Source organism: Pleurodeles waltl, chromosome 3_1 (assembly GCF_031143425.1).
Source record: "Pleurodeles waltl isolate 20211129_DDA chromosome 3_1, aPleWal1.hap1.20221129, whole genome shotgun sequence".
Lineage (NCBI taxonomy): Eukaryota > Metazoa > Chordata > Amphibia > Caudata > Salamandridae > Pleurodeles > Pleurodeles waltl.
Window position 1 is genome coordinate 1,783,408,068 of NC_090440.1, and position 1,153,433 is coordinate 1,784,561,500.

At 46.0% G+C, this 1,153,433-nt stretch overlaps 4 protein-coding genes across 9 annotated transcripts in view; 2 read left to right on the forward strand and 2 right to left on the reverse strand.

Moving 5' to 3' along the window:
• Positions 1 to 18,433: 18,433 nt before the first annotated feature.
• On the reverse strand, positions 18,434 to 482,671 carry LOC138285629 (MOB-like protein phocein). Of its 4 annotated transcripts, XM_069225826.1 has the most exons (9): positions 482,368 to 482,671; positions 474,404 to 474,568; positions 152,700 to 152,762; positions 136,557 to 136,657; positions 93,148 to 93,190; positions 77,315 to 77,401; positions 63,678 to 63,757; positions 29,647 to 29,758; positions 18,434 to 18,929 (listed from the first exon to the last, which is right to left on the reverse strand). In XM_069225826.1, the coding sequence occupies exons 1-9, from the start codon at positions 482,368 to 482,370 to the stop codon at positions 18,798 to 18,800; spliced, it is 786 nt and encodes a 261-aa protein (XP_069081927.1). In that variant the 5' UTR covers positions 482,371 to 482,671; the 3' UTR covers positions 18,434 to 18,797. The 4 variants fall into 4 exon arrangements, with proteins under 4 accessions (XP_069081927.1, XP_069081924.1, XP_069081925.1 ...); XM_069225823.1 differs by lacking the exons at positions 474,404 to 474,568; positions 482,368 to 482,671 and adding an exon at positions 168,034 to 168,201; XM_069225824.1 differs by lacking the exons at positions 18,434 to 18,929; positions 29,647 to 29,758; positions 63,678 to 63,757; ... (2 more) ...; positions 136,557 to 136,657; positions 152,700 to 152,762 and adding exons at positions 464,470 to 464,769; positions 464,857 to 464,946 and having other exon boundaries at positions 482,368 to 482,633.
• A 667-nt stretch (positions 482,672 to 483,338) lies between these two features.
• Positions 483,339 to 650,809, forward strand: HSPD1 (heat shock protein family D (Hsp60) member 1). Its single transcript, XM_069225827.1, has 12 exons — positions 483,339 to 483,468; positions 484,701 to 484,876; positions 498,552 to 498,804; positions 511,788 to 511,870; positions 514,296 to 514,391; positions 533,857 to 533,950; positions 572,171 to 572,339; positions 573,451 to 573,550; positions 576,462 to 576,707; positions 627,635 to 627,809; positions 649,948 to 650,126; positions 650,217 to 650,809. Exons 2-12 carry the CDS (start codon positions 484,703 to 484,705, stop codon positions 650,367 to 650,369), a joined length of 1,722 nt encoding a protein of 573 aa, XP_069081928.1. The 5' UTR covers positions 483,339 to 483,468; positions 484,701 to 484,702; the 3' UTR covers positions 650,370 to 650,809.
• A 159,141-nt stretch (positions 650,810 to 809,950) lies between these two features.
• Positions 809,951 to 923,452, reverse strand: COQ10B (coenzyme Q10B). The gene is made up of 5 exons (XM_069225829.1): positions 923,276 to 923,452; positions 913,809 to 913,955; positions 864,951 to 865,143; positions 849,862 to 849,963; positions 809,951 to 811,474 (listed from the first exon to the last, which is right to left on the reverse strand). The coding sequence occupies exons 1-5, from the start codon at positions 923,374 to 923,376 to the stop codon at positions 811,307 to 811,309; spliced, it is 711 nt and encodes a 236-aa protein (XP_069081930.1). The 5' UTR covers positions 923,377 to 923,452; the 3' UTR covers positions 809,951 to 811,306.
• A 202,852-nt stretch (positions 923,453 to 1,126,304) lies between these two features.
• SF3B1 (splicing factor 3b subunit 1) overlaps positions 1,126,305 to 1,153,433 on the forward strand; it is a 457,301-nt gene continuing 430,172 nt past the window's right edge. For all 3 annotated transcript variants that reach the window (XM_069225830.1, XM_069225833.1, XM_069225832.1), the window contains exon 1: positions 1,126,305 to 1,126,453. In XM_069225830.1, coding sequence (XP_069081931.1) covers positions 1,126,426 to 1,126,453 — 28 coding nt within the window. In that variant the 5' untranslated portion in view covers positions 1,126,305 to 1,126,425. The remainder of the gene's footprint in view (positions 1,126,454 to 1,153,433) is intronic.

Consider the following 1,153,433-nt stretch of genomic DNA (forward strand, 5'->3'; position numbering starts at 1 on the left):
ACTCCCTCAGGTAAGAAAAAAGCAGCAGCAGGTTTCTCCATGAGGGCAGAAGAGCTTCACCACCATCCACACACATTCCACCCCCCCCCCCCAAATACACACACACTGCATGCTACAGATGAAAAACATAAAATGACAATGAAATTATTTCATTGCCATTTTATTTTTTTCCCCGATTTGTGCGCTGCAGTGCCCTCAAGGCAAAAGATATTGGGGCATGCCTCAGGACAGGAGCAATGGCACTTTGGCCAGCTGTTTTGCACCGGCCAAAGTGACATGCACACTTTGAAGCCCTCCACCCAGTTGTCTTAAGACAACTGGATGGAGATCAAGCACGTCTTCAGGGCCTGAAGGAGCATCCAGCCAGCCAGCCAGCCCGCTCCATCCATTCTAGGCACTTGTTGGTTAATAGCATAAGCGCAGCGCCTGGATTAGTCTGGGGAGCACCACAACAGACTGCAGTTTGCAGAACACCAAGGAGGACATGCTGCAGTCTGTAAGTACCTTTTATTTAAATTTTATTTAACATAGTTGTTTTATTCTGGAATTTTGAAGATTTTGAAGGGAGGGGTTGTTTTATTATGAGTTTTTGGAAAGAGGGATATTTTGTCTTGGGTTTTTCAGGGAGGGGGTGTTTTATTTTCTTTTTTAGGAAATGGTGAGGGACTTTGCTCACCCCACCACGTTTTAAGGTTACCAGGTGCCCCTTGTAAAAAGGCAACACACAGAAGGATGTAAAGTTCATGGTTTGTTTAACAAAATTATGGCTCTCGAACCAAGAGTTGTGCAGTGAACACACAAGAAACAAACACTGGCAAAGCAGTTAGGTCTGGCCTTGGCTGCCAGCCTTTTGTTTTTATCCATACTCGTTTCATTTTGTCATGGTTTTTGTAAAACCTTATTGTTGAGGGAACTCCTGGACCACCACCATATAAAACAAGCATTTGCAATGCACTAGGGTCTCGCATTTCTCCAAGTTACAGCTATTATCAGTTGTAAACTTCCAACCGGATTTTTCTTTCCAAATTGAAAGAAAAAAAGCGCAATTGCGCTATTGTTAGTAGTTGTAAACTCCCAACTTGATTTTTCTTTCCACATTGAAAGAAAAAAACAGCGCGATCGCGCTGCTACAGTTCACTCGTAATTAAACCTATCAGCAAAAGTGCAATTAACTATGTAACAGGGTCGGTGTTATGCAAATCGCTCGACTTCTGCCAAGCGAGATCACGCTGCAAACAAAAGATAAAAAGTAGTCCACAAACCTGACGGGATACAGCGAGCCTCGCATGTTTCCAGTACTTGGTCGCTGCGCTCGAGGAGGGCTAACCACAGGAAAAGGCATGACGTATGCGTGCCTTCCACTAATGAAAGCAAGCAGATTTTAACAGGCAAGCCCACGAACCAATGAACGACAACGGACGTGACGTCAACGGGGCTCAGAGTCCTTTTCTAATTCCTAAAGCGTCTCGCAAGCGAAAGGCATGCGCAAGCGACGCAGGCTCGACCCTAAAAATGGCTAAAAGAAAGATTATTTTGTCTACAAAAAACACGCGCTGTCTTGGCAGTCCCTGGCATTTAAAGGAACTACTTTGTGTGAGTCTGTGCTCCTTTTAACAAAGCATAATGCCGTCACTTCTAATAAAGTTAACTTATGGCTCAAGTGGGTTGATCCATTTCCCTATGCTGTGTGGAGTAATGTGAACGACTTAACAGACCAATGGATATAAAGGGCTAGCTGAAGGCCCCTTTAAGCATCATATACATATAATTTTAATAAAATCAATATGTATTAGTTAAACCCGGACTTAAAAAACGATCAGTATTGCAGAGGTCAGTGATGGCCACCGTCATTGACAATACAACAATTCATTCAGATTCTTTCGAGTAACCTTAAATACATTGCAACACCATAACCAATACCACACTTAATAAATCACTTCAAACATAAACAACTCTTGAAAGAAATGTAACTGTTATGAAAAACGGAAAAAATGACTGTCCGAGTCGTATGGCATACATTTAAGGGAGGTAAGCTCTCTGAAACAGGGGATGGAATCGAAAAAACAGATATACTTTCTACTAATGTAAAGAGCAAATTACATAACGAAGGAAAGATCGTTTCCGACGGTAAAAATGCAAATTCCATTAACACAACATAAAAATATTGAATTTACAGCAAACTCTTCCCTGATTTTTCCATTCAAGAAAGCATTTGTAAGATCTTTTCTTGCTCGATTCTTACCATACCCTCGACACAAAAAGCAAGAGGAGTATAATAGTTTCGCAATGTTTGTTTACAATAACCGGAGAATTCGTGAAACACTTTGGGTTTAACAGATGAACACTGCATGGTCTCGGAGGCTACTTCTCCGGAACCAATGCACACATCCCACTGGTGAAGAAACTGCTCTGGGTAGTATCGTGGTCTGGTTAGGAGGTAGAACAGAAGCCTCAGGTGGCCACTGAAAGTAATTCATAATACAAAAAAAAAAAAAAAAAGTTTAGGGGTGTGAAAAATAAGAGACTTCTAAAACGCTTGGTGCCAACACGCGCCGCTTCACAAGCACCAGCCAAGAGTGAGACTCTAACCCCGGTCCTTTCCAATATATTTTATGAACCGGTACACATCCGGTTAGGCCTTGAAACTGTAGGCTGCTGGTCTAAGAGATTGAATCTGCAAAACCCCACACTCGGGCTGAATACACTTTCAATCGGACGCAGGTTGCTGTGGGCCACTTGCTTACCTTGCATCTTGCCAGAAGCACTTTACAGCAGCATGGCTAAGGTGAACTCCACAGCCGCTCGAACGACTTGACTTTCAATTATACGACACTGGAAAAACAAGCATTTGCAATGCCATAGGACTCGTATTTGCTTGAGTAAGAGCTATTGGCGTTGTAAATGCATAACTAGACTTTTCTTGCCATATACATTGTTCAATCCTGCCGCATAATTTGGTCCTCTCTGTCACATACCAGTAGCCCTGCTTTTAACTAAAACACTTCTATTTACCTTCTTCCTCGATCTTCAGCAAAAAATTAAAATATTGCCATTATTTATTTTTTTCAATTATTATTTTGTGGTCCCCCCCAATCTAGTGTGGGGATCCAAAGATGCCCTAGACAGAGTGTGTCGTGCAGGAATCTTTGATGGTGGTCCCATTATCCTATGACCACCACACGGTGAGTTATGGCAAAAAAATGGTTTGTAAACGTATGGCAAAGCATTATGGGGAAAGTTTCCAAGTGCAGCAAATATTGTAGTTACTTGACTGTAATGCTCAGAACAGCGCCTAGAGGACACCATAATGAAAACAACATTTGTAAGAAACATGGGCATGTAACCATATAGTCCTACCGTAGAGTGCATAACGACATGAAAACAGAATGGCAGAAAGTAATGCAGTGTAACCAGATAGGCACTATGCCCTGTAGGGATTACTTTACACATTTTCAGGCCTATCAGGCCTATTGCAATACTATTACAGACAAGGCCCTTAAAACACAAACTACTCTCAGCTGTAAAACGAAAGTTCCAGCCATGAGAGAACTTAAAAAGAAGGTGGCATATACAAACACACAATTATGTATGTATATGTATATATATATATATATATATATATATATATATATATATATATATATATACACACACACACACACACACACACACTAAACAACTCAGCAGAATGAGACCTTAAAACACTGGAGATGCAGAAACAGTCAACGAGGGGCAGCACCCAGCGCTTAATTTGATCTGGTGGTTGCCAGTGGGCAGACATTTTCTGCAAGCAAGAGAGGGAAAACACACAAAGGGTGAAGACGAAGGAAGTGAAAGATGGAAAACTCACAAAGGAAGAAAGCAGGAACACACAAAAGAGAGCCAAAGGGACACAGTGTCTGGCAGTGGATTAAAGAGGTCAGGGATGGATTCAAGAGTACGCTACTATGCTATTCGGAGCGTTGACATTTAATAGCACTGGAGTATAATTATGTTGTATGGTATGGATTTATGTTGAGTGGCTTGGATTGGAACTATGTGTAATGATGTTGAATTATATTGTGTGGATTGCAATTATATGCTGTGGAGTCGAATTATGTGGGTCTGAGTGGAATTGTGTGATGTGGATTGTTTGGCTTTGAATTGTATGTGCTTGAATTGCGTGGCATTGAGTAGAGAGAGCTATGTGTATTTAAATTATGTGGATAGAAATTATGTGGTATTTTGTGTAGTGGAATTTTGTTGAGCAGGATTGTGTGTCATGGAGTGTAATTATGTGGAGTGGTATGTGTTGTGGTGCGAAGGTGATTTATGTGGCATGGCATTGATTTATATAGGATGATGTGGAATTTCATGGTGTGTATTGGATGTATGCGATATGTAGTGGAATTGTGTGTCGCGAAGTGGAATTATGTGGTGTGGAGTGGAATTGTGTAGACTAGAATTATTTTGAGTGGTGTGGAATTCTGTGGCGTTGAATTGTGTGGTGCTGCGTTGGACAAGGGCCAGTAAAGCATGTCAAAATGAGTGAAATGTAAGCAGGGATAGTACTTCTGCCAGCTATATGTATATATGTACGTATAAGAATCTGCTATCACTGAATGGCCAGTAAGGCACACATCTTAGAGCACATAAATCATAAATCTCATGTGAAAACAATGCTATAGGTGCAAGTGTGTGTTTAATACTAAAATCAATCTGGGCATATGAATTACAAAAAAAAAAAAAACGGAGCATATCATAAGCACAGAGTGCAGGCTAGCAACAAGACACCATAAGTATAATTTGGAAAATGCTGATGCAGAATCAAGCAAATTAAATGTATGTAGTGTTTTGCTAAATTTTCAACAACAATAGAGCATCATAAATCAAAAGCCCTTGAGGAGAGACAAGATGACTGCACTACCTCACATTGTGTAAATGTCTAAACAGAAATTGGAAAATAAGGCTGGAAAAGTATTTACTTTTTATTTTAACAGAATGAAAAGTCTTGCAAGCATTCTTGCCTTGCGAGCAAAGCAGCATGAGAAGATTTACGGCCCCATAAAGGAGATAAGCAATGCATGCCCTGTGTGCGAGGTTGTGAGTGCTGGCAGGGAGGGGCCTTGGAGTGAGAGACTTGATATGCACTGCAAGGCCAAGCAAGGTTCACATCATTGCTTCTAGGTTTAGCTACATTCTACCAGGAAGGGCATATTGTGGCTTTTGTGAGCTAAACGACTGGGTGTTTCTTTTGTAAAATAAGCTTATTTTAGGAGCCAGAGGTAAACGAGGACAGCATTGGAATAAAGGTAAAACAAATGTCAGCGACATGGGAGGAACAGAATGCTACAATAAAACAGTCAGCTATCAGCCTAAAACACCCACAGTGAGAGTAGAGTAGCAAAGAAATTTAAAAACTTTGTCTGTCACAGCAACAGATAAAGAAACCAAAGTGGAATAATGCAGTAGTTGGTCACTGCTCTGAAACAGAAAAAGGAAGGCGAAAAAGGCAGAACTGACCACTAGCGAGCAAGGATTTTTGACACTGCAACCAACAAATGAAATTGCTTTAAGCCATAAGAAGTATACTAAAACTATACACAGGGTCAAACGCTTCCGTTTGACCTAATGAAGGCCATTCTGCAAACTGGACTTTGGGAAAATCCTAGAACTAGCAAAACTGCTGTCCAAATCCAAAGGGGTGACGTTTTGCTGAGTCAGCAACTAACACAATCAGGCACAGCCTGTTTAAAACAGGAATACATATGCCCATATATTAAGAAAAACAAAACAGGGTTGGGGTGTTGTAGGCTAGGTTAAGCAAATTTGTCGCATAGTCAAGGCAAATCTCCTTTTGTTAGGACTGGTATGAGAAAGGGACGAGAAAAGGAAGTAATGACATGTCATTATTTTGGACCTGCACTCACCTTTTTCTGCTTGGAAGGACCACAACTGCAGTACTCCAAATGTCACAAGGTATGCACATCTAGAGGAAGGAAAATCAGGTAGTGTGCACTTGAGTGTTGGTGCAGTTTGGAGAGAAGCCCACATATTCTCAGGACACTCTTTACTTGAATCATGCGGACAAATATGGAAACTACATGTCCCATGAAGCCACAGGACTCACATAAGGGTTGAAAGTGGCAATAACTAGACTGCTTTTATGAAATTGGATTATTATTTGTGTTGGGTGACTACCCACTTCAAGGAATAATGACAACACTGTTCAGGGTGAACTTTCGTAGTCACTTAATTTCCATGAGCGCAAACCCCTGGTACCTACAACACAGAGCAGGCATCCTTAGTTTAGGGCAATATGAAAGGTATTTATGCAGTACTAAAATACTAATAAAATCGAAAGGTAAAAGAATAAAAATCGCAAACCAAATTAGAAAAAAAAGAGTAAAGTTAATAAACCAAGTGAGTTTTTAAAGTTTTAAGTAGGAATAGCATCAAGAAGCATAAAGTGCCAATAATGATTAATGCTGGGCTACTGGAATTATGTGATTGTGTGGCCACAGCGTTTTTCGCATAGCTGTAGGTTTGCCGCATTTGCCATATAATCCATCATTTCCCGCATACTTTGCAGATTTCAAGAAAATAAAATTGGTCTCTAAGTCAAACAGTTCAAAACTTACTAAAATGCAGTGTTGTGTTGCAGCACAGTGGAAGGTCCAAAAGTTGACTGGTCACCTTCCTGATGCTTATTGCTCAATGTGCATGTTATATGGCTACCAATGAGGTGCAACCTATACCCAGACACTGTGAACAAGTGAAAAAATGACAAAATAAAGTATTAATACTATCACAACCTTTCTGCATTCTGCAGAATTCCAAATTGAGGCTCACTACAATGGAGTGTGGGTCTGATACACCAAACAAGTTCATCAGGTCAAATATTTTACTTTCTGAATTTAGTCTTTTTTTTTTGTCCTAGTCCAACACAGGAATAAACTTCTAAAGCACCCTAGCCCTCAGGAGAGGGAGATACAGACTCACAGGGTGTCAGGCAGTAATCAACAGCTGGTTCCAGTCCAGGTGCCAATGGTCAGCCGGGCAATTGCATTAAAAGGTCTTTTGTAGCTTGTTGTGTTCCTGTAGCTTTAAAATGTCAGCCTTATGACTCTTGGAGTCCACTTCTTTGTCTAGGCCACAAGAGGGAGTAGGTCCTGTCCTTAAGGGCTTCCCTCAGATCGCAGACAACAGATCCAGTCCTCCTCAGGCCCAGGAGTGTTCTGAAGTGGGTGCCTGGAGATGCCACATTTATGCCTGCACGAGCTAGTGGGTGGGAATGACTCCTGGGAAAACCCTAGCCAACTGGGTAAAAGTTCCCAGATCCAATCCTACCAACATTGGACATTGTCAATACGGTAAATGTATTGGCTACACTTAACTTGGGCTCAGAGGGCTAGATAGGTGTGTGTGACAGGGGAGGGGGATATGGGGAGTTGGATAAAGTAATCCTAATGTCCTCTAACATCGAACACTAATATTTGGCTTGGGGCAGCCACTGTACTGTAAATAAGGCCAGAGACAGAAGCTAGGTAGAACAAAAGTAGGGTTTTACTGCAACCAGACGGCATAGTTACACAAGAATGGTTTTGGCATCCTGTTTCTATTCCTACCAAGTGCAGCCCAAGTGTTATATGTAAATTCAGCATACATGTTAAGCAGGATTTGACACTAAAATGTCAAAAAGGATGGTCACAGCCCCACTCTGCATATTCGGTCATGTTAGAGGAGTCAGTCTATGTTTTGCTCCTGGGATGCATGCCACACCATTTTTCCACACCTATTCAAATGCTAATTACTAGCTGGCAGAAGTGGAAGGCCAAATGCAAATTTAGCCTCTAGGGTTTTCAGGCAGAAAAAAAGGTAGCTTTCTGAAAGTTACTTTTCTCTAACATTATTAAAAATCAATCCAGTGTAATTATTAAATTAGATTTTCAACAAATGCTAAAAATAGTTACTTTTTTTGTTCTTCTAGTTGGTCCCTTTCAAGATATGCAGTATTAGGATTTCAATCTGTACTCTTGTTTTCTCCATAGCACAGCTTGCCACAGTGAAAAACCGCTTAGAAGCACTAGTGACAATAAGGTATTCAGACCTACACCATCACCAACAGGCCAAGGAGGTGGAGAACGTAGTGCTACAGTAAAACTTGTGTAAATTTATTTTTTGGGTGTCCTCTCTGTACACCTGCCACAGAAATCAGAAGCAATGTTAACAGTACATTTCTACAAGTCCTACTTTTAAATACCATGCATCGTGCCTTGTGGACTACCGCGCCTACATAGGGATAATTTAGCAATATTTTAAAGGGAGCTTTTGACCTAGCAAAAGGGTTTATTTTGACAGGTCGAATTGCAGTTCTTACATTGCTAGTCGAGTTACACTGGTAAACCTGAAGCCATGTTTTATACTGTCACTGTAGTGGATGGTACAATAGGTGGTGCAGTCCACTACTGACATTTAAACTTACAGGAACTGGGTATACTTTGTACTATTCACTAGGGACTTGTAGGTAATTTAAATATACGAATTATGAATATGCCAATTCGACTATGTTTAAAAGGGGATGCACATGCAAAAATACAGGGTAAGCACACATAAAAGGTGGATTTCCTAGACCCTCACAACAAATTGTGCCGACCACAATAACACCACTAAGATGAAGTCGCAAGAGTTGTCCCTCTGACCCATGCAGTGCATTAAAAATAAAAATAAAAAAAAAAAACACTCCAACAAACCTTAATAGTGAAACCTATGCCAACAGGCCAAGGAGACAGATAACACAGTGCTACAAGTACCCTATGTGTACACTTAGTACAGAAATCTGAAGCAATGGAAACATGTCGTAAGGATTTGGGTGTATTAATTTATGGCTGTGTGGCCTTATCGTGCAGTACACTCACAAATGCAGTCTTGGGTCCAGTCAGGCTCGTTTACTTAACTTTAATGTCAACTTTGAGTAGCTGGGGCTGTGAGCAGTAAGGCTTGGCAAAGGAACTTAGTGTAAAGCATTTAACAGCAACAATTAATGAAATAAAGTAAAAAAAAAAAAAAAAAACACAAAATAAATCGGATACCAATTTATAAAAATAGATTATATTTTTATTAATTTTTGGAGACCTTTACGAACACAATCCACTGGAGGGCTCCAGAGATACAGATTTTAGAAGATATTATCATTTTTAAATGCAATTGCAAGCAAGCATTTGCCAACACAAACGTTTGTAAACTTATGAAAAGTTTGGAAAAGTTGGTTCACCTACTCTGGCCCGGATTGGACCAGAGCGGGCACTTTGGACAGTTACCTGGCCACCAGTGTTTTTAGGGTGAGTTCTAAACTTTCCAGGGCAACTGCCATGGATATAAATGGAGTGATCCGGATGCCGAGGATACAGGAAAAAGATGCTTGAAGGATGCTCCGGGGTGGTTGACGGGGGTGTCTTTGTGGTTGCTCCTTGGTCCACGAGTGAAGTGGGGCAAACTTGGCCACAGAGATCGGGGTCCCTCAAAGTCCTCTATGTTGAAGTAGCAGGCCAGCCAATGCTGGGCTACTGGTCACTCTGCCCAGCAACTGGGGCAAAATCCTTAGGTGGGGGCTAGTGTCCCTTGGGTGCGACAAATCTGGATTTGGCTAGCACTCCCGGGTCAAGTAGATTCAGCTGACTGAACCATGGAGTCACTGCTTCGATTTAGGGCTGAGAAACAACTATTCCCTGAGTTGGGCACCACAAACAGTCCAATTTTCACTAGCCCAAAGTGCAATAGGTGCAGTCCTTCCGATGGTGCAGCTTTTCCTTGTGCGATTCCAAGGGCAGCTTAGCAGTCTTTATTTCGGTCCTCTCACCAAATCCAATGTGATCTGAGGGGCAGGGTGCCAGAGGTGCTATATTTATCACAGGAAAGTGCCCGGAGGGGGCCATGCAGTACTAGCCAATGAGCTTCTGAAACCCCTCCCACCTAGAGACGAAGTTCCAGTGATGTGTGGCACCTGGCTATCCCAGAGTGCAACATTCTTCCCCCTTTCAAGTTGGCACCACCTTTCTTCGGTGGTCAGGATCTTGGTAGTCCACCATATAGGTGTGGCTACCATAGGGCTACACACCTATGGAAAAAAATGTTTTGAAGGCAAGTTTTCCCTTTCTGGCCGTGACTACACTTTGGCTGCAGGAACAAGGGTATCATTGCTACTTCCCTCACAAAGGCAACTTGCCCTTTGAAGCTCACCTTTTAGACTAAGATCATGAGTGGTCATACTGCGAGAGGAGGCAACACTGCAGCTCTGCAGGAACTGCCTTTGTCCCTGAGCTTGGGAGTCGTTCACATGTATCCCCAGGCAGTCAGAAAGCTATCCATGTGCCAGAACCGTGCGAGGTTGCTGGGCTAGCTGGAGTTCAGAATAGCAACTTTCTAAAAGTAACTAAAGTTTAATTGTGGTGTTAAATACACCCTGGACATCACTTCCGGTTTGAGGCCACAATTAATTCCATACCTTACATGACCCGGTTAGGCAGTTCCATTCTGGAGTTAGCCAGGTTGGGCTGCTAACTGGTAACCCCGTGTTAGCCAATAGGGCTACTATCCAAGTGTTGCTGTGAAGACATATGAAAGATATGTCGCTGGCATAGGGCTCATTAGGCTTTTTTTTATTTTTATGGGAAACTTACACAAATTGTTGAGGGAAAAGGGTGGTTTTGCCACTGGTTTGAATGGCAAAGTCAAAATGGCAGTGTAAACACTGTCCTTCCAGTCTGCAGTGGCAGGCTGGGAGCCATTTTGTATTTTGTCACACACAGGTTGGTACATACAGTGCTGCAACCCTGAGTGGACACTGGATATTACATGCTCTGAATACCATATACTAGGGGCTTATTAGTAAGTCCTTGCCAATTGGGTGTATCCAATTCGACATACAACTTGGAGAGGGTCCGGTTAGCAGGCTTCAGTGCACTAGAGTAAAAAAAAAACAGCAGCATCAGTCCAAAAATTTTGGGGCAGACGTGTAAAAAGAGGCATTTTCTTACAGGTCAAAACTGAGATAATATGATGACATGGAACAAATGTTTGGGTGGCAAAAGGAAGCAAGAAGCATTATTCAGTGATCTTTTTTGACAGAGGTTAGCTAATTTATGGTAGCACCCTGCACGAAAGATATGACCTGGTCTACAAGGGTCTAGTAGATGACAGACCCGTCAGGACAGAGGCATTGAAACCACTGCCACCATCATCTTAAGGTGGCCCAGAAGAAATACTAATGTTGGTTTGGTACTTTGACCCGAGTGAAAACAAGAATAGATTTGTGGAAGGATAGAAATACTTAAGATATTTGTTTCATTTCAGTTGACGTTTAGAAAAGCAAAGCAAATTAGAAATAGCTTAAAAAAAAAAAAAAAAAAAAAGTTTGCTGAACTCAAGTTTTCACAATCACAATCCTTTTGGGGGAAAACTATAATTTCCGTTACGTCGCCTGGCTCAGATGAACAAGTAAATTTCCTCTGTAACAATCGTTCTATTGGATACTCTAACAGCAGATTCCTCACCTTGTAAACAACCCCCAAGCATCTGAAACATGCCGTAAACATTTAAAGTAGTACTCCTACATGCTAGTAGGTGTTGTTGTGTACCTAAGCGCTAGTGTTGTTCATCCATGCTGACATAACTTGGTGTCTTAAACCGTCCGGGTCCTCAGACACAAAGCCTACCAGCAGATTGGCAGGACCAGTGTGCAGATCGCTAGATGGAGACCTTTTTAGATGGGGTAAAATAGCCCAATTTCATAGAACAGGGATGCAGGAGGGTCGGTGAAGCATCTGGGTTCAGAATATCTACAGAAAGATTGTTACTGAAGGCAAGTAACTTATTCTTTTGATGGGTACTCTTACAACACATTCCTTGCCTAGTGAATAGATACCACAGTAGTACCTTCCAAAATGGCAGGTATGTGAAGTGTTTCAGACCAAGAAGTCCTGAAGGATGAGCAGGCAAAACACCCTCTCAGTATTCCAGACTGTCAAAATATTAGTGCTTTGGGAACTTATTTACCAACGGCCACTTAGTCACCTCACAGATGTCCAAGAAAGGCACTCTGCATGCTAATGCAGTGGAATCTGCCTCAACTCTGGTGGACTGAACCTGCAAGGCCCCTGGAGACTACTTATTTGCCACTGCCTAGCAGATCTTTCTACATACAACAAATAATTGGGACATAGTCCACATTTGCACTACTGTGCCCTTCTTTACCCCCAAGAAACCCACAATGAGCTAGAAAGTTTCTCTTTCTACTTAAGGGAATGAGGTAGGACAATGAAAGCCGGAAGATTGATAGCCAGCTCGACATGAACTGAAGTTACCAATTTTGGTAGAAAGGAAGCAAGGCTCCTCACAAGATTATCCAGAAAGAATGTTGTATAAGCTGGGTTCACAGAAAGAACCTGCAGTTTGCTCACATACCTCACCCAAGCTATGGCAAGGAGAAAAAATGTGTTTAATGTCAGAAGCACATCAAAAAAGTTAGACTAAGTTCAAGTCCCACTGTGGCATCAGAAAGAGCTTTGGTGGAAATAAAGGTTGTAAACCTTTCAGAAATCTCACCACAATCAGTGATTTTAAATACAGAGGGCTGATCTGGCAACTGCAAAAAGCCCGAAAGAGCTGACAAATTGTCTTTAAAAGTGCGCAAAGCAAGCCTTGTTGAGCCTGGAACAAGACAAACAACAAAACTTCACATAACTTGCCTTGCAGTGGGTCAATCTGTCCGGTAGCACACCAAGCCTCACATTTGTCCCAACACCTGGTGTCCACTGATTTGTGGACTGACAACTCATTGCCAAGGTGACATCAATGACCTCAGGTGGAAGGTCAAAGGAGGTCAACTGCCACTACTCAATCTTCAAGCCTGGAGATGTAACCTGTGTAGAGCTAGGTAGAGTACCCTTCCCTGTGACAGAAGATCCTCCCGATCGAATAGCTTGATTGGAGGACGGATGCTCATGCCCAGGAGTCCGGTGTATCCTACTTTCTCCTCACCCAATCCTGTGACACTTTGATGACTTGAGCCTGGTCGTTCCTAATCTTCTTAACCTGGGTCAAGAGAGGCAGTAGAAGGAAGGCATAAAGGAGTCCTGAACTTCTTTGGGACTCCAACTAGTAAAAGTGTTGACATGGCACGTTATCAGCAGTGGTGACAATATTGAGTCAGGGTCTCCCCAGTGATGGAAGATTCTCTGTGCCATCTCTAGGTGTAACTTACATTCGGTTCCCACTAAGCATTGGAGGCAGAATTTGTCCAGCCTGGCATTTAGAGATCCCGTTTAAAGATCCCCACAGGTGGTTAACTACCATAGAAATTATCTGGCAGTACAGCCACTTCCAGACCATAAACCTGACTGAGCCTTACCTACTATAGCACCACATGGCAGTGGAGTGGTCAATGATTACCTGTGCTCCTGGAAGGGTGGGCAGGAAGGCCTTCAATGCCAAGCAAATCACCCTCAACTCTAACAAACTGATGTGGAGTTAAGCCTCCACAGGAGGCCAGATGCCTCTAGTCTCCACCTTTCCCTAATGGCCTCTCCAACCCAGAGATGATGCATCCATCACCCCGTCAAATCTGGATGGGGTAGGGAGAAGGGTCTGTTTATGGCCCAGTTACGGTCTGATAGCTACCAATGCAGATCTTGTGCAATTTCCTCTGAAATCTGGATACAATCCTGATAGATTTGCAGCAGCCTCAGAGTCATCTGCACTGAGATCCAAGACAGGCTGGACCATCGGGATCATAGCCCAAATGCCCTGGGCTCTCAACTTTGCGGTAAGGCACAAAACCGTACCATATCCAGAATAGCTCTGATGAACAGGAGGGAGTGTTAAGAAGTCAGGTGTGATTACGCCATGTTGATAGTGAACCCAATGATATTAAGAGGTTGGCCATCATCTGGTGGTGGTTAATGACTGCCTGGGCAAGCCTGCCTTCAGCAGCCAGTCGAAGAGATAGAGGAAGCACTTTTAAGTACACCCAAGAGGCATTAGTGAGGCGAAAAGGGAGCACTGCAAACTGAAAATGCCTCACACACACACACACACACACCCACCCCAAGAACCACAAATACTGCCCACGGGCCTACAGGACAGGGATTTGGAAATAAGCATCCTGCAGGCCCAATGTTACCATCCAGTCTCTCAGGTCTAGGGCACACAGGACCTGGGGTAGAAAAAGTACAATCTGAAGGAACCACTTGTCTGAAGTGAATGGCCTTCACCCTTGGGGGAAATACTGGAACTCCCCTCCAACAGGTTGGATCTGTGCTGGCAAAGACACACTAAAGAGGTTTTACAGATGCCAATGCAGGAGGGACAAGGGACTGAGCTGCACGTTGTACAGCCTTGACCACAAAAGGGCTGGTGGAGGAATTGGTCATTTACTAAACTGAAAACCCTCATCGTAGCCACAGAGAGGTTGAAATTGTAGGTGGAATCGTTTGGTGGAGGTGAAAAGGCACAAAGAATATACTGAGGCCCTGGTTTCCTTCAACCATTCCAGGGCCGAATCTGCTTCATTGCCAGAGGCGAAAACCCTCAAACAGAATGGCCATCAGAGATGCTTGGACATCCTAAAGAGGCCTGGAGACCTCATTCAGGTGAGGTGCTGGAAATGCCACACTGGTACCCATTGCTTAACTCGAGCACTCATGTCCAAGCCATAATGTATTATGAATTTCACTTCAGGCAGCTGTAGATCCAAGACTTCTGCCACCCTTTGCATAAAGACTGCGAAGGAGTCCCTTTCCTCAGTAGGTCAAGAGACATAAGGCTAGTATATGAACAAGTATCCAGACTACTGGCATCTTGGAATTCTTCATATCAGTTTTCCTCATCATGTTATGGGCCAACCTCGTCATAACTGTCACTGTCAGCGTCTGAAAATATTGTGCAATTTGGGCTCCATAACGTGGAATGGGCAAAATGTTAAAATCAGGGTTACCTTCAGGTGCATACCGGTCGGAGCTGGGCACAAGTGGTAGATTGTGCTCAGAGTGAAATGACACAATGAGATACAAATCCTCCTTTGGCATCCATACAAAGGAAACTGGTGCCTACAGTGGTGCTGGAATCAAAGTCTGCACCAGAGATATTGTTCAACCTGATGTGGGTTCAGATTGCATCAAAGGCATACCCGCCAGCAGAAGTCTGACTGGTGAGCCCTTTGGATCCTTGGGGCCTGAAGGCATGCCAGAAGGAACCAGTTAACTGCAAAAAATGTGCAGCATGGACTCTCAAAAGGCTTCTACTTGCTGTGATGTCGCAGATGGACCCAGGAACTCCGGGAGCATGAGGACTAGACTTTGCTGGAAATTAGGAAAGAGAAAGTGGATAAACCTACACCCTTTCGAGATTCTGAGTGGAGGGAAGCAGATTCCTGTTTTTAAATCTTTGGGTTGGACTTATGTGAAAGCTCCGATTGTGGCGATGACCTGCTGAGAGACTTGCTTTGGGAGTGGGAACAGGACCTTCCTTTGAGTCTGACCATTGGCCACGAGGGGTCTTTCTCAGGAGTCGTGCTCCAACAGCAGACACTTTGTGTGGGTCTGTCACAGAAATACATTTGCGACAGTCTCTACATGAACACTTTTGTTGTGTGGGAGGTGACATTTTCTCTTGTACACTTAAAACATTTAATAAGCAATGGGTCTTGAAGATAAAAGGAGAAGCTCTGGATCCCCATCTCAAGATGCAGAAAGGAATGGACATCAGCTCACATGGGTGGCACTTGTATGTAGCTCTGCTCATCATTTTCTGAATGCAATGACATCAGCGTGAAGCCACACTATGCCACCTACCGGCACGCAGAATTACTGCTTTGTCTCCGGTCCAGTTTGACACCAGGAGAGAATTCACATTGCAAGGAATCTGCAGTTAGAAGTAAGCATTAGAATCAGTTTTGAAAGAATACTTCACCAGTATTATGTTCATGACAAAAAAGGAGGGCACATGGTTGTTAGGCTTTGCAATATTTCAGTGTGGATTCTAAACCTGTGTTTAATGACTGCCAACTAAAATCGACAGTCAAAAAGGAGAAATTGGCAAAAGCTGGGAGGACCATTGATAGAGCTACTGTGGGTTAAAAAAAATACATAAATCCATTAATCCAGATTTACATTGTAGTAAAGTATCCAAAGAATGCAATTTCAAATTGCAGAGAAATTACAATATTTTGCTATTAAACCTTACCAAAAGATTGGATGTTATATTAGAAGTAACATACACATGTACAGTGTGTACTCGTAAATGTAAAACTTTTTATTTAAGCAATAAAGGAAGAATGCAGGGCCACTGCAAAAATGCATACCATGAAGCAAGAACAACCTCATTAATTCAAAACATTCATGAATTCAAAAAGCGCCCCCACAATCTTATTTTATAGGACATAATCTCAAACATGTTCTCTATATTAAATCTGCTGTGCCACTGTGCCCCGCACAAACACGAGTTTAATGGTAGGCGGCAGAGGGAATGTGAGGGGGGGAAAAAAAAGGACCTTAATAAAGACATGATTTTCACGTTAGGGCTAAAATGGTGTACCACGTCTATTGTACAGCACAATAATGGGTTATATAAAAGTCAGTCCGACAAAGCTTCAAGTGGATACATTATCAGTCGGGATTCACCAATCCTGAAGTAAAATGGTGCCTAGTTCAACTCGGGTGTTGTTCTCTGCACTGAATTTTACCCTGAAGTATTTTTGCCTGCAGAAAATCTTACATCATTTTCAGAAATTCACTTTGTCCTGTACCGCGAACTAGAGGAATGCCTCCACTCCCAGGAATGTAATTCCTTTTTGAACCCATAAGATCCAGTCGACGTATTAGGTACAACGGCTCAGGTCTGACAGCACAGATTGTGTAATGTGCCTCAATATTTTTTTCTTGCCCTTATGTTGATTAAATCACGCTGTCTAGGGGCTCCTTAGGTTACAAAACCATGTGCTCAGTCTCTTGCCCTTTTCCATTAGAAGTCTTGGTTGGCAACTGCAAAAATTACAAAACAATGGCACTGATCTGCAGCCTCCTAAAAAAATCCATATACGTAAAAGTCGGTGCACCTCTGGTTTCAGGCGTCGTGCTGCTGTCAGGACATCAGCCCCAGGAGTCAACTCTTACTTGTGATGGCTTCTTTTTTTAAGGATCTCTAACTTAATTTCTAGGTTCACAAACGAAGAGTATGCACATCATACAAACTGCTGGCGTTGGATGACCACAAAACTTTGCACCCGCTGTTTCGCTTCAGCGTCCTGTAGTCTAGGTGCCTCATTACATGGTCAGTAGTTATCCATTCTTGCCAATCTCGATAGAATCACTAGCGGGAACAATGTTAGTGTCCATTGGTTATGGCATGCCCTGCAGATCCCTTGATAAGGGCAAAATAAGGGGCTCAACCTGCGTTAGACCCACCGTCTTAGTGGCATCACCTCAGATGTTAAAAGATTTAGTGCTGAAAAAGTCAATCTTCCAAGTCTCTGCTTACATTCCTTAGGGGGCATTTTTCACGTTGGCCCTATGCAACCACTCTCTCGCCTTCCAAGCAGTTAATGGTCACTCAGCAGGTGCCAGACACTCCAGCTGGCCTCACTGTCACACACCATCCTCCTGTGGCTTCCCTCTCCCTCTACCACTACTGTTTCTGCCAGGAGGAACAGCTTCTAAAGAAAGTCCTGTATGCACCTCCCAGGCTAGTCAGAACTGCTGCATTATTACATTTCTCAGTAATGTATTTGAACTCGACCGCTCCAAGTGTCTGAGGCACTGTGTCTACAAGGCTTCCGACAAGTATTTTTGCTTTTACCTTCACTGTTGTAACAAATACCTCACGACCTGAATACACAGAAAATGAAAGAATATATGCAGTAGCTAGCAACGTTACCCAGAGATAGATACCCTCAATACATGCGCGCCGAGGACCACTAAATTGGATGACCTTTGGTCAAAACCTTCTCTGGAGTACTTTGCACGACGCACAGCAATAACTAATGTACATGAAAATAACTTTCAGAAATAAGTGTTATGACACTCAAAGCCACACTGTAGAAATTACAAGCCCAATATGTAAAATACAAAAAATAAAAGCAGCATCAAAAAATAAAGTAGTAAGCCGTCCGTTCTTACTAAACTGGTAAAATATCTTTTAAAAAGGTATATTAGGACCAAATGCCATCTCCCAGTCCTTAGAGGTGTAGATGATCAATCCACTGATCATTCCAAGTTCTGCCACCTCACTCCTCCCTAGAGAGGGGGAGAAAATCTTCCATGATTTATAAAAAGTAAACCACAACCAAAAGAGAAACGGCTCAATATAAACAATGAATCCAGAAATACGTCAGTCTTGAAAGATCTCGTACTGTGGCCTAGAAGAATCAGTTTAATGTAATTTTGAAATAATATCCGTAAAACGCCTTTTGTGAAATTTTAATCTCACGTTTTCCTAATAGACATATTCCTTTTAGCGATAACGGTGATCAAATGATTGTTTAGCAGCAATTTTACAGAAATGTAAATCATTTTATTAACAGGCTTCATAAACAGATAATACTCTTATTTAAAAACCATGAGTGCCACACTGTTGAATATACGACCCATTAATAACTTAAAGTATTCCCCATTTTAAAAGGCAATGTACGTAGCATACAAAACCTATACTAAACAAAGAAGCTCTAATAAGAATACATGATTGAAGTGTCTAAAATGATATATACAGTACATCGTAATTATTGTTTATCATGTGTTCAGTGCAGTGTTTCTGTGCCACGATTCTTATCATGCTTCACTTTCCCCAGCAACTGAATTCTGCACCTCTTCTTCCAAAATTGGTACAATCAGGTTATCCTTGGACATCAAGTTATATTTCATCACAAATTTGGTGAATCGATGACACAAAAACGTCTCGTTCTGTGTACGAAAGGAAATAATTTCAGGTCATTTTAACAGAAGTATAGTACATCAGCATTGATTCATTTCGCTGTTAAATTAAATCAATCTTTCGTAATGTAATAAGTTAAAATTCCCATGAACGAATTGAATTTCACTGAAAAGGCATTCAATGAAAGTTATCAGCAAAGGTCAGGAAGTCGTTTTGTGGTTATTTTTCAAGTCACTTAAAAGAGGTCTCTTGAATAACAATATTAAAATCTGTCTACAATGCAGACAAATTCCCCAGGATTTCACCTTCATTTTTTTTTACATCTCCAGGTACCAACTACTGTAGCTTAAAATGAAGGGGAAGCAAACCATCCCTAAATCAGTCAAATACATTTGATTATTTTATTCTGGAGATTCGCTGCAAAGCTATATATAGTGAAAAGTTAAACATACAAAAAGCAATGGGAGGAACACTTGTTAATTTTTCTACACTAGTGGCAATCGCTCTGGGCAGCATTCTAACCCATCGTTTTTGGCCTATTGATCAACGTAGACAGATGCCTGCATTAGCAAATCAGTACTGACCCTGCTTCTCATGTGAACAGTCCAGCACGAACTGCCTGGCAAGGCCTCTGTATAGAGTGGTAAAGTGGGCGAAAAAGATGGGTTAGAACGCTATCCAGAGCACCGGTCAATGGTTTAGACTATTAGCCAGCAATCCTCATCTTTCTTGTGCTAGGAGTAACGCCTAAGGCAGCCCAGGTTATGCTCTGACATGATCCTACGTGCCACAGAATCCAGGCTACATCTCACTCACAATGCTGAAACCGGTCTGGGGTTGCTTGTGTTGGCCTCTTGGAGGAATCTGTCCTGCAGTTCAGGGAGGGCTGGTACCACAAGATACAAGTCAGCACTGATCAGCATAAGGCAGACCTCTATCAGAGTAGTGCAATGGGTGAAATGGGACGAACTGAGATGCTATTCACAGTGCCGGCTTCTGGTTTAGACCTAACCTTTTTGATTTCTGTGGGCCCCCACTTTATCATTACTGGGACCTGAAGACGCCACTGAATTCTTACTGGAATCCAGGGATCCCAACTGAGTCATTAACGGAAGCGGGCCACCCGGCCTAATTTTTCAATGATTTGAATCATAAACAATACACAAAAACATACAGAAACAAGCATTCAAATACAGAGAGATGACATTTCATTTAATTCACAAACTTATTTAAAAATGTCATTGGAATGTTGGAGCTAGTTTAAATTCAACTGAGATCATTCACTGTCCGTACCATATACTGTTTGAGGCACTTGCACTGCTCTTAAGAATCCATCTGAACTTAACTAATTTAAACATTAGCCATCCATTTCAAATTCCTTCTAATTTGTAGAACGTTTTAACATTTTACATTTTTCTTCCTTAGTTAAATACAATGTATTAATCTGCCAATATTGAATTTTCTAACCAGTCACAAATCCCCCGACCAGGCTTCGCGGGCCGGCCCCCCACATGTCCCCAGACCACAGGTTACGAACCACTGGGTAAGACTATTTTCAAACATTCTCCCATCACCTTTTGTGGTTCTTTATCTGTTTTATATTTACGCACAAGATGTAAATCAGTAATAAAAGACAATAATCATTCATTTGGTAACCATTATGCATCCTCGACAGCGATCAGTAATGACATAGTAATTAACCCCAAATTCAATGCCCCATAACTCATGACCCATTTTTCCCCTTTTGTCTACATTTCTACATCAAATCTAAACCTCTTCAGATCCACCTATACAGTTACCCCATATTCTACCTCTCTGAAAATCTCTCCTATGTCAGGGGTTGCCAGTGTACATCTTTTCCCTTCTTGTATCTAGGGCCCACAGTGTTCTCCAATACCTCTCTCCAGTCCCCTGGAAGATACATTCTTCAGATCCAAAGAGCAATATACTGTTCAATCACAGCAGCAGTTCGTCCTTCTAGGCTTCATGTCAAGTGACGTTCATTATCACCTCAGGACCCGTGCCAACCCTTCAATCGTCCATTCATGCACTTCAGTCAACCACTGTGTACTTTATGGTGTCGTTCGGCCCGTGCATCCCACATTATGATTAGCTAAGATAAATGCTAAGTCAACAAAGCAGCATTTGTCTTTTGAGGATTTGGGCCGTTTTATAATGCCCAACATGCAGAGGTAGAGTGACCAATGATAATTGTTTTCTCAATTATATCCCCCACCATCTTGATTTCTGTTTACCAGTATCTCAGAATCCTCCACAAGTCCACACTGACTGATAAAAATATGCCTGAGGCTGTCGATATCTAGAACAAAGATCCTGTGGTCCAGGAAATATCCTGGAAACCTGGTGTGGTGAAAGGTATGTCTGATGCTGATGGTTAAACTGCGTGAATTTAAACCGCTGGTTCCTGGTGACTATTTTAGGATAACAGAGAGCATTGTTCCAGTCAAGATCTGAGATCTCCTTACCTAGATCTCGCCCCCATCTAGCTTGTACTAAGGAAAGGTCAGTATGAAAAACTAGTGTAAAGTCTGATATAATATGGTCACCATGTGCCTGTGGCTTCTCATTGTGAGTATATTATAAATCACAAAGGACTTCTCCAGTTTGGTATTGTCGGTCCCCACGCAAGTCACACTGCCTTTGTTAATGCTGCATGAACCATAAAATGGCCAGCCGTCAACCCTATCTCTTCACTTAGTGCCTTAAACATAGTCAATATGATCCTAGGATTTACAATTCCCACCGTTAACATCACATCTCATTCAGTGGCCTGTCAGTGAACTCTTGGGCCAGAGTGGCAAATTCGGGTAAGCACCATAGGGGTATTTCAGATGCACAGGGTGCACCCTCCCCTCCCCTCCATCCATCCATCCATCCATCCAAATCACGTACCTATGTCAGAAGAACAGAGCAACCTTGGCTGTTCTGGTGTGCCCCCCCCTTAACATCTCCTTGGGTGCTCATCAGCATTCCCAATACCCCTGAGTGATCCTGGAACCCGGCCAAGATCCAGAGCCTCTCGACAAGTGACCTCTGTAATTCACCTCATTGGTCATATGAACTAAGGTAATATTACACATCAAAATTTTACTTTACTTAGTGATTATGCTGTTGTAGCATACGCTAAACGTTTCCTTTCATTTGCCCAAATCAGTTGAATGAGTTCACTCAACTCGCTAAAAACTGTTTCTACAACATCATGGTATTTGCCACAAACAGATCTAGCAATTGCAATAGTAGGATCATTTCATTACTGTAAAGACAACCCATAGGCGAAAAAGGGTGACAGGACCAAAAGGGTAAGGCCAACTTAATTCTGGTGATAACTTCCCCGCATTACCAGCCACCAAACATTTCTCTGCATGGTACACCTGCACTCAAGATATCAGAAAGTGTCTTATTTCCTTTTCAGGAAAGGGCTTGTACCCTCCTGTAGTGAGTGGTTAGCCAATCAGTCTACCACCTCCCCTCCCCCACCTGCCTTATCCCCACCCCACAAGTAGAACAAGAACAAACAAGACCGACCCCAAGTTACCTTTAATCCAGGGAAAAGGCCAAAATCTTCCAGTACTTTCATAACATTCCTTAAACTCGTCCAGAGTTCAAGCAGATACAGCAAAGCATCATCTGCATAGAGTGAGATCACATGGACACCCATATCCAACTCTATACCCCAGTCCTGGGCCCTCTCACGAAATTCACAGGCCAACAGCTCCATAGCCATTGTGAAGAAGATGGCTGAGAGTGGGTACCCCTGCGAGTTCCCTTCTGGATCAACCAAGGTTCAGGAAAAAAAACTGCCCAGTGCGCAAACTGGACACCGGCTGCCCATATCACCACTGTATCCAGGTTATATTCCCAGATCAAGCTTTTCCAACACTGCACACAAAAAAGGCCACCCGACTATCCAGAATACTTTTTTGATACCCATGACAGGGCCACACAGGGTGCCTTGTCCAGGACCATAAACAAACTTCTCGAGTTCAGGTGTGTACTCCATGAAGGAATAAACCTGTTTTGATCTGTATGGACCAGCTCACCAATATGTGGCGTTAGTCTACTCCCCATTACCTTTCGCAGGATTTTATATTCACTATTCAGTACGGAAAGGGGTCAATAAGACTTCACATCCTGAATAATTGCAAAATGGATGGATCTACATTTTAGATAGGATATTACTGCCGTTCTTTTGGCCGGCATACTCAGCCTTAATACATTACAAGGTTAAAAAACATAACCAATGCACATTTAAAGAGTGTGTGAGCAATGTCAACCCAGCTCTGCTGTCGCATCTGGCCATTTCCACAACAGCAGCTACAATGATGGAATGTCCGCCAGCCTACACATTGTAATTGTGCCACAATAACATTCCCTGTATATTTTCCGGTAATAAAGGCCCTCCAAGTTAGGGCTTGTCCAACTATGCCACAACCCAATCCCTCACATCTTTAAATAGAACTACCATTCGGTTCACTTGTGGCGCATGTGAAATAGAAAAATAAATAAAAGTGACCCGGGTCAGCAATCCAAGATCTTCTCAGAAGTAAGTACAAGCAGGTCACCCATGTCATGTTTCACTTATCCTCCCTATATTGTAACCTTCCTGGCAATTTATATGTCCCCTCGGACTGGAGAATCCACATTACTAACCTTTCAGCAGCATAACATTACCATGATAAAACACGTCTCAATTGGAGTGCTCCACTGTTACAGTAGTCTGATACCAATATCCGGATAGACAGACTACCCCTCCCCATCAGTACTTACTAGCCCACAGTACCCGATGCCATCGGATGACCTCAGGGCCAACATCCAGAAAAGCAGCCGCGGAGGTGGCCTCAGAGTTCTCTGGGTTCCCACGAGACCCTAGCTCTGAATCCAAAGTGCAAACAGCCTTGTCTCTGTATCTGGATACATCCTTGACCAGTCGGTCTCTTTCCTGTGCAACCTATTCTGATGAAGGTCGGCCATCACTTAGGGTCCTCATCTTACAAGTCTGTTTCCTCCAGTTCCTGGGGTCCCATGACAGATATGTGCAGCCTGTCCAGAGAATGTACATAGATTCCATCCACTCCCATGCCTGGGCGGGGTGCATAAAGAAGAACATTCTACCATCCAAAATTACCTGTAGTTTGGCCTAGAAACGTAACTTACACAGCACATCCTTGTGTTGAGTGCTTGTATGATATCCAGGGAGTCTTGGTGCTGACTCTGGATTTAAGTGGTGTAGTCGGCGAAGACACACATATTGGCATTGTTTAAAATTAACAGCCAATTGTTCAAGAGCATGCTGAGGATCTTGTTGACGTCCCTGAAGATCAAGAGCTAGGCCCTCATATGTCCAAGGATTGGTGGTCATCCCAGCACTCTATGGGTACGCTTGATTAGAAAGAACTTTAGAGTCGAACCTTCAAATATGTTTGTCACGAGCCATTGCTCTAGGAATAATCCTGGTGTAATGCCCTCTGGCTTCTCTGGGATCCCAATCAGCCTCATATTGTTCCTGTATGACTGCACGTCAGCGCATTCACCCTGTCATACAGTATTTCTATGTCTCCTGCCATTTCATAGATTTGGGCTTGCATTTCAATTACCATAGGTCTCAAGGAACACATTCATTCTGTGTCACTCTCTCCGCAAGTGAGCTATTATCCATTCTAAGAAGGTGGACGTCAGTAGGCCCTGCGTCTATCTTGCTTTCCAGCACGTTTTTGCCATTGAGAATCACCTTAAAAATAGCATCACATTTTATTCCCATATCCTTCTAGTGTGGACTCCACAGTTTTCAACATACTATCAGGATCATCATCTGTGAGCTGGCTTGTCTTTTAGCTGACAGGCTTTTGCCTCCTTTGAGATTGTGAACCCTCAAGTCCATAGGCATGTGTAACCTCAGTCCAGTCTCCCAGTAGGTCACCAGCTGTTATTCAGTGGACTTCGAGATAGTGGAACATCAATGGGTCGCCTGTGCACACTAATAACATATTCTTCCAGTCCCGGTTGTGAGGGTGTTTACCGCACCATTCTTCACCAGAGTATGCCACGAAGGCACTCTTCAGAGCTCTGATTTCACAATAGAGACCCTTTGTGTCCTTGGTGCAATTTCCAGGGCCCATGTCACATTACATACTGTGGCTCCCAACCTCCTGCACTCCTGGTTTCATGTTCCTTGCTGCAGCTCTGAACCTCTGCTTGACGGGAGCCCGTTAATTATAACATGGCCCACATCCTCATAACCACAATAGGCTGCTGCAATCAGTGGCTCTCAGCACACGCTTCTCCATTCCTAGCCTGGCTGCACTAGGCTCCTTTCTCAGCATCTGGTGCCCTGCTCATCTCATGTTTCGGTGGCCAGTAGTCCACCATGTCTGCTTCAGTCTCCTGGGGTCAGCTGTCAACCCGACAGTTCAGGTGCCTCAGATATGACAAAAGCAGTGCCTTACGCAGCAGCCTCACCTGTCAGCCCAGGCGAGGCTGTCACAGGGCCCTCCGAGGGTGTGTAGGGCACCTCCTGCACTATTTTACCACTCCGGATACTCTGCACTCTCCACTCATGCTCTGTAAACCACCACGGGACATAATTTAGTCGTCTGTTGCTGCATACTACTCCTCCCGGCCTCACTCTTGTGTCTCAGCTGCTCTCACAGACAAGCATGGCTTTGATTTCTCATGTTCACCCTGGTCCACAGGAGGGTCGAATGGCACAGTGGCAGTCCGTGTCTGAGTTGATGCTAAGGGCGGGTGACCAGCAATTTCGACAGGGCACATGCTAGGCGCAGCCATGGAGAGAGACTCGCTCCATCGCACTTTGTCAGGCCCCTTCACGAAGACATTTCTTGTGGTAATAATCCAATACAAAGTCAGTGGATATTTTGTACTTCACATTAGGGGTGCTTTTGCACTTCAGGTTGATACCTCCCTATATAGGAAATTCTGATTTTGCAGCCTTAGTAACTATGCAACAGATCAGTTTGCACCACACTTGATAGGTCAAATTGTTTGCAGATAGGTCGAATCAGTTAAAAACCATAAGACTGCCTTCCTTGTGAACGCTTGGTTTCTAGTACGTCAAAGATGTTATAATTGAAAAAATAGACATTTGTGGTTTTCCACGTTTACTGAAGGCAAACAATGCAATCTGAATCTAGAAATGTTATTAGTTCTATTACACTTAACTGTTTTTCTCTACTTGCTATGGTTCAGGAGCATAGATTCTATCATGAAGAAAATAGCTGTAAGGTAACTGTGGGTCAGGAATTCTGCATTCAATTTGCAGTTAGTGATTCAGTTATCCATTTTTTTTTTATATCAGGGTACTTCTCTGCCTGTTCCTCAAATCCAAGATATTTAATTTTCCTTTTAGATGGAAGGTCTCTAGAGTAGGCAATTTTTAAATTGCCAACCTCATCAGTATGGTGTACATCATGATCATTTAATTTTTAGCTTTATTGTGATCAGGATAACTTAAGGAATGACATTCTCTAAGAAAGTTAGGGTAGATAATTTTGGGGGCTGCTTTTGGTATTATACCCAGATTAGCCAATTCAGAATCATTGGACCACATGTGAGCCTTCATTTGAGCAGGTGGGGCCACCAACACTCATTTTTGGTGTCAGCACTTATTTATCTGCAGCAGGCATTTACTGAGAACAAGAGAGAAAATGTAAGACGGAAAGATTAAGGAAGCAAAAGACTCAAAACCATCAAAAAGGGAGAAGCTAGGAATATCCAAGAAAGAGATAAATGAGCATGGAGTGAGGTGGTGATGGATTAAAGAGGCATGGGGTATATTCAAGACTACACAGCCATGGAATTGGACGCATCCACATTTAAATGCATCAGTTGCAGGCTTCTGAGGACAGCTTCAGGGACCGGCACTCATTCTTTTGACAACTTAAGCACTGCCCACATGTGATTTAACCACTTGTAGACCAGGTTGTACAAATGAATTCTTTACCTTGTTTATGATCCATAATACTCTCAACTTCAGTAAGCTGTGTGAACACTCTGATTGATGGATACGATTCAAATCAATTTAATGTGTGTCAAATTTCCTCTGTATAACGGTAGAATGAAACTGTTAAACCATCGGCTTAAAACTAAGCCCCAAGAGCAATTTTGTAGGGAAACTTTGTCCCTATTTTGCACTTTGTTCAATGAAATCAAAGGCCTATAATGACTTTTTATTGTTGCTCTCTGTAGTCTGTCAGGTATCTTCTAGTTTACATGATTTAACTCAATTTGCGAACAATGGGAAAACTTTCACCTGAACGGTATTGCCTGTAATTAAGATTTCATAAACAAAACTCTGAAGTAACTTATGACCTTGCCTAATGAATTTACATGTGATATTTGTAAAGGGATGAGCTTCTTTGTCACTTGAGGATGTTTTGGGTACTTATGTTTTTCTCCAAGTTTGCTTCTACCCTACTGAGTTAGTTGATCTCTCTATCTATAATGTCCATACTAATGAATCTGCTTGTGCTTTTCGATTTTCATTGTCTTGCCTTGATTTTTCCAAGTTAGTTTCCTCTCCACTGAATTTTTAATTCCCTTTGTGTGTAGTGTCAGTAATAAGGTTTCTTGTTTGAATCTTTTGATTTTCCTTACCTGGCAAAACGTGGAATAGTTTTTAACATGCATTTACTTAGGTAGTGTTGAAATCCTTCGTCTGCGTCTAGGGAAGGTCTGGAGCTTTAATTTAGATCATAGTAAAAGTGTGTTGCTCCTTGTTTATAGGATTATTTGGACTGCAAGCCCATTGCTGAATTGCTAGCTATAGACTGGCACTCAGTAATATAGATGACTTTGTAAGTTCAACCACTAGAGTCTCATGAGTTGGCATAGGTGAAGTCTCAAATAGTTTCATTACTGATATATATATGGCTGTGATCATTGGCACCTGTACAAGTTTTGCTAATGTTAAAAATATTCTCCAATTATTCAAGTTGTGGGTCTTTGTTGATTGTGTCTATCTTTACTTTTTTGTATCCAAGATAATATTTTATTGGAAGTAGTTTTATTTGGTCAATTCGGTCATCAACAAGTAACAAAATTTGGGGGCTAGTGTAAAGGACGCCAACAGATCATTTAATATAGTTTAGACACCTCCACTCCCATTGCATTGATAGAAATTAGAAATCTTGCCACCCACACCCACTCTCTTATAGTTATCTCAACAATAGAGGAACTAATATTACCCAGAATATCTCCCCTGGAACATACTGTCCACAATTCATTTTCAAGGTTTCACTGTGTCTTGTTAAAGTCCATAGGTAGAAGGGGCATCACTTATACCAATTTCTTATTCTGAGCTCCCTTAAATGGCTGGGTTTCCACATCTTCAGGTAGTGTTACATTGTTACTGGAGATTGAAATCACTATAAAAACAACCAGAGTGAAGCACACACCAGCTGGACCCATCCTTGTTTACAAAAAGCAAGCCCCTAGTCCACGCTGCTCCCTGATGACGGGCTAAACCCATAAAAACACGTGCACAGGGATATACAACACTTGCTGCACCTACAGAGGTGAAAGACTTTACTTTTTGAACGGACTACGATTCGACTGCATTTACCATGATGCATAGGGGTCATACTTTGTTGCTGGAGTGCAGGCAGTGTGCTCCCTCTCTCCGGAACTTGTTTACAAAAAGCACTGAGTTTGATCTTCTACAATAAGCTGGTAGCCGATTTAGGTTTCCTCAGCAGATATCCTTCCCCTAAACCCACCCATCAAACCTCCGATTAAATTGGACAGGGGATACATTTAACTTATAATACTACTTTTTCAGCTATACTACAGTGCAAATGGGAACATATGCCAGCAACTGCATACCACCCATCACAAAATGAAATGCTACAGTTCAATCTATAAGAACATTTTATTTATTATGTCCCAAGACTTATAAATGGTGTGGGATATATCCAACTTTTACTCTAAATCTGAGTTCGACAGAGGATTTTCAAGGCTTCACAATAACAAAAGCTACTGTGTACATATGTGGTATTTGTACAGTGCAAACTGTGCAGAAACTCAGCACTGTGCTGTCCAGAGTTAAAAGAATACTTAAGTCAAAGAATGATGGACAGGGTAGTCGCTTTCTTTTTTTCAGTAGAAGTTGACTGTTACCCCCATCATGATATAGGATGCATGTTCTTTAAAGAGAAGTGTTTGTAGTGCTCCCCTAAATTGTAGGAGACGGAGTAATCCTGATGAATAAGGAGATGTTGCTCGAGATTCTGGGTGCACAAATGAAGATGGCATCTTGCCTGCTTTTTTTTTCCTTTCACTCTCCGATCTGATGGTTTCCTGGTTGCAGGTGGGCAGAGAGCCACTTGTCAAGCAGAAAGGGATGCAGGTAGTGCTGACTTTGTAGAGGATGCATCTGGTTTCATGAATGATAATACAACGCATCCTATCACATTTTGGGCATTTGTTGGCATTACAGCCTTACATACTAATGACATTGCCAGAAAACACACTACCATCAACTTAGCTTTCATCAAACCTTCTCCAGCATTTCTGATAGGTTGACTAGCTGTCAATTAGCAAAAACATAACATCGGCATGGAAGAGGAAAGGGTTTAGCATAAAATGAAACAATCTGCTCTTAAATGAATTTGGCCAAAATTAATCACACTAAAAGAATATCCTCGAGCAGACAATGACGTGCATATAAAATGAATGTGAGAGGAAGTAACAAAAATGAATTGTAATCCTTACCTCATATTCATCAAATATCTGCCGATGATGAAAGTAGGCATGTGAAAATATTCTGTATATTCTACGGCACACTGATCCTAGTTTAGCTACTGAAGACTCTTTTATGCTAACCCTGGAAGAATAATTGTAAGATCTTAAAGTGCTATAATATATATTGCACTAACAAGAAGCTACAGTACACAGACAACAGACAGTAACATTTTAAAATGGAATAACAATAGAAATATGCAATATCTTCTAGACCTATTTATACATTTAAACACAGAGGGGCCATCTGACAAAGGCTCAGATTCGTAATCCACACAAGAAAGAAAAAGAGAAAAAAAAGGAAGCAATCATTCCAAACCTATAAATTCTAGATCCCCTACGAATTGTTAAAAGTGCCCATACCCGCATATTTGTGGAATGCTTCATCTTAGGACGTGCTACAGCACTCTGGTGCAGGCCAACATTTCAGAGTGGAGCAGAAAGATAGATCATATTGGTAATTACCCTATTATTTGAAGGGATTCAAGTCGCAGCCTCCTTAAAACGGTCTGTATCCACTTTCACTTAATTATAGGTCCCCCTTGGCAGGATTAAAAACAATTAAATCTAGGGTGGACTCTAGAAAATTATCACCCTAGCCCCGTCTCTGCTCATCAACATGTTTTGCCCCCCCTTGTTGCCCCCAGGGGTCAGTGGGCCTTTGTAAGGAAATGCCTCCTTGGCATGGTTACCCCCTGACTTTTTGCCTTTGCTGATGCTATGTTTTGAATTGAAAGTGTGCTGAGGCCTGCTAACCAGGCCCCAGCACCAGTGTTCTTTCCCTAACCTGTACTTTTGATTCCACAATTGGCACACCCTGGCATCCAGGTAAGTCCCTTGTAACTGGTACCCCTGGTACCAAGGGCCCTGATGCCAGGGAAGGTCTCTAAGGGCTGCAGCATATCTTATGCCACCCTGGGGACCCCTCACTCAGCACAGACACACTGCTTGCCAGCTTGTGTGTGCTGGTGAGGACAAAACGAGTAAGTCGACATGGCACTCCCCTCAGGGTGCCATGCCAACCTCACACTGCCTATGCAGTATAGATAAGTCACCCCTCTAGTAGGCCTTACAGCCCTAAGGCAGGGTGCACTATACCATAGGTGAGGGCACCAGTGCATGAGCACTGTGCCCCTACAGTGTCTAAGCCAAACCTTAGACATTGTAAGTGCAGGGTAGCCATAAGAGTATATGGTCTGGGAGTCTGTCAAACACGGACTCCACAGCACCATAATGGCTACACTGAAAACTGGGAAGCTTGGTATCAAACTTCTCAGCACAATAAATGCACACTGATGCCAGTGTACATTTTATTGTAAAATACACCCCAGAGGGCACCTTAGAGGTGCCCCCTGAAACCTTAACCAACTACCCGTGTAGGCTGACTGGTTCTAGCAGCCTGCCACACTCGAGACATGTTGCTGGCCACATGGGGAGAGTGCCTTTGTCACTCTGTGGCCAGTAACAAAGCCTGCACTGGGTGGAGATGCTATCACCTCCCCCAGGCAGGAGCTGTAACACCTGGCGGTGAGCCTCAAAGGCTCACCCCCTTTGTTCCAGCACCGCAGGGCACTACAGCTAGTGGAGTTGCCCGCCCCCTCCGGCCACGGCTCCACTTTTGGCGGCAAGGCCAGAGGAGATAATGAGAATAACCAGGAGGAGTCACTGGCCAGTCAGGACAGCCCCTAAGGTGCCCTGAGCTGAAGTGACTCTAACTTTTAGAAATCCTCCATCTTGCAGATGGAGGATTCCCCCAATAGGGATAGGAATGTGCCCCCCTCCCCTTGGGAGGAGGCACAAAGAGGGTGTACCCACCCTCAGGGCTAGTAGCCATTGGCTGCTAACCCCCCAGACCTAAACACGCCCTTAAATTTAGTATTTAAGGGCTTCCCTGAACCTAAGAATTTAGATTCCTGCAACTTAAAGAAGAAGAGGACTGCTGAGCTGAAAAACCCCGCAGAGAAGAAGAAGACACCAACTGCTTTGGCCCCAGCCCTACCGGCCTGTCTCCCTCCTTCAGAAGAAACCTGCTCCAGCGACGCTTTCCCAAGGACCAGCGACCTCTGAATCCTCAGAGGACTGCCCTGCTTCCAAAAGACCAAGAAACTCCCGAGGACAGCGGCCCTGTTCAACAAAGACTGCAACTTTGTTTCCAGAGGAGCAGATTTAAAGACCCCTGCAATCCCCGCAAGAAGCGCGAGACTTGCAACACTGCACCCGGCGACCCCGACTCGACTGGTGGAGAAACAACGCTAAAGGGAGGACCCCCAGGCGACTCCAAGACTGTGAGTAACCAAAGTTGTCCCCCCTGATCCCCCACAGCGACGCCTGCAGAGGGAATCCCGAGGCTCCCCATAACCGCGACTGCCTGACTCTAAAATCCCGACGGCTGGAAAAGCCCATGCACCCGCAGCCCCCAGCACCTGAAGGATCGGAACTCCAGTGCAGGAGTGACCCCCAGGAGGTCCTCTCCCTTGCACAGGTGGTGGCTACCCCGAGGAGCCCCCCCTTGCCTGCCTGCACCGCTGAAGAGACCCCTTGGTCTCCCATTGAATCCTATTGAGAACCCGACGCTTGTTTGCACACTGCACCCGGCCGCCCCCGCGCTGCTGAGGGTGTACTTTCTGTGTGGACTTGTGTCCCCCCCGGTGCCCTACAAAACCCCCCTGGTCTGCCCTCCGAAGACACGGGTACTTACCTGCTGGCAGACTGGAACCGGGGCACCCCCTTCTCCATTGAAGCCTATGTGTTTTGGGCACCACTTTGAACTCATCACCTGACCGGCCCTGAGCTGCTGGTGTGGTGACTTTGGGGTTGCTCTGAACCCCAAACGGTGGGCTACCTTGGACCCCAATTTGAACCCCGTAGGTGGTTTACTTACCTGCAAGAACTAACAATACTTTACCTCCCCCAGGAACTGTTGAAAATTGCTCTGTGTCCACTTTTGAAATAGCTAAATGTATTTTATGTAAAAAGTATATATGCTATTGTGATTATTCAAAGTTCCTAAAGTACTTACCTGCAATACCTTTCAAATGAGATATTACATGTAGAATTTGAACCTGTGGTTCTTAAAATAAACTAAGAAAAGATATTTTTCTATAACAAACCCTATTGGCCTGGATTGGTCTCGGAGTGTGTGTTCCTCATTTATTGCCCGTGTGTATGTACAACAAATGCTTAACACTACTCCTTTGATAAGCCTACTGCTCGACCACACTACCACAAAATAGAGCATTAGTATGATCTCTTTTTGCCACTATCTTACCTCTAAGAGGAACCCTTGGACTCTGTGCATGCTATTCCTTACTTTGAAATAGCACATACAGAGCCAACTTCCTACAGCCTCCATCAGAAGGTTCGATCCCTTATCTTCAGCAGCCCCTCTTCTTCCTTTACCTACTGTTTAGAGGTGTATCTGGTAAATGTGGGCATATTAAGCCCTTTCACCCCGTAACACAACAGTACGGCCAAAGTCACCAAACCCACCTCTAAACACTTATCATAAGCTTTTACATTACAAAACGTCAAGTTCTCCGGCGTGACCTGCAGGCAGCCAATATAGCCACTCATCTCAAACTACAAGAAAGCCCAATAAAATACTCCATAAAACCACATTTGAAGGGCACAGGCCAGGACCCACAACAACAGTGGGCTGCACACAGCGAAACACCATCGGCAGCTGCTTCAGTGATAAGGGTGGCGGGTACAGGGCCTGCATTTGCAAGAGTGACCAAACCCATGAATGTTCATTGCACTGAGTTGTTTGTGAGGGATATGTTCGATCGTGGCATTAGTCGCTGCAGATTCACATGCTGTGCACATCCCGCCATTTGGTGTTGGGCTCGGAGTGTTACAAGTTGTTTTTCTTCGAAGAAGTCTTTTCGATTCACGAGACCGAGGGACTCCTCCCATTTCGACTCCATTGCGCATGGGCGTCGACTCCATCTTAGATTGTTTTCCCCGCAGAGGGTGAGGTAGGAGTTGTGTATGCTAGTAATAGTGCCCATGCAATGGAGTGAATGTGTATGTACATAATAAAGTTTAAAGTAATATATTTACAAATGTTTAAGATCTACTTCTAAACGGCTACAGGCTCCCGGGGAGGCGGGTGGGCGCATGTGAATCTGCAGCGACTAATGCCACGAACAGATGTACACTGGGTAAGTGACATTTTCCGTTCAATGGCATGTGTAGCTGCAGATACACATGCTGTGCATAGACTAGTAAGCAGTTATCTCCCCAAAAGCGGTGGTTCAGCCTGTAGGAGTCGAAGTAGTTTGAAATAATGTTCTTAGTACAGCTTGACCTACTGTTGCTTGTTGTGCAGTTAACACATCTACACAGTAGTGCTTGGTAAATGTATGAGGCGTTGCCCATGTTGCTGCCTTACATATTTCGTTCATTGGAATATTTCCTAGAAAGGCCATGGTAGCACCTTTCTTTCTGGTTGAGTGTGCCTTTGGTGTAATAGGCAGTTCTCTTTTAGCTTTAAGATAGCAGGTTTGAATGCACTTAACTATCCATCTAGCAATGCCTTGTTTTGAAATTGGATTTCCTGTATGAGGTTTTTGAAAGGCGATAAATAGTTGTTTTGTCTTTCGAATTAGTTTTGTTCTGTCAATGTAGTACATTAGTGCTCTTTTGATGTCTAATGTATGTAGTGCTCTTTCAGCCACAGAATCTGGCTTTGGGAAGAACACTGGTAATTCTACTGTTTGATTCAAGTGGAACGGTGAGATTACTTTTGGTAAAAATTTAGGATTGGTCCGTAGAACAACTTTATTTTTGTGTATTTGAATAAATGGTTCTTGAATGGTAAATGCTTGAATTTCACTCACTCTTCTTAGAGATGTGATGGCAATTAAAAATGCAACTTTCCACGTTAAGTATTGCATTTCACAAGAGTGCATGGGCTCAAAAGGTGGACCCATGAGTCGTGTTAAGACAATGTTGAGGTTCCATGAAGGAACTGGTGGTGTTCTTGGTGGTATAATTCTCTTTAGGCCTTCCATAAACGCTTTTATGACTGGTATCCTAAATAATGAAGTTGAGTGCGTAATTTGCAGGTAAGCTGAAATTGCCGTAAGATGTATTTTAATGGAAGAGAAAGCTAGTTTAGATTTTTGCAAATGTAGTAAGTATCCTACTATCTCTTTTGCAGATGCGTGTAAAGGTTGAATTTGATTATTATGGCAGTAATAAACAAATCTTTTCCACTTATTTGCATAGCAGTGCCTAGTGGTAGGTTTTCCAGCTTGTTTTATGACCTCCATACATTCCTGTGTGAGGTGTAAGTGCCCGAATTCTAGGATTTCAGGAGCCAAATTGCTAGATTCAGCGATGCTGGATTTGGATGTCTGATCTGTTGTTTGTGTTGTGTTAACAGATCTGGTCTGTTTGGCAGTTTGACATGAGGTACTACTGAAAGGTCTAGTAGTGTTGTGTACCAAGGTTGCCTTGCCCATGTTGGTGCTATTAGTATGAGTTTGAGTTTGTTTTGACTCAACTTGTTTACTAGATACGGAAGAAGTGGGAGAGGGGGAAAAGCGTACGCAAATATCCCTGACCAGTTCATCCATAGTGCATTGCCCTGAGACTGATGTTGTGGGTACCGGATGCGAAGTTTTGGCATTTTGAGTTTTCTTTTCTTGCAAATAGATCTATTTGTGGCGTTCCCCACATTTTGAAGTAAGTGTTCAGTATTTAGGGGTGAATTTCCCATTCGTGGATCTGTTGGTGATCCCGAGAGAGATTGTCTGCTAACTGATTCTGAATCCCTGGAATAAATTGTGCTATTAGGCGAATGTGGTTGTGAATCGCCCAATGCCATATCTTTTGTGTTAGGAGACACAACTGTGTCGAGTGTGTTCCTCCCGGTTTGTTTAGGTAATACATTGTTGTCATGTTGTCTGCTTTGACAAGAGTGTATTTGTGGGTTATTATGGGTTGAAATGCTTTTAGCGCTAGAAACACCGCTAACAGTTCTAAGTGGTTTATATGAAACTGTTTTTGCTGAATGTCCCATTGTCCTTGGATGCTGTGCTGATTGAGGTGTGCTCCCCACCCTGTCATGGATGCATCTGTCGTTATTACGTATTGTGGCACTGGGTCTTGAAAAGGCCACCCTTGGTTTAAATTTATACTGTTCCACCATTGAAGCGAGATGTATGTTTGGCGGTCTATCAACACCAGATCAAGAAGTTGACCCTGTGCCTGTGACCACTGTGATGCTAGGAACTGTTGTAAGGGCCGCATGTGCAACCTTGCGTTTGGGACAATGGCTATGCATGAGGACATCATGCCTAGGAGTTTCATTACTAATTTGACCTGTATCTTTTGGTTTGGATACATGGCTTGTATTACATTGTGGAATGTTTGGACTCTTTGTGGACTTGGAGTGGCAATTCCTTTTACTGTGTTTATTGTTGCACCTAGGTATTGCTGTGTTTGACACGGCCGAAGGTGTGACTTTGAGTAATTGATTGAGAAACCTAATTTGTGTAGGGTTTCTATGACATAATTTGTGTGTTGTGAACACTGTATTTGCGTGTTGGTTTTGAATAACCAATCATCTAGGTACGGGAACACATGTATTTGCTGCCTTCTGATATGTGCAGCTACTACTGCTAGACATTTTGTAAAAACTCTTGACGCAGTTGTTATTCCGAATGGCAACACTTTGAATTGGTAATGTATCCCTTGGAATACAAACCTTAGGTACTTTCTGTGTGAAGGATGTATTGGTATATGGAAATATGCATCCTTTAGATCCAGTGTTGTCATGTAATCTTGTTGTTTGAGCAGTGGGATTACTTCTTGTAATGTAACCATGTGAAAATGGTCTGATTTGATGTATGTATTTAATATTCTGAGATCTAGTATAGGTCTTAGAGTTTTGTCTTTTTTGGGTATCAGAAAGTACAGTGAGTAAACTCCTGTGTTTAGTTCTTGTTTTGGTACTAATTCTATTGCCTCTTTTTGGAGCAATGCTTGAACTTCTAATCCTAGAAGATTTATATGTTGTTTTGACATACTGTGTGTTTTCGGTGGGACTGTTGTAGGGAATTCGAGAAATTCTATGCAATAACCATGCTGGATAATTGCTAGTACCCAAGTATCTGTTGTTATCTCCTCCCAATGTTTGTAAAATTGGCTTAGTCTTCCCCCCACAGGTGTTATGTGATGGGGATGTGTGACTTGTAAGTCACTGCTTATTTTGAGGACTTTTGGGGCTTTGGAATTTTCCTCTATTTTTTTGGAATTGTCCCCCTCTATATTGCCCCCGAAAACTTCCCCGCTGATATTGGCCTTGGTAAGTGGGCCTTGTTTGTGATGTTGTGGTTTCTGTAGGTTGTCCTCGAAACCCTCCCCTAAAAGGTGTTTTGCGAAATGTGCCTCTGCTCTGCGGGGAGTAGAGTGCGCCCATGGCTTTTGCTGTATCAGTGTCTTTCTTGAGTTTATCAATAGCAGTGTCGACTTCCGGCCCAAACAACTGCTGTTCATTAAATGGCATATTTAGCACAGCTTGTTGAATTTCCGGCTTGAAACCTGACGTGCGCAGCCATGCGTGCCTTCTTATTGTTATTGCAGTATTTACTGTCCTTGCAGCCGTATCTGCTGCATCCATTGAAGACCGTATCTGATTATTAGAGATACTTTCTCCTTCTTCCACCAATTGTTGTGCTCTTTTTTGGAACTCCTTGGGTAAGTGTTCTATCAAGTGTTGGATCTCATCCCTGTGAGCTCTGTCATATCTTGCCAAAAGTGCTTGTGAATTGGCAATGCGCCATTGGTTTGCTGCTTGTGCTGCAACCCTTTTGCCCGCAGCATCAAATTTGCGACTCTTTGTCTGGAGGTGGTGCGTCCTCCGAGGTATGAGAGTTTGCTCTCTTCCGAGCTGCCCCGACAACTACTGAGTCTGGTGTTAACTGCGTTGTAATGTAAACAGGATCTGTTGGCGGTGGCTTGTACTTTTTCTCCACCCTTGGAGTTATGGCTCGGCCTTTAACAGGGTCCTGAAAGATTTGTTTTGAATGTTTTAGCATTCCTGGGAGCATAGGTAGTCTTTCGTATTGGCTATGAGTGGAGGATAGCGTGTTAAACAAAAAGTCATCCTCAATTGGTTCGGAATGCAAGGTGACGTTATGGAAAGCAGCTGCCCTTGCGATCACCTGTGTGTAAGATGTACTGTCCTCAGGAGGGGATGGCCTGGCAGGGTCGAGTCTGGGCTGTTGTCAGATACTGGAGCATCGTAAAGGTCCCATGCATCGGGATCATCTTGACTCATGGCAGTATGAGTCGGGGAGTGCATCAGTGGAGGAGTTGCTACTGGTGATGTGTGCACAGATGGTGGTGGAGAAGGTGGTGGAGTTGTTTTCTTTGCCACCTTTGCCTGTGGCTCCTTGTCCTTTTCTTGAAAGGCAAGTTTTCTTTTAATTCTAATTGGGGGAAGAGTGGTTATCTTCCCTGTGTCTTGATGAATGTGGAGCCTCCTTTGAGTATAGTCTGGCTCTACAGCTTGAAGTTCCTCTCCAAATCTATGTTTTTGCATTTGGGAGGACAATCCTTGTTCCTCTGTATAGGAACCTGTTTTCGGCTCCGAGGCTGGAAGTTTCGGAACCGAAACTTTTTCGGACGTCTTTTTAGGCTCCGATGAAACCTTTGTAATTTTCGGCGTGGTGGTGTCTCGGTGCCGAATTTTTTCGGTGCCGCTGTCACGGTGCCGAAATTTCTCTGAGCCGATGTCTCGGGTCCGAGATTGCTGTGTGGCGGTATCTCGACCGGAGTTGGATGACTTCGACACCAGCGTGCCCTTTTTCGGTGCCTTGGCTCGGTCACCAATATTTTGGGTTAAGCCATGGCCTGTTGGCCGTGGCGTCCCCTGGGCTTTTGTTGACTTCTCGTGAGTCTTATGTTTCGACGTCTTACTCCCGGTTTTCGGCATTTCTTCAGCATCGAGCTCTTCAGAGTCCGACTCGTGGATAGAGAAAGCTTCCTCTTCCTCCTCGAAGCGCTCTTGTCCTGTCGGCGTCGACGCCATCTGCAGTCTTCTGGCTCTTCGGTCTTTTAACGTCTTTCTGGACCGAAACGCTCAACAGGCCTCACAAGTATCTTCCTTGTGCTCTGTGGACAGGCACAAGTTACAGACCAGATGCTGATCCGTATACGAATACTTGTTATGGCATTTTGGACAGAAGCGGAATGGGGTCCGTTCCATCAGCCTTGAAGTTACACGTGGCCGGGCCGACCAGGCCCCGACGGGGGATCGAAAAACCCCCGAAGGGCCACCGGAGCTCTTCTAAATTCGGTGTCGATCTGTTGTACCTAACCCGATACCGAACACAAACAATACCGACGTTTTTTCCGAGATTCTAACTAACTTTCCGACCCGAAACACGGAGCGAAAAGGAACACGTCCGAACCCAATGGCGGAAAAAAAAATCTAAGATGGAGTCGACGCCCATGCGCAATGGAGTCGAAATGGGAGGAGTCCCTCGGTCTCTTGACTCGAAAAGACTTCTTCGAAGAGAAACAACTTGTAACACTCCGAGCCCAACACCAGTTGGCGGGATGTGCACAGCATGTGTATCTGCAGCTACACATGCCATCGAACATATATATATATATATATATATATATATATATATATAATATATTATATTATATTATATATATACACACATACATACAAGATTCCTCGCAGAAGGTGTGCTTCTCATTGATGTCTCTATTCACCATCTGTATTTCAGCGCCCCTGCATGCCCTACAGACACCATCATTATTTGTCAGACAAAAAAAAGAGGAACTGGAATTCTATGCACAAGTCCTGAGCATGTGAAGTCAGCATGGCCACAATATGGGGCTTTTTTCCCGTCCCATGCAACAGACCCATCCACGTCTTTCTTAAAGGTGGACATACTCAACTACATTCCTTGGCCATATAAAAGGGGGATGTTTTCCTACGAATGCCCTCAAACCTGTCCTTTGAGATCCCCACCTTGAAATCACACTGGTGGTTTTGCTGGTTCATTGTAGGATGGTGGTTTCCTCTCGATATAGAATTCTCGTCTCCAATCTAAACTTCTCTCTCTCCGCTGTCTTACGTAGTTATGTTTTTTTCAGGGTTTTATAGTGATGTGGGGATTTTTTAATTACTTCAGAGAGCTAGTGAGAGACATACAGCTAGATAAGACTGATGATGGAAGGAGAGAGAAGTCAAATAGGCACGTTTATAGGTTCTTTGTTCTTCCATAACACCGGTTATGCCAGGAGTTCATTTTAAAAGCATGTCTAAATAGTTAAGTTTAAAATTGTTTCCTGAAGCACTTATAAGTTCAGCTCAGATATGAAGGTTAGGATCTTTCCACATTTGAGGCCACTACCCCAGAATGCTTTATGGATGGCGCAGAGAATGTGATCAAGTAAGAAATGGTGGAATTAAATGACTAGGATCTACAATATTACAGTTATTTCAAATGACCAATTAGATCTAGTTGATCCTTTGAGGTGGAAAAAGTCTAAGCAGTGCACTCACAGATTTTCACTCATCAGTACATTTATATTATTCTATGATCAACTACTTTCTAGTTGGCAGATGAAGTGCAGGAATGATAATCCACTCTATTTCGGTTTCCGACCACGTCCATCTCTTCCTAAATTTCAGAACATTCAAGAGCTCAAAATGAATTTTAACCTGGACATGTCAGCGGTCATTGATAAAAACCCTATACATATTCCCAATCTGCTACACAGTCCACTGTATGATAGATTCTTAAAGCTGTAAGAAGTGAGCATACTTTACAATACACTTTAAGGTAACTGAAATACTGCAAGAACTCTAATTGTGTATTAAATTAACTGAACAGCATGTATTGCTAATAGAAGGCAGATATCTTTTACAACCTTTTTAAAAAAAATGTCATTTTGATCATTAACTGCAATACAATTATAAATCCACATGCAACATTATATATAACACAGTTCTGCTCATACTATCATGTCTGTGTGAGGGTAGTTCTATGCAAAGACCACCTGGCTTGTAGTTTGTTATGCCTTATAACATACTTGTTTTTGTTCTTGCAATAGTAGGACTAGCACAATTCTTGTGGTAATGTTCAATGGTAGAAGTTGTTGCATCCTGCACACTGATGGTGGATGGAAGTCTATTTGTAATTTTTATAAAGCAGATATAGCGTAGAAAAGCTGTTGACTACTGTAAGCTTAACACAGAAAAGTGCAAGGAATTCGGTGCTTTAGGAACAATACCATTTTGTCTATACGTGCTCCCCTTAATCAAATAAGGCTATTGACCAGGCCCTTTAAAATAATCTGGCTCCATTTAGGAACTCATTTTTAGGGGCCTCATAATCCGATTTGGCAGCCCCATCGGATATTCTGAGATCCCAGGAAGCACCGTGGCTCTGTTTAATTTCATTTGAAGAATAAAATTGCTGATAGCCGCTGAAATCTCTGGGGAAAACCCTGGGTTAAAATGAGTAAATAAAAAAAGGGAGGTGGGCAAAATAAGACCTGGAATTACCAATTGATTCTGCTGGTAATTCCTCATTATTTTGGTGAATATCCTTAATCCTCATTAATTCCACCCCTTGTATCTGCAATCCCGGAAGGGGGCTGGAGGAGAGGGCAAAATTTAAGAAGGCCAATTCTAGACCATTCATGAGGCCACTGCAGCGATACCCTAAGGCTGCTGCCTACCTTGATGCAGAGAAGCCACGGCCTGGCACCAAACATGGGGAGGAGGAATGCAATATATGTGCCATACTTGTTCAAGTGACTGATTGCTTCAGGAATTTACTAGCTAAGAACAAACAAACTTTTCGAATTGAGGTTATGCAGGGAGGTGACATATTATAGCACACAATCTCAAATAATGTTGGAATAAATAAACCCAGATTATATTTGCAGTCCAGTGCAACTATTGCTTAGTGAGGATCAAACAGCTTGTTCACAGCTGTACCTTCCCCACTTGAGCACCCTGTGTAAATCACTTCATCTCACTGTCCCTTAGTAGATGTTCACAATTCTGGCAAACAAGGAACTAAGCACTAAGGGCCAGATGTATCATTTTTTTACAATGCAATTCGCAAGGGCTCGCAAATCGACCTACCTCATTAATATTCATGAGGTAGGTCGCAATCTGCGAGCCACTGCGAATGGCTACAATCACAGGTATGGTGGCCTGCTGGGCTCAGTTACATGATTACATTGTTACGTGCAAAACGCATTTTTGCGATCGCGTAGCAAATTTGTTTTGCTACATATGGCCCTAAATCAATGGCATGCTCTGGTTTTATAGCTAGAGGAGTTCTGCAAGGTTTTGTTAGTCAAAATGTTAATCTTAATGCTATTTACATATGTAAGCTTTGCTTACACATGAAAAACCTGATTTTACGCTGATAGGAAGATTTACAATTGTCCGTAATCCTCCACCCAAGGGAGGGTGGAAGTAGTTGTGAAGTGGTAGCTATAGCGCCCCAATGCCTGGTGAAATTGTGCATACCTACAAATGTCTATGTTTAATGGCATTCACCAACTCCTCTGCAACCAATTACTGCAATGTTAAAGATTGGAAATGTACTCCCAAAGAGATAGGAGTAAAACGCTTTTCAGGATGGGAGGGGATTACCCACACCCTCCAAAAATAAGGTAAAATCAATGACTCAATCCATTTTCACAATGGAAAACATCTTAAGTGAATTTGCACTTGCTCTGTGGGATTTTCCTTTAGCACATTTACACTTTATAGCTGCTCCAACAGAAACAGTACTCACAATTTTTTGCTAGAAGTATAACTTCCAGGCCCACTTCTGTAAGTAGTTGTAATTTCCTTTAAGATTTAGATCAGCACCAATAGTCTGAGAACTGCAGACCATCCTAGCTTTTAAGAAATTACGCCTCAGAGAAATGGTAATTGAAACTACTGTTAAAAATTGCATGATAGCTTAGAAAACTGTCAGTAACATGTCTTTTTTCCAATCAAACTGGAAACGATATTCAGCCTCATTTTATTCTGAAAGCAATCACAAGTCTTGCTTCCCTTTATTCACGTGTATTCGTAGTTAATCAAGGGGCTTTCTGGGAACATTATAGACAAATTGTGAATATTTGCAAACATATTTTAACAATGCAACTAATGTAACTAATACAAGCTAAGCTTACAGATCAATGCATTTCTTTAAAAGCGGCAGCACCAATAGTAAAGGCTTTATGAACCATATTTACGATTTTGAACATCATATTCACTTAGATGGGTCTTCTCTTAATAGTAGACAATTCTCTTTCCCATAGTGCTCACTGTAACTTTCCAGCCAAAGGTTTTGATTGTGCGGGTTTGGGTCTACTTGGTCAGTGGACAAAATAAACATGAGAATTTCTTGTCTACGACCTCAAATAATATTACCTGGACATCAGGCGATAGGAATTCCACACCCCTGATATACATTTGTAGGTCTGAACAGGGCTTGATTCAGATATAATGTACATGAGTTACTGGACAGATGGCAAACTAAAAGGTGCAAAGTGCAGGTGAGGTTTAATAAGAACTGTGCAAGGATTTTAGGAGCTTCAGATACATTAGGACTTGCCATTGAAGTATTCACCTTCACTAAATAAAAGGGTGATTTTCAATCTCTTCCTGTAATTTCACACTACGTAGAGGTGGTAACTGAAATGTTGGTACCGTACTTCACTTTACTGATGCACCATCCAAGGATGCACTTAGTGAGTGATTAGCAGATCTGGAGTATATACTCTAAGCAAGCATGTTCACTCTTGCTGCAGTTTAATCAAATGGCTCCATGCAATCATGTCACCCAACCTGTTTTCAGAGGATTCTACCTTTGGAGGGCTCAAGAAGTGCGTCCATCTCTGCCACACTTCACAGCACGATATGCACCTCGCACATCGGGATTTAACTTCACTCTTACATGAACAACTGCTGCAGTCATCTTGCACGATTCCTACTCCACAAAACAGCCCGTTTTATTTGACAAGAGCTGGGAGTACTCATAGAAGCAGTGGGGTGGACCATGTGGGCGAAGAGAGGGAGCTTCAGAGTAATGAATGCACGTCATAGTATTAAGGAGGTGCATGTAGTTGGAGTTCCAAAAAGACCAATGCCAGGAAATAGCCTGTTGGAACAGGTCCCACAGTTCACCCTTTAATATCGAAGCATTCTTGGCTTATATTTGTTCACATGGCTCGATTTGCAGAAGGGACAGTGCCAGTGGAGCGTGTCACAGATCAATACCACAACCATAGCCAAAGCCATGTCGTCCCTGCTACGCTTTGTGTTAACACCGCCAGAGAGAACGGGGAAACAAGCATTGGCAAAGCTAATAGATCTCATCTATGTAAGAGCTACTGGCTTTACCAATGTATTTTAGTCACGTTTTACACCAGTGACTACTGTTCAGCATGGCTAAAAGTTACAGGTGTAGAGGAGAGTGTTGTAGAGTGTCAGAGGGGAATGGCAAAGAGTGCAGTAGTGTTGTTGAGTGGAGTGTCAGGTGGTCGTGTATTGCAATAACATAGTGTGGAGTCACGTAGCGTGCCATACACTTGAGTAGAGTGGACTAGTGTAGAGTGCACTGGCACAGAGTGCCGTAGCACTGAACTGAGTGGCGCAAACGGGAGTGCCGCAGAGGTGTATAAAGTGGCACAGCGTGCAGTGGCTTAGAGTGCAGAACAGAGTTGAGTGGCATAGAGTGCAGTGGTGTAGAGGTGCAGAGTAAAATATAGTGCCGTAGAGTGCAATGGCTTAGAGTGGAGTAGTGCAGAGCAGAGTGGCGCAAAATTCAGTGGCAGAGAGTGCAATGTTACATAGTAGAGTGTAAGGTTGCAGTAGAGAGGTGTAGAGAGCAGTGGCGTAGATGACAGTGATGTAGAGTGCTGTAGCATAGAGCGCAGTGACCATGCAAATGTGTGCAGGGCATTGGCATACAGTTCTGTGGTTCGGCATAGAGTGGCGGTGAGTGCAGTGGCATAGAATGGAGTGGTGCAGAGTGCAGTTGATTAGAGTGAAGTTATGTAGAGTGGAGTGATGCAGCAGCTGTATAGAGTGGCATATAGTGCAGTGGCGTACAGTAGATTAGAGTGGCGTACTGTGGCTTGGCATAGAGTGCAGAGGCATTGAGTTGAGTGTTAAAGTAAAGTGCATTGGCGTAGAGTGTATTGGCAGAGTGCAGTGTTCCTGAGTGGCACAGAGTACATTGATGTAGAGATGTGCAGCGCAGAATGGAGTGGGGTAGAGGGCAGTGGCGAAGAGGGGCGTAGCATGAAGTAGCATAGAGTGCACTGGCAGAGTGGAGTGGTACAGAGTGCAGTGGAGTGGTGTAAATTGGAGTTGTGAGGAGTACAGTGCAGTGGTGTGGTGCAGAGTGGAGTGGCGCAGAGGATGCACTGTATGGAAGCACGCTTCCATTACAGAAAACACATTTTGAATTGAAATGACCATTACATTTGCACAGACATACAGTTTTACTAATAAAACTATACAGTGCACCAATGGAAATGGGTGGAAATTGTATCACCTAGTGTAATGATTTGTTTTAATCATATTAAAGAATTTATTTCCAACACACTTCAGAAATAAAAAATGGACTTCACTTATGTTCCTAATTCTGATACATTCTGAAATACTTACACAGTTCACTTAAAAGTTGTATGCTAGAAACAATCGTTTTTCTGCCCCCAGTATCCAGCAAGATTACCACATAAATCCTCTCACCTTGAAGTACGAGAAGGAAAAGTAAACAAGCACCATTCAAAGACGGCACCTAACATTTGAGCTCTATCTTTGAATGCACAGCAAATGTGACAAGGTAAGAACTAGATGTAAAAGCCTGTTTACAGAAACAGAGTTTGTGGAAGAATACAGTAAATATACAGTTTAGGCAACAGGAGGGACAAACTGAACCTTGAAGTCTAAACCATGGGTACTCGCAAACATTTTCCCAGGGGCCAAAATGTTTGATCAGTGGTGTGAGCGACTGCCCGCACTGATGCCGGCAGGGTGGTGGTCAGGGGGTTGTTAAGGTGGGTGTTGAGGAAGTGAAGCATGTACATATAGGGGCTGAATTGAATTGCACAATGTGGAACCAGAAAACCTAGGATCAGTCCTGGCTTTCCTATTTGATCAAATTGTGCGATCCTAGGCATTTGTTTTATTTCACTTTCCCTCCTTCATTCTTCATTATCACATAAAGGAGGACCTCGCAATGCATGACTTCACGATGTGCGCTGTACAAAAACTTCTCTTATGTTTGATTTAATAAACTATAATGCTGCATTATGTATAACAACAACCGGGCCACCCAAAGGTTGCACATAATAACTGACTTGTCTCTTGGTTCACTATTGGCATTGTTGTCCGGGTGAGTAGGGAAGCATAAATGTTTCTAAACTCATGTTTGAACACTATCACTAAAAAATAATATTTCTCAATGCACTGATCTAATCTGATTTACTAAAATGAAACAGTTCTGCTTGTTAACGAAATATATATTTTTAAATTTTAAAGCTACTTTATCACATTTTTACATGCTTGCTGCAAGATGTCTTTATAAATAAAGGTTTTCCTTAAGTTAAGCGGTGCAAGGCATCCTAGTTACTTTCTTTAACTGTAATTAACATTTAAATAAATGCTTCCCAGTTCATAAAACATATTTTAAAGTTAGTACTGAGTCAAGTAAACAGCAGCCCTGGGCTGCTGTTGACCTAGGGGGCCACACAAAGGTCAGGAGGGCCGCATGTGGCCCCGGGGGCGTACTTTGAGTATCACTGGCCTAAACCAACTAAAGCCAGCAAATAGACAGAAAATGTGAGTTACAAACCACAAAGCCAATGGTAATCAAAGGGCTGAATGCATTGCCAGGTCAACTTTCTGGAAGTCCCCAAGATGTCTTTAGCAAACCAGAAAGTAGTGCTCCCTGGTAGGCTGAGATCTAAGAACACTACCAAGAGCCCTACTCCCATAAATTTCATGTCTCCCAGTGTTAGAACTGGAAGACATTACACTCTTAAATACTCAGAATATTGCTCACGGTGCTGAGTACTTTCCACCTCAGTAGTGCTCAGCTCTTTTTATCTTTACACATGAAGTATTTCGGACATAAATCTTCAGAAGTTTTTTTTGCACAACTGACATCCAGGCCAAAGTGGTGTCCTTTTCCCCCTGTTTTTTAAGGGTTGTGAAGATACCCATGTTGTGATCTGTGAGGGAGATTGGACGGGGAGAACCTTCCCTTCTAGCGGCACTGAGCAAAAGAGAATGCAAACAGCTTTGCTTACTTTTTATTGACCAACGTTGCACTGAGGAAGAAAACCATAAAAGTGCTTTTTCTTTGCACACTCACGCTCATCAGGAAGTGCCTGGAACTCTTTTCTATTTTCCTGCTGATTACGAAGGGAAAATATTTATCCCGGAACCCAGACACCATATTTTCAATACTCAACAGTAAGGAGACTGCCCAGTACAAAGTAAGCAAAACAGGTATTTCAATCCAGCAGTAAGGTGATATAGTCACCGGTTGTTCTTCAATAAGGCTGGGTTTGACTATAAAATCAGTGGGATTGAGCCTTGAACAGTGAATTCGCCCTGCTGCTTTGCCCTGTCCTAGAAAATAATATGCTTAATGGCCCATGAGGACCTGCGAGTTCAGGTAACAGATCAACATGTGCACATCCAGAGTGTCTAGTATATGCAGACATTCTTGAACTGCGCCTGTTGTGACCCTGCACTACTCATTATCCTTCCTGCTGCCCTCATTATCCCTAAACATTGATGAAACTTTCTATTGGCTGGGCCTGGTTACCTTGATTCCAGAAACTATCTTGGTAAAACCTAAGGTCTGCATTTGAAATGTGTGGCTGGGACCTAATCTTAAATCTCAGTTCCAATGCTAGAAGTGTGAACCAGTGATAGCCTAACCTCACGCCCTAAATTTGACCGTCCATGGTCAATTTACTGTGGGTCCTAATCCCTGTAGCCACACTACCTAAAACTTTGAACGAGTCCAAAGTCAAAAATCAATTAGCTAATGATGGGAATCCCTATTCTCTTCGCAGTTCTTAACAGGTTTTGTGGTTAAATCTTTGCATATTAAGAGCTTGGACAAGTACAATGGCAGCTACCAATGAGCCTCCAATTTCAAATCAAGATCTACTGAGAAACTTGGACAATAGGCACACTTCCTAAACATGGTCTATACATCTGTAAAGCTATCTGCCACCATTCTTCCATTTTAAATTCTTTGTTGGGTTTTCCAAAATGAACATTTCAAACAAAAAAAATCAACACCCCACACTGTAAGCCAAGGCTACCCTGTAACCAAAAACACAAAAGTACATTAGACTGCGGAGATGATCACCCCGCGCAGGCACTGATTTCAGATTTTATTTGTGTCTCAAGCACTGCTACTACTCACATGAGGGTACTCTCCTATATTCTGCCTGTCCCACAACAATAGTAATATGTTCCCAGGGATGTGGAATTCCTATCGCCCGGGACATCTTGTTTGGGGTCAAGGGCAACAAGTTTTTATGTTTACTTTGTCCTTGGGACAAGTAGGCCCAACCCCCTGCAGCACAAACCCTTTGGCTGCCTGTTTAGAGAGTTGAACTCTCTGCAGTTGAGGTAATGTGTTTCCAAAAGATAATGCTGTTCGAACTTGTATTTATGGTTCATTATTTGAAAGCCTTCATTATTAGGGTGCGTGCTGTAAATAAATGTTTTAAGGTCACACTTCACTACTGACGTTGGTTCCAGTACAAAAAAAAGAAAAAACGTGTACACACATGTTTGAAAAATTTAGGCTAAGAGGCTAAGTATAATGCTCCCAGAATGCTCTCTGATTATATGCAAATGAAGTGTCATTTAGTAAAATGTGTTGATGCATGCTAGTATTTCCCAAAAATATTTCTAATGGAAAATCAATGTAACCATTTTCAACACGATTATGGGAAGCATGAAAATAAACAAACACTGACAAAGCCAACTGATCTGAAATATTTGTATAAGTCTTTTAGTTTCATCAATGCGTGTCTTGTTTTGACATGGCTTTTGTAACACTTTATTGTTGTGGGAGCTACCAGGCCCTCAACATTGTAACAAACATTGGCAAACCCCCCCCAAAAAGTTTTTGAACTCTTAAAGCACATGTTGCCACCAGCGGCATAACAAAGGCCCCGCAGCCGCCCTCCAGGGGGCCCCGTCAGCACAGCACCTGCCCTGAGTGAGTCTGGAGAGGGGGCTCCTCCATGTTCTTTGCAAAGGGGCACCCTCCAGTTTCGTTACGTCACTGATTGCCACTGTAGTTCCTGACACTGAACAAAACTACTTTGTGTGGCAATATGCTCCTTGTGGAAGAGCAGAATGCGATCACTCACAGTAAAGCCAGCCGAAAGAGAGAGAAATAGAAGTTTAATAAAAACAAAATGTCTTTGTTAAAACCAGACCTAATTAGGGACCAAGACCCACATGTAGGTAGCTTTTTGCATGTCGCAAAAGCGACTTTCGCTGTTTGCGACGTGCAAAAAGCACATTGCGATGCACAAACCCAGTTTTTCGATTCAGTAACCTGGTTACCGAATCACAAAACGGGTTTGCGACTCGCAATTAGTAAGGGGTGTTCCCTTCCTAATTGCAACTCGCAGTGCAATGTCGGATTGTTTTGTGACCGAGAACGCGGGCGCAAACCAATCGCAGTTTGCACCCATTTCAAGTGGGTGCTAACACTTTCGCAAAAGGGAAGGGATCCCCATGGGACCCCTTTCCCATTGTGAATGTCACTGTAAACATTTTTTCAGAGCAAGCTGCCTGCTCTGAAAAAATGAAACGAAAACGTTTAATTTTTCGTTTTTGTTATGCATCTCGTTTTCCTTTAAGGAAAACGGGCTGCATTACAAAAAAAACCAAAAAAAACTGCTTTATTGAAAAGCAGTCACAGACATGGTGGTCTACTGTCTCCAGCAGGCCACCATTCGTGAGGGGGTCGCAAATTGCGACCCACCTCATGATTATTCATGATGTGGGCATTTGAGAAGCCCTTGCGAATCACAGATGGTGTCAAGGACACCATCCTACATTCAGATTTGCGACTCGCAATTTGCAGGTCACAAATCTGAACCTACCTACTTGTGGCCTCAAATTCTTAAAGAAAGTCACAAAAGTGGTATATGTCGTACCCCTATAAAATATTTGTGAACTGTATTTTAGCGTGGGTAAATACGATGTGTAGATTTGCTCATGTGAAAATCTATTGAGCATTTGCAAGTTCATTTTCCCTCCAGCCACTTTCTTCCCAACCCTGGAAGAAGTTCTAATTCTGCCATTGTCAGGAGTAAATGTCCAACCTTTCTTATTGTGGGAAAATATTAGAGAGAAGCTGGTAAAAATCCTTAAAACATGCAGGTTAGTAGGTTTGCAGACTCAAAGGCATTCCAGCCCTGGAACTATTGCTTACTGCTTCCTCCAGCCCCAGTATGCAGATCTGCAGAAAGGTGGCAAAATAAGGAAATTGCTACAGTAGGGATTGAAATTCCAAGTATTCAAGCCCTACTATGGTAGAAGCCCTGGCATAATCAGAGAGGCTATTAATTGCTGCCATAATTTGTCGCCACACTACATGGCACCAAAGGGACAAGTAGATCTTTTTACAGGACAAGTAGATTTGAGAAGCAACCTGTCCCCTGGACAAGTAGATATTTTAATAAATTCCACACCCCTGGTTCCCCACATTACTCATAGCAGAAGCTCAAAAATACTAGGGGGAGGGAGATCGGGGTCAGCCTCTATCCTTGGCCCCCTTTGTCAAAGATCATGCTGTAGCTTCCATTGCTTGCGATCCCCTGAGGCATTCCAATCCAGCAGTAATGTGATTATGGTCACCGGTTGTCTAACACCCCAACATCCCATCTACTGACAGATCTAGCCACATGTCTCCCTTCCATAATGAAGAGAAGTAATGTATGGTGTACAAAATTTGCCAATTAGTTAAACCATATCCCATTTACCCTTTCACTTTATTTATATCCTCTGACATATCCTTACAATACTCTTCAGCTCATTTGACTGTCTATGTACTCTATCTCTTGTTATGTGATGTGTCAACATTGTCCCACTGACATGGGAATGCCACAGGAGGACTGGGGTCAAGGGTTTTAGAATGCAGACAAAAAAAAACACTTTCTCCAACGGACCTCAATTTTATTGTGATATTTACAGATCACGTTACAGTGAAAGCTTAATAAAACCCAATGGGGTTGCATTTAGGAAGCAGAAAATACTAAGGGCCAGATGTATCAAAGTACCGATTTGCATTTCCTAAATAGCTAATTTTAAGAAATCGCTATTTGAGAAATGCAAAATGATATGTAAGAAGGCCCGCAGGTGCGAATGGTTTTTCTTTTTAGGAATTCACAAATTGGGTAATGCAAATCCAAGGGTCTTTGGGCATAAGGCCCCCTTTGATGCACCTTTCCATTGGATTTGGTGGTAATTGCATTTCCTAAATGCCCAGTTCGCATTTAGGAAATTTATGATACATGTGCATAGGAAATCGCAAATAGGAATTCCCTATTTGCGATTTCCTATTTAGGGAATCGCAATTTGCGATTCCATAATCAGAGTCACAATTTTAGGGAATCACTAAAAATTGCAATTTCCTAAAATTGCACTGCAATGCCTTTCATACATCGTGAAAGGCGATTCTGCATTCGCAAACGGTGGAATCTTGCGATTCGCACCTTTTGCGAATGCAAAATATATCTTGATACATCTGGCCCTAGAACTTTATGAATTTGGGTTTAACTTTGGTTTCAGCCTTCAACATAGTGCTGTCACACCAGGGATCAATGTTGAGGGAGATGAGGGTGGTCCCAGCAGAGCTCAGGGGATTTTATTCTTGGAACCAGCCTCCTCATAGGAACAGCAAATTTGAGTGGAGATTGGTTTGGTTGTCTGCTCAGAAGTGGCCTCAAGCGGTTCCCCTTCTGTGCTGGCCTTGGAGAAAGGCCATTCACAGCTCTTCTCCTTCTGCACCATTATGTTTGTCGGAAGGAATCAGGTGTCGGGATCGGGACGCCCTGCCAAGCGTGCACATGCATGGTGAGACTGGTTTGGTCGGGGCATGTGTGGACTTTTATTGGAACACTGATGCAGCCCAGAGGTCGACTGTTTGAAGGTTCCAGATTCTTTGGAGCAAAAATGGAGGATAAGCTCCATCATGTTTTTAAAAGCGCAGAAACATTTCATCATCATTTCAGCAGTAATCCTTCAAGACTGTCAATTCGGTCAGCCCTCCAGGAGGCAGCTTAATTAGGAGCAGACTTCAAAGTTCCAGGCAAAATCCTCTTTCAAATATTTTAGAAAATAAAAGCAAGAGCCTAATATCAGGAGTCAGCTGGTCCAGACTATGCTGAGGAAGATGTCATCTTTACAGGTTAGAGGCCAGATTCAACAGTTCATTTCTCAGTCAGAAAACAATTCATCAGACAGATGGGTTCTTCGGGTCATCAACAAGGGTAACACAATAGACTTCTCCTCAGTCTTACGTCTACAGGGACTATTTGTAATCTTTTGTCTCAAGATTCGTCCAACAAAAGTGCCATACTAAAAGGGATCCTAGATCTTGAGAGGAAGGGAGTCATTCCGCCAGTCCCCAGTCTGGAGAAGGGTCAAGGGGTTCACTCCATTGTATTTCTGGTTCCAAAGTCATCAGGGGATTACCAGCTGGTGACAGATTTTAAGACACTTAACGTGTTCATCAAGACCATCAAATTCAAAATGGTGATGCTACAGAGGATTATCCCATTAATTCCTCAAAATCACTTCCGGACTAGGCTGGATCGGATGGATGCATATCTCCACATTCAGACTGCCAAGTCTCATCACAAGTTCGCAGTTCAGGATCAGCATTGGCAGTTAAAGGTCCTTCCTTTCAGCTTGAAATCAGCCCCATGGGTGTTCCCGAAGATGAGGCTCTGGTAGTGGCACGTCTCTATTTGTTGGAATTCCTGTCTTTCCCTACTTTGACGACTGAATGATGCATTGCATGTCAAGAGAGTCGATGTGGGTTTTTTGGGAACAGGCAAAGTTGATTCTGGCCCAGCTGGAATGTCTTCTCAATTTGCCCAAATGGCAGGTGACACAAGCTCAGGCTCTAGTATTTATAAGAGCTCAATTCTGTACAGACCTTGCAAGAGTCTTTCTAATGGGGGAAAAGATCTTTAACCTTCAGTCTGCTCTTCAGGACTTGTTATCAAAGGAGCAGGCTGAGGGGAAGTCTTGGTCGGAAGTTCAAGACCACATGGTAGCATCCATGCATACAGTCTAGTGGGCAATATTGCATCTTTAACCTATAATATAATATGGCGTCTCAACTGCCACTGGTCTCCAACTTCAGATCCCTTAACCAATTTGATTCCCATGGCATAGGAGGTCAGAGACAATTTGAGTTGGTGGTTGAACAATGGGAACCTCTACATGGGCGTAAGTGAACATCAAGAGCCTCTAGTGATCACAACAGAAGCCAGTGAAATAGGATGGGGAGCAGCTCTTCAGGACAAGTCATGTCAATTCAGACGGTCCCTTTTAGAAAGTTAGAGGTCTTTGCATGGGAGGGAGCTCATGGCAATTATCGGGGCAGAAAAAGTCTTCAAACGCAGTGTAGTACTGATGAATGTGCTCTTAAGAACAAACACTTTCACAGGTTCCTATATAAATCATCAGGGGAGCACATGTTCCAGAATCTGATAGCTGTCCAATTGGGCTTGTGGACAAAATAGAAATTATTGGGTTTGTAAGCAGTATTAGTCAGAGGAGTAGACAATTCTGCTGCGGGCACGCTGAGGAGGAAATTCCCCTCATCCCAACACTTAACCTTGTCTAGGGTGACCTTTAACAAGATTTGCAGACATTTCTGGACCCCTTTCATGGATCTATTTGCATCACAAAACAGTGCCCTACTTCGCAGATACTGTTCAAGGTTTCCAGAGGAGGCGGCATGAGGAGTGGATGTGTTGGAGATAAAGAGGCTGAGACTTCTTTCTATACGCTTTCCCTTTCTTTATATAATACAGAATGTCCTCCAAAATCTCATGCTGGAGGAGAGACAACTGAGCTTGGTAATTACCTGCTGTCCTCAGAGGTCTTGGTTTCTGCTCCTGTAGTCCCTGGTAATTCCAAGATTTCCTTCTCTCAAAATGTCTCCATTCCCTTTTCATCTTCAGCTCACACCGTCGGCTTGAAAGATGAGGAGTCCAAAGTCTTAGCGAAAGGAATTTCCTCTACTCTGGTGGAGGTTATTTAAAGTTCTAGAAGGCCTACTTTAAACACTCCTTTGACATTTGGTGCTCTTCTCATAATCTGTCTTCACCGCTCTCTGAATTCACCTGTCTTGCAGTTCCTTCTTAACAGCTTTTTCTTGAATCTTTCTTTCTCAACCCTTAGAGTTCAATGGTTTGCCATCAGAGGTTTTATGGCATTCACTGAGCCTTTGTCTATGATTGAACCTTTGACTGCTACAATTTTTGGTGGCTAGACCTGGAAGGAATCCTATATTTTCATCTTGGGATCTTCCTACAGTGTTGAAAAAGCCTTACAATCTCCCAATTTTGAGCCCGTGGGAAGTGCAGGCTTGAGATTCCTCTCCTTTGAAGTACTCTTTTTGGTTGCTATTACCTAAGTTCGTAGAGTTGGGAAATCAGGAGCTTTGTGATGTGCTACTGCTTACCAGAGGAGAATGGATGATGGGGTGGTGTTAAAACCTGATAAAAACTCCATCTTAGGTGGTAATACTGTCTTCTTTCTTTCCTACTCCTTCTAATGCAGAGGAACAGTTGTTAAGCAATCTTGATGTTAAACTCCTTTGGTTTATGTTGACAGGTCACAGCAATATAGAAAGACGAATTACTTGTCTGTGACTTTTAGACAATCTAGAAATGGGGTAAGAACATCCACTATCACTCAGCAGACTGCTCAAATCTACTAATCTTTTGGCAATACGGATTTGGATAAGTCTTCCTATCCAGAGAAAATTCACCATGGGTATAGCCACTTCCTGGGAAGAATTACAGGGAGTAGCGATCCAGGAAATTTGTGGAGAAGCCATTTGGGCTTCGGAGCACACCTTTGTGAGACATTATTGTCTTAATTCTGTTTCAGATTGTCAGTTAAAGTTGAGCGCTGCTGTCTTGAATGCAGCTCTAGGAGTACATGATGTATTTTGGTGCTGTACTCTATATTGGATTTTTCTTTTACTTTCTATTAAAGATTTTGTATTGCATTATCAAGGTATTGTTTCTTTTAAAGTCAAAGGACTTCAGCTATGGTATACCTCACTTGTAATGACTGGGATGACTGACGTAGGGGTAATGACTGTTACACACCGGTAATCTTTATTGCCCTTGGTCCATCTCGTTCTTGTCACTGTCATTACATGCAACCCACCCTCCATCTTTTCATCCCTTTGACAAAGGGGCTTGGATATTAACATAAGGAGGCAGGAGTGCCCGCCCCGTTATGGAATCCAGGCCAGGTGGGTGGGGCTGGCTTGAAGATCCTCTTGTGTTCATTCCTTGTAAGAGGGAACATCACCTCACTCGTAATGACTGTGATGATGAAGACGAGCTGGACTAAGAGTAATGTAAATTACCGGTAAGTAACCAAGGCACTACCCTTAATCACTGAATAGTCAGTAGTCAAAGCACAAATGAACAGCGCAATGGTAACTAAGGCACTGGGAAATAAGTTGTAATATGTGGTAAACAGCAGTCAAGTCACAAGAGAGTATCCAAATAGCAAATGACACTTAAAGGCATGAAAGAAAGGGCTGACAATATAACCATCCTGCTCTTCATCAGCATTCTGAATGTGTCAAAGAGGATAGGGACAATTTCAATACCTAGATAGTCACAAATTATATCTCGGTCAATGAATTACTTTTCGTGAACATACAGATAGTTTTCGATGGGCTCAGCTTTGTGTTCACAAAGAGGACATTTGTACACAAGCTTAGGATATTAGATAATGGCATATTTAGTATTAAATAGGAAAACTTCACAGACCAAAGTGGGAAATGCAGAGGGATGAATGAAGCCTGGATAGAAACAAAATTAGAATCAGAAAGTCTCTTGCTTGTGAAGGGGTCTTTCAGGGAATAATATTTAGCCAAGGTTTAACAGGGATTGTGGTGGCTCCCTCTTCAACGGATAATTGTCAATATTCTTTTTGGGAGCCTTAAGGCAATCTCACCGTTGACCTAAGTCACACAGAATAGGCAGTGTGGGGTCTGTGAGAGGAAGCTTCATCTACAGAAAACAACAGTCCTCTGCAAGAACCTTTTCTTTTGATGCGTCCATTGAATAAGTCTCAGTTGAGCAATGCTGCAAGTTTTTAGACTATTCACAGATTTGGTACATTGGTACTGGAAAGTCAGCAGTAAGTCTGGTTTCCAAGTCACTGTATTTACAATTTGGTGTTATTTTGTGGCAAACTATCCATGTTGTTTATGGGGTGGGGTGGGGTGAGGAATTGTTGCGAGTTTTGGGGGTATGACTTACCTGTATTTATGGCACAATTAACAGGAACATAAATAACAAATGATAGACTACCATCAAGGGTGCCATTCATATGGTATGTAGTTATTTTGTCTAGGGTTGTACTACAATAGAAAACTGTGCAGTGGAACTGTAGTGTAAATATAGAACCTGCCAATACTATATGCAGAAGGAACAAAGGGTCTTGGTAGACTTTTGAACAAGTCTATTGACCCACCTAGACAATTTAGCAACTCACCGGGTAATCGCATTCCTACTTAATATACTGTAGGAAGCTGGTTCGTCATGTAGTATATCAAAATGAGATATTCTGTGGAAAGAGTTCAGGAGTTCCCCTACTAGTAGAAGCTTGCTCCAGCAATCCCAAGGTGCTCTTTCAGGGGGTAGTGTTGTCATGCAACCTGATCAGAGAGGAGTATTAGACATTTACCATAAACACACAGTCAATAAATGAGACATGCCTCAAGGAGGAGATCCACACCAATTTACAAAAAAAACAAATATCTTTATAAATGTTTAGGCCCCGGAAGCAATATGATCAGGTAAGTACATTTTGTAATAGAAATTATTACCCTTTTAAAAAGTCGACAGTGCCATTTTCTGAAGCTGCAATGCTATCCTATGGAGGAAAACCAAATGTGGCAACCAGGTACTCAGCAGTGACTTACAGGAACACTCGTCCAGGCTTAAGATGAGTATGGGGCAGGGTCCTGGGCCACACCAACAGGTCACCTCGTGGGGGGCGCTGGGGTGGTCAGGTGTAGACGTGTAGTTCAATGTCAGGTGCCCTGTTGACGTCAATGGGATCAGTCCGGTCAGAAAGATGCTGCAGGTGATGACTGGGGAACCAGTCAGGGTGAACCACCAAGTGGGCTCAGTGCTTGCGATACTTGGGGACGCAGGGACACCAATGGTCCTCTTCTCCTTGGTCTGGGACGTCCAACTGCAGTGGTTTCTTGGACCTTCGGGTTTCCATCACGGTGGAGGGGGTCTGCAGAAACATGCTGTAGGCGTGGACAAGGGGTCCAATACGGCTGAACTAACAAATGTGCTCAAGTCTCACCAGCCTCAGGGACGTACGGAGACCATTGGTCTTCTCCTCAGTTCAGGGTTGCCACGTGCAGCTGTGCAGTCGACCATAGGTATGCAGTCACCAGAAGTGGTTGCAGTTGAGGAGGGCCCGCACAAAGAGGCTGCAGGAATCGGTGTGAAGTTCGTAGTGGGGAAACCCACTATGGACTTTGCCTCTGGTAGGGGCTGTGGAGCACGTTGGCACCGTTGGCCCACTTCAACTCTGGCTAGGGAACATGAGTGCAGTGGTGCTGTCTGGTGTCAGGTTTTGGCAGTCTGGAGTCCTCTTCAGTGTTTCTTGGGTGCCTGCAAGGATATGGGGAAGCAGCTCCGCCACTCCATAGGAGTTACTTGTGCTGGGTGAAGGCTTGCTGTCTTCTTGGGCTTCTGGAAGTTTGAGCAGCTGGAGGATGAAGCGTCTTTCTCACAATTGTCTAAGTCAGCAGGCAGGCTGGCAGGGTTGGCGCCGAGTCAGTCACTGGTCTTCTGTTCTTATCCATTTGCATCTCTGGAGTGCCTTTCTTCTTCAGATCTGCAGGATCCGATTTCCTGGTGCCAGGGGCTGCGCTGAATAATGAATTTAGAGGTGTTTAGGGGAGTGTGGGGTAGTAGCCAGAGGGCTACCTACCCCAGTGGTCACTAGATTCCCTGTATGACCACTTCCTGTGGGAAGTAGGCATAACCCTGGTCCAGAGTTCCTAGTTCTGCTATCACCAAGATGGCAGACTTTCAAACGTTGTATCCACATCAGGCAGTTCACTTTAGGGGTGGGACTGACCTGAGAGGTGGGCATATCTCCCCGACTACTAATTTTCCCACCTGTCCAGGTGCCAAATGGACCAGAGGGGGTTGGGAGAAGGGGAGGGGGGTGATTTTTGGCATCTCTCTTCTGAGGGAAGCCGGATTGACATACCAAGGAACCAGGGGTAGCATCTACAAGAGACTTACAGGGATGCCAAAGTCACAGTGTTAGGGAAAGAGATCTGGCGCTGGGGACCCACTAGCAGGAACCCAGTGCACTTCCAGTCAAAACTGCATCAAAGACCAGGCAAAATGTGGGGGTGATCATGTCAAAAAGGGGCACTTTCCTACAAATACTATAAAGTAATTGTAGGACTGTGATATTTTTGGGCTATAGGTAACTATAGACAACTGGGTTACAGAAAACATTTTGCACTTTGTTAAAAGATAAGCAATTATGGCGAGGGCAGCTTCTGCTCTTTAGTAGTGAAGGTACTGCATGAGGAATGCATGGAAGAGTGTATATTGTGCGTCATGCTGGAATGTTGATTGAGTGATTCAGGTTAGTTAGACCAGGTCCTATCTCTTTTCAGAGACTGAAGAGGGAGGGGGTTACTAGACATCCACTCTTGAGAAAAATCAAGACATCTGCTCAGCTACATTATAGGCGATTTCATATGGGTTGGTATAATTTCAACATTAACAGACTGATGGAGCCCAGAATATTTTAGACCAATTTAAAATACAAAATATGCACTTATTAGGTGCAACCCAGGAGCGACACCTTATTTACTTAGAGTTGTACTTGTACGAAAAACAAGGTTCTTGACTAAGTTTTAACAAACTCAGTTCACATTCTCTGCAATGTTTTTTTATTTTTCTTTGTGCCTAATACAGAAGTACAATGGCAGTTTCTGCACATGAGCAGTTAAGAAAAAAATTGCATTTGATGTAGCCATGTGAAGATGACTTGCTTGTTAAGGCAGTAAAAATGGAAAACAGGATGTTGGATCTCTAAACAATGCCTAAGCAGCATTTTTGAAAAATAATCAGTAACATTCTGGGGGAAGATCCTAACAAAAAGGGGGGGTGAGCATGCCACAGCAACACAGGAGGGGATGTGACAGGAGATGTCCTGTAGAGGAAGTAAAAGCTCCCAGAGGTGGGGTGGGGGAGGGTTTGGAAGCTGTAGTGAAAGCAACACAGATTTTGGCAGAAGGCACTGGAGAGAAGCACATGGGTGTGTGCAAAAAGGACGGCCGAAGCAGTCGAGCAAGAGATTGCAAGGGGACAGACATACATGAGGGAGACAGCTTGAAACCAGACACACACTAATGGAGTCCTTCATACAAAAAGAACAAGCATTGGCACAGCCAATGGGTCTCGGCAATGGGGGGTGTTCAATTACAGAGGTGGCGAAATGGGGGGTTGCAGCACAAACAAAAAGGCAGAACGCAGTGCACCGGGAAGGCCCACATATGCAAGAGGAAGAGTTTGCAAATAAGAAAGATAGATTGCAGGCATCCATACATGCAACAGGGAGCAGCCACCTAAAGGATGAAATAAAGGCGAGTTCTAAAATGCTGCCATCTGTTCCATGGAAGGGTCATTGGGATTGACATGGAAATAAATAAGAGTGGGACTAAAAAATGTAAAAAAAGAAAAGAAAAAAAGCCACCCATGGGGTATAAAAAAAAAAAAAAAAAAAAAAAAAAAAAAAAAAGGAGGATGGGAAGTATACGAAGACATCTATGGTGAAAGAAAATGCTATTGGAACATACAGGCAACTCCAGGGTTGGGAAAATGTTCGATTTTGAACAATCAGCCATCACTGTGTGGAAGAAAGGATTTTGATACACAGCACCTCTGGTGTGAAACAAAGACCATTTGAACATGGGGTTTAACATGCAGACCAATAGAGGACGAAGAAAGAATGAAAGTTGTAGCCACAACTGGGAGGGGATATCTATCTGGAGACACCAAAATAAGACAGACCCTAATCTGAAATGAACCGGGGAGCATGAAGACACTTAGGGGTAAAACAAAGAGTTACCACCTGCGTGAAGATTAAATGGAATGAAACATGAATGAGTCTCGGAGGTAAGAGGGATATTGGAAAGAGTATCCTCCACATCTGAGAGGAAAGAAATATGCAGCCGCGTGTTGGGGTATTAAAACATACTGCCACCTCCAGAGTGGAACCAGGAGGAACTAATCCATACATTGGGAAGCAATGGGCGTGTGGCTCATGCTAGCGGAAACATGCAGCCACATTTAAGAAATTATACAGGAGGTAGTACATGGCTTCTGTAACACAAGATGAAGGACCACGCCCGGGGTGAAAAAACGGCAAATACAAGTGTGCTGCATTGGAGGTGTTTGTGTCTGCTGTGTGAGCTAAAACCACGACACCCCCTCAGGTTGCTTTGCAAACTGAAAATACTCTCTCACGGGCATGCCAACAGACCAGATTCCGGCAGGAGACCCCAGATTTTTTAAATTCCAAAATGGTTTTATTTAGGCTGTCTCCCACCTAAACGGCCTCTCGTTCGATAGAAGTCAATGTGGAAAATACATTCTCCCAACCTTTTTTAAATCTCCTACTATGCTTTTCACAAATGTTAGCATTTATGCACATGTTGAGGAAGACATATGTGCCTAAGTATTTAAAATATGTTTTGGTAGGAAATGTTGACTGCTTCTTTGATATCATGCCTTTAACTTGTTTCACTTGTCTATTGAGTTCACCAAAAGCGTTTAGCAGATCGGCGAATGTAAAGTATGCATTTAAGTACTGGTGACATACATGTTTTAGGAAAAGGTTTTATTTCTGATTGAGTGACTGGAAGTTTATTTATTGGTTTCAGAGTCTCAGTTCTTCTTGACCCCCTGCTCTCTCTATTCATTTCTTCAGGGCCTATGGTTTCTTTGAATACCACCCGTCCCCTCACAGACCTTCCTCATTCCATGGAAACCAGTGCCGCCTCTAATTGTGACATGCTTCCATTCTTGTGTAACAACTAAACTAATGCCGCCTTACAGGGAATTGTAAATTTAGTATTTTCTTATTTGTTACGCCGATGGCGGTGCAGAAAGCAAAAAACAAAAAAAACAAAGCCAACATGAATATGCAAACAATAAGCATCGTACTAGGGACAAGTTGTAGTGTTGTAAGGTGAAGCGGATAGGATATGTACCTGCTCGTAGTTGGTCTATTCAGGTAAAAAACTGCTTCAGGGCTTAACGCGGAGAGCAGGCTCAAGTCATCAGATAAAAACTAGGGGAAAGTGATTTTCATACATATTTTATTGAAGCGGTCTTCTGATGCAAAAGGGAAATGCATTTATCTCAAAGTGGTGTGCTGGAGCATGGCAGTAGATGAGGGAGACTTAATTGGTAATGCAAAGGATGCAATTTAAGTATTTCCACAATATGGTACCTTAGGACAAAGCAGCAAATAGAAAGGTAATCTTCTTTATGCAAGGGCTGAATTCAGAGCATGTTGTTCTTTATTCAATTAAACATCCGAACGATAATCTGAGAAATATGGCGCGGAATCACAAGAGCAGTTGTGCAGGCCGAAGACTAACAAATGGTCGGACATGGGTCAGAGGAAGACGGAAGAGATAGGAGCACAAAGAAAACAGAACAGAGACGGAGCTGGGAGCCAGTCTGACATTTGACCTCGGGTTTTGAACTTTCATAGAAATGGCACTAGGATGAGCGCATACACCCACCTAAGACAGGCAAACAGTAACCAGATCAGAAAACAAAGAAAACAAATAGTCACACATAAACAACCAAAGTGTAAAATACAGTACTTGGGCAGTGTGCCATGGGAGGAAACAAAACACAAAAAGGAAGGACAAAGAAAAAGGATTCACCAGTAGAAACAAAGGATTTTTAAAGGCTAATGGAACAAACAAAAAGTAATATGGGCGTGCTGTAAGCCCACGAAGTATATAGAATGCCGCGAAGAGACAGCAAAAGTGCTGTCTAGCCGTGACCTAAAAACGTGGTGCTGGAAAAGTAAGCAGCGAAAGCAACAATGCCAACCAATCCTAGAGACTGTAAAGAGGTAATACTCAATGGGAGGGATAAACAGAAGACTGACAAGCTGGGACATGAATAAGAATTAGACAAATGACAGTGACAAGGAAAACCAACTAATGGCAAGCAATGGGTTGGCTCCAAGTCCCTTTATGTTCTTGATAAGCCTCAATTTGCCTCTTAACAGACAGCGAATGCGCCATCTAGTGGGCTCCACCTAAAAAGAACATCCATACATTAGTTGAGGCAAAACATTCTGAATTAGCATGGTGGAAAATAGTTTTAATGTACTAAATGTGCCCAGAAAAACAAAAGAGAAAAACTGAAGGCGCTGACTGCCTCTGACCATCAGTAGTAAAACAGAAGCTAGGCAACCCGCTAGTAGTGGGAAACGCACAGCATTTGGAGAGAGAGACAAATGCATGTGATCCCTCCAACTCAAGTTTCATAATAGCATCTTTTGTATGCTTTACCATAGCAGCCTGCCTAAACAAGTGTACAAAAGGACCACCAATAAGGAGAGGATACCTACCTGTAAACTTGGTTTTCAGTCAATTGTATCTTTGTTTTTTCAGGGATCGCACATGTATGCAAAGCCATTCTGTTTTATGGATATTGGAGAGAATCCATTAACCCGGAAGACCACCATTCCACCATAAACTACTTACAAGCACAAACATTAAATTACCACATTTCAGGATATTTGTGATGGTTGGTGATTGCTATTTATAGGCAGGTCTGTAGGCAAGTCATAGTTGCGTACCTTTTTTAGCATGGAAGCTAATTTCACGAACACAAAAAGCTGGATTAAAAACAAATTCACAAACTCTGGACTAGTGCATTTTTATGTCAGCAATTTATAGTATGGTACAGTATAATCATTGTATGGTGTTGAAGTGGTGGTACGTGAAGGCTTGCACGTGCAACAGAGGTATATGCAGACATGAACACGGGTCACCTAGTGAGTATTTAGAACCTTTCTAAGGGTGGTGCATACTCTAATAACACACTTGCAGGTAGTTAGTTCTAAAAGAAGTTTGTGTGTACATGGCACCCCAGCTAACAAATACATCTTTGGAGATTTTTATGAAATTATTAACTTAATAAACATTATTAAAGTTCTAAGCCAATGACTCAAAAAATAATGCAATTTTTACTGATGTGCCTCATGTACAACAGCAAAAATAAATAAATACGAGCCTGTACACTTCCCTTTATATCTTGAAACTTCAACCTGATGTCTTCACAGGAGTTGGACTAATTAATTGGGCCTACTACATCAAGAGAGAGAGGCGGTACAGTATAACTGTTTTAACAAAACAGCTGTCTTCTGTGTGGCCAGAAAACAGGTATACATTAAAGGCCCCTTTATTCCCTAGCTCTTATTTATTCTTAATTAATCAAACTATCTGTAAAGCTTACAGTCTATATTTCTCAAAAAAATGTGACGCTTTAAATGCAAATTGTAAACATAATTAACAGTAGGCACAGGCTGACATGTTGGTCTATTATAAAGCAAAGTAATAAATACGGAACATGATGAGTTTTATTTCAAGCTTTACCTGCTTGGGAAATATTTATTGCTATTCAGAAGACAAGCTGCCCCATCAAGCGTGTGCCTAGTATAGTCTATTGCAGGACACTATTAGAAAAAAAGATAAGATTTATTTTAATGAAACTAAACATTCTTTGCCACATACACTGTATTTTTTAAACCAATTACACTTTGCTAGGAAATGGAACATCTTATTCAAATATTAGCTGTTTTACTGTCGTTCATATTTAATGTAAAAAGTTCCAGCCACTATATTAGTGGCTGTCATAGCGAACATCAGCTGCAAGCACAGCCCAAGTTCAAAATAGTATTTACATTCGTCAATTAAAAATCTAAACATAATACTGATGTCATAACACCCTGTTCCTTCAGATTCATGGTGTCCCCATTCTGACTGTCCTCAACCTCACCACCCTTCAATGAGCTGTTGAACCCAGGGGTTGTTGTTTTCAGGGTGTCTGCAATATTATTTATTCAGGCAACATAATCTTCTTATCTTAACAAAAATATTCCCTAAGAGAGCCCATGCAGTGAGCCTCAGAGCTTCGAGAGACCATCAAATTCGTAATAAACCAGGAGCAATATAGAAATAATATCCATAAGCAAAGAGGCCTTCCTGGTGTTACAGCAAACTAAGTCAAAGCAAACCTGAGTCTTCGATTGGCCAAGATACAATAGAGGTTACAAGAGATTGCACAGCTCCTGGTGGCAGGTACCATTCACCTGCAAAAACTGGCAAGGATATTACAGTTGGGAGAATCATCCATTCATAATTGTTCTAGGTCCATTCCATTACAAAGCCTTATAAAGGGCAAATATTCTGCAGCTATGCAAAGGACCTGCACAAAATGAAAAGATGACACTCCACCATGTCCTGAAAAAAGCTGCACTGGTGGTTGAACCACAGGACATCTTCAGGACGCACACCTTCAAGGTTATAGAATTGAACACTAGCCAATCAGATCAGAGTGCAAGTTCTGGGTTGCGTTCAACTCAGGCAGCCATTTTTAAAATAACTATGACGACACAAGGATGGGGAATTCCAATTGCCCAACACCCAGGACATTGTTTGAGGTAGAGGACAACAAGTTTTCATGTTTAATTTGTCCACTGGACAAGTAGGCACAATCCCCTACAGAATATGCCCTTTAACCGGCAATATACAGTATGGAACGGAGAGAGGATTGTCTGCAACTAAGGCAAGGTTTCTATTCTTATGTACAAGAAATTCAAACGTGTATACATCATTCATTAATGCAAAGGCTTTACTATGCAAGTGTGCACTCTAAGGAAGTGCTTTGAGCTCAGACTACATTATTGACAGACGTTTCAGTATAAAAATGTGGACTCCCTTCTGCAAAATGTAACAATTTGGGGATACTTATAATGCTCCCAGAATGCTTTCTCACTTTACACAAACACATACAGAATCCTGAAAGACTGGTAAATAATTGCTATCAAAATGGAAAATATACAAAAATAATCTGCAAAGTTCTTCTAAATTATTGTGCAGCTACGTATACAGTTTCTTTGATACACCATTTAGTAAAACATTTTATCGATGCCAGTATTTAAAAAGATTAATAATGTGTCAAATCATTTTAAGCAACATGGAAGTAAATTAGGGGCAGAATTCTTACAGAAAGTCGCAAAGGTTCACCCGTAGGTATATGTAGTTGCACCGGGGGAGATTTACGACTTATAGGAATTCACAAGAATTTACAAAGGTAGGTTTGGAAACAATACTATTAGCAAACTTTTGCGACTACTATTTTCACATCAGCAAATATGCTAAGCAGAGCGACTGCAGTTCACTTTCCCAAAAACCCTTTTTCAAGCCTGGAAAATAATTTACAGATGCTCTTGCAAGGAGTAAATCGGCAACCTTTCCCATGAGGAAAGATTCGGTAGGAGTTGGAATTTAAAACATGTATTTTTTTTGTGTGTACAGACTCCTACGGCGTTCCACCCCTAGAACTAACTTCACATTACTTCCAGGCCCTGTACGTAGTTTTGCGGAGAAGTGGCAAGACCTAGAATTCAACCATGATGTATGTACATCATGAGATCTGACATAATCAAGAAGGCTATTTTCAGCAAAACCCTGATGTCACCTCACTGCATGGAGCCAAAAGGGGGAAGTGGAATATTATTTGTGAAGCATCCCCATCCCTTGATCACGTATATGCTTTATAAAGTGCCACACCCCTGTGACATATACTACAGACTGGATAAAGACAACAAAAGCTTACTCCTATATGCTTATCTGTCAGCAGCATTTCGCATTGTCATTGATAGTGCCTTCAGCAATTAAGTTCCAAATTGGTCCTCCTGCATCTCTCATGGCAACCAACTGGTGAAAACTGATTACCACACCTCAACAGGTACACTAATGAAGTGCGGTGTCTTCCCCATGGTTCAAATGTGGCTCCAGGACTGTTCCGTCTATACACAGAACCTCTGAGTGCACCAGTGGTGGTTTCTACAATGAGCATAAAAAAGTGGACAACACAAAAACACTTTCATCTTCAGGTTGAGTCTCACTGAAATCCAGCTGGGGATGACAGACAACTCTTATGTTAAAATCCCAAAATCAGAATTTATCCACATTGTGATTAGGTTTAGAAACAGGTTTGATACCTCATCCCTTACTGCACTCGCTGCATGCCATTCAACTCACCCTCTCCATTCTGTAAAATCCTTGGAATGCACCATTGATAGCACTTATTTAACACTACTGCACAACAAGAAAGCCCAAACTGTAAATTTATTTCTATTATTGCGTTATAAAATAACCAAGTACCAGCTAACACTCTCTCAGCTGAAAACACCTATCAGTGGTGTATAATATTCTTCGCTGGCCATGATCAAGAATATTTTCAAGCCACATCCAGTCTCCACAAAAAGAACATCTGGCCACATCTTTTCTGTATTTAAAGCCTTACACGGACTCCCAATCAAGGACAGAATACAATGTAAAAAACATTGTAGTATACACAATACTCTGAACTTTGGATCCCCCAACTTACTATGCAAACAATTTGAACATCTATCGCTTAATAAAGAGCACCAGGACTAAAGACACTTCTCAGCCTAACCCCCACTCAGTTCAACACATCTTTCACTAAAATAATCTTTCACTGGTGCCATCTTCTGCTACTAATTAGGATCTCAACTGTAACTCATATCTCTAACACTTTTTTGCACTTCTTTTAAGTAATCTCCTATCCAAAGCCATATATGTATTTTTCCTCTTCATCAGTTTCAAAGTTCTAATATAAAATCTCTTCAACAAATAACTTGTAACTTTCAATTGTTGCGCTGTTCTATGTAAAACACACTAATTCCCATTAGATACAGCAGTACAACAGAAAAGTTGCAAATTAATGAATCTCAAATGGGATACAACTGGCTTCAAGAAGGATTAAAATTATGTATCGAAGGCATAGGACTCAACTGTGTTGTTTATATCAAATGCCTGCTAACAGTCGTGGTTCAATTGTGTGCATTAATGCAGACAGATTTACTCCAATCTAGTTGCATTATTTAGTACATAGCCGTGATGAAGTGCTGAAGGCCATTTGCGGACTGGGGCACGCTATTCTGTGAATGTACCTGGATGTAAGAATATGAGATTCTGGGGTGGGCTATGTGGGGAGTGTTTGAAGTAACAAACTTGCGCTTTTGTTCCTGCAATATGAAGTGTACTAAAGCAAATTGAATGCTGGACAGGGCACCTAAGCATTGGTGAATTGGTGGAAGAATGTGTGTAAATGCAATATGGCCATGTGCAAAGTGGTTCACACAGTGAAAGTATGGCAGAGTCTGCCCTTTTCATGGTGTTTTGGTGAATGTGCAGCACGAGTGTGAGCAAAGGAGTAGGCAACAGCTGAGCATGTCTTATATTTACAGTCTGAGGGCGATTTGCTATAATTCGAAGCAACTACTATCCAGAGTTGGTTCCCATCCACGCCATCCTAGCAATGCAATTGGTTTTGTCTGGTGGTTACGTGATGTTTTGATTCCAACGGATCTTGGATGTTTGTTTTTGCAAATTTGCTTAGGTCTGCTGGCACTCTAGAAAAAGCAGCTCCACTAATGCTTTTTTTCTTGTATGAAGAAGCAGTCAGTCGAGACGCTCAATCATGGCCAGAGAGGTTTATTCTGTCAACATCTGTTCAGCTTTTCTTTGATGAAGGATGACTCCTTGCTATAAATGGCTCTTTGGGTGATGCAGAGCCTTGAAGCTGCGCTTCCGGCCATTGAGTCTGGGAAGTCCTTGAAGAATAGGATATGGTCCAATCTACAGAGGTTTAGTTGTTGTCTTGCTGGTACATTTTCTATTCCCACAGTACTCAGGCATCCACAAAGAGTCTATTTACAAAGCCAATATGAGAAGTGACAAGGCAGAGTATAGCCTGCATCTTCTGAGGGACATCTAGAAGTGACAACATATACCAAAGAAATGTCATAAGACTATTCTCGTCACATGATTCACTTAGAAAACCAGGACAGGTTGGAAACCATTATCACTCAAGGTTTCTCATCCAAACAGTTCTCTCTGGTGGTGCAGATGGTTGAAAGCTGAAAGTTCTTCAATACAGACATGGTTAGTATCACTAATTTGAGCATTCTGTGTTTAAGGCAGCATCACAACATTCAGTAATCAGTGCCTCACAGGCAATTTCCTACTCCACAAAGGATTCAATTATTTTGGAATTCCAGCTGTAGGATTATCAGAGTGTCACTAGCAAAGGTGTAGCATGGTATTCTGAAGTGTCTGGTAGTCAAGTTACACAAGAGTAGGCAAAAAAATGGAGAGAATGTAAAAAGGCACAGCCAGATGTTATTGGATCTGACAAAGAAATAAGAGGAGATCAAGTCCAGGATGATTCCTTTCTTTTTAAATTTTCTCTAGCTTCGCTATTCTGGAGAGCTAATGGACTCTGTCAAACCAATAGCAGATGTGTTGCAAATCCATTTAAATTTAAAGAAGTCCTCTGATTGTCGTAAAAGAAAATAGGAGTGCACTACAGCCTCTCTTTGGTAGAAATCAGTTTGAGGGACTGAAAATGGGTTGTTTTCTTCCCTGAAGTTGTATATTTCAATGAAAACTTAACTTTTGATTTGTTTCCCTAAGAAGAGAATAATCAAAATTGGTTTGTACGTCTGTAGGATAGATTATTTGATGTAATAGAGCAGTTGGATGACTATGGTTCTTGAGAGGGGAGCTATGTGAAGGTTTGTGCAGGGGTGGAGCTCGATGTATGTCAACGTAGGCTACTTAATCTGGTTAGCGGTGGGCTGTAAGTCAGACGTCATGCACCCAACTTGTTGAAGAATTTTGCTTTGGAAACAGTTTGTGATTGCATTACAGAAAGCCTGAGAATGGTAAATCTTTGCAATGATGTTCTTGGACTGCAGAGTTCTGCGATTTCCTAGTTAGGCAATAGAGATAATGCAGGGACAGTGGTGCCTTTATACCTTCCTGATGGACTCTTTGTGGCTACGGTTACACTGCAGACATTTTTTCCATGCAAACTTAATGATTTCTTTGACTGGTTATGAAGCGCAATGATTTAGGTGCCGCTTGTGCTAAACACCATTAAGTATATAGGTTGGTTGTTTGGATGAATTGAGAGGAAAGGTTTTGCCAAAGCCTCTTGTAGAGCTGATTCACTGGTGTTACTTGGTCAGGAAATAAGATTTTATCAAGAGACATCACATAAGGAGAGACTGAAATTGTTCCACCATCAACAAGATGAATGGTTGATCACCACTGCAAAAGCGGCAGTTCTTATCGGGATGGTGATAAAAAGGAGAAGTTTGGTTTGTTCCAAATGACAGAGGTCTCCTGGTACGGTGAAAAAATGACTACATGTGGAGTCTGGCCAGCTGTGTGTGGAGGCACAGCAAACTGAGTGAAGTGGAAGACTTCTAGGTTTGCTGTGGCGGAACTTTGCAGCCTCTCCTCAAGACTCAATGTACACAGAGTAGTATTTAATAAATGTGTCAATATATCCCATATTTCCTCCCTTTCGTCTTGCAGAGTACACTATAGCTTCACTTCTGAAGTTGGAACAGGTATGACGCAGCATAAAATGAATTGCGTGTACTATCAACCTTGTTACAACTCATGTTATACTTGCAGTTCCTCTGAAAAGTGCTGTATGTACAACAAAAAACTCTTGATTTCTCCTTAAAGACATTATGGCCTTTATGCAATACGCAGGCAAACTCCTGGTATGTAAGACTTTATCTGGTGCACTTGGAGGCAGCAAAAAATTAAGTTAAACAGCTGGTTTTACTTGCAAATTACAATTTATTTATTTTTATGAATGGTTAAGGTTGGTTAGTTTACATTTGACTAACTCTACAGAAAGTGATTTAATTTTCTGTTCTGAAAGTAAATTTTTTCATAAGGATTAGTTCCAAGTGAAAATTCATGAAACCTCCCAGGACAATGTTCAAATTCTAGTCTGATGTATAATAGTATGTGGAGAACTTATTTTGACTGCTCCTTCAAGAAATCTCTTTATAACTGGTAGTAAAGACCCATTACCATAGCACCATTCATGTGTAAAAGGCAAAAGTAAATAAATCATTACAGATGGTTAACTAAGATTATAGTTTAACAAAGGTGCGAGTTATTGAATAATTTATTTTGTGTTTTGGTGCGTGTATACCATTTACCCCCCCCAACCCCCCCCAATCTATTTTGTCAAATAATTTCATGGTGTTGGCCTTCTTGCATCTTTAATATTAATAATGTGAAATCATAAATTTCGAATATGAACAATGATTTTTAGTTGAAAATAGATGCGTTTGTTTCTGTAAACCTCTTTATGAAACAAGTATGACTGTAGGGATGGACTATTTATTGGAGTGTAAATCCTACATCTTGAGTACAATAATGTATACACAAAAAAATGATTTCTTGGTTAAAGTTTTTAAATGATAAAATGAATGAATCTATTTTCTATCATTTGCATCCCTGAGAAAGTATCTATAGGAACGAAGCCCATTGGCTGACAAAGGAATTATTTGAATAAATTCAATTTGCATTTCGAGGAGAAAAGCACTTGAAAGTGATCGGCATCTCGACCGCGTACTTTTTAGTTTACTCATTAATTTTCCTAACATTATTTGCCTTAACATATCACTTTTACTGAGTGCAAACTAGTCACAAGTTGTATTGCCCTTCAGGTAAATTCACATGTTGGAAATATGTATGCCCTTGAGATAAATTCACATGTTGGGAATACGTCTTTGAGAATCATGCTGCTATACTGAGCCATTTGTGGTCTTTGTAATGTTTACCTTTGTGCCATAATGAGCACATATGGAAACTGTCAGTCTGCACATGAACTACTTGAACATGCCAAAGTGGTTGTTTACCATAGCTTTTGAACCCTGTGTGGCATTAGAAGTATCATGGTCAAATGTGAAATTTTGCACAGTGCCAGTGAACTTGCATCTGAGTCACTGCAAGACTGAGGAGGCTCTAGTGCAGAGGTCTTCAAACTTTTTAATGACGCGCCCACCCCAGTTGAAAAATAAAAATAATTGGGCCCCCCCTCTGAATTTTTCACAATTATTTTCGAAAGATGGCAATGTTTAAATAGGTCTAAGCCTCTTTAAACATTGCAGTTAAGTACTGTTACCTTTTTAAAACTGCAATAACACGCTTCTGCTTAAAACAAAGGCATGTTATCTGAATAATATTTATTTCGGCCAGAGTTTGGCGCCCCCCCTGGGATCACTTGAGGCCCCCCAAGGGGGGCCCGCCCCCCAGTTTGAAGACCTCTGCTCTAGTGGGTGAATTTCCCTGGAGGACAATGTCAGGAAGAGGCCGGGGAATTAAACCATCTCTCATGGCACTCAGAGGTCCGACACTAAGAAATTAATTGGAACTTCTTGTGTAACCTGCTCTGGTAAACTTGAAATCAAATACAATTTTGTCTAAAACAACACAAAACATAACCTAAATCATGCCAGCAGCCTCAGAACCACTCTCCCCTCACAAAGCACACATATTATAGGAAGAGCTCATTTCCAGTGCCCCTTGTACCCATACAGGAGAAATCTGCAAGAAAGATCCCAGATCTGGGAATGAAGATGTAAGATCCCAGATCTGGGAATGAAGATGTAAGATCCCAGATCTGGGAATGAAGATCCCAGATCTGGGAATGAAGATGTAAGAGTCAAAGAAGCATGTGCACTCGTGGCAAAAGGCACTGCATGAGCCATAGGTCCCTCAATTCACGTTTGGATGAATGGCCTAGGAATGGGATCAGAGGCACATCACTTTTTTTTTAATATTTTTTTTTTATAGAATTGTCAGTGCCAGTTCCACCTTCTTGAGTTGTTTTAGATAAATCAGAATCTGTTACGCTCTACCCTTGTCATGCAATGTAATGACTATCTTATAAGCCCACACAACACTGCGGCTATAGGCTGTATTCTTGTCCAGTGTCACAAATGTGACACAGAGTACAGGAAATACAAAACGTTCTGTCTGACAAGACTGACCAGTCAAAGGGCTCATTTTCAAAAGGATGCAAGCCCTCATTCACCAACCTAGATGGCATGCTTCATCATCTGCCAACTCCTCCTTCAACGTTCATCATATTGAAGGGTGAAGGGGCTCCTAAGTGGAGTCCTTAGTGGAGATCTTATGTCCTCTACCCCCCAAAAGAGCGGTATCAATTACAGACCATACATATAATCTAAAAAACAAAAAAAAAAAAAAAGGCTTCCTTTCCTCAAGCTCTTGAATGTCCAACACTGCATACTGCAGCGAGCCTTTTTTTTTTTTTTTTTTTAAATAAGTATTTTTATTAAAATTTTACATGGAAACGGACATCTTCACACGTTAAAAATACATCCAAGTCATACAAGCACATAATTATTACCACAACACCGTAAAACTCAGCTTGTCTATACTCAGTGAATTTATGATCGTTGCGCGTTGTGATCTAGAGGCCCAATATCTTACAGAATTTATAGGGACAGCCACAGGATTTATAGGTGCCTTTTTCTGCTGTCATGTATGCATCCATCCCAGTCTTCCACTCCTGTAGGGAGGGTGGTATATGGATTCCCCACCCTCCCTTTTGGCAACTACAAGCCCTAGTTGCCCAATCAAAGTCTCCTTCAGAGCACATCCATATCGGTAGAGATTTTCAAGAGTACATATTTCGGGTCCATTGGTATGTCCTTTTCCAATATCTTGGTTAATTCCCCAATAGTGGTGGCTCAATATTGTTGAATGTGGATACAGTCCCATAATGTATGAATGAACGTTCCACTTTCTGTCCCACATTGGAGGCATTCTGAGGAAGGTGCTTATTATAGTATACTCTAAGAAGAGTTTTAAATTGTATCAGTCTTAGCCTGGATTTAATTTCGACTTCCCTAGGGTGCATCAATGCCGCCTTCCAATCAGTATCATCCACTTCCCCTATAACTTCCACCCATCGTGCTCTCAGTTTCATGAGTGTGTTTTGCCTATTATTGTTGAGTGTTTAGTAGGCCCAGGACACCACTTTTCCTTCTATTTCCCCCATGAGTAACCTCCCTTGCAAGGGTGCATATTCAGGTAAATGTTCAGTCTCTATGTCTTCTTTCTGTCATGCACGTTTCAGCTGGAGGTATTTGTATTGTTGTGTGTGCGCAAGTTGATATTCTCTCTGCAGTGACTCAAAGGGGGCAAGAGTCCCATTGTCACTAGGATTCCTTACCTTGGAGATATCTAGGATGACCCAGTTTATGAAACCCTTTGATTTCCCAAACTCTTTTAATTGGGTCCCCACCCATAGAGGGGTTTCTCGTGTAACCTTCCCATTCATCCACCTCATCACCTCTTTCCAGGCTGCTACTGTCCTTTGAGTTGCCGGTAGCAGTTTGCACTCACTTCTCCATCCGTATATATTAGTGCAGAAAAGAGTGGGTTTCAAATTGCATTCTTTCTAAAGCTCATGTTGGAAGGTTCCCTGGTTTATATGTCCATTCGATTATCACCATTAAATGTGCTGCCCAGTAGTAGGCCCTTATGTCTCGGAGGGAGATACCTCCCCGTTCCATAATGTGTTTCTTGTTTCCACATCAATCTTGGTGAATATATCATCTGGTATTTTATGACAGGTGTTCTGTAGCACGTAACCATCTTAAACATGGCTGCCCTTTCTAGTAGCATAAGGTGGAGTTGCTTGCCATTGCTCTGCCTCTTTATGGAACTGCCGCACCACCGACTTGATATTGTGTTCCAGACATTCTTCAGGGTTTGTGGAGAATATATGCCTAGGTACCTGAATCTCTCAAGTTCCACCCTCAGGTGTCCCGGGAGTGCCTCAATAGTGGCCTCCCCATTTACAGGATATAGACTGGATTTGTTCCAGTTGATCGAGTAGCCCACGTGTTCAATATATCTTCGGCAGATCTGTAATATCATGGGGAGAGTAGTCTTTGGATGTGTGATGTACAAAACTATGTTGTCTACAGACAGTTAGATGAGCTCATCAACCGTCTCTTGTTCCCTCCCTCTGAAGCCAGATATGTCCGCCTATGATCTAATTATACAGGCCAGGGGCTCTAGTATCAGGGCGAGCAGCAGAGCAGTAAGAAGGCAGCCCTGTCTTGTGCCTCTCTCGACTGGGAATTCTTGTTCAAATTCTCCATTCACTCTAACCCTGGCTACTGAATATAGTAGGTATATCCTTGCACGAAACTTGGGGCTAAATTCAAATTTCTGCAGGACCTGCTGCATAAAAGGGCAATGAACTGTTTTGAAGGCCTTTTCGACATCAAGGGCTAGTATGTGGGTTCTCCATCCGGCACACTTGTTCCAGCTAATTGGAAAGTCTGTAGAGGTTGTGTCTTGTGGACCTCTTCGGCATAAAGCCCAACTGATCCGCATGTATCAATGATGTGATAATCGGTACTAGTTTATTGAATAGTACCGTGGCTAGGATTTTGGTTTCTACGTTTAGTAAGGAGACCGGACAATGAGCTGCATTTCGTCTCCATCTTTCCCTGTTTATATATGACTACTATTGTGGCCTTTCTTAAATCCAGAAGGAGCACCCCTTATTTCTGTGCCTCAGTATATAAATTGGGCAGATGAGGACATAACATACCCGCCTGTCTCTTAAAGAGTTCGTCTGGGATGCCACTCAGGCTAGCGGTCTTCCCAGGTTCCAGCTTACCCACGGCTCTAAGTATCTATGCTATCGAGAGGTCTTCCTTTAGGAATGCTCTACCTGTTGCATTTAGGGTCAGAGTTTGTAGTTCTTCCAGATAGTGTTTTATCTGGGGGGCATCGGTCTGTGTACTAGCTTTACAGAAATATTTTACAATATCTTGTAAATTCATTTGCAACCTCTTGTGCTGTAATATAGACCGTGCCATCCTCCCCAATGATTTCTCGAACCCACCTGGCCTCCTCCTCAGTTTTCCCAATCCAGTAAGCGTCTAGCCTTATCTCCTGCGTAACATAGTAAATGCTGTGTGGCTAACCACTGTTTCTTGGCCTGGTTTTGCGCCAAGGCTTGGTATTCTTTTGAAATTCGCGCTATGGTGCAAATCCTGTGCAGATCCATTATGGCATCTGGCTGTCCCTCTAAGGCAAGCAGTCTATTTTCCATCCCCGTGTTTCTCTTTTCTTCTTTTGGGCTATGCTATTTTGCGCTCTAGCCTTCAGTACGGTTTGTATAAGCCTCCCACAGAGTAACAGGTGATATCTCTGGCGTTTTATTTTCTTTAAAGAGCTCTGTGTCAACTCAAATTTCTCGGGTAACTGTCAGGAGCTCCCAGGCATTTAGTCTCAATTCTGAGGTAAGCTGCCTCCTACGTGCAACTGTTGTGATTCGAAGCTGCGAGTGGTCCGATAGACATCGACCCAAATATTCTGCCCTCTCAATTTCCTGTACCTTTTCAGCTGGGGCCAATACGTAATCTATTCTTGAGAAGACTTTATGCGCACCTGAGCCAGAGTGGGCTTCTGCAGTTTTTTGGGGGTGAGGGTGTGTTATTTACTGATTAAACACCATGTCTCTTTTGCCCCGCATTCCTTCCAATGCCACATACATCCCGTTTGGGTCTGCCCATGTTTGGTTGATTCTGAAGGGTGGGGTTTTCTTTGTCAGGATCGCCACACCTCAGGCCCGGGTTGTAAAACTGGCATGTGCAAGAAAAGTATAGGACCATCTTCCCAGGAAGTGATAGTGGGAGCTCCTCAGATACGTTTCCTGAAGAAGTACTATGTCTGGCTTTAGCCTTTTATTATATGCTGCAAGTGACTCTGCCCGCCACTTTATGTAGGTCCTGTTGCAGGAGGGTAACTTCTGACCGTACTTCTCCAATTCAGCCCTCTATGGTTTCCGTGGATACGCGTACAGCTTGTAGGAGTATTGCAGTGGTGGGCATAGCCAGTTCCCCATCCATGATGGTGGGCTGTGGGGGTGCCAATTTGTACTATCTATCCATTTTGCCCTGGCGCAGCGGTTTTGGATCTTTATCCTGGGTCATGTTTTGGAAACTGGCGAGTTCCATGGCAAACCTGGTCGCCCCTCTGTGTTGGGTTCTGAAGATTTCCCTCCTTCAATTTAAGGATTGGCCTTCAATATTGACCCAATTTGCGTGGGGCTGCAAATTTTCTTCTGTCCGCCTTGGTAAATTTCGGTGTGGCTGCCCGTCACCCCGGTCTTTGGTCTGCGTGGTGGAGCAAGTGTCTGCACTTCCCCGGTGTGTCTTGGCGTCTATTAGTCTTTGTGTGTCTTGCAGTGTTTGTCTCATGGAAAAGACTGCGGTCTGCGTAGCCTCGCAAGAGGCCTCCTCTCCTGACAGATGGAGTTTGGTATCCCCCGTTGGGCCCCACTCACCGCATCTGCCATGGGGCCCATTCTCTTCTCGGTGACCAACTTTGGTTAGGTCGGTCCTCAGTGTTTTCGGGTGTGCGAAGTGCTTTGCCGGGTGGCACCGCCCTGGCTGGGGTTGGATGCCCGTGCTTCTCCCTTTTCGGGCTAGAGACGATATGAGCAGTCCACATGTCCTGTGTGGACTAGCTGCTGTTCGCGCCTGCTTGTTTTCCAGTGCGGGCGGTGCCCACGGCCCCACTCCTGGTCTGGGGCCCCGGGTGCGCATTGTCAGGGTCTGCAGTCAGGCATGTTATCGCTCATTCTGAGCCAGCGGTCCGCCCTCCATTTTGGGCCGCCACATTCACAGAAAAGAGAGCTTCTACCCATGGTTCAACCCACTTCTCAGCGCAACCGCTCATCGCTTGCTTCAGGATATTGCTCTTGTGCAGGAGGTTTGGATTACTGGGGAATTAGCATTGGCTTGAGAAACGAGGCTGCAGAGCCTGGCAAAGTTGCTACTAGCCAGCCATGGTGCCACGTAAAATTAAATTAAAAAAATGGTGCCATCATACATAACATCTTCACAGTGGTCTTCAATGAGTTTCAAATAAAAGTATAAAAAATCTAACACAAGACAATACAATATGCAACACAACACAGTATGGAATCAATCAACACTGCCTCAATATAAAAAATATGTATATTTTAATTGTGGCTACTATCAGTGTTAAATGAAATACATGTAGCATTTTCACATATAAACATTTTATAATACATACGTCTTTACCTCCTTTGGAGTTTTGTGAGCTGCACATAGGAAAATCCACTGTTCAGTTGCAGTCATCTGAGTGCATGTATCTGGATGACATTCACTCTGCAAAGACAAATTAACAATTGTACTAGGTAACTTTAAAATCTGAAAACAAAGTCCATGCTTCGAGAAAAAGTAAACATTATGCTCGCCAGTGAATTTCTACATTCTTAGGGCCAGAGTCACAAAACATTTTTCAGTCTTACACATGAACAGTTATGAGAAAGTCATAATCAAGTCATTAATTCAACACAGCTTCCCACATGAAAACAAGTATGTGAAAAGGGCCAATCTAAGTCCCTCTTTTCAGACCGAACAGCACCTTCTTGACCAATGACCAGGCACGTCAAATCAACAGGCAGTGAGGTCAGGAACACATGCATGTCTTTCACGCTATCCTTAACCTTATCTGTCCCTTATAAACCCCTACCTCAGCACTTTGTAGAAAATGATGAATAAAAGAATTTAACAATTTCTGCCTAGAAGTTTTCCAAATACCTCCAGTAATCTGTTAACAAAAATAGGTAGCAAAAATACAATCTTTTTCTCAGCTTGTCTTGGCTATGTTGGCACAATCCCTACACATTTACTGGAGTCATTGGAATCAATCAGTTTTGTGCCAGACAGAATTAAAAAAAATAAAAAATGAATATTGAGTTGTTCAAACTGGATTACCTCCGTTTCCTAGATGCAAGTCCATAAAACATTTTCTTTTCATTCAAAATTTTATTTTATTTGTTTTCGAGCAATCCATGCATCAATTTGTGTTTACTTGCTAAAAGTGGAATGGAAGAGTGACAATTTTTTCTTCAATTGATGCTCAGTATTTTGATATATTTTTTAAGGAAACAGGCATTAACACTAGTAAATAAAATATTATTATGAACGTCTAGAGTCTGGAAATACTATGTGGATTTTTAACCCCTTCGCGGCCAGGCCTTTTCCCCTTCAGATGCCATGCCTTTTTTGGCTATTTGGGACAGTTCGCGCTTAGGCCCTCATATCTTTTTATCCACATAAGCTACCCACACCAAATTTGCACCTCCCCCCCCCAAAACAACCTAGGGATTCTAGAGGTACCCAGAGTTAGTGGGTTCCCCTGAAGGAGACCACAAAATTAGCCAAAATACAGCAAACATTTAGTTTAAAAAGAAAAAAAGGGAAAAAAGAGCTGCAGACGAAAGCTTGTGTTATTTTCCCTGAAAATGGCATTAACAAATGGTTTACGGTGCTAAAATCGCCATCTTCCCAGCTTTCAGGAACAGGCAGACTTGAATCAGAAAACAACATTTTTCAAACACAATTTTGGCAGTTTACTGGGACATACGCCATTTTTACTGTTTTTTGTGCTTGCAGCCTCTTTCCAGTTAGTGCCAGAAATGGTGTGAAACCAATGTTGGATCCCGGACAGCTAAACATTTCTGAAAAGTAGAAAAAATTCTGAATTCAGCATGGGGTCATTTCTGTAGATCCTTCAAGGTTTTCCTACAGAAAATAACACCTGGAAAAAAAATTATTGAAATTGAGGGGTGAGGGGTGCTGCCATTCTGTCCCTGTTTTCTTCTATAACTTTTTCCAGCTATGGCAGATTTTTTTTAAAGCAACACATCGTTACGTCTGCTGGACTCTGCTGGTTGCGGGGCAATATAGGGCTTGTAGGTTCATCAGGAACCCTAGGTACCCAGAGCCAAATCATTTGGTGAAATATAAAGAGTGAAAAATAGGTATCACGGAAACCTTTGTATTTCCTAAATGGGCACAAGATAAGGTGTTGAGAAGCAGTTGTTATTTGCACATCTTTGAATTCTGGGGTCCCCATACTAGTATGTGAATTACAGGGCATTTCTCAAATACACGTTTTTTTGTTTTTTGTATTTTTACACACTGTCTTACATTTGGAAGGGAAGAATGTAGAGAAAGACAAGGGGCATTAACACTTGTTCTTATAGTCTGTGTTCCCCCAAGTTCCCGATAAAAATGGTACCTCATTTGCATGGGTGGGCCTAATGCCCACGACAGGAAACGCAACATGGACACATCATATTTTTACACTGAAAGCGGATGTCTTTTTTGCAAAATGCCTAGCTGTGGATTTTGGCCTCTAGCTCAGCCGGCATCTAGGGAAACCTACCAAACCTGTGCATTTTTCAAAACTAGACACCTAGGGGAATCCTTGAAATTACACATTTATGCATCCACTAAAATGTTTTAGTGGGAGCAATACTTCTCTTTTGCAGACCACCTTGCCAGGAGAGCATTTAGGAAAATGGCTAACTGTTCATTTTTGGGGGGCTTTTTTTCTTGGAGCTCATTAAAACAGACAACAGCATATGGAGGCAAATGATTCAACCCTAATGCCCTTGACATTACTCACTGGTGAATACCAGGCATAGAACGGTTTTCCAAATAAGTCTAGTAGAAGTTCTAGTTTGGGGCTTTTGTCCTATTACAATGGATCAAACCCACTGGACAGTACAAAACACATGTCAATACCATATTTTTTAAAATCCTGGTTCCCTTAAGTAATCTGCTGGTGGATATGAAGCCTCCCTCTGCCAGACAGGCATGTCAGGAGACAGTATAAATAACGTACAGATAATGCCCATTTTCAGGACTTTCACATACTTGCAAATTGTCCTTAGGCCATTTCTTATTTTTAGGCTAATCTGTCCCCAGGGGTGGCAGAAACCACTAGACACCACGTTTTTTTCCCCCGTTTTTTTAAGGTCAGTTTCACGTGAAGGGGGCGACCCCTTGGGCAAGGGTCGCTCCCCTGGAGGGGGCAAATTTGTTTTAGGCCAGTTCTGCCCCCCTTGGAGGCAGAAACCCCTAGACACCAGGGATATATATATATATATATATATATATTTTTTTTTTAATGTGGGGAGCAACTCCTTAGGCAAGGGTTGCTACCGTGGGGGCAGATCGGCCTATTTTTATTAGACCAATCTTCCCTCAAGGGGGACAGAAATCGCTAGACATCGGGGATTTTATTTTTAGGTCAGTTTCACATGAGGGGAGCGATCCCTTAGGCAAAGGTCACTCCCCTGGGGCGTGTTGGGGGGGGGGGGGGGGCAAATTGGCCTATTTCTATTAGGCCGATCTGCTCCCAGGGGTGGTGGCAGAAACCACTTAGGCACCAAGGATTGGTGGGTGTTTTGTTTGGGGGGGCAGCCCCTTGGGCAAGGGCCACTCCCTATGGGAGCACATTACTGTTGGCCATATCTACCCCCCTTGGGGGCAGTTCAGCCAATTTGTGGAAGACCCATCTGCCCCAAGGGGGCCGAAAGCCCACCAGAGACCAGGGAAGTTTTTTTTTCTTTTCTTATTATTTAAAAAAAAAAGAAAAAAAAAAAAAAAGGAGTTGGGGGGGGGTTTATACCCACCCCAAATAAATGGGGACAAACTTGTTCTGCCCACCGGTGGGCAGATGGGCAATTACCCCCGATCCACTCCCTGTGGTTTGGGGTGGGGTGGGGCAGAAAGTCTACTAGATGCCAGGGAATTTAACAAAAAACAAAAAAATAGTGAGGGGGTGGTGGCTACCAACCATTATGGGCATGGTTGTGTCCCCCCCACCCCTCAACTGAAGGGGGCAAGAGTCTTTCAGCACACTAAAACAGCTTATCCCCCAAAAGCATTTGAATATTTTGGGTTTTGGTTTTACAATTGGGCCATTAGAGCTTGTCTAACTCTCAAAATCGTCCCACTTGGAAAGGTGGGGGCTGCACTTTTTAGACTTTGGGACGCTGCCATGTAGAAAAATCCACAAGACCTAGACACATCTGAAAACTAAACATCTGGGTAAGTCGTGGATGGTGTGCTTCACATGCACCCTGCACCATTTTCTTACCCACAATACCCTGCAAACCTCCAATTTTGCTGGAAATCACACATTTTGCCCACATTTTTGTGATGGAACCTTCCAGAATCTGCAGGAATCCACAAAAGTCCTACCACCCAGCATTGTCACATCTCTACCGATACAAATTCTGCCCCACTTGTCAGCCTAGATTTTTTTTTTTCCCCCCAAACTGCCCTTCTGGACCCGCTTTGGTTCCCCCCTCAATTTCAACAAGTTGTTGGCTCTTCCCCGTCACAGGCACTTGGCCCACCTACACAAGTTAGGTATCATTTTTATTGTGAGACTGAGGGGAACGTTGGGTGGTAGGAACCCGGTGCGGTGATCCCACACAGAAATGTGTGAAAAATGTTTTTTTTTTTTTTTTTTTTAGCTAAATTTGAGGTTTGCTGAGGATTTTGGGTAAGAAAACACTGGGGGAAGTCACACCTCCTTGGACTCCCTCGGGTGTCTAGTTTTCAGAAATGTTTGGGTTTGGTAGGTTTCCCTATATGGCTGCTGAGCTCAGGACCAAAAGCGCAGGTGCCCCTGCCCGCTCCCCCTCCCCCTTGCAAAAACAGGTAGTTTTTTATTTGATCATTTTGATGTGTCCATGTTGCGTTTTGGGGCATTTTCGGTCGCAGGCAGTAGGCCTACCCACACAAGTGAGGTACAATTTTTATCGGGAGACTTGGGGGAACACTGGGTGGAAGGAAATCTGTGGCTCATCTCAGATTCCAGAACTTTCTGTCACCGAAATGTGAGGGAAAAAAATAGTTTTTTTTGGGCAAATTTTGAGGTTTGCAAAGGATTCTGGGTAACAGAACCTGGTGAGAGCCCCACGAGTCACTTAATTCTGAATTCCTCTAGGTGTCTAGTTTTAAAATATGTATAGGTTTGGTAGGTTTCCCTAGGTGCCGGTTGAGCTGAAGGTCAAAATCCACAGCTAGGCACTTTAAAAAAACACGTCAGATTTCAATGTAAAAATGTGATGTGTCCATGTTGAATTTCCTGTCGCGGGAATTAGCCTACTCACGCAAATGAGGTACCCTTTTTATCGGAAGACTTGGGAGAACACAGACTAACAGAACAAGTGTTATTGTCCCATGTCTTTCTCTACATTTTTCCCTTCCAGCGTGTAAAAAGACAACTATTAGAGAAATGCCCTGTAATTCACATGCTAGTATGCGGACCCCAGAATTCAGAGATGTGCAAATAACCACTGCTTCTCAACACCTTATCTTGTGCCCATTTTGGAAATACAAAGGTTTCTTTGATACCTATTTTTCACTCTTTATATTTAACCAAATAAATTGCTGTATACCAGGTATACAATGAAAACCCATTGCAAGGTGCAGCTCCTTTATTGGCTCTGGGAACCCAGGGTTCCTGATGAACCTACAAGCTCAATAGATCCCCGCAATCAGAAGAGTCCAGCAGACGTAACGGTATATTACTTTTGAAAATCTGACATCGCAGGAAAAAGTTAGAGTAAAACGTGGCTTTTTATTTCACCTCAATTTCAATATGTTTTTATTTCAGTTGTTATTTTCTGTAGGAAAACCCTGGAGGATTTACACAAATGACCCCTTGCTGAATTCCGAATTTTTTCTACTTTTCAGAAATGTTTAGCTTTACGGAATCCAGCATTGATTTCACACCCATTTCTGTCACTAACTGCAAGGAGGCCAAAAGCACACAAAATAGTAAAAATGGGTGTGTCCCAGTAAAATGCCAAAATTGTGTTGAAAAATTCGGTTTTCCGATTCAAGTCCGCCTGTTCCTGAAAGCTGGGAAGATGGTGATTTTAGCACTGCAAACCGTTTGTTGATGCCGTTTCAGGGTATACAATCACAAGACTTCTTCTGCAGGCCCTTTTCCCTATCTGTTTTAAAAACAAAAAAAACGAAATATTTGCTGTATTTTGACTAATTTCTTGGTCTTCTTCAGGTGAACGCACAAACTCTGGGTACCCCTAGAATCCCAAGGATGTTGGAAAAAAAGGACGCAAATTTGGCGTGGGTAGCAAATGTGGACAAAAAGTTATGAGGGCTTAAGCGTGAACTGCCCCAAATAGCCAAAAAAAGGCCTTGCACCTAAGGGGGGAAAGGCCTGGCAGCTAAGGGGTTAAGACAAGCATTTGTAATGCAATATGTCTCGCATTTGCTTGAGTTAGAGCTATTGGTGTTGTAAATGCATAACTGGACTTTTTACCACATAAATTAGTCAACCCTGCCGAATAATTTGGTCCTCTCTGCCACAATCCCAGTAGCCGTGCATATAACTAAAGCACTTCCATTTATTTACCTTCTTCTATCTGCAGCAAAAAATGAAATATTGCCATTTAGTATCCTACTTTAAATCTGCCATGCTAATTAGAAAAGAATACCACTTTCACCGCCCCACCATCAGAGTTGCTGGCTGACTAACAGAAACGCTGGGGGAAGTCTAGGAGTAGAAAAATTTAAAAGGATGTGCGAAGAGGCTGACGTGTAATAGGAAGGTAGCGGTACTGTATTACTAGATGCTCTTTGTTTTGTGCCGGAGACAGAACTGTCTATCAGCAGTATACAAGGCACAACGTGCAAGCACACTTGTCAGGATGAAGGGGTTACAATCGGGACAGACCTAGTTCAGACCGCTCTGGTGTCTAACAAGCATGCTTTTCTTGACAGTTGAGTGATGAGGCAGATAAGAGTGAACTGAAGTAACACTAAGTGCCTGAACTCTCAGCACGGAATCCATAACTTAAACTGTCAAACACACATTTTCACCAGTGGCTATCTTAACGCTGAAAAGCACGTTGTCGTTATCCAACTCAACTGTATTTATTTTATCAACCTAAGGAAAATGAAAGGTAAATGGGCAAACTAGGATTTTAACATGTGATCATGGAGTCCAACACAGAGCCCTGACGTGAATGCATTAGATCACAGATTACATAGTGTAATGGGGCATATCGTGATAGTATTGTTACATCGTGTGTAACAACAATTACATTATATTGTAACATATATACCTGGATATAGTATGTATGGGTTGCTTCTAACACGAGTCTGTGAAAGAGTTGTCCACATTGTGAAACCACGTGACTGTTTACATGCTACGTACTATGCCACGTCTATGCGCCTCTGTGCGTTTCACACTTACTGTGATACGGAAGTGGCAAACCCTACTCTCTACCTACTGTAAGGCATCACAACCTAACGTGTGGCCCAAGGACGTCATGACAACATACCCTTCCACATTCTAACAGGTGCACATGAGGATGCAACAGACAACGCACTCTCGCCATCTAAAATGGGTTATGCTGCTGACAATAGCTACAATATTACAGCAAAGGGGCCACTGACCCTGGAGCAACAAAAAAATAACTGCCGAGCCTGGACATCAAAGAGGTTTTTTTTTTGCAGTTTTATATAGCGGCAACTTGACCAGGAGGTAACGGAGCATTTTACTTGAATACATTTTGCAGGATGCGGCAGCAGAGACAAAGAAAGGACCACAGGCATCACCGAGGCACATAAAAAAAGAGAAGGAGGACTTGTGAGGGCAATTCGGAAGAAGGAGGGGAGACGGTGTGGAAAAACCCCGAAGGGCCACCGGAACTCTTCTAAATTCGGTGTTGATCTGCTGTAACTAACCCGATACCGAACGCAAACAATACAGACGTTTTTTCCGAGATTCTAACTAACTTTCCGACCCGAAACACGGAGCGAAAAGGAACACGTCCGAACCCGATGGCGGAAAAAAAACAATCTTAGATGGAGTCGACGCCCATGCGCAATGGAGTCGAAATGGGAGGAGTCCCTCGGTCTCGTGACTCGAAAAGACTTCTTCGAAGAAAAACAACTTGTAACACTCTGAGCCCAACACCAGATGGCGGGATGTGCACAGCATGTGTATCTGCAGCTACACATGCCATCAAACATATATATATATATATATATATATATATATATATGGAAAATGTCACTTACCCAGTGTACATCTGTTCTTGGTATGAGACGCTGCAGATTCACATGCTTTGCACATCCCGCCATCTAGTGTTGGGCTCGGAGTGTTACAAGTTGTTTTTCTTCGAAGAAGTCTTTTCGAGTCACGAGATCGAGGGACTCCTCCCCTTTCGGCTGCATTGCGCATGGGTGTCGACTCCATCTTAGATTGTTTTCCCCGCAGAGGGTGAGGAGTTGTGCATTATAGTAATAGTGCCCTTGCAATGGAGTAAATATGTATGTACATAATGTGGTTTAAAGTGATATATTTACAAATTTACAAATGTTCAAAATCAACTTCGAAACGGCTACAGGCTCCCGGGGAGGCGGGTGGGCGCATGTGAATCTGCAGCGTCTCATGCCACGAACAGATGTACACTGGGTAAGTGACATTTTCCGTTCGATGGCATGTGTAGCTGCAGATACACATGCTTTGCATAGACTAGTAAGCAGTTATCTCCCCAAAAGCGGTGGCTCAGCCTGTAGGAGTTGACGTTGTTTGAAATAAAGTTCGTAGTACTGCTTGTCCTACTGTGGCTTGTTGTGTTGTTAACACATCCACGCAGTAATGTTTGGTGAATGTATGAGGCGTAGACCATGTGGCTGCCGTACATATTTCAGTCATTGGAATGTTTCCTAGAAAGGCCATAGTAGCACCTTTCTTCCTAGTTGAATGTGCCTTTGGTGTTATAGGCAGTTCTCTTTTTGCTTTGAGATAAAAAGTTTGAATACATTTAACTATCCATCTGGCAATGCCTGGTTTGGATATTGGATTCCCTGTATGAGGTTTTTGAAAAGCAACAAACAGTTGTTTTGTTTTCCATATTTGTTTTGTTCCATCAATGTAGTACATTAAAGCTCTTTTGATGTCTAATGTATGTAGTGCTTTCAGCTACAGAATCTAGTTCTGGAAAGAACACTGGTAGTTCTACTGTTTGATTTAAGTGAAACGGTGATATGACTTTTGGTAAGAACTTTGGGTTAGTTCGTAAAACTACTTTATGCTTGTGTATCTGAATAAAGGGTTCTTGTATGGTAAATGCCTGTATTTCACTTACTCTTCTTAGAGATGTGATGCAATGAGAAACGCTACTTTCCATGTTAAATCTTGTATCTCACATGAGTGCATGGGTTCAAAAGGTGGACCCATGAGTCGTGTTAAGACAATGTTAAGGTTCCACGAAGGAACTGGTGGCGTTCTTGGTGGAATAATTCTCTTTAGGCCCTCCATAAATGCTTTTATGACTGGGATTGTAAATAATGAAGTGGAGTGCGTAATTTGCAGATAAGCTGAAATTGCGGTAAGATGTATTTTAATGGATGAAAAAGCTAGCTTTTACTTTTGTAAATGCAGCAAGTAGCTTACGATGTCTTTAGCTGATGCGTGTAATGGCTGAATTTGATTATTATGGCAATAATAAACAAATCTTTTCCACTTATTTGCATAGCAATGTCTTGTGGTTGGTTTCCTTGCTTGTTTTATGACCTCCATACATTCCTGTGTAAGGTCTAGATGTCCGAATTCTAAGACATCAGGAGCCAAATTGCTAGATTCAGTGATGCTGGATTTGGATGCCTGATCTGTTGTTTGTGTTGAGTTAACAGATCTGGTCTGTTTGGAAGCTTGATATGAGGCACTACTGAGAGGTCTAGTAGTGTTGTGTACCAAGGTTGTCTTGCCCAGGTTGGTGCTATTAGTATGAGTCTGAGTTTGTTTTGACTCAATTTGTTTACTAGATACGGAAGGAGTGGGAGAGGGGGAAAAGCGTATGCAAATATCCCTGACCAGCTCATCCATAACGCATTGCCCTGAGATTGATCTTGTGGGTACCTGGATGCGAAGTTTTGGCATTTTGCGTTTTCTTTTGTTGCAAATAGGTCTATTTGTGGTGTTCCCCATCTTTGGAAGTAAGTGTTTAGTATTTGGGGGTGAATCTCCCATTCGTGGATCTGTTGGTGATCCCGAGAGAGATTGTCTGCTAACTGATTCTGAATCCCTGGAATAAACTGTGCTATTAGGCGAATGTGGTTGTGAATCGCCCAATGCCTTATTCTCTGTGCCAGGAGACACAACTGTGTGTCGTGTGTTTCTCCCTGTTTGTTCAGATAATACATCGTTGTCATGTTGTCTGTTTTGACAAGAATGTGTTTGTGGCTTATTATGGGTTGAAATGCCTTCAACGCTAGAAATACTGCCAGTAGTTCTAAGTGATTTATGTGAAACTGTTTCTGCTGAGTGTCAAATTGTCCTTGGATGCTGTGTTGATTGAGGTGTGCTCCCCACCCTATCATGGAGGCATCTGTCGTTATTACGTATTGAGGCACTGGGTCTTGGAAAGGCCGCCCTTGGTTTAAATTTATATTGTTCCACCATTGAAGCGAGGTGTATGTTTGGCGGTCTATTAACACTAGATCTAGAAGTTGACCCTGTGCCTGTCACCATTGTAATGCTAGGCACTGTTGTAAGGGCCGCATATGCAACCTTGCGTTTGGGACAATGGCTATGCATGAGGACATCATGCCTAGTAGTTTCATCACCATCTTGACTTGTATCCTTTGTTTTGGATACATGGCCTGTATTACATTGTGAAATGCCTGTACCCTTTGTGGACTTGGAGTGGCAATCCCTTTTATTGTGTTGATTGTCGCCCCTAAGTATTGCTGTGTTTGACACGGCTGAAGGTGTGACTTTGTGTAGTTGAGTGAGAAACCTAGTTTGTGGAGGGTTTCTATGACATGTGTTGTGAACACCGTTCTTGCGTGTTGGTTTTGATTTAACCAATCGTCTAGGTACGGGAACACATGTATTTGCTGCCTCCTGTGCAGCCACTACTGCCAGGCATTTTGTAAAAACTCTTGGCGCAGTTGTTATCCCGAATGGCAACACTTTGAATTGGTAATCTACCCCTTGGAATACAAACCTTAAGTACTTTCTGTGTGAAGGATGTATCGTTATATGGAAGTATGCATCCTTTAGGTCTAGTGTTGTCATGTAGTCTTGTTGTTTGAGCAATGGGATTACGTCCTGTAATGTCACCATGTGAAAGTGATCTGATTTGATGTAGGTATTTAATGTTCTGAGATCTAATATAGGTCTTAGAGTTTTGTCCTTTTTGGGTATGAGAAAGTACAGAGAGTAAACTCCTGTTCCTCTCTGATGAATTGGTACCAGTTCTATTGCATCTTTTTGTAACAACGCTTGGACCTCTAGTTGTAGAAGATCCATGTGTTGTTTTGACATACTGTGTGTTTTTGGTGGGACATTTGGAGGGAATTTGAGAAATTCTATGCAATAACCATGCCGGATAATTGCTAGGACCCAAGTGTCTGTTGTTATTTCCTCCCAATGTTTGTAGAACTTGGTTAGTCTCCCCCCTACAGGTGTTATGTGTTGGGGATTTGTGACGTCGAAGTCACTGCTTGTTTTGAGGAGTTTTGGGACTTTGGAACTTCCCTCTACTCTTTTGGAATTGGCCCCCTCTATAATGTCCCCGAAAATTTCCCCGCTGATATTGGCTCTGATAAGTGGGCCTTGTTTGTGAGGTTGTGGGTTCTGTGCTTTGTCTTTGAAACCCCCCTCGAAACTGAGTTTTACAAAATGTGCCTCTGCTCTGTGGGGAGTAGAGTGCGCCCATGGCTTTGGCCGTATCAGTGTCCTTTTTAAGTTTTTCGATAGCAGTGTCCACCTCCGGCCCAAACAACTGCTGTCCGTTAAATGGCATATTCAGCACGGCTTGTTGTACTTCCGGCTTGAATCCAGATGTAAGCAGCCATGCATGTCTCCTTATGGTCACTGCTGTATTTACCGTCCTAGCAGCTGTATCTGCTGCATCCATTGCGAGCGTATCTGATTGTTCGAGATACTCTGTCCTTCCTCCACCACCTGTTGTGCTCTTTTTTGGAACTCTTTGGGCAAGTGTTCAATGAAATGTTGCATTTCGTCCCAATGAGCCCTATCATATCTCGCCAGCAATGCCTGTGAGTTGGCAATGCGCCATTGGTTGGCCGCTTGTGCTGCAACCCTTTTCCCCGCAGCGTCAAACTTGCAACTCTCCTTGTCTGGAGGTGGTGCATCTCCCGAGGTGTGCGAGTTCGCTCTCTTGCGAGCTGCCCCTACTACCACAGAGTCTGGTGTTAATTGCTGCGTGATGTATACAGGGTCTGTTGGCGGTGGCTTGTATTTCTTCTCCACCCTTGGAGTTATGGCCCTCTTCTTCACAGGCTCCTGAAACACCTATTTGGAGTGTTTTAGCATTCCAGGTAGCATAGGGAGACTTTGGTATTGGCTATGTGTGGAGGATAGTGTGTTAAATAAAAAGTAATCCTCAATAGGCTCTGCATCCAGGGTGACATTATGAAACGCCGCTGCTCTGGACACCACCTGTGTGTAGGCTGTACTGTCCTCAGGTGGCGACGGTCTCACTGGATAACAGTCTGGGCTGTTATCTGATACTGGCGCATCATAAAGATCCCATGTGCGTCGGGATCATCCTGACTCATTCCAGTATGAGTTGGGGGACTGCATCAGTGGTGGAGTGGCTACCGGTGATGTGTGCGTTGAGCGTGGTGGAGATGGTGGCGGGGTTACTGGTCTTGCCACCTTTGCCTGTGGCTGCTTGTCTTTTTCTTGAAAGGCAAGTCTTCTTTTCATCCTAATTGGGGGAAGAGTACTTATCTTCCCTGTCTCCTTTTGGATGTGGAGCCTTCTCAGAGTGTAGTCTGGCTTCATTGACTCTAGTTCTTGTTCAAACCTATGTCCTTGCATTTGTGAGGACAGTACCTGTTCCTCTGTGTAGGAACTTGTTTTCGGTTCCGAGGCCGGATGTTTCGGAATGGAAACTTTTTCGGCAGTCTTTTTCGGCTCCGACGACACTTTTTTAATTATCGGCATTCCCGTCTCTCTGTGCCGACTCGTTTCGGTGCCGAACTTGCTCTGACCCGCTGTCTCTGGGTCGAGTCTGCTCTGTGCCGGTATCTCGACCGGAGTCGGATGTCTTCGACACATGCGTGCCCTTTTTCGGTGCCGATGATCGGTCACCTATTTTTCAAGTTAAGCCATGGCCTGCTGGCGGTGGCGTCCCCTGGGCTTTAGTGGTCTTTCCGTGAGCTTTGTGTGTCGACGTCTTACTCACGGTTTTCGGCGTCTGTTCGGGATCGACCTCGTCCGAGTCCTCGATGGAGAAGGTTTCTTCTTCATCCTCCAAGTGTTTTTGTCCTGTCGGCACCGACGCCATCTGTAGTCTTCTCGCTCTTCGGTTTCTTAATGTCTTCCTCGACCGAAACGCTCGACAGGCTTCACAAGTATCTTCTTTGTGCTCTGGAGACAAACACAAGTTACAGACCAGATGCTGATCTGTATAAGGATACTTGTTGTGACATTTGGGGCAGAAGCGGAATGGGGTCCGTTCCATTAGCCTTGAAGAGACACGTGGTCGGGCCGACCAGGCCCCGACGGGGGATCGAAAACCCCGAAGGGCCACCGGAGCTCTTCAAAATTCAGGGTCGATCTGTTGTAACTAACCAGATACCGAACGCAAACAATACCGTCGAATTTTCCGAGATTCTAACTATCTTTCTGAACCGAAACGCGGAGCGAAAAGGAACACGTCCGAACCCGATGGCGGAAAGAAAACAATCTAACATGGAGTCGACGCCCATGCGCAATGGAGCCGAAAGGGGAGGAGTCCCTCGATCTCGTGACTCGAAAAGACTTCTTCGAAGAAAAACAACTTGTAACACTCCGAGCCCAACACTAGATGGCGGGATGTGCAAAGCATGTGTATCTGCAGCTACACGTGCCATCGAACATATATATATATATATATATATATATATATATATCTACCTGTTTGTTAATTGCAAAGATTGCAGACATAAGCCAGCACAATAGTTAAAGGGTCTGCCTATATACGTAACGTTATCAGTTAAAAAACAAATTAGAATTACACTCTACTTTGAAAATGCCCATAAACCAAATTACCCAAAACAAAATGAAAAAGAAACACACAGCTTTTCACCTTTCAAAAATGCACCAATGGAAATGCTTGAATAAAAATGCACATTCTTTTTTAGCTGCCACAAATGTCCAAAGAAAAAACTATAGCAAAGCAAATAGGTTTTAATTTTCCTATTAAAAGAACCTTGGCGTGATTGAAAAACAATTAAAGAATGGTTGGGAGCTGGGCGTTCGATCCGAGAACAAAGCGCCATCAGCGCGCTCGAAGTGCAAAACAACAGCCAACACCAGGACTAATAACAAAGGCTGCAAAAAGAGATCAAAGAGGGAGTCAAAGCAGCCCGCTCCCATACACTGTGGCCACTCACAGTAATTGTAGGTCTGTTGAAGCAAAAATTGGGGAGAGGATGTGGCCTAAGGGCATGAGCTACCGACTTTGGAGCTGGGGAACCAGGTTGGAGTCTCAGCGTTGGCTCAACATCCTGCGATCCTGGGAAAGTCACTTAATCTCCCTGTGCCAACCAAAAATGAATGTCTCCTCTAATGTAACCAGTGGTCATGTAAAGCACTCCAATACCTTCGGTCAACGGGTGCAGACACAGCAAATAACCAGAGACAAGAAACGGTGACATGTCGAAACATACTGCCACGGAGCGCAAAGCAAAAGAAAAAAGTAGTGCGCAACAGTAAGGTATATGGCTGATCGTGCAATAATCCATGTAACATGGTCAGTCTCAAAGGCAGTAACAAAATAGCCTCAAGATGAGACAAGGTGAAATTTACCAAATACCACAAGGGACTTTAGAAAGGCAACCTGGGAAACCAATGAAAGTGATGGGTGTGGTGAAATCTCACAGAAATTCGATTACAGCATGCTGAGAGACAGCGCATGCGCACTGCCTAGGCTCGACCTAAAAGTAGCACCTTTGTATGAAAAACAAAATTCGGTAAGCCTTCTGTTTAATAGGCATACGGCATACAGCAAAAAGGCAAACTAGCTAGGTATTTTTTCATTTTCTAGAGTCTCCCAGGTGTGAAGGAATACCCAACATGCAAAAGTGCTCAGGACTCCCTTGTGTACATAAACAACACCTCAAATTATTACAACTGTAGTATCTTTGAAAACATGGGCCTTGGAATTACACCAGGTAGTTAATGGCCCAAAGTACACAGGATACAAACATGTTTGTCTTGGACCTCATGCACAACATAGGAACATCAAATGAGATGGGGATGCTCCTCGCCAATTTGATACATATCTGTTCCTAACTGTTTTTTTTTTTTAAACTTTCAAATAATTCTCAACAGAAAATATTTTCAAATTCAAATCAAACACACATCTGGACACACATTTGTCTGCTTCATGGGGTACAACAAGGTTTGGTTCAATAAAAATTGTGCAGCCCTCTGGCAAGGCCCACCAATGTGAGAGATTAGTTGAGAACCAATTCATGTTTTAATAGCAGACTTAAACAAAATGTTCAAGTGAAAAAAAAAAAAGAAATAGGAAGAAAGTATCTTCTGAACTGCCGTATGCTTGTGCAGCACCACAACTTATAGAAGAAAACAACAATTGGAAAGGCAGCACTGGGGAGCAAAGGAGTGCAATCAATCACTCTGGAGCTGCAGGAGAACATTTAGTTTTATTTAATTAAACATTATTTAATCCTAAGAGGTGAATGAATTTTTATACCATAACATTTTCAATCCTCTCCTATGCGTCAGTATGCAAACAGTGTACAATCCATCTGGCCATTTTCAACTTACATACCAGTATGTACCAACCTCAATGGCCAAGTTGTTTGAATTGATTATCGACCAAATGGAAAATTGACAGACACAACCATGTCACCAAATGATGGTGAATTGTATTCAGAGTCAAATGTGTGCAATCAAGCAAGAGGATGAAGTCTCTGTATAAACGTTTGCCAAACTGCTGTATCATCTAGTTCTTACTAAGTATATGCTGCAGGATATATAGTACCTAACATCCACATAAAAACATGAAAAGCATTACCTGGAGTTTGACTGCAAGTCCATTAAGCTCAAGACAGAACTGCCTGAAAATGTTAAACATATGCTTGTCAATGCCACAAAAACATCTGGACATGTTTAAACACTCAATATAAGAGATCACAAAAAAGGTAACAAAAACAATTCAAAATGTTTCTTTATCAGGAAATGGAAAAAAATGGAAAAATGTACCTACCTATAACAATTTTCCCCAGCACAGTTGGAGGATGGGCCTGTGGCTCCAAATACAATTTACTTTTTTAATTTGACACTTTAGCAGAAGTATACTCATTTAACGATGAGCTCCAATTAGAAAACAGGCTTCCTCAACACCACAATTCAACTGTAACCACTCTATTTTTAATAAACACATTTTATTAAGTGTTCACTGAAAAAGAACAATAAAGGTACAGTGCCAAAAACAATCACAATAAACTCGGTGAATTCAGCATCAGTCCCTCCCCTACATCCTGCCCACCCCCCACCATATATCATACCACATGACTCAGTAAAGAGTTGAATGTTGAAGACAACCCATAATATTCCCACCTTTTACCACAAATCTTGGAAAACTTGGCAGGACATCCAAGGTCAATGTAGATTGGCCCATCCTGTTTAGCACACCAGTTCATACCAGCACAACATTGTTTCTATTTCGGTGGGGAAGATTGTTTCCAAGTGCGGGATATGTCTCTTTTGGCCACCAGAGTAGCCAGTCTAATTAACGCTCTTTCTCCTCTAGACCCCCTCACCCCCCACTCAATTTATCCAACACACCAAGCAGTGTCACCTTCTGAGTCAACTGTACAGAAATTCCAAGAACAGCTGAGAGGGTTGCTCCAACCCAGGACCAACTTGTGGGCATAGCCAAACCATGAGAGAGAGAAAAGAGAGAGAGAGAGAAGAGGGGGAGAGAGAGAAGAGGGGGAGAGAGAGAAGAGGGGGAGAGAGAGAAGAGGGGGAGAGAGAGAAGAGGGGGAGAGAGAGAAGAGGGGGAGAGAGAATGAATTGAGCCCAGAGATTAGTAAAGGAATATATGATGGATCCGCACCAAATGTCAGCCACTGTGGAAATTCTGATTAAGTCCAAACAATTGAATCCCTTAAGTCGCGTCACTTGCTCTAGCCAACGACGACTCCTCCATAGGGCGCCTGCCCAGTTAAGATGCCTATTCCAGCCCCATAAATCGGAGAGCCCCCATCCATACCAAGAAGATTGGTCTGGTGATTTCCAGTACAGAAAGGAGAAGTGGGCGACCGTACAAATAGTGCGTCACTCCATCAAGATCCAGCTGGAACTATGCAGCATGGGTCTTGATGGAGTGATGCACTATTTGTACGGATCATCCAAACCACCCATTAACCAGGCATTTATAACCAAAAGATTGGTGCCCAGTAGTAGAGGCGAGATGGGGGTAGCAAACACCGAGTCATCATCATGTGGCTTTATGAGCTGATTTGTAGGACTGAGTGAGAGGAGAACATTAGCTCAATTTGGTGCAGTGAGCAACAAAATGTGCTCTAAAAACACTGGTTCCATAACTAGAGAATGAAAATGTCACTTACCCAGTGTACATCTGTTCGTGGCATTAGTCGCTGCAGATTCACATGTTTAGCACAGTCCGCTGCCTGGTGTTGGGCTCGGAGTATTACAAGTTGTTTTTCTTCGAAGAAGTCTTTTTTTGGTCACGGGACCGAAGGACTCCTCCCTCTTCGGCTCCATTGCGCATGGGCGTCGACTCCATCTTAGATTGTTTTCCCCGCAGAGGGTGAGGATGGAGTTGTTTGCTATAAATAGTGCCCATGCAATGGAGTGAATACGTATGTACATAAAAAGTTTATAATAATTATTTACAAATGTTTAAGATTTAAGATCTACTTCTAAACGGCTACAGGCTTCCCGGGGAGGCGGGAGGGCACATGTGAATCTGCAGCGACTAATGCCACGAACAGATGTACACTGGGTAAGTGACATTTTCAGTTCGATGGCATATGTTGCTGCAGATACACATGTTTAGCATAGACTATAAAGCAGTTACCTCCCCTAAAAGCGGTGGTTTAGCCTGTAGGAGTTGAAGTAGTTTGGAATAATGTTCTTAGTACAGCTTGGCCCACTGTAGCTTGTTGTGCATTTAGTACGTCTACACAGTAGTGTTTAGTAAATGTATGAGGCGTAGACCAGGTTGCAGCCTTACATATTTCGCTCATAGGAATGTTTCCTAGAAAGGCCATTGTAGCACCTTTCTTTCTGGTTGAGTGTGCCTTTGGTGTAATAGGCAATTCTCTCTTGGCTTTAAGATAGCATGTTTGAATACATCTGACTATCCATCTAGCAATGCCTTGTTTAGAGATTGGATTTCCTATGTGTGGTTTTTGAAAAGCTATGAACAGTTGTTTTGTTTTCCTGATTAGCTTTGTTCTGTCAATGTAGTACATTAGTGTTCTTTTGATGTCTAATGTATGTAGTGCCCTTTCAGCCACGGAATCTGGTTGTGGGAAGAACACTGGCAATTCTACTGTTTGATTTAAATGGAATGGTGAGATTACTTTTGGTAGAAATTTTGGATTTGTTCTTAGAACTATTTTATTTTTGTGTATTTGAATAAATGGTTCTTGTATGGTAAATGCCTGTATTTCACTTACTCTTCTGAGGGATGTGATTGCAATGAGAAATGCGACCTTCCAGGTTAGATATTGCATTTCACAGGAATGCATGGGTTCGAAAGGTGGACCCATGAGTCTTGTTAAGACGATGTTAAGGTTCCATGAAGGAACTGGTGGTGTTCTTGGTGGTATCATTCTTTTTAGCCCTTCCATGAATGCTTTAATAACTGGTATTCTAAATAGAGACGATGAATGAGTAGTTTGTAGGTAAGCAGATATTGCTGCGAGGTGTATTTTTATAGATGAAAAAGCGAGGTTCGCTTTTTGCAAATGTAGTAAGTATCCCACTATGTCCTTTGTAGAGGCATGCAATGGTTGGATTTGATTGGTATGGCAGTAGCAAACAAATCTTTTCCACTTAGATGCATAGCAGTGTCTAGTGGAAGCTTTTCTAGCTTGTTTTATGACCTCCATACATTCTTGTGTGAGGTCTAAGTGTCCGAATTCTAGGATTTCAGGAGCCAAATTGCTAGATTCAATGATGCTGGGTTTGGATGCCTGATCTGTTGTTTGTGTTGTGTTAACAGATCTGGTCTGTTGGGTAGTTTGACATGCGGTACTAGTGAAAGGTGTAGTAGAGTTGTATACCAAGGTTGTCTTGCCCATGTGGGTGCTATCAGTATGAGTTTGAGTTGGTTTTGACTCAATTTGTTTACTAGATATGGAAGGAGAGGGAGAGGGGGAAAAGCGTATGCAAATATCCCTGACCAACTCATCCATAGAGCATTGCCTTGTGATTCGCGGTGTGGGTACCTGGATGCGAAGTTTTGGCATTTTGCGTTTTCTTTTGTTGCAAACAAATCTATCTGGGGTGTTCCCCAAATTTGAAAGTACTTGTTCAGAACTTGGGGGTGAATTTCCCATTCGTGGACTTGTTGGTGATCTCGCGAAAGGTTGTCTGCTAGTTGGTTTTGGATCCCTGGAATAAATTGTGCTATTAGGCGAATGTGGTTGTGAATCGCCCACTGCCATATTTTTTGTGTTAGGAGACACAATTGTGTTGAGTGTGTTCCTCCTTGTTTGTTTAAATAATACATTGTTGTCATGTTGTCTGTTTTGACAAGAATGTATTTGTGTGTTATTATGGGTTGAAAGGCTTTTAACGCTAGAAATACTGCTAACAGTTCTAGGTAATTTATATGAAATTTTGTTTGGTGTACGTCCCATTGTCCTTGAATGCTGTGGTGATTGAGGTGTGCTCCCCACCCTGTCATGGAAGCATCTGTTGTTATAACGTATTGAGGCACTGGGTCCTGAAATGTCCGCCCTTTGTTTAAATTGTTGCTGTTCCACCATAGAAGCAAGAGGTATGTTTGGCGGTCTACCAACACCAGATCTAGAAGTTGACCCTGTGCTTGTGACCATTGTGATGCTAGGCACTGTTGTAAGGGTCGCATGTGTAGTCTTGCGTTTGGGACAATGGCTATGCATGATGACATCATGCCTAGAAGTTTTAGCACAAATTTTGCTTGTATCTTTTGGTTTGGAAACATAGCACTTATTACCTTGTGGAATGCTTGAACTCTGTGGACTTGGAGTGGCAATTCCTTTTGATGTGTTGATGGTTGCCCCTAGATATTGTTGTGTCTGACAGGGTTCGAGGTGTGACTTTGTATAGTTGATGGAGAAACCCAGTTTGTGAAGGGTTTGTATGACATATGTGGTGTTGTTTGTGCACTTTTTTACTGTGTTGGTCTTGATTAGCCAATCGTCTAGGTAAGGAAACACATGTATTTGTTGTCTTCTGATATGTGCTGCTACTACTGCTAGACATTTTGTGAATATTCTTGGTGCAGTTGTTATTCCGAATGGCAACACCTTGAATTGGTAATGTATTCCTTTGAATACGAACCTTAGGTACTTTCTGTGAGAAGGGTGTATCGGTATATGAAAGTACGCATCTTTTAGGTCTAATGTGGTCATGTAATCTTGCTGTTTGAGCAGTGGAATGATGTCTTGTAGTGTGACCATGTGAAAGTGGTCCGATATGATGTAGGTATTTAGTGTCCTGAGATCTAATATTGGTCTTAATGTTTTGCCTTTTTTTGGAATTAGAAAGTACAGGGAGTAAACTCCTGTGTTTTTTTGTTGAACTGGTACTAACTCTATTGCATCCTTTTGCAGTAGTGCTTGAACTTCTAGTCCTAAAAGTTCTAAATGTTGTGGTGCGTGTTTTTGGAGGGATGTTTGGTGGGAATTGGTGGAATTCTATGCAATAGCCATGTTGGATTATTGCTAATACCCAATTGTCTGTTGTAATCTGCTGCCAAGATTGGTAGAATTGGCTTAGTCTTCCCCCCACTGGTGTTGAGTGAAGGGGTTGTGTGACTTGAAAGTCACTGTTTAGGTGGAGGTGTTTTTGGAGTCTGGAATCTTCCCCTACTCCTTGGGAATTGACCCCCTCTATATCCCCTGAAACCTCCCCTTTGGAATGAACCCTGATATGGTGTGGTTCTTGTTTGTTGGCTGGTGGTGTCTGTGGGTTGGCCACGAAACCCCCCTCTAAATGGAGTTTTTCTAAAAGAGCCTCTGCTCTGCGGGGAGTAGAGTGCGCCCATGGCTTTGGCCGTGTCGGTGTCCTTTTACGTTTTTCAATGGCTGTGTCCACTTCAGGGCCAAAAAGTTGTTTCTCGTTGAAGGGCATATTAAGGACAGCCTGCTGGATTTCAGGTTTGAAGCCTGAAGTGCGGAGCCAAGCGTGTCTCCTTATGGTGACAGCAGTGTTGACTGTTCTCGCTGCAGTATCGGCTGCGTCCATTGAAGAGCGGATTTGATTGTTTGAGATCGTTTGTCCCTCTTCAACTATTTGCTGCGCCCTTTTTTGGTATTCCTGGGGAAGATGGTCTATGAGAAGTTGCATCTCATCCCAGTGTGCGCGGTCATATCGGGCCAGCAGCGCTTGAGAATTTGCGATGCGCCACTGGTTGGCTGCCTGTGATGCTACTCTTTTTCCTGCCGCATCAAATTTTCGGCTTTCTTTGTCCGGAGGTGGGGCGTCGCCAGATGTATGGGAATTTGCTCTTTTGCGAGCTGCCCCTACTACTACGGAGTCAGGTGGTAACTGCGAAGTAATAAACACTGGGTCTGTGGGTGGTGGTTTGTATTTCTTATCCACCCTTGGGGTGATGGCTCTTGATTTTACGGGCTCTTCAAAAATTTGTTTTGCGTGCCGTAACATCCCTGGTAGCATTGGGAGACATTGATATTGGCTATGTGTAGCCGAGAGGGTGTTAAATAAAAAATCATCCTCTATAGGATCGGAATGCAGTTGGACATTGTAAAGAAATGGCTCCCTGTTGCAGTTACCCCCCACTTTTTGCCTGATACTGATGCTGACTTGACTGAGAAGAGAGCTGGGACCCTGCTAACCAGGCCCCAGCACCAGTGTTCCTTCACCTAAAATGTACCATTGTATCCACAATTGGCACACCCTGGCATTCAGATAAGTCCCTTGTAACTGGTACTTCTAGTACCAAGGGCCCTGATGCCAAGGAAGGTCTCTAAGGGCTGCAGCATGTCTTATGCCACCCTAGAGACCCCTCACTCAGCACAGACACACTGCTTACAAGCCTGTGTGTGCTAGTGAGAACAAAATGAGTAAGTCGACATGGCACTCCCCTCAGGGTGCCATGCCAGCCTCTCACTGCCTATGCAGTATAGGTAAGACACCCCTCTAGCAGGCCTTACAGCCCTAAGGCAGGGTGCACTATACCATAGGTGAGGGTACCAGTGCATGAGCACTGTGCCCCTACAGTGTCTAAACAAAACCTTAGACATTGTAAGTGCAGGGTAGCCATAAGAGTATATGGTCTGGGAGTCTGTCAAACACGAACTCCACAGCACCATAATGGCTACACTGAAAACTGGGAAGTTTGGTATCAAACTTCTCAGCACAATAAATGCACACTGATGCCAGTGTACATTTTATTGCAAAACACACCCCAGAGGGCACCTTAGAGGTGCCCCCTGAAACTTAACCGACTGTCTGTGTAGGCTGACTAGTTTTAGCAGCCTGCCACAAACCGAGACATGTTGCTGGCCCCATGGGGAGAGTGCCTTTGTCACTCTGAGGCCAGTAACAAAGCCTGCACTGGGTGGAGATGCTAACACCTCCCCCAGGCAGGAATTGTCACACCTGGCGGTGAGCCTCAAAGGCTCACCTCCTTTGTGCCAACCCAGCAGGACACTCCAGCTAGTGGAGTTGCCCGCCCCCTCCGGCCAGGCCCCACTTTTGGCGGCAAGGCCGGAGAAAATAATGAGAAAAACAAGGAGGAGTCACTGGCCAGTCAGGACAGCCCCTAAGGTGTCCTGAGCTGAAGTGACTCTAACTTTTAGAAATCCTCCATCTTGCAGATGGAGGATTCCCCCAATGGGGTTAGGATTGTGACCCCCTCCCCTTGGGAGGAGGCACAAAGAGGGTGTACCCACCCTCAGGGCTAGTAGCCATTGGCTACTAACCCCCCAGACCTAAACACGCCCTTAAATTTAGTATTTAAGGGCTACCCTGAACCCTAGAAAATTAGATTCCTGCAACTACAAGAAGAAGGACTGCCCAGCTGAAAACCCCTGCAGCGGAAGACCAGAAGACGACAACTGCCTTGGCTCCAGAAACTCACCGGCCTGTCTCCTGCCTTCCAAAGATCCTGCTCCAGCGACGCCTTCCAAAGGGACCAGCGACCTCGACATCCTCTGAGGACTGCCCCTGCTTCGAAAAGACAAGAAACTCCCGAGGACAGCGGACCTGCTCCAAGAAAAGCTGCAACTTTGTTTCCAGCAACTTTAAAGAACCCTGCAAGCTCCCCGCAAGAAGCGTGAGACTTGCAACACTGCACCCGGCGACCCCGACTCGGCTGGTGGCGATCCAACACCTCAGGAGGGACCCCAGGACTACTCTGATACTGTGAGTACCAAAACCTGTCCCCCCTGAGCCCCCACAGCGCCGCCTGCAGAGGGAATCCCGAGGCTTCCCCTGACCGCGACTCTTTGAACCTAAAGTCCCGACGCCTGGGAGAGACCCTGCACCCGCAGCCCCCAGGACCTGAAGGACCGGACTTTCACTGGAGAAGTGACCCCCAGGAGTCCCTCTCCCTTGCCCAAGTGGAGGTTTCCCCGAGGAATCCCCCCCTTGCCTGCCTGCAGCGCTGAAGAGATCCCGAGATCTCTCATAGACTAACATTGCGAACCCGACGCTTGTTTCTACACTGCACCCGGCCGCCCCCGCGCCGCTGAGGGTGAAATTTCTGTGTGGACCTGTGTCCCCCCCGGTGCCCTACAAAACCCCCCTGGTCTGCCCTCCGAAGACGCGGGTACTTACCTGCAAGCAGACCGGAACCGGGGCACCCCCTTCTCTCCATTCTAGCCTATGTGTTTTGGGCACCACTTTGGACTCTGCACCTGACCGGCCCTGAGCTGCTGGTGTGGTGACTTTGGGGTTGCTCTGAACCCCCAACGGTGGGCTACCTTGGACCAAGAACTACGCCCTGTAAGTGTCTTACTTACCTGGTTAACCTAACAAATACTTACCTCCCCTAGGAACTGTGAAAATTGCACTAAGTGTCCACTTTTAAAACAGCCATTTGTGAATAACTTGAAAAGTATACATGCAATTTTGATGATTTGAAGTTCCTAAAGTACTTACCTGCAATACCTTTCGAATGAGATATTACATGTAGAATTTGAACCTGTGGTTCTTAAAATAAACTAAGAAAAGATATTTTTCTATACAAAAACCTATTGGCTGGATTTGTCTCTGAGTGTGTGTACCTCATTTATTGTCTATGTGTATGTACAACAAATGCTTAACACTACTCCTTGGATAAGCCTACTGCTCGACCACACTACCACAAAATAGAGCATTAGTATTATCTATTTTTACCACTATTTTACCTCTAAGGGGAACCCTTGGACTCTGTGCATGCTATTCCTTACTTTGAAATAGCACATACAGAGCCAACTTCCTACAGACATTGTGGAATTCTGCTGCCCTAGCCACCAGTTGCGAGTATGAGGTACTGTCTTCTGGCGGTGACGGCTTTGTGGGGTATGAATCGGGATCATTGTCCGGCACTGGGGTGTCCTATAGGTCCCAAGCGTCTTGATCCTGATTATCTTGACTTATGGTAGTTTGCGCTGGTGAGTGCATTTGTGGCGGTGTTTGTGCCGGCGATGCCTGTTGTGGTGGAGAGGGCGGAGGCGTGACTTTTTTAACCACTTTGGCTTGTGGTTGTGCGTCATCCTTGAGAAATCCGATCCTTCTTTTCCTCATTATTGGGGGAAGGGTTGATATCTTCCCTGTGTCTTGCTGGATGTACAGTCTCTTTTGTGTGTAGTCTGATTCTACACTTTGGAGCTCTTGTCCAAATCTGTGCATCTGGCCACTTATTCCTTGTTCCTCTGTGTAGGAAGGAGGTGTGGAACTTTTCGGCGCCGAGAGAGAATCTTTTTTCGGTTTCGGTACCGACAGAATTTTTGTGGCTTTCGGCAGTGTGTCTCGGTGCCGATGTTTTTCGGTGCCGGCATCTTGTTTTTGCTTCTCGGAGCCGCTATCTCGGCTCCGAGGTTGCTCCATGGCGGTCCCTCGACCGGAGTCGGGTGTCTTCGCTATGGGCGTGCCCTTTTTCGGCGCCTTCGACGGGTCGCCGGTTTTATGGGTCGAGCCATGGCCTGTCGGCAGTGGCGTCCCCTGGGCTTTTGTTTTTTCGATGGTTTTTATTTTCGACGTCTTACTCACTGTTTGTTGTTGTTGTTCGACGTCGGAGTCTCCGGATTCTGAGTCCGGAACCGAGAATGTTTCCTCTTCGTCGTCGAAACGTTGTTTTGTCGGCGTGGACGCCATTTGTAGACGCCTGGCTCTTCGGTCCCGGAGTGTTTTTCTGGACCGGAAGGCTCGACAGGCCTCACAGGTATCCTCCTTGTGCTCGGGGGACAAGCACAAGTTACAGACCAAGTGCTGATCTGTATAAGGATACTTACTGTGACATTTTGGGCAGAAACGGAACGGGGTCCGTTCCATCGGCTTCGATGTCGCACGCGGTCGGGCCGACCAGGCCCCGATGGGGGATCGAAGCTACCCCAAAGTCTTCCGATGATCGGTGTCGATGTACCTAACTATCCCGATACCGAACGGAACAATACCGACGCTTTCTTCCGAGATTCTGACTAACTTTCCGAACCGAAACACGGAGTGAAAAGGAATACGTCAGAACCCGACAGCGGAAAAAAACAATCTAAGATGGAGTCGACGCCCATGCGCAATGGAGCCGAAGAGGGAGGAGTCCTTCGGTCCCGTGACCAAAAAAAGACTTCTTCGAAGAAAAACAACTTGTAATACTCCGAGCCCAACACCAGGCAGCGGACTGTGCTAAACCTGTGTATCTGCAGCAACATATGCCATCGAACACATATTTATACCCATCTAAAGGTCATATACTTTTATTAATTGTATGTATTTAATGTTTGTGATTGAAGAGCATAATGATACAGGTTAAACATGACTGCCTTAAATAGAGGAAAGGTTAACATCTACGTTACAGCTCTGATCATTGAGGTTTTTACACCTATTTGGACGTCTGTCAGAACATCACTTTTGGATTTATTTTTTCAAAGCATTGAACATTTTGCATCGCACACAATTCGCAGTGCTGAATGAATGGTCTCTGTGTATTCGCCTGCATTTGAGATAGCAAGGATGTGGAAAGTGAGATTTTCTGGGTTGTTGACTTGAAACAGATTGCCAATGTGTTTTTAGATGACAGATGCAGAATTTGTGCATCATATTCAAATTCTGCTCAGGGTTCAGTGTCAGTTGGCTTTCCTGATGCAAGTAGCCCTCTCCCCATCCAAAACGCACTATGTGTTGTAGTGATGCCCTCTTGGATCCCCATTTGTGCACTATTTTAGCTTTGTTTTATATATCACATTTTACACATTTTAGCTGCACTGTTTTTAGCATAGCTTTTTAGCAGTGACATTTTACACACTACGCTTACATGATGTAATTCTAGGAAGATATTGTACGATGTGCTTGTTTTACTTAGCCTTTTCTCAACATATAATCAGTACATTCTGTTCAAGGCTAGGAACACAGTATACAATATCCTAGTGCTTGTGTTGCCCATTCAGAAGACAGCTTCTAAACAGCAAGACATAGCATTGCATCAGAGCTATGCTTCTGACACGTTGTGACTTTTATTATAATTTTATGTAAGTAGTGTACTGCCCGGAAAGGGTAGAGGGGCACTCCAGCTGCAACCGTCCTGGGACAAATGCGGTGTTAGACATGCAGCTTTGCCCGTGCTAAACTACCAGCCTCGCGAAAAGACTGCCATCCACATTACAGGCCGACTCCTGACACTTTTCCACATGTATGGAGCTAGGACTAACCTCTTAGATCGGGCAGAGGGCATATCCACTATGCTCTCAATATAGTCTTAGGGCTATGTAGGAATATCTAGAAATTATTTAACATGGTTGGTTTATTCATCCTCTTTACAATGTTTGTAATGCTGATTACTTTCTTTGTTTCAGCTGCCTAATTATCACAGCTCATTCTATGTGAGACTATGATTGTTTCAATAAGTGTATTAAAAACATATCTTGCATCTCTCTTATGTTGTACCTGGCATGCATGAGTAATATAACCAAAGGGTGAGGTCTGTTTCCACAACTTCCTTGTCATGTTCAGGGTGTTGCAATCACCTTTCACCTCAGCAGGGTTAGGGGTGTAGTTGAGGTACTGTGAGCTAGCCAGGAACTGGGCAGGCGGTTTCTGAGAGTATTGGGGGACTTAGTTTACCACATTCTTGAGTACTGCCGTCCTAATATGTAGTCCCATTATTTTAGTAGGTACCATTTAACAGGGTATTGCATTTTAAATACAAATGACCATTACATTTTGAGTAAAGGCAACACTGAAGTGGTGAGTTATTTTGCTCCATATTTCAAATCGAGCATTTGCTTGCTTCCCATCTTTTGAACTACTTACAGTTTTCCATTTGATTTTGAGGATTATCTGTGTATAAACCATTTCAGTTGCCTAAATTTCTCAGGGGACAGACAAGTTTGAGGTTTTGGTTCCTTGATAATGATTATTAGAAGACATCTTCTCAACAGGAGATGGATTCAAGATACCATGGTGGTATTACTGATTTACCAGGCTGGAACAAGGGTTGCATCAAAGTCTGTCCTAAGTCAAGGACCTAGTCTACCTGGATGACTTTGACCAAATACGACTAGCTCTCAACTTTGAAGCAGAGCATTTGTGCAGTGGTTCCAACATAGCCCAAATTTAGACAAATATAGCCATTGCACAAAGCTACATTGGTCATTCATCAGGGGTGTGAGATCTGGACCTTTCTGGTTCGGAGAAAGAAAGTGCCATTTAACATTTTCAGACCAAAAGCGTCCAGCATAAACTTTTTCATATCTCTTGCCAAATTGTTTTTGCTTCACTGAGAAGAACACTCATTACCTCTCCATTATTCTTATGTAAGACATCTCATGGCAATTGTCAGAATCCTTACTGGTGTCAGTGGTAGAATTGAAGCTAATAGCTGCAACTGAAAATGTGGTCATATCAGCCCCACATTGTAATGAGGATGTAGTGAGTAAGTCAAATTGCCCCGAGGAGGATCCGAGTGGGAAAATCACATACAAAAAACAAACTGGATTTGGTCCCTCAAGGCACTCTGCCAGGCTGGATAGCTAATGACACCTCTGACATCCCCCTAATAAGCAAGCTCCTGATCCTCAGCCTGCCCGTTGTTTTCCATATACTCCTACAGCCAGTCCAACTTTGGTGAAGCACCACAAGACAGACTTTGTAGCCATCTTTGTTGAACATTTTCTAGCAAAGGAATGACGGTGAAAGATTGTGACTGAAGGGGGAGGTCAATCACTAGTTTCCTTGTAAGAAGGGTAGCAGTGTTAGAATTCCTTTCCAGCAACCAGAAAAAAAAACTGCTTGACTGACTCCCTGATTGCGGTATCCTTAAAGTCACCAGGGCAATGTTTAAAGCGCTTTGTACCATCCACATAATAAGTCCCTTATACTGCTTCACCTGCAGACACACTTGCAAGACAAAATCCCTACAGGTCAAATCGATCACAAGTACTGTGCCATTCCACAGCAATAAACCACACATCACCAAATGAACAGGCATAGAATAACTGAAGAGATCTGCCTCATACCCCAGGCCAACAAAGGAACACCACTGAAGGTCCCAACTAGCACTGCTTAGAACTAATATAAGTTCTTGTAACTGCATTTTTGCCGCATCTGGTTGAATTTTGCTTAGTAACTGGTTATTGGGGTCCAGGAATGTGCTGCATGAATTATATAGAATACTATTACTTTCAAGATAGTGTACTGCTTAAGTCTAGCAGACAAAACTATGCCCTTGTTATGACCCTGGCGGTCTTTTGACAGTCAGGGTTAATGTGGCAGTATCACCGTCCAACAGGCTGGCTGTGTATTCCGCCACATTACGAGTGTGGCAGGTTGGCCTTGGCCAACCAGCTACATCTCCACTCATGGCGCCATGGAGGTATGAACCGCTGGGCCGGAGATGTTTATTTCCGACCCAGCAGTCCACAGAAGACTGCCGGCAGCCTTATGAGCAGGCCTACCACCATGGTTTCCGCAGTGGTAGCACCGCCATGAAAACCATGGTGGTAGGGCTACCGGTGACAGGGAATTCCTTCGCTGTCACTGGTAGACTGCTCCCCCCAGCAAGCACTTGATCCCCCCACCCTCTACACACACAGCTCCCCCCACCCGCCTACAGGCACTGCATCCCCCCCACATACATGCACACATACACACCCACACACCCATTCAATTCCACTTCCATACACCCATTCACTAATACTCATCCATACATGCATTCAGGCACACATCCATACACACTGACATGCAGACGCACACACTGCAACATTCAAACATGCGTTCACTCAGATGCATACAGGTACGTATACACCACAACACTCACAGATGCATTCACACACACACATTCAAACACACAGGCAGACACCACACACAACAACCCCATGACACCCCCCCCCCCCCCTCCCAATCTCCCCAGTTGGATGCCCAACGTACCATGTCCGGCGAGGAGGTCATCCGGCAGGGAACAGGAAGGAGCACTGTTACCGCTGGCAGCGTCCCACCAGCAGGACACCGTCAGGCCATATGAATGGCCATAATACGTTTGACGGCGTCCTTCTGGCAGGGTGGTGCAGGTGGTACCACTGCCCAAGCGCCACACCTGCCAGCATGGCTACTGACGGATTTCTGCTCTAATTGTGGTGGAGAACTGTCGGTTTTCTGGCACCCGTGGCATCAGCGGTTTTGGGAAAAGACCGCCGACATCATGAGGGCCTATGTGGTTTCCTGAAAGTGGAGAATTACAGTTAAAAAAAATAGCTGCTGAAAAATACTGCGTTCTAGTATCATTCCACGAGGAAAGCTGGGTGGGAAAAGAGGACTTTTTATTTTTCCAAGCAATAGAATGAACGCTCCATGACGAGGTTGGCAACTGTGTACTTTTGATAAGACTATACTTGATGTTTTTAACAAATATTGTTATTTGGTTTTTAAACAACAGTGGTGAGATTACAAAGCAATTCACTGCAAACAAATGGACGTCTTCCAATGTAAACAAATAAAATATGCATTTATACAACATAACTGAAAAGGGGAATAGTAAAAGTAGTCAAATTGTAAAGAGGAGGGCGGCGGAGTATTGTTTAGGAGGTCAAGGAGTTCTGGGATGTATCTAGCCACTGTGCTGCGAACTGGGAAGAATAGAACAAACGGGGGTGGGGGTGTTTATATCACTAAGAGGAGTCAGTTGATAGAGGCACACTAGGGAAATATAATAGGAGTGTTGGACTGCATCAATGAGAGTGAAGCCACAGTACAGGCAGGATGCCTGGGGGCCAGGACTGAGGGGAGTGGGTTACTGGGTGAGAGGGCAAAGAGGATCATGGCATGGAAAGGTGGCAATAGAGTACTGGGAGATAGTAGCTGTGTGGAGATCACAAGTGAAGTAGCAGATGGGAGATGCTCAGGGAGGTAGGTCGCAGTTTTGAACCTTCTGTTGGAATTCCAGTAGGAGAGCGACACACTGGGCCGAGTTGGGGTGCTTGCGAAGGCACCAAGCCTCTCATACCAGAGGGCTTCCTCCTCCACATCCCCCCCTTACACACTGCCCCATACCAAGCCTCTATTGGTGCGGGTGCTGGGGAACGTCAGTGAAGTTTAAGTGCAAGTTTAGTAAGATGGAGCACTAGAGCTGCAAATCGGGTACGTACTTTGTGTTTCTTTTGCCGCCAAAGATACCTAGAGCCCATGCTTCCAATTTGTGTAGGTCGGTAACATACGTAACCTATTGCAGAGGAGTGTGTATAATACGCCAATAGCTGTGAAAAGACTGAAGAGACTGGCATGACCATAGTATTTGTTTAAGATCAGCGTCGGAGTTGTGACAGCGGGAGCAGCTAGTCTATGCATTTGGGTAGTAGTGGTTTAGCTGGACGGGAGTGAAGTATGCTCTATGCAGTATGAAGAATTGGATAGTTTTGTGATACCTGCTGCCGCGGGGGGACAGGGGTGGAGGGGGAAGGCTGTGAGGTGCCATTAACTGTTCAAAGGCGAGGAGTTGGTCCTTGTTCAAAAGATCGACGATTGTAAGTAATGAGCACTCTGTCCACGGGGTTAAATCAACCGGGGGAAAAGAAATCTGGGAAGGCCAACCAGGGGAAGGTTGGGTGTATAGTGTGGTCTCTTGGGTGTCATGCGGTGGATTAGAAGCATTCAAGCTCATGCCGCAGACAACTGTAAGGGCCAAGGAGATGGGGACAACATTCTAGGGAGGTCGAAATTATGCACCCTAACAGTCAACAGAATTCAGCCAACATCGCTAGATTCACTCATGTTTCGGCCTGACATCTGGCGCGAGAGCCACTGTAGTTGTGTCACTAGATAGTAGGCCTCAAAAGAGGGGACGCCGAGCCTGCTGTGTCCTACTACTATTTGCATTTAAAAAAAAAAAAAAACTTTTAAGGATAACGCAGCATCGCTTGGCGTCCAAGGTAAGTGTACACAAGAGGGAATCTAGTTCCATTAGGTATGACCATGGGGAATGATAGATAGGTTAATGAAATAGTAGGACGATAAGTGAACATTTTCAACAGGGCTAGTTTTCCTAAAGGTCAGAGGGAAAATTTACAAAAAGGTCACTTGTGATTGAATGACTGCCAGGGCTCTGCAGAAGTTCCCTTAATACAAGTCCAGAGGGATATGGTACATGTTGACACCCAGGTAACAAATCGTGGCAAGAATAGAGTTGCACTCTGCCGAGACCGAAAGCTTGTGCTGGTTGGGTGGGACTGAGCAGATAGATTGTTGACTTGGGCCACTTAACACAAAGTCCAGAGACTTTAGCAAAGGAGGATAGTATGGCGGGAAGTGAGGTAAGGTCTGATTGGGGGGGGGGGGGTATGAGTGGGCACCCTCTACTAGTGCCACGGCCCACTGGGAATTGGTCTGAGATGAGGGGGCACAGCCGTACTCGCATTGTGAATTTCCTGTACAGCAGTCAGTGTATGCTAGTAAATGCTTTTCCATGCCCAATCCGGTAGAGGTAGTGCCAGGATAAGATCTCAGATGCTTTTTCTAGATCTAGCATAAGGTATGCAACATTGGGGAAACATTCTTGAACTTGATCCAGGATGTGAAAAAAGAGGCATATGTTTTGTGTAGTGTTCCTGCCTGGGACAAATCTGTTTTGGTTTATGTGTATAAGCTGTTGAACCACCTGCGAGTATCTGCTGGCTAAGATTTTACCTAAGATTATATAGTCTGCTCCTAGGATCACTATGGCCCTATAGGGGTGTAGGATCTTGATCAGGTTTTGGAATGGAAATTAGGAGCGATTGGCAAAGTATCTAGGGGAATTGTCTGGATTGGAGACCTGAGTTGAACATTTCTGTGAGCCGGGGTGCGAGAAGTGGGGCGAAATGAACATAATATTCCACAGGAAGCCCATCTAAACCCAGAGTTTTATTATGTGCTAGGTCTCAAATAGCTTGTGTGACCTCTGTGGTTGTGACCAAGGTGTCTAAAGTCATGCTTGTGGCTGAGGGTATGAGCAGAAGGGTCTTCTTGTAGGACACGACTTATGAACGCTCAATTAGCTTCGGGCTTGGATGGATCTCCGTGATGGGGCCTATAATGGTATCCGGTCGCTGATAAGCCAGGCAAGTACACGTCCAGATTGGTCCCCTTCCCTGTGCACCTTGGCTGCATGGGCTGTGATAAAGTGTCAGAGACGCTCCAGTAAGGATGCATAAGCGGTCTTCACCTCTTGATGGGCTGTGAAAAACGTATGGTAAGTCGTTCATGCCCGATCAGGCAAGTGTTCTTCTGCAATCTGCCTTTCTAGAGTCCTGCACACATAGTATTTCTTGTGTACAAGCACTTCTCACCACTACTTTAAAGGCATCCCAATCAATTATTCAAGTGGTTGCTGTCATGTGATTTTCTGCAAAGAAATTGTGAATATGTTGTTCTTGGGATGCTCAGAAGACTTGTTCTTCCAGGCAGTCGCGGGGGAAGCACAATTCTGATGTCTGGGTCAAGGTGGCAACCATCTCAGGCCTAATATATGAGCACTGTGGTTGGAGACCACATGTCCAAGATAATCTGAATGTCTCATTAGGGATAACATAGAAGTAGAGCAGTGAAATGATCTGAGCGAGCATAGAAGTTGTGAGGGACAGAGAGGCATGAGTAAAGTCTGTCGGAGGGGTGCACAGTGAGCCAGGGGTGCACTAGGGTCCAATGGGCAGTCCAGTGTTGTAACTGGGTTGCCTGCAAACAAGGAGGGGACCACAGCAGCATAGAGTGAGATCTTTCCAAGACGGGATCCAATACACAGTTATAGTCACCACCTAGGATTCAAGGTACTTTAGTTTTGTGGATCAATGCTGTGGAGAGGATGTCCCAGAAATTCCCCTATTCTGAGTTTTTTAAAAAAATATCTTTATTAGCATTGCAGAATATACAACACAGTACACCGTAATAGCATCACATAAGCATCTTCATCTTCACACAATGAACCCCAAATCATCAGAGGCAGGTTGATATCAGAACATCAAATATCTAGATTAAAAGATACCAGGAGTATATCTGATGTTCAAGGATATAAATATATAGGAATTTCCTCACATCAAGTGGAGAGCACTGGATATATTCCTATGAGTGGAATTGCGTATCACTGCAAGTTGAACATACAAGATAAGAAACAAGAACAAACCAAGAAAACATCCTTAAACCGCATTATGAACATTTCCTCAAACCCCCCTTACCCCTCCCGATAGCTTCCAGTTCTCTCAATATGCAGTGGTAAATATTCAGCTGTTCGTTATATGTTCCCTACCGCCAAGCATGTAGATGTCTGAGATCCCCTGCTCTGCGTTGGGAGCATAGACACTACCAATGAGTACTGGATGACCATCTAGCACATATCTGCCCTACCTGTCCACAGTTACATTGGTTTCTTGAAAGGGGACTGTGGGTTTCACACATTGATGAGGGAGCCCCGGCCATATGCAGAGTAAGTGGTAGCATGAATAATTCCCTGCCACCACTTACGGAGCCTAATCAATTCTAGTTTGGGAATGTTAGTGTTTAATGCAGGAGTATACTGCATAATGTTTTCTGTCCGTATGCATCCTGCGCACATTGAGGATAAGGAATACAATGTCTGTTGTGGGAATCATGTTGGTGGTGACCAGGGTGGCAGGGAAGGCCCTGGAGTAGGAGAAGAGACAAGCAGGAGCATGTTTCTGGGCTGAACCCCTCCCTACCCCCTCCCCCCCCATGTCCACCTACCAACTCCCGGGGGGTAGCAAACTAGATTGTATTGGTGATGGGGTCGCAGGGGCACAAGAAGTGTGTCAAATGCCGAGGGTGGCGAAATTGGTGAAAACCCTGGCAGGGCTACTTGTGGTGCAATGTATAATTTGCCGGAAGTGTAGTACAAGGGTAAGTGAGTTAAGGGAAAGAAAATATCAAGAAATAAAATGTACATCAGGTCAAGCAATAGACCAAGTTTAGAAGAAACAATGAGTAATCAGACTAGGCCATCCACAATCTGTGGGGTCACCAATGGAAGTGGTTGGGAGTCCTGGTTAGCGTCCTCCGAGGCACTAGAGTTGTCTTCAGAAGTGAAGATGTGGAGGTCGTTTCATCATCTGTGGACACTGCGCTCATACCCAGATTCAATGCCACTTGTAGTGCTTTTTTTGCGTTCTGAAATGATGTGCTCAAGATCAAGGGAAGCAGAAAGGGACAGACGAAATTCAGAGGACAGTTGTGACCTGCCTCCCTCAGTGCCATCTTGGGCATGATGTGTTCGGGAAGGATTTGGGATATTGTGGTGGAGGGTCTCCAGTGTGCTGGTCTGCTCAGTCCCAGGCATCCTTAAGGTCTTTAAAAAATTGGGGGTTCCACTGAAGATGATCTTCAGTCGGGCTGGAAGCAACAGGGAATTACTGGACCCCCAGTCTAACAGAGGCGTTGCTTGATTTCCATAGAAGAGCTTTGGTGGTGTTGCACTGTGCACCTGTAATGAGGAAACAACATGATAGTTTTGTCTTCTATGTGCAGTGGGCTAGCTTGTCTGGCTGCCCGCAGCATGGCGTTCTGGTCTTTGAAGTGCATAATTTGGCTAACATAAAACGTAGGGAGGGACTGCGTGCCAGGTTGGGACTCTGTGGGCCTCTCCAGGGTGTAAAAGGGTGTGAGGGTGGACACTGGAGTTAACGATTTAAACAAGCTTTTAAGCTATGAAAACGGACTCTTGTCCTTCAATGCCTTCCAGAAGACCCAAACTGCAATTACTGGTTCTGCGGGACCACCTCCCAAAGGTGTCCTCTGCCTGCTCCTCCAGGTGCCGAAACCTTGCCTGCAAGTCTTGACTTGCCCCTTGATTACTGGATACCGTTGGTTGGATGGCAGCTTGAGTCTTCTCGCCTTCAGAAACTGTTGACAAATTTGGGGTGATCATCACGCAAAAAAATTTGTTTACTGGTCAACGTGCCGAATCTGGATTCCATTGTTGCCATGGAGTATTCAATAGCTGCTAATACTTGATAAAAGTTTCTCTGACATGGATGGGGGCGGAGAGGCTCCTGGCATGAGAATCTAGAATAGCTAATGGAGGAAGGTTTGAGGCTAAAGGTGGCACTGGTGTTGTGGAGCATAGACATCCCATCATGAGGAGGGTCAACAGGGTGGGGTGGGGTGGTGGGGGTGGGCGGGTTGGGAGGGAGCAACATATAAAAATGCTACTGACTTTCTGGGAAGCATCTATAAGTATCCTGGTGCTACGAATGCAGTGAGAGAGTTGGTCCCAATGCAGTCCACCTGGTGGGGGGTCCGAAGAGTCCACGCCCCCATGCGCGTGCAGTCTGTGTTGTTGTACAAAGAAGAACTAAGTGGGCTCCTAGAATGTGTGGGGGGGTGGGAGGGCTGAAGGGGGTTGCCTTTAGGAAGGGGGTCAAGGTGAGGCCCAACGGTGGCATGTGGGCCTTGAGACTATAACCTACTCAAGGCCTGCCAGTACGAGAAGTCCATGGAGTGTAATAGAGTGGAAAGTTCCACAGTATCGTAGGCCAGCGTTTGATCTCGGGGGTCTCCCCACCTTCCCTGCTGCTGTTAAAAACTTTCGGTAGCAGGGCAGTGAACTTCGAATGCTGAGGAACAGCACCAGTAAGACAGAGCTAGGGGCCACAAGACAGGGAGGGAGGGGGGAAGGGGGAGATGCTGGGGTCCGGGGATAGGTCGACTCAGTGATCCAGCTCAATGTCCCCACAAGGAGTAGCAGGCGTAGTTCAAAGGCAGAAGTCAGTGGGCTACTTTGAGCTCATAACCAGCCTGGGTGATTTCACATCACAACAGGGGCCAGCAATAGTGTCTCCTCTGAATTTTAGGGACCATTTTGGGGTAGAGGAAATCCCCAGCTGGAAACACAGGAAAAACAGAAGTCTAGAGAAGGGTGGAGAACATGCAACACCCAGCGACACAGCAAGCATAATGATCCCCTGACTGAGGCTGCTCAGGGCAGAAACAGCTCCCTATACCCTGCTAAGAGAGTGGTTTACACTGGAGGACTTGAGGATTCACTGACATCTACTGGGACACAACCTGCGAAACAAGTGCCAATATGCCGATACAGTAGAAGGACCACTCGAATTACATTAGGCAAGAGCCCAAAAAATGGGATCTAATGAGGGCAAAAATAAGAGCAATGGCAGTCCAACAGAAGATGAAGTTCTATGCCACTTTGTACTCCTCCACTGCTTCTTCTAGAGAGGAAGAGTATACAATTTCGATGTGCTACAATTATTATGGTTGGAAGACGGCCACAGACAATTCCTGGACTCCCCCTTTACTGAAGAAAATATAATCAAGGTTATCTGCTTTGAGCAGCTTTCAGGTATAAAAAATTAACTGGGCAAAATCTGTAATGTTGCCACTGATGAATGTCACTGTGCTGCATGCCTCGGAGTTTCCAATATGCTGGGCAACAGACCTGTACGAATCTTGAGGATCTGGATATGCAGAGGGCTGGACGAACTGTGGGCGGCCAATTATGGATGGGTGATAGCATGGTTGGAGAATAAAGTGGACTGCTGGAGATCTCTGCCACTATAGGTCACTGGCCAGATCGCCATCGCTAAGATGGTTGTTCACCCAAAATGTCGGTACTTATTTATTAATCTCATGATACCGCTCACCTGGTGCTTCAGGAGGAGATTACACTCACTATTTATCTCTCGCATGTGGGCAGGCAAACAACCACGAGTATCTTGGTAATTACTCACGCTGCCCTTCGAGCAGGGTGGGCTTCCAGCACCGGACATGGTCCTGTACTATAGCTGAGCCCAGGCGCAATTTGCGCTCTTCTGGATACACCCAATACAGTTCTTACCTCACACTGCCCGAAGCATGACCCGATACAGCCCTGTTGACTGTTGAGCCCTCTACTTGCCTCTGCAGAGGCCGGACTTGACTAGATACTGTTGCATGTACTGTACTGGCATGGAATGGCATGGCATGGCATGGCACGACCTCCATCACAGAACGGGTGCGGCTACTTTTAATGCGCCTTCTATGCCACTTCAATATCACCCCATGCTCCCCATAACAAGCAGTGTTGGCACTCATACAAGGCTACACGGAATGCAGCTGACCACTATGGGAGCCCTCTATCTGGATGGTCAATTTATTACTCCCAACCAGGCGCTACAGGGAACTTTCAACACCCTGCTCTGTAGATTCACTTACCTCCAGCTAGGGGCTGTGCTTTGAGCTCAGAATGATAGCTTACCAGCAGTGCTGCCAGTACTTCAGGCTCTGGAAACACTTTATACCTCATCGACACCACGTCAGCTGGTCACCAGACTATACATGGTTACAGAGATCACAGATGTGGAGGGAACGAAACCTAGGTGGGCCTTTACCGGATGCTAGTTGGAACTACCAGCTGCACCTGATTTAATTTCAAGTTTTTACATCAGGTTTATTACACTCCGGCCCAACTGCACTGTATGGGGATCCATCCTGACTCCTGTTGTCAGCGATGCTCTCCTGCGAATGCTGACTTTTTGCATTCCGAGTAGGAATGTCCTGAAGTACATAGCTTCTGGCGGAAGGTCTTTGAAGTGGTGGATGTTGTCAAGGGTGCTGCAATTCCGCAACCTCCTTTGGTCGCCTTCTTGGGGTTTGTGAAGAATGTCCTGAGTGGGGTTAGAAAACCAGTGGGTATGATGCTCCTAACTGGGCAAGTGCAGAATAGTCATGCAATGGGGCCATAGGGGATCTCCATGCAGATCTGACTAGCTGAAAGATACTGCATGCTGCCAGGAACAGCTGCGATGGTAATGGGATATGATGCCACTGGAGTTGCAAACCCAAATATCTGCGCCCCCCCCCCCCACTCAGCTTCTTATGGACGCATGAGAATGATACATTGGAACAGGTTGCAGTGCACACAACACATTCTCCTACAGATGTGAACGACGCTGCTGCACCTACATAAGTGCGACAAGGATAGACTAACACTGCATTTGTTTAATGCGTTTGTAAACATGGGTGCACTCTTCTTCCTTGCCCTTCTCCTCTCATTCTTCCCCTCTTGACATATTGTAGCTATATCCTGTTTCAGTCATCTGAGCTCGACTACTGGTGACAAGGAACAATATGATCCATTTCTATGTTGTTCTACAATCTGATGTTCTCTTGATGTGTTCATAACTGCAAGTGCATTGGTGGTTTTACGGAGATTTACTTTTGTTCTGTACTTTGTATGTTTTGTTTGCTGAAAACTCATTAAACATATTTTAAAAGTACCAGAGACATTTGGTCCAGATCAGAAGCATTTAAAGAGGACATGTTGTTGAAATCTAGTAGTGTCTCTCCGGAGAATGCCCTCTAATCCAGCCAAGAGAACACATTTGCAACTCACACTAACACGCTCATTTATAGAAGAACTCTTCAGGGGCTGCTGGACTATTTCTCAGCATTGCAGGAAGTTTAAATGGCCTTTTAGACCCTCAAGTAAGACACAAAAAGAGACTGGTGGTAGATCCATGATACTGGGGGAAACCTGAGATGCCAGGGAAGAGGGTATGAAGGGGCTGCAGCAAGAGGTTCTCACGTTGAGGGACCAAACTGAGGCTCTGCATGCATATCTGTAAGAAAACGAGAACTGATGTAGTAGACAGAACATCCAAATCAAAAGGGTACAGAGTTCTGCTGAAAGATATGACAGAAGATTTTGTTAAGAGAATTTTTTTAAACATGTACACCTGAGCCTGGAAGAAGATGACCACACACACGTTTGTTAAGGATCCACAAGAGCAAACAAGACTCCTGATACTCTATCAAGCAGCCACCATTTTTTGCAGTTGCCATAAACTTAGAACAGATCATGTTTGAGAGACAAACTGATGTTATACATAGACCTCCCAGCCATCCCGTTGCAAAACCTTTGCATTTTGAAAAGTCACAGAATTCTTAACCAGCAATGAAATAAAGTGCAGATGGTTATCCTCACATGGGAAGGAACTCTTAATCAATTGAAATTCCTATGAAGACATGCCAGATCGTCGACTCAAAAACCAGCGTGGGCTGATACCTTCATTGGCAGAAGCATCAACAGATCCCAACACTAAATCACGAAGAGAAAGCAGCTGGAGAAAAGCACAAAGATTAAGAAATCACCAGCATTTGTAATGGTGGTAAAGAAACAAACACTCCTCAATCAACTCAAAGACTCTAATGAAAAGCTGATCACTGAAACAATGGGAATGCAAAGTGACATTACTAAAGCCAACTAACGACAACGGAGGTTATGATGCGAACCTGGGTTTTCAAGGGGAAAGTAATAGTGGCCGACCCAGGACTGGGATCAAGGGATCATTTTACTGGTTTTAGTTTTTTAGTAAAGGAATGAGTTCTAGGGGAGGGAGGGGGGCACTCTTTAGTGCTTGAAGGTTGGGAAACAAGACCTTGGTACTCCTAAGCAACATCGATCAAGGAGATTAAAAATTCACATTTGAACGTTAGGAGGCTTGACACACCACTGAAAAGACTGGGGCCTTCTGTCCTTGAGGGATTCCAGGTGTAGGATATACCTCATATTGTGGTCAAGATGGTTCCTGCAACAGTATTTTTCACCCGACCCCAAGAAAAAGACTAGGATAGCCAAACTTTCGCCAAGATTGTTCCGCGGAGGAGTGAAAGAAATAGGGGCCTATGCCAATTGCAGAGCATTAAAAATAGCACTCAGTGAATATATCTTCAAAGTTGCTTCTCTGTAGGAACAAAATACGGGACAAGAAAAATTCGTCAAATCAGCTATTCAGCAGATTATGAACACTCCAGATAGAGATGTCATAAATAGAGGGACTCTAAAAATAGTTATGTGCAACGAGAAAGACAGTTCAGCCCTAGGGTGGAGCAGTTAGGGGCAATGTCTTCAAAGGGCAGAGACTGGCTGGGGGAACTAGGCTTAGTGGTCATGTGGTGCACACAACATCCTGCTAAGGATTGTACACAGTACTCCCTCTGCACAAAACCTATGCTAGGATGGATACCTTTTCTGGGCTCTCTCTGAGAAATGGGTCAGACAACAAGATCAAAAATAGGGGTACAGGCACTATCAGACCATGCTCCAATATGCGTTGTTTTGCAAATACAGAGAGAACCGAAGACTCCAATAACTGGCAGCTTAAAGACAACCTTCTCTAAAGCGAACAGCAAAGGGAGGAAATCAAGGCCACTATTACACATTATCTCACTGACAATGATAAGGAAGGAATAGCCCCACGTATACTCTGGGAGGCACTACAAGCATCAATAAGAGGCAAATTCATTTCCTTAGCAGCATAAAAACAACAGTCAGGGCGGGTAAGCTCCAGAAATTGGCGGATCAAGTGAGAGGGTTAGAAGGGACACATAGGAGAACTGGTCCATAAAAGATACAACACACCTTGGAGGCAGCCAGACAGATGCTGAGAGCAGAATATGCTATGGTCAGGCTGATGCAGAATTATAAGCAGAATTCTTCAATCTTTGTAGGGCAAAGCCCCCTTGCATAAAATATTTGTGTTAGGCCCTCCTCAAGTTTAGTTGGACGAGGAGCATTGATGCTGATGCAATGACGAAAGTACTTTAATACACAGACTCACTGAATATTTTACTGGGGAACCAGAGATACTGGACTGAGCCCTTCACCACACCTCTTTTCAATTAACCCTGGCATTCATATTTATGGCAATTATTGCCCCTTTTCCACTCACGAGCCCCTCTCCATTCGCTGCCCCATTATGAACCACAACACAACTGTCTTGTCACTGCCTGTGTCACTACACAAATATCTCACACTGCTCAGCTCCAATCATGGTTACTTTCTCAGAAGTCAGTGTCCACCTTTTCTGTCACCGCACACCTCTACTAACACTGGCACTGTCACATGTCCACCTCTTTCCTGTCACTTCCCCTTCACACAGAAAAGTATTAATTTCTCCTGACAGTTAATAAACAGCATCTCATTTTCCACCTCTCTAGTCACTGTCCCACTTACTGAACAATGGGCACTTCTCCCTTAAGTGTCCAACTCTCCTGTCAGTGTCACTTTCCTGTCACCGCCCACCCAGATAGTCACACACTTCCTCCATCATTGCCCATTTCTCTAGCCAATGTCTGTCTCTTCTACTAATGAGCTACTGGCCCCAGCTTCTCAGATCTATGCTCATCTGTCCTCACACCCTCCATATTCCCAGTCTTTTCCCCATAATTTCACTTTCTCTCGACTATCAGTCACTAAGTCAATCCTACCTCTTACCTGTCTCCAGTTGCTGCCCACGTCACTGTCTTCCTAACTACCTTTGCCCACTTTTACTGCTACCCACCACTCCTGTCTCTTCCTTTTGCACTATCCTAAACACTAGCCAACAACTCGTGCTGCTGAAATATTGGGAGAGTTGTGCTAAGAAGTGGTTTGGCATGTGTTTAACTCCTCCTTAACACTCAACAAATCAAGAAAACCAAGTGCACCCTCAGGATTCTCAGTTTTAAACCAAATACATTCACTGAACCATTATGCTGAGCTATCCTTCTGCATCTTATCTGTGACCCACCTCTCCTCAACCCTGCATTTGGCTCGGCATTCTCCAACCCGCAGGAGAGATGTTCCCCAATAAAAAGCACAACTGCCCTTAAAAAAAGAGGTCTGAAACAAGGTTAACCCATACAATGACTATGATAAACATATCACTGTCATTGTGTGTGATAAGCACGGTTTTCGGTCTAGAGGCATTAGTGCTTGGTCGCAATCCAGATTATTAACACACAAAAAAAAAAAAAAAAACACAGCAGGCTCATATTCAATTGTTCTGGGACCCATGTGGCCTGCCCTCTGGGAAAAGTTCCCCCTTTCTTTTAGGACCACACATTGCATCCTGAGAGGCACGCCACACAGACACTGATTATAAAGGAGGGAACAAAGCAGGGCGGATCCTATCTCATACGTTACGGGATTATAAGGAAGAACCATGTCCCTTCCATTAGGACGACTGTAGGTGCACTAGACAATAAGTACACTGGTATTAAATGTGCTTTTAATCACTTCTATAGAACTTTGTCATGGATCTCGCCCTCCTGATACAGAGACATAGAATCCATTATAGACACTGCTCTACATCCAAAAAGAAACACTGTGGAAATCCAAGGCAGTAGTGAAAACAATTTTAATTGAGGAAGTAATAACCAGAATCTCAAGGCTCAAATTACAAAAACTCCCAGACCCAACAGTCATACATGATCCACAAAACATATTGCCACGTAGTAGCATCCATACTTACACACTTGTTTAACACTGTGGGCAAGACCGGACGTTGATGCACAAGAAGCATCTATCACGATCTTACCTAAACTAGGTAGAGATCCACAACTATGTGCATCCTCCAAGCCTGTATCACTGCTTAATGTGGATGCTAAGCTGATTACCGAGATACTGACTGGTAAGCTGGGCACCCAAATGCAGAACTTGGTTGACCTGGATCAGGTTAGGCTCTTTTGGGGCTGTAGTTGCTTAGATAATATAAAACACATCCTAAATATTATAGATAATGTTGAGCTGGCAGGCCAAAGAGGCCTCTTAGCTTGCAATGGTCCTCGAAAAAAAAAAAAAGAAAAAAAAAGAAATGGTTGATCGAGTACATTGGCCATTTCTAATGCAAACGCTGAAACTCATAGGATTGGACTCCATGTCTATTTCCTGGGTTTTTAGTAGTTACAAGAATCCTCAAACCAGAATCAGAATTAACGGTACTTTGCCCACTGGGGGAACAGGCAAGGCTGCGTCCTATTCGCTTTATATTTGGAACCTGCAGCCGTATTTATTTACACAAAATGTTTATAAATGAGAGTGTGACAACTGGCAGTATGGAACATATGCTTTGCATGCATTCAAATGATATGCTGCTGACATTAGTAACCCCGGGCACTCCATATCAGCTGCTATGGAAACACTGCAGCTTTTTAGGATCGACGTTCGGCGTCAAAATGAGAATATAAAAGTCACGACTGCCAAGTACGCCCCTCCTATTAATGGCATAAAAACATCTAACAACTGCTGATTCAGTGGGCAAAGGATAGTATTTCATACTTGGGGATAAAGTTAATCCCCTCTTTGCTTAAGACGGTTTGAGACAATTATGCTTAACTGACAAGACAAATGAAATTCGATTTTCAGACTTGGCATGGGGATGGGCTTGACACGTCTAAGTCAAATAGTGGTGGTGAAGATAGCTGCACAGCTGCGGTTCTTGTTTTTTGGTGCAAACTGTGAAGTAACCCACGAGTAGGCTCTTAACTTTGAATCTCGTTATGCTGTGATAATGTCTGTTTAATTAATTCATGAATCTGATAGTATTATTTTGAAAAATAATTAATTTAGAATAAAACAAACTTTTAATTCATTGACTTACTATTTCTGAGGCTTTCTAATTCGATTTGCCACTTTCTGTTTACACTGTGTCTGAGCACCGGAGCCCGTGTTTAGTTGGCTACCGGGTGCTCAGTTTTTCTTTGCTCCTCTTCCTGTTTGAGACATTTTGATACCGCCATCTTGTTGGGTTGACGGCATAGTCTTTTTCTTTCCATGCCGGCTCAGGCTGCCTGTCGTCAATATTTAAGGACTGAGGGGCGCTGGCTGCGCAGCGGGCGCGCCGCTGGCGCGCCAAAGGCAAGCCCATCTGCGCCCGTCCGCGCCCTGGGCTCGGAGATGCTGCCCTTTTTCCTCCAACGAGGTTAGTCTACTCCTCTTTACAACTATTGGCATGCAGACCCACTGATCCCTGTGTCTCTCATGTAACTGACTTACACTTCCCTTCTTTCCTTTCCTGCCTTTGCTGTGGGTGGACCGCCTTGCCCTCTACGTCCTCAAAAATTCCTTTCCCCCTCCCTACAAGAATGATGCTGCTTAACTGTCGTTCCCTCCCCGCTCATTCTCCACATATCCATAATCTCCTTGAAGACCTCCTGCCTGATGCACGGTTTCTTACTGAAACCTGGCTTGATGAGGATTCTACCGCACATATCTGTAATTCTCTGCCCTCTACTTATTCCATGATCCATTTAGACAGGCCCATTACCAGAGGCGGTGGAATAGCGATTATTCACAAAACTACTATTAAATGCACTACTTTACCGCTGGACATTCATGATTGTGAGAGCTTAATGTTCTCACTATGTTTGTCCCCTACTTTCACTTTTTCAGGAATCCTGCTCTATCGTCCTCCTGTACCTGTGCTACGTTTTCTGGATTCTCTACCGGAGGTTGCAGCCAGTCACATCTGCTACCTCTCTAATCTAACTATTTTAGGAGAGTTTAATATTCATTTTGATAACTCTGAATGCCCTTCGGCTAAACTATTGGCATCCTCTCTCGCATCACTCCAATTAACCCAGTATGGATCTGGTCCCACCCATCATAAGGGTCACGCGCTAGATCTTATATTCAGCAATATTGCCAACTTGCTGACGGCCTCCCCCCTGCCACTTCTTTGGACCGATCACTTCCTTCTCTCGTTCACTTTCCCGTATGACGCCATCCAAGGGCATCTCCCTAGCACTACTACATCTGGACGCTCCTGGTCAAAACTGGACCTGGTAAAATGGCGCAAAGCTCTTCTGGCCCCTGATAAAACCTATCATCCTTCTGCCCTAGAAACTGCAGATTCCTTCAATAAATGGATTTCATCCTCCTTGGATGCTGTTCTACCCATCAGAACCAGAGTATCTCTCTCAACCCACAAATCCAAACCCTGGTTCTCCTCTCACCTGCTTGAACTTAAAAAGAACTGTAAAAGACTTGAGAGACTGTGGCGTAAAAACTACAGTCTATCCAGCAGCGAGATTTACAAGCAATCCATCAGAATTTATCACCACAATATTAAAATTGCCCAGTCCACCTTCTATGGTGAAAAAATAGAATGCTCTTCATGTCCTCAGAAATAACTTTTTCAGATTTTTAAAGATCTTACTTCCCCTCCCATCTCTACCCCGATGACGGAGGCTTCCGTTTCCCACAGTGATCGACTGGCATCTTTTTTTCAGGACAAGGTTATCAGTATATACTCTGGGTTCCCCGCCTATATGAATCATCCCCCTACTGCTAATCTTACTGACTTCCTTCCTGCAAGAGTCTCTTTAACCTCCTTCTCCCCTCTCACTGAGGAGATGACCATTAATTTTTTTGTTTAAAATTAAATCCGCCTCTCCTTTAGACCCCGCCCCTCCCTCTGCTCTCTCGCAGGTAGCAGACTTCATTGCTCCCCCACTCACTAAAATTCTTAACAACTCGCTCTCCTCAGGCTCCTTTCCTCTGTTATTTAAACATGCAATTGTTAAACCCCTTCTGAAGAAACCCAAACTTGACCCCACCCTATTAGAAAACTTCAGACCTATTGCCCTCCTCCCTATTTCCGCTAAAATCCTTGAGAAACATGTTAACACTGAACTTACCTGCTATCTTGAAAGCAATGACCTTCTTCATCCCACCCAAATGGGCTTTAGAGCCTTGCGCAGCACTGAGTCAGCCCTTCTCACAGTAACCGAGTCAGCCCGCCAGCTCTTAGACCTAGGGTCTCACGTAGCCATCATTCTGCTTGACCTCAGCGCAGCATTCGACACTGTCGACCATGATCTTCTCTGTTGGAGACTATCGGACATAGGAGTAGGAGGCTCTGCCCTTTCTTGGTTTTCTTCCTTCCTCAAAGACAGATCCTTCCAAGTTTTGGACCGTACCTTTTTTTCTGGTCTTTTCCCTTTGGCATGTGGAGTCCCCCAGGGCTCGTCCCTCAGCCCTACTCTCTTTAATGTTTACTTGTCTCCTTCAGCAAGAGTAATTGCCCCTCACAATCTGTCTCTGGTAACTTATGCAGATGACACCCAGCTAGTGGTGTCTCTCTCCAGTTCTGGAGACTCGCCAGTGACTAATCTCTCTCGCTGCATGAGTGACATTGCCAATTGGATGACCGAGTCCAAACTCAAATTTAACGATGGAAAATCGGAAGTCCTGGTCCTTGGTAACGGTCCCCCCGCTCATCCTCTTCCCTCTCTTTCAGATGCCTTCAGGTCTCTTCCTCTCCCCAAACCCCAGGTTAAAACTCTAGGTGTGATCCTTGACCCCCGGCTTACCATGGATTCCCAAGCGAGTAAAATCTCCTCCACCTGTTTTGGTCTCTTGCGCATGTTTAGAAAGATCCTCACCCTTCTCCCTCCTACAGCCAGAAGAATTCTCATTCAAGCCTCAATTCTTTCTCGTTTAGACTACGGAAACTCTCTGTTCCTTAGTTCCCCTCTTTATGTTATAAAGAGGCTGCAGAGAGTACAAAATGCAGCTGCCAGGCTTCTTACTCACTCCTCAAAATACGCATCCGCTAAACTGGCTATCTCCACCCTCCACTGGCTCCCCATCAAAGAAAGGATTCAGTTTAAATCTCTCTGTATTGTCCACAGGGCCCTACATGGTAAAGGTCCCAGCTCTTTGAGGAAACGTATTTTCCTGCACACTCCTTCTAGGAGCCTCCGCTCCTCCTCTCTTAGGTATGCACACATTTGTCGCTTTAAGAGAGCCTGGGGTAATAACTCCTTTTCCAGCAAGGCCTCCCACCTTTGGAACAACCTTCCTACAGAGCTCCGTTTTGAATCCTCCGAGCGCCTTTTTAGGAAAAAGCTTAAAACTTTTTTATTTTGTAAATAATATCGACTCCCACTCGTGTTTCGTTGCTTTTAGCGCTGGGATGCCTTCGGGTCGCCACGCGCTCTATAAATTCTATAAACTAAACTTTAACGTTCTAAGGACACGCTGCTATACAACAAATGATTAACAACTTTATATGGGCCAGAAAGCGACCAGGAATAACAGCAAAACAAATGCATTGCCTGGTTGAGGCAAGGGGCCTGGGAATTTCAAATCTTATAAATTACTACCATGCAGCCCAAATAAGGTACATGGTGGAGTCACAGCGAGACGGGGAAGCACTGCTGCTTCATAAATCAGACCACGGCTGGTACACATGCTTGGAAAACAATCTGCCTGATTAAGAAATATAGAGCCTGTGACGAGAGTAGCATCATGGGCTATGGTAGTAGTCAAGTCATGACTGATTACTATTCCACTGCATGGGATGTCTGGAAATCGATGACCCCTACTTCACCCTTGCACTTAAAAAGAAAGAATTCATGGAATGGCAAAATGTGGATTGCAAGAGCACTGGTAAGTTATTTGGGCGGAATGGAATACAGTCTTTTGAATAGGTTAAAGTTGTGATACAATCTATATATTGCCAGGTACAACACTGGGTAACTCATCCTACACTTAAGAATGCAGCCAGGAGGCCACTACTACCATATGAGAAACAATTAATTACCAGAACAGGGGATAAGCACATACTTTCAGAAATGTAGAAGCATTTATTACATAGCCAAGCTACTGAAAACTTTCAGGGACAGAAGAGATGGGAAAGAGAGATACAAGGCCTCTAGATACTAAGGAGACGAGCTCTATCTTTCAGAGGTCAGATATTTCCACGTCCGGTCTGGCAATTAGGGAAACCAGGATCAAATTAAGAGCCTTTTGGTATTATACGTTGGAAAGAAGTAATGCCTGAAACAAACCTAGATCTAAAGGAAGCTGGAGAGATTGCGGAGGGACTGGTACACCCTTGCATCTGTTGTTGCAATGCCTCAAATGTACTCGTTACTGGGAAGAAGTGTTGAATGACACTGATGCCATCATTCCCTGCCGGACCCTTAGACTCCCAGCATACATAATTCTTGTGGTGGATGATAAAATTAAATACCCATTCAGATCACCCAGGGGAAAACTCATCACAATCCTCCTTTGCATGATTAAACAGGCAGCATTAGCAACCTAGGAAGCGCATAGAGCTCCAGAACACATATCTGGGAAACAATAGGCATAAAGAAAATCTTCATGACTTTGGAACTGGGGGGTTGGAATCAAAAAGCAATGGGAGCCCTGCCTAGAGCATATATCCACTGAAAAATTACCTGTTCCAAATATCTTAAAGTGTTGAGACTTTACCCAGAAAGAGGTATTAACGCCATCAATCACCTCGAAAAAAAGAACAGATAGAACCAAGGGATCCCCATAGATCCAGAACCACGGGGTTTTTAATAACAGTATCTCTGAGGGTCTTGGATCGAAATTTAGGATTGTTACTGGAGGCTGGCAGAGTGACTTGGGAGTGGAGTTATTGTCTCTTTTTTAGTTATGGGATTTATAGCACCACTGCCCTCTCGGCCCTGGGATGCAGGGAGGTATATAGGTATTTATTTTTCTAAATGTTTAAAAAAAGAACTGTTCTATAAACTGTGATGACAAAAACAAGTTTGTTCCCATTTGCTTAGGTTGATGCCTCTCGTATTCATCTGCTAGTATTTCAGTGGCTGAGTTGGCCCAGTTAAATATAATTTTACCTAGTTATCTTAATTACAGTCCAGAAAGATAAGAGTTTGTTTTACTTGGTTTATGGTTTCATTTTCTCCAGACTGCTCTAACCCAGATATTTTGCTGGCTCTGCCCTCATCCCATAAAGTCCCCAGATGTGGTTGTATATCCTGCAAAAGATGCATATTCGAGATTATATTTAGAGAACTATAGAGCTAACACAGCTGGATACAACACCTTTCACTGAGGCTGAACTTGTGTACATTGAACTTTAAACCAAAATAGGCTTCCAAAGGAAAACATATTTAGAAAATCCAATTTACAAGACTAACATGACAGTATTAACAGGGATTTCCCAGAGAAATAACAATTTTCTCCAAATAGTGAATATTTATTACATACATAAATACTTAAAGCTTTAAAATAAAAAAAACACATGCGAGAATGAAACCAACAGAGATGTAACATCAAACTTACACAAAAAAAAAAACGACACAAATACAGGGTATATTTCGCAGTCTAATCAAAATACAGCAAAGTTTTCATAAAAAAAAATAAAAAATAAAAAATGGCATCAACAAAGGGTTTGCGGTGCTAAAATCACCATCTTCCCAGCTTTCAGGAACTGGCAGACATGAATCAGAAAACCACATTGTTCAACACAATTTTGGCATTTTACTGGGACATACCCCATTTTTACTATTTGTTTTGTGCTGTTAGCCTCCTTCCAGTTAGTGGCAGAAATGGGTGTGAAGCCCATGCTGGATCCCAGAAAGCTAAACATTTCTGAAAAGTAGACAAAATTCGGAATTCACCAATGGGTCATTTGAGTAGATCCTACAAGGGTTTCCTACAGAAAATAACAGCTGAAATAAAAAAACTATTGAAATTGAGGTGAAAAAAAAAAACCAGCCATTTCTTTCCCCGTTTTACTCTGTAACTTTTTCCTGCGATATCAGATTTTTGAAACCAATCTATTGTGACATCTGCTGGACTCTTTTGGTTGCGGGGATTTATAGGGATTCTGGGTTCATCAAGAACCCTAGGTATCCAGAGCCAACAAATGAGCTGCACCTTGCAATGGGTTTTCATTCTATAACTGGTATACAGCAACTCATTTGCTGAAATACAAAGATACAAAGAGTGAAAAATAGGTATCAAGGAAACCTTTGTATTTCCAAAACTGGCACAAGATAAGGTGTTGAGAAGCAGTGGTTATTTTCACATCTGTGAATTCCGGGGTCCCCATACTAGCATGTGAATTACAGGGCATTTCTCAAATAGACGTCTTTTTAACACACGGTCTTACATTTGGAAGGAAAAATGTAGAGAAAGACAAGGGGCAAGAACACTTGTTCTTCTATCCTATGTACCCCCAAGTCTCCCGATAACAATGGTACCACACTTGCATGGGTAGGCCTAATGCCCACAACAGGAAATGCAACATGGACACATCACATTTTTACACTGAAATCCGACGTGTTTTCTGCAAAGTGCCTAGTTGGGGATTTTGGCCTATAGCTCAGCCGGCACCTAGGGAAACCTACCAAACCTGTGCATTTTTTTAAAATGTACATCTAGGAGAATCCAGGATGGGGTGACTTGTGGGGCTCTCACCACCCAGAATCCTTTGCAAACCTCAAAATTTGGCCCCCCCAAAAAATACACACTTTTTCCCCTCACATTTCGGTGACAAAGTTCTGGAATCTGAGAGGAGCCACAAATTTCCTTCCACCCAGCTCCCCAAGACCTTCTTTGCCACGCTTCACAGCGCCCTGGGTTAAACTAATTTGGGCTGGTAAGCAAACCAGCATCAGCTAGAACATATTAACACTGCCATATTATAAGGGCGGAATGGAGGTGCTAGATTTGGGACTTTATTATCTGGTAGAACAATGCCACTATGTATGACACTGGTACCATTCTGATGCGCGATACTGTATTTATATACTTAACGTGACCAAGCAAGGAATTTGCCACTCAAAATCCTGCTTCCAGTTGGCCTGCCTAGACAGTTGCACATTATATAAACTACTACAACATATTTGGCCTGGTAGACACTTAGCTGCCGGTTAGGTTATCCTACGTCTAAATCACCGACAATTCCCCTTTAGAACTGGGAGATCTGTACAAGTCTGAAACATTGGGACAGCTGAGGAATTGCAATGATCATGTCCCCCCTAGAACGGTTCTTACATTTGAGGCACCAACATGCTGCTCAGGCGTATCTCCAGAAAAGAGACAACACTTAAGGAGACTCTGACTCTCTCTCTCTCTCCTCCCCCTGACCCCGATTATACAGGCAGTGGAGTCTGCTGGGTGGGTGTCCAACTGAACAGGGCATGCTCCTCTGCATGCAGTGATGTCCAGGACCGCTCGTGGAACGGATGGTCCAGAATTATAGGCACAGAAATCAGTGCACCACAATGGACATAATACTGTACACAACTAAAACTGGTTTCAATGAATCATAAACTTGTTAATTACAAATTTTTACACCAGCACTACTCTCATTTCCCTGGAATGAAGTTTGATGCGTTGTTCCACATGTCACAATATAACAATATACAGTCTTTGCATACCTTGTTTATAATAGATCAATAAAAATTCATATTAAAAAAAGTTTGATTGAGCAAGTCATTCTGGGGCTTAAACATTTCTGCCATATGTTTCATTAGCTGGTTAACATCAGAAAAAAAGATATGTTCAAAGCCCTTGGCCACACTGTGATTTGGCTGTAGGTCTGAGTTACATCCAAAAGTTGCTTAAGTGGTACAGTCCAATCTGTGTACCTTGGTCTACCCCTGGAGATTCCTTTGAGCACTCCCCTAAAGAGGAAAGTTAAACTAGGAGGATGATCATCCTGTTTTCCAAAAGCCAAACATGGAATCATCTACAACCTAGCCTACAAAAGATTTTTTCTCATTCTACTTTTAGAAAACAATTTCACTCCCATTTATATAGGGCTCTAAGTCTGGCTGCTGTTTGCCTCAAGTTGTCACTGACTTTTTCTGATCTTAGAACCAGGACAGCATGATCAGGTAGAAGCGCATTTTATAAATAGCCAAATAATCTGGGAGAAGATTTCAATGCAGTATCAGATGTCACAGTAGATAGGTCACACTGTCTCCTGCCAGAGGCCATGCTGGCCTGTCAAGACAGAGCATTTAAACAATGGGTGGATGGGTGGGAAATGTTTGATGTGTGATGGGTAATGAAGGTATGAGAGAATAATCGTTTTATTCGCACCGGCATGCACTGCACTCAAGAGTAAACCGTTTGTTATGCCCAGCACACCTCCAACAGAGTGTCACTCATGCCACCTACATTGGAAAAAGAGTATCAGATCATAACCCCCTAGAGATCTCACTAGCATGGGGCCAGGTACCAGCTCCAATTCCCACATGGACCTTCCAACCTTGCTTGAAGACACCGTAAATCCAGGAACCCTGGCGACTGCCATTGACACATACTACACAGCCACCGCTGGCACCGCTTCCTCACCCACTGTAGAATGGGCAGCGCTCAAGGTAATTATCCGGGGCACTGCCATTAATACAGTGGTAGGGACTAGGAAGATGATTCTCTGAGATCTGAAGAAAGTGGAGGACTCCCTTGGGCCCCCAAAACAGGTGTTATCGGAGAACGCAGATATGGCACCCCAGGTGTAGGAAGCTAGGGTGTAGTACCTGCTGGAATGCCTCTGGGTGGTGGATTATTGCCTGTACAGAAAGAGGGCACACGCGGAGGTTGACAGATCAGGCACTCTTGGTGGGCTTATTACATCCAGACCTCTTCCCCACACCGATCCAGAGGTTGACACCCCTGCCCTTGGCAAAGTGGTAACTCAATTAGGGATCAATACAGCATTCTGAGATAATTATACGGAGCAGTACTCCACTCACCCCCCTCCTGATCCAGGACAGGTAATGGAGGTTGATCAGGAGATACCATTTCCCAGGGTGCAGGCTGCTGATAAGGAGAACCTTTCTGCCTCTATTACGGTGAACTAAATCAAAGAGGCCATGAAAGAACTGGCACACCAATAAAACGCCGGGGTCCGACGGACTACAGTGGAGCTGTATGCCACATACTTCACTCAATTGATCCTGCAATTAGAAAAATTGTATAACACATCGCACAACACAGGCCTTTTTCCCCCATTTCCACCAAAGAGGCACTAGTGACATCCCTACAGAAATCGGGGAAACTCCCACAGGAGTTATCCTCGTACCTCCCACTGTCAATGTTAAACACAGAGTACAAAATACTTAGGAAGATTCTGGCTCGCAGGCTGCTTCCACTACTCCCACAGCTGATACATAGGAGACCAATGTCACCTCGCTGAATATTCAACTGTTGTCTAAAATAATGTATGCCATCCGGGACCATTGCCCTCATGCCAGTTGTCTCTCGCTGGACATTAGACAGGCTTTTGATTCTTTACATTGGGACTTCATGCTAGCAGCCCTGACTCGTTTCGGGATACCTCGGGCCTACATTAAGTGGGTGTAGGAAGTTGGCTCTGTATGCACTATTTCAAAGTAAGGAATAGTATGCACAGAGTCCAAGGGTTCCCCTTAGAGGTAAGATAGTGGCAAAAAGAGATAATACTAATGCTCTATTTTGTGGTAGTGTGGTCGAGCAGTAGGCTTATCAAAGGAGTAGTGTTAAGCATTTGTTGTACATACACACAGGCAATAAATGAGGGGGACACACTCAGAGACAAATCCAGCCAATAGGTTTTGTTATAGAAAAATATATTTTCTTAGTTTATTTTAAGAACCACAGGTTCAATTTCTACATGTAATATCTCATTTGAAAGGTATTGCAGGTAAGTACTTTAGGAACTTTGAATCATTACATTAGCATGTATACTTTTTACATAAAACACAATAAGCTGTTTTAAAAGTGGACACAGTGCAATTTTCACAGTTCCTGGGGGAGGTAAGTTTTTGTTAATTTTGTCAGGTAAGTAAATCACTTACAAGTCTCAGGTTTGGGTCCAAGGTAGCCCACCGTTGGGGGTTCAGAGCAACCCAAAAGTTACCACACCAGCAGCTCCGGGCCGGTCAGGTGCAGAGGTCAAAGAGGTGCCCAAAACACATAGGCTTCAATGGAGAGAAGGGGGTGCCCCGGTTCCAGTCTGCCAGCAGGTAAGTACCCGCGTCTTCGGAGGGCAGACCAGGGGGGTTTTGTAGGGCACCGGGGGGGACACAAGTCAGCACAAAAAGTACACCCTCAGCAGCGCGGGGGCGGCCGGGTGCAGTGTGCGAACACGTGTCGGGTGTTCGAAGGTTTTCAATGAGAGACCAAGGGATCTCTTCAGCGGTGCAGGCAGGCAAGGGGGGGGCTCCTCGGGGTAGCCACCACCTGGGCAAGGGAGAGGGCCTCCTGGGGGTCACTCCTGCACAGGAGTTCCGTTCCTTTAGGTGCTGGGGGCTGCGGGTGCAGGGTCTTTTCCAGCCGTCGGGAAATGGAGTTCAGGCAGTCGCGGTCAGGGGGAGCCTCGGGATTCCCTCTGCAGGCGTCGCTGTGGGGGCTCAGGGGGGACAACTTTGGTTACTCACAGTCTCGGAGTCGCCGGAGGGTCCTCCCTAAGGTGTTGGTTCTCCACCAGTCGAGTCGGGGTTGCCGGGTGCAGTGTTGCAAGTCTCACGCTTCTTGCGGGGAGTTGCAGGGGTCTTTAAATCTGCTCCTTCAAAACAAAGTTGCAGTCTTTTGGAGCAGGGCCGCTGTCCTCGGGAGTTTCTTGTCTTTCTTGAAGCAGGGCAGTCCTCTGAGGATTCAGAGGTCGCTGGTCCTTTGGAAAGCGTTGCTGGAGCAGGTTTCTTTGGAAGGCAGGAGACAGGCCGGTAAGACTGGGGCCAAGGCAGTTGGTGTCTTCTGTTCTTCCTCTGCAGGGGTTTTTCAGCTCAGCAGTCTTCTTCTTCTTGTAGTTTCAGGAATCTAAATTCTTAGGTTCAGGGGAGCCCTTAAATACTAAATTTAAGGGCGTGTTTAGGTCTGGGGGGTTAGTAGCCAATGGCTACTAGCCCTGAGGGTGGGTACACCCTCTTTGTCCCTCCTCCCAAGAGGAGGGGGTCACATCCCTAATCCTATTGGGGAATCCTCCATCTGCAAGATGGAGGATTTCTAAAAGTTAGAGTCACTTCAGCTCAGGACACCTTAGGGGCTGTCCTGACTGGCCAGTGACTCCTCCTTGTTATTCTCATTATTTCCTCCGGCCTTGCCGCCAAAAGTGGGGGCCGTGGCCGGAGGGGGCGGGCAACTCCACTAGCTGGAGTGTCCTGCGGTGCTGGAACAAAGGGGTGAGCCTTTGAGGCTCACCGCCAGGTGTTACAGCTCCTGCCTGGGGGAGGTGTTAGCATCTCCACCCAGTGCAGGCTTTGTTACTGGCCTCAGAGTGACAAAGGCACTCTCCCCATGGGGCCAGCAACATGTCTCGGTTGTGGCAGGCTGCTAGAACCAGTCAGCCTACACAGATAGTCGGTTAAGGTTTCAGGGGGCACCTCTAAGGTGCCCTCTGGGGTGTATTTCACAATAAAATGTACACTGGCATCAGTGTGCATTTATTGTGCTGAGAAGTTTGATACCAAACTTCCCAGTTTTCAGTGTAGCCATTATGGTGCTGTGGAGTCCGTGTTTGACAGACTCCCAGACCATATACTCTTATGGCTACCCTGCACTTACAATGTCTAAGGTTTGGCTTAGACACTGTAGGGGCACAGTGCTCATGCACTGGTGCCCTCACCTATGGTATAGTGCACCCTGCCTTAGGGCTGTAAGGCCTACTAGAGGGGTGACTTATCTATACTGCATAGGCAGTGTGAGGTTGGCATGGCACCCTGAGGGGAGTGCCATGTCGACTTACTCGTTTTGCTCTCACCAGCACACACAGGCGGGCAAGCAGTGTGTCTGTGCTGAGTGAGGGGTCCCCAGGGTGGCATAAGATATGCTGCAGCCCTTAGAGACCTTCCCTGGCATCAGGGCCCTTGGTACCAGGGGTACCAGTTACAAGGGACTTACCTGGATGCCAGGGTGTGCCAATTGTGGAATCAAAAGTACAGGTTAGGGAAAGAACACTGGTGCTGGGGCCTGGTTAGCAGGCCTCAGCACACTTTCAATTCAAAACATAGCATCAGCAAAGGCAAAAAGTCAGGGGGTAACCATGTCAAGGAGGCATTTCCTTACAGTGGGTCAAACTGCTCTATACTGTTCCCACAGCTCAGGCTCACACAGGTCTATACATATCCCAATCCTACCCAGTTGCCCCCCTCTTCTCTTCAAACTAGCAGTCAAATCCATAGTACATAGAATTCATCAGGAGGCGGGTCACAGGAGGATGCCCTTGGACAATGCAGTTGATACAATATCACTTTATGCAGGTGGCATGATTTTGTATTTTAAAGATATTTGGTAACCATAAGCAGAGATGGCCCAATTATTATCCACCTTCAGGAGTCTTTCGGGGCACCACATAAATGCAGACAAATCCTGCATATACTCCTTCGCCAGCATGTACACCAAGCCCACCTTGCGCTTTGGGGATTATGTGATTCAAGTGGCCCAATGCATCTTCCAGTTCCTCGGGGTCCAAATATATAGAAATGGCCCTGACATACTAGAAGGCAATCTAACGCGCCCTATTATGGTGCTCAAAAGACAGGCAGCCTTTTGCGTTACTATGCCCCTCTCAATGGCGGGACAGATAGCCCCGGCCAAAATGGGGATGCTGCATCAAGTCTTATACCATTTCCTGAATTTACCAATTGTAGTCCCCACAGGGATTTTCGGAGTCTGAATCCCATACTGATTGATCTGGTGAGGGGAAAGGTGTGCCACAGAGTCAGCTTAGCGAAACTACGACTACCAACTCATAAGGGAGGCAAGGGGCCCCTATCTTCAAGGTGTACTGTATAGCAATTGCAATGGTTGGTGTACTTGCTCGCGAGTCACAACTTGTCTCAAACAGATCATACTGCAATTCAACTAGAGAGCACCCAGCTACACCACCTGCTGTGCCCTGATGCCCCAACACTGCCTACACACGCATTGTTACTGCACACTGCCCTGACGTATTGGAAACTAGCAACAAAATATACACTGGTCCAGGTGCCTAATGCACCCAATATACCCTTATGAAGCCTCCCTATCGCCTCAGGCACCTTAACGAGGAGTAGACTTGAACCCTAGGAACGAGAAGAGATGGGGGGAAATCGATTTGCAGAGAGCTCCCTCATAACACGAGGGCTTCGTACACACACACACAACCTTCCTGACTCCCTACTTGTCACTCATGCTAATATTCTTCGATATGTGCATAAATAGTGGGCAGCTGATGGTCCTGAACCACAGTCCCAACTACTCTGTGCATTGCACACAATTGGGCATGGTGAGCACTTGACGCAGTGACTATAGAGGGGGCCTCCGGGACCACCTTACGACGACGCTTACGACCTTAATGGAGAAGTGGGAGACTAACCTGGCCAGGGAACTTTTGGACAAAGAATGGGCATGTATGCTAGAATACCCTAGCAATGTGTCTCAAAATCCCCGATTCAAATTTATCTAATTTGCCATCCTACACAAGGGGTACTTAACAACTCACAAAATCAATCAGATGTACCCCACTGTGTCCTCAATTTGTCCCCGTTGCAGAGTGGAGGGGGCAGATTTGATTCACATGCTGTGTGCCTGTCCACAACATTCAGACTAGAAGGTGGGAATAGGAAGAGCACTGGGTGAAGTCACAGGACAATCCCACTGGGATCACATGGAACACTGTATACTAGGACTGCCCATGAGACCTAGAGGATCCAAAGTAGGAGTACAATTCGAGAGACTGGATGTACTGCTAGCTAAGCACCTTCTCACAAAACGAAGTTCCCATTGACCTCAAAGCTAGAAGATTGGCAAGAGGAGGTTTATTGTTCGGGTCTAGCAGAAAGTTTGGCCCTCAGACAGGAGGAATATAAGGGGCTTCAGAAATTGCCTATGTCCACGGAATGGGATAGAGTGTTGGAGGGCTTTAAGGCACAAGATCCCGTTCCCTGAAAGACCACTGACTCACAGCACGATTGTCCACATTGGTCCGACACCGGGTCAATGTTCTACAGTCGCTTTGCCGCCACCACCGGTTTAACCAGATCCATATCTGGACTGCACCACACTTGTACACCTTCCCCTTCCTGTTTTGAGCTGCAGGTCCAAGGTGACACATAAAGGGTTGTTTGTTATGGTTGGGGATCTGGGCGGGGGGAATTTACTATATTGCTGAATTATTATTTGCCTCCATATGTTAACATAACGGAGAATGGACTTAGATGCAACATACATGGCACTTTCTACATACCATTGACTCCTATTAGTATTTATCCGCCACTAAAAAGTCATTCTCCGGTCACGTTTTAGCTGGTGAGAATTTTTTTTATTTTTATTAAAACGCAATTCTGTTCTCAGAACTACCTACTCCGACAGTGGTTAAACAAAAACAAACAAAAGAAAGCAACTCATAAGATATAGCTGAAATAGGACAGCTTGGTGAAATGTTGGAAGACATCATGAATGTGCCACAAGGACAGAATGGAATGCCACAGTTCTTTTGATGCAGTTAGTGGTCGTTGGGTCTTGTACTTGCCGACCTATATCAGTGAGTTATAAGGTGGTAACCAAGGAGTCAGCATTGTGCTAGGTGGTTAATATGAGTGGAAAAAAAAAAAGCAGCAGACCAAAGGATTTTTTTAGGAGCAAGCTTAGAACATCAAAAGTTATTGTTTTAAGCACTAATAAAAACATGTTAGTTCCACTGAAGATTTAAAAGTTGATATCTGTCACATAGTTGAAAAGGCATGTACATGAAAGAAAAATCAAATGACAAAATTATTAAATAATGTTTTCTTTCATGCACTTAAGAACACATATAGAAATCTCAGGAGAAACTACAAATTAAGCATCCACTAAATAATGGTACACAGGATCAGTCCTACCGCTGTTACATCAAGAACAAGTTTGAAGCGACACAATAAGATATAATGAGAAACTAACACGTGTTAGATAAAATGCAGCAAACAAATTCAGCCTGGTCAATAGGACAAATTCATGACTCGGCTAACAACCACATCAAGAAGGAAGATTAAAAAAAAAAACTTTCAATTATTATCATACGACTAACATCTCTTAAAACAGATCTTTACCTGAGATGTTCATATTTCCAAACACCTTCATCCTGGCCTTCTGGGGGTTCAAGAATTTTGTCAATGTTTGCACAGTCAGCTCTTATGTTTTGCTGTATATACTGCAGTAGTAAAAAGAAATAGAATGTGTCACTGACTAAAATTTCATACAATGTCCAGGAATTTTCAAGATTTTTTCTTGGAGAATTCAGTCACATGAATGAGAAATGTTTAAGCAATACACAGAATGTAAACAATACAAAACAAGAACAGGTTGTGTTATAAGTGCTTCTACTTTAACCATGCTCCCTAGTGATAAAGTCATCCCTCATGCTTGCACAAAGGTTCAAACACCACAGAAGACAATGAATACATCTTCCCTCCAGTAAAATCTTTCACATACGTCAGATTAAACAATACTTGTCTTAGCAATATCATTGTTTTTTTTAAACTTTGCACAAACACAGGATTGAAGAAGCCTTACCACTAATACCTTGACAACTAAATAGTATATTACTGGTGATTCAGGTACCCTTCATTTTTTTATTTTTGCTCCTTCTTATTCACAGATGGTTGGATACACTTCTTTCATTAGCAAACACAGCCAAACGCACCTATCAATAGGTGTTTTGACTTAAGCATTCTACTAATGTCACTACTGTCTGCTTCCAAGCCCCCTTAGTTTATATCCCGAGACATCGGAGGCCTAACATAAGACAGAGGAATGGCTGAATAAGGCCTACAAAGAAGGAGAATAGACTACAAATACCTGGCATCCATACTATCTTCTTACCCGCAGGTTGGGCAGAATTAATAAGAGTTCTAAAAGGAGGTAATGTCACATTAATAATCATGATTCAAGTATACTTACTACAATCCCTTCGCCAAATGAGGTATCGTTTAAGGACAATACCAACAAGTAATACTTGCAAAAGGCACACCCACAAAGATGCCGAATGGATTTCTACAATGGGCACGCAGCACTTAAAAAAGTCACCAATACTGCTTTTGTTCTGACTGTGTCAGAGAACAAGAACGCTGAAATGAACTAGAAGCTGTCTTCCAAGCAACTACAACCATAGGAGCCTTTGTAAGATTAATACAACTAAGTTTATCAAAAGAAGCAGAGCTGTATTGTTTTTTTTCAAAGTTAAACTTTCAGGCTTTTGCCTCACACAATGAGAAAGAAACTGGTGCAGCAGTTGAAGCATAACAATTAACATTATTTGATTTAGATGAAGATAGAGAAAGAATCTGTAATAGGAGACAGTAGTCCTAAGAACCATCTTGACTGTGAGAAACAGTAAGAGCATCATCTGCTGATAAAGCTTAAGAGTGGTCCAGTCCATAAACCTGCTTCAGAGAATGTGGTCTTTCAGGAAAGAAGTTTCACACCTCACAAGACCCTGCAATTGGATGATTTGCACATTGCACGTTGACCCTTTATGTGTCCAGACAAAACAGGCATAGCTTTATCTGCACAGATCTGGGCCATGTTTCCTGTAATGGGTGATAGAGCTCAACTCAACAAGTTTAAACTAAAGGGTTTAATAATATGCAGATGTGGCCCCCCGCCCAAGGACTTAACCCATGAACCTTTTAGCTTTGTGATACTATTTTGCAGGGAAAAAGCACTAGCTGTGTCAGGCCTGCCAAGCTAAGATTGCTTGAAACTTTGGCAATGTTTCTTTGTTGAAGTGTCAACTGGTCCCCATGAAGGGAGAGCAGAGTCTGACCGTTCCTCCTCGATTTTACAAAGGTTTATCAGGACGCAGGAAGCCATCAGCTGCACAAAGCTCCTGAACCTGGTATATTTTATTAAACTGCAATTTGTCAGCTCTTTTCCTAAAAAGGCTGTAGTCACACATGCTCAGTCTTCGACGATATTTATCACAATTAAAACCAAGGCTGCGGAGTCAAACTCTTGAGTTTGATCCCACAATAGTTATTGTAGGGTCAAACTCAAGAGACGTGAATTAACTGCTAAGGTTTTAGGGAAATACTTGATGACAGAAATGCTTCTTTCCAGTTTCATAAGAAAATTGCAAACTCTTGATTCCATGCTTAACTTCTGGAAGAATCTTTAAAAACAAATTAAAATCCTCTCATCAGAAGCAGACCCAGAATCAATGTTTGTGTGCTGTGTTGGTGGCTGAAAGGACTTAAGTCAGAACCTGCTAAACTGAAGACATCTCCGGCAAAGAATCAGAAGTTGGTATAATATATTAGGTCAGTCCTGTCTCCCAGTTAGGTTGTGAATGAAAGAACATCACAATAATATATTCTGAGGAGTGCCTGCCACATATAAACTTCCATTTATCATCATTTGGAGGAGCAAGCTCACTTGTAAAACCTAGGGATGTCACAATACTCAATGAAGTACAATACTGCAAAGTCAGATTCAACTGTATCTAAGAATTCAATCTCAAAGAAGAGCTGAGACATTGGATTATTAACGCTACTTCTAATGAGAGCTATTAAAGATCCAAGGGAAGAAAAGGCTGATGGAGGAGCTACTACTATCTTGCTAAAAACAAGGTTCTGTAAAAAGGAAATACCAATTTGATTGCCCTACTCTGGAATTAGAGGTTAAAAAGCAGATTCCAATATGTGTGGCACGATCTCCAAGCGGCTGCTCTGCAAATCTCATAACCACAATTTTCTGAAAATGGGTATCTATGAATAGTTTCCATTTGTCTGAATCTTGCTCTGTGGCTACTCTGAAGGGGTCTGCTATCCCTCTTTTACTGTGTAAAAACACAAAATATACATATGGCTACAAAATACATAGTTCTAACCAATCCTTGTGCTTAGCAGAATAGTTAACGTAGCATCTGTTTTCCTAATCTCTTTGGTTCTGCAACAGTATTAATGAAGTGTGCAGTAATAATGCCTGGATAGGGACTAAGGAAAACAATTGGAAAGCAGATATTTTTGTTTAAAGAACTCAGAAAGAAAAGAAGGGCTGCATACTCCAGGACATGTAGCAGGAGGTTCATGAGTGCACAGTGCAACACCCAAATGCCTCTTCTAGTGTGTTTAAAGAATACTACGAGAGCCCTTTCCATGAAAGGTGCTCAAGGACAGATTGTTCATGTGTGCAGACTCAGGACTCCAAGGGGAACATGGTCATGTCAGAGAAGGACTGATTCAAAAACCTCTCACTGGGATAGTGAAAAAAAGACGTTTGACTGCACAATTCTTTGATATGTAATTCTAGTACAGTTTATTGTGAGAAATTAATAAACCTGACTTTACCACATGCAGGAGATAAACTAAAGTCTGGCATATCCAAGCAAGGAAGCTGGAGTATATATACAACATGCAGAACCTTCTTCATTTACATGCATAAAAGACTTTTAGTTTATTCCACTTAAGAATTACTTTCTGCAGGACATGAATGGAAAGAATAAGGAATCGGAGAAGAGAGACTAAACAGTAAATCAAAATGGCATTCCTTTTAAAGTTAAGTTTCAGACAAATAAATGAGCATGTAAACATTTTTTCATTTCTTGCCACTTGAAGTGGTTTATCTGTGTCATTTACTACAAAATGTCTGGCTGAACTGTTGATAAATCAATCCACATTGTTAGAGTGTTATGAGTAATGCATCCACATTACTTTTTAAACATGACATAGAATGTATGTCTGTAATCTGAAAGCCTCAGCCAGCAAACGTTTTCCAAAAGCATCTAGTCTTTAATCCTCTATTTCTGAGCACACTACACAAAAGATTGGTTGGCCTTTTCACTCTCCGGTCGAACCCAAAGAAGATGATCCATCCTTAGGTCTGGTATTTTGGTGGTCAATGACCTCTGTCTGCAGTCGGATTTACTGTGATCATTATGTTGGTCGGCATTCTGCAAGCCTCAGGAATAATGATCCACGTAGACTTGGTCCTGAGAAGTACACAAAATGGAATCCACAATCTACACAAATAAAATAAAAGAAATTCCCAGATTCATAGCCCTTCATCAGACTCAAAAAGCTACCATAAGTATAACAAAAAAAGTTTTTAAAAACCCACGCAGCTTGAGCCATCAAAAACCCAGACAAAGTGAGTATATTTCATTTTGGCAGCGGTAGTCTGAATCCAGCTGAAACCTCTTCTTTGAGAACTAAGTCTTTCATAATAAAATATCTGATATACCGTTTTGTACACTGTTGACACAAATGCCACCTACAACAGTCTTTGCACAATTTAGAGCCTTACGTCATGACCCACATGCTCCTCCACCACCCCTAACCCATACACCATCCACACTAAACAAACGCAAACAAAATAAAAAAACATGCCACTCATAGCAACCTCGCATCCCTTTGTCTATTATATAATAAGAATACCCTAAAAAAAACAGTACACTCTTCATGGCTCTCTCAGCCACCAAGTCCAACACCCACACACACAGACCCAACAAAATGCCTCCTTAACCTGCTGGAAAAGGAACACTAGATTGAAAAGCAAGACTATTGTGAGCCTCAAACGGTTATCACAACTAGCAACAAGCCTGCTTCAAGCTCACATTATACTGCTTACCCATCTCCTAAACAAAACAACACTACCACTAACACAGCTTTTCTATACTGCCAGCTCATAAATGCTCGATCACTCTAAAAAAAAAAAACACCACATGTACGACCTGCTCATAGACACACAACCTGACTTACTATTCATAACGGAATCACGGGAGATGATATGGCCCCAGTGTTGCACGAAGCCGTTCCTCCAGGCTATCAAACCATCACACAAAACCGTATAGGCAAGAGAGGAGGTGGACTAGCTATTATATTCAAACAGGCATTGAACCTCAGTAAAACAGACATCTCCATACAAGGTTGTGAAGCCCTCCTTACCAGATGCCACCCTACTCCAACTTCCTCCTGTAACTTTATCCTCCTTTACGGACCTCCACCTAACAACTCCACATTCCCAGATGCTTTTCTAGACACAGTCTCAAACCTTATTACACTATACTCCAACCTATGCATTCTTGGGGATCTAAACATTTGGTTTGACAAACCCAATATGCCCCATCCAAAAGCTATCACCACTGGCCTAGTCGCATTGAACCTACATCAGATTGTGCACAATCCCACACACATCGTTGGTCACATCCTAGATGTCATTTTTGCTAAGCCTGAACTAGTTACTATTCATAGCATCACGCCAATCACTTGGTCAGACCACCATTTGATAACTTTCCGACATACAACTCCACAAATCAACACACCCCACAACTACTTACATACATACACCTATCGACCATGGAGCAAACTCAATTTGGATGACTTAGAAACACAACTAACAGCTAACACAGATCTAGATACAATTAATTCTGTGCCAAAACCTTATGAGTGGCTACAGGAAGCTTTTGATATCCTAATACCACTCAGAAAAACTAAACACAACAAAAGAAAACCGACACCGTGGAGAAACACTGAACTTAAAAAGATAAAGCAACAAATCAGAAAGTTGTAGTGGACCTGGCTCAAAGGAAACAACAGTCAAGACGAATTGCAGCTACACAAACTTAACAGGATATACAAATCAGTCAAAAAAAGCTAAAAAAAGGTACTACTCAGACAGAATTCAAAATGCTCAATCTACAACCAAGGAATTTTATAAAATTCTCAATGAATTTTGAAAACCTACATGCATGGAAGGAAGTCATCCCACTACTCAAGATTTCACAAACAAATTGGCAACTCACTACACAACCAAGGCAGACACATTATATTTAAAACAGAAGAAAAACATCAGCACCAACCCCTTTCCTAAAATACCCTCTAAGAATAAACCAACCCAACCTCTACAGTCCTTCAAACAAATATCCCAGGATGAATTTATGGATTTGGTCAAAGCAAGCAGAAATTCTGGTTGCCCTTCTGACCCTTGGCCACCACAAATCTTCAAGAACATTCTTCTATCTACTTCTGCTGCCACACCTGTAAGAAGAATCTTCAACAACTCTAACTTCAGGAACTTTTCCTGTAGACCTGAAAAAGGCATGCATACGAATATTAAAGAAAACAAACCTAGACCCGCAAGACCCCAACAACTACAGACCAATCACAAATGGACCTTTCCTGGGCAAATTGTTAGAAAGAGCAGCATTCGCCCAGATGTCACAATTCATTGAAGACAATTCTATACTTTCAGAATTCCAAACTGGATTCCACCCAGGGAGAAGCACTGAATCGGCACTCATAGCAATCTGGGATGATCTTAAAAACACAGTCAACCGAAATGGAGTTGCTGCACTCTCTCTCTTGGACCTCTCGGCTGCCTTTGATACGGTTGACCATGACACCCTAATTCAAAGACTCCACGAAGCTGGCATACAAGGGATTGCTCTCGACTGGATTACTTCCTATCTTCAAAAAAGATCGAATATCATCCACTCGCCCCCCTTCTCGTCCGAACCCTACCTCACAAAAACAGGGGTCCCCCAAGGGTCAACCATCTCACCTTTGCTTTTCAACATCTACATGATATCTTTACCAGAACTGATCAATGATTTCCATCTCACATGCTACAACTATGCAGATGACACACAAATACTACTTAAATTAGAATGCCCCCAAAACATTGAAAACTCACAAATCTTCAGTTGCCTCAGAGCCATTGATCAGTGGATGACCAGGAGCCATCTCAAACTAAATACCTCCAAAACAGAAATACTAATATGTGGTGACTGGAAAAGTTATGACCCTCTGTGCGTCTGGCCTGACTATCTCGGACCACCTCCTCAATTATCCAAGGAAGTTAAAAACCTAGGAATCACCATGGATTCCAAGTTAACTATGAATGCCCAAGTGGACAAATTAGCACGAACAAGCTTCATCACCTTGCAGACTTTAGGACGCATCTTCCCCCACTTCAGATTTCCACACAAGGTGCAAGCTACTATCTCGCTTGTACTATCAAAACTGGATTATGCCAATGGCCTCTACCATGGGTCATCTCTATCTGTTTTGAAAAAACGACAACGTATCCAGAATTCCGCAGCCAAGCTACTATTACATGTAAAGCCGCAAGCCCACATCTCCCCTGCCTTGAGAGCACTACACTGGTTACCCGTTGCCAGAAGATGCACTTTCAAGCTGCTTTGTATCACCCACAAAGCTATACATGGAACAGGACCGCTTTTTATCAGAAACAAAATAATCAAATACATCCAACAAAGAAACCTCCGCTCAAGATTGGCACCCTGCCTTAGAACACCACCATACAAGAAAAAGACTATAGGTGGTTGTGATGCTATTAATTGTGTTTGACCAATGACGTTGTGTTTCACCAAAGCGCATATTAGTTGCTCAATGTTCACCAGTAGCACATTATATGTTTTGTTCAGTTTAGCTGCCTATTGGCTTTAACATGGCATTTGCCATTACATTTTGTATTCAGTTTAGCTGCCTATTGGCTTTGACATGGCATTAGCCATTACATTTTATATTCAGTTTAGCTGCCTATTGGCTTTGACATGGCATTAGCCATTACATTCTATATTTAGGTTAGCTGCCTATTGGCTTTAACGTGGGGTTAGACATTGCAGTTGAGACATTGCAGATGAGCTGTGTTTTTCCAAGCTGTGTTTTTCCACATGATAGACCAAGCAGTGTTCTTCACACCAGACCTTAGCTGAAAAGAGCACGTAGATTTTGTGTTTACCTCGCAATCCAGTCTGAAAGCGAGGGAGCTCGGGAGAATTGGCCACTCTCCAAGGTTCTTCGGTTCTCACACCGATTTTGCTTTTCAGGGTGACTCTGGGCTACAGCAGGGGTGGATTGAATCTGCTTGACTTCAGACAGGAACGTAGACGTCAGTTGTCTGCCTCCTGTTTGGGTAGAAAATCTCTTTCTCGCAGTTGACCAGAGTCATCAACTTTGCAGACCCCAGAAAGATGAAGCTGAGCTATAGGCCCTACGGTGATTAATTTTGACTTTTATGCTTTGCTTTGAAGTTATGCTATAATATAATCACATATTTGCTGTGTACATTGCAACTGAGAAGTACTTTGATATATTTTGCTTTCATTTCTGCGACTACTTTTGAACGTATGCTTCAAATCTACTAATTTCATCTCTCAAGAACCTTGCGGTGAAGAAATAATAACAATAAATGTCTTCTTTAAACTTAGAAGTGCATTCCAGAGAGGTTCTGTAAGCTCGGTTATGAGATAAGAGCAGGAAAGCAGAACATTATGGCGTAGTCTGCAGGATTCGGAGTCAAATTGGGAATTTCGAAGTGCGCGATTTAAAAGTGTAATTGTTTTTTGTTGTTTAGAGAATCACAGAAGCACGGCACACCATGTTTGAAAATGCATGTGAAGTTAAACTGCCTTATGGTGCTGTGAGAAACATGTTTTCTTGTTTATCAGGACTGGATGAGTGCTGTGATAAAGCATATTTAGAAAATGTGCCTTTGAAAGAAATGATGTTCCTTTTGTTCTTGACAGAAGGGTTTGGCTACTTTTAAATGCAGGAGAGATGTAGGCAGTTAGAACATGAAAATAAGAATTTACGTGAGCAAATTAGCCAGAACACATTATTGCAAGATAATGCTGAAATCTATAAAACTGCTGTTTTAGAAGAATCTGGCTTTTCCCATTCCAGTAACGAGGGGGTTAAGACAGCTGTGAGCCAGTCTGAGCCTCCGTGTGAGCAAAACACCCCTCAGTTTTTGGCAGTTGAAGAGCATTCCTTAACTGATAACAGTGCTCAGAATGTTATTTACAGACCGCTTCTGCAAAGAAAAATTAATTCGGACATGGCAGAAGTACCGTCGCAAAATGAGCAGTTACTGGCACAAGTAAAACAAAAGGTTTTAGAGTTTTACTGTTTGCACTAAGCAAAAGAAACAGATTTTCATGAGCCTGTTTGATTTTTGGAAACAGTATAGTCCTCATCTGAGTGAAATCCTAACACTTTGGTATAAAGTAACTAGAAAAAAGCATGGGCAGCTGCGTGCATCTGATTTGGCAAATGAAATAATTCAGACTTTAGGTTTCTGCGCAGTGCAAGAGGGAAACACTGATTTACATGTAAATCAGGAACAGGGGAGGACAAGAGTGCCCCTGGAACTTTGGAGTATGAAACCTGAAATATCAAGCATGCAGTGGGTGATGAGTTCACCTAAATCTCACAGTTTAGGACATGCACATGAAGCTAGTATCATACACTGGATCTGGTACATGCAAGACAAGGCTAGAGTCACTGCAGCCCTACATGAACAGGTGTCACAAGCCCCTTTTCAGGATGTGGAGAGGGTGCAGGGAGTACCACAGGTAAAAGAGTCACCAGTGAAATTGAGTGGACCATTTGAATTTGTGTCCCCTGAGGATAAAAAGCATGTTTGTTTGACTAATGATTCATTGACTAAAGAGTTGTTTTCTAGCACAGGTGAAGGAACAGTGTTGTAAAAAGTTTCAGACTTTAAAGCAAGAGCTGCTTGAGATGTGTCATTTTTACACTGATTCTTGGTTCACTGCCAATGGTTTAGCCGTTTGGTTTCCACATGGCTTGTACATAACTGGTTCAATTCCCTTGCAGATGTTAAAGAGAAAAATTCTGAGTCTGAAGTGTCCACACAGAATTCTGACTTAGTGGGGATGGCTAAGTGGGTGCACCAGAAATGTGGACAGCTTGGAGAAAAAGCCACTTATAGGTGGCCAGAGATTAGAGAGATGCACATTCCCCTAGATTTGATAAAAACTGTGATTTTACCTATTTGTCAGCACGCACAACAGCAATCTGTACCACAAACAGTCAAAGATCAGTTGGAGGGAGGAAAGATACCAGGACAGATATGGCAAATTGATCAGGTTTTAGGAGGAGTGATTGCTGCGGATTACCAAGGAGAAATCAAAATTATGATGATAACTAGAAAATAATCTGATTCATTCATACAAATTGAAGACAGAACGGCCCAACTTGTCAAAAGTGCAGTGAATGGAGGTTTGGTAAAGAAGGAGTCTGCCCCAGCCCTTCTGACAGTACAAGGAAAGGGAAGGGAAGCTGTGGTGCAGCAGAAGAAAACCTCAGTGCTGAGGTGTGGGTTGAAGCCCCAAGTGACCCTCCAGAAATCATAAAGGGCCCCAAAAACGTCCTGCTGATTATAAAACACGGAAAGGAAGAGGAAGGGCACATTTCAGATGACAAATGTTATTTGCAAGAAAAGTCATACTTTTTTCTTTTGCAGATCCTAACACGTTTCGCCACTGACCATGAGTGTGCTGTGTGGTCTCCCTTCGGGTGTGTGCGTGTGGGGTCAGAGGAGGGACCGAACCCCCAACCTGAACCTGATCCATGGATCCATTTCGCGCAATTGGCGCCTACAGTTCAAGTTCATCTTGTTTGATTATGTTCTTCTACTAGAACTAAGCAACCTTACCAGTTAACTGTCTGTGTTTTTTTCGTATGGAACTCTGACTTTCGTTTACATTCCAGCAAACCTTTCAGGTGGACCATGTACCTTTACATGAGTAGAACTCATGCTACATCAAATTGCTATTTTAGAGACACTGTTCAATCAGTTATTATCCCAGTCAGAGTATAAAAGTTTCAGTCTTTTCTGTGTAGATGTATCTGATGTGAAAGGTTATGAGATCAATATGTTAATCCACTTCCATTGCTTTACAGTGATTGCTTTTATCATTCAAATCGGATTTGCTTATAATATTTTTATGGTGTTGATGTTTTTGTTTTTTGCTTTTGTTTGAAATAAGAGGTATGTAAACAAAAATTCATTGGTCATAGGGTGGAATTTCATGCTATTAATTGTGTTTGACCAATGACTGTGTTTCACCGCTGCGCATATTAGTTGCTCAATGTTCACCAGTAGCACATTATATGTTTTGTTCAGTTTAGCTGCCTATTGGCTTTAACATGGCATTAGCCATTACATTCTGTATTCAGTTTAGCTGCCTATTGGCTTTGACATGGCATTAGCCATTACATTTTGTATTCAGTTTAGCTGCCTATTGGCTTTGACATGGCATTAGCCATTACATTCTGTATTCAGTTTAGCTGCCTATTGGCTTTGACATGGCATTAGACATTACATTTGATATTTAGGTTAGCTGCCTATTGGCTTTGACATGGCATTAGCCATTACATTCTATATTTAGGTTAGCTGCCTATTGGCTTTAACGTGGGGTTAGACATTGCAGATGAGCTGTGTTTTTCCAAGCTGTGTTTTTCCACACGATAGACCAAGCAGTGTTCTTCACACCAGACCTTAGCTGATAAGAGCACGTAGATTTTGTTTTTACCTTGCAATCCAGTTTGAGAGCGAGGGAGCTCGGGAGAATTGGCCACTCTCCAAGGTTCTTCAGTTCTCACACTGAGTTTGCTTTTAAGGATGACTCTGGGCTACAGCAGGGGTAGATTGAATCTGCTTGACTTCAGACAGGAACATAGACGTCAGTTGCCTGTCTCCCATTTGGGTAGAAAATCTCTTTCTCGCAGTTGACCGGAATCATCAACTTGCAGACCCCAGAAAGATGAAGCTGAGCTATAGGCCCTACGGTGATGAATTTTGACTTTTATGCTTTGCTTTGAAGTTATGCTATAATATAATCACGTGTTTGCTGTGTACATTGCAACTGAGAAGTACTTTGATATATTTTGCTTTCATTGCTGCGACTACTTTTGAGCGTGTGCTTCCAATCTACTAATTTCATCTCTCAAGAACCTTGCGGTGAAGAAATAATAAAAATAAATGTCTTCTTTAAACTCAGAAGTGCATTCCAGAGAGGTTCTGTAAGCTCGGTTATGAGATAAGAGCAGGAAAGCAGAACATTATGGCGTAGTCGGCAGGATTCGGAGTCAAATTGGGAATTTCGAAGTGCGCGATTTAAAAGTGTAATTGTTTTTTGTTGTTTAGAGAATCACAGAAGCACGGCAGACCATGTTTGAAAATGCATGTGAAGTTAAACTGCCTTATGGTGCTGTGAGAAACATGTTTTCTTGTTTATCAGGATCAGCCAAACTATGGAATTCATTACCCCCAACTATAAGAGCAACAGATAAATTTCTTGTCTTCAGAAAATTACTCAAGAGTTGGCTCTTTCCTTCATAACCACCCTATTCAAACAACTATGAACTGCATATGCCTATGTTGATAAAAAAATGTTTTTCAGATTATGTGTATGTAGGAAGTTGGCTCTGTATGTGCTATTTCAAAGTAAGGAATAGCATGCACAGAGTCCAAGGGTTCCCCTTAGAGGTAAAATAGTGGTAAAAATAGATAATACTAATGCTCTATTTTGTGGTAGTGTGGTCGAGCAGTAGGCTTATCCAAGGAGTAGTGTTAAGCATTTGTTGTACATACACATAGACAATAAATGAGGTACACACACTCAGAGACAAATCCAGCCAATAGGTTTTGTTATAGAAAAATATCTTTTCTTAGTTTATTTTAAGAACCACAGGTTCAAATTTAACATGTAATATCTTGTTTGAAAGGTATTGCAGGTAAGTACATTAGGAACTTTGAATCATTTCAATTGCATGTATACTTTTCAAGTTATTGACAAATAGCTACTTTAAAAGTGGACACAGTGCAATTTTCACAGTTCCTGGGGGAGGTAAGTTTTTGTTAGTTTTACCAGGTAAGTAAGACACTTACAGGGTTCAGTTCTTGGTCCAAGGTAGCCCACCGTTGGGGGTTCGGAGCAACCCCAAAGTCACCACACCAGCAGCTCAGGGCCGGTCAGGTGCAGAGTTCAAAGTGGTGCCCAAAACGCATAGGCTAGAATGGAGAGAAGGGGGTGCCCCGGTTCCGGTCTGCTTGCAGGTAAGTACCCGCGTCTTCGGAGGGCAGACCAGGGGGGTTTTGTAGGGCACCGGGGGGGACACAAGCCCACACAGAAATTTCACCCTCAGCGGCGCGGGGGCGGCCGGGTGCAGTGTTAGAACAAGCGTCGGGATCGCAATGTAAGTCAATGAGAGATCAAGGGATCTCTTCAGCGCTGCAGGCAGGCAAGGGGGGGGCTTCCTCGGGGAAACCTCCACTTGGGCAAGGGAGAGGGACTCCTGGGGGTCACTTCTCCCGTGAAAGTCCGGTCCTTCAGGTCCTGGGGGCTGCGGGTGCAGGGTCTTTTCCAGGCGTCGGGACTTAGGTTTCAGAGAGTCGCAGTCAGGGGAAGCCTCGGGATTCCCTCTGCAGGCGGCGCTGTGGGGGCTCAGAGGGGACAGGTTTTGGTACTCACAGTCGGAGAGTAGTCCGGGGGTCCTCCCTGAGGTGTTGGTTCTCCACCAGCCGAGTCGGGGTCGCCGGGTGCAGTGTTGCAAGTCTCACGCTTCTTGCGGGGAGTTGCAGGGTCTTTAAAGCTGCTCCTTGAAACAAAGTTGCAGTCTTTTTGGAGCAGGTCCGCTGTCCTCGGGAGTTTCTTGTCTTTTTCGAAGCAGGGCAGTCCTCAGAGGATTCAGAGGTCGCTGGTCCCTTTGGAAGGCGTCGCTGGAGCAGAGTTCTTTGGAAGGCAGGAGACAGGCCGGTGAGTTTCTGGAGCCAAGGCAGTTGTGGTCTTCTGGTCTTCCTCTGCAGGGGTTTTTCAGCTAGGCAGTCCTTCTTCTTGTTGTTGCAGGAATCTAATTTTCTAGGGTTCAGGGTAGCCCTTAAATACTAAATTTAAGGGCGTGTTTAGGTCTGGGGGGTTAGTAGCCAATGGCTACTAGCCCTGAGGGTGGGTACACCCTCTTTGTGCCTCCTCCCAAGGGGAGGGGGTCACAATCCTAACCCTATTGGGGGAATCCTCCATCTGCAAGATGGAGGATTTCTAAAAGTCAGAGTCACCTCAGCTCAGGACACCTTAGGGGCTGTCCTGACTGGCCAGTGACTCCTCCTTGTTGCTTTCTTTGTTCCCTCCAGCCTTGCCGCCAAAAGTGGGGGCCGTGGCCGGAGGGGGCGGGCAACTCCACTAAGCTGGAGTGCCCTGCTGGGCTGTGACAAAGGGGTGAGCCTTTGAGGCTCACCGCCAGGTGTTACAGCTCCTGCCTGGGGGAGGTGTTAGCATCTCCACCCAGTGCAGGCTTTGTTACTGGCCTCAGAGTGACAAAGGCACTCTCCCCATGGGGCCAGCAACATGTCTCTAGTGTGGCAGGCTGCTGGAACTAGTCAGCCTACACAGACAGTCGGTTAAGTTTCAGGGGGCACCTCTAAGGTGCCCTCTGGGGTGTATTTTGCAATAAAATGTACACTGGCATCAGTGTGCATTTATTGTGCTGAGAAGTTTGATACCAAACTTCCCAGTTTTCAGTGTAGCCATTATGGTGCTGTGGAGTTCGTGTTTGACAAACTCCCAGACCATATACTCTTATGGCTACCCTGCACTTACAATGTCTAAGGTTTTGTTTAGACACTGTAGGGGTACCATGCTCATGCACTGGTACCCTCACCTATGGTATAGTGCACCCTGCCTTAGGGCTGTAAGGCCTGCTAGAGGGGTGACTGACCTATACTTGCATAGGCAGTGAGAGGCTGGCATGGCACCCTGAGGGGAGTGCCATGTCGACTTACTCGTTTTGTTCTCACTAGCACACACAAGCTGGCAAGCAGTGTGTCTGTGCTGAGTGAGAGGTCTCCAGGGTGGCATAAGACATGCTGCAGCCCTTAGAGACCTTCCTTGGCATCAGGGCCCTTGGTACTAGAAGTACCAGTTACAAGGGACTTATCTGGATGCCAGGGTCTGCCAATTGTGGATACAAAAGTACAGGTTAGGGAAAGAACACTGGTGCTGGGGCCTGGTTAGCAGGCCTCAGCACACTTTCAATTGTAAACATAGCATCAGCAAAGGCAAAAAGTCAGGGGGCAACCATGCCAAGGAGGCATTTCCTTACAGTGTATATTTCTAGTTATGTACAGTTTCTTTAGAATATATGTATTGCTACTAGGTCATAACAATAAACTACACACACACTCTTTAAACCTGTTTGACTAAGTATATTTTACCCATGGTTCTAATTATGTATTGTATGTGCATATGTGTGTGTATGTATATATATGTATGTACGTGTATATGTTGTTTCTGTGCTTGGCATGTTCGTGGGTCATTGCATGGCTCCTGGGTGGGTTGTTATACTAGATATCTATGAATTCCTGCTCTCATCTGATCACACTTGACTACCTATCATCATATGTCATGTCTCTATCAAACTATCCTCCATTCTCACTCTGACTCATCCCAAATCCTTTCTACTACTTTCATCTCCTAAATAACTCTGCCTTAGCTCTTCCCTCCGCTTCCACATCTAACTCACCAAACCTCACTCTACTACCGTGACCTCTCATACAACTCTACCAAATTCTCCCGCATTTATCTCACCCTGCTATTATGCTCTCCCTAACCATTCCACATACTCTTCCCTCCTCCATCCCCCTTTACTCATCCCAAACCTTTGGGATGAGTAAATTAAGGATATACTCCCAATGAACACTTCTGGATTTCTTTCCTCCTCCACCCCTCCATTACTCCAGTCAATCTAACTAACAAACTCTCATATCCGCGGCTCAAATTAACTCATAATAATACTAAAACTATACTCATTATTTCCCAATACTAATCCATCAGTAATTCTTGTTGGGTTCCAGAGTAGCGTGCTACTCACCGAAAAGCGCTTCGACGCTTTGTCAGGTGTAGTAAGCGCTATATAAATACGATAACAATAACACAACTGTCTGTTCTTCTAGAAGAAATCTACTAGAAACCATGTGAGTGGAGGGAAAATGGAGGAGGCCAAAAAAATGCTTTTTAAGTTTTCACCTGCTTCCTAGAAAGCCTTCTCAACTGTCAAAGTGGGTCACAAACACATATTCTGAAGTAGTGCACTGGAAACTGTGTAACCAGATACAAAAAACAAATATGATAACTGCGTAACAGATGACACATATGGTCTATAATTTGGGTAGTTAACGGATGATTTAGACTATATATGTAGTTGACACCGAAAAGCAAGGCTCCAGATTACCTTTCTGTCACAGCCATTGGCCCATATTTTCACAAATTAAGCACTAAATCAGATCAATTTTAGTTAAGGAAATTTACAAACTACAAGCACAAACAAGAATGTCTTAACAAGTGTTGCTTTCTTTTGAAGTTTGAATACATACAATTAGAGAACCAATTCACAATTGAACTACCATTACGTTGATAGCATCCTTACCTGTTGGACAGCAAGTGTGCTGTCCATTTCTTCAAAAGATTCATCTGGCCAATTATAAAAATCCTGCAGAGGTTTAAAAAAAAAAAAAAAAAAAAAAACAAGGTTTCAAAATTATACATTTATTGAACAAACGGTTGTAATTTTTCAGAATATTTATAAAAATACTCTGGACACATAAAAAGTAAGTTTTAGGATAAAATAATAGCATTTATTCAATTTTGTGGGTTCTAAAACTAATGGCTACAATCATCTAGTCATCTAAAATACTCTAGACACATAAGTACATTTTAAGATAAAATAATAGCATTAATTTAATGTTTGGGGTTCTAAAACTACTAATGTCTACAATCATCTAGTCAGGAGCAAATCAAGTAAAAGAATTCCAGTCAAACAACTCCAATCTTCTACCCCCACCAACTCCAAAGATATCTGGCTCAATGAGATTCTTGATCTCTCAACAGCAATTACAACTTACAAAGGAAATTGAAGGTTCTTTTGGGCCAAGTAAAGGAGCAAGACCGTTTTTCCCCATCAGGTTCTACAGGGGAGCTACATGATCTAGGAATCCAAGCACTTTCATAGTATGCGGCATGGGGGTACTCAAGTCCCCAGATAAATCAAGGAGAATTAATTTGTATCAAATGGCTGGAAGTTATGCTCTACTGACAAGATCATTATTTCCTACTGCTAAAACTTACCCGTTCAAGTTAACCATCCTTTCTAGAAAGGCACTATTAACAGTCTACAAAACACTAGTACTGATCTAATTGCTGCCACAAGTACATGCGTTTAATTCCCTTTCTGTGACTTGGTAACCTAGTAAATTAAAATCTCTGAACAACCACTCCCAAGTGTTGTGGAACCTGTAATTCAAAATAGTATTCACTGCCCTCAAAATATCATCTCAGTACATGCCTAGTTTCTGGCATGCAACAGTAAGTGTATCAGAGATCCAGTTGCACCACACCCTCTCTAGCAATTGCCAGATCACTTTTTGTCACATGAATGTAATTTTCCCAGGGTTTGGAACTGGTGAACGAAAGAAGTCCACTTTTTCAGATCATGAATCTGTAAATGGTTACATTTTACTGTACAATCTAAGGAGAGGCGACACAGAACATGGAGATCTGTGAGAACTACCAGCGTAGGTCACGGTGCGAGACCGAAATACAAGATCTGATTATCTTTGAGACAAATGCCAATACACTTGCTGAAAAGGATGTTATGTAGCAAACATAAGGCATCAAGAATGACATGAGGACATTACTTTTGGGACCACTGTCAGGAAATTACGAAAGGCGCTAGTGGCAAGTACAAGCAGAATTACAGCACTTAAGAGTCCAAACACAATGTCACAGGGTGAAGAAAGACTCTAAGCTGATGGAGAAAATCAGAAACGAAAAACAACAATGTTACAAAAAAAGATTATAAACCCAACTATTTACTGGCATATAAACTCAGATGCAGAAGAAATCAATTGTTTATCTAGACAATCAACAGTCAGGGTGAGACCCACAGATTCAATAATTGAGAAGCCCCAGTAGAGACTTGACAAAAAGTAAATATTCAGGAGACAGCTGAGGGGGCTCAAAAATAGTTGGTAGGGGCATGGCCAGGCAGACTATGGAGTGAGACGACTTTGGTCTCTGCTCCAGACCCATAACAGCCGTTTGGTGTCATCCATGGCACCGGGTCCTCTCCAGTGTCGTCAGGAGAAGACATCTGCCAAACACCCCTGGTCTGGGGGAGGGGGCGGTTGATAGGACCCTTTTGACAACCCTGTATGGAGGGCCCCGGCAACTGCAGACCGGATCCCTGGAGGCAGACCCCACTGAGCCACCAACTTGTCTGCACCTTCCTCGGGCAAGCTCCAGGAGTGGTGACAGCAGGAAGCATACATCAGACTCGACACCTCACCAATCCCAAACACCCACCTCACCCCCACCCATTAAAAGCGGTCCTGACTGCAGCCCCCGGCCCTCTCCTATTAGGGGGGGGGGTCTTAGACAAGAGGTCTCCTGCGCTAGAGAGCGGCTCACACATGGCAGGCCTCCGACATACGAACTGTGCCACCACGTCCACAGCCCTTAACGGGCTCTATTACTAATTAAATGCCTACAAGAGATGGGCATTACATGTAGGACCTTGGCACTGTTGTCCTCCTCCTACAAAGATCACTCTCAAATGGTTATGCTGAATCAATACTCAGATGTTTTCTCCTTGCCTTGTGGAGTACCACGGGGCTCATCTTTGAGCCCTACATTATTTAATCTGTGTGTTTCTCCACTTGCCATCATTATCAGTTCCTATGGGTTGCAGGCAATATCTTACGCTGACAACATCCAAATCATTGTGATGATTACCAAGAACTCACAACAGTGAATTTCTCACAATGTATGCCTGCGGTAGCACAATGCATGGGAAGAAATTTCCTTCAAGGCAATGGTGCGAAAACTAAGGTGCTGCTTTTCACAACAGATTCCTTCGATCTGGAATGACACCTGGAGGCCAAACTGCTTTGGCACCTTGCCTGTCTCTGTCGATAAGACTAAAAATCTTGGAGTGATCCTAGACAGTGAGTTTTTTTCTTAGTGGACAAGACAATGGCACAGCTGACACATGCTTCTGGCTTATAAGAAGGTTGAAAATAAATAAATATTCCCCTTCATTCCCATTTCAGCGCAGAAGCAAGTTGCTCTGGCATAGGTTATGTCCAGAATTGTTTACTGTAACACCCTCTATCTGGACTCTAACATCAGTACTCAAGCAAAACTGCGTGTAGCACAGTACATTCATGCTAGGGTGAGCTTCACTTGCTCCCTATCAGATAGCGTATTGAATTTAAGGCTATCTGTATGGTACATAAGGCTCTTTATCAAGTATGCCCAGCTGGAATATGGGAGATGTTCCACTGGTACATTCCAGGTAGAGAGCTATGATCTGTCCATCGTAACCTGGTTACTATACTCAGAATACGATAGGGGTAGGGTGAAGAGCTTTTTCAGATGTGGCTGCCAGACTCTGGGACTCACCCCCCCCAGTCTCTGACTTCTATCAAAGGGCACTTGTCATTTAGAAAGGCACTAAAGACCTGGCTATGCACTACATATGCTGCTCTCTTTCTGGCCTCGTGGCTGTTAATTTACCCCTGGAATGTCCAGGTTGCTGTAACTACAGCACCTTGATGCCTATGGGTATTTGTTGCGCTGCACAAATTTAAATCAAATCCAATCAAATCACAGAGAGCCCCATAGCTGAAGGTGCCTGCTGAGGTGCTGTCGGTTTCCTGGGGGGATGCTCTTGCCACGCTTCTTGGTGAGACACAGCAAGGAGTACAGCAGAGGCCGGATCATCAATGAGGCCTGTGAGGCGTCCCTGGCTATCTCCCACAGCCAGAACTCATACTGGAAGAGATCCTGCAGCACAGTGAGAGCCCTGTCTGGCAGGGACCCCCTCACCCCAGAGAGGAAGACACCATCTGCTATGTTGTTGAAGTGGGGCCTCCTGGGTCCATACACTGGCTCCCCCCTGCTTCTCTCTAGATCCAAGGTGTAGGTTAGGTTTTGGGGCTTGACAGCTCTTTTCCCCCGGCCCTCTTACCTGCCAGCATTACCCTGTGCTTGCATCCACCTGCAAACTGAAGCTGAGCTAACCCAGTGGCCTGCATGGCCTCAAAGCTCTCCTGGACCCTGCAATTGAGCTATCCACCAGAATCTCTATTGAGCAGCCCTCACTCTCTCTCAGACGAGCAGCTTTCAAACGGGAGGTCCCATGCTGAGGCCCTGTGCTTCAGCCCCTGTGTTGTAATGAAGGAAGTACCCAACACTTATCCCTTTACCCAGTGGGCACTCAATGGGGTTACCTCCTGCTCTCTTCCGGTTCTGGCACTGGGAATGGGCGAGACTGGTACGAGGACCCACCAAACCCAGCTGAAGCTTCCACGCAGTCATCCTCATCTCTGCTGTCTACTTTAACTCCTCAAATAAGCTACGCTGTAGTGGAACAATGGCTCTTGGACTCTGCCTGGATTTAACTTCTTGAGCAGCGATCCTGCTAATTTGAGGTCCAGTCCTCCACTCAGACCCCTTAAGAGACTTGTGATGCCTCCACCTTGAACCTGACCCTGACCGGCACTGTTAGAATAGACCTCCAATTCCATCACAGCACGGGCCCGTCCTCAAATGGAGAGCACTCCCACAAAGACTATTATTCTACTCTGCATTTGTTGTCCCAGGGTCTGCCACTGTTTGTCACGCTATACACACTCTCTGAATCGGGTAACACCAGCCCCTGGGGTCATTGATCACTGCTTGCCATGCCATGCGGCAAGTCCACAAAGGAAACAGCGACAGGGACACTCAGAGACAATCCGGTTACCTCACTGTGGCATGAAGCATCCCCAGGGACCACGTATCCCTCTGACTCTCAACCTGCTGGAATGCCCGGGAACTCTGCACCTGTAACTATCACCCAGGCCTGCATGGTCCGCTTCCTAAAAGAACTCCGATCCAAAATCAGCTCCCTTAAAACAGACTTCAAATCCTAGGTTCAGGACATTAGACGCAACGTGAAACAGGTGGGAGGCTGTGTCGATGATCTGGAACATAAAGTTGGGGCATGATCAGAAGACTGAGAAGCACAACAGATCGAACTGCAGATGAAACAGAAAGACCTGGAAAATAGATGCATTAGAAACAATAATCGGATTAGGGGGATACCTAAGGGTATGGGGGGGCACTGATATAATGGCCTTCACTGTTGAGTTGCTCCATACAGAGATACAGATGCTTCTCCTCCCTCGTTGGACGGAGCTCATAGTGTGGCATCCACACCAGGCACACGGATTACATTCTAACTCAGGTACACTTTTTCACTGAAAAAGAAGCCATCCTGAGGGCCTCAGGGAGCATGAACTCAACATCAGACATCAATGGGGCCATCCATTTGCCATCATTTTTTCATCGGAAAGCAGGTGCCAAACTATTCGGTCTTTGACAGAGGCTAAACAGCTACTGAAAATCATAACAATTGCGAGGAAAGAGAGCCCAACACCACCCTGAATCTCCCTTTTGAGAAGCATTGCACCTCATTTGGACTATAGAGAAATCCCAGTGCTATGCTAAACATCTTAAAGCAGCAGTCTCTTGTGAAACCAAATAGGCCATTATCCAGCACATATGCAACATGGAGAGGGCCTCCCCACCCCTTCTGCCACCGGTCCTTTACTGTGTTGCTCAGACTCATTTTACAACCCACAGCTGTCTCATACAAACTTTAAACTTGATCCCATTTAACAGTGGATGTTCTTGCATCACTGGATGTCTGAGGGGAGCGGGCGACGACCTTCAGATCTTTTAACAAGCGGCTCTGAAGCAGAAGGTGGTCCTGGGCATCTGCCTGTTCACTTGGTGCCTCCAAACCGATGTTGGCCTGCGGTACTTCTAGGCCACAGGGTCTGGAGTGGATGTGGAATGTTGTTCTACTGGTTTCTTAATTCCTCTAGGTCTGCTATGCTCCTGGGAGAAAACCCCCCTACCCACCCAAACCTGCCCACCCCATGCTGGGTGCTTATGGCTTCTGCTCCCCCAACACAATCAACATGGCATTACTCTGTGCCCACCCCTTAGACCTGATGGGCCACAACTTCCACACCAGCTCATTGCCTTCTTGCATGAGAATCCAAGGGCTTGCAGTCTGTAAGACCGTCCTGCTGGGTGACACATTTAGCATGCCTGCTGCCCCATACTATGGCTAATATCCCACACACCAAATTACTTTCCCTGAATGCTCAGGGCTTAAACTCACCCAACAAGCATCAACAAATATAGTAGTACCTTCTCCTGCAAGATCCCAATATTATCTTCCTTCAGAAGACTCATCTCCTGTGGGAGGAGTCTCATTGCATGTCTCACCTGAAATACCCAGTACGCTTCTGGGCAAATGCCTCCAATAAAATCGCAGGGATAGCAATTATGTGCAAGGCTGGCTACTGCACTAAGGTACTGAACACGGTGCGCAACAGGGACGGACGATATCTGAACTTGACTTTTCAGTGAGGCACACGACCACTCAAGCCTTCTCAACATTTATGCTTCTAATGAGGCTAAGATATTCACCTCAGAACCCTACTTCAGGATCAGCTGGCAAAAAAGGGTGATCTAGTGGTGGGCAGAAACTTTAATCTAATCTGGTTCCCTGAGATCAAATGTTTCAGGGGACTGGGGCAATTTCTGCTGCACTTAAACAGGCCTTCACTGACTTGGGGTTGGTGGATACATGGCGTAACAGACATCCTGACTTGTGCGACTACTCTTTCTATTCACATGTCCACACCTCCAACATTGATTATTTATTCCTCACCCACTCCATACTTCACAATCTAGAGTCTGTTTCCATTTCAGACATCTCCATCTCAGATCAAGCCCATCTGGAATTAAGTCTGGAATCGTGGTGGAGGCCTGAAGCAGGACTGACTACACTGCCCACCCCTCCCCCCAACCTGCTTAGAGACTTAGATCCGCAAAAGGGGAACCACAGATAACTGAGATAAACGACCTACCCCGGGACCTCAGCTCACACGATCAGGGATGGTTTCAAAGCCAACATCAGAGGGGTAATAACAACCATAGCCATTGCATGCGCTGGGGAGGCCAGACTCGTGGAGACGGGATCGACCACAAAGATCAAAAACTTTGGACGAAACAGCAATTGGCCTTGCTGTGGGTCCAGTTGTGGACTCATATGATAAATAACGCTGAATGGTCCCGTCCCACCCTGAAGCAACTGTTTAATGAAGGGGGAGAAAAGGATGGTGCACTCCTCACCTGCAAGCTACACCACTAACAGGCCCGAGCCCATTTAGCCAAAAATCAGAGTTCATGGCACCACATGGGATACTACCGAACAAGTGAAATGACAGGCATTTTATAGCTTTTACCAGGCTCTATAGACAGGGGAAGATGACCCCCATGATCTTATGGACTCATGCCTTAACACTTGTACCCACCCTCATCAGGTACTTTAACACTCAACGCCGATTACAACTAACCTATACCAATCTTAGTTGCAAAAAGACACTACCGAAGGCATGTCCCAGAATTACATCCCTTAAAACGTATAGAAGCAAACCACAGCGTGAGACAGCATACAAACTGATGACAAGGTGGGATTTCACACTGACCCACTTTTGCGCAATCTATCCTGCCACCTCTGACCTCTGTTGGCAGTGAGGTACAGCCCCTGGAGACTTTCTCCATATATGGTCGTGGTGCTCCCTTATAACAAGTAACCGGAAGAAAATCCTTGGCCAAATTATGGACGAGGTAGGTTTCCCCCTCCTTTCCTCATATACCATGGTGGTACTTGGCATATGCCCAATGGAGTTAGAAACAATGACTCGCACTGACTGGCACCTTAAAAGCCACATGCTAGGTGCTGCTAGACAGTTGGTAGCACTCCACTGGAAAAATCCCTCTGCCCCTTCCACAGCCCAGTGGTTTCAGCAGCTGTGGCATGTTATTGCCATGGAACTACTATCCCACAAGATAGCACACATAGATGCTAACTTTGCCCGCATTTGGCAACCACTGTTCGACTATTTCAGCCACTTGCAGCACTCCTGCTTCACACCTCCCAGGCTCAAAGCTCTGTAACTTTTTACCTAAATGGCCACTTTTAAGACATCCTAGGCCACACAGCTGCGGCCTCATCCATCCCTCGCACCCTGCATGATCCTCCCTTTGCCTTTGGCCCTGGGCTCCCCGATCCTCTCATACTACTCAGCCCTGGGGCGCCCTCGTATTTGGGTGACAGTAAAAGTGCCTCAGGGAGCTTTACTGCTTTGTTTGTACTTTTGTATCCCATTTCCAGAGGACAGTTGAACGACTTTTGCACAGGATGCGCCCTCCTGTTCCTTTTGATGTGCTTGGATACTGCTGGTCGTAGTTAGTTTTTAGTGTCAGTTTGCCTCCTAACAGTAACTGCCAAGAGGGTGATGCATTGCCATGCTTTGGTTGTTGTATGTTATATTGTGCACTTTTCTCTGATCTACAAACATTTTCAATACAGGGAGTGCAGAATTATTAGGCAAATTAGTATTTTGACCACATCATCCTCTTTATGCATGTTGTCTTACTCCAAGCTGTATAGGCTCGAAAGCCTACTACCAATTAAGCATATTAGGTGATGTGCATCTCTGTAATGAGAAGGGGTGTGGTCTAATGACATCAACACCCTATATCAGGTGTGCATAATTATTAGGCAACTTCCTTTCCTTTGGCAAAATGGGTCAAAAGAAGGAGTTGACAGGCTCAGAAAAGTCAAAAATAGTGAGATATCTTGCAGAGGGATGCAGCACTCTTAAAATTGCAAAGCTTCTGAAGCGTGATCATCGAACAATCAAGCGTTTCATTCAAAATAGTCAACAGGGTCGCAAGAAGCGTGTGGAAAAACCAAGGCGCAAAATAACTGCCCATGAACTGAGAAAAGTCAAGCGTGCAGCTGCCACGATGCCACTTGCCACCAGTTTGGCCATATTTCAGAGCTGCAACATCACTGGAGTGCCCAAAAGCACAAGGCGTGCAATACTCAGAGACATGGCCAAGGTAAGAAAGGCTGAAAGACGACCACCACTGAACAAGACACACAAGCTGAAACGTCAAGACTGGGCCAAGAAATATCTCAAGACTGATTTTTCTAAGGTTTTATGGACTGATGAAATGAGAGTGAGTCTTGATGGGCCAGATGGATGGGCCCGTGGCTGGATTGGTAAAGGGCAGAGAGCTCCAGTCCGACTAGACGCCAGCAAGGTGGAGGTGGAGTACTGGTTTGGGCTGGTATCATCAAAGAGGAGCTTGTGGGGCCTTTTCGGGTTGAGGATGGAGTCAAGCTCAACTCCCAGTCCTACTGCCAGTTCCTGGAAGACACCTTCTTCAAGCAGTGGTACAGGAAGAAGCCTGCATCCTTCAAGAAAAACATGATTTTCATGCAGGGCAATGCTCCATCACACGCGTCCAAGTACTCCACAGCGTGGCTGGCAAGAAAGGGTATAAAAGAAGGAAATCTAATGACATGGCCTCCTTGTTCACCTGATCTGAACCCCATTGAGAACCTGTGGTCCATCATCAAATGTGAGATTTACAAGGAGGGAAAACAGTACACCTCTCTGAACAGTGTCTGGGAGGCTGTGGTTGCTGCTGCACGCAATGTTGATGGTGAACAGATCAAAACACTGACAGAATCCATGGATGGCAGGCTTTTGAGTATCCTTGCAAAGAAAGGTGGCTATATTGGTCACTGATTTGTTTTTGTTTTTGAATGTCAGAAATGTATATTTGTGAATGTTGAGATGTTATATTGGTTTCACTGGTAATAATAAATAATTGAAATGGGTATATATTTGTTTTTTGTTAAGTTGCCTAATAATTATGCACAGTAATAGTCACCTGCACACACAGATATCCCCCTAACATAGCTAAAACTAAAAACAAACTAAAAACTACTTCCAAAAATATTCAGCTTTGATATTAATGAGTTTTTTGGGTTCATTGAAAACATGGTTGTTGTTCAATAATAAAATTAATCCTCAAAAATACAACTTGCCTAATAATTCTGCACTCCCTGTAAAAAGACATCTAGCAAAAAATAAATGTTAACAAAATCAGCAGACCACCCTGAACATATGAGAGTGGAGATTATGTACGGCTGGTCCAGGTGGCTCTGGAAGCGCTTATATAATAAAGTAATTATGGTGTGTGGTTACTGCTAAACATGACTGCACCAATGTGGAGTTCAGTTGGCCTTTACAGTAAATTTGAGCAGAAGATAGCATGAAGAACGAAGCTGGCCAACGGGGGCCTGCCACCACATGAAAAATGGTGAGAGGCAGCAAAGAAGGAAAGACAAGGTCACTGCCCTAGAGCCTGAATCTCCCTAGACTGGTGCACTTTACTTTGAAGGACATGTGTCGCCGAAGAGGGTAGGATCGGAAACACAGCAGTGACGACAGGCACATTTAAGCATATCGTTATAGATGTGCATGTGACTTGTCCACAAACTGAACTACCAACCTTTAATCCACCGACTGAAAATGGACACGGTCCATGCTTAGTATATTCACAACTGCCCCCAGTCCCTTAACAAGGATTTCAACCCATAAAACAAAGCGCAGGATGTGTGTGAATTTTTAATGTGGTAGTGCTTTGGAATAAATTCAGCATGAGGCCAACCCATATCAGTGCTACTTTAAACGTAGGTTTGTCAGATAAAGACAGTTATTAATTACTCTTGGGTTGGGGTTACTGAATAAAACCTGGTGTAATTAAATCAAAAATGTGCAGATCCACACCTACTACCTGTGCATTCTGGGAATAGAATACTTTGTCAATTGTCCTGTCTGAGAATGACCACATGGAATATTTCCCTAATACAGCATCATACAGTTTTTATTTCTATGATTTTGTATTCAATCAGAACAAAATTAGTAAACATAAATTTTAATGATTCTGATGGGCACACAAAACATGCTTAAAGTTGCCATCATTTACCACAGGTATGAAACTAATCATAGAATCATTTAACATCTTTCACTTGGTATACTAATGCACTGATTTGCTGATGCCTAATAAAGTCAGTTTAGAACTTCCAGCAGTGGACACTAGTCATTCATCTTAACCCCTTCACTGACAGGCCCTTTCTCCCTCCTGTGCCAAGCCTTTTTTGGTTATTTAGGGTAGTTCACGCTTAGGCCCCCATAACTTTTTCCACATAAGCTACCCACGCCAAATTTGCATCCTTTTTTTTCCCCCCAACATCCTAAGGATTCTAGGTGGTACCCAGAGTTTGCGGGTTCCCCTGGAGGAGACCAAGAAATTAACCAAAATACAGCTAAAATTTCGTTTTTATCAGAAACATGGGACAAAAGGGTCTGCAGAAGAAAGCGTGTGTTTTTTCCCTGAAAATGGCATCAACAAAGTGTTTGCGATGCTAAAATCACTATCTTCCCAGCTTTCAGGAACAGGCAGACTTGAATCACAAAACCACATTTCTCAACACAATTTTGGCGTTTTTTCTGGGACATACACGATTTTTTACTACTTTTTGTGCTTTCAGCCTCCTTCCAGTTAGTGACAGAAATGGGTGTGAAACCAATGCTGGATCCTGGACAGCTAAACATTTCTGAAAAGTAGACAAAATTCTATATTCAGCAAGGACTCATTTGTGTAGATCCTTCAGGGGTTTCCTACGGAAAGTAACAGCTAAAATAAAAATATATTGAAATTGGGGTGAAAGAAAAAAAAAAAAAAGAGCCATTTCTGTCCACGTTTTCTTCTTTAACTTTTTCCAGCTATGGCAGATTTTGAAAAGCAATATACTGTTATGTCTGCATTTACCATGATGCATTGGGGCTAACTTTTTGCTTGAGTGTGAGGCAGTGTGCTCCCTTTTTTCTTTTTGTCCAATGACTGCTCCCTTGAGCTAACGAGCTGACGAGCTCTGGAGAGGCACCTGTGCGCCGGTGAGTGGTACATAAACCTGAGAAGACTTTTGGCGGCATTTCAAGCAACCCCACAGACTTGGCTGCTCTCTGCTGATGACGGGCTAAACCTAGAAACACGTGTCCAGAGATACACAGCACTTGCTGCACCTACTTAGGTGAAAGACTTTTGATTACTTTTTCAGCACGAAACGAAGTGACTGCATTTACCATGATGCATTGGGGCTAACTTTTTGCTTGAGTGTGAGGCAGTGTGCTCCCTTTTTTCTTTTTGTCCAAATACTGTTATGTCTGCTCGGCTCTACTGTTTGTGGGGATATAATGGGCTTGCCTAAGGGGTCGCTCCCTATCTGAAAAAAATAAAAATACATTTAAATCTCTCATGCCTAGATCGGCCTAATTAAAATAGGCTAATTTGCCCCCAACTGGGGCAGAAATGGCTTAAAATAAAACTGCCCCCAGGGGAGCGACCATTGCTTAGGGGGTCGCTCCCCTTGCGAGAAATTGGCAGAAAAAAAATCCCTGATGTCTACTGGTTATTTAATGGCATAATACTACACATAAGACCGAATTCTGTAACACCTGCACAAATGTAAAGCACACTACCCAAAATATTTGTCATGAAGGAAGACCACTTGAAACAAATGAGTTTTTTATGGAGAAAGAGCCCTCGTTGTTCATCAATCTGCCTCTCACATGCCTCTGGATTGACTCCAATAGGGACTACACAATACACTACCACTCCCCTTGACCGAAGTGGAGCAGAAATCAGAGGAGGGAGGACACAGCAACCCAACAGGGTTTTCCCTCTTGCTACGGACCCAGAACATGGAGCACTGCCATAGATTTAAGAAATTCAATAAATAGGATATTTACAGTTTGTACAAACCATATAAAAACTTAATTCAGATAGGAAAATAAAAAAAATAGATATTGTACAAGACAGTCTTCAGCTGGTCAACATTAATTTTCAACACTGAACACATTTAAATATTTAACCAAGGCGCCAATAACTGGTAAAACGTATCCACAAAACGTCTGCCTATACATCTCTAAACATAAACAGGAACAATTGAGATTTGCATTGTGCTATAAAACGCAGTGTGGTTAAATGAAAAGTGGGACGGAGGTTCTAGGAGCAGCTTACATGATCTATAACTCGTGCTGCTTGCTACAATTCCCGAACGTTTCTCATTTCCCAAATAGTCCTAATATATATCTCAAGTAAAGGCATGCCTAAAAGCTGAATCTGCTATTGTATCTAAATAGTTAATGGAAGCGTGCCCTTGATAAGGTTTAAAATACCAACTATAGGACGATGCAGTCCCACGTAACTGTAATTTTTTTTAGAATACAGTCTAATTATGTTCCTAGACATAGTTTCAAGCTGCTGGACACCATTAACTCCATCAAATAAAAAGTACCACAATTTGCAGCCAGGCCATGAAAAGCATACTATCGTTATGTTCACTGACAGCTACCTAGTGCACAATATCCTTCAGTAAATCGCCTTGAAATGGCTGGGGCACAGCAATAATCAATGAAAAGCATAGAGGGGGGGGGGGGGGGGGGGGGGGGATCGATTACGACCCAAAGCTCAAGTACAAGGTGAGCCCTGTCCCAATTCGAGGTACTGGGTGTCCAGGTTGGTACTATTTCTAACACTTATCAGCTTTCCTCAAATCCTGGTATCCGAATTTTCCACACTGACATAAAAGGAAGCTTTAAGATATTAGTTATATGTCTTTATTAGTATAGATTCTAAACAATGGAGATAATGGGTGAGAGCAATATAGCTTATGAAATCGTACGAAGGAGCTTCCCACATTCCGACTGTTCGTATTCCTACTATAGCTTACCATCAAATGCCGTTATGTTCGAGGTAACCACAGATCATGGTATGCCTTTATCAAATTAACTGTGAGCGAGTTAGCTTTGGCATAATACCATATGGCAGGGAATACACACAATCCTCTTTTTGCAGATGATTGCATCTGCAGAATATAAAGGTGAAGCAGCCCAACCGTCCTTCTTGGGGACCTTACCTAGTTCACTGTCTAAGTCGCACGTTTATCCCTACATACATGGACTTAGTAACTTGTCCCTTCCCAGAACTCGCTTCTACCAACATGAGGATCCTGGGGTTGAGGAAGAGACAAGAAGAATGTATATAACATGTTTACCCAAGGAATCAATTACCATGCCAGTCATCGATCCATGCTTACTTCCCCTACCCTGACACCAGCATTATCAGGTTTGCGTCGGATTGTAGAAGTACATGTAAATGAAAGTGGTAAGGGTGAGATTATCTTGAAAATGGTAAGGGTAGCCACATCTAAGTAGAGTGGAAGAGGCAGGAAGGGGTACACATGTCAACACTCATTCACATCAACAAATGCATGTAACCACCAATGGAAAAAATAAACAGTAGCCTTTGTCAAGTCACTTGGGTCTCTGGTTACTTTTCTGTAGGACTTTTACAATGTATTTTACTCTCATTTCAGCTAGAACGACATGGTTCCAAGAAATAGCACTGAAAACTCCCTATCTGAAATCCTACATAAAAGACCGAAATGCCGGGATGAGTAGCAGTAATAGTGTAATTTTTAAGCCAGGGAGCAGATGAATGTGATTTTATTCACAGTAACAACTGTAAGCACATAAACATGATCAAGACGTTGGTCTAGATTTTCGTACATTGGAGTTTTAGTACTTGCCTCTCTGGGTGAGGCAGAATCAAGGCACAAGGAACATAAATTATGCAACAATTTTTTTTGTATAGATCCCACGTTTATCAATGCATTTTGGAAACATATGTTGTATAATCATGCGATTTCTAGATCCCTGTGACTGGCAAGCAAGAAGAAGAAAGTAAGGATTCTGGTAGTTTTGCGCATCCTGTTCGTTAGTTGCTGCCGTGTTTAATCGAATTTTAACACTACTCGTGATTCGGACATAACCTCGGCGCTCTTAACCATGGGAAAAACTACTTAATACTCAAAAATGTTTCGAAAGAAAAGGGTAGCACGTTCCCCAATAAGAGAATGTATACGTTACTCAGTGCACCAAAGTACACTGGATAAGTGCCTTATGTAGCAGTCAAAGTATTACCATTTCGCCTTAGTTTCACTAAAGAAGACACCACAAAATCAACAGTATCCGGCTTAAAACGCAAACACACCACCACAATACAGCAGTGGTTTCTGATTTCATAGTTAGGACCCCTGATTTATCCTTTCCGTGGATCTCGGGTGAATGTTCAATCTAGTGTGTAATTCTCCGCAATACAACCAAGATCGGGCTTCTCTCACTACGTTCCCAACGTTTAATGAAGAACAAGTGACAGTTCTACCTAGAAACGCAAATCTTTTTACTACAACTCTGGTAGGCTGGCTCTAAAGATAACCACTAGCCCACCGATATCACCTTTTGGAATGGCAACCACAACTGAGTACAACAATGTACTGAGAACACCGTGGGTGGGCGACGTTTGCGAAGCCTGCTCCCATTAGCAGCTGTGACAGGACACTGCGGGTGGGATGATTTTCTCAGAGAAGGTCCCAGCGGACATACAGCGAGCCCTCGACGAGGATAGCTGTGGTATCCCCGTCCTTTATTTACCTGGTATGATACCAGTGACAGACTGACCTCAAATCATTGGTGATCAGTGTCTCCAAAACAGGAGGCCCCAATTCTGCCCTCCCCTGAGACCACCGGCCTGTTCCGAGTCAGAAAAGGCAACTAAATAGGCTTGTGAAGCTTTCCGTCTTCATTACCCAGCCGTTAACGTGGCTGCTGCCCACCGGATCCTGCTTCCGTAGTTATTACACGTTTCTGTACCTGAGCCGTTGTGCCGGGCCGGTTCCTCCGCAGCACTGCCGTCCCCTCCGCCATGACCATAGTGACAGAGTGAGACGGCAAGACCCGGATGCTTCGGAGGCGGGGGTGCGTAAGGCAGAAGGGTAGCCTGGTAGGGTGCGTCACCGGCGTCATGACGCAATACAAATCACTTCCGTGTTACGTTCTAAAGACTGGTGTGGAGTGTGGACTTTTCTCCACTGCTGCTTGGTAATTCCATCATAGCCGTCAGGCTTTTCGTTGCACACCGGAGTAGAGGCACGGAGAGTGTACGCAGGTTTCAAGGACAACGCAGTGTTTACTATGGTGCTTGCCAGTTACCATTGACCCCACCATCATCCATAGCTGCCACATTTTCACTAGAGGTGGGCGAGACAACTAATTACCAGGGCGGGGCGGGCCGAGTCAAGGGTCTGTCTCGGATCTTGGAGCCAGTGCATGTGCTGAGCTCTCGAGATGTTTGCTGTATAAATGATACGCCAAACATCACGTAAATTATGATGAAGGCTCTTAAAAATTAGGAAAATATACTTTAACACGTGGAAGCTTTGCTATTAAAACGTCACATTATAGCACTGTAATGAGAATCACTTAATAAAAGTAATAGTTTTTAAGCATGAACCACTGGTGAACTAAGAAGGCAAGGCAATTGTCATGTACACAGTGGCCAGGATTATTATAAAGTAATATTATAGTCAAAGAAAGAAAAGAAAAAAGTTTGTTGAAATATAATATTTACCTTAGGTAAGACAATTTAAGTATGGAAGCCACAATTTATGCGGGTTTTCTAGTTTCACTTTGTAAAATTAGCTAGTAAATTTATATCTTTCCTTACGTTTAGGCTTTGTTTTTACCTCTGTGCATTTTCTGCAGTTTTTATATAGCACAAACTTAGCATTGTAGCACTTTATGTGTGCACCTGTTACATTACACAAGGTCACGCACAATTCATTATTTATAGGGATGAGGGAAGATTAAGTGATTTGCCCCAAATCGCCGGTTGTTGTGCTGACACTGAGACTCAAACCTGGTCCCCCAGTTGTAAAGTGGAAAGCTCTGGTCGTAACGCCAGATCCAGGCTCCAGGGAAGGATGTAGACAGAAGCTACATGAAAGATTGACTTTTATTATGGGCTCCAGGTGCTAATATGACCTCAAGCTGAGCCATGCTTTAGGCTTGAGACTGGATCAAGCTTTCAGTGGCTTGCCCACCCTTAGTTTTCAAATTGCTTATGTGTGACATTTCTGTGGTTTCACATTGCGTCTGAATGAGAGTCTACTATCAAAGGTGTGACACTTTCTCACAAGTAAATGCAACCAGTAACTACTATTTGAGTGCTTTTATGTGAGTTATCTATTTTGTTTCTAAATGTATAAAAAAAAATAGCACACACCTAAAAGAAGCCAGACTTATTGGCATTTCCCCTGCTTGTTAACAGCATCAGGTAAAGGAGTAATAACGATTTTGTTGTGAATAATTCAAATTGAAAATGCTTCAAGCTTGGATTGATGTGACTGTGAATTCTGTACTCCGATCTATGGAAGGACAAGTGGTCTTGGAGTTTCTCAGTCTGATCACTCCTGTTCTATTCACAATGCTTTCATCTACAGTCTTTCACTGTTAGTTACTTAGACCCTGTTTTTCTTTGTATGTTTCTGAAATCCTCTGCATATTTGACATCATCTCCTTCCTCTTCATCACTGTCTCTGCATGTACTTCTTTGTTTTGGCCTGTCACAACATACCCACCCATTCTCTTTCTCCTTGCCTGTAAACACAATCCATTTTCTGTTTGTGCTGTCAATATTTCAACAGCTTCACACACTTTTATATAAAATATAAATTATAGTTGTTACATATCTGAATATCGCTCTGTTTGCTATGCAGAGAGGTCAAGGGTTGGATGAGCACTGCAGAGAGGTCAGGGCTTGGCCTGAACACCTATATTTTACCCACCAAACTGGCACTGTCAGAAACTCTTAATGCCTTCAGCCTCAGCCACACAGCTCCTAATCATGCCCATATTAAGTATAAAAACATAACCTTTAAATTATCCAGACACATGGAGCTGACTCAGCTCATAGCATATACTGCGCAAGAGTTATGTTTCATGAAAATACTACAGAAAAAACCATCATGTGGAAAATGCTAATATTTTTAGAAAATACAAGATAATGTCAAATGGTTTTTAAAAGATTTGGGTACCATCTTGCTCTGAGGTGGCGCTCATATTTAGTTCAGAAAGAGCTGGCAAGTGCAACGCATGCTCACTTTTATTTGGGTCAAACCCCGTAGGTGAGATTGGCATGGGCAGTCTCGAACAAGGTGGGTCGGACCACATCTCATGCCTCCCTTCTGTCTTTGCCCAGGACAATCATATGCCCGTGCTTTGACCTGAACCTCTTGACAGCAGCTTCAGCAGGATGGTATGTGTGATTAGACTGACATCCCTGGAGATAGCGCAAACCCAGACACACAAAGGCACCATTGGTAATCAAGCATTATAATTATCCAAAATAGTGCATGCCACATTAGCTGCCGAGGTGTAGTCTGCTGCAATAACACTGAATCTTTCTACAATCGGGGCCAGGGTTTCTTGGCAGCCTAATGGATCACATGAGACAAGGAAATGGAGGCACCCCTTTGTGTTATTTTGTAATCAACTAGGCAGAAGTTGTAGGCACTGAAATAAACAAGCTGCGCCCCTGCTGAGATGGCTTGGTATCCAAGGCAACCAGTCACCTCTCCTCAGCCCGGGCCCGGCTCACACTCTAGCTGCTTACACATCAAGTGGTATGCCAACCACATCCTCTCTGAGCATTTCACGCAATTCAGGGGCACTTCATTAGGCGTGACATAGCTTTTCATGTCTGAAAAAATAGACTTGTGATCAGATACACATTTAATATTGAGGCATGGTTGGAGCAGTTACATTGGCCAAAACGTAATATGCTTTGTTGGACCTGGCCCTTTTTGCAGGGTTATCCCTGAACGTTTTACCTTCTTCCTCCTATTTTGTTCTGGCTGTAGGACTGTGCGTACTTTACCACTGCTAACCAGTGGTAAAGTGTATATGCTCTCTGTCCAAAATGTATTGTTGATTAGTTTATCAATGATCAGCATATTTGATTTACTGGTGAGTTTTTACTATAGTACACCTGGTTTGCTGAGGAACTGTAAATCAAATGCTATTAGAGGGCCTGCAGCACTGATTGTGCCACCCACATGAGTAGCCCTGCAAACATGCCTCAGGCCTGCCATTGGAGTGCCTGTGTGAGCAGTTTTACACTACCATGTCGTCCTGGCAAGCGTACCTGCTTGCCAGGCCCAAGCCATCCCTTTTATTACCTGTAAGTTAACCCTAAGGTAGGGCCAAGATAGCCCCATGCTAGGGTACAGGGTATTTAAAAGGTAGGGCATGTAATGGAGTGTTTTACATGTCCTGATAGTGAAATACTGCTAATTTTTCACTATTGCAAGGCCTATCTCTCCTATAGGGTAACATGGGGATTGCCTTGAAATATCTTTTCAGTGTAATTTTTCTTTGGGAGCAGTTAGAGATCTGGAGTTTGGGGTCCCCAAACTCACAATTTAAAAATATATCTTTTGGTGAAGTTGTTTTTTGAATTGTAAGTTTGAAAATGCCACTTTTAGAAAGTGTAAAGCACACAATGCTCATGGAGGAATAATTTACATACAAATATTTCAGCAATATTAAATACTATTAAGGTTGTAATTAACCATAGATCAAATTCCATAAATGAATAAATCTTAAAACAGCGTGTATTTCCTTTCTGGAAAAATGAATATATTTTTTTTACATTCACTAATAATATATTCAGCAATATAGCAAAGCAACAAAGAGAATTTGTAGTTTTTATGCAAATGCACTGGTGACCCCTCAAGTCCACAATCCATTTACATCCAAGGGACAGAAGGAGAGCACCAACCCTCCTAATTCTCCAACCACAAAAGGTTTAAGTCCTATATGTAGTCTTTCAAAGAATCAGAAATCACTCCTAATGGACTCCAGCAGCTTATGCGAAGAATTGGATCATGGAGAGTCGACGTTTCAGTCTCCCAAGGCTCAAACCATCCATGAGACCATCCTCGGGACAATGTGTCAAAGTGGATTAAATCACAATAATTGTTGCTGTACAACACAACAAATAACCCACATTGATAAAACGCTATTCAACACTAAAAGGCAGCGAAAACCAAACCACGCTGTACATGCAAGTGAATCACCCATTTACAAGACACCCCCAAAAAACACGTACATAAACCTCAGTGTAAGACATGCATTTTTCCACATTTTTATAACAGGCAACACCAAATTTACACCAAAAAGTGTATATACATATATATGTGTATATATATATATATATATATATATGTGTATATATATATATATATATATACAAACATACATACACATACATACAATAAAATCACCCACCAGTGCTCCTCAAACAACTGACAAAAGTTAACTACTGCCACACAAAGTGAACCAACTAATACCCGAAAACAATTCCAAAAATAAAGCAACACAGCATATTAATACTTGCTTCAACATCAACTTCCTAGAACAGCACTGCTTAATCCCTTTCTTCCGGCACAGTCAACTAAACAAAAAACATACCAAGTCAAGAGTAAAGTTCTAGCATCCAATCTACAGTAGCAGGACTTCCACAGGATCTTGCTTACCGTAGTCAGTTACTCCAGTGTAAAGAAAGGACGATGTCATCTACATGAAGACAAAATAAACGCCAATCCATTAACCAGATTCCCACAAACACACTCAACTTCAAGTTGGTATGGAACATAAATCTATTAACCACAAATATCACTTACTTCTCCACAGATACATAAACTCCCACCGGGCGCAAATCAATCATAAAGCTCAGGCGCACAAACAAAAGGGCCATTTTAGAAATCACTCAACCTACCCACACAACTGCGGCAGCCATCTTGGAACAGAATATCTTTCATCAAACCTATAGAATTCCTGATCAGTCCTAACATTCCATACAAAAATGGGCAACAATGTGATGCATTCAAACATCAAAGTGGATCCAGATCTTATTAAACATAGGTACACAGTCATAACTACCTCGGTGGCCAAATTGTTCCTCCTAACCCAATGCTTGGAAGGTGTGTGAAGATGCCTTGTGAATCAGGGAGTGGGGTGGAATGTTCAGGTTCTATGGGATCAGATATGGAATGTTGGAGACTGGAGAAGAAGAGGAGAAAGGGAGCTTAAGGAAGGATCTCTGCTGGAGGTGTCGTGTACTTGAAGCTTGAATAAAGAAAAAGGAGAACATTTGTGCTGTGTTATCATCTTTATACTGGCGACGAGGGAACAGTGTGCGCAGGAGCGGATTAATCGTCTCAGGTGACTACGTCAAATGTTATTGATTTTTTTGAGGAAGCTTTTGTTGAGGAAGGTATTCCTAAGACGATTGTGTCGGATAACTGTGTGCAATTTGTCTCTAGGGAAATGACTGACTGCTTGGCTAGGGTGGGAATAACTCATGAAAGGGTCGCCTTGTTCCGTCCGCAAGCTAATGGCTTAGTCGAGAGAGTGAATCGCATTGTAATGGAGAATATTCAGTTGTCGCTAGCCAATCATCTTCCGTGGATGCGCAAATTAAAAAAAATGATATCGCCGCACAGGACGACCCCTCATTCAGTAACAGGAGTATCACCGTTTGTGTCCTTGAAAGGTAGGGAGCCTGGAGTGAAAGAGTGTCCTGGGCGGCTAAGGGAGAAAGGAAGGGTGATGGTGGATCATGAGCTTGTGAGGAAGAAAGTTGAAGGGAAACAAAGAGAAGCTGCTATGTATTATAATAGGAGAATGGGAGCCAAACAATGCCACATATGTGTGGGGGATTGGGTCATCGTAAAGAAGGGGAATATCGTCCAAAAAGGGGAAAGTAAGTATTCAACTCCTCATAAAGTAAAAGAAATCAAACATAATGTAGTGATCCTTGAAAATGGGTCGGTGTGGAGTTTAGGGAATGTGTGTAAAGTTCAATATTGATGCATTTCCATTTTGTGATTCATATAATATGGTATAGGTGTTAAATGTTGATGCTGTCCCATTTTGTGATTCATATAATAGGGTATAAGTGTATAGTATTAAAGTATAACTTTTTTTATTTTTATTATTTATATTATTATTCAACATTATAAGGGGAAAGATGTGTGAAGATGTCTTGTGAATCAGGGAGTGGGGTGGAATGTTCAGGTTCTATGAGGTCAGATATGGAATATTGGAGACTGGAGAAGAAGAGGAGAAAGGGAGCTTAAGGAAGGAGCTCTGCTGGAGGTGTTGTGTACTTGAAGCTTGAATAAAAAAAAAAGGAGAACATTTGTGCTGTGTTATCATCTCTTTCCCCTTAAATATCACACGACCGGTCCATAAAACGGTGGCGGCCATCTTGGAACTGAGCATCTTTCATCAGAGCTAATCGGGTTTGCCCATCTAACAAATTCCTAATCGGTCCAAAACATTCCATACAATAAATAGCCAACAATATGATATACAAATCAAACCTGTATCAGCCAGAGGACTCTTAAATATCAAAGTAGATGTGGATCCTATTACAAACAGCTATGCAGTCATACCTATCTCAGTGGTCAAATAGTCTAGGTCCTAATACTAAGACCTTTGTATGGGGCCTCATAAAGGATCACATCCCTGGAGCACACACATACTGGATCTCACTCAAGAAAGCAAACTACCAGTAAGTAAAGCCAGAGTTACCACACACAACCTATGCCACTCTCATAACCCCACAGCCAAAAGGTATCCAACCAAGGAAGAAGCACATCCCTACAATCAAATCCTATCAAGATACCATTCAAACACTACAAGGTTGCCAACACCTGCCATTCCACTTGTTGATGTAATCCTTCCTTCACAGTATTGGCCATCCAAATCCATCTATTTTCGTGCATTATAAGCAGGCGATCCACATGATGTCTGCACTTAGGGCATTTCACAACTTCTAACGCAAACCATTTCATTGCATTTGGTGCATGAGACATTTTCAAATAGTGTTCAACAAGGGGAGCAGTCTGTACTTTGCATCAAATGCGCAACTGATGTTGTGTAATACGTTTCCTTACCTCCTGGGTAGTTTTTCCAATGCAAAATAATGTACATGAGCATTCAATACAATACACCACATTTTTAGAACCACAATTAGAATGATGTTTGATAGTACAGTTAACATAATTAATTTTATATGCTTTCACTATTTCAGTTGTGCCACATGCATTGCCATTACCACATGGGTAATGCCCAATAACAGGTTCCACATCCCATAACTGGTGCAGTGAAACTGGTTCAGGATCATTGTAGGCTCAGACCAATCAATCCCTTAAATTCTATGTCAGGGCCGGAGGCTTCGGATTATGCTTTCTATTTCTTTACTGTCAACACACAGCAGCCAATAAAAAACAACACTACATTTCTTAAGAGCTTTGCAACCTCGCTATGACCCCCAATCAGGGCCCACAATCTATATATAGATCCTTAACACTAAAGTCCATCATTTTTCTTTGCTACTTCATGCAGAGATAAGTACTTCCTCATTTCAATTAGACTGTTGTTGCTTTAAACGTTGTGGCAATGCTTATTGCCTTCAGGTGCCTTCGTTTTGAAAATTAGCTTAATGCGCTCCGAGCAGTATTACATGTTTGAATCAGTGTTTGTTTCTGTTCCGATTTATTACCGATGGTGAGGAGTACTTGGGGAGGCCGCGCGACTGGTGAAGCAGTCCGCTTTCTGTAGTTGTTCTTGCGCATGTAGTGAATCCTATCATGTTTTAATGGGAAGCAAGAGTTAGCTTAGCCCTCTGGCTTGTAGACTCGTGCCCCCGTCATCCAGTGACTTTTACCCTACTTAGTTTGCTCTGTTTTAGCACATTTATTTAATTATATCTTTTAAGATGGCTGCCTTGTTTCTAGTTAGGCCAATGTTTTAGTTTCATGTTAGTGCCACTGAGCTAAGGCATCAGTATCAAGCAACAAAGATAAACACACTACAGGCATTCACTTTAGGTACTTTCCCTCTTTGCGCTTTCGAGGAAATTGTTTACAAAATTGCCGTCCCAAGCATAAGGTGTTATCTATTGTTTAGGAACAGTCCTATGTCAGGGGTTCGATTAGATCTGTATAAATACATCTCACACAGACAGATAGAGGGATTCCGACCAGATGCCATTGCTGCTATCGATGCTGCATGTCACCTTGGCGCTGACCCAGTCTTCGTGTCCCTACGGAGTCTGATTTAGAGACCTCATTCCAAGGTAACGAGGGTTGGGGGGCTCTCCTCATGGACACCCCATTGGCAGATTAGGTTTATCACACCTATCTCTCTTTAAGTTAGGGGTTAGGTTCAACATGCTAGGGTATTAGGACATATTTAATATCTTATGTCACTTTATGTTATTGCAAGATGGTGGGGGTCTTTTTACTGATGACTCTCGTGTTCACGATTTTGTGTCTTGCATTAATCGATTATCCAAATCATTGCAGCCCATGCAACTTATCGCAGATTGCAGTATTATTGATAAAACCTATTGAAAACTTTACTGCATCTCCTTCATTGCTTGTGTGTGATTGAGGGGTAAACTCTGTTTAACCACAACACTCACTGAGATGTCGCACTCTTGAGTCCATGCGTAAAGGCTGACATAAATCACCTTTTACTTTTTTAGGTTTTTGGTGAGGTGCTGCTTGTGAGCCGGGAGGGTTGGGACGACAGATACGACTTGTTGTAGGATTGGCATAGTCGCATACAAACATAAGAATAAAAAAGTTGCTAGCATTCGTGCCAAGAATTTTCAATTCTATTAAGGACACGGAGGCGAAGATTATGCTTCTCTTCCTTTACTACTCAATTGACAGCAGCCAATCAAAACACAAACTACATTTCCCAAGCATCGTTGCAAAAAGATTTCCACCAATCAACAGACCCCTAGTCATATTAGAGTCCACAAACACTCCGGGACTTCCTCTTTCTCTAAGTCACGAACTGGATAATAAGAGTTCATAAACACGAACTTGAAGAATACCCGGGAACATTAACATCTGACTGAAGACAACCTTCTTCCAGCAACAAAAATAAAAGACCTTCCGCTGGCACTCCGTCTTACTCCACTTTTTGCTCCGATGCTAGGTAGACAAGAAAGATTATAATAACAACAATAATGATAATAATAATCATACTAATAAAACTATTAGCATTAACAGGTTTAGCTACATAACAGTAGTATAAATTTGGGAGGGAACATGAAAACGCATCTCAAGAAGTAACTGCCCTGAACAAAAATGGTTGCCTAGACAAACACAACCCTTGGGCGGGAGAATCTTCACTTCCGTGTCCTTAATTGAATTGAAAATTCTTGGCGCGAATGCTAGCAAATTGTTTATTCTATGTCAGGACCGGAGGCTCAGATTATGCTAGTTTAAAGCTGCTTGAAACACTCTAGATGCAAAATCACCCACAGGTTTGTAATAAAACTGCTTGAAAGTGGAATCTGAAGACCAATCTGCTGATTTCATAATATCCAGCACTGACATACCCAAACCTACAGACTTGGAAGCCATCGCGCCCGAACCGAGTGCGCACCAAATACCTGCGTATCAATTCCCGCTTCAGCCATTACAAAATGCAACCATCTGGCGATGGTAGCTGCAGACACAGGCTTAAAAGGTTTGCAAAGAGAAATCAATAATTGGCCTGTCAGACTCTGTCTAAGAGATCTAGTACATTTCTCATATTCTTTTAAACAAGCAACAACACCCAACTTCTTAGAAAATGGAAAAGCAAAGTATTCGATACAGGTAGACATTGTTTTTGTTCTTCTAGAAATGGAAAAAGAAACACCTTCAGGTGTAAAAACTCTACCTGCAAGGTCCAAGGCTACCACATCCGAAGAACGTCGACAAGCTGCTAGGCTTGCTAGCAGCATGGCCAGCTTAGCTGATAACTGTTTCCTAGAAAGATCAGAATTATCTGGCTATCTCTCGAACAGATGAAGAACCAGATTCACATCCCAAAGGAATGTATACCTGGAAGAAGGAGGATTAGAAACCCTCACACCCTTTAAAAGCTTAACTACTACAGGATGCATACCTACCGAAACACCGTCCACCTTAACATGGCCTGCAGAAATAGCCGAACAAAAATTATTTACCGACCTATAGGATAATCCATCGTCAGCTTTCTGCAATAAAAAATTCACAATGTGGACAAGCTCAGCTGCCACGGGATCCAAAGACCGTTCCAGGCACCAACTGCTCCAAATTCTCCACACGGAGAGATACCTCTTTCGAGTGGAAGGCGCCCAAGCCCCACCGATAAACTTCTGAGCTGATTGCGAAATGCCTGGCAAGTGTCAGTGTTGCCTGAAAGCCTCCAGGCCATCAGCTGCAACAGTCTCTCCAGAACCAGAGGGTGTTTCTCGCCTTGCGGATCCAGAAGCATGTCCGGCGACCAAGGCAAGAGAAGAGGAGAGTCGCATGCGAGCTCCAACAGCAACGGGAACCACGGCTGCCCCCTCCACAGAGGAGTAATCAAAATCACCTCCCCTTTCTGGCCTTTGATCTGCGACACCACCCTTGGAATCATGGCAAATGGAGGAAAGGCATAATTGAGGGATCCTGACCAATCTTGAAGGAACGCGTTTGTTGCTGTCGCCAACGGATCCTGCCTCCAACTGAAAAATTCCGGTAACTGTTTGTTCAGGCGAGAGGCAAACTGATCTATCCTGCATGGACCCCACAGTTGCTGAGTCAGCAGAAACAACAGAGGCAGAAGCCTCCAGTCGCTGTAATCCGTAAGATAGCGTGAATGCCAATCCGCTACCACATTGATCTGGCCCGGCAGATACTCCGCCTTCACCTGCAGGCGATGTTCCAGACAGTAATGCCAAAAGTCCTTGGCTATCTCCACTAGGATGGGTGAACGCGTGCCCCCCCGCTTGTTGATATATCTGACTGCCGCCACATTGTCCATGCGAAGCAGAATGGAACACGAAACTCTCTTGGGCGACAGAGTCTTTATTGCAAAAGACCCCGCTAATAACTCCAGGAAATTGATATGGTACTGAAGTTCTTGCGAGGACCATCTCCCCCCGCCGAGATATCCCCGCATCTCGCGCCCCAGCCCCAAAGACTGGCATATGACTCTATCACCGTTTCGGGTTGGGAGCTGAAGATGGCTCTGCCATTCCACGCATCGACTTGGGATAGCCACCAGTTGAGCTCCGAACGGACTTCCTCTGTCAGAGGAACCAAGTCCGAATATGTCATGCCCCGCTGGAGATGACGTATCTTGAGTCTCTGTAACGCTCTGTAGTGGAGGGGACCTGGAAAAATTGCTTGGATTGAGGATGCCAGGAGTCCCACAATCCGAGCGATCTTTCTCAGGGACAATGACGTCTTGGCTAAGGCCACCTGAAGCTCCTTCTTGATGGCCCGAAGTTTGGCTTTGGGAAGAACCACAAGTGATCTGTCGGAGTCTATCAGAAAACCTAAGAATCCTACAGTCTTGGAAGGTACCAGGACCGATTTCTTGTCGTTTATGACAAATCCGAGATCCTGAAGAAGGGCTACAGTTGTGAGCCCGTGTTGTTTCAGCAGTTCCTGGGATTGCGCCATGATCAGGATATCGTCTAGATAAACGATCAAACAAATACCTTTCTCCCTCAGAAACGCCACTACCGGCTTGAGCAGCTTGGTAAAACACCAAGGCACCGAAGAGAGCCCGAAGGGCAGAACCAAGTACTCCATCCAAGTATCCCTCCACCTGAACTGGAGGAAACGTCTGTGAGGATGCCAGATGGGAATCGTCAAATAGGCATCTTTGAGATCCAGGCGTATCAGCCAGTCTCCCGGCTGAAGGAGGTCTGGTAAGAGATGAAGACCCTCCATTTTGAAATGGCGGTAAATGATAAAAGCGTTAAAGTCTCGAAGGTTTATGACCAAACGGTGACCTCCTCCCCTTTTCTGAACTAGTAAAATATTGCTGCAGAAACCCAAAGGATGGGGATCGCAAAGAGCGATGGCTCTCTTCTGAAGCAGCTCTTGAATCTCGGAGTCTATGATGCTGGCGTCTTATCGGGAAAAATGGAGAGGAGGAGGAATACTCTCCTGCAGCAGAGTCTGATAAAACTCCAGATGAAAACCCTGGACGGTTTGTAACACCCATGCATCCTGAGTCACACAACACCAATTGTGGAGGAAAAACTGAACATGACCCCCCAACTGAAGGAAAGACTTGTCTTGAATTCTCACCTGTAGACAAGCTTGACTGGCAGTTGGATCTGGCACCGCCTCGTTGACCACGCCGCCGGATGATGCGGGAGTGTGAGGGGAAGAAAGCACCTCCTCTGTTATAATCCTGGCTCCGGAATGAGCCATGTTGGGAGCCTTGGAAGGTTGGACAGCCTGACGAGCGGCCCCTACCTCGTCCGGCCCTGCCAAAAACACCAGACTGAAAGACCTTCTTAAGGTTCGCCTGTGCTTTATCCAGAGTCATGAACGTAGTAACATACTTGGTAATATCTTTGACGAACTTGTCGCCAAAAAGACGACATTCCGCCAGAGGGCCTGCATCCGCCGCCGCCAACTCCGTCAAGGTCGAATCAATCCTCATGAGCAGGGATTTCCGGCGCTCAGTTGAGATAGCGCAATTTGCATTCCCCAACAAACATATCGCCCTCTGAGTCCACTCAGCCAGGGTGTGGGGATCAATAGGCTCACCAGACTCCTTAGCCTTCAGGGCCATTTCCAATATTTTGGCCAAGTGACCCGCGAGGTCCAAAAGTTTGTCCTGGCATGAGCGGTACGCCCTGTTGATACCTTTCTTGGGGTCCTTGGCAAATTTTTTAATGAAGGTCAGCATTCTGGGGTCTATATCTGGCGTCTCCGCCACCTTATCCGGAATCTCCGGCCTAGGGCACTCAGCCCGCAATCTATTTCGGACCTCCTTGTCGAAACCCTTTCTCAGTTTGTCGTGGAGGTAATCTGCCACGGCCTGCGCCGGGGCCCAATCCGCTGAGCGAGGGTGGATAATGTCCTCTGGGTTGAATTGGAAAGGGTTAGAGGGCGAGTGAGACCTTTCCTTGGCCTGAGAGGAGTCGGATTTTCGAGCTCTCTTACGCTTACGCAAGGTACCGCTGGAGTGAGAAGACCTAGTGGACGCTGAGTCCGAGTCAGACGAATCTGCTGCTTCTAGAAAAGAGCCCTTGGATGTTGACGGCAATGAACAATACACATGGTCAGAGGAGGCCTTAGCCAACGCTGACAAGGCGCCATCATGTGGCCAAGAAGAGGTCTGGGGAGTTGTCGCCGTCACAGGGCCTTCTTCCACCACCACCTCCTCTGGCAAGGGGGCCAACCCTTGTTTCGTGATAAAATAATCAAATTGTTGAGTGATGGGCTTGAGAGCTGCAAGGACAGCTTGGTTAATCCTCTGTGGTACGGACACAGCCAGCTCCCTGCTCAGAGACTGTTGTACTGAGGCATTAATTACCTCAGACAAACCTGCTCCCAACTGGGGACCGAGGGCGTCCTCAAAACCATGCCCCATTTCCTCCTCCTCAAAGGGCAGCCACTCGCTCATGATTACACCAGATTGCCGCAGCAAACTTCGCAAAACTCAGTCTAGAACTGAAGTAAAGCAGGGGGAGCCAAACCCAAGTGCAAGAAAAAATCTGTACAATAAGGCTCCTCGGCACAGCCATAATATGATTATTGCAGCCCCTCTAAATGTAGCCAGGGGCGTAAGTGAGAGCCAATAATAAAGTATAGATAGCGTGCACACCGCTAAAATGCAGGGCAAGCTCAGTTCTTACAGCCAGAGCCAGGCGTGGAACAGCCGATGACAGACACGTCAGGAATGCCAAACACGCGCGATTCCAACGTGCTGTCAACGGCTGGAGGAGGAGAAATTGACGACGGAATGCACGTAGCCCAACTAGTAGAACTAGTAGGATTTGGCCTACATGCAACACGCTAATCGCTACAAGGGGGGGCCACCCTGAAAGAAAAAAACACTGGGGACCGATGCGAGAACGGAGACTCCCGAAAATGGAATCCGCTCCGCTCTGTACACAGTAATATGTTCAGAAGTTAGGCGACGCCGGCGCTACTGCAAGATGCGCGCGCGCCCTTTAAAGCAAAACAAACGTCCCCAAAACGAGAAGGGAAGAAAAGGCACTTAACTCCATGAAGAGCAGCAAAGAAAGAGGAAGTCCCGGAGTGTTTGTGGACTCTAATATGACTAGGGGTCTGTTGATTGGTGGACATTTTTCTGCAATGATGCTTGGGAAATGTAGTTTGTGTTTTGATTGGCTGTTGTTAATTCAGTAGTAAAGGAAGAGAAGCATAATCTGAGCCTCCGGTCCTGATATAAAATTGTCATCCTTAAACCAGCAGTCTTGCCCAAAGCAAAAGTCAAACTATGACATGGTGCCACCAGTGATGGTGTTTAGGCACTAATTTACGGATACCCTGACTATACCTGTCTCACACACAACAGGTACCCTAAGTACCGTTATACGGAGACGTCCGTGGTCTTGGGGAAGATCCTCCTCAGCTGAACAGGGAGCATCTAACTAGGCTGTAGGTTGTTCGAGCTTGAACTCTTAAAAGCACTTTTCTTCCCACTTGGTGTTCCACCTCTTTACCCATTACACAAATATGGCTAACGCCATAGACATTCCAGAGAATGTTAGACAATCACTAACACTATATATAGTAGCTCATGGCTTAAGAGAAGAGGATGGGGGTGTTACGTTTATAGTACAAGCTAACGAAGTTTATCAAACAGAAACATATTATTCCTAGGTTCACCTTCCTGAGGAAGACAACACTACATTTAAATTCCACACATACAGAATAGCTAATGTACCAGTAAGGTACCAATCATACCAGTATCATGAAATTCTGCTCACTGATGAGGAAAATCAGAACTGGTTTAATGGAGCCCTACCACACCTAATACAACCTGTGAGATTAGGTCCCTTGGGTAATGACGGACCAATGTGGCTTATGTTTGCCACATACACACCTCACCCTGATATACAAAACATGCAGCAGATCTGCACAATGTATACTTTGAGATAGTAACACTACATAGGTGACTTGTTTAGTTCATAATGCGAACTCTGAATACTACACCAGCGCGTCTAGCACCACCAGCACCTGCTGGATACCAATTGGCTAATACTGGGATCAATCCACAAATACTGCATTCTATCTTGGGTAAAGTGCCCACAGAACGAGAGAAAATCCCGTTCAGGATAGCCCAGAAAACTAATCAGCTGGAAGCTATGTTTCCCCATACCGGACCACAGGAAGAACATAGAATTCTCACAATGTGCTTGCCCTTTGGAAAGGTTCCCTCAGTGGATGACTGCACCACATGGAGTATAGTCTTCGCTGCAATTTATACTACCACACATGGTACCCCGACACTCGCCACTTTACCGGAAGTGTTAAAACAAATTCAGAATGAGCACAGGGCTGCTCCGGCCCTAGATTTGGAGATTAAATTAATGGGTAACTTTGACACAGTCTCCTCAATAAAACTCAGTAACATTAAAGGGGAAGCCATAGCACAAGCTATACGTCAGCGCCTCGGGGAGACTCCAGGTTTGGCCAGGAGAAAGAGCTACTGAAGATTATTTCTGATACCTATACCAGTATAGGACGGGATAGTTTGGGAGCCAAACCGAAAAAGCTAGAATTACAGAGTACCACCCCTAAGGAAGGTACTAAACAAGCACAGGAGGGTTCTAAAAAGCGCTGGGATAAACAAAAACAGTTTAAAGACAGACGTCAGAGAGCAGATTCTCGACACTTGGAGAACACCGAAAGGAGATATCATCTCAGAAATAGAGAAAATATAAAAGCTCCTGACAGATATACTGATTTACGTCCCTCTTGTTCCTTTCAGGACGCGCTGGATTGATGTAGCGAGAGAGGGGGCCTTTCTGGTTGACCTCCTAAATATGTGAAACAGAAGAAAGACTCACCACAGTCTTCAGACAAAAAAGAAGATAGGTCCCCACAACAAAAGCCACATTTTAAAAAGAAAAAGGTGGCAGCAGTGTCAATTAAAAATGCCATGACGCTTGAGAACATTGCTGAAGAACAAGACGTCAGCAGTGACACTGTTACCCAACGCAGCAGAGGTCACAATGTGTTGCCAGAGTCTGAAAGATCTTCTGGATGCAACAGCAACTGGCGATTTCATTGCAGTTGAGACTGCGGACCAGCATGTCCTTTCACCCAAGAGGGTTTATGATTTAAATATCCAAATTGAGGGAGACGTGGAGCGCACCATTGGTGTGATATTCTGGGATGAACTTAGTTGTGATATCCTGCTGGCCGAGAAGGACTAGCCACCTGAGCACATCCGTAAGCTGCCACATGGAGAAGATGTCATTTTGCCTCCTTTCTCTGATCTTGTTCCAGAAGAGGTAATACAAGCCTATGCTGTCAACTGGGCTTTAGAGCAGGCGCCTGCGTTATACCGCAATTATGTAAGTTGGGAAAATAATTCTCCTTGTCATGTAATACCTATTAGGTCTACACCCCTTCCTCAGCCACAATACCCCATTAAACACAAAGCCAAAGCTCTGATGAGGGAGATCCTCACTCAGCTCGAGTACCAGAGTGTAATTGAGCCCTGTGTCTCTGCAATGAATAACCCATTATTCCCCGTTGCAAAACCAGACCATACATATAGAATAGTCTTAGATTACAAACACTTGAACAATCATATACGCACATATGCTATACAAAATTCACATAACACAGAACTAATTAATAACATAGAGCACAAAAATTACAAAACAACATTGGACATATCCAATAGGTTTTTCTGCCAGAATTTAGCACACAAACGTAGGTACCTGAGTGCATTCTCTTTTGGCTTGCAAAAACGCTTTTGCCGTTTGCCCCAAGGCTACAAGAATAGGCGAGGGCTGTTCTCAGCCCTTGTAACATCAATATTACATGATATTGATCTTGAGGCGTTGTCTTACATGGATGACATACAGTATATCTCACGGATGACAACCTCAACATTCATCTTCCCAGGGTCGATCGGAACGTTTTAGGATTCGCAGCCCTCGGCTACAAATTAAATTTTAGGAAAACAAAAATAGCCTTTCTCAGTGTATTGTTCCTGGGATATGAGCTATCAAACGAGGGCAAGAGCCTGGCCCCGAACTTTCTAGAAAACCAACCACCAAATACATTTAAGAAACAACAGTCATTACTGGGTTTCTTTAACTTTGGCAGAACTTACATTCCTGACTATGCACAAAGCATCAAGCCACTTTACGACCTAATACGCCCTGATTTCTCTAGCAGACACTGGACAACAGGACATGCTAGAAGCAAAACACTTGCACTCCAGGGACAACAAAACAAATTTGTTATCAGAATAATTGCTGGTGCCATTGGGTTCACTTATGTCACCTTTAATGAGGGCGACACAGTGCCCATAGCATATAAATCACATACTCTAATGCAGAACAACGTTTTGCACCCACAGAAAAAATGCTAACTGCAGTACAGATGGCTGTCATTAAGGAAAGGCTACTTGCACAAAGGAAACGCATTATTGTCGTTACCTCAGTGCCAGCTCCGGAAGCTGTCACCAAAGCTAGAGTTCCCAGCGCTATAGCATTACAACCACATTGGATTCAGTGGGCAACCTCCCTGACTGCCACTGATGTGGCCTACTTATTTGATCCGAAACTTCAGACACGAGAATTTTTCTAATATGAACAGGAGTACCCTGCATTTCTAGATATCTTGCCACTAGACAGATATCATGCTGTCATTTACACTGATGGTTCAGCACAACCAGCTGTAGGTACCAAACATCAATACTCAGCCGCTTGCGCAGCCGTGAGCAGAGGGCTTGAAGGATAGAGTTTTCCAACCTCACAATACCTACTCGCAGACCCTAGGGGACTGCACAGCTCAGCTGGCTAAACTCAAAGCCCTTATACTAGCTCTAGAACCCACAGAGCTAGGATTACTGACTTTGATTGTCTGTGACTCATAGTACTGCGTCTAGTCCTACAATGCTTATCTTAATCCATGGAAACTGAACGGGTTTAGCAATTCCAAAGGGAACACCATAAAGCACAGAACCTGTGAGGGAGGGTGGCTGATCTCAAGGATTAGCTATCTTGTGTCCATGTAGTACATACATTGGGCCACCAACTTGTAGGAGTACACGTTATCTGCATCACTTTGGCTGATGAAGCGGCCAAATCTGCAGTAGCTACCGCTTCTGTGCCTGCAGTGACTTGTTCTCAGGCGAGATTGGATAATTAAATTTTGGTTGCCGTGAAAGCTTCGGCTGAAGGCAAGCCTCTTCTAAAAGCATACCCTACAAAATACTTTTACCACATCAGTGCACAGAATGTTGCCTAAGCAACAATTTCTGGGGTTGGAGATCGAGTGATCCCCAACCAAGACCAGAGTTTAGATCTAATAAAAGCAGCACATGAAGGTGTTGCTTCTACACATGCTGGTATTTCAGCCACAGTAACACTCTTACAGAAACGTTTCTGGTGGCCAGTCTATACAAACAGACAAAACATTACATCCTTTGTTGTGACATTTGCATATTAAGGGCTCCAATATCAAACGCCCAACACAGACATCCGTCTTAGTGTCCAACAGGCCACTACAATGTGTCTACCTGGACCATTGCGGTCCCCTTCAACCTGATGGTGCATACAAATACATCTTAGTCACTGTAGATTCTTGTTCTGGATTCCTGTGGGTATGACCACAGCGGACGGCTGGCGCTTGAGCTGTTACAAAAGACTTGCTGATCTTTAGCGGTACGTTTGCAGTTGCAGCATTCCATTCGGAGCAGGGCCCTGCCTTTGACTCTAAGGCATTCAGGGACACCATGGGGATGATGGGTGTTGAACTCCATTGCTCCTCACCCTACCATCCCGAGGGAAATTCTGACGTGGAAAAAAGGAATTGTGATTTAAAGCAGTCCTTAACAGCTAGAGTATGAGGTTCAGGTACCAGAACTGTCATCCTACCACCGCTGCCAGGCTCCAAAGCCAGCAGATTAATTTCTATTGACGCAAACGTCACCATGTGGCCGATCCTGCACAGTAAACCCAGAGGTCCCTTGGTTAGTTCCTGGTCCCCTCTCACTACCCAACAGGACATACCCCTTCAAAGCAGAAATAATGATACCTATGAATACACAAGAATGTCCCATGATGCTACAAACACCTCCTCGATGATGGGGAGGGTGGAAAATTAGCTCTTGCTGGTTCCTGTTACCACTTCAAAAACAACACCAGTCTAAGATTTGGCTATCTTCTACACCAACACAACACAAACTGACAACATTGTCAACCATGAGCCTCCAAGCGAAGTGGATCCATCCACCTGGAATGCATTTGTTCCTGTGCCTGCAGAGAATGCTTCGGGGTACTTCATCGACATTGATGACTTTTCTTCAGATTCATCCACTCCTGTTATTGACAATGTTTCACAGACACATAAGCTGTATCTATGGCTTAAAAATAACTACTTAATTCACCCATTAAACTATTTATGGTTCTGCCTGACATTTATTGCATTGTTTCTATGGATTGGTTTTGTGACTGTTTTCTTTCTGCTTATAAATGGTCATTACCTTCCTGAACGCTCCTTTGTTAAGCCTGTGGATGAAGGCTTAACACCGTATCATTCCTCACATAAGGTCCGCAGAGACTTGTCCCTTGTGAAAATTTCAGCTGTGGAAATTCCTGATGAGATTGTATGAGATAAGGCTCCATTCGATATATATAGGCCTACTGAGGTAATTGAAATTCCTTATGTTTTCAAAATATATATGACTGATGTAATTACACCTGGTGTTGTATCTGATGATTGGGATGTCCAGACAGTTGATTAAATGTTAACTGAAATGAAGGACTATTCAGTATTTGAAAGTGATGATGTGTATACCAACACGCAGAATTATGGGGAAATGTTCTGCTGCAACAACTGGGGACATTACTACCTGCTCCGTGCCACTAGACATAGACCGGTACTTAACTACACAGAGCTGGAACACTGTTCAACACCACCATTAGGGAGCCCAAAACATTATGCAGATAAATTCTTTTTTTTTCTGGGTATGACACAAAAAATGCAGAATCATATTTTTTCAAGTTACCTCCTTCAAAATTAGGAAAATCTTGCTGACTGATACAAAACTGATTTATTCAGAGTCTTTTGTTTCCTGCCTCACAGTTGAAGGCTACGAATACTGGAGGAAAACTATTGACGTAAAGAGTGTATGGGCACATAAGATTGGCAAATACATAGCGGGGAAGTTTTATTTAGAGCGTGCCTCATTCCTGTGTAAAATGATCTTTTTAAATGACACCATTCAACAGACATCTTGTCTGGGGTTAGCAAAAATGAAAGAAATGAATACGCCCAGTATCCTCACACCGGCAAAATTTAATAACTGGCAATACTTCCTTAATGTTACTGAGGAAGAACTAGATGCAAAGGTTCAGACTGGTACCTATAACTCTTCACTTTCCAGTCCCAGTGGGTGGTTACTATGGCCAATGTCAGACACGTTTTGTTAATTCCTCAGGGGGTTTCAAGATTAGCTGGCCAGACCCTCGCTTTGTCTCAGGTCAACACACAGGTATAATTAAAACATACATTGTGGATAAACTGCGCCAACAATGGGTACAGACTAACAAGTTAGCCGCAGTTAAAGAACATCTTAACACTCTTTCTGAGGATGTAGACTTGCAGGACTTTTTGTTAGGTCCTAGAAAGCCACGCTCGAAAAGATTCATCTATACCATCTATAACGAGATCTGGAAGCTCTCTCAGATAGAAGCTGCTGCACGTTTAAGGCAGATAGACAAAGAAAACTTAGAAAAGGCTTTAGCTGTTGTCGACAACGGCATGAGCACTCTGTCCAACAGGATTTATTCCCTGACAAATATAGTGTCGTCTGCGATAGATATCATACAGACAGACATGTCCCTTTTATACCATTGTCAAAGTCAGTTGCGTTCAATCATGCAGTTAGGTTGGATATTACAAACTTTGAAAAACGTCCACGTTCCATGGAAGTACATTGATGGTAGTGAACTTGTTTGCTGCTTTTTAATTTGTCCAAGGAACAACAGACAATGGCTAAGAGGGAAGCTAGTTTCACCATGCTTCACATAAAAAAGTTAGAGAAGTTGCCTTTTACTGTTGCAGAAAGTCCATCAACGGTATGGCTTTTACATGGCATTATTAATCTGCCCATTTCCACTTTTCATTTTTTGAAATGCCTGAAACATCTTGCAGTGAGCAGATGTGAGCGGCTAGGCGATAGCTATACTGAAGAAGAGTGGGAGTTGCCCTTTGATTACAAGCGAATAGCGAAACAGAGGTCTTTCTCAGCGGAAGTGAATGTGAGACTACTGTTCGTCATTCAATGATCTGCAAGCAGGTGTCCCTTCACAGCCTTTGCAATGCGGGGGTCATGAACGTGGCCTGTTTTCTGAAGGGTACTCCCGTACCTTTGATTCAACCAGCATTTCATGTACTTTCAAAAGGAAGTTATGTGGTGCTGGGTGACCAAAGCTGTTGTGGTATGCAACCTGGAAATGCCTATGCAATATCCGTCTCTAGGGTTGTTACGTGGTGTGGACATGTTTTATTACCCCTCACACAAGAGATAAGAGCAGCAGAAATGTGGCAACACATTGATACTGCTAATGTAAATTATGACTAGCTGAGCAGACTAAAGGCACTAATGTTTCAAAACAAGTATAGTTGACTTCAGCTAGAGAGACGTATGCTCTCCAGATAGCAAGATCATCAACCGAGATAAATTGCAACTTACCCAAGCACTTTGGATAGCTGGTATCCAGAATATTCAAAGCCTCGAGCATTACAGGGATGGCTCATTTCTTTAAGGCTGTCGGGTCTGGATTTGTGTCCATCTTCCAGACTGTCTTCGGAGTCATTCCGTCAGCCATCCATTCACTCTTTTCAAGTGTGTTTGGCGGCTTTCCTATAATTTTGGCGTTAATAGGTGGAATACTGCTGCTGTTCTGATTCGCAGTGGTTGTGTATTTTCAGCTACACAGACTAATAGAGCAACTACCACTAGCCCAGCTGGTTCAGGCTTTTAATGCTCCGGTGCTGGAAGAATTGGAGCAAGATTGGTCATTGTCATTCAGACCAGTCCTATGGTGGTGCAGCCAGTCTTACATTGCGTGTGGTGCCTCTCCAAACATTTGCCTACTGTGTGCCTTGCTGTCGTGCCAGTGTCTCCTGTGGACCAAGCACTGCTGATGTCCCCGATGAGGGTTCATTCACGGTGAAGGCCATTGGACTAAGGCTGATTCCCAAGGCTACTTATTAGCCGTCTTTGGTGAACAAAGTGGCTCTATTTGGCACTGTGGAGAGCACCACCCCTGCAGGAGGTCCTGCAGAAGAGTCTGACAGGCACTACTGCTCAGCGGATCCATCTGCCTATCCTGTCATTGACCTAACACCTGATGTGGCCTCCTTTCTGAGGGCCTTTCCATATAATGACTTTGACGACTGTCTTCAAGATCATGACTACTGTTGAATAAAATTCGATGATTGGCTTTCAATACTGAAATTAACAAATTGCTGGTTAACTTTGGCCTGCTGTGGCTGTCATGATCAACATCATATCTTTCTGTATGTTTTTAGCCATTATTTTTTAACACGTTTTTTTACTGCCAGTTTTTAGCTAGTTTTAATGATTTTAACTTGTTTTAGTCAAAAGCACTTTTTTTTGCTTGGATTAATTTGCCTTTGGTGCCGTCACCCTATGGTGTCATACTTGTTACGGCAATGGGGCGGGTGTAGTGAAGTGTTTTAATGGGAAGGAGGAGTTAGCTTAGCTCTCTGGCTTGTAGACTCGTGCCCCCGTCACCCAGTGACTTCTACCCTACTTAGTTTGCTCTGTTTTAGCACATTTATGTAATTATATTTTTAAGATGGCTGCCTTGTTTCTAGTTAGGCCAATGTTTTAGTTTCATGTTGTCAGTGCCACTGCGCTAAGGTGTCAGTATCAAGCGACAAAGATAAACACACTATAGGCATTCACTTTAGGTACTTTCCCTCTTTGCTCTTTCGAGGAAATTGTTTACATAAATTGCCGTCCCAAGCATAACTTGATCTATTGTTTGGGAACAGTCCAACGTCAGGGGTCTGATCAGATCTGTATAAATACATATCACACAGACAGATAGTTAGAGGGATTCTGACCAGATGCCATCGCTGCTATTGATGCTGCATGCCCCCTTGACGCTGACCCAGTCTTCGTGTCCCTACGGAGTCTGAGTTAGAGACCTCATTCCAAGGTAACAAGGGTTAGGGGGCTTTCCTCATGGACAACGCATTGGCATATTAGGTTTATCACACCTCGCTCTCTTTAGGTTAGAGGTTAGGTTCAAACTGCTCGGGTATTAGGACATATTTCATATATTATGTCACTTTATGTTATTGCAAGATGGTGGGGGTCTTTGTACTGATGACTCTCGTGTTCACGATTTTGGGTCTTACATTAATCATTATCCTAATCATTGCAGCCCATGCAACTTATCATAGATTGCAGTATTATTAATAAAACCTATTGAAAACTTCACTGCATCTCCTTCATTCCTTGTGTGTGATTGAGAAATGTTGTTCATGTGAGAAAGGGGTAATCTCCGTGTAACCACAACACTCCCTGAGATGTCGCACTCTTGAGTCCATGCGTATAGGCTGCCACAAATCACCTTTTACTGTTTGGGTTTTTGGTGAGGTGCTGCTTGTGAGCCGGGATGGTTGGGACGACAGTTGCGACTTTTAGGATTGGCATAGTCGCCTACAAACATAATTACTGTCAACCTTAAACCAGCAGTCTTGCCCACAGCAAGAGTCAAACTACGAGATGCACAGATCCTGTTTATGGTTCTTTGCAAGCGTGTTTTCACTGACAGCCAGAGGCTTATCTTTTTGCTCTGTGCGCCCCCGGCTCTACGCCCGAAGGGGCTGTAGTAAATCTGCAGAGCCTGGCTCTAGGCGACTTCTGGTGCTTTCTCCTCTAACTTTTATAATGAAAAATACAGTCGGGCTGTTTCAGCCCTTTTAGCACCTGGGTGTCCTCCCCATTGATATTTTCAGTGCAATAAAATTGGGACCTCTGATATATGATTATATTATATATTGCACTTTGAGAAAATGGCCCAGCAATATCCAGATGATGATCAGTATGGGGAAAAATGCTGCTGGACAATATGACCAGCACATGGAAGAGCGCCTTCTGGAAGCTTTGGACTTCTGTTTCAGGATTCAGTAAATAAGGCTTTAGTGAAAGCCCTGCGCCCATTTGCGCAGCCTACATTAAACTTTGGAGTAAGGCGCTTTCGTTGCAGGCTCGGGGAACACCGCCTCAGTAGAGGTCAATATAAGTTAGCCTGGCCAGTCAAATTATGAACCCTTGGAGCAGACTATTAATTCGGTCCAAAATGATCACGAATATGATGCCTTTCTGAGCCATAAAGCTACTCCTTCCTTACAGGCTACTCAAAATACAATGAGTCCAATTCCTCTGATTCAGATGACAATTCGACTCCGGACAAACATTGGGGCAAACACAAGTGTAAGATGCACCATACTGAGGAGTCTTCTTCCCCACCCCCAATGAAAACCTACAATTTGATCCTGATAATATTCAATCAATCAATCAGGAATTTGTAAAGTGCACTACTCACCCATGAGGGTCTCAAAGCACTGAGGAGGACAGGGGGAGAAGGCGGGGGGGTGCTGCTACTGATCGAACAGCCAGGTCTTGAGAAGTTTCCTGAAGGTCAGGAGGTCTTTGGTCAGGTGCAGGTGGGTGGTAAGAGTGTTCCACGTTTTGGCGGCGAGGTGCGAGAAGGATCTACCACCAGTTGTAGTTCTGCGGACGCGTGGGATGGTTGCGAGGGCGAGGTCGGCAGAGTGGAGATGCCGGGTTGGGGTGTAGAAGGAGAGTTGTCTGTGGAGGTATTCTGATCCGGTGTTGTGCAGTGCTTTATGAGCATGGGTGAGGAGTTTGAAGGTGATTCTCTTGTTGACTGGGAGCCACTGCAGGTTTTTCAGGTGGTCTGTGATGTGGCAGTGGCGGTGGATGTCCAGGATGATGCGTGCGGAGGCGTTCTGGATGTGTTGCAGCCTCTTCTGGAGTTTGGCTGTGGTTCCTGCGTAGAAGGCATTGCTGTAGTCCAGCTTGCTGCTTACGAGGGCATGGGTGACTGTTCTTCTGGTTTCAGTGGGTATCCATTTGTAGATCTTTTGGAGCATGCAAAAGGGTGTTGAAGCAGGAGGAGGAGATGGCGTTGACTTGCTGGGTCATGGATAGTGAGGGGTCCAAGATGAATCCTAGGTTGCATGCGTGGTCGGTGGGAGTCGGAGTGGTTCAGAGAGTGGCAGGCCACCAGGAGTCATCCCATGCGGAGGGGGTGGAGCCAAAGATGAGGACTTCCATCTTGTCGGAATTTAGTTTGAGGCAGCTGCTCTTCATCCATTCGGCGATGGCCTTCATTCCTTCGTGGAGGTAGGTCTTGGCGGAGTCCTTGGTGAGGGAGAGGATCAGCTGGGTGTCGTTGGCGTAAGAGATGATATTGTGGGATCAGGCAATGTTAGCGAGCGGGGCCATGTAGACGTTGAAGAGGGTCGGGTGAGGGATGAACCCTGGGGTACGCCACAGATGATGTTTGTAGCCTCCGAGCGGAATGGGTGGAGGTGGACTCTCTGGGTTCTGCAGGTGAGAAAGGAGGTGACCCAGTCCAGGGCTCTGTTGCAGATTCCAGCATTGCTGAGACGTGAGTGTAGGGTGTGATGGCAGACGATGTCAAACGCGGCCTAGATGTCCAGGAGGATGAGGACCTCGGTTTCGCCACTGTCCAGTATGGTTCTGATGTCGTCAGTGGCGGCGATGAGGGCAGTTTTGGTGCTGTGGTTGCTGCGGAATCCGGATTTGGAAGGGTCCAGGGTGTGGTTCTCCTCGAGGAAGCGGGTTAGTTGTCTGTTGACAGCCTTCTCAATTACTTTTGCCGGGAAGGGGAGCAGGGAGATAGGCTCCTTGAGTTTCTTTGGGTCCGCCTTGGGTTTTTTGAGGAGGGCGTTGATCTCGGCGTGTTTCCAGCTTTCCAGGAAGGTGGTGTACTCGAAGGAGCTGTTGATGATCTTCCGTAGTTGGGGTGCGATGTCAGAGCTTGCTTTGTAACGTCATTCTATTTTTTTGAGAAAACTCCTTGAAAGATTTCAGGGGAGATCTTCCTGAAGTTCGACATGATGAAGAGTTCAGTTCTGAGTTGCACCGGTTGTGCTATTTTGTTTTCCTTCGCCAAGAAGAAACCCTGGGTTGGCGCTCCGACTATATTGGCCGGTGTTGGTTCGTGTGTTTGATTATTGGACTGGGATGAGCAAAGAAAGAGGACAGACTTTAGTGTTAAGGATCTATGTACTAGATGGTGGGCCCAAATTGGGGGGGTCATAGCGAGGCTACAAAGCTCTTGGGAAATATAGTATTGTTTTTTATTGGCTGCTGTGTGTTGACAGTAAAGAAAGAGATAGCATAATCCTCGCCTCCGTGTCCTTAATAGAATTGAAAATTCTTGTTGCGCAAGATAGAACATTTTTGATTCTTGCCTCTTTTAAAAGCAAATAAGGGTCTGTCCTAATAAATCTGACCTGTACCTAACAAGTGCCAATTTTTTAGGATAATTCATTTGATCATATTAGACTCGGTACCAAAGGTCGTTACACATGTGAGCTTATACTGAACATGTTTCGCCTTCACTTGTAATAGGGCCTCACGGTAATAATACCATGCTTTTATCAATGATCTTTTAACCAATCGGTAGGTGATACCCTCTGTAGGGAAATGCCTCCCTTGGCATGGTTACCCCCAACTTTTGCCTTTTGTTGATGCCAGTTATGATTGAAAGTGTGCTGGGACCCTGCTAATCAGGCCCCAGCACCAGTGTTCTTCCACTAAACTGTACCTTTGTTCCCACAATTGGCACAGCCCTGGCACACAGATAAGTCCCTTGTAACTGGTACCACTGGTACCAAGGGCCCTGTGGCCAGGGAAGTTGTCTAAGGGCTGCAGCATGTATTATGCCGCACTGGGGACCCCTCACTCAGCACATGCACACTGCCTCACAGCTTGTGTGTGCTGGTGGGGAGAAAATGACTAAGTCGACATGGCACTCCCCTCAGGGTATCATGCTCACATCCCACTGCCTGTGGCATAGGTAAATCACCCCTTTAGCAGGCCTTACAGCCCTAAGGCAGGGTGCACTATACCACAGGTGAGGGCAAAGTTGCATGAGCAATATGCCCCTACAGTGTCTAAGTCAAACCTTAGACATTGTAAGTGAAGGGTAGACATAAAGAATATATGGTCTGGGAGTCTGTCAATTACGAATTCCACAGTTCCATAATGGCTACACTGAAATCTGGGAAGTTTGGTATCAAACTTCTCAGCACAATAAATGCACACTGATGCCAGTGTGGAATTTATTGTAAAATACACCCAGAGGGCATCTTAGAGATGCCCCCTGAATACCAGTCCGACTCCTAGTGCTAGGCTGACCAGTTTCTCCCAGCCTGCCACAACCAGGCGAGTTTCTGGCCACATGGGGTGAGTGCCTTTGTCACTCTGTGGCCAGGAACAAAGCCTGCAGTGGGTGGAGGTGCTTCTCACCTCCCCCTGCAGGAACTGTAACACCTGGTGGTGAGCTTCAAAGGCTCCTGCCTGTTGTTACGACACCGCCGGACATCCCAGCTAGTGGAGATGGCCACCCCTCCGGACACAGCTCTCACTTTTGGCAGCAAGTCTGGAGGAGATAATGAGAAAAACAAGGAGGAGTCACCTACCAGTCAGTACAGCCCCTAAGGTGCCCTAAGCTGAGGTGACCCCTGCCTTTGGAAATCATCCATCTTGAGTTTGGAGGATTCCCCCAATAGGAATAGGGATGTGCCCCCTCCCCTCTGGGAGGAGGCAAAGGAGGGTGTAGCCACCCTCGAGGAGAGTAGCTATTGGCTACTGCCTCTCAGACCTAAACACACCCCTAAGTTGAGTATTTAGGGTTGACCGTGAACCCAGGAAATCAGATTCCTGCAACCTGAAGAAAGAAGGACTGCTGACCTGAAAGCCCCGCAGAGACGACAGAGACACCAACTGACTTGGCCCCAGCCCTACCGGCCTGTCTCCAGACTCAAATAACCTGCACAGCGACGCATCCAGCGGGACCAGCAACCTCTGAGGGCTCAGAGGAATGCCCTGCACCTAAAGGACCAAGAAACTCCAGAGAACAGCGGCCCTGTTCAGATACTGCAACAACTTTGCAACTTTGAAGCAACTTTTAAAGAGACTCTCCCTTCCCGCCAGAAGCGTGAGACTTCACACTCTGCACCTGACACCCCTGGCTCGAGTCCAGGACAACAAACACCGCAGAGAGGACTCCCAGGCAACTCCAACGACGTGGACACACTGAGTCGACCTCCCTGCACCCCCACAGCGACGCCAGCATAGAGGATCGAGAGGCTTCCCCTGACCGCGACTGCCTGGTAACAAAGGAACCCGATGCCTGGACCAAGCACTGCACCCAAAGCCCCAGGACCGAGAGGAACCACCTACCAGTGCAGGAGTGACCAGCAGGCGGCCCTCATCCTAGCCTAGTCGGTGGCTGGCCGGAGAAGCCTCCCTGTGCCCTGCCTGCATCGCCTAAGTGACCCGCGGGTCCCTCCATTGCTTTCAAAAGCAAACCCAATGTCTATTTTGCGTACTGCCTCTGTGCAGGTGAGGGTGTGTTTTGTGGGCCTGTGCGTGTCCCCCCCAGTGCTCTACAAAACCCCTCTGGTCTGCTTCCTGAGGACGCAGGTACTTACCTGTAAGCAGACTAGGACTGGAGCACCCCTGTTCTTCATAGGCGCCTATGTGTTTTGGGCCCTCCTTTAAACCTCTGTACCTGACCGGCCCTGTGTTGCTGGTGTGGTGGCTTTGGGGTTGCCTTGAACCCACAACGGTGGGCTGCCTATGCCCAGGAGACTGACTGTGTAAGTGCTTTACTTACTTGAGAAACCTAACCAAACTTACCTCCCCCAGGAACTGTTGATTTTTGCAGTGTATCCACTTTTAAAATAGCTTATTGCCATTTTAACCAGAACTGTGTGTACTACTGTTTTAAATCAAATTTCTATACTTACCTGTGTAGAGTACCTTGCATTTCATATACTTACCTCAAATCTTGAATCTTGTGGTTCTAAAATAAAACAATTAATTGAGAACATATATTTTTCTATATAAAACCTATTGGCCTGGAGTTAAGTCTCTGAGTGTGTGTTCCTCATTTATTGCCTGTGTGTGTACAACAAATGCTTAACACTACCCTCTGATAAGGCTACTGCTCGACCACACTACCCAAAATTTGGTATTATCTAATTTTTCCACTATCAACCTCTATGGGGAACCCTTGGACTCTGTGCACTCTATCTCTCACTTTGAGATAGTATATACAGAGCCAACTTCCTACATTGTTGGATCAGTGGTGGGGTCTAAGACTTTGCATTTGCTGGACTACTCTGCCAATACCTGATCACACGACTAAATTCCAAAGATTGTCATTAGAATTGTTTTTGCAATGTGACTATTTTTCTAATTTTTTTAAAAGTCCTGCTAGGTAGGACCTTGTGCAAGTCCCTGTTAGTATTTCTTTTAGAGTTTAAAAGTTTTAAAAATTTGGATTTAAGTTCCAGAAGTAGTTTTCATATTCCTAAAAAGTAATCCCAACTTTTAGAGTGATAATGTCTAGCACAGATGAGATGGTGGTGGAACTCAGCCTCACCCCTTACCTGCATCTAGGGATGTCAGAGTTAAGGACTCTCTGTAAGCTAAAAAAGGGGAATACTGTGTCCAACCCTACCAAAGTAAAGCTCTAGGAGCTTTTGGCAGAGTTCACAAGGGACCACCCCTCTGAGTTGGAGGATGCTCCTTCAGATGGGGAAATTAGTGAACAGGAGGAAGAACTCCCCCCTCCTGTCCTAATTAGGGAAAACAGGGTTCCCAAAACCCAGACTCCACAAATAATAGTCAGATAACCTGGTGCTTCCTCAAGGGAGACCAGGAACTCTGGAAGCATTGAGGACAGCCTCAATGAAGAGGACCTCCTGTTAGCCAGGATGGTCAAAAGATTGGCTTTGAAGAAGCAGCTCCTAGCCATAGAAAGGGAAAGACAAGAGATGGTTTTAAGTCCCATCAATGGTGGCAGCAACTTAAATAGGGTCAGAGAGAATACTGACATCCTAAAAATCCCCAAAGGGATTGTACCTAAATATGAAGAGGATGATAATATCACCAAGTGGTTCACAGCTTTTGAGAGGGCTTGTGCAACCAGAAAAGTAAGCAGATCGCGCTGAGGTGCTCTCCTTTGGGAAATGTTCACTGAAAAGTGTAGGGATAGACTCCTCACACTCTCTGGTAAAGATGCAGAATCTTATGACCTCATGAAGGCTACCCTGATTGAGGGCTTTGGATTCTCAACTGAGGAGTACAGGATTAGGTTCAGAGGGGCTCAAAATTCCTCAAGCCAGACCTGGGTTGATGTTGTTGACTTCTCAGTCAAAACACTAGATGGTTGGATAAATAGCAGTGGTGTAAGTGATTATGATGGGCTGTATAACTTGTTTGTGAAAGAACATCTGTTAAGTAATTGCTTCAATAACAAACTGCATCAACATCTGGTAGACTTAGGTCCAATTTCTCCCCAAGAATTGGGAAAGAAGGCAGGCCTCTGGGTCAAGACTAGGATGACCAAGACTTCCACAGGGGGTGACCAAAAGAAAGGGGTCACAAAGCCTACCCAGGGGAAGAGTGGTGAGACATCCAAGGGCAAAAGTAAAGAGTCTTCTACAGGGCCCCAAAAACCTGCTCAGGAGGGTGGGCCCGAGCCTCTTGAGAGTCCACAAATGGGTATAAGGGAAAAAACTTTGATCCCAAGAAGGCCTGGTGTCAAAACTGTAGACAGCATGGACACCAAACTGTAGACAAGGCCTGTCCAAAAAAAGTCCCACAACAACAACTACTACAGTTAGTACTGGAATATACAGTCTCCAGGTGGGATCAACAGTGTGCCCAGAGCAAATCAAGGTCCACACTGAAGCTACATTAGTCTCTGAGGGTGGGGTGGATTTAGCCACACTTGCTGCCTGGCCGCCTAACATGCATACATACAGGCAGCAGCTCTTAATCAATGGGACTAGAGTAGAAGCCCTGAGGGCTACAGGTGCCAGTGTCACAATGGTGATAGACAAACTGGTTTTCCCAGGACATTACCCGGCTGGACAGACATATCCAGTCACTAATGCTGACAATTAAACTAAGGTCTATCCCATGGCAATGGTAACTTTATAATGGAGTGGGGTCACTGGCCTGAAACAGGTGGTAGTCTCCTCTGCAATTCCAGTAGAATGTCTGCTAGGGAGTGATCTGGAGTCCTTAGCATGGGCTGAGATAGAGCTCAAGACACATGCAGCCATGCTGGGTATCCCTGAACTGGTGTGTGTCAAGACAAGGGCACAGAGCAGGGCTTAGGGTGAAAAAGAAGTGTTGGAGTCTGGAATAATGGCCCAACCTTTCAAGAGAAAAGGAAAGAAGACTGGGGAACCAGCTTCTACACAGCAAAAGAAACAGAACCTCTCTTCCCAGGAAGCTGTTCTATCCCCTGAGTGAACTGAGTCCATGGAGCTGGAGCCTTATCAAGTTGAGCTCTTGGGCCGAGGGGGACCCTCAAAAGAACAGCTGTATAAGGGACAAAAGAGTTGTCCCTCTCTTGAAGGCCTGAGACAGCAAGCAGCTGAGCAAGAAAAAGGAACTGTCAGTGGAACCCACAGGGACTATTGGGAAGATGGGCCCCTCTACACTGAGGCAAGAGATCCCCAAACTGGTGCCACTAAGAGGGTTGGAGTGCCTCAGGAGTTTAGGGGGTTAATTCTGACCTTAGCCCATGACATTCCCCTTGCTGGGCATTTGGGACAAACCAAGACTTGGGAGAGATTAGTCAACCATTTCTATTGGCCCAATATATCCCAGGAGCAACTGACCAGCCCTGTGTTTCTGGTGCGGTGGCTTTGGGGTTGCCTTGAACCCTCAACAGTGGGCTGCCTATGCCCAGGAGCCTGACTGTGTAAGTGCTTTACTTACCTGAGAAACCTAACCAAACTTGCCTCCCCAGGAACTGTTGATTTTTGCGCTGTATCCACTCTTAAAACAGCTTATTGCCATTTTAACCAAAACTGTGTGTACTACTGTTTTAAATCAAAGTTCTATACTTACCTTTGTGGAGTACCTTGCATTTCATGTACTTACCTCAAATCTTGAATCTTGTGGTTCTAAAATAAATTAAGAAAATATATTTTTCAATATAAAACCTATTGGCCTGGAGTTAAGTCTCTGAATGTGTGTTCCTCATTTATTGTCTGTGTGTGTACAACAAATGCTTAACACTACCTCTGATAAGCCTACTGCTCGACCACACTACCACAAAATAGTGCATTAGTATTATCTAATGTTTCCACTATCAAACTCTAAGGGGAACCCTTGGACTATGTGCACACTATCTCTCACTTTGAGATAGTGTCAGGAATAAGGGCAGGCGCGGTCCAGGTCTCGCCCGAAATTCAGCTGCGCAACTTTGCGGTGCTTTATGTGCACCACTGGTCATCCCCGATTGTTCCAAGAATGGCCATCAGAGTTGTCTGCCCTGCGGTAAAGCTCACGTAGCTGCAGGTTCAGGGCATTGGTGGTCAAGATGTACTTATCAGTGTTATCCTATGAAAGGACTACATTTCCCATATTTTTAGAGGCAGCAGCCATCTTGGGGTGTGGCAGGCCTATAAAGCCCAGCCACACCCAAGCACATTACTCACTATTTTGAAGACTTCGATGCAGCCAGATCTCGTGGAGATTTCTCTGGAAAAGTCCAGAGTTTCTGAATGGCAGAGTATTGTTTAACCAAAGTCCATGGTGCATCCAAAAACGAGTAGGTCGTACTCGTAACGGTAAGGCCTTGCTGAATCCAAGTTTGGAGGAAGTTAATTCTTCCAAGAGGTAACGCGCTTCATGCGCACGTGATTCATGGTGTTTCCGTTCATAGATGTAAAGCGCTCTTTTGGCTCAGTGATTCAAAGCGTTTCAGTTCACAGAGAACGCGCTTAGTGCACATGTAATTCATGGTGTTTCTGTTCACAGATGTAAAGCGCTCTTTTGGCTCAGCGATTCAAAGCGTTTCAGTTCACAGAGATAACGTGCTTAGAGCACATGTAATTCATGGTGTTTCCGTTCACAGGTGTAAAATGCTCTTTTGGCTCAGTGATTCAAAGCGTTTCAGTTCACAGAGATAACGCGCTTTTGGCTCAGTGATTCAAAACGTTTCAGTTCACAGAGATAACGCGCTTTGTGCACATCTAATTCATGGTGTTTTCCATTCACAGATGTAAAATGCTCTTTTGGCTTAGTAATTCTAAGCGTTTCAGTTCACAGAGATAACGCGTTATGTGCACAAGTAATTCAAGGTGTTTCAGTTTCCATATATAAAGCGCTTCAAATCATAGAAGGAAAAGGTTCTTGGCACAATGATCTAAGTGATTTAGATTACTTAAGTAAAAGCGCTTCCTGGTGTTATTAAGTAAGGCGCTTTAGGTGTTAATTAGCAAAACCTTTTTGACATTTATTATTAAGAATGTGAAAGTATTTTGGAGATAAAACTAATCAAAGTTTTCATTGTTCTTTGAATAACTTAAGATATGAAAAAACATTTAAGTCTTGGAGATTTTCTAAGTCATGATCACAGGTATATGATGTGAATACATAAATGTTACAGGATTATATTCTGTGTAAAATCATAGCTCAACGTTCTTGCCATCTCCTGAATCTGAGGTCGTGTTTTGACAAGGGGCTTCGCCCGCATTTCAAAAGAGGTCTCCACCTGATATCTCAGAGACACATTTAGTCAAGAGTCTATAAATGATTTCCGTTTCCATGAATGAGTAAATGCATATTGTTCTAACCTTTCCTTTTCAGATCTCTCTCCCTGCTGTTCCCTTCCCTAAATTCCCTTCCCCCGACTGGCTTCACCATAACTCTGTGCTATAACAGTTTTCTGAGTTGGTGATGCTGTGAGGCCAGAGGAAAGGACCCTGTGACAGATAGTATATACAGAGTCAACTTCCTACACCGTCTATTGACTAATTTAGAACACAATAATTTTGCTTCCTTGAAATAATCATCTTTTTTGGTACAGTTACGTCTAATAAGTAAAAACTGCCCAAATGGGAGATTATCTCTCTGTCACGATTTGTCTTTGGCTTACCGCCCAGGCCAGAGGGAGATGGCGTGCGGCCTTGGTTCTTGCAAGTCCTGCTCTGGCTGAGATAGGGGCGACCCTTTCCGATAGCCACGGTGCTGCTGACAGTAGTACACCACCACAGTCCACGCCCCCCAGAAGGAGTCTCAGAGGAAAAACCCCATAGGGAAAAAAATTCCAAACAGGAACTCCCTGTAACAGAAGGAGGACACGCTAAAAATCAGAACTTTGAAGCCAGGAATACCACAGAAAAGACAGAGGAAAAACAGGAGCAAAAATTGGAGTCCAATAGAAGACCAGCCGGAGCATGACCACCACAGGAGAAGTATTACAACGCAAAGAGAAGAAAAATCAATCCCCTTATATACCTCTTGACAGGAAGTGACAAACAGGAAGAAGTAAAACAGCCATCTTGGATTGGGAAATGGGCTATAGAACCAGATAGGAAAAGGCACCATGGTAATAAAGGAATCAGATGCATGCAGGGAACAAGAAAGGAGAAAGGTATGCTGGGAGAGAGAAATATGGCTTCACCAGAGAGAGGAAGGAAAAAGAGAAGGCCCTATAATGGGGCACCAGGTAAGTGGAAGGGCAGAGGGGGGGTGCAGGTACCCCACAACAACCCCTGCATCACGCATTATGCGCGGCGAGGACTGATGCCCAATCCTGGGCCCCCGCCTCGCCGGGCAAGGAGAACAAAGCGCAGCCGGAAAAAAGGGCCGTGGTGGGCCCCGTGACCTGAAAAACGGACCGCAGCCCCCACTGCAGCCCGAGCGGGAGGTGCTGCGGAAGCCCGCGGCATGACACTCTCAAATTATGAGTGTGATGGCTAGTGTATTTGAGAAGAGTATTCCTTGAAGTTGGCTTTGTATATAAACTCACAACAAATGACCATCTTCATGAAGGATTTTCAAGTCAAGAAAATGAATAGAACAATTATTGTATTCTATTGTAAAATGAAGATTAGTGTTCTGTACATTAAGCCACTCTTGGAATCCCAATAGATGGGTCATAGTGCCATGCCATATTAATAAAACATCATCTATGTTTCTTAGCTACTGTTTGATGTTGTTCAAATAATGATTGGTTCCACTGTATATAACTTTTTCTTCAAATTTGGCTGCATGTAGGTTTACAATATCTGGGGCAAACATAGCCACCATAGCCACGACCTTAATCTTGCCCAAAAATTCCCCATTAAACATAAAGAATTTATGCTTTAAGGTGATCCTGGCACAATTTTCGATGACGTCAGTAGGCACATTATGGGGAAAGGGTCTCATATCTAATGTTGTAGCAATGACAGCTAAAGCCTCTGTTTGTGGAATGTTGTTGTAATGACTTTCAATGTCCATAGTAACCAAAACATCGTTTAAAGGGTCAAACTCCAGTCCCTCTATTTTCGCAATCACTGCCAAACTATCATGTGTATAAGATCTTGTGACAAATGGTTTAATGAAAAAATCCACATATTCAGCTAGAGGTTGTAGAACAGATTGGCAACCTCCCACAATAGGTCTTCCAGGGGGACTTTTCTCATCTTTATGAACCTTAGGCAGTGTATAAAAAGCTGGTATAGTACAATCATCTCTATTGCAGGCAAATTCTTTCTGACTCAACCACTTCCCATGTAACCCTGTCAAGGTCAGTGTCAATATTTATTTTCTGATAGATGGAGTAGGATTCCCAGTTAATCTCTGATAATGACTAGGATTCAGTAGTTCTCTCATTATTTCTGAATCATAATCCTTATCTTGCACAATAATGCTACCCCCTTTGTCTGCTGGCTTTCTTACGATATCTCTTCGACAAGCCAGTGAGTCCAAGGCAGCTTGCTGTATTTTGGAGAAACTGTATTTCACATATCTGTTATGTTTCAAAACCTGTTCCACTTCAGTCAAGACTACATTTTCAAAGGTTGAGTTCTTTAGGCATGAGGTTTGTTGGTGGATAAAAAGCTGAAGGACAATGCAAACCTGTAATATCTTGATGTTCATTAATCGGTGTAGCATTAAAAATATATTTCAATCTCAAAGTTCGGAAGAATTTATACAATTCAATTTGTGTCATAAAAGGATCATTCTGTCTGGTAGGAACAAAGGATAAGACCAAGCTTAAAACTTCAATTTCAGTTCAACTAAGATCATGTGATGATAAATTGAAAATGGGGAGTGTTTCAGAATCCTTAATAGAAAACTGAGCCTCTACCATTTCAGAATCCTTAGTAGATGACTGGGCATCTACCATTTGTAATACTGGTTCCGTGTTTGGTGGAAGCCTGGAGTGTACTGATTCCTGTACCATCACCATCTTGTGTTCCCTACTCTACCCCTTTGGGGTCTCTGGCCTTGGGGAGAAAAAGACTGATTGGATGTGGTTGGACCAGGGCCAAATGCAAGGCCTGTAGAACCCCCCGAAGTATTATCACTGTCAGAGCCTAAGAAACTACTTTAAGAAAATGTGAGCTTTTTGTGTTGGAATCCCCAGAATTTGGACCTTGATGATAGAAGTCTTTTCTCAAATAAGGATAAGTACGTTCTTTATTGTACTTGCTAATGTCTTTCTGAAGCTTGTCTGTTTTTTTTAAATATATTTATTCTAAGAAATGCTGCAGTGGAGGCTTCGAGATTTAAAAAAAAAATGTTAAGCATCTGAAATCGTTTGAGCCTCCAATCATTTTTTCTCCAATTCAGCAAACTCTTTTGTAATTAACTTAATGTGCTTCAATGCAGTTCCAAAACTTAAAACCATCCAACTGCTGGAGTATTTATCGGATATAAAACTGAAACCGGTCTTAAATACATCGTTCTCAATAAACTCCAATGGGATTTTTCATACCCGCAACCCACTGGAATAATATTGGAATTTAAACAATCAATCAAATATTTTGCATGTAATTCTGTCCTTATTAACTTTTTACGCAGTTTCTCAAGACTAACTTTAGTGGAATTGTGTGGTATACCTACAGTGGATATTTTGTGTTGACCCAGCAGAGAAGGACCACTGCCAATTTGCGCTATATACTCATCACTATAGGTGAATGTTTCCTGTTACAGCAGTTATGAAACAATAGTCATGACTAAATATATATGAAAAACAACAGGGCCCAATCACATCTGAAATATTAAACACATCAAACAAATAAATACATGTGCAATAAAATGTCAAAACATAAATGTTACATTAAGCATAGACACCAACAAACAAATAAACAATTCTAACAGTTACTTTAAACAGAAGCCTTGCAGGTAGTGGGCATTTTCTTGCTTGGCCCTTCTGTGCCTCTTTTTACACATAAAGAGAGAAAATGAAGTTTATAGCCCCCATACTACCTCACAAAATCGAAACCGTGAATACAAAAAGTATGGGGGACAAAAAACAAGAACTGGTCAACCTGTGGAAAAAACACTCTTGTCGTGATCCAGTCTAACCGGACATGGTTGTGAAACCATATGTTTAGGACCTATCTCAGGGGTTCCTCCTTACAGAATAGGTGGTCTAACACACATAATAGTGTCTTGCTTCATCGTTTGGCCACCTACTCCCACTCATGTAGGACAGTGCCACCTGGGTGGACTCAACCTCGTGGTTAAATAACCCCAGAGGGAGTGCTTAAATTATATTTTCTGGATGATATCAGGATCCAGTTGTTAAAGTAAAATTACTTAACAGATTGCCAGTGTGTATCGCACCTTCAATAGTGGTGTCTGCTGGTAAATTAAAAACAAAATAGGGATTTTTTTTTAGTATAATGACTCATTGCATCGCTATAATCCTAATGGCCAACATGTTTCTGCCCACAATTGAAGCCATAACTGGTCTGGGGCATTCTTCAGGGCCTGAGATCCCTAGTAAGTATAGTGTGAAGAAAAAAACGATCCTATCTTAATGGTAAAAGGCTTGTATGCAACACACTCAAGGCCTACCTGAGTATTTACTCAAATCTGGAGGACCCTAAACTTTAAGGGCAACTAGCCCCTGGTCTGGGGTGGGTATGATGCCCTCATAGTCACACATTCATCAAAGGGAGCAGTCATCAGAAACATCTATTCAGGCTCCCGCCGAGCCGCTTGTGTGCATTCTGTGCCTCTGCCTTCTTTGCCTGTCTGCGTCAGGATGACAGTTGGGCTGTTTGTGTATTCACTCTAGACAGTCAAACAAAGGGAGCTGAAGTGTGTTCTGCATATCCTACTGGCTTCCTGAGCTAAAGTGGTTGGAGGAGCTGACAGTTGCACTTGAATAGGTCTGTGCCTGTCCTCACACAGAGAAGTTCCAACCCCCTTCAGTGTGTCAGGGGCCAGGACAGGCAAAGGCAGGGCCTTGTGCACTACAAGGTCTTCTCTTTGAAGTTTGCCTACTTTGAAGACAGAAATAGGTATAAGTACTGGACCTCTAACACCAGATGGTTAGAACACTTCTGGACTGAGGACATTTTGCCAGGAAGAAGAGCTTGATGCTAGGAGGGACTACCAGTCTGCCTGTTGCTTTGCAGTGCTGGCCTGCTGCTTGCCGCTTGTGTCCTGGGAGTACAAGGGCTGGACTTGGCTTTCTACATACTGCTTTCCAAGGTTCTCCAAGGGTTTGAACTGAGTTTGCCTCTTGTTAAGAAGTCTCGGGCCATCAAAGTCTTCACCTGCCAGCACCTGTGCTCTTTTGCTGAGAGTCCTGACTTGCCAAGTGGTGCCAAATCCAGTTCGTGGGCCCCTGGAAGTGAGCTCTGGTGCAACCAAGAAGAAACTAAACACATAAACTCCAGAGCAACTTCGGAACTGGCACTGCTCTTTGACTCCGCGCCACCTGTACTGGACCTCTAGTTCCCGCTGCATGCGACGACCGCGACCTGCGACTGCTGCCGCAGTGCCTCCGAAGTCCCGTCACATCGTGAGTCCTGAGTGCCGTGACACCCGACGCCGCCCTAGTACCTGTGGCCCTGTGGTGTGATCACAACACCGTGAAGCCAATGCCTCACGCCTTGACCTGCTGGATTCATCTACCCCGCCTTGTCATAAGAAACTGACGCCTCCCTACCGACGCGGCATCACCTCCCCTGCAACCATAAGGAACCGGCGCCTTTCCACCCCGTCTAGCAGTTAGGAACCAACGCATCACCTCCCCAATAGGAGTAAGGAAGCGATGCCGCACCAACCCCAGCAACGCATCACCTTCCTGACTCCATGTAACATTTTTGTTTCCTGATCATTTTTCAAGGTAATGTACATGGGGTCCATGCAACTCCATGACCGGCCCACACTTACTCACGAGTTGCATCGGACTGTTGGAAGCGACTCCATCACGACACTGTAATAGCCCCAGTTGGAGCTATTGTGGTTCTAAACGCTATATTAAGATTTCATCTTTGAAAATTCATATTTTTACTTGTGTATGTTGGATTTGTGTTATTTTGGTCTTGTTTTACTTAGATAAATATTGGCTATTTTGCTACACTGGTGTGGAGTACTTTTCTAGTGTTTTCACTGTGTTACTGTGTGTGTGGGAACAAATACTTTACACATTGCCTCAGAGATAAGCCTGGCTGCTCGTGCCAAACTACCAAGGGGTCATCTTAGCTGTGTGACTCCCTTACCCTGAGTAGAGTGAGAGTTTCTACTTGGACAAGGTGCAAACAAAAGCAAACTAGAGACTCCATTTCTAACATGGCTTTAAGAAAACATAATCCCTATTCTTTTTCTGTCCTTCCTTCTTTTTTTCTCACTTTACCCTTTATCTTACCCCCCTTATGTATTTGTATCCACCTTTCTGTTATCGTCTTTTCATTTCTGTTTGCTCTCCACTCTTACTGTCTTATTTTGATCCTTACTGTCTCTGCTGGAAATCAAAACAAATGCTATAGAATGACTGCATTGAGTGTCAAGTCGGGTCAACAAAAAAGGGGGCAGAGTCATAAGGAGGGAAATCTAACAGTCAGCATACCCATCTTTTTTTTAAAAAAATCTGCCCCAAAGAAATTGGCAAGAAGAAAACTTTGATAGTATATCTATTTTGTCATACTTAATTGGTCAAAACAGACTGTGTTTTTCAGTATCTTACAGGTTCATGCACCTGCTGCAGAGATCTTGGGACACCTACCTATTTCCAGGGTGTTATAGCTGTAAGATAGCTCTGGTGAGTAACACCCTTGCTGGAGAAATCTGTGTGCAGTCTAGTCACAGGTTTGACTCATAAAATAGCTTAGATAGTTAATGTGCCTGCTGCAAAGCACAACATGCTTGTCACAGACTGTATTTTATGTAAACAGTTCAGGAGGTTGCTGTTTTTGCTACAGAGATAAATATGTTACCTGAAGGCCACACGTTTAAATCCTTTTAATATCTCAGTGAGTTATAAACCAGCATTGAGGAGATACCTGCAAACCATGGGGGTCATTACTGGCCACATGAAGAACATCCAGCTGGGCTGGTGGGCGAAAACAGTGTTTCCCCCTGCCGGCTCAGCTGGAAACAGGGCCTGAACATTGATGCCAGCTCCAAATGGAGCCAGCGGCAATGTGGCATTGCGGCAGGTGCAGCAGCACCCGTCGTGCATTTCACTGTCCGTAATTCGGGCAGTGAAATCCGCGACAGGGCTGTGCATGGAGGCCCTTAGTCACTCATTCTGCCAGCTTTTCCCTGGCGGTGTAAACCGCCAGGGAACGGGTGGTGGAATATGACTCATTATCTGGAGGGCAACGTTGCCTGCAGTGCTGCCCTGTTGGATCTGAAACGCCGCCACCGCCAGGCTGCCTGGTGGCATAAGCCTGGTGGTGCGGCGTTTCATCTGTGGCAGTTCAGCCACGTTAGTGATATGGCGGTCTGGACAGCAATTACTTCCACTGCCGGCATGGCGTTCCAGACCGTCGTGTTCATTATGAGGGCCTAAGTGCAGAAACGTGCTGTTTTTTCTCTGACTTTTGTTATTGTAAGGTTGCTAAAATGCTTCATTTGGATTCTAATATACATTTATTAATACGTTCTATATAAATGGAAATTATTCATCTATTATGTAGACAGTTATAGCTGGCCTTCTTACAGTGCATGAATTTTACACACAGACTGTAGAAAACCCAGAAACCTGCCTTTAAATCATAGAATAGTTTAAACATTTGTGAAATCACAGCAATCTGAGTATATTTGTTTACTCCGTGACTTTGGATTAGGGTGTTAAAGTTCCAGCTAGTTCACCTGCCAGAATGATACTCAAACAAAGGTAGTGCACCAGGACAAAGCCATAAACATATACTGAGGCCGGCCAAGATCACATATAATCCGGGTTACAATCATCCTTTTTAGCCCTACTGGTACCTTCCTACCTTCCATTCTTACCTCTTCTCCCTTGCTTTCGAGTTCTACCAAGCCCGTATTCCACTTCATCTTTCTCTCTTCCTCTTCGCTCCCATTTAGACTCTTGGTATCTCTCCCATTTGTGTTGCTCCGGCAGCAGTGCATAGGAAGAGCAGAGGAAGACACAAGAACTTAGATATATTTCAACAACATTCAATTTGTTTCCTGAATAAATGAGTCGATGCCTGCACCCTTTATTACATTTGTGACATCATATGGGCTAAACCATAGGAAGAGGATTTGGGGTATTGGCCAGGGCTGCAGACTTTAGAACTGGGAACCCAAGTTCTAGTATTGGCCTCGGCTCAATATCCAGTGATTCAGGGTAAATCACTTAATTTCTGTATTCCTGTAAATAAATATGACATTGTGTAGTGTAACTGGTGTTCGTGTAAAGGACTCCAATAGCTTCAGGTTCAGTTAGCGCTCAGTGGCGGCTGATGACTTTTAAAAGTAGTGAGGCGTAATCCTTAACTCGAATTCCAAAGAGTTTTTTCTTGTAGGTTTCTCTCACACTTTCTTGCACTAAGTTTACTGTCTCACTCTGACTCAGTCTCACTCAGTCTCACTTGCACTCACATATTCGTGCAGTCTCACTTATTGTACTCTGGCCCACTCTGTCTCACCCAGTCCACTCATTTTCACTCATTCTGAATTAGTCAGTCTTACTGGGATTCAGTTTTACACACAGTAACACTCAGTTACACTCACTATCATTCTTCCTCACCGGCTCACAGTCATTCTCACACATACTGGTCCTTACTGTCACTCACTCTCACTCACTCTGACTTATTTATTCCTTCACTGACTCTCTCTCACTTATAGTCACACAGACATGCTCACAGTGCTGGGATTTCACCAGCTTTGAACAGTATCTTTGAAGGCTGGCCCAGGCACCTTCATGCACCTGCGTCAGCAATCAGTCAGTGTCACCAGCTGCCTTAGGTTTTTGCTGGATCCGAAGTTGGTCTGCATTTTATTTTTATTATATCAAGAGTGAGTATGATTCATGCTTGATACAATAAAAAAGGACCACAAAACAAAGAGGGTGTAGTGTAGCTGTGGAACCCATAAAGGAGTGCCACCACTGGTCCATGGTCACCTATCCATCAAACCAATCCATCCACTCAATCTTTCGTCCTTTCACTTATCCATCTCCCTTTCATTCATCCAACCATTCATTCATCCATTCAATCATCAATCCATCCTTTTGCTCATCCGTCCATCCATCTATCATCCTCCCTTTGGCTCATCCTTCTTTCCACTCTTTCACTTTCCCATCCACCCTTACACCCATCCATCCACCCTTCGTCCAGTTAATCCATTCATTCATACATTCCTCCATTTAGCCTTTCACTCAGCCATCCATCCTTTCACTCACTCATCCATCTATTCATCCATCCATCAATTCACCCTTTCACTTATCCATCCTCTCATCCAGGCATCCATCTACCCTGTCTTTCACTCATCCATCCATTGTTTTACTAAGACATCTTTTCACTAATCTATCCTTTTGCTCATTCATCCATACTTTCACTCCATCCATCCATCCATCTAGTCATCCATCCTTTTATCCTTCTACTCATCCATCCATCCTTTCACTCATTCTATCATCCACCTATCCTTTCTCTCATCATGTATCAACTCATCCTTTCACTCCATGCATCTATTCATCCCTCCATCCACCTTCCCGGCCTTTCATTCTTCCATTCTTACGTCCATCCTTTCACTCATTCATCGAAGCATCTATCCATCCACCATTTAATCCATCCACCCATCCATCCTTTCACTCACTCACCCTCCCAAAATAGTTATGAGCCTTTGTCTGCCAAGCTGCAGACAGAAGAGGCCTGTCAAGAACCCCGCCTGTAGCTGCTAATGCTGGGAGAGGGGCGGTTAACGATGCCCCTGATGCAGAAGCTTAACTGTACACTTACCTCTTAGTCCACTAGTGCAATTGTTGTCTGCAGCTGGTTACTTACCTATCTTGGGTCTTTATGACCAAGATAAGGAGCTCTGTCTGCTCAGCTCCATAATGTTCTTTTTCCCCAAAATGAAACCAAATGCAATACTAAACACCTGTTACTTCCAGGAGAGCAGCCCCCGGCATCCTCCTACAGCCTGCCCTTCTGTGATGACTAATACATTGTTGCCACCCACTCCTTCCTGGTTCTTATTGGCCTGCCCCAGCCATTGAAGTCGATGGAGTTTTGTAACTTCTCCTAGTGACACTGTTTATGTGCCCCAAAAGCAACTGGATCATTTGCTTTCTAATTCAGCACTCCCTCTCTGGTGATGTCACTGCAGATTGCAGGAAACCTCGCCCAGCTGGCACTTGTGTAGTAGGACATCTGCAAAGTTAATTAGAGTTAACCCAGGAGATTCAGCAACTGTCCCGGAGCAGTAGTTTCTTTTCAGCTGCTCTGTGTTTTTCCCCTATTCTTGCCTCTTCCTGGAGTGTGGCAGGGGAACGCCCCTTGTGCCCATGAACACCTCTTGCCCCTGTTAGCGCTATATAAAACTGCTAATGAAAACCACATGTGTGGAATCATAAGAGGACATAAAGCATTGCATTTAATGGTAATAACTCTGCATACTCAGCGCCTGAAGTGTTGCATGTACTTCACTTATAGTTGTACTGATACTAATTGGGGTTAACCCCTTTGTCCTGTATGCGTTATGTGGCGATCACTTATTTATGTGAACTCATGTACTGGAATTTATATATTTTTAAGTTGTCTAACAAATACCAAGAAAAGCTTAATAAACACATTATCAGACAAAGATAGGCAGTTACCTGTGAGCCTTCAGGTCATAACTAGACATAACATTCCTTCCAAAAACAGGCGAGACGGGATGCAGTGCTACTGCCAGCAGCAGCATCCGCCAGCAAAACACTGCCAGGACGTATCATGGAACATGATACAGTAGGCAGTGTTTTGCTGGCATGGCACTGTTGCTGGCAGCAGCGCCACCTTACCGCCGTCTGCTGCCATGACCATCACAGCAATTCTGCCAGCTTTCTGGTGGAATTCCGGCTACGGTCATAATGGCATGGACGGTCGGTAGCCACAGCAACGGTATGTTGGCAGCCGTCGCCGTGGCAGTAGGCGGCATTTACCACCAATCCCATAATGAAGGCCTTAGTCATTTGACCAGAGACAGGCTGAAGGTACCAAATGGCTGAGGCATGAAAATATCAACTTTCTATAAGTGGCATTTTCAGAATTGTAATTTAAAATCCAACTTCACCATAAATTAGGATTTTAAATTAGGATTCCAGAGACACCAAATACGAACCAGTTATCTCTTCCCTTTTGGAAATGACACTTACAAAGTGTAATAAGGCAACTCTAATGTTATCCTAAGGAAGAGATAGGCCTTGCTGTAGTGAAAAACAAATTTAAGAGTTTTTCAGTACCAGGACATGTTAAAAGTAAATGTCCAACTTTTTAAATACATTGCTTACTGCCCTTGGGGCTGTCCAGGGCCTACATTAGGGGTGACCCATATGTAATAAAAAGGAAGGTTTGGGCCTGTCAAAACATTTACCTTACCAGGTCAAAATGGCAGTTTAAACTGCACAAGCAGGCTCTGCAATGGCAGGCCTGAGACATGTTCAAAGAGCTACTTAAGTAGGTGGCATAATCAGTGCGACGGTCTAGTAGCATTTAATTTACAAGCTGTGGGCACATGTAGTGTCACATTACTAGGGACTTACAAGTAAATTAAATATGCTAATTGGGTATATGCCAATTCTACCATGTTTTAAGGAGAGAGCACAACCACATTAGCATTGGTTAGTAGTTGTAAACTGCATGGAGTCCTAAGGCCAAAACAAATTCAGCAAAAGGTTTGGAGATGACCGTGCAGAAATGGCCAGGTCCAACAGCCTCTGTTATGTGTTCTTACTTTAATTAGGTTGCCAAGGGTCACCGTCATATTTCAAACTTTGGTATGAGTTCTTATGCAGATGTCAATTGAACTATTTCAATCTCAGGATATTTGCAGTCATCGCCACTAACAACTAATATGTGGTGCCCACCAGATAGGGTCATAGAAATGCACGGAGGCAGAACAGAATATTGAAAGACTCTCTTTCAATAACTGTAATAGTATACCCACTGGGGCTTTAGCTTGGCACAGAAAGACACTGGCCACTATAGTCTTCACTTGTGGATCATTGTCACAGAACCATACCTTTTGAAGATATGCATTTTTGTCTATAGAATCCCTTGGTTTCCTGCATGCATCAGTTCTTAAATGCATGTCACCAGTGAAACCAGAATGAATATTTTACCCCCTCACATGAGTGCATCCTCTTTACTGCTGAATAATTCTGATAGTATACAGTATTGTATAGCGCCTGAAACCTTCCTCGCTTTATCGGTGTACTATGATTGCTTGATATGATACAAGTACATTACACCGATATGCTCAAACATTTAATGCAATGGCTTACTGTTGAAAATGGCCCTTTCTGCAGGGTTATCCCCAAACGTTTTGCCTTCTGCCTCCTATTTTCCGTACCCTCTTTTTCTTGGCTTTAGGACTCTGGGCATTTTACCACTGTTAATCAGTGCTAAAGTGCATATGCTCTCCCCTCTAAAAACTTGGTATGATTAGCTTACATCTGTTTGACATATTTCATTTACCTGTAAGTCCCTTGTAAAGTGGTTTACCATATACCCAGGGCCTGTAAATTAAATGCTGCTAGTGGGCCTGAGGCACTGATTGTGCCACCTACAGAAGCAGCCTTTCAAACATGTCTCAGGCCTACCACTGCAGTGCCTTCATGCACAGTTTACTACCACATTGACCTGCCATTTCAAACTACATGCCAAAGCTTAAACTTTCTTTTTACTACACCTAAGTCACCCCTAAGGTAGACCCTAGATAGCCCTATAGGCACGGTACTGTGTATGTAAAAGGTAGGACATAGTCTGATGTGTTTTATAGGAAAATGAGAAAATGAGATAGGAGTAAACAGTAAAAATGACCAATATGAGAGAACAGGAGAAAATGAGCAACATATAATGGTCTAAGTGCAGAGTTTGTAGTGCAACACAGAGGGGGTCATTCTGACCTCGGCGGTAAAAGGCTCTTACCGCCGGTCAGAAGACCTCCATTCTACCGCCGCGGCCGTGGTAAACCGCCACGGTCATTCTGACCCACAACTGCCAAACCGCCAAAAACCCGACATCCACGGAAGGCCGCCTCATCAGCGGTCAGCGATAAACTGGAGATGACCAAACCTCCACCGTCACGCCAACACAAACACGCCCATGCCATTACGACCCACGAATCCACGCGGCGGTCATTTAACCGCGGTATTCCATTGGCGGTACACACCGCCGCGGTCAAAATACACACCCAGCTCCAAAACACAGCCACATTGGACAATTAGAAATACACACACCTGATACACATACAAACACCACTCCCACACATCCAATCAACTATAAAACACACACCCACATCACCCACAAACCCCCACTACTAGAAATTCGGAGAGAAGGCGAGAGAGAGAGAGAGAGCACAGCTATCGAAAACCCCAACACACAGAGGAACACAACATCATCACCCACACTACATCCACGCACAGAACACCACACACCACCACACCCATCACCACAAACACCACCCCACACCACCCCATGCCACCCCAAAGACACCCCAGGTTCTCGGACCAAGAACTCAGGGTCATGGTGGAGGAAATAATTAGGGTAGAGCCCCAGCTATTCGGCACACAGGTGCAGCACACCACAATAGCCAGGAAGGCGGAGCTATGGCAAAGGATCGTCGACAGGGTCAACGCTGTGGGACAGCATCCCAGAAACCGGGAAGACATCCGAAAGCGCTGGAACGACCTACGGGGGAAGATGCGGTCGATGGTGTCAAGACACAACATCGCTGTGCAGAAGACTGGCGGCGGACCCCCACCCACTCCACCCGAATTCACAGCATGGGAGCAAGAGGTCTTGAACATCCTGCATCCTGAGGGCCTCGCTGGAGTAGGCGGAGGAATGGACTCTGGTAAGTCTAATCCCAACTACTTCACCCCCCCCAACCACCAGCATGCCAACCCACACCCCCACCCTCACTCCCAACCCCCCAGCACACATCCTCCCTGCCAATGTCTCACCAGCACAACCCACCCAACACAACACCAATCCCTGAATGCCAACACAAACCATGGACACCCATCACCTAAGCATGACCACTGCACATACCCATCCCCCCCCACAAACCACCCTCACAACTCCTCCCACAAGGGAATGCCAGCACTGGGGGACAAGGGCACCCACAAATCGCACGCCATGGCACACACAGAAGCAATAACCATACTCTTTTACCCCTGCAGGGCCCGAACGCCAACACACCGGCCAGGAGGGTCCAGATTTGTCCATCCCGCTCCCAGAACAGGCCCCCAGTGATGACAGCAGCTCTGTCGACCTAGAACCTGATGGCCAGCCCAGACCATCGGGGACCTCTGGACAGTCGGTTCCCCACACACAGACACAGGCCACAGCAGACCCAACCCCCTCTGGGAATACCAGCACAGCTCCCACCCAGCGGGCCCATGCCTCTGTCTCCAGGACGCGTCAATCAGCGGTGTGTCCGCCACTACAGGGCACCCAGGCTGACCCACCACCCCAACAACAACAGGGACCTGGGGGCAGTGGTAGTGGGCACACCGTCCAGGGGACAGAAGCCCGGGGAAACAGGGGAACTGGGAGGGCTGCTGTGCGAGAGGGGGTTGACCGGCCCAGGGAACCCACTCTCCAAGAGGCCCTCACCACCATCATGGGAGCATACCACCACTCCCAGGAGACGATGGCGACGGTACTGGCCAGGTTCCAGGAGATCCAGGCACAGCAGGAGGAACGGTACATGGGGTTCCGAGACGAACTCAGGAACATCAGTACCGCAATCGGGACCATCGTCCTGGCACTCAACCAGATAGTCACCACATTGCGGGACCATGTGGCACCCCAAAGGGCCCCTGTCACTAGCCCGGACGACGAACAGCCTACCACCTCCGCCGGCGCTAGTGGACAGGAGGCCCCCACACAACGACAGGGCACCAGAACCCCACCTCCTGCTGAAGATCAACCACCCCGCAAGCGGAACCTGAGATCACACAAGAAGACAGAGTAGGATGCCAAGACCCCCGCCAGCATAAGATACCCCCTGATGTCATCCCACTGTCCCACATTGTCACCCTGTCCAACCTTGAACTGCCCCTGCTCCATCCTTCCACAGGCATATGGACAATGCACCTGTGCGACTGAGAACTGGACTCTGCCATGGACATTACTCCACCGCCACCCATCACCGTTTTACTATCATGGACCTATATGCAGCACTTAAAATAAATCACCAATTGCACTTCAAATTTCAGGAGTCTGCTTGTATTCTTTACAAATGTATTACACATAACGGTGCAATAATGTTCAGTTACATTGTGATGACAACATACCAATGTCAATAAGCATTAGTCCATGGGCAAACAAAGCAGAAGTCACGCTGTGGGTCATACAGCTCTGAAAAGGGAAGGGCAAGTCAAAAATCAGTTAAAAGGAACTGGGGGGGAAACACAGAAAGTAGAGATGCAGGAGGCCAGAAGTAAATGTAAAATGGCGTGGGTGATTCTTACCTGTGTGCTACTGAAAATACTGTTGTATAACTGTGTCCCTGTTGTCCGTGTCGTCCCGGTCGTCTTCCTCCTCTTCACTCTCCACAGGCTCCACAGCTGCTACAACACCACCATCTGGACCATCCTCCTGCAGGAAAGGCACCTGGCGTCGCAATGCAAGATTGTGAAGCATACAGCAGGCCACGATGATATGACACACCTTCTTTGGTGAGTACATTAGGGATCCACCTGTCATATGCAGGCACCTAAACCTGGCCTTCAGGACCCCGAAGGTCCGTTCTATAATCCTCCTAGTTCGCCCATGTGCCTCATTGTACCGTTCCTCTGCCCTGGTCTGGGGATTCCTCACTGGGGTCAATAGCCAAGGCAGGTTGGGGTAACCAGAGTCACCTATTAGCCACACACGGTGTCTCTGTAGCTGTTCCATCACATAAGGGATGCTGCTATTTCGCATGACATACGCGTCATGCACTGACCCAGGGAACTTGGCATTTACATGGGAGATGTTCTGGTCAGCCAAACAGACCACCTGGACATTCATCGAATGGTCGTTTTTTCTATTTCTGTACACCTGCTCATTGTCTTTTGGGGGTACTAAAGCCACATGGGTCCCATCAATGGCACCAATGATGTTGGGGATATGTCCAAGGGCATAGAAATCACCCTTCACAGTGGCCAAATCACCCTCCTCAGGGAAAACAATGTATCTCCGCATGTATTTCATCAGGGCAGACAACACTCTGGACAAAACCTTAGAAAACATAGGCTGAGACATCCCTGATGACATGGCCACTGTTGTCTGAAAAGACCCACTTGCCAAAAAATGGAGTACTGACAGAACCTGCACCAGAGGGGGAATCCCTGTGGGTTGGCGGATGGGGGACATCAGGTCTGGCTCCAGCTGGGCACACAGTTCATGTATAGTGGCTCGGTCAAGTCGGTATCGAAGTATAATATGTCGTTCTTCCATTGTCGACAGGTCCACCAGCGGTCGGTACACGGGAGGATTCATCCTTCTCCTCGCAAGTCCCAGCGGACGGTGCCTAGGAAGGACAACATGGAGCACAGAGTCAAGCAACCCACAGGTTCGTTCACACAGCTTGCACAGTACACGAATCGCTATGCATGGAACGGCTTGTATGAGTGGCAATGCAAGGCGTAGGCCTGTGTGACGCAGTAGAAATCATGCCATGTGGGCCCTTGAAACGGCGGCTGCCTGACCTGTGAAGTGTGACAGTGGGATGTGAGGTCACTGCGCTGGCGTGGCACACCGTGGCGGTAGGCGGTCGAAGACCGCGGCGCAAAGCAGCATTGGTTAACATTGAACCCTATGGGTCTCAGGAGCCAATGACGATGTGCGCCGGCGGTCGCGGTACGCACCGCCGCGGTATGCACCGCCGCGGGCGTGACCGCCATTTTCTATCTGCTTACTCACTCGAGACCTGATCATCCACAGGAGAGGACCTATACTGCAAGTGCTGCTGTGACCTCGGTCTGGAAGAGACAATGGCTGCTGCGACTGGGGAAAGGGCCCCTGCCTTCACTTCAGAAGAGTTGGAGAAACTTGTGGATGGGGTCCTGCCCCAGTATGCGCTACTCTACGGTCCTTCAGACCAACAGGTAAGTACACTGGGTGCACGTTGAATGGGCTATGCCTGGGTTGTGTATGGTGGATGTAAGATGGTGGGGTGGGGAGCGAATGAGGAGTGCAAGGTACGACAGATGAGAGCATGTGCCACATGGCAGGGTTGGGGAGGGGGGGGCAATCACATCTAACATGCAGAACAATGTTGAAATTTCCTTTCCCACCCTGTACATGTCAAATAGGTCAGCGCCCATCAGAAAGTCGACATTTGGCGTGCCATCGCCAAGGAAGTCCGGGACCTGGGGGTCCACAACAGACGGGGCACCCACTGCCGAAAGAGGTGGGAGGACATCTGCCGCGGGACCAGGAAGACCGCCGAGTCACTGCTGGGGATGGCCTCCCAACGTAGGAGGGGTGCCAGTCGTACCTTGACCCCCCTGATGTCCCGGATCCTGGCGGTGGCCTACCCCGATTTGGATGGGCGCGTGAGGACATCACAGCAGACACAAGGGGGTGAGTACCAGCACATTCTGTTATCTTTACGCGCAGTGGAGGTGCCTGGGTGGGGGAGGAGGGCTGTGGGTGACATTAGGCCAGGGCGCTTTCTGTAGTGTAGTCCCCTCCTTTAGGCATGGCCCTGTGCCCCCGCCCCCCACCTCTGCAGGGTGCCAAGTACAGCAATCCATGGTCCAGCATCACCCATGTGTGCATTTGTTGTCCATAGACCTGTAGGCCTAGTCACAAGTACTGAGTAGTGTACCCCGATTGCGCGGCGTAGTGCTGGAGGCTCCTGTGTCTGTCCTCTCCGACAACGGTGTTTACAATGCATGCACTCAACCTGTCTTTATTTCTCTCCCCACCCTTTTTCTTAATCTTCTTGTGCATGTGTGCATTAGCATCATCAGGCGGAGGAGAATTGGCATCGGAGCACGAGGGAGCTGCAACTCACAAGGCCCCGGTGGGCCATGCTACAGACACCGAGGTCACCAGTGATACGGAGGGCGAGGGGAGCTCCACAACGGGGACCCGTGGTGACACCAGCGACACTGACACGTCCTCGGAAGGGAGCTCCCTAGCGGTGGCGGCAACATCCGTGCCCCCCGCCTCAACAGGTACAGCCGCCACCCAGCGCACCAGCTCCGCCCTCCCAGCAGCCCCTTAGCCTTCGCTCCGTGCCCGCTCGCCCAAGAAGGCGGGCATCTCCTTCGCCCCAGGCACCTCAGGCCCTGCCCCAGTTACCCCTGCTGCCCTCAGTGAGGAGGTCATTGACCTCCTACAGACCATCATTGTTGGGCAGTCTACCTTTTTGAATGCCATCCAGGGGGTAGAGAGGGAGGTGCATCGGAGCAATGCATACCTGGAGGGCATTCATTCGGGTCAGGCTGCCCATCAACGATCGTTCAATGCTCTGGCCTCAGCACTGACGGCAGCCATTGTCCCTGTTTCCAGCCTCCCTCTTCTAACTGCCTCCACCGTCTCCCAGTCTCCTGTTCCTCAGCCTATCCCATCCACACCATCAGACCAGCCTGCACACACCTCAACACCCAAGGGCAGCTCATCCAGACATAAGCACCACAGATCCCACAAGCATTCACCCAAGCAACATCCACATGCAGACATGCCAACAGTCACTACCACCTCTGTGTCCCCCTCCTCCTTGTCTCCCTCCCCCCTCCCTGTAACGTCTCCACTCACACCTGCATGCACACCACCATCAGCCAGTACTTCCATCACCTCAACACCCTCCAGTACAGTCCGCACACGTGCAGTCACCACCCCCACTGCCATTTACACGTCCCCTGTGTCCTCTCCCACTGTGTCTGTCACCCCCTCTTCCAAAACACACAAACGCAGGCAGCCACCCACACAACAGCCAACCACCACACGACAGCCTACGTCACAAGCACCTGCACCCATAGACAGCACACCTGACTCTCCTACAACCACATCCTCTCCCTCCACTCCCATACCCACTGCACCTACCCTTCCCATTGCTCCTAAAAAACTTTTCCTCTCCAAACTTGACCTCTTTGCACCACCTGACCCACCCCCTCCATCTGGTAAGAGTCCGAAGAGCACCTCAGCCACCACCAGCCCTGCATCAAGTCTGACTATTGTGCACGGGTTCTGGAGTCCACCCTTTCCCAGCACAGATACATCGGCCAGCAGCAAGGGAACAGCCAGCCCCCCCCCCCCCGGAAAGAGAACCCGTAAAACCAAGGCCCGCCGTGAGAAGGCTGACACTGCTGCCCCCAAGGAGCAAAGTCGTGGCCCGTCACCTGCCACAACATCAAGGGCAGGCAAGGGCCAGAGAGCCTCATCGAAGGAGGGCAAGGGCAGCAGGGCGGAGAAGTCAGCCAGCAGGGGCGCGGACCAGGAGGGCCCCACAAGCCCCATCCCGGGTGTGACGGAGGACACCCACGGGCCCAGGACTCCGTCACAGGAGGGTCCAGCAACTGCACGGTCGGAGGGCGACTAAGCAGGGAGTCCTGGCCAGGTCTGGCTCCCTTGATAGACAAAAAAGGCACCGCTGAACAGGGCCCCGCCGAGAAGAAAGGCACCGCTGAACAGGGCCCCGCCGAGAAGACAGGCACCGCTGAACAGGGCCCCGCCGAGAAGAAAGGCACCGCTGAACAGGGCCCCGCCGAGAAGAAAGGCACCGCTGAACAGGGCCCCGCCGTGAAGACAGGCACCGCTGAACAGGGCCCCGCCGTGAAGACAGGCACCGCTGAACAGGGCCCCGCCGTGAAGACAGGCACCGCTGAACAGGGCCCGCAGTCTCAAGCACCGCTCCGCTGGGCCCCGCCGTCTCAAGCACCGCTCCGCTGGGCCCTTCATCTCAGGCACCACTTTGCTGGGCCCTTCCTGTCAAGCACCGCTCCCCTGGGCCCCGCCGTCTCAAGCACCGCTCCGCTGGGCCCTTCCTGTCAAGCACCGCTCCGCTGGGCCCCGCCGTCTCAAGCACCCCTCCGCTGGGCCCTTCATCTCAGGGACCGCTCCGCTGGGCCCTTCCTGTCAAGCACTGCTCCGCTGGGCCCTTCATCTCAGGCACCGCTCCGCTGGGCCCTTCATCTCAGGCACCGCTGGACCCTTCATCTCAAGCACCGCTCCGCTGGGCCCTTCATATCAAGCACCGCTCCGCTGGGCCCTTCATCTCAGGCACCGCTCCGCTGGGCCCTTCCTGTCAAGCACCGCTCCGCTGGGCCCTTCCTGTCAAGCACCGCTCCGCTGGGCCCTTCCTGTCAAGCACCGCTCCGCTGGGCCCCGCCGTCTCAAGCACCGCTCCGCTGGGCCCTTCATCTCAGGCACCGCTCCGCTGGGCCCTTCCTGTCAAGCACCGCTCCGCTGGGCCCTTCCTGTCAAGCACCGCTCCGCTGGGCCCTTCCTGTCAAGCACCGCTCCGCTGGGCCCCGCCGTCTCAAGCACCGCTCCGCTGGGCCCCGCCGTCTCAAGCACCGCTCCGCTGGGCCCCGCCGTCTCAAGCACCGCTCCGCTGGTCCCTTCCTGTCAAGCACCGCTCCGCTGGGCCCTTCCTGTCAAGCACCGCTCCGCTGGGCCCCGCCGTCTCAAGCACCGCTCCGCTGGCCCATTGACAGTGCCGGTTCTGTGTCGAGCTAGTGTTCACGCTGCACTCTGGGCACCCTGCCTCCTCCATGACCAGTGGAGTCTGTAATCCACCTGATGGACTGTGGCTTTGCACTCCCCAGGATGGCACAGTGGGCATGGTGGCCCCTTCGTGGTTCTGGCGTCGTGGACACCTGTGGCTGAGGTGCCCCCCCTTCCCTTCCCCCTGAGGTGCCTGTAGTTTTGTCATCTGATGCCCCAGCAGTGTTCTCTTCAACGGACTCAGGTCTCCTGTGTGGGCTTTGCCCATGTGTTTGGTAGACATTGGCCCACGGACTGTGGATATTTGACACACTGAGCAGGACTTATTGACTATGTACATAGCTTTCGCACTGATCATGATTTTTGCTTTGATATTTCATGACGATAATTTTCCATGACTTCAATGAACCTAATTTATACATAAATGTAAATTGAAATTTTATTGTGTCTTTGCTTTTTTCAGGGGGGTTTGGGGGGGTCACTCAGTTGTTGCTCTGCATTGGTATGTTGATAGTTGGGGGGGGGGGGGGGCGTATGTGTGTGCCCGTAACCTTTCATCCTCCCCCCTCCCCTGTGTCGTAGGTGCAGTACTTACCGTTGTCTTCTGCGCCGGAGTTCGTACTCGTGGTAGATGAGCAGGTAGACAAGAGCTGGTAGGATGTTTAATTCGGGTTCCATGCTGTCCTCCGTCCTCGTGGAGTGTATAGAGGTGAGCGTTTTCCCGTTCGTAGTCTGTTTCCGCCGTGTTTTTATCGGCGGGGCTCCCGCCCCGGAAAAGGTGGCGGATTGGTGAGTTGTGATACTGTGGGCGGTACATTGTCTGCCGCCTGCCTGTTGGCGGTGACCGCCGCGCTGTTTGTCTGTCCCGCCGTGGCGGTCGGAGTGTTAAAGTGGCGGCCTGTGTTGGCGGTTCCCGCCATGGTCAGAATTCCGTTTTTTTGACCGCCAGCCTGTTGGCGGGTTGGCCGCCGCTTTAACACTGACCGCCAGGGTCAGAATGACCCCCAGAGTCTTTGTGGTATTATGCCAATGCAAGTCCTATGCTCACAGCTGATCACCAATTTTAGAAATAGAGTTTCTGGTTGGCTAGGGTATACACCTCAGCCAGGTTGAACTCACCACTCTAGCCAGGGCAAATCAGTTATACACCAAAGTTTTACCTGTGCTCACCCCTTAATAGCTTGCAACAGAGCAGTCAGGCTTATCTCCAAAGGTCATGTGTAAAGCGTTTGCTCAACACACTCACACCAGCAACACAATAAATACATCACAAAGGAAACTCCACATTGGATAATATAAACATAGGTTTCTCTAGTATGTATGTATCAGGAGCTCCAAATGACATAAGCAGTATCCTAATAATGCAAGAATCACGCAACATATGTCTGACAGTCAACAAATGCTTAGGTCATGACATGCATCATGCTAGGAGGACCGCAAATAGGTACATTATTCACCACATAGTGCAAGTAATGTGACCTGTTTTAGAATTCAAACACCTGAAACATCATATGTCACAATATTTGCTATGCAGTTAGTATGTTGCATTAGGGATGCTGTCTAGACACCATCCGTAATCATGGGTGTAGCGTAGATGCTATCAGCTTCGGGGTAACCTCATATGTGGTATACCATACCCACTAAAAATGTTATAGGAATCACCTCCTAGAAATAGGGTACCTCTGCTCAAGTTCCTGAGCGAGTCAGTGGGTAAGAGTACCTGTACGCTACTCTTGGGGTCCTCTCCAGCCAGTAACTTTGTGAGGGACACTGCTGTCCTTCGAGGCGAGGGGTGGGTCAGATGTGGGGCCTGGGCTACTAGCACCTTGCCTACACTGACTCCACCGACATCCCTCAGTGGGCTGGAAGAGTAGGGCCGTGCTGAGGGAGGTGGAGGGGGGACTTTACGGTGCAGTGGATGCCTCATTTTAAGCAGCACACTGTTCTGACTGGCAAGGCCCCTCTGGGGGAGTGTTCACACTGCATTTGGCCCTGCTGGGGGTGCGAAGGCAACCGGCACAGACTCCACTCCGGCACATGAGTTATAGCATGCCCGTCACCCTCCCCACAGGACAGTGTCTGGCACAGGAGTCACAGCATGCCCATCACGGGCCCCACAGGACAGTGCGTAGCGCTCTTTACGCACAGCAGATATGAATAAGGCGTTCACCATGCGCTGACTAAAGCGTTCACCCCACACTTAATAAAATAATGAAAGAACATGGCTTTGGTTTGGCTGGACTCAGATTCCTACGATAATTTCTGGACAGTCCAGTCCCAGGAGAACACTTTGGGGCACCAAGGGGCAGGTAGGCCAGCAAATCAGGGCAAACAATGGCAGTTCCTCCTTGCAGTCCAATAATGCCTGGTGACCCCACCGTCAAGGAGCAGCAGTGAAACAAGCAGAAAAGCAATCCAGTGAGTCCTTTATGCCACCCAGCAGTAGCAGGTAGCTAGGCAACCAAAGAACAGTCCACGAGTCCTTTGGTTGAGCGCAGAAGTCCGTCCAAAAGTGCTCTAAGAATCATGGGTCCGAGCCCCTGAACTTATACTCCAAAATGCCCTTTTTCAGGGGGTGACTTCAAAGGAACCCTTTCAAGTGTAACACAACCTCTTTCAACCCCGGCCTGGCTCCAGCATCAGTAGGAGATAAATCAGCCCTTTGTGTGAGGGTAGAACAAAACCTTTTGTCATGTAAGGTGTGAACGACCTCTTCCAGAATGTTGGCATGAACTTTCTATATTTAATAACACTTGTCGCTGCAAATCATAAACATTTAGGGCCTGGTTACGACCTTGACGGATGGGATACTCCATCACAAATGTGACAGATATCCCGTCCACCGTATTACAAGTTCCATTTTATCCTATGGAACTTGTAAAACAGAGGGCAGGATATCCGTCATGTTTGTGACGGAGTATCCCATCCGCCAAGGTTGTAATCAGGCCCTTAGTCTGTTCTATGTATTTGTGTCTTTGTGATTTCAAAAGAATCTACATATAAGGATGGACCTAATACTATTAAGGCATAACTCACAAACAAAGTAATTCAATTAAACACATTGAATAATGTCTGTGTGTGTCATGTAGAAAAGGTATATGAAATCTTTGTCAAGTGGGGGTCCTCTTTTGTACATTATTGTATCTGATCCCTCCTTCTTCGACTTGTTCTGGATTAAACCCTGTATTTTTTTGCATGATTGCTTTTGTAGCACCTGCAACCAGGTATGTTCTTAACCCCTTCGCAGCCAAGGAAGTAACGGTTACGTCCTTGGCTGTGGCGCTGAGGCACCAAGGACGTAACAGTTTTTTCTGTAATTTTATAAATAGGGCTTCCAGTTTTCCATTTTTACTGATTTTTACAGATAAATACAGAAAGAAAATAATCAATTTCCTGTCTGTATTTATTCTTAAAAGTGGAAAAATACTGAAAATTGTGCTTCTTCTGAGTGACTCTCCTAGCTGTCTTTTATGAAGTCCAGGCCAACTACTAGGCAGATAGACACCATGGGGATTCAAAATCTGGATGAGATTTCCTTAAATACAGGCACATATTAACAAATATTTGTATACACTGATAATAGTTACCAGTCGGTGTAGTGTTTTGTTATGTTTGGCTACTTAAGTTGCTAAAACGTGACAGCTATCAAAGTATGAGTGCATGTTTATCAGTGAAAAAAATGTGGAAATATACCATTTTAAGACTCCATTTATTCTCAAAACATAAAATAAATATGGATAAATACCAATAAATTGGTCAAAAAATAAATATGGATAAATTCAGACCAAAATGTTAAAAAAAAAAAAAAAAACATAAAACTGGGAGCTCTATTTATAATCCACTCCTCAATATGAGGAGGTGATTTTGGTGCTGACCCATTCAATAATGACACTAGAGGCTTGTGGTCGGTACACAACACAAACTAATTTGCATGGATATAGGTGTCAAAGTGACAGCAATCAAACAGTACGGCTATACCTACTTTTTTAATATGGGAGTCTGTTATTGCCTGACTGGTATATGCAACAGGTGCTTTTGTTGGAGAGGAACTGCCCCATACACTTGGGGCTAACATGAACCAAGAGTTTAATCATTTTTGATGGGCCAAATGATGTCATTGTGGTCTCTGCTGAAAGTGTATCTTTTATGTTTGAAATGCCTCTACTTGTTGTTCTGGCCATGCCCATGTTGCATTTCCTTTCAGTGAAAAGGTCAAATATTCAGGTGAACCAGTAGAAAGATTGTTAAGTGATCTGGTTGCAAGGGTTTTATATAATGAATGTGGAGACCCTAAAATGCAAAACCTCCAGGTAATCAGCAGGAAGGTTCTTCCAAAATATGCTTTGCCACTTTCAAAAGACAACTGGTATTTTTTTCAGTAGACTTGAAGAGTGCCATAGCATAAAAGAACCTTTAAAGACTCTTCCTAAGAGATAGAGCTTGTCATCAATTACTAAATCTGGGTAATTATTTCCACAGCAGATTTAAAGTACAGTGTATTTAATACTCCAAGTAGCATTCCTATTCTACGCACCTGTTCTCAAAATGTTATTGATTATAAAGAGCCACTTCTCCATGTACGTGAATGTCTGCTCTTACTGGTGGTTACGAGACAAACACGCATGACCACAGCATGTGAAGCAATTGTCCATTGTAGGCACTTGGTTGACATTTGCTAATGGTAGGAAATTGGGTGTTTGGTTGAGAGCTGTGACAACCTTCATCAGCAGAAACCACAATCTCCATCAGGGTGAACCACAAAAGTCACTAAATTATCCTGTGCTTACCTCTCTGGTAGTTTGGCACAAATGCAGCCAGGCTTAATTTAGAAGCAATGTGTTAAGTATATATGCAGCACAACAAAAATCCCACACTGATTTAGAGAACTAGAGAAAAAAACAAAAATTTGACACCAGAATGATAAAAGTCCAATCAGTAGAACCAGAGTGATATTTTATTTAAAGCTTTTGATGAAAACTAGCTCCTAAAACATCATAGTACCAACCAAGGACTTCGAGTCATTGAGACCGGGACAAAGTCCAAAGTTATTGTCGAGCGCATTGGAGCCTAGGTGGATTGGGCCTAGTCTCTGCTTGCCTTCCAACTTAGAAGAATTTTGGAAGAAAAATGTCTGAGAAGGGAAAGTTCAGAAGGGAAAGTTCAGCAGGGCAAGGCAGCTGGTTGTGTCCGAAGAGGAACCATTGCCCTTGGGGAACTGATGGACAAAGTTGCAGTGAAGATTCCTACATTCAGACTTAGAGCCTGATTTAGAGTTTGGTGAATGGGGTTATTCCATCACATACATGACGGATATCACGTTTGCTGTATTACGATCCCATAACAGCCTATGGAGATCCTAATAGGGCGGACGGGATATCCGTCATGTTTGTGACGGAGTAACCCATCCGCCAAACTCTAAATCAAGCCCTTAGTCTCTTTTTTTGGAAGTTGAAAATCTCCAGCTGGAGGAAACTGCAGGCTGTAGCCATCGAGGGCTTCAGGAGGTCTTAAAGCCTCCAGAAGAGGATGTGCCAGACAGGATTTGCTGCTGCGGAGAAGAATGCAGTGGGGGCTTCCATGAAATCAGGTCGACTGGCGCTGCTTGGGAGAATCGGCGAGCAGGTAGGTCCCAGTCTCCTTTCAGAGCCAAAAAAGTGACAGAACCCTGACGCAGTTTGGGCCTCAATTTCAACATTTATTGTTTAAAATCTCAGCCACAAAGAAATGTACACAAGGAGAAACTTGGCAATAAATCTTTTCTGCCTAATTGGTTGCAAAGACTGCAGTTTAAAAAATATTATGGGGTTAAGGCACCTGCTTCAGAAAGCTTTGTGTGTCCCTTAAATCTCAGGGAATAATAATAATGGTAAGATAACACATTTTCTGGAGAGATGTGTGTCGTTTCCAGTCCCAGTTTTAAATCAAAGTAGCATTGAGGGTTAACGAGTTTCCTGCAGAGCACATCATGACAGATTTTTGTTTGATGTAGATAGGTAAGTTGGCTGTAGCTCTTAACATGGAGATCCTTCTGTTACTTGCACACAAAGATCCTTTTGTTACTGGCAATTCATAAATTGTAATCCTTCTAATATAGCACAGTGAGCTAAGGACATGTGACTCATACACCTTATAATCCTCACTATCCTATGTAACACATCATGTACATAGATTTACACTTATATTGTAATTGTAATCGTATTTATATAGCGCTTACTACCCCTGACGAGGCGTCGAAGCGCTTTTCGATGAGTAGCACGCTACTCCGGTACCCAAACAAGAATTAGTGATGGATTAGTATAATTTAATAAGGAGTACAGTTTTAGTATTATTATGAGTTAAATTTGAGTTGCGGATATGAGAGTTTGTTAGTTAGATTGACTGGAGTAATGGAGGGGTGGAGGAGGAAAGAAATCCAGAAGTGTTAATTGGGAGTTTATCCTTCATTTACTCAATCCAAAGGCTTGAGATGAATAAAAGGGGGGCGGAGGGGAAAGAGGATGTGGAAGGGTTAGGGAGAGCATAGTAGCAGGGTGAGATGAATGCAGGAGAATTTAGTAGGGTTGTGTGGGAGGTCACAGAGGTAGAGTGAGGTTTGGTGAGTTAGATGTGGGGGTGGAGGGATGAGCTTAGGCAGAGATATTTAGGAGATGAAAGTGGTCGAAGGGATTTGGGATGAGTCCGAGTGAGAATGGAGGATAGTTTGATAGAGACATGACATAAGAGCGATGAGTAGATAAGTGTGATAAAAAGAGAGCAGAAATTCATAGAAACATGCCAGGCACAGAAACAACATATACACATACATACACATATATATATATATTTATACACACACACATACATGACTATACACACACATCTGCACATACAATACATAATTAGAATCATGGGTAAAAAATACTTAGTCGTCCATCCATCATCCTGGTAAAAAGGCGGGAACTCCCCCACCTACCTCGAGGGTGGACGGGGCGTGGCCCAGCGGGCGGAGCCCACAGGTGCTCCACAAAGGGAGAAACCCTCCACTCTGTGTCTCCAGCAGAGGAAGACAGAAACCGCGCGTCCCAGTCAGACATAGACCACGCTCCAGCACATCATCAGCTCACCTCCAGGAAGGATTCCAGATCGCCTCCGCCATGGGATCTCTGAGCGCACAGCCCCGCCCCGCCCCATCCCTGCTAAGCCCAAGAGCCAGGGTGGGCCGTCCTTTCCAGAAGGTGAGATTCAACCGTGGCATCTGCCGCGTCCACATTGTACACTAGGGTACGTGATGGGCCACGGGGGCAAAACGTCTTCAGCAACCTTGTGTGCCCCCGGCAATGTCATTGCCACTAGTGCGTCCCCGCGGAGATGTCCTCGCGCCCCTGCGCATCAACAACGCACCACGCGAGTCGGCGGCAAACGCAGTGGGGTCGCCTTGGAAAGCTGTCCATCATCCTGGCAAGAGCCGGGAATTCCCCTACCTACTTCGAGGGTGGACGGGGCGTGGCACAGCGGGCGGAGCTTACAGGTGCTTCATAAAGGGAGAACCTTCTACTCTGTGTCTCCAGGAGAGGAAGATAGAACCCGCGCGTCACAGTCAGATACAGATTACGCTCCAGTACATCATCAGTTCACCTCCAGGAAGGATTCTGGATCTTTTTCTGCTATGGGATCTCTGAGCGCACAGCCTTGCTTTAATCTTTGCCATGCCCGAGAGTTAGGGTGGCTTGTCCTTTCCAGAAGCTGAGCTTCGACTGCGGCACCTGCTACGTTTATATTGGTAAGTGCTTCCTTTGAGGTTTAGTTTCTGTAAAAATGAGCATCGTGGCCTACACAACCGGAGTATTTTCTACGAGTATGTCAGTAAGCGTTACCTAGCATGTTTTATATACCCTGTTTATATTGTACACTAGGGGTACGTGATGGGCCACGGAGTAAACGTCTCCAGCAACCTTGTGTGCCTTTGGCAATGTTATTGTTACTAGTGCGTCTTTGTGGAGATGTCCTCGTGCTTCTGCGCATCAACAACACACCACCGGAATCGGCGGTAAACGCAGTGGGTCATTTTGGAAAGCTGTCCATCATCCTGGCAAGAGGCGGGAAATCCCCTACCTACTTCGAGGGTGGACGGGGCGTGGCTCAGCAGGCGGAGCTTACAGGTGCTTCATAAAGGGAGAACCTTCTACTCTGTGTCTCCAGGAGAGGAAGATAGAACCCGCGCGTCACAGTCAGACACAGACCACGCTCCAGCACACCATCAGTTCACCTCCAGGAAGGACTCCAGATCTTCCTCTGCTATGGGATCTCTGAGCGCACAGCCGTGCTTCATCCTTGCCAAGCCCAAGAGCCAGGGTGGCTTGTCCTTTCCAGAAGCTGAGCTTCGACTGCGGCACCTGTTACGTTTATATTTAATAGCATTGGTTGGACAACATTTTTCACCTCAAAGAAAACAAGCATTTTCAATACAAGGGGTCTCACATTTGCTCGTGTTAGAGCTATTAGCGGTGTAAAGAAAAAAAAACGTAGCGCGATAGCACTATGTAAAATGCAGCACGATGGCGCTGAGTGGAAAATAAACAGATAAAGTAGTCTGGACCCAGGCTCAAAACATCGAGCCTCGTATGTTTCTAGTAGTTTACCAGTGCTGTGTAGGTGGGCTAAACACCGGAAAAGGCATGACGTATGCATGCCTTTCACAAATGAAAGCAAGCAGATTTTAAAAGGCAAGCCCACAAACCAATGTAATTGACTGACATGACATGGGCGTGGTTTGAAGCCCAAAGAGAGAATTCTGAATGGACTGAGCGCTTTGCGCTCGCCCATAAAAAGCATTATTATTAAGTACCATTGGCAAGGAGGCACATCATATTTTCAAATACTTACCTGAAATACGGGACGACGATGGGCAACCTTTACAGGATGAGTTTGAGGAAGCAAAGCTACGCATGGAGAAAAGGTTTTCTAAAGAGGAGCACGCTGTTATGCTACGGTATAAGTTTTATACCAGACCTCAGAGAGAAGGGGAGTCGCTAGATGACTATTTCAATTCTACGTGAACTTTCAGTGAAATGCAGGTTTGGTTTTATGTGCTTTGTAGGAGCAAGATAACTCAGGGGCAGTTATGGGCAGCAAAGAACCCATCCCTCAAGGACGCAATAACAATAGCTAAAATAGTTGAGGGTCTGAGCTCTGAATGAAAGAAATCAGCAAAAAAGACTATACCATTGGGGAAGGCAATGCAGCTCTTATAGAAAGTGTTACTCCTAAATATGGGGGTTCAGTCAGTAAACAGATTACTAGAGATGTCAAACCTGCAAAACTTAAAAGTGTGCTCTAGGTGTGGGAGTTCATCCCACACCAGTGAGGCTAAATGGTGTTTTGCAGCAAACAAGGATTGGAGAAAGTGTGGCCTCAAGGGACATTTTGCACGTATGTGCAAGGATGGTTTCAGAGCATGTGTGGCATCGACTGAATCATATGTGGAGGAAAATTACTTAGAAGATCGTGTCCTCATGGTGCAATTGGATGAGACTTAAGTGGGGAGAGAAGTTAGACCGAAGGGTGTTTTTTTTCGATATTGGACAAAATAATGGAATTGATAGTTGATTCAGGTTCATTGTATACAATTGTTCCAAAGTCAATGTGAGAAAAAAATTGGCTTGGGGTTTCCTTGTTACCCAAAGATATTAGCCCCAGAGGGTATCAAGAAACAAAGATCAATGTCTTGGGATACTTTGAATCGTCTATTGTATTTAAGTCACAGAGTATTGAAGGGAAGGCGCACATGGCTGATTGTGGTCCTCCCCTATTCGTTTGGGTACACCAATCTGATCTACATATTGTTATCAATCCCATTCTGTTGAGAAAGTGTTAATAGTGGATGATGTTAGCATAGTTGACACTTTGAATGGGGCGAAGGATGTGTTTCAGGAAAGGTTTGGAGAGTTGAAAGGGTATGTGCACAGAGTAGTTTTACGAGACGGAGCAGTACCAGTGAAGCATCAAGTAAGGAGAGTACCTGTGGTGGTAAGAGGTGAAGTAAAGAAATTGCTTGAGGACTTAAAGAAAGATGGTATCATAGAACCCGTAGAGGCTTCTTCGTGGATTTCTCCAGTAGTTATAACCAAGAAATGTGATGGAAAACTCCACTTCTGTGTGGATTTGCAAATTTTTAATCAATTTGTGGTGACAGATGTATTTCCGCTTTCAAGTATAAATTAACTCTTGCTACTACTTAAAGGAGGTAGATATTTTTCCAAGTTAGATTTAAAGAGTGCTTACCATCAGATAAGGTTGCATGAAGATTCCAGAGCGCTAGCAGCCTTTATAACTATGGAGTGCACATTCCAATTTACCAGGATGGCTTTTGGGTTGTCCTCAGCCGCAAGTGTGTTTCAAAGAGCAATGTCAGGAATTTTTTAAGGGGGTACAAAACGTAATTTTCTTTCAGGATGATATTTTGATTTTTGGTCAAACTGTTAGTGAGCACAATTCAGTTCTCAGGGTAGTGTTGGACAAGCTTAGGGGAGTTGGGTTAACGTGGAGGAAGGACAAAATGTAAATTCTGAGCTGAGGAAATTGACTATTTAGGCCACACTATCTCTGGGAAAGGATTTTGGGCCAGATGTAGCAAAGGTTTTAACCCATTCTGTGTCTATGGGAAAAAGTGTTCGTACATATGCCCCTTAGACCTAAAGAGGATTTGTTGAATGTCATTAGGTCTGCATCTGTTCCTGTTGACAAAGATCAACTACGCTCGTTTATGGGGCTTATAGAATATTATAGCAAGTTTGTGGAGAATTTTGCTACGAAAACAGAGAGTCTAAGGAAGTTGTTACAGAGGGGTTGCAGTTTCAAATGGGAGAATGACCAACAAGAGGCGTCCGACGCGGTGAGAAGAGATTTTTGTAATGCTGGTATTTTGCCACCCTTTGGCACGCATTGCAAGACAATATTGACAGTGGATGCCAGTGCGTGTGGAGTGGGAGCTGTGTTATCTCAAGTACAAGTGGAGAAAGAGGTGACAGTGGCTTTTGCTTGGTGCTATATGACGGAGAGCGAACGCATCTATTCGGTGATTGAGCAAGTCATCTCAGAAAGAAAGAAAAAAAATGTAGCTAAACCTGTGAGTCAAGTGTTTTACATTAACAACTCAACCTATTTTAAATGATCTACTCAACCTAAGAGCAATACACTCAACCTATTAATAGGCAGATTATTTTCTATTACTTTTTAATAGGCTGCAGTGCTCGACACTATACTTTCATAACAACAGGCATTGAGATACCTAAGATAACATCACCCATACCTAAGATAACATCACCCATTTGATTGCTCAAATGTAGGGTAGGGGGCATGCAAAAGTTAGAGGAAATTTTATCTTCAACATTGAAGTGCTAGCTAGTGAAAGAGGGATTATCACACTCTTCTAAGCTGATGTGTCTAATGTTGATGCAAAGCAAGCATTTAACCTTACAAGCAGGATTATAAATTTGTCTTGCAAAATAGCCAATCAGTCTGTTCTTGAGCGAAACGGTTTCTACTCCATGCATATTTTGTTAGAGAAGGCCTAAGGGCGTTTCTGACCCAGGCATATCCTCAAAAGAGAAAACAGGTTGATTAAGGATATAATAATTAAGATGATCACACAGCAGGCTTTAATCCTTTAAATCACCAAAGGTAATCCTCTTATCCTTGGAACTAGAGAATGCCTATCTTAACATCCCTGAGTGCCAGAACTTCCAGAGACTTCTCCCCTTCATTGTTGTGTCAGCATTTTCAAAGCACAAGATTACTACCAAGCTTTCATTTAGATCCTAGGGTTTTCATAAAAATGATGACTGTAGTGATTTTTTTCTATGCAGAAATGGTTTATAGACAGGTAAACCTTTCACTGGGTTCATATTAGAACTAGAAAACATCAGACCACAGATGTTTGATTTGTTCAGGGCGTCACTCAGAGGGAACAAATGGAAGGTGTGTCTTAGATTGAAAAAAATCAAACTACAAGAAACACACTCTTCTTTCTTTGGTTCTTCTACAAGAACATTCTGTCCAAGGGGACCTGCCACTGATTCATCACATTCAGTATCACTGATACCCATTCAACTACGATTATAAAGCAATAAACTACACCAAAAAATATGTCACAGTGGTGGGAGATACAGGCTAATACGTAAAAGGTTGTGTGCCTAGTTCCATAAACATTCCAGACGGATGATGGATATCAACAGCCTGGGTTAGAAAGCAACTTTTAGTTTATTCCCAAGTATTTTTAAGAATGGTTGAAAAGTGGTAATTTTGAATTGCAGAAAGTGCTAACCTGGTGATGCAGCTCAGGGAAAAAGAAAAAAAAAAAAGACAAATAAAACAGGAGTATCTACTCCCCCTTTTCTGTCTCTGGGCCTAATCTGTATTCAGATTCTTAATTTCAGTTCTTGGTCCTTCCTCTCTATCGCCTACATAAACCGGCATGCTGCACTCTAACACTCTCCCTTAAGAACTCATCGTCCCGAAAGGACTCCATGCTGCCAGTCCAGCCCAAAAATGGAAATGTGCGATTCAAGCCTTGTGAAAGAATCTGGCACTCAACTTCTAGATCCAGATCCCATGTGCCGAAAGTGCTTCCCAATGTGGGCTGACTGGAGCCCACCTTATTTCTATTTCAGGACAGTGCCTCTCACACTACAGCACAGTCTCTCCTTCTCCAGTATTACCCATTATGAGGGTTTTAAGCAGCTCCTCTTTCCATCCTTTTTATGTGGGCCATTTCCAGCCACCCCATTCTTGAGGCTTGCACCAGGGACCCGCACCTGCCCTTTAGCATCTACCCTCCATAGTGCAAGTATAATCTCATGAGTACTGCCTATGCCTTGACTAGCTCACTTTTCTTTTTCTTAACCCTAACTCCACCACGCTTTCTTTATTATTGTTTCACTCTCTCTAGGATTTGTTGAATCCCCAGAGTGCTGATGATGATCCTGACATTTTTATTGGGATCAAAACACTGCTGACTGTAAAAACACTGACCCTATATGACTGTTGAGAATTTGTTGTAACAGGCCATGATGTTCTTGTGTTTTTGATACGTGTTGATCACGATCTATCACTTGATTGTATCACCTCAAAAGAAAGCACTGAACACATTTGTTTTGCACTATTACTCACTGTGCCACTGTGTGTCTTGAAATTGTTTTTCACAAACTCCTCTGAATAAATTATATACACTATTTGGTTCTTTGCATCAGAAGTATGGTAACTAGGGACCATGACTTACTGTTGATCACCAGTGTGCTTTGCCATCTCTTCATTATTATGTTGGTAAGGGCTGGTACTCCCTTTAAAGTGATTCCTTATACTTTATTAAAAAATATATTGAAAGCATTTCCATAAGAAATACTGAACAAAGCATAGAATTTCACAGCATGTCATAGACAATTCGATTCATAACGAACTGGATATCTTCACTGCGGATGATGGTGAGCCATGGTGCAAAATATATATACCTTACATACATTAAAATGTTACTATAGTAATAAATTACATTGTTTTGCAGTATTTCTACCCTCTTCTCTAAACCTCAAATCACCCTGAAAATGAGCAACCAGGTAGAAAACAAATCGTCAAGTGCATGGATGAGGGCTGGTTGTAGTTTCAACATAAGAGTTTTCAACCATCAGTGATGCCCAGAGAGTGAGTACAAACTTGTCACAACAGTGTGTAGTAGTGCTGGTCACATGAGGAGAGATTGTGAGGGAAAGGTTGGCTTGCAGAGTAAACAAAGCATTGTAAATTGAAATGATCTGTGTCATATTATAAGAGGTCAAGCCTTTGTTGATGACCTGAATACCAGTGGATGTAAGAACCAATTCTGTGGGTGTGTGTGTCAAGAGATTTCCAGAGCATGTTAGAATGTGATGCTATAGTCAATGTCAAACATCTGGACACGTTGTTAAGCTACAAATAAGGCACTTAAGAGTCCTCCCAGGAGCAAAATTAGCCCAACTTGTAGAGGCACAGTAAATCACTATGCCGAGTCAACCCAGGATTGACAGGAGTCTGACAACAGGAGGCACAGATGCCAAAAACACTTTATAGAGTCCACCTGAGAAAGATAGAAAACCCATAACATAGCTACAATGATAAAGTACCGAAAATCCCTTAAAACCTACACTAACGAGCAATATCAGGCGCTAACCATAAAGGTCCTCTTAAACCCCCAGTAAGCAGCATACTGGATTTATCTGTGAGAGGAAGGACAGGGGACAAATAACTGGCTCTGAAGCAGACCCGATTAGCATCGTGCACGATACAGGCAGCGACAATGGATGCACTTGCTGTGCACTAGTGAAAGGGGAAACCAGCAGCTAGGGGAGATAAAAGCTGGAGGGATGTCGGGAGAAAGGGACATTTGGTGACATCCATGGGTAGATCCAGGGGCTACATGGAGAAATGGATTGGTTTAGCATGGGTGGGGCAAAGGCACATAGGCAAGGATGACAAGGGAAACCATGGTGACATTTTAAGAGTAGTGTAACGGCATGAACAGAAATACCCAAGGATGTGGGACAAAAGAAACAAAAATGCAAACAAATCAGACAGTACCGGGATTAGAAGAAATGCTGGAAATTTGGGTTGCTCTAGAGGGAGAGTACGTGACTGGAAAGGGGCATAAAGAGAGAATGGAGCCCTTGCTTGCAGCAGACCGATGCTGGACAGAAGAGGCAGAATCCGCAACCAGGCAAGATGACAGGGTGGGTCAGGGATCACCACTGACGTGTTGTCATCCGCATGTCATGAGAGGGATGCATGGCACTGTAAGCCTTTTATGTTTCTGCAGTCAGTAAAGGGACTGCCATTAAACGGAGTAACAGCAACATTTGTTATGTATAGCAAATGGATATGTCAAAACTGCGGATATGAAGCACTGCATAGAAAAACAAGTTACTGTTGTTTATCAGGAAGAAGGACGGGAGGGCAGGTGCTGGGGAGACAATGATTCTGTTGCACATGTTTAAATAAAGCAGAGTAGTAAGGGTAGAAGCAGCCTCAGGACGATACCCAGGATTGTAAGAGCAAACTGCAGTATAGGTAAGGGACATTAGAAGAGCAAACTGAACTGGGGAGAGAGGAAACACAGGGGCTGCGTAGGTAATATCAACAAAAGTGGACAGAAAACAGGTGGGTGAGTATAGGACAGAGGCACTGGTTACAGAGGTCCTGAGGCGATAATGTACATACTGGAACAAGGGTGAATGCAACATATGCATTGATTGGCCCCATATGGGACCTGAATGGAGATTACAGCACTAGAATAGTGAAAACAAGTATAAGGTCACTGCAACAAGGTAGAAAATAGAATAGGGCAGAACATGCAAAATGGTTCATTTGGGTAAGTCTCACCGCAAACATCTGATGTGATAAAAAAAGAGGGAGGTTTGAATTACATGCAAAGCAGACTCAAACTTCCATCCTTCCAAGGTTAAGAAATGGAGTGCCATTGAACTGAGTAAAAGTAACATTTTCTGGTGCTGAGAAATAGCAAAATTGTGAAATAAAGTGATCATATTTACTGGTGAGGGGTACAGTAAAGAAGCTGGCATAGGTCAAGGACACAGGAAAAATGATAACAAGGGGACTGTGTCTGCACGAGACGTAGAAATGCAAGAGGATGTGGTAGAAGGGAAACAAGCTAGAAAGAAAAGTACAAGGGCACTACCATCATGGAGGGCAGCCCAGGGAAAGATTTTGGAGGGCAGATAAACTCACAACAGAGAAAATCAGGTAGCTGACCAGGACTAAAAGGGAGAGATTAGGGCCAATCTAAACTAGCAAGATGGCTTGCAGGGTTAAAGACTAACCTGGCATGTGTGATCTGCAGGACATGAGTTGAAATCAGGGTAAGAAAGTCACAACCTTGCATTTATTCCAAATTCAATAAATGACATATCAACAAATTTAGCAACAGTAAAATCTGTTATAGTGCATAGAAAGAGCGGAATGGTAATTGAAAGCGCTGTATTATTAATAAGAAGGCAAGAACTGGGGAGAGAATGGTGCTGTGGCTCATGCCCAAGGTTAAGGGAAGGTTCATGGCAGAGGACACAGTGTAGAGGCGCACAACAGTATACACAGGGATACAAACTCCAACGCAAAGACCGCCTAAACAAGACAGGCGGAGGCATCACCATGCTACACAGAGACACCATCAAAGTCCCCACCAGCTCCCAAGACACCATCGACAACACTGAACACATGCACTGCTCATGCACCCCCCACACACTACCATCAACACACCACACCCTACCGCATGTGGGACAAGATCCCCACAGAACATCTAAACTCCCAACTGGCCCATAACCTCCCCCCCCCCACACCAACGACCCCAACGCAGGAGCACACAACCTCTCCAAATGGATCACTACCTGCGCAGACACACTAGCACCCCTCAGAAGACACATCACCACCTGCAACATCAAGAACGCCCCATTGTTCACCCCTGAACTCCAAGACTTCAAGCGCAAATGCCGCCAAACTGAGAAAATATGGAGAACAGAACCTTCCTCAACCAACTTCTCCACACTCAAAACCAACATTCGCACCCATCACCAACTCATACGCACCGCTAAAAGAGTTCACTACAAGACCCTCCTTGACAACAACTCCCAAAACAGCAAAGAACTCTTCACCATCATCAACGAACTTGCCAAACCCAAAGCCAGCAACATAGACCCCACACACACACAGCCCCTACGTGACGCCCTTTCCAACCACTTCCTCCACAAAATCCTGGACATCCACAACAGCTTCACATCACACACACCCCTCTGCCACCCAACTCAACCCCCACCACCACACTATCCACATGGACCCCTACCACACACGAAGAAACAGAGAAAACCATGAACTCCATCCACTCCGGTTCCCCCTCCGACCCCTGTCCACACCGCATCTACAACAAAGCTAGCCCTACCATCGCCCCCATACTCTACAACATAATCAACTCCTCTTTTGACTCAGCCACCTACCCAGATCCCTGGAAGCACGCAGAAATTAACACTCTCCTAAAAAAAAAAAAAAAACACAAGCCGACCCGGAGATCCTCTCCAACTACTGCCCCATCTCCCTCCTCCCGTTACCTGCCAAGGTTGCAGAGAAATTGGTCAACACTCGCCTATCTCACTTCCTCGACGCAACCAACACCCTTGACCCCTCACAATCTGGGTTCCGCAAGAACCACAGCACAGAAACCGCCCTCATCGCATGCACTGACGACATCAGGACCAAAGTCGACAAAGGCAAGACCATCGCACTCATCCTCCTAGACCTCTCCGCAGCTTTTGACACCGTCTGCCACCACACACTCCTCCACAACATAGGAATCTGCCACAAATCCTTAGACTGGCTCTCCTCCTTCCTCACCGACCGAACCCAGAGAGTCCGCCTCCGGCCCTTCCACTCCAACACTACCAAGATCACCTGCGGAGTCCCCCAAGGGTCCTCTCTCAGCCGCACACTCTTCAACATCTACATGATCCCCCTAGCCAACATTCTACGAGCACACGGAATCACCATCCTCTCATATGCAGATGACACCCAACTCATCCTCTACCTCACCCGCAACCCCACCACCGCCAAACCAACCTACACGCTGCTCTCCTAGACGCCACCAACTGGATGACCACTAACCATCTATTCAAACAAAAACGAAGTCATCATCTTCGGCCCCAACAAAACCACATGGGACACCTCCTGGTGGACCACTGCCCTAGGCACCGCACCCACCCCCGCAACCCACGCACGCAACCTCGGCATCATCCTCGACCCCGCCCTCTCCATGACACAGCAAATCAATGCTCTAACCTCCTCCTGCTTCCACACACTCCGCACCCTAAAAATAATCCTTCAAATGGATCCCCCCAGAGACCAGAAAGACAGTCACCCACGCACTAATCAGCAGCAGACTGGACTACGGCAACGCCCTCTACGCCGGCACCACACAAACTCAAACTCCAAAGAATCTAGAACACAGCTGCGCGCCTCGTCCTCAGCCTCCCCCGACACGAACCAATCTCACCGCACCTCAAATCCCTACACTGGCTCCCCATAGACAAGAGAATCACTTTCAAGATCCTCATCCACGCACACAAATCCCTCCACAACACCGGCCCAACCTACCTCAATGAAAGAGTAAACTTCCACACTCTCACACGCAACCGCCGATCAGCCGACCTCGCCCTAGCCACAGTCCCCCGCATCCTGCACACCACCACAGGAGGCAGGTCTTTCTCCTACCTCGCCCCCAAAACCTGGAACTCCCTCCCCACCGACCTTCGCAAAACCAAAGACCTACTATTCTTCAGAAGGAACCTCAAGACTTGGCTGTTCGACCAACCCCCTCCACCCCCCGCCTTGAGACCCTCACGGGTGACTAGCGCGCTCTACAAATTTCTTTGATTGATTGATTGAACAGTATAGTCGAGAGACAGACATGAGAAAGGTTGGACTTGAAAAGCACTGTGAAGAAAGAAACAGCAGATTGCTCTGTGGTGAGGTGGGGTATGCAGGAAGAGTAGCTGCATGGGCTAAGCAAAGTGGCAGCACGGAAAGACAATTGGAAAATCCAAGAAGCAGCTTTGTCCAAGAACAAGACAGGGGAATTAGAGGAAAAGGGGTGAAAATGTACCGAGTTGGAAAATTAGGATAAAAGGGGGACTTCAATAGCAGCAGCAATTGATTTCCTCTGGTACCAGTGGAGGTTGCAGCAATAGAGTAGTGCCACTGGGACAAAAGGAGAGGGTGCAAGGAGGGTTCTGGGGATAGTGAGGTGGTCAGGAGTGTAGGTACATTTGAGGCACTACAAAAGAAGCGGACAGTGGGACGAAGAAACACTGGAGGTGAGAAGGGAACCAAGTACAAGTAACAGATGGAAGGGATCAGGGAAAGCATGCAGCTGGCATTACTAAATAGCTCCAACAGGTTTAGAAGATAAAAGGTGACCAGACAACCTGGATTTGCCAGACCAATCCTGTTCTTTCACCAGCCGTCCCAGTGGGTTTCAACATATTTAACCATTGTCCTGGTTTTTAGAGAGGGTCAACTGAAAACCGATGCAGGGACATTTTATCAGAAAGCAATTTAATTAATGCCCATGAGGCTGGGTTTAAAAGTGACATTACATTTAGCCCCCTAGTGCCTCATTTACTTTGTTTCTATGGCACTTAAGTCATTTTGGGCTCCTCGTCTGATGTAAAACTCGAGTTCCTCTACATTTGCTAAATGTCCCAGTTTTTAGTTTTCAAAATCTGGTCACCCTATCAGAACAACCATCTGTGACGAGCGACTCCAGTCCATGTTTTTGCTTTGCGTTCTAGGACTTGCAGTCCAAGTTTAAAAATACATATCCAAGCATGAAAAGAAAAACACTGGACTAGAATTCCTAGTCATGCGTGGACATGAAAACTTGGGAGGGCTGTATAACAGCACGGTGTAGCTCTAAAGGCAGAATTATTTGGAGGACAGAATCCAGACACTTGAGTGAGGTGGGCATTGGTGGGTTGAGAGCAGAGAACAGACAGAAACTGAGGGAGACTATGTCAATGACAGGCTAGATCGGAAATTCAAAATAGGCTTGGCAGGGAGGCTGATCTAGTAGGAGACATGGATATGTATTAGGTGCTTCTGGGCTGGCGAGTAAGGACAAGAAGCCACACCGACCCCACCCAAGGCCACTATACTAGGTCAAGATATTCAAGAATGGCATGCTTACACCAATGTATGTTCATGAGGATGATGCAGCTAACCAATAGTTAAAGAACATCACAGGGCATAAGATTATCAAACTCGTGCATATAAGCACACAAGCAGTAACATGCAAGCACAAACAGGCCAGCACCCAAACACATTATTTGATACATATGTTTAAAAAAATGTATTTTCTTCCAATTGCTGGGCGGACTTGACTCACAGATGCTCAACTGTCTAACGTTCATGGTTACCTACTTTTGCATCTTCCTGGGTACAGAAAGAAGGCCTACCATCACATCGTCATCACATGACTTTTCCTCATGGTGCAAGAATTTGCATGTGCCAGGTCCTGCATCATAAACCTTCAGTGTGACCGACTGCGCAGAGTCTGGTTAAACCTTGCCCCGTCAATCACAACAAGACCCTTTGCAAACGACGGGCACTCGAGAATTAATGTAAATGAGCCCCAGCTGATAGGAGTGGCCTACCATAAGGCTACACTAGTAGAAGTGGGTGAGCCATTGGAGGGTTGAGCTTGGCTCGAGCCAGCTGTCTAACTGTGGCTCGGTCCCAAGTCCCCTTGGAGCCTCGAGTCAAAAGAATAGAAGCTGTAGATTCTGTTCTTCAGTGCACTAGAGAGGGTGGAAGAAAAATAAGATAAAGGGAGCGATGGATAAAGGAAAATGATGGAGTGAACAGAGAAAGTGGAGTCAAAAAGAACAACAGGCGAGTGAGAGAAAAAGAGAAGATACAGGAAAAGATGGGAAGAGGGAGAAATATGGAGAATATCGCAAGATGGAGGGAGAATGTGAGAAATCAAGAGTTTACAAACATAACGATTATTGCCGCATAGGCTATTGCTTTGGCTCTTAAAGCCAAGTCATCCTCTGGGCTCTTCTCATTAATTATCTGACTTGCACACCTCTGTACACTGTTGCTTGGCTGTCTGAGAACTGCACATACCTACTCCAATCCGACAGCCTAGCAGTCGGAGGCAGTTTAACAGGCTGGCACTTGCGCAGCAACGCAAATCAAACCCACCAAGGATGCCCAGAAGGCCCGATGATTAGTTACTTTTCCTGTCCAAGGAGAAGTTCTGATACTCAAGGGCAGAAAATTCAGACGTACCAGCACTGTACCAGTGAGGCCCATTCAAAGTTACATAAGTAGTGACAGCCGCACCTACAGCTGTTGGCACAGAAAAGAGCGATGTGACACCTGGTTACTTAGAAGAATTTTGGAAGAAAAATGTCTGAGAAGGGAAAGTTCAGCAGGGCAAGGCAGCTGGTTGTGTCCGAAGAGGAACCATTGCCCTTGGGGAACCGATGGACAAAGTTGCAGTGAAGATTCCTACATTCAGACTTAGAGCCTGATTTAGAGTTTGGTGGATGGGGTTATTCCATCACATACATGACGGATTTCACGTTTGCTGTATTACGATCCCATAACAGCCTATGGAGATCCTAATACAGTGGACGGGATATCCGTCATGTTTGTGACAGAGTAACCCATCCGCCAAACTCTAAATCAAGCCCTTAGTCTCTTTTTTTGGAAGTTGAAAATCTCCAGCTGGAGGAAACTGCAGGCTGTAGCCATCAAGGGCTTCAGGAGGTCTTAAAGCCTCCAGAAGAGGATGTGCCAGACAGGATTTGCTGCTGCGGAGAAGAATGCAGTGGGGGCTTCAGAAAGCTTTGTGTGTCCCTTAAATCTCAGGGAATAATAATAATGGTAAGATAACACATTTTCTGGAGAGATGTGTGTCGTTTCCAGTCCCAGTTTTAAATCAAAGTAGCATTGAGGGTTAACGTGTTTCCTGCAGAGCACATCATGACAGATTTTTGTTTGATGTAGATAGGTAAGTTGGCTGTAGCTCTTAACAAGGAGATCCTTCTGTTACTTGCACACAAAGATCCTTTTGTTACTGGCAATTCATAAATTGTAATCCTTCTAATATAGCACAGTGAGCTAAGGACATGTGACTCATACACCTTATAATCCTCACTATCCTATGTAACACATCATGTACATAGATTTACACTTATATGATTTATTGTGAATGTAAAATGTGTTCCTGTGATGTAAAGCGCTCTGTTTCCCCTCCATTGCATTGGCAAGTAGGTGTGAGGCTCCAGATAGCTCCAGCGAGAACAAAAGGAAGACTGATGGTCATTTAACCTCTGCCTTTGTTGGGGCCCCAGCTCCAATTTAAAAAAAACAAGCCCCCTCACTGCTGTCTGCACGTTGCTGCTGAGAAGGAAACCAGACAATGTGCAGGAGTTGCTGAATGTGTTGCGGTGTGTAACCTGATCAATGCGTCGGACAGCTTTTATTGGCACAGTTGGGGCAATGAGTGGGTGGTAGGAGTTTTGTGGATTCCTGTAGATTCCAGAAGTTTCCATCACAGAAACGTGAGGAAAATGAGTGATTTCAGGAAACGTTTGAGGTTTCCAGGGCACTGTGAGTAAGAAAACCTCATGGGATCCACGCAAGTCACACCATCCGGGATTCCCCTATGTGTCTAGTTTTAAAAAATATACAGGTTGGCAAGGTTTCCCTAGGTGTCAGCTGAGATAGGGTCCAAACTCTAGAGCTTCCCACATCAGAACATACATGTTGTGTTTTGGGCTCTTTCCTGTCACAGGCACTGGGCCTACCCACACAAGTGAGGTACCATTTTTATCGGAAGACTTGGGGTAATTCTGGGTGGAAGGACTTTTGTGACTCCCCACAGATTCCAGAACTATCCATCACAGAAATGTGAGGAAAATGTGGTTTTTTTCTGCCCATTTGAGGTCTGCAATGGATTCTGGGTAAAATAAATGTAGGGAAAGCCACGCGAGACAGCCAACCCTAGATACCTCTAGGTGTCTAGTTTTAAAAAATGCGCTGGTTGGATAGGTTTCCCTAGGTGCCGCCTGAGCTAGAGCCCAAAATCCACAGGCACCTGGCAAAAAAACGAGTCAGTGTTCAGTGGAAAAATGTGATGTGTCCATGTTGCGTTTTGGGGCATTTCCTGTTGCAGGCACTAGGAATACCCACACAAGAGAGATACCATTTCTTTGGGGAGACTTGAGGGAATACTGGGTGGAAGGAAGTTTGTGGCTCCCCTCACATTGCAGAACTTTGCATCACCGAAATGTGAGGAACATGTGTTTTTAGACAAATTCTGAGGTTTGCCAAGGATTCTGGTTAACAGAACCTGGTGAGAACCCTACAAGTCACCCCATCCTGGATTCCCCTAGGTGTCTAGTTTTTAAAAATATACAGATTTGCCAGGTTTCCATTGATGCTGGCTGAGCTAGGGCCGAAAATCCACAGCTAGTCACTTTGCAAAAAACAGGTTTTCAATGTGATATGTCCACGTTGGACTTTGGGTCGTTTCCTGTCGTAGGCACTAGGCCTACCCACACAAGTGAGGTACCATTTTTATCAGAAGACTTGCAGGAACACGGAATAGTGGAACAAGTGTTATTACCAATTGTCTTTCTCTGCATTTGCGCCTTCCAAATGTAAGAAAGTGTGTAAGAAAGAAGTCATTGTGAGAAATGCCCTCTAATTCACATGCTAGTATCAGTAACCACAAATTCAGAGATGTGCAAATAGCCACTGCTTCTGAAACTCCATATTCTGTGCCCATTTCAGAAATACATATGTTTCCTTGATACCTATTTTTCACTCTTTATATTTTACCAAATGAATTGCTGTATACCTGGTAAACAATGACAATCCATTGCAAGGTGCAGCTCAGTTATTGACTCTGCATAGCTTTAGTTCTTGGAGAACCTACCAATCTTATATATATCTCTGCAACCAGAAGGGTCAAGCAGATGTAACGGTATATTGCTTTAAAAAATCTAACGTACTTAAAACAAGTTACAGATGAAAATGTAGACAGAAATTGCTGTTTTTTTCAACTCAATTTCAATATTTTTTCATTTCAACTGTTACTTTCTATAGGACAACATTGAAGGATCTACACAAATTACCCCTTTATGAATTCAGACTTTTGTCTACTTTTCAGAAATGTATAGCTTTTCAGGATCCATCATTGGTTTCACATCCATTTCTGTCACTAACCCGAAGGAGGTTGAAAGCACAAAAAATAGATAAAATTGGGTATGTCCCAATATAATGCCAAACAGTGTTGACTTTTTTTTTCTTCTGATTCTAGTCCCCCTGTTACTGAAAGTCTGGAAGATGATGATTTTAGCACCATAAACCGTTTGTTGATACCATCTGCAGGGAAATAAGACAGTTGATTTCTTCTGCAGCACTTTTCTCCAATTTTTCTTTTAAAAAAACACATTTTAGCTGTATTTTGGCTAATTTCCCATTCCCACCAGGGAAATCCACAAACCCAGGGTACCTTTAGAATCCCCTGGATGTTGGAAAAAGAAAGACGCAGTTTTGGTATGGATAGCTTATGTGGACAAAAAGTTATGGGGACCTAAGCAAGAACTACAGCAAATAGCCAAAAACAGGCTTAGCAGCGAACAGGTTAAACATTTCACGGGGACAAGTTCAGCAGATTACAGTGCAGCACAACTACTTGGCAGGGTGGACTGCGTCCACCTTGTGAAAATAGTGGGTGGACATCATATACCTGCATGTACCCCCAGCTTGAGCCCTGCTTTTCCGTCTTTCTCCACCTCTGTATTTCCCCTAGTGTTTTTTGCTTGCAGTAAAAGCCTGATGAAAAAAACATAAGTGCTGGACCGCAAAAATAAGTGCCAGAGCCCTCCACTGGCAAACATCAGCTCAAATAAACACTGAGAGAAGGTGAATGCTCATCACCAAGAAGCTGAGTAGATTGACCAAAAATGACATTTCCATCAGCATATTTATCACAATTAGCTAAATATTTCTTGATATCAAGAGCAGCCCATTATAATTTCATAATAAGGTTGGATTACTTTCTTTTGCCATTAGAACAGAGATCTCTTATCACCTTAATCATTTAATGTTGTGTATTGGCAGAATTCACTAATTCTGTAAGTAGTAGCGAATGTTCCTCTTTAAGTGAACATCACGTCTTGTAGAGATTAACAAAAGAGGTTAGGATTAGGTCAATTACATCTAGTGTCACTGAAGGCAAGAATTAGTTTCCCCGTAGTGATCCCAGAGATGGCCCAGTTTCCCTTGACTTCTGTGTTGTCGAACGCTCCTGTTGGAATAATTGATGGCTAGGCTATGATCAGTAGGAAAAAAACTTTGAGTGCATCAAGAGGGCATCTCTGGGTTGAGACTGGCCTAATAAATTTGCAGACCTAGTGATATGATCAGAATAAATAACTTGTTGTGACACTGTCATTTTTGGTGGTTATAGCGACAGAAGATGCCAAGAGCAGCACCCGGTCACATGGCTTGTCCACAACTGCATACATTCAAGGAGAGTTAGTAAAGCTATTTTTGTAAAGAACTGACTTTTCTACAGACATTAGGCATTTTTTCAGTAGCTTTGGGCAAAGTGAAAAAATAGTGATCAATTTTAGTACAGCTCCTATTTGAGTAAGTGCCTGCATAGGCATCAAATAATCATTAACAGAAAATAAGAGAGACGTTAATTACCCTGAGACCTTAAGCAATGTTTACAATGCCTGATACTTTGTTTCGATATTACAAATTCTCTTGATTACAGATTACACTTCTTTAATTAAACGTAGCAAAACATTTAACAAGAGGAACAATTTAGCAGGTGGATTTATATAAAGGAGATCAAGTACATTGGAATGTAATAGGAGGACATATTAAGAATTCAGTGACAAATAGAACCATGTATTGGAACATGCAGAAACCAACTGTTAGGCTGGTTGAGTCACTAGAGCAATCATTGATCTCTTCTTCTGGCGCCTCTGTACGTTAATTGAACAAATGAAAAGTCATGGTTATTGTTTGTTGCATTAGATCTCCTAAGTGTGACAGGTATTCCCTTACGTGGGTCTCATGCTCACTCTGCCACATGACCTGATGTGGATGATGGTAAAACCCAAGCCAACTTGCAGCAGAGCTGAACCTTGGTAAGGAATAGATGGGCTGAGTAGCAACCTGGGAACGAGGAACCCAAGAGCCTTAAGTGCATTTCAGTAAGATGCCTCAGCACCGGTATGGTTTATCTAGTTACCAGGGTGCAACAGAAGGGAAGATCGAAACTGGCTTGCGGAGCAGTTCCATCCACCAAAGTAGACAAGGTGAGCACAGCAAGACTTCCCCCTATTAACTAGAAAAGCAGGAAGAGCTGATCAGCAAAGCGTGGATGTCAGTAACCAGGTCTTTTTGCAGTGTTCCTCCACATTTTAACCCCTAGATACTGGTTGTCTGACTCTGAGGGTGTCCCGTGCTCTGCTAACCAGACCCAGGGCCTGTGCTCTGATTAAAATCATTTGAAAATTAGGCACAGTTGTAATTGGCATGACAATCTACCATAAGATCCTAGTATATAATAGGGCATAGAGGATTATAGGCCCTGTGGATTTAATGCACATAGGTGTTCACTGGTGTGGTGCCTGTTGTCATTTTAAAGACAGGCCTGCTTTACAGGCTGCTTTTAAGAGTACATTGGGTGCAAATTCAACTTTATAAGTTTCAAAGGTCTCAAACTACTTTATTTTTATATATAGGTCACCCCTAAGGTCTCCCCTAAGTGCCACAGGCGTAGGGTGCCTTGTAACTATAAGCAGGAACATGATAAAATATGTTTGATATGCCCTGGTGAGGGAAAAACTGCCAATTTCATGTGTTCCCATTGTAGTGCAGTAGCTCCAAAGGCTATCATTGGTAAATGTTATTAAAGCATAACTCACAAGAAACGGGCTACAATTTTCATTCTTGGACTCAAAATGATAGTTAGAATAGATCCAACAATTTACCACTGTTGGATTTATTATAACTAACATATACAAGAAGTTATAGAACTTTCTTTTCTGTAAGCCAAACGCCAGCTGTCCAGTTGCTTTTCTCTGATTGGCCAGCCTCTTCCAAGCTGCCTTAATGAGGTGTGAAGTGGCCTGCTTTGAGACAATGGAACAGCTGGTGAGTGGAGATCTACAAGCTGCAGAGCAACAGGCCAGAAGGGGGCTGAGTAGCCAAGCTGGTCTTCGAAGGGAAAATGACACTTAGGACAGGGCACAGGCTCACCCCATCTTCCTATCACCTCAGCCATATGTGGGAGCCCCAGTAATGAGACAAGCAGAAGGAATGGAGGGAGAGTGTTTAGTGAAGTAAGACACACCAGTGGGATGGATTTTGGAAGAATAGTGCTTCATGGGATTGATTTTTGCCACACTCCACAGGAAGTGGTCATCACAGAGGGTGGCAGCATGCACCCCATTGCTCAGGGGTACCCCATACTTGCCAGCCCAGTAACACTGGATAAATATGGAAGAGTTGTTCAGCAACTTGGAACACTGCCTGAACTACAAGGAGAAGAAGGACTGTCCTGCTGAAACCCTGGTCGGCACCCCAAAGGACTGAACTCTGCATGACCTGCTGTACACTGAGGAACTACAGCTCTAAGGACTTTGCCTGGATTCAAGAGAGGGATGGAGTGGACTCCCTCACAGCAACAGGTAAAAAGAGCATCACCTGCAACATCCCCACCGAGGAGGACCCAGCTGATCACCTTCAGCTGGACATTTTAGGATTTGCCAGGTGAATTCTGGGAAATGTAGTCCCTTCACATCAAGGACCATCTCAGGGCTTTTAGACCCTTGGATTGGAGCTTTGGACAACTGGAAACGTAAAGGAGCACTTCTAGAAGGAGATCGAGAAGATTGGAGAACTTTTGAAAAAAAGCTCCATAATATGGCTGACCGGTCAACTGGAGTCAAGTAGCCACTGTCAAACCTTAACGTGACCTGAATTTCAGGCTCTTCCTGCTGGAGCTCCGGAGCTTTTCCCCATCAACGAGACTTCCAGGAGTTGACCAGGAGCCCTCGCTGAGCTAAGCTGACGACGTTACATCAAATCCTGGCCTGACGAGAGGCCTTGCTTGACGACAAGAGAAAAAGCTCCAGACAAACAACTAAGTCAGAAGGTAAAACTTTGATTGGAAGCCTTCCGCTTAGTCTTTCCGAGCAGGGCTCCATTGCGGTCAGGCTCAAATTGTGACTTGGTCCTCCTCAAGCGCAACCATACATCCCTGGTTGGCGCTGTTGGCTTTTAAGTACTAGAAAACACATGTTTAGATGTATTCTTTAAAAATTAATATCTCCGATTCCCTAAATTGGATTTTATTTGTTTTTGTGTCATTTTAATGATAAACATATTTCCTATTTTTATAAATTGGCGTTGGATTTTTACTGTGTGCCTGCCTGCTTGTTGCCAGCGATCAGAGGTTGAGCAAGGGAAAAAGGTGAAATAAAGTTTTTCTGCTCCCACGGGGTAGGCTGATTCGCCCACCATCTACCCCATGGGGTGGCAGAAAGCCAACTAGACACCTGGGATAATTTGCTCAAAAGAAATGAAGCGGTGGGTCTGGTTCACCATGCACAAGGCCTGTTCTCCTCACCAAAATGGGCATACTTCTTTCTACCCCATTGGGGAAAATTGGGGTGTTGGCCCCCAGAGTATGCCTTTGCGGCTAGAAGCCCACTAGACACCAGAGAAAATGTTTAAAAGGGGTGAGGGCGTCCCACTGATGCCTTGGGTGATGTCACCACCTTAAAAGGTGGTAATACACTCTTTCTGTTTCCCAGTGGGGTTAAAAAGGGTGATTATTTCTATTCTGCCACCCAGGAAGGCCGAAATGCCCATCTGGCAGAGTACAGTAGGAGAGCCTACTGACCCATGGTTGATTTCGAAATAGGTGGTAAGTTCTGTGGCCAAATAGTGTGTACATTGAGGGTCTCCTAGGTGCCATGCGTTAAGGCGCCATATGGGTCCAGGATTTGAGCATGTTGGGCCACAGTGAAGAGAGAGTTGAGAGTGGTCTGAAATGCCTCAAGGGAGGGCGTTAGTGGTAGCAGCTGAAGTAAATCTTCAACAGGAAGCAGGAGTAGGTCAATGCGAGATTGGGTTTTATGTGCCGTTGATGTGTGTGTATATGCTGCTTCCCCAAGGGTGCCATGTCCTCCAAATATCACAAAGCCTTAGGACATCCATCCAGATCCTAAGTTGTGCCACTCGATGCCTGCAGGACTGTGTAGGGGGTTTTGTTGTATCCCTGGCGGGGTATTAGCCACCCCCCACCAACCCTCTCTCCCCCTTCCGTGATCTTACCTGCAGAGAAAGCTAAGAGGACTGTTTCTAAGTCTTTGAGTGCTGCTGGGGCCAGGTGATGTGGAACATATACACTAAGGAAATTATTGTGTTTCCCTTCAGAAGACATTCTATATCCACAAACTAGCCAGGGTGTCATTGTTGCATTTGGTCACCATCATGGGGAGTGTCCTTTGTGGGAGTAGGGCCACTCCTCTAGAGACCCTCCTAAAGCTGCAGTGGTCGACCCTATTTTATCCAAATCTGCGGTGGAAGGAACAGGCGGTGTCCTACAGGTGGGTCTCTTGTAGTATCAGGATTGATGGTAGGAAGCGTTTGGCTTACTTCAGTACTGCAGTTCGTTTTATGTGGTCCAAGAGGCCATTTACATTCCAAGACTTGAGAGAGAATGTCATCTTAGCTGGGGTGGAGGTTAGGTATGTAGGGCTACGTCCTACAGGAGCCTTCTGCCTGGGTGATTAATTTGCATTGAGGGTACTGATGCAGTATTAGTGGTCTGCTTGCAGCATGTATGTGGGCCCATGCAAAAAGAGCAGGCTGAGACAACAAAACAATAAGAAATCAAAATAATACACCCTATTAACTCTTCCACACACTCACATCTGAAGAACCTCTTCAACAAAACTCTTAACTTATATCAGACAACAGGTAACAGGCTTCATAATTAGACCTCTTTCAGCTGCAGAATAATTTAGCCACGTTATATGATTCCAGCTCAACCACATTAGTCAGTAAGGCTCATCCCAAGAGGTCTATGTCATATCCCCCTGGCTGGTTCTGGGCCTCTGGGAGTAGTGTTTTTATTGGTGTGGTCCATCCGTGTTGGTCAGCTGTCTTGTTTTCAGAGATTTGGGGTGTTCTGGTCCGCAGGATGGTGTATGGCTCCCTCCCTCTTAGCGAGCTCAGGCTTGGCCCATTGGAAGACCATTGCGGGCAGTTGTAAGTGCACTGGAAAGTCATCTTTCTCGACTTGCCCTGGTTTGTCTGGAGTCCCCATGTGCCAGGTGTCTCCGCTGCTGACTTTCATGCTGCCTTGGGAGTGGCAAAAAAGTAAGACAGGTCTTGCAAAAGGACATTAAGGCATTCCGGGAAGATCGACATATAGTGGAAGTTCAACACTGGAAGTTTTTGTTTCACCTCTTCAAAGGGTTTCTGTTGCCAGTGGTCTGCCCAGTGAAATCTGGAAAAATCATAATTCAGGAAGACCTCCTGCTTCCTTTCCCACCCAGAGGATTATGAGAGGCCTCAGAGAGGCCCACATGGGGAACTTGCATCACGTGCCCTCTTTCAATTGCGAACCACTTGGAAAGGCAATGCATCGGAAACCAGGATGTGAGCTACGACTCCAAGAAGGACTCAGTGTCTTTGGTTTCCGCCTCCTCCGGGAAACATACAAAGCGCGGGCAGTTTGGATACCATTGTTTTAAGGGTTGTATTTCATCCTTGAGAGTCAAGATCCAGCTCTCCACTTCTGTCACTCCAATGCCACATTTCAGAGATCCTGGTGCAGGAGGGAGATGTCCACCCTCACCTTTCCTACTTTTGATCCCACCGCCTGCTGGAAGGACCAAGTTGCCTGTAGGGTAGTTGGTTGGTCTCTGGGCTCCACTGAATGCTTTGAAGGGTTTGCGTTTCCGGGAGGGCCCTAGCCCAAGAGGAGGGAACTATGTATCTGTCCATTATGGACTGCTTACTCCTGCCCTTTTCTTACCACATGATGCTGGACCGTTCTGTCCCCATTTTTCGGTATTCAGGGGTGGGATCAAGAGTGTGGTAGTTGCATGATCCTTAGCAGCCTGGCCTCTGGTATTCCTTGGTGTGCAGCAAGTCTGCGTCGTCAAGTGACCCTCAAAGGCCTAGAGCAGGAGGGTGCCGACCCAGAGTACGATCCATGGGCCCCCTTGGAGGTGCTGTTGGGATCTGGAGAGTTCGAGCAAGGAAAAGAATAAAGTGGCCATAGTGCAGCAGCAAATGGATGAGCCTCAAGTATGATATAATAATTTGACATTTCAAAAATGTGTTCTGTGCGTGAATTATATCTAATCAAAAGCAAAGGTCTTTCTTTATAGTCTTTCTTTAGAGTTGATGCAGTGTGTAGGTATAAGGAAACTGCTAGTCTTGTCAATTATGTTGTTCTGCTGGAAGCTACAGAAATTTATATCTTACTGTCCTGGTCTTTGATGCACTAAATGTAATTCTATGTCAGGATCGGAGGCGAGGCTTACGCTCTTCTTTCCTCACTTTTTTACCACAGCAGCTAAGTGTAATTAATATCACTTTGGTTCCCATCATCCCATGGGAAATAGAAACGTTTTCACGACAATAAACAGGCAATCACAGTCCTTCACAATAACAAAGTCCTTCATCGCTGTTGTCTCCCTCTCTTTCTTCGCTGCTCCCGAAGCCGAGTTAAGTGTTTGGGCCATCGTGTCTGTTCTTTTTTCGTTCATTGTGGGTTTATTGCTGGTTTTTGGAAGGCTTTGCCTAACAATACTGTTATGTCGTGCGCGTGTGGTTGCCACTTTGTGTTCATGGCAACGCGTGTATTGTTATGATGTGTATGTATGTGACAAATACGCTTTTGTTCTAGTTGCCACCAGTCGACCCTCCGTGATCATTATTGTTTACTCCCGCTTTGACGCGTTAGGGGTGCGGCGGTGAGGTCCTCCCACCTCTAGAGGGCACTGCCACGCGCTCTCTTGTCAGGAGTCTCGCCCGGCGCATGCTGCATTTGAAATGTTACGTAGCGGCAGCAGCGCGACTGACTGAGCGCCCGTTACTCCCGCAGTGAAGTGTGGTATTTAGACCCGACCGCCCTGGAGCGTGAAGCCCCGGTGGGGGTCTGTATCCAGAGTTCAGCTGTGTATGCCAGACGCGTCCAGCGTCAGTGTAGCACCGGCCCAGGCGAGAATTGGCCCAAGTATATAACGGGCATGTGTGATGTTGTGGGGGCCTTTCCCTTGAACAAATGCCCTGGGAGGCAATGAATAGTTGCTGGGACATCCCCACCCCTGAATACCCACTACAAATGGCCTAGTGGCCCAAATCACACTCCCATATATAAACAACCGGGTCCTCATATAGTCTGCAAATAAGTCACGCCATGAGTGACGGAGAAGACACCTATATGGATATATGGAGGAGGAACAAGTCACTTACCTCCCAATAGATGGTGACTTCTGCAAAATCATGGATGCCTCCATAGGGTGGCGGTGAAGCAGACTGTGACTTACCCCTCCCCGGAGCAGAACATTTCACAGTTCACCCCCCAGATACCCCCCTCGGGCAGGAAGACATCTCGGGGCCTACGCCTCCTCTACCTCTGGGGACACCCACCACTATGCTACTGCCTATCCCCAAATGCAAGAGGGCCCCTGCCTCAGGCGTCGACACGGATGCTTTTTATAGGCTCAAGAAGGATCTTATGGCACATTCCCTCCTGAAGGGGCTGGATGACCCAACTCCCACATCCTCGGGGATGCAGACCCCTCCTATCCGAATTCCAGACCACTCCCCCCCAAGCCGGACATGGACTCCCCATCCTCAGACAGGGATCAGGACATGGGATCACACCCCTGGCACCCCTCCACTCAACCCCACGAACCACAGGGCGTTCGATCCCCAGCCCTAAATGTTGTCTGATATGCTGGACGCTGGCCTGGACCCAGACCTTCTCCTCCATCCCACTCAGCTGAGTAGTCTTTGGCAGACAAAGTGGCAACTTACATCGCAGGGCGTCTGCGCCAGACACTAGATAAAGCGGTCCACAACTGCCTGCCGGTGGACTACCCCCACTCTTCCCTTGCTGACAAGGTGGCCCTGACATAGACAAATGAAGGAAGAAAAAGAGTCCAGCCAGTTGACTTCCTTAAAATGCCGAATTAATTAGGATTTGTTGTGAGAACTCCAGCCGGAGGCCTGGACCCTAAACCTCCCGAGTAATTAAGGTACTAGATTGATTAAAGGTGAGCTCCCACTCCAGAAAATTTTCTGATAATGAGCACAATGCTTCAGTAGTTATTTATTTGTAGTAGAGACAACAATTCCAAAGGCTTATGTTTCAATTAAATTAGTGATCATCTTAAAGCTGAAAGAAAGTTCCAAAAGTCGGCAACTAAATAGTCCAAGCAACTTTTATCAAGGATGGAGAAAAGGTAGAGAGCAATATTCGGTGAAAGAACAGCCAACACGTGTTTCACCCCATAGGCGAGTAGGCGGGGGCTTTCTCAAGGCTGTGGAAAATATATATGGACAATTTAAGTCACATACCAGACTTTACCAAATTGCAAGCATGCTTTCCGTGCATATCATGCAGGACATGTTGTGCTCCCTCTTGGTGAAATCTGTAAGTATAACGGTATAGTGCCATAACAGACTCCCCAGTGTAAGCCAAGGACTGAAGTCATGAGGAAATATTAATAAAGTGAGGCCATAAATGAAGTTAGGAGAGTACATTATACTACTCTTATTCTTGTTGTGAGAAGACAAAGAAAAATAGAAAGTGGTTATAGTCCTATTTAATGGTGAATGAGGAAATATGAGAATGCAAGCTGGCACTCACGTGATGTTAGTACATGCTTAAGAGCGATGTATATGAGCAAATGCTATTAAGAACAAAATAGTGTGAAAGAAATAAGAAACTCTAAAGGATTGATAACGTACCCAATTCAGAACAAAATTACAAACTTCTGACATCTAATTGTCTCAATTGTCGATAGAAATCTGAACATAGAAACCAATTATAAGAACTCACTTGTACAAACAATATTAGCTATATGACACAAATAACTGAAAACATACTTGCATTTAAGAAAATTAACAACCCCCCTCTCTCATAATCAGATAAGAGCGACATGCTCATGAAACACATTGTCACCATGGACCTTTAAATCCCCCTGAAACCTTGTCGCAAATTTCTAAATCAACTAAATTGAAATATATTCCCTAACAAAACGAGGAAATGTCATCCTTAAATTGAACATATGTGAGCAACATGCTCATAATTGGCTTAACCACAAGGACCTGTTTATGCCTTGGTACAGTGCACTCCGTTTAGCAAGCCAGAGACAATAGTGAAATTAAAAGAATTGACTGAAATAAGTGGGTTCTAAACTCACAGTAAAATAGATAAATCGGAAATGGAAAGAACTAGTGGTACCTGAAAACGCGGTAAGCACGAAAGAATAACGGCGAGAAATCGCCAGCGTGTCCTGCGTTCAATCGCTGCAGCCGCCTTCTGGCTGCAGCGCGGTTTACATAACCGAATGTCCCTTCTCTGTTTCGAAAGTAACGAAACAGAGGAGGGACGCGGCGTGCAGCATACACAAACATAGACAAATGCATGGCCACCTTTCTGGGCAAATTTATGCACAACCCGAAAAAAGGGATTGACAGGTGCAGTCAAGCCTGCCGGGACAAACTCCCCAATGTCTCGGGCCTCCTGACCCATATCTTGGACATGGCGGAGGACGCCAAAGCCTCAGGCTGTATCATTCCACCAAACATCCTGTCTGGCTGGGCCCAGAGAGCCCTTATCTTCCTGAGCAATGCCAACTGCGCCAACTCCACGGAGAGGTGGAGGTTGCTGCTTATAAAGATAGATCCCAAGCTGGGAGACCTTGATATGTCCAAAGCTGGGCCTCTTGCCCAAGGAGGCCTTTTTGGTGACCCTTTTGTGTGCAAAATGGGAAAGTCAGTACAAACATTTCCATTGTTCAACAGGGGCCAAACCTCTGTCAAGCGGATCTTCAACCCCCAGGTTTTTCCCAGGGCTGGCTGAGGCAGGGGCCCAGGGGGTGCAATATCAGGATGCCTCCAAATTTGGGACCTTCTACCCAGCCAGCCCATATCCCAGCTACAGAGGAACTTGGAGTGGCTACAGAGGCGGGGGTACCTCCAACTCCTAAGGTGAGTGCTCCTTTGACAACCCATCACGTGTTGGAGGACAGGCTGGGGAGGTTCCTGGCAAACTCTTACTTCTGATGCCTGGGTGCTCCAAACAGTGCTGGGGTTTCACATAGAATTTTTCAGCTCACCTACCCACAGCAGGTTCCCTCCTCCTTTAGTGTTGTTGGACAGGGAGATGGTTGTGGTGGACGCGGAGGGGGCAGACCTTGCGCACCCCCAGGGTGGTCAGTGTCCGGTAATAAAGTTGAAGGAGTTCAACGTGTGGCTGGTCTACCACCACTTCAACATGGAAGGAATCCACTTCCTCAGAGATATCCTTCAACCCAATGATTGGATGGTATGTCTGGACCTGAAAGCCACTGTTAAGATCCAGAGGCAGGTAAGTTTAGCAAAAAGAGCTTTATTCTTTAACCACCAACCCACAGCAGGCACACCCACTCTCACCTCAACCAACCGCTGTGGAACCCCCCACACACCAAGTTCTACACCATCATATGGAACCTCGGTAGCAAGGAGGTTCTAAGCTACACCCAACATCCCACAGATAAACACAACAGCCGCCTACCTGACAATTCCAATCTCCCCTCCATATTGCTGCTTCCTGCATTTCTGGTGGAGAGACCAGATCTTCAAATTCACTTCTCTCACATTCTGCCTATTTTCCGTGCCCTGGTGCTTCACCAAGGTGATGCGACCAGTGGTGGAATTTCTCAGAACCCGGGATGTCTGGCTGATACCTGGACTACCTCGTTTTGATCGGACAATGCCCCCAATTTCTAGGCTCCCAGCTGAGTTTGGCGATCCCCCTCCTAGAGTCTCTCAGAGTCATCATCAACGAGCAGCAATCCGTTCTCCCGCCAACTCAGTCCTTGGTGTTCCTCAGATTTGTGGTGGATTCGGCTTGGGCTACTCTCAGCCTCCCCTCACGGAAGGTCAACAAGATCAGACATAAACTGGGTAGGCTGGCGGCCAACCCTTCTACTTCCCTCTGGCAAATAGCCAGGACTGTAGGCCTGCTGTCCTCTTCCATTCAGGCCATTTTTCCCGGTTCACTTCACTAGCGGGCTCTGCAGCACCTCAAATCAATCAACCTCAGGAGAGGACTTTCATGCTCTCAGAATGTTCCTCTCTTGTAAGAAGCAGTCGAGGAGATCCAATGGTGGCTCGCCCATATGGAGCCCTGGAACGGCCGGGCAGTCTTCAGATCCTCCCCAGACCTGGTTATCAAGTTCAACACCAGCGGCTCGGGTTGGGGAGCATTCACATCAATTGCCTCGAACTTCTAGCGGGTTCGTTCCTGGTCAGATGTTGGACCAAGGACCGGGGCGAAGTGCTGTGTTCTATTGAAGATGGACAGTGTGGCAGCCGTAAGGTATATAAATTGCCTTGGGAGCACTCGCTGATTGCCGTTGTTGGATCTGGCAAGCTCCATTTGGGAATATTGCCTAAAGCACCAGATTTCGGTGACTGGGAGCACCTTTCCAGGACAACTACAGTCAGGTTGCTGACTGGCATTCCAGGTATCTGAAGGATGCAAGTCTCTGGCAGTTGAATCCTCGTCTATTTTAGGCACTCCAGAACCAGTGGGGTCCTTTCTCGATGGATCTCTTTGCCTCACGGCTGGACCATCAATTTCCCAGGTACTGCAGTTGGAGGCCGGATCCGGGGGTGACCGCCACGGATGCGTTCTTGCAGGTCTGGCAACAGGAACAGGGATATGCGTTTCCCCCATTCGCCATGATCACCCGTCTATCAGCACAAGTGTAGAGACAATGGGTGGACTTGGTACAGGTGGCACTGATCTGGAAATTGCAAGTATTCGCTTCTTCTGGAACTTTCTTGGGATTTTTCCATCCCTCTACCCCTCGGTCCTCATCTCCTTCAGGTTCCAGAAGGGAGCCCCCATCCTCTAGTAATGACGGGGGCTCTTTCACTTATGGCTTGGAAAATTACCGGGAATGATGGAAAGTCCCAGGAATTCAAAGCAGGCTGCCTCACTTCTCTCAAAGGCATGGGCAGACAGCACTGTCAAGCGATATTGATCAACCTGGTCGCAATGGCTGGGCTGGTGTCACAGAAGACACTTGGATCGGGGGGGCTGATGTTGTCCTCTTCCTGAATTTTTTGGCTTCTTTGGCCAAAGAAGGTTTAGCTTATCGCTCAATAAATCCCTTCAGGTCTGCAATATCAGCAGGCCATGCACCAATCTGAGACCATCCAGCGGGGGAACATCCTCTGGTGCAAAAACTGATGAGAGGTATCCGCTTATCCCTCTAACCTCAGCCGAGGTACTCGGCTTTGTGGGATGTCAACAAGGTTCTAAATTTGTTTGTGTCATGGCAGGCCAATAGATATCTGCCTAGAAAGGAATTGTCTGCTAAATTGGCTTGCTATGTCTAGTGTCCTGCAGAAGAGTTTCTGACGCACGTGCTCTGGACATTACAGGTAGAGTATTCACTCCAGAAGGGGTGATGTTTCACATTCATAGAAGCACAAAATGTAATTCTTGAGTGGTTTCTTACCCTGCCTTTCAGAATCCCCAAAGTTATGTGTGGTACATTGTATCAAGACTTACGAAGCTATGACGGATGAAATCCTCCCACATTGAAACCCTATTGGGCAGTATTCTTTCCTGCCATCGCCAAATGGGTTTACTGGGTGATGCAAGAGGCTGTTGTTGACACCGGTATTTTTGGTGCGCACTCGGTGAGAGTTGCGATGGCATCCAAGGCTTTTTGCCTTGGGGCTCGTCTGGAAGATATCCTCAATGCTGCAGATTGGTCCTCGGACTCCACATTCAAAAGATTCTACTTCAAGCAAATTCCCTATTTGTCATCAGTAGCGGTGGGAAGCTTTAAATGAGCGTAATCCTCACCTCCGGTCCTGACAGAGAATGAAAAATGTCCTAGCTAACGTAACGGAAAGTTTAAATTCTACTAAGGACACGGAGGCGAGGATTAACCCACTCACTTTGACATGCATATTTCCTCCCGTGGAGTTCCCAGTGTAAAGGTGAGGATTCATCTCGATTTTGAACTGAATATTGTTCAATGGTGTCAGACCTTGGTTTACTAAGATGGCTTGTATTGAGATTTTTATATTGTTGATAACATTGGTGGATATTGAGTCATTGGTTGTGTTGTTTATCGTAGGATCTGATGGTTCCAAACAAGAATGAAGACAGATTATGGTCGATCTCAGTTGCAGGAAGTAAGAAGGGAAGACAACAGCGATGAAGAACTGTGTTTTTGTGAAGGACTGTTGATTGGCTGTTTATTGTTGTGAAAACATTACTTTTTCTCATGGGATGACTGGAAACAAAGTTCTATGTTAATTATGCTTCGCTATTGTGGAAATAAAGTGAGGGAAGAAAAGCGCAGTCCTCTCCTCCGTGTCCTTAATAGAATTGAAACTTTCTGTTACGATAGCTAGGACATTTTTCATTGGGGTTAAATCAAATAATAACATGTATTGCTAGTAAGCCATTCCTTACCATTAGCAATAAACTTAAAGTGGTGTGCTTATTTATCTATTTATTTATTGTGCCGCAGAAGGGATGCAATAACTTCACGCCCTGCCAAACAAGCGGTTTAACCACTCTCTCTGGAGCGAGACAACTATTGCACGACACACAGGGACAAAACTCCAAGGCAGGGTAATTTTTTGTGTTTCAATTAACAAACTGCTACTTTGGGAGCTTGTTTCTTGGCAATAAAATTGCATGCGGGCACTTCAAACATGGCACCTGCTTGCAAAATGTCACTGATGTGAAAGGAGATCCCATGAATGTGGCTTGCTACACAGCACTGAGATACCTACCAGGTAGGCAGGGTTTTCTAAGTACTGAGTGCAGTCCTCCACCAGGGTAGTGGATGTGATGACCTCTGCACCATGACAGAACAGCAGGCCACCCTCCAAAGGTTAAATAAGGTCTCCACAAATGCAACTCACACAAATATATTGTGAAATCACCCTTGTGCAAGTTGCCTGTTCATCAAGGCAGACGTTAGACACATAAATTTACACATTGTACCATGGTTCAATTAAAGGCGTATTTTTTAGTTGTCTTACTTTTCAGGACGGACAACTTTTTCCTCGTGGTCATGATTAGGAAAAAATTATGTTTAAACAACATTCGCCTTAAACAAAGGGGACCATTTGCCATCTATTAACTGAATGCCCAGTACTCGCTGGCTTGTTGATCATTGGAAGCCAGTAGAAGTTCCACAAGTAAAAACAAGTTAGGATGGCTGACTCATAATTGAGTGGGCAGAGCAACAGTTTGGCAGATAGGGTACTTCCTACGTTTGTGCCAGAGGACCCAGCCCATCAATGCCTAAATAGGGCCTTTGTTATATTATCCTAGACATTTTGCTGAATTTTATAAATGATACGACTGTTATTCAGAGGAAGATATATTGAATAGTGTGTATGTGAATGGTTTACACCCAAAGCAAGTGAAAAGTTATCTTGGTAAAAACATAATTATATGGGAACAAATGAATATATTGTGCTTTTTATTACTAACTGTAGATCTGATTGTGGAAAGAAATGGATGTAATTGCTGGGTTTGAAGTTAATGTTTAGCATGTGTTTGGCAGATTATTGGTAACAGGACATTTCTCTTACATGCACAAGTCACTTCTGTTTTAATTTAGAATGATTCTTTATTTGCATATTTAATTTAAAATCTTCTGCTCTATGCTGGGCGGTGTTACAACTGTGTTGATCTATAAAAGCTCTTGATTTCTAGATGATTTGCTTTGGGTGATACATATTTGATTACAGATAAAGCATTGTGGCACGTGTTGTATAGTTTTCAAATATACCTTGACAAAATACTAGAAGCACATCTAACTTTCGTATGTCAAGGGTGAAAGTGAGAACAAACTTTATGGTTGATGTGACATCTTATGAGAGAATGGAGTTGTTTAAACGTTTTATAACCAACTAGTTTCTCAGAACTATGGGTTACATTACATCAGTAGATGTTTTGTGTGTGTTACAATATATTTGAAGATGCAAGATTGTGAAAGGATTTTACATTTTAGTATTTACAAAAATACTAACAATTTTTTTTCATGTTTGCACCTTTAATTGGCACTAGAGTATACTCATGAAATTATATCACATATGGGTGCTGTATGGTATGTCTAATCCTGTATTAATGGTTTACGTTCTTACAAACTGAGTTAACATGTCACAATAGATATTTAAAAATGTTAGGGCCTGATTTAGATATTGGGGGTAACAATCCCTCCACCGTTTTTTTTATTGGAAGCCCTCCCGCTGCCCTAACGGTCCGCCAGCCATATTAGATGTCAACTAGAATATAGGCTAAGACCGCCAATCGTCTGCAGTCACCGGCAATAAACTCTACCTGCGTTGATGGTGCGATAGACAAAAGCGGTTGGCATCTGGATAACAGCCCCTTTTTCCCACCAAGCCAATCACGATGTGCCGTCCCACTGAAGCAACTGTGGCAGATAAACCTCCACACCTGAGATGGCTAATTTGGAGCTATATGAGGACAACATGCATCTTTTTAACGTTCTCCACAAATCTTGCCGCCATGAATCCGCTGCTATCACTCCTTCGGTTGCTCTTGGGCCAGGTCTAAGATGGAAATCAACCTCGTCATCACTGGAACAGAAGGTAAGTCATGGTCATTCCTATTACCCTCAGAGTTGTAGCATCACAGTAATACTGCACTCATGCATGGCTCAATAATTTGTGCAAACACCACCATAATGCTGCGCAATGCTGAAGTGTGTAATGTTGCAGACAGAAAATTTATCAGAACAGACCTTGAGATATAAGTAGCACCCACCAATCTGGTACAGACCGCCTTCATGGCAGTGGACACCTATACAAAAAGTCTTAACAATCACAAATAGAGAGTGTCCGCACAGGTCTGTGCTATAATGTCCCCAAAATATTGAAAGTATCAACTGAAACAGTATACCCAATTTGAACCAAAAGATCCCATGACAATGTAGCAACTACACTACAACATGCTACAGGTAGCTGGACATAGAATGTACTACAGTTTGTACTGGTGAACTACACACATGACAGAGATGTATGAAGGCCACATGTCCGCCTTAGTGTGTGCAATATATAACACACATAAGATCCCCTTTAACTGTAAAGTGCCAGGTTTGACACATCATGTCAAAATAAACACACATGCATTCTCCAGTCACAAAAACAGAAACATATGATTTTGGAGTAAGTGTCCAGTAACATGATGAATGCTTGCATCAAAATTAATACGTCCATCACAAATATACAACACTAATGTATGTCTTGACAAAATATCTAAAAGATACAACCTGTGCTTGTCACTGTCAGAAATGAGAGTAGGTGCATGTCACACACATTAGCAGAAAGATCATCATCAGCAAACAATTAGTAACAATCATAAAATAAGGCCAGGACAAAGGTATTCTCAAAATAAAAATGTTTTATATAAACGAGATAACTCTCATAAAAAACAAAGGCACAAAGCTAGTAGTCCATTGTGTGGGTACATGCCCACAACTTGCCTCCTAATGTCAATGCCAAAATAAACCTCCTCTGGAAGTGTCTTCTATGGGGCAGAGAGCAGGCACCCCAATGAGCTTACTGGGAGGTGGAGTCCTTTGGTTTGGTAGGGTTTTCATTTGAGAGAAGTGGGCTTGGTAGGGGTGGGTTTGGATTTGGAAGCGGTGGTTTGGAATTTGGAAGAGGTGGAAAGTTGTTTGGAGGGGGTGAATTTACATTTAGAAGTGATGGGTGGAATATGGAAGGGGAGGTTTGGGAGGTGGAAGGGCTGGAAATACGTTTGGGAGAGGTTTTGGTTTTAGAAGAGGTCAGGGCCCGGGAAAAAAGTAGGTCGTTCTTAGGAAAATGGGTAGGATGGTCTTCAGGAAGTTGGGTTTGGGAGGTAAAGGGAGTGTCTGTTGTGTGTGTGTGTTGAAGGTGTGGTTGCTTGAGCGTATGCGTGGATGTGTGTAACGGATGAGTTATGTGTTGGTGTGGTGTCTCTGGATGTGCTAGTTCTTGTGTGCGTCCTAGTCCAGCCCAATGATGAGGGACATGACTAGCACGTTGCTTTTATAAGCAGAAGACTACTCCACAGGGAACAGAAATGGAGTGCCATAGAGTGGGAAGCCTTTGCTGTGGTCTGGGCCTTGAAGAGGCTGAGGCCATACTTGTTTGGGTTTTACTTCATAGTTCAAACAGACCACAGGCCTCTCAGGTAGCTTCAACAGATGAAATGCGAAAATCCCAAACTGCTCACGTGGTCCATATCTCTACAGGGAATGGACTTTAAAGTGGAACACAGACCTGGGACTGCCTATGCCAATGCAGATGGCCTTTTCAGGTTCTTCCACTTAGAGGATGAAGACTCCCAAGGGGAAGAGTAGGTTCATCCCCTTTCATTGGAAGGGGGGGTGTAGTGTGAGAAAGGGCCTCTTTTTGCATGGTTAGCCACCACTTTTTGCTTGGAAAATTATGTGGTTTCAAAATTGTAAACAGGTTTCCAGGGCCAGATTTCGTTCCCCAAAACTGTACTACGTATTGGCCCTTCAGCTACCCTTGTAAGTCATTAGTAAATGGTACCCAGGGCTGGGTCCTGAAGAGGGCCCTCTAGAGCTGCAGCACTAATTGTGCCACTCTGAGAGGCCCCACAACAGCCTCATGCAGACTGCCATTGCAAGTGCATGACAAGGTATAGTTAAAAGTTGCAAACTCAACATTGCACTCACCAAGAGTGCCCTGTCCACTAACACTGCATGCACTATAGGTAAGTCCCCCCTCTGGCAGGCCTTACAGCCCTAAGGTAGGGTGCACTGTAATGCATGTGAGGGCATATGGTTGCATCAGCAGATATGCCCCTACTTTGTCTTTACAAACCCTTAAGACATAGTAAGTGTACAGGGAAGCCATAGCATGTGCACATGCTGGACACTAGTCATTACAAGTTCCCCATCTGCCTCATGGACGCTCTGACTACTGGGTTGTTTAGTATCAAACAATTCAAAATAATAAACCCACACTGATGCCGGTGTTAGGTTTATTATAACATGTACCCAGAGGTCACCTTAGAGGTGCCCCCTGCAAAACCTACCAGCCCTGGCGTGGTTGCTGAACTGATTTTTACCACCCTGCCATCGCCAGACACAAATCTGGACTCCTGGGGTGAGAGCCTTTGCTCTCAGGAGCCAAAACACAAAGCCTTTCCTGAGTGTAGGTGTTACAGCTCCTCTCTGGCAGGCACACAGGCACAGCGGTCAGCTTCAAAGACTTTACCTCCTTTGGAATCTGACCTCTGACTCTACTGCTAGAAGCAGATGGCCGCTCAACAGTTTTTCCCCCACCTTGTGCAGGAATACTGGCTGGAAAACTGAGTCAGAGTCTGAGGAGTACCCCTCCCTCCCCGGTGTGGCAGACGAGGTGACCACTCCATTTCATTTTCCTCCATATTGGATTGTAGGAAAATAGTCTATCAGGGTTAGGGATGTGGCCTCCTTCCACAGGAAGTGGTCACGTATTGGGTGTAGCCACCCTAAGGTAAGTGGCCCATTGGTACTCCCCTTAACGCCCACTAAATGCAGTATTTAATTGACATCCCTAGACCTGCAGATCAGATTGGACGGACACAAGAAGACCAGAGACAAAGAATACCCAAGGCTCTAGAACAGAAGCCCTGCTGCAAGAAGAAAGAGGAGCCAAACCATGCCTGCTGCACCCAGGACTCCTCAATTGGCGCTGAGGGGTCGACTGGACATCAAACAGACTCTAAGAAACCCCAGAGGACCTTCAACCTACAAAAAATTGCCAAGAACCTCACTCCAGAACGAAAGCATTACTCTCTGCACCCAGCGAGCAAGATCCAGTAAAGTCCAGTTCACTGACCAGCTGCTGACCAATGAACCAGACACAGCAGCCAGACTAAATTCCACCCGATGGATCAGAAGGACAAACCTGGCCAGTGTGCCAAGTTTGGTGGCACTGCATCCTCCAGTGGCTGAGATGCGTCATAGCCAGGAGTATTGGACCCCCAACGTTGGACACCAAGAGCAAAAGTCCACTCCGGACTTTCCAAGGATCAGAAGCAAGCACCGGTCGAGGGACTTCAGGACACCCAACCCCCCCATGTGACCCTGCTGACCTGCAGTCCACCCTCCAAGTAACCTGCATCTGGCACCAAAGGCTCCTTTACGCACAGCTAGCAGCCTCCTTGGCCCCTGCGTTGGAAAACCAGCTGTGCTCTAGGCTCCTTAACCTCTTGGGATCTCTACATTCCAAGGGGACCCACCAAACTTACCTTTAAGTCCTCCTGTGCAGTGTGCTTGAACAGGGAACCGCCAGAACTTCTCCGGCTAGCCCACAGTCATCTTGATGACCGCGACCTAATAACAGAAGGTGACAATTGTGAGAGCAGTGCCTGATTTTATATGTATTTTTGAAGTTTTCTCCCATATTTTCCTTTGGTGTGTAATTACGAACAAAAAGAAAATTTTTGCTAAACTTTGAAAAATCATAACTTAAAAAGTACTTACCCAATTTTGATGATCCTGGTCTTAAAAATTTCATAAAACTCTGAAGTAGTTTTGTAAATTGGTCTCAAGTTATTCTTTTGAGTGTGTGTCTACGTTTAATGATACTGTGAGTACAACAAATGCTTAGCACTCCAAGATTAGCCTAGCTGCTTGGCCAAGCTACCACTAAAAAAGAGCATTAGGTGGTCTACTTCATACTTCTGGATACCAGGGTTGTGTTACTTGGACTTTCTGCACAGTGCACATCATTTATGTACACTATATAGAGAGCAAGCCTCCTAAAAGGAGCCAGCCCTGCGGAGGGGGGTCCCCAGGGCCACTAACAGCTCCAGGAGTTATAGAGTTATTTCAAGTAACTATAGCTTGTGCCCTAAAGTGACTATAACTCGTGTCCTGCCATGCACAGTTATTGTTTCAATAATTTTACTGCACATGTTACAGTAACATTATCAATGGTGTTCTAAAAGATGTTCTAAAATATGTCATGGGTGATGCAATATCTAGGGTAATTAGCAGCGCATGGTGAGGGTGTAAGTTATAGTCACCTCAGGACATGAGTTAAAGTTACTTGAACTAACTCTAACTATATTAGCAGAATTTCTGTGGTTTTGTTCCTTTAAAATGTGAACTTAACTATAACATCCCTGTAACCTTTGTTTTTTAAGTAAATGGCTATGTTTCTTTTAACGTAAAGTAATTTTAATTACTATAAATTAATCCAACCACCTCAAATACACAGCCTAAACCCTAAAAAAATCATAACACCCAAAAACCCATACCCATCCTAAACCCTAAAATCACCTTAAAACCCATACCCACCCTAAACGGTAACAATACCCTTGCCTCCCAAAAACCCATACCCATCCTAAACTCTAAAAAGGCCCTTACCACCCAAAAACACACACCCAACCCAAACCCTAAAATTGCCCTTGCCACTCAAAAACCAGTACCCACCCTAAACCCCGAAATTACCCTTACCACCCAAAAACCCATACCCATCCTAAACCCTAAAATACTCCTTGCCACCCAAAACCCATACCCACCCTAAAGCCTTATATTACACTTGCCACTCAAAAACCCATACCCACCCTAAACCCTAAAATTACCCTTGTCACCCAAAAACCCATACCCACCTTAAAAAACCCTTGCCACTCAAAAACCCATACCCACCCTCAACCCTAAAATTGCCCTTGCCACTCAAAAACCAGTACCCACCCTAAACCCCGAAATTACCCTTGCCACTCAAAAACGCATACCCTCCCTAAACTACCCTTGCCACCCAAAAACCCATACCCACCCAAAACCCTAAAAATGACTTTTCCTATATATATACCTGTAAAATCTTTACAATGACTATGCCTCTACCATTCATTCCTTTACAATGAAATTTGTTGTAATAGCATGCAAAGTAAAGGCATATTCGTTGTAAAGGCATGCGGAGTAATGTCACATGCGTGGTTAAGCCTGCGTGTGTGGTTCAGCCTGCGTTGTAGAGGCTGTTTCCCCTACAGCACTAACCATATTTTCTATGACAAAATAAACCCCCTCATTTTGTTCCTTTCTAAATTAAGGGCCGTATTTATACTCCGTTTGCGCCGAATTTGCGTCGTTTTTTTCGACGCAAATTCGACGCTAAACTAACGCCAACTAACGCCATATTTATACTATGGCGTTAGAGGCGTATAGCGCCAAAGTTCCCGGAATGTGCGTCATTTTTTAGCGTGAACCCCTTCCTTGCGTTAATGATATGCAAGGGAGGCGTTCCCGTCTAAAAAATGACTCCCAGGCCTTTACGTGGTATTTATACTCCCGGGCAAAAGAGACGCCCGGGAGTGGGCGTGGCTAAAAACGGCACATTTGCGCCGCTTTTTAACGCCTGGGTCAGGCATGGCGTTAAGGGACAAGTGGGCTCAAAATGAGCCCAGAGTGCCCTCCCCTGCCCCCAGGGACCCCCCCTGCCACCCTTGCCCACCCCAGGAGGACACCCAAGGCTGGAGGGACCCACCCCAGGGACATTCAGGTAAGTATTTTTTATTTTTTTTTAATAATTTTTTTTGGCATAGGGGGGCCTGATTTGTGCCCCCCTACATGCCACTATGCCCAATGACCATGCCCAGGGGACAGAAGTCCCCTGGGCATGGCCATTGGGCAAGGGGGCATGACTCCTATCTTTACAATGATAGGAGTCATGTTGATAGGGGATGGGCGTCGTTAAAAAATGGCGCAAGTCGGGTTAAGACGATTTTTTTGCCTCAACCTGACTTGCCCCATTTTAAGACACCCTAACGTCATTTTTGCCCAACGCCGGCGCTGCCTGGTCTACGTGGTTTTTTTCCACGCACACCAGGCAGCGCCGGTCTGCTTGCGCCGGCTAACGCCATTCCATAAATACGGCGCCCGCATGGCGCTTCAGAATGGCGTTAGACGGCGCAAAATTTTTTGACGCTAAACTGCGTTAGCGCAGTTTAGCGTCAAAAAGTATAAATATGGGCCTAAATGTTTTAAGTTTGACTCAATCAAGATGGCTTCAGGGGTGCCACACTTTAGTCATAAGTAAGACTGTTAGCACTCTAGTTGCTCTTTAGAACACTCTGGAAGGCTGCAGTGGAACACAAGGGAATAAACTGACAGGCTCCTCCTGTTGGAAGTACATGTTTTACTGAGAATGTCAGACTTCATTCTCATATGGCTGAGAAAGATAGTGTCAATTTACAGAACATATGCTCTTATTTTTCAGCTTCTGGAGCACCTTCCATCACCTCTAAGGAAAAATCATGAGAAACAGTTTTCTCTCAAACATGATTCCTTAAATGCCAGCAAGGTGAAATCACCTTAGAACACACCACAATTCTTAAAATGAGTATGGTAGCATCAACAACTGATTTATATTGTAATTATAATTTGTTATCACCCTTTATAGGTTCTTGAAATAAGCTATGGTGCACACGCAGGTAAATGGATACATGTATTAGAGGTCCAACCAGGAGGGAGACTCTCCGCAACTGCTGAGGTCTACCTTCTAGAATTCACCTGCAACATCCTGCAGCGCGAGGCTGCATTACAAAACAAGCATTTAAAAGATTATGCAGCGCGAGGCTGCATTACAAAACAAGATTTAAAGCATTACACATCCCCTCTCCTCATAAGAATGCAAATTACATAAAAATAAAAAAGAACATAACCTAATATATAACAAAGTCTTTAATTTCTTTGGCAACCTTAACAACGCCTTGTCACGCACACTCACTCTGTGGTAACCATCTTTAGTGGCCAATTATTTAGTGTGATCACTGGATACTCTCTCTCGCCTAATGCATTCCGGAACTTTTACAACTTTTCCACGATTCCACACATTCCCATCACTCAACAACAAGGAATATTTGTACACCTTCACCACCTCCAAAGGGTCCGAAAACTTGGAATCACACTTATTGACTTTTCCACCTTTTAGTTCACAAAACTTATCACCAACCATGTAGTCACCGGCCACATCTGCTCTTACTAATTTCTTCCTTTCAACACCTTTTGAAAATAACACTCTATGCTTCCTGCTTCTCATAAACTCAAAGGGAGATTTTCCAGACACACAATGAGGAGTTGTATGGTACGACCAAATCAGATCTTTTACTGCCTTTCGCCAATTTATTCCTTTACTTACTGCCAATTGCAGACCATCCTTCAAAGTTCTGTTTCACCTCTCCACCAATCCATTGCTTTGTGGGTAATAAACAGATGGCCTTATATGTTCAATGTCATAATATTTAAAAAAATCTGTCATAATATTTGACACAAACTGCACCCCGTTGTCAGACACAATTGTTTCAGGAACTCCTTCTGAATCAAACAAATCCATAAAAAATTCTACCACACGTGGCATTGACATTCTCGACAAAGCTTACTACAGGCCACTGAGAAAAATAATCCACCACAACCAAAGCATACTCAGGGACCTTTCCCAAAACATAAAACGGACCCATGATGTCAATAGCTATTTTCTTCCAAGGACCATTTGATATCTGATTCTATCAGAGAATCTTTTTACCACTTTTTGAGATTTGTCGCTCCACACACACAAAACACATTCCCTGATATGATGTTCCACATCTCTGTCGAAGCCAGGCCACCAATATTATGATCTAATCCGTCTCTTAGTCGCACTCATCCCCAAATGTCTCTTGTGAGCAAGCTTCAACACACGTTCATGCAGAACAACTGGAACATCATGAGAATTCCTACCCTCCGTTAAACTTCCCACATCAATTTCTACAATAGCTATAAGCTCTTCTGGTTCATTATCTTCTATCACTTCAGTCTGAATGGGAAGTCTAGACAAACAATTTGCCAACACATTCCTCTTTCCCGGTACATACTCCAACACATAATTGCACTCCAACATTCTTGCCACCCATCGAGCAATTCTAGGAGTTGCCCTACCAGCACCCTTTGTTGAAAACACTTCTATCAATGGTCAATGATCCGTTCTTATTACGAAGGTCATTCCCCACACATACTTCCGAAAGTAGTTCACACCCCACCACCATGCCAGGGCTTCTTTTTCAATAGTTGAATAATTTTTTTCTACTATGCTCAAGGGTCTGGAGGCATAAGCAATAGTTACCTCTTTACCTTTTCTAACGTGCAACAACACTGCACCAAGTCCTACAGAGCTAGCATCGGTGTTGATGATGGTACGATCTCCGGTGTCAAAAGGTTTGAGAGCAGGTGCAGAAGCTATTAGTTTCTTCAACATCCCAAACTCTGACTCACATTCATCGCATCACACAAAATGTTCTTTCAAGCACAATAACTTTCTCATGTATTTAGTTTTATCCGCAAACATTGGAATAAACTTTGAATAGTATTCCGCTAGACCCAAAAAAGATCTAAGTTGGCCCCTGTTGACTGGAGAAGGTGCATTTTCAATCGCTGCCACCAAATTTGATTTAGGTGAAATACCCTCTTTGTTTATCCAATGACCTAAATATTCTACCCCGGTACACACATCTTACACTTTTCCAGTCTGATTGTTAAACCACTCGCCCTCAAAACACCAAGAACTGTCCTCATCGTACAATCATGCTCAGCTTGATCACTCCCAAACACCGAAATGTCATCCTAAAAATATGTGACATGTGTAATATCTTTTAACAAATGATGCATGGCTGTTTGAAGAACAGCTGACGCCAACGCCAGACCAAAAGGCATGCGCTTAAATCTGTAAGCTCCCTCCAGTGTGATGAAATACGTCAGCGCACAAGACTCTGGGTGCAACATTATCTGGTGGTAAGCAGATGACAGATCTGATGTGGAAAATACACTAGCCCCTTTCACTGTAGACAACATTTGTCCAATATTTGGCAAAGGATGTCTATCCACCCAAATTGCCGCGTTCAGATCTTGACGGTCCACACATAATGGTATATCCCCATTACCCTTCTTCACAATCACCACTGGAGCCAACCATTCTGATTCCTCAATCTCTTTAATCACATCCTGCTTGCATAACCTCATTAACTCAACAGAAGGCGTATGACCAAATTGACATCACAAAGCTCCCAGACTCTGGGGGTCTGGAGATCCTGATGCTCTTAAGTAACTTGCACACCTAGAGATGTTCCCCCACCGGAGTGTTCTGAAGCAGGGGATGCCCCGCTGAAATCGCTGATCTAAATTAATAGACTGTGCAATAGGAAAACCCAGACTCCGCCAACTCTGAGAGGAAGTTTACGATATCTGTAATTTGGGCCCCCATGGGATCTTTAAGCCTCTCCACACACCAACGGACCCACCGGTTCCACGCTGATTGATATCTTTTACATGTGCCGGGAGCCCATGCCTGCTTGTTGAACTTCTCAGCTTTTCTCAAAAGTCTACTATCTTCCCAACAACTCCTGAAATTCTCCAAGCCATGAGATTGAGGTGGCCCCCAGAATCAGTGGGTGTGGCTGACCCCGAGGTTCTAAGAGTAACCACGGGACAGTCAGAATGAGGAGCGGGGAGTCGTAAGAGAGTTCCAGCAGCGCTGGGAACCACACTTGTGACCTCCACAATGGGGTTATCAGCACTACCGATGCCACCTGATGACACACCTGAACTGAGACTCTTGGTATCAACAGGAAGGGGCGGGGAAGGCATAAACCTGATCCCTCCCCCAATCTTGCAGGAACGCATCCACTGCCGACGTCCCTGGGTCAGGTTGCCAGTTGAAGTACGTCAGCAGTTGGGTGTTCAGTCTGGATGCGAAGAGATACACAGAACAAGGAGCCCAGCACTCCATGAGCACCAAAAAGACTTTCCTGTCCAGTTGCCAGTCGCTGTATCTGGAGTTACAGTCTGCCAGAGTATTATGAGCACCTGGAAGGTACTCTCCCATCACCGAGATTTGGTGCTGGAGGCAATAATGCCAAAAATCCTTTGCCAGCTCCGCCAAGGCCCTCAAGTGAGTGCCGCCCAGGCGGTTGATATACTGGACTGCGGACACATTGTCCATCATCAGGAGGATGCAGCAAGAGACCTTGTTGCGCGTCCTGGACTTAATCATGAATGATCCTGCCAGGAGCTTCAAGCAATTGATGTGGAGACTGAGCTCCTGTTGCATCCATCGGCCTCCCATTGAAATCTCCCCACATCTGCCGCCGCCCCCAGCCCTGCTGGCTGGCATCCGACTCTATAATCAGGTCTGGTGAGGACCTGAACATCGCTCTGCCTTTCCGTGCCTCTATATGATCTAACCACTATTGAAGTTCCATCCGGGCCTCCTGAGAGAGAGAGATCAGTTCGGAGTAAGTCACTCCGCACCTGAGGTGTTGTGCTTTCAGGCTTTGCAAAGCCCTGTAATGTAGGGGACCCGGGAAAATGGCCTGTATTGAAGACTAAGAAACCTCACTATTCTGGCCAGTTGTCTGAGGGAAATCCTGTCCAGTCTCATAATCTTTCCCAGTTCCTTTTTGATCTTGGCCACCTTCTGGGTTGGGAGACTGAGGGTTGCTGAACTGGAATCTATGAGAAACCCCAGAAAGGTCATAGTCTGGAAGGGAAGAAGTTCCGACTTCTGATGGTTGATGGTGAAACCTAATTCCTGAAGCAGCACAATAGTCATGCTTGCGTGGGAAAGAAGCTGGGAGCGGGACTGGCCATTCAGCAGGATGTCATCTAGATAAACTATCAGACGCACTCCTTGAGTCCTGAGGTGTTGTAGTGAATCCTAGTTTGTTTTAACGGGATAACAGGAGTTAGCTTAGCCGTAGGCTTGTAACTTTTAACCTACTTAGCTTGCTCTGTCTTAGTCCATTTAATTATTTATTTCCTTTAAGATGGCGGCCTTGTTTATAGTTAGGCCACTTGTTATGAGTTTTATTATCAGTGTCACTGCGCCAAGGCGTCAAGCTCAAGCACGAAAGACAAACAAACAGTAGGTGTTCACACTTAGGGATTTTCCCTCTCTATACTTTTGAGGGATTGTTGATATTAATTGCCGTCCCAAGCATGCCTGTTATCTATTGTTTTCAATTACACCTACGTCAGGGGATCTTGTAGATCTGTATAAATACATCACACTTTAGACAGATAATCAGAGGGATTCCGACCAGAGGGTATCGCCACCATCGCTGATACCGATGCTGCAGTCATCTTGACGCTGACCCAGTCTTCGTGTCCCTGCTGAGTCTGAGATAGAGACCTCATTCCAATATAACGAGGGTTGGGGGCTCCTCACATGGACACGGCTTTGGCAGATTAGGTTTAACGAACCCAGCTCTCCTTTAGGTAGGAGGTTAGACCTATTCTCATTAGGGTATTAGGGCATATTCCATTTTATACATACATATATATTTCTTTCATATATTGCAAAATGGTGGGGGTCTTCATAACAATGACTCTCTTCTTCACAATACTGTTGCTTGGTATATTCATTATCCTAATCATTGCAGTTCATGCAACTTATCGCAAATTGCAGTTATGTTGAATAAAAACTATTATAACTTCACTGCATCTGTGTTATTACCTTTGTTTGTATGAGACATAATATATCTGTGAGAAAAGGGTAATTTCCGTTTAACCACGACAACCCTGAGAAATCTTATTTTGAGTCCATGCGTAAGCGACTGCTACAAATCACCTTTTACTATTGTGTTTCTGGTGAGGTACTGCTAGTGAGCCGGTAAGGTTTGGACAACAGTTATAACTAGTTGTAGGAAAGACTTAGTCATCTACAAACAAAAGTACTGTCATCCTGAGACCAGCAGTCTTGCTCAGAGCAAGAGTCCAAACTACGACAGTGTTCCATCACTGGTTTGAGCAGTTTGGTGAAACACCAGGGAGTCGATGATAGGCAGAAAGGAAGGGAACTGAACTCGAACACCTGTTGTCTCCAAACAAACTGCAGAAACCTGTGGTGCAGAGGAAAAATTGGGACTGAGAGGCAAGCGTCCTTGAGATCCAGTTGGATCATCTAGTCCCCTTCTAAGAGGAGATCCCTGAGCATGTGTATACCCTCCAACTTGAAGTGCCTTTATACCACTCATTCATTGAAGGCCCGAAGGTTGATGACCGGGCGGAAGCCTTTGACCTTTTTCTCTACCAAGAATGTATTGCTCAGGAACCCCCCAGGATGAAAGACCACTTTGTGGATGGCCTCCTTCATTAGAAGCTTTTGAACCTCCGTGTCCATCAGAGCCATGTCTGTGTCCAAGAAGAAAATAGGTTTCGGAGGTGGCTCCTGTATTGGGGTTCCCCAAAAATCTATGTGGAAACCCTCCACTGTCTGAAAGACCCAAGCATCGGAGGTTATGTCCGCCCACTTGTGTGTGAACCTTCAAAACCTCCCCCCAAGGGCCCGAGGAGAAGAAGGGATAATGCTTACTGCTAGGTCATCCTGAGGTATTCACTCCGCAATGGGCACCTCTGCCGGACCTGCCCTTCCCTCTTCCCCAGTTGGGGAAGAAGGTACCTTGGCAGCCGTTTTGCCAACTGTTGTTTCTCTTGGCGCATGTGGCCTTGCTGGTTGAAGCAGCCGGAGAAGCGACCCCTGCCTCTTCCGGCCCCTCTGAAAACCTTCCCTGGAAAGATCTTCTTTATGGAGGTTTGCGCTTTGTCCAGTACAGAAAAGAGGGACACAAATGTTCTCAGCTCTTTGACGACAGGCTCGCCAAACAGGTTGCCCTGGGCGACCGCCCCTGAGCCGGAGAGCTCACCCAAATTGGGATCAATTTTAATCAACAGGGAGCTGTCCCTCTCAGCTAAGACAGCGCAGTTGGCATTACCCAGAAGACAAACTGCCCTCTGGGCCCAGCCTGCTACAATGTCTGTAGGCAGGGGTCTGCCTCTGTGTCTTGCCTGCTCCGCCAGCTGAATGATTTGTGTCAGGGGACCTAATACATTCAAGAGTTTGTCCTGGCACGCCCTCCAGGAACAATCAATGCCCTCCTTAGGGTCCTTAGTGTACTTTCTGAAGAAAGTACACAATTTTGGGTCAATCGCCGTGACCTTACCCACCAGAATAGGGCTAGGACACTCAGCCCTCAGTCTGGCCCAAATCTCCTTGTCAAGGGGTTGTCTTATTTTGCTGGCTACATAGTTAGCAACTTTCTGGTCTGGTCGCCACTCCCAGGATCTGGGATGGTAAATCCCGTCAGGGTCAAACATGTCCGAAGTGGATGTGTACCCTTCCTACGGGTCTGGTGTGGCCGTAGCGGGCGCCATGGGCAACCAGATCCTCGCTCCTCATCCGAGGATGTCTCACCCTCTGTGTCCCCCACTCCCTGAAAGGGTGACCCATCCTCAGGGTCCGATATGGGGTGAACACCGTCACCGGTCTCTCCAAGCAACACATCCTCCAGGAAGTGTGCCCTCTTCAACGTGTGCGCACTCTAATGGAAGGCATCAGTAGGACGTTCAAAGCCTCACAGGTGCCCTGCTTCATGTTTGTGCGATTTCTGTGGGGCTGCCTCCTGACCAGCTCCCGTCTTCCCAGACATGCCTGCCCCATGGAGACCTGTGCAGTTAATTTTGCAACACTCTCCTGTAGAGGAGCCAGGGCCTTTGCGATGGCTTGTGAGAGGATGGCGTCCACCTCAGGTGGGAGGTGGTGTTGAGAAGGCCCTTCCCCTGATGGCTGGTTGGGGACATATTTATGGTCCTGAAGGGACTGCATTTTTATTTTGTTTCCCCTTTCTGTTAGTATTTTATTTTATTTTTTTGAAGGGATGGAGACACAGGGGTTAAGAGTGACAGAAAAAAACACCCTGAGGATAAAGTAGGCAGCCCCCCTGCAAGTCCATCACAATATACTAAGGCCTAAGCTTGTGTGCGCATATAACGGCGCTGCATGCTGCACGCACGATATGGGGCCCTGCCGGGGTATACCCTGACTGCCAGGCGGTGTTCTCCAGGGTTTGGTGGGGTGTTAAATGAGCACAAGGCTCTGCTCCCCCTACGCTTCTCAGTAAGACAGTTGTGCGCCCACGGCAGCTCGTACTGCCTGACAAACGCGCTCCGGGCCTCCCACAGCGGTGCAAAAGAGCGCCCTCTGGTGGACCCGACCTGTAATCGCGAGGCAAATCTGCGCTCAGGCTATTTTTGCCTACTGCGCGATCGCATCGCTAGGGAAGCTGAAAACCAGTCAGGCAAAGACACGATAACAGACATGGAATTTCAGACACAATCTCTATGTCAGTATAGGCAAAAGTGACTGAACTGACGCACAAGCAGTGAAGAAAGAGGAAGGGTGTGGGCAACGGTGGATATATATATATGGACACATGGAGCACGAACGGATTGGACGGTGTTCTCCATGGAGATCCAATGGATTCATGGGATACTTAGTGTTTATGTTTTTTTCTTGTAAAACTTTGAACTTGCTGTTAATAAAGAGTGAAGAAAGAACTGCATAATCCTCACCTCCAGTCCTGACATAGAATCTGCCTTTCACTATAATGCATTTCAATGAGGTGCTACTGTGCATATTGGTCCCAAGATGGCTGCCATCACTTTCTGGTTGAAGTGCTGACAGCCAATCAGATCTCACCAGGAGATCTGTGCTTAGGCTCCGCCCAGATACACACATTTGTTTTTTCTTTAACAGCTCAAAAACTACTGAACAGATTTACATCAAATAAGAAACGGTGGGATCTGCAGACGAAAAGCTAGCTTTCTGCCAAATTTGGTGTCATTCCGTCCAGCAGTTCAGGCGGTAGTCATGTTCAAAACTCCAATGGGAATTAACATGGGAAGCACACTTGTTTTGACCCCTCACTTTTTCTCGGCCCCCCACTTGACAGTTAACTCTGAAAATTTCCATGCACATAAAGAATTGCCGGCACACCTTTTTAAAAGAATGTTGTGAAGATTTGTCAAACGATGCCAAAGATATAGGAACCAAAACCTTTACCCACCCCTAAACCCTAAAAACACCCTTACCACCCAATAGCCTTACCCACCTCAAACCCTAAAATCATCCTTTTCGCCCAATACCTTAACCCATCTCTAACCTCTAAAAATACTCTTACCACCCACCACCCTTACCCTAAAAATACTTTTACCACACAATACCCCTACCCACCCTAAAAAATACCCTTACCACCAATACACCTACCCACCCATGAACTTTAAAAACACCCTTACTACCCAATACCCTTACCATACAATACCCTTACCACCCCTAAACTCTAAAACCACCCTTACCATGAAATATCCTTACCCTCCCCATGACCTTAAAAACACCCTTACCACCCAGTACACTTAATCATCCCCTAGACCCTAAAAACACCCTTGCCAACAAGCATTGGCAAAGCAAATAATTCTGGCTGTAATCAATGTTTGTAAAGAAATGCACATATGTGCACAATCGTTTTTTGCCTTGTTATGTGTGTTTTAGTTCTCTTGCGTATACTTAGGTCACGTTTTGAAGGCAGTATAAATAGAACTAAATTATCTAGATTAACTTAGTGCAGACAAGTGAAAGGTTAACCAAGACTTTTCAGTTCAACTAGTTCCACAGGTTATTTAATATCTACTAAAAAATTAATAATTACCTCTCTCTCCAAAGACGATTGTGAAAGTTTAAATAATTTCATGCAATGATTTTGCAAGTTTTTGGTAAAGTTGGGAAGCTTTCCGAGCATTGTCTCTCAGCATGACTGAGTCAGTATGATCTGAACTCAGACATACAGTACACCAGCCTTTTTTCTTCATTGCTTTGGACTTTAGACATTACATGGGTAACCAGACGGGCACTCACATGCTTTCATATGTAACTTATTTCCAGGTGCCTTTTTTAGAGAGAACAGTGTTTTTTAATGTTTGCACAACCAGTTGAGCAGCTTGTAGAAATCTCAAAAAGTTAGATTACTTTGTGCCTCCATGAGAAATGTTCATTATGCAAGATTACACTTTCACCACAAACCACATTATATTGTAAAAAAGGCCACTTGTTATTTGACATAAAGCAATTCAGCCCATGCATTCGTGTGTTCCAAACATTTTCAGTTATTTTTTATTTTATGATTTACATCCCAAAATTACTTTGTTAGATCCAAGCATAATTTTATTCAAGAGTTGCATTGTTCCAGAGTTGCATGGTCATAACAATGCATGGACTGAATAGCTTTATGTTAAATAACAATGTGGTAGTCATTTTAACTGAAAATTTCCGGAGGACACACTCAATTGTGTTTTGCACATAAAAAAACAAAATGCACCTGTTCTATTGTGACAATTACCCCAAAATCCAAGACCAAGGGGGTCATTCTGACCTCGGCGGTAAAAGGCGCTTACCGCCGGTCAGAAGCCCGCCATAACACCGCCGCGGCCCCGGTAAACCGCCACGGTCATTCTGACCCGCAACTTGAAAACCTCCAAAAACCCGACATCCACAAAAGTCCGCCACACCAAAGGTCAGCGAAAAAATGGCGATGACTAAACCTCCACCGTCACGCCAACAGAAATACGCCCATGCCATTATGACCCACGAATCCACGCGGCGGTCTTTCAACCGCGGTATTCTATTGGCGGTACACACCGCCGCGGTCGAAATAGACACACCTTTACAAAACATCCCCACATTGGTCAATTTGAAACACACACACCTGAGATACATATACACACCACTCCCACACACCCAATACAAAATAAAACACACACCCACATCACCATCAAACCCCTATGACAACAATTGCGAATCAAGGACAGAGAGAGACAGCACTGCTTAGAGTAGACCATCACACCGAGGCAAATCACAACATCACCCACACAATTACCAAGCACAAAACACCATACACCACCACACATATTACACTCCACAACACATACACCACCCCTCACCTCATCCACAACACCCCATGGCACCCCAAAGACACCCCAGGTTCTCTGAGGCAGAACTCAGGGTCATGTTGGAGGAAATAGTCCGTGTAGAGCCCCAGCTATTCGGGGCACAGGTGCAGCACACCACAATAGCTAGGAAGATGGAGCTATGGCAAAGGATAGTGGACAGGGTCAACGCGGTGGGACAGCATCCACGCAATCAGGATGACATCAGGAAGCGATGGAACGACCTACGGGGGAAGGTGCGTTCCATGGTATCAAGGCACAACATTGCGGTGCAGAAGACTGGCGGCGGCCCCCCACCTACTCCCCCAGAATTTACAGCATGGGAGGAGGAAGTCTTGTACATCCTGCATACTGAGGGCCTCGCTGGAGTATCTGGAGGAATGGACTCTGGTAAGTCAAATCTTAACTACTACTTCCCACCCCCACCCCACCTGCATGCCAAATCATACCCCCACCCTCACCCCCACCCCCATCACACCAACTCCTTGCAAAAGGCTCACCATCACAACCCACCCATCCAAACACCAAGCCCTGCATGCGACCACAAAGCATGGACACCCATCACCAAAGCATGCCCACTGCACACACACATCACCCCCACAAGCCACCCTCACAAAAGCCCCCACAAGGGAATGCCTGCACTTGGGTACACGGACACCCACCCATCACACGAAATGCCACACACAGAAGCTATAACCATACCTTAATACCCCTGCAGGACCCGAACGCCACCACACCGCCACGGAGGGTCCAGAGATGTCCATCCCACCCCCAGATGAGGCCCCCAGCGATGACAGCAGCTCTGTCTCCCTGGAGCCAGACGACCAGCCCGGCCCATCGGGGATCTCTGGACAGTCGGTTCCCCACAGACAGCCACAGGCTACACCAGACCCAACCCCCTCTGGGAACACCAGCACAGCTCCCACCCAGCGGGCCCATGCCTCTGTCTCCAGGACACGTCAATCAGCGGTGTGTCTGCCACTACAGGGCACCCAGGTTGACCCACCACCCCAACAACCACAGGGACATGGGGGCAGTGGTAGTGGGCACACTGTCCAGGGGACAGAGGCCCAGGGAAACAGGGGAACTGGGAGGGCTGCTGTGCGACGGGGGGGACAGGCCCAGGGAACCCACTCTCCAAGAGGCCCTCTCCTCCATCATGGGAGCATACCACCACTCCCAGGAGACGATGGCGACGGTACTGGCCAGGTTCCAGGAGATCCAGGCACAGCAGGAGGAACGGTACATGGGGTTCAGAGAGGAACTGAGGAACATCGGTTCCGCAATGGGGACCATCGTCCTGGCCCTCAACCAGATAGTCACCACATTGCGGGACCATGTGGCACCCCAAAGGGCCCCTGTCACTAGCCCAGGCCAGGAACAGCCTACCACCTCCGCCGGCGCTAGTGGACAGGAGGCCCTGACACAACGACAGTCCACCAGAACCCCACCTCCTGCTGAAGAAGAACCACCCCGCAAGCGGAACCTGAGATCTCACAAGAAGACAGAGTAGGATTGCAAGACCCCCGCCAGCATATGATACCCCCTGATGTCATCCCACTGTCCCACATTGTCATCCTGTCCAACCTTGAATTGCCCCTGCTCCATCCTTCCACAGGCATATGGACAATGCACCTGTGCGACTGAGAACTGGACTCTGCCATGGACATTACTCCACCCCCACCCATCCCCGCTTCCCAATCATTTACCTATATGTAGCACTTGAAATAAATCACTCATTGCACTTAAAATAACAGGAGTCTGCTTATATTTTTCACAAATGTATTACACATAACGGTGCAATTATGGTCAGTAACATTGTGATGACAACATACCAATGTCAATAAGCTTTAGTCCATGGGCAAACAAAGCAGTAGTCACGCAGTCGGTCATACAGCTCTGAAAAGGGAAGGGAAAGTCACAATTAACTTAAAAGGAACTGAGGGGAAACACAGACAGTAGAGACGCACGAGGCCTTAAGTAAATGTAAATTGGGGTGGCTGTTTCTTACCTGTGTGCTACTGAAAGTATTGTTGAATGACTGTATCCCTGTTGTCCGGGTCGTCCCCGTCGTCTTCCTCCTCTTCACTCTCCACAGGCTCCACAGCTGCAACAACACCACCATCTGGACCATCCTCCTGCACAAATGGCACCTGGCGTCGCAAAGCAAGATTGTGAAGCATACAGCAGGTCACGATGATATGGCACACCTTCTTTGGTGAGTACATTAGGGATCCACCAGTCATATGTAGGCACCTAAACCTGGCTTTCAGGAGGCCGAAGGTCCTTTCTATGATCCTCCTAGTTCGCCCATGGGCCTCATTGTACCGTTCCTCTGCCCTGGTCCGGGGATTCCTCACTGGGGTCAAGAGCCAGGAGAGGTTGGGGTAACCAGAGTCACCCAATAACCACACACGGTGTCTCTGTAGCTGTTCCATCATATAAGGGATGCTGCTATTTCTCATAACATACGCGTCATGCACTGACCCAGGGAACTTGGCATTTACATGGGAGATGTACTGGTCTGCCAAACAGACCACCTGGACATTCATCGAATGATAACTTTTTCTGTTTCTGTACACCTGCTCACTTCCACTGTGGGCAACCAAAGCCACATGGGTCCCATCAATGGCACCAATGATGTTGGGGATATGTCCAAGGGCATAGAAATCACCCTTCACTGTAGCCAAATCATCCTCCTCAGGGAAAACAATGTAGCTCCGCATGTATTTCATCAGGGCAGACAACACTCTGGACAAAACCTTAGAAAACATAGGCTGAGACATCCCTGATGACATGGCCACTGTTGTCTGAAAAGACCCACTTGCCAAAAAATGGAGTACTGACAGAACCTGCACCAGAGGGGGAATCCCTGTGGGTTGGCGGATGGGGGACATCAGGTCTGGCTCCAGCTGGGCACACAGTTCATGTATAGTGGCTCTGTCAAGTCTGTATCTAAGTATAACATGTTGTTCTTCCATTGTCGACAGGTCCACCAGCGGTCGGTACACGGGAGGATTTATCCTTCTCCTCGCAAGTCCCAGCGGACGGTGCCTAGGAAGGACAACATGGAGCAGAAAGTCAAGCAAACCACAGGTTCGTTCACACAGCTTGCACAGTAAAAGAATCGCAATGCATTGAAAGGCTTGTATGAGTGGCAATGCACGGCCTAGGCCTGTGTGACGCAGTTGAAATTATGCCATGTGGGCCCTGGAAATGGCGGCTGCCTGACCTGTGAAGTGTGACAGTGGGATGTGAGGTCAATGCGCTGGCGTGGCACACCGTGGCGGTAGGCGGTCGAAGACCGCGGTGCGAAGCCGCATTGGTTAACATTGCACCCTATGGGTTTCATGAGCCAATGACGATGTGCGCCGGCGGTCGCGGTACGCACCGCCGCGGTACGCACCGCCGCGGGCGTGACCGCCATTTTCTATCTGATTAATCACTCGAGACCTGATCATCCACAGGAGAGGACCTATACTGCAAGTGCTGCTGTGACATCGGTCTGTGAGATACTAGGCTGCTGCGACTGGGGAAAGGGCCCCTGCCTTCACTTCCGAAGAATTGGAGAAACTTGTTGATGGGGTCCTCCGCCAGTATGCGCTACTCTACGGTCCTCCAGACCAACAGGTTAGTACACAGGGTGCACGCTGAATGGGCTATGCCTGTGTTGAGTGGGGTGGATGTAAGATGGTGGGTAGGGGAGCGAATGAGGAGTGCAACGCACGACAGATGGGAACATGTGCCACATGGCAAGGTTGGGGAGGGGGGGCCACTCACATCGACCATGCAGAAAAGTGATGATATTTTCTTTCCCACCCTGTACATGTCAAATAGGTCAGCGCCCATCAGAAGATCGACATTTGGCGTGCCATCGCCAAGGACGTCCGGGCCCTGGGGGTCCACAACAGACGGGGCACCCACTGCCGAAAGAGGTGGGAGGACATCCGCCGCGGGACCAGAAAGACCGCCGAGTCTCTGCTGGGGATGGCCTCCCAACGTAGGAGGGGTGCCAGCCGCCAATTGACCCCCCTGATGTCCCGGATCCTGGCGGTGGCCTACCCCGATTTGGATGGGCGCGTGAGGACATCACAGCAGACACAAGGGGGTGAGTATCAGCACATTCTGCTATCTTTGCGCGCAGTTGAGGTGTCTGGGTTGGGGAGGAGGGCTGTGGGTAACTCAAGGCCAGGGCGCTTTCTGTAGGCTAGTCCCCTCCGTTAGGCATGGCCCTGTGCCCCCGCCCCCCACCTCTGTAGGGTGCCAAGTACAGCTATCCATGGTCCTGCATCACCCATGTGTGCATTTGTCGTCCATAGACCTGTAGGCCTAGTCACAAGAACTGAGTAGTGTACCCCGATTGCGCAGCGTAGTGCAGGGGGCTTCTGCGTCTGTCCTCTCCGCCAACGGTGTTGCCAATGCATGCACTCAACCTGTCTTCATTTCTCCCCCCCACCCATTTTCTTTGTCTTCCTGTGCATGTGTGCATTAGCATCATCAGGCGGAGGAGAAGTGGCATTGGCGCACGAGGGAGCTGCATCTCACATGGCCCCGGAGGGCCATGCAACCGACTCAGAGTTCACCAGTGAGACGGAGGGCGAGGGGAGCTCCACAACGGGGACCCGTGGAGACGTCAGCGACACCGACACGTCCTCGGAAGGGAGCTCCCTTGCGGTGGCGGCAACATCCGTGCCCACCGCCACAACAGGTACAGCCGCCACGCAGCGCACCAGCCCTGCCCTCCCAGCAGCCCCTCAGCCTTCGCTCCGTGCCCGCTCGCCCAGGAAGGCGGGCATCTCCTTCGCCCCAGGCACCTCAGGCCCTGCCCCAGTTACCCCTGCTGCCCTCAGTGAGGAGGTCATTGACCTCCTCTAGACCATCATTGTTGGGCAGTCTACCCTTTTGAATGCCATCCAGGGTGTAGAAAGGGAGATGCATCGGAGTAATGCATACCTGGAGGGCATTCATTCGGGTCAGGCTGCCCATCAGCGATCGTTCAACGCTCTGGCCTCAGCACTGACGGCAGCCATTGTCCCTGTCTCCAGCCTCACTCTTCTAACTCCCTCCACCCAGTCCCAGTCTCCTGTTCCTCTGCCTATCCCATCCACACCATCAGACCAGCCTGCACACACCTCAACACCCAAGGGCAGCTCATCCAGACATAAGCACCACAGATCCCACAAGCATTCACACAAACAACATCCAGATGCAGACATGCCAACAGTCACTACCACCTCTGTGTCCCCCTCCTCCTCGTCTCCCTCCTCCCTCCCTGTGACGTCTCCACTCACACCTGCATGCACACCACCATCAGCCAGTACTTCCATCACCAGCACACCCTCCATTACAGTCAGCACACGTGCAGTCACCACCCCAACTGCCATTTACACGTCCCCTGTGTCCTCTCCCACTGTGTCTGTCACCCCCTCTTCCAAACCACACAAACACAGGCAGCCACCCACCCAACAGCCATCCACCTCACGACAGCCTCCAGCCCAAGCACCTGCACCCAAAGACAGCACACTTGACTCTCCTACAACCACATCCTCTTCCTCCACTCCCATACCCACTGCACCTACCCTTCCCATTGCTCCTAAAAAACTTTTCCTCTCCAAAATTAACCTGTTTGCATCACCTGACCCACCCCCTCCATCTGGTAAGAGTCCAAAGAGCACCTCAGCCACCACCAGCCCTGCATCTAGTATCACCATAGTGCAGGGCTATTGGAGTCCACCAGCTCCTAGGGAAGGAACATCAGCCAGCAGCAAGGGGACAGCCAGCCCACCCCCTGGGAAGAGGACAAGAAAAATTAAGGGCCGGCGCGAAAAGCCTGAGACGGCTGCCACCAAGGAGAGTGGCTTTGCCCCGTCACCTGCCACATCATCTAAGGGAGGCAAGGGCCAGAGAGCTGCAGCGAAGGAGGGCAAGGGCAGCAGGGCGGAGAAGACATGCAGCAGGCGAGCGCACCAGGAGGGCCCCACCAGCCCCATACCGGGTGTTACGGACGACACCCACGGGCCCAAGACTCCATCACAGGAGGGCCCCGCTACCGCAAGGTCGGAGGGCGACTAAGCGGGGAGTCTTGGCCAGGTCTGGCTCCCTTGAAAGACAGGACAAGCACCGCTGAACAGGGCCCCGCCGTGAAGAGCACTGCTGAACAGGGCCCCGCCAAGACAGGCACCGCTGAACAGGGCCCCGCCGTGAAGAGCACCGCTGAACAGGGCCCCGCCGTGAAGAGCACCGCTGAACAGGGCCCCGCCAAGACAGGCACCGCTGAACAGGGCCCCGCCGTGAAGAGCACCGCTCCGCTGGGCCCTTCCTGTCAAGCACCGCTCCGCTGGGCCCTTCCTGTCAAGCACCGCTCTGCTGGGCCCTTCCTGTCAAGCACCGCTCCGCTGGGCCCTTCATCTCAAGCACCGCTCCGCTGGGCCCTTCATCTCAAGCACCGCTCCGCTGGGCCCTTCCTGTCAAGCACCGCTCCGCTGGGCCCTTCCTGTCAAGCACCGCTCTGCTGGGCCCTTCCTGTCAAGCACCGCTCCGCTGGGCCCTTCATCTCAAGCACCGCTCCGCTGGGCCCTTCATCTCAAGCACCGCTCCGCTGGGCCCTTCCTGTCAAGCACCGCTCCGCTGGGCCCTTCCTGTCAAGCACCGCTCCGCTGGGCCCTTCCTGTCAAGCACCGCTCCGCTGGGCCCTTCCTGTCAAGCACCGCTCCGCTGGGCCCTTCCTGTCAAGCACCGCTCTGCTGGGCCCTTCCTGTCAAGCACCGCTCCGCTGGGCCCTTCATCTCAAGCACCGCTCCGCTGGGCCCTTCATCTCAAGCACCGCTCCGCTGGGCCCTTCCTGTCAAGCACCGCTCCGCTGGGCCCTTCATCTCAAGCACCGCTCCGCTGGGCCCTTCCTGTCAAGCACCGCTCCGCTGGGCCCTTCCTGTCAAGCACCGCTCCGCTGGGCCCTTCATCTCAAGCACCGCTCCGCTGGGCCCTTCCTGTCAAGCACCGCTCCACTGGGCCCTTCCTGTCAAGCACCGCTCCGCTGGGCCCTTCCTGTCAAGCACCGCTCCGCTGGGCCCTTCATCTCAAGCACCGCTCCGCTGGGCACCGCCGTCTCAAGCACCGCTCCGCTGGGCACCGCCGTCTCAAGCACCGCTGGTCCATTGACAGTGCCGGTTCTGTGTCGAGCAGGTGTTCACGAAGCACTCTGGGCACCATGCCTCCTCCAATACCAGTGGAGTCGGTTATCCATCTGATGGACTGTGGCTTTGCACTCCCCAGGATGGTACAGTGGGCATGGAGGCCCCTCGTGGATCTGGCGTTGTGGACTCATGTGGCTGAGGTGCCCCCCTTTCCCTTCCCCCTGAGGTGCCTGTTGTTTTATCATCTGATGCCCCTGCAGTGTTCTCTCCAATCGTATCCGGTCTCCTGTGTGGGCTTTGCCCATGTGTTTGTACACATTGGCCCACGGACTATGGATATTTAACGGACTGTGCTGGACTTATTGACTATGTTTATACTTTGCACTATGTTCATTATTTCTTTTGTATATTTCATATGGCATATTTACCATGACTTCAATGAACCTATTTTATACATAAATTTGAAACTTCATTTTAATTATGTCTTTGCATTCTTCCGGGGGGCCTGGGGGGTGTCACTCTGACTTGTTGCTCTGCATTGGTGTGTAGGTATTTGGGGGGTGGGTTGGGGGGGTGGGTGTATCGCGTATGTGTGTGCACGTAACCTTTCCTCCTCCCCCCTCCCCTGTGTCGTAGGTGCAGTACTCACCGTTGTCGTCTGCGCCGGCGTTCGTACTCGTGGTAGATGAGCAGGTAGACAAGAGCTGGTAGTATGTTTAATTCGGGTTCCATGCTGTCCAGATTCCTCGTGGAGTGTGTGGAGGTGAGCGTTTTCCCATTCGTAGTCTGTTTCCGCCGTGTTTTTATCGGCGGGGCTCCCGCCCCGGAAAAGGTGGCGGATTGGTGAGTTGTGATAGGGTGGGCGGTACATTGTCTGCCGCCTGCCTGTTGGCGGTGACCGCCGCGCTGTTTGTCGGTCCTGCCGTGGCGGTCGGAGTGTTAAAGTGGCGGTCTGTGTTGGCGGTTCCTGCCAGGGTCAGAATTGCATTTTTTGGACCGCCTGCCTGTTGGCGGGTTGGCCGCCGCTTTATCACCGACTGCCAGGGTTGGAATCACCCCCCAAGTGTCTAGCATACAGTAAAGGGTTAGAGCAACCTCCTGTACATCTTACACCAGGGACTCCTTATTGGTCCAGGTGGGTGGGCGGATCAAATTTTAGGAATTTCCCATGAATCCCCTACAATTGCCTACTACTAACTGTCTGTTAGATCAAGGGTCAGCCAAAGAGGCCAGCACTTCACCCCACACCTAATAAATACTATCTCACTAAACCTGCCATCCCTGCCATAACTGACCTGTCATCTAACGGGCTCAGTGGCCAGTTCCTCTTGCCAGGACGCTTCCGGGGGGAGACATCCAACAGGCCTAGTCTTCTACCGGGTCCCTCAATTAATCGACCATGGACATTTGTGTAGGGGTTCCCAGACTATCATGGAAAAAGATAGTTGATAGAGCCTAATTTCTTTTGGAGATCTTTGTTCTGATTTTGCAATCCATACTTAAACATGGGACATGAAAACAGATAAAGACACCAAATGCCTCCTGGTACACCTATCAAAGTTTATGAAAAGTAGTCCTGACCCACTACCAAATTATTATGAACCACTAAACAAGAGAAATCATTTATTACACCTGTAGGAGGGAAATGGACCAAAAGGTTAGGTTATAAAGAATAGCATATCAATTAGAGGAAATGTTGCTGTGAAAATGCTCACTCAGCCACGTCCCATTGCTATACCACCTTGCAAAAATTACAGTTGCCACCTGCACAGAGTTTAAATCTGTACACAGTGGATGAAAACTGAAAGGCTCATTGCAATACTTTGGCTAAGCCAAGGAATCAAATTGCTTCCAATGGCCTCTCCTGGGAGATGAGCATCCTCCAGAATATCCTGGGCAGTTGAATGTCTTAAACAGCTCCCTTATAATCTGCACATATGCAGGCTTGGGTGGACACTCTACTAACAATATCCTTTTCCCACTGTTTTGTTATAGTTACGTCAGACTTTCCATAGGCAGAGTGTTTTTTCTATTGCTAGTAACTTTGGCTAAATCTTCACAAACCTTTCTAAAAAAGTTCACCTCAGCTCCTTCCTGGAAAGTCTCTAAGTGATCCATCAAGCGGGGCTGAAAAAAGGAGGGGTCCCAAATTGAAGTTTCTCAAATTTAGACGTAATGTCACCAAATTTGGCAGAAAGATATATATTGTTACTTAAAAAGCATGCTTTTTGTGGTTTGGTGTAAATCTGTACAGGCATTTTTCAGAAATTAAAGTTAAAAAAAAACATGACTGCAACTTACCATTTGCAGCCTGACCATGGAGATTTAAGCACTGCACTTCGACCTGTCAAAATAAACACAGTTGACAGGTCAAAATCTTCCTTTTAAATATTAATACATCACCTCTATGTAGGTCTTGTAGTCTACAAGGCAAGGTCCATTTTTTAATTGTAGTACATGTAGACATTTAATGCAAACATTTCTTTATAGTGACTAGTACCCAAAAGCTATTTTACAGTGTGATAAATCTAGCAGTCCTATGTGGAAAATCAGAGTACAGATTTAAATCCTAATACTGTATCTCAGGAATAGGACTCGCTGGAAAGATAATTAAACAGCGATCTTAATAGCTACTAAAAATGTAATTCAATGGTAAAGTCCGATTTGTAATAAATATTAAGGATATTCTAACTTTTAGAAAGTTACAATTTCCCTGCCTGAAGTTCAGAGAGACTAAATTTGCATGTGCACTCCCACGTCTGCCAGCCAGTAATTAACATTTCAAAGGTGTGGGGAGGTGACCCTGATGCACCCAGGGAGGCCGCCACAAAATCTCAGCTGACCTTGATCCAACTCAAAGTGCTCCCCCGGGTGTACTATGACAGGGACGGTCTGCACCGCATGGGAGGGCTGCTTCCCCAGATTGTCTGCATTGTAGGATGTCACAGGGCACATTTGTCCATACGCTATGGAGCTGCCCAACCATCCAGACACACTGGTCACAGGTGGTTGGGGAGCTCAGTGGAGTGTTGGTAGAGTGCATACCTCATGATTCCAAATATATTCTGCTTGGCGTCCCAGGAGAAGTGGACATTTCCAGAGCAAAGCTACTCTTTTGCAACTTGTGGCTTGTGGGGGTCAAGTGTAATATAGAGAGGCAGTGGGGCACCCCTGAGGTCCCAACTATGGGAAAATGGAGGCCCGGATGGATCTCTACATGGCAGCGGAAAAGGTGAGTATAAGAGTAGAGGCTGCCCACACAAGTTCTTCAAGGTCTGGGGAAGTTGGTTGAAACATTATGACATACAGTACCATGCCAAAACTGCAGGTGTTTCTACCTAAACTCTTTGGCGTGGTTGTTAGTGTCTACTATTCTATTGTATTCTACTAATGTGGCCATGTACCCGCCCTTTATAAAGGGCGCCTGTGGCTGTTGTGGTGTAAGAGATGGCGCCTTTTGGTTGTTTGTTCTATGACAATTTAAATTATTTGCAGAAATGATCAAACATAAAAATAAAGATATTTTGAGAAAAAGGCATTTCAAATGTGTGAAAAGGGTGTGGATTTCCCCCAGAAGCAAACAGTAGGCAGATCTGAATGGGCAGAGATGACTAATCTGAACCTGACTGAACATGCAGAGTGGGGCTGTGAGAATCCTTTTTGATATTACAGTGTCAAATCATGCTCTCACGTCTAATTCTGCTCGACAAGCACTGCTTTATGTGTGGTGGTGGTTTCCAGTGTTGGGCACCGGCACTTATTTTCGAGGGCTGGCGCTTATTTTTCTACCTCATGCATTTACTGTGAGCAAAAGACACATATGGGAAAGATGGAGGAAGAGAAAAACGAAAAAGCATCACAAAGGGAGAAAGCAGAAAGGTTCAAGAGTGAGCTGAAGGGGCAGGGGAGTGACTGGATTAAAGAGGCCTGAGATGGCTTCAGGATTACACTGCCTCAGTATTACGTGCTTGTACATTCAATTGCAGCAGCCACATGTTACAGAGGATTGCTTTGGGCACCAGCACGTTTTTATTTACAAAATAACACTGTCGACAACTGTACTGGGTTTGCATGTAACACTTTGGGGCGCACATGAATGAAAGGGAAACTGGATGGCAAAACAATTCTTGTATATCCACTATCTAGTTGCTAAAACCCTACTTTTATTTTACCAGACTTTTGTCTGTAGGTTTATTGTGATTCCAGTGACTACTCCAAACTGAATTTTGTTGTTAGATGTGGAACTACTGTAGTACACTCCCCACATACACCCACAGCCCTCAGAGCCCAAAGTAACAATGACCGAAGATGTTCACCTTCTTCAAAATGCTGAAAGTGGGTAGATTGGCCCCAGTAACCTCTAGCCCATTGGTTATTGCATGCCCAGGTGCCATCCTGACCCACTAGTTTGTGCTAGGTATATACTTCAGAATGCTCCTGGACCCAAGGAAGAACAGAAGAGGACTGAACCTGCTGTTTGTGATCTAAGTGGAGCCCTGAAGGACAGGGACTGCTCTCTCTCTTATACGCAGGACAAAGAATTGGACTCCAAGAGTCTTAAGGCAGACCACCTATTAAAGCAACAAGGACACACAAGCTATAAGAAACCTATTCCTGCAACTACTCAGGTGACCAACGGCAATCTGATTTGGACTGGACCTTGCTGTTTGGCCTCTGCCTGACAGCCTGTGTTTCTCTACGTGCCTCTCCTGAGGTCCTGGGGGTGTTAGAAGTGTACTTCTGTGGTGGATTCGGACCTAAGGACTAAAGTCAGAAGGTAAAATCTTTGCAAGGAACATGGTGGGCACCCCCCTCCAGACTCACTCATGGCAGGTGTTGTGCTGATGGGACCCCCTATGGGGGCCCTGCACAGCAGGGGCTGCAGTGCCTTTGTTACACCGTTGGTGGCAATGTGTGCTTTTTGAGAGCAAAAAACATTTTCTGCTTTTTACCAGTGTTTGTTACAATCATGAGGGCCTGGCAGCTCCCACAACAATAACGTGTTCCAAAAGCCATGTCAAAATAAGATGCGCTTTGATGAAACCAAATGACTCACAACAAATATCGGACCAGTTGCTTTGCCAGTGCTTGTTTATTTTCATGCTTCCCATATTCTTGTTGAAAATGGTTGCACTGATTTTCCATTAGGAATATATTTTGGAAATATTAGCATGCATCAACACATTTTATTAAATGACACTTCAAAGATATAGCACCTAAACTTTCATAGCAAAACATTTTTCCCTACTTGCATTTTTTTGTGAACATTTTATTTTGAAAGCAAAGAATCATCACTCTTGTTTACAAGCTTCTGCTAACATTTGCATCTAATCATAAGCATTCTGGGAGCATTATACTCAGCCTCATAGTGTTAAACTTTTCACACATGTGTGTACACTATTTTTTCTTCACTGGAACCACTGACAGTAGTGCAGTGTGACCTTAAAACTTTTATTTACAACTTCCACCCTAATCATAAAGGCTTTTCATTAATGAACCATAAATATAAGTTCAAACAGCATTAACATATGGACACACATATTACCTCAACTGCAGACAGTTCCCTTCTCTGTAAACTGGCAGCCAAAGGGTTTATATTGCAGGTGGTGGGCCTAAATTAACATGAAAACTTGTTGCCCTTGACACCAAACAATATGTCCCGGGAGTCGGGCTATAGTAATTACACATCCCTGTTGCACACTGGGAGCAATAGTTTGAGTCACCTAAGCCCATTCTCATTGGATCTTTCCAGTGGGTCACCTCTGACAACTTTGGCATCTCACAAGCAAGCCAGTCTTGATGCTTGCATCAGGTACTGAGATGCATCAGCCACAGAATGCACCGGTTTACCAACAAACCACAAATACTGACAGAAAGGCAAAGGTTGTCAAGGGAATTTCATGCCTTTGTCCACTTTCCTTGTGTGGAATATGCCATTGGCTGACATCATGAGCCACCACACCACACCGGGCACCTTTTCATGGCAGACACTGCTGGCACTCAATCAATGTGGAAACTTTCTGCAATGCTAGGGGCTGCTTCATTGTATGTTGCCTTTCCTGCAAGCACACACAAGAGGTACATCTTCTGACAGTCACCTTTTGCATGTCACTTAGTAGCTGGGGGTTTCGGTGACATGTGGCTCATTGGTAAGTAAGACCTTACACTGGGATTACATGTGCATCTGTGGATGGCATCTCAATTATAGTCACTAATCCCTGCAACACAATACATTACCTTCACAACCACTGAGGTACAACGGTTTGATGTATTATATTCAGAAGAGATGCCCTTTTTTCACATGTCCTTGTCGCAGGTGATGCTGAATATATGCTCTCGCCCTATCTTCCCACACTCTACAACTGACCACCTACACTACCGCAATCGAGGTACAATAGGGCATACATATACACATACATATACAAGTCTTTAAAAACATACTTTTTGGATCCTTAACTCGCAATTCAAATGTCTCAACGGTACACAAAGGTGCTGGTGTACTATGCAGAAGTTGTGTACAAGATTGTAGTAGCATACTGTGATTTGCACAACATTGCCATGCAATGGGAGTTTCATAGTGATCTTGATCAACACCCAGTACAGGGGTGCAGTACAGAATAGAGGTCAGGGTATTCAGGTGTGGGTTTGGCTGGTTAACTAATTTATTTTCATGATTTCTTGAGCTGCTAGCTTGGTTGCTGCATTTATGTGGTTGGACAGTCTTTTGTCAAGGATGAATGATGAATGACTACCGCACAGTGCATAAATGCCATCCTGAGACAACTCAGTTTAATTAACATAATGTCATCAACAAACACGCTATGCTGTATTTAAAAAAATGCATCTTGATTTTCTGTAACTTTCAAACACTTTTGATTAACAGAAGCACAAAAAATCACATACTACACATGTTCTTCGACAAACGTACTAAAAACCTTACTTTACACACATACACTAGGTACACAAACAATCTCTTTTACAAATTTTGTGATCCTATCAATTGTTCTGGGTTTTCTCTACATGAAAGGGTCTCCTTCCTGAATGCAGAGGTACCTACTCCACATGCAGTGGGTTCTCTCTGGCATTTAAAGTCTGTCCCACATAACAGAGATCTCCACCTACTGCAAACAACCTGGAAATTACACACAGGAAGAGAAGTTGTGGTCATTTTGAGCCATCCTTTGAGCACCACATCATCCTCCTCCATTTTGTTACTCCTTTCTTTATTTTAACACCCAGCATAGCCGAGGGACAACGTGAGAGGGCCCCACCATTCACCGAAGAAGAATTGCAGATCATTTGTGAAGGGGTCCTCCAATGTTTCTGTCAGCTTTATTGGAGTCTAGAGACCCACCTGAGCAGTGAGTGTGGGCCCAAATGTGGAAAGACATCACCAAGTGCTGCTGTTCTGTGGGTTTCCACACCGAGTATTGGAAGCTCTGCTGCAAGCAAGGAAAGGGCATTCATGGCTGGGCCCACATAAAGGCCCAGGATATATGTCCTCTCAGCCACACTATCAGCACTCCTGCATTTCACCACTATACAGGATGATCCAGAGAGCAGCTGCCTGCTTGACCATCCACACTCAACTAGAAGTGTCTGAGCAGCAGGCAGGCAGTCACTGTATTTTTGGTATATTTACTTAGGAGCATATGTGTATTGAGAATGGTGTCCAGTCATTTGTCCAATCAGAGCTTTTTTTCTAATATCCCATGTTGTATTCAACCTGTGTTAGTTGTGGAGTAAGAATGGAATGAAAGTTTACAAATGGTAACAATCATGCATTGTTGTAGTTTTAACTGGATTGACTAATCATATGTCTTTGCTTTTACCATTAAAAGGGCCAACTATATAGATTGGGCTGTATGAGTCGCAAACGAGAAGGGACCTATACCAGTGGTTCCCAAACTCTATAGAGCCATGACACACTTTTTAAAAAGACAAGCTTTCCAGACCCACCTATCTTTAATGGACATGAGGAGAGGTGTTTTTTTAACGTGCTTAAAGCATTTTGTGGTAGTGCATTGCCATTTACATATAGCAAATTTTCCATTGAATTGGTCACTATGTTTGCATAGCCATGCCCTTTTATTGATAAAATTCAAACAACACTCAAATGATAATGTGTGTAAATGGAGTTTCTGTGAATAATTATCATGTGTACAACACCAAGTTAATTGGCTTCATTAGTTTTGATCCTAATAGAAGCTGTGTTTCTAGCATTTTTTTGAATCACAAAAAATTTACTTAATATTTGCTTTCCTAACTGCTGAATGCATATAATTAATTTACAGGTATTTACATTCGGTTGTATGTTGCAAAAATGACATCCAAATTTTGTCACATAATTCTGTTTTTAAAATTCCTGTCATTTTACAGTCAGAGAAAGAAAAACAATAACCAATTCCATGTTAAAAGATTAAGCAGCAGCTTGTCAGAGGCATAGCCTGAAGTTTGACCTTTTTGTTAGAGCTTTGCAAATGTCACAAGATAAACACCTAATTTAAAGGCATCCTTATTTATTGCTCAGAAATTCCTGACCCACCAAAATTCGGCTTGCAACCCACTGTTTGGGAAATATTACCCTAGGCAAATAAGGAAAAGCCACAAGAAAAATCCACATAGGAACGTCCACATAGAGTGCAAACCATAAAGATTTTTTTCATATTGAATAGTTATTACACAAGGCAAAAAGGCAATCTGATAGCCAAGTCAATTCAGCATCAATATCATAAATCATACGTAAATATTCTAAGTACAAAATCAATTCGCAACCTGTTATAGAGTCTGATCGATAAGAAAAAGAGGAAAACTCACAAAATATTCTAAGTATAAATTAGTAAAAAGACTGACATGAAGTTTGCCTCTAAAGAATAAAGAACAATCTCTTGTTCACATCCTAAAAACAGCACATTATGTATGTTTTATAGATAAAGAAACAATGCTGTTCATATGGTATTAAGTGTCACTATGTGATGTACTAACAAAGATACATTGATAGATCCAATTAACATTTTAGAAGTTGCATTATGAAAAACATGCTTACTCTAGAAACCTTCCCAAAATGAATAGTCAAGTAGGACTTTTAACCTACATACAAATGGAAATGACATTGCATTATTAAACCACAGCTGCCTGAAAAGATGTATGAAGCACATTTCAACAAGCAAGCACCATCACTCTTGAGCATTGATACATTATGTATATGTTCCTCATGCAGGCAAGCAGGCTTCTTCTGAATCACGTACGAATAAACATTACCATGAAACAGAACACAATTTCATCTATTTTATGAATAGAGGAAAAACACAGAAAGAATGAAAACATGCTCAATCCTCAATTTTTAAAAGACGTAGGGCCTGATTACGGACTTGGAGGATGGGATACTCCGTCACACACGTGACGGATGTCCCTCCTGCCATTTTACACGTTCCATAGGCTATAATGGAACTTGTAGTACAGCGGAAGGGATATCAGTCACGTTTGTGACAGAGTAGCTCATTCGCCAAGGTCGTAATCAGGCTCTTATTTCTTTTAGCTGTCAGTACAAACAGCCAAGGCCCAGAAAATTAGTTTCCGGTCTATTTATGCTAACTTAAACCCACATAAATTAACATTAATCTCTTATTAATAAAAGTGCACTCATAAGAATGCTCATGCTCAACTTGAAGAGTCTGCGCAGCAGGCAGACTGTAAATTTATTTTTAGAATATTCACTTCGGACCACATGTTTTGAGAGTGAGGTCCAGTCTTGTGTTCAGTAGGAGCTTTGTTCTAACATTCCATGTTGTTTTTAAGCAGTGGTATTTGTGGAATACGGTTGGAATGAAAGTTTACAATTGCTAACATACATGTATTGTTGTAGTTTCTGCTGGACTGACTAATCATATGAAAGTTTACAATTGCGAACATCCATGTATTGTTGTAGTTTCTGCTGGACTGACTAATCATATGATCTTGACCGAATGGACATGCTTTTAAAGTTCTGTATTTTATGACTATAAAACAGTAAAAATGCAACAGCAACATTGGGATCTGTTACATTTCCTGTTTGTCAAAGTTAGTATATGTAAAAACACTTTTTTGGTGGCTAAGACATATGTTCGCACATCCAAAACACTAACAGCGTGAAGAGGTTCAGTAAATAGATACAATGCATACAGGATTCCTAGGTACTCAAACAGTAAATACACCCTGCCAATCAAGGGTGCATTGACAGCCTAGCAACCAAAATCCAGGGTTGTAAGTTTTATAATAATTTTTTGAGAGCACTTAATAGCAAGTAGTCCAAACAGTACAAAGTCCAGGACACATGCAGTAAAGATGCAGTAATCCAAAATCCATTCAATAGTGAAATCTTCTCAACATCTTTCCGATTCTTACAGTGTAGGAATATTGTTACATACAGTAGACGAAACAGCCACATGTGTTTTGTCAACTTGATTTTCTCAAGGCTTCAAATAATACATATGAAATGAATAACAGAAATTACTTAATTGGTGACGATAAGGATTAGTTTAAACAAATCTGCACTAAAGTGTTCACGAATAGTGATAGGGCCTGAAAGGATGATGTGAAAACTCCAACAATAAAAAAGACAAACCAAATGTCCCTTTGAAAGTGCTCCCATTATCTAGGAATAAAACACAGACTCTATCACTGTTAGTGAACGCTTTGGTGCAGATTTTAAACTAATCACTGTGGTGTTCTGCATGATTTAGAACAGAACCTTCCTGACTTCCCCAGGACTCTGTATCAGTTTGATGGAATCACTTGAATAAAATGTAATGAAAGCTTGGAAACTGACGAGGATGTCACATGCCATCAGATTAAGAATACCTTGAATCTCAAGTTTAATCCATTACCAAATGTTGATTATTAATTATATATTCTCAGTCAAGAACGTCAAAGAGTTGGCAAAACAAGCGATGAATTAATGGAAAGACTCAACACTCTCATCAAACACTATAAGTTCAATGTATTTAATGACAAAGAAGACATGCAGCTTAGAGTGATTGATGGATGCTTGTCTAATTCATTCAGACGATGAATCCTGAGAGAAGCTCTTAGTCTGGAGCAAGTGTTAATGGCTGCCAGAGGTGAGGAACATTCTGCGAGACAAGCTGCCAACAAGGAGGCTGGATGTGCCTAGAGCGAGTCAATGAAGACTGAGAAAAGTAATTTAAAACTAAACACTGAAGGACACAAAGTGATGCCTACATGCAATATTAAGTTGTATTCAGGTGTGGATTTGCATTTCCACACAAAGGAAAGTGTCCTGCCATTGATCAGAAATACAAAGGCTGTGAAAAAAAGTACAATTTTGTGATGATGTGCAGAGTAAAGGAAAAAGTAAGTGCTTCACGGCACAAAGACAAAATGGTCTCCATAACATTCCAGAAGCAATACTCAATGTGTGGCCAAGCAGCAACATCCGTTGAGGCAAATAGATACCAAATGAACCATATCAAAAGGAAAAAAAAGGGCGAGGCGATCACTGCCGCACCTTTACACTCTGCTAAGTTGAAAATAAGCCCATGTACATGGTGCACGAGTCTTGAGGACCAGCCCCCTTATTCTCCAAACACCAGGAAAAATTCCTGGTAAGGCAAAATTATCATGAGACTCCGCACACATATGTATATATCACACATCCTTGTGGGATGCCATATATTGTAATTTTCCACCACTCAATTCTTAATGAAAAAAGTCTTTATTTATTCATGACAATCATTGTCCATAAATATGTTCTTCAAGTTTGTAGTAAGCATCTTATCCTCAAACTTGTGGTAATCATACTAGCCATAGCCAACGCGTTTTGTCCATATGGACTTCTTCATGGCTCAAAAACAGAATTTCTGGTGTCCTTATAACGACATCCCATCTGGCAACAACCCGTAAAAAGAAAAAAGGGTTGTCGTCAGATTGGGCGTCGTTATAAGGACACCAGAAACTCTATTTTTGAGGATAATATGCTTACTACAACATTGAAGAACATATTTATGGACAATGATTGTCATGAATAAATAAATACATTTTTCATGAAGAATTGAGTGGTGGACAATTACAATATATGGCATCCCACAAGGATGTATGATATAAAAAATCCTCTACTATAACATTGAATACATATGCGTGCAGAGTCTCATGATAAAAGATACCAAATGAAGTTGATCGTCACATAAATCATTGTCAAGCAGTTCTTCTGCCTCAGTAATAAGTGAAAGTGAAAACAGCGATTTTACCATGTCAATGCTTACCTCAGAAAAATGTGCACGTCAAACTGGTAGCTTGTGAGGAGAAAAGTCAGTCAAACAAAAGTTGACATATCAAAGCAATGAAATCATACAAACACTTCACAAGGATTACATTGAAAATAAATGGATGTTCAATACCTTTCATTATTGATAGCAACGCATCAATAAATATAATGCCAGGAGAAAAGTTCAATGAACAGTTTCCATTATCGGGGCTTACGCCATCAAAAAATAAAGTTTACATTTGGGCTGCATCAATACCCATGAAGAGTTGAGGTTCATTTACAGCAACAGTGAAACATAAGAAAACAAAAGTACAGGCACCGATCCATGTGCTTCAGTGTATATCGGCAAATACCTCCTTACTCAGTTTCAACACGGCTGCTGACATGGGACTGATTTTTGTGAATTGCAACATGAATGCTTATCAAAAACATAGTAAGTCAATTCCTTTCATTTTTTCATGGTTTAGGAAAGCTAAAAACTATGATAGTAAAGTTGCATATGAAAGAGGATGCTCGTCCTGTTGCTCAGAGACATGGACAAGTTGCTTTTCATGTAGAAGAAGCTGTTGAAAAAGAACTTGAATCATTACTTAAATATGACATTATTGAATGTCCAACACCATAGGTTTCTCCCTTACTAACAGTGGCTAAAAATGATTGTTAAGGAGCTGCACGCATATGCGTTGACATGCACCAGGTGAACAAAGTAAATGAATAGAACAACACCCAGGACTGCACATTGCTGGTATGATAACGTAATTGAATGGTGCCAAAGTATTTTCTTCACTTGATTTGAATGAAGGTTACCATCAGCAAGAACTTGAAGAAAGCTGCATATATATTACAACCTTTATTTATTTAGATATAATAGACTTAGTTTTGGTGTGTCATCAGCTGCAGAACCTTTCCAGGACATCATACAACGCATCATACATCCTGTTGTGAATGCATTCAGTAATAGTGATGACATATTAGATTTTGGAGCTACACAGAAGGAGCACGCTAAAGCTCTCACACATGTATGTCAATTACTCAGTGATGCTGGTTTGATTTTGAATGCCAACAAGTGTGAGTTCAATGAGACAAAATAGACATTTTTTGGCCATATCTTTTCCATTGGGAGTATGACTCCTGATCCCGCAAAAGTACAAGCTCTGGCAGATACCAAACCCCCACAAGATGTTCCAATGGTACATTCTTTTCTTGGAATGGCCAGTTACTGTTCAAGATACCTAAAGGACTTTGGGCCACATGTGCAAGTATTTGGAATTGCGATTTCCTAATTGCGATTCCATATGAATCACAATTAGGGAATCGCAATTCCAAATGTATGAAACTCCATTGAGTTTCTCTTGCGATTCCCAGTGGGTCGCAACTAGACCTGCCTCATTAATAATTAATCGCAAAAATCACAGGGATGGTGGCCTGCTGGTGTCAGCAGACCACCATGTCTATGATTGCTTTTAAATAAAGCAGTCTTTTTTTTTAAACCAGCCCATTTTCCTTAAAGAAAAAGTGTGACCACTGACTGCCCTTAAAAAACGTTTTTGCATGCTTACACAAAGGGATTCCTTCACCTTTGAGAATGGATTAGCACCATTTGAAATTGAAATTGGTGCTAACTGCGATTGTTTTGTAACCTCACTCATGGTCATAAAACAATCATACATACCATTTAGATTCGGTATTAGGAAGGCACGCCCTGGACACGCCCTGGACACACCCCTTCCTAATACCGAATAGCAAAACCCAAATTGCGATTCAGTAACAAGTTACCAAATTGCAGTTTGGGCTTTGTACATCCCAAAAAGCATTTTTCTAGTTGCAAATGGGCCGATTCTGTGAATCAACCCATTTGCGACTAGAAAAATGCTTTGAACATGTGGCCGCCCTTTGTGACTGTTAGTGCTCCATTATGAGAGGTAACAAAGAAAAACATTTCCTTTACATAGTCATGAAAATCTGAAAAAAGTTTCAATAGAATCAAACTTGCCATCGAAAATGCTACGGAAATGGCGTACTTCAGTCCAAAGCTTCATACAGAGATTGTGGTTGACGCTAGCCCTTTCGGGTTAGGTGCTATACTTGCACAGCGTAGTGGACGCCCAAATGCAAGACAACATATTGTTGCCTATGCTAATAGAAGTTTGTCTAAAACAGAACATGCTTACTCGCAGCCTGAGAAGGAAAGTTTGGCTGTAGTACGGGCTTGTGAACATTTTTATGTATTCCTGTACGGAAAGCCTTTTATAATTGTGACTGATCATCAAGCTTTGCTGACCATTTTCAGCAATCTAAAAGCCAAGATGCATCCTCAAATTGAACGACTGGGATTACGAATGCAAGAATACGATTATACAATTGTGCATTGACCAGGAAAGAATCAAAATCCTGCTGACTACTTCTCGAGAGTGCTTATTAAAGGTCATGATACTCCATCCAAAATGGCTGAGGCCTACATTAATTTTACTGTCAAGTCAAATACACTAGCTGCTGTATCGTTAGCCCATATTGTCACAGCCATGAGTCATGACAGTGACCTGCTGACGTTAAAAGCATAGGTGCTCCTTACGAACCCGGCGGTTCAGACTGCCATGCCGGCAGTGGCGGAAAAGACCACCACCGGCATGGTGGTCGGAGCCGCCATATAATAAATAAAGGGAGGGCCGCCTGTAGCGGCCCTCCACCACCGCCAGGCTATCGCCAACAGGCAGCCTGATGATGGTGGATTTCATTATCCGACAGGGCAGCCCTGCTTCCAGATAATGTACCCTGTGTCCCCCATCCTTTCTCTGGTGGGTTCCCCCACCAGAAAAAGGCTGGCGGAAGGGATGCTCTGGGGCCCCTATGGGGGCCCCTGCACTGGGCATGGGCAGTGCAGGGGCACCCGTGCACTGCCCCGTCGCTCAGATCACTGCCTGTAAATCGTCCGCACTGAGGCATTGACGCCGGCTCCATGTGGAGCAATCAGCAATGTCCTGGCCCTGCATTCTGCTGGGCGCCCAGCCGGCCCAGCATAATGTTCGTAATGCGGTCAGCGGTGTCTCAAGGGGGCTGGCGGTCTATGGAAAGACCGCCAGCATGAACACTGCGGTGCTTACCGCCGTGTTCATAATGACCCCCATAATTACAAATCAGTTGTGGAAGAAACACATTAGACCCCTTAGTAATGATGGTCAATATCAAAGGTACATGAATGTTAAAGATTAACTGTCCATAACTCAGGAAGGAGTTATACGGTGAGGACTGGGGATCCTAATTCTGGAGAGTCTACAACAAAAGGTGTTCAAAATGGCTCACAAAGGATGATTGTGGTATTGTTGCTACAAAGAGCGCTCTTCAAAAATGTAGTTTTCATTCTTAAAGACTTGAAAAGGAACTCAAGGCCTGTCACATATGCAATTACATGCCAACCAAAGTTACTCAACATCCTTTGACCATGCCAGAACTCCCTAAATATAGCTGGGAGAGAACAGTCATCAATTTCTCGTGTCCACTTGATAATGGCCATCATTTTATGGTGATTTTTTTTATAGCCACGTTTTGTAGGGTTTAACAATACACAGCATCATCCACTGAGACGTAAAAATAGATAACATAGTCCTTCTGAACCAGAACATTGAACAATCGTAATCATGTATCACAGTTTTACAGTTTACATAGGCAATCAATGATAGGTACATCATTTGCCCCATATTTTCTCATGATTCCGGGGACATCCCAGAGCTTCATAAATGGGCTGTTCCTGGCATGCACACCAGTCAACACCTTTCTGCCATACCACCAAGGAGGGAGGTTCAGGATGTTTCCAGTTGTGAGCAATATCACGCTCAGCAACCAAGGTCACCACTTCTATGAAAATCCTTTTGGAGCGAAATCCACCAATGTCCTCCAGAAGACCCAGTAGTGCCTCCTGAGACACTAAATCAACCTGGTGATCCTGTAACTCTGAAATCCTGTGGCCCACTCTACTCCAAAAGGGCAGTGAGGCCAGGCAAGACCAGACCATATGGTAGAAATCAGCAGCTAGGGTGAGCAGCATGGACAAGCGGCATGGTCCATATGACCTGTCTGCTGTAGGGGGATAGGTATGTTTCAGGTAGATAATTAATCTGGACTATCCATAAGCACAAGGAAATCACCAGTTCCCTCGGTCCAGGCATGCCTCCCGCCAATCCCCACCATCCAACTCACCCACCCAGCTCTTTCACCTATGACATAGGGGGAGGAAAAGATCTGGTGCGTAAATCATTAGGGAGTGGTACATCACCGAGATTGCACCTTTGCCCAAGTGTCCCATCATGAGCTTCGCCTCAAGGGGGCTATATTCAGAAATCTGCTCGGTTCCCAGGAGGTGGGCTGGCAGCACATGGCGCAACTGAAGAAAACAGTAGAATTGTGTGCGAGATAAACCATATTGGTCCTGTGTAGGAAGCCAGCTTTCTATATAGTGCACTAAAATTAAATACACTGTGCAGAGAGTCCAGTGGATCCCCCATTACAATTAGAGAGGCAAAAGTAGATAGGACTAATGCTCTATTTTGTGGTAGTGCGGGCGAGCAGTTAGGCCTATCAGAGGGTAGTACTAAGCACTGGGGTACTCACAGAGGCAATAAATGAGACACATACTCAATGAATAAATCCGAGAACAATTTAGAAAAATAAAAATTCTTTTTATATTTTTTTCAAACCCAAGAACTTTGCAGTCAGGCAAGTAGAATTTCAGGCATAAATACTTTGGAGTTTTAGAAATAGACAGTGCAATTTTCACAGTTCTCTCAATGTTATCCTGTGGAGGGACAACATTTTTAGCAAGCACTTTCAAAGCCAATCTCAGGGAGTTAAGGTAAGTACGAGACAATGATCAGAACCACACCAACAGGTCACACCAGGCAGCACTGGGGCGGCTCGGTGCAGAGATGAAATAAGACATTGGGTGCCCAATGGGTTCCTGTGGGAGTTTGGTCCTCGTGAAGACAGGCTGCAGGCTCTGGCTAGGAAGCCTCTCAGGGACAACACACAGGTAGGTAGGTAAAGTCTTTGGAATTTAGGTGCACCTTTGATTCTCTTCTCCTGTGCCCTATGGTGATGGATGCAGGGTTATCTTTAGCCATCGGGTTTTCTCATTTGGAAGCACTCATGGTCAGGGGTTCTTGTGTGTTGAGGCTGCAGGCATCATCAGGGAGCCCGGCAGGGGTGGACCCAGGGTGGACTTGAGTTCTTAGGAGCTGGGGACGTTGTTGGCACCAGTGACCCACCTCAGCTGGGGTCAGGGGTCACAGGTGCAGTGGTTGTTGGAGTTGTCAGATTTTCTGTCTTCACAAGCCTGTGGGAGAGGGGGTGATGTGTAGAGGCTGCAAGCATCTCGGGAGAGTCCAAGATGGGTGAGGCCACACAGGACTTGGTCTCTGGGCAGCTGGGGACCTGTATTGGCAACATTGGATGGCTTCACCTTGGGTCGTGGACGTCGGGTGCAGTACACACTTCTGGTGTCAGGTTTTTGGGTGCCAGCAGTCTTTTATTTGGAGTTTCTTGTTGCAGGAAATGTCCGGTACCCAAGGGAGACTTGAGTCTTTGTTGAAGGCTGGACGAGATGGCTTCTTGTATAGGATCCTTTGAGGTCAGCAGGCGGGAGGGGCTGGGTCCAGGTCAGCTGCTTCTTCTTTTCCTCTTCTCCGGGTGCAACTCTTCTTCTTTGTTCAGGTCTTCTTAGGTTGTCAAAATCTGAGTTCTACGGTCCAGGGGTGCCACCTAAATATTCAATTCAGGGGCATTACAGGGAGCGTCAGGCGGTAGCCAATAAGCTGACGACCTTTAGGGTGACTACACCCTTCTTATAAACACTTCTGTTGGGGAGTGGGCATAACCCTAACCCTAGGGCCTAATTCCTTCCAAAAAAGATGGAGGATTTTAAAAAGTAGTGTCCACTTCAGCTTCTCCAACTTAGGGGTGGGACTGGCATGAAGTAGGCACTCCTCCTAATTTAACTAATTTTTCCGCCTGTGGAGAGACCTGGGTTGCAATATAAAGGTGGCAAGGCCTTTGAAGCTCCCCTCCCTGAAATGTCCATTCTACCTGGGAGAGGAGGCCACACCTCTGCCCAGAACAGGCCTTTGTCTCAGGCCTCGAGAGCACTGGCTCTCACCTTGGGGGGAGAACTGGTCAGGACCAGTCAGTAAGCACACTAGTAGCCAGTAGGTTTTCAGGGGGCACCTCTAAGGTGCCCTCTGTGTGCATTTTTTAATAAATCTATCTCTGGGGTCAGTGTGGGTTTATTATTCTGAGATGTTTGATACCAAACATCCCAGAATTCAGAGAAGCCATCATGTAGCTGGGGAACTCGTAATGACCAGTGTCCAGCACATACATTTAAAATGGCTTCCCTGTGCACTTACTATGTCTCAGAGTTGACAGAGACATACAGGGGCATATCTGCTCATGGATATATGCCCTCACATGTGCCTGGATGCACCCTGCTCCAGGGGAGACTTACACCTGGCACATGCAGTGATAGGAGACATGCACACAGGGGTGTGTGACAGGTTGTGTTTTCAGTTTAGCCTGCACCAACTCACGCAGGCTGCAATGGCAACACTGTGGGTTTGGTGAGTGATCCCTGAGGGTGGAACAATTGGTGCTGCAGCCCAAAGAGACCTTCCTTAGTACCCCGGCTCTAGGTACTAGAGGTACCATTTACTAGGGAATTACAGTGGTAGCTAAAGTGTTTGCCATTTGTGCAAAATAACTGTGCAATTTTGGGGAAAGAGATCTGACACTGGGGACCTGGTTATCAGGGACCCAGTGCACTAACAGTCAAAGCCGCATCAGAAACCAGGCAAAAAGTGGGGGCTGACCATGTGAAAAAGGGTCCTTTCCTACATGACCCCCGCCTGAACGAAAGAGGATGAAGTTAACCTTCCCCTAGAGAGGCTTTATCTTCTAAGTGGAAGAACCTGGAAAGGCCATCTGCATTGGCATGGTCAGTCCCAGGTCTATGTTGCACTGTGAAGTCCATTCACTGTAGGGAGATGGACCACCTTAACAGTTTGAGATTTTCGCCTTTCATCTGTATAAGCCATCCGAGAGGCCTGTGGTCAGTTTGATCAAAGACGTGAGAGCCAAACAAATATGGCCTCAACTTCTTCAGGGACCAAACCACAGTAAAGGTTTCCCTCTCAATGGCACTCCAATGCTGCTCTCTGGAAAGTAACAGTCTGCTAATGAAAGCAACAGGTTGGTCATGGCCATCATCATTGATTTGGGGCAGGACTGCTCCTGTCCCATGTTCAGAGGGATCTGTCTGCACTGTGAACTGCTTGGTGTAATCTGGAGCTTTGAGAACAAGTGCTGAGCAAATTTCCTCTTTCATGATGTCAAAGGTCATTTGACAGCTCACTATTCAGTTTACCTTCTTTGGCATTTTCTTAGAGGTCAGGTCTGTGGAGGGGCCACAATGGAGCCATACCCCTTCTAAAACCTCCTGTAATACCCTGTCAAGCTAAGAAATGCCCTCACTTGAGTCTGTGTTGTTGGGGGTATCCAGTCCAAAATTGTCCAGATCTTGGCTTGCACTGGTTGAACATGGTCTCCACCTACAAGGTCGCCCAAGTATACAACCTGGCCGTGCCCCATGTGGCACTTACATGCTTTGATAATGAGGCCTGCCTTTTTCAGAGCCACAAGGACCTTCCACAGGTGGATCAGGTTATCCTGCCAGGTAGAGCTAAAGACATCAATATCATTAGAAATGCTGCACTAAAGTCTTCTTACCCAGCTAGGACTTTGTTCACCAACCTTTGAAAGGTGCCAGGGGCATTCTGTAGTCCATAAGGCATAACAGTGAACCGATAATGCCCATTGGGAAAAGAGAATGCAGATTTTTCTTTCAGACCTATCAGCCAGTACTCTGATGAGAGATCAAAGGTATTGAGATACATAGATGCCCCTAACCTATGGTTCGGGGCAGTTCATCTACCCTAGGGGTGGGTCAAGGAGAGGAGCTCAGCATACTGCTGTAAGACTTGCTTTCAGTAAGCCTTCTGTTGGCCAGTGAGGATGTCCACTCCCTCTACTGAGCCATCTTTTGGATTGCTGTAGAGGAGATCAGAGAGAGGTTCACTCGCTTCTTCCTGTCCCTTATCAGTGACCATAAGCATGGTCATCTCAGCTCTGTCATGATAGGGTTTCAGGCGGTTTACATAGATAACCCCTTTGGGCTCCTGCATACCAAAGTATACCAGATAGGTGACTTCCCCTTTTCTTTCTACTATGGGGTAGGGTCCACTCCATTTGTCCTGGGGGGCCCTAGGGGCCAAAGACTCCAACACCCCAACACCCATACCTTCTTCCCTAGTTGGAACTCCACCAGTGCAGCTTGTTGGTCATACCAGAGCTTCTTGGTTGTCCTCAGGATTTGTGGAAGCTTTTTCCATGTACTCAGCCTTCCTGGAATGAAGGCCAAGCACATAATCCACAGTGTCTTGCTTAGGCTGTCTGAGAGGTCTCTCCCATTCCTCTTTCACATGACAAGGGGGTCCTATTACAGGATGCCTAAACAGAACCTCAAAGGGGGAAAACCTACTCCCTTCTGGAGTGTGTGACAGGTCGTGTTTTCAATTTAGCCTGCACCAACACACACAGTCTGCAATGGCAGCACTGCGAGAGTTTGGTGAGGGGTTCCTGAAGGTGGCACAGTTGGTGCTGCAACCCCCAGAGACCATCCTTAGTACCCCAGGCCATAGGTAGCAGGGGTTCCGTTTACTAGGGACTTACAACTAAAGAGTTTGCCAATTGTGCAAAACAACTGTGTAATTTTCGGGAAAGAGATGTGGCACTGAGGACCTGGTTAGCAGGGACCCAGTGCACTTACAGTCAAAGCCACATCAGAAGCCAGGCAAAAAGTGGGGGTTACTCATGTCAAAAAGGATGCTTTCCAACATCCTGCATTTCTAGAAGGACATCAGAGACCCACACTGGCGAACATCTCCCAGGTAAGTAGTACCTATGCAGTCCCAAACAGGCACCCTTGCTGAGCAGAGTCAAGTTTGTAAGGCGACAAGTCCATTGGGTGAGGAGCAAGGCCTCTCTCCAACAGAGCCGCGATACTCGGCTGCAGGAAGGTGCCGTGGAGGGCAAGGGACTACCATAAAGCAGGTCAAGAATTCCATCAAAGCCGAAAAGATGTCATTAAAGTCTGTATGCGGAGTCATCCTCCCCCCCCCAGCAAAGCATTCATTCACAGGGTCCAGGTTTGCCGCAAGATAATAGTCATATTGATCTGAAATTCCCAGGCCTCTTTCAAATGATGATTTACAAGCCCAGGGGAAAGCCACACAATACCGCCCACCTGCCCAGACAAAGGATGTCAAATTCGAGGTTAAGGACCGAGACCACATTCGGGAGAAAGGATGAGGATAGTTCACCATGACATACAGATACCGTGGGAGACACATCATTTTAAAAACTGCAACACGCCCCAATGGGTTAAATGGGACCAGGCCAGGTCTGGAATGCAGAAAATGTGAAGCTCTAAATACATGAAGGAGTTGCGTCTGTTTGGAATATCGAGACACCAGTGTTGTCTTGTAGCATCACCAGCTACCTCCACTAAAATGGACTTGCCAGCATTCACATACAGACCAGATGTCTCAGCTTAGAGTTGGAATATCTCAAGGCCGCAACATTCGGGTGCAGGAAGGTGCCGTGAGGAGCAAGGGACTACCATAAAGCAGGTCAAGTGTCCCATCAAAGCCCAAAATATGTCATTCAAGTCTGTATGCGGAATCATCCTCCCCCCCCCCAGCAAACCATTCATTCACAGGGTCCAGGTGTGCCACAAGATAATAGTCATATTGATCTGAAATTCCCAGGCCTCTTTCAAATGATGATTTACGAGCCCAGGGGAAAGCCACACGATACCGCCCACCTGTCCAGACAAAGGGTGTCAATTTCGAGGTTGAGGACCGAAACTACATTCGGGAGAAAGGGTGAGGATAGTTCACCAGGACATACAAATACCATGGGAGGCACATCATTTTAAAACTGCAATACGCCCCAATGGGTTAAATGGCAGTCAGGACCATTTGGGCAAGTTACAGTCCAGTGTTGATGTGAGATTTCAAAAGTTGAGGGACCAGGCCAGGTCTGGAATGCAGGAAATGTGAAGCTCTAAATACATGAAGGAGTTGTGTCTGTTTGGAATATCGAGACACCAGTGTTGCCTTGTGGCATCACCAGCTACCTCCACTAAAACAGACTTGCTGGCATTCACATACAGACCAGATGTCTCAGCTTAGAGTTGGAAGATCTCAAGACATATAGGGCCCGACGTCTGTGGTACACTAAGGAAAAGCAGAACACCATTTGTGTAGCGGGCGATGCGATCAACCACGCCACCCCCGAACTTGAGCATCTTACCTCATCATGCATGCCATCGGCTCTATGACAAGGGCGAAGAGCAGTGAGGACAGGGGGCAACCCTACCACATACCTCGGCAGATTGTGAAGGGCAAGGACAGAATTCCATTTACCCTAACCTGGGCAGTGGGGGCTCTAGATAGCAGTCCCACAAGCCAGTGAAAGGTGTGCCCGAAGCCTGCCTTTTGGAGCATGGCCTCAAGAAATGACCAGGAGACCATTTTGAACGCCTTCTGAAAATCGATAAGAAGGAGAACCAGTTTGTCTTCCAGTTGATATGAATGAGAGAGGGCCAGTTGCACTCTTTGAATATAGCGGCGAGTGCTCCTACTGGGCATGAAGCCACACTGGTCTATGTGTATGAGGTAGGCGAGAGTCTGAGTCAGCCTGGTTGCCAAGACTTTCGCAAGATCTTAATGCCTACATCAGTGGTTCCCAAACTTTTTTGATCCCCGGCTCCTTTGACCTATTGGCTGTGTTGGCCACGGCTCCCCGTTATGTTACTTTTTTTGGCGGGTGGGGGAACGTAATCCCAGCCTGTACCTGTACCTACACTATTTACAGTTTGTCTTCTTTATTCTCTCGTTCACGTTGCTGAAAACCATTTATTGGAAACTATTTTTGTTCTTTTGTCATAGGGATATTATAAATGGTACTTTGGCGCCCTCCGCTGGTCAGAATAATTAATGCAGGGTGTTTTTTTCCAATACCACGAGGAAAAGCTACTGATTCAAAGCACCTCCGAGTGGTTTCCAGACTGTGTGCGGCGCCCCTGGCTAGTTTTGACGGCGCACCAGGGAGCCGCGGCGCACAGTTTGGGAACCACTGGCCTGCATTGATAAGGGAAATCGGGTCGTCTGAGGAGCAGCAGTCCGCAGGTTGTCCTGATCAGTATGACTGCAATTGTGACAATATCAAGGTCAGAAGGAAAAGAGCCGCACTTCAGCTTCTCTGTATAGAGGGCCAACAGATGAGGTGTCTAGAGATCCCTTTAGCATTTAAAGAATTCGATGGGAAACCCATCAGGCCTCAGAGTCTTGCCAGATTGAAGATCAGATAGGGCCTGTTCAACTTCCTCAATTGATAATGGTAGGTCCAGTTCTCGGGCCAAGGAGGAAGAGATAGATGGCAGCGGCACATCCCTAAGAAGGGAATGCTCACCAGGATGAGTCATTTAACGGTGATTCTAAAGGAATATTCATGTTTTTCGTTGGTCGAAGCTCTTTCATCCACAACACATGAGCAAGTAAAAACCTGATGGCATCTTTGCAACATGGGGCATACCAGCAATTGCAAAGTCTGACAATCACCCTTCAACAACAAATAATTAAAATAATTTTTGGAGCATCTGAACATAAAGCATCACAAGATCACACCCTTATGGCCACAGGCCAATGGGCTTTTTCAGAGTTTTATGACTACACTAAAGAAAGCAGTACAGTGTGCAGCTCTTGAAAACCTCAGTTTGAACACAGTATTAAATTATATATTATAAGTTTATTGTTCAACACTTCACTCGAACACAGGTGAAAGTCTTGCTACTTTGATGTTTGGCAGAGCAATGACAAACAAGTTTCCTCATTGGGCCACAGATAGAGATAGAAGTCAAAACATGATTTGTACAAGGGACTTGGTTCACAAACAGAAAATGAAAGTTTATGCAGACAAAATACCTCTCATACATAAAAGAAGATTTGGTGATAGTTACGCAAAAGAAAATCTGATGCTCCTTACAATGCTGAACCTTTCCAAGCAGTGTCTACCAAAGAACACATGAGGACTTCCCAGCACCCTGGGAAGTCTATTACCAGAGACACTTCTCATTTCAGACTTGAGCAGGTGAAAGAAAGACTGATTCTCACAGCTCAGTGACTGTTGCTGATTCCTTACTATCCTTAGCAATTGCTGACATCGAAGATGACAGTTTACAGCTTCAAATAATGAAATCGGGTCGACTGATCAAAGCGCCAAGAAGATTAATTGAGAAGGGGGGGGGGTGCGGCTTGGACAGACAAGCCCCGATTATCTGCCTTTTATCCGCTGACAGGCGTAACATCAGGCACAGCTGCACAGCAGAATGCAGCAGTCGTGCCTAGAAGCTTCTGAAGATGCCCCTAGTGTGAGCCGAGGTTCGGGCACAGAGGCTGAAGATAAGCCTGCACTGCCGGCGCACACGTGGATTGAGACCGCGAACACAGATGGAGGGCAGCGGAGGCCACGGCGGGCAACGACTCGTGAAGGTTCAGTGCCAGAACCGGCCCTGCCCTGATTCTGGTGGAGAGACCAGGACTCCCCAGAGGTAGGGAGTCTTATGCTGGGCTGCGAGGAGGGAAGCGGCGGTGAGTGAATCTGCAGCAGGGGGTGGCGGCGCAGGACGAGAGGCCTGAAAGGGTGCACGCTCCACGGCTTGCACTGAGCCAGAAGGTGCACATCTAGGCCATAAGCTGAACTACCATTGCGCTCCCCCCTGGGCCATGATGGAGGGGAGAGCGCTGAGCATTTGCTGTATACCAGACCCGTTGCTGCTTTGACAGGAGGCAGCGCATGTGGCTAATATCGGAGGAGGGGGGGCCCATGAATCCTCCGCAGAGACTATCCGGATGGGATTAAGGCCTGGATTTGCTTGACAGCTCCCCCCCCCGCCTAACTGGATACCCTGTGGTGAACCCCCCTGAACAGACAGGGGGTCCCTGGCCACGAGACAGCGTCCTTGTTCCTGCTCATAGGACAGAGAGATTGCTATTAGACCATGGAGGTTGTGTTGTGCACCGCTGCAGGAGCGGCCGTCTTAATGGAAGCCTGACCCCGGACCGGCCTTGCGCTGGATGACTGGAAATGGGTCTTTGAAAGGTGGATTGTGGAACAGCCTCCTACATTGACCTGAGGTTGCTACCTGTGGTGAGGGGGCTGCTTGTCCTGCTGCGCCTTCTTGGATGTTACATTGGGCAAGCAAGAGGGGCTTCCATGTCTTTGGATTCCCGTCATAGTGGCTGATTCTATGCGCATATGTGCTCCCAGTTGGAGAACACTGCAGACGCCCATTCACTACCTGGCTGAATGCATTGACTGACCGGTCTGCCATGTGCGGAACACTGAGGTCTGGTACAGTGGTGACTGACTGTTTTGCACTGAAATTTAGAGTGCCTAGTTTTATCAGCCTTAGCTGCTCGACTTTCACGTCTGGCAAAATGGGATGTTTACGCTCTGGAGCTGGTGGCAACCCCCAGGCACTGAGATCCAATGCCTCAGCATCTGCCGGTCATAAACTAGATGTTGTCCTGGCAGCGGTAGAACGGGTTGGAACATGCCTGGATCAGACAAGAACATCACTGAAGAACAAGATTGATAAAGTGACCGACCAATGACCTCACTCTGCTCCACGTGTATCATCGCAAACTGGCGGACAAAACCTGCTCACTAGAATGCAATTTGAACAGCTTTACCCCCAAAACATGCCAGCTGGAAACCTCAATGCATTACTTGATAGGGTAACAGCGCTGGAGCGAAGAGCAGAGGATGCAAACGGGTGCACTAGGAGAAACAACATTCGCTTTGTGGGCCTACCAGTGGAAGTGGAGGGCACTGACAATGTCTCCTATAGAGAGAAGTGGGTCCACGAGCTGATCCCTGCTGAGTCACTTACACAATTTTTCTCTATTGAACGTGCCCACTGCATCCCTGCAAGACCTTCGCCACCAGGGTCAAGCTCGCGACCCCTCCTGTACAGCTTGCTACATTATGTGGACATAGACGCCATAATATGCAAGGTGAGATCACTTCCGGCCCTCCGAGTGGACAATGTTAAAGTAATGATGTTCCCCTACTACACCATCGCCGTGCAAAGACAGAGAAGCTCCTTAGTATCCGTGAAGCGTAAACTGCAAACTTTTAACCTGAAATATACTCTCCTATTCCCTGCCATACTGTGCTTCGTGGCCCAGAGGAAAAAACATTTTTTTACACTCCTGAGGCTGCTTGGGAATGGCTGGAATCAACTGGACTAGCCCGTCAACAGAATGCACCGATGGATCAGGATGAAACATGGGACTTGAGACCTCGCAGACGCAGGAATCGAGGGTGCTATGGGACTTCCCCCTCGTGACTGGGCCATGCACCTGACTTAGAGCAGATCATACAGGATCAACACCACGCCCTGCAGACTGTGCCAGCTATTAGAAAAACAGCACCTGTTTCAGACACTGAGGAGGACCTCAACGGCTTTGGTAGTGGAGACGATTCTTTTGGTGGAGAACTTTCAGTAGCTGAATCTATGGCTTCTCCTGCTGTGACACTGCAGACAGCAGACAACATAATCTGAGCCTACAGCTATATTGCATTTCCATTCCCACAAAAGCCATGATACTTATTCTTGATGTCATAAACTGTTGAACACAAATGTCATACCGTTTGCTTGAAATTACCTAAGACTGATCTCTAAGTTTGATCTCTCCTCTTTTCTTCACCACCCTCGTTCCTCCCCCCTCCTTCCCATCTATTCTTTTCCTCCCTGCTGCTCCTTTTTCCTGACAGCGTTCTAAGAGTGGCTCTGTGTGCAGCTCACTGGGCTATTATAGAGCTTGTTACAGAGAATATCTGGTTTCTCCCTGCACATATGACACAACAGGGGCTTCGGCTGCTGGGCAGTCTTAACAAAACCCCCTCCCTTCTTTGAATGTGGGTACTTTCTTCCCCTACTCTAGTTACTCCGAACTGACAGGTTTGGTGGTTTGGGCAGATACTGGTTGCCCCTCTGCTCTACATGTATTTTACTGTTTTGGTTTTGTGGCACCTGCTTGTTTCTTGCTGCCCTTGCTTGTGGATGGATGGAGCCTGATATCCCACTTTTCTCTTCCCCCCACGGCCTGGCCACTAGCTGTGAAGCGCCGCTTTAGCTACAGATCGGTATTCTGTATATTTGTAACCCTGCTAGCTGCCTATGACCCCCACTAATATTCTCTCATGGAATATGAGAGGTATACATACAGCCGCATGCATGTATTCCATCTATTCATATCTTAAGCGGCACTCAGTCCACATTGCACTCTTAAAGGAAACGCATCTTACACTACTGGAGACCAGTAGGCTGCAGCAGCGGTGGCAGGGACAACTTTTCGCAACCCACTTCTCCTCATATCCATTCATATAGATCCAGACGAGCACCCCTTTTGTGGCTGATGAATATGATATTGACACTGAGGGCCGCTATGTGTTTGTGCACGGACGTCTGGATGGCCGGCACTATTGTTAGGATCAATTTATGTACCAAACACAGACCTTTCTTTTGTCAGTTATCTGGCACTCTTTCTCGTTGGAGTGGCCTTCTGTGGCTTGTGGGAGGGGATTTCAATAGTGTCCTTGACCCAGACCTTGATCGTTCATTTCCATCACTACCTACTGCGCCCACAGTAACTGCGTCATGTTCGCAGTGGGATTGGCTTCATCATTGGCATCTGATAGATGTATGGCACCAGTGAAATGCCGCGGTAAGAGTTTATTCGTTCTTTTCCGCCCCACACCGGTTACATGTGCGTCTTGACAGAATCCTTTACACAGTTAACCTGAACTCCAGGGTGCTACAAACTGATTATTTAGGCCGCACTTACTCTGATCACAATCTGCAATTTTTGCAAATGGGATGGGCCAACTTCATTCCTGTTGTTCCCACCTGGCGGTTACGACTTGAGGTGTTGGAGGATGTGCCTTTCCAGACGTCTCTGGGCGCTGCCATAACCGAATATTTTGACCGTAACTATGGCACTGCATCCTCCTGACTCCTTTAGTGGGATGCTTTCAAGGTTACAATGAGAGGACACTGTTTGTGCACACAATGGAATATGCACAGATCAATCGAGCGAGATTTAACCCGAGTAGAGGGAACCCTCCTGCAGTATGTGCTATCCAATATCCTATAGGGCGACGTCGACTCGCAGACAGGTGCAGGGAACATGTGTTCCTGTTGGAGAGGCTGTGCTGCCCTAACTATGCAGTCCATTTGACCCGCACACATGCCGTGGCTGACAGATCGGGTCGGTTATTAGCCTGGTTGATACATCAAAAGCAAGAGCAAACTCCTATCCTGGAATTACGCTCGACGGTGGGACACATGCTTCACACTCAAAATGAGATAAATAATGAGCTCACAAAATATTACACAACCTTGTATCAATCAACTGTAGCAGCAGGCCCTGCAGACTTTGAGTGCTCCTTTCTTCGCTTCCCCTGCCCTGCCTAATGACTGATTAGCGGGCGGAGTTGGATGAGCCTCTAATGCTGCTCGAGGTACAAGATGGTATACGCGCTCTGGTCACTGGTAAAACAGCGGGGCCTGATGACCCCCCAGTGGAATGTTTTAAAACATCTTCCATGGTTGCTCCTCGCCTATTGTGGCTGTACCCAGAGGCTTCATCAGTGGCTTCCCTGACTGCTTTGTAGTGAGAGGCATTATTGATCTCTCTTCCTAAAGCTGGTAAGGATCCAGTGGAGTTGGGCTCCTGCAGACTGCTGGCGATGCTTAACACAGATTATAAAATCCTCGCCAAAACCCTGGCAACTGGACTGGCGCTCTGGTGCCTCAGCTGATGCACTTGGACCAAAATGGATTTGTGCCGGCGTGTAGCACTTAATTGAACATTAGGGTGGTCATTACAACCCTGGCGGTCGGCGTTAAAGCGGCGGTAAGACTGCCAACGGGCAAGTTTGCAATTACGACCGTGGTGGTAACCACCAAAAAAAACAGCCACTTTGACACTCCGACCGCCACGGCGGTACAAACAAACAGCGCGGCTGTCACCGCCAACAGACAGTGTATCGCCCACAGTATCACAACCTACCAATCCGCCACCTTTTCCGGGGTGGATTCACCGCGGATAAAAACACGGCGGAAACAGGATTCCGAAGGGAAAAGGCTCACCTCTACACACCCCACAAGGAACTAGGACACCATGGACCCGGAACTCCAAATTCTTCATGCGATAGTCTTCCTGCTCCTCTTCCAGGAGCACGAACGCCGGTGGCGAAGACCACGGTGAGTACTGCACCTACGACACAGGGGAGGGGGAGGGAAAAAGTGGGACACACACAGGCAACACGCAACACCCCCACCCCCACCCTCACCCACCACAACACACACACTAATACATATTGATACATCACAGTTCCACCCCCCACCCCCCGGAAGAATGCAAAGACAATAGAAAATGAGTGTAACCATTGTAATATATTAAAATCAAGTAGGCAAAAATATATATATATACACCATTAACAAAATATACACCAAGCATAGTAGTCCAGGTAGTGCTCCAATTAAGTCCGTGGAACACTGGGCCACACGGTATGGGCGAGGCCCACACAAGATCCCTGACCATGACGGAGAGAACACTGAAGGGGCATCAGAGTGCAAGAAAACAGGCACCTCAGGGGGATGGAAAGGGGGGGCACCTCAGCCGCTTGAGTGGACGACACCAAATCCACAAGAGGGCCACATGCTGGAGAGTGCAAAGCCACAGTCTCTCAAGTCTCTACAGTGGGTGGGTTGCCCACTGCCATATCCTGGGGAGTGCAAAGCCACAGTCTCGCAAGTCTTTCCAGTGAGTGGGTTGCCCACTGCCATATCCTGGGGAGTGCAAAGCCACAGTCTCTCAAGTCTCTACAGTGGGTGGGTTGCCCACTGTTCCATCCTGGGGAGTGCAAAGCCACAGTCTATAAAGTCTCTACAGTGGGTGGGTTGCCCACTGTTCCATCCTGGGGAGTGCAAAGCCACAGTCTCTCAAGTGGATAACAGTCTCCACTGGTTCTGGAGGGGGCATGGTGCCCAGAGTGCTTCATCCTGCAAAGGACAGAGGTAGTGGATGAATCTCTCCACTGGTTCTGGAGGGGGCATGGTGCCCAGAGTGCTTCATCCTGCTAAGGACAGAGGTAGTGGATGGATCTCTCCACTGGTTCTGGAGGGGGCATGGTGCCCGGAGTGCTTCATTCTACCTGTGACGGACTCAGTAGCGTCAGTGCCCTTGGCGCTCATGGGCCAGCGTTGCTTGAGACGGCGGTGCCCTGTTCAGCGTTGCTTAAGATGGCGGTGCCCTGTTCAGCGGTGCTTGAGACGGCGGTGCCCTGTTCAGCAGTGCTTGAGACGGCGGTGCCCTCTTCAGCGGTGCTTGAGATGGCGGTGCCCTGTTCAGCGGTGCTTGGAGCGGCGGGCTCCTTTGCAGTGACTCAGCTGCTGGCGGTCCTTCATGGCCCAGCGGGGCTTGTGCTGGCGGTCCTCTCTAGCCCAGCGGGGCTTATGCTGGCGGTCCTCTCTGTCCCAGAGGGGATGACGGTGGTGGCCTCCTGGGCAGCAGGGCTGGTGCTGGCGGTGGCCTCCTGGGCAGCTGGGCTGGTGCTGGCCTCCTGGGCAGCTGGGCTGGTGCTGGCAGCGGCATCCTGGGCAGCAGGGCTGGTGGCGGTGGCCTCCTGGGCACCTGGGCTGGTGCTGGCGGTGGCCTCCTGGGCAGCGGGGATGATGGCAGTCTTCTCCGTCGTGCTGCTCTTCCCAGACTTGCTGAGTTTCTTGTCCCCTTCCCCACCTTGGAAGGTGTCGCAGCTGACTCCACACTCCCACCTGTACCCCTGGGAGCAGCTTTGGTGGCTGGAGTCTTCCCCCTCTCCAGCCGGGCACTGGCCAACTTCTGATGCTTGACAGGTGCGGGACTGTCTGTGCTGTGGCTCCGTGCCACACTGGCTGCCCTCGTGGCCAGTGCACTCCAGATTCCGGTGACTACAGGCACCACTGGTCCCGGAGATGTTGTGGCTGAAGTGCTAGTTCGGGACCTAGGAGACGGGGTCGGGGAGGTGTGGGAAAGAGGTCAAGTTTGGACAGGAAAAGTTTTTGGAAGACACTGGGACGGGTAGCTGGAGGGGGTTTGGGAGTGGAGGAAGAGGTTGTGGTTGTAGGAGGTGTTCGTTTGCTGACTTTGGGTGAAGGTGCATGCGCTGGAGGCTGTTGTGAGGTGGATGGCAGTTGGGTGGGTGTGTGCCTGCGTTTGTGTATCTTGGGAGGGGGCGTCACAGGCACACTGGGAGAGGACACAGGGGACGTGTGAATGGTAGTGGGGGTGGTGACTGCACGGGAGCGGGGTGTGGTGGTGGGTGTGCTGGTGATGGAAGTAGTGGCTATAGTGGTAGTGCATGCAGGTGTGAGTGTAGACGAGACTGGGAGGAGGGGGACACAGTGGAGGAAGTGGATGTTGGTGTGTCTGCATGTGTCTGATACTAGCGTGAGTGCCTGTGGGATGTGTGGTGCTTATGTTTGCCTGAGCTTCCCTTGTGTGTTGACGTGGTGCATGCTGGTCTAGAGGTGTGCTTGGGATAGGCTGGGGTACAGGGGATTGGGTCTGGGTGGAGGAAGTTGAAGGGGGGAGTCTAGAGACAGGGACTATGGCTGCCATCAGTGCTGAGGCCAGAGTCTGAAAAGCTCGCTGAAGGGCCGCCTGACCAGAATGAATGCCCTCCAGGAATGCATTTGTTTGTTGCAACTGCCTTTTTACACCCTGGATGGCATTCAAAATGGTAGAATGCCCAACAGTGAGGGACCTGAGGAGGTCAATGGCCTCCTCACTGAGGGCAGCAGGGGTGACTGGGGCAGGGCCTGAGGTGCCTGGGGCAAAGGTGATGCCCACCCTCCCAGGTGAGCAGGCACGGGGCAAAGGCTGAGGGGCTGCTGGGAGTGCGGTGCTGGAAGGGGGGGTGGCGGCTGTACCCGTAGATGGGGGTGGCACAGATGTTGCCGCCACCACAAGGGAGCTCCCATCAGAGGACGAGTCCGTGTCACTGGTCTCAGCTCCTGTCCCCCCGTGGAGCTCCCCTCGCCCTCCGTCCCACTGGTGAAGTCCGATTCCGTAGTGTGGCCCTCCATGGCCATGTGGGATGCAGCCCCCTCGTGCTCCGGTGCCACTGCTCCTCCGCCTGATGATGCTAATGCACACAAGAACAGGGAGTCCACAAAAAGGTGGGGGACGACAGAAGAAAGACATGTTGAGTGCATGCATTACCGCTACAGTTGGTGGACACGACAGACACAGAAGGCCCCTGCACTATGCCACGCTCTTGGGCTCCACTGTTCAATTCCTGGGAAATGGCCTACTAGGCTATGGACGACATCTGCACACATGGATGACACAGGGGCATGACTAGGTGTAGTTGGCACTCTACAGAGGTGTGGTGGGGTGCCACATGGCCTGCCTTACGGAGGGACCTTGCCTACGGAACTCGCCCTGGCCTATGGAAACCCACAGCCCACCTCCCCCACCCAGACCCCTCCACTGCGCAAAATCAGCATAATGAGAGTGTACTCACCCCCTTGTGGCTGTTGTGATGCCCTCAGCATCCATCCAACTCCGGGTATGCCACTGCCAGGATCCTGAACATCAGGGGGGTCATGGTGCGACAGGCACCCCTCCCACGTTGGGAGGCCATCCCCAGCTGAGTCTCCGCCGTCTTCTTGCTCCAGCGGCAAATGTCCTCCCATCTTTTCTGGCAGTGGGTGCTCCGTCTGTGGTAGACCTCCAGGGTCCGGACGTCCTTGGCGATGGCACGCCAAATATATTTTTTCTGGTGGGCGCTGACCTACATGAGTTGTACAGGGGAAAGAGAAACTTATTACCAACTACACCATCAAAGTGATTGGCCCCCATCCCTACCCTTGCCATGTGGCACATGCACTCACCGTAGTTTCATGCACGCCGCACTCTCCCCCCTTCCTTCTTACATCTACTCCTCTCCACACAGCCATAGCCCATACAGCATACTCCCAGTGTACTTACCTGTTTGTCTGGAGGACTGTAGAGTAGCGTGTACTGGGGAAGGACCCCATCCATGAGTGTCTCCAACTCCTCCGATGTGAAGGCAGGGGCCCTTTCCCCAGACACTCGAGCCACTGTCTCTTCCAGACCGAGGTCACAGCAGCACTTGCAGTGTAGGTCCTCTCCTGTCAAAGATCAGGTATCGCGTGATTGAACAGATAAAAAATGGCAGTCACGTCCACGGCGGTGCGTACCGTCACCGCCGGCGTACATCGTCATTGACTCCTGGGACCCATAGGGTCCAATGTTAACCAATGCAGCATTGCGCCGCGGTCTTCGACCGCCTACCGCGACGGTGTACAACGCCAGCGCAGTTACCTCACATCCCATTGTCCCACTTCACAGGTCAGGCAGCCGCCATTTCAGGGGCCCACATGGCTTCATTTTTAACTGCGTCACACATACCTAGGCCTAGACTCAACACACATACAGGCCACTTTTTGGATTATGATTGGTGTTCTGTGTAAGCTGTGGGTACGTAGCTATGAGTTGTTTGACTCTGTGCTCGCTGTTGTCCTTCATAGGCACCGTTCGCTGGGACATGTGAGGAGATGGCGGCATCCTCCGGAGTACCGACCATTGGTGTACCTGTCAACAATGGAGGAAAGACATGTGATAATCACATACAGGCTTGACCGTGCCACAATCCAGGAACTGTGTACCCAGTTGGAGCCAGACCTGATGTCAGCTATCCGCCTTCCTACAGGAATCCCCCCTCAAGTGCAGGTGCTGTCAGTGCTCCATTTCCTTGCAAGTGGGTCATTTCAAACAACAGTGGCCATAGCATCAGGGATGTCCCAGCCCATGCTTTGCTTTCCAACGTGTTGTCCAGAGTGTTGTCTGCCCTGCTGAAACACATGCAGAGCTACATCGTTTTCCCTCAGGTAGAGGATTTGCCTACAGTGAAAGGTGATTTCTATGCCCTGGGACATATCCCCAACATCATAGGTGCCATTGCTTGGACCCATGTGGCTTTGGTACCCCCTCACAGGAGTGAACAGATGTACAGAAACCGGAAGAGTTATCATTCGATGAATGTATAGATGGTATGTTTGGCCGACCAGTACATCTCCCATGTGAATGCAAGTTCCCTGGCTCAGTGCATAACGCCTACATCCTGTGGAATAGCAGCATCCCTTATGTGATGGGTCAACTCCTGAGGCACCGTGTGTGGCTATTAGGTGAGCACCTGGAAGTGGGAATGGTTGTCTGGGTCTGGGGATATTCCTCCAGGTTAGTGTGTGTCTAACAGTTGTCCCTCGCCATTTGCAGGTGACTCTGGTTACCCCAACCTGTCATGGCTACTGACTCCAGTGTAGAATCCCAGGACATGGGCAGAGGAACGCTACAATGAGGCCCATGGGTGAACTAAGAGGGTGATCGAGCGGACCTTCGGCCTCCTGAAGGCCAGGTTCAGGTGCCTCCATATGACAGGTGGATCCCTATTCTACTCACCAAAGAAGGTGTGCCAGATCATCGTGGCCTACTGTATGCTTCACAACTTGGCTTTGCGACAACAGGTGCCTTTTCTGCAGGAGGATAGTCCAGATGGCAGTGTTGTTGCAGCTGTGGAGCCTGTGGACACTGAAGATGAGGAAGCAGAGGAAGAAGACATGGACAACAGGGGCTGAGTGATCCAGCAATATTTCCAGTGAAACACAGGTAAGAATACAAACCTGCCTACTACATGTACTTAAACACTGCTACCTCTCTACTGTCTGTCGTTTTCACCCAGTGAATGGTCACTGAGTTGTCCCTTTCCCTTACGATTTCACAGATCTGGGACCCATAGTGTGACATCTGCTTTGATTCCGCATGAACTAGAGCTGTGTGACATAGGTATGTTAACATTACAAATGAAAGAGCTTTTTGCCACAGTAATTGCTAATACAGTATTCCGAAATCACAGACTGACTCCAGATTGTTTTGTGCTTTAAGGGTGCTTATTTTAGTGCTCAAAATTGGAGGGGGTAGCAAAATGGTGAGGGGTGATGGCGGAGGAATGTCCATGGCAGAGTCCAGTCTATTAGTCTCACAGGTGCATTGCCCAAATGGGCATAGGAAGTGGAGCTGGGGCAGTTTAAGGATGGACAGGGTGACAAAGTGGGACAGTAGGATGACAATCAGGGTAGTCTCATTTCTTGGCTGGGGTCTTGGCATCGTTCTCTGTCTTGTTCCTGGATCTCAGGGACCATTTGAGAGGTGGTTCTCCATCTGCAGGGGGTGGGGTGCTGGTGTGGTGGTCCTGTGGCGGTGCCTCTTGTCCACTAGCGCCGACGGAGGTGGTGGGCAGTTCATCATCCAGGCTAGTGTCAGGGGTCCCTTGAAGTGCCACAGTGTCCCTCCTGGTGTTGAGTACTTCCTTCAGCACCCCTTTAATGGTGCCCAGGGTGGAATTGATGGTTCTGAGTTCCTCCCTGAAGCCCATATACTGTTCCTACTGAAGGTGCTGGGTCTCCTGAAACTTGGCCAGTACTGTTACCATCGTCTCCTGGGAGTGGTGGTAGGCTCCCATGATGGAGGAGAGGGCTTCGTGGAGAGTGGGTTCCCTGGGCCTGTCCGCCCCCTGTCGCACAGCAGCCCTCCCAGTTCCCTTGAGTTCCTGGGCCTCCGTCCCCTGGACCGTGTGCCCACTGCCCCCAGGTCCCTGTTGTTGTTGGGGTGGTGGGTTAGCCTGGGTTCCCTGTAGTGGTGGACACACTGCTGATTGACGTGTCCTGGGGACGGAGGTATGGGCCTGCTGGGTGGGTGCTGTGCTGGTGTTTCCAGAGAGGGGAAGCTCTGTGGTGGCCTGTGACTGGGTGTGGGGAACCCACTGTCCCGAGGTCCCCGATGGGCCAGGCTGGTCATCTAGATCCAGTTGGACAGAGGTGCTGTCATCACTGTGGGCCTCTTCGGTTGGTGGTGTGGACATGTGTGGACCCTCCTGTCCGGTGACATTGGGTAGGGGTCCTGCAGGGGTATAAAAGGATGTTTATTACATCTGTGTGTGGCATGGTGTGCAATGGGTGGGTGACCGTGTACCCCAGTGCTTGCATTCCTGTGTGGGACCTTGTGTGATGATGGTTTAGGGGGGTGTATGGGTATGTGCAGTGGGCATGCTTTAGTGATGGGTGTCCATTCTTTGTTGTTGCATGCAGGGCTTGGGGTTAAGATGTGTGGTTTGTGATGTTGGGATATTTGTGAGGAGTTAGAGTGATGGGGTGAGGGTGAGGGTGGGGGTATGTGCTGGCATGCAGGTAGGGTGGGGGATGTAATAGTTAAGATTTGACTTACCAGAGTCCATTCCTCCACCTGCTCCTGCAAGGCCCTCATGATGCAGAATCGCCATGACCTGCTCCTCCCATGTTGTTAGTTGTGGGGGAGGAGGTGGAGGTCCACCTGTGATCCGAATAGCTGTGGCTCTACCCGGACGATTTCCTCCACCATGACCCTGAGCTCCTCCTCCGAGAACCTGGGGTGTCTTTGCCGTGCCACGGGGTGGTGTAGGTGATGTGTGGGGTAGTGTGTGGGGTGATAAGTGTGCTGCTATGTAGTGGTGTGTAGTGTGAGGTGCGTGGAAGTTATGTGGGTGATGGTGTTGTGTGCCTGTGGATGCTGGTATTGTTGATGGTGGTGTCTCTCTCTGGCCTTCGTTTGTGATTTTAGGTCGTAGGGGTTTGTGGGTGATGTGGGTGTGTGTTATATATTGTATTGGGTGTGTGGGAGTGGTGTGTGTATGTGTATCAGGTGTGTGTATTTCGAATTGTCCAATGTGGCTGTGTTTTGTAGATGTGTGTGTATTTTGAGCGCTGCGGTGTGTACCGCCAATGGAATACCGCGGTTGAAAGACCGCTGCGTGGATTCGTGTGTCGTGATAGTGTGGGCGTATTTCTGTTGGCGTGACGGTGGCGGTTTTGTTTTCGCCAGTTTATCACTGACCTTTGCTGTGGCGAAATTGTGTGGGTGTCTGAATTTTGGCGGATTCTGTGCTGTGGGTCATAATGGCTGTGGCGGTTTTCCGCGGCTGCGGCGGTGAGTTGGCGGTCTTCTGCACGGCCGTATGCAGCTTTTACCACCAATGTTGTAATGACCGCCTAGGTGTTTTTTTCTTTGTCATGAAGTACTCGACATAAAACTGGCCTGAGGCGGGCTGTCTCGTGCTGGATCTAGAAAAGGCATTTGATTCACTGGAATGGCTTTTCTTGTGCTCTGTGCTGCACCATTTTGGCCTTGTATCCCACTTCTTAAAGTTATTGTAACTGCTACATATTCAACCTCTGATTCGAGTTAAGACTGGCCTGGTTATCTCCAAGCCAATTTTGGTGGGCAGAGGGACTCACCAGGGCTGCCCCCTTTCCCCATTGCTATTTTTACTGGCAATTGAGCCCTTGGCATCAGAGTTTGTTGACTTGGGGGAGGCCTGGAGCATCCTGATGGGTGATGGACCACATATTGTGCCCCTCTATCCGGATAATCTCCTTCTGTATTTCAGAGACATTTACAACATTCCAGTCAAAGTTTCTAGCATAGTACAGGGATTTACCACTCTGTCTGGATTACGCATGATCTGGGTGAAATCGTGCGTACTCCCTTTTGCACCGGGCCTACCGGACTCGGGTCTTGCATTCTCTGGTGTAGTCATTCCTTGGCAACCCAGGCCGTATCGACACCTGGGTGTCTATATATACCACTCTATGGAGGATTTGCACAACAGAAATCCTAAACGTGCAGTTGCATCCATCCATGCTCAGATGGACTTTTAGCAAACGCTGCCACTATCGGTGATGGAGAGAGTGGCTCTTCTGAAAATGCTGGTCTTCCAGCAGATGTTATACTACTTCTACAATTTGCATCTGTATATTCCAGCCAAATTCTGGAACTGGAACCTAGGATTAGGGAATTCATCTGGAATAAGGGTCGCTGTAAAATGGCTCTGGCGAAATTCTATTCACTGCTAGATCAGGGTGGCCTAGCGGTGCCGAATCTGGAGCAGTATTATTTAGCCTCCTTGCTGCAGTGAGTGGCTAGGTGGCTCTCCAGACTGCAATTGTCGGACACAGCCACTGTCCTGCGGCACTGGACGATGCTTAATGTGCCCCATTTGTTTCGCCCAATCACACATGTGGGGACATAGGACTCCCTGATGTTAGCAGTGGCGCACAGCTGCTACTGTAGGAGTCTTAATCTCACACATACTGTGATCCCTTACCCGCTAGCATTGGCTCTGTTGGGCACACCTAGATATGTTCAGCTCACATCCAGGGCAGAGCTGGAAAACTGGCACTCTGTTGGAATACACAAGCTGGGAGATCTTTATAATGAAGGCATGTTAGCCCCATTTGCCGCACTAGCAGAGGATACTTGCTTGCAGCTGGGGCAGTTTTTACTGTACATCTCTATGATAGCAACATTGTCCCAGCGCTGGGGGGACCTCTCCGTTCAACTACCGACACACTTGGTGTTACAATATCTGCAGGTCATGGGGGTCGGTAGACACTTGGTGCGTTGGCTTGCCAGCTCGCTACAAACTCATACTGCCCCCACGTACAATGTCCTACAGGCCATCTGGAAGGGCAACTTAGCTTGACCGTGCACAAAGAATGGGATGCAATCCTGAAGGAACCTATTAACAATCTGCGCAATGTGCGATTTCATCTCATCTAGTTCTATATATTACATAAAGCCTATCTCACTCCAGCTAAAATTAATTGTTATTTCCATCGCACTGATGCAGCTTGCCCTCAATGCACGCTGGTGGTGGAGGACCTGCTTCACATGTTATGGTCCTGTCCTTGCGTTCCTACTGGTGTGATGTATTGACGCAATTGTCTGTTTGCAAAGCACACCTGCCGCTGGGAAGCATGTTTGGCATTTTCCCTAAAACTAAAAAGCAACCACGAGGTTCCTGGACTTAGGCATCTTGACGGCCAAATGCCTTATTACCCGACAATGGAAATCCCTGGAGGCCCCCTTGATTACAGCATGGATGAGGTCATTTGTGGTGCAGGTAGAGGCGGAAGGGAAGGCATTGTTGAGGGAGGACAACCTGGGGCTGGGAAAACACCCGCTGGCTTCCGGCTAGAATGAAATGCTGTCTGAACTCCGAGCACTGGAGCACGGGGCTAATGCAGACGTCCTAAACCCATGAATCACGCTGGAGGGTTACAGTGGTCTGGTTATGTGCTTCGCACTATGTCAGTACCCTTGCCATTTGGTCTTCCCCCCAGCATGGTGTAGGCGAAGCATACCTGGTATGGGCTTGTTGCTGTGCAACATGCGGTCTGGTTGGATGGAGCTGGCACAGGTATGGGGGAGGGATGTGGACACCTGGGAATTAAGGAAGCAGACTCCAGTTACGGTTGTTGTTCATTGTATTATTAAACGCCATGATAATGCTGAATCTTTACTTCCTTGCCATGCAAAATAAAGACAACTGCTCATTCAGGGACTGTTTTGGTGTGTTGCCCGTCCTACACCACTGCGTACCCTGAGGACCGGAGGCACGTGTACACTCTTGGTCTTGATAAGTTGTTTTTATTGGGTCTGTTTATTAATACTGTTGTTAACTAGTGTATGAAACTCTCTAGTATTGCATGCTCGAATTGCACCGAATGCTTTCAGGGATATGCTCCTAGTTCCTCCCCATTGCGGTTAATATGCACTGACTGTAAATGTCTAAAATCTGAATAAAAAGATTTAAGGAAACAAAAGATTAATTGAAGATATATAGTTTTACAATGTTTCTATATGTACATATATATATATATATCTGTGTCTGTCCAGTAAGTTTAAAAAAATATATATATTTTTCATTTGACAGAGGAGGAGATGTAGTGTCTTTAGAATTGAACCTTTCTGACTCCCGGAGAACTCTGTATCAATGCAACATAATCGCTGAAATAGAATGTAATGAAAGCTTGGTTTAGAATGTTGGCATTCACAGGTACACGCAAAAGAATAAAGATGTGTTATTTACAGCTCCATATGTGGCCTAGTAATTCAGCGGTACCAGACTGGGGACGACAGTACAATCCCTATGGGCACCAACAAAGTGATTTGTGTAATTCATTTCATATGTATTATTTGCAGCCTTGAAAAAGTTAAGTTGACGAAACACGTGTCTGCTGTCTTTTGGCTACTGTATGTAGCAATATTCCTATACAGTAAGAATCGGAAGGATGTTGAGAAGATTCCACTATTAAATGGACTTTGGATTACTGAATCTTTACTGCGTATGTCCTGGACTCTATTTGTACTGTTTGGACTACTGGATACTGAGTGCTCTGGTAAAAAATACTGTAAAAGTTAGCTTACGTGATGCTGACTTTGTGTACCTTTACCTTCGAACCACCATATTTGTTACAAATATAAAATACAAACTTCACACAATTATTAATTGTTTGAAAGTATTTTACACAAAAAATCAACACTAAGACAAAACACTTTAGAATGCTTTCTTGTCTTGTACAAATGCACTCTCAGATAGGTAATGAGTGGAAGATGTAACAAAGCATCATTTTTCTACTTTAGCACAGGATTGGGTGAAGAAAAATACCTTTTGCACAATACTTTCTCTTTCTTCGAATGCCTGATTCCAAAGATTTTTCTGTCTATTCTGAAGTTTAGAAAAATGAGTATATAAACATCGGTTTTAAAAAAGTTTGCACAATGTCAATTATTGAATTCAGGGATATAATAATAATAATAATAAAAATAATAATAATAATAATAATAATAGTTATTATTGTTGTTGTCATTATTATTGTTATTATTATTGTTGTTATTGTTGTTGATATTCTTATTATTAGTATCTGAAAACAAATACAGTTGATTAAAATCATTATATAAAGGTATATCAAAAAATTATAAACAAGAGTTAAAACTAAGCACTTAAACAATATTTATTGCATTCATATCTAATAATGAATTCATGTCTCCAGTTAGAGAATAGAGGAGGAAGCCAGCTTTGGCCGTATGGGAGTAGAACATAGACATGAAATTTGTCAATTGATGTAAAACACAGTCAAAACTTCGGGTGGATGCAGACACATTTGCCAGTAATATTCAGACATAGAATTACGGTGCATCACATTTAGAAATTCTGAGTGGATGAAAAAAGAATTTGCAAGCAATATTAAAGCCATTGTTCATTATAGACTTCATAGAACAGTTTGAAGGTTATCACTACTGGTCCTATGCTCAAAACGAGATATTTACCTTAGCTAAACTACTTCCTTGATAGCTGACCATTTTTTCAACACTATTGCAATACATTTAACAAGCGTATTTAGGGATATAACATCCCAAGTTCATTTGATATGCAATATAACATGTGAATTCAAAATGTCTTATTTCACATTCCTTTTCAGTGGTGGGGGGTGGGGTGGCCACGGATCATCCCAGCAGGCCCAGGGGCAAGTAATAAAATCCTTGACTGAGAGGTGGGCATGACCAATTGACACCACAAGCTAGGAGGAGGAAGTCGCCATAAGGAAGGGGAGTGTGGCCTGCTGGAGGCAAACCAGATATGTCATTAAGAGACTTTGGTAGGAGATATAAACACAACCAGCCAGGAGGATGCAGATCATGTGGCACATCATGGCCTTGAGCGAGGCTATACAGTGATGTCTGAAGTGAAGCCAACACTATCATTTGGGCTTGCATCCACTACCACCTTAACTCCATAGCAGTGGACCTCCAGCTGCATTCCCTAAACAGGCATCATCTCCTTCTCCCAGTGTCTGCCCAGAACAACACCAATGGTCAAGGGGTGCTTTAGCCCCACTCTCTTCCCCAAGATTATGTGCCCTTGGCTGCTCTCAATGATGACCATAGGCCTATCTGAGACAGGTTCAGGAAATGATCTCTCAGAATATTAGGGATTCAGTTGCAGAGGTCTGGATCGTCCAAGAGACCATCACTGAAGAGCATCAAACTAAAGTGGCCTCAACCTCCTTGATAGGCAGGTCTGCCTTCCCAACACACCCCACCTTATTTTGTCTCCAAGTATGTCTGTCTTCCCTTTTTCCACTCCTAACCTGTGTTACCTTCTTCCCTTGGGGAATCTCATCCTGCCACAGCTAGCCATTTAACATCTGTGTCAGCGGAGGACTTCAGCATTGTTGTGGTGAAGGCAGAGAGCAAGGTAGTCAGGAACATTTGACCCCAAGTCAGGAACATGACTCAGACACACCCTCCAGCTTAGGGGTTTCACTTTATTATATTGTAGGATATGCCTTATGCATCACCAGTGGGGGGAGCATATGAAGAGGATTTATGGAGAATTAGCCCAGGTTGCAGCCATTTTGGGTCCTAAGGACGTCATGCCCCCTAGTTCTCCTATGTTGTCTTTTTCAACCTCTTAGTAGGATAGGTGAAGTCTATGATTTGTATACTCCAATAGTCTCATTTTCTGTTTACTTTTTGTGTTTCTGTCACGATCAGCATTGAAACTGGAAGATTACTTGGCTCCAATGTCAGTCCCACTCTCTCCCCTTCAGACAGACCCTAGGCCTAGAAAAACCAAGGGAGCTAGCTTTTGGACAAAAAAAAGGGAAAAGGAAGAGCAAACAAATAACAAGTTTTGGACATTCTCTTGTAAGCTGGTTTGTGCATGATTCAGTACCCAGTGAGTAGCTGAAGTCGGCTGTTGTTGACCAATACAATACAATAATAATATTGATTTTGCAAGAACATAGAAAAAGAAAGAAATATGATTAAAAATAAGAACACAAAATAAAGGGGGTCATTACGACCCTCGCGGGCGGCGGAGAAGCGCGGTAAGACCGCCAACAGGCTGGCGGTCTTTTTTTTGCGATTATGACCATGGCAGTTACCGCCATGGTCATCCGCTGCTTCTCCGTTCCGCTCGTCACTATACCGCTGGCGGACCCGGCTGACCGCCATGGATTTCATGCGGTTTGGAACCGCCATGAAATCCATGGCGGTAAGCACTATCACTGCCAGGGAATTCCTTCCCTGCCACTGATAGGGGTCTCCCCCACCCCCCACCCCCACCCCGACTCCCACCCCGACCCCCAACATCACATCACTCACACACACACGACACGCACACAGGCACCACCAACACACATACACGCACACACACCGACATACATGCCAACATCCACACACACAGTCAGACACGCACACCCACATTCAAACATACACGCACACAACCATGTAGACATACCTACAGTCATACACGCACTCATTCCCAACCTCACAACACCCCTGCAAGCATACACGCACTCACACACCCCCACTACATAAACACACGCACACCCACATGCACGCACACACCACACAACATCCCCCACCCCCTCCCCTAACGGACGATCGACTTACCTGGTCCGTCGATCCTCCGGGAGGGGACGGGATCCATGGGGGCTGCTCCACCGCCACCACACCGTCAACAGAATACCGCCACGCCAAATCACAGGACGTGATTCTGTGGGTGGTGTTCTGTTGACGTGGCGGTGGAGGTGGAGCAACCTCCACTTCCGCGCCGCCCGCCAGTATGGCTGTTGGCGGCTCTCTGTCTGAAAAAGGATGGTGAGCTGCCAACAGTCATAATACGCAGAGTGGAAAACCGCCACCACTGGCGGTCTTCCGCACGGCAGTCCCTCAGCGGTCTTGGCAAAAGACCGCCGAGGTCAAAATGACCCCCAAAGTGTCTTGTCCTAAAGACAATATGATTTCATAATTATTGGTCTGATTGGTATGAGCCAATGGTGAATATACATCCAGGTTATTGGTAAATTCATGAATGGCCATCACAAGCTCCAACATTATTCGTGTAACATTTAGCTGGTAGTATTCCCAACAAGACCACCATAATTTCTTGTGTTTATTTGGGCATCCTCTTGATTGATATCTGCTTCTCAATTGTTTTAACAAGTCCGTGCCCATCAGCCACATGGCTAGTGTAGGAAAGTACCATCTTGCCTGGCATGTTCCCCCCATATTTCACTGTATATATGTTGTTTTAGTCTATGTGTCACTGGGACCCTGCCAGGCAGGGCCCCAGTGCTCATAAGTATGTGCCCTGTATGTGTTCCCTGTGTGATGCCTAACTGTCTCACAGAGGCTCTGCTAACCAGAACCTCAGTGGTTATGCTCTCTCTGCTTTCCAAATTTGTCACTAACAGGCTAGTGACTAAATTTACCAATTCACATTGGCATACTGGTACACCCATATAATTCCCTAGTATATGGTACTAGGGTACCCAGGGTATTGGGGTTCCAGGAGATTCCTATGGGCTGCAGCATTTCTTTTGCCACCCATAGGGAGCTCTGACAATTCTTACACAGGCCTGCCAGTGCAGCCTGAGTGAAATAACGTCCACATTATTTCACAGCCATTTACCACTGCACTTAAGTAACTTATAAGTCACCTATATGTCTAACCTTCACCTGGTGAAGGTTGGGTGCAAAGCTACTTAGTGTGAGGGCACACTGGCACTAGCCAAGGTGCCCCAACATCGTTCAGGGCAAATTCCCCAGAATTTGTGAGTGCAGGGACACCATTACACGCGTGCACTGTACATAGGTCACTACCTATGTGCAGCGTCACAATGGTAACTCCGAACATGGCCATGTAACATGTCTAAGATCATGCCATTCTGGCATTGGGGGGACAATTCTATGATCCGCCGGGTCTCTAGCATAGAACCCGGGTACTGCCAAACTGCCTTTCCAAGGTCTCCACTGCAGCTGCTGCTGCTGCCAACCCCTCAGACAGGTTTCTGCCCTCCTGGGGTCCAGGCAGCCCTGGCCCAGGAAGGCAGAACAAAGAACTTCCTCTGAGAGAGGGTGTAACACCCTCTCCCTTTGGAAATAGGTGTGAAGGCTGGGGAGGAGTAGCCTCCCCCAGCCTCTGGAAATGATTTGATGGGCACAGATGGTGCCCATCTCTGCATAAGCCAGTCTACACCGGTTCAGGGATCCCCCAGCCCTGCTCTGGCGTGAAACTGGACAAAGGAAAGGGGAGTGACCACTCCCCTGACCTGCACCTCCCAGGGGAGGTGCCCAGAGCTCCTCCAGTGTGTCCCAGACCTCTGCCATCTTGGAAACAGAGGTGTCTGTGGCACACTGTACTGCTCTGAGTGGCCAGTGCCAGCAGGTGACGTCAGAGGCTCCTTCTGATAGGCTCTTCCCTCTCTTGGTAGCCAATCCTCCTTCCTAGGTAGCCAAACCTCCTTTTCTGGCTATTTAGGGTCTCTGCTTTGGGGATCTCACCAGATAACAAATGCAAGAGCTCACCAGAGTTCCTCTGCATCTCCCTCTTCACCTTCTGCCAAAGGATCGACCGCTAACTGCTCAGGACGCCTGCAAAACCACAACAAAGTAACTAGACGACTACTAGCAACCTTGTATCGCTTCATCCTGCCGGCTTTCTCGACTGTTTCCAGGTGGTGCATGCTCTGGGGGTAGCCTGCCTCCTCTCTGCACCAGGAGCTCTGAAGAAATCTCCCGTGGGTCGACGGAATCTTCCCCCGCAACCACAGGCAACAAAAGACTGCATCACCGGTCCTCTGGGTCCCCTCTCAGCCCAACGAGCGTGGTCCCTGGAATTCAGCAACCCTGTTCAAGTGACTTCCACAGTCCAGTGACTCTTCAGTCCAAGTTTGGTGGAGGGAAGTCCTTGCCTCCTCACGCTAGACTGCATTGCTGGGAACCACGTGATTTGCAGTTGCTCCGGCTCCTGTGCACTCTTCCAGGATTTCCTTCATGCATAGCCAAGCCTGGGTCCCCGACACTCTAACCTGCAGTGCACAACCTTCTGAGTTGTCCTCCGGCGTCGTGGTACTCCCTTTTGTGACTTCGGGTGGACTCCGGTTCACTTTTCTTCTAAGTGCCTGTTCAGGTACTTCTGTGGGTGCTGCCTGCTTTTGTGAGGGCTCCCTACGTTTCTGGGCGCCCTTCTGTCTCCTCATCCAAGTGGCGACATCCTGGTCCCTCCTGGGCCACAGCAGCATCCAAAAACCCTAACCGCAACCCTTGCAGCTAGCAAGGCTTGTTTGCAGTCTTTCTGCGTGGGAACACCCCTGCAAGCTTCTTCATGACGTGGGACATCCATCCTCCAAAGGGGAAGTTCCTAGTCCTCTTAGTTCTTGCAGAACACCAAGCTTCTTCCAACAGGTGGCAGCTTCCTTGCACCCTCAGCTGGCATTTCTTGTGCTCCTGCCCACTCTCTACACTGTGGCGACTCTTGGACTTGGTCCCCTTGTCTTACAGGTACTCAGGTCCAGAAATCCACTGTTGTTGCATTGCTGGTGTTTGTTCTTCCTGCAGAATCCCCCTATCACGACTTCTGTGCTCTCTGGGGGTAGTAGGTGCACTTTACACCTACCTTTCAGGGTCTTAGGGTGGGCTATTTTTCTAACCCTCACTGTTTTCTTACAGTCCCAGCGGCCCTCTACAAGCTCACATAGGTCTGGGGTCCATTCTTGGTTCGCATTCCACTTTTGAAGTATATGGTTTGTGTTGCCCCTATACTTATGTGCTCCTATTGCAATCTACTGTAACTTTACATTGCTTGCATTACTTCCTTTTGCTATTATCTGTATAATTTTGGTTTGTGTACATATATCTTGTGTATATTTCTCATCCTCATACTGAGGGTACTCACTGAGATACTTTTGGCATATTGTCCTAAAAATAAAGTACCTTTATTTTTAGTATATTTGTGTATTGTGTTTTCTTATGATATTGTGCATATGACACCAGTGGCATGGTAGGAGCTTTACATGTCTCCTAGTTCAGCCTAAGCTGCTTTGCCATAGCTACCTTCTTTCAGCCTAAGCTGCTAGAAACACCTCTACTACACTAATAAGGGATAACTGGGCCTGGCACAAGGTGTAAGTACCTCTGGGACCCACTACAAGCCAGGCCAGCCTCCTACATTGGTTGTGCAGCGGTGGGATAAGTACTTGTAACTACTTACCACTTTGTCATTGTGTACTTTTCATAAGAGACTAATATACAAAACAAGTTCAATGTATGTACACCTAACCAAAAAGTTTTGCTTTTCTCCTCTTACACTTTCTACTCAGTGCTGAAAAGTACTCTAAAACCTTTAAAAGTTTCCAAAAAGTTAGAAAAAGTTTTTTCTCTGTTCTTTAAAAAGTTCTAAAACTTTTTCTTTCTTTTCACTGTCTCTACACCTTCTTCTATCATGTCTGATGTAGAGTCTGCTCTTAAAATGGTCAATACTACCTATGACAATTTGAATTATAAGAGCCTAAGGAGTCTCTGCTTAGATAGAGGTTTAGTGATAGGAAAGAACCCCACAAAAGTTTCTATTTAACATGCTGATTGTGAATGATGAGTCCCAAGCAGGCACTTCAAATGAGAAGTTAATAGATGGCTCCCATTCTGATTCAGGGGATCACCTTGAGGGAGGTGGGGAGGGTTCTGCTCCAAATCTGCCCCTTAGCAGACCACCTAGCAATGCTGGTAGTAATAGGAGCTCCCATCATAGTAGGGATGTTTTTATTCCTGGAGGCCAGGTTGTTAGAGTCCAGTCAGTTAGGGACAGATCTCCCTCTGTTGTTTCCAATTTATCCTCTGTGTCCAAGCATTCCCAACCCACCCACCCTGAAGACAACATGTTAGAAAGGGAACTCAAAAAGTTGAGAGTGGAAGAGACCAGACTGAAGCTTAAACAGCAACAGCTGGCTCTAGACAGGGAATCCCTAGACCTGGACAAGGAGAGACAGAGATTGGGGTTTGGACCCCATGGTGTTAGCAATAGCAGTATTCCTGATAGTAATCCTGTTAGAGAGCATGATTCCAGGAATCTGCACAAGATAGTTCCCCCTTACAAGGAGGGGGATGACATCAACAAGTGGTTTGCTGCACTTGAGAGGGCCTGTATGGTACAGGGGGTCCCTCAAAGGAAGTGGGCTGCTATATTGTGGCTATCTTTCAATGGAAAGGGTAGGGATAGGCTCCTTACTGTTAGAGAAAGTGATGCTAACAATTTTGCAGTTTTGAAGGATGCACTCACTCTTGGATGGATTTGGCTTAACCACTGAGCAATACAGGATTAAGTTCAGAGACACCAGAAAAGAGTCCTCACAAGACTGGATATACTTTGTTGACTGTTCAGTGAAGGCCTTGGAGGGGTGGTTACATGGCAGTAAAGTTTCTGACTATGGAAGCCTGTATAATCTTATTCTGAGAGAGCATATTCTGAATAAATGTGTGTCTGACTTGTTACACCAATATCTAGTGGACTCAGATCTGACATCTCCCAAAGAATTGGGAAAGAAGGCAGACAAATGGGTCAGAACAAGAGTGAACAGAAAAGTTCATGCAGTGGTGACAAGGATGGCAAGAAGAAGGATGGTAAGTCTTCTGACAAGGGTGGGGACAAAAGAAAAACAGAGGCTTCATCAGGCCCACAAAAATCCTCTGGTGGGGGTGGTGGGTCCAAATCCTCTTCAAATCAAGTTAAAAAGCCTTGGTGTTATTTGTGTAAAGTCAAAGGCCATTGGACAACTGATGCCAGTTGTCCAAAGAAAAACACCAAACCTCCCACTACCACAACCCCTACTGCAAATTCTAGTGTCCCTAGTAATAGCAGTGGTGGTGGGAGCAAACCTACTAATAGCCAATCCAAGGGAGTAGCTGGGCTCACTTTTCGTAATTTAGTTGGGGTTGGTCTTGTTAGGGAGACCACAGAGGCTGTGTTAGTCTCTGAAGGTGCCATTGATTTGGCCACCTTGGTTGCTTGTCCCCTTAATATGGATAAGTACAAGCAACTTCCCCTAATAAATGGTGTTGAGGTTCAGGCCTACAGGGACACAGGTGCCAGTGTTACCATGGTAATAGATAAACTGGTACACCCTGAACAACACCTACTTGGTCAGGGGTACCAAGTGACAGGCGCTCATAACAACACTCTTAGCCACCCCATGGCTGTTGTGAATCTCAACTGGGGGGGGTTACTGGTCCAAATAAAGTTGTGGTTGCTTCAGATTTACCTACTAGGAAATTATTTAGAGACATCAGCTTGGGCAGAAGTGGAGTCGGAGGCTCGTGCAGCATTGCTGGGCATTCCTGGGCACATTTTTGCTTTGACAAGGGCTCAGGCCAAAAAGCAAAAAGGACATGGTAACTTGGATCCTGGAACAATGGACCAAGTGCTCCCTAAAGCTAGGGGTAGCAAGGGTAAATCCCTACCCACTATCCCTCCCTCTACAGATGATTCTCCTTCTGAGGAAGAAGAATTTCCTCCCTGTGCAGAACCTTCACCAGATGAGCTGGCAGCAGACACTGCTGAGCTTTTGGGTGAAGGGGGACCTGCCAGGGAAGAGCTGAGTGTGGCACAGCAATCCTGTCCCACATTAGAGGGTCTCAGACAGCAAGCTGTCAAGCAGCAAAATGGGGATGTCAGTGACTCACATAGAGTTTACTGGGAGGGCAACCTCTTGTACACAGAGGCAAGGGACCCAAAACCTGGAGCAGCCAGTAGATTGGTCATTCCCCTGCAGTACAGAGAGTTCCTCCTAACTCTGGCACATTACATTCCTTTGGCATTTGGGCCAGACCAAAACATGGGAAAGGCTTGTCCCCCTGTTTCACTGGCCTAGCATGTCAGAGGACACAAAAGATTTCTGTAAGTCTTGTGTGACCTGCCAAGCCAGTGGCAAGACTGATGGCACACCAAAGGCTCCCCTTATTCCACTACCTGTGGTTGGGATCCCCTTTGAAAGGGTAAGGGTTGACATAGTTGGCCCCCTTGACCCTCCTACTGCTTCAGGCAATAGGTTTATCTTGGTGGTTGTGGACCATGCCACAAGATATCCTGAAGCAATTCCTCTAAGGACCACTACAGCACCTGCAGTGGCAAAATCCCTCCTGGGAATCTTTTCCAGGGTGGGTTTCCCAAAAGAGGTTGTATCAGACAGGGGTAGCAACTTTATGTCTGCATACTTGAAGGCTATGTGGAAGGAATATGGTGTAACCTACAAATTCACCAGACCTTATCATCCCCAGACTAATGGACTGGTAGAGAGGTTTAATAAAACTCTCAAAGGAATGATAATGGGACTCCCTGAAAAACTCAGGAGGAGATGGGATGTCCTGTTACCTTGCCTCCTTTTTGCTTACATGGAGGTACCCCAGAAAGGAGTGGGCTTCAGCCCCTTTGAACTCCTCTTTGGACACCCTGTAAGAGGTCCACTAACACTTGTGAAGGAGGGTTGGGAACAACCTTTAAAAGCTCCCAAACAGGACATAGTGGACTATGTACTTGGCCTTAGATCCAGAATGGCTGAGTACATGAAAAAGGCCAGTAAAAACCTTCAGGCCAGCCAAGAGCTCCAAAAGCAATGGCATGACCAGAAGGCTGTTCTGATCCAGTACCAACCAGGACAGAAGGTGTGGGTATTGGAGCCTGTGGCCCCAAGAGCACTCCAGGACAAATGGAGTGGACCCCATCTAATTGTTGAGAAAAAGGGTGAGGCCACCTATTTAGTTGACCTAGGCACTGCCAGGAGTCCCCTTAGGGTGACTCATGTCAACCGCCTAAACACTACTATGAAAGGGCTGATCTCACCCTGCTCATGGCAACAGATGAAGGACAGGAAGAAGAGAGTGACCCTCTCCCTGATCTCTTCTCCTCCACTGAAGAGGATGCTTTAGTGGAGGGAGTATTTTTAGCAGATTGTCTGACTGCAGAACAGAAAGACAACTGCATAAGTCTCCTTGGACAATTTTCTGAACTCTTTTCAACTGTGCCAGGCACCACATCTTGGTGCGAACACACAGTTGATACTGGAGACAGCCTGCCTGTCGAAAGTAAAATCTATAGGCAGCCTGACCATGTCAGGGATTGCATAAAACAAGAGGTTCAGAAAATGCTTGATCTAGGAGTGGGCGAACCTTCTGAAAGCCCATGGGCGAGTCCTGTGGTGCTTGTACCAAAGCGTCACTCAAAAGATGGAAAAAAGGGAGATGAGGTTTTGTGTAGACTACAGAGGTCTCAATCAGGTAACCCAGGGCAGATGAGCTCATAGATATACTGGCATCTGCCAAGTATCTAAGCACCTTTGATTTGACTGCAGGGTATTGGCAGATCAAATTGGCTGAGGATGCTAAGCCCAAAACTGCATTTTCAACTATAGGAGGCCATGCCCTTTGGTTTGAAGAATGCACCTGGCACTTTTCAGAGGTTGGTGAACACAGTCCTGCAAGGGTTGGAGGCTTTTAGTGCAGCATACCTTGATGATATGGCTGTCTTTAGCTCCACCTGGGATGAGCACCTGGTCCACCTTTAGAAAGTTTTGGAGGCCCTGCAAAAGGCAGGCCTCACTATCAAGGCCTCAAAGTGCCAGATAGGGCAGGGAAAGGTGGTTTATCTGGGACACCTGGTAGGTGGAGAACAGATTGTACCACTTCAGGGGAAAATCCAGACAATCATGGATTGGGTTCCCCCTACAACTCAGACCCAGGTGAGAGCCTTCCTAGGCCTCACTGGGTATTACGGGAGATTCATTAAAAACTATGGCTCCATAGCAGCCCCACTTAATGATCTCACCAGTAAAAAGATGCCTAACAAGAGTTTTGTGGACAGCTAGCTGTCAGAAAGCTTTTGAGGAGCTCAAACAGGCCATGTGCTCTGCACCTGTCCTAAAAAGCTCATGTTACTCCAAGGAATTCATTGTTCAAACTGATGCATCTGAATTAGGGGTAGGGGCAGTCTTATCACAACTGAATTCTGAGGGCCAGGATCAACCAGTTGCTTTTATCAGCAGAAGGTTGACCCCTAGAGAAAAGCGTTGGTCTGCCATAGAGCGGGAGTCCTTTGCTGTGATCTGGGCACTGAAAAAGTTGAGGCCATACCTGTTTGGTACTCACTTTATTGTTCAGACAGACCACAAACCTCTACTTTGGCTAAAACAAATGAAAGGTGAAAATCCTAAATTGTTGAGGTGGTTCATATCTCTTCAGGGAATGGACTATACAGTGGAACATAGACCTGGGAGTACCCACTCCAATGCAGATGGACTCTCCAGATATTTCCACTTAGACAAAGAAGACTCATCAGGTCATGGCTAGTCTTATTGTCCGTTTGGGGGGGGTTGTGTTGGAAAATACCATCTTGCCTGGCATGTTACCCCCATATTTCACTGTATATATGTTGTTTTAGGGTATGTCTCATAAGTATGTGCCCTGTATGTGTTCCCTGTGTGATGCCTAACTGTCTCACTGAGGCTCTGCTAACCAGAACCTCAGTGGGTATGCTCTCTCTGCTTTCCAAATTTGTCACTAACAAGCTAGTGACTAAATTTACCAATTCACATTGGCATACTGGTACACCCATGTAATTCCCTAGTATATGGTACTGAGGTACCCAGGGTATTGGGGTTCCAGGAGATCCCTATGGGCTGCAGCATTTCTTTTGCCACCCATAGGGAGCTCTGACAATTCTTACACAGGCCTGCCAGTGCAGCCTGAGTGAAATAATGTACACGTTATTTCACAGCCATTTACCACTGCACTTAAGTAAGTTATGTCACCTATATGTCTAACCTTCACCTGGTGAAGGTTGGGTGCAAAGTTACTTAGTGTGAGGGCACCCTGGCACTAGCCAAGGTGCCCCCACATCGTTCAGGGCAAATTCCTCAGACTTTATGAGTGCGGGGACACCATTGCACGTGTGCACTGTACATAGGTCACTACCTATGTACAGCGTCACAATGGTAACTCCGAACATGGCCATGTAACATGTCTAAGATAATGGAATTGTCACCCCAATGCCATTCTGGCATTGGGGGGACAATTCTATGATCCCCCGGGTCTCTAGCACAGAACCCGGGTACTGCCAAACTGCCTTTCCGGGGTCTCCACTGCAGCTGCTGCCAACCCCTCAGACAGGTTTCTGCCCTCCTGGGGTCCAGGCAGCCCTGGCCCAAGGAAGGCAGAACAAAGGACTTCCTCTGAGAGAGGGTGTAACACCCTCTCCCTTTTGAAATAGGTGTGAAGGCTGGGGAGGAGTAGCCTCCCCCAGCCTCTGGAAATGCTTTGATGGGCACAGATGGTGCCCATCTCTGCATAAGCCAGTCTACACCGGTTCAGGGATCCCCCAGCCCTGCTCTGGCGCGAAACTGGACAAAGGAAAGGGGAGTGACCCCTCCCCTGACGTGCACCTCCCAGGGGAGGTGCCCAGAGCTCCTCCAGTGTGTCCCAGACCTCTGCCATCTTGGAAGCAGAGGTGTCTGTGGCACACTGGACTGCTCTGAGTGGCCAGTGCCAGCAGGTGACGTCAGAGGCTCCTTCTGATAGGCTCTTACCTTTCTTGGTAGCCAATCCTCCTTCCTAGGTAGCCAAACCTCCTGTTCTGGCTATTTAGGGTCTCTGCTTTGGGGATCTCACCAGATAACAAATGCAAGAGCTCACCAGAGTTTCTCTGCATCTCCCTCTTCCCCTTCTGCCAAAGGATCGCCCGCTGACTGCTCAGGACGCCTGCAAAACCGCAACAAAGTAGCAAGATGATTACTAACAACCTTGTATCGCTTCATCCTGCCGGTTTTCTCGACTGTTTACAGGTGGTGCATGCTCTGGGGGTAGCCTGCCTCCTCTCTGCACCAGGAGCTCTGAAGAAATCTCCTGTGGGTCGACGGAATCTTCCCCCTGCAACCGCAGGCAACAAAAGACTGCATCACCGGTCCTCTGGGTCCCCTCTCAGCCCGACGAGTGTGATCCCTGGAACTCAGCAACTCTGTCCAAGTGACTCCCACAGTCCAGTGACTCTTCAGTCCAAGTTTGGTGGAGGTAAGTCCTTGCCTCCCCACGCTAGACTGCATTGCTGGGTACCACGTGATTTGCAGCTGCTCCGGCTCCTGTGCACTCTTCCAGGATTTCCTTCGTGCACAGCCAAGCCTGGGTCCCTGACACTCTAACCTGCAGTGCACAACCTTCTGAGTTGTCCTCCGGCGTCGTGGGACTCACTTTTGTGACTTCGGGTGAACTCTGGTTCACTTTTCTTCTAAGTGCCTGTTCAGGTACTTCTGCGAGTGCTGCCTGCTTTCGTGAGGGCTCCCTACATTGCTGGGCGCCCCCTCTGTCTCCTCATCCAAGTGGCAACATCCTGGTCCCTCCTGGGCCACAGCAGCATCCAAAAACCCTAACCACAACCCTTGCAGCAAGCAAGGCTTGTTTGCAGTCTTTCTGCGTGGGAACACCTCTGCAAGCTTCTTCACAATGTGGTACATCCATCCTCCAAAGGGGAAGTTCCTAGTCCTCTTCGTTCTTGCAGAACACCAAGCTTCTTCCAACAGGTGGTAGCTTTGTGGCACCCTCAGCTGGCATTTCTTGGGCTCCTGCCCACTCTCTACACTATCGCGACTCTTGGACTTGGTCCCCTTGTCTTAAAGGTACTTAGGTCCAGAAATCCACTGTTGTTGCATTGCTGGTGTTTGTTCTTCCTGCAGAATCCCCCTATCACGACTTCTGTGCTCTCTGGGGGTAGTAGGTGCACTTTACACCTATCTTTCAGGGTCTTGGGGTGGGCTATTTTTCTAACCCTCACTGTTTTCTTACAGTCCCAGCGGCCCTCTACAAGCTCACATAGGTCTGGGGTCCATTCGTGGTTCGCATTCCACTTTTGGAGTATATGGTTTGTGTTGCCCCTATATATATGTGCTCCTATTGCAATCTACTGTAACTTTACATTGCTTGCATTACTTCCTTTTGCTATTATCTGCATAATTTTGGTTTGTGTACATATATCTTGTGTATATTTCTCATCCTCATACTGAAGGTACTCACTGAGATACTTTTGGCATATTGTCATAAAAATAAAGTACCTTTATTTTTAGTATATCTGTGTCTTGTGTTTTCTTATGATATTGTGCATATGACACCAGTGGTATAGTAGGAGCTTTACGTCTCCTAGTTCAGCCTAAGCTGCTTTGCCATAGCTACCTTCTATCAGCCTAAGCTGCTAGAAACACCTCTTCTACACTAATAAGGGATAACTGGACCTGGCACAAGGTGTAAGTACCTCTGGTACTCACTACAAGCCATGCCAGCCTCCTACAGCTAGTACAAGGTTTGTTCCTGGCCTCCCTTATTCAACAATATCTCTTTTCACCAGCATTGGACCCAATCTCACCACGGTTCGTTCTCCACTTGGACTTGCAGTCTCATCCACGATTCCCAGTATAATCATTTTAGGTGAAAGGTTGAGAAGTGTATAATGCCTATATAAACAGTACATTAGAGTGTATGATTAAAAAAGGGTCAAAAACATTCGGTTAGTGTAGGGATGATTCAGCCCCAGTAATGCTCAATTTTGGGACATGACCATATAATGTGAAAATTCACCCCGTGCCACATGACATTGTGTACAGTTTGAATATCATGCCCTAACAATCTTCAAACGCTAACCTATCAAGGATTTTTGCAGCACACATAGAAGGAGGAAAAGGCTTCCCAGGATTGTTTTTGTGCAGGAAGGGATCTCTTCCTGCACAAAACAAATCCTGCATGCAATTCAAGCACCCTCGCACCATGGTGCAAGGGTGCCTGCTTTGACGCTAGGCAGCCCATTGTGCACCATCGCAGGGGGAAAGGACAAGAATGTGCCATATGCCACAGATACGTGGCATTCCTGTCCTTTCACTTTGACGAAGGGCTGCACTGCAAAGCGACTTGCTGTGCTCCCCTGTGCCAAATCCCCATAAATATGCCCCTTAGGTCATGGGGAAAATCACCCAGAGATGCAATACTCATGTAAGATATTCATTACACCTGGTCTCTTTTGGCCTGGAATGCAGGGTCTTCTTTGACACCGAACAGCCAGTCATTTATAAAAATTAGTTGTTAAGCCCAGTAGTACAGGTGCATATCTGCAATTCCCATTTGCCCATTTGCCCTCTGAACAACTGAGCAAATGCATTTCTCAAATGCTATCTGGGGAAGTTTGATCACTCAGAGGAACCTAATCTCATTCGATTGTATTTGATTAAGAAATCTCATGGTGATCTTTTATTGCTGATGTTTGAATATATAAAGGATTCTAGGAAGCAGAGTCATTGGTATGAGCCAAACCTGACCAATGTGTTGATAGGTAATTTGTTCCAAGTCTACGCATTTTTTTATATCACTGCCCATAGATGTGTCTTATTCAACTCCGAACATCTCAGGGAGTTTAGTGCAAACTGTAATCCCAGGTACTTAATATCAGATGTTCAGATAACCAATTTAGCACACCACTCATGCTATGTGATTCCCTATAAATAGGGTAAAGGTTGATTTGTTCCATATTATCTAGAGCCCGGGCCATAAAAATCTAGAATATGTATTAGTCTTTGCCCTGTCCGTTTGAGATAATACATAAAGAGAACTCCTCATAGCATAACTATATGTGGTTGTTTGACCTGGCCCTTTTTAGTGTCATCCCAAACTTTTTGCCTTCCTCCTCCTATTTTTTCTGACCCCTTTTTGTGGACGTTAGGACTCTGAGCACTTTACCACTGCTGATCAGTGCTAAAGTGCATGTGTTCTCCCTTCTAAACTTGGTATAATTAGCTTGGCACCTTTAATTTACCTGCAAGTCCCTTGTAAAGTGGTATCCCTTGTACCCAGGGCCTGTAAATTAAATGTTACTAGTGGGCATGCAGCGCAGCTTGAGCCACCCACAGAAGTAGACTTTTAAACCTGTCTCAGGCCTGCTACCGCAGAGCCTGCCTGGGCAGTTGGCTGCCACAGGGACCTGGCATCTAAATGTACTTGCCAGGCCTGAAACTCCCCTTTTACTACATATAAGTCACCCCTAAGGTAGACCCTAGCTAGCCCAATGGTCCGGGTGCTGTGTATGTAAAAGGTAGGACATATGTCTTTATGTACTACATGTCCTAGTAGTGACAAACATCCCATGCAGTTCTCACTACTGTGAGCACTGACCCTCTCATAGGATTGCATTGGAAATGCCCTAACAGGTGTCTGAGTGGTACTGTCTGATCTATGAGGGGTGGCGTAGGCATGTTTGGTATGGTTGGAATGGCAGTGAGAAATGCTGCTTACTGGTGTAGGTGGATTTTTTATTACCATTATAGAAATGGCACTTTTAGAAAGTGAGCATTTCTCTGTTCTTATGACTCTAGTGTTTTACAGCTTGCTTCCAATCCATGTCTCGGGTAGAGTGACAGCTGGGCTTTGTGCATACTTTTCAGACAGCCTGTACATAGGGAGGGTGGATCTGTCACAAGAGTGCATCTGCATACTGAATGGTTGAATGGTGCCTGGGCTGGGAGAGGTAGAGGCGGGGCACACCTGCATCTGTAAAAGGGCTTGTTTACCCCCTACTGATGTCTGGAGTCAGTGCTGAAAGAGAAGGGGGCATCCCTGGAACTGGGTCGTGCTATTTGGAACACTTTCTCCCCCTTTTGTGGAGGCTGCGCAAAATGAGTATAAGTACAGGGGGCTGTCCCCAACATTTTGAGACTCTGCGTGGACTTGTACCCGGATGCTGCTGGAAGAGGCTGTGACCACCATTAGGAGTGACCTGCTTGATGTGCTAGGTCATCAGGAGGACTGTCACTGGACAGTTAGGACTCTCTTGTTCTGCCCCGTTACAACCCTCTCTTGGGGCCAAGTGATCTCCAAGGAGCCAGCATAGGATTCCCTCAATGAAAATGCTGCCCCAGAAGTTATAGCGCCAGGGAGCACTATAATTTCGTTTGCTGGAGCACGTGGTGAGTGCCTGAGTGCTATTACTGTTCAGTGCCAAAGGAAGGTCCTACTGGACCCCACAAACTTCTGGAAGGAGCAGAGGTCAGATACCAGGTGGGGCCACGCTGGGACTGTGTCCGTGTTAGCAAGGGGAGGTGAGGCTCTCCCGGTTGGGACGCGCTGCCTGGAGCAATGGAATCATCAGCAAAGGATTCCCCTAACTGGCCCCACGCACAGTGAGAGTACTTTGCGTCACCTGGCCTCAACACCAGGTCGCACTGCCCGCAGATGCCCTCTCAGAGGGACCAAGTGTGGCGGGCTGGATTGATTTCCGGATGCCCCGAACCTGCAGTGCGTGCCCTGCAGCTCCCCGGAGGAGATCCATCAACGTGCTTACATTCACTGGGGCCGCACCCTGAGGAGTGCTGATGGTGAGTCGGGCCCAGGGGTGAGTTTTCAGGCAGCCGCTGCACTCCTGTCACATGCGGGCAAGCCCAACGGGGAAAGAAGGATTATGATGAATTCCTGAGCCCTGGAGAGCTCAGGACGCTCTCCAGGAGGAGCTGGCAACCAGAAAAGGTGCAGCTGAGTTAACAGTCGTCCTGCCTGGAGGCAAACGTTCAACAGGAGCTGAACGCACCACGGGGGAACAGAGAGTTTTAGCGCATCTGTCCTTATTTGGTCCTTTATTGTTCAATTTATAAGGGTAGGCGTTAGAGGTTCGATAGACCTTTTGACTATGCGTAGAGTGATTCCACCATAAGTGCTAAATCCACTGAAAATCCAATACCTTAATGTATAAAACATCATCAAAACACTTTTTGAATCAATAATCTTTACACACCATGACCCATTTGGCCATGAATAACCACACCTTTATGTAAAAGTTAGAACGTTTATTTCCCTAGATTAACAAAGTTAATGGCACATAAATTAGTCTCAAATCCAAATGGAAGACATACATTAACAGCACCGGATGACTAAATCTCCTAAAGAATCTCAATTTAACTAAAATATTCACTGTTAAGCATTCGAGAATCACAGTACAAATTAGGAGCAAGAATAACTGCGCAATAGAAATAACATACATCTAGATTAAGCAAATGAACAACATCAATTCTTTGTTAAATAGCAATTTGTTAACTTTTCCAGGACTCCCTAACTAGCCCTCTGATTAGAATAGCATGTTTAGGCTTCATGCAAAACAATTTTAGTTAAGAGTTCATTTGGAAAAACATTTAACTATGGCTCTAACAAAATAGCGGTTGGTACCTAAAAACAAAGAACATCACCTATAACAAGAACAATAGCATTTTGTTATGCCTCTCCTCAATATGGATCAGCAAGCTGTGATTCTCTTCTTCAGTTGGACATCTCTTCAGTCAGCTTCAGCAACGGGCAATGAAGGGGAATGGTTCAGACCCAGGGAACTCTAAGCTATCTGAACCATTTAAGCACGATATCCAAGGGATCAGCATTCAGCATTAGAAAACTTAAGCTATAAAGTTAAAGTTAGAAATAAAATCATCAGGAACTGTTCCGCTCCTCAAACAGAACCACTATGGGGAAAGATCAGAATGGAATAAGTCTCCCTCTCTTCTGTGCAGTCAGGCTAAGTTAGAATTTCCTAATGAACTTCCCACCCTGTTATTGGTCAGAAAATCATACGTTTACAATTAGTCCAATAGAAATAAAAACCCAAATCTAAGATATTACTGAACTGTCTTTCACATGTCGATGATTGGCTCCTCTTTTCCTGTTCCCATTGTCAGACTCATCAGGTAACCTTCTTGTAGCGATCCGTACTCCAGTCAGTGCATCCATTGTTGGTTCCTGGGAACATCACCGTCTCACGCATCAAAATATACAAAGTAACAACTCCTAATACAAGACATTATAGCAGGCAGTTCTCATGAAAAAGTTGAAGACATCTACTAATGTTTGGTCAACACAGTGTGAACAATAAACGCATTGATTTCTCTGGACATACATTCCCAAAATGTTATTAGACATTGCAGTTTAATATGAGGCTGTGCAGACTAAGCCTAAACCTCACTAACTTAAGGCCTATAATTAATAAGCAAATACATAGCACTAAATCATTAATGTAACACACTACTACAGTTTTCTCTACACATACACTTCGAATAATCATTAATATGCATTCTCTAAAACCATTACGTATTTAATAGAGGCCACTTAAGTGGGCACATTTTCTAAGTCACACATTACTTTCTATATTAGTCAAATTCTATGAAAATTCTTAACCCAAAATACATGAAAATCATTAGTAAGTAAATTCAGCTTTCACAAGAGTGTGCCTCCCCCGGTGGCGGCACGCCTTTGGGGGCATTTTTTCTGGCCCCATTTATCCTCGGGACGGACACCTCGATGGAGGTCGTCCACACACCTAAGCAAAATACCTCACCATAATTATCGTAATTGAAGTGCAGCAGCTCCTAGATTGGGATGAGAGTCACCCTGATTTCTGCATAAACTTGGAGGAAAGCGCAAGTACACTGCAACCCTCCTGTAGGAGGTGTTCACAGTGACTCTCACAATCGCTGCTTTCCTCCCCCAAGATTCTTTTTGCCAATATTACGACCACATGGTTAGGTTCCAAAACTGAACTAGGCCGTGCTTCTTCTGAAAAGAGCACAGGGAAGGTCTTCCGGGACTGTAAACCTTGCCCAGTAATGCTTTGTTTGTGACATGGGCCCTACAGAAATATTCCTTTGTATGGGCATCCATAAGGATGTGTTTCAGGAGGGGTGCAAATATTTTTGTGCCCAATGCTGATCTGCTTTTGGCAATCTTCCATATGATGTGCTTTCCAAATGATATCTTGGCATTCATGATAATGTTTTTACTATGATATGTGCATTCTTGGTAATAAGGATAACCTGACTACTGCTTGTGTTGCAATATAGTAGTAACCTATGTGTCTACCTGACTACCACTTATTTTCGCAGAGTACTAGTAACCCTTGTGATGTTCTGATAACTGCTTGTGTAGCAGGGTATTACTGATACATGTTGTGTTTGGTCTAATAATGTTTTATACAATATTATTTACTTTTATATAATTGGTTGTAGTGTTTCCTTTGTGGCATATTTATTGTGTCACATGTGTTATGCAAATGCTTTACACATTGCCTCTGGGATAAGCCTGACTGCTCGTGCCAAGCTACCAAGTAGGTGAGTATAGGTTATCATGGATGTGTAGCTCCCTCACCCTGACTAGTGTGGTGGGTTCTGCCTTGCTGAGATGCATATCCTAGCCACAGAGAAATCCCATTGCGAACAGTGGTACTTGATGTTCCCTTCCCACTAGAATTCCTGCAGCAGTCCATCTTTTCTAATCGTTGTTGCCAGAATCTCAGTGACAAGAGCAAATAGAAATCGGTAAAGAGGTATCCCTGATTAGAACTCTTGCATAATAGAATAGGAGAGACAGAATGCCATTGACCTGCACTTTGGTCTTTAGGTGATTGTAGAGGGAATCTACGTATGTCAAGCTGTGGCCCAGAGTTCAGTTTTTGAAGTACTTGCGCAGTCGAGGGAGTTTAAGCTTTCTCAAAATCAATGAGCATCAACATATGCATGCATGCCGGTGCAACCTTTACTCTTCAAATGTAGTGTTAGTGCCCTGTCCCGGCATGAAACCATTTTGATTATTATGTTGATAAATAAGTTTGCTAGGGCTTTAGATAACATCTTGGCATGTGCATTAATTAAGGATATTAGGCAAAATGATTAACATTGATAGAGTGATTTCCGGTGTAGTGTGTTGTGTCTTTGCAATGACTGTACTCTTTTGGTTCCTGATGGACTCTGTATAACAGTGAGCAAATGTTATAGATTTCAGGGCATATTCACAAGCCCTGTGTGCCTCCTTGCACCGCCCTAGGGAAATTTTATTTTTATGCTAAGGAATGCCCCCACCATGCGCCATATTTACAAAGTGACACAATGCATGCATTGCGCCACTGTGTAACCCCTTGCACCACATTATACGTGCGCTAGGTATAATATATGAAAGGGGGGCATTCCCACGCAAGGATGCCCAAGAAAATGGCTCAGTGAAATTTCCAAGATTTCACTGTGCCATTTTTTCCATCATTTTTAACGCCTGCTCAGGACCGGCGTTAAAGTGACGCTCCCATTATAACCTACCGGTCTCCCTGTGGTTTGCTGGACTAGTGGCATAATTTATGGCACTAATCCAGCAAAGCGCCACATTAGTGTCATAAATTATGATGCTATTGTGCTAACGTGTGCCATGGTATGCTGTTTAGTAAATACAGCGCTACCATGGTGGTGTTAGGGGGGTGCAGGGCGACGCAAGAAAAGTGGCGGGCTCCTGCAGTCTGGGGGTGAGGCACCACTACCGCGGCAAGCTTGTTTTCACATCGGAACTGCCTGTGCCAGTCACTATCGCATCAGGAGGTGCCAGCAACGTGCAAGGACACTCCCTCTCTCGGTGCTTGAAAGCGCGGGATGGGCTCCTGCTGCTTGGGGAGGTGCCGCTACCAGGGCCTGCCTGTTTGCACATCGGGACTGCCAGTCCTAGCTACCACCATGCCAGGAGGCACCAGCGATGGGTGAGGACACGCCCTCTCTCTGCACTTGAAAGCGCGATGCGGGCTCCCGCTCTGCAGAACGTGTGCAGGGCAAGGGCGTGAACGTCTGTGCTCATCAGAGCCCAGAGGAGACGGGGCTACCCCTTGTGGTCCCCAGGTACAAGTGTTACCCACTCTCTATTTTTGTAATTGTGAAAGACAAGGGGGTATAAGCGCTGTATATTGTAGCAACTGGTTAACAGTTTAATGATGGGCAAGCAAAGGCTCAAAATAGCCCTGTGGGAGAAGCTGCAAAACCCAAGATCTCCATAAGCCCCCATCAAGGATATCAAATTGTGTTTCCAATGAGATTGTTACATTAATAGAAGAGGTGGAATCAATTTTAAAAGGAAATTACACGATGTTGAGAAAAGAAAAAAGAGTGGTCCTGCACTGGACTTTTTCAAAGCTAAGCCAAAGCAAAAACAAGCACCAAACAGTTCCATGCCCGCCACAGAATCCTTTGGCGGCATTTAGCACGAGATCCCACACCAGGGAGTGAGTCCGGTCCTGTTTTTACCAAGGACCCCCAATGCCATATCTTACAATTCCCACATGTACTTTGACAGCAAACCCCCAGGAAGTGAGCATTTCTTACCTAAAATAGGCTGTTAGCATTATCATGGGGCTAAGAAATGAGGTAGCCACCTTGAAAGGCATGTTATTGGAAGTCAGGGGAAATACAGTAGCCATATTGATAATGTCTTACTAGACCTGAGAATTTGGCATGAGATAACCGATGTCGATAGTTGATCGCTGTGATAGCGATTATTTCCCTAATTTGGTAAACTGGGACAAGACATCTAGTAAAGGGAGGGGAGTGTTGGGTAAAAAACAAGACACCATTAATCTGGTGGTGGTATCCAGCAATAAGCTCACCATCAAATGGGACACTTTCTCGAACTCTGAAGATTTGTTGGCTAATTTTTATAAAACAGTCCAGAATGAACTCATGTCACTTACACAAAATGAGCTTACACCTGGGCAGATAGTTGTATGCACGAGAAATTATTTTATAGATTGGATTTATTATTTGTGAAACATTGTAAGGGGAGAAAGGGTTCAAGACAAGTGAGGTCTAACGAATAATAACCGTAGAATAGCTAAGAATAATCTTATTACGGCTGTAAAACAGAAGGATAAACACACGATTGTTCAAGCCAGGCAAGAGTATGCTAGTATTAGCAAGGCAAGCAAAGCCCTGTGGGAAGAGGCCATTTGAGACAACCTACTCACAGCATCGAGAGAGAAACAGCAAGAGCTTTTGGCAGTTAATCACACAAAATGGGCATAGCGACAAACTCAGACCTGATTGCCAAATTCCTCCAGAGAAGTGCGTCTCCCACTTTAGGGATCTTTATAAATCATAGACCTATCAATTGAAATGACATGTAATCCAGCGATGCTTTCTAGTGAAGGAAAGAATGAGGGGTTAAATGATGCCTTTTCCCTTAAAGAACCTGCGGCGGCTATATTGGCACAGAAGCCAGGGAAAGCTCCTGGTCTAGATAGAATCCCCATAGACCAGTCTAGTTCTAAACCCTGGATCTGGGGCCCGTATATAAACTTTGTGTTCAGTGCCCTGCTGGCGGGTGGCAAAATTCCCAGTTTCTGGAAAGGAGCAATAACAATTCCTATTTATAAGAAAGGTGATAGAGCAGCCCCAAGTAATTACAGACCGATCAGTCTGAAAGATAATATTCAGAAAGTGTTTATCTTTCAAATCCTCACCAGATTATGGGACTGGATTATGGAAAATAATGTTTTATCACAGTTGCAGGCAGGGTTAGGCAGAAAATAAGCACAATAGATCAAATCATACGCTTCTTATCAATAAAGTGGAGTACCGTTGATTTGGAGACAGAGAGATTGTTTGTCGCCTTTGTGGATCTATGCTCTGCATTTGACCTTGTTCTCAGAATTAAACTGTGGGAGACCTTGTCAAGGATAGGAGTAATAAGAAGGATGTTGACCTTAATACAGGAATTGTACTTCGTCAATTTTGCAAGAGTTAGATGGGGTCCTGGTGGCGAACTCTCAGAGGAAATACCAATACAAAAAAGGAGTACGCCAAGGACGCATACTGGCCCCCACTCTTTTTCTTTTAGATATAATTGAATGTATACCATACCTACAAAGTACATAGTGTTGGGAGATGGTAAGAATAAGATGAAAAGATCAGTACTACTAGATGTGTGAGGTCCTCGAGAGGGTGCCTCACTTCGATTACTTGGGTGTCCAACCTGAGGACTTGCATTGATAGCCAGGGCAGCTAAAGAAGTGTACTATTTCTTCAAAACAACGGGCAGGGGCTATTACAAGGTTCCCAAGTAGAGCATCCATTTTTCCCATTTCTCCGGCTCTGGAAATATATAGAAGCCTAGCCTGTGGGGCAGCCCTTTAAGGGGCAGAAGTTTGGGGTGATTGCAATTTGAATACCCTGGAAAAGGCTGAAAATTAATTTCGGAAGGCATTGCTTAAGATCCCCCAAAGTACTCCAACAATCCCAATTCGACTGGACCTAAATGTCAAATCCATCGCTGATATTGCTGCTTTAAGGCGGATACAGTATTGCTTAAACATAGGTGCCTTTATATTAAGAACTGGCTATTTAAGTTAGGTCTGGGGGTTTATTGGACAAAACCCTATGAACTACAGAGAAGGCCATTGAAAAGCTCAGACTGTCCTACTGGAACTTTGTCCAAGGTGACAACATTTCAAATGTTCCCTCTAGCAGTTTACCAGACATTGTTTTATCATCTAAATGCTCGTTTGAGTTTGAGATATTTCTAGATATTGTATCGAAACCATATGACGAGCACTTTATTTTAGGTTTAGATTAGGGTCCCTTCTATTATTTGCTTTTACTGGTTAATGGAAAATAAGCTAGAAGCATCAAACATCTGTCCACTAGGATGCGCGAACCTAGGGACTATTGAGCACGTCCTGTTCTTTTGCACAGCCTATAAAAAGTAACGAGACCCTGGATTAAACCACTCTGCAAATTGAAGGACCACACTGTGCTGAGGGTTTGTAGAACAAGCACTAGTGATCCAGTTCTGTTCTCAATAGTAAAATTTCTATCAGCTCTATGGCATGTCAGGTCGAAGAAGATTCTTGGTTAGGAGAGGAAGATTGTTTGTTTAATACGGACACTGACCTCTTAATATTGTACGGTTATGATTGCACAATGTTTACAGAAATTTGCAATATTTGTAAAGATTTTATGTTTCATTAGATTGGATGTGATTTTATTTATGTATTTTTACTGTTTGATATGAATATATGTATGTTTCTTTTATGCTTCATATGAACCGAAATAAAGGATATGATGAGTTCACTCTTGCCCACAGAAGAATGAAGACGTGTAAGACCAAGCTCATTGTGTGGCGTATTCATTTATGTACCCAGGCAGGAGGTATAGGCAAGACAGCTATTGTGGCAAGTTGGGGATCCCGAGGTGGGCCTCAAAGGTTAATCAGGTGTTTTGTTTTCAAACAAGTTCAAGAGGTGCAAAGAAACAAGTGAGACAAAAAGTTTTGAAAAATATCCACGAGGAAACCTTTGGGCACTCTCCTGCATCCCAGAGATTGTGTCAAGAAGCTTGTGTTCTGTGAGTGAAAGATTGAGGTCAGTCCTGTCCTTTACTGTCTACCAGGCGGGGAAAGATCTTGTATCAGTGGGGACATATTTCTTTTTTTGGGATGGGACAGGCCTCATAAAGTAAACTGCAGCATTCCGCAAATGCTGTAGCAGTCTTCACTGTATCTGCTTTGAGCAAACCTGAGGCAGGAAGAACCATGGTGGTGATTTCTCTGTTGCAAAGCAGGTAGGTAAACTCACAGGGTTTATTCCTACAATCATACATTCTCTGCTGTGATGCTATCTATGTGTATTCGCTGAAATTATTCCTTGGCTACATCTAGTTGTTGCAACAGTGGGACATCTTTCATGGATAGGTATTTTTCCTGAGGCTAAAAAGTCTTGCCTCGAGCCTGCTAATCTCGTTTTCACTCATTCCCCCTCTACTATGGTGGTAAACCTTGACCTTCCTCCTAAACATTGTTTTCGCCGCCTTCCGGAGTATGCCCTCAGAGACAAAAGCCATATAAAGGTGAACGTATGATTGCATTTCTTCACAGACACCACAGATCGCATAAAAGCAAAAGCAAGAGTAAAGCACGTCATAATGTTAAGCAGTAGTAACCCGCCCCGAGGTTATCTGGAAATCGCCCAGAAACCAAAGGGCGGCCAAGCTTCTAGAAACCTGTATTCAGAGGGGTAAGGTGTTATAATGTTCGCAGATTGCATCCTTTAAGAAGGGATCTTAACAGAAGGTGGAGCTGGAAGCTCAAAAATAGTTACTTCTGTAAGAGGCAAAGTAAGGATGTCTGAAGCTTCTGCCTGAGGGAACTCAGGGGGTGGAACAGAAATCTTGCCGGGACTAGTACCAGAGGGAACAAGTTCTGCTCATACATAGGTCCACACACCACTGCTGCTAGGCAATAAAGTCCTGGGCGCTAAGGTTGAAATGCTACCACTTGCCCATCACCACAGGCTCCATCTCCAACCCCCTGTTAAACACATCTTAAAAAATCCAACTGATGAAGCACTGCGGTAAGGGCAGCCCTCTCACTCGGATGTCTTGAGGTGTAGACCTCTTAGGGGCCTATCTCTTCCTCGTGGTAATCCTGACACATATTTTTCAAGACGGGGAAGGTTTAATACATAAACTACATTGTCAGGCCCTGTTCACAGGTCAGAGGCCAGTAGGTCTCAACACTGGGGATTAACGCTGCTTACCACTGATGTCCCATGGCCTGACCTACGACGGCTCTGCAAACAGGAGTACAACCATTTCCCCACTTGACTCTCGTAGCAACAAGGGCACAGACTAAATACCACCAATCCATTTCCTCTGCTACTCCCTCCAGGGTGCTCTCCCTAGCTCGGGGTTCCCCACTCGTAGGGGTCAGGAATTAGTGTAAATTATGCTCAACTGCTGAATTATGCCCAAACTCAAAAGTGCACCCAGATTTTTTTTTGTCGTATTTCCTTCTTGGGATGGTTGGCATGTTCAGAGCCCTTGTTCACTTCCCGTTTTCATTGGCAACCCTCCCACATATCCTGTGTGGGGCTTGGCAAGCCGAAAAGTCCGTTTGAGTGCCCTGGATACTGGGCACGGGCCCTGGGCTGGTGAAGGTGGAGGGAGGGCCGAGCCACGGTAATCTTGCTGTTGTGATGTAGCACTGTGTGGGTTGATGTCAGATACAGCCCGGATCACAGCAGTCACAGTCCTGAGCAGAATGGAGAGGGATGCTTCCCCCGTTAGGTCTGTCTCAACCAGGCAATTGCAAAGCTCGTATGTACAGTATCTATCAGGAACATATATCTCCCTTTAGCTGACAGTGTTATAACCAATCACGTTCCTTTCTGCGGAGATTGTAAAGCTTCCCATTACTTTTTTCTGACATTTATTGTAAAGCTTTCTGTTACTCTTTTCTAAGATTCAGTGCATGTCCCTCTTCCTAATAATTATTTTTTTCAGATCCTCAATTACAAAGTCATGGCACATATCCATGGGAATACAAGTTAGTAATACTGGATGGAACATTGATTTTGGTTTAGCTACCCTACACCAGTCTGCAATTATTCAGATTTTTATTTACTGAGCTATTAGCTTCCATTATCAATTCTCCTTTGTTAAGAGCAATGAGATATAATAATCTTGGTCTTGGCCTGTCTGTGTGCTCCATTCCACCTTTCTTTTACTTCCTTATTGAACTGTATTTGAGGTTTGCTTAATGTACTTAATTTGATTTTACATGATCATTTATGCAGATCTGTGATGGTATTATGTACTCAACGTGTGCACTTGGACAAAACTTTTGTCCTAAACTGAAGAACTCTTCCACCTTCTTTGTTAGTGTTGTCTGTCAAATATTGATTACTGTTTGTTCCTCTCCCTCCTTCAATACTCTGGTACTTATATCAGCCTTTTGTGACCTAGTGCCTCTCCTGCTTTTCTTTGTCTATGCCTTTCCTCGTCTTCTATTTCAGGTATTGTTACTCCTGTCATGACTGACTGTGGAGCGACTACTTAATATATGGGCAAGGCTTGGGCTACACAGAACTCTGGTTCAGTTATACACAAGGCACGTAGTTCATTACTAAGTTCTGGTCCCTTGATAGAAAGATGCTTTTACAGTTCTTCATTGAAAATCATTCAGAGATCTGTTCATTTTACCTTATAACCCCCTGTCCCCACAGTATCAGGTTGTTCTGGGGATTGCCTAGTTAAATAGACACAATCTTATATAAACCGTGTTACCCTGGTCCTAGCACCTGAATTTTGTGCCTCATACTGTATACAGTCTACCTTTTATTGGGCTCCTGGTCTGTTCATCTATGAGCCACAGATTTCAAATTCATCATGTCTTCATTCCTAACGCCTATCAGATACCATGATGTTCATGATGTTTTTACTAAACTTACAGTTCGCTCTTCACTTTCCTCTCAACAATATGAGTGTCACATAGACTTTGCACTGGATACTATTGTCCAGTTTGGTAGAATATACTCTTTATCAGAGTCTGAGAAAAATGTTCCAAAGGACTACCTGGAGGAAAAGCTTTAGAATGGTCTTATTACCATATCTCAATCAGATGCACCTTCATCTTTTGTGTCCAAGAAGGACACTACAGAAAGGGGACCCTGTACTGCCTAAATAACATAACACACAATACTTCAATCCACTTCCTTTGATCTGAGATATTCGTGAATCAGTACAGCAGAATAAGATTTTTAAAAAATTAGATTTAAGAGGTGTCTACCATTTACTGAATAAAGAAAGAGGGTGAATGGAAGACTGCATTCACATAGTCCTTTAGGCCACTGTGAATATAGCATCATGCCTTTTGGGCTGTGAAATCACCATTCCATCTTTCAATGGTGTATGGATGCAGTCTTCTTAGATAAGCTAAACCAGTAAGTCATCATCGAGCTGGATGACATTTTGATATTCTCATCCACTCTTGATCACCATAAATAAAATATCATGGAACACTTCAGGTGCATACCGTCCTAAAAGTTGGACTATAGGCCTAAAAATGAAGTTTTGAAGCAATCAGAGTGGAAGGATTAGATGACATCCTCTCTGGAGATGTTCGCTGTATGGATCCCGTGATGTAACAGCTATTTCCATTTGGCTAGCACCCTCAAACACTAGGAGGTTCAGTGTATCTTCAATTTTGCCAATTGTGACAGGCACTTCATGAAATACATTACATAATGGACTGTGCCAATTACAAGACTATTGAATAAAAGTCACACACTTGCTGGGGATTCAATAGTAAACCGTGGCTTTAAAAGTCTTAAGACTTGGTTTCTGCACCATTTATGCTAAATCCAAATTCATTACTTTTTATTATAGAGACTAATGCCTCTAATAGGGCAATTGGTCTGTTTTGCTACAAGGAAAAAATTATGACCACTAGGAATGTTCAGTTTTTGTACTGATGTTGTTTGAATAGTTGTGAAAAAATTATTTAGTACTGGAACAAGGGATTTGGGGAATGAAGGCAAAATGCTAAAAATCGAGTCCTCTATTCGGTCCAGGAATCATGCCAACATAAGCACAGACCACGGGAATCAGGAAGTTTTACAGAATATGCATTGCTTCGATTGTGCGTAAAGAACTACCACTAAGCTGAAGATTCCTTTCCGCCTCATACATGTCTATACCAGGCTGTACATTTTCTGATTAGTTTAAAAAAAAGCAGACCTTGTGATGTAAAATGTCCAAATTAGTCTATTAATTCTGTTGCACCTTCATTACATTTCTATCATATGTTATAAATCACAAAAAATGTGTACATATGTATGTATATATATGAAACATTGAGGCACTATAAAACTATAATGAAGCAAATGTTATATGCTGCACCTGTACAACAAAAACTAAATGCAGAATGTATTTCTATATACAAAAATGTGAACTCAGATACATAAACTTATCAAATAAAATAGGGGTGCAGGGATAAAGCAAACAAGTGCCTAAGAGCAATTGAACTGCTATTGAGCAGGCAATACGGGGTGAAAGAGCTGTCACCAGTAATTTCAAGCCCAAAACTAATAAACTTCCCAACTTTTAGAGGAAACATGGAGGGGAGTCCAGCGAGTCTTATTGCTGCTGCTCCTTTGCGTCATATTGAACCCACTCTGAAGAAACACACAGGGAGATCTGACACAGTTCTACAGGCCATATTGGACAACAAAATCACTCTAGAGACAAAAAAAGATGCAGTAACAATCAAAGTGAATTTACTCAGATCTGTCCATAAAAAATAACAGAGCAGTGCCCCTATGCTATCGGGTAGGATAGATGAAGATGCACTAGCAGTCGATACTTGGCTGAGTAATATTTCGGACAAGTTACACCCATTAAGTCAGGCTCTGATAGCCTTCGCCATTCTCTGCCTCTTGGTTTGATCAGGCGCTCAGGTCAATGTGTCAGAATTATAAAAGATTCGAAAGATCCTGGGCAAAGTTTTACCTACGGGGGATAATGAGCACTATAAAAAGGTGCTACAATCCTATCACAGGGGAATAAAAAAAGGCACAACAACAACAATGAAATTGCCTTATCTAAGAACAAACCTAGAGAGGTGTTTAACATAACCAAAAAGTTTGTCAACCCATTTTCCTTCGCTCAGCCCCAAGAAGCTTCCCTGAAACTTTGTTCGCAACTTTCAGACTTTTTTTGGAGTAAGATCTCAGGTATTGTAGACCATTTATAAGCAGCTGGCTCCTGTAACCACACAGACTCTTTTGGACTTGAGGGCCAGGTCTCCCCTTCTGCCAGTTAGCACTAGCGAGTTTGTCCCATTCGGAGATCATCTTTCATCCACATCGGCCCATTACCCGCACTAATGGACAGAATTTACTCCCATCTTTTTGGAGTGCTCTGAAAATGCTCATAGCCTGCAAGTCCGGCTCCCCCGACAACACTGCCCGCCCCAGATTCTAGCCGTCAATGCGGCAGTCATTAATCCTACCCTGAATTCCCTTTTCATTGACCCTCTGTGCCAGGCCACCGTCCCAACCCTCTGGCAAATGACAGGCTAAATCCACTGCTAAAAACCCTACGGTGGACAAATCTGTCCTGCCCAACTGCAGGCAGGTTTCCTTGTTGCCAGCATCCTCTAGGATCCTGGAGAAGCTGATTAACATCCAACTATCTAGATACCTTGACACCAACCAGCTGCTGCATCCTTCACAATCAGGTTTTCGCCCAGGATATAGCACTGAATCCACACTGGTTGTAGTCTCCGATGTTATTAGACTGGCAGTAGACAAAGGGATGAATCCGCCTTGCTGCTGTTAGATCTTTCAGCAGTTTCAACATGGTACCCCATCCTATCCTGATGCAGCGTCTCTGTGACATGGGTATAGGTGGGACTGTGTTGACTTGGTTGGGCCCTTTCCTTTCCAGCTGACACCAGTCTGTATGGATGCCGCCTTTTGCTTCGGACCCCAAAACCGCCTAAATTTGCTGTTCCCCATGGTTCTGTTTTAAGCCCTACATTTTTTAATGTACATATGTCCCCCTTGGCAACTCAGGTGGAGTCCTTTAATGTGCAGGAAATCTCTTCTGCTGACGACACGCAGACTCTTCTGACTTGGGATGGTCACATCTCTGTTGCCCAGGACAGATTTTCTGCGTGTCTGTCAGCAGTATTCCAGTGGATGAGCCAGAGTAACCTTCAGTGCACCACAAGTAAAACGGTAGTGCTGGTCTTTGGTTCTCCTCCCCCTCTCTGGGACGGTGGGATATGGCCTAGTTCTGCCCCTTCTCCCCCCAACTCCGATCCACAGTGGTGCACAATCTGGATGTGAAGTTCGATAACAACATGTCCTTCAAACCTCAGACAGAGAGTGTTGTTGGGACATGCTTTGGTCTCCTTCGGCTTCTGAGATCATTTCTGATCCTGCTTCCAGCTTCTTGCCAGAAGACCTAATCCAGGCCCTTATAACATCACAGCTGGGTTATGCCACCGCACTATATTGGGATCTCACTTTGTACCAACTCAAGAGACTCCAGGTGGTGCAGAACACTGCAGCCCAGCACCTGCTTAAGATCCCCGACACACCCTGCCCAGGCTTATTTGAAGGAACTGCACTGGTTACCCATCCAGGAGAGAGTGAAATTCAAGGGCTTAGTGCTCGTCCTTGTAGCCCACTGTGGCCTACGGCCTGGTTATCTCACCAAGCGCCTCTCACACTAGCTCCCTCCTTGCCCTCTGTGCTCTGATGATGCGCTGCTTGCGGGGGAAACATCACTAACAATGCAATGCAACGCTATTCATTGACCATGCTGCCATTACCACGCATATGTGTTTACAACGCATGGGTTTAGCACGCATGCCTTTACCACACATATGCATAGTTATGGAAGAGAGAGCAGTCCGGGTGGAACAGGAAGCAGCAGCCACCACAGGATAGAAAGGTAAGTGGGGCCGGGTTTGGAGGATAGTTTTTAGGATAAAGTCGGGGAGCTCGGTGGGGTCGGGGTAGTTTTTAAGACAAGGTGGGGAAGGTTTTGGGGTTCAGGGTGGTGGTCAGGGTAGTTTTAGGCCAGGGTAGGTTTTAGGGTTTAGGGTGGGGTGGGGAACCAGGGTAGTGTTTAGGACAGGACAGGGTAGCTTTTAGGGTTTAGGTAGGGGTGCAGTAGTTTTTATGACAGGGCAGGGTAGGTGTTAGGGGGAGGTTGGGGTAGTTTTTTAGGACAGGGCGTGGTAATTTTAGGACAGGGCAGGGTAGGTTTAAGGGTGAAGGAAGGGGGGTTGGGGTAGTTTTTAGGACAGGACCGGGTAGGTTTCAGGGTTCAGGGTGGGGCAGGGGGTCGGGGTAGTTTTTAGGACAGGGTGAGGTAGTCTTTAGGACAGGGTAGGTTTCAGGGTTTAGGGCAGGGTCGGGGTAGTTTTTATGACAGGGAAGGGTAGGTTTTAGGGTGGGGTTGGGGTAGTTTTTAGGACAGGGCAGGGTAGGTTTTAGGACTGGGCAGGGTAGGGTTTAGAGTGGGGTCGGGGTAGTTTCTAGGAAAGGGCAGGGTATGTTTAAGGGATTAGTGTGGGGGTCGGGGTAGTTCCTAGGACAGGGTGGAGTCGTTTTTAGGACAGGGTAGGTTTTAGAGTTTAGGGCAGGGGTGGGGAATTGGGGTAGTTTTCAGGATAGGGCGAGGTAGGTTTTAGGACAGGGCTGTGTAATTTTTGGGGTTTAGGGCAGGGAGGGGTAGTATTTAGGAGGGCAGGGTAGGTTTTAGGGTTCAGGGCGGGGGTCAGGGTCGTTTTTAGGACAGAGCGGGGTAGGTTTTAGGGCAGCATAGATTTTACGGTTTAGGGCGGGAGTCGGGGTAGTTTTTAGGACAGGGTGGTGTAGCTTTTAAGACAGGGTAGTTTTTAGGGTTTAGGGCGGGGTAGTTTTTAGGACAGGGTGTGGTAGGGTTTAGGACAGGACAGGGTAGGTTTTAAGATTTAGGGTGGGGTGGGGGACCAAGGTAGTCTTTAGGACAGGACAGAGTAGCTTTTAGGATTTAGGTCGGGGTGGGGTAGTTTTTATGACAGGGCAGGGTAGGTTTTAGGGTGGGGGTTGGGGTAGTTTTTAGGACAGGTCAGGGTAGGTTTAAGGGCAAAGGAAGGGGGGTCTGGTAGTTTTTAGGACAGGATGGGGTAGGTTTTAGGGTTCAGGGTAGGGACACGGGGTCGGGATAGTTTTTAGGACAGGGTGAAGTAGTCTTTAGGACAGGGTAGGTTTCAGGGTTTAGGGCGGGGGGGTCGGGTAATTTTTAAGACACGGCAGGGTAGGTTTTAGGACAGGGCAGGGTAGGGTTTAGGGTGGGGCCGAGGTAGTTTCTAGGAAAGGGCAAGGTATGTTTAAGGGATTAGGGTGGGGGTCGGGTAGTTTTTAGGACAGGGTAGGTTTTAGAGTTTAGGGCAGGGGTGGGGAATTGGGGTCATTTTTAGGACAGGGCGGGGTAGGTTATAGGACAGGGCAGTGTAACTTTTGGGGTTTAGGGCAGGGAGGGGTAGTTTTTAGGACAGCAGGGTAGGTTTTAAGGTTCAGGGTAGACTTTAGGGTTTAGGGCGGGGTAGTTTTTAGGACACAGTAGAGTAGTTTTTAGGACAGGGTAGTTTTTAGGGTTTAGGGCGGGGTAGTTTTTAGGACAAGGTGGGGTAGGTTTTAGGACAGGACAGATTTTAGGGTTTAGGGCAGGGGAGTGAGATAGCTTTTAGGACAGGGCGGAGTAAGTTTTAGGACAAGGTAGGGTAGCTATTAGGGTTTAGGGTGGGCATTGGGGTCGTTTTTAGGACTGGACGGTGTAGGTTTTAGGAAAGGGCAGGGTAGCTTTTAAGGTTTAGGGCAGGGGTTGGGGTCATTTTTAGGACAGTGTGGGTTGGGTTTTAGGTTTCGGGGTAGGGTAGTTTTTAGGACAGGGAGGAGTAGTTTTTAGGACAGGGTAGGTTTTACGGTTTAGGGCGGAGGGTTGGGGTAGTTTTTAGGACAGGGCGGGGTAGGTTTTAGGTCAGAATAAGGTAGCTTTTTGGGCTTAAGGTGGGGCGGAGGGTGGGGATAGTTTTTAGGACCAGGCAGAGTAGGTTTTAGGGTTTGGGGCAGGAGGCGAGGCGTTTTCAGGACAGGGTAGGGTAGTTTTTAGGGTTTAGGGCAGGGTGTGGGCTTGGGGTATTTTTTAGGACAGGGCAGGGTAGTTTTTAGGACAGGGTTGGGTAGGCTTTAGGGTTTTAATGTGGGGTCGGGTAGTTTTTAGGACAGGGCGGGGCAGGTTTTAGGACAGGGAAGGGGAGTTTTTAGGGTTTAGGGTGGGTGGGGTAGTTATTAGGACAGGGCAGGGTAGGTTCTAGAGTTTAGGGCGAAGGGGGTCGGCGAGGTTTTTAGGACAGGGTGGGGTAGATTTTAGGACAGAGTAGGTTTTAGGGTTTAGAGCGGGGGTCGGGTAGTTTTTAGGACAGGGTGGGGCAGGTTTGAGGACAGGGCAGGGTAGCTTTTAGTGTTTAGGGCAGAGGCAGGAATTTGGGGGTAGTTTTAGGACAGGGTGGGGTATGTTTTAGGATAGAGTAGGTTTTAGGGTTTAGTGTGGGGGCTCGGGGTAGTTTTTAGGAGAGGGTAGGGTAGGTTTTAGGACAGGGCAAGGTAGCTTTTTAGGGTTTAGGGCACGGTTGGGGTCGTTTTTACGACAGGGTGAGGTAGTTTTTAGGACAGGGCAGGGTAAATTTTAGGGTTTAGGGCGGGCCGTCAGGTAGTTTTTAGGAAAGGGCGGGGTAGATTTTAGGTTTCAGGGTACCGGGTAGTTTTTAGGACAGGGAGGGGTAGTTTATTCGACAGGGTAGGTTTTACGGTTTAGGGCAGGGTGTCAGGGTAGCTTTTAGGAAAGGGCGGGCTAGGGTTTAGGCCAAGGCAGGGAAGCTTTTAGGGTTTAGGGTGGGGCCGGCTGGATAGTTTTTAGGACAGGGCAAGGTAGGTTTTAAGGCTTAGGGTAAGTGTCTGGGTAGTTTTTAGGACAAGGTGGGGTAGGTTTTTTGAACAGGGTATGTTTTAGGGTGTGGTGGGGGTCAGCTTAGTTTTTAGGACAGGGTGAGGTAGGTTTTAGGACAGGGCAGGGTAGGGTGGGGAGGTAGGTCTCAGGGCAGAGGGCGGAAGGGCGGAAGGGGCAGTTTTAGGGGTTTAGGCGGGTGGAGTATGGTGTCAGATGTAGGAAGCAGGGCGGGTGGAGAACTTACCACGCATCTTCCTTTACCAAACATGCTTTTACAACAAAATTTGTTATAAATGCATGCGTGGTAAAGGTTTGCATGGTAAAGATGTGGCCATTGTAGAGACCGTGTTGTAAAGGCATGCGTGATATACGCATGCGTTGTTCCATCATATATCCTGCTTGCAGTAGTGCCCAAAACTAGACAAAAGAGATGGGGAGGCTCTCCTTTTCTGCACTGGCTGCTTGGATTTCTCTTCCTTTGCACCTTTGTGCTATCAAGAATGTGTGGTCTTTCAAGTACAGCTTAAAGACCTGGCTTTTCATGCTGCCTTTTAATTATTTTCTTATGCAGTGGTCAGTGGTCACTGTACCTACAGCAGCGGGACATTCTCAGAGTAGCTGCGTGCTTTGCAAGTGCCATTTGATTTGATTTTACACTGAAATCGCGACAACCTTGATGCGCCCCACTATGAAGGAGGTAAATGCCCTTCTACAAACACTGAAATCTGAAGTGCATGAACAATAGTTGTAAATTGAGAATTCAGAAGGATGTTGTAGGTGTAATAACATTAGGCTGGTGGCCTCCCAGAGTGCTCTGAGGGTTGAACGTGGAGTTGTTCCTTGAGGAATGGTTGAAGGAAACAAAACTGGGGGAATGGCCCAGACATTGTTCTCAATTGAAAGGGCTCATCAGCCCCCTGGTTGCCCTCCTCTGCCTGCGCTGCCCCTCATACTATTACTGTCAGATTGTTCAATTATAGAGACCGAGACCTAATTTTGTAGTAATTCAGAACTAAAGAGCCAGAGGTTTGCAATGGTAACACTTGGCCTACGTGGATTACACTCCAGAGGTCCAGAAGAGGCTTCATGTTTATGGACGTGAAACAGCAACTGTGTTCCATGAGCATGAAGTATGTCCTTCTGTTTCCTGCGAAACTGAGTGGTGGAGGGCGAGAAGATGCACTTTTTCCAATCACCAGAAGAGGCCTAGTCGTGGTTCCAGATAAAGAGAGCGACGATCTCGGCGGAAAGAGTGATATCTGGAAGGGGCTAGGAGCAGTGTTGGAGTAGGTGGCATGTGGAAGGAGTCTGTGCTGCTGCCACATTGAAAAAGAAGCAGCCATGGGCGGGCACAAGTGGTAGTTGATGTTCTACCGCAAAGTAAAAATCCATTTGCAGTATTAGCATCAAATAATGACTCAGAGACTCAGGGCTCCAATGATTCAGAGGAACAGTGGCAGGCAGTGCTTAATTTGTAAATAAAGAGGTGCCGGTGCTCAAAGCCCTCCTCTTAAACATGCGGCTGCTGTAATTAAATCTGCCAGCACTGAATACTGAGGCAGCGTAATCCTGAAGCCATCTCGGGCCTCTTCAATCCATTTAGGGCCACCCTTACACCTTCAGCTCATCCTGCACTTTTCTACTTCCTCCCTTTATGACGCTTTTTAGTTTTCCTTCTTCCGTCTTTCCCATATGTGTCTTTTGCTCGCAGCAAATGCTTGAGGCAGAAGAATAAGCCCCGGCCCTCAAAAATAAGTGCCTGTGCTCAGTACCGGAAACAACAAGCACAAATTAAGCACTGGTTGCAGGGTCATGACCTCATGCTCTGGGCGGCAGATACGATTTGATTTATGACTGTGTTTATGTGAAGGAAAGCTTTGGGCTTCAAGGAAAGCAGTCTCCCTAAACTCAATGTATACAGCATATGAGGAACTGGTCTACGCTTCTGCCTGCCATACAGGGGCCTCACTTACTGGAGCATTAGGGTTCCTGACTCATGATCACCGCACCGAGTTGGGGTACACGTTCCCCCACTTTGATTGGTTGTGCTGTACCGTCTATAATCTATTGTTGAGCTTTACGATGAGAAATGTTAGTAGATCACTTGGTGTTTCTTACCTGGGTTGGCAGTTTATGTTATAGTTCAGTAGTTCTTCACCTGTAGCCTGAGGGCTCCTGGAGGTCCGCAATGCCCACTGAGGGGTCCTATGACTGTCCTACAAAATTAATTATTAAAGTTAATATGTTAAAGGTAATAAAGCATGTGAAAATAAAAAACAACATTGAAAATGGGAAAGTCTTTTCTGTATTTCATTGTGAATTAACCCCTTCGCTGCCAGGCCTTTTCCCCCTCAGGTGCCAGGCCTTTTTTTGGCTATTTGGGGCAGGGTTCGCTTAGGCCCTCATAACTTTTTATCCACATAAGCTACCCACGCCAAATTTGTGTCCTTTTTTCCCAACATCCTAGGGATTCTAGAGGTACCCAGACTTTGTGGGTTCCCCTGAAGGAGGCCAAGAAATTAGCCAAAATACAGTGAAAATTTCGTTTTTTTCAAACAAATTGGAAAAAGGGGTGCAGAAGAAGGCTTGTGTGTTTTTCCCTGAAAAGGGCATCAACAAAGCGTTTGCGGTGCTAAAATCACCATCTTCCCAGCTTTCAGGAACAGGCAGACTTGAATCAGAAAACCCACATTTTCAACACAATATTGGCATTTTACTGGGACATACCCCATTTTTACAGTTTTTTGTGCTTTCAGCCTCCTTCCAGTCAGTGACAGAAATGGGTGTGAAACCAAAGCTGGATCCCAGAAACCTAAACATTTCTGAAAAATAGATAAAATTCTGAATTCAGCAATGGGTAATTTATGTAGATCCTACAAGGGTTTCCTACAGAAAATAACAACTGAAATAAAAAATAGATTGAAATTGAGGTGAAAAAACCTGCAATTTTTCTCCACGTTTTGCTCTGTAACGTTTTCCTGCGATGTAAGATTTTTGAGAGCAATATACCGTTACGTCTGCTGGACTCTTCTGGTTGAGGCGATATATAGAGCTTGTAGGTTAATCAAGAACCCTAGGTACCCAGAGCCAATAATGAGCTGCACCTTGCAGTGGGTTTTCATTCTATACCGAGTATACAGCAATTCATTTGCTGAAATGTAAAGAGTGAAAAATAGGTATCAAGAAAACCTTTGTATTTCCAAAATGGGCACAAGATAAGGTGTTGAGGAGCAGTGGTTATTTGCACATCTCTGAATTCCAGGGTGCCCATACTAGCATGTGAATTACAGGGCATTTCTCAAATAGACGTCTTTTTTACACACTCTCTTATATTTGGAAGGAAAAAATGTAGAGAAAGACAAGGGGCAATAACACTTGTTTTACTATTCTACGTTCCCCCAAGTCTCCCGATAAAAATGATACCTCACTTGTGTGTGTGTGCCCGCGACAGGAAATGCCCCAAAACACAACGTGGACACATCACATTTTTCCACAGAAAACAGAGGTGTTTTTTGCAAAGTGCCTACCTGTGGAGTTTGGCCTGTAGCTCAGCCGGCACCTAGGGAAACCTACCAAACCTGTTCATTTTTTAAAACTAGAGAAGAAGAAATAAACAGTTATAATTACAAATACAAATACTTCGCCAGTTGACAAACACCCCACCACCAAGAACTTAGAAATTGACCCTGGTGCCTAAGTGGCTTCTGCCCCCCTTGGGGGCAGATGGGCCTAAAAAAATAGTCTGATCTGCCCCCATAGGGGGCAAAAATGGCCAACAACTCTGTACCCTGTTTGGGAGGGCGAAAGGGGGTGTCCCCACAAAAAAACTAAGGGGAGCCAAAAAAACAAATCCCTTCATGTCTTGGTGACTTTTTGCCCCCTTGGGGACAGATAGGCCTAAGGAAAATAGCCCGATCTGCCCCCAAGGGGAGCAGAAATGGTCATCAGTAATGTGCCCCCCTTTGAGGAGTGAGCTTTGCCAAAGGGGCTGCCCCCCCACCCACACAAAACCTGCACACACACAAGATCCCTGGTGCCTAAGTGAATTCTGCCCCCCATGGGGGCAGATGGGCCTAGACAAAATAGGCCAATCTGCCCCCAAGGGGGGCAGAAACGACCAACAGCTCTGTGCCCCCTTTGGGGGCGACCCTTGTCAAAGGGGACAACCCCAGCACACAAAAAAACTAAGGGAACCAAAAAACAAATCTATGACATCTTGGTGCCTTCTGCTCCCCTTGGGGGGCATAAATGACCAACAGCTCTGTGTCCCCTTTAGGGGGTGACTCTTGCAAGAGGGGGCAAAAAGGGGGCACCCCCATCACAAAACAAAAAAAAGGGGAAAAAAAAAAAAATCCCTGGCGTATTGGTGCTTTCTGACCCCCTTGGGGGCAGATGGGCCTAAAAAAATAGGCCCATCTACCCCCAAGGGGGGCAGAAATAGCCAATACTAATTTTCCCCCCTTTGGGGAGGTAACCCTTGCCCAAGGGGTGCCCCCAAACACACACATACCTCACAATCCCTGGCGCCTAGTGGTTTTCAACCCCCCTAGGGGCGAGATCGGCCAAAAACATGGCCGATCTAGCCCCAGGGGGGGCCGAAACATATAAAAAATTATTGCCCCCGGGTCAGCGACCCTTGCCCAAGGGGTTGCTGCCCAAAAACGTATAAAAAACATAATCTCTGATGGTCTAGTGGTTTTCGCCCCCCACCCCACCCCGGGGGCAGATCGGGCGAAAAAACAGCTGATCTGCCCCCGGGGGGCCAAAATAGGATTTGGAATAGCCCCCCAGGGGAGCAACCCTTGCCCAAGGGGTCGCTCCCCAAAATAAAATGAAAACAAAATCCCTGGTGCCTAGTGGGGACTCCTGCTCCGGAATCCACTGAAAACAGGCACAGGGGGAAAGGAAAAACTCTTTCCTTTCCCCCGTGTCTGTTTTAACCCCCCAAAAGAGAGAGACTTACCTTTTGAAGTCCTCTCCTGCCGACGCGCTGGAAGCAAATGGCTTCCAGAGCGTCCTCTGCAGCTTCTGATGACATCGGCGCACTGTGAGCACGCTGTTGTCATCAGATTGCCATGGGGGGGCTAGGGGTGGAAGAGGAAGGGATTCCCCTTCCATCCTTGACTGGGGGTGTGGGTGGGAGGCCGGGTGCAGGACGAGCTGGTCTCGTCCAGGGCACACGGGAACCGTGTGCCTGGACGAGACCAGCTCGCCCTAGGCACCCTGGGGGTTAAACAAAATATTTAGATTTTGAGCATTTCTTAGTGTATACTTATTTTTGGAGTTTTGCATATTGTTTTGCGGTTCAAATCATAGAAATTACTTAGAACAGGGATCCCCAGTTTCCATTAATGACTCAGTGGTGATCCTCAGGAGTCAAAATGTGAAGAACTGCTGTTATAGTTTATAAGGATTGCTGTATTGGAATAATATGCTGTATTGGAACAAAAAGCGTTGCTGGTGCACAAGTAATGAAACACAATGGGCTCCTGCATATACGGAGTACAGGAAGATGGTATTGTTGGACTTCATGTTGGGGACTCGGAGAGAATCACTCATCAAATATAACCTGGTTACCTGGAATGTAAGGGGGATGGAGAATTCCCTCAAGCAACATCAGATTTAAACTTACCGTAGACATGCAGGCGTACATAGTATTTCTTCAAGAAACATATTTGAGCTCCATGGAAATAGAAAGGTCGACCATACGATGGAGGAAGCAATATTCCTGGGGTGTTCTTACATGAATATTGGCAAGCGTCCCATTTGCTGTCAATCACAAACGAATAGATCCAAAGGGCAGATATGTGACAGTGAAGAGGACACTGGATGGAGACTGCTGTTATTGGCAGCAATATATGCCCCCAACAGCAATCTTTCCGTTTTTAGTTATACTTATGCCTACTTTGAAGCAGGACTTCACAGCATCTGATTGTAGGATAATGACTTTAATTCCGTGCAGGATGTTGTTCTTGATAAGAGTCACCTTTCCTCTACAATGTGCACAAAGTAACCAGACTTTGTGCATATTTAGGGATTGGATAATTAGCAGACAGCTGCATGATATGTGAATTCTTATGTACCCAACTAGTGCAGAATATTTGTACTATTCCCCAGTGCTTCTATTATTAGATATAACATTAAACATTTATTTGCACTGAGGGGTTGTGTGACAAGATTGTGGACACAGAGTACTTGGGAAAGACCTTTTCAGATCATAACCCATTAAAGATGGTGTTAGCATAGGGCAGACGGTGGACCCAAATGTCAGCTTGGAGACTGCTTATACAGGCACTCTTACATATACCGTTTATAGACAACATAAGAACGCATATCGATCAATACTTTTCTGAGAATGAATGGTCGGATTGGGATACTTCTAAGGTTGACCTGCAAGGACATGCTTTCAAAACCATGTTTGTTCACAGGACAGACCTAACTGTGTTGTATTCATAGAGCACAGCATTAGAGAAGTAGCGTTAGAAACAGTAGGAACCAGTGGGGAGGCACTGAATCTAGTATGTCTGATAAAAACACTTGTACCTTGCTGGATAGGTTGGGAAAGCTGGACTATCAGGAATGTCATGCTTGGCAGCACTGCGGGGCTTGTTCATCCAGGCAGAATTCATAGAGTCCCTATTGGAGTCACACTGACACATAGGGGTGTCCTAATTAATACACAAGAGGGCATAAACAGGGACATCATTGACTACTACAAGATGCTACATGCCGTGCATCATTGGTGGATGAGTACCCCATAGGACTGCTTAGATAATATACCAACCCCCGGGATCGATATGGTGCAGAGGCTATCTCTAAATGAACCTATCAATAATGACGACATTTGCATAGCAATTGATCAGATGGCACTAAATAAAACCCAGGTAATTAATGGCTTCCCTGCTGAGTTCTGTACTACATATAGAATAAAGTTGACCCGAAGTACTAGAAAATGTATGAAGCTGCTAAGGAAAATGGTAGACTACTAGACTCAAGAAAGAAGGCATCGATAGTGATGCTCTCCAATCCCAGCAGAGATCCCTTTGATGTCCGGTCGTATTGGCCCCTAATGCTACTTAATTTGGATTATACAATATTAAGAAAAATACTTGCAAATAGACTGACCCTGATAATGCAATCTTTGGTGCATTTGGACCAGAAAGGTTTTAACGTGATAGGAATACATTCCTGGATTTGAGATGTCTGTTTCGACGGATGGAAGATACATCATGTGACAGCTTTTTATAGGGTGCATTTGTAGAAAGCTGGCCTGGTGTGTGGTGGACACCTATGCTGTTAGCACCTTACACTAGGTACAGGTATCTCCTATTAGTGAAGTGTAGGCAGTGTCTAGAAAGCCAAGGCTCTATAGAGGTAGCTGTGGATGAGCAACAAAGACTTATCTAGGAGACTTGCAAAGCTTATGCAATACCACTATAGTCACACAGCACCATCATACATGAAAGAACCACACAGTGTTACAAAAATGAAGGTACTTTATTATAGTAACACAAAGACTAGAATACTGATTAGGCAATCTCCCAACTGGAGGTAAGTAAACACCCCATTATATAGACATTAGCAATCAGTAAGGAGCATAGAAAGTAATAAGCATTGGCAAAAGTATAGTTAAACAGTGAGGGCCCTAGGGGAGGGCCAAACCGTGTACTAAAAAAGTGGAATGTGAAAGGCAGTCCCCACCCAGGGATATAGGATCAGTAGAAGGGAGCTGTAGGAACGAGTAACCTCAAAAGGTGAATACCAGAGTGACCCCAAGCGACCAGGATAGCAGAGGTAAGTACCTGGTTTCCTCAAAACCAACAGGAGGACTTTGGAAAAGGATTATGCAAGAGATGGAGTGTCGGGTTGTGGCAGGAGCCACCACCCTTCTGTGGATGCAGGACCAGGTCAACAGTGGCCGAAGAAAGCCAGCAGTGCAGCACAGGAGATGAGGAGAAGTCCCACAAGTGATGAAAGAGATGTCCCACGTCGGCGGTCGAGATGCAGTTGATTAGTGGTGCTGGAAAACCACCAATACGCCTTGGCAAATGCGAGAGATGGAGAAGAAGGTTTGCAAGGCTGAAGAGGACCAGCAAGGTCCAGGAGACTCGACCCAAGGAGGGGAGTCTGGGGTGACCCTCAGCAGCTGGGAGAGTCACAAGAAGAGGAAGCAACCCCCACAGGCAACCCACTGGCAGCAAACACAGGAGTTGCAGTGAGGCCTTCTCAGCAGACCTGAAGAAGAGCCCCACGTCGCTGGAGCAGCAGGCAGGAGACTGTGATTTGCAGGAAGGAGTGCTGGGGGCCGGCGATACACAGAGCTTGAAGATCCCGTGGAGAAGGAGCAAACAGGCTTTGGTAGCTGCAAGAGTCGCGGTGCACAGGGGTACAGTCCTGCAAGGACAGGCAAGGTCTTACCTTCTCCCAAGATGGACAGCTCATAGAGAGGAACAAGAGGACCACTCCAAAAATGCAGTTCCGGAGGAGAGCAGATCCACGCAGCTGGTCGTCGCTGCAGTCGGTGCCTGAGATGGAGGGGAGTGACTCCTTCACTCCAAGGGAGATTCCTTCTTACTTCTTGTGCAGGCTGAAGACTCGCCATCATCAGAGGATACACAGCCTAAGAAATGTTGCAGTTGCTGGAAGGAGCCGGAGAAACAATGTTGCAGAGTGGAGTCGTCACTGAAGTTGCTGATTGTTGGTTCCTGGAGGGTCAAGTTGCAGTACCAGTGGCCAGAAGATGAAGTAAACGATGCAGAGGTATCCTGCTGGAATCTTGCAAGTTGAATCTTGGGACTCACCCAAGATGGAGGCCCTAAATAGCCCAGGAAGGGGGATTGGTCACCTTGCAGGGTGACCACCTATCAGGAGGGGGCTGTGACATCACCTGGCCACTCAGATGCTCCCAGGGGCCTTTGCCCACCTTGGAGTCAAGATGGCATAATCAAGTGGCCACCTGGAGGAGCTCTGGGCACCACCCCTGGGGTGGTGATTGATAGGGGAATAATCACTCCCCTTTCCTTTGTCCAGTTTCGCACCAAAGGGGTCCCTGGACTGGTGCAAACCGCTTTATGCTTGGAGGGCACCAAATGTGCCCTTCAAAGAATACTGGTGGCTTGGGGAGGCTACCCCTCGCAAGCCATGTAACTACTATCTGCAAGGAAGAGGGTGTTACCTCCCTCTCCCACAGGAAATCCTTTGTTCTGCCTTCCTTATTCTGATCTGGTCAAGCAGCAGGATGGCAGAAACCTGTATGAGGGGTGACAGCAGCACGGGCTGCCCGGAAATCCCCAGAAGACTGGTAGGAGCAATGCTGGGGGTCCTCTAAGGAGCCCTCAGAGTGCATGGAATTATAAACCAATACTGGCAACAGTATTGGGGTATGATTCTGACATGTTTGATATCAAACATGCCTAGGTTCGGAGTTACCATTAAGTAGCTCGACACAGGTTGTGACCTGTTTCCAGTACATGGGTAAAATGGGTTCCCTGCACTTATGAAGTCCAGTGTAAAAGAGCTGGAGTTTGTAGGGGAGCTCATGTAGGGGTGCCCTCACAAACAGGTACCTGCACCCTGCCCTCTGGGTTAGGAGGGCCTACCATAGGGGTGACTTACAGTGACCTGGTGCAGTGGCCTGTAGTGAAAGGATGCATGCATCTTTTCACACAGACTGCAATGGCAGGCCTGCAGACACATTTTGCATGGGCTCCCATGGGTGGCACAATATATGCTGCAGCCCGTGGAGAACCCTTGGTGCCCCATTGCACTGGGTACCTAAGTACAATATACTAGGGTCACCAGTATGCCAATTGTATACCTGTCTGTATCCAAAGAGATTCAGAACAGAGCAGCAGCTCCCCCCTTTCTTTCCCACAGGGGCTGGGCCTAGGTGATTGACTCTCTGAGTCCCTGGCAACCTGAGTCCTCCTCCCACACCTGCTCTGGCCCCTTAAGTTCAGCCACCTCCATTTTGTGAGCCCAGCATCTTCCCTGTGAAAAGACTACATATATACATATATCTTCCAGAGTGTGTTTAGGAGACTGCTTAATCTGTTTCTGTGATTTAAATTGTGTTTAGAAACTGTCTGCATCCCCTGTTTTTGCCTTAAGAAAAGACACATTTCAGAGTGCGCGACAAGCAATATTTCAGTGTTTTTTACACTGTCTCCCTTACCTGGAAAGTAGACTCTGCTAGCTTGGAAGTGTGGATTCAGCCTGTCTGTATCCAAGGAGATTCTGAATAGAGCAGCAGCTCCCTCCTCCCTTCCCAGAGGGGCTGGGCTTCAGTTAACTTGGCCCTTATGTAAGTTTCTATTTAGTTGTTGCATATGGTGTTGTGATAGGTTGTTGGGGGCTGGTCTTTCTATTGGCTTAGGGATTAGAGTTGGGCTTGTGATTGGTAGTAGGGCTGAGATTCTGATTGGTTCCTGGTTTTCAGGGTTGGATTTGTGATTGGTAGTAGGGCTGATATTCTGATTGGTTCCTGGTTTTTAGGGTTGGATTTGTAATTGGTAGGAGGGCTGAGATTCTGATTGGTTCCTGGTTTTCAGGGTTGGGCTTGTGATTGGTAGTAGGGCTGAGATTCTGATTGGTTCCTGGTTTTCAGGGTTGGGCTTGTGATTGGTAGTAGGGCTGGGATTCTGATTGGTTCCTGGTTTTTAGGGTTGGGCTTGTGATTGGTAGTAGGGCTGAGATTCTGATTGGTTCCTGGTTTTTAGGGTTGGGCATATGATTGGTAGTAGGGCTGAGATTCTGATTGGTTCCTGGTTCTAGGATTGGGGTTGGGGTAGTGATTGGTTGTTAGGATTAGGGATATGATTGGTGATTAGGGATGGGTGTCCCATTGGTTGCTTGAATTAGGGTTACAAATCTGATTGGTTAGGGTTAGGACTAGGGTTCTATTGGCCAGTAGGGATATTTATGCCTAGGGCACAGGGCTTCTCAGCCCGGGCGTCGTGGCTAAGGGCGGAGAGGACAAGGGCAGCTGCCTGTTTGGGACTGGTCGGGCCTAGGGCCAGAAATGCTGCCCAATTTCCCATTTATCAGAAAGGAATTTAAGGTAATATGTAGCAAAATGTTGCAAGTCGCAAATGGCCCGAATTGCAATTTGCGACCCCGCAAAATCGGAAATGGGATGCAAAAATCCCATTTCCGTAGTGCAAATTGCGATGCGAGCCATTACTGACTCGCAAAATTTCCGATCTGATTTTGCGACCCGCAAGTAGGAAGTCGCAATTTGCGAGTCACAAACCATATGAAAAAGCCGCTCGCAAATTGTGACTAGTCGCAAAAAGCCCATTTTGCACACCCAAATTACCACTAAGTCAGAGCAGGTGGTAACCAGAACCAAAGTATAAAAGGAGACCCAGAAGGCATCTGGGTTACTCAAAATGGCTGAAATATATGTGATAGCAAGGAGGAGGAGAGTCCACGCCGCCCAGCAGAGGAGGAGGAGGAGCCAGAGACAGGAGAGGATATACAGAACCAGGCAGACACTTTTCCAACAAACTGAGGAGGAGATATATGACAAATATAGACTCAGCAGTGCAGCAATATTAGAATTAATTGATCTACTCAATCTGCAGCTTCAACGCCAGACTGTGCGCGGCAGCGCCATCCCCACACATGTGCAAGTGCTATGCTCACTGCACCTCTTGGCCTCGGGTAGCTATCAGGGGCTGATTGCAGTGGCAGGTGGGGTATCCCAAAGTGCACTCTCAAGTTTCTTCAGAAGTTTCCTAGATGCCATACTTACACACATGTCCAGATACATATACCTACCCAGGAATGAGGCAGAAATTAACAGCACCAAGTTGGAATTCTACAGAATTGCCAACTTCCCCCATGTAATAGGGTGTGTGGACGGGACACATATACAAATTTGCCCTCCTGCAAATCTGGAATATCTGTTCCACAATAGGAAATGTGCCCACTCACTGAACATCCAGGTGGTATGTGACGCCCATTATGTCATCACTGACATGGTAGCCAAATTTCTAGGGAGTACACATGACTCTTACATTTTCAGGCACAGTGGGATACACCAACGCCTAGCATGTGGGGAGTTTGGAGACGGATATCTCTTAGGTATTGCTGATGACACCCTGAAGCCATACACACAGGTCACTGTAGAAACCATCCATGCCCTGCTAATATTGCTTATTTTTGCCAAACAATGCATATGCGCTACGACCATGGATACTAACCCCGCACCTAACACCCAGCAATGAGAATGAGAATGAGAGGCGATATAACAGTGCACATAGGCGGACCAGAAATGTCATAGAGAGGACCTTTGGACTGTTAAAGGCAAGATTTTGATGCCTCCACAGAAGTGGAGGTGCGCTCCAGTATGCCCCAATAACAGCATTCAAGATAGTTGGCTCATGCGCAATACTACACAACATTGCCACCAGACGTGAGCTACATCTCACCCCTGCAGACCCAGATTCGGAGGATGACGAGCAAGAGCTACCACATCGGCAGCCTGGAGATAGAAGCATTGCAAATCAAGGCAGACAGAGGCGGGACCACATTGCAACCCAATACTTTGGAAGGTACGTGGCAACAGACACCACACTCACCGATGTCACACACAAAGAGCCCAGTTGTGTAGTGGGATAAACAAAACATTTTAATTAGTGAACCTAATAACAAAAGAACATAACTGTCCGTAAGGGGCTGCACATGTCCACCCTTAATGAGGACACATTAACTGCATGTGCCTTATGAGTCCTGCAGTGTTTGTGCCTACATCCTCCTCCTGGTTCGCCCAGCATGGCTCGTCCCAGGTGGGTCAGCTGACCCCTGACGTGCACTGCCACTCCGCAGTACACGTGTGTCAGTGGCAGATACACTGCTGATAGTGGACCCCTCCTCACTGTCCTGAGGAGTCTCACCCGTGCCCCTTGCCACCTGCCTGGCCTCCAACATGTCCACAGCGTGGCTAATGTGGCCCGTCCCCGTGCCACATCCCCTGCAAAGTGGCCCAGTTCCACCTGCAGACTCACGGTCCGTCTTGAAAGGCCTGTGGTGTTCATGGCAAGACAGGCAATGGACGCTGCCATGCGGTCAAATCTTTGAACTAGGTGGTACTCACGGCACCTTGCGCTTTGTCTCTCAGCCACCAGTTCTGCCACCAGTTCCGTCACCAGTTGGCGGATTGAATGTATAAGTTCGCTGACATTGTCATTTAGTCTTGTGAACTGTGTGTTCACATCAGCCAGGCCATGTGTGATATTGTGTTAAATTCTCTGCATTGCACCTGATATAATCCTTAATTGCCTTGTTTGCAGGCGCTGACCAGAAAGGAGGGATGCCTCAACTGCAGACATGGATGCCTCCCCTATATCCTCCTGAGCTACCGCCTGGACTTGGACTCTGCATCTGCGACGCAGTGGTGCTGCTGGCTGTCTCACAGTGTGGCTGGGGCCAGGTGTCGTGTCTCCTTTCTCCATGTCCTGTACTTCTTCTGAAGGGGACTGTGGTGGTGTCGTGATGGGCGCTGTAATGGCTGCTGCAGCCTCCTGCACTGCCTGTGGCCTGCTGTCTTCATCCTGGATGGTGTGGCTGGTGGGGGTGTCCTGTGGGAGACCTGTGGTACATAGGGAACACACTGTCAGTCTATAACATGTGTTGTATGCCTCATAATAAACATTTGCCTATATGCTGACTACTGTACTACATTGCCCATAATGCACCATTCTGGTGGTTGCTAGTCTGGAATGGAGCTAGTCTGGTTGTGCATGCTGCTGTGTACTGGGTGAGTGTGGATATAGCATTTGTAAGTGTACATGCATGTTTCATGGTACTCACTTTTGGATGTCCCTTGCGCTGATGTGTCCAATGCTCCCATTCCTGACACAGCCTCAGGCTCCAGTGTCTGCTCCACCAATTCCTCCATGGCTGTGGGTGGTGGGATGGTGGATGGGCCTCCTCCTGTGCCCCTCATCTCCCTGAGGCGCTCTGCCACCCTCTCCTTTGTCCTGGAGCGCAGGTCATACCACTTTTTTTTATTTCATCAGTGCTGCTTCAGTGGCTCACCCCAATGGCATTGATCCTCTCCTGGATTTGCTGCCAGATCCTCCTCTTCTCAGTGTCTGGGACACTCAGGGCTGCCTTGCCAAAAAGCTGGTAATGGTGCTGGCAGCATTCTTCTGTCAGCACCTCAAGTTCTTTTTCTGAGAATTTTAGTTTCCTTTTCCTTCCTGCACTGCCTGTGTCTTCCATGGTAGCAGCAGTTCCTCTCTCCAGGTAGTTGCACAGCAGTTTGAAAAGGGTGTGGTCCTCCCTCCTCCCAGGTGTATTTGATGACTTCCTGGCTCTGATGTCATCAGCAAGAGCCAGGAATTGTTTTTCCAACTGTTTTGCTGCACCTGCATGCAATTTGCGGCACAGTCGCAATTTGTGACACCCGACTCGCAAATTGCGAGTTCGCTTTTAGCTAGGTCGCAAAAAGCGACTTCGCTAACAGCGGACTCACAATCTGCGGTGCGACATCATTTGCGAGTCGCAAATTGATGTCGCTTTTTTTTCTTGGATCCCATTTTGCGAGTTGGAAATTGCGATTCGCAATGACTCGCAATTTCTGACTCGCAACATTTTTCCTTCCTACATCTGGCCCTTAATCCCTACACATCCATCAACATGCAAACACATTATCTGCAAAGACATCCAACTTCTGCATCACAAACTGACCTCATATGGATTGCAATGTCCTATCATCCAACATGATACCCTATATACAACACCTATACATATATCCACCACAACTACAACATTAAAACACCTTTATTCTCACAGCAAACACTACTCTTTCCACTCCCACTAACACAACCTGCCATCACCCACACAACAGAAAACCACACTATACATTACTTTCAACCTTTCAGATACACACTTCCTGTTCATAGAACCCAGTACTATCCTCCACTATTTGCTCCACACAGGCCACCTTTCATCATGATGATTCCTAACCAAGCCTTCCAACACACCATCTACAAACACCCTTCCCCTCTCTTCACCAATTACACTCAACCATACAATCCTCACACTCCACTCCACTACACATATTACCTCTTCCAGTCATCACACTAACACAAACTCCCCTGACACACATCCATCCCCTCTTACACACCTCATACATTCATGTCCAAAACACATCAACACCCTCTGTAATACTCTAATTCCACTCAACAGCACTAACTCACATACAAATCCCTCACCGAAAACCACTACATCAATATCCCCTCTCACTATTCCAAAAAAACAATACAGACCACACACATCAGCACATCAAATCAACACAAACTTTCATTATACTTAACGTCACACCCACTCCCACCCTCATGACTACACAAAGAATACAAATCCCGTCCAATCTTTACCCCTACATTCTCACTCTTCACAAACATCTACCACAAGCACCACAACATAGCAACATTCATTTACCCGCCTCTCATCCATTGAACAAATTAGAGCCTTACATCATGATCCACATGCTCCTCCACCACCCCTAACACATACTCCTTCCACACTAAACAGACGTAAACAAAATAAACAACATGCCACTCTTAACAACTTCGCATCCCCTTGTCTATTACATAATAAGGCTACCCTACAAAAAAAAGTAAACTCTTCATGTTTCTCTCAGACACCAAGTCCACCACCCACACACACAGACCCAACAAAATGCCTCCTAAACCTGCTGGAAGAGGAACACTATATTGAAGACTATTGTGACCCTCACACAGTTATCATAACTAACAACACACCTGCTACAAGCTCAAAATATACTGCTCACCCTTCTCCTAAACTAAACAATACTGCCACTAACACACTTTTTCTAAACTGCCAGCTCATAAATGCTCGGTCACTCTCAAAAAACAAGCACCACATCTACGACCTGCTCACAGACACACAACCTGACTTACTATTCATAACAGAATCATGGTTGGGAGATGACATGGCCCCAGTATTGCATGAAGCCCTTCCTCTGGATTATCAAACCATCACACAAAACCGTATAGGCAAGAGAGGAGGTGGACTAGCTATTATGTTAAAAAAGGCAATAAATCTCAGTAAAACAGACAACATTTCCATACCGGGTTGTGAAGACCTCCTCACCAGATTCCAATCTACTCCAACTTCCTCCTGTAACTTTCTCCTCCTTTACGGACCTCCATCTAACAACTCAACATTCCCAGACATTTTTCTAGATACAGTCACAAACCTTATTACATTATACTCAAACCTATGCATTCTTGGGGACCTAAACATTTGGTTTGACATACCCAATATACCCCGTCCAAAAGCTATCACCACTGGCCTAGTCGCATTAAATCTACAGCAGAATGTACACAATCCCACACACATCGCTGGACACATCCTACATGTAATTTTTGCTAAGCCTGAACTACTTACCATTCATAGCATCACGCCAATCACATGGTCAGACCACCATTTGAAAACTTTCCGACATAAAACTCCACAAATCAACACATCCCACAACTACTTACATACATGCACCTATCGACCACTTTTGATGACTTAGGAACACAACTAAGAGCTAACACAGATCTAGATACAATGAGTTCTGTTCCAAAACTTTATGAGCAGCTACAGGAAGTTTTTGATATCCTAATACCACTCAGAAAAACTAAACAAGGCAAAAGAAAACCAACACCTTGGAGAAACACAGAACTTAAAAAGATAAAGCAACAAATCAGAAAGTTGCAGCGGACCTGGCTCAAAACAAACAACATTTAAGACAAACTGCAGCTACACAAACTTAACAGAATATACAAATCATCAATCAAAAAGGCAAAAAAGGTACTACTCAGACAGAATTCAAAATGCTAAATCTGCAACAAAAGTGTAAAATTCTCAATGAATTTCGAAAACCTACATGCATGGAAGGAAGTCATCCTACTACTCAAGATTTCACAAACAAACTGGCAACTCATTACACAACCAAGGCAGACTCATTGGACTCCTATTTAAAACAGAAAAAAACCATCAGCACCAACCCCTTTCCTAAAATACTGTTATGCCATTAATTGTGTTTGACCAATGCCTTTGTGTTTCACCACTGCGCATATTAGTTGTTCAATGTTCATCAGGAGCACATTACATTCTGTATTTAGGTTAGCTGCCTATTGGCTTTAACATGGCATTAGACATTACATTCTGTATTCAGTTTAGCTGCCTATTGGCTTTAACGTGGCATTAGACATTACATTTGGTATTTAGGTTAGCTGCATATTGGATTTAACATGGCATTAGACATTACATTTGGTATTTAGGTTAGCTGCCTATTGGCTTTAACGTGGAGTTAGACATTGCAGCTGAGACATTGCAGATGAGCTGTGTTTTTCCACATGGTACACCAAGCTGTGTTTTTCAAATTGAACTCACACGAACCCTAACGTGACAAGAGAGCATATATTTTGTGTTTTCCTTTCTACTCAGCCTTGGGAAGAGGAGAGGCTTAGGAGATCTGGCCAATCTCCAGGGGCTTGTTTATTTCCCAACTCTGAGAGGAAGGGGCCAGGCTTTTTAACGGTGTCCCTGGGCAGCAGCAAGGGGAAATTTTCCAGGACTTCAGTCAGGAGCGGACGTCAGCTGCCTGGCCTCCCGTTTGAGTGGAAAATCTCTTTCTCACAGTTGAACAGGAGTCATCAACTTAAAGGCATGAGAAGGATGACGAGCAGTGATAGGCCCTACGGTGATGAAATTTTGACTTTTATTCTTTGCTTTGAAGTTATGCTATAATATAATCACATGTATTTGCTGTGTACATTGCAATTGAGAAGTACCTTGATATATTTTGCTTTCATTGCTGTGACTACTTTTAAACGTGTGCTTCCAACCTACTAATCTCGTCTTTCAGGAACCTCGTGGTAAAGTAATAATAATAAATGTCTTCTTTAAACTAAGAAGTGCATTCCAGAAAAGTTTTGGCAGCTCAGTCATAAGATAAGGAAAGCAAAACATTTTGGCGTTAGTCGACAGTCTGGGAGTCAAATTGGAGCTTGGAAGTGCACTATTTAAAAGTGTAATTGTTTTTGTTGTTTAGAGAATTAAAGAAGCACAGCAGACCATGTTTGAAAATGCATGTGAAGTTAAACTGCATTGTGGTGCTGTGAGAAACATGTTTTCTTGTTTATTAAGACTTTGTGAGTCTTGGGATGAGTGCTTGGATAAAGCAAAAGTGTTTTCATATTTAGAAAATGTGTTTTTTGAAAGAAATGATGTCGCTTTTGTTTTTGACAGTAGGGTTTGGATACTTTTGTCTGCTTACAGAAAAATGCATGCGAGATGCAGGTAGTTAGAACATGAAAATAAAAATTTACATGAGCAAATTAGCCAGAACAAATTACTGCAAGATAGTTCTCTAGGAGAATCTGGCTTTCCCATTCCAGTAATGAGGAGTTTAAAAAAGATGGGGGCCAGTGTGAGCCTCTTGAGCAGAGCGTAGATCTCAGTGCGCAGAACAGCCCAGGGTTGTTGGCAGTTAAAGTGCATTCCTTAAAAGATTACACTGAGAATAAAGTTGAGAATGTTATTTTCAAACCGCTTTTGCAAAGTAAAATTAATTCAGACAAGGCAGAAGTACTGTCGCAAAATGTGCAGTTTCTGGGAATTCAGTGGAATCCAGAAAATAGACAGATGTTGTCACAGGTAAAACAAAAGTTTTTAGAGTTTCTTACTATTTGCACTAAGCAAGAGACACCGAGTTTCACAAGCTTGTTTGATTTTTGGAAACAGTACAGCCCTCATCTGAGTAAAATCTTAACACTTTGGTACAAAGTAACTAGGAAAAAACATGAGTTTGAAGGGAGTGAGAAGCAGCTGTGTGCTTTTGATTTGGCAAATGAAATAATTCAACATACTTTAGATTTGTGCGCAGTGCAAGAGGGAAACACTGATTTACATGTAAATCAGGGACCATATTCCAACTTAAATATGTGGCAGAGACAGGGGAGGACAAGAGTGCCCCTGTAGCTTTGGATTAGAAAACTATCTGACTTTGTGGAGCGCTGTACTCCTTTTGAAAAACAGCTTTTGACTTGTTACTGGGCTCTAGTGAATACTGAGCAAATGACATTAAATGATAATGTAATTCTGAAACCTGAACTGCCAATCATGCAGTGGGTGATGAGTTCACCTAAATCTCACAGTATAGGACAGGCACAAGAGGCTAGTATCATACACTGGATCTGGTACACACGAAACAGGGCTCGAATCACTGCAGCCCTATATGAACAGGGGTCACAAGCCCCTTTACAGGATGAGGAGAGGGTGCAGAAGGTACCACAGGTAAAAGAGTCACTAGTGAAATTGAGGGCACCATTTGAATTCTTGTCCCCTGAGGATAAAAAGTGTGTTTGTTTGACTAATGATTCATTGAAATCATGAGTACTAAAAGACCATGGAAAGCAGTGTCATACAATTCAGTTACTGAAAAGTTGTTGTCTACCACAGGAGAAGGAAAAAGTAACCAATATGCAGAGTTGTACAATGTGTGTCAGACTTTAAAGCAAGAGCTGCTTGAGACGTGTCATTTTTACACTGATTCTTGGTTCACTGCCAATGGATTAGACATTTGTTTTTCCACATGGCTTCTACATAACTTGTTCAATTCCTGTGCAGACGTTAAAGCCAAAATTTCAGAGACAGAAGTGTCAACCCAGAATTCTGACTTGGTGGGGATGGCTAAGTGGGTGCACCAGAAATGTGGACATCTGGGAGAAAAAGCCACTTACAGGTGGGCAGAGATTAGAGAGATGCACATTCCCCTAGATTTGATAAAAACTGTGATTTTGCAATGTCCTATTTGTCAGCAGGCACAACAGAGATCGGTCCCACAAACAGTCAAAGATCAGTTGGGGGGAGGAAAGGTATCAGGACAGATATGGCAAATCGATCAGGTTTTAGGGGGAGTGATTGCTGCAGATTACCAAGGAGAAATCAAAGTTATTCTGATAACTGGAAGAGAATCAAATGTATTCATACAGATTGGAGACAGAATTGCCCAACTTGTCATAAGTGCAGTGAATGGAGGTTTGGTAAAGAAGGAGTCTGCCCCAGCCCTTCTGACAGTGCAAGGAAAGGGAAGCTATTGTGCAGCAGATAAAAACCTCAGTGCTAAGGTGTGGGTTGAAGCCCCAGGTGACCCTCCAGAACATGCAGAAATTATAGCAAAGGGCCCCAGGATTATAAAACAACGAAAAGAGAAAGGAGGGCACATTTCAGATGACAAATGTTATTTTTTAGAAAAGTCATACTTTTTTCTTTTGCAGATCCTACCACGACTCGCCACTAACCATGTGTGTGCTGTGTGGTCTCCCTTTGGGTGTGTGCGTGTGGGGTCGGGGGAGGGACCGCCCCCCCCAACCTGAACCTGATTGATTAAAGTACAAACCCCATGGATCCATTTTGCGCAACTGCCACCTTCAGTTCAAGTTCTACATGGGATCAATATAAAGTTTGTCAACTTGTTTGATTACATTCTACCACTGGAACTAAGCAACCTTGCCAGTTAACTGTCTGTGTTTTTTCGTGTGGAACCCTGGCTTTCACTTACTTTCCAGCAAACCTTTCAGGTGGACCGTGTACCTTTACATGAGTAGAACTCATGCTACATCAACTTGCTGTTTTAGAAACACTATTATCCCAATCAGAGTATATAAGTTTCAGTCTTTTCATTGTAGATGTATCTGATTTGAAAGGTTATGAGATTAATATGTTAATCCACTTCCATTGCTTTACAGTGAATGCTTTTATCATTCCAATCTGATTTGCTTATAATGTTTTTGTTTCTTTGTTTTGTTTGAAATAAGAGAAAGTCATTGGTCATAGAGTGACCTCAGTCAGGAGCGGACATCAGCTGCCTGGCTTCCCGTTTGGGTGGAAAATCTCTTTCTCGCAGTTGAACAGGAGTCATCAACTTGCAGGCATGAGAAGGATGACGAGTAGTGATAGGACCTACGGTGATGAAATTTTGACTTTTATTCTTTGCTTTGAAGTTATGCTATAATATAATCACATGTATTTGCTGTGTACATTGCAATTGAGAAGTACTTTGATATATTTTGCTTTCATTGCTGCAACTACTTTTAAACATGTGCTTACAACCTACTAATCTCGCCTTTCAGGAATCTTGTGGTGAAGTAATAATAATAAATGTCTTCTTTAAACTAAGAAGTGCATTCCAGAGAAGTTTTGTCAGCTCAGTCATAAGACAAGGAAAGCAAAACAAATACCCTCTAAGAATAAGCCAACCCAGCCTCTTCAGTCCTTCAAAAAAATATCACAAGGTGAATTTATGGATTTGGTCAAAGCAAGCAGACTTTCCAGTTGCCCTTCTGACCCTTGCCCACCACACATCTTCAAAAACATTATTTTATCTACTTCTGCTGCCACACCTGTAAGAAGAATCATCAACAACTCTTTAACTACAGGAACTTTTCCTGTAGATCTGAAAAAGGCATACATATGACCGTTATTAAAGGAAACAAACCTAGACCCGCAAGACTCCAACAACTACAGACCAATCACAAATGGACTTTTCCTGGGCAAACTGATAGAAAGAGCAGCATTCACCCAGATGTCACAGTTCATTGAAGACAATTCTAAACTTTCAGACTACCAAATTGGATTCCGTCCAGGAAGAGGCACTGAATCGACACTCATAGCAATCTGGGATGATCTTAAAAACACAGTGGACCGCAATGTTGTTGCTGCACTACTTCTCTTGGACCTCTTGGTTGCCTTTGATACGTTGACCATGACACCCTAATTCAAAGACTCCATGAACCTGGCATAGAAGGGACTGCTCTCGACTGGATTACATCCTATCTTCAAAAAAGAACGAATATCGTCTGTTCTCCCCCTTCTCATCCAAACCCTACCTCACAAAAGCAGGGGTCCCCCAAGGATCAATCATCTCACCCTTGCTTTTCAACATCTACATGATACCATTACCAGAACTGATCAATGATTTTCATCTCACATAGTACAACTATGCAAATGACACACAAATACTACTTAAATTAGAATGCCCCAAAAACTAAATTTTCCCTCATTTATCTCACCTTTAACTCATCCAAAACCCCTCCTGCTACTATGATCTCCCTAACCCTTTCCACAGACTCTTCCCTCCTCCATCCCCCCTTTAATCATCGCAAGCCTGAATCCTAATACTATAAAACTTCCAATTAACACTTCTGGATTCTTCCCTCCTCCACACCTCCTTCACTCCAGTCAATCCAACTAACAAACTCACATATCCACGGCTCAAATTAACTCATAATAATACTAAAACTGTACTCATATTTCCCTATACTAATCCACCACTAATTCCTTTTGGGTTCCGGAGTAGGCTGCTACTCGCCGAAAAGCGCTTCAACGCCTCGTCAGGGGTAGTAAGCGCTATATAAATACTATTACAATACAATACAATTCAATACAATTGTTGGGTGTGCAAAGTCCCAATCAACCAAAGTTAGAGGGAGAGGGCACAATCACTGGGGTCCTCATTAGCAGAAAACAGTCAAAGCATACTGATAGCAGGCAAAAGTGGGGGCCATGCCAAAAAAAGAGTATTTTCCTACAGCGGTATACCATCAAAAAAGCTTTTGATATGTTGAGGTGGTCATATCTGATGAAGAATCTGGACAGAATGCCGATGAAATGGGTCAGATAACTATATATGGACCATAGGGCTAAAGAATACACATGAGCACACATTTCTGGACAGTTCACTATAAATAGGAGCAGCAGACAGGCATGACCACTCTCGCCAATCATATTTACACTGTCTATGGGGCCATTGGTGTGCCTCTTTAGAACACTGGGACTTCGCTCAGGTGTACATGGGAATTATACATTTTAGGTCATCTTGAAGTATGCAGATGATGAATTGACGTTCCTATGTGATGTACAGCGGGATTTGCCATCAGTGATTACTATGTTGGATGACTCAAGTTCAAGTTTTAAGTTTTTATTAGAGATTTAGATCTTACAATGAGATCTACAATATATAAAATACATCAATTTAATACAAATTTAAAAAGGAACTAAAACATTATTTTTTTAAATCACACATTAATTAATTCACTGGGCAATTTGTCATCTCCATAGCAGCTTTTGCTGTTGTTACGCCATGCCTTTAACAAAGTGGTTTTAAAATCTCCTTTGGTAGACCCTTAATATAGGTCAAACAAATATAACATGCTTGATCGTCTGCACACCAGTATAGCAAAAGCTACAGATTCTTTCCTCCCATCTATATTCCGCCATGCATGTTGCAGTTTTTAGCGGCAAGAATTTCAACCTACATAACATTATGCACCTTTGCACTCTATGTTCCAGGTTCCAATTTAAATATGCATGCAGTGTAGCTACTTGGCAGGATTGAATAGCACCATAAAAGCAAGGGTTTGCTCTACATAGATTCATTTCATACAGCATGGGAGAATTTTCCATAATATACTTTGAAAAAGATTTAAGGTGAGCATAGCTCATATTCTGGATGCCTTATCTAGACAGAGAAAAGTGCTGCAGTGCAAAAAGAACATCTGTTAAAAACGACCCAAACTGTGCAGAGGAAATAAGGCATTCCATAACTAAAAGACTCCTTAAGGAATTTTCTTTGGCATGTCAATTACAGTACCATCTTAGAATAGCAGCCATACCTCCTATATAAATGCTCACCAATCCTAATTCTAACCTTAATGCCTCTAATGAAACTATGGAATTTTAAGTCCAGATAACGCGAAGCATTTTACCTTCCACCTTATGCATAAAATACCATTGATTAACTTTTAGCTCTACATCATATCACAGAGTTGAGGGAACCTTCATTCTGTACACAGTTAGGAGATTAATAAAATGCCTATAGTCTGTTGCTCCGTAAAGTGCCTTTAGTGCATTATCATGGGCATAAGCTGGGGTGTGGAATACCTATAGCCCGACACCCAGGACATATTGTTTAGGGTCCAGGACAACAGGTGTTCATGTCTATTTTGTCCTTGGGACAAGTAGGCCCAACCCCCTGCAACACAAATCTGTTGGCTGCCAGTTTACAGGAAAGGGAAGGGAACTGTCTGCAGTTGAGTTAATATTTGTGTCCATATGTGAATGCTCTTCAAATGTGTATTTATGGTTCATTAATGCAAAGCCTTTATCATTAAGGGGAGCGCTCTAAATATAAGTTGTAAGGTCACACTACACTAAAAAAGTTTGAAAAGTTTAACAATGTGAAGGTTACATATAATGCACTCTGATTAGATGCAAATGTTTACAGAAGCTTGTAAGAAAGACTGATGACTGCTTTAAAAATAAAATGTCAAGAAAAAAATGCAAACACAAAATAGGTTTTGCTAAATTACTGTGAAATTGTAGGCACCATTTCTTTGGAGCATCATTAAGTAAAATGTGCTGATGCATGCTAGTATTTCCAAAAACTATTCATAATTGAAAATCAGTGTAAACATTTTCAACAAGATTATGGGAAACATGAAAATAAACAAGCACTGGTAAAGCCAACCGATCCGACACTGGTTGTCAGTCTTTTGGTTTTGTCAATGTATATCTTGTTTTGACAATGCTTTGTAACACTTTAATGTTATGGAAGCTGCCAGGCACTCACCATTGTAACAGACATTGGGGAAAAGAAGCCAAAAACTCTTTTTGGTCTCAAAAGGCACACATTGCTTCAGTAGTTTCTGGCACTCAACAAAACTACTTTATGTGTCAATATGCACCTGGTGAAAGACCAGAATGATATCACTCACAGTAAATACAGCAGACAGACATATAAATAGATAGAATGTATGCAGATCTGTAAAAAGGTGGCAAATAAGGAAATTGCTATAGTAGGGCTTAAATTGCTAGTATTCAAACCCCACTATAGTATTTGCCCTGGCATAATGAGATTGCTGTCATAATTAGTCGCCACACTACATGGCACCAAAGGGACAAGTAGATTTTTTATAGGACAAGTAGAGTTAAGAAGCAAACTGTCCCATGGACAATTAGATATTTTATTAAATTCCAGACCCCTGAATAAGCCATATTCGATATATGTGCAATATGATCCTTGACAGCCAATGGGGCGTGGCTTGAGGAGCCAACATGGCGGACACAAGTTAGAGGAGTCCTGCTATACCACCAACTTATCCTGATACAAGTGACAGCATCATGAGATGATGCCCACCGACGCCGGCACACATGGGTCGCTGAGTGGCTGTGGCACTGGGCACCAACTCTTTTGAGCGACCGACAATGGCCGGGCCATCCCAAAACAGCCACAGGTCCTAGGAAGCCAAATGGCATGCTAAGATTCAGGCAGCCTGCAGGTGAGCCTGGGCTCGCCTCGCAGCCGGACGTTTGAACAGAGCCAGACATTCACTGTTGGTAGCGGTAAGAAGTGTCGGAGAATCTCATACGAGACTGTGGGGGCACGACTGCCAAGTGGAGAGCCGCAGAGGTGTGATCGGAGAGGCCTCCATGGAACGGGCTACAGCCATGGATATGAGGCCGTGCGGAGGCTAGGAGCGAGCTGATGACAGAGCAGGAGCTCTGTTGCGATGGCAGGGAACAAGGGACTCCCTGACGTGTTTGACACCGGGGGGTCGGACCCCCTTGCCTGTGGGGCAGCCCCGACTGTGGTCTTCTGCCAAACCTGCTGCGGCGGCGCCCTGGGAACAGAGCTGTTGGCGCTGGGCTCGCATTCCGTGTTCCAGATCTGTGCACCTCTATACTCTGGGTGCCCTTATTTACCCTGTCAGAGGTGCAGTGACGACGATGCCATGGGTGAGTGCAGTGGCGCAGTACTAGATCCCACAGCACTACCACTGGGCATGACCCGCTAAGCAAGATTATTTTAAAAGCGATGCATGCTCTGTGCTATCTGACGCCATCAATAGAGCAGCGCATGACTTGGTAGCGCGAAATACATGATAGAGTTGGGGCACTGTGCTGTGATAAACGGGGTAAGCGCTGACAAGCATGCTATTGAGACTGGATGTGAGGCACACTGTTTGCAATTCTATACGGCTGTTCCTGGCATGTAAGGCGCATAAGTGACAGATCAGCTATTTTCTGTACCTTGATAAGAGCTGCATGGTTTGTTGCGAGTTGCCTAGGTGCTGACTGGTGGACATTGGTCGCCCTGTCTTGCTTCATCACCCCTAAAAAGCGATACGCCGTAGGCCATGGGTCACCAGTGAGCTATGGGACAGCCGGCCACATCCCAGTCTCAAGCATCCACGCCACAATCAACTACTGCTATGACCAATGTGGTGTGGCCCAGTACGTTGGGGGACAAATTAGATGCTGTCTTGCTGGCCATCAACAACACGCGGACCTCACTGGAGTCCAAAATAGACACGGTTGCCTCGGATTTGGGCCTACTGCATGCGGATCACAGAAAACTGCCCCTCCTCAGCTGGGGGAGCTCCATTGCTACATGGCCCTCTGTGCAAAGCTCGCATATTGCCCCTGACATAAGTCTGCAGACGTCAGACACTATTATTTGAGTTGTTATTTATTAAATTACCTCCATGCAATCGCAGCCACTGTTAGCGTATAATGCCCCACATGTGTTCGTGAATGCTATGTTCTCAGTAAGGTGGTGTGCAATGTGGTCCTGCTATCACTGTATATTGTAGACCCTCATTCGGTCACCCCTGCTGTAAGGCCAACTATCTTTCTGTTGTAGTTAACACTACTTGGTTTGGGTGGCCACCTGTTCTAGTGTGCTACTCTTTTGGTATTTGCTATGTTACTGTTACAGTATGTTATTTGCTGTTACCCTCCCAATACCCTGTTCTCCACTTGGCAACCCATCATGTTACATACTGCAACCACTCTGCTCCCCACACGCAATGTTGGCACTACCAACTGTGCAGCTATTATGCACAATGCCTACATTTACTGACTACACAAGATGGCGCACATTAACGTAATGACATGGAATATTTGTGGCATGCACACTCCAGCGTGTAGATAAATCATATACTTATAACTGAAGTGCCACAAGGCTCATATCACCATGTTACAAGAGTCTCACTGTAGGAGGCTGGCCTGGCTTGTAGTGGGTACCAGAGGTACTTACACCTTGTGCCAGGTCCAGTTATCCCTTATTAGTGTAGAAGAGGTGTTTCTAGCAGCTTAGGCTGATAGAAGGTAGCTATGGCAAAGCAGCTTAGGCTGAACTAGGAGACATGTAAAGCTCCTACTATACCACTGGTGTCATATGCACAATATCATAAGAAAACACAATACACAGAAGTACTAAAAATAAAGGTACTTTATTTCTATGACAATATGCCAAAAGTATCTCAGTGAGTACCCTCAGTATGAGGATAAGATATATACACAAGATATATGTACACAAACCAAAATTATGCAGGTAACAGCAAAAGGAAGTAATGCAAGCAATGTAAAGTTACAGTAGATTGCAATAGGAGCACATAGGTATAGGGGCAACACAAACCATATACTCCAAAAGTGGAATGCGAACCACGAATGGATTCCAAACCTATGTGAGCTTGTAGAGGGTCGCTGGGACTGTAAGAAAACAGTGAGGGTTAGAAAAATAGCCCAGCCCAAGACCCTGAAAGGTAGGTGTAAAGTGCACCTACTACCCCCGGAGAGCACAGAAGTCGTGATAGGGGGATTCTGCAGGAAGAACAAACACCAGCAATGCAACAACAGTGGATTTCCGGACCTGAGTACCTGTAAGACAAGGGGACCAAGTCCAATAGTCGCGACAGTGTCGAGAGTGGGCAGGAGCCCAGGAAATGCCAGCTGAGGGTGCAAGGAAGCTGCCACCGGTTGGAAGAAGCTTGGAGTTCTGCAAGAAGGAAGAGGACTAGGAATTCCCCTTTGAAGGATGGATGTCCCACGTCGCAAAGAAGCTTGCAGAGGTGTTCCCAAGCAGAAAGACTGCAAACAAGACTTGCTAGCTGCAAGGGTCACAGTTAGGGTTTTTGGAAGCTGCTGTGGCCCAGGAGGGACCAGGATGTCGCCACTTGGATGAGGAGACAGAGGGGGCGCCCAGCAACGTAGGGAGCCCTCAGAGAAGCAGGCAGCACCCACAGAAGTACCTGAACATGCACTTAGAAGAAAAGTGACCCGGAGTCCACCCGAAGTCACAAAAGGGAGTCCCACGATGCCGGAGGACAACTCAGAAGGTTGTGCACTGCAGGTTAGAGTGTCGGGGACCCAGGATTGGCTGTGCACGAAGGAAATCCTGGAAGAGTGCACAGGAGCCGGAGCAGCTGCAAATCACGCGGTACCCAGCAATGCAGTCTAGCGTGGGGAGGCAAGGACTTACCTCCACCAAACTTGGACTGAAGAGTCACTGGACTGTGGGAGTCACTTGGACAGAGTTGCTGAGTTCCAGGGACCTCGCTCGTCGTGCTGAGAGGGGACCCAGAGGACCGGTGATGCAGTCTTTTGTTGCCTGCGGTTACAGGGGGAAGATTCCGTCGACCCACAGGAGATTTCTTCAGAGCTCCTGGTGCAGAGAGGAGGCAGGCTAACCCAGAGCATGCACCACCCGAGAAAGCCGGCAGGATGAAGCGATACAAGGTTCCTATTAGTCGTCTTGCTACTTTGTTGCAGTTTTGCAGGCGTCCTGAGCAGTCAGCGGTCGATCATTTGGCAGAATGTGAAGAGCGAGATGCAGAGGAACTCTGGTGAGCTCTTGCATTCGTTATCTGGTGAGATCCCCAAAGCAGAGGCCCTAAATAGCCAGAAAAGGAGGTTTGGCTACCTAGGAAGGAGGATTGGCTACCAAGAGAGGTAAGAGCCTATCAGAAGGAGCCTCTGACGTCACCTGCTGGCACTGGCCACTCAGAGCAGTCCAGTGTGCCACAGACACCTCTGTTTCCAAGATGGCAGAGGTCTGGGACACACTGGAGGAGCTCTGGGCACCTCCCCTGGGAGGTGCAGATCAGGGGAGTGGTCACTCCCATTTCCTTTGTCCAGTTTTGCGCCAGAGCAGGGCTGGGGGATCTCTGAACCGGTGTAGACTGGCTTATGCAGAGATGGGCACCATCTGTGCTCATCAAAGCATTTCCAGAGGCTGGGGGAGGATATTCCTCCCCAGCCCTCACACCTATTTCCAAAGGGAGAGGGTGTTACACCCTCTCTCAGAGGAAGTCCTTTGTTCTGCCTTCCTGGGCCAGGGCTGCCTGGACCCCAGGGGGGCAGAAACCTGTCTGAGGGGTTGGCAGCAGCAGCAACTGCAGTGCAAACCCTGAAAAGGCAGTTTGGCAGTACTAGGGTTCTGTTCTAGAGACCCGGGGGATCATGGACTTGTCCCCCCAATGCCAGAATGGCATTGGGGTGACAAGTCCATGATCTTAGACATGTAACATGGCCATGTTCGGAGTTACCATTGTGACGCTGTACATAGGTAGTGACCTATGTACAGTGCACGCGTGTGATGGTGTCCCCGCACTCACAAAGTCCGGGGAATTTGCCCTGAACGATGTGGGGGCACCTTGGCTAGTGCTAGGGTGCCCACTTACTAAGTAACTTTGCACCCAACCATCACCAGGTGAAGGTTCGACATATAGGTGGCTTATAAGTTACTTAAGTGCAGTGGTAAATGACTGTGAAATAACGTGGACATTATTTCACGCAGGCTGCAGTGGCATGTCTGTGTAAGAATTGTCAGAGCGCCCTATGGGTGGCAAAAGAAATGCTGCAGCCCATAGGGATCTCCTGGAACCCCAATACCCTGGGTACCTCAGTACCATATACTAGGGAATTATATGGGTGTACCAGTATGCCAATGTGACAAATAGCCTGTTAGTGACAAATTTGGAAAGCAGAGAGAGCATAACCACTGAGGTTCTGGTTACCAGAGCCTCAGTGAGACAGTTAGGCATCACACAGGGAACACATACATATAGGCCACAAACTTATGAGCACTGGGGTCCTGGCTAGCAGGGTCCCAGTGACACATAACAAACATACTGACAACATAGGGTTTTCACTATGAGCACTGGGCCCTGGCTAGCAGGATCCCAGTGAGACAGTGGAAAAAACCCTGACATATACTCACAAACAGGCCAAAAGTTGGGGGTAACAAGGCTAGAAAGAGGCTACTTTCTCACACTCACCTAGCGAGTTCAGAGGCAGACGCACTTAGAGGCCAGGTATACTCTACAGGTTACTCATCATATGCACGGGGTGTTAATATGGGTTCGACCTGTGGTCCTATTTGAACTGATGGAACAGGTCATAGATGTTGATGGCTGGTATGTGTATATCCGAGGACGGCTAAGCGGTCGCAACATTCTCATTGGTAACATATATGCTCCCGACATGTACCAGGCTCTCTTTTTAAACACTCTCAATAGGTTACTAGCACGATGGAGTGATGTTCCTTGGTTGATTGGAGGGATTTTTAATTGTGGGCTAGATTCACATCTAGATAGGTCCTTTCCTCCTTTGGTGCGCACTACTGCCACTTTAAACAGTCGCTCTTTAGCAGCCTGGATACACCACTGGCAGTTAACAGATATCCGTCACCCTTAAAACGCTATCACCAGAGTGTATTCATTTTATTCAGCCCCTCATGATCTACATGTCCGGCTTTATAGACTACTTTGCACAGCCAGCTTGATCCCAGTGATTGTGCAGACAGATTACCTGGGACGTACTCATTCCAACCACAACCCTCAATACCTTCAACTTGACTGGGATGTGACCGCCCAAACTCATGTTTCCATGTGGCGGCTACAACCTGTGACGTTGGAGGACTTTGTGCTCCGTGAGTCGACCGAACAACAGATCGCAAATTACTTTGAACTTAACGTAGATACAGCCTCTTCTCGTTCAGTGGAATGAGATGTGTTTAAGGCAGCGTTGCGTGGTCACTGATTGGGGCTCAGGTGGGGCATGCGCAAACAACTGGACAAAGAGTTGTCCGCTGTGGAGCGGCAACTAGTGCATCACGAGATGGAAGTAGTGCGGAATCCCAATAATCTGCCTCAATTACAGGCCATGAGTAAAACTCATTCAGAACTCCTTGAGCGGTTGAGATGCCTAAATTATGCAGCACACTCAGCTAACGTGCATGCAAAGGCAGACAGAGTAGGGACTATACTTGCCTGGTTAATACAGCATGACACTTCCCCCAGCTTGATACTGTCTCTTCATGCACAGTCGGGCGATGTGCTCTATACGCAGGATACAATTTATGGAGCATTTCACGCTCATTATGAGACCTATTCCTTGCTGAGTTGCCTCTACCCCAAATCACAACTGATCAATGTTCAGAACTCAAAGGCCCTATATTACTCTCTGAGATACAAGAAGCCATCCGCTCACTCGCTTATGGCAAAACACCTGGCCCTGACAGGCTACCTGCTGAATTCTATGACACATACTCAACTAAACTCGTACCCAAACTACTTAGTTTATATGAGGAAGCCCAAAGCCTGGCGCAATTACCCCCTACTGTGCGGGAGGCCACGCTGGTTTCCCTTCTAAAGCCGCATAAAGACCCTACTAGCCTACATTCCTACAGACCGTTAGCACTCTTAAACACAGATTATAAGATATTGGCCAAAGTTGTTTCAATGCGACTGGCCCCACTGGTGCCTGCATTAGTGCATGAAGATCAGAACGGATTTGTGCCTGGTCGTACAACATCCCTTAACATACGCCAATTTTTCCGTACATTGCGTTATGACCCCTGTCACTGGCCACGAGCAGGCTGTCTTGTGATAGATTTAGAGAAGGCGTTTGACTCTCTCGAATGGCCTTTTCTCTTTAAAGTTCTGCCAAAATATGGTTTCGGTCCTCGTTTTATACAGCTGGTGAAGTTATTATACACACTCCCAACAGCCCGGACCAAAACTGGGTACCTTATGTCACCTCCAATTCAGATTGAGAGGGGCACGCAGCAGGGATGCCCTTTACCCCCCCTCCGCTCTTAGCTCTTGCAGTGGAACCACTGGCGGTCGCACTCCTTAAGGCAGGGCATACTTGGGGAATACTGCAGGGGGATGGAAATCATGCGGTCTCTTTATATGCAGATGACCTTCTAGTGTGTATTAGAGACCTAGCGGACTTCCCCAGCGACATAATACCATTGTTTAATACACATGCGAAAGTCTCCAGCTTGCGAGTTTACTGGGCCAAGTCTTGTGTATTCCCGGTGTAATCCGTTTTGTCGGATCTGGGCCTTACATCTGTGGCCCCTGTCCTGATATGGTGATCAAGCACATTCAGATATCTTGGAATACAGATATATCACATGGACTCTGACCTGTTTGACAGGAATCTGATGCATGCTGTGTCGAGTCTGCACTGCTAGATGATGTTTTGGAAGACATTGCCACTGACAGTAATGAGTAGAGTGGCCCTTGTCAAGATGTTAATCCTGCTCTGATTGTTGTATTATTTTGTGAATTTGCCACTATATATTCCTTCTTTCTCTTCATGGACGGGACGTGCATAATTTCATTTGGAATTCCTCCCGCTACAGAGTGGCCCTTTCTAAACTCTACCGCCCAATGAACATGGGAGGGTTGTCACTGCCAAATTTGGAGGACTACTCTCTGGCTGCACAATTACAGTGGGTGGCTCGCTGGTTCTCATCTCAACATCTATCGGGCACTGCCACCGATCTACTAGCATGGTTGCCTTCCCCTGCACCAACGCCCATGTTACTAAACCCAGCATACCGCTGCTATTGTAGATGCTGTTATATCACTAGGGACACTATACCTTATGCACCAGCCATACCACTATTAGGGACTCCACGTGGCACATGTATGACATTACCCCCAGAGTTGGCTTCCTGGCATGAAGTGGAGATATACACCCTAGGAGATCTTTACACTGATGGCACGCTCCACGCCCATGACACACTGATGGAAACTGCTGGTCTGCACCCAGGAACCTTCCTATTATATAGCTCCCTTAAGCATACCTCGCAACGCGCATGGGGGGACTTAATAAGGGAACCCCAAATGCATTTTACAATACAGTATCTGCACGTGTTTGGAGAGGGAAGACACTTAGTACACTGGATGGCGGACTCTCTGCAACTAATAATGTCTGGCCCACTCGTGACTCTTCGCGGGTGGTGGGAGGGGGACCTTTCACTGATAAGGAATGGGCGACTGTACTGGAAACTCTCATGCATGTTCCTCGCAATATACAATTCCGCCTCATACAATATTATGCTACCCAGAGATGCCTCTTGCCCGCGATGCCAGAGTTTGGGAGCAGACCTACTGCGTATGATGTGGTTGTGCCCAACTTTGAGTCACTATTGGTCTTCAATCCTGTCGCGCTTAGTGCACTGTGTGGGCAGGCCTCTACCGCAAACATGGGAAGTGTACATTCTGATATTGTTCCCTATGGGTAAAAAACTGAAAGCCGCATCCCGTTTTCTAGATCTAGGTTTATTGTTGGCTAAACGCCTCATATCTCATAAATGGCGATCCCCTGATCCACCGACTTATGAAGCGTGGGTACAATCGCTGACTGTCTGGGTAAGAGGGGAGAGCACTGCTCTTCGACGTGAAGATGAACTGGGATTACTCAACTATCCACTCTCCTCTCAATAGGAGTTAATGCTAACAGACTTTTGCACCTCATTAGTGCCTGCGCCACTCAGTCTTGAACGCCCGCTGCAGACGGTCAATGCCTGTAACGTAATGTCTTCTGTATAGCATGCCACATCCCTGTCTGCATAAGGAAACTGGATCGGCAGCCAGCCCCCCCAACTGCATACTAGCATGCCAGACGCAAGCCATACAGAATGTGCGTGTAAGGGCAGCCTGATGAGCGCATATGATATTTTAATAAGTCATACTAATTCTGAACTGTAAGTGCATGGATTTGTTTTGCCTGCGAGTCCTCCCCCCCATGTTTGTTGTTGTAAATTGAAGTTGACTGCAAGCATGTGGCCTATGCATATTTTTGTTCTGATATATGACAGTTGTATGTATTGAAACATAAATGCAATAAAGATTTTTTTTTTAAATGATCCTTGACTGTCAAATTTGCTGATGTAATTCTTCTCAGATAGAGATATGACTTTACTACCTCTGGGGTATAGTTATTAAAAGACCACTTATACGTCTTGCCAGTTGGGCACCCTTTTGGACAACACCTCATGACTTTGGTCTTATTGATACTGACCTTCAGAAATTGAGCATCAGAGTAAAAGGGCAAAACATCAAGACACTTCTGAAGGCCTTTAGGAGTCCGGTCTAGCAAAACAATATCATCCACATAAAACAGAGTCCACAAAGGGTGGGCACCTAATTTTGGGACATCCCCACCAGCCTCTTCCTGATGAAGATCGGCCTTATTCAAAGAAAAAAACAAAGGCGCCATCAGGCAACCCTGCTTTACTCCATTTCTGGTTGGGATCTTTGGTGTCATGCCCTGCCTACCACCTAACATAACATCACACCATTTGTTTGTGTCAAGGGCGATAATAAGTTTTAAGAGACCCCCCTTGCATACTCATGGCAGTCAACTTTTTCCAAAGGTTCTGCCTGTCTACGCAATCAAAAGCTGTTGAAAAATCTATTAAACCGCGTAGACTGGCATTCCCATCCGTTTCTCATATTTTTCAATAAAAGGTGGATCACAGGTATATTATACAGAGTCGAGTGACCAGCCCTAAAATCTGCCTGCTCCAAAGGTATAATGTTTTTTCCCTCTACCCATTCCAGTAGATTAGATTAAACACATTTTACAGCGATTTGTGACCTCTAATGGAGCATTCCTCCTGTCATTGCATGGTAGATTTATAGGGCCCTTTTTGTGTAATGGCAGAATAATACTACACCTCCATGAACTAGGGACCATGCCAGTATGGACACAGTAACGAAAAAGGGCTGTTAAATAGGTTGCCCAACGATCCAGATCTAATTTTTGTAATGGTAATAGGTAATTGGTTTGGACCTCTTGCCCCCATGCTCCTAGCTGCTTTAAGATAGAGCAACACTTCCTGTCTTGTTGGGGGGTGGGGCCGTCTCTCAGTTGATACCCTATTTAAGGACTCTATGATACTATTACAAGGAGTCTGGCTATTCACAGCATAAATGAAAGGTATATATTCTTGCCATTCCATACTAGTAATATTATTTATCTCTGGCTTAGAGAAAGAATCACTATTTTCCCCTATAATTTTCCAAAAAGCATTTGATTTTTTTAGTTTTACGCCCTCTATTTTGATCCAGATATTAATGCAGCTACATCGTTTTTTGGATTCTTATCCATCTCGTTCTGCTTCTTTTTAGACGAGAAATCCATGTCTGGGCTAAAATTCGACCAAATCATTCATATAGCCTCTCCAACAGATGTCAGAAACAGAGCAGAGGACTACGAAACGATAGACACTGGTCATCTGAAGCAGATTGAAATGACCTGCAAAAGGCTGCGGCACCTCGGAATGGCTCCTTCGTGAAAAGAGATTGGGCCCAAGGGAAAGACACAGAGGCCCTCATTCTGACCCTGGCGGTCTTTGACCGCCAGGGCGGAGGACCGCGGGAGCACCGCCGACAAGCCGGCGGTGCTTCAATGGGGATTCCGACCGCGGCGGTAAAGCCGCGGTCGGACCGGCACCACTGGCGGGGTCCCGCCAGTGTACCGCGGCCCCATTGAATCCTCCGCGGCGGCGCAGCTTGCTGCACCGCCGCGGGGATTCTGACCCCCCCTACCGCCATCCAGATCCCGGCGGTCGGACCGCCGAGATCCGGATGGCGGTAGGGGGGGTCGCGGGGCCCCTGGGGGCCCCTGCAGTGCCCATGCCACTGGCATGGGCATTGCAGGGGCCCCCGTAAGAGGGCCCCTACATGTATTTCACTGTCTGCTGCGCAGACAGTGAAATACGCGACGGGTGCAACTGCACCCGTCGCACAGCTTCCACTCCGCCGGCTCGATTCCGAGCCGGCTTCATCGTGGAAGCCTCTTTCCCGCTGGGCTGGCTGGCGGTCTGAAGGAGACCGCCCGCCAGCCCAGCGGGAAAGTCAGAATTACCGCCGCGGTCTTTCGACCGCGGAACGGTAACCTGACGGCGGGACTTTGGCGGGCGGCCTCCGCCGCCCGCCAAGGTCAGAATGAGGGCCAGAGTCCTCACTGGAGGCGGAGGGCACCCAATCATTACTTAAAGACATCACAGACCTGAAAAGGGACCGAGATGGAGAGACGAAGCATCAGACCCCAGAAGTGGCAACAAAATAGCCAAACGGCACAACACCACCATAATGTAGGCTCAGAAGCACTACCCCCTCAAATAGCGCTTGCTTGGCTGCAGTGCACTAGTGACTTACTAGTACTGTTTTTTCCCCTTCTCCCGCCCCAGCCTCTCCATCCTTTCCGCCCTTGTTCCCCCGTATTTCTTCTTCTCTTTGTGGCTCCGCCCCTCTCCCTTTATTCCCAAAGCCTTCCCTCCCCCGTTTCTCCATTTTGTTATTGTAATTGGAAGTTTGTTTTAAGTTTTTAAGTGGTTGGGATAGGGAGAGCGACAGACCCCCTGTGTTGGGCCTATATTGTGTATACCTTACATGTTTTTGGGACTTACATGATCATGGGGTAAAGGATGGGCTGTGGGTGTTGAAGTTACACAAATATGTTGGTTTTGTTGCAACAATATGGTCACGACATCACTAGACAGGACGACTCAATGACGGCTTCAATTACACACGTAGTGGTGGGAGTAGAAGACAGACATTAACGACTGGACATGGCACACTCCACTGACTTGCGTCTAATGCAACATTCATTCCTTACATGGAATGTAAATGGGATGGGAGGCAAGATTAAACAGGGACTGGTCACAGCTTACCTTAAATCTGAGGTGGTCCTTTTACAAGAGACCCATCTTAAAGGAACACACTGTTCTTTCTTGTGTAGAGGGACATATTCTGTACTAATACACACCGGGTTCACAAATGGGTCAGTGGGAAGCGATATTAATTAGGAAGTCCCCCCCCATTCCATATACAGCAACATTGGCTAGATTTATTGGGAACATATGCGGCAGTCCAGGGAACATGGGGAAGGACATCAGTGACCCTGATTAGTGTTGATGCCCCCCCTTGCCTTCAAGCATACACATTAAACAACCTCACTGATAACCTACTTGAAATGCAGTCGATGCTACATATAGTGGGAGGCGATTTTAATCACTTGATGTCCCCTGACATAGATAGAACGCATGTGTCTCTACACCAGCCTAGAAGCACGCCCCTGGGCCAGTTTGTGGATAAGCTAGGCCTTGCGGACCTGTGGAGACATCTCCACCCCCACAGACACACTTACTCTTACTACTCCGGAGCACATAATGTTTATTCCAGACTTGATTATATTCTAGCGCCGGCGGGTGAAGCTGCCAAGATACACAGGGCAGAATATCTGGCAGAGGGACTCTCGGATAACTTCCCCCTCTGGGTGACGTTAAGACCAATACCCGGAGGCATTTCCTGAACCAGGAGGCTCAATGCTTGGGAACTCACTGACGAATCCTCAATGTGTGAGGTGGGAACTGAAACTGAGCTGTACTTCCGACCAAAGTGGGCTCAGTGTCATCTCCCGCCATGCTGTGGGAAGCATATAAGGCAGTGATGCGAGACAGATTTCAAAACACTGTCGCTTCTAAGAAAAAGAAAGCCACTCAAGCAGTGGAAGCAATAGAAAGCAGACTCCTAACATTAGAAAATATACATTCTACCTCACCCACCCCAATCCTGACTCGACAACTGTAAGGCCTGTGCCAGGAATATCGGGAACAGACTACGGACGCATACCGGGTCCAAATGCTGGCCACCCAACACCGCCGCTAAGCGGCCGGGGACAAGGCGGGGAAATTGCTGGCTTGGTTGGACCGCCGAGAGCTGGAGAATAGATGGGTTCGACAAATCTAGGATGGAGAGGACTCCTTACACACTACTGATGAAGCCATCATAGAAGCGTTCGCATCCTATTATGCAGCCCTCTATGAGGCTCGTCCCCTATCAGATGCGATGCAGATCAAAAACTATCTTGCAGAGATAGATCTCCCAACCCATCCGGCTGAATATTGTGACATATTGGAAGTAGATATTACCCTAACCGAAGTCCAGAATGCCATAAGCCACCTCAGATCCAGGAAAACCCCGGAACCAAATGGCCTCCCTGCTGAATTTTTAAAAAAGCAGGTAGATCTACTTGCTCCCCATCTGCTTCAGCTTTATACTGGGGCGCAAAAGGATGTGATACTCCCCCAGACCTTCGCAGGGGTACGATTGTGGTCATACTTAAGCCTGGCAAACCCCCGACCTCCTGTGGCACCTACCGATCGATTTCCCTTATCAATATAGAAACCAAAGTCCTGGCCAATGTTTTCACCGCCAGACTCCTCATTGGTACACAACGATCAATCAGGCTTCATTCCAAAACGCTCCACCAAGGAAAATCTGCACAGGCTTCATAACTGGCTGATGACAATCATCCATAGACAAGACACCCACATATACTGGTCTCTCTCGATGCTGAGAAAGCCTTTGATGCCATTCTCTGGCCCTTTATGATCTAATACCATGGAACCAATGGGCTTTGGACCAGGATTTAGGGACTGGGTGTCCTTGCTATACCAAGACCCAGTGGCTGCAGTGAGGGTGAAGGGACGGCTGTCTTCTGATTTCCCCATCTGGCGTGGAACCCAACAGGGTTGCCCTCTCTCTCCGCTCCTTTTCGCCCCGATGCTGGAACCCCTTGCTTGCATGATCCGTGTGCATCCTGGGATAAAAGCTTTCCATGCCAGAGGCTCTCTAATTACAGAGGAAAAAAAATCTCCTTATATGCAGATGATATCCTGCTTTACCTCACTCACCACGAGGTCTCACTCCCAGAGGAGGTTCTTTGCTCCTTTGCTCAATACCGAGCCCACTCCAGTTACATGATTAACTGGGATAAGTCGGTGGTGCTCCCCCTTGGAGGAATTTTCGATCCAACGACCCTTTCCCACACACTCAAAGTAACCACAGAGGGATTCAAATACTTGGGGATATATGTCACACCAGACCCGGGACAATGTATAGAGCATAATGTAAGGCACATTTTAGCTGCCTTCCAGGCAGATGTACATCGCTGGAATGAGTTTGCCCTGACGCTGATGGGTAGAGCTGCCTTATTCAAAATGATCACCCTCCCGAAATTCCTGTATGCTATACAAAACACATACTTTAAACTCCCGGATGATATTTTCACTAAATTACACAGTGAATTACGGTCACTGTTATGGGCATTGCTCCTCCCCCCCCCCCCCCCCCCACCAAATTGCCCTCAGTAAACACCAACGAAATGTTTACAATGACGGCATCACCCTTCCAGACATTAGGGCATATTACTGGGCCTCCCATTTGACAGCAATTAATGACTGGGACTCTGTAGACGGGGACCAGCCCACATACGCCCTTGAAAAAGTACAATTCCATCTTAGGCCCTATCAACACTACCTTTATGGTGCTGTAAGACGGGGAGCCCTGCTGCCCTCCACCCAAGTGACGGTGCAGGCCTGGGATAAAGCAACCACATATACGGGGGTGGAAATGCATGACCACCCGTGAAACACCACTGGGGCTAAGCAGGACCCTAAAAGGAATAGCCATGTTAAAGGGCTTTAAATCCTAGGATCAACTGGGTATCTCTGAGGTCGGGGACGTCCTGGAGGGGGGGTCTCTCATGTTGTTCACCTCCTTACAGAACGAATTCCAACTACATGGCGGTCAATATCATAAATACTTGCAATTTCCCCATGCCTAGCGGGCTGAACGTGTCCCCCCAGACATCCCAGATTAGGCTCCCTTGGAAAAGACTCCTCATGGGGGAAATACCAGAAAAAGCTATTTCCTATACTTACAAGATAATTAATAATAAAGTGCCTGATAACCTCAAAACACTATGGGCTCAATGGGAAACATGTTGGTACACTCGACAATTTAGATTGGGAGGCAGCATTGATGTTCCTCAGGGAGGTGGTGATCAGGGCCAGACTACGCCTCAGACAATTTAAAATTCTACACTGTATCTACTACTTTAGGCGTCGCCTGCATAGAATGGGGAAAGTGGCCTTCCCATGCAGCCTACACTGTGGGTCTGAACAGGATGATTTCATCCACACGATATGGAACTGCCCAAATATACAGAGATACTGTGACCTCTGATTTTGCTGCCATCCTAGAGCTACAACTCCCGAGCCAACCCAAGAATATATATTACTGGGTATACCCACTGACGTGAATGTAACAAGAATGAAACTACTGCTGTGTAACATGGGTCTGTTGGTAGCCAAGCGTGACCTTGCCAGGCGTTGGGGCTCATCTGAGGTTCCTACTATGGGTGAATGGCAGAAAGGCAAGGACCTATTTATGGCAGAAGAAATAGTGATCTATAGATGTAGAGGGTGTCCTCGTGAATTTTGCTAAATTTGGGGTAGTTGGATTGATTTTTATGGCTTGGAAGCTGTGGAAGGCGATGCTGGTATATTGCATAGCTAGCTCAGTCACTATGGTTAATAACGTATGTGAAATTGATACCACACTACTTGGAAAACTGATCTCCTAATGTTGATTTACAGCGCAACTGTTTGAGAAAATGCTGTCATGCTGATATGACACAAAGTTTTAATTTTTCATCCGATGATCCCTGCTTATTTGTCTTTGTTTTTTTGGTGTAAAAAATAATAAAAAAATATTCAAATATATATAGTATATTTGCTCTCCCTTGACATCTAAATTGTGCAGACCACGTTCTGCTACAGTCTGTGAATGCAGAAAGGAGACTGGGAACTCGATTGTCTGATTAAGGTGAAAACTGGAGACTACCATGGGGAGGAATTTGGGATTGGTTTTGAGGACCACCCTATCATGATGGACTTAGAAGACAGGCTTTTCCAAGGTAAGAATGTATAACTCACTAACTCACTTGAGGGAAGTGATGGATATAAGGAAGGCCACCTTCCAGGAAAGGAATTGCAGTGGGCGAGAGTAGTGGTTCAAAACGAAGGCCCATGAGTATTGTGAGATCCATATCAGGATTCCTCACAGAAGCAGGAGGCGTCTGGGGTGGGAGAATCTGAGGTCTTCGATATATAGGCCTTAATGACAGTTATTGTGAACAAATAAGTATGTTGTTTATTCTGTAAGTAAGTGGCTACAGCAGCTGAATGTAACCGAATGGAAGTGTAGGCAAAGCTTGACTTTTGCAGGTGAAGGAGGTAACAGACAATGTCCTGTACAGATGGTGTGAGAGGATTGATAAATTTAGGGAGACTAACAGGCTATGACATTGCGCCTCCTGGAAAATTGGCATGCAATTCTTCTGGTAGGTTGAGATAGTCAAACTAAAACGCCAGCAGCCAAATCGCAAGGGTGAGCTGCTGAGGTTTGGGGTTCCTGAGTATGCCATTGTGTTGTGTGAGAAGGCCTGGTCCGTTGGGGAGCTATTCCTGGTGAACAAGAGAGAGTTCGAGCAAGGCAATGTACCAGGTTGACAAGCCTAAAATGAGAGTGAGGGATGTTTGCCTCAGCCCCCGGACCACAATCCGTAGGAATGGGAGAGGAGGAAAAGCATAGGCAAATATCCATGACTAGTTCATCCATAGTGCACTGCCCATGGACTATCAGTGTGGTAGTCTGGCGCTGAAGTTTGGACATTTTGCATTTTTGATGGTGGGTAACAGGTCTATTTGCAGAAATCCCCAATGCAGGAAGTACGGGAGAAGGACTTGGGGGTGGTGTTCCCATTTGTTGACTTGGTGTTGCGTCCTACTGAGTAGGTCTGCCAGATTGTTGCCCACCTTGGTAATCTGTTGGATGAGCTGATGTACTCTGATGCATCACCCACCGCCAGATTCTCTAGCTACAATTCACAACTGTGGTGATTGTGTGTCCCTTGTTTTAGTAAGTAAAACATGACAGTCATTTTGTCCGTTCTAAGACAGTTTTGTCCTGTGTGAGAGGATCGAAGGCCTGGAGAGCGAGTTGGATAGCCATCAACTCCAGGAAATTAATGTGAAGGGATTGCTGGGCAGATGTCCACTTTCCCTGAGCGGTACGGTAATTGAGATGCTCTCCCCAGCCAGAGAGCAAGGCATCTGTGGTGATGGTCTGTTGAGGTAGCAAGTGCCACCGTAACAACACGTTGTTTGCAGCCCTAAACACACACTAGATCCTCTAGATGACCCTCAGCTTGAGGCCACTGTGCCACTAGGCCCCACTGAAATGGGCTTGTAATACAAGAACAAAAATGAAGCTACTTAACCCATAACACACTAACAGGATAATATATAAAACAAAACAAAATATAATGAATTCAAACAAGATATTTATTAGATGTGTATGTTCATCAAAACAAAAACCAAAATATCACAGACTCATAGACACAACCTGCGCAGCACAATAATCACAATTCCAAGATCAACAAAATATATATATTTAATTCAGATTGTAGTGTAGCCATTTTTTATGTAGCTTTATGCGCGTTTGCTTAAAGTATTAGGCATCTGTGCACTTTGCCCTAGATGCATTTTATTTAGCCTCGCACTGTTATTTTACAATAACCAGTTTCACGGTCTTGTTTTATTTTCTTCTATCACATTGTTTAGGTTACTTCAGCACTGCAGTTCTCAAACAATACATTCTTGCTCGCTCTGTGCTTCAGTCAAGGATACAATCTGGTACATTGACGATAGACGTGGTAGGAGTTTAGTCTTTAGGGTTCGTAGACAGTACACATTCTTACGTAGGGACGTTTCTTAGAACACCAGTGTGTTAGTTATAAAAACACTTTCTAGTCCTGGTACACGTAAGAGGGAGATTCCGGCCAGGAACCCACAACTAGATGCTGACTGCCCTGTTGCAGATGCTGATCCAGATCACACGCTTTGCTCAGATATGAGGGTTGATGTCCTCCCGGGGAATCTGAAAGGCAGGCTTAGAGCTTAACATGCTGTGCTCAAAATATAGCTTAGAGAGAGAACGTAACTGTAGGAAGTTGGCTCTGTATGTGCTATTTCAAAGTAAGGAATAGCATGCACAGAGTCCAAGGGTTCCCCTTAGAGGTAAAATAGTGGTAAAAATAGATAATACTAATGCTCTATTTTGTGGTAGTGTGGTCGAGCAGTAGGCTTATCCAAGGAGTAGTGTTAAGCATTTGTTGTACATACACATAGACAATAAATGAGGTACACACACTCAGAGACAAATCCAGCCAATAGGTTTTTATATAGAAAAATATCTTTTCTTAGTTTATTTTAGGAACCACAGGTTCAAATTCTACATGTAATATCTCATTCGAAAGGTATTGCAGGTAAGTACTTTAGGAACTTCAAATCATCAAAATTGCATGTATACTTTTCAAGTTATTCACAAATAGCTGTTTTAAAAGTGGACACTTAGTGCAATTTTCACAGTTCCTAGGGGAGGTAAGTATTTGTTAGGTTAACCAGGTAAGTAAGACACTTACAGGGCTTAGTTCTTGGTCCAAGGTAGGCCACCGTTGGGGGTTCAGAGCAACCCCAAAGTCACCACACCAGCAGCTCAGGGCCGGTCAGGTGCAGAGTTCAAAGTGGTGCCCAAAACGCATAGGCTAGAATGGAGAGAAGGGGGTGCCCCGGTTCCGGTCTGCTTGCAGGTAAGTACCCGCGTCTTCGGAGGGCAGACCAGGGGGGTTTGGTAGGGCACCGGGGGGGACACAAGCCCACACAGAAATTTCACCCTCAGCGGCGCGGGGGCGGCCGGGTGCAGTGTAGAAACAAGCGTCGGGTTCGCAATGTTAGTCTATGAGAGATCTCGGGATCTCTTCAGCGCTGCAGGCAGGCAAGGGGGGGATTCCTCGGGGAAACCTCCACTTGGACAAGGGGGAGGGACTCCTGGGGGTCACTTCTCCAGTGAAAGTCCGGTCCTTCAGGTCCTGGGGGCTGCGGGTGCAGGGTCTCTCCCAGGCGTCGGGACTTTAGGTTCAAAGAGTCGCGGTCAGGGGAAGCCTCGGGATTCCCTCTGCAGGCGGCGCTGTGGGGGCTCAGGGGGGACAGGTTTTGGTACTCACAGTATCAGAGTAGTCCTGGGGTCCCTCCTGAGGCGTCGGATCTCCACCAGCCGAGTCGGGGTCGCCGGGTGCAGTGTTGCAAGTCTCACGCTTCTTGCGGGGAGCTTGCAGGGTTCTTTAAAGCTGCTGGAAACAAGGTTGCAGCTTTTCTTGGAGCAGGTCCGCTGTCCTCGGGAGTTTCTTGTCTTTTCGAAGCAGGGGCAGTCCTCAGAGGATGTCGAGGTCGCTGGTCCCTTTGGAAGGCGTCGCTGGAGCAGGATCTTTGGAAGGCAGGAGACAGGCCGGTGAGTTTCTGGAGCCAAGGCAGTTGTCGTCTTCTGGTCTTCCGCTGCAGGGATTTTCAGCTAGGCAGTCCTTCTTCTTGTAGTTGCAGGAATCTAATTTCTAGGTTCAGGGAGAGCCCTTAAATACTAAATTTAAGGGCGTGTTTAGGTCTGGGGGGTTAGTAGCCAATGGCTACTAGCCCTGAGGGTGGGTACACCCTCTTTGTGCCTCCTCCCAAGGGGAGGGGGTCACAATCCTAACCCTATTGGGGGAATCCTCCATCTGCAAGATGGAGGATTTCTAAAAGTCAGAGTCACTTCAGCTCAGGACACCTTAGGGGCTGTCCTGACTGGCCAGTGACTCCTCCTTGTTGCTTTCTTTGTTCCCTCCAGCCTTGCCGCCAAAAGTGGGGCCGGGGCCGGAGGGGGCGGGCAACTCCACTAAGCTGGAGTGCCCTGCTGGGCTGTGACAAAGGGGTGAGCCTTTGAGGCTCACCGCCAGGTGTCACAGCTCCTGCCTGGGGGAGGTGTTAGCATCTCCACCCAGTGCAGGCTTTGTTACTGGCCTCAGAGTGACAAAGGCACTCTCCCCATGGGGCCAGCAACATGTCTCTGGTGTGGCAGGCTGCTGGAACTAGTCAGCCTACACAGACAGTCGGTTAAGTTTCAGGGGGCACCTCTAAGGTGCCCTCTGGGGTGTGTTTTGCAATAAAATGTACACTGGCATCAGTGTGCATTTATTGTGCTGAGAAGTTTGATACCAAACTTCCCAGTTTTCAGTGTAGCCATTATGGTGCTGTGGAGTTCGTGTAAAACAGACTCCCAGACCATATACTCTTATGGCTACCCTGTACTTACAATGTCTAAGGTTTTGTTTAGACACTGTAGGGGCACAGTGCTCATGCACTGGTACCCTCACCTATGGTATAGTGCACCCTGCCTTAGGGCTGTAAGGCCTGCTAGAGGGGTGTCTTACCTATACTGCATAGGCAGTGAGAGGCTGGCATGGCACCCTGAGGGGAGTGCCATGTCGACTTACTCATTTTGTTCTCACTAGCACACACAGGCTTGTAAGCAGTGTGTCTGTGCTGAGTGAGGGATCTCTAGGGTGGCATAAGACATGCTGCAGCCCTTAGAGACCTTTCTTGGCATCAGGGCCCTTGGTACTAGAAGTACCAGTTACAAGGGACTTATCTGAATGCCAGGGTGTGCCAATTGTGGATACAATGGTACATTTTAGGTGAAGGAACACTGGTGCTGGGGCCTGGTTAGCAGGGTCCCAGCACACTTCTCAGTCAAGTCAGCATCAGTATCAGGCAAAAAGTGGGGGGTAACTGCAACAGGGAGCCATTTCTTTACACAAGCCCCCCCCAGCCCACAGGCCAGGAGACTCAGCCCAAGCTGGGAGAGTCTTCCTAGTCTGTCAGGCGAGGAAGAGTAGGAGAAATAGGCTGGTTAGTTGCAGGGCCTACTCTGCCTTACATCCTTCTGTTCAGGTCATTCCCTTTGGGGAACTGACCCACTTCCACAGTGATAGGACCTAGTCTGAATTGCCTCTTGTCTGCCTCTTCAATGTCTCCACCCATTCTTTTTATTTTGGGTTTAGAGGTATCCACCTCTGCTAATCTTATCTTAGCCAGGGTCATCCCTAGCTTACCCAAAGAGGTTACCCAGAGCTGGAGTAACCCCACCATGACCAACAGGGTCAGGGGGCCTAACTTGCTATTTGGCATGGGGTCTGACCACCATGCCAAGGATAGTGCAGCCATAAAGGCTAACACCCAGCAGAGGCCACTGACAGCTGTCAGTGCCCAGAACCACACCTTTAGCTCTTCACCTAAAAGGGAAGGGGCTAAGTTACAGGCCTCTTTGGGTTCAGGTTGCCTGTCTGCTGTATTAGAGTGGGGGGTTACCACATCTTGTAGTAAATACCCTTCTTCCACTCTTTCTTCTGTTAGCTGAGGAGCCACCCACTCAGGTTTAACAGTTGCCTGACTAGCCAGGACTTCTTGTGGGTCAGGTTGGACTTTATCAGGGCCATTTTTGGAGTTCTCCCCTACTGGAGCAGAATCTCCTTGGCTTGCTGTAACCTTGGCTAAAGGTTGTCCACCCTTCCTACTCTGTTTTCTTTTCTTCTTCTTCTGGGGCCTGCTTGCATTTACTGCAGAGGCAGGACTTCCAGAATCCTTGGGAGAGGACTGGCACTGGACCAGTTCCTCTCTTGGGCTCTGACTAACCTCTGGGTAGTCATTTCCAAGGAGACAATCAAGGGGGAGGTCTGTACTGACTACTACCCTTCTCCAGCTAAGAGTGCCACCCACTTCTATGGGTACTAAAGCCACAGGCCTCTTAGTGACCCTGTCTAGGCTAACTCTTACCCTGGCAGTCTCACCTGGGATGTACTGGTTTGAGAGCACCAGCCTGTCATGCACAATAGTGTGACTGGCACAAGTGTCTCTCAGGGCAGTGGTTGGGATTCCATTCACCAGTAGGTGGTGGAAGTGTCTACTTCCCTCTGGAATCTCCAACTCACCTGTTGGGCCCTGTTTCCAGTTGAAGGCTAGGAAGACCTCCTCATCTGAGGAGTCATCTCCCATGGCTACACTGGTTACCCCAGGAATTTTGTTCTGGGGTTTGTTTTTGGGACAAGAAGTGTCCTTGGTGTGGTGCCCAGACTGTTTACAGTTGTGGCACCATGCCTTAGTGGCATCCCAGTTCTTACCCTGGTACCCACCTTTGTTTTGGGTTGTGTCCTGGGGCCCACCCACCTGTTCTGGTTTTTGGGGGCCTACAGAGGACTCTTTTTCTTTGTTTCTAGTGTTACCCACTTTCTCCTGGGGAGTTTTTGTAACCCCTTTCTTTTGGTCACCCCCAGTGGAAGTTTTGGTTACCCTAGTCTTGACCCAGTGGTCTGCCTTCTTTCCCAATTCTTGGGGAGAAATTGGACCTAGGTCTACCAGATACTGATGCAACTTTTCATTGAAGCAGTTACTTAAAATGTGTTCTTTCATAAACAAATTATAAAGCCCAACATAGTCACACACTTCATTTCCAGTTAACCAACCATCTAGTGTTTTTACTGAGTAGTCTACAAAATCAACCCAGGTCTGGCTCGAGGATTTTTGAGCCCCCCTGAATCTAATTCTATACTCCTCAGTGGAGAATCCAAAGCCCTCAATCAGGGTACCCTTCATGAGGTCATAAGATTCTGCATCTTTTCCAGAGAGTGTGAGGAGTCTATCCCTACACTTTCCAGTGAACATTTCCCAAAGGAGAGCACCCCAGTGAGATCTGTTCACTTTTCTGGTTACACAAGCCCTCTCAAAAGCTGTGAACCATTTGGTGATGTCATCACCATCTTCATATTTTGTTACAATCCCTTTGGGGATTTTTAGGATGTCAGGAGAATCTCTGACCCTATTTAAGTTGCTGCCACCATTGATGGGACCTAGGCCCATCTCTTTTCTTTCCCTTTCTATGGCTAGGAGCTGCTTTTCCAAAGCCAATCTTTTGACCATCCTGGCTAACAGGGGGTCATCTTCACTGGAGTTATCCTCAGTGATTTCAGAGGTGTTGGTCTCTCCTGTGAGGGAACCAGCATCTCTGACTATTATTTTTGGAGTCAGGGTTTGAGGGACCCTGTTCTCCCTAGATAGGACTGGTAGGGGGGAATTTTCCTCCAAGTCACTATCCTCTTCCTCTGAGTTGCCACCCTCAGAGGGGTTGGCCTTTTCAAACTCTGCCAAAAGCTCCTGGAGCTGTATTTTGGTAGGTTTGGGGCCCATTGTTATTTTCTTTATTTTACAGAGTGACCTTAGCTCCCTCATCTTAAGATGGAGGTAAGGTGTGGTGTCGAGTTCCACCACAGTCACATCTGTGCTAGACATTTTGCTTCTAAAAGTTGGAATACTTTTTAAGAATCTACAACTGGTTCTAGAATCTAATTCAAACTTTTACAAACTTTTAAGCTCTAAAAGAAATGCTAAACAGGATCTAACACAAGGCCCTAGCAGGTCTTTTAAGAATTTAGAAAACTTTTCAAATTGCAAAAATCAATTTCTAATGACAATTTTGGAATTTGTCGTGTGATCAGGTATTGGCTGAGTAGTCCAGCAAATGCAAAGTCTTGTACCCCACCGCTGATCCACCAATGTAGGAAGTTGGCTCTGTATGTGCTATTTCAAAGTAAGGAATAGCATGCACAGAGTCCAAGGGTTCCCCTTAGAGGTAAAATAGTGGTAAAAATAGATAATACTAATGCTCTATTTTGTGGTAGTGTGGTCGAGCAGTAGGCTTATCCAAGGAGTAGTGTTAAGCATTTGTTGTACATACACATAGACAATAAATGAGGTACACACACTCAGAGACAAATCCAGCCAATAGGTTTTTATATAGAAAAATATCTTTTCTTAGTTTATTTTAGGAACCACAGGTTCAAATTCTACATGTAATATCTCATTCGAAAGGTATTGCAGGTAAGTACTTTAGGAACTTCAAATCATCAAAATTGCATGTATACTTTTCAAGTTATTCACAAATAGCTGTTTTAAAAGTGGACACAGTGCAATTTTCACAGTTCCTAGGGGAGGTAAGTATTTGTTAGGTTAACCAGGTAAGTAAGACACTTACAGGGCTTAGTTCTTGGTCCAAGGTAGGCCACCGTTGGGGGTTCAGAGCAACCCCAAAGTCACCACACCAGCAGCTCAGGGCCGGTCAGGTGCAGAGTTCAAAGTGGTGCCCAAAACGCATAGGCTAGAATGGAGAGAAGGGGGTGCCCCGGTTCCGGTCTGCTTGCAGGTAAGTACCCGCGTCTTCGGAGGGCAGACCAGGGGGGTTTGGTAGGGCACCGGGGGGGACACAAGCCCACACAGAAATTTCACCCTCAGCGGCGCGGGGGCGGCCGGGTGCAGTGTAGAAACAAGCGTCGGGTTCGCAATGTTAGTCTATGAGAGATCTCGGGATCTCTTCAGCGCTGCAGGCAGGCAAGGGGGGGATTCCTCGGGGAAACCTCCACTTGGACAAGGGGGAGGGACTCCTGGGGGTCACTTCTCCAGTGAAAGTCCGGTCCTTCAGGTCCTGGGGGCTGCGGGTGCAGGGTCTCTCCCAGGCGTCGGGACTTTAGGTTCAAAGAGTCGCGGTCAGGGGAAGCCTCGGGATTCCCTCTGCAGGCGGCGCTGTGGGGGCTCAGGGGGGACAGGTTTTGGTACTCACAGTATCAGAGTAGTCCTGGGGTCCCTCCTGAGGCGTCGGATCTCCACCAGCCGAGTCGGGGTCGCCGGGTGCAGTGTTGCAAGTCTCACGCTTCTTGCGGGGAGCTTGCAGGGTTCTTTAAAGCTGCTGGAAACAAGGTTGCAGCTTTTCTTGGAGCAGGTCCGCTGTCCTCGGGAGTTTCTTGTCTTTTCGAAGCAGGGGCAGTCCTCAGAGGATGTCGAGGTCGCTGGTCCCTTTGGAAGGCGTCGCTGGAGCAGGATCTTTGGAAGGCAGGAGACAGGCCGGTGAGTTTCTGGAGCCAAGGCAGTTGTCGTCTTCTGGTCTTCCGCTGCAGGGATTTTCAGCTAGGCAGTCCTTCTTCTTGTAGTTGCAGGAATCTAATTTCTAGGTTCAGGGAGAGCCCTTAAATACTAAATTTAAGGGCGTGTTTAGGTCTGGGGGGTTAGTAGCCAATGGCTACTAGCCCTGAGGGTGGGTACACCCTCTTTGTGCCTCCTCCCAAGGGGAGGGGGTCACAATCCTAACCCTATTGGGGGAATCCTCCATCTGCAAGATGGAGGATTTCTAAAAGTCAGAGTCACTTCAGCTCAGGACACCTTAGGGGCTGTCCTGACTGGCCAGTGACTCCTCCTTGTTGCTTTCTTTGTTCCCTCCAGCCTTGCCGCCAAAAGTGGGGCCGGGGCCGGAGGGGGCGGGCAACTCCACTAAGCTGGAGTGCCCTGCTGGGCTGTGACAAAGGGGTGAGCCTTTGAGGCTCACCGCCAGGTGTCACAGCTCCTGCCTGGGGGAGGTGTTAGCATCTCCACCCAGTGCAGGCTTTGTTACTGGCCTCAGAGTGACAAAGGCACTCTCCCCATGGGGCCAGCAACATGTCTCTGGTGTGGCAGGCTGCTGGAACTAGTCAGCCTACACAGACAGTCGGTTAAGTTTCAGGGGACACCTCTAAGGTGCCCTCTGGGGTGTGTTTTGCAATAAAATGTACACTGGCATCAGTGTGCATTTATTGTGCTGAGAAGTTTGATACCAAACTTCCCAGTTTTCAGTGTAGCCATTATGGTGCTGTGGAGTTCGTGTAAAACAGACTCCCAGACCATATACTCTTATGGCTACCCTGTACTTACAATGTCTAAGGTTTTGTTTAGACACTGTAGGGGCACAGTGCTCATGCACTGGTACCCTCACCTATGGTATAGTGCACCCTGCCTTAGGGCTGTAAGGCCTGCTAGAGGGGTGTCTTACCTATACTGCATAGGCAGTGAGAGGCTGGCATGGCACCCTGAGGGGAGTGCCATGTCGACTTACTCATTTTGTTCTCACTAGCACACACAGGCTTGTAAGCAGTGTGTCTGTGCTGAGTGAGGGGTCTCTAGGGTGGCATAAGACATGCTGCAGCCCTTAGAGACCTTTCTTGGCATCAGGGCCCTTGGTACTAGAAGTACCAGTTACAAGGGACTTATCTGAATGCCAGGGTGTGCCAATTGTGGATACAATGGTACATTTTAGGTGAAGGAACACTGGTGCTGGGGCCTGGTTAGCAGGGTCCCAGCACACTTCTCAGTCAAGTCAGCATCAGTATCAGGCAAAAAGTGGGGGGTAACTGCAACAGGGAGCCATTTCTTTACAGTAACCTAGTTGCAATATGATAGCATTATTCTTATGTTTCACTGTCCTCGTTACTATTTCAATCCTGCTGTGTTGTATGGTTCTGGTTATTGCGGCTCACGCCTTGTTATCTAAAATGCAGTTGTTTTATTAAACCAATCTTTAAAACTCAAACTGCCTTTGTCATTTATATATGAGACCGCACTGTGTATGAGAGAACTGGTTGTGACCTGAGTGACCACGACTTCCCTGGGAAGCACTAAGATGTCATGCGCTCGGCTGCCCAATTGTCTCTTCCCTTTGGGAAAGATAAGGCACTGCTAGTTAGCCAGAGCTTACCCCGGATTTGGGGTGACAAGGGTCCTTCGCCGTGGGTCAGACTTAGTCCCCCACACTGTGAACGATCTTGCCGCCCAAAAATCCAGTAGTCTCATTAGGATAATGAGAGCAAACGCGACATGGCACCGCCAACGTTTGGTCTGGCTCTATTTTTCGGGTCCACCAGTTTATCTCGGTCTTATATTATATAATGATCCCTCAGTTCCTTTAGCGGAGACGTCCGTGGCACTGAGGACTTCCACCACCGTGGTATAGGTAACCCTGATTACAGCGGATGGTTGTTCAAGCTTGAACCTTAAAAGGAAAGAGCCCGTTTTGAACTATCGTTTTTCTAATGGCGAATCCCCAGGTAATACACATAGCTCTTAACATGAGACAACCGCTCACAGCACATTTGCTTGCACATGGTCTTTCGATCCAGGGTGGTCCAGTCACGTTTGGGTTGGCCGCCCACGCAGCCTATAGAACTGAACTTTTTTACTCTTGGGTCACATTTCCAGCAATTGATGGGAACACAAATACATTTCATACATATACAGTTGCGAACACGCCTGGACAATACAGGGCGTACGCATACCTAGAGATACCTCTATCTTATCAAGAACATAATAATTGGCTTGATGGCGCCCTACCCCATACAATATTACCAGTAAGGTTAGGTCCACTAAGTAATGATGGTCCAACCTGGCCTTTATTAGCCACATATACACCACATCCTGCGGTTGCAAATATGGCGGTGGCTGAAGTTCGACGTTTATATACAGACTTAACGGCTACATATAGACGCTTAGTACAATTTGTGATGCAGACACTTAATACAAACCCAGCGCGTGCTGCTCCAGCACAACCCTATGCAGTAACACCAGGTATAAACCTGGTGACTGTACACTCTATTATGGGTAAGGTTCCAGAAAAACGAGAGGAGACTCCGTTTTGGCTGGCACAAAAAATAAATACGCTGGAGGCGGTATTTCCCCATACGGGACCTCAGGACAAACATAGAATGCTAACTATGTGTTTGCCATTTGGAATGGTTCCCACAGTGGAACACTGTAATACATGGGGCACGGTGTTTGCTGCGCTCTATACAACGGCACACGGTACACCAACATTGGCCAACCTACCGGAAGTGCTTAAACAAATTCAGGATGAATACGGGGCGGCCCCGGCCTTAGATTTAGGAATGCAACTAATGGGCAAAATTGCCACGGTTTCTTCAATAATCCTAAGTAATTTTAAAGGGGAAGCAGTTGCACTTGCAGTGCGTATGCGTCTTCGTGACGTCCCGCAACAAGATCAGGAGTGGGAACTGCCAAAAATAATAGCGGAAACATATTCCAGTAACGGTCGAGATAGCCTAGGGGCTAGACCACAAAAACCTAAATTTCAGGGAAAAATTAGTAAAGAAAATGCTAAACATCAACCTGAGGGTAATAAGAAGCGCTGGGAGAAAAAACAACAGACACCTAAAAAAGAAAGGGGAGAATCTCCACGTACAGGGACTCCACAGAATAGGTACAATCTCAGAAATAGGGATAAAATAAAAACACCTGATAGATATCAATATACTGATACACGTCAATCTCGTTCCTTTCAGGACTCATCGGAACAGAGAAATGAAAGAGGTGGGCGGTGAGAGCGGAGAACAGAGTACGTGAAACCGAGACAGGAAACACAACGCTTTTCAGGAGGTTTCTGTCAAGAAGGAAGAGAAACCAATACAACCAAAACAACAGTTTAAAAAGAAAAAAGTGGCGGCAGTCTCAGTTAGACATGCCACTCAGGAAGAGAGTTCTCTTGAAGAACAAGACATGGGCGCTAGCACTGCTAGACAGCGCAGCAGAGGTCACAATAGTTCGCCGGAATCTTCTAGAGCATCTGGAGGTGAAAGCAACTGATGACTTCATACAGGTTGAAACAGCAGATATGCGTGTCTCTGAACCCGATAGGGTGTACACAGTCACTTTACAATTGGAGGGAGACATTGAACGCACTATACACGCAATCTTTTCGGATCGTGTAGTTAAGATATATGACATTTTGCTGGCTGAACAAGATTGGCCGCCTGACTTTGTCCGCACCTGCCCAGTGGGGGAGGAGGTTATTGAACCTTTGTTCTTGCCCCTTGTTCCAGGGGAACTCGCAGAGTCCTATTGCATCAAATGGGCTCTAGCACAAGCACCTGCCTTATATAGAAATCACGTAGGGTGGGATAGGGATTCTCCATATCATGTAATTCCGATTAAAGGTGAACCTCAGCCACAACCGCAATATCCCATAAAACATGAAGCAAGGGCACTGGTGAGGGAGATACTTACACAACTGGAATACCAGGGGGTGATTGAACCCTGTGTCTCACCGATGAATAATCCCTTATTCCCTGTAGCTAAACCAGACCATTCATATAGAATAGTCTTAGACTACAGACATTTGAACGGACATACACGTACATATGCTATACAAAATTCACATAGCGCCGCACTGATGAATAACATTGTGCGGAAAAAATATAAAATGACTTTAGACATCTCAAATGGATTCTTCTGCCAGAATATAGCACCCGAAAGCAGGGATTTGACAAGTTTTAGCGCGTTAGGCTCCCAGAAAAATTCGGTTGTTTGCCTCAGGGGTATAAGAACAGCCCGGGACTGTTTGCCGCTCGTGTGACTGAAATTTTACACAAGTTGGACCCTGAAGCGTTGTCCTATGTGGATGACATATATCTCACGGATGACGAGTTGCTACAACATTTAAGACGGGTCGCCCCCATTGTTGTAGGGTTGGCCGAAATCGGCTACAAATTTAACTTTAAAAAATCAAAAATTGCCTTCCTCAGCATCATATCCCTGGGATATGAGCTGTCGAATGAAGGTAAGAGCCTAGCGCCCCAATTTTTTGAAAAATGTGCACAGTTGCAACCACTGAATACGATTAAGAAACTCCAATCGTTGTTGGGCTTTCTCAATTTTGGCAGAACATACATTCCTGATTATGCTACACGCATAAAACCCTTATATGAATTAATACGTCTTGATTTTTCGAGCAAATTGTGGACAATTGAACATACACATACTCTTAGGGAGTTACAAGCAGATATGCTGGCAGCGAAACATCTACACACACGGGACAATAAGACACATTTGGTCATCAGGGTAATAGCTGGGGCCATTGGGTTTACTTATGTCACATTTAATGAAGGTGAGACAGTCCTGATAGGATACAAGTCACACTTGTATTCTGCTGCTGAACAACGATTTGCTCCCACAGAGAAAATATTAACTGCTGTACAGATGTCTGTTATTAAAGAAAGACCTCTTGCCCAGGGAAAACGCATTATTGTTGTTTCTCCTATTCCGGCACTCGAGGCTGTTACAAAAGCTAGCGTCCCAAACGCGAAAGCACTACATCCAAGATGGATACAATGGGCTACGTCTTTGACAGCCACTGATGTTGACTATTTTTTTGACCCAAAGTTACAAACTCAGGAATTTCTCCAACATGTAGTTAAATATCCAGTTCCCGCTGACACGTTGCCTATTGATCAATATCAAGTAGTCATGTACACCGATGGCTCTGCGCAACCAGCGGTTGGAACAAAACACCAATATTCGGCTGCATGTGCAATAGTGAGCGGCCATATGGAAGGGGAGAGATTCTGCCCCCAACATACTTATACACAGACCTTAGGGGATTGTACAGCACAGTTAGCTGAGCTAAAAGCTCTACTACTGGCACTAGAACATACAGATCCAATGCAGTTCACACTGATTGTTTGTGATTCGTATTATTGCGTCCAGTCTTTTAATGAATACCTACATTACTGGCGCTTGAATGGGTTCAGAGATTCAGAAGGCAACACCATAAAACACAGACTTCTGTTGGGGAAGGTAGCAGACCTGAAAGAGACACTACCCAAAGTCCATGTTGTACATACACTTGGACACCAGCGCGTTGGAATACATGTTGCTGGAAATACTTTGGCTGATGAAGCCGCAAAGTCGGCAGTGGCGGTTGCCACTGTAGCTGCCGTGACTCGTTCGAGTTACAAACCAGACACAGAGATTATGGCTGCCATAAAGGCTACGGTTGATGGAACGCCTTATCCTAAAGGATTTCCTAATAAATTTCAATACTTCATGGCGAGTATGCTGAACGCTGAAGTTAAAATCCCTAGCGTAGGTGTACGCAACATCCCCAATAAAGCTGTAAGACCACAATTGATTAAAGCAGCGCATGAGGGAGTGGCATCTGCACATGCTGGCGTGGCAGCTACAATTTCGCTATTACAGGCCCATTACTTGTGGCCTGGTCTCTATAAAGAGACTAAGCAGTATGTCCTTTGTTGTGACATCTGTCAACAAATTAAAGTTTAAACAGCTAAGCGCCCGCCGCAGACACCCCTCTTAATATCCAACAGACCATTACAATGTGTGTACTTGGATCATTGCGGTCCACTAACACCAGATAGTGCATATAAATATATACTAGTCGCTGTTGATTCTTGCTCCAGATTTGTGTGGGTGTGGCCACAGTGCTCGGCTGACGCTCGGACTGTTATTAAAAATTTCCGAATCTTTATCAGTACATATGCAGTTGCGGCATTCCATTCAGACCAGGGCCCTGCTTTTGCCTCAAGGGAATTCAGGGATACCACGGCTTCGTTGGGTGTCCAGCTCCAGTACTTGTCTCCATTACATCCCGAGGGAAATTCTGTCGTGGATCGATTAAACCGTGATTTAAAGCAATCCTTAACAGCCAGAGTCATAGGTACGGGTCGTAGTTGGCTAACCCACCTGTATGGAGTTCAGAGAGCCCTAAATAACCTGCCTAGAAGGTCCCTGGGGGGGTCGTTCTTCATATGAGTGCCTGTTCGGAACACAAATGTTTGTTCCGGATCTTGATGGTCCTGGTGTGTAGGCGGGGGAAATGCCTTTTGACATAAATGATCGTGTCACTGTTTTGCAGGAATTACAGCAGTTCTGTAAAGATAACTCTTCTAGAAGTGCTGCCTCCACAGGAATTAAGGATGTGCCAATAACACCTACTGGCTTTATTCCCAGGGTTGGTGATGTTGTACGTGAAAAGGTCGCAGTGAAAAAAAAATTTGGCCCTTCCTATCGAGCACCAGTCCCTGTGTTGGGGATACACATAATGAGAACTGTTATTCTACCACCGTTGCCGGGTGCCAAAGAAAATCGCTTTGTTTCCATTGACAATGTCAAGTTACAACATGTGGCCGATTCTACACAGCAGACCAAGAGGAACGTCCAGTAGTTCCCGAATCTCTCTCACTACTGGGGAAGATGTTCCGCTTCAAGTTATCTATACCAACACTGTCGCCTCTCTGAGCTTGGGGAGGGTGGATGATAGTCTCACATTAGTTCCACTGACGACACATAACTTAGAAACTTTTGATCAAGTCACCATGACTACTGACGTGACCGATGGTACTATCTACAGTGTACCACTGCGAGAAACACCAACTCCTCCATTGAATACGGCGACACCTTTTGCACGAACTGCCTCTGGTTACTTAGCCAACAACAACGATGGTATATCGGACTCGTTTGCCTCTTCGACTTCTGATCTATCAGGTCCACGTAAGCTGATGTGTTGGCTTAAAGATACGTATTTTGTTTTTCCATGGAACTATATGTGGCTCTTGTTGACTATGCTAGCATTTTTTCTTTGGTTAAGGTTTGTCATTACCTTTTTTCTGTTGATACATAGTCATTTTCTTCCTGAGAGATCAGCGGTTGAACAGATGGAGGAGGTGTTGAAGCCACATTTTTCATCACATAGGGTTCGAAGAGACTTGTTCTTTGTGAACATTTCTGCAGTACCGATTCCGGATGGGATTGTGTGGGATAAAGTAATGTTTGATATATACGGTCCCACTGAGATAATTCAAATACCGTATGTCCTAAAGTTATCTATGAATGATATAGTCATACCAGGCATTGTATCTGATGATTGGGATGTGAAGACAGTTGATTCCATGATGACTGAATTACAATATTATACTGTCTATGAGAATGAAGATTTTTACCAGTTTAAAGACAATTATGTTGACATGTTTTGCTATAATTATTATGGGCACCATTTTATACATAAAGCCAGTAGTCCAAAAACGATATTTGACTATACGCAATGGGAACATTGCCCAACTCCCCCGCAACGGAGTTCCAAAACTTATTCTGACAAATTTACGTATTTTTCTAGGCATCATCAATTGAATGCTAAGTCATATTCTTTTAGGTTAACTCTGTTTAAAGATAAACAAATGTTGCTGACTAATACGAAATTCATATACTCAGATTCTTTTGTTTCCCGACTGTCAATTGAAGGTTATGAACATTGGTCAAATAATGTTGATTTGAAAAGTGTTTGGGGGACAAAACATTGGCAGACAAGGGGTAGAGAAACATTGTTTAGAGCATGTCTCATTCCAGTCCAAATTTTTTTTTTTAATGAAACAGTACAACAGACTAGCTGTTTAGGCTTAGCAACAATCAGAGAATTGAATATGCCTAGTATACCTGTCCCTGCAAAAATTAAGAACTGGCAGAAATACATAAATGCCACTTTTAGTGAGCTTACAGACTGGGTCCAGAATGGTACATTTAACACTTCATTGACACGTCTGGGCGGGTGGTTATTGTGGTCCATAGACACCAACGGGTATCATCAACGTTTTGTCACCTCCTCGGGGGGTTTCCGGATGTGTAGGTCTGACCCTCGCTATATATCACCAGAACATGCTGAAATAATTACTACATATACTGTGGGAAAATTGTGCCAACAATGGTTGAAATCATCCTCGCTAGATGCAGTTAAGACCCATCTCATTCTCCTGTCTAATAACACTGACTTACAAGACTTTTTGTCAGGCCCAAAGACACCATGTAGGAAGCGTTTCTTGTATGAAGTATACAATGAAATATGGAAACTTTCCCAGCAGGAGGCTGCAGCCAGGTTAAGGCAGATAGATCAGGAAAATATGGAAAAGGCATTAGCTGTTGTGGATAATGGAATTCACACCTTGTCCGACCGCATATATACATTTAACAACATTGTTTCTTCTGCAATAGACATAATACGATCTGATATGTCTTCTTCATATCATGGACAAAGTCAGACCAGGTCCATTATGCAGTTGGGTTGGACACTTCAGACATTGAAGGCGGGTCGCGTTCCGTGGCAGCACATCAGTGCGAGGGAGATCTTTTTTTCCTTTAATTTAACGCGACAACAACAACTAATGGCTAAGAAGGAGGCGACTTATGTCATGCTCAACATTGAAAAATTGGAAAGATTGCCTTTTACCGTGGCTGAGATCCCCTCTGCAGAGTGGTTGATACATGGGGTTATTAATCTGCCCATTTCTACGTTACAGTTCACTTCTTGTTTGAAACATGTTCCGGTAGGCAGATGTGAGAAGTTGGGAGATAGTTTTATTCATGAGGTGTGGGAGCTTCCCTTCTTGTACAAATGCATCAATGGCATGAAAGAGGTCTTTCTTAGCGGTAGTGAATGCGAGACTTCAGTCAGCCATTCAATGATTTGTAAGCAGCTGTCCTTGCATGGGGCATGTAATGCCTCGGTTGCGAACTTGGCTTGCTATCTGAAGGGAGTTCCGGTCCCCTTGATTAAACGCACATTCCAGGGGCTTTCAAACGGCAGCTACGTCCTCCTCAATAGTGAAGACTGTTGTGGCATGCGGGCCGGAATAGTTTACTTTGTTTCGGTCACTAAAGTTGTTACTTGCTGCTGGAGTGTTTTGTTTCCCCCCACTAAATTAAGGGAGGTAGCAGATATCTGGCCTCACATTGCTACTTCCAAGGTGAATTTCGACAAGTTAAGTAGACTGAAGGCTTTATTGTTTCAGAAGCATGTGGCCCTTACATCTGCACACGAGACCTACGCACTTCAGATGGCAAGGTCATCAGCGGAAATACAGTCCCTGTTAAATGCCAACTTTCCGAGCCACTTTAGTGAGCTCGTGGGACGTATATTTAATGCGTGCAGCACGGCTGGATTAGCAATTTTTTTTAAAGCTGTTGGTGTTGGTGTCATTCACACCTTCTCTTCCATATTCGGTTTAATACCTTCGGCTATTCATTCAATTTTCAGAAGCATTTTTGGGGGATTTCTGATAACTTTGGCCTTATTAGCCGGCATTTTGCTGTTGCTGTTGTTTTTCCGCAATGGCTGTCCCGCCGCAACAAGGACGAATGTGGGCGCTCCCATCAGCGCAGCTTTGTCGTGAACACATGATGCAGCACTTTGGAGCAACACTCCTGGGACATTTGGAGTGTGTCTGGTCTCTGTCATTCAGACCGGTTTTGGATTGTGTGCAGCCTGTGTTTCGGTGCCGTTGGTGCAATTTGGAACATGCACTAGACGTCTGTCTCTCACAGCAGCGTCCCCCAGTGGTTGATGCTGATCTGTTGATGTTCCTGATGAGGGCTCATTACCAGACATGCGCGCTGCGGCTGCGTTTGCTTCATGAGGCTGATTACGAGATACCCTTCCTGGAGGAAGTTGATATTAACTCGTTCACAGGCTCTGTGCGGGATGCCGCCCTGGTTGACACTGGGGCTTTGGAACACACCTGCTCCTTGATAGTCTTTGGCGTGGATTTTCCAGTTTTGTCATCTACTGATGTGGTGAATATCCTGCTTTCCATGACCAATGTTTGAAATGAATGTGGTCTAAATTGACATTATTATATGAATTCGGCATTCGGCCACAAGCTTATTTTTAAATTGAGGATTAGTGTGCTTTGTTGTCCTCTTGACTTGTTGAAATTCTGTAGGTTTTTAATTATGTTTTAGCTAAGGGCACTTTTAGCTTTGACTTAAACCACTTTCTACCGACAAGGGGAGGGTGTAGTGTAGCCATTTTTAATGTAGCGTTATGCACATTTGCTTAAAGTATTAGGCATCTGTGCCCATTTTATTTAGCCTCACACTGTTATTTTACAATAACCAGTTTCACGGTCTTGTTTTATTTTCTTCTATCACACTGTTTAGCTTACTTCAGCACTGCTGTTCTCAAACAATACATGCTTGCTCGCTCTGTGCTTCAGTCAAGGATACAGTCTGGTACATTGCCGATAGACGTGGTAGGAGTTTAGTCTTTAGGGTTCGTAGACAGTACACATTCTTACGTAGGGACGTTTCTTAGAACACCGGTGTGTTAGTTATAAAAACACTTTCTAGTCCTGGTACACGTAAGAGGGAGATTCCGACTAGGAACCCACAACTAGATGCTGACTGCCCTGTTGCAGATGCTGATCCAGATCACAGGCTTGTGCTCAGGTATGAGGGTTGATGTCCTCCAGAGGGAATCTGAAACGCAGGCTTAGAGCTTAACATGCTGTGCTCAAAATATAACTTAGAGAGATAACCTAGTTGCCATATGATAGCATTATTCTTATGTTTCATTCTCCTCGTTACTATTTCAATCCTACTCTGTTGTATGGTTCTGGTTATTGCGGCTCACGCCTTGTTATCTAAAATGCAGTCGTTTTATTAAACCAATCTTTAAAACTCAAACTGCCTTTGTCATTTATATATGAGACCCCACTGTGTATGAGAGAACTGGCTGTGACCTGAGTGACCACGACTTCCCTGGGAAGCACTAAGATGTCATGCGCTCGGCTGCCCAATTGTCTCTTCCCTTTGGGAAAGATAAGGCACTGCTAGTTAGCCGGAACTTACCCCGGATTTGGGGTGACAAGGGTCCTTTGCCGTGGGTCAGACTTAGTCCCCCACACTGTGAACGATCTTGTCGCCCAAAAATCCAGTAGTCTCATTAGGATAATGAGAGCAAACGCGACAATATAAGGCTAGTTTGTTTATAAATATTAAAAAAATACACTTAAGTACAAAAAAACACCAATAATACAACAACAAAAAGTTAACACACAATTATTCACAAGGACAATGTGCAACACAAGACAAAACGATATAACTGGGATACCATAACAATTAACATACATATAAAAAACATTTAGTCTAACAGTTATACCAACAAATAGTTCAATATACACATTTCATTTTTGAACTATAACAGTATTACAATTCAATATAATGCAATCTTATAACATAAATAGCAATTGTCTATTAATATTGTGTTGCAAATACATTGAAGGAATCATCCATACTATAGGATAACTCTTACAAGATGGAGTAATAGATCTTCACACATGCAATAGCAGGAACCAAGCCTACGCGGGTTTCGGCGGTATTCCTCTAGATAGGGAGGCCGCCTTCATCAGGGCAGTTCCATTACCAATTGATATCACAGAAAAAACGCAGGTTGCGCCAAAACACTGGAAAACCTTCAAATGACAGATAACCTGATAAAAAAATACACAACAAAAGATGCAATATAAACAGATGTATGCTCTTGAAATACGGGAAACAACCAGTGCCAACACCAATGTGGGTGCCATCACCAAATACAACTGTGAAGGAGGTAAATAAAATAGAGACTGAAGTTTGGTGTGCGAAAAAAAACCATGTGAACAAAGAATAGACACAACACAACAGTATCATTTAACCACACTATCCTAAAAGAAATATACAACCATACAAATACCATTCTACTTCCTAAATTAGCTAAACACAAAACAAAATAATAAATACCTACACCCAGAACAATGATAGAACATAATCCAAAAGGCAAATGAGGAGGTGACCTTCTCATTCAAATAATCCTCACGGGAAGCCTTTAAAGAAGGGAGAGGGGCAGGCCAAACCCCTAGAATAGCATATCCAATTTTCTAAAAGAAAATAATTAAACAGTCAATGCAAGCAACCAAAAACATCACAAAATCATGCCAATCCACCAAACATCAAACCACAAACATACCTTTTCAAACAAGACCTTTTTTGATTGCTGAAAATGGTCAATTTTACAGTGAAACATACAGGGGGCATCCTTCGTGTGGTCTATGACAGTCTTAATACTTCCATCTATAAAACAAAGAAACAACCACAAGAAGACTAAAATCAAAAGTTACTATACTCACTTACTTCAACAAAGCAATCTTCATTCCAACCTCACACTTTATACATTAGCCTAAAGAAACACTCAAATACACAACAATATTCATGTTACCACACTGTGAATGAAGATTAAATCTATTGACTACGATATACTAAGCATTGTGCAAACTGATCAAAAGAAAGCCGCTAGCTGGCAAGGTTTAAACCCGATGTAAAACTCGCAATCTCGACCACATCAGTGTTGATACTTAATATTGACACACCATAAAGAAGAATAAAGAGTGTTGACTAAAGCATACTAGAAAAGTATGCAACTTAATATAAGAAAAAGCCATGCACTACCCCGGTTATACTGTAATCCGATACTAAGCTCAAGATCTCAACCACGCGTATAAGCGTCTGCCCAGGATGAATAATAAACTTCCGGACCGGGCATAAAAATGCCTTTCGATATTTTTTTAAGAGACTTTACCTTTCAAAATGCGGAGGTCAACAGCCGGTGTATAGCGAAAACAACAGCACATGTTGTTTGAAACGCCACTTCATTTTAAAGTCCATTACCTCACTCCAACCAGGAGCGGAGTGACGCAAGACGTCCCAAATTCTCGCGAGATCTCGCTTCAAAGGAAAAACAACTAGCTGCCATCTTGAAATGGTGAGAATTGCTATAACATAAATATTGATGGAAAAGCAAACAACCAAATGGTAGCCTGCATTAAACAAGCATCAAAATAACAATCTCAGTTAATGATATTATTTGAATAAGTAAATTTTTATGAAACACTAACCACCTCCGAGAACAAAAAATAGAATCGAATAAAAACTAACAGACGAATATCTTAAATGCCTAAAGGAGGCTAAAAATACATGGGCGCCATGTTAGAAGGATCGACTCTCTATATCACCAAAGGATAAATGCTGCCCAAACAGACTTACACACATGAAACAAAACAAAACTAAATACAAGAAAAATATATAGAAGAGAAACAATCCCACAGCTGAAGGAATCTAACACAATACACCAATTATGCCAACATATAGATAAAAATAAGACTCATTCTCAGATGGCTACAGGATTACAAGCAGAATACGACCTACACAACAACAATCTAAACATACAGATCAAAATACAAACCTAAACCATCATAGACCAGAGTGCTGAACATTGAATATCAAAAAAGAGGATTAAACCAAAGCATTTTCCCATGGAATACACTCGTTTAAACCATTCATATATGTCTCTAAAGTAAAAATCCCCAAAACGTCTTGTTTTCTTCTAATTTTTACTTCTTCCACGCCTTGAATATTTTAAATTCTCTCTAAAATCGTCCAAGAGAGATCATCCAAATCGTGTCTCTCATTTAACCAATGCTGTACAGGGGGAGCTCCCTCCCTTTTATTCCGGATATTAGACAGGTGCTCTAAGATCCTAACTCTAATCTCACGTCCAGTTTCTCCTACATACCCAGACGGGCAGGGGCAGGTTATCAAATATATACAGTTTGATGTTTTACAATTTGTCATGTCCAGAAGTTTGTACTCTTTCTGTTTCCAAACAAGTGAATCACTTACAATCACTTCTGCACATGCTTTACATGTCCCACATTTATGATTACCTTTATTTGGAGCTGATCCAGTAATCGATTTTTGACAAAAGTCTTTATCTCTCGGTATAGCTGCCTTTACCAATTTATTGCGAATATTCTGATTTTTCTTAAAAGCCAAAGGGGGTCTTTTCAAAGGTACAAGGGTTTGGTCACAATTCAAAATTTGCCAATCATTGTTTATTATTTTTCTAATTTTATCATTAAAATTAGAATGTTGAATGACACAAACTATTTGGGATTTAGATCCTTTAGAATGTTTTTGAAACATACTTTCTCTATTAAAATACTTAGCTCTTTTATAGGATTCCCTAATCAATCTCTTCGGGTAGCCCCTAAGAAGAAGTTTTTTCTGAAGTCCTTCTGCATGTAAATCATACTCACTAAGATTGGTACAATTTCTACGAATCCGTAAAAATTGACTGAAAGGAACACCCTGCTTCTGACTCCTTGGATGACAACTGTCAAAATGCAGGATAGTATTTTTTGCTGTAGGTTTAGTGTATAACGACACTTCTAACTGGAGATCATGGCTCTTTATCCAAATATCCAGGAACTCAATTTACTTCTATGAATGGTAAACTTGAGATTCTTATCACACAAGTTGATCCACTCACAGAATTCATCAAGTTGTTCCTCCTGTCCTGACCAGATGAAAAGAATATCGTCAATATATCTGGACCATAACCGTATGTTCTCATAGAAAGGAGCAATTTCATTATATATGTGGGTCTGTTCAAAGGCCCCCACATAAATGTTTGCTACACTTGGGGCACATGCTGCTCCCATGCTGACTCCCTTCTTTTGTTGGTACGTCATGCCATCACATTAAAAATAAATTCCTTCCAACTCGATTTTCAAACAGTCCAGAACAAATAACAGATGATCGGTCATCCCTTCCTTTTCAAAAAGTTTGAATACAGCTTGCCAGGGTTCATATTGAGGGATATTCGTATACAGGGCTTCTATATCCATAGTAACCTAAACGTCCGTAGTGGGATTAAAATTAACCCCTTCTAGTTTGGAAATAATACGCCCTGTGTGTTTAATATACGCAGGGAGATGTGCAACTCGCTGCTTCAAAAAACTTTCAACAAACTTAGATATCGGCTCAGTGATAGACCCACAGTAGAAACTATAGGGCGGAAGGGGGGACCTGCCTCATTTTTATGTATCTTCAGTAAACCATACAAAATAGGTACTCTAATTGAAACAGGATTCAGAAATTGATATTCTTTATCACAAATTAAACCTTTATTGTATGCTTTTACACTTACTTCCTGAATTGTGTTTTTAATACTTGCTTGCCAGTTGTTATTGGCTTTAATGTAATGTTCTACCACGCCCAACATAAGATTGTTTTTTTGTTTATATTGATCTGTTTCAAGAAGCACAATACCTCCTCCCTTATCACAAGGTTTAGCAGTAATACCTTTATCTTGCTGCAGTTTATTTAGAGCCTGTTGTTCATTCTTAGTAAGATTGAATTTAGGTTTAGGCGTAAGTTTGCACAATTTTTTGACTTTTTCTAGAACCAAATTTTCATTTTTTTTTATTTCTGGTCCCACCATATCCAAACTAGGGGTGAAGGTGGAAATAGGTTTCAGACCTGACAGATTGATTTCTGGAATATTACTTCTATTCTCAAAAAATCTTTTTAGCCTAATGCGTCTAAAGAAAGCGTGCAAATCCGTGAAAAGTCCAAACTGGTTAATGGAAACACTGGGAACAAAAGACAGACCTTTCTTAAGAACCGATTCCATATCTATATCCAGATGAAAGGAAGTGAGATTAAATACTGGGATGGGATCTAATTCCTCCTGGACTGTTGCCTCCTTGTCTGTAGAAAATGTGTGGAATTGTCTGCATTGTAGTATCTGCCCCTCTGTTGGTTTCTGAATCTGGTGCGTTGTGATCCTCTCCAGGACAAAAAACAATTAGATTGATTAAATCCCTCATTGTATAAACTCCTATTACCAGACTGCTCAGGTCGATCCACTACACCTTCACCATCAGATTCCGAGGTGTCAGAAAAGGTCACGATTTTTTTGCTCGGCCAGAATTGACGGTCAGAACACTGACCCGTTTGATTGTCATTCTGGTAGTATTTTTCTGCTAGATAGGGGTAAGCTTTTTCTTGAGTATACCATCTGATGTCTTTCCTTAATTTATCTGTTTTTCTTTTAATAAGATAAGCATTAAATGAATCCAATTCCTGATTTACAATTTCTAACCGTTTTTTAGCTTCCTGTACAGAATCTTGAGTTTAAGTTCATCTTCAAGTGTCTGTATTTCTGTAGTTAATATTTCAATTAGTTCTCTTGCTGTTTCTACAATGAGAATCATCCAGTTGCGGGAGCACCGGTTCGATATTAAAGACCATTTTTCCAGGAATTTCTGTATTTTTATAAATAACCCTGGAATGTTCCTAACCCTTAGGCCTGCTGGTATCACTCCTGCCCTACGGTATTCCAACATAAATTCAGCATGTAATTCTGTACCTCTGGCCTTCTTTTTTGATTCCACTAGTTTATACCACCCTTCCTTGGGTTGATTAAATACTGTACTTGCTCAAGTAACTGTTCTAGGTTGCCCTAAAAGTTTTGTTAGATCATTCTCAATGAAGCCAAAAGTTTTAATGCCATCCATAGCTAGAGAAAAAAATTAAAAAAATTACAGAACAGAAACAAAAAAACACTACATCCTTATATTCACAAAGTAACTAAAAATGAAGAAAAGAATCCTCAGAAAGATGAAAAATATTCAAATACAAAAAAATAATAAAACAAAAAAACTGAAATGGGCACGTGCAGACTCGCATGAGGAACTATGGCTATGCAAGATGCCATGATTCCTAGTAAGAGCATCAGTTCTGACTGTTACTTAGCAATCTTGCTGAAAAAGAGGTAGCTGGTTTTGAAACGCTTGCACTCTTGCTGGACTGGTGTAAGTCTTTTCCACCCATGAGTCTAAAGTGGCCCCAAGGAAGGGCTGTACTTGAAGGTTCTGCAGGTGGAATTTTGTCAGATTGATTGTAAAGCGTAAACTCTGCAAGGTCTGAATGGTGGTCTCAGTGTACACTAAACATAGGCGCTCTTGATCAGCGAGTCGCCCAGATAAGGAAACAAGTGGATGTTGCTCCTTCTGAGGTGAGCTGCCACCACAACCAGCCATTTGGTAAAGACACATGGGGCTGTGGTAACTCTGAACGGAAGCACTTTACAAACATATGTCACAGCAAAAGGATGCTGGTGTTTATGCCATGATAAGTTGTGTATGCAGCATCCAGTGTGTGGTGGATGTTGGAAATTATCTTGCCCTCAATCACCAACTCCTATCCTTTTTTGCAGTACGGCTCTGGAAGATCCTAGACAAGGTCCACCATATGATCCCTGTGGGCAGGGTCAAACTCAGAGAGTAGCCTAGAGTTAGAAAACGCCAATGAGTGCCAAACTGCCCCGCTACCCTTTTGCCCCAGTATTGATATCTTTAACTCTCCTGGTCTGAAGGGGGGGTGTCTCCTTTCCCCTGGGTGTTAGCTCGCTTTCCAGCTGTATAAATGACTAGGAAGACAGGGGGGTAACTGGCCCCACATGTATAGTGGGGTCAGTGGAGAAGCCTTGAATTACTGGTCAACCCTTTGATTGGCTCTCTATATGTTTCAGTGGCTGGTCTAAGGACTCCGTTGACCATAGGGAGGTACTGTAGGAAGCATTGGGTGGACTGTCCCCCTCTGTTGTGGGTTTATTTTAGAGCCTAGCTTAGACCTTTGTCCTTTTACCTAGTTACATGCTTCATTTCATTTATTCATTTTAATTCATTTTAGCACAACTGGCTTTTAGCTGATGTAGGAAGCTAGCCCTTCATGTGGTATGTGAATACCACCTAAAGGGTGCAGGGGTTCCCAATGAGTTGACAGGGCTGCTGTGTAATCCCAAAAGGGTCTATTTAGGGGCAGTGTGGTTGAGCAGCCTTAGGCTTAACAGAGAGGAGCGCAAGACATCTAAATATACACACAATAGTTAATAAATGTGACACATGACTCAAGGAGGAGATCCACGCGAATTTATAAAAATAGCAAGTATATTTATATATGTTTAGGCAGGGGTGTGGAATTCCTATAGCCCGACATCCAGGACATATTGTTTAGGGTCAAGAATAACACGTTTTCATGTTTATTTGGTCCCTGGGCCAAGTAGGCCCAACCCACTGTAACACAAACCCTTTGGCTGCCAGTTTACGGGGAAGAGAAGGGAACTGTCCGTAGTTTAGCTAATATTTGTGTTCATAAGTTAATGCTCTTCAAACTTGTATTCATGGTTCATTAATGCAAGGCCTTTATTATTAGGGGGAGCACTCTAAATAAACGTTCTAAGGTCACACTACACTACTTACAGTGATTCTACTAAAACAAAAAAGTGTACACACTTGAAAAGTTTAACAAGGTGAAGGCAGTGTATAATGCTCCCAGACAGAATGATCTCTAATTAGATGCAAATGTGTGCAGAAGCTTGTAAGCAAGACTGATGATTCTTTGCTTTCAAAATAAAATGTCTAGAAAAAATGTGAGTACAAAAGAAAGTTTTGCTAAATTACTGTGAAATTTTAGGTACCATTTCTTTGAAGCATTGTTAAGTAAAATGGGTTGATGCATGCTACTATTACCAACCAATATTCATAATAGAAAATTAGTGTAAACATTTCAACAAGATTATGGGAAACATGAAAATAAACAAAATAAACAACCATTAATAAAGCCAACTGATCCAACGTTGGTTGTCAGTCTTTTGGTTTTGTTAATGCGTGTCTTGTTTTAATAGGGCTTTTGTAACATTTTGTTGTTATGTAGCTACCAGGCATTCACCATTGTAATAAACATTGTCAAAAGCCACAAAAAAAGCGTTTTTGGTCTTAAAAATCACACATTGCTACAGTAGTTCCAGGTACTCTACAAAACTACTTTATGCACCAATATGCGCCTTGTGAAAGAGCAGAATGCTATCACTCACAGTAAAGCCAGCCAATAGACAGATAGAGAGAGAGATAAATAGAATGTATGTAGATCTGTGGAAAGGTGTCAAATAAGGAAATTGTTATAGTATGGCTTAAATTGCTAGTATTCAAGCCCTACTACAGTATGAGCTCTGGCATAATAAGAGAGGCTATTATCAGAGCTCTTACATAATGAGATTGCTGCCATAATTTGACGCTGCACTACATGGCACCAAAGGGACAAGTTGATTTTTTTTACAGGACAAGTAGATTTAAGAAGCAACCTGTCCAATGGACAAGTAGATATTTTATTAAATTCCTCACCCCTGGTTTAGGCATCAGAGACAAATCATTCAGGTAAGTGCGTTTTAAATAGGAATTCTTTTCACTTTAAAAAGTCGACATGGTTCAATTTCTGAGTTCAGCAATGTTATCCTGTGGGAGGAAAAACAAGTTTTTCAAACAAGTAGAGCACAGCGACTCAAAAGACCAGTCTTCTGGGGTTAAGGTGACTAGTAGTCAAGGTCCAAGGTAGCACCCACAGTATACCCTCAGCGGCACAAGGGCAGCGTTGGGTGCCCAATGTATTCTTACAAAGATCAGTCACTGTTTAAAGATGCTGCAGGTTCTGGCCAGGAGGCCAGTCGAGCTGAACCAACATCAGGGCCCAGTCCTCACGATGCTTGGGCACCTTTGGTCCTCCTCTCCCTGGCTCAGGAGTGACTGGGGAACCTTGTTAGCAATGGTGGTCCACTTCAATTTGGGTCACAGATGGCGGGTGCAGTGGTGACTTCCAGTGTTGGTTTTTTTTGGTGGCTGCAGAGGCAACAGTCCCTTATTTTGGAGTTTGCTGGAGAACAGGTTGGTTATTCACAGGAGGTTGAGCCTTTGTTGAAGGCAGGCAGTCCTCCTGCAGACAGGCTGGTGGGGTGGGTACCAGGTGTTCTGCTTTCCTTCTTATCTCGTATCAGAGCTTACAGAATATATCAAGAATGCACTTCTGAGTTCAAAGAAGACCTTTATTGTTGTTAATTCTTCCCCACCCACAAGTTCGTGAGAGACGAATTAGTAGATTTCAAGCACACGTTGCAGCAATGAAAACAAAATATATCACAGTACTTCTCAGTTGCAATGTACACAGCAGGTTATATATATAATGCAAAGCAAAACAAATACTTCACCATGTGAGAAACTATTTACAGCTTCATCTTTCTGGGGTCTGCAAGTTGATGACTCCGGGCAACTGCGAGAAAGAGATTATCTACCCACACGGGAGACTGGGAACTGGCACCAAGTTCCAGTCTGAAGTCAGGCAGATTTCAATCTCATTCTCTGAAGCTCGAGCCATCCCTACAAAAGCGTTCCCCCTCCTCTCAGACCTGGGAAAACTACGCAAGCCTTTGGAGACTGGCCAGATCTCCTAGACTCCTCCTCTTCCCAAGCCTGAGCAGAAAGGAAAACACCAAATGTACCCTCTCTTATCAGGTCTAGTCTGAAGAAAACAGCTTGGTTCATCTTGTGGAAAAACACAGCTTGGAAAAATACAGCTTGGATTCTCAACTGCAATGTCTAACTCCACGTTAAAGGCAATAGGCAGCTAACCTAAATATCAAATGTAATGTCTAATGTCATGTCAAAGCCAATAGGCAGCTAAACTGAATACAGCATGTCAAAGCCAATAGGCAGAATACAGAATGTAATGGCTAATGCAATGTCAAAGCCAATAGGTGGCTAAACTGAACAAAACATATAATGTGCTACTGGTGAACACTTAGCAACTAATATGCGCAGTGGTGAAACACAAAGTCATTGGTCAAACACCATTAATAGCATCACATTCCACCCTATGACCAATGAATTTTTTTTTCACATATCTCTTGTTTCAAACAAAAAAAAAAACAACAAAAAAACCATCAGCACAAAAACAAAAAAAACATTATCAGCAAGTCAGATTTGAATGATCAAAGCAATCACTGTAAAGCAATGGAAGTGGATTAACATATTGATCTCATAACCTTTCACATCAGATACATCTACACAGAAAAGACTGAAACTTTTATACTCTGAATGAGATGATAGTGTCTCTAAAATAGCAATTTGATGTAGCATGAGTACTACTCATGTAAAGGTGCACGGTCCACCTGAAAGGTTTGCTGGAAGGTAAGTGAAAGTCAGAGTTCCATACGAAAAAACACAGACAGTTAACTGTTAAGGTTGCTTAGTTCCAGTGGAAGAATGCAATCAAACAAGTTGAACTTGAACTGAAGGCGCCATTTGCGCAAAATGGATCCATGGTGCTTGTACTGTACTCAGTCAGGTTCAGGCTGGGGGTTCGGTCCCTTCCCCGACCCCACACGCACACACCCGAAGGGGGACCACACAGCACACTCAGGGACAGTGGCGAAACGTGGTAGGATCTGCAAAATAAAAAAGTATGACTTTTCATGCAAATAACATTTGTCATTTGAAATGTACCCTTCCTCTTTCTTTCCCTGTTTTATAATCAGCGGGAGGTTTTTGGGGCCCTTTGTTATAATTTCTGCAGATTCTGGAGGGTCACTTGGGGCTTTAACCCACACCTCAGCACCGAGGTTTTTATCTGCTGCACCACAGCTTCCCTTTTCTTGCACTGTCAGAGGGGCTGGGGCAGACTCATTCTTTACCAAACCTCCATTCACTGCACTTTTGACAATTTGGGCCATTCTGTCTCCAATTTGTATGAATGAATCAGAGTCTTTTCTAGTTATCAGCATAATTTTGATTTCTCCTTGGTAATCAGCAGTAATCACTCACCTTGAAACCTGATCAATTTGCCATTTCTGTTCCGGTAACTTTCCTCTCCCCAACTGCTCTGTGACTGCTTGCATGACAGATTGCTTTTGTGCGTGCTGCACAGTTTTTATCAAATCTAGGGGAATGTGCATCTCTCTCATCTCTGCCCACCTATAAGTGGCTTTTTCTCCCAGCTGTTCACATTTCTGGTGCACCCACTTAGCCATCCCCACTAAGTCAGAATTCTGGGTGAACACTTCTCTCTCTGAATTTTTCTCTTTAACATCTGCAAGGGAATTGAACCAGTTAGGTACAAGCCATGTGGAAAACCAAACGGCTAAACCATTGGCAATGAACCAAGAGTCAGTATAAAAATGACACATCTCACGTAGCTCTTGCTTTAAAATCTGACACACATTGTACAACACTGTTCCTTCTCCTGGGCCAGAAAACAACATTTCAGTCAATGAATCATTGGTCAAACAAAAATGCATTTTATTCTCAGTGGACACGAATTCAAATGGTGCACTCAGTTTCACTGGTGACTCTTTTACCTGTGGTACTCTAGCCCTGTCTAGCAGGTACCAGATCCAGTGTATGATCCTAGCTAGGGGCACTCTTTTCTTCCCCTGTTCCTGATTTACATGTAAATCAGTGTTTCCCTCTTGCACTGCGCAAAAACTTAAAGTCTGCATTATTTCATTTGCCAAATCACAAGCGCGCAGCTGCATATAATTTTTCCCAGTGACCACATACCAAAGTGTTAGGATTTCACTCAAATGAGGGCTATTCTGTTTCCAAAAATCAAACAAGCTAAGGAAACTCGGTGTCTCTTGCTTAGTGCAAACAGTAAGAAACTTTAAAATCTTTCGTTTTACTTCATTTTGCAACGGTAACTCGTAAATCACATTCTGAGCATCGCTCTCTGTGTTATCAGTTAAGGAATGCACTTTGACTGCCAAAAAACCTGGCTCACAGGAGGCTCAGAGTAGCTCGAAGCTGTCTTAACCCCCTCATTACTGGAATGGGAAAAGACAGATTCTTCTAAAACAGCATTTTTATAACTTTCAGCATCATCTTGCATTAATGTATTCTGGCTAATTTGCTCACGTAAATTCTTATTTTCATGTTCTAACTGCCCACATTTTTCCTGCATTTCTCTGTAAGCAGAGAAAAGTATCCAAACCCTTCTGTCAAAAACAAAAGGAACATCATCTCTTCCAAAAGGCACATTTTCTAAATATGCTTCATCACAACAAGTAAACATGTTTCTCACAGCACCATCAGGCAGTTTAACTACACATGCATTTTCAAACATGGTCTGCCGTGCTTCTGTAATTCTCCAAACAACAAAAAACAATTACACTTTTAAATTGTGCACGTAGAAATCTATAATTCGACCCTACCCCACTTCTGGTACCAAAATGTTCTGCTTTCCTTCTTATCTCGTATCAGAGCTTACAGAACATATCAAGAATGCACTTCTGAGTTCAAAGAAGACCTTTATTGTTGTTAATTCTTCCCCACCCACAAGTTTGTGAGAGACGAAAGCGCACGTTGCAGCAATGAAAACAAAATATATCACAGTACTTCTCAGTTGCAATGTACACAGCAGGTTATATATATAATGCAAAGCAAAACAAATACTTCACCGTGTGAGAAACTATTTACAGCTTCATCTTTCTGGGGTTTACAAGTTGATGACTCCGGTCAATTGCGAGAAAGAGATTATCTACCAACACGGGAGACTGGCAACTGGCACCAAGTTCCAGTCTGAAGTCAGGCAGATTTCAATCTCATTCTCTGAAGCTCGAGCCATCCCTACAAAAGCGTTCCCCCTCCTCTCAGACCTGGGAAAACTACGCAAGCCTTTGGAGACTGGCCAGATCTCCTAGACTCCTCCTCTTCCCAAGCCTGAGCAGAAAGGAAAACACCAAATGTACCCTCTCTTATCAGGTCTAGTCTGAAGAAAACAGCTTGGTTCATCTTGTGGAAAAACACAGCTTGGAAAAATACAGCTTGGATTCTCAACTGCAATGTCTAACTCCACGTTAAAGGCAATAGGCAGCTAACCTAAATATCAAATGTAATGTCTAATGTCATGTCAAAGCCAATAGGCAGCTGAGCTGAATACAAAATGTAATGTCTAATATCATGTCAAAGCCAATAGGCAGCTGAGCTGAATACAAAATGCAATGTCTAATATCATGTCAAAGCCAATAGGCAGCTGAGCTGAATACAAAATGCAATGTCTAATATCCTGTCAAAGCCAATAGGCAGCTTAACTGAATACAGCATGTCAAAGCCAATAGGCAGAATACAGAATGTAATGGCTAATGCAATGTCAAAGCCAATAGGTGGCTAAACTGAACCAAACATATAATGTGCTACTGGTGAACATTGAGCAACTAATATGCGCAGTGGTGAAACACAAAGTCATTGGTCAAACACCATTAATAGCATCACACCAGGTCAGCTGCTGCTTCTCTCCTCTTCTGTTTTCACAGCTCTTCAGTGTCCTTGGGTCATCAGGATCTCCTTCTCTGGTGCCAGGGACTCCCCTAAATACTGAATTTAGGGGCATCAGGGGTGTGTAGGATACTAGTCAATGGGATATTGACTCTTGGGGTCACTACGCCAACTATATAACCACTTCCTGTGGGAAGATAGCGTAACCCTGTCCCAAAATTCCTAATTTATGCCATCACCAAGATGGCTACTTCAGAAAAATCGTGTCCACCTTGCAGTAGCCCAGCTTAGCGATGGTACTAGCCAGGGAGTGGCACGTCTACCTGACTAGCTAATGTTTCCACCTGTCCAGGTGCCAAATAGGCTCTGAACAGGAGAGTGACTTCCGCTCCTGTGAGGGGAGCCAGATTTGCATTTCAAAGGTGGCAACCACTTGAGGCTTGCCACCTTTGGAAGGCTAATCAGCAGGTCATCTTGTGAGAAGGGGTATTACACCCTCTTCCCGGACAGGCTCTTGTTCGGGGTCTCCTGAGAGCAGAGGGCTCTCACCCTTGGGGTCTAGAATGGTGTCTTGAGTGGCAGGTTGGCGGAAATTGGTCAGCGAGCACACCAGAAGCTGGCAGGGTTTCAGGGTGCCCCTCTAGGGTTCCCTCTGGGTGCATGTATTGGTTAATCCAACACAGGCATCAGTGTGGGTTTACCAATACAAGATGTTTGACACCAAACATCCCTATCTTCAGTGATGCCATCATGTAGCTGGGGAACTCATATTGACCAGTGTCCAGCACATGCATTTAAAATGGCTTCCCTGGTCACTTCTATGTCTGAGAATTGACAAAGACATAGGGGGCATATCTGCTTGTGCGGATATGCCCTCACATGTAATATAATGCACCCTGCCTTAGGGCTGTAAAGCCTGCTAAAAGGGTGACTTAGATACATTGGATGCAGTGTTAGGGGACATGGTACACAGGCTGTGTGCCATGTTCTGTTTTCACTTTTGCTTGTACCAAGACATGCAGCCTGTAATGGTAGCCTGTCATGTGCTTCATGAGGGGTCCCTTAGGGTGGTACAATTCGTGCTGGGGCCCTCTTTCATACCCCAGACCCTAGTTACCACGGGTACCATTTACTAGGGACTTACGGGGGTACTAAAGGTTTTGCCAATTGGACAGTTTTGGGAGAAACAACACTGGCACTGGGGACCTGGTTGGCAGGGACCCAGTGCACTTCAATCAAGGTTGCATCAAATACTAGGCAAAACGTAGGGGGATGCATCTCAACAAAAACCAAGGTACCTACACAGGGGATGTTTCATTTTTCAAATCAGTTGTTATTCTGTGAAAGTGTTGTTATTGGTTTCCTTGCACAACATTTCACCGTGTACCTCTGCTCGAGGCTGCTTTTGGACTGTACATGATAATCTATCTAGGATTGCTGCCACAAGAGTGCATAGCCAGCCTCAACACGTAGACACAATCACACCAGGCCTGTTTCTCAGAACACAACATGTTTTATTATAAAACATCACATAGGCTGAACATTGTTAGGGAGGTCATTCCAACCAGGAGATCCATGCCATTTCATTGCCACCTTGGTGACCTCAGCCCTGTCTCTACAGCCAACCGAGGAGATGGTGGGCCGACTCCTGCTTTTCAGGTGGCGGGGTGTTCCTTACATGGACCAAACATGGGCAGTGAAAAGACCTAACACTGCCATGTTCTCGCACAGAAGCTAGGAAGTGTAGAAATTCTTAGGCACATGTTTATTCCAATATGCTGGGGTTATTTGCTTTTCACTTCTGGTAACAATTGTAATTGTGCTATGTTCCATCTTCCTATTAATCGCAGTTCATGCATTTTATCAGATTGCAGTGTTTTCAATAAATGCACTGAAAACTGTCTTGCATCTCTTTGTCTGCCGATGTATGTGAGACCTGTGCTAATGAGTGAAAAGTCAGTGTGTCATGCATCAGGCTGCCACAAATCACCTTTACTTTTAGGTTTTGGTGAGGTGCTGCTAGCTAGCCAAAAGGATTAGGCTGACACCTACCAGATGGTGTGGGATTGCCTCAGCCTGCTACATGCTGCTGCTCGAAACCAGTAGTCTGGTCCCAATGACAAGAGTCCTACGACATGGCACCACCAACTTTGGTGAGGCACTAATTTTACAGGTCTCCTGAGTATCTCTTTCTTACACACGCTAAAGGTACTCTAATTACCATATAAGAAGATGCCTGTAGTGTTAGGGAAACATTCTCCTCCGCTAAATAGGGAGTACCTATCTTAGTTTGTTTAAGTTTGAACCTTAAAGGATTCCCCCGTTGGTGTTCCCAACTCTGATCCCTATCCTTCAATATGGCACAACCAGTAAATATTCCAGAAAACTGTAGACAACCTGTCAGACAGTTTCTCTTAGCAAATGGACTAACAAATGAGGGTGGGGAAGTTATGTTTGAAGTTGAGGCTCATGACACATACGGAACAGAAATATTCTATTCATGGGTCACCTTTCCTGAAGTTAACGCAGATTCAAATACATTGAGCGCGTATAGTGTGGCTAATGTACCACAATAATACAGAGCATACCAATGCTTAGTGGTATCTCCATCTTATCAAGAACACCATGATTGATTTAATGGTTGTCCTCCCACAGGTAATGCACCATGTTAGGTTAGGTCCCTTATGCAATGATTGACCTACATGGCCAACACTGGCTACATGTACACCACATCCTAAAGTACAAACTATACAAGTAGCTGAAGTACATACATTATACAATAGTCTTGTAGCTATGTATAGCTGTTTAAAACAATCCGTAATGCCGACTTCAAACAACTGCCACAGCAAGGGCTGCTCCAGCTACAAATCAATTGCCTGTTACAAGGATAGATCTAGAAACTGTCTATTCAATAATTGGAAAAACACCCACTGAGCAAGAGAAAAGTCTGTTCTGGGTTGCACAAAAAACACATGAGCTAGAGGCAGTGTTTCCCCATAAGGGACCCCAAGATAAACAGACTTCTCACAACATGCTTGCCTTTTGGAATGGTTCCCTGAATAGAGGATTGTGCCACTTGGAGCACAGTATTTGCTGTAATATATACCACCATACATGGTGCACCAGCACTTACAAATTTTCCGGAAGTATAAAAACAAATTCAGAATGAACATGGGGCATCCCTGGCCCTGGATTTGGGGATATAACTGATGCACAGTTTTGAGACAGTCTCCTCAATTATTTTAAGTAACATTAAAGGGGAAGCAGCTGCATTGGCAATACACCAGCAGCTCTGGGAGGTTCCTCAATGTGATCAGGAACGCGAGCTGCCAAAGATTATTCCTGAAACTTATACTAGTATACAGTAGGTCAGGATAGTCTGGGAGCCAGACCAATTAAACCACAACTACAGAGTACTTCCAGTAAGGAAGGTACTAAGCAGGCACAAAAGAGCTCTAAAAAATGCTGGGATAAAGAAGAACAAAATAAAGAAGCCAAAGAGGAGATTTTCCGCAACTGGAGACCTCAGAAAAAATAAATAATCTTAGAAATAGGGAAACTTTGAAAACTCTTGACAGGTCACCCATCTCGTTCCTTCCAGGACACTCCGGATAAACTTAGTGCGAAAGGAGGGCGGTCAGAACACCAAAGTCAATATGTGAAGCCAAAAAAGGACTCACAGGGTTCTTCAGAAACTTTTTCGAAAAAAGAAACAGCAAAAACCCCAATTTAAAAAGACAAAGGTTGCAGCTCTCTCAGTCAAACATGCAAATATTCTGAGAACACTACTGAAGAAAAGGATGTGGGCAGTGACGGACAGTGATGCTGCTAGACAGCACGGCCGAAGTCACGATATGTCGCCAGAATCTTATTGATCTTCTGGATGTGACACCTAAAGACTTCCTTGAAGTTGAAACAGCAGACAGGCACATATCCCCACCAGACAGGTTTACAAACTAAATATACAGATTTGAGGGAAACACAGAGCGCACAATTAATGTTATCTTCTAGAAAAGACCAACATTAAATTAGGACATTTTATTGGCAGAAAAAGATTGGCCATCTGCATTTATCTGCATGCTCCCACAAGGGGAGGTGTCATTTTGCCTTCTTTCTCATTCCTAGTTCCAGAAACAGTAAAAGAAGCTTACCTCGCAGATTGGGCATTGGCGCAAGCGCTGTAACACAACTATGTAGGTTGGAATAGAGAATTCCCCTACCATGTTATTCCCATAAGATATACACCACAGATCCAAACTCAATACCCGATTAAACATGAAGCTAAACCACTGGTGAGAGAAATTCTCACACAACTTGAGTACCAGGGAGTTTCTGAACCCTGCGGATCTGCAATGAATAACCCTTTATTTCCCGAAGTAAATCCTGGCCATTCATATAGAATAGTGTTAGATTACACACATTTAAACAGTCACACACACATTTGCAATACAACATACACACAAAGCACTTAACAACACAGTGTGTGAAAAATACAAAATAACCTTGGATAGTTCCAATTTTTTCCCCAAAATCTAGTGCCCAAAAGCCGGGACTTCAGCACCTTCACAGCGCTTGGCTCACAAAGCAAATTTTGTCATTTGCTCCCAAGGTATAAGAACGGTCCAGGATTGTTCTCTGCCCGTGTGACATCAATATTACATGATCTTGATTCCAAGCATTGTCCTATGAGGATATTTATCTCACAGATGACAACCTCAATGCACACTTAGCCAGGGTGTATCGCATTGTTTTAAGATTTGCCGCCCAGGGCGATGATTTTAACTTCAAGAAAACCAAAATTGCTTTTCTTAGTATCCTATTTTTAGGATCTTAGTGTCCTATTTTTAGGAAACAAATTATCAGACATGGGCAGGAGCTTAGCCCTGCCCTTTCTAGAAAAATTAACGCAATTATAACCTCCAAATGCCATCAGAAACTTGCAGTCATTAGTAGGCTTTTTTAACTTTGGCAGAACTTACATTTCTAAATACATATGCAAAGCATAAAACCTGTTTATGGCTAAATACATCCAGATTTCTCAAGAAACATTGGACACTTGAACATATATGCATTCTCAGAGCATTACAACAGGACATGCTTGAAGCAAAACATTTACACACACATAACAACAAAACAAATGCAGTCATCAGAATAATTCCTGGTACCATTGGGTTCACCTATGTCACATTAAATGAGGGTGGTATAATATGCAAACCACATTTGCACTTCAATGTAGAACATTTCGCAGCAACAGAAAAAGTACTGACTGCTGTCCAGATGGCTATCATAACAAAGAGATCACTTCCCCTAGGAGAAATGCATCATTGTTGTTACCACAATACCAGCCCTGGAGGCTGTCACGTCCCGAACGCAAAAGCATTACATCCACGTGAGATTCAATGGGCAAGTCTCTGGTGGCCACTGATGTTGATTAGGTTTTGGACCCAAAACTTAAGACCCAAGAATTTCTTCATTAAGAACTTGAGTACCACATGTCCACTAACATCTTGCCTCTTGATTACAACTGGATAATTTATACTGATGGTTCAGCACAATCAGCAGTAGGTATCAAACACCAATACTCTCCCGCTTGCACAGCTTTTAGCTGAGTAATGAGAAATGGTAATCCCACCCTCAACATATCTACACGCAGACCCTAGGGTTCTGCACCGCACAACTTGCAGAGCTTAAGGCTCTAATTTTGGCACTGGAGCATACAAATCCAGAACTTTCTACCTTGATTGTGTGTGATTTGTACTACTGTGTCCAGTACGTCAATGAATACTTACACTATGGTAACCTAAAGGGATTCAGAGATTAAAAAGGTAACACCATCACACATAAATTCTTGTGGAGGAGGTGAGCAGATCATAAAGACAGGCTCCCAAAGGCTTATGCAGTACATCCATTGGGCCACAAACATGTAGGAGTATACGTTGTAGGAAACACTTTGGCTGATGAAGCTGCCAAATCTGCAGCTGTTACAGCTTCTGTTCCGTGCTCATTCATTCTCAGACAAGACTGTATGATGAAACAATGGCTGCTGTGAAAACCTCGGCTGAAGGCAAGCCCCTACCAAAGGCGTAATGTTATATCCTAGCAACTGATGCTGACCTGCTGGGTGGTTCTAGATTGGACTCCAGGAGAGCAGCTGGCAGTTGCAGGAAGAGGGGGCACAGAGAGGAGATGCATGGGGGTTTGTTGGTCTGGATTTAAACTAATTTTATCTTTATTTACGCATCCTGATTCTTAAAAATGGTGATGAGGATGGGATGCTCATAGCTGCTGTTTCCAGAAGGCTTTCATAAAAAGGAACAACCAGAGAAAACCCCTGGTCTTCTCCCTACTTGTGCCTGTGTGGGATACTTAGTGGAACACATCGCACATTTAAGGAGAGTCCAGTGAGTCGCATTGTGAACCGAGACCAAGTGTGATTTGCTGATCAGCGGTATGCATCCAGCCTCTACAGTGGACTATTTTGGGAGGTCTTAAGAAGCTGTGTATTCATTAAAGGAGACTGACAGCAGTGTGAATGCCGGCTGAAGTGCTAAGATGAGATGGCCTGCCTGCCGAGGGAGCGTTATCCATATTTAGAAGAGAATTTGGCACAGAGTTCCTTAAACATTGCTTATGGAGCGGTACAGGGATCTCCACCCGTAAAAGGAAGACACTGTGAGGTTGGAATTGCAGGGGTTAAGTTCACACGTGCATTGTGGATACCTTTGAAAACACACACACGCATATGTTCAAACCCCAGTGTACGTTCTGTGCGGAGCTTCTCCTGTTTAGCAGATTGGAATTCCGTGTCAGGTGTGCCTCACGTTCTGTGTGTGGCAACGCTGGAAGTAACATTAGACAGAAGCAGAATCAGACACAAGGCATGCACAACACCTCTGTGCGACACGAAACGTAAAGAAATTTCTCTTGGGAGTAAGTCCTTTCAGGAGATAGGCGGCGTCTTCGCAGGAATCCTTTAAAACCTAAAGTTCACGAGTAGCATCTTCACTGGATAAATGACTGTAATGCTGAGCGCAGTACTGAGAAAGGCTACATGACGATTGCGACTACCTTTGTTTTTTAAAGTTTTTTTGTTTTATTTTCTTTAAATTTCAAGTGACGTACTGTGAAATAGTGTGGCAGGAATGCATGACAAATGTTATTAGGAAGTTAGCTCATGCTTTTTTGTGACTTGATTGGTAAATAAGTGTACTGTGACCTTAGGGCATATTAAGGTTACGGTTCTTCAAGGATCAACTAATCTTAAAAAATATACTAACACCAAGCAGGCTATGGATGTGTCTATTTTAGCTTCGGCGACTATGATCTGGGAAGATTGGTGTGAGACATTTGGGACTTATTTAAAGGCTGTTGGAGGGATAACTTTTGAAGTGTCAAATAAATTAGCATTGTTGAAACATTGCTTGGGCATTAAAGGAAGAAAGGTTTTAAAAACATTGCCCAAGCCTACACGCAGTGTAGTAATCAACCATGAAGGGAATGGGGATGAATTGTCAGAAGTTAAGACTACCTCATTAGATGAGTATGTGAGTGCAATGAAAGCCTTAGATGATAATTATGGTACAAAGACTAGCATTGTTGAGGAGATGAATAGGTTCTTTTCAAGGTCTCAATTACCAAGTGAATCTGTGGAACTGATTTGAGAACCCTACCTGTAACCTATAAATTCAAGGATTTACACAAGAAAGATATACAAGATCAATTCATAAAGAGAACTAATAATAAGATTCAGGAGAAGTTGTTAGAACTGAAAGATCCTTCTTAACAGAAAGCTATTAATATAGCTAGGCGCATAGAGAATACTTTCAGATATGTCAAGGAACTTAATGATGACCAATACAAAAAAAAAACAAATGACAATGGCAAAGTGAATGCGGTGCACAAAGGTAGAAAGGGCCCTACAGGGATGAAGAAGGGCTTTGTTGCAAAGAAGAAACATTGTGTTTTAGATATGGCAGCACAAAACATATGGCTTTGCAGAAACATGTCCAGCAAAAAAAGCAAAATGCTTTAAACGTAAAAGGGAAGGACATTTTTCTTGCATGTGCAAAGCAAAGTGTCAATTTGAAAACAGACATAGGGTGAACTTGGTGAATGACATTTGTGATGATGGTTCAGATGATGATGTGGACGTACGCAGAACTGAAGTATTTGTGATATCTGACGATACAAGGGAAGAAATAGATGCTGTAGGAGAGATAAAAGAAAGATACCATCCTCCCAAGTGTGTTATGGAAATCAATGGAAACAAAATTACTTTGCGGTCAGATTCATGTTCTCCCTATACTATAATTGACATACATACGTGGAAAGGTTTGGGAGAGTATAAATGAATGCTACCTCATGTGGAACCAAAAGGTTATTGTGGCATAAAGCTGTCCATGGTTGGTTATTTTAATAGGCAAACAATGATAGATGTGCCAAAGGAAGAGTATGCGGTAGAAAGTGGCAGAGCACTTTTGGGATGGACAGAACAAACAGCACTTGGCATAGTCCTGGATCCCAATCACCCTGAACAGGTATTGCTAACTGATGGTGCGCAACGCAAAAGAATTAGGGTGCCTGAAGAAATTTGAGCATCACATAATTGTGAAATCTGGATGTGTTCCCAAAGTACACAAAGTGAGAAATGTTCCACTTTAAGAGCTAAACTTGAGGAGGAACTGGATTGCTTATGCGCTGCAGGTGTAATAGAACCAATAGAGTCTAATTGGCTTAGTCCAAATGTTTTGGCTCGCAAAACTAACAGAAGGGTGCACATGTGTGTGGATTTGAGAGATCTTAACCAGAGCATATGGGTAGACCGCCACCCCCTGCCAATGTTAAGCATTATGGGTGCTAAATACTTCTCGTCTATTGACCGGTCAAGTAAATATCATCAGATCCTGTTACACTCCAAGTCTAAACACCTAACATCGTTCATAACGCCAGGGGGTGTATTTCAGTTTTTACGCATGCCCTTTGGTCTGGCTTCAGCTTCCTCTGCATTTCTAAGGTTCTTGAGTGAAATATTGGTGATGATGTTGAACGTTTTAGTTTTCCAAGATGAAATTTTGGTATGGGACAAATATGGATGACCACAATCATAAATTGGATACTGTGGTATCTCGGTGCGGGCCTAACTGTGAGCATAAACAAGTGCAAATTTGGAGTGCAACAAGTAGATTATCTGAGACATTCATTGCATGCAGAAGGTGTGAAAGACAAAATGAAACTGACAGAAGCAACTGAATCTGCACCTTTGCCGATAAAGAGCAACTGCGTTCGATTCTCGGATTAGCTGAGTATTATTTTAGATTTGAGCAACATTTTGCAGACAAAGTACATATACTAGGAGGACTAATGAAAAAGGGTGTACAGTACATGCGCACAAAAGAGTGTCAACAAGCATTTGTAAAGATCTAATCTGATACTGTAAAGGCTGCATTACTAACACCATTCGATCCTCAGGATGAATCTATTGTGATGTTGGATTTTAGTGCTTACAGTCTGGGGGCTGTGTTGTTGCAAAAGAATCATGGACATGAAAGAGTCATTGATTTGCTTCACTCACCCTTAAGGGGGTTGAGGCAACTCATTCAGTATTTAAAGGGAGGCACTAGCATGCTGGTGGGGCGTGAACCATTTTAACCTATGTGTGTGGACCACAATTGAATTGAGGACCGACCGCAAACTGTTACTGGATATGTTCACAACAAAAGGGCAGGAAAGGCATAGGGGCATGTCTAAAGTAAAAAGAAGAGCACAAGTCGATTTTTGGTGGCCGAATATGGATAAGGAGACTGAAAGATTTGTGCGGGGGTGGTCTTCAAGTGTGTGCAGTGATAAGAGTCACAAATCAGAAGAGACATCCATCATCCATTGCATCTAGTCAATTCCCAAAGAAGCCTTGGCACAAACTTGCCATCAATATCTGTGGTCCGTTCAGCAGTAAGGGTGTAGAGGGAAGGAATAGTTTCTTACCTGTAACTCTAGTACTCTTGTGGTGGATTCCCATGTATAGTCATAAGCGTTGAATACTTCCGTCCGCCTGCGGGGACCCAAGGGCACTTTTTCCAATATAACCTAAGTGTTCATGTTTGCCTTACTTCAGAAAGACCTACAAAGTCACTTAAGAATGTCCATATGTAGCCTAAAGGAAAGGCTACAGTGTTCAAAATACTTCATCCAGTTTGCTTAAAAAAGGACAAAGTTAAGGCATGTGCATTCAAATGCATGAATGAGTTGAAAGTTTATCAGACAAAATCCTTCACAAACCTTTTTGCAATGCAAACAACGATGGAGGGCAGTGTAGCCCATAGGCTTCCATTATAAATGAAGAAAAAGGAGACTGTGACTTTAAGAACAGCCAGTCCTCCAGTATCCCATCATACATAGAGAAAGGCAGTTACCTCAGTTCTTTTTGTAGGCAGTGCTAGCTGAGAGTAATAATATACCCGAGACATTATTTTGTCTACTCCACTGGGGAGGAGAGAGGGTTGCTTATGACTATCATGGAAATACCCCTACGAGAGAACTGGAGTTACAGGTAAGAAACTATTCCTACTCTCATAGGGGATTTCCATGTATAGTCATAAGCGTGAATAGAATAGCAAGCCCCATCCCATAAACAGTGGAGGAGTAGACAGACTATAATGAAATACGCTATCAAGCAGAGAGGTTCCTGAGAGAAGCCTGTCCTACTTGAGCATCTGTCCTGGCATCAGAGTCAAGACAGTAATGTTTAGTGAACGTATGGACAGGTTGCAACTCTACAGACGTCTACAAAGGGAACTTTCCTCATCATGGCAGTCGTGGCACACTTGGCTCTGGTAGAATGTGCTCTTGGTCTGCCAGCTGGGCTTTTGTTAGCCAGTTGGTAGCAAAATAGAATACAGGAGACAATCCACCTACAGATTGATTGTTTGGAGGTGACCAGACTAGTGCGAACCAGACCATAATTAACAAACAATTGGGGAGATTTTCGAAAATATTTATATTAATCTAAGCAGAATTTTAAAACCCTCTTGATGTCAAGAGAGTGGTGAGTCCTCTCTGCTAGGGTAGATGGGTTTCGAAAGAAAGTTGGCAAGGAAATCGACTGGTTGACATGAAAGTCAGCGATAACTTTAGGCAGGAATTGAGGATGTGTTTGCATCACTACCTTGGAGGAGTGGAATAATGTGTAAGGCTCGTGAGCACTGAGAGCCTGAATCTCGATAACCCTGCGTGTTGATGTAATTGCCATAAGGAAAGCAGTTTTCCAAGTTAGGTGTTGGAGAGATGGCTTTTGTATAGGCTCAATGAGGCGCAAAAGGACCACATTAAGCTCTCATGGTGGAGAAGGGTGTCTAACTGGGGGAAAGACCTTCTTGAACCCTTCTAGGAAATCTTTGATGACTAGTATCCTAAAGAAAGAGGTTTGCAAAGGACCTTTTCTATATGCAGTGAGAGTTGCCAGATGGACTCTAATTGAAGAGAGTTGCAGACCAGATTTAGCCTGGTGTAACAAGTATGGAAGAATGGCATCTTCCTGGCAAGATGTAGGGTCTATCATTTTGGAGGAACACCAGATGCAGAATCTATTCCATTTGAAGGAATATGATGCACAGATGGATGGCCGTTTCGCCTTTTTTTGGGGGGAATTTCCATACAATCCTGTGGAAGATTTAGGTATCCATAGTGTACTAAATCAGGATCCATGTTGCCAAGCTCAAGGAGGAGAGATTGGGGTGTCTCATCCCCCCTCCGAATTTCATTAGGAGGTCTGGCCTGCATGGCAGCCTGAGATGTGGTTGGAGCGACCGGTGAAGGAGGTCCGGGAACCACCATGGCCTCAGCTACTCTGGTGCAACGAGGATTATTCTGGCTAAAGTCATTGAGAGTTTGAGAAGGACTGCTGGGATCAGGGGAATTGGTGAAAAGGTGTACAGAAATTTGTTGGACCATCCTATCCACAGACCATTCCCCAACGATTCTGGATGGTAAAACCTGTTGGCACAGTTGCAGCTTTTTCTGTTTTCGTCTGTGGCTAAAAGGTCGATAGAAGGTGTGCCCCACAAACAGAAGATATCTTGAACAACATCTTCGTTCAGCACCCACTCGTGGTTCTCTTCGAGAACGCTGCTGAGGGCATCCACTTGTACATTCTGAGTGCCTGGAAGGTGAGTTGATACTATCTTCAACCTCCTGGCTAGGAGCCAGTGCCATATCATCTGAGCCTCTAGAGAGAAGACTCTGGATCTGGTTCCCCCGCTTGTTCAGGTAATACATGGTGGTTGTATTGTCTGTGTTGAAGGACAGGAGTAATGCCTTGAGAGCTTGGTGGACCACACGGAGCTCAAGGAGATTGATGTGGTATGAAATCTCCTTGGGAGACCAGAAGCCTTGTGTCAGTAGGAGACCCATATGGGCTCCACATCCGAGGAGAGACGCATCTGTCATGAAAGTCTGTGATGGAGGCTGTGGATGGAAAGGCATCCCTTGAAGGAGATTGGTTGGAGAATATCACCAACTGAGGGATCGGATTGTGTGAATGGACAGAAAGATTCTGTCTTCCCAGTTTCCAGACATTTGATTCCATTGGTCCTCCAGGCACTCCTGAAGAGGGCGCATGTGGAGGCGAGTGTTGGGTTTCAGAAAGATGCAGGAGGCCATGGAGCCTAAAAGTGAGGAGATTGTGCGCACTGTTGGGAGACGCATAGTTGAGTGCACGACACTTCTGGAGAATGGATAAGCATTGTTCCTCCAAAGGACACACTTTTGCCTGTAGTGTGTCTATGGAAGCTCCTAAGTAGTGCAATGTCTGGACAGGAACTGTCGTGGACTTGAGAAAGTTGACATGAAGCCCTAGCCGATAAAGGAGATTGCATGTCCATTTGAAATTAAGTTGGGCTTCTGCACAAGTGGATGCCTTGATTAGCCAGACGTCCAGATATGGGGAGACAAAGATTTGGTGTTACTAACGCTATGCACTTGGAGAAGGTTCTGGGTGCTGACTTGAGACGAAATGGTAGGATGGTATATTGGAAGTGATCTTGTCCCACAACAAATCTCAGGAACGTCTGATGCTTTTTTACGATGGGGATATGAAAGTAGGCATTGTGTAGGTCTACTGAGCAAAGCCAGTCTCCTTGGTGAATCTGGGGGGTATGTTTGGTGTAAGGCCAGCATCCTGAACTTTTCCTTTCTGATCCATTTGTTGGCAACCTTCAGGTCTAGAGTGGGTCTGAACTCTTTCTTGTCCTTTTTTGGAACGAGGAAGTACCTTGAGTAAATGACTTTTCCCCACTGGTTGAGGGGAACGGGTTCTACTGCTTTCTTTTCCAGCAGGATGGAAACTTCTGCCTTTAGAAGATGGAGATGAGAAATGGTCGACTTCGGCGGAATACTTGGTGGTGGTGTGGAAAACCTGAGGCAATACCCATTTTGTAGAATGTTCAAGACGCAAGCGTCTGTTGTAATTTGTTGCCACTCTGACAGGCAATTGGTGACGCTTTCCCCCCACCAAAGTGGGTAACGCATGCAGGGGGAGGAAAGCTTTCAGGGTTTTGAGGATGAAGGTTGTCGAAAACCATGATTGGGTTGATGTGTCATTTGGCCTCTTTGTTGTTTTTGCTGAGGCTGGTAAGATCTTTCTTCCAGGCAGCCACTGAGGGGTTTGAAACCTCTGAGTAGAATAGCAATGTTGGAAAGGTCAGAAGGGTCTTCGCTGCTCTTTGGGTTTTTCAAGGCCTACTGCCTTCAATGTGTAACTCAGCCTTCATCCTTGCCATTTCATCGTCGGGGTGAGAGCTGAACAGAGTGGAGCCTGAAAACGTCAGGTTCTGAACACGTTGCTGAGCGTCCAGTTTCAGTGACATTAGACACAGCCAGGAAAGCCTCCTTAGCGTTACCCCATGGCAGTATGTAGGTGCAGAGGATGAGTCCGCCGCTGCACTAATGATCTGGTTAGAGACCATGGCACCTTCTTAGACGATCTCTTAAAAAACAAAAAAAAAAAAAAAAAAAAAATCCTCCTTCTGATCTCTCGGGAGGTGGTCAGCAAATTGGAGTAGGGAGTCCCACAAGGCTCTAGCATATCTGCCCAAGAGGGGTGTTGCGCTTGCTGCTTTCATGGAGGTTGCGGCCGAACTACAGACTTTGCAGCCTGTCGAATCCACATTTTTATACTCTTTGACAGGAGGAGAGGTAGTAGATGGAGATGTAGCGTGAGATTTGCGTGCAGCCAGTATTACAACCGAATCAGGTGGAGGATTGAAGCGCAGAAACAAAGGGTCTTGTTCGGGAGAACAATACTTTTTTAGTAGTCTGGAGGGAGCAGACTTAGTTGTAGCTGGCGTAAGGAAGACTTCCATAGAGGGTTCCAGAAGACCAGGCACTAGTGGTAGCAAAGGTCTGGCGGCTATGTGCTGCTGGAAAGTCTTGAAAATAATTGAAGTAGATGGTGTTGGGACAGCCATCGGAATGTTCAGTTTCCTCGTACTAGAACTTCATGAAAGGTGTTAATATTGTCAACCGGTGAGGTTGAGGTGAATCTGTTAGTGTGTGTAAATAGTCTCTGGTAGAGGACAAGGAATTTCTATGGCTGTAGGCACGTGATCTTGATCTTTGTTGAGATCTGTGGTGGGAATGTCTTGACCTTGAACGACCAGATGACTGATGGCAAAGACGAGACTGGTAGCGTGATTTTGAGCGCAGTCTGGGAGCTGGGGTGGTGCTAGGTACTTGAGGCACCAGAAGTGGTACCAGTGCTGGGAGAACCAGACCTACCGCCGCCACAGAGTCAGATTTCAAGGTGAAAGTTGAGGAGGGGGCGTAGCAGCTGGGGGAGGAGAGGTGTGCGAAGGCGACAAAGGAAGAAGCACCAGAGGAGGGACATCTCTGGAATTGTGCGAATCCGATGAAGAACAGATCCTTTTCCGTTTCTATCTCCTCAACATCGAGAGACTTCTTCGTTGATCTTTCTCTCTGACGTCTAGGTGTTGATGTTGAGCGGGACCTCGAAGTCAATTCCAATGACGTTGATATACTCCTCGATGTCGTGTGCCATGGAGTCCTCGACGTTGTATAGTGTCTTGACATCGAGCTGCAACATTTGTGCAATGTTGAGCCAGATTTTGACGTTAACATTCGGCTGCATACTTCCTCTCAACGTCGACCGGGACCAAAAGTGTTTTCTGCTAGAAAAACACCTCTCAGACCTTCCACGTACACTGGAGGCTGAGGGAAGAGCTCTGGTGGAAGACTGACCTTCCCCTCGCTCAGAGGTCCCACTGTTTTTTTGTGATCGCGTCTCTGCTCTCCACTGAAGGTGAATCTTCTCCCTGTCACTCAGGGTACGCCTAGAAAATGACTTGCAGATGTTACAGGAGGCAGGAAAGTGTGAAGACGGCAGGCAGATGATACAAACATGTGCGTCTGTTTTGGCCTTTTTTTCTGCCACATCTTGGGCATTTTTCAAATAGAGAAGACCTTTTTTTCTGGGGGAAATGCCTTAGTTTCTGTCAGAAAAAGACACAAATCAAGAAAGAAAAAAACCTGATAAGGTCGAGCTCAGTGGTCCAAGGTCCTGTCAGCAGGAACCAGAAAAAATAACTGAGGTAACTGCCTCTCTCTAGGCATGATGGGATACTGGAGGGCTGGCTGTTCTAAAAGTCAGTCTCCTTTTTCTTTATTTATAATGGCAGCCTATGGGCTACACTGCCCTGCACTCCATCATTGTTTTGCATTACAAAAAGGTTTGTGAAGTATTTGTTCTGCTACATTTTGAACTCATTTATGCATTTGAATGCACTTGCCTTAACGTTGTCCTTTTTTAAACAAACTGAACGAAGCATTTTGGACACTGTAGCCTTTCCTTTACGCTGACTATGGACATTCTTAAGTGACTTTGCAGGTCTTCCTGAAGTAAGGCGAACATGAACATTTAATAAGTTATTACACCTACACTTCAACATATTGGGAACAAGGAAACTTCAACACATATATTAAAGAGTAGTTTACAAAGCAACTGAGGTACTGTTTACATTTGTTTTTTTTCCCCTATTAACTTCAATTAGCTGTGAGTCATTTAATCAGCTGATTCGAACATAAAACCTCAGAGTTTGAAAGTATTCTTTTTTAAAACAAGCTTCTGTACTGCCCATATCTCCTTGAATATTTTCGATATTTATGAGTGACGTTCTTCATTCTGCTTTGAAATCTACATATCTGTCGTTGAGGTGCTTGAGATTACATCTGCCGCCTTTACTTACTGATGGTTATCAGCTGCTAGACTGCTATATTTGGAAAGTAAACATTCTGAACGCGAGCTGCTGCGTGTCTTCATAAAGCTATTGACAATATATTTTACCAGCTCATATTTGTACTGCAAGTTAACTTTATTCAATATTATTACAGTCAGGGCCAAGTCATATATGGGCTCAATTCAAGGTTTATCTAAATTTTACTTCTACTTCCGGCTCATATGTTTTCCAGTTTTTGAACGAACAGCGTACTCAAAGCATAACAAGAAACAGAGCGGTTTCAGAACAACACTGCTTTCTTCGTGTAACACTTCATACACGATTGCGTGTCTTCTATGAGTGTTTAATTCGACATATTTCATTTGCCACAATCTGACACAGAACTGTTGTAAGAAACTTTAAATGAGTAGGATAACACGTATTGCTCGGACTTTCGTGATGGCTTCGACGTCAGATGTAAACAGCAGAAACAGTGAAGACGGACTACATTTTGATATTGCAGAGGACACTGGAAAAAGACTAAAAGTAGAGCAAATACAGTGAAAACAGACTCCATTTTGTAGTTTTAACGAAAGTGAAGACACATTAGTAGTTTTCTTATTAGTATTTGGAATTTTTTTCATTTATTGTGGTTTAGTTTCTTTTTTTTTTGGTACTCATTTTTTCTTTACAGGTTTTGGTCAACTTTTCCTCTTACTCTGTACACCAACCAAAATATTACACCTCCATTTTTTTTATCCACTCCAGGTGATCCACCAATTCTGTGGCACAAATGGAAAAAGGTTTTTCTTACATATGTTCAAGTTTGAGGCAGAAATTTATCTGCGGACAAGAAAACATAATTGTTACATTACTCAGGGGAGGAAGGGCAATACGTTTTGGAAACTTTTTTTTTTAATCTGTTTATTAAATTTATCAGATTATTACACTACAGTTTAATTATGTGGCTGGTTATAATGCCAGCATCCAGATCAATAGACCATCAGGTCATAAACTACTGCACATAACCAAACAGAGCAAGTATTGACTGAAAACTTACAAATAGAAGAAAAGATTGTAAAAACAGCCAGTGCAAGAGGGATAAAACTGCTCGCTAGGAACCCAGAAAGGTCATGGGGGCGAGGAGGAGGGGAGGCGGGAGGAGCGCGGCAGAGGCAGAAACGGCCATACATAGAGGAAAGGGAGCAGGGAAGAAGCTCCCGGAGGACAGTCCAGAGGAAACCCCCAGACACAGAGCATCTCAGCAGGTGCATCCCCTGTGTCCACATAATTAGGGCCAGCTCCGGGGTAGGGATTCCCTGGGTTGGGCGTCCACATCAATGACACTGTTTCCATTGCGCAGCGTGTGGGGGCAGACCAGCACGCTGTCAGAACGACAATCTAGACATTCCAACCCGAATCCGGTGTCCCCTTCCATGTGTGGATTTGTGTATATATGAACATAGAAGTTACAGTTCAGAGCCGGCGGGTGTCATCTTTGTTCTCCAGTTGAGCAATAAAGGAATCCCATGTGTCCGCCCCTTTTACCATTACTCCCCTGACGCGGAGGGAGCGCAGTACTTGTGCTTCTGCTCCAGCCCAATGTAGCAATTCGTTGAACCAACGATGTGTGTCTGGTGCGCTCGGTGACTTCCTGTGTCGCTAATAGGCATTTAAATAAAATGAACTCTAGGTCTACGCATCAGTGTGCCTGCCTCACCCCACTGCGTTGCAGGCGAATAAAGTTTTGGAAACTTTGCCATCGATTTCTTCACCTGAAGGGGGTGATATGCCAATGAATGAATTTGAGATCACATTGCTTAAACCAGAAATACATTATTTGTCAAATGTTTCTACTATTTTGCAGTGATATTATTTTGGTAAGCGTAAAAAAATGTGGGTGAGTCAGAGAAGGACTTTGTTACGGCTGTACGTAAACTTGCTGCATTGTGTAATTTTGGTGAAAATGTGGAGGAACATATTCATGACCAATTTATGCTTGAATGCAAGAGTGATAAAATAAGAGAAGCGCACTGGTCAGAGTGAGCCTACATTAGATGGTGTTAACAGTTGCAAAACAAGTTGAACATTCTATGTTGGGTATTGATGATTTAAAAAACAAAAATCTAAAATATATGAGTATCAACGTACAAGCACTTGAGGCAAAACCAAGAAATAAAAATCAGTTAATATCTAAAGAAAAATTAGCATGCTTTAGATGTGGCTCTACATCTCATCTGGCTAATAGCAATGATTGTACTGCACTTAATATTGTTTGTAATAAGTTTGGGAGAAAGGGACACTTTGTTAAGTGATGTAAATAGGTATTGAAATCTAAAACTAAAATCAATGAACTTGAATGTGAGGAAGAACGAGAGTTTGTTCTTCAAGTTGTGAATGATGTCAATTGTATTTCAAGTATTCATTGTGATTATCTATCAGACACTGTAGCAGTAAATGGCATCAAAGTGTTAATGAAGATGGACTCTGGGGCACAATTTTCATTGGTATCTAAAGTTGATTTTCTCAAATACTTTCAGGGAAAAGTTATTCTTGATGATCCTGATGTTACACCCTACAGTTATGGGGGTAACCTTATTGAACCGAGCTGATATTTTGATGCCACTATCATGTTCAAAGGAAACAAGATGGAGGGAAGAGTGTATGTACCAGTGGTAGGTGATAGTATTTTGAGTTGGCCCCACCAGAAATTGCTGGGTATCATTTTAAATCCTAATTCAGTACCTCAAGTGCAAGTTCAAATTGTCAACAACATAGAGGATGAGATAATGCAGGAATCTGCAGATGTTTTTAGTTCCAAGATAAGATGCATTAAAGGATATAAGCATCGGATTTGTTTGAGAGAGGATGCTCAACCAGTTGTTTGTAAAGTTAGGAGCATTCCTTTTAGTTTGCAAGAGAAGGTCAAGTCAATACTCAAAAGATTACAATCTGATGGCATCATAGATGAGGTGGAAGCTGCACAATGGATTGCTCCAATTGTTGTAGCAATGAAAGGCTCTGGTGACAGATTATGTATTGATCGCCGCCATTTAAACAAAGTGATCACTAAGGACAAGTTTCCATTACCCAATATAACAGACATGGTCAGTTTGTTAGGTAAGGCAATATTTTTCACTACCTTAGATCTTAGTTCTGCATATCATCAGGTTCAGTTGTGTGAAAAGTCAAGTGTTGACTTCTTTTGTTACACCATTCGGTGTTTACAAATTTAACTGAATGCCTTTTGGTTTGTGTTAGGCAGCTTCTGTGTTTTAATGACTTATGTATGAAATGCTTGGGGACATCAAAGGGGTCAAGTTTCTTCAAGCTGATGTTCTTGTTTTTACAGATACTCTAGATCATCACATTGAGAAATTACGAGAAGTTTTGAAAAAAATTCGGTCAAGGGGAATTACTTTAAAAAAAGGAAAAGTGCAAGTTCAGTAGATCAGAGATAACCTATTTAGGACACACCATATCAGCTGAAGGAGTCAGACCAAAAGATGACTTTGTGAAATCTATAGTTAATCTGTCCAATCCTAAATGCAACAAAGATATTCAGGCTTTCCTGGGCATGGCAAAATTTTATGCTAGATATATTCCAGATTTTGCCAAGAGATCATGTTCCATCAGAAGCTTACTCAAAAAGGGGGTGGTATTTTGTTGGGCAAAGGAGTGTTGAGAAGAATTTGATGATATCAAACATGCTTTGTCTTCTGTACAATCTCTTAGCAGTTTTCAGCCTGCTGCATTATAACTGATGCTTCTGATAAAGGTTTGGGTTGTGTTCTCAAACAGATAAGTGATGGGGATGAAAGCATTATAGCGTTTGCTTCAAGGGCACTGAGAGGGCAGAGTCTAGATATTCTACAATTGAAAAAGAAGCTCTAGCTGTATACTGGGGCATCAGAAAAAGCAGTTTTTGTGGGGTGAACATTTTGTTGTACAGTACGTTCATAAGCCGTTACAGGAGGTTTTTGAGAAAAAAAAAAGGTTTGGATTGTATATCTTCCAGAATTTGCAAATGGTTTGTGGGATTGCAGGGTTTTCAATTTGTTGTTAGATAAATTCCAGGTTGTGAAAACAAGATTACTGATTGTCTACAATGAGAACATTACTGGAAGAGGTCAAAGATGAGAAAATGGCATGGTGGGTTGAAGATGATGCTAAGGTGTATAGTAATTACTGATGGGTGGGTTGAAGAGTTGAATAAGGATGAGGAATTGTTGAACGTTAAGGATTTGGTAGTGTCAGTGTCATGAAAGTGAATTTTCTTTGTTCAGTAAAGTTTGGGCCATACTTTCTGTGGGAAATGGTTTGATTTTGAGAGGAAGAAAGTTAATACCTCCTGTCAATTTGCGGGATCGTCTACTGGATTTGGCACATTCGGATCACCAGGGTATTTGTAATACTACAGAAAGGTTGAGAATGGTATATTGGTGGCCAGGGATGGATTTGGCTGTGGAAAGAAAAGTGAGGGACTGTGTAGAGTGTAGAATTGCTGACAAAACCTTGAAAATGAGAACTCGTCCTATGGTAATTAGGAAGATTCCTAAAGAGGTATGGGAAGAAGTGTCTTTGGATATAATAGGTCCGGTACATTGTGGTTCTGATTTGAAATATGTTGTGGTTGTGTTGGATTCCTTATCTCGCTGGCCAGAGGTGTTGATAACCTTGGAAGTTACATCGGTGACTGTTGTAAAGTTTCTTACTGAGGTGTTTTCAACTGAAGGAAATCCTAAGTGCATTTTAACTGACAATGGAGTTCAGTTTACTTCCAAGTTAATATGTGATTTCTTAGAGTCAAAGGGCATTTTTTGTATCATCCCGAATCCAATGGGATGGTTGAACAATTTAATAGGACGTTGAAGGAAACAATTCGAACGACTAGGGAAATAGTAATAAATCGGTTAGAGTCTATTAAGGCAAAAGTGGAAGATTACAGGTTTACTCCTCACTCTAGTACAGGTCAATCACCATTTGTGTTATTCAGAAAACGCGTAATGTACACAAAGATGAATCCAACTTGGGTCCAGATGTATACTAAAGAATTGAGCAACTGGGAGGAACAAAAGAAAAATGCTTTGGAAAGAGAAAAACATATTCAAGTGAGGAAATGCATATATGATAAGCATAAATCTGTGAAGAGAGTGGATGTGAAGGTAGGAGATTCAGTGAAAATACAATTACCAGGAAAATTAGGCAATGGTCATTCACACTTTAGCCGAATATTTGAAGTGACCAAAGTGTTTGAAGGGGCGTACAAGGTAGATGATCGTCGTATTTGGAATATGAATAGGATTGTGAAACTTAAGTGAACCCTGAACCTTGGTGTTTTGTTGGTTTGGTTTTCTAAGGGGCAAGGGTAGTGTAATATTGTGCATATGGTAAATAGGTTAAGCTCATTGCATTGTTAAGTTCATTGTATTTCAATGTATTTATGTTAGTTTGGTATCAACTGGTCTTCCCTCTCTCTCTGTTACCCCTGCCTGTTGCCAGGGGTGGAGGTACTAGAAGGTTGGTGAGGCAGTGTGGACCTGAGAGAGGAGGATCTATTGAAGGATATGTGGAGTTTCTCTGGATGAATATATCCTAGATATAAATATTTCTACAAATATCTTCTTTCTGTTTTACCACCATCGATAATACAGATATCCTGAGTGTGTTGTCAGTGACAATGGTCCACAATTCGTTGCTGAATAATTTCAAAACTTCTTTTTAAAAGCTGGGGTAACACTGGACAGCAGTTTATCATTCTAAGGAAAATGGTCTGGTGGAGAGATGTAATTGTGTACTGAAAGAATGTGTACAACTGTCAGAGGAATGTGGCAAGAATGGGAAGGATGCTGTCAAAGAGATGTTGTGGAATTACCGTAATACCCCCTCATACGGCTCCTGGAGAAACTCCATTCTCTTTGTTGAGGAGTAGGCAGGCATGTACAGTGGCAAAATCTGCCTTTGTGCAGGAATCCTCTAACATAGTGTGCAATATAGAGTTTTGAGCAGAGTGGCCAGGTATCAAGAGAAATGTGTGCACAGACAATGTTATGAAAACAAGAAGCAGGATCTTACCAAGTGGTCTAAAACCCAAGGAGGTTAAGAAGATCTTAGGCAATTGTGTATGGTTGAACGATGGCAAGAAATGGAATATGGGAAAGGTCTCTTTGTGCAATGAATAAGAACATAAAGTTTGGTTGAATAAGGAGACAGATGTCAAGTCTCTGTCTGAAGTCAAATTGGCAGAAGGAAATAGCTTTAGACAAAATTGACTTAAGTGTTTTGTGTAAGAATTTATTTAATACTGTGTGTTAGATTTATAGGTTTATAGTTTATTTCGACATATTTATCCACTGGAATGTAGAGAAATGCAATACATGCAGTGTCTAGTAAAATTTGTTTAAAAAAAAAAAAAACACACCATATGGTTGTTATCCTAGCAACTGATGCTGACCTGCTGGGTTCTAGCCTGGACTCCAGGACGCAGCTCACAGTTGCAGGAAGAGAGGACATGAAGAGGACGTGCATGGGGTTTGTAGTTCTGGACACAAACTAATTTGATCTACATTTACGCATCCAGATTCTTAAAACATACCATGCAAAATATTCCTACCACTTAAATGCCCAAAACATTGCATTTGCAACTATTCCAGGGGTGGGTTATCGTGTGATTCCAAACCAAGACCAGAGTTTAGATCTCATTAAAGCAACGCATTAGGTTGTTGCTTCTGCCTATGCTGTTGTGGCGGATACCATCTCCTTATTACAAAAACGCTACTGGTGGCCAGGTCTATACAAACAGACGAAACAGTATGTGCTTTGTTATGACAAATGCCAACAAATTAAAGGTCCAGCATTAACCGTCCACTGCAGACACTCCTTTTAGTCTCAAACAAACCAATACAATGTGTACACCTAGACCATTTTGGTCCCTTAGAAACTGATGGTGCCTACATATACATCTTGGTCACTATAAGTTCATGTTCCAGACTTCTGTGGGTATGGCCACAACAATCAGCTAAAGCCCAAACTTTTATTAAAGATTTGCAAGTCTTCATCTGGACATATGCAGTTGCATTTCACTTGCCCATGGCCCTGCTTTTGCCTCCAGGGCATTCAGGGACACAATGGCAACAATGGGTGATCAACTTCATTATTCCTCACCAAACCATCCCAAGGGACATTAGGTTGTGGAGAGGAAGAACAGAGACATAAAGCAATCCTCATCAGCAAGGTACTAGGTTCTGGTCATAGCTGGCTTCATCACCTTTATAGGGTCCAGAGAGCACTGAACAATCTGCCCAGAAGTCCTTGGGAGGACGTATTCCATATGAGGTCTTGTTTGGGATACCTATATATGTCCCAGATCTTGACGGCCCTGGTGTAGTGGCGTGAGAAACAGTTTGGCTTGCAGGGTCAGCAATCAAAGGGGTCTTGACCAACACAAACTTGTCACCCGGGCGGGGGCTGTCTCCAGGTGCTGGAGGGATGCTGTGGGCCTTGTCTGGCCAGCAGTTAAAGAGCCAAGGCTTGAGCTGCTTTTTTAAGTCCTTCATAGAAGGGGGAAGTGTGCAAGTGGAGTAGGAGGTCGTTCCAGGAACTGGTGGCGAGGTGGGAGAAGAAGAAGAAACCGACGAAGCATTTGTGGCGGATGCGGGGGACATGAGTTTGGGAAAGGGAGGCTGAGCGAAGTTCTCTGGTCAGTGGAAAGTGAGGTGGTTGTTGATGTAGGCAGGTCCGGCATTGTGGCTTATCTATCATAGCCAGACAATAGCTTTAGAGAAAGGGCCCAGTAGTAGTCCTGGGCTTCAAGACCTGCTTTGTGTTTGGCAACACTGATCAGATGTAAGCAGTTCAAGCTTCATGATTTCACTGAAATTTTCACAGTTCAGCAAACAATTTGAATCCTAACAACCTCTGAATTGGCATCATAAATGAGCAGAAGTTCAAGCTGTTCTCATGGACTTGGACAATGTTCAACAAACGTTCTGTCTCAAGGTCTACATCTTTCTGGTTGTTTTTCCATGGAAGATAAAAATTGACCAAATGCATTCCAGCATTTTTGGTTCATGAGGTAAAAAAATGGTTATATTCAAAAGGTTTGTATTTTTTCTCCGGTTCTTTTTAATGATGTAATAGAGACAGGAGCATTGTACTCACTGCACATTGTTTCGTCAGTAGGCCCTGAATTTACTTGAGGAGCATTCTAAATGTTTACTTCACTTCTTTTGTTGTTGTTCAGTCTGGCCCTATTTTGTGGTTCTGGAAGGAGCAAGATGGCAGGGACACTAAGACCAGGCACAAGTGGTGTAGTGTTCCTGGAATGCTTGGCTTTTCAGGTTGCAAAGAAGGCTGCATAAAGTCTTATGAAGCAGGGATGGGTGGAAGGTAGTCTAAAGTTCTACATACTGTAAGAATAGATGAAAAGTCACAATCCTCAAAATGTTGCTTTTATCAGAGTACGATCTACAGATATCAAGGGTTGGGATGGCAAATCCCTGTGTACATAGAAAGAAAAAAAGTAGAGCACCTTCGAATCAAGAGCGGACTATCGGAGTGCCTAAGCATTAATTGTTAAGGATCACTGGCGACTGAGGGGAAAACTCGTGCTCCAAAGGAGCAAGACATGATAATGCCAGGATATTGGAAAACGCTTGCTCCCTTGCACATTTGAAGCAGATACCAAGAAGGGACTCACTTCACTGCGTTCAGTTGTGCTGTCAAATTTCCTTTCAGCTCCTCAGTCTTCTGAGTCTACTGAAATGTTGCACTCCTAATTAAAAGCTGAAAAGAGACACATATACAAAATGATGCCTAAACCAAACAGATGTTTGGTTTAACAATAAAAAATGTCAGTCGAACACCCTTACACAACAATTGATGTGTTCAGGGACCCTTTTAATTGAGGTTGGCAAAAACACAAACCGCAGGCCTACCAATCAGGGCCTGACAGCTCAGTGTTAGTTTTCAATCTCTATTTCTTATTGTCTAACAGGAGTACACGTTTGCAAAAAATAAATAAAAACATGCTGCCTTCTACAGGCATATTCTCTTTATTCAAAAAAACACCGCAAAATGTGATCCATTAACCACATATGTAGGTATATGCCACTGCTTCTTGATACTGGGAATAAACTTCATGGCAGAGAATCTCAGCTTACACCTTAAAAAAAAGGACCCCTTGCTGCAGAAACATGGCAATTAATTTCACACAGATGTTTTTGTGGCTTCTGAATTATTAACAGAACCCTTTTCCTTCTCATCCCTGTCTGGAATGCCTTTCTTTGTTCAGTATACACAACATATAAAATACAATCATGCTAAATTGAATACAACTTTCAAAATTGCGTATCTTTACCTTACAATTGGCCCCCTGTCTAGCTTCACATTTTATACTTTTCAAAATATTCGCAACACCACTGGAAGTTTTGGATAGATATTGATTTCTACTGCTTTTTCAGAAAGAGGGGTGCTATCAAAGGGTTAGGACAAGGAATACATGTAATTTAACTACACTGTCTGTTCATCTGTAGACAGCGAGTACACAAAGCTTCTACGAAGGCTAGCACAATCTAAAGACAGTCTGCTGCATATAACTTATGTGGGGTTTAGAAACAGTAGAGACCAGCAAACAGAATATTTCAAAAGAGGCATGGAGGCAGACCAAGAAAAACATATTCAAAAGACATTGAATGGAAGAATTTACCATCTGCTTGGTTGAGATATGAAGGTTAGATGTGTTAAAGAGGCATTTGAGAAAAGCAGGCTTAAGCAGCAAAAACGATTCAAACCATCCAAAAACGTGCAGCACATAAGTATAGTTCAAAAGATTGAAAAGCACCAGTATGGACACAAGTTACTGGAAATTGTTTTGACAATTAACAAAAAATGTTGTGACGGTAAATAATTGTGGACCTATTCAGATACCTCAGTTAATAAAGTTTTTAATTGACTCAGTAACTACAACAGATTGCTCAATTGTTTTACATATTTATTGTTAGTGTCAAACGTACACCAAAAAGCACTGATTTGTTTGACCAATCACAGCTATTTTATTTAACACATACAATTTCAGCGGTCTGATGTTAACAATGATTTTTTTTTTTTGCCACCAGCTTACGTGCTTATTAAACATGAAAAAAAAGGACATTATATACAAGAAATAACTATTTTAATAACATTCTGGAATGCACATCTTCATATCCGCGGCAATCCCATCAACATCACTCAGTGTATTTCCCAAGAATATCAGAGTCTCGAAACAGGAAATATTCCTGTAAAGGAAGATTCAGAAATTAGTTTTTCTAGGAAAATTTATACATTTAGTATTAAACTAAGTAGGAAAAAAGTAATGTGCAAACCTTGTCTTCCAATAAAACTTTGGTACCTCCATATTCCGGCAGTAGAATTTTGTCACCGACTTTAACACTTACAGGTTGTATTTCCCCGCTCTATATGTAAAAACAAGATTAACAAGTATTAGGGTCTGGGTAAACCAAACATTTAACTAAACACACACACACGGATGTGAATAGAAAAAAGAAAATTAGACTGGTGTATATTTTTTGTACAGCAAAACTCATTTCCCAAACCACCTCCATCCTATAAGTTGTGATTGTTGTGGACGTTTTCCTACTCTATCCTTGAAAAGTATGTCAGTTTACTAATGCAATACTACCGTCAGGTTTTTGCAGAGGTCACTAGCATTATTTTATGGTTCTGCGTCTGCAGGTGTCACCAATTGTTCTTACTCCTTAGCGCCTCTTCCAGGCTCAATTTTACTTGCCTCGCTCACTCTTTACCAGCACTAGTCAGGCTTGCCCCATCTATCCAGCTGTATTGAGGATCTACTTGCCTAGTGGCAGGGCTACTGGATTTAGCAGGTACCACAGCTGCTTCAACAGCTGTGTAATTATATCACCAATAAATCTGACCACCATGTGCTGCAATATTTTAAAATCTAAAGTGTTTATAACTCAATTGGTACAGAGGTGAGAATTTCAGGGGACGTAGCTATCAAGATGTACAAAAGCACATAGTATTCACCATCTTATATTTTTCTGCATGTCGTATTGGCAACCATCCTGAAATAAGTACACAGCTTCAAAGAGAAGAGAGCCTGCAACTGCCTAGTCCTGTCAGGAATCTGGGTTGGACTCCCCTGAGTAGGAGAGTGAACGCATCTGCAAAAATTACAAGACCAGGGAGTTGTTTTTGTGACCAGGCTCATGTGTAGTGGTAGCTCCAAAACAGAAGTAGTAGGAAAGGAGATCTGGGGTGACCGCACCAGTCAAAGAGAGGTAGCACACCTGAGTGAAAGGAGCAGCATATAGCTGGATCTGGGCACTATGGACTAGAAGCTGGCGGAGCATTGCAGCTGAGACAATGCCACAGGGAATGGCACTGTGCCCTGTACATGCAGGAAAAACAGCATGGGCTCAAGCGCCTGAAATAAAGAGACTAAAGTACTGGCAAAGGCAGGGAAAGAGCAAAACAAACGTGAACAATAAAGTTTGAGTATGGTACCGCGTTAAATGTACAGATACACACGCCTGTATAACAGCTACTACAGTTCTCAGTGGAATTAAGATGGGGAGAGAATTTTATGGACCTAGCTGTCTGAATGACAAACGGAATGACCAATTTCTCATTGTTAGCCAGAAAGGAACACAAATATTGATAAAGGCTAGGCTTTTGCTCCTGATATATTGAATACATTCAATGATAATTTTCTACTAATAAGACTGATAACATAGCTTGAATTTAACTGGCACAAAGGTGAACTATAAGCCATCAAGAACAGGAAGATAATGCATCACACTCTGCAACACTAAAAGAGTCAAGGGTTTGATTAGTCTACAGGAGGAGTATGGATCTAGATCTGAGCCATCTGTTGATTTGATGGGTGTATGCAGCACTGGAATTCAAGATAGACGGGTCTCTATTAATAGTATTCTACATAGAGTCAACCCGGGCAAAGTAGCCAATAGTATGAAGGTGACAGGCAGTGGAGGAGACAATTATGAAAATGGTGGCAGAAAATGTAGTCTGTAGGTCGCAGGATAGTGTCACAACACTGTCCCTATCTGCTAAAATGGAAGATAGGGAAGGCAATAATCTTGGGTGCCTAAAATTCACTAAGGTGACTGAGGTTCCTTTGGTTGAACTCTTGAGAACTCGATTCTCAATATTAAGGAGCCAAAAGGATTGTCAATCTTGCACAAAGAGCCCTTGCCCGGTTTAGGTGAATCTCAGTTTCTAAGAGTGGATGGTGGGCTTAGACAGGTCATGAGATGCTGATATTGTTATTTGACTGTTACCTAAGTATTCTGATGATGGGTGTGTTGGTAGGGTGTACTTTATAAGAAACATTTATGGAGGAAGTGTTTTTTATTGAGGTTTATGGTAGGGTAGGTTGGATTACTACTCGATTAGTAAGGAACTGGAGAGTGGTGTGTGCTATGGCTATGACTTTCTCAATCACTACCCACTGAGATTACAATACATAATATAGCCCTGGGATTCCCACATGCAGCTTTACGGAGACCCTTGAATGTAGACCTCCAATCTGAAATTGGATGAGAAATGCAATCCTATTTGAAATTTACTGGGGTACTGCATTGTGCCTGGCAATTGAATGAGACTCTCCGACGGTGGCAATACATGGATTTCGCTTGGAAAAGATAGCTAGATTGTACTCTTTCCAAGAGCTGATGCAAACAGCTGGAAAGTTAACTTGAGTAAAAGAGTAGCTGAGAAGAGACACTTGCTGGAGTGTGAAGGCCTCCTGACAGAAGCTGAAGATTGCTTAAGACAGACATTACATTTTTTCCACATAACAAAAAGGAGACAAATCTGTTAGGATGTTTGCAGGACCTCTGAAATAGGGCAAGTAGGTTGCATATGGGAAATGAGGTAGTGAAGGCAGTAGTGACAAGGGTATAAAAGACTCCTCAGAGAATATTTATCTGAGCTATATCCAGGATCGCAGACTCCTATATGGGAAAGGAATTTAAGAGATGCATCCCTTTCACAGTGATCAGGTGGGAACCCCTTCCCTCATGTAAGTGGGAAGTGCTGAAGGCCATTAAAGCAATGAACTGTGTGAAGACTAAGAAATGGACAGTCTACCAGAAGAAGTGCAACAAATATGCAGCTCTCCTGAGCACTAAACAACTAGAGGCTGACAGAGGGAGGAGGGACTTCATTTTCAGCGAGGGAAGACCAGATTGACTGTGGTTCAGACACTGGTGAAATCTGACCAGTAGGGGTTTGTGCCTGGGAGCAATAGCATATTGAATCTGAGGACATTGATACATGTTAAACAATTTGTGGAATCAACCAGCAATAAATTTGCATTGGCCTTCCTGAACCTAGAACTGGTTCAGTGTGCTGGCAATAACTATTCTTACTACTGAAGTGTTAAACTTTGGCCCACTGACAAGGATTTACACGTGCACACACACACTAACAGTCCATTGAGTGTCTACGGTGTGGTAAAGCAGATGCAGACTTTACACATATGGGTGGACAATGGGATGATGCAGAAATATCTTGAAGTGGGAGGTTTACAAGCTTGTTTAATATTGGGTAGACAAAGGATCACAATTGACTGGTTGCAGTAAAGTGTCTCAGTGGTGAAAAATCAAGTAGGGAGATATTCTGGAATGGTCAGCTGTAAAGGAACTGTACATGAAGAGAGTAAATATGGCTCATACAGTGTCTGAGGATTTAGTCACATTGATAGGTCTAGTTAATTTCATGCCCATATCACCCAATGATCTCCTAGCACAGAGACAATGCCAATTGTTTTCAATGGCAGTAAGGTCACTATCATAAGACCGATGAAAGGGAAAGTAGACTATTGTTTGAAAGATGTACTCTCAAAATCATAAAGCCTAACAAATGAATTGAGATTTACCATGTTGTTACATACAGCACTAATATTCAATAAATATTATTTAACATGTAAATTTGCTATTTAGTTGAAAATGAATCAAATGTAATAAAAAAAAAAAAAGAATTTCAACAAGGGGATAAGAGTATTCTAAAAGGAGTCTACAACAGAAATTAAACTGTATTGAATTATTAATTCATCCCTTGTAATGCAAATGCTTTATTTCACCATCTTCTTCAAGTTTCTTTCAAAGCAGTAGTTATTTTGAAAAGACACTCAAAATGTATAATCCCAAATGTTTTGTGAGTCGATAAGCTTGAAATCAAAAAGTTCTGCTTAATGAATGTGTAAGGGTTTCTTGTTGAAGAGATATGTTCCAGAACAAAGACTGAATTCAATGCAGAGCTGCACGAGGCAGTTATTGCAAAACAAGGGAGGGGTGCAGAATAAAAAAAGGAGATATAGTCACAACAGTCTCAAGAATGTTTTTTTTGCCTTCTCTAGGGTGCAGCATTGTATATTTTACAAACTCTTTACTTGAGGTAAGCTGTTACAAACAATAAGCTAGCTACTTTATTAATATAGGGGTTTTAGTAATGCTCTATATCCAATGTTGTGGAAACTTCTTGGGGGACATTTCACATAATATGGCAACCATCAGAATTATGTACTGTTTGTAATTATTATTGATCGTTAAAAATGTAGACATATATAGTTGAGGCTGACGGGATAATGTGGGCATCCTTGAGTGTCAACTGAATACGAAAAGTCAGCCATCACTCATCAGGTCAGACTGCTTTTATATTTCAATCTCCATTTTATTTATGTGGCCCGATTTAGATTTCAGCGGATGGTTTACTCAGTCACAACTGACACGTATATCCTGTATGCCAAAAAATAAATCCCTTATGAAATAATGGGACTCATATTCCGACAGACTGGATATCTGTCACCATTGGGGCGGAGTAACCCATCGGCAGAAATCTAAATCAGGCTCTTAGTATTCAATTGTAATTTAACAGCCTCATTTGAGTTAATGGCACCAGTCTCACAAAACCACAATTGTATATAAACTCTGTGTGAACTGTATAGCATTGTATCAACTCTGTGACCCAAGTGACCTGAAAAGTGTTTTTTTTTAATCATTTCAATGATTGGTACTTCCTACTTCCTTGTTTTAAGTGATTACAACTATACTATTCAATGCCCCAACCTTGCCAAATAAGTGCTCTCTCCCTTCAGGTTCAGAACACTGGGTTCTTATTATATCCCTACTGTTCCCAAGGACAAATGCATTCCGTATTCTCACTACTCTACATTAACTGCACCTCTGACCCCACAGTCACCTTCACTTCCTGCCATGTGAGTAAACTTGCTACTCACCTCCTTTACTTATTGATTATATATAAAGCAAACAAGTCTGATGATCTACAACTTAAAATAATATCTATATATGTTTATATGTAGAAAGTTGGCTCTGTATGCACTATTTCAAAGTGAGAAATAGTGTGCACAGAGTCCAAGGGTTCCCCTTAGAGGTAAGATAGTGGCAAAAGTAGATAATTCCAATGCTCTAGTTTGTGGTAGTGTGGTCGAGCAGTAGGCTTATCAGAGGGTAATGTTAAGCATTTGTTGTATACACACAGGCAATAAATGAGGAAAACACACTCAAAAGACTTACTCCAGGCCAATAGGTTTTTATATTGAAAAATATATTGTCTTAGCTTATTTTAAGAACCACAGGTTCAAGATTTACATTAAACACTTTAAATGTAAGGTACTTTACTTAGATACTTTAGGAACTTTAAATGAATACAATATCATGTATATTATTTGTAAAAAATGGCAATAAGCTATTTTCAAAGTGGACACAGTGCAAAAATCAACAGTTCCTGGGGGAGGTAAGTAAAGGTTAGTTTTGAAGGTAAGTAAAACACTTACTTACAAGTTTCAAGTTTGGGGCATAGGCAGCCCACTGTTGGGTGGGGCGGGGTGGGGTGGGGGGATGGGGGGGTTTCAAGGCAACCCCAAAGTTACCACACCAGCAGCTCAGGGCCGGTCAGGTGCAGAGGTCAAAGAGGTGCCCAGAACACATAGATGCCTATGGGGAACAGGGGTGCTCTGTTCCAGTCTGCCAGCAGGTAAGTACTTGTGTCTGGGGTGGGGGGTGAGACCAGCGGGGTTTTGTAGAGCACCAGGGGGCGGGACACAAGAAGGCACAGAAAGTACACCCTCAGCAGCACAGGGGCGGGCAGGTGCTGTGAGCAAAGCAGGCGTCGGGTTTTAGATTGAAAACAATAGAGGGACCCGGGGGTCACTCTAGCAGTGCAGGCAGGCAGGCACAGGGGGGTTTCTCAGGACAGCCACCACCTGGGCTAAACAGAGGGTCACCTGGGGGTCGCTCTTGCACTGAAGTTCGGTTCCTTCAGGTCCTGGGAGCTGCGGTGGAGTGTTGGTTCCGGCATCGGGTCCCTTGTTACAAGCAGTCACGGTCAGGGGGAGCCCCTGGATTCTCTCTGCAGGCAATGATGTGGGGGCATCTCAGGTTACTCACGGGCTCGCAGTCACCAGGGAGTCCTCCCTGTGGTGTCTGTTCTCTGGATCTCGAGCCGGGGGCGTCAGGAACAGAGTATGAAGTCTCACGCTTCCGGCAGGAAACATGCAGTCTTTGAAAGTTGCTTCTTTGTTGCAAAGAAGTTGCAGGTTTTTAAACAGGGCTGCTGTTCACTGGAGTTCCCTGGTCCTTTAGTCCAGGGCAGTCCTCTGAGGCTTCAGAGGTCGCTGGTCCCTGCTGGATGCGTCGCTGGAGCAGATTTTTGAAGTTGGAGACAGGCCAGTAGGGCTGGGGCCAAAGCAGTTGTCGTCTTCCTCCTCCTCCTCTGCAGGCTTGTAGGTCAGCAGTCCTCCTCCTTTCTTCAGGTTGCAGGAATCTGATTTCCTGGGATCTGGGGAGCCCCTAAAGACTGAATTTAGGAGTGTGTTTAGGTCTGGGAGGGCAGTAGCCAATGGCTACTGTCCTTGAGGGTGGCTACACCCTCTTTGTGCCTCCTCCCTGTGGGGAGGGGGGGCACATCCCTAATCCTATTGGGGGAATCCTCCAAACCCAAGATGGAGGATTTCTCAAGACAGGGGTCACCTCAGCTCAGGACACCTTGGGGGCTGTCCTGACTGGTGGGTGACCCTCCTTGTTTTTCTCATTATCTCTTCCAGCCTTGCCGCCAAAGGTGGGGGCAGTGGCCGGGGGGAGGCATCTCCACTAGCTGGGATGCCCTGGGGCGCTGTAACAAAAGGGGTGAGCCTTTGAGGCTCAATGCCAGGTGTTACCGTTCCTGCAGGGGGAGGTGAGAAGCACCTCCACCCTGGCCACAGAGTGACAAAGGCACTCTCCCCATGTGGCCAGCAACATGCCTGGTGTGTGGCAGGCTGGCAGGAACTGGTCAGCCTTCACTAGAAGTTGGTTATGTTTTCGGGGGCATCTCTAAGATGCCCTCTGGGTGTATTTTACAATTGCACACTGGCATCAGTGTGCATTTATTGTGCTGAGAAGTTTAATACCAAACTTCCCAGTTTTCAGTGTAGCCATTATGGAACTGTGGAGATCGTGTTTGACAAACTCCCAGACCATATACTCTTATGGCTACCCTGCAATTACAATGTCTAAGGTTTTGCTTAGACACTGTAGGGGCATAGTGCTCATGCACATATGCACTTACCTGTGGTATAGTGCACCCTGCCTTAGGGCTGTAAGGCCTGCTAGAGGGGTGACTTACCTATGCCACAGGCAGTGCGAGGCTGGCATGGCACTCTGAGGGGAGTGCCATGTCGACTTAGTAATTTTCTCCCCACCAGCTCACACAAGCTGTGAAATAGTGTGCATGTGCTGAGTGAGGGGTCTCTAGGGTGGCTTAAGACATGCTGCAGCCCTTAGAGACTTTCCCTGGCATCACGGCCCTTGGTACCAGGGGTACCAGTTACAAGGGACTTACCTGAGTGCCAGGGTTGTGCCAATTGTGGAGACAAAGGTACAGTTTAGGGAAAGAACACTGGTGCTGGGGCCTGGTTAGTAGGGTCCCAGCACACTTTCAAATCGTAACTTAGCATCAGCAAAGGCAAAAGGTTAGAGGGTAACCATGCCAAGGAGGCATTTCCTTAATAATATATATACACACACACACACACACACATACATATATATCCACACACACGTCTATATATCCACCACTTTGCTTATCTCAGACACCAAATCAAACATCCTTCATAAGGAACTTGCCACATTTCCAACATATGCCATGCATCAACCAAAATTAACAATGGTTGTCTGGATCACCAACTGTCTCAAGATCCCACCAGTACGCCCGAGCCTAATATTAAACTATTATTACACCTACTACACTAAATATGTATCATCCCTTTTATCCTCCTTGTCAGTTATTGCCTACCAGAAGTTATCAAATCATTCTGTGACGATCACAGTACAATCATTAAATCATTATCGATCGTCATTTCTAGGGGGCTTCAATCTCAACATAATCAATCAGCACGCCCTTCTCTTTTCACCAAGTGCACTTATCACCTAGTCTCCATTTTCTGCTGCTGACTTCTCATTTAAGAGCGCACACAGTAGAACAAGTCTTGGTAATTTCTGAGTGCCATCCTTCCCTCCAATGCCATATGCCAACTCAAATGGTATGCCATCAGCAGAATTTATCTGCACCTCAACACTGTTAAGTCACCTGGTCCTCCATGTGACACTACCAGTCCACAAACTTTTAAACTCAACCTTTGACTTACACCATCTTGACAGACTTCACTCTTAGTTCAGGCACATGACAACAGTACTTTAAGTTAGAAGTTGCTAATGTAGCCCTAGCACAAAAACAGACTGCGGACGCGCCCACCCCCTCTAGAAAGACCCCTTCAACCTTTAAATTTTCAAATGCTTATCAAAGCACATATTTTCAGAGGGTGTTACATTAATCACTAATGGTCCTAACTCCATCTGCAAATAAGTGTGCTAACAAAGCTGATATACTGTGCCACTATTTCCATAATGTTTTACTGGCAAACTGTCTTAACTAGTCTCTCAACTTCTATCAACAGTGTGTTAAATACAGTTCTGTTGATCACATCTTGACCCTCGAGGAGCACTGTGTCTACTCGTGCCATTACTACTGTCTTAGAGGTTATCAGTAAATAATTAGATTACCCGAAAACCCACTATATTGAGTATGCGTCTATACATCCACTGTTTAACAATTCACTGTACTTTAGCATTGTTTGCAAACATTTTAATGGTGCTTCTGTGCGTCTAACAGTATATCACTGTAGCAATGTGTTACAAAATATAGCAGAATAAATTTCTTTGCTTCTGGTGTGTTTAATCCTCGTGGGTGTTCAAAATGCACTTGGAGAAAGCACGTTTGTCAATGAACAACAGTTCTGTTTCCATCCATCTCATAGCAACCCTGCTATGGTCTCTCATCCCATCATTTGTTTTTGCTCATACTTTTCTTGTTTAGATTGTAGCAAGAGTTAAAGTTTCACACAGATTCCTTAATTGTGTAATTATGACAAGAGTTGTAGAGTCAGTGTCATAGGTGTCCTACAGTTGTGTCTTTTATGGTCCTTTTTTGTTGGAAATCACTGCAGCTCTTTTCCCATAAAATAACAGTGTTTTGCCATTTTAACCCCCATGAGATATCTTACCCAGTGCTACAGCAAAAAAAGAGTTTAACAGATTTATATATACACCAAACTTTCCACAAACGCCTTAACTCATGCCACCTTCCATGGTCACTGTGCCACTCTGCAGAGGTCACAGGAAAAAAAGGCTATCTAACATGATCAAAACAAGGTGGAAGCAAGTTCTAATGTGTGTCTTGGGTACCGTAACTGGCGAATTTGAGGGTTTTTCCTTTGCTGAACATAACTAACTCTTACCTGTGGTATTTTCTGTGAATATACAGAAGTGTGCACTGCCAATAAACTTGTGAACTCCAAGTAATGCTTACCTTTCCTTTTGAGCCTGTTCCAACTGCCATCACGGTTGCTTGCAATACTTTCCCTTGAGATTTTTCTGGAAGCATGATTCCGCCTTTCGTTACAGTCTCAGCAGCGAACCGCTCAACCAAAACACGATCAAAGAGTGGAAGAAATTTCTTAAATGCCTGACCAGCCTGTTGACAAAACACACACAAAGCTGTGATCATACATTCACAAACTTCACTGTAGTAACACAATACTTAATATTCACTTTGAACATTGACCCTACACAGGTCTCAAAAGATCTACTCGCCCACTCGCTATGGTGAGTCATATTTTATCAGGTCAAGCTATTTTTAGGTCCTACTCGTCCCTTTTGGCGAGTTGACTAAGAACAGTGTTCTCTTCAGTCAAAGTGAAGAAGCAATAAAGACGCCATTACATTTTGTTCTTGTCACATTTTATCTGTGTTTAAAGAAAGAGGTCAAAGGTCAGTTTGTCTTTCTGGCTGTAAAGTTCCTTGACTTTATAAGGTGAACTATCTCACCTGCTGTAAAAAGTGGGAAGGCTGTAGAATGTCAGGTTTTTCTAAACACATACCATTTAAATAACTAGGTCAACTGTACAAACATTTCAAAATATGTCACCGGTTGTGAAAGTCCATTCTTTGTACTTATGTGTGATTAAAAAAATAATTTAATAGGACGAAAACAAAACAGAACACTTTACTTGGTGATGTGCAAATGATAAATATGTTTTCTCAAACCCAATTTTCACAGATTATTGTTAGTACACTATATAGATTTACCAGTAAAGCTGCAAGTTAGAGCAAAGATTTAGTCTACTTAATCAAACGAGTTTTTTGGGACAGCAGAAACGCTGAACTCACATAGTTCAAGATGCACTCATGTGAGAATGAAGAAAAACGTGACTGTAAAAAAAAAAAAAAAAAAAAAAAAAAAGTCTAGGATCACACAATTTTAGACACGTTTACAGGTCAAGTACATTACAATTAGGTCGAGTAGATTAATTAAGTTACTCGACCTCCAGGTCTAGTCAAATTTTAAGGATTTTTCTAGGCCTGCCTACAATAAAATGAAGCATTCACCTCCTATGTTGGTTCAAGAAAGGCAGACCACTTATTCAGGATTTTCTACTGATATACCATGTAAGAATCAGGTGTGCAAAAGCTTTAAATTGAACTAATACCTCAGCCTATGTTTTATTCCTAGCCCAAAGTTAAAGTTTCAGTTAGCTAAACAAAAATGGAAGGTTTGTAAAGCAATAGAGTTAAATACAAATGTTTCTGTGTAGATTTTAGCAGTCCATTCCCTTTTGCAGTTGAAGCTCAACGAATCAGTGCACTGATGACCGATCTCCAATGGCCACCAACCATTCCCTGATCTGGCTTCTAGGTTATCATATTATGTACATAGACACTTGTGAACACTATATTTTTCTATGTTACTGAGAACGCCCTCATTGAGGGTAAGAAAGCAAGATTTCCTCTAAAAAAACAAATCCTATTTCTAGCACCACTTAACAAGTTAAAAATTAACTCATGGTGAAAATAACAGTTTGCCTTTAAACATTCTTAACATTTACAAATTAACTCTTTTCAAAGATTGATAAAAACATGTGGCTGAAACACTGCAAAATTCGGAGGGAGAACTCTGAACATCACAGATTTTAACCATGACAAGATGTATGCAATAAATTAATGCACCTGATTCTGCAACAGAAAATGTGAAATTATTAAAGTGTATAAACATCAACGTACTCACTGCAACTTTCTACACCAACCAATGTAAAGCACCTTCCTCTGTAAGACACCTACATATAACTAATACCAATGCACTTTTAAGAGGATCAGGAGGGACATACCCTTCATTGCCAAAAAAGGCAACAATTTTGACTATGACACCTGATCTGCCTCCGGTGGTGGCGCATTGGATGAGGGGGACTGTGGCGAGTGAGAGGTCAGCGGAGCGGAGGTGGCGAGTGGGAGATCACTCTTTTGTTGAGGTAGGTTGGTCTGGTGTTGTGGAGGTATGTGTGTGCGTGGATGAGGATTTTGAAGGTGATCCTCTTGTCGATAGGGAGCCAGTGAAGGGATCTGAGGTGTGACGAAATGTGTTCATGTCGCAGGAGGTCCAGGATGAGGCGGGCAGCTGCGTTCTGGATTCTCTGGAGTTTGAGTGTGGAGCCGGCGTAGAGGGAGTTTCCGTAGTCAAGCCTGCTGCTGATGAGTGCGTGGGTGATGGTCTTTCTGGTCTCTATGGGAATCCATTTGAAGGTTTTTCTCAGCATATGGACTGTGTTGAAACAGGAGGAGGTGACAGTGTTAACTTTATGGGTCATGGAGAGGGAGCGGTCCAGGATGATGTCGAGGTTGGGTGCGTGGTTTGCAGGGGTTGATGGAGGGCCACCAGGAGTTGTCCCATATGGTTTTGTTGGGGCCAAAAATGATGATTTCGGTTTTGTTGGAGTTGAGCTTAAGGTGGTTTTCTGTCATCCATGTGGCTGTGTCAAGGAGTGCAGCGTGGAGGTTGGTTTTGGCGGTGGTAGGGTTACGGGTGAGGGAGATGATGAGCTGGGTGTTGTCTGCGTAGGATATGATGGTATGGTCGGACGATGCTGGAGAACGGGGTTATGTAAATGCTGAGAATGGTGGGGCTGAGAGAGGACCCTTGGGGGACTCCGCAGATGATTTTGGTGGCTGTGGAGTGGAAGGGGGGAGGCAGACTTTCTGGGTTCTTTCGGTGAGGAAGGAGGTGAGCCAGTCTAGGGCTTTGTGTTGAATCCCTGCGTCGTGGAGGCGTGTGCGGAGTGTTTGATGGCAGACAGTGTCAAGGGCAGCGGAGAGGTCCAGGGGGATGAGTGCAACAGTCTTGCCCTTGTCGACTCTGGTTCTGATGTCGTCAGAACATGCAATGAGGGCTGTTTCAGTACTGTGGTTCTTGTGGAACCCAGACTGGGAGGGGTTGAATGTCTTATTTTTCTCAAGAAAGTGGGACAGACGGGTGTTCACTAGTTTCTCTGTGACTTTTGCGGGGAATGGGAGGAGTGAAATAGGGCGGTAGTTGGTGAGGTCATCAGGGTCAGCTTTGGGCTTTTTCAGGAGTGCGGTGACTTCTGCGTGCTTCCAGGGGTCTGGGAATGTGGTGGAGGCGTCGAAAGAGCTGTTGATTATGTCGCGAAGCATGGGGGCTTTGGCTGGGCTGGCTTTGTTGTAAATGTGATGGGGGCAGGGGGCAGAGGGGGAGCCTGAGTGGATGGAATTCATCGTTTTTTAAGTTTCTTCGTCGTTGGTAGGGGCCTAGGTGAGTAGTAGGTTGGGGGGTGGGAGAGGGTCTTTGTTGGTCGAGTCGGAGGTGTGTGTGGCAGGTGCGTGTGGTTTGAAACTGTTGTGTATGTCTAAGATATTGCGATGGAAATGGTTGGAGAGGGAGTCGCAGAGGAGTTGTGCGTGCGTGGGGTCTATGTTGCTGACTTTGGGTTTGGAGAGCTCTTTGATGATGGTAAAGAGTTCCTTGCTGTGGTGAGAGTTACTGTCTATGCGTTCCTTGTAGTATGCTCTTTTGGTGGTGTGTACGAGTTGGTGGTGTTTGCGAGTGGAGGTTTTGAGGGTGGAGAAATTGGTGGTAGAGGGTTCCTGTTGCCAAGCTTTCGCTGCTTTGCGGCATTCACACCGGGAATTCAGTGGTGAACCAGGGGGCGTTCCTGATGTTGCGGGTGGTGATGTTTCTTCTGAGGGGTGAGTGAGTCTGCGCAGGTTGTGAGCCATTGTGCGAGGTTATGAGCAGCAATGTTGGGGTCGTTGGTGTGTGAGGGGGGGTTCTGTGTAAGTTGGGAGTTCAGGTGTTCTGTGGGGATCTTGTCCCACATGCGGTGGGGTGTGGTGTGTTGGAGGTGGTGTGTGGGAGGTTTGAAGAAGAAGAAGTGGACGCAGTGGTCGGTCCAGTGGAGTTCGGTGGTGTGAGTGTAGGTTATGGGGTTGCTCGAGGTGAAGACTGCGTCTAGTGTGTGATCTGCTGAGTGGGTGGGTGCTGTGACCAGTTGTTTGAGTCTGAAGTTCGTGAGGTTATCTAGAAGGGATGAGGAGTTTTGGTTGTGCGGGTTCTCCAGGTGAAAGTGAAAGTCACTGAGGAGGATGTAGTCTGTTGAGGTGAGGGCTGATGGTGTCAGCGATGGCGTCACAGAAGGGGGGGCAAGGTCCTGGTGGTCTGTATAGGAGTGTTCCTCTGAGGGTGGTGGTGTTGTTAATGTGTATTGGGAACTGCATGTGTTCTGCACTGTCTAGGGTGTTGTGTGTGTTGGTGGTGACCTTAATGGTGTCTTTGTGCATAATGGCAATGCCACCTCCTGGTTTGTTTAAGCGGTCTCTGCGGTGGAGTTTGTAACCATCAGGGGTGGCTGTGGCTATGTCTGGCTCAGATGAGTGGTTCGTCCAGGTTTCTGTGAGGAAGACGATGTCTTGTGAGTGTGATGTGATAAAGTCCCAGAGTTCTATGGCATGCTTGTGTAAGGAGCATGCAGTTAATGTGGTTGTGGGGGCGGCTGTTTTTGTGGTGCGCGATGGTGTTGTCGTGGAGTGTGTTCGGGTTGTGGGGCTTGTTGGGGTGGGGTCTGTTGGGATGGGCGGGGGCAGTGTGAGAGTCTGCTGCGTTAAAGTTGTGGGGAGCGTTGGGGTTGGAGTGGGGCGTGTGGGTGTTTCTGGTGTTAGTGGGGGAGCAGGAGAACCGGCAGGCATAGCAGGTGGAAGGTCCCTGTGTGTGTTTGGGGTTAGCTTGGGTGCAGGCGACTGGTCTTGGGTTGAGGGAGTGGAGTGCGGTTGTAGAGTAGTGATGTCTGGGCGCGGTCAGGCTTGCTGCGCTCGCTGCGCACGTCTGCAGCGCGGCCGCCATTAAGAGGGTAGGGTGGGAGCGTGGAGCAGATGGGAGAGAGGGCCAATGGGTGTGCGCGGGGCCGCAGTGGCAGGGGAGCAGTGACCGGCCGGAGCAGACAAAACAGGCTGTGAGAACCAGGAGAAAAACAAGAGTTAAACAGAGGGGGGCAGAGACACGTTGAACAAACACGCCAAAACTAACGGCAACATAATTTACAAAAACATGTTATGGCATACACAGAAGGAATTACTCTGGGAAGGGAAACAAAGCAAAACTATCATCAATAAAAAACACAAACAAAGATTATGGCAAACACAGAAGGACTTACTCACAGGAGGGCAGCAGGAAAAGCCTACCACTAGGCACCAGGGATGAGGCGCAGGCGGGTGCCTGCGGGTGGAGGAGGGCTTTGAACCGCTGTCAAGGTGGCAGTCAAAGCGTAGCAGGGGCACAGGGCAGGCTGGTGGAGCCAAGTGAAACTCCTGGCCAGAGACTGTCAGGGAGTCTGATTTCAAGAGTGGCTCTGGATGGACCACCAATTACTGACCATATCTGGCACAGAGCACATTATTTATTGATATGCCTCACGTTTCAAAGGACCATTCGCCAGCCCCTGGCTTCACCTCTAAAGTCTACCGGTGAGCCCAATAACGCCAATTCTCAAAATATATGCAAGCTCTTTAGTCAAGTATGTATTAGGTTTACAATTAGACTATTACATTGGGCACTACTACATGAATAGCCAAAACACTGCAACTAGGATACGTAATGCGTGACCATGAGTGCTCTTACGTTTCTAGTGTAGGTACTGTATAGTAGCATTTGCAATCGCTCACTACCCCTATGTGGGACTGTGAATGCTTACCCACTCGGATAGCAAACTACACTGAGTATGTAAGGTGTGTTGCAAAGACAGTGTTTTAGAGCACATGTGGAAAGAGTTATCATGTAGAGGTAGGTGAGCCACCAAAAGCTCAAGCCAGGCTCAAGCCAGGCTCAAGCCTGAAGCCTGGCTCAGCTCGAGTTCCTCTTGGAAACTCAAGCCCATTACGATCCGAGCTTTAATGTACCTTCTGCCTGCCACTGCCCATCTACTGGGGATGTGGTGTTAAGGGCAGAGCTGTAGACTCTGGAATTTGGGAGCAAGGTTCCAGTCTGTTTCAGCTCAACATCCTGTAATTCTGAGCAAATCACTTAGTCTCTCTGCGCCAATTAAAAAAAAAAAAAAAAAAGTGACTGTGTAATGTAAGTGGTTTTCATGTTAATACCCTTGTGTCGAGGGTGTGCTGTAGAAAAAAATGCAGAAGAATGTGTAAATAGGTAAAAACAAAGTGTTAATATAAAAAGCTAAGACACATAGCTAAAATATCCAGACTGACTTGTACAAACAAACCTAGATAAATCACGGCTTTCCCACTTAAATTATGCGATCGTAGGTAAATGTTTTATTTAATCAAAACATTTTTTATTAAAGGGCTTATGAAAGCACTTCCAAATATGTGAGTTATGTATATTAACAGCACAAAAACTATTGTGTTTGATTTAATATAACATAGTGTTGCTATATTATACTCTGGGCCAGACCCTTGGCTCAGATCTACTCTCCTCGTTAAGTTGTTGATTTGTCTGTCCACCGTTATGATCATGCCGTGCGTGATGACAACCGAGGTGCATTTATGCTATGCGACCAAGCTCCTAGTAGTACGATGGTTGAAGATATAAAAAGCAGATATATGCAAATTATATTATGGACTGACCATCTTAGCCACGGGCGCAGCAGATGTTGCGCATTCATACACCAAAAATGGAGATAATCAGAGAAGAAGTAATCCACGCAGTGACATGCGCCAGGCAAACATGCTGTTGAAGAAGTAAACAATTATACCACAAGAATGGGAGTTTGTGACACAAGCAGTAGTCCTGAACCATCTAATTTTTGAAGGAAGGGACACTATCTGCTGCTGAATAAATGCATCACATGATGGAGGAAAGATGCAGAAGGACAATGAAGGTTGGCAACCGCAAAAAAATTAAACAAATTTAACTCCAGCCAATGGGGCAAGATAGGAAAAGCTTGGTAGGTTATTGACATGATAGCACAAGAGCGAAGCAGCATGCCTTGTGTTAGCCTGCTGTCCTCGGCCCTCCATGCATATCCAATACTTTTCATAGATCCCTTTTTTTATTTTTATTTACATGGGGCAGCCTCCTGGCATTCTTGAATTTCTTCCCAAAACAACGTTCACTTTAATTACTACTAATAAATCACACTTCAGAGTTAAAAAGAATGTCGCTTAAGAGTAATAATTTAAAAAAAACACAAACGAGCCGTACCATGCTTCCCCTTATGTCGGCTAGGACAGCACCATAGCACGGATTTCGGTAGATCTCGACTTGCTCAGTCTTAGCCCAGCTTTTCTCCGACCTGCGATCATTGTGAAAAATACTTCTTAGATGTAAAAGTGTTTGGTAACTTTTATTAAGAGGTACCGATACAAAGCCCCGGTATCATAAGACGATACTGACTTTACTTCTAAGTGGCGAGAACTCGTGGGCGAGGTGGATCACAGCGGGAACAAGTTGACAGGCGAGACTTTGGTTAGAAAAAGCTTTCAAAACTAGTCATCCAGAGAAAAAAAAATGTGTGGTTAACTCCGGTCCTGAGGCCGTGTATTTCAATATCTATTTTAATAAGGTACCTATATATTGAGCCACAGGAGTGTGCGGACAGTAAACGTCCCGCCAAGCAGCATAGTAACGATCTTGGATCACAAGGCCTGAAGGACACTAACGGAGAACCACCGCAGTCTGAAGGAGCGATGTAGAGTGAAGAGATCACGGAAGAAAGTCCATCACAATAACGTACATAAAAAAAAAGTCAATCATTCGTCACAGAAGATCAGCCGTAGAACTGATACTCCGTCGCACAGCACAGTACTGGAAAGGTGACTTGTTGATAAAATGCTCGAACCTTCAAAAAGAGGATCCAATGTACATTTAAACATTCGAGAAATAACTGCTTTCGCAAACCTCAGTTAAAAAATGCAGACTAAACCAAATTAAACAAAAGAATATAAAGATCACACACAATCTAGACCACTTACCATGGCGCTGCTGCAGTGTTTCACCCCCTCGGCAAAGTGACAGAGAAGCTAAAGGACCACACGTGTGCTCCTACTGCGCGTGCGCTCTCCTACCCGCGAGGTTAGAGGTCATGTACGCCGGTATTTAATTTACACGAATTTCTTAATTTTTGTAACCGATTTCCGAATCCTACTTCGCGCAAAGAGTCAGATTGCGTGGGTGATTTTTTACGGTTAATTAGAGGCTTATTTTCCACGGCGCTGTGCATCGAACTCCAAGAATTTCGCAATGTCGCCTCTGACCTTGGCACACGCGAGACTTCGAGAAGATTCTCGAGTTCGAAGCCCCGGACCCGGCATAACGTAAAACATCATGGCGGTGACGTCACCTCTTTTTTGACATTTTACCGCACGCCAACCGGAACAACAGAAGCCATGTTTGGCTACCAATAAGTCAATAGTGTTCTGTGTGAGGGGCAATTGAAATACCCAACATGGCTTGCTCGTGAGCTCGTCTTGTAATGTACTTTGACGGTAGCATCAATTGTTGGGTGATGTCCACCTCTAGTTCCATGCAGTTGAATAATTGTGTCAATTGTTGGGAGATGTCCACCTCTAGTTCCAGACAGTTAAATAACTGGCGAAGGCTAGCCGCGCTTCCTGTTCCTGTCGTTTCCCTACTGTTGTATTTGCACGATAGAGTATCTGAATCGCCAACGCTTAGTTTACAAAAGGTAATTAATTTACAACAACCGCGTGTACGTTTTCTCCTAAAAGAAAGGAGAACTGCGTAGTTTTGTAAATGTAGAAATATTAATTGCGCGTCGCTAGTTTCACTCTTAATTTTTACAAAGTATAATTTTCACATCTAAAAGTAAATAATTGTTTATTTAAAAAACATCCTTCTATTGTGGTCAGCAGGAACAACCCCCTACTCAAAGATGGCGGCTCCCATGGATGGGAGGGGTGACGTACCCCATTGGTCGGGTCGGGCCAGATCATGCTCGTTACCGGGTGGCACCGCACGTGTGTTGAGCCGGGTATAGAGGTCTGCACCCAGCGCTGCTCTGCACTTCAGTTTAGGTTCTTACCCTGTCAATCCGCGCCTCTTTCCCAGCCCCGGTAAGTAGCGTTAGGCGTGTGCAGCCCTTGTTTTTAAAATACTGTTTGCGATAGTGAATAAGATAAATCTGACGAGGATATAAGCAGGACACGTGAATTAATAGCAGGGAAGGGCAAACGCAGTTTAATAATGTGGCAGGTTATGCTTGGCATTTTGTTAACGTTTCATGATAGTTCAGACAGCTTGGTAACTGAGATAGCAAATTATAAAGATCCGTACTTTTTTTTTTTTTTGGGGGGGTGCTTATTGAGATTCTTGTATTAAGGTACTTCAGATGTAAAAAGCAGGAGCCCGACTCGATGTGCTGGGGGCCTGTAAACGAGAAAAAATGTTTAAAGGTTACGTGCACTTGCGTATAATGTATACGCTTACCATTTAATAGTGTTCTTGTTAAAGCTTTTTTTAAACCGCGCAGATATAAACTTCTAAAATACCTGCATGCTTTAGGTGGGTGGAACCATATTTCGTAAGTCTGTTACTAGTGCACATTTGTAAGACGATGATTCCTGCACAGGAGGTGAGACCTACGATCGTGTTTAAATCAAACCAATTATAGTTGGACAATTTAGCTGTAAAGGTACCTTCTTAAACCAAATCTGTTTTTATGGGAAACTGAGGGTTCTCATCAAACAGGAAGATTGTGAAATATTCCTGTCGAAATGAGTTACTGATTACAGAAGCAGCCTACGTTTTTTCTTCTGAAGGGGTTGTCATTGCCGTAGAGTTACCTGCTATGGTCACGCCTTCCTTCGTTTTATACTGCATTACTTCTGTTTGACCTTGTCGTGTGTCCTGATGGAAGACACATGTCCATGGTCTATTGGGCGGAGCGTCCTCTTTCATAAAGCGAGTATTGCTGTATATGTCGTTCTCTGGCTGTCAGGAACAAAGCTCTGACCAAGCGATGCTCTGCGATACATTTAACCGTTTTTCGAATGTAATTTTTCCACTTTGTAATATCATTTAAAATTATGCAATACATGCAGTACTTTTCGTCCTGGTGAAAATACGGCTCCTCCAAAGAGCTGTGGTTGCCAGACTTTAAAGGCATTAAGCCGAAATTTGCCGACAGTTATTTGACACACGTTTAACATGCACATAGTTCATGTACTAAAATGCTGTACAACAAAGAAAGCCTTTTAATCTAAGCTCAAGTTACCCCAGTAGTTTGTGCTCGTGTCCCGTTGTAAACTTGTAGTGTTTTTACGATATTTGTGTTAATCTTTTGCAGAAATGTTGCGCTTACCTTCAGTCCTGCGCCACATGCGCCCAGTATCCAGAGCACTGGCGCCTCACCTCACACGCTCATATGCTAAAGATGTTAAGTTTGGTGCTGAGGCTAGAGCGTTGATGCTCCAAGGTGTGGACTTGTTGGCGGATGCTGTGGCAGTTACAATGGGACCAAAGGTATTTTAATGCTTTTATCTAATTTTATAATAATATGCTGCGTTTAAAGTATCAGTGCATAGCGGCCATCCTAACTTTGGAATAGTTGCTGTCTCGCAACATATTTTTGAAATTGTTCAGGAATTAAATGAGTGATTTAATGGTTTAGAATTGGATATGACATACATGGATTGTGGTCATATACCTAACCCCGAGGCAAGTGATTACATTTGGCTATGTCGAGCAAGAATAATTTAAATGAGTACGGTACATTTTAACCCATCAATTAAAGCACTTCTTAGTATGTTACGATTCCTTGGGTGACCGGGCAAAAACACCATAAATGTAGGGACAAACTCACCCTATTGCAGTCCCTCTCCCATTATTTTTTTCATGTCATCTTTATAGCTTCAGCCTAAAGGGTCCTTTGGAGGCTTTGTTTTTCACACCTGAGCCTGGAGTCAGTTTGGGCCTTTTTCACGGCTGTGCTTTGACTAGAACCATTTGTGCCATCTTTATAGCTCACTGGGCTAGAGGAGTATCAACGTTTTTAACCTTACTTGGTGCCTAATCCTAAAGTCCATTTGCCAAGTGAGACTGAAACATTCTAGCTATCGCGTCTAGAATTTTCAATTCTATCAAGGACACGGAGGCGAGGATTATGCTTCTCTTTCCGCGCTTTAATAAACTCAGCAGCCAATAGGAACGAATTTAGTAAAACCCCCCAAAAAACTACAAATCCCATGAACCCACCATAACATAACAGCAACCATAGAGACCAGCCCTATAAAACCTTCGTGACCCAGTGTCTCTTCCTCTTTCTTTGCACATAAGACACAGTTAATTCACTGATGGCTAAAAGTCACATAAACAAATTCTCAAGTCCAGAAACAAACAATGGAATATCCAAACCAGGACAAAGAAAAATACAACAAAGCGGAAGAAGCAGGTTCCCAAGGAGGTATCCAGGCGATGATATGCAATCACTTGTCCTCTTGACCTAAGGCAAGAACCAGGAATACATAGCCATAAACACTGCCTTGAGTGACAATAGCTAAGTTAAATCACAAACATTTTATTTTATTTTTAATTTTTATGTATACAATACAATGTTAAAATCAGGATGGGAAGAACAAATAATAAAACATTTGTAAAAACTTCCAGAAAGACTTTACTAATGAAACTTCAAACAAAGGGAGGGATAATTCTGGCCTCCGTGTCCTTAATAGAATTGAAAATTCGAGACGCGATAGCTAGAACATTTTTCATTCTATGTCAGGACCGGAGGCTTGGATTATGCTAGTTTAAAGCTTAGCGATTACCACTGAAGATACATCCAGAATAGGTTTGTAATAAAACCTCTTAAATGTGGAATCGGAAGACCAATCTGCTGCGTTCAATATGTCCTCTAAGCGAGAACCTAAGGCAAAGGACTTCGATGCTGTAGCACCCCTCACAGAATGTGCCCCAAATTTGGAAACGTCAATGCCTGCTTCAGATAAAGTCCATTTCACCCATCTGGCAAGAGTTGCTGAAGCAACCGGTCGAAATGGCTTTTGAAGAGAAATAAGCAATTGACTCGCCTCATAATCCTTCAAACATTGCACTACGCAGAGTTTCTTGTTATCAGGAAATGCTGGATAGGATACTACCCTGGTATTGCATTGTGTTCTGAATATGACAAAGGAAACACCTTCCGGAAAAAATCTTCTCCCTGCCAAGTCCAGAGCTTTAACATCAGACACTCGCTGACAAGATATAAGTCAAAGTAAGATGGTAAGTTTAGCAGACAGTTGTTTCCTGGAGAGATATTTATTGGAAGGCCAGGAGTCTAAAAACTGTAAAACAATGTTAACATCCCAAAACTCCGAGTATTTGGGAAGAGGCGGATTCAACATCCTAATGCCTCAAATCAATTTACAAGCCATAGACAATTGACCAACAGGTCTACCTTCAGTGAACACATGTCCAGCTGAAATGGCTGATAGAAAATTGTTGATAGTTATGAGTCATCCCAGAGGCGGCCAGGGAAGCTAGAAAATTCAAGATCACAGTGCAATCAGCAGTAAAGGGATCTGAACCCTGTGAAGAACACCAAATACACCAATGTCGGCAAGCTGAGGTATAGCGTTTGAGTGTTGGGGGCCCAGGATTGATTGATTGAATTCCTGAGCTTTGCTCGAAAGGCATGGGGGGCTCCAATTTTGCCTGAAAGACGTCAGGCCAGTAGAGACAGTTGGCCTGATAAGATCAAAGGATGAGGAGATTTCCCCGGGTCCAGGAGGAGATTCAAAGACCATGGTAAGAGGCAGGGAGGGGTGTGGGCCAACTCCATAATGATGGGGAAACCAGGGTCGTGCTCTCCAAAATGGGGCAATCAATGCCATTTCTGCCTCCTGTCTCCAAAGATGTGCTAGGACTCTGGGGATCATTACAAAAGGGGGTCAAAGCATATGCGAGGGAAGGAGTCCAATCCTGGAGGAAAGCATCTGTTGCTCAAGCTCCTGGATACGGACGCCAACTGAAGTATGTTGGGAGCTGTGTTCAGACGGGAGGCGAAGAGGTCGATTGAGCACGGACCCCATTTCCGCATGCAGCTTTGAAAACACGAGGATGCAATCTCCAGTCGCTGGCATCCCTCAGGTGACGAGAGTGCCAATCCGCTATCACACTTTGTTGACCCGGAAGGTACTCTGCTGTCGGGGTAATGTGGTTCTGGAGACAATAATGCCAAAAATCTTTGGCAATCTCGGTCAGTCCCTGTGACCGGGTTCCCCCTAATTTGTTCACATATCGAACTGCTGAAACATTGTCCATCCAGAGTAGAATACAACATTTCGTTCTGCCTGCTGTGAAGCTGCGGATAGCACAGGAACCCGCCAAGAGTTCCAGGCAGTTGATATGCATCGACAGCTCTTTCCTGAGAACAACGGCCCCTGGTGGAAAGGTGGCCATAACGAGCACCCCAACCCCAAAAGGCTGGCATCCGCCTCTATGACTAGGTCTGGAGAACAGGGAAAGATGGGCCTGCCGTTCCAAACCTCCATGTGAGTTAACCACCAAGATATCTTGATTCTTGCTTCCTCCGATAGAGGAACTGACTGGGAATAAGACAAACCCTTGTTCAAGTGCATAATCTTCAGACGTTGGAGGGACCTGTTGTGCAGAGGGCCCGGAAAAATCGCTTGAATAGAAGACACTAGCAGTCCCACTAGATGAGCCAGGTATCTCAAGGAGACAGTCGCCTTGGACAATGCTAGTCTTAATTCTCTCTTGATTTTCTTTACCTTCACTTGGGGAAGAATCAATTGAGCGGACGGGGAGTCCACCAAGAACCTAGTAATTCTATAGATTGAGAAGGAATCGGGATGGATTTTTGGACATTGATAATAAAGCCCAGATCCTGGGGGGACTGGGACATGATTATGATGTCGTCTAGATAAATGATCAGACGAACACCTCTGGCTCTCAGGCATTCCACTACTGGTCTCCTCAGCTTCGTGAAGCACCACAGAGCCAAAGACAGGCCGAAGGGAAGAACCTTGAATTCGTAAATCTTTCCTTCCCAACGAAATTGAAGGAATCGTGTGTGTGTGTGGAGAAAATAGGAATGGAAGGGAACGTCCTTCAGATCCAAACGGACCATCCAATCTCCTATCTGAAGAATGTCTCACAGTAAGTGGATCCCTTCCATTTTGCAATGTACGTACAGGATCCACTGATTGAATTCCTTCAAGTTGAGAACCAATCTTGAGCCGCCTCTTTTTTTTTTTTTTTTTTTTTTTTTGTCTACTAGGAAGATGGGACTCACAAAACTTCTGGGGTGTGAACTTGTTTCTTCTATCGCCTCCTTTGACAGAAGAGCAAGAATCTCTTTGTGAATGAAAGTCTGATCAGAGAGGGAAAAATACATCATGTTTGGGGGGGGTTTGCTAACTGAGGTGGTGACTGAAAATTCTGTTTTGAATCCGAGAATGGATTCCAGTACCCAAGGATCGTTTGAGAGTTGTTTTGCCAATTACGGTAGAAAAAATGAGTGCGACCCTCTAAAGAAATCCCTTCCCAGGGAATAATTCTCACCTGCAGGAGAGTAGTCTTGGATGGCAGCGGCTGCACCTCTGAACCTTCCTCGACGAAAACGGCCTCGGAAGGACCGCCTTGAGGGATAGAAGGTGGTGGACTGATCTCGGAAACCACCTCTACCTCTGTGGCCTTGGAAGCTATCTCCAGTGAAATTCTGATATCCACGGACGAACGGTTGCAGCCTGAAGTGTCCGGCCCGAGGGGGGGAAAAAGGGACGAAGAACTCTCTCGATAAAACCATGAGCTTTATCCAAACTGGAAAAGGTAGCAACGAACTTAGAAAGTTCTTTCAAGAAAGGTGCCTCGAATAAGGTCTGCTAACTTAGGATCCAGTTTCATAAGGATGGAAGGGTGTTGCTCATTTGAAATAGCGCAGTTGGTATACCCTTTGTGACCAACCAATAAGGGTTTCCGTGTCCACAGGAGAATTGGATTCTTTCGCTTGGTAAGCCAGTTCCAAGATCTTGTTAAAGGGGCCTGACATGTCCAAGAGTTTGTCTTGACAGGATTTCCAAGCCCTGTCGATTCCTTTCTTAGGATCTTTTGTATACTTCTTGAGGTACGTATCCATTTAAGGATCTACTTCTAGGGTCTCCGTTACTTTGTCAGGGAGATCCGGTCTGGGTCATTCCGAGCATAGATGAACATGCACTTCTTTATCAAACTCTTGCCAAATGTGATCTTTCACATAGTCTGCTACTTCAGGGGGAGGAATCCAAGCAGTGGATCTGGGATGGATAATCTCCCCCGGTTCAAAAGTTAAAAGTTTAGCTTGTTTGGTGGCAGAGGTATGATGGGACTTTGCTTTTCGTTTGCACGGTTGGGGTTCACCCTTGGACGAGCTTCGAGATGAATTCGCATCAGAGTCCTCTGATAAGTCATCTGAGTGAGGAGCTGTAGGAATACTATAAGGGTGTTCAGTGATTAAAGATGCCGTTAGTTTTTCGAAGGCTTCCAAATGAGTGTCTTTGGTGGGTGGATTAGAAGAACCCTAAATCATGTCCCCTGCAGAAGGGGGGGGGGGGGGGGCAGCCCTGCTGTTGTGCAAACCCGTAAAGGTGGTGTTTTCAGGGGGGGTTATAGCCTTGGCTAGTGCATCACTAACTGTCTGGCGCACACCTGCCCCCAGCGCGTGCACAAGGTCTTGCTCAAAGGAACTTGCATGAGTTTCCTCAAATAGTAGCCTTCATCCCCCTTCTAGATACTCTTCGTACATGCTGGTCAGTATTAAAAGGACGGTCCCAAAATTGGGTTGCAACACCACTGTAGAAACAGGGTTGAAGAGGGGGAGGGTAGCTTAGAAATATATATATATATATATATACCTCCCCCCCCCCCCCCCCCCCCCAACCAATGCAGGTGAAGCAATAAATCAAAAGTGGAGGGAGCACCTGCAATAAGCTCAAGGCGTAAGGCTATAAACAATTTTACAAACCTGGCAACACCACTGGACAATTTCATCTGCTACCACTAGTTTTCAAGAAATGGATACTGTAAGGAAATGCCTCCTTGGCATGGTTACCCCCCTGACTTTTTGTCTTTGCTGATGCCAAGGTATGATTTGAAAGTGTGCTGAGGCCTGCTAACCAGGCCCCAGCACCAGTGTTCTTTCCCTAACCTGTACCTTTGTCTCCACAATAGGCGCACCCTGGCATCCAGGTAAGTCCCTTGTAACTGGTACCCTGGCAGGGAAGGTCTCTTAGGGCTGCAGCATGTCTTATGCCACCCTGGGGACCCCTCACTCAGCAGACACACTGCTTGCCAGCTTGTGTGCTGGTGGGGAGAAAAAGACTAAGTCGACATAGCACTCCCCTCAGAGTGCCATGCCAACCTCACACTGCCTATGGCATAGATAAGTCACTTCTCTAGCAGGCCTTACAGCCCTAAGGCAGGGTGCGCTGTACCACAGGTGAGGGCATAGGTGCATGAGCACTATGCCCATACAGTATCTTAACAAAACCTTAGACATTGTAAGTGCAGGGTAGCCATAAGAGTATATGGTCTGGGAGTCTGTCATACACGAACTCCACAGCACCATAATGGCTACACTGAAAACTAGGAAGTTTGGTATCCAACTTCTCAGCACAATAAATGCACACTGATGCCAGTGTACATTTTATTGTGAAATACACCCAGAGGGCATCTTAGAGATGCCCCCTGAAAACATACCCGACTTCCGGTGTGGGCTGACTAGTTTCTGCCAGCCTGCCACACACCAGACATGTTACTGGCCACATGGACTGGGTGCTTCTCACCTCCCCCTGCAGGAACTGTAACACCTGGCGGTGAGCCTCAAAGGCTTACCCCCTTTGTTACAGCGCCACAGGGCATTCCAGCTAGTGGAGATGCCAGCCCCCTCCGGCCACGGCCCCACTTTTGGCGGCAAGGCCAGAGGAGATGATGAGAAAAACAAGGAGTCGTCATTGGCCAATCAAGGCAGCCCCTAAGGTGCCCTGAGCTGAGGTGACTCTGACTTTTAGAAATCCTCCATCTTTCAGATGGAGGATTCCCCTAATAGGATTAGGGATGTGCCCGCCCTCCCCTCAGTGAGGAGGCACAAAGAGGGTGTAGCCACCCTCAGGGCTAGTAGCCCTTGGCTACTAACCCCCCAGACCTAAACACACCCCTAAATTGAGTATTTAGGGGCCTCCATAACCCCCCTTAACCTAGGAAGACAGATTCCTGCAACCTGAAGACGAAGGACTGCTGACCTGAAACCCTGCAGAGAAGACTGAGACACCAACTGCTTTGGCCCCAGCCCTACCGGCCTGTCTCCCCACTTCAAGGAACTGCAACAGCGATGCGTCCCCCAGGGTCCAGCGACCTCTGAAGCCTCAGAGGACTACCCTGCATCTAAAAGGACCAAGAACTCCTGAGGACAGCGGCCCTGTTCCAAAGGAACTGCAAATTTGCAACAAAGAAGCAACTTTTAAAGACCACACGTTTCCCCCGGGAAGCGTGAGACTTTCCACTCTGCACCCGACGCCCCGGCTCGACCTGTGGAAAACCTACACTACAGGGAGGACTCCCTGGCGACTGCGAGCCCGTGAGTAGCCAGAGTTGACAAACCCCCCCCCCCCCCCCCCCCCAAAGCCCCCACAGCGACGCCTGCAGAGGGAATCCAGAGGCTCCCCCTGACCGCAACTGCCTGCTTCAAAGAACCCGACGCCTGGGAAACACACTGCACCTTCAGCCCCCAGGACCTGAAGGACCCGACCACCAGTGCAGGAGTGACCCCCCCCCCCCGCCCCCAGGTGGCCCTCTCCCTAGCCCAGGTGGTGGCTTCCTGCATCGCTGAAGAGACCCCTGGGTCTCCCATTGAAACCTATTGCAAACCCGAGGCCTGTTTGCACACTGCACCCAGCCCCCCCGTGCTGCTGAGTGCGAACTTTTTGTGCCTGCTTGTCTGTCGTCCGCCCTGCCCACCCCGGACCAATTGCCCTACAAAAACCCCTTGGTCTGCCCTCCGAAGTCGCGGGTACTTACCTGCTGGCAGACTGGAACCGGGGCACCCCTATTTCCATTGAAGCCTATGTGTTTTGGGCACCACTTTGACCTCTGCACACTGCACCTGACCGGCCCTGAGCTGCTGGTGTGGTAACTTTGGGGTTGCACTGAACCCCCAACGGTGGGCTACCTTGAACCCAGCTTTGAACCCTGTAAGTGCTTTACTTACCTGTGAAACTAACCAATACTTACCTCCCTCAGGAACTGTTGATTTGTGCACTGTCCATTTTTAAAATAGCTTCTTGCCATTTTTGCCAAAACTGTAGATGCTGTTGTGATTCAAAGTACCTAAAATAACTGAGTGAAATACCTTTCATTTAAAGTATTGTTTGTAAATCTTGAACCTGTGGTTCTTAAAATAAACTAAGAAAATATATTTTTCTATATAAAAATCTATTGGCCTGGAATTGTGTGTGTGTGTTCCTCATTTATTGCTTGCGTTTGTACAATACATGCTTAACCTTATCCTCTGATAAGCCTACTGCTCGACCACACTACCACAAAATTGAGCATTAGAATTATCTCTTTTTGCCACTGTCTTACCTCTAAGGGGAACCCTTGGACTCTGTGCATGCTATTTCTTACTTGGAAATAGTACACACAAAGCCAACTTCCTACAGATACTTAAAAAAAAAAAAATATAGACTGTCATAAGTGGTGCTGATCCACTACGTTTCTCTGTCTTTCAAAAAGGTTGGTACCAGTTTGTCACGGGTGTGTGCGTGCGTTTTTTTTTTTTTTTTTTTTTTTTTTTTTGGGGTGAATTTAAATCATTTGTATGTTTCACCTCAATGGTGTTGTGCAATATTTCCTGTCATGTATTTTTTATTTTTGTTTTTTTTGTTTTGCTGCATTATATTGGCTTGGAGACTGAAAATACTTCAGGTTTTTGGGGTGTAGGTTCTTGATCTAGGGAGCGCATCTGTTTTTTCCTAGAAACTGTGCTGATGATTTTGCTGCCCCCTAAGTCATCCAGCATTGCACACAGCCATTGAAACACGGGGCTAAACGGATCATCATAGTATGACTATAACCTAGTATCCCATGTGTCTTGTATCCTGTCCCTTCGATAATAGTACTTGTGAACTTTTAACAAGTGCTATAGGAAAAGCGCTGGCAAGTTCCAGCATCCCATGTGTAACCACAGAAGATAACATTGTCCACAAGGACTCTGTTATATAAAATTGAGTGTTTGGGTGACGATGTAATAGGGGGCGGGGTACTTTTGTGGTGCTTTTATGACCCCTGAAGGTGCAAGCACCCACTATTTTGCTCTGCTTAGCATTATAAATACTATATTTCCTCGCCTCTTAAATACAATTTTCTACTTTGAAAAGCTGTTATTGGTTCTTAAACTCATACTGTATCTGAGTTGCTAACTCCTACCACCTTGTAGTGTAAGCATTGACATTTCAACTTTGCTTCACCAGAAGGGACATTTGCCTAAAGCAAGTTTCTTTATTTATTCAGTTGATGTGCATTAGCATTAGTGACTTCGTGGCAATATTGGTCAAATGGTGATTCCTACACCATATACTATTCTGTAACTGTTGACTTAAGTAACACAAGAGAAATACTCTTAAGTTTGATCTTACCATCTTTGAATGTCTGTGTTTGAGCACTTGACAACAGATTGGCCTCCTTTTTTCCGGGGTGGGGGGGGGTGAGGGGATTACCTTCTAGCCACCGTTGGGATGAACCCACACTAAATGTGTATTTTTATTGCAACATCTTGCACTAGCTGTGCTGCTGTTTGTAAAAGTCTAAAACTAAGATAAGTCTAACCCAATGCACAGGGAGGGAGGACAGCATTGTACATGGGACATAGGTTTCTGAAATAATTGAGGTCCGCTGCATTCCTTTAACAGATGTGCGGTGATAAATAAGCAGCTTTCTGGATACTGGAACAACTTGCAAGCCAAAGCAGAAACATCAGTAGACATGTACACGTCCTGTTAAGCATGTTTGTTCATGTCTCTGTACTTGTGTGATTCTTTTCTCGGGGATTTTATTGGTGAGCATGATCCTGCACTACTGATTTCCTAGGGCAGCCATTTCTATTGCATTCCCACTGAAAAACTAGGTTATTCCCTTCGGGTGCCAGTCTTTCAATGAAACAAACAGTCTAGGATTACTCTTTGTAGTGATGGGGCATTAGGGAATACGATAAAGTGACTCTGTAAGTAACTTACTAATTATAATGTACTAGCAGTGCAGGAAATTAAAAGGATATGCTTTTCTTTTGCAGGTAGAAAAAACAGCTAAAAATACAATAAAAAAATAAAAAAAAATCCATGGTTAAAACATCGGCAACACATTTATGGTTTTCAAAATCCAAAGCTTTGGGATTTTATATTTTTATCTATATATCTCAGGAATGTGGATGATGTGGTGTGGTTGTGAGACCTTACTAGGTAAGAATGTCAACATTTTTATCGGGTCCAGTTACATTCCTTTCATAAAGCACTTAGCCCAAAACTGGGTAGCTCTGGCACAGAATAGTTGGGTTTAATTAGAACAAGCCTAAAGCATTTAAAAGTACCAAACCACATAGGTAAGAAACTTAGCATGATAGAAATCCCAAAAGAATTTATAACAATAGCAAGATACAGTGAGTTTTCCTGGGTCCTCCATGATCTCAGCAAACGTCAGCTGTTGCCCCAGGACTCGATGTTCACGTTGCAGCTGGGGAGTCTAGTGCAGGTCCATGTGCCACTGGTCAACTGGTTTTGACGCTACTGCAGGTTCAGCAGTAGCTTACAGGTAAGCAAGTCTTTTTATTTGGGGGGTAGGGGGGATAGAGTCCACTTAAGCTATGGATCCCATGTGTTGGGGACACCTTAGGAAGGTCTGGGCCCAGTTGCTCAGCAATTACTTGAGTGGTGGGCAGGCGTCCCTGGCAGCTGGGATTTCAAGAGGTGCAGGTTTCTTTAGTTTTGGGGGCCCTGGGGCTTAACATGAGGCTAGTCACTTAGCCCTTGTAGTCACTTCTTCTGTCCTGTCACAAGTGGAACTAGTTTCCTCGAGTGAGCACAGCAGAGACAGTTCTCTCTGTGGTTGGCTTGGGTATTGCAGGTGCAGTTGAGTCTTTAGTGCAGCCTCTCATTGCTGGGTTCAGGGAGCATCAGGGCAGTAATTTTTCTGTCTTTTTCTAGTCTGATAGTGATCTGATGACTGGATCTGTGGTGCTACTTATATGCCATCTTATGGTTTGTGGGAGGGGAGGAATCACTTGCAAATGAGGCAATAGTTCCCATGAGCCTTTCCACTTTACGTCACTTTTTCGGGGTCTGGCTAACAAACCTACACTGGCCCTCTTTACCCAAATTCAGGATGGCACAAGCTTTCTTCCCCTCTGAGCCCTGGGCACACTCATGCAGTGTATCAGCATAATGAGCCATTCTTCCTGGGGATCTAGTTTGGCAACCTAAATCCGATCTCTACATTGAGTCCTGTTTAATTTAAACAGTGAATTTGATATATTAGAGTAAAATATTTGGTGGGCCAAAATGAAAGTAAGCAATTAACACAGTGGCTAGTGAAACTGCATGTTATCCCGTGGGACCACTAGGCTTGTTGCAGTGAAAACTCATTGTGTGTGTTCATTGTCAGGGCATGCTTGTACAAAAGGATCTCACCCTTCTCTTTAATATTAAGCACCCTGCCAGTGGGGAGAAGGTACCTGGGCCTTCTCTAGGAACGGTTCATATTAAAAAGGAAATATTTGTCCTGGCAAGAGTTTTATCTTGCCATTTCAAGTTGGCAGGTTTAAAACTGCTCGACTAGGCTGCAGTGGCAAGCTTAGAGTCGCACTTTAACCATGCCAATGTGGTGTTGGCGCAATACGTGCTGCATTCTACTGTGGGCATTTAATTTACTAGCCCTGGGTACTGCTTGTTCCCTATACTAGGGACTTACTTTTAAGTTAAATGAGTCAGTCCGGTATTAGCCAGTTGCACACGCACGTTTTTGGTCAGAGCATGTGCACTGAGGCTTGGACAGCAGGGTTTAGTGCACTCTACAGTTGAAAATCCAGCAGCATCAGTCCAGAATCTTGAGGGGTTGATCATTCAAAAAAAGTAATTTCCTACAATTTTCCTCACTGATAATAGTGTTGACCATGAAATTATGGTCTTACCTCGGTGTTTGTACTGTGTTAATTCTACATTCACTTTTATGGGTGCCAGACAAAAAATAAAATGTCACAATCTTGGTGATCTCTGTTCAGCCTACTGTTTCACTTTTTCAGGCTCTAAGTAACGGGATGGGCAGCTCTGAAACCTCAGCGGCACCCTAATGTTAATCAAAAGTCCCTGAAATGAAAATGACACCACTTAATTTAGGGTCCTACTTGGAATGTAGGTAGTGATGTTGAAGATTGTGTCTGAATCCGGGTGTTAAGTCAGTGGTGACTGGCTGTCTGGTCACTTGTGTCTGCTCAGGACAGTTTCTCGAGGTTAAAAACATCAAAGCCCGATTAATTGTAACACTTTAATTTTGGGCTTAAGTAGTTATGTGACTCCGCATTTATGTGTTACCCTAGTCCTACTCTTTGTGCATCTAAATGAAGGATTGGAGCATTGCATGCTCATAATAAAGGATATAGGTGAGGGATGTGGAAGTTTATAAATGTGATGAAAACTGGTGGCAAAGTAACTTAATATTTCTAGCATCAGATGTTTTTCCCAGTCGGCTTTGCTGTTTGGATCTTGTGGCTCCAGGTTACTATAGGTCTATTAGAGTAGCCTTCAGACTGAGCCTCCATTTATCTGTGAGAAGCTTTCTGGGAAAGTGACAAGTTTTCTCTTGGTGCATACAGTCTAGCTATTGTTGCATGCAAGTAAGTTCTTACTTTCCTGGGGAACAGCAGCCACACTTCTTCTTTCAAGATTCCCAGATATGAATTTGTTCTGTAGGGGAAGCAGCAAGCCAACAGAAGTTCATTTTTAGCAGTATGTTCTGATCAAGTTGACTTGGGTATTCAGAGTTCCACACAGACCCGGTGAGATCACTGCTTTTATGTGAGTGGCCAGCAGCTGCACCGAAAGAAGGTATGGGTAGGAGAAACCTAGTCTAACTTAAAAGTAGCTCTGTCATCCAAGAGGTTATCTTTGTTTCAGGTAGAGGGCCTCAGGACCAGAGAACGGGAGTTCCCTTTGTCATTTGCAGAGCATGGCAAAGTGGCTGGAAGAGTGCTGTCTGCACCACCTAATATCATAGACTGCCATATTTCATATTATCCTTTATTTCTGATGCATGTTTTACCACACTACCAATAATCAGGCACCCTGAATTTATGGACCGTCAAATCATCCCAGCTTGTCTCATGCCCTTTAGTGTGATGCACTCGGCTTATTGTTTTTCCTCTCTAAAACTGCTGGTGATTGATTATGCAATAACTGTTTATTTCTGTATTTGACTAGCATTTGGGTAACCATTTAGAAAAATCACTTTCTTTTTACTAATTTGCAGTAAAGCACTGTTTGCATGACTTATATGAATGTGATAAACATAAATGTTTAATTGTATGATCGATGCGTAACAAAATTCAGCACCAAGTGCAACTTATTGGGCTACCTGAGGTTGTTCTTCTGGTGGCAAAAACAGTCAACATTCAAAACGTATCTGATTTGGTAGGAGCCCCCCCTCCCACCCCCACACACCTTCTTGCCAAATTAAGCCACTCTATCTCATGCTACCCACCCTAACTCTTTGTGTATTGCCTTTCTAGGGTGGCTGAGAGTTAACTAGGTGAGACAGATGTGCCACTGCTGTGCAGTATGTCAGCTTTTACCATGTTAAGCATTGACTTCTCCACTAAAACTAGATTGCTCCTTGTTACCAAGTAATACAGTTCCCTCCTTGCCTCTGAATTGTGCTTTTGATGGCTTCCCGAGAACTTGGGTAAATACTCTTTTCTGCAGTGTGTATTTCAGTTTTGTGTAATGCTGTAGCAGTTCACGTTCTTGCATCTTGGGCTGGATTCTAAATGTCCATTTTAGCACATGTATCCCTATTTGTAGGATTATGCATAGATATGAAATAAACCATTGAGACTTCATTGTAATGAAGCAAATCGGATTTCAAAAAATAATTATCTTTGCAGGGAAGAACAGTAATCATTGAACAAAGTTGGGGAAGTCCAAAGGTGACAAAAGATGGTGTCACAGTGGCCAAAGCAATCGAGCTGAAAGATAAGTATAAAAACATTGGTGCTAAACTAGTACAAGATGTTGCCAACAACACAAATGAAGAGGCCGGAGATGGAACCACCACTGCAACTGTACTAGCACGTGCCATTGCCAAGGAAGGATTTGAAAAAATAAGTAAAGGCGCAAACCCAGTGGAGATCAGGAGAGGTAAGCACTAATACATTGATTCTATTAATCTTTACTTTCCTCATCCTTCTCAAAATAGTTTTTGAACACATTCTATGTAAGCTAGTTTGGAAAAATTGAGCTTTTTTCACAATCGTATAGTTGTCCATTTCTGAACTGCTGCTTCATCGTGAGGGTTCTTTGTAAACATTAAACAGGAAATGGCATCTGAGGCTAATGGAACATTGAGATGTTCTTTCTAGTGATCACACAAGATTGAATATGGAAAGCAGGAATGCTGCTCTGTATACAGTTGCTGTGTGTAACTCTGTAACTGCTCTGTCCTATAGAATTGAAACTGAGTTGCAGTTGGCACTGAGCCTGTTTTTGCGTCGTTCTCTAAGGGATGCAGACTCATTGTAAAGAAGTGTCCTTTGATAGGTGGGGGGTAGCTGATTCGTGTAGTAATGCTTGATTTATGCCTCTTCTGTCCCTTTCTCCTGCATGCCCTACTTTTTCATGGTACAAGTAAAGTGCCTCCGTATTTTTTTTTTTTTTTTAATTTGGTATTTTTTTCAGTTGCAAGTTTACCATTGTGCCCAATGAAAGGAAAACCGTGCAATGTTTAGCAAATAATTTATGGCTTTTCTAACTGAGACACAATTGCTCATTCTTGAGACATGAAGTTGGTTAACAATGGATTTTATTTATATTGTTTCAAAGAATTTGCGGAGGTGTATAAAGTTCTCTATAAAAAGTATGTGTGTGGTTGCAGTCCGACAAGAGAACTTAAGCATGTAAGGTTAGTGCTGATTCCCCTTGTGACCAAGGTGTGTGTGTGTGTGTGTGTGTGTGTGTGTGTTAGATCGCATGTGTAGCTGCAGATACACATGCTATACATATATTGCCATCTAGTGTTGGGCTCGGAGAGTTACATGATCTTTTTCTTTGAAGAAGCCTATTTCAAGTCACAGGATCGAGTAACTCCTCCTCTCGGGGATAGTGCGCATGGGCACGGACTCCTTTTGTTAGATTGTTTTCTTTCCGCCGTCTGGTTCGAACGTGTTCCCTCTCGCTCTGGGATTTCCGGTTTGATAATTCTCTGAACTTTCTATCTTCTCTTACCGTCTGTATAGTTTCGAATGCGGTTTCCCACTGCACTCAATCCGAGCTTACCATCGGGATCGGTAAATGCCTTTTCGGGCCTACTGCGTCACAGGCTTATGGATCGGACTCCATTCCGATTCTGACCTCAGTGCCACGGCAAGTTTCCCTACACAGACCAGCATTCGGTGTGTGATCTTTGCCTTTCTCCAGACCATTGGGAAGAAAGCTCTGAGGAGTGTCTGTCTTTTCGCTCGAAGAAGACCTTGCGTGATCGGAGTGCAAGACGATTGGATATGGCATCGAAATTCACAGAGCCCACCACCGACATCCTTGGTGAAGAACAGGCACAAACGGCAGCCTTCATTCCAGATTCGGACTCTGACCGAGGATCAGACGAGTACAGCTAGACACGATCTGCGGCGTAGTACGTGAGTACATCAGTCCCGACCCCAGCAAGTAAAAACATTAATTTAATAGCAATATCAGCCTACCTCCAAAGCAGACAACATATGTCTGTTTGGAATTCTTGTCATAAAACCTTTTATGGAAGGTCTTAAGAGTTATTCCACCTACAGCTCCAGCATGGAATCTTAACATTGTACTCACACGACTTATGGGTCCACCACTTGAACCCATTCATTCTTGCCTTCTTCAGTTTCTCTCATGGAAAGTTGCTTTCCTAGTAGCAATTATTTTTTTACGAAGAGTACATGAAATTCAAGCATTCACTTTAGAAGAACCTTTCTTCCAGGTACACAAACATAAAATAGTACTTCAGACAAATCATTTTTTTTTTTTTACCCTAAGTCGTTTCACCATCTCACATTGATAAGGCAGTGGATTTACCAGTTTTCTGTTCACAGCCAGATTCAGTTGCTGAAAGAGCTCTCCGCACTTTTGCTCTCAAAAGAACTCTAATGTATTATATAGACATAACAAAAGACTGTAGAAAATCTAAACAATGTTTTGTTGCTTTCCAACAGCCTCATGAAGGTAATCGTGTTTTCGAGCATGGGTTAGCCAGATGGATAGTAAAGTGTATTCAAACTTTCTATCTCAAGGCAAAAAGGCAACCATTAGTAATTCCTAAAGCACATTCCACTAGAAAGAAAGGTGCTTCGATGGCATTCATAGGAAATATACCAATGGCCGACATATGCAAAGCAGCCACATGGTCCACACAACACACATTAACTAAACACTACTGTGTAGATGTGTACTCTCGACAACAAGCACATGTTGGTCAAGCAGTGCTTAAAACACTATTTCAAACTAGTTCAACTCCTACAGGCTAGCCACCTCTTTCTTGGAAGAGGAACTGCTTTTCAGTCTATGCACCGCATGTGTATCTGCAGCCACATATGCTATCGAACGGAAAATGTCACTTACCCAGTGTATCTGTTCGTGGCATGTAGTGCTGCAGATTCACATGCACCCTCCTTCCTCCCCGAAAGCCTGTAGCCGTTGTAGTACTTTATCATGTAAATATGTATATACATTGCATGGACATCTTCACTTTCTATATATATTTGTACTTATACAATTCTTCACTCCTTACTTCACCCTCCTGCCAATCTAACAAAAGGAGTTGATGCCCTTGAGCACCATCACTGAGAGGAGTCTCTCGATCCTGTGACGCTAAAGAGGCTTCTTTGAAGAAAAACAACTTCTAACACTCTGAGTCCAACACTAGATGGCGATATATGCACAGCATGTGAATCTGCAGCACTACATGCCACAAGCAGATGTACACTTGGTAAGTGACATTAAATATCATTTTTTTTTCGTTTTTGTACTTCATAAATGTCATTGTTACATGTAAGAACCTTCCTTGGGTTTTTCAGCTATTCACAGGGATCTCAGCTTATCCATGGTTGCTCTTCCTTGGGTGCTTCACTATTTTGATGAAAAGTGTTTCTGAACACTGCCCGACGTTGAGTGGTGTCTGGTCTGGACGTTCACAATGTCTAACTTGATGGGGAGGGATCCTGTTTAGGCAAAAGGGGATGGGATCCATTAATACTCAAAACAAAAAACGTGTTGCCCCTTATACTTTGAATCTAAAACAAATTTAAACCAAAAGTCCCATGGTTATTTTGTGCTTGAATTTAATAGGAAGTAGTCTTCACGCTTTTAAATCTTTTTTGTCCTCAAAGCTGCCATCTTTTCATAACGTACATTCACAGTCAAAACTGAAATTGGTGATAATTCAACCACTGAATTCAAACATCAAAGAAAATGTTTCATTTTACTTGTGCATTTGATATTAAAGTATCTAATCGCACAAAACGGATACCATATTGACCTCCATGACTTTTTTTGGGGGGGGGGGGGTGGGCGAAGGGGAGGGACTTAGCACAGAACAAAAGTACATAAAAGGTTATTTTCAATATGAACAATAATTACTTCATTGTTCATAAACTTTCATCAACACGAATATACATGTGTCCAACATAATCTTTCTTCTCTATCACTGGGAATATAACATCATCCTCAGTGTCCTGGTTTACTGATATCCTATGGGCCCATATGTGGTGGTGGCGGCGGCACTGTAAAGTACCCTTGTGTGGTTCTGTCAGATATATACAAGTCCTTAACCACCTCCAATAAATGGCTGTCACTGGCAGTGTGGGTTATTTGCCTACCTACCGCACTGATTTTTACACCAATGCATTTTGACCTATGTGGGCCTGATGGTTAATGGTGAAGGTCTTCCTCAGAGCTGTGCGAATTCTAATGGTGGACACTTCTGAAAATCCTCAATATAATATTCAGAGGAATCGCGTACTCGCTGCAGTAATCGTCATTTGTTATGCTGCTAAATGCCAGTCTTTCACATCCCCGGGGCCGTATTGTAAGCACGATCCTTCATAGTGTGTACCTCATTTACTTAATCAGTAAGTCTTAAGGGTGCAAGTGGTGCATCCAAGAAACTTCTCCAGTACTTAAAATCAGGCATGTATCCTTACGCAGCAAGTCCATGTCCTCTTCTCTCCCCTGCTGATATCCTGCAGGGTTGCATCATCCTGGGCTACCGCAACCCTGCAGGATATCAGCAGGAGTAAACACTGGCTTCTGCTTACACTTAAATCTCCTGTTAAAAAAACAGCCTGGTGATCGGGAAGTGAGGAGAAGAGATTGATCAAATGTCCTGGACCATGGATCCTATCTATCCGAAGGGGTGTGGAATTGGTTAAATGTTCACTTGTCCATGGGACTAAAACACACAGAAGTACACTCTCCTGCTCTAAATCATTTGCTTTGTCTGGCACCAAATGTGCATCCACTGTGCTTTGCATCATATTGCAAGTATATGCAAGTCGGATTTCTTGTGCATGGTGAGGCTGCCCTGGAATTCCCTTTTATTTGTTGCTCCTGCAGTTGTCCTTTTAACTGAATAACCGTGAGATACAGAAATGGAGTCCGAAAGAGTGTTGCTCTGAGAGTTGTTACCATACACTGTGTATCTTGCAGGGTTATTGGCATAATCTGTTGCAAGGTGTGAACTGTGTGAAACCAAAAAATATTTGATACTGGGACCAGCTTCTAGTTAGAGCCCTGAATGTGACTGCTGCTGAACTCTTATTTGATATCCTGGAAAGCATGCTGGAGGAGGCAGGTGTTTGAGGTGGTCTAAAGTGCGAGATTGGTGTAATTAGATGTAAATATTTCACTTGATGGAGACCGCTATTTCACTGGGATTAGATTTGTGGCATGCAGGTTGCAATTATTTTTATATATATATATATATATATATATATATATATATATTCGTTCGATGGCATGTGTAGCTGCAGATACACATGCTGTGCACAGTCCGCCGTCTGGTGTTGGGCTTGGAGTGTTACAAGTTGTTTTTCTTCGAAGAAGTCTTTTCGAGTCACGAGACTGAGGGACTCCTCCCCTTTCGGTTCCATTGCGCATGGGCGTCGACTCCATCTTAGATTGTTTTTTTTCCGCCATCGGGTTCGGACGTGTTCCTTTTCGCTCCGTGTTTCGGGTCGGAAAGTTAGTTAGAATCTCGGAAAAAAACGTCGGTATTGTTTCGTTCGGTATCGGGTTAGTTAGAACAAATCGACACCGAATTTTGAAGAGCTCCGGTGGCCCTTCGGGGTAATTTCGATCCCCCGTCGGGGCCTGGTCGGCCCGACCGCGTGCGACTTCAAGACTGATGGAACGGACCCCGTTCCGCTTCTGTCCAAAATGCCATAACAAATATCCGTATACGGATCAGCATTTGGTCTGTAACTTGTGCTTGTCCCCCGAGCACAAGGAGGATACGTGTGAGGCCTGTCGAGCGTTTCGGTCCAGGAAGACGCTGAGAGACCGAAGAGCCAGGAGACTACAAATGGCGTCCACGCCCACAGGTCCACATCGGTTCGAGGAAGAAGAAATTTTCTCCATCCACGAGTCGGATTCCGAAGAACTCGACACCGAAGAAACGTCAACCGTGAGTAAGACGTCGAAAATTAGGACTCACGAAAAGTCCACAAAAGCCCAGGGGACGCCACCGCCAACAGGCCATGGCTTAACCCAAAAACAAGGTGACCGAGCCAAGGCACCGAAAATGGGCATGCTGGTGTCAGTCATCCAACTCCGGTCGTGATACCGCCACACAGCAACCTCGGAGCCGAGACAGCGGCTCCGAGAAACCTCTGCACAAAGACGGCACCGAAAAGATTCGGCACCGAAACATCGAACCGAAGCAAAAGAAAATTTCTTCGGAGCCGAAAAGGACTTCCGAAAAGGTTTCGGTCCCGAAACACCCAGCCTCTGAGCCGAAAAGTAGTTCCTATACAGAGTAACAAGGGCTAACCACCCAATTACATAGATTTGAAGAGGACCTTCAAACTGTGGAACCTGACCACACACAGAGAAGGCTTCATATCCATGAAGAGACAGGGAATATAACCACTCTTCCCCCAATCAAGATCAAAAGGAAACTTGCCTTTCAACAAGGGGACAAGCAACCACAGGCAAAGGTGGCAAAGAGAACAACCCCACCACCTTCTCCACCACCATCAACACATGCATCACCAGCAACCACTCCCCCACTAATGCACTCACCAGCTCATACCGCAATGAGTCAGGATGACCCCGATGCATGGGATCTCTACGATGCTCCAGTGTCTGACAACAGCCCAGACTCTTATCCCACAAAACCTTCGCCACCTGAGGACAGTACATCTTATACACAGGTGGTCGCAAGAGCAGCCGAGTTTCACAATGTATCATTACATTCGGAACCAATTGAGGATGACTTTCTCTTTAACACCCTATCCTCCACCCATAGCCAGTACCAAAGTCTTCCCATGCTCCCAGGAATGCTAAGACATTCGAAACAAATATTTCAGGATCCAGTTAAAGGCAGGGCCATAACTCCAAGGGTGGAGAAAAAATACAAGCCACCACCCACAGATCCTATATATATTACAACACAACTGACACCGGACTCAGTAGTTGTGGGGGCAGCTCGTAAGAGAGCCAACTCTCATACCTCGGGCGACGCACCACCTCCGGACAAAGAGAGCCGCAAGTTTGATGCTGCGGGTAAAAGGGTTGCAGCACAAGCAGCAAATCAGTGGCGTATTGCCAACTCTCAGGCACTTTTGGCAAGATACGACAGGGCTCATTGGGATGAAATGCAACATTTAATCGAACACTTATCCAAGGAGTTCCAAAAAAGAGCGCAACAAGTGGTGGAAGAGGGACAAAGTATCTCCAACAATCAGATACGGTCTTCCATGGATGCAGCAGACACAGCTGCAAGGACAATAAACACTGCAGTCACAATAAGAAGGCACGCATGGCTGCGCACTTCTGGGTTCAAACCTGAAATCCAACAGGCTGTGCTCAATATGCCGTTTAATGAACAGCAATTGTTTGGGCCGGAGGTAGACACTGCCATTCAAAAACTCAAGAAGGACACCGACACCGATACAGCCAAGGCCATGGGCGCACTCTACTCCCCGCAGAGCAGAGGCACATTTCGGAAAACACCTTTTAGGGGAGGGTTTCGAGGTCAACCCACAGAAGCCACAACCTCTCAAACAAGACCTACCTACCAGGGGCAATATCAGAGGGGAGGTTTTCGCGGGCAATTTAGAGGGGGCCAATTCCCCAAAAATCGAGGGAAATTCCAAGGCCCCAAAACACCTCAAAATAAGCAGTGACTCACAAGTCACACACCCCCATCACATAACACCTGTGGGGGGAAGACTAAGCCAGTTTTACAAACTTTGGGAGGAAATAAGAACGGATACTTGGGTCCTAACAATTATCCAGCATGGTTATTGCATAGAATTTCACCAATTCCCTCCAAACGTCCCACCGAAAACACACAATATGTCAAAACAACATATAGATCTTCTAGGACGAGAAGTTCAAGCACTGCTACAAAAGGACGCAATAGAATTAGTACCAATTCAACAAAAGAACACAGGAGTTTACTCACTGTACTTTCTAATACCCAAAAAGGACAAAACTCTGAGACCAATACTAGATCTCAGAACACTAAATACCTACATAAAATCAGAACACTTTCACATGGTCACGCTACAAGATGTAATCCCACTGCTCAAACAGCAAGACTACATGACAACATTAGATCTAAAGGATGCGAATTTCCATATACCAATACATCCTTCACACAGGAAATACCTAAGGTTTGTATTTCAAGGAATACATTACCAATTCAAAGTGTTACCATTCGGAATAACAACTGCGCCAAGAGTTTTTACAAAATGCCTGGCAGTAGTACCTGCCATATCAGAAGGCAGCAAATACATGTGTTCCCGTACTTAGACGACTGGTTAATCGAAACCAACACGCTAAAACAGTGCTCACAGCACACAGAATATGTCATACAAACCCTCCATAGACTAGGGTTCTCCATAAACTACGCGAAGTCACAACTTTTACCGTGTCAAACGCAGCAATACTTGGGAGCGACAATCAACACAGAAAAAGGGATTGCCACTCCAAGTCCACAACGGGTTCAAACATTTCACAAAGTAATACAGGTCATGTATCCAACACAAAAGATACAAGTCAGAATGGTAATGAAACTACTAGGCATGATGTCTTCATGCATAGCCATTGTCCCACACGCAAGGTTACACATGCAGCCCTTACAACAGTGCCTAGCATCACAATGGTCACAAGCACAGGGTCAACTTCTAGATCTGGTGTTGATAGACCGCCAAACATACATCTCGCTTCTATGGTGGAACAGTACAAATTTAAACCAAGGGCGGCCTTTCCAAGACCCAGTGCCACAATACGTCATAACAGATGCTTCCATGACAGGGTGGGGAGCACACCTCAATCAACACAGCATCCAAGGACAATGGGACATACATCAGAGACAGTTTCACATAAATCACTTGGAAATGTTAGCAGTATTTCTAGCGCTGAAAGCATTTCAACCCATAATAACCCAAAAATACATTCTTGTCAAAACGGACAACATGACAACAATGTATTACCTAAACAAACAAGGAGGGACACACTCGACACAGTTGTGCCTCCTAACACAAAAAATATGGCATTGGGCGATTCACAACCACATTCGCCTAATAGCACAATTTATTCCAGGGATTCAGAACCAGTTGGCAGACAATCTCTCTCGAGATCACCAACAAACCCACGAATGGGAAATTCAACCCCAAATACTAAACAATTACTTTCAAATTTGGGGGACACCTCAAATAGATCTATTTGCAACAAAGGAAAACTCAAAATGCCAAAACTTCGCATCCAGGTACCCACAAGATCAATCCCAAGGCAATGCTCTGTGGATGAACTGGTCAGGGATATTTGCATACGCTTTTCCCCCTCTCCCTCTCCTTCCATATGTAGTAAACAGGTTGAGTCAAAACAAACTCGTACTAATAGCACCAACATGGGCAAGGCAACCTTGGTACACGACACTACTAGACCTGTCAGTAGTACCTCATGTCAAACTACCCAACAAACCAGATCTGTTAACACAACACAAACAACAGATCAGACATCCAAATCCAGCATCTTTGAATATAGCAATTTGGCTCCTGAAATCCTAGAATTCGGACACTTGCACCTCACACAAGAATGTATGGAGGTCATAAAACAAGCTAGAAAACCTACCACTAGACACTGCTACGCAAACAAGTGGAAAAGATTTGTGTATTACTGCCAGAATAATCAAATTCAGCCATTACACGCATCTCCAAAAGATATAGTAGGATATTTACTACATTTGCAAAAATCTAATCTAGCTTTCTCTTCCATAAAAATACATCTCACCGCAATATCAGCTTACCTGCAAATTACTCATTCAACTTCACTATTCAGAATACCAGTCATTAAAGCGTTTATGGAAGGCTTAAAGAGAATCATACCACCAAGAACACCACCTGTTCCTTCATGGAACCTCAACATTGTCTTAACAAGACTCATGGGTCCACCTTTCGAGCCCATGCACTCTTGTGAAATGCAATACTTAACGTGGAAAGTTGCATTTTTGATTGCCATCACATCTCTAAGAAGAGTGAGCGAGATTCAAGCATTTACCATACAAGAACCATTTATTCAGATACATAAAAAAAAGGTAGTTCTAAGAACAAATCCCACATTTTTACCAAAGGTTATCTCACCGTTCCACTTAAATCAAACGGTAGAATTACCAGTGTTCTTCCCACAACCAGACTCTGTAGCTGAAAGAGCACTACATACATTAGACATCAAAAGAGCACTAATGTACTACATTGACAGAACAAAACTAATTCGAAAAACAAAACAACTATTTATTGCCTTTCAAAAACCTCATACAGGAAATCCAATTTCAAAACAAGGCATTGCTAGATGGATAGTTAAGTGTATTCAAAACTGCTATCTTAAAGCAAAGAGAGAGCTGCCTATTACACCAAAGGCACACTCAACCAGGAAAAAAAGGGGTTACCATGGCCTTTCTAGGAAATATTCCAATGAACGAAATATGTAAGGCAGCAACATGGTCTACGCCTCATACATTTACCAAGCACTACTGTGTAGATGTGTTAACTGCACAACAAGCCACAGTAGGTCAAACTGTACTAAGAACATTATTTCAAACTACTTCAACTCCTACAGGCTGAACCACCGCTTTTTGGGGAGATAACTGCTTACTAGTCTATGCACAGCATGTGTATCTGCAGCTACACATGCCATCGAACGGAAAATGTCACTTACCCAGTGTACATCTGTTCGTGGCATGAGTCGCTGCAGATTCACATGCGCCCACCTGCCTCCCCGGGAGCCTGTAGCCGTTTAGAAGTAGATCTTGAACATTTGTACATTTGTAAATATATTACTTTAACCTTTATTATGTACATACGTATTCATTCCATTGCATGGGCACTATTACTAACATACACAACTCCTACCTCACCCTCTGCGGGGAAAACAATCTAAGATGGAGTCGACGCCCATGCGCAATGGAACCGAAAGGGGAGGAGTCCCTCGGTCTCGTGACTCGAAAAGACTTCTTCGAAGAAAAACAACTTGTAACACTCCGAGCCCAACACCAGACGGCAGACTGTGCACAGCATGTGAATCTGCAGCGACTCATGCCACAAACAGATGTACACTGGGTAAGTGACATTTTCCATATATATATATATATATATATATATATATATATATATATATATATATATATAATTTTATTTTTTTTTACAAATATTACACACAGCTTGCAGAACATTCGCACACACCTTTCCATTAGGTGCTCTTATCCAAGTTAAGTTTTCTGGCTGATCAAAACCAGTGACCTGACAGTCATGCTTTACATGTATCTCTGCAGTAGATTATCAACCCATTTAGCTTTCTCGTACAAATTGGAACCAGCAACCTTTTGATTGTTTACGAAACTACTGTAGGCCCGTTCCATATGCCATCTTGATTACATTTGAATATAAAACATGTAGTTTAGTTTCGGCTACGGTTAAACAACGTGTTTTATTTTCTTTTATCTCCCCCCTTTTTCTCTTTTACATCACCCCTTTGCTTTTCCCCCAATGGATTTAATTTTTAAAGTTTATTTTGTAGTTTTCTATTTGTTATTTGCACAAAATGATAGGGCCACACACTAAAAGCACTACATAGAGCAGACCCATTGTTCTACAGACTATATACAACGATAGTGGCAGTGGCCCTCCGGGGGTGTGATAGATCAAAGGTGAGCAATGAAAACCTACTCCCTTCCGATCTCTCCAGCCCCCTTCCAAATCCGCTCAGTTGGTAGTAAACATACTTGTGGGACAACGCCTACAAATGACTCCGTCAGACGTCTGGACCTCAGTGCTTGCGCACCTGTTGCACCATTGATAGCTGCACCTCTCGATGCGAGATTACAAATAACAGAAGTAATCTGTACAAATCCCAACAACTTAACAGCGAGTGTGCCTCACAGGGCATATCCTGTTTTACCATTGATTTCATACTACCATTCATTGACTCAGATTAAGAACAAATAGATGGGGATGCTACGGTGAGAATGCTGATGGGATGCTAGTTAAGAAAACGAAAAGGAAGATGGCTGACAGGAGAGGCAGGTGAACAGAAGGGGTCTGAAAGTGAGGTTCTGGAATTGAGTTGTACGAAGAGACCAAAATGAGTGTACCTAATATGAAAGTTTGCAGCCAGTCTGGCAGAGCAGCTGAAGGGAGGGGAAGAAACTTGTCTGGGATCCTAATTTGACTAGTCAGTCACCTTGGTTCTTGAAGATGGCCTGCAGATGGCTGCAGAGCTGTAGCATGCCTCCTTTGCTTTCTCCCATTTAAGTGCTAGTGCCCCACTGCTCATTCAGGGCCCAGGCGGTTGAATGAGAAGCAATGAGTTTACCGTGTTGGACCCAAGGAGCAGCTTGTCAGGCATGAGGGGAACAGAGCTGAGAAAAGAGGCCCAAAAGCAGGATCCGGCGGCCAAGGGAAATATCAGAGGCCTCTGAGCAGGAGGGACCTGAGGGGAAGCATAATGGGCCTAATGGGCTAAGTATTGGGACTGCCCCAGAGGGCTGCGGGACCGGAGCAAAAAGCCAGGGCTGGAGCCAGGAATCAAAGCCTGCACTCCACATGACCTCTTACTATAGAAGCAAGCTGTCGGGAGCGCCATTGCCTTGCTCCATCATGTGCAGATTCCCCACAGCTCTTGGTGCTGTTGGAAGAATTGCAGGGACGACCTGTTTTTTTTTCACAATTTCCTCCCACAGCAACCCTGTACCTCATGGAGTCTAGCCCAGGCTGGTTTTGCTGATCTAAAGTAATCTCTTCGCCTTGGGAGGGTGGCCGGCTAAGGCGTGTCTTTGCCAATCCTGATTGTGACTGGAGTCATGAGCTGCTGGCTAGTCCTTGGCCTTCACTTAATGATGGCTCTAATTCGACCATTTAAATTGGCTTTGAGCGCAAGCGTCACAATTCTGTTTAACATACGTTTTACCTGAAGGTAAACTAAGCCTTAGATTTTCTGTGAAAAACGGTCAGATGCTGGATGATTTAACAATTTCTCACCCCTGCCTCTAACTTGACTCCTTATGCCCTTCATTTGTGCCCGTATCTTTGAATGCTAAACCCTGTAAAACCACAATTCACATCTGCTTGTTTTTTTTTTTTTTTTGGACTAGGAAATCATATTTGAGCACTTGCCTACTCTTCCTCATTTTGAAGACTACTGCATATGCACAAGCCCTGCATGCACTGATTCAGTTTTTAGTATCATGGCTTCTCAAATTCAGTATTGTATTATTTTTAAAAATGTTTGCTTCAGACTTCATATATTCTATGCTCACCGTATGCTTATTTCACAAACCTCAGACTTTGATTACTCTTTTTTCCAAGCAGTTTAAAAAAAATGGATTTTATGAATGTGATTTGTAGTTAATGGTTTGACGTGATTTTTAGGGGTAATGCTGGCAGTTGACGCTGTTACAGCGGAATTGAAAAAGCAGTCGAAACCTGTCACAACACCAGAAGAAATTGCACAGGTGAGCGGAGTTTTATGTTGCATATCAGTATTCCTCCCAGCTAAGGGAAAACATGTAGATGGGCTGGTGTCAGTTGATCACTTTCTTTGTGCCATATAGTTGGTCTGGTGAACTCGACGGGTTGTTTTCTTTATTCATGATCCCCGATTTCTTGCTATTGTTGTAGTAGAATAGTTAGAGGGTAAGTTTGAGGCACAGTAACATTTTAGTTCAAACTCCTTCTCGATCATTTCTATTTCAGTCCTTTTATCCACACTGGACCTTCTAGGATAAAAAGATCTAGGTGTGTCGGTCGATCGTGTCGCTGTTCTCCGCTGGCGCTGGGAGACCCGGTTCCGGGTAGCCATGCACTTCACAAATTCGGTGTATTTTATTGTAATGGATATCCCCATTCCTCCCACCTGCTACCTCGCTGAAGACTAATGGACACTTCTTTTTTTTTTCTTTTTTCTTTTTTCATGTGAATGCCCACAAGAGGAAATGTTTTTATTGTCATTGCCACCCAGTATATGTTTATATTTAACAAGTTGTTCCTTGGTGTATGACATTAATTCAAATCTTCCTCTTGGCCATCTGTCTTCCTATTTCCTAGTAGTTTGATCCAAAACAGTAAGACTTGTGGTTATGTAGAAGAATCTGTTTTGCCTTCATCCAACCCAGAGTTTAGTACATCCCTCATGTGGAAGATGAGGGCGAACACCTGGACACAGGATTGGTTGAGTCTTTGTGTAACAGTTGAAAAAAAATTGGGTACACCTGGTGCTGTTAAGCTAAGGGGACCACAAATGCCACAGCGATCATGTGGCACAGATGACCTTGTATGGAGCCAAAGTGTTGGTGAGGAATGGTTTTAAGGACCATAATATCCACTTATCATTGGACACTAGGGATTTACCTTGCAGCTCTGACAGACGGTAACAAGAAAGTTTCTAAGTTAAAATCCCAGAGATCAGTTGAGCAACAGGTCAAGGTACTGCTACGTAACTTGTTTCAGAGGCCTGCTCCACCCCTCCCTCCCCCTTACACAAACCATGAATTGCTTTATGTTGTCGAAGGCAGAAATATCTAAGTGCATGGAATGAAGATGACTTGTTAGTACACTGCAAATCTGCCATAAAGTAGTGCTGTACAGACTCTGTGTATTGAAAAGCAGAAGTGACACTGCACTTGGACGTAGTGAAACTGGAGGTACAGTAGCACCAAAAGCCTTTCTTGTCTTTAGGCACAAAGCTGTGTGGCTTTTCTGCTGACATAGAAAACCACGTGGCAGTGGATTTTCAAGTTGTGTGGTAAGAGGATGACTGATGCAGTGGGGTCTGGAGAAAATAACACCTTGATGACCAAATATTATTTCATTGCACCTTATTTCCACCCACAAAGAAACCACCTTCCTCAACAATTTAATGTCTCTGCTGTGGTTTTACCCCACACCAACCTGTGAGTGAATCTGGCAACGTGAGAAACACTATAATTACATCAGTCAATCTATTGAAAGTGACACAATGACTGTAATTTGGTTTTAGTAACTTGGCTGTCTGTTTGGTGGTATAATGGGGTGGGGTAGGCGAAGTGGCACCCAATGAGGGCTGATTAGAAGGGTCGGGGAGGGGGCTCTTTACAGTTTTTTTTTTTTTTTTTTCTTTTGCATTAGAGTACAATGTTTTCGGGAAGCAGATGACTAAGCATTCCTGGGCATTGATTTGGAGGGATGTTTTGCCATTAGCAAGGTATGCTTTGTCATCATAGTGTTAAGCCACTTGCAGAGGGGGAAAAGGGCTTACGGTGATACTGTAAATAGTGTCTTGGAAGGCTAAGTATTTGTAAATGAAAAACAACGTGAAACCAAATGAAATGCAGGTATTTAGGAGGCATCTGGAATTGAAGGAAGGCTTTCAGTGGGATGGAGGTGCCCCTGTATTTGGGGTGCATAAGGGAAATTACAACAGAAGTTTACCCCAAGTATATTTGTGTAAATGAAGGTGTTCAAGAAAATGGGGCCCGACAATACAAAGGAAATGACAATTACACCAGAAACCACTCATACTAGTGCATTTTAGTAGAGTCCAGATCTCTGGTCATGCTAGTTCTGAGTAACTTGGTACTTAAAAGTGGTGAAAAATATCTTGGGTCAGTTGTTTGAGTTATTACTAGCTTTGCTAATTTTTAAACGTGCTATTCCACGATTAGTGGATTCTGAGCCCACATGTAAAGTCTTGGCCTGCGATTCAATTGTGCTGTTAACTGGAGTTTGATAGCTTGAAGTAGGTCATTCTGGACTGCTTTATAACATCTGTGTCAACAGATTTTTTTTTCGTTTGTATTTATTTTTACTAAAAGGTATTAGGCTGGAGCTCAGAGTTAATTAGAAGGTATAAGAGTTGGTCATGATTTTTTTTTTTTTAATTGGCTTTAAATTTCATTGCAGGTTGCAACAATTTCGGCAAATGGCGATCCGGAAATTGGAAACTTAATATCTGATGCCATGAAGAAAGTTGGGCGTAAAGGTGTCATTACAGTGAAGGTACGTTGTCAGATTAAGATTTAAGTGGTATGACCTAATCCAGGTTATCTACACCTTCAGTAGCGTTTTACAAAATAATATACAATTGACTTGACCATCCCAACAGACTGCATGAGCAGGGATATTGCTGTCCAGTTTGCCAACATTCTGCAGCACCAAAAAGTAAAATTTGCAGCTATAAAAAGGTTAAATTTGCATTACTTTTGTGACTGGCTCAAAATGTCCATGTCTCACACATCCATCCCATTGCCTAGTTATGCAGCTGGGCATCAAGCAGTGTCAGAAGGCTGTCCAGGTGGCTCTGTTTATTTATTACATGAACAGAGCTGCAAACGCTGTGCCTCTCCTAGCAGGACCAGACAAAGTACAGCTAGTAGTTTGAAAACTGTGCTCTTTCTGGCAACAGCTTGACACCTATCTTCCAAACCTCAAAGCCCCAGCGTGAAATACATGGTTCCTGAGGGAGCTGTTACTTTAGCCCCACCAGCCAGCATAGCTAAAGTGGCAGGAAGGTGGCATTGGCCTCACATAGGAGTTGTGCAGCAGACACTTAAATGGTTTATGCCGGGGTGAGGAAGGGGCTGCACCAGGTAGTGTGTGTAACATATAAAACTTTCTAAAACAGAAGCTCCTGAATAAAGTGGCACTATGGAGTTGTGGAGCAGAGGACCACGTGGAACAAGAGCATGTGAAAAAACGGCGTGAGAGGAATCGAAGAATGGATGGAGACAGATTATGAATGCATGTAGAGAGTGGGAGTTGGATTGAGGGGAGAAAGATGAATGGGCGCTGTAAAGAAATGGCTCCCTGTTGCAGTTACCCCCCACTTTTTGCCTGATACTGATGCTGACTTGACTGAGAAGTGTGCTGGGACCCTGCTAACCAGGCCCCAGCACCAGTGTTCTTTCACCTAAAATGTACCATTGTTTCCACAATTGGCACACCCTGGCATCCAGATAAGTCCCTTGTAACTGGTACCTCTGGTACCAAGGGCCCTGATGCCAGGGAAGGTCTCTAAGGGCTGTAGCATGTATTATGCCACCCTAGAGACCCCTCACTCAGCACAGACACACTGCTTACAAGCCTGTGTGTGCTGGTGAGAACAAAATGAGTAAGTCAACATGGCACTCCCCTCAGGGTGCCATGCCAGCCTCTCACTGCCTATGCAGTATAGGTAAGACACCCCTCTAGCAGGCCTTACAGCCCTAAGGCAGGGTGCACTATACCATAGGTGAGGGTACCAGTGCATGAGCACTGTGCCCCTACAGTGTCTAAGCAAAACCTTAGACATTGTAAGTGCAGGGTAGCCATAAGAGTATATGGTCTGGGAGTCTGTTTTACACGAACTCCACAGCACCATAATGGCTACACTGAAAACTGGGAAGTTTGGTATCAAACTTCTCAGCACAATAAATGCACACTGAAGCCAGTGTACATTTTATTGTAAAATACACCACAGAGGGCACCTTAGAGGTGCCCCCTGAAACTTAACCAACTATCTGTGTAGGCTGACTGGTTCCAGCAGCCTGCCACACTAGAGACATGTTGCTGGCCCCATGGGGAGAGTGCCTTTGTCACTCTGAGGCCAGTAACAAAGCCTGCACTGGGTGGAGATGCTAACACCTCCCCCAGGCAGGAGCTGTGACACCTGGCGGTGAGCCTCAAAGGCTCACCCCTTTGTCACAGCCCAGCAGGGCACTCCAGCTTAGTGGAGTTGCCCGCCCCCTCCGGCCACGGCCCCCACTTTTGGCGGCAAGGCTGGAGGGAACAAAGAAAGCAACAAGGAGGAGTCACTGGCCAGTCAGGACAGCCCCTAAGGTGTCCTGAGCTGAAGTGACTCTAACTTTTAGAAATCCTCCATCTTGCAGATGGAGGATTCCCCCAATAGGGTTAGGATTGTGACCCCCTCCCCTTGGGAGGAGGCACAAAGAGGGGGTACCCACCCTCAGGGCTAGTAGCCATTGGCTACTAACCCCCCAGACCTAAACACGCCCTTAAATTTAGTATTTAAGGGCTACCCTGAACCCTAGAAAATTAGATTCCTGCAACTACAAGAAGAAGGACTGCCTAGCTGAAAACCCCTGCAGAGGAAGACCAGAAGACGACAACTGCCTTGGCTCCAGAAACTCACCGGCCTGTCTCCTGCCTTCCAAAGATCCTGCTCCAGCGACGCCGTCCAAAGGGACCAGCGACCTCGACATCCTCTGAGGACTGCCCCTGCTTCGAAAAGACAAGAAACTCCCGAGGACAGCGGACCTGCTCCAAGAAAAGCTGCAACTTTGTTTCCAGCAGCTTTAAAGAACCCTGCAAGCTCCCCGCAAGAAGCGTGAGACTTGCAACACTGCACCCGGCGACCCCGACTCTGCTGGTGGAGATCCAACACCTCAGGAGGGACCCCAGGACTACTCTAAGACTGTGAGTACAAAAACCTGTCCCCCCTGAGCCCCCACAGCGCCGCCTGCAGAGGGAATCCCGAGGCTTCCCCTGACCGCGACTCTTTGAATCCTAAGTCCCGACACCTGGGAGAGACCCTGCACCCGCAGCCCCCAGGACCTGAAGGACCGGACTTTCACTGGAGGAGTGACCCCCAGGAGTCCCTCTCCCTTGATCAAGTGGAGGTTTCCCCGAGGAACCCCCCCCTTGCCTGCCTGCAGCGCTGAAGAGATCCCTAGATCTCCCATTGACTTCCATTACAAACCTGACGCTTGTTTCTACACTGCACCCGGCCGCCCCCGCGCTGCTGAGGGTGAAATTTCTGTGTGGGCTTGTGTCCCCCCCGGTGCCCTACAAAACCCCCCTGGTCTGCCCTCCGAAGACGCGGGTACTTACCTGCAAGCAGACCGGAACCGGGGCACCCCCTTCTCTCCATTCTAGCCTATGTGTTTTGGGCACCACTTTGAACTCTGCACCTGACCGGCCCTGAGCTGCTGGTGTGGTGACTTTGGGGTTGCTCTGAACCCCCAACGGTGGGCTACCTTGGACCAAGAACTAAGCCCTGTAAGTGTCTTACTGTAGGAAGTTGGCTCTGTATGTGCTATTTCAAAGTAAGGAATAGCATGCACAGAGTCCAAGGGTTCCCCTTAGAGGTAAAATAGTGGTAAAAATAGATAATACTAATGCTCTATTTTGTGGTAGTGTGGTCGAGCAGTAGGCTTATCCAAGGAGTAGTGTTAAGCATTTGTTGTACATACACATAGACAATAAATGAGGTACACACACTCAGAGACAAATCCAGCCAATAGGTTTTTATATAGAAAAATATATTTTCTTAGTTTATTTTAAGAACCACAGGTTCAAATTCTACATGTAATATCTCATTCGAAAGGTATTGCAGGTAAGTACTTTAGGAACTTTAAAGCATAAAAATTGCATGTATACTTTTCAAGTTATTGACAAATAGCTGTTTTAAAAGTGGACACTTAGTGCAATTTTCACAGTTCCTAGGGGAGGTAAGTATTTGTTAGGTTAACCAGGTAAGTAAGACACTTACAGGGCTTAGTTCTTGGTCCAAGGTAGCCCACCGTTGGGGGTTCAGAGCAACCCCAAAGTCACCACACCAGCAGCTCAGGGCCGGTCAGGTGCAGAGTTCAAAGTGGTGCCCAAAACACATAGGCTAGAATGGAGAGAAGGGGGTGCCCCGGTTCCGGTCTGCTTGCAGGTAAGTACCCGCGTCTTTGGAGGGCAGACCAGGGGGGTTTTGTAGGGCACCGGGGGGGGACACAAGCCCACACAGAAATTTCACTCTCAGCGGCGCGGGGGCGGCCGGGTGCAGTGTAGAAACAAGCGTCGGGTTCGCAATGTTAGTCTATGAGAGATCTCGGGATCTCTTCAGCGCTGCAGGCAGGTAAGGGGGGGATTCCTCGGGGAAACCTCCACTTGGGCGAGGGAGAGGGACTCCTGGGGGTCACTCCTCCAGTGAAAGTCCGGTCCTTCAGGTCCTGGGGGCTGCGGGTGCAGGGTCTCTCCCAGGCGTCGGGACTTTAGGTTCAAAGAGTCGCGGTCAGGGGAAGCCTCGGGATTCCCTCTGCAGGCGGCGCTGTGGGGGCTCAGGGGGGACAGGTTTTGGTACTCACAGTATCAGAGTAGTCCTGGGGTCCCTCCTGAGGTGTTGGATCGCCACCAGCCGAGTCGGGGTCGCCGGGTGCAGTGTGGCAAGTCTCACGCTTCTTGCGGGGAGCTTGCAGGGTTCTTTAAAGCTGCTGGAAACAAAGTTGCAGCTTTTCTTGGAGCAGGTCCGCTGTCCTCTGGAGTTTCTTGTCTTTTCGAAGCAGGGGCAGTCCTCAGAGGATGTCGAGGTCGCTGGTCCCTTTGGAAGGCGTCGCTGGAGCAGGATCTTTGGAAGGCAGGAGACAGGCCGGTGAGTTTCTGGAGCCAAGGCAGTTGTCGTCTTCTGGTCTTCCGCTGCAGGGGTTTTCAGCTGGGCAGTCCTTCTTCTTGTAGTTGCAGGAATCTAATTTTCTAGGGTTCAGGGTAGCCCTTAAATACTAAATTTAAGGGCGTGTTTAGGTCTGGGGGGTTAGTAGCCAATGGCTACTAGCCCTGAGGGTGGGTACACCCTCTTTGTGCCTCCTCCCAAGGGGAGGGGGTCACAATCCTAACCCTATTGGGGGAATCCTCCATCTGCAAGATGGAGGATTTCTAAAAGTTAGAGTCACCTCAGCTCAGGACACCTTAGGGGCTGTCCTGACTGGCCAGTGACTCCTCCTTGTTATTCTCATTATTTTCTCCGGCCTTGCCGCCAAAAGTGGGGCCTGGCCGGAGGGGGCGGGCAACTCCACTAGCTGGAGTGTCCTGCTGGGTTGGCACAAAGGAGGTGAGCCTTTGAGGCTCACCGCCAGGTGTGACAATTCCTGCCTGGGAGAGGTGTTAGCATCTCCACCCAGTGCAGGCTTTGTTACTGGCCTTAGAGTGACAAAGGCACTCTCCCCATGGGGCCAGCAACATGTCTCGGTTTGTGGCAGGCTGCTAAAACTAGTCAGCCTACACAGATAGTCGGTTAAGTTTCAGGGGGCACCTCTAAGGTGCCCTCTGTGGTGTATTTTACAATAAAATGTACACTGGCATCAGTGTGCATTTATTGTGCTGAGAAGTTTGATACCAAACTTCCCAGTTTTCAGTGTAGCCATTATGGTGCTGTGGAGTTCGTGTTTGACAGACTCCCAGACCATATACTCTTATGGCTACCCTGCACTTACAATGTCTAAGGTTTTATTTAGACACTGTAGGGGTACCATGCTCATGCACTGGTACCCTCACCTATGGTATAGTGCACCCTGCCTTAGGGCTGTAAGGCCTGCTAGAGGGGTGTCTTACCTATACTGCATAGGCAGTGAGAGGCTGGCATGGCACCCTGAGGGGAGTGCCATGTCGACTTACTCGTTTTGTCCTCACTAGCACACACAAGCTGGCAAGCAGTGTGTCTGTGCTGAGTGAGAGGTCTCCAGGGTGGCATAAGACATGCTGCAGCCCTTAGAGACCTTCCTTGGCATCGGGGCCCTTGGTACTAGAAGTACCAGTTACAAGGGACTTATCTGGATGCCAGGGTCTGCCAATTGTGGATACAAAAGTACAGGTTAGGGAAAGAACACTGGTGCTGGGGCCTGGTTAGCAGGCCTCAGCACACTTTCAATTGTAAACATAGCATCAGCAAAGGCAAAAAGTCAGGGGGCAACCATGCCAAGGAGGCATTTCCTTACACAACCCCCCCCCAAACGAAAGAGGATGAGACTAACCTTTCCCAAGAGAGTCTTCATTTTCTAAGTGGAAGAACCTGGAAAGGCCATGTAAGGAAATGCCTCCTTGGCATGGTTGCCCCCTGACTTTTTGCCTTTGCTGATGCTATGTTTACAATTGAAAGTGTGCTGAGGCCTGCTAACCAGGCCCCAGCACCAGTGTTCTTTCCCTAACCTGTACTTTTGTATCCACAATTGGCAGACCCTGGCATCCAGATAAGTCCCTTGTAACTGGTACTTCTAGTACCAAGGGCCCTGATGCCAAGGAAGGTCTCTAAGGGCTGCAGCATGTCTTATGCCACCCTGGAGACCTCTCACTCAGCACAGACACACTGCTTACCAGCTTGTGTGTGCTAGTGAGGACAAAACGAGTAAGTCGACATGGCACTCCCCTCAGGGTGCCATGCCAGCCTCTCACTGCCTATGCAGTATAGGTAAGACACCCCTCTAGCAGGCCTTACAGCCCTAAGGCAGGGTGCACTATACCATAGGTGAGGGTACCAATGCATGAGCATGGTACCCCTACAGTGTCTAAACAAAACCTTAGACATTGTAAGTGCAGGGTAGCCATAAGAGTATATGGTCTGGGAGTCTGTCAAACACGAACTCCACAGCACCATAATGGCTACACTGAAAACTGGGAAGTTTGGTATCAAACTTCTCAGCACAATAAATGCACACTGATGCCAGTGTACATTTTATTGTAAAATACACCACAGAGGGCACCTTAGAGGTGCCCCCTGAAACTTAACCGACTATCTGTGTAGGCTGACTAGTTCTAGCAGCCTGCCACAAACCGAGACATGTTGCTGGCCCCATGGGGAGAGTGCCTTTGTCACTCTGAGGCCAGTAACAAAGCCTGCACTGGGTGGAGATGCTAACACCTCTCCCAGGCAGGAATTGTCACACCTGGCGGTGAGCCTCAAAGGCTCACCTCCTTTGTGCCAACCCAGCAGGACACTCCAGCTAGTGGAGTTGCCCGCCCCCTCCGGCCAGGCCCCACTTTTGGCGGCAAGGCCGGAGAAAATAATGAGAATAACAAGGAGGAGTCACTGGCCAGTCAGGACAGCCCCTAAGGTGTCCTGAGCTGAGGTGACTCTAACTTTTAGAAATCCTCCATCTTGCAGATGGAGGATTCCCCCAATAGGGTTAGGATTGTGACCCCCTCCCCTTGGGAGGAGGCACAAAGAGGGTGTACCCACCCTCAGGGCTAGTAGCCATTGGCTACTAACCCCCCAGACCTAAACACGCCCTTAAATTTAGTATTTAAGGGCTACCCTGAACCCTAGAAAATTAGATTCCTGCAACTACAAGAAGAAGGACTGCCTAGCTGAAACCCCTGCAGCGGAAGACCAGAAGACGACAACTGCCTTGGCTCCAGAAACTCACCGGCCTGTCTCCTGCCTTCCAAAGATCCTGCTCCAGCGACGCCTTCCAAAGGGACCAGCGACCTCGACATCCTCTGAGGACTGCCCCTGCTTCGAAAAGACAAGAAACTCCCGAGGACAGCGGACCTGCTCCAAGAAAGGCTGCAACTTTGTTTCCAGCAGCTTTAAAGAACTCTGCAAGCTCCCCGCAAGAAGCGTGAGACTTGCAACACTGCACCCGGCGACCCCGACTCGGCTGGTGGCGATCCAACACCTCAGGAGGGACCCCAGGACTACTCTGATACCGTGAGTACCAAAACCTGTCCCCCCTGAGCCCCCACAGCGCCGCCTGCAGAGGGAATCCCGAGGCTTCCCCTGACCGCGACTCTTTGCATCTAAAGTCCCGACGCCTGGGAGAGACCCTGCACCCGCAGCCCCCAGGACCTGAAGGACCGGACTTTCACTGGAGAAGCGACCCCCAGGAGTCCCTCTCCCTTGCCCAAGTGGAGGTTTCCCCGAGGAACCCCCCCCTTGCCTGCCTGCAGCGCTGAAGAGATCCCGAGATCTCTCATAGACTAACATTGCGAACCCGACGCTTGTTTCTACACTGCACCCGGCCGCCCCCGCGCCGCTGAGGGTGAAATTTCTGTGTGGACTTGTGTCCCCCCCGGTGCCCTACAAAACCCCCCTGGTCTGCCCTCCGAAGACGCGGGTACTTACCTGCAAGCAGACCGGAACCGGGGCACCCCCTTCTCTCCATTCTAGCCTATGTGTTTTGGGCACCACTTTGAACTCTGCACCTGACCGGCCCTGAGCTGCTGGTGTGGTGACTTTGGGGTTGCTCTGAACCCCCAACGGTGGGCTACCTTGGACCAAGAACTGAACCCTGTAAGTGTCTTACTTACCTGGTAAAACTAACAAATACTTACCTCCCCTAGGAACTGTGAAAATTGCACTAAGTGTCCACTTTTAAAACAGCTATTTGTGAATAACTTGAAAAGTATACATGCAATTTTGATGATTTAAAGTTCCTAAAGTACTTACCTGCAATACCTTTCGAATGAGATATTACATGTAGAATTTGAACCTGTGGTTCTTAAAATAAACTAAGAAAAGATATTTTTCTATATAAAAACCTATTGGCTGGATTTGTCTCTGAGTGTGTGTACCTCATTTATTGTCTATGTGTATGTACAACAAATGCTTAACACTACTCCTTGGATAAGCCTACTGCTCGACCACACTACCACAAAATAGAGCATTAGTATTATCTATTTTTACCACTATTTTACCTCTAAGGGGAACCCTTGGACTCTGTGCATGCTATTCCTTACTTTGAAATAGCACATACAGAGCCAACTTCCTACAGGCCATCTGCATTGGCATGGGCAGTCCCAGGTCTGTGTTCCACTATAAAGTCCATTCCCTGTAGGGAGATGGACCACCTCAACAGTTTAGGATTTTCACCTTTCATTTGCATCAGCCATTTGAGAGGTCTGTGGTCAGTTTGAACTAGGAAGTGAGTCCCAAAGAGGTATGGTCTCAGCTTCTTCAATGACCAAACCACAGCAAAGGCCTCCCTCTCAATGGCACTCCAACGCTGCTCCCTGGGGAGTAACCTCCTGCTAATGAAAGCAACAGGCTGGTCAAGGCCATCATCATTTGTTTGGGACAAAACTGCCCCTATCCCATGTTCAGAGGCATCAGTCTGCACAATGAACTGCTTAGAATAATCTGGAGCTTTTAGAACTGGTGCTGAGCACATTGCCTGTTTCAGGGTGTCAAAGGCCTGTTGGCATTCCACAGTCCAGTTTACTTTCTTGGGCATTTTCTTGGAGGTGAGTTCAGTGAGGGCTGTCACAATGGATCCATATCCCTTCACAAACCTCCTGTAATACCCAGTCAAGCCAAGGAATGCCCTGACTTGAGTCTGGGTTTTTGGAGCTACCCAGTCCAGAATAGTCTGGATCTTGGGTTGGAGTGGCTGAACTTGGCCTCCACCTACAAGGTGTCCCAAGTAAACCACAGTTCCCTGCCCTATCTGGCATTTGGATGCCTTGATAGAGAGGCCTGCAGATTGCAGAGCCTTCAAAACCTTCCTCAGGTGGACCAGGTGATCCTGCCAGGTGGAGCTAAAGACAGCAATATCATCAAGATAAGCTGTGCTAAAGGACTCCAAGCCAGCAAGGACTTGATTCACCAACCTTTTGGAAGGTGGCAGGGGCATTCTTTAAACCAAAGGGCATAACAGTAAACTGATAATGCCCATCAGGTGTGGAGAATGCTGTCTTTTCTTTTGCTCCAGGTGCCATTTTTATTTGCCAGTACCCTGCTGTCAAGTCAAAGGTACTTAGAAATTTGGCAGCACCTAATTTATCAATGAGCTCATCAGCTCTTGGAATTGGATGGGCATCTGTCTTGGTGACAGAATTGAGCCCTCTGTAGTCCACACAAAACCTCATCTCTTTCTTTCCATCTTTGGTGTGAGGTTTGGGGACTAAGACCACTGGGCTAGCCCAGGGGCTGTCAGAGCGCTCAATTACTCCCAATTCCAGCATCTTGTGGACTTCCACCTTGATGCTTTCCTTAACATGGTCAGACTGTCTAAAGATTTTGTTCTTGACAGGCATGCTGTCTCCTGTGTCCACATCATGGGTACACAGGTGTGTCTGACCAGGGGTTAAGGAGAAGAGTTCAGGAAACTGTTGTAGGACTCTCCTACAGTCAGCTTGCTGTTGGCCAGAGAGGGTGTCTGAGTAGATCACTCCATCTACTGTGCCATCTTTTGGGTCTGATGACAGAAGATCAGGGAGAGGTTCACTCTCTGCCTCCTGATCCTCATCTGTTACCATCAACAGATTGACATCAGCCCTGTCGTGGAAGAGCTTAAGGCGGTTTACATGGATCACCCTCTTGGGGCTCCTGCTTGTGCCCAGGTCCACCAAGTAGGTGACCTGACTCTTCCTCTCTAGTACTGGGTAAGGGCCACTCCATTTGTCCTGGAGTGCCCTGGGAGCCACAGGCTCCAGAACCCAGACTTTCTGCCCTGGTTGGAACTCAACCAATGCAGCCTTTTGGTCATACCAAAACTTCTGGAGCTGTTGGCTGGCCTCAAGGTTTTTGGTTGCCTTTTCCATGTACTCTGCCATTCTAGAGCGAAGGCCAAGTACATAGTCCACTATGTCCTGTTTAGGCTCATGGAGAGGTCTCTCCCAGCCTTCTTTAACAAGGGCAAGTGGTCCCCTTACAGGATGACCAAACAGAAGTTCAAAGGGTGAGAATCCTACTCCCTTCTGTGGCACCTCTCTGTAAGCGAAAAGCAGACATGGCAAGAGGACATCCCATCTCCTTTTGAGCTTTTCTGGGAGCCCCATGATCATGCCTTTTAATGTCTTGTTGAATCTCTCAACCAAGCCATTAGTTTGTGGATGGTATGGTGTAGTGAATTTATAAGTCACTCCACACTCATTCCACATGTGCTTTAGGTATGCTGACATGAAGTTGGTACCTCTGTCAGACACCACCTCCTTAGGGAAACCCACTCTGGTAAAGATACCAATGAGGGCCTTGGCTACTGCGGGGGCAGTAGTCGACCTAAGGGGAATAGCTTCAGGATACCTGGTAGCATGATCCACTACTACCAGGATATACATATTTCCTGAGGCTGTGGGAGGTTCCAGTGGACCAACTATGTCCACACCCACTCTTTCAAAGGGAACCCCCACCACTGGAAGTGGAATGAGGGGGGCCTTTGGATGCCCACCTGTCTTACCACTGGCTTGACAGGTGGGGCAGGAGAGGCAAAACTCCTTAACCATGTTGGACATATTGGGCCAGTAGAAGTGGTTGACTAACCTCTCCCACGTCTTGGTTTGTCCCAAATGTCCAGCAAGGGGAATGTCATGGGCCAATGTTAGGATGAACTTCCTGAACAGCTGAGGCACTACCACTCTCCTAGTGGCACCAGGTTTGGGGTCTCTGGCCTCAGTGTACAGGAGTCCATCTTCCCAATAGACCCTATGCGTTCCATTTTTCTTGCCTTTGGACTCTTCAGCAGCTTGCTGCCTAAGGCCTTCAAGAGAGGGACAGGTTTCTTGTCCCTTACACAGCTCCTCCCTGGAGGGTCCCCCTGGGCCTAAGAGCTCAACCTGGTAAGGTTCAAGCTCCAAAGGCTCAGTTCCCTCAGAGGGCAGAACTTCTTCCTGAGAAGAGAGGTTCCCTTTCCTTTGCTGTGTTGCAGTTGGTTTCCCAACTGACTTTCCTGTTCTCTTGGTAGGCTGGGCCATTTTTCCAGACTCCAGCTCTACTTTTTCACCCTGTGCCTTGCATTGTGCTCTTGTTTTCACACACACCAGTTCAGGGATACCCAGCATTGCTGCATGGGTTTTTAGTTCTACCTCAGCCCATGCTGAGGACTCCAGGTCATTTCCAAGCAGACAGTCCACTGGGATATTTGAGGAGACCACCACCTGTTTCAGGCCATTGACCCCTCCCCATTCTAAAGTAACCATTGCCATGGGATGTACTTTTCTCTGATTGTCAGCGTTGGTGACTGTGTACGTTTTTCCAGTCAGGTATTGGCCAGGGGAAACCAGTTTCTCTGTCACCATGGTGACACTGGCACCTGTATCCCTCAGGCCTTCTATTCTAGTCCCATTAATTAAGAGTTGCTGTCTGTATTTTTGCATGTTAGGCGGCCAGACAGCTAGTGTGGCTAAATCCACCCCACCCTCAGAAACTAGAGTAGCTTCAGTGTGGACCCTGATTTGCTCTGGGCACACTGTTGATCCCACTTGGAGACTAGCCATACCAGTGTTACCTGGATGGGAGTTTGGAGTGGAACCTTTCTTGGGACAGGCCTTGTCTCCAGTTTGGTGTCCATGCTGTTTACAGCTATGACACCAGGCCTTTTTGGGATCAAAGTTTTTACCCTTGTACCCATTGTTTTGTGAAGAGGCTCTGGGCCCACCCTCCTGTGCAGGTTTTTGGGGGCCTGTAGAAGACTCTTTACTATTTTTAGTTTTGGTTGTCTCATCACCCTTCCCCTGGGGAGTCTTTGTGACCCCTTTCTTTTGGTCACCCCCTGTTGAAGTCTTGGACACCCTTGTCTTGACCCAATGGTCCGCCTTCTTTCCCAATTCTTGGGGAGAAATTGGTCCTAGGTCTACCAGATGCTGATGCAGTTTATCATTGAAACAATTACTTAACAGGTGTTCTTTCACAAATAAATTGTACAGCCCATCATAATTACTTACACCACTGCCTTGAATCCAACCATCTAGTGTCTTCACTGAGTAGTCAACAAAGTCAACCCAGGTCTGGCTCGAGGATTTTTGAGCCCCCCTGAACCTAATCCTGTACTCCTCAGTGGAGAATCCAAAGCCCTCAATCAGGGTACCCTTCATGAGGTCATAAGATTCTGCATCTTGTCCAGAGAGTGTGAGGAGTCTATCCCTACACTTTCCTGTGAACATTTCCCAAAGGAGAGCACCCCAGTGAGATCTGTTCACTTTTCTGGTTACACAAGCCCTCTCAAAAGCTGTGAACCATTTGGTGATGTCATCACCATCTTCATATTTAGTTACAATCCCTTTAGGGATTTTCAACATGTCAGGAGAATCTCTGACCCTATTTATGTTGCTGCCACCATTGATGGGTCCTAGGCCCATCTCTTGTCTTTCCCTCTCTATGGCTAGGATCTGTCTTTCCAAAGCCAATCTTTTGGCCATCCTGGCTAACTGGATGTCCTCTTCACTGGGGCTATCCTCAGTGATTTCAGAGGTGTTGGTCTCTCCTGTGAGGGAACCAGCATCTCTGACTATTATTTTAGGAGTCAGGGTTTGAGGGACCCTGTTCTCCCTAGATAGGACTGGTAGGGGGGAATTTTCCTCCAAGTCACTATCCTCTTCCTCTGAGTTGCCACCCTCAGAGGGGTTGGCCTTTTCAAACTCTGCCAAAAGCTCCTGGAGCTGTATTTTGGTAGGTTTGGGGCCCATTGTTATTTTCTTTATTTTACAGAGTGACCTTAGCTCCCTCATCTTAAGATGGAGGTAAGGTGTGGTGTCGAGTTCCACCACAGTCACATCTGTGCTAGACATTTTGCTTCTAAAAGTTGGAATACTTTTTAAGAATCTACAACTGGTTCTAGAATCTAATTCAAACTTTTACAAACTTTTAAACTCTAAAAGAAATGCTAAACAGGATCTAACACAAGGCCCTAGCAGGTCTTTTAAGAATTTAGAAAACTTTTCAAATTGCAAAAATCAGTTTCTAATGACAATTTTGGAATTTGTCGTGTGATCAGGTATTGGCTGAGTAGTCCAGCAAATGCAAAGTCTTGTACCCCACCGCTGATCCACCAATGTAGGAAGTTGGCTCTGTATGTGCTATTTCAAAGTAAGGAATAGCATGCACAGAGTCCAAGGGTTCCCCTTAGAGGTAAAATAGTGGTAAAAATAGATAATACTAATGCTCTATTTTGTGGTAGTGTGGTCGAGCAGTAGGCTTATCCAAGGAGTAGTGTTAAGCATTTGTTGTACATACACATAGACAATAAATGAGGTACACACACTCAGAGACAAATCCAGCCAATAGGTTTTTATATAGAAAAATATCTTTTCTTAGTTTATTTTAAGAACCACAGGTTCAAATTCTACATGTAATATCTCATTCGAAAGGTATTGCAGGTAAGTACTTTAGGAACTTTAAAGCATAAAAATTGCATGTATACTTTACAAGTTATTGACAAATAGCTGTTTTAAAAGTGGACACAGTGCAATTTTCACAGTTCCTAGGGGAGGTAAGTATTTGTTAGGTTAACCAGGTAAGTAAGACACTTACAGGGCTTAGTTCTTGGTCCAAGGTAGCCCACCGTTGGGGGTTCAGAGCAACCCCAAAGTCACCACACCAGCAGCTCAGGGCCGGTCAGGTGCAGAGTTCAAAGTGGTGCCCAAAACACATAGGCTAGAATGGAGAGAAGGGGGTGCCCCGGTTCCGGTCTGCTTGCAGGTAAGTACCCGCGTCTTCGGAGGGCAGACCAGGGGGGTTTTGTAGGGCACCGGGGGGGGACACAAGCCCACACAGAAATTTCACTCTCAGCGGCGCGGGGGCGGCCGGGTGCAGTGTAGAAACAAGCGTCGGGTTCGCAATGTTAGTCTATGAGAGATCTCGGGATCTCTTCAGCGCTGCAGGCAGGTAAGGGGGGGATTCCTCGGGGAAACCTCCACTTGGGCGAGGGAGAGGGACTCCTGGGGGTCACTCCTCCAGTGAAAGTCCGGTCCTTCAGGTCCTGGGGGCTGCGGGTGCAGGGTCTCTCCCAGGCGTCGGGACTTTAGGTTCAAAGAGTCGCGGTCAGGGGAAGCCTCGGGATTCCCTCTGCAGGCGGCGCTGTGGGGGCTCAGGGGGGACAGGTTTTGGTACTCACAGTATCAGAGTAGTCCTGGGGTCCCTCCTGAGGTGTTGGATCGCCACCAGCCGAGTCGGGGTCGCCGGGTGCAGTGTGGCAAGTCTCACGCTTCTTGCGGGGAGCTTGCAGGGTTCTTTAAAGCTGCTGGAAACAAAGTTGCAGCTTTTCTTGGAGCAGGTCCGCTGTCCTCGGGAGTTTCTTGTCTTTTCGAAGCAGGGGCAGTCCTCCGAGGATGTCGAGGTCGCTGGTCCCTTTGGAAGGCGTCGCTGGAGCAGGATCTTTGGAAGGCAGGAGACAGGCCGGTGAGTTTCTGGAGCCAAGGCAGTTGTCGTCTTCTGGTCTTCCGCTGCAGGGGTTTTCAGCTGGGCAGTCCTTCTTCTTGTAGTTGCAGGAATCTAATTTTCTAGGGTTCAGGGTAGCCCTTAAATACTAAATTTAAGGGCGTGTTTAGGTCTGGGGGGTTAGTAGCCAATGGCTACTAGCCCTGAGGGTGGGTACACCCTCTTTGTGCCTCCTCCCAAGGGGAGGGGGTCACAATCCTAACCCTATTGGGGGAATCCTCCATCTGCAAGATGGAGGATTTCTAAAAGTTAGTCACCTCAGCTCAGGACACCTTAGGGGCTGACCTGACTGGCCAGTGACTCCTCCTTGTTATTCTCATTATTTTCTCCGGCCTTGCCGCCAAAAGTGGGGCCTGGCCGGAGGGGGCGGGCAACTCCACTAGCTGGAGTGTCCTGCTGGGTTGGCACAAAGGAGGTGAGCCTTTGAGGCTCACCGCCAGGTGTGACAATTCCTGCCTGGGAGAGGTGTTAGCATCTCCACCCAGTGCAGGCTTTGTTACTGGCCTTAGAGTGACAAAGGCACTCTCCCCATGGGGCCAGCAACATGTCTCGGTTTGTGGCAGGCTGCTAAAACTAGTCAGCCTACACAGATAGTCGGTTAAGTTTCAGGGGGCACCTCTAAGGTGCCCTCTGTGGTGTATTTTACAATAAAATGTACACTGGCATCAGTGTGCATTTATTGTGCTGAGAAGTTTGATACCAAACTTCCCAGTTTTCAGTGTAGCCATTATGGTGCTGTGGAGTTCGTGTTTGACAGACTCCCAGACCATATACTCTTATGGCTACCCTGCACTTACAATGTCTAAGGTTTTATTTAGACACTGTAGGGGTACCATGCTCATGCACTGGTACCCTCACCTATGGTATAGTGCACCCTGCCTTAGGGCTGTAAGGCCTGCTAGAGGGGTGTCTTACCTATACTGCATAGGCAGTGAGAGGCTGGCATGGCACCCTGAGGGGAGTGCCATGTCGACTTACTCGTTTTGTCCTCACTAGCACACACAAGCTGGCAAGCAGTGTGTCTGTGCTGAGTGAGAGGTCTCCAGGGTGGCATAAGACATGCTGCAGCCCTTAGAGACCTTCCTTGGCATCGGGGCCCTTGGTACTAGAAGTACCAGTTACAAGGGACTTATCTGGATGCCAGGGTCTGCCAATTGTGGATACAAAAGTACAGGTTAGGGAAAGAACACTGGTGCTGGGGCCTGGTTAGCAGGCCTCAGCACACTTTCAATTGTAAACATAGCATCAGCAAAGGCAAAAAGTCAGGGGGCAACCATGCCAAGGAGGCATTTCCTTACACTTACTTACCTGGTTAACCTAACAAATACTTACCTCCCCTAGGAACTGTGAAAATTGCACTAAGTGTCCACTTTTAAAACAGCTATTTGTGAATAACTTGAAAAGTATACATGCAATTTTGATGATTTGAAGTTCCTAAAGTACTTACCTGCAATACCTTTCGAATGAGATATTACATGTAGAATTTGAACCTGTGGTTCCTAAAATAAACTAAGAAAAGATATTTTTCTATACAAAAACCTATTGGCTGGATTTGTCTCTGAGTGTGTGTACCTCATTTATTGTCTATGTGTATGTACAACAAATGCTTAACACTACTCCTTGGATAAGCCTACTGCTCGACCACACTACCACAAAATAGAGCATTGGTATTATCTATTTTTACCACTATTTTACCTCTAAGGGGAACCCTTGGACTCTGTGCATGCTATTCCTTACTTTGAAATAGCACATACAGAGCCAACTTCCTACAGGCGCCTAGAGAGATGAATGAATGGAAGGAAGGATGAGAGATGGCGATGGATGAGAAGGATGTATTGATTAAAGAATAGATTGGTTGATGAAGAGAGGAAGCTGTGTGGTAAAGGAAGGAAGGATGGAGGATGAAGGCATACTTCATTGGGAAGTTGTGTATAAGGCACCATTTGGGATGATTGCGTTCAAAATGTAATTTCCCCAGAAGAGCAGCTGAATAAATGCTGTTTGCTTGTTTCCCTTGTTCAATCACTTATTTTATTTTAGAGTATGGTTGTATGTGGGGTGGATGGATAGTTGGTTTTCCTGCCTTCTCCCTTTTGGCTGAGTGACCTGGATGAACCATTAGACTAGTATCAGTCACTTTATTTTGAGCAAGGTCAGAACCGAAAATAGTTATTCGTTTATTTTGCTTATTTAGGTAGTTTAACGGTGTAGAGGATAGCTGTTGTAACTCCCACGTCATGTAACATACATCGTGATTCAATCCCTTCTTTTTAGCAAGCTGCAATTTGTGCTTTTTTTTTTTTTTTTTTTTTTTTTATTTAAATGGTTGTATGTAGAAAATCCTTTTTCCTTCACTTGTGCGATATGGTTTTCCTTTTCGGCTGCTGTGATTAGTTTGTCTACATTTTGCTATTTCACATATTATGCCTTTTATCACTATCCCATTTGCCAATTAAAGGTAGCCCCTTTTCATTTTCTGCCCACATTTTGAGAATTTTAGTTGCAGCTGTTTTTTTATCTGGTTTTAAACCTCTAATGCAGTTGATTAGATTTTAACTTTCTAAGACGTTTGTAGCCCTCAACTTTCAGCCCTTATTTGCGTCTTTCAAGGAAGATCTTACTTGATTGATTGGGTAATGATCTAATGTGCAATGAGGTAGTAAAAGCAGATTTTACCTTGCATCTCAGGGGTAATAAACTGTAATAGTTGCTGTGGTAAGATATAAATATAGAACCCTGGTCTTAAAGCATTGTCTACTTAGGCCCTATGTACAAGTGACTTGGAGTAATCCTGGTTATTTCTCTGCCATAAAAATGATTTAATGGGTGCTTGATAATTTTAGAATGACAGGAATTCCATGTTTTTGCTAAATAACATTTAAATTTTGGACTTGCTAGTGTAATTCCTCATTGTTCTGTGGGTATTCCACAGATTTTTCAGCGGTATTCTACTTGAAGGCGCCTGCATGCAAGATCTTTTGGTGAAATACCACTCTTCAGTGGTGTTCCAACTAAACGTATAATTACTCTTGACCCATTGACTCCAATTACAAGACCCACCAGAATGACCTGGCCACTTTTAATGGGAGCCTTGGTGTAAAGTATCTCAGTTGGTATTATCGTCCAGATGCCAGAGACATCCTTGACCCTAATCTTTGCTCTTTCCAATTAGACACACACACATTCTTTCATGTTAACCCTATTGATTCCCAATATTTTCTGGGAGATTGCGCTGTTTGATGGTGTGCAAAACTGAGGCACCCTGATAATTTAACATATCCAGGCAAAGTTCTCTGGAGTGATGTTTCAACACCTCTCTTCAGTACTACTCTTCCTCTTGTGTATTTTATGTGTATAATGTATTTTTTTTTTTTTTTTTTTAATATATTGGGGAAGAGCTGAAGCGGTTTGCTGGCTGATAGCAATCTCATCCATTGGATGTGGTTGGTTTAAAGGGTGCTGGTTGTACAATGATCTGTCTGGGAGGTGTTTCAGTGTGCAGTGACTGCAGGCGAGTTACTTTTTTGCTGCAATTTCCATGTTAGTGTAAATCATGTGAGACGTATGTGTTTGGAAGGATGTAGTATGATCTATGAGTAGTATTTTGGTGATGTGCATGATTAGCAGAGGTTTCTTAAACCATGTTGGTGTCCATGTGTAATCGCACTTGTACAAATAGTGGGAAAAGAAGATAAAGTTTGCTATGTGTGAACTCATATTTGTCATTCTTGGGAGACTGTTTTGGTTCCAGTTGCATGGTGAGTAGCAACCTCGGTTCTATTGTGTTCATGCTGTCCAACTTCTGGTTGAATGACTTGAATTCCCAATTGTTTTTCTTCATTAACATGTTTGAGTAACCTATGTTTTCTGAATTTATTAGGCTTTGTCTGTGCTGGGAAAAGTTTTGCTGCTCATGTAGAGAATTAAGTTATGTCGGGGGAAGGAGTGTGTGGGCTTAACTTCCTTAAACATTTAACTGTCATCTAAAAATATGAACTATCTATTACTGGTAATGACTCCATTCACGACGAAGATGTGGAGGCTGTTATCCGGGTCAGGACTCAAGCCCAATTTTTTTTTTTTTCTCCTGGTTCGCATTTAGTTTCTAACTCTTTCCTTCCCTTTTGTCATGTTATTTGTCTTGTGCTGTCTCTTTGGCTCCACACTCACTTTAACAAAGTACTTATGCTTCTTGCTCCACCTTAATTGTAACGTGTGCTGCTCATACCATTTTAGGCAAAAAAATGTGTTTGGGCCATGGTTAGACAAATGGAACAACCCTTTTTAGTGTCTGAGTGTATCACATTTCAGGATCCTCTCTGGGGATATTTTAAGCATGTGAAGCTAAAGAAAATAATAACTCTGGAACAATGTTAAACTGTTGTGATGGAGCAGTAAAAAATTCAGTTTAGGCGCTAACTGTATATATGATGACCTGATTCATATGAAATGGGTGTGTGGATGTCACATGATAACTTGAAGGGGTGTATGACACCATTGAAAGTTTAGGGGAATGGGTAGATTGTTCTGCCACCTCATATCGGTGTTGAAGCACATCAGTGCTGCATTATTGGGAGGCTGCAGTGCTGCTGGTCACAGGTTACGTTTTTATTGTTTTAGGACGGCAAAACTCTTCATGATGAGTTGGAAATAATTGAAGGTATGAAGTTTGACAGGGGCTACATCTCACCGTACTTCATCAACACAGCAAAGGGTGAGTACATTGGGAAGCCAGTATCAGACTCTCTAGCTGATCTTTATTGATGACTCGCCATATTACATGACAACAAATTAAATATTAGTTGGGACCAAATGTAGGAAGCTGGCTCTTTATGTGGTAAGTGATTACTGTGTAAAGTGTCCAGGGGTTCACCACTTAGTAGACAGAGCTTGCTATGCAATTCTAAAGTGATTTATTTAAGGGTAGTATGGTCGAGCAGCCTTAGAATTAACAAAGGAGTGCAAGATATCTACAAATACACACAATAGCCAGTAAATGAGAGACACAACTTAAGAAGGAGATCTGCACCAATGTATAGAAATAGTAAGTATTTTTTTATAAATGTGTAGGCATCAAGCAAGTAAGTTTTTAAATAGGAATTTTTTTCACTTTAAAAAGTGGACACAGTGCAATTTCCGAGTTGCGCAATGTTATCCTATAGGAGGAAATGCAAGTTTGCAATCAGGCACTCTGACGACTTACAGGAACAATCTCCAAGACTTAAGGTGAGTATTGGGCTAGGGTCAGAATCACACAAACCGGTTACTCCGGGCGGCTTTGGGGTGGTGGCTGGGTGCAGAGTTACAGTAAGGCTGTTCTTTAGTGTTGGGTTTCTGTGTCAGGAAGCACTCACATTTTAGGGGCACTGTGCTCGGAGGCTGCAGGTGTTGGGGGGGGGGGGGGGGGGGGGTGAAACAACAGTGGACTCGAGCTCAGGAGAGGTGGTGGGGGGTCTTCCTTAACACCAAGGGCCCACTTGAACTCAGGCTAAAGGCGACGGTGCAGTGGCTGTTTTAGGTGTCTGTTTTCTCTCAGAGCAGAGGCTGCAGGCGACTTCTGGGAGTCTAGGTGGGGTGAAACCGCAATGGACTGAGATGCTGGGGAACCTTGTTGGCACCGGTGGTCGACTTCACCTCTGGTCAGAGTGCAGGTGCAGTTGTGACTTCAGATGTTGGATCTTGGCGGTTTGAGAGGCTTCATTCAGAGTGCCTTCAGAGGCTTTTGGAGAACAGGTCCTTTGTTCACGGGAGGTCTTGTGTCTTTATAGAAGGCAGGCAGTCCTCCTGAGTTTCTGGAGTCACAGCTGCAGGACAAGTTGACTTTGGTGCAGATTACAATGAGGGATGTAGACAGGCCAGCGGGGTTTTACCAGGTCAGCTGCTTCTTTTCTCCTCTTCTGCTGTTGTGGCTTTCCAGTGTTCTTTGTCTTCTTAGGTTATCCGTATCTGCTTCTCCGTTGCCAGGGGCTCTACTAAATATTGAATTTAGTGGCGTTAAGGGTGTGTAGGGTAGTTGCCAATGGGCTATTGACCCATGGGGTCATTTCCCCCCCCCCCCCCCCCCCCCCCCCCCACCACATTTCCTGTGGGAAGTGGGCACAACCCTTTCCCAGAATTCCTAAGTATGCCATCACCAAGATGGCTACTTCTGAAAAATCATGTCCCACTTGCAGTAGCCCACCTTAGGGATGGTACTAGCCTGGGGCTGGCATGCCTACCTGTCTAGCTAACTTTTCTGCCTGTCCAGGTGCCAAATGGGCTCTGTACAGTGGGGGTGGCTTCCTCTCCTGTGAGGGGAGCCATATTTGCATTTCAAATGCACCAGCCCTTTGAGGCTTGCTGCCTTAGGAAGGCTAATCAGCAGGTCTTGCTGTGGGAGGGGGGGGTTACACCCTCTTGGTGGACAGGCTTTTGTTGTGGTTCACCTGAGAGGAGAGGGCTCTCACCCTAGTAGTTCCAAACTGTGTTTGGGTGGCAGGCTGGCAGAAAATGGTTAGCGAGTACTCCAGAGACTAATAGCACTTCAAGAGGCACCTCTAAGGTGTCTTCTGGGTGCACGTATTGCTAAATCGAACACTGGCATCAGTGTGAGTTCACCAGTATGAGGTGTTTGATACCAAACACATCCATAGCTTCAGTGAAGCCAGTACCTAACTGGGAAACTTGTATTCACCTCTGTCCAGCACATGCATTTAAAACAGCTTACCTGGTCAATTACTGTATCTGAGAATCAACAGACATACCATGTGCAGATACGCCCTCACATGTAATATAATGCACCCTGCCTTAGGGCTGTGAGGCCTGATAGAGGGGCGACTCGTATATATTGCATGCAGATTTTAGGGAAGACAGCACAGGCTGTGTGCTATGTCATGTTTCCACTTTTGTCTGCACCAAAACACGCAGCCTGTGATGGCAGCCTGTAATGTGCTTGGTGAGGACTCCCTTAGGGTGGCACAATTCGTGCTGCAGGCCTTAGGGACCCTCTTTAGTTCTGAGGCCTTAGGTACCAGGGATACCATTTACTAGGGAATTAAAAGGGGTACTAAAGGTATTTCCTAGTGGGGCAACAACTGTGCAGTTTTGGGAAAGAGATCTGGCACTGGGGACCTGATTCGGAGGAATCTAGTGCACTTTCAGTCAAAATCAAATCTGATACCAGGCAAAAAGTGTGTTGGGGGAGTTACCATATCAAAAACAGGCACTTAATTACACCAAAGGTAGCCTTTCCTCGTTCTGTAACCTTGATATGCCGCCATTAACCAGGGTATCGCAGAACCACCCACCTTATTACTGCATGCATCAGTGCAGACTATTGAAGTAATTCTCCTGTTCGATGGCATCTGTCGCTGTAGATACGCATGTTCTGCAATAGCTCGCCATCTGGTGTTGGGCCGGAGTGTTACAAGTTGTTTTTCTTCGAAGAAGTCTTTCGAGTCACGGGACCGAGTGACTCCTCCTTTTGTCTCCATTGCGCATGGGCGTCGACTCCATCCTCGATTGTTTTTTTTCCGCCATCGGGTTCGGACGTGTTCCTGTCGCTCCGAGTTTCGGAACAGAAAAAATAGTTAATTTCGGAAGATTTTCGTCGGTATTGTTGCGTTCGGGATCGGCATACTTACATTCAACACCGCATCGAAGATCGAAGAGCTCCGGTGCCCTTCGGGGTAATTTTTCGATCCTCCGTCGGGGCCTGGTCGGCCCGACCGCGTGCTGAAGAACGCCGATGGAACGGACCCCGTTCCGTTTCTGCCCCAAATGCCACAATAAATACCCCTACACAGACCAACACTTGGTCTGCAACCTGTGCCTGTCACCTGAGCACAGCGAAGACACCTGCGAGGCCTGTCGTGCGTTCCGGTCCCGAAAAACACTCCGAGACCGTCGAGCCAGAAGACTTCAAATGGCGTCCGCACCGACAGCCCGACGGGAGTTCGAGGAACAGGAAGAGGAAGGTACCTTCTCGATCCAAGACTCAGACTCCGAAGGATTCGACGATACACAAACCGTGAGTAAGACGTCGAAAACCACACAAAGAAACATTTACAAGGCCCAGGGGACGCCACTGCCACCAGGCCATGGCTCAACCCATAAAATCGGTGACCGACCGTCGGCACCGAAAAAGGCCCAAACAGTGCCGAGATCGTCCGACTCCGGTCGAGACACCGGCACGCAGCCTTCTCGGGACCGAGAAAGTGCTGGAGACGAGCCTCGACACCGAGATGCCGGTGTGGACACGGCTCGACGCCGAGACAGCGGCACCGAAACAGATCGACGCCGAGAGGTTTCGGCCCCGAAAAGGAAAAAAGTCACCTCGGAGCCGAAAAAACACGCAGACAAAGTTTCGACGCCGAAACAAACTGCAAGCGACCCAGCTTCAGGCTCTTATACAGAAGAGCACTCGCTAACCTCCCAAATGCAGAAGCATAGGTTTGAGGAAGAGCTACAAGCAACTGATGCGGACCATACGCAAAAGCGTATCTTCATTCAGCAGGGGACAGGAAAAATAAGCACCCTTCCCCCCATTAGGAGAAAGAGAAGGTTGGAGTTCCAGACGGAACAAGCACCACAACCAAAAGTGGTGAAAAGAGTTACACCACCACCCTCTCCTCCGCACGTGATTAACGTTTCACCAGCACAAACGCCATCACACTCCCCAGCTCACACCACCATGAGCCAGGGTGACCAAGACCAGGACGCATGGGACCTATACGACGCCCCAGTGTCAGATAACAGCCCAGAGGCATACCCTACAAAACCATCTCCACCAGAAGACAGCACCGCGTACTCTCAGGTGGTGGCTAGAGCAGCACAATTTCACAACGTAAGCCTCCACTCAGAACAGGTCGAGGATGATTTCTTGTTCAACACACTCTCCTCCACCCACAGCTCCTACCAAAGCCTGCCTATGCTCCCTGGTATGCTCCGGCACGCAAAAGACATATTTAAGGACCCGGTCAAAAGTAGGGCAATCACACCAAGGGTGGAAAAAAAGTATAAGCCGCCTCCTACAGACCCGGCTTTCATCACAACACAGCTGCCACCAGACTCTGTTGTTGTAGGAGCAGCTAGGAAAAGGGCCAACTCTCACACATCTGGAGATGCACCACCCCCAGATAAAGAAAGCCGCAAGTTTGATGCAGCTGGTAAAAGAGTCGCAGCACAAGCTGCAAACCAGTGGCGCATCGCGAACTCCCAGGCACTACTTGCGCGCTATGACAGAGCCCACTGGGACGAGATGCAACATCTCATTGAACATCTGCCCAAAGACTTCCAAAATAGGGCAAAACAAGTGGTTGAGGAGGGACAGGCCATCTCCAACAACCAGATCCGCTCCTCCATGGACGCTGCAGATACAGCTGCACGGACAATTAATACATCTGTAACTATCAGAAGGCATGCATGGCTCCGAACGTCTGGATTTAAACCAGAGATTCAACAAGCAGTTCTCAATATGCCTTTTAATGAAAAAGAACTGTTCGGTCCAGAAGTGGACACAGCGATTGAGAAACTCAAAAAAGATACGGACACTGCTAAAGCCATGGGCGCACTCTACTCCCCGCAGAGCAGAGGGAATTACAGCTCATTCCGTAAAACGCCCTTTCGAGGGGGGTTTCGGGGTCAAAGCACACAAGCCAGCACCTCACAAGCCACACCGTCCAGTTACCAAGGACAGTATAGAGGAGGTTTTCGGGGACAATATAGAGGAGGGCAATTCCCTAGAAATAGAGGAAGATTCCAAAGCCCCAAAACCCCTACTACTAAACAGTGACTCACATGTCACTCACCCCCTCCACACAACACCAGTGGGGGGACGAATAGGTCATTATTACAGAGCATGGGAGAAAATCACTACAGACACTTGGGTTCTAGCAATTATCCAACATGGTTACTGCATAGAATTTCTACAGTTCCCTCCAAACATACCACCAAAAGCACAAAATTTAACAACACACCATTCCAATCTCCTAGAGATAGAAGTGCAGGCACTATTGCAAAAGAATGCAATCGAATTAGTGCCAAACACACAAATAAACACAGGAGTTTACTCACTGTACTTTCTGATACCAAAGAAGGACAAAACACTGAGACCAATCCTAGACCTCAGAGTAGTCAACACTTTCATCAAATCAGACCACTTCCACATGGTCACACTACAAGAAGTATTGCCATTGCTAAAGCTGCACGACTACATGGCAACTTTAGACCTCAAGGATGCTTATTTCCATATACCAATTCACCCATCGCACAGGAAATACCTAAGGTTTGTATTCAAAGGAATACATTACCAATTCAAGGTACTGCCTTTCGGATTAACAACCGCACCAAGAGTCTTTACCAAATGTCTAGCGGTAGTCGCTGCACACATCAGAAGGCAGCAAATACATGTGTTCCCATATCTAGACGACTGGCTAATCAAGGCCCATTCGTTAATAGAGTGCTCAAATCACACAAATCATATCATACAAACCCTCTTCAAACTAGGGTTCACCGTCAATTTCACAAAATCCAAAATTCGGCCACGCAAGGTACAACAATACCTGGGAGCCATAATAGACACATCAAAAGGAGTAGCCACTCCAAGTCCACAAAGAATTCAAAATTTCAACACCATCATACAACGCATGTATCCAACACAAAACATACAAGCAAAGATGGTATTACAACTCCTAGGCATGATGTCATCATGCATAGCCATTGTCCCAAACGCAAGACTGCACATGAGGCCCTTACAACAATGCCTAGCATCACAGTGGTCTCAAGCACAGGGTCACCTTCTAGATCTGGTGTTAATAGACCGCCAAACTTACCTCTCGCTTCTGTGGTGGAACAACATAAATTTAAACAAGGGGCGGCCTTTCCAAGACCCAGTGCCACAATACGTAATAACAACAGATGCTTCCATGACAGGGTGGGGAGCACACCTCGATCAACACAGCATACAAGGACAATGGAACGTACATCAAACAAGACTGCATATCAATCACCTAGAACTTCTTGCAGTTTTTCAAGCACTAAAAGCTTTCCAACCAATAATAGTTCACAAATACATTCTCGTCAAAACAGACAACATGACAACAATGTATTATCTAAACAAGCAGGGAGGGACGCACTCCACGCAGTTAAGCATGTTAGCACAAAAAATTTGGCATTGGGCAATTCACAACCAAATTCGCCTAATTGCACAGTTTATACCAGGGATACAAAATCAACTCGCAGACAATCTCTCTCGAGATCACCAACAGGTCCACGAATGGGAAATTCACCCCCAAATACTGAACACTTATTTCAAACTCTGGGGAACACCTCAGATAGACTTGTTTGCGACAAGGGAGAACGCAAAATGCCAAAACTTCGCATCCAGATACCCACACAAACAATCCCAAGGCAATGCCCTATGGATGAACTGGTCAGGGATATTTGCTTACGCTTTTCCTCCTCTCCCTCTCCTTCCTTACCTGGTAAACAAACTCAGTCAAAGCAAACTCAAACTCATATTGATAGCACCAACTTGGGCAAGGCAACCCTGGTACACAACGCTGCTAGACCTATCAGTGGTACCCTGCATCAAATTGCCCAACAGGCCAGATCTGTTGACACAGCACAACCAAAAGATCAGACACCCAGATCCAGCATCGCTGAATCTAGCAATCTGGCTCCTGAAATCCTAGAATTCGGGCACTTACAACTTACAAAAATCTAACCTAGCTTTCTCTTCCATTAAGATTCACCTTGCAGCAATATCTGCATACCTGCAGACTACCTATTCAACTTCCCTATATAAAATACCAGTCATTAAAGCATTCATGGAGGGCCTTAGGAGAATTATACCACCAAGAACACTACCTGTTCCTTCATGGAACCTAAATGTTGTCCTAACTAGACTTATGGGTCCACCTTTTGAACCCATGCACTCCTGCGACATACAGTTCCTAACCTGGAAGGTGGCATTTCTCATCGCCATTACTTCCCTGAGAAGAGTAAGCGAAATTCAGGCGTTTACTATACAGGAACCTTTTATACAACTACACAAAAATAAAGTCGTCCTAAGGACCAATCCTAAATTTTTGCCAAAGGTTATTTCACCGTTCCATCTAAATCAAACAGTGGAACTTCCGGTGTTCTTTCCACAGCCAGATACCGTAGCTGAAAGGGCACTACATACATTAGATGTCAAAAGAGCATTAATGTATTACATTGACAGAACAAAGAACATCAGAAAGACTAAACAACTCTTTATTGCATTTCAAAAACCTCATGCAGGAAACCCAATTTCAAAACAAGGTATAGCCAGATGGATAGTTAAATGCATCCAAATCTGCTACCTTAAAGCTAAACGACAGCTGCCCATTACACCAAGGGCACACTCAACCAGAAAGAAAGGTGCTACCATGGCCTTTCTAGGAAACATCCCAATGCAAGAAATATGTAAGGCAGCCACATGGTCTACGCCTCACACATTCACCAAGCACTACTGTGTAGACGTGCTATCCGCACAACAAGCCACAGTAGGTCAAGCTGTATTAAGGACATTATTTCAGACTACTTCCACTCCTACAGGCTGATCCACCGCTTTTGGGGAAATAACTGCTTACTAGTCTATTGCAGAACATGCGTATCTACAGCGACAGATGCCATCGAACTGAAAATGTCACTTACCCAGTGTACATCTGTTCGTGGCATCAGTCGCAGTAGATTCGCATGTGCCCACCCGCCTCCCCGGGAGCCTGTAGCAGTTTGGAAGTTACCTTCAATTATTTATATATGTATCATCTCAACCTTAAATAAGTGCATACTTAGTCACTCCATTGCATGGGCACTATTACTACAATTCAACTCCTACCTCACCCTCTGCGGGGAAAAACAATCGAGGATGGAGTCGACGCCCATGCGCAATGGAGACAAAAGGAGGAGTCACTCGGTCCCGTGACTCGAAAGACTTCTTCGAAGAAAAACAACTTGTAACACTCCGGCCCAACACCAGATGGCGAGCTATTGCAGAACATGCGAATCTACTGCGACTGATGCCACGAACAGATGTACACTGGGTAAGTGACATTTTCATTTTAGCCACTTAACTCGTTGGTGTGAGGTGCCAAGAAAAGACTCTAGAATGTGGTATTGTAGACCCTAGCATAGCAGAACACTTTTAAACAAACTTACTTGTACATGGCAGAGCATTTTGTTTTCTAATATCCCATTTTTTTTAAATACTTCGCATAACGTATACATCTTACAATATTTTCAAGCAGGACCGTATAGAGGAGGAAACAAAAAGCATTGATTATTATCATGGTGCTACTGGTAATATCTGGGGAATGCCAGGAACGGACATTTGAGCTAAACTGGCTTGCAGTCCTGTGGTCTTTATGCACTTACTCCACCACAGAATCTGCAATTTCTACAGACCAGAAGTGCTTGGGGCCTTGGGCAGAAACCATGCTGATAATGGCGGTGTCATTTCTCAAGGTGTGGTATTGTTTGTAGTGCACTCAATAATACCAGCACATGTGCAAGAGAGTAGTGTTGCTACACTATGTCCTATTAATTAGTGCCTTCATACAATACACATAATCACAAGAATGTTTACTCATTGTTTGCACTGCTCCTGTGCAAGTGCAAAAAAAACTTGCTGTTTTAATTTGTTGGTTCACGACTGTTCCATTTGGAAGCAATAGATGAGCTCTAAAGATTCAGCCTTACTTTCGCCAGTCCAAGACTTCATTCGTACCACGCATCTCCAGTCTTTGACACTGTTTAGTAGTAGACTACATACCTGTCTGCATTTGTGCCCAGGAATATTATATCCTCTACTGTTCAAGCTGAAGTCTATTTTTGCATATTAAACTGATTCCCTTCTGTGCATTAATTAGAGGAGTATTCACCCTCAACCAATGGAGTTCATGTTGTGCTTCTGTGGCACATTAAAGACTACAATTGTGCTACAGTCACAGTAGATCCTTACATCTATTCTACACCAAGCAGTCGATCTGTGGTTCTTCATTCATAAAGACAATATGCAAATGAAAAATATTGTACATCGTTGGAGAAGCAGGTCCAGATTATGGAGAATGGACATTATGGGATGTAGAGTTCCCTCACAAGTGCACCAGACCGCCAGATTTCTACTTTCCCGTCTGTTCAGTTGGTTTTCATAACAGTTTCTTCAATATTCACCAGTTCTTCAGCAATGCTATTCCACTTTTAATTTTTCTTTTTACTAATTTGTGTTGGCTTACTATAGACATTTATGATGGTTGCCCTTCCTCTTTGTGCCTCAACACACTTCGAGAGGTCATCTTTTCAACAGTCTTAGTCCATTTAATACATATATGTACATTGATTGCCTGCTGGCTACTGCCATCATAACATAGGCGTATCTTACAGATGTGTACATTTTTGAAGTTCCCCCATATGTGGTTTGGGTGTAGCAAACCCTAGATTATATACTCTACTTACTACATATTTCAGCCACTGCAAAGGGCTTGCCCTAAGGCTCATCCTTGCTAATGTCAGTGGTGAGTTCCTGAATAGGAAATGAAGAGCATAACCTTTTTGTTGCTGCTCTGTATCTCTCAGCGGGGGGGGGGCTGAGAAACAACAGTATCCACTCAGCTCTTGTCCTTAGTGGAACACCAGAGCCGCCTCAAGATGATGCAGTTTTCATACGTTCAGTCACTTATCCAATAACAGAGGATAGTCTTCTGTGGTTGATGGCCACATTACAGACTCCTCGCTGTCCTGGCCACAGTGTGACATGTTGGGCTGGCTGTGGTGCTGCATGTACTCTCACCTGTAAAGTTACCATTTTCAAGAGATTGCCACAACACAGAGGACTCCAGGGTTTCATTCTGACCGGGGAAGCTTAGCATAAGACAAAGGAACTAGACTGGCTACCTTACCCAGCCAGCATGTATCCAAGCTTTTCAGGTTGACTGAGTGCATACTATCTGGGATGGATGTTGCCAACCAGGAATGAAAGACCACGATATTGTTAAACACGCCTACATGGAGTCCATTTGAATCTTGGCCTCACCTGTCTGTGTATGTGCTGGCAAACTATAGCACATCTTAAAAATATCCTTCATACATATCCCAGGTATGAAGTTCTAGGACTCCAGTTATGGGACTGAATGGAATTTTCATGGGGAGAGCTGGAGAGCAGTATTTCTCCCTTACCCTCTTCAAGGATACAGGTAAAAATGTAGGGGCGCAACTGGAAAAAAAAAGCTGTCTGTAGTCTACACATACCCTGGAGAGAAGTGGCAGTAACCATTTTGTCAAGGACTACATTTTGGATGTTTTCATGATGTATAGTGAAGAATGCATTGGAGAATCTCTAGTAGGATGGCATGATTTTCAAGCTCATTGCTGCTTGACAATATAAGGGCAAAGCAGTACCTTTCCAAAGCCATGCAGGGGACCATCCCAGCACTCAATTTAGGTTTGATCTGAATGCCTGCATTTTTCTCTTGTATGGTAGAAAACATCTTGATGACTATTTTCTGTCTATTTATCTTCAAAGCATGGTGCAGGAAGTGTTTGAATAGGATAGGTTTGTTCTCCTTTCAAAGAGGAGATACCTTCTGAACATGCCAGCCCATGTCTCATTTGGTGCCTAAGATTGATCAGACTATTGTCACATGTTCCTGTGCCGCCAAATTCCATTTTTCTTTTTTTTTGTGGAAAATATCACCAGGATAAACACCCAAGGTGTAGGAAGTTGGCTCTGTATGCACTATTTCAAAGTAAGGAATAGTATGCACATAGTCCAAGGGTTCCCCTTAGAGGTAAGATAGTGGCAAAAAGAGATAATACTAATGCTCTATTTTGTGGTAGTGTGGTCGAGCAGTAGGCTTATCAAAGGAGTAGTATTAAGCATTTGTTGTACATACACAAGCAATAAATGAGGAACACACACTCAGACAATTCCAGGCCAATAGGTTTTTGTATAGAAAAATATATTTTCTTAGTTTATTTTAAGAACCATAGGTTCACATTTTACATGTAATACTTCAAATGAAAGGTATTGCAGGTAAGTACTTTAGGAACTTTGAATAATCACAATAGCATATATACTTTTAAAATAAATCACATGTAGCTATTTTAAAACTAGACAGTGCAATTTTCAACAGTTCCTGGGGGAGGTAAGTATTTGTTAGTTTTTGTAGGTAAGTAAACCACCTACGGGGTTCAAGTTGGAGTCCAAGGTAGCCCACCGTTGGGGGTTCAGAGCAACCCCAAAGTTACCACACCAGCAGCTCAGGGCCGGTCAGGTGCAGAGTTCAAAGTGGTGCCCAAAACGCATAGGCTTCAATGGAGAAGGGGGTGCCCCGGTTCCAGTCTGCCAGCAGGTAAGTACCCGCGTCTTCGGAGGGCAGACCAGGGGGGTTTTGTAGGGCACCGCGGGGGACACAAGTTAGCACAAAAAGTACACCCTCAGCAGCACGGGGGCGGCCGGGTGCAGTGTGCAAACACATGTCGGGTTTCCAATGTAAATCAATGGGAGACCAAGGGGTCTCTTCAGCGATGCAGGCAAGGGGGGGGGGGGGGCTCCTCTGGGTAGCCACCACCTGGGCAAGGGAGAGGGCCTCCTTGGGGTCACTCCTGCACTGGAGTTCCGATCTTTCATGTCCTGGGGGCTGTGGGTGCAGAGTCTTTTCCAGGCGTCGGGATCTGGGAGTCAGGCAGTCGCGGTCAGGGGGAGCCTTGGGATTCCCTCTACAGGCGTCGCTGTGGGGCTCGGGGGGGGGGGGGGGGCAACTCTGGCTACTCACGGTCTTGTAGTCGCCGGGGAGTCCTCCCTGAAGTGTTGTTTCTCCACAAGTTGAGCCGGGGGCGTCTGGTGCAGAGTAGCAAGTCTCACGCTTCCGGTGGGAAACGCAGTTGTCTTGAAGTTGCTCCTTTGAGACAAAGTTGCAGTCTTGGGTGAACAGAGCCGCTGTCCTCGGGAGTTTCTTGGTCCTTCTAGAGCAGGGCAGTCCTCTGAGGATTCAGAGGTCGCTGGTCCCTGGGGAAAGCGTCGCTGGAGCAGTGTCTTTAGAAGTGGGGAGACAAGCCGGTAGAGCTGGGGCCAAAGCAGTTGGTGTCTCCGTCTTCTCTGCAGGTTTTCAGCTTAGCAGTCCTCTTCTTCTTAGGTTGCAGGAATCTAGTTTCCTTGGTTCTGGGGAGCCCCTAAATACTGAATTTAGGGGTGTGTTTAGGTCTAGGAGGGCAGTAGCCAATGGCTACTGTCCTTTAGGGTGGCTACACCCGCAATCCTCCATCTGCAAGATGGAGGATTTCTAAAAGTAAGAGTCACCTCAGCTCAGGACACCTTAGGGGCTGTCCTGACTGGCCAGTGACTCCTCCTTGTTTTTCTCATAATCTCTCCTGGACTTGCCGCCAAAAGTGGGGGCTGTGTCCAGGGGGTGGGCATCTCCACTAGCTGGAGTGCACTGGGGCATTGTAACACGAAGCTTGAGCCTTTGAAGCTCACTGCTAGGTGTTTCAGTTCCTGCAGGGGGCGGTGTGACGCACCTCCACCCAGAGTAGGCTTTGTTTCTGTCCTCAGAGAGCACAAAGGCTCTCACCGCATGGGGTCAGAAACTCGTCTCTGGCTGGCACAGACCAGTCAGTCCTGCACTGAACAATTGGGTAAAATACAGGGGGTATCTCTAAGATGCCCTCTGTGTGCATTTTTTAATAAATCCAACACTGGCATCAGTGTGGGTTTATTATTCTGAGAAGTTTGGTACCAAACTTCCCAGTATTCAGTGTAGCCATTATGGAGCTGTGGAGTTCGTTTTTGACAGACTCCCAGACCATATACTCTTATGACTATCCTGCACTTACAATGTCTAAGGTTTTACTTAGACACTGTAGGGGCATAGTGCTCATGCACCTATGCCCTCACCTGTGGTATAGTACACCCTGCCTTAGGGCTGTAAGGCCTGTTAGAGGGGTGACTTACCTATGCCACAGGCAGTGTGAGGTTGGCATGGCACCCTGAGGGGAGTGCCATGTCGACTTAGTCATTTTCTCCCCACCAGCACACACAAACTGGCAAGCAGTGTGTGTGCTGAGTGAGGGGTCCCTAGGGTGGCATAAGACACGCTGCAGCCCTTAGAGACCTTCCCTGGCATCAGGGCCCTTGGTACCACGGGTACCAGTTACAAGGGACTTGCCTGGATGCCAGGGTGTGCCAATTGTGGAAACAATGGTACATTTTAGGTGAAAGAACGCTGGTGCTGGGGCCTGGTTAGCAGGGTCCCAGCACACTTCTCCGTCAAGTCAGCATCAGTATCAGGCAAAAAAGTGGGGGGTAACTGCAACAGGGAGCCATTTCTTTACACAAGGTTTTTAACTTGGCCGGCTTCCGTATTGAACCAAGGATTCAAGGGCAATCTTCATTGCATTGTTCAAGCTGTGTAGATTTGAATGCATCTAAATCTGAATTACTCAATAACTCCAGTACACTTCTGTCAGATTAGACCGTGAATAGACTGTTGAAAGTTCGATTGTCACACACCATCTGCATTATGAAACTGAATGTTTTGACATTTAAGGCGTTAATGCATTGATGGCAGGTAGCCATTATGCAAAGAGGGATAAAGAAGATCCTTGAGGAAACCTGTGTTAAACCTCTGATCTCTAAGATGGAGGGTTTTCAAACGCCACAGAGCATTTTACTTTTGTGCAAGAAATGGCGGAACCAATGCTCTGGCTTGTAATAATGTTCTCTCTACATTTTCAAGACCACTTTAAGTGAAGTGTTGGTGGTTTTAGCAGTCTCGAGCCTTGTAAATTAAACCTAACATGACTGCTGTAGGAAGTTGGCTCTGTATGTGCTATTTCAAAGTAAGGAATAGCATGCACAGAGTCCAAGGGTTCCCCTTAGAGGTAAAATAGTGGTAAAAATAGATAATACTAATGCTCTATTTTGTGGTAGTGTGGTCGAGCAGTAGGCTTATCCAAGGAGTAGTGTTAAGCATTTGTTGTACATACACATAGACAATAAATGAGGTACACACACTCAGAGACAAATCCAGCCAATAGGTTTTTGTATAGAAAAATATCTTTTCTTAGTTTATTTTAAGAACCACAGGTTCAAATTCTACATGTAATATCTCATTCGAAAGGTATTGCAGGTAAGTACTTTAGGAACTTCAAATCATCAAAATTGCATGTATACTTTTCAAGTTATTCACAAAAAGCTGTTTTAAAAGTGGACACTTAGTGCAATTTTCACAGTTCCTGGGGGAGGTAAGTATTTGTTAGGTTAACCAGGTAAGTAAGACACTTACAGGGCTCAGTTCTTGGTCCAAGGTAGCCCACCGTTGGGGGTTCAGAGCAACCCCAAAGTCACCACACCAGCAGCTCAGGGCCGGTCAGGTGCAGAGTTCAAAGTGGTGCCCAAAACACATAGGCTAGAATGGAGAGAAGGGGGTGCCCCGGTTCCGGTCTGCTTGCAGGTAAGTACCCGCGGCAGACCAGGGGGGTTTTGTAGGGCACCGGGGGGGACACAAGCCCACACAGAAATTTCACCCTCAGCGGCGCGGGGGCGGCCGGGTGCAGTGTAGAAACAAGCGTCGGGTTCGCAATGTTAGTCTATGAGAGATCTCGGGATCTCTTCAGCGCTGCAGGCAGGCAAGGGGGGGGTTCCTCGGGGAAACCTCCACTTGGGCAAGGGAGAGGGACTCCTGGGGGTCACTTCTCCAGTGAAAGTCCGGTCCTTCAGGTCCTGGGGGCTGCGGGTGCAGGGTCTCTCCCAGGCGTCGGGACTTTAGGTTCAAAGAGTCGCGGTCAGGGGAAGCCTCGGGATTCCCTCTGCAGGCGGCGCTGTGGGGGCTCAGGGGGGACAGGTTTTGGTACTCACAGTATCAGAGTAGTCCTGGGGTCCCTCCTGAGGTGTTGGATCGCCACCAGCTGAGTCGGGGTCGCCGGGTGCAGTGTTGCAAGTCTCACGCTTCTTGCGGGGAGCTTGCAGGGTTCTTTAAAGCTGCTGGAAACAAAGTTGCAGCTTTTCTTGGAGCAGGTCCGCTGTCCTCGGGAGTTTCTTGTCTTTTCGAAGCAGGGGCAGTCCTCAGAGGATGTCGAGGTCGCTGGTCCCTTCGGAAGGCGTCGCTGGAGCAGGATCTTTGGAAGGCAGGAGACAGGCCGGTGAGTTTCTGGAGCCAAGGCAGTTGTCGTCTTCTGGTCTTCCGCTGCAGGGGTTTTCAGCTGGGCAGTCCTTCTTGTAGTTGCAGGAATCTAATGTTCGATGGCATCTGTCGCTGTAGATACGCATGTTCTGCAATAGCTCGCCATCTGGTGTTGGGCCGGAGTGTTACAAGTTGTTTTTCTTCGAAGAAGTCTTTCGAGTCACGGGACCGAGTGACTCCTCCTTTTGTCTCCATTGCGCATGGGCCTCGACTCCATCCTCGATTGTTTTTTTTCCGCCATCGGGTTCGGACGTGTTCCTGTCGCTCCGAGTTTCGGAACAGAAAAAATAGTTAATTTCGGAAGATTTTCGTCGGTATTGTTGCGTTCGGGATCGGCATACTTACATTCAACACCGCATCGAAGATCGAAGAGCTCCGGTGCCCTTCGGGGTAATTTTTCGATCCTCCGTCGGGGCCTGGTCGGCCCGACCGCGTGCTGAAGAACGCCGATGGAACGGACCCCGTTCCGTTTCTGCCCCAAATGCCACAATAAATACCCCTACACAGACCAACACTTGGTCTGCAACCTGTGCCTGTCACCTGAGCACAGCGAAGACACCTGCGAGGCCTGTCGTGCGTTCCGGTCCCGAAAAACACTCCGAGACCGTCGAGCCAGAAGACTTCAAATGGCGTCCGCACCGACAGCCCGACGGGAGTTCGAGGAACAGGAAGAGGAAGGTACCTTCTCGATCCAAGACTCAGACTCCGAAGGATTCGACGATACACAAACCGTGAGTAAGACGTCGAAAACCACACAAAGAAACATTTACAAGGCCCAGGGGACGCCACTGCCACCAGGCCATGGCTCAACCCATAAAATCGGTGACCGACCGTCGGCACCGAAAAAGGCCCAAACAGTGCCGAGATCGTCCGACTCCGGTCGAGACACCGGCACGCAGCCTTCTCGGGACCGAGAAAGTGCTGGAGACGAGCCTCGACACCGAGATGCCGGTGTGGACACGGCTCGACGCCGAGACAGCGGCACCGAAACAGATCGACGCCGAGAGGTTTCGGCCCCGAAAAGGAAAAAAGTCACCTCGGAGCCGAAAAAACACGCAGACAAAGTTTCGACGCCGAAACAAACTGCAAGCGACCCAGCTTCAGGCTCTTATACAGAAGAGCACTCGCTAACCTCCCAAATGCAGAAGCATAGGTTTGAGGAAGAGCTACAAGCAACTGATGCGGACCATACGCAAAAGCGTATCTTCATTCAGCAGGGGACAGGAAAAATAAGCACCCTTCCCCCCATTAGGAGAAAGAGAAGGTTGGAGTTCCAGACGGAACAAGCACCACAACCAAAAGTGGTGAAAAGAGTTACACCACCACCCTCTCCTCCGCACGTGATTAACGTTTCACCAGCACAAACGCCATCACACTCCCCAGCTCACACCACCATGAGCCAGGGTGACCAAGACCAGGACGCATGGGACCTATACGACGCCCCAGTGTCAGATAACAGCCCAGAGGCATACCCTACAAAACCATCTCCACCAGAAGACAGCACCGCGTACTCTCAGGTGGTGGCTAGAGCAGCACAATTTCACAACGTAAGCCTCCACTCAGAACAGGTCGAGGATGATTTCTTGTTCAACACACTCTCCTCCACCCACAGCTCCTACCAAAGCCTGCCTATGCTCCCTGGTATGCTCCGGCACGCAAAAGACATATTTAAGGACCCGGTCAAAAGTAGGGCAATCACACCAAGGGTGGAAAAAAAGTATAAGCCGCCTCCTACAGACCCGGCTTTCATCACAACACAGCTGCCACCAGACTCTGTTGTTGTAGGAGCAGCTAGGAAAAGGGCCAACTCTCACACATCTGGAGATGCACCACCCCCAGATAAAGAAAGCCGCAAGTTTGATGCAGCTGGTAAAAGAGTCGCAGCACAAGCTGCAAACCAGTGGCGCATCGCGAACTCCCAGGCACTACTTGCGCGCTATGACAGAGCCCACTGGGACGAGATGCAACATCTCATTGAACATCTGCCCAAAGACTTCCAAAATAGGGCAAAACAAGTGGTTGAGGAGGGACAGGCCATCTCCAACAACCAGATCCGCTCCTCCATGGACGCTGCAGATACAGCTGCACGGACAATTAATACATCTGTAACTATCAGAAGGCATGCATGGCTCCGAACGTCTGGATTTAAACCAGAGATTCAACAAGCAGTTCTCAATATGCCTTTTAATGAAAAAGAACTGTTCGGTCCAGAAGTGGACACAGCGATTGAGAAACTCAAAAAAGATACGGACACTGCTAAAGCCATGGGCGCACTCTACTCCCCGCAGAGCAGAGGGAATTACAGCTCATTCCGTAAAACGCCCTTTCGAGGGGGGTTTCGGGGTCAAAGCACACAAGCCAGCACCTCACAAGCCACACCGTCCAGTTACCAAGGACAGTATAGAGGAGGTTTTCGGGGACAATATAGAGGAGGGCAATTCCCTAGAAATAGAGGAAGATTCCAAAGCCCCAAAACCCCTACTACTAAACAGTGACTCACATGTCACTCACCCCCTCCACACAACACCAGTGGGGGGACGAATAGGTCATTATTACAGAGCATGGGAGAAAATCACTACAGACACTTGGGTTCTAGCAATTATCCAACATGGTTACTGCATAGAATTTCTACAGTTCCCTCCAAACATACCACCAAAAGCACAAAATTTAACAACACACCATTCCAATCTCCTAGAGATAGAAGTGCAGGCACTATTGCAAAAGAATGCAATCGAATTAGTGCCAAACACACAAATAAACACAGGAGTTTACTCACTGTACTTTCTGATACCAAAGAAGGACAAAACACTGAGACCAATCCTAGACCTCAGAGTAGTCAACACTTTCATCAAATCAGACCACTTCCACATGGTCACACTACAAGAAGTATTGCCATTGCTAAAGCTGCACGACTACATGGCAACTTTAGACCTCAAGGATGCTTATTTCCATATACCAATTCACCCATCGCACAGGAAATACCTAAGGTTTGTATTCAAAGGAATACATTACCAATTCAAGGTACTGCCTTTCGGATTAACAACCGCACCAAGAGTCTTTACCAAATGTCTAGCGGTAGTCGCTGCACACATCAGAAGGCAGCAAATACATGTGTTCCCATATCTAGACGACTGGCTAATCAAGGCCCATTCGTTAATAGAGTGCTCAAATCACACAAATCATATCATACAAACCCTCTTCAAACTAGGGTTCACCGTCAATTTCACAAAATCCAAAATTCGGCCACGCAAGGTACAACAATACCTGGGAGCCATAATAGACACATCAAAAGGAGTAGCCACTCCAAGTCCACAAAGAATTCAAAATTTCAACACCATCATACAACGCATGTATCCAACACAAAACATACAAGCAAAGATGGTATTACAACTCCTAGGCATGATGTCATCATGCATAGCCATTGTCCCAAACGCAAGACTGCACATGAGGCCCTTACAACAATGCCTAGCATCACAGTGGTCTCAAGCACAGGGTCACCTTCTAGATCTGGTGTTAATAGACCGCCAAACTTACCTCTCGCTTCTGTGGTGGAACAACATAAATTTAAACAAGGGGCGGCCTTTCCAAGACCCAGTGCCACAATACGTAATAACAACAGATGCTTCCATGACAGGGTGGGGAGCACACCTCGATCAACACAGCATACAAGGACAATGGAACGTACATCAAACAAGACTGCATATCAATCACCTAGAACTTCTTGCAGTTTTTCAAGCACTAAAAGCTTTCCAACCAATAATAGTTCACAAATACATTCTCGTCAAAACAGACAACATGACAACAATGTATTATCTAAACAAGCAGGGAGGGACGCACTCCACGCAGTTAAGCATGTTAGCACAAAAAATTTGGCATTGGGCAATTCACAACCAAATTCGCCTAATTGCACAGTTTATACCAGGGATACAAAATCAACTCGCAGACAATCTCTCTCGAGATCACCAACAGGTCCACGAATGGGAAATTCACCCCCAAATACTGAACACTTATTTCAAACTCTGGGGAACACCTCAGATAGACTTGTTTGCGACAAGGGAGAACGCAAAATGCCAAAACTTCGCATCCAGATACCCACACAAACAATCCCAAGGCAATGCCCTATGGATGAACTGGTCAGGGATATTTGCTTACGCTTTTCCTCCTCTCCCTCTCCTTCCTTACCTGGTAAACAAACTCAGTCAAAGCAAACTCAAACTCATATTGATAGCACCAACTTGGGCAAGGCAACCCTGGTACACAACGCTGCTAGACCTATCAGTGGTACCCTGCATCAAATTGCCCAACAGGCCAGATCTGTTGACACAGCACAACCAAAAGATCAGACACCCAGATCCAGCATCGCTGAATCTAGCAATCTGGCTCCTGAAATCCTAGAATTCGGGCACTTACAACTTACAAAAATCTAACCTAGCTTTCTCTTCCATTAAGATTCACCTTGCAGCAATATCTGCATACCTGCAGACTACCTATTCAACTTCCCTATATAAAATACCAGTCATTAAAGCATTCATGGAGGGCCTTAGGAGAATTATACCACCAAGAACACTACCTGTTCCTTCATGGAACCTAAATGTTGTCCTAACTAGACTTATGGGTCCACCTTTTGAACCCATGCACTCCTGCGACATACAGTTCCTAACCTGGAAGGTGGCATTTCTCATCGCCATTACTTCCCTGAGAAGAGTAAGCGAAATTCAGGCGTTTACTATACAGGAACCTTTTATACAACTACACAAAAATAAAGTCGTCCTAAGGACCAATCCTAAATTTTTGCCAAAGGTTATTTCACCGTTCCATCTAAATCAAACAGTGGAACTTCCGGTGTTCTTTCCACAGCCAGATACCGTAGCTGAAAGGGCACTACATACATTAGATGTCAAAAGAGCATTAATGTATTACATTGACAGAACAAAGAACATCAGAAAGACTAAACAACTCTTTATTGCATTTCAAAAACCTCATGCAGGAAACCCAATTTCAAAACAAGGTATAGCCAGATGGATAGTTAAATGCATCCAAATCTGCTACCTTAAAGCTAAACGACAGCTGCCCATTACACCAAGGGCACACTCAACCAGAAAGAAAGGTGCTACCATGGCCTTTCTAGGAAACATCCCAATGCAAGAAATATGTAAGGCAGCCACATGGTCTACGCCTCACACATTCACCAAGCACTACTGTGTAGACGTGCTATCCGCACAACAAGCCACAGTAGGTCAAGCTGTATTAAGGACATTATTTCAGACTACTTCCACTCCTACAGGCTGATCCACCGCTTTTGGGGAAATAACTGCTTACTAGTCTATTGCAGAACATGCGTATCTACAGCGACAGATGCCATCGAACTGAAAATGTCACTTACCCAGTGTACATCTGTTCGTGGCATCAGTCGCAGTAGATTCGCATGTGCCCACCCGCCTCCCCGGGAGCCTGTAGCAGTTTGGAAGTTACCTTCAATTATTTATATATGTATCATCTCAACCTTAAATAAGTGCATACTTAGTCACTCCATTGCATGGGCACTATTACTACAATTCAACTCCTACCTCACCCTCTGCGGGGAAAAACAATCGAGGATGGAGTCGACGCCCATGCGCAATGGAGACAAAAGGAGGAGTCACTCGGTCCCGTGACTCGAAAGACTTCTTCGAAGAAAAACAACTTGTAACACTCCGGCCCAACACCAGATGGCGAGCTATTGCAGAACATGCGAATCTACTGCGACTGATGCCACGAACAGATGTACACTGGGTAAGTGACATTTTCATTTTAGCCACTTAACTCGTTGGTGTGAGGTGCCAAGAAAAGACTCTAGAATGTGGTATTGTAGACCCTAGCATAGCAGAACACTTTTAAACAAACTTACTTGTACATGGCAGAGCATTTTGTTTTCTAATATCCCATTTTTTTTAAATACTTCGCATAACGTATACATCTTACAATATTTTCAAGCAGGACCGTATAGAGGAGGAAACAAAAAGCATTGATTATTATCATGGTGCTACTGGTAATATCTGGGGAATGCCAGGAACGGACATTTGAGCTAAACTGGCTTGCAGTCCTGTGGTCTTTATGCACTTACTCCACCACAGAATCTGCAATTTCTACAGACCAGAAGTGCTTGGGGCCTTGGGCAGAAACCATGCTGATAATGGCGGTGTCATTTCTCAAGGTGTGGTATTGTTTGTAGTGCACTCAATAATACCAGCACATGTGCAAGAGAGTAGTGTTGCTACACTATGTCCTATTAATTAGTGCCTTCATACAATACACATAATCACAAGAATGTTTACTCATTGTTTGCACTGCTCCTGTGCAAGTGCAAAAAAAACTTGCTGTTTTAATTTGTTGGTTCACGACTGTTCCATTTGGAAGCAATAGATGAGCTCTAAAGATTCAGCCTTACTTTCGCCAGTCCAAGACTTCATTCGTACCACGCATCTCCAGTCTTTGACACTGTTTAGTAGTAGACTACATACCTGTCTGCATTTGTGCCCAGGAATATTATATCCTCTACTGTTCAAGCTGAAGTCTATTTTTGCATATTAAACTGATTCCCTTCTGTGCATTAATTAGAGGAGTATTCACCCTCAACCAATGGAGTTCATGTTGTGCTTCTGTGGCACATTAAAGACTACAATTGTGCTACAGTCACAGTAGATCCTTACATCTATTCTACACCAAGCAGTCGATCTGTGGTTCTTCATTCATAAAGACAATATGCAAATGAAAAATATTGTACATCGTTGGAGAAGCAGGTCCAGATTATGGAGAATGGACATTATGGGATGTAGAGTTCCCTCACAAGTGCACCAGACCGCCAGATTTCTACTTTCCCGTCTGTTCAGTTGGTTTTCATAACAGTTTCTTCAATATTCACCAGTTCTTCAGCAATGCTATTCCACTTTTAATTTTTCTTTTTACTAATTTGTGTTGGCTTACTATAGACATTTATGATGGTTGCCCTTCCTCTTTGTGCCTCAACACACTTCGAGAGGTCATCTTTTCAACAGTCTTAGTCCATTTAATACATATATGTACATTGATTGCCTGCTGGCTACTGCCATCATAACATAGGCGTATCTTACAGATGTGTACATTTTTGAAGTTCCCCCATATGTGGTTTGGGTGTAGCAAACCCTAGATTATATACTCTACTTACTACATATTTCAGCCACTGCAAAGGGCTTGCCCTAAGGCTCATCCTTGCTAATGTCAGTGGTGAGTTCCTGAATAGGAAATGAAGAGCATAACCTTTTTGTTGCTGCTCTGTATCTCTCAGCGGGGGGGGGGCTGAGAAACAACAGTATCCACTCAGCTCTTGTCCTTAGTGGAACACCAGAGCCGCCTCAAGATGATGCAGTTTTCATACGTTCAGTCACTTATCCAATAACAGAGGATAGTCTTCTGTGGTTGATGGCCACATTACAGACTCCTCGCTGTCCTGGCCACAGTGTGACATGTTGGGCTGGCTGTGGTGCTGCATGTACTCTCACCTGTAAAGTTACCATTTTCAAGAGATTGCCACAACACAGAGGACTCCAGGGTTTCATTCTGACCGGGGAAGCTTAGCATAAGACAAAGGAACTAGACTGGCTACCTTACCCAGCCAGCATGTATCCAAGCTTTTCAGGTTGACTGAGTGCATACTATCTGGGATGGATGTTGCCAACCAGGAATGAAAGACCACGATATTGTTAAACACGCCTACATGGAGTCCATTTGAATCTTGGCCTCACCTGTCTGTGTATGTGCTGGCAAACTATAGCACATCTTAAAAATATCCTTCATACATATCCCAGGTATGAAGTTCTAGGACTCCAGTTATGGGACTGAATGGAATTTTCATGGGGAGAGCTGGAGAGCAGTATTTCTCCCTTACCCTCTTCAAGGATACAGGTAAAAATGTAGGGGCGCAACTGGAAAAAAAAAGCTGTCTGTAGTCTACACATACCCTGGAGAGAAGTGGCAGTAACCATTTTGTCAAGGACTACATTTTGGATGTTTTCATGATGTATAGTGAAGAATGCATTGGAGAATCTCTAGTAGGATGGCATGATTTTCAAGCTCATTGCTGCTTGACAATATAAGGGCAAAGCAGTACCTTTCCAAAGCCATGCAGGGGACCATCCCAGCACTCAATTTAGGTTTGATCTGAATGCCTGCATTTTTCTCTTGTATGGTAGAAAACATCTTGATGACTATTTTCTGTCTATTTATCTTCAAAGCATGGTGCAGGAAGTGTTTGAATAGGATAGGTTTGTTCTCCTTTCAAAGAGGAGATACCTTCTGAACATGCCAGCCCATGTCTCATTTGGTGCCTAAGATTGATCAGACTATTGTCACATGTTCCTGTGCCGCCAAATTCCATTTTTCTTTTTTTTTGTGGAAAATATCACCAGGATAAACACCCAAGGTGTAGGAAGTTGGCTCTGTATGCACTATTTCAAAGTAAGGAATAGTATGCACATAGTCCAAGGGTTCCCCTTAGAGGTAAGATAGTGGCAAAAAGAGATAATACTAATGCTCTATTTTGTGGTAGTGTGGTCGAGCAGTAGGCTTATCAAAGGAGTAGTATTAAGCATTTGTTGTACATACACAAGCAATAAATGAGGAACACACACTCAGACAATTCCAGGCCAATAGGTTTTTGTATAGAAAAATATATTTTCTTAGTTTATTTTAAGAACCATAGGTTCACATTTTACATGTAATACTTCAAATGAAAGGTATTGCAGGTAAGTACTTTAGGAACTTTGAATAATCACAATAGCATATATACTTTTAAAATAAATCACATGTAGCTATTTTAAAACTAGACAGTGCAATTTTCAACAGTTCCTGGGGGAGGTAAGTATTTGTTAGTTTTTGTAGGTAAGTAAACCACCTACGGGGTTCAAGTTGGAGTCCAAGGTAGCCCACCGTTGGGGGTTCAGAGCAACCCCAAAGTTACCACACCAGCAGCTCAGGGCCGGTCAGGTGCAGAGTTCAAAGTGGTGCCCAAAACGCATAGGCTTCAATGGAGAAGGGGGTGCCCCGGTTCCAGTCTGCCAGCAGGTAAGTACCCGCGTCTTCGGAGGGCAGACCAGGGGGGTTTTGTAGGGCACCGCGGGGGACACAAGTTAGCACAAAAAGTACACCCTCAGCAGCACGGGGGCGGCCGGGTGCAGTGTGCAAACACATGTCGGGTTTCCAATGTAAATCAATGGGAGACCAAGGGGTCTCTTCAGCGATGCAGGCAAGGGGGGGGGGGGGGGGGGGCTCCTCTGGGTAGCCACCACCTGGGCAAGGGAGAGGGCCTCCTTGGGGTCACTCCTGCACTGGAGTTCCGATCTTTCATGTCCTGGGGGCTGTGGGTGCAGAGTCTTTTCCAGGCGTCGGGATCTGGGAGTCAGGCAGTCGCGGTCAGGGGGAGCCTTGGGATTCCCTCTACAGGCGTCGCTGTGGGGCTCGGGGGGGCGGGGGGGGCAACTCTGGCTACTCACGGTCTTGTAGTCGCCGGGGAGTCCTCCCTGAAGTGTTGTTTCTCCACAAGTTGAGCCGGGGGCGTCTGGTGCAGAGTAGCAAGTCTCACGCTTCCGGTGGGAAACGCAGTTGTCTTGAAGTTGCTCCTTTGAGACAAAGTTGCAGTCTTGGGTGAACAGAGCCGCTGTCCTCGGGAGTTTCTTGGTCCTTCTAGAGCAGGGCAGTCCTCTGAGGATTCAGAGGTCGCTGGTCCCTGGGGAAAGCGTCGCTGGAGCAGTGTCTTTAGAAGTGGGGAGACAAGCCGGTAGAGCTGGGGCCAAAGCAGTTGGTGTCTCCGTCTTCTCTGCAGGTTTTCAGCTTAGCAGTCCTCTTCTTCTTAGGTTGCAGGAATCTAGTTTCCTTGGTTCTGGGGAGCCCCTAAATACTGAATTTAGGGGTGTGTTTAGGTCTAGGAGGGCAGTAGCCAATGGCTACTGTCCTTTAGGGTGGCTACACCCGCAATCCTCCATCTGCAAGATGGAGGATTTCTAAAAGTAAGAGTCACCTCAGCTCAGGACACCTTAGGGGCTGTCCTGACTGGCCAGTGACTCCTCCTTGTTTTTCTCATAATCTCTCCTGGACTTGCCGCCAAAAGTGGGGGCTGTGTCCAGGGGGTGGGCATCTCCACTAGCTGGAGTGCACTGGGGCATTGTAACACGAAGCTTGAGCCTTTGAAGCTCACTGCTAGGTGTTTCAGTTCCTGCAGGGGGCGGTGTGACGCACCTCCACCCAGAGTAGGCTTTGTTTCTGTCCTCAGAGAGCACAAAGGCTCTCACCGCATGGGGTCAGAAACTCGTCTCTGGCTGGCACAGACCAGTCAGTCCTGCACTGAACAATTGGGTAAAATACAGGGGGTATCTCTAAGATGCCCTCTGTGTGCATTTTTTAATAAATCCAACACTGGCATCAGTGTGGGTTTATTATTCTGAGAAGTTTGGTACCAAACTTCCCAGTATTCAGTGTAGCCATTATGGAGCTGTGGAGTTCGTTTTTGACAGACTCCCAGACCATATACTCTTATGACTATCCTGCACTTACAATGTCTAAGGTTTTACTTAGACACTGTAGGGGCATAGTGCTCATGCACCTATGCCCTCACCTGTGGTATAGTACACCCTGCCTTAGGGCTGTAAGGCCTGTTAGAGGGGTGACTTACCTATGCCACAGGCAGTGTGAGGTTGGCATGGCACCCTGAGGGGAGTGCCATGTCGACTTAGTCATTTTCTCCCCACCAGCACACACAAACTGGCAAGCAGTGTGTGTGCTGAGTGAGGGGTCCCTAGGGTGGCATAAGACACGCTGCAGCCCTTAGAGACCTTCCCTGGCATCAGGGCCCTTGGTACCACGGGTACCAGTTACAAGGGACTTGCCTGGATGCCAGGGTGTGCCAATTGTGGAAACAATGGTACATTTTAGGTGAAAGAACGCTGGTGCTGGGGCCTGGTTAGCAGGGTCCCAGCACACTTCTCCGTCAAGTCAGCATCAGTATCAGGCAAAAAAGTGGGGGGTAACTGCAACAGGGAGCCATTTCTTTACACAAGGTTTTTAACTTGGCCGGCTTCCGTATTGAACCAAGGATTCAAGGGCAATCTTCATTGCATTGTTCAAGCTGTGTAGATTTGAATGCATCTAAATCTGAATTACTCAATAACTCCAGTACACTTCTGTCAGATTAGACCGTGAATAGACTGTTGAAAGTTCGATTGTCACACACCATCTGCATTATGAAACTGAATGTTTTGACATTTAAGGCGTTAATGCATTGATGGCAGGTAGCCATTATGCAAAGAGGGATAAAGAAGATCCTTGAGGAAACCTGTGTTAAACCTCTGATCTCTAAGATGGAGGGTTTTCAAACGCCACAGAGCATTTTACTTTTGTGCAAGAAATGGCGGAACCAATGCTCTGGCTTGTAATAATGTTCTCTCTACATTTTCAAGACCACTTTAAGTGAAGTGTTGGTGGTTTTAGCAGTCTCGAGCCTTGTAAATTAAACCTAACATGACTGCTGTAGGAAGTTGGCTCTGTATGTGCTATTTCAAAGTAAGGAATAGCATGCACAGAGTCCAAGGGTTCCCCTTAGAGGTAAAATAGTGGTAAAAATAGATAATACTAATGCTCTATTTTGTGGTAGTGTGGTCGAGCAGTAGGCTTATCCAAGGAGTAGTGTTAAGCATTTGTTGTACATACACATAGACAATAAATGAGGTACACACACTCAGAGACAAATCCAGCCAATAGGTTTTTGTATAGAAAAATATCTTTTCTTAGTTTATTTTAAGAACCACAGGTTCAAATTCTACATGTAATATCTCATTCGAAAGGTATTGCAGGTAAGTACTTTAGGAACTTCAAATCATCAAAATTGCATGTATACTTTTCAAGTTATTCACAAAAAGCTGTTTTAAAAGTGGACACTTAGTGCAATTTTCACAGTTCCTGGGGGAGGTAAGTATTTGTTAGGTTAACCAGGTAAGTAAGACACTTACAGGGCTCAGTTCTTGGTCCAAGGTAGCCCACCGTTGGGGGTTCAGAGCAACCCCAAAGTCACCACACCAGCAGCTCAGGGCCGGTCAGGTGCAGAGTTCAAAGTGGTGCCCAAAACACATAGGCTAGAATGGAGAGAAGGGGGTGCCCCGGTTCCGGTCTGCTTGCAGGTAAGTACCCGCGGCAGACCAGGGGGGTTTTGTAGGGCACCGGGGGGGACACAAGCCCACACAGAAATTTCACCCTCAGCGGCGCGGGGGCGGCCGGGTGCAGTGTAGAAACAAGCGTCGGGTTCGCAATGTTAGTCTATGAGAGATCTCGGGATCTCTTCAGCGCTGCAGGCAGGCAAGGGGGGGGTTCCTCGGGGAAACCTCCACTTGGGCAAGGGAGAGGGACTCCTGGGGGTCACTTCTCCAGTGAAAGTCCGGTCCTTCAGGTCCTGGGGGCTGCGGGTGCAGGGTCTCTCCCAGGCGTCGGGACTTTAGGTTCAAAGAGTCGCGGTCAGGGGAAGCCTCGGGATTCCCTCTGCAGGCGGCGCTGTGGGGGCTCAGGGGGGACAGGTTTTGGTACTCACAGTATCAGAGTAGTCCTGGGGTCCCTCCTGAGGTGTTGGATCGCCACCAGCTGAGTCGGGGTCGCCGGGTGCAGTGTTGCAAGTCTCACGCTTCTTGCGGGGAGCTTGCAGGGTTCTTTAAAGCTGCTGGAAACAAAGTTGCAGCTTTTCTTGGAGCAGGTCCGCTGTCCTCGGGAGTTTCTTGTCTTTTCGAAGCAGGGGCAGTCCTCAGAGGATGTCGAGGTCGCTGGTCCCTTCGGAAGGCGTCGCTGGAGCAGGATCTTTGGAAGGCAGGAGACAGGCCGGTGAGTTTCTGGAGCCAAGGCAGTTGTCGTCTTCTGGTCTTCCGCTGCAGGGGTTTTCAGCTGGGCAGTCCTTCTTGTAGTTGCAGGAATCTAATGTTCGATGGCATCTGTCGCTGTAGATACGCATGTTCTGCAATAGCTCGCCATCTGGTGTTGGGCCGGAGTGTTACAAGTTGTTTTTCTTCGAAGAAGTCTTTCGAGTCACGGGACCGAGTGACTCCTCCTTTTGTCTCCATTGCGCATGGGCCTCAACTCCATCCTCGATTGTTTTTTTTCCGCCATCGGGTTCGGACGTGTTCCTGTCGCTCCGAGTTTCGGAACAGAAAAAATAGTTAATTTCGGAAGATTTTCGTCGGTATTGTTGCGTTCGGGATCGGCATACTTACATTCAACACCGCATCGAAGATCGAAGAGCTCCGGTGACCTTCGGGGTAATTTTTCGATCCTCCGTCGGGGCCTGGTCGGCCCGACCGCGTGCTGAAGAACGCCGATGGAACGGACCCCGTTCCGTTTCTGCCCCAAATGCCACAATAAATACCCCTACACAGACCAACACTTGGTCTGCAACCTGTGCCTGTCACCTGAGCACAGCGAAGACACCTGCGAGGCCTGTCGTGCGTTCCGGTCCCGAAAAACACTCCGAGACCGTCGAGCCAGAAGACTTCAAATGGCGTCCGCACCGACAGCCCGACGGGAGTTCGAGGAACAGGAAGAGGAAGGTACCTTCTCGATCCAAGACTCAGACTCCGAAGGATTCGACGATACACAAACCGTGAGTAAGACGTCGAAAACCACACAAAGAAACATTTACAAGGCCCAGGGGACGCCACTGCCACCAGGCCATGGCTCAACCCATAAAATCGGTGACCGACCGTCGGCACCGAAAAAGGCCCAAACAGTGCCGAGATCGTCCGACTCCGGTCGAGACACCGGCACGCAGCCTTCTCGGGACCGAGAAAGTGCTGGAGACGAGCCTCGACACCGAGATGCCGGTGTGGACACGGCTCGACGCCGAGACAGCGGCACCGAAACAGATCGACGCCGAGAGGTTTCGGCCCCGAAAAGGAAAAAAGTCACCTCGGAGCCGAAAAAACACGCAGACACAGTTTCGACGCCGAAACAAACTGCAAGCGACCCAGCTTCAGGCTCTTATACAGAAGAGCACTCGCTAACCTCCCAAATGCAGAAGCATAGGTTTGAGGAAGAGCTACAAGCAACTGATGCGGACCATACGCAAAAGCGTATCTTCATTCAGCAGGGGACAGGAAAAATAAGCACCCTTCCCCCCATTAGGAGAAAGAGAAGGTTGGAGTTCCAGACGGAACAAGCACCACAACCAAAAGTGGTGAAAAGAGTTACACCACCACCCTCTCCTCCGCCCGTGATTAACGTTTCACCAGCACAAACGCCATCACACTCCCCAGCTCACACCACCATGAGCCAGGGTGACCAAGACCAGGACGCATGGGACCTATACGACGCCCCAGTGTCAGATAACAGCCCAGAGGCATACCCTACAAAACCATCTCCACCAGAAGACAGCACCGCGTACTCTCAGGTGGTGGCTAGAGCAGCACAATTTCACAACGTAAGCCTCCACTCAGAACAGGTCGAGGATGATTTCCTGTTCAACACACTCTCCTCCACCCACAGCTCCTACCAAAGCCTGCCTATGCTCCCTGGTATGCTCCGGCACGCAAAAGACATATTTAAGGACCCGGTCAAAAGTAGGGCAATCACACCAAGGGTGGAAAAAAAGTATAAGCCGCCTCCTACAGACCCGGCTTTCATCTCAACACAGCTGCCACCAGACTCTGTTGTTGTAGGAGCAGCTAGGAAAAGGGCCAACTCTCACACATCTGGAGATGCACCACCCCCAGATAAAGAAAGCCGCAAGTTTGATGCAGCTGGTAAAAGAGTCGCAGCACAAGCTGCAAACCAGTGGCGCATCGCGAACTCCCAAGCACTACTTGCGCGCTATGACAGAGCCCACTGGGACGAGATGCAACATCTCATTGAACATCTGCCCAAAGACTTCCAAAATAGGGCAAAACAAGTGGTTGAGGAGGGACAGGCCATCTCCAACAACCAGATCCGCTCCTCCATGGACGCTGCAGATACAGCTGCACGGACAATTAATACATCTGTAACTATCAGAAGGCATGCATGGCTCCGAACGTCTGGATTTAAACCAGAGATTCAACAAGCAGTTCTCAATATGCCTTTTAATGAAAAAGAACTGTTCGGTCCAGAAGTGGACACAGCGATTGAGAAACTCAAAAAAGATACGGACACTGCCAAAGCCATGGGCGCACTCTACTCCCCGCAGAGCAGAGGGAATTACAGCTCATTCCGTAAAACGCCCTTTCGAGGGGGGTTTCGGGGTCAAAGCACACAAGCCAGCACCTCACAAGCCACACCGTCCAGTTACCAAGGACAGTATAGAGGAGGTTTTCGGGGACAATATAGAGGAGGGCAATTCCCTAGAAATAGAGGAAGATTCCAAAGCCCCAAAACCCCTACTACTAAACAGTGACTCACATGTCACTCACCCCCTCCACACAACACCAGTGGGGGGACGAATAGGTCATTATTACAGAGCATGGGAGAAAATCACTACAGACACTTGGGTTCTAGCAATTATCCAACATGGTTACTGCATAGAATTTCTACAGTTCCCTCCAAACATACCACCAAAAGCACAAAATTTAACAACACACCATTCCAATCTCCTAGAGATAGAAGTGCAGGCACTATTGCAAAAGAATGCAATCGAATTAGTGCCAAACACACAAATAAACACAGGAGTTTACTCACTGTACTTTCTGATACCAAAGAAGGACAAAACACTGAGACCAATCCTAGACCTCAGAGTAGTCAACACTTTCATCAAATCAGACCACTTCCACATGGTCACACTACAAGAAGTATTGCCATTGCTAAAGCTGCACGACTACATGGCAACTTTAGACCTCAAGGATGCTTATTTCCATATACCAATTCACCCATCGCACAGGAAATACCTAAGGTTTGTATTCAAAGGAATACATTACCAATTCAAGGTACTGCCTTTCGGATTAACAACCGCACCAAGAGTCTTTACCAAATGTCTAGCGGTAGTCGCTGCACACATCAGAAGGCAGCAAATACATGTGTTCCCATATCTAGACGACTGGCTAATCAAGGCCCATTCGTTAATAGAGTGCTCAAATCACACAAATCATATCATACAAACCCTCTTCAAACTAGGGTTCACCGTCAATTTCACAAAATCCAAGATTCGGCCACGCAAGGTACAACAATACCTGGGAGCCATAATAGACACATCAAAAGGAGTAGCCACTCCAAGTCCACAAAGAATTCAAAATGTCAACACCATCATACAACGCATGTATCCAACACAAAAGATACAAGCAAAGATGGTATTACAACTCCTAGGCATGATGTCATCATGCATAGCCATTGTCCCAAACGCAAGACTGCACATGAGGCCCTTACAACAATGCCTAGCATCACAGTGGTCTCAAGCACAGGGTCACCTTCTAGATCTGGTGTTAATAGACCGCCAAACTTACCTCTCGCTTCTGTGGTGGAACAACATAAATTTAAACAAGGGGCGGCCTTTTCAAGACCCAGTGCCACAATACGTAATAACAACAGATGCTTCCATGACAGGGTGGGGAGCACACCTCGATCAACACAGCATACAAGGACAATGGAACGTACATCAAACAAAACTGCATATCAATCACCTAGAACTTCTTGCAGTTTTTCAAGCACTAAAAGCTTTCCAACCAATAATAGTTCACAAATACATTCTCGTCAAAACAGACAACATGACAACAATGTATTATCTAAACAAGCAGGGAGGGACGCACTCCACGCAGTTAAGCATGTTAGCACAAAAAATTTGGCATTGGGCAATTCACAACCAAATTCGCCTAATTGCACAGTTTATACCAGGGATACAAAATCAACTCGCAGACAATCTCTCTCGAGATCACCAACAGGTCCACGAATGGGAAATTCACCCCCAAATACTGAACACTTATTTCAAACTCTGGGGAACACCTCAGATAGACTTGTTTGCGACAAGGGAGAACGCAAAATGCCAAAACTTCGCATCCAGATACCCACACAAACAATCCCAAGGCAATGCCCTATGGATGAACTGGTCAGGGATATTTGCTTACGCTTTTCCTCCTCTCCCTCTCCTTCCCTACCTGGTAAACAAACTCAGTCAAAGCAAACTCAAACTCATATTGATAGCACCAACTTGGGCAAGGCAACCCTGGTACACAACGCTGCTAGACCTATCAGTGGTACCCTGCATCAAATTGCCCAACAGGCCAGATCTGTTGACACAGCACAACCAAAAGATCAGACACCCAGATCCAGCATCGCTGAATCTAGCAATCTGGCTCCTGAAATCCTAGAATTCGGGCACTTACAACTTACCCAAGAATGTATGGAAGTCATAAAACAAGCAAGAAGGCCATCCACCAGGCACTGCTATGCAAGTAAATGGAAGAGGTTTGTTTGCTACTGCCATATTAATCAAATACAACCATTACACACAACTCCAGAACATGTAGTGGGTTACTTGCTTCACTTACAAAAATCTAACCTAGCTTTCTCTTCCATTAAGATTCACCTTGCAGCAATATCTGCATACCTGCAGACTACCTATTCAACTTCCCTATATAAAATACCAGTCATTAAAGCATTCATGGAGGGCCTTAGGAGAATTATACCACCAAGAACACTACCTGTTCCTTCATGGAACCTAAATGTTGTCCTAACTAGACTTATGGGTCCACCTTTTGAACCCATGCACTCCTGCGACATACAGTTCCTAACCTGGAAGGTAGCATTTCTCATCGCCATTACTTCCCTGAGAAGAGTAAGCGAGATTCAGGCGTTTACTATACAGGAACCTTTTATACAACTACACAAAAATAAAGTCGTCCTAAGGACCAATCCTAAATTTTTGCCAAAGGTTATTTCACCGTTCCATCTAAATCAAACAGTGGAACTTCCGGTGTTCTTTCCACAGCCAGATACCGTAGCTGAAAGGGCACTACATACATTAGATGTCAAAAGAGCATTAATGTATTACATTGACAGAACAAAGAACATCAGAAAGACTAAACAACTCTTTATTGCATTTCAAAAACCTCATGCAGGAAACCCAATTTCAAAACAAGGTATAGCCAGATGGATAGTTAAATGCATCCAAATCTGCTACCTTAAAGCTAAACGACAGCTGCCCATTACACCAAGGGCACACTCAACCAGAAAGAAAGGTGCTACCATGGCCTTTCTAGGAAACATCCCAATGCAAGAAATATGTAAGGCAGCCACATGGTCTACGCCTCACACATTCACCAAGCACTACTGTGTAGACGTGTTATCCGCACAACAAGCCACAGTAGGTCAAGCTGTATTAAGGACATTGTTTCAGACTACTTCCACTCCTACAGGCTGATCCACCGCTTTTGGGGAAATAACTGCTTACTAGTCTATTGCAGAACATGCGTATCTACAGCGACAGATGCCATCGAACTGAAAATGTCACTTACCCAGTGTACATCTGTTCGTGGCATCAGTCGCAGTAGATTCGCATGTGCCCACCCGCCTCCCCGGGAGCCTGTAGCAGTTTGGAAGTTACCTTCAATTATTTATATATGTATCATCTCAACCTTAAATAAGTGCATACTTAGTCACTCCATTGCATGGGCACTATTACTACAATTCAACTCCTACCTCACCCTCTGCGGGGAAAAACAATCGAGGATGGAGTCGACGCCCATGCGCAATGGAGACAAAAGGAGGAGTCACTCGGTCCCGTGACTCGAAAGACTTCTTCGAAGAAAAACAACTTGTAACACTCCGGCCCAACACCAGATGGCGAGCTATTGCAGAACATGCGAATCTACTGCGACTGATGCCACGAACAGATGTACACTGGGTAAGTGACATTTTCATTTCTAGGGTTCAGGGTAGCCCTTAAATACTAAATTTAAGGGCGTGTTTAGGTCTGGGGGTTTAGTAGCCAATGGCTACTAGCCCTGAGGGTGGGTACACCCTCTTTGTGCCTCCTCCCAAGGGGAGGGGGTCACAATCCTAACCCTATTGGGGGAATCCTCCATCTGCAAGATGGAGGATTTCTAAAAGTCAGAGTCACCTCAGCTCAGGACACCTTAGGGGCTGTCCTGACTGGCCAGTGACTCCTCCTTGTTTTTCTCATTATTTTCTCCGGCCTTGCCGCCAAAAGTGGGGCCTGGCCGGAGGGGGCGGGCAACTCCACTAGCTGGAGTGTCCTGCTGGGTTGGCACAAAGGAGGTGAGCCTTTGAGGCTCACCGCCAGGTGTGACAATTCCTGCCTGGGAGAGGTGTTAGCATCTCCACCCAGTACAGGCTTTGTTACTGGCCTCAGAGTGACAAAGGCACTCTCCCCATGGGGCCAGCAACATGTCTCGGTTTGTGGCAGGCTGCTAAAACTAGTCAGCCTACACAGATAGTCGGTTAAGTTTCAGGGGGCACCTCTAAGGTGCCCTCTGTGGTGTATTTTACAATAAAATGTACACTGGCATCAGTGTGCATTTATTGTGCTGAGAAGTTTGATACCAAACTTCCCAGTTTTCAGTGTAGCCATTATGGTGCTGTGGAGTTCGTGTTTGACAGACTCCCAGACCATATACTCTTATGGCTACCCTGCACTTACAATGTCTAAGGTTTTGTTTAGACACTGTAGGGGTACCATGCTCATGCACTGGTACCCTCACCTATGGTATAGTGCACCCTGCCTTAGGGCTGTAAGGCCTGCTAGAGGGGTGTCTTACCTATACTGCATAGGCAGTGAGAGGCTGGCATGGCACCCTGAGGGGAGTGCCATGTCGACTTACTCGTTTTGTCCTCACTAGCACACACAAGCTGGCAAGCAGTGTGTCTGTGCTGAGTGAGAGGTCTCCAGGGTGGCATAAGACATGCTGCAGCCCTTAGAGACCTTCCTTGGCATCAGGGCCCTTGGTACTAGAAGTACCAGTTACAAGGGACTTATCTGGATGCCAGGGTCTGCCAATTGTGGATACAAAAGTACAGGTTAGGGAAAGAACACTGGTGCTGGGGCCTGGTTAGCAGGCCTCAGCACACTTTCAATTGTAAACATAGCATCAGCAAAGGCAAAAAGTCAGGGGGCAACCATGCCAAGGAGGCATTTCCTTACAACTGCTTTTCCCTGATGTTAACAAGTTATTAGGCACGTCCGTTTACATTTCCCTCCTGGTGCTAAAACCCGGAGAGAAAGTGGCAGCTAAATTCAAATTTTCTATTTTACTGTGTAGGTGCCACACACATACCTTTAATATTTTTTAGAAATGAATGGTAATCCAGTAATTGTTTTGACCAGTGTTTTAATCAGATCACCGTGAGTGATGGAGACATCGACTATCTTAGTCTGTAGAGGTACAAAGGTCCCATTCCGTTCTTCGAGTACAGTGCTTAGGCAGTTATCTGAACTGAAGAATGTAGTTTTTATGGGCCTCAATCTACTAGTTTTTTGGTTTAAAAATAAAGTGAAGCTGTTACAAATGGGGTCTGTAGTTGGCAGTTTGCACCCTGTCCAAGTAGGGACCCTCACTCTAGGCATGGTAAGGGAGTCGCATACCTAAAATAATCCCTGCTCTCACCCACTTAGTAGCTTGGCCCAAACAGTCCAGCTTATCTCGGAGACAATGTGTAAAGTATTTGCGCACACACACACATTAACGCAGTGAAAGCACCACAAAAGTGCTCCAAAACCAGTTTAGAAAAATAACCAATATTAATCTGAGTTAAACAAGACCAAAACAACAAAAATCCAACATACACAATTAGAGATCACTTTTTAAGGTTTTAAAGCAGTCTTAATCCTGAAGTATTAATAGTTGTATCCTGGATGTGCCCAAAACGAATAGGTTGCGGCCCTCAAAGAAGGTGATGTTGGTGTGTAGAATCCTTACTTCAGTGCAGCGTTGATAAAGAAAATGACACCAAACGGTGTGTGGAAAATCCAGACGCACAGCAAAGATGAATCTGTGCTGAAGCAGGAGGTGTGTCAAAACCAAAGCGACGAGACGGGTGCTGCATCGTATTTTCTTTTAATTTGTTTAAATTCTTTTTAATCCCCCTGTCAACATCCAGGTCACCAACTTCGACTCCAGGGTTACAGGGACTGGATTTGGCACCACTTGGCAAGTCAGGACTCTCAGCAGTAGAGCCCAAGAACTGCTAAATGAAGTCTTTGACCCTGAGACATCTTGACGGGAGGCAAGCTCACTTAATGCCCTTGGAGAACCTTGGAAAGCAGGATGTAAAATGCAGAGTCCAGTCCTTTCACTACCAGGGTGGAAGCAGCAGCCAGCACAGCACAGCCCATCAATAGGCAAAGTCGCAGATCCTCTTACAGCATCCAGCTCTTCTTCCTGGTTGAATGTCCTCAGTCCAAAAGGGTTGTGAAGTTGTGGTCTCAGAGACCCACTGCGTATACTCATTTCTGCTTTTGTAGTAGGCTAACTTCAAAGGAAAGTCTTTGTAGTGCACAAGACCCTGCCTTGCTTTGCCCTGCCCTGCCTTGCCTGCCCTGCCCTGGCCCCAGACACACTCCAGGGTTGTTGGAGACTGCTTTGTGTAAGGACAGGCACAGCCCTATTCAGGTGCAAGTGTCAGGTCCTCCCACCACTCTAGCTCAGGAAGACTCATTAGGATATGCAGGACACGCATGAGCTCTCTTTGGGTGACTGTCTAAAGGGAATTCACAAACAGCCAAATTGTCATCCTTACCCAGACATATATTCCTCAGGCAGAGGCACTGAATGGTTGAGCAAGAAAATGCCCACTTCTAAAAGTGGCATTTTCGAACTTACATCTTTTGGTGAAGTTGGCTTTTAAATTGTATTTTTAAATTCTGAGTTCAGAGATTACAAACTCTGTATGTATCTGCTGCCAATGGGGCAGTATTTCACTATCCGGATATGTAAAGCACACCCGTGCGCGTCTTACCTTTTTAAATACACTGTACTCTGACCTAAGGGCTGCCTTGGGCCTGCCTTAGGGGTGACTTATATGTAGTAAAAGAAGTTCGGGCCTAGCAAGTGGGTGTTGCCAGGTCGAACTGGCAGTTTAAACCTGCCCACACAGACACTGCTGCGGCTTGTTTTGTGTCCCACTGCTTTGAAAATGCAATAAAAAAAAATAATTAAAAAACTAAGTTCTGAGGCACGTTGTTGTTCACAAGATCCCTCATTAACTTTGCCCCTGCCTACGAGGCAGTTCGTTTATGTTTACCAATGTTAATAAGTGTTCAAGGTTGCTGCAGAATGGGCAGTCCAGTTTAAGTATAATCTACTGTATTTCATAAGAATAAAAGAAAATTCCAAAGCGTTACACGACCACTGCAATAGTTTAATTTCATTTATAAAGATCTTTACCTTTAGAAATTGTGCTGCCGTACATGTATAAAAAGGCTGTATTCAGAATAATTCAGGCTAGACGTTTGGTGCTTATTTTCTCCAAGTCAAAGCACTCGAAGATTGCTGCCTTTCTGCCTGAAGTGTTACTACATTGGGGAGTGTACTTCGCCCCAAAATATAAAAAATAAGGAAATCAGAAGAGGCCCGGTGTATCGTTTGATTATCTGCAAGAGGATACATAACCAAAAGAAGTAACATGAACCCATTAAATAGATTCTGTTTTGGTCAATTGCAACATGTTTTTGAGATACCTTCAGGCTTTCAGCAGTTTTTCCCTTACAGGAACGGTGATGACTCGCATCATATTTCAAAATTTTGTTGGCACTTTAAGATTAAGAAGTGTTAACAATGTCTTATTTAACCTCCTAGGTCAAAAATGTGAGTTCCAGGATGCCTTTGTTTTGCTAAGTGAAAAGAAAATTTCCAGTGTCCAGTCCATTGTTCCTGCCCTTGAAATAGCTAATGCTCACCGTAAGCCTCTGGTCATTATTGCTGAAGATGTTGATGGCGAAGCTCTTAGCACTCTGGTGTTGAATAGGTAAGTGTTGTTTTTTTTTTTTTAACAACTTTATTCAAAGATTATTGTGAAGTGACTTTTACATGCACAAATGCAGTCATATGTAGCAAGAGGTCGATGGACACCATTACGCTACCCTATTTACATACACACAGGAAAAAAAACAAAAGGTCACAGGGACTTTCTAGTTGGGACATACAATTTAAAAAAAAAAAAAAAAATCATAGAAATTCACTTAAAAAAACAAAGGTTTACAGGGGGTTCTAGTTATGTTCTGAATTTACTCGTACAAACCCATAGAAATTCAGCACCAAAGTTACTAGCAGAAGAAAAAACTCTTACTATAGAAACTTGGTCCTAACTACTAGATTCTAATGCTGCCATATATCTGTGGTGGGGTTGCTAGTTGCTCAGACTCAGACTTTGGTTGGACAGTCTGTAAAATATATCTTTGACAAGAGCGGCTTAAATGACTGTCTCCTCTTGCCTGTCTTGTTGATAACACATGATTTTGAGGACTGCTCATATCAATCTGCATGAATAGTAAAACGGCCCTCAAAACTCTGCCACCTACAAACATTCCTAAACTCATTGGAATGTACTTCAAAATTAGCAACAATGGTTTTGAACCTCTGCAGTTAACGGACGTCCAGTAAACCATTGCATTCCATTTTCATGCTGAACTCCTCATCCATCCCATCTCTAGGATTTGAGGTAGAGAGTACTTTCACTATAGTGCTGGAATAAACAAAATAGAAATGTATATGTGTATAAATATTGTGCTCCTGTAATGTCTATTAAACCTTCTCTTGCATATCACTTTCAAATGAACCCCCCCCCCCCCCCCCCCCAAACAGTCTCCTGTTGTGTGTCAGCATTGTCCTGATTCCATTTCTTTTTTTAATCCTTTCTCCCATAGATGCTCAAATTTAGATTAATGCTGTTTTGCAAAAGCCAGCGTGATGGGCTTTTTGAATATTTCTAGTGTTATGTAAAAGTAACTAATACGCACCTTATAAACCTTTTTTGAACTGGGATATAGTCTAAGGTTGGAAGCTTGGGGAATATTACATTTCATGTTATTTTGGTGGGAAAATTGCACTTGCTGAAATTAATTTCTTTTTTCTTGAAGACTGAAAGTTGGACTCCAAGTTGTTGCTGTAAAAGCACCAGGATTTGGAGATAATCGAAAGAACCAACTTAAAGACATGGCTGTTTCTTCTGGTGGTGCTGTAAGTATATGCTATAGTTGCACCATTTACAATGTAAATAAGACTCAGGCCTAATGATAACACTGTTTTGGCCTTTCATTGAGAAATGTGCATGCTAAAATTGCGCAGGCTTCTACAGACAGGTTAAAGATATTGTAAACTTTCTTTTTAGTATCCCATTGATGAGCCAGTTGTACTGCAACTATCGGACCTGAAATATCTAGATGGAAGAGATCCTTGCTTTAGTCTTTCAAGGTGGTGGGGCATCATAATTGTTAAATATGCCTCCATAACACCCTACGACATCCCTTCTTCATACATTATAATGGAGACACTGCTACTTTAAAAATGAAACCTGCTCACGAAATCGGTCAAAGGTTTTACATTACTAAAGCGCCAAAATGTGCCTTATTTTGGTACCAAAATATACTGCATCAATGAGCTATCAGTGTTTCACCAATCAAGTGAAAGTCACTAAAAAAGAATGTAAATCTAATAACTTGGCAAACAGAGACAGTCAAAGTTAGAAAAAAATGATCTTGGACAAATGTGTGAAACTCACTAAATAAACCAATTTTCCACTTCTGTCACGAGTAAGACCCCATAAAAAAGTACCTTCAAATAAATGTGCATTAATTTAACAAATTTTCCCTTTACGTGAATTAGGCGTCTTTCACTTTAATGGTGCCAGGTTGTCTAACTCGCCCAATAGCAATGAATTGAAAAAGGAAATCCCAAGATAGGATAATTATTATTATTTATTTTTTTATTTTTTTAAATCCAATTTAGCCATGTTTTCACTATGGATATGTTCCTCTGATTGTCAGGTTAATGACGGTCAAAGTTCTGTAAGTTGTTGCTGTATGAATCGGGCTGCCACAAGCAAGTCAAGTCCTTCCTTATGCAGTCTCAGTAGCTTTTCGGGGCGAAATTTGACAATGGTGTATGACATTTAATGCCAAATAATAGACTGCAAGAAAGAGTTGAAAAAATCTACCTGACAGATTGAGGGTTGGAAAGGCCAGAGTCTGCACTATGAGTGCTGATAAACCAGTTCAGGGGGACAACGGAGGAAAAGTCAGTCAACCCTTTCAGGAATCCTGTGGTTCCGTTTAGCAGCTTGGAGCAGTTCAGTTCTTGCACAGATAAGGAGCACTAACTTAGGTAATGTTACATTAAACAATAATACTTATGAGGAAAAAAACAATTGGTTAAACAGTTTTTTTTTTTTTTTTTTTTTTTTAAAGTGAAAAATTAGATGCCATACATTTCTGTATGTGTTTTTATTTATTTTTAATGGCTGATGTATGAAACCATTTGTTGGTTGTAGAACAGTCCTTTAAACAGACGTGTACAGGTGGTTTAAATATAATATTAGAACATTGGAATATTGGTGGCTCCATTGCAGACAATGAAGTGCTCCGGGCATTTACTGCCTGGTAGAAGCCCGGAGTGTCAACATTCCAATGTTCTTTGTTCAAAGCAACAGCTGTGAACAAAGCTTTACGGAGCCTGAGGGGATTTTAATCCCCTCGAGCGCCATGAGGAATTTGTTTAAATTTGATAGAACATTCTGTCCTTGAGTGGCAAAATACTCTAATAGCTTAGAACCCGCTGTAGCGAGCTCTACCGGCCGTTAAAGGCCCTTCGGTTCGGGCCTTTAATGTGGGAGCGGACCTTTTAATGGCTGGAAGAGCCCGCTACAGCAGGTTCTAAGGCTATATTAAAATGTTCAAAAGAATCACTTTGGTTTCTATGGCATGGAAAGAAATTTCCTAAGCATTTGAATAGGCAGGATTGACAATTTCAGCAGCACAAATAACCTATTTTCAAGATTTGAGCCAAAGGACCATGGCTTTAAAAAGGCTTTCATGGTCTGGTTGGCTAGGGTTAAGTTGGTTAACGTGTTAGATGGGCACTCTTCATGATGTTTAAAGTGTGTGTGGAGATTTCTGCAACAGTTCCAGACTTTTTTTCAACCGTGGCTATTTCTCTTTGGTTTGCATGCTTCACTGACGAGACCATACAGTTCCCTGTATGTGTGAAGTGCTGGGCCTCAAAATAGCAGATTGAGGTCTACTGTAGGTTAAGTGTCTGCTATTTCCAACAAGAAGACACTTTTCTAGCTCTGTTAGCAGTTGTTGGTCTAACTAGGACTTTAACAAAAGCCAGCCAGAACAGATTTGGTTCCTTCCAGAATGGTGAAGGAACCATGTGATCCTAGAACTTTTGCAAAGGTGTGTCCGACATGGCAAGATATAAGGGTTGTACCTGAGACCATTGTTTAGCTAAAAGAGGATGTAGCTGACATGACAGCGTGAAATAGGGCTTAGGCTACATTAGGGATAGCTAAACTCCTTCCTGCTAACCCCCTTTGTGTTGAGGTGTGGTACTTTTGAGGGCCTATATCGGAAAAGTTCAGTGATGGTGCAGGCTGAGTTAGAGGGTGGTTTGGGTTCCACTAGTTGCCCTGTGTTTCTCCAGTTTACACTGTGAACTGCTCTTAAACATTTTGCAACTACCTGCGGCTTAAATAATTTTGTATAAAACTACAGGACTAAAGAGGATGAAAAGAATTGCAGACTCTGGAATTCCACCTCCACTATTTCTTTATTTGCAAACCTGCTATTAATATTGGCTATTGTGCCCCCATTTCAGGATACAACACTAGCCATATAAATGACTATCTTTCCATTCTGACTCAGTGTGAACATACTATGCAATTATGCCATAAAATGCTCCATTGTATGTGTGTTAACTTGCTTGTTCTAGCAGTGTTTAGACAATAGCTGGGCCACAAGTTTGAATCCCTGGCAAGCTAATGTGTTTGTAGATGTATTTTTTATAATTGAGTTTGATTATACAAATAGTACTGATACTTGTATTTAGGCTTGACTATTGTACATGTGAAAGCATTGGATTTTTATTGCAGGTTTTTGGAGAAGAGGGATTAACTTTAAATCTGGAAGATATTCAACCGCATGATTTTGGCAAAGTAGGAGAGGTTATTGTGACTAAAGATGATACCATGCTGCTGAAAGGAAAGGGGGATAAAACTCAGATTGAGAAGCGTGTCCAGGAAATCTTGGAACAGTTGGAAGCTACAAATAGCGACTATGAAAAAGAAAAGTTAAATGAAAGGCTTGCCAAACTTTCTGACGGTGTGGCCGTTCTAAAGGTAAGGCAAATTGTGTGTTTTGTAGTGATGTACATTCCCATTGTGTAATGTCAATGCCCAGTGATTTTGATGTATGAAATCAAATAATTTGTTCTTGAGAGCCAATCCTGAGCAAAGTGATTGGTTGCCATCTTAATGAGTGCCACACTGCAAATGTAGTGGCCTACTGAGTGGAACAGCTCATGAAAGTCAAACCCAAAGCTTTTGCAGATAAAAATATATGTTCGATGGCATCTGTCGCTGTAGATACGCATGTTCTGCAATAGCTCGCCATCTGGTGTTGGGCCGGAGTGTTACAAGTTGTTTTTCTTCGAAGAAGTCTTTCGAGTCACGGGACCGAGTGACTCCTCCTTTTGTCTCCATTGCGCATGGGCGTCGACTCCATCTTCGATTGTTTTTTTTCCGCCATCGGGTTCGGACGTGTTCCTGTCGCTCCGAGTTTCGGAACGGAAAAAATTAGTTAATTTCGGAAGATTTTCGTCGGTATTGTTGCGTTCGGGATCGGCGTACTTAGATTCCACACCGCATCGAAGAGCTCCGGTGCCCTTCGGGGTAGTTTTTCGATCCTCCGTCGGGGCCTGGTCGGCCCGACCGCGTGCTGAAGAATGCCGATGGAACGGACCCCGTTCCGTTTCTGCCCCAAATGCCACAATAAATACCCCTACACAGACCAACACTTGGTCTGCAACCTGTGCCTGTCACCTGAGCACAGCGAAGACACCTGCGAGGCCTGTCGTGCGTTCCGGTCCCGAAAAACACTCCGAGACCGTCGAGCCAGAAGACTTCAAATGGCGTCCGCACCGACAGCCCAACGGGAGTTCGAGGAACAAGAAGAGGAAGGTTCCTTCTCGATCCAAGACTCAGACTCCGAAGGATTCGACGATACACAAACCGTGAGTAAGACGTCGAAAACCACACAAAGAGACATTTACAAGGCCCAGGGGACGCCACTGCCACCAGGCCATGGCTCGACCCATAAATTCGGTGACCGACCTTCGGCACCGAAAAAGGCCCAAACAGTGCCGAGATCGTCCGACTCCGGTCGAGACACAGGCACGCAGCCTTCTCGGGACCGAGAAAGTGCTGGAGACAAGCCTCGACACCGAGATGCCGGTGTCGACACGGCTCGACGCCGAGACAGCGGCACCGAAACAGATCGACGCCGAGAGGTTTCGGCCCCGAAAAGGAAAAAAGTCACCTCGGAGCCGAAAAAACACGCAGACAAAGTTTCGATGCCGAAACAAACTGCAAGCGACCCAGCTTCAGGCTCTTGTACAGAAGAGCACTCGCTAACCTCCCAAATGCAAAAGCATAGGTTTGAGGAAGAGCTACAAGCAACTGATGTGGACCATACGCAAAAGCGTATCTTCATTCAGCAGGGGACAGGAAAAATAAGCACCCTTCCCCCCATTAGGAGAAAGAGAAGGTTGGAGTTCCAGACGGAACAAGCACCACAACCAAAAGTGGTGAAAAGAGTTACACCACCACCCTCTCCTCCGCCCGTAATTAACGTTTCACCAGCACAAACGCCATCACACTCCCCAGCTCACACCACCATGAGCCAGGGTGACCAAGATCAGGACGCATGGGACCTATACGACGCCCCAGTGTCAGATAACAGCCCGGAGGCATACCCTACAAAACCATCTCCACCAGAAGACAGCACCGCGTACTCTCAGGTGGTGGCTAGAGCAGCACAATTTCACAACGTAAGCCTCCACTCAGAACAGGTCGAGGATGATTTCTTGTTCAACACACTCTCCTCCACCCACAGCTCATACCAAAGCCTGCCTATGCTCCCTGGTATGCTCCGGCACGCAAAAGACATATTTAAGGACCCAGTCAAAAGTAGGGCAATCACACCAAGGGTGGAAAAAAAGTATAAGCCGCCTCCTACGGACCCGGTTTTCATCACAACACAGCTGCCACCAGACTCTGTTGTTGTAGGAGCAGCTAGGAAAAGGGCCAACTCTCACACATCTGGAGATGCACCACCCCCAGATAAAGAAAGCCGCAAGTTCGATGCAGCTGGTAAGAGAGTCGCAGCACAAGCTGCAAACCAGTGGCGCATCGCGAACTCCCAGGCACTACTTGCGCGCTATGACAGAGCCCACTGGGACGAGATGCAACATCTCATCGAACATCTGCCCAAAGACTTCCAAAATAGGGCAAAACAAGTGGTTGAGGAGGGACAGGCCATCTCCAACAACCAGATACGTTCCTCCATGGACGCTGCAGATACAGCTGCACGGACAATTAATACATCTGTAACTATCAGAAGGCATGCATGGCTCCGAACGTCTGGATTTAAACCAGAGATTCAACAAGCAGTTCTCAATATGCCTTTTAATCAAAAAGAACTGTTCGGTCCAGAAGTGGACACAGCGATTGAGAAACTCAAAAAAGATACGGACACTGCCAAAGCCATGGGCGCACTCTACTCCCCGCAGAGCAGAGGGAATTACAGCACATTCCGTAAAACGCCCTTTCGAGGGGGGTTTCGGGGTCAAAGCACACAAGCCAGCACCTCACAAGCGACACCGTCCACTTACCAGGGACAGTATAGAGGAGGTTTTCGGGGACAATATAGAGGAGGGCAATTCCCTAGAAATAGAGGGAGATTTCAAAGCCCCAAAACCTCTACTACTAAACAATGACTCACATGTCACTCACCCCCTCCACACAACACCAGTGGGGGGAAGAATAGGTCATTATTACAAAGCATGGGAGGAAATCACTACAGACACTTGGGTTCTAGCAATTATCCAACATGGTTATTGCATAGAATTTCTACAATTCCCTCCAAACATACCACCAAAAGCACAAAATTTAACAACACACCATTCCAATCTCCTGGAGATAGAAGTGCAGGCACTATTGCAAAAGAATGCAATCGAAATAGTGCCAAACACACAAATAAACACAGGAGTTTACTCACTGTACTTTCTGATACCAAAGAAGGACAAAACGCTGAGACCAATCCTAGACCTCAGAGTAGTGAACACTTTCATCAAATCAGACCACTTCCACATGGTCACACTACAAGAAGTATTGCCATTGCTAAAACTGCACGACTACATGGCAACTTTAGACCTCAAAGATGCTTATTTCCATATACCAATACACCCATCGCACAGGAAATACCTAAGGTTTGTATTCAAAGGAATACATTACCAATTCAAGGTACTGCCTTTCGGATTAACAACCGCACCAAGAGTCTTTACCAAATGTCTAGCAGTAGTCGCAGCACACATAAGAAGGCAGCAAATACATGTGTTCCCATATCTAGACGACTGGCTAATCAAGGCCCATTCGTTCATACAGTGCTCAAATCACACAAATCAGATCATACAAACCCTCTTCAAACTCGGGTTCACCGTCAATTTCACAAAATCCAAAATTCTGCCACGCAAGGTACAACAATACCTGGGAGCCATAATAGACACATCAAAGGGAGTAGCCACTCCAAGTCCACAAAGAATTCAAAATTTCAACACCATCATACAACGCATGTATCCAACACAAAAGATACAGGCAAAGATGGTATTACAACTCCTAGGCATGATGTCATCATGCATAGCCATTGTCCCAAACGCAAGACTGCACATGAGGCCATTACAACAATGCCTAGCATCACAGTGGTCTCAAGCACAGGGTCACCTTCTAGATCTGGTGTTAATAGACCGCCAAACTTACCTCTCGCTTCTGTGGTGGAACAACATAAATTTAAACAAGGGGCGGCCTTTCCAAGACCCAGTGCCACAATACGTAATAACAACAGATGCTTCCATGACCGGGTGGGGAGCACACCTCGATCAACACAGCATACAAGGACAATGGAACGTACATCAAACAAAACTGCATATCAATCACCTAGAACTTCTAGCAGTTTTTCAAGCACTAAAAGCTTTCCAACCAATAATAGTTCACAAATACATTCTCGTCAAAACAGACAACATGACAACAATGTATTATCTAAACAAGCAGGGAGGGACGCACTCCACGCAGTTAAGCCTGCTAGCACAAGAAATTTGGCATTGGGCAATTCACAACCAAATTCGCCTAATTGCACAGTTTATACCAGGGATACAAAATCAACTCGCAGACAATCTCTCTCGATCACCAACAAGTCCACGAATGGGAAATTCACCCCCAAATTCTGAACACTTATTTCAAACTCTGGGGAACACCTCAGATAGACTTGTTTGCGACAAGGGAGAACGCAAAATGCCAAAACTTCGCATCCAGGTACCCACACAAACAATCCCAAGGCAATGCCCTATGGATGAACTGGTCAGGGATATTTGCTTACGCTTTTCCTCCTCTCCCTCTCCTTCCTTACCTGGTAAACAAACTCAGTCAAAGCAAACTCAAACTCATATTGATAGCACCAACTTGGGCAAGGCAACCCTGGTACACAACGCTGCTAGACCTATCAGTGGTACCCTGCATCAAATTGCCCAACAGGCCAGATCTGTTGACACAGCACAACCAAAAGATCAGACACCCAGATCCAGCATCGCTGAATCTAGCAATCTGGCTCCTGAAATCCTAGAATTCGGGCACTTACAACTTACCCAAGAATGTATGGAAGTCATAAAACAAGCAAGAAGGCCATCCACCAGGCACTGCTATGCAAGTAAATGGAAGAGGTTTGTTTGCTACTGCCATATTAATCAAATACAACCATTACACACAACTCCAGAACATGTAGTGGGTTACTTGCTTCACTTACAAAAATCTAACCTAGCTTTCTCTTCCATTAAGATTCACCTTGCAGCAATATCTGCATACCTGCAGACTACCTATTCAACTTCCCTATATAGAATACCAGTCATTAAAGCATTCATGGAGGGCCTTAGGAGAATTATACCACCAAGAACACTACCTGTTCCTTCATGGAACCTAAATGTTGTCCTAACTAGACTTATGGGTCCACCTTTTGAACCCATGCACTCCTGCGACATACAGTTCCTAACCTGGAAGGTGGCATTTCTCATCGCCATTACTTCCCTGAGAAGAGTAAGCGAGATTCAGGCGTTCACTATACAGGAACCTTTTATACAACTACACAAAAATAAAGTCGTCCTAAGGACCAATCCTAAATTTTTGCCAAAGGTTATTTCACCGTTCCATCTAAATCAAACAGTGGAACTTCCAGTGTTCTTTCCACAGCCAGATACCGTAGCTGAAAGGGCACTACATACATTAGATGTCAAAAGAGCATTGATGTATTACATTGACAGAACAAAGAACATCAGAAAGACTAAACAACTCTTTATTGCATTTCAAAAACCTCATGCAGGAAACCCAATTTCAAAACAAGGTATAGCCAGATGGATAGTTAAATGCATCCAAATCTGCTACCTTAAAGCTAAACGACAGCTGCCCATTACACCAAGGGCACACTCAACCAGAAAGAAAGGTGCTACCATGGCCTTTCTAGGAAACATCCCAATGCAAAAAATATGTAAGGCAGCCACATGGTCTACGCCTCACACATTCACCAAGCACTACTGTGTAGACGTGTTATCCGCACAACAAGCCACAGTAGGTCAAGCCGTATTAAGGACATTATTTCAAACTACTTCCACTCCTACAGGCTAATCCACCGCTTTTGGGGAAATAACTGCTTACTAGTCTATGCAGAACATGCGTATCTACAGCGACAGATGCCATCGAACTGAAAATGTCACTTACCCAGTGTACATCTGTTCGTGGCATCAGTCGCAGTCGATTCGCATGTGCCCACCCGCCTCCCCGGGAGCCTGTAGCAGTTTGGAAGTTACCTTCAATTATTTATGTATCATCTCAACCTTAAATAGGTGCATACTTAGTCACTCCATTGCATGGGCACTATTACTACAATTCAACTCCTACCTCACCCTCTGCGGGGAAAAACAATCGAAGATGGAGTCGACGCCCATGCGCAATGGAGACAAAAGGAGGAGTCACTCGGTCCCGTGACTCGAAAGACTTCTTCGAAGAAAAACAACTTGTAACACTCCGGCCCAACACCAGATGGCGAGCTATTGCAGAACATGCAAATCTACTGCGACTGATGCCACGAACAGATGTACACTGGGTAAGTGACATTTTCATTACTACGAGTTCTTGTGGTACTGCATGCTTTCATTGGCTGCTGTGACTGTTTTTCAGTTTCATTTTTTTTTTTTTTTTTTTACAAAAAACTGTATTGCATTTTAATAAGCGATAGATTTGGATCACAGTTGGGAGGAATCTTGTCATTTTACATATATTTCACAAAAGATGCGGTGGCATTCTGTTAGAGAATTGTGCTTCAGATACAACAAATCATTGCAATTCTGTGTCCTTGAGATGATCATCGTAAATTATATTGTGCATAGTGGTTACATGAAATCCCACCAATCCCTTTTCCTCCAGCCTCCCCTTCAGTTCGACTTTGGGCCTGATTAGGGCCTTGACGGTTAGAATATTCTGTCACAAATGTGACGAATATCTATCCACCGTATTACAAGTTCCCTTATATCCTATGGCACTTTTAAAACGGCGGGCATCAATTTAACCGTACTACACCATGGAATCAATAGGCCAGGATTCAACAATTTTAAGGGCTTATTGAAAATGTTGCTGTTCAGTGCATTTATAGTACTTTTGGGGTAACTAAACTTGTGGAGGAGGCTTGATTCTTGATAAATGATGAGTCCAGTCCCAGTTATGTGTCTGCTGCAAACAAGCAAATGCACAAAAAACAGCATCAAAGGAGGGACTCTCAGTGCATGTAGCTATTAACAGGGTCTGAGCAAACTAACTCACAAGTCTCGAGGACCAGTCGCCTAAGGTATTCACACCAATATACAATGAGATTTGATCCCAAAAATGATCTTTTGAAATTGAATAAACACCAGCTTCAAGTAACTGCCTCTGAAGGCACAACCTCTGGAAACTCCTTAGTTATGGAATAGGAAAACAAAGCAGGTCTACTCTGTAGAGCAGCCAGTCGTAATGAAGAGAAACCCAAAAAGTAATCATTAGTTTGGGCCACATACCAGTGTTATGTCTTTTGCTCACTGTGCCATTACATATAGGGACCTTCTATATGCAAATCATACTTGTTCTTGCTCTAGTGTTCGCCTCCAGTTTGAACTTCTAGTTCATGTCCCCTCTGAATTTGATGTGATTTAGAACAACTCCAGATTCATTTCTGTTTTGTTGGGCTTCATCAGTGAGGTGTGGCTTCAGTGCTGCATTCAAAACGTTCTTCCATTGTCTTTAAAACCCTTAAGATCCAATTTAGGATGAAATGGTGGTATAGCTTGCTTGTGGCAATTTTAAATCTCACCACCTCGTTGTCGGTTTTCCCAAGACATATATCCTACAAAATTAGAAAATATACAAAGCTGGTTTAGTGATCAGCAGAATTCTGTCTCCATCTGAGACATGTGGTAGTTGGTTCACTAGCATTTGTTTTCTCAGCATTGCCGTACAAATTGGAAATTAAAACATAATATTTATTGTAGGAAGTTGGCTCTGTATGCACTATTTCAAAGTAAGGAATAGTATGCACAGAGTCCAAGGGTTCCCTTTAGAGGTAAGATAGTGGCATCTAATGCTCTATTTTGTGGTAGTGTGGTCGAGCAGTAGGCTTATCAAAGGAGTAGTGTTAAGCATTTGTTGTACACACACAGGCAATAAATGAAGAACACCCACTCAAAGACAATTCCAGGCCAATAGGTTTTTGTATAGAAAAATATCTTTTCTTAGTTTATTTTAAGAACCACAGGTTCAAATTTTACATGTAATACTTTAAATGAAAGGTATTGCAGGTAGGTACTTTAGGAACTTTGAATAATCAAAATAGCATATACAGTCTTCACATAAATCACATATAGCTATTTTAAAACTAGACACAGTGCAATTTTCACAGTTCCTGGGGGAGGTAAAGTATTGTTAGTTCTTGCAGGTAAGTTAACCACCTACGGGGTTCAAGGTTGGGTCCAAGGTAGCCCACTGTTGGGGGTTCAGAGCAACCCCAAAGTTACCACACCAGCAGCTCAGGGCCGGTCAGGTGCAGAGGTCAAAGTGGTGCCCAAAACGCATAGGCTTCAATGGAGAAGGGGCTGCCCTGGTTCCAGTCTGCCAGCAGGTAAGTACCCGCGTCTTCGGAGGGCAGACCAGGGGGGTTTTGTAGGGCACCGGGGGGACACAAGTTGGCACAAAAAGTACACCCTCAGCAGCACGGGGGTGGCCGGGTGCAGTGTGCAAACACACGTCGGGTTTCCAATGTAAATCAATGGGAGACCAAGGGGTCTCTTCAGCGATGCAGGCAAGGGGGGGGGGGGGGCTCCTCGGGGTAGCCACCACCTGGGCAAGGGAAAGGGCCTCCTGGGGGTGACTCCTGCACTGGAGTTCCGATCCTTCAGGTCCTGGGGTCTGCGGGTGCAGAGTCTTTACCAGGCGTCGGGATCTGGGAAGCAGGCAGTCACGGTCAGGGGGAGCCTCGGGATTCCCTCTGCAGGTGTCGCTGTTGGGGCTCAGGGGGGGCAACTCTGGCTACTCACAGTCTCGTAGTCGCCGGGGAGTCCTCCCTGAAGTGTTGTTTCTCCACAAGTCGAGCCGGGGGCATCGGGTGCAGAGAAGCAAGTCTCACGCTTCCGGCGGGAAACGCAGTTGTCTTGAAGTTGCTCCTTTGGAAACAAAGTTGCAGTCTTGGGTGAACAGAGCCGCTGTCCTCGGGAGTTCTTGGTCCTTTTAGAGCAGGGCAGTCCTCTGAGGATTCAGAGGTCGCTGGTGTAGGAAGTTGGCTCTGTATGTGCTATTTCAAAGTAAGGAATAGCATTCACAGAGTCCAAGGGTTCCCCTTAGAGGTAAGATAGTGGCAAAAAGAGATAAATACTAATGCTCTATTTTGTGGTAGTGTGGTCGAGCAGTAGGCTTATCAAAGGAGTAGTGTTAAGCATTTGTTGTACATACACACAGGCAATAAATGAGGAACACACACTCCGAGACAATTCTAGCCAATATGTTTTTGTATAGAAAAATATCTTTTCTTAGTTTTATTTTAAGAACCACAGGTTCAAATTCTACATGTAATATCTCATTTGAAAGGTATTGCAGGTAAGTACTTTAGGAACTTTGAATAATCACAATAGCATATATACCTTTTACATAAAACACATATAGCTATTTTAAAAGTGGACACACTGCAATTTTCACAGTTCCTGGGGGAGGTAAAGTATTGTTAGTTCTTGCAGGTAAGTAAACCACCTACGGGGTTCAAATTGGGGTCCAAGGTAGCCCACCGTTGGGGGTTCAGAGCAACCCCAAAGTTACCACACCAGCAGCTCAGGGCCGGTCAGGTGCAGAGGTCAAAGGGGTGCCCAAAACACATAGGGTTCAATGGAGGTAAGGGGGTGCCCCGGTTCCAGTCTGCCAGCAGGTAAGTACCCGTGTCTTCGGAGGGCAGACCAGGGGGGTTTTGTAGGGCACAGGGGGGGACACAAGTCAGCACAAAAAGTACACCCTCAGCAGCACGGGGGCGGCCGGGTGCAGTGTGCAAACACGCGTCGGGTTTCCAATAGGTTTCAATGAGAGACCAAGGGGTCTCTTCAGCGTTGCAGGCAGGCGGGGGGGGGGGGGGGGCTCCTCGGGGTAGCCACCACCTGGGCAAGGGAGAGGGCCTCCTGGGGGTCACTCCTGCACTGGAGTTCCGATCCTTCAGGTCCTGGGGGATGCGGGTGCAGGGTCTTTTCCAGGCGTCGGGATTTCAGAGTCAGGCAGTCGCGGTCAGGGGGAGCCTCGGGATTCCCTCTGCAGGCGTCGCTGTGGAGGCTCAGGGGGGACAACTTTGGTTACTCAGTCTTGGAGTCGCCGGAGGGTCCTCCCTGTAGCGTTGTTTCTTCACCAGTCGAATCGGGGTCGCCGGGTGCAGTGTTGCAAGTCTCACGCTAGTTGCGGGGATTGCAGGGGTCTTTAAATCTGCTCCTCTGGATACAAAGTTGCAGTCTTTGTTGAACAGGGCTGCTGTTCTCAGGAGTTTCTTGGTCTTTTGGAAGCAGGGCAGTCTTCTGAGGCTTCAGAGGTCGCTGGTCCTGGGGAAAGCGTTGCTGGAGCAGTTTTCTTCTGAAGGCAGGAGACAGGCCGGTAGGACTGGGGCCAAAGCAGTTGGTGTCTTCTTTCTTCTTCTGCAGGGGTTTTTCAGCTCAGCAGTCCTCTTCTGTAAGTTGCAGGAATCTAAATTCTTAGGTTCAGGGGAGCCCTTAAATACTAAATTTAAGGGCGTGTTTAGGTCTGGGGGGTTAGTAGCCAATGGCTACTAGCCCTGAGGGTGGGTACACCCTCTTTGTGCCTCCTCCCAAGGGGAGGGGGGTCCCATTCCTATCCCTATTGGGGGAATCCTCCATCTGCAAGATGGAGGATTTCTAAAAGTTAGAGTCACTTCAGCTCATGACACCTTAGGGGCTGTCCTGACTGGCCAGTGACTCCTCCTTGTTATTCTCATTATTTCCTCCGGCCTTGCCGCCAAAAGTGGGGGCCGTGGCCGGAGGGGGCGGGCAACTCCACTAGCTGGAGTGTCCTGTGGTGCTGGAACAAAGGGGGTGAGCCTTTGAGGCTCACCGCCAGGTGTTACAGCTCCTGCCTGGGGGAGGTGATAGCATCTCCACCCAGTGCAGGCTTTGTTACTGGCCACAGCGTGACAAAGGCACTCTCCCCATGTGGCCAGCAACATGTCTCGGGGGTGGCAGGCTGCTGGAACCAGTCAGCCTACACAGGTAGTCGGATACAGTTTCAGGGGGCACCTCTAAGGTGCCCTCTGGGGTGTATTTTACAATAAAATGTACACTGGCATCAGTGTGCATTTATTGTGCTGAGAAGTTTGATACCAAACTTCCCAGTTTTCAGTGTAGCCATTATGGTGCTGTGGAGTTCGTGTTTGACAGACTCCCAGACCATATACTCTTATGGCTACCCTGCACTTACAATGTCTAAGGTTTGGCTTAGACACTGTAGGGGCACAGCGCTCATGCACTGGTGCCCTCACCTATGGTATAGTGCACCCTGCCTTAGGGCTGTAAGGCCTGCTAGAGGGGTGACTTATCTATACTTGCATAGGCAGTGAGAGGCTGGCATGGCACCCTGAGGGGAGTGCCATGTTGACTTACTCATTTTGTTCTCACCAGCACACACAAGCTGGCAAGCAGTGTGTCTGTGCTGAGTGAGGGGTCCCCAGGGTGGCATAAGACATGCTGCAGCCCTTAGAGACCTTCCCTGGCATCAGGGCCCTCGGTACCAATTGTGAAAACAAAAGTACATCTTAGGGAAAGAACACTGGTGCTGGGGCCTGGTTAGCAGGTCTCAGCACACTTTCAAATCAAAACTTAGCATCAGCAAAGGCAAAAAGTCAGGGGGTAACCATGCCAAGGAGGCATTTCCTTACATTTATGGGTCAAATCTGTTTTATTGGTTTTAACATATAAAGTACGAAGCACATTGTTCTAGTCGCCAACAATTCGACCACCTAGTTACAACGTCTCAATGTGACACGCAAGAGAGCATGCACATGATGACTCTCTTATTGCCAGGAGGAATCTCCCTTTTCGTCCGTCTCCTAACATTCAGAAGAGCAAGGTGGGCAAAAACAAAGATCCAATGACCTCAGTGCTTCATGCATAAGAAACAAAACATATAAATAATTAACAATACAGGAACTGCACTCCTATTCCCCCCCCCCCCCCCCCCCCAATACAGCTATGTCCCTCATCTCCCCCAACTCTCTCCCCGTCCTCTCACAGCAACATCATCCCAGGTCCCCCCCTACCCAGCAGGCCAAACATCTTCTAAGAAGCACATGTCAACCCCAGAACCCTCAAATAAGTCGGGAATGCCAGCTCAGTAAACTCTGTTGATAGGATCTGAAGAAACTGCTTCCATAACGTACCTATGTCACCCACTCTCTGTTGAGAAACCAGGGTAAGCTTCTCCATTGCAAGAATAAACCACAACTTCTGAAGCCAGGTCACATACGTTGGTACCCTGTCTGTCACCCATAAGGCTAGTATCGACTGTACTGCTGCATTGGGCACCAGCACCATCTGTCGCCCCTTTAGGGATCGTAGAGGAAAGTGAGGGAGTTGGGTAGGCACAACAGTATATACGATGGAAACCTAGGAAGCTCGGTCCTAAATACCTTGTCAATATTGTCTAAGATGCTCGTCCAATATCTCTTAAGTTTGGGACAGTGCCAAAGCAGATGCACCAGCGTACCTGTATTACCACACCCCCTCCAGCAAAGGCTGGGCTTGGTGGGGTCCTATGAATGTAACCTGTCTAGGGTGTAATACCAATAGGAAGCCACTTTATACGCCGTCTCCGTCCCCGCTGCATTGAAGGCTGTAAGATGTGCTCTATAGTATATATTGTCCCATTCCTCCTCAGAGAACTCCCTCTCCTGCTCATTCTCCCATCTCAATTGCCCTTTAGACTTAGGCTGGCGCTCCACCCCTTGCAAGAATCTATACAGTTCTGAAAGCACTCGGTTGTCATCCTTCTTCGTCAACAGCCACTTTTCGAATGGTGTGAGTGGCCTATTCATCAGTGCTCAGTTTGCTGGCAAAAGAGCCGAATGACTCACCTGGTAATATATCAACCTATCTGCCTCTGTCAGGCCATGTCTCCTGCATCGGATCAAAAGAAACCACTCCCTGTTCATCAAACAGACCCCCCACCCTCTTACAGCCCCCATCATGCCATCGGTGCAGGCCTTCCACACGCAGCCCAGGCTCGAAATCCGGGTTTGCACCTATCGGAGTCATAGGGGACCGGAACGACCTAAGCCCCGTTCAACATGCCACTGTAGGAAGTTGGCTCTGTATGTGCTATTTCAAAGTAAGGAATAGCATGCACAGAGTCCAAGGGTTCCCCTTAGAGGTAAAATAGTGGTAAAAATAGATAATACTAATGCTCTATTTTGTGGTAGTGTGGTCGAGCAGTAGGCTTATCCAAGGAGTAGTGTTAAGCATTTGTTGTACCTACACATAGACAATAAATGAGGTACACACACTCAGAGACAAATCCAGCCAATAGGTTTTTATATAGAAAAATATCTTTTCTTAGTTTATTTTAAGAACCACAGGTTCAAATTCTACATGTAATAGCTCATTCGAAAGGTATTGCAGGTAAGTACTTTAGGAACTTCAAATCATCAAAATTGCATGTATACTTTTCAAGTTATTCACAAATAGCTGTTTTAAAAGTGGACACTTAGTGCAATTTTCACAGTTCCTAGGGGAGGTAAGTATTTGTTAGTTTTACCAGGTAAGTAAGACACTTACAGGGTTCAGTTCTTGGTCCAAGGTAGCCCACCGTTGGGGGTTCAGAGCAACCCCAAAGTCACCACACCAGCAGCTCAGGGCCGGTCAGGTGCAGAGTTCAAAGTGGTGCCCAAAACACCTAGGCTAGAATGGAGAGAAGGGGGTGCCCCGGTTCCGGTCTGCTTGCAGGTAAGTACCCGCGTCTTCGGAGGGCAGACCAGGGGGGTTTTGTAGGGCACCGGGGGGGACACAAGTCCACACAGAAATTTCACCCTCAGCGGCGCGGGGGCGGCCGGGTGCAGTGTAGAAACAAGCGTCGGGTTCGCAATGTTAGTCTATGAGAGATCTCGGGATCTCTTCAGCGCTGCAGGCAGGCAAGGGGGGGGTTCCTCGGGGAAACCTCCACTTGGGCAAGGGAGAGGGACTCCTGGGGGTCGCTTCTCCAGTGAAAGTCCGGTCCTTCAGGTCCTGGGGGCTGCGGGTGCAGGGTCTCTCCCAGGCGTCGGGACTTTAGATTCAAAGAGTCGCGGTCAGGGGAAGCCTCGGGATTCCCTCTGCAGGCGGCGCTGTGGGGGCTCAGGGGGGACAGGTTTTGGTACTCACAGTATCAGAGTAGTCCTGGGGTCCCTCCTGAGGGGTTGGATCGCCACCAGCCGAGTCGGGGTCGCCGGGTGCAGTGTTGCAAGTCTCACGCTTCTTGCGGGGAGCTTGCAGAGTTCTTTAAAGCTGCTGGAAACAAAGTTGCAGCTTTTCTTGGAGCAGGTCCGCTGTCCTCGGGAGTTTCTTGTCTTTTCGAAGCAGGGGCAGTCCTCAGAGGATGTCGAGGTCGCTGGTCCCTTTGGAAGGCGTCGCTGGAGCAGGATCTTTGGAAGGCAGGAGACAGGCCGGTGAGTTTCTGGAGCCAAGGCAGTTGTCGTCTTCTGGTCTTCCGCTGCAGGGGTTTCAGCTAGGCAGTCCTTCTTCTTGTAGTTGCAGGAATCTAATTTTCTAGGGTTCAGGGTAGCCCTTAAATACTAAATTTAAGGGCGTGTTTAGGTCTGGGGGGTTAGTAGCCAATGGCTACTAGCCCTGAGGGTGGGTACACCCTCTTTGTGTCTCCTCCCAAGGGGAGGGGGTCACAATCCTAACCCTATTGGGGGAATCCTCCATCTGCAAGATGGAGGATTTCTAAAAGTTAGAGTCACCTCAGCTCAGGACACCTTAGGGGCTGTCCTGACTGGCCAGTGACTCCTCCTTGTTATTCTCATTATTTTCTCCGGCCTTGCCGCCAAAAGTGGGGCCTGGCCGGAGGGGGCGGGCAACTCCACTAGCTGGAGTGTCCTGCTGGGTTGGCACAAAGGAGGTGAGCCTTTGAGGCTCACCGCCAGGTGTGACAATTCCTGCCTGGGAGAGGTGTTAGCATCTCCACCCAGTGCAGGCTTTGTTACTGGCCTCAGAGTGACAAAGGCACTCTCCCCATGGGGCCAGCAACATGTCTCGGTTTGTGGCAGGCTGCTAAAACTAGTCAGCCTACACAGATAGTCGGTTAAGTTTCAGGGGGCACCTCTAAGGTGCCCTCTGTGGTGTATTTTACAATAAAATGTACACTGGCATCAGTGTGCATTTATTGTGCTGAGAAGTTTGATACCAAACTTCCCAGTTTTCAGTGTAGCCATTATGGTGCTGTGGGGTTCGTGTTTGACAGACTCCCAGACCATATACTCTTATGGCTACCCTGCACTTACAATGTCTAAGGTTTTATTTAGACACTGTAGGGGTATCATGCTCATGCACTGGTACCCTCACCTATGGTATAGTGCACCCTGCCTTAGGGCTGTAAGGCCTGCTAGAGGGGTGTCTTACCTATACTGCATAGGCAGTGAGAGGCTGGCATGGCACCCTGAGGGGAGTGCCATGTCGACTTACTCGTTTTGTCCTCACTAGCACACACAAGCTGGCAAGCAGTGTGTCTGTGCTGAGTGAGAGGTCTCCAGGGTGGCATAAGACATGCTGCAGCCCTTAGAGACCTTCCTTGGCATCAGGGCCCTTGGTACTTGAAGTACCAGTTACAAGGGACTTATCTGGATGCCAGGGTCTGCCAATTGTGGATACAAAAGTACAGGTTAGGGAAAGAACACTGGTGCTGGGGCCTGGTTAGCAGGCCTCAGCACACTTTCAATTGTAAACATAGCATCAGCAAAGGCAAAAAGTCAGGGGGCAACCATGCCAAGGAGGCATTTCCTTACACAACCCCCCCCCCAAACGAAAGAGGATGAGACTAACCTTTCCCAAGAGAGTCTTCATTTTCTAAGTGGAAGAACCTGGAAAGGCCATCTGCATTGGCATGGGCAGTCCCAGGTCTGTGTTCCACTATAAAGTCCATTCCCTGTAGGGAGATGGACCACCTCAACAGTTTAGGATTTTCACCTTTCATTTGCATCAGCCATTTGAGAGGTCTGTGGTCAGTTTGAACTAGGAAGTGAGTCCCAAAGAGGTATGGTCTCAGCTTCTTCAGGGACCAGACCACAGCAAAGGCCTCCCTCTCAATGGCACTCCAACGCTGCTCCCTGGGGAGTAACCTCCTGCTAATGAAAGCAACAGGCTGGTCAAGGCCATCATCATTTGTTTGGGACAAAACTGCCCCTATCCCATGTTCAGAGGCATCAGTCTGCACAATGAACTGCTTAGAATAATCTGGAGCTTTGAGAACTGGTGCTGAGCACATTGCCTGTTTCAGGGTGTCAAAGGCCTGTTGGCAGTCCACAGTCCAGTTCACTTTCTTGGGCATTTTCTTGGAGGTGAGCTCAGTGAGGGCTGTCACAATGGATCCATACCCCTTCACAAACCTCCTGTAGTACCCAGTCAAGCCAAGGAATGCCCTGACTTGAGTCTGGGTTTTTGGAGCTACCCAGTCCAGAATAGTCTGGATCTTGGGTTGGAGTGGTTGAACTTGGCCTCCACCTACAAGGTGTCCCAAGTAAACCACAGTTCCCTGCCCTATCTGGCATTTGGATGCCTTGATAGAGAGGCCTGCAGATTGCAGAGCCTTCAAAACCTTCCTCAGGTGGACCAGGTGATCCTGCCAGGTGGAGCTAAAGACAGCAATATCATCAAGATAAGCTGTGCTAAAGGACTCCAAGCCAGCAAGGACTTGATTCACCAACCTTTGGAAGGTGGCAGGGGCATTCTTTAAACCAAAGGGCATAACAGTAAACTGATAATGCCCATCAGGTGTGGAGAATGCTGTCTTTTCTTTTGCTCCAGGTGCCATTTTTATTTGCCAGTACCCTGCTGTCAAGTCAAAGGTACTTAGAAATTTGGCAGCACCTAATTTATCAATGAGCTCATCAGCTCTTGGAATTGGATGAGCATCTGTCTTGGTGACAGAATTGAGCCCTCTGTAGTCCACACAAAACCTCATCTCTTTCTTTCCATCTGTGGTGTGAGGTTTGGGGACTAAGACCACTGGGCTAGCCCAGGGGCTGTCAGAGCGCTCAATGACTCCCAATTCCAGCATCTTGTGGACTTCCACCTTGATGCTTTCCTTAACATGGTCAGACTGTCTAAAGATTTTGTTTTTGACAGGCATGCTGTCTCCTGTGTCCACATCATGGGTACACAGGTGTGTCTGACCAGGGGTTAAGGAGAAGAGTTCAGGAAACTGTTGTAGGACTCTCCTACAATCAGCTTGCTGTTGGCCAGAGAGGGTGTCTGAGTAGATCACTCCATCTACTGTACCATCTTTTGGGTCTGATGACAGAAGATCAGGGAGAGGTTCACTCTCTGCCTCCTGATCCTCATCTGTTACCATCAACAGATTGACATCAGCCCTGTCGTGGAAGAGCTTAAGGCGGTTTACATGGATCACCCTCTTGGGGCTCCTGCTTGTGCCCAGGTCCACCAGGTAGGTGACCTGACTCTTCCTCTCTAGCACTGGGTAAGGGCCACTCCATTTGTCCTGGAGTGCCCTGGGAGCCACAGGCTCCAGAACCCAGACTTTCTGCCCTGGTTGGAACTCAACCAGTGCAGCCTTTTGGTCATACCAAAACTTCTGGAGTTGTTGGCTGGCCTCAAGGTTTTTGGTTGCCTTTTCCATGTACTCTGCCATTCTAGAGCGAAGGCCAAGTACATAGTCCACTATGTCCTGTTTAGGCTCATGGAGAGGTCTCTCCCAGCCTTCTTTAACAAGGGCAAGTGGTCCCCTTACAGGATGACCAAACAGAAGTTCAAAGGGTGAGAACCCTACTCCCTTCTGTGGTACCTCCCTGTAAGCGAAAAGCAGACATGGCAGGAGGACATCCCATCTCCTTTTGAGTTTTTCTGGGAGCCCCATGATCATGCCCTTTAATGTCTTGTTGAATCTCTCAACTAAGCCATTAGTTTGTGGATGGTAAGGTGTAGTGAATTTATAAGTCACTCCACACTCATTCCACATGTGCTTTAGGTATGCTGACATGAAGTTGGTACCTCTGTCAGACACCACCTCCTTAGGGAAACCCACTCTGGTAAAGATACCAATGAGGGCCTTGGCTACTGCAGGGGCAGTAGTCGACCTAAGGGGAATAGCTTCAGGATACCTGGTAGCATGATCCACTACTACCAGGATATACATATTTCCTGAGGCTGTGGGAGGTTCCAGTGGACCAACTATGTCCACACCCACTCTTTCAAAGGGCACCCCCACCACTGGAAGTGGAATGAGGGGGGCCTTTGGGTGCCCACCTGTCTTACCACTGGCTTGACAGGTGGGGCAGGAGAGGCAAAACTCCTTAACCATGTTGGACATATTGGGCCAGTAGAAGTGGTTGACTAACCTCTCCCACGTCTTGGTTTGTCCCAAATGTCCAGCAAGGGGAATGTCATGGGCCAATGTTAGGATGAACTCTCTGAACAGCTGAGGCACTACCACTCTCCTAGTGGCACCAGGTTTGGGGTCTCTGGCCTCAGTGTACAGGAGCCCATCTTCCCAATAGACCCTATGTGTTCCATTTTTCTTGCCTTTGGACTCTTCAGCAGCTTGCTGCCTAAGGCCTTCAAGAGAGGGACAGGTTTCTTGTCCCTTACACAGCTCCTCCCTTGAGGGTCCCCCTGGGCCTAAGAGCTCAACCTGATAAGGTTCAAGCTCCAAAGGCTCAGTTCCCTCAGAGGGCAGAACTTCTTCCTGAGAAGAGAGGTTCCCTTTCTTTTGCTGTGTTGCAGTTGGTTTCCCAACTGACTTTCCTGTTCTCTTGGTAGGCTGGGCCATTTTTCCAGACTCCAGCTCTACTTTTTCACCCTGTGCCTTGCATTGTGCTCTCGTTTTCACACACACCAGTTCAGGGATACCCAGCATTGCTGCATGGGTTTTTAGCTCTACCTCAGCCCATGCTGAGGACTCCAGGTCATTTCCAAGCAGACAGTCCACTGGGATATTTGAGGAGACCACCACCTGCTTCAGGCCATTGACCCCTCCCCATTCTAAAGTAACCATTGCCATGGGATGTACTTTTCTCTGATTGTCAGCGTTGGTGACTGTGTAAGTTTTTCCAGTCAGGTATTGGCCAGGGGAAACCAGTTTCTCTGTCACCATGGTGACACTGGCACCTGTATCCCTCAGGCCCTCTATTCTAGTCCCATTAATTAAGAGTTGCTGTCTGTATTTTTGCATGTTAGGCGGCCAGACAGCTAGTGTGGCTAAATCCACCCCACCCTCAGAAACTAGAGTAGCTTCAGTGTGGACCCTGATTTGCTCTGGGCACACTGTTGATCCCACTTGGAGACTAGCCATACCAGTGTTACCTGGATGGGAGTTTGGAGTGGAACCTTTCTTGGGACAGGCCTTGTCTCCAGTTTGGTGTCCATGCTGTTTACAGCTATGACACCAGGCCTTTTTGGGATCAAAGTTTTTACCCTTGTACCCATTGTTTTGTGAAGAGGCTCTGGGCCCACCCTCCTGTGCAGGTTTTTGGGGGCCTGTAGAAGACTCTTTACTATTTTTAGTTTTGGTTGTCTCATCACCCTTCTGCTGGGGAGTCTTTGTGACCCCTTTCTTTTGGTCACCCCCTGTTGAAGTCTTGGACACCCTTGTCTTGACCCAATGGTCCGCCTTCTTTCCCAATTCTTGGGGAGAAATTGGTCCTAGGTCTACCAGATGCTGATGCAGTTTATCATTGAAACAATTACTTAACAGGTGTTCTTTCACAAATAAATTGTACAGCCCATCATAATTACTTACACCACTGCCTTGAATCCAACCATCTAGTGTTTTCACTGAGTAGTCAACAAAGTCAACCCAGGTCTGGCTCGAGGATTTTTGAGCCCCCCTGAACCTAATCCTGTACTCCTCAGTGGAGAATCCAAAGCCCTCAATCAGGGTACCCTTCATGAGGTCATAAGATTCTGCATCTTGTCCAGAGAGTGTGAGGAGTCTATCCCTACACTTTCCTGTGAACATTTCCCAAAGGAGAGCACCCCAGTGAGATCTGTTCACTTTTCTGGTTACACAAGCCCTCTCAAAAGCTGTGAACCATTTGGTGATGTCATCACCATCTTCATATTTAGTTACAATCCCTTTGGGGATTTTCAACATGTCAGGAGAATCTCTGACCCTATTTATGTTGCTGCCACCATTGATGGGTCCTAGGCCCATCTCTTGTCTTTCCCTCTCTATGGCTAGGATCTGTCTTTCCAAAGCCAATCTTTTGGCCATCCTGGCTAACTGGATGTCCTCTTCACTGGGGTTATCCTCAGTGATTTCAGAGTTGTTGGTCCCTCCTGTGAGGGAACCAGCATCTCTGACTATTATTTGTGGAGTCAGGGCTTGAGAAGCCCTGCTCTCCCTAAGTAGGACTGGAGGGGGGGAATTTCCCTCCAAGTCACTATCTTCATCCTCTGAGTTGCCATCCTCAGAGGGGTTGGCCTTTTCAAACTCTGCCAAAAGCTCCTGGAGCTGTACTTTGGTAGGTTTGGGGCCCATTGCTATTTTCTTTAGTTTACAGAGTGACCTTAGCTCTCTCATCTGTAGATGGAGGTAAGGTGTGGTGTCGAGTTCCACCACATTCACATCTGTGCTAGACATTATGCTTCTAAAAGTTGGAATACTTTTTAAGAAACTAAAACTGGTTCTAGAATCTAATTCAAACTTTTACCAAACTTTTAAACTCTAAAAGAAATGCTAAACAGGATCTAACACAAGGCCCTAGCAGGTCTTTTAAGAATTTTGAAAACTTTTCAAATTGCAAAAATCAATTTCTAATGACAATTTTGGAATTTGTCGTGTGATCAGGTATTGGCTGAGTAGTCCAGCAAATGCAAAGTCTTGTATCCCACCGCTGATCCACCAATGTAGGAAGTTGGCTCTGTATGTGCTATTTCAAAGTAAGGAATAGCATGCACAGAGTCCAAGGGTTCCCCTTAGAGGTAAAATAGTGGTAAAAATAGATAATACTAATGCTCTATTTTGTGGTAGTGTGGTCGAGCAGTAGGCTTATCCAAGGAGTAGTGTTAAGCATTTGTTGTACCTACACATAGACAATAAATGAGGTACACACACTCAGAGACAAATCCAGCCAATAGGTTTTTATATAGAAAAATATCTTTTCTTAGTTTATTTTAAGAACCACAGGTTCAAATTCTACATGTAATAGCTCATTCGAAAGGTATTGCAGGTAAGTACTTTAGGAACTTCAAATCATCAAAATTGCATGTATACTTTTCAAGTTATTCACAAATAGCTGTTTTAAAAGTGGACACTTAGTGCAATTTTCACAGTTCCTAGGGGAGGTAAGTATTTGTTAGTTTTACCAGGTAAGTAAGACACTTACAGGGTTCAGTTCTTGGTCCAAGGTAGCCCACCGTTGGGGGTTCAGAGCAACCCCAAAGTCACCACACCAGCAGCTCAGGGCCGGTCAGGTGCAGAGTTCAAAGTGGTGCCCAAAACACCTAGGCTAGAATGGAGAGAAGGGGGTGCCCCGGTTCCGGTCTGCTTGCAGGTAAGTACCCGCGTCTTCGGAGGGCAGACCAGGGGGGTTTTGTAGGGCACCGGGGGGGACACAAGTCCACACAGAAATTTCACCCTCAGCGGCGCGGGGGCGGCCGGGTGCAGTGTAGAAACAAGCGTCGGGTTCGCAATGTTAGTCTATGAGAGATCTCGGGATCTCTTCAGCGCTGCAGGCAGGCAAGGGGGGGGTTCCTCGGGGAAACCTCCACTTGGGCAAGGGAGAGGGACTCCTGGGGGTCGCTTCTCCAGTGAAAGTCCGGTCCTTCAGGTCCTGGGGGCTGCGGGTGCAGGGTCTCTCCCAGGCGTCGGGACTTTAGATTCAAAGAGTCGCGGTCAGGGGAAGCCTCGGGATTCCCTCTGCAGGCGGCGCTGTGGGGGCTCAGGGGGGACAGGTTTTGGTACTCACAGTATCAGAGTAGTCCTGGGGTCCCTCCTGAGGGGTTGGATCGCCACCAGCCGAGTCGGGGTCGCCGGGTGCAGTGTTGCAAGTCTCACGCTTCTTGCGGGGAGCTTGCAGAGTTCTTTAAAGCTGCTGGAAACAAAGTTGCAGCTTTTCTTGGAGCAGGTCCGCTGTCCTCGGGAGTTTCTTGTCTTTTCGAAGCAGGGGCAGTCCTCAGAGGATGTCGAGGTCGCTGGTCCCTTTGGAAGGCGTCGCTGGAGCAGGATCTTTGGAAGGCAGGAGACAGGCCGGTGAGTTTCTGGAGCCAAGGCAGTTGTCGTCTTCTGGTCTTCCGCTGCAGGGGTTTCAGCTAGGCAGTCCTTCTTCTTGTAGTTGCAGGAATCTAATTTTCTAGGGTTCAGGGTAGCCCTTAAATACTAAATTTAAGGGCGTGTTTAGGTCTGGGGGGTTAGTAGCCAATGGCTACTAGCCCTGAGGGTGGGTACACCCTCTTTGTGTCTCCTCCCAAGGGGAGGGGGTCACAATCCTAACCCTATTGGGGGAATCCTCCATCTGCAAGATGGAGGATTTCTAAAAGTTAGAGTCACCTCAGCTCAGGACACCTTAGGGGCTGTCCTGACTGGCCAGTGACTCCTCCTTGTTATTCTCATTATTTTCTCCGGCCTTGCCGCCAAAAGTGGGGCCTGGCCGGAGGGGGCGGGCAACTCCACTAGCTGGAGTGTCCTGCTGGGTTGGCACAAAGGAGGTGAGCCTTTGAGGCTCACCGCCAGGTGTGACAATTCCTGCCTGGGAGAGGTGTTAGCATCTCCACCCAGTGCAGGCTTTGTTACTGGCCTCAGAGTGACAAAGGCACTCTCCCCATGGGGCCAGCAACATGTCTCGGTTTGTGGCAGGCTGCTAAAACTAGTCAGCCTACACAGATAGTCGGTTAAGTTTCAGGGGGCACCTCTAAGGTGCCCTCTGTGGTGTATTTTACAATAAAATGTACACTGGCATCAGTGTGCATTTATTGTGCTGAGAAGTTTGATACCAAACTTCCCAGTTTTCAGTGTAGCCATTATGGTGCTGTGGGGTTCGTGTTTGACAGACTCCCAGACCATATACTCTTATGGCTACCCTGCACTTACAATGTCTAAGGTTTTATTTAGACACTGTAGGGGTATCATGCTCATGCACTGGTACCCTCACCTATGGTATAGTGCACCCTGCCTTAGGGCTGTAAGGCCTGCTAGAGGGGTGTCTTACCTATACTGCATAGGCAGTGAGAGGCTGGCATGGCACCCTGAGGGGAGTGCCATGTCGACTTACTCGTTTTGTCCTCACTAGCACACACAAGCTGGCAAGCAGTGTGTCTGTGCTGAGTGAGAGGTCTCCAGGGTGGCATAAGACATGCTGCAGCCCTTAGAGACCTTCCTTGGCATCAGGGCCCTTGGTACTTGAAGTACCAGTTACAAGGGACTTATCTGGATGCCAGGGTCTGCCAATTGTGGATACAAAAGTACAGGTTAGGGAAAGAACACTGGTGCTGGGGCCTGGTTAGCAGGCCTCAGCACACTTTCAATTGTAAACATAGCATCAGCAAAGGCAAAAAGTCAGGGGGCAACCATGCCAAGGAGGCATTTCCTTACAGCCACTATGTCCCAGACATGTGACGTTGCTCCCGTAATCGGGGAAGAGTATAAACCCCTCGCCCTATGTCTACGTCGGAGCCAAGGTTCCTTCCAAATGTGAGACCCTGCTACCGCCTGATCCATGAAACACCAGTGTTTCTCGGTAAGTGGACGGCTCCACTCTAAAAGAAAACGCAACTGCACTCCCTGATAATATGGTAGGAGGCAGGGGACCGCCAACCCCCCCTCCGCTCTAGAGCAGTATAAAAGTCTTCTAGGAAGCCGCGCCGGCCACCCATCCCGGATGAACTTGAGGACTGAAGAGTCGTTATCGCCCGTGACGGAGGAGCCAGAGGAAGTGCCTGGAAGACGTATCGTATACGCTGCAACACGGTCATCTTCACTGCGGCTACCCTGCCCAGCCAGGAACGTTTTTAATGTTTCGTCCAGATCTCGCTGCACCTCCCGAACTAACGTCGCATAATTCACGCTCACCGTCTTGGCAACTGAGGATGCCAAGTCAATACCCAGATAAGCGAGTCGCGATGCTGACCAAAGAAAGGGATATCGAGTCTTCAACTCCTACTCGTGCTCTGGGTTCACAAACAAACTGAGGACCTGGGATTTCTGCATATTTACCCGAACCCAGAGACCCGGCTAAACTCCCCAATTATCACCATTAGCTCAGGCAGGGAGGCCGCGGGTTCAGCTAGGGTAAGAATCACGTCATCGGCATACAGAGTGATAAGATGATGATCCCCTCCGAACTTAACTCCAGAGACCAAGGGGCTATCGCGTAAACACTGTGCAAAGGGCTCCATATATAGTGCAAACAAAAGGGGGTAAAAGGGGCACCCCTGTCTAGTCCCCCCCCCGTCCAATCGAGAACGACAAAAACACTGTACCATTAACCCGGACCGCAGTCCTAGGCGAGCGATAAATGCACTAAATCCACATCCTAAAGCCCAAACCCAGCCCATAAAACTCCAGTAACCGGAAAAGATAAGGCCAGTGGACCCTATCAAACGCCTTCTCCGCGTCCATAGAGAGGAGCAGCGCCTCCTTACGAGATCTGCTAGTTTTATCTATCAGATGGAGAAGTCGCTTCGTATTATCACTACTGTAAGGAAATGCCTCCTTGGCATGGTTGCCCCCTGACTTTTTGCCTTTGCTGATGCTATGTTTACAATTGAAAGTGTGCTGAGGCCTGCTAACCAGGCCCCAGCACCAGTGTTCTTTCCCTAACCTGTACTTTTGTATCCACAATTGGCAGACCCTGGCATCCAGATAAGTCCCTTGTAACTGGTACTTCAAGTACCAAGGGCCCTGATGCCAAGGAAGGTCTCTAAGGGCTGCAGCATGTCTTATGCCACCCTGGAGACCTCTCACTCAGCACAGACACACTGCTTGCCAGCTTGTGTGTGCTAGTGAGGACAAAACGAGTAAGTCGACATGGCACTCCCCTCAGGGTGCCATGCCAGCCTCTCACTGCCTATGCAGTATAGGTAAGACACCCCTCTAGCAGGCCTTACAGCCCTAAGGCAGGGTGCACTATACCATAGGTGAGGGTACCAGTGCATGAGCATGATACCCCTACAGTGTCTAAATAAAACCTTAGACATTGTAAGTGCAGGGTAGCCATAAGAGTATATGGTCTGGGAGTCTGTCAAACACGAACCCCACAGCACCATAATGGCTACACTGAAAACTGGGAAGTTTGGTATCAAACTTCTCAGCACAATAAATGCACACTGATGCCAGTGTACATTTTATTGTAAAATACACCACAGAGGGCACCTTAGAGGTGCCCCCTGAAACTTAACCGACTATCTGTGTAGGCTGACTAGTTTTAGCAGCCTGCCACAAACCGAGACATGTTGCTGGCCCCATGGGGAGAGTGCCTTTGTCACTCTGAGGCCAGTAACAAAGCCTGCACTGGGTGGAGATGCTAACACCTCTCCCAGGCAGGAATTGTCACACCTGGCGGTGAGCCTCAAAGGCTCACCTCCTTTGTGCCAACCCAGCAGGACACTCCAGCTAGTGGAGTTGCCCGCCCCCTCCGGCCAGGCCCCACTTTTGGCGGCAAGGCCGGAGAAAATAATGAGAATAACAAGGAGGAGTCACTGGCCAGTCAGGACAGCCCCTAAGGTGTCCTGAGCTGAGGTGACTCTAACTTTTAGAAATCCTCCATCTTGCAGATGGAGGATTCCCCCAATAGGGTTAGGATTGTGACCCCCTCCCCTTGGGAGGAGGCACAAAGAGGGTGTACCCACCCTCAGGGCTAGTAGCCATTGGCTACTAACCCCCCAGACCTAAACACGCCCTTAAATTTAGTATTTAAGGGCTACCCTGAACCCTAGAAAATTAGATTCCTGCAACTACAAGAAGAAGGACTGCCCAGCTGAAAACCCCTGCAGCGGAAGACCAGAAGACGACAACTGCCTTGGCTCCAGAAACTCACCGGCCTGTCTCCTGCCTTCCAAAGATCCTGCTCCAGCGACGCCTTCCAAAGGGACCAGCGACCTCGACATCCTCTGAGGACTGCCCCTGCTTCGAAAAGACAAGAAACTCCCGAGGACAGCGGACCTGCTCCAAGAAAAGCTGCAACTTTGTTTCCAGCAGCTTTAAAGAACCCTGCAAGCTCCCCGCAAGAAGCGTGAGACTTGCAACACTGCACCCGGCGACCCCGACTCGGCTGGTGGAGATCCGACGCCTCAGGAGGGACCCCAGGACTACTCTGATACTGTGAGTACCAAAACCTGTCCCCCCTGAGCCCCCACAGCGCCGCCTGCAGAGGGAATCCCGAGGCTTCCCCTGACCGCGACTCTTTGAACCTAAAGTCCCGACGCCTGGGAGAGACCCTGCACCCGCAGCCCCCAGGACCTGAAGGACCGGACTTTCACTGGAGAAGCGACCCCCAGGAGTCCCTCTCCCTCGCCCAAGTGGAGGTTTCCCCGAGGAATCCCCCCCTTGCCTGCCTGCAGCGCTGAAGAGATCCCGAGATCTCTCATAGACTAACATTGCGAACCCGACGCTCGTTTCTACACTGCACCCGGCCGCCCCCGCGCTGCTGAGGGTGAAATTTCTGTGTGGACTTGTGTCCCCCCCGGTGCCCTACAAAACCCCCCTGGTCTGTCCTCCGAAGACGCGGGTACTTACCTGCAAGCAGACCGGAACCGGGGCACCCCCTTCTCTCCATTCTAGCCTATGTGTTTTGGGCACCACTTTGAACTCTGCACCTGACCGGCCCTGAGCTGCTGGTGTGGTGACTTTGGGGTTGCTCCGAACCCCCAACGGTGGGCTACCTTGGACCAAGAACTGAACCCTGTAAGTGTCTTACTTACCTGGTAAAACTAACAAATACTTACCTCCCCTAGGAACTGTGAAAATTGCACTAAGTGTCCACTTTTAAAACAGCTATTTGTGAATAACTTGAAAAGTATACATGCAATTTTGATGATTTGAAGTTCCTAAAGTACTTACCTGCAATACCTTTCGAATGAGATATTACATGTAGAATTTGAACCTGTGGTTCTTAAAATAAACTAAGAAAAGATATTTTTCTATATAAAAACCTATTGGCTGGATTTGTCTCTGAGTGTGTGTACCTCATTTATTGTCTATGTGTATGTACAACAAATGCTTAACACTACTCCTTGGATAAGCCTACTGCTCGACCACACTACCACAAAATAGAGCATTAGTATTATCTATTTTTTACCACTATTTTACCTCTAAGGGGAACCCTTGGACTCTGTGCATGCTATTCCTTACTTTGAAATAGCACATACAGAGCCAACTTCCTACATTGGTGGATCAGCGGTGGGATACAAGACTTTGCATTTGCTGGACTACTCAGCCAATACCTGATCACACGACAAATTCCAAAATTGTCATTAGAAATTGATTTTTGCAATTTGAAAAGTTTTCAAAATTCTTAAAAGACCTGCTAGGGCCTTGTGTTAGATCCTGTTTAGCATTTCTTTTAGAGTTTAAAAGTTTGGTAAAAGTTTGAATTAGATTCTAGAACCAGTTTTAGTTTCTTAAAAAGTATTCCAACTTTTAGAAGCATAATGTCTAGCACAGATGTGAATGTGGTGGAACTCGACACCACACCTTACCTCCATCTACAGATGAGAGAGCTAAGGTCACTCTGTAAACTAAAGAAAATAGCAATGGGCCCCAAACCTACCAAAGTACAGCTCCAGGAGCTTTTGGCAGAGTTTGAAAAGGCCAACCCCTCTGAGGATGGCAACTCAGAGGATGAAGATAGTGACTTGGAGGGAAATTCCCCCCCTCCAGTCCTACTTAGGGAGAGCAGGGCTTCTCAAGCCCTGACTCCACAAATAATAGTCAGAGATGCTGGTTCCCTCACAGGAGGGACCAACAACTCTGAAATCACTGAGGATAACCCCAGTGAAGAGGACATCCAGTTAGCCAGGATGGCCAAAAGATTGGCTTTGGAAAGACAGATCCTAGCCATAGAGAGGGAAAGACAAGAGATGGGCCTAGGACCCATCAATGGTGGCAGCAACATAAATAGGGTCAGAGATTCTCCTGACATGTTGAAAATCCCCAAAGGGATTGTAACTAAATATGAAGATGGTGATGACATCACCAAATGGTTCACAGCTTTTGAGAGGGCTTGTGTAACCAGAAAAGTGAACAGATCTCACTGGGGTGCTCTCCTTTGGGAAATGTTCACAGGAAAGTGTAGGGATAGACTCCTCACACTCTCTGGACAAGATGCAGAATCTTATGACCTCATGAAGGGTACCCTGATTGAGGGCTTTGGATTCTCCACTGAGGAGTACAGGATTAGGTTCAGGGGGGCTCAAAAATCCTCGAGCCAGACCTGGGTTGACTTTGTTGACTACTCAGTGAAAACACTAGATGGTTGGATTCAAGGCAGTGGTGTAAGTAATTATGATGGGCTGTACAATTTATTTGTGAAAGAACACCTGTTAAGTAATTGTTTCAATGATAAACTGCATCAGCATCTGGTAGACCTAGGACCAATTTCTCCCCAAGAATTGGGAAAGAAGGCGGACCATTGGGTCAAGACAAGGGTGTCCAAGACTTCAACAGGGGGTGACCAAAAGAAAGGGGTCACAAAGACTCCCCAGCAGAAGGGTGATGAGACAACCAAAACTAAAAATAGTAAAGAGTCTTCTACAGGCCCCCAAAAACCTGCACAGGAGGGTGGGCCCAGAGCCTCTTCACAAAACAATGGGTACAAGGGTAAAAACTTTGATCCCAAAAAGGCCTGGTGTCATAGCTGTAAACAGCATGGACACCAAACTGGAGACAAGGCCTGTCCCAAGAAAGGTTCCACTCCAAACTCCCATCCAGGTAACACTGGTATGGCTAGTCTCCAAGTGGGATCAACAGTGTGCCCAGAGCAAATCAGGGTCCACACTGAAGCTACTCTAGTTTCTGAGGGTGGGGTGGATTTAGCCACACTAGCTGTCTGGCCGCCTAACATGCAAAAATACAGACAGCAACTCTTAATTAATGGGACTAGAATAGAGGGCCTGAGGGATACAGGTGCCAGTGTCACCATGGTGACAGAGAAACTGGTTTCCCCTGGCCAATACCTGACTGGAAAAACTTACACAGTCACCAACGCTGACAATCAGAGAAAAGTACATCCCATGGCAATGGTTACTTTAGAATGGGGAGGGGTCAATGGCCTGAAGCAGGTGGTGGTCTCCTCAAATATCCCAGTGGACTGTCTGCTTGGAAATGACCTGGAGTCCTCAGCATGGGCTGAGGTAGAGCTAAAAACCCATGCAGCAATGCTGGGTATCCCTGAACTGGTGTGTGTGAAAACGAGAGCACAATGCAAGGCACAGGGTGAAAAAGTAGAGCTGGAGTCTGGAAAAATGGCCCAGCCTACCAAGAGAACAGGAAAGTCAGTTGGGAAACCAACTGCAACACAGCAAAAGAAAGGGAACCTCTCTTCTCAGGAAGAAGTTCTGCCCTCTGAGGGAACTGAGCCTTTGGAGCTTGAACCTTATCAGGTTGAGCTCTTAGGCCCAGGGGGACCCTCAAGGGAGGAGCTGTGTAAGGGACAAGAAACCTGTCCCTCTCTTGAAGGCCTTAGGCAGCAAGCTGCTGAAGAGTCCAAAGGCAAGAAAAATGGAACACATAGGGTCTATTGGGAAGATGGGCTCCTGTACACTGAGGCCAGAGACCCCAAACCTGGTGCCACTAGGAGAGTGGTAGTGCCTCAGCTGTTCAGAGAGTTCATCCTAACATTGGCCCATGACATTCCCCTTGCTGGACATTTGGGACAAACCAAGACGTGGGAGAGGTTAGTCAACCACTTCTACTGGCCCAATATGTCCAACATGGTTAAGGAGTTTTGCCTCTCCTGCCCCACCTGTCAAGCCAGTGGTAAGACAGGTGGGCACCCAAAGGCCCCCCTCATTCCACTTCCAGTGGTGGGGGTGCCCTTTGAAAGAGTGGGTGTGGACATAGTTGGTCCACTGGAACCTCCCACAGCCTCAGGAAATATGTATATCCTGGTAGTAGTGGATCATGCTACCAGGTATCCTGAAGCTATTCCCCTTAGGTCGACTACTGCCCCTGCAGTAGCCAAGGCCCTCATTGGTATCTTTACCAGAGTGGGTTTCCCTAAGGAGGTGGTGTCTGACAGAGGTACCAACTTCATGTCAGCATACCTAAAGCACATGTGGAATGAGTGTGGAGTGACTTATAAATTCACTACACCTTACCATCCACAAACTAATGGCTTAGTTGAGAGATTCAACAAGACATTAAAGGGCATGATCATGGGGCTCCCAGAAAAACTCAAAAGGAGATGGGATGTCCTCCTGCCATGTCTGCTTTTCGCTTACAGGGAGGTACCACAGAAGGGAGTAGGGTTCTCACCCTTTGAACTTCTGTTTGGTCATCCTGTAAGGGGACCACTTGCCCTTGTTAAAGAAGGCTGGGAGAGACCTCTCCATGAGCCTAAACAGGACATAGTGGACTATGTACTTGGCCTTCGCTCTAGAATGGCAGAGTACATGGAAAAGGCAACCAAAAACCTTGAGGCCAGCCAACAACTCCAGAAGTTTTGGTATGACCAAAAGGCTGCACTGGTTGAGTTCCAACCAGGGCAGAAAGTCTGGGTTCTGGAGCCTGTGGCTCCCAGGGCACTCCAGGACAAATGGAGTGGCCCTTACCCAGTGCTAGAGAGGAAGAGTCAGGTCACCTACCTGGTGGACCTGGGCACAAGCAGGAGCCCCAAGAGGGTGATCCATGTAAACCGCCTTAAGCTCTTCCACGACAGGGCTGATGTCAATCTGTTGATGGTAACAGATGAGGATCAGGAGGCAGAGAGTGAACCTCTCCCTGATCTTCTGTCATCAGACCCAAAAGATGGTACAGTAGATGGAGTGATCTACTCAGACACCCTCTCTGGCCAACAGCAAGCTGATTGTAGGAGAGTCCTACAACAGTTTCCTGAACTCTTCTCCTTAACCCCTGGTCAGACACACCTGTGTACCCATGATGTGGACACAGGAGACAGCATGCCTGTCAAAAACAAAATCTTTAGACAGTCTGACCATGTTAAGGAAAGCATCAAGGTGGAAGTCCACAAGATGCTGGAATTGGGAGTCATTGAGCGCTCTGACAGCCCCTGGGCTAGCCCAGTGGTCTTAGTCCCCAAACCTCACACCACAGATGGAAAGAAAGAGATGAGGTTTTGTGTGGACTACAGAGGGCTCAATTCTGTCACCAAGACAGATGCTCATCCAATTCCAAGAGCTGATGAGCTCATTGATAAATTAGGTGCTGCCAAATTTCTAAGTACCTTTGACTTGACAGCAGGGTACTGGCAAATAAAAATGGCACCTGGAGCAAAAGAAAAGACAGCATTCTCCACACCTGATGGGCATTATCAGTTTACTGTTATGCCCTTTGGTTTAAAGAATGCCCCTGCCACCTTCCAAAGGTTGGTGAATCAAGTCCTTGCTGGCTTGGAGTCCTTTAGCACAGCTTATCTTGATGATATTGCTGTCTTTAGCTCCACCTGGCAGGATCACCTGGTCCACCTGAGGAAGGTTTTGAAGGCTCTGCAATCTGCAGGCCTCTCTATCAAGGCATCCAAATGCCAGATAGGGCAGGGAACTGTGGTTTACTTGGGACACCTTGTAGGTGGAGGCCAAGTTCAACCACTCCAACCCAAGATCCAGACTATTCTGGACTGGGTAGCTCCAAAAACCCAGACTCAAGTCAGGGCATTCCTTGGCTTGACTGGGTACTACAGGAGGTTTGTGAAGGGGTATGGATCCATTGTGACAGCCCTCACTGAGCTCACCTCCAAGAAAATGCCCAAGAAAGTGAACTGGACTGTGGACTGCCAACAGGCCTTTGACACCCTGAAACAGGCAATGTGCTCAGCACCAGTTCTCAAAGCTCCAGATTATTCTAAGCAGTTCATTGTGCAGACTGATGCCTCTGAACATGGGATAGGGGCAGTTTTGTCCCAAACAAATGATGATGGCCTTGACCAGCCTGTTGCTTTCATTAGCAGGAGGTTACTCCCCAGGGAGCAGCGTTGGAGTGCCATTGAGAGGGAGGCCTTTGCTGTGGTCTGGTCCCTGAAGAAGCTGAGACCATACCTCTTTGGGACTCACTTCCTAGTTCAAACTGACCACAGACCTCTCAAATGGCTGATGCAAATGAAAGGTGAAAATCCTAAACTGTTGAGGTGGTCCATCTCCCTACAGGGAATGGACTTTATAGTGGAACACAGACCTGGGACTGCCCATGCCAATGCAGATGGCCTTTCCAGGTTCTTCCACTTAGAAAATGAAGACTCTCTTGGGAAAGGTTAGTCTCATCCTCTTTCGTTTGGGGGGGGGTTGTGTAAGGAAATGCCTCCTTGGCATGGTTGCCCCCTGACTTTTTGCCTTTGCTGATGCTATGTTTACAATTGAAAGTGTGCTGAGGCCTGCTAACCAGGCCCCAGCACCAGTGTTCTTTCCCTAACCTGTACTTTTGTATCCACAATTGGCAGACCCTGGCATCCAGATAAGTCCCTTGTAACTGGTACTTCAAGTACCAAGGGCCCTGATGCCAAGGAAGGTCTCTAAGGGCTGCAGCATGTCTTATGCCACCCTGGAGACCTCTCACTCAGCACAGACACACTGCTTGCCAGCTTGTGTGTGCTAGTGAGGACAAAACGAGTAAGTCGACATGGCACTCCCCTCAGGGTGCCATGCCAGCCTCTCACTGCCTATGCAGTATAGGTAAGACACCCCTCTAGCAGGCCTTACAGCCCTAAGGCAGGGTGCACTATACCATAGGTGAGGGTACCAGTGCATGAGCATGATACCCCTACAGTGTCTAAATAAAACCTTAGACATTGTAAGTGCAGGGTAGCCATAAGAGTATATGGTCTGGGAGTCTGTCAAACACGAACCCCACAGCACCATAATGGCTACACTGAAAACTGGGAAGTTTGGTATCAAACTTCTCAGCACAATAAATGCACACTGATGCCAGTGTACATTTTATTGTAAAATACACCACAGAGGGCACCTTAGAGGTGCCCCCTGAAACTTAACCGACTATCTGTGTAGGCTGACTAGTTTTAGCAGCCTGCCACAAACCGAGACATGTTGCTGGCCCCATGGGGAGAGTGCCTTTGTCACTCTGAGGCCAGTAACAAAGCCTGCACTGGGTGGAGATGCTAACACCTCTCCCAGGCAGGAATTGTCACACCTGGCGGTGAGCCTCAAAGGCTCACCTCCTTTGTGCCAACCCAGCAGGACACTCCAGCTAGTGGAGTTGCCCGCCCCCTCCGGCCAGGCCCCACTTTTGGCGGCAAGGCCGGAGAAAATAATGAGAATAACAAGGAGGAGTCACTGGCCAGTCAGGACAGCCCCTAAGGTGTCCTGAGCTGAGGTGACTCTAACTTTTAGAAATCCTCCATCTTGCAGATGGAGGATTCCCCCAATAGGGTTAGGATTGTGACCCCCTCCCCTTGGGAGGAGGCACAAAGAGGGTGTACCCACCCTCAGGGCTAGTAGCCATTGGCTACTAACCCCCCAGACCTAAACACGCCCTTAAATTTAGTATTTAAGGGCTACCCTGAACCCTAGAAAATTAGATTCCTGCAACTACAAGAAGAAGGACTGCCCAGCTGAAAACCCCTGCAGCGGAAGACCAGAAGACGACAACTGCCTTGGCTCCAGAAACTCACCGGCCTGTCTCCTGCCTTCCAAAGATCCTGCTCCAGCGACGCCTTCCAAAGGGACCAGCGACCTCGACATCCTCTGAGGACTGCCCCTGCTTCGAAAAGACAAGAAACTCCCGAGGACAGCGGACCTGCTCCAAGAAAAGCTGCAACTTTGTTTCCAGCAGCTTTAAAGAACCCTGCAAGCTCCCCGCAAGAAGCGTGAGACTTGCAACACTGCACCCGGCGACCCCGACTCGGCTGGTGGAGATCCGACGCCTCAGGAGGGACCCCAGGACTACTCTGATACTGTGAGTACCAAAACCTGTCCCCCCTGAGCCCCCACAGCGCCGCCTGCAGAGGGAATCCCGAGGCTTCCCCTGACCGCGACTCTTTGAACCTAAAGTCCCGACGCCTGGGAGAGACCCTGCACCCGCAGCCCCCAGGACCTGAAGGACCGGACTTTCACTGGAGAAGCGACCCCCAGGAGTCCCTCTCCCTCGCCCAAGTGGAGGTTTCCCCGAGGAATCCCCCCCTTGCCTGCCTGCAGCGCTGAAGAGATCCCGAGATCTCTCATAGACTAACATTGCGAACCCGACGCTCGTTTCTACACTGCACCCGGCCGCCCCCGCGCTGCTGAGGGTGAAATTTCTGTGTGGACTTGTGTCCCCCCCGGTGCCCTACAAAACCCCCCTGGTCTGTCCTCCGAAGACGCGGGTACTTACCTGCAAGCAGACCGGAACCGGGGCACCCCCTTCTCTCCATTCTAGCCTATGTGTTTTGGGCACCACTTTGAACTCTGCACCTGACCGGCCCTGAGCTGCTGGTGTGGTGACTTTGGGGTTGCTCCGAACCCCCAACGGTGGGCTACCTTGGACCAAGAACTGAACCCTGTAAGTGTCTTACTTACCTGGTAAAACTAACAAATACTTACCTCCCCTAGGAACTGTGAAAATTGCACTAAGTGTCCACTTTTAAAACAGCTATTTGTGAATAACTTGAAAAGTATACATGCAATTTTGATGATTTGAAGTTCCTAAAGTACTTACCTGCAATACCTTTCGAATGAGATATTACATGTAGAATTTGAACCTGTGGTTCTTAAAATAAACTAAGAAAAGATATTTTTCTATATAAAAACCTATTGGCTGGATTTGTCTCTGAGTGTGTGTACCTCATTTATTGTCTATGTGTATGTACAACAAATGCTTAACACTACTCCTTGGATAAGCCTACTGCTCGACCACACTACCACAAAATAGAGCATTAGTATTATCTATTTTTTACCACTATTTTACCTCTAAGGGGAACCCTTGGACTCTGTGCATGCTATTCCTTACTTTGAAATAGCACATACAGAGCCAACTTCCTACAACTACACTGACAATGCGGTATAAAGCCCACCTGATCGGGATCTATAAGACCCGGCATATAGGGATTAAGGTGGTGGGCCAATATTCCAGTAAATAACTTAGCGTCTATGTTCAAAAGCGAGATCGGTCTGTAAGAAGCACACTCCTCCGGGTCCTTCCCTGGCTTATGTATCACCGCAGTGGTAGCTTCCGACATACTGGGCACAAGGGCTCCAGACATCTGAAAAGAGTTTAAAAAGCCACACCAAAAGCGGTGCAAGCTCAGCGCAGAAGGTCTTATAAAAGAGCGCCGTAAAGCCATCAGGACCGGGAGAGTTACCCACCTTTTAGCCGTGAGATTGCCGAGATAACCTCCTCTTCTCTGATAGGCTGATCCAAGGAAGACTCTTCCCTCTCGCCAAGCTATCACCGCGAGGAATGCAGCTGGATTTGCATCACTCTGATCATCTGCCGTATATAACACTCGATAATAATCAGCGAACGCTTCTGCAATGTGATCATCTGTGCGAGCCTTTCTCCCCGAAGGTGAGCAGACCATTTTTATTGTTGCTCCCAAGCGCTGTGCTCGCAACCGATGCGCCAAGAGCCTGCCACACCTATTACTCCCAATGTAATATTTATGCTTAAGCTGCGTTATCGCATATTCCGCCCTGTCCCAGTCCAGCCGCCTCAACTACTGCCGCATTTTCTCCAGCTCCCTTCAAATTCTAGGTGCACCAGTGGCCTTATGGGATCGCTCCAATGCTGCCACCTTTTGTTCTAGCGCCGCCCTCTGCTCTCTCCTTGCTCTATTATCTCTCGCTGATAGCGACATTACCTCCCCCCGCACCACTGCCTTCAGAGGCTCCCACAAAGCCTCTAAACGGGTAGTCCCATCATTGTGGCTAAGATAGTCCGAAATCACGCGCCGTAGCGACTCTTCCGTTTCTCTATTCTGAAAGATCGCATCCCTAAAGCGCCAACCCAAATTTCCCACCTGACTCACATCCACACCAACCTAGGCGCATGATCTGTTAAGGCCCTGGGTTCTATTGTGGTCTCCCCAACTCGAGAGGTGAATTCTCGAGAGGCCAGAAAGAAGTCAATACGTGCGTTCGTCTAAGGTAGGCACAGAGTAACAGGAGTAGTCCCTAATCGTAGAATGTGCTCTACTCAAAACATCCTCCAGTCCACACTTGGCCAACCACGGTCGCTCTGCCGTCGTCAACGCTCCCGTCTGTCCAAAACGATGCCCAGATAGGTCCAACTCATTGTCCATTACCAGATCAAAATCACCTCCCACTAAAACAGCACTATCGGGTGTCGTAAGCACCGGAGCAACCGCCTGTCTCAGGAAGGATTCTTGCTGCTCATTGGGAGCGTATAAAGAAGCCATGGTAAAGCAGAAAGCCCCCACCCGTATTCTAAGATCCAAGAGTCTGCCCTGCACCTCATGTATCTCTGCTATCACTTTCCCAGAGAAGGTCTTCGAGAGCAGTAACGCCACCCCAGCATGTTTCGTGGAGGACGAGGACCAGAATTGTCTAGGAAACCAATTTGAGCGCATACGATGTGTCCCTAGTCAGTAAATGCGTCTCCTGTAAGAGGCAAATGTGACTACCAGAGCGCTCAAGCCCAGACAGAATTGCTAATCCCTTAGCCGGATTATTAAGATCATGGACATTCAAGCTTAGAAACTTAATAGACATGCGCCCCAGTATCAGAATCACTCTGGGGGGGGGGGGAGGAATCCGCCGGGGGAGCCCATGCTCAGAACAGCACCAAGGCCGCTCCGACCCACAGGGCCAGTCAGCCAAGACAACTTGTATACAAGTTCCAGGGGAAGCACACCAACATACAACCATAACGCACAACAGGTGCTCACAATTGCAAAGTCCTCTAACACTCATCTGAGAGGCAAAGTCTCGTCAGGGGCAGCAGAACCACTCAAGTTCGTTGTGTAAAGTCCAACTACTCCACCGCCCAGGTCCCGCTGTAGTGGTCACATGACCTGAATTATTGCGACCCACATCAGAGCCACCATCCCAGCCCTCCAGCCGCTAAGCATGTGTTCCAGCGGCCACGCTACTCAGTACAGATTGCCGCTCCAACGCCTGCTCCGATGTTGTAGGCCGCTGCTGCTTCCTCTTTCTCTCCTTACGCGCCATTGCGGTCGATCCCAGTCGACCACGTGCATAGATGTGCCCGCTTCTTGATTGTCCCCCTCCAAACGTAGAATCTTTCTCCCTTCCAGCACTGATTTCACCTGAGGGAGTTGATCCTCCCATCGAAAGATAAGGCGGAAAGGGTGCCCCCTTGAGTAAGACACCGAGTGCACCCGCAAATGCTCAGTGATGGTCTTATGGGGATGCGAATGTTATGCCGTTGCGACCTGTTTTCCAAGTCTTCAACAACAGACTGGAGGAGTACCTGCTGATCTCGCAGGCGTATGACCTCCTGTTGCATGCCCGCCAGCTCCTCATCGCGAGAGATCTCGCCATCTTCAACCTGGGCCACCCGCTCGCCCAGAGACGTGACCTCCACTTGTAGTTCTTTCACCTCTTGGAAAATGGCTCTATGAAGTTCCTGCAGGTCACTCTGCAGCAAATCAAACAATGAGGTCAAGAAACTCTTTGACCGGGGCCTCCCGGTCCTCCTCCATCTCCCCACGTACCTCAGGAGACTGTGCCACCGCCGACCCCTCAGCAGATTTGCCTTGCACAGGGTGGGATCTGGTCAACATTTCCCTCACCGACTGATCTCATTTTGGCTTGGAGGATGCCATAGCCCCAAATTCCTCCCTGGGGCTCTGCGTCCGTCTCGTCTAGAGCCTCTTCGTACTTCTTGCTGTGGGTCGGGTTGCCAGCTCCCACTCTCTGTGCCCATCAGACTCTGGCCATCAGCTCAGCATCCACCGCTCCCAAATGTTCACAGGCCAGTTGCAGGTCCCAAGACACAGGCAGCGGAGCTCAGACGAACGCGTCCGCTCATGCGCCATCTTGGCTACACCCCTAAAACATAATTTTTTATGAAAGTATGCATCATTTATCCCTCAGCCCCTAAAAGCAAACCGGGGTGGGGCGCTTCCTCTCTTGTGAGGGGAGCCAGATTTACATTTCAAAGGTGGCAGCCATTTAAGGCTTGCTCCCTTAGGAAGGCTGATCAGCAGGTCCTCCTGTTGGGAGTGTTAGACCCTCCTTCCGGACAGGCTTTTGTTCTGGGCCTCCTGAGAGCAGAAAGCTCTTACCCTAGGGGGCCAGAATGGTGTCTTGGCTGGCAGAAACCAGTCCGTGATCACACCAGAGGCTGGTAGGTGCTTCAGGGGACTCCTGTAAGGTGCCCTCAGGGTGCATGTATTGGTAAATCAAACACTGGCATCTGTGTGGGTTCACCAATACGAGATGTTTGATACCAAACATCCCTATCTTCAGTGAAGCCATCATGTAGCTGGGGAACTCTTATTGACCAGTGCCCAGCACATGCATTTCAAATGGCTTCCCTGGTCACTTACTGTGTTTGAAAATTGACAAAGCCATAGCAGGGGCATATCTGTCCCTGCAGATATGCCCTCACGTATTATAATGCCCCCGATCATAGGGCTGTAAGAGGGGTGACTTGCATATATTGCATGCAATGTTAGGGGACATGGCACAGTAGTGTTTTTGCTTTTGTCTGCACCAAGATGTGCAGTCTGCAATGGCAGCCTGCCATGTGCTTGGTGAGCTGCCCCTTAGGGTGGCACAATTTGTGCTGCAGCCCTGAGAGGGCCACCTTTTGTACCCCCGGCCCTAGGAACCAGTGGTACAATTTACTAGGAACTTACAGAGGGGGTTAAAGGGTTTGCCAATTGGGGAAACAACTATGCAGTTTTGGGGGGGTCAGAGCTCTGGCACTTGGGACCTGATTAACAGGAACCCAGTGCACTTTGTCAAAATCACATCACGTACCAGGCAAAACGTGGTGATGGAGGGGTAGCCATGTCAAAAAGAGGGGCTTTCCTACATAATGTAATACCCTAAGTCACTGAGGGCCAAGTAGGAGGCCCAGTCACCAATAGGTAACTTAAACCTTCGCAAGATTTCTACCCTTCCCCTTTGTGTTAAAAGTAAAAAAACAAGAAACTATGCCTAAAGCACATCACAAGTTTTTTTTCTGTTTACCACCTGGTTTTTCGAGTATGTATGAGGACTGGTAGAGAACAAGCCATGAGTTTCATGCAGGAGGTGTATGAAGCATTAAAGCACGTGTGTTGAGTGATGGTGCACTTTAGGGTAAATACAGTGTAGGAAGTTGGCTCTGTATGCACTATTTCAAAGTAAGGAATAGTATGCACAGAGTCCAAGGGATCCCCTTAGAGGTAAGATAGTGGCAAAAAGAGATAATACTAATGCTCTATTTTGTGGTAGTGTGGTCGAGCAGTAGGCTTATCAAAGGAGTAGTGTTAAGCATTTGTTGTAAATACACACAGGCCATAAATGAGGAACACACACTCAGACAATTCCAGGCCAATAGGTTTTTGTATAGAAAAATATATGTTCGATGGCATCTGTCGCTGTAGATACGCATGTTCTGCAATAGCTCGCCATCTGGTGTTGGGCCGGAGTGTTACAAGTTGTTTTTCTTCGAAGAAGTCTTTCGAGTCACGGGACCGAGTGACTCCTCCTTTTGTCTCCATTGCGCATGGGCGTCGACTCCATCTTCGATTGTTTTTTTTCCGCCATCGGGTTCGGACGTGTTCCTGTCGCTCCGAGTTTCGGAACGGGAAGATAGCTAATTTCGGAAGATTTTCGTCGGTATTGTTGCGTTCGGCGTACTTAGATTCAACACCGCATCGAAGATCGAAGAGCTCCGGTGCCCTTCGGGGTAGTTTTTTCGATCCCCCGTCGGGGCCTGGTCGGCCCGACCGCGTGCTGAAGAACGCCGATGGAACGGACCCCGTTCCGTTTCTGCCCCAAATGCCACAATAAATACCCCTATACAGACCAACACTTGGTCTGTAACCTGTGCCTGTCACCTGAGCACAGTGAAGACACCTGTGAGGCCTGTCGTGCGTTCCGGTCCCGAAAGACACTCCGAGACCGTCGAGCCAGAAGACTTCAGATGGCGTCCGCGCCGACAGCCCACCGAGAGTTCGAGGAGCAGGAAGAGGAAGGTACCTTCTCGATCCAAGAATCGGACTCCGAAGGATTCGACGATACACAAACCGTGAGTAAGACGTCGAAAACCACACAGAAAAACATTTACAAGGCCCAGGGGACGCCACTGCCATCCGGCCATGGCTCCACCCATAAATTCGGTGACCGACCGTCGGCACCGAAAAAGGCCCAAACAGCGCCGAGGTCGTCCGACTCCGGTCGAGACACCGGCACGCAGCCTTCTCGGGACCGAGAAAGTGCTGGAGACAAGCCTCGACACAGACATACCGGTGTGGACACGGCTCGACGCCGAGACAGCGGCACCGAAGAAGATCGATGCCGAGAGGTTTCGGCCCCGAAAAAGAAAAAAGTCACCTCGGAGCCGAAAAAACACGCAGACAGGGTTTCGATGCCGAAACAAACTGCAAGCGACCCAGCTTCAGGCTCTTATACAAAAGAGCACTCGCTAACCTCCCAGATGCAAAAGCATAGGTTTGAGGAAGAGCTACAAGCAACTGATGTGGACCATACGCAAAAGCGTATCTTCATACAGCAGGGGACAGGAAAAATAAGCACCCTTCCCCCCATTAGGAGAAAGAGAAGGTTGGAGTTCCAGACTGAACAGACACCACAACCAAAAGTGGTGAAAAGAGTTACCCCACCACCCTCTCCTCCACCTGTGATTAACGTCTCACCAGCACAAACTCCTTCACATTCCCCAGCTCACACCACCATGAGCCAGGGTGACCAAGATCAAGACGCATGGGACCTATACGACGCCCCAGTGTCAGATAACAGTCCGGAGGCATACCCTACGAAGCCATCTCCACCAGAAGACAGCACCGCGTATTCTCAAGTGGTGGCTAGAGCAGCACAATTTCACAACGTAAGCCTCCACTCAGAACAGGTCGAGGATGATTTTTTTTATTCAACACACTCTCCTCCACCCACAGCTCATACCAAAGCCTGCCTATGCTCCCTGGTATGCTCCGGCACGCGAAAGAAATCTTTAAGGAGCCGGTCAAAAGTAGGGCAATCACACCAAGGGTGGAAAACAAGTATAAGGCGCCTCCTACAGACCCGGTTTTCATCACTACACAGCTGCCACCAGACTCTGTCGTTGTAGGAGCAGCTAGGAAAAGGGCCAATTCCCACACATCTGGAGATGCACCACCCCCAGATAAAGAAAGCCGCAAGTTCGATGCAGCTGGTAAAAGAGTCGCAGCACAAGCTGCAAACCAGTGGCGCATCGCGAACTCCCAGGCACTACTTGCGCGCTATGACAGAGCCCACTGGAATGAGATGCAACATCTCATTGAACATCTGCCCAAGGACTTACAAAATAGGGCAAAACAAGTGGTTGAGGAGGGACAGACCATCTCCAACAACCAGATCCGCTCCTCCATGGACGCTGCAGATACAGCTGCACGGACAATTAATACATCTGTAACTATCAGAAGGCATGCATGGCTCCGAACGTCTGGATTTAAACCAGAGATTCAACAAGCAGTTCTCAATATGCCTTTTAATCAAAAAGAACTGTTCGGTCCAGAAGTGGACACAGCGATTGAGAAACTCAAAAAAGATACGGACACTGCCAAAGCCATGGGCGCACTCTACTCCCCGCAGAGCAGAGGGAATTACAGCACATTCCGTAAAACGCCCTTTCGAGGGGGGTTTCGGGGTCAAAGCACACAAGCCAGCACCTCACAAGCAACACCGTCCAGTTACCAGGGACAGTATAGAGGAGGTTTTCGGGGACAATATAGAGGAGGGCAATTCCCTAGAAATAGAGGAAGATTTCAGAGCCCCAAAACCCCTACTACTAAACAGTGACTCACATGTCACTCACCCCCTCCACACAACAGCAGTGGGGGGAAGAATAAGTCATTATTACAAAGCATGGGAGGAAATCACTACAGACACTTGGTTTCTAGCAATTATCCAACATGGTTATTGCATAGAATTTCTACAATTCCCTCCAAACATACCACCAAAAGCACAAAATTTGACAACACACCATTCCAATCTCCTGGAGATAGAAGTGCAGGCACTATTGCAAAAGAATGCAATCAAATTAGTGCCAAACACACAAATAAACACAGGAGTTTACTCACTGTACTTTCTGATACCAAAGAAGGACAAAACGCTGAGACCAATCCTAGACCTCAGAGTAGTGAACACTTTCATCAAATCAGACCACTTTCACATGGTCACACTACAAGAAGTATTGCCATTGCTAAAACTACACGACTACATGGCAACTTTAGACCTCAAGGATGCTTATTTCCATATACCAATACACCCATCGCACAGGAAATACCTAAGGTTTGTATTCAAAGGAATACATTACCAATTCAAGGTACTGCCTTTCGGATTAACAACCGCACCAAGAGTCTTTACCAAATGCCTAGCGGTAGTCGCTGCACACATAAGAAGGCAGCAAATACATGTGTTCCCATATCTAGACGACTGGCTAATCAAGGCCCATTCGTTAATACAGTGCTCAAATCACACAAACCATATCATACAAACCCTCTTCAAACTAGGGTTCACCGTCAATTGCACAAAATCCAAAATTCTGCCGCGCAAGGTACAACAATACCTGGGAGCCATAATAGACACATCAAAAGGAGTAGCCACTCCAAGTCCACAAAGAATTCGAAATTTCAACACCATCATACAACGCATGTATCCAACACAAAGGATACAGGCAAAGATGGTACTACAACTCCTAGGCATGATGTCTTCATGCATAGCCATTGTCCCAAACGCAAGACTGCACATGAGGCCCTTACAACAGTGCCTAGCATCACAATGGTCACAAGCACAGGGTCACCTTCTAGATCTGGTGTTAATAGACCGCCAAACTTACCTCTCGCTTCTATGGTGGAACAACATAAATTTAAACAAAGGGCGGCCTTTCCAAGACCCAGTGCCACAATACATAATAACAACAGATGCTTCCATGACAGGGTGGGGAGCACACCTCGATCAACACAGCATACAAGGACAATGGAACGTACATCAAACAAAACTGCATATAAATCACCTAGAACTTCTAGCAGTTTTTCAAGCACTAAAAGCTTTCCAACCAATAATAGTTCACAAATACATTCTCGTCAAAACAGACAACATGACAACAATGTATTATCTAAACAAGCAGGGGGGCACGCACTCCACGCATTTAAGCCTGCTAGCACAAAAGATTTGGCGTTGGGCAATTCACAACCAAATTCGCCTAATAGCACAATTTATACCAGGGATCCAAAATCAACTCGCAGACAATCTCTCTCGAGATCACCAACAGGTCCACGAATGGGAAATTCACCCCCAAATTCTGAACACTTATTTCAAACTCTGGGGAACACCTCAGATAGACTTGTTTGCGACAAGGGAGAACGCAAAATGCCAAAACTTCGCATCCAGATACCCACACGAACAATCCCAAGGCAATGCCCTATGGATGAACTGGTCAGGGATATTTGCTTACGCTTTTCCTCCTCTCCCTCTCCTTCCTTACCTGGTAAACAAACTCAGTCAAAGCAAACTCAAACTCATATTGATAGCACCAACTTGGGCAAGGCAACCCTGGTACACAACGCTACTAGACCTATCAGTAGTACCCTGCATCAAATTGCCCAACAGGCCAGATCTGTTGACACAGCACAACCAAAAGATCAGACACCCAGATCCAGCATCGCTGAATCTAGCAATCTGGCTCCTGAAATCCTAGAATTCGGGCACTTACAACTTACCCAAGAATGTATGGAAGTCATAAAACAAGCCAGAAGGCCATCCACCAGGCACTGCTATGCAAGTAAATGGAAGAGGTTTGTTTGCTACTGCCATATTAATCAAATACAACCATTACACACAACTCCAGAACATGTAGTGGGTTACTTGCTTCACTTACAAAAATCTAACCTGGCTTTCTCTTCCATTAAAATACACCTTGCAGCAATATCTGCATACCTGCAGACTACCTATTCAACTTCCCTATATAAGATACCAGTCATTAAAGCATTCATGGAGGGCCTTAGGAGAATTATACCACCAAGAACACCACCTGTTCCTTCATGTAACCTAAATGTTGTCCTAACTAGACTTATGGGTCCACCTTTTGAACCCATGCACCCCTGCGACATACAGTTCCTAACCTGGAAGGTGGCATTTCTCATCGCCATTACTTCCCTAAGAAGAGTAAGCGAGATTCAGGCGTTTACAATACAGGAACCTTTTATACAACTACACAAGAATAAGGTCGTCCTAAGGACCAATCCTAAATTTTTGCCAAAGGTTATTTCACCGTTCCATCTAAATCAAACAGTGGAACTTCCAGTGTTCTTTCCACAGCCAGATACCGTAGCTGAAAGGGCACTACATACATTAGATGTCAAAAGAGCATTGATGTATTACATTGACAGAACAAAAAACATCAGAAAGACTAAACAACTATTTATTGCATTTCAAAAACCTCATGCAGGAAACCCAATATCAAAACAAGGTATAGCCAGATGGATAGTTAAATGCATCCAAATCTGCTACCTTAAAGCTAAACGACAGCTGCCCATTACACCAAGGGCACACTCAACCAGAAAGAAAGGTGCTACCATGGCCTTTCTAGGAAACATCCCAATGCAAGAAATATGTAAGGCAGCCACATGGTCTACGCCTCACACATTCACCAAGCACTACTGTGTAGACGTGTTATCCGCACAACAAGCCACAGTAGGTCAAGCCGTATTAAGAACATTATTTCAAACTACTTCCACTCCTACAGGCTGATCCACCGCTTTTGGGGAGATAACTGCTTACTAGTCTATGCAGAACATGCGTATCTACAGCGACAGATGCCATCGAACTGAAAATGTCACTTACCCAGTGTACATCTGTTCGTGGCATCAGTCGCAGTAGATTCGCATGTGCCCACCCGCCTCCCCGGGAGCCTGTAGCAGTTTGGAAGTTACCTTCAATTATTTATATATGTATCATCTCAACCTTAAATAGGTGCATACTTAGTCACTCCATTGCATGGGCACTATTACTACAATTCAACTCCTACCTCACCCTCTGCGGGGGAAAAACAATCGAAGATGGAGTCGACGCCCATGCGCAATGGAGACAAAAGGAGGAGTCACTCGGTCCCGTGACTCGAAAGACTTCTTCGAAGAAAAACAACTTGTAACACTCCGGCCCAACACCAGATGGCGAGCTATTGCAGAACATGCGAATCTACTGCGACTGATGCCACGAACAGATGTACACTGGGTAAGTGACATTTTCATTTCTTAGTTTATTTTAAGAACCACAGGTTCAAATTCTACATTTAATACTTTGCATGAAATGTATTGCAGGTAAGTACTTTAGGAACTTTGATTAATCACAATAGCATATATACTTTTCAAAAAAACACATATAGCTATTTTAAAACTAGACACTTGGTGCAATTTTCACAGTTCCTAGGGGAGGTAAGTAATTGTTAGTTCTTGCAGGTAAGTAAACCACCTACAGGGTTCAAGTTTGGGTCCAAGGTAGCCCACCGTTGGGGGTTCAGAGCAACCCCAAAGTTACCACACCAGCAGCTCAGGGCCGGTCAGGTGCAGAGTTCCAAGTGGTGCCCAAAACGCATAGGCTTCAATGGAGAAGGGGGTGCCCCGGTTCCAGTCTGCCAGCAGGTAAGTACCCGTGTCTTCGGAGGGCAGACCAGGGGGGTTTTGTAGGGTACCGGGGGGGGACACAAGTTAGCACAGAAAGTTCACCCTCAGCAGCACGGGGGCGGCCGGGTGCAGTGTGCAAACACGTCTGGTTTTCAATTGGAATCAATGGGAGACCAAGGGGTCTCTTCAGCGATGCAGGCAAGGGGGGGGGGGGGGGGCTCCTCGGGGTAGCCACCACCTGGGCAAGGGAGAGGGCCTCCTGGGGGTCACTCCTGCACTGGAGTTCTGATCTTTCAGGTCCTGGGGGCTGCGGCTGCAGAGTCTTTTCCAGGGGCGGGATCTGGGAGTCAGGCAGTCGCAGTCAGGGGGAGCCTCGGGATTCCCTCTGCAGGTGTCGCTGTGGGGGTTCAGGGGGGGGGCAACTCTAGCTTCTCACAGTCTTGCAGTCGCCGGGGAGTCCTCCCTGAAGTGTTTGTTCTCCACAAGTCGAGCCGGGGGCGTCTGGTGCAGAGTTGCAAGTCTCACGCTTCTGGCGGGAAACGTGGTTGTCTTTTTAAGTTGCTTCTTTGGAAACAAAGTTGCAGTCTTGGGTGAACAGGGCCGCTGTTCTCGGGAGTTTCTTGGTCCTTTTAGAGCAGGGCAGTCCTCTGAGGATTCAGAGGTCGCTGGTCCTGGGGAAAGCGTCGCTGGAGCAGTTTCTTCAGAAGGGGGGGGGGGAGACAGGCCGGTAGAGCTGGGGCCAAAGCAGTTGGTGTCTCCGTCTTCTCTGCAGGGTTTTTCAGCTCAGCAGTCCTCCTCTTCTTAGGTTGCAGGAATCTGAGTTCCTAGGTTCTGGGGATCCCCTAAATACAGAATTTAGGGGTGTGTTTAGGTCAGGGAGGGCAGTAGCCAATGGCTACTAGCCCTGAGGGTGGGTACACCCTCCTTGTGCCCCCAATGGGAGGGGGTCACATTCCTATTCCTATTGGGGGGGATCCTCCATCTGCAAGATGGAGGATTCCTAAAAGTCAGTCACTTAAGCTCAGGTTGCCTTAGGGGCTGTCCTGACTGGTCAGGGACTCCTCCTTGCTTTTCTCATTATCTCCTCTGGCCTTGCCGCCAAAAGTGGGGCCGTGGCCGGAGGGGGCGGGCAACTCCATTAGCTGGAATGCCCTGTGGTGCTGGAACAAAGGGTGTGAGCCTTTGAGGCTCACCACCAGGTGTTACAGCTCCTGCAAGGGGGAGGTGATAAGCATCTCCACCCAGTGCAGGCTTTGTTACTAGCCACAGAGTGACAAAGGCACTCTCCCCATGTGGCTAGCAACATGTCTCGAGTGTGGCAGGCTGCTAAAACCAGTCAGCCTACACGGGTAGTTGGTTAAGGTTTCAGGGGGCACCTCTAAGGTGCCCTCTGGGGTGTATGTTACAATAAAATGTACACTGGCATCAGTGTGCATTTATTGTGCTGAGAAGTTTGATACCAAACTTCACAGTTTTCAGTGTAGCCATTATGGTGCTGTGGAGTTTGTGCATGACAGACTCCCAGACCATATACTCTTATGGCTACCCTGCACTTACAATGTCTTAGGTTTGGCTTAGACACTGTAGGGGCACAGTGCTCATGCACTGGTACCCTCACCTATGGTATAGTGCACCCTGCCTTAGGGCTGGAAGGCCTGCTAGAGGGGTGACTTATCTATACTGCATAGGCAGTGTGAGGTTGGCATGGCACCCTGTGGGGAGTGCCATGTCGACTTACTAGTTTTGTCCTCACCAGCACACACAAGCTGGCAGGCAGTGTGTCTGTGCTGAGTGAGGGGTCCCCAGGGTGGCATAAGATATGCTGCAGCCCTTAGAGACCTTCCCTGGCATCAGGGCCCTTGGTACCAGGGGTACCAGTTACAAGGGACTTACCTGGATGCCAGGGTGTGCCAATTGGGTAAACAAAAGTACAGGTTAGGGAAAGAACACTGGTGCTGGGGCCTGGTTAGCAGGCCTCAGCACACTTTCAAATCAAAACATAGTATCAGCAAAGGGAAAAAGTCAGGAGGTAACCATGCCAAGGAGGCATTTCCTTACATACAGCGAGGCTCTTGGATTAAAGAAACGCGCATTAGAGATCAGCACTTCCGATAGTGTGAAACTCAAGATCTTTATAGCAGGAGAAGCACAGGTTGAGTGAGTTGGAGCTTTAATCTCTAGTGAACCACAGACTCATTGATGGTGTAAGGAAATGCCTCCTTGGCATGGTTGCCCCCTGACTTTTTGCCTTTGCTGATGCTATGTTTACAATTGAAAGTGTGCTGAGGCCTGCTAACCAGGCCCCAGCACCAGTGTTCTTTCCCTAACCTGTACTTTTGTATCCACAATTGGCAGACCCTGGCATCCAGATAAGGCCCTTGTAACTGGTACTTCTAGTACCAAGGGCCCTGATGCCAAGGAAGGTCTCTAAGGGCTGCAGCATGTCTTATGCCACCCTGGAGACCTCTCACTCAGCACAGACACACTGCTTGCCAGCTTGTGTGTGCTAGTGAGGACAAAACGAGTAAGTCGACATGGCACTCCCCTCAGGGTGCCATGCCAGCCTCTCACTGCCTATGCAGTATAGGTAAGACACCCCTCTAGCAGGCCTTACAGCCCTAAGGCAGGGTGCACTATACCATAGGTGAGGATACCAGTGCATGAGCATGGTACCCCTACAGTGTCTAAATAAAACCTTAGACATTGTAAGTGCAGGGTAGCCATAAGAGTATATGGTCTGGGAGTCTGTCAAACACGAACTCCACAGCACCATAATGGTTACACTGAAAACTGGGAAGTTTGGTATCAAACTTCTCAGCACAATAAATGCACACTGATGCCAGTGTACATTTTATTGTAAAATACACCACAGAGGGCACCTTAGAGGTGCCCCCTGAAACTTAACCGACTATCTGTGTAGGCTGACTAGTTTTAGCAGCCTGCCACAAACCGAGACATGTTGCTGGCCCCATGGGGAGAGTGCCTTTGTCACTCTAAGGCCAGTAACAAAGCCTGCACTGGGTGGAGATGCTAACACCTCTCCCAGGCAGGAATTGTCACACCTGGCGGTGAGCCTCAAAGGCTCACCTCCTTTGTGCCAACCCAGCAGGACACTCCAGCTAGTGGAGTTGCCCGCCCCCTCCGGCCAGGCCCCACTTTTGGCGGCAAGGCCGGAGAAAATAATGAGAATAACAAGGAGGAGTCACTGGCCAGTCAGGACAGCCCCTAAGGTGTCCTGAGCTGAGGTGACTCTAACTTTTAGAAATCCTCCATCTTGCAGATGGAGGGTTCCCCCAATAGGGTTAGGATTGTGACCCCCTCCCCTTGGGAGGAGGCACAAAGAGGGTGTACCCACCCTCAGGGCTAGTAGCCATTGGCTACTAACCCCCCAGACCTAAACACGCCCTTAAATTTAGTATTTAAGGGCTACCCTGAACCCTAGAAAATTAGATTCCTGCAACTACAAGAAGAAGGACTGCCTAGCTGAAAACCCCTGCAGAGGAAGACCAGAAGACGACAACTGCCTTGGCTCCAGAAACTCACCGGCCTGTCTCCTGCCTTCCAAAGATCCTGCTCCAGCGACGCCTTCCAAAGGGACCAGCGACCTCGACATCCTCTGAGGACTGCCCCGGCTTCGAAAAGACAAGAAACTCCCGAGGACAGCGGACCTGCTCCAAGAAAAGCTGCAACTTTGTTTCCAGCAGCTTTAAAGAACCCTGCAAGCTCCCCGCAAGAAGCGTGAGACTTGCCACACTGCACCCGGCGACCCCGACTCGGCTGGTGGCGATCCAACACCTCAGGAGGGACCCCAGGACTACTCTGATACTGTGAGTACCAAAACCTGTCCCCCCTGAGCCCCCACAGCGCCGCCTGCAGAGGGAATCCCGAGGCTTCCCCTGACCGCGACTCTTTGAACCTAAAGTCCCGACGCCTGGGAGAGACCCTGCACCCGCAGCCCCCAGGACCTGAAGGACCGGACTTTCACTGGAGGAGTGACCCCCAGGAGTCCCTCTCCCTCGCCCAAGTGGAGGTTTCCCCGAGGAATCCCCCCCTTACCTGCCTGCAGCGCTGAAGAGATCCCGAGATCTCTCATAGACTAACATTGCGAACCCGACGCTTGTTTCTACACTGCACCCGGCCGCCCCCGCGCCGCTGAGGGTGAAATTTCTGTGTGGGCTTGTGTCCCCCCCGGTGCCCTACAAAACCCCCCTGGTCTGCCCTCCGAAGACGCGGGTACTTACCTGCAAGCAGACCGGAACCGGGGCACCCCCTTCTCTCCATTCTAGCCTATGTGTTTTGGGCACCACTTTGAACTCTGCACCTGACCGGCCCTGAGCTGCTGGTGTGGTGACTTTGGGGTTGCTCTGAACCCCCAACGGTGGGCTACCTTGGACCAAGAACTAAGCCCTGTAAGTGTCTTACTTACCTGGTTAACCTAACAAATACTTACCTCCCCTAGGAACTGTGAAAATTGCACTAAGTGTCCACTTTTAAAACAGCTATTTGTCAATAACTTGTAAAGTATACATGCAATTTTTATGCTTTAAAGTTCCTAAAGTACTTACCTGCAATACCTTTCGAATGAGATATTACATGTAGAATTTGAACCTGTGGTTCTTAAAATAAACTAAGAAAATATATTTTTCTATATAAAAACCTATTGGCTGGATTTGTCTCTGAGTGTGTGTACCTCATTTATTGTCTATGTGTATGTACAACAAATGCTTAACACTACTCCTTGGATAAGCCTACTGCTCGACCACACTACCACAAAATAGAGCATTAGTATTATCTATTTTTACCACTATTTTACCTCTAAGGGGAACCCTTGGACTCTGTGCATGCTATTCCTTACTTTGAAATAGCACATACAGAGCCAACTTCCTACAGATGGTCATTGGAGTAGAGCACAAGCCACTGTTAAGTTGTGATTGATTACACATTTTGGTTTGCAGATGACTGTAATATTGCCTTTTTTGTGGCTGATTTTGTTCCAGCAATGTAGCTCTCTTCAAAAACGAGTGGAAACCGTAGTCTAATTAGTCCAGATAGACAGCCTCTGAAAATGTGGCAGGGTTGTAAGATTAATTAGTTTTTGCTGAATAATTTTGCACACTTTTTTTTTTTTTTTTGTCTTCAAAATTGCCCTTTCAGTGTGGTGGTGGTAAAATATCTGAAGGTCTTTTTTTTTTGTTGTTGTCTTGCTAAACATGGTGGTATGTTAGCTTTTGTTACTTCGGAACCATTGAGCTTCTCAAACACATCTTTGGTATTTTCCAAAATGACCTTCATCTTGATCTTAATTTTCATTTTTTATATTTATAAGATTGGTGGTACAAGTGATGTTGAGGTGAATGAGAAGAAAGATCGAGTTACTGATGCCCTGAATGCTACACGTGCTGCTGTAGAAGAAGGTATCGTTCTTGGAGGTGGTTGTGCATTGCTTCGGTGCATCCCAGCTTTAGATGCCTTGACCCCAGCAAATGAAGACCAGAAAATTGGTAAATCAAAATATCTAACTTTGCACTGTTAATACTGAAAACCTTAGTGTACTAAGTTTGCAATTTTTCTGTAGCTTTTTCATGTTTCAGAAAATAAGTGATTGCATTTTTTTGGTAAATAGTAACCCTGCATATGTAGAAGATGAACCATTGTACTAAACCCATATTATAAAAATACTTTGCTCAAACAGAAATCATTTTTCCCCAGGGATCTTTATTTCTACAAATCCTCGTCTAGTTTTGGGCTCGGATTGTTACAAGTTGTTTTTCTTCGAAGAAGCTTGATCGAGTGACTCCTCCTCTTGGTGATAGTGGGCATTGAGTCCTTTGTTACATTTGTTTTCTTTCTGCCGTCTGGTTCGGACGTGTTTCCTCTCGCTCCGGTAGATCTCAGTTCGTTACTATCTGAACTTCTCTATCTTTCCTTTGAGTGTCGGTATTGTTTTTGCGCGCGTTTTCTGGCTACACTTGATCAGATTGTATCATCTGGATCGATTAAACGCCCTTTCAGGTGACCGCACCCTTCTTGGGCCTACTGCGACACAGGCTTATGGATCAGACTCAGTTTCAGTTCTGCCCTCAGTGCACGCCAAGTTCCCCTACACCGACCAACATGCGGTGTGCAACCTCTGCCTCTCTCCCTCTCCCGATCACAAGGATGCCCCTCCAGGTATCCACACCCTCGATCCAAGGGCAATTCTCTATGGATCAATTGGTCAGGGATATTTTGCTTATGCTTTTTCCCCCCTCTCCCACTAATTCCATTTCTGGTCCACATGATCCGTCACACCTCCCTCACTGTGATACTCATAGCTCCCATGTGGGCACTTCAACACTGGTACACAACACTATTTGATCGGTCTGTAGTACCACATCGCAATCCCCCAAACAGAACAAACCTATTGACTCAAAACAAAGGTCAAATCGGGCATCCCCATCCCAGTATGCTCAACCTGGCCATTTGGTTCCTGAGGTCATAGAGGTTGGATATCCACAGCTTCCATCAGTGTATGGGCATTCTAAAGGAAGCACGTAAACCTACAACCAGACAGTGCTATGCAGCTAAATGGAATTACTGTCAACCCAAAAACATTGATCCATTTAAAGCACATAGGACAGGTTATTGTCTGTTTGCTTCACTTATAAAAAGCAAAAGTTGCATACTCCTCTATTTAAAAATTAATTAACTTAACATCAATATCTGCTTACCCCCAAAACAGACAACATATGTCTCTGTACAGAATTCCTGTCATAAAAGCAATGACTTCCTTAAGAGTTAGTGCAATTTCAGCATTCACTTCAGAAGAACCTTTCTTAAAAATTCACAAACATGAAATAGTACTTAGAACAAACCCTAAAGTGGTTTCACCATTTTACATTAATCAGTCAATGGAATTGCCAGTCTTCTTTCCACTGCCAGATTCGGTTGCTGAAAGAGCTCTCCACTCTCTTGATCTCAAAAGAGCTCTAATGTATTACAGAACAAAAGACTGTAGAAAATCTAAACAACTTTTTGTCGCTTGCCAACAGCCTCACAAAGGTAATCCTGTTTCCAAGCAAGGGTTAGCCAGATGGATAGTAAAGTGTATTCAAACTTCCTATCTCAAAGCTAAAAGGTAACCATTAGCAATTCCTAAAGCACATTCACTAGAAAGAAAGATGGCATTCATAGGAAAATGGCAGACCTATGCAAAGCAACCACATGGTCCACACCACACACATTTACTGTGTAGATGTGTTCTCTCGACAACAAGCAAATGTTTGTCAAGCAATGCTATTTCAAACTACAACTCCTACAGGCTAGCCACCGCTTACTTGGGAGAGGAACTGCTTTTCAGTCTATGCACAGCATGTGTATCTGCTGCTGCACATGCCATTGAATGGAAAATGTCACTTACCCAGTGTACATCTGTTTGTGGCATGTAGTGCTGCAGATTCACATGCACCCTCCCTCTTCCCCGGACACCTGTAGCTGTTGTAGTACTTTATTTATGTAAACATGTATAGACATTGCATGCACATATACGTTTCTTCACTCCTTACCTTTCCCTCCTGTGGGAAAACAATGTAACAAAGGACTCGATGCCCATGCGCACTATCACTGAGAGGAGCAATCACTCGATCTCATGACTCGAAAAAGCTTCTTTGAAGAAAAACAACTTGTAGCACTCTGAGCCTAACACTAGATGGCGGATTTATGCAAAGCATGTGAATCTGCAGCACTGCATGCTACAGATGTCCACTGGGTAAGTGACATTTATTTATTTATTTATATATATATATAATATTTGGGCTCGGAGTGTTACAAGTTTTTTTTTTTTTTTCTTCGAAGAAGTCTTTTCGAGTCTCGAGATCGAGGGACTCCTCCACTTTCGGCTCCATTGCGCATGGGCGTCGACTCCATCTTAGATTGTTTTCTTTCCGCCATCGGGTTCGGACGTGTTCCTTTTCGCATTTCGGTTCGGAAAGATAGTTCGAATCTCGGAAAATTCGACGGTATTGTTTGCGTTCAGTATCGGGTTAGTTACAACAGATCGACACCGAATTCTGAAGAGCTCAGGTGGCCCTTCGGGGTTTTCGATTCCCCGGCGGGGCCTGGTCGTCCCAACTACGTGCGTCTTCAAGGCTAATGGAACAGACCTCATTCCGCTTCTGCCCCAAATGTCACAACAAGTATCCTTATACAGATCAGCATCTGGTCTGTAATTTGTGTTTGTCTCCAGAACACAAAGAAGATACTTGTGAGGCCTGTCGAGCGTTTAGGTCGAGGAAGACGTTAAGAGACCGAAGAGCAAGAAGACTACAAATGGCGTCCACGCTGACAGGACAAAAACACTTGGAAGAGGAAGAAGAAACCTTCTCCATTGAGGACTCGGACGAGGTAGATCCCGAACAGACGCCGAAAACCGTGAGTAAGGCGACGATACACAACTCACGGAAAAATCACTAAAGCCCAGGGGACGCCACCGCCAGCAGGCCATAGCTTAACCCAAAAATAGGTGACAGACCATCGGCACCGAAAAAGGGCACGCATGTGTCGAAGGCATCCGACTCCGGTCGAGATACCGGCACAGGGCAGGCTCGACCCTGAGACAGCGGGTCAGAGCAATTTCGGCACCGAAACAAGTCGGCACCGAGAGATCAGTACGCCGAAGATCAAAAAAGTGTTGTCAGAGCCGAAAAAGACTGCCGAAAAAGTTTCTATACCGAAACATCCGGCCTTCGAACCGAAATAAAGTTCCTACATAGAGGAACAGGGCCTGTTGTAGGAAGTTGGCTCTGTATGTGCTATTTCAAAGTAAGGAATAGCATGCACAGAGTCCAAGGGTTCCCCTTAGAGGTAAAATAGTGGTAAAAATAGATAATACTAATGCTCTATTTTGTGGTAGTGTGGTCGAGCAGTAGGCTTATCCAAGGAGTAGTGTTAAGCATTTGTTGTACATACACATAGACAATAAATGAGGTACACACACTCAGAGACAAATCCAGCCAATAGGTTTTTATATAGAAAAATATCTTTTCTTAGTTTATTTTAAGAACCACAGGTTCAAATTCTACATGTAATAGCTCATTCGAAAGGTATTGCAGGTAAGTACTTTAGGAACTTCAAATCATCAAAATTGCATGTATACTTTTCAAGTTATTCACAAATAGCTGTTTTAAAAGTGGACACTTAGTGCAATTTTCACAGTTCCTAGGGGAGGTAAGTATTTGTTAGTTTTACCAGGTAAGTAAGACACTTACAGGGTTCAGTTCTTGGTCCAAGGTAGCCCACCGTTGGGGGTTCAGAGCAACCCCAAAGTCACCACACCAGCAGCTCAGGGCCGGTCAGGTGCAGAGTTCAAAGTGGTGCCCAAAACACCTAGGCTAGAATGGAGAGAAGGGGGTGCCCCGGTTCCGGTCTGCTTGCAGGTAAGTACCCGCGTCTTCGGAGGGCAGACCAGGGGGGTTTTGTAGGGCACCGGGGGGGACACAAGTCCACACAGAAATTTCACCCTCAGCGGCGCGGGGGCGGCCGGGTGCAGTGTAGAAACAAGCGTCGGGTTCGCAATGTTAGTCTATGAGAGATCTCGGGATCTCTTCAGCGCTGCAGGCAGGCAAGGGGGGGGTTCCTCGGGGAAACCTCCACTTGGGCAAGGGAGAGGGACTCCTGGGGGTCGCTTCTCCAGTGAAAGTCCGGTCCTTCAGGTCCTGGGGGCTGCGGGTGCAGGGTCTCTCCCAGGCGTCGGGACTTTAGATTCAAAGAGTCGCGGTCAGGGGAAGCCTCGGGATTCCCTCTGCAGGCGGCGCTGTGGGGGCTCAGGGGGGACAGGTTTTGGTACTCACAGTATCAGAGTAGTCCTGGGGTCCCTCCTGAGGTGTTGGATCGCCACCAGCCGAGTCGGGGTCGCCGGGTGCAGTGTTGCAAGTCTCACGCTTCTTGCGGGGAGCTTGCAGAGTTCTTTAAAGCTGCTGGAAACAAAGTTGCAGCTTTTCTTGGAGCAGGTCCGCTGTCCTCGGGAGTTTCTTGTCTTTTCGAAGCAGGGGCAGTCCTCAGAGGATGTCGAGGTCGCTGGTCCCTTTGGAAGGCGTCGCTGGAGCAGGATCTTTGGAAGGCAGGAGACAGGCCGGTGAGTTTCTGGAGCCAAGGCAGTTGTCGTCTTCTGGTCTTCCGCTGCAGGGGTTTCAGCTAGGCAGTCCTTCTTCTTGTAGTTGCAGGAATCTAATTTTCTAGGGTTCAGGGTAGCCCTTAAATACTAAATTTAAGGGCGTGTTTAGGTCTGGGGGGTTAGTAGCCAATGGCTACTAGCCCTGAGGGTGGGTACACCCTCTTTGTGCCTCCTCCCAAGGGGAGGGGGTCACAATCCTAACCCTATTGGGGGAATCCTCCATCTGCAAGATGGAGGATTTCTAAAAGTTAGAGTCACCTCAGCTCAGGACACCTTAGGGGCTGTCCTGACTGGCCAGTGACTCCTCCTTGTTATTCTCATTATTTTCTCCGGCCTTGCCGCCAAAAGTGGGGCCTGGCCGGAGGGGGCGGGCAACTCCACTAGCTGGAGTGTCCTGCTGGGTTGGCACAAAGGAGGTGAGCCTTTGAGGCTCACCGCCAGGTGTGACAATTCCTGCCTGGGAGAGGTGTTAGCATCTCCACCCAGTGCAGGCTTTGTTACTGGCCTCAGAGTGACAAAGGCACTCTCCCCATGGGGCCAGCAACATGTCTCGGTTTGTGGCAGGCTGCTAGAACTAGTCAGCCTACACAGATAGTCGGTTAAGTTTCAGGGGGCACCTCTAAGGTGCCCTCTGTGGTGTATTTTACAATAAAATGTACACTGGCATCAGTGTGCATTTATTGTGCTGAGAAGTTTGATACCAAACTTCCCAGTTTTCAGTGTAGCCATTATGGTGCTGTGGAGTTCGTGTTTGACAGACTCCCAGACCATATACTCTTATGGCTACCCTGCACTTACAATGTCTAAGGTTTTGTTTAGACACTGTAGGGGTACCATGCTCATGCACTGGTACCCTCACCTATGGTATAGTGCACCCTGCCTTAGGGCTGTAAGGCCTGCTAGAGGGGTGTCTTACCTATACTGCATAGGCAGTGAGAGGCTGGCATGGCACCCTGAGGGGAGTGCCATGTCGACTTACTCGTTTTGTCCTCACTAGCACACACAAGCTGGCAAGCGGTGTGTCTGTGCTGAGTGAGAGGTCTCCAGGGTGGCATAAGACATGCTGCATCCCTTAGATACCTTCCTTGGCATCAGGGCCCTTGGTACTAGAAGTACCAGTTACAAGGGACTTATCTGGATGCCAGGGTCTGCCAATTGTGGATACAAAAGTACAGGTTAGGGAAAGAACACTGGTGCTGGGGCCTGGTTAGCAGGCCTCAGCACACTTTCAATTGTAAACATAGCATCAGCAAAGGCAAAAAGTCAGGGGGCAACCATGCCAAGGAGGCATTTCCTTACACAACCCCCCCCCCCAAACGAAAGAGGATGAGACTAACCTTTCCCAAGAGAGTCTTCATTTTCTAAGTGGAAGAACCTGGAAAGGCCATCTGCATTGGCATGGGCAGTCCCAGGTCTGTGTTCCACTATAAAGTCCATTCCCTGTAGGGAGATGGACCACCTCAACAGTTTAGGATTTTCACCTTTCATTTGCATCAGCCATTTGAGAGGTCTGTGGTCGGTTTGAACTAGGAAGTGAGTCCCAAAGAGGTATGGTCTCAGCTTCTTCAGGGACCAAACCACAGCAAAGGCCTCCCTCTCAATGGCACTCCAACGCTGCTCCCTGGGGAGTAACCTCCTGCTAATGAAAGCAACAGGCTGGTCAAGGCCATCATCATTTGTTTGGGACAAAACTGCCCCTATCCCATGTTCAGAGGCATCAGTCTGCACAATGAACTGCTTAGAATAATCTGGAGCTTTGAGAACTGGTGCTGAGCACATTGCCTGTTTCAGGGTGTCAAAGGCCTGTTGGCAGTCCACAGTCCAGTTCACTTTCTTGGGCATTTTCTTGGAGGTGAGCTCAGTGAGGGCTGTCACAATGGATCCATATCCCTTCACAAACCTCCTGTAGTACCCAGTCAAGCCAAGGAATGCCCTGACTTGAGTCTGGGTTTTTGGAGCTACCCAGTCCAGAATAGTCTGGATCTTGGGTTGGAGTGGCTGAACTTGGCCTCCACCTACAAGGTGTCCCAAATAAACCACAGTTCCCTGCCCTATCTGGCATTTGGATGCCTTGATAGAGAGGCCTGCAGATTGCAGAGCCTTCAAAACCTTCCTCAGGTGGACCAGGTGATCCTGCCAGGTGGAGCTAAAGACAGCAATATCATCAAGATAAGCTGTGCTAAAGGACTCCAAGCCAGCAAGGACTTGATTCACCAACCTTTGGAAGGTGGCAGGGGCATTCTTTAAACCAAAGGGCATAACAGTAAACTGATAATGCCCATCAGGTGTGGAGAACGCTGTCTTTTCTTTTGCTCCAGGTGCCATTTTTATTTGCCAGTACCCTGCTGTCAAGTCAAAGGTACTTAGGAATTTGGCAGCACCTAATTTATCAATGAGCTCATCAGCTCTTGGAATTGGATGAGCATCTGTCTTGGTGACAGAATTGAGCCCTCTGTAGTCCACACAAAACCTCATCTCTTTCTTTCCATCTGTGGTGTGAGGTTTGGGGACTAAGACCACTGGGCTAGCCCAGGGGCTGTCAGAGCGCTCAATGACTCCCAATTCCAGCATCTTGTGGACTTCCACCTTGATGCTTTCCTTAACATGGTCAGACTGTCTAAAGATTTTGTTCTTGACAGGCATGCTGTCTCCTGTGTCCACATCATGGGTACACAGGTGTGTCTGACCAGGGGTTAAGGAGAAGAGTTCAGGAAACTGTTGTAGGACTCTCCTACAATCAGCTTGCTGTTGGCCAGAGAGGGTGTCTGAGTAGATCACTCCATCTACTGTACCATCTTTTGGGTCTGATGACAGAAGATCAGGGAGAGGTTCACTCTCTGCCTCCTGATCCTCATCTGTTACCATCAACAGATTGACATCAGCCCTGTCGTGGAAGAGCTTAAGGCGGTTTACATGGATCACCCTTTTGGGGCTCCTGCTTGTGCCCAGGTCCACCAAGTAGGTGACCTGACTCTTCCTCTCTAGTACTGGGTAAGGGCCACTCCATTTGTCCTGGAGTGCCCTGGGAGCCACAGGCTCCAGAACCCAGACTTTCTGCCCTGGTTGGAACTCAACCAGTGCAGCCTTTTGGTCATACCAAAACTTCTGGAGCTGTTGGCTGGCCTCAAGGTTTTTGGTTGCCTTTTCCATGTACTCTGCCATTCTAGAGCGAAGGCCAAGTACATAGTCCACTATGTCCTGTTTAGGCTCATGGAGAGGTCTCTCCCAGCCTTCTTTAACAAGGGCAAGTGGTCCCCTTACAGGATGACCAAACAGAAGTTCAAAGGGTGAGAACCCTACTCCCTTCTGTGGTACCTCCCTGTAAGCGAAAAGCAGACATGGCAGGAGGACATCCCATCTCCTTTTGAGTTTTTCTGGGAGCCCCATGATCATGCCTTTTAATGTCTTGTTGAATCTCTCAACTAAGCCATTAGTTTGTGGATGGTAAGGTGTAGTGAATTTATAAGTCACTCCACACTCATTCCACATGTGCTTTAGGTATGCTGACATGAAGTTGGTACCTCTGTCAGACACCACCTCCTTAGGGAAACCCACCCTGGTAAAGATACCAATGAGGGCCTTGGCTACTGCAGGGGCAGTAGTCGACCTAAGGGGAATAGCTTCAGGATACCTGGTAGCATGATCCACTACTACCAGGATATACATATTTCCTGAGGCTGTGGGAGGTTCCAGTGGACCAACTATGTCCACACCCACTCTTTCAAAGGGCACCCCCACCACTGGAAGTGGAATGAGGGGGGCCTTTGGATGCCCACCTGTCTTACCACTGGCTTGACAGGTGGGGCAGGAGAGGCAAAACTCCTTAACCATGTTGGACATATTGGGCCAGTAGAAGTGGTTGACTAACCTCTCCCACGTCTTGGTTTGTCCCAAATGTCCAGCAAGGGGAATGTCATGGGCCAATGTTAGGATGAACTCTCTGAACAGCTGAGGCACTACCACTCTCCTAGTGGCACCAGGTTTGGGGTCTCTGGCCTCAGTGTACAGGAGCCCATCTTCCCAATAGACCCTATGTGTTCCATTTTTCTTGCCTTTGGACTCTTCAGCAGCTTGCTGCCTAAGGCCTTCAAGAGAGGGACAGGTTTCTTGTCCCTTACACAGCTCTTCCCTTGAGGGTCCCCCTGGGCCTAAGAGCTCAACCTGATAAGGTTCAAGCTCCAAAGGCTCAGTTCCCTCAGAGGGCAGAACTTCTTCCTGAGAAGAGAGGTTCCCTTTCTTTTGCTGTGTTGCAGTTGGTTTCCCAACTGACTTTCCTGTTCTCTTGGTAGGCTGGGCCATTTTTCCAGACTCCAGCTCTACTTTTTCACCCTGTGCCTTGCATTGTGCTCTCGTTTTCACACACACCAGTTCAGGGATACCCAGCATTGCTGCATGGGTTTTTAGCTCTACCTCAGCCCATGCTGAGGACTCCAGGTCATTTCCAAGCAGACAGTCCACTGGGATATTTGAGGAGACCACCACCTGTTTCAGGCCATTGACCCCTCCCCATTCTAAAGTAACCATTGCCATGGGATGTACTTTTCTCTGATTGTCAGCGTTGGTGACTGTGTAAGTTTTTCCAGTCAGGTATTGGCCAGGGGAAACCAGTTTCTCTGTCACCATGGTGACACTGGCACCTGTATCCCTCAGGCCCTCTATTCTAGTCCCATTAATTAAGAGTTGCTGTCTGTATTTTTGCATGTTAGGCGGCCAGACAGCTAGTGTGGCTAAATCCACCCCACCCTCAGAAACTAGAGTAGCTTCAGTGTGGACCCTGATTTGCTCTGGGCACACTGTTGATCCCACTTGGAGACTAGCCATACCAGTGTTACCTGGATGGGAGTTTGGAGTGGAACCTTTCTTGGGACAGGCCTTGTCTCCAGTTTGGTGTCCATGCTGTTTACAGCTATGACACCAGGCCTTTTTGGGATCAAAGTTTTTACCCTTGTACCCATTGTTTTGTGAAGAGGCTCTGGGCCCACCCTCCTGTGCAGGTTTTTGGGGGCCTGTAGAAGACTCTTTACTATTTTTAGTTTTGGTTGTCTCATCACCCTTCTGCTGGGGAGTCTTTGTGACCCCTTTCTTTTGGTCACCCCCTGTTGAAGTCTTGGACACCCTTGTCTTGACCCAATGGTCCGCCTTCTTTCCCAATTCTTGGGGAGAAATTGGTCCTAGGTCTACCAGATGCTGATGCAGTTTATCATTGAAACAATTACTTAACAGGTGTTCTTTCACAAATAAATTGTACAGCCCATCATAATTACTTACACCACTGCCTTGAATCCAACCATCTAGTGTTTTCACTGAGTAGTCAACAAAGTCAACCCAGGTCTGGCTCGAGGATTTTTGAGCCCCCCTGAACCTAATCCTGTACTCCTCAGTGGAGAATCCAAAGCCCTCAATCAGGGTACCCTTCATGAGGTCATAAGATTCTGCATCTTGTCCAGAGAGTGTGAGGAGTCTATCCCTACACTTTCCTGTGAACATTTCCCAAAGGAGAGCACCCCAGTGAGATCTGTTCACTTTTCTGGTTACACAAGCCCTCTCAAAAGCTGTGAACCATTTGGTGATGTCATCACCATCTTCATATTTAGTTACAATCCCTTTAGGGATTTTCAACATGTCAGGAGAATCTCTGACCCTATTTAAGTTGCTGCCACCATTGATGGGTCCTAGGCCCATCTCTTGTCTTTCCCTCTCTATGGCTAGGATCTGTCTTTCCAAAGCCAATCTTTTGGCCATCCTGGCTAACTGGATGTCCTCTTCACTGGGGTTATCCTCAGTGATTTCAGAGGTGTTGGTCTCTCCTGTGAGGGAACCAGCATCTCTGACTATTATTTTTGGAGTCAGGGTTTGAGGGACCCTGTTCTCCCTAGATAGGACTGGTAGGGGGGAATTGTCCTCCAAGTCACTATCCTCTTCCTCTGAGTTGCCACCCTCAGAGGGGTTGGCCTTTTCAAACTCTGCCAAAAGCTCCTGGAGCTGTATTTTGGTAGGTTTGGGGCCCATTGTTATTTTCTTTAGTTTACAGAGTGACCTTAGCTCTCTCATCTGTAGATGGAGGTAAGGTGTGGTGTCGAGTTCCACCACATTCACATCTGTGCTAGACATTATGCTTCTAAAAGTTGGAATACTTTTTAAGAAACTAAAACTGATTCTAGAATCTAATTCAAACTTTTAACAGACTTTTAAACTCTAAAAGAAATGCTAAACAGGATCTAACACAAGGCCCTAGCAGGTCTTTTAAGAATTTAGAAAACTTTTCAAATTGCAAAAATCAATTTCTAATGACAATTTTGGAATTTGTCGTGTGATCAGGTATTGGCTGAGTAGTCCAGCAAATGCAAAGTCTTGTACCCCACCGCTGATCCACCAATGTAGGAAGTTGGCTCTGTATGTGCTATTTCAAAGTAAGGAATAGCATGCACAGAGTCCAAGGGTTCCCCTTAGAGGTAAAATAGTGGTAAAAATAGATAATACTAATGCTCTATTTTGTGGTAGTGTGGTCGAGCAGTAGGCTTATCCAAGGAGTAGTGTTAAGCATTTGTTGTACATACACATAGACAATAAATGAGGTACACACACTCAGAGACAAATCCAGCCAATAGGTTTTTATATAGAAAAATATCTTTTCTTAGTTTATTTTAAGAACCACAGGTTCAAATTCTACATGTAATAGCTCATTCGAAAGGTATTGCAGGTAAGTACTTTAGGAACTTCAAATCATCAAAATTGCATGTATACTTTTCAAGTTATTCACAAATAGCTGTTGTAAAAGTGGACACTTAGTGCAATTTTCACAGTTCCTAGGGGAGGTAAGTATTTGTTAGTTTTACCAGGTAAGTAAGACACTTACAGGGTTCAGTTCTTGGTCCAAGGTAGCCCACCGTTGGGGGTTCAGAGCAACCCCAAAGTCACCACACCAGCAGCTCAGGGCCGGTCAGGTGCAGAGTTCAAAGTGGTGCCCAAAACACCTAGGCTAGAATGGAGAGAAGGGGGTGCCCCGGTTCCGGTCTGCTTGCAGGTAAGTACCCGCGTCTTCGGAGGGCAGACCAGGGGGGTTTTGTAGGGCACCGGGGGGGACACAAGTCCACACAGAAATTTCACCCTCAGCGGCGCGGGGGCGGCCGGGTGCAGTGTAGAAACAAGCGTCGGGTTCGCAATGTTAGTCTATGAGAGATCTCGGGATCTCTTCAGCGCTGCAGGCAGGCAAGGGGGGGGTTCCTCGGGGAAACCTCCACTTGGGCAAGGGAGAGGGACTCCTGGGGGTCGCTTCTCCAGTGAAAGTCCGGTCCTTCAGGTCCTGGGGGCTGCGGGTGCAGGGTCTCTCCCAGGCGTCGGGACTTTAGATTCAAAGAGTCGCGGTCAGGGGAAGCCTCGGGATTCCCTCTGCAGGCGGCGCTGTGGGGGCTCAGGGGGGACAGGTTTTGGTACTCACAGTATCAGAGTAGTCCTGGGGTCCCTCCTGAGGTGTTGGATCGCCACCAGCCGAGTCGGGGTCGCCGGGTGCAGTGTTGCAAGTCTCACGCTTCTTGCGGGGAGCTTGCAGAGTTCTTTAAAGCTGCTGGAAACAAAGTTGCAGCTTTTCTTGGAGCAGGTCCGCTGTCCTCGGGAGTTTCTTGTCTTTTCGAAGCAGGGGCAGTCCTCAGAGGATGTCGAGGTCGCTGGTCCCTTTGGAAGGCGTCGCTGGAGCAGGATCTTTGGAAGGCAGGAGACAGGCCGGTGAGTTTCTGGAGCCAAGGCAGTTGTCGTCTTCTGGTCTTCCGCTGCAGGGGTTTCAGCTAGGCAGTCCTTCTTCTTGTAGTTGCAGGAATCTAATTTTCTAGGGTTCAGGGTAGCCCTTAAATACTAAATTTAAGGGCGTGTTTAGGTCTGGGGGGTTAGTAGCCAATGGCTACTAGCCCTGAGGGTGGGTACACCCTCTTTGTGCCTCCTCCCAAGGGGAGGGGGTCACAATCCTAACCCTATTGGGGGAATCCTCCATCTGCAAGATGGAGGATTTCTAAAAGTTAGAGTCACCTCAGCTCAGGACACCTTAGGGGCTGTCCTGACTGGCCAGTGACTCCTCCTTGTTATTCTCATTATTTTCTCCGGCCTTGCCGCCAAAAGTGGGGCCTGGCCGGAGGGGGCGGGCAACTCCACTAGCTGGAGTGTCCTGCTGGGTTGGCACAAAGGAGGTGAGCCTTTGAGGCTCACCGCCAGGTGTGACAATTCCTGCCTGGGAGAGGTGTTAGCATCTCCACCCAGTGCAGGCTTTGTTACTGGCCTCAGAGTGACAAAGGCACTCTCCCCATGGGGCCAGCAACATGTCTCGGTTTGTGGCAGGCTGCTAGAACTAGTCAGCCTACACAGATAGTCGGTTAAGTTTCAGGGGGCACCTCTAAGGTGCCCTCTGTGGTGTATTTTACAATAAAATGTACACTGGCATCAGTGTGCATTTATTGTGCTGAGAAGTTTGATACCAAACTTCCCAGTTTTCAGTGTAGCCATTATGGTGCTGTGGAGTTCGTGTTTGACAGACTCCCAGACCATATACTCTTATGGCTACCCTGCACTTACAATGTCTAAGGTTTTGTTTAGACACTGTAGGGGTACCATGCTCATGCACTGGTACCCTCACCTATGGTATAGTGCACCCTGCCTTAGGGCTGTAAGGCCTGCTAGAGGGGTGTCTTACCTATACTGCATAGGCAGTGAGAGGCTGGCATGGCACCCTGAGGGGAGTGCCATGTCGACTTACTCGTTTTGTCCTCACTAGCACACACAAGCTGGCAAGCGGTGTGTCTGTGCTGAGTGAGAGGTCTCCAGGGTGGCATAAGACATGCTGCATCCCTTAGATACCTTCCTTGGCATCAGGGCCCTTGGTACTAGAAGTACCAGTTACAAGGGACTTATCTGGATGCCAGGGTCTGCCAATTGTGGATACAAAAGTACAGGTTAGGGAAAGAACACTGGTGCTGGGGCCTGGTTAGCAGGCCTCAGCACACTTTCAATTGTAAACATAGCATCAGCAAAGGCAAAAAGTCAGGGGGCAACCATGCCAAGGAGGCATTTCCTTACACCTGTCCTCACGAATGCAAGGACATAGATTCGGACAGGAACTAGAGTCAATAGAGCCAGATTAAACTCGGAGAAGGCTCCACATTCAAAAAGACACAGGGAAGATCAGTACTCTTCCCCCAATTCGAATGAAAAGAAAACTTGCCTTGCAAGAGAAAGACAAGCAGCCACAGGCAAAGGTGGCAAGACAAGTAACCCTGCCACCATCTCCACCACGCTCAACGCACACATCACCGGTAGACACTCCACCAATGATGCAATCCCCAACTCAGACAGTGATGAGTCAGGATGATCCCGACGCATGGGATCTTTATGATGCGCCAGTATCAGATAACAGCCCAGACTGTTATCCAGCGAGACTGTCACCACCTGAGGACAGTACAGCCTACACACAGGTGGTGTCAAGAGCAGCGGCGTTTCATAATGTCACACTGCATGCAGAACCTATCGAGGATGACTTTTTATTTAACACACTATCGTCCACACATAGCCAGTACCAGAGTCTCCCTATGATACCGGGAATGCTGAAACACTCCAAACAGGTGTTTCAGGAGCCTGTGAAGGGCAGGGCCATAACTCCAAGGGTGGAGAAGAAATACAAACCGCCACCAACAGACCCTGTGTACATCACGCAGCAATTAACGCCAGACTCAGTGGTAGTAGGGGCAGGTCGCAAGAGAGCGAACTCGCACACCTCAGGAGACCCACCACCTCCAGACAAGGAGAGTCGCAAGTTCGACGCTGCGGGGAAAAGAGTTGCAGCCAAACAGTGGCGCATTGCAAACTCGCAAGCCTTGCTGGCCTAGATATGATAGGGCTCATTGGGACGAAATGCAACATTTCATAGAACACTTGCCCAAAGAGTTCCAAAAGAGAGCACAACAAGTGATGGAGGAAGGACAGAGTATCTCGATCAGATACGCTCAGCAATGGATGCAGCGGACACAGCTGCTAGGACCGTAAATACAGCAGTGACCATACGGAGACACGCATGGCTGCGTACATCAGGATTCAAGCCAGAAATACAACAAGCCGTGCTAAATATGCCATTTAACGGACAGCAGTTGTTTGGGCCGGAGGTGGACACTGCTATTGGAAAAACTCAGACACAAATACGGCCAAAGCCACAGAGCAGAGGCACTTTTCGGAAATCACAGTTTCGAGGGGGGTTTCGGGGACAGAGCACAGAACCCTCAACCTCACAAACAAGGCCCACTTATCAGAGTCCATATCAGCGGGGAGGTTTTCGGGGACCATATAGAGGGGGACAGTTCCCAAAGAGTAGAGGGAAGTTCCAAAGTCCCAAAACTCCACCAAATAAACAGTGACTTCAACGTCTCAAATCCCCAACACATAACAGTAGTGGGGGGAGACTAAGCAAGTTCTACAAACACTGGGAAGAAATAACAGACACGTGGGTCCTAGCCATTATCCAGCATGGTTATTGCATAGAATTTCTACAATTCCCTCCAAATGTCCCACCGAAAACACACAACATGTACAAACACATAGAATTCTTACAACTGGAGGTCAAAGTGTTGTTGCAAAAAGATGCTATAGAGATAGTACCAATTCATCAAAGAGGAACAGGAGTTTACTCCCTGTACTTTCTCATACCCAAAAAAGACAAAACTCTAAGACCCCTATTAGATCTCAGAACACCAAACCTCTATATCAAATCAGATCACTTTCACATGGTGACACTGCAAGACGTGATCCCACCAAGACTACATGACAACACTAGACCTAAAGGATGCATATTTCCATATACCTATACATCCTTCCCACAGAAAGTACTTAAGGTTTGTATTCCAAGGATTACATTACCAATTCAAAGTGTTGCCATTCTGGATAACAACAGCGCCAAGAGTTTTTACAAAATGTCTGGCAGTAGTGGCTGCTCATATCAGGAGGCAGCAAATACATGTGTTCCCGTACCTAGACGATCGGTTAATCAAAACCAATACGCAAAAACGGTGTGCGCAACACACAAAGTATATCATAGAAACCCTTCACAAACTAGGTTTCTCACTCAATTACAAGTCACACCTACAACCGTGTCAAATGCAACAATCAACACAACAAAAGGGATTGCCACTCCAAGTCCACAAATGGTACATGCTTTTCAAAACGTCATACAAGCCATGCACCCCACAACAAAAGATACAGGTAAAATTAGTGATGAAACTACTAGGCATGATGTCCTCATGCATAGCCATTGTCCCAAACGCAAGATTGCACATGCGGCCCTTACAGCAGTGCCTAGCATCACAATGGTCACAGGCACAGGGTCAACTTCTAGATCTAGTGTTGATAGACCGCCAAACATACACCTCGCTTCAATGGTGGAACAATATAAATTTAAACCAAGGGCGGCCTTTCCAAGACCCAGTGCCTCAATACGTAATAACGACAGATCCCTCCATGATAGGGTGGGGAGCACACCTCAACCAATACAACATCCGAGGACAATGGGACACTCGGCAGAGACAGTTTCACATAAATCACTTAGAACTACTGGCAGTATTTCTAGCGTTGAAAGCATTTCAACCTATAATAAGCCACAAACACATTCTTGTCAAAACAGACAACATGAGAACGATGTATTATCTGAACAAACAAGGAGGAACACATTCGACACAGTTGTGTCTCCTGGCACAAAGAATATGGCATTGGGCGATTCACAACCACATTCGTCTAATAGCGCAGTTTATTCCAGGGTTTCAGAATCAGTTAGCAGACAATCTCTCTCCAGCAGATCCACGAATGGGAGGTTCACCCCCAAATACTAAACACTTACTTCCAAAAATGGGGAACACCACAAATAGACCTATTTGCAACAAAAGAAAACACAAAATGCCAAAACTTTGCATCCAGATACCCACAGGATCAGTCTCAAGGCAATGCGTTATGGATGAGTTGGTCAGGGATATTTGCATACGCTTTTCCCCCTCTCCCACTCCTTCCATATCTGGTAAACAAATTGACTCAAAACAAACTCAAACTCATACTAATAGCACCAACTTGGGCAAGGCAACCTTGGTACACAACACTTTTTAGACCTATCAGTAGTACCTCATGTCAAACTACCAAACAGGCCAGATCTGTTAACTCAACACAAACAGATCAGACACCCAAATCAAGCATCGCTGAATCTAGCAATCTGGCTCCTGAAGTCTTAGAATTTGGACATCTAGACCTCACACAAGAATGTATGGAGGTCATAAAACAAGCAAGGAAACCAACCACAAGACATTGCTATGCAAATAAGTGGAAAAGATTTGTTCATTACTGCCATGATAAACAAATACAACCCTTACACACATCTGCTAAAGACATTGTCCGCTACCTACTGCAATTACAAAAGTCAATGTTAGCCTTTTCATCCATTAAAATACGTCTCACCGCAATTTCAGCTCATCTGCAAATTACGCACTCAACATCACTTTTTAGGATCCCAGTCATAAAGGCTTTTATGGAGGGTCTGAAAAGAATTATCCCACCAAGGACGCCACCAGTTCCTTCGTGGAACCTTAATATTGTCAACACGACTCATGGGTCCACCATTTGAACCCATGCACTCATGTGAGATACAATATTTAACATGGAAAGTAGCATTTCTAATTGCATCACATTTCTAAGAAGAGTAAGTGAGATCCAAGCATTTACTATACAAGAACCCTTTATTCAGATACACAAGCATATAAAGTAGTTTTACGAACTAATCCTAAGTTCTTACCAAAAGTCATATCACCGTTCCACTTGAATCAAACAGTAGAACTAGCAGTGTTTTTTCCAGAACCAGATTCTGTAGCTGAAAGAGCACTACATACATTAGACATCAAATGAGCGATAATGTACTACATTGACAGAACAAAACAAATTTGAAAAACAAAACAATTGTTCGTTGCTTTCCAAAAACCTCATACAGGGAATCCAATATCCAAACAAGGCATTGCCAGATGGATAGTTAAAGGCATTCAAACCTGTTATCTCAAAGCAAAAAGAGAACTGCCTATAACACCAAAGGCACACTCCACTAGAAAGAAAGGTGCTACCATGGCCTTTCTAGGAAACATTCCAATGACTGAAATATGTAAGGCAGCCACATGGTCTACGCCTCATACGTTTACCAAGCAGTACTGCGTGGATGTGTTAACAGCACAACAAGCCACAGTAGGACAAGCAGTACTACGAACTTTGTTTCAAACAACTTCAACTCCTACAGTCTGAACCACCGCTTTTGGGGAGATAACTGCTTACTACTCTATGCACAGCATGTGTATCTGCAGCTACACATGCCATCGAACGGAAAATGTCACTTACCCAGTGTACATCTGTTCGTGGCATGAGACGCTGCAGATTCACATGCGCCCACCCGCCTCCTTGGGAGCCTGTAGCCGTTTGAAGTTGATCTTGAACATTTGTAAATATATCACTTTAACCACATTATGTACATACATATTTACTCCATTGCATGGGCACTATTACTATAATACACAACTCCTACCTCACCCTCTGCGGGGAATACAATCGAAGATGGAGTCGACGCCCATGCGCAATGGAGCCGAAAGGGGAGGAGTCCCTCGATCTCGTGACTCAGACTTCTTCGAAGAAAAACAACTTGTAACACTCCGAGCCCAACACTAGATGGCGGGATGTGCACAGCATGTGAATCTGCAGCATCTCATGCCACGAACAGATGTACACTGGATAAGTGACATTTTCCATATATATATATATATATATATATATATATATATATATAATTTTATATTTTTTTATGATGAAAATGTGAGAAATAAAAGCATAGACAAGTGTTAAATCATGTATCTAACCAACATTGGCACTGCGCACGATCCATGGGCATTTAAGAGCTCTTTTTTTTTTTTTAATGAGTTGTGTATGTTTTGTCTCTTTGCAAATAAAGGATTGGATTAATAGGTCTGTAAATTCAAAGTAAACTAATTATGAACATGGTCTGCAATGCCAACCAGTTTTGGGTCACACTAAAGAGCCTTCTTTATATGGACTCCTATATCTTTTAACTTTAATTTTTCATTTGTCCTGTAAATCCTTATTTTGCAGGAGAGCTTTGGTGGGGGTACATGTCTGAGCTCCAAACGAACCACTGTACTTCATCTCCCCTTTCTTTAATTAAATGTCCATTTAGGCTTACCAAAATCTAGCTTTCTACTGCTGAGTATTGTCTTTTGGAAAGCAAACACACTTTATGCTAAACGTTTTACAGTATTTTGATAATAGTTTGTCTACCAGGGGCTGTCATGTCCAGTTGCTCCAGGTCTCAATTTATGCCACAAGATTAGGGCACGACTATCCAGTTTGCCATATTTCATTGAACTTGAAGCATGGTGATGGTGTGAGGTTCACAGGACTAATTTATGGAATAGAGATTGTTATGAAAGATGAGATATTTTTCAAAGTTTCAATCCTATTAAGGACACTGAGATTAGGATTATGCCTTTTTTTTTTTCTTTTTTTTTTTTCTTCGTTTTATTGAATATCAGCCATTTCAGAGATACGCAACAATGAGAAAACTGGAGAGTTCCTAATTTCAATTGAAGCAACCCATTGTGTATACTACTTTCTGTTTGATACACTTGCACAGCTCCCACAAATCAGTCTGAGGATAGCAACATAGTTTTTAACCTTAAGTTTCAAATTAATTTTAACGTTTTAATGATTTTTTTTTCTTCAGATTTTTAAAATTGTGCTTCCTTTTTATATATACTTTGTAAATCTGTTAATATTTAATTGTACTAAGCAGTTAAGGGGTCCCCAGGCCATAGATTAAGAACTGCTTATCTAATGTTTTACTTGGTCACTTTTTGTTTTAAGGCAAATCCGGCTTGGTAACAAAGCTTAATAATATCCCCCAATACCAAAGACAGAAAGTATTTCCCATATAACCTGGCATGTCCACATGAAATATGTATATGTTTATAATATTTCGCTCGAATTCCGAGGAAAAGTGATTAACTTAATTATGTTTGGGAAAGATCACTAAATGGGATGTAGAGGCCACTTGTGCATGACAAGGTTGGTGTGTCTTAGAAACAGGCTAGCCTTCTAGCTACAACGTGCAAGTGAATATCCAAGTACTAGGCTTTGTTGCGAACTCTCATTCTAGCCCCGTAGGAACTGTTAAGTTCACAAGCTTTCAGCAGTGGTTTGACAGCCTTAATCTTTAGAGAAATGCATTTATACCTATTATATACTCTTCCTTGGGTATATCAATGTGGTGTAACAGGTAGCAATTACTACTTTCAATAAGTAACATGCTACTACAGTAACCTCTTCCAACCTTGCACTTGTTTTCCTTTGATAGAGCTAATGTATTCTCCTCGTTAGACAAGAAACAAGGCACCGAAATCGTTAGTGCAGTCTCAATACTGTGTGTGCAAGCTGTAGTATCGAAGGACTTGGCATTCACAGGAAACATTTTTTATTTCGTTGCAAATGCTTGTTTAGGAAGTGAACTTATATTTCAGGAAACCGTTACGAAACATACATTGAGCATATTTACTTAGCAGAAAGTTGAAACCTCGTATGGATCCTTCATAAGAAGCTGCTGCCCATAATCTGCACATGATAGAGAACTTGGCAGGTGTGTATCAGGCACATTCAAAGAAAATATTGTGTCACAGACTTTGCATACGTGATTTTTTTGTTTTGTGTTCAGATATACAAATGCCTTTCATTAGCTGCCATACACCCGTCGTCCTCTTCCTCCACATACACAAAATGTGAATGCAGTAGGTGGTAAAGTGTGTGTGTTTTTTTTTTTTTGTCACTCGCAGCATCTGATGAGTGCTCTGATTAGGTTTGCAGGGGTGCATGGCTTAACATTAACTCCCCGAACTCCCCAACATGAGTGCTGCGTGGTTTGAGGTCACAATTTAAAGGTTTGACAACTTCTATTACCACTGTCTGTACTGGACTTCATCCAAGGTCCTATACCTGCTGTGAATGCCCCAAATTCCTTATACACACCCCAGTCTGTCTGGCTCGAACAGCAGATCACTGGCAAAACGATTCCAGGAGAAGGCTTGCGGTGTTAATCTTTTCTGGATTTGCATCCTGTGTATCATCTTGCTAGCAAGTGGTTGGGTCTAGAGTTGTCGTTTTTTAAGAAAAAATAAATAAATATTTATTTTATGGGCGACCTTGACCAGTCAGGTGCCCCTGTTAGTAAACGCACCACTGCTTTCCAGGTACTGGCTCTCCTTAACCTACACAAAACTAAACTTCAAGAAAGATGAGCTAGAAGGTGTAAGATTGTAGAGTTTTATACAAACACTCAAAAACAATAATGATAGACCTATAGTTCCTTATGAAATGGAGGAAGTTAAGGGGAGATCTCAAACAGAAAACTTAAGACGTTATTTTCTGATATCTGAAATTTGGCCTAGTGTTTGTGGGTAGTCCGCATCCTTAATATCTGTTGTCTTATATGAAAAATATGGAACCAGATCCATCAACCTAACAGTGGTAACTTGGAGATTAATTTCTGTGGCTGACTGCTAAACTGCTGCTGAGTACCGTACTTCATGTCCAGAAGGGATATAGACTCTTAAAAGTGAAGGTATTTGTATTTTTTTTCAGTGGGTTGGGCCGTGTGTTTAGAGTTTCAGATCTTACTGGACCTTTATATGTTCCCCAAGGACTTGGGTTGCTCAGAATGATAATATGGCCTCAGTTTAATACACAGCACATTAGAGACTGCGATCTGCAGGATGTCCGGAGGTCCATCTGCCAACCTAGCTAGTCTGTCTGCAAAGGCAGATCATTAGCTGTGAGGGCCTGTGCTGCAAGTATCTTATTCTCGATCTTCCTCTCAACCAATTTCTACTAATCCCATTGTGTAGATAGAAGGCATTTGGATTGATTTATCCGATTTGGAGCAATTAATCTGGAAACGCATCATACGTGAACATAGAAGGACATGGAGCACTATAGTCACCGGTTGCCTCTGCCCTCATGATTAATTTTGTGGTTCATTTTTATAAGCTGAGATTCATATAGTTTTATGGCTCAATTTCCACCGGCTCCTGGACATAATATTTAATAAAGGGCAATCCAACAGAAGCATGGGCACTGGCGTTGGGTAGTCGCAGGTAAGTGTACTTGCTATCCTTTTGACTTGTACTAAGGCAGTAACTCGTTTGTAGACACGTGGAGTTCATGGTAGCTTTTAGGGTACAATATTATACATGTTATCGCTTGTGCCTTTTTTTCTGTATGGAGGCCTTGATAGGACACAGTAGGCCAGCACAGTAATCTTGTGCTGCGTGCTTTTCTCGTCTTCGGTTTCTTAATTGCATCAGCCTAGTATTTACATATTGCCAAATTTAACGAACATGCAGTAATGCACTGATATTTATCAACGTGTTTTGATCTTTTTACAGGAATTGAGATAATAAAGAAGGCCCTTAAAATACCAGCAATGACAATTGCAGTTAATGCAGGTGTTGAAGGATCGTTGATTGTAGAAAAGATCATGCAGAGCCCTCTTGATGTTGGTTATGATGCCATGCTTGGAGAGTTTGTAAATATGATAGAGAAAGGAATCATTGATCCCACAAAGGTATTTTTTTCAATTTGGCTTAGTCGAAACTTGCAGCATTAATAGTTGTCTATTGCGCAGTTAGATTAACTACCATCTTCCATTTTGCAGGTGGTAAGAACTGCCCTGGTAGATGCAGCAGGTGTCGCTTCACTTTTAACGACCGCAGAAGCAGTTGTGACGGAAATCCCTAAAGAAGAAAAAGATCCTGGCATGGGTGCAATGGGTGGGATGGGTGGAGGTATGGGAGGAGGTATGTTCTAATTTCAGCATGCTTTGGGCATAGTTGAAAACTGTGACAGTTGACGCACACCTGTGTTGCAACAGTGAAATAATTCTTCAGAGAAGACCGTTGGTGGGGAAAATGGCCACAATGTGAGACTGTAACAAACAGTTGCCGGGAGCCAACTGATATTATGGAACTGTTAACTGCTGCCATTGTCCGTACCTGCAGGTAATTTATTTTTTATTTTTAGGTCTTTGTACATTCCTGAGATCTGGCTGTGAGACATTGAAATATTCATGCATTCATTGTAACTAACAGTTTACCCTATCGAAGTACCCTTTGTAGGGTGAACGCCTTGGCAAAAGAGTAGGTAACTGCAGGAGATGTCTTTTGGGAAACTGAGTGTATGAAGTATGCCCTAACCTGTTCTAATACAATTATGTGAAAACTTGTGTAATAAAACGGATTGTTCTTCAAACTGTGAAATTATTTCTTGATGCAAATATATACTTGAAAAAATATTGGTGAACATATTTCTAATGTAATGTTTTGTGCCTTGACTTTTCAGAGTAGGTAAACAAAGCTTATGGGGTTATGTACCATCCAGTATTTGTATAGTGCTAAAACCCACAAAAGATGACCAAGCAAGGATGCACAAATAGAAAAAAAGAATTGAAACTAGACGTTTCTTGCAATGCAACAAGTTACTTCTCTCCTGTGTATTGAGGAGCAATTTCCAGTGTTGACAAGCTTGAGCAGAAGTCTCAGTTGATTTCTATTTATCCTGATGCCTGAACCAGCAGCTTACTCCAGAAGAGAAAATCACAAATGATATAATGTAAACCTATTCTTCAGCTCATTGGAAAACTGACTAGAGACTGCTTTAAGAGTAATATTCCAACTTTAAAAACAATCCTGGCCTAAACTGGTAGGCAGTCAGAAACTTTTCCCATCCTGGGCTACCTGCAACAACTGACTGAGAGATCCTAAAGCACTTGAAGTTTACAATGCTCATTGTAGGAAGTAACAGCCAGAAGCGCATTACCATAATGGCTCTAGTAGTATGATTTGTGGCTAAACTTAATAGCAATTTCAAATATAGTTGGAGACAGTCTTGCAAACTAGCCTATCTACTGACACATTTTATTTTAGCAAAACAAGAGGTTCGATGGCATCTGTCGCTGTAGATACGCATGTTCTGCAATAGCTCGCCATCTGGTGTTGGGCCGGAGTGTTACAAGTTGTTTTTCTTCGAAGAAGTCTTTCGAGTCACGGGACCGAGTGACTCCTCCTTTTGTCTCCATTGCGCATGGGCGTCGACTCCATCTTCGATTGTTTTTTTTTCCGCCATCGGGTTCGGACGTGTTCCTGTCGCTCCGAGTTTCGGAACGGAAAATTAGCTAATTTCGGAAGATTTTCGTCGGTATTGTTGCGTTCGGGATCGGCGTACTTTGATTCCACACCGCATCGAAGATCGAAGAGCTCCGGTGCCCTTCGGGGTAGTTTTTCGATCCTCCGTCGGGGCCTGGTCGGGACCGCGTGCTGAAGAACGCCGATGGAACGGACCCCGTTCCGTTTCTGCCCCAAATGCCACAATAAGTACCCTTACACAGACCAACACTTGGTCTGCAACCTGTGCCTGTCACCTGAGCACAGCGAAGACACCTGCGAGGCCTGTCGTGCGTTCCGGTCCCGAAAAACACTCCGAGACCGTCGAGCCAGAAGACTTCAGATGGCGTCCGCACCGACAGCCCAACGGGAGTTCGAGGAACAGGAAGAAGAAGGTACCTTCTCGATCCAAGACTCAGACTCCGAAGGATTCGACGATACACAAACCGTGAGTAAGACGTCGAAATCCACTCAGAAGAACATTTACAAGGCCCAGGGGACGCCACTGCCACCAGGCCATGGCTCCACCCATAAATTCGGTGACCGCCCGTCGGCACCGAAAAAGGCCCAAACAGTGCCGAGATCGTCCGACTCCGGTCGAGACACCGGCACGCAGCCTTCTCGGGACCGAGAAAGTGCTGGAGACAAGCCTCGACACCGAGATGCCGGTGCCGACACGGCTCGACGCCGAGACAGCGGCACCGAAACAGATCGACGCCGAGAGGTTTCGGCCCCGAAAAAGAAAAGTCACCTCGGAGCCGAAAAAACACGCAGACAGGGTTTCGATGCCGAAACAAACTGCAAGCGACCCAGCTTCAGGCTCTTATACAGAAGAGCACTCGCTAACCTCCCAAATGCAGAAGCATAGGTTTGAGGAAGAGCTGCAAGCAACTGATGTGGACCATACGCAAAAGCGTATCTTCATACAGCAGGGGACAGGAAAAATAAGCACCCTTCCCCCCATTAGGAGAAAGAGAAGGTTGGAGTTCCAGACGGAACAGACACCACAACCAAAAGTGGTGAAAAGAATTACCCCACCACCCTCTCCTCCGCCTGTGATTAACGTCTCACCAGCACAAACTCCATCACACTCCCCGGCTCACACCACCATGAGCCAGGGTGACCAAGATCAGGACGCATGGGACCTATACGACGCCCCAGTGTCAGATAACAGTCCGGAGGCATACCCTACAAAGCCATCTCCACCAGAAGACAGCACCGCGTATTCTCAAGTGGTGGCTAGAGCAGCACAATTTCACAACGTAAGCCTCCACTCAGAACAGGTCGAGGATGATTTCTTATTCAACACCCTCTCCTCCACCCACAGCTCCTACCAAAGCCTGCCTATGCTCCCTGGTATGCTCCGGCACGCAAAAGACATCTTTAAGGAGCCGGTCAAAAGTAGGGCAATCACACCAAGGGTGGAAAAAAAGTATAAGGCGCCTCCTACAGACCCGGCTTTCATCACTACACAGCTGCCACCAGACTCTGTCGTTGTAGGAGCAGCTAGGAAAAGGGCCAACTCTCACACATCTGGAGATGCACCACCCCCAGATAAAGAAAGCCGCAAGTTCGATGCAGCTGGTAAAAGAGTCGCAGCACAAGCTGCAAACCAGTGGCGCATCGCGAACTCCCAGGCACTACTTGCGCGCTATGACAGAGCCCACTGGGACGAGATGCAACATCTCATTGAACATCTGCCCAAGGACTTACAAAATAGGGCAAAACAAGTGGTTGAGGAGGGACAGACCATTTCCAACAACCAGATCCGCTCCTCCATGGACGCTGCAGATACAGCTGCACGGACAATTAATACATCTGTAACTATCAGAAGGCATGCATGGCTCCGAACGTCTGGATTTAAACCAGAGATTCAACAAGCAGTTCTCAATATGCCTTTTAATGAAAAAGAACTGTTCGGTCCAGAAGTGGACACAGCGATTGAGAAACTCAAAAAAGATACGGACACTGCCAAAGTCATGGGCGCGCTCTACTCCCCGCAGAGCAGAGGGAATTACAGCACATTCCGTAAAACGCCCTTTCGAGGGGGGTTTCGAGGTCAAAGCACACAAGCCAGCACCTCACAAGCCACACCGTCCAGTTACCAGGGACAGTATAGAGGAGGTTTTCGGGGACAATATAGAGGAGGGCAATTCCCTAGAAATAGAGGAAGATTTCAAAGCCCCAAAGCCCCTACTACTAAACAGTGACTCACAGGTCACTCACCCCCTCCACACAACACCAGTGGGGGGAAGAATACGCCATTATTACAAAGCATGGGAGGAAATCACTACAGACACTTGGGTTCTAGCAATTATCCAACATGGTTATTGCATAGAATTTCTACAATTCCCTCCAAACATACCACCGAAAGCACAAAATTTAACAACACACCATTCCAATCTCCTGGAGATAGAAGTGCAGGCACTATTGCAAAAGAATGCAATCCAATTAGTGCCAAACACACAAATAAACACAGGAGTTTACTCACTGTACTTTCTGATACCAAAGAAGGACAAAACACTGAGACCAATCCTAGACCTCAGAGTAGTGAACACTTTCATCAAATCAGACCACTTCCACATGGTCACACTACAAGAAGTATTGCCATTGCTAAAACTACACGACTACATGGCAACTTTAGACCTCAAGGATGCTTATTTCCATATACCAATACACCCATCGCACAGGAAATACCTAAGGTTTGTATTCAAAGGAATACATTACCAATTCAAGGTACTGCCTTTCGGATTAACAACCGCACCAAGAGTCTTTACCAAATGTCTAGCGGTAGTCGCTGCACACATAAGAAGGCAGCAAATACATGTGTTCCCATATTTGGACGACTGGCTAATCAAGGCCCATTCGTTCAAACAGTGCTCAAATCACACAAATCAGATCATACAAACCCTCTTCAAACTAGGGTTCACCGTCAATTTCACAAAATCCAAAATTCTGCCACGCAAGGTACAACAATACCTGGGAGCCATAATAGACACATCAAAAGGAGTAGCCACTCCAAGTCCACAAAGAATTCAAAATTTCAACACCATCATACAACGCATGTATCCAACACAAAAGATACAGGCAAAGATGGTATTACAACTCCTAGGCATGATGTCATCATGCATAGCCATTGTCCCAAACGCAAGACTGCACATGAGGCCCTTACAACAATGCCTAGCATCACAGTGGTCTCAAGCACAGGGTCACCTTTTAGATCTGGTGTTAATAGACCGCCAAACTTACCTCTCGCTTCTGTGGTGGAACAACATAAATTTAAACAAGGGGCGGCCTTTCCAAGACCCAGTGCCACAATACGTAATAACAACAGATGCTTCCATGACAGGGTGGGGAGCACACCTCGATCAACACAGCATACAAGGACAATGGAACGTACATCAAACAAAACTGCATATCAATCACCTAGAACTTCTAGCAGTTTTTCAAGCACTAAAGGCTTTCCAACCAATAATAGTTCACAAATACATTCTCGTCAAAACAGACAACATGACAACAATGTATTATCTAAACAAGCAGGGGGGGACGCACTCCACGCAGTTAAGCCTGCTAGCACAAAAAATTTGGCATTGGGCAATTCACAACCAAATTCGCCTAATTGCACAGTTTATACCAGGGATACAAAATCAACTCGCAGACAATCTCTCTCGATCACCAACAGGTCCACGAATGGGAAATTCACCCCCAAATTCTGAACACTTATTTCAAACTCTGGGGAACACCTCAGATAGACTTGTTTGCGACCAGGGAGAACGCAAAATGCCAAAACTTCGCATCCAGATACCCACACAAACAATCCCAAGGCAATGCCCTATGGATGAACTGGTCAGGGATATTTGCTTACGCTTTTCCTCCTCTCCCTCTCCTTCCTTACCTGGTAAACAAACTCAGTCAAAGCAAACTCAAACTCATATTGATAGCACCAACTTGGGCAAGGCAACCCTGGTACACAACGCTACTAGACCTATCAGTGGTACTCTGCATCAAATTGCCCAACAGGCCAGATCTGTTGACACAGCACAACCAAAAGATCAGACACCCAGATCCAGCATCGCTGAATCTAGCAATCTGGCTCCTGAAATCCTAGAATTCGGGCACTTACAACTTACCCAAGAATGTATGGAAGTCATAAAACAAGCAAGAAGGCCATCCACCAGGCACTGCTATGCAAGTAAATGGAAGAGGTTTGTTTGCTACTGCCATATTAATCAAATACAACCATTACACACAACTCCAGAACATGTAGTGGGTTACTTGCTTCACTTACAAAAATCTAACCTAGCTTTCTCTTCCATTAAGATTCACCTTGCAGCAATATCTGCATACCTGCAGACTACCTATTCAACTTCCCTATATAAAATACCAGTCATTAAAGCATTCATGGAGGGCCTTAGGAGAATTATACCACCAAGAACACTACCTGTTCCTTCATGGAACCTAAATGTTGTCCTAACTAGACTTATGGGTCCACCTTTTGAACCCATGCACTCCTGCGACATACAGTTCCTAACCTGGAAGGTGGCATTTCTCATCGCCATTACTTCCCTGAGAAGAGTAAGCGAGATTCAGGCGTTTACTATACAGGAACCTTTTATACAACTACACAAAAATAAAGTCGTCCTAAGGACCAATCCTAAATTTTTGCCAAAGGTTATTTCACCGTTCCATCTAAATCAAACAGTGGAACTTCCAGTGTTCTTTCCACAGCCAGATACCGTAGCTGAAAGGGCACTACATACATTAGATGTCAAAAGAGCATTGATGTATTACATTGACAGAACAAAAAACATCAGAAAGACTAAACAACTCTTTATTGCATTTCAAAAACCTCATGCAGGAAACCCAATTTCAAAACAAGGTATAGCCAGATGGATAGTTAAATGCATCCAAATCTGCTACCTTAAAGCTAAACGACAGCTGCCCATTACACCAAGGGCACACTCAACCAGAAAGAAAGGTGCTACCATGGCCTTTCTAGGAAACATCCCAATGCAAGAAATATGTAAGGCAGCCACATGGTCTACGCCTCACACATTCACCAAGCACTACTGTGTAGACGTGTTATCCGCACAACAAGCCACAGTAGGTCAAGCCGTATTAAGGACATTATTTCAAACTACTTCCACTCCTACAGGCTGATCCACCGCTTTTGGGGAAATAACTGCTTACTAGTCTATGCAGAACATGCGTATCTACAGCGACAGATGCCATCGAACTGAAAATGTCACTTACCCAGTGTACATCTGTTCGTGGCATCAGTCGCAGTAGATTCGCATGTGCCCACCCGCCTCCCCGGAAGCCTGTAGCAGTTTGGAAGTTACCTTCAATTATTTATATATGTATCATCTCAACCTTAAATAGGTGCATACTTAGTCACTCCATTGCATGGGCACTATTACTACAATTCAACTCCTACCTCACCCTCTGCGGGGAAAAACAATCGAAGATGGAGTCGACGCCCATGCGCAATGGAGACAAAAGGAGGAGTCACTCGGTCCCGTGACTCGAAAGACTTCTTCGAAGAAAAACAACTTGTAACACTCCGGCCCAACACCAGATGGCGAGCTATTGCAGAACATGCGAATCTACTGCGACTGATGCCACGAACAGATGTACACTGGGTAAGTGACATTTTCATTTTAACCTTTAAACTGGCTTTAACACATTTGTTTTTAGGCATTGAGCCGCAGCTAATTGATGTTAACCTTTGAATGAATATGAACCCTTAGGGTCAGTTTAAAGACCGTTCGTGCCATCAGCTTAATTATACCCACGGGGACAGCAGCATCTGAATAATAGATGGTACTTTCATATTAAATAATAGTGACCAGCACGAAGCCACAGGGACGTCGGTCAACATGGGCTTCCGAAGATGGTCTGAGACAAATGCTAGTGCATCTATTACTGATAAATATTTGAGCCAACCGTCTGACACGGCCACATGTTCAATCCTACACAGTGTAATGTTATGGAGAAGGGTATCTAGAACTTGCAACGGTTTTAACAGCATAATCACAGCTAAAATACCACCTCTTCCGTTTCTAAACTGGATAACTGGCCATCCAGGAGTCTTATCTATTTTACTTCAGTGAAAGTGTGATCCAGACACTTATGTCCCCGACAACCATTTGAAAGTAGAGGGGCCTGTAATTTCAGTGTAGCTATTTTTTTTTCTACGCTATGGGTCCGTAAATATGTACACAGCATTATAACTTTGTGAGCTGATGGGCACATTGTAAATGTTCGCACTGTTAAACGCAGGCAAAGTTGGTACCGGGGGGTGGGGGGGTAATAATACTGTTATTTAGTTAACTAACCACCTTTGGTCAGAGGGCCAGCCTATTCCCACCCTCCAATGAATGTCCCGGGTGGGGGGGGGGTTGATTTGACATTTGCTTCTGTTTCTGTTCCCCCCATACCTTTCTAATATTTTGCCCTAAGACGTCCTCATAGTATTGAAGTTCTGTCGCACTCTCCATGGCCCAGACATATATTGTTTTATATCATAGACCCCTCATACTTTTTCAGAGGTAGAGCAGTGTGCCAGGATTATTTTTCTTAGTTCCAGTCAAAACCACCTTCTTTGATTTATTGTCTCTGACACAAGGTCTGACAACACTATTTCTTTAATCGTTGGATTTCAGTTCTGCTTATTGCTTTGCTGTTCTCAAAATGTGTTCATATTTTTTTTTATAGCACAAACCTATTCTGAATTCGCCTGATATCCTCTTGATCTGCCACCTAGTGGCAATGGCTGTAATTGGAAATATTCTTGAAATAAACAGTCCTACTTTGCGTTGACCCCCAGGTAGTGAGCATGATTTACCATGACGTCCAGCGTAATCCCAGTATGGCTCACTGGGTGACTGCCATTTTCAGATTATTTTTTGTAAAAACCCTTGAGTTTAGAAGCTTTGATTGCTAAATTTAGGAGATTATCAACTCCCAGATGTTATTGATTAGTTTCTTGTATTGGAATGTAACGTTTTGTTTTTACATTTTACAAACTATTCACAACCACGGCATAAATGACAGAGCTTGGTTTGGAGACAAGTTTGTACTTGAATGAGGATCAGGAGACCAGTTGCCACAAACACTGACGATTCTGAATATGGACATGGTGCTGATGGTCCCGATTTACTTTTTTTTTTTTTTTTTAAGGATGTCGCATATTGTGAACGTAAGGAAGTTAATGCTGTGTGTAATCAAAGCCATTAGCAGCACCTGATTTGGCTGTATATGGCTGTGAGTAAGAGGAGCAGACTAGAGGTGGCTGAGCCACTGAAAGCTCACGCCTGAAGCCTGGCTGTGGCTGAGCTCGAGGTCATGTTGGGACCCCCAACCCATAGCAAGCTGAAATGTCAAGTAGCTTCTGTCTTCCTCCCTCTACCAAGAGCGTGGCATTCTGGACAGAGCTGCCAATTTAGGAGCTGGGGAATCACATCAGGTCACCATCTTGTAATTCTGGGAAAATAACTTAATCTTCAAATGTCTGTAAAAAGGAGCGTGACCTTGTGTTCGGTGGCATGTGTAGCTGCAGATACACATGCTGTGCATAGTCCGCCGTCTGGTGTTGGGCTCAGAGTGTTACAAGTTGTTTTTCTTCGAAGAAGTCTTTTCGAGTCACAAGACCGAGGGACTCCTCCCACTTCGGTTCCATTGCGCATGGGCGTCGACTCCATCTTAGATTGTTTTTTTTCCGCCATCGGGTTCGGACGTGTTCCTTTTCGCTCCCTGTTTCGGGTCGGAAAGTTAGTCCGAATCTCGGGAAAATTTGTCGGTATTGTTTCGTTTGGTATCGGGATAGTTAGGGCTAATCGACACCGAACCTTAAAGAGCTCCGGTAGCCCTTCGGGGTATTTTCGATCCCCCGTCGGGGCCTGGTCGGCCGGACCGCGTGCAACATCGAGACTGATGGAACGGACCCCGTTCCGATTCTGTCCTAAATGCCACAGTAAATATCCTTATACAGACCAACATTTGGTCTGTAACTTGTGCCTGTCCCCCGAGCACAAGGAGGAGACGTGTGAGGCCTGTCGCGCGTTTCGGTCGAGAAAAACGCTCAGAGACCGAAGAGCCAGGAGGTTGCAGATGGCGTCCACGCCGACAGGACAACAACGGTTCGAGGAGGAGGAAGGAGAAACATTCTCCATCCCTGAATCAGACTCCGAAGAATTCGACGTCGAAGAGCAACCAACCGTGAGTAAGACGTCGAAACAAAGATTACACGAAAAAACAGAGAAAGCCCAGGGGACGCCACTGCCAGCAGGCCATGGCTTAACCCATAAAGTAGGTGACCGTCCATCAGCACCGAAAAAGGGCGAGCTAGTGCCGAAGTCGTCCGACTCAGGTCAAGACACAGGCACGCAGCAGTCTCGGGAGCGAGAGAGTGCTGCAGAAAAGGGTCGACACCGAGATAGCGGCACCGAAGCTGCTCGGCACAGAGACAGCGGCACCGAAACTGCTCGGCACAAAGACATCAGCACCGAAGATGGTCGGCACCGAGAGGGCACGACACCAAAAAGAAAGATCTCGTCGGAGCCGAAAAAACATAAAGACACGGTTTCGGTGCCAAAACACCCGGCAACCGAACCGAAAACCAGTTCCTATTCAGAGGAACAATCAATGTCCTCCCAACTAAAGACACAGATTTGAGGAGGAACTACAAACAACAGAAGTAGATCACACTCAAAAGCGCATCTTTATCCAAAGGGGCACAGGGAAGATCAGCACTCTTCCCCCAATCAGAAGGAAAAGGAAGCTTGACTTCCAGCAACAAGACAAGCCACCACAAGCAAAGGTGGTAAAGAAGGTAACTCCACCACCGTCAACTCCTGTATCACCGGCACAGACTCCACCACAATCACCAGCTCATACCACCATGAGCCAAGATGATCAGGATGCATGGGACCTCTATGACGCCCCAGTATCGGACAATAGCCCAGAGTCGTACCCAACTAAACCCTCACCACCTGAGGACAGTACAGCATATGCACAGGTGGTAGCTAGGGCAGCCCAATTTCATAATGTATCGCTACATTCGGAGCCTATCGAGCATGACTTCCTCTTTAACACGCTCTCCTCCACCCATAGCCATTATCCAAGCCTTCCTATGCTCCCGGGAATGCTAAGGCACGCTAAACAGATTTTTAAGGAACCAGTTAAAAGCAGAGCAATAACTCCAAGGGTGGAGAAAAAATACAAGGCACCGCCCAGAGACCCTGCTTTTATTACATCACAACTGACACCAGATTCAGTAGTCGTAGAAGCAGCTCGTAAAAGAGCCAACTCGCATACATCAGGCGACGCACCACCTCCGGACAAGGAGAACCGCAAGTTTGATGCAGCTGGGAAAAGGGTTGCAGCACAAGCTGCAAATCAGTGGCGCATCGCCAACTCGCAAGCACTCCTAGCACGATACGACAGGGCCCATTGGGACGAGATGCAGCATCTCATCGAGCACCTCCCCAAAGAATACCAGAAACGAGCGCAACAAGTGGTTGAAGAGGGACAAAATATCTCCAACAACCAGATACGTTCTTCTATGGATGCAGCAGATACGGCTGCAAGAACAATAAATACTGCTGTGACGAGAAGGAGGCACGCATGGCTGCGCACATCTGGCTTCAAACCTGAGATACAACAGGCAGTGCTCAATATGCCGTTTAACGAACAGCAATTGTTTGGGCCGGAAGTGGACACTGCAATTGAAAAATTAAAGAAGGACACCGACACAGCCAAAGCCATGGGCGCACTCTATTCCCCGCAGGGCAGAGGCACATTTGGCACATTTCGCAAAACAACTTTCAGAGGAGGGTTTCGAGGTCAAGCCACAGAAGCCAGCACCTCACAAACAAGACCACCTACCTACCAGGGACAATATCAAAGGGAAGGCTTTCGGGGCCAATACAGAGGGGGCCAATTCCCAAGAAACCGGGGAAAATTTCAAGGTCCCAAAACCCCTCAAAATAAACAGTGACTCACAGGTCACACAACCCCTTCACACAACACCAGTGGGGGGGAAGACTAAGCCAGTTCTACAAATCTAGGGAGGAAATAACAGACACTTGGGTCTTAGCAATTATCCAACATGGTTATTGCATAGAATTTCTCCAACTCCCTCCAGACGTCCCACCGAAAACACACAATATGTCAAAACAGCATATAGACCTTCTAAGACTAGAAGTTCAAGCATTACTACAAAAGGACTGTAAGGAAATGCCTCCTTGGCATGGTTGCCCCCTGACTTTTTGCCTTTGCTGATGCTATGTTTACAATTGAAAGTGTGCTGAGGCCTGCTAACCAGGCCCCAGCACCAGTGTTCTTTCCCTAACCTGTACTTTTGTATCCACAATTGGCAGACCCTGGTATCCAGATAAGTCCCTTGTAACTGGTACTTCTAGTACCAAGGGCCCTGATGCCAAGGAAGGTCTCTAAGGGCTGCAGCATGTCTTATGCCACCCTGGAGACCTCTCACTCAGCACAGACACACTGCTTGCCAGCTTGTGTGTGCTAGTGAGGACAAAACGAGTAAGTCGACATGGCACTCCCCTCAGGGTGCCATGCCAGCCTCTCACTGCCTATGCAGTATAGGTAAGACACCCCTCTAGCAGGCCTTACAGCCCTAAGGCAGGGTGCACTATACCATAGGTGAGGGTACCAGTGCATGAGCATGGTACCCCTACAGTGTCTAAACAAAACCTTAGACATTGTAAGTGCAGGGTAGCCATAAGAGTATATGGTCTGGGAGTTTGTCAAACACGAACTCCACAGCACCATAATGGCTACACTGAAAACTGGGAAGTTTGGTATCAAACTTCTCAGCACAATAAATGCACACTGATGCCAGTGTACATTTTATTGTAAAATACACCCCAGAGGGCACCTTAGAGGTGCCCCCTGAAACTTAACCGACTATCTGTGTAGGCTGACTAGTTTCAGCAGCCTGCCACAAACCGAGACATGTTGCTGGCCCCATGGGGAGAGTGCCTTTGTCACTCTGAGGCCAGTAACAAAGCCTGCACTGGGTGGAGATGCTAACACCTCCCCCAGGCAGGAATTGTCACACCTGGCGGTGAGCCTCAAAGGCTCACCTCCTTTGTGCCAACCCAGCAGGACACTCCAGCTAGTGGAGTTGCCCGCCCCCTCCGGCCAGGCCCCACTTTTGGCGGCAAGGCCGGAGAAAATAATGAGAAAAACAAGGAGGAGTCACTGGCCAGTCAGGACAGCCCCTAAGGTGTCCTGAGCTGAGGTGACTCTGACTTTTAGACATCCTCCATCTTGCAGATGGAGGATTCCCCCAATAGGGTTAGGATTGTGACCCCCTCCCCTTGGGAGGAGGCACAAAGAGGGTGTACCCACCCTCAGGGCTAGTAGCCATTGGCTACTAACCCCCCAAACCTAAAATACGCCCTTAAATTTAGTATTTAAGGGCTACCCTGAACCCTAGAAAATGAGATTCCTGCAACTACAAGAAGGACGACTGCCCAGCTGAAAACCCCTGCAGCGGAAGACCAGAAGACGACAACTGCCTTGGCTCCAGAAACTCACCGGCCTGTCTCCTGCCTTCCAAAGATCCTGCTCCAGCGACGCCTTCCAAAGGGACCAGCGACCTCGACATCCTCTGAGGACTGCCCCTGCTTCGAAAAGACAAGAAACTCCAGAGGACAGCGGACCTGCTCCAAGAAAAGCTGCAACTTTGTTTCCAGCAGCTTTAAAGAACCCTGCAAGCTCCCCGCAAGAAGCGTGAGACTTGCAACACTGCACCCGGCGACCCCGACTCGGCTGGTGGCGATCCAACACCTCAGGAGGGACCCCAGGACTACTCTGATACTGTGAGTACCAAAACCTGTCCCCCCTGAGCCCCCACAGCGCCGCCTGCAGAGGGAATCCCGAGGCTTCCCCTGACCGCGACTCCTTGAACCTAAAGTCCCGACGCCTGGGAGAGACCCTGCATCCGCAGCCCCCAGGACCCGAAGGACCGGACTTTCACCGGAAAAGTGACCCCCAGGAGTCCCTCTCCCTTACCCAAGTGGAGGTTTCCCCGAGGAATCCCCCCCTTGCCTGCCTGCAGCGCTGAAGAGATCCCGAGGTCTCTCATAGACTAACATTGAAAACCCGACGCTTGCTTCTACACTGCACCCGGCCGCCCCCGCGCTGCTGAGGGTGAAATTTCTGTGTGGACGTGTGTCCCCCCCGGTGCCCTACAAAACCCCCCTGGTCTGCCCTCCGAAGACGCGGGTACTTACCTGCAAGCAGACCGGAACCGGGGCACCCCCTTCTCTCCATTCTAGCCTATGTGTTTTGGGCACCACTTGGAACTCTGCACCTGACCGGCCCTGAGCTGCTGGTGTGGTGACTTTGGGGTTGCTCTGAACCCCCAACGGTGGGCTACCTTGGGCCAAGAACTAAGCCCTGTAAGTGTCTTACTTACCTGGTTAACCTAACAAATACTTACCTCCCCCAGGAACTGTGGAAATTGCACTAAGTGTCCACTTTTAAAACAGCTATTTGTCAATAACTTGAAAAGTATACATGCAATTTTGATGATTTGAAGTTCCTAAAGTACTTACCTGCAATACCTTTCGAATGAGATATTACATGTAGGATTTGAACCTGTGGTTCTTAAAATAAACTAAGAAAAGATATTTTTCTATATAAAAACCTATTGGCTGGATTTGTCTCTGAGTGTGTGTACCTCATTTATTGTCTTGTGTATGTACAACAAATGCTTAACACTACTCCTTGGATAAGCCTACTGCTCGACCACACTACCACAAAATAGAGCATTAGTATTATCTATTTTTACCACTATTTTACCTCTAAGGGGAACCCTTGGACTCTGTGCATGCTATTCCTTACTTTGAAATAGCACATACAGAGCCAACTTCCTACAAGGACGCAATAGAATTAGTACCCAGTCCACAAAAGAACACAGGAGTTTACTCACTGTACTTTCTAATTCCAAAAAAGGACAAAAGTCTGAGACCAATATTAGATCTCAGAACACTAAACACCTACATCAAATCAGACCACTTGCACATGGTCACGTTACAAGATGTAATACCACTGCTGAAACAGCAAGACTACATGACAACGTTGGATCTAAGACGCGTATTTCCATATACCAATACATCCCTCGCACAGGAAATACCTAAGGTTCGTATTCAAAGGAATACATTACCAATTCAAAGTGTTGCCATTCGGAATAACAACAGCGCCAAGAGTCTTTACAAAATGTCTAGCAGTAGTAGCTGCACATATCAGGAGGCAGCAAATACACGTGTTCCCGTACCTAGACGATTGGTTAATCAAGACCAACTCGCTAAAAAAGTGTTCACACCACACAGATTATGTTATACAAACCCTTTACAAGCTGGGTTTCTCCATCAACTATGCAAAGTCACACCTTTTGCTGTGTCAAACACAGCAATACTTAGGAGCGACAATCAACACAACAGAAGGGATAGCCACTCCAAGTCCACAAAGGGTTCAAACTTTTCACAAGGTGATACAAGCCATGTATCCAACACAAAAGATACATGCAAAGATGGTATTAAAACTCCTAGTCATGATGTCCTCATGCATAACCATTGTCCCAAACGCAAGATTGCACATGCGGCCCTTACAACAGTGCCTAGCATCACAATGGTCACATGCACAGGGTCAACTACAGGGTCAACTTCTAGATCTGGTGTTGATAGACCGCCAAACATACATCTCGCTTCTATGGTGGAACAGTACAAATTTAAACAAAGGGCGGCCTTTCCAAGACCCAGTGCCACAATACGTGATAACAACAGATGCTTCCATGACAGGGTGGGGAGCACACCTCAATCAACACAGCATCCAAGGACAATGGGACGTACATCAAAGAAAGTTTCATATAAATCACCTAGAACTGTTAGCAGTATTTCTAGCGTTGAAAGCATTCCAACCCGTGATAACCCACAAATACATTCTTGTCAAAACAGACAACATGACAACAATGTATTATTTAAACAAACAGGGGGGGACACATTCGACACAGTTGTGTCTCCTAACACAAAAAATATGGCATTGGGCAATTCACAAACACATTCGCCTAATAGCACAGTTTATTCCAGGGATCCAGAACCAGCTAGCAGACAATCTCTCTCGGGATCACCAACAGGTCCACGAATGGGAAATTCACCCCCAAATCCTGAACACTTACTTCCAAATTTGGGGAACACCTCAAATAGATCTATTTGCAACAAAAGAAAACGCAAAATGCCAAAACTTCGCATCCAAGTACCCACACAGGCAATCCCAAGGCAATGCTCTATGGATGAATTGGTCAGGGATATTTACGTACGTTTTTCCCCCTCTCCCTCTCCTTCCATATCTAGTAAACAGATTGAGTCAAAACAAACTCAAACTCCTACTAATAGCACCAACATGGGCAAGACAACCTTGGTATACGACACTACTAGACCTGTCAGTAGTACCTCATGTCAAACTACCCAACAGGCAAGATCTGTTAACACAACACAAACAACAGATCAGGCATCCAAACCCTGCATCGCTGAATCTAGCAATTTGGCTCCTGAAATCCTAGAATTTGGACACTTAGGCCTCACTCAAGAGTGTATGGAGGTCATAAAACAAGCTAGAAAACCTTCCACTAGACACTGCTATGCAAGTAAATGGAAAAGATTTGTTTGTTACTGTCATAATCAAATTCAACCATTGCATGCATCTCCGAAAGATGTAGTAGGATATTTACTACATTTACAAAAATCAAATCTAGCTTTCTCTTCCATAAAAATACATCTCGCAGCAATATCTGCTTACCTGCAGATTACTCATTCAACTTCACTATTTAGAATACCTGTCATTAAAGCGTTTATGGAGGGCCTAAAGAGAATTATACCACCAAGGACACCACCTGTTCCTTCATGGAACCTCAACATTGTCTTAACAAGGCTCATGGGTCCACCTTTCGAACCCATGCATTCTTGTGAAATGCAATACTTAACGTGGAAAGTTGCATTTCTCATTGCCATTACATCTCTAAGAAGAGTAAGTGAAATACAGGTGTTTACCGTACAAGAACCATTTATTCAAATACACAAAAATAAGGTTGTTCTAAGAACAAATCCAAAATTCTTACCAAAGGTTATCTCACCATTCCACTTAAACCAAACAGTGGAATTACCAGTGTTCTTCCCACAGCCAGATTCAATAGCTGAAAGAGCACTACATACATTAGACATCAAAAGAGCGCTAATGTACTACATTGACAGAACAAAAGAAATTAGGAAGACAAAACAACTATTTATTGCCTTCCAAAAACCTCATACAGGAAATCCAATTTCAAAACAAGGTATTGCCAGATGGATAGTAAGGTGCATCCAAACCTGCTACCTTAAAGCAAAGAGAGAACTGCCTATTACACCAAAGGCACACTCAACCAGAAAGAAAGGGGCTACTATGGCCTTTCTAGGAAATATTCCAATGAACGAAATATGTAAGGCAGCAACATGGTCTACGCCTCATACATTTACTAAACACTACTGTGTAGATGTGTTATCTGCACAACAGGCCACAGTAGGTCAAGCTGTACTAAGAACTTTATTTCAAACTACTTCCACTCCTACAGGCTGAACCACCGCTTTCTGATGGATACAACTACCTGTGGATTCCTCACCTAATGAATACTCCCATGGCGCCAGCATTCGACGGAAATCTTCTTACTAGTCTCTGCACGTCGACGAGGACGTCACTCTAGCCCACGCGACGCCGTCTGACGTCATACAGGCAATAAGAGGTCCTCGACGACGTGCGGACGTCAGTTCCCTTTTTTCCGTGCATTCGAAACGGTTATCTTCGAGGGAGCAACTGTTACTTTTTTGGTTACAGTGTATTTTTGCTGCGTAGTCTTTCGCTGTGGTAATAATGTCGCAGAGAAAGTCTGGATTTAAGCCTTGTCGTGAGTGTGGAGGCAAGATGTCGGTGACGGATCCTCATTCCGATTGCCTTTGGTGTTTGAGCTCCGACCACGACGTCTCGACTTGTGATTCATGCCAGCACATGAATCCAAAGGCCCTCAAGGAACGTGAGGCGAAGCTGTTTATGGCTAAATCGAAGGAGAAGCATCACAAGAAGTCTTCTTCTCCAAGACATCGGCGTCATCGAGACTCCCGGCGCCGTAGAGAATCTCGGCGTCATTCGAAGGAGACTCGTTCCAGGTCTTCGGATCGGCGCCGAAGGACATGGGAGATCAGTCCCACGGTTACGCCGCATCCTTCGACGCCGTTGCCCTCTCCGGCGTCTCCAACTTCACCTGGACAGGCGTCGGTGATTGAGGTATTGGAGCCTCAGGTGTTTTCTCCGGCGCAGACGCCGAGGCCGGCGTCGGGGTCGCCTCCGAGACCGGCACCTCAGTATCCGGCTTTTCCCACCCCTGGAGCCGATAGTTCCGCATTCTTGAATGCGATGTATGCCATCTTCCAACAGATGGCTCCAGGGGGTGCTCCGGCTGGGCCTTTGGCCTTTTCTTTGGGTGATCCTGCGCCTCTTCGGCCGGCACCCTTTATGCCCTTTCTCCCTTTTGGGAACGTGGGCTCGGCGCCAGTGTCGGCGCCGGTGGCCGCTCCGGTGGCTTCAGAAGGATTGGCCCCGGGGATTTCCATCCCGTTGAAGTCGGGATTTCGGCCTGTGACTCCGGTGGGTCCATCTGCTTCAGCTGCTCTTTTGTCGGCGCCGATCTTCGGCGGAGGCATTGTCGACTCCGCGTATTGAACAACGACTTCATTCCAGGAGACGTGCTCTCCGTGTATTAGAAGAGCAGGAGTACCAACGAGCCCTGGAGGAAGGAGAGCTAGAGGACTTGTGTAAAGAAATGGCTCCCTGTTGCAGTTACCCCCCACTTTTTGCCTGATACTGATGCTGACTTGACTGAGAAGTGTGCTGGGACCCTGCTAACCAGGCCCCAGCACCAGTATTCTTTCACCTAAAATGTACCATTGTTTCCACAATTGGCACAACCCTGGCACCTAGGTAAGTCCCTTGTAACTGGTACCCCTGGTACCAAGGGCCCTGATGCCAGGGAAGGTCTCTAAGGGCTGCAGCATGTCTTATGCCACCCTAGGGACCCCTCACTCAGCACAGACACACTGCTTGCCAGCTTGTGTGTGCTGATGGGGAGAAAATGACAAAGTCGACATGGCACTCTGTAAGGAAATGCCTCCTTGGCATGGTTGCCCCCTGACTTTTTGCCTTTGCTGATGCTATGTTTACAATTGAAAGTGTGCTGAGGCCTGCTAACCAGGCCCCAGCACCAGTGTTCTTTCCCTAACCTGTACTTTTGTATCCACAATTGGCAGACCCTGGCATCCAGATAAGTCCCTTGTAACTGGTACTTCTAGTACCAAGGGCCCTGATGCCAAGGAAGGTCTCTAAGGGCTGCAGCATGTCTTATGCCACCCTGGAGACCTCTCACTCAGCACAGACACACTGCTTACCAGCTTGTGTGTGCTAGTGAGGACAAAACGAGTAAGTCGACATGGCACTCCCCTCAGGGTGCCATGCCAGCCTCTCACTGCCTATGCAGTATAGGTAAGACACCCCTCTAGCAGGCCTTACAGCCCTAAGGCAGGGTGCACTATACCATAGGTGAGGGTACCAGTGCATGAGCATGGTACCCCTACAGTGTCTAAACAAAACCTTAGACATTGTAAGTGCAGGGTAGCCATAAGAGTATATGGTCTGGGAGTCTGTCAAACACGAACTCCACAGCACCATAATGGCTACACTGAAAACTGGGAAGTTTGGTATCAAACTTCTCAGCACAATAAATGCACACTGATGCCAGTGTACATTTTATTGTAAAATACACCCCAGAGGGCACCTTAGAGGTGCCCCCTGAAACTTAACCGACTATCTGTGTAGACTGACTAGTTTTAGCAGCCTGCCACAAACCGAGACATGTTGCTGGCCCCATGGGGAGAGTGCCTTTGTCACTCTGAGGCCAGTAACAAAGCCTGCACTGGGTGGAGATGCTAACACCTCTCCCAGGCAGGAATTGTCACACCTGGCGGTGAGCCTCAAAGGCTCACCTCCTTTGTGCCAACCCAGCAGGACACTCCAGCTAGTGGAGTTGCCCGCCCCCTCCGGCCCGGCCCCCACTTTTGGCGGCAAGGCCGGAGAAAATAATGAGAATAACAAGGAGGAGTCACTGGCCAGTCAGGACAGCCCCTAAGGTGTCCTGAGCTGAGGTGACTCTAACTTTTAGAAATCCTCCATCTTGCAGATGGAGGATTCCCCCAATAGGGTTAGGATTGTGACCCCCTCCCCTTGGGAGGAGGCACAAAGAGGGTGTACCCACCCTCAGGGCTAGTAGCCATTGGCTACTAACCCCCCAGACCTAAACACGCCCTTAAATTGAGTATTTAAGGGCTACCCTGAACCCTAGAAAATTAGATTCCTGCAACAAGAAGAAGGACTGCCCAGCTGAAAACCCCTGCAGCGGAAGACCAGAAGACGACAACTGCCTTGGCTCCAGAAACTCACCGGCCTGTCTCCTGCCTTCCAAAGATCCTGCTCCAGCGACGCCTTCCGAAGGGACCAGCGACCTCGACATCCTCTGAGGACTGCCCCTGCTTCGAAAAGACGAGAAACTCCCGAGGACAGCGGACCTGCTCCAAGAAAAGCTGCAACTTTGTTTCCAGCAGCTTTAAAGAACCCTGCAAGCTCCCCGCAAGAAGCGTGAGACTTGCAACACTGCACCCGGCGACCCCGACTCGGCTGGTGGAGATCCGACACCTCAGGAGGGACCCCAGGACTACTCTGATACTGTGAGTACCAAAACCTGTCCCCCCTGAGCCCCCACAGCGCCGCCTGCAGAGGGAATCCCGAGGCTTCCCCTGACCGCGACTCTCTGAAACCTAAGTCCCGACACCTGGGAGAGACCCTGCACCCGCAGCCCCCAGGACCTGAAGGACCGGACTTTCACTGGAGGAGTGACCCCCAGGAGTCCCTCTCCCTTGCCCAAGTGGAGGTTTCCCCGAGGAACCCCCCCCTTGCCTGCCTGCAGCGCTGAAGAGATCCCGAGATCTCTCATAGACTAACATTGCGAACCCGACGCTTGGTTCTACACTGCACCCGGCCGCCCCCGTGCCGCTGAGGGTGAAATTTCTGTGTGGACTTGTGTCCCCCCCGGTGCCCTACAAAACCCCCCTGGTCTGCCCTCCGAAGACGCGGGTACTTACCTGCAAGCAGACCGGAACCGGGGCACCCCCTTCTATCCATTCTAGCCTATGTGTTTTGGGCACCACTTTGAACTCTGCACCTGACCGGCCCTGAGCTGCTGGTGTGGTGACTTTGGGGTTGCTCTGAACCCCCAACGGTGGGCTACCTTGGGCCAAGAACTGAACCCTGTAAGTGTCTTACTTACCTGGTAAAACTAACAAATACTTACCTCCCCTAGGAACTGTGAAAATTGCACTAAGTGTCCACTTTTAAAACAGCTATTTGTCAATAACTTGAAAAGTATACATGCAATTTTGATGACTTGAAGTTCCTAAAGTACTTACCTGCAATACCTTTCGAATGAGCTATTACATGTAGAATTTGAACCTGTGGTTCTTAAAATAAACTAAGAAAAGATATTTTTCTATATAAAAACCTATTGGCTGGATTTGTCTCTGAGTGTGTGTACCTCATTTATTGTCTATGTGTATGTACAACAAATGCTTAACACTACTCCTTAGATAAGCCTACTGCTCGACCACACTACCACAAAATAGAGCATTAGTATTATCTCTTTTTACCACTATTTTACCTCTAAGGGGAACCCTTGGACTCTGTGCATGCTATTCCTTACTTTGAAATAGCACATACAGAGCCAACTTCCTACACACTCCCCTCAGGGTGCCATGCCAACCTCCAACTGCCTGTGGCATAGGTAAGTCACCCCTCTAGCAGGCCTTGCAGCCCTAAGGCAGGGTGCACTATACCACAGGTGAGGGCATATGTGCATGAGCACTATGCCCCTACAGTGTCTAAGCAAAACCTTAGACATTGTAAGTGCAGGGTAGCCATAAGAGTATATGGGCTGGGAGTCTGTCAAAAACGAACTCCACAGCTCCATAATGGCTACACTGAATACTGGGAAGTTTAGTATCAAACTTCTCAGAATAATAAACCCACACTGATGCCAGTGTTGGATTTATTAAAAAATGCACACAGAGGGCATCTTAGAGATACCCCCTGTATTTTACCTAATTGTTCAGTGCAGGACTGACTGGTCTGTGCCAGCCTGCTGCTGAGAGACGAGTGTCTGACCTCATGCGGTGAGAGCCTTTGTGCTCTCTGAGGACAGAAACAAAGCCTGCTCTGGGTGGAGGTGCTTCACACCTCCCCCCTGCAGGAACTGTAACACCTAGCAGTGAGCTTCAAAGGCTCAAGCTTCGTGTTACAATGCCCCAGGGCACTCCAGCTAGTGGAGATGCCCGCCCCCTGGACCCAGCCCCCACTTTTGGCGGCAAGTCCAGGAGAGATAATGAGAAAAACAAGGAGGAGTCACTGGCCAGTCAGGACAGCCCCTAAGGTGTCCTGAGCTGAGGTGACTCTGACTTTTAGAAATCCTCCATCTTGTAGAAGGAGGATTCCCCCAATAGGGATAGGAATGTGACCACCTCCCCTTGGGAGGAGGCACAAAGAGGGTGTACCCACCCTCAGGGCTAGTAGCCATTGGCTACTAACCCCCCAGACCTAAACACGCCCTTAAATTTAGTATTTAAGGGCTTCCCTGAACCTAAAGATTTAGATTCCTGCAACAACAACAAGGACTGCCCAGCTGAAAACCCCTGCAGAGGAAGACCAGAAGACAACAACTGCCTTGGCTCCAGAAACTCACCGGCCTGTCTCCTGCCTTCCAAAGAACTCTGCTCCAGCGACGCCTTCCAAAGGGACCAGCGACCTCTTCATCCTCTGAGGACTGCCCTGCTTCGACGACGACAAGAAACTCCTGAGGACAGCGGACCTGCTCCAAAAAGACTGCAACTTTGTTTCAAGAAGCAGCTTTAAAGAACCCTGCAACTCCCCGCAAGAAGCGTGAGACTTGCAACACTGCACCCGGCGACCCCGACTCGGCTGGTGGAGAACCAACACCTCAGGGAGGACCCCCGGACTACTCTACGACTGAGTACCAAAACCTGTCCCCCCTGAGCCCCCACAGCGCCACCTGCAGAGGGAATCCCGAGGCTTCCCCTGACCGCGACTCTCTGAAACCTAAGTCCCGACGCCTGGAAAAGACCCTGCACCCGCAGCCCCCAGGACCTGAAGGACCGGACTTTCACTGCAGAAGTGACCCCCAGGAGTCCCTCTCCCTTGCCCAAGTGGAGGTTTCCCCGAGGAAGCCCCCCCTTGCCTGCCTGCAGCGCTGAAGAGATCCCTTGATCTCTCATTGACTTCCATTGCGAACCCGACGCTTGTTCTAACACTGCACCCGGCCACCCCCGCGCCGCTGAGGGTGAAATTTCTGTGTGGGCTTGTGTCCCCCCCGGTGCCCTACAAAACCCCCCTGGTCTGCCCTCCGAAGACGCGGGTACTTACCTGCAAGCAGACCGGAACCGGGGCACCCCCTTCTCTCCATTATAGCCTATACGTTTTGGGCACCACTTTGAACTCTGCACCTGACCGGCCCTGAGCTGCTGGTGTGGTAACTTTGGGGTTGCTCTGAACCCCCAACGGTGGGCTACCTTGGACCAAGAACTGAACCCTGTAAGTGTCTTACTTACCTGGTAAAACTAACAAAAACTTACCTCCCCCAGGAACTGTGAAAATTGCACTAAGTGTCCACTTTTGAAATAGCTATTTGTGAATAACTTGAAAAGTATACATGCAATTGAAATGATTCAAAGTTCCTAATGTACTTAACTGCAATACCTTTCAAACAAGATATTACATGTTAAATTTGAACCTGTGGTTCTTAAAATAAACTAAGAAAAGATATTTTTCTATACAAAACCTATTGGCTGGATTTGTCTCTGAGTGTGTGTACCTCATTTATTGTCTATGTGTATGTACAACAAATGCTTAACACTACTCCTTGGATAAGCCTACTGCTCGACCACACTACCACAAAATAGAGCATTAGTATTATCTATTTTTACCACTATTTTACCTCTAAGGGGAACCCTTGGACTCTGTGCATGCTATTCCTTACTTTGAAATAGCACATAGAGTCAACTTCCTACAACTCGGGTGATGGGCTGCGTGGACTGGAGTCGGCCAGTGGGCTGGACACTTCCCCTGAGTGGGATCTTTCGTCCCCGGGGGAATATACTGAGGAGGCTGCTTCCTTTCATGCAGTGGTACGGAAGGCAGCTAGTTTTTTGGACCTGCCTTTGCCGGTGGTGGAGGCTAAACAAAACCTTTTAACAGAGGTGCTACATCCGGCCTCAGCTGCGGCAGAGCCTCTGTTGCCATTTAATGACGCTCTACTGGATCCGGTGTTAGAGGTGTGGAAGAGGCCGGTATCTTCCCCAGCAGTTCACAGAGCCGTGGCCAGGAGGTATCGGGCGGCTCCGACTGACCCTGGGTTTCTATCTAGGCACCCTACGCCGGAGAGCTTGGTGGTGCAGGCCTCCTGTTCATCCAAGTCAGCGCCTGGTTCTTTCCCGACGGTGCCTGGGGACAGAGATTCAAAGAAGCTAGAGGCGCAGTCGAAGAAGATTTTTTCGTCCTGCAGTCTGGCGTTAAGAGCCACCAATGCAACCTGTATCCTGGGGAGGTATATTCATGCTCTGATGGATGACATTTCCTCATCGTTTACAGAGCTTCCCCAGGGTCTTTTGGATCTTGTCTCAAATGCCCAGGCTGCTGCGACCCAGATTATCCTGACGGGACTGGATACCACCGACTCGGTAGCCAGAGCAATGGGCACAACTGTGGTGGCAAGGAGACCGGCCTGGCTCCGTAACTCGGGCTTTTCTTCAGATGTACAGTCCACATTGTTGGATCTCCCGTTTGATGGGGACAAACTGTTTGGAGCCAAGGCTGATTCGGCCTTGGAACGTTTTAAGGAAAGCAGGGCCACGGCTAAGTCGTTAGGGCTCCAAGCTCCTTCTTCCACGGCCTCTTCCAGATTTTTCAGGAGGTTTCGTGGATTTGGGCGTGGCTCTTCCTCCTCTTCCTTTCGGGGAAGATATCCGCAACCTGCCTCTTCCCATCCCTATAGATCTTTCAGGGGGAGAGGTAGGGTCCGCGCCAGAGGAGCCTCTCAGCAGCACTCTGCCTCTTCCTCATCCTCTGGCGGGGTGCAGCAGGGGAAGCAGCCTTAGGCTTCCACCATTTCCCACTCACTCCTCTCCTGTAGGGGGAAGATTACAGCATTTTCTCACCAAATGGAAGACTGTTACAACGGACACTTGGGTTCTCAGTATTGTGGGAAAAGGCTACACCCTTCCCTTTCGGGAGTTCCCGCCCCTCATCCCGCCCGCCCTTCTTATTGTTCAGAAGAACACCTCCTGTTGCTAGAACAGGAGGTACAAGCCCTCCTTTCCAAGGGCGCGGTGGAGTTGGTCCCAGAGCAGGAAAGGGGTCGAGGATGTTACTCAAGGTATTTCCTGATTCCCAAGAAGGATGGTCGTTTGAGACCAATTCTGGACCTGAGGATCTTGAATTGGTTCCTCAAGCAGGAAAAATTCAAGATGCTGACCCTAGCACAGGTGCTTTTGGCGTTGAACAAGGAAGACTGGATGGTGTCTGTCGACTTGCAGGATGCTTACTTTCATATCCCGATACTCAAGTCACACAGGAAGTATCTCCGGTTTGTGGTGGGATCGCAACACTATCAGTTTGCGGTCCTTCCGTTTGGTCTTACTTCAGCACCTCGAGTCTTCACGAAGGTGATGTCGGTGGTTGCGGCAGAACTCAGAAGGAAGGGGATAGCAGTATTCCCTTACTTGGACGACTGGTTGATCAAAGCCAAGTCCCCGGAGCTTGTGTCGCATCATCTGCAGTCAACAACCCAGTTGTTGTTCGACCTGGGTTTTTCGGTGAACGAGCCCAAATCTCACCTAGAGCCCTCTCAGCGCCTCCTGTTCATAGGGGCAGTACTGGATACAACATTGGGTCGGGCCTTTCCTCCGCCTCAGCAGATTCAAGATATTCAGGATTTGGTTCCAATGTTTCAAAATGGAGCGGTAGTTCCAGTTCTCAAGGTCCTTCATCTGCTCGGTCTTTTTGCCTCCTGCATTCTGTTGGTCACGCATGCTCGCTGGCACATGAGGGCTCTTCAGTGGTGCCTCCGAAGGCAGTGGTCTCAACACAAAGGGGATCTAGAGGGTACTGTCAAGATCTCCAGAGATGCTGCTGTGGATTTGAAGTGGTGGATTGCAAGCAACAATCTTTCACAAGGAAAGCCGTTCCAGCATTCGCCACCAGTGGCCACAGTCATAACGGATGCTTCCACTCTAGGGTGGGGAGCTCATCTGGGGGATCTGGAGATCAAAGGTCTTTGGTCTCCAGAGGAACAGATGTTTCACATCAATCTGTTAGAGTTACGGGCTGTACGTCTGGCTCTCAAGGCCTTCCTCCCTTCCCTTCGTGGTCAGTCGGTACAGGTCCTAACGGACAATACTACCACGATGTGGTACATAAACAAGCAGGGAGGAGTGGGGTCGTACCTTCTCTGCAGAGAAGCTCTTCGACTATGGTCCTGGGCAAAGGACCATCAGATTTGCTTGATAGCAAACCATCTGGCCGGAGTCTTGAACGTGCGTGCGGACAGTCTCAGTCGCCATTTCTCGGCAGACCACGAGTGGCGACTCCATCCAGATCAAGTCCGTTTAATCTTCCAGAGGTGGGGGTTTCCTCGGGTAGATCTGTTTGCCACTCGAGAGAACGCGCATTGTCCGTTGTTCTGCAGCCTCCAGTATCCGATGCAGGGAGCGTTGGGGGACGCGTTTCAAATAACCTGGTGCGGCCAGTTGCTTTACGCGTTTCCTCCCATACCCTTGATTCCTCGAGTATTGAGGAAGATTTGCCAGGACCGGGCTCTAGTCATCCTAATAGCTCCGGATTGGCCAAGGAGGGTATGGTACTCCGACCTTCTCCAACTCTCAATGTGCCCTCCGTTCCGTCTCCCTTTCAGGGCAGACCTCCTCTCGCAGTCGCAGGGGCAGGTTCTACACCCCAACCTCCAGAGTCTGCACCTACATGCCTGGAGATTGAACGGGGCAACCTGAGTTCCTTCTCTCTCCCGCCTGAGGTAGTGGATGTTATATTAGCGGCCAGGCGACACTCCACTAAATCTATCTACGCTAATAGATGGTCTAAATTTGTTGCGTGGTGTGGAGAGAGGCAGATTGATCCTTTGCATTCTCATCTATCGGACGTTTTGTCTTTTGCTCTGTCTCTAGCGCAGAAAGGTTGTGCAGTGGCTACCATTAAGGGTTGTTTATCGGCCTTGTCAGCCTTCATATGTCTTCCAGACCAACCATCTTTATTTAAATCCCCTATTGTTATCAGATTCCTGAAAGGTCTTCTAAATAAATATCCTCCAAAGCCATTCGTTATGCCGCAATGGGATTTGTCCTTGGTCCTGACTTTCCTTATGGGGTCCCCTTTTGAACCTATGCATTCTTGCCCCTTAAGGTATTTGGTTTTAAAAACAGTCTTCTTGATAGCTATAACATCAGCAAGGAGAGTGAGTGAGTTGCAGGCCTTATCAGTAAAGCCCCCTTATACAACTTTTTATGGGGATAAGGTGGTGTTGAGGACCAAGGCTGCTTTCCTCCCGAAGGTTGTTTCACCCTTCCATTTGGCTCAGGCAATTACTTTGTCCACGTTCTATCCTCCGCCTCATCCTTCCTAAGAGGAAGAAAGACTGCACCGTCTGGACCCAAAGAGAGCGTTGAGCTTCTTTATTGATAGAACAAAGGATTTCAGGCTGGAGGATCAGCTGTTTATTGGATACGTGGGCAAGAGGAGAGGAAAGGCAGTCCACAAGAGAACACTATCCAGGTGGGTTGTTCTTTGCATTAAAATCTGTTACTCTTTGGCAAAGAAGGATCCTCCTGAGGGCATTAGAGCTCATTCCACCAGAGCTAAGTCGGCCACTTCGGCCTTGGCCAGGGGTGTTCCTGTGGTCGACATCTGCAAGGCCGCAACTTGGTCGTCCCTTCACACTTTTGCAAAACATTACTGTTTGGATTCTGAGGTTAGAAGAGACAGCCATTTTGCACGGTCAGTGCTGCAGGATTTCTTGGTTTGACCATTTAGGCACCCACCGCCGGGCGTGGTACTGCTTTGGGACTCTATTCATTAGGTGAGGAATCCACAGGTAGTTGTATCCATCAGAAGAACGAGTTACTTACCTTTGGTAACGACTTTTCTGGTGGATACATTAGCTACCTGTGGATTCCTCACGGTCCCACCCGCCTCCCCGTTGCCTTTCTGGTCTTACCAAGTAATCCTTGAGTGCGCTCCTCTTGGTCTTTGAGGGTGCAATAGATGTTGTATATAATATATTTATGTATATATGTATATATCTTTGTGTATATACTTGATGTGTATATATATTTTAAAAAGAGAGAGTTATATATATATATAAAAGATTTACAGTTATTCATGCAATGTTGTGTATTTTTACAATATAATGGGATGTTGCCTTGCTCTTTCATTGCATTGCATGGTTGTTCTCATGCACGTAAAAAATGATTGGTACTGACGTCCGCACGTCGTCGAGGACCTCTTATTGCCTGTATGACGTCAGACGGCGTCGCGTGGGCTAGAGTGACGTCCTCGTCGACGTGCAGAGACTAGTAAGAAGATTTCCGTCGAATGCTGGCGCCATGGGAGTATTCATTAGGTGAGGAATCCACAGGTAGCTAATGTATCCACCAGAAAAGTCGTTACCGAAGGTAAGTAACTCGTTCTTTGGGGAGATAACTGCTTACTAGTCTATGCACAGCATGTGTATCTGCAGCTACACATGCCACCGAACGGAAAATGTCACTTACCCAGTGTACATCTGTTCGTGGCATTAGTCGCTGCAGATTCACATGCGCCCACCCTCCTCCCCGGGAGCCTGTAGCCGTTTAGAAGTAGATCTTGAACATTTGTACATTTGTAAATATATTACATTAAACCTTCATTTTTGTACATACGTTTATTCAATTGCATGGGCACTATTATTAGCATACACAACTCCTACCTCACCCTCTGCGGGGAAAACAATCTAAGATGGAGTCGACGCCCATGCGCAATGGAACCGAAGTGGGAGGAGTCCCTCGGTCTCGTGACTCAAAGACTTCTTCGAAGTAAAACAACTTGTAACACTCCGAGCCCAACACCAGACGGCGGACTATGCACAGCATGTGAATCTGCAGCGACTAATGCCACGAACAGATGTACACTGGGTAAGTGACATTTTCCATATAATGTAAGTGATGCTTTTGTAAAGTACGCCGATACCTTGGGTTGAATTCTCACTATATAAAAACTGCAGAAAAATGATCAGAGAGGTAAAAACGAAGATTTAACATAAAGGGAAGACAAAGCGATTTAGTGACTGATTTGTACAAAGTACCAAAAAACTTGGAAAAGTCGTAGCTTCCTAACTTAAATTGTGTTATCTTACGCAAATATTTTATTTCACCAAAGTTCTCTTTTCATTGTCGTGTATGAAAGCCCTGTATGAGAGTATGAAAGTATGAGAGTCCAAAATACTAGTTGTACGAATCCCTAATGTGTTTGATTTAACCCCATTCGTTGCCAGGGCTTTTCCCCCTCTTGTGCCAAGCATTTGTTTTTGCTATTTGGGGTAGTTCGAGCTTTGTCTCTCATAACTTATTGTCCACCTAAGCTACCCATGCCAAATGTGCATCCTTTTTTTACAACATCCTAGGGATTCCCAGAGTTTGTGGGTTCTCCTGGAGGAGACCAAGAAATTAGCCAAAATAAGCTAAAATTTTGGGGGGGTTTTCCAAACAAACTGGGGGGAGGGGCTGGAGAATAAACCATGTTTTTTCCCCGAAAATGACATCAACAAAGTTTGCGGTGCTAAAGTTACCATCTTCCTAGCTTTCAGGGACAGGCAGACTTGAATCGGAAAACCACATTTTTCAACGCAGTTTTGGCATTTTACTGGGACATACCCCATTTTTATTTTTATTTATTTTTTGCTTTCAGCCTCCTTCCAGTTAGTGAGAGAAATGGGTGTGAAACCAATGCTGGATCCCAGAAACCTAAACATTTCTGAAAAGTAGACAAAATTCTGAATTCAGCAATGGGTAATTTGTGTAGATCCTACAAGGGTTTCCTGCAGAAAATAACTGAAATAAAAAAAATCTTGAAATTGAGGTGAAAAAAACAGCAATTCTTCTCTACGTTTTACTCTAACTTTTTCCTGCAATGTCAGATTTTTGAAAGCAATATACTGTTACGTCCGCTGGACTCTTCTGGTTTCGGGGATATATAGGGCTTGTAGGTCCATCAAGAACCCTAGGCACCGAGAGCCAATAAATGAGCTGCACCTTGCAGTGGGTTTTCATTCTATACCGGGTATACAGCAATTCATTTGCTGAAATATATAGAGTAAAAAATAGGTATCAAGAAAACCTTTGTATTTCCAAAATGGGCACAAGATAAGGTGTTGAGGAGCAGTGGTTATTTTCACATCTCTGAATTTTGGGGTGCCCATACTAGCATGTGAATCACAGGGCATTTCTCAAATAGACGTCTTTTTTACACACTGTCTTATATTTGGAAGGACAAAATGTAGAGAGAGACAAGGGGCAATAACACTTGTTTTGCTATTCTATGTTCCCCCAAGTCTCCTGATAAAAATGGTACCTCACTCGTGTGGGTAGGCCTTGTGCCCACGACCGGAAATGCCCCAAAACACAACGTGGACACATCACATTTTTCCACAGAAAACAGAGGTGCTTTTTTGCGAAGTGCCTACCTGTGGATTTTGACCTCTAGCTCAGCCAGCACCTAGGGAAACCTACCAAACCTGTGCATTTTTTAAAACTAGAGACCTAGGGGAATCCAGGACGGGGTGACTTGTGGGGCTCTCACCAGGTTGTGTTACCCAGAATCCTTTGCAAACCTCAATGTGGCTAAAAAACACTTTTTCCTCACATTTCGTGACAAAGTTGTGGAGTCCAAGAGGAGCCACAAAGTTCCTTCCACCCAGCGTTCCCCCAAGTCTCCTGATAAAAATGGTACCTCATTTGGTACCTCATTTGTGTGGGTAGGCCTAGTGCCCGCGACAGGAAGTGCCCCAAAACATACATGAAGATTATCACATTTCTATCAAATAGAAAACGACCTGTTTTTGTTGGGGGGGGGGGGGGGGGGGAGATCCTGCGTTTTTGGTCCTGGGCTCAGCAGCCATCTAGGAAAACCTACCAAACCCAGACATTTTTGAAAACTAGACACCCGAGGATCGTGGATCCCCCAATATTTTTTTTACTCCGAATCCTCAGCAAACCGCAAATTTTGCTAAAAATCACATTTTTCCAACATTTCTGTGTGGGATCACTGCACCAGGACATATTTCCTACCACCCAACATTCTCCTCAGTATCCTGGTAAAAATGATACCTCACTTGTGTAGGTGGACCAAGTGTTTGTGACCGGGAAGAGCCAAAAACACGTTGAAATTGAGGGGGAACCAAAGTGGGTCAAAAGGGCTGTTTGGGAAAAAAAAAAAACATTTTTAGGCTGACAAGTGCAGCAGAAGTTTTATCGGTATAGATAAGACAATGCTGGGTGGTAAGAATTTTGTGGATTACTGCAGATTCCGGAAGGTTCCATTACTAAAATGTGTGCTTTTCAGCAAAGTTGAAGGTTTGCAGGGCATTGTGGGTAAGGAAATGGTGCGGGGTGCATGCGAAGCACACCACCCTGGAATCAACTAGATGTTTAGTTTTCAGATGTCTAGGTCTTGTGGATTCTTCTACATGGCAGCGTCCCAAAGTAAAAACAAAAAAAAAACAAAAAAAAAGTGCAGCCCTCACCATTCCAAGTGGGGCGATTTTGAGGGTTACCAAGCTGTCATGGCCCAAATGTAAAACAAAAACCAAAATTAATCAAATGTCCTCTTGCTTGCCATGGGATAAGATGTTTTAGTGTGCAGGGGAGAGCTGAAAGACTGTTAGCCCCTTCAGTTCGGGTTGGGGCATAACCAGGCCCATACTGGTTGGTAGCCACCACCCCACTATTTTCTTTTTTTTTTTTTTTTAAATTCCCTGGCATCTAGTAGACTTTCTGTCCCCCCGGGGTGTGGATTGGGGGGGCGGGGGGGGGTGTAATTGCCCAATCTGCCCTCTGGTGGGCGGAGCAACTTTGCCCCCATTTATTTGGGGTGGGTGTATGGCCATACCCCCAACCTCTTATTTTGAAAAAAAAAATATCTTCCCTGGTCTCTGGTGGGCTTTCTGCCCCTCTTGGGGGCAGACGGGCTTTCCAAAATAGGCCAATCTGCCCCCAAGGGGGGCAGTTGTGGCCAACAGTAATGAGACCCTTGCCCAAGGGGCTGCTTCCTCCAAACAAAACACACCAATCCATGGTGTCTAGAGGTTTCTGCCCCCTTTGGGGGCAGATTGGGCTAACGAAAATAGGTTGATCTGCCCTCAAAGGGGGGGGAGGCAGAAATGGCCTAAATACAATTTGCCACCCCAGGGGAGCGACTCTTGTCTAAGGGGTTGCTCCCCATACATAAAAACATAAAGTAAATAAAAAAAATATATATATCCCTGGTGTCTAGAGGTTTCTGGCCTACTAATTTTGGACACCACAGAGGGCCGGGTGGAAGGAGAAGCAATTACCCTTCCATCCCTGCCTAGGGGAGGGGTGTGACTGGCCATCGGGGGGAGTGCTAGCGCTCTTCCCCCCCCCCCCCCCCCCCCCCCCCCCCAGGGGGCCCATAGCAGGGCGAGGTGATCTTGTCCAAGGCACCAGGGAACCAGCGCCCTGGACGTGATCACCTCGTCCTGGGCACACAACCGGTTAAAATGGCTTTGCTGTTTACTCACTATGTCTAAAAATCGACAAAAACCTAGAAGGGGCATATCTGCCTGTGCAGATATGTCCTCGCATGCAATATAATGCAGCCTACTTTAGGGCTGGAAGGCCTGCTAAAGGGGTAACTTACATAGATTGCATGTTCTATGCCGTGTTTTCACTTTTAGCTGCCCCAAACATGCAGTCTGCAGTGGCAGTCAGCATGTGCTAGGTGAGGGGTCCCCGAGGGTGGCACAATACATGCTGCAACCCTTAAGGACCCTTTTCGGTACCCAGGCCCCAGGGGTACCATTTACTAGGGACTAGCAAGGGGCTAAAGATATTGCCAATTGGGGAACAATTTTACAGTTTTAGGGAAAGAGATCTGTCACTGTGGACCTGGTTAGCAGAAACCCAGTGCACTTTTTTTTTTTTTTTTTTTTTTTTATAAGTCAAAATTGCATCATGTACCAGTCACAAAAGGGACACTTTACTGCAGGGACTCCACCTACCTGCAGGGCGATGTCCAACTTTCCCCTAGAGGGCTGCCTTTAGGAGGAACACTGGAAGAGGTGCATTTTCAGTGTGGCTCCTAAAGGCATCTTTGCCTGTGCACCCACGCCCATAATATGGCAAATAAGGGAACACTCTCTAAAGATAATGGTGGCGCTAGAGAGCTATCAGTATTACAGAAGCGGCTGCACAAGCGTCTGCGGCACCTTCTGCAATACTAAAGTGCCTTGGGGGCCCACACAAGGAGTCCACACGCCTGCTGCGCCCCTGGGGAACTTTCTATAACTCAGCCCACCTAGTTGTAGTCTTGGATGCACAAACCAAGAGTCGAGTGTCATGCCTGTGGTAGGTGTGTGTCCTTAGCCCCTTGTAAGCATGTATCTGAAAGAGACTTCTAGTTGCAGATTCCTTACCTTAGACTTTACTCCAAGCATCAGACTGGATCTAGAGATTTTTTTCAAGCAATACCCTTGAGTGCCGTCAGGTAGTGTCTGTCGACTCCGTGTGCATCTTTGGCGTCGTGTTCACCGTGATGTTGCAGGACCTATATAGGTGCTGTAAGAAAGTACTCTTTTTGGCTTGGTTATAACTGCCTCTTGCCTGCTATTAATGTGCTTGGACTGTTTTTACTGGGATCCTGCTAACCAGGACCCCAGTGATTGTGCTCTCTCTCCCTCCAAATTTGGTTACCTTGGACCTTCGTGCACTCCACAATTGGCATACTGGTGTTGCCTTATAAGTCCCTAGTATATGGCACTTAAGTACCCAGGGCATTGGGACACTAAGGGTCCCCCCTTGGGCTGCAGCATGTATTATGCCACCCACAGGAGCCTATGCAAAATGTGTCTGGAGGCCTGCCATTGCAGCCTGTGTGAAAAGGTGCATGCACCCTTTCACCACAGGTCACTACACCAGGTCAATATAAGTCACCCCTATGGTAGGCCGTTCCAGCCCAAAGGGTAGGGTGCAGGTTCCTACATGTGAGGACACCTGTAGGAAGTTGTGTAGGAAGTTGTCTCTGTATGTGCTATTTCAAAGTAAGGAATAGCATGCACAGAGTCCAAGGGTTCCCCTTAGAGGTAAAATAGTGGTAAAAATAGATAATACTAATGCTCTATTTTGTGGTAGTGTGGTCGAGCAGTAGGCTTATCCAAGGAGTAGTGTTAAGCATTTGTTGTACATACACATAGACAATAAATGAGGTACACACACTCGGAGACAAATCCAGCCAATAGGTTTTTATATAGAAAAATATCTTTTCTTAGTTTATTTTAAGAACCACAGGTTCAAATTCTACATGTAATATCTCATTCGAAAGGTATTGCAGGTAAGTACTTTAGGAACTTCAAATCATCAAAATTGCATGTATACTTTTCAAGTTATTCACAAATAGCTGTTTTAAAAGTGGACACTTAGTGCAATTTTCACAGTTCCTAGGGGAGGTAAGTATTTGTTAGGTTAACCAGGTAAGTAAGACACTTACAGGGCTTAGTTCTTGGTCCAAGGTAGCCCACCGTTGGGGGTTCAGAGCAACCCCAAAGTCACCACACCAGCAGCTCAGGGCCGGTCAGGTGCAGAGTTCAAAGTGGTGCCCAAAACACATAGGCTAGAATGGAGAGAAGGGGGTGCCCCGGTTCCGGTCTGCTTGCAGGTAAGTACCCGCGTCTTCGGAGGGCAGACCAGGGGGGTTTTGTAGGGCACCGGGGGGGACACAAGCCCACACAGAAATTTCACCCTCAGCAGCGCGGGGGCGGCCGGGTGCAGTGTAGAAACAAGCGTCGGGTTTGTAATGGGAGATCTAGGGATCTCTTCAGCGCTGCAGGCAGGCAAGGGGGGGGTTCCTCGGGGAAACCTCCACTTGGTCAAGGGAGAGGGACTCCTGGGGGTCACTCCTCCAGTGAAAGTCCGGTCCTTCAGGTCCTGGGGGCTGCGGGTGCAGGGTCTCTCCCAGGTGTCGGGACTTAGGATTCAAAGAGTCGCGGTCAGGGGAAGCCTCGGGATTCCCTCTGCAGGCGGCGCTGTGGGGGCTCAGGGGGGACAGGTTTTTGTACTCACAGTCTTAGAGTAGTCCTGGGGTCCCTCCTGAGGTGTTGGATCGCCACCAGCCGAGTCGGGGTCGCCGGGTGCAGTGTTGCAAGTCTCACGCTTCTTGCGGGGAGCTTGCAGGGTTCTTTAAAGCTGCTGGAAACAAAGTTGCAGCTTTTCTTGGAGCAGGTCCGCTGTCCTCGGGAGTTTCTTGTCTTTTCGAAGCAGGGGCAGTCCTCAGAGGATGTCGAGGTCGCTGGTCCCTTTGGAAGGTGTCGCTGGAGCAGGATCTTTGGAAGGCAGGAGACAGGCCGGTGAGTTTCTGGAGCCAAGGCAGTTGTCGTCTTCTGGTCTTCCTCTGCAGGGGTTTTCAGCTAGGCAGTCCTTCTTCTTGTAGTTGCAGGAATCTAATTTTCTAGGGTTCAGGGTAGCCCTTAAATACTAAATTTAAGGGCGTGTTTAGGTCTGGGGGGGTTAGTAGCCAATGGCTACTAGCCCTGAGGGTGGGTACACCCTCTTTGTGCCTCCTCCCAAGGGGAGGGGGTCACAATCCTAACCCTATTGGGGGAATCCTCCATCTGCAAGATGGAGGATTTCTAAAAGTTAGAGTCACTTCAGCTCAGGACACCTTAGGGGCTGTCCTGACTGGCCAGTGACTCCTCCTTGTTGCTTTCTTTGTTCCCTCCAGCCTTGCCGCCAAAAGTGGGGGGCCGTGGCCGGAGGGGGCGGGCAACTCCACTAAGCTGGAGTGCCCTGCTGGGCTGTGACAAAGGGGTGAGCCTTTGAGGCTCACCGCCAGGTGTCACAGCTCCTGCCTGGGGGAGGTGTTAGCATCTCCACCCAGTGCAGGCTTTGTTACTGGCCTCAGAGTGACAAAGGCACTCTCCCCATGGGGCCAGCAACATGTCTCTGGTGTGGCAGGCTGCTGGAACTAGTCAGCCTACACCGACAGTCGGTTAAGTTTCAGGGGGCACCTCTAAGGTGCCCTCTGTGGTGTATTTTACAATAAAATGTACACTGGCATCAGTGTGCATTTATTGTGCTGAGAAGTTTGATACCAAACTTCCCAGTTTTCAGTGTAGCCATTATGGTGCTGTGGAGTTCGTGTTTGACAGACTCCCAGACCATATACTCTTATGGCTACCCTGCACTTACAATGTCTAAGGTTTTGTTTAGACACTGTAGGGGTACCATGCTCATGCACTGGTACCCTCACCTATGGTATAGTGCACCCTGCCTTAGGGCTGTAAGGCCTGCTAGAGGGGTGTCTTACCTATACTGCATAGGCAGTGAGAGGCTGGCATGGCACCCTGAGGGGAGTGCCATGTCGACTTACTCGTTTTGTCCTCACTAGCACACACAAGCTGGCAAGCAGTGTGTCTGTGCTGAGTGAGAGGTCTCCAGGGTGGCATAAGACATGCTGCAGCCCTTAGAGACCTTCCTTGGCATCAGGGCCCTTGGTACTAGAAGTACCAGTTACAAGGGACTTATCTGGATGCCAGGGTCTGCCAATTGTGGATACAAAAGTACAGGTTAGGGAAAGAACACTGGTGCTGGGGCCTGGTTAGCAGGCCTCAGCACACTTTCAATTGTAAACATAGCATCAGCAAAGGCAAAAAGTCAGGGGGCAACCATGCCAAGGAGGCATTTCCTTACACAACCCCCCCCCCCCCCCAAATGAAAGAGGATGAGACTAACCTTTCCCAAGAGAGTCTTCATTTTCTAAGTGGAAGAACCTGGAAAGGCCATCTGCATTGGCATGGGCAGTCCCAGGTCGGTGTTCCACTATAAAGTCCATTCCCTGTAGGGAGATGGACCACCTCAACAGTTTAGGATTTTCACCTTTCATTTGCATCAGCCATTTGAGAGGTCTGTGGTCAGTTTGAACTAGGAAGTGAGTCCCAAAGAGGTATGGTCTCAGCTTCTTCAGGGACCAAACCACAGCAAAGGCCTCCCTCTCAATGGCACTCCAACGCTGCTCCCTGGGGAGTAACCTCCTGCTAATGAAAGCAACAGGCTGGTCAAGGCCATCATCATTTGTTTGGGACAAAACTGCCCCTATCCCATGTTCAGAGGCATCAGTCTGCACAATGAACTGCTTAGAATAATCTGGAGCTTTTAGAACTGGTGCTGAGCACATTGCTTGTTTCAGGGTGTCAAAGGCCTGTTGGCATTCCACAGTCCAGTTCACTTTCTTGGGCATTTTCTTGGAGGTGAGTTCAGTGAGGGCTGTCACAATGGATCCATATCCCTTCACAAACCTCCTGTAATACCCAGTCAAGCCAAGGAATGCCCTGACTTGAGTCTGGGTTTTTGGAGCTACCCAGTCCAGAATAGTCTGGATCTTGGGTTGGAGTGGCTGAACTTGGCCTCCACCTACAAGGTGGCCCAAGTAAACCACAGTTCCCTGCCCTATCTGGCATGTGGATGCCTTGATAGAGAGGCCTGCAGATTGCAGAGCCTTCAAAACCTTCTTCAGGTGGACCAGGTGATCCTGCCAGGTGGAGCTAAAGACAGCAATATCATCAAGATAAGCTGTGCTAAAGGACTCCAAGCCAGCAAGGACTTGATTCACCAACCTTTGGAAGGTGGCAGGGGCATTCTTTAAACCAAAGGGCATAACAGTAAACTGATAATGCCCATCAGGTGTGGAGAATGCTGTTTTCTCTTTTGCTCCAGGTGCCATTTTTATTTGCCAGTACCCTGCTGTCAAGTCAAAGGTACTTAGGAATTTGGCAGCACCTAATTTATCTATGAGCTCATCAGCTCTTGGAATTGGATGAGCATCTGTCTTGGTGACAGAATTGAGCCCTCTGTAGTCCACACAAAACCTCATCTCTTTCTTTCCATCTTTGGTGTGAGGTTTGGGGACTAAGACCACTGGGCTAGCCCAGGGGCTGTCAGAGCGCTCAATTACTCCCAATTCCAGCATCTTGTGGACTTCCACCTTGATGCTTTCCTTAACATGGTCAGATTGTCTAAAGATTTTGTTCTTGACAGGCATGCTGTCTCCTGTGTCCACATCATGGGTACACAGGTGTGTCTGACCAGGGGTTAAGGAGAAGAGTTCAGGAAACTGTTGTAGGACTCTCCTACAGTCAGCTTGCTGTTGGCCAGAGAGGGTGTCTGAGTAGATCACTCCATCTACTGTGCCATCTTTTGGGTCTGATGACAGAAGATCAGGGAGAGGTTCACTCTCTGCCTCCTGATCCTCATCTGTTACCATCAACAGATTCACATCAGCCCTGTCGTGGAAGAGCTTAAGGCGGTTCACATGGATCACCCTCTTGGGGCTCCTGCTTGTGCCCAGGTCCACCAAGTAGGTGACCTGACTCTTCCTTTCTAGTACTGGGTAAGGGCCACTCCATTTGTCCTGGAGTGCCCTGGGAGCCACAGGCTCCAGAACCCAGACTTTCTGCCCTGGTTGGAACTCAACCAGTGCAGCCTTTTGGTCATACCAAAACTTCTGGAGCTGTTGGCTGGCCTCAAGGTTTTTGGTTGCCTTTTCCATGTACTCTGCCATTCTAGAGCGAAGGCCAAGTACATAGTCCACTATGTCTTGTTTAGGCTCATGGAGAGGTCTCTCCCAGCCTTCTTTAACAAGAGCAAGTGGTCCTCTTACAGGATGACCAAACAGAAGTTCAAAGGGTGAGAATCCTACTCCCTTCTGTGGCACCTCTCTGTAAGCGAAAAGCAGACATGGCAAGAGGACATCCCATCTCCTTTTGAGTTTTTCTGGGAGCCCCATGATCATGCCCTTTAATGTCTTGTTGAATCTCTCAACTAAGCCATTAGTTTGTGGATGGTATGGTGTAGTGAATTTATAAGTCACTCCACACTCATTCCACATGTGCTTTAGGTATGCTGACATGAAGTTGGTACCTCTGTCAGACACCACCTCCTTAGGGAAACCCACTCTGGTAAAGATACCAATGAGGGCCTTGGCTACTGCAGGGGCAGTAGTCGACCTAAGGGGAATAGCTTCAGGATACCTGGTAGCATGATCCACTACTACCAGGATATACATATTTCCTGAGGCTGTGGGAGGTTCTAGTGGACCAACTATGTCCACACCCACTCTTTCAAAGGGAACCCCCACCACTGGAAGTGGAATGAGGGGGGCCTTTGGATGCCCACCTGTCTTACCACTGGCTTGACAGGTGGGGCAGGAGAGGCAAAACTCCTTAACCATGTTGGACATATTGGGGCAGTAGAAGTGGTTGACTAACCTCTCCCACGTCTTGGTTTGTCCCAAATGTCCAGCAAGGGGAATGTCATGGGCCAATGTTAGGATGAACTTCCTGAACAGCTGAGGCACTACCACTCTCCTAGTGGCACCAGGTTTGGGGTCTCTGGCCTCAGTGTACAGGAGTCCATCTTCCCAATAGACCCTATGTGTTCCATTTTTCTTGCCTTTGGACTCTTCAGCAGCTTGCTGCCTAAGGCCTTCAAGAGAGGGACAGGTTTCTTGTCCCTTACACAGCTCCTCCCTTGAGGGTCCCCCTGGGCCTAAGAGCTCAACCTGATAAGGTTCAAGCTCCAAAGGCTCAGTTCCCTCAGAGGGCAGAACTTCTTCCTGAGAAGAGAGGTTCCCTTTCTTTTGCTGTGTTGCAGTTGGTTTCCCAACTGACTTTCCTGTTCTCTTGGTAGGCTGGGCCATTTTTCCAGACTCCAGCTCTACTTTTTCACCCTGTGCCTTGCACTGTGCTCTTGTTTTCACACACACCAGTTCAGGGATACCCAGCATTGCTGCATGGGTTTTTAGTTCTACCTCAGCCCATGCTGAGGACTCCAGGTCATTTCCAAGCAGACAGTCCACTGGGATATTTGAGGAGACCACCACCTGTTTCAGGCCATTGACCCCTCCCCATTCTAAAGTAACCATTGCCATGGGATGTACTTTTCTCTGATTGTCAGCGTTGGTGACTGTGTAAGTTTTTCCAGTCAGGTATTGGCCAGGGGAAACCAGTTTCTCTGTCACCATGGTGACACTGGCACCTGTATCCCTCAGGCCCTCTATTCTAGTCCCATTAATTAAGAGTTGCTGTCTGTATTTTTGCATGTTAGGCGGCCAGACAGCTAGTGTGGCTAAATCCACCCCACCCTCAGAAACTAGAGTAGCTTCAGTGTGGACCCTGATTTGCTCTGGGCACACTGTTGATCCCACTTGGAGACTAGCCATACCAGTGTTACCTGGATGGGAGTTTGGAGTGGAACCTTTCTTGGGACAGGCCTTGTCTCCAGTTTGGTGTCCATGCTGTTTACAGCTATGACACCAGGCCTTTTTGGGATCAAAGTTTTTACCCTTGTACCCATTGTTTTGTGAAGAGGCTCTGGGCCCACCCTCCTGTGTAGGTTTTTGGGGGCCTGTAGAAGACTCTTTACTATTTTTAGTTTTGGTTGTCTCATCACCCTTCCCCTGGGGAGTCTTTGTGACCCCTTTCTTTTGGTCACCCCCTGTTGAAGTCTTGGACACCCTTGTCTTGACCCAATGGTCCGCCTTCTTTCCCAATTCTTGGGGAGAAATTGGTCCTAGGTCTACCAGATGCTGATGCAGTTTGTCATTGAAACAATTACTCAATAGGTGTTCTTTCACAAATAAATTGTACAGCCCATCATAATTACTTACACCACTGCCTTGAATCCAACCATCTAGTGTTTTCACTGAGTAGTCAACAAAGTCAACCCAGGTCTGGCTCGAGGATTTTTGAGCCCCCCTGAACCTTATCCTGTACTCCTCAGTGGAGAATCCAAAGCCCTCAATCAGGGTACCCTTCATGAGGTCATAAGATTCTGCATCTTTTCCAGAGAGTGTGAGGAGTCTATCCCTACACTTTCCAGTGAACATTTCCCAAAGGAGAGCACCCCAGTGAGACCTGTTCACTTTTCTGGTTACACAAGCCCTCTCAAAAGCTGTGAACCATTTGGTGATGTCATCACCATCTTCATATTTTGTCACAATCCCTTTGGGGATTTTTAACATGTCAGGAGAATCTCTGACCCTATTTATATTGCTGCCACCATTGATGGGTCCTAGGCCCATCTCTTGTCTTTCCCTTTCTATGGCTAGGAGCTGTCTCTCTAAAGCCAATCTTTTGGCCATCCTGGCTAACAGGAGGTCATCTTCACTGAGAGCATCCTCAGTGATTTCAGAAATGTGGGACCCTCCTGTGAGGGACTCACTATTTCTGACTAACACAGTTGGAGACAGGACTTGAGGGGTCCTGTTCTCCCTATTTAGGACTGGAGGAGGGACATTGGCCTCCAAGTCACTAATTTCTTCCTCTGTGAGGTCATCATCAGAGGGGTTGGCTTTTTCAAACTCTGCCAACAGCTCCTGGAGCTGAATTTTGGTAGGTCTGGAGCCAATGGTTATTTTTTTGATATTACAGAGAGACCTTAGCTCCCTCATCTTAAGATGGAGGTAAGGTGTGGTGTCGAGTTCCACCACATTCATCTCTGTATCAGACATTATTTTGCTAAGAGTTGGAAGACTTTTTAAATAATCTAAAACTGTTTCTAGAATCTAGTTTCAAACTTTTAACAACCTTTTAAACTCTAAAAGACAATGCTAAACAGGGACTTAACACACAAGGCCCTAGCAGGACTTTTAAGAATTTAGAAAAATTTCAAATTGCAAAAATGAATTTCTAATGACAATTTTGGAATTTGTCGTGTGATCAGGTATTGGCTGAGTAGTCCAGCAAATGCAAAGTCTTGTACCCCACCGCTGATCCACCAATGTAGGAAGTTGGCTCTGTATGTGCTATTTCAAAGTAAGGAATAGCATGCACAGAGTCCAAGGGTTCCCCTTAGAGGTAAAATAGATAATACTAATGCTCTATTTTGTGGTAGTGTGGTCGAGCAGTAGGCTTATCCAAGGAGTAGTGTTAAGCATTTGTTGTACATACACATAGACAATAAATGAGGTACACACACTCTGAGACAAATCCAGCCAATAGGTTTTTATATAGAAAAATATATTTTCTTAGTTTATTTTAAGAACCACAGGTTCAAATTCTACATGTAATATCTCATTCGAAAGGTATTGCAGGTAAGTACTTTAGGAACTTCAAATCATCAAAATTGCATGTATACTTTTCAAGTTATTCACAAATAGCTGTTTTAAAAGTGGACACTTAGTGCAATTTTCACAGTTCCTAGGGGAGATAAGTATTTGTTAGGTTAACCAGGTAAGTAAGACACTTACAGGGCTTAGTTCTTGGTCCAAGGTAGCCCACCGTTGGGGGTTCAGAGCAACCCCAAAGTCACCACACCAGCAGCTCAGGGCCGGTCAGGTGCAGAGTTCAAAGTGGTGCCCAAAACACATAGGCTAGAATGGAGAGAAGGGGGTGCCCCGGTTCCGGTCTGCTTGCAGGTAAGTACCCGCGTCTTCGGAGGGCAGACCAGGGGGGTTTTGTAGGGCACCGGGGGGGACACAAGCCCACACAGAAATTTCACCCTCAGCAGCGCGGGGGCGGCCGGGTGCAGTGTAGAAACAAGCGTCGGGTTTGTAATGGAAGTCAATGGGAGATCTAGGGATCTCTTCAGCGCTGCAGGCAGGCAAGGGGGGGGTTCCTCGGGGAAACCTCCACTTGGTCAAGTGAGAGGGACTCCTGGGGGTCACTCCTCCAGTGAAAGTCCGGTCCTTCAGGTCCTGGGGGCTGCGGGTGCAGGGTCTCTCCCAGGTGTCGGGACTTAGGATTCAAAGAGTCGCGGTCAGGGGAAGCCTCGGGATTCCCTCTGCAGGCGGCGCTGTGGGGGCCCAGGGGGGACAGGTTTTTGTACTCACAGTCTTAGAGTAGTCCTGGGGTCCCTCCTGAGGTGTTGGATCGCCACCAGCCGAGTCGGGGTCGCCGGGTGCAGTGTTGCAAGTCTCACGCTTCTTGCGGGGAGCTTGCAGGGTTCTTTAAAGCTGCTGGAAACAAAGTTGCAGCTTTTCTTGGAGCAGGTCCGCTGTCCTCGGGAGTTTCTTGTCTTTTCGAAGCAGGGGCAGTCCTCAGAGGATGTCGAGGTCGCTGGTCCCTTTGGAAGGCGTCGCTGGAGCAGGATCTTTGGAAGGCAGGAGACAGGCCGGTGAGTTTCTGGAGCCAAGGCAGTTGTCGTCTTCTGGTCTTCCTCTGCAGGGGTTTTCAGCTAGGCAGTCCTTCTTCTTGTAGTTGCAGGAATCTAATTTTCTAGGGTTCAGGGTAGCCCTTAAATACTAAATTTAAGGGCGTGTTTAGGTCTGGGGGGTTAGTAGCCAATGGCTACTAGCCCTGAGGGTGGGTACACCCTCTTTGTGCCTCCTCCCAAGGGGAGGTGGTCACAATCCTAACCCTATTGGGGGAATCCTCCATCTGCAAGATGGAGGATTTCTAAAAGTTAGAGTCACTTCAGCTCAGGACACCTTAGGGGCTGTCCTGACTGGCCAGTGACTCCTCCTTGTTGCTTTCTTTGTTCCCTCCAGCCTTGCCGCCAAAAGTGGGGGCCGTGGCCGGAGGGGGCGGGCAACTCCACTAAGCTGGAGTGCCCTGCTGGGCTGTGACAAAGGGGTGAGCCTTTGAGGCTCACCGCCAGGTGTCACAGCTCCTGCCTGGGGGAGGTGTTAGCATCTCCACCCAGTGCAGGCTTTGTTACTGGCCTCAGAGTGACAAAGGCACTCTCCCCATGGGGCCAGCAACATGTCTCTGGTGTGGCAGGCTGCTGGAACTAGTCAGCCTACACCGACAGTCGGTTAAGTTTCAGGGGGCACCTCTAAGGTGCCCTCTGTGGTGTATTTTACAATAAAATGTACACTGGCATCAGTGTGCATTTATTGTGCTGAGAAGTTTGATACCAAACTTCCCAGTTTTCAGTGTAGCCATTATGGTGCTGTGGAGTTCGTGTTTGACAGACTCCCAGACCATATACTCTTATGGCTACCCTGCACTTACAATGTCTAAGGTTTTGTTTAGACACTGTAGGGGTACCATGCTCATGCACTGGTACCCTCACCTATGGTATAGTGCACCCTGCCTTAGGGCTGTAAGGCCTGCTAGAGGGGTGTCTTACCTATACTGCATAGGCAGTGAGAGGCTGGCATGGCACCCTGAGGGGAGTGCCATGTCGACTTACTCGTTTTGTCCTCACTAGCACACACAAGCTGGCAAGCAGTGTGTCTGTGCTGAGTGAGAGGTCTCCAGGGTGGCATAAGACATGCTGCAGCCCTTAGAGACCTTCCTTGGCATCAGGGCCCTTGGTACTAGAAGTACCAGTTACAAGGGACTTATCTGGATGCCAGGGTCTGCCAATTGTGGATACAAAAGTACAGGTTAGGGAAAGAACACTGGTGCTGGGGCCTGGTTAGCAGGCCTCAGCACACTTTCAATTGTAAACATAGCATCAGCAAAGGCAAAAAGTCAGGGGGCAACCATGCCAAGGAGGCATTTCCTTACAAGTTGGCTCTGTATGCACTATTTCAAAGTAAGGAATAGTATGCACAGAGTCCAAGGGTTCCCCTTAGAGGTAAGATAGTGGCAAAAAGAGATAATACTAATGCTCTATTTTGTGGTAGTGTGGTCGAGCAGTAGGCTTATCAAAGGAGTAGTGTTAAGCATTTGTTGTACATACACAAGCAATAAATGAGGAACACACACTCAGAGACAATTCCAGGCCAATAGGTTTTTGTATAGAAAAATCTTTTCTTAGTTTATTTTAAGAACCACAGGTTCAAGATTTACAAGTAATACTTCAAATGGAAGGTATTTCACGTAGGAACTTTAGGAACTTTGAATTGGCAAAATAGCATATACAGTTTTCACATAAATCACACATGGCTATTTTAAAACTAGACACAGTGCAATTTTCAACAGTTCCTAGGTTCCTAGGGGGAGTAAGAGTTTGTTAGTTTTTGCAGGTAAGTAAACTACCTACGGGGTTCAAGTTTGGGTTCAAGGTAGCCCACCGTTGGGGGTTCAGAGCAACCCCAAAGTTACCACACCAGCAGCTCAGGGCCAGTCAGGTGCAGAGGTCAAAGTGGTGCCCAAAACGCATAGGCTTCAATGGAGGAGGTGCCCAGGTTCCAGTCTGCCAGCAGGTAAGAACCCGCATCTTCGGAGGGCAGACCAGGGGGGTTTTGTAGGGCACCGGGGGGGGGGACATGTCCACTCAGAAAGTACACCCTCAGCGGCACGGGGGCGGCCTGGTGCCTGGTGCAAACAAGCGTTGGGTTTTCAATAGAAAGCAATGGGAGACTCTTCAGCGATGCAGGCAAAGGGGGGGGGCCTCCTCGGGGTAGCCACCACCTGGGCAAGGGAGAGGGCCACCTGGGGGTCGCTCCTGCACTGGAGGTCGGATCCTTCAGGCCCTGGGGGCTGCGGGTGCAGAGTCTTTACCAGGTGTCGGGATCTGAGGAGCAGGCAGTCGCGGTCAGGGGGAGCCTCGGGATTCCCTCTGCAGGCGTCACTGTGGGGGCTCGGGGGGGGGGGGGGGGAGGGGGCAACTCTGGCTACTCACGGTCTCGCAGTCGCCGGGGAGTCCTCCCTGAAGTGATTGTTCTCCACAAGTCAAGCCGGGGGCGTCGGGTGCAGAGTAGCAAGTCTCACGCTTCCGGCGGGCAACGCAAGTTGTTTCAAAGTTGCTGCTTCATTTCAAAGTTGCAGTCTTTGGTGAACAGGGCCGCTGTCCTCGGGAGTTCTTGGTCCTTCTAGAGCAGGACAGTCCTCTGAGGATTCAGAGGTTGCTGGTCCCTGGGGAAAGCGTCGCTGGAGCAGTGTCTTTAGAAGTGGTGAGACAAGCCGGTAGAGCTGGGGCCAAAGCAGTTGGTGTCTCCGTCTTTTCTGCAGGGTTTTTCGGCTTAGCAGTCCTCTTCTTAGGTTGCAGGAATCTCTTGCTGTGTTCTGGGAGCCCCTAAATACTCAATTTACGGGTGTGTTTAGGTCTGGGGGGTTAGTTGCCAATGGCTACTAGCCCTGAGGGTGGCTACACCCTCTGTGCCTCCTCCCTGAGGGGAGGGGGGCACATCCCTAATCCTATTGGAGGAATCCTCCATCTGCAAGATGGAGGATTTCTAAAAGTCAGTCACCTCAGCTCAGGACACCTTAGGGGCCGTCCTGACTGGCCAGTGACTTCTCCTTGTTTTTCTCATTATCTCTCCTGGACTTGCTGCCAAAAGTGGGGGCTGTGTCCAGGGGGCGGGCATCTCCACTAGCTGGAGTGCCCTGGGGCATTGTAACACGAAGCCCGAGCCTTTGAAGCTCACTGCTAGGTGTTACAGTTCCTGTAGGGGGGAGGTGTGAAGCACCTCCACCCAGAGCAGGCTTTTGTTTCTGTCCTCAGAGAGCACAAAGGCCCTCACCACATGGGGTCAGAAACTGGTCTCTCAGCAGCAGGCTGGCACAGACCAGTCAGTCCTGCACTGAACATTTGGGTAAAATACAGGGGGCATCTCTAAGATGCCCTCTGTGTGCATTTTTTAATAAATCCAACACTGGCATCAGTGTGGGTTTATTATTCTGAGAAGTTTGATACTAAACTTCCCAGTATTCAGTGTAGCCATTATGGAGCTGTGGAGTTTGTTTTTGACAAACTCCCAGACCATATACTCTTATGGCTACCCTGCACTTATAATGTCTAAGGTTTTGCTTAGACACTGTAGGGGCATAGTGCTCATGCACCTATGCCCTCACCTGTGGTTTAGTGCACCCTGCCTTAGGGCTGTAAGGCCTGCTAGAGGGGTGCCTTACCTATGCCACAGGCAGTGTGAGGTTGGCATGACACCCTGAGGGGAGTGCCATGTCGACTTAGTCGTTTTCTCCCCACCAGCACACACAAGCTGGCAAGCAGTGTGTGTTCTGAGTGAGGGGTCCCTAGGGTGGCATAAGGAGACCCAAGTAAACCACAGTTCCCTGCCCTATCTGGCATTTGGATGCCTTGATAGAGAGGCCTGATGATTGCAGAGCCTTCAGAACCTTCTTCAGGTGGACCAGGTGATCCTGCCAGCTGGAGCTAAAGACAGCATTATCGTCAAGATAAGCTGCACTAAAGGACTCCAAACCAGCAATGACTTGATTCACCAACCTTTGGTTTAAAGAATGCCCCTGCCACCTTCCAAAGGGCATAACAGTAAACTGATAATGCCCATGAGGTGTGGAGAATGCTGTCTTTTCTTTTGCTCCTGGTACCATTTTGATTTGCCAGTACCCTGCTGTTAAGTCAAAGGTACTTAAGAATTTGGCAGCACCTAATTTATCAATCAGTTCATCAGCCCTTGGAATGGGATGGGCATCTGTCTTGGTGACAGAATTAGGTCCTCTGTAGTCCACACAAAACCTCATCTCTCTTTCCATCTTTGGTGTGAGGTTTGGGGACTAAGACCACTGGGCTAGCCCAGGGGCTGTCAGAGTGCTCAATGACTCCCAATTCCAGCATCTTGTGGACTTCCACTTTGATGCTTTCCTTAACTTGGTCAAACTGTCTGAAAATTTTGTTTTTGACAGGCATGCTGTCTCCTGTGTCCACATCATGGGTACACAGGTGTGTCTGACCAGGGGTAAGGGAAAAGAGCTCATCAAACTGTTGCAGGACCTTCCTACAGTCAGATTGCTGTTGGCTAGAGAGGGTGTCTGAGTAGACCACTCCATCAACTGAGCCATCTTTAGGGTTGGTGGAGAGGAGATCAGGGAGAGGTTCACTCTCAGCTTCCTGGTCCTCATCTGTTACCATCAACAGATTCACATCAGCCCTGTCATGGAAGAGCTTAAGGCGTTCACATGGATCACCCTCTTGGGGCTCCTGCTAGTGCCTAGGTCCACCAGGTAGGTGACCTGACTCTTCTTTTCTTGTACTGGGTAAGGGCCACTCCATCTGTCCTGAAGTGCCCTGGGAGCCACAGGCTCCAAAACCCAGACTTTCTGCCCTGGTTGAAATTAAACCATTGCAGCCTTTTGGTCATACCAAAACTTCTGGAGCTGTTGGCTGGCCTCAAGGTTTTTGCTTGCCTTTTCCATGTACTCTGCCATCCTTGAACGTAGGCCAAGTACATAGTCCACTATATCTTGCCTAGGCTCATGAAGAGGTCTCTCCCAGCCTTCTTTCACAAGAGCTAGTGGTCCCCTTACAGGGTGGCCAAACAGATGTTCAAAGGGTGAGAACCCTACTCCCTTCTGAGGCACCTCTCTGTAAGCGAAAAGCAGACATGGCAGGAGGACATCCCATCTCCTTTTGAGTTTTTCAGGTAGCCCCATGATCATGCCTTTTAATGTCTTGTTGAATCTCTCAACAAGGCCATTAGTTTGTGGATGGTATGGTGAATTTGTAAGTCACCCCACACTCATTCCACATGTGTTTCAGGTATGCTGACATGAAGTTGGTACCTCTGTCAGACACCACCTCCTTAGGAAAACCCAATCTGGTAAAAATACCAATGAGGGCCTTGGCTACTGCAGGGGCAGTAGTCGGCCTAAGGGGAATGGCTTCAGGGTATCTAGTAGCATGATCCACTACTACTAGTATGTATAGGTTCCCTGAGGCTGTGGGAGGTTCAAGTGGACCCACTATGTCCACACCCACTCTTTCAAAGGGGACCCCCACCACTGGAAGTGGAATGAGGGGGGCCTTTGGGTGTCCACCTGTCTTACCACTGGCTTGACAGGTGGCACAGGAGACACAAAACTCCTTGACTTTCTGGGACATGTTGGGCCAATACAAGTGGTTGACTAGTCTCTCCCACGTCTTGGTCTGTCCCAAATGCCCAGCAAGAGGAATATCATGGGCTAAGGTTATTATGAACACTCTAAACTCCTGAGGCACTACCACTCTCCTAGTGGCACCAGGTTTGGGATCTCTTGCCTCAGTGTACAGGAGTCCATCTTCCCAATAGACCCTATGTGTTCCTGTTTTCTTTCCATTGGACTCTTCAGCAGCTTGCTGCCTAAGGCCTTCAAGAGAGGGACAGGTTTCTTGCCCCTTACACAACTGTTCCCTTGAGGGTCCCCCTGGGCCTAAGAGCTCAACCTAATAAGGTCCTAACTCCATAGGCTCAGTTCCCTCAGAGGGCAGAACTTCCTGAGAAGAGAGGTTCTCTTTTTGTTGTTGTGTTGCAACTGGTTCCCCAGTTGTCTTTGCTTTTTTCTTGGTAGGTTGGGCCCTTTTTCCAGGCTCCAACACTACTTTTTCACCCTGAGCCTTGCACTGTGCCCTTGTCTTGACACACACCAGTTCAGGGATACCCAGCATGGCTACATGGGTTTTCAGTTCTACCTCAGCCCATGCTGAGGACTCCAGGTCATTTCCAAGCAAACAGTCTACTGGGATATTTGAGGAGACCACCACCTGTTTCAGGCCATTGACCCCTCCCCACTCTAAAGTTACCATAGCCATGGGATGTACTTTAGTCTGATTGTCAGCATTGGTTACTGGATAAGTTTGTCCAGCCAGGTATTGACCAGGGGAAACCAGTTTCTCTGTCACCATAGTGACACTGGGCCCTGTATCCCTCAGGCCTTCTACACTAATCCCATTAATTAAGAGTTGCTGCCTGTATTTTTGCATATTAGGGGGCCAGGCAGCCTGTGTGGCTAAATCCACCCCACCCTCAGAGACTAATGTAGCTTCAGTGTGACACCTGATTTGCTCTGGGCACACTGTTGATCCCACTTGGAGACTAGCTATTCCAGGGTTAGCTGGAGTGGAGTTAGAAGTGGTACTTTTCTTGGGACAGGCCTTGCCTCCAGTTTGGTGTCCAGGCTGATTACAGCTATGACACCAGGCCTTTTTGGGATCAAAGTTTTTACCCTTGTACCCAAAATTGGTTTTTGAAGAGGCTCTGGGCCCACCCTCCTGTGCAGGTTTTTGGGGGCCTGTAGAAGACTCTTTACTATTTTTACCTTTGGATGTCTCAACACTCTTCCCCTGCGGAGACTTTGTGACCTCTTTCTTTTGGTCACCCCCTGTGGAAGTCTTGGTCACCCTAGTCTTGACCCAATGGTCTGCCTTCTTTCCCAATTCTTGGGGAGAAATTGGTCCTAGGTCTACCAGATGCTGATGCAGTTTATCATTTGAACAATTACTTAATAGGTGTTCTTTCACAAATAAATTGTACAGCCCATCATAATCATTTACACCACTGCCTTGAATCCAACCATCCAGTGTTTTCACTGAGTAGTCCACAAAATCAACCCAGGTCTGGCTCAAGGATTTTTGAGCCCCCCTGAAACTAATTCTGTACTCCTCAGTGGAGAATCCAAAGCCCTCAATCAGGGTACCCTTCATGAGGTCATAGGATTCTGCATCTTTACCAGAGAGTGTGAGGAGTCTATCCCTACACTTTCCAGTGAACATTTCCCAAAGGAGAGCACCCCAGTGAGATCGGTATACTTTTCTGGTTGCACAAGCCCTCTCAAAAGCTGTGAACCATTTGGTGATGTCATCACCATCTTCATATTTAGTTACAATCCCTTTTGGGATTTTCAACATGTCAGGAGAATCTCGGACCCTATTTATGTTGCTGCCACCATGGATGGGACCAAAACCCATCTCTTGTCTTTCCCTTTCTATGGCTAGGAGCTCTCTCTAAAGCCAATCTTTTGGCCAACCTGGCTAACAGGAGGTCATCTTCACTGAGGCTATCCTCAGTGATTACAGAGATGCTGGACCCTCCTGTGAGGGAAGCAGCATCTTTGACTATCACAGTTGGAGTCAGGGCTTGAGGGACCCTGTTCTCCCTAACTAGGACTGGACGGGGGGGAGGGGGAAATTCTCCTCCAAGTCACTAGCTTCATCCTCTGGGAGGTCATCCTCAGAGGGGTTGGCTTTGTCATACTCTGCCAGCAGCTCCTGGAGCTGTGCTTTGGAAGGGCTTATGGCAACTTGTATTTTCTTTATTTTGCAGAGAGACCTTAGCTCCCTCATCTTAAGATGGAGGTAAGGTGTGAGGTCGAGTTCCATCACACTCTCTTCTGTATTAGACATTATGTTTCTAAAAGTTGGAATACTTTTTAAGAGTCTAAAACTATCTCTAGAACTTAATTCAAACTTTCACAAAACTTTTAAACTCTAAAAGAAATGCTAACAGGGACTAACACAAGGCCCTAGTAGGACTTTTAAACATTTAGAAAAATAGCTCAAATTGGAAAAACCAGTTTCTAATGACAATTTTTGGAATTTAGTCATGTGATCAGGTATTGGCTGAGTAGTCCAGCAAATGCAAAGTCTTGTACCCCACCGCTGATCCACCAATGTAGGAAGTTGGCTCTGTATGCACTATTTCAAAGTAAGGAATAGTATGCACAGAGTCCAAGGGTAGCCCTTAGAGGTAAGATAGTGGCAAAAAGAGAATTCTAATGCTCTATTTTGTGGTAGTGTGGTCGAGCAGTAGGCTTATCAAAGGATTAGTGTTAAGCATTTGTTGTACACACACAGGCAATAAATGAGGAACACGCACTCAGAGACAATTCCAGGCCAATAGGTTTTTGTATAGAAAAATATATTTTCTTAGTTTATTTTAAGAACCACAGGTTCAAGATTTACATGTAATACTTCAAATGAAAGGTATTGCAGGTAGGTACTTTAGGAACTTTGAATTAGCAAAATAGCATATACAGTTTTCACATAAATCACATATAGCTATTTTAAAACTAGACAGTGCAATTTTCAACAGTTCCTAGGGGGAGTAAGAATTAGTTAGTTTTTGCAGCTAAGTAAACCACCTACGTGGTTCAAGTTTGGGTCCAAGGTAGCCCACCGTCGGGGGTTCAGAGCAACCCCAAAGTTACCACACCAGCAGCTCAGGGCTGGTCAGGTGCAGAGGTCAAAGTGGTGCCCAAAACGCATAGGCTTCAATGGAGAAGGGGGTGCCCCGGTTCCAGTCTGCCAGCAGGTAAGTACCCGCGCGTCTGTGGAGGGCAGACCAGGGGGATTTTGTAGGGCACCGGGGGGGACGGACACACAAGTCCACACAGAAAGTACACCCTCAGCAGCGCAGGGGCGGCCGGGTGCAGTGTGCAAACAAGCGTCAGGTTTGTAATTGAAATCAATGGGAGACCAAGGGGTCTCTTCAGCAATGCAGGCAAGGGGGGGGCTCCTCGGGGTAGCCACCACCTGGGCAAAGGAGAGGGCCCCCTGGGGGTCACTCCTGCACTGGAGTTCGGATCCTTCAGGTCCTGGGGGCTGCGGGTGCAGTGTTTTTACCAGGCGTCTGGATCTGAGGAGCAGGCAGTTGCGGTCAGGGGGAGCCTCGGGATTCCCTCTGCAGGCGTCGCTGTGGGGGCTCAGGGGGGGGCAATTCTGGCTACTCACGGTCTCGCAGTCACTGTGGAGTCCTCCCTGAAGTGATTGTTCTCCACAAGTCGAGCCAGGGGCGTCGGGTGCAGAGTGTCAAGTCTCACGCTTCCGGCGGGAAACGCAAGTTGTTTCAAAGTTGCTGCTTTGTTTCAAAGTTGCAGTCTTTGGTGAACAGGGCCGCTGTCCTAGGGAGTTTCTTGGTCCTTCTAGAGCAGGGCAGTCCTCTGAGGATTCAGAGGTCGCTGGTCCCTGGGGAGAGCGTCGCTGGAGCAGTGTCTTTAGAAGTGGGGGAGACAGGCCGGTAGAGCTGGGGCCAAAGCAGTTGGTGTCTCCGTCTTCTCTGCAGGGTTTTTCAGCTTAGCAGTCCTCTTCTTTATGGTTGCAGGAATCTGAGTTCCTAGGTTCTGGGGAGCCCTTAAATACTAAATTTAAGGGCGTGTTTAGGTCTGGGGGGTTAGTAGCCAATGGCTACTAGCCCTGAGGGTGGGTACACCCTCTTTGTGCCTCCTCCCGAGGGGAGGGGGGCACATTCCTATCCCTATTGGGGGAATGATGGAGGATTTCTAAAAGTCAGTCACCTCAGGACACCTTAGGGGCTGTCCTGACTGGCCAGTGACTCCTCCTTGTTTTTCTCATTATCGCTCCTGGACTTGCTGCCATAAGTGGGGGCTGTGTCCAGGGGGCGGGCATCTCCACTAGCTGGAGTGCCCTGTGGTGCTGTAACAAAGGGGGTGAGCCTTTGAGGCTCACTGCCAGGTGTTACAGTTCCTGCAAGGGGAGGTGATAAGCACCTCCACTCAGTACAGGCTTTGTTACTAGCCACAGAGTGACAAAGGCACTCTTCCCCATGTGGCCAGCAACATGTCTGGTGTGTGGCAGGCTGCTAGAACTAGTCAGCCTACACGGATAGTCGGTTTAAGGTTTCAGGGGGCACCTCTAAGGTGCCCTCTGGGGTGTATGTTACAAGAAAATGTACACTGGCATCAGTGTGCATTTATTGTGCTGAGAAGTTTGATACCAAACTTCACAGATTTCAGTGTAGCCATTATGGTGCTGTGGAGTTTGTGCACGACAGACTCCCAGACCATATACTCTTATGGCTACCTTGCACTTACAATGTCTAAGGTTTGGCTTAGACAATGTAGGGGCACAGTGCTCATGCACTGGTGCCCTCACCTATGGTATAGTGCACCCTGCCTTAGGGCTGTAAGGCCTGCTAGAGGGGTGACTTACCTATACTGCATAGGCAGTGTGAGGTTGGCATGGCACCCTGAGGGGAGTGACATGTCGACTTACTCGTTTTGTCCTCACTAGCACACACAAGCTGGTAAGCAGTGTGTCTGTGCTGAGTGAGGGGTCCCCAGGGTGGCATAAGACATGTTGCATCCCTTAGAGACCTTCCCTGGCATCAGGGCCCTTGGTACCAGGGGTACTGGTTACAAGGGACTTACCTGGATTCCAGGGTGTGCCAATTGTGGAAACAAAAGTACAGGTTAGGGAAAGAACACTGGTGCTGGGGCCTGGTTAGCAGGACTCCGCACACTTTCAAATCAAAACTTAGCATCAGCAAAGGCAAAAAGTCAGGGGCATTTCCTTACAGCACCCCTGCATGAGCAGAGATGCACTTAAAAATTCCAGTTCCAGCCACCAAATGGAAACTCTGAACCTGGACGTGTTTGGTGTGAAACATGTCGGAATCATAGTCTGATACTAATGCCAGTATTGGTGGCATGATCCCATGCACTTTGGGGGCTACTTAGAGGACCCCCGCAGTATTGCTCCTACCAGTCTTCCAGAGTTTTACGGGCAGCCCATGTTGCGGGCAGCCCTCAGACAGATTTCTGCCCTCCTGCTCCTTGAGCAGCTAGCGCAGAACAAAGGATTTCCAGTGGGAGAGGGCGGTAACACCCTCTCTTTGAAATAGGTGTTAAAAGGTTAGGGAGGGGTAGGCTCCACAAGCTACCAGTTTGCTTTGAAGGGCACATTTGAGGCCCTCCTTGCATAAACTGGTTGGCACCAGTCCAGGGACTGGTGCAAACCTGGACAAAGGAAAGGGGTGACCCCTCCCCTGTCCACCAACCCCTACCTTCCAGGGGTGGTGCCCAGAGCTCTACCAGGTGGCCTCTTGATTCTGCCATCTTGAAACAAAGATGTGTAGAGGTCTGGGAGTACCTGAGTGGTGGTGTCAGGCAGGTGACAATGGTCCCCTCTGATAGGTGGACACTGTCCAAAGTGACCAAACCCCCTCTTAGGGCTATTTAGGCACTCCCTTGCTGGTGGGACCCCCGATTTGGTGTGCAAAACTCCACCAGGACTCCTCTGCATCTACCTCTTCTGCTCCTAGGCCACTGGAACTGCAACTGAACACTTCAGGAACCAACAAAACTGCAACACGCAAGACAACCTCGCCTTGCAACATTGTTTCCCAGGCTCCTTCCAGCAACTGCAACATTTCCACGGCTGTGCATCCTCTGGGGTAGACAAGACATCAGCTGCAGCAAGAAGGAATCTCCCTTGGAGTGAAGGAGTAACTCCCCTGCATCTGCAGGCACCTAAAGTAACTATGTGAGGGTGTGTGGATCCTGCAACACAGGTAGTGGTCTCCCTGGTCCACTCTGTCCTCTATCCATTTTGGGAGACTGAGCCCTTGCCGGACAGTACCCCCTGTGCACCGCAACTCTTGCAGCAACCAAGGCTTGTTGACTCCTGCTCTGAGGTATCTTTAGGCCCCAAGTAGCCCCGGCCTCTAGCACTTCATCCTTCCAAGGACAGTTCCCTCTCTGCTGCTCCAGGGACGTGGGACACCTTTCCAGGTGTGCTGATTGGACTTCACTGCAAGTTACTGTGCCTGTTGCCAGTGGGTTGGTTGTGGGGGCTGGGACTGCTTCTGCTGGCTCTCTAGACTGCTGATGGAGTCAGGGCTCACCCCTCAAGGGTCGAGTTCGCTGGACCTTGCTGGTCCTCTTCAGCCTTGCAACTCTTCTTGTGCTCCAGTTTTCCCAAGACTTGTTGGTTGTCCTCCTGACCACTGACCAGCTGCGACCGACGTGGGACATCTACTGCATAATTCTAAGGACTTCTCTGCAGTTCTTGCACTCTACAGCTGATTGTCATCTTCCCTTGTAGATCTGGATCTTCATCCACAGAAGAGTAGGTAGTGGCTCCTGTCCCGACTGGACACTCCATTGTGGACTGGACTCTGTCCCGTTCTTTTACAGGTCCTCTTCTTCCAGAATTCACTGTCCTGTGTTCTCTCAGCTACCCCTTAACTCCTTATCCTTTGGTGGGGGACTTCACTTCGCATTCCACTATTTTAGTATATGGTTTAGCCCTCTCCCAGGGCCCAAGCTAATTTTTTATAGTTTCTTGCCAATGCTTGTTTCCTATACTAATTTTTAGGGAAGAAGTCTTTTTGAGTCACGGGACTGAGTGACTCCTCCATTTCGGCTCCATTGCGCATGGGCGTCGACTCCATCTTAGATTTTTTTCTTTCCGCCATCGGGTTTGGACGTATTCCTCTTTGCTCCGTAATTCGAATCGTGAAACTTAGAAAATTATCGAAATTCAGCGGTATTGTTTACGTTCGGAACCGGTTTAGTTTCATCACATCGGCACAGACAACAAGACTGCTTCGGTGGCCCTTCAGGGCTTCTGCACTTCACCAAGGTCTGGTCGGCCCGACCACACCTGTCGTTGAAGACTAATGGACTGGACCCCCTTCCGTTTCTGTCCCTAGTGTCACACCAAGTATCCTTATACAGACCAGCATCGGGTCTGTAACCTGTGTTTATCGCCTGAACACAGAGAGGATACTTGTGAGGCCTGCCGAGCGTTTCGATCCAAGAAGACTTTTAGGGAATCAACGCGCAAGACGACTACAGATGGCGGCGAAGCCGAAACAACATCTCCACATCGAAGAAGAGATGTGGATATCCATTCAAGGATCGGACTTGAATGAATCCGATGGTGATTGACCTTCGGTGGCGCAAAAAGTGAGTACACCTGCCCTGTCCCACACCCAAGGTCAGAGCAAAAAACAAAAGGCCTCGGGGACGCCACTGCCGGAAGGCCACGGCTCCACCCACAGAAAAGAAGGTGACCAAGTAACATCGGCACCGAAAGAGGCCAAGACATTGCCGAAGACTTCAGTCGAGAAACTGAAAACATTTGGCATAGAGTGCTCGAGGCGCGCGAACCTCAAAAAAAGCCTATCTGAACCGAAAAAGACAATTTCGATGGGAATTTTGGTACCGAAAAAGCCGGCTTCAGAGCCGAAACGGACTTCCTACACGGAAGAGCAAGGGATCTCTCTACAGCTCAAAGAAAGGCATAGATTTGAGCAAGAACTGGATTTAGAAGAGCATGACCAAACTCAGCAAAGGTTAGAAATCCAGAAGGACACAGGGAAGATACAAACCATGCCTCCGCTCAAGTCAAAAAGAAAACTTGCTTTTCATGAGACTGAGATGCAACCAAAAGCCAAAGTGGTTAGAGAAAGGTCACCACGCCCCACAGTTCTGACCACAAACGTCCCCAGTTCAATCACCACAGTTGTCACCAGTGGGTACACCAATAGCACAGTCACCCATGCATACTGGGATGACTCAAGACAATGCTGACCCCTGGGATCTATACAACCCACCAATATCGGACAACAGCCCAGAGTGTTATACAACTAAACCTTCGCCGCCAGAGGACAGTATGTCCTACACGCAGGTACTGACCAGAGCAGCAACATTTCACAACGTGACGATGCACTCTGACCGGTTGAGGATGACTTCCTGTTTAACACTCTGGCATCCACACATGCATCTTACCAAAGTTTGCCAATGTTACCAGACATGCTTAAACACGAACAGCAGGTCTTCCAAGAACCTGTGAAAGGCAGAGCCATCACGCCAAGGGTCGAAAAGAAATATAAACTGCCCCTGTCAGACCCAGTGTTTATTACTCAACAGCGCCCTCCGGGCTCAGTGGTTGTGGGGGCTGCAAGGAAACGGGCAAATTCGCAGTCATCAGGGGATGCACCACCCCCTGATAAGGAAAGTTGTAAATTCGACACAGGGAAAAGAGTGGCATCGCAATCAGTGGCGAATTGCCAACTCACAAGCCCTACTTGCCTGCTACGACAGGGCGCATTGGTACGAGATGCAAGACGTCATCCAGCACTTGCCCAAAGAGCACCAAAAACGTGCCCAACAAGTGGTTGAAGAAGGACAAGCCATATCAAACAACCAAGCAAGCTTACATGCTTCAATGTCACACTTCCCCAACACATATCACCGGTGGGGGGGTGGAGAGATTAACCAAATATCAACACAATTGGACACACATTACCACAGACATGTGGGTCCTATCAATTATCTAACATGGTTACTGTATAGAGTTCACAAGATTCCCTCCAGATGTTCCCCCAAGAACGCACAAAATGTCTATACAACATTTAAACCTATTACAAATAGAGGTCCAAGCACTGCTAGCAAAAGAAGCAATAGAGCTAGTACCCTGTCACCAGAAAGGAACAGGAGTTTACTCCCTGTATTTCCTTATCCCGAAAAAAGACAAAACGTTAAGGCCTATCCTGGATCTAAGAACACTGAATCTCTTCATCAAATCAGATCATTTCCACATGGTAACACTTCAGGACGTAGTCCCCTTACTAAAACAAGGAGAATACATGGTAACACTGGATCTCAAAGATGCGTATTTTCACATACCCATCCATCCATCTCACAGGAAATACCTCAGGTTTGTAATACAAGGCAAACATTACCAATTCAAGGTGCTACCGTTCGGAATAACGACAGCCCCCAGGGTATTTACAAAATACCTAGCCATAGTAGCAGCTCATATAAGGAGACATCACATGCACGTATTCCCATACCTAGACGATTGGCTAATAAAAGACAACACTCAGCGACAATTTCACGTTCACACGCAATACGTGATAGATACTCTACACAAACTAGGGTTTTCTATAAATTACGAAAAATCACATTTACAACCAACCCAAATACAGCAATACTTGGCAGCAACACTCAACACACAAAGAGCAATTGCCACTCCAAGTCCACAAAGAGTTTAGTCATTTCAAAATATTAGATCAAGCAGGCAACCAAACCAACAATACACGGTCAGGTTTGTGATGAAACTACTAGGCATGATGTCCTCATGCATAGCTACTGTCACAAACGCAAGGCTACACATGCGGCCCTTACAGCAGTGCCTAGCGAAACAATAGACGCAGGCACAGGGTCAACTCCAAGATTTAGTGTTGATAGACCGCCAAACACACACTTCGCTTCAATGGTGGAACCCTGTAAATTTAAACAAGGGGTGGCCTTTTCAAGACCCAGTGCCTCACGCCATTATCACAACAGACGCCTCCATGATTGGGTGGGGAAGCACACCTCAACAATCACAGCATACAAGGTCAATGGGACAATCAACAAAAACGACTTCACATAAATCACTTAGAACTGCTAGCAGTATTTCTAGCATTAAAAGCTTTTCAGCCCCTTCTATCCCACAAACACATTCTTGTCAAGACAGACAATATGACAACATTGTATTATCTAAACAAATGGGGGGGGCCACACTTGTCACAGCTGTGTCTCTTAGCACAAAGAATTTGGCATTGGGCAATTCACAACATTCGCCTGATAGCACAATATATACTTGGCATTCAAAATCAGTTAGCCTAAATCTCAGTCGAGATAAACAACAAACTCACGAATGGGAAATACATCCCCAGATTCTACAAGATCACTTCTACCGCTGGGGAACACCAAACGTAGATCTGTTTGCAACAAAAGAAAACGCAAAATGCCAAAACTTCGCATCCAGGTACCTACTCCCTCAGTCCAAGGGCAATGCTCTATGGATCAGCTGGTCAGGGATATTTGCTTACGCTTTTCCCCCTCCCGCTCATTCCTTATCTGGTCAACAAACTGAGTCAAAACAAACTCATACTTATAGCGCCAACGTGGGCTCGCCAACCGTGGTACACCACACTGTTGGACCTATCTGTGGTACCACACATCAAACTACCAAACAGACCAGATCTGTTAACACAACACAAACAACAGATCAGACACCCAAATCCAGCATCGCTCAACCTAGCAATCTGGCTCCTGAAGTCTTAGAATTTGGATATCTAAACCTTTCCAAAGAGTGTATGGAGGTCATTAAACAAGCAATAAAACCCACAACAAGACATTGTTACGCTAACAAATTGAAAAGATTTGTTTGCTACTGCCAGGCTAATCCGATTAAGCCATTAGACGCCTCCACACAAAACATTGGACTTTTGTAAGTGTAGTAAATGACTTACAATCTAGACTTCTCTTCCATTAAAATCCATTTCACTGCAAAGATTAAACATACAAAATAGAATCCCGGTTATTAAAGCCTTTATGGAAGGACTAAAAAGAATCATACCCCCAAGGACACCACCAGTACCTTTGTGGAATCTTAATATTGTATTAACACGACTCATGGGCCCACCATTTGAACCCATGCATTCTTGTCAAATCCAATTTTTGACTTGGAAAGTAGCCTTTCTAATAGCCATTACTTCACTTCGAAGAGTTAGTGAAATACAGGCATTTACTATTCAAGAAACCTTTATTCAAATACATAAACATAAGGTGGTTCTCCGTACAAATCCACAATTCTTACCAAAAGTCATATCACCGTTTCATCTAAAACAAACTGTGGAACTCCCAGTCTTCTTTCCACAGCCAGACTCAGTAGCAGAAAGGGCTTTGCATACATTAGTCATAAAAAGAGCACTAATGTATTACATTGACAGAACAAAACAATTTCGTAAAACAAAACAATTGTTCATAGCTTTCCAAAAACTGCATGCAGGTAACCCTATATCCAAACAGGGCATAGCCAGATGGATAGTCAAATGCATTCAGACCTGTTACCTTTAAGCTAAAAGAGAATTACCCATTACTCCAAGGGCACACTCTACTAGAAACAAAGGTGCCACAATGGCTTTTCTTGGTAATATACCAATGATAGAGATTTGTAAAGCAGCCACCTGGTCTACGCCCCATACATTTACTAAGCATTGCTGTGTAGATGTGTTAGCAACACAACAAGCCACAGTAGGACAAGCTGTACTAAGAACATTATTTCAGACAACTTAAACTCCTACAGGCTATCCACCGCTTTTGGTGAGATTACTGTTTTGTAGTCTATGCAAAGCATGTGTATCTGCAGCGACACTTGCCACCAAATGGAAAATGTCACTTACCCAATGTACGTCTGTTCGTGGCTTGTTGCGCTGCAGATTCACACGCGCCCTCCCACCTCCCCTGTAGCCATTTTAGTTGAATGTAAATTGTAAATATGTAAATAAATATCTCTTCACTACACACTATGTACATACATATCTACTCCATTGCATGGGCACCGCTAGTATCCTTACTTCACCAACTCATACCTCACCCTTTGCGGGGAAAACAATCTAAGATGGAGTCGACACCCATGCGCAATGGAGCCGAAAGGGAGGAGTCACTCGATCCTGTGACTCGAAAAAGACTTCTTCGAAGAAAAACAACTTGTAACACTCCGAGCCCAACACTAGATGGCAGGAACAGTGCACAGCATGTGAATCTGCAGCGCAACATGCCACGGACAGATGTACACTGGGTAAGTGACATTTTCCATATATATATATACACACACACACACACACACACACACACACACACACATATATACACTCACCTCTAGTTGGACTGCCTATAAGTAATCTAGTTCCATGCCACTGTAATAAACTACCTTTATTTTTGTAACACTGTGGTTCCTTTCAGGTTTGATAAGTTACTGTGTGACTGTTGTGGTATTGAAAGTGCTTTACACTCCTAGATAAGTCTTGGCTGCTCATCTACAGCTACCCTTTGAGAGCCCTGGCTTACTAGACACCGTCTTTGTTCACTAATAGGGGTTTCCTGGACCTGGTTTAAGGTTCCAACACCATATGTGTCCACCACACACTATCCTTTTTCCTACAAGCGTCATCCCGATGCAGACGTCAGTTCTTTTCTTTCCATATTGAACCAGAGAGAGCTACTCCACCAGGGTGCAACCACAGTGTTGGCACGCGGAGTTCTGGTCCTGGACATCTGCCAGGCAGCAAAGTGGACGTCTCCACACCTTCACAAAGCATTACAGCCTGGACAGTCATGTCCGCAGAGACGGCTACTTTGGCTGTTTGGTTCTGCAGGACTTTTTAGTTTGATTATGGTTCGCAGCCCACCGCTGAGGATGATATTGCTTGGGTATCTATTCTAAGGTCCGGAATCTGCAAGTAGAAGTCTGTATCAGATGAACAAGTAACTTAACTTCGGTAATTAATTATCTGGTAGAGACATGTTCTCGTTCCTGATTACATCTTCGGATCCAGTCTGATGCCTGGGGGTAAATCTAAGGTAAGGAATCGGCAACTAGAATATGTCTCTACCAGATAATTTGTTACCGAAGCGAAGTACCTTGTTCAATTGGGGGAGTGGGCGTGGAGAGGCACAACTGTGAATACAATCATAAACTTATTAATACATGCTTTTTTGGGGGTGTAAACCAGTTATATTTAGCTTCTGTACACTAGGAGGAAATTTGCACATAAGCTTTATAGAACTACAAATTAAAAAGGACAGGGAAGCTGATGTCTCCTTAGGGAAACACCTGATAATTACCACAGGTTGATGTGCCTAAATTCATTGCACACCCTGAGATGTGCCCTCTTCCTCTTGTACTGCAAGAAGTGGAACCAGAGACCAGCTACAGATTCTGGAGGGAAGACCATGGCTCTTGAGAGGAAGACAAAATTCACTGAGGAGGAGACAAGCATCACCGTAAACTTTATAGTGAACCACTCAAGTTTGACTCCCCACACTCTTGGGCAGGAGGTTACAGATGTTGTGAATGCTTTTAAGCTAGAGGTGAGCGCCATGCTGATTCGGGAGGGATGGGTATTCTGCAAATGCTTTTTGTCAGTGCTGTTTAGTATTGACACAAATAAAAACAAGCATTTGCGAAACCAATTGTTTTAACATCTATGTAGTAAATTTAGAAGTAATGCACAAATAGAAACCTAAAGGCCCCAAATAGCAAAATAAGGATCATTGCGCCTGCCCCGATGTGTCTAGAACTTCATTCTTTTCCTTCCTAACTATAGAAAGTGTTAACACAGTACTTACTGTACCTGTAGTAAATATTAACTTTGCTTATCATTTTAACACATCTAAATATGGCATGCAGGGGACCTATTGATAACAAGCAAGCGATCAGAACACCCACAGCTCTTACTGATCTAAAGCACTACTGATCTAAAACTCCCCAGTTCTAAAGTCTATACCCAAGTCCCTATTGAAAGTACTACAAGATGGGGGAAGAGAGAGAGAGGGATCAGAAATTATGCACTGGTTACCTGGCTTATGCTGGAGGTGCCTTGAAAAATGTTAGGCCAGGGGAACTGTTTGATACGCTGTAGATGTGTGATTAGGGTGGGCAGGATGAACCTGCTGGTAGCTAGTATTTATACTCTTAATGGGAACTAGTGGGAGCTCCTCTGCTCTGTCAGGGTAACTGGTCCACAGTGCTCAGATACAGTTGCTGCTGGGTGAGGAGTGCTGCAGCATTGAGAACCTCAACCAAGACCGATGTTACCCACCCTTAACCTCAGCGAGTACGTGCAGAGCAACTGGAGCAATTTCGAAATAGATTTGTTGCCAAAAAAGTGTTCATCTTTCACCTTACCTGTAACTTATACAAAAAAGAAAATGTTTCTAATCTAGATAAATGAAACTGGAGGAGTTTCCATACATTCTGAAAATCTTAAAAGATTTCATTAAATTGATGGTCTGTTTGAGGGCCAACGATCAAAATGTTTGATTCCAATACAGATTTGACAATAAATAGGCTTATAAAGGCATATAGGTCTCAGTTGTGCGGGTCCTAGGTGCAAGGAAACACAGCCGATGATCTTGAACCCGGGCCGGGACGCTGGAGTTCAGAGAGTTTAGGTTGGCTGGTCCTTTGTGTGAAGGTGCTAAGGTAGACCTGCAGAGGGGGAGAAAAACAGACAGTCTGTCAACTCTTGTGGGCAGCCTTGTCAGTTCCGTTGTGCCTTGGGTGCAGGCTGTTGTTTTGCAGCATTGGTGCCTAGGCCGGACACAAACCTTGGTGCTTGCAATTGCTTCGACACCCTGGGTATTGGTGCAGGGAGACTCCTGGTGGGCTTGGTGTCTCCAAACTTTGTGGGGGAGATGGTCTGTGCTCCTGGAGCCCGGTGACCTCTCCTGGGTGACTGCTGCATTGGTGGATCTGGTGGTGAGCAGGTTGTTGGACCTGACGTCCTGGTTGGCGCCTGCAGGGAAGTGGCACCTCCAAGGCTTTTGAGAGATGCACAGCTACAGGATGAGTCGGTCCGGGTGGTTGTTGGGTCAGCAGTAGCCAGGCAGGATTTGGCACCAAAAGTCTAGGCTGATCGGCTCTATTTTATTCTCCTGTTCCTCAGTCAGACAAATCTAAGATCCTGGTGTCAGGGGTCAACCTAAATATTCAATTTAGGGGAGTGTAGAGTAGTAGCCAATGGGCTACTGACCCCTAGGGAGACTACACCCCCCCATATGATCACTTCCTGTGAGGAGTGGGCATAACCCTGTACCAGAATACCTAATTCCACCAAAAACTAGATGGTGGAACCCTTCCTTCACTGAGCAACTAGCCTGGTGGTGCCACACGCCTCCTTGCATAGCTAATTTCCCACGGCTTGGTGTCAAACGAGCCTCAGGGCAGGGGGTGGCCTCTCCCAGGTCTGGGGAAAGCCGGGCTTACATATCAAGGACGACACAGACTTTGAAGTCTGGGCCTTGGAATGCAGATTCTCAAGCCATCCTGCTGGTAGAGGTGATGACACCTTCCTCCAGAGCAGCCATTGTTTCTGGCCTCCCAGAGCATAGGCTCCTCCCTCTGGGGGTCAAAAACCTGTCTGTGGTTGCAGGCTGGTCGATATCAGTCAGCCAGCACACTACGGGCTAGTAGCTTTAAGGGGAACACCTCTAAGGTGCCCTCTGGGTGCACGTCATAATAAATCCAATACTGGCATCATAGGTGTTTCATACCAAATACCATAGTTTTAGAGAAGCCATTTATGTAGCTGGGGAACTCGTAATGACGAGCGTTAAGTACAAATCTGAAGATGGCTTCCCCGTTCACTTGTTTGTAACATCTAGCAATTGAACTGGACATCACCGGGTGTCCATCACCATCATGCAGATATGTCCTCATATTAAATATAATGCACCTGGGCTCCAAGGCCTGTGCTTTAGGGGTGACTTGCATATGGAGTAATTTGGGGGCATTGCACTTGCTATTATTGTGGTGTGGGACAGACGTTTCTGTACATAGCAGATGTTCGTAAGCCCTCTGACCCCACCTGCCCCCTAGTCCAAGTAGAACCAGAATCTAGAGCAAAGGTCTTCAGACTGGGGGAGGCCCCCCCTAGGGGGCCCTCAAGTGTTCCCAGGGGGGTGCCAGGCTCTGGCCAAAAGAAACAAAATAAGTGACAGCAAGCCAATCTGATGGGCCATCACTAACCTCTTTTGTCATTTATATCCTAACTGGGTGTTTGTGTCAAAAGGGAAGAGACTCCAAATATTCTTCAAAACCCCCATTCCCATTTCTAACACTCACGCTGTGGATACTATATGTTAGTAAGGCCTACCTGATCAGAACAGTATGTTTGACAAACATATTTGATTGCAGTTTAAAAAAGATAACAGAACTTAACTGCAATATTTAGCTGTGCCTAGACTTATTTAAACATTAACAACTTAATAGAATAATTGTGAAAATTCTGAGGGTGGGGCTTGATGATTTTTTTGTTTTCCACTGGGGGTGGGAGGAAGGGGTGTAGCATCAAAAAGTTTGAAGACCACTGAGCTAGAGGCTGTCATGGTGGCATTGAGATATGCAAGCACAGCCAGTGGGATCTCATGCATATAAAGATAGACTTCTGTCCAGACAGGACACAGTGTTTTGTTGTATATTCTGTGAGGATATGTGGTGTATCATATTTCTGGTGGTTGTACAACAGCAAGGTGTGATACACTTACCAACCCCTTCCTAGGTTTCATCTGTCAAAACCTCAGCTGTAAATATACAGGGGCAGCTGTAAATATTTAAACAGCACCAAAACAATTGAAAAAGAAATCGACACAACACTCAAGAAATCCAACACCAATTTATAAAAATAGACTGTATTTCTTATAAGATTTTAGACACTAGAACAAAAAAGATACACTGGAGGCGGCTGGAGATAAGGATTTAACAAACCCAAAAAATGAAAGCATTTTCACTGAACTGTAAACAAGCCTTGGCCGATTCAATGAATTTGACAACCATGTCCTTGAAAAAGTTTCTAAGTGCCAGTGTGGTTGGTTAGAAATATTTGAGGGGCAACCATTCCATCAGGGGGGGACCAGCAAGGTCCTTAGAAACAGTTACCACCACAGAAGTAGTAGTCCTCCAGCAGTTCCAGGCACTTTATTTGCATTGTAGTGGATTCCTATGGAGTGTTTTTAATGCAAGGGGACGAAGGATGCTGAAGTGATGCGGTTGTACGGAGGAAGTAGGGGAGGGAAGACTGTCTACGAAGATGGTGAGGGGGTCCTGGTTGCAGAGACGACATCCCACGAAGTCCTCTCTGGTCTGGTCTAAGTCCAATCACCACAGGGCTACTAGTTACCCATAACTCTTCTGGGTCCCAGCAGCACTCCTAAGCTCAGCAAACGCAGGTGCAACTCAGTGTGTCTGTTCTTGGTCCTTGGTGCTGCATGGCGGTGGTGGCAGCGGCTTGAAGACTTTGGGCTACCAACTTGCCCAACCAGGCTTCTTCAGCTGTTGTGTCCCTGTGTTGCATACAGGAGGCCGGTCAGATGGCCCTTGGAGTCTCTTGGCGTAACATGGAACTCCTAGAGCAAGAGCTCAAGGCCTGTAGGGAGTTGGGGAGGGATGACTGTCTATGAAGATGGTGAGGGGGAGGGGGTCCTGGTTGTGGAGTCGACACCCCATAAAGTCCTTTCTGGTCTGGTCTGGCCTAAGTCCAGTCGCCACTGGACTACCAGTCACCCATAACTCTTCTGAGGGTCCCAGCATCACTCCCGGGCTCAGCAAACAGATGCAACTCAGAGGGTTGGCTCTTGGTCCTTGGTGCTGCATGACAGAGGTGGTAGTGGCTTGACGACTTTGGGCTACTAACTTGTCTCAGCAGGCTTCTTCAGCTGTTGTGTCCCTGTGCTGCGTACAGGAGACCAGTCGGCTGGCCCTTGGAGTCTCTGGGCGTTACATGCCTCTCCTTGAGCAAGAGACTCCGGGAGTACAACCCCTCTCTTCGATAGCCACCAGGTGCAGTCTTCAATGGTGCAGCTTATCTTTGCTGGTCCCGTTGTGCAGCAGGGCAATTTTGCTTCAGCCCCTCCTCCAGGTGAGTTGAGATTTGAGGTCTGAGTGCCAGAGGTCGTCCTTTTATGCTCAGAAAATGCCCTCAGGGCAGGATGCAGTTGATCGCCAATGGACTACCAGGTTCCCTCCCAACTGGACTGGCATCTGGCCACACTCCACAAGTTGCACCATTATACCCACTCCCAAGATGGCGAGACCCCTCTCTCTGTGTTCATATCTCCCTAGACCACCCTTGGGGTATGGCTACCTCAGAGTTACACACCCCTGGGGCAACCTGTGCCAGCCTGTCTGCCTAAGCAAAGGGACACCTCTCTTTCCTAGTGAGAAACACCTGCACTGCAAAGTTGGCTTCCCATTTGAAGCCATCAAAGTGGCAGCTCTGTAAAAGCTGCACACTGTTAAAGTTACATTAATTGCAAGTTGAGATACAAGTTGGCTTAATGTAACTAATTATTTGATACCGTGGAGTGCCCACTTTGGTCACACAGAGGGGTCAGCCTGTAATCCTGTACTTTCCGATTGGGTGACCAAGGTCCATATTTATGAAAAATGACACACAACTGCACTAGCACAGTTGTGCGTCAAAACAATTACTGCTGGCTATTCCTTAGCACCACCCGTGCACTGTATTAAAAAACACAGCACACCATAACGCTAAGAAAAGGTCTGCGTAAAAAAAAAAAAATGACACTAACCATTGCAACATGCCGGAAAGACAAATGATGCAAATGCTACAAAAGTGGCTTTAGAATGTTTCCAGCACGTTTTAGCATCATATTTTGCAGCATTAGCATTAACAAAAAAAGAAGAAAAAAAAAAGTGTGACTAAGAAAAAAAAAATAGGGAGACAAAATGGAGAATGTAGGCCAGGAGAGACCCCAGAGGGATCTCAATGAGCCCAGTATGAGCTAGGATGGACCAGCAAAGTCCCAGGAGAAAGATAAAGGGATGCAGAAGTGTCACTTTAGTGAGGAGCAGAATGACATCTTGGTCAGAGAGGTGATGGAGCACCAATGCCAGCTCTTTGTCACCTCCAAATTGCCAGTAGGTAGGAGAAAGGCTATATGGAAGACAATAGATAGTCAACAGTGTGGCAGAGGTGAAGAGGACTGTCACTGATTGTAAGAAGCGCTGGCACGATTGCAAGCACAGAACTAAGGAGAAACTCGCCAGGAACCAAAAGACAGCACTGCAGACTGGAGGTGGAAGTCCCGCACACGAGGAGGACCTGGATGCGCTGGAAGAATTGGTGGCAGTGGTCATCCCTGAGGAGCTGGTCACTAGAATCGCAGGTCAGCACAGACTACCAAGACCTACCATAAATGCACAGTAAATTGCAGAGGGGGGACTATCTAGAAATTTACAAATGGCAGAAGGGAGTGGCACATGGGATACACTGAATGCATGCTAAAGGGTCACATCAGGACACATAGTGCCAGAATCAAAAGGTCCTATCGCTACAGGAGCCTCACTTTTAGTGACGCTCTAGTGGTGCTATGCACTCCGCCATATTCACATGGCGTTAAGCCACGTTTTGTGGCTTAACACCACTTTGTATATACGGCCCCTTCACACACAGAACTTTGCCTGGAAGGTGCATGCTTTTAGTGTTGCTGTGCCACAACAACACTCATTGCATATTGTTGTTGCCCCAGATTTAAGACTTTATGTAAACCTGAGGCTGCACCTAAATCCAACACCACCCCAGGGGAGGTGTTAGAATGGAACAACAAGAAGAAATGCTTTCTTTCATCCTCGTGCTATTGCCATTCCTATGACAGAGAAAGTGCAAATGCCCAGAGAAGATTGTATAACCTGCCCAAAAACAATCTCCCCCACAGTGCAGCCATCCTTGCCACATGGAATAAGGTTGTGTGCATTGGCACAAATAATGCGCTGATGCAGGGGCAACACAGGGCTGCACAGTATTCGCTTTAAAATGATGCATCCAAGCATACTGAAAATGACTGAGTGTGGCACTGCCAAATGTGGTGCAACATTGCACTCCGTCATTTTCTCTGAACCCTGGGCAATAATGGCCCAACACTTAGAAGCGCCCACACCTTCCCTCCTATATGCTCCAAACTTTTCTCAACCATCCCAGCCATCTCTTCACTGTTGCCACTGATCTACCTGCCCACATGTAACACTATGGCCCTGATTTATACTTTTTGACGCAAACCTGAGTTAGCGCAGGTTTACGTCATAAAGTATACTGCCAGCTAGCGTCATTCCTGGACGCCAGTTGGGCGCCTTGTTTACGCTATGACGCTAGCTGGCGGTAAGGCACAGTTAGTGTCAAAATTATTGACTCTAACCGGGTGGGGAAGGTGCAGGGGAAACTGGAGGTTGTGTGTGAAAGAATGGCGCTAGTTAGGTTAGAGTCAGAAAAATTACTCTAACCTGATTAGCGTCATTATTTCCACGCACAACACCCATGGACATGACTCCTGTCTAAGTAAAGACAGAAGTCATACCCCCGGCCCAATGGCCATGCCCAGAGGACTTAAGTCCCCTGGACATGGCTATTGGACACAGTGCCATGTAGGGGGGCCCAAGTTAGTCCCCCCTATGGCACATTGCAAAAATAAAAATACTTACCTGGACTTACCTGGAATGGGTCCCCCCATCCTTAGGTGTTCTCCAGGTGTGGATGCGGGTGTCCCTGGGGGCAGGGAAGGGCACCTGTGGGCTGTTTGCATGGTCTCTGATACTGGAAAAAGGCCCACATGTCCTCTAACGCCTGCCCTGACCCAGGCATTAAATAATGGTGCTAAGCATGTGTGATTTTTGCATGGGAGGATAAATAAGGCGCTAGAGCCTTTGAGTCATTTTTTTGCCCAGGAACGCCTACCTTGCATCTCATTGATGCAAGGTAGTTTTCCGCAGGCAAAAAAAAGCCTTTAACTCCAATATTTTGGCGCTAGACATGTCTAGCGTCAAAATATAAATATGGAGTTAAGTTTGCGCTGGATTTGCATTTTAAAAAAAAAATGGCGCAAATCCAGCACAAACCGAGTATAAATATGCCTCTAAGTGTGCAACATGTCCTACGCTAGTTGCATAGGGTGGCCCAACAACCACTCTCACACACCTCTATGCACTATTTGGGGATGGGCACAAAAGTGAACATATACAACATATGGGGCATGTCTGTGATCATCATTTGTGCTGCTGCATAAGTTGCTCCCATTTCACCATGTAACACAGTTGCCTGTGTTGTGGGAATGGTTGGTGTTATGCACAAAGGGACAACTTCATGTGTACGAACAGCTACAAGTGGCATCAATGTCACACTAGGGGCTCAATGTTACAAGCCTGTAATGCAACATTACCATCATACAAATTTGGATCCAAGCTGCTCATTCACACAATGCATGCATTGATCCACTTTGTACATCTTTACACCACTATATGCCTGTGGCAGATATGCTGTATGCAAGGAAATATCCCTTACGCAGGGAGGGAAGAACTACTGGGGCTGACAGTCCATAAAGGTTGCACTGTGCCATCTAATTACCTCGTGTGTGAGGCCTGCCAAAGGCAGATGACAAAGTCACACAAGCATTGTAAGCAATGGACCTTCCTGTGCTTTGCTGCACTAGTGCCATCATTCATGGTGCCAATGCAGTAAAGCACTAAAATAGTGACAAAACTCATTAGACTACTATGGGAATGTCCACTGTGGTGAACAGTAATGTAAAAGATGTGTTTCCATGGTGTCAGTGGCTGGGGCAAGGGGCCTGCAAGGAAAATGGTGGTGTGAGATCAATGCACCAAATACCTTGAAAGGTTGCCCTATGTGTGATGCACAATGCAGCACATAATAAGCAACTACAACCTATAGAATTACAAACTTGTCACATGCCCACTTGTCACTCCCACACCACCCTGAGTTCTTGGACTACACTAAACCTAATCCAGATGTGCTGACCTTTTCAAAGGCATCAGAAGCTGGGTGGGTCACACTTGTTGCATGGAAAAATCACAAATATACACATGGAGGCCCGTATTTATACTTTTTTTGCGCCGCATTTGCGTCGTTTTTTGACGCAAAAACGGCGCAAACTTGCAAAATGCCATTGTATTTTGTAGGTTTGCGCCGTTTTGCGTCAAAAAGCGGCGCAAGGGCGGCGCTAAAACAAGTATAAATACGGGCCGGAATGCCTATTCATGCAGTGTCAGGTGTGAGAGGGGCACATGGAAAATACGCCAGGGTAAGGATTGGAAGGTGCTTCATCTTGGCACGTTAAATATAACCTATCATTATCCACTATTCAAGTACAAGTAAGAAATTTTAGATGCTTGGGTAAAGCACTATGATGTCTGTGTCTGGATATATTGGCACAAATATACCCATTGATGAAGAAACACGCAGTGCAACAGCTCTGCTTGCTCCGCTGTGCAGCACCAATGTAAATGTTGAGGGATGAATGCTTCTCACAGATAGTCAATGCATCCCTCTATTAACCTTGGTAATTCCCAAATATATGAGGGACCTCACTAACATTGCCACACAACCTAAATAGTGTAGGGGTATCCCTCTTGTCTGTCCCAATACACATCTGCGGGAAGGAACACATTCTGCTAAGTCTACTAGCAGGAATGCTGTCTGCCACTTACAATGTTTGACACCCCACATTGAAAGTTGTCCACAATAGGATTACTACAATGTCTGTTCTCAGTACCACAACTACAATGCCACCCTTGATGTAGTGTCCCAACATGATCCATCCACACATCAACAAGCCTCAAAATGTTTCTGGTCTGCCTCCCACCACACGTGTGTTCACAGAGCGATGGGAGTTGGTGGGCTTTCCACATACATCCTCCTAACAAATTAGGCCCAGATTCATGGCAAAGTGGTGCAGTGTGCTGCTGCACCAAAAATAGCAGTGCTGCGCCACTTTTGAAATGCAGGGATGCACCTTATTTACAGGAATACGGCTCAGCCCTGCAGTTCCCCCTGTGCTGGCGCTGAAGTAAGCTGCATGCGCCAACGCAGTCATCCTTGCACCATAGTGCCAGGGTGTCTACTTTGAGGAGACTGATTGTTTATGTGCAGGAACGGACACCTTCCTGTACATGAATAAACATCCATGGCATTGTACTTCTCCTATGTGTGCTGCAGAATGCTGCACACATGGAAAAAGCAAACAAGGGTGAATGTGTACCTGCTCATTTTGCCACGTTAAAGCCAACCCTGGGTTGGCGTCAGTAATTGTTGCTGCCACAAATTTTGTATTTCTTGTAAATCTGGGGCAGCATGATAAGTTATGAAGGTTGTGGTGGAACGGCCTCTGCAACACCCATTGCTCAACCCTCTGAAGCAGAAAACTGCATTGGAGGGGCCTATTTTTACAAGGACCTGTAAAGCCATATACAGTGCCATTACTCCTCCTTGTAAAAATGGAGCACTGAAAAGCACCACCGGAGCATTGCTAAAAGTGAAGCTCCGGGGGGTGATAGGGCATTGTAAATTGTAAAGGAAGGGAGAAAATCCTATTTTCTCGCATACAATGTGGTTGAATCTCACAATGGGTGGTGCAGAATGATGGACACATCACTCAAAGGGGCATATTTATACTCTGTCTGCGCCAAATGTACGTCAAACATTTTGCCGAACATTCAGCGCAAAGCTTGCCCCATATTTAAACTTTGACTCCCGAGCCCGCGGAGGTCAAAATCCCGCCATGTGCGTCATTTTTTGGATGCGGCAACCCGCCTTGCATTAATCATATCCAAGGTAGGCGTTCCTGTAAACGCCCGTGTGTCGTATTTATGCTTCGGGGCAAAAATGCCGCACGGCCGGGAGGCGGAGCCGGAAAATGACGCACAGCCCGATTTGCGTCAAAAATTAACGCCTGGGTCAGGGCAGGCATTAAAATGGGGCAAACACACCTGTATTTAATCAGAACACACAGAAGCAACAGCAAAGCAGCATAAGGGAGACATGGAGGTGCTTCGCATCCAGCGTGCACGCAGACGCAAAGCCCAGCAGCAACAACAGCAGCTACCACAACACCAGCAAAGACCCCAAAGGCAGCGCAGAAGGCAGGAGAGGATATTCCGCACCAGAACAACCCTTCATGGCCTCAGGGAACATGACATCATCCAGAGGTACAGGTTGAACTGGCAGGCCATTCAGCAGCTGCTGCGAAACAAAGAGCCACAGTTGGCACCCACCCACCCTCGCCACATCCACTTCCCAAACACACTGCAGAAGCAGCAGGAGACAAAACAGGGGTTTTACCTCATAAGTGGCTTCCCACAAGTCCTTGGTGCCATCGACTGCACACATGTACGCCTTGTGCCACCTGCTGCAACTGAACACCTCTACTGCAACAGGAAGCACACACATTCCATCAATGTGCAGGCCATTGTTGATCACCAAGGATTGATCACCAACATCGTGGTAAAATATCCTGGGATTGTCCATGACTCATTCATCTTCCGTCACTCTACCATCAATCAGCACTTCCAGGATGGACGGTATGGAAATGGACTACTTGTTGGTAAGTACAGAAACCTACTTATATACACACTGCACAGCAACCCTCTAGGACACACAACACATACACCACGACAGCAACATGTGGACAGGAACACACTGAGGTTGTGACATCGCTCGCCATGTTTCATAGGTCTGCATTGAACCTGTCACACATCTGAAATTAGTGTACAGTCTAATGTTAAGACGTCAATGAACACAACGTTTGGAGTGGTTTGCCTAATTGTCACCTTGCAAAATGTAAGGGTCTCACTGATGTTTAAATTAATCCATTGCATAAGTCTAAAGGTATGGGATGTCCAGGGTACATTGATGTAAACGTGTTAACAACACTGTCAAAATTAATCTGTGTATGGAACTATCATCTCACCCCCAGTGAAGACACAGGGACACCTGCATCACAAGTCACAAAGTGTAGGAAGTTGGCTCTGTATGCACTATTTCAAAGTAAGGAATAGTATGCACAGAGTCCAAGGGTTCCCCTTAGAGGTAAGATAGTGGCAAAAAGAGATAATACTAATGCTCTATTTTGTGGTAGTGTGGTCGAGCAGTAGGCTTATCAAAGGAGTAGTATTAAGCATTTGTTGTACAGACACAAGCAATAAATGAGGAACACACACTCAAAGACAATTCCAGGCCAATAGGTTTTTGTATAGAAAAATATCTTTTCTTAGTTTATTTTAAGAACCATAGGTTCAAGATTTACATGTAATACTTCAAATGACAGGTATTGCAGGTAGGTACTTTAGGAACTTTGAATGAGCAAAATAGCATATACAGTTTTCACATAAATCACATATAGCTATTTTAAAACTAGACAGTGCAATTTTCAACAGTTCCTGGGGAGTAAGAGTTTGTTAGTTTTTGCAGGTAAGTAAATCACCTACGGGGTTCAAGTTTGGGTCCAAGGTAGCCCACCGTTGAGGGTTCAGAGCAACCCCAAAGTTACCACACCAGCAGCTCAGGGCCGGTCAGGTGCAGAGGTCAAAGTGGTTCCCAAAACGCATAGGCTTCAATGGAGAAGGGGGTGCCCCGGTTCCAGTCTGTCAGCAGGTAAGTACCCGTGTCTTCGGAGGGCAGACCAGGGGGGTTTTGTAGGGCACCGGGGGGGACACAAGTCCACACAGAAAGTACACCCTCAGCGGTACGGGGGCGGCCGGGTGCAGTGTGCAAACAAGCATCAGGTTTGTAATAGGAATCAATGGGAGACCAAGGGGTCTCTTCAGCTATGCAGGTAGGCAAGGGGGGGGCTCCTCGGGGTAGCCACCACCTGGGCAAGGGAGAGGGCCACCTGGGGGTCGCTCCTGCACTGGAGGTCGGATCCTTCAGGTACTGGGGGCTGCGGGTGCAGAGTCTTTACCAGGCGTCTGGATCTGAGGAGCAGTCAGTCGCGGTCAGGGGGAGCCTCGGGATTCCCTCTGCAGGCGTCGCTGTGCGGGCTCATGGGGGTCAACTCTCGTAGTCGCCGGGGAGTCCTCCCTGAAGTGGTTGTTCTCCGCAAGTCGAGCCAGGGGCGTTGGTGCAGAGTGCCAAGTCTCACACTTCCGGCAGAAAACGCATGTTGTTTCAAAGTTGCTTCTTTGTTGCAAAGTTGCAGTCTTTGGTGAACAGAGCCGCTGTCCTTGGGAGTTCTTGGTCCTTCTAGATGCAGGGCAGTCCTCTGAGGATTCAGAGGTCGCTGGCCCCTGTGGAAAGCGTCGCTGGAGCAGTGTCTTTAGAAGTGGGTAGACAGGCCGGTAGAGCTGGGGCCAAAGTAGTTGATGTCTCCGTCTTCTCTGCAGGGTTTTTCAGCTCAGCAGTCCTCTTCTTCTTAGGTTGCAGGAATCTGAGTTCCTAGGTTCTGGGGAGCCCTTAAATACTAAATTTAAGGGCGTATTTAGGTCTGGGGGGTTAGTAGCCAATGGCTACTAGCCCTGAGGGTGGGTACACCCTCTTTGTGCCTCCTCCCGAGGGGAGGGGGGCACATTCCTATCCCTATTGGGGGAATCCTCCATCTGCAAGATGGAGGATTTCTAAAAGTCAGAGTACTCAGCTCAGGACACCTTAGGGCAGAGGTCTTCAAACTGGGGGGCGGGCCCCCCTAGGGGGGCCTCAAGTGATCCCAGGGGGGGCGCCAGACTCTGGCCAAAAGCAGCATTATAAAGATAACAGGCCTTTGCTTTAAGCAGAAGCATGTTATTGCATTTTTAAAAAGGTAACATTAATTACCTGCAATGTTTAAGTAGGTATAGACATATTTAAACATTGCCATCTTTATAAAGTAATTGTGAAAAATTCTGAGGTTGGGCCCAATGATTTTTATTTTTCAACAGGGGGGGCGCGGCATTAAAAAGTTTGGAGACCTCTGCCTTAGGGGCTGTCCTGACTGGCCAGTGACTCCTCCTTGTTTTTCTCATTATCTCCTCCGGCCTTGCCGCCAAAAGTGGGGCCGTGGCCGGAGGGGGCAGGCAACTGCACTAGCTGGAGTGCCCTGGGGTGCTGTAACAAAGGGGGAGAGCCTTTGAGACTCACCGCCAGGTGTTACAGTTCCTGCAGGGGGAGGTGATAAGCATCTCCACCCAGTACAGGTTTTGTTACTAGCCACAGAGTGACAAAGGCACTCTCCCCATGTGGCCAGCAACATGTCTGGTCTGTGGCAGGCTGCTAGAACTAGTCAGCCTACACGGATAGTGGGTTAAGGTTTCAGGGGGCACCTCTAAGGTGCCCTCTGGGGTGTATGTTACAATAAAATGTACACTGGCATCAGTGTGCATTTATTGTGCTGAGAAGTTTGATACCAAACTTCACAGTTTTCAGTGTAGCCATTATGGTGCTGTGGAGATCGTGCATGACAGACTCCCAGACCATATACTCTTATGGCCACCCTGCACTTACAATGTCCAAGGTTTTGCTTACACACTGTAGGGGCACAGTGCTCATGCACTTGTGCCCTCACCTATGGTATACTGCACCCTGCCTTAGGGCTGTAAGGCCTGCTAGAGGGGTGACTTATCTATACTGCATAGGCAGTGTGAGGTTGGCATGGCACCCTGAGGGGAGTGCCATGTCAACTTAGTCGTTTTGTCCTCACTAGCACACACAAGCTGGCAAGCAGTGTGTCTGTGCTGAGTGAGGGGTCCCCAGGGTGGCATAAGATATGCTGCAGCCCTTAGAGACCTTCCCTGGCATCAGGGCCCTTGGTACCAGAGGTACCAGTTACAAGGGACTTATCTGGATGCCAGGGTGAGCCAATTGTGGAAACAAAAGTACAGGTTAGGGAAAGAACACTGGTGCTGGGGCCTGGTTAGCAGGCCTCAGCACACTTTCAAATCAAAACTTAGCATATGCAAAGGCAAAAAGTCAGGGGGTAACCATGCCAAGGAGGCATTTCCTTACACAGCCCCCCCCCCCCCCCCCCCAAACGAAAGAGGATGAGACTAACCTTTCCCAAGAGAGTCTTCATTTTCTAAGTGGAAGAACCTGGAAAGGCCATCTGCATTGCCATGGGCAGACCCAGGTCTGTGTTCCACTATAAAGTCCATTCCCTGTAGGGAGATGGACCACCTCAACAGTTTTGGATTTTCACCTTTCATTTGCATCAGCCATCTGAGAGGTCTGTGGTCAGTTTGAACTACAAAGTGAGTACCAAAGAGGTATGGTCTCAGCTTCTTCAGGGACCAAACCACAGCAAAGGCCTCCCTCTCAATGGCACTCCAACGCTGCTCCCTGGGGAGTAACCTCCTGCTAATGAAAGCAACAGGCTGTTCAAGGCCATCATCATTTGTTTGGGACAAAACTGTCCCTATCCCATGTTCAGAGGCATCTGTCTGCACAATTAACTGCTTGGAGTAATCTGGAGCTTTTAGAACTGGTGCTGTGTACAGTGCTTGTTTCAGGGTGTCAAAGGCCTGTTGGCATTCTACATTCCAGTTTACCTTCTTGGGCATTTTCTTGGAGGTAAGTTCTGTGAGGGCTGTTGCTATGGATCCATATCGCTTCACAAACCTCCTGTAATACCCAGTCAAGCCAAGGAATGCCCTGACTTGAGTCTGGGTTTTTGGAGCTGCCCAGTCCAGAATAATCTGGATCTTAGGCTGGAGTGGCTGAACTTGGCCTCCATCTACAAGGTGACCCAAGTAAACCACAGTTCCCTGCCCTATCTGGCATTTGGATGCCTTGATAGAGAGGCCTGCTGATTGCAGAGCCTTCAAAACCTTCTTCAGGTGGACCAGGTGATCCTGCCAGCTGGAGCTAAAGACAGCAATATCGTCAAGATAAGCTGCACTAAAGGATTCCAAGCCAGCAAGGACTTGATTCACCAACCTTTGGAAGGTGGCAGGGGCATTCTTTAAACCAAAGGGCATAACAGTAAACTGATAATGCCCATCAGGTGTGGAGAATGCTGTCTTTTCTTTTGCACCTGGTGCCATTTTGATTTGCCAGTACCCTGCTGTTAAGTCAAAGGTACTTAAGAATTTGGCAGCACCCAATTTGTCAATTAGTTCTTCAGCCCTTGGAATGGGGTGGGCATCTGTCTTGGTGACAAAATTAAGTCCTCTGTAGTTCACACAAAACCTCATCTCTCTCTTTCCATCTTTGGTGTGAGATTTGGGGACTAAGACCACTGGGCTAGCCCAGGGGCTGTCAGAGTGCTCAATGACTCCCAATTCCAGCATCTTGTAGACTTCCACTTAGATGCTTTCCTTAACTTGATCAGACTGTCTGAATATTTTGTTGTTGACAGGCATGCTGTCTCCTGTGTCCACATCATGGGTACACAGGTGTGTCTGACCAGGGGTTAGGGAAAAGAGCTCAGCAAACTGTTGCAGGACCTTCCTGCAGTCAGATTTCTTTTGGCCATAGAGGGTGTCTGAGTAGATCACTCCATCAACTGAGCCATCTTTAGGGTCTGTGGAGAGGAGATCAGGGAGAGGTTCACTCTCAGCTTCCTGGTCCTCATCTGTTACCATCAACAGATTCACATCAGCCCTGTCATGGAAGAGTTTAAGGTGGTTCACATGGATCACCCTCTTGGGGCTCCTGCTAGTGCCTAGGTCCACCAGGTAGGTGACCTGACTCTTCTTCTCTAGCACTGGGTATGGGCCACTCCATCGGTCCTGAAGAGCCCTGGGAGCCACAGGCTCCAAAACCCAGACTTTCTGCCCTGGTTGAAATTCAATCATTGCAGCCTTTTGGTCATGCCAAAACTTCTGGAGCTGTTGGCTGGCCTCAAGGTTTTTACTTGCCTTTTCCATGTACTCTGCCATCCTTGAACGAAGGCCAAGCACAAAGTCCACTATGTCTTGTTTAGGCTCATGAAGAGGCCTTTCCCAGCCTTCTTTCACAAGAGCTAGTGGTCCCCTTACAGGGTGGCCAAACAGAAGTTCAAAGGGTGAGAACCCTACTCCCTTCTGAGGCACCTCTCTGTAAGCGAAAAGCTGACATGGCAAGAGGACATCCCATCTCCTTTTGAGTTTTTCTGGGAGCCCCATGATCATGCCCTTTAGTGTCTTGTTGAATCTCTCAACAAGGCCATTAGTTTGTGGATGATAGGGTGTAGTTAATTTATAAGTCACTCCACACTCATTCCACATGTGTTTCAGGTATGCTGACATGAAGTTGATACCTCTGTCAGACACCACCTCCTTAGGGAAGCCCACTCTGGTAAAGATACCAATGAGGGCCTTGGCTACTGCAGGGGCAGTAGTCGACCTAAGGGGAATAGCTTCAGGATACCTAGTAGCATGATCCACTACTACTAGGATATGCATATTTCCTGAGGCTGTGGGAGGTTCAAGTGGACCCACTATGTCCACACCCACTCTTTCAAAGGGGACCCCCACCACTGGAAGTGGAATGAGGGGGGGCTTTGGATGTCCACCTGTCTTACCACTGGCTTGACAGGTGGTACAGGAGACACAAAACTCCTTTACTTTCTGGGACATGTTGGGCCAGTAGAAGTGGTTGACTAGTCTCTCCCACGTCTTGGTTTGTCCCAAATGCCCAGCAAGGGCAATATCATGGGCTAAGGTCAGTATGAACTCTCTGAACTCCTGAGGCACTACCACTCTCCTAGTGGCACCAGGTTTGGGATCTCTTGCCTCAGTGTACAGGAGTCCATCTTCCCAATAGACCCTATGTGTTCCAGTTTTCTTGCCATTGGACTCTTCAGCAGATTGCTGCCTAAGGCCTTCAAGAGAGGGACAGGTTTCTTGCCCCTTACACAACTGCTCCCTTGAGGGTCCCCCTGGGCCTAAGAGCTCAACCTGATAAGGTTCCAGCTCCATAGGCTCAGTTCCCTCAGAGGGCAGAACATCTTCCTGAGAAGAGAGGTTCTCTTTATGGTGTTGTGTTGCAGCTGGTTTCCCAGCTGTCTTTCCTTTCCTCTTGGTAGGCTGGGCCCTTTTTCCAGACTCCAGCTCTACTTTTTCACCCTGAGCCTTGCACTGTGCCCTTGTCTTGACACACACCAGTTCAGGGATACCCAGCATGGCTGCATGGGTTTTCAGTTCTACCTTAGCCCATGCTGAGGACTCCAGGTCATTTCCAAGCAAACAGTCTACTGGGATATTTGAGGAGACCACCACCTGTTTCAGGCCATTGACCCCTCCCCACTCTAAAGTTACCATAGCCATGGGATGTACTTTAGTCTGATTGTCAGCACTGGTGACTGGATAAGTTTGTCCAGCCAGGGAAAACAGTTTCTCTGTCACCATGGTGACACTGGCACCTGTATCCCTCAGGCCTTCTACACTTGTCCCATTAAGAGCTGCTGCCTGTATTTTTGCATGTTAGGAGACCAGGCAGCCAGTGTGGCTAAATCCACCCCACCCTCAGAGACCAATGTAGCTTCAGTGTGACACCTAATTTGCTCTGGGCACACTGTTGATCCCACTTGGAGACTAGCCATTCCAGTGTTAGCTGGAGTGGAGTTGGAAGTGGTACTTTTCTTGGGACAGGCCTTGTCTCCAGTTTGGTGTTCAGGCTGATTACAGCTACGACACCAGGCCTTTTTGGGATCAAAGTTTTTACCCTTGTACCCAAAATTGTTTTGTGAAGAGGCTCTGGGCCCACCCTCCTGTGCAGGTTTTTGGGGGCCTGTAGAAGACTCTTTACTATTTTTGTTTTTGGATGTCTCAACACCTTTCCCCTGGGGAGGCTTTGTGACCCCTTTCTTTTGGTCACCCCCTGTGGAAGTCTTGGTCACCCTAGTCTGGACCCAATGGTCCGCCTTCTTTCCCAATTCCTAGGGAGAAATTGGTCCTAGGTCTACCAGATGCTGATGCAGTTTGTCATTGAAACAATTACTTAACAGATGTTCTTTCACAAATAAATTGTACAGCCCATCATAATCATTTACACCACTGCCTTGAATCCAACCATCCAGTGTTTTCACTGAGTAGTCTACAAGATCAACCCAGGTCTGGCTCGAGGATTTTTGAGCCCCCCTGAATCTAATCCTATACTCCTCAGTGGAGAATCCAAAGCCCTCAATCAGGGTAGCCTTCATGAGGTCATAGGATTCTGCATCTTTTCCAGAGAGTGTGAGGAGTCTATCCCTACACTTTCCAGTGAACATTTCCCAAAGGAGAGCACCCCAGTGAGATCTGTTCACTTTTCTGGTTACACAAGCCCTCTCAAAAGCTGTGAACCATTTGGTGATGTCATCACCATCTTCATATTTAGTCACAATCCCTTTAGGGATTTTTAACATGTCAGGAGAATCTCTGACCCTAGTTATGTTGCTGCCACCATTGATGGGTCCTAGGCCCATCTCTTGTCTTTCCCTTTCTATGGCTAGGATCTGTCTTTCCAAAGCCAATCTTTTGGCCATCCTGGCTAACTGGATGTCCTCTTCACTGGGGTTATCCTCAGTGATTTCAGGGATGTTGGTCCCTCCTGTGAGGGAACCAGCATCTCTGACTAGTATATTTGGAGACAGGGCTGGAGTGGCCCTGTTCTCCCTAAGTAGGACTGGAAGGTGGGAATTCTCTTCCAAGTCACTATCTTCATCCTCTGTGTTGCCATCCTCGGAGGGGTTGGCTTTTTCAAACTCTGCCAAAAGCTCCTGGAGCTGTAGTTTGGAAGGTCTGGAGCCCATTTGGATTTTCTTTATTTTGCAGAGTGACCGTAGCTCCCTCATCTTAAGATGGAGGTAAGGTGTGAGGTCGAGTTCCTCCACATTCATCTCTGCACTAGACATTATGTTTCTAAAAGTTGGAATACTTTTTAAGAATCTCAAACTAGTTCTAGGTTCTAATTCAAACTTTCACAAAACTTTTAAACTCTAAAAGAAATGCTAACAGGGACTAACACAATGCCCTAGCAGGACTTTAAAGAATTTAGAAAAATAGTTCAAATTGCAAAAATCAATTTTTAATGACAGTTTTTGGAATTTGTCGTGTGATCAGGTATTGGCTGAGTAGTCCAGCAAATGCAAAGTCTTGTACCCCACCGCTGATCCACCAATGTAGGAAGTTGGCTCTGTATGTGCTATTTCAAAGTAAGGAATAGCATGCACAGAGTCCAAGGGTTCCCCTTAGAGGTAAGATAGTGGCAACAAGAGATAATACTAATGCTCTATTTTGTGGTAGTGTGGTCGAGCAGTAGGCTTATCAAAGGAGTAGTGTTAAGCATTTGTTGTACACACACACAGGCAATAAATGAGGAACACACACTCAGAGACAATTCCAGGCCAATAGGTTTTTGTATAGAAAAATATATTTTCTTAGTTTATTTTAGGAACCACAGGTTCAAATTCTACATGTAACATCTCATTTGAAAGGTATTGCAGGTAAGTACTTTAGGAACTTTGAATAATCACAATAGCATATATACTTTTTACATAAAACACATATAGCTATTTTAAAAGTGAACACAGTGCAATTTTCACAGTTCCTGGGGGAGGTAAGTTAATGTTAGTTCTTGCAGGTAAGTAAACCACCTACGGGGTTCAAATTGGGGTCCAAGGTAGCCCACCGTTGGGGGTTCAGAGCAACCCCAAAGTTACCACACCAGCAGCTCAGGGCCGGTCAGGTGCAGAGTTCAAAGTGGTGCCCAAAACACATAGGCTTCAATGGAGAAGGGGGTGCCCCGGTTCCAATCTACCAGCAGGTAAGTACCCGTGTCTTCGGAGGGCAGACCAGGGGGGTTTTGTAGGACACCGGGGGGGACACAAGTCCACACAGAAAGTACACCCTCAGCGGCACGGGGGCGGCCGGGTGCAGTTTGCAAACAAGCGTCGGGTTTGTAATAGGAATCAATGGGAGACCAAGGGGTCTCTTCAGCGATGCAGGCAGGGGGGGGGGGGCTCCTCGGGGTAGCCACCACCTGGGCAAGGGAGAGGGCCACCTGGGGGTCGCTCCTGCACTGGAGGTCGGATCCTTCAGGTCCTGGGGGCTGCAGGTGCAGAGTCTTTACCAGGCGTCGGGATCTGAGGAGCATTCCCTCTGCAGACATCACTGTGGGGGCTCAGGGGGTCAACTCTGGCTACTCACGGTCTCGTAGTCGCCGGGGAGTCCGCCTTGAAGTGGTTGTTCTCCTCAAGTCGAGCCGGGGGCGTCGGGTGCAGAGTGCCAAGTCTCACGCTTCCGGCGGGAAACGCAAGTTGTTTCAAAGTTGCTTCTTTGTTGCAAAGTTGCAGTCTTTGGTGAACAGAGCCGCTGTCCTCGGGAGTTCTTGGTCCTTCTAGATGCAGGGCAGTCCTCTGAGGATTCAGAGGTCGCTGGTCCCTGTGGAAAGCGTCGCTGGAGCAGTGTCTTTAGATGTGGGTAGACAGGCCGGTAGAGCTGGGGCCAAAGCAGTTGGTGTCTCCGTCTTCTTTGCAGGGTTTTTCAGCTCAGCAGTCCTCTTCTTCTTAGGTTACAGGAATCTGAGTTCCTAGGTTCTGGGGAGCCCTTAAGTACTAAATTTAAGGGCGTGTTTAGGTCTGGGGGGTTAGTAGCCAATGGCTACTAGCCCTGAGGGTGGGTATACCCTCTTTGTGCCTCCTCCCGAGGGGAGGGGGGCCCATTCCTATCCCTATTGGGGGAATCCTCCATCTGCAAGATTGTTGATTTCTAAAAGTCAGAGTCACCTCAGCTCAGGACACCTTAGGGGCTGTCCTGACTGGCCAGTGACTCCTCCTTGTTTTTCTCATTATCTCCTCCGGCCTTGCCGCCAAAAGTGGGCCGTGGCCGGAGGAGGCGGGCAACTCCACTAGCTGGAGTGCCCTGGGGTGCTGTAACAAATGAGGAGAGCCTTTGAGGCTCACCGCCAGGTGTTACAGTTCCTGCAGAGGGAGGTGATAAGCATCTCCACCCAGTACAGGCTTTGTTACTAGCCACAGAGTGACAAAGGCACTCTCCCCATGTGGCCAGCAACATGTCTGGTGTGTGGCAGGCTGCTAGAACTAGTCAGCCTACACGGATAGTCGGTTAAGGTTTCAGGGGGCACCTCTAAGGTGCCCTCTGGGGTATATGTTACAATAAAATGTACACTGGCATCAGTGTGCATTTATTGTGCTGAGAAGTTTGATACCAAACTTCAAAGTTTTCAGTGTAGCCATTATGGTGCTGTGGAGTTCGTGCATGACAGACTCCCAGACCATATACTCTTATGGCTACCCTGCACTTACAATGTCCAAGGTTTTGCTTAGACACTGTAGGGGCACAGTGCTCATGCACTTGTGCCCTCACCTATGGTATAGTGCACCCTGCCTTAGGGCTGTAAGGCCTGCTAGAGGGGTGACTTATCTATACTGCATAGGCAGTGTGAGGTTGGCATGGCACCCTGAGGGGAGTGCCATGTCGACTTAGTCGTTTTGTCCTCACTAGCACACACAAGCTGGCAAGCAGTGTGTCTGTGCTGAGTGAGGGGTCCCCAGGGTGGCATAAGATATGCTGCAGCCCTTAGAGACCTTCCCTGGCATCACGGTCCTTGGTACCAGAGGTACCAGTTACAAGGGACTTATCTGGATGCCAGGGTGTGCCAATTGTGGAAACAAAAGTACAAGTTAGGGAAAGAACACTGGTGCTGGGGCATGGTTAGCAGGCCTCAGCACACTTTCAAATCAAAAGTTAGCATCAGCAAAGGCAAAAAGTCAGGGGGTAACCATGCCAAGGAGGCATTTCCTTACACAAAGCTAGGGAGTGCACACTGTACTGCAAATCCCAAACCATACTGCTGACAACCGGTCATCAGCCAAACACTCGTTCAGCCAAGGAAACAACACAAGGCAGATGTTACATCCTACAAGCCTAAGCAGGAACACTATGATACAAAAGAGTCACAGACAATACAAGACAACTACTGCCATGCAAGGTGATTTCAATGGGGCAAGCTACATCAACATGATCCCATTAATTTTTTGTTTCAGCTGATCAGGGATATGGGATCCAGCCATGGATCATGACACCATTTGGCAACCCAAGCACTGCAGCAGAGCGTGCCTACAAAGACGCACATAGGAGGACACGCACCATAGTCGAGAGGACCTTCGGCATCCTCAAGTCGAGATTCAGGTGCCTCAACATCATTGGTGGTAGCCTCCTATATTCCCCTGAAATGGTCTGTAAGATCATTCTAACATGTGCCATCCTGCACAACATTTGCATAAGAAGGAACATTCCCCTCTTGGAACCAGAGCCACACATACCTGAAGAGGAGGAAGAGGAGGATGGTGGCGTGCAACATGAGGGGGAACAACAAAATAGGGCTGCTGGAGTGCGTGGGCGCCAACATATTGTGAACAATTTCTTTTAAAACTAATCACCATCACCACTGCATTAACTAATGTAAATAAACACCGATAATAATCACCATATCATGATCTGGCTAATCATTTTTGCTCACCTTTATCTCTAACTATCAGAATAAGAGTGTAGCCTCATGGAGCATTGCTGATATACTGATCAGGACACAGAAAATCACAGAGCAATTGTGATGCGTATCATACAAACAGTCACATATATACACACACATTGTAAATGACATATATCCTCTACATTTCACCTTTGAAGGGCAATAGCAGAGGACCACACCTATTTCACACATACATGTTGGCAACATGGTTCATCGCAGCATATGGCACACAAGTAAGACACCATCACTCAATAAGGGGAAAACAAGCCTCATACATGAGGCAGTTGATGTGCTATTGCATTGGTAACAGGAATGTATGACCAGACCCTTGACAGCAGTAAGTCCAACTGCACCGATCTTTGCAAGGACTATCTGTGACTAGAGTTCCATATAAGTAGAACATAGACAGCACAAGTGCCACACCTATGACAAGCATTGCGCACGACATTCCATGTTCATGTCAGCCCATTTCCTAACTCCCGACACACCCATGCTCCTGGTCACAACCCACCTGTCTGAAGAGGTCCCTGGAATGGTAATGTGTATCCCGATATTCCCTCCTCTACACACACACAGACAATACTACTCCTGTGTGCTACACCCTTTCATATGTTATGCCATTGTCATAGTACATCTGACTGCATGGACGTCAGGTCAATTAATACACTGGCTTGTAGTTTCTAAGTCCTGTTATCACCTGTAGATTGCTTTCTGTGTGAAAGGTACTGTTGGCCATTTGAATTCAAATCTCACATACAGGACTTGTGAGAAACTGATGCAGCACACACCTGTGATCACCTCCATGCACACCACCCATTTGAACATGCACTGCCCCTGCTGATGCCTGGAACAGCATAGAAGTTTCCATTTTGTCAAATACACCGTTTATGCATTGCTACTAATTAAGCCGTGTAACACAGTCCTTGGGTTTATATGTCACCTTCAAAAACACAGGACATACACAGTTTTCCATGTCAACTGTCTTGTTCTTCCTCCGACCAGTCTTAGTCAGACCACTGATTATGTACCTTGTGAAATTGCTAGATCCAGATTGACCCTGCATCCTGTCAGCCTGACTGGCACCTGTCTGTGGGTTACCCTAAAGGTTCCTTGTGGCTACATATGTACCACACTTGTGTTAGCAAACTGCTCATTCCTCCGAGGGTATTTTGTCATGTGCTTCATCAATGCATACCCAAATACATTGTATAGCATCATCTGCTTTTTAAATGTACCATATTGGTAAAATTGTCTTTGAATACCAGAATCATGGCCCATCCCTTGTCTGGGTCTCATGTATGCATGAATGACAAAGTGTGACAGTGTACCAGGGCCGTATGCAGGGATTGGGTATGGTGCCTCCAGCAGAACCAGCTACCTCTGATAATGTGCATAAAAAGTCCACACATATTAGGACCCTGACAGTTCACATGCTGAATCACATTGCTCACAACATATTGATGGGCTGTGCGTGCTGAATAGCTGCAAGATTAATCAACACAGAGGCTATGATGTTCCCAGATGCAGTGGGAACTTCACAGGCCAACCTGTGTACAAATGTTGTAATGACACCTGCTGGAACATGACTCCGGAGACATTATCTCACTCAGCACACCAAGGTTGCCCTGTTGACAATCTCATTACACGTCTTCAGTGACAGGGTGGGACCATCCCCATGTAGGTTCTCATGTCCTCATCCACTTTACTCACATTAATCTCCAAAGGTTACTCAGTATATACAGGAATAGCTGCCACTGACTCATGATGAGACCTGGATGTAACTGTGACAACATACACCCCTAAAAATATACAGGATCAACATTGGACCACAAACATGAACAAGACACCTCTGTGCAATTGATCACTGGAAATATGTGGACACGTGCTGCCTCGTCTGCTGGTCCACCACTGACACTGTAGCATTGTGGCTCAGTCATATGACCACAACTGTGGCGTCATATTACATTTGTGGTTCACCTTTGTCTGTCTGTGCCAATAACATGGTACCCACTTCGTCTATGCATGTGCCTGACTCACTGTGGGTTCACCAACAAGTGCCTAGGATGCAGTTACCAAAATTCTAGGACATGGGATGGCCAACTTGTGACCATTGACATGAACAAGCGTCTGCCATCTATCCGGTGCATGCTTTGTCATTTGTGGTGTCTACGTTACCCAAAATCTTAGAAGTGCACACAACAGATGTTGCAACATGTATGACTAGCACATGTCCTCTCTCATTTCCACAATGACTTGCATCACATGACTTCACATTCATACAAGCATATTTGCAATAATGCATCTTGTAATGCAAACACACTGGGTCGACAAATACATTAGTAGCCAATGCACACACATTGAGCCATAGGCATTGAGGTATTGTACTCATGTGCGTCACCTTGCTATCCTCTCCTGATGCCAAACATGCCCAAATTGTGCAATACATATATGTAGGCTACACATATGGCCAACTAGTGCGTCAGCCAAGCGTGAAAATCCTGTTAAGGAAGTAGCGGGTCATGGTCCGCAGCAGTATGATGTCTCACATGTGAACATACACCATCAACACCAAAGTGGGTGCAATCAGTCTATCTCAGGTGTGTCACAAATGTAACATAACATTAAAATGGAAAAAATACCCAAAACCAGTTCATGCCCTGAAATTTTGACGCATACGCGTAAAAAAATGACGCTTATGCCCGAAAAACGACTCATAATGCCCTGAAAATTAGTTAAGTGTTAAGACTATTTACAAATATATGGATGCAACCTAATTTTTACTCCTGTGCGTTTAAAAAAATTATGCACATACTGTATGCGTGAAAAAATATGACGCATAACGAAAAAAACAGCAGCCATTTTATGCAGGAAGTGATGTAATAGGATATCCTGTTTACAGATTATGTACAGTGGGTGTACTTTCACTTTCACTTTGCAGTCTGTGATTCTTCTAGACTGTGTGGCTGTGTTCTGAATTTTGTCCATTGAATTTGTGCTTTTGTCTCCTGTGTGCTCCATTACTTGTTAGTTTGTGAAATAAATATTGTTGTATACTGTCTGAGTGTGTTTTGTGTACAATTGTCCAGTATTGTATTGTATTTGTTGTTTGTGGGAGTCTGTTGTGGGTAGTGCTAGTTTGGGGATAGTTGGGCTCTTTTAGTTGTTAAGTTTACTTTTTTGTACTTCTACTTTCCCCCTTTTCTCCTTTGTTCTTCTTTATCCCCTATTCCCCTTTTCGTTGCTGAGGTGTTGGGTAGGCCACGTCTTGGCAGGATGGGTGAGGAGGAGCTTGAGGAGTTTATATGGCTGGTGTGCCATTGCCTCGCACTGATGATCGAGGCAGGGTGATACAGGGGTATCACAACGAGGCGCGACGAATCCTGCGGGGAAAGGCCCTGCATCACTTGCAGCGCATGTATGGGAGCCAGAGGAATGACCACCAGCTGAAGCATCGCTGGGCTGACCTCATCACCAGGAAGCAAGATCTGCTGGACCACCTGGGAATAGTGATTGGTGGCCCTGTTGGTGAGTACAAATCATGTAAATGTGCACAATTAAAAGCTCTGTAGTGACATCAGATGATTTGTACCATATCTGCAGGCTAAGTTGCTGACTGTGTGGAATGCTTCGGAAACATACAGGGTCATTGATGGACTATGTGAAGGACCACAATTGATAGCTGTCAGGAAGCACGTGCTCTGCAAACCTACAGAATACTTTTGCTTAATGTAATTTGGTGCCGCCTTTGTGTGAGACAGCAACACAAATTAGGAGCCAATCATGTGTATATAGGTCACATTTGGCAGCGGAGTATAGATTTAAAAAAATATTGGCAACCTTTGTTGACGCAATAGCTAGACCGACTTTCTAAACACTACATGATGCAGAAATTGAGTGCTGGCTTAACGTCAATTGATGATAGCAATGTGGCCCAGACATATGTCTCATGTGTGTCTGGTGAGTGTGTACGGAAAGCGTTTTTGGAAGTTCTGTGAATGTTAGGGATTATTGTGGTCCTTCATCATTTTGGATACATGTCAGATCTGGATTTAGAAACATAGGGAAAAGTTGTAAGGTGCCCTCAGCTAACATCTTACACTGGTATTTGGTGTTTGGTGTTCCACCTTTCGTTTAGGGATGGCAGGCCAAAGGTATGCACATGGGTTCATATCTCTATGGTTGGTGCAAATCACCATAGCTGGGCCACATCAAAAGAAGAAACTGTAACAACATGAGGGCTTACAAAAGTCCCTGCCCCTCTGTACATTGTACCTATGTGTCATGGCCACATAGGCTGTTTGACTGGTAATGCAGTCCTCAAGTAACCAGGCTTTGGATGTCTCTCTTGGATGCACATGATGAGACGAATACACGCCATTATTATGTCTGCTCACTAATGACGGAGCATGTTTTCCACCACATGATAGTTAGGGCCACTGCATGTGTACAGATATGTGTGTAATTGTCACATGAGACCCATGCTATGTACATGTTAGCCGTGCTATATCGGATGCAATATCATCATGTCTGAGTGGCTTTACTTACTTATGTCATCTTACACATAGTTTTTGTCTTTGGAATTGTTGGTCAGTGCACAGATTTTGAGCACTTTTCTTCCTTCCATGCCTTACAGGTGGACCGGCACCCTCCACTGTGGGCGAGGTGGCTTCATTTGAGGACCCCGACAACTCCAGTAAGTGTTGATATGCCTGTTATGTGTTGTGTTTGCTGGTGATGTGTGATGGACTCCTGTGTGTTGAACACGTAGCAAGGTATGATGCGCTGGCCCATCATTTGTCTTGTTCCATGAGTGGGATTTAATTTTCTAAGCATTTTGGAGTTTGCCAATGCTTATCCTACTGTCTTATCTAGGGATTCTAGGTCATTCCTGTAGGCCCCGCAATGTGAACTGGGGTGAGTCATGTGGATAACACTTGTATCAACAAGAGTCACGATGGAACTAATCTCAGATTTACTCTGACTGTCAGACCCACATTCTCCCATAATGGGGATGCAAAATGCTTACCCACAGGCTTCTGCTTCCCTATTCACCAAAGTACTTATGAAACTGTAGGGTGAACTTCCTTGCAGCATGTAGCGCCACATGTAGTGCTACAAGTATGTGGCACTTTAGTGCAATGGCCTAGGTGTGCATGCAAATCATGGCCTTGGGAGTTCTTGCAACTCTGTGTCTGTTGTAAGTCATGCCTTACTGGAAGTATATGATGTGGACAAGGTCTGCATTTCCAGACATGTGTGGCGCTGGGATTGGTCAAGGGTTTGCTGTCTCCTATTTGTTGATACACCTTACCTGTGGTGTGTGTGTGTAGAGCCAAACACATGTCCAGCTTTCTATAGCTTCCTGGGTGTCCATGTTGTTTGAAATTGTTAGTTGTTTCTCCACCCCCCCACCCTCAAACACAAGCATGGGTTTGTGAATAGTGTACCTAGGACTGATGATACAAGTATGTTACACAGACATGTAAATCAGTGAATCTTTGGTCGAAACCTAGTATACACACTCAGGTATAGCACATGAGTACTATACTAGCAAGTCCATTTACAACTTGCCGATCATGTGGCCCTAGATTTCCATCCCGTACACTGACATTTGTAGCCCTGGCATTGGCGCAGGATGTGCTGCATGATTGTTAGCTGACAACTGTCAGAACTCTGATGTCAAATTAATGCCAGTTGTTACCCACCTTGTAGGGTTTGGATGTGCTATGTGTGATACGACCTTTGTAGGCTGGCCTGCCATGTACTTCATCAGGGACATTCAATGATCTGTATGATGATAGGAGCTGTTACAAGTACAGTACATGTAATGTCTGATTTACTTCTTGTGCCATTTCACACAATGCAGGTCCTAATGTAATTTTTTGCCTTTGTCTTCACAGCTGCTAACATGACACCCATCCAGGTCTGTGAGTTCAAGAGGCGGGCAATGCGCTACAAGCATATCCTGCTGGTAGAGTTCGGGTTCAGACGGATGGCCCGAAGATACAGGAACGAACGGGCCTCCGGAGCATGGAGGGCTTTCCCACAGGGTGGCCCTACTTTGCCCACCACAGCCACCACCAGCACAACCACCACTTCCACCCAGGTGGCACCAACCACAGCTGGGACTGTTGTCCCAACAACGTCTGCAGTAGCTCCAGGCCCTAGCAGTGGAACACCTTCAGGGCAGCCCACAGGCATAGACTATACATGGCCACACACATCCTAAGCTGGTACCCAGACCGCCCCAGCTGCTACAGTTGACCCTGCAGATTTTCAGGACATGCAACGCAAAATGGACCGTGTCCTATGGAAAATTAGTCACCTGAGCCGGGATGTTCACCATATGAACAGGCGTGTGCGGTCCATAAAGCGGACCCTCCGGAGGGCCAACCTCTAGACCAGTGGTTCCCAACCTTTTGACATCTGTGGACCCCCACTTTATCATTACTGGAACCCGGGGACCCCCACTGAATCATTATTGGAATCTGGGGACCCCCTACTGAGTCATTACTGAAAGCTGGGGACCTCATTTGTTAATATTATTTAATTTTCTATCCAGTCGCGGACCCCCTGAAGAGGCTTTGCGGACCCCCAGGGGTCCCCGGACCACAGGTTGGGAACCACTGCTCTAGACTTTTTAAATGGACGATTCCCTCCCCTCCCTCCTCTTTCCTTGTTCTTATACTTAGTGGGCTTAGTGTTAGGTTAGTATAGGCTGTTAGTGTTAGTGGGTGGGGGGTCCTGATTATTTCTATTTTTTCTTTTTGAGTGTGTGGGTGGGTGGATGGGGGGCTATGTTGGGGTTCTTGTGTGTTTACAAAAAAAAATAATCAAAAAATACAAAAGAAAATATATTTGTTTAGTATAGGATAGTATGTGTTTAGGTTAGTATCTGTTGTCCTCCATGTGTCCCGTCTCATAATGGGGGTGGGGGGTTGATGTTTAGAACGTTTCGTTACATGTGATAAGTAAGTTTAGCTTAGGTTAGCTAGGGACAGTTGTGGGTAATGAGTAGTTAGGGTAGATTAAGGTAGGTCAGACTTTTCCCCGAGTTTCCTCTTCTGTTATTTCCATTTAATAAATATATAGTGAACCCTTTACAGTATGTGTTAAATGCTTGTTGATCAGGGCCTTGGCATAAGTGTACATGAATTTTGTTCTATTACATTTGTGTCCTGTGCTACGAACAAATCCCAACTGAGCTGGAAGATTGGCAGCTACCCCAGAGCTACCTTGCAAAGATTCCACCATTCATTGCAACCACCAATCACAGTTAATATGGATCCCAAGGTGTTTTTTTCAATAAGTATGTTTTCAAAGTCACAAACAGTGCTTCCGGATTTGGTATTGGGGGAACTGTTTTAGGTTTGGCTGCAGTGTGATGTTCAAGGAAACCCTTATAAGGTGAGTGGTCATAAGCACTCTTGTAGTATCGTCTTCATGACTCACAGACATCATTTGTGACACTGTTCAGCATGATTACTTATTTGGATGGAAACTCAGACACCTTCATTCATGCAGTTTTTTGAGTGTTTGCTTAGGTTTGTGGGCACTGTTATATGTGTTAGTATTGCATGGTGACAACATTTTGCTGCCCCTATTTGATGACTTAGATATCCCTTGAGGAAGCATTATTCTGTCCAACACAGCATGATGGTGTATGTTTTCTCTTTTCATCAGATATTACCCTCAGGAAGGGCAGAGTATGATGCAATCCAGGCCACTGTGCAAAGTTATCTGACTACATAATTTCAGGACAGTTGTATTGACAAGCTACGTTATTTGACAGGAGGCACATTTCAGTTATCTACTGCACAGTTGATGTGTCACATTACACAGAGACAGAGTGTTTGTGTAAGTGCTATTTATTGAAAAGTGCTGTAGTGGTATATGTACTTTGTCCGTAATTGTGAGTCCATTATAGTGACATCTTCAATTGTGATCCTACACAAGTGCTAAAGGAAAATGCATTTGACATGCTGGGGTGATGTGTCAGACAGTGCGGAGGGACAGGATTTACCAATGAGTAAGTGAGAGGCAATCACTGGGCAGGATGACAAGATAAAGAGTGGTTTGCAGAACAGTCATTGAGTACAGTTGTTGTAAGACTGGCATGTTACAAAGAGCTGGACCTTGGTAATAGTTGGCCATGTGGCAGGGACTAGTGCTTCTGGGTACTTTTCCGTGTGAAGGTGATCTGTTCCCTGTCTTCTTCTGATGTGTGTGTTGCCTCCTCTGTTCTTGGTGGTGGTGGTTGTTGTGAAGGGGCAACACACACCTCTGTGTTAGAAGATGTGGAGTCAGACATCCCAGTCGCTGCTACCTGTGAAGGTCTTAAGGGCAGTACTGCTGCAAGGAGCATCTGCTGATTCTTAAGAATAGCAGCCACATCATGACGGTAGGCAGCCAGGTCGGCCCTGAGGGGGTCATGATTGCATTCGTGCATGCAGTGGAAGGTTTGGGGTGGGAGGTGTTGTGGCAACTCCCTTACTGCAGTGGTGAATTCCTTGACAGTTTGTTGTAGTCCTTGCAGAATGGATGCTAGGGCTTGCATGGCTGCTGCCTGATCTGCAGATAACATCATGCACGAATGCACCCCCTCCAGGCTGGCTGTCATTGTTTGCATCCCCACCCGCACCTCCTTGGCCAGCTCCCGCTGTACTCCGACTACAGTTCTCTCAAAGCTGGTGCCTGTGTCGTCCTCAGCTGTACTGGAGCTGGCAGGTCTTACAATTGGTGTTGTGGGTGGGTCCTCTGTGATTGCTGCTTGTTCTGAGCTCCTCATTGTGACTGAAGGTGGGGTCTGGAGGGTTCCAAGGACATCTAGGATGGTCTGCTGGGTGATGCTTGTCAGCTCGTCATCAATGTCATCAGGGTAGTCCTGGACAGGCATATCCGCAGGAGATCCATCATCCTCTGCAATGAAATAGGGTACAATTAGTGTGTCTGTGTTGTGGCATTGGTGATGTGACATGCCTGCCTAGTGATGAATTCACATTGTGATCTTATTTCATGTTCATTGCTCCAGTCTTTCAGATGGACATTCTCCCAGGCCTATGGCCCACCTGCATGTCACCTGTATTGTATTAAGTTATTAGACTTGTCGGCATCATCTCCTCTAGTGTTGTTTTAGGCCAAATAGTGAATTGCCACCTTCTTGTCCTACTCAAGCCTCCGTCTACATCCATTCTCATGGTGAGGCCTTTCACTGGCTCTGATGGCACTAGCAGCACACTTCTCTGATCTTTCACATCCACTTATATGTAGTTGACATGTAGCGTATCCTATGCATAGCATTGTTATGGCACGATATGGATGTTAGCATTGGTAATGTGTACAGCTGAAATTGGGGAATGTGTGGTGATTGGATTGCCCTGATAGTCGTAGCAGTGTCCTATTTCCTCCTCTGACTGTGCAGGTGTATGTCAGTGACCAGTTACATGTGTCCTCCCCCTCAATGCTGTTGTCTGAGCAGTATGACATTTGGGATGTTGCATTGTGACCCAGGCACAGGGTGGACCCTGGCATATGCAGCATGGGTGTGTCCTTAGTGCTGTGTAGCTCCTACTGTTGATGACATTGGCTGATGTTTGCGGCAACTATGGGCATTCCCATTTGATAGGACTGGAGCCTTTGTCTTGTTTCAGGGGATTGTTGAAGTTGTCATCCTCAACCCACTAATTTAGGTGTGTATGATCCATGGGGACGTTACTGCCATTGGTTACTTGACCAGCACACACAGCGGAGGTGGTAGTGGCAACTGTTGTCACTGTTACATTTCAGTTGTCAGTATGGCTAGAGGTTGTTTATTGAGCCCTAGTTAATGTAGGGGGTACAGAGGCTGACGTGTGACGGGATGTCAGTTTGACGTTGTGCCCTTCCCTCCTGGTGTGGCTTTACCTTTGCTCCATCGTTGGCATGGCAGAATGCCCCCATGGGACTGTTGTTGGTGTACTGTAATGGTGTGCCCCAGCTTCTCTCTGTGGAGGCCATGCCCCCATGCCATACCCCTTTACCCATGCCACTCCATGTATATGATGACTTCCATGCATTTTGTGGTCCGTATCCCCCCCTGCTTACAGTTGACATTAGTGCATTTTAATTCCCCATGCGACTTACCCTGCATGTGCGTTGTCTCCTGGTAGTCTGCGCTGTCCTGTCCTTGAATCCCTGTGACGATCTCCTCAGGGATGACGGCTGCGACCATCTCCTCCATGTGGTCCAGGGCCTCCTGGTGTGCTGGACTCCCACCTCCAGTCTGCAGTGCTGCCTTCCTGTTCCTGGCCATCTTTTCCTTGGTCCTGCGCTTGCAGTCATGCCAGCGTTTCTTGCACTCGATGACTGTTCTGCGTACTTCTGCCACACTGTTAATCTTGTCAACAATTTGTTGCCATATTGCCTCTCTCCTATTGATTGGCAACTTTGAGGTGACAAACAGTTGGTGCTGTTGTTCCATCACCTCTTTTACCAGAATTTCCTGTTCCTCTGCACTGAAGCGACACTTTCTTTTCTTCTTAAAACTGTCCTGGGTCTTGTGTGGGTCCTCCTGACTGGTTCCTGGTCTGTTGTCATCTTCCTGGGGTCTGTACAGGCATCTGGGATCCATTTTGGCTCTCCTCTGCTGAAATGGTTGTGTTTGCGGGGAATTTTTACGCTATTGCGTAAAAAAACGCGCATATCCGGTGTGCGGTGTCGTAAATCGACCCACAGTCATTTCCGCCGCGTTAACGTCGTTTTGCTTTACGACTTGACGCTGCGGTGTGCGTAAAAAAGAATTACTTATACCTGTGGTTTGCGCCGCTGGGCTGGACATTGTACGGCACTTGAAACAAAACTTGCCCATGTATATAAATTACCATATTCACATGTATCATGCTCTTTTTTCAGGGCTCAATCAACTCATATAAATGCATGCATTGTGTGAAGCTATGTCAATGAGAACAGAACCAAATGACGTGTGGTTTACTGTCAGACACAAAGGCACACACTAGGGCTCAAACATGATAAAGGTGACCGATAGTATTGCGGACTACAACCAATGTTCTAAGCCTTCCAAGCATGTATTTAACAGATATCCATGCAAGTTGACATATAGCATGAAAGGTTCAGAATTCAAGTGTCTAGAAATTTCCCTGATAATTGTACCAGTACAACAAATATGTGAGGAACAGAAAAGGCATATTTAAGACTGTGAGGGGCAGCTGTTAGTGTGCCAGTATCAATACTCAAATAAGGTGGCGTTTAATGTGCTAAAAGTTTCAAGAATGATTGTGACAAACCTTAGCGATGACATTTGATGTTGCATTACTATCTGCCAAACATTGTGTATCCACACACAATCTGAGTGTCAGGAACTGCACTGAAAACTGTCTTGAGTAGCTGATGTCATACCCCTGCTAATCAGACAGCTCCTTGGCCATAGGGGATACACATAGCCATACATGTAATCAATACTGAATGCATACTCTAAGGCATTTCTCTAACTTGGCCAGTGCAGACATGAAAACACCCAGACAGTCATCATAGACACCTAATTGTCTAAAACAACCTACCAGGATTTATTGGTACTTAAAACACACATCTATTAAAAACCTAAACTACTCACTAACCTACACTAAGCTAACCTATAACTTATCTTAACCCTACAGCTATCTGCCCTAATCTAAACTTATGTCATACACATAATGCCACTCAAAAAACATTGTCCCCCCACCACCTTATGAGACAGTAGATGTGTAGGACAACATGAACTAATGCTACACATATACTAACTAATCATATGTCCTAAAAAAGAAATCATTTTTTTGTATTTTTTTTGTATTTTTGTAATGTTTTTTTTAACATATACCCCTATACATAACTCCCCAGACAAAAAAGGGCTAAATCCAATCCCCCAAACTACACTAACTCTATCCTACAACTAACATAGTTTATGCTACCTAACCTATGTCTACCCCCTAAAACACACTAAAACTATACACAATGCAGACTGGGGAAGGGGAGGTCCTGGGAAGTGGTTAGTGGCCAAACCTTCAGCTTCTTCAGTTTCCTTTTTATAAACTTTAGGAGTTTGTAGTTCCTGGCAGATGGTGGTGGCTGTTGCAGTGCTGCCGGCGTCAGATGTGCAGTGGATGTTGAGGGTGCAGGACCTAATGGAGCACCATAGACTCCGGGTACAGAGAACATTCCTTTTTTTGAGGTGGCTGCAGGCTGTTGAGATGGTCCACCATGTGGGAAAGCCTTCCACGATCACAATGACTTCTCAGTGTGGTACCTCCTAGACATCTTCTGGTAACCAGCCAGGACCTTGCAGATGTGTCTGAATCGTTCAACGCGTTTTTCACATTGGTGTTTCTGGGCTGGAGTCATTGTGGCAGCTAAAACATGATAAAAACATGTTATCAATAACTGCATTGGGTAGGGAAAGAACAAGTATGCATTGTAAATAGCATTTTTTGATGACACATGTTGTCAACCAGTAAGCCAACAACAAAGACAAGACCCAAGTCTATACAAATCTGCCTAGCAAGCATCTACGGTATTTTTTACATGACGCAGGGATAATGGCTCTCCAAAGTTGCACACTAGGGCTAAGATTTGAGAGGGTATAAGTCCTCCTTGCACCTCATTAACGTCATAATCAATATGACGCTAATAAGACACAACAAGGCCAAATGGTCAGCAGAATATCAACAAAGAGGTACAATCCCTGCATTGTGCCAATTTGCCACCCCTTGCGCCACATATGCCTGTGCCAGGCATGATGTATGCAAGGGTGGCGTTCCCCCGGTAGGCTGGCTGCCAAAATGGTGCACTGCAATCCAAGAGATTTAGCTGCGTCGTTTGTTTCAGCTATTTGAATGCTGGCATTAAAAGGTGGCACACCATTGGTCACAATGGGCCCCTATGTGCAGTCCAGGGTTAGCATAAGATTCTTTTGCACTAACCATGAACAGTGCATCATTTTCATTAAGAAGTTAAACACATATGGCACATCCCCTGCGCCATGGTGCAATGTATAACACATACGGCGCACACATGGTGGCGGTTAGGGGGGAGCTAACGACCGCAAGAAAAGTGGCACAGCACTGGGTGCAGTGCCTGTTTTCTTGTATCTGACCCTATGTGTGCACTAACATGATACACCTCATAACTACCAGGAAAACACTCACCATGCAGATGTCATACATATGATGTGATCATGCTTGCTCACAACTATCATGATGGCTAAAACCTGTTTCATCTGCACACACCTTATTTTCTACAATCATTGGACTTGTCCCACATCCATCTGGAGAAGAGGGCAAATCTTTATGTGTACTCGCCTGACTGTTGTCCTTCTCAAAAAGCTCCTTGCACATCTGGTGCCTCACTTCATTATTAAAGAGCAGTGAAGCACCAGTGGTGCAAGTGTTGCAAAAGGCCCTTGGAGAGCTCTACACAGGTTCATATATTGTACCATGTTGTGACGAAATTTGTGCAACATGAGGCACACAGTGCAGGAACAGGTGCTGTGACAAATATGTTGGAAACATCCATGCATTGCAGAAAGCCAGCACCTCTGACACACATCTTGACTGGCATCAGTGTGTTTGTGGGCAAACATAACATTTCCTGAGACCCACTAATCTACAGCAGCACACGATGGCACTTGTGCATCATTCAAATCATTTCACATCCTCAGCATACCACCAGACATGATGTCGATATCCAAGGACAGATGATGGTGTCTAAATTGACACACATGCCTTTTGTACATGGCTTAATACACATCAAACCCTCTCAGACACAACATTGTTTGTACACATGTGAAATACATGGTGACACTTACTGGCTGCATTGTGGTCTTCCAAAGTGGAAACCTCGCTGATGGTGTAGCATGGAGGTCCACCTGCAAGACATGATAGGAAAACAGCTTTGTGATTTGTGAAAAAACATTAGCATGGACAACTGTTACACATTGCACTTGTTTAGCTGAGTGACCTAGTCAACTTAGTTTAAGGAATGACCCACTGCCATCTACAACATGTCAGTCAGACAGACATAGGTAGCACCCAAAAACATGTATAGCAATGTGACTCACCTATACATACATGTCTCAGGTTTATACGTCACACTTACTGGGGGACAGGACACTTAATTGTCAGAAGCTTAGGAGCAGATAACAGGGAAGTGGCGCCACACCCAGTGCAGCACCACTTTCCTTGCGCCTCTAAGCACCCCCCCAACCGCCACCATGTATGCGCCGTATCTAAGATACGGTGCACCCTGGAGCAGGGTAGGGGCAATGGCATCATAATTCTTTATGCTATTGATGTACTGTTCACCATTAGTGCCAATATTTTGGCCCAACCCTGAACAGTTCATAGGGGCCCATCATAAATAAAGGTGTGCTCCCTTTTGATGCCACCTACAGCAGCAAGGAAGACATATTACATAATTTTCTGGGCATATGTGCCAAGTTTCTGGTTATGCGTCGTTTTTTTTTTTTTACGCATGACCAGAATGATTTACTCTAAGAAACCTCATAGTTTTCTTTGTGCCTTTATTTTTTGCCCCCCCAGCTTTAGTGGGGAATGTCCCCTTTGCATACATCATGTATGGCGTTAGCATAATGTTGCCCATAGGCTCACAATGTATGCATTGCACAACTTTATCACCCTTTCCACTACATTATGCATGTGCCAGCCATAATGTATGCAAAGTGGATGTTTGCCCTTTAGGGGAGCCAAAGAAATGGCACAAAGAAATCTAAAGGATTATTTTGCCTCATATTGTTCTGCACATTTTAACGCCTGCTCAAAGCAGGCGTTAAAAGGCGGCACACCGTTATATTTTGATGGCCCACTCTGTACTGGTCAGGGTTAGCGCCAAATTTATAGAACTAACCCTGAAAGGTAAATCAATAGCGTCAAAAATGATGATGCAATTGCCCCCTAACCTGCGCCATGGTGCGCCCTATCTTAGATACAGCGCACACATGATGGTGATATTTTGTGTCCTCGGCAGCAGACCTGGGGGGTTTTGTAGAGCACTGGTGGGGGTCTCAAGTAGGCACACAAAGTACACCCTCAATGGCACAGGGGCAGCCGGGTGCAGTGGGGAAACAAGGCGTCAGGTTTGAAATTGAAATAAATGGAGGGACCGCGGGGTCACTCGGATGTTGCAGTCAGGGCACAGGGGGGCTTCTTCGGTCAGCCACTGACTGGGCAAGGGTGAAGGCCGCCTGCTCGTCACTGCTGCACCATTGGTTGGTTCTTCACTGGCCTGGGGGCTGCGGGTGCAGTGCTTCTTCCAGGTGTCGTTTTTTTTTCTTACTGGCCAGTCGCAGTCAGGGGGGCCCTCGGGATTCCCTCTGCAGGTGTCATCGTGGGGGTGCAGAGAATTTAGCCCAGGGTGGACACATATTCAGAGTCGCCTGGGGATCCTCTCTGGGTCGTTGGTTTCTCTGGACACGGGCCAGGGGTGTTGGGTGCAGAGTGGTGGGGACTCACGCTTCTGGAGTGAGGTGAGAGTCCCTTTAAAGTTTTACTTACTTGAGGTGGACAGTTCCGCTGTCCTCAGGAGTTCTTGGTCCTTTGTAGTCGCAGGGCAATCCTCTGAGTCAGCAGAGGTCGCTGGGCCCGCAGGATGCGTCGCTGGGGAAGGTTCTTTGAATCAGGAGACAGGCCGGTAGGGTTGGGGCCAAAGTAGTTGTTGTCTTCCTTCTTCTCTGCAGGGTTTTCAGGTCAGAAGTCCTTCTTCTTTGTAGCTCATCAGGAATCTGAAATCCTGGGTTCAGGGTTGCCCCTAAATACTGAATTTAGGGGTGTGTTAGGGTCACAGGGCAGTAGCCAATGGTTACTGTCCTTGAGGGTGGCTACACTCTCCTTGTGCTCCCTCTCTTTGGGGCGGGGAGCACATCCCTATCCCTACTGGGCTAAATCCTCCAAAACAAGATGGAGGATTTTCCAAGGAGGGGGTCACTACAGCTATGGTCACCTTAGGGGTGGACCTGGTTGAGGGGGTGACTCCTTCTTGTTTTTCTCATTATCTCCCCGGACTTGCTGCCAAACGTGGGGGCTGTGTCCGGGGGGGCGGGCATCTCCACAAGTTGAAGTGCCCTGGGGCACTGTAACACGAAGCCTGAGCCTTTGAGGCTCACTGCTAGGTGTTACAGTTCCTGCAGGGGGGAGGTGTGAAGCACCTCCACCCAGTGCAATTGTAATTTGTAAGTTTGCGCCGTTTTTGTGTCAAAAAGCGGCGCAAATGCAGCGCTAAAAAAAATATAAATATGGGCCTTAGAGATCCAACATGTGAAGGCTGAACAGGCATGACAATTTAGAGTTGACGCGCAAGGTGCAATGCATCATTTTAGTGATATGCGATGTTTTGAATATTACTGTATGCGTCACTTTTTTGACGCATGATGGGTATGCATGGTATTTTTTTGGGGGGGGAGACTGACAGGGCACCCAGATTCATAATTATAGTTACAGGGGCTATGCATCTTTGTTGTTTGTCTGGTACGGCAATGTTTGCATGTGTACATAATTGTCTGGAAATGTGCATGTTTATGTAGACTTTTTTCCACATACATGTCACCACATGTGTACTGTGAGTGTACATATGTGATGGTACAAATTTTTGTGGGTACACCACATTGTCATGTCTGATTTTCCAAATGTTTGTTTCACAACACCGCATAAGATATGATGGGCTATGTCCAATACATGTTAATTCATGTGATACCCTTCACAAATCTTATGCAAAGGATCCTGTTGACTAAGGCTGGGTTGATTTCCGGTAACCCATGGCAATGTGACTGCATGTCTGTCCACATTGTGGTGTTTTGTACGGTCTAGGCTTCATGATGCAAAGCTACACGTGTAATATATAGTTCCCCAGGCATACATGATGCAGGAGATGGTGTGCTGACAGGTCAATGAAATCAGGAATGTGACGTGTGTGTGAAAAGATATGTTTCATGTAAAATATGTAATGGATACTACAGCTAATCTAAATTCCAGCACCGACATATGTAGGCCATTGTTTCATGGCTGTGTATTTATATCTGTGCCAACTGTTTCCCTATGTGGAAACATCTTTACAGGGCATATAAGTCTACATGTGATTATGAGACATACACATTTTCATTAGTGAAAATTTCCCTTTTGTGCATATTCCAATACACGGTATCAAACCTGAGCCATCTAGGTGGGACGTGTGCTAAGATTTTTTAAATGTGTGTGAAAGACACACACTTGGAATGTAAAATAGCAGAAAGCATGTTTAATTTCCAGATTTACACATTGGCATACAGTCGGTATAGCGGGCTGCTGTCAGGCAATGATGGCACCCTAACCATCATTGCTTCTCTGGCACCTCATATGCCCACACAGGCCCATTGTTGCATGTATAGAAACAGGTTGACTGTGTTCCCCTCAGCTCAGTCCACTGTGCACAAGCAGCAGGCCCCTGACTGTGTTAAGAGTCGATGTAGCCTCTGCTGGGGAGTTTGGGGCCTCTAGGTGGGGATCTACCTTCCTAATTTTCGCTCTTCAGCAGCGCATTCCACAGTCACCTGCAGACAGACACCTGCACAAATGTGATCCCATGGCCTAGGTTTGCCCTATAATATACAGGTGACTGGCAGCTTGTTTGTGGAGGACATGTCAAATAATGTGAAACTTGGTTACGTTTTCAGACTCGGCGGATAGATTCTGTCACTTGTCACTAGCTTCTGTCACACTAGTATGTGCTGGCCAAGCACAGAGTATTTGTTGTTGTCAACGTGAATTGGTTATGTACCAACCTAGACATTCTCTTTGAACATGTGTCTGGTGTTATATGGTAACAGTGTTGTGTTGTAAAGTGAGTATTGGTCTATGTGTGTTCCTTCATCCACATTAATGGCATATCTTGTCTGGTATGGTTCTAGTCCTACATTGGTGGCATTCTTTCTGCTGCTTACCCTTGGTATCCATCTCCCACAACATTGCCTCTTCATACATGCACAGGATGCTAAGTCAGACATGTGTAATTCGCAGATGCCCACATCTTCTACATGCTAAGTGATAGTATCCCTCCCATTTCCAGGCTATGCTGGATCACATGACTGCCACCCACACATCACAGTACACAAGCCACAGCACGTATGTAGTGTCAGAGTGACCTCCACATGTTGGATCTCTAAGGCCCATATTTATATTTTTTTTAGCGCTGCATTTGCGCCGCTTTTTGAAACAAAAACGGCGCAAACTTACAAATTACAATTGTATTTTGTAAGTTTGCGCCATTTTTGTGTCAAAAAGCTGCGCAAACGCAGCACTACAAAAGTATAAATATGGACCTAAGTGTCTAAGGGAGTCTCTCAGCTGTTCTTCCACATCATTTAGTGTACATGGGCATGCACTCACATCTGCATTCCACAACCTATGCAACGTTAACCATGAGTGTATTTTGTTAGTGTGTTGACTCATCTCAGCTGTGAATAGAGGAAATGCCATATGCAACCTTTCTGTCTCCTTCTTCACACATACAAATTTGGAAGGGTCTGTGACATGTTTGGACATTGCTAGACTTACATGCACATTCAAAACAGTATTGGCTGTGGGAGACCTAGACATTTATGTGCTGTGGGCCCTACATGTCACTCTCTCGGTCAGACATATGAGTGAGGGTGAGAGGTATGTTTTCAGATGTCACGTGTGATAGTGTCATACAGACTTTGCTTGGTAACCTTGCAGACACAATTCAGCCATTGTAGGTAATTGCTATCCCTTTCCTACCTACGCCATACACTGGTTCAGCAGTCTTCACTTGTATTTCCAGATTTGCTGCAGGCATGTCATGCCAACGTACTTGTGTGATATGTGTCTGACAATGTCAATTGTAAGTGCTACAGAATATGCCTACATTCCACCCACACATTCATGAGGCAGTGCATTCTCCCAAATTCATAATCAATCATGGCTATGGGGCATATGTGCATTGCTGCCCCACTTTTCTTGCGGTCTCTAAGTGCACTCCACCGCCACCATGTGTGTGCTGTATTTGAGAGACAGCACACCATGCTGCATGGTTGGGGCAAATAGCACTCAAGGTATTTCAAGCTTTTGATATACTGCAGGATTAGGGCCAAACGTCTGGCCCTAACCCTGACCAGTACATAGTGGCCCACTGATACCAGTGGTGTGCCCCCTTTTCACACCTGCTTAGTGCAGGGGTTACAATTACCCGCAAGAGATGTGATGCAGTTTAGTCCCTTAGTTCAAACTACCCAATTTTGGCACCCCCTACTGTGTGTACGCCCCTCATTGCATACATTTTGCCTGGCGCAGGCACGATGTGGCGCAAGGGGTAAAAATACTTTGTATTTCTGGTGCGTGGATCTAGGCATTGGAAGGCCGCATGAGAAATGTGACACTAATGCTGTGCATGGAGGCGCTAGACTCTCTTAAATCTGGACTTTTGTTCCAACATTATTCACAACTGTTGTGGTGTTGTCATGCTCTCTGAGATATAGGCAACTTACAAAGGGTATATGATGGTGATAATGAGTATGCCATGGACATTCTGGTTTAAAGTGATTTAATGGTGATATCTACATGTTGAATCTCGGTGTACAGTGTTTACATGAAGAAGTTAAGTATAATTTGTTGTCTCCTGCATAGTCCAGCAGCAGTGTTTTGTTGTTCCGCCTCCTCCTTTGGTGCACCATTGTTGTCATCCTCCTCATTCGGGACATCTACCAGTTCATCCCAGGGGTCATTGGTGCATATACAAATGTTATGTAATATGGCACTCACAAGGATGATCTTGCAGACAAGGGGTGGTGCATATAACAACCTTCCTCCTGTTCAAACCAGGCACCTAAACCTTGATTTCAAGTCCAAATGTCTTCTCCACCACATTCCTTGTCCTTCAGTGGCCTTCATTGTACACCCACTCTGCCGCTGTAGTTGGGTTGCCAAAAAGGTCATGACCCATGGCTGGATGCCATAACCTTGGTCCGCTGCAAGGGAATGTGAGAACGTGTTAGTCATGCATATTTTTTATTTCCTATGAGACATGACACATTAGTTTTAAGAGGAGTGGTGACTCAGACTTGGATGTGGCATTGGGTGTGTTCCTGTTTGGATGAATGGTTGTATTGGTTTGTGGAGCATGTTCCTATCATGAGTTGTGCCTCAGGGACCAGGTGATTGTCAGTTAAATTCTGGACTGACAACTCCCCCATGCCAAATATGTGTTGTGTTGAGACTGGGTACAAATGTTAGTGGGACATAGCACCTCCTTGCACCCCAACATTGTCATTTAGATTGACACTATAGTAGCCTTACAAGGCCATACTCAGGGTGCCATGTTTCCATGTGGCACTACGCAGTGTGACATTTAATGACCCTTTGTAGCAGATTATGCCTCTGACAGGCATCATGTACACAAGTAGGGCATTCCCCCAATAGGAGGACTGGAACAATTGGTGCTGAGGGATCTCCAAGCTTCAAATGCATCATGTTTAGCAGATAATATTCACAGCTGCACAAAGCAGGCGTTAGAAGGGGGCACACCATTGATTTAAATTGGCCCCTATGTACTGTGCAAAATTTGGTCAGAAATGTTGCAACTACCCCTATAGAGTCCATCAATGGCATCCATTATCTTGATGTTACTGCACCTACTCTGCACCATGGTGAGCAGTATATTGTATATGGCGCCCACATGGTGGTGATAGTGGGCCACAAAGGGGCACAAATACAGCGGCGCTGCTGTAGGTGCTGTACCACTTTCCTGGCATGTGGCCCTCAGTCCCTTCACTTTAGACCTGCAGAAGAGTGATGTCCTGGGAATTTGTACTTATTTTGTGTGTTGTGTCATGAAACAGGTGTTGGGCCTTGTGTTTTGCATGTGGATCCCACCCCTTTGCCCTTGGAATACCTCCCTTGCACAAAGTGTTGTTGCCAATAGCTGGCTGGCATACGTATGTGCATGACATTCATATGCACAGTGTGGCACAGTTGTATGGTATGTTTTGACATGTAAGCAAGAGTTTTCAGACTCCTGTGTGACAGGACAGTGCATGATGTTGTTTTCTGCAGTACCGTGCATTGCAGGACCAGTCATGCTAAGTCCCTTGCCTTGTCATTCACATCAATTTCTGGCCTCTCACATACTGCCAAAGTTCACTGTGGTTACCCTTGTATCATGGTAGGGAGATGTGGGATTAAAAAGTATGATTGTTGGTGTGCTTTGAGGTGTCCATTCCTTCACATGATCTTTTATAGCTGGTGATGTGGTAATTCTATGTGTGCTGCACTATGCACCAGACAAGGGAAAAGTGAATACAATGGGCATGTCTGGTATGTTTTGGTGATATGTAGATGATGATGGCAACACTCGGCTGGCATTTCATATTGGTGCTGCCCGTGGTTTCTACACCATGATAAATGTGTAGCAGTGCCTATATGTGGATTGCTTTACGTTGGCATGGCCAATACGATTAACATAGCTGAGCTATTACTTGGTAATTGGTATGTGTGAGGGATCTGTATTTTGTTTTCAACCTGTGGACACTAGTAGGGGTTTGTGCCCAACGTTTGTATGAAAAGGGCACATAGCTCCACCTATCCTTAATGTAGTGTGTTAGTCAGATGGTGCCAGGAACCTGTACACATTGTGTGTGTGTGTGTGATGTGTGATGTGTGATGTGCATTGAATACAGTATACTGTGGCATGTGAGATATGTGTTGTTGTCTGAACATGTGTTACCCTGTCCATGTGTGTTTAGTGTAGTGTATGCATTGTTTGTCCCACAAGTTTGGTGTGTTGTCTCTGTAATGAATAGTATGGTGGCTTACCTACAAGTAGCCCATTGCCATATTGACCATCCTGGAACTGCTGGTTGACAGCAGAGTGACGGAATATGTAGGCATCATGGACGCTGCCGGGATATTTAGCTAAGATGTTAGTGAAAATCCCACGGTGGTCCACAATGGCCTGCAGATTGATAGATGGATCTGTTTGCGGTTCCTGTAGCGGTGTTCGGTAGCAACAGGAGGCATAGTTTGGAAATGGGTGCAGACCGTTGCACACCAGCACATGTAGGAACCCAGCTATTTAGTAGAAACCTTGCTTGGTCTCATGCTGCACTTGATGGGTGTTGAGAAACTGGATGTGGTGGGGTGTGAGGCGGAGTAGTCTGGAAAGATCCTGACACCAGCATATGGAGGACAGCCATGTGTTTGGTCATGGGTGGAATTGTTGTTTGACTTTCCACTCAGTGATGTATGATGCTATGTGTTGCAGCAGGCGTACAATAGACTCCCACTTCAGATGATAGAGTCTTATCACTTCTTCTTTCCTGAGGAGACGGATGACTGTGCACTGGCAAAATATCCTCTTCCATCTTCTGAGCTTCTTTTGTTGCTGCGGTGGTGCTGGTAGCACTTATCGTCGCAGTCATCTTTGGCATGTGCAAGCTGTAGCAGTAACCGGTGCATGTTGTCCAGTTGCTTGCCGATTCTCCTTCTGTGAGTTTCCCTTATGTAGTAGTGTGTGGGCCTCATTTTTACACCTGGTCTGAACAGGCGTTAACATTTTGACGCTAATTAGACTTATCGTAATTTTTTAGACCAAGTACTTTGCGTGTGTCGTTCTTGTGTCTGGTTGTAAATATGGCACTAGCGGGCTAGCATCATTTTTTGGGAGGGAACACCTACCTTGCATATCATTGTTGTTAAATGGCGCAAGTTTGGGTGATGCTCCCAAAAAATGGGTCTGAATTCTGACGCTAGACTGGTCTAGCAATAAAATATAAATATGGCGCTAGGTTGGCGTCACTTTTGTGTCAAAAATAATGGCACAAAGGTGGCGCTAACTGTTCCTAAATATGGGCCCAAGTCTTTCCACAGTAAAAAAACGTTTTCATGTTTACTGTCGGGTCATGTGAACTAAATGTTCTGCTTGTGTCATATGCTGCACCCTGCCTTAGCACCCAGTAGAACTGCCAGAGGGGTGACTCACAGAGATGTACAGGGGAAGTAGTAGCTTTGCCATTGCCCTTCATGGCAAAGTTGGGCTAGCAGTGTACGACTGCTCTGCCAATTTTCAGTGGCAGACTGGGGACTCTTTTTACATGGGGGGGACCTCCAGGGTGGCACAGTTAGTGCTGCAAGCCCTGGAGTACCCCTCTAACTTTCATGCCCTGGGTGCCAGGGTACCATACACTAGGGACCTGCAGGTAGGTTAGCCATTTCCAACTGGGTACAGCCAATTCAACACACACTTTAAGGTCAGAACACTGGCACTGATGTCTGATCAGCAGGTCTCGGTGCACTCCGAGTCACAAAAGAAAACTAGCAGCACCAGTCAAAAAACTTGGAGTGACCATACAAGATGAGGCTTTTCCATACATATTAATGCTGTAAGATTATCACATTTGTACTGTACAAGAATGTAGTATTACGTAATTATACTTGTTAGCTACTACATTATAGAGACTGCCACAATGTACTTTGTTCAGTAATTCTATTAGAATTACATTGTGCAGGCAAATTATATCATTCAAATTACACGTTTATTCAATTATACATGAGATATATGGCACACTAAGGTATACAACTGACAAGCTGACTCTACATTGGCACTTAGCAAGTACTTTTTGCCTGATGTCAGTATGTTTAGACTGTAGTTCAATGGGATCTTGCTAACCAGGACCCCAGTGGCTGTGCTCTCCCCTCTAAATTTAGTTGCTGGAAACTTTCTTGCCCCACAATTGGCATACTGGTGCACCCATGTAAGTCCCTAGTATGTGATACCTAGGTACCCAAGGCATCTGTACACCAGGGGTCTACCATGAGCTGCAGCATGTATTGTGCCACCCATAGGAGCCCATGCAAACTGGCCTTTCAGGCCTGCGATTGCACCCTGTGTGAAATGGTGCATGCACCCTTTCACCCGCGATGTAAGGCTTATCTTACATCGCAGTCACTGCACTTTAGCACTGTAAGTCACCCCTGTGGTAGGCCCTTCAGCCCGAGGAAAGGATGCGTATCCATAAGTGTGAGGGTACTCATGCATGAGCAGAGTGCCCCCAACAAACCCCATATTCCATTCTCTGGGCTTTGTATGTGTGGGGAAGCCATTTTAAGACATATAGTGGACACTGTGCAGTATGAGTAGTCAAGCTATACAATGGTTTCTACAATGTGCAGTATGAGTAGTCAAGCTATACAATGGTTTCTACAAACCTGGGCATGCTTGTTATCAAACATGTCGATCACACAAATAACACCGATGCCAGTGTTAGTTGCATGATACCATGTACTCAGGGGGTTCCTTAGAAGATCCCCCAAATCTGCCTGTACAGCCTTCCAAAGTCTGCTTGGCAGCCCATACTGATGCAGACCCTCAGACACTGTTCTGCCCGCCTGCTGCTCATCCAGCATTGGGAAGGCAGAACAAAGGGTTTCCTGTAGAAGGGAGGTGTGCCCTCCTCTCCTTTAGAACTAGGTGCCTCTGGGCTAGGGTAGGGTGGCCTCTCCAAGCCACCAGACTGTTTTTAAGAGCACATTTGGTGCCCTCCTAGCATAAACTGGCTTGCACCGGTGCTGGGGTCCTTGGTCCCTGGCACGAAACCACACGAAGGACAGGGAAGTGTCCACCATCGTGTTCACCTTCTCCCCCCAGGGACGTGCACAGAGCTCTGCCAGGTGACCGGTTGATTCTGCCATCTTGGAAACAAGATGTGCAGAGACTCCTGGGAGCATATGACTGGCTAGGCAAGGTAGATGACGTCCCTGATCCCCTCTGATAGGCAGGTCACTACGGAGAGTGACCATCCCCATTCTAGGGTTATTTAAAGGTCCTCAGATTCGTCGAGCACAACTCCTCAAGGAACTCTCTGAAAGGCATCTTGTGCTCCTGGCCACTGCAAACGCTGCTGTTCTGATTTGGAACCAAGACAAGTCTGCTTCTAGTGGAAAGGCTCCCATTGCAACATTGTTTCTCCGGATCCCGCAAGAATTCTGCAACATCCAAGCCTGTGCATCATCCAGGGTCACAAGAACTATGTTTGCGCCTGGAAGCACGAAGGAATCTCCCTTGGAGTGAAGGAGTCACTCCCTTGCATCCGCATGCCCCTCAAGACTAAGTCAACCAGCTGGTGAGGTCTGCTGCCCCACAGACATCAAAAGGCTCTTTCAGGTGGTGGTTCTGTGGCCTCCTCTGGGTCCTGCCTATCTTCTGACCAACTTGGGAAACAGTGGTCCCCTGCTTCTGCCACTAAACTGGAACCCATGTGCACTGCGACTGTTGCTCTTGCCAAGGCTTGTTGGCTCTTCCTCCAAGAGATCCTTGAGCACTGTGAAGCCCCTGCCTCCAGCACTCTGCAATCCGAACATCAGCCTTCCTTCTGCAACTCCTGCACATGGGGCTTCTGTTTTGTTGTGCTGCTGAGGCCTCCTTGTGATTCCTTGTGTTCAAAGCCTGCGGGTCACTTGTCGGGCTCCAACAACTTCTGATGGCCTCCCAGTGTGCTTAGGGCCAACCTGGACTCCCACTCACGGGTAGAGCCTCCTGGGCCTTGCTGGACCCCAAAAACGTGCAAATCCATCTACGGCTCCTGATTGCATTTACCAGTGCTTGTTGGTAGCCTTGCTGGTCACTGACCGTAACACCATCCAACGGCTGACATGGGACAGCTCGTAGGCAACTCCTAGGATCTTCTGCAGCCCATGGACGCCAAAGCTGAACTTCTTTCACCAACCTGCAGGAATTTCACCTCTATGAGGGTGCTGGACTCTGTCCCCTTTCTTTTCAGGTCGTCTTCTCCATCCGGAATCCATTCTTGGGTTCCACCGGCCTGGTCCACAGGTCACAACAGCAGCTGGACACCCAAAGCCTCCATTGACTTTAGCGAGGGTTTACGATGTCCTTTCACCCCTATGCATCCACATCCCCTGGTGTAGGTACACCGGTCTTCTGAGAGTCTTTGGTTGCGGACACTCTCCAACCTTCCACCTGTCTTTGGGTTTCCTCCGGGTCCACTGGTAAGGGTCCTGAAAATCACAAATTCCAACCGTGACTTCCCTGTGTTAGTTTATGGGGCAACCGGGTAGATCATCACTCTGCACCCGGTCGCTGGGGACACATACTGTAGTTACCTCCGGTGATTTAATTCTTCCTCAGCCACTAGCTAACTACCCCACTTACCATGGTTGGATTCACTACTTCACATTCCACTTACTTAGTATGTGGTTCCCCCCCAAACCCCCCCCCCCCCATTCCAATACGGCCCTGTACATTTTTATGCTATTTCTGCATGTTCTCTGGTGTATATATTGTGTTTAGATATCTCCAGAGGGAGATATACCAATGCTAGTATAGTAGTTTGTGCTGTAATAACGAATCCTTTATTTTTGCAACAGTTGTGTGATTCTTTCTAGTATGGGATTTACTGACTACTGTGGTACACCAAGTGCTTTACATTGCTCCTGGCTAAGCTTTAGCTGCTCGCCTCAACTACCCCAAGAGAGCTTTTGCCATCTGGACACCTAAACACTATCACTAAGGGTTGCCTGGACTCAGTATAGGGAGCCACACCACAAGTGTACACCATAAACTGAGCCAAGCTCCTACACCATGGTGTGGTAAAAGCTCCTCCATTCTGTTGCTCATCAACAGCATGTTCTAAATTTGATACTGTCCAGTCTAAAGTTAGTGAGTACCTGCAAGTGCTATAGCATCTGTTCTTCCACTCACTGCTACTTCCCTTGCATAGTGACATTAGACACACCGTGCTTCCACCACATCATTCCACCTAACCCAACATGTCACCTATGGGCCAAACTAAAAACATTCTTTCACCCATACATTCCAAAAGGTGCCTAGCAACCAGATACAGCTTGGCGTGCTTCACAACTTCACCAGGGATGTGTATCTTATGTAGCCTGGCCACCAAGTAAGCACTTTAGGCCTTCCAAGAGTTATAGAAACACTCTATAAATACCAATACCATATAAGATTGTTGGTGACCATGACGTAATTCACTGAAAAGTTATTTTTGGTTTTAGGTATGACCGAAGACAACTTCCGCTGTCGGAGTGCATCTAATCAACACAAAAAATACAAGCATGCTTTGTGTCCACACCTTTCAGCCATTGGGTTGTTTCCTTTTTATTGCTGAAAATGAAAACATCAATAATAAGTAAATGGAGGATTCAGGGTGCCCAGTGGCTGTGCTCAGTCCAACAGAGGTAATAGGGGTTCAGTAGAGACACAGTTCAACTGAGATGAGTTCATGACCCATCTGGTCTGCAAGTTCTTGCTTCTAATGGAATTTGGTACCTCTGAGAAGGCTTCTGGGGCTACCAAACTTTAAAGGCTTTGGCCCATATTTATACTTTTTGACGCTAAACTGCGCTAACGCAGTTTAGCGTCAAAAAGTTTTGCGCCGGCTAACGCCATTCTGAAGCGCCATGCGGGCGCCGTATTTATTGAATGGCGTTAGCCGGCGCAAGCAGACCGGCGCTGCCTGGTGTGCGCGAGAAAAACCACGTACACCAGGCAGCGCCGGCGTAGGGGGAAAATGGCGCATGGGCGTCTTAAAATGGGGCAAGTCAGGTTACGTCGAAAAAATCATCGTAACCCGACTTGCGCCATTTATTTTCGACGCCCATCCCCCATCAACATGACTCCTATCATTGTAAAGATAGGAGTCATGCCCCCTTGCCCAATGGCCATGCCCAGGGGACTTCTGTCCCCTGGGCATGGTCATTGGGCATAGTGGCATGTAGGGGGGCACAAATCAGGCCCCCCTATGCCACAAAAAAAAAAAAAAAAAATACTTACCTGAACTTACCTTAATGTCCATGGGATGGGTCCCTCCGTCCTTGGGTGTCCTCCTGGGGTGGGCAAGGGTGGCAGGGGGGGTCCCTGGGGGCAGGGGAGGGCACTCTGGGCTCATTTTGAGCCCACTTGTCCCTTAACGCCATGCCTGACCCAGGCGTTAAAAAGCGGCGCAAATGCGCCGTTTTTGGCCACGCCCACTCCCGGGCGTCATTTTTGCCCGGGAGTATAAATACCACGTAAAGGCCTGGGAGTCATTTTTTAAGACGGGAACGCCTCCCTTGCATATCATTAACGTAAGGAAGGGGTTCACGCTAAAAAATGACGCACACTCCGGGCACTTTGGCGCCCGAAGCGTCTAACGCCATAGTATAAATATGGCGTTAGTTGGCGTTAGTTTAGCGTCGAATTTGCGTCGAAAAAAACGACGCAAATTCGGCGCAACCAGAGTATAAATACGGCCCTTTGTTTTAGAACTAGCCAGCCAGCCACTGTCAAGACTTTCCTATCCGAAACACAGAAAGGGCCCACAACACCTGCTTGTCTAACATACATTTCCTCTATTTTTTTGTATATCTTTATTAGATTTTATAAGGGTATGAGAGAACACATGAAATAAGAAAAGACACCACTTTCAGTTCAGGCTAATATTAATAAGTATGAAACTGCATCACCTCATGAGCAAAGTTGTTAGATCCGTAGAATAGATTTACAAGTTTCACAAGAAGAAAGCATTCAGCTAGAATGGCGATAAATTGTGTGAACATGGATTATTATGAATGTATTAATTTGGCTAAAAGAGGGTGTTTAAATGTTAATTTTAGCTTTAGACATGACACTGTCCTCTTAGTCAAAAACAATCTCATAACGCTTTATTAGTAAATCACTGTTTCTAGAGTAATTTGAAGATTTCCATGATCCACTCATTGTCACCAAGGTTTTGTCTTTTCTGCTTCTTTAAGATTTTATTTTAGCAACCAGTATTGCTTTTTGGATCCAAAGTCTGGCGTGAATACCAATCTTAGAAATGTGATTGGAAATTATTAATTTGCTCAACGGTGTTATGAGGCAGTTAGTTGTTTGAGTCGTTCATTGTAACTCAATTTTCTAAAGGCTGGCTGTCTGGAGGATACCATAATAGTTTGTAGTTTCCTATTCTAAAATTGCATTTCCATCAGGAGTCTGTCAAGCAATCCTAATTTTATTTAGCAGTCCAGTAACGTCTGAAACATTACTGCTGTTGTGTTTGGCTTCTAGACATACCTATGGAAAAACTGCTTTATCCAATTGCAGATCTGATAATTCTGAGCACAGTTCTTTGAAGTCATGCTTGCATTTCATAAAAAAATGAAAACGAGTCTGATTAGGCCTTTTATTTAAAAATAAGAAAACTCCTGGTAAGAAGCTAGTATTTGAATTTAAAGCGATACTAGGAATGTTGTGTGCTTCCACAAACCTTGCACGTTATGCCTACAAGGGAAACTTTAGGTTAAGACTTCAATGAACTCCCTTTTTTAAGTAAACATTCAAATCATAGTGGACCCTTAACCAAAGTTTAATTTTAACAAGAACAGTGTTCTATAGTCTAACTCAGTTCGGCGAAGGGATTTTGCACCTATTGTGTGAACCCAGAAATCCAGATAAACTGTAGAACTCCCTGGGAGTATTGGGTTGAGAAAACACAACAGAAAATAGTTTTGTTACATTTGGATAATAGATGTCTTTGGCCCTCGGCATGATGGTGGTCGGACTGCTGCATTCCTGGCAGTCCGACCACCAGATTATGACCCTGGCAGTCAGACTGCCAGGAGACCACCATCAGGAACACGGTTCCCGATGGAGCGGCGGAGGTTGGAGTTGTGGTCAGCCACAGAGGTGCTGCGTTCAGCGCTGCCTTGCTGATCACAAGTCCTCTTTCCGCCAGCCTTTTCATGGTGGGGTCCACACCATGAAAAGGCTTGTGGAAGGCCTGTGCTGGGGGAGGGGGCACAAGGGGGCCCCAGCACTGCCCAAGCCCATGACCTGGGCAGTGCCGGGGCTCCCCTGCCAGCACCGTCGGAATACACGCTGTCTGCACTGCAGACAGTGCATATTCCAAGAGTGCCGGTGTGCCATGGCATTGGCCTCGGCTCCCTTAAGAGAGCTGAATCTAAAGCTGTGACACTGTTTCTGCCAGTCAGCAGTGGAAACATAATATGACTGTGAGGAATGGGGAAGCTGCCGGTATAGTGTCAGTCTCTAACCCATGACTTTGGCGGTCAGATAATTCCGACCGTCAATAGTTGTAACGAGGCCCTAACTCTCCAGGAAATAAGGGACCACTTTTCCCTGATATATTCAGAAAAAGTTATATTTTGAAGGCAGTTAAAAAAATTATTTTTGTCCCATAGATGGTGTTAAATTTGTGACAATAGGATGGTCCTTATGTTGGGAAGAACCTAAGAGGGCTCCACCGATTTCTGTTCCATATCATGTTCTACAAAAATGAAAGTCACACAGAGATGGAAATGTTCTGAAATTTAGCTCCTGGTGGTCAGAATTTACTACGCTTTACTAGAATCTGGGATTTAATGTTCATGTTAAGCCTGGATTCATACCGGCATATCGCCAGAACAGTGAGTGCTAGAAAATAGTTTGTTTGCAGATTCACTTCACCTGGACTTAAGTCAGTGGGTAACAAACCCACACTAGAATGCAAAGGATGAACAAATCTTTTCCTGGGGCTTGATAAGGTAAAGTGGGTACCATAAGTGCACCCAGTGGGTCAGGGGTGGTGCAGGCTCACAGCATATGTGAACAAGGAATGGTCTCTGCCTCTAGACTACCCAATATCATCTTTAAAGGTTTCTTTGTTGATGCAGGACTGTAAGGGTTCCTGGGCTGCTGGACAACTCAGTCCATAAATGTACCTTTCATGCAGACCTTCAGTCAGCTGGGCTTTGTGAAGAAGTTAACTTTTGCGAGGGGATGCCCCTCTTCTCTTAGTAAGTTACAACAGTAACGGTGCAACCAGAGTTGACCCTGACAAATGTCTCTCCCAACACTGGTGTGAAAGGTCTCTTGAAAGTCAGTGAAAACTGAGTTCTGAATTCAGAGAAGCGGAAAAACAGCCTGACATAACCTGAGTCCAGCTTTATAAAAAAATTAAAAAAACTTCCTACAGTCATAAAGATAATCTTTGTCTTTATCCAAGTCTTGGTGGGGATGTGCAGTAGGTTTTGCAGGTTGAAGAGGTTAAATTCAAGATGTGAGGCTGGTGCAGCTAGAGAGCTCCGGTTGCTAGACTGCATCCGAAAAAACAGGAAATGAGCCAGGAAGGATTTCCACTGTGCTTAAAGGAAAACATTTTTACCATGAAAGAGATGGAAATTGCAGTTTGGAGGAGGCGGTCCCAAACAAAGAAGCAGATAACCTGCCACTTCCACTCTGGTCAAAATGCAGACTGTTGGTAAAACTAGCATCTCTTGCAGACGTACACAGTTTTCCACATAGATACATTTGCTGTGGTCCAATGCTAACATTCTGCATACAAAACTCAGAAAGTATATAGACCACATCAGCCATAGAGGGTGGAATTGAACTTCAAGTGGTCGAACAGGTAGGCAGCCTCTACAAGAGGAAGACAAGTAAAATGTCATCTACCTTCTGGGATGTAATCTCTCCGTGCCACTAGACACGTCATAACTGTGGCTGCGGGGTGGGAGGCTTTTTGTAACCCACACGGAGGACACAGTTACAAAGTTGGAGTACCTTCTTTTAAGAGAGGTAAAGTCTGAAATAGATTTCCTTCTGAAAGACTAGTGCTATGAGCAGACACAGAGACACAGATTTATGGGGATTTGGCATAGGGCAGCCCAGCACGTCACCAAGCTGCGCTGCCCTACACCAAAGTGAAAGGGCAGGAATATGCCTTATTTTATCCAGAACTGTGCATTCCTGTGTTTTCACCCTGCACTGGCTCCGATCTGGCAGCCTACCACCAATACAGGCACCCTTTGCTCCATGGAGCAAGGGTGCCTGTGTTGTCAACAGGATTATTTTTGTGCAGGAAGGGACACCTTCCTGCACAAAAACAATCCTGAGAGGCATTTTCTTCTTTCTAGGCGTACTGCAGAATGCAGCACATCTAGAAAGAGGAAAAAACTATGAGAAATCGGCTTTGTGTGGTCTCATAGATATGGTTGAGAGGTTTGCGCCGCAGCTGCGCCACAAAAAGTGACACAAAGGCAGCACAAGCCTCTCATAAATATGCACCAGAATGTCAAAGGCGCAGATGAGAAATGATGGTCTGGCATTGTGGTACAGCTTTTCAAAAACATTGAGATGATTCCTTTCCCAACGCTTGATCATAGATCACTTGGAGGCGTAATCCTAAGACTCGTGATAACTGAGCATTGCTTAGCTTCTAAAATGAAAGGGCAGGAATTTGGTGCCACATGTGAGGAAACAGGACAGCAATTTATTGAAACAGTCCCATGGGGTATATTTTCAAACTTTGACATCAGGTGTCATGTCGAGCTACTTGAAACCGTCCACTTATAAGGTCCATTCTGCAGTGCCAGGTGCTGCTGCAAATACACATTCAAGGTACATTATTTTCTACACCATCTATACTGATGATATAATCCACTAAAGCATCCTACTTTCTATTGTACAAGAGAGCTTTACGTGCCAGGACACGTATGGTATTGCTAAGTAATAGGATAAAAGGCCTGGTCATTTCGCCTAGTCTTTGGGATCTTGATGCTCTGATGAGCCTTACAGCCGTGAGTGCTCCATACCCAATCTCCTTCACCCACTGTTTGCAAAATATAAACTGAAAGAAGCCTAATTTGACCATGGTGATAAATTGGACTATTTTAGCAAAAACATTTCAGTCCCTTCACCACAGCACAATCCTTCATAATATCTGCAGTCTGTAACAAGTCCAAGAATCATGCTGCATACTAAGCCTCTCTCTTTGTGCCAAGTTGTTGACTTGGTATGTTGATTGCATCAGAATAGGTTTCAAGAACGTCATGCAAATATAAACGCCATTTGGAGCTGCAGCTACAAAATCTGGAGGGGTTAAGCACTTGACGCCCACCCCCCTCCCATCGCTCTTCGCGTGCTGAGGCTAAGGTACTCCACATCCCTATCAAGCAGCCTGGGGCAATGTTTAAATCACAGATTTTCACCAAGTACCTTCACAGCCATCAGATCTTTTGCAGAGAGTCTCCTTATCTTCTAAGAATGATAAAACAGAGCCTCTCCAAGGGTATTAAGGTTTCTGTAACCATCAATGAAGACAGAGTAACCCCCTCTAGTAATCAAAAGGAGGAAGCAACAGAGTTCACTGACGTTTTTTATGCTGATCGCACCTTAGAACGAAATGGAACACACAGTTGTCCTTCAAAGCTCTCCCATGATAGAAAGTTACATGGTTTGATGGGAGTGGGATAAAGACCCCCCAGCCTCAAAATGTTTCTGTCCTTTCAGTGTAAAGTCAATAGTTCAGACTTCCCTCCCAACCCCTTTGTAACCACTTCTAATCCACACCTGGATTTCCTAGATCCGCTACTCAGGATATCAAACCTCTTGGAGCTAGTGTCTGTAAACCAGTAAGCTTGTCTGAAATTAAGCAGGGTTCAACTTTTTTCTGTTGGGTAAGAATGGGTGTATTCATTTAATTTCTTCCATCTACTCCCTACATGCCTCCAAAATTAATTTTGAAACATGCAAACATCCATATTTTATTTTGGCAACCTCACAAGCGCTTCCTGGGGTTTGTGGCTGGAGGTGCGCCAAAATGAAAGGTGCCTATCGTGCTGCATGCAGTCAGTTTCCAAAAAGGTCACAATAGCAGTCACAGCTTTTAGTAGCTGGACCATATAACTTAAACAACTTACCTTGGGATCTAAATTGCCCCAGGTCTCATTCTCTACTGCCCCCCTTTAGACTGCTGCGGGTTAATTTTTTCCTTAGTAAAATGGATTAAAGTTCAATGAGAGACTGTTACATTTCCACCATCACACTATTCGGAGGGCAACAGGAATTAGCATGACCTATTTTAAGCTATCAAAAATTGACGATATCGCTAACAGAACATAATTGTCGTATTATGTATGTGTAGCCACACTGCTCCTTCCTTATAACTTGTGGCCCCAGCAGAGTAGTATGGCAATGATTTTACCTTAAGCTGTGACACCTTCCTCAGTGAAACAGTCACTGGGGGGGCTGCAGCAAAAAAAAAAAAAAAATTCAACATTTAAATGATAATGTACCCTAATTGGTCAATTAGTAACTTTACCTAAAATTCTAGGATGGGAGTTGCAATAGTATATCAGCTAGTAGGACTAGTTTGGGCAAGTTATGCTTTCACCTACAATTGGGGAAACACTGAAGGCTGTTCTCCTGACCCGTGTCATCTTAAGCGTGGGAGAGGGGGGAGGGCTTGCAAGAAATAGTTTGGGGCATCTGTTTGGAACAACCTTGAGATGTATTACCCATTGTTTTATTAATTCACGTTTCATGTTGCCTAACAAGATTGAATTTTATGTTCAATATGAAGATACAAAATACATAGAAATGAGCTAGAACACCTTTTGGTGGTGTTGGGATAGTTTAGCCGCGGTATTGGGCTGGTGACCCCCAAAATGGAGTCTATTTAACAATACGTTGGGCAGCCATCACACTGCATCGCACCTCCCAGCACACAATCATTCTGCCACCTCCGGGCTGCTGCTTCATGGCCTCAATGTAAGATGGCCAAGGATAATGAGCACAGACAAAGCCACTGACTCGCGATGGTAACCGATAGCCCACTACAGCATGCAGCATTGGCCAACTGTCTGAAATAGGCATTGAGTGTTTTCTTTCATTTCTTTAACCTTAACTTTTTTTCTCATACTTGAGTGTTTAAAATGTACATTCAGGTAACAATAATTCAAAACCCTTAGTGCCTTTCTTGCATCAATAGGAATAGTTTCCTTTGATATGCATTAAAACTAAAGAGGGCATCTATCTATATCTGTTTTAAGGACAGCTGCTTGCAAAAGTCACCTGCTCTGCTAAACATGAAATGGTTAATGTTTTTAATGTAAACATTTTTGGCACAAACATATGGCCACCACATTAAAGCAGTGGCATAGGCTTACAATAAAAAAAATAATAACAAAAAAAATGCTACTACATTTCCACGGTTAGATCTGTAGGCTCTGTTCATTCTCAGTTTGAATGCTGGTTTCTACCACTTATTTTCTTTCACACATTCAACAAGGCCTCGCATCACTGCACGATAGCTGTCATTTTCCGTGGGAAAGTAAGCAGTTGAGCGGTCTAGTTGCTTTTGTTCATGGATCAAGAGGTGCTATAAGAGGAGATAACTGCTGCGACCAGATAGCCAGTAATACTGGTCAACTTTGCACAAACCTAGGAAACATCTCTGGTATGAAGGGGCACTGTTTTCAAAAACTGTTGTGTGAGCAAACTTGTGATTTGTTTGGCTTTTTTTTTTTTAAATCACTGCACAATGGCCACCATCTTCCATGAGGAAGGGAGTGGTTGAGCGGTCTAGTTGGTTTTGTTCAAAGACCAGGAAAGGCTATAAGAGGAGCAAACTGGCAAGTCACTGAGATGCAGTCTTATTAACACGTTCACAGGTAAAACACTCCCCCCACCAATTCAGTAGCAGATCTGAGCTTTACATGCCTAACAGGCTATAAAGTAATCCACCAACCTAGGATATGAAAGTGAGGGGTGGAGTACCTGTTATTTTCAAAGGTAAGTGGAACTTAACTGTCCTACAAACAGAGAAAATACAAGAAGTTGAACTGCTGGGCTTCGTCCTAAAGGAAAGAAATGGGGTAATATTATCTGAACTCCTCTGTGTTATTGAACTCCAGGGTCCCTTCCAGTAATTTATTCAACTATTTCTGAAGATGGTTACTAATCTTGCCCTGACCCATGCCAATCTTTTGCTATTGGGAGACTTTAATATCTGGGAAGAAAGTAAAGTATGCCCTCAGAGTAGGGACTTGCTAGATTCCTGTGAGGTATTGGGCGTGAAGCAACTGGTTAATGGGCCAACGCATCAAGGAGGCTACACCCTTGACTTAATACTGATGCCACCAGACCTGATTACAGATTAGAACAATTTAGATGTTTCAACTTCTTATCACTTGACAGTGATATTCAAATTAGTGAGAACTAAGCTAGAAGTAGTAGAAGCAGTAAGTTAGAAAATCAAAAAAGGCAGAGCCTGGTTTAAGCTGTGGAAGCTAAAAGATGATAGGATATTTGGTCTACAAAACTACTTAAATAAGGAAGATTGTGCAGGAAAATTATGACCATCTCCATACGACAATTAATGAGACGCTAGATAGAACAATACCCAAAAAATCTGTGACGGCAAAACCCAGACAGTCAGCTCCCTGGTTTAGGACAGCCCAAAAAGAAATCAAGCATAAATGCAAGAAAATGGAAAGGCAGTGCTGTGGACTTATTCTGAAAGGGATAAGCGGATTCTAAAAGATGCAATAAACCAGAACAAGAAGGAAATTTGGAAAGCCAAAGTAACATACTATGCCACAACCACCATGGAAGCAGCAAAAACAATCCCCAAAAATGTTTGCGATAGTGAGAGCATGGTTGACCTGGACTTTGTCAAAGGTACAGTGATACCGTCACACAAACTGTGCAACAGATTTTTTCATAATAAAATTGAAGTAATTATAAAAGACATCAGGGAGGTTTCTGACCTTGCTGATAAAGATAAACCCCAGATGGGCGACAGACTAGTGAATAAGACCTTGTTGTTTGATTTAGGAGGCAAAGAGAAAGGCTCCCGCAATATATTAGACAACATAGAGCCTATGAGCATAGAAGATTTCAGGACATTAGCTAGGCCTATCTCTGCTGGTTCTTAACAAGACCCTGTTACGCCTAGGGTCTGGAGAGATAGAGCAGATTAATTAGACCTGGGTTTATTGAGAGTAGTTAATCAATTCTGGACTATGGCCAAAGTTCCTCTCATGTGAAAAAAGTACTTGTTAACCCACTACTGAAAAAAACATTTGCTGACATAAATGATTGTAAGAAAATGGCTCCCTGTTGCAGTTACCCCTCTAAGGGACCCCTCACCTAACACATGCACACTGCCATTGTAGATTGTGTGTGTTGGTGGGGAGAAAAAGACCAAATCGACATGGCATCCCCCTCAGGAAGCCATGCCCACAAAATACACCCTGTGGCATAGGTAAGTCACCCCTCTAGCAGGCCTTACAGCCCTAAGGTAGGGTGTACTATTTCACAGGTGAGGACAGACACTGTAGGGGCATATTGCTCATGCAGCTAAGTCTATTCTTAGATATTGTAAGTACAGTGTGGCCATATTAAGTATATGGTCTGGGAGTTTGTCAAAAACGAACTTCACTGCTCCATAATGGCTACACTGAATACTGGGAAGTTTGGTATCAAACTTCTTAGAATAATAAACCCACACTGATGCCAGTGTTGGATTTATTTAAAAAAATGCACACAGAGGGCATCTTAGAGATGCCCCCTGTATTTTACCCAATCCTTCAGTGCAGGACTGACTAGTCTGTGGCAGCCTGCTGCTGAGAGACGAGTTTCTGACTACCTGAGGTGGGAGCCTTTGTGCTCTCTGAGACCAGAAACAAAGCCTGCACTGGGTGGAGATGCTTAACACCTCCCCCCTGAAGGAACTGTAACACCTAGCAGTGAGCCTCAAAGGCTCAAGCTTTGTGTTACAATGCCCCAGGGCACTCAAGGTAGTGGAGAAGCCCGCCCCCTGGACACAGCTCCCACTTTTGGCAGTAAGTCCAGGGGAGATAATGAGAAAAACAAGGAGTCACCCACCAGTAAGGACAGCCCCTAAGGTGTCCTGAGCTGAGGTGACCCCTGCCTTTAGAAATCATCCATCTTTATTTTGGAGGATTCCCCCAATAGGAATAGGGATGTGCCCCCCTCCCCACGGGGAGGATGCACAAAGAGGGTGTAGCCACCCATAAGGAGAGTAGCCACTGGTTACTGCCCTCCTAGACCTAAACACACCCCTAAATTCAGTATTTAGGGGCACCCCCGAACCTAGGAAATCAGATTCCTGCAACCTTAACCAGAAGGACTGCTGACCTGAAGCCCTGCAGAGAAGACGGAGACGACAACTGCTTTGGCCCCAGCCCTACCGGCCTGTCTCCCAACTTCGAAGAAAACTGCAACAGCGACGCATCCAACAGGGACCAGCGACCTCTGAAGCCTCAGATGACTGCCCTGCACCCAAGGAACAAGAAACTCCAGTGAACAGCGGCTCTGTTCAATATCCTGGAACAAAGAAGCAACTTTGAAGACTTCACGTTTCCCGCCAGAAGTGTGAGACTTTCCACTCTGCACCCGACACCCCCGGCTCGACCTGCAGAAAACAAACACCTCAGGGAGGACTACCCGGCGACTGCGAGCCCGTGAGTAACAAGAGACGCCTGCAGAGAGAATCCAGAGGCTCCCCTTTACCGCGACTGCCTGTAACAAGGGACCCAAAGCCTGGAACCAACACTGCACCTGCAGCCCCCAGGACCTGAAGGAACCGAACTCCCGAGCAGGAGCGACCCCCAGGCGACCCTCTGCCTACTAGCCCAGGTGGTGGCTACCCCGAGGAGCCCCCACCTGTGACTGCCTGCATCGTTGAAGTGACTCCCGGGTCCCTCCATTACTTTCTATCTAAAACCTGACGCCTGTTTGCACACTGCACACAGCCGCCCCTGTGCTGCTGAGTGTGTATTTTCTGTGACTTCTTGTGTCCCCCCCCCCGGTCTGCTCCCCGAGGACACGTGTACTTACCTGCTGGCAAACTAGAACCGGGGCACTCCTGTTCTCCTTTGAAGCCTATGTGTTTTGGGCACCTCTTTGACCTCTGCACCTGACCGGTCCTGAGCTGCTGGTGTGGTAACTTTGGGGTTGCCTTGAACCCCCAATGGTGGGCTACCTTGGCCCCAACTTTGAGACTTATAAGTGTTTTACTTACCTGCAAACCTAACCTTTACTTACCTCCCCCAGGAACTGTTAATTTTTGCACTGTGTCCACTTTGAAAATAGGTTATTGCCATTTTTACAAAGACTATATGTGATATTGCTTTTATTCAAAGTTCCTCAAGTAACTACGTGAAGTACCTTACATTTAAAGTATTACTTGTAATCTTGAACCTGTGGTTCTTAAAATAAACTAAGAAAATATATTTTTCAATATAAAAACCTATTGGCCTGGAGTAAGTCTTTGAGTGTGTGTTCCTCATTTATTGCCTGTGTGTGTACAACAAATGCTTAACACTACCCTCTGATAAGCCGACTGCTCGACCACACTACCACAAAATAGAGCATTAGAATTATCTACTTTTGCCACTATCTTACCTCTAAGGGGAACCCTTGGACTCGGTGCTCACTATTTCTTACTTTGAAATAGCATATACAGAGCCAACTTCCTACAATGATCCAAACAATTACCGGCCTATCCCTAAGCTTCTGTATCCGGTAAAGATTAAAGAGAAATGTCAGCATGAAGTTAGCAAGTTATTTGGAATATCATAATATCTTGAAAAATGAACAGCCAGGCTTCAGACTGACACACGACATGGAAACTGCATTTATCCATGCGATAAACGAGCTGAGAATGACGGTTGACAGCAGCAAAAGTGGCAGTACTGATTTTATTACATCTGCTAGCCACATTAGACACTGTCAACCATTTAATACTACTTAGCAGAATTAAGGGAATTGGGTTTGAAGGCATTTTCTTTAACTGGGTAGAATCATATTTGGTTGATAGAAATCAGGCAACTGCACTTTCCCCCCCCCCCCTACTGATCAGAATTTAGAGAGATAACTCAAGGGATCCCAGAGGGCTCTGCGTTAAGCCCCACCCTCTTTAATGTATATTTGCAACCACTACTGAGGTTAATCAAGTCATATGAGATTGCCTTTGTCAATTATGCGGATGATACCCAGATTACCCTATTACTAGATAACAATATCTCATTCCAATTAGATAGGCTGCACTCTTGCCTGCTAGAGATGGCAAAGTAGCTCAAGCAGAACTATCTGAAATTTAATGGGAGCAAGACAAAGTTCCTTTGCTGCACACCTGGAAAGTGTCATTCCCCCTCCCCAGTTATCTTTGGCCCCAAAACAACTTTGAAAGCATTAATACTGGCCAAAGTGTTTGAAATTTGGGGATCCTTATGGATGGAAAACCTCTCGATGGAAACTTACATTAACAGAATAGCAGCAACATGCTATGGCCTGCTGAGAAATGTAAGAAGAATTACTGCTTTATTGACAACCAGCAAGGAAGCTGGTGATACCGTGTGTGGTGCTTAGCAGATTAGACTACTGCAGCGCACGTCTGCTGGGTGTCCCCTACTATTTACTGAAAATGCTGGACAGGGTCCAAAGAATGCCAGCAGAGCTCGCACTCAACAAATCCACGTAGGACTCCGCCTCAAGTGCCTTAGCAGAACTGCACTGGTTACCAGTGAAAGAAATAACTGTTTTTAAAGCAATGTGCGTAGTCTTCAAAGCTTTAAATGAGACTGGTCCAACGCTTTTGAAGACGTTGTTCTGTCACTATAAGCCGCAGATACAGCTGCAATCAGCATCTGCAAATTTGGTATGTGTACTAAATTTCAAGAAGGTGAGGTCTGGCGGCAGGTCTTTCCCGGTGAAAGCCACTCAACAGTGAAAGAAAACTTCCATCCTTCCTAAGGAAGAGCGGAAATCTGTACAGTTTCAGGAGGAACTTAAAAACCTGGCTCTTCCATAAGTTTTAGAAGAACCAGGGGTAAATAGAAAAACAGGTTTTTGCTTAGGTCGATGTGTTATGCTACGCTTTATGGATGAGTGTTAATAATAATTTTACCCTTAGCTGCCTGTTACATAGGACCCGCAACCTTCAATAGGGGCAATTCGAAATACTGAATGAAATGTCCACGTTACATCTCCTTTAAAACATTGTGTATATGCACCAACTTTGGTGAAAACTACAGCAGATTTGAAGTAAACATAGTGCATTCACCAGAATGCAACGGGGTGAACTGGGCTAGGATGAGAGGCAGTGTGCTCCTTTCTCCCTTGCGTATGAAATAAACTCTTCAAAATCCCAGGATATAGGTATAGCAGAACAGCTAACAGTGCCTCAAGAATCACTGATACAATATGGCTTTACTTGGCATAGCAATTCTATTAGATATCTGAGCATCATTATGCCTTACACATCAAAGGGCATTTATGACTGCAATATGCCTCCTCTTCTCCAAACATTTTAAAATGACATTTATCACTGAGGGGAAACGCCCTGAACGACGACTCCGTAACAACGAAGTTGTGGACAACGAAAGCGGAACAACGCTTTCGTTAACCACATCTTTGTTGTTTTGTGCCTTAACCACGCATGTGCTGAACCAGAACAAGAGGGTCGGCTGAGGAGGACGACGCGATGAGTCAGGTAAGTGGGACTGTTTTAGGGGCTGGGGGGTCGGGGTATTTTTAGTTTTGGGGGCGGGGTTGGGGGGTTGAGGTTTTAGTTTTAGGGGCGGGGGGGGGGGGTCGGGGTATTTTTAGTTTTAGGGGCGGGTGGGGGGTTAGAGTTTTAGTTTTAGGGGAGGGGGCGTCGGGGCAGTTTAGGTTTAGGGGCAGGGGAGGGAGGGGAGGGGTATTTTTAGTTTTAGGGGCGAGGGTGGGGGGGTCGGGGTATTTTTAGTTTTAGGTGTGGGGGAGGTCGGGCGGTTTAAGTTTGGGGAGGGGTAATTTTAGTTTTATGGGTGGGGGTTGGGTATTTTTAGTATTTGGGGGTGGGGGGTTGGGGTGGTTTAGGTTTTTAGGGGTGGGGTGGGGGATTGGGGTGGTTTAGGTTTTAGGGGTGGTTTTAGGGGTGGGGTTGGGGTGGTTTTAGGTGTGGGTTGGGGGGGTCGGGTAATTTTAGGGGTGGGGAGGATTTAGGTTTTAGGGGTGGGGGCTCGGGGTAGTTTTGGGGGCAGGGTGTTGGGGTGGTTATAGGGGTGGGGTGTTGGGTAGGTTTTAGGGATGGGTTGGGGAGCTGAGTAATTTTAGGGGCGGGTGGGGGGTTTAGGTTTCAGGGGCGGGATGGGGGCTTGGGGTAGTTTTAGGGGCGGGTGGTTTTAGGTTTATGGGGTAGGGGTTTGTAAGGAAATGCCTCCTTGGCATGGTTGCCCCCTGACTTTTTGCCTTTGCTGATGCTATGTTTACAATTGAAAGTGTGCTGAGGCCTGCTAACCAGGCCCCAGCACCAGTGTTCTTTCCCTAACCTGTACTTTTGTATCCACAATTGGCAGACCCTGGCATCCAGATAAGTCCCTTGTAACTGGTACTTCTAGTACCAAGGGCCCTGATGCCAAGGAAGGTCTCTAAGGGCTGCAGCATGTCTTATGCCACCCTGGAGACCTCTCACTCAGCACAGACACACTGCTTGCCAGCTTGTGTGTGCTAGTGAGGACAAAACGAGTAAGTCGACATGGCACTCCCCTCAGGGTGCCATGCCAGCCTCTCACTGCCTATGCAGTATAGGTAAGACACCCCTCTAGCAGGCCTTACAGCCCTAAGGCAGGGTGCACTATACCATAGGTGAGGGTACCAGTGCATGAGCATGGTGCCCCTACAGTGTCTAAACAAAACCTTAGACATTGTAAGTGCAGGGTAGCCATAAGAGTATATGGTCTGGGAGTTTGTCAAACACGAACTCCACAGCACCATAATGGCTACACTGAAAACTGGGAAGTTTGGTATCAAACTTCTCAGCACAATAAATGCACACTGATGCCAGTGTACATTTTATTGTAAAATACACCCCAGAGGGCACCTTAGAGGTGCCCCCTGAAACTTAACCGACTATCTGTGTAGGCTGACTAGTTTTAGCAGCCTGCCACAAACCGAGACATGTTGCTGGCCCCATGGGGAGAGTGCCTTTGTCACTCTGAGGCCAGTAACAAAGCCTGCACTGGGTGGAGATGCTAACACCTCCCCCAGGCAGGAATTGTCACACCTGGCGGTGAGCCTCAAAGGCTCACCTCCTTTGTGCCAACCCAGCAGGACACTCCAGCTAGTGGAGTTGCCCGCCCCCTCCGGCCAGGCCCCACTTTTGGCGGCAAGGCCGGAGAAAATAATGAGAAAAACAAGGAGGAGTCACTGGCCAGTCAGGACAGCCCCTAAGGTGTCCTGAGCTGAAGTGACTCTAACTTTTAGAAATCCTCCATCTTGCAGATGGAGGATTCCCCCAATAGGGTTAGGATTGTGACCCCCTCCCCTTGGGAGGAGGCACAAAGAGGGTGTACCCACCCTCAGGGCTAGTAGCCATTGGCTACTAACCCCCCAGACCTAAACACGCCCTTAAATTTAGTATTTAAGGGCTACCCTGAACCCTAGAAAATTAGATTCCTGCAACTACAAGAAGAAGGACTGCCCAGCTGAAAACCCCTGCAGCGGAAGACCAGAAGACGACAACTGCCTTGGCTCCAGAAACTCACCGGCCTGTCTCCTGCCTTCCAAAGATCCTGCTCCAGCGACGCCTTCCAAAGGGACCAGCGACCTCGACATCCTCTGAGGACTGCCCCTGCTTCGAAAAGACAAGAAACTCCCGAGGACAGCGGACCTGCTCCAAGAAAAGCTGCTACTTTGTTTCCAGCAGCTTTAAAGAACCCTGCAAGCTCCCCGCAAGAAGCGTGAGACTTGCAACACTGCACCCGGCGACCCCGACTCGGCTGGTGGAGATCCGACACCTCAGGCGGGACCCCAGGACTACTCTGATACTGTGAGTACCAAAACCTGTCCCCCCTGAGCCCCCACAGCGCCGCCTGCAGAGGGAATCCCGAGGCTTCCCCTGACCGCGACTCTTTGAATCCAAAGTCCCGACGCCTGGGAGAGACCCTGCACCCGCAGCCCCCAGGACCTGAAGGACCGGACTTTCACTGGAGAAGTGACCCCCAGGAGTCCCTCTCCCTTGCCCAAGTGGAGGTTTCCCCGAGGAATCCCCCCCTTGCCTGCCTGCAGCGCTGAAGAGATCCCGAGATCTCTCATAGACTAACATTGCAAACCCGACGCTTGTTTCTACACTGCACCCGGCCGCCCCCGCGCTGCTGAGGGTGAAATTTCTGTGTGGGCTTGTGTCCCCCCCGGTGCCCCACAAAACCCCCCTGGTCTGCCCTCCGAAGACGCGGGTACTTACCTGCAAGCAGACCGGAACCGGGGCACCCCCTTCTCTCCATTCTAGCCTATGTGTTTTGGGCACCACTTTGAACTCTGCACCTGACCGGCCCTGAGCTGCTGGTGTGGTGACTTTGGGGTTGCTCTGAACCCCCAACGGTGGGCTACCTTGGACCAAGAACTAAGCCCTGTAAGTGTCTTACTTACCTGGTTAACCTAACAAAAACTTACCTCCCCCAGAAACTGTGAAAATTGCACTGTGTCCACTTTTGAAATAGCTATTTGTCAATAACTTGAAAAGTATACATGCAATTGAAATGATTCAAAGTTCCTAATGTACTTACCTGCAATACCTTTCAAACAAGATATTACATGTTAAATTTGAACCTGTGGTTCTTAAAATAAACTAAGAAAAGATATTTTTCTATAACAAAACCTATTGGCTGGATTTGTCTCTGAGTGTGTGTACCTCATTTATTGTCTATGTGTATGTACAACAAATGCTTAACACTACTCCTTGGATAAGCCTACTGCTCGACCACACTACCACAAAATAGAGCATTAGTATTATCTCTTTTTGCCACTATCTTACCTCTAAGGGGAACCCTTGGACTCTGTGCATGCTATTCCTTACTTTGAAATAGCACATACAGAGCCAACTTCCTACATTGGTGGATCAGCGGTGGGGTACAAGACTTTGCATTTGCTGGACTACTCAGCCAATACCTGATCACACGACAAATTCCAAAATTGTCATTAGAAATTCATTTTTGCAATTTGAAATTTTTCTAAATTCTTAAAAGTCCTGCTAGGGCCTTGTGTGTTAAGTCCCTGTTTAGCATTGTCTTTTAGAGTTTAAAAAGTTTGTTAAAAGTTTGAATTAGACTCTAGAAACAGTTTTAGATTCTTAAAAAAGTATTCCAACTCTTAGCAGAATAATGTCTGATACAGAGATGCAGGTGGTGGAACTCGACACCACACCTTACCTCCATCTTAAGATGAGGGAGCTAAGGTCTCTCTGTAATATAAAGAAAATAACCATTGGCTCCAGACCTACCAAAATTCAGCTCCAGGAGCTGTTGGCAGAGTTTGAAAAAGCCAACCCCTCTGATGATGACATCACAGAGGAAGAAATTAGTGACTTGGAGGCCAATGTCCCTCCTCCAGTCCTAAATAGGGAGAACAGGACCCCTCAAGTCCTGTCTCCAACTGTGTTAGTCAGAAATAGTGAGTCCCTCACAGGAGGGTCCCACATTTCTGAAATCACTGAGGATGCTCTCAGTGAAGATGACCTCCTGTTAGCCAGGATGGCCAAAAGATTGGCTTTAGAGAGACAGCTCCTAGCCATAGAAAGGGAAAGACAAGAGATGGGCCTAGGACCCATCAATGGTGGCAGCAATATAAATAGGGTCAGAGATTCTCCTGACATGTTAAAAATCCCCAAAGGGATTGTGACAAAATTTGAAGATGGTGATGACATCACCAAGTGGTTCACAGCTTTTGAGAGGGCTTGTGTAACCAGAAAAGTGAACAGATCTCACTGGGGTGCTCTCCTTTGGGAAATGTTCACTGGAAAGTGTAGGGATAGACTCCTCACACTCTCTGGAAAAGATGCAGAATCTTATGACCTCATGAAGGGTACCCTGATTGAGGGCTTTGGATTCTCCACTGAGGAGTACAGGATTAGGTTCAGGGGGGCTCAAAAATCCTCGAGCCAGACCTGGGTTGACTTTGTTGACTACTCAGTGAAAACACTAGATGGTTGGATTCAAGGCAGTGGTGTAAGTAATTATGATGGGCTGTACAATTTATTTGTGAAAGAACACCTGTTAAGTAATTGTTTCAATGATAAACTGCATCAGCATCTGGTAGACCTAGGACCAATTTCTCCCCAAGAATTGGGAAAGAAGGCGGACCATTGGGTCAAGACAAGGGTGTCCAAGACTTCAACAGGGGGTGACCAAAAGAAAGGGGTCACAAAGACTCCCCAGGGGAAGGGTGATGAGACAACCAAAACTAAAAATAGTAAAGAGTCTTCTACAGGCCCCCAAAAACCTGCACAGGAGGGTGGGCCCAGAGCCTCTTCACAAAACAATGGGTACAAGGGTAAAAACTTTGATCCCAAAAAGGCCTGGTGTCATAGCTGTAAACAGCATGGACACCAAACTGGAGACAAGGCCTGTCCCAAGAAAGGTTCCACTCCAAACTCCCATCCAGGTAACACTGGTATGGCTAGTCTCCAAGTGGGATCAACAGTGTGCCCAGAGCAAATCAGGGTCCACACTGAAGCTATTCTAGTTTCTGAGGGTGGGGTGGATTTAGCCACACTAGCTGTCTGGCCGCCTAACATGCAAAAATACAGACAGCAACTCTTAATTAATGGGACTAGAATAGAGGGCCTGAGGGATACAGGTGCCAGTGTCACCATGGTGACAGAGAAACTGGTTTCCCCTGGCCAATACCTGACTGGAAAAACTTACACAGTCACCAACGCTGACAATCAGAGAAAAGTACATCCCATGGCAATGGTTACTTTAGAATGGGGAGGGGTCAATGGCCTGAAACAGGTGGTGGTCTCCTCAAATATCCCAGTGGACTGTCTGCTTGGAAATGACCTGGAGTCCTCAGCATGGGCTGAGGTAGAACTAAAAACCCATGCAGCAATGCTGGGTATCCCTGAACTGGTGTGTGTGAAAACAAGAGCACAGTGCAAGGCACAGGGTGAACAAGTAGAGCTGGAGTCTGGAAGAATGGCCCAGCCTACCAAGAGAACAGGAAAGTCAGTTGGGAAACCAACTACAACACAGCAAAAGAAAGGGAACCTCTCTTCTCAGGAAGAAGTTCTGCCCTCTGAGGGAACTGAGCCTTTGGAGCTTGAACCTTATCAGGTTGAGCTCTTAGGCCCAGGGGGACCCTCAAGGGAGGAGCTGTGTAAGGGACAAGAAACCTGTCCCTCTCTTGAAGGCCTTAGGCAGCAAGCTGCTGAAGAGTCCAAAGGCAAGAAAAATGGAACGCATAGGGTCTATTGGGAAGATGGACTCCTGTACACTGAGGCCAGAGACCCCAAACCTGGTGCCACTAGGAGAGTGGTAGTGCCTCAGCTGTTCAGGAAGTTCATCCTAACATTGGCCCATGACATTCCCCTTGCTGGACATTTGGGACAAACCAAGACGTGGGAGAGGTTAGTCAACCACTTCTACTGGCCCAATATGTCCACCATGGTTAAGGAGTTTTGCCTCTCCTGTCCCACCTGTCAAGCCAGTGGTAAGACAGGTGGACATCCAAAGGCCCCCCTCATTCCACTTCCAGTGGTGGGGGTTCCCTTTGAAAGAGTGGGTGTGGACATAGTTGGTCCACTGGAACCTCCCACAGCCTCAGGAAATATGTATATCCTGGTAGTAGTGGATCATGCTACCAGGTATCCTGAAGCTATTCCCCTTAGGTCGACTACTGCCCCTGCAGTAGCCAAGGCCCTCATTGGTATCTTTACCAGAGTGGGTTTCCCTAAGGAGGTGGTGTCTGACAGAGGTACCAACTTCATGTCAGCATACCTAAAGCACATGTGGAATGAGTGTGGGGTGACTTATAAATTCACTACACCATACCATCCACAAACTAATGGCTTAGTTGAGAGATTCAACAAGACATTAAAGGGCATGATCATGGGGCTCCCAGAAAAACTCAAAAGGAGATGGGATGTCCTCTTGCCATGCCTGCTTTTCGCTTACAGAGAGGTGCCACAGAAGGGAGTAGGATTCTCACCCTTTGAACTTCTGTTTGGTCATCCTGTAAGGGGACCACTTGCCCTTGTTAAAGAAGGCTGGGAGAGACCTCTCCATGAGCCTAAACAGGACATAGTGGACTATGTACTTGGCCTTCGCTCTAGAATGGCAGAGTACATGGAAAAGGCAACCAAAAACCTTGAGGCCAGCCAACAGCTCCAGAAGTTTTGGTATGACCAAAAGGCTGCACTGGTTGAGTTCCAACCAGGGCAGAAAGTCTGGGTTCTGGAGCCTGTGGCTCCCAGGGCACTCCAGGACAAATGGAGTGGCCCTTACCCAGTACTAGAAAGGAAGAGTCAGGTCACCTACTTGGTGGACCTGGGCACAAGCAGGAGCCCCAAGAGGGTGATCCATGTGAACCGCCTTAAGCTCTTCCATGACCGGGCTGATGTCAATCTGTTGATGGTAACAGATGAGGATCAGGAGGCAGAGAGTGAACCTCTCCCTGATCTTCTGTCATCAGACCCAAAAGATGGCACAGTAGATGGAGTGATCTACTCAGACACCCTCTCTGGCCAACAGCAAGCTGATTGTAGGAGAGTCCTACAACAGTTTCCTGAACTCTTCTCCTTAACCCCTGGTCAGACACACCTGTGTACCCATGATGTGGACACAGGAGACAGCATGCCTGTCAAGAACAAAATCTTTAGACAATCTGACCATGTTAAAGAAAGCATCAAGGTGGAAGTCCACAAGATGCTGGAATTGGGAGTAATTGAGCGCTCTGACAGCCCCTGGGCTAGCCCAGTGGTCTTAGTCCCCAAACCTCACACCAAAGATGGAAAGAAAGAGATGAGGTTTTGTGTGGACTACAGAGGGCTCAATTCTGTCACCAAGACAGATGCTCATCCAATTCCAAGAGCTGATGAGCTCATAGACAAATTAGGTGCTGCCAAATTCTTAAGTACCTTTGACTTGACAGCAGGGTACTAGCAAATAAAAATGGCACCTGGAGCAAAAGAGAAAACAGCATTCTCCACACCTGATGGGCATTATCAGTTTGCTGTTATGCCCTTTGGTTTAAAGAATGCCCCTGCCACCTTCCAAAGGTTGGTGAATCAAGTCCTTGCTGGCTTGGAGTCCTTTAGCACAGCTTATCTTGATGATATTGCTGTCTTTAGCTCCACCTGGCAGGATCACCTGGTCCACCTGAAGAAGGTTTTGAAGGCTCTGCAATCTGCAGGCCTCTCTATCAAGGCATCCAAATGCCAGATAGGGCAGGGAACTGTGGTTTACTTGGGACACCTTGTAGGTGGAGGCCAAGTTCAGCCACTCCAACCCAAGATCCAGACTATTCTGGACTGGGTAGCTCCAAAAACCCAGACTCAAGTCAGGGCATTCCTTGGCTTGACTGGGTATTACAGGAGGTTTGTGAAGGGATATGGATCCATTGTGACAGCCCTCACTGAACTCACCTCCAAGAAAATGCCCAAGAAAGTGAACTGGACTGTGGAATGCCAACAGGCCTTTGACACCCTGAAACAAGCAATGTGCTCAGCACCAGTTCTAAAAGCTCCAGATTATTCTAAGCAGTTCATTGTGCAGACTGATGCCTCTGAACATGGGATAGGGGCAGTTTTGTCCCAAACAAATGATGATGGCCTTGACCAGCCTGTTGCTTTCATTAGCAGGAGGTTACTCCCCAGGGAGCAGCGTTGGAGTGCCATTGAGAGGGAGGCCTTTGCTGTGGTTTGGTCCCTGAAGAAGCTGAGACCATACCTCTTTGGGACTCACTTCCTAGTTCAAACTGACCACAGACCTCTCAAATGGCTGATGCAAATGAAAGGTGAAAATCCTAAACTGTTGAGGTGGTCCATCTCCCTACAGGGAATGGACTTTATAGTGGAACACAGACCTGGGACTGCCCATGCCAATGCAGATGGCCTTTCCAGGTTCTTCCACTTAGAAAATGAAGACTCTCTTGGGAAAGGTTAGTCTCATCCTCTTTCGTTTGGGGGGGGTTGTGTAAGGAAATGCCTCCTTGGCATGGTTGCCCCCTGACTTTTTGCCTTTGCTGATGCTATGTTTACAATTGAAAGTGTGCTGAGGCCTGCTAACCAGGCCCCAGCACCAGTGTTCTTTCCCTAACCTGTACTTTTGCATCCACAATTGGCAGACCCTGGCATCCAGATAAGTCCCTTGTAACTGGTACTTCTAGTACCAAGGGCCCTGATGCCAAGGAAGGTCTCTAAGGGCTGCAGCATGTCTTATGCCACCCTGGAGACCTCTCACTCAGCACAGACACACTGCTTGCCAGCTTGTGTGTGCTAGTGAGGACAAAACGAGTAAGTCGACATGGCACTCCCCTCAGGGTGCCATGCCAGCCTCTCACTGCCTATGCAGTATAGGTAAGACACCCCTCTAGCAGGCCTTACAGCCCTAAGGCAGGGTGCACTATACCATAGGTGAGGGTACCAGTGCATGAGCATGGTACCCCTACAGTGTCTAAACAAAACCTTAGACATTGTAAGTGCAGGGTAGCCATAAGAGTATATGGTCTGGGAGTTTGTCAAACACGAACTCCACAGCACCATAATGGCTACACTGAAAACTGGGAAGTTTGGTATCAAACTTCTCAGCACAATAAATGCACACTGATGCCAGTGTACATTTTATTGTAAAATACACCCCAGAGGGCACCTTAGAGGTGCCCCCTGAAACTTAACCGACTATCTGTGTAGGCTGACTAGTTTTAGCAGCCTGCCACAAACCGAGACATGTTGCTGGCCCCATGGGGAGAGTGCCTTTGTCACTCTGAGGCCAGTAACAAAGCCTGCACTGGGTGGAGATGCTAACACCTCCCTGTAGGAAGTTGGCTCTGTATGTGCTATTTCAAAGTAAGGAATAGCATGCACAGAGTCCAAGGGTTCCCCTTAGAGGTAAAATAGTGGTAAAAATAGATAATACTAATGCTCTATTTTGTGGTAGTGTGGTCGAGCAGTAGGCTTATCCAAGGAGTAGTGTTAAGCATTTGTTGCACATACACAAGACAATAAATGAGGTACACACACTCAGAGACAAATCCAGCCAATAGGTTTTTATATAGAAAAATATATTTTCTTAGTTTATTTTAAGAACCACAGGTTCAAATTTAACATGTAATATCTTGTTCGAAAGGTATTGCAGGTAAGTACTTTAGGAACTTCAAATCATAAAAATTGCATGTATACTTTTCAAGTTATTGACAAATAGCTGTTTTAAAAGTGGACACTTAGTGCAATTTTTACAGTTCCTGGGGGAGGTAAGTTTTTGTTAGTTTTACCAGGTAAGTAGGACACTTACAGGGTTCAGTTCTTGGTCCAAGGTAGCCCACCGTTGGGGGTTCAGAGCAACCCCAAAGTCACCACACCAGCAGCTCAGGGGCGGTCAGGTGCAGAGTTCAAAGTGGTGCCCAAAACACATAGGCTAGAATGGAGAGAAGGGGGTGCCCCGGTTCCGGTCTGCTTGCAGGTAAGTACCCGCGTCTTCGGAGGGCAGACCAGGGGGGTTTTGTAGGGCACCGGGGGGGACACAAGTCCACACAGAGATTTCACCCTCAGCAGCGCGGGGGCGGCCGGGTGCAGTGTAGAAACAAGCGTCGGGTCTTCAATGTTAGTCTATGAGAGATCTCGGGATCTCTTCAGCGCTGCAGGCAGGCAAGGGGGGGATTCCTCGGGGAAACCTCCACTTGGGCGAGGGAGAGGGACTCCTGGGGGTCACTCCTCCAGTGAAAGTCCGGTCCTTCAGGTCCTGGGGGCTGCGGGTGCAGGGTCTCTCCCAGGCGTCGGGACTTTAGGTTCAAAGAGTCGCGGTCAGGGGAAGCCTCGGGATTCCCTCTGCAGGCGGCGCTGTGGGGGCTCAGGGGGGACAGGTTTTGGTACTCACAGTATCAGAGTAGTCCTGGGGTCCCTCCTGAGGTGTTGGATCGCCACCAGCCGAGTCGGGGTCGCTGGGTGCAGTGTGGCAAGTCTCACGCTTCTTGCGGGGAGCTTGCAGGGTTCTTTAAAGCTGCTGGAAACAAAGTTGCAGCTTTTCTTGGAGCAGGTCCGCTGTCCTCGGGAGTTTCTTGTCTTTTCGAAGCAGGGGCAGTCCTCAGAGGATGTCGAGGTCGCTGGTCCCTTTGGAAGGCGTCGCTGGAGCAGGATCTTTGGAAGGCAGGAGACAGGCCGGTGAGTTTCTGGAGCCAAGGCAGTTGTCGTCTTCTGGTCTTCCGCTGCAGGGGTTTTCAGCTGGGCAGTCCTTCTTCTTGTAGTTGCAGGAATCTAATTTTCTAGGGTTCAGGGTAGCCCTTAAATACTAAATTTAAGGGCGTGTTTAGGTCTGGGGGGTTAGTAGCCAATGGCTACTAGCCCTGAGGGTGGGTACACCCTCTTTGTGCCTCCTCCCAAGGGGAGGGGGTCACAATCCTAACCCTATTGGGGGAATCCTCCATCTGCAAGATGGAGGATTTCTAAAAGTCAGAGTCACCTCAGCTCAGGACACCTTAGGGGCTGTCCTGACTGGCCAGTGACTCCTCCTTGTTGCTTGCTTTGTTCCCTCCAGCCTTGCCGCCAAAAGTGGGGGCCGTGGCCGGAGGGGGCGGGCAACTCCACTAAGCTGGAGTGCCCTGCTGGGCTGTGACAAAGGGGTGAGCCTTTGAGGCTCACCGCCAGGTGTCACAGCTCCTGCCTGGGGGAGGTGTTAGCATCTCCACCCAGTGCAGGCTTTGTTACTGGCCTCAGAGTGACAAAGGCACTCTCCCCATGGGGCCAGCAACATGTCTCTGGTGTGGCAGGCTGCTGGAACTAGTCAGCCTACACAGACAGTCGGTTAAGTTTCAGGGGGCACCTCTAAGGTGCCCTCTGTGGTGTATTTTACAATAAAATGTACACTGGCATCAGTGTGCATTTATTGTGCTGAGAAGTTTGATACCAAACTTCCCAGTTTTCAGTGTAGCCATTATGGTGCTGTGGAGTTCGTGTAAAACAGACTCCCAGACCATATACTCTTATGGCTACCCTGCACTTACAATGTCTAAGGTTTTGCTTAGACACTGTAGGGGCACAGTGCTCATGCACTGGTACCCTCACCTATGGTATAGTGCACCCTGCCTTAGGGCTGTAAGGCCTGCTAGAGGGGTGTCTTACCTATACTGCATAGGCAGTGAGAGGCTGGCATGGCACCCTGAGGGGAGTGCCATGTCGACTTACTCATTTTGTTCTCACTAGCACACACAGGCTTGTAAGCAGTGTGTCTGTGCTGAGTGAGGGGTCTCTAGGGTGGCATAAGACATGCTGCAGCCCTTAGAGACCTTTCTTGGCATCAGGGCCCTTGGTACTAGAAGTACCAGTTACAAGGGACTTATCTGAATGCCAGGGTGTGCCAATTGTGGATACAATGGTACATTTTAGGTGAAGGAACACTGGTGCTGGGGCCTGGTTAGCAGGGTCCCAGCACACTTCTCAGTCAAGTCAGCATCAGTATCAGGCAAAAAGTGGGGGGTAACTGCAACAGGGAGCCATTTCTTTACACAAGCCCCCCCCAGCCCACAGGCCAGGAGACTCAGCCCAAGCTGGGAGAGTCTTCCTAGTCTGTCAGGCGAGGAAGAGTAGGAGAAATAGGCTGGTTAGTTGCAGGGCCTACTCTGCCTTACATCCTTCTGTTCAGGTCATTCCCTTTGGGGAACTGACCTACTTCCACAGTGATAGGACCTAGTCTGAATTGCCTCTTGTCTGCCTCTTCAATGTCTCCACCCATTCTTTCTATTTTGGTCTTAGAGGTATCCACCTCTGCTAACCTTATCTTGGCCAGGGTTACCCCTAGCTTACCCAGAGAGGTTACCCAGAGCTGGAGTAACCCCACCATGACCAATAGGGTCAGGGGGCCTAACTTGCTATTTGGCATGGGGTCAGACCACCATGCTAAGGATAGTGCAGCCATAAAGGCTAACACCCAGCAGAGGCCACTGACAGCTGTCAGTGCCCAGAACCACACCTTTAGCTCTTCACCTAAAAGGGAAGGGGCTAAGTTACAGGCCTCTTTGGGTTCAGGTTGCCTGTCTGCTGTATTAGAGTGGGGGGTTACCACATCTTGTAGTAAACACCCTTCTTCCACTCTTTCTTCTGTTAGCTGAGGAGCCACCCACTCAGGTTTAACAGTTGCCTGACTAGCCAGGACTTCTTGTGGGTCAGGTTGGACTTTATCAGGGCCATTTTTGGAGTTCTCCCCTACTGGAGCAGAATCTCCTTGGCTTGCTGTAACCTTGGCTAAAGGTTGTCCACCCTTCCTACTCTGTTTTCTTTTCTTCTTCTTCTGGGGCCTGCTTGCATTTACTGCAGAGGCAGGACTTCCAGAATCCTTGGGAGAGGACTGGCACTGGACCAGTTCCTCTCTTGGGCTCTGACTAACCTCTGGGTAGTCATTTCCAAGGAGACAATCAAGGGGGAGGTCTGTACTGACTACTACCCTTCTCCAGCTAAGAGTGCCACCCACTTCTATGGGTACTAAAGCCACAGGCCTCTTAGTGACCCTGTCTAGGCTAACTCTTACCCTGGCAGTCTCACCTGGGATGTACTGGTTTGAGAGCACCAGCCTGTCATGCACAATAGTGTGACTGGCACAAGTGTCTCTCAGGGCAGTGGTTGGGATTCCATTCACCAGTAGGTGGTGGAAGTGTCTACTTCCCTCTGGAATCTCCAACTCACCTGTTGGGCCCTGTTTCCAGTTGAAGGCTATGAAGACCTCCTCATCTGAGGAGTCATCTCCCATGGCTACACTGGTTACCCCTGGAATTTTGTTCTGGGGTTTGTTTTTGGGACAAGAAGTGTCCTTGGTGTGGTGCCCAGACTGTTTACAGTTGTGGCACCATGCCTTAGTGGCATCCCAGTTCTTACCCTGGTACCCACCTTTGTTTTGGGTTGTGTCTTGGGGCCCACCCACCTGTTCTGGTTTTTGGGGGCCTACAGAGGACTCTTTTTCTTTGTTTCTAGTGTCACCCACTTTCTCCTGGGGAGTTTTTGTAACCCCTTTCTTTTGGTCACCCCCAGTGGAAGTTTTGGTTACCCTAGTCTTGACCCAGTGGTCTGCCTTCTTTCCCAATTCTTGGGGAGAAATTGGACCTAGGTCTACCAGATACTGATGCAACTTTTCATTGAAGCAGTTACTTAAAATGTGTTCTTTCATAAACAAATTATAAAGCCCAACATAGTCACACACTTCATTTCCAGTTAACCAACCATCTAGTGTTTTTACTGAGTAGTCTACAAAATCAACCCAGGTCTGGCTCGAGGATTTTTGAGCCCCCCTGAACCTAATTCTATACTCCTCAGTGGAGAATCCAAAGCCCTCAATCAGGGTACCCTTCATGAGGTCATAAGATTCTGCATCTTTTCCAGAGAGTGTGAGGAGTCTATCCCTACACTTTCCAGTGAACATTTCCCAAAGGAGAGCACCCCAGTGAGATCTGTTCACTTTTCTGGTTACACAAGCCCTCTCAAAAGCTGTGAACCATTTGGTGATGTCATCACCATCTTCATATTTTGTTACAATCCCTTTGGGGATTTTTAGGATGTCAGGAGAATCTCTGACCCTATTTAAGTTGCTGCCACCATTGATGGGACCTAGGCCCATCTCTTTTCTTTCCCTTTCTATGGCTAGGAGCTGCTTTTCCAAAGCCAATCTTTTGGCCATCCTGGCTAACTGGATGTCCTCTTCACTGGGGTTATCCTCAGTGATTTCAGAGGTGTTGGTCTCTCCTGTGAGGGAACCAGCATCTCTGACTATTATTTTTGGAGTCAGGGTTTGAGGGACCCTGTTCTCCCTAGATAGGACTGGTAGGGGGGAATTGTCCTCCAAGTCACTATCCTCTTCCTCTGAGTTGCCACCCTCAGAGGGGTTGGCCTTTTCAAACTCTGCCAAAAGCTCCTGGAGCTGTATTTTGGTAGGTTTGGGGCCCATTGTTATTTTCTTTATTTTACAGAGTGACCTTAGCTCCCTCATCTTAAGATGGAGGTAAGGTGTGGTGTCGAGTTCCACCACAGTCACATCTGTGCTAGACATTTTGCTTCTAAAAGTTGGAATACTTTTTAAGAATCTACAACTGGTTCTAGAATCTAATTCAAACTTTTACAAACTTTTAAACTCTAAAAGAAATGCTAAACAGGATCTAACACAAGGCCCTAGCAGGTCTTTTAAGAATTTAGAAAACTTTTCAAATTGCAAAAATCAATTTCTAATGACAATTTTGGAATTTGTCGTGTGATCAGGTATTGGCTGAGTAGTCCAGCAAATGCAAAGTCTTGTACCCCACCGCTGATCCACCAATGTAGGAAGTTGGCTCTGTATGTGCTATTTCAAAGTAAGGAATAGCATGCACAGAGTCCAAGGGTTCCCCTTAGAGGTAAAATAGTGGTAAAAATAGATAATACTAATGCTCTATTTTGTGGTAGTGTGGTCGAGCAGTAGGCTTATCCAAGGAGTAGTGTTAAGCATTTGTTGCACATACACAAGACAATAAATGAGGTACACACACTCAGAGACAAATCCAGCCAATAGGTTTTTATATAGAAAAATATCTTTTCTTAGTTTATTTTAAGAACCACAGGTTCAAATTTAACATGTAATATCTTGTTCGAAAGGTATTGCAGGTAAGTACTTTAGGAACTTCAAATCATAAAAATTGCATGTATACTTTTCAAGTTATTGACAAATAGCTGTTTTAAAAGTGGACACTTAGTGCAATTTTTACAGTTCCTGGGGGAGGTAAGTTTTTGTTAGTTTTACCAGGTAAGTAGGACACTTACAGGGTTCAGTTCTTGGTCCAAGGTAGCCCACCGTTGGGGGTTCAGAGCAACCCCAAAGTCACCACACCAGCAGCTCAGGGCCGGTCAGGTGCAGAGTTCAAAGTGGTGCCCAAAACACATAGGCTAGAATGGAGAGAAGGGGGTGCCCCGGTTCCGGTCTGCTTGCAGGTAAGTACCCGCGTCTTCGGAGGGCAGACCAGGGGGGTTTTGTAGGGCACCGGGGGGGACACAAGTCCACACAGAGATTTCACCCTCAGCAGCGCGGGGGCGGCCGGGTGCAGTGTAGAAACAAGCGTCGGGTCTTCAATGTTAGTCTATGAGAGATCTCGGGATCTCTTCAGCGCTGCAGGCAGGCAAGGGGGGGATTCCTCGGGGAAACCTCCACTTGGGCGAGGGAGAGGGACTCCTGGGGGTCACTCCTCCAGTGAAAGTCCGGTCCTTCAGGTCCTGGGGGCTGCGGGTGCAGGGTCTCTCCCAGGCGTCGGGACTTTAGGTTCAAAGAGTCGCGGTCAGGGGAAGCCTCGGGATTCCCTCTGCAGGCGGCGCTGTGGGGGCTCAGGGGGGACAGGTTTTGGTACTCACAGTATCAGAGTAGTCCTGGGGTCCCTCCTGAGGTGTTGGATCGCCACCAGCCGAGTCGGGGTCGCTGGGTGCAGTGTGGCAAGTCTCACGCTTCTTGCGGGGAGCTTGAAGGGTTCTTTAAAGCTGCTGGAAACAAAGTTGCAGCTTTTCTTGGAGCAGGTCCGCTGTCCTCGGGAGTTTCTTGTCTTTTCGAAGCAGGGGCAGTCCTCAGAGGATGTCGAGGTCGCTGGTCCCTTTGGAAGGCGTCGCTGGAGCAGGATCTTTGGAAGGCAGGAGACAGGCCGGTGAGTTTCTGGAGCCAAGGCAGTTGTCGTCTTCTGGTCTTCCGCTGCAGGGGTTTTCAGCTGGGCAGTCCTTCTTCTTGTAGTTGCAGGAATCTAATTTTCTAGGGTTCAGGGTAGCCCTTAAATACTAAATTTAAGGGCGTGTTTAGGTCTGGGGGGTTAGTAGCCAATGGCTACTAGCCCTGAGGGTGGGTACACCCTCTTTGTGCCTCCTCCCAAGGGGAGGGGGTCACAATCCTAACCCTATTGGGGGAATCCTCCATCTGCAAGATGGAGGATTTCTAAAAGTCAGAGTCACCTCAGCTCAGGACACCTTAGGGGCTGTCCTGACTGGCCAGTGACTCCTCCTTGTTGCTTGCTTTGTTCCCTCCAGCCTTGCCGCCAAAAGTGGGGGCCGTGGCCGGAGGGGGCGGGCAACTCCACTAAGCTGGAGTGCCCTGCTGGGCTGTGACAAAGGGGTGAGCCTTTGAGGCTCACCGCCAGGTGTCACAGCTCCTGCCTGGGGGAGGTGTTAGCATCTCCACCCAGTGCAGGCTTTGTTACTGGCCTCAGAGTGACAAAGGCACTCTCCCCATGGGGCCAGCAACATGTCTCTGGTGTGGCAGGCTGCTGGAACTAGTCAGCCTACACAGACAGTCGGTTAAGTTTCAGGGGGCACCTCTAAGGTGCCCTCTGTGGTGTATTTTACAATAAAATGTACACTGGCATCAGTGTGCATTTATTGTGCTGAGAAGTTTGATACCAAACTTCCCAGTTTTCAGTGTAGCCATTATGGTGCTGTGGAGTTCGTGTAAAACAGACTCCCAGACCATATACTCTTATGGCTACCCTGCACTTACAATGTCTAAGGTTTTGCTTAGACACTGTAGGGGCACAGTGCTCATGCACTGGTACCCTCACCTATGGTATAGTGCACCCTGCCTTAGGGCTGTAAGGCCTGCTAGAGGGGTGTCTTACCTATACTGCATAGGCAGTGAGAGGCTGGCATGGCACCCTGAGGGGAGTGCCATGTCGACTTACTCATTTTGTTCTCACTAGCACACACAGGCTTGTAAGCAGTGTGTCTGTGCTGAGTGAGGGGTCTCTAGGGTGGCATAAGACATGCTGCAGCCCTTAGAGACCTTTCTTGGCATCAGGGCCCTTGGTACTAGAAGTACCAGTTACAAGGGACTTATCTGAATGCCAGGGTGTGCCAATTGTGGATACAATGGTACATTTTAGGTGAAGGAACACTGGTGCTGGGGCCTGGTTAGCAGGGTCCCAGCACACTTCTCAGTCAAGTCAGCATCAGTATCAGGCAAAAAGTGGGGGGTAACTGCAACAGGGAGCCATTTCTTTACACTCCCCCAGGCAGGAATTGTCACACCTGGCGGTGAGCCTCAAAGGCTCACCTCCTTTGTGCCAACCCAGCAGGACACTCCAGCTAGTGGAGTTGCCCGCCCCCTCCGGCCAGGCCCCACTTTTGGCGGCAAGGCCGGAGAAAATAATGAGAAAAACAAGGAGGAGTCACTGGCCAGTCAGGACAGCCCCTAAGGTGTCCTGAGCTGAAGTGACTCTAACTTTTAGAAATCCTCCATCTTGCAGATGGAGGATTCCCCCAATAGGGTTAGGATTGTGACCCCCTCCCCTTGGGAGGAGGCACAAAGAGGGTGTACCCACCCTCAGGGCTAGTAGCCATTGGCTACTAACCCCCCAGACCTAAACACGCCCTTAAATTTAGTATTTAAGGGCTACCCTGAACCCTAGAAAATTAGATTCCTGCAACTACAAGAAGAAGGACTGCCCAGCTGAAAACCCCTGCAGCGGAAGACCAGAAGACGACAACTGCCTTGGCTCCAGAAACTCACCGGCCTGTCTCCTGCCTTCCAAAGATCCTGCTCCAGCGACGCCTTCCAAAGGGACCAGCGACCTCGACATCCTCTGAGGACTGCCCCTGCTTCGAAAAGACAAGAAACTCCCGAGGACAGCGGACCTGCTCCAAGAAAAGCTGCTACTTTGTTTCCAGCAGCTTTAAAGAACCCTGCAAGCTCCCCGCAAGAAGCGTGAGACTTGCAACACTGCACCCGGCGACCCCGACTCGGCTGGTGGAGATCCGACACCTCAGGCGGGACCCCAGGACTACTCTGATACTGTGAGTACCAAAACCTGTCCCCCCTGAGCCCCCACAGCGCCGCCTGCAGAGGGAATCCCGAGGCTTCCCCTGACCGCGACTCTTTGAATCCAAAGTCCCGACGCCTGGGAGAGACCCTGCACCCGCAGCCCCCAGGACCTGAAGGACCGGACTTTCACTGGAGAAGTGACCCCCAGGAGTCCCTCTCCCTTGCCCAAGTGGAGGTTTCCCCGAGGAATCCCCCCCCTTGCCTGCCTGCAGCGCTGAAGAGATCCCGAGATCTCTCATAGACTAACATTGCAAACCCGACGCTTGTTTCTACACTGCACCCGGCCGCCCCCACGCTGCTGAGGGTGAAATTTCTGTGTGGGCTTGTGTCCCCCCCGGTGCCCCACAAAACCCCCCTGGTCTGCCCTCCGAAGACGCGGGTACTTACCTGCAAGCAGACCGGAACCGGGGCACCCCCTTCTCTCCATTCTAGCCTATGTGTTTTGGGCACCACTTTGAACTCTGCAACTGACCGGCCCTGAGCTGCTGGTGTGGTGACTTTGGGGTTGCTCTGAACCCCCAACGGTGGGCTACCTTGGACCAAGAACTAAGCCCTGTAAGTGTCTTACTTACCTGGTTAACCTAACAAAATCTTACCTCCCCCAGGAACTGTGAAAATTGCACTAAGTGTCCACTTTTGAAATAGCTATTTGTCAATAACTTGAAAAGTATACATGCAATTGAAATGATTCAAAGTTCCTAATGTACTTACCTGCAATACCTTTCAAACAAGATATTACATGTTAAATTTGAACCTGTGGTTCTTAAAATAAACTAAGAAAATATATTTTTCTATAACAAAACCTATTGGCTGGATTTGTCTCTGAGTGTGTGTACCTCATTTATTGTCTATGTGTATGTACAACAAATGCTTAACACTACTCCTTGGATAAGCCTACTGCTCGACCACACTACCACAAAATAGAGCATTAGTATTATCTCTTTTTGCCACTATCTTACCTCTAAGGGGAACCCTTGGACTCTGTGCATGCTATTCCTTACTTTGAAATAGCACATACAGAGCCAACTTCCTACAGGGTTGGAGTACCTTAGGCTTCAGGGATGGGGTGGGGGTTGGGGTTGTTTTAGGGGCAAGGATGGGGGGTTTGTGTGGTTTTAGGGGAGGGGGGGTCGCAGTAATTTTTAGGGGTTAGGGGCCAGAGGGGACGCATGCTGGAACCATGCATGCCTATCACTAATGCCTTTACCAGGAATGCCTTTACAACATAAAATAGTTGTTAAGACATTCGTGGTAAAGGCATTAGTGGTAACAACGCAGTCGTTGTGCCGACCTCGTTGTTCAGGCATGCGTTGTTCCGACATACATTCATCACTGAGAAGGATAGCAAGTTTTAACAAGAACCTTATGCTCTGCCTTCTATATGCAACCCAAGCTCTACCTCTAAACTTCCCCAAAATAGTCATAATCTTAATACAAAAGAAAATGCTTTACTTCATTTGGAAAGATACATTTGCCTGGAATACTAGAACAACTCTGTATCAAACAACAGTAGAACGATGCTTAGACGTCCCACATGTGGACACATATATTCAGGTGGTCCAAATACAACCAGTTCTGGTCTGGAATCATAACCCAGAAAACAAGCCATAAACACAGTAGGAATAAGAATTCACCATAACTCCTCTGCTATTTGCTGTGACTCCCCACTAGAGCTAGACCTAAAGCACACACGGTCCTCCGAGCTATATCAAACCTCTGACTACTAGCAGGGGGCAATGAGGAAGAACGCCCCCTCGTCCTACCCTCTTCGTTGACCCCAGTGGTCAATAATCTGAACTTTACACAGCAATTTTCAGAGATGAGCGTTAACAATTCGAACTAGAATAACTCACTTTTGCTAGGGGAACCCAGAAAATGGATGCCTTTTGTCTTGCAATTTAATAAGAGACAGATTTGTTTTGTTTAGAGATTATATCGGCTAGCCCTGGTATTGCATTGGGCCAACAATCTTGAACTAAGGGTAACTATGTGTAGGATGAAAAAAAACATTTAGAATCCCTTTTCATAGAGTGAGGCGTCAGGAAGTCACATGGCCTATATCTATATATTCAAGAGCTCAGACTGATGCCCCAACACAAATATGTAGCAAACTGGAAAAACGTTTTATAGACAGAAATCGGTGGTTTCTGGATCAAAACATTTCAACAACATGAGTAACACTCTCTGAGCCCGGTCTTAAATGCTCCTGATGCTACAAAAATCATTGCAATTATTTATTATTCAAGAACAGATTTTTTTTTTTTTTTTTTAAGTTGGATATAATCGAGGAAGCCTTTCTTTTTGTCATCTACATTCTTGGTTTCTTTTTTACAACTGAGACTAACCATATTTTAAGACATTGTAAATGGTTTGATAATTCAACAAAACTGTACAATTAAAATCAAAAATTATTTCTTTTATAGCATAGCAAAACAGTTAATAATCGCAGCTCAAAGTGGTCTTTAGTGTTTCCAGAATAAAACGATTTTTGCTTCTCATTTTTCATGAGATGCTTGATAGTTTGAGTTGATTGTTCACATAAGATCAGGCATTGCGGGCCGAATTCAAATAGTAGCCAGTGAAGGTGTTTGAGGAAAGGGGAGACATCTGATTTCTTTCCCCCAGTAATCTGCAGCTGTGTGTAGTATGGCTGAAAGAGTTCTGGTGGCAGATTCTGAGACCAGCTAGATGAATCGCTATACTGCGAGTCTGCAGGGCGAATAGCAGGTTTTAGTTTCCTGAGTAACTGTTTTTGACTCTGAGTTTGTTAGTTTAGTGATGTATCATTTAGTGTGAGGTTTTTCTCTAAGATGTAGCCAAGCTATTCTGCGAGTAGGACCAGGAATGCAGAGATGCCTAGGGGACAAAGAGTGCTCAGCCAATTTTGTACTGGGGCTGGATTTTTATATACAATTCGGAGAAAGAATTCAGTTTTTGAGGATTCGGTTTTAAAGAGAGTGATTAAAGTCCTTTCTCTGCAATTTAGCAAATGGAATTAGGAGGTACTATGAATAAGGGCTCAGACTCTAAAAAGGTGTAGCCTAGACGTTGCCAGCACATTTATGAATGGAGATGGCATTTTCCAGGTCAATTACAGCTAGAGATTTCATGTAAAGCCTGAATAATTGAGGCGATATGGTGGAACCTTGAGGTTATCTGTATATCACTGGAAACAACAGTGATACATTTCAGTATAATTTTATGAAGTGAGATCTGGAAGAGGGGATTGACAAAACGTAGCACTAATATTACCTCTATTCTTATCCTAATGCTGAGGATCTAAAGGGAATGATGGGTGGTCGTGTGTATTGAATGCTGCAGAGATGTCTAAAAGAACCACCAGGCAAACAGCTCCCTCATCTAAGATTTTTAGCGAATCGTCCATTATTTGAACGGTGGCTGTTTCTGTACTAAAATTGGACCAAAACCAGAAAGGATTTAGTTGATTGTTTTTTGTGCTATATGCTAGTAGTTGGAAAACAAACTGAAAGAACTGTAGCATCCCAAGTAACAGTAGAGACTGGTCTGAGAGTTGAGTCAAAGTTCTGCTTCTTAAGGAGAACAGTAGGCAGATTTGAGTGGGTTTTATGAACAAAGGGGAAATGTCTTCTATAGATGTGTTTTCAATTTTAAGCAGAAGGCGATTTCTTCTTGGCATTCCTTTAACAAGAAAATAGAGGTTCTTTGGCGCAAGAGGAGGGATTTGTAGAGTGAATGATATGATAAAAAGTGGACTTTGGGAGTGTCTATTCGAAATCTCATGAGTTGGGTTTTTTTTTGGTGTCTTGGAAAGAACGTTCATAACGATATACAGTACCATCGGCAGCACAATTATCTTCATCAAGGCCACTCTTCCCATAAGCACAATGGCAAGGGACATCCAATATTGTATGTCACTTTTTATTTGATTCATTAAGGGAGTGTTGTTGCCTTCCCACTACCAAACTCAGTTTCAAGACACAAATACTCAGGTATTTAATCTCAAATGTTATCAAACTCAACTGTGATCGTGGCCCATTTGGTTCCCTGTGACCCACTGCCTATCAGATATACGCTGGTCTTATCCCAGTTAACATGCAGCCCTAAGTGATGCACGTAAACGTTGGTCCAGATCTATCTGAATGCTTTGGGAAGAAGAGAGCAAAACTTTGTCAATACTTCAGCAGAACTGTCAAAGAAGGCCTCGATTCCTGGATCTGATCTAATCAGTTCGGCCAATAGTTCGAATATAATGCAAATGGTCGGGGTAATAAAGGACTTCCCTGCCCTGTGCCCCTGGTAGTTTGAAGGGAGATGGGAAAGAATTTCATTGACCAACATTCAAACCACCAGGCCCATGCATGGCAAACGTGTGCAAGTCAGAATCTTGGCTCCCACTTTTAAACAATTTAACAGCGCAAACAAATAGGAAGAATGTGATTTTCAACAAGCTAGGCACAAGTGCAATGCAATTAAAGTTTCTAGAATGAAGCAGACGGGCTGATTCGAAAATATTTTTAAAAATCTGCCAAATAGTACAAATAAATTAAAAAGTGATTGGATTTGGGGGGTGAGGGAGTAGTTTTGATTAGGCTAGATCTTTTGTTGGCTTACAAAGGAATTATAGAAACCTGGACACAAGCAGATGGAACGTTCTCAACACATGGTGAGCCTGACACAGTTCCTGAGGGAAACCTATCTTGCTAACAAATTTGAGATCTTGGGAATGATACTGGCTAGAACATTACCTAAAACTCCATTGCAGACTTGCGCAATTTGGGATTGGTGACTGGGAGGGTGCATGGGATTTGAAAGTAGTGGATATTTAATCTATTCAGGTGTTGCAATTTGATGTTCCTGTTCCTCTCTTATCTGGCTCTGTCTTACTCCGATCTTAATGACCCTCTTCACTCATGTCTCCGTTTTCAGCTCCTTTGTCAACCAGATAAAAAAAATATATATATATATATATATATATATGGAAAATGTCACTTACCCAGTGTACATCTGTTCGTGGCATGAGACGCTGCAGATTCACATGCTTTGCACATCCCACCATCTAGTGTTGGGCTCAGAGTGTTACAAGTTGTTTTTCTTCGAAGAAGTCTTTTCAAGTCACGAGATCGATGGACTCCTCCCCTTTCGGCTCCATTGCGCATGGGCGTCGACTCCATCTTAGATTGTTTTCCCCGCAGAGGGTGAAGTAGGAGTTGTGTATTATAGTAATAGTTCCCATGCAATGGAGTAAACATGTATGTACATAATGTAGTTTAAAGTGCTATATTTACAAATTTACAAATGTTGAAGATCAACTTCGAAACAGCTACAGGCTCCCGGGGAGGCGGGTGGGCGCATGTGAATATGCAGCGTCTCATGCCACGAACAGATGTACACTGGGTAAGTGACATTTTCCGTTCGATGGCATGTGTAGCTGCAGATACACATGCTTTGCAAAGACTAGTAAGCAGTTATCTCCCCAAAAGCGGTGGTTCAGCCTGTAGGAGTTGAAGTTGTTTGAAACAAAGTTCGTAGTACTGCTTGTCCTACTGTGGCTTGTTGTGCTGTTAACACATCCACGCAGTAGTGCTTGGTAAACGTATGAGGCGTATACCATGTGGCTGCCTTACATATTTCAGTCATTGGAATGTTTCCTAGAAAGGCCATGGTAGCACCTTTCTTTCTAGTTGAGTGTGCCCTTGGTGTAATAGGCAGTTCTCTTTTTGCTTTGAGATAACAGGTTTGAATGCATTTAACTATCCATCTAGCAATGCCTTGTTTGGAAATTGGATTTCCTGTATGAGGTTTTTGGAAAGCAATAAATAATTGTTTTGTTTTCCGAATTTGTTTTGTTCTGTCAATGTAGTACATTAACGCTCTTTTTATGTCTAATGTATGTAGTGCTCTCTCAGCTACAGAGTCTGGCTGTGGGAAGAACACTGGTAGTTCTACTGTTTGATTCAAGTGGAACGGTGATATGACTTTTGGTAAAAATTTAGGATTTGTCCGTAGAACTACTTTATGCTTGTGTATTTGAATAAATGGTTCTTGTATGGTAAATGCTTGGATTTCACTGACTCTTCTTAGAGATGTGATGGCAATTAGAAATGCAACTTTCCATGTTAAATATTGCATTTCACATGAGTGCATGGGCTCAAACGGTGGCCCCATGAGTCGTGTTAAGACAATGTTGAGGTTCCATGAAGGAACTGGTGGTGTTCTTGGTGGTATAATTCTTTTTAGGCCCTCCATAAAGGCTTTTATGACTGGTATCCTAAACAATGAAGATGAGTGGGTAATTTGCAGGTAAGCAATGATTGCAGTAAGATGTATCTTAACGGATGAAAAAGCTAGTTTTGACTTTTGCAAATGTAGCAAGTAGCTTACGATGTCTTTAGCAGATGCGTGTAAGGGTTGAATTTGATTATTATGGCAATAATAAACAAACCTTTTCCACTTATTTGCATAGCAATGTCTAGTGGTAGGTTTCCTAGCTTGTTTTATGACCTCCATACATTCCTGTGTAAGGTCTAAGTGTCCAAACTCTAGGACTTCAGGAGCCAAATTGCTAGATTCAGCGATGCTGGATTTGGGTGTCTGATTTGTGTTGCGTTAACAGATCTGGTCTGTTTGGTAGTTTGACATGAGGCAGTACTGAGAGGTCTAGTAGTGTTGTGTACCAAGGTTGTCTTGCCCATGTTGGCGCTATTAGTATGAGTTTGTTTTGACTCAACTTGTTTACCAGATATGGAAGGAGTGGGAGAGGGGGAAAAGCGTAAGCAAATATCCCTGACCAACTCATCCATAACGCATTGCCCTGAGACTGATGTTGTGGGTACCTGGATGCGAAGTTTCGGCATTTAGCGTTTTCCTTTGTTGCAAATAGATCTATTTGTGGTGTTCCCCACCTCTGGAAGTAAGTGTTCAGTATTTGGGGGTGAATCTCCCATTCGTGGATCTGTTGGTGATCCCGAGAGAGATTGTCTGCTAACTGATTCTGAATTCCTGGAATAAATTGTGCTATTAGGCGAATGTGGTTGTGAATCGCCCAATGCCATATTCTCTGTGCCAGGAGACACAACTGTGGTTGGTTTTCTAGCTTGTTTTATGACTTCCATACATTCCTGTGTAAGGTCTAAGTGTCCGAACTCTAAGACTTCAGGAGCCAAATTGCTAGATTCAGCGATGCTGGATTGGGGTGTCTGACCTGTTGATTGTGTTGAGTTAACAGATCTGGTCTTTTTGGTAGTTTGATATGAGGCACTACTGAGAGGTCTAGTAGTGTTGTATACCACGTTTGTCTTTCCCAAGTTGGTGCTATGAGTATGAGTTTGAGTTTGTTTTGACTCAACTTGTTTACTAGATATGGAAGGAGTGGGAGAGGGGGAAAAGCGTATGCAAATATCCCTGACCAACTCATCCATAACGCATTCCCCAGAGACTGATCTTGTGGGTACCTGGATGCGAAGTTTTGGCATTTTGCGTTTTCTTTTGTTGCAAACAGGTCTATTTGTGGTGTTCCCCAATTTCGGAAGTAAGTGAGTAGTACTTGGGGATGAATCTCCCATTCGTGGATCTGTTGGTGATCCCGAGAGAGATTGTCTGCTAATTGATTCTGTATCCCTTGAATGAACTGTGCTATTAGGCGAATGTGGTTGTGTATCGCTGTAAGGAAATGCCTCCTTGGCATGGTTACCCCCTGACTTTTTGCCTTTGCTGATGCTATGTTTACAATTGAAAGTGTGCTGAGGCCTGCTAACCAGGCCCCAGCACCAGTGTTCTTTCCCTAACCTGTACTTTTGTATCCACAATTGGCAGACCCTGGCATCCAGATAAGTCCCTTGTAAATGGTACCCCTGGTACCAAGGGCCCTGATGCCAAGGAAGGTCTCTAAGGGCTGCAGCATATCTTATGCCACCCTGGAGACCCCTCACTCAGCACAGACACCCTGCTTGCCAGCTTGTGTGTGCTGGTGAGAACAAAAAGAGTAAGTCGACATGGCACTCCCCTCAGGGTGCCATGCCAGCCTCTCACTGCCTATGCAGGTATAGATAAGTCACCCCTCTAGCAGGCCTTACAGCCCTAAGGCAGGGTGCACTATACCATAGGTGAGGGCACCAGTGCATGAGCACTGTGCCCCTACAGTGTCTAAGCAATACCTTAGACATTGTAAGTGCAGGGTAGCCATAAGAGTATATGGTCTGGGAGTCTGTTTTACACGAACTCCACAACTCCACAGCACCATAATGGCTACACTGAAAACTGGGAAGTTTGGTATCAAACTTCTCAGCACAATAAATGCACACTGATGCCAGTGTACATTTTATGGTGAAATACACCCCAGAGGGCACCTTAGAGGTGTCCCCTGAAACCTTAACCGACTATCTGTGTAGGCTGACTGGTTCCAGCAGCCTGCCACAACCGAGACATGTTGCTGGCCCCATGGGGAGAGTGCCTTTGTCACTCTGAGGCCAGTAACAAAGCCTGCACTGGGTGGAGATGCTAACACCTCCCCCAGGCAGGAGCTGTCACACCTGGCGGTGAGCCTCAAAGGCTCACCCCTTTGTGCCAGCACCGCAGGACACTCCAGCTAGTGGAGTTGCCCGCCCCCTCCGGCCACGGCCCCCACTTTTGGCGGCAAGGCCGGAGAAAATAATGAGAATAACAAGGAGGAGTCACTGGCCAGTCAGGACAGCCCCTAAGGTGTCCTGAGCTGAAGTGACTCTAACTTTTAGAAATCCTCCATCTTGCAGATGGAGGATTCCCCAATAGGATTAGGGATGTGACCTCCTCCCCTTGGGAGGAGGCACAAAGAGGGTGCACCCACCCTCAGGGCTAGTAGCCATTGGCTACTAACCCCCCAGACCTAAACACGCCCTTAAATTTAGTATTTAAGGGCTTCCCTGAACCTAGGAAAACAGATTCCGGCAACTTACCGAAGAAGACTGCTGAGCTGAAAACCCCTGCAGAAGAAGAAAGAAGACACCAACTGCTTTGGCCCCAGTCCTACCGGCCTGTCTCCTGCCTTCTAAAGAACCCTGCTCCAGCGACGCTTTCTCCAGGACCAGCGACCTCTGAATCCTCAGAGGACTGCCCTGCTTCCAAGAGACCAAGAAACTCCCGAGGACAGCGGCACTGCTCCAAAAGAACTGCAACTTTGTTTCAAGGAGCAGATTTAAAGACCCCTGCAACTCCCCGCAAGAAGCGTGAGACTTGCAACACTGCACCCGGCGACCCCGACTCGACTGGTGGAGAACCAACACCTCCGGGAGGACCCTCCGGCGACTCCGAGTCCGTGAGTAACCAAAGTTGCCCCCCCTGAGCACCCACAGCGACGCCTGCAGAGGGAATCCTGAGGCTCCCCCTGACCGCGACTGCCTGAACTCCATTTCCTGACGGCTGGAAAAGACCCTGCACCCGCAGCCCCCAGCACCTAAAGGAACGGAACTCCTGTGCAGGAGTGACCCCCAGGAAGCCCTCTCCCTTGCCCAGGTGGTGGCTACCCCGAGGAGCCCCCCCCCTTGCCTGCCTGCAACGCTGAAGAGATCCCTTGATCTCTCATTGATTTCCATTGAAAACCCGACGCTTGTTTCTACACTGCACCCGGCCGCACCAGTGCCGCTGAGGGTGTACTTTTTGTGTGGACTTGTGTCCCCCCCGGTGCCCTACAAAACCCCCCTGGTCTGCCCTCCGAAGACGCGGGTACTTACCTGCTGGCAGACCGGAACCGGGGCACCCCCTTCTCTCCATTGAAGCCTATGCGTTTTGGGCACCTCTTTGACCTCTGCACCTGACCGGCCCTGAGCTGCTGGTGTGGTAACTTTGGGGTTGCTCTGAACCCCCAACGGTGGGCTACCTTGGACCCAAACCTGAGACTTGTAAGTGATTTACTTACCTGACAAAACTAACAAAAACTTATCTCCCCCAGGAACTGTGAAAATTGCACCAAGTGTCCACTTTTAAAACAGCTTATTGTGTTTTATGTGAAAAGTATACATGCTAATGTGATGATTCAAAGTTCCTAAAGTACTTACCTGCAATACCTTTCAAATGAGATATTACATGTAGAATTTGAACCTGTGGTTCTTAAAATAAAGTAAGAAAATATATTTTTCTATAACAAAACCTATTGGCTGGATTTGTCTCCGAGTGTGTGTTCCTCATTTATTGCCTGTGTGTATGTACAACAAATGCTTAACACTACTTCTTTGATAAGCCTACTGCTCGACCACACTATCACAAAATAGAGCATTAGTATTATCTCTTTTTGCCACTATCTTACCTCTAAGGGGAACCCTTGGACTCTGTGCATACTATTCCTTACTTTGAAATAGTGCATACAGAGCCAACTTCCTACAATCGCCCAATGCCATATTTTCTGTGTCAGGAGACACAACTGTGTTGAGTGTGTTCCCCCCGTTTGTTTAGGTAATACATTGTTGTCATGTTGTCTGTTTTGACAAGAATGTGTTTGTGGCTTATTATTGGTTGACATGCTTTTAACGTAGAAATACTGCTAATAGTTCTAAGTGATTTATGTGAAACTGTTTTTGCTGAGAGTCCCATTGTCCCTGAATGCTGTGTTGATTGAGGTGTGCTCCCCACCCTATCATGGAGGCATCTGTAGTTATTACGTATTGAGGCACTGGGTCTTGAAAAGGCCGCCCTTGGTTTAAATTTATATTGTTCCACCATTGAAGCAAGGTGTATGTTTGGCGGTCTATCAACACTAGATCTAGAAGTTGACCCTGTGCTTGAGACCATTGTGATGCAATGCACTGTTGTAAGGGCCGCATGTGCAATCTTGCGTTTGGGACAATGGCTATGCATGAGGACATCATGCCTAGGAGTTTCATTACAATTTTGACTTGTATTCTTTGGTTTGGATACATGACCTGTATTACATTGTGAAATGCTTGTACTCTTTGTGGACTTGGAGTGGCAATCGCTTTTGCTGTGTCGATTGTTGCCCCTAAGTATTGCTGTGTTTGACAGGGCTGAAGGTGTGACTTTGTGTAGTTGATTGAGAAACCTAGTTTGTGTAGGGTTTCTATGACGTACTTTGTGTGTTGTAAACACCGTTCTAGTGTGTTGGTTTTGGTTAACCAATCATCTAGGTACGGGAACACATGTATTTGCTGCCTTCTGATATGCGCAGCTACTACTGCCAGGCATTTTGTAAAAACTCTTGGTGCAGTTGTTATTCCGAATGGCAACACCTTGAATTGGTAATGTACCCCTTGGAATACAAATCTTAGGTACTTTCTGTGTGAAGGATGTATTGGTATATGGAAATATGCATCCTTTAGGTCTAGTGTTGTCATTAGTCTCCCCCCCACAGGTGTTATGTGTTGGGGATTTGTGACTTGAAAGTCACTGCTTGTTTTGAGGAGCTTTGGGGCTTTGGAACTTCCCTCTATTCTTTTGGAATTGTCCCCCTCTATATTGTCCCCGAAAACTTCCCCGCTGATATTGACTTTGATAAGTGGGCCTTGTTTGTGAGGTTGTGGGTTCTGTAGCTTGTCCTCGAAACCCCCCTCTAAACTTTGTTTTGCGAAATGTGCCTCAGCTCTGTGGGGAGTAGAGTGCGCCCATGGCTTTGGCTGTATCAGTGTCTTTTTTAAGTTTTTCTATAGCAGTGTCCACCTCCGGCCCAAACAACTGCTGTCCATTAAAAGGCATATTCAGCACGGCTTGTTGAATTTCCGGCTTGAATCCTGATGTACGCAACCATGCGTGTCTCCTTATTGTTACTGCAGTATTTTCTGTCCTCGCAGCTGTATCTGCTGCATCCATTGCTGACCATATCTGATTATTTGAGATACTTTGTCCTTCATCACCACTTGTTGTGTCCTTTTTTGGAACTCTTTGGGTAAGTGTTCTATGAAATGCTGCATTTCGTCCCAATGAGCCCTATCATATCTTGCCAGAAGTGCTCGTGAGTTGGCAATACGCCATTGGTTTGCTGCTTGTGCTGCAACCCTTTTCCCTGCATCGTCAAATTTGCGACTCTCCTTGTCTGGAGATGTTGCGTCTCCCGAGGTGTGAGAGTTTGCTCTCTTGCAAGCTGCCCCTACTACCACAGAGTCTGGTGTTAATTGCTGCGTGATATACACAGGGTCTGTAGGCGGTGGCTTGTACTTTTTGTCCACCCTTGGAGTTATGTCCCTGCCCTTCACAGGCTCCTGAAATACCTGTTTGGAGTGTTTTAGCATTCCAGGTAGCATGGGTAAGCTCTGGTATTGGCTATGAGTGGAGGATAGTGTATTAAACAGAAAGTCATCCTCAATCAGTTCTGCATGGAAGGTGACATTATGAAAAGCTGCTGCCCTTGAGACCACCTGCGTGTAAGACGTACTGTCCTCAGGTGGGGACGGTCTTGCTGGGTAACAGTCTGGGCTGTTATCCGATACTGGCGCATCATAAAGGTCCCATGCGTCGGGATCGTCCTGACTCATTGCAGTATGCGTTGGGGATTGCATCAGTGGTGGAGTGACTACCGGTGATGTGTGCATTGATGGTGATGGTGGCGGAGTTGTCTGTCTTGCCACCTTTGCCTGTGGCTGCTTGTCCTTATCTTGAAAGGCAAGTCTTCTTTTCATTTTAATTGGGGGAAGAGTGCTTATCTTCCCTGTGTTCTTTTGAATGTGGAGCCTCCTTTGAGTGTAGTCTGGCTCCATTGATTCTAGTTCTTGTCCGAACTTATGTCCTTGCATTTGGGAGGACAATCTCTGTTCCTCTGTGTAGGAACCCGATTTTGGTTCCGAGGCTGGATGTTTCGGAGTGGAAACCTTTTCTGTAGCCTTTTTCGGCTCCGACGACACTTTCTTTAGTTTCGGCGTTGTGATCTCTCGGTGCCGACCCATTTTGGTGCCGCTGTCTCGGTGCCGAACTTGCTCGGAGCCGCTGTCTCGGGCTCAAGATTGCTGTGTGCCGGTATCTCGACCGGAGTCGGATGACTTAGACACAAGCGTTCCCTTTTTCGGTGCCGATGATCGGTCACCTATTTTACGGGTTAAGCCATGGCCTGTTGGCGGTGGCGTCCCCTGGGCTTTTGTGGTCTTCTCGTGAGTTTTATGTTTCGATGTCTTACTCACGGTTTTCGGCGTTTCTTCGGGATCGATCTCATCTGAGTCCGATTCCTGGATGGAGAAGGTTTCTTCCTCCTCGAAACGCCCTTGTCCTGTCGGCGCCGACGCCATTTGCAGTCTTCTTGCTCTTCGGTCTCTTAGTGTCTTCCTGGACCGAAACGCTCGACAGGCTTCACAAGTATCTTCCTTGTGTTCTGGCGACAAACACAAGTTACAGACCAGATGCTGATCTGTATATGGATACTTGTTATGGCATTTTGGGCAGAAGCGGAATTGGGTCCGTTCCATCAGCCTTGAAGAGACATGTGGCCGGGCCGACCAGGCACCGACGGGGGAATCGAAAAAACCCCGAAGGGCCACCGGAGCTCTTCAAAAGTCGGTGTCGATCTGTTATAACGAACCCGATACCGAACGCAAACAAACCGATGGTTTTTCTGAGATTCTAACTAACTTTCTGAACCGAAACCCGGAGCGAAAAGGAACACGTTCGAACCTGATGGCAGAAAAAAAACAATCTAAGATGGAGTCGACGCCCATGCGCAATGGAGCCGAAATGGGAGGAGTCCCTCGATCTTGTGACTCGAAAAGACTTCTTCGAAGAAAAACAACTTGTAACACTCAGAGCAACACCAGGTGGCGGGATGTGCACAGCATGTGTATCTGCAGCTACACATGCCATCGAACATATATATATATATATATATATATATATATTCAACTTCAGAGCCTAGGACCGTCCGATGAAGGTACCATTATTGTTGTGAAATGCACTTACAACTCGTTTTCACATTTCTTATCTTATGGCTCTGTGTGTATATTGCTATAAACTGTGCTAAGATCATTTAGAACTAAGCATAATAGAAGCTTTGTTACTTCTGGTGAAGATGTTTCTATTTTTAGAGAGGAAGATCAGTGAAATATAAAAACAAGTGTTTTCTTTGCCACTCCTGCTTGAAAACTAAAATTGAGATTAATGTATTTCTAAGACTGCTTACTTATTTGCTTAAGTCAGTATGGTATACCCCTGCTAGTGTGAAACTCAATCATGCACCGACAAGGTGAGACACCTCTGCTGAGTACTATTTAGGGCAAAGCCATTCCTAGATCTCAGCTGCTCGTTGTTTGCATGACAATAAAGTCTACACTATGAGGCTACAAAAGTTGGTGAAAACTGAAAGCTGGTTGGCAGTTGCAGGAAGTTTGCAGCCTTATTTCTCTGTGCTTAGGGCGCGAGTCATATGGTAGGATTTTAGGGGCAGAGCTTTTGAAAAACCTGTCAAAGAAACAATTTTTAGGTCGCGCGTGCAAGCGCTCTGACGTGTTGTAATCTATCTGTGGGCGTTTACCCACGCCAACCGCACGCCCATCACTATCACTCATTCATGGTCTTGCCTTTCAAAAATACTTTGTCATCATTGGTAAATACTTCACGTTTGTCCCTCCTTTGGGCAGTTTGTTACTGCTTTGGCCTTTGACCCTGTTACATGGATAATGCACGTTTGCAGATACGTTCCACTGTGAGCAAACTTTTTTCCTCTGTGTCTCTCCTTCGCGCTCACACTTATGACGCACATGGCACTTTGAGTTGGCTTGCTTATGTCAACTGTTTTACTTTTCATTTTCAATTAATGTGTCAAGAAAAGACCAGTTAGGAATTTACAATGCTAATAGCTCTAACTCGAGCAAACACGAGACCCATTGCATTGCAAATGCTTGTTACTTTTTGTGTTGACCACCAAACCTTTTTTTATTTCCAAAGAGCAGTGTGGCAGTTAACACTGATCAAAAAGCATAAAAACGTGGTTGATTCTCAACGTTACTTCGAACAAACAAAAGAAATAGTAAAACAATCATAGCATTAGGACTACAATTCACATAATCAGAGAGCACCAGTCTAGAATAGAAAAAACAAAAACATTTCACGAGAAAAAGAAAAACACCTATGGATCTAAGAGAAAATAATACCGTAAATATGCTTCTAAATGAATTTATTGCTTTAAAAATACTCACAAAAATCTTTATATTTTGTGGGTGATATAAAATATTTGATGAAAAAGGTTTGGCTCACACAAATAGTTTAGAAAGTTTGAAATCTAGTGTACGCAATAAAAAACAAACAGTCCACATAAAACAAATTGACTAATTCAAGTTAATTGACAGCACACTACCCTTCCCTTTAATTTCAGACGATAAGCACCAATGTTTTGGCGGAAGCTCTGGACCACTACTAATTAACTGCTTCCATACCATGAAATATGCTCACTATGATAGATCACATGGAAAAGAAGTACTCACAAAACGTGCAGGCCTATCACAAGAGAAAATAAAGGAAGGCTGGGCAAATCAAAAGGCTGCCTTTGGAAAGAAGCATTACTTTGACAAAAGATGCCTGTTTATTGCATATGTAACCCCCTTTCAGCTGCAACACAGGAGGGCCATCACGTTGGAAAACTGTAAAATCATGTTATATAAAGTAAATACGTTTAAAAAAAAAAAACGAAAAAAAAACTTAAAGTACAGATGTAAAATTTACTTGTCAGTCTTAGTGGGATGCTTTGTTTCACAGTACGAGTTTTTTCTCAATAAACCCTGGGGGCATTTTTCGCCATCCATCATACTCCCACACGAAGGTACTCTGACCGTCTAGCATAACTACTAATCGTGGGGATTAGTGAACTACAGTCGTTCCTTCAGAGGACCCAGGGGCATGTCAGTGCATAACAGGAGTAGAGATGTGTATCCGTAAACTTCCGTTCTTCTGATGGTTCACTGCTCACTTGTCGTCTTGCATTAATTACCAAACACACACCAAACAAACAGAAAATAAATAAGATATTTTTAAGAATCTAAACTCTAATAACTTAAAATGTATAATACATATCATAAATCAGTACATTATCTAGTAGGGAACATGGTTTCGATAAATATTACACAGTTACTTGTAACACAGGCAGTGAGTTTCTTGGAAGAATTCAAGTGATCAGCCAAACTTTAAATTTGGCAAAATTGAAGAGCGGAGATTTTCGTGCTATGTCTTAACTCGCAGTAGCTGCCACCATTTTACAACTGCATGTGCAACGCCAATGCAGTTATGTAACATAAAACATGTGAAATGCATAATCTAAAATATTTATGTACAGGTTGCATAATGTATTTGCGCATGTACTTGGTTTTCTCAACCATTGATAAGCTATACACAAACTATAATCATATAAAAAGTAATCCCCAAAAGGTGTATAAACATCTAAAGAAAAACAACTTCATATAAATACAGTATTTAGACAAGTTTGTGATAAAGACAGTTAGGTTCAGCTTTTGATCAAGCTTTCACGTGTGGTGCACTTCGTGGTGCATTAATTCACGTGGGATTACAGTCTCTGGGCCATAGAGTTTGGATGCTCTTCTTTCAAAGGCTGCAACCATCTGCTTAACAACCTCATCAAAAAAAACTGTAGCTAGTTGAGAGTGTATTAATGACCGGAATTCAAAGGAGACCTGTTGGAATGAAAAAAAGAAAAAAACAAGATTAGAGGCCCAGTACTCCTTTTATATTAAACAGCTATATACATATATATACACACACACACACACATATATATATATATCTCAACACACACACATATATTTATATATATATACACACACACACACACACACACACACACACACACAAACAAGAAAAGAAGCAGGAAATTATGAGTAGGTCCCACGTTTTTGTTCATTACATGAGTAAGAAAGTTTGCCAGTGGTTTCAGAGCTCGTATTTTATAGAAAAGATGTCTAACTAATAATTATTTCCCAGAACTCATGGTGAATAATCATTTGCAGGATATTTAGCTTACCTAAATGTTGGAGGCTGGTTATTAGTAGAGGCAAGTACGCACCCACAACTAGCAATAATGCCTCCAGACAGAGTTAGGTCCAGTCAAGGTCTCAAAACATTAGTCCCTGGCTCAACCCCTGGAAGCTTGGCAACAAGCAGGCAGGCTTATCTTAGGAAGCAGGTATGTAAAGCATTTAAATACACCAATACAGTAAGTAAGATACAGCACACAATAAAAATCCCACACCAGTTTATAAAAATAATAAATGTTTTTTATCTCTAAAATGACACCAAAAGGACAAATCCAAAATAGAGAAACTGAGTTATGAATTTATAAAGATTAAATTAAAAAAAAAGTGCTTAGAAATCAATAGAGTTATCTGGTAGCATTTGACCAGGACAAAGTCGGAGTTTGAGGCCGACCTTGACGGAGCCCTGCTCGGATATACTAAGCAGGAGGCATTGGTCAAAATGTTACCTTTACACTTGGAAACTTTTCTGGATCTTTTCTCTCTCAATATCGTGCGGTCCTCCCTCAGCAAGCTGATTCCACTGCAAGATTATTAGACTGCTTTTCTGCGAGGCCGCGGTCAAATCCTGGAAGTCTGGTGCTCCAATGGGATGAACCTGAAATCCTGGCCAGGTTGCAGTTGAACGTAGTTGGCTTTACTCACAACTGCGAGTCGGGCCACTTTTGGAGCGTCTTCCAAAAGCGGCTCCAAAATTCTCCAAACTTCTGGAACCTCTTCCTGAAGTTCCTCTTGAGGGTTCAGAGTGTCCAAAACACACATCGAAGGGTCTACAAGTTCTGAGATGGTCCTTGGAAGTTTAGGACCACAATTCACACAATGCACCTGGCCAAATCCTTAAAAGTCCAGTGGATGCACGCGGGGCTGAGGACGTTTGTGAAAGTTGGGGCAGGTAAGCTCTGTTCACCTGTTGCTTTGAAGGAGTCCACTCCAAAGTCCTTTTTAAAGCAAGGCAAAGTCATTTGGGCTCTTATTCCATTGTGCAACAGGAGCAGAACTTCAGTGTGCAGTCCTCTGGGTTGCAGACCAGGGCTCCAGGAGGGCAATCCTTATTATTGCAGTTTCAAGCAGATCTGAATTGCAAATGCAGATCAGACACTTTTATTCAATCATCTTAGGGGGCAGTCAGTGGGTATCCTTGTCCAATGAGCTGCAGGGTGCCACCCAGAAGCGTGACGAACTTCCTCTAAAGTGTGGCATCTTCTTGTCCCATAAAGCACTGTACTTTAACATTCCATGATGGATGATTTTCCTCCAAAAGGAGCAAGGCCTGGCTAAACCAACCCACTAGAGTAGCTTATTTCCATTAATTCCCCTGTGGACATCTGCAAATTCCTTTCCTAAGCCCACTATCTATCTGAATGTAGTCCTACAATTCCTATGTCGTCACTTCAAATTCCCTCACCACACGTCTGGCTAAGTCATCGCCACACATGGTTGGCTAAGTCATTTAACAATATGAACCATTCTGTTTTAAGTAAGGAATACCTACTGGCTGTGTCAAAGGCTCAAAATGTAAAAGCTGTTGCACCTATAGACTTTTTCAAAGGGTCAACACAGCACATGTAAAGCAGTTCTTGTTAGCTTTGTCAAAAAGTCACCAATAACTATATTGTATATTTTATGAATTCACATAGAGTAAAGGTTATTAAAAGTGACTATCTTAAAATATTTTTAATAAGGTATTTTCAAATATTAAAATAGAGTCTTCTTAAACATTTTTCAGGCCACAAAACGTAGCCATAGAATCAACCACAAGAGATCCTTGCACTCCAATCTGACGAGCGTACAGCACCAGCTCAGAGTGCTATAAAAAACATATGGAAAACTGTCCCTGGGTCTTGAAGGCAATGGCTCAGGAGACTTGATTTTTTTTTTATGTTGCTGATGGGCTGCAGCACTCCCTGCATTCTTCCACAAGGGCAAAGTTGTGGTTCCTGCCCCGGAGAGTGAGAGCAGGGAATAATGATTATATTTCCTGCAGAAACACCAGTGTCCCCCATCCTAGGGGATGGGGTGCCTGGGACACTGCAATAGTGTCGGGCCCAACCCACAGCTTGGGGGCAGGGGTGCTCGATCCCCCTGCCCCCGAAAAAGCCCGGGGGTAGGGGAATGCAGTTCCTGGAGCCTTAAAGAAGCTAGGGCAGGGGGCCACACACCATCACAGAGGAGGAGGGAAAAACCCTTGCAATTTTATAAAAAACACTACCAGGAGACAGAGAAGTGGTTCTGGAGGATGAGGGATCCAGGGACGAAGAGCTCTCTCCTCTAAAAAATAAAAGCGCTGACACCAGGGCCCTGTCCCAACGCAGGAGGGCTTGCATTAACAAAAGGGGAGTGGGGGCGACCTGTGTTAACCAGGCCCAGGAGGACAGGGTATTTCTACCCTGATCTCAAATATGTATTTTTTCAGGACAGGGAACTAGGTCCCCAAGTCTCAAAACGGCTGCAGCCAGATCTTTGTTGATTTGGTGGCATCCTATCACACCATATCTTTTGATCTCTTAGATCTGCGGATCCTCCAATGTGTGAATTATATATAAATTATGATAATTTCTTAAAAACTATTGAATACATTTACACCAAATCACAACCAGCATTAGCAAAGCCAACAGGTCTGGCATTAGCTGCCAGCCTTTTTGCTTTGGCAATGCTGGTTTGGTTGTTCATGTTTTCTGTAAAACCTTATTGTTGGGGAGACAGCCGAGACATCATAGATCAAAAACAAAGCATTGGCTAAAGTCAAAAATATTTTAATGGTTTAAATAAAAAAAATAAAAAAACATGTTACCATGGTAGTCGTTGGCCCTGAGGGGGACTAATTTGCATGGGTATGCTCCAAGTCAATTACACAAAAGGCTAATGGACGAAGCCTGGCTGAAAATCTCTAAGTACCTATGTTGTACCTGTAATTGTAGTAAAAGCAAAAGATCTTGGCTAACATGAGGCTTAAATAAGCCAATTGGTCAAGCCTTTGCTGCCATCCTCCTGCCTTTCCTAATGCTTTTTGTAATATGTTTGTAAAACATTCTTACGAATAAAGAAGCTTGCAGAGACTGATTAGAAATATAGGCTTGCAGGGATAGTGTTGCAAATACAGAAATATAGAGGGGGTTAAACAGACCAATAATGTTGCAAAGACAGATAAATAGATGGAAAGGGTTGTGTAGCTAGTGCTGCAGAGACAGACAGGAAAATAAAAAAGATAGATAAGAGCTGCACAGAAAGACTGTTGTATAGATAGACAGTGTTGCAAAGACAGAGAGAGGGTTGTATAGATAGTGTTGCAAAGACAAAGTAATGATGCAAAGATATAGCACTGCACCGACTGGAGCTGCAAAGAGATAGCTAGACAGATAGATAGGAAATATAGTAAATTGGAATAAGCAGCAGAGCTAAAAATGGTAATGCTAAAATTAGTAAAACAGTAGTGAAATTTTGTTATAAGCAATACACACAAGAGCACCATTGTTGTTTAATTTTGCTATGAAAAGCTGCATGGGGAAAAAGACGTTTTGGGAATCCCATCTTTCTCAGCCCCTACTTGACAGATCACCTCGAAACTTTCCAGGTAGGGGTTAAGACAGATGACAATTATTTTTGGAAAGTTTTGTCAAACCGCGTCATGTTATTAGCAAACCAAAAAATGCTTTTCTTATGGAAACATGGTCCTAACCACAGCTTCTAAGATGCGCGCGAGTGGGCACAGTGTTTTCCATCCACTCAGTGTGCTAGGCGAAGCGTGCACTACACTGGACTCTCGGACAGCCACAAATTACTTCATTCGTGCCTCTTCAGTGGGGAGCGGAGATCATGAATCTGATAGTGTGGTTTTTGTTCAGCTAAGAAGTATCTAAGGCCTACATAGGTGATTTGGGAAACAGTTTTGAGAAATTGGGCTAGGAAGTATCGCTGGCCGCGTCACCCAAGAATGTGAAAAGTGGCTGCGAGGGACCGTTTGTTTATAGGGAGGTGAGCGGAGGGAGAGCACGTCTGGGTTGCTGTGGCACCTTTAGTCAGCGTTTCTACCTTCAGACATGCAAAAAGGGGGAATGTGAACACCTGGGACGAAACGCATTCCTGAATCAGCAGGAAGACATTCCTAAATGTTTTCAATGCAGTCCAAGGTATTTGCCAATTTTTAGTTAATGGTGAGTATGGCCCTTCCAAGCCCCGCCCCCTCTTATTCCACTAGATTGGATGAATACCTCAATGTAAGAAGCAAAGGAGGTTGTAACTTTCTTGCGCGATACGCACTGAATAAAGTCTACAAACCGCTGTGTAGCTGGCTGGCACTAATACTCTGTATCAAACGTTTCCTGCTGACTGTCCTTACAAAAGTGAATATCTCCCTTCATGCTTTGAGGCATTTTATTTAAGGCACAATGTAAAATGTGTAATTTTAGTGATTTCCAACTTGATGACAACAACCTCAACTCAAAAATACAAAAATGGGTTGTTACTAGCTAATCGTTTGTGCCCAGTGCCCTGTGTCGATATACTCCCCCTCCCCCCCTCTCTGGCCTTGCACGTTTTGGCTGTCTGTTTCTCCAGTAAGAGACTCCTCCTGGTTCTGCCTGATGACACCATGACAACAATGATAACAATTCCTTTGTTAGATTGTTTTCCGGCAGGCGAGTAGGAAAAGTAGTTTAGAAGAAGTATGGAGAAAAAGGTCCATATAAATATAGCTATATATGTAAAAATCTAATGTAACTGGAAAGGCCACAGGTGTCCGAGGAGGAAAAAGAGTGCACGTGAATCTACAGCACTGAATGCCACGGACAGATGATTACTGGGTAAGTAACATTTTCAGTTTGATGGCATGTGTTGCTGTAGATACACATGCTTTGCATAGACTGTAAAGCATTATCTCCATAAATGCGGTGGCTTGCCTGTGGGAGTCGCAGTTGACAGGAAAAGTGTTTGCAGCACAGCTTGACCTAGAGTGGCTTGCTGACATGCTAGTACATCCACACAGTAATGCTTTGTAAATGTATGTGCTGTAGACCATGTAGATGCCATACAAATGTCAGGCATATGGAAAGCCACAGTGGCACCTTTTTATCCTAGTAGAATGTGCTCTAGAAGTAACAGGTAGCTGTCTCTTTGCTTTAGCACAGCAAGTCTATATACACTTATCTATCCATCTCGCTATACTGTTTTTGGATATTGGACTGCCCTTGTGAGGTAGTGAAAAGGCTACAAAGAGAAGTTTTGCTTCCTTAAAGTCTTGGGTTCTGTCAATGTAAAACAAATGCTCGTTTAACATCAAGAGTGTGAAGAGCTCTTTCCGCAACAATCAGGCTGCTGAAACAAAACTGGTAGCTCAATGGATTTGTTTATATGGAATTGTGAAACCACTTTAGGAAAGAACTTTGGGTTTGTTCAAAGGACTACCTTGTCTCTATGAATTTGGGAAAAAAAAGGTTCTTCCAATGTTGGGGTCTGGAGCTCACCGACACACCTGAGTGATGTGATGGCAACTAAGAAAGCCTCAAACGGAGGACCCCCTGAGTCTGGTAAGCAGGATATTGAGAGTCCAGGATTGTACAGGAGAAAGCCTAGGTGGAATAACCCTTTCAAGGGCTTCACTTTTTGTTTTAATTACTGGGACTCTGAACAATGAACTATGTTGTCTGTTCTGCAGATATGCAGCTATATCTGCAAGATGTAGGCGAATAAAAGTGAAAGCTACATTTGCTTTTTTGTAAATGGAGCAAATAATAAATTAGGTCTTTAACAGTAGCTTTAAAGGAGTCAATATATGTTTGGGTGGGCAGTAGCATACGGAAAATGTCACTTACCCAGTGTACATCTGTTCGTGGCATTAGTCGCTGCAGATTCACATGCTGTGCATAGTCCGCCGTCTGGTGTTGGGTCGGAGTGTTACAAGTTGTTTTTCTTCGAAGAAGTCTTTTCGAGTCACGAGACCGAGGGACTCCTCCTACTTTGGTTCCATTGCGCATTGGCGTCGACTCCATTGTTAGATTGTTTTTTTTCCGCCATCGGGTTCGGACGTGTTCCTTTTCAGCTCTAGTTGTGGGTCTGCGGGCTTCCCTGAGAATGTCCATGCTTTCCGCAGGCAATCCTAAGTAACCAAATTAGATCACTTCAGGAGCCATATTGCAAGGTTGAGTGGCCTTAGGTCTGGATGTCTGATTTGTCCTTCATTTTGAGGGAGACAGTCCGGCCTGTTGGGAATCTTCTCATGGGGGGAGAAGTGTGGTGAACCATGGCTGATGGGAGCTATATGGATCATGGTGAGAGATATTTGCCTGAACCTCCAAACCAGAAATGAAATGAGCGGGAGAGGTGAAAAAGTGCAAGCAAATATCTCTGATCAATTTATCAGTAGAGCGTTGCTCTTGGATAGAGGGGGTGGATACCTGGAGTCGAAGCTTGGGCACGTAGACCTTTTTGCCACAGCAGAAAATGCAATCTGAGGAGTTTCCCACTTTGCAAAGTATGGCTGAAGGACTTGTGGGTGGGGTTTCCATTTGTGGACTTGTTGCTGCATCCTGCTGAGCAGGTCTGCAAAGAAATCAGTTCCTGGGAGATACTCTGCCACCAGGTGAATGCGGTGGTGGAGAGCTCATTTCTATACTGTCTGAGAGACTTCAGACAATTGGGACGACCATGACCTCCGCCCATAGTTTCTGTAGAAAACACACGGCTGTCATCTTGTATGTGCAGACAAGACAAACTTGTGAGACAGGTGATGAAGGAATACTGTCAGGGCTAGAAACACCTGCTGAAGCTCAAGGTAACTGATATGTAGGGATTGGTGACCGAGACCCCAGAGGCCCTGTACTGTGAGGTCTTGAAGGTGAGCATCACAAACGGTCAGTAACGCATCTGTGGTAAGAATGACCTGAGGCACAGGGTCCAGGAAAGGCCATCCTTTCAATAGGTTGTCGGTGTTACAGCATTGCAGAGAGTGGCGAGTATTGCGGTCTAACAACACTAGATCTTCCAGATGACCCTATCACTGAGACCACTGACGAGACAGACACTGCTGTACGGGACGCATGTGGAGTCTGGCATGGGGAACTAAGGCAATGCAGGATGCCATTATCCCTAATAGGTGCATAATAGTCCTGAATGTGTATGTGCGATTCTCCTGAAGTTGGGGGAGAAGAGACTGAAAACTCTGAACGAGGGCTGGGTTAGGGTATGCTAGCCCCAACTCTGCACTGAGAATAGCTCCTAGATAGGGCTGTATTTGAAGGGGTTAGAGGTGGTATTTGGATAAACTGAGTGTGAAGCACAGCGTGGGAAGCAGGTCCCTGAACAATAGGACTCTGAATTGGTAATGTTTGCCTGCAACAACAAATCGTAGGTATTTTCAGTGTGCAGGTGGATAGGAATATGAAAGTAGGAGTCCTTTAGATCTAGAGCTGTCAAAGTCGTCTTGCTGCAGGAGTGGAATATGGTCTTGAAAAGTAACCATGTGAAAATGTTCCAAGAGAATGAACTGGTTTAATGGTCTGAGGTCCAGAATAGGCCAGAGAGAGCCATCCTTTTAGGGAATAAGGAAGTATAGGGAGTATGCCCCGGATGCCTGATGTTGCAAGGGAAGAGGTTTGACGGCCCCTTTGAGAAGAAGGGATTGAACGTCTTGTTTGAGAAGGGTGAGGTGCTTCTGGGTTAGCCTGTGAGTGTGAGGATGAATGTTTTGATGAGTGGTAATGAGCTCCAGACAATAACAATGTTGAATAATGGAAACGACCCATTGGTCCGTGGTGATGTTGACCCATTCTGAATGAAAATATTGAAGCCGTCCTCTGGCGGGGGTGTGAAGTGAGCGGGGGTATGGGAGGGAGGGGAAGACTGAGGAAGAACCTCAGGAGGTAGTGCTCTTACCTCTGCCCTTGTTGCCTCTTTAGGTCTGTAGGGCTCCCTATAGAAACCCCTAGAATAGGAGGGTGGAGAGTATCTGGTTTTTGAAGTAGACACCTTGGAGAATGTGGATTTGTAAGCACCTCTGAAACTGGGGTGACAAAAAGTGCCCCTTTGTTTGGGAGACTGTAGAGCACCCAGGGCCTTAACTGCATCTGTCTTTTTTCAGCTTCTCAAGGGTAGTATACACTTGTGGGCCCAAAAGGATGCTCCTTATCAAAGGGCATGTTAAGGACCACTTGCTGTAGTTCTGGTCTGAAACCAGAGCATCAGAGCCACGCGGGTCTTCTTATTAGGGACACCTGTATTGGTGCTGCATGCAGCTGTATATATGCTGTCTAACGCACAGCGTATAGAATTATTATTTACTGTTTGCCCTTCTGCAACAATTTGCTGCCCTCTCTTGTGGTGCTCCTCTGGACGAAATTAGAGGAGCTCCTCCATTTCATCCAAGTGAGTGCAGTCATATCTAGCCTTTAACACTTGTGAATTGGCGATATGCCAATGGTTAGCTGCCTGTGCAGCCACTCTCTTGCCAGCAGCATCTATTTTCTTACTCTCCTTCTCAGGAGGAGGAGAGTCCCCTGTGGCCTGGCTATTGGCACATTTTCGTGCAGTGGTGGCTACTATGAAATCTGGAGGGACCGGTGACCTAATGTATAATGGGTCAAAGGGAGCAGGCTTATATTTCTTGTCTGCTATAGGGGTAATAACCCTAGAGCAAACAGGCTCCTCGAACATTTCTTCAGCATGATGAAGCATGCCAAAGAGCATTAGGAGAAATGGGATATCCCTGTGGGTAGGTACAAAGTACTACCTTCTGTGGGTGAGGGGCAGACCGGGTACAAGTCTGGATTATTGGACAGGATGGGGTCAGGGTCATAATTGTCCCATGGATTCGGGTCATGCTGTCTCCCACTCAAATGTCCCCAACATATAAAAGGGGATGCTTGAGGGGTATAATCTTCTACAGTAGGTGAGGCAGGTGAATGAGGAGGGAGGTGGAGGAGAAGAAAAAGGGGTGGAGGAGGTGGAGAAGGTGGAGGTTTGTTGGTGGCCTTTTCCTTGTTGGTCTTCTTTGGAGGTGGAGGAGTGTCCAAAGCTTCTTGTAAAGACAGCTTCCTTTTGATCTTTACAGGGGGGAATCAAAAACACATTCTATACCCTCCTAAATATGGAGGAGGCACTGATGAGTGTCCATATTCCCCAGAAAGGCTTCCACAGGAGAAGGTGCAGCTGAACACTTACAGGAGTCTTTCTGCTCCAGGGTTTTCAGATCAGTGGATTTCGGCACTAAAGTTTTTAGTGGGACCGAGATGGAAGCGATGTCTTGGACTGAGATGCCGGAGGTCCAAGCCAAAGACAATGTCTTTGTCTTGGCTGTTTCGGAGGTGGTCCTGTGACCTCTAAAAGGGGCTTTTTCACAGTCTTAGGGTGGGCAGGAGGGTCCAGAGTACTCACAAGTTCAGCAGATGTTACCTCATGGCTTTCGATATTCGACTGCATGCTGGAGTTGGAATCCTTTATTGAAAAGGCCTCCTCCTGTTGTTCCGATTCCTCCTGGGCGTGTTCCTCCCGAAAGATGTCCAGGGTGTCATCTGAGGTTTTGTGCGCCATCTCCAGTTGACAAGCTCTTTGGCCCCAGAGAATCTTCTCCAACTAGGAAGAGTTGCAGGCATCAAAGGTAGCTTCCTGGTGATCGGGTAAGAGACACAGTATACACACCAGAAGTTTTTTGGTGTGGGAAACATTTTGCAAAGCACTCAGGATAGAAACAAAACTGCCTTTGTTCCATCAGCTCAGCATAATGGTCGGTGCTGTGTGGTTAGGTAGGCCAGAGATGGGCGAAGACGCCCTGGAGGGCACACAGTCTGTGCCCGGACTGACAATTCAAGAAGAACGCTTAGATAGGAATGCGCAATCGAGATACAATACAGTCAAAAAAGAAGACGGATAGAAAGATTTCGAACTGGAGCGAGTAGAAAGATAGAGCAAAGACACACATGTCCGAACCCGATGGAGGAGAGATAAGAATCTAACAAAGGAGTCAATGTCCATGTACGCTATCACTGACAGGAGGAGTCACTCAATCCTGTGACTCAAAACTCTTCTTTGACGAAAAACAACTTGACCCATTCCAGACCAAACACTAGACGTCAAGAGCATGAGGAGCATGTTTGATGGCATGTGTGGCTGTAGATAAACATGTATATATTCATACACACACATATATATAAACCAAAAGGTTAAGGTAACGTTTTAGTTAGGTGAATTTAACAGTGACAACATTACCATTTTATACTAAAAATACAACACAGACATTCACCAGTTATAGTTAGCTCTGCTATCTATAACTTGCACCCCTGCCCTGCACTGTTTATAATCATACAAATTAGATCACCCATGTAAGGAAATGCCTCCTTGGCATGGTTACCCCCTGACTTTTTGCCTTTGCTGATGCCAAGTTATGATTTGAAAGTGTGCTGAGGCCTGCTAACCAGGCCCCAGCGTTCTTTCCCTAAAACTGTACCTTTGTCTCCACAATTGGCACACCCTGGCATCCAGGTAATTCCCTTGTAACTGGTACCCCTGGTACCAAGGGCCCTGATGCCAGGGAAGGTCTCTAAGGGCTGCAGCATGTCTTATGCCACCCTGGGGACCCCTCACGCAGCACAGACACACTGCTTGCCAGCTTGTGTGTGCTGGTGGGGAGAAAATGACTAAGTCAACATGGCACTCCCCTCAGGTTGCCATGCCAACCTCACACTGCCCATGGCATAGATAAGTCACCCCTCTAGCAGGCCCTACAGTCCTAAGGCAGGGTGCACTATGCCATAGGTGAGGGCATAGGTGCATGAGCACTATGCCCCTACAGTGTCTAAGCAAAACCTTAGACATTGTAAGTGCAGGGTAGCCATAAGAGTATATGGTCTGGGAGTCTGTCATACACGAACTCCACAGCACCATAATGGCTACACTGAAAACTGGGAAGTTTGGTATCAAACTTCTCAGCACAATAAATGCACACTGATGCCAGTGTACATTTTATTGTGAAATACACCCCCGAGGGCATCTTAGAGATGCCCCCTGAAAACATACCCGACTTCCAACGTGGGCTGACTAGTTTTGCCAGCCTGCCACACACCAGACATGTTGCTGGCCACATGGGGAGAGTGCCTTTGTCACTCTGTGGCTAGTAACAAAGCCTGTACTGGGTGGAGGTGCTTCTCACCTCCCCGGACAGGAGCTGTAACACCTGGCGGTGAGCCTCAGAGGCTCACCCCCTTTGTTACAGCACCCCAGGGCATTCCAGCTAGTGGAGATGCCCGCCCCCTCCGGCCACGGCCCCACTTTTGGCAGCAAGGCCGGAGGAGATAATGAGAAAAACAAGAAGGAGTCACTGGCCAGTCAGGACAACCCCTAAGGTGTCCTGAGCGGAGGTGAGACTGACTTTTAGAAATTCTTCATCTTGCAGATGGAGGATTCCCCCAATAGGATTAGGGATGTGCCCCCCTCCCCTTAGGGAGGAGGCACAAAGAGGGTGTAGCCACCCTCAGGGCTAGTAGCCATTGGCTACTAACCCCCAGACCTAAACACACCCCTAAATTGAGTATTTAGGGCCCCCCAGAACCTAGGAAGATAGATTCCTGCAACCTGAAGACAAAGAAGGACTGCTGACCTGAAGCCCTGCAGAGAAGACGGAGACACCAACAGCTTTGGCCCCAGCCCTACCGGCCTGTCTTCCCACTTCAAGAAAAACTGCAACAGCAACGCGTCCCCCAGGGTCCAGCAACCTCTGAAGCCTCAGAGGACTACCCTGCATCTAAAAGGACCAAGAGCTCCCGAGGACAGCGGCCCTGTTCCACAAAGACTGCAACTTTGCAACAAAGAAGCAACTTTTAAAGACCACACGTTTCCCGCCGGGAAGCGTGAGACTTTCCACTCTGCACCAGACGCCCCCGGCTCAACCTGCGGAGAACCAACACTACAGGGAGGACTCCCCGGCGACTGCGACCCAGTGAGTAGCCAGAGTTGACCCCCCTCAGCCCCCCCCCCCCAGTGACGCCTGCAGAGGGAATCCAGAGGCTCCCCCTGACCGCGACTGCCTGCTTCAAAGAACCCAACGCCTGGTAAAGACACTGCACCCGCAGCCCCCAGGACCTGAAGGATCCAACCTCCAGTGCAGAAGCGATCCCCAGATGGCCCTCTCCCTTGCCCAGGTGGTGGCTACCCCGAGGAGACCCCCCCCCCCCCCCCTTTCCCTGCCTCCTTCGCTGAAGAGACCCCTGGGTCTCCCATTGAAACCTATTACAAACCCGACGCCTGTTTGCACTCTGCACCCGGCCGCCCCTGTGCCGCTGAGGGTGTACTTTTTGTGCTGACATGTGTCCCACCCCGGTGCCCTACATAACCCCCCTGGTCTGCCCTCCGAAGACGCGGGTACTTACCTGCTGGCAGACTGGAACCGGGGCACCCCCTTCTCCATTGAAGCCTATGTGTTTTGGGCACCACTTTGACCTCTCCAACTGACCGGCCCTGAGCTGCTGGTGTGGTAACTTTGGGGTTGCCCTGAACCCCCAACGGTGGGCTACCTTGGACCCAACTTTGAACCCTGTAGGTGGTTTACTTACCTGCAAAACTAACAAATACTTACCTCCCCCAGGAACTGTTGAAATTTGCACTGTCTAGTTTTAAAATAGCTTATTGACATTTTTGCCCAAACTGTACATGCTATTTTGCTGATTCAAAGTTCCTACGATACCTAAGTGAAGTACCTTTCATTTGAAGTATTGATTGTAAATCTTGAACCTGTGGTTCTTAAAATAAACTAAGAAAATATATTTTTCTATATAAAAACCTATTGGCCTGGAATTTATCTTTGAGTGTGTGTTCCTCATTTATTGCCTGTGTGTGTACAACAAATGCTTAACACTCTGATAAGCCTACTGCTCGACCACACTACCACAAAATAGAGCATAGAATTATCTCTTTTTGCCACTATCTTACCTCTAAGGGGAACCCTTGGACTCTGTGCATGCTATTTCTTACTTTGAAATAGTACATACAGAGCCAACTTCCTACAACCCATAACATGTTCTATGACACCTTTTATGATTGATGACATCTCAAAAGGCATGCAGATGTGGGTTCCCTACCACTCGTCCCATGGGGTCTAGTGGGTCAAGCTACCCTTACTGCCCACATACTTTTTTTTTTTTTTTTTTAATTCAGGATAGGGGAGTGTATCCCAGAGTCCTGTAATGGCTGCGACCAACATTTTTCTCATGCTGTTGGCAGCCAATCAGTGTTCGATCCTGCCAGAGTCCGACCCCTTCAGGAGCGAGATGGCCCAAAGAAATAAAGCTCCCCGGGCAAAACAGAATGCTCAATTTTTAAATTGGCGCTCCTGTGAAAGTCTTGAGCCTCTTGCAGACTCAACAGTCCAGATTGAAAATGTCACTTACCCAGTGTACATCTGTTCGTGGCATCAGTCGCAGTAGATTCGCATGTTCTGCAATAGCTCGCCATCTGGTGTTGGGCCGGAGTGTTACAAGTTGTTTTTCTTCGAAGAAGTCTTTCGAGTCACGGGACCGAGTGACTCCTCCTTTTGTCTCCATTGCGCATGGGCGTCGACTCCATCTTCGATTGTTTTTCCCCGCAGAGGGTGAGGTAGGAGTTGAATTGTAGTAATAGTGCCCATGCAATGGAGTGACTAAGTATGCACCTATTTAAGGTTGAGATGATACATATATAAATAAGTGAAGGTAACTTCCAAACTGCTACAGGCTCCCGGGGAGGCGGGTGGGCACATGCGAATCTACTGCGACTGATGCCACGAACAGATGTACACTGGGTAAGTGACATTTTCAGTTCGATGGCATCTGTCGCTGTAGATACGCATGTTCTGCATAGACTAGTAAGCAGTTATTTCCCCAAAAGCGGTGGATTAGCCTGTAGGAGTGGAAGTAGTTTGAAATAATGTCCTTAATACGGCTTGACCTACTGTGGCTTGTTGTGCGGATAACACGTCTACACAGTAGTGCTTGGTGAATGTGTGAGGCGTAGACCATGTGGCTGCCTTACATATTTCTTGCATTGGGATGTTTCCTAGAAAGGCCATGGTAGCACCTTTCTTTCTGGTTGAGTGTGCCCTTGGTGTAATGGGCAGCTGTCGTTTAGCTTTAAGGTAGCAGATTTGGATGCATTTAACTATCCATCTGGCTATACCTTGTTTTGAAATTGGGTTTCCTGCATGAGGTTTTTGAAATGCAATAAAGAGTTGTTTAGTCTTTCTGATGTTCTTTGTTCTGTCAATGTAATACATCAATGCTCTTTTGACATCTAATGTATGTAGTGCCCTTTCAGCTACGGTATCTGGCTGTGGAAAGAACACTGGAAGTTCCACTGTTTGATTTAGATGGAACGGTGAAATAACCTTTGGCAAAAATTTAGGATTGGTCCTTAGGACGAGTTTATTTTTGTGTAGTTGTATAAAAGGTTCCTGTATAGTGAACGCCTGAATCTCGCTTACTCTTCTCAGGGAAGTAATGGCGATGAGAAATGCCACCTTCCAGGTTAGGAACTGTATGTCGCAGGAGTGCATGGGTTCAAAAGGTGGACCCATAAGTCTAGTTAGGACAACATTTAGGTTCCATGAAGGAACAGGTAGTGTTCTTGGTGGTATAATTCTCCTAAGGCCCTCCATGAATGCTTTAATGACTGGTATTCTATATAGGGAAGTTGAATAGGTAGTCTGCAGGTATGCAGATATTGCTGCAAGGTGAATCTTAATGGAAGAGAAAGCTAGGTTAGATTTTTGTAAGTGAAGCAAGTAACCCACTACATGTTCTGGAGTTGTGTGTAATGGTTGTATTTGATTAATATGGCAGTAGCAAACAAACCTCTTCCATTTACTTGCATAGCAGTGCCTGGTGGATGGCCTTCTTGCTTGTTTTATGACTTCCATACATTCTTGGGTAAGTTGTAAGTGCCCGAATTCTAGGATTTCAGGAGCCAGATTGCTAGATTCAGCGATGCTGGATCTGGGTGTCTGATCTTTTGGTTGTGCTGTGTCAACAGATCTGGCCTGTTGGGCAATTTGATGCAGGGTACCACTGATAGGTCTAGCAGCGTTATGTACCAGGGTTGCCTTGCCCAAGTTGGTGCTATCAATATGAGTTTGAGTTTGCTTTGACTGAGTTTGTTTACCAGGTAAGGAAGGAGAGGGAGAGGAGGAAAAGCGTAAGCAAATATCCCTGACCAGTTCATCCATAGGGCATTGCTTTGGGATTGTTTGTGTGGGTACCTGGATGCGAAGTTTTGGCATTTTGCGTTCTCCCTTGTCGCAAACAAGTCTATCTGAGGTGTTCCCCAGAGTTTGAAATAAGTGTTCAGAATTTGGGGGTGAATTTCCCATTCGTGGACCTGTTGGTGATCTCGAGAGAGATTGTCTGCGAGTTGATTTTGTATCCCTGGTATAAACTGTGCAATTAGGCGAATTTGGTTGTGAATTGCCCAATGCCAAATTTTTTGTGCTAGCAGGCTTAACTGCGTGGAGTGCGTCCCTCCCTGCTTGTTTAGATAATACATTGTTGTCATGTTGTCTGTTTTGACGAGAATGTATTTGTGAACTATTATTGGTTGGAAAGCTTTTAGTGCTTGAAAAACTGCTAGAAGTTCTAGGTGATTGATATGCAGTTTTGTTTGATGTACGTTCCATTGTCCTTGTATGCTGTGTTGATCGAGGTGTGCTCCCCACCCTGTCATGGAAGCATCTGTTGTTATTACGTATTGTGGCACTGGGTCTTGGAAAGGCCGCCCCTTGTTTAAATTTATGTTGTTCCACCACAGAAGCGAGAGGTAAGTTTGGCGGTCTATTAACACCAGATCTAGAAGGTGACCCTGTGCTTGAGACCACTGTGATGCTAGGCATTGTTGTAAGGGCCTCATGTGCAGTCTTGCGTTTGGGACAATGGCTATGCATGATGACATCATGCCTAGGAGTTGTAATACCATCTTTGCCTGTATCCTTTGTGTTGGATACATGCGTTGTATGATGGTGTTGAAATTTTGAATTCTTTGTGGACTTGGAGTGGCTACTCCCTTTGATGTGTCTATTATGGCTCCCAGGTATTGTTGTACCTTGCGTGGCAGAATTTTGAATTTTGTGAAATTGACGGTGAACCCGAGTTTGAAGAGGGTTTGTATGATCTGATTTGTGTGATTTGAGCACTGTATGAACGAATGGGCCTTGATTAGCCAGTCGTCTAGATATGGGAACACATGTATTTGCTGCTTTCTTATGTGTGCTGCGACTACTGCTAGACATTTGGTAAAGACTCTTGGTGCGGTTGTTAATCCGAAAGGCAGTACCTTGAATTGGTAATGTATTCCTTTGAATACAAACCTTAGGTATTTCCTGTGCGATGGGTGTATTGGTATATGGAAATAAGCATCCTTGAGGTCTAAAGTTGCCATGTAGTCGTGCAGTTTTAGCAATGGCAATACTTCTTGTAGTGTGACCATGTGGAAGTGGTCTGATTTGATGAAAGTGTTCACTACTCTGAGGTCTAGGATTGGTGTAAGGAAATGCCTCCTTGGCATGGTTGCCCCCTGACTTTTTGCCTTTGCTGATGCTATGTTTACAATTGAAAGTGTGCTGAGGCCTGCCAACCAGGCCCCAGCACCAGTGTTCTTTCCCTAACCTGTACTTTTGTATCCACAATTGGCAGACCCTGGCATCCAGATAAGTCCCTTGTAACTGGTACTTCTAGTACCAAGGGCCCTGATGCCAAGGAAGGTCTCTAAGGGCTGCAGCATGTCTTATGCCACCCTGGAGACCTCTCACTCAGCACAGACACACTGCTTACCAGCTTGTGTGTGCTAGTGAGGACAAAACGAGTAAGTCGACATGGCACTCCCCTCAGGGTGCCATGCCAGCCTCTCACTGCCTATGCAGTATAGGTAAGACACCCCTCTAGCAGGCCTTACAGCCCTAAGGCAGGGTGCACTATACCATAGGTGAGGGTACCAGTGCATGAGCATGGTACCCCTACAGTGTCTAAACAAAACCTTAGACATTGTAAGTGCAGGGTAGCCATAAGAGTATATGGTCTGGGAGTTTGTCAAACACGAACTCCACAGCACCATAATGGCTACACTGAAAACTGGGAAGTTTGGTATCAAACTTCTCAGCACAATAAATGCACACTGATGCCAGTGTACATTTTATTGAAAAATACACCACAGAGGGCACCTTAGAGGTGCCCCCTGAAACTTAACCGACTATCTGTGTAGGCTGACTAGTTTTAGCAGCCTGCCACAAACCGAGACATGTTGCTGGCCCCATGGGGAGAGTGCCTTTGTCACTCTGAGGCCAGTAACAAAGCCTGCACTGGGTGGAGATGCTAACACCTCTCCCAGGCAGGAATTGTCACACCTGGCGGTGAGCCTCAAAGGCTCACCTCCTTTGTGCCAACCCAGCAGGACACTCCAGCTAGTGGAGTTGCCCGCCCCCTCCGGCCAGGCCCCACTTTTGGCGGCAAGGCCGGAGAAAATAATGAGAAAAACAAGGAGGAGTCACTGGCCAGTCAGGACAGCCCCTAAGGTGTCCTGAGCTGAAGTGACTCTAACTTTTAGAAATCCTCCATCTTGCAGATGGAGGATTCCCCCAATAGGGTTAGGATTGTGACCCCCTCCCCTTGGGAGGAGGCACAAAGAGGGTGTACCCACCCTCAGGGCTAGTAGCCATTGGCTACTAACCCCCCAGACCTAAACACGCCCTTAAATTTAGTATTTAAGGGCTACCCTGAACCCTAGAAAATTAGATTCCTGCAACTACAAGAAGAAGGACTGCCCAGCTGAAAAACCCCTGCAGCGGAAGACCAGAAGACGACAACTGCCTTGGCTCCAGAAACTCACCGGCCTGTCTCCTGCCTTCCAAAGATCCTGCTCCAGCGACGCCTTCCAAAGGGACCAGCGACCTCGACATCCTCTGAGGACTGCCCCTGCTTCGAAAAGACAAGAAACTCCCGAGGACAGCGGACCTGCTCCAAGAAAAGCTGCAACTTTGTTTCCAGCAGCTTTAAAAGAACCCTGCAAGCTCCCCGCAAGAAGCGTGAGACTTGCAACACTGCACCCGGCGACCCCGACTCGGCTGGTGGCGATCCAACACCTCAGGAGGGACCCCAGGACTACTCTGATACTGTGAGTACCAAAACCTGCCCCCACAGCGCCGCCTGCAGAGGGAATCCCGAGGCTTCCCCTGACCGCGACTCTTTGAACCTAAAGTCCCGACGCCTGGGAGAGACCCTGCACCCACAGCCCCCAGGACCTGAAGGACCGGACTTTCACTGGAGAAGTGACCCCCAGGAGTCCCTCTCCCTTGTCCAGGTGGAGGTTTCCCCGAGGAATCCCCCCCTTGCCTGCCTGCAGCGCTGAAGAGATCCCGAGATCTCTCATAGACTAACATTGCGAACCCGACGCTTGTTTCTACACTGCACCCGGCCGCCCCCGCGCCGCTGAGGGTGAAATTTCTGTGTGGGCTTGTGTCCCCCCCGGTGCCCTACAAAACCCCCCTGGTCTGCCCTCCAAAACCCCCCTGGTCTGCCCTCCGAAGACGCGGGTACTTACCTGCAAGCAGACCGGAACCGGGGCACCCCCTTCTCTCCACTCTAGCCTATGTGTTTTGGGCACCACTTTGAACTCTGCACCTGACCGGCCCTGAGCTGCTGGTGTGGTGACTTTGGGGTTGCTCTGAACCCCCAACGGTGGGCTACCTTGGACCAAGAACTGAGCCCTGTAAGTGTCTTACTTACCTGGTTAACCTAACAAATACTTACCTCCCCTAGGAACTGTGAAAATTGCACTAAGTGTGCACTTTTAAAACAGCTATTTGTGAATAACTTGAAAAGTATACATGCAATTTTGATGATTTGAAGTTCCTAAAGTACTTACCTGCAATACCTTTCGAATGAGATATTACATGTAGAATTTGAACCTGTGGTTCTTAAAATAAACTAAGAAAAGATATTTTTCTATAACAAAACCTATTGGCTGGATTTGTCTCTGAGTGTGTGTACCTCATTTATTGTCTATGTGTATGTACAACAAATGCTTAACACTACTCCTTGGATAAGCCTACTGCTCGACCACACTACCACAAAATAGAGCATTAGTATTATCTATTTTTACCACTATTTTACCTCTAAGGGGAACCCTTGGACTCTGTGCATGCTGTTCCTTACTTTGAAATAGCACATACAGAGCCAACTTCCTACATTGGTGGATCAGCGGTGGGGTACAAGACTTTGCATTTGCTGGACTACTCAGCCAATACCTGATCACACGACAAATTCCAAAATTGTCATTAGAAATTGATTTTTGCAATTTGAAAAGTTTTCTAAATTCTTAAAAGACCTGCTAGGGCCTTGTGTTAGATCCTGTTTAGCATTTCTTTTAGAGTTTAAAAGTTTGTAAAAGTTTGAATTAGATTCTAGAACCAGTTGTAGATTCTTAAAAAGTATTCCAACTTTTAGAAGCAAAATGTCTAGCACAGATGTGACTGTGGTGGAACTCGACACCACACCTTACCTCCATCTTAAGATGAGGGAGCTAAGGTCACTCTGTAAAATAAAGAAAATAACAATGGGCCCCAAACCTACCAAAATACAGCTCCAGGAGCTTTTGGCAGAGTTTGAAAAGGCCAACCCCTCTGAGGGTGGCAACTCAGAGGAAGAGGATAGTGACTTGGAGGAAAATTCCCCCCTACCAGTCCTATCTAGGGAGAACAGGGTCCCTCAAACCCTGACTCCTAAAATAATAGTCAGAGATGCTGGTTCCCTCACAGGAGAGACCAACACCTCTGAAATCACTGAGGATAGCCCCAGTGAAGAGGACATCCAGTTAGCCAGGATGGCCAAAAGATTGGCTTTGGAAAGACAGATCCTAGCCATAGAGAGGGAAAGACAAGAGATGGGCCTAGGACCCATCAATGGTGGCAGCAACATAAATAGGGTCAGAGATTCTCCTGACATGTTGAAAATCCCTAAAGGGATTGTAACTAAATATGAAGATGGTGATGACATCACCAAATGGTTCACAGCTTTTGAGAGGGCTTGTGTAACCAGAAAAGTGAACAGATCTCACTGGGGTGCTCTCCTTTGGGAAATGTTCACAGGAAAGTGTAGGGATAGACTCCTCACACTCTCTGGACAAGATGCAGAATCTTATGACCTCATGAAGGGTACCCTGATTGAGGGCTTTGGATTCTCCACTGAGGAGTATAGGATTAGATTCAGGGGGGCTCAAAAATCCTCGAGCCAGACCTGGGTTGACTTTGTAGACTACTCAGTGAAAACACTAGATGGTTGGATTCAAGGCAGTGGTGTAAGTAATTATGATGGGCTGTACAATTTATTTGTGAAAGAACACCTATTGAGTAATTGTTTCAATGATAAACTGCATCAGCATCTGGTAGACCTAGGACCAATTTCTCCCCAAGAATTGGGAAAGAAGGCGGACCATTGGGTCAAGACAAGGGTGTCCAAGACTTCAACAGGGGGTGACCAAAAGAAAGGGGTCACAAAGACTCCCCAGGGGAAGGGTGATGAGACAACCAAAACTAAAAATAGTAAAGAGTCTTCTACAGGCCCCCAAAAACCTGCACAGGAGGGTGGGCCCAGAGCCTCTTCACAAAACAATGGGTACAAGGGTAAAAACTTTGATCCCAAAAAGGCCTGGTGTCATAGCTGTAAACAGCATGGACACCAAACTGGAGACAAGGCCTGTCCCAAGAAAGGTTCCACTCCAAACTCCCATCCAGGTAACACTGGTATGGCTAGTCTCCAAGTGGGATCAACAGTGTGCCCAGAGCAAATCAGGGTCCACACTGAAGCTACTCTAGTTTCTGAGGGTGGGGTGGATTTAGCCACACTAGCTGTCTGGCCGCCTAACATGCAAAAATACAGACAGCAACTCTTAATTAATGGGACTAGAATAGAGGGCCTGAGGGATACAGGTGCCAGTGTCACCATGGTGACAGAGAAACTGGTTTCCCCTGGCCAATACCTGACTGGAAAAACTTACACAGTCACCAACGCTGACAATCAGAGAAAAGTACATCCCATGGCAATGGTTACTTTAGAATGGGGAGGGGTCAATGGCCTGAAGCAGGTGGTGGTCTCCTCAAATATCCCAGTGGACTGTCTGCTTGGAAATGACCTGGAGTCCTCAGCATGGGCTGAGGTAGAGCTAAAAACCCATGCAGCAATGCTGGGTATCCCTGAACTGGTGTGTGTGAAAACAAGAGCACAGTGCAAGGCACAGGGTGAAAAAGTAGAGCTGGAGTCTGGAAAAATGGCCCAGCCTACCAAGAGAACAGGAAAGTCAGTTGGGAAGCCAACTGCAACACAGCAAAAGAAAGGGAACCTCTCTTCTCAGGAAGAAGTTCTGCCCTCTGAGGGAACTGAGCCTTTGGAGCTTGAACCTTATCAGGTTGAGCTCTTAGGCCCAGGGGGACCCTCAAGGGAGGAGCTGTGTAAGGGACAAGAAACCTGTCCCTCTCTTGAAGGCCTTAGGCAGCAAGCTGCTGAAGAGTCCAAAGGCAAGAAAAATGGAACACATAGGGTCTATTGGGAAGATGGGCTCCTGTACACTGAGGCCAGAGACCCCAAACCTGGTGCCACTAGGAGAGTGGTAGTGCCTCAGCTGTTCAGAGAGTTCATCCTAACATTGGCCCATGACATTCCCCTTGCTGGACATTTGGGACAAACCAAGACGTGGGAGAGGTTAGTCAACCACTTCTACTGGCCCAATATGTCCAACATGGTTAAGGAGTTTTGCCTCTCCTGCCCCACCTGTCAAGCCAGTGGTAAGACAGGTGGGCACCCAAAGGCCCCCCTCATTCCACTTCCAGTGGTGGGGGTGCCCTTTGAAAGAGTGGGTGTGGACATAGTTGGTCCACTGGAACCTCCCACAGCCTCAGGAAATATGTATATCCTGGTAGTAGTGGATCATGCTACCAGGTATCCTGAAGCTATTCCCCTTAGGTCGACTACTGCCCCTGCAGTAGCCAAGGCCCTCATTGGTATCTTTACCAGAGTGGGTTTCCCTAAGGAGGTGGTGTCTGACAGAGGTACCAACTTCATGTCAGCATACCTAAAGCACATGTGGAATGAGTGTGGAGTGACTTATAAATTCACTACACCTTACCATCCACAAACTAATGGCTTAGTTGAGAGATTCAACAAGACATTAAAGGGCATGATCATGGGGCTCCCAGAAAAACTCAAAAGGAGATGGGATGTCCTCCTGCCATGTCTGCTTTTCGCTTACAGGGAGGTACCACAGAAGGGAGTAGGGTTCTCACCCTTTGAACTTCTGTTTGGTCATCCTGTAAGGGGACCACTTGCCCTTGTTAAAGAAGGCTGGGAGAGACCTCTCCATGAGCCTAAACAGGACATAGTGGACTATGTACTTGGCCTTCGCTCTAGAATGGCAGAGTACATGGAAAAGGCAACCAAAAACCTTGAGGCCAGCCAACAGCTCCAGAAGTTTTGGTATGACCAAAAGGCTGCACTGGTTGAGTTCCAACCAGGGCAGAAAGTCTGGGTTCTGGAGCCTGTGGCTCCCAGGGCACTCCAGGACAAATGGAGTGGCCCTTACCCAGTACTAGAAAGGAAGAGTCAGGTCACCTACTTGGTGGACCTGGGCACAAGCAGGAGCCCCAAAAGGGTGATCCATGTAAACCGCCTTAAGCTCTTCCACGACAGGGCTGATGTCAATCTGTTGATGGTAACAGATGAGGATCAGGAGGCAGAGAGTGAACCTCTCCCTGATCTTCTGTCATCAGACCCAAAAGATGGTACAGTAGATGGAGTGATCTACTCAGACACCCTCTCTGGCCAACAGCAAGCTGATTGTAGGAGAGTCCTACAACAGTTTCCTGAACTCTTCTCCTTAACCCCTGGTCAGACACACCTGTGTACCCATGATGTGGACACAGGAGACAGCATGCCTGTCAAGAACAAAATCTTTAGACAGTCTGACCATGTTAAGGAAAGCATCAAGGTGGAAGTCCACAAGATGCTGGAATTGGGAGTCATTGAGCGCTCTGACAGCCCCTGGGCTAGCCCAGTGGTCTTAGTCCCCAAACCTCACACCACAGATGGAAAGAAAGAGATGAGGTTTTGTGTGGACTACAGAGGGCTCAATTCTGTCACCAAGACAGATGCTCATCCAATTCCAAGAGCTGATGAGCTCATTGATAAATTAGGTGCTGCCAAATTCCTAAGTACCTTTGACTTGACAGCAGGGTACTGGCAAATAAAAATGGCACCTGGAGCAAAAGAAAAGACAGCATTCTCCACACCTGATGGGCATTATCAGTTTACTGTTATGCCCTTTGGTTTAAAGAATGCCCCTGCCACCTTCCAAAGGTTGGTGAATCAAGTCCTTGCTGGCTTGGAGTCCTTTAGCACAGCTTATCTTGATGATATTGCTGTCTTTAGCTCCACCTGGCAGGATCACCTGGTCCACCTGAGGAAGGTTTTGAAGGCCCTGCAATCTGCAGGCCTCTCTATCAAGGCATCCAAATGCCAGATAGGGCAGGGAACTGTGGTTTATTTGGGACACCTTGTAGGTGGAGGCCAAGTTCAGCCACTCCAACCCAAGATCCAGACTATTCTGGACTGGGTAGCTCCAAAAACCCAGACTCAAGTCAGGGCATTCCTTGGCTTGACTGGGTATTACAGGAGGTTTGTGAAGGGATATGGATCCATTGTGACAGCCCTCACTGAACTCACCTCCAAGAAAATGCCCAAGAAAGTAAACTGGACTGTGGACTGCCAACAGGCCTTTGACACCCTGAAACAGGCAATGTGCTCAGCACCAGTTCTCAAAGCTCCAGATTATTCTAAGCAGTTCATTGTGCAGACTGATGCCTCTGAACATGGGATAGGGGCAGTTTTGTCCCAAACAAATGATGATGGCCTTGACCAGCCTGTTGCTTTCATTAGCAGGAGGTTACTCCCCAGGGAGCAGCGTTGGAGTGCCATTGAGAGGGAGGCCTTTGCTGTGGTTTGGTCCCTGAAGAAGCTGAGACCATACCTCTTTGGGACTCACTTCCTAGTTCAAACCGACCACAGACCTCTCAAATGGCTGATGCAAATGAAAGGTGAAAATCCTAAACTGTTGAGGTGGTCCATCTCCCTACAGGGAATGGACTTTATAGTGGAACACAGACCTGGGACTGCCCATGCCAATGCAGATGGCCTTTCCAGGTTCTTCCACTTAGAAAATGAAGACTCTCTTGGGAAAGGTTAGTCTCATCCTCTTTCGTTTGGGGGGGGGTTGTGTAAGGAAATGCCTCCTTGGCATGGTTGCCCCCTGACTTTTTGCCTTTGCTGATGCTATGTTTACAATTGAAAGTGTGCTGAGGCCTGCCAACCAGGCCCCAGCACCAGTGTTCTTTCCCTAACCTGTACTTTTGTATCCACAATTGGCAGACCCTGGCATCCAGATAAGTCCCTTGTAACTGGTACTTCTAGTACCAAGGGCCCTGATGCCAAGGAAGGTCTCTAAGGGCTGCAGCATGTCTTATGCCACCCTGGAGACCTCTCACTCAGCACAGACACACTGCTTACCAGCTTGTGTGTGCTAGTGAGGACAAAACGAGTAAGTCGACATGGCACTCCCCTCAGGGTGCCATGCCAGCCTCTCACTGCCTATGCAGTATAGGTAAGACACCCCTCTAGCAGGCCTTACAGCCCTAAGGCAGGGTGCACTATACCATAGGTGAGGGTACCAGTGCATGAGCATGGTACCCCTACAGTGTCTAAACAAAACCTTAGACATTGTAAGTGCAGGGTAGCCATAAGAGTATATGGTCTGGGAGTTTGTCAAACACGAACTCCACAGCACCATAATGGCTACACTGAAAACTGGGAAGTTTGGTATCAAACTTCTCAGCACAATAAATGCACACTGATGCCAGTGTACATTTTATTGAAAAATACACCACAGAGGGCACCTTAGAGGTGCCCCCTGAAACTTAACCGACTATCTGTGTAGGCTGACTAGTTTTAGCAGCCTGCCACAAACCGAGACATGTTGCTGGCCCCATGGGGAGAGTGCCTTTGTCACTCTGAGGCCAGTAACAAAGCCTGCACTGGGTGGAGATGCTAACACCTCTCCCAGGCAGGAATTGTCACACCTGGCGGTGAGCCTCAAAGGCTCACCTCCTTTGTGCCAACCCAGCAGGACACTCCAGCTAGTGGAGTTGCCCGCCCCCTCCGGCCAGGCCCCACTTTTGGCGGCAAGGCCGGAGAAAATAATGAGAAAAACAAGGAGGAGTCACTGGCCAGTCAGGACAGCCCCTAAGGTGTCCTGAGCTGAAGTGACTCTAACTTTTAGAAATCCTCCATCTTGCAGATGGAGGATTCCCCCAATAGGGTTAGGATTGTGACCCCCTCCCCTTGGGAGGAGGCACAAAGAGGGTGTACCCACCCTCAGGGCTAGTAGCCATTGGCTACTAACCCCCCAGACCTAAACACGCCCTTAAATTTAGTATTTAAGGGCTACCCTGAACCCTAGAAAATTAGATTCCTGCAACTACAAGAAGAAGGACTGCCCAGCTGAAAAACCCCTGCAGCGGAAGACCAGAAGACGACAACTGCCTTGGCTCCAGAAACTCACCGGCCTGTCTCCTGCCTTCCAAAGATCCTGCTCCAGCGACGCCTTCCAAAGGGACCAGCGACCTCGACATCCTCTGAGGACTGCCCCTGCTTCGAAAAGACAAGAAACTCCCGAGGACAGCGGACCTGCTCCAAGAAAAGCTGCAACTTTGTTTCCAGCAGCTTTAAAAGAACCCTGCAAGCTCCCCGCAAGAAGCGTGAGACTTGCAACACTGCACCCGGCGACCCCGACTCGGCTGGTGGCGATCCAACACCTCAGGAGGGACCCCAGGACTACTCTGATACTGTGAGTACCAAAACCTGCCCCCACAGCGCCGCCTGCAGAGGGAATCCCGAGGCTTCCCCTGACCGCGACTCTTTGAACCTAAAGTCCCGACGCCTGGGAGAGACCCTGCACCCACAGCCCCCAGGACCTGAAGGACCGGACTTTCACTGGAGAAGTGACCCCCAGGAGTCCCTCTCCCTTGTCCAGGTGGAGGTTTCCCCGAGGAATCCCCCCCTTGCCTGCCTGCAGCGCTGAAGAGATCCCGAGATCTCTCATAGACTAACATTGCGAACCCGACGCTTGTTTCTACACTGCACCCGGCCGCCCCCGCGCCGCTGAGGGTGAAATTTCTGTGTGGGCTTGTGTCCCCCCCGGTGCCCTACAAAACCCCCCTGGTCTGCCCTCCAAAACCCCCCTGGTCTGCCCTCCGAAGACGCGGGTACTTACCTGCAAGCAGACCGGAACCGGGGCACCCCCTTCTCTCCACTCTAGCCTATGTGTTTTGGGCACCACTTTGAACTCTGCACCTGACCGGCCCTGAGCTGCTGGTGTGGTGACTTTGGGGTTGCTCTGAACCCCCAACGGTGGGCTACCTTGGACCAAGAACTGAGCCCTGTAAGTGTCTTACTTACCTGGTTAACCTAACAAATACTTACCTCCCCTAGGAACTGTGAAAATTGCACTAAGTGTGCACTTTTAAAACAGCTATTTGTGAATAACTTGAAAAGTATACATGCAATTTTGATGATTTGAAGTTCCTAAAGTACTTACCTGCAATACCTTTCGAATGAGATATTACATGTAGAATTTGAACCTGTGGTTCTTAAAATAAACTAAGAAAAGATATTTTTCTATAACAAAACCTATTGGCTGGATTTGTCTCTGAGTGTGTGTACCTCATTTATTGTCTATGTGTATGTACAACAAATGCTTAACACTACTCCTTGGATAAGCCTACTGCTCGACCACACTACCACAAAATAGAGCATTAGTATTATCTATTTTTACCACTATTTTACCTCTAAGGGGAACCCTTGGACTCTGTGCATGCTGTTCCTTACTTTGAAATAGCACATACAGAGCCAACTTCCTACAATTGGTCTCAGCGTTTTGTCCTTCTTTGGTATCAGAAAGTACAGTGAGTAAACTCCTGTGTTTATTTGTGTGTTTGGCACTATTTCGATTGCATTCTTTTGCAATAGTGCCTGCACTTCTATCTCCAGGAGATTGGAATGGTGTGTTGTTAAATTCTGTGCTTTTGGTGGTATGTTTGGAGGGAATTGTAGAAATTCTATGCAATAACCATGTTGGATAATTGCTAGAACCCAAGTGTCTGTAGTGATTTCCTCCCATGCTTTGTAATAATGACCTATTCTTCCCCCCACTGGTGTTGTGTGGAGGGGGTGAGTGACATGTGAGTCATTGTTTAGTAGTAGGGGTTTTGGGGCTTTGAAATCTCCCTCTATTTCTAGGGAATTGCCCTCCTCTATATTGTCCCCGAAAACCTCCTCTATACTGTCCCTGGTAAGTGGACGGTGTCGCTTGTGAGGTGCTGGCTTGTGTGCTTTGACCCCGAAACCCCCCTCGAAAGGGCGTTTTACGGAATGTGCTGTAATTCCCTCTGCTCTGCGGGGAGTAGAGTGCGCCCATGGCTTTGGCAGTGTCCGTATCTTTTTTGAGTTTCTCAATCGCTGTGTCCACTTCTGGACCGAACAGTTCTTTTTGATTAAAAGGCATATTGAGAACTGCTTGTTGAATCTCTGGTTTAAATCCAGACGTTCGGAGCCATGCATGCCTTCTGATAGTTACAGATGTATTAATTGTCCGTGCAGCTGTATCTGCAGCGTCCATGGAGGAACGTATCTGGTTGTTGGAGATGGCCTGTCCCTCCTCAACCACTTGTTTTGCCCTATTTTGGAAGTCTTTGGGCAGATGTTCGATGAGATGTTGCATCTCGTCCCAGTGGGCTCTGTCATAGCGCGCAAGTAGTGCCTGGGAGTTCGCGATGCGCCACTGGTTTGCAGCTTGTGCTGCGACTCTCTTACCAGCTGCATCGAACTTGCGGCTTTCTTTATCTGGGGGTGGTGCATCTCCAGATGTGTGAGAGTTGGCCCTTTTCCTAGCTGCTCCTACAACAACAGAGTCTGGTGGCAGCTGTGTTGTGATGAAAACCGGGTCCGTAGGAGGCGGCTTATACTTTTTTTCCACCCTTGGTGTGATTGCCCTACTTTTGACTGGGTCCTTAAATATGTCTTTTGCGTGCCGGAGCATACCAGGGAGCATAGGCAGGCTTTGGTATGAGCTGTGGGTGGAGGAGAGTGTGTTGAACAAGAAATCATCCTCGACCTGTTCTGAGTGGAGGCTTACGTTGTGAAATTGTGCTGCTCTAGCCACCACCTGAGAGTACGCGGTGCTGTCTTCTGGTGGAGATGGTTTTGTAGGGTATGCCTCCGGGCTGTTATCTGACACTGGGGCGTCGTATAGGTCCCATGCGTCCTGATCTTGGTCACCCTGGCTCATGGTGGTGTGAGCTGGGGAGTGTGATGGCGTTTGTGCTGGTGAAACGTTAATTACGGGCGGAGGAGAGGGTGGTGGTGTAACTCTTTTCACCACTTTTGGTTGTGGTGCTTGTTCCGTCTGGAACTCCAACCTTCTCTTTCTCCTAATGGGGGGAAGGGTGCTTATTTTTCCTGTCCCCTGCTGAATGAAGATACGCTTTTGCGTATGGTCCACATCAGTTGCTTGTAGCTCTTCCTCAAACCTATGCTTTTGCATTTGGGAGGTTAGCGAGTGCTCTTCTGTATAAGAGCCTGAAGCTGGGTCGCTTGCAGTTTGTTTCGGCATCGAAACTTTGTCTGCGTGTTTTTTCGGCTCCGAGGTGACTTTTTTCCTTTTCGGGGCCGAAACCTCTCGGCGTCGATCTGTTTCGGTGCCGCTGTCTCGGCGTCGAGCCGTGTCGACACCGGCATCTCGGTGTCGAGGCTTGTCTCCAGCACTTTCTCGGTCCCGAGAAGGCTGCGTGCCTGTGTCTTGACCGGAGTCGGACGATCTCGGCACTGTTTGGGCCTTTTTCGGTGCCGAAGGTCGGTCACCGAATTTATGGGTCGAGCCATGGCCTGGTGGCAGTGGCGTCCCCTGGGCCTTGTAAATGTTTCTTTGTGTGGTTTTCGACGTCTTACTCACGGTTTGTGTATCGTCGAATCCTTCGGAGTCTGAGTCTTGGATCGAGAAGGAACCTTCCTCTTCTTGTTCCTCGAACTCCCGTTGGGCTGTCGGTGCGGACGCCATTTGAAGTCTTCTGGCTCGACGGTCTCGGAGTGTTTTTCGGGACCGGAACGCACGACAGGCCTCGCAGGTGTCTTCGCTGTGCTCAGGTGACAGGCACAGGTTGCAGACCAAGTGTTGGTCTGTGTAGGGGTATTTATTGTGGCATTTGGGGCAGAAACGGAACGGGGTCCGTTCCATCGGCGTTCTTCAGCACGCGGTCGGGCCGACCAGGCCCCGACGGAGGATCGAAAAACTACCCCGAAGGGCACCGGAGCTCTTCGATCTTCGATGCGGTGTGGAATCTAAGTACGCCGATCCCGAACGCAACAATACCGACGAAAATCTTCCGAAATTAACTAATTTTTTCCGTTCCGAAACTCGGAGCGACAGGAACACGTCCGAACCCGATGGCGGAAAAAAAACAATCGAAGATGGAGTCGACGCCCATGCGCAATGGAGACAAAAGGAGGAGTCACTCGGTCCCGTGACTCGAAAGACTTCTTCGAAGAAAAACAACTTGTAACACTCCGGCCCAACACCAGATGGCGAGCTATTGCAGAACATGCGTATCTACAGCGACAGATGCCATCGAACATACAATTATATTTGACTCAATTTCTCAAACTATTCTCAAAAACTACTGAAAAGATATACACCATGAAGAGGAATGTAATTGAAGTCCCTTTGCATTACTAACGATCCAGCAAAGTCTTTTTTTCACCTCTCTAACGGCACCTTTAAAACAGATGTGAGATTCTGTGACCTCTGTCTGAAACAGACAATCACCATATTCCTGGCAACCAGACTCCTTAAAGAAATCATCCAGACAGGGGTGCAGAACACAACAAAAGACTATGCTGTCCTCCTTATAAAACAGTTTAAAAACATAAATCAGATGAGAAGTAGGATGTTGGCACAACACTAAGATCATTTTCGAATTCAGCGTCAGCTTTCTGTATTAGCCTTGTGGAAACAGAAATATCAGAATGGAATGCACAAGTGCAACTTTCCACCAAATGATAGAAGTTACTGTGATATAACCATTCTGGAATCAATTTCGCTTAGTCGTTTAAGTGCAGTGTTACTAATTGAAATTTAGAACACACGTCAACACATGGTATTCCGCCACTCCCCTTCTATTTAAAGGTCGGAGAGTATTTGTGCTGGGTCCCTACCACCAGAACACATATCGGGGACAGTGCTCAAACTCAACTTTTTTTTATCTGTCATTTTTTCCTCCTGCAAGCCATTTGGTGCAACTTCTACCATACATTTCCTTTGTGTTGGAAGCTCAGATTTTGTTCAGTCTGTGGGCAGCAAAGAAGGGTTCAAGACCTTCACTGGTCTCAAAGTAACCTAACGACCTCCTAAACAAAGTATGGTGCTTGGGCAGCAAAACGGAGTCATCGACAAACCTGTGTGTCATTGTAGCTCTCTGGGATACAGGAACATAATTAGTGTAGATGTGGGACAGTAAATATGTACCTTTAGGTGCTTAAACCCGGGATGAGGGCCCATAAGATTTGCTGGTCTCAAAACACAGTTGATATTTCCTCACCAGAATCATTGCAAAGTGCCCATCAGAAGATGATCCATCTAAGTCTGACCCCCTTTTGGAACGGTGAAAGGATTTTCAGCATGCCAGGAAAACTGGTGTTGGACTAATAAGAGTGCTACTTATACACTGAAATAAATGTTATTTTAAGGCCACTTGTTGTAATTTGGCACCACTTCGAGGTAGTGTACAAAGATTGTTGCTTTACCATACCTTTTGCATGCACAGGCCGAGTCATCGTACTAATCCATACAGCCATCCAGAACCTTAATCATGGTGCATTTGGAGAGGTTCTCAGTTGGCTAAAAGGTGAATGCATCACAGCTGTGATTGATCGTCAGCAATTTTGTACTTCTTTATGGCATACTCTCGCATAAAGATATCACACTAAAACCAATCTATTTTTTATAGATTGCAAAATCTGTGTTACCTTTTCTTTTTTCAGTTAATTTCCACTTAAACTGAGGCCCTTTCTTTAGCTCATAGAAGAGCCAGTGGTTGGTGTGTAGTACTCCTGGTGTGTGATTAACATTTAACACTTGTATCTTGGTACTAAGTGATGGTGCACCCCAATTAGGTAACTAAATTACTCCCTTTGGGGCAACTACCTGGCCAGGAACAGCAAACAGCTGTCAATGCTTACTTCAGACTCTCAATCATATTTAATATTTTGGCGGGTGCATCAGACTCCTGCATCCTTGTGGAACTAGCTCTTGCCGGCTACAGTCCACCATGGAGGACCCCAGCAGAGTTCAGAAGAGCACAGAGAAGGCCCTGCTTGGCCCCAGGGGAGGGGGGCTCATACCCCCACCAACTCCAGAGACCAATAAAAATACTATTTATCGTTTCTCCTATATGAAGGCAAGCTTGAGTGCAGCTGTCTTTAAAGGCTGCTGGTCACTTACAGTGGCCATGCTATTACTATGTTTCCCTTTAACCGATCCTGCTCACTATAAATATTTTATCTACTTCAGCTTCCGGTATCTCTCCTTTACCTCAACATACTTAATCAAACGTTCTGCCCATATATAATTCTGCTTATCTTCTACTGTACCTCCCAGTCCATAAAGCGTGCCTCTAATCAGGAAAAGCCATACAAACCATAACAATTAATCACATTGTACTGGGTATTCGTCTTTTCACTTCTCCATGAAGCTGCAACCGGTTATGAATCTTCCTTCGCTGAATACTTCACCTCACATCACCTCTACCTTCCACCCACCGTGCTCAACTAAGTGTGTTTGTCTCCTCGCCGGAGAGCCAGTGGTCGCACAAACGATCTAGAGTGGAGTGTTTTGGTTAGGTGTGGCAAAGAGCATTGGCAACTGCTGGGCAGTTAGTGGTATGCAGCTACCTTGGCCAAATCTGAAGGAAACACAATGACACAAAATTGAGTTGAGTAGGTGAGCCACAACTCTTCATCCGTCTGGGCTGTTGCCATGCTTAAACAGCTGCAAAGTTCTGCTATGTGGTATCTTCACGTGTTTTGAGGTATCGGCAAACTTAAGTGGATTATATGGCCCAGTGGCTTCAGGCTATGGCACCAGGTAGCCGCAAGAATATAACTCAGATGATCTTTGGGCACTCATTTTATTCCCCTTACAGCAGCAATCTATCTGCATGTTTTACCTTACAGTTTAGGCTCCTTACCAGTGGCTTGCTTTACACAAGCACTGTATCTAGTTGAAAGCATTTTGAAACTTCACGGCGCTTCAAAATGTTTGGAGAGTTGCTTTTACTTACCTTAACATTTCATCTGCAGGAGGCTGGCTCAGTTTATGGTGTACACCTATGGTGTGGCACCCTGTACTGAGTCCATGCAACTCTCCGTGATTGTGAGTAGGTGTCCAGATAGCAAAAGCTCTCTAGGGATAGCTGAGGCATCAGCTGAAGCTTATCCAGGAGAATGTAATGCACTTGCAATACCACTGTAGCCAGACAGTAACTCACTCACAAGTAAGAACCATACAAGTGTTGCAAAAATAAAGGACACTTTATCACAGCACTACTACTAGACTAGCATTGGTATATCTCCCTTTGGAGATATATCCACACAATATATACACAAAATAACAATCAGTAATAGCACAGAAATACACAGGGCCAAATAGGAGGGCAAAACAATATACTGAAAAAGTGGAATGTGAAATAGTGAACTTAACCAAGGTGAATGTGGTAGTTAGCTAAGGGCTGAGGTAGATAGAAACACCAGAGGTAAGTACTGCAAGTGGCCCAGCAACCAGGTGCAAGGTAGTTACCCACCCAGTTTTCCCATAGGAAACAGAGTCATGGTTGGAGTTCATGGAATTCAGGAGAATTCCCAGTTGAACCCGAGGAAGCCAGCAGAGCAGAGAAAGGTTGCGCAGGACCCCTCCACCACAGGATACCGGATACCAGGATGCAGTGGGGAGAAGGGACTCTCCCTGGAATCAGCAGATGCCTCAGATTGTTCAGATGCTGTCACGACCCCTGGACCAGGTTGGTGGAACACAGGGACGGATTCTAGATGTCTAGGACCTGCAAAGTCCAGCACCCTTGGAGGTGCCCAGGTGGTGCAGGTGGCAATGCCTGCCCTCTGGGAGGTGAAGTTCCTAAATGTCGGTGGAAGGAGAAGTCCAGCTGCAGGGTCCAGGAGCTGCAGAAGATCCCAGGAGTTGCCTACAAGCTGTCCCTCGACGGTCGACGGATTGCATGAGGGTCAGTGACCAGCCAGGTCACCAACAAGCACTGGCAAATGCAAGCAGAAGCTGAAGAAGTATTTGCAAAGTTTTCGGGACCAGCGAGGTCTAGGAGACTCTACCCTTGAGGGGGGAGCTTAGGGCTGACTCTGAACACACATGAAGGCCAGCAGAAGTCAATAGAGCCCCCACAAGTGACCGACAGGGGGGTCACAAGGACAACAAAACAGAAGTCCCACGAGTTGAGGTACAGGAGCTGATCTGCAAGTTGCAGAGTGCTGGAGGCTGGGGTTCTTGGTGCCTGTAGATCTCCTGGAGAAAGTCAACAAGCCTTAGAAAGTGCAACAGTCATGGTGCACAAGGATTCCAGTCCAGTGGCAGGAGCCCACAGTCTCCGAAGTTGGTTGGAAGAGAAGCAGGACCCAGAGGAGGACACAGACTCACCACCTGTGAAGCAGGATCTTCAGATGTCCGTGGGACAGCAGACTCCACCAACCGCTCAATGTCGTCTTGAGGTGTCGGCGGATGAAGGGGAGTGACTCCTTCACTCCATGGGACATTCCTTTGTGGTTCCAGGTGTAAACAGAGTCCTTGTGACCATGGAGGTTGCACAGCCTTGGATGTCGCAGAATGTTTGCAGGATCCGGAGAAGCAATGTTACAAAGGGAGCCTTCCCACCAAAGGCAGATGTGGCTCGGTTCCAAAACAGACAAGCAGCAGTTCCAGAGGCCAGGAGCAGAAGAAGTCTTGCAGGGAGTTCCTTGGAGAGTCTTGCTCGACGAATCTGAGGGCCCACTAATGAGGGATCCCTTACGTAACCCTTAAGAGGGGGTTAGTCACTCTCTGAAGTGACCCACCTATCAGAGGAGGTCAGGGACATCATCTACCTGACCTAACCAGTCAGCTGCTCCCAGAGGTGTATGCCCATCTTGTTTCCAAAATGGCAGAATCAAGTGGCCACCTGGCAGAGCTCTGTGTACCTCCCTACGTGAGGAGCTGGACAGGGGGTGGTCACTCCCTGGTCCTTTGTGCAGTTTTGCGCCATAGCGGGAACCAGGGGTTCCTGAACTGGTGCAAACCGGATTATGCAAGGAGAGCAACAAGTGCACCCTTCAAAGAGTCTGGTGGTGCTTACAGACTACCTCACCTCAGCCCTTAGACACCTAATAGACACTTTGGTCTGCCTCTCTGACCTGAGCCTAGCTCACCAGCAGGAGGGCAGAACAGTGTCTGGGGTCAGCAGCAGCATCGGCTGGCAGCTAGCCACCGTAAGGCTGCACAGGCAGAACTGAGGGATCCTCTAAGGAGCACCCAGAGTACATGGTACCATGCAACTAACACTGGAATGGTGTAGTTGCAGGATTCCAAAATATTTGATACCGAACATGCCTAGGTTTGGAGAAGCCATTATGTAGTTGGACCACTCATGTCGACCAGTGTCCACTACACACCTTAAGATGGCTTCCCCGCACATACAGAGTCCAGGAATGGGCCTGGGGTCTGTAGGGGCACCCTGCTCTTGCAGAGGTACCCCCACACTTCGAGACATTCACCCTGCCCTTTGGCTGAAGAGCAACTTCTAATTAGGGCTCCCAGTTTTATGGTATTTCTTTTTTTTTACATTTCTGCCTGTATTTATCCATATTCATTTTTGGCCATCTTGTCAGTATTTATCCATATTTATTTTGAGTTCTGTGAATAAAAGAGGGTGTAAAATGGTATATTTCCACATTTATTTAACTAATAAACGTGCGCTTATTCTTTGACGCCTGTTGTGTTTTAGTAAATTAAGCAGCCAAAATTAACATAACAATACACCTGCAGGTAAATATTAGCATTATACTACAAATGCATGTTGACATATGTTGCTATGTAAGAAAATCCCATCTTGTTTTTAACTCTCCATGCTATCCATCTGCCCGGCGGTTGGCTTGGAACGGACTAAAACAGTATGGAAAGTTACTCAACGGAAGACAACATTTTCTGTATTTTCCCATTTAAAAAAATACAGACAGGAAACACTGTTTTCTGTCTGTATTTAACTGTAAAAATCAATAAAAACAGAAAACATGGAGTTTTACTTATAATGTCAGAGTGCAGTGACCAGGTTCGGTAGTGAAAGGGTACATGCACCATTTCACGCAGGCTGCAACGGCAGGCCTGCAGACACAGTTTGCATGGGCTTCCATGGGTGGCATAATATATGCTGCAGCCCACGGAAGACCCCTGGTGCACCAATGCCTTGGGCTCCCAAGGAGCATATACTAGGGTCTTACATGGGTGCATCAGTAGGCCAATTGTGGGTGTAAAAGCTTTAACAGCAACCAAAGTTAGCGAGAGAACAGTCACTGGGGTCCCGATTAGCAGGATCGCATTGAACTGCAGTCTAAACACACTGACATCAGTCAAAAAGTGGGGGTAACTATGCTAGAAAGATGGAACTTTCCTACATCATCAACATGCTTGTGTGTTTTGTCTGATGACCTAAGACTTTCATGCTGCTTTGTCTGCACAGAAATAATACAATCACTGCTTTAGTATCCTTTTATGTTCTCAGCAAAGCCAAAAAAGGCTTGGGTTGTTGTTGATAGTGTCACATGGACTCTTATTATCCTAATAAGGCAGCTGGATTTGGGCGGCAGCATCACCTAAACTGTGGGGCACAGAGTCCAGTCCCACACCACGTGTCACTGTTGGTCTAATCCGTTTCTGGCCAGCTAGCAGCACCTCATCTACGCCCAAGAGCAGGGATGAATTATGGCAACCGGGGGCATGACATAATGACTTCTCAGAGAAATCATTAGTCTCACACATGCAAAGACAATCAGATGCAGAAAATGTTTCAATAAGATTTATTGAATCAGCTGCATCTTAGATAGAATGGCATGAAATGTAATAATGAGAATGATGAAACATACTAGAAGCAAAATGGTGACCAGGAAAGTGAAACACAGGAAAAGTCCCACTGTACTGTCAGGTCCTCCCTCTAACGTGTATGGGACAGGGAAATGTTTTATAATAAGCCAGCTGATGTTTTGAGAAATGTCCTTACGTAAGGATATGTGTGTTTCTGTGAACATTAGAGACGCAGTGTACCACTTGCGCAGATAATCCTATCTCGGCGCTGCCTTGAGGAAAGCATGAAGTGAAAAGAAAATTATGCTAAGAAATGTTATGCTTAACTAGGTGAAAGAACAACTAGATAAAAAAAATGAAAAGCCACCACAAATGTGGCCTATTCTGAAATAATAAAATCAAGCAAAATAAAATGTTACTAGGCTAAAGGGCATATGCAGCAGACCTAGTTGCTAAAACGATGTGCACAAAGACATCACTACAATGGCTATACAACAATAGTATCTCAAGATTAGCTACTGGAGTCACCGTAGTATATTGCCGACATCAGGTTCTTGGGGTGAGTATGTAGATGGGAGGCATTAAAAATACATACTAACAAGTCTTTTTGGAAATAATTTCTCCTTATCCTAGATGGTACCGACCAGGTCACACAAGAATAGTGGCCAGTCAGGCTGCTTTAAATGAGCCTGTGGTATCATACTATTGCTTAATTGTCTGTGCCATCCTGATTTCTGCAGCCATATCTAAAGCCAATGAATGTTTCCCTCCATACATGTATGCCTTTCAGGATGCTCTCTTGTCCTGCCTTCATAAATGTAATAGCTATATACAATTGAGTTAGTGACTGTCACTGGTTGTAGTGAGCTGCCAACACCATAGGCAACCTCCAAACATACATGGGGTTAAAGTACACACTACCCAGTTCATTCTACACACATACCACACTTTAAAACACTATAGAATGACACAGCTGAGAACACTGATGCTCTAAGTCTTAGCTGTCAGGGATTCAGTTTGTTTCCCCTCAGCACACCCTGGAGCACTGTGGTAGGTTTACAGCTGATTGATGTGCATGCTCAGAAACTTCCGGTCTTAGGCAACCCCTTCTATTCAACAGTGAAGCCCAGGCAGATTCAAATCAAACTAAAGTCCTAACAAAATGTACCCGTTTTGGGTACCAGTGGCAAGACTACTGAAATGTTAGTGATTGCTTACTGCTAATGTCCTAACTCCACAGTTGTGAATTTAAGAAATATAAGGTTTATGTGAGGTGGCCTACCTCACAAAAGACAGAATACAGGTGGGGCACAGAAGTGATCTGTCAATGGTGTCCCAAGTCGTTTTATATATTAGATGGTAAGGACACAACTATGAAGCAAAGACATCTTGCATTTGTCTGGGTATACCCATTACAGACTTCAGTAAAAAAAATCTGCTCGGAATTGAATCTATAAAGGAGTTGGGTGCAAGAACAACATTCTGATGTATTCTGATGCCAGTGACTGACTGCAGAAAGATTCACAGCTCCACTTCTCACAGGCAGCTCAAACAAATGCTTCATGAATGCATTTGTATCAAATCCAGAATACTGATATGAACATTTGTTATTTTCATAGCAGGCAAAAGAAAGCACTTGGCTTCAGGAATCAGAATTGTGCATCAACTTGTTAGGACTGTACAGAATATACACATTTCTCACATGGCATTGCCACGTTAGACAGCAAAAAGACAGACTTTAAAGATCCTAAACCAACATTTTTATAAATACTGATCACAATAACCAAACAAAATGGGTTTTTAGGCAAACTTACTGAAAAATCCAACGTGCATGTTCTAGGATACCCCGGGATTCCAGGGCTAAAACGCCATTCTGTTTCAAGGTGATTAAACAATTTCCCATCTGTGCAGGATGCCTGAGAGCAATTAAGAATATTGTAAAATACACCTAGTTAGTACCATGTACACGGCAGTGATTAACGGCATTTATATTACGTCACTTAATCAGCAAAAGCAGCAGGTAAAACTATAAGATTACAACAATACAATAATGCAAATGGAGGAGTTATACTTCATTTGTTAGACTGTAACCACTTCTAGGCTGGCTTGAGCTGAACGTGGGATGTATGTTCACACAAACTGCAAAAACAAACAAAACAAATTCGCAAAAATGGACTCAAAACCAGACTATAAACATTTCAAAACCTCAACTGTACATACATATCTCCTTACAAAAATTTCAACCTGCACCTATTTGGAAGACTACTGGTTGAAGTCAGTGGGTCCTAGTCACAAAGGAATGTTGGCGTATATAAAGTAATAAACCTGTAGTACTCAGTTAAGATCACCTACATGCCTTTGTAAATTGGCTCCAAATCATCTAAAATAGGATTAAAATGTGAGAATGTATGTCCATTTAATAATAACAGAAATGGCTGTGCCCTCTTTGCACTTTTACTAAAAAGTAGTGGGACATTTTCGGAACAATTCACCATGCACGTAAGAATATGTAAAAGTATATTCCTAAAGTACTGCTCGAGTACTGAAAATTGGTTTTGTGAATCAACAGTCGTACTTTTCTAAAACATTTTTTTAGAAAAGGTTCCCCCTGGCAGCCAAAAACACTCGGAGAACATTCTATCTGGAGACTGAGCACTATAAACCTAGGGATAACACAAGAAAACAACAGTGCTGCAGTTCACGGAATCCTTCCCATTTAAAAGGCTAAGCAGCAGGTAATCAGTCCCTTTCGTTTTTTTTTGTTTTTTTTCTTCATAAAGCTATTTTGGAATGATGTTTTCGATCAAGTGTACTTTATAGGTGACGTGTTAATCACTTGTTTAACATTAAAAAAACTGAAAAGTCTGCATCCTGTCAGAATTTTCCTTATTAAAAAAAGGAATTTTGTAAAAGCTGTTCCAGAATACTGGATAAACACACAGATACCCTTACTGTTTATACACTGGAAAAAGGGCTGGCAATAGGTATTGTATTCCTAGTTAGAGAAAACATGCCACCAAACTGTTTTAAAGTCATACAGCAGTTTGAGTTTTAATCAGAAATAAAATGTCACTGCCCTTTTTAGATTTTACCTTCGCAAGGTCAGTTTCACAGTCATGCAGTTTGTGATGTTTGAATTAAAAAATAACGTGATCCACAAATATTAGCTTGAAATTGTGTGTGAAATGTGGGAGGCTAGCCCTCCTCTATGTAGTGTGCAGGGAGTCCAGGCAACCACACGTTAGTTTACAGGGGTAAATACTAGATCATCTAATGCTCTAATCTTTAAGGTAGCTTGGTCGAGCGGTTAGGCCAATCTTGGAGAACTGCAAAGCATTTGTTGTACTCACAGCATCAATCTTACAACTCACATGCTCAAAGGAATAACTTGAGATCAATTTATAACAATACTTCAGATTTGTATGGAATTTTTAAAGACCATAATCATCAAAATTGGTTAAGTACTTATTGAGATATGGCTTTTTGGAAGTTTAATAAAAATTGTCTTTTTGCATGCCATTATGCACCATAGGAATCAATGGAGGATAACCTTTAAAAATACATTTAAAATCACACGTCTGTGGGCACACTGTGTCAACTGGAGAAGTTCAGGTGGCTCCCTATTCTGGCAGAAGCAGCGGGAGAAATTCTCTGGAGCTGGTATAGGGCCAATGTGAGGGACCACTTGGAAAAGCACTGCACAGGTAAGTTTAAAAGGGGAAACCTGGGGGTCCCCTTGGAGTGTCAAGGTCGCAAGGGGTGTGGGACACTTAGGACACAGGTTGTTCTTTGTTGCAGGACACAGGGCAGCCGAGTTTAGAGCGAATCGAAACAGGAAGTAGGTTGATTCAAGGGTTGTTTACAAGACAACAGGGAAGGGAGGTCTGGGTTGTTTCTGAAGTCCCTTGACTGGGGCTCCCTCCTGTTCCTTTTTCAGTCCCGGGTGGACTGTTCTTCTTGATATCTTAAGTTAGGTGACCAATACCCAGGGTACTGGCACTGTTCTGCTGGAAGAGGGAGCAGTGCCACCAAACTTGGCACACTAGCAGGGTTTGTCCTCACGGTCTTTGGTGTTAAGTTTTGTCCAGCTGCGGCTTCTGGAGCTAACATCCAATCAATGAACTGGACTTCACTAGCTTGTGGGTTCCTTGTGGATTTAGAGTGTTACCTGCGCTCTGGAGGGAGTTCTCTGGCCATTTGCAAAGCCTGGAGGTCCTCTGGGGTCCTTTAAAGTTTTCCATATGTGCAGCAGGATCGATGTGTTACCTTTTCTTTGTTGCAGCAGGTCCACAGTTATCGTGCCTTGGATCTTCTTGGTGCTGGTCTTTTTCTGTCCGCCGAATCTGATTTCTTCGCCTAGGGATGCCCACTTTATTTAGTGGGTGTTTTAGGGGGAAACTGGTAGTGACCAATGGGTCCTCTAACTTAGGGTGGCTACACCCACTAAGTGACCACTTCCTGTGGGCAGGGGTCACTTCACTTCCATCCACCTCGCAGGCAACACCTTAGGGATGGTGCATGCCAGGTAGAGCCAATCCTTCTGTCCTTTGTTTGAATTTCCTGTTGTTGCTCCTGCCAAAAGTGGGGGTTTGCAACAGGGGCAGCCATCTGCTGCTAGCAGCAGGTCTGGGGGTTGAGTTTCAGAGGTGGTAAGTGTAGGAACTTGGCTCTGTATGTGTAAGGAAATGTCTCCTTGGCATGGTTACCCCCTGACTTTTTGCCTTTGCTGATGCTATGTTTTGAATTGAAAGTGTGCTGAGGCCTGCTAACCAGGCCCCAGCACCAGTGTTCTTTCCCTAACCTGTACTTTTGATTCCACAATTGGCACACCCTGGCATCCAGATAAGTCCCTTGTAAGTGGTACCCCTGGTACCAAGGGCCCTGATGCCAAGGAAGGTCTCTAAGGGCTGCAGCATGTCTTATGCCACCCTGGAGACCCCTCACTCAGCACAGACACACTGCTTGCCAGCTTGTGTGTGCTGGTGAGAACAAAACGAGTAAGTCGACATGGCACTCCCCTCAGGGTGCCATGCCAGCCTCTCACTGCCTATGCAGGTATAGATAAGTCACCCCTCTAGTAGGCCTTACAGCCCTAAGGCAGGGTGCACTATACCATAGGTGAGGGCACCAGTGCATGAGCACTGTGCCCCTACAGTGTCTAAGCAATAACTTAGACATTGTAAGTGCAGGGTAGCCATAAGAGTATATGGTCTGGGAGTCTGGTTTACACGAACTCCACAACACCATAATGGCTACACTGAAAACTGGGAAGTTTGGTATCAAACTTCTCAGCACAATAAATGCACACTGATGCCAGTGTACATTTTATTGTAAACTACACCCCAGAGGGCACCTTAGAGATGCCCCCTGAAACCTTAACCGACTATCTGTGTAGGCTGACTGGTTCCAGCAGCCTGCCACAACCGAGACATGTTGCTGGCCCCATGGGGAGAGTGCCTTTGTCACTCTGAGGCCAGTAACACAGCCTGCACTGGGTGGAGATGCTAACACCTCCCCCAGGCAGGAGCTGTCACACCTGGCGGTGAGCCTCAAAGGCTCACCCCTTTGTGCCAGCCCAGCAGGACACTCCAGCTAGTGGAGTTGCCACGGCCCCCACTTTTGGCGGCAAGGCCGGAGAAAATAATGAGAATAACAAGGAGGAGTCACTGGCCAGTCAGGACAGCCCCTAAGGTGTCCTGAGCTGAAGTGACTAACTTTTAGAAATCCTCCATCTTACAGATGGAGGATTCCCCAATAGGATTAGGGATGTGACCCCCTCCCCTTGGGAGGAGGCACAAAGAGGGTGTACCCACCCTCAGGGCTAGTAGCCATTGGCTACTAACCCCCCAGACCTAAACACGCCCTTAAATTTAGTATTTAAGGGCTTCCCTGAACCTAAGAATTTAGATTCCTGAAACTACAAGAAGAAGAAGACTGCTGAGCTGAAAAACCCCTGCAGAGGAAGAACAGAAGACACCAACTGCTTTGGCCCCAGTCCTACCGGCCTGTCTCCTGCCTTCCAAAGAAACCTGCTCCAGCGATGCTTTCCAAGGGACCAGCGACCTCTGAATCCTCTGAGGACTGCCCTGCTTCAAGAAAGACAAGAAACTCCCGAGGACAGTGGCACTGCTCCAAAAGAACTGCAACTTTGTTTCAAGGAGCAGATTTAAAGACCCCTGCAACTCCCCGCAAGAAGCGTGAGACTTGCAACACTGCACCCGGCGACCCCGACTCGACTGGTGGAGAACCAACACCTCAGGGAGGACCCTCCGGCGACTCCGAGACCGTGAGTAACCAAAGTTGTCCCCCCTGAGCCCCCACAGCGACGCCTGCAGAGGGAATCCCGAGGCTCCCCCTGACCGCGACTGCCTGAACTCCATTTCCCGACGGCTGGAAAAGACCCTGCACCCGCAGCCCCCAGCACCTAAAGGAACGGAACTCCTGTGCAGGAGTGACCCCCCCAGGAGGCCCTCTCCCTTGCCCAGGTGGTGGCTACCCCGAGGAGCCCCTCCCTTGCCTGCCTGCAATGCTGAAGAGATCCCTTGATCTCTCATAGGAAACCATTGAAAACCCGACACGTGTTTGCACACTGCACCCGGCTGCCCCCGCGCTGCTGAGGGTGTACTTTTTGTGCTGACTTGTGTGTCCCCCGGTGCCCTACAAAACCCCCCTGGTCTGCCCTCCGAAGACGCAGGTACTTACCTGCAGGCAGACCGGAACCGGGGCACCCCCTTCTCTCCATTGAAGCCTATGTGTTTTGGGCACCTCTTTGACCTCTGCACCTGACCGGCCCTGAGCTGCTGGTGTGGTAACTTTGGGGTTGCTCTGAGCCCCCAACGGTGGGCTACCTTGGACCCAAACCTGAGACTTGTAAGTGATTTACTTACCTGACAAAACTAACAAAAACTTACCTCCCCCAGGAACTGTGAAAATTGCAGTGTGTCCACTTTTAAAACAGCTTATTGTGTTTTATGTAAAAAGTACACATGCTAATGTAATGATTCAAAGTTCCTAAAGTACTTACCTGCAATACCTTTCAAATGAGATATTACATGTAGAATTTGAACCTGTGGTTCTTAAAATAAACTAAGAAAAGATATTTTTCTATAACAAAACCTATTGGCTGGATTTGTCTCTGAGTGTGTGTTCCTCATTTATTGCCTGTGTGTATGTACAACAAATGCTTAACACTACTCCTTGGATAAGCCTACTGCTCGACCACACTACCACAAAATAGAGCATTAGTATTATCTCTTTTTGCCACTATCTTACCTCTAAGGGGAACCCTTGGACTCTGTGCATACTATTCCTTACTTTGAAATAGTGCATACAGAGCCAACTTCCTACAGTATGCACTATTTCAAAGTAAGGAATAATATGCACAGAGTCCAAGGGTTCCCCTTAGAGGTAAGATAGTGGCAAAAAGAGATAATACTAATGCTCTATTTTGTGGTAGTGTAGTCGAGCAGTAGGCTTATCAAAGGAGTAGTGTTAAGCATTTGTTGTACACACACAGGCAATAAATGAGGAACACACACTCAGAGACAATTCCAGGCCAATAGGTTTTTGTATAGAAAAATATCTTTTCTTAGTTTATTTCAAGAACCACAGGTTCAAGATTTACATGTAATACTTCAAATGAAAGGTATTGCAGGTAGGTACTTTAGGAACTTTGAATTAGCAAAATAGCATATACAGTTTTCACATAAATCACATACAGCTGTTTTAAAACTAGACAGTGCATTTTTCAACAGTTCCTAGGGGGAGTAAGAGTTTGTTAGTTTTTGCAGGTAAGTAAACCACCTACGGGGTTCAAGTTTGGGTCCAAGGTAGCCCACCGTTGGGGGTTCAGAGCAACCCCAAAGTTACCACACCAGCAGCTCAGGGCCGGTCAGGTGCAGAGGTCAAAGTGGTGCCCAAAACGCATAGGCTTCAATGGAGAAGGGGGTGCCCCGGTTCCAGTCTGCCAGCAGGTAAGTACCCGCGTCTTTGGAGGGCAGACCAGGGGGGTTTTGTAGGGCACCGGGGGGGACACAAGTCAGCACAGGAAGTACACCCGCAGCAGCACGGGGGCAGCCGGGTGCAGTGTGCAAACACGCGTCGGGTTTTCAATAGGAATCAATGGGAGACCAAGGGGTCTCTTCAGCGATGCAGGCAGGCAAGGGGGGGCTCCTCTGGGTAGCCACCACCTGGGTAAGGAAGAGGGCCTCCTGGGGGTCACTCCTGCACTGGAGTTCGGATCCTTCAGGTCCTGGGGGCTGTGGGGGCAGAGTCTTTACCAGGCGTCGGGATCTGAGGAGCAGGCAGTCGCGGTCATGGGGAGCCTCGGGATTCCCTCTGCAGGCGTCGCTGTGGGGGCTCAGGGGGGGCAACTCTGACTACTCACGATCTCGCTGTCGCCGGGGAATCCTCCCTGAAGTGATTGTTCTCCACAAGTCGAGCCGGAGGCGTCGGGTGCAGAGTGTCAAGTCTCACGCTTCCGGCGGGAAACGCAAGTTGTTTCAAAGTTGCTGCTTTGTTTCAAAGTTGCAGTTTTTGGTGAACAGGGCCGCTGTCCTTGGGAGTTCTTGGTCCTTCTAGAGCAGGGCAGTCCTCTGAGAATTCAGAGGTCGCTGGTCCCTGGGGGAAAGCGTCGCTGGAGCAGTGTCTTTAGAAGTGGGGAGACAGGCCGGTAGAGCTGGGGCCAAAGCAGTTGGTGTCTCCGTCTTCTCTGCAGGGTTTTTCAGCTTAGCAGTACTCTTCTTTTAGGTTGCAGGAATCTGAGTTACTAGGTTCTGGGGAGCCCTTAAATACTAAATTTAAGGGCGTGTTTAGGTCTGGGGGGTTAGCAGCCAATGGCTACTAGCCCTGAGGGTGGGTACACCCTCTGTGTGCCTCCTCCCAAGGGGAGGGGGGCACATTTCTATCCCTATTGGGGGAATCCTCCATCTGCAAGATGGAGGATTTCTAAAAGTCAGAGTCACCTCAGCTCAGGACACCTTAGGGGCTGTCCTGACTGGCCAGTGACTCCTCCTTGTTTTTCTCATTATCTCCTCCGGCCTTGCCACCAAAAGTGGGGCCATGGCCGGAGGGGGCGGGCAACTCCACTAGCTGGAGTGCCCTGTGGTGCTGTAACAAAGGGGGTGAGCCTTTGAGGCTCACCGCCGGTGTTACAGTTCCTGCAGGGGGAGGTGTGAAGCACCTCCACCCAGTACAGGCTTTGTTACTAGCCACAGAGTGACAAAGGCACTCTCCCTATGTGGCCAGCAACATGTCTGGTGTGTGGCAGGCTGCTAGAACTAGTCAGCCTACACGGATAGTCGGTTAAGGTTTCAGGGGGCACCTCTAAGGTGCCCTCTGGGGTGTATGTTACAATAAAATGTACACTGGCATCAGTGTGCATTTATTGTGCTGAGAAGTTTGATACCAAACTTCACAGTTTTCAGTGTAGCCATTATGGTGCTGTGGAGTTCGTGCATGACAGACTCCCAGACCATATACTCTTATGGCTACCCTGCACTTACAATGTCTAAGGTTTTGCTTAGACACTGTAGGGGCACAATGCTCATGCACTTGTGCCCTCATCTATGGTATAGTGCACCCTGCCTTAGGCCTGTAAGGCCCACTAGAGGGGTGACTTATCTATACTGCATAGGCAGTGTGAGGTTAGCATGGCACCCTGAGGGGAGTGCCATGTCGACTTACTCGTTTTGTCCTCACTAGCACACACAAGCTGGCAAGCAGTGTGTCTGTGCTGAGTGAGGGGTCCCCAGGGTGGCATAAGACATGCTGCATCCCTTAGAGACCTTCCCTTGTACCAGGGGTACCAGTTACAAGGGACTTATCTGGATGCCAGGGTGTGCCAATTGTGGAAACAAAAGTACAGGTTAGGGAAAGAACACTGGTGCTGGGGCCTGGTTAGCAGGCCTCAGCACACTTTCAAATCAAAACTTAGCATCAGCAAAGGCAAAAAGTCAGGGGGTAACCATGCCAAGGAGGCATTTCCTTACAGTAAGCCCTTTGAAGCTCACCACCAGGGTAGTGCACATTCCTGCGGTGGGTGGCGGTTGGCACCTCCACCCAGGAAGAGCTTTGTTCTGCAACCCAGAGAGAAGGATCTCTCACCCCAGGGTTGTAGATTGGCAGTCTGGCAGTGACAGGCAGGTTAGAACCAGTCAGCAACCATGCCAGGGTAGTTAGCTTTTGCAGGTGGCACCTCTAAGCTGACCCTTGGGTACATTTTGTCATACATCCATCCAGATTTATTATTCTGAGTTGTTTGATACAAACAACCCAGCATTCAGAGTGGCCATCATATTGTTGTGAAACTCGTAATGACCAGTGTCCGGCACATGCATTTAAAAACGTCTGCTCTGTTCACTCACTACGTCCCAGACTTGGCAAGGACAAAGTGGAGGCATATTGCTCATGCAGCTATGCCCTCACATACAGTATAGTGCACCCTGCCTTAGGGCTGGAAGACCTGCCAGAGGTGTGACTTATCTATACTACATGCAGTGTGTAGTGGACAGGGCATACAGGCAGTGTGCCATGTCGAGTTTGTATTTTAGGCTGGCATCAGGATACTCAACCTGCAGTGACAATGCTTGGTGGATCTGAATGCATGGCCCTAGAGGGTAGCACAAACAGTGCTGCTGCCCTCAGGAGCCTACCCTTAGTACCTCCTGTCCTGGGTACCCAAATACCATTTACTAGGGACTTGTGAGGGCAGCAAAAGGTGTCTCCAATTGTGCCAATGCATCACAACAGTTTAGGGAACGAGGCAAAAAGTGGTGGCTAACCATGTCAAAAAGAGGCAATTTCTCATATGATACCAACAATTTTTAAAAAAGGAGTAGGGTGACACAAAGCAGAGTGGAGTGGCCTGGAGTAGAGCAGATGGAGTAAAAAGGGGTAGAGCATAGTGGCATTGAGCACAGTAAAACTGTGGACTGACACAGAGTGGCAGAGTACAGAGTAGCGTAGAGCACAATGATGTAGAGTGCAGTGGCGTGGAATGGGTATAGTGCACTATTGTAGATGCTCAACTGCTCAGTCAACCGCAAAATCTATCCTCAATGCAAACGGTCACTGAAAACTCCCTCTGTATCCATACAGTGTACATTACCTTCTGTCATCTGCTCCGTCCACACAATATAAAGCATCCCTTTTGGATAGGTCAGTGAGCAAAAACACACACACACACACACACACACACACACACACGCACACACACAAAACAACAGCCGGAAATTCTCAAAAAGTGATGGTCAGTCTCGCCCATACAGCTTGTTGCTTATCCTTCCAGACTGCGTGCGGCATTTTCTTCTGACTAGACTCACTTGGGAAGGAACCTATATTCACCGTAAAGAAAACAGTACATGCAATACACAGCAGTTTGCCTCTGGCCACATGAAAACCCTACTGCACCTGTGCATGAGGTGCAATGTGCCAACATTCGGCAGTACACTTTGAGTGTGCCAACTAACAGCAATTAAGGTAAAAAAAAAGTAAACCTACAAACAGCAGATTGGAGCAGGAACATGAAGACACTGCTGAGAGATGCCCTGCCTGTGGATCTGCACCTAACAAGTCAGTTATCACATGAGCCAGAGGTGGGGCGTGGCTCAAGTGCAAATTACACTACAGCACAATCATAAGTAATTTTAATTAGAAAATAAAAGTGACAAATTGGAAGAAATCAAATTCTACGTATCAGATACACAAGAGCGTTTTGAATTATGATATGCTCACAATGCAATTTAAACCGTTTCCAACAAAGTACTGAGAGATAAATGGAATGTATCTGGTTGGTGTCTGCACTTTGTTCATCATGTTTCAATAAAAACAAACAGCCTCTAGTTTCTGTTTTGGTTTTGTTTTATTGGATACTAAGCAACAATAGACATGAAATCCGAATAAACACAGTATGAATTAGAATGTTAATTATGAGATATAATACTACCTCCCCTAATATAAAGGTATTTACTGACTGGTTATGATTGAAAGAGGATATATATTATGGTGTTTATGGTGGATTTCATTCAGGGTACACATCCACTACCCAGGGATCAGTAGGATTAATAGTTTTCTTCTCTCTGTACGCTATGAGTAGCCACAGTAGAGTGCTATGGTGTGTTTTAAAATGCTTTTAAACCTAATGTGCTTGTTTATTTTAAAGGTTTATTGTTAAAGCCTTCTGAAAGTCATGCTAGGGATGAAACGCAGCGGCTGTTTATTAAATCATGTAATGGATTATGATATTTTGGAATATTAGGATTTCTGACACAGAAGAATAAAGCGTACTTTAAAACTTAGGTGGCATCTCGATTAGATGTATCTACATGAATGGACTTGCGTTATAGAATAAATGAACTGGAATTATGATCAACTTAGACCGAGAGTGCCCATTATTATGATATTATTTTGAACCTCTGTCTGATGTTGACACTGAGTCTCTAATGCTGCTGATCCCTTAATGTCCGCACAAGTACCGATTTCAATGACTGCATCAGCATTTGACTTCTGTTTGCTGGGTACTGACATTGCGCAAAGGGGTTTGGAACATTAGCTGCTGTTACAGCTTTTGTGTACCATTTTTTTTTTTTTAAAGTGTGCAGTCTGACAAGCACACATGGGCCCACAAAATATGCCCGGCATTGTAATCGTGCCCTGCTGCCTGAAGCAATTTCTTCATTAGGTTGAGCATCTTTTCTGACGTGTTGGTATGTATCTGGGCTTTTAACCACACCCACCTCATGCCCATCATCACCACTCGTTCGTGGTCTTGCCCTTCACAAATCCTTTGATGACATTGGTAAATGGTTTTTGTTTGTCCCTCCTTGGGGCAGTTTTGTTACCTCCTAAGCCGTCGTCCCTGTTACATGGATAAGTGCACTTATGCCAAGAAGTTTGACTGCGAGCAAACTTTTTTTCTTTTGTGTCTCTTCACGCTGATGCTCATGGCGGCCGTGGCGCTTTGAATTGGCTTGCTTTTGTGAAACTGTTTTACTTTTCGTTTTCAAGTTATGTGGCAAGAAAAGTCTGGTTAGGAATTTACAATGCTAATAGCTCTAACTCGAGCAAACGCAAGACCCATTGCATTGCAAATGCCTGTCTGGGAGTATCGACATGGCCTCTATACAGATGAACACAGAGCTGTGACATTGGGCCCAGACCCAAAAGCTACACACAGCTTATAGAGCTGCAACATTGAGTGTGTGGACATATTGAGCACAGCAGCTGTCCTTAGGTTGTAGCTTTCAGCAAATGAAGGAAACGGAGCGGTTGAGCTGCTGGGTGTGGACATATTAGAACAGTACAACAGGAGCAGCAAGCCGGCCAGTGCAGGTGGTATGTTGTCGTTTAGCTCATTCCGAGATCAACGCATACAGTCAGTGCCCTGGTAAAATGCAGTCAGAGGCCTGAAGAAGGGTGCAGGTGCTGTCACAGTACAGTAAGTAGAAGTACATTCTTCTACAGGTGATAGTCACACCACCAGTGACTCACTGCCAACTGAAGACAATTTCATATAACATGCAACCTGGCAGCAGTCCTCACGTGGCTCAAGATCTCCTAAAGGACAGTCATCAAACTAAAAGGACGACCTGACCTGAACTCGCAGCTCTTCATTATAAGTTAGTGCACCAAACTCAAATACATCTGCACCATGAATACGTGCCTACACGCGTCAGAAGACCCGTAATATGATCGGGTTCAGATTGCTTTAGGTATGTAAAATGAAGCAAGCACGGCTGCTCTTTGCAGATTTAGAAGTTAAACTTAATAGCGACTGCATGCTCAGGCAAAGCTATTAGCATAAAAAAGCGTTTTACACTGACTTGTCATAACTTGACAATGTTAGAAAATATACATTTTGTGTTTCACCTCCATATAATATCTAGCTGTAGCACGATGGTAATAAATGACCCCTTAGCACTACGTGGATTAAGGGGTGTGGACAAACCAAACAAAGTATTTCATTTTAGCAGGTTCTGTATCCGGAGGTCACACCGTCTTCATAACATCCTGCTGATGTTAGACAGCTGCCTGGGCCCTATGAGTGGTAGTTCTGTGGCCCGAGTCATAAGAGCAGATCAGTATATTCAGTGTCTGTGGCATGCACACGTCATGTGCGACATTTGCTTAGCTGAGTTAGACGATCCAGTATTCGGGATCAGAAGTGACGAACTGCCATGTCGAAATCAGTTCCATTCCACGAAGCAAAATGAAGGAGTAAGTGCTGCATCCAGGTTGCATCGTGGCAGTTGCCTTCCTGCACCAACAGAGGGCACTGCTGCACGTTCCAGTGGGTACACTGAGCAATTATCTCCATGCATCATCTCAGCATTCCCACTGGTCCCATGCAAAGGTTTTGGTAGACCGAGTCAAAGGGAGGATTGGAAATGGACGAAATTCTTTCAAGAATCTTACGTTAGGAAATGTAGAGGCAGAAAAGAAGGTAAAGTACTCGCCTATGTAAGAATGAGGTCTCAATGAATAAAACGCAAAGGAATCCAGAATCCATGGCATGCATTGTATATCTTTCTTTTGAGATATAGCGAAGGACCATGTGCAGCATAGAAGATTTAACGGAGTTACACTTACATCAATAAAAAAAAAAAAAAAAAAAAAAAATAAAAAGATATGCTTCAGTACAGACAATTATTTTGGAGCCATTTATAGACCATTATACACTTTATTTACTTTCTGGGACTTAACAAGGCTGCACTGTAAGGCAAGAAGTGCTTGATAGGAGAGGACCGTTTTTGTGCCTAACAACAAGCGGTCATGGGAGAAGAAAATGGGTCTTGCCAACATCCAGGTGCGAACAAACTAGGAAGAATTTGCTCTAAAAGGAGGATATTCGGAAGCCAGCACGAGCAGTGTCTATTTACTGCCAGCCATGTAAACTCTATGGTGTAAGCTGTATTTGTTACATGCAGTCTTTTAAAGTGGGAGTTTGCTCATTCTAATTAGACAGAAGTTGGAATATCGCATATCTCTGGACTGTTTTGCCTACCTTTAATAATAATGATACAAATATATATATATATATATCTTTTTTTTTTTTTTTTTTTAAACGAGCTCCCTCAAGTCAGCAGTGAAAGGATACAAGCCACCTAATCAGAACACAGACAAAGTCATTATGAGTTTGGCAGTCCCAACACAAGACCGCCAAACTCACGAGGAAGACACCACCGCCAAGGCTGTGGAGTACCCCACACCCCATTACGATGTTCCTGCCAGTCTAACTGGCGGGAACATTGTACTAGAGCGTTCCCGCCGGTCAGTCCAGCGGGGAACAGTGCTATGAGTCAGCACGAGTGCTATGTCATAGCACAGAGGGGGCCGACCAGCACCCTTCGAATACGCACATTCCAACAGTGTTGATCAGGGGGGGCCTGCACTACCCTTCCACCAGCCTTTTCATGGCAGGCTCTCCGCCATAAAAAGTCTGACAGAAAGGGGGCTTGTAATCAGCATGGCGGTGCAGAGTTCAGCGCCGTCTTGGCTGATTACAAGCCAGACCACCGACATGCCATCAGGAACCATGTTCCCAGTGGGGACAGCGGTTCTTTGGTGGTTTCTTGCCACATAAATTGAAAATGAAAAGTAAAACAGTTGATATAAGTGAGCCGATTCAAAGTGCCACTTCCACCATGAGCATAAGCGAGAAGAAGAGACACAGAAGGAAAAAGAAGTTTGCTCGCAGTCAAACATAAGGGCAATCGAGCAATTATCCAGGTAACAGGGTCGATGGCCAAGGCGGGAGCAAAACTGCCCCAAGGAGTGACAAACGTAAAGCATTTACCAATGATAAAAGATTTTTGAACGGTAAGCCCATGAACAAGTGACAGTGATGGGCGTGCTGTGGGTGTGGTTAAAAGCCCACATAGATACCAACACATCGGAAAAGCAGCCCTTGCGTGCTGCTATGCTTGACCTAAACATCAGAGACACAGTGTATGCAATAAAACCATCCAATCATGAGCAAAAGACTGACCCAAAGCCTACTAACTATATGTTAGGGAACAATTGATCCCCAATATACAATTAGTTGTCTGTAGCCAACGCTTTTTGTTGCATGTTTATGCTGCAAAGATAAAAATTAGGAAAAACGAAACCAGACCGCTGTTTAAAATTGGCAGCAATAGGCATGCAATATACAATTAAAAACCTGCATGTAATGTTATCGGAGCAGTAATGATGCTTCGTTGCAGGCAGCTGTACTTAGGACAGCTGTAGAAACCGTTCGTGGTTTTCATACACAGCACAGGAAAGAAAAGGCACTATTGGATTTAATCTACCTTAACTTGAAAACATAATTCCATCACATAAGGCAAAAAAAAGAGAGAAATAAAGGAAAGAAAAAAAGCGAAAGCAAATTTCAAGTATTGACTCACTAGCCCCAACACTAAAGTATACTTTTTTAGGCAGATGTAAGCACGCAAAATGTTGTTACTCATAGTGAGAAAGTCATTAGTGCAAGGGATGGCCCTCCCACCCACGGTGTACGTTATGGTGGGCAGAAGCGAAGTGTGAAGAACAGCTGGGAAGATTGATGGATGAAGCAGGCTGACCCAAAGTTACTCATTTGTTTTAATAATGCATAAAATTACATAATAAGAGAGACTAGAGATAAGGTTGTCTCTACGCTAGACCTAAATAAAGCATATCAAACTACAGCCTTGTGGCAGAAGGTGGTGCCATGGCGCAGAGGAGAAAGGAACAGCAAGGAATTCCATGGACATTCTCCATTTTAATAACTTTCCGCTACGCCCTCAGGAAACGAAAAGGAAATGAATAACTTGCAATAAGCTTTGCACTATTTCCATACAATATTACTTTTCCGTAAGACAACAAAACATTTATTCACAAATGAACTAAAACAAAGGTAAAAACAAAGTATAAGGAAAATTACCTTAACTAAGTGTGGTCTTACTAGAGTAACGACTGATGTATACTTCTCCACCACAGGGGAGAATCCTATCTCCAGCTGTGCTTTGAGGTAGCCACTTCTCTTCAATATAACATCCGATTTTTTACACCAGGGCACAAAATGTTTGTACTGTTCAACAATCGCTACCACGTCATACATTTCCTGCATGGAATACCTGAAAATAAAGAACATACACAAACTATTGTAACAGCCAACAATGAATGACAAGTAACAAGTGCGTGTCCTGCGGAGTACGACTTTTATTTGCATCACTTGTGCTCGTTCATACATCAATAAATAACAGCCCAAAATATCAGGACTACATTTGGTGTCTTTGCCTATATTATTGTTTCTATGTACAAAAAAAGCAAACTGATGCTATGACTATGGCTGCTTATTCTGCCATTCCCAAAAGTCTGTTTTTGCTCTGCAAATATTCACCAGTGAGAGCCATGCATACTTAAAGGATTTCCAACGCTAATCAGAGTGTTAATCAGTTTCAAAAGCATTATAAAACAAATGTTACTGTGCTCATTTTCCCTTATTTGACATAAAGAGGTGTGGTTTTGATTAGATTCGCGTATGCCACTTCTCTATTTCACCCCTTCATTTAAGTCACTAAATAGAGGAGATGTCATCATATAGACCTTTTTGTTGGGGGTTTTATGCAACACGGGTGAGCTACTATGAGGGAGAACCTCATGAACGGGCCTGTAGGCTACTGTTAAAGCCTGGATGTCTCCTAACCCAAGAAGTGTTGGACACTTCACCATTGTGAAAGAACCAGTTATTAATTTTATTAACTGTCTTCTGAAGGTTTATTAGGCTTGTAAGGAAATGCCTCTTTGGCATGGTTGCCCCCTGACTTTTTGCCTTTGCTGATGCTATGTTTGCAATTGAAAGTGTGCTGAGGCCTGCTAACCAGGCCCCAGCACCAGTGTTCTTTCCCTAACCTGTACTTTTGTATCCACAATTGGCAGACCCTGGCATCCAGATAAGTCCCTTGTAACTGGTACTTCTAGTACCAAGGGCCCTGATGCCAAGGAAGGTCTCTAAGGGCTGCAGCATGTCTTATGCCACCCTGGAGACCTCTCACTCAGCACAGACACACTGCTTACCAGCTTGTGTGTGCTAGTGAGAACAAAACGAGTAAGTCGACATGGCACTCCCCTCAGGGTGCCATGCCAGCCTCTCACTGCCTATGCAAGTATAGGTCAGTCACCCCTCTAGCAGGCCTTACAGCCCTAAGGCAGGGTGCACTATACCATAGGTGACGGTACCAGTGCATGAGCATGGTACCCCTACAGTGTCTAAACAAAACCTTAGACATTGTAAGTGCAGGGTAGCCATAAGAGTATATGGTCTGGGAGTTTGTCAAACACGAACTCCACAGCACCATAATGGCTACACTGAAAACTGGGAAGTTTGGTATCAAACTTCTCAGCACAATAAATGCACACTGATGCCAGTGTACATTTTATTGCAAAATACACCCCAGAGGGCACCTTAGAGGTGCCCCCTGAAACTTAACCGACTATCTGTGTAGGCTGACTAGTTCCAGCAGCCTGCCACACTAGAGACATGTTGCTGGCCCCATGGGGAAGAGTGCCTTTGTCACTCTGAGGCCAGTAACAAAGCCTGCACTGGGTGGAGATGCTAACACCTCCCCCAGGCAGGAGCGGTAACACCTGGCGGTGAGCCTCAAAGGCTCACCCCTTTGTCACAGCACCGCAGGACACTCCAGCTAGTGGAGTTGCCCGCCCCCTCCGGCCCGGCCCCCACTTTTGGCGGCAAGGCCGGAGAAAATAATGAGAATAACAAGGAGTCGTCACTGGCCAGTCAGGACAGCCCCTAAGGTGTCCTGAGCTGAGGTGACTAACTTTTAGAAATCCTCCATCTTGCAGATGGAGGATTCCCCCAATAGGGTTAGGATTGTGACCCCCTCCCCTTGGGAGGAGGCACAAAGAGGGTGTACCCACCCTCAGGGCTAGTAGCCATTGGCTACTAACCCCCCAGACCTAAACACGCCCTTAAATTTAGTATTTAAGGGCTACCCTGAACCCTAGAAAATTAGATTCCTGCGACGACAAGAAGAAGGACTGCCCAGCTGAAAACCCCTGCAGAGGAAGACCAGAAGACAACAACTGCCTTGGCTCCAGAAACTCACCGGCCTGTCTCCTGCCTTCCAAAGAACTCTGCTCCAGCGACGCCTTCCAAAGGGACCAGCGACCTCTGAATCCTCTGAGGACTGCCCTGCTTCGACGACGACAAGAAACTCCCGAGGACAGCGGACCTGCTCCAAAAAGACTGCAACTTTGTTTCAAGAAGCAGCTTTAAAGAACCCTGCAACTCCCCGCAAGAAGCGTGAGACTTGCAACACTGCACCCGGCGACCCCGACTCGGCTGGTGGAGAACCAACACCTCAGGGAGGACCCCCGGACTACTCTCCGACTGAGTACCAAAACCTGTCCCCCCTGAGCCCCCACAGCGCCGCCGGCAGAGGGAATCCCGAGGCTTCCCCTGACCGCGACTCTCTGAAACCTAAGTCCCGACGCCTGGAAAAGACCCTGCACCCGCAGCCCCCAGGACCTGAAGGACCGGACTTTCACTGGAGAAGTGACCCCCAGGAGTCCCTCTCCCTTGCCCAAGTGGAGGTTTCCCCGAGGAAGCCCCCCCTTGCCTGCCTGCAGCGCTGAAGAGATCCGTTGATCTCTCATAGACTAACATTGCAAACCCGACGCTTGTTTCTACACTGCACCCGGCCGCCCCCGCGCTGCTGAGGGTGAAATTTCTGTGTGGGCTTGTGTCCCCCCCGGTGCCATACAAAACCCCCCTGGTCGGCCCTCCGAAGACGTGGGTACTTACCTGCAAGCAGACCGGAACCGGGGCACCCCCTTCTCTCCATTCTAGCCTATGCGTTTTTGGGCACCACTTTGAACTCTGCACCTGACCGGCCCTGAGCTGCTGGTGTGGTGACTTTGGGGTTGCTCTGAACCCCCAACGGTGGGCTACCTTGGACCAAGAACTGAACCCTGTAAGTGTCTTACTTACCTGGTAAAACTAACAAAAACTTACCTCCCCCAGGAACTGTGAAAATTGCACTAAGTGTCCACTTTTTAAATAGCTATTTGTGAATAACTTGAAAAGTATACATGCAATTGAAATGATTCAAAGTTCCTAATGTACTTACCTGCAATACCTTTCAAACAAGATATTACATGTTAAATTTGAACCTGTGGTTCTTAAAATAAACTAAGAAAAGATATTTTTCTATAACAAAACCTATTGGCTGGATTTGTCTCTGAGTGTGTGTACCTCATTTATTGTCTATGTGTATGTACAACAAATGCTTAACACTACTCCTTGGATAAGCCTACTGCTCGACCACACTACCACAAAATAGAGCATTAGTATTATCTATTTTTACCACTATTTTACCTCTAAGGGGAACCCTTGGACTCTGTGCATGCTATTCCTTACTTTGAAATAGCACATACAGAGCCAACTTCCTACAAGGCTGTATCCTGTTTTTGTTTTATACAGCTTTGTAAAACCTTGTGCTTCTACCCTACGCCCGCTTTCGCTATCCCTCTCCCTTATAAGGTTCTGTAGTGTTGACTGCTTGATGGGTCGTTAGATTTCCCTATCCCATGGATAGATCCGTTTGGTGTTCGATAAGCTTTATAATACCTTTATTATTACAATATACACTTGGTATTGGTTCTGTATTTTTCCCCACAATACGGACAAGAGCATTGTCTCATTCCAGATTAGGCGTGGTACGGCTACTTCTTTTCATGAATTTCTTCGCCATATTTCACATCTGCGAGCTTATGTTAAGCCTTATTTGTCTGTGGTAGTAACCTGAGGATTATAAAGGAATAATCAGCACTTTAATTGGTTTCCAATACTTGAGAGCATAAATGTGCAAAATGCATTGGATGCTGGAGGATTAACGGTAGGATATATGCATCCTATCTACTCAAGTGACTTTGGGGGAGTGGCACTCACTGAATATGCTGATTTAGGGGGCAGGAAGAGGATAGAGAGGCTGGCACTTTGCATCACTGGGGGCTTGTGAATCTTAGCCAGGAACATTTCAAGCGTGATATACCGCAAGAAGCTCATTTCACAAAAAATACATCCCTTGTCAAAACCCCAAAGGTGCCTGCATGGTGCATAAACTAGGATTCAGGAAAAGATCAGCATTTCCATAATTCTCAACCAAATGTGTAATAGTCAATGACCCAAAATGGTCAGCCTTCAAAACTCTATCCCTTGCAGATCTCACCAACATACTAAATTCACTCAAATGAAGATATTTTACTTATGTCCTTCCTCAAAGTTTTCTCTGGAGACGAGCTCTCACCCCTACTCACTATTATTAATTCCTCCCTCACTCAAGCCATTCTCCCAGACGCTCTCAAGATGGTTGAGATTCTCCCACTCTAACACTACCTACACTAGACCCTGACAATCTTGCCAATTATCAGCCCATCACTCCCCAACCATTTATCAGCAAGATTACCAAAAAAGCTCCACAATCACATCAATGATATCATCCGCCTGCACAGCTACCGGTCTGGCTTCAGATGACACTGCAGCACATATACTGTTAACTTACACATTGTAGATGATGCCCTCCTGACCACAGATGAAGATGGCCCCTGCCTCCTGGTACAGCTGGAACTCTCTGCTGCCTTTTATACAGTCTACCATCCGAACCTTTCCTAATATGCACCCTGGAGTTTTGAATGGGATTCATCAGCATTATCCTTTACTGGTTCTCCTTCTGCCTGTCCAATGAACACCAGTTTGTTCACATGAGCACCTCAATATCACAATGGAACCTTATCACCAGCAGTCCCTCAGGGTCCCATAATGTCTACTGCCATATCCCATCCCCATATGCTGTCACTTGTTACTCTACTCACACTGAAGCACCATGATTCTCCAATACGCCATTTACACACAACTCTACTTGAAAGTCTCTTAAGCTTAAGTACTGTCTGCACATCATCCAAACCTGGATGTGTAGTGCCTACATGGAGCTCAACCTAATGAAGACAGAAATCCTATTATTTGCTAAGGACAACAAGCAGGTAACAGTCAAATCCCAGCTCAAAGCTGGCCTGGTACCAGCTCTCTCTTCAAAAGAAAGAAAAACATTTTCTTCCAAAAAGCGGCTTTAAAACTGCTGTTCAAGCCTTCATACACTTGCACCTGGATGGTGAAAATGTCCTGCTCCATGGCCTTCCAGGCTCCACACTGGCTTCCATGCCGTGAACAAATATGATCACATCACCCCCATCCTGATGGAAGTCTATTTGCTCCCCTTGCCATCCCACAACATGTTCAAAATCAGCTACATCATTTACAAAGCACCAGGACCAGTTTCTATTGCAGAAAAACTGACGATCTCTGGTAGTTCTAAAACAAAATAACAAAGGAAAAACAATGCAGCATCTATGCACCTAGAATCTGGAACATCCCCATATCCATCAAGAGCACCCTCACGCTGCTCCAGTTTAGGAAAGATTTGAAGACTCACCACTTTAAAGAACGCTACAGAACAATGCAAAACCATCCGACACCAAAACAGCTATCATGTGTTTACTTTATGCTGGTATTTGGTCCTGTGCAGTGCTCCGCTTCCTCTTTGCTAGGTTTGTACTACAGGAGTACCATATACATACAAGAACAACAAAAAGTTCACCCTGCGATGGGGTGCTTCACTCTCCAAAAGGGATAATGTTCTAAATATCAATAAACAGAAGTCTTAAAAATAACACATAGCCAAGTTCACAATTAGCATCTTTTGCACACTGTCACTTTTACAGAGCAATATCTTTACAGGGAAAAGCAGTAATGTAGCTGAACCACTACAGGGAAAAGGAACATCATTGTTAGAGTAAAACCATTAAAATGGATTAATTTTAAAATTAATTAAGATGCAACAATGAACTAGAGGGGTTAATGATGCTTAACAGCACAACTGATACACTTAGGATAATAGCCAGTGTTAAAGAGTGTAGGGTTAGGGTAGGGGAGGAACTGTTATTGTGAAAGCTGTTTGGAGCTTGGTTCAGGGTTACAGTATGTTTTATAAGTTTAAAACGTGAGCCTAACTATAACGTCCCTGTAGCCTTTGGCTTTTTAAGTGTATTTCTATGTTTTTTAAAACACCTTCTATATCCTAACTGTAATGTCCCTGTAACCTTTGAATTTTTCAGTGATTTTTAATGTTTTTTTTAACGTATTAGTAATTTTCATTAATATATGTTAATCCAACCACAGCCGTGCACGGCCTTTGGCAGCGGTTGGCAACAGGGTGAAACCAGCCCCCTATAAGCACCCAACCTTGAACGGTATTCACCCATGCGTGGCGGAGTTTGACTGCAAGACCTGGCCTGCAGCCAGACCCTGCGGCCAACCCCCCCCCCCCCCCCCAACCATCCAACCCCATGCTGCACACGGTCCTTTGGCTGTGCACGGCAGCAGTTGGTCACAGCCTCTCTAGGTGCCAGAATAGTTGTGAGAAGGTGTACCGGGGAGTGGGGGGGGAAAGAGTGCGTACATCAGTGTTTCAGTGGGTGCATCAGTGCGTGCGTGAGTCTGAGTGGGTGAACAAGTGTGAGTGGGTCTGTGAGTGGGAGAAAGATTGAATGAGATGGAGAGAAAGAGTGAGATGGAGAGAGCATTTTTTAGGCTTTGATACCCTTAGAATGAGATATTTCTTGACAAATTAAAAAGAAAAATGTATATCATTTGAAGAAAAAAACAAAAGCGTAATATTACCTTTCAGTATAAGCCTTAAACATTTGTGGTAAAACAAGCCCTTTACGGGCTATCTGGGACCGCAAAGGAAGCCTCAAGGCCTCCCACACGGTCCCACTGGTCCAGTAAGCAGGCAGCTGCTTTTAACAGCAGCTGTCTGGTTGCTGGAGCAAAGCTTTCATTTCTGTTTCCTGCACGCAGGAGAGATGAAAGATCTGCTTTCTGACAGCAGAACCTGCTCGACAGAGCCCACTGCCAGAGTGTTTACTGTGCCTTGGCTGCAGCTTCAGAGCAGTAGCCAAGCCATAGCAAACAGCTATGTCCCGGGGTGGCACTCCGGGACACAGAAGGAGCCAGCCCTAGGTGGTGGCGTCCCCACGGCCATCAGTGGCTCCTCTGAAGTTGGGGGCACGTGCAGCTCCCCTCCCGCTTACAAGAAGCCCCAGGGAGGCGGTGGTCCCCGTGGCTGCGGGAGCAGGTAGGCCCAAGCGCAGCTTCCTCACCCTCCACCTAATTTCTTAAATGCCCTGGTGAGTGGTGGTCCCTTGGGGGAGGGGGAAGGAGGCCTTTGCTCTTATTTCATCATTCACTTTGGTGAAGTGGTGGTCCCCGGGGCTGTGGGGCAAGCCATTTGGCCTCCCCCACCTTATAAAAGCATTCTGCCCCAGGAGTGGAGGTCCCTGCGGCCCCCGCTCATACTCCTTCAATCACTCCAGGGAGGCAGTGGTCCCTGGGGCTCATTAAAGCCCAAGGAGGGGGGGGGGGGGGCGTGCACCCCCCAACTCCCCCTATTAAGCCCTAAATGCCTCCAAGACCTGGCCTCCCTGGAGGGGTGCAGGAAACCGTGTTTAAAATAAAAATCTCAGAAAAATCCGCTGATTCATTGTAGGAGGCTGGCTCTCTATGTAATGTGCAAAACTAGGCACACTGTACTGGGGGTCCAGAAAACCACACGATGGTTTCCAGAGGTAAAAACTAGATCACCTAGTGCTCTAATTTTTATGGTAGCTTGGTCGAGAAGTTAGGCTAATCTTGGAGAAGTGCAAAACATTTGCTGTACTCATTGTATCAATTATGCAACTCGCACATTCGAAGGAATAACTCTATCCCAATTCATAAAAATACTTCCGATTTGTATATACATTTTAAGACCAAGATTATCAAAATAGAATAAGTACTTTTGAAGATATGGATTTTTTATGTTTTAATAAATGCAGTCTTTCTGTGCATAATAATGCACCATAGGAATCAATAGGAAGGCACCTTTAAAAATTTGTATAAAAATCACACAGTTGCTTTACCAAGTTCCGCTTTTGCACGTTGGTTGAAGTCATCAGTGGACACGCTGCGCCAGCTGGAGAAGTTCGGGCAGCTCCCGGTTCTGGCAGGAGCAGCAGTGGAAAGTCTCTTGGAGCAGGCACAGGGCCACTGAGGGGGACCACTTGGAAAAGGTCTGCTCCGGTCAAGTTAAAGGTGGTTCCTTGGGGGCCCCTTGGACTGTCGAGGTCGCAAGGTGTGAAGGACCCGGGGGCACAGCTGGTTTTTCATTGCAGGGCACAGGGCAGCCGGGTTCAGAGCGAATCGGTGAGCCAGAGGCTGTGCGCAAAGATGCCTTTTGGATATGGAGGTAGGCCTCTTTGAATGTCGCTTATAGGACAATGGAGGCACTCTGGCAGGAGGAGCTTCCACTTCGTTTTTTTTCCAGCTCTGGGCGAGCTGGTTTTCCTGGTGTCCGATGTCAGCTGACCAGCACCCAGGATACTGGTACGGTACGGCCACTGGAGGGGACAGTGCCACCAAAGAGCGGTAAGCCCTTTGAAACTCACTGCCAGGGCAGTGCACATTCCTGAGGGAGGGTGTGTTAGCTCCTCCACCCAGGAGGGGCATTGTTTTAAAAACCAGAGAGACAGGGATCTCTCCCAAGGTTTGTATATTGGCTGTCTGCAGGTGGCAGGCTGGATATAATCAATCAGCAACCATGCTAGGGTAGTTAGCTAAGGTGGCCCCTGGGTACATTTAGGGATAAATCCAATACTGGTACCAGTTTGGATTTATCATTCTGAGTTGTTTGATACCATACATCCCAGGGTTTAGAGTGGCCATCATGTAGCTGGGAAACTCGTGTTGACCAGTGTCCAGCACATATATTGAAATGGCTGCTCTGTTCACTCACTATGTCCCAGTTTGGCAAGGACATATTGCCCATGCAGCTATGCCCTCACATATAATATGGACCACCTTGCCTTAGGGCTGTAAGGCCTGCCAGATGGGTGTCATACCCATAGTAAATGCAGTGTATGGTGGACAGGGCACACAGGTGGTGTGCTATGTCGCGTTTGTGTTTTAGGTGTGCACCAGCACACTCAGCCTGCAATGGCAATGCTGGGTGCATCCTGATGCATGGCCCTAGAGGGCGGCACAATCGGTGCTGCTGCCCTCAGGGGCCTACCATAGTACCTAGGTATCCATTTACTAGGGACTTATAGTGGTAGTTAAGGGGGTATCCAATATTGCCAATACATCACAACAGTTTTAGGGAAAGAACGCTGAACCAGGAAACCTGGTTAGCAGGGGCCCTGGGCACTACAACTTCTAGGCCAAATCAAACATCAGACAAAAAGTGGGGGCTAACCATGTCAAAAAGAGGCCTTTTCTCACATCAATCCTCAGATTTTTCAGATTTATTATTATTTTGTAAAAAATGTTTTTGGCCCTGGCGGGGTTCCTCAGAGACCTCAGCACCAGGCCTAAGGGGTCAGGGTGACTCTACCCTGGCCCCTTATCTTTTTTGGCTTTTTTTTCCCTGGGATTCAGCAGAAGCAGAGTCCCAAGATGGCTACCAACAGTTCCTTATTGAAGTGTTGGCAGCCAATCAGATATCAGCAGAGGGACAGTTTGATCCACAGAGCTAGATATCAATATTTTTTGGGCTTAAGTTACTCCAAAACTACAGAACAGATTTACACCAAACCACACAAAGTGTAATCTGCGGAGCAGAATATAGCTTCGTGCCAAATTCGGTGTAATTCCATTCAGCGGTTCAGGCTGTAGGCAATACTAAAGAATGCAAAATCCCCAGAGACATGGAACGGAGAAAGAGTTTTGGGACCCCGCCCCTTTAATTCAGCCCCTGCTTCACAGATCACCCCAAAACTTTCAAGACAGCAGCTGATCGAAAATTTCATGAACATCCACCAAAGTTATTGACAAAACAAAAAACGCTCCATCGAGGGGGAAAAGAGGTCCTTACTATAACTACCTTGTGGCAACTGCCACTACATATTATATATATTCTCACTGAACAAGAAAAAAATAAAAAAAATAAACAAAATCAAAGGTTACATGTAAGTTATAATTAAGAAACAGAATTTTTTTAAAAAAGTATTGAAATTCACATATAAAAAAAAAAAAAAAAAAAAAAAAAAAAAGGAGGTCACGGACGTTCACATTATAAACATAAAAAGCCACTGAAATTCATCTGTTAGAGTTACTTCAAGTCACTTTAACTCATTCCCTAAGGTAATTATGACTCACACCGCCGCCATGCACAGTTTTTTAATGAATATTTTTACAGAAAATGTTAACGATATTATTAATAATGTTATAAAAGAGGTCATGAGAGCTGTAATATCTGGGGTAATTAGCCGTGTATGGTGAGGGCACGAGTTAGAGTTAGTTACCTTAGGGTACGAGTTATCGGCCTTGCGCAGCGGAGGTTGCCCACAGAGCCTGGCTTGCTGCCAGGCCTTGTGGCCAAATCCCTATAATCACACCAAACCCTTGCCCCAGGGACCACCACCTCCCTGGTGCTATTATAATAATATTTTATAGTTCATATTTCTTTATTAATTTTCAACAGCCAATGAAAACATGAGCAGAAATCCGCTCTCCAACAAGTGAAAACAAGGGAAACTAACCCCTAACCTTGACTCCCTCCATCTAACCCTTCCCTGACCCCTCCCCCCCCCCCCCCCAAGGTGCCACAGGGGCCCCCCAGATGTGGGAGCGTGCATGCGTTCATAGAAGATGTCCCACTATCTCTCATTGCTCTGGGAACTGCCACCCTCTGAGAGACGAAGGAGATTTAGGTATTTAAGGCATGTCAGCTCAAGAAATTCCCCTATTAGTAGAGTCAAAAACTGGTGCCACAGCTCCCTGTAGGATTGATCGCGAACCTGTACGGCAAGCGAAATCTGTTCCATCCCCAGAATCTGCCACATCCGATGCAGCCAGCACAGCTGAGTGGGAACCTGGGGAGAGCCCTCGTGTGAGAAAATATTCTGGAGTGCCGTGCCAAGTGCGAGGCTCATCAGGCGATCTTTTAGTGATTTCAGTGGAAATGTTGAGGGGTTCGGAATGCCCAGAAAAATGCAGGCCAAAGTCGCAGCAGTTGAGTGGACATGTGACAATTGAGGTAATCCAGGATGCCCTCCCAGTATGTTGCCAGCCTCGGACTGTCCCAGACAATATGCGTCAATGCACCGTCCCCCAACAACCCCGCCAGCACAGATGAGAATGCGAACTATCACACTTATGAAGCCGGACGAAGGTAGGGTACCAATACGTGGCTATTTTTACAGCAGTCTCCGTGGCTGCCATGCTGCGCGCCGTGTGTCTGGCCCTGTAGTAGATCACTTCCCACTCTTCGGGTGAGAGGTCCCTCCCCAGTTCCGTCTCCCACCTCCGCTGGCTAGGGATTCTAGGCTGTGTACCTGCCGATTGAATAAGGGCATACAGCTCTGAGATGATGCGCTTATCTGATGTCTTGGTTTGTAGCCAACTGTAGGAAGTTGGCTCTGTATGTGCTATTTCAAAGTAAGGAATAGCATGCACAGAGTCCAAGGGTTCCCCTTAGAGGTAAAATAGTGGTAAAAAGAGATAATACTAATGCTCTATTTTGTGGTAGTGTGGTCGAGCAGTAGGCTTATCCAAGGAGTAGTGTTAAGCATTTGTTGCACATACACAAGACAATAAATGAGGTACACACACTCAGAGACAAATCCAGCCAATAGGTTTTTATATAGAAAAATATCTTTTCTTAGTTTATTTTAAGAACCACAGGTTCAAATTCTACATGTAATATCTCATTCGAAAGGTATTGCAGGTAAGTACTTTAGGAACTTCAAATCATCAAAATTGCATGTATACTTTTCAAGTTATTGACAAATAGCTGTTTTAAAAGTGGACACTTAGTGCAATTTTCACAGTTCCTGGGGGAGGTAAGTTTTTGTTAGTTTTACCAGGTAAGTAGGGCACTTACAGGGTTCAGTTCTTGGTCCAAGGTAGCCCACCGTTGGGGCTCAGAGCAACCCCAAAGTCACCACACCAGCAGCTCAGGGCCGGTCAGGTGCAGAGTTCAAAGTGGTGCCCAAAACACATAGGCTAGAATGGAGAGAAGGGGGTGCCCCGGTTCCGGTCTGCTTGCAGGTAAGTACCCGCGTCTTCGGAGGGCAGACCAGGGGGGTTTTGTAGGGCACCGGGGGGGACACAAGTCCACACAGAGATTTCACCCTCAGCAGCGCGGGGGCGGCCGGGTGCAGTGTAGAAACAAGCGTCGGGTTTTCAATGTTAGTCTATGAGAGATCTCGGGATCTCTTCAGCGCTGCAGGCAGGCAAGGGGGGGATTCCTCGGGGAAACCTCCACTTGGGCGAGGGAGAGGGACTCCTGGGGGTCACTCCTCCAGTGAAAGTCCGGTCCTTCAGGTCCTGGGGGCTGCGGGTGCAGGGTCTCTCCCAGGCGTCGGGACTTTAGGTTCAAAGAGTCGCGGTCAGGGGAAGCCTCGGGATTCCCTCTGCAGGCGGCACTGTGGGGGCTCAGGGGGGACAGGTTTTGGTACTCACAGTATCAGAGTAGTCCTGGGGTCCCTCCTGAGGTGTTGGATCGCCACCAGCCGAGTCGGGGTCGCCGGGTGCAGTGTGGCAAGTCTCACGCTTCTTGCGGGGAGCTTGCAGGGTTCTTTAAAGCTGCTGGAAACAAAGTTGCAGCTTTTCTTGGAGCAGGTCCGCTGTCCTCGGGAGTTTCTTGTCTTTTCGAAGCAGGGGCAGTCCTCCGAGGATGTCGAGGTCGCTGGTCCCTTTGGAAGGCGTCGCTGGAGCAGGATCTTTGGAAGGCAGGAGACAGGCCGGTGAGTTTCTGGAGCCAAGGCAGTTGTCGTCTTCTGGTCTTCCGCTGCCGGGGTTTTCAGCTGGGCAGTCCTTCTTCTTGTAGTTGCAGGAATCTAATTTTCTAGGGTTCAGGGTAGCCCTTAAATACTAAATTTAAGGGTGTGTTTAGGTCTGGGGGGTTAGTAGCCAATGGCTACTAGCCCTGAGGGTGGGTACACCCTCTTTGTGCCTCCTCCCAAGGGGAGGGGGTCACAATCCTAACCCTATTGGGGGAATCCTCCATCTGCAAGATGGAGGATTTCTAAAAGTTAGAGTCACCTCAGCTCAGGACACCTTAGGGGCTGTCCTGACTGGCCAGTGACTCCTCCTTGTTATTCTCATTATTTTCTCCGGCCTTGCCGCCAAAAGTGGGGCCTGGCCGGAGGGGGCGGGCAACTCCACTAGCTGGAGTGTCCTGCTGGGTTGGCACAAAGGAGGTGAGCCTTTGAGGCTCACCGCCAGGTGTGACAATTCCTGCCTGGGAGAGGTGTTAGCATCTCCACCCAGTGCAGGCTTTGTTACTGGCCTTAGAGTGACAAAGGCACTCTCCCCATGGGGCCAGCAACATGTCTCGGTTTGGGGCAGGCTGCTAAAACTAGTCAGCCTACACAGATAGTCGGTTAAGTTTCAGGGGGCACCTCTAAGGTGCCCTCTGTGGTGTATTTTACAATAAAATGTACACTGGCATCAGTGTGCATTTATTGTGCTGAGAAGTTTGATACCAAACTTCCCAGTTTTCAGTGTAACCATTATGGTGCTGTGGAGTTCGTGTTTGACAGACTCCCAGACCATATACTCTTATGGCTACCCTGCACTTACAATGTCTAAGGTTTTATTTAGACACTGTAGGGGTACCATGCTCATGCACTGGTACCCTCACCTATGGTATAGTGCACCCTGCCTTAGGGCTGTAAGGCCTGCTAGAGGGGTGTCTTACCTATACTGCATAGGCAGTGAGAGGCTGGCATGGCACCCTGAGGGGAGTGCCATGTCGACTTACTCGTTTTGTCCTCACTAGCACACACAAGCTGGCAAGCAGTGTGTCTGTGCTGAGTGAGAGGTCTCCAGGGTGGCATAAGACATGCTGCAGCCCTTAGAGACCTTCCTTGGCATCAGGGCCCTTGGTACTAGAAGTACCAGTTACAAGGGACTTATCTGGATGCCAGGGTCTGCCAATTGTGGATACAAAAGTACAGGTTAGGGAAAGAACACTGGTGCTGGGGCCTGGTTAGCAGGCCTCAGCACACTTTCAATTGTAAACATAGCATCAGCAAAGGCAAAAAGTCAGGGGGCAACCATGCCAAGGAGGCATTTCCTTACACAACCCCCCCCCAAACGAAAGAGGATGAGACTAACCTTTCCCAAGAGAGTCTTCATTTTCTAAGTGGAAGAACCTGGAAAGGCCATCTGCATTGGCATGGGCAGTCCCAGGTCTGTGTTCCACTATAAAGTCCATTCCCTGTAGGGAGATGGACCACCTCAACAGTTTAGGATTTTCACCTTTCATTTGCATCAGCCATTTGAGAGGTCTGTGGTCAGTTTGAACTAGGAAGTGAGTCCCAAAGAGGTATGGTCTCAGCTTCTTCAGGGACCAAACCACAGCAAAGGCCTCCCTCTCAATGGCACTCCAACGCTGCTCCCTGGGGAGTAACCTCCTGCTAATGAAAGCAACAGGCTGGTCAAGGCCATCATCATTTGTTTGGGACAAAACTGCCCCTATCCCATGTTCAGAGGCATCGGTCTGCACAATGAACTGCTTAGAATAATCTGGAGCTTTTAGAACTGGTGCTGAGCACATTGCCTGTTTCAGGGTGTCAAAGGCCTGTTGGCATTCCACAGTCCAGTTTACTTTCTTGGGCATTTTCTTGGAGGCGAGTTCAGTGAGGGCTGTCACAATGGATCCATATCCCTTCACAAACCTCCTGTAATACCCAGTCAAGCCAAGGAATGCCCTGACTTGAGTCTGGGTTTTTGGAGCTACCCAGTCCAGAATAGTCTGGATCTTGGGTTGGAGTGGCTGAACTTGGCCTCCACCTACAAGGTGGCCCAAGTAAACCACAGTTCCCTGCCCTATCTGGCATTTGGATGCCTTGATAGAGAGGCCTGCAGATTGCAGAGCCTTCAAAACCTTCCTCAGGTGGACCAGGTGATCCTGCCAGGTGGAGCTAAAGACAGCAATATCATCAAGATAAGCTGTGCTAAAGGACTCCAAGCCAGCAAGGACTTGATTCACCAACCTTTGGAAGGTGGCAGGGGCATTCTTTAAACCAAAGGGCATAACAGTAAACTGATAATGCCCATCAGGTGTGGAGAATGCTGTCTTTTCTTTTGCTCCAGGTGCCATTTTTATTTGCCAGTACCCTGCTGTCAAGTCAAAGGTACTGAGAAATTTGGCAGCACCTAATTTATCAATGAGCTCATCAGCTCTTGGAATTGGATGGGCATCTGTCTTGGTGACAGAATTGAGCCCTCTGTAGTCCACACAAAACCTCATCTCTTTCTTTCCATCTTTGGTGTGAGGTTTGGGGACTAAGACCACTGGGCTAGCCCAGGGGCTGTCAGAGCGCTCAATTACTCCCAATTCCAGCATCTTGTGGACTTCCACCTTGATGCTTTCCTTAACATGGTCAGATTGTCTAAAGATTTTGTTCTTGACAGGCATGCTGTCTCCTGTGTCCACATCATGGGTACACAGGTGTGTCTGACCAGGGGTTAAGGAGAAGAGTTCAGGAAACTGTTGTAGGACTCTCCTACAATCAGCTTGCTGTTGGCCAGAGAGGGTGTCTGAGTAGATGACTCCATCTACTGTGCCATCTTTTGGGTCTGATGACAGAAGATCAGGGAGAGGTTCACTCTCTGCCTCCTGATCCTCATCTGTTACCATCAACAGATTGACATCAGCCCTGTCGTGGAAGAGCTTAAGGCGGTTTACATGGATCACCCTCTTGGGGCTCCTGCTTGTGCCCAGGTCCACCAAGTAGGTGACCTGACTCTTCCTCTCTAGTACTGGGTAAGGGCCACTCCATTTGTCCTGGAGTGCCCTGGGAGCCACAGGCTCCAGAACCCAGACTTTCTGCCCTGGTTGGAACTCAACCAGTGCAGCCTTTTGGTCATACCAAAACTTCTGGAGCTGTTGGCTGGCCTCAAGGTTTTTGGTTGCCTTTTCCATGTACTCTGCCATTCTAGAGCGAAGGCCAAGTACATAGTCCACTATGTCTTGTTTTGGCTCATGGAGAGGTCTCTCCCAGCCTTCTTTAACAAGAGCAAGTGGTCCCCTTACAGGATGACCAAACAGAAGTTCAAAGGGTGAGAATCCTACTCCCTTCTGTGGCACCTCTCTGTAAGCGAAAAGCAGACATGGCAAGAGGACATCCCATCTCCTTTTGAGCTTTTCTGGGAGCCCCATGATCATGCCTTTTAATGTCTTGTTGAATCTCTCAACCAAGCCATTAGTTTGTGGGTGGTATGGTGTAGTGAATTTATAAGTCACTCCACACCCATTCCACATGTGCTTTAGGTATGCTGACATGAAGTTGGTACCTCTGTCAGACACCACCTCCTTAGGGAAACCCACTCTGGTAAAGATACCAATGAGGGCCTTGGCTACTGCAGGGGCAGTAGTCGACCTAAGGGGAATAGCTTCAGGATACCTGGTAGCATGATCCACTACTACCAGGATATACATATTTCCTGAGGCTGTGGGAGGTTCTAGTGGACCAACTATGTCCACACCCACTCTTTCAAAGGGAACCCCCACCACTGGAAGTGGAATGAGGGGGGCCTTTGGGTGCCCACCTGTCTTACCACTGGCTTGACAGGTGGGGCAGGAGAGGCAAAACTCCTTAACCATGTTGGACATATTGGGCCAGTAGAAGTGGTTGACTAACCTCTCCCACGTCTTGGTTTGTCCCAAATGTCCAGCAAGGGGAATGTCATGGGCCAATGTTAGGATGAACTTCCTGAACAGCTGAGGCACTACCACTCTCCTAGTGGCACCAGGTTTGGGGTCTCTGGCCTCAGTGTACAGGAGTCCATCTTCCCAATAGACCCTATGCGTTCCATTTTTCTTGCCTTTGGACTCTTCAGCAGCTTGCTGCCTAAGGCCTTCAAGAGAGGGACAGGTTTCTTGTCCCTTACACAGCTCCTCCCTTGAGGGTCCCCCTGGGCCTAAGAGCTCAACCTGATAAGGTTCAAGCTCCAAAGGCTCAGTTCCCTCAGAGGGCAGAACTTCTTCCTGAGAAGAGAGGTTCCCTTTCTTTTGCTGTGTTGTAGTTGGTTTCCCAACTGACTTTCCTGTTCTCTTGGTAGGCTGGGCCATTCTTCCAGACTCCAGCTCTACTTGTTCACCCTGTGCCTTGCACTGTGCTCTTGTTTTCACACACACCAGTTCAGGGATACCCAGCATTGCTGCATGGGTTTTTAGTTCTACCTCAGCCCATGCTGAGGACTCCAGGTCATTTCCAAGCAGACAGTCCACTGGGATATTTGAGGAGACCACCACCTGTTTCAGGCCATTGACCCCTCCCCATTCTAAAGTAACCATTGCCATGGGATGTACTTTTCTCTGATTGTCAGCGTTGGTGACTGTGTAAGTTTTTCCAGTCAGGTATTGGCCAGGGGAAACCAGTTTCTCTGTCACCATGGTGACACTGGCACCTGTATCCCTCAGGCCCTCTATTCTAGTCCCATTAATTAAGAGTTGCTGTCTGTATTTTTGCATGTTAGGCGGCCAGACAGCTAGTGTGGCTAAATCCACCCCACCCTCAGAAACTAGAGTAGCTTCAGTGTGGACCCTGATTTGCTCTGGGCACACTGTTGATCCCACTTGGAGACTAGCCATACCAGTGTTACCTGGATGGGAGTTTGGAGTGGAACCTTTCTTGGGACAGGCCTTGTCTCCAGTTTGGTGTCCATGCTGTTTACAGCTATGACACCAGGCCTTTTTGGGATCAAAGTTTTTACCCTTGTACCCATTGTTTTGTGAAGAGGCTCTGGGCCCACCCTCCTGTGCAGGTTTTTGGGGGCCTGTAGAAGACTCTTGACTATTTTTAGTTTTGGTTGTCTCATCACCCTTCCCCTGGGGAGTCTTTGTGACCCCTTTCTTTTGGTCACCCCCTGTTGAAGTCTTGGACACCCTTGTCTTGACCCAATGGTCCGCCTTCTTTCCCAATTCTTGGGGAGAAATTGGTCCTAGGTCTACCAGATGCTGATGCAGTTTATCATTGAAACAATTACTTAACAGGTGTTCTTTCACAAATAAATTGTACAGCCCATCATAATTACTTACACCACTGCCTTGAATCCAACCATCTAGTGTTTTCACTGAGTAGTCTACAAAGTCAACCCAGGTCTGGCTCGAGGATTTTTGAGCCCCCCTGAACCTAATCCTGTACTCCTCAGTGGAGAATCCAAAGCCCTCAATCAGGGTACCCTTCATGAGGTCATAAGATTCTGCATCTTGTCCAGAGAGTGTGAGGAGTCTATCCCTACACTTTCCTGTGAACATTTCCCAAAGGAGAGCACCCCAGTGAGATCTGTTCACTTTTCTGGTTACACAAGCCCTCTCAAAAGCTGTGAACCATTTGGTGATGTCATCACCATCTTCATATTTAGTTACAATCCCTTTAGGGATTTTCAACATGTCAGGAGAATCTCTGACCCTATTTATGTTGCTGCCACCATTGATGGGTCCTAGGCCCATCTCTTGTCTTTCCCTCTCTATGGCTAGGATCTGTCTTTCCAAAGCCAATCTTTTGGCCATCCTGGCTAACTGGATGTCCTCTTCACTGGGGCTATCCTCAGTGATTTCAGAGGTGTTGGTCTCTCCTGTGAGGGAACCAGCATCTCTGACTATTATTTTAGGAGTCAGGGTTTGAGGGACCCTGTTCTCCCTAGATAGGACTGGTAGGGGGGAATTGTCCTCCAAGTCACTATCCTCTTCCTCTGAGTTGCCACCCTCAGAGGGGTTGGCCTTTTCAAACTCTGCCAAAAGCTCCTGGAGCTGTATTTTGGTAGGTTTGGGGCCCATTGTTATTTTCTTTATTTTACAGAGTGACCTTAGCTCCCTCATCTTAAGATGGAGGTAAGGTGTGGTGTCGAGTTCCACCACAGTCACATCTGTGCTAGACATTTTGCTTCTAAAAGTTGGAATACTTTTTAAGAATCTACAACTGGTTCTAGAATCTAATTCAAACTTTTACAAACTTTTAAACTCTAAAAGAAATGCTAAACAGGATCTAACACAAGGCCCTAGCAGGTCTTTTAAGAATTTAGAAAACTTTTCAAATTGCAAAAATCAATTTCTAATGACAATTTTGGAATTTGTCGTGTGATCAGGTATTGGCTGAGTAGTCCAGCAAATGCAAAGTCTTGTACCCCACCGCTGATCCACCAATGTAGGAAGTTGGCTCTGTATGTGCTATTTCAAAGTAAGGAATAGCATGCACAGAGTCCAAGGGTTCCCCTTAGAGGTAAAATAGTGGTAAAAAGAGATAATACTAATGCTCTATTTTGTGGTAGTGTGGTCGAGCAGTAGGCTTATCCAAGGAGTAGTGTTAAGCATTTGTTGCACATACACAAGACAATAAATGAGGTACACACACTCAGAGACAAATCCAGCCAATAGGTTTTTATATAGAAAAATATCTTTTCTTAGTTTATTTTAAGAACCACAGGTTCAAATTCTACATGTAATATCTCATTCGAAAGGTATTGCAGGTAAGTACTTTAGGAACTTCAAATCATCAAAATTGCATGTATACTTTTCAAGTTATTGACAAATAGCTGTTTTAAAAGTGGACACAGTGCAATTTTCACAGTTCCTGGGGGAGGTAAGTTTTTGTTAGTTTTACCAGGTAAGTAGGGCACTTACAGGGTTCAGTTCTTGGTCCAAGGTAGCCCACCGTTGGGGCTCAGAGCAACCCCAAAGTCACCACACCAGCAGCTCAGGGCCGGTCAGGTGCAGAGTTCAAAGTGGTGCCCAAAACACATAGGCTAGAATGGAGAGAAGGGGGTGCCCCGGTTCCGGTCTGCTTGCAGGTAAGTACCCGCGTCTTCGGAGGGCAGACCAGGGGGGTTTTGTAGGGCACCGGGGGGGACACAAGTCCACACAGAGATTTCACCCTCAGCAGCGCGGGGGCGGCCGGGTGCAGTGTAGAAACAAGCGTCGGGTTTTCAATGTTAGTCTATGAGAGATCTCGGGATCTCTTCAGCGCTGCAGGCAGGCAAGGGGGGGATTCCTCGGGGAAACCTCCACTTGGGCGAGGGAGAGGGACTCCTGGGGGTCACTCCTCCAGTGAAAGTCCGGTCCTTCAGGTCCTGGGGGCTGCGGGTGCAGGGTCTCTCCCAGGCGTCGGGACTTTAGGTTCAAAGAGTCGCGGTCAGGGGAAGCCTCGGGATTCCCTCTGCAGGCGGCGCTGTGGGGGCTCAGGGGGGACAGGTTTTGGTACTCACAGTATCAGAGTAGTCCTGGGGTCCCTCCTGAGGTGTTGGATCGCCACCAGCCGAGTCGGGGTCGCCGGGTGCAGTGTGGCAAGTCTCACGCTTCTTGCGGGGAGCTTGCAGGGTTCTTTAAAGCTGCTGGAAACAAAGTTGCAGCTTTTCTTGGAGCAGGTCCGCTGTCCTCTGGAGTTTCTTGTCTTTTCGAAGCAGGGGCAGTCCTCCGAGGATGTCGAGGTCGCTGGTCCCTTTGGAAGGCGTCGCTGGAGCAGGATCTTTGGAAGGCAGGAGACAGGCCGGTGAGTTTCTGGAGCCAAGGCAGTTGTCGTCTTCTGGTCTTCCGCTGCCGGGGTTTTCAGCTGGGCAGTCCTTCTTCTTGTAGTTGCAGGAATCTAATTTTCTAGGGTTCAGGGTAGCCCTTAAATACTAAATTTAAGGGTGTGTTTAGGTCTGGGGGGTTAGTAGCCAATGGCTACTAGCCCTGAGGGTGGGTACACCCTCTTTGTGCCTCCTCCCAAGGGGAGGGGGTCACAATCCTAACCCTATTGGGGGAATCCTCCATCTGCAAGATGGAGGATTTCTAAAAGTTAGAGTCACCTCAGCTCAGGACACCTTAGGGGCTGTCCTGACTGGCCAGTGACTCCTCCTTGTTATTCTCATTATTTTCTCCGGCCTTGCCGCCAAAAGTGGGGCCTGGCCGGAGGGGGCGGGCAACTCCACTAGCTGGAGTGTCCTGCTGGGTTGGCACAAAGGAGGTGAGCCTTTGAGGCTCACCGCCAGGTGTGACAATTCCTGCCTGGGAGAGGTGTTAGCATCTCCACCCAGTGCAGGCTTTGTTACTGGCCTTAGAGTGACAAAGGCACTCTCCCCATGGGGCCAGCAACATGTCTCGGTTTGGGGCAGGCTGCTAAAACTAGTCAGCCTACACAGATAGTCGGTTAAGTTTCAGGGGGCACCTCTAAGGTGCCCTCTGTGGTGTATTTTACAATAAAATGTACACTGGCATCAGTGTGCATTTATTGTGCTGAGAAGTTTGATACCAAACTTCCCAGTTTTCAGTGTAACCATTATGGTGCTGTGGAGTTCGTGTTTGACAGACTCCCAGACCATATACTCTTATGGCTACCCTGCACTTACAATGTCTAAGGTTTTATTTAGACACTGTAGGGGTACCATGCTCATGCACTGGTACCCTCACCTATGGTATAGTGCACCCTGCCTTAGGGCTGTAAGGCCTGCTAGAGGGGTGTCTTACCTATACTGCATAGGCAGTGAGAGGCTGGCATGGCACCCTGAGGGGAGTGCCATGTCGACTTACTCGTTTTGTCCTCACTAGCACACACAAGCTGGCAAGCAGTGTGTCTGTGCTGAGTGAGAGGTCTCCAGGGTGGCATAAGACATGCTGCAGCCCTTAGAGACCTTCCTTGGCATCAGGGCCCTTGGTACTAGAAGTACCAGTTACAAGGGACTTATCTGGATGCCAGGGTCTGCCAATTGTGGATACAAAAGTACAGGTTAGGGAAAGAACACTGGTGCTGGGGCCTGGTTAGCAGGCCTCAGCACACTTTCAATTGTAAACATAGCATCAGCAAAGGCAAAAAGTCAGAGGGCAACCATGCCAAGGAGGCATTTCCTTACACCAACGCTCATACTTCAGAAAGGAACAGGATGCAGCCTCCTGCATCCAGGGGTTCATCACCAAATGCCTTATCTGTGCATATCGCATTCTTTCGGACTCCAGCAAAGAGAATGCCTTCCTTGAGCTATCTGAAGATATTATGCCCTCTCCGTCGAATAAATGTCCTATGGAGCGCAGTTCGGGGTAGACCAGAACCTGTAAGCCCTCTGGCTGAAGCCCGGTGTAAAGTCCGGGTTCCCCACTATAGGAGTCCGGGGAGACGGAAAGGTAGTGTACTCTTTAGTGCAGGCTACTTGGTTCCATGCCTTCAATGTTGTGCTGATGACAGGGGAAGAGCAAAGACCGCGCTGAATGAAAGAGATCTTCCACAGGGCAGTCCCTCCGATAGCCTTATCTTTTGTCAGATTCCGACCGTGACAACTCCAGAAGTTAGCGGAGCTGGGCAGCCCTATAGTATTGCTGCATGTCGTGAACACCCAAGCCACCCTCCCGCGGATGCTGGCAGGATAAGTGGCGGGCCATAATCCGTTTGGTATTGTCCCCACACTGACGGAGGGGGTTAAAGCCCGTCTGATCCAGGTCCACCAACCCAGGCTTCAGCAGGTTCAAGCGGAAGGCCAGGATGCCCATGAACAGTTTAATATCCACACTAAGTAATGAAATGGGCCTATATGACTGGCACAATGCAGGGTACTTCCCTGGCTTGGAGAGGACCACAATGGAAGCGTCCAGCATGGAGGGTAGAATTGTATCCGGACCGGAGATGGCATTGAAAAGGCACGTCAATAGCGGGGCAAGTTCGCCATAAAAGGTTTTATAGAACACCCCCGGGACGCCGTTGGATCCCGGCTACTTCAGGGCTATTGCCGAAACAACGTCCTCTATTCTTATAGGAGCCTCGAGCAGGGTTGACTCATCGTCCAAGAGTCTTGCTGTGTTGGCGCCCTTGAGGTATTGCCAAGTGGCCTCGAGTCAGGTCTCGATGACTGGGAGGGGTGCTTCTCCGTGGGCGGATCTACCTGCAAAATGGTACAGGCTTCTTGCAGTGAGCGCAGTGGCTGGAGCTTGCCCTCCCAGCGGAAGATCAGGTGAAAGGGGGGCCCCAAGAGTAAGCAACCCCCGTGTCCCTAAGGTATGGGGTTATCGGCCAAAAATCCTTTCTCGTCTGTAGGGTGATCGCCACCAGGTCCTGGTAGAAGAGCGGTGAGTGGCCTTTTAATTCCAGCAGGTGTTGCTCCCTGGCCAGGCGGAGAATGCGCTCCTTTAGGGGGAAGTCATGAATGCAAACCAGGATGTCCACTGGGAGGCATGAGCCGGCCTCGGGGGCCTGCTCTGTGAACTCTGTCCATGCGCACCATCCAGTCGACATCCTCCTCTAAGATCTGGTGAAAGAGGGAGCCAACGAACTGGGGGTGGTCCCCCTCCTCCACCCCCGTAGGTGGCCCGCAGATGTCGTTCCGCCTCGAGCGATTCTCCAGGTCCTCCGTGCGTGCTTGGAGCACGATTTGTTGCTCCTGTAGGCGAACACAACCCCGGGGAATCAATCTCTTCCCCGGGGTTGTGTTTGTACTCCTCCAGGATGTTCACTCTCTCGCCGACCACTTCTAGCTCATGTCCCACATCCCTCAGGTCTTGGACAGGTCCCTCTTCACCACTTGTAGGTCTACTTTAGGGACTGAAAGAGCCCCTCCAGGAAGGACCCCTTCTTCGTCTCCCTCCCTCCGCGCCGAGGCAGGGCCGGTGGTGTCCCCCCTCCTAGGTGCCCTTAATAGACTTGGCTAGCATCTCCTTGACTGATCGGTCCTTTTTGGGTCGTGTCGCAGCCATTATGCCCCTCTGCAGGCTCCAGTTACTAGAGGGCCCCCTCCAATCCACCTGGGCCCTCTCCGCCCTTGCGTGGTGCCCTCGACCTCAGCCCACCCCCAGGCAACGAAGCGCACCGGCTCCTTCTCTTCCGAGTCCTTCACAATCTCCGGCAGATCAATTTTTCTCACCCTGCAGAAGGTCTCTCCTGGGTAGTGTTCTTGGGCGTCCTGTCCAAACCCCCCCCAATGAATCCTAGGGCTGTCCTCCGCCCCCCCCACCCGGTGACCCGCTTCACAAGCCACCAAAGGGAGTCCTTCACCTCACGAGCAGGCCCCCGTGCTTCTCAGTCATCCAAGTCCTGCCTTCTCACCTTGAGGGAGGGCCCACAACAAAGACCCATATCCTGCAGTCTCTCACAGCACCCACTAGACCCACCTCCGGGTCCCAGTTCCGGCTATCTCATCCACCACCAGCACATCTCCAGGCCCGGGTACTTGCTGACGCAGTGGGGGTCTCCAATGCCCCACCAAGCAGACACAGGAATTCTTCAGGACCGCTCCCACAGGCCAGCCCCTCAAGCAACTTCGCAGGACCTCAGGCGCAACCCCTTCAGCCACGGGGGCCCCCATCCACCGCTGCTTCCACTGGGCCACAGATGCCTTCAGCTGGGAGCCGCGGGCCAGTAGGCTCACTCCCCGCCGTCTACCGGCCTCAACAGGCGATCCCCGCACTGTGCGCCACCTCACAGCTCTCGCCACCCCTCTCCTCGCTACTGTTGGCCCCAAGGGCTCCTGTGCGCCACCTACTCCTCTCTCATGGGGCCCCCAGGCCAGTGCCATCAAGTCACGGGGACCCCCACGGGGCAACCACCACAGAGCCACGCGCCCACAGGGACCCCCTGTTCTCCTCTCTGCCGCACTCACTGTGCTGCCTCCGAATCTCAGGCCACCCCTCGTTCTGGATGCCGTGGGGGGCGGGAACCGTGCCTCTGCTGTCCTGGGGGGTCCAAAAGGTTGCAGACGGCGGGCAGGAATGCACTAGTCCCGATCCCGTCTGCCATCTTGAAGACGCGGCTGCGGGCCTCCCAGCCCGATCTTATTCTCCAGCCAATCCCACCACTGTGACCCGGGCCGTTGCCAAGACCCGATCCTTTCTGTGGCTCTGGGGGCCTTGCTGTTCCTGCCCGATTGGGCTGGCGGGCGGTGGGGGCCTCAGGCAGCAGGTGGGGAGACACTGATCTCTGTCTCGCCCGTCCGCCATCTTGGGGGCATCTCTATAATAATATTTTAAAGGGGGTGCCACAAGGAACACCCAGGACCAGGGGGAACACCATATCTCCGGGCCAAATACTTATTTTATTAAAGAATTCTGGCCCTGGGGACCCCATTCCCTGTAGAAGGGTGCCAAGGGCACTCTTGAAAACCTATGGGGACCGTGGTGAAGCCTCAAGGAGGTCCCTGCGGTCCCACCATCTCCCATCTCCTGTGGGAGCTGACACTGCTCCTGCATGCAGGGAACTGCTAGGAATAGCAACTCTCTGCATGTGGTAGCAATGTTTTTATCTCTACGCATGTTAGTGTACAGGGAAAGAGATAAAAACTCCTTTTTCAGCAAGCTGGAGCTGTTTGACAGCTCCCGCTTGCTGAAAGCGGAGTTATGTTTGCTTTTTCTGGGAGGAGGTGGTCTCAGGGGGCAGGGGGGTCTACATCATCTCCGCATATAATGTAAACTTATCCCCAGGAAGGTGGCGTTCCCCGTGGGGCTGCAGGAGCCCCCCCACACCATTATAAATGTATCTTGCCCCGGGGAGATGGTAGTCCTTGGGACGCAGGGGCCCCCGCATATTTTTTATTCTGAGCCACAGGAAGGTGGTGGTCCCTGGGGCTACTATGAGCCCTAAAAGGGCTTTTTTTTTTAAACAAATTTAAATCTTGGTAAAAACCCAGATCCATCCGCTAAGGGGGCGCTCAGGGTATCGCTACTTTGAACTCTTTTCCTTTTAATGATTTTTGTGGGACTCAGCTGAAGCTGAGTCACAAAATGGCTGCCAACACTTCCTTGCTTAAGTGCTGGCAGCGAATTAGATATCAGCACGGGGCACAGCTGGATCTGCAGAGGATCCGTGTCCCTAGATATCTATATTATTAAACTTTAATTGGGGCAATGCTGCAAAAATATTTGAGGGGGGGTGTGCCGCCCCCGCACCCTGGGGACCACCACCCTCCTCGGGGCAGGAAACATTTATAATATTAGGGAGGGCTGCCTTACCCACACAGCCCCGGGGACCGCTAACTGCCCAAGGCAATTCATTCAAAATAAGAAGGGGCTGCACACCTGCCCCGGGGACCGCCACCTCCCTGGAGCTGAAACAGTCATGTTGCCAAAATGCACATAAGGTCACTGGTTACATTTCCTTGTGCTCCATTACACAGCTGTAGTGTAGAATACATACTGGACATTCACCACTTCCACACTCAGGGACACCTCTCACACCTATTCTCACAACCAGAGAGACAGGCCCTCGGTCAACTCCTGCTGCGCACGTTTGGGTAGTTATCGGGGTTGGATGCAGGGCCTGGCCACACCTCCATCACGCACAGCCACAGGCCATAGGGCTGTGTGGTTATAGGGGCCCTGCAGCCATCCTCCACTGCGCACAACCAAAGGCTCTGTGCAGCAGTGGCTGGATTATAGTAATGAAAATTACTTTACATTAAGAAAACTACAGAAATTCACTGAAAAAAAACAAAGGTCACAGGGATATTATAGTTAGGTTCTAAATTTACACGCACAAAGCCATAGAAATTCATCAGTTATAGTCAGAGTTATTTCAAGTAACTGTAACTCGCACCCTAAGGTAACTAACTTGCTCCCTAGCCATGTACTGCTAATTACCCTAGATATTACTGCACTCATGACAACTTTTATAACGTCAATCAAAATATCACTGAAACATTAGCAGTCAAATTCTTGAAGAAAAAAAAAAAAAAAAAAAAAAAAAAAAAAAATGGTATGGCAAGGTTTTTGAACACTATTACAGTCCGAACGGCTGGACGGAATTACATCAAATTTGGCAGAAATGTAGTTTTTGGTCCACAAAGAAGCCTTCTTGTTATTTGACATAAATCCATTCTGTAGTTTTTTTAACTATTCAAAGAAAACTAAAAATGCATTTCTGGAGGCGCAAACACTTTGCGAATCCACTTGTGACTTTTTTTTTTTTTTTAAATATGTTTATTAAGTTTTGAATGTTTACACTAATAGGATTATACAGTTACATTGCAGCACTACCTCCACACCAGCTGCAGAGGAGAGGTAGTCACGACAGGATCAATAATAGTAGAACAGACAGTACTTATACATCAAATTAAACACACTAGAATACCCCCACCTTACTCATAACAAAACTTAGGTCAGATATTGCTGCAATATATCTATTTTACAGCCGCGCGGCTTTGGAGAAACGTATTGATTGGCACCAATGATCCTATCTCGGGGCACCTGAGCGATGTTGCCCCCTGATGTTACTTGTTAATTATACTAAGAGGAGAGGAGCCACGTTTTATTCTGATTATTTGTGTGGCGTGGTAGTGTGCGTTCTGTGCGTGTTGTGTTTGTGTGTGTGTGTTCCTCCCCGGGCACCAATTGTTAATTATGCCGGTCTCTGAGGAGAGGGGGTGGGCTTCCAGCCCTCCCGTAGGTTATGTTACGGGTTTGAGTTAAGTGATCTGGCGCTAGATGGGTGTCTGCCGAGTGTATACTCTCCCGTTATCTCCATCTGTATCAAGGCGGCCTTTCATCGTTTTTGGCAACTAGTCGGGTAATCAGTGTTTCCCAAGTTTCCTTTCCCGTGTGGTGTTGTCCCGCGCATTCAAGTTTGCTCAGTACCAGAGCCTCCGTCCTAGTCCAGCACAGTGTGAGGGAGGGCCAGGCTTTCAGATCGGGTGCTCTGGATTGCGATCAGCCTTTTGTATAACACGAATGCTAGGTCTACAAACTTGTGTAAGTGTCTGGGTTTCTTTTCTCCGACTCTCAGCCCTAGAAGGCAAGATTTGGGGTTTGCTGCAAGTGTCAGGCCTGTTAATTCCGCTACCTCCTCTGTCAAGCCTCTCCATTTCCTGTATATGTGAGCGCATTCCCATACCATATGATAGAAATGCGCTTCTGAGGTGCCACACCGCGGGCAGGCGGGCGACGACCCAGGGAACATGTGACGTATCCTAGCTGGGGATAGGTATGTTTGGTGCGTGTAATTGAATTGTGTGTAGCGAAACCTGGGGTTCCTGGACACCCCCCTGATGTGGTTAAGGGCTTTCAGCCACTCCTCTTGCGAAATCGGGTCAGTGAGGACTGCATTCCACCTGTCCCTTGTTCTCTCTAGGTTGAGCTCTGAGGGTTTGCTCAGAATTTTGTACAGATTTGTCACTATTTTTGTTTGGTTGTCGAAATGCAACATGTGGTGCAGTGTGGGAGAGCTCTCAGGTTCCGCGTCCCCCGCAGCCCACGTCTTTTGAATCAGGTGGGTTATTGCATAATAAGACCGGAATTGCCCGGGGTTCACTGCTGTTAGGGCTTGGATAGCTTCAAATGTCATCAATTTCCCGTCTTCAAAGCAGTCCCAAACCGTCGTTATCCCGGCCTCGGTCCAAGTCTTGAGTGAGTGCAAGCCCACCGCATTAGTACAGCCCGGGGTCGATCCTAATGCTAGGAGTTGAGAGTATGGGAGTGTTTTATGGCCCTTTTGTATGTATCTTTGCCAGCATGATTGCGCTACCTCCATAAGCAGGTTACCGGGGCCCCCCCTTGGTGTCTTATTCATTAACCATGTAATCAGTGGTGCCCCGTTCAGCCGCGCTAGAAGCCATTTGGACTCCACCTGTATTGGCCTGTGCAACCAGTTCAGTATCCACTGTAGTTGTGCGGCTGCATAGTACAGTTCGAAGTTAGGAGCTCCCAGCCCGCCCGCATCAAGGGGGCGCTGCAGGATGGTGAGTGCAACCCTTGTCCTGCCGCCTCCCCATATTAATTGCAGTAAAACTGTATTCAGACCTTTGAAAAAAAACTCCTGGGGACCCAGAGAGGCAGCACCGCGAAGTGGTATAGTAACCTAGGCAGCAGTAGCATGTTTGCCACCGCCACCCTGCCCAGGTGCGACAGTGGAAGTTTGGTCCAGAATCTTAGTGACTCCCTCATGGAGGTTAACGCTCTCTCTAGATTCCCGTCTCTGAGGTCTTCGTTTTTGTGGTATATATGTACCCCCAGGTATTTGAATGTGTCAAAGCACCATTTCAAACGGCCTGCTGTGGCATTCTCTTGTCTTGCCGGGGACCATCTAGTTAACGGAAATATATATGATTTGTCCCAATTCACCACCAACCCCGATAAGTCCCCGTACTTAGTTAGTTAGTAGTGACATTACTAAAGGAATTGTCTCAGGCCCATTTCGCATTTATATTAACGCATCATCTGCATACAACGATATACTGTGACACAGCCCACTCCTTATCACCCCCCATCTCCCCTGTGTAGCACGTATTTGGGTGGTCAACGGCTCCATTGCTATGGCGAACAACAGGGGGGACAAGGGACAGCCCTGTCTGGTGCCCCTTGTAATAAGAAATCTATCTGAAATGGCCCGCCTGTTTTTACCCTGGCTTGTGGTTTGGTGTACAGTGTCTGTACCCACTGTATAAAATTAGGCCCTATTCCCATGCCCTGCGTTGTGGCAAACAGGAAGTCCCACTCCAGGGTTTCAAATGTCTTCTCGATATCTAACGATAATACCATCTCATCATGAGCCTTCCGGGGGATTGTCCCCCAGTACTCCTAGAAGCCTGCGGATATTTAAGAAGGTATTGCGTTTTGGGATGAAGCCGTTTTGGTCTTCATGTATCACAGTGTGCATTATGGGGGCAAGCCTGTTGGCCAGGATCTTGCCTAATATTTTACAGTCTAAGTTCAGGGGAGATAATGGCCTGTAGGATTTAACATCGGGGGGGTCTCGCCCTTGTTTGGGGAGGACCACCACCATTGCCTCTCTTAATGTAGGAGGTAGGGTTTTATTGGCCCAAGCCTCCTCAAACACTTTCAGCAAGTGTGTTTTCAGGTGTGTCGAGCATGTGGAGTAGTATTCTATTGGGAGTCCATCTGTGCCTGGGGCTTTATTCCTGGGCATCTGCAGCACTGCTCGGTCTATTTCTTCCATTGTTAGTGGAGCCTCTAGTAGCTGCCCATCTGTTTGCGATATTTGTGCCATTGGGGAGCCCTCCAGAAAGGACCGCAGTTGCAGGGGGGTGCATGTTGTACGTTTGGTGTATAAATTAGTGTAGTACTCTCTGAAAGCCCCATTAATTTCTTCCTGCGTGGTGAACATTTTACCTGTGTGCCCCTTTATGGACCCAATCGGGGAGTGCTGCTGGTTCTTGCGGAGAAGCCACGCCAGCATCCTACCAGACCTGTCTCCCTCCGCGTGCAGTCGCATTAGGCGGTATTTATGGTTGTGTTTTCGGAGGCGAACGTCTGCTTCATTATATTTCGTTTGTGCCTCTTTCAGTGTTCTATAGGGGACCACTTTGTTTGCCACCGCTTTTTCCAATTCTCCCAGTTCCTTCTCTAGTTTATTTCTGCATGCAGCGTGCGCCTGACTCCCCAGCAGGTTGAAATGCAATACCCTCTAACTACGACCTTGTGTGCCTCCCATTACAATGCTCTGGAGCTGGTTGATTCCCTATTTATTTCCCAGTACTGCTTCAGCGCTGCATTTAGTCCTTCTCTGAACGCTTAGTCCTGAAGGGCCTGCCCCTGCATTCGCCAGGTGGGGATCTGCGAGCGTCTCCTGCCCCAGTTCAGAGTTATTCTTAGTGGAGAATGATCAGATAATGTTTTGGTATTCTGACATATTTATCAGGGCGCAGATATCTCGGGTCCCCCACATATTATCTATTCTTGTGTGCACCTTATGAGGTATTGAGTAGAATGAGTATTCCGTCCATTGGGGGTATTGCGTGCGCCATAAGTCGAATATGCTCATATCCGCCGCCCAACCGAGCAGGGGGCTTCTAGCTGTTCTGTTTGGAGTTGCTTTTAAGGTACTGTTGGACCTATCTAGTTCTGCATTTGGGATACTGTTGAAATCACCTCCCCATATAGCTGGGACTTCGGGGTTCACCAATAATGCTGGGGTGAGTGTACCCAGGAATTCAACTAAAGCACTGTTAGGGGCGTAGATGTCGACTATCGACAACTGCCTCCCGTCCAGGACCCCCTCTAGTACACATATCTGCCCCCTTTATCAATCGTCTGGTGAGTTATAACAAAGGGAACCCCGCCAGCTATCCAAATCAGCATTCCCCTGGCATATGCCGAGAACGTTGTAGCCACCACCTGTCCACCCCATCTTCCGCGCAGCTCACATAGGTCAGATTCCAGGCAGTGTGTCTCCTGCAGGATAGCTATATGTGCACCCTGTCGTTTAAGGCGATCATATACCCTATATCTTTTGCTTGGAGCCCCCAACCCTCTTACGTTCCACGTAATTATATCATATTGGTGCACAGAGAGGTTTGCACTTAGCGCCATTTCACATTGTATGTATAGCACCTACCCACCTCCTTACGTCATTAGCTATATCCGCGCGGGTCCCCTCCAGCTCAATTAAATGTGCCCTCCTATGTGTCAGCGCTAGCAGTATTTCCCTCGACGGCCTCCCCACATGCACTCCGTTTTTTACTGGCCTCGTCGCTGTCTTCGCCGCGGTCCCGGGCAAGGGATCACCGCCCTCGGCGTGGCAGTCTTTACTTCAGTGGGGGAGGGGCGGCCCACACGCGGGTCCACGCGCCCCCTTGGCTTCTCCCCCCCCCCGCTCCAGCAAGAATTCCGCTGGGGGCCCTGCCGCAGTGCGGCGCGCGGCTTCCCAGCGCTGCCGTGTCGTCCCGGGTGCACCGCGCGGTCTCAGCCACCAGTCCGCCTCGGCCCCCGCTCGTCCGCGGTGCACTGCGGGCGGGCGCGCACGAGTCCCGGGGGTCGCCGGGTGTCTGCGCCGGCCCCCCTCACGCCTGCACCCCCCACAGCGGCCCGGGGGGCACCCACAGGATACTTTTTCGAGGGCACGGGCCGGAGCTCAGATTCTAGGCTCCCGTCCCGGCCGCCATTTTGGCTCCTCCTTCCGAATTCACTTGTGACTTATTTGTGAACCCTTGAGACACAGGAATGCTCTCACTGGCTGGCCGCAACCTGATCTGACAGCTGTGGTTCCCTTTTCTATAATGGGGAATGATCTCTGGGGCAGAAACGTGGTAGTACAACAACTGTAAAGTGGTATTAAGGTGGAGGTACTCTGACCCCCAATAACTTTTTAGCTCAGTGGTATTTATGACAAGTTATGAGTCAAAAATTGGGAGGATTATTTTTTTTTCAACACATGTGGATTTTCGCGAATTTGTTGCAACGCCTAGACAGCCTCCTATGTAGTGTTGCAACAAATTTTCAAATATCAGAACAAAACAAACAAAAGAGAAACAACAACAAAAAAAACAGTGGCACACTCACTCAGCCACTTAGACATTATGCACCCACCCACAGACCCAGTCAGTCAGACACACCCCCACACACAGACCCACTGGAAAAAAAATGCATACCCACTCAGACACTCGTGCACCCATTCACAGACCCACTCATGCACCCACTCACAGACCCAGTCAGACACTCATGCACCCATTCACAGACCTACTCAGCCAGTCATGCACCCACTCTGACTCTTACAAACCCACTCAGAAACTCACGCACCCAGTCACATGCCCAGTAAGACACTCGTGCTCACGCTCACAGACCCACTCAGACACTTATACAACCACTCTTTTTTTTCCATGATGTGGCGATTTGCAAATCCACCACGAGGTCCAGCAACCACCCCTACCCCCATGTAGCGTTGTGGAGAATTCACAAATATAAAAAAAAAAATTGCCATACTCTACCACTCAGTCTTGCACATACTCACAGAGGCACTCAGACACTGACGCACCCAATCACAGACCGACTCTCACACTGACTGACAGACCCACTCAGCCACTCATGCACCCACTCAGAGATCACCCAACCAGTCACGCACCCACTCACAAACCCATGTAGCCACTCACAGTCCCACTCAGACCCCCACCCATTCACTCAAGGACCTACTGAGACTTTTGCATTCACTTACACACTGTCAAATGTTAGTGGTTACAGTTAGGAAATAAAATTACAAAAACCTTTAGGCATTCACTGGAAAAACACAAAGGTTACAGGGCGGTTATAGTTAGGAAATATAAAAAAAAAAAAATTTTTAAACCTTAGAAATTCACCCCCCCCAAAAAAAAGGTTACAGGGACATTATAGTTAGGCTCACAATTCATTTGTACAAAACCAGTGAATTTCAGCAGTTATTGTTACCCAAGCTAGCTATAACTTACACCTGCGCAAAGCACTACTTAAGACCTCACATATTACGTCAATCAGTGACATCACTGATGACATCACCAGGGGCCATTGGGTTAAACATATACATAAGCATGTACAGCAAAAGAAAATCATAAAATATCTAGGGCCAGATGTAGAAAGCTTTTTGCATGGTGCAAACTGCGAAAATCGCAGTTTGCGCCATTCAAAAAGGCTTTTGCGATGCACATTCACAATTTGCGAGTCGGTACCGACTCGCAAATTGTGAATGCGACTCGCAAATAGGAAGGCGTGTTCCCTTCCTATTTGCGACTCGCATCGCTATGCTAAATTGCTTTGTGACCGCGAATGCGGTCGCAAAGCAATTCGCAGTTACCACCAGTGTCACACTGGTAGTAACCCATTCGCAAAAGGGAAGGGGACCCCATGGGACCCCTTCCCCTTTGTGAATGTTGCCAATAAGGGTTTTTCAGAGCAGGCAGTGGTCCAATGGACCACTGCCTACTCTGAAAAACCAAAACCAAAACCAAAAGGTTTCGTTTTTATTTTTTATTTTGCAACTCGTTTTCCTTTAAGGAAAACGGTCTGCAAAATAAAAAAAAACTGCTTTATTTAAAAAGCAGTCACAGACATGGAGGTCTGCTGACTTCAGCAGGCCACCATCCCTGTGAGTGCAGGGACTCGCTATGGGGTCGCAAAATGCGACCCATCTCATTAATATTAATGAGGTGGTTCTTTGCGACCCCATAGCGACTCTCAGTCGGTGTCTGAGACACGTACTGCATCTGATTTTGCGAATCGGAAATTGTGAGTCGCACCGACTCGCAATTTCCGATTCGCAAAATCGGAAATTGCTACATCTGGCCCCTAATGAATTACATTTCACTCCGACAGAAGTTTCACAGTACATGACATACAAGTACAAGTATTTTATATGTTGATTATTCCCCTAAATCGGGTCATCAAAGAATTAACGAAGTGATGTTGACGCTATTTTATTTGTGTTGTTAAGAAACATTTGTTTTATTTACACAGCAGGAATTGCAAAAAGCAATGTGTTATTTCCTTTGTTAAAATGGTGCCCATCGGGACTTGTATATGTATCTGGAATCACGCAGGCAGTCCTCTTTTCACGTTGTTCTCACTTGTATCAACCACTTATGCTGTTTTTTGGAGTCTCCACCCCTAAACCACCATCAAGGAGACAGTGGTCTCTGAAATACGCTGGGAGTCAGTGTGCTGCCACTTAGTATGAATCCTTTCCCCAACTTTGGAGAATTGCACAGTGTTTATGTTTCATGTAGTATAAACCTTGGATTTGTATAGTTCGGGCCCACAACCCTGACTATCGTAGTTAAACGCCTATTGTGGTCTAACTTGTGAGTGATGAGACACACACACATGTAAAGTAACAGGTGAAAATTTCAGTGACAACGTAACGTTTAAAAAAAAAAAAGAAAAAAAGCACTGAAACTCACCAGTTATCGTTATCTCTAGTAACGATAACTTGTGCCCTAAAGTAACTATAACTTGCAACCTCGCCATGCACTGCTAATTACATCACTCATGACAATCTATGACATCATTAATAGCTTTACTGGTAACAATGAACTGACATCCATATCATCATGTATCATGTCAAAAGTGATGTAATATGTGGAGTATTTAGTAGTTCATGGCAAGGGCACAAGATATAGTTACTTTAGGGTGCTAATTAGAAAGGACGGACAACCAACCCATCAACAATCTGTATTTGCTGCTTCTTCGGATGCTGCATTTTGTTGACAAAGCTTTAGCCTTGCCACGAGATCACCCTCGGACAGTCTTTTTAAGATTAGTCCTGTCCTTGATCATTTTGTAGATCAGTTTTCAGAGGTCTATGTAACAGGGAAAGAAATATCTTTAGATGAGCCTTTGGTCCTGTTCAAGGGCTGTTTGGTTTTTAGGCAGTACATTAGTAGCAAGAGGGCACGGTATGGAATTAAGATTTATATGTTCTCTGAAAGTAGGACAGGATATGTTTATAATTTTCAGGTCTACACTGGTAGGGATTCCAGTATTGAACCCCCTGGTTGTCTGCCTAGTTTTGGAGTTAGTGAGAAAAACGTGTGGGAACTTGGTAAACAAACAACCGTTTATAAGGGTCACCATTTGTACCTAGATAACTTCTACACTGGAGTGCAGTTGCTTAGGGGATTGTTCAGAGTGGACACTGTTGCTTGTGGCACAATCCGCTCTACCCGGAAAGGCTATCCAAGGGAACTTGTGCGTTAAAAAAAAAAAAAAAAAAAACTTACGAGGACAGTGCAGTTCCTTGCGGAAAAATTAGCGGCTAGCTATGAAATTTGCAGACAGGAGGGATGTCTACATGCTAACTACCATCCATGATGATAGTACTCCCCCTGTGACTGTTTAGGGTCAGGTTGCCGAAGTGCGCAAACCTGCATGCATTTTGGACAACAATAAGCACATGGGTGGTGTTAAGAGTAGATCAGAGTTTGGAACCTAACGCTGCTGTTCATAAGTCTTACGTTTGGTATAAAAAGTTGGCTATACATTTGTTTCATTTAGCAACTTTTTATGCTTTTATTGTGTTCAAGGATTGTTCCCCTGAGTCAAGGATGAAATTGGTTAAATTTCAGGAGTCCGTGATAGAGAACCTTGTTGTAGTGGAACAGGCAAGAGTTCTTAGAGTAGCAGTTGTAGAGGATATGCCTATATTGAGAGATTACCATTTTCCTGAGCAGATTCCTCCCACTCCCAAAAAAATTACTTTCCCGCTAAGAAATGTAGAGTCTGTGCCCGAAGAGGTATCCAGAGGGAGACTCGTAAGTACTGCCCCAATTGTCCTTCAAAGCCTCAGCTGTGTGTGGCCAGCTGTTTCAGGAGTTACCACACCCAATAATTATTGGGAACTACCATGGAGCGTAAACTGCCCGTTTTATATTTTCATATATTCAGTTTCACAGTTGGCATTACTGTCAAGTATTTAGTTAGAGCTTTTGTGTTTGTAGTTTTGTACTTATAGTTAGCTAGTGTTTCTTTTTTTGTTAAATTAAAAAAAAAAAATAATAATAATAGTGATGGCAGTATGCATGGAGTGGCGCTTGGCTGGCAGTATCGGGAGACCTAGGGGAACGCTGGGTAGAAGGAAGTATGTGGCTCCCTTCAGATTCCAAAACTTTGCAGCGCCGAAATATGAGGAAAAAGTGATTTTTGCCACATTCAGGTTTTCAAAGGATTCTGGGTAATGGAGCCTGGTGAGAGCCCCAGAAGTCACACCATTCTGAATTCCCCTAGGTGTCTAATTTTCAGAAATGTCCAGGTTTGCTTGGTTTCCTAGGTGCCAGATGACCTAGAAGCCTAAATCCACAGCTAGGCACTTTCCAAAAAACATGTCAGATTTCAATGTAAAAATGCGATGTGTCCATGTTGCGTTTTGGGGCGTTTCCTGTCGCGGGCAGTAGGCCTACCCTTACAAGTGAGGTACCATTTTTATTGGGAGACAAAGGGAAAATACAGAATAAAAGAACAAGTGTTACTGCCCATTGTCTTTCTCTACATTTTCTCCTTTCAAATGTAAGACAGTGTGTAATTAAGAAGTGTATTGGAGAAATGCCCTGTAATTCACATGCTAGTATGGGGACCACTGAATTCAGAGATGTGCAAATAACCACTGCTTTTCAACACCTTATCTTGTGCCCATCTTGGAAATACTTAAGTTTCCTTGATAACTATTTTTGATTCTTTATATTTTACCAAATAAATTGCGGTATACCTGGTATAGAATGAAAACCCATTGCAAGCTGCAGCTCATTTATTGGCTCTGGGTACGTAGGGTTCTAGATGAACCTACAAGCCCTATATAGCCCCGCAACCAGAAGAGACCAGCAGACGTAACAGTATATTGCTTTCAAAAATCTGCCAGAGCAGAAAAAAGTTATAGAAGAAAACGTGGGCAGAAATTGCTTTTTTTTCACCTCAATTTCAATTTTATTTTTGATGTTACTTTCTGTAGGAAAACCTTGAAGGATCTACACAAATAACCCCTTGAAGAATTCAGAATTCTGTCTACTTTTCAGAAATGTTTAGCTGTGCGGGATTCAGCATTGGTTTCACGCCCATTTCTGTCACTAACTGGAAAGAGGATAAAGGAACAAACAAAATTAGTAAAAATGGGGTCTGTCTTAGTAAAATGCCAAGACTGTGTTGAAAAATTTGGTTTTCTGATTCAAGTCTGCCTGTTCCTGAAAGCTGGGAAGATAGTGATTTTAGCACCACAAACCCTTTGTTGGTGCCATTTTCAGTGGGGGAAAAAAACACATGCTGTCTTCTGCAGCCCTTTTCCCCATTTTTTTAAAACTAAATTTTAGCTGTATTTTGGCTAATTTCTGGGTCTCCTCCAGAGAAGCCCACAAACTCTGGGTACCTCTAGAATCCCTACGATGCTGGACAAAAAGGACACAAATTTGGCAAGGGTAGCTTATGTGGACAGAAAGTTATAAGGGTGTAAGTGTGAACTGCCCCAAACGGCCAAAAAAGGCTCGGTACCTGAGCGGAACAGGCCTGACAGCTAAGGGGTTAAATTTCACTTGCGTAAACTGGGGTACGAGAATGACCAAACGTAACCAGGGGCGATTTGCCTCCTGCCGATCTTTCATCCAGGGACCCCCCGACACAAAACGACATCAGGAAAAGACATGTACAAGCCTCAAGGTCGTACGCAGAAACTAATGAGTGAAGACCGATGGAAAAGGAAATGCACACGTAGGTCGTAGTGCCACTAGACCGACACATACATGTGATTTTTCTTTTTAAAAAAAAAAATCACCAGATGAGGGAATGAATTTGTGTCTACACCTTATTATTAAAAAAAAAAAAAAAAAAAAAAAAAGATTAACACACATTCCACGCAGTCGCTGATATATATTTAGCCAACATTATCAAGAATTAATTGCGCATGTTGAGCACGAGACAAATTAACACTAAGCCTGCCATTGAAAGTGCAGCGCTCATGCCCCTTTAAGATTACAAATAAAGACTCAGGTGGTCATTCGGACCCTGGCGGTCAAAGACCGCCAGGGCGGAGGACCGCGGGAGCACCGCCGACAGGCCGGCGGTGCTCCAATGGGGATTCCGACCGCGGCGGTAAAGCCGCGGTCGGACCGGCACCACTGGCGGGCTCCCGCCAGTGTACCGCCGCCCCATTGACTCCTCCACGGCGGCGCAGCTTGCTGCACCGCCGCGGGGATTCCGACCCCCCCTACCGCCATCCAGATCCCGGCGGTCCGACCGCCGGGATCCGGATGGCGGTAGGGGGGGTTGCGGGGCCCCTGGGGGCCCCTGCAGTGCCCATGCCACTGGCATGGGCATTGCAGGGGCCCCCGTAAGAGGGCCCCTACATGTATTTCACTGTCTGCTGCGCAGACAGTGAAATACGCGACGGGTGCAACTGCACCCGTCGCACAGCTTCCACTCCGCCGGCTCGATTCCGAGCCGGCTTCATCGTGGAAGCCTCTTTCCCGCTGGGCTGGCGGGCGGTCTGAAGGCGACCGCCCGCGAGCCCAGCGGGAAAGTCAGAATTACTGCCGCGGTCTTTCGACCGCGGAACGGTAACCTGACAGCAGGACTTTGGCGGGCGGCCTCCGCCGCCCGCCAAGGTCAGAATGAGGGCCTCAGTGCCTTCAACTTGCTGAGTTTGTCACATTTACCTTACTACCACAGAAAACAACCCTGCACACTCAAAAAAAAAAAAATCACTCTGCGGTTAAGGCTGCCAAGTACTCAATAAGTATTTTTCCATCTGCTGGTGGCTGTTGCCATGAAGGCAGATTTATAAAGCCTAGGAGTATTTTACCAATTCACATACCTTTTCCTAAAACTGAGCGTGTGTAGGCATTTGCTGGTGATTCTTTAATGTGAAATGAACTTTTGAATAGGATGTACCCCTCAGAGATTTTCTTTTCTGCACAGCAGTACTACAGGCTGTTTACCAGGTCTGGCAGCTCATTCTCATCCAGTGTAACTTGTCTTGCTCACACACACACACATCCCGTTAGAATAGAACAATTCTGCTATTTCAGTTTTGCTGCACAGTAAACTTTAGTTTTGTTGCTGGGTATTTTGTGAACTCATTTAGGCCAGAGGCCATTCCTGTGTCCTTCCTCTTCTGGGGAAACCCACTCTGGGCTTTTCAAGCAACGTGTCTGGTCAGACAGTGACAGTAGCAGCAAGGGTAACATTGCACTCACCCACTGGGCTTTTTAACCTAAAGATGTGCACGCCTCAAAGTTTAATTAGATTGGAGCTCAGTATAAATGCTCTAGTTCTTCATGCACATCCGCAATATATTAGCTGAAATGTGAGTTGTGCCAAAGAGGACTGTAAACTACTGAAAAAACAGAACTAAATAGAAATGGACAGTTTGAATATTGAAGGCAATGGAGCTGTCCATGGCCAATAATCCGCTTTACCATTGCAATGTTATTCTGTATGTTATCCCTTTTTATTTTAGAACATTTTACCCTCAGGGGATGGAATGATGTAATAGCATTTTAATAAACGGGAGGCTGCTCTACCTTTATTAAAGCCCGAGTCTAATTTCATTATTATAAGCGAGTTGTGACATTTCTGATCACCTGAAGTAAAGAAATGATGGAGCTGCTCAGCTGTTAAAAGTACCTCTTCAAAACAAACAAAATGCCTCCATAGAATTGATGGAAGTTGTTCGCTGTTTAAATCTTTATCATCCTTCAAACAAAAGTTAATTCCACATTGACCTTAACGGATCACCTTTTTAAACACTTGATTTCAACCCGCATTTTTAAAAGGAAAGAGTTTGACAGGTAAGGCACTGGCTTTTCCTTTTTCGAATATGCTTCTATAAAAAGATAAAGTGACCAGCGGAGGGGAGTTAATTAGACAACGAACTTTTTCCCCCCATGCTACAGGTCACAGCAGCAAAGACAGAATCACTCAATGTTTCTACACAATCTGAGCCACAACATTTATTTAACCTGACTTGCATTAAACTGAGTCTACTAGCTTTTTCTAACTCCTTTTTTTGGTGCACTTTAGTTTGCAGTACAGATTCTGTTTTCTCCTCGTCTCCAATAAACACCAAAGAGCAAGACACTGAGATTTTAAGTTGTTTGTGGGAAGAGTGATGGGTGTGACCATGTTTAAAGGAATAAAATCCCATCTGAAATACATTAGAGGGATTTTGCAAGTCAACTACTATTTACCATGATAACCTAAAGGAACTCTGCCTTCCGTCGTGTTCCTCTGTATAGTCAGGGAACTGTTTAGTTACTTGCAATATCCTTTAATGTATTAAAGGGGTACTTAATTCAATCTATAGGTCATCTATCTATGACTACACCAGTTGTTAAAGGTCCATCCCTTGTTTTAACTCAGTTTTAGGGCCATTAACAACCGCTGCAGCCACTGGCGTCAGACTATAATGCTACATTACAGAATGATAAAATACTGAGCGCAGTGCTTAATTTGTGTTTGTAGTTTCCGGTGCACAGCACCAGCACTTATTTTTCTGCCTCAAGCATTTACTGCGAGCAAAAGGCACATATGGCAAAGACGGAGGAAGAGAAAAACGAAAAAGGGTCACAATGGGAGAAAGCAGAAAGCTGCAATAGCTAGCTGAAGGGGCCAGAGGTGGGTGTAAATCGATTAAAGGGGCTCAAGATGGCTTCAGGATTACGCTGCCTTAGTATTCAGTGTGTGTAAGGAAATGCCTTCCTTGGCATGGTTACCCCCTGATTTTTTGCCTTTTGTTGATGCCAGTTATGATTGAAAGTGTGCTGGGACCCTGCTAACCAAGCCCAAGCATCAGTGTGCTTTTCCTAAACTGTACCTTTGTTCCCACAATTGGCAAAGTCCAGGCACACAGATAAGTCCCTTGTAAATGGTACCCCTGGTACCAAGGGCCCTGTTGCCAGGGAAGGTCTCAAGGGCTGCAGTATGTCTTATGCCACCCTGGGGACCCCCTCACTCAGCACATGCACACTGCCTCACAGCTTGTGTGTGCTGGTGGGGAGAAAAAGACTAAGTCGACATGGCACTCCCCTCAGGATGCCTACAGCCCTAAGGCAGGGTGCACTGTACCACAGGTGAGGGCATAGTTGAATGAGCACTATGCCCCTACAGTGTGTAAGCCAATTCTTAGACATTGTAAGAGCAGGGTAGCCATAAAGAGTATATGGTCTGGGAGTTTGTCAGACGAACTCCACAGTTCCATAATGGCTACACTGAAATCTGGGAAGTTTGGTATCAAACTTCTCAGCACAATAAATGCACACAGATGCCAGTGTGGGATGTATTGTAAAATACACCCAGAGGGCATCCTAGAGATACACCCTGAATACCAGTCCGACTCCTAGTGCCAGCCTGCCACAACCAGACGAGTTTCTGGCCACATGGGGAGAGTGCCTTTGTCACTCTGTGGTCAGGAACAAAGCCTGTACTGGGTGGAGGTGCTCCTCACCTCCCCCTTCAGGAACTGTAACACCTGGCGGTGAGCCTCAAAGGCTCATGCCTTTCGTTACAGCATCCAGGGCATCCCAGATAGTGGAGATGCCCGCCCCTCTGGCCACTGCCCCCACCTTTGGCGGGCAAGGCTGGAGGAGATAATGAGGAAAACAAGGACGAGCCACCCACCAGTCAGGACAGCCCCTAAGGTGCCCTGAGCTGAGGTGACTCCTGCCTTTAGAAATCCTCCATCTTGAGATTGGAGGATTAGGGATGTGCTCCCCCTCCCCTCAGGGAGGAGGCACAAAGAGGGTGTAGCCACCATCCAGGATAGTAGCCATTGGCTACTGCCCTCCTGACCTAAACACATCCCTAAATTCAGTATTTAGGGGTGACCCTGAACCCAGGGAATCAGATTCCTGCAACCTGAAGAAAGAAGAAGGACTGCTGACCTTAAAGCCCCACAGAGACAATGGTGACACCAACTGACTTGGCCCAGAACCTGCACAGCGACGCATCCGACAGGGACCAGCGACCTCTGAGGACTCAGAGGACTGCCCTGAACCCGAAGGACCAAGAAACTCCTGAGAACAGTGGCACTGTTCAAAAACAGCAACAACTTTGCAACTTTGAAAGAACTCTCCCTTCCCACTGGAAGCGTGAGACTTCTCACTCTGCACCCGACGCCCCCGGCTCGAGCTCAAGAGAACAAACACCGCAGAGAGGACTCCCAGGCGACTGTGACAACGTGAGTAATCAGAGTCGACCCCCCTGCACCCTCACAGCGATCCAGAGGCTCCCCCTTGACCACGACTGCCTGGTAACAAGGAACCCGACGCCTGGACCAAGCACTGCACCGCAGCCCCCAGGACCGAGAGAAACCACCTTCTAGTGCAGGAGTGACCAACAGGTGGCCCTCTTCCTAGCCACGTTGGTGGCTGGCCCGAGAAGCCCCACTGTGCCCTGCCTGCATCGCCTAAGTGACCCCCGGGTCCCTTTCTATAGCAAACCAGACGCCTACTTAGCACACTGCACCCGGCTGCACCTGTGCCACTGAGAGTGTGTTTTGTGTGCCTGTGTCCCCCCCCCCCTCCCCCCCAAGTGCTCTACAAAACCCCCCTGGGTCTGCCCTCTGAAGATGCAGGTACTTACCTGTTGCCAGACTGGAACCGTAGCACCCCTGTTCTCCGTAGGCGCCTATGTGTTTTGGGCCCTCCTTTGACCTCTGCACCTGACTGGCCCTGTGTTGCTGGTGCGGTAAATTTGGGGTTGCCTTGAACCCCCAATGGTGGCCTGCCTATGCCCAGGAAACTGAACTTGTAAGTGCTTTACTTACCTCAGAAACTTAACCTTACTTACCTCCCCCAGGAACTGTTGATTTTTGCAGTGTGTCCACTTTTAAAATAGCTTATTGCATTTTAACTAAAACTGTGTATGTTACAGCTCTAATTCAAAGTTCCTTACTTACCTGTGTGAAGTACCTTGCATTTTATGTACTTACCTCAAATCTTGAATCTTGTGGTTCTAAAATAAATTAAGAAAATATATTTTTCTATATAAAAACTATTGGCCTGGAGTTAAGTCTTTGAGTGTGTGTTCCTCATTTATTGCCTGTGTGTGTACAACAAATGCTTAACACTACCCGCCGATAAGCCTACTGCTCGACCCTACTACTACAAAATAGAGCATTAGTATGATCTTATTTTGCCACGATCAACCTCTAAGGGGAACCCTTGGACTCTGTGCACACTATCACTCACTTTGAGATAGTATATACAAAGCCAACTTCCTACAGTGTGCGCACATCTAATTGTCTAAGTGTCGCATTTAATTGCAGCGGACGCACCTCTCAGAAGAGAGCTTTGGGTACCAGCACTTTTTTATTTACAAATTAAGCACTGACTGAGCGTGAAACAAGTGTATTTCTAAGTCATTCAAATTCAGTATATCATAAGGATGCATGGAGAACTGCTACCATTAACTTGCGCTAGAGGTGCCAGTATCATTAAAGGCTTGAAATTAACAACATATTATTAGGTATTTAAAGATACTGACATAACCATTTCACAAAAGACTCTTAATTAAATACACCAGCATTAGTTGAATAGTGCTTTAAAACCACGGGTTGAGATGGCTTTCTTTAAGGTTTGCTTGATCAGTCTATCCATCTGAAGGCAAATGGCACACAAATACATATGAGCATGTAGTTTTTCGATTATGTTAACTCGACTAGGAAACAAAATATCCTATTTTTGTTTGCCTGCTCCTTGCTGGAGCCAAGGAGAAGATAATTCAGTCTGCTATTTCGTTCCGCAGGCTGTCATGCTATTCTGTCCACAGCTAGACAATGGTTCTCAGGCTGATCAAACTGGAAGGTGAAACAAACATAGTAAGCTTGCAACATCAATAAAAAATGCAAGTTTAACTGCTGAATTGATGCAATGTCTATCAACTTATTTGATCATTGTCATGATTAACCTGTTTTTTTTCTTTTTTTATTTCCGTTATGTGTCAGTGTCCAACGACAACAAACCGAACTGCATTCTTCTCGTTCTTGGTTTAGCAGTTGTCAGAAGAAACTGGTGATCTTTAACTTGCTTCATTGATGCTATTCAAGCCACCTAACTAGTTGACAAATTGTGATAGCCATGCTGTATGTAGAATCGATGAGGATCACAAGATATAGAGTTTGCATGTAGTGTTACAGACGATTTAACTGTTCATGTGTAAGACAACAGTCACATCAGAAAGAAGACCTTCAGCCCATGTACAACTCAATCCCTAACAGACCAACATAGATCCCGGAAAGGCACAGACCTCAACAACTGGATCACCCCAGAGACTCAGACAGACCTATAGGACTTGCATGTACCAGTGCAAATACCAGTTACACAAAAGATTATTATGGGACTGTAGATGGTGCCAATGACCCTCGTGTCTCAGCAAGATGGTGAAAGTGACAGCAGATCCTCATGACTGAGACCTCTCTTCACAAGGATGTAAAGAAGTAATGCATCTTGATAAAAAGGTACCACAGTCTCCTATACTTACACTTACTTACAACTTCAAAGGTTGCAGGAGCAGCTCCAGCAAAAACCACACAGGAGCTAACCAGACAGGTGTTTTAAAGTAGGCGGCACATTCAAGTTTGTCAGTCAAAATGGGCGGCTGCACATCTTGTATAGCTGGATGCTTGGTTTTAGTGCCCATATCCCATGGAAACGAAACCTCAAGCATGGTCAGGTGAAAACAAAACAAAAGGAAAGGCACACACAACATGGTTTGCAAAGCTTTGGTCATTGTGATTGAATTCTAATCCTCGAAAGTTGACAGAAAGTTAATTAAGCAAACTTTACAAAGCATACACTGCCAAATTTTACACAGTATACTAGGAAACACTAACACAGGTTTCACAAGTGCTAAGGGAATACCATTTAAGCACCAACTGCATAAATGCATGGAAATGGTTTTCAAGACGTAGATTATACCAACATGACAAATGGGAGTAAGGACGGTTAGAGTCCAGCTTCAGGCAGAGAAGTCTATTCCCAAGTAGAACATTCAGGCCATAATGTGGACGGATTATTTAAGTCCATGCTAAAAACAGTGACATTGCCCAGTTAACGGCCTTGAAATGGCACACAAGGCAGAGATGTACCTTATGTAACATTACAGCTATCACAAATGCCAAAAAGGTTCAAATGTTGTAAATCTATGTCTTTATGAAAGGCTGGCTGTAAATACACTACCAGTGCACAAATGTTTATTTGGTACTGTAGGAAGCTGGCTCTGTATATACTATCTCAAAATGAGATATAGTGTGCACAGAGTCCAGGGGTTCACCAAGACGCTTGACAGAGGCAATAATTGATAATACTAATGCTCAATTTGTGGTAGTGTGGTCGAGCCGTTAGGCATATCAGAGGGTATTGTTAAGCATTTGTTGTACACCAACAGGCAATAAATAAGAACACACACTCAATGACTTAACTCCAGGACAATAGGTTTTTATATAGTCAAATATTCTTTTCTTAATTTAATTTAGAACCATAAGATTCAAATTGCAGCTAAGTACATTAAATATAAGGTACTTTGCATAGGTATACATAGGACTTTGAATCAAAACAGTAATGTACACAGTTTGGCATAAAATGGCAATAAGCTATTTTAAAAGTGGACACTGCAAAATTCAACAGTTCCTGGGGGAGGTAAGAACAGTTAGGTTAATGTGGTAAGTAAAGTACTTACAAGTTCAGTCTCCGGGGCATAGGTATCCCACCGTTGGGGGTTCAAGTCAACCCCAACATTCAGCACCAGCAACACAGGGCCGGTCAGGTGCAGAGGTCAAAGAGGAGCCCAAATAACATAGGTGCCTATGGAGACAGGGGGTGCCTGCGTCCTCGGGGAGCAGACCAGGGGCGTTTAGTAGGCCTCAGCAGCACAGGGGCGGTTGGGTGCAGTGGGTAAACAGGGCGTTGGGTTTAAAATAGATTTCAATGGAGGAACTTGGGGGTCCCTCAGACGTTGCAGGCAGGGCACAGGGGGGCTTCTCAGGCCAGCCACTGACTGGGCAAGGGTGAGGGCTGCCTGCTGGTCACGGCTTCACCGGTGGTCGGTTCTTTGCGGGCCTGGGTGCTGCAGGTGCAGTGCTTCTTCCAGGCGTCTGGTTTCTTCGTCCTGGCCAGTCGCTGTCGGGATTCCCTCTGCAGGCGTCGTCGTGGGGGTGCAGAGAGGTTAGCCCAGGGTAGACACGTCGTCAGAATCGCCTGGGGATCCTCTCTGGGTCGTTGGTTTCTCTGGACAAAGGCCAGGGGCGTCAGGTGCAGAGTTGTGGGGACTCACACTTCAGGAGTGAGGTTAGAGTCCCTTTTAAAGGTTTCTTCTTGCTTGGTTAGACAGGTCCGCTGTCCACAGGAGTTTCTTGGTCCTTTGTAGTTGCAGGGCAGTCTTCTGAGTCGGCAGAGGTTGCTGGGCCCGCAGGAGGTGTCGCTGGTGCAGGTTCTTTGAAGTTGGAGACAGGCCGGTAGGCCTGGGGCCAAAGCAGTTGTCATCTCACTTCTTCTCTGCAGGGTTTTCAGGTTAGCAGTCCTTCTTTGTAGGTCATCAGGAATCTAAAATCCTGGGTTCAGGGCCACCCCTAAATACTGAATTTAGGGGTCTGTTAGGGTCACAGGGCAGTAGCCAATGGCTATGGTCCTAAAGGGTGGCTACACCCTACTTGTGCTCCCTTCATTTGGGGAGGGGAGCACTTCCCTATCACTATTTGGCTAAATCCGCCAAAACAAGATGGAGGATTTTCCAAGGAGGGGGGTCACTTCATCTCTGGTCACCTTAGGGGTGGACCTGGCTGAGGGGGTGACTCCTTGTTTTGCTCATTATCTCCCTGGACTTGCCACCAAAAGTGGGGGCTGGAGTGCCCTGGGGCATTGTAACATGAAGCCTGAGCCTTTGAGGCTCATTGCTAGGTGTTACAGTTCCTGCAGGGGGGAGGTGTGAAGCACCTCCACCCAGAGCAGGCTTTGTTTCTGGACTCAGAGAGCACAAAGACTCTCACCCCAGGAGGACAGAAACTCGTCTCTCGGTGGCAGGCTGGCATAGACCAGTCAGTCCTGCACTGAAGGATCCAGTAAAATACAGGAGGAATTTCTAAGATGCCCTCTGTGTGCATTATTTAATGAATCCAGCACTGGCATCAGTGTAGGTTTATTATTCTGAGAAGTTTGATACCAAACTTCTCAGTATTCAGTGTAGCCATTATGGAACTGTGGAGTTCGTTTTGACAAACCCCAAGACCATATACTTAATATGGCCACACTATACTTACAATGTCTAAGAACAGACCTAGTCACTGTAGGGGCATATTGTTCATGCAGCTATGCCCTCGCCTGTGGTATAGTGCACCCTGCCTTAGGGCTTTAAGGCCTGCTAAAGGGGTGACTTACCTATGCCACAGGCAGTATTTTGTGTGCATGGCATCCTGAGGGGGATGCCATGTTGACTTTGTCTTTCTCCCCACCAACACCCACAATCTGCAATGGCAGTGTGTATGTGTTAGGTGAGGGGCCCCTTAGGGTGGCACAACACAAGCTGCAGCCTTTATGGACCTTCCTTGGTTACAGGGCCCTTGGTACCACTGGTATCGTTTATAAGGGACTTATCTGTGTGCCAGGGGCATGCCACTTGTGGAAACAATGGTACATTTTTAGTGAAGGAACACTGGTGCTGGGGCCTGGCTAGCAGGGTCCCAGCACACACGCAGTCAAGTCAGCATCAATATCAGGCACAAAGTGTGTGTGGGGGTGGGGGGCTGCAACAAGGAGCCATTTTGCAACAGGTATCCTCTCAGCCTTTTTCTGGCCATGTGGTAAAAGTAAAAAAGGATCTGAAAAGTGCAAACAAATAAAAAGGATGGTGCCTGTCCAGGTATAACTTTACAAGTATGCAATATGCAAATACCAGTCAATGCCTGTACCTTTCTAATTGTACAGGAACCTCTCCATATGAAAATACAAGCTATCTTAATGTCTAGGATCCAAACTGTTTAACTACACGTAGATCCAAAGCTGGTCGCAGATACATCCATGTGCTCTAACCCCACAGTCTCTTCCCATCACCCTCACCATGTACTCACTCAACCAACTCTACCCACATCTTTTGCTTCCCCTGGGTCAACCACATTTCCTCCCTCCACCCTATCCCACTTGCATGTGGTCTAGCCTATTTGCCACATCACCACTGCACTTGCACGTCCTCTGTTTGGGTCCCTCTTGACACAACAATAGGCAGTCGGAGTGGCTTGAACATTGTAATACAACTCGTGGTGTCACATGCTGAAATGTCAGTGAAGGTTCGATTAAGATATTCTACTTAGTGGCATTTGCGCTGCCGTGGTCCCGGCACCGTCGAGCGAACCATGTCACAGATGCTACCAACACGCGACCAATCATCACTGAAAAAGGGTCGCTCTAGAATTCCTGTTGTTGGTGATGCTCGGCTGGGTAAATGAACTGGATTTATTAGGCACGGGCACACCTACCTATCAAATCCGACAAAACAAACATCTGATTATTGGTTTTTACAAAACCCTAGATCCTCACTTTGCATTTAAAAAGCATACAAACCCGAGAATTCTTCTCTCAGCATACTCTTTTCTTTTGTTTGAGAGTGGCGCAGAAAAGCTGAATAGTGTTCTTTCCGAAACAGGACTTGGGAGGAACGCCTGTGAAGCGGAACTCCTGCTCATCAGTATACCACAAGAAGGTAAATGTCTGAAATGATAAAGTTGGTAAAAGGTATGTTAGGTGCAATATACCACTTTAAAAGTCTTTAGGCTTCAGTTCTTTTGTACGGACAGAGTGCCTGCCTTGCACAGCTTGTTAATAGATAACATATTTTTGCCTCCACAGACACTAAAAATAACTGGCTGCGGTCACGAGAAAAAAAAAAATGAAATGGCACAACTTCGCTTGACCTGTGCAGGCTTTCTACATTCAGGGAGCTCGAGCTCGGCCGCGGCTGCCACAGGCATTCGGTGCCAGCAGCGTTCCCAAGAACAGGCCCGACATCCAAAAGCGTGAAAGAAGCAGTGATAAAACATGTAACTTGGGCTTGCACATGGAAATGTTTGTTCAAAATTAAGACGCTCACAACTGGGAAAACACTACCAACATCAGTGCAATGTTTTTCCGTACACAGTAAATATGAGTTGTGTAAACGTCACTCCTTCCTGAACAGGTACAATATGACCAGCCACGGTCCACACTTCCTTACCAATGCTCAACATGTACTTGGAAAGCAACCAAGTACCCTTCAGTCGCATATCAAGCAGGAGGATTATGAGAACTAGCATCCCCCACACATCTAACCAGTAAATCGGAAACCACAGAGGATTAAACATCACTCCTGATGCAGTGGTGTTATTTCATTGCTATGTATTTGTTCAAATGCCCATATTCTACAGAAGCAGGGCAACTGATAAGAAACTGCAAATGTATAAATCAGACTAAACAAAATATGCACGCCAGCCCAACTGTTAAAATTTGGCCTTAAAAAAAATAAGCATAATATAATGTATGTGTTCCTGTTTTAATGCGGGCATACCCATAGTACAGTGGTGACAGGGTTTAGACAGAGGATAGGTTTGTATTCCTGTCCAGGCCTCTGAATTAGTAACCAATGAAAGACTGTCCATTATAAATTTTATTTTAAAAAAAATCAAACCTTGGGTTTAAATGTTCTGCAACAAACCCCAATTTCTACGGCGAGGTGTTTCTAATTACCAGAGTCAGCATTTTATTTAAATAACACTCTTAAAGATATTAAACAGATGGAGTCTGCATGGAAGATGGTCTAGCGAGCTATTCCTTGGAGCTAGTTAATCCACGATAGCGTGTTCATCTTTGGTCAAACCTAAAAATATAATAACGAAATGGTCCTTCCATCACGTTGCTCAAAAAATTCCATATCCCCTCCATTCGTGCAGGCCCTTCAGATTAAATACTTTTAAAGCAGCGCTCCGGACGTGCAGCCTCCTCGGGGAGTGAAGTGCTCAGGTCTGAGAAGTAGTGGCAATGTTTTCATACAATGATTTAGATGTTAATTCAACTACAGAGAAGGCACTCCCAAGAGATACTAGAAGAGAGTCAGAGCTTAGATCTGTACATTATTTTAAAGCGTCTGTACTTCGTTTGCAAAGCCCATTAAAAAAAACTACCAAGAACATTCCGAACGGAAACTGATCTGGGAGGCTGCATTTTTACAAAACATTCTAAGATAGTAGGATTTTAAAATTCAATCCCAGAAAAATGTATTGTTTTCCCTTAATTAATGGCTTGCATTTAATACACTGCTGCTTATTCTATTGGCATATGAAAAGATCAAGATATTGATCATCGGCGATTGGATTGGCTTTTTTCATCCTTGCAGAACCTCTCTCAAGACTTCACTAGTTGGCAAAATGGTATTAAAAGACCTTGCACGACAATGCAGGAACGCTATGGCGGAGCTATGAAGATATTCTTGGGAGTGAAGGGCTGCTGTGAGATGCAGGAAGACACCAAAACAGGAATATGAAGTGTGGGCAACCCACCCTTAAATTTGACAGAAAGACGAGTCAAAGTGTGTTAACAAGCAGAAGGACCCACACTGAGCAGAAGGGCCAGAGAACTGAAAGGCTTGCAGTGTCTTACTGGAGGTTTAAACCAAGCAGGAAGAGATGCAGATTCGCACCAGAAGAGCTAGGAGAAGTGGCATTTAGTGGGCAAAGGACAGATATTTGCTACTCATTTGAAAGCACAGCGACAGTAATGATAGTGACAGAGTTTGCTTAGCAAAACGGGCAGAAACGTGGTTTGTGAAAGAGAGGAAGGGTTGAGCAAAGAGATGCTGGAAGAGTAAGAACAATGTTTTGGTGCACTGTGAGATACAAAATAGTGGTGACTGGCTAACTGGAGTTAAATATATTATGGGCCTTTGGGGAACATAGAGGATTTTGAGCTCCCAAGTGGCCTGCCAGTTCTCAGAAATGCAAGCGTAGGGGATTTTGATAGCTTCCAAGTTGGGGCACCTTTTTGAATTTGACTAGAAGTTACTGGACATCTTGGTTTTTGAAAAGTTAGGACAATACGTAGCTGTTTGTCTTTGCCTGGTTTTTAATGGCCAGGTACAAGCCGTGTTGAGAGCGCAGCATCTACCTGTTCAAAGACTAAGTTGCCAGAAAGGCAATTCATGAGGCCATGTGCAGGTGGAGAGCGGTGTCACCTCAAGTGCCTCATTACCCATCAGGGTCTGCACAAGCACGCTGTTACACTCTCCAACATCTAGAGATACAAACAACAAAAACAGTAAAGCTGCAACAGGTCAAGGAAAATCTCACTACCCTAGTAGATGTGAGGCTTTCCATACCTTGCGTCAAATAAAGTCACCGAGACAGCAAGTAGGTTGTGACTAACCTTATACAACGGTCCAGAACCAACAAGTCTTGCAACCTTCTAAAAAAAACAGACTTTACTACGCGCCTCCAGACTCACAAGCTGTACAATATTTATTTGTCCAGGATATGTAGCCACAATCTTCCAGTCATGTGATATACAAGGCACAAAACCTTCAAACCTCCATAACAAGGTTCCCCCCGTCATGCCCAGATCTGCAGAATCAGAGCACAAAAACAACAATTTAACTAAACTTAATTAATATTTCAAAATCGCTTATGACCAGACTCACTAGTACAACACCACGCATACACTAGCTTCACCTAACATCCACCAAACACTTGGAATCGAGAAATCTACAATACTTTTGCAAGTTCTTGCCTCTACACATCCAACATCAACTTCGCAAATTAAATGAATTCCTATATCATATTCCTTCAAGCGGGATATATATTTAACTTTGAAACACAAATTATGCATATTAATGAGAAACTTAATCCCCATGCTGTATAAATATAGAGCATATTCCTAAAAGTTTGTTTTTCAACCTGTCCCTTTATCAGGATCTTCCCCAGAAGTTTTGCGTTCTGTTGCTGAACCCGTTGTTACTAGCATTAGGACCCTGTGCACTTTTTTTCATGTTAGCCAATGGCAAAGTGTTTGTGCTCGCTCCCTAAAACACGATACAGTTGGACTACACTGAATTGGCACATTTAATTTACATGTTCATCTCTGGTAAATGGCACTATGTGGACCCTGGGCCTGTATATTAAATGCTACTAGTGGGCCCACAGCACTCATTGTGCGATCCCACTAAAGTAGCACTTTAAGAAATGTCCCAAGCCTACCATTTCAGCCTGTAGTGCAGTTTTAAACTACCATTTCGACGTGGCAAAATAAGATAACTGCCAGGCGTAGGCCTTCCTTTTTTAATACATATAGGTCACCTCTGAGGTAGCCCCCAACAGCTTCTAGGACAGGGTACATGGTACTTAAAAAGTAGGGCATGTGTACTTAAGTTTGACATGACCTGGTAGTGAAATCTTCTAAAGTTGTTTTTTACTGTGGTAAGGCCCATCTCTCCCATTGACTAACACTGGGTTACCTTATTACAATTAATAACCGCTAACTTATGGACTGGGAGCAGATAAAGACATGCTGTTTAGACTCCGATGAATTGTTATTTAAAATCATCTTTAATGGTAAAGTCTGGTTTTAAGCAACAATTCTGAAAATGCCATTTCAAGAAAGTTGGCATTTTTGGGTCCCAATTATTTGTGTCTTCTGCCAGTTTCCTGGGCCACATGACTGAATGGCTCTGCTGCTGAGGTTTGTATATTCCTCCCAAATAGTGAAACAGAGGAAACTAGGAGTGGATAGGATGGGCCATCCTGCCAAGATGGCTGGAGTTAGAGTTGTACTCTCCCCCACTTACACTTCAAATAGCTTTACCCTGTAGTGCATACAAAGGAACCGGACACCAGCCTTTTGTCATTTGTTACACCAGACAGTTTGGACAGGGCTGGCACCAGGTATAAATACTAGACCCCCAGAGCCACTTATCAGTACACTCCTGGTCCTCAGGATTTTACAGAAGGATTGTCCCGCTACTCAAGGATTGTCTTGCTCCCTGAGAAGGAAGACTGGACCTGCTCCCTTCAACCCAGCTAACCTCAGTGACTCCAAGGGTCTGTTGGTTGACCTCCAGTGATGAGCTCCAGAGGCATCCGTGCCTCTGCCCAGCTTATGTGCTGCATTGAACCTTCCTGTACCTACAACTGGACCAGCCTAAGTCATGGTAGCGTGGGTTCCTGATCCACGAGAGGGGCACCTAGGCCCTGGACCCTTGGCTAGCATCAGTCGAGCTCCTCCTGTGAAGGATAAAAGGAATCCTGAAGTTTTTCTCTCTTCACGACTGCAAACAGGCTTGTTCATGCAAAGATTCTGCCACCCCGTCAACTGGCAACTCAAAGCTCTGAAGAACCAAATTCTTCATGCTACAGTGGCCACCACTGCCAACCAGCAACACGTAATCCGCACTTCTTACTACAGCAATAACAACCAGCTGTGACAGCCAAACTGAAGCTCCAGCAAAGGCCACTCGCAATGCCCCAGTGCTCTTCGCGTTACAGTGAAGACAGCCTGCACTGCCCAGCCTGCTCTTTGCTTAACAGGCACAACCATATGCGACGCTCTCCCTCCTCGCGGCCTCCTCCTCACCATGTCGAACAAAACTCATCTCATCAGACTACGAGAAAGTAACTTTTTCAGATGGACTAACCTAGTCCCTGTATGCAGCCCATGCTCCATTGCAGCTAGCCTGAACTTGTGACTTTCACCTAGTCTAGCACAACCAGATGACAGCGATTATTAGGCACTATATCTACCTACAAATTTGAAATTGCATATCTCTGGTTCTACATATTAGATTTTTGTCATTCTGGTATCATTTGATTTAATAAACTTTACTCTAATTTGATGAAGTGGTTTGGGATTTTTCTTGTGTTTTGTTTTTACCTTTATGACTGTGTGTGTGTTGCATAAATACTTTACACATTCCCTGTATGTTAAGCCTGTTTGTGTCGAGCTACTAGATGGTTAAGCACAGTTTACTTTAGAGACTTTTGTAGTTTACCCTGTCAAGGATTGTGGTTCTTGCCTGAGTGGGGCTTCTACCCCCTCAACCATTAAACCATTTTTTTACATTTGGCAAGTGTAAATTATAAACAGTAATATCACAAATCCACAAAAAACTCCCCATTGCTTTGCATACATTTCTTGTTATCACATAGTTTTACTGCTCTTATACATATGCATCATATACATCATCAAAACATTTGACTGCACAAAATTTCATTATGCAATAATTTGCCACCACAGTACTTTAAGTATAATCTAACTAAATCCCTTCTTTGTTAAATTTAGGAAATAATAGTTACAACCAAACTATTTGTAAACTGTCTCACTGCTCCATTTTTCCAAGCAGAAGTCCAGATGTCTTTCAAAAATTGCAGCCTAGCCTTAGAAAAGAACTACTCCATGCATTTGGCATGGGCAGTGCAGGGGCCCCATGCACAGTCCCGTCGAGCATTTCACTGCCAGAGTTACTAGCAGTGAAATGCGCAGCAGGTGCAGCTGCACCCGCTGCAGTGCCACATTGGCAGTGGCTCGATTCCGAGCCGGTGTCAATGCGAAGGACCTCTTTCACTGCTTCCGCTCGCCAGCCCTGCGGTGAACTTGGAATAGGGCCAGCGGTGTCCTGGCGGCACTAGTGGTCAGGTGGCGGGTTGAGTTTGGCGGGCAGCAACTCAGAATGACCACCTGATTGGCACAGTTACTTGGGTTTAATGTGTTGGTGGCCTTGTGCCAGATTCTACCACCAGACCCATTGTAAGACTTAAGGAGGAATAGAGAGAACTATGCCAACACCCCACACCCCAGGCCAGAAAGAACACATGTTGCAATGGCTGTTCTGAGACAGATACTGCAGACGCAGAGGACACCTGGTCAGAAGAGGCAAGTCAGTCAAGTGGTGAAGAGAAAGAAGTAGGTAAGAGGCAATACAGTAGTTGTGAGAAAGGACACATACTAGCCGAGTCTGCTTGCCCTTCTCAGTATCCTATAGCACTCCCCAATCTTTCACAGTAAAGCAGCACTGTCCGCACCTACTTCAGAGGGAGCATACTAAGTAGTTTGAAGAAAAAAAAAAAAAAAAACTCAGGACTACGCTACAACGTTAATTTTTTTGTTTACAATATTTCTAAGACATGGGGCATGCCACTGAGGTTCCATTCTCACTCCCAACCCCCTCGCCTACCCCAAGAAGGGATTCTGCCATCAAACAGAAAAACTGCCACCCACTACTTTCAAAAGCCGTCTTTGCCCCCAAGCACATACCCTGGCTTTGTGCTGGAATATAAGATTCAATTTCTGCTATAGATGTTGCTGTTCAGGTCAATATGGACTCTTGCTCAAGCACAATCCCCACAGAGGACAACTCTTATCCCTTGGCTGCAGGCCAGTGATTGCGGCTAGGTTTATTCCGGAAAAAGGAAAAGGGAAAGAAAGATAGATAGAGAGATAGATGCTGGCCGGCCCTGCCCTAGACTCGGCGGACTGGCAGTGGTTAAGCGGAAAAATCAAATGATAATAAAATACTTTTATTACCATTTTATTGTTTAGCTTTTTACTGCCTTCAATACCCATCAGAAAGCAGAGGGTGGGTCTGACTGTAACCCCCGACTAGGAAAGGAGCAGAAGGAGGGCAGACATGCCGAACACCCAAAACCCATTAAACATTTGCACATATCCCTTTATAAATGGGTATCGCCAAGTTCACAACAGTACTCCTGTCTTGAAAACGTTTTTAACCAATTTCTTAAGACCTGGATCTTCCCCCACTAGGAAGGAGGCAGCAGTCCTTCAAAAATATATCAATCAGGTACTTATGGAATTCCTGATCATGCAAGATCTGTTGGATACTTCACCAAATGGGTTTCTGAGGGGCCATAGCACTGAATTCACCCTGCTAGTGGCTACTGAAGCTATTCGCTGCCCAGTGGATCAAGGAGGATCTGTTATATTGGTATTACTGGATCTCTCAGCGGCATTTGATACGGTGTCCCCCACCTGGCTAGTACATAGATTGCACCTGCTGGGCATGAAGGACTCCACACTGGCCCTGTTGAAGTCTCTCTCATGAATGGGACTCACATAGTGAGCTGTAGATACTTCAGATCAGAATCTTATCAGCTGCCTTGTGGGGTTCTGCAAGGTTTTCCGCATACCCATACTCTGTTCAATCTGTACATTGCCCCTCTGACGAAATTGATAAAATAATTTGGCTCCCAAGTATTGTCTTAAGCGGACGACATATCAATTATTGTTTCCATTGCAGATGACTTAGGTGAGGTAGCCGACAGGTTCAAATGTTGCATGATAAAAATCAGTTCTTGGATGAAAGAGAATTGGCTAAAACGTAATGCCGATAAGACTGAAATTCTGGTCTCTGGTGATCAAAGATCGGTATGGTCTGAACTGTGGTGGCCAGAGTCCTGTGGCCCCTCACCTTGCCCAGTCCCCGAAGCCAAAAATCTAGGTGTTATTTTCGACAGTACCCTTTCTTTTGATTCTCAGGCCAAGAAGACAGTGATTTTTTTACTTTTCATAATTAGAATCTTGAGAAAGATCTTTTCTTTCATTCCTGCTGAGCATTGGGTTGCAGTGGTTATCGCTCTGATAATTTTGTGATTGGACTACTGCAACTCGCAGCATTTACACATCAATAAATCCACCCTCAGACTGCTCAAAATGCAGCTGCTCACTTGATACTGGATGTCCCTAAATGTTCTTCTATTAGGGATGGCATTCGGTCTTTTCACTGGATGCCGATGAGTAAACGGGTGACTTTCAGGGAACTGTGTTTGGTTCACACTGCCCTGCATTTACAAGGTCTAGTTGCCCCACGATCATTTTTTCAATGGTATATTCCTAAAAGACCATTGAGATTGTCCTCTTTTAGGGAGGTGAACATTTCAAGATTTTGAAAAGCCATAAGGGGACGACAGACATTCTCCGTAGCGGCAGCCAAGCTGTGGAATGCGCTACCTTCCAACATGCTAGTATCATCTCCCATGCAGTAATGGCACAACAGCACTTATTTCTTCATCAGAATATTCCTTTCCATAGACAACACACTCCAACACCCCACGACTGGGTGGAATTAAGGGGACTGTGTGAGGGCAAGAACATGCTATCATCACAGGTACTTCACGCACAAAGCTAGGGTGGCCAAATAGACAGGGTCACCAATTGACCAGTCATGCATGGGCTTTGCCTGTCATAATCTTCAGGGGTGTTGGTCCAACTGGCTGAATTAAAAGGAATGGACGCATATATTAAATTAAAACTCAGACTTCGATGCGTTGTGGCCCAGTGACATGGAATCCTCTGGTCACCCTAAACATACCTCACGTCCGTCAACACAGTTAGCAGTCCTTGGAAAGCCAGCTATCGATCTGCAGCCAGACACACGACAACCAAAAATATAGATGAAACATTAACAGAACTGACACTACCGATTTCCCTACGGAAAACCGATGGCCGCGGCTGGTCTGTAAAGGAAACCTCAAGACCCGAGTCCTATGGTTACCCTAACCCATAGCTCTGCAAGTCTATACTTTCAATACAGCAGGACGCAGATCTCTGGTAACATCCCAAAGTGACCTGACAAAGGCGCCTATGCGTAAGAATATTCACGGCCACTTTTCCTGAACGCCCCCCGCCGCCCTATCTTAAAAGTTTCAGTCACACGGACCTCTAATTGCAGCAGGACACTTCCTCGGCACACACCCATCCAAACTACACCGGTCTGCGAGGAGCGCAACTATTAAGGAATATGCAGTGTTCACCCCCCCCCCCCCTCCCCCAATGAAGACAGCGCCTACACAGCAGCTATACTCAGACCGTAAAGCCTCGCTCACCCCCTCCGGAGAACATGAAACACCTCCGATGCCCTCATTAAACACTGCTTGGACATCGCAATCCCACGCAAAGCGAGTCTCTCGTACAGTCACGAGACAAGGAGGTGTCCGTACAAATTCAGCTCACACTTTGTACCAACCAAGGCTTGTCTACAAACGCAAAAATACACCACATACCCGGCAACGGAGGCGCGCCGCACCGCCGTCACCCTGCCGTGAGCCGGGCACTCCGCCAAGCCGGTGATCACTTTTCTTAAGGCCCGGCCGCTCTTCGCCATGGTGCCCACTCAGTCAGCCGGTAATATTCTTCAAATGAGTGCCAAGCCCGAGGAGCAGCGGGCCCGCCCCGGAGGGACGGCTATGAATGGAAAGGGGCGCGGCTACAAACCCTCCCGTCGGAGAATATAGGTATCCATCTTGCATTTTATTCGCTACTTAATTGCGATACCTGCTCGCGCATTCCAAGGCGTAGCAACAGCTTTGCAAGCAAGTATTTACTGCTGAAGGCTGCGCTTGAAATCTCGATTGATTTTGGTGGGTAGTCTATTAAAAATGTCAAATACATTAAGTGTCAAACGATTACACCATTACAGTATAACACGAATAGACAGACCACTTGTAACAACATTTGCAGGAATATATTTCCTTTGGGCGAATAAGAAATATGTGGTTTTGGTAGGACTAGCACTTGATTAATTGGCAGTTACGTATTTTAACATGGCTGCTCAAATACCATCAATGGGGGCGGGGACTAAACAGGAGGTTTTACAGGTCCGAAAACTGTGTTCGCCTCTTCGTTAGCACCGCCCTCTCAAGGCTTTACTAGTCACGAGATCTGGCTGCAAATTTACGTAAGAATGTAAGCCGCAAGAACAGGTTTGAACTGAAATGTGTCCAATAGGGGAGCAAAAGTAGACGCTAGCCTGGTCTCGGTACCTTAACCGTATCTGAGTTAATATTGCCCTGCGTTATACATTTCGCCTATGTTCAGAAGGACTAAACAATTTGTATTGTGTGTTTTCATCAGGGGCGTAACAAAAGCCCCCGCGGTGGGTGGGTGTCTCTGGGGTCCCCTGAGCACTGTGTACGTACGGCAGACCCCGACTGGGACCCGGGGGGAGGGGCCCCCTCAAGTTTCCTTACGCCACTGGTTTTCATATACTTGTGTATTGCTGACTCCACCCAACTGGGTTTCAGAGAACCACAGTGAGAAAGCGAAAGCTGGCATCAGATAACACGACACAACAGCCAATATCGCATAATTACACCAAGGCCTATGGGGCAATAAAGTGACATAGTTCAAATAAAAAAAGGGGGATAGGGTACCAAACACGTATACCCTCCTATAGCTATATAGAGTCGCTGTTAAGCTCAGTAGAGTTGAGAAACTAGTTAAAGAAAGGAAATGTACCTAGGCAGGAAGTATACACCATTTTTTAAAATAAATATTTATTGAGAGTTACAAAGTATACAGTAATGAAACCCATGAATCGTTTGCAACGTTTTCATACTCAAAGTACAGTTGGGGCGATAAAGACCGATTATGTAAATACTACACATCACACTCATCAACAACACGCCCTTACCATCCATCCTCTACTTCACGGTAGTCAAACGGGGTAAAGGAAGATGGGGATAAGGGAGGATAGAAGTGAATAAGATGTAGTGTCCCTAAAGTATACAAAAAAGTGATGGATGGAATGCTTGAATTAATCTCAACTACTGGTCACCACTCAACCACTCGGCCAGCTCCAAATCTATCTTTATTTTGCACACCACGCCACCTCAGTTTGGAACCAGCTATATGCAATTCAGTTTTGATCCTGCTCCATTAGGAACGGTCCAGCTTGAAATGCCAGGCCAAGACCTCCCTGAACCAGATAACTAGCAACCTAGGACTGGTTTCACCCTAGTTAGGGCTCTTCAGCCATGTATAGCTTGGTTCCAGTGATAGTGAGCACGAGACCCACGCCTGGGCTTACCCGTCTGACTTAGGGTGATATTCTAAAGTATACAAAAAGTAATGGATGGAATGCTTGAATTACTCTCAGAAATTGTTAAATACTCAGGCTGTATCCCAATCCATTATAACTCGGGTGAAACAGGTCCTAGGTTGCTTATATTCTGGTTGAGGGAAGACCTGGCCTCGCAGTTCAGGCTGGAAGGCTTCCACTGGAACAGGGTCCCGACTGATTTACATATGGCTGGGCCCACACTAAGGTGTACTGATGTGCAAAATAACAATGGATGCAGACTGACTGATTACCAGTGGCTGTGATTAATTCAAGGATTAGATCCATCACTTTTTTGTATACTTTAAGATGTGGAGTTGGCTTAAAACCATTCCCTGGATCTACCTACCACCCAAGTAACTATTCAGAACTCTATAAAGAACATGATGTGTCCTAACCCAGGCTACTAGACATGGGGATTAATCGGGGAGAAAATCAATGCAGAAGTGGCCACCTCAACCATATTAATGTCAATGTTGTTGCCGGCCATTGACCTGAATAGCTACTGGGGCAATAAAGTGATCCAAGGTCCCTACCTATAGAATAAGGCAATGCTTACGTCTAATATGCATGGTGGTATGGCCAATCCTGAGCACACCAAGCACATGGAGCAGACGTGATGGCCTTCAACTAGGTGTCTAATCAAGCAGTAATATCAAGGGATTCTTTCCATGTTTCTAGGTAGATGGACAATTGTTGATGGGATGGAAATGTCCCCTGCCTGGTGGACAGTCATATTCCTCCTGCCATGAGTGCACTACTGCCCGTATCTGGTATCCTGGGTTTTGATTTTATCTCTAGCTTCACACTAATCTAGTGTGCCCACTAAAACCTAGACCTGCTCCTTCACATGAGTGGAGTCCTTGACCTGGCCAATGACCTGAAGGGGTGCACAAGGCATGCTCCCTTTATACAGACAGTGGACAACTGTCGCAGTCATGGGTTTAGTCCATATAGCGGAGGTGGCAGCATTCTATGTTTTTTCATTCATAGTTCTGGCCAGACCTTATTATCTTTGTCACTAGAGTGGCGGCCTACTGGCCCATTCGGGTACAGTTCGACTTCTATGTGCTTAAATAGGTCCTAGCGATAACATCACAAGTCTATGTTTATAATGGTTATTTATGTGGCCTGCGTGTTACATGCATTCCACATATGAGTGTATCAGAGTAAGGGAGAACCGTGAGATCCATTTTAGATGCCCCTGGCTTGGCCTTGCGCACACAATAAAGATGAGGTTGTTTTCCCAAACAGTGAGGGTGTGTTATTGCAATTCCTTAAGCTGGCAGGAGGAAACATAGACACTAGAGTTGGTAGAGAGGGGATACAGCTCCTTTAGAAATTCGATTAGGCCTTTGGCTGAGAGCAGCTGCTGATTTGTCTTCCAATAGCACTGCCATGATGATGGTGGGGGTGAAGAGTGGGAATGCAGTCTCTGTTGTTCAAGGAGAAATGATTCCTTAAGTGAGAACATCATTTTATCTTTCCCTGATCACTCTTCAGTGTGGCTGATGGCAGTCAGGTGCAAAAAGCTTGCAGCTCTTTGTTGCTGTTCCGTGCTGGAGGTTAACAATCTGTGAGGGATGTTACTATACTTGAAGGCTCTATCTGGAAAGCAGGTTGGAAAGGACTTGACATGAGAACCAGGCTAAAAAGCTGTCTAAGTGCAGTGCAGACTGGATTCATGTCTCCTTTCTGCTTTGACTGTGTAAAAGGGGGAGCCACTGATTTACTTAAGATTCCAGTTCCAAATTTTCTTTGACCAAAGAAGGTAGTGCTCTGCAGAGTGCCAAGAGCATTTCTGTGGAAACAGAGATGGTTTTTGTCTGACAGCCAGCTTCCCAGAGGTGAGAGGATATCTATTGGAGTGTACCACTTGCTGCGAGAACTAATTACCTGCCCAGAGCACCTGGAAACCAGGTAAGAAGACTGTAGGAGAAGTAACTGACCAGGAGTATTAAGGTGCAGCATTACCCTTGTGCAGTGGGTCTACAGGAGTGGAGGACTACAGAGAACAATATGTGCTCCCCGAGGTCAGTGGGATGCAGACTCTCCTGCAATTCCCAGTCACAATCGTGAAGACATGGTGAGGCCTAGCTGCTGCGCCTGAAGTTAGAGGTGGCATGACCTGAGCCTCTGCACCAAGAAATCCAGTGTGACGTGACCTGAGTAGCAAGAGTAGGGGGATCATGAAGGGATGCGCACCATACCAGGGAAAGTCACCAATATACTCTAGCGGCCAGGACACTAACTTGAGTTCTGATTATATGTGTGTGTGACGTTTAGTCTTAGTGTGCAATAAATATATAGACTTTTTTGAGCTTGTAGGGAGCTTCATACATGGCAATTTTTAAACAATATCTATATATCATTATTTTAAGTCACATTTTATTAAAAAAATTGGCATACATAGAAAACAACATCTTTTCAATCTAATACCACTTGCTCATTTGTAAAGACTATAACATTTAATCAAACATAGCCAAACCAGCACGGACTGTTAATGTACATAATAAAAGTAGGATCATCACATCTAAGATATTCTGGCTATCATATATATGATGGTCCTACTTGTATCCTATTCTATGCATAATCTCCAGGTTTTAAAACTTCCTGTTCCTGCTGTCCACTTTGATCAGCATCATGGCTAGTTCTCGAAGTCCTGAAAGGCTATAGCAAAGGTCTTTTTTCCCAAGCAGTGGACGAAGAGCTAGAAACTTCTTTCTGATGATGATAACCTCTTGTGAGAAGTCAGCAGAGGTAAAAACCTTGTTGCTTTTGAGAAGAAATGGATCAGTATCTTTCTTGACCATCAGTATTATCTGCCTAGTGTGTCTCTGTTGCACCCGGCAAGCAATTACAGGTCTTGTAGAGTCACTCTTGCTAACTTGTTTGGGCCTAATCCTGCAGACCCTTTGCCACTTAAAGGGTGTTAGGAAGGCCTGGTCCTACAGAAATGAGAGGAAAGAGCTCAGGAACAACATTATGTTATTTTATTTGTCTTCCATTCCCACATACATAATCCTGACATTATCTCTTAGGCTATTCTTCAAGTCCACTACCTTTCTGTTTAGTCTCCAGACCTCTTCTCCAAAATCCAGTGACTGAGCTATATGGTTCATTCTTTCTTCTGGAGCTCCAATGCGTCACTGGATTATGGTGATATCCATGCAGATTGATTTAATCTCTGTGTCCATGTCATCTGCACTCCCCTGGACTGTGGCAATGGAGGTTTTGATACTTACCAGGTCCTGCATGAATGTTTCTAAAGTTATGGAGCCATGTTGTTTCTGTCTTTTAGTGAATGGACATTTTGCACATAGCCATGAATGGTTTCTCTTAAGAGCAGCTGTCTCAAGGGTTTCTTACGAGACATCCAGATGTAATATCCTCGTTGTTTGGTGGGGGCTGAATGTAACTGGCCTGGCGTGTGGCGAGCATCTATGGTGTTATTACCCTACACTAGGTCCAGGTATCCTCTATTAGTGAGGTGTGGTCAGTGTCTAGGAAGCCAGGCTCTCTAGAGGTAGCTGTGGATGAGCAGTCAAGGCTTATCTAGGAGACATGCAAAGCTTACGCAATACCACTTATAGTCACATGGCACTTACACACATGAAAGAACCACACAGTGTTACTGAAATAAAGGTATTTTTATTTTAGTGACACAAATACTAAAATACTATGTAGGCAGTACTCTACTAGCAGGTGAGTAAATACACTATTACATACACTTTAGTTGTCAGGAATGAGCACAGAAAGTAATAGAAAATAGTGCAATAACAATAGACAATAGTGACCCTAGGGGGAGCCCAAACAATATACTAAAAGAAAATGGAATGCGAATGATAGTCCCCCTCCCAGGTAAGTGGAATCTGTAGAGGGGAACTGGAGGACTATAACATTTAATCAAACATAGCCAAATCAGCAAGGACTGTCAATATACATAATAAAAGTAGGATCATCACATCTAAGATATTCTGGCTATCATAGATATGATGGTCTTACTTGTATCCTATTCTATGCATAATCTCCAGGTTTTAAAACTTCCTTTGTCGCAGAACAACGCTTTCCTTAACCACGACTTTGTTGTTTTGTGCCTTAACCATGCATGTGCTGAACAACGCACATGCGTGGTTAAGGCACAAACAAGGGAGTCGGCTGAGTTTTAGGGGCAGGGTGGGGGGTTGGGGTATTTTCTGTTTTAGGGGCGGGGGTGGGGGGTCAGGGTTTTAGTTTTATGGCCGGGGGTGGGGGGTTGGGGTATTTTCTGTTTTAGGGCCGGGGGTGGGGGGGTCGGGTTTAATTTTAGGGGCGGGGTGGGGGGGGTCGGTGTATTTTTAGTTTTAGGGGCAGGGGTGGGGTTTTTAGTTTTAGTGGGGGGGTGGGGGTATTTTCTGTTTTAGGGGCGGGGTGGGGGGTCAGGGTTTTAGTTTTAGGGGCAGGGGTGGGGGGTCGGGTATTTTCAGTTTTAGGGGTGGGGGTGGGGGGCGGGGTTTTAGTTTTAGGGGCGGGGGTTGGGGTATTTTCAGTTTTTGGGGCGGTGTGGGGGGTCGGGGTTTTAGTTTTAGGGTCGGGGTATTTTCTGTTTTAGGGGTGGGGTGGGGGGTTGGGTATTAGTTTTAGGGGCGGGGTGGGGGGTCGGGTATTTTCATTTTTGGGGGTGGGGGTGGAGGGTTGGGGTTTTAGGTTTTAGGGGTGGGTTGGGGGTCGGGTAGCTTTAGGGGCGGGGAGGGGGTTGGGGGGATTTAGGTTTAGGGGCAGGGTGGGGGGCTTGGAGTAGTTTTAGGGACAGGGGTGGGGGTCGGGTATTTTCAGTTTTAGGGGTGGTGGTGGGGGGTTGGGGTTTTGGGTTTTAGGGGTGGGTTGGGGGGTCGGGTAATTTTAGGGGCGGGTTCAGGTTTAGGGGCAGGGTGGGGGGCTTGGAGTAGTTTTAGGGGTGGGGGTTGGGGTACTTTAGGTTTCAGGGATGGGGTGGGGTGGGGGTTGTTTTAGGTTTTGGGGGTCAGTTTTAGGTTTTAGGGGTGGGTTGGGGGGGTGGGTTGGGGGGGTCGGGTAATTTTAGGAGCGGGTTGGGGGGTTTAGGGGCAGGGTGGGGGCTCGGAGTAGTTTTAGGGGTGGGGGTTGGGGTACTTTAGGTTTCAGGGATGGGGTGGGGGTTGGGGTTGATTTAGGTTTTGGGGGTAGGGTAGGGGTCACTGTAATTTTAGGGAGGAGGTGAGGGTTGGGGTAGTTTTAGGGGCAAGGGTGGGGGGTTGGTGTGGTTTTAGGGGGGGTAAGGGGGTCACAGTAATTTTTAGGGGTGGGGGGCCAGGAGGGACGCATACAGGAATAATGGATGCCTATCACTAATGCCTTTACCAGGAATGCCTTTACAACAAAAAATCGTTGTTAAGGCATTCGTGGTAAAGGCATTAGTGGTAACAACGAGGTTGTTGTTCCGACCTCGTTGTTCAGGCATTCGTTGTTCCGGCAGGCGTCATTCCGACATACATTCCTATCCAGGCCATAGTGATTTCCTGCCCAATGTGGCAAGCCCTTCACCTAGGTCTGTTGTTTTGAAAACTCCACCAGGGGTGTACTGGTGTACTGCAATTGTACTGCAATTCATCACCTCCAGTCATTCCCCATAACAGTTGGCTAGTTTTGCTTGGTACACATTATTCTGTGGGCCTCTTTCAAGCTCAAGTCCCAGTAAATCGTTGTGATCCCAATTTCTGCAGTAGCATGTAAGAGTGGTGGTGGGGCCACCAGCAGTACTGCTGACCCCAATGAGTATTTGGGTTCTCATGTGCACGCCTTGCCCTTGCCATACCAAGTAAGTTAACTTTGGTGCTATGGGACACACCTGATGCTGCTAGTGTATGCCGCCACAGTGCTGATTCCTCCTTCAAGTTTCTGTCATGGGTCTGTAGCACTGCCAAACCGCTCCTTCACATCTCTGAGTTCACAGAAGTGACTGGGGGGCCGAGATCACCATAGGAGGCAGGCAGGGATAGTCCAACATTTCATAGAGCAGATCTATGATCTACTGGGTCCTAGTGAGCATCCTCCTTCTAATATCCAGGTTGTTAGCAAAGTGGTGAGAGATGGTAACGTTAAAGCAGGGCACACAATGGCAGCCGTCTTGAATGGCAGCTAGGCTCTGCCTCCAGATAAAGACATTTTATAGCCAAATAAATTAATATAGAATGAGGAAGTAGACTAAGGGCGGACAGATATCCTGTCCTCCATATTACAATGCCATTATAGCCTGTGGAGATCGTAATGTGGGAGACGAGTAACTCATCTGCCAAACTCTAAATCAGGCCCTAAGTGAGAGAAGAGTCAAGAAACTAGCCCCCTCTGAGGAGTTATCAGACTGAGAAAAGTGAGCTGCACTGAGATGGTGCAGGTAAGTTGTGAGAATAGAGAGTCAGGTGCATATGTTTCCAAAAGACTGTGTTTTTAAGAAGGGATCTAAATCTTTACAAAGAAGTGCATTTTTGACATGAAAAGAAAGGGCATTCCAGATCCTGGGAGTGTTGCTAGAGTAGGATCTGTGAAGTGGAATGTAGTTATTTGGGGTTCATTTAAGGCATGGGCTAGAGATTTTATAATCTCCTATGTTTCTACAAAGAAACATTTAAACTATCAAAAAGCTCTTGATATTATGAAACATATTAAACATTTAGAAATTCTTTATACTGCATCTAATTCCAGTACCCACCTCAACAACCTAATTATAGAACATTCAAATATAATAAACTTGCCACAGAAAAGGATGCCTCCTACCTCCTCAAAGGAACTGCTAGACATTATGGAGGTCACATCAAACCTGGCAAATTACTCACCACTTATCTTAAAATTGAAAAAGAACAAACCAAGAGTGAATCCATCTTTAAATTAGATTCCACTCCTGTTTTTAAAGATGCAGACATCTTAGAAGAATTCAAATCATTTTACACCTCTCTTTATACATCTGAATCCATTCCCACCTCAGATATCATATTAAAATATTTATCCAATGTTCAGAAAGAATTTGATACTAATATAGATCTTTCTCCACTAGAAGTTGGTATATCCGTTAAGGATATCTCTCAAGCAATGAAATTAATTAAAACAGGGAAGGCTCCAGGACCGGTTGGGTTCCCTATTGAATTTCATTTGCATTTTTCCAATTTTTTTACTTCTATAATTTCATAATCTTTTTAATCATTTCATATCCTCCAAAACCTCCAATGGCACTTTTCAAGAGGCACTTATTTGCCTCATTCCTAAAGAAGGCTAGGACCCACACTTATGTAAACATTATAGACCAATATTCTTAGTTAACTTTGATTATAAAATATTTTCTAAAATTCCTGCCATTTGTTTAGATCCCTTTCTAACTCTTCTTACTGGAAACAAACAATCAGGTTTAATCGAAGGTAGACATATTTCTGGCAATACTAGAGTCTTTTTTAATATACTAAATAAATCTAATAAATATTCAACATCACTAGCAGCTACTTCCCTAAATACTGAAAAAGCTTTTGACCGTATAAATTGGACATTTATCTTTGATACGCTTTCCTGGTTTGGTTTTGGTCCTAAGTTTATTTCTCACATATCCTTGTTATATTCTGCCCCGAAAGCTTTTAGTTTTGCAAATGGTCTTATCTCTTCTTCCTTTTCTCTGCAAAGGGGAATGAGACAAGTCTGTCCTCTCTCCCCACTTCGTTTTATTCTGACATTAGAGCCTTTCCTTAAAAAGATTAGACAAATCCCTGATATACTTGGCTTTCAAAAAGGGAATACTCACATTAAATTAAGTGTTTAGGCTGATTATATTCTTCTGTTTTTGTCTAAACCTGATTCCTTTCTTCCAGCTTTTCTTACAGAAGTTGATTCTTTCTCCACTCTCTATGGATACAAATTGAATAGTGATAAAAGCAAGATTCCCCCACTTAACATGTTGTGTTTCAAACATGATTTCTCTCATTCTAATTTTTTGTGGTGTCCTCATAAAATAAAATGTTTGGGAATTTGATTTTCTCCTGCTATTAAAAATACTGTATCATTAACTCTTAATGCAGTTATCTCTACTTTATCCACTTTAACTGCTACGTGGCATTCTCTCTATTTATCCTGGTGTTAGGCTTGATACAATTAAAATGATGCTTGCCCCCATTATCTTTTACACTATTTTTACTATACCCCTTACTATTCCTGCTTATTAAAAAATGCATTCTATACTTTCCAGTTTTTATGGAATATCAAAAAGCCTCCTCTGTTCCTTTTCAGACTTAAACACAGTAAAGATCGAGGAGGTGTAAATTTTCCTGATTTTAAAACCTATCATACGGCATTTGTACTCAAAGAGACTACTAAATGCCTAATTGAATCCTCTACAGAATTCTCTCCTTTTTAGAAAGATATTGAATTATCATTCTTGTCATCCTTTTCATTCAAAGAATTTCTTTCCTTCTCTCGTACAACATGTTTTCTTTCTTCACCCATTCATAAAACCACTTATAAACTATTAAACCCACTTCTTTTTTCACATTCCTCAGAAAAGGTAAAATTCCTCCAGTCTTCTATTCAGCACAACAATCTTCTACAAACCAATAATATATATATATTTTGGAAGTCATGGAGAGATAAAGGTTTACTTTGGTTTCATCAATTATACTCAAATAACTCCTTTGTCACTTTTCCACAAGTGCAATTACTATTTAACTTTCCACAATCATATCACAGTAAATTTAATACTTTAATCCAATCTATTGCTCACACATTAGAGTCATTAACATCACACAATCTTACTCTAACTCATAATACTTACCTTCTCCTTTTATTAACCGCTCATCCCACTGCCTCATCTATTTATAAAATACTTACCAAAACTCCAAAATGCAGAGTAAAATCAGAAATTGAATTGCAATGGGAATGTGATTTCCAGATTTCATGTAATAAACGATGGTTAAAAATACACAAAACTTTGAGATCTGCGTCCACTACTCAAACGCTATTTAAAAAAAATCTATAACAGGCTTATGTTTGCTTCAGCAACTTTACTTAAATTCAACTCAGAATCCTTGTCCAATTGTTGGTCATGTAACGCCACTTCAGCAGATATACACCAAATTCTTTTTACTTACCCACATATTTATCAATTTTGGCTAATGGTATGGTCTCAAATCATTGATATGTTTTGTACATCCATACTGTTTTCCTTATTAAATATATTTCTTGTAAGTCTTTCAGATGTTTGGCAAATATTGATTCTAAATCTACAATACTGGACCTATTAATTGCAATTGCCTTTCAAAAGATTACAAAAAACTGGAACGATTCTTCACAAATCTCTTTAACGCATGGTGGAGCAGTGTATGTTCTTATCACCGACTAGATAGAGCACATGATACACTAATCTCACTCCTTATTAAAAGAGATATTATTTGGTCACCTGTTAATACCTTTTTAGATAATTGTGCCCAAACTTAAATCAGACATCATCCCCTTTTAGAAGAAGTTTTCAAACCATTGTAAATTCAATGATGAACATTTCATATTTGTGTACTCTTGTATGAATGTTACTATTGATATGATGTTAATGCCGTTCTATTTATGCATTATTGTTCTTTACTCTCCTCTTCTTTTCTTCTAATGTATATTTTGACATATTTCCATATCCCCTCCCCATCTCTTTCTTTTCTCTCTTTCTTATAATATAAAACATATAAAACAAACATGCTTTATTCCAACAAAGCATTCTATGCACAAATTGTATTTGGTAATTTATTCTACATCGTCAGTTTTTTAATGTAACTATGTAATCTTTGTTGCAGTTGTCTTTAGTCTTTCTTAAACTAAAAAAAAAAGAAAGTGGAATGTAGAGTGTTGTTCTGTTTTTGCAGTGAAGGGGACAAGAAGGTCCAAATATGGATAGTTTCTGGGAGAGGCACTTTGGAGGTTCAGAGCTCTATATACGTTTGTCTCACATAGCAACGTTTCTGAATTGGGAGCTGTTAGAAAATGGCTTTCTGGTTGGCTAGGGTATGCACCTCAGCCAGGCAGACCACATTACTCTAGTCAGGGTAAGTAGATTACATGCTAAAGATAACCTGTGCTCACCCTGTGGTAGCTTGGCACAGAGCAGTGAGGCTAACTAAAGATGCAATGTGTAAAGTATTTGTGCAGCACTCAAGTAATAATTACAGTGACACCACCACAGAAGAAAAAGACTCCGTACAGGGGTAAAGTAACAATACAGATGCTTTATCAGGTTTAAAAAGGCAAAAACGATAATGCTTCAATCAGGCAATTGAGGTAAAAGTGACTGGAAAGGAATCAGGCACTTTAAGGGTATTAAGTACAGATAGCAGATATCTGTGAGGCTCCTCCTGAGGGTAAAAGTCCCTAGGCGTCCATGATAACGCTACTTTTATGGGCCTTGCACTGCTCCGGTGCAACGAGGCTATTGGCAAAGCAATATCAGTGAAATCTGTAAGCGCACTTCTTAGGAGAACTATAGCCCAGCCCCTGGCGGCTCTCTGAGTACTGCTACTGTTCTCCAGACCACGTCAGGGCAACAGTCTTGAGAAGAGGAGTCCCTTAGGGGTCCTGGGGCTTGTTGGGGGCGCCTCACACCGCTCCAGTGGTATGCAGGGACACCGGGGGCCACCTGACTCTAATGTGCAGTCCTGGCCAGTTGTTGCTGTGGAGTGGCCTGGCCAGCCGGGTTGAGATGCGCCCCGCAGCAAAACTGCGGGGCAGGAGAGGCACAAGTCACTTCCAACAGGTATGGCAATTGAGGGGGGGGGCTGATTTGGATTCCTGTGGATTGCGATATGGCACTTTTGATGATTTCTGGTGCAGGGACACCTGGCAGCTCGAGGCAGCGGTCGGTGGGTGTCTCGATCAAGAAAAGGCTGGGGCAGCACACAGCAAATAGCAGCTCTGGTTAAGTCAAGTGCAGGAATTACTGCTGCAGGTCACAGAGTGCAGGCTTCACAAATCCTTGAGATGTCTTTGAGAAAGGGCCGATAAGCAGGCTGTTGTGGACACCCTGGGCTCCAGGGGGATGGCCTTTGAATCCTTGGGATGCAGGGCAGAGATCAGCAGGCAGCAGGGCAGCACAGTAGGTCAGAGCAGTAGTTCCTGGGAACAGTCAAATCTGGCAAAGTGTCTATCCTGACACACAGCAGTCCTTACTCCAGCAAGAGTCTTCTTGAGCCCAGAAGTGTATCCCTGAGTGGATCAAGAAACCCAGTACTTATACTGACAAGTACCTTTGATGTGGGGAGATGCCAACAAAAAAGTTCTTGCGAAGTGCACAGGTCCCACTTTGAGGTCAGCCTTGGCTCCAGACTGCCTGTGGGAGGTAATCAGCCCCTGTGTGTGGGCTTTAGTCACTACCTTTTGAAATGTAAGTGTGAGCCCTTCCCAGCCTCCTCTCCAGGAACACTAATCAGTATGCAGATGAATGTGGATGTAGCGGAGTACCCTTTGTTGTGGGTGTCTGAAGGGAATGCACAAGTGTAGCTGTCACCTAGCCCAAGCCAGACGTGTTTTGGACATAGGCTTTAGGCATACAGGGCAGAAAGTGCAGAGAAATGTCCACTTTCTAAAAGTGGCATTTCTAAAATAGTAATAATGAATCTGACTTTAGCAGTAAAGAGGATTTACTATTATCATTCCAATGGTACTAAACATGATGCAGCTACTCCTCTCAGATCAGGAATTATAGCTTAAAGATTTCATAAGGAATTCCCAATGCTGGCCTATGAGTAGGACAGGCCTCACAGTAATGAAAAATGACTTTAGCAGTTTTTCATTACTAGTAGATGCAAAACTTAAAGGTACATGTCCTGCCTTTCGCTTACATGGCACCATACCTCATTGGCTACTTAGGGCCTACCTTAGGGTGACTTATATGTAAGAAAAAGGGGAGTTCTGGGCTTGGCAAGAGGTTTTAGGTGCCAAGTCGGGTGAGATATGTTTACAGAGCTACTTAAGTGGATGGCATAATCAGTGCTGCAGGCCCACTAGTAGACTGATTTGCATATGGACGGGTCTCAACAGGGGTGGCATGGTGAGCAAAATAATTGATGGATTAAACCCAGATCTGTGACTGAGGGTGAATGTTTGATTGGTTCCGCATTCCATCCATCATTTGTGTTTGTTTGCTTTTGTCGCCCTAAGTGCACTGAGTATTCCCAGACATGGGTCCCAGGCTCACTATGCCACTGGATTCAAGATAGCCTGGCTGATGAAGGGTAATACCCTGAAATCGGTACCAGGATGCTTGTTTCTGGTCCAGGGGGTACCTGGCTTGGCAGTTCAGGCTGGACTGTTCCCTTGGGGAACAGGGTCTAGGCTGATTTGCATATGGCCGGGTCTAAACTGGGGTGGCATGGTGAGGAAAATAATTGATGGAATAAACCCAGATCTGTGACTGGGGGTGAATGTTTGATTGGTTCCGCATTCCGTCCATCATTTGTGTGTGTTTGCAGGCCCACTAGTAGCATTTAACTTACCGACCCTGGGTATATGGTATTCCACTCTACAAGGGACTTACATTTAAATTGAATGTGGCAGTTGTGGATACACCAATATTACCATGTTAGAGTAGAGAAGCACATGCACATGTACTGATTAGAAGTGGTAGAGTGCTCAGAGTCCTAAGGCCAACAAAACGATACAGCAACAAAACAGGAGATCAAGGCAAAAAGTCTGGGGTAAAACCACCCTAAGGTCGCAAGGTCTAACAGGAGCCATTTACGGTGGCAACTGCAGGTGTGACATCTTAATGTTTGTGAGAAATCAGATACTGGCATGAAGAACAGCTTTAAGCTGAGAGAGCATTTTTAACGGCCGGTGAGGAAGACAGAGTTATAGTCAAGTAAGGAGATCACAATAGCCTTAAGTGCTAGTTTCAAAACCCTGGAAACGGGGGCTACAGTTTAACTTTTTGAGGCTTTCAGTTTTGAGTTGAGAAAGAATCACAAGGATTTAGCACTGGTAGCCAATTTGGCAGAAATTTTCCTTGATTGCTGGGTTTCTCCTTTACTTTAACCTGTTCTGTGCCTTGGACGAGGTGACCTCGTCCAATGCTACAGTTCCCGTGTGCCTTGGACGAGGTCACCTCGTCCAAGGCACACAGGAACTTGGGGGAGCGCTAGCGCGCCCACCCTGTGCACCCCCCTCCCCCCCAAGGCGGGGATGGAAGGGGAAGACCTTCCCCTTCCACCCCCGACCCCCCCCCGTCTGTGACATCAGCGCGCGAGCGCGCGCAGATTTGTCACAGGGGCCTCCCCCATCGCGCTGGAAGCTCTGCTTCCAGCGCGATTGAAAGAGAAATGCTATCACTGGGGGAGGCCCGGAGGGGCTTCAAAGGGAAGGAAATTTATTTCCTTCCCTTTGAAGTCTCTCCCAGGGTTTCAAAAGCCGGATTGCTTGCAATCCGGCTTTTGAAACCCCACTAGACACCAGGGATTATTTTTTTTCTTTTTAGAAAGTGACATAAGGGAGCGACCCCTTGGGCAGGGGTTGCTCCAAACCTCTAGGCACCAGGGATCATTTTTTTTTTTTTTTTTTTTTTAGGTGGGGAGCGACCCCTTAGGCAAGGGTCGCTCCCCTAGGGGGCAAATTATAATTAGGCCATTTCTGCCCCCCTTGGGGGCAGATTGGCCTATTTTGATGAGGCCAATCTGCCCCCCTTGGGGGCAGAAACCACTAGACACCAGGGAGTTTTTTCTTTGCATGAATTTCACGCAAGGGGAGCGACCCCTTAGGCAAGGGTCGCTCCCTGGGGGGGCAAATTTATTTTAGGCCATTTCTGCCCCCCCTGGGGGCAGATCGGCCTATTATTAGGCCCATCTGCCCCCAGGGGGGGGCAGAAACCTCTAGGCGCCAGGGCAAATTTTTTTGGGGTGTTTTTTTTAAAAATAAATAAATATTTTTTTAGAGATGGGGAGCGACCCATCAGGCAAGGGTCGCTCCCCTGGGGGGCAAATTGTATTTAGACCATTTCTGCCCCCCTTGGGGGCAGATTGGCCGATTTTAGGTCAATCGGCCCCCAAGGGGGCAGAAACCACTAGGCACCGGGGATTTGTTTTTTGGCGCCAATGTCACGCAGGGGGAGCGACCCCGTAGGCAAGGGTCGCTCCGGGGGTGGGGGGCTTGGGGGGGCAAATTTATTTTAGGCCATTTCTGAGAAACCTCTAGGCGCCAGGGCAAATATTTTTGTTTGTGTTTTTTTTGTTTGTTTTTTTAGAGATGGGTAGCGACCCATCAGGCAAGGGTCGCTGCCCTGGGGGCAAATTGTATTTAGACCATTTCTGCCCCCATTGGGGGCAGATTGGGCGATTTTAGGTCAATCTGCCCCCAAGGGGGCAGAAACCACTAGGCACTGGAGATTTGTTTTTTGGCACCAATGTCACGCAGGGGGAGCGACCCCATAGGCATGGGTCGCTCCCGGGGGGCGGGGGTTGGGGACGTCTAGGCACCAGGGCAAATTTTTTTGGGGTGTTTTTTTTTTGTTTGTTTGTTTTTTTAGAGATGGGGAGCAACCCATCAGGCAAGGGTCGCTCCCCTGGGGGGCAAATTGTATTTAGACCATTTCTGCCCCCCTTGGGGGCACATTGGTCGATTTTAGGTCAATCTGCCCCCAAGGGGGCAGAAACCACTAGGCACCGGGGATTTGTTTTTTGGCGCCAATGTCACGCAGGGGGAGCGACCCCGTAGGCAAGGGTCGCTCCCGGGGGGGGGGGGGGGGGGGTATAGGGGTTGGGGGGGCAAATTTATTTTAGGCCATTTCTGCCCCCCCCCCCCCCCGGGCCGGCTGAGCTAGCGGCCAAAATCCACAGGTAGGCACTTTGCAAAAAACACCTCTGTTTTCTGTGAAAAAATATGTTGTGTCCACGTTGTGTTTTGGGCCATTTCCTTTAGTGGGCGCTAGGCCTACCCACAGAAGTGAGGTACCATTTTTATCGAGAGACTTAGGGGAACGCTGGGTGGAAGTAAATTTGTGGCTCCTCTCAGATTCCAGAACTTTCTGTCACCGAAATGAGAGGAAAAAGTGTTTTTTTGGCCACATTTTGATGTTTGCAAAGGATTCTGGGTAACATAACCTGGTCAGAGCCCCGCAAGTCACCCCTTCTTGGATTCCCCTGGGTTTCTAGTTTTCAAAAATGCACTGGTTTGCTAGGTTTCCCCAGGTGCCGGCTAAGCTACAGGCTAAAATCCACAGGTAGGCACTGTTTTCTATTTAAAAATGTGATGTGTCCACGTTGTGTTTTGGGCCATTTCCTTTTGTGGGCGCTAGTCCTACCCACACAAGTGAGGTATAATTTTTATCGGGAGACTTGTGGGAACGCTGGGTGGAAGGAAATTTGTGGGTCCTCTCAGATTCCAGAACTTTCTGCCACAGAAATGTGAGGAACATGTGTTTTTTTAGCCAAATTTTGAGGTTTGCAAAGGATTCTGGGTAACAGAACTTGGTCCGAGCCCCACAAGTCACCCCATCTTGGATTCCCGTAGGTCTCTAGTTTTCAGAAATGCACAGGTTTGGTAGGTTTCCCTAGGTTCCGGCTGAGCTAGAGGCCAAAATCTACAGGTAGGCACTTTGCAAAAAACACCTCTGTTTTCTTTCAAAAAATTGGATGTGTCCTCGTTGCGCTTTGGGGCATTTCCTGTCGCAGGCGCTAGGCCTACCCACACAAGTGAGGTATCATTTTTATCGGGAGACTTGGGGGAACGCTGGGTGGAAGGAAATTTGGGGCTCCTCTCAGATTCCAGAACTTTCTACCACAGAAATGTGAGGAACATGTGTTTTTTTAGCCAAATTTTGAGGTTTGCAAAGGATTCTGGGTAACAGAACCTGGTCCGAGCCCCCCAAGTCACCCCATCTTGGATTCCCCTAGGTCTCTAGTTTTCAGAAATGCACAGGTTTGGTAGGTTTCCCTAGGTGCTGGCTGAGCTAGAGGCCAAAATCTATAGGTAGGCACTTTGCAAAAAACACCTCTGTTTTCTTTCAAAAAATTGGATGTGTCCACGTTGCGCTTTGGGGCATTTCCTGTCGCGGGTGCTAGGCCTACCCACACAAGTGAGGTATCATTTTTATCGGGAGACTTGGGGGAACGCTGGGTGGAAGGAAATTTGTGGCTCCTCTCCGACTCCAGAACTTTCTGCCACAGAAATGTGAGGAACATGTGTTTTGTTAGCCAAATTTTGAGGTTTGCAAAGGATTCTGGGTAACAGAACCTGGTCAGAGCCCCACAAGTCACCCCATCTTGGATTCCCCTAGGTCTCTAGTTTTAAAAAATGCACAGGTTTGGTAGGTTTCCCTAGGTGCCGGCTGAGCTAGAGGCCAAAATCTACAGGTAGGCACTTTGCAAAAAACACCTCTGTTTTCTTTCAAAAAATTGGATGTGTCTACATTGCGCTTTAGGGCATTTCCTGTCGCGGGCGCTAGGCCTACCCACACAAGTGAGGTATCATTTTTATCGGGAGACTTGGGGGAACGCTGGGTGGAAGGAAATTTGTGGCTCCTCTCAGATTCCAGAACGTTCTGCCATAGAAATGTGAGGAACATGTGTTTTTTTAGCCAAAGTTTGAGGTTTGCAAAGGATTCTGGGTAACAGAACTTGGTCCGAGCCCCACAAGTCACCCCATCTTGGATTCCCCTATAGGTCTCTAGTTTTCAGAAATGCACAGGTTTGGTAGGTTTCCCTAGGTTCCGGCTGAGCTAGAGGCCAAAATCTACAGGTAGGCACTTTGCAAAAAACACCTCTGTTTTCTTTCAAAAAATTGGATGTGTCCACGTTGCGCTTTGGGGCATTTCCTGTCGCAGGCGCTAGGCCTACCCACACAAGTGAGGTATCATTTTTATCGGGAGACTTGGGGGACCGCTGGGTGGAAGGAAATTTGGGGCTCCTCTCAGATTCCAGAACTTTCTACCACAGATATGTGAGGAACATGTGTTTTTTTAGCCAAATTTTGAGGTTTGCAAAGGATTCTGGGTAACAGAACCTGGTCCGAGCCCCCCAAGTCACCCCATCTTGGATTCCCCTAGGTCTCTAGTTTTCAGAAATGCACAGGTTTGGTAGGTTTCCCTAGGTGCTGGCTGAGCTAGAGGCCAAAATCTATAGGTAGGCACTTTGCAAAAAACACCTCTGTTTTCTTTCAAAAAATTGGATGTGTCCACGTTGCGCTTTGGGGCATTTCCTGTCGCGGGTGCTAGGCCTACCCACACAAGTGAGGTATCAGTTTTATCGGGAGACTTGAGGGAACGCTGGGTGGAAGGAAATTTGTGGCTCCTCTCAGATTCCAGAACTTTCTGCCACAGAAATGTGAGGAACATGTGTTTTTTTAGCCAAATTTTGAGGTTTGCAAAGGATTCTGGGTAACAGAACCTGGTCAGAGCTCCACAAGTCACCCCATCTTGGATTCCCCTAGGTCTCTAGTTTTCAGAAATGCACAGGTTTAGTAGGTTTCCCTAGGTGCCGGCTGAGCTAGAGGCCAAAATCTACAGGTAGGCACTTTGGAAAAAACACCTCTGTTTTCTTTCAAAAAATTGGATGTGTCCACGTTGCGCTTTGGGGCATTTCCTGTCGCGGGCGCTAGGTCTACCCACACAAGTGAGGTATCATTTTTATCGGGAGACTTGGGGGAACGCTGGGTGGAAGGAAATTTGTGGCTCCTCTCCGACTCCAGAACTTTCTGCCACAGAAATGTGAGGAACATGTGTTTTGTTAGCCAAATTTTGAGGTTTGCAAAGGATTCTGGGTAACAGAACCTGGTCAGAGCCCCACAAGTCACCCCATCTTGGATTCCCCTAGGTCTCTAGTTTTAAAAAATGCACAGGTTTGGTAGGTTTCCCTAGGTGCCGGCTGAGCTAGAGGCCAAAATCTACAGGTAGGCACTTTGCAAAAAACACCTCTGTTTTCTTTCAAAAAATTGGATGTGTCTACGTTGCGCTTTAGGGCATTTCCTGTCGCGGGCGCTAGGCCTACCCACACAAGTGAAGTATCATTTTTATCGGGAGACTTGGGGGAACGCTGGGTGGAAGGAAATTTGTGGCTCCTCTCAGATTCCAGAATGTTCTGCCACAGAAATGTGAGGAACATGTGTTTTTTTTAGCCAAAGTTTGAGGTTTGCAAAGGATTCTGGGTAACAGAACCTGGTCAGAGCCCCACAAGTCACCCCATCTTGGATTCCCCTAGGTCTCTAGTTTTCAGAAATGCACAGGTTTGGTAGGTTTCCCTTGGTGCCGGCTGAGCTAGAGGCCAAAATCTACAGGTAGGCACTTGGCAAAAAACACCTCTGTTTTCTTTAAAAAAAATGGGATGTGTCCACGTTGCGTTTTGGGGCGTTTCCTGTCGTGGGCGCTAGGCCTACCCACACAAGTGAGGTATCATTTTTATCGGGAGACTTGGCGGAACATAGATTAGCAAAACAAGTGTTATTGCCCCTTGTCTTTCTCTACATTTTTTCCTTCCAAATATAGGAGAGTGTGTAAAAAAGACATCTATTTGAGAAATGCCCTGTAATTCACATGCTAGTATGGTCACCCCGGAATTCAGAGATGTGCAAATAACCACTGCTCCTCAACACCTTATCTTGTGCCCTTTTTGGAAATACAAAGGTTTTCTTGATAGCTATTTTTTACTCTTTATATTTCAGTAAATGAATTGTTGTATACCCGGTATAGAATGAAAACGCACTGCAGGGTGCAGCTCATTTATTGGCTCTGGGTACCTAGGGTTCTTGATGAACCTACAAGCCCTATATATCCCCGCAACCAGAGGAGTCCAGTAGACGTAACAGTATATTGCTTTCGATAATCTGACATTGCAGGGAAAAGTTACAGAGTAAAACGTAGAGAAAAATTGATGTTTTTTTCACCTCAATTTCAATATTTTTCTTTTTCAGTTGTTATTTTCTGTAGGAAACCCTTGTAGGATCTACACAAATGAACCCTTGCTGAATTCAGAATTTTGTCTACTGTTCAGAAATGTTTAGGTTTCTGGGATCCAGCATTGGTTTCATGCCCATTTCTGTCACTGACTGGAAGGAGGCTGAAAGCACAAAAAAGTGCAAAAATGGGGTATGTCCCAGTAAAATGCCAAAAATGTGTTGAAAATTGGGTTTTCTGATTCAAGTCTGCCTGTTCCTGAAAGCTGGGAAGCTGCTGAGTTTAGCACCGCAAACCCTTTGTTGATGCCATTTTCAGGGGGAAAACCACAAGCCTTCTTCTGCAGCCACTTTTTCAACTTTTTGAAACAAACGAAATCTTCACTGTATTTTGGCTAATTTCTTGGCCTCCTTCAGGGGGAACACACAAAGTCTGGGTACCTCTAGAATCCCTAGGATGCTGAAAAAAAAGGACGCAAATTTGGCTTGGTTAGCTTATGTGGACAAAAAGTTATGAGGGCCTAAGTGCGAACTGCCCCAAATAGGCAAAAAAAGGCCTGGCACAGGAGGGGGAAAAGGCCTGGCAGAGAAGGGGTTAAATAACAATAATTGAGTGCAAACAGAGGTGTCTGGTAGTTCGAATGCAACTTTAATTTCTCAAATGCAACTCATAACAACACAGAAAACACAGAAAAAAGATATTGGCTAAAATAAAGGATTTCAAAAACAAATTAAAGGAGTAGCTTAAACAGAAATTTAGAGTGTCACCCTCTAAGGACCTCATGTGGCAAACAGCAATATGTCCCTATACGACCTGTATTTTGGGGTCTAAGGCAGTATTCCATGTCACTAATGTTTACAATTGCCGTCCAAGGACCACATTAGTGGTACACTCAAATATTTACTCCAAGGTACTCTCTTTAGGTACTAGGGATTTAATTAAAGTGTGGTGGAAAGGCTACTTGGTCACAAAGGTGACAGAGTAGCCTTTCCCTCACACTGAAGGTTTGTCTGCCTCTTTTAGAGTTAGGAGGGCCTTCCGTAGGTCAGTGGTGGAAAGTATTCCCTCTCTGCCTCTAAAATATACCTTTGATGACTTAACTGAGAAAGGGCCTTCGAAGGTTGTGCCACTGTACGCCCATCCTATTAGAGTGGGTGAGCAAATAGCAAGTTTTTTACTTTTGCTTACCACCATCCAAAACATGGAGGTGAACACATTTCAGTGTTCTCCATACAATGAGAGAAAACTACTGTGATGGTTATTGTTACTGAAGATGGGAACCTTTAGTTCATGGGTATTAAATAGTGCCCTCTTCAGATCATCATATGTCATCTGATACCCTTCAGTCCAGAGGATTTTCTTGGTTTGCCACTTGAAGATCAGGAAGCCAACTACTGTTCTATATTTGATCAAGTTCCTGTAATTCCCTAAAGAGGACAAGAAACTTTTCATATTTGTCTGGATAATGGTGACCTCCTAGCTCAGCATGCCCTGACCCTTGGCTTCTAGAGATGAGATCTTCTCACTCCATACCTCCCACCCCAAGTAGACAAAAGGGGACTGTAGGAAGTTGGCTCTGTATGTGCTATTTCAAAGTAAGGAATAGCATGCACAGAGTCCAAGGGTTCCCCTTAGAGGTAAAATAGTGGTAAAAATAGATAATACTAATGCTCTATTTTGTGGTAGTGTGGTCGAGCAGTAGGCTTATCCAATGAGTAGTGTTAAGCATTTGTTGTACATACACATAGACAATAAATGAGGTACACACACTCAGAGACAAATCCAGCCAATAGGTTTTGTTATAGAAAAATATCTTTTCTTAGTTTATTTTAAGAACCACAGGTTCAAATTTAACATGTAATATCTTGTTTGAAAGGTATTGCAGGTAAGTACATTAGGAACTTTGAATTATTTCAATTGCATGTATACTTTTCAAGTTATTCACAAATAGCTATTTTAAAAGTGGACACAGTGCAATTTTCACAGTTCCTGGGGGAGGTAAGTTTTTGTTAGTTTTACCAGGTAAGTAAGACACTTACAGGGTTCAGTTCTTGGTCCAAGGTAGCCCACCGTTGGGGGTTCAGAGCAACCCCAAAGTTACCACACCAGCAGCTCAGGGCCGGTCAGGTGCAGAGTTCAAAGTGGTGCCCAAAACGCATAGGCTGCAATGGAGAGAAGGGGGTGCCCCGGTTCCAGTCTGCCAGCAGGTAAGTACCCGCCTCTTCGGAGGGCAGACCAGGGGGGTTTTGTAGGGCACCGGGGGGGGACACAAGCCCACACAGAAATTTCACCCTCAGCGGCGCGGGGGCGGCCGGGTGCAGTGTTAGAACAAGCGTCGGGTTCGCAATGGAAGTCAATGAGAGATCAAGGGATCTCTTCAGCGCTGCAGGCAGGCAAGGGGGGGGCTTCCTCGGGGAAACCTCCACTTGGGCAAGGGAGAGGGACTCCTGGGGGTCACTTCTGCAGTGAAAGTCCGGTCCTTCAGGTCCTGGGGGCTGCGGGTGCAGGGTCTTTTCCAGGCGTCGGGACTTAGGTTTCAGAGAGTCGCGGTCAGGGGAAGCCTCGGGATTCCCTCTGCAGGCGGCGCTGTGGGGGCTCAGGGGGGACAGGTTTTGGTACTCACAGTCGTAGAGTAGTCCGGGGGTCCTCCCTGAGGTGTTGGTTCTCCACCAGCCGAGTCGGGGTCGCCGGGTGCAGTGTTGCAAGTCTCACGCTTCTTGCGGGGAGATTGCAGGGTTCTTTAAAGCTGCTTCTTTGGATAAAGTTGCAGTCTTTTTGGAGCAGGTCCGCTGTCCTCGGGAGTTTCTTGTCGTCGTCGAAGCAGGGCAGTCCTCAGAGGATTCAGAGGTCGCTGGTCCCTTTGGAAGGCGTCGCTGGAGCAGAGTTCTTTGGAAGGCAGGAGACAGGCCGGTGAGTTTCTGGAGCCAAGGCAGTTGTTGTCTTCTGGTCTTCCTCTGCAGGGGTTTTCAGCTGGGCAGTCCTTCTTCTGGTAGTTGCAGGAATCTAATTTTCTAGGGTTCAGGGTAGCCCTTAAATACTAAATTTAAGGGCGTGTTTAGGTCTGGGGGGTTAGTAGCCAATGGCTACTAGCCCTGAGGGTGGGTACACCCTCTTTGTGCCTCCTCCCAAGGGGAGGGGGTCACATCCCTAATCCTATTGGGGGAATCCTCCATCTGCAAGATGGAGGATTTCTAAAAGTTAGAGTCACCTCAGCTCAGGACACCTTAGGGGCTGTCCTGACTGGCCAGTGACTCCTCCTTGTTGCTTTCTTTGTTCCCTCCAACCTTGCCGCCAAAAGTGGGGGCCGTGGCCGGAGGGGGCGGGCAACTCCACTAAGCTGGAGTGCCCTGCTGGGCTGTGACAAAGGGGTGAGCCTTTGAGGCTCACCGCCAGGTGTTACAGCTCCTGCCTGGGGGAGGTGTTACCATCTCCACCCAGTGCAGGCTTTGTTACTGGCCTCAGAGTGACAAAGGCACTCTCCCCATGAGGCCAGCAACATGTCTCTAGTGTGGCAGGCTGCTGGAACTAGTCAGCCTACACAGACAGTCGGTTAAGTTTCAGGGGGCACCTCTAAGGTGCCCTCTGGGGTGTATTTTGTAATAAAATGTACACTGGCATCAGTGTGCATTTATTGTGCTGAGAAGTTTGATACCAAACTTCCCAGTTTTCAGTGTAGCCATTATGGTGCTGTGGAGTTCGTGTTTGACAAACTCCCAGACCATATACTCTTATGGCTACCCTGCACTTACAATGTCTAAGGTTTTGTTTAGACACTGTAGGGGTACCATGCTCATGCACTGGTACCCTCACCTATGGTATAGTGCACCCTGCCTTAGGGCTGTAAGGCCTGCTAGAGGGGTGACTGACCTATACTTGCATAGGCAGTGAGAGGCTGGCACGGCACCCTGAGGGGAGTGCCATGTCGACTTACTCGTTTTGTTCTCACTAGCACACACAAGCTGGCAAGCAGTGTGTCTGTGCTGAGTGAGAGGTCTCCAGGGTGGCATAAGACATGCTGCAGCCCTTAGAGACCTTCCTTGGCATCAGGGCCCTTGGTACTAGAAGTACCAGTTACAAGGGACTTATCTGGATGCCAGGGTTTGCCAATTGTGGATACAAAAGTACAGGTTAGGGAAAGAACACTGGTGCTGGGGCCTGGTTAGCAGGCCTCAGCACACTTTCAATTGTAAACATAGCATCAGCAAAGGCAAAAAGTCAGGGGGCAACCATGCCAAGGAGGCATTTCCTTACACAACCCCCCCCCAAACGAAAGAGGATGAGACTAACCTTTCCCAAGAGAGTCTTCATTTTCTAAGTGGAAGAACCTGGAAAGGCCATCTGCATTGGCATGGGCAGTCCCAGGTCTGTGTTCCACTATAAACTCCATTCCCTGTAGGGAGATGGACCACCTCAACAGTTTAGGATTTTCACCTTTCATTTGCATCAGCCATTTGAGAGGTCTGTGGTCAGTTTGAACTAGGAAGTGAGTCCCAAAGAGGTATGGTCTCAGTTTCTTCAGGGACCAAACCACAGCAAAGGCCTCCCTCTCAATGGCACTCCAACGCTGCTCCCTGGGGAGTAACCTCCTGCTAATGAAAGCAACAGGCTGGTCAAGGCCATCATCATTTGTTTGGGACAAAACTGCTCCTATCCCATGTTCAGAGGCATCTGTCTGCACAATGAACTGCTTAGAATAATCTGGAGCTTTTAGAACTGGTGCTGAGCACATTGCTTGTTTCAGGGTGTCAAAGGCCTGTTGGCATTCCACAGTCCAGTTCACTTTCTTGGGCATTTTCTTGGAGGTGAGTTCAGTGAGGGCTGTCACAATGGATCCATATCCCTTCACAAACCTCCTGTAATACCCAGTCAAGCCAAGGAATGCCCTGACTTGAGTCTGGGTTTTTGGAGCTACCCAGTCCAGAATAGTCTGGATCTTGGGTTGGAGTGGCTGAACTTGGCCTCCACCTACAAGGTGGCCCAAGTAAACCACAGTTCCCTGCCCTATCTGGCATTTGGATGCCTTGATAGAGAGGCCTGCAGATTGCAGAGCCTTCAAAACCTTCTTCAGGTGGACCAGGTGATCCTGCCAGGTGGAGCTAAAGACAGCAATATCATCAAGATAAGCTGTGCTAAAGGACTCCAAACCAGCAAGGACTTGATTCACCAACCTTTGGAAGGTGGCAGGGGCATTCTTTAAACCAAAGGGCATAACAGTAAACTTATAATGCCCATCAGGTGTGGAGAATGCTGTTTTCTCTTTTGCTCCAGGTGCCATTTTTATTTGCCAGTACCCTGCTGTCAAGTCAAAGGTACTTAAGAATTTGGCAGCACCTAATTTGTCTATGAGCTCATCAGCTCTAGGAATTGGATGGGCGTCTGTCTTGGTGACAGAGTTGAGCCCTCTGTAGTCCACACAAAACCTCATCTCTTTCTTTCCATCTTTGGTGTGAGGTTTGGGGACTAAGACCACTGGGCTAGCCCAGGGGCTGTCAGAGCGCTCAATTACTCCCAATTCCAGCATCTTGTGGACTTCCACCTTGATGCTTTCCTTAACATGGTCAGACTGTCTAAAAATTTTGTTTTTGACAGGCATGCTGTCTCCTGTGTCCACATCATGGGTACACAGGTGTGTCTGACCAGGGGTTAGGGAGAAGAGTTCAGGAAACTGTTGTAGGACTCTCCTACAGTCAGCTTGCTGTTGGCCAGAGAGGGTGTCTGAGTAGATCACTCCATCTACTGAGCCATCTTTTGGGTCTGATGACAGAAGATCAGGGAGAGGTTCACTCTCTGCCTCCTGATCCTCATCTGTTACCATCAACAGATTTACATCAGCCCTGTCATGGAAGAGCTTAAGGCGGTTCACATGGATCACCCTCTTGGGGCTCCTGCTTGTGCCCAGGTCCACCAGGTAGGTGACCTGACTCTTCCTTTCTAGCACTGGGTAAGGGCCACTCCATTTGTCCTGAAGTGCCCTGGGAGCCACAGGCTCCAGAACCCAGACTTTCTGCCCTGGTTGGAACTCAACCATTGCAGCCTTTTGGTCATACCAAAACTTCTGGAGCTGTTGGCTGGCCTCAAGGTTTTTGGTTGCCTTTTCCATGTACTCTGCCATTCTAGAGCGAAGGCCAAGTACATAGTCCACTATGTCCTGTTTAGGCTCATGAAGAGGTCTCTCCCAGCCTTCTTTAACAAGAGCAAGTGGTCCCCTTACAGGGTGACCAAACAGAAGTTCAAAGGGTGAGAATCCTACTCCCTTCTGTGGCACCTCTCTGTAAGCGAAAAGCAGACATGGCAAGAGGACATCCCATCTCCTTTTGAGCTTTTCTGGGAGCCCCATGATCATGCCTTTTAATGTCTTGTTGAATCTCTCAACTAAGCCATTAGTTTGTGGATGGTATGGTGTAGTGAATTTGTAAGTCACTCCACACTCATTCCACATGTGTTTTAGGTATGCTGACATGAAGTTGGTACCTCTGTCAGACACCACCTCCTTAGGGAAACCCACTCTGGTAAAGATACCAATGAGGGCCTTGGCTACTGCAGGGGCAGTAGTCGACCTAAGGGGAATAGCTTCAGGATACCTAGTAGCATGATCCACTACTACTAGGATGTACATATTTCCTGAGGCTGTGGGAGGTTCTAGTGGACCAACTATGTCCACACCCACTCTTTCAAAGGGGACCCCCACCACTGGAAGTGGAATGAGGGGGGCCTTTGGGTGCCCACCTGTCTTACCACTGGATTGACAGGTGGGGCAGGAGAGGCAAAACTCCTTAACCTTGTGGGACATATTGGGCCAGTAGAAGTGGTTGACTAACCTCTCCCACGTCTTGGTTTGTCCCAAATGCCCAGCAAGGGGAATATCATGGGCTAAGGTCAGGATAAACTCTCTGAACGACTGAGGCACTACCACTCTCCTAGTGGCACCAGGTTTGGGGTCTCTGGCCTCAGTGTACAGGAGTCCATCTTCCCAATAGACCCTATGTGTTCCATTTTTCTTGCCCTTGGACTCTTCAGCAGCTTGCTGCCTAAGGCCTTCAAGAGAGGGACAGGTTTCTTGTCCCTTACACAGCTCCTCCCTTGAGGGTCCCCCTGGGCCTAAGAGCTCAACCTGATAAGGTTCAAGTTCCAAAGGCTCAGTTCCCTCAGAGGGCAGAACTTCTTCCTGAGAAGAGAGGTTCTCTTTTTCTGACTGTGTTGCAGTTGGTTTCCCAACTGACTTTCCTTTTCTCTTGGTAGGCTGGGCCATTTTTCCAGACTCCAGCTCTACTTTTTCACCCTGTGCCTTGCATTGTGCTCTTGTTTTTACACACACCAGTTCAGGGATACCCAGCATGGCTGCATGGGTTTTTAGTTCTACCTCAGCCCATGCTGAGGACTCCAGGTCATTTCCAAGCAGACAGTCTACTGGGATGTTTGAGGAGACCACCACCTGTTTCAGGCCATTGACCCCTCCCCATTCTAAAGTTACCATTGCCATGGGATGTGCTTTAGTCTGATTGTCAGCGTTGGTGACTGTATAAGTTTTTCCAGTCAGGTATTGGCCAGGGGAAACCAGTTTCTCTGTCACCATGGTGACACTGGCACCTGTATCCCTCAGGCCCTCTACACTTGTCCCATTAATAAAGAGCTGCTGCCTGTATTTTTGCATGTTAGGCGGCCAGGCAGCTAGTGTGGCTAAATCCACCCCACCCTCAGAGACTAGAGTAGCTTCAGTGTGGACCCTGATTTGCTCTGGGCACACTGTTGATCCCACTTGGAGACTAGCCATTCCAGTGTTACCTGGATTGGAGTTTGGAGTGGAACTTTTCTTGGGACAGGCCTTGTCTCCAGTTTGGTGTCCAGACTGACTACAGTTTCGACACCAGGCCTTTTTGGGATCAAAGTTTTTACCCTTGTACCCAGGATTGTTTTGTGAAGAGGCTCTGGGCCCACCCTCCTGTGCAGGTTTTTGGGGGCCTGTAGAAGACTCTTTACTATTTTTATTTTTGGCTGTCTCACCACCTTTCCCCTGGGGAGGTTTTGTGACCCCTTTCTTTTGGTCACCCCCTGTGGAAGTTTTGGACACCCTAGTCTTGACCCAATGGTCCGCCTTCTTTCCCAATTCTTGGGGAGAAATTGGTCCTAGGTCTACCAGATGCTGATGCAGTTTGTCATTGAAACAATTACTTAACAGGTGTTCTTTCACAAATAAATTGTACAGCCCATCATAATTACTTACACCACTGCCTTGAATCCAACCATCTAGTGTTTTTACTGAGTAGTCTACAAAGTCAACCCAGGTCTGGCTCGAGGATTTTTGAGCCCCCCTGAATCTAATCCTATACTCCTCAGTGGAGAATCCAAAGCCCTCAATCAGGGTACCCTTCATGAGGTCATAAGATTCTGCATCTTTTCCAGAGAGTGTGAGGAGTCTATCCCTACACTTTCCTGTGAACATTTCCCAAAAGAGAGCACCCCAGTGAGATCTGTTCACTTTTCTGGTTACACAAGCCCTCTCAAAAGCTGTGAACCATTTGGTGATGTCATCACAATCTTCATATTTAGTTACAATCCCTTTAGGGATTTTCAACATGTCAGGAGAATCTCTGACCCTATTTATGTTGCTGCCACCATTGATGGGTCCTAGGCCCATCTCTTGTCTTTCCCTCTCTATGGCTAGGATCTGTCTTTCCAAAGCCAATCTTTTGGCCATCCTGGCTAACTGGATGTCCTCTTCACTGGAGTTATCCTCAGTGATTTCAGAGTTGTTGGTCCCTCCTGTGAGGGAACCAGCATCTCTGACTATTATTTGTGGAGTCAGGGCTTGAGAAACCCTGCTCTCCCTAAGAAGGACTGGAGGGGGGGAATTTCCCTCCAAGTCACTATCTTCATCCTCTGAGTTGCCATCCTCAGAGGGGTTGGCTTTTTCAAACTCTGCCAAAAGCTCCTGGAGCTGTACTTTGGTAGGTTTGGAGCCCATTGTTATTTTCTTTAGTTTACAGAGTGACCTTAGCTCTCTCATCTGTAGATGGAGGTAAGGTGTGGTGTCGAGTTCCACCACATTCACATTGTGCTAGACATTTTGCTTCTAAAAGTTGGAATACTTTTTAAGAATCTAAAACTGGTTCTAGAATCTAATTCAAACTTTTACAAACTTTTAAACTCTAAAAGAAATGCTAAACAGGATCTAACACAAGGCCCTAGCAGGTCTTTTAAGAATTTAGAAAACTTTTCAAATTGCAAAAATCAATTTCTAATGACAATTTTGGAATTTGTCGTGTGATCAGGTATTGGCTGAGTAGTCCAGCAAATGCAAAGTCTTGTACCCCACCGCTGATCCACCAATGTAGGAAGTTGGCTCTGTATGTGCTATTTCAAAGTAAGGAATAGCATGCACAGAGTCCAAGGGTTCCCCTTAGAGGTAAAATAGTGGTAAAAATAGATAATACTAATGCTCTATTTTGTGGTAGTGTGGTCGAGCAGTAGGCTTATCCAAGGAGTAGTGTTAAGCATTTGTTGTACATACACATAGACAATAAATGAGGTACACACACTCAGAGACAAATCCAGCCAATAGGTTTTGTTATAGAAAAATATATTTTCTTAGTTTATTTTAAGAACCACAGGTTCAAATTTAACATGTAATATCTTGTTTGAAAGGTATTGCAGGTAAGTACATTAGGAACTTTGAATTATTTCAATTGCATGTATACTTTTCAAGTTATTCACAAATAGCTATTTTAAAAGTGGACACAGTGCAATTTTCACAGTTCCTGGGGGAGGTAAGTTTTTGTTAGTTTTACCAGGTAAGTAAGACACTTACAGGGTTCAGTTCTTGGTCCAAGGTAGCCCACCGTTGGGGGTTCAGAGCAACCCCAAAGTTACCACACCAGCAGCTCAGGGCCGGTCAGGTGCAGAGTTCAAAGTGGTGCCCAAAACGCATAGGCTGCAATGGAGAGAAGGGGGTGCCCCGGTTCCAGTCTGCCAGCAGGTAAGTACCCGCGTCTTCGGAGGGCAGACCAGGGGGGTTTTGTAGGGCACCGGGGGGGACACAAGCCCACACAGAAATTTCACCCTCAGCGGCGCGGGGGGCGGCCGGGTGCAGTGTTAGAACAAGCGTCGGGTTCGCAATGGAAGTCAATGAGAGATCAAGGGATCTCTTCAGCGCTGCAGGCAGGCAAGGGGGGGCTTCCTCGGGGAAACCTCCACTTGGGCAAGGGAGAGGGACTCCTGGGGGTCACTTCTGCAGTGAAAGTCCGGTCCTTCAGGTCCTGGGGGCTGCGGGTGCAGGGTCTTTTCCAGGCGTCGGGACTTAGGTTTCAGAGAGTCGCGGTCAGGGGAAGCCTCGGGATTCCCTCTGCAGGCGGCGCTGTGGGGGTTCAGGGGGGACAGGTTTTGGTACTCACAGTCGTAGAGTAGTCCGGGGGTCCTCCCTGAGGTGTTGGTTCTCCACCAGCCGAGTCGGGGTCGCCGGGTGCAGTGTTGCAAGTCTCACGCTTCTTGCGGGGAGATTGCAGGGTTCTTTAAAGCTGCTTCTTTGGATAAAGTTGCAGTCTTTTTGGAGCAGGTCCGCTGTCCTCGGGGGTTTCGTGTCGTCGTCGAAGCAGGGCAGTCCTCAGAGGATTCAGAGGTCGCTGGTCCCTTTGGAAGGCGTCGCTGGAGCAGAGTTCTTTGGAAGGCAGGAGACAGGCCGGTGAGTTTCTGGAGCCAAGGCAGTTGTCTTCTGGTGTTCCTCTGCAGGGGTTTTCAGCTGGGCAGTCCTTCTTCTTGTAGTTGCAGGAATCTAATTTTCTAGGGTTCAGGGTAGCCCTTAAATACTAAATTTAAGGGCGTGTTTAGGTCTGGGGGGTTAGTAGCCAATGGCTACTAGCCCTGAGGGTGGGTACACCCTCTTTGTGCCTCCTCCCAAGGGGAGGGGGTCACATCCCTAATCCTATTGGGGGAATCCTCCATCTGCAAGATGGAGGATTTCTAAAAGTTAGAGTCACCTCAGCTCAGGACACCTTAGGGGCTGTCCTGACTGGCCAGTGACTCCTCCTTGTTGCTTTCTTTGTTCCCTCCAACCTTGCCGCCAAAAGTGGGGGCCGTGGCCGGAGGGGGCGGGCAACTCCACTAAGCTGGAGTGCCCTGCTGGGCTGTGACAAAGGGGTGAGCCTTTGAGGCTCACCGCCAGGTGTTACAGCTCCTGCCTGGGGAGGTGTTAGCATCTCCACCCAGTGCAGGCTTTGTTACTGGCCTCAGAGTGACAAAGGCACTCTCCCCATGAGGCCAGCAACATGTCTCTAGTGTGGCAGGCTGCTGGAACTAGTCAGCCTACACAGACAGTCGGTTAAGTTTCAGGGGGCACCTCTAAGGTGCCCTCTGGGGTGTATTTTGCAATAAAATGTACACTGGCATCAGTGTGCATTTATTGTGCTGAGAAGTTTGATACCAAACTTCCCAGTTTTCAGTGTAGCCATTATGGTGCTGTGGAGTTCGTGTTTGACAAACTCCCAGACCATATACTCTTATGGCTACCCTGCACTTACAATGTCTAAGGTTTTGTTTAGACACTGTAGGGGTACCATGCTCATGCACTGGTACCCTCACCTATGGTATAGTGCACCCTGCCTTAGGGCTGTAAGGCCTGCTAGAGGGGTGACTTGACCTATACTTGCATAGGCAGTGAGAGGCTGGCATGGCACCCTGAGGGGAGTGCCATGTCGACTTACTCGTTTTGTTCTCACTAGCACACACAAGCTGGCAAGCAGTGTGTCTGTGCTGAGTGAGAGGTCTCCAGGGTGGCATAAGACATGCTGCAGCCCTTAGAGACCTTCCTTGGCATCAGGGCCCTTGGTACTAGAAGTACCAGTTACAAGGGACTTATCTGGATGCCAGGGTCTGCCAATTGTGGATACAAAAGTACAGGTTAGGGAAAGAACACTGGTGCTGGGGCCTGGTTAGCAGGCCTCAGCACACTTTCAATTGTAAACATAGCATCAGCAAAGGCAAAAAGTCAGGGGGCAACCATGCCAAGGAGGCATTTCCTTACAGGGACTGATCAACATGGTTCTTGGTTGACTTGTCAGTCTGCATTTGTTCCACGTATTTTTTCCAAACACTGCTGAACACATCAACATAATCTAGGGAGGCCACACAAAAGGCCCGTAGACCACGGATCTCATGGTTCGCAAGATACCAGAATGTGACTAAGTCATTCTTCAACATGAACGGAATTTAATTTAAATTGATAGAGGTCCTGAGGTATGGAGAATGCTTTCTTCTCATTAGCTTCAGTTTCTATGAACTCCTTGCCATTAACCACTGGTCAAATCAGAAATACCGAGGTACTTTGCTGCAACCAGTTTTTCCATAAGCTCGCTGGCTTGAGGAACAGGATTGGTATACGTCTTGGTGACAGTGTTGAGAACCTGATAATCCACTAATGTGCAGTTCCATTGGCACCTCTTTCAGCACTAGCAATACTGAGCTAGCCCAAAGATTACAGGCAGAGTCAACCCATCCTGGGGCCAGCATTTTGGCTACCTCTGGCATGATACACGCTTGGTCAAATGTCTCACTAAAGAGCCAGTTGTTTCCCCCATCTATATCAACAAAGTGAGGGACCACTGATTGTTTGCAATGGAGGAGTTCAAATAGACTGAACCAAGTAATTTCTGAGGCAATTTCACTTAGGCAAATAAGAGACATATGAAAACGATGTCCACAGGTAGGGTGTGGAGAAGCAATAATTCAAACTTCATTCATCCCACATAGGGTGTGGAAAAGCAATAATTCAAACTTCATTCATCCCACATTGCTTTTGTATAAGAAGACATGCCGTTATGTCCTCTGTTGGATATCACAGTCCTGAGAAAGCCAAGATAATGAATGATACCAATGAGTACCATATCCACCACAGAGTTAGTAGTGAGCCCCAGATATACAGCCTCTTGAAACCTGGTGGTATGATTTCCCACAACAAGGATGCACTAGTTGCCTCAGGTTGTTGTATACTCTAGTAGACAAATACTCTCAATCCCCACCTTGTCAAAGGGGACCCACCCACCATTGATAAAGATATCAATGGAGCCCTGTTCAGACATCTGCATTTACTAGACTTATGGCAAAATGTGTCTTTTTGATGCCCAGTTGATCATATATGGTTACCTTCTGGCCAGCATCAGGATATTCTTGTACTTGGGGACAATGGGCCCACTACCAAAGAGTCTGCCTCCTCATGCCACCTTGAAGCATCCCCTTATTTCCCCCAATTATCAAAGATTTTAACAGCAAACTGTAGTGGGACACTCTTCTTGGGCTTTGCAGAAATTTCTCCCAAGTGGGCTTCCTTACAGCTGCCACTGATTACTATATGTCTAACTCAAGCAGGACTCGTTCAGGACGCTTGATCTCCCTCTGTCTGGAGAAGGAGGTGCTGGGCCCTTTACTGGTGCATCCTTAGGGTCTTTCATGGATCTCATTTGCCTTTCACTTTCTGTGGAGGTTTGTCCTCACAAGTCCATTTTGGCTAGTTGGAGGAAGGTGAACAGTCTGAGAACAAGTCAGAACTGCATTTCCAGGGTTACAAGGTCAGTGCCCATAGAACAGTTAATCTGTATGTTGTATCTGATCCCTGTCAAGATTGTCTCAATCTTATCCTTCACCAGGAGTACCAAACCTGCCATGGGATAAGAACAAAAACTGTCCACAGGCCCCTTTCTAACAAACAGATTTTTTTAGGTCAGATATGGAAGGGTAGGAGCATCCCCATGGTGCTCCACGTGATTCCACCTTATAATGTAATCAGACCATCTCTGCTCAGCAACATCTGATTCTACTGTCCCCACCACTGGTAAATCTCCAGGAGTCCCCCCACCAGTGAATTGTTTGGAGGTTCTTGGCACCCTCAATATTCACTGTAGCCTGTTCTTTGGTGTAGCCTCTACCTACCTCTTCCAATCATAGAGGCTGTGATTCGTATGGTCACTGAGTGGCTGTTTCTCATCAGACTACAAACATACCACCTGAAGAGTGAGTAACAAGCCTGTTGGACCCTCCTAGCTTGGCACCATGCTTCAATGTGCATCATGGTGCTTCATCAGCCCTGGCATTCAGTTGACTAAAGGCAGCCAGGGGGTGCTGTTTTGCCTTTATTCCTGAAGAGTTGAGTGGCCAACTGTCACTCTGGGTTTCTGGGTTTACAGTGATTTCACCATTGCCCTTTACTGGGATCCAGAAATTGGTTTCCCATTTGTCTTGGTTTGTGCAGTCTTTGGTTAGCCTGAATGAGAATGACAGTCAAACCAGAGTCGTTTGGTTCTCATGCACCAATTAGTCAGAAACCCAGTCCCCCACAAGGTTTTTGAATACCTACCGGAGGTGATCTGGGCCCACCAACTGGATCCTATGGCCCGGTTGAGGGGATATCATGCACAGTCGTGGCTCGCAGCGCTCTATAAGGGGGGAATGGGTGCAGTGCGCGGAGGGTCTATGGGGAGAACATTTTATAAAAAATTTTTAAATAACGGCTCCATTGCTGCTGCGCTGCTCCTCTTTCCCTTGTCGCTCCAGGCACAGGCTCCCAGCCTGCCCTGCGGCAAATGATGCTGCTCAGTGCAGTGATAGGATTGGCTGGGAGCACCCAGCCAGGGCGCTCCCAGGCAGATTGAGAGCCTGTAATCTCTACCAGAAGGAGTGTATTTTATTGGGAGAAATGGCGCACCAAGGAGAACTAGCGTATACTGAATTAGTCTAACACCTATATCTGCAACGGTTCACTACAATGGGGAATGCACCCTAAAATCCCAAATAATGACTAAATGAACAGTCAATTATCCTTATGCAGATACTGGGGCACCCGTTGAACAAGTGTACAATTGTTCCACAATTACATGCTTTCACCCTTATGGTAAAATAATATATATATCATACGATTCTTTTAGCAAATATTATTATAGTACACAGCTCTATAAGAAGCGACTACATTCCAGCCCTGAAGAAGTCAAACGACGAAACACGTGTTGGCTGAGAGGTCGTTGTAAGGATTATTGGATGTTATGCTTAAATTTAAAACAAATTTGGAGGAACACTCAAGATCAAATATAATGGACTTGGAAGTTAATATGGATTACGATTTGCTCGTTCAGTGAACTTGAGAGACATTGGACTTACATATACCTTTTGTGTTGTTTCAGGGATTGTGCAATTAATTATTAGGGGGAGCATGTATGCATTTGTTTGGAAATTAAAAAAACCCGGTCATTTATAAGTTATTACTGTTTTTGGTTTTACTGCTTTTCATTGAGCTGTGTACTATAATAATATTTGCTAAAAGAATCGTATGATATATATATTATTTTACCATAAGGGTGAAAGCATGTAATTTTGGAACAATTGTACACTTGTTCAATGGATGCCTCAGTATTTGCATAAAGATTGAGAGCCTGTGTCTGCTATCTCCAGCTTGGCAACACAGTGCCGGGCTGGAGAGAGCACAGTGCGCATGTGTGTTTGGCCAGCCTGAGAAATTCTATGGATTGCTGCAATTTCTGTGAAACCTCCTTTGGGCACTGCAATTATACATTTGGAAACTGTACTTTTGTACAGCAAGACAAAGGTTCTGCACTGTAAAGTAAACATTTTCATCTACACAAGCTTCATATTGAACCACTCTTATGTAAACTGCCCCTATTTAAAGCATGCTAACTCTGTCTTGTTTGTGCTAATGTAAAGCTACCAATAAATGAAGGTTCTCTACGTTGTTGTCCCGCTGGCACCAGTGTCCTGGAAAACAATGTCCTGGCATCCATCGAGAGAAGCAATATGGAAGAAACCTTAAGTGCTGGAATGTATGGGTTAGCTGTGTCATAGGCAGCTTTCCATGCATTTAGCAACATTAGAGCCATCTGTATTGAGCTACTTGTACGTTTTATACTTAAGAAAGGTGGCCTTTAAACATACGAATTACAGACAGATTAAACTACTTGCGGTGGAAGAAAATAAATAGCAATTTTTTTTAAGAGAACTATAATCTTGAGAAGAAACCAACAATTTAATATCACCCATCCAAACAGGCGCTATACTGCTGATAATATTCTGAGTCATTCATAACTATTACATGGAACATCCAAGGTAAAAGGGTGTAGCATGTTTGCCTGTTTTATAGATCATAAAATGGCCTTTGATGGAGAGGACTGCTCAGTTTTTGGTCCAGACTTATAAGTTGAGGGATTCCACCCACACTCTACTGAGAGACATTGTCATTATATTGGACCATTTGGGTTCAAGGCAAAGTTTCAAACAATGGGATAATCACCCAAAAAAAAAATGAACAGAGCGCTAAAACAGGGCTTCGTGTTGGCACCCCTGCGTTTTCATTTATACACAGCAGATTTGCCGAATGCCATTAAGGTCTGCATGTCTACATATAGCCTTTAAAGCTTTGATTGTTTATAATGCTGCAAACAAATTAATAATTAATACAAATAAATGTGCAGACGTAGTTTTTAGAAACAAAAACCGTAAACTGAGCAGGCGGCAGATTGGGGAGGGGATGGTAGAGAGACAAAGCAAGTACTGCTATTTGGGTATTCGGTTTGATGATAAACGTTCACCCAGAGAACATCTGGCACACTTAAAGTCTAAAGCAGCCTCTGTTGCCTATGCACTGAAACATCTGTATAATAGCCTAGAATCCCCTTTGTAGCGCCTTCATTAACAGTGATACAAGCAAAATGTCTATCTGCTAGGGATTATAGTTTGATGGCATTCCCAAGGAAGATGGGACTGTGGCTTAACAGTTCTTATTCTAGCGTATTCAAACATATCTTTAGTATCTCTAGCCCTGCAAGACAGTCTCACATTAGATTGGGATACTTTTTACAGCAGCCATCACTTAAATTAATGCTTAGGTTTTAGTTATTTGCCATAGATGAGAAATGCCAGGGATATGTCTCTTAAAGTGGCAACTTACAAAATACCCTTCAATTAGAAGCCCTATGGTCTCTACCAGTGTCAACTAAGAAGTTTAAAAAGGTGGCCAAAAAGCAACGGAAGGCACTGTCTTATACTATTGATCTGGAATCTTTTCATCTGAATTATGAATATAATGCTGCTACATATTCAGAAAATGTGGCACCTAGTTATATGCTCCCTTCCATGTCTCAGACAGTTAGAGACTCTTATTCAACTGTTTTTTGTTAATGCCACTTATATAATATCGTTATGCTTGGTCAGAATATAAAAATAAAAAAAAATGCTGCTTGTGTGGTTCCAGATTTGAATCCATAACCCATGTTTAATGTGCCTGCCCTTATTTGATAGGTCAAAGAAGAAAATGGTTAAGACTACTGTGAGGAGTTCCACCCTGATATCCACACTTACCTGCAGGTAATACCATTAATCACTCCTCACAATCCTTGTTGCACCATCAAGACCTTAAAAGAGCAGAGAAGAAGGACATTAGAGGAGATAAGAGACTAGAGTTAGCAAAATGATTCACGGACACTGAGGAAGAACTCTCCCTTTCAGTTCCTCAAGCGCAGGGCCATTCGCACAAAATACAGCTGGAAGAAGGAAGCCGGCGCGCAGCTGACTCCTGAACAGGATGCCACAGGAGAACAAGATGGTGTAGGAGAAAACACCCAAGCAACTGAGGGAGCCCCAACAGACCCAACGGAGGAGAGGAGGAGCCTGGTGATCGAAGCTGCTGAGGAGGAGCCTGACTACGCTGAAGACAGTCCAGAAACGTGGACGGAGGATGCTGCCAGGAGATACTTACTTGTCGGCCACAACTCAGGACAGTTGTGGTAGTGTGTTGAGTGCCTCAGGAAGGGTGATGGTCCCTGAGTTGGAGGGGGTTGGGTTTTCTGAATGATTTACCTGGTTGGACTAATATTCAGGAAAGCTTCACTGGAGAGTGGACGGTGGTGTTTAATAAATTGCCCAATATTTCTGTCTGTATTTCACATCACTATGAGGTTCACTGAAATTTTTTCTAGCTATTGCGTTTAGAATTTTCAATTCTATTAAGGACACAGAGGCGAGGAGTATGCTTCTCTCTCTATGCTTTAATAAACTTCAGCAGCCAATTCAGAAGAACTTTAACAAAAAACTACAAATCCCATGAACCCACCATAGTATCATAATAACCATAGAGTTCAACCCTATAAAACCATTCTGACACAAAGACTCTTCCTTTTTCTTTGCACAATGTCAGATAACAGCACTAATGCCGAAAAAGTCACAAAAGAAACCTAAAGTCCAGAATCTTAAGAACAACCAACCTCTGAACCAGAAGGACGAACATCACATCAACGACGTGGGAGAAGAAGAAAATCTCCAAAGGAAACGGAAGAGAAGACTCTCAATCATTTTTCCTCTTGACCCTGGATAAAGAAAAATAACGAACCATAAACACTGTCTCATATAAGAAAGTGCAGACAAACAATCAACAATTTTTAAAAAAAAATTCTGATAACAGGGTGGGAAAAAAATTCAATAAACGTATTTGTTCCAACATCATAACAACATTATGAAAACAAGAATAAACATATCAGAAACATAATAATAACCAAGGGTGGGATAATCCTCGCCTCCGTGTCCTTAATAGAATTGAAAATTCTAAACGCAATAGCTAGAAAATTTTTCATTCTATGTCAGGACCGGAGGCTCAGATTATGCTAGTTTAAAGTCCTGTCAGTACCACAGAAGACACATCCAAAATAGGCTTATAGTAAAACCTTTTAAATGTGGAATCAGAGGACCAATCTCCTGCGTTCAAAATATCTTCCAAGCGAGAACCAAGAGCAAAAGATTTTGACGCCATAGCACCCCGAACGGAGTGTGCTCCAAATTTGGAAATGTCAGTGCCTGCTTCAGACAAAATCCATCTCATTCATCGAGCCAGAGTAGCCGAAGAGACCGGTATAAATGGCTTTTGGAGAGAAATAAGCAGTTGACCCAACATGTCAGTACGGAATTCTGATGTACTTACCTCATAATCTTTTAGGGATTGAACAACACAAAGATTGTGATTATCCGGAAAAGCTGGATAGGACACAAACCTGGTGTTCCATTTAGTGCTGCCACATATAACAAAAGAAACATCTTCAGGAGAGAAACGTCTCCCTGCTAAATGCAAAGCTTTAACGTCAGAAACATGTTTACAAGAAATGAGACAAAGAAGGATAGTAAGTTTAGCATAAAGTTGTTTTCTGGAGAGGTATTTATTAGAAGGCCAGGAATCTAAAAACCGAAGAATGATGTTAACATCCCAGAGCTCAGAGTACCTGGGAAAAGGGGGATTTAACATCCTAATGCCTCAAATTAGCTTACAAATAACAGGTAACTGACCCACAGGTCTACCATCAATAAAGACGTGACCGGCAGAAATGGCTGAACGAAAATTGTTAATGGAATTATAAGCCATCCCGAAGCGGCTAAAGAGGCCAGAAAATTCAGGATCAAAGTACAATCTGCATTAAAGGGACCTGAACCCCGTGAAGAACACCAACTACACCATCGTCTCCAAGCGGAGGCATAACGTTTATGTGTGTTGTGAGCCCAGGATTGATTGATGAATTCCTGAGCCTCGTTCGAAAGGCCTGGGAGGCTCCAATTTTGCCTGAAAGACGCCAAGCTAGAAGGGACAATTTACCTGACAAGATCAAGGGGTGGGGAGACCCCACCTGATCCAGGAGGAGGTTCCAAATCCAGGGTAGGAGCCTAGGGGGAGCACAGGCTAACTCCATCAAGATTGGAAACCAAGGTTGGGCTCTCCAATACGGAGTGATCAAAACCATTTCCGCTTCCTGTCTCTGAAGATACGCTAGGTCCCTAAGAAGCATGACAAAAGGAGGGAAAGCATAAGAGAGGAAAGGAGTCCAATCCTGGAGGAAAGCATCCATTGCCCTCGCTCCCGGATCCAGACGCCAACTGAAGTACAAGGGGAGTTGAGAATTCAGACAGATCGATTGAGCACGGACCCCACTTCATCATGATAGCCCTGAAAACTCGTGGTTGTAACCTCCAGTCGCTAGAATCTGTCAAGTGGCGGGAATGCCAATCCGCAATCACATTCCACTGACCCGGAAGATACTCCGCTGTCACCGAAATGTGATTGAGAAGACAATAATGCCAAAAGTCCTTGGCAATCTCCGTCAGTAAAGGAGAGCGCCCCCCCCCCCCCCCCCAGTTTGTTCACGTACTGATCTGCTGACATATTGTCCCTCCTGAGAAGAATGCAACATTTTGCTTTGCCCACAGTGAAGCTGCAAGTCGCAAAAGAACCCGCCAAGAGCTCCAGGCAATTGATATGCAGAGAGAGCTCTTGCTGGGACCAGCGACCCCCCATCGATAAGTGACCACGAAACCCATAGACTGGCATCCGCCTCTATGATCAGGTCCGGGAAGCAGGGAAAAATGGCTCTCCATGCTTCCATGTGAGATAGCCACCAAGAAATTTCCATCTTAGCCTCCTACGAGAGGGGAACTAACTGGGAGTAGGACAAGCCCTTGTTCAGGTGCATGATCTTGAGCTTTGAAGGGACCTGTAATGTAGAGGTCCTGGGAATATCGCCTGAATCGAGGAAGCTAGCAATCCCACCAGACGGGCTAACGACCTCAAGGATATATTTGTCCTGGACAATGCTAGTCTCAATTCTTTCTTGATATTCCTCACTTTTGTTGGAGGAAGAATCAACCGAGCCTAGGGGGAGTCCACTAAGAAACCTAGGAACTCTATAGATTGAGAAGGGGTTAGAATGGATTTTGGGATGTTGATGACAAAACCTAGGTCTTGAAGGAGAGAGATCGCCCATTCCAAATGGATCATGACCGTTTGGGGGGATAGGGACATAATTATTATGTCGTCTAAATAAATGATGAGGCGAACGTCTTTGGCTCTCAGGCATTCCACCACCGGTTTCATCAGTTTTGTGAAGCACCACGGGGCCGAAGAAAGGCCAAATGGAAGAACCATGAATTCGTAGATCTTCCCTTCCCAAAGAAACAGGAGGAAATGTCTGTGGGGAGGGAAGATAGGAAAGGAAAGATAAGCATCTTTCAGATCCAGATGGACCATCCAATCTCCGTACCGGAGGATGTCCCGTAGTAAATGTATGCCCTCCAATTTTGAAATGACGATACAGGATCCACTGGTTGAATTCTTTTAGATTGAGGACCAACCTTGAGCCTCCACCTTTCATGTCTACTAGAAAAATGGGACTCACGAACCCTTGGGGTGTAAAACCGATTCCTCTATTGCATCTTTGGATAGAAGAGACAGGATCTGTTTTTGAATGACGCTCTGATCTGAGAGGGAAAAATACAGAGCGTTGGGAAAAGGAAGTTGAAGGGGTGACTGAAAGAATTCTATTTTGAATCCTCGAACGGATTCTAGCGCCCACGGGCCGTTTGAAATGTTTTGCCAATTGTGAAAGAAACATTGAGTGCGACCCCCTAAAGAAACTTCCTCTCACAGAATAACTCTCACATGCAGAGGAGGGATCCTGGATGGCTGCCGCAGTGCCTCTGAATCTTCCTCTATGGAAGTGGCCTCTGAAAGAACGTCTGGAAGGGTAGAAGGAGGAGGTGTGGTCTTGGTAGCCACCTCTACCTCTGTGACCCTGGAAGCTGTCTCCGGTTGGATTCTGGTAACCTCTGCTGAACGGGCGCCTCCTGAAGCATCCGGCCCTGGAAAAAAGAAGTTGCAGAGCTCTCTTGATAGAGCTTTGAGCCTTGTCTAGGCCAGAAAAAGTTGAGACGAACTTGGAAAGTTCCTTGAGAAAGGGAGCTCCAAATAACAGGCCTTAAGCTGCTGGTCCTGCTTCGGAGGAAGCTAGATCTGCCAATTTAGGATCGAGTTTCATAAGGATAGAACAACGTCGTCCATTCAAAATGGCACAGTTAGTATTGCCCAATAGACATATTGCACGTTGAGACCAACCAATCAGAGTGTCTGCATCAATAGGAGAGTTAGATGTCTTAGCCTGATATGCCAGTTCCAGGATCTTAGTTAGAGGGCCTAATAAGTCTAAAAGTTTGTCTTGACAAGATTTCCAAGCCCTATCGATACCCTTCTTAGGGTCTTTAGTGTATTTCTTCAAATATGTCACCATAGATGGGTCTATCTCGGGAGTATCTGTCACTTTGTCGGGAAGATCCGGTCTGGGACATTCAGAACACAAACGTGTGCGAACCTCTTTATCAAATTCCTGACAAATGTGGGCCTTAACATAATCGGAAACCTCAGAAGGAGGAAGCCAAGCCGTAGATCTGGGGTGAACAATCTCACCCGGTTCGAAAGTTAACAGTCTAGCCTGCTTGAGATTAGTAGTATGATGGGTTTTCGCTTTACGCTTGCGTGGGGGATGTGAATCCGTTTTTGACGATTCCTGAGAAGAGGAGGCATCGAAGCCATCTGACAACTCTTCAGAACGGGGTGCAGCAGGTATACTGTAGGGATGTTCATTAGACAAAGAAGCCGTGAGTTTTTGGGAGGCTTCAGAGTGAATCTCTTTAGAAGGTAGAGTCGTAGACTCATCACCAAGACCTCCGGCGGGAGGAAGCCAGCCCTGTTTCTGAGCGAATCCGTAAAGGTAGTGTTTCAAAGGAGTAATAGCCTTAGCCAAGGCATCATTAATGGTTTGGCGCACACCTGCATCCAAAGCCTGCACTAAATCCTGTTCAAAGGAATCTGTGTGAGTTACTTCTAAATAATAATTTTCATCTCCCTCGATATTCTTCATACATGGCTGGAAAGAGTGGTGAAAGCAACTCAAGATAGTAGGAAAAATAAATATCTTTAAATATATGTATAGAATATATAGATATAAACTGGAAATCACCACTGTGACCAAGGGGGGAGGATCCAAGGGGGAGCTGTAATTTCTAACCCCAAATGCAGCAAAAATAGGAATAGAGTGTGAAGGGAAACACTCAACAGCTCTAGGCAAAGGCTATAAACATTTTACAAACCTGGGAAGTCTAAACCAGCAGGGCGTTCAGGGTAGCTCAGGGAACACAGCCCGTAAAATTCAATTGCCAGCCCACGGTGTTCAGACCTCTAGAACACACGTGGGATAAAGCGTGCGGAACACTAACGATGCACGCAAGCCGATAATTCCCTTAGAAGAGGGAAAAAAACGTGTTGGACGGCTCGCGCTCACCGAGGCGCTTAAGCAGAAATAAAAATAGGACTGCGCAGCTGGCTCCCAAATACAGAGACCTCTCCAGTCAACGCGGACGGCAGGCCGCCCGGTGACTAATCGTAATTAACAACAAATATATAAACATACATGCAGGATAATGAAGAGGAAAACGCGTGAAACGCGTGAAACGCTGGTACCCTGAATAACAAATCCATACAATACCATACAATTAGAATACAGAAAATTGTGCTAAGGAAGAAGAATGTACTTAACTGGCTGCAAAGCAGCAAAGAAAGAGGATTGAACTCTATGGTTATTATGATACTATGGTAGGTTCATGGGATTTGTAGTTTTTTTTAAGTGCTTCCTAATTGGCTGCTGAAGTTTATTAAAGCATAGAAAGAGAAGCATAATCTGAGCCTCCGTTCCTGACATAGAATGGGTGTATGATTGTAATAGGAAAGTGTATTGAAGCGGACCTATTGGGCAGATTTGTATGCCGTTATTTTACTTTACAATTATCCTCCTCTCCTTTTACTTTTCCCACAGCCGGGGAGACAGTAATATGATTTAATTGCTCCCTTTTTGGTACAAAGGGTACTACCACACTACAGATTGAGTCGGGAGGTAGGTGGGCAGGTGTGAATCACATAGGCCCTCATTACAACCCTGGCGGTTGGTGATAAAGTGGCAGTAATACCGCCAACAGGCTGGCAGTAAATACCGCCAAATTATGACCATGGTGGAAAGAATTCAGACAGACAGCCACTTTAACACACGGACCGCCAGGGCGGAATCAACAGGCACCACGGCAGTAACCGCCTACAGCCAGGCGGAAGCCAATGTTCCGCCCACCGTATGACAGTCCAATCTGCCACCTTTTCCGGGGCTGTACCAATGACATCAAAAGCCTAGCAGAAACAGATCTCAGAAGTCAAAGGACTCACCTGTAGAGACTCGGGTAAGAACCATGCCGCCATGGAGCCCGAGCTGCATGTCTTTCCCATGATCTTCTACGTCCTGCTCCACCACGAACACCAACGACGGGGAAGACGACCACTGTGAGTACAGCCACCTAGCACACAGGGGAGGGAGGGAGGAAAACGTGACACACAAATGCAACACGCAACACCCCCAACCCCAACACCATACAGACAAGCAGATGCAGCAACATAACATATTGACCCCCTACCCCTCCGGAATAATGCAAGGACAACTCCAATAGATCAAAGTGTTTGTAATAAGATAAATATAGTAGCAATACGTGCATCCAAATAAAAAAGTATATACATATTTACAAATGAAGGGACACTGCCCAGTCCTCAATGTTCGTGGGCCACAGGGCCACATTACAAAGTCCAAGGCTGCACTTGACTTCTGCAACAACACATAGAGAACACTGCAGAGGTATCAGTTCGAAAATAGGCAGGCACCTCAGGGGGACGGGGAACGGGAGGCACCTCAGCCGGAAGATGGTACAACGCCACTTGTTCTGGAGGGGGCAACATGCCCTGTGCTTGGTCCTGGGGAGTGCAAGGCCACAGTCTCTCAAGTGGGTGACTTGCCCACTGGCTCTGGAGGGGGCAAAAAGCCCTGTGCTCTTTGTCCTGGGGAGTGCAAGGCCACAGTCTCTCGAGTGGGTGTCTTGCCCAATGGTTCTGGCGGGGGCAGACCGCAAAGTAGCCCTTGGAGGCTGGACTACATGGCATCCGCCGGCGGTGTTGGCTGCACTGTGGTGGTGGTTGGGGAAGGCTCCTGCTCAGCCCCTGCACTCTCTGATGGCTGCATGGTGGTGGTGGTTGGGGGAGGCTCTTGCTCAGCCCCTGCACTCTCTGATGGCTGCACTGTGGTGGTGGTTGGGGGAGGCTCCTGCTCAGCCCCTGCACTCTCTGATGGCTACACTGCGGTGGTGTTTGGGGGAGGCGCCTGCTCAGCGCCTGCACTCTGTGATGGCTGCACAGCCACGGCTGGCGTTGGGGCCCTGTGACAGCTGGTGGTGGTGGAGGTGTTTGGCTGACAGCTTCCGCTGGCGTAGAGAGAGAGTGCCTCTTCTCCTCCCGGTCATGAGTTGGGGATCCCTTACCCTTCCTGGCGGGAGTGGATGGGCTCTCCCCCCTCTGCATGCTGGTGCAGGCTCCTTCCCCTTCTTTCCAGCTGGTGCAGGCTCCTTCCCCTTCTTTGCAGCTGATGCAGGCTCCTTCCCCTTCAATATTGTTGGTCTGGAATCCCCACCACCACAAGTAGGTGGTGCTACCACCGGGCCCGTGGACTGTGTGGCTGAGGTGCTGGGCTGGGTCCTTGCTACCCTGCCCATACATGCAAGACAGGGGAATGGGTAGGGAAGAGGTCAATCATGGAAAGGAAAAGCTTTTTAGCAACGTTGGGGCGGTAAGAGGGAGGAGTAATGGGAGTGGAGGATGAGGGAGTGGTTGCTGGAGGTGTATGTCTGCTGGAATTGGGTGCAGGTGCATGGGCTGTGTGTGTTGTGAGGTGAGTGGCTGTTGTGTGTCTGAGTGCTTGCGTTTGTGTCCTTTAGGAGGGTGGGGGACAGGACACAGGGTATGTGTGCATGGATATTGTGGAGGTGTCTGCCAGTGAGGTGTGTGTTCTGCTTGGTGTGATGATGATGCTGGTAGTGGATATTGATGTAGTGCATGCAGGTGTGAGTTTAGACGTAACTGGGTGGGAGGTGGAGGAGGAGGAGAAGGGGGAGACAGTGGGGACAGTGGATGTTGTTGTGTCTGCAACTGAATGGCGTATGTGTGAGTACCTGTGGGAAGAAGTGTGGTGCTTGTGTTTGCCTGTGCCACTTTTGGGTGTTGCCTTGTGTGCATGCACATCTGTCTGTATGCTTGGGATGGGTTGGGGTTGAGGAGAATGGGACTGGGAAGTGGGAGTTGGAGGGGAGACAGTTGAAACAGGTCCAATGGCTGCCATCAGAGAGGAGGCCAGAGCCTGAATCGATCTCTGTTGAGCCGCGAATCCACCGTGAATGCTCTCCAGGAATCCATTTGATTGCTGCATCTGGGTTGCCAGCCCCTGGATGGCATTCACAATGGTTGATTGCCCTACAGAGATGGATCTCAGGAGGTCAATAGCCTCCTCACTCAGGGCAGCAGAGCTGTCTGTGGGATGGCCTGAGGTGCCTGGGGCGAAGGAGATGCCCACCCTCCTGGGTGAGCGGGCACGGGCAACTCGCTGATTGGCTAGTGGGAGGGTGGTGCTGGTACGGGTGTGGCGGCTATGTACAGTTCATTTGCAATGGTTGTAGGTGTTTCAATCAATACAAATGTGCAGTACATGAAATACTAGTAAGCAAGTTTTATCCATGGGTGTTTATTTGTTGTGCTAAAATATAGAGCGGAAAGTGCAATGGAATGGGGTGATGATGGAGGTAAGTCCAGGGTATTGTTCCAGTCTGTTTGTAGCACAGGTGCATTGTCCATGGGGACATAGAAAGGGGAGCAATGGCAGTTCAAGGTGGACAAGGTGACTGAGTGGAACACAAGTGGATCAATTGGGAGAGTCTCATTTCCTGGCTGTGGTCTTGGCAAGTGTCTCTGGCTTCTGTCTGGTTTGCAGGGAACGTTTGTGGGGTGGTTCACCTTGTGCAGGGGGAGGGGTGCTGGTGGCCTGTTGGTCCTATGGCGGGGCCTCCTGGCCACTAGCGGAAGTGGAGGGCTGTTCAGATGACTGCCTAGTGGCAGGTGCCTGCTGGTGTGCTGTTGCCTCCCTCATGATGTTGGCCATGTCTGCCATACCCCTGCTATGGAGATCAGGGTGTTGTTAATGGCCTGCAAGTCCTCCCGAATCCCCTGATACTGTCCCTCCTGCAGCCACCTGTTCTACTGCACATTGTCTAGGATCTGGCCCATCGTGTCCCGGGAATGTTGGTAGGCTCCCCGGGTCTCGAAGAGTGCCTCCTGGAGAGTCGGCTCCCTGGTCCTGTCCTCCCCATGGCGCACAGCAGTCCTCCCAGTGTCCCTGTTGGCCGGTGACTCTGTCCCCTGAACGATGTGCCCACTGCCACTGACCCCAGGTCCCTGATTGTCTTGTGGGCGAGGTGTGGCTGGGGTCCCTGTATAGGTGGGCACACTGCTGATTGACATGTCCTGGGGACAGAGGTGTGGGTACGCTGGGTGGGTGCTGTGGTGTTGGATCCTGATGGGGGAGGCTCTGTGGTGGTCTGTGACTGGGCTTGGGTGACCAATTGTCCAGTGGTCCCTGATGGGCCAGGTAGTTCGTCCAGTTCCAGAAGTCCAGACTTACTTTCATCACTGTGGGCCTCTTCTTTTGGGGGACTGGATAGTGGTGGCACCTCCTCTCCAGTGACATTGGCTGGGGTACCTGTGGGATGTAAATGTGTACTATGCTTCAGGTGTCTGACATTTGTACTTCTGTAGCTTCCCCTCTATGGTTGTTGTTCCCCTGCCAGCTTTTGCTTGTGTATGTTGGGGTATAGTGGTTATGATAGTTTCCCTATGCAGTGCATGCTTTAGTGATGAGTGTCCATGAAGGCTGGGAGGGGTGTCCATGCCTTGGTACATCATGCAGGGCTTGGCATTGGGATTAGTGTGATGTGATGGTGGAGTGTGTGGGATGGAGTGGAGTGATGGGAGTGAGGGTAAGGGTGTGTGATGACATGCAGGTATGGGGGTGATAATTGTTAAACGTTGACTTACCAGTGTCTAGTCCTCCTCCAACTCTGGTCAGTCCCTCAGGATGCTGTATTGCCAAGACTTGCTCCTCCCATGCTGTGAGTTATGGGAGAGGAGGTGGGGGTCCACCGCCAGTCCTCTGTATAGCAAACTGGTGTCTTGCTGCAATGGAACGTAACTTCCCCAGTAGGTCGTTCCACCTCTTCCTGATGTTGTCCCTTGTTCTTGGATGCTATCCTATGGCATTGACCCTGTCCACGATTCTCCATCATTGCTCCATCTTCCTTGCTATTGATATCTGCTGCACCTGTGCTCCAAAGAGCTGTGGCTCTACCCTGACAATTTCCTCCACCATGACCCTTGACTCCTCCTCAATAAAATAGGGGTGCCTTTGTGGTGCCATGGGTGTTGTGTGATGTGTGTTGGTGAGGGTGTTTTGGGTAATGTGTTGGAGGGGTGTGATGTGGACTGCCTGAGGTGTGCATGGGTGTGGGTGGTGTGTGTGTGCGTCTAGTTGTCTCTGTGCTCCTCTTCTCAGTCTCGTGGTGGCAATAGTTGTTGGTAAGGTTGTGGGTAATGTGTGTGTGTGTTTTCTAGTGGTGTGGGTGTGGTGTGTGTATGGGTGTTAGGTGTGTGTTGTTTGAATTGGCCAATGTAAAGTTGTTTTGTATGTGGGTGTCCATTCTGAGCTTGGCGGTATGTACTGTCAATGGTTTACCGCAGTTGAATATCTGCTGTGGTGATTCATGGGCCATAATGTGATGGGTGTTGTTCTGGTGGCGTAACTGTCGCGCCGCGTGGTGCGGCGCGAGCCGAATGTTCGGCACAAGCCGGGCGTTCGGCTGGGGCCGCACAGCGCGTTTCTAAAACGCGGCGCGCCCCCAGCCTTTCATGCACTTTTCGAGGCCCCAGGCATTGCATGGGGCCTCGCTCTGTCGTTTTCCACCGCCTTGCTGGGGTCTCCTGACCCCCTTACCTGTTCTTCTTTCTTCCTTCTTGTCCTCTTTCTTTTCTTCTTTCTGGGGTCTTTTTGTTGTACTTTTTTTTATGTCTTCTTCCCTTCCCAGGTTACCTTTCTCTTCCCAGCATTCATTGTTCCCTATTCTCTATGGTTTCTATTCTGTTTTGTTCTATGTACCTCTCCCTGTCTAATATGGTGTCCTTTTACTTCCTGTGGGTCACTTCCTGTCTTTTGGTATATAAGGGCTGTGTTTTCTTCATTTCCTTGCGCTGCAACACTTTCTGCTCAGATAGTGTCTTCGCTCCTGATTTCCTCGCCTTTTTGGTTCTGGATTTCATCGCTCTGTGTTTCCTGAATTTTGTTCTTTTTGATTCCTGCTTTTTGTTCTTGTTTTTCAGGAGTCCTCCTGTTTAGAGGTTTTTTCCCCTTTTGTTCTAAGGGTTTTTTTCCCTCTGGCGCTATTTTCTGAAGGCCACGGTCTGTTCTTGGCGTCTCCATCACCTACAGCACCGTGGCTACCAGAAAGAGTCGCCCCTTTTTGGGCCAAAGCCGAACATCGAAGATCCACGCCACTAGATCTGCAAATTCCAGACGCAAGCAGCACGTGAGTCGTGACAGATTGCAGCGCCCAACCATTCCGACGTCCTCAAACACCATGGATAATACAGTGGCGGCTGCTGCAGATTCTGATCAATCTCTTTTGACCACGATTCAGCAACAAGCTCAGGAATTGCAACAACTACGCAATGAAAATGCTGCGTTACGACAGGCTTTGGCTCTCCGCACTAGTGATGTTCCGACTATCTCCGCTTCTACCCCTCGTTTCTCCGGCGAACCAACCAAGCTTCGTGAGTTCCTGGATGCATTAACGGTGTACTTCGCCTTCCGACCAACCCAGTTCTCCCACGACAGGACCAAGGTGGGTTATCTCATCAGTGCCTTATCCGGTCCAGCCTTGGCCTGGGCAACCCCGATGGTGTCATCCAATGACCCAGTTTTGTCGGACTATTCCACCTTTGTGAGTCGCTTCAAACAAATGTTCAGTCGACCTGGATTGGAAGCCTCTGCAGAAGAAGCCTTATGCGACATTCACCAAGGCTCACAAGATGTTCTGCAATATATAACCCGTTTTCGTCAGCTAGCAGCAGAGACCACTTGGGTGGAACGTACTCTGGTAACGTTATTTCGCAGAGGACTCAAAGAAGAAATAAAGGATGAACTAGTACATTCTACCAGAGTGGAAGATCTTCGTGGCCTGATGGATCAAGCACTGTCCATCGAATATCGTCTTCAGGAACGGAGATCGTAGAAGAGAAGGAGTAGAGGGTTCTCCCAGCCAAGTACCTCACGAGCTGGTCTGCAGCGTTCTGAGGAACCTCGCCCTCCTGCTAGAGACGTCGAAGGGGAACCCATGCAGGTAGATACTACCCGAGGTCCGCTCTCCGCCAGTGAGCGAGAAGACAGACGCAAGAAAGGGTTGTGCCTGTACTGTGGTTCTGCTGGTCACATAATTCGAAACTGTCCTGTACGTCCGCCCAGGCCATCGGGAAACGCCACTTCCCGTCCTCTGTAAGAAGGGAGGGGACGGGATCTACAGCTATACCTTCCATCAGCTCCTTTAATGACAATACAACCTCCTTGTTCATTTTTCCTGTCTTGTTGCAACTTCCTGACGGTCGTCAAGAAGAGACTATGGCATTACTAGATTTTGGTGCTAGTGGAATATACATGGACCAGACGTGGGCTGCTACTCACCAAGTTCCTACACAATCTAAAGAAGTTCCCGAACAGGTGCACACCGTGGATGGATCCTTATTATCCTCTGGTCCAGTGGACACCACTACCCTGATGTTAAGTTTACAGATCGGAAACCATCAAGAACACATCTCTTTTGATCTTATCACGTCCCCCAACCATACCATTATTCTTGGAATTCCGTGGTTCATCAGACATAATCCATATGTGAACTGGGTAACCCGGACAGTTTCCTTGTCTTCGCAATTTTGTCATGAAAACTGTTTTGCTTCCGACAAGTATTGGTCACCGAAAAGATCTATAGTCACTGAAAGTATTACTGGTTCTTCCATTAATACAGTCCAAGGAGTCCCTGAACACTATTTGGAGTTTCAAGATGTGTTCCAAAAACCATCCAAACCTGTGTTACCTCCACATCGAGACTACGATTGTGCTATTCCCTTAGAACCTGGCACAATCGTTCCTTTTGGGAGGATGTATTCCCTCACGGAACCTGAAAAAGAAGTTCTAAAAGAATATCTGGATGACAATGTCCAGAGTGGTCTTATAGTTCCCTCATCTTCTCCGGCCGGGGCTCCTCTCTTTTTTGTACCCAAGAAGACAAAGGATCTTCGTCCTTGCCTGGACTTTAGAGGTCTGAATAAGATAACCATTAAAGACCGTTATCCTTTGCCTCTCATCAGGGACATTCTAGAAGCAGTTAGAGGGGCTCAACGTTTTACTAAACTTGATCTGCGAGGAGCCTATCACCTTTTACGCATAAAAGAAGGAGATGAGTGGAAGACAGCTTTCAGGACCCCATTTGGTCACTTTGAATACAGAGTTATGCCGTTTGGTCTCACTAATGCCCCCGCAATCTTCCAGAGATTTATGGATTCGGTGTTTTCTGACCTTCTGAACCAGACAGTGGTCATTTACCTAGATGATATTCTGATTTATTCCAGAGATCCTGAACTCCATTCGTCCCATGTGAAACAAGTCCTTCAAAGACTCCGGGCACATCAACTATTTTGCAAACCAGAAAAATGTGAGTTCGACAAGACGGAGGTAAAATACCTGGGTTATCATTTAAGTTCCACCGGCATAGCTATGGACCAAGAAAAAGTACAAGCGATTCTAGACTGGCCTTCTCCTTCTTCTATTAAAGAAGCACAATGTTTTTTAGGATTAGCAAACTTTTATCGGCAGTTTATATTGGACTTTGCAAAACAAACTAGCGACATAACACATACCTTAAAGAAGGAGAATTTAACGAAAGGGTTTATCTGGACTGAGGCGGCTGAAACAGCCTTTCAAGGTTTAAAGAAAGCTTTCACACAAGCTCCCATCTTACGGCATCCAGATACCAACAAACAATTTATTGTTGTCACTGACGCTTCTGAAAGAGCCATCGGAGCTGTCTTACTCCAACAACAAGAGGATGATGGTCTTGAACATCCTGTTTTCTATTTGTCTCATATCCTCTCTACAGCAGAACAACATTACTCTGTACTTGAACGGGAATTATTGGCTTTGAAAACAGCCTGCCTAGAGTGGAGACAGTTTCTGATGGGTTCCAAAGAGCCTTTTGAGGTTAGAACAGACCACCGTAACCTACAATGTTTACGAAATTTTGTGTGCCAGAATAGTCGCCAGGCTCGTTGGGCCTTTTTCTTCAGTCAGTATGATTTTTACGTCACCTATATTCCCGGATCTCAAAACATTCTGGCTGATGCTCTGTCTCGTCGTTATCCAGATTGTACTCCTTCCCCATCTCAGTATCTACTGGAACCTAGTAAGATCATTGGAGTGGCTCAATCTTTTCTGGAGGAAGTACAACTGGAATACACCAAACTATCGGACCACGAAGTAGAGAACCTAAGACCTTTGTTGAATAAGAGACAAGGATTCCATTATTATCAGAACTTGATATTCCTCCCTACTGACAGAGTGAAAGAAAAAGCATTACAAATGTGCCATGATTCACCGGTGGCTGGTCATAGAGGCATCAAGGCCACACAAGAACTTCTCTCACGGTTTTTCTGGTGGCCTACCTGGAAGCAGGATGTTGAAAGATATGTTCAGGCTTGTCCTATTTGTGCTCAAGTCAAGATTCCCCGTACCAGACCTGCAGGATTGCTACAGCCCTTGCCTGTTCCGCCAGCTCCATGGCACACCATCTCTACCGATTTCATGTGTTCGCTCCCACCTTCAGCAGGAAACCGGGTTATCATGGTCACTGTGGATTCCTTTACTAAGATGGCTCATTTCACTGCCCTAAAAAGGCTGCCTACATCTCAAGAACTAATCCAGATATTTATTGATCATATCTTCCGCCTTCATGGACTTCCACATACCATTATATCTGATAGAGGACCCCAATACGTTTCCCGGTTTTGGAGGTATTTCTGTAAGACACTCAATATCAACAGAGCCCTGTCATCGGGGTTCCATCCACAGACCAATGGACAGACCGAGCGTCTGAACCAAGGACTAGAGCAATACCTTTGCTGTTTTTGCAATTCAACCCAAAGCAACTGGAACACTTATCTCCCTATTGCTGAATTTTCCTACAATAATACTGTCCACAGTGCTTCCAAGGTCCCTCCTTTTTTCTGCTCTTATGGTTTTCATCCTACCTCCTTTCCTACTTCTCCTCCATCCACCTCTCCTTTGCCCGCTATTACTCACCTCTCCAAACGACTTTTACAGATCCATAGACTAATTCGATCCAATCTGTTACAAACCAAAAGATATATGAAGAAGGCTGCAGACAAGAAACGTGGAACCACTCCAGACTATCACCCGCAAGATAAAGTCTGGCTCTCATCCAAATTCCTACCCTCACGTCTTTCTCTGAACAAGTTCACACCTCGTTACTACGGACCTTTCTGTATTCTTCAGCTGATCAATTCTGTCACTGTCCGTCTTCGCTTACCTCATACTTGGAAGATTCATCCCGTCTTTCATGTTTCCCAGCTCAAACCTTACGTACCTGACCCTTTCTCTCGTCAGTTTCCTTGTCCTCCTCCTGTGTTGGTGAACGATGTTCCTGAATATGAGGTACAGGAAATCTGTGACTCTCGTCTATTTCACAGACGGCTTCAATATCTGATTCATTGGAAGGGTTATCCTCTCAGTGAATGCTCTTGGGAAGATGCATCTTCTGTTCACGCTCCTCTCCTGATTCAACGCTTTCACCGTTTATTTCCTCTCAAACCTGGACCTTCGGGAGGGGGACCTACTGTCGCGCCGCGTGGTGCGGCGCGAGCCGAATGTTCGGCACAAGCCGGGCGTTCGGCTGGGGCCGCACAGCGCGTTTCTAAAACGCGGCGCGCCCCCAGCCTTTCATGCACTTTTCGAGGCCCCAGGCATTGCATGGGGCCTCGCTCTGTCGTTTTCCACCGCCTTGCTGGGGTCTCCTGACCCCCTTACCTGTTCTTCTTTCTTCCTTCTTGTCCTCTTTCTTTTCTTCTTTCTGGGGTCTTTTTGTTGTACTTTTTTTTATGTCTTCTTCCCTTCCCAGGTTACCTTTCTCTTCCCAGCATTCATTGTTCCCTATTCCCTATGGTTTCTATTCTGTTTTGTTCTATGTACCTCTCCCTGTCTAATATGGTGTCCTTTTACTTCCTGTGGGTCACTTCCTGTCTTTTGGTATATAAGGGCTGTGTTTTCTTCATTTCCTTGCGCTGCAACACTTTCTGCTCAGATAGTGTCTTCGCTCCTGATTTCCTCGCCTTTTTGGTTCTGGATTTCATCGCTCTGTGTTTCCTGAATTTTGTTCTTTTTGATTCCTGCTTTTTGTTCTTGTTTTTCAGGAGTCCTCCTGTTTAGAGGTTTTTTCCCCTTTTGTTCTAAGGTTTTTTTTCCCTCTGGCGCTATTTTCTGAAGGCCAGGGTCTGTTCTTGGCGTCTCCATCACCTACAGCACCGTGGCTACCAGAAAGAGTCGCCCCTTTTTGGGCCAAAGCCGAACATCGAAGATCCACGCCACTAGATCTGCAAATTCCAGACGCAAGCAGCACGTGAGTCGTGACAGTAACGGTGTGGGTTTTGGGACCGCCACTTTATCACTGACCTTTGGCCTGGCGGATTCGTGTGTGTGGCTGTATTCTGTTGGATTGGTGTGTGTGTCATAATATGGTGAACGGATATTCGCCAGTAAGTTGGCGGCCGTCAGCACGGCAGTAAGCGGCATTTACCGCCAATGTCATAATGTGGGCCTCAGTGCTAAATTGGCTGCCACCACATCTTTGTTGACATGGTGCTAGCCAAACTAAACTTATCTTAAGATCTGTCCGATCCAGTGATCCTCCGTAACGTAAAGTATATATTAATTTTGAACCTTGATTAAAGAAACAAAACTACTGAACCAAATAACTGTAAATCACACAAAGCACGCTTTCCGGACCAAAATCTTGCTTTTTACCAAATGTGGTGTAATACCTTTCAGCTATTTTGGCTATAATTTTCCTATGGAAAACTTCATGGGGAAAACGCATTTTGGGAACCCCCTTTTTCTCTGCCGCTGCTTGAAGGATCACCCTGAAACATTATAGGAAGGTGCTGGGGTAGTTCAGACTTTGTTTTAAAAGTTTTGTGAAAACTCAGCAAATGGCACCAAAGCTATTAGAAACCAAAAAGTCCACCCCTATGTAACCGTGGCTTATCTATAACTACCCAGTGGTGACTGCCACTGCGTAATGTAGGAACATTAATTATATATTTTAAATGGAAAGGAAAACGTTTAACACAGGCAAATAACTTCGTGATAGTTTATTATATCAAAATATTGTTCCGTTTCCTTTAAGCAGATTAGTCCCCCCGCCCCAAGTTTAAGTGAAATTACATTTTTGCTTGAATAATGCTCGGCTCTGTAATTTACCTTTTGTTATTTTTTGTGCCTAGCAGTTCAGACATAACGTTTGGTAGGTTTTGCTCTATTCTGTTGGGGTTCAGCAGGTAACACACACATTCATTTTAAAAATCCTTGCTTTCCGAAAAACGCACACTGTTTCATTTCTTCTATGCCAATGCAGTGACTGAAATCTGTAAATAAAATGACAGCAAGTTCCAAAATGGCAACCCGAATGGTTAAACAAAAAAAGGCCAAAACATTAGCACACTTTCTAAGAAGGCAGAAATTGGTCGAAAATACATACTAAACTCTCAAAACCTACATCTAGGTTAAATTCAGAAAAATACAACACAGGCCCAAAGACCAATCCCAAAGACAGTAGCAGCCCCCAACAGAAGAATAACAGAGTCATAGGAGGAGTTCCAAAAAGTCCCAGCAAGTAAAGCATGTGTTAAAAAAATACTTTTTCATGGCTGCACCCTTATAGTTTATCTTGCGTGCTTCCCCCACGTCCTACAATACGCTTGGTTTCCCAGGTTCTACAACTCATTTGATGTGCCACGCTTCCCACTCAATGCAGATATGCGGACTAATGCTTAACACCTGTGGAGGCATTCATCCTGCAAGACAGAATTCGGCTCGAGTCCATGAAATGTGACCACGCTTCTCCTCGGAAATCAATCACTATTCTCTTGGGTAACTGGATGTGTAATTATCAAACTTGCAGTTTTGTTCTTGACAAAGGCAAGGTTGATGGACACATTGCCCTGACTGAGACTGTGTTCTCTGTCAAATGTAAACAAATATGACTTGAATAAGTAAAGCATATTCTGAAATTTAGTAGTACATTCTCTGCAGCAGAAGAACATTTGCATAATCGACACATTCAGGCTGTTTCTCATGGGATAGTAACATCAACTGGGCTTTGCATAAAAATGTGTCCTCTTTCTGATTTTGCTTTGACATTCACAAAGTGTACTCAGTCTGAACCATATTTTCTCTATAACATGGAGTGAGGCTGAGCAGGCTAATGCATTTCACACACATTTCACTTGAATTCAACCTCAGTGCATTAAGCTTCTTCATTGTGCACTATGTTAGATATATACTCCCTGCGCTTGCAAACTACGGGCCTCATTACGACTTCGGCTATCTTCACAGAAGACTGCCAAAGCCGCTACAGCCAGCATAACGCCAGCGGTATGCTGGCTGTCCTATCAGGAGTTTTTGGCTGGGCCAGTGGGCGAAAACAGCGCAATCGAGCTGGCGGCAATGCTGTTGTGCATCGGGTGCGACGGCACCCGTCATGCATTTTCCACTGCTTAATTCGGGCAGTGAAAAGTGCGATGGGGCGGTTCATGGGGGCCCCTGCACTGCCCATGCCAATTCCATAGGCAGTGCAAGGGCCCCCATGGGGCCCTGATGCCCCCTTTCCGACAGCCTTTGCATGGCGGTTCGAGGGGACTCGTAATCCCTTGGGCAGCAGCGCTGCCGTGGCGGATTGCAACCGCCAAGACCGCCAGGCTGTCGACAGGTGGCAACCTGGCAGCGCCACCGGTCTGACTCTAGCGGTTTCACCACGGTCATAATGTCGACCTGGTGACCACCAGGGATCAAATGAGGGCCTACATCTTCTAAGTATGAATATTTATCAGTGGACAAAGCTGCCGTACTGTACAATGCCTCTGTTCAGGCATATTGGATCAACATGTAGGTTAGTTTCATTTACTGATTGCAAATACTCACGTTTGAATTAGTACCAATTTCTCTAGGCTAACAACTTACAACATGTTAATTGATTAGATATACCGTTACGTATCAAGACTAGAGGATCTGCTGATTCATTCTCATCATTGCTTTTTTTTAACAGCAGCCATGACAACACTTAAGACCACGCATTCACATATGAACTCTGAAAACGACAACATCCATGGTGCTTTGAGCAAAACACTACACATGCCATAAACTGAGAACCATCCACCAAAGACAGTCCGGACAATCATATAAGCATCTTTGAATCCCAAAGGACTGCCACTTTCTTGCTGCTTGCTGGTCATGATAAGTATGCTTTTCCCTAATTTTGCTGGTATTATTGTTATTGTTATAGAAGGAAAGTGCATCTTTTTGTATGATCACCACCCAAACTTTGGACTGGTACTGCTGTTTTTTGGACTCTGTGGTGCTCTGTAGTGTACAGGTCCCTGCAGTGCATATGCTCTGACCACAATAAATTGTATGTGCATATGGCAAATCCCTGATTGGCAGAGCTAACATACCTATACAACCCAAGTATATGGTACTCTGGATAACCAGGGTTAGTAAGTTAAGTGCCAGCAGGCCTGGACTGATGGTACTGGGTGTATTTCTGACAGGCTCCAAGGGTGGGGGCCGGTTTTGCTACTGGGGTCCGATTTTGTTACTGGGGGGCTTATTTTGCAGCAGTGTTGCAGCACTGGCGCAAGTAGTAAAATTAACAGGCCACCGCTCACTTTCCAGCCTCCCAGGGGTATTTGGCAACCTGGTGAACTGGTGTGATGTCAGCGACAGTGCTTGCTTTTGGGCGGGGGGGACTCCACGTCGATGGATCAAACTAAGCTGCTTTCATTTTAACGATGTCAGTTGTAAAAGACAGGCAACTGCGATCATCAGTACTCATGCAGTTGCTATTACGATGCAAGCAGAGAATGAAATACTTTCTGGCTAATGTGTCAAGAACTTTCAATTCTATTAAGGATTCTGAGGCAAGGATTGTGCTTCTCCTTCTTTGCTGTTTATTATGTTTATTACACAAACTTTTCACTGCAGTCAATAAAACAAACTTTAATAAAAACTACATTTCCCATGTTTCTTAACATCACACCATATAATATGCACTAATCATTGAAAGGGTCTTAGTTCTCCTCGTGAAGGTAAAAGAAACTCCTTCAGGGGAGAAAACTTGACTCAATAAGTCACGGTCCTTGACATCCCACACTCTCCTGCCTGAAACCAAACAAAGGAAGATAGTCAGTTTTGCTGAAAGTTGTTTCCTAGACAGGTTCAAATTGGTCGCACACCTCTGCAAAACGTAAGAATAATATTAACATCCCATAGAACAGAGTATTTAGGGTGCAGAGGATTAGCCAGGCGTATACTTCTACTGACCATGTTCACTAGCAGATGTTTCCTTACAGGTTTACCTCCTATGAGCTAGTGACCTGCTGCTATTGCAGATTGGTAGTTGTTGATAGAGAAATAGGTGATGCCAGATGATGCCATTTCTACCAAGAAATTTATGTCAAAGGTAATGGGGGCCCCAAAGGGATCCAAATCCTGTTCAATGCATCCACTCAGCCATCTCAGTCACCCTGAGGAGTGTCACTTGTGGGTGGACTCCAACCAGGGATTGGATATGAATGAGACAGCTTGGTTTGAAAGTTGGACCGTCCATCCCAGATGTTGTAACAGCAGGAATTTGTCTTGTGCCATCAGAAGAATGTAATTGAGATAATCAGATGAACACTCCTAGCACGAAGATGCTCTACTACCGGTTGCATAACCTTGGTGAAGCACCAAGGAGCAGAAGATAATCTGAAGGGAAGGACACAGAATTCATTCGAACGGTCTTCCCACATGAGCTGAAGAAATTTCCAGTGAGAGGAGTAGATCTGGATTTCAAATCGAAATGCACCATCCAGGCTTTCTTTCTGAGAAGATCCCTGCACAGGTGAACCCTCTCCATCTTCCAGTGGCGGTAGAGAATCCACCAGTTGAATTCTTTTAAATTCATTACTAACCTGGAACCGCCGCATTTTTGGTCCTCACAAAAATGTTGCTGCAGAACCCTGAGGGGTCAGGATGGGAAGGTCGAACTGCAGCTTTGCAAAGGAGCTGATTTATCTCCTCTTGAATAAAGGACCAATCTCGTTGGGAAAAAAGGATAGAAGGAGACAGAGATGGCTGAATGGGAACACCATAGAACTCTATTTTGTAACCAGTATTGTACCCAGGGCCCATGTGTCAGATGTCAGTGACCTCCATTTAGAGAAAAGTGTTGAGTTCTGCCCTCGAAAATGACTGAGGACAGGTGAATGAGACTTACCTTGAGAACCAAATCCAGCATTGTAGCTGGCTTGGTTACAGAAAGAACCCCTCCCCTAGAATGAGCAGCCTCCCTGTGGTCTGGTTGGTTGTAGAAACCACAGCCTCTTGGTGGTGGTGTTCTGTGGGCTTTGAGTATTTGAGCGGCTGGACGATCACCCTCTGTGATGCCCAGCCTGGGCAAAAAGAGGCTGGTCAAAGACCTTATGTAATGACGTTTGGGCCTTTAAGGTATGGACAAATTTGCTGAGGTCTTTGTGATGAATTTATCTCCAAAGAGCATGACGCTGCCTTCCGGCCAGCTTCTGCTGCAGCGAGCTCCACCACCTTCTGGTCAATGCAGATCAGTGGTGATTGCTGGTGTTCATCAGAGAATGCACAATTGATGTTTCCCAGAAGGCACAGAGCACGTTGGGCCCATCCTGCAAGGATGTCAGGGTCTATTGAGGTGTCAGATTGGTACATATTATACGGTGTGATGTTATGAACCAAGGGAAATATAGTTTTTTACTAAAGTTTGTTTTTATTGGCTGCTGAAAAAAGGTTGTGTAATAAACAGCAAAGAAGGAGAAGCATAATCTGAGGCCTCTGGCCTTGACATAGAATGGAAAGGCCTAGTCCAGACCGCCATAAGCAGGCCAGTGCCAGCCACAGTGAGTGGATGTACACCGGGCCACCGCTAGGGCTAATAAAAGTGAAGGATGCCCCTAAGAACAGACAATTAAGGACTACCCCATCTATTGCTACCCCAAGGGTGCTGGCCCTCGTGGTGCATCAAAATAGTGTGCACTGTTTATGTGCCCTAATTATTGCCATGACTTAATTCGACCTTGAGTACATATATTTTCACTGCCACCAGACCAATCAGACGAACTGGTATTTAAAAATGGACATTGAACCTCGTCCTTATGTGATCCTGTGTTCATACCCTTAAAATCACAGGCAAAAATCACTGATTGATTTCTGAACAATAAATATAATAAATGTGAAGGTCATCCATATCAGCAATTTAACTGCTGTTTATATTTCACATGTTTTACTTAATCCTGCATTCCCTTTGTGTTTGATAATTTAAGGATGTTTGTTTCTGTATTTTTCCACTTAGCACATTACTCTTTAATAGTGCATACTTTGAACTGAGTGGACTCCAGGTGTTTATAGTGGTCCACAACTGAGAGCTCTGGAGTTGAGGCTGAAGGCCCTTTTATCACAGTTTCTCACAGTGCTTGTCAGTACATTAAAAAGCTGTTCAGAATACATCCTTTGCTTGCCCCCTCAGCAGAGCACACAGAGCAGGGGCCTGCTAGCTTGGACAGCAAGATTTGGGCAAGAGGGGGGGCAGGGGCGAGGGCTGGAGGGTGTCGGTGAGCTTCAGATTTTCCAGAAAATACGACAAGCAGGACACATGAGTGGGGCTAAAGGGGCAGTGGAAAGGGAGACAAATGTGGATTGGGAGGGGTAGTAAGTGAAAAAACAATTTTTGAAAAATAAGCAACATTTTTGAAGACTTTCAAAGCAGAGAGGGAGAGAGTGTGTGCATTTTTGTCTTTGTTTATGTAAAAATTCCTGGTGAAATCCCACTGAAAGCAGCTGTACCCAACTATTTGGCACAGAGTACATTTATTAGGGGGTGTAACGCCCCTGACACACAGCAGTGGCCACGTATTACATTTGCAACTGGGATTCTGTGCAAATTTATGTGGAGGAGATACACAGGAGGTGCACAGTTGTAACAATATTGACAATGCGAACTAACATAAAAGAAAATTCAGTGCCCTTAGGTGAGTGGGTGCACTGTATTGTATGTTTAGGAGTGAAGTGAAGGAGATGCGTGGACATGCATTCAGGAGAGAGTGAAAAGTGGATGCTGAAGAGAAAAGAGATGAAGTGTAAAATAGACAGATGGAGCTCTGGCTAGAAAAAGGTCATACATGTCTATTATGGAGTAAACATAACAGGAGTGATTGAGACAATCTGGAGACCACTACCCCTTCCGTAGACCTCAGTAATGTTTAATTCACAGTCTCATAATTTCAGAATAAAACATTTTCAATATTAACTATTTGCAATAACGACTATTCCTCCCTACTCGAGCGGAGCATTGATATGGCTCAGACCAGGCAGGCCAGAGGAGCCCATCATGTCCCATATCGACAGTGAGGTTTGATATGTGTTACTGAGGGCCTGATGTAATAGAGTTCATGTACTGCTCGGGAGCATTTAGCTCCTAATGTGGGGCCGATGCAGTTTCTTGGTAATCTGGCTCCAATGATATCCCTAGTGACTGGACATCATATGACCCAGGGGTGGAGGCTATACATGTGTGGAAAATGTTAGGTTAGACAGATTGACTTCCCCACTGGCTGGTGCACCAACAACAAAGCTGGCGTGGGAATTTAGAGACTGGGCATGGAAATAGAAGCTGAAGGATGTATGGTGGCTTAGAAATGAAGACAGTTGAGAAAAATTGTTTTCCTCCCTACTTTATGATCTGCACGACGGACTAGATACATTGTTGTGCAATGAGGTGTTTTATCCGCAGTGTTTAAATGATTACTTAGGCTGCACGCTCTTTGTTCATAACCCCCTCTTTATTGGTGTCACATGGGGTCACCGCAGGGCCGCCATCCCCATATGGCCTCTACAGTCTTCACTCCTGGCCGAGGAGACCTTCCGAATCCCGTTGGGGGCTGTAATTATAGAATCCTTCCGAATCAAACAAGGCACAACACAACGTTTACACACCAAATGGGAGGCATTCAAGGAAGTGGTGAGGGGATTCTGCCTCGGACTGTTGGTTGGAATTGAGAGATCCCTCGAGTCTGAGTTAGGGAGGTTGGAGGATATTATCTGAGAGATCCAAATGGCACTTCCTACAGACCCCTTTGCGCGCCTTAGGTAGCTGGGGGAGGGGAGGACACCAATGTGCAAGAGAAACTGCAAACCCTCACATACAAAGAGTACTTGAATACTAGCCACATTGAGGGACGGAGAGCAGGCTTCCTCTTGACATGGTTACTAAACCCGGAGGACATTCACCCTATTACTCAGCTCAAGAATGTGGAGGGAGAGATTACGCTGTCGCAGAGCGACATACACAATGTGTTTGTTCAACATTACCAAAATTTATATAACAAACAACCTGTGATTTTAGGGAATATGATAGAAATTATTCTGAACAGGGCACCACTGACTGGATACTCCGGTGCACAATGGCCTAGGAGAGCTGATCACGGAAGCAGAAATTAAGGGGGCTATCTCAGAGCTGGCATGGAGCAGGATGCCAGCGATTGAAGGACTGCCATTGGAGGTCAGCAACGTTTCTCACACCTAGCTGAACTGTCTTAGGTTCATGAATGACCCTAAGACAGGGGTGGGATAAGTGGGTTACTCCATTATACTCGGAAACCACTACTAGAGGTCAAACAGGACAGTCTATATCTGAGGCTTTTGGAGTACACTGCTGCACTCAGCAGGGCTTCCCGCTGTCCCCGACACTCTTTTCATTGGTGGTTGAGCCATTCACATGCGTGATGAGGGCAAGGGAGTGAGAAGAGGGATCTCCTGAGAGACGGGGAGCATGTGTTATCACTGTATGGGGGCAACATGCTCCTGTATCTCAGGGACGCTGAGAAGGGGATGCCATGGAGTGTTTTACTCCTTGAGGAACTGGGGAGAGTATTGGGCCTTCACGTTACCTGGAGTAAAACCTGTGCATTCCCGGTAACTGTTGACATGCTGACCCTGCCACTGGTGGTGGTGCAGGCCTGCATTAGATGGGAACCCAGAATATGATTATTACAGTATCTGGGAATTAAAGTGTACCACTCTGCGACAGATGTCAGGGAACGAAACCTGGGAGGGGCACTGAGGGCCTTAAAGGGTAGTGTACATTTTTGACAATCCCTGAATCTCCCAATAATGGCATACATTTCACTGTTGAAGATGGTAATATTGCAGCAAGTCCTTCATTATTTCACTGCCAGTCTGGCTTCCGCAGGCCTGGTTCAGGGAGCTGAATGCCCTGGTGCGGGATGTAGTTTTGGATGTCTGTAGTCATCGGACCATCTTGGACGTATTGTGATGCCCTATGGCCGAGGAGGGACTGGGTATCCCAGACTTTGAGATCTACTTACCAGTGCAACTGCAATGGCTGGCCTGATGGCTGGTGCGACTTCTGGTGGAGGAGATGGGAAAAGCCCACTGCAAAAAGGGCCACCAATTATGCTGATGCTGGGAGTGAGGGTGACACTGACAAGGAGACCTGCTCCACTTGAGGTGGCGCTCCACAGCTGCTTGTCAGTAGCCAATAAAAGCAACATGCACTCTATGCGCAAGCCAAGCCTTACACCTGGTAGGGCTGCCAGAGGGGACTATTTCACTGAAACAAGACTGGAACCTGACTTGAGCAGCATGTGGATAGAAACAATAGGGGATTGCTACGAAGAGGGAACCCTCCACACCATGGAACTGTTGATGGAGGAAAAAGGCCTGTTTCTCAAATAAACAGCAATGAGGAGAGCACTTCTTCAGCTTAGGGAGCAAATACTATGGAGTTCATACACACAACCTTTTTCAGCCCTCCTCACCTTTGGTGGTGGACGTAAGCTAATCAGCTGGATTTATAAGACGTTTCTGTCAATGACCCTTAGTGACTTCATTCCTTGCGTACCAGATAGGGAGGGCTCATTGGCCAGAGAGCACAGGGGCAACACTGTAGGGAAAGTATGCAGGGTATCTAGGAACTCTAGATTCAAGTACACCAAATTTAATTATCTCCACACAACATATCTCACTACACGTAGGATCAGTGTAATGATGCAGGCTGACACTATGCAATATCCCCACTGTTCTCTGCCAGACGCCAATTTGATGCACATAGTGTGGAGCTTCCTTAAAGCAGGTCAGTTTTGGGTCAAGATGGTTTAGGACATGGAATGGACACTTGCTAGGTTAGACTTGCTCAACATGGAAATATGCTTGTTGGGCTTGTTCTCCTGAAGGACCGAACAGAAGGTGGGAAATACATTCTTAGATCTAGCACTTGCAGTGACATGGAAGGACATAGCGCTGCACTAGCGATCAACAGAAGGGCGCCACATTACAGATGGTGAAAAACAGTAGAGAGCTGGGCATCAGCAGAAAGCGCTGCCCTAAAAGCAGAGGGGCTGAGGGGAATGTACTGAAAACCAAAAGCAGAGCTATGGCTAGAAGTACTAACGGCTTTTGCAGAGAGGGGCGGGGAAGTGAACGACTGATTGACTGCAAAAGGCTGCTCCGATGGGGCTAACTGAAACCACTGCCCATTGAGACATGGACAATATGAGACAGTATTATACTGCAACACCAACTGAACATAAGCAGAACAGACACTGCTATTAAATACAGGGAGGGCTCTACCAACACAGTGAGCCCACAGGTCTGAAATTATTGAACTGAATATGTCTATATGCGGAATATTAAATGTTCTAGGTTTGTAATTTGTTATTGTTATTCATCTGAGATTTTAGGAAAATGTGAGATGAATGGGGACGAACGAGGTAGCCCTCTGCAGCCTGACTGGGGAGCAGCTGGAATGTGGGTTACATACTTTATACTTCCATAATGTTATTTATGTACTAGATTTGTTCTGCTGCTACATGAAAATTCCCAATAAAACTAATTTAAACGATGTACAACAAAATCATTGTTATTCATTTATCTTAAATATCTAATAACAACTGACAAAGCCAATAGTCTTGGCTGGTGTCAGGTTTATGTCAGTTGTTGAGTTGCATATCTGAATGCAATAATAGAAAGTGCAGAGGGGAACCAAAATAAAAACTGGTCAGGTGGCACACTATGGAAATCACAGAAATGTAGTTTATGTGTTAAGCTACGCCCTCAATTACACACTCCTTTTAAAGACCACCCATCTTTTTAATTCCACTTTAAGCCCGGGGCAGGTATGTATCAGGGATCAGGGCAGCCGCAGCCCATCCTTTAGGGCGGAGGGGCCACGCCCCCCCACCTTTTGCCCCTCATGAAGAGTACCTCTTAGACTGAGCAAAGGTCAGCCTGACAGGCACTCTTCATTTTCAGATCAGGCAGCCAGGAGTTAGACATGCATGATTTGCGCAGACTCCTGGCTGCCTGAGCTGGACTTTGCTGGGCTGAAGAGGTCACAGCTCCTATGGGCATGACCTCCTCAGCTCAGAAAAGGTGCCTCGAGGCCTTTCCCCTCGGTGACAAGGGGAAGCGTCACCCATTGACTCTGACCTAGGCACTTCAGGTTTAAGCCCTGAAGCGCCCAGGGTGAGTGTCAATCAGTGACACCTCGTCAGAGAGTGGGGTGGGGTCAGCAGTCTCATTGACCCCATCCCACTCTGTGACAAAGTTGGGACTGCTGCCTAAGGTCAGTCAGTGAACTGAGGCAGCAGTCCCAACCCTCCTGGGACCTCCGAGGCAGAGCTGAAGGTAAGTGTGTGTGTGTGTTTTTTAAATGAATGTTTGGTGCGTGCGTGTATGTTTGAATATTTGATGAGTGTTTTGAATAGATGTGCGTGCTTGTGTGAATGAATAAGTGTGAGTGTGCTTCCCGCCTGCTCCCCTCCCTCCTAAAATTACCAGCCACCACTGGATCAGGGTACAAGGATGACATGACCCTTAGAAAGGTGAAGGATGGGACACAAATAAGATCCAGCTAAAAGATGGGGAGAGTGCTCTGATGAGGACAAATGGGTGACTTGGTAGAGTTGTGAGGACTGAGCAGCGTGGCAGTGGTAAGGGATGGACAAGACATGGGGATTGAGAGGCAATGCATGGTGACTGGTAGTAGGGTGGACAAGATGCCAGCAGAAACTTGGGAGTTAAGAGAATAGTGATTGGGTGGAGGAGATGATTTAGGGGTCGGGAGACTGTAGGCTGTACACAGTAATAAGAGTGATGTGGGTGGCTGTTGGATCAGCATGCAACATGACTGGGTGAGCACTTTTGGTGAGTGAGTTGACCAGGATAAGGATTGAACAAGGACTAGGCTTGGCTGGAGGAGTGCGAGTCAGCGTTGATGGTGACAGAGAGCAGGACAGTTGAGGAGTAGGGGTTAATTCTCATAACTAGACCAGGACAGATGAAGGACACCATGGCAATGGAAAAGGTGAATAGAGAAGAGGCCAGACCAGGATGAGCTTTAGTGATATGCTGATATGCTGAAACTTGTTGACCATACATCACTGTCGGGCACATTGACTGCCCAATGTGAATTTGATTTTAATGATATACTAAGATAAGACTAATAAAGCATAGACCCATTTGGACATATTTATAACAAGTATGATGTTTGCAGAAAGGGCCTTATCATGATCAAGCTAATGATTGATTGATTCTGATGAGCTAGTGTGCGCTATAGTGTGAGGCTTCATATTAGGGCTTGCCCTCCAATTACTGACCACAAAGCAGGATGACCGAGGATTTGGATAAAGCATTTTTAGCTGCATAAGAAAATAAAATTGCATGAGTGTCCAATGAGAAGATGATGACAACAGTACTGAAGCTCAATGTTACAGGAGTAGAAGACCCCTGTAGTTCCTTCATTTCTTCGCATCAGAGAGTAATGCCCTTGACACCACAGGAAGAGACACCGTCTGAATGCAGAGACATGATAAGTAGTGTCAGTTTCCTACTTGGTAGGGTTTTATCAGAGCTAGATACTGGCCAGCCCTTGGCACCTGTTGTATTATCTTGGTCATTGTTTGAGTTGTCAATAGGTATGGAGGAGTAGGAGATGACTATTTGTATTTCTCTCACTCTCCTGAATTACCAAGTCTTGTAACGTCATTGCACAACATTGAGCAACGTAAAAAACACTTACTTTTACAAGAAGGAAGATAACAAATGTAGGAACTGTGGAAATGCACCATTTTTGGCATTTTTTTCAAAGTTTCTTGGGGGAGAACCCCCTCCAAGCTACCCTTGCAGTGGTCTATCTCGTTCGTTGTGCTCACTACGCACTATATGGGAACTTGTCTGCCTCATTTTTTGTACTCTCTCTACTGTACATTTTTGTGTTCTCTGCAAGAATGTCTGTGGTTATGGCTGGGGATTATGGTGCAATGTAAGGTCATCTTTACTTTGATTTAAAGCTAATATATTTGAATAAGTAAGGAAAAGAGTGTAGTAGAATGCACCATCTTTTCCATTTTTTGCAAATTTCCTTAGGGGGAGAACTCCCCCCAAAACCACCTTGAGGTGGTCAGGCTCACTCGCTGTGCTTGCTCTCTACACACCATATGGGCACTGGGCTGAGAAAATTTGCCAGGGCTGCTTTGGATTCTCAGTCCGCCCCTGCTCCACCGGAATGCTTAATCATAACCAAACCAAAAGGGGAAATCCGAAGCCAGGTCAAAAACAATTTCTAGTTGAGTAAGCCAAATCAAAGAGGATAACTGCAGCAAGATAAAAAAAAGTGTCAAAATATATGTTTATTTCACGCAGTAACTGCTACATGGGTCAGTAAAATGAAGCGGAGGAAGGCAGACTGAAGAAACTGACAAAGAAACAAAACAACAGAGGTGTGGGAACGGAATTATGTTTGCTAACTGTAACACCAAGTGCGGGAGTGGAAACAATCAATCCAAGTGCGGGAGTGGAAACAATCAGTGTTCCCAGGCACGGTCTTCTATGTCCACTAACATTTTATAGAGCTCTCACCTGAAGGTCAACTACTGGCCCTCTGGTGCCTGAGACAGCGTGTTTGTGAGGGGGCTCCCTCCCATCTTCCCTTCCTCTTATCGGATGAACGTGGGGATAACTGTCTGTCTCCGTCCTCAAGCTGCTGTGAATGCCATTATCTGCAAAAGATAAGGGACAACCATTATTAATATCACAATAGGCAGGGGTGTCCCAGTACCAGAAATTGAAAATGGATGACTTCTTGCAGGAGGATAGGGGCGGGACCATGTCGGAGGAAAAGGCAGCGGATTGGCTATCCAGGGTGACCAGAACAAGGTTTTATGAAACTAATAATTCCACTTCTTGTTTATTATTATTAAACAATGAGTACTGTTTCACAGAATGTAAGTGAAAGGGTGCCAAGGCCGTTTATAGTAATTGTTTATTTTAAATGATTCAACAACGGTCAAATATGTTATAAAAAGTAAGAACACAGGGGCTCATTACGAGTTTGGTGGTTGGAAAAACCTGACCGCCAAACTCCCAGTGAGGAGACCGCCACAGTGCTGGCAGGCTACCCACCAGCCCCATTATGAGTTTTCCACTGGGCTGACCGGCGGAAAAAAAGGTTTCCACCGGTCAGCCCAGTGGAAAACATGCGGCGGCATTGTAATCGGCTCTACATGGAGCCGAGTCCAATGCCATTGCACAGGGGGCCCCCACAGCACACTCGGAATGTGCACTGTCTGCTAAGCAGACAGTGCATTCCGACGGTGCTGGGGAGGGGGGCCCCAGCACTGCACACGACAATCTCATGGGCAATGCAGGGGCCCCCCTTTGGCCAACATCGCTTGTTCTCTGCCAGCCTTTTCATGGCGGTTGAACCGCCATGAAAAGGCTGGTGGAGAGCATGGTTGTAATTAGCATGGCTGTCGTCATCCAGTCGGGATCAAAGATCCTGGCAGAGACAGCGGTCTTTTAGCGGTCTGACTGCCAGGGTCATAACATGCCAGTTGGACTGCCACAGCCATGGTGATCCGAACTCCACCGCGAGTATGGTGGTCTTCGGACTGCCAGACTCGTAATGGGGCCCACAGTCTGAGAGATAGAGTGGAACTTCTTACCAAAGGCTTGGACCTGAAGCCATAGTGAACTATATCACCTTCCTTTGCCAATGGCTACCAGGAGACACATTTAACATTTGTTTAGCAGGCTTATCTGTTTGCCTGCTGATGACGCAGATGAAAATAGCAGGCGTTGCTATTTTACTGAATACTTGTTCTTTGTTCAGACAAGGTATGGGGTGTGAACAATCTTTGAACCTCAATTAGGAGCTTTCTTTTGTGCTAACGTCAATTTAGTTAGCTAAATAGGTGAGGATAGGATTATAAATATTTACATAGAGAATGTTTTATGATTTTACCAGTATGTTGCAATATTATTTGTTGGTCACACTCCTTGTGAATTTCAATACTATTATATTGTTTATATAAATGATATTTACTTTTCTTGTAGTAAAACAAAAAATTCTGCAAGCTTTGATAGGAAAGTACTAATAACTTAAATGTGCTACATTCAGGTTAACTGATGCCATAATATAGTTCCCCTTCATATTGTGTGTACTAGGATAGGATTTGACTTTTTTAAATGAAATTTTCAAATGTACCCCTGTATTCTAATGTTCTTGACTGTGTCTTTCCATAATGAAAAACAATTTGAAATTCCCTAACTATCCATGTGATGTTTCCTAGAATTAATTGTTACCTGAAAAACATCTCACTCAGACATTACTCAGTAAGTTGCAGGGTGGTTGCAGTCCAACATACTTTCTGTCTCGGGTAGGCAAATTGACAGAGTCCTTAGTGTCAGAGGAATAGTGAGCCTATTTTCAGGCTACGTTCAGGAATATTGATCCAGAAAATGTATCAAAGGGAGAGGAACTGTCCACAGGCTGGTTCCAAACCAGAGGGTAAGGGCCAAGGCAATCTCCCAAAGTTGCAGAAGTGGGACAGAAACAGAAAAGGAACAGGGTTCAGTGTCAGGAACAAAAGAAAGAGAAGGGGAACAGGAATGGTCTCCCAAGACCAAGGTGATAGTTTGCTATAAGTGTCACAAGGAGGGGCATTACCAAAAGGACTGTCAGGTGAAAGACCCTGTACCAACCACTCCAATCATAACTAAGAGGGGCTTTTTGCACCTAGCCTAGTTGCTAGGGACATCTGGCAGAGGCATCCAAACACAATGGGGTTTGTGCTGCAGGTGAATATCAATGGGAAGAAGGTTCCCGCTCTGAGGGACACAAAAGCGTATATAACCATGGTACAGAGGAAGTATCGCAAACCCTAGGAGATTCTCTCTGTGCCAATAGCATAGCCTTAGTAGCTAGTAGAGAGGATATGGAGCGTCCGTTTGACCAATCAGAGGTGAAACTCAATAGAAAGTCATCATGGTAGATGTTGGGGTGAGAGAGAAACAAGGCACTGAATGGATCTTGGCTTGATTTAGTACTAGGACCAGAAGCCTTTATGGCTTGGACTTCATTAGATGTATTGAGCAGAGCATGGGCTGCAGGAGATCAGGGCAGGCTGTGGAAAGACATTGGCCACGGCATCTACTGCCTCTGGTCCTGATAGAGAGTAGAGTGAGATACCTGAAGTAAACCAAGTGTTGGTGTCTGAGCCACTACCAGATCTGCATGATTTGTAATCTGCTGGGAGTAACTCCACAATGCATAGAGCACCCTACGCTTGTCGGACTTTGGAAGAAAGCCCAGGAGCAGCTCAGCAAAGAAGTGGTAGTGGACCCAAGATAGATTAGACCCTCTGTTCTACTGGCCAAGAATGCACCAAGACGGGGCTGGCCTGAGAGGCCAACATGGGGGACACTCTTTAATTGAGCTCCGCAATAATTCTCACATAATCCTGCTAGTATCCTATTATATCAGCGGTCATTGGTCTGGCCCGAGAAGGAAGTGGGCTCTGGAGACTGGTGAGTGGAGAACACTATGTCATAGACTGGTGATACTGGTCCCACCACAGACAGCCCTGTAGGGGGCTGGCTATCTATGTAGTGTGAAAAACTAGGCACACTGTGCAGAGAATCCAGGCAACCACACGTTTGTTTACAGAGGTAAAAACTAGACCACGTAATGCTCTAATTTTTATGGTAGCTTGGCCAAGCAGTTAGGCTAATCTTGGAGAAGTGCAAAGTAATTGTTGTATTCACAGTATCAATAACGCAACAACACAAAGGAATAACTCAAGACCAATTTACAAAACAACTTCAGATTTTTATAACATTTTTAAGACCAAGATCATCAAACTCGGGTAAGTACTTTTTAAGTTATGATTTGTCAAAGTTTAGCAAAAAAAATGTATTTTTGTGCGTAATTACGCACCATAGGAATCAATGGGAGAAACATTTAAAAATGCACATAAAATTAGGCAAGCGTTTACCAATGTCTTTTGTTTTTAGGTCGAGGTCATCAAAAAGTCCTGTGAGCCAGCTAGGGGAGTTCGGGCGGTTCCTGTTTTTGGCGGGAAGAGCTGCTGAAAAGCCCTCGGAGCTGGTGCAGGACCACTGCCGGGGACCACTTGAAAACACAATGCACAGGTGAACTTCAAGGTGAGTCCGGTGGGTCCCCTCGGAGTGTAGAGGTCACCAGGGATCGGGGGCCCTCAGAGCACAGCTGGTTCTCCGGTGCAGTGCCCAAGGAGACCAGGTGCACAGCAGGTAGATGAGCCAAGAGCTGTGAGCAAATGTTCCCTTGGCAGCAGGAGGGAGGTCACTTTGAGGGTCGCTTGCAGGTCCGCAGGGCCACTCTGGTGAGTGGTTCTGGTGGTTTCTGAAGTCCCACGACTGGGGCTTCCTCCTGGTCCATTTGGAGTCCTGTACGGACTTTTCTTTTTGGTGTCCTACGGTGAGTGACCAGTAGCATGGGTTATTGCACGGGGTCAGCCACTGGAGGGCACAGTGCCACAAAACTTGCCACACTTGAAGGGTTTGTCCTCTGGGTCCATCAGGTGAAATTTAGTCTGGCTGCGGTGTCCAGTTCCTTGGTCAGCAGACGGTCAGTAAACTGGACTTCTCTGGTCTTTGGGTCTTTGTTGCAAAAGAGTGATGCCTTTACTCTGGAAGGAGATCTTTGGCAATTTTCAGAAACGTGGAGGTCCTCTGGGGACTTTTAGAGTCCGTTCGATGTACGAGCAGCCCCTCAGCAGTGATTGTGGAGTCCTGGGTGCAGCATGCATGGTTTGGCACCTTTTTCTTTGTGCAGCAGGAATACAGTTCTCTAGCACTGGATCTTCTTTGTTGCTGTTCTTCTTGTGTCCTTGGAATTTGAGCTGCAGGTCCAGGGGTGCCCCCTAAATACTACATTTAGTGGTCATTTAGGTGAGGACCCAGTAGTGACCAATAGGTCAACTACCTTAGGGTGGCTACACCAACTTTGTGGCCACTTGCTGTGGGCAGATGTCACTTCCCCATCCCTGATAGGCTATTTTCCTACCATGCAAGATGGAGGAAAATAAAATGGAGAGGTCACCTCACATGCAACACCTTAGGGGTGGTGCAAGCTGGGGTGGTCACCCCTTCTGCCCTTTGTGCATTTAACCCCCATTGCTTCTGCCAAAATTTGGAGTTTGCAATGGCAGCAGCCATTTGCTTCTAGCAGCAGGGCTGTGGGTCAAGTTTGAAGGGCTGCAAGCCCTTTGAAACTCACACACAGGGCTGTGCACATTCCTGGGGGAGGAGGTGTAACACTTCTGCCCAGGAAGGACTTTGTTCTCTGGACCCAGGGAGCACAGACTCTCACCACAGGGTTCCAAATTCTTGTCTGGTGGTGGCAGGCTGGTTGTGACCAGCCAGCAACAATGGCAGGTTAGTTAGCTATTGCAGGGGGCACCTCTAAGGTGGCCCCTGGGTACATTTTTGCATTAAATCCAACACTGGTACCAATTGGAATTTAGCATTCTGAGTTGTTTTATACCAAACAACACAGGGTGCAGAGTGGCCATCATGTAGCTGTGAAACTCCTACTAACCAGTGTCCAGCACATTCATGGAAAATGGCTGCTCTGTTCACTTACTATGCCCCAGGTTTGGCAGGGACACAGTAGGGGCATTTAGCTCATGCATTTATGCCCACACATGTAGTATAGTGCACCCTGCCTTAGGGCTGGAAGGCCTGCCAGAGGGGTGACTTGCCTATACTACAAGCAGTCTGTAGTGGACTGGGCACACAGGCTGTGTGCCATGTCAGTTTTGCATATTAGAATTGCGCCAGGACACTCAGGATGCATGGTCTCTGATGGTGGCACAATTTCTGCTGCTGCCCTCAGAGGCCTACCCTTAGTATCCCATGCCATGGGTACTTAAGTACCATTTACTAGGGACTTATCGTGGCAGCTAAAGGTGTTGCAATTGTGACAATATCTTTGCAATTTTAGGGAAAGACGCTTGCACTGGGGACCTGGTTAGCAGGATCCCAGTGCACTCCATTCCAAGTTGCATTCAGAAACCAGGCAAAAAGTGGGGGGTTAGGGAAGCTGTACTGCAACAAGGGGCCAGTTTCCCACATAACCCCTCCCTGCAGCCCACAGACCAGGTGACTCATCCAATATCTGGGGGAGTCTTCCTAGTCTGTCAGGTAAGGAAGAATAGGGAAAACAGTCTGGTTTGTTGCAGAGGATACTCTGACTCACATCCTTCCGTTCAGGTCATTCCCACTGAACAGCTGACCCACCTCAACAAAGACAGGACCCAATCTGAAATGTCTCACACCAGTACCACCAGTGTCTTCACTTTTCGCTTCTGTCTTGCGGTCAGAGGTGTCCACCTCTGATAACCCTATCTTAGCCAGGGCAGTCCGCAGCTTAACCAAATAGGTTACCCACAACTTGAGGAACCCCATCATGACCAACAGGGTCAGGGGGCCTAACTTATTATTTGCTATGGGGTCAGACTACCATGCCAAGGACAGTGCAGCCATAAAGGCTAACACCTGGCAGAGGCCACTGACAATTGTCAGTGCCCAGAACCACACCTTTAGCTCCATACCCACTGGGGACAGGGCTAACTTGCAGGATTCCTTGGGTTCAAGGTGCCTGTCTGCTGTTATGGAGTGGGGGGTCTCTACATCCTGCAGGGAACCCTTTTTCCACCCTCTCTTCTACCAGCGGAAGAGCCATCAACTCAGGCAGAACAAGTGCTGACTAGTCAGGTCTTCTTAGAGATCAAGCTGGGCTTCACCAGTTCCAATAGTCGAGTTATTCCCTGATGGAGCAGAAATTCCTTGGCTTTCTGGTGCCCTAGTTAAAGGTTGCCCATCTTGCCTGCTTTCCTGTGTTTTGGCTTTTTCGTTTTCTTCTGGGGCCTACTTGCAGTCACTGCAAGGGCAGTACCCCAGAATCCTTGGGAGAGGATTGGCACAGGGCCAGTTTCTCGTTTGGGCTCTGACCAACCTCTGGGTGGTCCTTTCCAAGGAGACAGTCAAGGGGGACATCTGTACTGACTATCACCCTCCTCCAGGTAAGGGTCCCATCTTCTTCTAGGGGCAGTATGGCTAAAGGGTCTATCGGTGACCTTCCCTGGAATGGCCCTTACTCTGGCAGTCTCTCCTGAAATGCACTGGTTTGAGAGCAATAGCCTGTCATGCACAACTGTGTGACCTGCACAGGTGTCTCTCAGGGCAGTGGGTGGAATTCCATTCACCAGTAGGTGGTGGAAGTGTCTACTCTCCTCTGGAATCTCCAACTCACCTGTGGGGCCCACCTTCCAGTTAAAGGCTAAGAGGACCTCCTCATCTGAGGATTCATCCCCTATGGCTACACTGGCTACCCATGGGGATTACTAGTGGGTTGGTTCTTGGGACAAGAAGTGTCCTTGGTGTGGTGCCCTTTCTGTTTACAGTTATGGCACCATGCCTTAGTGGCATCCCAGTTTTTCTTTATTTCTAAGGTGGTCCATTTTTTTCTCTGGGGACGGGCTGAATCTTCTGTTTGGTCACCCCCTCCAGTTCTAGTTTTGGACGCCCTAGTTCTTACCCAATGATCAGCGTTCCTCCTAAACTCTTGGGGGGAGACGGGCCCCAAATCTACTAGGTAATGTCATGGACACAATTACTGAAGAGGTGTTGTTTCATCATCAAATTGTACAGCCCTTCATAATCATGTACCTTGCCTTTCTAACCAACCACCTAACATCTTTACTGAGAGGTCCACAAATTCTACCCAGGACTGACTCTGGGATTTTTGAGTCCCCGGAATTTTATGCGGTATTCCTAGGTGGTAAATCCAAAGCCCTCAATTAGGGTATCCTTCATGAGGTCATAGAATTTAGCATCTATTTCACTTAGTGTCAGAAGCCTATCCCTGCACTTGCCTGAGAATAATTCCCATAAAAGAGTGCCCAAGTGCTTCTTTCTGATGTCCCTCCCAATGCAGGCTCTTTCAAAGGCAATGAACCACTACATGATATTATCTCCTTCTTTGTAAGGGGGAACAATTCCTTTTGAGAGTTTTAGGTTGAAAGATTTAACTTTCTCCCTATTTATTGATATGCTGCCACCAGAGATGGGTGCTAAACCCAACTCTTTCCTTTTTGTTTTAATTTCCAAAAGCTGAGGTTCCAGGTTCCGTCTTTTGGTCAACTTGGCTAAGGCCAAGTCTTCCTTCCTAGTGGCAGGTAATGGGATTGCCAATTGTGACAATATTTCTGCAATTTTAAGGAAAGAACACTTGCACTGGGGACATGGTTAGCAGGGTCTCAGTGCACTCCAGTCCAAGTTGCATTTAGAAAGCTGGCAAAACATGTGGGGAGGTTGTGGGGTACTGCAACAACAGGCCAGTTTCCCAAAAGCCCTCAACATGCGAAGTAGATCAGCACACGGCCAGGGAGGAGGGCTGTGATGCAGCAGCCCCTGACAGCCAGCATCCCTGCTGCATGGCAGCTGCGCACCTCGGTGGATGACAAGAGCCCCGGGTGGGGGGATAATGCGGCTGGCTGCCATGCACCGTGTAGGTGCTTCCAGAGGCCCAGACAAAGATTGACCTGGTGGGCGAGAGGGCAGACGACCGCAGTGCGCAGCTTGACTACCTCTCAGCCTGGGCGCTGAGTGATGCACCCTATGTGCCCTCTCTCACTCCCACCAAAATTGGAGAAGGCCTGTCTGGCTGTGGGCCTTAACCCCCTCATAGCAGGAAGGCGGGGCAGAGGTACTGCAGTTTGTGTGGATCCCGGGATGGCAGACTGCGGGGATGGCCTGAAGGGAGAGGACCCGATGAACAAGGACTAACATGTGGCGGCCCCACCAGCGAGGATACCCCCTTACTGGGAGATTGGGTCTACCCTTTACGCTTACTGCCAAACTCTACCTGGTTTCATCCTTCGCCTCCCCGCCCCGTAATAGATAACTAGGAATCATCTCTCCAGCTCTGCTTACCACCGCCGTTACAGACTATGCCCAGACGTGGGTCCCTTGCTCACTGTGCCGCTGGATTCAAGCTAGCCTGGCTTATGAAGGGTAATACTCTGAAACCAGTCCCAGCCTGCTTGTTTCTGGTCCAGGGAGGACCTGGCCTGGCAGTTTGGGCTGGACTGTTCCCATGTGGAACAGGGTTAAGACTGATTTGCATATGGCTGGGTTCAAACTGGGTTGACATGGTGAGCAAAAGAACAATGGATTAAACCCAGACCTGTGACAGGGGTGAGTGTTTGAAAAGTTTCAGTACTCCGTCCATCATCCTTTTGTGTTGCTAAAGTTGCCCTAAGTGGGAAGGGTATGTTCAGACGTGTGTCCCTTGCTCACTGTGACTCCTGATTCAAGCTAGCCTGGCTGATGAAGGGTGATACCCTGAAATTGCTCCCAGGATGCTTGTTTCCGGTCCAGGGAGGACCTGGCCTGGCAGTTTGGACTGGACTGTTCCCATGTGGAACAGGGTCAAGACTGATTTGCACATGGCAGGGTTCAAACTGGGGTGGCATGGTGAGCAAACAAGAGATGGATTAAACCCAGATCTGTGACTGAGGGTGAGTGTTTGAAAAGTTTCAACAATCCGTCCATCATCCTTTTGTGTTGCTAAAGAATTAAAATTATGGACTTCCTCAAAGCCCTTAGGACTCGGGTTGCTTTGGAGCCCCTGAGGTGTGACCACAACCTTGTCAGTGCTAACAGTGCTGTGTGCATCAGCTGAGCCAGAGACCAAGGGAGGGATTGTCATGGCTAAGGATAAGGAGTCTAAATCATCTTAGACAGACCGCTATGCAACGACAGCCACTCCTGTGGCAGAGCCTGTTGCCCAGACCATGCTGGACAATGCAGCACTGCTACAGGCAATCCAGGCCTTGAGGGAGGCCCTGGAGGGAAGGCTTGGTGAAGTAAGATCAGAGGTATCCCATCTACGGCAAGAATTAAGAAACGTTTCTGAGAGGATCACCACCGCAGAAGCAAGGATATCGGAGGTGGAAGACATAACTCATGGCCTACGCCAAGAAATTTCAGAGGTCCGTGCCCTGACAAAAGACTTACACTGGAGAGTGGAAGATACAGAAAATCGGGCCCAGAGGAACAACTTGCTCTTTGTGGGCTTTCCGGCGGAATCACAGGGCCAAAACATGGGGCTTTTTGGACTGACCACGTGTCTGCAGGCATCTTTCCCGTCAGATCAGTTCTCCTCCTGCTTCATTATTGAACGTGCCCACAGAGCAATGAATGCAAAGCCGCCTCCCGGTGCCCCCCCCCCCATGGCCCATAATAGCACGCTTCTTTAATTTCTTTGACATAGACATGATATTCAGAGAGGTCAACCGTTTGGGAGAAATCCGCTATGAGAACTCTAAGATTATGGTCTTCCCAGGCTACTCTTGCGAGGTGCAGAAACAGCTCTGTACATTTGACTCTGTTAAAACTAAATTGAGAGCACCCCACCTAGACTACATGCTTATGTTCCCGGTAAAAGTGATTTTTTTATTTGTTTGTGAGCAAATCATTCTTTTTTCAAACTCCGGAGGAGGCATGGGAATGGCTGGAGGAGTGCCCTCCTCTGAGATTACTAGGGAGAGATCAGAGGCCCCCTCTCAGGGAGGAAAGAGACCCAAGCCCTCTGACCCAACTGCAGGAAACATGGACAAGATGACAGAGCCTAGTGACAATTGAGCCTGTGCAGCCGACAAACAATGACAACCCAGCCAGAAGTGGAGCAATTGGACCGCTGACCTCAAGGAAAGGGACCTGTCTTCAGAATCAGAGGATACGCACCCATTGAATAAGGAGATCACATGCATGGAACAAACTTGTCTGGGCTCCACCCACCCTGTGACTGATGGCACTGCAGACAGAGAAGGGCCAGACGACCGACTCATGATGCAGAATTATACCTGGCCTTAAGGGGGAAGTACAGACCCTCCTGCATAACCCTCACAAGGCTTCTTACGCATATAAAGTCAGTGATTGAACTTTTGATTTTTATTTCTTCATTTTCTGTTCTCTCCTACACCTGTGTTCTTTCGCTTCCCCTTTTTCTTTCTCTTTCTTTTTCCATTGCTTCTAACAGTTCCAAGTTAACTGTTGTTAATTTCAAGATTCGGTAGTTGAGAGTTAAAGTTGGGCTGTGGGCTACACACCTCTCATACTCCATGCAAGCTCTGAATTGGAAGTTATGGTTAGCTGCAGGGTGGAACCCTGTTGAGGGTGGGGCCATTGGGGTCAGAGGGGGCTTCTACTTTTCCATACAGTTTGTTTGAATGTTTTAAAAAGTAAACGGTCATGGCTATATTTTGAGACGAACACGCGAGGACACAGGAGACTGCACAAACTGATTATTCCACAGTGGCACCATACGACCTAACAAAGGACTCCCCACTCATGCTGTTGATCTAGAACGTCAATGGCCTAGGCAATAAGGTAAAGCGGGGGCTGGTGGCATAATATGTCAGGAGACTACAACCCGACAGTCTTCCTTCAAGAAACTTACCTACTGGGGTCACATTGCAGATTCTAGGGGTTTTCCAGAGGAGCTACAGGAGTAGCTATATTGATCAAGAAAAACATTCCCTTCTAGATTCCACCTCCATGATACACATAATAGGCAGGGACTTCAATGATGTTGTGACTCCTGTCCTGGACCATTCCGGGACAAATGAGATGACTGGTCAGGTTGCGGCATTGGCACAATTTGCAAATTAATTGGGATTGGTCGAACTTTGATGGGACTTCCACCCCATAGATAGCAAGTACTCCTACTTCTCAGGGGCTCACTAGGTACACTCAAGACTAGACTATATTTTCAAACCCCAGGGAGAACCAGGAGAAATACATAAAATTAAATACCTGGCAAAGAGGCCTATCGGACCACTCCCCGTTGCTGGTCCAAATAGGGCGCTTCCGCAACAGTTGTAATGCCGAATGGAGGCTAAATGCTTGTGAGTAGAAAGATAAGGATGTTGCAAAGGGTCTTATAGCAGATATAAAGCTTGATTTCCAGGAGAATGAAGGGGCAGTGGATTTGAAGATCATCCTCGGGTAAGAATTCAAAACTGTTCTCTGTGAAAGAGCCCAGATCAGAATTGCACAAAAGAAAAATAAAGCAAAGGCGGAAATTGAAGGAGTAGAAAATCAAATCCTCCAACTTGAAGGGTCCCCTGGCACAGAAAGTGATGCTCTAGTGCTCTGACAACTTGCAGCCCTTCAAACAGAGTACAGGGACTTAGCACAGGAAAGTTCCAAAAACAAATACTAGCTATGCTACACTGGCTATATGAAACCAGGGACAAGGCCGGGAAACTCCTGGCGTGGTTGAGTAAGAGAACGAGAGGCTTGTTGGGTGCATATGGTCCTTGGGCCCAATGGAGAGTTTTGGAACAATGATACTCTAAAGAGGGGAAACCCAGGGACAACTGTGGTTCATACCACCCAATCTCACTACTTAATGTTGAGACCCGGCTGCTAGCCTCGATTCTGGCCAGTCAGGATTTATGCCCGGCAGGTCGGCTCGCCTTAACCTAAGATGCACACACAACTGGCTAAACTCTGTCTTGACGCACTCTGCACCACTTGTTTTGCTCTCTCTGGATGCCAAGAAGTTGTTTGACGCAGTCCACTGGCCCTTCCTTGAGCAGACACTACTGAAGTTTTGATTTGGTTTTGATTTGGTCTGCAGTGAAGGAAATGGGTGGCAATACTCTACAAGAACCCGGAGGCAACAGTCAGAGTTAATGGGTGAATCTACAACCGCATTCCTAATTAGCAGAGGAACCAGACAGGGATGGCCCCTGTCTTCACTCCTCTTTGCTCTGACACTGGAGCCTTTGGCATGTGTGGTTTACCACCATCAGGGGATCAGAAGTTTCTGCATTACTGAGCAGGATGACCTGGAAGAAAAAATATCACTGTACGCGGACGATATCCTTCTGTATGTCACCGAACCAGAAGATACCATCCCAACACCTTTCCCAGTTATTGGGATAATATGAGGCTCACTCTGGCTATAAGATCAATTGGGACAAGTCATTATTGTATGCACTAGCCGGCTTGTCTGACCCTCTGCCATTGCCCCCTGGGCTTAGGGTGGCTGACAACAACTTCCAGTACCTAGGGATATTAATCACCGAAAAGATGAGCTGTGCGTACACCGCAATTCAGGGAGGGTTCTCCAGGAATTTCAGGCAGACATCATACGGTGGACAGGCCTGCCCCTCACCCTGATGGAATGAGAGGCCATGTTTAAAATTATTACACTCCCCAAATTCACGTATGTGCTCCAAAACACCTAGTAGTCCATCTCCCAACCATTCTTCGCCAAAATTAACATGGAGCTGCGGAACCTGCTTTGCCATGAACGTCACCCGAGGGTCTCCCTTAAAAAGCTCCAATGAAATCAATATAACAGGGGGTTTGCACTCCCAGACATAGAAGATACTATTGGGCGCACCACTTAATTAACATAAATGACTGGATCTATGCCCCACAGGATCACCCAATGTTCCACTTGAAACAAGCTCTCCTAATGCCCAGAATACATTTGCATTACCTTTATGGGGGGTGGGTTCTCAGACACTGCCACCAGCCACTGGGGTCATGCTAGACGCATGGACAAAGGCCACAAAGGCGCTGGTATGGGACTGCAAGATTACCAGGGAAACGCCTCTTGGGCAGGTACATGTTTGCAGCAATTCGCAAAACTGAGAGGTATTGGACACTGGGATGTGATCAGTAGTCCTAAAGGGGATGGTATCTTGGAGCAGGGTGATATTATAGCATTTTCCTCCATGCAAACAGAATTCCATATTCACCCGACCTAATTTCTCAAATATGCCCAACTGAGACAAGTCTGGCTGGCCGAAGGGCTGCAGGGGGAGGATTTTCCTCCATATGGCCCACTAGAGGGACGTATACTCATGGAAGAACTGGGAAGAGCGGCCATCTCAGCCACGTATAAGACAATCAACAATAATATGCCTGACAACCTAGGCTGGCTGTGAGAGAGGTGGCACAATGATGCGGAGGAACTTAAAGATATAGATTGGGAGGAGGCATTGACGCACCCACACGAAGTGGCCGTTAAATCATGTTTGCGCTTGATGCCGTTTAAAATTCTGCACAGGGTCTCCTATGATCACAACAAACTCCACAAAATAGGAAAGGTGCCAACATCAGAATGTCTGCGTTGAGAAGCAGGTTCAAGAACCTTTATTCACACACTACGGAAATGCCCACACATATGAAGTTACTGGGCCGCAATTCTTATGGAGCTTTCAACTATCTTAGGGGTCCACTCCCGATGGAGCCTCGGTTTACTTTGCTGGGGATCCCAAGTGACATAGACATCCCACGCTTCAAACTCCTTTTCTGTTCTCTAGCCCTGGTGGTGGCCAAGAGAGACATAGCTGAATATTGGGGGGTGAAAGAAGTGTCTTCATTACTGGAATGGCAACAGGGGATGATCTGTTATTTGGCGGCAGAAAAGGTGACAGACTGCACTAGGGGCTGTCCCGAAAGTTCCAAAAGGTGTGGGGTTGGTGGAGAACCTACTACGGGTTAGATTTTTTGGAGGGGGATATTGTTACAACCCCAAACTAGACACCCAGCCATAGATGAGGGGAAATCGCTTGATTTGTCTTGTTATATACTCTGTATTCCTCACACAAGAGGTGCCCGAATATCCTGCAAAATGACCTGGTGTTTCTGTGTGTTACCGATTGATGTATACACTGACCTGGTGGTTAAAGCCTTAAAATATGACCGCATTATTACTGCGGGTGTTGATACTTCAAAGAAAAGTTTAATAAAAAAAATATATATTTTTTTAATGAATACACCAAGACGCCGTTCTGTAGAACTTGTCCTACTTATCAGCTGACTTGTAAGTCAGGAGGTAAGACCAAGAAACCATTAGTGCATCTACTAGTTGTAGGAGTTACACTTGTTAATAGTCGTTGTTGGTCGACATTGTTTGCCCATTTGACCAATCCTCCGCATCAGGCAACAAGTATATCTTGATTGTGGTAGATCATGTCATATAGTATTCAGAAAGGGTGTCTCTGAGCAGCACAACTGCAAAAGAGGTAGGTGAAGCTCTCCTAAGGATCTTTTCTAGGGTTGGATTACCATAGCTGGTATTTTCCCTTTTTAAAACTTTATTTATTGAAATTTTAAAGTGAGATAGATGTTTTTATTGATACAACCACCATAGATACAAATCCTCAAAACTTTGCCAACAGCAGCAATAGATTTGTGGGGCACAAAGAGCCCTCATTTCTGCATATCATATGACTAAGCAAAATACAAAGGCAAAGAGGCACGATTACATCAACAGGAAACACTAATGACAAACAGGCGAGCACACAACTCTCCAGAAGGTATGCACAAATACATATGTCTCTAGGGCAGGAACATTGTGATAGTTTAGTAATATACACTTCAGAGTGTTCTTGACTGATGGAGAGGTTCTTGGAGCCAGTGTTTGAACTTAGGGACACATCCTCTGGGCTCAGGACATCAAAGGTTGGCCTCTAGTCAGAAAAAATTCTTACCTCTTCCAATATCCTTTACACAACCCAGCAGGGTAATTAATATGGAAACCACTGTGACCTTCCCGGTTATCTTGTGTGCAGCTTCGAACAATTACCTCCAGAACGTCTGCATTTGGGTGTATTCCCATACTAGCTCTATGAACCCAGCATCCGAGACCAAGCATCTAGGGTGTATAGTTGCATCTGTGTCTACTATTTGGGGGCACCTCTTTGGTTTGCAGACAGCAAAATAGCCATTCTTGTTGCATTCTATCCCGGCCTAAATCTGCCAACCATTTCTCAGTATGTAAAATGTGGCAATAGTATATGTTTCTTGACACAGGTTTATAGTTTGGAGATTATCCTGGCTGGGGATGAAGCTGTGATAACCATAGTTAGGAGGTCACATTCTTCCGACTCTTATGGAAATGTAGGGTGTAATTCACTAACAGATCTAACTTTGGTGCCTACTGTATGCTTGGACTTGGCAAGAGTTATTTGTAGTGCCCTGTAGAAAGTGTGGCTATGTAAGAAGTGTGTTATTTATGAATAGGTCTCCAATTTGTCTTGGAGCATGCTAATAGTGTCTGCCTCGCAGGTGGTTGATATGGGTGGATTGTTTAATCGTAAAAGGTGAGGAGAATAAACACAGTCAACACTGCAGATTATGGATAACCTAGTCCATGCCAATCTGGAATAAACTGACAGTGAATATTTTTTAATGGCTGTATGGTCAAGGGTAGAAGGATTATTTGTAATGGCCGAATCAATGTAAACATCTGTCTGACCTTAAAGTTTCAGTAAATAAATGTTAAGAAAGGAAAGCCCCATCTATAGTAATCTAACCCTAGAAAAGATCGCCAGGAGAGCTCTACCATATTAGGGATAGCAAACCTTTCCTTCTCATATGGAAAATGCATTTAACCCATCTGATTCTAAGTTGCTTATTTAACTATGTAAGGTTAATGAGGAGGGTATAAGATTCTTGAGAATCTCTTATTGAGTAGGATTGGGATACTTTGACATCAATTCCAGTCTCCTGTAACACTGCCTTTTTCCAGCTGCTCGGTGCAGCCATGTTAAGTAGTTTTTATTTTTTATCTTTGAATGTATTATTATTACTTGCAGTGTTTCATACAAGGTCAGCATTGTGTAGACCTCTGGCTGCGAGGCTGATTCTCCAATACATCTGTCCCATTTTGCTGCCTCAGTTTCATTTTGATTGGTTAAAGTTGCTTTGTACCCTCCATCCCCTGGTCCACCCGTTGCCTTCAAGCTTGGGGATCTCGATTAGCTACCAAGGCCCTAAGCAGCACACATCTCCTGCTTCTTGCCTACTCTCTGAGCGAAGATTCGCCTGCAGCAAAAGAGAGCATCCCTCTTATACCTCCTCTACACTCCTGAAAGATATAACACTTGCCCCAAGAGCTTCATCACAAACACAGCTCTAGGGAAATGCCATAGTTTGCACCTCACAATTAATACAACGCCCACACCAAATTTAACCCTTTAAATACTGGAATTGATGATCTGGCGCTAAAAGAGTGTGCTGGGTTGCAACAATCACTGATTTTAGTTAACAAACCTTGAGAGCTGTGTTAACCGAGCCTAGTCATATTTACTAGAAGGCACTTTTACACCTATAGGTTGGCAGTGGCAAGTATCTCTAGTACCTTAAGACAGATTAGTGACTGGGATTTAAATTGATTCTGTCACATTTTCTCTTTCATAGAGTCAGTGTTCCGGAGTAATCCGACTGCACCATCTGCACTCCTCAGCTCTGAAGAAGTTGAGGAATCAATCTGTGCTAAAGCCATACCAATTGTGGATCAGCTAATGTGCAAAACTCTATTTCCATCTCATTGGATCCACAGGCGCAATAACTTTTTTTCTCTTTTGCCCCCATTCATCCAACCCCTTCAGCAGAGCCCCGTATCTCCCTTCGGTACAGAGGCTCCCCCCCCCCTAAAACAAGGAAGGAGCAATCCAAGTTGGACTCCTCAGATTAACTTCAAAGCTGCATGTTTGGAGTCCCTTCCTAGGGTTCCATAAGTGGTTGAAGACATGGATTGTTCCAGTGACTTTCAGTCTGATCATGACACTCAAGAAGATGTGATTCTGATGACTCTGAAGAGGATTTAAATTGTTCTTGGCATAAACTGCCTAAGCCCAGAAAGCTTGATGACCAGGATTCAGGAGGGGGCCCCTCTGCTTTTTCCAGCTCTGGGGATTCTTTCAACACTATGGTTGTAGTGCATCCACTTTCCTCAGACTGGGTTAATCAGACACAACAGCAGCCTATGTTCAAGCTGGTGTGAGAAAGTCTTTCCCAAAAGAAGCTTGAAGCCACTTGGGGGCGTAGTGTTCATGGCCCTCAGTAGAGGGTGTGTTAGCCAGTACCCCAGAGATACATCCCAAACTCTCCACTTTCCCATGGAAATATGTCAAAGATCAAAAAGGGACACTGTCGGGTCCCAGGGGGCCTGTCAAGTCAAACTGTTAAAACTTTCAGGGCCTTTCTCCAAGATCTTAGACCTGGCTTTCACGGACAAAGAACAAGGTCCCCTCAGATATTCTTGCAGGGTGGGTTCAACGAGCCATTTGTTTGCTGGGGAATGCAAACCATGACCTTGCCACTGAGAAGTAAATGTCCATTTTTGCCTATACGTCCTAAGCTGTGCGAGCTGGCAATGAATGATGCCAGCATATCAGAAGGTGGCTTATTGTTTGGGGATTCCTTCATCAAGGGGATGATGAGATTTGCCAGCATTTTCACTTCACTGGACAAGGTCCAGCCAGTCGTAAAGAACTTTTCTAACCAAACCTTTTTCCCAGGGCCATCAGAGGGCCGGCAAGGGGCACTCAGTTGGCCATGCTGCCTCCCTTCAGTGGATTCCCACAAAAAAAGGGGCTACTGAAGTGTTTATAGAGGAAGCAAGGTCTTCTTCTCCTCAGACTAGAACTTCCAGAAGCCAGGGTACCGGGAATTGACTATGGTAGACCTTCCAAATCATTATCCACAAGTGAGACTTCACATTTTTTCTCTACTAGAGTTCGACATGGATTCAAAATACACAGGATGCCAGATTGCTCCTGATGGTGAAAGGTTTCCACCTGAAGTCTACGCCATTCCTTGACACATTTCTCTAAGAACCACAATTAATTTCTTGTTAGAGAAACAGGAGTTCATGGATCAGGAGATAATTTTCCTGCTTCAGAAAAAGGCTCTAAGAAGCAGCGCTCCCCACCTCAGATGTTTAGTAGGCAACATCTTCCATGTAGTCAAAATGGATGGCTTACACCTCATCTTAACAGAGGCAGGCGTCCTGGTGCATCTAGAACTCAAAGATCAGTTTCATTAGAGAAATGCTACTTACACATTTTTGGTGCCTCCATTTGTCCTTTCATCAGCCCCTTAATATTGTAGCAAGCTGATTAGAGTGAGAGTGGTTTAACTGATCATTTATCTTGAAGACATGCTGATCATGGTTCAAGAACCAATTCTTTTATCCACCATCTGCAGCTGACAATCTTTCCTCTGCAACAGTTAGGTTTTTTATTCAACCAGATAAAGCCTCACCTCTCCCTGCCATCCAGTTAGTGTTGCTGGGTTTCATTCTAGACTTTATGTCAGTCCCCGTCAAAGCAAAAGATAAAACCCATCAGAAAGGAAATTGGCAGAGTTCTGACAAAACACAAAGTCACATTGTACTGAATAGCCAGATTTGTCTGCCAGTTGTCAGCCTCCATCCAACTGATGTTTCCTGCACCATTGGATTACAGAGCCCTGCAAGGGCTGAAAATACTGCATCTGCACAAGTCTTTCTTATTAGACAGTTATATTGTATCGGGAACTAAGACAGGAGCTTTAGTTGTTCTTAGCACACATGAATGCTTGGAATGGCCATACCGTTTTTGGAGCTGCGTCCAATGTGGTGATTAAGTTGGATGCCAGTAGGCTTGGCAGTGGAGCAAGAGGGGAGACATCTCTATGGGTGGCAGATGGTCTCAGGAGGCGGATTTGGTTACACATCAACTGTCTCGAGCCACTGGCAGACTTCTTTGCAGTCTATTCCCTGGCTCCACAGAGATCTCATTGTTGTATTATCCTTAGAATGGGAAATATGACAGCCATGCAGTACATCACTTGCTGGGGCAAGCTCTCACACTCTAGCTGACACTACCAAGGTAATTTTGGCAGTTTTGTCTGATCCACAACATATCAGTGTTACTGTCCTTCTTCCTGTCAAGGACAATCTGATAGCAAGCTAGAACTCTTGATTTCTTTGGGATTCCAGCAAAGGGAAACTCCACTTCTCATTGTTTTTTAGGCTAATGGAGAGAAGAGGTCTCTGTAAGATGGACCTTTTTACCTCCACATTACCTTTCAGATACCACCATTTTACAGTTGGAGACTGGGTCCATTAGCATTGGTGATGGATGCCTTCTTTGGGGAGAAAACAGGGCAGAACAATGCTTTCCCACCCTTTTCGATGATCCCCAGAGTCACACTCTAGATCGGGAGACAGGCGTCCAGTACGGAGGACTCAGTTTTGGTTCCCATGTCCTGTTAGAATTGACCTGTCAATCATCTCTTCTTCCTGCCTTACAGGATCTCCTCAAGGATTCAGTAGGTTAACTGCATCCCTGGTCCCCCAGTACCAGCTACAGTTGGTAGCATTAAATCTTTCTGTTCTCGTTTGCAAGTGCAAATGCTTCAGAGCCAGGTTCACTTCTTCATTGATAAGACTTGGTCAGGTTCCACCCACAGACACTATTGCCCAACATGGAATAGATGGGCACATGGGTGCGGAGTGGGATTTGAATACCAAGGGGAGTGGACGTCACCTTTGTAGTCACCTTTCTTATGATCCTCGCACCCAAGCAGAACAAGCACCGGTAAAGCCAATAGGTCTCATCTTAAAAGAGCGAGTGTTAAGCTACTGGCTTTGCCAATGCTTGTTTCTAAAACACTGTCAAAACATTATAAATACTAACGCTTTGTAACACTTAATAATAATTCTGTGTAATCTTTTTCTGGTTTGCTTGAGATCGGTTTCCAGCTCTGAGCTTCTCCTGGCTGCAGTGTGATGCAGATCTTGTAGGAGCCCACTCCTGCTGAGGTGGTAATAAAGCGATGCACACTGATCTATGTTCTGTAAAATCACAGTAGCAAATGTGAGAAGCATCTGTGATGACAGCTGAAAAATGGTTTAGAGATGGCTGACACCCCATGGAACTGAAGTCCATTATGCAGAATAGAAAAAGGAGTGGAGCCTTCCATATGTGGAGAGCCTGCCCCATGAACACCAACCCACCAGAGCCCCCGGTTTTTAGCGCTCCCACCTATGTTTGTTTTCAAAGCCTTGCAACATACTGTTAGCAAAATGTTGTCCAGCCTGAGTCCTAGCGTAACATGCGGTTAACATTCCAGGCAAAGCTCTGCAACTTTTCGGCCAGTAAAGGACTAACCATGCCCAGGGACAGAGAGCGGCCCGTGCACCGGGCACTTGCCCATGCCATGAATGTTGAGCTAGTGGAGTATTGTGTCTTGCTCAGTGCTTTAAATGGGAAAAAATAAGTGCAGGTACTCATTGACATATACTAGTAGTGTGGTGGGTGGGGCTAGGGGCGGGGCTAAGAGCAAGACATGGGATACTTTGACTTATATACCAGTTGCAGCACATGCCAAAGCCCATGAGAAATGTGTTTGAACAAACAAAACAAGTTAACTCGTTAAACTAAATGTAAGCGAAACACAACGCTATTTATCTTACTGGCAAACATATTTGCTGTCGTTTTGCACAATACTATATATTCTTGAACGTGCACACACAGAGAGAAACAAGCAGAGGCGCACACCCAAAGCATTCCACACAGTCCTCCTTAAAGTGCCCTGATTCTCTCTCTTTCATTCGCTTTTCTCTCACACAAAGACACACAGATACCAGCAGGCAAACACACATACATAAGCAGACCCTCGTTCAAGAGACTCAGGTGGGATCAAAGCCATTTTAAACTTTTCTCCCATGGCTTTCTTAGTTGTCACAGCGGGGCTGCCTCAATGCCTGTGTTTACACAAAAGCACACGAGTGTGTAAATGTGATTGACAGCACAGGGCCTGAATGGACCCTGTTCTGAAAAACACAGCGTGATCGTAAATACCCAGACATTAGGCACATAATCCCCGCTGAATAGCTCAGTGGGGCGACAGAAGCACCTTTGCTGTCAGAGGCGGGTTCAACTCTGAGAGCCCAGTGCTCACCAGCACTAGCAGCTAATGAGCCTACCCTTCATGAGTACCGGTACCCTCCTTGGCAGCAGAGAAGTGCCGGTACTCAGAGTGAAAAAAATAAGAAGTACCGGTACTCAGTACCAGTGAGTACCGGCCCATTTAAAGCACTGGTCTTGCTACTACACAGCTCGCTTCGCCCCTTCTGGGACTGAGTACTCTGGATGAAGTGTGCTAAGGTTTAGCTCTTCGTAAGCGTCCCACTAGAGCCTAATGTGCTCCGTACTGCCCCGTAGTGCTCTAAAGGCCCCTTGTATCCGCTCCCTTCCCGGTATGAATCAGCTGCCTGTAGATTAGCAGAACCTGGGGGCCATATAGAGGTAATAAAAGAAACCTGTACCCGGAGCTGACATTTGTAATGGCGGATGTATCCTGTGCAGCGTGAGCAGCACCTTCTGTGGCAGGGATAGTTTGCTGTTGGGGTGCGCGTGCTGCCATCAGACATTGGGTCTGTTCAGGCTGGCGGTCCCGCTGGTCCCCGTCGCAGCACCCTACAGTTCTTCTGATCTTTATTAGCCCTGCTGCTGGGAGGGCAAACTTGTACTGATTTCTGTCTGTCTTTCGGCCTGTTCAGCCTTTATTGTGGTCACGGTGACAGTACGGTTCTAAATTATGACTGTCACAAAGCTACGTTAACCCACCTTGATACCTCGAAGATCCCTCCGGCTATACAATAAACTGCTTCCATTGCCTCCCAAGTCCTCCAATATGCCAAACTCCAGGGGAGATTGTAAGTACCAGCCTCTGTGAAAAGGACAAAGGCCTGGCATAACTGGTGTAGCGGTGAGATGCCGAGGTATAACCCCATTGCTCCTAGTGTAATGCAGGTTGAATCCTCAATATTTGAAAATACCCCAGTGCACAGTAAAGGCAAAAAGAATCATCACTATTACTCTAGCTCCCGTAAAGATATCTGCATCAGGTGTGCATTGAGGGCAAGTGCAGTTATAAAGGAAGTAGAAATACAGTGAGAGGAAATAGGCCCCGCACCCCCTTTTGAGGAAATCGCATCTTCCCCCAACCTTCCAACTAAGAGCAGGCTGGCGACCATGGAGAACTGCAGGATTACTCTTGTGTTGGTGGTAGGGCAAGATGAGACCTCTGATCCCAGAGCCGTGCCAGCAGTAGCCTTTGCCACTGCTCCCTGACCCAGGAGTCCACTTGGCTCCACCAGCCCGCCCCCGTGCCCCTGACCCTGCTGACTGCCGCCTGGACTGTAGTTCGAGGCCCTCCACCACCCACAGGCACCCGCCTGCGGCTCTTCCCTGGTGCCTAATGGTAGGCTTTTCCTGTTGTTGCATAAGTATTTCTTCGTGTATTTTCAATTGTTCGCTTTTTCGTTTGCGTTTTAATCTAAAAGCTTATTTCCGCTACCTACACTGTATAGTCTGACACATTGTGCTTGTTTTGCATTGTTTTCTCTGCCCCTGTGCCCCCTCTGTATTTCGTTCGCTGCTCAAGTGTGTCTGACCGTTTCTGCCGGCTCTCGCCGGTCACATTCTTCCTGCCGCTGTGTCCCCGCCCCCCTCGCACACCCATTGCCCCTTCGTTCCCGCCTCCCAGCTGCTCCATCCTCCCACCTCCACCTCTTAATGGCGGCCGCTGTGTGGAGCCCCGTGTGACTCCCTGACCTGGTTCTGGCCAGGAGTCCACTTGGCTCCACCAGCCTGCCCCCGTGCCCCTGACCCTGCCGACTGGACTGTAGTTCGAGGCCCTCCACCACCCGCAGGCACCCGCCTGCGTCTCATCCCTGGGGCCCAGTGGTAGGCATTTCCTGTTGCATAAGTATTTCTTTGTGTATTTTCAATTGTTCGCTTTTTCGTGTGCGTTTTAATCTAAAATCTTATTTCCGCTACCTACACTGTATAGTCTGACCCATTGTGCTTATTTTGCATTGTTTTCTCTGCCCCTGTGTCCCCTCTGTATTTCGTTCACTGTTTAAGTGTGTCCGCCTGTTTCTGCCAGCTCTCGCCGGTCACATTCTTCCTGCCGCTGTGTCCCCTGCGGCCCGCCCCCTTCGCACACCCATTGGCCCTTCCCTCCCACCTCCCAGCTGCTCCACCCTCTCACCTCCCCCTCTTAATGGCGACCGCTGCGTGGATGTGCCAGAGGCAAGCCTGTCTGCGCCCGTCCGCACCTGGACTGTGCCCAGCGCCAGTCCCCCTGGCCATCGCTGCCCCATCCCCCATAGGCAACATTACCCCTCCTCTACACTCCACGCCCTCAACCCAGGTGTAGGAAGTTGGCTCTGTATGTGCTATTTCAAAGTAAGGAATAGCATGCACAGGGTCCAAGGGTTCCCCTTAGAGGTAAAATAGTGGTAAAAATAGATAATACTAATGCTCTATTTTGTGGTAGTGTGGTCGAGCAGTAGGCTTATCCAAGGAGTAGTGTTAAGCATTTGTTGTACATACACATAGACAATAAATGAGGTACACACACTCAGAGACAAATCCAGCCAATAGGTTTTTATATAGAAAAATATCTTTTCTTAGTTTATTTTAAGAACCACAGGTTCAAACTCTACATGTAATATCTCATTCGAAAGGTATTGCAGGTAAGTACTTTAGGAACTTCAAATCATCAAAATTGCATGTATACTTTTCAAGTTATTCACAAATAGCTGTTTTAAAAGTGGACACAGTGCAATTTTCACAGTTCCTAGGGGAGGTAAGTATTTGTTAGGTTAACCAGGTAAGTAAGACACTTACAGGGCTTAGTTCTTGGTCCAAGGTAGCCCACCGTTGGGGGTTCAGAGCAACCCCAAAGTCACCACACCAGCAGCTCAGGGCTGGTCAGGTGCAGAGTTCAAAGTGGTGCCCAAAACACATAGGCTAGAATGGAGAGAAGGGGGTGCCCCGGTTCCGGTCTGCTTGCAGGTAAGTACCCGCGTCTTCGGAGGGCAGACCAGGGGGGTTTTGTAGGGCACCGGGGGGGACACAAGTCCACACAGAAATTTCACCCTCAGCAGCGCGGGGGCGGCCGGGTGCAGTGTGGAAACAAGCGTCGGGTTTTCAATGTTAGTCTATGAGAGATCTCTGGATCTCTTCAGCGCTGCAGGCAGGCAAGGGGGGGGATTCCTCGGGGAAACCTCCACTTGGGCAAGGGAGAGGGACTCCTGGGGGTCACTTCTCCAGTGAAAGTCCGGTCCTTCAGGTCCTGGGGGCTGCGGGTGCAGGGTCTCTCCCAGGCGTCGGGACTTTAGGTTCAAAGAGTCGCGGTCAGGGGAAGCCTCGGGATTCCCTCTGCAGGCGGCGCGGTGGGGGCTCAGGGGGGACAGGTTTTGGTACTCACAGTATCAGAGTAGTCCTGGGGTCCCTCCTGAGGTGTTGGATCGCCACCAGCCGAGTCGGGGTCGCCGGGTGCAGTGTTGCAAGTCTCACGCTTCTTGCGGGGAGCTTGCAGGGTTCTTTAAAGTTGCTGGAAACAAAGTTGCAGCTTTTCTTGGAGCAGGTCCGCTGTCCTCGGGAGTTTCTTGTCTTTTCGAAGCAGGGGCAGTCCTCAGAGGATGTCGAGGTCGCTGGTCCCTTTGGAAGGCGTCGCTGGAGCAGGATCTTTGGAAGGCAGGAGACAGGCCGGTGAGTTTCTGGAGCCAAGGCAGTTGTCGTCTTCTGGTCTTCCGCTGCAGGGGTTTTCAGCTGGGCAGTCCTTCTTCTTGTAGTTGCAGGAATCTAATTTTCTAGGGTTCAGGGTAGCCCTTAAATACTAAATTTAAGGGCGTGTTTAGGTCTGGGGGGTTAGTAGCCAATGGCTACTAGCCCTGAGGGTGGGTACACCCTCTTTGTGCCTCCTCCCAAGGGGAGGGGGTCACAATCCTAACCCTATTGGGGGAATCCTCCATCTGCAAGATGGAGGATTTCTAAAAGTTAGAGTCACTTCAGCTCAGGACACCTTAGGGGCTGTCCTGACTGGCCAGTGACTCCTCCTTGTTTTTCTCATTATTTTCTCCGGCCTTGCCGCCAAAAGTGGGGCCTGGCCGGAGGGGGCGGGCAACTCCACTAGCTGGAGTGTCCTGCTGGGTTGGCACAAAGGAGGTGAGCCTTTGAGGCTCACCGCCAGGTGTGACAATTCCTGCCTGGGAGAGGTGTTAGCATCTCCACCCAGTGCAGGCTTTGTTACTGGCCTCAGAGTGACAAAGGCACTCTCCCCATGGGGCCAGCAACATGTCTCGGTTTGTGGCAGGCTGCTAAAACTAGTCAGCCTACACAGATAGTCGGTTAAGTTTCAGGGGGCACCTCTAAGGTGCCCTCTGTGGTGTATTTTACAATAAAATGTACACTGGCATCAGTGTGCATTTATTGTGCTGAGAAGTTTGATACCAAACTTCCCAGTTTTCAGTGTAGCCATTATGGTGCTGTGGAGTTCGTGATTGACAGACTCCCAGACCATATACTCTTATGGCTACCCTGCACTTACAATGTCTAAGGTTTTGTTTAGACACTGTAGGGGTACCATGCTCATGCACTGGTACCCTCACCTATGGTATAGTGCACCCTGCCTTAGGGCTGTAAGGCCTGCTAGAGGGGTGGCTTACCTATACTGCATAGGCAGTGAGAGGCTGGCATGGCACCCTGAGGGGAGTGCCATGTCGACTTACTCGTTTTGTCCTCACTAGCACACACAAGCTGGCAAGCAGTGTGTCTGTGCTGAGTGAGAGGTCTCCAGGGTGGCATAAGACATGCTGCAGCCCTTAGAGACCTTCCTTGGCATCAGGGCCCTTGGTACTAGAAGTACCAGTTACAAGGGACTTATCTGGATGCCAGGGTCTGCCAATTGTGGATACAAAAGTACAGGTTAGGGAAAGAACACTGGTGCTGGGGCCTGGTTAGCAGGCCTCAGCACACTTTCAATTGTAAACATAGCATCAGCAAAGGCAAAAAGTCAGGGGGCAACCATGCCAAGGAGGCATTTCCTTACACCAGGTCAACACCTTGCCTGCGCCCAAGCCAACCCCAAGCACACACACGAACCCTTCACATGTCATTTCTCCTGCACCCCCACAAACACCAACCACACCAACACGCTCCACACCGACTCTAACACACCACACACCTACCATAACACGCCCGCAACAACACTATCATGCCCCACAACAACACTAACACACTCCACAACAACACTAAAATGCCCCACAACCACACTAACATGCTCCACAACAACACTAACGCACCCGACGACTACACTAACACGCTCCACAACAACACTAACACACTCCACAACAACACTAACACGCCCCACAACTACACTAACATGCTCCACAACAACACCAATGCACCCCACAACAACACCAACACGCGCCACGACAACACCAACTCACTCCACAACAACAGCCCCCGCAACCACCTTAACTGCATACTCCTAAACACCCGCTCCGTACACAAGCACGCCATTGAGCTCTGGGACCTGATCATAACACACTCCCCTGACATCGCCTTCCTTACGGAAACTTGGATGAACCCATCATCTAAACCCGACATAGCCATAGCCATCCCAGAAGGTTTCAAAATCTCTCGTAGAGACCGTCTAAACGAACCGGGAGGAGGTATCGCCATCATACATAAAAGCACCATCAAGATCACCACCAACACCCACAACACCCTAGATAGCGCAGAGCACCTACACTTCCTAATTCACGTAAAGGCCAACACCACCCTCAAAGGAACCCTCATTTACAGACCACCAGGACCTCACCTCCCCCTTCTGTGACGCCATCACTGACTCCATCAGCCCCCACACCCTCACCTCCACAGACTACAGCCTCCTTGGTGACATCAACTTCCACCTGGAAAACCCCACGACCACAACTCCACCACCCTGCTAGAAAAACCTCACAAACCTAGGACGCAAACAACTGGTCACCTCACCCACACACTCAGCAGGACACACGCTAGATGCAATCTTCACCGCCAGCAAGCACATAACATTCACACACACCACCAAACTCCACTGGACCGACCACCACTGCGTTCACTTCTCCTTCACAAAGCCCCCCACCCACTACCGACAGCACACCACATCATACCATCAGTGGGACAAGATCCCCACAGAACACCTGCTCGCCAAACTCTCACAAACTCCCCCCTCGCCAATGACCCCAACATCGCCGCCCACAACCTCACACAACCTGCGCAGACTCTCTCGCCCCTCTGAAAAGTAACAACACCACCCGCAACAGCAAGACCGCACCCTGGTTCACCTCTGAACTTCAAGCCTCCAAGCATGAATGCCGCAAGACCGAGAAAGCTTGGCGACAAGAACCCTCCATATCCAACTTCTCCACACTCAAAACCACCATACACAAACATCACCAACTAATCAGAACCACCAAAACAGCCTACTACAAAGAACGCATAGATAGTAACTCACATAACAGCAAGGAACTCTTTACAATCATCAAACAGCTCACCAAACCCAAATCCTGCAACACCGACCCCACCCACACACAAAATCTATGCAACTCCCTCTCCAACCACTTCCACCTCAAAATCCTAGACATACACAACAGCTTCACACCACCTGCACCCACTATCACCTCCACCGACACGACCTACGAGCTGGATCTCTACCACTTTAGATCTAGTATTGCCCACCAAATGAAGAATAAAAAAACCCTATCACAAATCCAAGCCATGGTATTCGTCCTCATTATTAGAACTTAGAAAAAACTGCAAAAAACTAGAGAGGACTTGGAGAAAGGACTACAGCTCTTTAGCTAAAGAAAATTACAAGCAAGCCATCAGAACTTATCATCAGAACATCAAGTCAGCTCAAACCATCTATTATAGCAAGAGAATAGAGAACTCCTCCAATTCCCAGAAGGAAATATTTCAGATTTTCAAAGAACTCACTATTATTCCTATGCCGGCTTCTTCGATAGAAGCTTCCACTATATATAGTAACTCTCTAGCAGCTCATTTCCAGGACAAGTTTACGAAGTTATATACCGGCTTTTCTTTGGTCCCTCCCCAGAAGTCATCTGATAAGCAGGTGGTGAACTCCCTACCGGCTGGGTCCTCGCTAACTATGTTTCTACCGCTCACAGATGTGCAAACTCTTAAATTAATTACTAATATCAAATCAGGTTCCCCTTTGGACCCTGCCCCTCCGGCTATTCTGGCAAAGGCCGCTGACATCATTATTTCTCCACTGACAAGAATACTTAATAATTCCCTTACTTCTGGCATTCTTCCCCAATCTCTCAAACATGCCATCGTAAAACCCCTTCTTAAAAAGCCAAAACTTGACCCTTCCGTCCTGGATAACTACAGACCCATTGCTCTTCTCCCCATCTTAGCTAAAATATTGGAGAAACACGTAAACTTGCAACTGATGAGCTATTTTGAGAGTAATGCGCTCCATCACCCCCACTCAAATGGGCTTTAGAGCACAACATAGCACTGAGTCTGCCAGTCAACTATTAGACCATGGAGAACATGCAGCCATTATTCTCCTTGATCTTAGCGCAGCCTTTGATACGGTTGACCACTCTCTCCTTTGTGACAGACTCTCCAAGGCAGGTGTGGGAGGCCTAGCGCTCTCCTGGCTATCTTCCTTTCTCACAGGAAGAACCTTCCAAGTTCTGGACCGTTCTTTTCTCTCGCACATCGTTCCCCTAACTTGTGGAGTCCCTCAAGGTTCCTCCTTAAGTCCAACTCTTTTTAATATCTATTTATCCTCCTTGGCTAAAGTAGTCACTCACTACAATCTTTCATTGGTCACCTACGCTGATGATACTCAACTAGTGGTCTCCCTTTCTAGTACTGGGAACTCTCCCTCCGTCAACCTAGCCAGCTGTATGAGGGACATCGGCGATTGGATGTTTCAATCCAAACTCAAGTTTAACGATGACAAATCCGAAGTACTCATCTTAGGCAATGGCTCTCCAGCATCCCCTCTAACATGTTATTCAGAGGCCTTTACCAGTCTCCCTCCGCCTAAAGGACAGGTAAAAAGCCTAGGTTTTGTACTGGACTCCCGTCTTACGATGGAACTACAAGCAAAGAAAATTTCTTCTGTCTGCTTTGGTCTTATTAGATCTCTTAGGAAGATTCTCAATCTTCTTCCTGTCTCATCCAGAAGAATTCTGGTCCAGGCATTAGTTCTTTCCCGCCTGGACTATGGGAACTCTATCTTAGTTCCCCGGAATATGTAGTAAGGAAACTGCAGATTGTGCAGAATACGGCAGGTAGGCTCCTCACGAACTGTCCCAGACATCTATCTGCCAAGCCGGCTCTTGCAGCTCTCCATTGGCTGCCGATCAAACAGCGCATACATTTTAAATCCATGTGTATCACTCATAGAGCCCTACATAACAGAGGTCCACAGTTCTTCAGAAAACGAATCTCTGGCGAGGAAAGTCTTTTATTATCAAGGCTGCCCGTTTCTGGAATGCCCTACCTTCGGAGCTCCGCCATGAACCTTCGGAATCTCTTTTTAGGAAGAGGTTGAAAACCACTCTCTTTAGTCGTTAGCCTGTTTCCCTCCTGCTCCTCTCAAGAATTTTCCTGTACCTTCAGCGCTGGGATGCCCTAGGGTAGCTACGCGCTCTATAAATGCATAAAACTAAACTAAACTACGACACAACACCCCCCACTCCAACCAACTGCACACCTGGGCCCCTACCAACGACGAAGAAACTAAAACAACCATGAACTCCATCCACTCGGGCCCCCCCACGGACCCCTGCCCCCATCACATCTTCAACAGGGCCAGCCCAATCATCGCTCCCCAGCTCCACTCCGTAATCAACAGCTCCTTTGTCACCGCCACCTTCCCAGACTTCTGGAAACACGCCGAAGTAACACACTCATCAAAAAATCCAAAGCAGACCCGGAGGACCTCACAAACTACCGCCCCATTTCTCTACTCCCCTTCCCCGCCAAGGTCACATAGAAACTAGTGAACGCCCGCCTGTCTCACTCCCTCGAGGAAAACAACGCACTCAACACCTCCCATTCTGGATTCTGCGAGAACCACAGCACTGAGACTGCCCTCATCGTCTGCACTGACATCAGAACCAGAGTTGACAAGGGCGAGACCGTCGCACTCATCCTCCTGGACCTCTCTGCAGCCTTCAACACTGTCTGCCACCAAATCCTCAGAACACGCCTCTTCAACGCAGGAATCCGACACAAGGCCCTGGACTGGCTCACCTCATTCCTCGCCGAAAGAACCCAGAAAGTTCGCCTCCCCCCGTTCCAGTACCCAGCAACCAAGATCATCTGCGGGGTCCCCCAGGGACCCTGCCTCAGCCCTACCCTCTTCAACAATTAAATGGCCCTGCTCGCCAACATCCTCCGCCCCCACGGAATCACCATCATATCCTACGCAGACGACACCCAGCTCATCTCCCTCACCAGGAACCACACCACCGCCAAGACAACCCTCGCTAAATGGATGACAGCAAGCCACCTCAAACTCAACTCTAACAAAACCGAAATCATCATCTTTGGCCCCAACAGGACAGTATGGGATGACTCCTGGTGGCCCAACGCCCTAGGACCAACCCCAACACCCTCCACCCACACACGCAATCTCAGCATCATCTTAGACTCCTCTCCCTCCATGACCCAGCAAATCAACTCTATAACTTCCTCATGTTTCAACACCCTTTGCCTGCTGCATAAGACCTTCAAATGGATCCCCATAGAGACCAGGAAAACCGTCACCCATGCACTCATGGCAGCAGACTAGACTACGTAAATGCCCGCGATGCTGGTACCACAGTCAAGCTTCAACAAAAACTCCAGCGGATCCAGAACACAGCCGCACGGCTCATCCTTAACCTCCCACGCCACAAACAAATCTCCGCCCTCCTCAGACTCCTTCACTGGCTACCCATCAGCAAAAGGATCTCTTTCAAAATCCTGATCCACGCCCACAAATCCCTCCACAACACTGGACCAGTCTACCTCAACGAAAGTGTGAACTTTCACACACCCACTCGTCTCCTCCATTCGGCTGACCTTGCCCTCGCCACAGTCCCCGCATCCGTCTCACCACTTCTGGAGTTAGATCCTTCTACCTTGCCTCCAAGACCTGGAACTCCCTCCCCACCAACCTACGCAAACTCAGGACCTCCTGACCTTCAGGAAACACCTCAAAACATGGCTTTTTTAACAATAACTCAGCACCTCCCCCCCTTTTTTTCCCCTCCCTCCCCCCCCCCCCGACAGCACCTTGAGACCCTACCGGGTGAGTAGCGCGCTTAATACATTTGTTGACTGATTGATTGATTGATTGTCATTAACACCAGCCGGCTCCCTGGAGAGACCCTCAGTAAGACGTCCTCCTAGTCTTGCGACCATGAGTAATGGGGTCGGGGCAAAGCACCCAAGCAGGAGCGGAGGAGTGGATCGAGAAAAATACAGATGATTGTACAATGCTCTATGGTAGGAAAGAGCCTATAAACAGTAAGGAGGATCCGGGGCCAACAACCATTGTCAAACAGGATGCTCCAGTGGACCCCCCTCTATCACTGCCAATGAATATACACTGCCCAGTGTCCCCACCCATTTGATGAACTTTGGGGCAAATACTTTTAGTCGCAGCATTTCAACAATCAGGTCGAAAAACTTCTCAAATCTTTATTCCTCCCCAAGTGATTCCTTGGTTGATCATGTTACAACCTCCCTACTACAAGAACCAGGGGAATTTTCAGCCGAGAGCATGGCTGTGCAATTTCGCCCTGTGGGGTAAGCCAAGAGCTCATAGTCTCCAGACCATTATTTGCTTCAGAGTGGATATTAAGTTCAGTATCAATGCTACTAGACAGAGTATATAGTGTGAGACAGCAACCATAACTTGGCCCTCCTTACCATCATATTGGAGACTACGGCCCCGAAAAAGGTCAAGACTGAAGCATCAACTCAGACAATTACCAGCATTCTGGCAGATCTTCCACCAGGACTGGTGGTAGTAGGCCTAACTTCTCCTTCCGTGGTATAAATTAACAGAGTCTGCAAGCACAAGCAATAGTGAGCAAGAAAGAAACTGCACCTCCAGAGAATTCCACCAATGCTGGCAACCTTAAACTGAAACCACCCAGCCTTGTTGCAGTGTGCCGTGCTGTCGGATCCTTCATGTACACTTGCGGCATTAAATGGGATTAAGGGCAAAGAAGCAGAAAGTCATATTGCAGAGGCTGCAATAGGGCCCATACCATCCAATGAGGAAACAAACATAAAGGAAGAACCAAGGCATCCTGGCTTTGTGCCGGCCACTGAAGTGAGTTATAAAGGAAGCCATAGTAGAAGTAAACTAGCAAGAAGGGAGGAAAATCATCAAAACAAAGTGGTTCGACATTAGAAGCAGGAGATGTTTTCCGTCTAAGAGGGCTAATTAGAGAACAAGTGGAAAGCAAGAATGATGAAAAGTGTATGCATCCAATGTTTATGAACAAAACCCAGGCACTACGACTGCACACCCTTGTTACAGAACCATGTGCGGATTCACCTTGCAACCAAACGTGAAGTGCAAAAGGAAGAAGAAAGTTAAGAAATTAAGAAAACTAGACAGGCTCAGAAGCGCACATAAAAAGTAAGGGGACCAAGGAGTCTTAACTTGAGATGTAGGAAACAATCAGAGAGACCATTCCAGGTACTAGGAATTTTTATCTGGATCGGGCAGGGGTGCATTCACGTGGGCCAATGCAGGCCCAATTTGTGTCAGTTCTGGAAGTAGCCTTAGATTTATAAATGAACGCCAATTCACCAAAATGTCAGGGGTAGCGGAAATTACATCACACATTCTTGACCTTACTGACATCACAGGAAGTGACATCATATGACCTTTGATCCTTGATCTTGTCACGAAGTGATGGTATATGTTCTTAACCCTGATGACATCACAATAATTGAGCACTAAAGTTATAATTAAAGCCATAATAAAAGCAAGACTAATATAATAACACAACATAAAGAAATGTCTGTTTTAGATACCACTTGTATTAGGGTGCTGACATGATATGCTAGGAGATCACTAAGCATTTTTTTTAGTACTACATGAAAAAATTATGTGTCCATCTGAAAAAGATGGGGTACCACAAACCAAACAGCAGCACTGGGACCTACATGTTTTAATACTGCAAACTGACATTTTTAATAGTTTACCCACTGTACACTGCAATGAGAAGTGTATTGGTAAATGATAGGGAGAGAAAAAAGGGATTTAAATAAAACATTAGTTGTTATGTCCATACGTATTAATTGATGTAACGTCGACCATGTATTGAATATAAATTATATTATTGGCGTAAATTATTCTTTACTGCTTACACATTTTGAATTAAGATCACCTGCAAGGTTATGTCACTCATGTGAAGCACAGAGGTCACTTTTGTTTCACTTACTCTTTCATGTATTCACAATAATGAAACATTGCAAAAAAATCGTTTTGAAACGTTTGTTTTTTTTGTTTATTTTTTTTAATTAAATCAGAAGAGTGCACATTGCACTGCTGAATTTACTAACTTGATAAAATCTAACATGTAATGTCCCAGTGAAAACTGCAAAATGTTAACATTGCTCATGAAGACAATATTTGCCCAATTTGCTTGGAGTTACGGCTGGTGATTTTTTAAAGTGGTGGGTTGTAATTCTTGCCCTGAAATGTAGATTTTGAAGCGAGTGAGTGTGACATCTTCTAGGGAGGGTTCGGGGGGATCTCCCGCTATAAACATTTTGAAAACATTTGACCAATAGTGCATTTTAAAGCAGATCTTCATATACATTTGCTAAAAAGTCATAGGCTGTGCTCTGATTAAACATTGAAGTCTTTCATCATATGCCAGGCCAATTTAACCTGATGCTTCAAAGAGTTCACCTCATTTTGTAAAAAACGTGCTAGAGGTGACACGGGTGGCCCTATTATAATAATTATCTTCAAAACGCTAGCAATTTCTCAAAGTTGTTCATATGCCACAAATTACATCCAGTGTGCCGATTCCAGAATTTTGTCATAGATGTCCCCATATCCTAAATATAACATCTAGTGTGCCCTCATTTGCTAGCATTTTGTCACAGATGCTTGTTATCCAAGGAAATGCCTCCAATATGTCAGTGCTAAAATTTTGAATAAGCTTGGACAACAGAGTGTACTAGACTGAGCACACACAGCCCATGCCTGAAGGCTACAAGATAAACATAGTTAAGCAATGTTAAACAGGTCATCCAAGTGTGACCAAAGTGATACAGAAGAAATGACAAAGCTAAAGAACATGTAGTTGACTTAAAATCATTTAACTACTTGTGTTGCTATTCGTGTTGCTTCAGTGTTACTTTATACTTATGAACATCTTGATACTTGCAGTCCATATTTGACAATTTTCTGATGATTATAAAAATATGACCCAATGCATTTGTGTGAAAACACCTTTCATCAGGGGTAACTGTATATCATAAATCAAATAACCAAAATAAGTATATGCATTGATAGCATCACAGGCTCAATTATAGACACAACAAAAGAAATTGTCCCACTCGAATAAGTGCCAACTGTAAGAGTGCACATGTGAAATCTACCCTTACATCCTCTCTCATTATGTCTGCTGCCAGAAATGCCCACTGAACACCTGTACCAATGAGTGACATAGACAAACACAACAAGCTACCTCAAAAATGCTCTTGTTATATTTCAATGGAACACTCCTGTAAAAATGCGAAAACAGCAAAAGCCAGGATCCAATCACAGTGCTCGGTCTGTGTGAGATATAACAGATTGTTAAACCAGAAGGAAAACGAAACCGGCGTGCAACAAACAAACAAGCAGGTGAACTCCAATAGCCTGTGACCGCGGAAACGCCAAACCCTCGTGTGCGCACGCGTCACCGTCGAGGAACGAGTGTGCCAGAGAGCGCATGCTTGATGACTGAAATACGTGAAGCGCGGGTAAAAATACGCCTACAAGCGTGTGTGTGAAGATGGACAATATGTAGCTATCGTATACAAGTCAGCCACAATCCTAAAATCGGAAACACGAAAATTGAATTAGAAAAAGTGAACTAAATGAATTTAAGAGTGAATTTAAAAAAAAGAAAACATAGATTAGAAAACATTAGAAAAACGATATAAGGTGTTAAAAACCTGACATCAACCATTAAATGTCATAAACCATTAAATGTCAAGTTCACACCATGTGAACCATGTGACTATGCATTTTACATGGCCATCGCACATGGCTGTAATGGCATACATAAAAACCCAATCTCAGAATCAAATCATGATTATAAACGTGCCTCTGTAAATGGAGTGTAAGCCAAATAAATACATTTCAGCCATTCTCACATCACTATCTTGTCTAGACGGGATCGGATGGCTCTGGCAATGAGGATCCGGTATTTCAACCAGCGGATAAGGGAGGTGCTCTAGTGGTCATGGACCGCACTTTTTATGAAGACAGTGTTTCAGCACACGTTTCTATGTCAACACGTACATACCACTTGAATACGATCCCTCAACAGAACCATTGTAGAGCCGTATCTACCAAGATATAGCAATGCCACTCTCTCCTCCATCATTCATGCACAAACAGGCTGCCTGACACCATGCACACATTCCTTTCCACCATGGTGCAAAGGTATGTGCATGATGTCTAGCATACATTTTGTACTTGACAGTTAACCTTCCAGTACAAAGTACAAAATATTGTGCCTAGACAAACTTTAAAACTTTTCACACACTGTATATGAGATGTTTAGTACAGCACATTTATAGCTCTGTGTTATTCCAGAAGGGGCTGCAGACACTTGAACAGCCCTTTCTGGAATACCAATACCACTGGTGCACATGCAGAACCAACCTTATCTTCAGAAAGCATTCCCTCATTTACAAGGGAGTGTGGCTCCATGCAAATAAGAGAATCACTATACCTCTGTGCCCACCCTGTATTATGGATGCAGGACAGAGGAAAACAGACAGCATGTATTTTCTAAATGTGTATGTGATGTAGCTTTAGGCCCTGAACTTTGAGGGATCACATGCTCTGCAGCGTCTGTGGATGGATCATCCACTGTGTGACCTATTACTGTAACTGTAGGAAGTTGGCTCTGTATGTGCTATTTCAAAGTAAGGAATAGCATGCACAGAGTCCAAGGGTTCCCCTTAGAGGTAAAATAGTGGTAAAAAGAGATAATACTAATGCTCTATTTTGTGGTAGTGTGGTCGAGCAGTAGGCTTATCCAAGGAGTAATGTTAAGCATTTGTTGTACATACACATAGACAATAAATGAGGTACACACACTCAGAGACAAATCCAGCCAATAGGTTTTTATATAGAAAAATATCTTTTCTTAGTTTATTTTAAGAACCACAGGTTCAAATTCTACATGTAATATCTCATTCGAAAGGTATTGCAGGTAAGTACTGTAGGAACTTCCAATCATCAAAATTGCATGTATACTTTTCAAGTTATTGACAAATAGCTGTTTTAAAAGTGGACACAGTGCAATTTTCACAGTTCCTGGGGGAGGTAAGTTTTGGTTAGTTTTACCAGGTAAGTAAGACACTTACAGGGTTCAGTTCTTGGTCCAAGGTAGCCCACCGTTGGGGGTTCAGAGCAACCCCAAAGTCACCACACCAGCAGCTCAGGGCCGGTCAGGTGCAGAGTTCAAAGTGGTGCCCAAAACACATAGGCTAGAATGGAGAGAAGGGGGTGCCCCGGTTCCGGTCTGCTTGCAGGTAAGTACCCGCGTCTTCGGAGGGCAGACCAGGGGGGTTTTGTAGGGCACCGGGGGGGACACAAGCCCACACAGAAATTTCACCCTCAGCGGCGCGGGGGCGGCCGGGTGCAGTGTAGAAACAAGCGTCGGGTTCGCAATGTTAGTCTATGAGAGATCTCGGGATCTCTTCAGCGCTGCAGGCAGGCAAGGGGGGGGTTCCTCGGGGAAACCTCCACTTGGGCAAGGGAGAGGGACTCCTGGGGGTCACTTCTCCAGTGAAAGTCCGGTCCTTCAGGTCCTGGGGGCTGCGGGTGCAGGGTCTCTCCCAGGCGTCGGGACTTTAGGTTCAAAGAGTCGCGGTCAGGGGAAGCCTCGGGATTCCCTCTGCAGGCGGCGCTGTGGGGGCTCAGGGGGGACAGGTTTTGGTACTCACAGTATCAGAGTAGTCCTGGGGTCCCTCCTGAGGTGTTGGATCGCCACCAGCCGAGTCGGGGTCGCCGGGTGCAGTGTTGCAAGTCTCACGCTTCTTGCGGGGAGCTTGCAGGGTTCTTTAAAGCTGCTGGAAACAAAGTTGCAGCTTTTCTTGGAGCAGGTCTGCTGTCCTCGGGAGTTTCTTGTCTTTTCGAAGCAGGGGCAGTCCTCGGAGGATGTCGAGGTCGCTGGTCCCTTTGGAAGGCGTCGCTGGAGCAGGATCTTTGGAAGGCAGGAGACAGGCCGGTGAGTTTCTGGAGCCAAGGCAGTTGTCGTCTTCTGGTCTTCCGCTGCAGGGGTTTTCAGCTGGGCAGTCCTTCTTCTTGTAGTTGCAGGAATCTAATTTTCTAGGGTTCAGGGTAGCCCTTAAATACTAAATTTAAGGGCGTGTTTAGGTCTGGGGGGTTAGTAGCCAATGGCTACTAGCCCTGAGGGTGGGTACACCCTCTTTGTGCCTCCTCCCAAGGGGAGGGGGTCACAATCCTAACCCTATTGGGGGAATCCTCCATCTGCAAGATGGAGGATTTCTAAAAGTTGGAGTCACTTCAGCTCAGGACACCTTAGGGGCTGTCCTGACTGGCCAGTGACTCCTCCTTGTTTTTCTCATTATTTTCTCCGGCCTTGCCGCCAAAAGTGGGGCCTGGCCGGAGGGGGCGGGCAACTCCACTAGCTGGAGTGTCCTGCTGGGTTGGCACAAAGGAGGTGAGCCTTTGAGGCTCACCGCCAGGTGTGACAATTCCTGCCTGGGAGAGGTGTTAGCATCTCCACCCAGTGCAGGCTTTGTTACTGGCCTCAGAGTGACAAAGGCACTCTCCCCATGGGGCCAGCAACATGTCTTGGTTTGTGGCAGGCTGCTAAAACTAGTCAGCCTACACAGATAGTCGGTTAAGTTTCAGGGGGCACCTCTAAGGTGCCCTCTGGGGTGTATTTGACAATAAAATGTACACTGGCATCAGTGTGCATTTATTGTGCTGAGAAGTTTGATACCAAACTTCCCAGTTTTCAGTGTAGCCATTATGGTGCTGTGGAGTTCGTGTTTGACAAACTCCCAGACCATATACTCTTATGGCTACCCTGCACTTACAATGTCTAAGGTTTTGTTTAGACACTGTAGGGGTACCATGCTCATGCACTGGTACCCTCACCTATGGTATAGTGCACCCTGCCTTAGGGCTGTAAGGCCTGCTAGAGGGGTGGCTTACCTATACTGCATAGGCAGTGAGAGGCTGGCATGGCACCCTGAGGGGAGTGCCATGTCGACTTACTCGTTTTGTCCCCACTAGCACACACAAGCTGGCAAGCAGTGTGTCTGTGCTGAGTGAGAGGTCTCCAGGGTGGCATAAGACATGCTGCAGCCCTTAGAGACCTTCCTTGGCATCAGGGCCCTTGGTACTAGAAGTACCAGTTACAAGGGACTTATCTGGATGCCAGGGTCTGCCAATTGTGGATACAAAAGTACAGGTTAGGGAAAGAACACTGGTGCTGGGGCCTGGTTAGCAGGCCTCAGCACACTTTCAATTGTAAACATAGCATCAGCAAAGGCAAAAAGTCAGGGGGCAACCATGCCAAGGAGGCATTTCCTTACACAACCCCCCCCCAAACGAAAGAGGATGAGACTAACCTTTCCCAAGAGAGTCTTCATTTTCTAAGTGGAAGAACCTGGAAAGGCCATCTGCATTGGCATGGGCAGTCCCAGGTCTGTGTTCCACTATAAAGTCCATTCCCTGTAGGGAGATGGACCACCTCAACAGTTTAGGATTTTCACCTTTCATTTGCATCAGCCATTTGAGAGGTCTGTGGTCAGTTTGAACTAGGAAGTGAGTCCCAAAGAGGTATGGTCTCAGCTTCTTCAGGGACCAAACCACAGCAAAGGCCTCCCTCTCAATGGCACTCCAACGCTGCTCCCTGGGGAGTAACCTCCTGCTAATGAAAGCAACAGGCTGGTCAAGGCCATCATCATTTGTTTGGGACAAAACTGCCCCTATCCCATGTTCAGAGGCATCAGTCTGCACAATGAACTGCTTAGAATAATCTGGAGCTTTTAGAACTGGTGCTGAGCACATTGCTTGTTTCAGGGTGTCAAAGGCCTGTTGGCATTCCACAGTCCAGTTCACTTTCTTGGGCATTTTCTTGGAGGTGAGTTCAGTGAGGGCTGTCACAATGGATCCATATCCCTTCACAAACCTCCTGTAATACCCAGTCAAGCCAAGGAATGCCCTGACTTGGGTCTGGGTTTTTGGAGCTACCCAGTCCAGAATAGTCTGGATCTTGGGTTGGAGTGGCTGAACTTGGCCTCCACCTACAAGGTGTCCCAAGTAAACCACAGTTCCCTGCCCTATCTGGCATTTGGATGCCTTGATAGAGAGGCCTGCAGATTGCAGAGCCTTCAAAACCTTCCTCAGGTGGACCAGGTGATCCTGCCAGGTGGAGCTAAAGACAGCAATATCATCAAGATAAGCTGTGCTAAAGGACTCCAAGCCAGCAAGGACTTGATTCACCAACCTTTGGAAGGTGGCAGGGGCATTCTTTAAACCAAAGGGCATAACAGTAAACTGATAATGCCCATCAGGTGTGGAGAATGCTGTCTTTTCTTTTGCTCCAGGTGCCATTTTTATTTGCCAGTACCCTGCTGTCAAGTCAAAGGTACTTAGAAATTTGGCAGCACCTAATTTATCAATGAGCTCATCAGCTCTTGGAATTGGATGGGCATCTGTCTTGGTGACAGAATTGAGCCCTCTGTAGTCCACACAAAACCTCATCTCTTTCTTTCCATCTTTGGTGTGAGGTTTGGGGACTAAGACCACTGGGCTAGCCCAGGGGCTGTCAGAGCGCTCAATTACTCCCAATTCCAGCATCTTGTGGACTTCCACCTTGATGCTTTCCTTAACATGGTCAGACTGTCTAAAGATTTTGTTCTTGACAGGCATGCTGTCTCCTGTGTCCACATCATGGGTACACAGGTGTGTCTGTCCAGGGGTTAAGGAGAAGAGTTCAGGAAACTGTTGTAGGACTCTCCTACAATCAGCTTGCTGTTGGCCAGAGAGGGTGTCTGAGTAGATCACTCCATCTACTGTACCATCTTTTGGGTCTGATGACAGAAGATCAGGGAGAGGTTCACTCTCTGCCTCCTGATCCTCATCTGTTACCATCAACAGATTGACATCAGCCCTGTCGTGGAAGAGCTTAAGGCGGTTTACATGGATCACCCTCTTGGGGCTCCTGCTTGTGCCCAGGTCCACCAAGTAGGTGACCTGACTCTTCCTCTCTAGTACTGGGTAAGGGCCACTCCATTTGTCCTGGAGTGCCCTGGGAGCCACAGGCTCCAGAACCCAGACTTTCTGCCCTGGTTGGAACTCAACCAGTGCAGCCTTTTGGTCATACCAAAACTTCTGGAGCTGTTGGCTGGCCTCAAGGTTTTTGGTTGCCTTTTCCATGTACTCTGCCATTCTAGAGCGAAGGCCAAGTACATAGTCCACTATGTCCTGTTTAGGCTCATGGAGAGGTCTCTCCCAGCCTTCTTTAACAAGGGCAAGTGGTCCCCTTACAGGATGACCAAACAGAAGTTCAAAGGGTGAGAATCCTACTCCCTTCTGTGGCACCTCTCTGTAAGCGAAAAGCAGACATGGCAAGAGGACATCCCATCTCCTTTTGAGCTTTTCTGGGAGCCCCATGATCATGCCTTTTAATGTCTTGTTGAATCTCTCAACCAAGCCATTAGTTTGTGGATGGTATGGTGTAGTGAATTTATAAGTCACTCCACACTCATTCCACATGTGCTTTAGGTATGCTGACATGAAGTTGGTACCTCTGTCAGACACCACCTCCTTAGGGAAACCCACTCTGGTAAAGATACCAATGAGGGCCTTGGCTACTGCAGGGGCAGTAGTCGACCTAAGGGGAATAGCTTCAGGATACCTGGTAGCATGATCCACTACTACCAGGATATACATATTTCCTGAGGCTGTGGGAGGTTCCAGTGGACCAACTATGTCCACACCCACTCTTTCAAAGGGAACCCCCACCACTGGAAGTGGAATGAGGGGGGCCTTTGGATGCCCACCTGTCTTACCACTGGCTTGACAGGTGGGGCAGGAGAGGCAAAACTCCTTAACCATGTTGGACATATTGGGCCAGTAGAAGTGGTTGACTAACCTCTCCCACGTCTTGGTTTGTCCCAAATGTCCAGCAAGGGGAATGTCATGGGCCAATGTTAGGATGAACTCTCTGAACAGCTGAGGCACTACCACTCTCCTAGTGGCACCAGGTTTGGGGTCTCTGGCCTCAGTGTACAGGAGTCCATCCTCCCAATAGACCCTATGGGTTCCATTTTTCTTGCCTTTGGACTCTTCAGCAGCTTGCTGCCTAAGGCCTTCAAGAGAGGGACAGGTTTCTTGTCCCTTACACAGCTCCTCCCTTGAGGGTCCCCCTGGGCCTAAGAGCTCAACCTGATAAGGTTCAAGCTCCAAAGGCTCAGTTCCCTCAGAGGGCAGAACTTCTTCCTGAGAAGAGAGGTTCCCTTTCTTTTGCTGTGTTGCAGTTGGTTTCCCAACTGACTTTCCTTTCCTCTTGGTAGGCTGGGCCATTCTTCCAGACTCCAGCTCTACTTGTTCACCCTGTGCCTTGCATTGTGCTCTGGTTTTCACACACACCAGTTCAGGGATACCCAGCATTGCTGCATGGGTTTTTAGTTCTACCTCAGCCCATGCTGAGGACTCCAGGTCATTTCCAAGCAGACAGTCCACTGGGATATTTGAGGAGACCACCACCTGTTTCAGGCCATTGACCCCTCCCCATTCTAAAGTAACCATTGCCATGGGATGTACTTTTCTCTGATTGTCAGCGTTGGTGACTGTGTAAGTTTTTCCAGTCAGGTATTGGCCAGGGGAAACCAGTTTCTCTGTCACCATGGTGACACTGGCACCTGTATCCCTCAGGCCCTCTATTCTAGTCCCATTAATTAAGAGTTGCTGTCTGTATTTTTGCATGTTAGGCGGCCAGACAGCTAGTGTGGCTAAATCCACCCCACCCTCAGAAACTAGAGTAGCTTCAGTGTGGACCCTGATTTGCTCTGGGCACACTGTTGATCCCACTTGGAGACTAGCCATACCAGTGTTACCTGGATGGGAGTTTGGAGTGGAACCTTTCTTGGGACAGGCCTTGTCTCCAGTTTGGTGTCCATGCTGTTTACAGCTATGACACCAGGCCTTTTTGGGATCAAAGTTTTTACCCTTGTACCCATTGTTTTGTGAAGAGGCTCTGGGCCCACCCTCCTGTGCAGGTTTTTGGGGGCCTGTAGAAGACTCTTTACTATTTTTAGTTTTGGTTGTCTCATCACCCTTCCCCTGGGGAGTCTTTGTGACCCCTTTCTTTTGGTCACCCCCTGTTGAAGTCTTGGACACCCTTGTCTTGACCCAATGGTCCGCCTTCTTTCCCAATTCTTGGGGAGAAATTGGTCCTAGGTCTACCAGATGCTGATGCAGTTTATCATTGAAACAATTACTTAACAGGTGTTCTTTCACAAATAAATTGTACAGCCCATCATAATTACTTACACCACTGCCTTGAATCCAACCATCTAGTGTTTTCACTGAGTAGTCTACAAAGTCAACCCAGGTCTGGCTCGAGGATTTTTGAGCCCCCCTGAACCTAATCCTGTACTCCTCAGTGGAGAATCCAAAGCCCTCAATCAGGGTACCCTTCATGAGGTCATAAGATTCTGCATCTTGTCCAGAGAGTGTGAGGAGTCTATCCCTACACTTTCCTGTGAACATTTCCCAAAGGAGAGCACCCCAGTGAGATCTGTTCACTTTTCTGGTTACACAAGCCCTCTCAAAAGTTGTGAACCATTTGGTGATGTCATCACCATCTTCATATTTAGTTACAATCCCTTTAGGGATTTTCAACATGTCAGGAGAATCTCTGACCCTATTTATGTTGCTGCCACCATTGATGGGTCCTAGGCCCATCTCTTGTCTTTCCCTCTCTATGGCTAGGATCTGTCTTTCCAAAGCCAATCTTTTGGCCATCCTGGCTAACTGGATGTCCTCTTCACTGGGGTTATCCTCAGTGATTTCAGAGGTGTTGGTCTCTCCTGTGAGGGAACCAGCATCTCTGACTATTATTTTTGGAGTCAGGGTTTGAGGGACCCTATTCTCCCTAGATAGGACTGGTAGGGGGGAATTGTCCTCCAAGTCACTATCCTCTTCCTCTGAGTTGCCACCCTCAGAGGGGTTGGCCTTTTCAAACTCTGCCAAAAGCTCCTGGAGCTGTATTTTGGTAGGTTTGGGGCCCATTGTTATTTTCTTTATTTTACAGAGTGACCTTAGCTCCCTCATCTTAAGATGGAGGTAAGGTGTGGTGTCGAGTTCCACCACAGTCACATCTGTGCTAGACATTTTGCTTCTAAAAGTTGGAATACTTTTTAAGAATCTACAACTGGTTCTAGAATCTAATTCAAACTTTTACAAACTTTTAAACTCTAAAAGAAATGCTAAACAGGATCTAACACAAGGCCCTAGCAGGTCTTTTAAGAATTTAGAAAACTTTTCAAATTGCAAAAATCAATTTCTAATGACAATTTTGGAATTTGTCGTGTGATCAGGTATTGGCTGAGTAGTCCAGCAAATGCAAAGTCTTGTACCCCACCGCTGATCCACCAATGTAGGAAGTTGGCTCTGTATGTGCTATTTCAAAGTAAGGAATAGCATGCACAGAGTCCAAGGGTTCCCCTTAGAGGTAAAATAGTGGTAAAAAGAGATAATACTAATGCTCTATTTTGTGGTAGTGTGGTCGAGCAGTAGGCTTATCCAAGGAGTAATGTTAAGCATTTGTTGTACATACACATAGACAATAAATGAGGTACACACACTCAGAGACAAATCCAGCCAATAGGTTTTTATATAGAAAAATATCTTTTCTTAGTTTATTTTAAGAACCACAGGTTCAAATTCTACATGTAATATCTCATTCGAAAGGTATTGCAGGTAAGTACTTTAGGAACTTCCAATCATCAAAATTGCATGTATACTTTTCAAGTTATTGACAAATAGCTGTTTTAAAAGTGGACACTTAGTGCAATTTTCACAGTTCCTGGGGGAGGTAAGTTTTGGTTAGTTTTACCAGGTAAGTAAGACACTTACAGGGTTCAGTTCTTGGTCCAAGGTAGCCCACCGTTGGGGGTTCAGAGCAACCCCAAAGTCACCACACCAGCAGCTCAGGGCCGGTCAGGTGCAGAGTTCAAAGTGGTGCCCAAAACACATAGGCTAGAATGGAGAGAAGGGGGTGCCCCGGTTCCGGTCTGCTTGCAGGTAAGTACCCGCGTCTTCGGAGGGCAGACCAGGGGGGTTTTGTAGGGCACCGGGGGGGACACAAGCCCACACAGAAATTTCACCCTCAGCGGCGCGGGGGCGGCCGGGTGCAGTGTAGAAACAAGCGTCGGGTTCGCAATGTTAGTCTATGAGAGATCTCGGGATCTCTTCAGCGCTGTAGGCAGGCAAGGGGGGGGTTCCTCGGGGAAACCTCCACTTGGGCAAGGGAGAGGGACTCCTGGGGGTCACTTCTCCAGTGAAAGTCCGGTCCTTCAGGTCCTGGGGGCTGCGGGTGCAGGGTCTCTCCCAGGCGTCGGGACTTTAGGTTCAAAGAGTCGCGGTCAGGGGAAGCCTCGGGATTCCCTCTGCAGGCGGCGCTGTGGGGGCTCAGGGGGGACAGGTTTTGGTACTCACAGTATCAGAGTAGTCCTGGGGTCCCTCCTGAGGTGTTGGATCGCCACCAGCCGAGTCGGGGTCGCCGGGTGCAGTGTTGCAAGTCTCACGCTTCTTGCGGGGAGCTTGCAGGGTTCTTTAAAGCTGCTGGAAACAAAGTTGCAGCTTTTCTTGGAGCAGGTCCGCTGTCCTCGGGAGTTTCTTGTCTTTTCGAAGCAGGGGCAGTCCTCGGAGGATGTCGAGGTCGCTGGTCCCTTTGGAAGGCGTCGCTGGAGCAGGATCTTTGGAAGGCAGGAGACAGGCCGGTGAGTTTCTGGAGCCAAGGCAGTTGTCGTCTTCTGGTCTTCCGCTGCAGGGGTTTTCAGCTGGGCAGTCCTTCTTCTTGTAGTTGCAGGAATCTAATTTTCTAGGGTTCAGGGTAGCCCTTAAATACTAAATTTAAGGGCGTGTTTAGGTCTGGGGGGTTAGTAGCCAATGGCTACTAGCCCTGAGGGTGGGTACACCCTCTTTGTGCCTCCTCCCAAGGGGAGGGGGTCACAATCCTAACCCTATTGGGGGAATCCTCCATCTGCAAGATGGAGGATTTCTAAAAGTTGGAGTCACTTCAGCTCAGGACACCTTAGGGGCTGTCCTGACTGGCCAGTGACTCCTCCTTGTTTTTCTCATTATTTTCTCCGGCCTTGCTGCCAAAAGTGGGGCCTGGCCGGAGGGGGCGGGCAACTCCACTAGCTGGAGTGTCCTGCTGGGTTGGCACAAAGGAGGTGAGCCTTTGAGGCTCACCGCCAGGTGTGACAATTCCTGCCTGGGAGAGGTGTTAGCATCTCCACCCAGTGCAGGCTTTGTTACTGGCCTCAGAGTGACAAAGGCACTCTCCCCATGGGGCCAGCAACATGTCTCGGTTTGTGGCAGGCTGCTAAAACTAGTCAGCCTACACAGATAGTCGGTTAAGTTTCAGGGGGCACCTCTAAGGTGCCCTCTGGGGTGTATTTGACAATAAAATGTACACTGGCATCAGTGTGCATTTATTGTGCTGAGAAGTTTGATACCAAACTTCCCAGTTTTCAGTGTAGCCATTATGGTGCTGTGGAGTTCGTGTTTGACAAACTCCCAGACCATATACTCTTATGGCTACCCTGCACTTACAAAGTCTAAGGTTTTGTTTAGACACTGTAGGGGTACCATGCTCATGCACTGGTACCCTCACCTATGGTATAGTGCACCCTGCCTTAGGGCTGTAAGGCCTGCTAGAGGGGTGGCTTACCTATACTGCATAGGCAGTGAGAGGCTGGCATGGCACCCTGAGGGGAGTGCCATGTCGACTTACTCGTTTTGTCCCCACTAGCACACACAAGCTGGCAAGCAGTGTGTCTGTGCTGAGTGAGAGGTCTCCAGGGTGGCATAAGACATGCTGCAGCCCTTAGAGACCTTCCTTGGCATCAGGGCCCTTGGTACTAGAAGTACCAGTTACAAGGGACTTATCTGGATGCCAGGGTCTGCCAATTGTGGATACAAAAGTACAGGTTAGGGAAAGAACACTGGTGCTGGGGCCTGGTTAGCAGGCCTCAGCACACTTTCAATTGTAAACATAGCATCAGCAAAGGCAAAAAGTCAGGGGGCAACCATGCCAAGGAGGCATTTCCTTACAGTAACATTGCGCCTTATCAAAGCTAGTCCTATGCCGTGAAATATAAAATGTAAATAAACACTATTTAGGAAGTGTGACCAAATGGAATAGACAAAATTTTGTCTTAAAAATTGTGCATGTTTGGTTTTATTAGAGCTGTATAAAGTTTATGATGCTATGTCCACAGAGAGTATCCATTTACCTGAAAACCATACTTTGTGGCAAAAGTTCGAAGATGTCTATTTTAAAATATGACTGTTGGATGAATTATTTATCTCTGAGGTAAGTTTGGAGAAATAGCATTAACCCCTTCCATGCGTCAGATGGCCAGGAGCCGTCTGACGACATGGTGGGTGTGGGCGTCGGACAGCTTCTGGCCGTCCTGGCACCCACTCAAGGGGGAAGCAATGGCGCTCCCCCCACAGGCCGCACTTGTGCACCTCCCCACCAGTTGTGCGGCACCAGGGATGGCAGAAGTAACGCTTCCGCCGCCACCCCAAACCCCTCTTGGGGATCTGTTGACGTGAGCACCATTTGCTTCCTGCACATGAAGGAAAAAGGTGATTCTTTTCCTTGCGGGAGGGTTTTGCACCAGCCAAAGAAGCATCGGGTGAAAGGAAAGGGTTTTCCTTTTTCCCAATATCTCTTGGTGTGCATTCCTGCTGCACGATCGCAGATGGGGCCGAAATCCTGCAGTAGGAATACCCACTAGACCCAGGGATTTTTTGGAGGTAAATAAGTTACTGTTGTGTGGAGGGGCCCCTTCAGCAAGAGTGGCTCCCCTTTGGAAAGCAAGTATCGGCCTTTTTTTGTAGGCCCATCTGACCCCAAGGGGGAGCAGAAACCACTAGACACAAGGGATTCCTATATGAGGATGATTTTTGTGTTTGGGAAGCGGCCTCTTGGGCAAGGGTCACTCCCCTTTTGTGGGAGAATATTTTGGCCACTTCTGCCCCCCTTGAGGGCAGATTGGCCATTGTGATTTAGGCCCATCTGCCATCAAGGGGGGGCAGTAGCCCACTAGACACCAGGATTTTTTTTTATGGTGTTGATGTTTGTGTTTGGGGAGTGCCCCCTTGGATTTGTGCATGATGAGTATTGTGTTGTCTTATGTGTGATTTTATTTTATTTTTTATTTTTAGTGGGATATCGTTGGTACTTATAGGAAAGTCTCTCTTTTTGGCATGGTTATCCCTACTTTATGTCTATTATCAGTGTACTTTTACTTTTTTCACTGGGATCCTGCTAACCAGGACCCCAGTGACTGTGCTCTCTATTGGTTGCTTTGGTACCCTTTACACCCCACAATTGGCACACTGGTGAACCCCTATAAGTTCCTAGTAGTTGGTACTAAGGTACCCAGGGCATTGGTACACTAGGGATCCCCCAAGGGCTGCAGCATCTATAATGCCACCCATGTTAGCCTATGCAAACTGTGTCTGCAGGCCTTGCCATTGCAACCTGCTTGAAAAGCTGCATGCACCCTTTCACTACTGGGCACTACACCAGGTCACTGTAAGTCACCCCTATGGCAGGCCCTTTCAGCCCAAAGGGAAGGGTGCATGTTCCTGTGTGTTAGTGCACCCCTGCATGAGCAGAGGTGCCCCTCCGAACCCCAGTTTCAATGCACTGGACTTTGTAAGTGCGTGGAAGCCATTTTACCCATGTACTGGCCACAGGCCACTTACCTGTGGTCCAACTATATAATGGTAACTCTGAACCTAGGCATGTTTGGTATCAAACGTGTCAGAAGCCAGTATTGGTGACATGATTCCATGCACTGTGGGAGCTCCTTAGAGGACCCCCCCAGTATTGCTCCTAACAGTCGTCCAGGGTTTTGTGAGCAGCCCATGCTGCGTAAGCCACTCAGACAGGTTTCTGCCCTCCTGCTGCTTGACCAGCTCAAGCAGGGGAAGGCAGAGCTAAGGATTTCCTATGGGAGAGGGGATGCAACACCCTGTCCCTTGGAAGTAGATGTTACAAGGCTGGGAAGGGGTAGCTTCCTCACACCACCGGCTTGCTTTGAAAGGCACATTTGGTGCCCTTCTTGCATTATCTGGTTTGCACTAGTCCAGGGACCCCAGTCCCTGCTCTGGCACGGAACTATACAAAGGAAAGGGGAGTGACCACTCCCATGTCCATCATCAACCTAGGGGTGGTGCCCAGAGCTCCTCCAGGTGGCCACTTGATTCTGCCATCTTGGAAACAAAATGTGCAGAGGCCCCTGGTAGCATCTGTTTGGTCACGACAGGTAACTAACGTCAGTGACCCCCTCTGATAGGTGGTCACCCTGCAGAGTGACCAAGCCCCCTGTTAGGGCTATTTAGGGATTCGCTTGCGGGTCACTTCCCAGATTCAGACTCTTCTGCATCTACCTCTTCTGCTTCTGGCCACTGGAACCCCTACTGGACTTCACAGGAACCAAACAAGCCTGCAACTCCAGAGACAACCTCACCTTGCAACATTGTTTCTCCGGCTCCTCCCAGCAATTGCAACATTTCCACAGCTGTGCATCCTCTGGGGTTGGCAAGACTTCAGCTGCACCAAGGAAGCAAGTAGGAATCTCCCTTGAAGTGAAGGAGTCACTCCCCTGCATCCGCAGGCACCTAAGTCAACAACGTCTGGTTGCTGGAATCTGATCTCTGCTGGAACTGCATGGATCCTCCAACACAGGTGGTGGTTCTGAGTGGTCCACTTGGTCCTCTCTGCCATCTGTCTAACTTGAGAGACGTTGAACCCTTGCGTCTACTTGTAGAACAGAATCCTGTGCACTACGACTCTTGCAGCAACCAAGGCTTGTTGACTCCTGCTCCAAAGGATCTTTAGGCTCCAAGTAGCCCCGGCCTCCAGCACTTGATCCTTGCAAGGAGAGTCTCTCCTCTGCTGCTCTAGCGATGTGAAACTCCTCTTCAGGTTTGCTGACTTGGCCTCACTGCAACTTACTGTGTCTGCTGCCAGTGGGTTGCCTGTGGGAGCTACGACTGCTTCTGCTGGCTCTCCTAACTGCTACGGGTCAGCCCAGACTCCCATCCAAGGGTTGAGTCCCCTGGACCTTGCTGATCCTCTTCAGCTCTGCAAGTCCTCTTCTTTCCAGATTTGCACTTGCCAAGGCTTGTTGGTGGTCCTCCTGACCACTCAGCCGACTGCGACCCAGTAACCAGTGTGGGTCAGCTTCTGCATGACTTCAGGGACTCCTCTGCAGCTCCTGGGCTCCACATCTAGCCTTCATCTTACATTGTCGACCCCGATCTTCCAAAGAAGGGTGGGTAGTGGCTCCTGTCCCACCTAGACACTACTATGTTCATTGGACTCTGTCCCCTTCTTTTGCAGGTCCTCTTCTTCCGGAATCCACCATTGGGTACCACTGGACTGGTCCCCTTGTTAGTCTATGGGAAGACCAGGTAACTTACCTCTCCTCTTCTGGTCACTGAGGGTCATCCAGGTACTCACTTTTGGGGGTCCCAAGTTTTTCCAGCCCCCTCCTAACTATTCCACATCCTTGGGTGGGGGACCTCATTTCACATTCCACTATTTTAGTACATGGTTTGGCCGCCCTGTAGGGCCCTAGCTACTTTCTGCTATTTCTTGCCAATTTTTGTTGTTTTTCTATGCTAATTCCAAATACTTACCATGTATATATAGTGTATCCTTACCTCCAGTTGGGGACTGCCTATAAGTAATCTAGTTCAGTGTTACTGTAATAAAGTAGCTTTATTTTTGCAACACTGTTTGGTTCCTTTCATGTGAGATAAGTTACTGTGTGATTACTGTGGTATTGCAAGTTCTTTACTTCTAGATAAGACTTGGCTGCTCACCACAACTACCACTAGAGAGCCCTGGCTTCCTAGACACGGTTTCACTAACTAATAGGGTTTGCCCTGACCTGGTATAAGGTACAAACACCATAGGTGTCCACCACATACCAGGCCAGCTTACTACAGTGCTTGCTGTGTCTGTACAGAGTAGGTGCTGGTGAGTCTAGCTGCCTCTGGCAAGTGAGTGATATTGTTTTTGCGTATATAGGTTTTAGTGATAAAGCCACACTTTGGTTATTACTTAATTTGCACAGTGATTGTTGTTGTTGACTTATTTGTCAAGTTACTTTTATTAGTAAAATGTATGGTTAGCCGCAGGATTACCACTCAGCAGGTTGTTGGCATGCTTTTGAATCTTCCTCTGACCGTGATTAAGGCACCTATATAGCAGCCTGGGGCTGAAAGCCTTCCCATGGGAAGAACTTAACTCTGGGTTGACCCAAACATGGTGCAGCCAGTGTTGCCTGCCTTGACTGGTGTCGCAGGGTGTAGAGTGAATACTGAAAACCTTTTGCCTATACATTTTTTTCAGTTGTTTATGGATGGTCTATTTTTGGGTGAGATTGTTGAGCAGACTAATTTGTATGCTGAACAGTATTTGAGGGACACCAGTGCCAGACTTAAGCCCTACTCTAGAGCTACCCGGTGGACACACACAAATCTAGATGAGTTGAAGACGTTTTTGGGTTTAACTTTTTTGATGGGCTTGATAAGAAAGCAGTTGCTGTCTTCATATTGGTCTACTAGTGCCTTGATGTCAACGGACATAATTCCTGTAATTAAGAGTTGTGATTGGTATTTGCTTCTGCTTTGGATGCTGCATTTTGTTGATGATGCTTCAGTGTTGCCACGGATCACCCTGATTGTGACCGTCTTTTTAAGATTTGGCCTGTCCTTGATCACTTTGTAGATCAATTTTCAGAGATCTATGTTCCAGGAAAAGAAATAGCTGTGGATGAGTCTTTGGTCCTGTTCAAGGGTCATTTAGTTTTAGGTACTGCATTCCTAGCAAGAGAGCACATTATGGATATGTCTATAATTTCTGGGTGTACACTGGTAGGGATTCCACTACTGACCGTCCCGGTTGTCAGTCCATTTTTGGAGTTAGTGAGAAAATTATGTGGGAACGTGGTGGAGGACTTTTTACCAAAGGTCACCATTTATGCAAGATAACTTCTACACTGGTGTGTAATTGTTCAGGGAATTGTTCAAAGGTGACACTGCTGCTTGTGGCATAGTCCACTCTAACAGTAAAGGTTATCTAAAGGAGCTTGTGTGTAAAAAAACGTGAGAGGAGACAATGCAGTGCCTTGCGTAGTGATGGACTGATAGCTGTGAATGTTGCAGACAGGAGTGATGTCTACATGCTGGCTACCATCCATGATTAAAGTATTTCACCTGTGACCCTTTGGGGTCAGGTTGCTGAAGTGAGCAAACCTGTCTGCATTTTAGTCTACAATAAGCACATGTGTGGTGTAGATAAAACAGATTAGAGGTTGGAACCTTAAACTATAGTTCACAAGGCTTACAATTGGTATAAGAAGTTGGCTATCCATTTATTCCATTAAGCAACCTTTAATGTTTTTGTTGTGTTCAAGGATTGTTCTCCAGAGTCAAAAAGGACATTTGTTCAGTTTCAAGAGTCTGTGATAGGAAGCCTTGTTGTAGTGGAACAGGCAAGTGTTCCTAGAGTTGGAGTGATGGAAGATCTGGTTAGATTGAAAGATCCCCACTTTGCTGATTACATTCCTCCCATGCCCCAAAAAAACAATCCCTGTAAGAGATGTAGAGTCTGTATGCACATAGGCATGTGGAAGGAGAGTTGTATGCATTGCCCTGAGAGTCCTTCTAAACCTGGGCTGTGTGCGTCCACATGTTTTAGATTGTACCACACGCAAAATAGTTTTTGGGAGCAACAGTGAGTGTAAAAGTGAACTGCCTGGTCGTATCACTTTATATTTTTTGTTCAGTTTCACAGTTGGCATTAGTGTTTGTAGTTTTGTATTTACTTATAATTAGTTGGTGTTTTCTTTTTCTTTAAATAAATGTGACGGTGGAGTGTGTGGACTGGTGCTTGGCTGGCTGTGTGCATGGACTGGCACTTGGCTGGCGGTGTGCGTGGACTGAAGCTTGACTGGCGGTGTGCATAGACTGGCACTTGGGTAGCGGTGTGTGTGATCTGGCAGTTGGCTGGTGGTGTGCATAGACTGGAGCTTGGCTGGTAGTGTGCATGGACTGGCACTTGGCTGGCAGTGTGTGTAAGCTGGCGCTTGGCTGGCGGTATATGAGCTGGCATTTGGCTGGCAGCGTGTTAGTAGTGACTTGCTGCTGGTCACTACACACACTGCTAGCCAAATGCCAGTCCACACACTCCATCAGCCGATGTGATTATTGTGTCAAGCATGGGGGTATATCAAAGTAATAAGCCCTTGAATGGTGCTGTCTGTTGATGTGGGTGTTGTAATGTGCTGGACCTGCAGCTCACAGCATGAATGGTCTTTTGTGTGTCACTTATGAAAGGTGCATGAATGGATTGGAAAGCAGTTAGTGCCTTGATGCGGCTTTACAGCTCACAATTTGTGAGTCACTGGTTCAGTTTTTTGACCTTTCAATTATTAAAAGTGCATTTCATTACTGTGAAATCTCTTGTTAATCAAATTTTACGTTCTAAACCTTCACTCACCATCGTGCCAAATCTAGCCATGATGTGTGTATGTACCAATAAAGAGAGCGAGAAGGGAGAGCTTGCTCACCTTCCCAAATTCCAATCGACAACCACAAGACGCAAGCACACTATCAAATCTTTTACTTCTGTGATGTCCCAAACGCTCCAATTATGGAGGAATCCAAAGGTTAAAAATCATTGTTTTTAACCTTTATCCAAGGTTACCACGATTAAAAACATGGCACAAGACAATTTTATTGCACTTCTCCAGTTGGGAATTCAACTCATAATCAGGTGTCAAAGCACACCCTTGACATTCTAGGTATCTTGGGTGGGGCCCAATGACAAAGTATGTCACAAATTAGGTTGTTTGTGAGGAGTCTTTTTAACAAAACCTAAGTGCATTTTTTCACAATTCAAGTGTTAGGTACATCACAGAAGTAAGAGGCTTGGTAGCGTGCTCACTTCTTGTCCAGGGAAATTCTACCAACTCTAGATATATTCTAAACTAGACACCCAGGATAGTACAGGGGGGTGTGCCACTCGTGGATCCCAACAATTTTTTTTACCCACAAAATTCAAAATGTGACTAAAATCACATATTTTCCATGAATTTCTTTGCCATATTTGTGCACAACCAGAAATAAACCTCATATTTCCTACCACCCAACGTTCCCCTTGTGTGGGTGCCCAAAACAGAGTCAGTCTAAAAAGTATGAAAACAAACTGTGCTTTTGGACCCGCTTTGATTTCCCCTCGAACTCTTCACATTTTTTGCCCTTCCCTGTTCCTTTGGCCCACCCACACAAATGAGGTACCACATTTATCGGGAGGCCCAGGGGAAGGCTGAGTGGTAGGAAAGTTGTGGCTCCCCTCAGATTCCAGAACTTTCCATCACAGAAATTTGAGGAAAATGTGTTTTTTAGACAATTTTTGAGGTTTGCAAGGAATTCTGAGTGACAGAACGTGGTGAGACCCACACAAGTCACCTCACCCTGGATCCCCTAGGTCTCTAGTTGTCAAAAATGCAGAGGTTTGCTTGGTTTCCCTAGGTGACAGCTGAGCTAGAGCCCGAATTCCCTAGCTAGGCACACTGCAAAAAAAGGGTCAGTTTTCAGTGGAAAAATGCGATGTGTCCCTGTTGGGTTTTGGGCAGTTTCTTGTCGCGGGCACTAGGCCTCCTCACACAAGTGAGATACCATTTTTATTGGGTGACTTGGGGGAACGCTGGGCAGAAGGAAGTTTGTGGTTCCCTCAGATTCCAGAACTTTCCACCACAGAAATGTCAGGAAAATGTGTTTTTAGACAAATGTTGAGGTTTGCAAGGGATTCTGGGTGACATAGCCTCGTGAAAGCCACACAAGTCACCCCATCCTGGAGTCTCGTAGGTGTCTAGCTTTCAACAATGTACAGGTTTGCTAGGTTTCCCTAGGGGCTGGATGAGCTAGGGCCTACCCATACAAGTGAGGTACCATTTCCATCGGGAGACTTGGGGAAATGCTGGGTGGAAGGAAGTTTGTGGCCTCCCTCAGATTCCAGAACCTTCCACCACAGAAATGTCAGGAAAATGTGTTTTTTAGACAACTCTTGAGGTTTGCAAGAGATTCAGGGTGACAGACCCTAGTGGGAGCCCACAAGTCAACCTCTCCTGGATCCCCCTAAGTGTCTACTTTTCAAAAATGTAGAGGTTTGCTATGTCCCTAAGTGCCGGCTGAGCTGGGGTCCAAAATCCACAGCTAAGCACATTGACAAAAAAGGATCAGTTTTCAGTGGAAAAATGTGGTGTCCACTTTGAATTCTTGGCCATTTCCTGTCCCGGGCACTAGGCCTACATACGCAAATGAGGTACCATTTTTATCTGGAGACTTGGGAGAATGCTGGGTGGAGGGAGGTTTGTGGCTCCCCTCACATTCTAGAACTTTCCATCGTAGAAATGTCAGGAAAATGTGTTTTTAAGACAGATGTTGAGGTTTGCAAGAGATTCTGGGTAAAAGAACTTGGTGAGAGTCACACACGTCACCCCCTTACTGGATTTCCCTGTGTGTCTAGTTTTAGAACATGTACAGGTTTGCTAGGTTTCCCTAAGTGCCGGCTGAGCTAGGGCCCAAAATCCACAGCTAGACACTGCTTCTAAACTCCATATCTTGTGCCCATTTCGGAAATACATAGGATTCCTTGATACCTGTTTTTCACTCTTCATATTTTACCAAATGAATTGCTGAATACCCAGTACACAATGAAAAACCATTGCAAGGTACAGCTTGGTTATTGGCTCTTGGTACCTCAGGTTCTTGGTGAACCTACAAGACCTATATAACCCTGCAATCAGAAGGGTCCAGTGGACATAACAATATATTGCTTTTGAAAATCTGCCTTAGAAAAAGTTACAGATTAAAACGTAGAACTAAATGGCTGTTTTTTTCAACTGTTATTTTCTATAGGAAAAACTTGAAGGATCTACCCAAATGACCTTTTGCTGAATTCAGAACTTCGTCTACTTTTCAGAAATGTATAGCTTTCCAGGATCCACCATTCGTTTCATACCTATTTCTACCACTAACTGGAAAGAGGTGAAAGCACAAAAAATAGGAAAAATGCCAAAACTGTGTTGAAAATTTTGGTTTCTGATTCAAGTCTGCCTGTTTCTGAAAGCTGGGGAGATGATTATTTTAGCACCACAAACCCATTGTTAATGCCATTTGCAGGGGAAAAAAACAGACGCTTCCTTCTACAGCACTTTTTTCCCATTTTCCCCAAAAATCCCAAATTTAGCTGTATTTTGGCTAATTTCTCAGTTCCCTCCAGGGAAATCCAGAAACCCTGAGTACCTTTAGAATCCCCAGGATGTTAGAAAAAAAGGACACAAATTTGGCGTGGAAAGCTTATGTGGACAAACAGTTATGGGGGCCTAACTACAAACTACCCCAAATAGCCCAAAACAAAGGCCTAGCCCGGTGGGGGGGGGGGAGAGATAAAGGCCTAGCAGCGAAGGGGTTAATGCCACTGTGTGTATATCATGCCACCTTCCATAACTCATGATAGCTGTTTATTGAACTAAATTATGATCAGTCCTATTGCGAGTGAATGTGATTCGACAAAGAACCAGATCGCTATAGCCAGATCCACTGAAATTATGCAGCAGGGAGGACCAAATTATGTGGCAAGATTGCATAAAATTGTGCACCAAGAAAAGACACATTATGTGGCATGATTCACCACATTTTGTGATAGTATTACTTCATTTTGTCATTTTTTACAGTTGCTAACACTGTCTGAGCATAGGTTGCAACTCATTTGTACAAGTTAAATACCCAAGAATAGCAATAAGCAGCAGAAAGGTCAATCTTTGCAAAGGGCTTTCAACTGCGCTGCAACACAAGTTGCAGCATTTTTAGTAACTTTTGATCAGTTTGAGCTACAGACATTTTTTTAATCTGTAGATGATGTATCGTGTGGTAAAAGTGGCAAATCCATAATGATGTGGAATACTCTGCAGCAGCAAAATTACCAGTAGCGGCTGCCACTGACCGGGGGTGGCGGGGTGGGGGGAGAGGGTGTGAATAAAAAAAAAATTGAAAAAAAGCCACTTACCTCATTCCTGCAGAGACGGGTGTGTCTTCTGCGTCCTCTTCCTGGAAGCACACACGTTTCCAGACTCCCCTCCATTCATGACACTGCTGTCACCATCATAATAGCTGTGCCGTGATTGGTGTGAGTGCCCTGGTTTGGCGCTTACAGAGGGAGTGGCATCCTGTGCACTTCCTCTAGTGGCTGTTCAATAAAGCCGGGTGGAGAAAAGAAGTGTGCATGTCTGTTTAGCCGCACACATGCGCACTAATGGTGCACCAACCACTCCTCCCTCCAGCCCCGCCCTAACCTGACTTACTGAAAAATTAAATGATAATAATGCTTTGTTGTTATCGTTTTATTGTTCCTTCCCCTTCTGCTGAAAGCAGGGGGTTGATGCTCCTCCATCTTAGCGGAGGAGCCGCCCCTGAAAATTACATAATTGCAAGGACCCTGACTATAACCTGGGAATGTGCAATGTACTGCAAGGAGATCTGAGAATATGAAATGCTCACATTTATAACCCTACTGTATTGCTGAGAATAAATTCAGCCCAGCACAACATCTTAAATGAGATAAACCGGTTATTTAGTTTACCACAGCATCTGGCAGAGAACAGACAGATACACTGTTGTTGGACAGGGGAAGCAAAAATACTTGAGTCGTTAATTTTGATCTAAATGTATTTATTCTCTCTTCTCAAAATAAGGGGGATTTATTGTGGTTGTCTTTAATAGTTAACATCTTTTCTCTTCTTCCTTCCAGGAACTCCGGAGCTCTCGCCCAACGACACCCACGGCAAAAGGATACATACGCCAGTTAAGTGTTAGTATTATCATGACTTGTGTCCCCTTTGATGCAGTTTGTATGTATGTGCCATTATTTAGTTTCATCTCCTCGGTTTCTATGGTGAGGTTATTATTGGTGTTGGAAAATAAAATAAAGGGCCCCTTAAATAATTAGGCAACGTTATGTTTCTTCTTTGTAGTGGATACAAAAAAAGAGCAAGCAGTGAAGAACAAACTCTCTGGGTGCATTAACTTCCTCTGTTTACACCCGTTTTGACTCCGTCTCCCTCCTCGCTTCAGGAGTGAGGTACACGCCTGGTTCAGGAGCACGGCCGGATGGAAAACTCCGCCGGCGTCCGCTCCGCGCCTCGGCTCCTTCTTTTCCAGGACCCTTTTGTTCGGTGTGCGGGGGATCCTCGGCGACTCGCCTGGGCCCCACTACGAACGCCGAATCTTCGGTTCCTCCGCTCCTCAAAGCTTTCTCCTCCGTTCGTCTTCGGATTCAAAGAGACGTGGTCGCCTTCAGTCACCTTCTGGGTTCCGTCCTCTTTCTTCTGGAACCCTGTCTTTTGTTCCAGTGCGTCGTGCAAACTCACAGGTGTATTTGTCCCTGCCTGACACGCCTGACTCCTGGTTTGACTACCCATGAGCCCTCGGCCCTGCAATAATAATAAGGGCGCATGTGGTGTCATATTCGGTCCGAGGGAAATTAATTGGTATGTTCTCGTCCCGCATGTCTTGACACATATACTCTAGTTGGTATTCTAATTCAACATTTACTCTTAGATAATGGTCAGACATTTATGATTCCCTTGTGGCTGCTCATTCTAATGAGGAATGTACTGTCACTACCTGAATGGTTTAATGTATGCCCCGTTGTACAGAATATTACTGCGTGCACCATACACAGCCTAAAATACATAAACACACTCTTAACCGCCCATTCAGAAACAGGCATAATTGAGGTTCACATGGATTCTTACTGCCCTGGGCCCTGGTGCCACTGCACCTGCTGCATCTTTGGCAGGTAACACAAGGTTCCCTCGCCCCCAATACACACCGCCCAACTTCAGCTTGCCTCCCAATAACTAGGGTTGCCACAGAGCCACTTTCTTCCAATATGAATATTTTATTGTCTGAGCTAGCAGGAAAATAGAGAAGTCACCCAAAGACACTTTTCAGTGCATCTTAAAACTTTATTTATAAAAACAATGTACTTTAAAATGTGTTCTAGAGGTTTCTTAATGACCCCTTGACTAGGGTTGCTATCTGGCTGGTTTTCTACAGGCACCACCTGTATTTTAATATTCTTGCCAGTACAAAAATAATCAAACTCACCTAAAGCAGGTATTTTTAGCCCTTATCTGTACATACCTCAAACAGCAGCTATACTTAAAAAACACTTTTAGATGTATTCTAGAGCTTCAAAGATTCCAGACTAATAAATAAAGTGAATATAGACAGAAGGGTCATATTACAAATGAATACATTTTATTTTATTAATAGTCCTATTTAGTATCATGTCCAGGCCTTTGCACGCTCTTAAAATTACAAGTGGCCAATATTTGTCTTTTAGAAAGGTGGCAACCTTACTCCTGACTGATAATTAACATTAAAAAAGTGAAGAAACATCAAACATTTTGGCTGTGCACATGTCGGGAGCAATTCTAATGGTGCGTTCTACAAGGCCTCTTTTGCCGACTGAGAGGGCCAAAGGTCATGTTAGCGTGTGCCACATGCTAGAACTGGGCCTGCCAGAGACACTGCCATCTAGTTTGGGATGCCATCAAGTGTACTTGAAGAAAATGACATTGAAATTGGTGGTGAAGAGGAAAATGGTGCATATGGTAGGAGCTCTGCACCACTGAACCCACGTGCAGGGGCTTTCCTCCACGAACCAACCAGCAGTAGTGGTAAATAAACCCCTAGGGATGTTTGGGAATTGTAATTTGTTGACTCCCCAGACACTGACTAAATTCATTTTTATTGATTTATTTCCAGATTCAGTATGTCCACAACTACTAAATCATGCATGTCTACTAGAAGTGTCTCAGGCCATCCCTGCACTTAGCCTGATAACCCTGCAGGATATGAAGTTAGTTAATCCCAGAGTGTGCAGTAGCCTCAGTTTCCAGGTTGGCAGACACAGAGTGTACAGTGGCATGGAGTTTTTTACACCAGTTACTCTGAAACTGCTAAATGACAATATAGACCTTCTGCCTGTTAGGGACATAGATATGGTCCTCCAAAGTAGGGTTTGGACCGTAGCTTGTGGTGAGATTGCCTGATGGAGTCGGGTCATGGGAAGAGGGAGCTTCAAGATACTCAAGTCCCACCCAAAAGACTAGAGGTATAAACCGACACCGGGTGTCATAAGGGAAGCAAAGAATATGATTGTTACTGTGGGGGTTGGGGATAAAACAACAGTAGAGCTGTCTATTTCAACGAGGGCTGGGGCCTCCAACCTACAGGAGATGGCTGCATTAACTGGCTGCCAGCAGTACTGAACAGCTCTAATAAAACAGGTTACAAAGTTCATTCCAACTGGGCCTCATTATTTTAACAAAAAGGGTGCCCTGGTTCCTTTACAAAATTGTACAAACAAATCTGGAGAGATTCTACGACATAAATCCAGTAGGATTACCATAATGTGTTAGAATATAGCCAGCCGACAGCCAAAGTTGGAGGATGCAACTGGGTGGCATTTGTTAGCTCTAAGAAGATTTGCAGTTTTCAGGAGACTTGAGATGTGGAAGATACTATAGCACCACCAGTGAAGCCAGACTACATGGTTTTTGCCACCGAAACAGTTAGATCCAGTAGAGGGAGAGTGAAAGGCGGGCTCTTCACCTTGATCTCTACAAAACTGGACTGTATAGTATCAAAAGTCTCCTTACGCCTGACTCCATTATGTATGTGGCATATAAGACTTACCAAGGCCCACAAGAAACCACATGCCATAGTAGACATTGACAATGTTTATTTGATGCCCAAGCAGTATGGTAAACCCGAGGATCAATTAGCAGTACTACAGAATGTAATTCATGGAATAAAGGCCAATGTGAATCCTGGCAACAAGCATCTTCTGATAGTCTGTGAAGATTTTAAAATCCACCCTCTCAAATGTATATGGGAAGAGGTAGTGTGCGAAGAGGAGTAGAGCACGGGTATCCCTCTGCTTGACATTGCCTGCTTTGTTCCATTCAGCAGAAATAGCAAAGGGAAATTCTTTGCTAACTTCCTCTCCAATTTAAATCTAAGCTTCCTAAATGACTGAGCCATTATGGGTAGCCCCTGGCTCCTACGTTCCAAAGCAACTAGAGAATTAGTATCCTTGACTATATCAAATTCCCAAACAATCAATGGGAACTGGTGGTGGACATGCAAGTAAAAAGCAAAAAGAACAGACGATGGATGGAATGCAGTTTGGACTGGACTGTTCCCATGTGGAGCAGGGTCAAGATTGATTTGAATATGTCTGGGCCCAAACTGGGGTGACGTGGTGAGCAAAATATTGATGGATTAAACCAAGATCTGTGACTGGTGGTGAGTGTTTGAAAAGTTTCAACACTCTGTCCATCGTTTTATTTTGTGGTGTTGCTATGTGCACCCTAAGCGGTCAGGGTATGCTCAGACGTGGATCGCTCACTTGCTGCGCCACTGTATTCAAGCTAGCCTGGCTGATGAGGGTTGATACCCTGAAACCGGTCCCAGGATGCTTGATTACGGTCCAAGGAGTACCTGGCTTGGCAGTTCAGGCTGGACTGTTCCCATAGGGAGCAGGGTCAAGACTGATTTGCATATGACTGGGTCCAAACCAGGGTGACGTGGTGAGCAAAATAACCATGGATTAAACCCAGATCTGTGACTGGAGGTGGGTTTTTGAAAAGTCTCTCTGTCCATCGTTTTATTTGTGGTGGGACATGCAAGTAATCCAGCACCTGAAAGTGATCACGACCTACTATGTTTCAAGTGTGGAATAGTGACAGAGCTTGAAAGTCCCCAGTGTTATATTATTAGTATTATCCCAGATAACAGTAGGAGGGCTGTAAAAAGGAACACTGATACCTACTCAGCCGACAAGAACATACTGATGGTGTCCATAGAGGAATATCTACAGAACATCCACGCCACTGAAAATGAAAATCATTACATGGTACTAGACAATTATAGTGCTCTGTCAAGAGAGCTTTTGCGCTATTGGTTCAAAGTGATGATTGCGAATGTAGGAAGTTGGCCTTGTGTGCGGTGAGCACCTATGGTGTTACCACCTTATACCAGGTCCAGGTATAGTCCAGGTCAGTGAGGTGCAGGCAGTGTCTAGGAAGCCAGAGCTCTCTAGAGGTAGCTGTGGATGAGCAGCCAAGACTTATCTAGGAGACATGCAAAGCTTATGCAATAAAACTACAGTTACACAGCACTTACACACATGAAAGAACCACACAGTGTTACAAAAATAAAGGCACTTTGTTATGGTAACACAATTACTAAAATAGGGTATAGGCAATACTCCACTAGGAGGTGAGTAAACACACTATTATATACACATTAAAGCCAGGTATTGGCATAAACAGCAATAGAAAACAGTGCAATAACAGAACATAATGAAGACCCTAGTGGGAGACCAAACCATGTACAAAGTAAGAGCAATGCGAAGGACAGTCCCCCACCCAAGGAAGTGGAATCTGTAGAGGGGGGCTGGAGGAACTAGGAACCCCAAAAGGTAAGTACCAGGGTGCTCCCCAGCGACCAGAAGAGAAGAGGTAAGAACCTAGTTTTTCACTAAACCCACAGGTAAGCTTTGGAAAAGAACTGTGCAAGACCCAAGCAAGTCTGGAAGAAACCAAAGATGGATCCTGACAGGAGAGGACCTGCAAAAGAAGGGGACCAAGTCCAGTTGGAGTGAGTTGGAGTGTCCGGTTGGGGCAGTACCTGCCCTTCGGGAGATGCAGGACCAGGTCGACGTGAAGACAAGGAGTCAGCTGTGCAGCACTGGAGCAGAAGAAGAGCTCTCCTAAATTGGGCAGCTGGTAAAGAGGACTGAGGGGACCACTCCAGACCACTACCTGTGTTGCAGGATCCATGCAGTTTTGCAGGAGAGAAGATCCACTCAGCCAGACATCATTGCAGTTGGTGCCTGCAGATGCAGGGGAGTGACCCCTTCACTCCACGCAGTTCTGGAGGAGAGAGGACCCACACAACTGGTTGTCATTACAGTTGCTGCCTGCGGATACAGGGGACTCCTTCCCTTCCAGGGAGATTCTTACTTGCTTCTTGTGCAGGCTAAAGACTCATCGCCCTCAGAGGATGCTCAGCCAGGGAAATGTTGCAGTTGCCTGAAGGAGCCGAAGAAACAATGTTACAAAGCGGAGTCATCCCTAGGGTTGCAGATTGTTGGTTCCTGGAAGGTCCAGTTGCAGTCCTGATGGTCAGAAGATGAAGTAAACGATGCAGAGGTGTCCTGCTGGAATCTTGCACGTAGAATCTGAAGACCCACCCTGGAGAGAGACCCTAATAGCCCCAGGAAGGGGGATTGGTCACCCGACAGGGTGACCACCTATCAGGAAGAGGCCTGCTTGACCTGGCCACTCAGATGCTCCCAGGGGCCTCTACCCACCTTGGATTCAAGATGGCAGAATCAAGTGGCCACCTGGAAGAGCTCTGGGCACCACCCCTGGGATGGTGTTGGACAGGGGAGTGGTCACTCCCCTTTCTAGTGTCCAGTTTCATGCCAGAGTGGGGACAGGGGATCCCTGGACTGGGGCAAACCGGTTTATGCAAGGAGGGGACCAAATGTGCCCTTCAAAGCATACCGGTGGCTTGGGGAGGCTACCCTTCCCAAGCCATGTAACACCTATTTCCAAAAGGGAGAGGGTGTTTCCTCCCTCTACCAAAGGAAATACTTTGTTCTGCCTCCCTCCACCTGAGCTGGTCAAGCAGCTGGTGGGCAGAAACCTGTCTATGGGGTGCCAGCAGCTCGGGCTGCCAGGAAAAGCCCAGAAGACTGGTAGGAGCAATGCTGGGTGTCCTCTAGGGAGCCCTCAGAGTGCATGGAATCATACAACCAATACTGGCAACAGTATTGTGGTATGATTCCGACATGTTCAATACCAAACATGTCCAGGTTCAGAGTTACCATTATGTAGCTGGACACAGGAAGTGGCCTGTGTCCTGTACACAGGTAAAATGGCTTCCCCACACTAACAAAGTCCAGAAAAGTGGAGCTGGAGTTCGTAGGGGCACCTCTGCTCGTGCAGGGGTGCCCTCACACACAGGTACCTGCACCCTGCCCTCTGGGCTAGGAGCACCTGCCATAGGGGTGACTTACAGTGACCTGGTGCTGTGACCTGTACTGAAAGGGTACATGCACCTTTTTATGCAGGCTGCAAAGGCAGGCCTGCAGACACATGTTACATGGGCTCCCATGGGTTGCATAATACATGCTGCAGCCCATGGGGATCCCCTGGTGCCCCAATGCCCTGAGTGTGCTTAGTCCTAAGCAACCAAATTGAGAGGGAGAGAGCCCAGTCACTGGCGTACTGGTTAGCAGAATCCTAGTGAACACAGTCAAAACACACTGACAGTAGTCAAAAAGTGGGAGTAACCATGCCAAAAAAAGGGTACTTTCCTACAACAAAGAATTCCTATCCAGAGACAGCATGGACGTACCGAAGTTGTGTAATAAAAAAATAGTAATTCACCTTTTTGCAGATGCAGTCTTGTTGACTTGCACTCAGAATTAAATGCATAAAACTTCGGAGAACTTTGAGAGCCTTTGTAGTCAGACGGATCTGTGCATTGATGCATAAAAAAACTACTTGTTGGGAGCTGTGTGTTCTGTGGCCTGGCTGAGTCAGGAGATGGGGAGTTGAGACACAGCTTATGTAAACGGGACCTCAGCCACATTTATAATAAAAAAAATATTGAAGGATGCTGCAAGTGCCGATTTGAGTGTTCGTGTATGCATGTGTGTGTGCCTATTCTGCTGTCACGGGGTGGAAGGGTCACAATCCCGTACTTGACTGAACGATCAGCACCTTCTGATACACGGCAAGAAAAAAAAAAGCATTTGTAATGCAATCGGTCTTGCATTTGTGAAAGTTAGATCTTTTAGTGTTAAAAATTACATTTTTTAATAAACTTTTGCTTTTTTGTATGCAGTGGAGTTATGATATTTTCATAGTGCTATTGCCATTTGTATGACCTTGCAGCACTGGAGAGCCAGAAAATGGGAAATATGTTATGCTGGCAAAAAAGTAAATAACAACATCTTGGAAAAAGCAAACACTCATAGAGAATGCAAGATTAAGTAAAGCATATGAAATATAAGCAGGAACAACTTGATTATGGTAACGCTTTTACACTTATAATATGTTGGCTGAAAAAAATCTGCAACATTTACCGTTCTAATGTGCATGAAGCAGGGAGAGGGTGCAGTACCACAGGCTGTCCCTAGGTGTGCCTTGGAACCTTTTTTGGCCACATAAGGTACTATGGCCCATATTTATACTTTTTTAACGCTTCATTAGCGTAATTTTATGGCGCAAAAACTGTGCAAACTTGCAAAATACATACATATTTATACTTTTTTGTGCCACATTTGTGTCATTTTTTGAAGTAAAAGCGGCGCAAACGTACAAAATACATATGTGTTTTGCAAGTTTGCGCCGTTTTTGCATCAAAAAATGACGCAAATGCGGTGTTAAAAATGTATAAATATGGGCCTATGCTACAGTGACACCAACACAGAAAAAAGTGTGTTTATTTTACACTGGAATTTAACAACCAAGTGCTTTACTTTGTAAAACGTCCTGTCCCTGAAACTGTTAAATCCTAAAAAAAAATAACCAGTAGAGTTTATTTGCAAAACGTACAAAATAAAATAAAAACAAAACAACAACAGTGTTAATAAAGCATTTCGGATTAAAATACACGTACAACACAAGCAGGAAACTCTAAGCACAGCAACATGAGTTATGAAAAAATAGATAGCCTAGTCAACTGAAAATTCCATGTAAAAGTGTATGAAATAAAGCTGCGCGAGAGACTGCTAAATTTCCGTCAGTGAATAGGCTGGCGCTAGGGTGGTGCAACAGATGCCACCACACCGGGAATATATTTCAGGTAAGGGTGCAGTTTTTGCAAGGATATTATAATTTTAAAAGCACCTGCTGTTGTCGTTTCTTGCCACCATCTTTTTTCAGCCAACAATAAAAATGTTAACATAACTCCATGATTAATGTTCTTTCTGGCGAGAGATCGGAAAACTGTCTGGTGGAAGTTTTGACTCTATCGTACGGTAGTGCAGAGGGTTAATATGCCCGCTGCAAAGAACGGCGGTGCGACCAGTGCCACCGCCCCGGGAGTTAACTTCGGTGCGGGCGCAGTTTATGCAAGCTTATTATAATTTTAAAAGCACCTGCTGTTGGCATTTCTTGCCACCACCTATGCCAACATAACTTTGTGAGCAATGTTCTTTCTGGTGAGAAATCGGAAATCTGTTGAGTGGAAGTTTTGACTCTATCATAAGGTAGCCCAGAGGGTTAATATGAATGCTACAAAAAACAGCAGTGCGACCGGTACCACTGGACTGGGTGTTGACTTGGGGTGTGCGTGCTACCATCTATTTTCAGGCAAGAATAAAAATGTCAAAATAACTGTGATTAGTGTTCTTTCTGGAGAGAGTTCAGAAAACTGTCTAGTGGAAGTTTTGACTCTATGGTAAGGTAGCGCAGAGGGTTAATATGCATGATGCAAAGAACGGTGGAGCGACCAGTGCCACCACACTGGGTAGGGGTGCAGTTTTTGCAACTGTATTATAATTTTAAAAGCACCTGCTGTTGGCGTTTCTTGCCATCATCCATTTTCAGGCAAAAATAAAAATGTCAACATAATTTCGTGATTAATGTTCTTTCTGGAGGGAGTTCATACATTTGTCTAGTGGAAGTTTTGTTTTGATTCTATCATAAGGTAGCTCAGAGGGTTAATATGCCTGCTGCAGAGAACGGCGGTGTGACTGGTGCCACTGCACGGAGTGTTGACATGGGGTGGGGGCACAGTTTATGCAAATGTATTATAATTTTAAAAGCATCTGCTGCAGGCGTTTCTTGACACCAGCTATTTATTGGCAACAATAAAAATTTCACCATAAATCCGTGATTAATGTTCTTTCAGGAGAGAGATTGGAAATCTGTCTGGTTGGAATTTTGACTCTATCGTAAGAAACCGCAGAGGGTTAATATGCCTGCTGCAAAGGACAACAGTGCTACCGGTACCACTGCACCGGGTGTTGACTTAGGGTGGGGATGCGGATTCTGCAAATATATTATAATTTTAAAAGCATCTGCTGTAGGTGTTTCTTGCCACCAGCTATTTTCAGGCAACAATAAAAATGTCAACATAACTCTGTGATTGATGTTCTTTCTGGAGAGAGATCGGAAATTTGTCTAGTGGAAGTTGTGACTCTATTGTAAGGAAGCACGTAGGGTTAATGTGCCTGCTGCAAAGAACGGCGGTGTGACTGGTGCCACCGCAGCAGGTGTTAACTTCGGGTAGTGGCAGATTTTGCAAGTGTATCATAATTTTAAAAGCATCTGCTGTTGGCGTTTCTTGCCACTAGCTATTTTCAGGCAAAAATAAAAATGTCACCATAACTCTATGTTTAATGTTTCTTCTGGAGAGCAATGGGAAATCTGTCTAGTGGAAGATTTTGTGAGGTAGCAGAGGGTTTATATGCCAGCTGCAAAGAACGGCAGTATGAACGGTGCCAACGCACCGGGTGCTGACTTTGGGCAGGGGTGCATTTTTTGCAAGTGTATTATATTTATAAAAGCATCTACTGTTGGCGTTTCTTGCCACCTTCTATTTTCAGGCAACAATAAAAATGTGAACATAAATCTGTGATTAATGTTTTTTCTTGAGAGAGACTGGAAATCTGTCTAGTATAAGTTTTGACTCCATCGTAATGTAGCGCAGAGGGTAATATGCCTGTTGCAAAGAAAGGTGGTGCAACTGGTGCCACCGCACTAGGTGTGGCCTTTGGGTGGGGCGCAGTGTTTGCAAGTGTATTATAATTTTAAAAGCACCTGCTGTTGGCATTTGTTGTCACCAGCTATCTTCAGGCAACAATACAAATGTTAACATAACTCCATGATTAATATTCCTTCTGGAGAGAGATCGAAAATCTGTCTAGTTTTGACTTTATTGTGAGTTAGCGCAGAGAGTAATAGGCATACTGCAAAGAACTGCGGTGTGACTGGTGCCACCACACCAGTTGTTGACTTCGGTTGGGGGCACAGCTTTTGCAAATGTATTATAATTTTAAAAGCATCCGCTGTAGACGTTTCTTGCCACCAGCTATTTTCAGGTAACAATAAAAATGTCAAATTAACTCTGTGATTAATGTTCTTTCTGAAGAGAGATGGGAAATCTGTCTGGTGGAAGTTTTGACTCTATCGAAAGGAAGCACAGAAGGTTACTATACCTGCTGCAAAGAACGGCGGTGCGACCATTGCCACCGCACCGGGTGTTGACTTCAGGTGGGGTGCAGTTTTCGCAAGAGTATTATAATTTTAAAAGCATCTACTGGTGGCGTTTCTTGCCACCATCTATTTTCAGGCAACACTAAAAATGGCAACATAACTCTGTGAACAATGTTCTTTCTGGTGAGAAATCGGAAATCTGTTGAGTGGAAGTTTTGACTCTATCGTAAGGTAGCCCAGAGGGTTAATATGCATGCTGCAAAAAACAGCAGTGCGACCGGTACCACTGGACTGGGTGTTGACTTGGGGTGGGGATGCAGTTTTTGCAAGTGTATTATAATTTTAAAAGCACCTGCTGTTGGCGTTTCTTCCCACCAGCTATTTTCAGACAACAATAAAAGTGGCAACATAGCTCTGTGATTAATGTTCTTTCTGGAGAGAGATCAGAAATCTGTCTAGTGGAAGTTTTGACTCCATTGTAAGGTAGCACAGAGGATTAATATGCCTGCTGCAAAGAATGGCGGTGTGACTGGTGCCACCGCACCGGGTGTTGACTTCCGGGTGGGGGGGGCAGTTTTTGTAAGTGTATTATCATTTTAAAAGCACCTTCTATTGGCACTTATTGCCACCATCTATTTTCAGGCAGCAATGAAAATGTTTACATAACTCTGTGATTAATGTTCTTTCTGAAGAGAGATCTGAAATCTGTCTAGTGGAAGTTTGACTCTTTCATAGGGTAGCACAAAGGATTAATATGCCTGCTGCAAAAAACAGTGATGTGACTGGTGCCACAGCACCGGGTGTTGACTTCAGATGGGGGTGCAGTTTTTGCAAGTGTATTATAATTTTAAAAGCACCTGCTGTTGGTGTTTGTTGCCACCATCTATTTTCAGGCAACAATAAAAATGTTAGCATAACTCCATGTTTAATGATCTTTGTGGAGAAAGATTGGAAATCTGTCTAGTGTACGTTTTGACTCTATTGTAAGGTAGCGCAGAGGATTAATATGCCTTCTGCAAAGAATGGCGGTGCGACCAGTGCCACCACACCGGGTCTCAACTTCGGCTGGGGGCACAGTTTTTGCAAGTGGATTATAATTTTAAGAGCACCAGCTGTTAGCCCTTCTTGCCACCATCTATTTTCAGGCAACAATAAAAATGTCCACATAACTCCTTGATTAATGTTCTTTCTGGCGAGAGATCAGAAATCTGTCTAGTGGAAGTTTTGACTCTATTGTAAGGTAGCGCAAAGGGTTAATATGTATGGTGCAAAGAACACGGTACGACAAGTGCCACCACATCGGCAAGTGTATCATAATTTTAAAAGCACCTGCTGTTGGCGTTTCTTGGCACTAGCTATTTTCAGGCAAAAATAAAAATGTCAACATAACCCTATGATTAATGTTCTTTCTGGAAGGCGATGGGAAATCTGTCTAGTGGAAGATTTGATTCTATAGTGAGGTAACACAGAGGGTTAATATGCCTGCTGCAAAGAACAGCAGTGTGAATGGTGCCAGCGTACCGGGTTTTGACTTCGGATGGTGGTACAGTTTTGCAAGTGAATTATAATTATATAAAAAAAACTGCCACATTTACCATTCTAATGTGCACGAAGCAGGGAAAGGGTGCAATACCACAGGCTGTCTCTGGGTGTCCCTTGGGACCTCTTTTGGCCACATAAGGTACTGCACCCGGCAATTGTAAATTTAACACATCCTCAGTGACTTAAGTGCGCTGTTCTGAAAAATGAAGTGCAGGGCCTGTTTTGTGAAAAGTTTTACACTGTATTTTCAGGTTATGAGGGAGGGGAGATGAGTGATATGCTGGCTGAAAAAAGCAAACACTCATAGAGAATGCTAGATTAAGTAAACAATGTCAAATGTAAACAGTAACAACATGGTTACGTTAACTGAGAGCAAGAATGCTGTGGAAATGAAAAGGGAAGCTCTGCCGAAAATGACTCCGATTCGCTAACAGTGTGAAGTAACTGGCACTCATGCAAAGCACTGCAATACCTCTGGTCGAGTTCGCGCTATATGAAACTTCGAAGTGCCATGGCCGCCATGAGTGCAAAGCAGAGAGACAAACGAAAAAAATAGTGCGCCCACACTAAAGTATACGGCTCATTATGCAATATACCATGTAACAGGGTCAGTCTGCAAGGCGTAAAAAAGCAGCCTCAAAGCAGGACAAATATAAAGCATTTACCTACGAAATCAAGGGAATTTTGAAATGCGGGACCAGGAACGAATTAAAGTGATGGGTGTGAGATAGGCATAGTTAAAGCCCACAGAATAGATTACAATATGTCAAAGAGGAGCGCTTGCGTGCTGCTACGCTCAACCTAAAAATGATATTTTTAAATGCCTGCCTCACAGCCACACCCCCAGATGCGTCTCTAACTGCCGCTCAAAGCCCACCCTATCAAATTAGTAAGTACTGGCACTTCATTTTTCCCTTTTAAAGCACTAGGAGGATTCAATGATCTTGCTCCTAGGGGCTCATCAGTTGGTGTGTGCAACATGAACAGAGGTCTGGGGCTGACTGCAGGCTGGTGTGGCATGTGTGTTTTGTGAAATGGCACAACATCGCTTTCGTTAACCACTACTTCATTGTTTTGTGCCTTAACCATGTATGTGCTGAACCACGCACATGCCTGGTTAAGGCACAAAACAAGGGAGTCGGCTGAGGAGAACGAGGCAACAAGTCAGGTAAGTGGGGCTGTTTTAGGGGCTGTGGGTCGGGGTATTTTTAGTTTTGGGGCTGGGTGGGGGTTGGGGTTTTAGTTTTAGGGGCGGGTTGGGGGTCGGGGTATTTTTAGTTTTAGGGGCGGTGGTGGAGGGGTCGTGGTATTTTTAGTTTTGCCGCGGGGTTGGGATTTTAGTTTTAGGGGCAGGGTGGGGGGGTTGGGGTTTTAGCTTTAGGGGAGGGGGCGTCTGGCGGTTTGGGGTGGGGAGGGGTATTTTTAGTTTTAGGGGAGGGTGGGGGGGTCAGGGTATTTTTAGTTTTGGGGCGGGGTGGGGGTTGGGGTTTTAGTTTTAGGGGCGGGGTGGGGGTCGGGGTAATTTTAGTTTTGGGGCGGTGGTGGAGGGGTCGTGGTATTTTTAGTTTTGGGGCGGGGTTGGGGTTTTAGTTTAAGGGGCAGGGTGGGGGGGTTGGGGTTTTAGCTTTAGGGGAGGGGGCGTCGGGCGGTTTAGGTTTGGGGCAGGGAGGGGTATTTTTAGTTTTAGGGGGAGGGTGGGGAGTCGGGGTGTTTTTAGTTTTAGGGGTGGGGGTTGGGCGGTTTAGGTTTGGGGGTAGGAGTATTTTTAGTTTTAGGGGCAGGGTGGGGGGTCGGGTATTTTTTGTATTTGGGGGTGGGTGGTCAGGGTTGTTTAGGTTTTTAGGGGTGGGGTGGGGGATTGGGGTGGTTTAGATTTTAGGGGTTGTGGTAATTTTAGGGGTGGGGGTTGGGGTGGTTTAGGTTTTAGGGGTGGGTTGGGGTCAGGTAATTTTAGGGGCAGGGTGAGGGGTTGGAGGGGTTTTAGGTGTTAGGGGTGGGGTGGGGGGCTCGGGGTAGTTTTAGGGGCGGGGGTGTTGGGGTGGTTTTAGGTTTTAGGGGTGGGGATTGGGGTAGTTTAGGCTTTAGCGATGGGGTGGGGATTGGGGTTGTTTGTTAGGGGTGGGGGTTGGGGTAGTTTTAGGTTTTAGGGGTGGGTTGGGGGCTCGGCTAATTTTAGGGGCGGGGTGGGAGGGTTGGGGGTGTTTAGGTTTTAGGGGTGGGGTGGGGGGCTCGGGGTAGTTTTAGGGGTGGGGTGGTTTTAGGTTTAAGGGGTGGGGGTTGGGGTACTTTAGGTTTCAGGGATAGGTGGGGGTTGGGGTTGTTTTAGTGGAAGGGTGGGGGTCGCCGTAATTTTAGGGGTGGGGGTGGGGGGCCAGGGGAGACGCATGCAGGAACCATGCATGCCTATCACTAATGCCTTTACCAGGAATGCCTTTACAATGAAAAATCGTTGTTAAGGTATTCGTGGTAACAACGCGGTCATTGTTCCGACCTCGTTGTTCAGGCATGCGTTGTTCCAGCATGCGTTGTTCCGACATACATTCATTTTATAGAGCAGTGGTTCCCAATCTGTGGTCGGGGGAACCCTGGGGGTGCACGACTGCTTAGAAAATGTATCAAATTTAAGAGATTAGGTCCCCAGCTTTCAGTAAAGACTCAGTGGGTGGTCCCCGGATTCCAATACTGAGTCAGTGGGGGTCCCTGGGTTCCAGTATTGATAAAGTGGGGGTCCACAGAAGTCAAAAGGTTGGGAACCACTGTTATAGAGAAAAAGACAGACCAAGATGTAGCCCGAGAGACAGACAGACAGAAAGACACACACAAATGCTAACATTTAGAGATAGAGATATGCTGCACTTCTCCAAAGTAGCGATTAGGTCACTGTCTCAGTGAAGTATTTTTGTCAATGTGATTCATTTAGAAAAACAAACATTACTGCAAGAAGTGCACATCTCTAGTGGGTGTGCAGAAAACGTCTGAGACACTGGGACTGAAAGGCTGTTACAGAAGACCTGTGATGCGCCCATTTCTGAACGGCTGCGGGTGGTTTGACGTCACAGAATTCACTGGCATTGATAGTGCAATTTCATTGTGTGATAGAGAACGCGGAGATTTCCATAATGCAGGGGGCGTCCCGGTGACCGAGTTGCTGCTTTATTTTCCATATATTCCTTTGGAAACATTGTGTTTGTAGCGAGCCCTCAACCGCCTTCTTCATCAACCACCTCTTGCCCAAGAAAACAAAAGCCCACAGGAACGTTTATTATATCTGGGATTAAACAATGTTCTTTCGAGATTTAAGTGCTGCTGCATCTACAAATCTGCTTTTGTTGTATTTTATTTTTAAACTGCAAAACAAATACAAAATGGTAAAATTCTGGCTGACCTCAGCACGGTTATAATGCCAATAGACCCAATGAGGCGGGGAAACCGCGATTCTTTTTAAACCAAAACTTGCTTCCGCCTGAAATGGTTTCTTCTTCAATAGAAGTCTGTGGGGAAAATACATTCTGCCGATTAAAAAAATAAAATAAATCCCACTTTTGATTTCTGAATTGCTGGCATGTAAAACCATCCAGAGGCCCAGTATTTAAACAGGTGTGTCTCCTCCTTTAGGGCGGAGGAGCGCCGCCCCCAGCAGAGGCAGTTGCAATCCTTTTACCAAAAACGATAATAAACTGTGTTTATTATTGTTTTTTTGGTAAAAGGGGCGGGGCCATGGGGGTGACGAGCAGCGAGGGGGGGTGTACAGTAATCCCCCTCAGAGCACATGTGTGTTTGGCCAGTCGTCCGGGCCGGCCAAACACACATGTGCAGTAGGCTTTCTCCAGCCCAGCAACATAGTTACCGGGCTGGAGAGAGCCGGCACAGGCTCCCCGTCTGTCTGGGAGTGCCCTGGTTGCTTGGAGCAGTGTCAGGATTGGGCGCAGGGCAGGCTATGAGCCTGTGCCTGCAGCCTGGAGCTACGAGGGACAGAGGAGCGGCGCGGCGGCAACGGAGGAGGTGAGTGTTTTTTTTTAATTATTATTTTTTAATGTAATTGTTATTCTATGTCAGGACCGGAGGCTCAGATTATGCTTCTCTTTCTTTCCTTCTCAAATAATAGCAGCCAATCAAAACACAAACGACATTTCCCACAAAGCAATGTAACAAATGTCCACCAATCAACAGTCTTTTACTCATATTAGAGTCTATCAATACCTCGGGACTTCCTCTTTCTTTGCTGCTCCTCACTGAGATAAGTGCTTCGTTTCTGTTGTGCTATTCAGAGCGCGCGCTTGCTTTACTTTGCTGGCATTACTTGTTTCTTTCGTTTCAGGCGTGCCGAACGGAGCGGGCTCCCATTCTGGGAATCTCTGCTCGCGCTTCGGGTTTCGCCTCTGTTACTTCCCTTCGGGGCTTGCCCCGGCAGGTGTTTTTCTCTGTCAGCATGTGCGGGCCAAGCGGCCTCCCATTTCGGGAGTCTCCGCTCCCGCATTGGTTTATTCTTCTCCTCTGTGTTTTTCTTCGGGGTGTTTGCCCCTGCCCATAATAATTAGCGCATTGCGCTGGATCGGTGCCTCTCCCTTGTGCGGCCCGACTTTGAGAGCGCGACGGTGCATGTAGCCCAAATCCTACTAGTTCCACTAGTTGGGCTACATGCATTCCGTAGTCAATTTCTCCTCCTCTGGCCGTTGACAGAACGTCAGGTTCGCGCGTTTAGCATTCCTGGCGCGTCTGTCATCGGCTGCTCCACGCCTAGCTCTGGCTGCAATAATTAAGCTTGCCCTGCATTCTTTAGCGGCGTGCACGCTATTTGAAAGTTCTCCTGTGGTTCTCATTTACGCCCCTGGCTGTGTTTAAAAGGGGCTGCAATAATTATATTACGGCTGTGCCGAGGAGCCTGAGTACTGTTTTTTTCTTGCACTTAGGGGTTGGGCTCCCCCCTTATCTGCCTGAATTCAGTGTTCAGACTGAACTTGTGAAGTTGATTTTGCATATTGGTGTAACCATGACCAAGTGGCTGCCCTTTGAGGAGGAGGAGACTGAGTTTGGTTTTGAGGACGCCCTCGGTCCCCAGTTGGGAGCAGGTATGTCTGAGGTTTATTAATGCCTCTGTACAACAATCTTTGAGCAGGGCATTGGCGGTGTCTGTACCGCAAATGATTAACCAAGCTGTTCTTGCAGCTCTCAAGCCCCTCACTCAGCAATTCGATTCATTTGTCAAAAAGCAAGGGTTGGCCCCCTTGCCAGAGGAGAAAGTGAGGGAAGGCCCTGAGACAGCGACTACTCCCCAGGTCTCTTCTTGGCCGCATGATGGTGCCTTGTCAGCGTTGGCCAAGGCTTCCGCGGACCATGTGTATAGTTCCTTGCCGTCTACCTCTAAGGGCCCTCTTCTAGAGGTGGCAGATTCATCCGATTCGGACTCAACCTACTCTAAGTCCTCTCACTCCATCGGTACTTTACGTAAACGCAAGAGAGCTCGTAAATCCAGCTCTTCTCAAGGCAAGGAAAGGTCTCACTCGCCCTCTAACCCCTTCCAATTTAACCCAGCGGATATTATTCATCTTCGCTCTGCGGATTGGGCCCCAGCGCAGGCCGTGGCAGATTATCTCCACTACAAATTGAGGAAGGGTTTTGACAAGGAGGTCCATAACAGATTGCGGACTGAGTGCCCCAGGCCGGAGATTCCGGAGAAGGTGGCAGAGACATTGGATATAGACCCCAGCATGCTGACCTTACTCAAGAAGTTCGCCAAGGACCCCAAGAAAGGGATCAACAAGGCCTGGCGCTCATGCCAGGACAAACTTTTGGACTTCGCGGGTCCTTTGGCAAAAATTTTGGAAATGGCCCTCAGTTCTAAAGAGTCTGGCGAGCCTATCTACCCCCATACACTAGCAGAGTGGACTCAGAGGGCAATCTGTTTATTGGGGAATGCGAACTGCGCTATTTCTTATGAGCGCCGGAAGTCCCTCCTCATGAGGATTGATCCAACATTAACGGAGTTGGCGGCGGCGGATGCAGGGCCCCTGGCTGATGGCTGTCTTTTTGGCGATAAGTTCATCAAAGACGTTGCCAAATATGTAACTACTTTTACAACCCTGGATAAGGCGCAAGCGAACCTAAAAAAGGTTTTTCATTCTGGTGTTTTTGGCCGGGCCGGGCGAGGTAGGGGCCGCTCGTCAGGCCGTCCCTCCTTTCAAGGCTCCCAACGTGGCTCCTTCCGGGGCCAGGAGTATAACAAAGGAGGTGCTTTCTTCCCCTCACGCTCCCGATTCTCCCTTCGACGCGGTCAACGAGGCAGTGCCAGATCCACCTCCCAATCAACCTTGTCTACAGGTGAGAGCGTTAGACGATTCTTTCATCCAGTTAGAGGGTCGTGTTCAATTTTTCCTTCACAATTGGTCTCGTGTTACTCAAGATGCATGGGTGTTGCAAACCGTTCAAGGTTTCCGTCTGGAGTTTTATCAGACTCTAATGCACGAGAGGGTCCCTCCCCCGCTCCATTTTTCCCGACAAGACGCCAACATCATGGATTCCGGGATTCAAATGCTGCTCCGGAAAAAAGCCATTGCTCTATGCGATCCCCATCCATCGGGATCCTGCAGCAATATCTTCCTAGTTCAGAAAAGGGGAGGAGGCCACCGTTTAGTCATAAATCTTCGAGACATCAACGCCTTCGTAGTTTACAGGCATTTCAAGATGGAGGGTCTCCATCTTTTACCAGACCTCCTTCAGCCGGGAGTCTGGCTGATACGACTAGATCTCAAAGATGCCTATTTGACGATCCCCATCTGGCATCCCCACAGACGTTTCCTCCAGTTCAGGTGGAGGGGTACTTGGATGGAGTACTTGGTTCTGCCCTTCGGGCTCTCGTCGGCGCCTTGGTGTTTTACCAAGTTGCTCAAACCAGAAGTGGCATTTTTGAGGGAGAAAGGGATTCTCTGATCGTCTATCTAGACGATATCCTGATCATGGCTCAGTCCCAGGACCTGTTGAGGCAACACGGTCTCACAACTGTCACTCTTCTTCAGCATCTCGGATTTGTCATAAACGACAAGAAATCGGTCCTGGTCCCCTCCAAGACTGTAGAATTCTTAGGTTTTCAGGTAGATTCCGACAGATCGCTCCTGGTTCTTCCCAAGACCAAACTTCGAGCCATCAAGAAAGAGCTTCAGGTGGCCTTGTCCAAGACGTCATTGTCCCTGCGAAAGATCGCACGGATTGTGGGTCTCCTGGCATCCTCGGTCCAGGCGATCTTTCCAGGTCCCCTCCATTACAGAGCGTTACAGAGACTCAAGATACGTCATCTCCAAAGGGGTTTGTCATATTCGGACTTGGTCCCTCTGACAGAGGAAGTCCGTGCGGAACTCAGCTGGTGGCTGTCCCAGGTCGACGCGTGGAATGGCAGAGCCATCTTCAGCTCCCAACCCAAGACGGTGATAGAGTCGGATGCCAGCCTTTGGGGCTGGGGCGCGAGATGCGGGGACGTCTCGACTGGGGGGAGATGGTCTTCGCAGGAACTTCAGTTGCATATCAACTGCCTGGAGTTATTGGCGGGGTCATTTGCGATAAAGACCTTGTCGCCCAAGAGAGTTTCGTGTTCCATTCTCCTTCGGATGGACAATGTGACGGCAGTCAGGTATATCAACAAGCTGGGGGGCACTCGTTCGCCTTTCCTTGTGGAGATAGCCAAATATTTTTGGCATTACTGTCTGGAACATCGCCTACAAGTGAAAGCGGAATATCTGCCGGGTCAGATCAATGTGATAGCGGATTGGCACTCTCGCTATCTCACGGACTACAGCGACTGGAGGCTGCTGCCTCAGCTGTTTCGGTTGACCCAACAACTGTGGGGTCAATGCAGAGTAGATCTCTTTGCCTCTCGCCTAAACAAACAACTTCTGCTGTTTTTCAGTTGGAGGCCGGATCCATTGGCGATGGCGACGGATGCTTTTCTTCAGGACTGGTCAGGTTCCCTCAACTATGCATTTCCTCCGTTTGCCATGATTCCGAGGGTGGCGTCGCAAATCAAACGCCAGAAGGCGGAGGTGATTTTGATCACTCCGCTCTGGAAGGCACAACCATGGTTCCCGCTGCTGTTGGCACTGGTGTGCGACTATCCTCTTCTTTTGCCTTGGTCGCCGGACATGCTTCTGGGACCGCAGGGCGAAAGACACCCTCTAGTTCTGGACAGGAAGCTGCAGCTGATGGCCTGGAGGCTTTTAGGCAACAGTGGCATTTGCCAGGCCTTTCGCAATCAGCTCGAAAATTCATCAGTGGGGCTTGGGCCCCTTCCACTAGAAAGAGGTATCTCTCCGCTTGGAGAGCATGGAGTGGTTGGTGCCTAGAATGGTCTTTCGATCCCGTGGCAGCCGAGCTTGCCCACGTTGTGAATTTTTTATCGCAGAAAGCCGATGATGGATTCTCTTACAGGTCAGTAAATCATTTTCGTTCAGCTATTTCGGCTGGCCATGTTAAAGTGGATGGTGTTTCGGTAGGTATGCATCCTTTGGTTGTTAAGTTATTAAAAGGAGTCAGGGTTTCTAAGCCTCCTTCCTCTAAGTATACTTCCCTTTGGGATGTGAATCTGGTTCTTCAACTCTTTGAGAGTTGGCCAGAGAATTCTGACCTTTCTAGAAAGCAGTTGTCGGCAAAACTAGCTATGCTGCTGTGCCTAGCAGCTTGTCGACATTCTTCAGATGTGGTCGCCTTGGATCTTGCAGGTAGAGTTTTTACACCGGACGGTGTCTCTTTTTCCATTTCTAGAAGAACAAAAACTATGTCGTCCTGTATAGACTACTGTGCTTTTCCCTTTTCTAGGAAATTATGTGTTGTTGCTTGCCTAAAGAAATACGAACAACAGACTAGATCTCTCAGACAGAATTTGACAGGTCAATTATTGATTTCTCTTTGCAAACCTTTCAAACCTGTATCTACAGCTACCATTGCTAGATGGTTGCGCTTTGTCATGGCTCAAGCAGGTATTGATACGCAGGTATTTGGTGCGCACTCTGTTCGGGGTGCCATGGCTTCAAAGGCTGTAGGTTTGGGTATGTCGGTGCTGGACATTATGAAATCAGCAGATTGGTCTTCAGATTCCACGTTCAAGCAATTTTATTATAAACCTGTGGGTGATTTTGCATCCAGTGTGTTTCAGGCAGCTTTGAAGTAGCATAATCTGAGCCTCCGGTCCTGACATAGAATAAAAAATGTGCTAGCTTTCGTGCCAAGAATTTTCAATTCTATTAAGGACACAGAGGCGAAGATTATCCCGCCCTAGGATTGTGTGGTTTAAGCAATCGCTTTCTCGTTAATGCAGTTTTTCTGTTAAGATGTGTTGTCATGTTCCCTCCCTAATTTATCCTACGATTAAGTAGATATACTTATTGATGCTAAAGATATTTTTGGTTGTTGTTATCCTTTTCTCGTTATTATTATGATCTTTCTTGTTTATTTAGGATCGGACCAGAAAGGAGAATAGGACACAGTACCTCCGAAAGCTCGCTGGCTTGCTCTGCTGGTGGAATGTTATCTTCAGCTTAAATGTTCTCAGGCATTCATCAAGTTCGACTTAGGAGTTCTTACTATCCAGTTCGTGTTGCAAAGAAAGAGGAAGTCCCGAGGTGTTGATAGACTCTAATATGAGTAAAAGACTGTTGATTGGTGGACATTTGTTACATTGCTTTGTGGGAAATGTAGTTTGTGTTTTGATTGGCTGCTATTATTTGAGAAGTAAAGAAAGAGAAGCATAATCTTCGCCTCCCTGTGCTTAATAGAATTGAAAATTCTTGGCGCGAAAGCTAGCAAATTTTTCATTCACCTCCCCTTCCGCGCGCCACCACACCCCTTCTGGTTGGGGCAAGCCACGACTGTATTTAAACTGTAATAAATTACAAGTAGGCCTTAAGAATGTTTAAAGCTGACCCTCAATGTGGATGATTTAAGGGTTGTTTAAATGTGCAAGGCATACATATTCTCACTTAAGGGTCTTGATGTGGTGGTGCTGTGGATCAAAGGTGGAGCACCCCACGGGAGGGAATAGTTGCAGCAGTCCTTAGCGGTGCTGGCATCTGAGAGCATGGTGGAGAATTCTCATTGAAGATTCTTGGAATGTAGCTGGTGCTGTAAATGTGTAAATCAGTCTTGACCCTGTTTCAATCAGAAAACTACCAGGCCTGGTCCTCCCTGAACCAAGCAACCCAAGTTTCTCCCTTATTAGGGCTCGTCATTTGGTTATAGCTTGGTTCCAGTGTCTGGGAATACCCGTCCCACTCCATTTCTGGCGAGTTATATCCCTAGGCGCTGGTGTCTGAGACCGTTGGAGGAGATGAGGCTGCTGGCTGTGGGTATGGGGGTACAGATAAGGCTCTTGTCTATGGGATCTCATACAGCTCAGTAACTGCTCCAACTCAGCTTTATTCTTTTGTTTACTATGAATCCATCCATAGATCCATCATGCCTGCTCATTAACTGAAACGTGTAAAGTATGTGCATTTAAATGTCAATGTATCAACATATAGGGGGTCATTATGACCCTGGCGGTGAGTGGAAATGTGGCGGCAGTACCGCCAATAGGCTGGTGGTACATATCGCCACATTATGAGAATGATGGTTTGGCTGCATGCCAACCCGCCACTTTTCCACTCAGACCGCTATGGCGGTAGCAGCCGCCAGGCCAGAGATATCAATCTCCAGCCCGGCGGCCGCTAAAGCACTGCCAGCGGCATTTTGAGCCAGCCTACCGCCATGGTTTTCATGACATTAGCAACACCATGAAAACCATGGCGCTGGGCCCTACCAGTGACAGGGAATTCCTTCCCTGTCACTGGAAGGAGGCTCACCCACCCACCTAAACACTCCCCAGATGCCCCCTCTCCACCCATGCTCCCCCCTTCCAATCCCCCACCCCCCATACACGCACACACCCGCAGACACGCACCACGCATACACCCACTCACTCACACTGACATACACCCATTCATACACACATGCATCCTGTCATGCTCGCACACATCCGTACACACAATCACACTGACATGCAGACACACATTCACATTTCCATTCTTACACGCATTCACACACATGCATAGACCCATGCAAACAACACTACACACACAGACGCACTCATGCACACACTCACACATTCATGCACACAACCCCATACACACACAGAACACCCCCCCCTGTTGAAAGCCCAGCTTTCCTTAATTCAGGTGGTCTTCTGGCAGGTAATGTGATGGGGACGCTGCTACCGCCAGCAGCGCCCGCCAGCAGAACACCGCAGGCCATATCATATGTCATGATAGGGCTGGTGGCGGTCTACTGGCGTGGCGGTGCTGGTGGCAGCAGTGCCACCTTATCACCATCTGCCAGTATGGCAACAGACGAATTTCTGTCCTTCTTGTGGCGGAAGTCCGGCTGTGGACATATTCTGGCGGATAGGAGATAGCCGCGGTGACGGTCTTTTGGCGGCCGTCACCGCGGCGGTAAGCGGTTTATACCATCAATGTCATAATGTGGGCCATAAAGACAAAAGCGAAAACCAAAACTGTAAAGAAAACAGTTGTTAAGCATGTATTGTTTCCTGGTTTAAAAGTTCTGCAGCTCTGTCAATTAATAAGTGCCTAACACTCAATAACATGCAAATTACGCTGGACAATGAGCTCTCACATCTTTGTGTGGAAACAAACTGCTCTCAAACCGGATCTGAGATCAAAAGTAAAGAAAGGGGGGCACATGAGAAGGCAGGGCTGTACGATGGGCTACAGAATCTGGATAGGGGCATTTTCACCACTGTAGGAGCAACTGGGAAGAGGAGGGTTGAAATAGCAACAGAGAAGCTTTTGGTGGTGAAAAATTAAAAAAGGCTGGACTATGATAGTTGGGAAAAGCAACATATGACTTGGGGGGTGAAGCAACATAGATACCACAAGGGGATTGGTGGAAGTAGCACAGGAGATGGACAGGGAGGAAACACATGCACTCTCTAGGAGTGCTAAACCACAAAGAAAAAAGTAGGTCTCTAAAAGTGAGCAGTGGAAAAGGATACAAGTCAGTGACCCAAAAGGCCAGTAAAGAGGATATGCTGCAGGGAGGGACAAACACAGGAAAAGGAAGACAAGCCATCCAATAAGAAGCAAGCAAATGAGTGTGCCACTAATGCCAACCAATGGTAAGCAACAGATGGGCTGCAAACCCACTGTAAGTTCACAACACATTTTTCAATATCATACACCTGATGCCGTATGGTAGGCTCAACCTTAATAATATGAGCATTGTTCTCCTAATGTAAGATTTACAATTAGTGCAGTTATTGCCCTGCTTTTCACTACCAGTAAGTAATCATGTATATCTGTTTTGCTAATTACGACTCAGTTGTCTGGCATATGTCTCCCATTTATTCAAGCAATCAAACTGTCCCAATTTTATTTTATTTTTACTGTCTTTTTTCACCATGCAGTGTCTTAAACACTGTATTTTCACTAAGTCAAAGGTTCAATCTAAGGGAAATTGCAAATAAATATTTTCTTTAGTATACTCCTGCTATTGAATAAAAAATAAACCTGTTTATATAGAAACCTTTGTCATTATTGTATGGGCTAGAGACCCTTCGGTTGGCGAAGGCTGACTGTGGTCTAACCCATTACTTTTGCTAAATGCTTGACCCATTATTACAGTTAACTGTAGGTACTCCAAAACTCCTAATAAACTCTAGGAATTTCAAATAACCTACAGTGGAGGACCCACCCTTTTGAACTGAGGAAGAACCAGCTTCCTAGGGGAAACCAACTCTCTTTGTTCCCTTTATCAGTGTCTCTCTGTCTCTTTTATCATGTTTGCCACACTTACCCAATGACTGACTTCTCAATAGTTCTTTGGAATGAAGCATGGGTCACTCACCTTGTGTCAAGGTCACACAGCTGGTCCCCCACAGATGCCAGCTCAGGAAACCAGTCCTGTTGTTGAGGTGCGCTCTATGGGATATGTAGGGGTCCACGCTGAACCATTCACTGCAGTGCTGAGAACTGACTGGAATGGCCTCTGTTCATCTCTGTACAGGTCACCAATTGTTAAAGCTGAAATGAAGAAGTCTTCAAATAACAGGAGGAGGCAGTCATAGGAAATCTCCAATATAAGTTATTCTGCTTCTGCTGCAGCAGTGTAGTCTCAGGGCATTCACAGAGTCTGATTCAACTTACAAATTACTCATCTTACATACATTTGTAGTCACATAGAAAATAGTGAAAAACAATGATCTAATCAAAAAATAAAACACAAAGATCTCAGAGATATGCAGCGGTAGCAGGAAGATTTCAGACAGCTTGTCATTTAATATTAACAATAGTTGATTGGTTGCCTTCCTTTCACACAATGTCTGGTTACACTTTAAAAAAACTATTATTCACAGAGCTTGATAGCACAATGGGAAGTTTTAGTATTTATAACTAATTTATGAGAACTTCTGTGCAGCGTCAGCCCCCTTACTGGCTCTCAGGCCCTGGTGACAGTTTACAAAACTAAGGGAGAGATAAATGTTTTTTTAGTGATCTTTGAACGGGAAGCAAAACATTCTGCAGTCGAAGCCTTTTTAACTAACCTTTCATGAACCAGCTGGACTCGGAAACAAACCATGTTTGCCCTGGGAATAACTTAATGTGAAGGATACAGAATAGAGAAAAAAGCAATATTAAAAAAGACACTGTCTCTCAACATCATGGCTGAGTGATAGCCAGAAGAGCAAACCCTACAGTACTGATGCAGCACTTTGCAAATTTATGGTGCAAATTCAAGTACCAACAGCGCTCAAGTGGATGGGCCTTTAGTTACGACCGATACTGACACAACAATCAGTACATTTAAATAACCTGAACCACATGTGGTCCCACAGAAATGACAGCGAGTATTTGATTTGTAAACCAGAAAGGTATGTTAAAAGATTCACAAAGTTACACATTCAAATCATCAAATTAGTTGTAAATCAATAGCGAATACATGAATGAAATAGTCTGTCTAATTCAAAGCAATTCGAAATCATAAGTGCAAAGGCAAACTATTACAAAGCCAAGAAAATAAATCAATTCAGGCTTTGTTTCACATGATAGTAAAAACCCTACTAAGCTAAGCAAGCAAGGTTGGGAAAGGTGGGGAGAGGTCAGGCAGAAGGTGTCAGCACGTAAAGTGTCTGAAACAGAGTATCTATGAATCAAATAGAGATTCCTCAAGCTATGGGGCAAGTAGTTGGCAAACATCTGATTCATTCGAGCGAGAGAGAAGGCATCACCTCTAAAGGGAGTGTAAAAGGCATCTGCATTCAAGTCCGCATTGCTTTTGTTTAAAATTGCATTTTCATCAGTTTGCTACACCTACACATGATTTCCATGAAGGGAGACAATCAGGTTAAGGTACATTCTGATAAGGTAGCCATATTATTTCCACAAGCTAGAATATAATGACATCTCTACTAAGTGTCGTTAGCTGCACTATCTGCACATACGAAGATACTCTTGTTCCAAAACGGCCTCTCCCCAGCAGTTTGTTAGTGAACACTTCGAGGATTGTGTAAACTAGACATTCACATGAGAGAACATCAGTAAAGATACATCCTTCAAAGCTATCGGTAAAGCTTCCTCTCCTGAAATACCAAGCACTGGCAAAGCCAGTAGGTCTCACTTATAAGAGAACAATTGGCTTTCTCCTTTTTTTTTAGCCATGTTGTTCAGCTATATGCTGTTGTGTAGCCTGGGGAAAAAAAGTGCTATGATGTGGCACAGCAGCCAAGCAACTGCACAACAGGACAAAGAAAACATTGACAAAGTAAAATAGCTCCACTATTTGGCGTTTCAATGTTTTTAATCATGGAATTTAGCTGTGTTGCTGCTGTGCAGCATGGCTGAAAGTAAAAAAACACTTTGACGCTGCCATCGTTAACAGCGTCATAGCACTTTTTTTGTTTTTACACTTTGGTTCATGCTGCACAGTAGGTGGGCTACTGAACAGCATGGCTAAAACTGATTGACAAAGCCTATAGAATGTCGCATAGGCAAGCCCTATTGGCTTTGCCATCATTTGTTTCCTAACCTTGTTGCCATTAATTTGTTTCCTAATCAAGCAGTCATAAGAAGCGAAATGGAGAAGGAGTGGATGGGACCGAGAAGAAGGATGTGGTGCTGCGGCCAGAGCTGTCGATTTCTAAACTGTGGAGCTAGGGGCCAGATGTAGGAACCGGTTGCATGTCGCAAACTGCGAAAAACGCAGTTTGTGACATGCAAAACGGCCCTCACGATGCTGATTCACATTTTGCGAGTCGGTACCGACTCGCAAAATGTGAATCCGACTCGCAAATAGGAAGGGGTGTTCCCTTCCTATTTGCGACTCGCACCGCGATGTAGAATTGCTTTGGCACCGCGAAAGCGGTCGCAAAGCAATTTGCAGTTAACACCCACTTGAAGTGGGTGGTAACTCATTCGGAAACGGGAAGGGGTCCCCATGGGACCCCTTCCCCTTTGTGAATGTCGCTGAAAATATTTTTTCAGAGCAGGCAGTGGTCCAATGGACCACTGCCTACTCTGAAAAAATGAAACCAAATGGTTTCATTATTTTTTTGAATTGTAACTCGTTTTCCTTTAAGGAAAACGGGCTGCAAATCAACAAAAAAAAACTGCTTTATTCAAAAAGCAGTCACAGACATGGAGGTCTGCTGTCTCCAGCGGGCCACCATCCCTGTGAGTGCAGGGACTCGCTATGGGGTCGCAATTTGCGACCCACCTCATTAATATTCATGAGATTGGTCTTTGCGACCCCATAGCGAGTCGCAGAAGGTGTGTGAGACACCTTTCTGCATACAATTTTGCGAGTTGCAAATTGCAAGTCGGTATGACTCGCAATTTGCAACTCGCAAAATTTTCTGTTCCTACATCTGGCCCCTAGGTTCGAGTCTTGGCGTTGGCTCAACATCCTGTGATTCTGGGCATATCACTTAATCTCCCCTGCCTTTTAAAAACAGGAATGTAAACTTGTGGAATTTAACTGGTGCTCATGTAAAGTGCTCCAATTCCTTCGGGTCGAGTTCAGTATTGTGCTACAAAAAAATGCACAAAAAAAAATAATAATAGATCAGACACTAATTAAGATAAATCAATCTGTACATGGTCCATGCGCTACACAAAGAAATGGAAGTGATGCTTAGTACGTGAAGAATAAGAAGGCAACAAAGAAGAGTGATAATGAGGCCACAAATAGTAAGTAATGGGTGGGCTGAAAGCCCATTTTTAGATTATTTTTTTTAAAGACGCAATAGATCATCGCCAGGCAACAGCGCATGCACGCTGCTTCCAGGCAAAACCTAGAAAAGAAGTTGCACGACATAGGACACATGGGAAAAACTAACATCCTATGAGGCCTATGTTAAGTAGAATGTGAACAGTGCACTATAAGTGCATTTGCGGGTTGCAGGTTAAATTTGCTGTGTATGTAAAAAAATCTTCCAGTACATTACTGAAATGTCACACATAAACTAATTGCAACTACTGTAAGGTGACCTGTAGCACAGGCAATCCGTAATGTTGGCAGTCCTGTATAATTCATGCACTGTCCCAACTGTTTGAGTCTATGGTATTTCGTTTGTTCGATTCTATGGCAGGACTGGAGGCACTGATTATGGTTTCTCCATCTTTACTACTCCAAATAGCAGCCAATAAAAACGCAGAAAAAACACAAACAATAACTACATTTCCCAAGAGGCTTTGAACCACGCCTCATCCATATTCCACCAATCCTGTGTAGTCCCCATATACAAAACAGAGACACCATCCTGACTGCCTATTTCTTTGCTGTTCTGCAGTCAAGACAACTCTCTGTTATGTATAATTATTGTGCTTATTGCTGATGTTTATTATTTGTTCAATATGTATTCATAAGTCCCCGATGCGCACTGTTGTTGCGGTGTGTTTTGCTGCTTATTTTTCTTCCCTGCAGGTTGCCTTTAGGCTCTGCACACTCTTTGTACAACCGTGACCTCTTACCGGTGAGGGCTTTCTTTCTCCTTTCTTCTTTTATTTAAAGTGCCTGTAGCACTATTCCCCATTCATTCCCCTTCATTGTTTTAATAGTCTCAATGAATCTCTTTGGCTGCAGCCCTCCTGAGAGCAAGGACACGCGGATTGCCCAATTGGGCTATTCACGCTTAGGCACTGACAAGTTTGCCGACGGCCGCACTCGTGCTCTGTATACTCGGAGACTCAACATTCCGGAGCAAATTCAAGTGAGCTTGTGCTGTGTCGAGTGACGAGTCACCACTCGTGCCATAGTTTAATTTTAAGTGATGCCATGATCTCCTTGAACTTTGCTGCACGCAGGGTGGCATAAGCAAACAACGGAGGCCATTCCCCTGCTCAAGTCTCACCACATGCGCACTCCTGAACTGGTGCTGTGTGACTGCTGACGCGAGGACTCTGAAAGTACATATGGCTGTCAACAAAAATGTAGATTTTTCCAAGTAATTTATGATGGAAAGTCTTAATTTTATTAAAGACACGGAGGTGAGTATTATGCTTTCTTTTCCTGCTTTATTTTAACAGCAGCCAAAAAAAACACCAATCCCAAAAGGTTTGCATAACAGGCAACCAATGGGAAAACAAAGAAGAATCTGACCAATCACGTCACTATACACGATAAGATATACCAATCCTGACTGCAGGCAGCCCTCTTTTCAATTGCGAGACAGTCAAGAGAATGATTTAAATAAAGGTAAAATACAACAAATCAAACATATGGCTAGAATAAATGCCAGCAAGTCTTGAATTCTGTCCAGAGTAGGCGAGGAGTAACACTTAACAGGATGGTTAGCAGAGGAATCCAGATTCGGTGCTGATTGGAATGGAGAAATACTTTGAGTAGAAACGGTATCCAGTGATTTAGCCGGAAGTAGATGCTGGAGTGTTGGAAGCAACTAAGAGGGTGGGAAAAAATAGAACAACATTAGTACAGTAAGCGGTGGGATAATACTCGCCTCCGTGTCTTTAATAAAATTAAGACTTTCCATCATAAATTACTTGGAAAATCTACATTTTATGACAAGACCGGAGGCTCCTAATATGCTTGTTTAAAGCATGTTAATTACCACAAAAGTTGCTGTATTAACAGGTTTACAATAAAATGTGAGAAAAATAAAATCTTTTGACCAATCTGCCGATCTTAGGATATCTTCCAAACAGGTTCCAGCCCAAAAGGCTTTGGACGCCATAGCTCCTCTAGCAGAATGGGCTCCAAACTTTGAGGTGTCGATGCCAGTTAGAGACATTACCCATTTAACCCAACGAGCCAAAGTAGGAGAAGAGACCGGTTTATAGGGTTTCCTGAAGGAAATTAAAAGTTGGGAGGCTGAAGATGTTCTAAAATCAGCAGTCTTTTGTTCATAAACCTTTAAACAGTTTCCCACACATAGTTTCGGATAATTAGGAAAGAATGGATAGAAAACAGAAGTAATACTGGTTTTAGTACGACGAGACACATTGAACAGTACTCCTGTAGGAGTAAAGTGACGAGCCGAGATATCCAAGGCTTTGACATAGGACAAACGTTTGATGGATACTAAACAAAGTAACATTGTTAGCTTAGCGGGAAGCATTTTCAAAGACAATAAGTCAATAAGTTATTATCCTGCCAGGATAGAAACATTTGTAAAAACAAGATTGACATCCCATAGAGTGGTATATTTGGGAAGGGGAGTGTAAGGAAATGGCTCCCTGTTGCAGTTACCCCCCCCCACACTTTTTGCCTGATACTGATGCTGACTTGACTGAGAAGTGTGCTGGGACCCTGCTAACCAGGCCCCAGCACCAGTGTTCTTTCACCTAAAATGTACCATTGTCTCCACAATTGGCACAACCCTGGCACCCTGGTAAGTCCCTTGTAACTGGTACCCCTGGTACCATGGTCCCTGATGCCAGGGAAGGTCTCTAAGGGCTGCAGCATGTCTTATGCCACCCTAGGGACCCCTCACTCAGCACAGACACACTGCGTGCCAGCTTGTGTGTGCTGGTGGGGAGAAAATGACTAAGTCGACATGGCACTCCCCTCAGGGTGCCATGGCAACCTCACACTGCCTATGGCATAGGCAAGTCACCCCTCTAGCAGGCCTTACAGCCCTAAGGCAGGGTGCACTATACCACAGGTGAGGGCATAGGTGCATGAGCATTATGCCCCTACAGTGTCTAAGCAAAACCTTAGACATTTTAAGTGCAGGGTAGCCATAGGAGTATATGGTCTGGGAGTCTGTCAAAAACGAACTACACAGCTCCATAATGGCTACACTGAATACTGGGACGTTTGGTATCAAACTTCTCAGAATAATAAATCCACACTGATGCCAGTGTTGGATTTATTAAAAAATGCACACAGAGGGCATCTTAGAGATGCCCCTGTATTTTACCCAATTGTTCAGTGCAGGACTGACTGGTCTGTGCCAGCCTGCTGCTGAGAGACGAGTTTCTGACCCCATGTGGTGAGGGCCTTTGTGCTCTCTGAGGACAGAAACAAAAGCCTGCTCTGGGTGGAGGTGCTTCACACCTCCCCCCTGCAGGAACTGTAACACCTAGCAGTGAGCCTCAAAGGCTCAGGCTTCGTGTTACAATGCCCCAGGGCACGCCAGCTAGTGGAGATGCCTGCCCCCTGGACACAGCCCCCACTTTGGGCGGCAAGTCCAGAGAAGATAATGAGAAAAACAAGGAGGAGTCACCCACCAGTCAGGACAGCCCCTAAGGTGTCCTGAGCTGAGGTGACCCCTGCCTTTAGAAATCCTCCATCTTGATTTTGGAGGATTCCCCCAATAGGAATAGGGATGTGCCCCCCTCCCCTCACGGAGGAGGCACAAAGAGGGCGTAGCCACCCTCAAGGACAGTAGCCATTGGCTACTGCCCTCTCAGACCTAAACACACTCCTAACTTCAGTATTTAGGGGCTCCCCAGAACCTAGGAAATCAGATTCCTGCAACCTAAGACGAAGGAGGACTGCTGAGCTGAAAAACCTGTAGAGAAGACGGAGACACCAACTGCTTTGGCCCCAGCTCTACCGGCCTGTCTCCCCCCTTCAAAAGAACTGCTCCAGCGACGCGTTCCACAGGGTCCAGCGACCTCTGAAGCCTCAGAGGACTACCCTGCATCTAAAAGGACCAAGAACTCCCAAGGACAGCGGCTCTGCTCCAAGGAAGAAGCATCATTGCAGCAAAGAAGCAACTTTGAAAGAACACACGTTTCCCGCCGGAAGCGTGAGACTTTGCACTCTGCACCCAACGCCCCCGGCTCGACTTGTGGAGAAACAACACTACAGGGAGGACTCCCCAGCGACTGCGAGCCCGTGAGTAGCCAGAGTTGACCCCCATGAGGCCCCACAGCGACACCTGCAGAGGGAATCCAGAGGCTCCCCCTGACCGCGACTGCCTGCTTCTAAGAACCCGACACCTGGTAAGGACACTGCACCCGCAGCCCCCAGGACCTGAAGGATACGACCTCCAGTGCAGGAGCGACCCCCAGGTGGCCCTCTCCCTTGCCCAGGTGGTGGCTACCCGGAGGAGCCCCCCCTTGCCTGCCTGCATCGCTGAAGAGACCCCTAGGTCTCCCATTGAACTACATTGCAAACCCGACGCCTGTTTTCACACTGCACCCGGCCGCCCCGGTGCCGCTGAGGGTGTACTTTTTGTGCTGACTTGTGTCCCCCCCGGTGACCTACAAAACCCCCCTGGTCTGCCCTCCGAAGACGCGGGTACTTACCTGCTGGCAGACTGGAATTGGGGCACCCCCTTCTCCATTGAAGCCTATGCGTTTTGGGAACCACTTTGATCTCTGCACCTGACCGGCCCTAAGCTGCTGGTGTGGTAACTTTGGCATTGCCCTGAACCCCCAACGGTGGGCTACCTTGGACCCAACTTTGAACCCTGTAGGTGGTTTACTTACCTGCAAAACTAACAAACACTTACCTCCCCCAGGAACTGTTGAAAATTGCAGTGTGTCCAGTTTTAAAATAGCTTATTGCCATTTGTGTGAAAACTGTATATGCTATTTTGCTAATTCAAAGTTCCTAAAGTTCCTAAGTGAAATACCTTTCATTTAAAGTATTGTTTGTAAATCTTGAACCTGTGGTTCTTAAAATAAACTAAGAAAAGATATTTTTCTATATAAAAACCTATTGGCCTGGAATTGTCTTTGAGTGTGTGTTCCTCATTTATTGCCTGTGTGTGTACAACAAATGCTTAACACTACCCTCTGATAAGCCTACTGCTCGACCACACTACCACAAAATAGATCATTAGAATTATCTCTTTTTGCCACTATCTTACCTCTAAGGGGAACCCTTGGACTCTGTGCATGCTATTTCTTACTTTGAAATAGTACATACAGAGCCAACTTCCTACAGGGAGGGTTGGAGAATTTAACTCCTTTCAAAAGGCGACAGATGATAGGATGTTCCCTTACGGGTTTCCCGTTTATAAAAGGATGATGGAGGGAGATGGCTGACCTATATAAGTTGATGGTCCTATAAGATTTGCCTGCACTAGCTTGAGAGGCAAGGAAATTCGCTATCAGACTAAGATCTTCTGAAAAGGGATCACACGCTTTTCCCAGACACCAGCTAGACCAGATGGACCAAGCTGATTTGTAAGCCTTGGAAGTGCCTGGAGCACAGGAATTGTTGATGTAGGTTGAAGCTTCGAGTGAAATTCCTGGATAAGATGAGAAAGACCTGAAACTTTCCAGGCAGATAGAAGGGATTTGTTGAGTATGAGATCGTGAGGGAGACGTTGTGGATTGAGAAGGAGAGTAGGGAAGGAGGGAAGAAGTACCGGGAAGTCGATTGATAATTCGAGAAGGGGGGGATACCACACTTGAGATTGCCAAAACGGAACTACAAGGACTACTGTGGCTTTTTGACGTCGAAGATGAGCGAGTACTCTGTTTATCATTATGAAAGGAGGAAAGGTGTAGTTTATTGAATGGGGCCACTGTTGAAGAAATGCGCCTGTCGCTAAAGCTTGAGGATCTGGTCTCCAGCTGAAGAAAAGAGGAAGTTGAGTATTTAGACGGGATGCGAAGAGGTCTAAATGAAAAGGACCCATTTGCGATGAAGAGAGTTGAAGACCGAAGAGTGAAGTTTCCAGTCGCTGGAGTCGGATAGATGACGCGAATACCAATCTGCCACTGAATTGAGCGAACCTGGCAAGTATTCTGCTCGAACTGAAATTTTTCGGTGAAGGCAGAATTCCCAGACATTTTTCGCTAGTTTGGCTAGAGGTTTGGATTTGGTACCTCCGAGATGATTGATGTATTTGACTGCCGTGAGGTTGTCCATACGCAGCAGAACTGAACAGTGAACTCTGTTTTTGGTGAAGCTTCTGATCACAAAGGAGCCTACAAGCATCTCTAAACTGTTGATGTGCAATGAAGACTCCTGACGAGACCATGTGCCTCCAGTCGATATTTAACCACACCTTGCGCCCCAACCTGTTAGGCTTGCATCGGATTCTAAGACAAGATCCGGGGCTGAGGCAAAGATGGTCCTGCTATTCCAGGCTTCTAGATGGTCTAGCCACCATTGAAGTTCTGTACGGGATTCGAGATCGAGGGGGATGGAATCTGAATAAGCAAGACTTTTGCGCAGATGACGAATCTTTAATCTCTGAAGACCCCGATAGTGGAGAGGACCTGGAAAGATTGCTTGAATTGAGGAGGAAAGAAGACCTACAATCCTTGCAAGAGACCTTAGGGAGAGAAAAGTCTGCTGTGATTTGATGCATTTTATTTTTGAATCTGGGAGTTGCAGGAGACCTTGAGAGGAGTTGACTAGAAAACCTAGGAACTCCATGGTCTGTGACGGAGCAAATATTGATTTCTCGTTGTTGATTATGAATCCTAGATCTGAAAGGAGGGATATAGTGTATGACAGTTGATACCGAACAATAGAGATGTCTTGATGCATGAGGAGGATATCGTCTAGATAGATTATCATTCTGAAACCTTGAGAACGGAGAAGAGCTACAATAGGTTTCATTAACTTGGTGAAACACCAAGGGGCCAATGAAAGCCCGAAGGGCAGGCAAGTGAATTGGTAGGTTTGATGTTGCCATTGAAATTGCAGAAAGTGTCTGTGAGCGTAATGAATGGGCACTGTTAAGTAGGCATCCTGAAGGTCCAGACGGACCATCCAGTCGTTCAGAAGAAGCAAGTCCCTTAGATGAAGAATTGTTTCCATTTTGAAATGACGATAAACGACTAATTGATTGAATTGTCTGAGATTGATGACTGGTCTGATTTTTTTGTTTTTTCTGATTACTAAAAACAGGGGGCTTATAAAGCTGGATGGAAGAGGGTGAGTTAGTTGAATAGCTCGTTTTCGAAGGAGATCTTGAATCTCGGCAGAGATGAGATTTGACATCTCTTCTGAAAAGATAAGAGGTGGAAGTGGAGATGTTTGGTAGGGTGTATCGTAAAACTCTATTAAGTAGCCTTTGACAGTGTTGAGAACCCAAGGATCTGAGGTAATCTCTTTCCATTTGTGAAGAAAAAACTTTAGACGACCCCCTACAGAAAGATGGCCAGAAAATTGGCTTACCTGAATTGCTGTAAGACTTGCGTTGGTTTCTGCCTCTGAACCCTCTGGAACGCTGGGGGTAGAATTGCGGCCGAAATTCCTGTTGTTGGTAGTTGTATGAGCCTCTGAAGCCTTGATTTTTGAAGGACCGGCCGGTAGAGCGGCCTCTTCCTCTACCGGCCTTGGCGAAAACCCGTGCGTTGAAAACTTTTTTAAGGGACTGCTGTGCTTTGTCCAGAGAGGCAAAGGTGGTAACATATTTACTCAACTCTTTGATAAAAGAGTCCCCAAAGAGCAATCCGTCAGCTTTTGAACCTGGATCCATAGCTGCCAGATTCGCTAGCTTCGGATTTAACTTGAGTAAAAGGCCTTTGCAACGTTCATGCGTCAAAGCCGAGTTTGCATTGCCAAGCAAACAGAAAGCTCTCTGAATCCAGACAGACAATTCCTCAGGGTCTATAGGATCGTCATTGATTCTTGCGGATTCCGCTAAATCAAAAATGCGGGCTAAGGGACCAACCATATCAAGAACATTATCCTGGCAGAGGGCCCAGGCTCTGTCTACCCCTTTGTGGGGATCTTTCCCGAATTTGGAGAAAAAGGTTATTAATGACGGATCTATAGAGGGAGTGGAAGTAATGTGTAGGGGAAGGGAGGACCTGGGACACTCAGAACGTAATTTGGCACGTACTTACTTATCTAGGGGAAGACGTAATTTGGCTAAAATATAATTAGAAACGTGCTCAGAAGGCAGCCATTCAGTAGAATTGGGGTGATGAATTAAACCAGAATCAAACATGTGATTGCCATCAAAGTCCAGCAGGGGGGAGTGTGCTTGATCAGCTGATGCTGATTTTGTCTTTTTGGGAGGAGGCCCAATCCAAAAATCAGAGGTGTTAGTATCCTCATTGTTTGTATTGGAATCCATATCATCACCATCGTCATCTGTGTCTCTAATGTCCTCAATCACAATCTTATGGGTGTTGGATATGTTTTTTGTTTTAGCTTTACTTTTCGTACCCATAGACTTATTCCCCTCTGTAATAGGAGGCCTGTGAGGAGCTTTGCCCTCTATCCTGAGTGAGTTTGACTCACAGTCTGTCAGCGCAGAAGAGGCATTTGCTTGATTAGGTATAGAAGCCTCCGCGGCTTGCGCTTTCTGCTTTCCCCCGCAGGATGGGCCAAATGTGATTGGGAGAGACAGGAAGACACAGTGTTCTGAATTTGCTTGGAGATTTTAACCATAGAAGCAGAAACTGCTTTTTTAACTGAAGACTGGATGAAATTATTTAAGTTGGAAGAAAAAGCCTCTTCATAGTCATCATTTGTAGAGAAAACATTTGTCAAATCCATTTTTCTATAGAGAAGAGAACAAAACTGGTAAATAAGGGGTTAAAATCTGAGGGGAAGGGCTTTAGAGAAAAGGAACTGTGACTCACCGAATAACTGCCAACCGAGAGGCAGAAACGCTAAAGCCACGCCTAATAAGGAAGTGGCTGAGTCAGCAGGTGAAAACAGACGGAGCAGAAGGAGTCCGGAATAAGGCTTCCGATTGCCGCCAGGCACGTAAGGGAAATGAGAGCTGAATTGGGCTGAAGAGCGCTTCAAAGGAGCTGCTATCAGAAGCGGAGAAAAGAGAATTGAGGTATGCAAGTCACTTGCGTCAGCCGGCGTTCACAATACAATGTTAACGCGGCTACGCGAGGAAGGAAATGTTTGAAGGAACACTTCGTGCTGCGTGCGCGAGAAAGAAATTGTAAAGAACTGCTAAACCTGAAAGAATGAAAGTGCAATCACGGGCTCTACATAACACACAGCTGAATACTTAAACCTATAGTTAAACACACAATAAATAATAGATGAATAATAAACAAATATCATGAATTAGAAAGAGCACCAAAAGATATACTTATCTTGACTGCGAGCAGCAAGAAAAGAGGGCTGCCTGCAGTCAGGATTGGTATATCTTATCGTGTATAGTGACGTGATTGGTCAGATTATTCTTTGTTTTCCCATTGGTTGCCTGTTATGCAAACCTTTTGGGATTGGTGTTTTTCTTGGCTGCTGTTAAAATAAAGCAGGAAAAGAAAGCATAATAAGAGCTTGTGGTCTTGTCATAAAATTAAGGTGTAATTGGAAAGGATGCCATCAGGTTAACTATGATGGATTGAGCGCTGTACATAGCAACGTTTGCCAGCTTCCTAATTCTGTCTTTAATATGCAGTTTAAAGTGATTTAGCAAAGGCAAACGTACCTCCAATGCGATTAAGCTACAGCTGGATGGATGCGAGCTGGAGGTGTGCTGCAGCTTCTCATGTAGTTCAGAAGTGGACGATATGTATCAGAGGTGTGTAGAAGGTGGTTGTGGATGGCTAGCAACAGTGCAGAAGGACTGAAAATCAGGGTTATAGGCAAGAAAGAAGGACTATGAGTTTAACCCTGAGAATTCATGCAAAAGAAAGAGGATCCTGACATTTATGTTCCTGGTAGTGCAAACAGAAGAACCCGTGGACAACGGTGACTACTTTTATTATGTTAATTATCTATGTTACCATTGATGACGGTGACTATTTTTGTTGTTTCATTATTTTTTGTTTATTGTATTTATTATCATGGCATTTCATATATTTACTGTTAGAATGGCATGGCAAATGATAACTACTCCTCCAATGTTCTTACAGGATCCAGGGTCCCATGTTATGGCATGGGAAGATTGGAAGGCGTTATTTGTAATGCGTTAGAGGCAATAGGAGGGGATGAGTTACTCACAAAGAGGAAGTTAGATTAATTGAAACATAGTCTCGGATTAGCAGGAAAGAAGGTGCTTAAAACATTACCTGTGCTGGATAGTGGAGAAGGTAAAACGAGTGATGGGGTAGATGTGGAGGAGGGGCCTGAAGATGAATATGCTTTGGCCTTTAAGGCATTAGAAGAAAACTATGATTGAAAACTAAGCATTGTGGTGAAATATCACACATTTCTTCATGTGTACAGCAACCAAATGAGAATATAGAGTAATATGTAGCAGTATTGAGAATGTTAACTGTTTCTTGTAAGTTTAAGAGCTTACAAGAAGAAATGATACAAGATCAAATGATAAACACAAGTAATAATCCTAGGATTCAAGAGAAGCTATTACGGTTGAAAAAAACATCTTTAGAAAAAACGATATCCATAGCAAGAGGTAGAGAGAATACTTCTCGTATTGAATGGGGATCAAGGGAAGAACAAGTCAGAAAAAATGTGATGTGAATTCTGTATAGAAGGGTGGTGTGTTACAAAAGGAAGGCATTAAGCAAAACAAGCAAGAGAGATGGAGAGTGAACAAAGAAACTCAAAGAGGGGAATCTAGGCAACAGTGTTACAGATGTGGAAGCATACGCCATTTAGCAGAGGCTAGTGCATGTTCTGCCATGAATGCCAAATGCAAAAAGATGGGTCATTTTTTAGAGTGTGTAGGATGGGGAGCCAAAGTACTTAGGGAACAGTGTAAAGAAGAAGAGGATGGCAACAACCTTTCAAGTGATGAGATAGAAGTTTTTGTGGCATGTTGGGTTGAGTATAGTGAGGGCGTCAAAGAAGGAGCATATTGTCCTCCAAAATGTGAGACTTGTATAAATGGTGTAGAAGTGTCAAAGTAGGGGATTCATGTTCCCCATATATGTTAGTAGACAAGTCTGTTTGGATGATATTGGGCAAGTCAAGTGAATTAATTCCCAGTGATGTGAACCACAAGGATACTGCACTGTCAAACGTCCTGTGGTAGACTATTTTTTACCATTTTATACCAGATGTAAAGTACAAAGGGTAGGAGTGCATGTGGAAAAGTGTACATTGTCGAGAAAGGAAAAACCTCGTTGGGGTTGAGAGAACAACAAGCATTAGGAATCATATTCGATCCTAACCATCCAAATCAAGTATTGTTAACAACATCACCTGATGTTGAAAGATGGAAAAATGAGTATCCTAAGTTACTTTTTCAGAAATTAGGATATTTAAGGAAATTTCAACATTGTATTTTTTTTAAAATAAGGAGCAGCACTAAAGGTACATAAAGGCCCAGGAATGTACCTTTGCCTTTGAGGGGACAATTAACTGAAAACGGAACTGAATTGTTTATGCTCAGAAGGAATCATTGAGGCAATTGAGGCCTCCGAGTGGCTACGTCCTATAGTTTTGGCAAAGAAAGCAAACGGAAAAATTTGTATGTGTGTGAATTTTTGCAATGTGAATTACAATATTTGGGTAGATAGGCATACCCTTCTCAAAATCGGTGAGCTGTTGATGAATGTGAAGAATGCTAAGTATTTCACTACACTGGATCTTTCCAGTGCCTATTATCAGGTGCAATTACATGCAGAATCTAGGCACATAACATCATTCATAACATCTGAAGATGTGTACCTATTTAAACGCATAGCTTTTGGGTTGGCCTCGACATTCGCCGTTTTTCAAGGGGTCATTCGGAGTGTGTTACAAGGATTGTCTATGGTGCTAGTGTTGCAAAATGATATTTCGGTGTGGGGCGACAATGAAGAACATCATGATGTTGTGTTGAGAGAAATACTCAAACATCTGGAAGAAACAGGATTGCCTGTGAATTAGGAAAGTACAAGTTCTATATGGAAGAGGCGGAGTATTTAGGGCACACATTATCCAAGGAAGGAATAAAATCCAAATTGAAGTAAATTGAGGCTTTGGAGAATTCTCCTGCACCAATAGACAAAGAACAATTAAGATCTTATCTCGGACTGGCAGAATATAATTCTAAGTTTTTATTTCTCTGACGAGGCACATAAATTGCCTATGTTACTTTAAAAAGTTGCAAATTTTGAATGGTCCAAAGGGTGTCAGCAAGCATTTGAAAGTATAAATTCAGCAATAGTGAATGCCAGTTTGCTAGTGCCTTTTGATCCAGAGAAAAAGTCTATAGTGGTAGCAGATGCTAGTTGTTATAGCGTAGGTGTGGTGTTGATGCAAGAACATGAAGGAATTGAATAACTGGTTGCTTTTGCTTCAAGAAATGTGAAGGGAAAAGAAGCCTTGTATTACGTTATTGAAAAAGAGCCTTTAGAGTGTTGGTTGGGTGTGCAATACTACAGAACATTTGTATGGGGAACACAATTTGAATTAAGGACTGATCATCCTTTAATTGATTTATTTACTAATAAAGGAGCAGGGCACACCTCATGTTGCAAAGTGGTTGTATCATTTGCAAGAATATACTTTGAAAGTGAAGTTTGTACCTGGCCATAAAAACGTCTATGCAAATTGCATGTCTTAGTTGCCTTTGGAAAGTAACATAAGTAACTGTTAGGATCATTGGGTAGTACCAGAAATTGGTCTTGTTTGTAAAGGAGCCATATGGAAGGACAAATTGATGAGTGCATTATCAAAAGATACTGCTATGAAGTTGGCTATTGAAAAACTGCCGGATATGACATAGCTGGCTCAGGAAGACAAGCAAAGGTTACGTGAATACTTATCTGCCTGGGAAGAGTTGTTTATCGTTAAGGCCATAGTTAGAAGGTGTGGTAGATTGACGGCACCTGTCACATTGCGCTATAGGCTATTGAAGTTGTTGCACCAAGGGCATGGAGGAATTTCTGCAATGAAGAGGAAAGCCCAGAATGATTTTTGGTGGCCAGGAATGGATAGGCAATTTGAACAGAATGTCCGTAATTATGAGCCATGTGTATGTAGTGACAAAACACATAAGGTACCAGAAACACCCATTACACCTGTTAAGTTCCCAAAAAGAGCATGGGAAAGGGCGGCAATTGATATTTGTGGACTTTTAGATTGTTTGGGATATGACAATAGGTTTGCTATAGTTTTAATGGATTATTACTCAAAGTGGCCAGAAGTAGCTTTTGTGAAAGATATCAAATCCCACAATGTAGTAGCATTCTGCAAAGAGATCTTCCGGAGGGAAGGGTGTCCAGAAATGGTGGTGACTGACAATGGACAACAATTTATCAGTGAAGAATTTGAATAGTTTCTTAGACAGGGCAGTATTAAACATGTAAAAACAATGGTATATTACCCCTGAGAATATGGTTTAGTCGAGAGATTTAACCATGTCCTTGGTGAGTGCATTCAAATGGCTTTGGGTAGAGGTTTGAGTTATAAGAATGAAGTAAGAAATATGCCATGGCGCTATAGGACTACTCCAAATTTGTGATAAAAGAGACTCAATTTTTCTTGTTTCTTTCTGAAGCTGTTCCTGTATCGATGAATAGAATGAATACAGTGAGTTTAGACAGGCATGCTTTGGAATCAAGAGTGAAACAATATCAAGACTAGTATATGCATAAACATAATGAAGATCTGAAGAGAAGAGAATTCAGAGAGGCCAAAGGAGGGTCAAGCTTCTAAATAGCCTTCTTGCCAGGCTACCTGCCACCTGAAAGAAATGTAAATGTGCACACTTGGTTAATTTGCAAATGTAAAGGCTGCTTGGAAGCCAGTACTCCTTTTAATTGATGGAGTCACGTGAAGCTTCATAATGATAAAGATGTATTCTTTTCCAGAGGTGTTGCAAGGGTCTTATCAGCTGAGCTATGGAGTGCCTTCTCTTAATGGACAGTTACAAAAAAATATGTTTGCACTAAGTACAGACAGTGTATTACTAAAATCTATTCTTTGGAAGTATTTTTTATTGTAAACCTAATTATTTTGCACATTTTGGGACAGCCTATGTTATACTGTTGGTAACTCAAAGTTTATAATGATGACTTACACATTAACAGTGCTTTCTGTCACAGGTAGGGTGGCCACCCACCATTTATTTACAGTGTGTAATTTTGGACTCTGTCTGTTGTCCATAATAGATCCTTCAACTGATGCAATTTGTCTGTAGTAATTGTACAATGCAGGGTGATAGCCAATACTGTGGCTGGATTTCACCCTCTATCAGCCTTCGAGGACTGTGGGCACAGCCTATAACGTTACCTAGACTGGCTTGTATGTGATCAGCCAATTCGAGGGCTCTTAACCCCTTAACATTATAAATTTTTAATCGTTCCTGTTGCTTAGGCTGTGGCTTACTTTAGGGAGTGTGAAGTACACTTTCACTCTTTTGCCTCCCTGGTTCCAGTACAGGTGGGTGGGCTTATTGTAACCTACTTTGACATTTGTAAATGTTCTTCCTTCATGTCAAGTGAAGAGTTTGTAAGCAGCGCAGCACAATCAGAGGTTGGGGCACTACTGAAATGTCAAGCTGCATACTGCTTGACCAAATTGTGTAATCCTAGGCAAATATTTTATTTGAAAGAGCCTCCTTTATTATTGTGGTATCTTAAAGATGGGTGAGCCAACAAATTAACCGGGAGAGCAGTGTCAAGGGTCTAGTAGGGCGCTAAGAGCCCATGCATGAGCAGAGCCCTGAAAGTGTCTCCCATGCATGCAACAAGCATGACATAATATATGATAAAATCTCTTCAAAATTCAGTTGTGTGTTTTCATAACATGCGGAAACATTTTCCTTAATACATATATTAAAAGTGATTGTTTTTAAACATGAACTTGGAACCATTCCTCACACATATGTGCCCTGGTGACAGTGCCATTAGTGACCTACGATACAAGTTAGTTGTAATGTGCATCCTGTATGTGGACACATTTATATAGATAGGGCAATATTATAGTCTCATAAATCAACACACTGGTTTTTGTACAGCTTGTATTCTGTGCTCTGTTTTTAAAGGTGATTTGATATGTGATAATGAAGTAAATGAATGATCAGCAAAATAAAATATTTGCCTAGGTTAAGCAGGAAGGCAAGATTAATCCCTAGTTTTCTGGTCCCTAGTTTTCTGGTTTCAGTTTGTACAAATCAGTCACTAAATGGGTATTTATTTGTCTCTCCTATTTACTTCAAATGTTAATGCTTTGATATGAACTCTTTGTTGAGAAGGGTAGAGTGTGGGCAGCAGGCAGAAGCCACATGAAAGCTCAGCTTGTTTTGGGCTCGAGGCTACACAAGGACCTCTACCTGAGCCAGAGACAAGCATGTGACTTAAGCCTGACACTTTCAAATTTGCCAGTCTAACTCATGATTTTCATCCCAACATCTGTGCCCATCTGAGCAATTGATGTTCTGAAATACAATTTCCGGGAGACTAATACAATTCTTCCGTAAAGGTAAGTGGTCTGTATCTGCAATTATTGCATACATCACTAAGTTACTTTTCCTTCTCTGCTCGACATAATATTGTATTTCCCCTTCACATAGTATTGTGTTACACCTTGTACATCCAATTATTAATATTTTATAAGTTCAGCAGTTCGCCTTTAGCGTGGTTGACTTCAGGCATGAATTATTGTGAACTCTTGTGACCTATTATTCCGATGTTACTAAAAGTGTCAGTCATATATGTTTGTTTCCTAAATCAGTCCCATAAAGTGCGCAGAAGAGTGGTGGGATTTCTGAAAGTACTTTTTACTGCATTTTACTAGATGACAGCATGCAAAATAAAGAAACATAGAAAAATTATAGAGTACTTTTCTTTTTAGCATTATTATAGTGCAGAGGCTGGGTTCATATTTGTATCTAGCAATGTGGATTTCTGTGTTTGCTAACCTGAAGTCCTACTTTTCCAGACAGTGCCCTACAGGATGTAATATTTATAATCCTGACGTTGTGGAGTTTCCTGAAAAAAGGACACTTCATTCTTAAGGGATCTCAATTGTATTTTTATATCAGGCACCCATGACCATGTTGTGGGTCTGACTAGCGCATCATGTATGTCACAAAAAGTTAGTAGAGGAAGATGTGCATTGGGATTACGAGTTATAGGCACCTTTATATTAGGAAAAGCTAAAGAGTTTAAATGACTGGAAGTTGCCAGTTACGTTGTGCAATCTGAAACTCTGCTCAACTGAGGTGTACCTATATTTTACGTTTATACCAAAATCTTATTATGGTGGATTCTCTCCCCAAAACAACTTCAAAAATGCCTTTCTGCTATTATCATAAATATAGTGGATGGGTGTAGCGCATCTTGCAAGTTGAGCTCCTGTGCACCTTAGCCCCCACCATTTGCAAGGCCCATATTTTTCACAGTCCAGCTGAGACAGAGAAGCATTGTAGCTCAAATAAAGACAGTAATAAATTAAATTGCATATTTTAAGGCCACTAAGATTTAAAGTAACTACTTTGCTGGAATGGTCCCTGTTTCTTTGAATGCCTTTTGCTTTTAAGCACAATACCATTTATACTTCTGACACTGCAACACAAAATATATTGATTGCAAAACCAACGTCATAATTGTTATTGCTGACCTTGCTAGAGCACATAAAAATTGGCCATATTTATATTTTAGTTTAATAATTCTTTGTAGTAAATTATTTTAAAAATGAAATTCAGGATAATGTTTTCCAATAATATTTACTCAACCAAGAGAAATACATTTGTAAAAGGAGCCCTGTCACTGTCCTCCTCACGCCAGTGTTTGCATCTCAAACATGTAGAAACTGAAATGCAGGCAGTACACTCCCACTGTCTGGGAACCTGTCCTCTTCCTCCATCTTGTGCTAATACAAACTAGAGGATTAAAAGATCCCATGCTGTCTTGTAATGAGTACAGTGAGCAAAACATGATGACGATCATCAGAAGTCACCCGCTCCAAAATTTGCAGAATGTCCTTTTCAATATGTACATTTACTTGTCTGTGTACTTTCTCACATTGCTATGATTTTGAGGTTAGTGCTTCCTTTGAGTGCAGCCTAAAGCTTTTGATATTTCATGACACATGTCCAGACATTACATTTTGCTTCTGACCTTTGAGCAGAACAGCTGACCTGGCATGAGTGGTGGTCTAGCATTAGCCTAGTAGAGGACAGACTGTTTATCTGATCCTAGTGTTTATACAAATACCTACTAAAGCACAATCTGCCCATGTGAAAAATGCTGTTTCTTTCTACAGGTTTGCATCCTAAAACTGCATGCATCTCAAAAATATCTGTGGTATCTCTAAAACCTGGCATGAAAAACGGACCTTTATTTGAAACTTCTGAATGTTGCATCTCCATTTTTTTCAAATGGTCATCTCCTTCCCTTACATTCTCTGCATGCCTCTGCTCTATGAGCACAAACTAATGTCACACAATTGTTTGTCCTAATCTCTACTATTGTATGTCTGTAAATTGCCCACAACCTATTTACAAGAACACAACATCTCTTTCTTTTGAAAGTCATATCCCTCCAACCCAAAAATATGTATTTTTCTCAAGCGCATCTGTTAATCACACCAAACATATGCATGAGCTCACATATCTCCCCTCACCCCCACTGATTATTTAATCCACCATAAAGAAACTTGACTGAATGCATGGTAGAGTTTGTTTGGACACAGATGAACGATCCCAGTAGCCAACACATACAAATAATACTGGAGTAACCACTGTGCTTGGGTTCTGAACCGTTTGCTGCCTCTATAAAGTACTTCAACACCGCATCAGGGTAGTATGTGCTTTGTAAAAACAATTACAGTATGTAAGCTCAGGAAGTGTGCTGTACAAAAACCTTGTGTGTTTGATTTAGCAGACTAGAATGTTGCTCCACCTGTAAGATTATAATCCCTGTATAGGTTACCTATAACAACTGACTGTTATGGCATTGGCATAGGAATGTTTCTAAGTTCATATTCAAAATCTGTTACTTTTAACACATCCATAATATGACTATCAGTGCAGTGTATCTAGACTTTAAGCTTCCTATTATACTTTTGCTGCTTAGATCAGTCTTGGGAAAGGGGAAGCATGCTATATAGGTTGGATACACTACGTAAATAAGCCTTTCATCCAACATGCATCAGCCATTGGTCTGTTGTTATTATTTACATTTTACTTTCACCCTAGAGTACATAGAATGAGGCACTGCCCAGGAGTCCATGTTCAACAATAGTGTGCTGTTTCTGGTAACAACATTCATGTTAAAGAGGCAGAATCCTATAAAAACTTTTCCTTATATCAATGGTCAAATCTTGATTAGTGTGCATGTGTGATTTTTTAATCTTCAAATATGTCCAGTTACATATAAATGTGTGTTCAACACTGTTATGTATTATACAGACCAAACAAATAAAACCTATTTTGAATTAAACTGATGTTAGGCGTCCATGCACTTATTTAATATAATATTGCGTAACTGCCACCGTTGTGCACATAAAATTGAACCTTTGTCCTGAATTTTTTACCTGAATTTTAACCTTTTGTCCTGAAGTTTGACACCCACCATCCAGAATTTGCCTCCATGGCAGGTGGTCACCGTATGGCCAGGCACTGGATTAATTTACCTGAATTGGAGCCTGCACTCAGTTGGCCGAAAAAATACCAAAAAAGGAAACAATGGGAACATGTGGGCACTCAACCCTTCCAAGCCGGGATGGCTCAAATATCTAACAGAATTTATCAGATGGGCTTTGCAGCAGTATCGCATGGCAAAGCAGGTCCTACTGCCATAGCAAACTAAAGGTGCACTGGTTGATATTTTTATTTTATTTTTTATAAATGCAGCAAGGAGCCTTGTTCCTGGAGGTACTGGGGGTGCTACTAGGTGTGACTAATGCATTTTAGTGCAATGATGTGGACATCAATATTAAAATGCATTAGTCTAGCCCCCGATGTGTGGAATTTGGCAAGGCTGGTTAAGATAGTGTCTCTTTGTTTTGTATATAGTACTATTCAGGATTGGTGGACTATGGATAAGGCGTGGTTCAAAGCCTTTTGGGAAATGTAGTTATTGTTTGTGTTTTTTCTGTGTTTAGGTTTTGGCTGTAGATGGCGCATGTGGTGTCTCAAAGAGACATGCTGCATCTAATTATGTGGGCTTCACCCCGCCCATAGGCTTCCCATTTGCTGGCTCAAATGTCACTTTCCTATTCTTTCTCCCCATTTATCCATGGCATGCATTTGTCATGCCTTTTCCTGTGTTTACTCCTCGCCAAGAGCAGGGACCAAGTAGACTGTCCCTCCACTTTCCCTCATTTTATAAGCATTTTATCATCTTCTTTTTTCTTGATTAATGAGCCCTCCTCAAGAGCGCTGCGTTTTTTATTTGTTTCGAGGTTACTTTTTTTTATTAGCTCATCCCGCTTACCATTTCCTCTGTCTATCATTGGCTGCGCATGGGGGAGGGCAGGGGCAATGGATCACGGGGTGTGGTGTGGTTTTGCCGTGTGGGTGTGTCACTCAATTACAACAAGTGGCATACGTTTTTAGTTTCATTGCACACAAAAACAGGGAGTGCCGTGTCAGCTTCTCCCTGAACTCCGGTCTCTCTTTGAGTCCGCTCATCATGTTTGCGGCAGGATCCTGGGAAGCAGTTTTGCCCCTCACCCCAAGGCTGCCGTGGACTAGTGTCCTCCTGCCCCGCGTGGCTGTGCTCCCATAAAGTCCTGTGGGGTGTCGTCAGTGCTGGCCATTGTGATGTCAGCAAGAGGTGCACAAAATACTTAAAAATAGAAAAATTGGGTATTGTTGTCTTACTTTCCATGTCTATGTGTATGTAAAAATGCAAACACAGTGCTTGGAGAGTTAATTTAAATTTAACAATAACTTGCTCTGCTTCTGATCTGAAAGAAGTCAAGCACCTTCAACGGAGAGCCCTTCACACTGCCTCGATTGTTTGTGCAGGTTTTTGCAGAAAATAGTTTCACACATCTGACCCACGGTCCGCAATATTGTTGTAGTGAAATAAAATTGTATGTGGCCATTGTTTCATTTCAGAGCACCCCAGACGCTGGCAGGCTCTTCACACTTCTTTAGCTTGCCAACCCTCCCTCACCCTCCTCCTGTACCCGCACAAAACCCTATCTGAGATGCATGCGCACACTTACATCTGCTAGTGTTAACTTGTCTTTTCTTATTTTTCAACTTTCCCTACCTGAGCAATATAGATAATCCATAGTCCGCCCTTTAACATGCATGTTTATTATTAAAGCATGCTGGTTCTCCCTATTTATTCACTGATTGCTGCTTTATCCGCACAGGCACAGCCAGTGCGTAATCATGGAGGAAGGTAAAGGGTTAACTCACTTACAGTGCTGGCCATTGCGATATCAGCAAGAGACTCACAGAATACTTAAAAACAGAAAAAACGTCTGTTGGGCGCGCTGCATGAATATACTTGTTTGAAAATGCAAACGCGGTGCTTGGAGAGCTTCTGAAATGGATGCAGCTAGGCAGCTTCAACGGAGATCCCTTCACTCTGCCTCAATTGTGTGTGGGGTATTTTTAGGAAATAGTCTCACACATCTGACCCAAAGTCCGTGATATTGTTGCCTCTCCCATCGTAAAAGTTTGTTTCCATAAAGTCAAAACATTGCCTTCATTGTAGAGAACAGTGTTTACCGAAATGGAAGCTCCTGCTATGATGTATATATGTATCAATTGTTTTCGTATTCTTGTCATACTTCTTGTCTCCGTTTCCTTAACCTTTAGTAATTGGATGTTTATGCCTTGTTGCACGAAGCTTGACTACAAACGTGTAAAATATTGATGTTCTCGTTTGAGGGCTATCTCATACAAAAAGGCACTAAAACGTGGCCTGTGCTGTCTACATCATAGCACCTTTTTTGTAACTTTTAGATATGGTGAACAGCAGATGTGCTGCTAGACAACATGACTAAAGGACATTCAAATTGACATGGCCAATAGTGCCGGAATTGCCGAGACATATTGGCTTTGCCTATCTCTCCCCTTAGTCACCTGTACACCCATCTCTCCCTTTACAGTTAAGGGTGCCCCCCTATTGTATGTGAAGCATGCTCTCTGCCTGTCCCTGTTCTGTGTTTGGGGGCAGGTATGTGCTCCCTGATGTATGGCGTGTGTTACTCTGCATTAGCATGTATTGTATTGTATTGTATTGTAATAGTATTTATACAGCGCTTACTACCCCTGATGAGGCATCAAAGCGCTTTTCGGTGAGTGGCATGCTACTCCGGAACCCAACAAGAATTAGTGATGGATTAGTATCGGGAAATATGAGATCAGTTTTTGTATTATTATAAGTTAATTTGAGCCGCAGATATGAGAGTTTGTTCGTTAGATTGACTGGAGTAATGGAGGGGTGGAGGAGGAAAGAAATCCAGAAGTGTTAATTGGGAGTATATCCCTCATTTACTCATCCCAAAGGCTTGAGATGAGTAAAGGGGGATGGAGGAGGGAAGAGTCTGTGGAAGGATTAGGGAGATCATAGTAGCAGGGTGAGATAAATGAGGGCAAATTTAATAGGGTTTTTTGGGAGGTCAAGGTAGTAGAGTGAGGTTTGGTGAGTTAGATGTGGAAGGGGAGGAAAGAGCTTAGGCAGAGTTATTTAGGAGATGAAAGTAGTAGAATGGATTTGGGATGAGTCAGAGTGGGAATGGAGGATAGATTGATAGAGACATGACATATGATGATGGGTAGATAAGTGTGATAAGATGAGAGCAGGGATTCATAGATATCTAGTAGAACAACCCACCCTCCCCATTGCATGGATAGACGCCTGCAGTCTATCCTTCATGTTTCCACACTTTTCCTCTTGCTTATGTGGGCTTTTCCAGTGCAGTGGGTTCTGCCTGTTTCTGCCGCAATGCCCATTTTGATGTCTCTGTAATTAGGTACTCACATTGCCGGGACTGATTAACTATGCCAATGCTTGTTTTATTGGCTGCAGTTTGGAGTAGTAAAGATAGAGAAAGCATAATACTTGCCTCCTTGTCCTTAATAGAATCTAAAATTCTTGTTGCAAATGCTAGAAAATGTTCTATTCTATGTCAGGACCGGTGGCGAGGATTATGCATATCTTTCTTCAATCTTTATTATCAGCAGTTTCAAAGATTAAAGTAAAATCAGTGAAAACTACATAACCCATGATCCCACGGGAAATGTCCATGACAACCATTAACCTATCCAAACACAGTCTGAATGTCTATATATAAATCCATAACGTCACAAGCCCTTCCTCTTTCTTCACTGCTGTCAGTTAATTATCTTGCTTTATCTCTCGCTTACTGTGGGGTATTGCTTATGGGCTTTATATGATAGATTTGAGGAAAGTATCTTTCTAAGATTGGTTTCGGTGACTTTGCTTGAGATACGGTGTTTCCATACTCAGCTTGTATTTCAGGGGCCTCTCCATCCTGTGGCTTGGAGGATTTCAGGTGATGATGGGAAGACAATAATCCTTTGGCAGAAGCTGAACAGCTCATCCAGCATGCATGGGCCCCAGGGACTACCAAACTATATAAATCAGCTTGGGGCAGATGGGTTTATTGGTGTGTGGAGAGACACCTGGATCCAGTAGGGGTCCACATTACAAACATCCTGAATTTTCTGGCTGAGCTGACTACCTCAGGATTGGCCGACTGTACGGTAAACTTGTTCAGATCGGCAGTTTTGGCGGGACACCCTACTGCAGGCTTAGAAAAATCATAAATATGTTACAAGACCTGCAGATTGAGTAGCTTGAATAATCTACTTGACCTAACTGTAATGTACTTGACCTGGAAACGGGTCTCAAATTGTGTGATCCTAGGCAAATATTGTATTTTACGGTCACCTTTTATTTCATTCTCACATATAAGTGCCCCTTCAAATTTGTGAGTTCAGTATTTCTGCTGTAAAAAAAATCCTCTTTTGTTTGATAAATACACTAAACGTTTTCTCCATGTATAATAAATCTAGCCCACATATAGGGTACACATGATCCATGCATGACTTGCCTCATAGTTTCTTAGTTTACTAATAGCTTTGCCATCAGGGCAGGAGTGTTTCTCAGTATATGTAAATACACTCACTTTTAATAAATACATTACAAAAGCATGATGTGGTAGCGCACTTTCATTCACAGACAGTAAATTTCCAAGAAATGTACAAAAACCTTTCCACTAATTTGCAGCTTTACTTATAAGACTATATAGTGTATTAAGAATAATCTGTAAAAATTGTTTTTTAGAAAACATTCATCATTTGCATATCACCAAGTAAAGTGTTCTGAAATTTTTTTCATCCTATAAAAATATTTTTTTCATCACACAGAAGTACAAAAGATGGTCTTTCACAGCTACTGAAATATATTTTGAAATGTTTGTAAAGTTGACTTAGTTATATAAATGTTGTGTTAGGAAAAACCTGATACCAAAAGCCTTTCGTTTCACATGGGTCAGACAGTTCACCTTACAAAATCCTCGAACTCTGCAGTCACAAGTAAAAGTAGTTGCACTGCAAGAAGACAAACTGACTTTTGACCTCTGTCTCTGAACACAGAGCAAATGTGACAAAAGTAAGATTTAAAGGCATCCTAATTCCAAGCAGTGGCGGACCGTCCTTTAGGGCGGAGGGGCCACGCCCCCCACCTTTTGCCCCTCGTGAAGCGTGTCTGTCAGGCTGAATAAAGGCCAGCCTGACAAACACTATTCATTTTCAGCTCAGACAGCCAGAAGTGAGACATGCACGATTTGCGCAGACTCCTGGCTGCCTGAGCTGAACTTTGCTGGGCTGAGGAGGTCACAGCTCCTATGGGCGTGACCTCCTCGGCTCAGCAAAGGTGCCTCGAGGCCCTCCCCTGGGTGACAAGGAAAGTGTCACCCATTGACTTTGACCTGGGCGCTTCAGGTTTAAGCCCTGAAGCGCCCAGGGCGAGTGTCAATCAGTGACACTTCGTCACAGAGTGGGGTGGGGTCAGCAGTCTCACTGACCCCATCCCACTCTGTGATGAGGCTGGGACTGCTGCCTACCTAAGGTCAGCCAATGAGGGAAGGCAGCAGTCCCAAACCTCCTGGGACCTCGAGACTGAAGGTTAGTGTGTGTGCATGATGTTTTCAATTGAATGTTTGGTGCGTGCGTGCATGTTTGAGTGTTATGAGTGTTGTTAATGGATATGCGTGCGTGCGTGCATGTCTGTGTGTGAAAGAATGAGTGTGTGTGATCTTTTAAAATGAATGTTGGTGCATGCATGCATGTTTGAATGTTATGAGTGTTAATGGATGTGCGTGCATGTGTGTGTGAAAGAATGAGTGTGTGTGTGTGTGATGTTTTAAAATGAATGTTTGGTGCGTGCGTGCATGTTTGAATGGTATGAGTGTTGTTAATGGATGTGTGTGCGTGTCTGTGTGTGAAGGAATGAGTGTGTGTGTGTGTGTGTGCTTCCCGCCCGCCCCATCCCTCCTAATGCTGCCGCCCGCCACTGATTCCAAGTGAGGGTCATTGCATGGGCTTGGTTATATTATTGGAATATACACCTGGGTGTACAATGTTATGTTGGTTAATGACCTGTTAAGATTGATATGAAAGATCATTGTCTGAACATATGGGATGTATGATTGGGATAGCTCTCATGATGTATTTTATAACTGCAGGTTCCAATTCAAAGACGGATTGAGGATGCCTGATGTTAACTTCCTGCAGTGAAGAAGAGAAAGGACCAGTGTTGCCAGAATCTTAGACCCATCCCAAGCCCAAAGCCGTCGAAGTGCAAGCCCAAATTCAGCCCACTGCAGACCAGTATCAGCCCAAAAACAGCCCAAAGTTCCAACTCTCAAATAACTCATAAATAGCCTTTAGGAAACATTTTCCTTTCTGAGAGCAAACATAAAGCTGACGTGAATATAATATTCTAAGGGCCAAGATGCCATAATAATGCAATGGGTTACTTGGGCAGTTTGTTCCCAGTGCATTTTACCTCTGTATGTGCAATGTATTTATTATGTGTGTAGAGTTACTGAACTAACATGAACCTAGCTGAGGGGCAAAAGAACACTGCACAAACTCATGCACGAATAGGTACTGGTGATATCCTTTCTGTTATGCAAAAAATGAGCACAGGCCATGTGCTCTTTGAACAAAATGAAGATAATTCCTCATTTTCTGGTGAGTAGACATCAGTGTATATCTGCCTATGTTTTTACTACATCTGCTTCAGCATGTGTCCAGTCCCTCTAATTGCTATGCTTGGGACGGAAGAGATCAAAAATGTTTAAAGTCACAAACATCATTGTGATACAAGTAATATTCAACTAACAAAGGTGGCATCCCAGCCAAAAGATAGTCGCATCAATGACACATAGATTAGACAGATTTAAAGTTTGTATTCCAACCATCTAACAATCGAAACCCCTCACTCTGTACCTAACACTCCGATCATAGAAATGAAAGCAAAAACGTAAACTAACAATTTCCATTATGTAAAATACCCTCAAAGCATCTTACACCAGGTGGAACAAGTGGACAAATAACTTCTCTATTATCTCCACTGGCCAGATTGCCAACAGGTTATCTATCATCGTTCAAATGTGTAAATAAATACTCCCGGGCTGCAGTTTGGAAACAGTGAATAATTTTGCAAACTGACCTGTGCACAAATAGGTGAGTTCAGAAAATTCTGATTCGGAGTGGGTTGCAATCAGACCTACTACTTCAATATTTTTTAGATAGGTCACAAACTGTGACTCACTCCCATTGGAGGTCTTCACAGGGGCGGTGGCCTGCAGGCTCCAGCCGACCACCATGTCTGTGATCGTCTTTCAAAAAAGAAAACTTTTGTTTTAAACTGCAGCTCAATTTCCTTAATGAAAATAGATTGAGTTTAAAAAGAAAGTGTAATCTTTTTGTTTGTTTGAGAGTTGAGTGTAGCCCCTTAGACCATTGCCTACTCCCCAACAACCTTTTTTTTCTTTTCTTTAATTCACAAAGGGTAAGGAGTCCTAATGGGGACCCCTTCTCTTTTGTGAATGGGTTACCTCTCCAACTTGGGGAATTGTAAAAACTTCAACGTTGTGCAACTGGGTTTTGTTTGCACAACATTGATACGTAGTATACCGTCTGTATTTGGAAGAGGCACCTGCAACATGCCCCTTACGCTATCCATTGACAATATAATTTTAAAAATAGAAAAACGTTTCTGACTCTTAAAATGAGATTAGTACATCTGAAAAAGCATTTTTATGGCCACAAACGCTGAATCAGTGTGGTTGCAACTGTAAAAAAGGCTTAGTACATCTGGTATTTCATTCCAATTCCCTGTTAGCCAGGAAAGCAATGAGAAGTTGGTTGACATATAAGGTGTGTAGTACAAACTCTGCATGAAACTGCTGCTGAAACACTATCAAACATTTGCGCATACCAAGAAGTACAGCAGACAGAATCACTTTCCAATTTCAATGCAGTGCAACAGTGTGCACTCCCTCTAATAATGCCTTGTATGTGATGAGAAGTGAGCTATGTGCGCTCCCTCTTGCACTGCATTGTACATTTGTCCAGAAAGCAGCAGAAGAGCTGCTTTATGATCTAAAATTTCCAGACAGCACCCTCACTCACAGACTCTTAGCCTCCTTCAACAGCTGTGTTGAGCCTGGAAAGGCTCTGAAACAGGGGAGGCTTCTCCCTTAGGGCAGAGAAGAGTTGCTGCCCCCGCCAGCAGCAGCAGCTGCAAAACCTTTTCAAGAAAACAATAATAAACTTTGTTTATTATCGTTTTCTTGAAAAGGGATGGGGCATTGGGGGTGACGAGCACTTGACGGGGGGTGCACAGAGCACTCCCCTCAGAGCACATGTGTGTTTGCCCGGCCGTCTCAGGCCTGCCAAACACACATGCGCAGTAGGCTCTCTCCAGCCCAGCAACACAGTTGCCGGGCTGGAGAGAGCCTGCACAGGCTCCCAGTCGGCCTGGGAATCTCCTGGCTGGGTGCTCCCAGCCAGTCCTGATGCTGCTTTGAGCAGTGTCAAGATTGGGCGCAGGGCAGGCTGGGAGCCTGTGGTGCAGCAAGGAGACGGAGGAGCGGAGCTGCTTGTGGCCGAGGAGGTTTTTTTTTGTTTTTTTAAATGTTTTTAATTTAATTGTTATTTATCCCCTCCACCCCCCCATGCGCCGCCCCACCTCTTCTGGTTGTCGCAATCTGCGACTGCTCTGAAAACCCTGAATCGAAGTCCCAGAACTGAATCAGGATGAGTGGCACAAATCTTGCATCCCACCAGCGCACGTTCACCAGTTTCAGTTTGCGGTGCTCGTCTACTAATCGGCTAATCTATGACTTGTACAACACCACACAGTCTTTTTTTCTTTTTTTGGGGGTTTTTAATCTTTTTATTGAAAATTGAGGGATGATACAGAGTACATTTTAGGGCGTCGCCCATATGTTTTTGACAGAGGCTAATTTCTCAATTAGCGTACGCATAAGTTTAACAGAAAGAGAATATGAACATTGGGGTATGAGGTATGAAAAAGAGAAGGGATAGATAGGAAGGTAGGGGCGGGAAGGGGTATTAGTATTGGGGAGGGGGATAGGTAGGGGAAGAAAGAAAAAAAAAGGGGGAGAAGAGGGAGAAGAGCAGACAAAAGAGGGGGGAAGGGAGGGAGGTAGGTCAGTGAATCAGGATGGCTTGAGGGGTGTGTTGGTAATTTCCTTTATGATATGAGCTCTTATGTGGGATCGTGTATGGATATGTATGTGTTTACTTATGATGTGGGGTATAAAATCCAGAATATGAAGGGTGAGGTGTAGGAGAGGGGGCTCGAGGAGAGTCTGCATTGGTGTCCTTTAACAGTTTGAAACTCTGAAACTCTTGTGGGCGGATCTTATAGTTCTGCACTGGCCGGTCTAATATAAGTTGGATAGAGAGAGGGGAGGATTGTAGGGGGAGAAGGGAGAAAGGCATTGCGGCCTCGGGGAGGAAGATAGGGAGGGCGGGGTTGTTGATTAAAGTTTTAAGCGTTGTGGGATTGGGGAATACCGTCCGGGGTGGGAGATCTAGGAGTCAGGGAGAGAGAAAGGTGGAGAAGTTGACATGAGAAATAAGAGTGAAGATGAGTTAAAGCGAAAAAACAGGGCATATGATATGGAATATGAGAAGAAGGGGAGAAAAGGAAGAAAAGGGAAAAAGGGGGGGAAGAGAGAATCTAGTTGGCATCTGTCGACTGTCCACCAGCTGGTATGAGACGGGGGAGGGGGAGGGGTGGTGTGAGTGAAGTAGACACTAAGGGGGTCATTCCGCCGGGGACCGCGGATGCACCGCCAACAGGCTGGCGGTGCATCCAGGCCAATTCTGACCGCGGCGGTAAAGCCGCGGTCAGAAAAGGGAAACCGGCGGTTTCCCGCCGGTTTTCCCCTGGCCTGAGGAATCCTACATGGCGGCGCTGCAGGCAGCGCCGCCATGGGGATTCCGACCCCCTTACGGCCATTCGGAGCCGGCATCCTCGTGGAAAGGGGTTTCCCGCTGGGCGGGCGGGCGGCCTTCTGGCGGTCGCCCGCCCGTCCAGCGGGAAACTCAGAATTACCGCGGCGGTCTTTTGACCGCGCAGCGGTATTCTGTTGGCGGGACTTTGGCGGGCGGCCTCCGCCGCCCGCCAAAGTCAGAATGAGGCCCTAAGTGTGGAGTGTAGGGGGGGGTTTGTCAATTACGGTCCTGGCAGAAAGGGGCTCCAGACTTTTGTGAACAGGGCCGCCTGATCTTGTAAGTTGTAGATTACCCGTTCATGAGTGGTAGTTTGTATCATAGCAGTTATCCATTCTGTCGGTGTAGGGGCGGTACTGGATCTCCAGTGCCGGAATATGCAAATTTTGGCTGTGGCTATTGCTGTGTGCAGCAATCTCTGCTGAGAGCATGGCAGGGGGGGATATGGGTGCATATCGTGGAGAAGGATAAGTGACGGTGGGAACAGGTGTGGTATCTGGAGGGGGTCCGCCAGAGTGTGGCACATGGTGTCCCATAAGGGTTGTATCGATGGGCAGCGGCACAGGATGTGTAGTAGGTCGCAGTGAGGATCTGCGCATCGCCAGCATTTCCCATGCGGTATTAGACCCGCCTTGAACAGCCTCATATCGGTCCAATACCAGTTCTGGAGGACTTTGAATAGGCAAAACGTCAGTCGAGCCACGCGGGTACCTCTGTCGAGTGCCTCCAGGATGTCTGACCAGTCCTCGGTATATGTCGTTCCAAGCCGGTCTTGCCACTTGAGGCATAAGCTTTCAAGAAGGTGTTGCGAATAAAGGTGGTTAACTAGCACTCCGTATAAACCTGCCATCACGCCTTTGTGGCGGCCCCATGTCTGTAGATAAGCGATAATTGGTGAGGCCTTGACTCCCCACGAAAGGGTTCCCAGTACCTTATGTAGACAGTGCTTGAGCTGCAGGTATCGCCATTCTTGGCTATTATGTATGTCGAACTCTTCCCTTAAGGTGGTGAAGGGTCGGAGTCGATCGCCATCTATGATTTGGGCTATGAAGCTAATGCCAGCATTGTTCCACTGGGGCCATTTTAGGGTACTTCCCCCTATTTTAATGCTTTTGTTACCCTCTATAGGGGCTTGGGTGTGTAAAAAGGGGTGTACTCCTAGGAGGCGATGAGCCCTGCGCCACGCCGCATTAGTTGCCATGAGGACAGGGTTAGGCAGTTGGGGGCGTATCAGTGTATATCCCCCCAGTCCTTCGCGCTGGTCCTGTAGAAGTTTCTCTGTGGCTACCCACTGTGGGGGGTCCGTGTTTCCAGGGAGTAAATATGCCAGTTCCGATAGCTGTAGGGCTAGTGAGTATTGTTTCACTGAAGGGAGACCTAAACCTCCGTAGGATCGCCTTGCCAGTATTTTTGCTGGTGTCAGCCTCGGGCGTATAGACCCCCACACAAAGATTCTTATTGATGCGTCTATCCCCCGAAGCAGGGTAAGGGGCACGTGCAGGGGAAGCATGCCTAGTATATATGTGAAGCGCTGTAGGGTGACCATCCTGACCGCCTGTGTCCTGCCCCACAGAGAAAGCCCCAGTAACGACCATTTAGCGAAGTCCTGTTTCATCCGAGATACGAAAGGGTCTAGGTTATCCCTAACCATGTGCTCCAGCCTCGGTTGACAACTGTTCCCAGATATTTGAGACGTGTCGGGGTCCATTTGAATGGGAGACCATAGATTGCGGCCCTCGTCGTTACTCGTGAGAGGGGTAGTGATTCGCTCTTGTCCCAGTTCACCCAGTATCCAGACAGGGATGCAAAGTCCTCTATGATTGAGAGTAACGCTGGCAGGGACCTTTCTAGATCAGACAGGGTGAGCAGGATGTCATCAGCATAGAGGTAGATTTTGGAGGTGCCTCCTGCTAAAGGGATACCTTGTATCTGTTGGACCTTGTATCTGTTGGAGTTTCGTATGGTAGCTGCCAGGGGTTCCATTGCTAGTAGGAACAGTAACGGTGACAGGGGGCAACCCTGCCTCGTGCCTCTTCCAATAGGGAACGGGTCCGATAGGAAGCCCCCACAATTAACTTGCACCGTAGGGTGGTCATATAATAAGCGAACTTTGGAGATAAATTGTTCTCTGAGACCAAAGTGTTTCATAGTAGCGAATAGGTAGGGCCATTCGATACGGTCGAACGCTTTCTCCGCGTCGAGGGACAGGGCCAAGGCTTTTTCGGCATGTTTAGGGATTCATATAGGGCATGACAGAGTGCGCATATGATTTCTGGAGGTGCGGCCCGGTACGAACCCCACTTGGGTGTTATGGATCAGGGACAGTATCACTTTCCGTAAGCGAGCCGCCAAAACACTGGCCAAGAGTTTGACATCTCCGTTCAGGAGGGAAATAGAGCGATAACTGCCGCAGAGTAGGGGGTCTCTACCTGGTTTGGGCAGGACAACAATAGTGGCCTTGTTGGACAGTGTGCCTAAGGAGCCCTCTTGGCATGCCACTGTGAGTGCCTCGTGTACAGCAGTGACTGCCTCTTCTCCTGCCCATCTGTAGAATTCAGCAAGGAAGCCATCCTCACCCGGAGATTTTTGATAGGGGAGGTTTTTAATGGATTGTTCTATTTCTTCCCTGCTTATGTCGCCTTCTAGGAGATCCTGACCCGCCTCCGAGAGGTGGGGTAGGTTGGCCGAGGTGAGAAAGGCCCCAGTTTGCACTGTAGTGGCCGCTGTCTCAGGGGTATAAAGATGGTGGTAGAAGGTCGCAAATTAATTTACGATGTCTCGTGGGCGGGTTAGTACTGTTCCTGAGGGGGACGTTATGGCCCGGATGGCGGAGGCAGCTTCTCTCTGCCAGAGTTGTGCCGCCAGAAGTCGTCCCGCTTTCTCGCCCTGTTCATAGTGACAGCCGCGCAATCTTTGCAGTGCGTATTCTGTCTGCGAAGTGTAAACCTCGTTGTGTGCCATTCGGGCTTGTTCGAGAGAGCGGCGTAGTGCGAGGGACGGCTGGGCGGTGTATTGTCTGGTGAGACTCCAGATGTCGTCTTCTAGGGTTCGTTGGCATATCATCCTATCCTTGTTAGCCAGTGCTGCGTCGCGCATCATATTGCCTCTCAGGGTTGCCTTCGCCAGCGCCCAGAGGACTCGTTTGGAGGCCACAGAGCCGGTGTTGTCGGCCATGTATGTGGACAAATGGGTCCTCAGTTGTTCTTTCCTTTGGGGGGACGGTATCTGTGCACCGTGAAGCGCCATGGTTTGCGGCCAGGGGAGGCGAGGCCTGTTTGGATCTGTAGCAAGATAGGGGAGTGGTCTGAAAGTCCACTTTCAAGTATACTAGAATCTTGGAGTTGGGGAACTACGGTGCGCAACACTAAGAAATAGTCCAGGCGGGATTGGGTACCGTGGACAGGCGACAGGAATGTATATTCCTTGTCCTTTGGGTGTAACAGTCTCCAATAATCAGCCAAGCCTGCATCAGTGATTAAGTCCGTTAGCAGTGCCCTGTCGTGGTTGTTGCCCGTATCAATAGGGCCCTTTCTGTCTAGTATGGCGTCCCGGGCAAGGTTCCAGTCTCCCCCTGTGATATAGCGGGTAGTCCCTATTTCAGTCAGGAGGCAGTTTAATTGCAGGAAGAAAGATTGCTTAGTACCGGTCGGCACATAGACTGAGCCCACGCATAGGAAAGTGTCTCCTATCTTCAGTTTTGCAAATACGTATCTCCCCTCCGGGTCGTTTCATGTTTTGATAATTGTAACCGGAAGGGTTTTACGTAGCAATATCGCTACTCCTTATTTGCGGGGGGTGCCTCCTCCGGGTCCCTGGTCTGCTGGACAGCAGCTAAAGGAAACCCTTCCCACCCAGTCCCGACAGAGCTTGCTGGTCTCCGTACTGTCCAGATGGGTCTCCTGGATCAGGGCTATATCCGCTCTTTTAGATTGGAGATACGACAACACCTTTTTCGTTTGATGTAATTCGTCATGCCATGCACATTCCAGGAGGTGATTCGTAGTGGGTGTGTCGCGCAGAGGGCAGCTCTCAACATACTGGGTGGGGTTGTTTGGTCTTGGCAATTCGGAGAATAGTGTGGAGGGCTGCCTCTATCGTTGGGGCGGGGAGAGTGTCTTGGCAGCGTTACAGTTATGGGGGAGGGGGTAGCTGGTGGACGTCGGATGATCCTTCAGAAGGGGGGGAAGAAGAGGGTAGATAAGGTTAAGAGAAGGAGGGAAGGGGAGGGGATAGAAGAGAAGGTGGGGAGAGGAAGAGGGAGGTGGTTAGCGTAAAGATGTAAGGAGGAAGGTGAGAGGGGAGAATGGGGAGATGCAGCCAGAAAGAGAGGGGGAGGAGGGAGAGAGAAGGGACAGGTAAGGGTGAGAATAGAGGAGCTAGGTTAGGAAAGCTAGGGGGAAAATTTCCCCTGGAGGAGTAGATCTGTAGACTGCAGGTCCTTTTCCTAGTGGAGCTCTTAGTGCCGTCAGTTGGGTCCCTGTCGGGGGGGGGGAAGGAGGGCGGCCGTCGTTCTTTCTGTCTGGCTCCAGAGGGAGGAAGAGTGTCGTAGGTTTGTCACAGGGGGCTTTAGGGGGGAGTGATCATACAGGGGATGTCCTATGTGGAGGGGGGAGAGGGGAGGGAGGGTTGGAGCGGGAGAGGGGGTGTAGGAAGTTGGCTCTGTATGCACTATTTCAAAGTAAGGAACAGTATGCACAGAGTCCAAGGGTTCCCCTTAGAGGTAAGATAGTGGCAAAAAGAGATAATACTAATGCTCTATTTTGTGGTAGTGTGGTCGAGCAGTAGGCTTATCAAAGGAGTAGTGTTAAGCATTTGTTGTACACACACAAGCAATAAATGAGGAACACACACTCAGAGACAATTCCAGGCCAATAGGTTTTTGTATAGAAAAATACCTTTTCTTAATTTATTTTAAGAACCACAGGTTCAAATTTTACATGTAATACTTCAAATGAAAGGTATTGCAGGTAAGTACTGTAGGAACTTTGAATAATCAAAATAGCATATATACTTTTCAAATCAATCACATATAGCTATTTTAAAACTGCAATTTTCAACAGTTCCTGGGGGAAGTAAGTATTTGTTAGTTCTTGCAGGTAAGTAAACCACCTACGGGGTTCAAGTTTGGGTCCAAGGTAGCCCACTGTTGGGGGTTCAGAGCAACCCCAAAGTTACCACACCAGCAGCTCAGGGCCGGTCAGGTGCAGAGTTCAAAGTGGTGCCCAAAACACATAGGCTTCAATGGAGAAGGGGGTGCCCCGGTTCCAGTCTGCCAGCAGGTAAGTACCCGCGTCTTCGGAGGGCAGACCAGGGGGGTTTTGTAGGGCACCGGGGGGGACACAGGTTAGCACAGAAAGTACAGCCTCAGCAGCAAGGGGGCGTCTGGGTGCAGTGTGCAAACACACGTCGGGTTTCCAATGGAAACCAATGGGAGACCAAGGGGTCTCTTCAGCGATGCAGGCAGGCAAGGGGGGGCTCTTCGGGGTAGCCACCACCTGGGCAAGGGAGAGGGCCTCCTGGGGGTCACTCCTGCACTGGAGTTCCGATCTTTCAGGTCCTGGGGGCTGCGGGTGCAGAGTCTTTTCCAGGCGTCGGGATCTGGGAGTCAGGCAGTCGAGGTCAGGGGGAGCCTCGGGATTCCCTCTGCAGGCGTCGCTGTGGGGGCTCAGGGGGGGCAACTCTGGCTACTCACGGTCTCGTATTCGCCGGGGAGTCTTCCCTGAAGTGTTTGTTCTCCACAAGTCGAGCCGGGGGCGTCGGGTGCAGAGTAGCAAGTCTCACGCATCCGGCGGGAAACGCAGTCGTTTTAAAGTTGCTCCTTTGTTACAAAGTTGCAGTCTTTGGTGAACAGAGCCGCTGTCCTCGGGAGTTCTTGGTCCTTCTAGATGCAGGGCAGTCCTCTGGGGATTCAGAGGTCGCTGGTCCCTGGGGAAAGCGTAGCTGGAGCAGTGTCTTTAGAAGTGGGGAGACAGGCCGGTAGAGCTGGGGCCAAAGCAGTTGGTGTCTCCGTTTTCTCTGCAAGGTTTTTCAGCTTAGCAGTCCTCTTCTTCTTAGGTTGCAGGAATCTGAGTTCCTAGGTTCTGGGGAGCCCCTAAATACTGAATTTAGGGGTGTGTTTAGGTCTGGGAGGGCAGTAGCCAATGGCTACTGTCCTTTAGGGTGGCTACACCCTCTTTGTGCCTCCTAGGGCACATCCCTATTCCTATTGGGGGAATCCTCCATCTGCAAGATGGAGGATTTCTAAAAGTCAGAGTCACCTCAGCTCAGGACACCTTAGGGGCTGTCCTGACTGGCCAGTGACTCCTCCTTGTTTTTCTCATTATCTCTCCTGGACTTGCCGCCAAAAGTGGGGGCTGTGTCCAGGGGGCGGGCATCTCCACTAGCTGGAGTGCCCTGGGGCATTGTAACACGAAGCTTGAGCCTTTGAAGCTCACTGCTAGGTGTTACAGTTCCTGCAGGGGGGAGGTGTGAAGCACCTCCACCCAGAGCAGGCTTTGTTTCTGTCCTCAGAGAGCACAAAGGCTCTCACCGCATGGGGTCAGAAACTCGTCTCTCAGCAGCAGGCTGGCAGAGACCAGTCAGTCCTGCACTGAACAATTGGGTAAAATACAGAGGGCATCTTTAAGATGCCCTCTGTGTGCATTTTTTAATAAATCCAACACTGGCATCAGTGTGGGTTTATTATTCTGAGAAGTTTGATACTAAACTTCGCAGTATTCAGTGTCGCCATTATGGAGCTGTGGAGTTCGTTTTTGACAGACTCCCAGACCATATACTCTTATGGCTACCCTGCACTTACAATGTCTAAGGTTTTGCTTAGACACTGTAGGGGCATAGTGCTCATGCACCTATGCCCTCACCTGTGGTATAGTGCACCCTGCCTTAGGGCTGTAAGGCCTGTTAGAGGGGTGACTTACCTATGCCACAGGCAATGTGAGGTTGGCATGGCACCCTGAGGGGAGTGCCATGTCGACTTAGTCATTTTCTCCCCACCAGCACACACAAGCTGGCAAGCAGTGTGTCTGTGCTGAGTGAGGGGTCCCTAGGGTGGCATAAGACATGCTGCAGCCCTTAGAGACCTTCCCTGGCTTCAGGGCCCTTGGTACCAGGGGTACCAGTTACAAGGGACTTACCTGGATGCCAGGGTTGTGCCAATTGTGGAGCCAATGGTACATTTTAGGTTAAAGAACACTGGTGCTGGGGCCTGGTTAGCAGGGTCCCAGCACACTTCTCAGTCAAGTCAGCATCAGTATCAGGCAAAAAGTGGGGGTTACCTGCAACAGGGAGCCATTTCTTTACAGGGGGAGTGTGTGCATCTGTGGTTATTGACAGAGTAGAATCTTGTTGTGTTAATGATGGGGGAAGGAGGCGGTCAGGCGTAGGTATAGGGGAGAGACCATTCTATTAACGAATGAGAGCTGATATTGTTTATGTATCCCTAGCGATGGAGTGGGAGACCGCTGTGTCTAGTTGTCGTTGCTATGCAGGATCCTATGTTGTAGGTACGGTTTGGCGGTTTGAGGGGAAGGGGTAGGGGTAGAAGGGGAGGAGGGGGGCGGAGCAGGAAGAGCAGATCAGCGATGGGCCAGGGAAGGGTTTTAAAGTATACATACATATACATGTGCATACGTGTGATCCTTTGTAGGTAGCATCTCTGTGGCTTAGTGTCATAATATTGCATGCAGAATATTGAATTCTAGGGCACATCTATGACCTGTGGGTAAACAATGGAGCTATACAGATTCTGAGTCTTGATATAGACAATATACACTCGGCAATGGGCCAAAGGTAGCTTCTATTGCATTATCACATTGTACTACTTTGTATGAAAGAGTAGAAACAAACTAACAATACCTTCATAACATCTGCATGGGGCATAAACCTGTCCTATTCATAAACAGTGGATATCAACAAGGTCTGGCCTAGATACAGGAAATGTGTACACAGACTTGAGGTATATATATGTGCATACGTCTCATCCTTCAAAGGTAACATCTCTTGTGGCTTAATATCATAACGTTGCATACAGGACATTGAGTTCTAAGGCATATCCGTGGCCTATGTGTAGTCTGTGGGAATAGACAAATTCTTGGTATAGGCAATATAAACTCGGCAATAGCCCAGAGGTAGCTTCTGTTACATTATCACATCATACTACTCGTATTAAAAGAGTATAAACAAACGAACAACACATTTGTAGCATCGACATGGGGCATAAACCTGTCCTATACGTAAACAGTGGGTACCAATAAGGTCTGATCTAAATGTAGGTAGTGTGTGCACCGAATTGAGCTAGAGATAACTTGCATTGTATCATTGCATTGTATTGTCTCGCATTGTAGGGATTGAGGCATATTAACTCGTTAGTAATGACATTATCAGCAGCAGTAAAGAAAATGTAAAGGCAGAGTCTGGGCAAATACTCATCTGTCCGTCGGACTGGCGACAGTCGTGCTCCGAGGCTCTCGTCATTGTCTCATATAATCCCATATAGTCCCTGTGGCAGATCATTGTCTCAGGGGGTGTAGAAGCCGGTTTTAGGGGTGAGCGGGATTTGTCCCTTTCCGAGAGCTGAGTGTGGACTGCCATGGCGTGTAGAACCTGGACCCTGTCGTCATGTGCTCTGGTTAGTCTCTCCAGGACTCTGCCTCTAAGGCAGTTGTCAGGGTCGTACCGGTCCATGCCTCCCCTCTCCAGTCCAGAGGGAGGGATGTAGCTGTCGTCTCCTGCAGTGTCTTGTGGTCGGGTCGGGATGGCGGAGTCTGTAGGCTGATACTGGAAGGAATCCAAAAATATTCTCAGGTCCTCGGGATTGTAAAAGTCTTTGGATACCCCATTTTTGGTGACCCACATTCTCGCAGGCCATATTTCATCTCCAGATGACAAAGTCGGGGTCTTTAAGCCAGAAAGGCCTTCCTGCGTTCGTTGGTGTCCTTGGAGTAGTCGCCTGTTATGCGGATTTCGTATCTGTATACCCGGAAGGGTCCATGGTTTCGTGCTACTTGAAGGAGTTTGCGGGTTTGAGTGTGACGTAGCAGGCAAGCAATGATCGGGCGGTGTCTTGAGGCCCCATCAGGGCGTTTCTGGCCCACTCTGTGTGCTCATTGGAATTCCAGTGGCGGGTCAAAAGTCAGCTTGGGTAAGACAGAGCTAAGGAAGGTCTGTACATCTGGTCCCTCTTCATTTTCCGGGATTCCGAAAAGGTGAATGTTATCCCTTCGGCTTCTATCTTCCAGGTCCGTTATTTTGCTCCGTAGGTAGGAAATATCTTGGTCTCTGTCCTGGATTGTGGGCACAAGGGTTTCTAGGGTCCCTATGCGGTGTTCCATTTCTGTCACCCGGGATTGGAAGCTTGCAATGTCTGATCGCATGGATTTGGTCTCCAGTGTCAGGGAGGCTATAGAAGCGTCCATCCCCTCTATCCGGCGACTAACGGCGGTGATATCCTGCAGTATCCGTTCCATGGATGTATGTTGGTCCTTGTCTGTCATCGTAGAAGGCTGGTTTGAAGTAAAGGCTGTGTGAGGTCCTACTGTTGGGGAAGTAGTACGCTTATGTTGGAGAGCCTCTGAAAATAACAATTGTTGTGCCAGTTTACCAGTGGGTTTGTGGTCTGACTTGCCTCCGGGCATCTCAGTGCCAGCCTGTGGGAGAGGCCTTATGGAATCCGAGGCCCTTTTTCTTTCCCTTCTATCTTTCTCGGAGACTGATGAGGGTGATAAAGTGTGAGTTGGTCAGTGCCCAACCTCCCCTATTTGTGTCGTAGCACTGGATTCACCACTGTGGGGCTGCTCGCTTTTTTTTGTTTTTTGGGGGGCCCGAAGGTTGTTTGAGAGAAGGCGGGCAATCGTATCCCGGTGTTGCCCTCGTCTGTGCTACATCTGGGTCGGTGTGTCCAGAGGTATGTTTTCCTGGGGGTCCTCTTCCTGTATCTGATCCTGTTCGAGGGGCTGCTTGATATCTGTCCCGTTTTGGCTAGTGGCCCGCCGTCCAATCCTTCAGAAGGGGGCTGCGTGCCTGACCAGCAAAGTGACCCTCCTATCCAGTGGGCTGGTTTAGGATCGTTATTAGCTCTCGTCTCAGAGCGCCCCGTCTTTGCTGGAGTGTGGGGGGCGGGTCGATGCTCTCTTGTTCCCAGCACTGCGAGAGGCCAGCCAGCAGGGACCACGCCCTGATCACAGAAGACCACGGAGATGTTAATTAATCCACTTCGTGTCAGCAAGGGTAGCTCTGTCGATGGTAAGGTCAGGGCCCTTGCGATTCCTCAGTTGAATAGGTAGCCGGGAGGGGTAGGTGATGCTAGTCTTTGTCAGTGCTTCGTTGCCCCCGTTTTTCCCCTGCGAGGGTGGGCACCCCTCCCCTCTCTGATCACCTGCTTCTGTTTCCTGGTGGCAGGGGGCCCAAGGGAGGAGGGTACGATGTCCTAGTGTGCAGCGCTGCACTGCTGATCACTGGCGATAGTAAAGAGTCACGCAAGTCGTGGTCTCCGTACCTGACAGGCCGGTCCGCTCTGGCTTCAAAAGGCGCTGCTCCGCCCCCAGTCAAGGACTTTCCTGTCGGGGTGCAGTAGTCCTTCCCACTATTATCTCTGGGCCTCCTCCACAGAAATCAGGGCGCCATAAGTTTTGGGGAGCCTCCGGGGATGTTATGATCCCGTTTGCGGTAGCCACAGGGTCCCCACCGCCTCTCCGAGTCTGATACCGGCTCTTGTGCTCTGAAGGTGGGGAGAGGGGTTAGGGGGAGTGAGGGCACGACGTCCTGGGAAGCGGCGTAACGCTACTGACCAGAGGTGATGGGGCGAGTAGTTCGTTGTCTCCGTCCCACGGGCCGATCTTCTCCGGCCTCGGGACTAATTTACAAAAATACTTTAGACTTTTCTAAAAAAATTAAGACCAAGATCATTAAAATATTGTAAGTACTTTTTAAGTTATGAATTTTTGAAGTTTTAATAAATAGTCTTTTTGTGTGTAATAAAGCACCATAGAAGTCAATGGAAAAAATAATTTGAAAATGCACATAAAAACAGGCAATGTATTTATCAATGTCTCCTTTCACAGGTATGTTGAGTTCATCAGTGGGCACTATGGACCAACTGGAGAAGTTTGGGTGGCTCCTGGTTTCGGCAGGAACAGCTGCATAAAGTTGTTGGAGCTGGTGCCAGGCCACTGTGGGGGATCACTTGGAAAAGCACTGCACAGGTGGTCCGATGGGTCCCCTTGGAGTTTCGAGGTTGCAAGGGTTGGGGGACCCCTAGGGCACATCTGGTTCTTTGGTGCAGGGCACAGGGGGGCTGGGTGCAGAGCGAATCGGTGAGCCAGGAGCTGTGCAAAAGGGTGCCTTTGGAAGCAGGAGGTAGGTCACTTAGAGGGTCAATTGCAGGTCAGCAGGGGCACTCTGGTGGGAGGTCCTGGTGGTTTCTGAAATTCCTCAACTGGGTCTTCCTCCTGGTCCATTTTCAGTCCGGAGTGGACTGTCCTTCTTGGTGTCAGATGTCAGGTGACCAGTACCTAGGGCTGTTGCACTTTTTGGCCACTGGAGAGTGCAGTGCCCCACATTGCAGGGTTTGTCCTCATGGTCTATCTGATGGAGTTTGGTCTGGCTGGGGCGTCCGGTTCCTTGGTCAGCAGCTGGTCAGTAAAGTGGCCTTTACTGGGTCTTTGGTTGTAGGAGAGTGATGCCTGCATGCTAGGACATGTATGGTTATGCAGGCGGGCCTCCTTCTGCACACGCTCACACACATAATCTAATTGCATGTATTAACTTATACATGCAATCACAAAACAAGTATAAATTGTAAATATACTTGCCATCTTCCTGGATTCAGCGTTGTCTGACATCTTTGTTTGATATTGCTAGCTGTGTACCACTGAAAAAGACTGTTACACGTTGCACACTTAAACGGATTCTAGTGAACTCAGAGTTAAAAAAGGAAGATTGAGGGAGGTAGGGGGAAACACATGACTCATGTCTGCCTACTACCCCAAAGCGGACAGGCACTGCCATACTGTACAGACCAGGGTGGCAAAAGAAAAATATCACTCCAGGAATTTTCCTGTCAGACAACGGCTCTATTTGCTTCCCACATAAGCATTTTGCTGTAGAACATACCTACAGAATGAGAATACGAGTGTCAGAAGGGTATGATAAATCTACTATTCGTGACCTCTTACTCCTAGTCCATAGAGTCTTTCCTATTCCCAGCACCCTCATGTCCACCGCTCTGTAATAATAGGTCAGAACCATTACACACACAATGGGACAGGGCTTATCAATCAAGGTTAGACTGGGAACCCAAAGCAGCCCTGCCAAATTTATCAGACCAGCCCTCGCACAGAGGCTGGAAATGAGAGTTGAGTGAATTAAGGTGGATTGGCGCTTTTATTACTGTAGGCTGATATTGCAGCACCACTGAAAAAACAGCCCCAACCCCCTTCAGACTCCCAGGGAAATGCCTGATGGCCGCTACGGCCAGTCTGTCTCGGTTATCAACCTCCAAAGGATGAATGCAAGTGTTGTCCCACTGGAATTTGAATGTTATTTGTAGCCGGCACTAAGGTCTTCGTGGTTGGACCATTAACATACTCAGCTGTCTACATCAGAGTCAGAACCAGCTAGGCTGTATTGTGCAGGCATTCAAAATATGGTTGCACAAACCTGAATCACTGCCAAAGTCCAACGATTACCTAACAAAATCCCACAGAATGTTCCATATGAACCACAGCTTCACTTGTTTTCACAAAGCACAGAAAGCAGCCTGCAGGATTCTGTACCTGTTGCAAGTGTGGGCGACCTAGCTCCTACCAGCGATCCACATTAAAGTGTGTGCCACACAAAAGTGCACCCTGTCACTTTGTGCATCTACGCCCTTGCTTACAGTCCCACTAGCTGCTAAATAACCACACATATAATAAAAAGTAATAACCCCTAAAGTTCTCATGGCTAAAGGACAATGCATCCCATGTTGAGCGGGGAAGTAAGGCTTTTAGGGTGGGTATGTCACTGCAGCAGTATCCAGGCGATCATCCATTATCTGCTGCAAAGTGGTACCTACATCTGACTGTCTGTGGAGCTCAGCACCTCCCCGAAACATCCTGGAACCAGCTGCTAGACCTGGATCAAAGAAGTTGTGATGTCTCAGTTTCTTGCAAACTGTGGGAATCATACGACTAGACACAGTCGTCCTGGACAGTGTCTCTATCCGATGGAACTGGAAATAATAAAATAGACATTGCATGAACATGATGAGGAACAGGGAGTCCCACTGCTCTGAGATCTGGGATGAACAAACTGACAGACCAGCAGAGATTACCACCTAATTAATTTTGGGAGAGCAAGCGCACCTTCCCTCTTGGCACAACTTGAAGCACAGGAATCGGAGCTTCAACAGCAATTTTCTAGCTCTTCAAACATGGTATCATTGCAAGCGCTTTCTTGCGCTCTGATATATTAATGGCCCTGCGTTCAAACACCACTGTGGGGCGCTGTCAATAATTACACAAGTAGTTACTGTCAGGCACGTTTCATTGCACCTTAATGTAATTACTTGTGACTTTTGTGTGTGTGAGGCTGATGCCTCATAGGTGAAGGTGGGGTCTCCCATGGTGGAGTGTGGGAGGGGGAGGTTGAGCTTGCGCAAATTAAAGAGAAAGACAGAGCAGCAAGTCGAATCATGCATGCTGCTTGGTAGCAACCAGTGGCATTAGAGGGGGCGCCGCCTCCCCTTAAAAAATCCACACACAGGGCCAATTCTATGTCATGACCGGAGGCGAGGATTATGCATTATCTTTCTTCACTTTTTATTAACAGTAGGTTCAAAGTTCAACAATAGAAAAAGAACTACAACACCCATGGGACACATCACCATAGCAAACAATGTCCAATCACTGTACTATCCGACAGTCCGTATATATATATATATATCCGTCTGTACCGATGTCCTTCCTCTTTCTTCACTGCTCATTCGTCAGTTAAGTGCTTTTTCCCTTACTTTTCTCTGAGTTGCGAAGAGTGACTTTATTCTGTATTTATTGAAGCCTTTTCTATTTTGAGTGATATTGTAAGTGCTTTCGCTGTGCCACTGTTTGTTTCGTTGTGGTGCTTGGCAACAACGCCGCGCGGTAGGCAATTTGTTTGCCCGAGCGCAGATTTCATTTTAATGTACGTCGGGCCCACCAGAGGGTGCTCTTTCACGCGCTCTGGTGCCCGAAGCGTTCTCTTGGCGATCGCAGCCGCGTTAAGCGCTCGATCGCCTCAAAGTAGCGTGCTAGGGTTCTTAGTGAGTCTCCTACTCACCGTGAACCCTCCAACCCCTGCATTGACACCGCTTGCGGTTGCTTAATTATCAGTCTCGGAGTAACACAGCGATCGCGCGCTGAGACCGTTTGTCTCCACATCTACTGACAGGAGTGCGGGGGGCTTCCCTCAGTATTTTTAAGGGAGTTTTTTCTCCTGTCTTGAACCTCTCTGTGTTCCCCATGCAGTCCTTGCAGGACCACGATATCTACCCCACCCTGTCCCCAGGTGAGGGCACCTCTCAGCGGACTCTTCCCCCTGAGGTGGATGTCCTCCTTACACAGGCCATCACTAGGGCTTTGGCCCCCTTGAAGGATAGTGTGGCCAAATTATCTGATCACGTCTTTAAGGGGATGGGCATGTAGGGATGACGGGGGCTGGCCATAAGAGTTCGGCGGCCCCCAAGAAAAGCCGCAAGCGTGACGCGGGGCACCTGGAGAGCTTCAACATCCTTACCGGAGCTTTCCATAAGGGTGCGCGCACGCTGAAGCGCCCACCCTTCCGGGAGGGTTCTGACCCCGGAGAGACCGGTGAAACGGTTCACCACATATTAGACCCTGAGGCAGGGTTACCCGAGCAGGTCGAGGGGGACACAGAAGGGGACTCTTCCTCTGAAGAGGAACAGGATTCAGGGTGTCCGTGGCGCCCGACCTCTAACTTGACCGACCCGCAGGAGGCTGAGGACTCTGATTCTGGAATGTTTCAGCCAGAGGATATTTATCATCCTAGGTCTTCGGAATGGCGCCCAGAGAAGAGAGTGGCAGACTATGTCAACAGTAAAATCCGGCAACCTCTAGATAAAGAGGTCAGAGCCCGCTGAGGTCCGAATGCCCTCGCCCTACTCTGCCAGACAGGGTAGCGGCAACACCAGAGATCGACCCAAAGACGTGCACGTTTTTCGCGAAATATGTGAAAGACCCCAAAAAGGGCATCGACTGCTCCTGGAGAGGTTGCCAGGACAAGCTGTTGGACGTCCTGGGACCGCTCACACAGATTATACAACTCGCCGAGCATGCGAAACACACCAATTCTCACCTGCCTACGGATATCGTAGCAGGATGGGCCCAGAGGGCAGTATGTCTATTGGGCAACACTAATTGTGCCCTCTCTGCGGCGGAGAGGCGAAGATCCCTTCTCATTAAGATCGACCCCAAGTTAGGAGATCTCTCCAACTCAGAGGCAGGGGCTATTGCCCAAGGGAACTTGTTTGGCGATCCCTTCGTGAAGGAGTTGGGCAAATTTGTTGCCACCTTCTCAGCGCTGGATAAGGCGCAAACCTCCATTAAAAAGATCCTCCTGGGGAAGGTTTTGGAGGGGCTGGAAGAGGCAGGGGTCACTCCTCCGGCAGCTCGTACCAGCAAGGCCCCAATTTCTATCCCTCAAGGAACAATGGATGGAAGGACGGCAGACAAGGCGCCTTCTTCCCCAATCGGGGTAGAGGGAAAGGCAAAAGAGGTGCCTGGGGTGGAGCGAACGCCCCCGGAGGCGCCAACAGTGAATATTACCCTTTTTTCCCCTCAGATTCTCGGGGGGAGGCTGTGGTTATTCACATGCAAGTGTGCCCAGTTAACATCGGATGCCTGGGTGCTCCAGACGGTGTCAGGGTTCCACATAGAGCTCTGGGGGACTCCGGTTCAGGAGGTACTGCCGCGGCATCAGACAACGCACTGATAGACTCGGAGGTGCAGGATCTCCTGCGCAAGGAAGCCATTTGCGCATCAGTCCTTTACCCCAGAGGTTTTGTGAGCAATCTCTTTCTCCTCAAGAAAAATGACAAAGGTTTTCGGCCAGTCATCAATCTCAGAGCCTTCAACGATTGGGTCATCTGCTGGCACTTCAAAATGGAAGGCATTCACATGCTTAGAGACCTCCTGTTGCACAGGGATAGGTTGATTCGGCTAGACCTCAAGGATGCTTACCTGACTGTCCCGATTTTCCCCCTCATCGCCGATTCCTGCAATTCCTCTGGAGGGATCAGGTGTTTGAGTTCACGTCCCTGCCATTCGGTCTGTCGTCGGCACCTTGGTGCTTCATGAAGCTGCTCAAACCAGTGGTGGAGTACCTATGGTCTCGGGGATTCGTTTGATCATCTACCTCGATGACATCCTCCTGATGGACCAGTCGCGCGCGCGCCTAGTGTCCAATGCGAACACAACTATTCAGCTCCTCCAATACTTGGGGTTTGTGATAAACGCCCAGAAGTTGGACCTTCTTCCCTCTCAGTCCATGACCTTCCTGGGTTTCCTCATCGACTCCAAGGCGGCCTCCCTCAGTCTCCCGGGCTCGAAGATAGCAAAAATCAAGAAGGAGTTGTCGAAGGTCTTGAGGCGCGACAGGTCCTCACTCTGCAATTGGCCAGAGTGGTGGGACTCCTCTCCTCCTCGATTCAGGCCATCTTCCCGGGCCCGCTTCACTACAGGGCCCTTCAACGCCTGAAGGCTCATCACCTGCAACGCGGCCTCACTTATTCCGAGCTGATAACTCTCTCTCAGGAGGCACGGACAGAGATCCAGTGGTGGCTGGAACACATGGAGGCATGAAACGGCAGGGCGATCTTCGGAGCCTCATCTGACCTCGTGATAGAGTCGGACGCCAGCCGTTACGGCTGGGGGGCTCAATGTGGGAATATCTTGTTTGGGGGACGTTGGACCCAACGGAAACTCGACCTTCACATCAACTGCCTGGAGCTCCTAGCGGGGTCCTTCGCGATCAAGTCCCTGACGCAGGACAAGGTCTCCTCTTTGCATTCTCTTGAGAATGGACAACATATCGGTGGTGCAGTATATAAAACGCTTGGGGGGCACCAGCTCGAAGGCTCTTGCGGAACTGGCGAAGGACTTCTGGCACTTCTGCCTCCAACGACAGATATCAGTGACAGCGGAGTACCTTTCGGGCTCCCAGAACACCCTAGCGGACTGGAACTCCAGATACCTGGAGGATCCCAGCGATTGGCGACTGGACAGAGCTGTATTCCTCGCACTCATGAAGCGCTGGGGTCCCTGTTCAGTTGATCTCTTTGCGTCCAGGTGGAATGCCCACCTACTGCAGTACTTCAGCTGGCGTCCAGACCCCGGTGCGACTGAGGTAGACGCATTCCTTCAGGATTGGGGACGGGATCAGAGTTATGCGTTCCCCCCCTTCCTCCTGATCCAGAGAGTGACTGCGCAGATACGTCGCCAAGGGGCGACAGTGATCCTCATTACTCCTTTGTGGAGGTCTCAGGTGTGGTTCCCTTCCCTACTGGAACTCTCTTGCGACCTTCCGATTCAGCTTCCGGTCTTCCAGACCATGCTGTTGAATCCAGAAGAACAGTTACACCCGCTGGTCCTTCAGGGCCATCTCTCTCTGGTAGCTTGGAGGATTTCCGGTCTCGCTGGACGGACCACAGACTTTCACAGGAGGCTGAAAAGTTTATCAGACAAGCCTGGGCCCCGAGCACTTGTAAAAGATACAGATTGGCCTGGAATCGCTGGGCCTGTTGGTGTGTGGGAAGGCACGTCCATCCCATGGGGGCCCAAATTACAGATGTCATAAACTTCTTGGCTGAGCTTGCGGAATCCGGTCAGTCTTACTGCTCGATTAATTCGGTTCGGTCTGCGATTTCGGCGGGACACCCCCCTGTTGGCAATTGCCCGGTGGGGGAGCACCCTTGGGTGTGCAAGCTGCTGAAAGGCATCAGGTTGACCCGTCCTCCTGAATCCAGATACTCTGAGCTGTGGGACGTCAACCAAGTGCTGCGTCTTTAGACCTCTTGGCAGGACAACCAGTATCTTTCACGAAAGGCGTTGTCAGCAAAGCTAGCTATTTTGCTATGCCTCATCTTGTGCAAGCGAGTCTCGGATTTGAGAGCTCTGGATATATCTGCTAGGGTTTTCTCTCTAGAGGGTGTGACCTTCACAATATCCAGACGGACAAAGTGTAATACCAGGTCGGTAACTTATCCAGCTTTTGAACATACACCCAAACTGTGTGTGGTAAGATGTCTGAAGACATATGAGGAAGTGACGGCCGACCTCCGGCCACCGGGGGAAAGACAGTTGTTGATTTCAATAAAGAAACCATTCAGGGCAGTTTCCTCCCCCTCCATTGCTAGTTGGGTCATATGGGTTTTGATGGAAGCCGGCATCAATGTACAAGTCTTCGGAGCACACTCCACTTGGGGGGCCATGGCCTCCAAAGCCGTTCAGGTAGGTGGAAGGCTAGAGGATATCATGAACGTGGCCAATTGGGTCAGAGTCTACGTTTAAAAGATTCTATTTTGAACCCATTCATGAAGCAGCCTCACTGGTGGTAGGTAAGCCTTAAACATGCATAATCCTCGCCTCCGGTCCTGACATAGAATGAGAAATTTCCTAGCTATTGAGGAGGAAAGTTTCAATTCTATTAAGGACATGGAGGCGAGGATTATCCCGTCCGACATGATGGGTATGTCGCCCACCCAGGAGCGGATTCACCGGATCTGGAGGTGGTATTAATTTTTTCCTGATTTGCGAATGAGGTTATTTAAGGTGGAACTTGTTCAAACTGGTTAATGATGTTTGCAAACATTATCGTTCCTTATCATGAGGGGAGTGGGATCTCCGGTCTGTTTGTTTACCTCACCTGGTCATGGGTCCCAATCTCCTGGTTCACTTTCTTCATAGGAACGGAAACCGCACCACCCTAATGACACCTTAACTTCCTATTGCAGTGAAGTCGAGGAAGGACATCGGCTACGGACGGATATATATACGGACTGTCGGATAGTACAGTGATTGGACATTGGTTGCCATGGTGATGTGTCCCATGGGTGTTGTAGTTCTTTTTCTATTGTTGAACTTTGAACCTGCTCTTAATAAAAAGTGAAGAAAGATAATGCATATTCCTCGCCTCCGTGTCCTTAATAGAATAGAAACTTTCCTTCTCAATAGCTAGGAAATTTCTCAGTCCATCCCAAAAATAAGTCACCCACCACTTGGGGTTTTCCCCTCATAAATGGGGACAACCTTCCCCATTTGTGCAGTAAATAACCCAATCTGGCAACACTGGGAAGGACTTGTGAGTTATAGATATATGTAGACATTCAGACTGTGTTTGGATTGATTAATAGTTGTCATGGACTTTTACAGTGGGATCATAGATTATCTAGTGTTTACCGTTTTTACTTTAATCTTTGAAACTGCTGGTAAAGAGTGACTAAAGATATACATAATCCTCACCTCCGTGTCCTTAATAGAATTGAAAATTCATGACTCATACGCTAGACAATATTTTATTCTCCATTCGTAAAGTTAGCGTTTTATTTCTTTGTCAGACGTGAATTTATATGGAGCTACGTTTCTGAAACCTCCAGGTTGAAGTTCTTCATTTGTCTCTAGTAAAATTATGATTTTTGCTATCGGAAATCTGTACGCAATACTTTGGACACTCATGTAGATGGTGGCGCACCAGGAAAGCACTTGAGAGTAAAAAAATAGTTTAGTTTAATTTGAATGGTGAACTAAGTTTAAAACACGTCGGAGCGGCCGCCACTACCCAAACTGATGCATTACAAACAAGTAGTGAGGTGCAATACTATCCTAAGATGGCGGTCAAGTTTACCTACTTTCGCACACACGTCTAACAGAGCCTTGACGCTCTTGCTTCCCACCGGAATTGAACAATCTTTTGCCATAGGTGTTGAATGCGCATGCGTATTCCACCGTACACACTGCGCACTATCGGAAGCAGTAGTAGCTCGCCCCTGCGTAGAACCAGCTCACAGATACCGAGACACCGTCCGTCAAGATGGCGAAGATCGCCAAGACCCACGAAGGTAAGAGATGGCGGAGGGCCTAGTCACTTTTTACGCCGGAATTGGAAGTGGAAGATCCATGGCCAGGGATGCAGTTGTGAACCTCGCGTTTAAGGCTTGGGCTGTCTTCCGCAGGGTGCAGTGGAGTGCTTTTTGGGCCTAGATGTTTTGAGGCTGGCGGTGTTACCCCACCTTATTTATATTTCTTAGTTTGCATTTCCAGTTCCTCTCGTCTGGCCTTAGTATTGTGTACAGACTTGTGCTGGAAGAAATAAGGCATTGTGCCTTTCACAATTCTGCAACTAGTAATGTAAACAAACGGAGGATCTCACGAAGTCACGTTGCCTTGTTCTTTGGGATTATGATGTGCGTTATCTTGCATTCAGCGTCGCAGTATAATTTGCTATCTTTGCTGTTTATATAGATAGTGTTCGATATTTAGTGTTCCAGTAGCCCGCTTTGCCTCCAGACTCGGTTTGTGTTAAAAAGGGTTATAAAACGTAAGCAAAACGTGTTGGGAGGGAATGTGGCGTAATAGCCGGATCTGCCGACTTAGGAGCTGGGGGACCAAGTTAGAGTCTCGGCGTGGCACACTATCCTGTGATTCTGGCCTTCCTGTGATTCCGTGCCTACCAAAAATGAATGTGTCTTTGTGTAACGTAACTGATGCTTACGTAAAGCTCTGGAATACCTTCAGTCGAGTTCGTGCTATATAGCACTGCCCAAAAAAGTGTATATAGGAATGTGCCTTAGCGATTTGAAAGGGTTTTTTGGAACACAGTGATGGTTGTGATGGTCACCCGTGTGTTGTCACATCTGTTACCGGGGGAGGTTATCTTTGAGAGTGAAACTTACTAACCATTCAAGAGGGAAATGGGGGGGGGGACAGGGGACAGATTCAGTCCAGTTACCTAGGCAGTTATTAGTTGTTTTTTTATGTTGGGCATACGTCGTTAGCAAGATGCCACAGTTTGCTTCCAGGCCAGATTTATATGATGTACATAGCTCCTACCTTGTTGTTTATTGAACGCACAATCCATATGCTCTCGGGAAGGACATTTATCTTTTACATCCATACTGTTCTGGCGTGGGTGGGGTGTTTGAGCATGGCATATTGTTGTGTCTGAGCACAACACTAACACGAGAATGTGTTTGCTTTATTTCAGCTCAGGATCAAGAGCGCCGCAATCACAGTATAAACAGGAACACCACATAGAAACCCCCGTCCTCTCTCCTCCGCGTCATCCTCCCTTCTCCCAATGTTCCTCACGTTAGATTTTACCTTGGGCATAATACTATACTCGCCCTTAAACAATAACAAAACGTAAACAATACAGATATAAAATATAATAAACTCTTAAATACAAAAACACTGAAACTTCCTGTACAACTAATCAGTATGGTATGGGATACAAAGGTTGATAGGATACCAAAGTTGAGGGTGGTAATGGGATACATTGGTTATTGGTATGGAATAGTGTACCTTCTATATCTGCTAAACACCAATTGAAATGATCAAATCACAATAACTTAACTAATCTTGCAATAGTTTAGGTTTTTTGCTAATTCTTACTGCCTTTTTCGGCATTATTTTATTCAACGGTTCCTTATTACTTTGTTCCACTGGAACATGGTTCAAATTTTAGAACCCAGCGGTTGTACGATTGTTTGTCATTCTTGGGGATATTATTCAAATCCTGCCTCTGAAGCAGGGAAGAATGATGACTGACTATTAGTTGGTTTCTCATGTTCATCATCCATCCAGTCGTACAATTCAAGACCCTGATCTCTGAGATTATTTTTCATGCTTTTATCCACTCTCTTTCCTCTAAATAAAACTAATGGCCTTTTAGCATGCTATTCCTTCTCATCACTTATTAAAGCCAAATTACACAATAATTTAATTACTTTCAGTGGTGCAGAGTATTCACTTTAACCATCCCACGCTAGTCTTCCTTTCTTAACCTTCACCATGTCCCCTACATTAGGGTCAAATACTTTCACCCCATGCAAGGAATCACATCTTTGTTTATACTTTATTTGTCCCTCCTCCATGCGTTTCTTCACTTTCCTGGATGACCAAGTTACTTTCCTAGTGTTCTCCAGCCACCCCGTGTTTGTTTTTAGTACGTGGAGATCTGCCTCTCATTAGTTCAAAAGGACTGCGTTGTGTCCTGTCACACTTGGTAACCCTGTATACCCCTACTGTTTTCATCAGTTCATCATCCCACACCGTTCAATTTCTGGTAGATAATTCAGTAGTGGTCTTAGTGACTCTATTGAAACTTTTAACATTCCCATTTTCCCTCTGGATGGTATAACGATGTCGTTTTCTGCTCAATTCCTGTTTTTTTGTATAAAGGTACTGAATGTATTTGATACAAATTGCTACCCGTTGTCTGAAATTATAATCTTTGTGAGTCCTACACATCCGTTTCTGAATCTACACTGTTTACTGCTTTGTACTCTGGCCATTTAGAGTAATGGTCTAAAATTAATTCTGAAACTCTGGCCATTTAGAGTAATGGTCTAAAATTAATTGTGAAACTCCATTTTTATCCTGTAATGGGCCGAAATACCTACCCCTGTTCTTTCCCTCTGCATTTGTGGGATTTCAATAGGATGCAGCAGGGTTTGAAGGTAGCCATAGTTTTATCAGAATTGGTACATTGAACACAACCTCTTACTACTTTTTCTATAGCCTTGTCAACACCAGGCCACCAGTATGCTTGCTTAACTCTGCTTTCGTTTTTTACAATGCCTAAGTGGCCTTCATGGCATAAATTGAATCCTTTTTCCCCCAACTCATCAAGAAGAATACGTTTGCCTCCCCTTAACAAAAAAGATTTTCCCACTGATATTTCAAATCGTACTTCCCAGAAAGGAACCCCCTCTTTCTGTAGTAAACTCTTTTTTCGGCCACCCATCGTTTACATAACTTTTGACCGTGTCCAACATTATATAATGTTCAACGGATTTGGCCTATTCTTCTTGTCAAATGCATTGTAATTCCTCTGTGTCAACTACAGCTATTAGATATTTATCCCATTCATTTGTTTTCAGTATCTTTAATGGGTAAATGCAATATACTTAAAAAATCGGCAATTTTATTACGTGCACCCGGAATGTACCTGCGTGGGAATCCTGCTTATTCTTGGCACAACGTTGCTGAGACCACTTGATGTGAGAACCTTGGTTAGAGGTTTGTGGTTGCTCCTTACAGTTAACTTGGTGCCCGATATAAATTGAAATGTTTTAGTCCCCATACACACCCAGGGTTTCTTCTTTGATGACAGAATATTTTTCCTTAGTTGGTGTGAGTGCCCGAGACTCTAAAGCAACCACCTGTTCAATTCAGTACCCTTGTATTTGGGATAGCACAGCTTCCAAACCCTTACCACTTGCATCTGTGGTGATAACACTCCTACACTTAGGGTCGAAACCTTGGAGCGCTGGCGAAGTACAAATATCCTTCTTAATACTCCTTTATCTGTCCATTCAAACATAGTTTTTTTAATTTTATTTTTTTATTGGCTGTCTCATATGAGACATCTTTTCTGGAAATTTGTACTTATTTTTTAGTAATATTTGGCTAAACCCAGAAAGGGTCGTACCTTGTCCTTATTCTGAGGAATGGGAGCTTCCTTTATGGCATCTACTAACACTGATTTGGGTGTAATTCCTTCTGAATTGATCTCATGCCCTAAATAAGTGAGTATTTTCTGTGGACCTACACTTTGTTTCTTCTGCTGTTATCCCGTACCGCTCTAATGTTCTCAGTACACCATGCAGTTCTGTGCTGTGCTCTTCTTCTTTTTTTTTTGTGTGAATCTTTCCCCAATATTAGTATGTCATCTTGGAAGAAGATGGCATTCCTCCTATTTGAAAAAACTTGTGCAGGAGGTGTTGGAATATTTCCGCAGCCGAGGCCAACCCAAATGGGACTCTATTGAACTGAAAACAACCAATGGGGGGGTAATGAACGCATTTAGGTGTTTGCTACTCAGGTGTAACGGTAATTGGTGGTAGGCCGCAGTTAAATAAATTGTGGAAAAGCACTTTGTATTTTTGTTGCTCATAACAGTTCAACTAACTAGGTAATAGAAAAATGTCTACAAATATATTCTTGTTGAATTCTCTTAAGTTTACACATAGATATATGCTTTCATTCACTTTCCTTGCTACCACCAAGGGAGCAATCCAGTCTGAGGATTCGACTTGTTCTGTCACACCTGAGCTACTGATTTGTTAAGCTCACAGATTACCTCCTCCTTTACAAGCAAGGGAATATTCCTTAATTTATGTACACATGGTTGAGCATTTTATTTCAGAACTATCTCGTGAATAAACCCCTTTTATTCACTTACATCACCTGTAAAAACTGGGAAATTTGTTGACAATCTCATGTCTATCCTTATCATTGTTCTAGATCAGTACTGGATCAAGAACAATGTCCAGTTCTCCCTGATCCTGCCATCCTCGCACACAAGGGCAGATAGAGCAACATACAGTTTACATTCTGCCTTTCTTGCCTTAAATTAAATCGTAGTTTATGTAAAACTCTATAAATGTATATCGGTGTTTTATAGTATGGAACCTATTTTGTCATGAAATAGGTCTGACCACATGTTTTTATAAATAATGGTGATCATGAGTCGGCTACGAGATCCACCTGAAAACTCCCCCTCCCCACCCAAATGAACATTTTGCATATACGTTAATTCATGCCCTATTCTCCCACAATTAATACTCCATCATCATATACACACACAATTTGTGGAGCTTTTACATCAGAACAAGAGCTCTTCTCGTCTTCACACTCTTAAACCACACACTTTACTTTTTATTTGTGACCCACTCGTGCAAGATGGCCTTTAATGTTACTTTTAGCACATTTTTGGCCTAAGGCAGGACTGTTTTCATCAAATGCTAAACGAAAGAACTCCCACACCTGTAACGTTTGCCATTCAAATTCTCCACATTTGAACTATATTTTAGTTTCCTAGTGTTTTTCCATCCTTACTCTGTTTTTCTTGATTACCTTTACTTTGGATTTTTTTCTTGATAAGTTTCACAATTTCTTCTGCTCTCACGCACACTTGGTTGTTACTTTTGATTTACTAATGATAGCAGTGACCGCCTGCAAACTGGAATCCCCATGGACCCACAATCTGTCTTGCAAACTTTTATTGGAGCAGTGCACAATTCCTTGATCGCAAATGAATTCCTCCTCCAACCGTCCAAATTTGCAAAACACTGCCATTTTCCTTAATGCTTCAACATAGTCCTCACTTTTCTCTTCGGGATATTTTTTTTCTGTGATACGTTAAATCGGTCAATAGCTCTGTACACATTAGGTGACAAATATGCATCTAAATCTGTGAATACATTTCCCTCTTCCCCTGAGCGAGTTTTTTTTTTTTTTTTTTCCCCCCATGCGGTTGTAAATCTTCAACCTTCCAGGGCCAAGGCAATGGAGCAGTCCTTTCTTCTTTTTTCTCTGGTGACATATCTCCAAATGTTTAAATGTAATTGATGAAATAATCTTTCCATTCCTCCCATTTCAAATTGTTGATTTCGCCCTCATGTCATGACGGGCTGTGGTGCAACTAAATTCATAGTAGACAATTTACAGATTTTTTTTGTTGTTGTTTACTTTTAAAATTGTTAAACTGCAAAAAATACAGTATCACAACAATAAATACAAGAGGAAAGACTGATGTTTCAGAGTGTTCTAGATAGCAATTGATACAGCATAAAATGCAGAGGAGGTTGCGTAGTACTGTATGAAAATTAGTTGTTCCTGTCAACGATAACAAGCTCATAAATACTTGGTGTGCCCATCACCATGTAGTGAGAGCTCAGTTAGATGTAGATTTTAAGAAAATTAATGCACAGGCAAGGATAGAGTTCTTCTAGGTGTGCCTTTCACCGTTGTTAAAATGGTTTAGATAGGCACACCTAACTTAGTAGAACTTTCACCATAGATGAAAATAGACGTGCTACAAACTTAAGGTGTGCCTACTACTTTTAATGAAGTAGACAAGGATTCTACTCCCTCCGATGAATGTCCTGAAGATGGATAGCTGCGTAAAGGGCTCAATCCAAAATAGCCACAGTGTTACATGTGCTTATGTGCTCATGTTTGTACGTTGGAGGAGTAGAGTAAGCAGGACGCCCGCCTGTTCTGGATGCTCGGTGCATGCTCTAGATCATGGGTACTCGCAAACATTTCCCAGGGGCCACAAAACACTGTCTGTGGCATGCCCGATGGCCGCACTGATGCCAGTAGACCGAGAGTGGGGGTGTGATGGAAGGTGGGCACCAGGTGGGGCACAAAGTAAGGTAAAACGTTCATGTATTTAAACACTTATTTGAAGTTTGCTGACAGTTTATCGTGTTCTTACATGTCTAGTGCAAGATACCTTTAAAACTAAGTGTGTTCCTAAAGATAAGTTGTCTAGGCCACTTAATGTGTAAATAAAGTATGCCCATTTCACAGCTTTTTTGAATTTTTCTGCTTTGTCAAGTGAACAACTGCTGTTCACGATGGGCCACTGTAAGGAAATGCCTCCTTGGCATGGTTGCCCCCTGACTTTTTGCCTTTGCTGATGCTATGTTTACAATTGAAAGTGTGCTGAGGCCTGCTAACCAGGCCCCAGCACCAGTGTTCTTTCCCTAACCTGTACTTTTGTATCCACAATTGGCAGACCCTGGCATCCAGATAAGTCCCTTGTAACTGGTACTTCTAGTACCAAGGGCCCTGATGCCAAGGAAGGTCTCTAAGGGCTGCAGCATGTCTTATGCCACCCTGGAGACCTCTCACTCAGCACAGACACACTGCTTGCCAGCTTGTGTGTGCTAGTGAGAACAAAACGAGTAAGTCGACATGGCACTCCCCTCAGGGTGCCATGCTAGCCTCTCACTGCCTATGCAAGTATAGGTCAGTCACCCCTCTAGCAGGTCTTACAGCCCTAAGGCAGGGTGCACTATACCATAGGTGAGGGTACCAGTGCATGAGCATGGTACCCCTACAGTGTCTAAACAAAACCTTAGACATTGTAAGTGCAGGGTAGCCATAAGAGTATATGGTCTGGGAGTCTGTTTTACACGAACTCCACAGCACCATAATGGCTACACTGAAAACTGGGAAGTTTGGTATCAAACTTCTCAGCACAATAAATGCACACTGATGCCAGTGTACATTTTATTGCAAAATACACCCCAGAGGGCACCTTAGAGGTGCCCCCTGAAACTTAACCGACTGTCTGTGTAGGCTGACTAGTTCCAGCAGCCTGCCACACTAGAGACATGTTGCTGGCCCCATGGGGAGAGTGCCTTTGTCACTCTGAGGCCAGTAACAAAGCCTGCACTGGGTGGAGATGCTAACACCTCCCCCAGGCAGGAGCTGTAACACCTGGCGGTGAGCCTCAAAGGCTCACCCCTTTGTCACAGCCCAGCAGGGCACTCCAGCTTAGTGGAGTTGCCCGCCCCCTCCGGCCACGGCCCCCACTTTTGGCGGCAAGGCTGGAGGGAACAAAGAAAGCAACAAGGAGGAGTCACTGGCCAGTCAGGACAGCCCCTAAGGTGTCCTGAGCTGAGGTGACTCTAACTTTTAGAAATCCTCCATCTTGCAGATGGAGGATTCCCCCAATAGGATTAGGGATGTGACCCCCTCCCCTTGGGAGGAGGCACAAAGAGGGTGTACCCACCCTCAGGGCTAGTAGCCATTGGCTACTAACCCCCCAGACCTAAACACGCCCTTAAATTTAGTATTTAAGGGCTACCCTGAACCCTAGAAAATTAGATTCCTGCAACAACAAGAAGAAGGACTGCCCAGCTGAAAACCCCTGCAGAGGAAGACCAGAAGACAACAACTGCCTTGGCTCCAGAAACTCACCGGCCTGTCTCCTGCCTTCCAAAGAACTCTGCTCCAGCGACGCCTTCCAAAGGGACCAGCGACCTCTGAATCCTCTGAGGACTGCCCTGCTTCGACGACGACAAGAAACTCCCGAGGACAGCGGACCTGCTCCAAAAAGACTGCAACTTTGTTTCAAGAAGCAGCTTTAAAGAACCCTGCAACTCCCCGCAAGAAGCGTGAGACTTGCAACACTGCACCCGGCGACCCCGACTCGGCTGGTGGAGAACCAACACCTCAGGGAGGACCCCCGGACTACTCTACGACTGTGAGTACCAAAACCTGTCCCCCCTGAGCCCCCACAGCGCCGCCTGCAGAGGGAATCCTGAGGCTTCCCCTGACCGTGACTCTCTGAAACCTAAGACCCGACGCCTGGAAAAGACCCTGCACCCGCAGCCCCCAGGACCTGAAGGACCGGACTTTCACTGCAGAAGTGACCCCCAGGAGTCCCTCTCCCTTGCCCAAGTGGAGGTTTCCCCGAGGAAGCCCCCCCTTGCCTGCCTGCAGCGCTGAAGAGATCCCTTGATCTCTCATTGACTTCCATTGCGAACCCGACGCTTGTTCTAACACTGCACCCGGCTGCCCCCGCGCCGCTGAGGGTGAAATTTCTGTGTGGGCTTGTGTCCCCCCCGGTGCCCTACAAAACCCCCTGGTCTGCCCTCCAAGACGCGGGTACTTACCTGCAAGCAGACCGGAACCGGGGCACCCCCTTCTCTCCATTGAAGCCTATGCGTTTTGGGCACCACTTTGAACTCTGCACCTGACCGGCCCTGAGCTGCTGGTGTGGTAACTTTGGGGTTGCTCTGAACCCCCGACGGTGGGCTACCTTGGACCAAGAACTGAACCCTGTAAGTGTCTTACTTACCTGGTAAAACTAACAAAAACTTACCTCCCCCAGGAACTGTGAAAATTGCACTAAGTGTCCACTTTTGAAATAGCTATTTGTGAATAACTTGAAAAGTATACATGCAATTGAAATGATTCAAAGTTCCTAATGTACTTACCTGCAATACCTTTCAAACAAGATATTACATGTTAAATTTGAACCTGTGGTTCTTAAAATAAACTAAGAAAATATATTTTTCTATAACAAAACCCATTGGCTGGATTTGTCTCTGAGTGTGTGTACCTCATTTATTGTCTATGTGTATGTACAACAAATGCTTAACACTACTCCTTGGATAAGCCTACTGCTCGACCACACTACCACAAAATAGAGCATTAGTATTATGTCTTTTTACCACTATTTTACCTCTAAGGGGAACCCTTGGACTCTGTGCATGCTATTCCTTACTTTGAAATAGCACATACAGAGCCAACTTCCTACAGCCACAATTAAAGGTCAGGAGGGCCGCATGTGGCCCCCAGGCCATACTTACAGTATCCCATCTCTAGATACTCATCGCTGCTCTCCCGCTGTGACAGTGCAAGCTGGTGTGCATAGACATAAACTCGTAATTAGCAGAACAGTTCCGGTAATGTGCACACACACCAGTTCTCGCTCTTGACAGTTGTAAGTGGAAGAGAACAGTAAACACTAATGTTACTGTATTGCGTTGTCCCTGTTGCCAATTTAAACAAAAAAAAACTTTATGCACAGTAGGGTGCAGTGCTAAAGTAAGCAGAAACGTCTTACGTGATGGCCGGACGGGTCCCTGTCAGGTCCTGAGCAAACATCACTAATACTAATGTGTTCAACAGCACAGCACTAACACAAAAATGTGTTTGATGGTTTATTTCAGCTCAGGACCAAGAGCCCCGCAATCACAGTATAAACAGGGACAGCACATCAACTCCCCGTTCTTACTGCTCAGCGTCATCCTCCCTTCTCTCAAAGTTCCTTATGACAGTCTCGTGTTCCCAATCGTTCTAAGGCTCGTGAATGCAAACATTCTACAGCTCATGAAATTTTACCTTGGGCATAACACACACTTATATATTTGTTTTGGAGGTTATTTCGGATAAAGTATTGTTTGTAGTAGTTTTACAACTCTTAGTATGTAGATTTGTTAGATTTCTTTAGTATTTTTCTGCATTTAATGTTTTCTTGTGTTATGCGTTCAGGACAATGTTTAGTTTTTAACGCATGCACCTCAAATAGCATTATTTATCAGAGACATCACCTTTGAAACGTAAGGCTGTCATTAGCAAATTACAGTTGCTTCAGACGTCTTTATACTAACTGAGTTAGTAGTAGTACGTTTTTATTTTTTATTGTTTAAAGTTATTTGAAACCATAACAGAATACCATAAAACACCCTAAGCAGTTAAACAAGATAACATCACATAATGTCACAGTTAATCAAATCATGCTTGTTTTTCATTAATTCAATTCCTCCTGATAAAGGGTAGACTTTGAATCAATAAATAGCCTACATAGTGACTCCACTCGGGGGCACTAATTGCGTACTGAATGTTGTCTGCCCCATCTAGTTCCTGTGCAGCCTAAACAAGGTGCAACTACCGGACTACGGCTAGTGGGTGGGGAGGTGTGCTGACATTTCGGGCTGAAGAGGTTCAATAGTAATGATTGCGTAAAAGACATACCATCTGCAGCTTTGTTGGATTTGTGGGGCAGGCGCATTCGTAAAGGGCGATATACAGTACCCTGTGGCCTGTCAATGATGGCTTGCCCAGGGCCTAACTGGCCATAAAAGACATGTATTCTTAACCTGATCGATAGCGAGCCAACACTGCTTCGTTTTTTGGGAGCCCAGAGGATTCCTGTTCAGGTCATAAATATCTAATTGTGCTGGGAAGGGGCCCATCAGACCTGGTCCCAATCTGGTCGTTGCCAGGCTGTGGCACAAGACTGTAGGCCAAAGATGGACAGCTTAGTGGAATTCGAGCAACAGCTATGTTTTTTACTTGGAATCAGGTGGGCAACTTCCTCTTTGAACTGTCTGTGGGACTCCAATTCAATAGCATAAGCGCTTCCGGAACTAATTTCATACACCTGACTGTAAGGAAATGCCTCCTTGGCATGGTTGCCCCCTGACTTTTTGCCTTTGCTGATGCTATGTTTACAATTGAAAGTGTGCTGAGGCCTGCTAACCAGGCCCCAGCACCAGTGTTCTTTCCCTAACCTGTACTTTTGTATCCACAATTGGCAGACCCTGGCATCCAGATAAGTCCCTTGTAACTGGTACTTCTAGTACCAAGGGCCCTGATGCCAAGGAAGGTCTCTAAGGGCTGCAGCATGTCTTATGCCACCCTGGAGACCTCTCACTCAGCACAGACACACTGCTTGCCAGCTTGTGTGTACTAGTGAGGACAAAACGAGTAAGTCGACATGGCACTCCCCTCAGGGTGCCATGCCAGCCTCTCACTGCCTATGCAGTATAGGTAAGACACCCCTCTAGCAGGCCTTACAGCCCTAAGGCAGGGTGCACTATACCATAGGTGAGGGTACCAGTGCATGAGCATGGTACCCCTACAGTGTCTAAACAAAACCTTAGACATTGTAAGTGCAGGGTAGCCATAAGAGTATATGGTCTGGGAGTTTGTCAAACACGAACTCCACAGCACCATAATGGCTACACTGAAAACTGGGAAGTTTGGTATCAAACTTCTCAGCACAATAAATGCACACTGATGCCAGTGTACATTTTATTGTAAAATACACCACAGAGGGCACCTTAGAGGTGCCCCCTGAAACTTAACCGACTATCTGTGTAGGCTGACTAGTTTTAGCAGCCTGCCACAAACCGAGACATGTTGCTGGCCCCATGGGGAGAGTGCCTTTGTCACTCTGAGGCCAGTAACAAAGCCTGCACTGGGTGGAGATGCTAACACCTCTCCCAGGCAGGAATTGTCACACCTGGCGGTGAGCCTCAAAGGCTCACCTCCTTTGTGCCAACCCAGCAGGACACTCCAGCTAGTGGAGTTGCCCGCCCCCTCCGGCCAGGCCCCACTTTTGGCGGCAAGGCCGGAGAAAATAATGAGAATAACAAGGAGGAGTCACTGGCCAGTCAGGACAGCCCCTAAGGTGTCCTGAGCTGAAGTGACTCTAACTTTTAGAAATCCTCCATCTTGCAGATGGAGGATTCCCCCAATAGGGTTAGGATTGTGACCCCCTCCCCTTGGGAGGAGGCACAAAGAGGGTGTACCCACCCTCAGGGCTAGTAGCCATTGGCTACTAACCCCCCAGACCTAAACACGCCCTTAAATTTAGTATTTAAGGGCTACCCTGAACCCTAGAAAATTAGATTCCTGCAACTACAAGAAGAAGGACTGCCCAGCTGAAAACCCCTGCAGCGGAAGACCAGAAGACGACAACTGCCTTGGCTCCAGAAACTCACCGGCCTGTCTCCTGCCTTCCAAAGATCCTGCTCCAGCGACGCCTTCCAAAGGGACCAGCGACCTCGACATCCTCTGAGGACTGCCCCTGCTTCGAAAAGACAAGAAACTCCCGAGGACAGCGGACCTGCTCCAAGAAAAGCTGCAACTTTGTTTCCAGCAGCTTTAAAGAACCCTGCAAGCTCCCCGCAAGAAGCGTGAGACTTGCAACACTGCACCCGGCGACCCCGACTCGGCTGGTGGCGATCCAACACCTCAGGAGGGACCACAGGACTACTCTGATACTGTGAGTACCAAAACCTGTCCCCCCTGAGCCCCCACAGCGCCGCCTGCAGAGGGAATCCCGAGGCTTCCCCTGACCGCGACTCTTTGAACCTAAAGTCCCGACGCCTGGGAGAGACCCTGCACCCGCAGCCCCCAGGACCTGAAGGACCGGACTTTCACTGGAGAAGTGACCCCCAGGAGTCCCTCTCCCTTGCCCAAGTGGAGGTTTCCCCGAGGAATCCCCCCCTTGCCTGCCTGCAGCGCTGAAGAGATCCCGAGATCTCTCATAGACTAACATTGAAAACCCGACGCTTGCTTCTACACTGCACCCGGCCGCCCCGCGCTGCTGAGGGTGAAATTTCTGTGTGGACTTGTGTCCCCCCCGGTGCCCTACAAAACCCCCCTGGTCTGCCCTCCGACGACGCGGGTACTTACCTGCAAGCAGACCGGAACCGGGGCACCCCCTTCTCTCCATTCTAGCCTATGTGTTTTGGGCACCACTTTGAACTCTGCACCTGACCGGCCCTGAGCTGCTGGTGTGGTGACTTTGGGGTTGCTCTGAACCCCCAACGGTGGGCTACCTTGGACCAAGAACTGAACCCTGTAAGTGTCCTACTTACCTGGTAAAACTAACAAAAACTTACCTCCCCCAGGAACTGTGAAAATTGCACTAAGTGTCCACTTTTAAAACAGCTATTTGTCAATAACTTGAAAAGTATACATGCAATTTTGATGATTTGAAGTTCCTAAAGTACTTACCTGCAATACCTTTCGAATGAGATATTACATGTAGAATTTGAACCTGTGGTTCTTAAAATAAACTAAGAAAAGATATTTTTCTATATAAAAACCTATTGGCTGGATTTGTCTCTGAGTGTGTGTACCTCATTTATTGCCTTGTGTATGTACAACAAATGCTTAACACTACTCCTTGGATAAGCCTACTGCTCGACCACACTACCACAAAATAGAGCATTAGTATTATCTCTTTTTGCCACTATCTTACCTCTAAGGGGAACCCTTGGACTCTGTGCATACTATTCCTTACTTTGAAATAGTGCATACAGAGCCAACTTCCTACATTGGTGGATCAGCGGTGGGGTACAAGACTTTGCATTTGCTGGACTACTCAGCCAATACCTGATCACACGACAAATTCCAAAATTGTCATTAGAAATTCATTTTTGCAATTTGAAATTTTTCAAAATTCTTAAAAGTCCTGCTAGGGCCTTGTGTGTTAAGTCCCTGTTTAGCATTGTCTTTTAGAGTTTAAAAGTTTGTTAAAAGTTTGAAATTAGATTCTAGAAACAGTTTTAGATTCTTTAAAAAGTATTCCAACTCTTAGCAGAATAATGTCTGATACAGAGATGCAGGTGGTGGAACTCGACACCACCCCTTACCTCCATCTTAAGATGAGGGAGCTAAGGTCTCTCTGTAATATCAAAAAAATAACCATTGGCTCCAGACCTACCAAAATTCAGCTCCAGGAGCTGTTGGCAGAGTTTGAAAAAGCCAACCCCTCTGATGATGACCTCACAGAGGAAGAAATTAGTGACTTGGAGGCCAATGTCCCTCCTCCAGTCCTAAATAGGGAGAACAGGACCCCTCAAGTCCTGTCTCCAACTGTGTTAGTCAGAAATAGTGAGCCCCTCACAGGAGGGTCCCACATTTCTGAAATCACTGAGGATGCTCTCAGTGAAGATGACCTCCTGTTAGCCAGGATGGCCAAAAGATTGGCTTTAGAGAGACAGCTCCTAGCCATAGAAAGGGAAAGACAAGAGATGGGCCTAGGACCCATCAATGGTGGCAGCAATATAAATAGGGTTAGAGATTCTCCTGACATGTTAAAAATCCCCAAAGGGATTGTGACAAAATTTGAAGATGGTGATGACATCACCAAATGGTTCACAGCTTTTGAGAGGGCTTGTGTAACCAGAAAAGTGAACAGATCTCACTGGGGTGCTCTCCTTTGGGAAATGTTCACTGGAAAGTGTAGGGATAGACTCCTCACACTCTCTGGAAAAGATGCAGAATCTTATGACCTCATGAAGGGTACCCTGATTGAGGGCTTTGGATTCTCCACTGAGGAGTACAGGATTAGGTTCAGGGGGGCTCAAAAATCCTCGAGCCAGACCTGGGTTGACTTTGTTGACTACTCAGTGAAAACACTAGATGGTTGGATTCAAGGCAGTGGTGTAAGTAATTATGATGGGCTGTACAATTTATTTGTGAAAGAACACCTATTGAGTAATTGTTTCAATGATAAACTGCATCAGCATCTGGTAGACCTAGGACCAATTTCTCCCCAAGAATTGGGAAAGAAGGCGGACCATTGGGTCAAGACAAGGGTGTCCAAGACTTCAACAGGGGGTGACCAAAAGAAAGGGGTCACAAAGACTCCCCAGGGGAAGGGTGATGAGACAACCAAAACTAAAAATAGTAAAGAGTCTTCTACAGGCCCCCAAAAACCTGCACAGGAGGGTGGGCCCAGAGCCTCTTCACAAAACAATGGGTACAAGGGTAAAAACTTTGATCCCAAAAAGGCCTGGTGTCATAGCTGTAAGCAGCATGGACACCAAACTGGAGACAAGGCCTGTCCCAAGAAAGGTTCCACTCCAAACTCCCATCCAGGTAACACTGGTATGGCTAGTCTCCAAGTGGGATCAACAGTGTGCCCAGAGCAAATCAGGGTCCACACTGAAGCTATTCTAGTTTCTGAGGGTGGGGTGGATTTAGCCACACTAGCTGTCTGGCCGCCTAACATGCAAAAATACAGACAGCAACTCTTAATTAATGGGACTAGAATAGAGGGCCTGAGGGATACAGGTGCCAGTGTCACCATGGTGACAGAGAAACTGGTTTCCCCTGGCCAATACCTGACTGGAAAAACTTACACAGTCACCAACGCTGACAATCAGAGAAAAGTACATCCCATGGCAATGGTTACTTTAGAATGGGGAGGGGTCAATGGCCTGAAACAGGTGGTGGTCTCCTCAAATATCCCAGTGGACTGTCTGCTTGGAAATGACCTGGAGTCCTCAGCATGGGCTGAGGTAGAACTAAAAACCCATGCAGCAATGCTGGGCATCCCTGAACTGGTGTGTGTGAAAACAAGAGCACAATGCAAGGCACAGGGTGAACAAGTAGAGCTGGAGTCTGGAAGAATGGCCCAGCCTACCAAGAGAACAGGAAAGTCAGTTGGGAAACCAACTGCAACACAGCAAAAGAAAGGGAACCTCTCTTCTCAGGAAGAAGTTCTGCCCTCTGAGGGAACTGAGCCTTTGGAGCTGGAGCCTTATCAGGTTGAGCTCTTAGGCCCAGGGGGACCCTCAAGGGAGGAGCTGTGTAAGGGACAAGAAACCTGTCCCTCTCTTGAAGGCCTTAGGCAGAAAGCTGCTGAAGAGTCCAAAGGCAAGAAAAATGGAACGCATAGGGTCTATTGGGAGGATGGACTCCTGTACACTGAGGCCAGAGACCCCAAACCTGGTGCCACTAGGAGAGTGGTAGTGCCTCAGCTGTTCAGGAAGTTCATCCTAACATTGGCCCATGACATTCCCCTTGCTGGACATTTGGGACAAACCAAGACGTGGGAGAGGTTAGTCAACCACTTCTACTGGCCCAATATGTCCAACATGGTTAAGGAGTTTTGCCTCTCCTGCCCCACCTGTCAAGCCAGTGGTAAGACAGGTGGACATCCAAAGGCCCCCCTCATTCCACTTCCAGTGGTGGGGGTTCCCTTTGAAAGAGTGGGCGTGGACATAGTTGGTCCACTAGAACCTCCCACAGCCTCAGGAAATATGTATATCCTGGTAGTAGTGGATCATGCTACCAGGTATCCTGAAGCTATTCCCCTTAGGTCGACTACTGCCCCTGCAGTAGCCAAGGCCCTCATTGGTATCTTTACCAGAGTGGGTTTCCCTAAGGAGGTGGTGTCTGACAGAGGTACCAACTTCTTATCAGCATACCTAAAGCACATGTGGAATGAGTGTGGAGTGACTTATAAATTCACTACACCATACCATCCACAAACTAATGGCTTGGTTGAGAGATTCAACAAGACATTAAAAGGCATGATCATGGGGCTCCCCGAAAAACTCAAAAGGAGATGGGATGTCCTCTTGCCATGTCTGCTTTTCGCTTACAGAGAGGTGCCACAGAAGGGAGTAGGATTCTCACCCTTTGAACTTCTGTTTGGTCATCCTGTAAGAGGACCACTTGCTCTTGTTAAAGAAGGCTGGGAGAGACCTCTCCATGAGCCTAAGCAAGACATAGTGGACTATGTACTTGGCCTTCGCTCTAGAATGGCAGAGTACATGGAAAAGGCAACCAAAAACCTTGAGGCCAGCCAACAGCTCCAGAAGTTTTGGTATGACCAAAAGGCTGCACTGGTTGAGTTCCAACCAGGGCAGAAAGTCTGGGTTCTGGAGCCTGTGGCTCCCAGGGCACTCCAGGACAAATGGAGTGGCCCTTACCCAGTACTAGAGAGGAAGAGTCAGGTCACCTACTTGGTGGACCTGGGCACAAGCAGGAGCCCCAAGAGGGTGATCCATGTAAACCGCCTTAAGCTCTTCCACGACAGGGCTGATGTCAATCTGTTGATGGTAACAGATGAGGATCAGGAGGCAGAGAGTGAACCTCTCCCTGATCTTCTGTCATCAGACCCAAAAGATGGTACAGTAGATGGAGTGATCTACTCAGACACCCTCTCTGGCCAACAGCAAGCTGATTGTAGGAGAGTCCTACAACAGTTTCCTGAACTCTTCTCCTTAACCCCTGGTCAGACACACCTGTGTACCCATGATGTGGACACAGGAGACAGCATGCCTGTCAAGAACAAAATCTTTAGACAATCTGACCATGTTAAAGAAAGTATCAAGGTGGAAGTCCACAAGATGCTGGAATTGGGAGTAATTGAGCGCTCTGACAGCCCCTGGGCTAGCCCAGTGGTCTTAGTCCCCAAACCTCACACCAAAGATGGAAAGAAAGAGATGAGGTTTTGTGTGGACTACAGAGGGCTCAATTCTGTCACCAAGACAGATGCCCATCCAATTCCAAGAGCTGATGAGCTCATTGATAAATTAGGTGCTGCCAAATTTCTAAGTACCTTTGACTTGACAGCAGGGTACTGGCAAATAAAAATGGCACCTGGAGCAAAAGAAAAGACAGCATTCTCCACACCTGATGGGCATTATCAGTTTACTGTTATGCCCTTTGGTTTAAAGAATGCCCCTGCCACCTTCCAAAGGTTGGTGAATCAAGTCCTTGCTGGCTTGGAGTCCTTTAGCACAGCTTATCTTGATGATATTGCTGTCTTTAGCTCCACCTGGCAGGATCACCTGGTCCACCTGAGGAAGGTTTTGAAGGCTCTGCAATCTGCAGGCCTCTCTATCAAGGCATCCAAATGCCAGATAGGGCAGGGAACTGTGGTTTACTTGGGACACCTTGTAGGTGGAGGCCAAGTTCAGCCACTCCAACCCAAGATCCAGACTATTCTGGACTGGGTAGCTCCAAAAACCCAGACTCAAGTCAGGGCATTCCTTGGCTTGACTGGGTATTACAGGAGGTTTGTGAAGGGATATGGATCCATTGTGACAGCCCTCACTGAACTCACCTCCAAGAAAATGCCTAAGAAAGTGAACTGGACTGTGGAATGCCAACAGGCCTTTGACACCCTGAAACAGGCAATGTGCTCAGCACCAGTTCTAAAAGCTCCAGATTATTCTAAGCAGTTCATTGTGCAGACTGATGCCTCTGAACATGGGATAGGGGCAGTTTTGTCCCAAACAAATGATGATGGCCTTGACCAGCCTGTTGCTTTCATTAGCAGGAGGTTACTCCCCAGGGAGCAGCGTTGGAGTGCCATTGAGAGGGAGGCCTTTGCTGTGGTTTGGTCCCTGAAGAAGCTGAGACCATACCTCTTTGGGACTCACTTCCTAGTTCAAACTGACCACAGACCTCTCAAATGGCTGATGCAAATGAAAGGTGAAAATCCTAAACTGTTGAGGTGGTCCATCTCCCTACAGGGAATGGACTTTATAGTGGAACACAGACCTGGGACTGCCCATGCCAATGCAGATGGCCTTTCCAGGTTCTTCCACTTAGAAAATGAAGACTCTCTTGGGAAAGGTTAGTCTCATCCTCTTTCGTTTGGGGGGGGGTTGTGTAAGGAAATGCCTCCTTGGCATGGTTGCCCCCTGACTTTTTGCCTTTGCTGATGCTATGTTTACAATTGAAAGTGTGCTGAGGCCTGCTAACCAGGCCCCAGCACCAGTGTTCTTTCCCTAACCTGTACTTTTGTATCCACAATTGGCAGACCCTGGCATCCAGATAAGTCCCTTGTAACTGGTACTTCTAGTACCAAGGGCCCTGATGCCAAGGAAGGTCTCTAAGGGCTGCAGCATGTCTTATGCCACCCTGGAGACCTCTCACTCAGCACAGACACACTGCTTGCCAGCTTGTGTGTACTAGTGAGGACAAAACGAGTAAGTCGACATGGCACTCCCCTCAGGGTGCCATGCCAGCCTCTCACTGCCTATGCAGTATAGGTAAGACACCCCTCTAGCAGGCCTTACAGCCCTAAGGCAGGGTGCACTATACCATAGGTGAGGGTACCAGTGCATGAGCATGGTACCCCTACAGTGTCTAAACAAAACCTTAGACATTGTAAGTGCAGGGTAGCCATAAGAGTATATGGTCTGGGAGTTTGTCAAACACGAACTCCACAGCACCATAATGGCTACACTGAAAACTGGGAAGTTTGGTATCAAACTTCTCAGCACAATAAATGCACACTGATGCCAGTGTACATTTTATTGTAAAATACACCACAGAGGGCACCTTAGAGGTGCCCCCTGAAACTTAACCGACTATCTGTGTAGGCTGACTAGTTTTAGCAGCCTGCCACAAACCGAGACATGTTGCTGGCCCCATGGGGAGAGTGCCTTTGTCACTCTGAGGCCAGTAACAAAGCCTGCACTGGGTGGAGATGCTAACACCTCTCCCAGGCAGGAATTGTCACACCTGGCGGTGAGCCTCAAAGGCTCACCTCCTTTGTGCCAACCCAGCAGGACACTCCAGCTAGTGGAGTTGCCCGCCCCCTCCGGCCAGGCCCCACTTTTGGCGGCAAGGCCGGAGAAAATAATGAGAAAAACAAGGAGGAGTCACTGGCCAGTCAGGACAGCCCCTAAGGTGTCCTGAGCTGAGGTGACTCTAACTTTTAGAAATCCTCCATCTTGCAGATGGAGGATTCCCCCAATAGGGTTAGGATTGTGACCCCCTCCCCTTGGGAGGAGGCACAAAGAGGGTGTACCCACCCTCAGGGCTAGTAGCCATTGGCTACTAACCCCCCAGACCTAAACACGCCCTTAAATTTAGTATTTAAGGGCTACCCTGAACCCTAGAAAATTAGATTCCTGCAACTACAAGAAGGACTGCCCAGCTGAAAACCCCTGCAGCGGAAGACCAGAAGACGACAACTGCCTTGGCTCCAGAAACTCACCGGCCTGTCTCCTGCCTTCCAAAGATCCTGCTCCAGCGACGCCTTCCAAAGGGACCAGCGACCTCGACATCCTCTGAGGACTGCCCCTGCTTCGAAAAGACAAGAAACTCCCGAGGACAGCGGACCTGCTCCAAGAAAAGCTGCAACTTTGTTTCCAGCAGCTTTAAAGAACCCTGCAAGCTCCCCGCAAGAAGCGTGAGACTTGCAACACTGCACCCGGCGACCCCGACTCGGCTGGTGGCGATCCAACACCTCAGGAGGGACCACAGGACTACTCTGATACTGTGAGTACCAAAACCTGTCCCCCCTGAGCCCCCACAGCGCCGCCTGCAGAGGGAATCCCGAGGCTTCCCCTGACCGCGACTCTTTGAACCTAAAGTCCCGACGCCTGGGAGAGACCCTGCACCCGCAGCCCCCAGGACCTGAAGGACCGGACTTTCACTGGAGAAGTGACCCCCAGGAGTCCCTCTCCCTTGCCCAAGTGGAGGTTTCCCCGAGGAATCCCCCCCTTGCCTGCCTGCAGCGCTGAAGAGATCCCGAGATCTCTCATAGACTAACATTGAAAACCCGACGCTTGCTTCTACACTGCACCCGGCCGCCCCGCGCTGCTGAGGGTGAAATTTCTGTGTGGACTTGTGTCCCCCCCGGTGCCCTACAAAACCCCCCTGGTCTGCCCTCCGACGACGCGGGTACTTACCTGCAAGCAGACCGGAACCGGGGCACCCCCTTCTCTCCATTCTAGCCTATGTGTTTTGGGCACCACTTTGAACTCTGCACCTGACCGGCCCTGAGCTGCTGGTGTGGTGACTTTGGGGTTGCTCTGAACCCCCAACGGTGGGCTACCTTGGACCAAGAACTGAACCCTGTAAGTGTCCTACTTACCTGGTAAAACTAACAAAAACTTACCTCCCCCAGGAACTGTGAAAATTGCACTAAGTGTCCACTTTTAAAACAGCTATTTGTCAATAACTTGAAAAGTATACATGCAATTTTGATGATTTGAAGTTCCTAAAGTACTTACCTGCAATACCTTTCGAATGAGATATTACATGTAGAATTTGAACCTGTGGTTCTTAAAATAAACTAAGAAAAGATATTTTTCTATATAAAAACCTATTGGCTGGATTTGTCTCTGAGTGTGTGTACCTCATTTATTGCCTTGTGTATGTACAACAAATGCTTAACACTACTCCTTGGATAAGCCTACTGCTCGACCACACTACCACAAAATAGAGCATTAGTATTATCTCTTTTTGCCACTATCTTACCTCTAAGGGGAACCCTTGGACTCTGTGCATACTATTCCTTACTTTGAAATAGTGCATACAGAGCCAACTTCCTACACTGACTGAGAGCTGTACATCAGCACCGCTAAAGCATGCAGTAACAGCTTTATTGCATTAAGTGATGCTCAAGCGCTTAAATATTGGCTTTAACCAGTAGCACCATAACTAGCCAAGTTAGTCAATCTTATTTCTCCCCCCACCTCCCAAAAAGGTGAAAATGTTTATATCAACCTAGGTTAACTGTAATTACTTAAGCTGCATTGCTTTATTTATTAGCTCCTTTATACTGTTCTATGGGGACCATCCGTGAGAAAGGTAAACTTGTTTCTTCCTTCAAATGAACAGTTTGAACCAGTGTTCTATGTGTGTTCCTTTATTGGGAGCACATGCAACCCAGGACATATTTGAAAGTTATTGGACATTATCAGTGTTACAACTTGTGATCCTCTTTGAAGCACTTGCAGTCTAGGATTTAGGGCAGGACCTAGGATGATTTGCAAGTCTTTGGTCCTTGTTTGTAACAGAGGAGCTGAGCTGAAAAAGATATGCCATCAAACAAGTGTCATCTAATCAGTGACTTACATTTACTTTTTGTCAATGCCATCCTGGGGACCGTAACCATTTGGTGGGAGATGGAGTGCAGCAGACCTTCGTAATATTACTCTGAGTGGCAAGGAAATTATTGAAATTAAGTTATGAATGCCCTGGTTACTTAGCAGTAATCCCCATTATCCTTAGTACTTAATGTCCTTATCAGTTATTACATGTGAGGTGGAAGGTTGATCACAGTTCTGTCAGAACAAAGAATCAGAAGTGACTATGCCATAGGCTTGTCCAACCGAGTGTGGTATAACCATAGCCTACTTCTAAGTCTGAATTTACCATGCACCAGTGAGGCTAGTGGTTAAATGGAGGTAGGACGGCCTATAATGACTGGACGATGGGCACTAAGGATAATGAAGATTACCGATTAGTAACCAGGGCATTATTCCCACATCTTCGTCATTATATGTGAGTAGTACTAGAGTGCATAGGTTAAAAGAAATTGCACATACATGAGTTGTCAGTATTAGCAATACACCAACCTCTTAATAGTGAATATAAGTATTAAAAGCATTAAACCAGGTCTTCAGTTATGACATCACGTCTTGTAAAACTTTGTGACCAAAATTAGAAAGTTCACACCCTGAATTACGTAATGTTTAAAAGAAATGTAACTCACTTTTTGTTTTACACTACGAGACTAAGAACATACCTTAAGAAGAAATGTAGGGTTAGTTCTCAACAAAATATCATGTATTACTCTCAGTCCCGGAGGCTTGTACAATATGGTCCACAGTTTTCAAATTATTCTAGCCGAAGTTACTGCTATAAGAAAAACAACTTTAAATGTCAACCACTTCAATTCCTCTTAGGTGATCAGTTCAAAGGGAAAATCTTTTTGAATCAAAAGTAACTCCCAGAGTGGGAAGAAAGGGGAATGGCAGAGAAAAACGTCTAACAAGCCCAAATCCTAGGCTTTCGTTCTTAGCAAAACCTACTCTAGCTACCCATTGCACTCTATGTGGAAATTGGAAAACCCTTGTTGGAACTATCAAACAAGAATTGAAGGATTGGATTAATGTCACAATTTATTGAAGAAACATTTTTCTCAAAACATCATTGCTCACATTAACATTTGAGATGCTGAATTGCTACAACTAAGTGTTCAAGCACCACTTTGTTCCTATGCCCAATCTTTTCACTTTCCAAACTAATATTGTTACATATTGAAAATGAAGGTATCGTTAAGCTAGGAGAGGACAGGCAAGAGAGCAGTCTTCCACAGTGGAGAAAGAGCTATAGACAGAAGAGGCAACCAAAATCTTTGTCAAGAATAGTACTGCTATCACTTTCGTACCCTCCCTCTGTATTTTCAATAATAATCAGCATATTAGAGGAAACTGAGTAAAAGCTTATAGGAGTAGAGGAGGCACTGAATAGATTAAGATCCAAACTCGTGATGCTGTTATAGGCAACTGTGCCCAAGTGAGAAGCAAGTTACTTGAGAGCTCTTGTGAGAAGCAAACAGCCATTAATACTCCACAAATCTGTGGCATACCTCCTTGAATGCCATCAGAGTCGGTCACAGGTCCCAAAACGTTAGAGTTCCTGATCAAGGAGTCTGCTTGGATATTGTTTATTCCCTTGAAGTAGCTGGCTGAAAGAGACAGAAGGCACTTCTCTTTCCAAGTTCCTATCTTCATTGCCACTAAGTTCATAGAAAAGGATCTCAATCGCATTGGTCTGCTGACATGCAGCATGGCCACTTGGTTGGTTGGTTGTCTGATATGATCATGGCACAATGATGATTGAGAATAAATGACCTTGAAAACTTTAAAAGCCTCTCAAGTAGCTGCCAGCTCCCTCCAGTTCGATGACTACTGTTTCTCTTTTATAGTCAATTTCTCTTGCACAGTCTGACTCCATAATGTTGCCTGACTTTATGCCAAACTAGCATTCATGATTGACACATAAGGATCGGTCATAGAGTTCGTCTTTAGCCACCATAGAAGTTGAAGAGGGATCTGCTTTTGTTACTGGAATTTTCTTCTCTTACCTCATTAAATACACTTTGCGGTACTTTTGAAGGTGTATCCTGAGAGGTCCTCGATGCAGACTAAAATATTCAGGAGGCCATGTGACCATACACTCTTAAGTCTTGCTGTTGCTTTCTTTGGCTTCAGTAAAGGGTTTCAATGAGTCTTCCTTATCAGTCCTCGGGAAATGCACTATTGCCTGTTTGAAGTGGGCCATTATAAAAATTCTCTCTTGTGCTGTGATCAGTTGACATATTGCATTGTTCAAAATCAAGCCATAATGTCTCGGGGGACTCAGTTACAAATGTTTCTTCCTCAGAATTGGCTTTTAGAAGCCAGTCATCCAACTATGGAAACACTTGAATTTAAAGAAAAAGAAGGCAGCTAAAGGAGCCAACATTTTGGTGAAGCCTCTTGAGGCAACACCCTGAATGTATATGTATGCCAAAACTATAGAAATTGAGATTTTTGATGTTCTTCTGCAACTGGGATATTAGCTCCTGCAGGTAAGAGAGGAATGCTCTTTTTTGTAATGTTTCCACTTTGAGATTTCTTATTTTTATGTTTGGGAAGCTGGCTCTTTATATAATATCATAATGAGTTATATCATTGCAAAGAGTCTAGGCGTTCCTTTACTAGTGCACATGGGCTTGCTCTAGCAGTCCCATGGTGCTCTTTTTAGGGGGGTAGTGTGGTCGAGCAGCTTTAGGCTTATCGGAAAGGATTCTTAGACATCTGCAAATACACACGCATTTACTAAAAGGAACACGACTCAAGGAGGATATCCACACCAATTGACAAAATGTTTTGGCACCAGAATCAATACAATCAGGTAAGTTTGTTTTGCAAGAAAAATCTTCACAATTTAGAAAAGTTGACAGTGCAATTTCTGAAAAGCTGCAATGTTATCCTATGGAGAGAAAAAGCAAGTACTGCATTCAGGTATTGTACAGCGACTTAAGGGACTAATTTCCTGGACGTACTGTGAGTATTGGGCAAGGATCAGGACCACACCAGTAGGTCACACTAAATGCCACTTGGGTGGCCAGGTACAGAGGTGTAGTATGGCGGTGGGTGCCTAATGTTAGTCAATGGGGATTGGTCCGGTTGAAGAGAGGCTGCAGGTCTGGAGATGCTCGGGGACAGTCCTGGTGCAGAGGTGTCCTGAGGCGTCTGGTTTTCTCCGCCGGGAGCCCTTGCAATTGAGGAGGCCTATGGACAAAGGCTGCAGGCGGCATCGGTGAGTCCACAGTGGCCAAGTCCAAGATCGGCTTTGTCTTTGGAGGGCTGGGGACCACGTTGGCACCATTGGCCCACTACATCTTGGGCTAGACGGCACAGATGACGTGGTGCTTTACAGTGTTGGGGTTTTCTGTGGTCCCGGGTGCTCACAGTTGTCTTGGGGTGCCTTCAAGATGCAGGAAAGCAGCTCTGCTATTTCACAGTGGTTCCTGGGTCTTTATTGAAGGGCAGACAGGCCTCCCAGGTTTTTAGAGGAACAGCAGCTTGCAGGATGAGTTGACTTTAGCAGAAATCAGCTGGAACAGCAGACAGGCCGGCAGGGCTGGTGCCAAGTCAGGTGCTGTTTCCTCGGGCTTGGTTTTTTCGGCTCTTGGGTATCCTTCTTTGTAGGTCAACAGGAATCTGATTTCCTGGTGCCAGGGGCTCCCCTAAATACTGAATTAATGGGAGTGTTGGATAGTAGCCAACGGGTTACTTGCCCCTTGGGTCACTACACCCCATATATGACCACTTCCTCAGGGTTCCTAATTCTGCCAAAGCTAAGGTGACAGGTTTCCAAATGTTGTGTCCACATCAGGCACTTCAATCAATCAGTGTATTTGTAGAGCGTGCTACTCACCCGTGAGGTTCTCAAGGTGCTTCGAGGAAGGGGCTGCTACTGCTAGAACAGCCAGGTCTTGAGTAGTCTCCTGAAGGTCAGTAGGGCATTGGTTTGCTGTAGGTGGATGGGAAGGGCGTTCCAGGTCTTGGCCGCTAGGTAGGAGAAGGATCTATCGCTGGCTGTTGTCTTGCAGATGCGTCGGAAGGTGGCGAGTTTGGTGGAGCGGAGCTGACGATTCGGGGTGTAGAAGGTGAGACGATCGTTGAGGTATGCTGGTCCGGCGTTGTGGAGTGCCTTGTGGGCGGCCGAGAGGTCCAGGAGGATGAGGGCTGCTGGTTGCCTTTGTCCAGGAGGATCCGGATGTCGTCGGTTGCTGCGATGAGGGTGGTCTCGGTGGTGTGATTGCTGCGAAAGCCGGATTGGGACTGGTCCCGAGTGTTTGTTTTCCTCCAGGTGGTGGGATAGTGGCCCATTGAAGATCTTCTCAAGTATCTTTGCCGGGGACGGAAGCAGGGAGATGGGCCAATAGTTTTTGAAGTCCTTAGGGTCCGCCTGGGGTGTCTTGAGTAAGGCGTCGATCTCTGCATGCTTCCAGCTTTCCGGGAAGGTGGCAGTCTCAAAGGAGCTATTGATGATCATACGGAGTTGGGGGGTGATGATGGAGCTTGCTCTGTTGTAGATGTAGTGTGGGCAGGGGTCAGATGGAGAGCCGGAATAAATGGTGTTCATTACTTTGATGTCGGTGTCATTGACGTGTGTCCAAGAGAGCAGGAGGTTGGTGTGGTTTGGGGGTGAGGAGTCAGGTGTTGGTGGCTGCTGGTGGGGTTTTGTTGTTGACGCTGTGTTGGATGTCTGTCATCTTGCGGTGAAAGAAGGTAGCAAGGGAGTTGCAGAGGTCGCTGGTGCTGGAACTGGGGTTCGAGAGTTCCTTTACGATGTTGAAGAGCTCTTTGCTGTTGTGCGCGTTGTTGTTGATGCGTTACTTGAAGGAGGATCTGTTGGTGGCCCGGATGAGCTGGTGGTGCTTGTGGATGGCGTTCTTGAGGGCCATGTGGGTGGCTGGTGTCTGTTCCCGGTGCCACTTCCTCACGAGTTTGCGGCAGGCTTGTTTGGATGTCTGGAGGTTGGTGGTAAACCAGGTGGCCTTTCTGATGGCGCGGTTGTGGGAGGGTTTTTTGATATGGGCGAGAGTGTTGGCGCAGTCGCCGATCCATTGCCTGAGGTTACGGCTGGCTGAGTCGGCGCCGGTTGAGTCAGCTGGTGGGGCGAGGGCAGAGATCAGCTGGTCTTTCGTGGTCTTGTTCCAGCTGCTGG

Coding starts and splice junctions, on each gene's coding strand:
- COQ10B (XM_069225829.1), bottom strand. CDS start 923,376: ATGGCGAAGAGCGGCCGGGCCTTAAGAAAAGTGATCACCGGCTTGGCG. Junction 913,956..923,275: donor CGGCGCGCCTCCGTTGCCGG/GTATGTGGTGTA, acceptor TTATCATTTCAG/ACATTTACCTTCTTGTGGTA. Junction 811,475..849,861: donor CATGCACGTTGGATTTTTCA/GTAAGTTTGCCT, acceptor TCATTCCAACAG/GTCTCCTTTGAATTCCGGTC.
- HSPD1 (XM_069225827.1), top strand. CDS start 484,703: ATGTTGCGCTTACCTTCAGTCCTGCGCCACATGCGCCCAGTATCCAGA. Junction 498,805..511,787: donor CCCAGTGGAGATCAGGAGAG/GTAAGCACTAAT, acceptor CGTGATTTTTAG/GGGTAATGCTGGCAGTTGAC. Junction 514,392..533,856: donor AAGGTGTCATTACAGTGAAG/GTACGTTGTCAG, acceptor TTATTGTTTTAG/GACGGCAAAACTCTTCATGA.
- LOC138285629 (XM_069225826.1), bottom strand. Junction 152,763..474,403: donor GAACAGGCTCAAAAGGAAAG/GTAAGCATTACT, acceptor AAACCTCTGCAG/GATTTTTATAATTGGCCAGA. Junction 136,658..152,699: donor GCACACTTGCTGTCCAACAG/GTAAGGATGCTA, acceptor TTACTACTGCAG/TATATACAGCAAAACATAAG.